Source organism: Grus americana, chromosome 3 (assembly GCF_028858705.1).
Source record: "Grus americana isolate bGruAme1 chromosome 3, bGruAme1.mat, whole genome shotgun sequence".
Lineage (NCBI taxonomy): Eukaryota > Metazoa > Chordata > Aves > Gruiformes > Gruidae > Grus > Grus americana.
In genome coordinates, this window is record NC_072854.1 from 66,889,241 (window position 1) to 68,007,235 (window position 1,117,995).

The window sequence follows — 1,117,995 nt, forward strand, 5'->3', positions numbered from 1 at the left end:
TGTGTCAGACCCTAGCAGCCATAGGACAGATTTGTGAAATAATTTGGTTTAATCAGAAAATACTAACTTTCCAAAATCATCACCACGAATAGAAATTTCTTTGGCAATCATCAGAACAGTTAAAAATTAATGAGCAGACAACTGAATTAATCTGTCTCCATCTGGGAAGGATGTATATTTTACTGCTGTTCTATGGAAACAGAACTTCAGTTTCCAGAGCCATTGACCACAGCTGTTATATTTCATCCAAAATTATCTAAAGGGCTGCGAAAATGGGAAGTACATATTTTTTTAATTTTTTCATTTATATTTCTTGATGACTGTATTAAGTTACAGGCTGATAAGAAACATTGTGACTTCCATGGTATCATTCTTTCTGATCGACCATTCACATTACTCTGATTTACAAAAGCACTTTGATATCACAATAGGAGCCTCTTCATGTCTCTTTTCCGTTCAATGTTGACCTACTTTTTCCATGTCTTCTTTTACCTTCACACCTTTAGATGTCACTTTGCTTCTCAAAAGGAATCCTTAAATGCCTTTGACCTCTTGCTATGGTATATTTTCTAATTTATCTTTGGATTTCGTCATGTTTTCCTTTTCTTTTTGATCACACCAAAGGTTTGCAGACACTGAGCAGCTCCTTAGTGTGGGAATTTTGAAGGAGACTTTCTGAAGCTTATTCTGTACAGCATGCCAAAGTTACAACTGCTCTGTGGCTCAAAATGCTTTGAAGGAAAAATTATTTTTAAAAAATCTCAGGGGTCTGACCCAAAGCCCACTGACACCTGTGATCTGCCATTGACTGTGGTGAGATTTGGAGCAGGAACTGTGTATTTCAATAAAGAACTCGATCACATCCTTTAAATTAAAAAAAAAAAAAAGTAGAAAACAGTTCAGTAAATGGCAGCCATGAGTACACTTCTGATTAAGACATAAACAGGTTCAGAAAATGTCACCAGCTCACACAAGCACAGCTACTGAAATCTCCAGAGAGGGATAAGGTCCTCAGTGTCACATCTGTAATGATGCAAGCTGCAAAGGGTAAATAATAAAAATAGTACATTGTAAGTCTTAGTGAATAACGCAAGACCAGCGTCTGCGACTGCAGGAAGCTCTCTAAACCTGGGTACAGCGTGCCTGCCTGTGCAGCGCTGGAGCCACTGGCCCCCACAGGAGGTTCTGTAAGCGTGGGGCTCACGGCTGTGCCTCGAGAGGAGAAGCCTCTGCCTCTCACCCTCCCAGCACAGTCCTGCTGGGAAAGCTCTCTGCAGCTAGGGAAAGAGCAGGCTGGTCTGGCAGTGGAGGGAAAAGGGAGAGGAAATAATGAAGGCAATTCCCTGGGAAATGCTGAGCAGAAAAGACCTTTTGACCTGACTAATGGCTGACATACGAGACTCATGTACTGGATAGATTGCTTGGACAAAGGTGAAGGGTGCCCGAGCCGCATGACTACGAGGAAGACCACAAAACCACCACGCCTGGGGAGCTGCACAAGGCTTGGCATTGAGAGGAGGGCACTTGGTTGCTTGGTGGGAAGCAGAGGCCAGTAACCGAATTTCACATGGATGCATTTTAGGCTTAATAGGAATTGATTCAGACCCGGGGAGTGGTAATTGCTATAATGTTTTCATACAGCCCGAATGGGACTTTCCTATTCAATAGCTAAATAACGTGGCACTGGATGTGTTAAAAATACAGAGTGAAGTCCTGTCTATCTTTGCCGTTCTGCCAGTGGCTTCAGGTCAATGAGGATTTAATAAAATGACTTGCCTGTAATAAGCAATGAGGCCATTAAATATCCTTTTAAAGGTGAATCGTGTCATAAAAGCATATCTGTAAAACAAACACCAGAAAATGAAACCGCAGGGCTTGATTTTGCTTTTGCCAAACTCGGTGTGACTCCCACTTCTGATCTGAAAGACAGGAGTATCTTCCACCCAAAACGTTGAGTCACACGGTCGTAAAACTGGTTGTGAAAAGCCTCTTGCCTGCAACCCAAGGCTCAAGAAAGACGAAGTGGGGGGGGACCAGGAGATTTGACTCATCGCCCTCCCCGGTCGGCTGCAGGGGTGCGATGCCTTGTGCAACCTCCCGGTTTTGCGGGGGACGGGCTGGGGGAGGAAGGAGGGCGTCCTGTTACAGAAAACAGAAGAGGTGGTGTCGGTTGTTCGGCTCTTTTTTAACCGATGCTCTTTTTTTTTTTTTTCCTTCTGAGAGTTGGAAATGACGGGAGCGGGGAACACGAAGACACCCCGGGGGGGGGGGGTGTGTCTGCAGATGCATGGAGGGAGGGGACGCGGGGGGGACCCCACTTTGCTCTGCCCCTGTGCAAACACAAAATTTCGTCCCCGACAGACCCAAAATCCCCATCGCCGTCCCAGTGGGGCGGCCCCGCTCCGGCGGGGCGGTCGGAGACGAGGGGCGGCTCTTCCTCTGCAAACTTTCCCTTTCCCCTCCCTCGCCGCCTCTTTCCCTCCTCTTCTCTCCTCCCTGCCCCTCTCGGCTCCCCGACGGCGATGGCTGAGAGACTGGGGAGCACCGGGGCAGCACCGCTGCCCGCTTGGTCCTTGCCCGGTCCCCGCGGCCGCTCCCAAAGCGACATCTCCTCCTTCTTCTCCTCCCGGAGAACCTGCCTGCTCCGGTCCAACGTGGGCGGCTCAGGTAAGGGGGAGGGAGGGGAGGGTCCTTGTGTCCGAGCCCCCTCCGTGCCTAGCTGAACTGGGAAATTTGGGAAAAAGACACCCTCCTTCACACCCTGCCCTGCCCTCCCGGGCTGGGACCGTCTTCTCTCGGTGGCGAAAGTGTGAGTCCCTGTTTTACAAGATGCTTGAGCTACTACTCGAGATGATGTTCACCCAGTTCCCAGCTCTTCCAAACCGTGTCTTCAGGTTTAAATGAACCCCGGTAAACAAACAAGATGATGTTCGTCAAGTTCCCAACTGTTCATACCCATGTTTTCAGGTTTAAATGAACCCCAGTAAAGGCGTGGATACCCGCTCATTTGTAAAGCATCTCTGACTGCAAGGGCAGAAAAGCCCCAGGAAGGCTTCAGGGTGTATTACGGGGACATCAAAACTCCTCGTCCTACCGCTTCACACGTTACACTTCAATTGCATGTTAGGATTTTACTTCATACACTTATATCACCTTCGGGTTTTACATTAACAGGTGAGGCAAAAAAATGTGTGAGTCAGTATTCCACCGTCCTCCTTCAGGAGGTAACCACTGCAAGTGCACGTGGGATGATTTGGGGGTGGAAGCTGACCCTTTGGGAAAGAGTAGGCTTCCTGCAGGATTTGGAGTAGCTTTGCTGTGTAAAATGAGGCAAAATGAGGGTCCGAGTTTGCAGTGCAGATATTTGAAAGTGGCCAAAGTCAAATAAATACATACTGAGTTGGACTATTCTTTACTCAGGCTGAGGCTGGGTATTAAGGAAAAAGAAATTTTAGTTTCCACACTGCTAAGCACATTTTGAATATGTGTGCTTGCCTGGTTGCAAATCAGCCCTGCTCTATTGACTAAAACAAGACTGTAGACATATATGTCCCTAGCGATGTAGATATTTTGGATGCACTCCTACACTCTACTGCACAGGGGTACCCGTGAACCACAGCGCCATCAGGGAAGCTCCAGAGTGTACTGAGGGACCTCCTCTGCTGCAGCACAAGTAGGACAGCACAGTGCATGGTCGGGTCTGCAATGGGCCACAACGTCCTCTTCTGTTTGTTTCTCAGGGAGTGTTAAGTTGAAGCAGACCATTTGCTTGGGGAAGCTCAAATGTATGGCTATGCCTGCCTGATGAGGAGAGAGGGAGTAAAAACTTGCTTAGGAGCAAGTAGATTCAGCTTGTGGGGCCAGAGGCAAAAACAACTCTACGTGCCGTTTTCTGCATAATTTTCTGCTCTACTTTCATCTGTGTCTACTTAAAAATTACACTGAAGGACATTTAGGACAGGGTGGAGGGAAGAGGTTCCAGTGGCTTGTCCAAATCAGAAAGGACTGCTTTTAGGTGTAAGGTGTATTTCAGCACTGTCCGGAAGAGTGCTGCATGAACGACGCCCTATGACTTGATGTGTACGCGAGATGCCGTAACCTGGATGCAGAGGGATCGCCACAGAGGTTGGCAAGATTGAGACTATGTCAATGTTAGACTATGTTGGTTGTTAGCCTAACTGCAAAGACTACTATCAATGAGCTGGGTTCATTAGGAGAGACTGGCAAATCCAGTGGAGGTGAAATGACGATGTTTTCAAAGATGTGTTCTTTTTTGTAATTTCTTACACACAAAATTTAGGCCTCCCTGTTGCCATACTTGATTTTTTTCTTCTGATTTTGAGGATGTGCTTCCTGCCAGCAAGTGACAAGAGTTGCTTTCTCTGGGTTTTATTTTTTTGACATCTTTTCTTTCGTTCTGTATTTTCTCCATTGCTGCTTCCTGTATTTTTTTCCAGCTGCTCATTGGGCACAACAAAAACACTTACATGCTGCCTCCAAACTGTTGATTCCCTCTTTACAAAGGAAAATATGCATTAAAGATGCAAAGCTGTTTAATTTTTAATGTGGTGGTTAGAGAATTGTTTTTATACTGAGATGCCATTAAAATAACCTGCTTTTTCATTCCCTCACTGACCTGGAGAACAACTGTAATGGGGACAGAAAGGTGAAGCACTTAGAGAAACAATATGAGCCTTATTATTATTTTTGCTTCTACCTCTTTCTCTAGCTGTACCATTTGATTAATTTAAAGTAGGTCACTCATTTACATCAGATGTTACCTGTGCTCCAGCTGGTCTATTTAGAAAAGAACGATTTGCATTTTAAATAACCTGCAAAATGTTTGCTCGCTGCCTGTTCCTGGAGTGATTCACTTGCAACTGTTGCAGTCGCAAGTTGCAGTTTCTGTTGCATATTTGTCTTCGCTTTCTAGATCCCAACGCCAGTGAAGCTGAGAAGACGATATTGTCTCCTCGCACTCCATCAGTGAGGGGCTGGTACCCCTATCGACAGTTCACGCTGTCATTTATTTTACCACCTCCTGATCTGCTGTTCTCAATGCAGGATCTGTTAAGAGGCAGTATTTGTAGAGACCCTTCAAGCTAAGGGAAATATAATAGCCTTTCTAAAAGCAGCTTTGGCAGTGGCTCATCAAATGCATCTGTTTGTTATTCTAGATCAGTATTGCGTGTATCTCGATAGCACAGTGCGGCTGGTCGGTGGTCCCCGTGTTTATGCTGCCTCTGCTTTCTTACCCCCACTCCTTCCTCTGCTATTATCATATGCTGAAAGTAGCGACTTCCTGGTATTACTTTGCAGCATCTCACTTCATCAGCTGTGGTCCAGCTTGTGAGGACATTATATTTTCAGTTTTTTCTTCTTCTTAAAGCTGTCCCTTTCTTTCAGGGTTAGTGGTAGAAGATTACTTAACTTCCCTCTCTGGGCTGTCACCTCACCCGTCGCTGTATCAGGCCTTTACCTTTCAGCTCTTTCTTTACTTCTGGTAAGACCCTGGGAGGAATAAGGTGATCCTCATCACAAGTAAGGGTGGCACGACCTAGACTTTTGATTTAGACCCTGAAAAAATGCAATGCCAGTGCAGTTCAGAGCCTCTGTGGGAGGTGTTGTCTGTGCATCACTTCAACATCGTGGTCCGCACCACCTGACAACCGGCTAGTTTGCCAGAGCATCTCAAGGAGATTGGTGAAGAAAAATATATTCTTCTAAAATTTCAGAGCAACAGCAGAGCCACTTGAGGAATGCTGCTTGAATTACATACCTTTAAGCAGCCTTCCATGTTTAGCGACTACATTTAAACCCACCTTAAAGGTGGATCAAGTTAGCAGAGTTTCTTGATTTGCCTAGCGTAGATGGGGACTGAACTGCATTTGAAACACAGACCCTGTTCAAATGCTTTCCCAGAACTTCTCTACAGTCTAGATTTGGTGGCTATGGGGCTGAGGGCAGCTCTCAGCATGAGCAGTGAACCCCGGGGTGCAGGGTGGAGGGGGAGGCTGCTGTTTCCTATCAGCTGCCTTTCGTGCTCCAGTTGCGAAGCGGCGCCGGTGGTTCTGTTTGTGACAGCCCTCAGGCAGCAACCTCAGCTGCTGCGGTGCCCATTCTCTATCTGCATGTCCACGTAGGCAGTTTTCAGTTTGGTCTCTTTTTAGTGTTGTGGGTTTTGCTATACAGCCTTGCATTTTGTTCTGAAGGCGGCGAGGTTTGTGGTGAGGTACATCTTGTTGAAAAGGGAACTTTACTGCTCAGACCAGAAGTCAAGAAAACACCCATTTCTCCACTCTGGGATTGACACTGTCATATTGTTGCAGTTCCTCTTGAGGTCTTGCTCTTTAGCAAGAAGTAGAAGTTTTAGATAATTTGTTCCACTGCTAAAAAGCATACCTTTCAGGTAGAGAGGTGAGCTCCTCATACATGTTTCCATTCCTTTCATGATTTTTTTTTTTGTGCCTTTCTGATGACAGACAAAAAAACCCCAACAAAACAAAAAACCCCAACCTACCTGAGAATTCAGACAGCAACTTATCAGTACATCAGGCTATACCCCAGATGCTGGGTTGCATCAGAGAGCGAAAGACTGAGTGCAAATGACAATCCTGCCTCAAAACTTGTACATCCCAGATTATTCTGGGGCTTTTTGACTAGCGAAGTGGTCCTTCACAGGTTAATTTTTTCAAAATGATAATGAGTAACAGCTACGATGCCATCTGCTGCTGATCCCAGAATAGGGTGAGTGAAAGGATAGCTTAAACTCACCCACTTCAGTGAAGAATTAGGGAAGCTTTCATGTAGTGAGCAGAGCATCAGAGTGGCTGATTTTGGATGGGAAGAAAAATGATGATTTTTGTACTTATTTGAGCTTCTCGTGATTAGAGTGCTCCACTTAGCAAACTTAACAAATGTCAGATTCTGTTCTTAAGGGACAAACTTTCTGGATGATGCAAAGGAAAATTTTTTGACAACCGAAGGCATTTGAGCATCTAGAAAGAGTGAAACCCCAAATACTCTTACTCTAGACATTTACTTAGTTATCTGGAGGCATGGAACCTAGGGAAAAAGGTAAATTTTGGGTGGGTAGGTAGGTAACTCTTAAGCATTGCCTGTATTTCCCTTTGTACTTGTACTTATATTTCCCAAAATGGTGACAGATTCCAGTTTCTTGGATCTAATTTCCATGTACACCAAGCAAGAGTCCTACCCAGGTCTATGGGAGTTGAGGTCAGTGTTTGTGAAGTAGACATCAGATGTGCTTTGGGAAGGCAGTTAAAAAGATAGTGGTTTTCAGTTGTCAGACGGGGGTGAGGAGGGAGCAGCCTCACGATGTGGAAGAACACTCATAACTAAAGCAGCTGGGTTTGGTACATTATATGCAAATATGGGAGTTACGGGAAAATATGATTCTCCATTGTATCAAGCAGGACTTCTTTGCAACACAAATCAAAGTGCAGAACTTTGCAAGAAGCCTAAGGCAGATAATTTGGGGTAGAAAACTATAGCAGAAGTTAAGATAAATCATTGTTGTTGAGGATTTAGAAACTAAACTCAACAAGACTCTGTCATTTCCAAGAGATGGTGCATCCTGTCCCTAAGTCCACACTGATATTTTTCCATCTGTTTGAAAATTTGAACTATCAGGAAGAGGCAGCAAGCATAACCAAATGCAATTTGACACATGCTTATAGAATTGAAGCATCTACTTCTCTGTAATAAACTGGAAACACGCTTAGACCATCATCCCACAATGTTAAATCTCGTTCCAGTCATCCTTACATGTAACATGTAGTTTCAGAAGGGTGTCGAGGAAAAATCAAGGAATCATATAACATTTTGTACTGCATACATTGATAAAGTTTAAGTTTCCCTGAAAACTTGTTTGGTTTACAGGATCAGATGGGCGGGCAAGGAAGAAGTGTGTGCCAGAATATAGTCAGCCATTTCTAATATGAGTTTATGCCATAATGCACAGGAAATAAGAATCTGCCTGGTTTTTACTGGTCTAAAAGATATTATTCCACACCAACTCTTGCAGAATTAAGTGGGGCAGGTTCTTGATATTGGCCCAGCCTGATTAAGTGTGAAAGGGGGAACACTGGGAACACTATGGTTTACAAATACAAACCCTGTATACTATGTGTCATTTACACATGACCCAGTTTCTGGGACAACAGCTTTATAATCAAATATTCAGACTTGGGCTCAGGCTTAAAAAAAAAAAAATGTTTTCTAAATGTGGTAATAATCTTTGTGGTTGGCTAAGTAGAAATTGGACTGCAAACATTCGCAGCGTAGGATTTAATGCATATTTTGCAGCAACTAATCAGTAGCTGACTGTGCGATCTGTTCAGAGTTTTGCTACTGTATGTGTTTTAGTTTCTCAAGGCCCTTTGGCATTTAGCACTTCCTGCTGGTGTGTGGCTTCTAGCAAGTAACTATTTAATATCAGACCACACGTCAAGTATGAAGCCTGAAGAAGTGATCTGAAGAGTAGCCCAAGAAGAGTTTTTATTCCTTCTCTTGCTGAATGTAAACAACTTGTTCCAAAAAAGCATTTGTTTTGGTTTTAAAACCTAAACATTTCATCAGTCAAATCCATCATTAGCATCATTTACCTTTCTTCCCCATCCCCCCACCCCCCCGCCTCCTGCTCTTTTTGCTGTTATTTCATGAAAAAGGTTAAAGGGCTGGGCATAGTTGGCAGGTTTTTTAAAGACTGGTGAAGAATTTACATTTTTATTTATTTTTGCTTTTTGAAGTCAGAACCTTTTCAGTGCCAGAAGTCATGTAGGATTTCAGTTTTCAGTAACACCAGTATTAGTCTTGCTTCTGAGTTTTTGGTAGTATTCACTGAATATGCTTTAGCATAAGGCCAAGATAGCTTCACTGGTAATCTTTTTTTCCTTTTTTTTTCTTTTTTTTTTCTTTTTTTCTTTTCCTTTTTTCCCCTAGCATTTTACTTAGCATGTTGCTGTTTTTAACAGATGCAGAAGACAGGTTTTCTCAGGTACAAACCAAGTGGCACAAAAGGAAAAATATCTAGAAGAAAACAGAAAATCCAGACTTCCTGATTTCTGAGTTCAATCACTTTTCACTTTACCTTTGAAATTATCAGTCTTAAAACCCACCACAACAAGGGATGCTCTTGCTTTTCATTCATGTGGAAAGCACTGTAATCCTCCTGAAAGACAGAGTTTGTAGGCAGTCAGCACTTCCCTCCGTGGTGAGCTGAGAAAACTTGTTCCCCATCACGCACTTTTGATGCGGAATTGGACTTTTACTCTGTTGTGTTGTATAAATTCTACGAGAAGCCGCTACGCGTTGCGAGTCTGCCATGCTCTCAGGCAGAGGACTTTATAACGCAGTGGAGCTAAAGTGCAGCTTAAAGCACGTCACGCTTTGGTGGTAAGATGCTTTCTTACCCTCTCTCGTCTCTCCCGTGTTTCTTATATATTTCTGGCACATTCTGGATTGCCCTTCCCATTTCTCACGTTGTTGTTAAAACCACTTGGCCACATTCAGAGAAATACAGGGCCGAACTGCGGGGGGCTGGGAGGGAAATGTGGAAGAGGAAGCGTTCTACCAGAGGTGGGCACGTGGCGACCCTTCACGTGCTAAAATACTGCGTGTGAATGGCTTCTATTTGAAATACTGATCATGGTTTTTTAATAAACGTCTTATTTTTCAGAAAATGTAGCATTTAATGGTTATTTGTAATTAAATATGTATTTTACAGCTCACCCTGCATTTTTTAATGTTTGCACAACATACAGTATCAAGAAGAAAAACTTGTTTGGGGAGAGTGGACTCCCACTAAAAGCAGTTACTTTTTCTTACCCTTCAACTTCAGACATGACTTCAGTCGCACACACAAATTATGTTGGCTCTCACTTGGGGAATTTGGCCAGTTGCACAGTACCACACGCTGTTTCTGTTAGCTGGATGCATCAGTCGGTAGCTCAGTTTTGGCACCTTTACCCAAGTCGTTCCTATCCAAACTATACTGGAAAAAAAAGGCACTCATCTCTTTCTTCCTTTCACCTTCTCCCTACTCTTTCACTCCTCTCTTCCCTACTAACCTCTTTTCTATATTCTCCACAGCTTCCAATAAATCTCATATCTGTTGTGTCGATAGCCTACATAGCACTTGCCATGATCCTCTGTCCAGGTCTGGCTGGGTATTTGTTGTGTCCTGCCCATTCAAGTCTGATGCACTGAGATGTGAACGGACGAGGAACCTGCAAACATTAAGTTTATTTTCTGACTGTCACAGGGAGATAAAGGTCAGAATTTGGACAGGACAAGCAGAGATTCATTCAGATTTAGGAATTCATTGGTAAGGGAATAAAAGGTCTCTTAATAATTCTGAAAGAAAAAAGTAAAAGGTTGCTGAATGTTAGGAATGGTGGAGAAGGGCTTCAGAGCCTTTTTAAGATAAAGCTTGGCACAGTGGTAAGGATCAGGAAAAGGCTGAAGTCTGGCACGATCCCTGTATTATTTAAAGTTGTTGTCTACAATTTCTTTGGATACAAATGTATCCTGATGAAATAAGAGTTTAGTAAAAATCCACTTTTTTGTAGAAACAATGCACACTTCTGCATTTTCAGAGAGAAATATCTGACAGAATTTGAAAATGGTAAGTTGTCACTTCAAAAAAAATTACCCTATGGTTTTTAGAAGTTTTCATCGTATGAAAATTAAGTATAGGAGGGTTTTTTCTTCTAATTTGGGGAGCAGGAACAGGAACAAAGGCAGCAGAGAAGTGTCAGAATTTCCGTGGCACAGAAACGTGATCATTCTAAGGGATCCCATCCACCTACACAGGGCAAGCGTAACCACTGCCGCTGCACTTTGTTATGGTTAAATCATTGGATATCAAATCCTTTAAAGGATCAAATGCCTTCTTACAAGAATAAGGATGTTCAGTATTTCATAGAACCAAACCCTAAAGAGCACATTGAGCAAAGCTCCCCCTCCAGAGCATGTGTGTTTGCTTTATCTGGGTTTTTGAGGGGGAGAATCACAGCTTCCAAGACACATCTGTGACTAATATACACAGTACTCAAGAAAATTACAGGCACCAAGTAGAATTGGTGTTGAGGTATTGTTCTGTATCATCTACAAGCACAGTAAAGAAGGGGTTGTGGTGCATTTGCAGTTGAATATGTCCTAATTGCAGGCCTTCTTGTGTTCAAACACAGGCAGCTATATTTAAACTTTGTGAGTGAAAAGATAATTAGCAGTCATCTACTTGCTACTTTTTTATTTATTTCCTCTGTTGCCCAGTGTCAGGGCTGAGAGTTAATGTCAGTGGTTTAAACCACCGATGAAACTGAACATTTTATCTAGAAAAAAAAAAAAAAAAAAAAAAAGAGTGCTACCAAAGCACAGCATGAAAAGGCAGTGTCTACAAGACATAGTTCTGTTGGGTTTGGGGTTTTGTTTGTTTGTTTGTTTTCTGATTAAAAGCAGTTTTGGCAAGCTCAGAAGGGTTGGGTTTGAAATAACTCATTTTACTTACACAGCCAAAGTGTAATCCATCAGGGTGCAGTGGACATCCCAAGTCATGATATGAACCGCTCTAGCCCCGAGAATGAATCATGGCGTGCTGCTTTCTTTATTTGGGCTATAGGCACCTCTGTCTGTGCTTCTCTGAGTAGAATCTCAACTCTGTATCCTTAGGAGTGAGCCGAGAGGGAGACTTCCAGCTCTGTAGGTGCATGGCATCTTTTTTCCAGCCGTTTGACTTTTGAGCCCTGAACATTTTAAAAAAAAAAATGTCGTCTTCCTGTTATGCCTTGCTGCAAGCAAAACTGAATGGCGATATTTTACACCATGTTTATTTTAATGAATAGCAAATCCAAAAAATATGCTGCCACCCAGCTATTTACGTCTTTGGAGACACATCTGCTATGAATTTTGCCTTATTCTTTGGAAGTTGAGATAAACAATGGCTTTTGATCTGCAAATAGCAAAAAACATTTTGGGGAAAGATTTCCAAAGGACTGATGCATTTTCAGAGCTTTCTCTTATTCATACAATCCAGTTCGGATTTGGCTAATGGGACCATGGCACGGTGAATAACTGTACGCATATATGATTTTATTTGTGATTTTGGCTCAGCAGAACCCATTTCACTCTGTGGCACGGATGTCTATCACTGGGCGCATGGTACATGAGTTTAGTGGTCTATCAGAAACTGCATCTGAAAGCTATGGCCTTGCAGTGCAGAATCTGCCAGACCTGGAGGGAAACAGCAGAGTGAATGACTTTCTTTCAGCTGTAGGGGTGAAAGACTTTGGGGAGAACTTGGGGGTTCGGACATGCTGCCTGCCCTTTTTTGGCTCTGCGTCAAAGACCTCTCCTGAACACCACCAGACCCTGGAAGAAAGTTCCTCCCCTTGCAGCTTCCATGGGGACAAGTAAAGCCTTTCACTCGGTGCCCACCACAGAGGCAGCGCCAGGAGACAGGCAGCGCCACAGGTTTGCCCGTCCTCGGGTGAGGGAAGGTGGCATGCTCTCTCGAAATAGCAAGGTAATTGCCTAGTTGCAAGTTAGGCATTGCTATGAAATCGCTCTTAATTCAAGCTGGGTTAAGTAAAATGCAAACCAAACCACTTTTGTGTTTTGTTCCCCCCCCCCCCCCAATGTCTAAAACAACACAGCTGCCAGTCTTTTAAAAAGAGAAAGGAAACATCACCAACAGAGCGAGTGCTGGCAAGGTGTCTGTAACCAGTCTGCTCAATTCAGGGGGAGAAAGACCCACCTGATTTAGTCTTGGTGTCAGTAGTCTGAGTAAAGACTTTCTTTACTTATTTGCTTATGTCTTCTATGAAGTTTGTAATTATCTTGTCTGGCCTGGATGGTTTTGCACTTTGGTGAAATTGTTGTAATTTGTTAAAATCAGAAATAATCTACTGCAAGCACCACACACGTTGGTATCCCATAAATTCTTGAGGAGTGAAAGTAACTCGGTGGAGCACACAAGTACACAGCTTTTGCAACTTTATTGCATTATTGTGTAAACTCTGTGGGGAAAAAGAACTCTAGTTCTGGGCCCAGACAGTGGTGCAAGCACTGGAGGGGATGTGTAAAGGAGGTTTCCTGGGGCTGGGGTGTAGCGTCCCAGGAGGAACAGTGAAAGCTCTCCTGCTGGAAGCACTTCAAACCGGAGCTGGAAATGCCCTCAAAAGTGCGTGAAAAGCAATTGTTTTGCAGTGGCAATGAGCGGGGTCTTGTGCAGTTGTGGGGGTTTTTTATTGTTCTGCGTTTAGGCCGAGTCAGGAATGACAGCGTGGGACACGGGACTGAGCGTACAAGCCATCACCCGCGCCAGCCGCGCTGGGCTAAGGAGATAAAGACGGATCTTGTTTTTCGGCTGGATGGAAGAGCCACATCTACGTCCCCCCATTTGTGGCAGGGTGTCCTCTCCACGTCCTTTAAAAGCAGAGGGAAGCAAAAGAGACGGGAAGGAATTCTCCCAAGCAGCAAAGTAATAACTGACAATAAGATAAGCTAAATGAAAGGGCAAAACCAAAGGAAATTTTCCTTCAGTATTTTGAAGAGGAGTTGTGCTAGACTCACTTTTACCCTGGGCCTAAGATAAATATATATTTAGATGAGTTTAGGTGAATATTTAGAATATTTAAATGAATTCTAGGCAACAGGGTCTTGACAGCGAGAAGTCCATCAAATAATAAACAAGTTTTGTCTGCCTTCCAAGTCCATTGCTATTTTTAAAGAAATGATGCCAAGGAGATTTTAATTCAGGCACTAATTAACAAAGTGAATTCTAATACTTATTAGAACTCTACACTTCTGCTCCAGTGAATTTGTCTCAGTTAAATATACCCCATAGAGGAAATAAATCCCAGAAAACTAAACTGCATGCATATCATGTATGAAGTAAATGAGATTTGATCCAAAATGTTTTTATACAAACACTGATTATCATAATAATGGGAGAGAGGGGAAAAAATCCAGAAACAGCTCTGTAAATGGCAGATACCCATCTCTCTCAGACTCAGGATTAGATGCTTCAAATTGTGCACATTTATAAGAAAGACCCGAGTTTTAAAAATATATGTGAATGATTTCTGATCCTAATCCTTTTAAATGTCCATAAAAGCTATCAAAATATGCACACTTTTCAGTAGTCCTAATCTCCATTTGTTAATGGGAGCTTAATCTTTTAGAAACAGACTTGTTGTAAGAGTAGCTTTCATGTTTTGCAGCAATTTGGGATCACTGTGAAAGTTATTCGGCCAGTGTAATAATTATACCGAGGAAAAATCAGAAGCCGGGCTCAGTGGCATTTCATGGATGCCAGATGTCTGTGGGATTCACTCTGATGCTGAAGACTCCTGCAGCAAAGGCTGGTGTGGTTCAGGGAACCAAATTTCCTTGCTTGTCTTCTAATGAAGTATCTTCCCTTTGTGCTGCTCTGCGGGATGTAATGTCCCTAAGTGATTGCTCTGAGCCCAGGAATTTCTGTAACAGCACTGAACATTGGCTGAGTCGCGTGACAAATGGGCATTGAAGTATTCTGCCATAGAACTGCAGGGCAGTTTTTAGTAGGAGTGTATGTTTTATATGTAAAATTGCAGTATGTACTCTTCTGTTGAGAATTCATGACATGCAAGGAATAAGAGGATATCAGGTATGTCTTGTCCGTAGGCTTTGATAGGTTCTGGGGTATGATGATGTGTGTAGATATGAAAAAAAAAAATTAACTACCTTCAGTTCAGTCCATTTCAATTAAATGACATTTTTCCAAACCACTGAAATATAAGCATCTAGCTATCAGACTGGCGGAGTCTGGCTTTCTCTGTGAGAAAATACAAGCACGCAGTCACAGGGAAGGAAGGAACCAATTGGTAGCTATCAGGAAGGGCTGCAGGCTGAAGGCTGGCCATGTGGACCTTTGCTCTGACCAGGGAAGCAGGCTTCAGTCACTGTGCTTTGGGATGGTCACGGAAGGAAAAAGGGCTGGGCATCCCCTTCCTTTCCCCCTCCAGTTTGTGCCAACAGTTTTCCTCCCATTTTAGTGTATTTGGTGTAGAGTTAGTAGATAATATGGACATTTTGATCCCTCAGCAAATGCATTGGCTTTGAGAAGATGGAGGAGACCCAGCACTTTCAGCAGAGCAAGCATTCTTCAATGGAGCATGCAACTCGGGCTGTGCCAGCGTGGTCCAGCCAAGCCATTGCTGTGACTGCGACCCACCTGAGCTTCATCTTCAGCTGCTGTGCAGCCCTCTTCTTTGAAATGCAGCAATAACCTGTCACTGAAGTCTAATGCAGTGTTTCTGGGCTTGTGATTTCTTTGTGAGTTTTCAGCGTTTAATACTCTCTTGATTTGGGTCTTATAGTCACATTCTCAGTTGTGATGTTTTTTTTTTCAATGGCTGCTGGGCTTCTTTGGTGTTGAAAACTTCCAAAAGCATGAACCTGCCATGCCCAGGCATTCAGAAATTAGGAAAAAGAGAAGGAGACATAGGTGGTGGTTGTTGTTGTTGTTGTTTTTTTAATGAAGTCGTAATATGCTTTCTATGTCATCCTCATGTTTTTGGAGGGCTGATTCATGATGTTTGTACACTTGTGGCTGGCAATGCTGCTATTGACTTCAAAGGACTTTGGCTCAGGCTGAAATACATTGCTGCAGCTTTTATCTGAGCAAGGCCTCTTCACAACACTTGACAAAGATGAGGTGACCTGAAGTTCAGTATTACAGTCCTTAGGAAGGCAAAAGTGCCTTTGGGATGAGACCGGGTTTTTTTCAATTCCAGCTTCTTGGGAAAATCCTGATGTAAGCAGGAGTGACATATTTTGTGATTCCCCAGGCTCAATAATGATAAAAATAAATGTGAGATTGTTTTCCAAAGGAAATTAAACAACGGGCAAGTAGAAAGCAACTACAGCAATTCCATAGTAGGTAACATTATACAGCAACTTCTGCCTTTTTCTTGTGAAAGCTCTGTGAAGCTACTCTTGATGATGTGAGGGGTCTCTAGACAGCAAGAGGGTCTTCACGCAAGAGGGTCTCCTCATGGGGTGAGAGCTCTGTCTGGGCTCCTTGTTACTTAGGTAAGGACAGGAATCACAGAATCATAGAATCATAGAATGGTTTGGGCTGGAAGGGACCTTAAATATCATCTAGTTCCAACCCCCCTGCTGCCATGGGCAGGGACACCCTCCACTAGACCAGGTTGCCCAAAGCCTCATCCAACCTGGCCTTGAACACTTCCAGGGATGGGGCATCCACAACCTCTCTGGGCAACCTGTTCCAGTGCCTCACCACCCTCACAGTAAAGAATTTCTTTCTAACATCTAATCTAAATCGACCCTCCTTCAGCTTAAGGCCATTACCCCTTGTCCTGTCACTACACTCCCTCATAAACAGTCCCTCTCCAGCTTTCTTGTAGGCCTCCTTCAGGTACTGGCAGGCTGCAATAAGGTCTCCCCGGAGCCTTCTTTTCTCCAGGCTGAACAACCCCAACTCTCTCAGCCTGTCCTCACAGGAGAGGTGCTCCAGCCCTCTCATCATCTTCATGGCCCTCCTCTGGACTCGCTCCAACAGCTCCATGTCTCTCCTGTACTGGGACCCCCAGAGCTGGATGCAGTACTCCAGGTGGGGTCTCACCAGAGCGGAGTAGAGGGGCGGGATCACCTCGCTCGGCCTGTTGGTCACAAAACCTCTTTGGATGCAGCCCAGGACACGGTTGGCTTTCTGGGCTGCAAGCGCACACTGTCGGCTCATCTTGAGCTTCTCATCAACCAGTACTCCCAAGTCCTTCTCCTCAGGGCTGCTTTCAATCCATTCCTCGCCCAGCCTGTAGTCGTGCTTGGGATTGCCCCGACCCATGTGCAGGACCTTGCACTTGGCCTTGTTGAACTTCATGCAGCTCACACGGGCCCACCTCTGCAGCCTGTCAAGGTCCCTCTGGATGGCATCCCTTCCCTCCAGCGTGTCGACCACACCACACAGCTTGATGTCGTTGGCAAACTTGCTGAGGGTGCACTTGATCCCACTGTCCATGTCGCCGACAAAGATGTTAAACAGTGCCGGTCCCAGTACCGACCCATGAGGAATGCCACTTGTCACTGTTCTCCACTTGGACATTGAGCCGTTGACCGCAAATCTGAGTGCGACCATCCAGCCAATTCCTTATCCACTGAGTGGTCCATCCATCGAATCCGTGTCTCTCCAATTTAGAGACAAGGATGTCATGTGGGACAGTGTCAAATGCCTTGCACAAGTCCAGGTAGATGATGTCAGTTGCTCTTCCTTTGTCCATCAATGCTGTAACCCCATCATAGAAGACCACCAATTTTGTCAGGCACAATTTGCCCTTAGTGAAGCCGTGTTGGCTGTCACCAATCACCTCCTTATTTTCCATGTGCCTGAGCATAGTCTCCAGGAGCATCTGCTCCATGAAGAGAGAGGGGGTTGTCAGTAATGCACAGAGTTCCTCCAACCTCTTCTGCCTGTGAGTGGGAGTGAGGAATGTATTGGCTCTTCTTCTCTGATGTGAGGGATATTATCTCACTCCATGCAGCTAGTCCTTTTATTATGGTGTCAGAAGGAGTAGGAAGGGCAAGGGGAAACCTAGGAGGAAAAAAGTACTGACTCAGATAGCAAAGGAAAATGGAGAGGGTTTAAAATGTGAAAGATTCCTAACAGGACCAGAAGCAATTACTTCATTGCAATTTTTGATAGTTTTTCATTAGTCCCACCATTATGTCTACAAACAGAGCAAATGCTTTTTTATCCAGAAAAATCAGTTGATTGTGCTCTGCCTCTTCCACTCCACCTCTCCAGCAGACTACCTCTTGACTCAGCTCCCTTCATTCCTGTTTAGTGGAAAATCTTTATTCTCCAGCTCTTTTGCACTGCAATGCCCACCAAGTGTGGGAAAAGCGGGGATGCTCTCCATCTAGCATCAATTACTGCAGGAGACCACCTGCCGGTGGTGGCCAGCAGAGCTGATGTACTGGACCTTTACCAGCGCCAGCTCTGCCCTGCCATGGAGATGAGGAGAATTGTCCATAGGCTGGGATTTCCAACAGGTCTGTGAAGGGGCCTAAAACCACAGACTATACAACAGAAAACAGCAAATGAGTAGGTTGGTGGCTTTAAACAATGTTTGCATTATAGTAATTTCTTGAAGAAAGTCTCACTCATGTGAGTAATCTTTTTTAATTTTTTCCCATGTAATGAATGTATAAGGTAATGGAGCTTTATTTTGCCTTTGTTCACGATATTTCCTGTCCTATAAGCCCCAACAGCTTTGGTAGCCTTCCTGCTGCAGGAGCGAAATGGAAAAAAGTTGGAAAAGTCAGGCTTTTTGGCTTTTGTGAGGATGCTTAAATTTGTCAGTATACAGTCAAAATGGGCTATTTTGCCCAGCCATAAAGCAGGATTAAGTCCCTTGTAGCTCCTGTTTTGTTACCTCTTGCTTACTCCAGTTATTTTTGGTAGGAGTTCAGAGCTAAGAGCATCCCTATGATTACTGCAGCATCTGGCCTCGTCACCACTAAAGCGGCTTTCCCTGAGCTCAGCAATACACCTTGTACTGCACGCTCCCAACTGCCCCTGCAGTCTTCTGACCCATTTGCTGCACCTCCCGTTATCTATCACCTCCATACATTTATGTAGGTGCCTTAGCCTCCCCAGGTGCCCAGCTGACTGCAGGGAGGGAAAAACTTGGTGGGTCAGAGATTTTGTGTCTCAGGGAGATGCTGCCGTACGAAGCTGGTACACTAGATGGGGCGGTTGTTATGCTGATCAGCAAACGCTGTCTCTCCGGCGTCAGATTTCTGCCTGGATCACCTGCTCGCAGACGAGAGGATTTGAAATATAGGTTTGTTTATATGAAGTGAGCAGCCCTCCTGCAGCAGAGTGGGTAGATTGCCCTGAGCTGGTTTTACCTGGTTTCTGCTCCTTCCCAGATGAAGTCACGGCAGGGTCATCATTAGTTTTGGTGTCTTTAAATGCAAACTTGGCTATCTTTAAAAGCACAAAGCTGGAGTGGGATGGGATGGCGTGGCAGCATTTTAAATTTCCTGAAGCCCTCCCCCCCCCCGCCTTTTTTTTTTTTTAAATCCATAAAATGTATATTTAAACAACACAAAATGTTATTATCAGCCATTGCTCTTCCATCGGCCCAGGTAATGCTGCAAGCTTGGCATTATCGGTTGTGCTGGTGAAATTGAATCTCCTTGTAGTATTGATCCTGCTGTACTTTGGTCAGGGCCTGTGGGTTTTGTATTGATCTGTCAAAGAAACTGCTGAGGGGTGGGTGAGCAAGATCACTTGTCGGTGTTGTTTGGGAACTAATAGAAGCTCTTATTCTTTGCCGGCAGCCTGTTGCACACCTGGACATTGATTCATTATAAGAGAAGTTGGCTTTAATTAGAACCAGGTTTTCCAGTATTTGTACAGAGTGCTTTGACCCCGGTCCACAGCAATTTCATAAAGGCAGACTCTCAGGCTGAGTTGTTCATTTATTATGTAGTCTTCTGAAAAAGCAGCCATTAAAATAATTGGACTAAAATTTTTGTATGTACTGAACCTAAAGTACTCTTTTCTAAAACAAAACTCAGTAAGATCTATAAAATGTGTTCAGAAATACACATCTAGACCTCCACTGGCATTGTGCATTGAAGTAAGTATTGCTTACCCTGATGTTTTCCTGGCCTGCTAGAGATTTAAATTTGATGTATGCAGCTCCAAGGGCAGACTCAGAATCCCTTGACTGGTCTGAAAGAGCCTGAAAACAGAAATTCCTTCTCCCAGCCTGGAAACTCCAGCATTAGAAAGGCTTTCCCCAGAAGCCTAAAACAGAGGCATCACTAATTCTTTCCAACCTCAAAACAGTTTTATGGCAGGAGAAAACTTTTGGTTTCCTTTTTTCTTTATTCTTGGAGGAGGAGGGCCTGGCTACATTTTTGCTTTTAGACTGTATTTAATTAAAAGCACTCCAGTATTGTTAAGTGGTTCATATACAATTGATAAGTATCAAAGATAACATCAAAGCATTCATGTATGCTAATACGTGTGCAACAGAAATTTTTTTCTATATGGAATAATAAAAGTATAGACACTAGATATATGACTAAAAGTAAGCTAAAGCAGTTTTCCCATGACATATCCTCCCAATGAAACATGAAAAGAACACTCTTACTAAATTATCAAAACATTGCTCAATTATTTATTCAATACTGCCTGAAACAATCATGAAAAATGACTCAGTGAAAAATGATTGTGTCATTTTATAGAATGTCATCCATGTCCTATGAAATTATAGCACTGAAGTATTACAAACAAAATCAGAATTCAAGGACATTACGTCTGTAAGTTCTGGCCACCTCCCACATATATGTGCAGATGAATATAACAGGGTGGGGGAAGAAACTTTTTTTTAAAAAAGAAGGCCCTTACAATAGCTCTTGTTGGCCAGGTCCCAGCCGAGTACAAGCCCCTAGCAGTCATACTCTTCCAGCAACCCCCAAGCAGCCATTGCAGCATCTGCAAGACTAAGGAGCCAAAGCTCCCTCACCCCACAGCACCCCCAAGAGATGCTTGGTGCGTTTCAGCCCCGGCGGCTCAAGACTATCCAGGACTGCTGCAGGATTTCTGAAAGCTTTGGGGCAGGCTGTGTGGCTTAGAGCAGCGTGATGGAAGATCTTCATGTCCTGGACCTGGAGGGAGGAGGCATGGTGTGGTTCCATCCAGGTCTTGAAATGTGTAGTTGATAATACCCTTATGTCAGGATGAAAAGCATAGTTGTTTTTCTTACCAATTTGAAAATTATGCACTAACCTATTTCGGATTCAGATACAACATTGACCTAAAGATGCAATAAGTAAGGTGGCCTACTTCACTGCTTGTCACAGCCTTAGGACAACATAGTATCTGAATGCTTCCTTTTAGGTTAACTGTTCAGCATGCTTCCAAAGTGATTTAGTTCTTGATTTGGACATAAAAGCCTGTGGGAGATGTTATAGCAGACAATCTGCAAGTTCTGGCTAAGCACATTAGAAGGTTTGCCTATTGCACTTGACTTTTCTTTCATAAATAGAATTGTGATCGTTAAACCTGTAGTAGGAGAGTCTCTTCGTGGACTGGTCTAGCTCAAAAATGATGTAATTTGCTTAGTTATCTTTAAACATCACCTTTTTTCCAAAATAAGCATGGCAAAATTAATAAAAAGTCACTAAAAATGTTAAATTATTTAAATGTTATAGGACTCATATAACTGAGCAGAGAACAACTGGGCTGCTTGGCTGATTTCTCACACAGATAGGCATTGGCAGGATTGTTCCCTTAATTTATATGGGGTCATTGAAACATGTGGGGCCAGTACAATCTTCTTTTTAGAGCAACTTCGTCTTTGCCATGTCATCTTATAAACCACATGACAGCAACTTGAGAGCATGTACCTCCTCAACTGATTTTTATTTGTGCTCCTCAAAACCATTTCACTGAAGTTGTTTTCTCCCCCTGTATTTGCTGGGCCTCTCTATGGGTTCTTGTCCTTAGTTTGTAGGGTTCCACCATCCCCGACAGCCTTCACTCAGCCGAGCAGCCAACTTGGCCTGGATTGTCCATGCCAGATGTGGAAGAAGCTTTTTCCTTTTGGTGTAGCAACACAACCTGTTGTTTGGAGGTCACTTCCCCAGGATCAGCTGGCAGGAGGTGGAGGTGGGCTGGCTGGAGGGGATGAGTAAGCGTAGCAAGCTGTCTTCTTCATCCCTGAAAACCAAACAGGAAAATTAATTACCTGTATGTGTGGAGGTGGAGGAGCTGAGCTTGCTGCATGGGCCCAGGGTACCTACCTTCCTACCTTGGTGGATGATTTTGGCTCTTTGGGGGGGTGTTTTGCAAATCACTGTTGCTTGACAGTGTCCTGATCTCAGTGTGGTGTTTTATAACAAAAAGTGGAGACCAGTTAGACTAAAATTCATCCCAGGAAGGTTCGAGAATGAGTTATGCTGAACGATTGGCAAGTACTTCGAAGACAATCAAGTCAATAACTAAATGTGAGATAATGTGTGGTAAATATATTTGATTTTCTACTTTTGGAGGGCTAAGTTGTCTAGTGAAGGAAAGTACTAGATGTATCTTGATTTGATACATCTTGACATCAAAAAGTTTTTGAAACTGCTCCACACGACTGTATTTTAAACATAAGCTAAGGAAACTTGGCCTAGATGTAATGTCCATGAAAAGTGGGTGCACAACTGTTTAATAAATTGCTCTCAAAAACATTTATCAGCATCTCAAGCAGGTTCTTGCAGGGGGCAGTCCTTGGCCCAGTTTTACTCAACACTTCAGTTTTGATTTGAAGGTAGGATTACAGAATACCCTTGCAAAATCTGCAACCATTACCAAGCCAGGAAAGTTGCGAGCACTTGGGAGGACAGCACCGGGAGTCAAAACAATCTTCACAAATTCAAGCAAAGAGGTAACACGGCTTTCTGTCAATTGACGTGCTCCTCCTTTGGTCTAGTTTTCGTATAACTATGGCACACAAAGAAAGCATTATCGAAATCCAGGTAAAATTCCAAAGCACTTGAGAGGTTAATCACTGGCAAGCGATTTATGCTCAATGCTAAGGTTTTGTAAGGATTTAAAATAAAGGTGTTAGAAAAAATGCTTTGGAGAAATGCTGAAGCTACCACATATAAATGTACCATTTCAAGTTTTCACCAAAATGCTTGGAGTTTGGTGGTTGTCAGGCTTGAAGACCGCGGCCTGAGAGGGCAAGTAGAGAGCAGAAGATTTGGGAGGTTAAGGCTGCATGTGATTGTGGCATTTGCCCCCAGTGCTAAACCGAAAGCAAATTAGAGGAAGGGAATTATGGAGAGACAGTATGCCTGTGCTTGAAAACCAAGATGGGAATCAAAGAGGAAACAATCTTCCTTGTAATCCCATTGTTCAGACTGACTGCAGTGACAAAAGAAAAAGATATCAGCAGTGAAATAATTAGCTATTTCAAATTCATTACATTTTAATAATTCAAACATAATTAATAATGCAGGTAAAAAAATATTTCAAATCTATTTTTGTCAGCATCTTTCTATAATATTCTCTTCCTCACTGAGAGGAAGAAAAGCTTGTACTTCTTACCATCCTGCAATGTAAAGAGAAGGGCAAAGGAGCTCTAGAATACCTAACCGCCTTTTGTAACAGCTTTAATGAGCTTTTTCATACTGCTCTCAAGAGGGCAGCTTTCCCTGCATTTCTAAATATGCTCTCCGGGCAAATTCAAGCAGCATGTTCCTGATGAAATTTTGTTATTTTTAGAACTAAACGAAGCAGGATACATCATTTCCCCTCCTACACCTTTGTTGATGCTTTAATATAAAGACCTGTGTTCAGAAGTTAATTACAGCATCCTAGATTGCACACCAAATAGGCACTGCCACTGCAAGTGGGTGCTATTATAAAGGGAAAAGAAAAGGAACAATGCCATACAAATGTCACTTTGGAGTTCTTTTTACGTCTGATTACCACCCTAGGAAAACAGTGCTGACTTGTTTGCCACAAAAGGGATTAAACTGCCTCCCATGACACCCTGGGAATGGATGCCCAGGTGAAAGGCACGTTACAATAAACAGGGTATTTTGGGTAATAGCTAAGGAAGGAAAGAAATATCACAAACCAACTTGTCATGCAGATTCGGCCCCTTTTTGAACTTTTACGCAATCTTATACACTGTTTCACTTAGGAGGAGAAATTGATAATAGAAACATCAATGTCTTTGATTTCTTCATCTGTTTGTACACCAAGTTCTGTTTCCCTGAGGAGAGCGGCAGTCAGACAATAGGACATAATCTCATTGCCCACAGCTCAGTATTTTTCAGCTGGCCTTTGGTCCTTAGGTTTTTCTTGGGAATTTTTTCCAGAGTTTCCCTGGCTTCATTGTTACCTCCTTGGTCAAATTCTCCGGTCTTCCTGCCCTTCTTCCCCAGACATGCATGCTTCAGAGCAAAGCCTCCAAGCAATCTGAACCAGATTTATAACATGTTGTTGAGTTCATCGTAACAGACCTCTCAGCAGTGCAAGTTTTTACGTTGCATTAACAGTAGTTTACCCTCTGGCTCCATGCTGGAGTGGAGGACTGTTAAGAATTTTGACTCAGAATAAAAAGTCTGGGCTGCTGAATTATGAGCATTACTACCTGAAATGACTCTGGGGTTTCATTTTTCTTCTGCTATACTGGCCAGCTGTGGTCTAATGAAAGTATAGCCTATGGTGACACAGTTGCATCCCGAGCTGGAAATATTTACCTTGTCTGTTCATTCAGCAAAAACAAACTCTCTCTAACGCATATTTTCCCAACACCTGCATATGGCACATCTCCAGCTTGCCAATTTTCTGATGTGCTTTGCTGATATCAGTTCATTTCTGTGTTTGTTGTCACACACATTTTGTAGTAAGTTCTAGCAAACATATTCATTATCAAATCACAATAAAAATAACCAGTGCTGTTAACTAGCTTCTTTCAGGGCAAATACATATTTTATAAGAATTAAAACATACCTGTCCTTTCATTACCTTTGAGGTGTATTTGAACATCTGTTTTGTTGCTGGTTTTAGAAAATTATCACACTGTACAAGGTTGTGGTGGGTTGACCCTGGCTGGAGGCCAGGTGCCCACCAGAGCCGCTCTCTCACTCCCCTCATTCACCAAACAGGGGAGAAAAGGCATAATGAAATGCTTGTAGGTCGAGATAAGGACAGGGAGAGATCACTCACTAATTATCGTCACGAGCAAAACAGACCAAACTTAGAGAGGGAATTCATCTCATTTATTACTAAGCAAAACAGAGTAGAGGAATGAGAAATGAAATCAACTCTTAAAACACCTCCCCCCACCCCTCCCATCTTCCCGGGCTCGACTTCACTCCCGGTTTCAACCTTCCCCCCCCTCAGCGGCACAGGGGGACAGGGAGTGGGGGTTACGGTCAGTTCATCTCACAGTGTTTCTGCCGCTTCTTCATCCTCAGGGGGAGGACTCCTCTCATCGTTCCCCTGCTCCAGCATGGAGTCCCTCTCATGGGGTGCAGACCTTCAGGAGCAAACTGCTCCAGCGTGGGTCCCCCACAAGGTCACAAGTCCTGCCAGCAAACCTTCTCTGGCGTGGGCTCCCCTCTTCACGGGTCCACCGGTCCGGCCAGGAACTTGCTCCAGCGTGGGCTTCCCACGGGCCACAGCCTCCTTCAGGTGCCTCCACCTCCTCCGGCGTGGGGTCCTCCACAGGCTGCAGGTGGAATCTCTACACCCCCTCATCCTTCCTCCATGGGCTGCAGGGGGACAGCCTGCTTCACCATGGCCTTCACCAGGGGCTGCAGGGGGATCTCTGCTCCGGCGCCTGGAGCTCCTCCTCCCCCTCCTTCTGCACTGACCTTGGTGTCTGCAGAGTTTCTTACATCTTCTCACTCCTCTCTCCGGCTGCAAAAGCTCTCTCTAAGTGTTTTTCTGCTTCTTAAATACGTTATCACAGAGGCGCTGATTGGCTTTGCCTTGGCCAGCGGCAGGCCCGTCTTGGAGCCGGCTGGCATTGGCTCTATCAGACACAGGGGGAGCTTCCAGCAGCTTCTCACAGAAGCCACCCCTGTAGCCCCCCCGCTACCAAAACCTTGCCACACAAAACCAACACAAAGGTAAAGTGATCCTCTACATGGTACCTAAAGTAGTTAAGGACAAGAGTTTAGCAGAAGTCGAAGAGAACACAGACATTCCTGTGACTGACAAGCGTACTGAGAGTTAAATTACACATACACCAACAGACAATGAATTCACCACACTTTCAGCACTTGAGAAGTGAAGTCGATATCTGACTATTACTTGCTAAAAAGAAATATCCTTTGGCGCAAGTATGAAGCACCTTGTAGTGGCAGCATCTGGAGCTGTGATTCTAGTCTAGCTGGATCCCTTGAGCAGGTTGATCAAGCAGAGGAAGTTCTCATTCATAAGTATCTCACTTTGAACCAGGAAACAGCAAGTGAAGTAGACAGGGGAAAAGGTGAGTGCTTTATTTCAGGGGTCTCTTCTGGCATGACATAAATGGGCCCATTTAGGCATGCTGGGCATGCCTCACTGTTACACAGCCTATTCAGCTTGAGCTCCTGCCCATGAAGGAGGAAAGTAATCTTTGCAACTCCATGGAAACTCAGGGGCTGAAGTAATAGTAACCCTGAGCTTAAAGAGATGAGACATGATTCCATCAGACCTTGTACAGATACCAATTGCTCATATGGATACCATAACTTGGACTATATATGGGTAAAGTGAATCCCTTTTATGTGGAATAGAAGTTGCAATTAAGCGAAAATGCAGTCCCAGTACAGTAATATAGAAAGTAAATTTGTATATATTTGTATAGATACATAGATATTTTTTAAACTCATTTGGGAAAACACACTCAAGCAGTGTCCTTTACTCTGTTGAAGTTAGGTTCTCCCACCATTCTCCTTTCCAAATATTGCAGAACAGCTGGCAGCACCTGACAGTGCTCCTTTATTGAACGGTAACTTCTGGCTGATGGATTTTAATTTTTTCATGCGCAGTGTGGAGTACAAAAGCAACACAGGTTAGCAGTGAGATCTACATGATAACTAGCAGGACCTCAGGGGAAGAGTCAGTAAGGTAATAAACTGAAGTTACACCTCTCCGTAATGGATCTTGTCAAGTGTCTCCTCTGGTTGTTTCTAATTTATGTCCGCTCAGATTTCTGTCTCATGAATCAAGTTACAAAACACTAACCTCTAAAGAGTCGGTCAAGTTTGTCTGGCTAAATGTACGGTGCATAATGTACAGTGCATGACTTCACACTAGCGGTTGTTCGTCAGCCTTCAGATTTTGAAAGACTTCTTTTTCTTTCCCATTTTCCTATGGGTGGCATTTGACATTTAAGTGATAATTACCTAGTTCTCATTTGCCTAAATTTCCCTTCAACTGGGAGGGAGGGACTAAGACAAATGACGACAAATATCTCAAATGCACTCTTCTATTCCATTAAGTCTTTCTTAATGTATTCTTACTCATACTACAGAAAACAAATTGACATACCCAGAATCTCCCCTATCCTTAACATAAGCCTGACCACATGTTTTATGTCCAGAGATGAAGCCCTGGCCCCACTGAAGTGGAAGTTTTGCTGTTGGCTTCACCGTGAGTGGGATGTTACCTCAGATCCTCAGAACAGAATATATTGTCTTTCCTTGGTTTTCCTTCACTGAATTATCTGTTAGCAGATTTTAAGGCAAAACAGAAAAAGAACTACGTTTATACCTCTCAGTAAAGTTAAATTCCCTCTCTTTTCATTGTACATAAGATTACAAGAGAGAAATCTGCAGAACACACAAGAGGAAAAGTGGTGGGCAGAAGGTAAGAATAAGGTCCCAAGATAAGGAGCAGGGTAAAATGTTTTATAAATCTATTATATGCAGTCATTAAGGCATGATAAAAGTCTGGTATTTCATTTCAGCAATGATAATGAAGACTGGCCTTTTTACACGGATTCATAGCACTAATGCCAGAGGGGTTATTAGGTCTGACTTGTGCGATACAAGCCCTTAAATTACTCCCATTTACCCTTTTGTTTAGCTCAGTAACTTACGTTTGATTGTTGTCATCCAGAAAGACATCCAGTCCTGATGTGATGACCTCCAGAGACAGAAAATCCACTGATAGCCTTGGTAGCTTAATCACATTTGCTGATGCAATAGATGATACTTGTTTTTATTGGAAACTGCCTGTTCCCAGTTTTCAACCATTGCTTCTTACTGTAACTTTCTCTGCCATAAAGGCCTTTTGTTTTACTTGGTGCCTTATCCCTTATGAATCAAAACGTGCGTTTGCTTTTTACATTGCAAGAGAAGGCTGAAGCATTTTTGCTTGTATTAGCCATCCTCCTCAAGTTGAACACTGAGGGCGAGGTCTTGCTGCACCAGCCCAAGTATGACTGAGCCAAACGGACATCCAAACCTGGCTGTCCTTGTATCCTGAGCTTCTGTTTTGCCTCTTTATAGAAAAATCTGTCCAAATACAAATACTGCATCTAGCCAGATATCATGATGGCTTCAGAACATTCAAAGATGTTCAGAGATTTTCAAAGCCAGAACATTTTATAAAGAGGCTTTGTGATTGTCTAGCCCAGGTGTGGGAAACCTGCAGCCCATAAAAAGGGTTTGGAGTCCAGGACTTAATTTCACAATGATGTACTTAATTTCACAATGTACATATGGATACAAATTTTCTATTCCTTGTTATTATTGGATAATACTGAGGATTATATCAGCCTGCTACATTACAATTTACTCAATAGTCTTATTTTGCCCTGATTTGCCCTATTTCCCATGCCTGATTTAGCCTGGCACTTTGGATAACAAAGGCCATGCTCTGAGGTAAGGTTTTGGTTGGAGCTCATCTCTGTTTCCATAGGAATAGCTACTCGTTTCAATGCACTTGTTTGTGATATTTAAAGAGAAAAGGAGGGAGTTTATTTCAGTTTGCTTGACGGAATTCACTTATGTAAGCAATATGTTATATTAATGCATGAACACCCATAGCAGGGACCGTAAACGGCTGTCCAGGTCTGATATAGCCTTTCTCCTAGAAGAGCACTTAGCCAGTTTTCTGTGACAGAGAGGAACGTATCTCTTCTGCACTTTCCCAAACCATAGCCCTAATCCCTTTAGTAGCCATTTGCTTTTTCAAGTAGTTTCCAATTTTGGGAGACCGTAAAAAGCGAACAGAAGGGCACATTTTGTTTCTGAGGGTGAACACTTGACGGTTCAGTGGAAGATGCGTGGCAGTTTTGGATCCATACACCTTCCGTCTGTCGCAGCCACGCTCGGGTCTGTACGGGCTGGTATGTGGCAGGCTCTGAGAGTTTGGCTTCCAGCAAGAGAAGAACAAGGAGGACTAACTGCAGCCCAGTTTGCGTGTGTACGTGTGCCCAAGAGAGGGCAAGAGGAGGGAAGAAGGGGAAGCGATACAGAAGTAGTGGCTGTCTAAGAGGCAGGAGAGAGCGCAGATGAGTCTGAGCAACCAGCATGTCAATTAGACCTGACTCTGAGTAGATTTAATTGTACTCTGAAGGCAGACAGCCTGCCAATAGTTCTGAGCTGGTTTAAATAGTCATAAAAATGCTACAAGTATTAGACGTCTTGTTTCTGAGGCTCCCATTGCCAGCTGTGCAGCTGTGCTCATGGTGGCACCAGCAGATATTTAATATATATTTACTTTTGGTCATGTCAGGGCATGGCATAAATCGTTCAAGCACATCCAAATCCAAGAAGATCTCTGAAGATTTCCACAGCTAGGTAGGCAGTTAGGTATGTACAAAGCTGCCCCTCTCCATAACAGGATCAGTGGGAAAACCACGGGGGAAAAACTTGTGTTGATTTTTCCACGTTTCAAACTGAGCACGTACCACACCTCTTTCTAGATATGAGTTCACTAAAAGCTGGGATTCAGAAACAAGTTAGAGTTTACTTAAATAATCGAGCATTTAGAGGTGGTTTTCTTGTCCTTGCTTCTGTTTCCCACAAAGCACCCCTCTTCATGATACGCTGAAACTTCCTTCTTGACCTCTTCCCGCATCCCTGCTTTGCCTTCCCACCGCCTCTGTGCCTCCTCTCTCTCAGCCCTGCCACTCACTCTGCACTACGCTCCAACATGTGCCCAGCCCCTTCCTGCTCCCTCTGAAAACCCATCTGTGCTGTGAAATTCCCCACCTACAACGACCACACATTGCTGTCTGGATCCCACTCTCTTCTTGTTTTCTATCAGTTTAAATCTGTTGACTTCAGTGGTGTTGCTTCTCCTCTTGCAGCTTTTGGCAAGAGTCAGAACCTCTGCATCTGGCCGGGCTGTTCAAGGATAAAGTCTTCCCAGGGAACAAAAGGCTCCTGTTGTTTGCTCAGCAAAATAAAGCATCCTCTGCACTTATAGAGGTATATAAACAACATTTCCAGGTTGAACCGTAGCTTCTTCCCAGGAAAAGAGCATCCTTGTTGCTGTCCTGCTCTCAAACTCTTCTCCTCCGTGAGGTGGGGAAAAGATGTTTGGCAAAACCTTCTCCTGGTGATGTTGGGAATTGTTGCTGAGGCTTGAGGAAGGCTTCTGCTAGAGGTCAGTCCTGCCATGTGCCGAACCCTCATCCCTAACCCAGGGAAAACTATTCTACGCATACGGTTCAGCACTTCCTCAAGAGGCTTTCCCTTTTGCCTAGCAATTTTCAAGAATGTGCCAGAGGAGAGATGGTTTTCATATACCTAAAGCCTGAAGAACATGCATCTAACAACTTTATATTTATAACGATGTTACTAATCAAAGGGTTTGATGTGGTTTATAAAGCATCTTTTGCACTAAGTGGCAATCTTTGTTACTGACTGAAAAATTGGGATTTATCTGTAGGAGAGCCCAGATCTTTTGCTGCCATTCCTGTGCCTTCAAAGTGTCCTTCCCTCCCTCCCTGTGACACTGCCCCACTACAGTTGGAGAGAAGCGTACTTCGCAGAAGGAAACATCTTTTGGAGGGCCACAGACCCCTTGTGTGCAGCACGGTCATTGCCCTGGGACTTGGTGGATACTTAGAAGAATTGCATGAAGCCATATATTTAGAGTGTTGGCGTTGATTCTACAAACCCACAGCATCTAAAAACAAGTACAGCTTATCCCAGAGACACCTGCATGATGGTTTCTGTGTGGGAAGAAACAGACACAGTGAAAGGGAAGTGAAACATTTTGCCCGAAATGGCATCTTACGGAGTCAGATCTTTGCAGTGACAAATCTGCACTGAGCCGAGACAGATTTCACGTTTTCTAAATGTGTTTTTAGGTGTCTTTGTCACGATTGGAAACACCACAGCTGAAGGTGCCCATCGATTCTGTGGGTTTGTCAACTCAACGTGGTTTCGATGGCTGGGCGCTGAGATCTCTGTTTACCCTGCTTTCTCTGTTTGCTTCTTACCTGGGCAGATTGCTGTGCCTCTGTGAATCCTCATCGATTTTCCCAGGAGTGAAATGTCATTACTGCGGCAGGCTGTGTACATCAGGTACATTGAAGAACGGGATCATTAGTGTTCTGTGTCATTAGTGGTGCTTCTAATGCACCCCATAATGCTTTCTCCTCTAGGAGGTGGCACTGATTATCTGATTTAGCTGCTTCATCGGCTCCTAACACTGTACCGCCGGGGTCTTGCACAACCTCCAGTGTGTTTATCTCTCACTGCTGAGGTGTAAGGAGCGAGAATGGTATAAGCCGTTCCTGTAGGAGGTCAGATGTTGGAGGAACTTGCACAAAATCATTCAGGAAGTCTGTGGATGAACAACGAATTGAACCCAGGTCTTAAGTGCTTATGACCAAAATGGACTGTGAGCCAGGACCACCTCATAGCTAAAGAAAACTGGGTTACAGGTTGATGGAGTATGCGATTTTGGGAAGGGGAACAGAGAGCTTTGGACCTGTGCAGACCTGATCTTCTGAGTCCTTGCCCAAAAGTGTCCTTAAGCGGACTGAGGTATTTCAGTACCATGCAACTATGGATTGTGATGGAGTTGCTCTGTACTCACAAATTAAATAAGTTTATGCCAAGAAAATATGTATATTTAACTTTTAACAGTTGCAGCCTGCTGTTCAACCCCACCTCATATCTGTATCTTTCTTTTGCCCATGTGCAGTCAGGGAGACATTGCTTTAATCTTGTAATAATGACATCTGATCATGCACATTTGTTAATTTCTATGCAATAATCTACCTCCAAGAAAAAAAAAAAAGTCATGTATTTTGTAAAGTTTTCTCTTTTTTTTTTTGGAAGGTTCCTGGTGAGATATTTTCTGTTCAAACGGAAGAGATTTAGGTAATATATGAAGTTTCCATTTATAGTTAGCTTTCAAGGGTTACTAAATGGTTACCTGTCACACAACCCTGATGAAGCACCCCAGCTGAATGCTTATCCAGCTGTCGTAACTGGGACTTCTCATACTTTAGTTAGCACCTTACAATCCTGATCCTCAGCTGACCTGAGGCTGTGACTATATCTGATTTGATGTCACTATGGGCCCTGGGTACACATTACCGTCTTCCAGGGCTTCTTTGGAAGGAAACTTGTGCATGGAGGCAGGAAGGGAGCTGTGGTATGCTCCCATAGGTCTTCTCATCTGCGTGGTTGGGGACCAGCACCTTGAAGTACACCATGAAGCCCACCTGCCCTGAAGTTGGGTTTCAGCCATGGCGCGCACACTAGGACCTGTCGGCCACATACAAATAGTCACCATCTAGAGCTCTTCATTTCCCTGAGGTCTAAGTATGTGCAGGTTTGTGTCTTTGGCACAGGCTGTTGCCCACCTGTATTCCCAGCCACAAGGGTCAGTGCTGGTTTCCTACAGCCGCACCATCGCCTGGCGGCTGCTCAAGCTTGTAGCTCCCCTTTCCCAGCCCAAGTGAAACTCAAAGGAAAAAACCAAAGGATTCAAACCCAGTCTCTCTTAGCTTAATCAGCACAAGCACAAGGCATTTGCATACTTGCTAGGATTTAAGATATGCATGTGCCCTTCTGCCCTGCGGTGGTTTTGTCACCATCCCTCAGTGTTGTTCGGGCTCAGTCAGACACCTGTAGGTTTTGCAGCTCTGCAGAGCCCCATCTCCAAACCAGGGAATCTCTTCCTTTTACGCGGGCAGCCTGCTTTTCCTTAGTTAAGCAATAGCATCCTGGCCCAAAGGCACAATCCCCTACTCTCCCGAGCAGTCTGTTGGTGCCGCAGTACATCCCCCAGCTGTCTCCAGGACCTGTGGGCCTTTGAGGACCCACCAAGGGTCCTCACTTTCTCTCTGTTTCTCCAGGAGCCCAGCACTCTCCAGGCAGCTGCCTCCCACAGAGGAGTTAGAGGAAACTGGTGGCATCTATCAGGCAGCCAGCTCACGGCCTCCAGTTTAGTGCTCCTATGCAACCAGATTTCATCAGATGCACATTAACCAATTGCCTAAATTGGCACATTAATCAATTGTCATTAACTGATACAGAGTCTAGCAAATGAATAAGCTCCTTATTGGCAATTTTTAACCCTTTGTATTGGTGTGGTTGTAACTATCTGTAAAATGTACTAATGCAACATGCTTATGATAACTTCTATTTTTTATAAGCTTTTTTAGAAGCCACTTATAAATAGAAGCTTAATATGAAGTGTGGCAGATTTCTAATCTTTAGTCTCTCCTTAGCCCTCCAAGCGCTTCCTTTCTGGAAATGCGGAATATATCCAGTATGCCCTAGATATCCTCCATTCTTGCTGATGACTTTAGCTCTCAGCCATTGATTCTCTCCACTTCTTAATCAGTGTAAATAGATCGGTGCTGCAACTGTCTTTTTACTTAACATTTTAAAAGGACAAGTATGATCAAAGGGGCAGTGAAAGGGTGATGAATAGAAAATATATTTTGTTGCTCATGTGATGCTGTGGGGCTGAGAGGTGTTCATGTCAATATAATACAGACACAAAAATCTGTATTTCTTTTCCATTGCAATAAAGAGGATTGGAATAGCCGAGTGAATTATTTAAAAGAAGGGGAAAACATTGAGAAGATACTGTGTGGCATTTATTTAGCGTCAGTACTTTGTGACATTCTCTTTCACCAAAGGCAGCGTGTGTAATGGTCTCACTTTCGCCACTGGGCAAACACTCTGGCACAAAATGCCTTGTTTAGGGTTGCACAGCAAATCGGTACCGGAATGGGGGATGGAACCCAAATTTCCTGGTACCCTCCATGTACTGCTGCTGTTCACCTGCTGCTGCCAGGGCACAGATTCTTTTATTTGAAAATAAGGTATTTTTTTCATTTATAAGGAGGAAACTCCAGAAGTGTAGGAAAGGGAAATGTTTAGGAGTCTATACTGGTTTTGTTTGCTTGTTCTATGGGGGGAAAGCCTCTGCACCAGAGACTCAGGTGGTATGGAAAATTGAGAAGTAATACCTGTTCATATCAGCATATGTCATTTGGACCTTGTTGAGTCTAATCCCCGCAGCATAGAGTGTGGTTTTACTTTGACTTTAAAAGAAGTAAAGCCCTGTAGTTACTTTTCACCCTTTACTTACATTCAGCTGTGGACAGTATAATAAGGAATGTCTCCAGGCTATTAATATGTTGACACGCATTTGCAGATAACCACATCTACTGTGTTTCTCACAAACCGTAGGGAAGATCAGGTGCAGAACTTGCAGGATTTAAAGCACAGCCAAAGCTAATGGCTGCAAATTGTAATCTAACCTAACACTTTCTCAGCCATAGATTCCTCCCCCTTTTTTTTCTCCTTAAAACTTTTGCTGTTGCATCACCGATAAATCACAGCCCTTTGCTCTGTAATATATCCCTTTTTTATGTAGAGTTTGCCTTCCTACCCATTAAACCTTTCCTTATTATCGTTACTTTTACTTTTCAGAAACATATATTCAATATTATAGGCTCGGAGTTCTTTTTTTTTCTCCCCAAAGAGGTAAAACCCTGGGGGGGGTTAAGTATCTACTTGATAGGCTCACACAATCTTAATCAGCCTATAATGGAGCTAATGGCTGTTTGTCATCCTTGGAGATATAAATTTCCTGGTGATGTCTACTGCAGTCAGTGCATGAAGTATGCTCTGACTGCCAGCAAGGTCTAATAACCAGGAGAAGGGCAGCCAGCTTCATTAGTGAGAGCGAGACCGAGACCGAGACCGTACTGGCTGCTTTTCTGGGGAACTCTGCTTTTTTTGAATACCGAGGGGGGAAAATGGATAATGCTGGTAAGTGAAAGAAAACAGATCTTTACTCTTAGTGGAGCTATGGGGTTCGTTTGTATCCTGTCTCACTTGCTGCAGGAGATGTGTTTCTCTAGCCTTTGTGGCTTCTTCCTTTTCAGCGTCCTTTATTAAAGCAAATTTCTATGTGTAAAATGTGACACACTTAAGTTGTTAACCCTTTAACAGTCTGGGTTTTTTCTGTTTTAAGTCTGTGTTTCCTGGAAATGTGATTCTAAACTGTAATGAGGGTCTGCCTTTTTAAGGTTTTCAGTGTTATTTTGGAAGCTATATGTAGGAAATGTGGCAGGAAGGGAAAATAAATGTACTTCTGTAGGAAAATATCTGTCACAGATTGCAATAGGTACGGATAGGTAACTAATAAAGCTAAAAAAGTAGATAATGCATGTCTCATGTCTTACTTTAAGCTGTTTCTATTTTCTCTGTATAATGCCTTGTTCTCTTTTATATTTAGTACATAAAATATTGAATAGATTTGCACTTTTGATTGTTTTCTTTGATGTTCCAACTTTAGACCATGCATTTTCATACCAAATAATGCACTTCATGGTTTCTAAGGAGGTGCACACAATACCAACATTGCATCTGTGATGAAATGCATTATTTGCATTTCCCTTTTGCATTACCTTGTAGCACTAAGCAGAGCAAAAAGAGAGCTCTTTGGGATGGATATTTTGCATGTTGCTTTGACTGCTGCAAAACTTGAACTTGTCAATGTCGCACTGATTTATTGGTATTAGTACAATACATATTAGGACACAGAATCTGCAGTAGATTCAGTGCCCTTTGAAACCTGCTCAAATCATCAGATTTGTCTACTGTTGACCTTAAAAGTGATTATCACATCTACAGTGTGTGAAAAAAATTATACAGTAGATTTCAGAGGTGATACTATATGTGTACCTTATTTTTGTGGGTTTTTGCAGGTGGCTTTTTTTTTTTGTTTCAATAATAATAGCAAAACTCTTGCTTATGTCCTCTAAACTGTCCAGGTCAATCTCATCTCAAGTGTATTGCTATCGACTTCTGCAACAAACAGATTAAAGGGTTTTGCTGCTTTTATTTCTATAAAGTCCAAGACAAAAGAAAAAAAGGAAGTTTTTCCAGAAAATAAAATGTTGGCATTGTGGAAAATTACATTGCCAGTACCTATGAACTTAAAAACTACATGGTCACTTTTGTGAAATAAATAAGATTAGGAATATTCTTTGTGCTTTGGCCAGCTTTTAAGAAACCTTAACATAATAAATGATAATGACATGAGTTTGATATTCCATGATGAGGCAGAATTTTCTGGTTGGAGGGGAAGGATTCCTGTTCTCCGGCACAGAATGCCTGTGGGCAAGAGATACCTTGGCAGGCAGAGCTGCTAATTCCTCCAGGTTTTTAAACTCCTCAGCATCAACAACTAATACTATTGAAGTCTTGACAGAGCTATCACTTTAATCCAGCTATAGGAATCTGTTCTGGAATGAGTCACGTTTATTTTAAAGGCCAGGGTGGGTTGGTTTTTTTTTTTTTTGGTGGGGGGGGTGAAGAGGGAAGCTAGTATCTGAAAGCCATAGAAACAGATTTTCCTGTGTGTGTATATATTTTTTTGCCTTAGGAAGATTCCAGTTCGGTTGCCATCCACAAAATTTGGAAGTTAAAATAAGTAAGGCTTTGTTCTCCACACAACTTTACCAACTAATCTCAAAGCCTTTTATAACACTGGTTTGCCAAATAACTCCAAATTTATTGTTTTTTCATGCAGAAACAGTGACCGATACTTTGTATTTCTTAGAAAACTATATACAGTTGAAAATAGTTAAAATAGTCCTTTTGGAAGGAGAATGAAAAAGTAGTTGTAAGAAAAAACCCTAAACCAACCCAACAACAGATGGAATTAAGCTTTAGTGAGGACATCACATCAGAGGGTAAGGCCATGCTCCAGCTTCCATCGTGGTTACCAGCAAGCTTCTCGCTGCCTGGGCCAGGTTGGTCCAAACCCCCAGTGAGCTTCAGCCGCATGGGTGGCATGGACACGGTCCCTTCTCCAGGCAGCTCTTCCAAGAGTCCAAATGCTTCCACCCCCTTTGAGCGGTGTAGGGAATACGCCCCTTTCCAAAAAGTCTGCAGGGGGCTGGGTAAACACAGCCGGGGCTGCAGAGGTATTTTTAAGGCTCTTGATGCCTAAATGCATCCAAATGGAGTTGGGTGCCAACGTGGGGACTGCGCAGCTGAATACCTCTGTAGATCTGGCCCGTGCCCTCTGACTTCTACAGGGATGCGAGCGCACCTTTGAAAATCCACGTGGTGTAATCTGGGCACTTAGGAGATGAAATGGAAAGGAGCAGGATATTTGCAACCATGAAACTAACTGCCTAACTAATTTGTTCTTCAGCAGTTCGCCAATTGAAATGTAAACATGCTAATGTATACAAACTGGATACCTGCCTGAATTCTTCCTAAAGAAATGCTATTTCTGGCAATACAGAACTGCAGAATATTAGCACAGCTGTGAGTTTCAGCCACCGAGTGTTAGAAATAACAATTTGGTTATCAGTGTCAGTGAATCAGGCCTTTGTTATTAAATTCATCGTGTTGCCAAAGAGACTTTCAAAGTCAGACCATGGATAATTGTTGGGCAAAACTCCATCTTCTGCTCTGCATAACAGAAATATCTCTGTAATTCATCACTCATCTTCTGTGCCATCATTAAAATAATTTTCTGGCCAAAACTGTTATTTAAAAAGATCAGTGTTGCTAACAGGTCCTCTGCGTGCACCTTTTAGCTGTTATGGTCCATGCTATTTCGTGGTTTTGAGAAACAAAGTTTTCATTAAAAAAGCCCTTTCCTTTAAATGTTAGATTGCTTATATTTTTAATCTGTGTACTGAGACAGCTCCACATATTCGTTGTCTCATGTGTTCCTTTAAAAGCCTTTCCTGGAATAACAATAAAATATTCATCCATCTGTGTATGGCACATCAGGACAGTTCTAGTTGTATTTTTTTTTTTTTTGCCTATTTTGGCATCAGCTGTTTGTGACAGGCTGGCTGCAGGTATTCAGCCACGAGACTGCCTGCCGCTACGGGCAGGGGAGGGCAGCCGGCAGCCCCCTGCTTGCCTCCACCGGCAGGTCCTGGGCTCCGGCTTTGCTGCACACGTCTGCTTCAGGCCAGACCCATCAAGCCTGGCGACAGCGATGATGTAATAAAACTGGCTTTAAAAAACCAAGGAAGGGCTGGAAATAACTCATGGGAAAGAAAGCGAATATAAAAGTAGTGAGAAACTTGCGGGAGCAGGAAGAGAGAAGCTGCGGAAACAGACGTTCTCCCAAGCGATGCTTTTTTGGGGGGATTTCCTGTAAGAAGGAGTGAGATCAGCATCATCCCTTCCCCCAGAGCTCCTAGTCAGCAATGTCCTGCCCGGGCAGACATCTCACCTTGAAGTGGACAAGTCTTGCACACTCATTCATACCCAGGGAGCGTGCTGATGAGAGGTGCCAAAAGCTGGGGGGAAGGATCTCGTCAGGGTGAACGGCACCATAGCGAGGTGCCACGTCACACACACCATACCAGTATCGAACAAAAATGGGAGGCCTTGTTTCATCTTTCTTGGGGATTTATATGACTTCTTTGCACTTGGAATATTATTTTAGCAGTAATGAGCTAGCTGTGGTTAATTGTTACCCTGAATTATGTAGGCTCTACAGCTGCGGCTGCAGGCTGTGCCTTCCAGTAAATAATCTGCTTCAAAGGGACTGGAGGTCTTGTGTATTGAATATCTTATCTCTGAGGAGTATTCAGTAGCACATCGAACTTCATATTTGCCCAGTAGTGATACTTAGAGCTTAAATAGCAAGACTATTTAACTTGAGGCCTGAAATGCTCTGGGACAGGGTGAATAGCTAGTGTCAATTTAACCTTCTGCGTGATAACACGTGCCACAGGAAGGGTATGAGACACAGGAAGCTGTTTGCTGACTGTAAATCCTTTGCTTTTGAAGTAACTGGTCATTTCTGTCTTTCAGTAAGTTAGTAGGACTTATTTAGCATCCTTTAAATATAAGACTGCTGGGATTGAATGCTGGTTAAGGATTCGACCTTACAGATACTTTGTAGTCTCTTACCTGAATTTGAGGCAAACAGAGCACATCTTTTTAAAATGTAAGAGAAAAAAAAATTCAGGTTTGGGTTTTTTTTCCTAACAGCAAGGTGGGCTTCAGATTATGATCCTGGTTTTCTCATCAACTCACAATATTCAGAAACCTCTAATGTGGCCCAGCTGATCTGTGTGCAGAATTAGCCTAGACAACAATCTCACAGTCTGTTGTAAGGTTCACTTGTTGCCCGTAAAGGGTTCTCCAACCCTTTGGCCATCTAAGGCTTAAACTTGGCTGAATTGTCCCTATCAATTTGGAAACCTATTGAAACAAACCCACTTGCAATAGAGACAGTGGCGGTGTAACCGTGGGTTTGTCAGCCCTTGACACTCAATGACAACTCCAGCATTTGCGTCCTGCTGGCAGCTTCTGTTTTGATCTTTGGTGGTACCTTGCCCAAGTGACTTGTGTATGTGTTCTTGAGCTTTTTCCTTCTCTTCTCCCCAAGAGTGGGAAGATGCTTTTGGACAGGACAACAGCATGTCCTTTCTCTCCCCCTCACTCTTATGTGTAAGTTCACTCATTGTCCTTGCAAAATGTGGCTGTCAGTGATACCATGTTGACTTTTTTGGGCTTCATATGCCATGTTCTATAGATCACAAAATGATTTGCAGATGGACAATAAAATACAAAGCAATAATCAATTCTTTTATACTACATTGTATACCTTTATTTGTCTCCTGTTTGCACTCATGGCCTAGGTTGAAGTAGATGCCATAGTGTGTCACAGGTCACCGTCTGCTAGAAAGTTGAATTTCTTCTTGTTGTAATTATAGAATAATACTTGCGGCTTATGCCCCTTTACCCAGAAGCTGGAACAGTGTGCTTATAAAGCTACGATCTTGGAAAACATGTCTGTAAGGATTAAACTTCCTTACGATGCTGCTGCTTCCAATGTTATTTCCAAGTCTGTATACACGTAGCCCAGAATGACTCTATAGGAGCTTGCACTAGAACTAACCGAATACCATATAGGACTAAAACAATGGAGTATCTTCTAATGTAGAGATGGACCACTCACCCTACTTCAGCTGGCTCTCTTTAACTAGAAATGCTGTCGTTGCACTGTGTTTGCACATAACTCATGATATTTTAAGCAACTATTCCAGTCTCTACAGTACTTCTTAAAAGAAGCACCACGAACTCCAGCTGGTTTGGAGAGATGGTATAATACAGATTTTGATTTTCTGATAAGTTCTGATTCTGTTTTCTGATAAAAGCTAGCAAGCATCAGATTATCAGGTGCTGAGTTCATGCCTTATGTTTACATCTGCTTGTTGAGTGGGGGTTTTTTTGCAAACTGCTCTGACCCCTATTCTGAGCTCTGAATCATCACTGCCACCTATGGTGAAGAAGCAAGTGTTGTGTACTGAAGTAGAAATCCAAATTTGACAGGTATCACTTCCCCATACACTTCTAGCAAGGACCAGACCATAGCTGCAGTGGCGAACCATTTTGACAGCATGAGGGAGCAGTCCGGAGGACGAAAGGTTGCATTAAGAAAGGCACCGGCACAAATCACTCTGAGAAAAGCAGCCTCTGTTCTGGGGGCTTCAAACAGCCCAGACTGAGGGGGATGGAAGTGAGCTGCAAGGGGGAAAGCAAGATTGTATGACCAAAAAGCAGGTGGCTGATAATAAGGCTCTAGTCTGCTGCTGTTTAATCATAGTTCATTGTCTCTAACTGTGAGTCTTTTAGGAAATTTGATACTTAATTATGGGGTGACTTGCAGGGGTATTGCTTTGGGCTCTAAAAGTAGACTGGATGGAATTTTACCAGAAAGTCTCCTTTTTTTTCCCTCTGTCTCACTACTTAACAATTTTTTATATTTTCACATAAAACGTTTATGAGACTTCTTCCTAAAGTATAATTGGAAAATATAAGTAGCTTAGGACTATAAGAATACATAGCAACCTTCTCCCAGCAGACAGAAGTAAATCCTGAGTAAAGCAGCTGAGTTGCTCTCCAATCGCTCCTTCTGGCAGGTGGGACCTGGTAGTCCCTGGGTGATAAGGGGGGGGCCAGGGCCAAAGCCAGCAGCCCCCACCGGTGCCCTATGGAGAGGCAGGGTGGGTGAGATGGGTCACCCAGGTTTGTTATCCCACACCAAGGAGCTGTGTGTGCTTGGCTCAGCACTAGAAGGGATGTCCCATTTGCTGCTGGAGATGCCAGAATAAAGAAGTAGCCATATTCATTTGAATAAACCTGCCATCTTTTCTGCAGATACTGGGAGACAGAAGCTAATGTGGTTTGCACTGGTAGCAGTACAAAAGCATCCCCTCTAAGCACCTCGTGGGGGCAGCGGTACCTGTGGTAGGAGTTCTCGGAAGGAACAGAAGTAGGGATGATGTTTATGGTTAGTGGTTTTCCTCCCAGAGGATGCAAACTCAACCCAGACTTGTCAGCAATGGGGTGTTGAGTTTCTGGGAGCATATGGCTCAAACAACAGAGTTGAGTGAAGAATCGAGTCCTTCATAACATCCAATTTGCAAATAAAGCAGAAGGCCCAGGAGAAGTTAACTGGCCAGGGCCAAATATTTGCTTAATCTTAGTTTGCTCAGCACCACCATTTCTGTAACATAACTATCAAAAATTACTGTGAGTGCATATTTCACAACTTATTGTATGCTAAAGTACCTTTAAATGTATTTCTAAATAGCAACAGGCTATGTCAGAATGATAAAGCCAATTCTATCTCTCTATAGAGAGGCAAACACAGTGGGAGACAATCCCAGAAACAATCTTTTCATCTGTGGCTTGACCATTGCTAGGAGAAGCCTTGCACAATGCAATTCAAACACAAATATGACAGCAGCTGGTATTTCCACAGGAAACAAAGTTGTGAGCGATTCGTCCTAGCTCCAGCTCCTGCTGACTCACAAGTCCCTTCTGTCTTTCTCACTGGGATTTGCGTCGGTCCTAAAAGCGAGGGGTATTTCGTTTTGGAGGCTTGCATGGAAACCGTGTGGAGAGATGAACTGAAAATATGGCACGCTCAAACCGGCAGAAAATGCATGTTGCTGGGAACTGCTTACTGACATTTAGACCATAGTCCAGCAATGGTTTGCTATGGCCATACTGTCAAGGGAACTGGTTTGTTAACATAGGAAGCCTATGGAGTTCGCGTGCGCATATGGCAAAACCAGCCTATATATTTTAGCTGCTTTTTTGTAGCTGCAGTTGTTATATAAGTCCACTTTTCTTCTCTTTTCTGTTTCTGTTTTTGTTGTTTAATATTATTAAAATAACTAACATGACGCATTTTTCTGTTTTAATTTCAAGTGAAATTTGGCAACTTCTAGTGGTGGGATAAGGTTTAATTGCTCTTGGCATTTTAAAAAGAAATGCAAATGACAAAGATATTAAACTGGCAAATTATGACAGCTCGCATAACACTTTTTTCAGTGGATTTTTTCCATGCATTTTTATTACCCAGAATAGTCAGCCTTAATACTACCTTATTTACAATAAATCATTATTCTAATGGAGACATTCTGCTTTGTCAGGCAATACACAATCAGCAGTTTTCAATAAAGAATCTGAAAACTGTTTAACATTAATTCTGTGACACAAACTTATAAATGCCAGACAATTTAAAATTGGGGCCAATATGCTGCCCTTAAATTGGGATATTAAGAAATAATTAGAGCATGGTAAGGGCAGGTTGCCAAATGTAACTTTTAAATTCCCTAGTTTGTATCACTTAGCACAGTGATTGTAATATACGGCTTCTGTAAGGCATAAACGTGCATTTCGTACACAGCAGCTTAAGGCTCCGAGCGGTGCCTGCGAGAGGTCAGAGTGGCTGTTTACTTTGGCATGTGTGGCTTCAGGAGGCATAAAGCATCACAGAACCTAGGAGCAAGGATGGCTTTGAGGTTAAAAACAGGAATGGGAAGCAATGGTAGAGTCCACTTTCACACTTTTCCGTAGCCATGGGGTTTTTTGTTTGGCTGTTTGCTCCTTTGACATCCCACAAAGACCATGTCTGCCCTGTGTAACCAGCTCCGTGCCAGAGGTCCGTGAGCTAGCTCCAGGCATGTTTATATGGTGCGGTGCCTTTTGCCCGGCAGGCTTTCATCTGAACCTGTAGACAGTGTGGTCACACCAGTACTGGTGGCTGCACCCAGACTGGCTAGCCAGCTCGGGCTAGACGTGATCCAGTGTCTTACATCTGCTCAGGACACAGCTTTTCTACTTCTAGCTGCAGGATGCTTGAGCACTGCGATGTTAATTGATGCAAACAGCCTCTGAGCCCAACCCTGCCCACGGGTTTGGAGGTGTCATTCACATCAATGAGTTACCCGTCTTATTTAGAAGCAGAAGAAGGTTGCACAGTGTCATGTGAGGGCACCTTGGCAACTTCTGAAGTTAGATAGTCTAGATAGTGGCGAAAAATACTTTCTTACCTACATGTGGGAAGTTCTGGGGCCAAATTAGCTGTGATGAAGTCTTAAGCAGGATTTTGAGGTCCCTCGAGGTGAACAATTTCCTTTGCAACATCAGCAACACCTGAAGGTGATGATCATCACATATTATTTTATTGTCCTCCAGTTCAAAATAATATAACATCTATTAATGTTCATTGTTTTAGCTCTGGATGTTGATTCTTCAACATGAATACTAGAGGAGGTGGAGTAGTTGTACACATAGCTCTTCATTTTCACACGTGTTTCTGTCACCTTTGCAAACTCTCAAATTCCCTAAGTGTCATGTATATTCTTTAATATTGCAGTTAGGAAACTTGTCTGCAAAGTAGAGTGGGCAGGTATAGCATTGTCAAAGCAGACATACTGCTCAGCACCGTTTAGAGTCTTATTTTGAAATGCTGAAGGAGGAAGGACAGCCAGTGCTATTTCCATCTTCCCACCCAAAAATGTTCCCTTCTCCCAGGGAGGAATAAGAAGGATGGTGGCGGGGTCCCCTTCCTCTCTCAGGTGGTAGCTTGCCTGGCTCTTTCTTCTGCATCGCAGGTGAAGAAGCTAATGATACGCCACTTGAGTGAGGGGGCAGTTTGTATGGCTACTGTTTAAGAGCACTTTTCTGAAAGAAGTGGTGTTTTTCTGCCGCATTAGTAATGCTGTGTGTGCATCAGTGAAGCCTGCTTCTCCCTCCCTGCAGTCCCCTTGTTTCAGAGAAACATGCAGTTAACTGTTGTCTACCTGACGCAATCGCTTGCTAATTCGGTGGCATGAAAAGCTCAGCTGAGGTAAAGATTGCCCTGAGGTAAGTTCCCTCATTGCTGCTTGCAATCACAGCTAGATTTCTTTGGGGTTTTTTTAATCTAAATTTGAAACTTGAGGGCAAGTTCAGCTTTTTTCATCTGGTAGAGCAGATGGCTCCCAAGTGTTAAAAGTTTGTGCCCCTCTTCTGGATGCAGGTAGGTTGTGCAGCCGTTTCAGACCACTCTCAGGGTGAACAAGGTGAAGGCAGAAGTTAGCATCATTCCTATGATCAGCGTTTAACCACAGTTTTGTGGCATCGCTACCCCTTGTCTGTGATCCCCTTTTCCATTGCTCTGCCTTTAAGCTTTTTCCCAGATCAGTAAGTGCTACCTCAAGCAGTAGATCAGACTGCTAATGGAGAAAAGGGCTGTCACTGCTGTGAAAGACAGCTGATGTGTGCTTGCTTAAAAAAGCAACACAAATAAACTTCTCGACGCAGTGCGGATGGAGCTGTGTGACCTCAGGCTCTCCTTTTCTCTCCCTCTGGCACACCACATTTGTCTTTTGCACCTTTACCTTTTTACAGCGTATCAGGAAGCACCTAAACATCCAAAGGATGCAAAAGTGGTGTTTCCCACAGCAAAGCATCTATTGTCTCCTACCGTGCTGGACCGGTCCTGTGGTCCCCTCCACTTTCACGTTCCCAAGCTGGTCTGCATGCTCAGTGGCAATCTGCATCACTGGGGTTTCTAATCCTTTATTTTTTAATTTCTGCCCATTTTCACAGTCACAGTGTATTATGGGCAGAATGAAAAAGAGAAACAAGTATTTCGACAATATTAGTAGCTTGGCAACCGTAAAGCTTTCCTGTAGCTTTGCAGAGGAATTTGGAGTACTTCTTTTCTGTACTTCCCCATGCTCGTGCTATCCACTGTGCTCTAGAGCTCCAGTTCTGCAACTGATGCCGTCAAAGTAGGTTGCTGTGCTCAAATCCAGTGTTTGCCTGAGTCTTCCGAGTTCAGTTTTAGCACTGGTAAGACAGCATACGCATTGCTGGTTTAGACTGCTTCCACCATGGGTCACCTGTCGGCTGTCTCATCCTCTTCGGAGGAGGGAGTGGGTGAAATCTTAACACCTGTGTTTCTAAAAACACCGAAACAAAATGGTAAGAGAAGACTTACCTATATCAAACCAGGCTGCCTCTCAGTTGAGAGAAAAAGGAAAGGAAGTTTTCATGCGCCTCGTGATTTCCCTCCTTGCCAACTCCCTGGCCACGCTGGCTAGACCTGAACGCCCGGAAATCGAAGGTTCTTTACAACTGGTACAAAAGGACATCCCACAGCTGAGAAGTGGTTCCTAAGATATTTTGGATTTTGCTGTGTCGAAGATGACTAGTCCAAGATTTTTACCACCCTTGTAAAACATATCAACACTTCCACTTTTCTCCCAAATTTTTCCTCCCATTTCAGCAAACACTACATTAAACCAAATTCTGTTACATGTTCATTTATAGAACAAGCTGTCTCCTCATAATATTTATGCATGATTGCATCACGTTCTTTATGCAGTTCAAGAGGCATTGCAAACACACGGGAGCAAAAATGTTTCCCAAGCAAAACATCGCACTCTTTGGCACGCGGAGGACCGACTTGCGTGGGTGATATTCAGCCAGAGTGCAGAGCCCGTGGAAAGTCTGTGGTGCTTAGGGACGCCGTTGGAGAGGGAGGGCTGGGCTATGTGGACCTTTCCTATACATGTAGGAGTGATGCAAGTAGGGTGGGGAGGCAGAGAGGTCCCAGCCTGTTGCAAGATGCGTTAGTGTATAGTAGTGGCCGGGAGAGCGCTACGAAAGAGCTGCAGACAGTTGGCTGCACAAAAGCACAGAGCTGCCGTTTGTTTTGTAGCCCAGAGATGGAGCTGGCAGAGCTTTCTGGCCTTCCATTTGTGGGCTGGAAAGGCAACGAGTTACCTGGGCTCAGAATCATCCCTCTTCTGAGGGCAACCAGGTAGGGCACACAATGTACCCCCTTGGGCTCCCTTGTGAGAGCGCTGCGTGCTTTTAAAGAAATTATTATTAATCTGTGTTGTAACAATTTTTAAAGGGAGTAACTGATGTAGGCTGGTAATCATTAGCTGCTGAGCCTGACATCAGTCCCAGGCAAAAATATGGAACAGATGATACAAGGACTGAGCCAGAAAGAATGGAGAGATTGAACACAAATAATTCCAATTAACATGGGTTGGAGGAAAACCAGGTTTGAGGCAATTATTTCATACATTTATCTTGCTGCATTAGAAGATGTTTGGCTTGGTTATGCTGTGTAGAACCTAAAATAATACAAATCAATATGTTATGCATCAAATGGGTTATTCAGTGCCTAAATGCCAGGCTTCGAAATACGAGTATATTTTGGGAATCGTTACCACCCATCAGGTGTGATTCAGAAGGTATCCAGCAAGAATTAGTTATTTGCTCCAGGCTTTATGTTACTAGCAGTGACTAGCAAGAAAATACAAAACTGTTCTTAAGCAAGAAACCAATGTGTTCATTATGGACAAATGAAAAGCAATATAATCAGAGGGGAAATAATTTAGGTCATGGTTACAGATTGGGAGGCTCAGTGCTGAGAAGCAGTGATTTTGAAAGATACTTGCATAATAATAGCATTATGCTGGAAGCACATGTTCAGCTGATGAGCTCTGTCACAGAGAGCTAATGCACATTTTAAATATATTTGCAACATTGAAAGATCTTGTTTTACTCTGGTTTGAGAACTAGAGCGCGGGGATGCTAGGTAATCTTTGGTGTGCCACATCTTTCTTGAAACATGAAAATCTGGAGAGGATTCCAGAAAACCTTGTAACTAAGCAATCTGAGTTACTGAGAAAGTTTGATGAAAGCAAATTTCTTAATATTCGAACACCCTTTGCACCTCACCCTAAAATCCCTTTGCACTTTTCTAACTATAACAATCCTACAGAGAAAACTATCTCAATGTTTCTTACTGGAAAATACTCGTTTGGACCTCTTCATCCCCATTTATGACGAAATATCACCAAAATCTATCTGTAGAGGTACATTTTTGGGAACATTGTTATCTATATGTATATTAGATGTATGTGTATATATATATTACATGCAAACACTGGTAACAGGCAAATCTAAACATATGTCAGATTAGAAAAAGGAAAGTAACTATTGCTTACCACCAGGGAAAAACAATATTGCACAACTTAAAGCAGACAGACTGCTAAAAAGGCTGGAAGTCAGGGGTCCCAGGTGTTAGAAAGCCTCTAGCAGGATGCTTCCTAATCAACACTCAGAATACCTCCTTCCAGTTTTAATAACGGCTCTGTTTCCACTGGAGCTACCTGCATCTCCCTTAATTGCCGCCTGTCGGACACTACGGTATGGCAATGCTGATACACACAAGCCTTGGCTACCCTGCCTCATCAGCAGGAGAAAAGCTTGTTGAAGTAATGCCCATTATACTGTTTTTCAACGCACACGTAGTTAAATGAAAGATGCTCAGTTCTTTCTCATCATCCCGGAGTCAGCACCAGCCAGAGCTCCCGTGCAATGCATTAACTCATGTTTCTTTTATGTGGTAAGTACCAGCGAGTGGGGCTGGTGGGGGTAAGCCAGAACCAATTAAGTCATTTATCTCCACTTGTGCCAATGCAGGGCAGATTTTGGCGTTATTCCAGTGTCTCTGAAATCAGGCACCATCCTCATTCCTCAGTGTTGCTGTCAGCCTGACAATGTAGCTGGAACTCATACAGGGCTGCAGCGAAGACCGTGGTTAAAAACCACTTTGGTGTTCTGCCTGGTAGGAAGGGTTCATTAGCTGAATCTGGTGTGTAAGAGGCAAATTACTGGTGCTGCAAGGAACCATTTTTCAGTCTTATTATCTTTGCTTTCTGCAGCTGGTATGGTTTTCTCCCCTGTGCTCTGGTGAGAGATAGCTTTCTTAAATTTTATTTTTCAAAAAAATCATCAAGAGGAACCTTTTAGTCCTGTCTGTCTTCAAGTTCATGATGTTTGTCTTTGAGTGGCACCTGAGAATTCAACACCACAGGGCACCTCCTGCCAGGAGAGGCCCCTTGGGACAAAAGAGCCGGAGGCAGCAGAGCAGGTTGTGGGGAGGGTTAACGCTGTCATCACAGCACACAGCCAGGGTCTGCCTAAAATAATGAGCAGTTCATTAGGTCTTAAATAGACTATGTGCATGATAGTATAGCCTACTGATTAGGGCGCTCACCTGTCCTACTCAGTTCTTACTCAAAATGCTGAAGGACCTTTTTTTTTTTTTGGAAGGAGGACTAGAAAGAAGTGCTCAGCCCCATGCCACCATGCTATAGAGAGGTGCCGATACTGCTTTATTCTCTATGCAAAAGCATCACCAGTGTTTTCCCCTAAACCCAACTGGCAGGACCAAAGTCCCCAAACACTTGTACTATACCGGCAAACAGATCTGGTTGGTTTGACCATTGAAAGGTAGGAGAAGCAGGAATTTATCCCTTCAGGCAGAAAAGAGGATTGAGTCAAGACGCCCCGAACTGTTCTGCGTCCTGCCCAAGCTACTGCATGGATGGACAGAAAGGGTGTCCTCCATCTAAATGACAGTTTTGTGTGGGATTTGGTCTGGAAAGAGAGCCCCAGTAACACAAATGACAGGGTACCTCGCTATCCAGCACTGTGAGGAGAGAGAGAGGATAAACTTTTTTCCCCAAACATGTATTCTTTTGACAGCCCAGTATCACCTGAAAAGGCACAGGCTCCTCAAAAAGTGCAGTCTTCATGCTGCTCTCCAGGACTCTCTAAAAGGGAGACTCTCTAAAAGGGACACCATTTCTCCATCAGTGTAAGTGCTAACAGGGCATCACTATGGTGCAGACAGCTGTGGTGGTACCCCTAAGTGGACATTTAGGTACCAAGGATGAACGCTTCAACATACGGGTAATTCAGGTGCCTGTGTGGTCGGGTAGCAATGAAGGAGGGGGTTGAGCACTGTGGAACTGAGCCTTTGTGGATCTAACCACTTGTCTGTAAAAGGGAATAATTTCTCATGCGGCTCTCCTGTTACCCCCCAGATTATGCCTGTAGCTGATCTGTTTGCTGGGTACTGCAATGATGGGGGGCCCGAGATTTGCTTTACACCATAGCTGGCCACCTCCCATAGGGCACATTGTTCCAGCTACTCGGTGTTTTCAGGATAAATGTCCTTCTCCTACACCTTGTTCTCTTCCAGGCTGCAACAAATGGAAGAAAAGACGTTGACCGTATTGGAAACAGCTACCACACACAACATATGCTTTCTTCATAGCAAAGGGAATGGGAGTCAAGAAGTCAGGTCTGAGTGCAGGCTGTTGTTGTAACCTTTTGCTCACATTCCCAAACAATGCCCTATTGTTATGCTGTTTCCTGCAGATTATCCTAATAACCAGCGAGCAGTGAAGCATGAACACGTGTTCAGGCTTCTTAGACTGAATTCTGATCTAATAAAATGTGTCAGCTTTTTAAAGGCTGATCAAAAATGCACAAGAAGGCAAACTGGATAAGACAGAGCACAGGGAATTTTGCTGTAACCCTCAAAACTTGGAAACTTCCTGGAAGAAATGGATTTTATACCTGACAACACATGATGCTTGCTTTCTTCTCAGCTATTTTATGATTTGGCAATTAAATATGTAAATTTCTTCTCTAAAAGAGCATAGTCTGATCTTGATAGTAGAGCTTTCATAAAGGCTTGATTGCAATTATAATAGGGATAGGATTTTTCATGCACGTGAAAAATACACAGCCCGAGTCCTCGCGTGGTGCATGAGCCAATACAAACGCTGACCAAGTACCTTGCTGGGGAAAACAGGGAGACCTAGAGCTGCTACGTGGTCACATTGCTGCACACGTGCTGGAGTATTCCAGTTATTTACTGCACCAGCAAGTTTGTAATGTATTAGATATAAAACTGATTGTCACTGAAATACATTTTAGTGAATTCAGTGGAACAGCACCAAAGATGAGCTGAATGACATCTCATTTTGACAATTCAGTACCAGGCTATTAGCAGTAGACTATGATGTATGCACATAAATGTTCTGTCTGCAGAGAAGGTTGCACGCCTCATATTCTGGGTTTTCTTTTGTCCTTTAGACTGCCTCAGGTTTAATGAGCATTAACCTGGAAGGTACATAATGTCATGGCACTTGGAAGGGTTTGCAGAAAGGCCCTTGCAGGCAGACAAATTACATTCAACGTAAAAATTAACAGACAGACCAGCCTAAAATAACTTTGGAAAGGGTATGGATTTTTCTTAACAAGGTGTTATGGTCCATTAATTAACCAATGTTGCTAGACAACACAAACAAAAAATGCCTTGCAGAAATTGTGGATCCAGTTACCTTATATTAGCTTAGTCAACTTGATGGGGAAAATTATTTATAAAAATCACCTAATATTTATCATATGATAAGCAAATGCCAGAGCTGTATAGGAGGCCTGCACTGTAATGTTTCACCTACTAGTCTAACAACAGAATACATTAAAACTCAGATATTTAATTTTCTTTCTATTAGACTGGCAAACAGATCTGTCTGATATGTGTTCCCATCTATACCTCTTCCATGGATTTGAACTGCACCACGTCTGTCTGCTGGAACTCCTGTTTAGACTTCTAAAAATTTCATAGGATTAATAGGATGTTTTAACACAAACATCTGTGCACTGAGAAAGCGTTCAGTGGTGTTGGCCACACAAGAAAACTTTTACCTTTTTACCTGGGCCAATATTCAACTGGCCGGCATCAGTTTAGCATATCTATACACAGATATCCATGAGCCATACATTCACTTTATAAATGATTTTACTTAAACTGATCCAGCCCTTGCCATAGACGTGACCTGCCCTGTGAGGCCAGGCATTAGTAGAGTGCTGAGCAAGGGTTAAGTCTCCGTACCTTTGAAAAAATTAACTTTTATTAGCTCGAGCTGCCGGGATCTGATCCCTGACAATGTAATGCGATTTTTAACCACTCTTTGTCTTGAATTGAATGGAAGTCTGCCTGGATCCAGGTGTAATATCCCATGCTGAGACATTTGGCTTTTGCGGAATTCAGCTGCGCAAAATGAAGGTGGCCCTGCTTCGTCCCTTGACCAAAAGGCGATCTCTCCTAAAAGCTACTTTAGAAAGGAACAAGTATTTTCTCTGTATACATTGCTGGGAGCGGGGGGGGAAGAGAGGGAAAAAAAAAACCCCACTCTGTGCCTTCCTTAAATGCTAATTCTGCATACCGCACTCTGATTTATGTTCAGCATGTCAGAATAATGGGGATGGAAAGCACAGGACACACTTCTCGGTCACATAAATACGTTGTAAAACATTCTGAAAGTTTTCGGCATGTCTCTAGCAATGGATCATTAAATAAGAGGAATAAACAAAGAAGGGACTATCAACCTGACCTCCACATAATGTACTTAATGACTGCCAGCTACATTCACAAATTTACAGGCGCTGGGTTTTATCACCATGAGTGAATCAAGGTTGCGTTTCATATTTACTGCACAGTTCATGGGGAAAAAGAAGACTCCGACATCTTGTGTTGTATTTTAGGAGTTTAAGTGAGTGGGCTCTGTGCTTGAGAGTGCTTAGGACCACCCCCCACCCCTCCTGGTACATCACATGTGTAGGCGAGACGTTATATAAACTTTTGGTTACTGTTTTGGTAGAAAACAACTATTTACTGTGGTACACAGCTAATGTGCGAGGAACTGTGTCAGCTTTTCTGGAAAGTAACTGTTTAAAAAGAGAAATGGAGTGGGTTCGGGTGTCTTATGTAGGGTAGCTTTTTCTTGTCTTCTTAACGCCATTAAGGCCTAGCAAATAAGGCGGCCAGCATTTGCATACCCCAGTGACAGGAAGGTCCTACACCAGATAGCGCAGCTCTCCAAGTGACTCTACAGAAAACACCGGAGCATAGGGCCAAGCTGGATTTTGTGGATCTTACCCCACAACCAAAGGTACCTGCGCTGCAGCCAGAGAGCCCAGCGGATGCTGTTTGCAGTGCCCATGAAGGCAATCCTGCATGGTACGGGGCTGCTCCTTGCACCGACCCAGGGTTTTAGAGGGCGCTTGGCATCACAGCCTGGCTCCTGATGATGTCAGGGACTGCAGAGGAAACAGCGAAGGCTCCCTGGGCGGGTCATGTTTTTGGAAATGTGTATTTTCTGCCTCTGGGAATGGGTCTTCTTGGATAATTTTTTTTTTCTACACACAAATACTTATAATAAGCACTGTAAAATTAAGTCATTTTTCTCCCAGTAAGTAACATCCCAGTAAAGGTCTTATTACTGGCTCTCCCACATCAGTTTTGCAGCTTCTATACAGGAATGTATTTCAGTGAGCCACAGAACCATGAAAATATCTGAAGTACTATTTCTTTTAAATGGATTTTCCTTACATACAAGTTATCTTCCTGGGCATTTCTATGAAAGCTTCTGTCAGCCCAACTTAATCGGATTGTAGCTGAAAACAATAATATTACATTTACATTAATTTTAAAAGTCTCTGCATTTTTTTTCCCCCTGCAGCCCATCTGGCTTTAATGCTGCTGAATTTTAATTTAATGAAATGTGTTCATTTTAACTAATTAAATGTGCTGCATTCATGATCGGCTATATTAAGCAGGTAGTTAGGAAAAAGCATAATACTGATGTTTAGTCTTGGTAAAAGCACTTTTCACAAGAACCATATGGCATTCCTGCTTCGGTTCATATAATTGTTTTAGTTTTCTTATGTGTGGGTTTTGCAACTGAATGAGCCTGAGCTAAACATGATCTGGATCAGCATAAACCCCCCCCCAGGACTAGTGTGGTTAAAGCACCCTGGTTCCCCTGGCCACCAGCAAGCAAACGAATGCTACACAAGAATTTAAAAAGCAAAATCAGACCAACAGATTTATACTCGATTTAAACAATCGCCATCTAGAGACCAAATGCCACGTGTACAGGAGGAGCTTGGGGCAAAGCTCCCCAGGCCTTCTGCCTCATTCAAAGCAGCCTTCTCCAGGGAGATGTTAGCAGGTTACTGGATCACGATTACGACTACTGCACATCAGCAAGGGTGTGAAACCTGACCCCTTATAACCCTCTCCAACCACAACAATGCCCTCGGTAAGATGAAAGTTAAACAGGGATGATGTTTCCAACATCAGGGATGGCTTTTGAAAAGGGTGGTATGTAAAACCTATTGAGAAGAAAGCTACGTCCAGTTTAGAGAATGAAAGACCATAGCTGATTCTGAAGGTTCAAAATAAAACCCCCAAACAACTTGGGGGTGAAGGGGAGGGAAGAAGGTGGTTGGTGTGTATTTAAGCATGAAATTGGATCTACTCGTATCTTCGAACCAGTCGCACCTTTTCGACGTTACATCTAAAGCACAGGTCCCAGCCACCAAAGTCAAGATCCACCGAACCCATCCGTGTCCATCAGCTTTTGTGACCCTCTTGGCTGGCTGCTCTTCCCTGGCAGAGCACGTTGTGTGCTTTGCCATCCCCACTTGCTTGCCTGTGCCCATGGCTGCTGCTTGCGAGCCCCACAGACCCCATCAGCGCTTACAAGGAACCACAGCTTGGGCGAGCACTGCAAAGCTGATCCGTGCCACACCACCCCTGCAGTACATTTTTGGGAAGAAAAAGATGGTGGGCCCAGTGCACAGAGACCCAAGGGGCAACTTTTCCTCTTCTGTCCCCACCTCCCCACTCCCTGGTGACTCCATCCCCCCAGAGAGCCGGGGAGCAGCTGAAGCTGCAGAGCTGCACGGTCATTCCTGGCTGAGCCCCGGTCCTCCTCAGGGCCAGCAGGTAGGTGCAGCCACACACGTGTTTGGAGGTGCCAAGAGGTTTTGGTCTGCCTTCCCAAGGAAAATGGGCTTGCACAATAATGCTCTAGTACGGTGGCCTCTAACAACAGCTCTTGAGCCCTGGTGGGAGCTGGCACCAGACCTGGCAGAGGACAACCAGCCTGAGTCAGTGCTCTGCAACTGCTCGTGTGTATCTGCAGCTAGATGGACCCCCACAGAGCCAGCAGGGAGGGGACATCGCTCCCCTGTTAGACTGCTGATACTTGAATTCCCTCAGAGGGGGATGCTCCACCAACCCCACTCCTGGGAAAACTTTCAGTCAGCGCTTGCATTTTATCGCAAGGCAAGAACTGTGATCAAAAGCCACAAATCCACAGAAAAATCAGGTTGTACAAAAGCAGAAGATTGATTTTACACCCTTGATTAGGACACTTTTAACCAGTTGTATGTTTTTCTAATGAGTTGGCAAAGGTGCAGACCAATAGTTGTAATCACAGTAGGTGCCAAGAGGGAGTTTTCCGTGATCGGAAACTGCCCGTGGCCAGGCCAGCTGCTTTGGATCAGCTGGAAGAAGCAGACCATAGATAGCAGCAAGAGCCTGCCAAGGAGGAGACTGCAGCTGAGCAGGATGCCCTCACGCCTTGTGTAGCACCTTCCCTCCCCCATCACGCCAGATGAAATGTGGAAATCCTACCTTGGGGCTAATAACCCTTCCCTAGGACCAGTGAGGGGTACTCACACGCTATAATAATAGATGCTGTATAAGTGCTGCAGATGGAAAGTGGATATTGGCTCAGTATTTGCAAAATGGGAATAATAAGCCCGGTCTTATTAGAAGAATAAGACCATTCGGGCAGCGTGCGGTGCAGGAAAGAACACGATCCAAGGAAAGGAGAGCACCTCCGCCACTGGCCCCTGGGTCTGTTACTCTGCAGACACTGATGAATTAAGTGTATAGTGTCATGCTGTGCAGGGTAAGTGGAACAGACACAGGGAGATGTCTGACATATATTTTGAGGTGTATTTAATATTGTAGTGCTTCCGGATTCCACTAGCATGCTAGGGGTTTTGGCCTCAAACCAATGTTTGCATCAGTACCATGTGTCTCTAGAACAGCAGTGCTTACTTTAGAGCTGGCCACGAAAATAGTTTCCATCATAACCTCTTCTATTCACATGCTTCTTATATTTTATTTTATTTTGAAAATCCTCTTTTGAGTCAAAAATTTCCATTCTGTATCTTTGCCAAAAGGTGAAGTTTCCTCCCCCCCTCCTCTTTTTCTTAAGCTCGGAGGAAGAATCTTTCAGATGTTTTTGAGTCATGGGAGAGTGGAAAAAAAATGCATTTTCCCAGTAGGGTGAAATAAGGTCCACATTTTCATAGTAGTAGAAACATGGGGAGAAATGAAACTGAAGGCTGAAATTTGTGGTTTGGTCTAGAGATTTCTGTAGTAAACCATCTTCATAGGGAATGATTTTGATTTGCTAAAGGCAGAGGTTGTTCTGATTTTTGGCAGTTAATCAGGCATGGGTCCAGGTTTCAAGCTTTGCTGGTGTTCAGGATATCGTTTAAGGTAGTGTCTTTACAGCTGCCCATTTAAAGAGGAAACAGCTGGTCCCCTGTGGTCTTCTGCCCTTCGGAGCTAATTATAGTCCAGTGATACATTTAAATTCATTCTAAAATCTGATTGAATGGAGAGAAACTAGAGGAACAGTTGTGCCAAACACTTTTGAAAGTTTTTCTTCATTCTCACTCAAGTCAGCAAGAGCAAGTGGATGTGTTGAAGTCATCGACAGGCTCGGGCACTTTGAAGGGGCCAAAGTGCATGACAGTGTATGTACACACAACTGGCTCGAGAAACTGAGAAACTTCACTCAGTATGCCTGCCAAATTTTTTATTGATGTCTTTTTTTTTCCCCCTTACATAGGCTAGGAAACATCAGTGTAAAAATCTGCTGTGCTACATGTAGTTACACTGAATCAGTTAATAAACAGAAGGGGAAAGAAAGAGGTAGGCATCTAACAGTCATGCTGATGAGTGATCCTGCACCCCTATGCTGCCTTCTATTACTGATTTTTCTCGATGACAGCTGTAGCTCACACACTAGTGGTAATCCCCCTCCGTGTATTCTAGAAAATATACAAGATGTGAACAACTATTGGGCTAACGGTACTGTTGTGAGCTTCAGATTTACATGATCTGGCATTTTTTGCAACTTTTAGCCATGCAGCGCGCACATTTCATTAAACCTTTCGCTTGCTGTCATTCAAAACCTGCTCTAAGTGTACATACGTTTGGCAAAGGCATCCAAAATTATGTGTTTATTTTGCTTCGGTGCCAAAAAGCAATGATTCATTAAGGAGCTTGGAGCTGTAGAGGGAAAGCCGCAGCCAGCAACAACCACACGTGCTCCAAAGAGCAGAAAGCTGTGTTTTCCTAAGGAAAATGGTTAGTGCAGCTGGGCTAGCATCATGTCTGACTTCTCTGAAGTGAGGAGGCACTTCTGGACAGGCTGGAGAGCGCAGAAGTTCTCCCGGATAATTGGGCTTTGCTGCAGCAGCAGCAGCAGGCAGGAGGCATCCAGAAGCTGCCATTAAGCCCAGACAGGAGGGAGAGAAAAAATGCCTGAGGGGAGCCGGTCCAGCCGGTAGGAGCCTTTCCTTGAAATGATGAATTAGGGAGCTCCAGTACTGTGACCACTGCTATGGTGAACGCAACGAAAGGCGCCACAAGCCTTGAGAGACGAGGTGGAGGAGGAAAGGTGGTGTCCCGCAGTAAGAACAGACCTCCAGCTGCTTTTGGCTGTACTACTTCATTTTCTCTGCTGGGGACGTGCCAGCTTGTATCAGTAAAGGGGCCAGTCCGCTCTGTTTATTGTAACTACCGATACGAACTTGCAGCGGCTACAGCCTTTGAAAACCTGGCAGAAACCCGACTCTTGAGGAACTCTACACTCCGGCATGTCGTTTTTACGCCATTGCTTTCTTCTTCCCCAGTGGCTTGAACTAGGACAGGCAGAATGCTATTTATAATTTTTAATGTAGTCCTTTTTGTCTTTCATCATAAATCTGGAACCCTGGACAAAATTGATATCTGGTGACAAACACATGCTTGATTGGAAAATGTCTGACGGTTATTTTCTGCCCGGAAAGGAAATGCTGTCCTGTATTGTCACAGCACTGCCACTGCACGGAGAAATGCAACCCAACAGAAGGTGCTGGCATCAAGGAGCCAGTATGAGGCACAAGGGAAACGATCACGTGTGAACAACATTAATATCAAGAGTTCATGTAATTAACTATCATAAACATGTAGAAGAGTTTTCGAAAAATTAAAGTTTAAAATTTAAACCAGGACTGTAGCATTTAAATTATTAAGTATTAGTGTGGGACCTTACAGATTTTGGGTAATACGTCATGCCATCTACTGCAGGGTTCTTCAGCTTTTTTCAGGAATATCTGGTCTAGGGTTAGGGACAGAACGTGATCTAGTATGTCAGTTCCCCTTGGTGCTTTAAACAAAGACAGAAGGTAGCTTTTTCCAGCATCAACTGCACAGTGCTTAGCCCTTAAAAGAAGACAAGATCCTTGCCCTGAAGAGCACACTTTTCTCAGAGCGTATTAATTTTCAGTAAATTTAAATTAAAAAATCCCAACACTGTTAGCGTCAGAAGGGTCTGATTAATCAGGATCTGAATCTTTCATTTGCTCATCTTTCATAATCTTGTACAAGAAGTTCTCCAAAACCTGGATTACACCACTTCTGCTACTTACGTCATAACTCTTTAGGCAGCTGATAACTTTTAAAACAGTAGATGTGAAAGTAATAATACCCAAAATAATTAGTGAAATACTCTGGGTCTGTGAGAAAAAGGAAGGTGCCTGCATAGGCCAGGCTTGCTGAAGCAAAGCAAGAGAACTGACTCCAGATCTTCGCAAGGGAAGTAAACAAACATTAGCAGCAACCGTGGGATGGGGGAAGAGTCAGAGAACTCAGAGGGATACAGAGTTTTAGAGTTTGCCTTTGAGAAACATTAGGGAAGGCAAACACTTTTGAAAGATACTGTGAAACAGAACTGAGGTGGAGATGAAATGTGCAGAAATTGAAGTGCTAGAAGAAAGCACTGTGGGGGAGCAGGGCAGTTTCTGACGCTGAGGATCACGCGCAGGAGATGGGTAGATCTGCTCTCTGTGACTCCCAAAGTGTTTGTGTTGGGACCATTTTCTTTCTATGTTCTGCCTTTCAACCACACACGTTATGTAAATTACTTTAAAAGCTCAGTGCGTACAGTACCACAAGAAACTGCAAACTGTTATTAAAATGAAAATGGAGATTTTTCAACATACTTGCAATGTTCATGTCTGTAGAAGTCTTTCCTAGAAAAACTTGCCAAGCGGTTACTTAATATAGGCAAGAATAATAGTAAGTTAAAGGCTACAACAAAAGTTACAGATCAAACCACATGAGCAGATCTATAAGCATTCATTATTAACCATTTAAAATCATATTGATGCAGCTATTGCAAAAGTTTCCTCTAGGTACAGATAGCACCCCCGAGTCAGAGAGCGCAGAGGCCCACGGCTGAGGGCGCACAGCCTGGATAATAAATTATTGAGCTGCTGTTGCCATGAATTGTTTACCTGCTTCCCAGTGTCCAAAATTGGCTTACAAATTGTTACGGTGAATAATTTATAGTAGCAAACAAGTTTGCAAGTGCATAACCTATTTGCAGATAATTTGTGAGCAGAAAGAACGTGTGTGTGCCAAATCACCAGGAATGAGTTTGCCCAGCTCTGCTCTTTTCCCACCTGCAATGGCAAAGAGTTGGTAAGGATAAATAAGAACAGACATCAAAACAGGAGTTGAGATCACCTGAACAACTCTGAGCCCCTCAGGTCTTCCACAGAGCACAGACTTCTACTCGTCTCCCAGTGCAGTCTTAATCTGAATGAGCAAATCTCATCCAAGAAATGTCTGCTATATGTGTTAATCAGAATAGCCCTCATTTGCTTATTAACTCCTCTGGTACAAGGCTTGGAACCTCAGCTTCCAGATTTAGAGACTGAACTGCAGAAGCTCCTCTCAGTTAGTTATTCTGTATAGATGCCTTCTATTCTACTATGCAGATAGCATGTACAGTGGGGTTTTTTGAGGGAGAAAGACACGCGATGATCACTCACAAAGATAGGAGGAGGTGACACTGGTAAGAACATAGCATTGCTAAGCCATTAAAAGTAAAAAAGAACACTTAAAATATTTTAAAACGTTTTCAAAAGAGACAGTAATCTAGGGTTATTACAAAAGTCCCTGGTTATTAAAAGGAAAGGGCCTAAATTCCCAATACAACGCCAGTATAATTCATGAATATGGCCTATGATTTTATTTTGACAGTGTCTGTTTAAGAACTGTTTAAGATTCAGTTTCCCAGAAAACAGAATTAGCTTTTTTGCTCAACCACAGCTGATGTTCTAGTCTTAAGGGAACAAACTGATTTTGGTGTTGCCCTCCCCAAACTCTTCTCCTTTGTAACTGTAAGTTCTCTCCAGGCAGATACAAATTCAATGTCATTGTTATAAACCTTAGCATGACCCATGACTAAAAAAATTACTTAGCTTCTTGCTCGTGTTTGCTCATGTCATAACATTTGCTTCATTCACTGAATGGTAGAGCTCTGCAGCCCACAGGACACGGTGCTGCTCATCTTCCAGCAGTTCTGCGCACTGACAGGAGTTGTGAGTGGGTGTCCACACATGAAAACACCTGTCTGGATCATTTCTGTTCTGGACTCAGTGCCACCCTCTTGGTTTGTCTTGATAAGCACCTGGTACTATTTTTTTTCCTGTTATAAGGTGGAATGCATTTGCCAGTCCTGCATTACGAATCCTGACATTAAATGTGATAGCCCCTCCTTATAGCTTCTGTTATATTTAGTGCCATAAATTAATCTCGGTGACTGGAGGAAGAGTAATACAAATTCATCTTTTTAAATCCCTCTTCACTTTACGTGAACCTACACAACTTTAAAAACTGGACAATAGCATCCTACAAGTTGTAGGTCATCTGTTGCCATCCATCGTGCCAGTATAGTAAACACACTGAAATGCAGCTGTCTTTGAAGCTTTATTGATGGGAAGGAATTTGCTCTTTGATACGTGACATAGATTATTGTGTGTATTATTTCATTCTGACTTGGGAACAATTTTGAAGTTTTACATTCTCTTCTGTGAAAAGATCATAACACAAATATAGCTCTACATAGGAGAAATGTAATATATCTTTGCTTTCAACAGTCCAGTTTCTCTCATAGCTCACATTGGTAGATGTCTTTTCATACAGTGTTGAGGATTCAGGGTTCATTCCCTCCCATTGGTGAGTCATAAGCTGAATTCTTAAACCAAATGGCTTAAAAAGCAGGACCTAAGCAGAAAAGTGCTATTTTTTTTTCTAATTTGATGATCAGTAATGACTGTGAGTAGTCTGAGATGTATACATTGCCCCTTTGTATCTTTAGGCAGGAAATAAAACAAAAAGAGACATAACTGTTGTATGGACCAGTACTATGTTGTGTATTCAACTAGTATTCCCCACTCAGGATCAAGAGAAAGTATTCATTTTTGCCCACTTTACAAAAGCTGAATAAAGAATCTAGGATGATAGTATTGGGTGCTCCCAGTATCTTGTCCAACAGGAATAAAAATCCCCTTAATAAGACCTTTACATTTTCTAATGCAAGTAAATTATTTCTTGTTTACGAGTTGTTCTTTCGGGTAAACTTTTATAAGCAGAAGCTCCATCTTCTTATTCTATACAACACGATGCCTATAATCTGTTAGTGCTATAAATTAACATTTCTCTTCCCTATTAGAAATGTCACCCCCCACTTTCTAAAGCAGTAACCATATCTGCTTAGTTCTGCAACATCCCACTAAGCATTGCTGACGTACGAAGACAGCATCCTTAAGAATGAGGTGGCTGCAGAGAAAATATATAAAAGAAAGTCACCATCATCAGTTAACTTACAAAAAAAAAAAAAAATCCAAACAAACACAAGCACCAAACCAAAAGAAATTGGCAACTAATTCAACTACACTGGATGATGTGATAACTGTACCCATTTTATCAGCTTACAAATTGACCTTGAGGAGCTTATTACTTCACAGGAATCATGTCAGACAGACGATACATACTTTTGCATTGTGAACCAGGCTTTTACGTAGCAGGGGAACACAAATTCCTATGATAAAATTAACAAGATTCACCAGAAGCAGACTGGAACACTTTTATGTTCCTGTTTACGAGTGACTCCAAAGAGGTAACTCGAGTTTCTCAAAACAAACCCTTTAAAAATCATTTTTCAAGGTGGGGAATCAATGCAAAACTCTCCTGAGAAACGAGTGACAGGAGTTGGTTATTCAACAAGCCACCCTTCTGAAAGTGTTTCCTCAGGCTGAAGAAGGGACCACAAGACCATCTACCTTCCCCTCAGCTCCCGCTGCGTAATTCACCCTGGTGCTGCTGTGCTGTCCCCAGTTACTCGTCTTCAACTCCGTGCTTTGTATGAGGCCTGGGTATGAAGGGTCAGGCAAAGAGCTTTGCCTTCAGTGTTTGAATGTCCAGGAGCGCTGCAATGCTATTCTCTCCTCGCAAAGGCACTGTTAGGTTAAAATGCAACACGTCCGCCTTTCCCGCGCCCATCAGCACCAGCCTTCTTCAAGCCTTTTGTTGGAGAGCACTTTCTGCACTTTCGATCTCATCTTGTGGATCTCTTTTGAGAGGTCTCCCATCATCCAGCATTTTTTTGAGGAGCAGACAACAACACTGGGCATGGAACAGCACTTTTTGTCTGATAAAAATTGCAACGACGTAACAGGATTTCTACCTACCCCTTTCCCATTTGCACATCCCTATGTAAGTCTCATTTCCCTTTTGTATCAGCACTAGCTCACTCGGAGCTTGTGTTGAATTTCTCTGAGCCCCTACCTGCAGCAGCTTTCTAAGATACCTTCCTTGGCCCAGTAGGCTCTGTTGCTCCATCCCGCAAGGCTGACTTTTTTCTTCTTTTGACCCTATTAAAAATTACTTGTTTGAAAAAGCTGAGTTTATTAAATAATCCAGGTAACTCTGTGACTGCCTTGTCCTCATTATCACTCTGGTAATATTTACTCCATCTAAAATTGCTGCCGGTGGTGATTTATTTAGCCTTGCTTGTAAAGCTGTTTGAAGTAATACTCTAGATTGCTGATGAAAACACTGCAGAGCCTCCCCGCAGCTCCCCAGCAGAAACAGCCTCAATTAAATGCTAGTGCTACTTGGACAAGTGATCTGTTTTTCATTTGGTTCTTCTTCTGTTTGTGCTTTATTAATTTTGTGTTGTCCTCACTTTTTTCTCTCTTAGCAAATCAAGCACCTAGCGGAAGTCTATTACACGCAGACCCATACCTCTGGCAATTTAATGTGTAATCATATAAAATGAGGAAATAAAAGACCTGTTTACCAAGACCTATTTTCTGTAAAAACCATGAAGACTAGCATTAATTGTCGTCTTCTCTATTCACCATGTATTAGCTGGCGACCACATCACTTCTGCCTATAACTGAGGCCAGGCTAAGCACACTGTAGGTACCTGTGGTGCTCCTTTTGCTTCCTGAGTACGGGCCCCACACTAACACAGGTCTCCATTCCTGAAATGTCACCACAGTGCCAACATGTACAAAGATCAGCAGGTCAGAAATCTCTTCAGCCAACCCCCTCGAGGACTTCCAAGCCACTCAAAACTGGTAATTTCACCATCTATCTTGCTAATAGGTGTTCTTTAGCACGTTCTTTAGATGAGCCTTGAGTGTCCTGTGGTGTACGTGCATCTCCCTGCTTGTTTCTGGGCACTGCCCAGTAATAGCTATGAGGTACTTGAGCTTGCTTGGTTTTGGTTTTTTGTTGGGTTTGGGTCTTTTTGCGTCACTGGTAACAGTTATCTGTTTGCTTTAGCATTAAGCTTGTATCACTGCTTAGATTATGGTTATGCATTAAGAAAAACAAAACAAACTTTTGTTCCTTTTGCCCTTGTGCTATGCACAATCTCTATTTCTCCCCATCTCCTCCATTAATTTATCCAATCGATTGCGTTCCTTCTTGTCACTTGCTACGGCAGAGCGTTGTCTGGATGCCGCTGTCTTAGGCTATCTTCTTTCTTTCAAAATGAAAAGTGGTCCTGTCTTCAGTTATGCACCTGTGAGAGAGGGAAGGTTTGGGCGCTTTTCCAGACCTCTGTCACGGCACAGCCCGGGCCGTAACGACCCCACGAGCTGCCCTGCCCAGGCGTTCCCTGCCCACTCGTGGCAGCAGCAAAGCCCTGAGAACTGCTCCCAGCAGGGAATCGCCTCGGCGCAGGGCGATGGGATGGCTCCCTGCGGCTGTCACACGTTTCCCCTGTACCTTCAGAGGAGGGGTGGAAATAATTTTATGTCTGGACCAACGTTTTGGACTTCGGAGAAGGGCAGGGTTAGGCAGGGGCTTGGGACGTTAGCAGTGCGAGAAGGCTTGCCAATTAAGCGCCGTCTTTCCCAATCTCTGTAGAATTAAGGGTGTTTTTTCTTGCTTTTTAAAAACTTATTAAAGAATTTTACGATCCCTCCCGTGCCCCTGCCCTGCAGCAGGGACCCGCCCCGGGGCGGGGAAGGGGGGGGGGTGCGGCGCTGCGGCCGCGGGCCCGCGCCGACCGGCGGCCCGGCGGTATGACAGGCAGCCACCGGCCCGCTGCCGCCCCCCGCCAGCCGGCGGGCGGCGCGGCGGGGAGCGCGGCCCCGGCGAAAAGTGAGATGGCCCCCCGGAAACAGCCGCGGCGGAGGCTGCGCGCCCGGCGGGCGGCGTGATCGCCTCCCGGCCAAGCCATGGGCCAGACCTCGGTCTCCACGCTGCCCGAGCCGGCCGGCGGTGAGTACCGGGGAACGCCGGCGGCGGGACGGCGCGGACGGGGCGCAGCGAGGGCGAGGGGGCGCACGGCGGCGGGGAGCGGGGAGCGCGGCCGGGGCGGCGGCGGGTGGCTGCCTGTGCTCCCCGGGGCGCTGCCGCCGCCGCCCGCCTCTTCCCTCGGACAGCAGCGGGGATGGCAGCGGCGGCGGCAGGGGAAGCGCGGCCGCTGCCCTGCCCGGCAGCCCTGGGGGGCGAGGGGCTCCGCGGTGCCCCCCAACCTCCTGGGGCGTGGGGCTTTTTTTGGGTTTGGTTCCCCCCCTCCTTTAATAAATAAATAAGTACGAAGGGGATAAAAAAAAGGGGGAAGGAGCTCTGGCACCTCGCCCGGCAGCGCGGCTAGTAACCCGCCCATCTGGTTGCTTTTGGCTTCGGGACATTTTATGTGTAAGCAGACTATTGAAAATAAATAAATAGCGTGTGAGTGGAACTTTTTTTTTCCCTTCTTCTTCTTCTTCTTCCAATAAAGCAGCCCTAGCTGTTTGCAAATTAACTTTTTGAAGATAGTACGAACTACTTGGGAATGCTGTTTGAAGGCATGTTAGGATAACCCGGTGTGTTTTAGTTACCGCATAACAGAGCGGGTCTCTTCCCACAATAATAGGATGTAGAATCTAAATTAACTCCAGTGAGGTTTGAAGTTTCCTGCGAAAATGTCACTGCACGCATGTTTTTCCTCAACGCCTGTTTCCTTTGCATCCATTAAAAATATAAACAAATCCTGTTGTAGACTTGAATTCTGAAGGCTGAACTTTATTCTTAATTTGCTTATTGCTGTTAATGTGGGAATATTTTGTCAAATAGGAGACAGCGCGACAAACTTTCTTTTTCCCCTTTTTTTTTTTCTTCATGGGCGTTTCAAAGAATAGTTTTGGTAGTAATACGTACATTTTCAGAAAAGCTCCATTATGCTGCCAGTGGTACAACTTCCCAGTCATGCCATCCCAGTCAAAATCTTGGATGATTTCTTCTCCTGCCAAACATTGCATTAAAGAGAAATTTGACCATTTCCAATAAATTTAACCATCCTGTTTAAGGTTTCTCCCAGCAGCCAGCACATTAGAATTATATCAAGGTAGGCATCGGGAAACAGATGTAAGGAAACAGATGGACCGGTTAGAAGTTTTTGTTAAACTTCCTGTACAAAAATGTGTCCAAACCCTTATGTGCAAAAGCCTATTGTGAGGGGATTTTGCCTGGGAGGGGACCCGTATCTTGACTAACGATAGCTTTGGTGCCTGCGTTCCCTTGGCAGAACGCTAATGGACAATAACTGGGCTGGATTTCTAGTTTTAGCTAAAAGAAAATAAAAGTCATCCTTGAATACTTTCTTAACTGAAACCAAGATTTTTAATCAGAAGCAATAAAAGACAGTTATCTGAAGGTGTAAGTAATGGTGATTCTACCTCAGTGTTGCCAAGTAAATTCTAGTTACCACCATTTTAAGAGCCCTGCACTTGTGATGAGACACTGGTAGTGCCTTCGGGAGGTTTCACAGAAGAGCAATCCCACTGCACTCTTGGCCCCGTTGAAAATGTATATCCCTAATAAGAAACCACGGGGGCAGGTAGGTTTCTGAGTGACAGTCCTTTGTTTTCTCTAGCCTGCTGCACAGGTATGGTCTGAATGCTTAATACATTGCGTGGTTTGGGAGGCCCCATCCAGCTCTGATCAGGGCAGGAGAATGACTTCTATCGGTTCCTGTTCAGACGGGTTGCCCCTTAGGCAAGTAGTCCTAAAATCTTCGTTGATTTTGGCATGCCAGCCGACTTCAAGCCATTTAAGTCTTTGACAGCTGCTAGAGATTAGAGTTGAAGGAGATCCCTGTCTTGCACACGCAGGGGCTACAAATCTGTTTTAGTGCTAAGGAATCAATAGTGCATTCAGATCCCCAGTGAGCCACACAAAAGCAGCTGTGAGAAGTTACTTGCCTGTTCGCTGCCGTTTTTTTTTCCCCAGCCATGCCAGCCTGCAAGGGCTCAGATCCTGCTCTCTGATCCCTGCTGTGCCCCTGCAGGGTTCAGAGGGGCTGTTGGCTGGGCGCAGGGGAGGGCACCACTAGTAAATCACCGCAGGGCCTTCATGGGTCAATGTAGAAAACTGAAATAAAAGATTTTTTCCTGAAGAGAGAAAATACGGTACTCAGTATGGACCCCAGCCAATGTCCTGCCTTTTTTTTTTTTTTTTTTTTTTTTTAAGATTTACTTTAAATGAGAGATTTTACTCTTGGAAAGGGAAATGTATACTGAAGTACTTAAAAAGCCCAAGGTCCTAGTGGCACTTTCCCATTGGGTTTAGTGCAAGGCTGAGGCCTAACCATAAAACCCAAAGTCCTTCTCGACTGGACAAATGTATGCTCATACCAGATGGATTAGAGTGCCTATAAAGAGAGGATGAATCGGATTTTCATGCCCCATTGGAACTTTCTTTAGTAGCAACACTCTCTCGCTAGTTTGCCATCAGCTGCGGATGAGTGGGTGTTGAAGTATTTTGGACAGGAGGATCAGGGCTTCGATCATCTCCCCTAACTATGACCGGTAGATGGACAGCAAATCGGGTCTTAGCTGCTTGTGGACACCCACCAGGCAATCCTTTGCTCCTTCATCTCTTCGGTTCCAGCTTTTCAGTCATTTAGATAAATTTTCTAAAGCTTTTTTGTTATTTGTCATGGTTAGCAAATGTGAACAAACGGTGGTAGCAAGAGGGGCTTGGGAAGACAGTATAGACAGTGTAGATACATGGAAAAGGAGGAGTACATACTGTCCTGGTTCATCTTCCTTCCTCTTCTGTGATTTTCCCATGCCTGGCAGGACTTGATTAACGTCTCTCTCCCCATTCATTCGCTGGAGTTCAGTGCTTTTGGGGGTTATCAGCCATCACATGCAAAAGCTATCACTTCTGCTTTCTGATCTACAGCTTATCAAAGGGCAGCAGAGCTGTGCACTTTTTTTAGACTTTTTTTTTTAATCTTTTTGGATTTGTTCTTGGGTAGTTCAGTACCGTACCAGCCACAGTACTGGGAAACAGCCAAGTCCTCAAGTGGAAGCATGATCGGCATATTGGGAAGATAACACTTAAAAGCAGACCTAGTTAGGTGGCAAAAGATTTTTGTTGTCTCTTGACTATCGATGCCATGTCGAGAATGAAACTTGCAGTAAAAACAGACCTACCAGTGTTCCTAGGAAGGGGTCAGTTATTTCAGCAGGGAGTCTGTGGAGCACAGCAGAGGGTATGTGGAGGGGCAGGACAAGCTGCAAAGAGGAGGTCTTGGGAACCTCTTACCCCGATGGTCAGGGTGCTCAGCGGGGCCAGTTGAAGACTGGGGTCAGATCTCTGTGCTGACCTGCAGCTCCAAGCACGTAATCCACCGTCCTGTTTACTCTGGGGTGAGTGGGAGTTCCTTTCGTCGTATACATTTTACAGAAACAGAGCACAAGTTGTCAGGTTTGCATTTCGTCCTGTTACAGACCCAAAGTTTTTTTCAAGGATGTGAAGATGTACTTCGACAGTGCAGGAAAGCCATTTCCCATCCAGCTCCCCCCATGAGATGAAAGCAGTCACTGGTAGGATCCTGTTGTTTGTTGACCTTGGCACTTGGTGAAATGATTATCATAGGTCAGAAGTGAGCACGTTTCTCAGACCACTCTTTCTCATCTCTCTCAGCTTTATGGGATTTCCTGTTCATGGACAGGGAAACAGCAGCTTCACCTGTGTCTGTGCAGAGGAATTGTGATTGCCTTAACTGGGCAGCCTTATCTTAATCCTCAAATGAAATGGAAAACTAATATTTGTTTCAGCAGCTGTAGGTGTTGGTAAACAAACTAATTGGTTATTGGCGCAGCAATTTCAGGACTTGTCTAGGAAGAAAAGTTACGCCAGTAGTGCTCTTCAGTAGTAGCTGCTTGTGAGCTTTACTGAGGGTGCTGTTCTGGAGCAAGCACTTCTGTTCCTGGGGAGTTGGACATGGAGATACTCAGCCGTAGCCTTAAATTCTCATCCTGACTCAGTCCACTACGAATCTGAATGTGCAGACAAGCTCTTACAGTGATAATTCTTAATGAAGAAAAAAATGAAGTTGATTTTTCTCCTTCAGTTTCTCTTCCTTTCAAAAGTGGAAGAACTGTGACATCATTGCACTTTACAGGAGGGCATCTCAAAGTATTTACAGGCATAGTGAGCTACTCGCAACACACCTGTTAGCTGGTCATTTCAGTTATTGGTGTACTTTAAAAGAGCGGAAAGTGGAGATACTGAGCTGAGATGTCAAGTCCCATTTGAAGTGAAGCCCTTAAGGACTTGTCCACAGGCACAAAGGAAGTTCTGGGCAGAGAGCCTCATCTGCCTTATTTTTTCCAAGGGTTAAATTGGTTGGGGGCTTTGAGGCTGAAGCCTTGTAATACTGCAATGGGAATCCTACTCCTTTTTTCCTTGTCTTTATGCTTTTGTAAATTATGGAAGAGTTACAAGTACAAAGGCACTCTGGTTTTGGTTGCTGCTAAATTTACATCCAAAGCTTTTCAGTTGTGGATCTTGAGCACGGGAAACTCTTTCCTTGTCCTACCAGTGTTGTCAGATGGGGCTACAATTGTGGCAGCTCCAGAATTTAGGTTAATTAAGTAGGCAATTTGCCCCAGACTTTGGGCTGATTGGATGGATATTTTAGATACCTAGTCAAAGGCATAAAAAGCCCATGTTTTCAGACAGAATGGGTAGCCACAAATTTGCCTGCTACTAATGGGAACCACAAAAGCTCTTTAAAAATTGGCCCTTGTGTGTCTTGAGCTGAAACATCAAAAGTAATAGCAGCTACTGAAAATGTGGGTCTCGGCACCCAAACCCATTCTGGTTTGTGCTGTTGGTGAGGGTCCAAGTGTGAGCATGTGGAATGAATCACTATTTATGGAGAAAAAACCAATTGTACACATTTTTAAATATTACACATTTATAAAATATAAAATGTATTTCCATGTTCATGGGTGCTGCCATACACTCCGTGATCTGCCAGAGCAAAACTGTGCCCAGATGCCTTAGCAGTTGCTGCCAGTCGGCCCAGACCGAGCTCCTCAGCTGCAGCAGAGGTTGCAATCTCACTGCAGAGGAGGTTGCAATCTGAGCCTTCGCTACGGGGCATGGCCAAGAGCAGAGATCTTGTAAGGACATGGAGGACCAGCCACACCACAGGAAGACGCGTGTGTGTGATAATAAAGGCCTGGTGCTCAACAGGTCCCAGGTTGGTGTCTCACCTCTTCTCACTCTGAGGCTGCTTTAAGGATGACCAGGAATTCTCCTCGCTTAGCTGCCAGGGTATGTGACCTTTCACATCAGGCATGCTGGCTGAGATGCCTTCATGCACTGATGTTTGGTAGCCACTAATTACCTGTTCACAGTGTTAATCATCAGCTTCCTCATCTGCCAGAAGGAGAATGAGAGCCAGCTCCTGGGAGGTCAGCACGGGCAGGGTGACACAGCTCCGTGGGCTGGCTGGGTTTGTGTAGGGTTGTCTTCTCAGATGACCACCCTGATACTGCCCTCAGATGAAAAGCTCACGGGAGATGTCGTTTCCTCCCGAGCCCCATGTGCTAAGCCCCGCTGACAACTGATCCCACTCCGTTGGATCTCAGCCACCCTTTGGATCAGTTGTCCTTCCTAGATCCTCTTCCTTGGCTTTCTTACTGCTCCTGGGTAATGTAGCCTTGTCCTTAGGTGGTGTGTTCCATTACAGATTTTGAAACACTTTCCAGTCCTTTTTATAATATTTGTTGATTTAAATGGGAAAACTGAGCACGAGGAGGTGGGACAACTGACTTGTGGTCACTGGGTGGGCCTAAGGCCCAGGAGCCAGGAGGAGACCAAAGAGCTCCCAAGTCCTCATCAGTGTTTGAGCTGTATCGCAGTCCTGCTTATCAAAAGCAGAAAAGACTTCGACATTTATATCTTTCTTTATATGTTTTTACCTACTTAAAGTTGTCCTGTATTCATCTTGGATACTGATACTTTTCAATATTTAAAAAATGAAGAAGCAGTGACATTTCTGGAAAATACTATTGAATCAATGCTGGATTTGGATTTATTTTTGACTTTATTTTTTTAGAATGTAATGATGACGATTAAAAAAAATAGAGTGCACTTAATGCTTTGAGTCAGTCACTGATGCTTTTTTTTAAAAAAATACTTCAGCAGACAGCCAGCTTTCAGAACTTATTTCTGCCCATTGTATTCAAATTGTAACAGTGGCTAGAAAAATATTTCTGATCCACAGCAATCCCCCCAACCAGCTGCCATTCAGCCCCGTATAGAGGAGTGATTTCTGAAGAGTCCATTCATTGCCTTCTCTAGTTGACATAAGGGCGATTCCTGATCCTGCACTTTCTTCTGATGGGGATCATGGCAAGGTGGCAGAGGGATTTGCATTCCAGTAGGTCTGGGCAGGGCCGGTGCTAGGCATGGGGAAAAAGAGAGGAGGTGGTTTGCTGGTGATGCTAAAATGTCTGTAGTAACAGGCGGCGGTGGCTCTGGTCTGCTTTGCCCCCGGCAGATCCCGGAAGGCGATGCTGGCTGCTGCCGCCCCTGCTGAGACAGCGGCCAGGGCGTAGGTGTGTGTCAGGAAGGGGGGCAGTTCCGTTTTGTCTGTGCCTCTGAGTCAACAGAATTCAGTTTTGCCAACATGAAGCCATCAGTCAAGTCTGGTTTCAAGCCACGTAAAGATCATAGAATCATAGACTATGATCAAAAGATAGAAGATGGAATATATCAGAAGATATTGATGTTAAAAATATGTGCAAAACTGAAGAAGGAAGAGAAAGAAAATATAAGTACAAACCATCAACAGGGAAGGTAGACAGAGTTTGAGGAGGTTTTTTATTTATTTTATTTTATGCCCCCGGAACAAAATCAAAGGCAAACAACCAAATTGAGTCATTTATATCCCCTCTTAGGTGAACTCCAGAAGCCCTAGACTGTCAAGTGTATTTTTTGGCAAATGTAAAATTACAGTGGGGCTCCAGAGTGTGCTATTTCCTACAATGTAGTATGATACAAATGGTTCAGTAGGAACTAGGCAGGAAGGTCACTGTGAACATCAAGGTGATGCACAGTCTGAAGATGGACTGTTTTCTCTTCTCACTGTCTCTGACCAGAGTCACATGAGTAACAGTGCTGAGTGTCCTCTCTTTTGGGTTTATTTCCGCACTTCCCCCCCCCCCCATTTTGTTCTGAGTTTAAATATTATGATATGTGAATCAATTTAACCTTGCTTATTTGCAGTCCACAGCATGGTTTGGACTAACAGTCTGTACAGACAATGCAATTACCTCTGTCCGTCATGTGGAGGTTCATTATTAGGAAATTTGATTTAAGACTTCAGTTGCTTGCAGGATTTATACAAGGTTGAAATGTGATTTTTTTTCGTTAGTGTTGCAGGATGTCTTCACTCTGACCAACTGCCCAAACCATCAGCAAATCCTAGTCGTGTAGATGGACCGTCCTCGTTTCAGTGTTATTTAATTCTTTTTGTATTTTCTGGATCCAAATGTTTTAGTGTGTCGCCCAGGAGAAGTCCAAGAATGGTGCAGAGACCTTAGGTGCTGGTTGGGCTTTTAAGCCTGGGCTATTGCTGCTCTGTGCAAACAAATCACATAGTTTATAGCCTAGAAATAATTCATGAAAAATACAGACAGTCTCTAATGTTTATTGATTTAAGCTACATAGGTAATTTGCACAATTAGAATAACTGTGATAGCCTATGAAACTTGATGTTTTCACTGTGATCATATAATTTACATTTCCAGCTCAAGCTATTACTGACAAGACTTAGAGGTACACAGGGACTCTTTTCCAAGCTTTTCCAAGAATTTTTCTTTAATGCTTGAAGCTTCAGCTCAGAAAATTAACTCTTGACTGGGTATTTGTCATCCCTGGTTGTATTTCTGGGATTTGCAACCCAGAACTTTGTTGATGCACATTACGATTATTGTCCTTTTGCTTGACCTTTTCTGTGGAAGAAGACAGGGCTCTTCTCCTTGCCTTCTGTGTGCATGGCTGCAGAGCGAGGGCAGGCAACAGAAAGTGATTCAGATCCCAACTTCTGTTCGGTAGCCAGCTGAACTAAGTAAAATAGCACTTGTCATGAGTGAAATTGGGCCTGAATGCCCAGGGAACTTCATGGGAGGGTGGCCTGTCGCTGGAGAGGATGGCATGTGGAAGAGAAAAACCACAGCAATGGGAGCCGGGCTCTGCACTCCAGCTCAGCCCGCTGCAGTTGGGTGTACCAGCGATCTTCCTTCTCAAACCAGGAGCTGGGAAACCAGCACCCTGTGCCAGTGTCCGTGTCCGCATCCTCAGCAAACTGCAGCCTCTGCTGATGTATCCCAGATACCAATATAAGTCAGTGTGTGTTGTTGCATGCATGCCAAAAGGCACAGCAGTTCATGGAAGAGTGACAATGCTGTAGCCCTAGGTTATGTCAGTCTGTGCCCCAAGTCAGTTTTTGCAGATCCTGTAGGGAGCAAGATGCCTGAGATGCTCCTAGCCAGCATTTGCCCATGAGGCACTGGTAAGCCTCAGCGTGGCTTGTAGATCTCCCACCTCTACTGTCTAAGGGACGCACAGAGATTTCTAACACCCGAGCATCAAACCAGTGAAGTTCACCATCGCAGCAGCACCCCGAGTTAAAAATGTGGTGTGACTGTGAATTGTGAGGGATGGTCTGTTTTGTCACTTATCTCCCAGTTGCTTTCCTTGCTTATAACCCCCAGCAATCAACTTACCTGAAGAATTTATGTCATAACAAGCAATATAAAGTCACCCAGGCTGAAAACTAATCTCCTGTAGGCTTTTTTTTTGTTGTTCTATTTTTTTTCCCCCCAGATCCTGGATGAGTCAACAAAGAAATGACACTTGCATTGCGTGCTTATGAAACGCAGATTCAGTGGGATATAGTCAAGTAGTTTGAATCACGTAACCACTTAAAGTTGTTGTAAGCTGGTGGGAAATGATTTTTAGATACTAGCTGTCTTTACAAGGAGAAAAAAAAACCCCAAACAGTTCATTGCCAAGAAATTGGGCATGTTTAAATTATACATATATAATGTGTTATAATTTATTTCATTGGTAATAATTCAAAACTGGCTGTGCATTTCCTTTCCTGTAAATTCATTCAATGTGTCTGAAGATTACTGGTTTGTTTCTTGGAGTTTTATAGATTTATTGCATTTCTGAGGGGAAGGAAGTGTTGGTTTTGGCACGGATGCTAAGAATATTCTTGTTCTGAAAATGTGTAGCAGTGTTCTAGTGCACTGTTAATCTGGCCTCTTTTATGTTGATACAGTGAAGGGTGTAGCGGTTTTCTTGTTCTACACATTATACCACCATGCATGGTTCTCCTCTTCCGATGAATTCTTCAAGTGATTGATAAAAAGAAGGAAAATATTAGTATTAATAATTAGTATTAAAAATCCGTACGTGATTTAAAAAAAATGCAGTAATTGCAGAGTAGTTCCTTTGTTTAAATTCTTGAAATGAAAAGTTTGAGAAGGCTGGTCTGACTCCTATAAGAAGACACCAGATTCAGTTTCTTGGGAAGAAGATGCCATTGTTGTTTCTTACTTGAATATTGCTGCTTTTGACACAGAGAAATAGAGTATGGAAGAAATACATAAGGCCTGATGGTGAGACATGAAAGAGACTGTGTGTGCAAGGGAGTGAACGATAAAATGGACAACTAAGACTGTGGATAAAGCCAGTTTGTCAGGAGCTGGACAAGGACCAAGCAGAAATGAAAAATGGTCTATACTTTAGTTGGAGGAGAAAGTCAGAGAGAGTAACAGAACATGAGCCAGCAGGAGAAAGAGAGAGATGTTAACTACAAAGCATTGCAGAAACTACGTGACCATGACACTTGACTTTTAAAGCCTTTTGTTGGACAATACCATCATGTGACTGTGTCGTGTTGTAGAGGGAACAAGATTCGGTAGAGGGGAAGAAAGTTTTTATTGGAAAAGTTTGGGGGAGTTCACAGAGACCTGAAACTGAAAAACCCAAACATCTTGGACACTTACAGCAACACTTCTCTTGTAACTCCCCTCTGGCACTGCTCCTCCTGCTGATTTAATTTTCCCGTCACTACTGGAGGCAAAGGGGGAGGAGGGGGGGGGCATATTTCAGCCAGACCCAGCAAGACAAACGGTTTGCTTCTGAAACATTTAAAACACCTGGGAACTCCGTAGCTTAATTTGAAATGCATAATAAAAAATGTGTTGAAGAGAAAGGTATTTAATGCGAGTGTTGGATCTTTAGGATCATGTCTATTGAAAGGAGAAGAGAAGGAGAAAAAGAATGTACCTTTCTAGCTGTCATCCGTGAGTGGCGAAAAATACCTTGAGAATACAGAGCTAGGCCTCTAGAAAGTATCCAAAAGCTAAGCATTATTTTCAGTACATTTTAAACCATTAAGCAAAGGTTTGGGACTGTGCAGGTTTCTCCAGTTAGCAGGAGAAGCTGGACACACAGTCTGATGTACGTAGCACTGCACGCTGTATCTAACGCATAGACCGATGGTTAGTTTGGCAGTGGCTGCGGTGGCTGGAGATGCACCACCGATGCTTACCTTCCCTTAGGCAGACGTTATCCCCGCCTCAGCTCAGCCCTGCTCGCACGCGAGCCTTTCCCAGCTGCTGCAGTGCACATTCAGCAAAATCTGTTAGCGCGTGAGAACAAAGGCCGCAGCTTTATCACCCTGGAATGATCTGGAAGGGTTTGTGTCTCCCAACTCTGAACTCTTCCGTGCACGTTAATCAGTCCTGAGAATGGTCTGGTGTGATAATTAAGTATTGTTATCGCCTCACCTCGCTACAGATGGAGCGTGCCGTAGACCAAGGAGTGCAAATGAACAAAGTCAGGCCGTGGATTTTTGTGTTTGTACCTTTCAACCAGCAGTCCTTAAGGGATCTGTTTGCAGAGAAAACATCCCTCTCTCTGTTGCTCAGCCTACGGTGCGTTCAGGGTTTCCTCAGCCGCAGAAGAAAAACATTGCAAGAAACATCCCCAGAAGATGAGATAAACAAAAAAAAAATTTAAAGTCCTTTGTTAAGTGAGTTCACCGTGGTGGAGGAATACAGCTGAAGACAGCTAGCGAGTTGACCCGCTGCTGTGGCTAGCTCTTCCTTTAGCTTTTTGCGGGGAGCAGCCTCCTGAGAGCCTGCCTGCCTGCGGTTCAGCAGGTGACACCTGTACACCCTGACAGGCCCTGGCTGGGACTGCCGCTGTGTAGCGTATTTGGCAACCTGGTTTTTCCCTGAGGACTTGTTTCGGGGCATAATATACCAGCAGGGCAAAACTGAGCACCAGTGTCTTTTCCTCAGCACAGAGGTGTCTGGTGGCACAGACTTTTGTTTGTTTGTTTGTTTTTTAAGCTCCCTGACAATTGATACACCCTCTGTATATATGGGGCCAGAGGTTGGTTGGTTTGTTTCTTTCTTTCAGTTTAATTTTTTTACTCTTTATGCAGTAAATGCCACATAACAGTGAGGGGAGAGTGGAGGAAGAACAGATGCAGTGCTGCTAATTAAATTAGCCATTTCTTAAAAACAAATAAATACCAGGCAGTTCAATCTCATAAAAGAAAATACCAGCATGGAGCCCATTCTTTCTGGTTTAAGGGATTACTTTCAAGCCCAGATGTCTATGTGGGGAAAACTTGCAAATCTAGAGAGGTTTATTTTGTCTTACACTGTGTATTTCTCTATAATTCAATCTTTGCACCTACCATTTTTGGTGCTTTTTTTTTTTTTTAAACATATGGGGTGGTAGCAGAAGTTTTGAAACAAACAAAAGATTGTCATTCTGGAGGGGTGAAAAAAAAGGAACATGTTTGGGGTGAGAGGGAAGGGAGGGAAGTTCGGGTAGTGCTGAGGTGGTGCAAGAGATGACTCTTCAAGGAGACGGGTAGCAAAGTGAAAAGTCTTTTATGACGACTTCCAGTAGCCCTCTCTAGCCCAGCAGCTTGCTATGAAGTTATGTGAGAAAGCCAACCATTAGTATATCTCAATGCAATTATTGTTGATAGCATAACAATGGGTTTTTTCTGACATATTTACAGGTATGTTTTTTTTCTAAACCAAGAATTATGGATGAAGTCCCACTGAGAGATACACATATGTGTACAGTCACGTATACTTGCACGAGATGATGATTTACGTTATATTTTGCTGTAAATTTCTGTAGCATAATTTTCAAGAAAACTATGACAATTTTTCAAAATATTTCTTGTCTCTTACCAGTAAAAATAGAGAAGCCAGAGCTCTGGTAGCAAGAACTGGGTTTAGACATAAAGAACTGCTTCCAGTTGGAGGACAAGTACATGAAGTCAGTGGACATGAGAGAAGCTGAGAGATGGAGCAACACTCCCCAGAGCTCCCCGCTAGTAGAATAAGGTAGATTTAGGGTAGGAGTAGGTTAATAGCAGGGATTCAATAGCAGGGACTTGCTCTGGGGTTCTCTAGTTCTGGGTAGGTGCCATAAGCTGGAGGTGAATGGGATCCTTCAGTTTTGTGGATAGAGCCCTCCATTTCCTCTAGTGTGGCTATAATTGCCCATAGAGCTGCCCATATTAAAGCCATGTCAGTGAAATTATTGATGAGATCTTTTCCTTGCACAAAAACCTACACTATTGAGTTTTAGTTATTGTTGTTCCAGCACTTTCACCAATTACTCACCTGTTCCTACTGTCAGGTAGTTTTGCGCTTGTAAAACAACATCTAGTTACACCCCAGAAAAGTACTTTGACTTCATATAAAATTACGATTACATTCTTTTCAACAGCTTGACCAAAGCACACCAAGGACAGTACTCTGCCACGGTGCATTTAGCTCTGGATTTAAGCTCTGGCTTGTTTTAGTTGTGAAATAGGTGGGTCATCAAAATACTTTGTGGAGGCAAAGGTCCTTTCCAAAAGCCAGCCTGTAGGACCACAGCCTCCAGAGTAGTTAGGGTAACGAGGAGCTTACATCTGCACAAATAAAGTAAGAGCCACTTTATGTTTTGTATTTGTGTTTTCCCATGCTCGGCCGGCTCCGCAGGGAGCAGGCACTGAGCTCGGGGTGGTGCCACGGCTGGGGAGGGGGAACTGTACATCCCCATGAGCAGTGGCTGGGGCTTGCTCTGCGTCCCTGCTGGGGGCCGTTCCTGGCCACCGGTGCCTGGCCTTCCTCCAGCCCTTGCTGCGGCACTGGTCTACATAAAAGTGTGCAGTATTAGTGATAAGTCATGGTATTCCTAACACATGAGTAAATTAAGATGGAGTCTTTTGTCTTCCTTGGAGTGTGAAGAAAATGTATGTGCTATAGTTATGCAGTTCTTCTTCTTCTTAATTATTCACTATTTTTTTCTTCTTAATTTTTCTCAAAGCTAAACTTCCCCCAAAATGCAATTATACCTTAGAATTCTGTGTTGGGATGAAAGATAATTAAAAGTCCACTCAAACCTTTGATTCCCAAGGGGGTTGAAAGAAGTTTAAAATTAGCGTAGGGGCTGACTGGAGTGGGAAGCCAAGTGTCGGTGATGGAGCTTGGTGGGAAGGAGGCTGTTTGGATTGGGAGCTTTGGGGTGGCATCTGAAGGTTCTTCATCCTCTTCAGAGCTGGTGTTGCCTGAAATAGGATCCCGTTTTCCCTGGGACCCCGACACAATCCATGGACCCTACCCTTCTATAGGCTGCTCCAGCGTCACCGAGCCACTTCAGCAGGGGCTGACTTGCAGTGCCAGCTGGGTGCTCGGCTGGGCTGCTCCTCCGAACCCTATAGGGCAGCCTTTAAAATGCAGAGGCAACATACAGCCCTGTTGAGATGGGCCCTGCTGCTGCTATGTCATGCAGACAAATGTGAAACTGAAGAGTTTTGGTTTAAGTGAAAATTCTTAGAGAAGTGGTTCCCAGTGACCACTATTGATAAAAGCATGAGGCGTCATAAGGTTTGCCAAAAATACTTTGAGTTAGTTACATCGTGCATACCTCTGCTGTTCAAGTTTAGTATATTGTTCCTGATCTTATACAGGAGTTTAAAAAAAAGAGCCAGTTAACAATTGGTTTTAATTTAATTTTATTCCTTCTAGAACAAGAAAATATTCAGTGAAGGTTAATGATGCTTTTCTAGCCTTTTTTTTAACTTGAGTCAGGCTGTGCTGTTGTGCTTACCTACATTCCTTGTGTTATACATCTATACTGAAATACAGAAAATCTCCTATCAAAGAAAAATACAGAAATCTTCAATTTTACTTATGCGGCTCCTGTATGTTTTCAGCACTTTTTTAGGGTTTTCCCTGAAATAGCTTAGCTCACGTGAGCCCCGCATGTGAAAGGTCCAGTATGACTATCCAGCGATGTCCTTCTGTACCTGCAATGCCCGCCCGGGGCAGGAGCCGTGTGGTGTGGTGCACCAGTACCCTTTTCGGTCCCTCCTGGGATGAAAATTGCCGGTCCCTCCCAGAACTCAGCATCCACCTAGGGTGAAAAGTGAATGCAGGGTCTAAAAATGTTGAATATGTGTGCTGAGTACTTGAATGTTCGCAAGAATGGGAGGGAGGTTTAGGGGAAATTAGAAACCTTTTTCAAGGCAAGAAAAGTGACTGAACCCTTCATCACTTCTTTTCATTTCCAAAATGTCACAACCACTCCCCTAAGCTCGGGAAAGTTGCCGTCATTTGTTTGTAAGCTGCTTGAAGGCACTTTTTAAAAGAATAATTGTTAACCTCTTTCTATTTCAAAACGTGCTCTTATACAAAGCGTGTTTCGCTCAAGATGGAGTTACGTGGCAGCTTTGTTCAGCACAGCAAAGATAATTTTCCAGGAGGTATTTTCTGAGGGAGGTAAATTGCTGGGGGCTGCAGGAGGGCCCTCTGCTCCTTTGGTCGAGGCTGGAGCTGAACGGACTTCAAACCGCGCAGTGGGAGGGAGCGGCGCTGGAGGGACGGCTGCACACACGTCGTGCTTGCAGAAGTGCACGGGGACCAGGTTTGACCCCTGGTTGCCAGCCCAGAGCTGCAGCCCGCCACCGCGGGGGCGAGAGCATCCATCATCTGCAGGCTCTCTGCTTTCCTTTCCCTCCTTGGATCCCCACAGCGATGCCATTTTGGGAACGGCTGAGCAGAGACCCAAGTGAGCCATGGCTGCCGGAGCAGGCTGCCCATCTCTGGGCAAACCCTTGGAGAAGGAAAGACCACCAGTGGAAACTCAACGTTTTCTCATTTCTTTATGGGAGACTCTATCCATGTATCCATTCATTTTTAAATGAGCAAATAAACAGTCCTTTCTGTCCCTCGTTGGGTGCATCGTCTGCGGGGTGAATTGCAGAAAGCCCAGGATGAGAGCACGAGAAACAGTCAGGACAGGCAAAAAACTGCCAGCAGGAATTTCTGAAGTATTCCTGTGGGCTTTCCTAAGGGATGGCTCGCTTTCCCAGGGGCTTCTGGAAACAGGCAAGCGCTCCGTCACATAATGTTCCCTCTCTAGGAAAACATTTGGTAGTAGTTTAAAAAGAAAACTTCACAGAGCTTAAATAAAGCCAAGGATGAATTTGGTGAACCCTGATGCTGTACATACTTTAGTTGGGAGGATTTTGAATTTCCAGTGCTGCTTGGAGTTGCTAGCAATACGTGCATGGCTTCCCGGTCATATTCAGGGTTTTTGTACCACCTTTTTTTTTTAATCAAGTTCCTAGTATGGCACTTTTAAGCACAGGGCTAAACATAGCTTTTGTGTTCAGTTCATCTGTATCAGCATGGTCATGGTGCTTACAAAGATATTGCAGAATTTGAGTAATCATAAAATTAATAAAATAGTAATAATTATGAGAACAGTTTCAATTTCATTCATTTTTTAAAGTAAACCATTTCAGTGTTTTCATTTGTATTCTGGCTTGTAATTACTCAAGGTCATATAGCCTGGTTTACCTCTGCAGTCATAAGGAATAATAAAAACTATTCTTTTTAATGAAAACTGGGGTTTTTTAGGATTTAAAGAGAGTCTTTAAGAAAATGTAAAGTACAGTGAAGAGTGTCATTCCATACTGTGGGAGTGACCTCTGTCAGCATTAGCCTGGCTAAAGTAGGCTAAATTATTCTTGATGTCTATATAGGGTTTTGTACAAAGTAAATAAATCAATATATTGCCTGATTCAGGACAAGCTTGAATACATCTTAATGGTAACTGGAAGACTTAAAATTTCTCATCGGGCTACAATGACTGCTTGCTTACTCCTAACTGCGCCTGGCTCAGCAGGCGAAGGGAAGGAACAGTGCTCCCAGACGGCAGTGCAGCGGTGCGTGCCGACGTAGCTGCGTGGGCTCAGATCCCCCCCGCCAGGCAAACAGGCATCACCGCTGGCGCCGTTTGAAACTCTTACTAATGATGCACGTGGAGGATAAGTACTGAATGAATGTTGTCAGGCTCTGTGATACTGTAGCGCTGAAATGCATTGGTGGGGAGAAGATGGGGTCTGGTATTTCTTCTGTGGGTAGTCACTTTCCAGCTTGAGGGATGCTCATCCAGCTCCAGCTAAAACAATTCAGTTTAACCTGGCACATAGAAGTTCAAGTTGGCATTTCATTTTAGCCTACAGATGACGAAGATACATTTTATGATTGCTCAATGCCAATGTCTGAATGAGAGGTGTTAGAAAAGGACATGCTGCTAAAAAATCTTAAAAATGCAACAGCTGAGCAGGTGGCAATGAAAATTCGGAAATCTGTTGTTCAAGCTGTTCTCTTTCATTTTATATTTAGAGCTGGAGCAAGAATGGTCTTTATGGGGTTTTTTGGTACAGCTCTTGTCACAAAGGGGTCCTGATCTGTAACCAGCCCTCTTAAGCACTGCAATAATACAGTCATTCATTATTAACAGAGAGCAGAGGAGAAGTGGGGATCTCAAATACAGCATAAGACAACCAAGTGGGGAAACGAAGGTATCAATTATGTATCTGCCATGTTGATGATGCTTTTACAGCGTAGTTGTTTCCCCCTAAGGGAAAAATCTGCTGGAAGAGCCGTGTGTATTCTCAGAGCCTTCTTTGACACCAAGACAGCGTCCCCCCGTCCAAGGCCTCAGCAAGCCCTTTTCTTTAGCCCTTTTTCCTCCCAGGAGGACTTGACACTTTCGTTAATCCTGGGCTGGTGCCTGGCCCTAAAAGGAAAAGGACAGACAATCCCGTGCAGGATAAACAGGGCTTTGCACCGTCACTTTACAGAGAGGAGGGAATTGCGGATTAGTCAGGTTCATCTGAAGGATGCATTTTTAAAACCGCACTTGAGTTCACCTCACCTTTGGCAAGTGCTGCTCACTCTTCCACAGGGAGGTGGGATCCTGCTTTCCAACCCCACCTCCGTGAGCATCGGCACCCCTGGGACACGCTGTGAGCAGCATGCTCTCCCGGCACGGCATCCCGGTGCAAGGAGCCAAAGGGGAGCATATTTCTCATTTGCATAAAGATAGTACTAAAATTCCACTGGGGTTTGCTGTAGTGATTTGCAGTGCCACCAGCTTGCTTGACGAAAGTACTATTTTTTATTGTGTAGGAAAGGGAACACACTATTTTTTCAGAGTATAACAGAATCCCATCACAACTTGCTCACAGACCTGTCCTTTTACATGAACATACCCCTGAGCGTCCGAGTTTAGATTGGTAGAGGAAGAGCAGCTGGGCTGACAAATATGTCAGCTTGTGCCTGATTTTCCCCACCCTGGCCCTAATAAAGAACAAGATACAGGGAATAAAACAGCTGTTTGTTGTGTAGCCAGGGATGGAGAAAGTAATGAAACATGATGCGGAATAAAAGTCAGCTGCAACTTGGCAACTCCCATTTCCTCGTAGCAAAGAAGATCATTTAGACTGTATTCAGGATTGTGATATTATAGGTACAGAGGATATGAACAGTTTTCACACGCTGTGATTTTAGAGTTGACAAATTGGCATTTTGACTGAAAGGAACTGTGTTTAATCATTAATAGTTTCTTCTGAGCGTGTTGAAGTTTTATTATTATTGTTTATCCAAGCTGGTATCTAGCAACAAAGACAAACATTTTAAAGGCAGCTAAAAAACTGAACTTAAAATAAACAGAGTTTTCTCTACAAAGACTGCAGAGCAAATAGCCTGCACAAACATTTGCAATGACAGCAACACTCAGAAATTTGCTGGTTGGATTTAAAAGTGTCCTTGATCTCCCCGGTGGGGTTCTGAGGCCAGCGGGGTCACAAAAAGAAACTATTTGCTTCGGGTTTGACTTACACACATTTGGACAAGTGCAATATGCTGTTTCCTGTACTGGAAAAAAGGTGTTGAAGTGGTGCCAGTATAAAAGAAAATGTCGCTTTTAAAAGGCAGCACAGCAAGCTCTGGGCTGTCCCATACGGGGGATTTAATTACATGACTGACCAAATTGCTCTTAAGGTTTTTCTGTACGTAAATGTTCTGTTATTTGTAGATCAAGAGCTCCTTGTTATAGTACTTAAGCGTGAGGAAGCGTTGTGATGGGAGCCCGCAAAACCAAACCTGCTCTCAGATGTATAAACATGTTAATTGTGAAAGATTTGGTTAAAGATAGTAGTAATAAAGGGAAAAGCATATGCGTAATGTTCATACAGAATTGTATTCAGCGAGGGCGCTGGGTGGGCTGGAATGAGTTGGGGTGGGGTGGGATGTGGAGGAGGGATGCGTACCTCCTTCCCCAGCTTCCTTCATGCGGAAGAGGAAAATAGCGAACAGTGTTAGTGCTTCAAGCGATCAGCGTTGGATGTGGCCGGGGCATGCTGCTGCGTGGAGCAGCTCTCACACCCACCGGCGGTGAGCTCGGGTGCTGACTTCATGGCAGAAGTCTTCCATCTCTTCCCAAACTTGTCCCCCATGCCCTCCTGTTCTGTTCCTGCCCCAGCTCCACGGCAGCCTCACAGTCACCAGCACGGCTGGTTGTTCAGCTGATGTTTCCGCTGTGGTGGTGTGAAAACACAGGCTGGGGTGACCAGAAACCTGCTTGTGTGGGCTGTATCTCTATCAAGCTGTAGCTGCATGGTGCCTCCCCCAACAGCAGCAATGGCTTCTGGGGACACATCCAACAAGCTGCGGGGAAACGCCTCTGTCTTTCCAGGTGCACCGAGAGACCAGCCGAAAGGCATTGGAGAGGGATCAGCAGCTGGGTCCTTTAGCCGATGCTGCAGGGTAGAGTTCTTAGCAGAGTGAACCCCGCCGTGGGGATGATGTACACCTCCAGAGGAACCAGCCAGCTGAGATCTGAAGCAGCCCCAAGCTTGCAGTTGCTTAGGTATGGAGAGGAGAGGAGCTAGAAACAGCCTTTGAGGAAAAGCCCAGCATAACTTTGGCTGTGCTTTGACCCCTTTGCTAGGTTGTTGACTCATCTCAGATAGCGAGTAGCTAGGGCCACCTGAGAGTGTGCTGGTTCACTCTATGAAAGCAAACAGGCTCCCAAGGGGAGTCACAGGTAAGCGTCTCGACCTGCCCGGGAGTTAGCAGCCCGTCGGTACGGGGGCTGCTCAGCAGAATTTGCACAAGACTACGAGGTTTGCATTCGCCTTGCGTCTTTCAGTTTCCCTTTCCCCGAGTTCCCACTGACTGTATTTCTCATGTCATCAGGTTCCTGGGAGCGTCGGGGGTGGGACATTCAAGTAGGTCAGCAACATGGCGTACCTGTCCCCTTGGCTCTCTTGTCGGGATGAGCCGGCACCGGGGACCTTCCCATATTCCCTTCCTTCAGCGGGCGCCCTGCTGCTCAGACAGGCCATCTGTGGGCTCCTGGCCCGTTTGGGGCAGACGGGGAGTAACTTTGCTGCTAGCTGGAGAGGTGGGAACAGTGCCAAAGGCTTCCCTGTGACACACTTGGCCCGTATTATCTCAGCATCAGTATTACATACCTATTGATTACTGCAAAAATGTTTTCTTTTAATTCCTGTTTATTACCACACAGGAGAGGGGCCATGTGCTCTCTTCAGTTTACTTTCACACTTCTAGCCAGTATCTGCTGGGAAGTTTTACCGCTTGCCTATAGCTAAAAATACTTGTAAAGTTATTGTAGTTATTTTTCTGCCCTGTATTAATGCTAGACCAAAAAAAAAGTCAGTAAGGAAATATTTCCAGTTCGGCAGTTCTGGCTTTCAGATGCAATGTTTTAAAAATATCATTACAGAATTTAACAAGATGAGTACATGCAGCTTACTTTTAGGTGGAATTACAAATTTAACCAGAAAGATTTTTAAACTATAAATAGAAATCTATACTATTGTACTCCAAGGAGATTTATCCCTTAATATTCTGACACAAGGAGCATGTAGTTTCAATCCTCAGCTATTCAAAGTAGTTTGGTTGCTCTTTTATCTACACTGCTTTTAGTTGTTGTTTTTTCTGTCCTCCCACACCTCTGTTACCGTGCCTGGATTCCCTCCCCACCCCCCCACCCCCCCCCCCCCGTTTTTGTGGAGAAGTTGCTTGGATCCAGAATTTGACCTTTGACCTGATGTTTCATATATCTGGAAAATGTAACCGTCTGGGAATTCTCCATTTGCTGCTTTTTTGCTCAGGCATTGGGGTTGGGGAAAAAGGAATAAGCAGCCTGCATTAAACCTATGATCCCTTTCTTCTGGTCGGAGCCAGCTGTGTTCAGGTCAGAGAGGAGGTAGCAAGAGGATTTTTGGCCAGACCACTTTCAAACCTGTGTAACAGGATTGCTAAGTGTTCGCTTGTTCCTTTTGTAGGAAGCCAAAAGGATGGAAGTTAGGCATTTCATTGAAGAGGAGGAGGGGGAACTCATGCAGGTGTTCTAATAAGGACTGCACGATGCCAAAATGTAAATAATTTCAAACACATGCTTGTGGGCACATTGCAAGCATAAGGTCAGGCCCTTATTTCTATGCAGACCTTAAGCAAATCCCTAGTGTGTTTTGACACAAGAAACAGGGGAGAAAGGTGGTGTGATTGTAGAGGTGTAACTGCAGTGCTTATTGCACTGTAGGAGCTCCCGCCCAGCTCACACGCCAGCACAGAAGGAGCAGGCAAGAGCTCTGCCCAGGTTCCTGCACGAGAAGTGTAATTAAGTTAGGCTGGGCAGCCCTGACTAGCTGTATTGCCTGTGGTATTTCCAGTGTCTCTACAGAGCACCCCACAACCACAACTTTGCTTTTTTTCTGTAGAATTAACCCAATGGGACTGAAAACTACGCTGTGAAGTAACTGAGGCTGCATGTTACAAGTGTGTTATCTGCATTTGGGTTGCATTAGCAAGAGACAACTTGCGGTAACTAATGTGATAATGTGATAGCCCGTAACTTGACAAAACAACTAACAGCACTTAAGTTGATGTGGTTATTGCGACCAGACGAAGAAAGAGCAACACTTAAGGTAACTCTGAAGCAAAGAGGTCCTTTGTGCTTTACCCCAGCGAAGCAGCAGGCACGTCTCAAGCCCTAAAGTTAACACCGTTTTATTTACTGTTTCTTGTGTAAGGCAGAAGGAAGCCAAGGTGAAGGCCCCTTGTTGCTTGGTGGACACCAGTGTCTTGTGGGGTGAGGGCTTCCTACCTGAGAGACAGATAGCTAAGCAAGCTCTTCCAGGCTCTGAGCAAGTTAGTCCAGGTGTACAGGTGAGAGAGTGAGAACTAGAATAAATGCATGTGGGAGGCAGCACCATTGCTTAGGACTTCGCTCATGTTCCTCTTCTGCGCACCGTGGAGGAGGACAGCGTGGCAGCGCATCCCTCTCGGAGCCGTGCAGCTTCCACACCAACATGTTGTTTTCCAAAGGATTTAGAAGTGCCCATGCGTGTTTAGTGTGGTGCTGGGCTGGAAGGGAGAACAGAGCTGTGCAGAGCTCGCAGCAGACCTTACTCGACTTTTAGGAGTTTCTGCTTTTTTTTCTGAAAGCTAGGGCTCACAAGTTGGAGCCCCAGGCACCCGTGCTATCGCTTTTGGGGGAGCATAGGCCCCCTCCTTCCCGTGTCAGTACCTGTGTAGCAGCATCTGCGCTTTGTGCAGAGCTTTGGCAGGGACTGATCACAGGAGCAGAACAGAGTATGGCCTTTTGTCTCCAGATGTAACAAAGCTGAATTTTCCACCCCTCGCAGCGTTTGACTTTCTGCAGCGAGGCAGCATTTTTTGCTTGTGCCGAGATGGGAGTTACAGGGTTCAGCCTCCTAAAGCCCTCTCCGGACTTTGGCACTGCCGGTCCACGTGTGACTCTGGCAAGCCAAAAGGCGTTTGTGTGCGTATCCTTGCAGAAGGCTGGAGGCATTCAGGCAGTCGTATGCATTGCAGCTGTGGTTATCCCAGGAGGATCCCCTCCGGCTGTTTCAAGGCAGCAGCCATCATCCCTGTGAAGTAGCCGCTACCCAGCCTGTTTAGCTCATCGCCCGCAGGAGGTCCAATTAACATTTTGCAATATTGGCAGTTCCATATGGAAACTACCATTCAGCCGCCTACATTTGAACTTCAGCTTTTTCCTCTCATTTAATTAAAACACAATCAAGTCAATTAGCTCATGACAGAGTTTCCCCAAAGTTAAACTCCAGATGTATGGCAAGGCGAAAGCATTCAGATGCCAATTCATTGTGCTGCTCGGAGGTAGATTATAGCTCTCCCGTTTGTCAGTTTATCCACTGGGGATTAGTTACGTTTTTTCCCTTCCAAGTAGAAAATAGAAAGGGAGAAAGGAAAAAGACCCATAATTCCAGCTGGTTCTGATCAGGAAAAATCAATATAGCATTACAGAAGTTGAGAGATTTATTGAAAATGACATTGATAGTGTCAGAACGACTTCTGGTTTTTAATGGCCATGTCAAACATTTTAACAGGGAGCGTCTTGATTTTTTTCCAGTGAGCTCCAGGAATAAGCAGCTTACCATACTCTGTAGCAAGTCGATGAGTTATTGTTCTTGTCACTGAATGGCGATAATATGCAGCTGCATAAACATGTTGATTTTTCTGGCATGAAAGCCATGACTTCCAACTCTGTGCCCTTTGGCAAGACTGTATAGAAAATCATAACCCTGTCAAAAGAGGTTTCGAGGTCTCAATAAACCAGGATGACTTTTGCAGCACATCCCTGCAGGGCAGCTGGGTGCAGTGAGAGGAAGAGAAAAAATAACTGTACTAGCTAACTGGTAGTTAATAAGCATAGAAATCATTCAGACCCAAATCCACACATAAGGTAGCTTTGAACTGAAGCCATTGCATCTTCTGGTTTGTTTCGTAATTCATTTATGGTTAGATGTGGCAATGCCCTGAGCCACCTGCATTGCAACAAAAAGGTTATCCTCACACACTTTCAGGGTGATGTAGTGATACCATGGTAATACTGAAAGATACCCAATGCTAGTGAAAACATTAGGTGCCTGTACTACCTTAGTACTTTGGTATCGTTGGAGCAGTTGGTGCTGCGCCTTTTCCCCTCTTGGTCATGTTCCCCAGCGGTGGTGAGGGGGAGAGGATGGCAGCAGACCGTTCCTTCGCCTGGCCCCTCTGCGCCTTGCTTTTCTTGACAAGGATCCAGGGCAGAACTGCAGTGCAGGTGGGTGAGTTTTGGGAGGCAAGTGGGTGGGAGAAGGGCTTGCAACAGGGAAGATGCAGCACCCAGAGGGGTGGGGAAAGAAGAGAACTTGCCTCTCTGATGGTACCGTCTTTTACTTAACAGCCCTGATATGAGAAAGAATCCCATAAATATATATCCCTGTGCTCCAGTAAGATTAGATCAGTTGTGGAGAACAGTGCTGGTGAGGGCAGTAGAGAGAGGAAAGAAAAATCGCTTTTGACTATTCATTCAAAAGGTTTAATAGCATTGCAATCCTTTTTTTTTTTTTTTTAATCAAAAAGATTCAAATGCTATGGTGCATTCTCATCTATAGTACAACTGTTTTTCTTGCAGAAGGCCCATACTCATTCCATCAGCCACGTATATGTGAATTTCCTTATCTTTGTAGATGAACTACCTGAGTACAGCATCGCATTCCCCCTGCAGTCCTCTCTCTTGCTCATGGCTGAATGGCACCAAAACTGCTTTCTGCAGAGGACCATGACTTCCGCTCCCAGTTAGAGTGTTCTTCTTTGGGAAGTGAAGGATAGTAGGTTTCAACACTATTTATTCAGGAAGGGGGAGGAACCCAAGTCTTCCACCCACCCTGTGAATGCTTTAGGCAAAAGCATGCTTGTTTTGTGGACTTAGCCAGGTTCAGGCACACGGTCAGTGCCAGGCTGTGCAGTGCTGTCAGGTTCATGGCTGGAGCGTCCTGGTGTCCTGCCTGCAGCTGTGAAGCTGATTTAGGCTGCCTGCCCAGCCCAGTCACCGGCTCCCGCCCCATGCCACAGCCCGCTCCTCGCCCAGCCCTGTCACTTCAAGTGTTTGTAGGATTGTGCTGAAGACTAAATCACTGAAGTGGCCTAGATTAAAAATAGCCTTTTAAAAAAAGGAAAGAGGGTGGAAAGGGGGAGACATTTTTGGTCTGGATCATTCAGAGATCTACTTGCAATGAAGCCCAATCAACAGATGTATTTTTACAACTGAAGGGATGGCATATTTTTTTAGGGTCAAGAATGAGCAGATGGAAGTGTAGGGAATAAACTTCCCAGTCTGACTTCATCACCAAAGCCATTCTGCTGTGAAACTCCAGTCTGGGATGTTCTTTTACGTACAGAGAAGCAGAGATTTCAGATAGTTTTAATGTCATGAATTACAGCATCTGTACCTTCAGAGTCAGGGAGCATCTGATCCCCAGCAAGTGTAGGGTCCTACACCTAGGGAGGAATAACCCCAGGCACCAGTACAGGTTTAGGGGTTGACCTGCTGGGACACTGCACTGCAGAGAAGGACCTGGGAGTCCTGGTGGACAGCAAGTTCTCCATGAGCCAGCAATGTGCCCTCGTGGCCAAGAAGGCCAATAGTATCCTGGGGTGCATTAAGAAGACCGTGGCCAGTCGGTCAAGGGAGGTTATCCTCCTGCTCTACTCTGCCCTGGTGAGGCCACATCTGGAGTGCTGTGCCCAGTTCTGGGTTCCCCAGTTCAAGAAAGACTGGGAACTACTGGAGAGAGTCCAGCGGATGGCTACGAGGATGATGAGGGGATTGGAGCATCTCTCATATGAGGAAAGGCTGAGAGAGCTGGGTCTGTTTAGCCTGAAGAAGAGAAGACTGAGAGGGGATCTCATCAACATTTATAAATATCTAAAGGGCAGATGTCAAGAGGATGGGGCCAGACTCTTTTCAGTGGTGCGCTGTGACAGGACAAGGGGCAACGGGCACAACCTGGAACACAGGAAGTTCCATCTCAATGTGAGGAAAAACTTCTTTACTGTGAGGGTGAGAAAGCACTGGAACAGGCTGCCCAGAGAGGTTGTGGAGTCTTCTGCTCTGGAGATATTCAAAACCCACCTGGACACCATCCTGTGCAACCTGCTATGGGTGATCCTGCTTTAGCAGGGGAGTTGGACTAGATGATCTCCAGAGGTCCGTTCCAACCCCTGCCCTTCTGTGATTCTGTGATCAGAGTTTCTCAGTCTCCAAACAGCACAACTTTTGACATACATACCTAAATTCTGCCTTATTTCTTTTCTCAAATGTCACCCTAAGTGTTTTTTGCTCCAGGATCTCAAAAATCTTTGTCACAAGAATAAACTAATTGAAGTTCACTTATTAGCATTGATTCCAGTGTGCTTGTTATCAGCTTGGAGTCTCTGTAAGACTAAATCAAAATGATTCATGTTTTTCATATTATACGTTGTTGGCCACACAACACAAAAATCTGTTTAAAACACCATTCAGATAAGAATTATTAAACAACAATTTTATAACATGTTCCCTACTAAATTACAACAAAGTCTATCTAATAAACTCTTTCTTGTTGGAACTAAACGCAAATGTGGACTAATGTGAGAAAGAATCTTAAAACTATGCAGATTCAGTAAAGGATTCTTCTCAAAAATCTTTTGAGTATACTCCTACTGTAGCTAGCTACTTAATTACTCAGGTTTGACCTTTTCTAAATCATCGGTGACTCAAATTACTAGTAGTAAACTACAAGCAAGGAATTTTGATCTTTTAACTATTAAAATACGGTTCTACTAGAAAAAGGAGAGCATAAGGACATCATGGCATGGGTTTTTTTCCCCATATATCTTGTATTACTCCTAGTATTCAGTTGTGAGGTTAGGTTCTTCTACTGGCTTTCCACTTTCACCTCCAAGAGTAAAAATATACAGAAGTAAAAATACAGAACAACTTATGGCATAAACGTAGCCCTCTTTTTCTGATCATGAATTTTCTTTAAGTCAAAACTTTTTAAAATGGTCTTACTGCATTCCAGATCAAAAGGCTTGGAACCAGCAGAATCACAGCTATGTACTTCAGAGGAATTTATATTAGCCTTGCTTGAAATGATCCGATGGATAGGTTTTTGTTGCATTTTGCTTTTGTAAAGTTAGTTGTAAGTTCTTACCTGAGTAAGGTGTTAGTGCATGTCAGTGCTGACGTAAAACATCTCAGTGCTGAAGCGTACCATGCCCCAGGAAAATGGTGATGAATTCATACACCTGCTTCAGCCGCACAAGATCTCTGGAGATTATTCACAGCAGAAAAGTGTCTTCTAGGCAGCTACAGAGATCAGCATTGCTAATTGCAAGTGGCCTTCCTAGGATAAGACATGTTCGTCTTTGGGTGTTTATAGGAAAGTCGGGGTCATCCGTAAACTGATCTAATCTTTGCTGGCTGCCCACACGCACGGGGAGAGGCTGTCCTTTTTGTATCCTTCATCTAGCTCATGGCCTGTGCCAGCACGATTTGGATCCTCAGTGTCTCAGCATTTTTGTTGGTCTTTTACAACAAGATCTCCTCTTTGCGTGACATCAACGTGCATGATCCATATACTTACTTCTTATCCTTCTTATGTACACTTTTTATTTCTCAGATGTAAAATATATACATAGAGCAAAGGATTGGAATATAATAACGTAAACTATGCAGGCAGTATAGTCAAAATTCCTAATGTCAAACTTAGTAATGATGTTTATTGAAGGCAATGAAGTGACTCAGTGGCTTTCTGAAGGTGGTGGGAAGAAGGCAGGACTTCAAGACACTGTACAAATAAAAGAATAACACAAGTGACCAAGCTCCTCTAATCTTGGAAAGCTAAGATGTTTCCTTTATAATGATTAATAGAAGGTACATAAGCTCTCTGAGGTGAAAAATACACCACTTTATTCTTAAATAGCACATGACCTATAAAGCAAACAGTGTAAATCTTAAACATCAATTTCCTGCTGAGTCTTTCAAAGATGGGGAGTAATAGCTTTTGAAAAGATCTTTCCATAAATGCTCTGGAACGTCATTGCTGAATTGTTTGTTTTCTAGGCAGTTTATTAATTGGTAAAATGTGCTACCTTATGATTGCTCTTGAATCTAAGTAGGTCCTTTTTCCTAGAAATGTTACTTTATCTTAGATTATTTCTGAAAGCAATCTATGATGTTTGGCTGTGCTTATTCCTCCTTTCCAGATACATACTTGGGTCCTTTTTTCAAATGAAGGAACTGGTACAAGGTCAATGGTTTAGTAAATTCCAAGTTATGAGCACTTGTTGAACTCATTTGATAAATCAACTCCTCATCTTTTAGTGTCGGAAGGAGTTCATGTTGAATCCTGTTTTCAAAAGTTGTGGTCTTCCCAAACAGAATTATTCACCACTAAATAGATCCCTTTTTTCATACGTTAGCTCATTTGAAGAAGACAGATTGCTTTAGCTAGGATGAATATCATTATTTCAGGGTTAAATATTTTCAGCAGAGGGCAGAGCAGGGACTGATGAAAATTCATGTTTCTCTGTGGGGAGCTATTGGAGCCATTCCTGCTGGTAGACACTGGAGGAAAAAATTTGGATGAGGCTTTTGTGACAGTGGTTGCCTGCAATAGACTGGACTCCATGACCCAAGAGGATTTGAAAAGATTCATCTTTATAAAGACCATGCTGTCTGTCACCAGGATGCAGGCTCTTCACATCAATAACCCAGCCTCTTGAAGCTGGTGGAGACAAGAAGATAGGTTTTGTCCCGCTACCTCCAAGGAACAGGTAGCCTTTCCCTCTGATGAGCTGATGGGCTGCCTCTGCCAGTGAGATAATGCTTGGTTCCTGTCCCAGGACAAAATTCTTTAGCCACTAGATCCTGGTGCCTTTTCTTCAGCACCTCATTTCTGATTCTTTGGATTTACTAGCACAGATTTCACAAAGCAACCATGTCTTTCGACATCCATTAGCACCATGGGAGTCTTGAATGGGAGGGACCTCGGGAGGTCCCTCACTCAGAGTAGGACTGTTACTGACAGTAGGTCAGTTCAGCCCTGGCTCACCTGGCTGAGCCTCCAAAACCTCCCAAGACCTGCTCCAGTGCTGTGTAACCCACCTCCTGGAAGTGTTTTCCTCACATCTAAGCTGACTCTCCCCAGCCGCATGCAAGCTGTGGCCCATGCCCCTTCTTATATCAACTGGAATTGCAAGGATAAATTTAGCCCTCTGATCTTTGTAACTACCCTCCAAGTAAATGTACTTCTGCCTTCGTTCCACAGTTTCCAGCAGAGGCTTCTGTATCCCGCAGGGGATTGTACAACATAGGCAGTGTCTGTAAGCCTAGACAAAAGTGCGATCCCTAATTCCGGGTGAGGCACCCCCGCAGGGGTCCTTCTGCTGTCCCATGCTTCTCTCTTTCTGCAGAGCTGCTGGCTGCCTTTGGTGGTCTCCTCACCCCCACCTCTCACCCGGCTTCTCAGGGTCTGTAGGGTGCTGGCAGGTTCCTTTTAAGGGAGTCTCAGCTTAAACCTCCCTGAAGATTGCCACGTTACATTCTCTAGGATGCACAAGTGAGGAAGCTGGGGTTTTGTACTTGTGCAAAGGGTAGGCATATCTGGGTCCTTACCAAAATCTTGGCTTTTTACATTTAAAGCCCATTTGCATGCCTTTCTTCCATCTTATCTCCATGTTATAGACCAGAAAGTACTCAAGGAAAACACTTAAATAAAAACTTTACATTCCAATGCATCTGAATAACAGTAATTTATCCTGGAGAAGTTCTCCCTCTCTCTGCTCCATCTCTCTGACATTTTATGGCATAACTCACTGAGATTTATTGATTTAAATGCTATCATTTTCATACAAATTTATCTCTGGTTTTAACTTAATAGACTTCAATAAAGTTATACAATGGATCTTTTTTTCCCAGTACTTTATTTCAAGACATTGGAAATAAAGTTTCTTGGACTCTGATTGCATTACGTCAGCTTTCTCACAGAAAAGATTTTCTTTTTTTTTTAGCATCCTGGATCAATCTAAAGTCTAGGACAAATATAGGACTCATTAAATGCCATTTGTCTGAGAAAGAGAATAATAAGATTGCACCATGATGTTATATGTCTGAATATGTGTCTTTTTAGCAGCTATGACACAGGACCAGGATTCAGGAAGCCATTTGGCAAACATAAAATTAAGCACTTAACAAATCTGTGCTTCATATTTTCCATCTGTAAAATGGGGACAGGGATATTTCCTTCTTTGAATAGCACTTTTTGATTTAATGATCTATGATTATCATTATTACTGTTGACAGTGGCATCAACTCTGTTCCAAATTGGTTATAATTAGAATGTTTAGATGAATGAAAGCAATTACAGAGCCCTTATGCCACAAACATTTAAGCCTGTGATTAATTTTACGTACGTAAGTAATCGCAGTTACTTCAGTGAAGCTGCTCGCGTGAATAAAATGAAGCACATTTGAAGTGTTTGCAGGACCATGAATGGAAGGCTCTAAGAAACCTCAGTTCTTAAATAGAAATAAATAATAGTAGACTTCTCAGGGAAATTTCCAGGAAATTTATTTTAACTGTATGCAATGGCATGTTGCGGAATGAGTCTTAATTTGGTTCACAAAACTCAATGTTACAGCCATCAGTGATAAATATTGGCTTTCATATCACTCAATATGTTTTTGCAGAAAAGTAATCCTTCTTTAAATTTTGGCTACAGCTCAAAAGCTTATTGTTAAATACGTTTTGTTAATAAGAAGCCTGACTCACGGCAGGCTGCGCTGTGAATGACTGATTACCAGGGATATCAAATGGACCTCTTTCCATTCCACTGCCAGAACAGTTATCTTTAGAGCTTGTTTAAGAAAGGATTCGTTTTACTCAAAAGAAGTAGTTTATGTTTTTACATTGCAAGGGTTTTGTTTTCTGTATGATGACAGCTAGTTATTCAGCTTTACCAAAGATAGGGAAAAAGTCACCCAAATATGTGTTGAAAGAAATTCTCCAGTAGCGATGAACAACCACAGAAACGTGCAGACGTGCCAGATGTGCGTCGTGAGAAGCAAGTTCTGGCCTGCTGCAGCTGAGGTGCTGAGCAGCAGTGAAGCCCAGGGCTCGCTGGGGTGGGGACTGGCTTGTGATCATGGGTTGCAATCAAATGCCCTTTGGCTGGAACAGAAAAACTGTGGACCCACGCACAGCCTGTTGCAGTCTGATAGCGGAGGAGTTTAGCTGTCGGCTACCATTTTTGTTTTGCATCCTTCAGTTACCTTTACTTTTCTTGTTTATACAGTCGATGGTTTGGATAAGGCTTCAATCGCTAACTCAGATGGACCAGCCCCAGGATCCCAAACTCCTCCCTTCAAGAGAAAGGGCAAACTCTCTACCATTGGCAAAATCTTTAAACCTTGGAAATGGCGGAAGAAGAAGACTAGTGACAAATTCAGAGAAACGTCAGCAGGTATGTCCATGGCCCTTTGGTGGCAAATAGTAGAAAACACTGTAATGGCTTTGCAGAGTAATACTTGGAGCTTGTTAGGTGTCAGGGATTATTTAGGCACAGTATTTGACACACGGAAAAACTGGTTGATCCTTGGCAAGGAAAAACCTAACCTTGTTCAGCTTCTGTCCTGAACTTATCACCAAAAATATGCAGTTTGTTTCATGTACATTATATATTACATTCTTTTGATGTTGACAGTACTTTTTTTTCAACAAAGAAACACCAGACTCTATGTTACATATCTTCAGATATGTCGGAGATGTCTCTATGTTCTCCTAATAGTCAGTGACTTGGATTATGAAACAAACCTTGCCTTTATGGGAACAGAAGTTTGGGCTGTTTAGAGGGAAGAAGCAGACGTGGCCGTGCCCAGCAGAAGAACGAGGATCAACTTTGCAACCACTGACTTCATCCAGGCTGGTCTGCCCCTTCACACCCCATTGGCAAGGAACAGTCTGAAATAAAATGCTGTGATTGAATTATATTCCTTCTGAAAACAAGCAAGACTGAGGGCTGGGATTCAGTTAGCTAAACACAGTTGCTTGCTGCCACCTGAGATGCTCTGGGGTGTCCTGGCTGCTCTCCCAGCAGGTTCTGCATCATATTTGCCATCCCCATGCAGATATTTCCAAAACCCTGGGGCATCTCAAGTGGCTGTAGACACCCATGTTTAGGAAACTGAATGCTCCCCTGCATATATGTGTGTGTGTGTGTCTCTGTGTGTCACAGCTCTGGCCAAGCTTTCACCAGAAAGATCCCAAACTTCTGTTTTGGGATTCAGACATTTAGTGCTGTGCTTCTCTAAACTTGAGCCTAGTCAGAGTCTGGGGAGCATATATGAGCTCTTCAGATTCATACCACAGTGCAAGCCCTCTGTCCACTGTCTTCCATGGCTCTAGGCAATAAAACCAATACTAATCTCCTAAAGTGTTTTCAGTAGGCTCTCCTGAACTCTCAGAATAACACTGCTTGACATTTTAAACCCTGACAATTACACTAAGGAACTTTATGGGTTTGCAATGTAATTTCTAAAATGTGCTTTATTTACACAAAAGGCAAAAAGAAGCCATCTTGTCTGGTGCCATCATCATTCCAGATACCAACTGAAGTTTTGGACAATCTCTGAGATCCTCAGATCCTTCTCTCAGTCTCTTCTTCTTTTTTTTTCTTTTTTTTCTTTCTTTTTTCTTTCTTTTTTCTTTCTTTTTTCTTTTTTTTTTATTATTTTCCTGGGTACCCCGCAACAAAACCCCCACAATTTCTTCCACTACTGCAATCAAAAATATCCCTCAGTCTGACATTTCCTTCATTGCTTCAAGTTTCCTTCAGCTTCCCCGTTACTTTTATCATATTGCTAGAGCAAAGTTATTTCTAGTTAATGACTCCTGAATGTTCTGCAGCTACTGTTGGGCAGGTACGTGATTTTATATGCACTGAATTCTTCAGAATAATCACTATTCATAAGCTGTGTATACAGTTTATGATTCCCCGAACTGTCACAACATATTAGCATGTGTTAAATTGTTATACCATTAAATAATAATGTATGTGTCATTTTGCAGTTATTTTTTACAAATTAATTTCTGGTAAATTCATGTTAAATACAGTATTTCTTATGTTGTACCATCTTTCTTTAGAGGACCTCAGTGTCGTCTTACAAACATGACACATCGATTCTTGTAATACCACGACAAAGCATGTGTTCATATTTCTTTTACAAAAAGAGGAAACTGGGTACAAAGAAATTAAGGTCAACATTTCCAAAAGTGTCTGCTTAATTCCTTGCTCGTACTTTATTTTCCTGTCTTGTTTATGATGGTGTGGTCCCTCAAGTCCTTTCAGGGGTGTGGAGAGCCCACGGTTCCCATTGGCACTGACTTCAGATGGAGTTATTTAGCAGGACGACTTACTTCAAAGTGAGCACCTGCAAAATGGAGATGCCTACCAGTAGGTGTAATGGACAGAAAACATGAAATAATTTGAGAACTGTAATGAAAATCGAGCTTTAAAATTATGCTAGAGATACAAATAGACACTTTGAGTAACAAAATGCCTTTTTCAAGTGTCATAAAGCTATGCTAGTCGATGATAAGAGTTATTATTTCTCTCCCTGAGCCTTGCTGCACTTACATACCTAGACCATCAGAGCTAAGGCACGATTAACATTACAGCAGAGTATGTGTAACATTTTACATTCCGAGTCTGATTTTGCCACTGTGTGCTCTCAGTGCATAGTTGTATTTATTACTCTTAAGAAAGAAGTAATTATTGGGAAGCAATGTCCATCTTAACTACCTCAAAACTAATTTACAAGTGATAATTTGTCTTCCCAGTTCTCTCAGCTGTGTCTGTTTACTTTCCCTGCCTCCTGTGTACTGGCACCAGTTTCGTGATGAGCAGATCACAAACCTGATCCAGCTAAAAACAAATCCAGTAAAACATAATGAGAAGAAGTAGTTTTTAGTCTTCTGCGAAGGTTACCATTGAATTTGTGTGCTAGCATTCTGATTACTCTGCACACTGAAGCAGAGAGGAAAAACAGAGCCACTCGTTTGGATGACTTCTTAAAATTTAGACAACCAGATCTTTTTCATTTCAGCTGTGGTTTTGCAGCGCTGCCTTCCAGGTCTGAAAACTAAAAGAGTAATGTAGACCCCCCCTTGTCTTTTTTTCAAAGTTAAAGCTTTATTTTGTGATCAGTCTTTTCTGAAAAAAAAGGAGAGCACCAGTGTGCAAACAGAAATCTGTAAAAGTTCGGAGAATTTGCTCTACAGATTGGCAGAAGAACAAAGTTGATGGTGAAAGATAAGTATATACGTGAGAGCTCTTTTGGTCAATCGAATACATGATTGTATATAATTGTGTATTGAAAAGTGGAAGTTAATTATCTGCACAATGAAGTGTGTCTGTAAATGGTATAGTGGATGGGAAAAGTTCAATGCAGGAGGAGGTAACACTTAGTTGACTAACTGAAGTCCCCGCTCTGAGTCCAGCCACAAGACTTCAATAGTCCTTCATGGCAAAAAAAAGCAACTAACACAACTGATTCACTAAGTGCTTCATGTGTCTTGTGTATCTGGAAGTATCATCTTGTATATAGACTTTTAAATTATCCTGAAAAACCTTTCCTTTTTTGCTACATTGTATAGCTTAGCATCCTGCTAAATTAGCATGTAGTACATACTTAAGCTCTTATACAGTAAAGACTGCTGTTGTATTTAATAACATAATGTAAAATAGCTAATAAAACACAAAACCATTCTAATGCTCTGAATTATATAAACTACAGTATTTCAGTGCCTATGTAGTTTGTGAAGAGTAAACATATGAAATTCAATGCATGTCTTGGTGAACAGAACTTAAGAAGTTAGACAGGAGGTTTGGGAATTTTTGATATTTTTTCATTATTCAGTAGATTGACTTTTTTTTCTCTAAGGAGTACTTATGCTCTATTTTTAATAAAGTTCTGCTTATCCATCCTGCTACACTGTAAAATTAGTTTTATTTGGGTGGAATTATACAAACATAGTGACATAGGGAATTAATTTCGGGTTTTCAAAACTTCTGTATTATTTTGTACATTCGATATATCAGCTTGTATTTGTATGTCCCAGTTTTCATTTATTTTGCCAACCATCACAATATTTAGTGCTTTTTTTCCTTAAAATGAAACTCTGGGAGTTCTGTAATATCTGAGAGTCTTGACTTTCATCTCAAAACCAGCAAGAGTGGCGCACTGAGCTAGGGAGAAGGAACGAAAGTAAACCTGGATGATATGAATTGTAAGAGCTCTAAACATAAATAAAAGTCTCCCAAATTATTTTCCCCCTAAATTTCATATGAGAGTTTTACCCCTTGTGACTCTCTGAGATGTAACCTACAAATTCAGGCATTTGGCTGTATGGCAGTGGTACAAGAACCGTTCCCAGAGCTTTTATGTTGAGAAAGAAGAATGTATCTAAGTACTGATTAATCTCTACAGAGCAAAGATTTGGAGTGCACCTTCCAGGCAAATATAGTTCATAGTCTTGCTTAGGTGTTATTGCTGTTTACCCTTTTCTCTACAAAGCTTTTTCTTCGAAGTCTGGCTGTGGCTAGGTAGATCTTTCATTCATGCTGGTTGCCCAGTAGTAGTACTGGTAGTGCTTGTAGGAAAGTCCCCGTGTATTTCCACATAGAGAATAATAGAGACAAATTGTACAGTTCTGCAGCACTGACTCTAAGGGGTTGCGTCCCCAGAAATCCCAGAAATGGACAGGGTACCAGCCCCCGCTGCATCGTGAATAAGCTGTAGCTTTTCAGTGCAAATCAGGTTAGCTTGCAGTGAAAGATAATCTTTACATGCTTGAGGTCTGTTTTGCTGTCAGGAAACCCCAGAGCTATAGGGAAATATTCATTTGCTTTGAAACTCTGTGTATGTAAGGTATGGAATCACTTACGTTTGTGCATATGCTTCCTGTGAGGCTGGAATTTGAAATGAAAACTAGTTTGGATTGCATTCATCCTGCCTCAAATGGTAGTTTCAGGGGGAAAAAAAAATTAAAAAATAATTATCCCTGTATTTCTTGAGGGAACAGACCCAGGACCAACAGAGACTGAGACGATACATTTAGTTGGCGAGTTGCCCCTTGCTACATGCTAACTGACACAGCAGAAGAAACTTGCTTGTCTAACTTGAGAAAAAAATGGGAAAACATCCATACAAAATTAAAATCCTACAGGAAATCCTCTTCCTCAGACTACTCAGAGATGTATTTACATTACAGAACGGGGTATGCGTATGTGCGTGTGTGTGTGCGCCTGCATCGTACATGCAGGAAGCCGATTTCCTGGCATGAGACCATGGGACAGTATGATGATCCTCACATTTGTTGCCCATTCTCTTAACAGGGCTACAACTTGATCAATCTGTATGCAGCTAAAGAAAGAGTTTCTTCTAAGACAGAATGCAGGCTATTGGAACGAGCTTTTGTTGCTTTATTTGGGTTTTGAATAGGCTTTTTGAAATAGGTTCTTGCTACTGCCTTGCCAGGGCATGTACCGTGCAGTGCTTTGACAAAATCTCACGTGACTCTCTTATGCTAGCAACTGAAAGATGTTCATAAACAGCAAATACCACAAATATAAAAAAAAAGATGGAGGACTAGATGTGGAAGTGTTTCTGCCGATGTGGGAATGATGGTTGGAATTTTTTTCCTTTAGCAACATATTTTCCATGCTGTATCTCAGAAAATCTGTTCTCTGGGCACTGGTTGTATACTTTCTGCCTAGAGGGCCTTCAAAATTAAGTAAAAACAAACAGTAAATGGCATCATCTCAAGGGTTTCTCCCCTCCGCAATGTTTTGCTGTGAAGGAAAAGAAGGCAGCAGTTTGTGTCTTGGCACGAAGTAGATGCCACTTCAAAGCTCCACTGCAAGAGTATATGCAGACAGGGAGCAGAAGGCGATTTTAGCTCTTACTGGGTCAGAGAAAAATTAAAAATCAGAATTCTCTCGGGCTTCTCTTGGAAGAGCAAAACTAAATACTGGAGAATACCCAGAATCTCACAGCACTCTTTGAGTCAGAGAATGGGTTTTAAGACTGCCTGAGGTTTGTAGCTGCTAAGTATCACTAAGCAGTCTCTTTTGAGGGGGAGGGAGGGAGGGATGGAAACTGCTTTTTGAGGTAAACTGTTCTTACGATTAGTGTTACTATTATTTGTATTGGGCTAAAAATACAAATGTTTGTGGGATCCGTTGGACAAGTAAAATTTACTCAAGTAAATGAGAGCTGCATACAGCGTGATAAATTCACACACTTGCTGACAGTTACACCTGAAGTCAGGGCAAGCTTTGCTTTTAACTGCGGAGGGGGTGGTTTTGACAGGGGATTTTTTGAGTCTGCTGGAGCATGATGGCTGGGAGTGGAGCCCACCTCTCTTCAGCCTTCCTCATCAGGCAAGGACTGATATCCAGTTGCACTCACAACTGACTTGCTTGCGTAATTGATCTTAATACGTACATGTATACAGATGGAGAAATTGTTATTTCCATCTTATTATTGCTTAATGTTATAAACAATGTTGATGTTAATGCTGAAATGTTATATATGTTCACACTTTTGCATGTACGCATCTATATCATATATATGGCAGACATATGTTAAGATATATCTACTCACAGATATATACACACACACACATTATTATATACGCATATGACAGAAAAGATTTGTAATAATAAGATCAGCTGGTGACTAAGCTTAAGGATGTCCACATGATAGTGGTATAGCTACCAGTATTTATCATATATTTGTTCCAAGATAGTACTAGTCATCTGCTCCTGAGTGAGGAACAGGCAGTAACTTGTAAGGTCAGAGACTGCAAAAACAATGATCAGCAGGAATACAGAGACAAAGGTGTGCTTATGGGAGAAGCAGATGGGTAACGTATTGTGGCAAGTTCTACTAGACGAAGAAGGCAGAGAAGAGAGGTAGGTCTGGAAACCAAAGATAAGAAGCTTAAACTTCTTCAAGTGAAGGAGAAAGATGCAGATGGTGAAGTCATGGCAGAGGTGGGGAGAGGAGGGAACATGCCAAGTGGGCCAATGGTGGAAGCACCAAACTATAGTCCTCTCCCTGTACTGAACTCAGGAGACTGAACTATTTCTAAGGTGACCAATAGTGATACCCATCCCAGGTGGTTCAGGTAGAAGATAACTGTATCTACAGTTGTCTATGCCATTAGCTCAGCAGCAGATGGCCAATGCTCATAGCTTCACTTCTGTTGATTAGGTATTTTGAACTGTAAGTAGGCAATTCAGCTAGAAGTCCTGTGCTTTGGATTGCTTGTTTGTTTGTTTGATCACAGTTTTAATGTGGGAGATTACACCTGAAAAAGTACCTCAAATTAAACACTTAACAAATATCAGCATGTTTGATAATATGACTTAATCTTTCTATGCCATAAGTTGCCTATCTATACAATCACGGGAACACCTTTGCATCTCTCACATGGGCATCAAGGAGGAAAATACGTTGTCTTAGGTTCACTCAGTTGCTGGGGTGACTTTTGGAAAAACTAAGAGTTTTCTGTTCAAATGAAGGTTTAGGTTGTTCCTCAAATGAGATCCGGGCCCCAGGTTGAAAGGTAAGGTTAAAAATTTAGGCAAAGAAACCGTTCATTGAACACAGTGCAGTCTGTATTCTAAATGAGACGGAGATGGCAAAGGTAAAATATATAACAAGCAAATAAAAGCTGTGCCATTTGCACACCCATCAACCTTCATTCAAACATTTCCTAACTTCTGAACGCTTGACTTTGTAACTAACTCTCTTGTTTTAAGATAGTTTACCGAAACATAACAGTAGTCAAACGTGGTTAGCTTAGCTGAGTAGTTTGAGACCCTTAAAGCGCAGTGCAATTGGGCTGTGATAATCAAAATGCTCAACTATGTAAATGTGAAATGTATAGTCCAAAGTCTGTAATAAGCAATAAATGATCATGATGAGTCCACTCTGGCTAAATAGCACCCAGTATAGGTTCATACTCATTCCTCTTATACAAGGGGACATATTTTTAGTCACTTTGATTTAAGTTAAAATTCTGCCTTTTCTTTGTGGGAATTAAAATTATGATACTCACAGTGAGTACTAGCCTGACTTCTAATGTTCTTTCCATGGGCCAAGTAATATTTTAAATAAATTATCTTTTCAAGCTGAATTAACAGAGCTTAATCAGTTTAAATAAAACCACCACTCATGGCTAGCATTTTAGATGAAGAAGGATTGGGGCTTAAGCTTCTTATCTGTTCAGAAATTTTCTAATCTGTGAAATGGAGATAGTTATGTCTAAGGGATGTTATGAAACCTGTGTAATGTTAATAAAATGCTTTAAGGTCTTCCAGTAGAAGTGTAAGGAGTTAATGTCTTTTAATGCCAATTGACATTTTCCATGATAATTAATTTGATACAGTTGTTAATTCAGTGTTGTAGAACTGAAAAAATATATCATTCTGAAAACTAGAGACATTGATGGGGGGTCCGATTCAATGTTCTTGAACTTGATGGAAAGAGCATCATTATTTTCAAGGGGTGTTGGGTTAAGTCGCACAAATAAATGTATGAGAGACCATCTCATTTCACTGTCCCCAAGAAAACAGATGTAAAAAGGAAGCAGAGAGGAAAAATAGTAGGAGGTAAATTATACTTGTAAAGCTGAAATAATAATAATAAGAGAAGATATATATTCAGCTACATGAAAAACTCTTTGCAAGAATAGGACACACTCCTGTGCTTTGTTTGCCGTGCCAATAACATGTGTGGCACACAGGTGGAAGGCATATACCTTAAAAAGTAATGGGGAAAAATTGAAAGAGCTCCCGCATAATTTAGGATCGGGACCCAAGGCAGTCTAACCTGATCGGAGTGCAGGCTGCCACACTCTCCCCGGGGCGGCTGGCTTACACAGAGACTGCAGCCACACTCATGGGCTCCATTACATTGTCAAACGTGGTTTGAGTGACGTGAAGGTTTGACCTTTAACGGACAGATCCCACAAAGTACCTGAGTATATAAACACAGACCTAACGCCAACTTATATGTTCCTGTGCCACTACTGTTTGCCTTCACGAGCTGTTGATCTCACAGGCATGGGTATCTTGAGCTGGGCCGGTCAAAATGGTTACTGCCTCCAGTTCTTCTGGGAGGAGTCCATGCTTTTTTGGCAGGGAAACACACCCGATGTGGAGCATTTGCTGCATCCCCGCACTTTGCAGTGTGAGAAATAAACCCGGTGCTGTAAATTTGGGAAGCGCAGGATCTGCATCATCTTCTGTTCAACCATCCCCTTCCCTGGCGGAGAAGGGGAGTGGGAAGCCATGAGCAGTGATGCCTTCAGGCATCCGAGGTCAGCCAGCCTGGTTGTGAGTCAGCAGCCGGAGTTACCTGCTGCAGGGAAAGAGGTTTGGCTCTGCATGGAGGGTAACTTTCTCAGAGGAGCCAAAGTGCCTTCACAGGAGCCGTCACTTCACTGTATGGCTGTTCATTCCAGCTGGGCTGGCGCAAGTGAGATTGGCAATACTTCTTGCGGTATTTAATCTGCATACAGCAATTAGACTGGCTCTGGAGAGTAATTGGATTACCAGAGTGTTTGAATTAGTTGATGAGATAAATAACCCTATCCCACAGCATTAATAGGATGAAGTCCAGCACGGCCGAAGCTTTGCCACATGCCCTCAGCTTGAGCTCCAAACGTCACTTGGGTTTTGATGTCTGTATGTAAACAGAATCAGGATGGGAGATTAACTTTTCCTAACAGTGAAGACAGGATTTTAAAAGTGATGCTCTTGTTTTATGAACTGTGCACCATGGTTCCATGGATCATTACAGTGGCCTCCCAGATCATTGACCAAGACTCTTTTGGTTTGGCAGTGGGGTGCAGTGGGGAGTTATTCTATTTTGCCATCTGTAAATACTTTTCCCCATAAAACTATTTGGAATTTTTCCCATGGGAAATAAACATAATAATTAAAATTCTTCATGTCACAGTCTGGTTTTCTGTGTTGTATGCTTCTTTTTTTTAACCTAAAAAACAGGATGCTGCATTTTTTTCCATGAAAGCCAACCAGTCTGGATGAAGATGTTATTCCCTTTTAGAACAGAACTTTCTAGCTTCAGTTTAAGCTTGTTTTGTTTGTTTTTTTCCTTTAAAACAGTTTGCATGTCATAAAAGCTACCCTGTGAGTTGCTTGCTCTGAGCAGGATTTCTCTCTCCCAACTCAAAAAATCTACAAAGCAGACGACGGTATCTCCAGCTGAGCTAGTCACCCCAGTCAATGGTAAAAAGGTGCTTTTACGTATTAAATGCCTATGCTAGGATGAGTTTAGCTTCACTCTGGAAGTACCTTTTTCCATTGACTGTAAAGGAAGCCTCACGGAGCCTCGCTCAGCTGAAGGCATTGGGTCAGATGAATCCCCCCCCCCCCCCTTCTGTGCCTGGAATTGTGAGACAGTATTTTCAGAGAGCGTCCATGAAAACCCAGACCACTTCTCCTGCACAATCAGAGGAAACAAGATTTCTCGGGGTTTCTTTAAAATAAAAATCTTTTTCTATACTTTTAGCAAGCATCAGCAGTATGAGAATAAATCTATTCTTAACTGTGCTTTTTCTTTAGTGTTGGAAAGGAAGATTTCGACAAGACAAAGCAGAGAGGAGCTGATAAGAAGGGGAGTGCTGAAGGAAATGCCCGAGCAAGGTGATAACACGTTACCTAGAATTTAGCTCCTAAGCGCTAAACATGGATGATAAAGCCACGATTGCATTGTTTCCCTGTAGTATAAATAGGTGTGAGGAGACAAAGTTGAGGAGTGTGAGAAGCATTTTGGGCCAATTGACAAAAAAGTTGGAGTTGAGAGATTTGTGTTCTGTAACTGCTCCTGCCATAGGTACACCATCTGCCTTCTGGTCATATCGTGAAGTATTTTGATACTGCCTATATATAATGTGACTCCTGTGGTTCCTACTTACTGTTTGCCAGAATTTTTTTAAGTTAGTGATTAACCTATTTTTTGAGTCAAGGTCTGCTGTCTAAAGCAACTGGAGTATAATATGAGAAATTTTGGCTGAAAAATTAGAGGCTTTGGGACCCCCCCAAGCAAATCAATAGCATCCGTTTCAGGTGTCAAAAAGTACCAGTGCTGGGATTGTACAGATCCCAACACTACCACACAGACCACATTCACAAACGGCACCAACATCAAACTGTGGTGAAGACACCGCTTGTTTCAGAAAGTGCTCTAAGGTTTAGTAACTGGTATTAACCAGAATTTGTGTTTGGAAAAGCGTAAGTAAACCACGGTTAACACCTCTGTGCTACATTTGATTATGTTTCTAGTGATATTCTTTCTAATATTCTTGAACTTCTATAAATCTAGATCAAATGAAAGTCAAGTGAGTAAAATAATTTTCTGTAGCTTAAAATTAAACCATTTGTCATTTTGTCAAGGAGTCTAAGAACTCCATGATTTCCAAAAATATTTTTCTCCTAGAAATTGTGTTACTCTGCCTGAGCTGAAGAATCATGAAAGTATCAATGTGTATGGTTAGTATGGTACACACTGATACTTAGAAGTAAAGGGCTTGTTTGTCGATGTGTGACATCACTTGTCTTTACCGTGTTTCACTAATTACCTGGCTATGGCATTCAGCATAGCTGGCTTCTGAACTTGTCTCTGCCACTGTCTTTGACTTAAAACAAGAAATGCAAACTCTCCATACCTCAATTTGTCCCTCTGTGAATTTGTTACATTTTTATGCTACGTGCTTTACTGGGGAGCTGCGTGACTTTGTCCATTGATGGTTGTAAATTGCATTGAGACTGCTCGGACAGTTAATGAAATGTGTTAACATTTCAGGCTGGTTACAAACAGTCTGAACATAAATACTATCATTTGTGCTAAAAGTGTGTATGCTTTGGTCATCAGTGTCCTTGACCTTCTATTTCGCTCTTAAAAGGGCATGGGACTTCGGATCCCCTACACCAATTGAGCAAAGTAAGAAAAGTATGTAAAGATGAACAATTTTCCCCCTTTCCTCCCGTCTTAAGGCGTCCATCAATGCGGTCTGTTGCCTTCATCACGTTTTGCTTCCTGTATGATGAAAATTACAGTTTTTAAGGAGCAGTTTGAAAGAATACAGGATCGTTTTGAAGGTGCTAAAAAAGAGATACAGAAAAGACGGTGGTTGAGCAGTGTGAAGGTAGTTAGAAGCAATGACTATGGAGATGAAAGCTAGATGGGCAAATTACATGGAGTCTGGAAATGGGAGAGGTAAGAAATGTGAAGAAGCGACTGTTTCCCATGAGATGAAGAAGAAAAGTGGAAAGTGGCAAGTGCCACTTGGAGGCAGGAGGTGTTTGCAAAACCATGACATGGATAAGAGGTGGGAATGCCACATGTGGAGGCAGAGAGGAAAGACTGGGTTTATGAACATCTGGAAGAAAGGAGCTGAAGAAACAACGTTACGGTAAGGTAAGAAGGAAGCATTGTGCAACTGTCAGCCTCAGTGAGTGACGCAAGGTTAAAAAGGCAGAGCTTAGGTTTTACACATCAAGTTGAAGTTTGTGGGTGAGAATGAAACCATCAGCTTAACCCATAAAGCAGCCCAAGGAGGTAAGAGAGAAACTGCGTAATTGTGTTGAAACCAAGGAACTGCCGAACATCCAGGTCTGATAGCACACAAGGAAGAGGAGCAGGAGAAGAGAGTGGAATTACCACAATTAATGAAGAAACAACGGGAGGAACCGGAAGAGATGCCAGATAGATTTGTATATTTTTTGGATGGACAGCAAGAGAATCCTGCAGAAGGAAAACAGTCATCTACATGAACTGCAGGTGGGGTGTGAGAAACATAAGGATAACAAGCCTTAGAAATGACCAGAGAATACAATCAGCAGCAATTTGAAAATACATGGAACAGAGAACAGAAATCAGTAAATAAGGGAAGAGAGAAAGCTGTGAGCCAGAGTATGTAGCGTTTTTCAGGAACAGAGAGACAAATGGGGAAGAGTAAGAAGTTTTTTTCAGGATTAAAAAACCTGAGCTGAGGTAACCTGTGTGAGTAAAATATCATCAGAGCTGGGAGAGAATTTGTCTTGCAGAATTTAGTAATGGTGTGATACATGAAGGTCTCACCTTGGTTCTTAAGACTGGATAATGACTTTGTGACCTATTTTACTGATTAACTGGGCACGTATATTCTGAGAACTTCTGTCTGAATTCCTGGCTGATTCACTTATTGGGGTGCACCACAGTAGTCCTGCAACTCTGCCCCCTAATTGTCGAGATTTGGGGCCTGCTGGAACACTTTGCAGCTCTGTTGTGGTCCATGCATACATTTCTTTGCTGTGTAAACCAAGATGCAGGAAGGAAGAGAACGGGATGCTAATGTGTACAGACACAAAGCTGGACCTGAAAACCCACTTGCACTTCCAGGCCCACTACTGCAGAGGTGTCCACCCAAAGAACGTGGAAGCCTGTAAAGTTCTTTTACAGCGTAAAGTTTTCAGAGCAGATCTGCAGCCTGATGTTTCACGTCTCAGTAAGTCTCTGCTTTGCTTCCATGGAAACTTGAAAGCAGAGGGATGCTGTGTGTTGTCAGTAGGCGCTAAGGAAGCAGTTAAACTAGACAATAGCTTTTTAATTTTCATTTCAGATGGTGATGTAACAGTAAATTTTGAAACTTCAAATGGACATACCATAGCCATTAGTGAAGAAACAATACAGGAAGAAAATGTGGTAAAAGCCAGTGGAGATAATGGTACTTTGTCAGAGACAGCATCAGTATTGGAAGGAAAAAAAGATCAAAAAGGTAAATGAACACATTCTTCACAAATTTTTTTTCACCTACTTAAAATATTCACATGTTCTTCCATTAGCACCAATACATGCTGTGAGTACTGTTCTGCCACAAGGATGCCAGCAGAACCTGCCAAGAAGATAAGACTTGTGAAACATCAGTATTTCATCACTGGTAGGCATGACTTGTACTGTGGGTATAATAAGGTCATAAAGAGAAGCATGGTCTGAGCATGAAAATGCGTGCAGGGATGTAAGCCTTTCCTTGCACCCGTGGGCAAGCTTTGTTTTCAGGTTTTCCTTTTGTGAAAAAAGACGCTAAGTGCATATGCATCACCTTCCGATGTCATTGTAGATGTGGCTCATGGGTTGAAAGTTCAAAAGTGTTTAAGCCACTTAAAAACCACATATAATTTTGAAAGTAACTTCAGCAACTCATTCCTATTGGTTTTCATTAAATCTTAAGCACTTGCAGTCCAGCTCTTCATAAATACTCAAGGGGCTATGTCACTAACACAAACTGAGTCTAGATCATTTATGGAAAATGTACTTTATGACTACAGGGTTTTCTATAGATGAGTTGCAGTAAATACTGCTAAATATTTAGCAGTCCCAAAGTCCATATTAATTTTGTTTACTCAGATCTACCTTGGTAACAAGAATTTGATTAAGAAAAAATTAAAGATTAATGTGGAATCACAGGATTTGGACCAGTTTTATTTTCTTGCTCTAGCCTCTTGAATAATGCACCACTTCTTTTCCCTGTCAAAAGGTGTTCTTAAATACAATTCCATTTATTGGATTTTCCTAGAGGAAAGAACAAGGATACAAAAGATCAAGAACTTCATGGCTGGCTGTTAGACTGAGCAGCCTTTCCAATGTCTCATAGTAACCTGTACCTAGTGATGAATGAGCCTCTCGAGGTTGAGAGGATCGGTTCAGCTAATACAAAAATTTGAATTCTTCTCTGAGCTATGTAAATCACTCGACTATGTAAAAAGTGGCTGGGTGTCCAAGAACTGCCTTTCTTATGAGATTTCTAGTACTTCCTGTCTCCCAACAAGACAGACATATAAGATTAGCCTTTTTCATGACATATAAATACGTCTATCTTTTGGTGCCAACTGGAACCAGATGTGTATTGGGTCAGGGTAAAAGAGTTAGAAAAGCCATGGAAAACTCCTTTAAAATGGTTCAGGTTAACTTTGGGGTTAGAGCAGACCACTTATTATTTCATGCATCCCTAAATACAGCCTTTTGGAACTGTCAGGTCTTGGAAGTTTTCCTAAGGTACCAGGGTTTTTTTTTTTTAGAAATACACATTTGTCACTATGTTGAAATCTCCTCTAGCTGACTTTGCAGAGTGTAGAACTCCAGTGAAGCAGGAAAGGTTCAATATCTATTTCAAACACATTATTGCACTCTGCACTCCCAATATATTGCGTTGACCTTACAGGGAGAAATTAAAAATGATTGCTGTACAGGATTAGACTCAGTACAGAAGAATATATAGGTATGACTATCCCTCTCAAAAAATTAAGTAGGTATGGAGGAGGGAGAAGGAAAACAAAAAATGAGCAAACTTGCTATTCTAGGCTTCATAGAATGTCAATATGACCATATAGAAGATGTAAAACACTTCAAGTATACTTTCCTCTTACATCTAAACATGAAGTTCTTCTACATGTAAACATTTTGAGTCCCCTGAAAAGGAACAAGATTTACTGGAGAGGAATAGTCTGCCAAAAAAAAAAAAAGGTGTTAAGGATCAATTCGACACATCAGCAATGGTGTTACACAGTGGAAATCCAGTACAACTCTCTGGATAGTCATTGTGAATATACTTCAGTTATTCTTTACTTTGTAGCACATTAAGCAAGAAGGTGAGCCAGTCTGTGGAACTCAGTTGGAAGAGTAAGGCCCACTGCATCTCACAGATGCACCTCACCCGGTGGATTAATCCTCGGCGGTTTTTTATGGTGGATGCAGTAAGCATGCATTACACCCACATCCATGGGCAGAGCGAGAAATTAACAACTGCAAAGGGGAGGTTGCTAATGTTCACAGAGCATCAAAATCAGAGCTGAAGGAGGAATACCAAGCTCACTGTCTTCTGCTCAGACCATAAAACATGCTGGTGTGTCAGATCACAGCGCTCCATCATGAGAACTGAGATAGATGGAATGAATACTAGCTGGACAATCGGGAGTAATGGATGCAAGGAGTTCATCTTTAGTGAGGCTAATGTTAGGCTTTTTAGAGTTATGAATTCTTATGTCTAAATCTTGAAGGAAGTTATATACACTTTCCATGTTTATAAGACCTGGAGACAGGATTAATTCCTGCTGTTTAGTAGCACAGTGTGCTGCAATTCCAACTCCGGCTGAATCAAAATGTTCCAAAAAATGCATCTCAGCCCCTGAAAGTTATGAGGTTATTTTAAAAGGCTCTTATGAAATGGTGGTGGTCTTTACTTGCTCTCTTGTTCAAGTAGGTCTTGAAAATGGCCTTCTCATATAAATATGATGATGACTGCTGGAGCAAGAAGCTTGAAAAGAACAAGTGAAATGGGCACATTGTGATAATATGGTGAGAGTTGGCAGCAATGCATTGGTAGAATGTGGAATATGTTAGGAGTTAAAAGAAGTTAAAGGAGAAAAGTTGTTTCAGCATAAGCCACCAAAATACAGTATCAACAGGGCAAACAACAGGCTCAGCCATGCAATGTAAAAATGAATTAAGCAGAAGTGAGTGAAGATGACGACCCCTGAAAGCTGTTCCCTGTGCTGCCAGGCAATTCCATAAACCGTGTACCCATCTGCTGCCTGTCAGCTCACAGGTGCCTTTCGTATTTGGTGAAAAAATCCCCTTTGGCAATTTAATAGTGTAACTGTTACTGTTTGTAGTAATGATGTCAGTCATCCAAGCAGGTTGTTTAAAAGGAAATTTCTCCTCTATGGCAGGATAATAAGAAGCTGGTGACAATTTTACATAATACAGGCAATCAATGGATAAAGCTTTACAGATGAGAAATCAGAGGAGTCTTTTTCCTTGATCATTTATTCGCATTATGTTCATACTGGGTTGAGTTCTGAATTGTTTTGTTTTGTTTTGACTAAGAAAAGTCACTAGCATCTTTTGCAGAAAATAAAGAGCTAAACTGTAGCCGTTCTCTGTGAGCACCCTGGAAGGGGTACAGAGCAGCGAGGAGACAGGCAGCGTGTCAGACCTGGGCAGCAGACCGAACTGTACCATTGTGCCAGGGCTCCTGACCTGTGGCGTGAGGCTGCAGTAGCCCCAGCAGACCCCAGCGCTCCAGGTTCCAGGTGGGGTGTGAGCATCGCAAAGGAGATCCAAGGAGTCGCTCTGCCTCCTGCCCCCTACAGCAGTGTTGGAGAAGACCAAGAGCCACATCGGTAGAATAGGTGTCAGAATTGCCACTCTTTGCCTCCCTAGGTATAGGGACATTGCGTGCTGACGCAGCGTGCGTGCTGCACATTGTAAAACCTCCCGATACTGTGTCAGAGCTGCTTTTCTCCTTTCCACCCTCCCAGGATGTCTTTGGTGCACAGATGTACCAGAGAACCCTGGTTCAGCTTAGGTCTTACTCATTTTTATCATAGCAAGCTAAATCTTGTCATGATTCTGGTCGATACTTCCACATTTCAATGTTAGCTTGGGCTTGAAGAAGTGAAAGGCTCAGTAACCATTAGGAAGGTACTGCCTGGAAAAAAGCAGTAAGAAGTTGCATTTTGCATACCATCAGTTAGGTGTGTTAGATGCTGCTTTGATAAATAATTGCATTGCAGGAAGCCAGAGCTCTGTGGTGGGTGCTGTGGGTGTTGTGGGTGACATGGAGCATAAGCTTCTGAAATGTTCCTATGTCATTTATATCAGACTGATCCTCTCAGGTTTTCTTATGTCCTTCAGTGAAGGAAACAGTTTCTAGTCCTGTTTCCAAATGAATTCATGGGATACATGTGCATAATGTTTTTTTCCCAAAGGATAACTCTAATATGAGATCTGGCAATGGTTCCAGGTCTTAGTATGTGGGGTTCAGAGGTTCTTTCCTCTGTACTTCGTCTGTTCTCCTTAAATCTGCCATTAAATTTAATCTTTTCTTATTCTCATGGGTAACCAAAAAAAAGAAGGTTGGAGACACAAGCTCTGATCTTGTGAGCATGCGTCGTTGCTGACCAACGCTTTAGTTTGTCTACCAAGGAATGTTCTGCAAAGTCAAATTTTCTACGTTCCTTTACTCAGAGGTCTTTTCTTTATTTCCCCAAAGTGGAACAAAACCTGTGGAAAAAAACGTCTTGAATTTAAGATAGTAACCCTCATCTTCGAGGGTCTCAGACAAGAGCCTGCTTTCTCTCAGAAGACTAATCCTGCAAACTACTCGCTGTGAGAGACAAGGGAGACTTTCTTACCTCTTGTGTGCCTAGCTGGCTTCCTACTCTCCTGAGCTCTGTAGATCATCAATATGAGCACCATACATAAAAGGGTGGGTTTTTTGCCTGACTCCCAAAGAATCTCTCACTCCAGCTGAGTTATTTGCTGGCTAAAACCAGTTCTTCTAAGAATAGTATATCTTCTATTCATCACCTGAACTATGTAAATGAGGCTGAATCCAAATCTTCTTAAAAGGAAAGCTATTCTAGATAAAGCTGTATTTGGGCAGAGCCTGTCCACTAGGTCAGCCAGGCCGGCTCATTCCAGTAGGCTGACGTGAGAGGCACGGGCTCTCACCCACACAACTTGAGTGGCAGAGGAAAGCGCCCAATTTATAAAGCTGCTATTTCTTTTTTTTCTTTTTTTTTTTTTTTTAATAGGGGAGAGATCTTAATGTGGCTCCAGAAATAAGATTGTAGATGTGATTTTCATGAACTAACCGTTGAATTATTTGAGCATATCTATACAAAAAGTATAAGGGAATGTAGAAGCCTACATGCCTTTCACTTTCCAAGTCTCTCATAGACCAAGAAACGATAAAAGTATGCAGCTGACAGCGAAGATGGTTTAGGTATTCTCTCTTGATTTAACAGCTTACTTTTTACGCAGAAGTTGGACAATGTAAAATGGCAGTGGGTTTTTTCCTTTTTTATCTTGGAACCGATGCAAAGTATCTGAATGTGGTGGCTTTACGTCAGATGTTACACCCGTGCCTTTCTCCTCTCTCCTGTTTTCTGCGCTGTCTCTGTTAGAAGACCTCTTGCACATGGTGCTCTTGAAATCGTAGAATGAGTAAGATCTGGAAGTCTGCAGATGTGCAGATCTGCTCATCCATCTTTAAGAAAGATGAATTCAAAACTGCAGAGAGAACTGTGAAAAGCATTGTTGAGACAGCTGTTCTTGTTCAGCCTACCAGAACGGAGCCCAAGAGAACCTGAGTGCGTTTGATGAATGTAACAAATTGGTATATAGCCAAGAGAGAGCATGGCTAAAGGACAATGCTGGCACAAGTAGAAAGGAGTAAACAGTGGCTTGAAATACACTTAGACTGGAAATTAAAGGAAGCTTTCTAACAATTAGAATGGGTCTTTTCTTGAACAGAATTTTAGTAGCAATAGCAGGAACAAAAAATGGACCTGGTTAAATCTGAAGTTTATGAAAGGATTTGTATGAGTTGACCACCTGCATCAGCACAGTCAATGAGTCCAAAAAAGAGACAAAAGACACCTTGTCTTGCCCTGTGTCCCATGTTTCTGAATGACAGCTTCTTGGGTTTTGATTAATCAAAACACAGCTCTGCATAGGCTGGAAAGGAAACTCATGATTCTCAAAACTCTTATTGAGCTTAATTTTGCAGGGAGTCATCCTGCAAAAGACAACAAATCATGTTACTTCCAACTTCTATTTTACATAGTGTTAGAAGTTCACAGAAATAAAGAAAAAAAAAAATCTTCTCTTCTACAACCCAGTGATGTATGGCTTCTGAAACTATACCCAGGATTTTCATAGGTCCATTTGGTCCAGAGTTTGCAAAAGGTCTCACATTTAGCTTCCAAAATAAGTCATCTGATTTTCCAGTGCATGTGGCAGACTGGCACCTCTCTGAAAGTCTTTGAGACTGATGAGTCCCCACAAGAGCTGTTGTATACCGAGTACTTTGTAACCCTGACCATCATTTAGGTGTTTACATGACAACACAGCTTGCTTAAGAGTCTGGCCCCAGTCGCAGTTTCTGGGAACAAGAAAATCTGGTCTCAAAGTGAGCTTTCTTGAAAATCTGGCTTTTGAAAAATTTATTCTAAACATAAGCATATTATTGATCCAAATGCTTAATGAGACATTAACATGTGCTTTGCTTTCCTATTTAAAGAGTAATTTATAGGTGGATTGCTTTTACAGCAGATGTCTTGATCAAGGCAGCAGTGAATAAAAGATATTCTTATCTGCTGGTCTTTTGGAGATCTTTTGTTAAAAGATCACTTCGTGATGAACAGATGTCTACATTAAGAAAAACAACAGCAATAAAAATACATTGCAGCTGGTACTGAGGTACCTGGGGGATTGACTTGAACAAATAGATGGGTCTGAGCTGATTCACATGCCTCCTTGTTTTGGCAAAAGATGCAAAAGGAAAAGCAGGCATGAAGACCAAGGGTCCATATTCAAGCAGAATCATGCCAGGGAGATACAATAACAATATTATTGTATCTCGAGCCATTTGCAGGCATCAGACTATCCCTGTCACTGTTCAAGACCAAGCCACTTTTGCTGTTGTTAGTTATTTGTATTACTACAGTACTTGTGTATATACCAGGAATTTATTGTAGTGTCTCACATAAATGCAGAAAAGCACAAAAAAGTTCCAAAGGACACTGTGGTTACGCACTGAAAAACAAGACCAGACCAGGATAACAAGCACAATGCCAGCAGCCTAAAAATATCAGCTGTGGCATCACAACAGAGAGGAATTTGAGGGAGGACAGTCAGTGAATGTTCACAAAACCTGAGGGGCAGCAGAGGAAAAGCAATCAAAAGCATTTGCTTTAAAATTTGGCTTGTCACTGGCAAAAGCTGGTATAATGGTCTGGTCAGGTAGGAACTGGAAATCTGTATCTCAAGAGTAAATGAGGAACAATAGTTTGGGCAAGAGCAGACTTGACACTGAGGGCAGTCAAGTTTACATTTGATGAGGTAAAAAAGATTGAGCCAACAAAGATAAAAATGACAAAGCTAGTAAGATGCCAAGAGGGACGATATGGTCAAAGGCAATCATCTTCACCACAGCTTTCCTCATGGCTATGAGCAAAAAGAAGATTCATTGGTCAAGGCCAAGAAAAGGGCATGTATGTAATCAAGGGGCAGTCAAGACTCAATGAGAGCTGTAACTATCTGAGCAGATAGAATGCTGCTGTGCAGAAAGAGTCTGCCAGTCTTTGCTATGATGTACATAACAGTATGGAAAGAGCTGTCCAAGATAAAGATGATATCCCAGTGACAGCAAAGTATTTCAGTTAAAATCGATGTTACATAAATTGCCATTTTTAATCACAACTGAAGTTTGCAAGCAAGAACTTTGATGTGAATGAACCGTGCCAATTTGGTTTTTAATTTATAGTTTTTACTTATTTCTCTAAAGAAAATTTTAAAATTATTAATTGGTTGTCACTAAGATGTGTTTATTTGCAACTAAGTAAAGCTTTAGCCTTCTATTTTACAAAAATCTTATCTTCTCTTGCCGTGTTTGTTATTAATGGAATTAAAATTTTAAAATGTCCTGCTTTTTCAGAATTAAATCAGTTTTTCAACTTTGAATGAAGGTAGGTAGAATTTCACAAGGAGATGCTGTTTGCTGTAAAAGAGGAGAGCGAAATGTAACAAATGTGTATGTTTCTTTCTTCTTCCAAAGTCTTTCTCTGGTCAAAAGTTCTTTCTCTGGGAAACAAAGACATAGTACAAGAATCTGTGCTCGAAAGAATCTACTTGAAAGCTGATAAAAGGTCGCTATGCAATGGTTCTTGCAAAACATTAGCAAGAACATATTAGTCTATAATGGGCTGGAAATAAAGGAAGACGACACTGGACAGCTAATGTTAATTCCTTCAGTTCATGAAGAGACATACGTGCGCATGTTGCTTTTAATAACTGCAGGTGATGCATTAGTTTCATGTTAACAAGCTGTAAGCTAGAGGTTGAAAAGGCTTTGTTTCTGAGATGAAGAATGTCATCGTTGTCCAACACATTATTTGTTTTTCATCTGCTAATCTTAAAATGAAAAGGTGCTGCTTATCTCTTGGGAATCTTTTACATGGGAAGGAAGAGAGCAGGGAATGGACAGGAGATCCAGGAACAGCCATTTAATGTGTGTAAGAGTGAGGCTCTAATAGGGAACATACTGCAAAAAATGGATTGGTTTCCTCTGGAGTGATAAAAGAGACTGTTAAAAGTCCTTGCAATATTTGCTTGACTCCTTTCTTTCCCAACCACTGTAGTTTTTAGTAACATGCAAATAAAGCCCACATGATTCTGATGGTATTCTCTTGCTTTTATAATATCCTTTTTCTGGAAGGTTTGGGAAGGCTGTCTTGAGACCGAATGGGCATAGAGTTGCTGTAATTGAATAGATAAAGATTCCCATCTGGGAACTTTAGCTGTTCCCATCTAGGAACAGTTAGTCTTACAACCATAGCCATTGTGTTGCAAAATTTTATGTTGACTATAAATGGCTCACCTGCATTAACATTACAGTTGGCATTAGGCATGCACTTCTGAAGTTAATTTCCTGGTCATCCCCACTTACCATTCTTCAGTTTGCAGAGCATACAAACCAGATTTCTTTTGGATGAAACTAAGCCAAAAGATGCATTCAGGAACTTGGGCTCCCACCACTACTGGGAATGCAATTGGCAGAACTAGCCTGAAGCTTGTCCAAAGTCAAGTCTCCTGAAATACACGTTGTGGACATTGAGTCCTCAGTGCTACCTCTTTCACTCTACGGAGCCATTCCTATTGCACGACACAATGTAGATACAGTCCAAATTCCCATTGGCTTAGGATCTGGCGATTCTTAAAAGTACGGTCTTGTAACAGTACCCAAAGAGCTTGCAGGAGAGGAGAGCATTCCCATGGCAATTGATATCCTATTTGATTTAGCTTCATCTCTTTCTGAAGAGTAGAAATACCCTGGGGAAAATACCCAAAATAAAGTTGCTATGAGCAAGCAGTCTGCAGCTTAGGAGAATGGGTTGCTTCAGGGGAAAATTTCAGCTGCATAGCCATATTTGAACCCGTGGCTGAGAGAATGGCCCTGTTCACATTCAGATTCACAGGAATCTGAGTTTTATAGCCTGTTGATCTCACAGGGCTGGAAAGAAGCCGAGGGAATTTGTTAGAGAAGTAAATGGCATTTCCCTTGTTTAGTTTGCAGCTAGCAGTCTAGTTGGGGATACTGAACGTTAAGGATGATCCTTGGAGGTCTAGAATAGATGAGACTGAGAGAATACGAGGCAAAAATCTTCCATGAGAGGACTTGAATTGAGACGGATAGTCATTTTTTTCTAAGATAATACTTTAGTAAGAGGCAGAAGATGAAGCAGTCTCTACTGATTCCCAAGAGCTCAAGCAGCAAAAAGTAGTCATGATTTTCAGGCTTGCTGTTGAATGTACGTGGCGTATGTCTGTGTCAGTTGGCTTCTGTTCACTTTCTTATCCATAGAGAGCACTACTGATCACTGCCCAGAAATACCGGCATCCCATGCTCCACCACTACCCAAGCCTAAGCCTAAATCTAAAAAAGCTCTGCTACCACCAAAAAATGCTATTGCTGCTTCCACCACCACCAGCCATAAGAGTAATGAAGCACCTCATGCTAAAAAAAAGGGAAAGGCTTCTGCTAAGCAGCCTCCTCTCCCACCGCCCAAGCCAACAAGTCACAGTGCAAATCGAGAAGCTGGTGAGTACTGCAGAGGCAGTGCCAGTTATGGTGGGTGCATGTGCATGGGGGTGCTTGGCTTGGTCTTACAATAACTTCTGCCTTTGTACGTAGCAGCATTACTAAAGAGCATGCCATAAGTGTTTTTGGCTAACTTCCTGCGAAGCTCTGGTTCTGCTGTCTGCAGACACCCCGGACAGCGGACAAATCACTTCGCTGTTTAATGAACATATGCACAACATCAAGCACATCAGAGACTATATTGAATTCCGAGCTTAAGTGTGAATGCTGGCAACAAAATGACCCAGAGAACTGCTGAAGAACATATGAGTTGCCCCAAAGTAAAACTACCTTGGTATTGCTCTAACTTTCTGCTGGAAATATCTACTATTCTGACTAATTTGACAAGATTACAAGATCTCAAAGAGATAAAGGATAAAACCATGAAGACATCTCTAAAGACTTGAGCAGCAGGTTTTTAGCTAAAAAATAAAAAATAGTAACTCATTAGAAATGGCCAGGCTTCCCTGAGCTGGTTGATGGCTTACTGTGATTCTAAAAATGCACTGGAAATGGAAGATGTCCATCATCAGGCACATAACAGATGTGTTTATCACTACACTTTCAAACCAAAATTCAACAGTGATGCTAGATTAAAGATTGTTAAGGTACTGATCTCAAGTTTGAATGGTTGTAATTTAGACGATGACCAAAATGAAAACATCCAAATATAATATGAACTCAAGCAGTATCATGATGAATGGACTGTATATATGCATTGGCCAATTTAGACAAGCCTTGTGTTTTCAGTCCTCTGTCAGTCTTTCAAAGCCCTTCGGTCCCTCCAGTTTTCTCTCCAAGTATACCTCTTCATAGCTTGTACATTTTGGCACATTTTGTATTTGAAGCACATAGAAGAGGACTGTTTGAAAACATTGCAAGACCGCTAGAGTTACAATAATAACTTTGCCATAAAATATCCATTAACTTGGTATTAACTGTCCCTACTACATCAGACAACCACAAGAATAAATATTTTGAAAACTCAGAATTTGCTGCTTGTATTTCACATTCAGCTGGAAAACTCGGTTCTTCCCAGGTGAAGGAACCTTATAACAGCAGACCTTTCAGAAATAAAACAGCCCGTCACATAAAGAAATGTTTAGACCAATGGTTGGTAATAAGCTCTCAGGTATCTCGGTTCTTAAATTAAAATACATTCAGATTCCAGATTTGTCTTTTAGTAGCCTTGGTGAAATTTTATGCAATGCTTGAGACCATATGGGTATAAAATATATCACTATATCCCTTATATAAGTACATATTCTACTGATGATTTCTTCCAACATTAGGTACATTGTGTTCATTTGAAGTAGGGCAATACTTAATAGTAGACCTGATCGGGAGCAGTATTTAGTACAAGAGGTTTGTCAGATCACTGTGAAAGTGAACGCATGATGCAGCCAGTGATCCAGTTTCATGAAGGAGAAGAGAAATATGAGTAACAGCTGAGCCATGGCCCTCCTGAGGGCACCACAGCAGGTTTCCAAACTGAAATAGTGGAGTTGGGAGAAGGGGACTTAAAAGTAGGCATGGACATGTGCCAAAAGGCAAATAACAGTCATGAAATTTTTCATTTAATCAAAATTCAAAGCTTCTACTGAAAAAGAGGCATGACAGAAAATTGTCAGCCAGCCCAGTCAAAAGCAACAATGGCAATAGCACTTTTGACCCATGTGAAAGTGTAGGAGGGATTTTCCCTGGGAGAAATCTTTCAAGTTTCTGTATGTGATTGCAGGTCCAGAAGGGTTCTGAGAATAATGTAAGGATTTTTTCAATGGAAACATCTTCTGACATTATCCCAGCAACAATTACAGTGTGGCTGTATATTTGTATTATGCTGGAGTGCGTAAGTGTAAGCACGTAACTGGTTCTGTTGACCTCCAGCCTGTGTTTAAGTGCTTTGCTGGATGAGAACCAGAGCCCTTTCTTACTACCATCCACTTACTCTGTAAGGCTTCTGCTAAATAATATGCAGGTTGGAGCCACCATCTATTTCCACTGCAATTATGAACTGCTGCCTGTACCATTTCTTTGCTTCCTTTTGATTTGCCAGTGAGTTAAGTCAGTGATGTGTAGTGGATGTGGATGATCGGTGCAGTCTCAGTCGATTCTGTACTCTGCCCTTTTGCACTTACCTTGCAGCACAAAGCGAGACGGTGATTTGCTTGAAGTCGTAAGTTTCTGCAGATTTTTCCAGATGTACTGAAAGCCTCACAGCACTCTAAATGTTTATAAACCATAACATTCAGCTGCAGAAGAGAATGGTATAATGTGTCTTCTGAATTATTTTCCATCTTCTTTGAGACTGAGAACAGTGTCGCTGTGAAAGCTATTTTTATATTGTGAGCTTATTATGGCCAGTATCCGTATTTTGGTTCTATCCTAATCTGCTGGGTTTTGTTTTTATTTAAATGCTTATAAGTAAAGTAGGCCTTTCAGCAGATTTCTGTTACAGCTTTCTGTTTAACTCAGTAAGCTTAGCCGCAAGGCTGCTGTGTAGCTTTATAATGCTTTCATTCGTTCTCTTGAGGTTAATGCGTTTTTACTACAGCAGAAGTGTTTGAGTTGGATGCATTTCGATGAAAAGGACTGAATCATTAAGATGGTTGTCATTTTTATTGCTTTTTAAATGAAAGTCAGAAGTCTGAAGCTCCCAGTCCAGATGATGGGTGCATCAACACAGCAATCAGGAATGTGACTGGAATGCACACGGGCATGCAGGCTAGCTGAAATCTCTTGCAAACTTGGGCATTGATACATATATGCTTCAATATAGTAAGTATCACAGGATTAAACAGCAACATGACTGGACAGCTTATACAGCTAGTGTCAAAACCTCGTTTCGCTACATTTTCAAGCCTATCTGAGTTGGTCACTGGTAAGACGAAGACCTCCAGGGTATACAGGAGGCCTTCAGTGCCTCCTCCCCTCTGGAGATCATTTGTGCAGAGTGAGAGCAGGGGTTTCTGCCTCTGGTTTATGGATGTCCCCAGCTGGACCTGAAAGTACATCTTGTTTTGCTGTCCTCTGCTGCTTGCCATTAACTAGGAGCACACCACTTGCAATTACATTGTGAAAGGTAATTAACTGATATCCATAATGGTCGAGGTGTTCACAGAAAAGCGTAAGGAAAATCATGGTGTTCTCCTAGTGCTCAGACCAAAAATTCACGTAATAGAAAAGGTCAGGCAGTTTTCTCTGTCTGGTAGCAATTTTTTTTAAATAGGGCACTAAACACATTTGGAGTAAGTAGTGGACTTTTTACATCATGTGCAGGCAAGTTGTGATGGGCCAATGCGGAATGCTAGAATCAAACTCTCACCCATTTGTGAGGTTGATCCCCTCCCCTGTTCTTGGGCAAGTATTCATCATTTCAGGTTTTTCCACCCCAAAGGTGACATTTGAACTGCAACATTTGCTCGTCTCAAGCATATAGATGAAGGATTGTAGAAGTATCAAGTGTAACTTTTTCATTTTTTAAATATCAGCACACATCAATCCATGCAGAAAGAACGGTGCAAAAATCATCTAGTTGCAAGATTGTAAAATGCCTTATCTTTTCTTATTTTAGCTAGCTCCTCTCATGCAAAAAAACCACCAGTCTCCAAGTCCTCTTCATCACCATCTCCTTCATCCACATCATCTCATCCCAAAGCCTCTAAGGAGACTTCCAGCAAATCGGGCACATCAGGGACACCCAGGGGCAAGAAGAAACCTGGGAAACAGTCAGCCCCACGAACAGCGCCGGATGGGGCTGCTTCTTCCCCCTCAGGTGCCACAGCCAACAGGTCGGAAGTGAAGGCGGAAAAACCTGAGCCTGAGCAACCTTCCATAGTAATTTCTGAAACGGAGGACACAGATCAACCGAGCAAGCTTGTTGTCCCCCCTCCTCCCACCGCTGCCCCTCCTCCACCCCCACTTCCACCTCCTTTTCCTGCTGCAGCCGCTCAGCCCGCTGTCTCCTCAGATGCCCAGGATGTGTCAGAGGGCTGTGTGGCAGGGCTGGCCGTCCCCGGATCAGATACTAAACCTTTTCTCCAGGCTGAGCATGGCACGGATGAGAGCCTGAGCAGTACAGCCCTAGACAGCGATCCAGAGGCTAGTGGAGAAGACACAAAAAGGTAAGACAGTATGGCTGTCATGAGTGAGTGGTGAGACCCACAGCCAAAAAAGCCACATTCCTTCACGTAAGGGACACTGGAGGCATGTGGGGATCTCCACTGTTTCTTCTGCTGACTGGTTTGTGTTGCATCCCAGCACAATTTGTTCCTTGCCAATGCCTTTGACCCATTCACTTGCAAACCTTCCTGCTTCCCCAGAAGGTCATTGCTCATAACCTGCCTCCTAAGTCGTCGTGTGGCTTAATGTGACAACTGCCGTCAGCAGTTCAGCTAGTAGCCGATAATACTTTTATTTCTCTCTCATAAAGGCACACAAAAAATGATGCTGAATTACAACAAGGGTTTACTTTTTTGTGGGTATCATTAAATATCTCACTGCTAAAGCTATCGATTCAATAGCTGAATTTCCTTGCAGACTTGAAAATGACAGTTTGAGGCTTTGGTTAGTAGGTGTTTGGTCTGTCACTGCCTAATAGCTTGTCTGAGTCTCAAATACTATAAAATGTAGTCAAGGTCATAATTATATTTTTTAAGCAAAGTAGCTGGCAGCAAAAAAGAAACTGGCTTATTAATCTGTCTTTTCCCTGCCACAAGAACCAGTATCTTTCATAACAAGCCAAGAGGGTTTAGTCTAGATGCCAGTGGCCTAGAGACTTTTCTTTAAATTCTTGCTGGTACATCTGTGCCAGCATTACATTCCTATGCTACTTCTCCCTTTGCCTCTACTGCGCTTTCCAGCTGATTTCCATGTTTGTCAGTGATGGACATGAATGTTTTGGACTCAGCAGCAATAAAACTGTACTTACAATAAATAGAGTTAGGCTTCCAGAACAGGAAGCTTTGCGCTCCCATCTGCTCCTCTCATGCCCAACTTTATAAGCTGTTTTTCTCTTTATAGTGGTTTTTATGTGCTATTGGTCCCATCCCACAAGAAATAAAAAAGAATTAGGATTTTTCTTTATACAGGCTTTGCAGCACGTAATTGCAGATTGCTTGCATCTTTTTTCCTAATGTACAGATACATATATGCATACTTTATATATGTTTTATACATGTATGCTTTTTAGAAAGACAGAAGTTAGTTTGAATAACAGAACTTTTATTTTCATACTTGCTTATACAGTCTGTCTCCTATTCGTGTCCTGTGCTGCTTGCATTAATGTGACACCAAGTTTGCTTCTAAATTAACAGCTTAGCTACCGAAGACCAAGAAGCGGAGGCGCCTGACGAGGCACACTCTGAACCGGTGGAGGAGGGTTCTGACGCTGCTGCCCCTCCTGAGAGTGAAAGTAGCAGAGACAGCCACAGCAGTGACTCGGACTCTGACGGACCAATACTGTACACAGATGATGATGATGACGATGATGATAATGCAAGTGCTGAAAGTAAGCCCCTGACAAGAAAGGTGTACTGGGAAGGGTTGGCCACCTTTGGGTATATCTAATATACATGTTTGGCCTGGGCTGGCTCAGAGAGCCTACTAAGCTGCTGTGATTGCATCCAGATTGCTAACTGGAACTTACTGGTTGAGCGTAGTCCAAAGACACCTACAACCAGTGAGTTTTTGTGCAGCTGTCCCCAGTAAATTGTGGCCTGGAAGAGAGCAAAGTCTTAGGGATGTAGCTGCTTGCAAGCACATCAGCCCATGGGTGATTCTGTTCCAGGATTTGGTTGTCCGGCAGGACATCCCACCAAGAAGTTGCAGGCTGCCTCTTGCACATTGCATTATGTGAGCATGCCTGACCCGTGATAGAGCAAAGTAAATATAGGAGGGTTTGGCTGCATGATTTAATATTTTACCACTACTGAGAAATGAGTGTCCCACTTCTCCCAGATAATTGTGATCAGAAACCTGTCGGGGCCTGTGCAGTGTTGAGAGCAGATCAAGCATTGCACAGATGGACGTGGAGGTGGGAAGGGCAGGTTCAGAAGAACATGAGGATGGAACAAGGCCTCCATGTTAGGGCATCAGTGAGCCATTGATTTGGCTTGCCCATGTCGTGAACCTCTACCCGTAAAGCACCAGTGTGGCTTTCAACTGAATTGCATTAGAGATCCCAGAGATTCTTGTGGGAGTAACAGGCTGTGGTGGACAACAGAGAAAACCCATCAGTCAACACCTTCACTGTCTGAAAGTCATTTGTTCCTCTTTGATCAGGATGTTTTAAGCATTAGAGCACCTTAGCAGACAGAGTAGATCACAGTGGATTATATCTAAGTTTACAGCTTTGAGATTCATCTGATGTCATGACTATATCATCACTCTAATTTGGCAGAAGTTCTTGCTGCAGCTGAAGGAGTTTGTCCTGCCCGCCTTCTGCCTAATCCCTGTTCCTTTTTCCCTTAGGCCAGCACTCGTGTTTATTTTTCTAGCGGCGGCTCTTGAGCTGATCTTCAATAGAATCAGTTCCCTGACCCAGCTCACCCACTGGCTGCACCTCGGCGGGGGCAGAGGAGGTGGCAGCGGCAGGCTGTCAGGGGTGAAGAGGAGGGCAACCCTACCCCCACCACCTGCAGGGTGGCCTTATGTCAGAACAAAATGACCATCGAACCGTAGCTTAGGAGCCTTGCCCACAGCCGCTCAGGAGGAGGTTCTTCGCTGTGCTCGGTGAAGGCGGCCTGAACACCAAAGTGCTCTGTACTGAAGGGAGTAAGGGAAAATTAACTTTTTTTTTTCCTTGGCCATTGGTGCAGCAGAAGGTGAAGTGCCAGCTAGTGCAGGAGGCTGAAATCTTCTGTGTTTGGCTTGAATATGGCATTTGTTTTGGATCCAAAGTGGTAGCAACCAAAAATTCATGTATTCAGACAGCAGCACGGTGTCTTATAAGTGAGCTGGGAGCCTGTCGTCTTACCAAACCGTCTTATGTGCTGAAAACCTGCCAACCCGGGACATAGGTAGCCCGCTCCATCGGAATATCAAGAGACAAGAGAAGAACTAAAGGCCATTGAAAAATACTCTTCCTTCCACAGCTGGCTGAAGCTAATGCTGGCAAAATTGCATGGCCCTTGTTGCTGCTGCATCTCTTTTATGGGTGAAGAGATTGATTCAGTGCCTGGGGGTTCCTGCCTAGGTTACTTTACCAGCACTCAGAGCACTTTTCTAAACTGTATTTTTTGTTTCAATTTGCAACTTAGTTAGAGATGAAAAGCACTGTACAAGAACTAAGTGGTATTTGATTGAAAAAAAAATTGAAAGAATGAGGGAAATGATGACAGAACGAGACTAAGTCATTTAAGGCTGAAGAAAAAGAGCAGCAGTTTGCTAAATATACTAAGGAGATAAATAAACCAAACTGTAATGTATCAGACTTCAAAGACACTTAAGTGTAGATTTGTCATTTTTATCCTATCACTTCACAGATGACAGGTGATGTTTATAAAACTCCTCTATCAATTTGGCTCGTAGCTTTTTCATCCAAGCCTTTAGCTTTTTATTGTTGTGAACTGAGCTAGAACTATTTTTCTTTTGATGTTAATTAAAATTCCTCTCCTGCATGTGGGAACAAGGCTGCTTTGGGGAGGTATTAAAGTTCTTACTCAGAGTTTGTGTCTGTAACCTAAGCATGAATGAACTAAATCTACCCTCCTCCTCCTTTCCTCAGGCTCTTTGGCAAGTAAAATTCGTCGTAGGGATACTCTCGCTATCAAACTTGGCAACAGACCATCTAAGAAAGAATTAGAAGACAAAAACATCTTGCAGCGCACATCTGAAGAGGAGAGGCAGGAAATCAGACATCAGATTGGAACAAAGCTAGTGAGGTATCAGTCGCAGAGTAAATGTGGTTTCACTGGGCGGAGGTGGAGGAAGAGAGTCGAGAACTCTGGGTTCACATTTTAAATGCAGCCCAATATGCCATGCAGGATCTTCGTGGTACAACTGTCTGGAAGAAAGTGTTTTTATTTCTCACAAAACGTTAAAATGTCAGTAATGCATTTTTGTTCTGCAAGAAACAAACCTGAGAGCCTCTGGGCTTTTGGGTTGTTTGGTTTAAAAAAAAAAAAAAAAGGAAGAGAAAAAGAGTGACTCCAGAATAATCAATGCCATGGTTCAAGCTTTTCCTCAAATTGGTTAGCAGGGACTTGCACTTGTATATCGCCATCTCAGATGGAGTAGTAGTTCCTGACACACAGAGCTTGTCTGTGCATGTTTGTGCCTCCTGGCCCTCCCCATCGTCCTCCTGCTCTCTAACTCCTTCATTATCCACGTGCTGGTTCCAGCAAAAGAAATGGAGGGAAGCTGACTTCATTGGTCAGTGTTTAGTGTTTTACTATGCCCACCTCTGAGATGTCTTTCTCATGCTGTTTAACTGCTATGGGATATATGTTACTTTCTCTTCCTGGAGTTGAGAACATTTCATAAAACCCCCCTAATTTTTACAAGCTGTTTTTTAAAAAGTCCTCATAAGTGTTAATTTTGGCTTTCATGGTCTCTGAGAATAGACTACAACATGTCTGGATTTTCCCAGACCTGTCCTTGTTTCTGTTGTGCTCAGAAATACTGTCCAGGCAGATTTGGAGGACGTCCTGTGTTTGTTGGAGATTTCCAGATATTGGGTAGTCCAGCCAATACTGCTCCAGTAGAGAGTACGGCAGCCCTGCATCAGCACTTAGAAGACGAGCTGACTTGCTCTGTGAACCGGCTGGCTGGCTAAGTCATTTATTTCATCCCTTAACCATAAAAGTGATACAACTATTGTGTAGAGCCCAAGGGTCGTTTTTCTTCTGCTAATGAAGCGGCGTGGCTGTTATCACCGCTTTCCTGACTGAACCCCAGCTCCGGTGATCACATCCTGCTTGTTGGTGCTCTCTTGGGGCTTGAACTGCAGAAGCCGCTCCGGTCCCCGTCCGGAGCTCCTTGCGCAGGGACGTTGCTGGTTCTGCTGGGAAGCTGGCACACTCCCCGCACAGCTCGGCTTTGGTGGCAGGAGACAACATCCATGCGTGTCAGGGCTGTGCTCATGCCTGAAATCGTAACCAAGTTTGACGCCAGTTCCTTAAAAATTCCTGGCGTGGTGGTCAGCACCCAGCAGCATCGAGGTCCGATGGGAAACCTGTTCCCACAGCTCGGTCAGGGTCGGGTTGGGTCCCAGCCTGGGACTCCCTGCAGCAGGGACTGGTCACCTGCAGGAAACCTGCCGGTCCTCCCCACCAAATCTGAAAGTCCAAGCGTGGTTTGAATCGGATGGGTTTCACAAGGCCGAAGATAATCCATAGTGAACCGTGTGAGGTTTGCTGGACAGAGAGTCGTCTTTAAGACATCTGCAAAATATATTTTACTGCTGAGATTTTTCTTGCTCCTTTTCTCAAGTGAACAAGTGAACTTGTTTAGTAAACATAGAAACAATATCAACCATGTTCTCCATTATACAAACCAGAAAATTAGTATCTCCATTTGTTGGGGGTTTTTAATGGCACTTGTTATATAAATAAAATCAAGTTTCAATTAAAACTCCCACTTGTATTGTACATACAAATCAGTGAGGAATACACAGCTTATGTTTTGGGGTTGTTGTTTTTTTTAAAAAAAATAGGATTTTCATTCAAAATATCTGAGAAAATGTTTATGAACTCTTGCATAAAATGATACCTAAAATTATAAATGAGGAATTTAAATTTGCTGGTACAATTTCTGTAGTATTATGCAAGTATCAGTTATTTATGTGTTCAAGTGGCAGTAGTACATCTTTTAAAACAAATGGTACTGAGGTTACATGCACAGTTATTATAACCATGTCTGGAAATTACCTGTGTTGCTGAACATCTCTGCTGGCAGTGTAGCACTGCCATATGAGAAACACCTTTTAAGATGTATTACAAATCACAGTGGGTTATTTGGATCTGGTTTTAAATCACCCACTTACTTTGTTCTCACAGGAGACTTAGCCAGAGGCCTACAACCGAAGAGCTAGAGCAAAGAAATATCCTGAAGCGTAAGTATTTTATTCAGATTTCAGCTAGTATTTACTTGGAAAATGAGCATATGTTGAAGTCATATGGAAGCCTATCATTGTTGCTCTGGTGTTAGAGCCATAACTGGAGGGAAATTATGTTCTAGAAAATAACATGCCAACACTAGATCCTAACCTGTAATGTTAGCTGTGAAGATTGCGTATATTCACGATGCCAGATTTTGCTTGTCACTATGCCTCTTCTTGAAGCTGGTCCCAAAGACCAGGAATGACTTAGATACCCTTTAGAAGTAGTTCTAGGCTGGTTAAGCTTCTGTCTAATTTTTATGAGGAGGAGGAAGAGGGAATTTCAGTAGGAGGCGGAGGTGGGATATAAGGGTGGAGGTTGGAAGATAGAGCAGAAGGAGGAAAAGTGAAGTGTTCGGGGGAAAGTGAACAGGTGTATGGCAACTACTTCAGCATGCTGCCCTTCATATCCACTTCTGTCATAAATATCTTCTGTACTGAGACCTGCATGAGGCATTCTCATTGAATATCTTCCTGCTGATTAAATCCTTCCTCAATATCCCTGTTGAAAAATTTAAGTCTATAATTCAAATAGTCAGAGGCAGAGGAATGAAGTACATTGGATGTTTACCCTCTATACCCATTCTCCCATTTATTTATGTTGGTTTTGTTCTTAGGCTGACAAATGCTTCAGAACAGGCACTTTTTGTCTTCCTTTATAAATGTTTCCATCATATGGATGTTACCTAAGCGCATACTGTAACAGTTGCCATGCCCAGCTCTGTGTTCATTCTGCAAGGGTAGCTAGTACTTGATGCTTAAGTAGAACAAATAAATGAAGGAAATGCACATGGAAGCCTTTCACACATAGCAACAAATCCCAAAACTCATCTATTCATAAGGTATAAGAACTTTACACACTTGATGTAACTCAAAGAGCAACCCTGGTGCACAGCATGCGAATGGAAGGAAAGAAAATGGGCTGTTTACCTGGCAAAGTCCATGGACTCATCACTCAGTCACCTGCTCAGGCCAGCAAATCAAGGAGACGTAGCCATTATTGGCTTTCAGGCAACCATCCATGCTAATAAAATCCTACTGCTGTTGTCCAAGCATTCAAAAGCCGTGTCTTACTAAAAAGGGAAGCTACAGGTCATGCATTACGGTGCACGAGAGAGGGGTCAGGGGACTCCTGCCCAATGCATAGTGTGAATAGACTTTCTAAGACTGTAACTTCTTAAGCTATAGATTGCATAGATAAATAAAGACAAAATTTGAAATACGAACCTTTTTTTTATATGACAACTGTCTCATGCTGGACTATGTGAGAAAGGTAATTCCAAAACGTCCTTGGTGGGCGAGGATATGGCCACTGTGCTGGGAGCACCAGCTGGGCTTCCTTACTGCCCTCTCTGTCTCGCTCATTTTGAGATAACTAACCTAGCAACAGACCTGTGATGTATTTAATATCCCTTCTGCCATTGTTTATTCCGTTCACTGATTTTGCAATAAGTAGCTCAAGACTGGAAAGCAGTTAATAGATTTCTTCTCCGGTTTCAGCTTGTTTACTTTAAGCTTTTGGCAGTGTACCAGCCTTTGCACTCCATACCTCCGGCTGTCCTCCCCTGCTGCTGCTGGGGGCCATCTTAAAGCGGCAAGGGAGAGCAAGAAATAAAAGCTGGGAAACAGCATTATAAATCACAAAAAAATCGCAGAGTCATCGGCGAGCACGTGGAGAATCCAAAACTGGTTTTTGCTCATCACTGAGATACAGCATATTTTGAGAGTGATCTGTAAAAAGCAAAGCGAACCAAAGCAAGCCGGGGTTTGTGGTGACAGTCTGACTCAGAGCCCTTTCAGGGAGCAAGTTCTCTCTCAGCTCTAAGGCAGTCGTATTATTTATCAAAATTATTACATTCCCTTCCTGTGGATCATTCGAAAATGTTTACATCTCTTAAATGCCTTTGTTGTCGTAGGCAGCTTTTGTGAATAAGTTGGAATTTCTTTCATAAAGCTTCCTTCCTCCTATTTTTAAGCAGTGGATGGGGCGAAGGGGTTATATTATCGTGTGTATGTAAACTGCAGCTAAGGGAAAGTATTGTTTTGAGTAGTATTTATCAGACTTTGAGGATACATTAAGTGGTAAAGGTCCAAATGTTTACTTCAGGATTAAGTTCAGCCCAAATCTTTTAAGAGGTTCATAAAAAAGTCCATATTTTTTCTTTTTTTGTATTTCCAGTTAGTGAGGAAATCTGCCTTGCAAGAAGTTTTGTTTTGATAATATTTCCAGATAAACCAGTTACTGAAAATCCTGTGACCAGGTACAATCGCAAGACATTGCAGGCAGATTTCTATAAAAACAATTTGGATAAAACTATCCAGACTTCTGAGTCTTCCCGCACTAAAACAAATTTACAATAACTCAAGAGTCCTCTTGAAGGAATAGACCAAGCCCTGTGTTTTTAATAAAGACAGGTTTGTTGTGTACTGGCTTTGAGCCAGTAGTATTTATAGTATTGCATTATGGCAAAGAAACTTTTTATTCTTCCAGGAATTTTGGATTAAGATAACTGTATTTTTTCCTGTATTTATAAGGGACACTGAACTTCTTGTACTGTGCACCTGCATGCCTGCCAGTACTGACTTTGTAGACAACAGGGTTTAGCTCTTGATGCTGGTTAAGGAATATTAATGGTTATCTTTGCTTGTAAAACCAGGAAAGAGAAACTGCTTTGTGCGTTCCAGAGCACTGCAAGAGGCAAGCACTTTGTTTGTCTTTTCTTTCTCTTTCCCTAGCAAGCCCACAGGGAAGTCTAAACATAGCTAATCCCATAGGGACACAATGGAAAGTTCAGTTTTATGCTCCAGGAGTACTTTCTGGTTAAGAACGGAGCAGTCCTCAGGCACAACAATGTCTCTCTTCTCTTTTCCACCTCTGCTATGAAACAAATGCCCCACAGAAAAGAAGGTGACCAGATTTAATATGGCAAAAGTTGCAGGAGCAATAATGTATAGAAGCCAGGGAAGCTGTTCTGCTTTGCCCAGTGGATTGTTTAACCCAAACGCCACAATATGTGATGCTAAACAAAATTATTTCCATCAGGAGTCGAATCCCAGTTTGACCTCCTAGGAGCTGCAGACAGGGAAGGAGGGAAACCATAGTTTTGCTGGGATCTCACTGGAGACTCCTGCAAGCAAAGGGCGCTCGCTGGGCTGGTCCTTTGCCAGTACAGCAGCAGCGGGACATCTGAGGAGGGGACTTGCAGCTGGGAACACTGTGTTTATATTTTCTTTCTCCACATCACACAGATTAGATCTGCTTTTAAGGTGGAAAGCAGTCAGAAGTGTGTTCCTGTGCATTAATGTGTTCCTGTTTGGGCAGGCCAGTCAGTTCATACCTGCAGATAAAATGTGGCCCTCCAGTTGGAATTTTCCACACCACCTGAAGGAAGCAGGAGCACCAGACCCATTATATTTAGCACCACACATCTTCTTAACTCACTATGGCAGCTTTCAAAACTTCTACCCTAAAAGAGCAAAAATATGTTGCAGATGTTACCATTAGTAGGAATTTGCATCAGGGCAGTGTTTCTGTAGCACCAAGCTTAAAGCAGCACTGTGCCCATCAGGCTGGAGATGGGAAATAGGAGCTTTCAGAACAAGTTGGAGTGGGTCAGTGCTGTAGACTGGGACCATTTGCCAAACAGCAGATTCAGTATATTAGCAACAGCCACCAGATTTCAATCCTTTTCCTTTAGCTGTTGAGTTTTATTCCTAGAAGTAAAACAACTTGAATATATAAACCATGTCCTGCCCCCTGACCTCTCATGCAGAAGACTGTCTGTTCCCCACGGGTTCGATCCCCTCCTGCTTTGCCTGGGAGCGAAGTAAGCTCCTGGTGCCTCCTGCAGAAGCTGTCCTCCAAAAGATGGGCTTCCAGCTCTCCTTGACGGCCTGCTCCAGGACCTGCCCGGACCCTCTGCCCAGCAGCTAAGATGATGGCCTTGCTCCTCTCCCTTTTCTAGGTGGTTTCCCATGTCCAGCCATCCCTTCGTGCAGTCATCTGCACTCTGGGTCTGCAGCCCACAGGGAGATAGCTTCACAGCTTGGGATAGGCAGCTAACCTTCTGCCTTCCTAAATGTCCAGATCAACTTTTTTGAGTTTTTTTATCCTCCCCCAAACTACAGAAAAACAGTATTTCAAGTGCTGTTGGTAGTTGTTTCTTAGGGTGTGAATTAAGCAGTGTGAGCCCTTGTTTCTTACATCAAGCGTCTTATTGCTGCTTCTTAGGAGATACAGTGGTTTAGATAGCAAAGAAATGTCAAGATATGAATAATAAAGAATGTATTTTACAAACTGAATTCAGGAAAAGGCAGTACAGTGATGTGTGTATTCAGCTGCATTTTTCCTGCTGTGTCTGCTGCTGGAGAGTTGCTGAGACTAAAGTCTGAGAAACTCAGTTCATGAAGGGACAAAATTTTTTATGTCAAATGATTCCCAGGTGAATGGAACCCCAAATTAATAGTTTGTGTTTAATTACCTCAGTTACTCTATTGATTGCAACGACATTATGTTTAAACAAAAGCCTACAGATGGTTTACCTGTCCTACAACAGCAAGAGAGCTTTTGATTTTGTTAGGTGAAGAGTTCTCATTTAAAGTCCTAAGTCCTTAAATACATCCAACTTGTTTATTGATAAATATATTAATAAAAAAAATTTAAATCTGGGTTAATCTTAATCTTTAGCTCTCCATTCTTCAGTTTTAGTCAGTTTACAGTTCCTCTATGGGAACAAGCCATCCATTTCTTCACCATTTAGGAGAAAAGCTATTAATAAACCATAAATTACATCCACATTTCAGGATCTCAGTAAAATCGCCATCAACACGAGATCCAGCCTAATCCTGGCAGCAAGCTTGTGCGATTGCATCTTGCTGATGGAAACCTAGGGTCGGTGTTGGACTCCTCTCTTGGTCTTGGCCTGGCATCGCCTTTTTCCTACTGTAACTTTCTTCTTTTTCTTTTTTATCATTTGTTCCTCTTCCCTTTTCCCTGGTCTTCTTACATGAGAGCCTTTGAGTTGGCAAAGGAAATCTGCAAGCAGTACCAGATGACCTGTTACAGTGCTGCCTCCAGTGTATCAGTCATGATACAGAAGGTCCTCTGCGGCCAGGTTGCTTTTACTGCCACAGCAGGTTGGCCATAGCAGGCAGGGCAAATCAGACTATACCAGGATTTAAAACTGCCTTTTCATCTAAATAGATTGGCTGCATCCACAATAGATAAATTAATTCCTTTAAATTTACAGTTAGCCTCAAACTGCAACATGGACTCCATAACCCCCAACCATGAATAAAACAGGATCAGAATTTTACAGGTATCTCTGGATGGGATATTTCATCCACAACAAAGTTAACTTTGCATATAACCATCAGAGGTGGACTGAAAGGGCAAATAATGTTCTTCAAAATGTACATCAATAAAAAAAAAATGCTGAGTCCATATGAATGTGCCTTTGTAAGTGTGTTTTTCACTGGCACTCAAGAAATCAAATTTGGTTAGCACAGAAATTTGTTAAAAGCACATTTTAGTCTCATGCCCAAATGCATTCCAAAAATGCACGTTATTTTCTGCTGTACTCATTCATTTGGTCTAGCTAGTGGCCCTTAACCAAGAGGGCTTGAGTGCTGAATCATATGTCCGCATCATAAAATCAGAAAAAAACCACTAAAGTAACAAAACCAATTTGCACTAACAAATGACAGTGAAATGAATTCTCATTGATTCATTGCATCCTGTAGCAGTAGAGGACACTCGGCTGATTCAGATACTCAGAGCAAACTTTTTTCTTGGCCCTTATGAATAATTAGACTCTTACTCTAAAGTCCATAGGTGGCATGTTGGAACTAAAAGCACAGTGATTCTAATGTTAGGACAAGTAAGTGAAACATTAGGCAGCTCTTTCAGGGTACTTCTTGTTTACTGTTACACAGAAAGGAAATGACAGATGCCTGCTCTTTGCTGTGTTCCTGACCCACGATGGTGACCTGAGATGTCTACAGAATCGGAGGAAATGAGGATAGGGAAAAGAAATGAGAGCACACAAAATCCAAAAAGCAGGCAACACATGCAGGATCACCCAGAAATATGAGGAAACATGAGCCAGGACTTGAAGTCCTGAAGCTTTTAACCAAGAGAAATACAGTATGTGCAGTTATAATACTTAAATACTCACTCCTTTTTATCTCTTCTGAAAACAGAGAAGAATGAAGAAGAGGAACAGGAAGCCAAAAGAGAAATAAAACGTAGACTCAGTAGAAAGGTGATGATGTGTTTTTTGTGTTGTGCATTTGTGTACATAGGATTTTTTTTTTTATAAGATTCTAAAAATTGGTGTATATACATTACTGCAAATATCCATCAGTCATGCACCTAGATTAGAAATCTGTTTAAAAAGCAGTACAAGCCAAGTCCATCTTGGGGAAACTCCACCCCGTCCAGTTTCCCATACCTGGAAAAGCATATGGAGTCTGGGCATGCTCAATACTTGTCCGTGTAAGAGAGAAATGATACGTGAGCATGACCACTGCTGTCACGCATGTTCGAGGGCAGCCACACCTGCAGATCCACTCTTCCCTAGAGCAGCGGGGAGGGCAGCAGAGCAGTGGGGGCCCTAAGAAATCCCTTCACCTTTCTTCTAACCACGTCCATGGTCCGTGGTCTTGGCTGCTGCTGGTGGGATTGTCCCTGGAAATAAAGCAGTTATGGATCTGCTGCCCTGACTTCGGGAACTTGTTCAGGGAGAGGATGGGGGCGGTTTTCATACGTATCCCTAGTCTGCCCTTCTCTGCAAAAATAGTTTCCTTAATATGATCGTCCTTTAATTAAAGTGAATACTGTTTGAGATGACTGAAACAATTTGGCATCATAATGACCCCCAGGTGTTCAAAAGCAATTCTTTTACTTAGGCAGGCACCTCCAAATTCTGCTTATTTTCAATAGTATAGTTGAACACAGCAGACACTGTAATCGTTATTGCAAACAGACTTAATGCCTAGTGGGGTAAATGATGTGGCAGTTGCAATTAATATTCCAGGGATAACTGTCACGATTCTCTGTGACCTGCCCAACAAAGACTATTTTTATAATTGAAGAAATTAGGTTGTGCTGCTTCCCCATTCCTGTGTGGCACTCCCAGGATGGTGCCTTTTTATAGACACCTGAAAGTGACCCTATTTAGAAATACCATTAAAGTTCTCTTGAGATTACATCATACCCTCAGCTTTTATTTTATTTTATTTCATCTTATTAAACGTACTATTTTCTGCCTCCCACTTACAGCTCAGCCTGAGGCCTACAGTGGCTGAACTTCAAGCAAGAAGAATCCTTCGATTTAATGAGTACGTGGAGGTCACGGATTCTCCGGATTACGACCGTCGTGCCGACAAGCCTTGGGCCAGGTTAACTCCCGCAGACAAGGCAAGGGACAAATGTAGATTATAAGAAAATGCTTGCATCTGTCACTTTCGAGGGGCTTTCCTCTGGTTTACATTCTCTTGATGACGGCAGCAGCATGAATGACATCTGCTGGAGGTAGCGAGATTGTCATGGCACTACTGTGCATCTACTGCTTGCAGCCTAGCAAACCCACTCAGGTGCTTATAAAGAGCGTGTTTGCCACCTCGGTTACGGCAGTTCTGGCCAGAATGTCTTGCTAAGCCAGGTACACACTGTTAGCAAAAACGGCCACGACCCATGGAATTCAGGCAGAAGCCTGCGTCACTGCCACCGAGAGTTATTTTTGCAACTCATTCAAGTGAAAAAAAAGGTAGAAGCTGCTCCATCCACCTAAGGGTTTTTGGCCACAACCGTCAGTGCTGGAGCTGACTGTACGTGTGCCGCACACCTTCTTGGGAAGGTTGCCCCCAACGTGCTGTGGTTAATAGTTCCTCAGCCTAACTACAAAGGATGAGACAAATGATTCTGTGATTCTCTTTTAAAAAACAGATCGGTCGAAGATTACCATAAAATACTCTTCCATTTCCCTCCTTTACCACTTCATAAAAGGAAAGCTGTGGGATTTATGTATCAAAAAGCACTGGCCCTTTTAGCACAGGGTCTGAACCAACTTTTATGGAAATAATATGAGATGTGCTTGGCATAAAAAGTGATATGTGCAAGAGCCCACTGTCTTTTACCTAAGGACTGTGAAGCACTGATTGTATTTCAGCTTGTATTGTAATATTAACGCCAGCTTATCTGACAATCAAAGGAGAATCTCATATCAAGTCAAGGTGGAGACATTAAAACTGTACCCAGAAATGTCTGTAGATGTTGGTTCTGGGAGATGCTGAGCACTCTCGAGTTCTCACATAGTCCGTGGGAGGTTAGAGCACCCAGCACCTCCGCTTTCACCTAGGTCCAACCAGGTTAAACTGCACTAGAAAAAACAGTGGAGTTTCCTACCTACTTTGGGGTAGCAATTTTTAATCTCAATTCATTTTGTAATGAGCAGGTGCCCAAGGCTGGTCCTGTGATCCCCATGTTTGTTGACCTCAGCAGAAAGGCAAGGACCTTGGGGTGCCTAGAAACTCCCTTGCCCTTTTTTCCCAAGGAAGTAATTTTTCTAATTCCAGTGAGAGCAGAAAATTGTACTGTAACTATATTACGGAGCTGGAGCTCTGGTGTCTTTGCTGCTGATTTGGTGCTCAGAAATAGTTGTCTCTTTCCTAGCTATTGCAGCAGCCTCCTGTAAGCATGCTGTTGTGGCTAACCAGAACCATCCTCTGCTTAAAATGAAGTTTCTCATTTATGAGATGGCAGTCTGGTGACGCTATAATTTTATCATGCTGCTTGTCTGTTCTGCATTGGAAGGCTTGCGCACCAGATGAGATTTCTTTAGGGATTAATGAAATGATACTGCTTTTATTTAAAATGGTGAAAGAAAACAGTGAGTAAGAATAAACTGTCATTTCATTTCACAGTGAAAGTAGGAAACCATACGGCATAGAAACAAAAGCCCTTGTAGTATATATATTAGAATATTTCAGAAATTATATTACTTGATGAAGTAAATTGCTTATCAGTCTTTAAACATAAGCAACAAGGCACAGTGCACTGAATTTTTGCTGTTCTTTAGTGTCTGCCAACTGAAAACGCAAGCCTGAAATGTCCGAATATTTCATGTAATTTTACATAAAACTGAGCAAACCAAGTGACTAATTCCACTAAAAAAATGCTAGTCCTCTTGCTTTCCTGAAGTCCTGTCTCCACTGAGGAGACAGAAGGTCCCTGCTGTGTGTACAGTGCCTGTGCAGGCAGCGGGACCCACCAGCTCCTCGGGGCTGTGCCTGGAGAAACAATCCCCTCGAGGCTGCGTACTCAGCAGTGACTGTCGAGGTAACCCAGACCCTTGCTTGTTTTTGTCTGTAGCAAATGCCGTATTTCGGTGGGGGTACGGTTCACCCATTGCAGTAGGTTTGGTATTTCTTTGTTTATTGTTGGTGTTTGATGCTTTGGGTTTCTTACTGCTCCAAATAGCTGTAATTGAAAAAAGTCATTCACGTGGATGATCAGAAATGTGCGAGAGCTGTGGACTATGGTAAGGGAGACTGGAAAACAGGGACTGTAGGGGAAGCTGCAAGAGCAAGGCCAGGTTCCTCTCAGACTCTTTACTTTCCTTAAGAATCATATTTCTTATGGTTGCATATATCATTATTGTTTATTAGGCAGCAATACGGAAAGAATTGAATGAATTTAAAAGCACTGAAATGGAAGTACACGAGGAAAGTCGGCAATTTACCAGGTGGGTGAATAATTCTTCTTGCGTAAGTCGGAGAGATAAGTATGACAGCGACCCTCTGCCTTTCTGCAAATCCTCTGCAGTTGTGTCATGACTGGCTCCTTGCATAGACTCCTACTCTGAGACCCCTTGAATCCCACCACTGATTCTGATGGGCTTCCCAGTGTTGCAAGGCCATCCCTGAAGTTGGACGCTTTATAGAGCAGTGAAGGTGACTGCAGTGCATCGGTTGCTACATGGAAAAAGACTGTTTGGGAAATCTAGAAAAATAATCCTTTGAAAGGACTCAGTGTCTCTCCCAGATTTATTTAACACTCCTAAAACACAAAAAGGGATGTCCTTCTCTGGCATTACTCCCTTGCTCATGAAAGTATACATTTTTGTGGATGCGTTTGGTAAGTGAAAACTAGATGATGTATTGAACTTCAGAAAAGCTCGTCATTGTTTTGGGGAACTTTCTAGGCTCCTGGCAGCAGTTTCAGGGCAACAAGACAGATTCTACTATTCCTTGTTTGCTACTCTAGTGTTTTAATCTGGATTTGTTTCATTCTCTGTCCTGGATAACACCAAGATGTTGTCTGAAACATTATTATTATTTAAAGAGCTCTGAAGTGTCCACCATTCTTAGCCAGACTTCAAATTTGGCAGAGCTATTTCTATGAGGAGGGAGGCACTTTCTGCCATCCCCATGGTGTCTGTTTGTACCTTTTGAAGTTATAAAGGCGGAAACTTGCCACCAGCACGCAGAACTTGCTGTGAGGATCAGCTGACATCGCATACATAGTATTATTGTATTCACTTCCACACAGAGTTAAGTCAAATAAAAACAATTTCCCAAGACTGGGTCCCTTCCTTTTCCTGTTACTGTTTCAATCAATCAAACTCAGGATCCACGCAAGTGAGAGTCAATCCTCTAATTAAAGCTAGTGTCACAAGGAAAAATCACAATGGGAGGTGGGTGTTTGGTGATTTCTGGCATATCCTAGTTCATTGCTTGATTTCACAACTTCAGTGGGTTTTTTCCTCACCAAAACATGGATTTTTTTAATAATACTGTAAATTTATTTCAGTGTAGATATAACATGAATAAATTAATTTTTAAAAATCAAACCAGTTTCACAGAGAGCAAACCTAAGCCCGGAAATGAACCAGGAGGCAGGGGTTTAATCTAGTGTCGCTTTCTGACCATTAGAAAATGTCTTTTTCAAACATGGATATGTATATTTTCATTGGGCTTCTGATGTCATTTTCTCTTCAGCTAGTAGGTAGTATGTCTTCTTCAGAGTATATAAAAAATACTAATTTTAAAAAACGGGCATTCAAAGGGAGAGAAGGAAAATGACCAGGAATAGACACCTGGCTGTGCGCTGAGAGAGATGAAGGGCAACACCCTGCTTACGTTGTTATGTTTTTTTGAGTTGCATTGCAATATAGAAGCATAAGTACAGATAGGCACGAATCATACAAAAAGAATCGGATATCTTTTCACAAGAATTGAAAACGGTTGACTGATTACAATTGGATTCTTGAAAGCTGAACCAAAAAACTCAGGGATCCAGTTGAGTGACAAACCAGTTAAAAAGTGAGTAATTTTATTTTTTTAGGAGGGCCTTGGAAAATGGAGTAAAAAATAGGTACAGCCAAATTGTGATAAATATAGGCAATGATTCTGTAGGGTCCTGGAAGAATTTCAACCTGAGGGAAATCAGGCGCTCTCTGTTCCTTCTTCATCCTCCTTTTTTTTTTTTCCCACTGGTCATGTTGCACAGAAGTCAGCAGAGTAACACTAGAAAAAGATAATTAAGAGCAGATTTAGATGCAGATGGTTTAAGTCAATCACAATTTTGAAAATAAGAAGAGATTCCATTTCCTCCGGGACCTCTTATTAAAAATTATCTAGTTCACCACTACATTCGGATTGATACAACAAAAGTGATTTAAGAAAATTGTAGACAAAAGTCTCTATCCAGAGAATTAATTACTTATCTTTTAATTTTTTCCAAGGAGATCACAGGGATAATACTAACCAAAAGACACTTGTGTTGGCAGCCAGTTAACAAAAGCTTATTTGTAAAGTTCCTGTGATAGAATGAGACAACAAGGAAGCTGCTTAAAGAAAAATAGCTTATAGCATATAGTTGCTTATATTATTACATATTCAATATAAGACAATTTAATATTATAATCAGTATTTAAAAATCTTTGAATTTTTAAAATTTGATACTAAACTTGGGAAAGAAAAAACACTGGTTTTCATTGTTCATCTTTTACTGTAATGACTGTCAGTTGAACTGTTTTTCTACTCCTAGTAATTTAGACTGATTCCTTCTGTTACGAAATCCAAGAAACTGAGTCTCTAAAAATAGAGAAATAACTGAAAGTTTGGGAAGAGGATATTAGTAGATGATTATAAATTGCTTCTAATGGAAATGCTATATATAGTCCAATATATTATTGTTCCACACAAATACAAAAACCTCGCATCTTTCTTGCAATGCACTGCTCCCTCATTTAGCAGATGAGCTGCATACTTGTGAACATCAGCTTTTGTGTAGACCTCCTTTATTTGACAAATGCACCCCCGTATTGTACCGTACCACATTACAGGGGTAATGTGTGGCTTGTTTTCTTTTCTCTTCTCTGGAACTGTTAGGAGAAAATGTGTCAAACAAAAACTTACGGAAATCTGCGGTGTTAGGTGCATCATTACCTATAGGGTTTTTTTAAAGTTGCTGCATTTTTTTACTACTCCATGGACAGATATATTTTTAAAGCCATTTAAACAGAGATATAGAAGTCTGGTGATAGATATGTTGACCACCTGATATTGGTGTCCTTCTTACCCTTTTGCTTGGGTCCATTACATGTAAGCTGAGTTAGAATTTCAATTGCTGTTGCCTGATAACTTATTCTGGAAAAGGTTGGTGACACACTTTGGAGCAACCGACCTCTCTATCCATCATACAGGCAATCAGGAGTGATCTACACGCCCTACCTAAAAGTCTAAAAACCACTGAGGTGTATTTGGGCCTTCATATGCCACAGTTGGCTGCTATTAATAGGAAGAAAGCATCTGCAGTGCTATAATATTTGTTGCTTACTTAAAAAAATCCAAAATTTTTGTTAGCCTCATTTTGCACAAGGATTACAAACCAGAAATGTAAGTCTTCTGACTTACATTGTCAGTAAATCAAAGCTTTTCTGATTTACTGACAGCGTCTCCAAATAGTGGATGCAATTGTGGCTAAATCTATATTGGCAAACAAAACAGACTGGAGACTGTTCTCTGGCCCTGAGGCACAGCTTGAATTCATACAGTTAGTCTTTTCCCCACACCCCAAAACAAGCTGAGGTCCCCCCATACCTAGTCTGCCTATTGGCCTGTGCTAATTCCAGCCGTGCCCAGGCAGTATCTGGAAGAGCACTGGCTGACCCAAGCAAAACTGTGCCAGGCAGGGACCACGGTAACAAGTTAATGGTATGGATGGACAGACATACAGTGGTGCCTGAGCCACACCATAGCACTGTTTGGTTTTGTAGTAGGTAGAGATGGACAGCGGGGGATAATAAGGCTAATTCTAATTCCGCACAGACCAGGAAAATCAGAAATAATTCTGTTCAGGCAACAAAACAGCTGTGACAGCAGGATGAGGATTTGTGTCATTGTCAGCTGAAATAATATAATTCTAAGTTTTTAAATGATTTATCATTTCAGGTTTCATCGTCCATAACTGTTTGACCACATCCCATATTTCATGTAACAATTTTCTTTGGGGAAATCGTTGTGTCCTGAAGACCTGAGATTGCACTGGAACTTGACTGAGTGAGAGTGTGCGCTACGGCTTACCCTGAGGTTAATGAAGGACGTGGCCCTCGTCTTTATCAACGGACAAATGATTTGTCTAGGAAGAGAATCCACATGAAGTGTTTGTCATTGTTAAGACAGACCACGGTTCTATGGCTAGCCCACACAGACGAGTTGGTGGACTTCTTCATCGGAGCTCCACAAGTCAGGAAGTGCTGAAGACAATCGCTTGAGAGCCTGTTACCAGGAACTCATCAGACTTCACAGGGTTGTGACTGAGGGTAACTGAGAGGGTGGAGTGTGAAAAGGACTGAGAGCGAGGGGGAAGACAGACTTCACTTGTCAGTCCACAGAGAAAAGTGGAATGGATGGGACTGCTTAACGATGCACTTGGCCAGTAGGAGGAATTATTTTTTAAAAAAAACTGAGTGTGAGCAACTGTGCATGGGTTTGTTTTTTTTTTTAGTGGCTGCAGCCTGTCTTAGAAAGACAGCAAGCCACAAATTCTCATGTCATCAGTACTTTAGTGAAGAACTGTAATTTTCTCTGGTGCCAGTAAATACAGTTGCCAGAAATTAGTCCTAGTATAACTCAGCTGTCTTTTTTTAAAATCCCGATGAGCATGCTTCAAGAAAATACATTGAACATTCATACAGAACAAGTCGGGTTTTTTTTGGTTTTTAATGTTGACATACTCTGGATCCTCAGAAATACATAAACCGGATCTGAAGGACAAATAATGTGACACTATGAATGCAATTAAATGCTTCATGTTTAGAAACACTCCTTGCTGTCTGTCACTTGCCATTCAAACCAGAGGGATCATTATCTTTCTCACCTATGGCAGGCAGTGGTGACAACTTTAACATCATGCTAGTGTGAATCCAAAATCAGAATTGAAATTAGGCAGAAAAGTCTTTATTAGTAGGCTTGAGCAGTGATTACTAATGTGACTTCTTACATTTAAAGACTCCTGCACTGCTCTAAGAACTCCCAGATGAAGCGGTATGCCTTCAGCCAGTGGTCCTATAAAAGTGAACAGAAAATTGTTAGTGTCTGCAGCCTGTTCTTGTTGAGTGTGAAGAATGCTTCTTAGATTCATAATTTTTTATACTATCTTGAAATTGTACATGTGAATACAGTATTATTAAAATTAAGTGGTATGGAGTGTGAAAGGCAATACATAGTTTTTCTAAGTTGGCCCAAAGGCCTATTAAAAAGCCTGTGGCATTGTTTACACTAAGAAATTTTCTGTCTTATATTAGCACTTATTTATCCTTTGAATTAATGTACACAACGGTTGGGGGGGGTCTGGAATTCACATATGCATACAGTTAATGCAGTATTACAATATATTTGCTATTTATCCTTTCTAATGTGTGTACATATTACAATTTATTTTTGTCTTTCATGTGCCCTGTTTAGTTTTTAATTGTGAAGTGTAAGTATTTCTTTTCCAGGCAATAAAAGGTCTGTGTAGATGTAATTTTTACCTCAGAACCTGCAATAGATTCTTGTGGAATGTTTTTAGTTTATAAAATTGAAGGTTGTTGTTTTAGATGTCAGCCTAAAGGCAGGAAGGCAATTTGGTGGCCAAAATTAGATCTCCCTCTTTACTGAAATTTACAACAAGACCAGGTTTGCATAAATGGGGTGGATTATTTTAATAAAGAGCACTACTAGTAACAGGAGAGTGCTTTCCAACAGCTGGCACTCTATTTTTTTTAAAGAGATTGACAAACCTTTTTAAAAAAAGATAGATTTATATAACTGTTAGGATCATTTACATTTTAGTAAAAAATCTAATGATATACAGACCCCAAAATATCAATAACCAAATAAAATAACCATCTACATGCTTGTAGCAAAGAAAAGGAAGCAGCACCTTCCTTTTTTAATGGAATCAATAAGAGCCATTAGGATTCCATTTGCAGAAAACAGTTTAGCTTCAGTGAGGCCCATCATTTTATAAATATAGAAACACCACTTTGACATCAAGGAAGCAGTGAAAATGTATCCTTTGGCACTAAATCATACAGGAATGATCGGGCCATTAGAGTTAAGGTTTGTCAGCTATTCTGGTAGAATCCTGATTTTTATTTTTAGAATTTGAAGAGTAAACTTAAAACTTACACTAGCACTTAATAAATAGTTCTCCTGCTTAAACTTGTTGTTGTTGTTGCCAAATTTAGAAATGTGTGTCTAAAATCTTATAATGGTCTAGTATGTTGACTTTGAAGTATAAAACACAGTATTTAACTTCAAAGGAAACAAGTGGAGCAATTAAATAGACCTCAGTGTTGCCTTGATCACTTTGAAACATTTGAAAGCAGCCAAGATACTAGAGGCAGAAAGATAGCTGTTGCACAGGCAGAGTAACTTGGGCAAAGGTAAGGTCAGGCTATATAAACTTTATATAAGCCAGTAGCTCCACTGACATGCCAGGGTACATATGGGTTACACAAGCAAACTAAAACTTGTAAAACTCTTAGGATGAAGTGAATGAATTGACTTTGCAGGAAGACATTCCCCTATACTATGCCTGGAGCATGGATGGAAAGACATGTGCCACCTTCTCATTTTAAGACTTAAAACACAAAGATGAGGGTACAGCTTCTGGCTCAGACTTCCTCAAACTGTGTTTTGCTATGAGGATACATAGGTGAGGTATCACTTCGGCTTTCCCTATCCTCCTTCTGGGTTTGGGGTTTTTTTAAAGTATTCACTACAAGCCTTTGCTAGAGGCACAATGCTAGCCCAGATAGAGATGGAGATGCTGAGCTAATCTTTAATTTCTTATCTAATTTCTTATAATTTTGATGATAAATAATCAGATGCATTCTTTGGCTCACAATTCAGCAAACTACTTAAGCAAATTTATGTAACTGGACAAAAAGAGTTGCCTTTTTTGGAACTTCTGTAAAAATGTAGTATACTTGCAGAATTAGAACTATATCCATTGTGTATTGTACCCACACGCAGACTCAGATTTGTATATACTATTTTTATATTCTAAATATCAACTGGCAGAGAAATGACAGCTGTAAAGTGTTATCCATGCAATAAAAAATAATAAGATTTTGGTATGTCACTATGTGCAGTGGCGCAAGTTTGCTTTACCTTACTGAGCTGCCTGAAGTTGGTTTCTGCTATATCTCCTAGTCTTCTGTATCGATGATTTCAAATGTCTTCAAGTTGCTACAGCACTCTGCTAGAAATAATACATCATGTACCTGTCTGTGGTGCTGCATGCCTGTTAGAAGGGACAAATCAGGGTAAGTCCTGAGAAACTCCTGAGTGAGTAATCCTTGAGGAAATAAATAAAAAGATGTAAAAAAGGCAGAGAAAAAAATAACACTTTCCATTCAACGCATAGTACAGTCCAGCTGACTAAAAGGGATCAATGTGTCAATTTTTATCAAGTTGGACAGATCATTTAAATGTCATCCACAACATATGACAAACCTTACACACATACCAATGTTCCACAGAATCGTACATGATCTCAGATGTCTACATCCACACAAAGAGAAAATGAGTAGCTTGAAGTAGTGGTTTCTGAAATGACCTCATATATTACATTTATCAGTAGGATCACACATCACAGTGTCTTGCTGTGAGTGCAGAAGAATGGATGCTGAATCAAATCCTAACATTTTCTTCATGTAACGAAATGGTTCTAGAATGTCTCTCGTCTCTCTCTTCTTTCAGGTAATACATATTAGTCCTTATAACTGAAATTAGTTGTTTCAAATGAAAAATAGTCTGTCTGAATTTCCTCAGATTGTGGTATATGTATTGACTCAACAAGTACCAACAAAAATTATTTAAGCAAAATGCTAACAATTATTTAAGCAAAATAACATTTCAACTAGTGATTTGAAACAAGGTAGGACCAGGAGCAGTGTCTCTTCAAAATCACTGAAAGCATTCACAGCCATTTGTAGGTCTACAAGATTGTATTTATTTGTTGGAGTTAGCATTTACCTACAGTTGTACGTGTCCCTTGCTGTGGTGGACTTGACCAACCTCTGATGTGTGGGGCAGGGCAGCCCCACCTTCTGCTTTGGCCACACTGAGCAGCTCTTACAGAAGCACCACAACCTCAGTGTTGATGTGTAAAACCCATATCAGATAACCACTTTTTTTCTTAACTTTTTTTTCTCCTTGAAAACCAAATGAAAGCTTTGAAACAAAGGGATGAAAGCATCCCTGATATTACAGAAATTAGACCCCTATCTTCAGGTGAGATTAGTGCCCAGATCCATGACTACAGCTACATCAGAGAATTTGTTTCAAAATAGCTGTCACTTAACCTGAGTATAAATACAGTCTGAGTCACAATTTTTTACCATCATAAAATGGGAGGAAGATCCAGCCAGCACAGACTAAAACTGTCTATCTAGCCTAGCAGCCTGGGAATCAACCGAAACCCCCTCATTGGCTACAGCTGGCAGCGGGTTGGAGCCAGGGTAGGGAGAGCCATGCTGTCCCCTGGGGACCTGGCAGACCGCACCGGTAGGACAGGTCTGGCTGAGCACTGCTGGCATCCTAAGTAGAGCCTACAGTATGAACCCATGTCTTAATGTCTGTTAACGCTTTAATGATGAACTAAACCAAGCTAAAAGCCTACATTTGCATTAAATTGTCAGGTATGCCAGAACTGCGTCTTTTAAGGCTTTCATGTCATCTGTTTTTATTCATATCTCAAGGAGTTAAGGCCTGTGTTGCTGCTGTAAACTAAAATAAAGACATACTCAGGGTGAATAACAGAATAAACTTGCCTCCTGCCTTTAGGAGCTCCCACATTTAGCTCCATTATTGTTGCTATCTTTATTCTTATTGTACCAAGCTCAGTGCAATGCTCACTGCTGGGACCTAGCTTTTGATGAACAAAAATAAAAGCAATTCTGAAAGATTTTATTAGGTTGATGCTAAAATATTTTGAGGATCAAATTAAAAGAAAAGTAAATTCCCCAGAATAGCTTAAAGTTTCTGTTTAACAGATATATGGGGGGGGGGGGGGACACGACCAAAACCAAAACAAAACCAACTTACGGAAGTGTATCTATATAGAGAAAGGGAGAAACAGAGTAAAAAATAACATATTTCACCGTAATGTTTTGACAAGTTTCTATTTATTAACTTTAATGATTAATAAGGTCTTGTTTCACTTTGTCAGTGTTCCCATCTTGTTTCAGGATTTTAATGGAAATAGAGCTCATATGAACTAGATATAGCATTTCACCAATATCTCATTATTTTCTAGAAGCTAAATATTGCATTGGATAGGAACAAAGAAAGTAATGGTATTCTCTGTGTCTCCTTGTTCAATCATTAATTCTTTATATTAAAAAAGTCTTGCAATACTATGTCAAATTTAACCATATTTGAACATTGTTATAATATAGTAAAATGTTGCTGAAAATATCTTCTCTTCCTTTCACTACTTTGTGTGGTGGTATATTGATTTGTAAACTTGTATAAATTTTGGAATTAAAGAAACACTGTGTTTTGGACAATCATTTTAGCTGGTGTGATTTGAAACAAAAAGATATCAATGGCTTGTTTGAATGGACATCTCACTGTATGAGCAGGGGTGGGAAGGGTGTGGAGATGACATATGCTAATTGCCTGCGACTGTTTAAATAGCTCTTGAGATTTTATTTTTTTTTCCCTAAAAGAGAAATAGAGTTCCATTTACAACCAAACTGCAAATCTAGGAGAGATGCAAGAACGCTGCAGACCACCTTGCTGTGCACTCTGGAGCTAAGAAGTTTGCATTCCTTCCCAGCGTTTTACGGAACAATTGCTCAAACAGTAAAACATGGCAATATTAGTATGCCATGCTTTGTACACTGAACGTACCTTAAACACTGGGCATTCAAGAACATGTGTTTCTCTGGCAGAGCTGCAACACGCTGAGGCAAAGTACTACTCAGTAGTAGGAATCCTTGTGCATGTGCCTCTTCCCATCAAGTCTCCAAGGACACCTCTGAGAGATGACTCCATAAGGAGGGACCCGTCCACACCAGTGCAGGTGGTTAAGCTCCAGTAGGGTCTTACCAGCGTCCAGGAAAGCCTGGAGGTTCTCACATGCTGAATAAATTGTAAGCGGATCACAATCACCTGAAATGAAATTTTCACGTGAATTCACTGGAATTAAAATTTTGCAGCACGTAATGGAGAGTTTCACCCATTAATAGGGCACTGGGCCAGTTCTTAGACTTTATTGTTTCTATTAATTTGATTAAAAATAGAAACAAATTATGCTCAAAGTAACTTCCTATTTACAAGTAAAGTAAGGCAAACAAAATTCAAGACTTGGTTCCCCACTGCCCATCATGCTGGGTAGTTATTGATAACTATAAAAAATGTATCTGAAACATTATCAGCTTAGAATTTCTGGCATTTTAAAATGCACTTTCCACATGATTAATGACTTTCAAAAGATGTGAGGCTGTGGAGAATCAATACCGGTAACTTTTCAGCTTATGCAGTGTGTATTTTACATAACAATTATAAAATGAATACATTTATGTGTATTTTGGCAGCTTGACTTAGCGTGATTGAACATGGTAACTATAAAGAGATGGCTGATCTGATACTGCATTTTACACAGGTGTATTGATATCTGTGAATGTAAATGATTGGAATTGTTACAAATTAATGCTAGCTGCTTCTTGGGGTTTTATCTGTAAACCTATAAACACACACACACAAATATATTCCAATATCATCATCTGAAAAATAGAATATGTATTGTCTTTTTAATACAGTACATATATTATGCTTGTTTTATGGTGGTTATATTTAACAAGCAAAAAAAAAATATGTGCTGCCTAGTCGTACAGTACCATAGGATACTCTGCTGTGCACAGTTCCAAGTGCCTTAGATAACTGTTTAGCTCTTCGAACTATAGATACATATGAATGAATATATATAAAATGAAGAAAATTACCTCAATAAAATTGTTCAGAAAATGTTTACAGAAAATATTTTGTTCTTGAATCTCTAGCAAGTACATGGGCGTGTATAACAGAGTTAACTTCAGAGACCTGTTACTTGTTGGAACACAGCCTCCAGAGACTGAATTAAAAGTCCCTCTGCTTGGAAATGAGATTAAGGAAGGTTCCTGAAACCTTCCTTTGAATTCTGGGAGTCCTTCAAACATATCTGGTAGCTCTCTTGTGGGTGGTGTATTTGTGCAGAGGTGTGTTCAAAGAGGTGATCATTATTTTTAAGATAGAAAGTTAGTGTTGTATCTCAATGGTTCAGAGACCGAATTTATGCTCCCGGTTTCCCAATTTTTTTTTATCAGCAAGAAGTGGTTTTCACTAGTTTTGGTTTCATTGACAGGAGATTTGCACCAGAATTGTACCTACTGCACGTGGACAAAACTGAGCTGCACAGCTGAGGGTTCAACCTGCTCTGCAGTATGTCTGTCAATCTTTTAACATTACAAAGTGACTGACAATAACTTTTGCTTTTCAATGACTTCATAATAACTTCTTCTTTGCAAGAAAAATTATTAGCATAAATTTCCTCACATGGAAGGCAAGTTGTTGATTATATTAAGGAAATACGTGCTTCCAGCATATCATTTTTCAAGTGGCTGCCTCAATGGTGGGAACATTCCAATACTGACCATTCTTCTTCCACAAGCACAAAAGATGTGGTTAGTGACCTGAGTGCTTTTCACCTCAGTCTCTGTAGATGCTCTTTGCTGAGTTTAAACTGCAAGGTGACTCAGCAAAGAACACAATGAGAGAGTACAGTCGGATGGATGGCCTTGTAAGGCTTAGATGAAATCAGAAGCTAAACTGGAGTCTCCATCCGAGAGACTCTCTCATACACATTTCACATACATGTTATAACAAATTTTGAATTTTGATCTATTGTAAATCAGTTGGAAGGAGATGACTCACCCTTAGGTATCAACAAAGGAGGCAATATGATTCTTATTATTGCTAATCCCTCACTCTTAAAACTAATCTCTAGATGTATTACTGTTGGCATACACTATCAATCTTCTGTGATAAGGGAGCCTGTTGTTTTAATCAGTGTGAATATATAATATAGGTCCTTCCCCCTAAATGCTTAGAATCTAAACAGGAAATAAACACAGAGTGGGGATGTGAGTTAAAGCAAGACAGAAAACTCTGAGACTTAAAAAACTGAACAGGTAAATTTAACTCACACATATGAAACAGATGATTAGAAACAGAGCTGAGAGTAAAAGCTACTTTTTCCCACCTCCAGACTGACATGCTGCTTGTAGAACAGATTTGGGGTATATGGAAATACAGTACTGCCATTATCAGATAGGGGGTCGCCAGGCTTAGGGGATTGTCAGGTGTAATCCTGTTACCAAGTCTATGTACAAGTTCTTCGCACTTCTATGCATGCCAGTGCTACCTCAGGGACCTGGAAGCAATAAGGAGTAACCTAATCTACTTTGTTACCCCCTAAGCACTATATTTTTTAACAGTTGGGTGATTCTGCTCTTAGTTACCTTGTGAAAAGCTAGTTCTGCTATTCCACACATCACTGGGTTTGCAGTATAGGCATACTCCCTATACATAGGGAGCTGCTCCTGTTAGGTGCAGTGCTAAAAAACGCATTGACAGCATTAGCAGTCAAAGGGTTGCTAACCTTCCTGTACCAAGAGGTGTGTACTACAACCTCCAAATGGCTGACAGCAACAAGACACTCACCATGTACGTTTAGGAGGTAAGAGGAAAGGAAGGTCTAGCCTTTGCACAGATATATGCAAGGATAATTTGAGTCATCTGAATACAGGAGTCATTTAAACTGATGGAGCAGATCAAATTAGTTTGTGCACTTCCATAACAGTGATATGATGAAACTTGATGGTAAAGATACAAGACTTCAGAAAGCAATAGCCAGAAGAGTGAAAATCTGGGCTCTTTTTGAGCTTTAGTGACACCTACTGAAAAACAATGAAATCTACTGAAATATGATTAAAGCTAATATTTTAAGCTATACATATATACATTTAGCCACCTAGATATACACACATAATATGTGGATAATTCTTTATTTTCAGTAACAACCTTTCGATAGTTGTTATTGTTTTAATTGTCTAAACGCACATGGAAGAAACTGCTCCCTTCTGTGCTTTACACTTTCTTCTTGAAGTGTCACAAAACAGTTTTACATCATATTCCTAATATCACGCATGCTTTTTCATAGCAAGGAGCATGAGTGTGTGTGTCATGGCATAGGTATAACTTACACAGCTAGAGTGTCATGCCACAAGAAATAACAACTCATATACGATGAAACACTGTTAATATGAATACATACTATTTTCACATGAGCCTTCAAATTCAGCCTGGATACAAGCTTGTGAAGGCCGGATTGTAAAGGGATGTGTCACAGACACCGGTGGCACGGCTAGTTGAAGAGGCCCTTTCTGCCGGGCCAGAAGGCGAGTTCCGCTCTGCCTCCTGTCTCACCCGGGTTCTTTATATAAGGTTATTGTGTTTTATTGTAGCGCCTGAGCCCTCCGAGCAGCAGGAGAAACGACCATCACCTAACCTGCTCTCACCTCGCCCTGCCGAGGCCCCTCAGGCGCCGGCCCCGCCCCTAACGGATGCCCCCGGCAGCAGGAACAGGGGGCGGAGCCCCGAGACCTAAACCACGCCCCTTTACCAGCGAGCCCCGCCCCGCCGCCCTCCCCGTCCCGCGAGCGACAGCCCGGCCACTGCGCACGCGCCTTGTCCTTTGGCCTGCTGTAAAGCGTTCTGCCATTGCGGCCCGCTGGCGAGCAGAACCATTCTCCGCTAGTTTGGGGGGAGAAGTGGGAAAATATGCCTGCGGAGGGTGGGAGAAAGTACCCTGCTTGCGTTCGCGAAGCCTCTTTTTTATTAAAATGATGTTTAAGTCTGAGAAAACTCTCGTTGTTTTTGTTCCTGGGGGAAAAAAAAACCAACAAAAACCTGTCCGGACTAGCAACCTATCGCCTTCCCCTCGTTGGTCACTGGTTTATCCCAAGATGGAGGCCGCAGCTGGGCGGTGCTGACGCTGGGCCCGCGTGAGAGTAAGCAGGACCAGCGGTGCCGGGAGCAGCCGTAGCGGCTCCCCTCGCCGGCGGGCAGCGCGCGCTGCCCGGCCTGCCCTCGCGCCATGGTGAGGAGGAGGGCGGGGGACAGGGCGGCCGCGAGCGGCTCGTTAACTGCCGTGTCCGTCCGTTCTCCCCCAGCGTTTGGGTTGGAATCGGGCCGTTTCCGTAGCGCGGTTTGGAGGGGAGGAACATGGGCCGCTTTGCTTGCTGGGCTGCCCGGGAGCTTTGTCCGGCCCGGTCCGGCTTGTGGGGTCTGCCTCGGTGGCCCCGGGCCCGCGGGCGGGGAGGGGAAGGTGGGCTGGTGAGGAGGCAGGCGGCCTCGGGGTGGGAGAAGCCGCGCTGAGGGGCGGCCTGCCTGCCGACCTGCCTGCCTGCCTCCCAGCAGCCTGGGCCGCTGAGGCGCGTCCCAGCCTAGCACGGCGTCCCGAGGTGTGTGCCTGTAAGGGGGGGGGGGGGGGAGCGGGCTGCTTTCCTGCTCGGCTTCGTGCGGCGTCGGTGTGTTACAAGCACCTCGCTTGTACCATCAGTCACTAGCAAGTTTGTTGGGAGGGGTAGCACGTTGCCTGCTTCCAAAAACTTAGTGTGTTTCCTTTTGTGGTTACTCCGAGCATAAGATTTTAAAGCGCAGTTTGAGGTTTTTAACTCAAAAACATATGGTGGTGGTTAATATGCTCTGAATTTCGATGTGACATAGTGTGTAACATTGTGTACTTAAAGTTATCAGGTAAAGAAGATAGGTTAGATCTGTAGAGTAGTTTCCAAGTTCATATATCTGCTATTAGCACATTTTGTTAGGTAAGTAAAGCTGGAAACTTTGGCAAAAGTATTTCCCCAAGTCAGATGTGCTAACTTGTAGAAAAAGCTTTTACCAAGTTAAGAATACTTCAAATTTTTGTTGATCCAGAATGTAGATAATGGTTTCGATGTTAGAGCTATGTCTGTGTAATGGTGCAGTCAATAGTTTTCATGGTTGATATTCAATTACTGGTGTAGGAACAGCTGTCTAAACAATTTTCAAGAAGCTAGGTGTGTCTAGATAAATTTCCTTATGTCAGTTTCCTGTGTTTCTTGGATGAAGTTTGTTTCAGATTTGACCCAATGTTTAGAAAATAGTTACTCAAAAATTCTTTATTAGGATTATATGTTAACTCCTATACGGCATAATCAAATATTGATTGTACATGCCATAATCAAATATTTATTGTACTGATGTCTTGCCATTTTGCAGCTGCATTCAGCTGCATACGCTATTAGAACATACGAAATGGCTGTTGTGCATGTGGTGAGAAGAGTAACGCTACAACTAGTCTCTTCTTGCTTTGTCTCCAAGTATATAAGATGTTGCTTTAAAAGGACTACAGTAGCGCACTCCAGGCAAAAGGTTCTTTTTAGGTGCCTTTAATATTTAATTTTTATTAATGATAATTAATAAATTATTAATGATATTAACATCCTTTTGCAGCCTCACAAGAAAAAGAAACCCTTCATAGAGAAGAAGAAAGCAGTAACGTTTCACTTAGTGCACAGAAGTCAGAGGGATCCTCTTGCTGCTGACGATACTGCACCCCAGAGAGTTCTGTTGCCTACACAGAAAGTAAGTACTTGCTTTTAATATTGAGGTTCATTCAGATAAGAAATGCTACAGGAGAGAAAAGTGGATATGCAATCATACAATTCAAAAGCATAGCCTGAGAGAAGGTAGTTTTTAGTCCAACTTATTAAAAAGAAGGGGATGTTGTAGGGAATTCGATAGTTGTGAGTTTCTACCTGATGGGTTGAAGGATGACTAACTGGCATTAGAGGTACAAACATATTAAAAAAACCAACAAAGATTGCCTGACCCACCCTGAAAAACCAGGCTTTGTTAGTTATGCTGCTTATGGAAAAAGTTGTTAAAGGTCCTGCTCAGACAGCACTCTAACACTGAACCAAATGGTTACAACATTCTAATTGGCTGTACATTGCGGTAATGAGTGGCGAGAGGATGACAAAGACTTTAGAATTCGGGCATTCTCAATAGATGTGTTACTTTTCTTTTTGCTAGTAAGTTTTAAATGGACTTAAGTAACTAAATGTATTTCTTTTTGCAATTCCAAGGGGCATGAGGAGCAAAGGAGGGAAGAGCAACGGAAATACGGAGTCTTCTTTGATGATGACTATGACTATTTGCAGCATCTAAAAGAAGCCTCTGGTCCGTCTGAGCTCGTCCCTTCTGTGCGTGGACAACAAAGCAGAATTGTTGTCACGAGCGAGGGGCACATAGAAGATGAAATTCAGCAAGTTCCAGTAAGTAGTATTTTTGCTAACAATAATCTTATGCTGTTCTTTGGAGTTTAGCATCCTGTAGACACATTAACCATATTCAACAATTGTTATCGTGACTGTGATCTATACGTATCTATAGGATGCTTTTGACCCGCAGTCAGGCTTCGCTACAAGTAAAAAAAGTTGACAAGCCAAAGTTTATTGATGAACAGTATTTTGCTAGTACAGTGTAAAAACACTTTGTGTACCCATGACAAGCTTTTCTTGACAGAGATGACTTACAAAGTTATTTGAACAAGTCATGTGATTTTCTGGGGTCGGCATTTGGTTTTAAGATTTTTAGAACTTTTGAATGCTCTGGGAGTTATGAATATACCCAGTTGTATTACTAGTTATTACACCATGTTTTTAAAGTGGAATATAACAGAACCCAGAGGGAAAACCCCAAACTTTTCTATTGCTGATGTAACTTGTGGAATTTCATGGTGCTCGATCATGTTGGAGTGGAAAATTAGTAAGTAATTTCAAGCAATAAAGTATGCAACTGCCAGTCAGTCACTTTTAATTGAGGGAGTTTGGTTTAACCAAATACTGTCATTTTAGTCGAAAGTGATGTTATTAGTCAGAAATACCTTTCAGGCACAGTTTGGTGATACTACATAAAATTTAAAGATATTTTAGATGTGCAAGTTAGTAAGCTTTTAATAAGCCCTTCAATAAAGGGGTAATTTTAAATAGGTGTTAGTGTTCTCCAAAACAAAAAAAATTTACTGTGCCTGCTGTACAACCATTCTCTAAAAAGCTTCCGAGATGCAAAAATACTGTCTCTATACCTGGAGAATATTGACATGAGAATTAATGCTGCCAATACTTTACCTAGCTTTCATTGCATAGCTTTGAAAATTTGCCACCAATAAAGTAGTGCTTGTCTTAAGTATTTAAGTAGCGCTCACAGAGTTTCTTCTAGTCACACAATTATCTGCACATTTTTGTTAATGTGAGCTCAAATGAGAAACTGATACATTGTGGTGTTGGTTTTTTGTTTCTTTTTCTAAGGCTCCATCTATTAAGTTGCCTTCCTCAGTATTTGCCACAGAGTTTGAAGAGGATGTGGGCTTGTTAAATAAAGCTGCTCCTGTTTCAGGTATCATTAAATCTTTGACCTTTCTGTAACATGAGTTGCCATCTAGGTACTAGATGGTAATTATGTCTTTGATTACAGTGTCATATTAGTTTTGGTTTAGAACAGGCTCAACAGCAGACATAGAGGTCTCTTATAGATCATTCTTTGTTTCAATTTGAGACCTATTTCTGTGATTCATTAATAATAGCTTTTTAGCTTTGCTTGGGGAGGTGGAATCCATGAGCTCTTACTATTGTGTAGCAAATATAAACTAATAACAGGGGAAAACTGTAGATAATGCTGTTGATTTAGTATTTCATCTGTTTGAATCCAAGTCTAGAACAGGATTTTCACTCTCAAAACTTACCATCTTTTCAAATGCGGAATGGTGTTTACTTTCCTTCATTAGTATTATTTCAGTGTTATAGGCTGTTAGTATGCTTCTGTTATCCGTGCTTACACTGAACATTCACTTCACAGGTATTTTAATGTTTTATAACAGGAAGTAGTTGTGGTAGTTCTCTCTGTCCTGACGGGAGGATACTAAAGACCCTTCTGTTAATTGCAGTACAGAAACACTTTCTGACCTTTTGTACTGTAGGGAATTTTAGGGTGTGGGAGCCAGGGTTGACAGTTACAGTACTTAGAATATTGTAAAAGAAAAATTATCCAAGTAAAATATATTAAAATACAGTTATGGGAGCTTAAGACCTCTGGGGAATGTTCTTTTCTGGATGAGGAGAATTGAGAAGAGGCTGGTGGCTTGCCCTGACTTGTGTCAAATCTATAAATATTATTGAGGAATTTTGTGATTTTTAGGCTTAATCTTTCCTTAGTGCAATTTAACACTCTAGTTCAATTGGGTTTTTTATCCAGGAAAGTAGCTTTGTAATGTCAGAGAAACTTAAATATTTATGTTTTGTTTTGTTTTTTAACTTTCTAGGACCGCGACTAGATTTTGACCCTGATATTGTTGCAGCTCTTGATGATGATTTTGACTTTGACAATCCAGAAAATATCCTGGAAGATGATTTTGTTCTACAAGCAAATGAACCACAGAAAGGGTAGATATAGCTTTGTAGAACTGCTTGCCATATGTAAATAGGAATGATGCTATTTGTTATTTCATGTGGTGGAGTACGAAGCAAGAATGGTTTCAGATTTCAAATTGAATACTTAGGTGTGTTAATGAGAAAACTTTTTTTCCTTTTTATATGGGTGGTAACTTACAAAATCAAATTTTCATGTGTTATCTAAGAGCTGGGTTTCATTTGTTACTTTGAGCTCATGGTTTTTATGTATTTCTTTACAGATGCCAGGTATGGAATAATAGGATTCTTGAACTAATTGAAACATTACCTTCTATCACATTTAAAATATGTTGGTGATAATATTGACGAAGGCTAACAGGTGTTTCCAGAACCTTTACAAATGCTCCATGTGATACCCTGCTGCATATTATTTCTTGAGGTTTTGGTGTCATTTTCATCATTCTATGAACAATGTGAAATTTTGTTAGTTTTAATATTCAAGAATGCAGCTAGTATTTTTCTTTTTCCACTGTGACATGTATAGCTGAATGTAAACATAACCTCATTCTCAGTACACAGATATGTGATCCAACAGTTATCAGATATGTTTTCAGCTTTCAGTCAAAAGTAGTATGATGCTGTCTTTGGCAACACCGTTACTGCTAATCTTGTTTTTCTTTTACTGGCTTGAAAATAATCACTTATCTTTGAAGATTTAAATCTATTGCCAAATTGTTTCAGACATCCCAACATTGGTCAGAGTTGTGGAAAGGTCCATGTATTATTCTAAAACTGTTTTATACTTCTGTTCAGGGGATCAGATGCTGAGGATGAAGATGAATGGGAAGATGTGGAGGATGATAGTGATGAAAAGGATAGTTGCAGTAATGATAAAGACTATGATTCAGAAGGTCCTTTATCAGATGACGGGGTTCATGGTCGCACAAAAGAATTTCTTTTTATGCAAGAAGAAACCAGGAGTCGTTTCACAGAATATTCTATGACATCTTCAGTAATGCGAAGGAATGAGCAGTTAACCCTGTTGGATGACAGATTTGAGAAGGTGGGGCAGCTCAAGAATGTAACTGTTAAACATAAGTGTTAAATGCTTCTTTGTCTTTTGATTCCTCTCATGTAGTGGTGTCCTGTATGCCTGTGCAGATGCTTCCTGCCTTCAGTAGTCAGGGCATCAAACAGCTGTTCTTTGCACATACTCCACATTTAATATTCTGTGCACTAAGTACATAGGTTATAGGTTAATTGCTATTAAAAGTCCTAACACTGATGTAGTTAAAATTATTCCAGTTATTATAATGAGCATTCATAGTTGATGTTACACTTTTGTCTGAGAGGCTTGGTTCAGTGCAGCAAATCATGTAAAAGTGCCTGGTAAAGACTCACTTCTTTCACCCTTTCTCCACACTGTGCCAAGTATATATTCATGAAATTATGTCAGAGCAGTGGAAATATGGTGTAACTTTTGTCCTGAGTAGTGACAGGCTTTTTAATGTACAGATTGAAATAATGCGTCAGAATAAGAAACATTTCCAGAAGCTAATTTGTATATTATTAAAAGATAACTTTGCGACTCCCAAGCTGAAAGAATACTGACGATAAGGAGGAAATCGTCTTGCAGATGTGTTTGGCAGTTGTTCAGCAAATGAGAGAGAAGAAAAAGGAGCAAATAGAAAGAAATGTGTAGATCTTTAAGCTGTCAAGAAGTTGCACGACAAATGCGACCTAATTACAGGGACCCCCTTCTTTGTTTTAGTTTTTCGAACAATTTGATGAAGATGAAATCGGAGCCTTGGATAATGTGGAGTTAGAAGGCTATATTAACACGGACAATGCTCGGTTGCAGGAAGTCCTGAATGATTACTACAAAGAGAAAGCAAAGAAGTATGTATTCCCAGAAGTATTGCTTCACATTAGTTATGTAATCCTGTGTTTATATTGAAAGTTTGGGTCTGTTGTTCCAGTTCATGTACTCAAAGATTACTTCCCACAATAAAAGGAACTACATAGGAGTATTAACCTTTTTTTTATGTCACTGAATTTCAATTTTAGCTTATGAGATGATAAAATTAAGTGGAGGCATTTATGTGAGATAATGCTCCTTTTGTATAATTGTATTGAATTTAGTGTAAGTAATATCTAGAGGCATTTTTCCTTTCCCTTTTTAATGTAACTTACTTTTCTCTTTATACCTTCACTTTTGTTTTTAACAGACTTTGTAGCCGAGCATTTTCTGTCCTGCTGGTATGCAGCTGATTCCACTGTATACCTAGTTACATGATAATAAACTCAGGCAACTGTTGCATGGGTACGACTGTTTGGAGCACTGCAAAAATCAGTGCTTATAAACCAACTCTGTGTCAATGTAAGATTGCATTTCCACAGTATATTCACTTTGTCTTAAAGCAGGTGACATTGTCCCAAAGTTAAATGGTTAACTGTAATGTCACATTAGTCTTGTGTTTCCTGATTGAAGGATACAGTCATGCATCCCTTGTAGTGAAAGATGACTGGTCAGTAGCAGAGTCCATCATCACCTCTAGAGCTGCCTTGCTTACAAAGTTTACCACTTTCTCTTCCTGCCCTCCAGTCACAAATATTGTGTGTTACATAAGTTTGAAATGCAGCAATACTTCTTTTGTCAGTTATGTCTCTTGTTCTAACGTTTAGGTTTATTTTGGGGATGCTTACTTTAAGAAAACATCTTTGCTGCAAATTTCATTAGGAATGGCTTTCTTTGGTTTGAGATTTTACTGAGGGGAGACTGGGTTTACATAATTACACATTTTCAAGAAAAGATAAACCTTATTTTTTTTCTTCTCTGGCTTTCTTGAAAGTTGTGTGAAATTGGATGCTCTTGAACCCTGTGAAGATTTAGACTCTCCTGCGAATGAAGAAAGTGAGGAAGAAAAGGAAGAAATAGTAGCTGTAGTTATTGAGGAACCAAAAGAAAAGTGGGATTGCGAATCCATTTTGAGTAAGTATTTTGGAGTTTGTTTGTTGCTAGGATTTCAAAGTAAATGATAGGTGATCTCAGAACTTTTCTAACAGTGCTTTAGGTAAAATGGTTATGCTTCTGGAGCACAACAGCAGGAATTCTTGCTGGATAAAACTACCGCTTTTGTGTGGATAACTTAATTCTTGCAATTTTATATCTTCAAAGACTAAATAGTAGTGCAATTCGCAATAAATTTACCTAATTTCTATTTGCAAGCCTTTCTTCACTACTATTTTTTTTCTTTGTGACTAGGTACATATTCAAACTTATATAATCACCCAACACTTATTAAGGAGCCATTGAAGGTAAAATCATTACGCTTATTCTGAGTAACAACACGGCTTGGGAAAATTTGAGACAAAAGCAATTGTTTTGTCAATGGATACCTGTTTTTTAAAGGAGGAGGGAGCAGAAGAGGATTGGGGAGGGTGTTAGCCTCTGGTATTACTACTTCACTGAAGAATGGTTTGGATATATTTTTTTCTATTAGAAAGAAAATTGAGTAAGTTCAAAATTTCTGTAATAGCTAGGCAGAAACGTGGAGAGCAAGGAACTTAGTTTCTTCTATCTGTGATACACCTTTGTGTAATCTGTGTCTCGCAACCACATACTAGGTTTTTTTTCATGAAAATGGGCTTGTATTTCCCTTCTGTAGTTTGAAACAATTTCTAATTCTTTGGCCTTCAAGACGTTCCCCATCATTACAGCACAGCTTGATGTTGCAGATGGGTGAGATTTTGAAAGGAAACCTTTTTCTTGAAAGCTTATAAAGGAATATTAAGTGCCTACTTAGGTTCTTTTTTTTTCAATAATAGTTAGAGAGAAACTTTTTCTTGTTCTGGGAGGCCAGATTCTGTTCACAGGTGTGTTTGTTTTCTTACTTAGAGGTTAATGTGTATTTTTCTGAGGGAAGAAAATACTATGAGGAAACTGAAGTGTTTATTACTGTTAAATCTGAATCCAATGTTTTTATACTGATAAGGCAGTGCGATGTGCACTTCTTGGAGAGAAAGCTAGGGACCATTAAGACATATGCACTCTCTGTTTTAGCCCAAACCTATAAAAATTTCCCAGAAGACTGGAATTCCCCTACATATCTTGCCTCAGAAAGGTCTTACTGCTAAGCAGATTGAGCGCATGCAAATGATTAATGGCAGTGACCTGCCAAGAGCATCAACACAGCCCCGTTCCAAAGACGAGAGCAAAGAGGATCGCAAAGCTAGAAAACAGGCAATAAAAGAGGAGCGGAAGGTATGCCTTATTTTAAATAAAACCCTGCAAAAACATGTTATATTATCTGAATTTGTCTTACAAACTTTTTTTAAAGCTCGTTTGTTCTTGTGTCTGGAAATGAATGGGAAAAACTTGCTGGTCTCAAAGGACAACTATGGCTTCTTTAAAAAAAATTACTGGAAAGAAAGCTAACCTCATATTTTTGTCATCCAAATTTCCTATATGGAAATTTTGGTCTGTTATTGTGGCCACTGTTACATATATAACTTCGGAAGGAGTCCTCATACCTTCTTATTATCTGGGGAAGCAAAGAAAACAGTTATGTTCCAGATCACACAAAGTGAAAAGTTTCTGAAAGAAACGTGGAAAATCTAATAGGCCACAATGATACACTAGTTGTTTTATTTAGGAACAGAAATTGCCAGCATATTAGAAGCTTCAGCTAATTAAAGATGATAATCCTGCTGGTACACATATTAATTTGACTACTAATAGTTAGTGCCATAAATAGTAGTCTTGTCCATATTGCTGCTGTTTTCATGATCTAGACCTGTTCATTAGAATGGTTTCTTTTTGCATGCTAGGCCTATTTTGTAAGTTTGTAATTGTTCGTATGCACAGGAACGCAGAATGGAGAAGAAAGCCAACAAGCTAGCCTTCAAATTGGAGAAAAGAAGGCAAGAAAAAGAGTTGCTCAACCTGAAACAAAACGTTCAAGGACTGAAGCTGTCTTGATGAAACTGAGGAACTTACTGTGGAAACATCCTTCAGTTTTCATTTGTATTGAAAAGAACTGCTAACTCATAGCTTTGCCCATCATGCTCAAAGGGGCTTATTCAGATGTTACTGTAAAAAGAACAGTAACTTGTCCTTCTTTCTGAAATGAAGTTATACATAAAATGATGTAGTAGTGTTGTCTATTGTCATGTGTGACATGGCAACTGTTGCGAAGTTTCTTTACAGTAGAGATGTATTAAAATTATAAAAAAATATTTTTCTTACAAGCTATCACTGGACAAAGTTTTATAGATATGCGTCGAATGTGTTCAACAAATCAGCAGCATCCTACAGATCAAATCTGATTAGATTCTTCTATTAAATTATTTCAGTTTACAAAGCAATATATCCATTTATGTCTTCTCTCCCTTATACTGATGGTTAAATATTGGTATAGCACAGTTTTGTAAGTCAAGGAGTTTTCACACGCTCCTTAGTTCTTTCCTGGGTTGGTTATTTATTGTTTGGGTACTATTACAAAAGGTGTAAAATAACCTTTTGTAACCAGAGGCGTCTTGAAAAGCTGTTGTGTAGGTAGACATACCTGTTACCTAACCTGTTTTAAAAATCTTAAATTACCTGTTTTAAATTTCTTAGCAAATCTGTTGCAACAAGTGTTACAGTAGTCAGTGACCCTTACTGTTGCTATTGAAATCAGCTTTGCTGAAAGTACTCGGTTTGAGTACCTGAGTATCTCAGCAGATACTTAGAAAAACACTGCGTGTTGCAGATAGCCATCATCTTGATTTTCCTGAAGTCCTTCAGGTCTTGCATTCAGTTTGGTTTCATTGAAATACAAACTGATGACCCGTGGCAATTGTTGCAAAGACTTTCTGAAGATGAGCAGAGGGCCGGTATCTTTAGGCTGGGTGTGATCTTAGACTTCTGCAGTGTGCATGTGAATTACTGTGATAGTGACCAGTCCATACGTGTGAATGAAACGGATAGGATTTGTAGTCAATCTTTCTGAATCCTCCTGTATTCATAAGAAACCCTCAGCTTTAGGTCCTTAGGACTATAGGCTGAGCAATCTTCTGCCTTTGGGTTAAAAGTTAACCGTCTTACTGGTAAGGAACACAGTAACCAACACAGCAGTAGAGTGGCTTGACAACTACTAAATTCACAGAATCTTAAATATTCCTTAAATAGTTTTGTGAATACATGTTATATTATCTGGATTTGTCTTACGCACTTTTTTTAAAGATCATTTGTTCCTGTGTCTGGAAATGCTAATGGCCTGATGAGGCCTTTTAATGTATAGAAACAATTCAAACTACGTGTTTTTATTGGAAGAAGGCTTTTACAATGTATTTTAATTGATTAAAGTAACATGGTTTTGAGAGAAGGGAATAGACGTGTTTAAGTCTACAAGTCTCTTGATCACTGCTGAGGAAACTGAAGTGTCAATACAGTATTCACATCTAGATTAAGCCTTCATTTTCTAAAATTGTTCAAGAGTCTGTCTTAACCAAATCATCTTTTAAGACCAGCACAAGTTTCAGGGTTTCCATTTAGCTGATACCTGTACTAGTTTTCATGTTTCACAGGCTTAAGCAGGGTTTGCCTGTGTCATAATTGTTAATTATGTAATTCCTGATGCATGGTAACTTGAATGGTGAGGTTTTGAGTAGTGAAGACCCAGTCCTCATGACAACAACACAGAAGAGGAAATTGGAGACACCATTATATTGGGATGAGTCAGATACCAGGAAAGGAGTTAAATGGAACAAGTGAGTAACAGATGCAGTGGAAGACTTTTGTTACTAAAGACAGCGCACATGTTCTTCGCTAGTCCTTAACTCATCTGCTGTTGCACATGTCTAACTAATCTGCTGTGGCAAATTGTCCCTTTTCCTGACTTCTCGTTGCTGGTTCAGTGATACTGTGCTTGTGCCTAAATTCATGGAATCATAGAATGGTTTGGGATGGAAGGGACCTTAAAGACCATCTAGTTCCAACCCCCCTGCCATGGGCAGGGACACCCTCCACTAGACCAGGTTGCCCAAAGCCCCATCCAGCCTGGCCTTGAACACTGCCAGGGATGGGGCATCCACAACCTCTCTGGGCAACCTGTTCCAGTGCCTCATCACCCTCACAGTGAAGAATTTTTTGCTTGTATCTAACCTAAATCTACCCTCCTTCAGCTTAAAGCCATCACCCCTTGTCCTATCACTCCATGCCCTTGTAACCAGTCCCTCTCCAGCTTTCCTGTAGGCCCCATCAGGTACTGGTAGGCTGCTATAAGGTCTCCCCGGAGCCTTCTCCAGGCTGAACAACCCCAACTCTCTCAGCCTGTCTTTGTAGGAGAGGTGCTCCAGCCCTCTGATCATCTTTGTGGCCCTCCTCTGGACTCACTCCAACAGCTCCATGTCCTTCTTATATTGGGGCACCCAGAGCTGGACGCAGTACTCCAGGTGGGGTCTCATGAGAGCAGAGTAGAGGGGCAGAATCACCTCCCTCGACCTGCTGGTCACACATCTTCTGATGCAGCCCAGGACACGGTTGGCTTTCTGGGCTGCGAGTGCACACTGCCGGCTCATGCTGAGCTTCTTGTTCACCAACCTCCCCAAGTGCTCCTCGGGGCTGCTCTCAATCCATTCTGTGCCCAGCCTGTAGTTATGCTTGGGATTGCCCTGACCCAGGTGCAGGACCTTGCACTTGGCCTTGTTGAACTTCATGCAGCTCACATGGGCCCACCTCTCCAGCCTGTCAAGGTCCCTCTGGATGGCATCCCTTCCTTCCAGCGTGTTGACTGCACCACACAGCTTGGTGTCATCGGCAAACTTGCTGAGGGTGCAAACCCTTTGGCAGCAGACTGCAGGCCACAGTTTGCTTTCACTTGGAGGGATGTCCAGTACACCTGGAATTGACTGCCCCAGGGGTGGAAACACACCCCCATGGACTGATCCAGACTGCACTGGAAGAAGGTGAAGCTCCAGAACACCTGCAATACATTGATGATGTCATCGTATGGGGCAACACAGCAGAAGTTTTTGAGAAAGGAAAGAAAATAATCCAAATCCTTATAAAAGCCAGTTTTGTCATAAAACAAAGTAAAGGTCTTTGTGGGGGGTGGAAGCTGTCTCAGTCAAAGTAAATTCCTTTTGGAAAAAAACCAAGCTGTATCAGTCAAAATCTTGAGGGGATGAGAACAGAATAAAAGATGAGGGAGGCAGAGGAAGACATGTGAAAGGAAGAAGGGTATAGTCCAGACTAAGCGCAGACACACAGAAAGATGTTGCTGGGGAACAAAAGTGGAAAGACATTTAAACAGAGGCAATAGAACAAGAGTCAACCAAGAGCTTTGTTCCTCTCCACTTGTAATCAATGAAACACTGTAGTAACCTTAACTCTGTGCCTTCAAATATTCTAAAATCTGAAGGAAAAGGTAAGAAACAAAAGCAGTCACACATCTGCTTCTGCTCAGCAGGACAAGGATTTCCTTTGTTTCAGCAAGAGCAGGTAAGGAACGCGTAAATGAGAAGTCTTTCCCTCTGTACGTTGCAAGTCTCGTGAAAAGGGCTCTTTGTTATTCTTCAAGTTTTCCTAAAAGCTGTTTTTGTTTAATACAAGAAATGTCCCTGCTCTGAAATGAGAATATGTGACTGCTGTTGTAGTAAGAAAGGCTTAAAATTACTTTCCATGTAAGTTAAAAGCCTATTTTTTTCAAACAATTACTGACTTAAAAACAAAAAGAATCCCCACAAATTAGACACCTACAAAGTAAGATCACCTTGGAATGCTATTTAGCACATCATGGAAAAGTTCTGTCTTAACAATGAAGATTGTGTCACACTTAGTGTGCCGCCTGCCACTTTCTGGAATCGCGATGGTTTACGCTGAGCCATTACTGGGCAGCACTAGCTCCTGACGACTTGCAAACAAAATGGAATGAATCCAGGTGCAGATTGCCTGCTCTTGCTTCCCAGCCCCCCTCCCTGAATTTTAGGCACTGATGAACTTGAGTACTCTTTCATCATCTCCTCACCCAGCCGTGATGTCATTGTGTTAGGACGTACCTGAGAAGTCATGCGGAAAACAAAAAGCTCCCCATTGTAGTAAAGGAGAGCTTGTGCTTCACAGGAACAAGATAAATAAGGTAGTTCTGCAAAAGGGAGCCTGGCTCATGACTGGAAATGTCCCTTTCTGACAACAAATACTGTTTCAGCACGGGCTCAGTCCACACGCTGACTCTGCTCAGTCAAGCCATCCTGTACTGTGTAACTGAGACTCTTGCATGGTTTGGATTTTACACAGCTGCCCGAAGTCAAGATCTGGTTCCTTGTACAACCTGTGGAAGACATTTTGCACAAGATGTTCTGGTAAAACAAAACTTTTTTTTTTTTTTTAATGGGAATATCAATGTGTTTAGCTGAAAGGGGTGGTGAGCACTGGGGAAAGAGGAGGTGGCTGCTAGTAGAGAAATGAGTTGAACATATGTTTAAAAGACCAAATGAACTAATATAATGCTTTCATTAGTGAACTTTATTAAAGAATTAATGAATGTGCACAGAAATAATTGTGACTTAATCTGCAGTCTTGCACTATCTTAATTTACCTGCTCGTCCAACAGCAGATGTTTACTATATATTATGTTTAAAATAATGTATTATCTCTTGGTGAGACATAAATTACTAACCTGAAGCTTCCTTTGTGTTCCAGGTTTCTAGGCAGAAATTGTTATTTCAGGCTTCCTGGGAAAAATAGACTAATAAACCATCTGATAAGTAGTCCCTTTGACAGCATAATGCAGGCACCAGGCTCTGTTCCAAAGCCTGCTGAAGTGAATGAAAAGATTCCCCCTGACCTCCCTGATCCCCGGATTACAAACTAAATGGGTGGCTGCACAGTTTGCCTGACACAACCCAACTGCGGGGGGGTTTCTGAAAGGGGAGGGGGGGCTCTGCACGCACCCAGCCCCTCCTCAGTTTGCATTGCTGATCCTGTGGCTCTGTGGTAGATCAGATCAGCCCTGCGACAGAACTGAAAACTGATTTAGCAAAAAAAAAAAAAAAATATATATATATATAGACAAGAAAAATACACTGGAAGCTGAGTAACTGTGAGCACTGAGATGAAGACGGAACTACCCCGTGTTAGTAGTTCCACGTTTGTTAGATCAGATACATGAAGAACATGATGGTTTAATCTAGGAAAGTTGTTTGAAAAGACAGTTATCTATGTTTTTGGGGAAGCGGGAAGTTTCTTGTATCTCACGCTAGTCATAGTGACAAGTCCTGTAACGCCTGTCCATTCCCCGATGAAGCAGGACTGGTGTGCTCCTCAGTGAGCAAGACACAGGTATCTGCTGCCCTCTTGGTCCTGCAGAGGAATCCTCCTCTGAAGTTTGCTGTCAAAAATGTCTAGAAACAGAAGATAAGGACCCGAAGCACATGAGTAGAAAGGTTCAAAGGGAAACAAGAATTTTGAAATGTGTGGTTTAGTAGAAGGAGGTGCTTTTTGGCCCGGCTGAGCTGTAACCAAAATGCCTTGCTCAGGCAGCTGCTTAACTCCTATGGGAAGAGAGTGGATGGCATAGAGAAATTAATGAGAAGATCAAGAAGAATAACTGAGAACTGGAAAGGGGAACTAAGCAAAGGAAGATAGGAACGGGGTCTTTAATTTACCAGCTGCAGATGGGCTCAAATAGGTGTGAGCCACAGCACAAGAGAGAGGACGTAGTTTGGTCCTCACTTTCACAGTGTTCTCACAAAGGGGATTGCCCATCCTGTTGCAGAAGAGTGAGGTTGATGCTAAAATCTGTGACACTTCTGAACCTTAAAACCTCCTTTGTTGCGAGGCATGGCTCTTCCACAAATTTGGCACTGGATATCTACCTAGGTACAACTTCCCTGTGCTGTCAGCTGCAGGCATTATCCCCGGTTTTCCTTCGGAGCTGCCAGGTTATGTGTGCCGGTAGCAGCTGCTCCCTCTTGGCCTGGGGCTGCCGCTGATGGGATCCGCAGTGCTGTTGTTCGTCAGGGGAGCCCCCAGCCCGGAATACTTACCTAAACTCAAAGAACTAATAATGTAAATATCAGCCCCTTCAAGAGGATCAGTCTGTCCTCCCTCTTAACCAAGAGAGGAAGAAAACCAAGTGTGTGTGGGGGGAGTCCAACGGGACCGTGCCTGTTCACTGACCCAGTCTGTTCTTCTCTGCAAGTCATTATTTGTGCTGGCCTCCAGCGTGTCCCTGAGCAGAACAAACTGGAAATGGCTTCTGTTTCTTATTTGTGTCAAACTGCAGCTGTACTTGGACAGCTTTTTAAAGTTTTGCTCAACTCCTTCAGGAGTTAAACTGAACTCGAAATAAATACTGCTTCAGCTCCCTGTTCCTGAATAGAAGTAATTTGAAAGCCTGAGTAAGGAAGCATCATTAACAAAGCGTGACTTCAACCCACAAACGACTGTTTTTCTTCACATCCCAGCTGAGACATGATCCAATATGCAAGAAAGTCTTCAACAAGAAGCGCAAGCCCTTCAACTCTTTGAAACAGAGACTGCAGGGAACAGAAATCACCACTGTGAAGAAGCAGCCCCCACAAAAGGTATAGTTAAAAATTGAAGTGTGTGTGTTATCTCCATATGAATTCTTTCATTCAGTAACGCTATTGTTTCCTCCAGGGACAAAGCCTGGATGCTGTGGATGAGTCTCACATATGTGCTTGACTCACTGCCAAATTCTTTCCTCCCCTTCCCTGTGCTGCTAGTGTTTGTGAACATTTCTCCATTCAGAAGCCAAACCAGTAGGTGTCATGACTACTCTGGGCACAGAAGTGTCTCTGCTCTTCTAGGAAATGTTTATGTATGTATTTTAAAGACTATGTGAGTCTCTGGCAGCTTCCTCTTCCCTTAAATCTGAAAGAAAGCAAAGGTGGTTGGTGCATGAATAACCCAGGTTGAATCTGAGAGCTGTCAGTAACCCCAAATCTTCCATGGATGAAGCTACAGAGATTTCACTGCTATTCAACTCAAGAGTTTAAAAATGTATTTAAATTGAACTTATTAAGAGAGCTGGAGGGGAAGAGGCTTAAGCTCTTACTGGAACAAGGTTTTTATCAAGCATTGTCAGAGAGGAGGGGAATACATATGGACATGCATGTGTATAATTTTACCCAGATGCTAAATCACTGCTGATTTGGTATCCATGCAGGCTGCTGTTGTAAAATGTCCTTTAAAATCAGTTGTGGAAAGAAACAGAAGTGCACAAAAGTTTAAAGCAAGAAAGGTTTAAAGCACTCTGGCAAGTGGAGGAGAAGGGAAGGCGTTGGTCACAGTACTGTTTCTATTCCCTCTTAAGGGCTCTTTGGTCTGCCACAACCAGGGTGTTTTGTTGGAGGGCATTGTTCTTTTATTCATGTTCTGGTGCTGTCAATAGATGACAAAGGACTAAATCAGCTTTCCTATGCCTTTCAAAAAAAGCAAATTTCTTTTGTTCGTAATGTTTTTCTTTTCCCTAGGAAAGGAAGAACCCTCACTCTAAGATTTTTCTCTGTCCCTTGCAAGGGATACAGTTTGTGTCTTCCTTTATTTCCATTACAGAATCAGCCAGGGAAGAAATCTAACTGGAGGCAGCACCATGAGGATTTTATTAATACTATTAAATCAGCAAAGCAGTTCACAAAAGCTCTGAAGGAAGGCCAACCTCTTCCGCCTCCTCCCCCGCCAAGCATCAATCCAGGTTTGTGGTCTACTTTATCTTATTACTGATCTTGTACTGATGTTTGATAAAGCACTGACCTCTTATTAGCCACAGATGGGCTACAGTTTTACACCCCCCGGCACAACACAACATGAACATTAATATTAATTCCCTCTGTACTCTCTAGTTTTCAGCTGTATTTCTTGGCTTAAATTGAGTAGGAGTGCAATGTAGAGGTGGTGGGGCGGAAGAGAAAACTAACCATACCTTTTAAGTTTAAAAGCAGCAAGTTTGGGGTCTAATATTAGACAGTGCTTTGGGAGGAGAGTTGGGGTGCCTGTGTTCTAGCACAGGCTGTACCACAGCATAACAGAGGGTGAAATACATCCCCTCACCAAACAACTGTAGCACACGCAGGCTTCCCCACTCCCATCTGCCCCCTTCTCCCATGTAGTTAGGGGAAGTCGGTCAGAAAATGATGGGTCTGGTTTACTGCTAGTACCAGGTGTGGTGTCTGCACAGAACTCACTGTGTTAGAAGTTACAGATCCAAAAAGATGCACATACAGCCAGTATTTCTTATGCTTTGTGATTTATGAAATGTGGGAGCAATCTTGGAAAGGGTCTCAGTGGAGTCCTGCCTGAGTTAGGAAGGCGGAGGGAGGGAGGGAGGGAGTAAGGGGGAAGGGGGGGCTCTCTGGGCTCACTTCCAGAGCAGGAATTCGTGACGGATAGGAAAAACAGCTGCTGTGATTCCAGCCTTTCTCCTCTTCTAGATGACAGCAATGCAGTATAAGCAGGAGGACGCATCTTCCTTCCTTGATTGGGGTTAAGCTCCTCTCTGAATTTCCACTGCTGAATTCTTTAATGACTCTGTTATTTCTTGTCTGACTCTACCGACTCTAAGAGCAGACCCCTCCCTTTCCTTCTCCCTCTTGGAGGAAACCAGGTTGTGCAAGAGCAGCGCTAGTTGTGCAGAAAGGAACTGGAGAACTGCTTTTTAGGAAAGACATTGCTGAGGGGCCTAGTGAGGATGTATATCCTGTACTACAGGACTGTATATCCTGTACTACAGGACTGGAGAGAAAGCACATGGATTGTGAGGAGGTGAGGGAGATACTCCCCTTCCCTCTCTTCCTTCTTCAAATAGAGCCCAAAGCTCCCCATTCTCCCCTGAAGTGCCAGGTCCCCCTGCCACCCCCCCAAAAGCCAGGCATCTGCCCAGTCTCGTCCTCCCCTTTTGTCTTCAGAGCCATTTTGCCCACGCTGCTGGTCTGCGGCTGGCTTTTGGTGGCTGCTTGGGCCGCCTTTTCTGGGGTGTTACTGGGAGAAATGATTTGTAAAGATGCTATATCTGTAATATTAGGACAAGGACATTTGGGCTGCTTTTGTAAAAGGCACAGGGCGGGGAGGAAGGGTCTGAGGACAGCAAGGGCAGTGCGAGGGCTGAATGTGACTGCACTGACCCCGAACACCAGCCATTCATTGAAAACATGTAGGACTGCACCAGTGACAAAGGCAGCTGAACAGCTTTTAGCAGAATCAGGACTGTAACACTGTCAAAAACGACTCTAGGAAGCATTGCTGTGTGTTCTTCACCATGCTGCTTCACACCCAGAAACCCGGCTCTGGGATGTGCCTCTGCTGGAGGGGCACAGCTGATTAAGCAGTGTTTTGTCAATGTCTAAAGGAAATGGATTTTGTGAAAACAGCTGACAATCTTAATGACCAGTCTTCAAAAGTAGTCTTAAAATCATTGGTTTAGACTACTTGAGGAATTTCTAATATCACTTTTTCTGCAGATATGTTGTGAGGTTGGGGGTAGGAATGGGACAAAGATAATACAATCTGCTTTTACTAATCCCCAAGGATTTATTTCTGAAAGCAATTACTGTTTGCTGTGTTAGTACCATAAGCATATGTTTTGGGATCTCAAGTGCTTTTCTAGAGGAGGGCTTTGTAGTTCTCCTAAGCTTGTACTTTGGGAGCTGATGGGAACTCACCATGGTCACCTGCTGATGGAGCCAGGTTTTGAACTGCATCTTGAGTGCTCCAGTAAAGCAGGGCGATTCTTCTCTTGTGGTGTATAAACTGTGACACAAGTTGTTCCTTTCTTATTTTCAGACTATATTCAGTGTCCACACTGCTCAAGAAGATTCAATGAGGCTGCAGCACAGAGGCACATAAAGTTTTGCGAAGAACAAGCTGCCTGCCGTGCCTTTGCTGCAAAGACCACCAGACGCGCTTTGGTAAGCAAACACGGTTGCACTTGTCTTATCCTGGAGGCAGATTTGCTAAACTAGTTTATGGTGAGTAAAGACCTATATCAATATAAAACTTAAGATTCCAGGGAAGTTGGTAGACTCTTCAGACAAGACACTTGCTGAGTATCAGCTAGGAGTTCCCCGAAACTGGAGCCCTTTGTCTGATATAAAAAGGGACAGAATGCGATAGTACGAAAAAGTTGGACAACAATTTCTTCAGACTCTTCTGCAGTTGGATTCCAGGGTAACAGCTGTAGGGAAGCAGAAACTTGGCAGCTTTTGCAAGACACAGAGAAAGTGCTTCCCGTTCATTAGGGCTCCCTGCTGTTGGCAGGTTTGCTGTTCCCTGCAAATATACAGCTGATTTACTCCCTGGTCCCTAGACACAAGGCCAAAGGGCTAAGTCCCTCTGGGGAACTGGAAAAGTGGAGCTAATTGGTAGTGTCTTGAAGTGAGTTCCTATTTTATTACAGAAAAAAAAAAAAAAGGTAAACCGTTCCTTTAGGAGAGTAGTGATTTCTTTAATTTTTTTTTTTAAGATATTTGAAAATCTTTTACCTATTTTGGGCAGGAAAAATGGCTTCCAAATGGGGGTGCACCCCAAGGGGGTGCACCTTTTTTCTGTTCCTTCTCATTGCTTCACCAATGATTTGGAGAGTTGTCACCAGGCTCCGTAAGCTCCTTACTGGAGTTGAGTGTGTGTTGTGCATCTTCATTTACTAGGGCAAGCAACCAGTGACTCAGAGAAAACCCCCAACCTTAACAACTGCTGTGTTACCCCTTCAGAAGACAGAACAAGAAGGTGCCAATACAGTCGAACCTAGGCCAGGTATGGAGTTCATTTAGCCATGTTTGAATTTTTTTTTTTTTTTTTTTTTTTTTGCAAGTCCAGGCCTTGACATGAAATCCTACACTCATTTCCATACAACACTTGTTAGAAATGAGAAGGGTCAGAAATTTCCAAGTGGGTGTTGCTGATATTGAATAGCTTTCCAAGTCATTATCCTGATCCACTGTGCTGAGTGTATTCACAGAGATTTTTACGTGGGTTCTCAGGAGGGGCTTCTTAGCTTTTTCAGTTAGAGGTCCTCAAACAGAAGTGTCTATATAGACCTAAAATAGGCAGTCTGGCTGTGAGGTTCCTTCTGTTCCATAAAGGACTCCATAACCTTTAATCTTCGATGTTAAGATTTATTCCATCTTCTTTATCTTAAGCTCATTTAGATGAAGCATCAAGCTTTGTATCTTGTTTGACTTTCTCCCTGTCGATTCAGCCTTAAAATTAACACAACCCCACCCCTAAAACAGTTCCCTCTAAGCAGAATTCCACAGAATATGTTTGCTGGCACCCATTGCTACTGGTAATCCCATACTCAGTCTATGTTTAGAAGCTGTTTTATAAGAGTTATTTTAATGGTTATTTGAAGTATAGCCTGTGAATGACAATACTTGCTGCTCTTTGTATCAATGTCTTTGATCTCTACATTTCTGGGGTTTATGTTGAATTCATGTAGGTTATGATTTTTTATGGCAAATAAATTTTTTAAATAATGATCTGCAGAGACCTCTCCAGGAATACTGCAGAAAACCAGAAAATCTTTGGGTGTATCTACTGGAAAAAAATCTTCAGGAAAGTTTGGGTAAGAAATACATTTTGATTTCAACATTGTAACATAAAAGGATCTCATCTGTTTTTGTTATATACAATATCCTGTTGCAGTGTTTGCAGTATGAACTTCTTTATATTAATTAAAGCAATCGATTGCCCTGAAAAATTTTGCAGAGCCCAGTCCCCAGTATAGGCTGCTGAGAGGAGTCATTTCAGTGTTAAATGTTCTCTGATTTGGAGCAACTCCATCTCAGGTAGGCAGTGACTGTGTTCTGCCGTTAAAGCCATCTTGAGATTTGCTTCTTGGTAGTGCAAACCTCTCTAGCAGGTCTTGTGCTCTCGCGATGTGCTTCCGTTGTCTGAGTGAGGAAGATGGCAGCAACCGTTTCAATAATCACGATGTCAGGATGACAGTGTGGAGGTTCTTCCTTCTCCTCAATGCTCACTTTCCCAGACCACGATACTTGGTGCTTCTGCTCTTCAGACCACGTAACTGGAGTTGTTCCCATCTCGGGCCATGCAGAGCGATGTCAGAGCATCAACAAGGCCTTCCAGCCCCTGCTTAAGGTGGTTGTGGTGCTGTTGTACAAGGGAATGGCTCAGATGATCAGCACCTTGTACCCTTGTGAGATGCATACCACTGCAGAAAATGAGATCCTGGCAGGAAATGTGGCCAAGACGGATTCCCTGTAGCTGGCAAGATATTTTGAGCCTGGAAGATGAGCTTGTAAGTGTGCTTGGAGTCTGGGATGGCTGGTAATGTGCAGAAAACAGTCTGTGGCAGAGACTCACATTCAAAGTCTTTGCAGGGTCCTTGTATGTGGAATTTAGCTGTCCTTGACTACTGCTGGTCAGTGGCCAAATACCTTCAACTGTGGGGAAGTCTGCAGTGGGCATGGGAGTGTTCAGTCCACAGTGCCGTCAACAACTCTACCTGCCTCCTTGATTTTGCCAGCTACAGGAAAAACCGTTGACAATACCAAGTGGTCTCATCTGGTGTTCTCCACTCCCCAGATTACCTGCGACTGTTAACAGTGTAATAACTCTTATGGTTATCACGCAGGCTCTTGCAGACCACCAACAGGGATTTATTGATACCATCATCATTCTCCAGGTTTAGCCACTGAACTCTGAACCTTGGGGCTTGACAGGCTTGGGGAGGACCCTCTTTCCCTAGGGTCACCGGCGAGCCCAGGTACTGTGGACGATGCTGCCTGTCCTGGGCCATCCAGACAGAAAAGGGTTTGGGTGGTTCGATCAGCAACGCAGAGGTTAAAAAGTGCCTCTGGCCACCTTGCTGACAGGTAGCAGATCCTGAACAACAGGCTAGATGCTAGTGTGCCCAACTCCATCAAGATTCCTGGGGTAAGATGCACAACCATCAAGAGAAGAGTGGGGGAAACTTCTATCGCAGGGGGGTCCCAGGGAGAATGAAAGCTGTAGTGGCTTCATGCCCAGCCCCCTCGCCACCTTCTTCCAGTGACCACAGCGCATACGTGCACTACAACCCCAGACACAGGGTTGCAACAGAAGCTTGGGACAGCCTGTGCCTCCAGCAGGTCCCTGACACAGACATCCACGCTAGCATCCAAAATATAGGAGAGTGTCCTGTATGTCCCCGGGAACAGCGGAAGCGACTGGCTTGGGCGAGCTTGTAGGTGCTGGGCTTTTGGCTGCTTCATTTTCTGTAAAACTTGGGCTTCGCCAGGTGCTTTACAGAGCACTTTGGGTTGGTGAGAGATCACTCTCAGTGCAACCCAAGAGTGCTTTTTAGCTGGGACAGCAGACATGAGAAACTGGCTTTGAGTGGTGCAAATAAATGTTCTCATCCTTAAAGTGCCTGGAAATGGTTTCCAGGATGAGCTGCTCCATCACCTCCCCAGGGATGGAGGTTTAATCTTAGGTAAAATGGAGTAAAATATAAAAGCTGTTTCTGTACAAATAACGAGTGTACGGCTTGTTGCTGCTTTCAGACCACAAACGAGCACCAGAAGATAGAGTGGCTGGTCGGCAAGGCTGTGTTAAGGTTTTCTTCTGATGCATTATGGAAGACCTTAAGCAACACAATATTCCAGCACCTCTTCCACCTAACGTGCTACAGCTACCACATTCAATAAAATAAGCAAACTGAAGTTCTTTTTTTTTTTTCTCTTTGAGGCTACAAAGCTGATTATGTTGTCCTTTTTAAAGTTGTGAGATTATTTGTATCAGCTGTCAAAATTTAATTAAATGATTGCCTGTGAGGGATGGATGTTGCCCATGGTTCATTCAATGGTTTTAACAAAATGTAGGAAGATCCAGTATCATGATTTTTTTTTTCCCTAGTGCTTTACATTTATTTTTTTTCCGAACAAGTTAAAGGAACATTTTTGGAATTTTGTGTATAAATTTAATAGAATCTCCCAGTAAACAGTAAATGATAAATGGTAGTGATTGATAGGCAATAAATGGCCATGTGTGCCGTGCATCAGCTTCAAAGCACTTGAAGTTCAGACTAAATAAAACCAAATCTCATTCTTCCATTAAAAACTTCAATTGCTTTTAGAAATTGATTGACAAGACAGAAATGTCATGGAAGCATATCCCTTTCTTAATTTTTTGCCACCTGATTTATTACCAGCCTTGGATCACCTTGCATAAACTTTCAATGTTGCAATGTGTTGGATTGTTGGTTATCTTTAGCCCAACAGTTCCCAATAAGTCTTTCAATTAAAATCCATAAGGAATGTTCTTCCCTATTAAATGTTTATAGAGTAAATGAAGATGAAAAGTAGTTAGACACAGCAATATTAAATACTGGACGTTACAGTTTAATTAAACTCTACTTACGCTTTAGCTTACCAGAGTATCTTGTGCAATGTTATCACACTTGTATCCTTTTATACCCAAGTAAATGAACCCTCAAAAGTTAAAGCAAGTTTTACCGTGTTTGGGGTCCCTCGCCCCCATTATTTCTATCTTGTATAGAGCTGTTTGGTATTGATTCCACAGATCATTTTCCAGTGTCTTACAGAAAATGTAATTATAGGGACTGGAATGGTGTATTGAAAAAGAGTACTTTAAAATTCTGCTAGCAGAAAAATGAATCAACCATTATGTATGGAATGTACCATCCTATTTCAGACTGGCTGGGAAAAACTCTTGGAAATTAACAGCAACTCATTGCTTAAGAAAATGGAGCGTCCCAACAGGAGCAGTTGGTAAATAAAACTGAAGGAAAAAGAAATGAACATGGTTTCTGATAGGGAATGGGAAACGAGCACTAGAAATAGTTGTGTTTACATAGAGGATACAGTGTCTTTTGTTACATGTAGTATAATTTTAGCTCCTCAACATTTTTATCTCTACTATGATATGAGGTAAAATATCCTAAGATCTCCCAGAGGGCCAGTGCTAGAAGTCAGTCAGGACTTTTTTTCCCCCCTCGTTTCTTAGCTGCTACACCACAGCCCATCCCACCTTCCCCAGGCCACCCCTCTGCCCTTGCACCCTCCTCTCCCATTTGGAGGAGGACCGGGCTGTTCCTGAGAGGAGGGAGTGCTGGTCGCTGGTTGGGCTGCCGCCGTCCTCCACCATACCCTTGGCGTGTGCGGGGCCACCTCTCCCCACACCGGTGCTGTCACAGCCCCGCGTGAGTGAAAGGCTGTGCCACCAGAGATGTCCTGCTGCTTAATTCAAGGATGAGTATTTCAGTAATTAGTTACACCTCTTACAGAAGCACAAGCCAAAAGGACAAAATGTCTATTAACATTATATGATCAGGCAGTGCTACAGAATTTGTGGGGCTTTTACAAGTACAAAAGCTTGGATGAAGCGAAGTGAATACAATTTGCATGAACAAGGAAACAATGCAGTAAGTGAATATACACACACACACTTTTCCAAGTCTGGATGGAAGTAAGAGCCCAGTTGTAGAATGTGCCTGTGACATTGCAACCTTTTCCCTATTCTGGAACTCGTAATTTAAATAACTGCTAACTAGGCACGGCTGCGCAGCACCTGCTCTTCCCACTGCTGTTGTCATTACAAGAATTACCTTAAAATTCCTTCTGGTTTGCCTTATGCCAAAATTAGTCGTAACTAAAAATACCCCTCAACAGTGTATCCGAACAACATATTCTGGAATGAACTGCAATACAACCCTTCCTTAATCCAAGTACTTATAAACTTGTAAGAATATTTGGATCATTGTAGCTGTACAATGTCATTGTAGTTCATTAAGAGCAAAACAGCAATCATTTAAAAAATATATTTTATTTGAAGTTGTCTGGAAATATTCCTGTGATTAACAGGGAAGAAGAGAAGACGCTAGCTTCACGCTGTATCTGTAATGATCATTAGGTACTATTAACTGTCTTTGGATTTAATGGAAGAGTAGCTCTCAGGGTTTGAGAATTTACTCAGATTCAGAAATTCTGTGTCTGTTTTAGCTGCAACAGAATCCAGTAGTAACTGCATCCATTAAAACCGGGATTTTTTTTTTTTTTAACTGTAGGTTAGGCAAGAAAGTAAAAAGTTTGGGGGTGGATTTTTAATAATGTCATCTCTTGTGAGATATGGTTTTTGCAATTTCTGCTAGTTCATGCATCAGGTGATAGGACCGTCACATCAATGCACCATCAACTGGAAACGTACATGGACAATTTACCCCAGGACACAAACAAAAGTCCCCACGGTTCTGGTTGAGAAGAAACAAAGGATGGAAATCCAACTGCAGCTGTCCCAACGCTGCTGAGCAAAACCCGGTGATTAAAATGGCCTCGACCATTATCACACCCACTAATTTCAGGTGACGCTTGTGAGGCAGGTTCATAACCGGGTTTTGAACAGGGCCCAGTGCCAGCTCACCACCACAACCCTACGATGAGCGGACCTGCCGCTGGCCCCACAGAGGTCCTGCTGGGTCGCAGGCTCCCCTGGGCCAGGGTTGGCTTTCCGTGAAGGAATCCACATTTCAGATGGCTACGATTCATAATCATTTCCCAGACTAAACAAAGGCCATTTTTATCAACAAAAGGTGAATAAAGGCCCCTTAGGTAGGAAGCATTATATTTTATTGAGTGTTAAATCAAGTTGTTGACTCAATAGGATAACATGCTTAAATTTAAGCAAAAGCTTAAGTGCTTTACTAAAGAGAGACCAGTGTCTGATACTTTGCCAGATCCAGCTCTAAGTGAAAATTAATGTTTTGCTTTAACCTTTGAGACAATTCACTTCCCATCCTGAAAACCGCACATATACAAGACATTGATTCTTACACAGTCATGCAAAGTGGTAGTTATTTCCAGCCCTAGGAAAAAAATAAAGGAGATGCACCCAGCTGAAGTGCGCTTCAAAAAAACAAAATCTAGTTAAACGTTATCGCAATAGTGATCTTCTTCATTTAAAAAAAGTGAAACAAGGAGATAAGATTTACTCTTGGAATGATTCTGATTTAAATTAAAGATTCATAAAGTTCAGTAATTAAGTGCTTAACAGAAATCTATGATATTGATAAATTGTTACATTTGCCATGTGTATAAATTTGCTGTGATTTATGGCTCATTAAAATTATTTTTCTGTGATTTCCCCCTGCTTCCCATTCACCCTAACCCTATTTCTCCTACCACAGCAGCCATAGTTTTATTGTGCCTGTTATGACGCTTTGCTATCATTGAAGATATTTATTCAGTTGTTTGTGTGAAAGGTAAGAAACAAAAATATAGAGGGTGTTGAGGGAAATATGTTAGTTCTACTATTGTCATATGCTAAAAAACTAATAGTAGTATGAAAAATAGAGCTTCTTGTTTATTCACATCCTGAATTTAACTACCATGTTCATAACGTGCTTTGAAAACATTTGGGGCATTTTTTACTTCAAAACAAAACAAAACCAAAAAACACCCCATCCTAACAGATTTAAGTAAAAGCACAGTCTTAAAAAAAAGAAGGAAAAAAACCCAAACTACGGTGATAATTATTTGAAGGCATGGTGAAAATGAGGCAATGTTACAGAATTTGTAGTGGATGGAAAGGAGCGAGGAAGATGATGCAGCTGGTTTATGGCCATCCCACCAGTTGCTAGCTGAAGACCTTGCTGTTGGCCGAGGCCATTCAGCCTGTGTGATGGTTCCTCTGGACCAAATGCCATTGTGATGTCCCCAGTAGTGTTCTGGTTGTCACCTGGTGGGAGCTGCCAGAAACTCATCACGTGAGTGAGATCCATGAAAGGCAGGCTTGTAGTTTCAGCTGCTGCCTCTGTCTCCTTGTGCACTGGGTACTTGTTAGTATCCCCTACAGGCCCTGAGGAAGCTTCTTCCAGACTGATTTTGTGGAGAGATTGAGGTTCTGGTAATGGCAGGTCCTCCAGAAGATGCACATTGTAACCTTTAACATCCACTTTTATCGGTATATTCTTGAGGGATCCTGCTGCAAATGAGGTAGAACTAAGGTCGTATTTATTAGGCTGATGAAGGTTCAGGTTGGCAGGAACGGCTGTTGAGCATGGTGTGGGATGGACAGCTGGAAGGCTGTCTGCACAGCCCATCCTTTGCAAATGAGGAGAAGGTTCAAGAGGAAGAGCAGTTTGTAAGCTTGGCTGCGAATGAAGATGTGAACAGTTGTATTCCTCTGATTCCGAACTATTCAAAATCCCATTCTGCACAGAGACCCGTTCAGGAAAAGGGGACAGTGTGCTGGCATCTTCCTTCAGTCTGAATGGAAAAAGCTGGTCAAGGAGACCCACTGAGTCACCATTCTGCAACCTGCTCTTGAGCAATTCTTGTGGATGAGTCTTCCTAGTATGGCGAGTCAAGTGGTCCTTCCGCCCAAACCTCTGGGCACAAAACTGGCATAGAAAGTCTTTGCAGCCTGTGTGAACTACCATGTGACGCCGCACATCTTTACGGGTATAGAAGTGACGCTCACAGTGGTCACACTTATGTTTCTTTTCCTTGGTATTGCCAGTTGGTTTCCCTGCATGGCTTTTGAGGTGTTCCAACAGAACTTCAGTGCCACCAAATTCCTGGGCACATACCCTACAGGTAAGGTCCCCACTGGTGGCTGCATGAAGAGCCAAGTGTCTCTTGTAGCCTAGTTTGGTGTTGTACTTCTTGCCACATTCTTCACACTTGAAGGCCATCTTGTTAGGGTCATGAGTCTGAAGGTGATTCTTTAGATGGTCTTTCCTGTGAAAGGTCTTTTCACAGTAGCCACACTGGTGAGATTTCTGTGGAGAATGAGTGGCTGAGTGCCTAAGATTAAGAAAAAAAAAAAGAAAAAAGTTATTTGCATTTACATTCACTCTAGTATACAGTGCAGCTTCAAGACTTAAAAACACTGGCATTCTTGAAGGAAGGCATTTTCACAAGTTCTCAGAATATTAGTAAAAGCCTAACTTTTTGGGTGGGAAGGCATTAATCATAGAGTTTAAAATCACTCAACATAATCTTTCTGAGTAGCCACCGCAATTGAGGGAGATTACTTTTCTCCAATTCTACCAAACCAGAAATAATAAAACCTGGAACTTGGGGATTAACTGTCAGTAGGACACCCCAAAGGAAAAAGATGTCCTTGTTTTTTTTCCCCACACACCCACTAGAAAAGGAGTGCCTTCAGAGCTGTACCTGAGCAGTTTATATTTGGAAATGAAGGCTTTTGTGCATCCGTGCTGTGAACACTTGTAGGGGCGCTCCCCTTTGTGTGCGTAAGTGTGGACTGTGAGCTTGTCAATGGAATCAAATATCTTCCCACAGAGTCGGCAAGGGAAACTGTCTGGCTGCTTCACTTCTCTTCCCTTCAACAGTGAAGACCGGCCATTTCTCCATTTAGGTATAAACCTCACAAGAGCATCACAAGTGCTTCCTGAGCTGCCACAGCTCAGCTTTGCAGCAGAGGAACAGGAAATGGTCCCGTAGCACTGAGCAATGCTTTTGCCTAATGCTGCTCCTCTCAGTTTCCCTTTGAGTTTGCTTTTTGCTTTTACGGGTCCCAATTTATTCGGTGGTCTGAACCTGGTGGTAAGGACTCGGTCTTTATGGATGCACTGGTGAGATTCCAGCAGAGCAAAAGTTGCAAAAGTACTTCTACAGCTGGAGCATATCCAAGGGTCTACGGGCTCTTTCTGCAATGAGAACAGAAACAGGTTTTTCTTATTAGTCATTCTCAGGAAAGGTCGTATTCTTCCCATTGACCCTACATCTTCTCCTGGGCTTTCCAAAGACCTGTTGTTGTCCTCAGCAAGGACAATATACTACCACATAGCTGTTCAGCTAGAAATGGATTCTCTCTAGGATTCTACAAACTGGAAAGAAAAAAAAAAGGTGGCTAAATACCGACTTCCATGTTTTTGTTTAGCATTTACTGCAACAGTCCTAAGTCCTTCACCTTTGTTTATCTGTTTGTACTGAATTTCAGTTTCTAAGTTTGTTCCTTTTATGGAATTACTTATAAAAGCAGTTGCGAATAGTGCTTATCCATAGACTGACATAATTTATCTCTTACTGCAACTGTAAAAAAATCCCAAAGCTGGGAAGTGTCTAATTGGGTGGGCTCCTGCACACAGATGTATTTTAGCCATACAGGATTTCCCTATGTTTTGGGCTGACTCCATGCTTTACCAGATGGCAATGCTCAATGTCTCCAGGAGAGAGTTCCTTCACTTAGCGTGACATTTGGCATTGGACTTTCTTAAACTTGGTAAGAAACACCTTAGTTTGGGGCATGTCAATCCTATCCTGGCTTAAAGGCATTAAAACAGTTTTTCAGCAAGCCATGCATTATTTGGAATTATTTTTTCTGTGGAAATAAGAGCTCTACTGGATTCATTTGAATTCAATTTAAATATTGACATTTTAAAAATTCCAATGAAAAACAATTACAAAAAAACACCCGTCACTGAGGGAATGTACTTCCAGTTAATACATGATGATGTACTTCCTTAGCTGTCTCTACATTTTAAACTGTCCTCTCCTTCCCTTGCTCTTGGGCTAGCTTGCTCTGAAGAACATAGTGAGGCTACGTCCACTCAGTCTTTACTTGCAGATGGAGCCCATGCCTGATGCTGTGGCCCTCCCACTCCTTCTTTCTGGGTATACTCTGAGGCCCTCCTATGCAAAAGCAGCAACAGGGTTACATGCCTTCCTGGAGCACCTCTGAATTCCTGGTTCTATCACACTCCCTGTTAAACATTCCCTTCTAGCTTGGCTATCAATCTTCACAGTCATGTTTTCAACTCTTACGAACCTTTCCTATCAGTTTAAGGATTCGTACTATCGTACAGAGGGGAAGGTGCTGGGATTAGGAGAGAAGGGTTATTGCATAGGAAAGACTGAAATAATCAGTGCATTATCTGACCAACCGGTCAGAGCATAACAAGGGGGAATTGGCAAGAGAAGTCTGAGGCTGGGCAGCTTGGCTATCTACAAATTAATGCCAATCTTAACTCTTTCCAACACATCCCACTGGTGCCACTTACTTCTGGCTATATCTAATGGCTCCATTGGATTATAAACACAGGAGAGGAAGAGCAACCTTTCTCTGAGTAGCTTTTTGGTTAAAATTGCTCTTTGCTTTGTGTTAGCCAGCTACACTATGGTCTACTCTAGTGTTACCTGAGTTACATAAACAGAGAAAGCATGTAAATTGTAATTTACTATGTCTGGTGATGGCTTGAATGCAGATTAGAGGTACTTACTGCTACTGGAGGCAAAGGACAGACATCAGATTCTTCTTTAATGAAGACTGCAGAAGCTTCCATAAATTTGGCATAATCGGCAGCATACCATACTTTCAATTCCGTGTGGGGTTCAATTGGCTGTGAATGGAAGAAAATAGTACATGTTTACTTGTGCCAATTTTCCAGTACCAAATAATACTGAAGATTGGAGGGGTGTGTGTGTGCACAATTTGTGTCCTTACACAAGCTGCATTCTTTGAATCTATATAAATTATCGGTAACTTAGTTTCACGATTCAAGCACTTTTTGAGCATTACTATCCACTAGGGTTTGACACTTTCACAATTTCTAAAAGCAGAAATGCATATATGTACAGAGATTTCCTGGGGACAGTAGCAGGAGGGGTGCCTCAGCCCTCATGAACTTTGCTCAGTGAGATGTATTTGTCTGTGATGTCCAGGCATCCAGCAGTCCTTCCAAGCAATATCCCATGCCCATTCCTTGACGTTTCAAAGCCCACTAGACACGACACTTAACTACAGAGTACAGAAAAGAAAAAATGCATTGTGAACGCACAACAGCTTGGGTGCCTCCTGGACGTATCGCATTTACAGCGCAGAGTTATCACTATGTGGACTACAAGTCAAATTTGCATGTTCCTACGTGCTGGCTCGTATGTGTCAGGCTCACCGGGCATGTGCTTTATTGCACCTCTGCCCTCCTTTCGCTGAAGCCTTCCCACACAGGACTCAGGGAGCCCATAATCTGCAGTCTCCCATCCAGTCATGCCTGCACAAATCTTTCCTTGGACTGGACTATGACCTCCTCTGACAAATATTTTCAGTCAATAATACAGCAAATAGAAAAAGAGAGGTGTGATTACACTCACTGGCTAAAGATCCATTAGTTATTTAAAAGCAAAGGAGAAAACTAACTTGGGGTCATGATTTATATGCCTCCCTGGCCCTGTACACAATTTTCTTCATCTGTAATAAAAACCAACATTGTTGCAACAGGGGTAGAGCCAATGTGCACTGTACTTGTAGTTTTATTTAAACTAAACTAAATTTGTGCCACTAAGAAGAACAAACTAGCCTGGAAGAGGAGCAGTTGAGTCTTATTCCACATAATGCGACATTTTATAAAATTGTTGTTGGATAAGCATGGTAGGTGAAAGATAACAGGTAATTGTGTGTATAAAGTCGAAAATTGAACTTTTGAACTCCCGAGCACAAGCCTGCTTGCTAACTACAACCAGTATGGGTTGGTTGTATGTTTTGATAACACCTGGCCTAAACAGGAATGGTGTGTGCTGAATTCTTCACTTAATGACGGACATGAGGCAGAGCCAGCAACTAGGAGGCCAACTGTGCGTTGTGCTCCTGCAGACAGGCTATTCAGATGGAGAAAACCAAGCCTGAAGGAGCTCCACAGAGACAAATGCCTGGGGATGCCCCAAGCCCTTGGCCAGTGACACCTGAGGCTGGGACCCACAAACAGCTGCACAGCATGATGCCGTCATGACTTTCCGCCCGACGTTCCTGGACCAGTGGCAGTCTCCTCAGTGGGAAGCTGAGACCTAGCCAATGTGACTTTGGAGGGAGAACAAGTGCATCAGTGTGTGAAACAGTGAAGTAAGGTAAAAGCCCTGATCTCAGTAAAACTGAGATTAAACACCAGTATCCAAATTCACTACAGGTTGTCATTTACTCAGTCTCACCTGTGACAATAAGAGAAAGCTATGGCAGCACCCATGTGAAACTCTCCTGTGATCACAGACAGCAACCGTGGATGATTTTTACTTCCTCATAATTCTATAGTTTTTTAAAGCACTTATTTCTAGGGACTGCAGTCAAGGTACGCTGTAATGGTGCTGTTAGTACGCCACTTACATGTACGCTTTTGTAGCTGCAGTTTCATGTCACCAAAATCCCATCTCTCTGTAAAAACAGTGGGGAGAGGAGCCAATCCCTCTACTCCCAACTTCACAGACTTTATTCAAAACATCTTGAGAAAATATCTTCATAACCAGCCCTAAGGCAGCCTCACGCTGTGACCAGCAGGGTGTGCCTAAGTGTAGCAAAAGGCTATCACTTTCCCTGACCAGGACAAAATCTGCAGGATGCCACAGCACCGTGAATAATACTGGGATTCCAGGAGAAATAAAACCAAAGTAATTCCCTATGATACACAGCACAGTAAAGTTTCGAAGACACATTCCTCATCCTAAGATACTCTTCATGTCAGTATATAGGATGCAACTCTCCATTAATACCAATGAGCAGAGTTCTGCTGAAGTCAGCAGAGAGCTGGTTCAATAGTTTTTAAATTATACTGGAAATTGTAAGTTACCAGTTTGTAACTACAACTTCTTAGAAAAGCATTTGTTCATGCTTCCCAAATATAGTATTATTAATCCTGTCAGTTCTACAAGTACAGCGTCCATTTAAAATCAAATTGAAATCTCAAATGGTATGGACTGTATCAGAATCTCAAACACAGTCTAAACAAGGTCTCAGATTAGTATATACTGTTTTACATTGATTTTCTTTTTTTTTAAATAATTATTTTAATATTAATCCAAATTACCTTATTCTCACATCATCACTGTGTGGTAAATAGTTTTCTCATTGTGCAGGTGGAGAAACAAAAATGGAAGAACAAAAGTAAACACTACTGTCCCACAGAAATGTGTGCCAACTTGGAAATGAAATTGACATGCTGGATTTTAATCCCACAGTAACTTCTTCTGACTAATATTCTTTTCTTTATTTTTAATGTTGCTCACAATGATATACAAGCATTAACTTAAGAATAAAAAAGGAGAACAATGAATGTTCAACATACAGACTTTAGTTTCCTAAGTGTACAAAAGAGTAAGTTCTGATTAAAACAAACTTTGCCTCAGAAAGCAGCCAAAACAACAAAAACGAAGACTCTATGTTCCAGTGTCATTTGTAAATAGCGAGTATTTTGTTCTCTCTCCTCAGACAAAGACACAGTCTCTTAACATAAACTGATCATTTCGTGGCAACATTGCAGTATTGTAAGTTCTGCAGTTAAGTCTTCAGATTTAATGAGACCAGAAAATAGTACATAAAGATTCTACTTAGCACCCTGCTCCTGAGCACCTGGTAATTGTGCTCAGAATACAATGTGTGTCCAAAAATGTAACACAGGAAAGGTACGTGTTTGTTCTTTCCAGGATGAAGAACTGTTGAATGTAACGATGCTAGATAATCTCACCACGTACCTATCTGGAACTGAAGAACTTTACAACATTCACGTTTAAACACCACCATCATGAATGATATTTCTGTTTCCCTCCGCTCAGTCTCCTCACTACCCACAACAGCAAGTACACACTGTCTTTTACTGGAAAAGGCCATACGCTGCTTGCTTAACTACAGATTGATATAAAAGGTGGTATGTAATAAAGATCCAGTTGGCAGAATATAACCAATCTTTCATCTGTAAAAGGGTTAGCCTTTCAGAACCTTTGCCTATAAATTTCCATTTGGATGACGGATGAAGCAATGTGGGTTTAACTACCTTAACAGTTGTGAAGTAGACTTCTCCACAGTGCTGATAAGCCACAAGGGTCTGTTCTTCTTGGTTCCGGGCTAGCCGGACAAACATCATCCAGTTTCCACAGTCTTCATTGGGAGTGTCCAGAAAGTACTTCCCTCCATCTTTCAATACCTGAAACAAAGGGGGAGGACAGGAGAAAGAACATGATAAAACCAAGTCCTGTACAGAGGCACATTAGTTTTCTTTAACTTGGAATCATGGCTGTCGGTTATTTACTCTGTCTTGGTCATATGTCCTTTGAAATCATGGTTGTTTTGAGATAGATCACTCTGAAAGAATACTGAGTGCAAAAGAAAGTGAAGAACGAATATCTGCCGAGCACCCAGCTACTAAAATAACTGTAGACCTTTGTATGTATTTCCAGTTTATATTTCATCATTTTTATGTTATATAAAGATAATATTATAAGAACTAAGTGCAGGCAGGTAGAAAGATAAGCTTTATGCCTTAATGTACTTCCTGAGTACTTGATAATCTCAAACTTCAGTGCTGTATTAATGCTACATTTTACATGGAACAATTGTACAACTTGTGTAATAAGTCCAGAGAGGTAACATACAATATAATGGCATTTTAACAGTCTTCTCTTTTTCCCCTTAACAATGCAAAAGTAAATACAAATGAACAGTTGTGCCAGAAAGATCTATTTATTTTTGCTTTACTTCATTCTTCCTAGATTCATTTCCAAGAGAATGCCTCTACAAGGCAAATGCTCCCGACCTCATACAAGACAGTGCTTTTCTGCAATATAGTCTTGAGCATGGACAGCTGAATCTGCACAACAGATGTCAGCACAGCATGTATCTATTCTACTAACCACATAACCGATCAATTAATTGCAAAAAAAGTTGCATTTCCATTGCTTCTGGGAACTATCTTATCTAACTTTGTCATGTTTCCGATGAAAACACCTGCCTGTTGGATAAGTTTGGTCAAACACTCAGAATGCTGCTAGGGAGAAGTCAAGGCAGCTACTGCTGTCATGTAGGAAACCTGGGACTCCAGTCTCTTCTTCTGAAGAAACGGTCCATTCATCAGCCAGAGCTGTGCTTATCACTGTATACTTTTAAGCAAACGGGCCTGACTGATAGAGGATAGGGTGTGGTTTACAATGGCTTGGTGAAGAGGAAGGAACTGGGTGCTTAGCTCATCCGTGCTCACAAGCTTGTTAGAGGCGTGTGTTTTCTGCATTTGTAAGAATTAAAGTGTCTCATAAACAGATGGAAGAAATTTAGTTATGGAGAACAACAAATCCTCTCTGGTGTCAACATGCCATGAAAACCCCACAGAAGGACGGTGTTACTTTCCTGGAAGACCATTCACATGACTTCCATGAGCAAATGAAGTTTAGAGCAATTACTGAAGCTATTACTTTTGCTCTCAAACAAAACTACAGAAGTATCTTTATCTATGCCTTCCCCCCACAACACACAGTGTTTTCCAGTCCCAAACTTCTGGAGAAAGCTCAAATGAAGACATAAAGCCTGTCACAGGACCGCTGTCGCAGGGTCCCTCTCTCCTGGAGCGTGAGAGGGCCTGAAATGAAATACGGGCTCTGGAAGAACCATGACCTGTTGGCAAGTCCTCGCAGAGGCTGTGGCTTGACCACGGACTCACCGTATGACAGAGAGGTGTGCTCAGGTGTGACCCCATGCAGCAAAATGCAAAGACTGGGGGCGTAGAGGATAATAATCAACTATCGCTCCCAAGGAATTCCTGTGGGAAAGGATGTGCATGTAGAGATGTCTAAGCTAGGCTAGCCCTGAGACGCCACTATTTGTGCTGGATAAAGTACAAACAATAGTGCCACAGTCCAGAGGAGACGATCAGTATCTGTGCATGCAGCAAGGGATGGTACCAACCCTAAACAACGATCTGACTAAATAAACTGAGTTAGTGTACTGTGTGTCAAAGTTTATATATAATCTCATCATTAAGAAGTGTTTCCCCATCCCTGCACTGTTCCTCCCTACTAAGCAGGTGCCTTAGCACATATTTCTGCCACTATTGCTAACTCAGTGCACAAACTTAACCCTCCCATGGTGTTAAGCATGGTGTTAAGCACAAATCCTTTTGTTTGATCTGGGAAGACAGTACTATACTTTCAGTAGCCGTGTCCTGTGAAAAGTTTGTCAAGAGCTGTTAGACTGACAGGTAAATCACCCCAGAAGTGGCAAAACGAGAAAGCAGGAAAGAAAACTTCTAGAAAACACAATATACCGGAACATCGTGGTACTTCAGGTTATGCTGTGCTGTCCAATAATGTGATTTACATTCCTACCTACAGATCAGAAGTACAATTAATTAACTAGATCAGACGGCAAATTGACTGGTTAAAATACATAAATACATATGAACTGTTAAAGATACATATGCACTTCATAGTAAGTCACTGGGTTTTTACCTGCAGGACTAGCCTGCTCTCATCATAGCGGGTCAGTTTTGTAGACAGTTGACCAACATAAGGACCAAACTGTGTTCTCTTCTGTATTACTTTCTTTGCAAATACTCCAAGGACTGTGAATAAAAGAAGACCAGTCTAAAATTAATATAGACATCACAAACTATGTCTTGTATATTTACAGTTGAGAAATGGAGATAAACACTATAGTGCAGAACATATGAATTCTTGTAGACAAATAACCCAGGTAAATAATTCTAACGGGAAGAATCTAAAAAGGATATAAATATGTACAGAGATTTTTTAAAAATGGGTATTTGATTGAACACAAAAGTGCCTAAAATCCATAACAGGATAATAAACTGAGTATGCAGCACAAATGTGTTGATACTCTTCAATCTACAAGCTGATGTTATAGCTTGTTGGCATAATTTACAAGGTTGTTCTCTCCCAATCTGAGTGGAGAGAATCTATAAAAACACAACGTTAGCCATCTTAATCATTTTAGTTACTCCCCTGCCCAATACCAATGGTGCAACACAATAGGCATCTTATTCTCTTTCTGCAATGCAGTCTAGGTGGGACTAATTTAACACAGGTAGCTGTGGAAAATTTGCACACTAAGGATGCCGTTCCCTTGTTGAAGTTTGGGCATTCAAATTCCCCTGCCTTCAGAAGGAAACAACAGTCTTTCTACAATATGAACTGAAAATGCTGCAAAAGGTAAATTAACCTCGTTGTTCCTTTGAGTTTGCAGGGGGTGGATGAGGGATGTTATTTACCATTTTGTTTCTGACTTCTTACTGAATACTCTTTCCTGTTTTGCATGCATGGGGAAAAGAAAAAAATATGTAATGGTGCATGGCTATTAGTATTAGATACAAATTCATCATTCATTAAACTTGTATTGACTGAACAGAGCTAACTGATTGCTCACAGCTAAGTGTCACACCAGCTCTGGCTAATGTCCTGCCGTCAGTCTACGCATTGAAGTTACTAGAAATCAGTCATAAAAAACAGTTGCCGAATGTGAGCTTTAGCTGTGCTCAGCTGAAAACAGTCTTCATACTGTTAATATCCAATGATTATGGCTTGAGTTATTCATGAAAACAAACCAGTGTTAGTACTTTTGCCTCCTCTTTCTCAGATGTGGGAAAAAGAGCAAAAATACTTACTCTGCTGATTTCCAGCTCGCAGCTCCAACACTCGCAAAGTGAGGTAATGAGGTAGGGTGAGACGGGCTCGGCTAGGAATAACCCTATCTTTAGCCCTGATGAGTGGTCCGTGGAGTTTGCATTCTCCTATAAGGCTTTTACCGCAATCCTCACACCCTACAAATCCAGAAAAGGGAACCTGTTACTAAAAATGGCATGCTGCTCTTCCATTTAGTCTCTTCTAATTTTGTCACCTTGAGAACACATCTTGAATTACCAATGCTTTTCTTCACGCCACTGTTCTACACTGGGTAGTGAAAAGATTATCTGCAAGCCAAAACTGAACTAGGAAGGTTTGAAACAAGACCTCCAGTTTGTGCATTCTCTCCTGTGCAAATTGGTGGGTTCTGGCCTCCTAAGATTTATACACGTGATCATTTGGAGCTATTGCAAACCGTGCCTTTGAAGACGTTGGATGGCAGCAAAACTGGAGCTTGCAGCATGCACACCTATAAATAAAAGTGCATATATTTGTATAGAAATGAGAAGGGTAAAGTTGCTAGCAATAACCAAAGTAATTTGCAGAGATCCAAGGAGTCCACGAAAGATCACTGTGACTTTGTGAGCCTGCATAGACCATTCTCAGTAGAATGAGAGGCCCTCAGTTTACCATGAAAAATGAGTATGATGGGTCTTATAGTCACAACTCAGTTGACAGTTGTGCAAGGGCAGCCTTCTCGTAGACCCTGCAGCCTGTGGAAGTAAGCAAAAGGGCGACGCCACATCTCCCAGTCAGCAGTTCACAATAATGACATCTGCAGGCTGAACACACGAACCATCCACAGATGGCATTAGTGAGAAATACATGTCTGCAAACTCACTTTCCCCCAGCACAGTGAGATATTTTTGGTTCAGTGTAGCTCAAACTGGTTGCCAGGGAAACTCATATGGAGCAGCGACACAACTGAGCAATGAGACTCTCCAGCAGAAGGTCATCCCAACACCGGTGTCACACAGGGCAATGGGAAAAAGGGAACTTCTTGCATAAAACCCTTTTCTAGACAGTAGAAACCAAACCAGCAAGCCAACAATGCTTTATGACTGAGCTAAAAGGAAAAGCTGATATTGGTCATCCAGGACTACCTCATTTTGATTTACTTCTGAAAACTCTGCTGAGCAAGTCTATTCAGTAAGCGACAACAAGGAGCAGAGGAGGGGAGCCAGAACAGCCAAGTCCAAGGGTGCCACGGGACGCTGCAGCAGAGACTGGGGCAGAAGAGGTGAGGCTTCACCCCAGACAGGGGCTCGTAGCCAAAGAGCGGTCAAGAGAAGTCTAAGGGCTCAGGAGACACCGCCTGGAGAGACATTGGAGATGGTCTTTGAGAAAGGACAGTAGCACCATAAATGTCATTATTCGGGGTAGCTCAAAAAGGTTTCAGTTTGTAAGCACAAGTAGGCACGTGACTAAATTACACGCCTCGAGAGGCTAGTCCAAAATCTCCCCAAATAAACCTGAAGTGTTCCTACTGAGTTCTTTGGGCTCTTCATCTCCATCTCACCTCCTCCACGAGGAGGTAGACTTGCTTGTCGGTCAGGCTGCACGCACTGCAGTAGTCCATATTTTTCAATAATGTGGGGACCATGTAATAGTTTTCTCTTGCCATGGCTCCCAGACTACACACCTGCACTACGAATAGCTGAAATAGATGATTTTTTTTTTGCTAGTGCTACAGATAAAGAGCATGCCACTCTACAACCATCACTTAAAATGCACAAAAAATAAATAATAGAGCTGCAAGGCAGATTCTTCTTGTTACACACTGGTTTACGTACCTGAAAGTCCCTTACAGCTAGGCTGCCTGAAAAAATCTTTTCTTGGTGATTTAACTTAATTGGCTTTTAAATAAATTGCCAACAATCTATGTCTTCTGAAGGCAACAAAATTATGAGGGCTTCCTGATCTTACCTAGAATAACAGCAACTTTGTTTCAAGTCAAACAGCTCCTGCTTGGAGAGTCATTGTATGCAAACTGCCAAAAAACATTACCAAAAGCAAAATGGAGACAAAGAACCGCTGTTAGAGGGAGGATGTATCTAATCGTAAAGTACACGACCTTATCAATCCATGCCATGCCTCTGTGATTCATCACTACTGAGCTCCTGAGCAAACCTTCCAGCCGCCCCGGGGCAGTGCCCGCCGTGGAGGCCCCAGGGTGGGCAGCTCACAGGAAGGCTGGAAAGGGAAGGCAGGGAAAAAGGATCTCCCTTGAATCAGCCTCCAAATTCGGCACTAGCACCACAGTAGCTAACCCTCCTTGGTCCTCCGGATCCAAGACGTAAAGTCTGAAGCAATTCACGCAATGTGGGTGCTGGGGACACACTCCTCCAAAATCTGGGACTACTTTGTATCCAAACGGGTGCCAAGCATGCTACCAGGCTTGGTGGCCCCAGAGACAGTTCCCCAGGAGGCACGCCTCACCGGCACGACACAGCCGTCAGCTAGCACTGAATGAAATTAGCTGCAGAGCTGCAAGTGTTTTTTTAAGCACCTTGCTAGTCTGGCGTGGGATTCTGACCTGGCATCGCGGCGAGGCACCTTGAAATATCTGGAGCTGCCCAAGGCTTGTTCTAGGATTTTGTTTCATTACATGGGATATGAAGATAACTAGATGACTTAGTTATTTAACAGGCATTCCAGAATTACCTCAGCTACACAGTATTTCTGACCCCACACCAGCACGTACATTCAGAGTACCCTGACGGAATTTATTGCGCACTAAAAATTGCCAGATGTACCAGAAGTACAGGACTGCACAGGACTGGACCACTGAAAATATAATAACTTTAGAGACTACACTGGGGAATGGGGGTCTTTGTAATTTCTAATAGCACAAACCTGTCAAGTTCACATTCTTCCTTAAAGATAATTACAGACCAACTCACGAGCCTTTGTATTTCAATGCTAAATTACAGATGCCGTTGGCAAAGGAATATATGCGTTATCATAGCTGCAGTATGTCACCGGTTTGCAAAACCCACACAGATTTTATGCCCCCTTTTAAGTTGGCTGCTTAAGTAAAATGTAATTTTTTCAACAACAGTCTGAGAACACACTCTAACCTGTTCTGAAGGATGGAGCATCCAGCTATGGGAACAACACGCACTGTCATATTAGCACTAGGAATGAAATACACTTGGTTAGAAAAATTGCTTTCTGTGAAGAGTATTTTTTCTGCTTTTTGTTAGGTACTTTAGTACATCACTTAATGCTTTGACAGTTTCCCCACCCCCTTAAATTGTATTTACACAACTAAAGTCAATGGATTTGATGTCACATTTACAGGTATACTTGATAATGTGCAAACGTGCAAGAAAAAGTAAAACTGCCTCTGTTCCTCTGCTTTGTGGTTATTTAGATGAGTAGGCAACAAAAAGATATAAACGAGATTCACAGGAGTTACAAGCTGTTAAAAAAGATCATGTCATTTACTGTATCTTTAGAGCATCAGTGCTATATTGTCTCCTAGAGGGTATTTCTTCATTTTTTCTCTATGTCTTTGCAAGGATTGTGAAAAAGTTCCAAATAACGCCTTTTTTATCTACCTGTAGATAAAACCACACAAGCTAACAGATCCTGTAGCTGGTGAGATTTTTATTTTGCTGAACTCCACTGTGGCAGTGGGGAGGCACGCGTACAGAAGAGCCCAGCACGGGTGGAAGTGCAGACTCCAACCAAGGACCGGGCGCGCAGCCACCACCTTAGGGCACGGATGAGGGGCTTGTGCCCTGCTAACGGCTGCTGGACGGGCTACAAGAAGGGTATGTCTCCTGTTCGCCCCCAGCCTGGTACCCCTGCGCCTGAACGCACCTGCTCCCACTTCTGCCCAGCCGTCAGGAGGCACGGTTGGCAGCTACAGTTTCCCCTTGTTCTTTGGGTCACTGGAAAATGGCACCCGATGCCTGCAGGATGCACTCCCACCACACGGGCTGACCGAAAAAGGCTGACCGCAACACCGGTGACCATGTTCCCAGGGAGGAGAATGGGCTGTGAGTGTGGCTCACCTGTACCGTCCTCACCACGCTGGTGCTTCCCCCCAGTCCAGGTCTAGGTGAGAGCTCTCCTTTGCTGCAGACTACAGCCTGGCAGCCTCAGCGGCCAGCTTGCCTTGTCCTCCAGACGGTTCTGTGGCTGGCCACGCTGCACGGGGACGAGCTCTCGCGGCCAGCAGTAGCCAACTGGCACGGCGGCTCAGGCAAGCTGGACTCCAGCACAGTTAGCAAACTCAGGTTACCAAAACAGCGGCACGGTCGGAGTGCTGTGCCACCCCCACAGGCACAGCCCGGCCTCGGGGAGAGCTCATTAGCGTGGGCAAGGAGCCACGGGCTGCGGTTACACAAAGTCCGGCTGTAGAGATAACGGGAGCTATACATAGCCATACTAGGAACTGCAATCACTATCGTGATAGCTCAAACATACCACCAGCTCCTTAACCAATCAGCAACAGAACACCACTTTTTAAAACCAGTTTGCTAAAACTAGATGCCTATCAGGCAGTCCTTCCTGCGTTTTCTCTACTTTCAAGCGTGACTCTGCAGTACCTGAACACTTCAGTGGCCCACAAGATGCCTGCGGTTCTATTTACGTGCCCTGCGAAGGCAGAGGCAAACCATTCCTGTTAAAAGGCCCACTTGGAGCAAAGACACCCCGCGAGAAACGACCGTCCGGCTGAGCAGCGCACGACATTTGCTGTGCTGTTTTGCAGCATTAGAATTAGCTCCCGTGCACAGAGGGAACAAAGATCAGTGTACACAGCCGTCCAAATCCAAGCCTAATTACAATCATAGGATTTGCATAGCAAACAAGAGTAATTTATCCCAGAGTAAAACTGTACCGCTCCGTTAGCCTTGTTCAGTTTTCACATAGAGGAATGCTGCATACATACCTTGTGGTATGACAGACTGTGGTAAGATATATTGCACGTGCAGTATGCCAGCCTCGGTTCTTCTTACACAAAGGTACACGAGGTTTTCCTGCCCTGTGGTTTGTTCTGCAGCACTCCTTGCTGGAAAAAGCTTGAAAACCTTGTCCCACGATATAATTTATTTGGCAAAAATTCAAAGCACTCAAAGAGGTAACACCAAGTTACTTTCCCATTATTGTGGGCCAATGCCACACATTTCCTCTGTAAAAAACATTTATGAAAGAAGCCTTACCTGTCCTAAGTTTGATGTGCAAAGTGCGTTTACAAAGGAGCTGAAGCTCTTAACTAATTAATAATTCATCCTATTTATAGTGTAGTAAAATAAAACTCATTATAATTACCAGAATTCAGAAGATAAGGATTTTATTCAAATCCCATTAACTTCTGATACTTTGTCATGCTAAATTTTCTACTGACTGATTTTCACTTTTTAACTGTAGTAACTGACCCCTAGTCCAACACAAAAATAGGTGAATGAAACTTTGTATTAGCAGAGTTACAACTGCTCAGCTCTGCATGGAAAAAAAGAAATTAAAAATAAATCAGGAAACCACAGTCCAGGCTGACTTTGCAATCGTAATTGCTTGCCTGAGCAAAGATTGCAAACTTGCACATTCACACACCTCACAGCGTATTATTTGGGAAGGAGGCATTGTATTTTCCATAATCCCACATCCAGAATAACAACCCCCCCAAAAAAGGAGGGGAAAAAGAAAAAAAAGGAAGATTTAGTCCTAAGTGCTCGAGGAGGAAACTTTCAATGGATTTCAAGCAGTGAGTTCCCACATCTTTGACACATGGAGACCCTGAAGCCTCACAGTCTCTATCCGGTGGAACCAGCACTGACATAGTGGAAAATGCTGCTGAGGCAACACCAGCTTGCAGGCAAGTGGACCAGAGCCTCTGAGATGCTGGTGGAAGGGGAGGAGGAGTCCTGGTCCTGTACAGGGGTGAGCAGCACCCGGCAAGTAAACGCCTACACCTCTTTTGGGGCTCTCTCTCCCCAGGGAGGAGAACCATAGGTGGTTTGCAAACATCCCAGCAATCGTTCTTAACATTAAACATATTCATAGGAACATTACCTCACTCTAGTAAAATGTAAAACTTAAAAAATTAGTTACTATATTTGGAGACAGAAACAGAGAACTAAAACAGCAAACATGCCTTATGTTACCCCATATGTTCAGTCAGACCAGCAGGTCGAGCTAATTCCCTAAAGCGGGGACCCGGCACTGCAGCTGAGCCCAGCCCTTAGGCATCCTGACCCAGGTGCTGATGGGCAGTGACACTTTCCCCCATACCGCCTCCATCCTCCCTGTGCCCTGCCTTCATTCTCAAGAGGAAAGAAGATCTGGAGGGAGGGTACATCCCTGGGTCTCCAGCAGTGGGAGATGATCCGTCAAGGCACCCGCTCCTGCCTCTCAGCAGTATGATCCTGTCCAGCACAGCTGTTGTTATGGAAGGATGCCTCTAGAAGGGAGGTTCAGCACTTATCTGACTGTAAAGAAATCTTCTAATGCAAAGCATGCATGTATTTTCCTGGCAGACATGAGTTTAAGTATGTAAACTCTTTAGAACTCCACAACTATTTGTTATACAAACATATAAATGATAACAACAACTATGATTCATTATTAGTTCCTAATAGGGAGTAATCGTGATGACAGTCGAGCACATCTGGGAACAGTAAGTTTTTTGCCTGGCGACCACAAAGTACTATGACAGGCATAGCCAGAAGGAATTTAACCAGCCTACCATAAAAAGTCATCCTTCCACCAACCCCGGCGGGGCTTTCTACCATGCTCCTTTTGTCTAGCAAATCTTAGAAGCAAAACAGTTAGGAAAGCCTCAAGGAGCACAGCCGGGCTGTGAAATTCAACGATGTGACTGCACACAGCAGCTTTAGGAGGATCTCATGATGCCTGTGCAGCAGAAGAATACCTGTGCTCTGCTGTATCTTACAAACTTCACAGCTAGGAGGGGAAAAAAAAGAAGTTACCTTCACTGTTTGAACACCTGAAAGAGCAGAAGCTTATAGGACTTTCCCACAAACTTAAAATAAAAAAAAAAAACCCAAACAAAACCAAACAGCAGGGAAGGTATGTAGGTGTGTTTATCAAGTTTAACTTCACTCTGCAGTCTGAGCAACTAGTTTATCAAAGTTCTTGGTAGGTTCATTCATCTAAAAATGACTTGAGATCAAAGCATTGATTGATTGAAATCTAATTAAAAAAATAATCTTTTTCTGGTTATTCTTAGGACTTAAATGTACATGTCACATTTCTGGTACACCACATGGGGTTTGGTTGCTATCAGAACCCATACCCATAACGAGCACAGTTCAAGTGAAGTCACTTCCCGTAGTTTACATGTAATAGCTTCTAATCAGCATGAACAAAGAGACTTCTCTCATTGCTGAAAGCTGAATACATTTCAAATGATCAAATTGAAAAATGTAGTTGGATTTTTCAGGGTTTTTTTTTTTTTTCCTTCTCTTCCCCCTCCCTCTACTGACTTGGCATGAAGTTGTATGAAATTAGATCCAGAAACAAAGGAGGTGGTTAATGGCAAATTCACAGCAACAACTGCCATTTTTTTTACAAGAATCAGCCTCAGTCCGCGTAGCCTGGTCCTAATGTCCAGTAAAAGCTTCCTGAGAGCCAAACCTTCCCGTTGTGCTCTGCTCATCTCCCACGAGCAGTCAGCAGCAGCTGGTCCTGGCACAAGGCTGTGGCTCCTGGCTGCGACACCTTCTTGCTGTAGATCTTCACTAGCACTGTCCAAACTGCACTGCTCCCATACTGCAGACAGCAAAACTAAAATCCCTCTGTCCACAGAAATACAGCCAGCCATCAGGAGAGACATATTCAAACTGCTCATAAGCACCCTGTGGTTCCTGGGCCACGTGTTGGACCCCCTAATCTACATCTCCCACAGCACAAGTGTTACCTCCCCCCACAAAAGTAGCTTTAATTGGCCTCAAACTTTTCTTTTTTGGGGAGATTTTTGGCAGGCTGGTTGATTTATTTTAGTGTCAGACATTTTACTGGATAATGTTAATGCTACTGCTGCAATTTAACAGACACCAGAATCTTCTTTGTTCTAGCAAAAAAACCCCCAAGAATGTATGTCTTCCTAAATGTATGTACGTATAAACACACATGCATGCAGCCACACACACCATATCAAGTGCATTAATACAGTTGACAATTCTATTCATGGCAGGTCAACACCACAGTTTCAATTCTGATAAACAAAGTGCAGCAATTCTAATGACTAATGCTTAGTATTAATTAGTGGAAATATTTCCAACCCTTGCAACATTTCCTTAAAAGGGAACCTTAGATTGGGTCTCTCTCTCCTTCACTGAACTTCGTTGTTACTGGCCACCAAGTCCAGATGACATGTGGAGGAAACTGGTGGAAGGCTTGGTGACAGACAAAAGCCACTTCTTCTTAGGAAACCAGCCCAAATTGATTCTTGCTCTTCTACTTGTGGCACAACTTTCAACGTGGACTTGCAGGAACTTTCCCAGCAAAGACGGTAGCGGTGAGGATGCATTTCCAGCTGCTTACTGGTATAAAGAACCAGGCAGGCAGACATGCTTTGGAGAATATGAGTTTACTGTAGGACACAATGAGGAAGCCTGGCGTGACAGAGAGAAGAGATGCTGTAGTCATCCTGTGGCGGGAGAACTTGAGGTCTTCAGAGGCAGTTATAACTAAACGAAGCAAGCTACAGCTACTGGGAATAAAAGCGCAGTGTAAAAACCATGGGACCTGCTTCTGCAGGCAGAAGCCCATACACTCAGCTCTCCTGGTGTGCAAGTAGCCACGTTATGAAAGAAGGAAGTCCGTATGGAGAAGTGAACACACAGACGCTTCAGACTGGTGGGGGCTGAGACCTTGGAGGGTCCTGAAACCAGGACAGAGGGCCAATCCTGAAATAACACTCCAATCCATATTACATTCAGTGGAAACTAAGTCTGAATAAAATTGGAAAATCAGTTAACTTTCTCAGTGAACTGTCCAAACCTCCTACTGGTATTCCAATTCACCCAAGAGAACAAAAAAGAAAGGTTTGGGTTTGCTTTTGGGTTTTTTGGGGGTTTTTTTGACTGATGAATCCTAAAGCATGTATTTAAAATACAGAAATGTAGGAGTCTTCTTTCAAAAGCACTGGGTTTTGTAAATGAGAGGTCATTAACAGCTTAGCAGAACAGCTTTAGCTCTTACTACGCATCACCTTCATAACAGAGGACACAGCCAACAACTTCTGTTATTACTTGCCTCACTTCCAACACGAAAAGGATGCTTCATTCCCAGCTTTTCTGGGAATGAAACGGGTACAAGACTCTCATCCTTAGCCTTTATGATCTTGTTAAATTATTCCTCTCTTTTAAGGCATGAAGTGATTTCTTTAGAAAATAAAAGTATAAACACTGGGAAGCTCTGCTGCCGAACAGACACAAAAATGTATTTCTGTGAAAAAAATACGCGTGCAAGTATCGTATCTGTGCTTCCATTTGCATGATCTCTTTTCTCCTGAGATCTAACATATACTTCTTTTTTCTACTCTAAAGACTTTCAATGGGAACCATAAGATAATTATCTAATGTCTTGACTGATACTGTACTAAAGAAATTATGTCCACCTGAGCTGCTTTAACAGACTGATTAAAAAAGGATAATAAAATTGGCAGCAGCAGATTAGGCAGCAGTATAGTACATTTCCCTTATAGTAACTATTTTCCTCAGGTATAAGGACAGCCTTGAGTCTAGTTCTCTAAAGTAGAGAATTACAAAGTACATGATTACAGAATATTACTGGAGAATTACATCTGAGAGTTGCAAAAATTTGTGGGTTTAGAAAAAATTGCAGATTTTTTCTGCAGATGAAGCACTCTAAACTCAAATTATAATGTATCTCCATGAAGCCCTATTTATTCTCCTGTTGACAGTCATCTCAGTTTGAGATTAAATAAAATCCAAACATTTTTTCTACATTTGTTTCTGATTAATTTGTAGTTTCTTGAAAGTATTTCCAAAAGTCACAAAAATAACAGATTACTAGAATCTAAGAAGCAACCTTGCAAAGCAAAATTGCAAAGAATTTGTTCCCGTTTTTATACTTTCCTAGCTCAAAAAACAAGATCAACAGATGGTAAAGGCATCACCTTGGGGGAAACACACCATTCCTCAGATACGTATTTGTATAACCCTGGTCATTTAACATGCATATTTACTTAGAGCTGTGTATAATCACATATCCCACTTTGTATTTGGTATCTCTTACTCTATTGGTTGGAAATCAATTATTTTATACTCCCTTCCACTTCAACACTGCCAATAGGTCACAACGATATTCCTATTTTATGAAGAACCTTGATGTTAGTAGAGGCAAAGGGACAACTGTCTTGCCAAAACATCCCCATGTACTTCCCTACACACCTCTCTGCCTAAACACAGTCCAGTGAGTTAGTTAAACATAACGCACTCCGTCCTGCCTTATCGCCCAAGTAACAGAGAACAAATGCCACCTTTCATGTCACACATGAATCATCTACTTTCTCCTCCATTATACTAACTAAAAAAGCTCTAATCAACTGAGCTTTCCATGACCGTAATTCTTTTCTACTTACCCCATTACAACTACCCAGAAACCCCCAACATTTTCATGACACATCTAGACTATGGGATTAAAATGACCTACAAATATACCTCCTTTCCAACTCAAATGTTAACCTTAAATTAGCTTTAAAATTTAGCAGCTTCCATATATCATGTATAAATACACTTAAATGAGGTCAAAAAACACTCTCAACACATTTGGATAACAATGATGACAACAGAGCTCACAAACACCAGTATCAGCCTGCTTGCGCTCAATGTTTTTACGTCTTTGTCAAAATCACCAATGCATTTGCTTTTCTTTTTGCTTTTCCCTCTGAAAATCTTAGAAATTTAAAGGCAGATGCTACAAGCAACAATGTTGACACTCTGCAGTTAAGCAATGTATTTTCATTTTCAGGATCGCAAAGTATTCTAAAGAAGGCATGTTTGCATACGGAGCCCCAATGCTTCCAAGAAAAAACAGATAAGTTATCTGCTGCAGAGAAGAGCAAAATGAGACAAAACTAGTAAGATTACTAGCTCAAAGTCACTCAAAGCACAAATGCCAGACTGAGGAACACAAACTACTCTGATAAAATGTGAATCTTCCCAAGCACTTCCCCCAAAATGAGGGGGAAATGAGTCTTCAAACTGCGCACACACACACACAGACACTTTGGAGCAGGTTCGCGAGACAAAACCAGCAATTCCTACTCACATGACAGCGATTATTTCATTTGGAGCTTGCCCTTACACTTGAACTGATAAAGGAAAAAATGACATTACTTGACTTTTTTTTCTGCAGCCATAAGTTGGCCACACCTGAAAGTTGTAGCTACGTGAGCTGAGAAACCTTTTTCTTCAGTCACCACAGAAACTAATACAGAAACTCTGGCGATTTGTTCTCCTGTTTTCAGTAGAAAATTTACATATGAATTACACACCAAATTCCTTTGGTCTGATAAACTGTTCTGGACTCCCATGAAGAAAAAATACTGCTGCTTCATCATCCTCCTCCTCTTGCTATTCTTTGCTGTCTTTACAAAAAACCTGTACATCTAAAACCAGAAAGCGTAGTGGTAAGTCCATCTTTTGCCTTGAGTCTACGCATAGAAACAGATATTTGGAAATAAATACTTACATTTCAAGGGATCTTAGATTCCCAGATTTTCTGCCAGACAGGCCCTCTTGTTAGTCACTGCCTTGTGTGAAAGTATTAAGGCAGCGATTTGTACCAGTCAAGAAATCATCTGATGCAATTCAGCTGATTCTCAAAGACATAAAGAACTGCATATAATAGCCTACACAAATGACTGATGTTCAGGGCCTGACTGCAAGACCCAGATACCAAATTATTTCCTAGTACTTTTCATATTCATTAATCACCATTAGATAAAGAACAAATGAACATACACAGAGGCTAGAAACAGCACAAGACTCACTTAGGTGTTTCCCATGACAGAATACAATTCAAACATTGTTTTTGCACTCAAGAACAAAAATGCAAACATTTCATAATCGCGCTACGTATGGGAAATCAAAACAATCCTTACCTTATTTAAAATGGCATTTTTAGCAAAAAGTCAGGCTATGCTAGTACAAGGTGGCAGGAACTGTGCCATCCTCCTTCGGCAGACTTTCCCAAATGTCCCTCTGTTCAACTAAGTAACTCCGCTCTGTTTTGTTTCCCCAAGAGGACCCATTCAGCACCATGTGCTCCTTTTCAGCTGTCAATAAACAGAAGCGGTGAATTCCCCCGCGCTTCACAAAGCTAGTTAGGCATAGCCATTCATTTCTTCAGGAAAACAGGGCATTGATTTCAGCAAATTCCCAGAGAGCAGCTACAACAAAGAGATCAAAGACCCACCTCCTTTCCTGCCTGGCTTTGGCTGGCTGGACCAGAGGAGCAGCGACAGGTTTCCCGAAGAGCGGGCTGAGCCCCACTGACCACCGCGTGCTCCATTCACACCCGTTGCCTTCCTACAGTCCCGGGACAGCCCCCGGCGCTAACCGTGACAAACCCCTACATTCAGGCAGCATAATATACTGCACGCTAGTTCATCCAAGGATAAAAAGAAAAACAAGCTCCAGGGGAAGTTCGCTGCTTCCCCAACCAGCCAAGCCTCAGTAGCTGCCAGACATTTTATAAACTTCTCTTTTTTTCCTTAGCTTCTCCATCTAAAACAGATAAACACTTGCTACACCTCAAATTCATCATGCCAAAACTTCACTGGGATGTTGGCTTTTTCAGTTTATTTCCAGAGGCTTGAAGACTTGGCTGCTGGAGTTTGAGGTCTAGCCACAGCAGCCCTTGTGTTGTGCAGCCATGACGTTTTCTTTGTGCAATTCACCCCAGACTGCAGGGGTTTTTTTCCTAGGAATCTAAGGGGGTTTGGTCTGGTTTGGTTAGACTTTTTTCTTTTTATTTATATATCTAGTCTTCATTAATGTGATCTGGAACAAGATTTTTAATCCTGGAATTTGACCTTGTATTGAACCAAGCATTAGTGAAAGCTGATGCTGTGGTCAGGCTTAGGGACTGGGTGGTTAGTCTACATGTCTACTACTAAACATTAAGAGCCAGAGACTGTCCCCTGGTGCTGAGACCACCTGGCATCAGCTCCACGTGTCTAAATGCTCCTCACCTCCTTCCCTTTTCCCCCCCAGTTTGGTTACATCCAAACTCCTTACCTGGAACAGAGCCTTGGTGTTGTTGCCTGTTAGCATAGACCAGTACTACACTCATGGGCTGGCTCCACACTATTTATTTATATAAAAACAAACATCAAGATCTAGAGTCACTTCACATCTGTACAGATTTGCCATGTTATTCTTTAGTGTTCTCTTGTGCACTGACACATTCCCAAAGCACCACCTGGCTGTCACAAACCCCACATGCAAATGTATTACCACCAGCTTGCACCCGGAAAGTCTCCTGAGCACTGGTACCGCCTCAGCACTCTTCACATGTCTCTGAGAAGACAAATGTCTATCCCTCTAGCATGACCACGTGTCACAGGACCTGCCACAGCACAAGTGGTACAATACTGAGAATCACAGAATCACAGAACGGCAGGGGTTGGAAGGGACCTCTGGAGATCATCTAGTCCAACCGCCCTGCTAGAGCAGGATCACCTAGAGCAGGTTGCACAGGAATGCATCCAGACAGGTTTTGAATATCTCCAGAGAAGGAGACTCCACAACCTCTCTGGGCAGCCTGTTCCAGTGCTCTGTCACCCTCAAAGTGAAGAAGTTCTTCCTCATATTCAGATAGAACTTCCTGTGTTCCAGTTTGTGCCTGTCGCCCCTTATCCTGTCGCTGGGCATCACTGAAGAGAGCCTGGCCCCATCCTCTTGACATCCACCCTTAGATATTTACAAGTATTGATGAGATCCCCTCTCAGTCTTCTCTCCTCCAGGCTAAACAGACCCAGCTCTCTCAGCCTTTCCTCATATGAGAGATGCTCCAGTCCCCTAATCATCTTTGTAGCCCTCCACTGGACTCTCACCAGTAGTTCGCCATCTTTCTTGAACTGGGGAGCCCAGAACTGGGCACAGTTGGACACAGAGAAGACCAGGGACAGGTGGTAGGGATGACTGATCGTTGCACAGAGGATAGCTGAGGACACAAGGAAATACAGAACTGCAGAATTATCTAAGTTCCAAGAGATCTGTGGAGACAGAATTGGGAGATCAACTAGCCCAGCCTCCTGTGGAAAGGAGGCCCTTAGATTAGTGTTATCCAGAGCCCTGTCAAGCCATATCTTGAATATTTCTAGCACCGGAAATTCCACCACTTTGCTATTCCAATGTTTAATCAATCACATGGTAAAAATACCCCTTATATCCAAGGGCATCTCCCCTGAAGCAACTTGTGGCCATCACCTGTTGGCCTGTCACAGTGCATCCTCGTGGAGACAAATGCTTCTACCTTCTTCTCCATAACCACTATTTTTCTACTGGAAGACCATGACTAGATTCCCCTGAGTCTTCTCTTCTCCAGGATGAACACACCCAACTCCTTCAGCTTCTCAGGTGACAACTTCTCTAACCAACTGACCACTAGGGAAAGCGTGAGAGAGGTGCCAATGCTAAACTGAAGAGAGAAAAATGAAACTGCCAGGGCATAAATTAGCTGAAACAGTCAAACCAGCTTAAACATCTGAGTAGAGCTGAGGAGCCTAAAGTGACTTTGAGCAGGACCACTGTGCAGTCACCCTGCCCTCTCTCTTTAACATTTCACTCCTGACAGCAGTTTTGCCTGTTGTATACAGGAGTCAGGCATATTACATTCCTAATTTAGAGTTCTCCCTGTGTCTAAAATGGCACTTAAGCATGCCCCAAAATTGTCAGTTAGCAGAAAAAGCTCAAAAAATGCACTTTCACAAATAACTTGCAGTACAGATATCGCCTCCACAAATAGCTGCTATCTGCCACTAATGTTTTTACATTTATTAACAGACTACAGTTATTGACCCAAAATTTTGTTTCTTTGCTCCTGTGAGGAAGTATTGGAGACTGATAAAACGGGTTCCTGAAAATTCCCCTCTCTTATACTGAACAGTGCGCAGCTGGGCAGCCCTCAGAGGCAATGATAAAAAATGGCAGCTGAGGCACTGGAGGGACTCCAAAAGAGAGCATGTATATGAGGTCAATAAGCATAGAAAATGTGCTTAATGCTGCAGATAGCTTAGGCTGGAGTGAGAGCGCGCAAGTATTGGGGAGACCTGAGTGGCAGGTTTTTGCAGTAGTTACAACAGCAAAATATAGGAATATGCCACTTGTATATTCTTTACTGTTGAAAAAGAAGGACAGATGATAAAGATGAGGAGTGAGATTTGGATGCAGCTTGGATAACGATGCCTTGGAAACACAGGAGTTAAATTCACAAAGTGAATAAAAAAACCCCAAGCACATCACTCAGTAGTCATCTGGGATGGTATTTGTGCCAAAGATAGATAAAACATTTGAGATAGTATTGCAATTTTTAAGTTTCAATGAACCAGTCTGTTCTTATAGATGGGCCGGATTTTTACAATTTTACTCATATTAAGTCATGCCTTATTCCAAGAATAATCGCGTTGATTATAATGGTAATATTGTTCTACAGATGTCTCAGAAGAAACGCAAATGTAAAAGCAGACTTTATACTTAAGATAAAAGACATCAATCATGAGCACATCTGGGAATCTGATAAAAACATATGATACAAAAAATCACTGTGGGATGACGGAAATGTACTTACATAGCAGGTCTGTGGACATGTTTACAGATCAGGCAAAGGAAACCTACATAAAATAAATGAAAAAAGAATGATCAGTTTTCTGAACTAGCACTATTCACATTTAAACCTCATGCTAGTTATATGCATAGTTTTTTAGAGATCCTTAGGAAATGAGGAGACCACATCTAGGGAAATCTAACAAGGAAGAATTTCAATTTGTGGAGAAAAAGAGTAAATCCATCTATTTTTTATTCCGTAATAAACGATTCCACTTCATTTCACAAACAATATGAATTTACAATATTAATGTAATACATTTTAATTAAGAGCAATTCACTGTATCCTACTTCTTCATCAACATTTATTATTAAAACAGAATTTTCAGGCGCCATGTGTTTTACCCCATTGCATGCCATTCTGTGTTTAAGCCTGCTATTTCTGGTATTCATCTTCAGAGTTCTCACCCTTGCAAAGTCAAAGGGAATATTAATTAGATACAGGACAAGACATTTTATTTGCTCTCTTGAAAGACTTCTGGAGACTTCTAGCTTTCTGTTGAACTCTGTTCATCTTGTTCCTCTCCCATTCATCTGCTGGTTTTTGACTGAAATTTTACTATAAGCACGTAGGAGCAGAGCCTGTCTTTTCTGGAGCTTTCTGAGCAGCCTCTAACATAGTGGGTTCCCAATGTGTGGATTAGGCTACTTGGAACAACTGAAATAATAAAAGGCATACAAATAACAGCATAAATCACATCAGCTTATGCCATTTTGTTGTGTCCTGTACAAGTCTTGAAAATTTCAGACAGGGTTTGAAGGTGTACGTATATATGATTGAGGGTGAAAACTTGCCTCTGATGAAGACAACAGTATTCTATTGCTGACTGAAATGGGTCAAAGATAACATCTTCATTTTTAAAAACACAATGATCGCTAGTAAGATACTTGACATTATGGGAGAACTGAGAGAGGAGGAGCATGGAAGAAGGCAATAAAGACGACAGGAAAAGTGGATGGTAAAGAATACCGAGAACAGAGGAGGAAACAGACTCAAGGGGCACAAAGAAGTGGTAAGATAAGGTGAATACAGAGCACCATGAGGCAGAGAGGAGTCAGTGGCCTGCTGATGAGAATTTGCCAAGGAAGAAGCTGTGACTCTGGCAGGTTGCCCAGAAGCAGGATGAGGAAGGCGAGATCCAGCGATCTGCTGAAATCTCCCCACACACTGTTGTGCCATTTGCAAGTTTAGGAATACTAAGATAACATTTCTGTTGATCCATTGTCAGCACCTAAGTTGCCTGTCTTAGCTTGAGGATATGCTGTTTGTCCCTGCATACAAAAGCAGCCATGCTGAGCATTCCCCCCAGCATGTACTCAACAATGATGTGCATACAGATCATCATTACTGGGCAACATAACAAGTATGCTGACTGCATTAGCAAGTTAGCAATTGATAAACTTACATATCCTCATGTGTTCGGTTTGCGTGGCAAGGTTTTGGTAGCGGGGGGGCTACAGGGGTGGCTTCTGTGAGAAGCTGCTAGAAGCTTCCCCTGTGCCTGATAGAGCCAATGCCAGCCGGCTCTAAGACGGGCCCACCGCTGGCCAAGGCCAAGCCAATCAGCGCCTCTGTAATAACATATTTAAGAAGAAGAAAAACACTTAGAGAGAGCTTTTGTAGCCGGAGAGAGGAGTGAGAAGATGTAAGAAACTCTGCAGACACCAAGGTCAGTGCAGAAGGAGGGGGAGGAGGTGCTCCAGGCGCCGGAGCAGAGATCCCCCTGCAGCCCCTGGTGAAGGCCATGGTGAAGCAGGCCGTCCCCCTGCAGCCCATGGAGGAAGGATGAGGGGGTGTAGAGATTCCACCTGCAGCCCGTGGAGGACCCCATGCCAGAGCAGGTGGAGGCACCTGAAGGAGGCTGCGGCCCGTGGGAAGCCCACGCTGGAGCAAGTTCCAGGCCGGACCGGTGGACCTGTGAAGAGGGGAGCCCACGCCAGGGCAGGTTTGCTGGCAGGACTTGTGACCTTGTGGGGGACCCCACGCTGGAGCAGTTTGCTCCTGAAGGTCTGCACCCCATGAGAGGGACTCCATGCTGGAGCAGGGGAATGATGAGAGGAGTCCTCCCCCTGAGGATGAAGAAGTGGCAGAAACACCGTGAATGAACTGACCGTAACCCCCATTCCCCGTCCCCCTGTGCCGCTGAGGGGGGGAAGGTTGAAGCCGGGAGTGAAGTTGAGCCCGGGAAGATGGGAGGGGTGGGGGGAAGTGTTTTAAGAGTTGATTTTATTTTCTCATTCCTCTACTCTGTTTTGCCTAGTAATAAATTAGATGAATTCCCTCTCTAAGTTTGGTCTGTTTTGCTCGTGACAATAATTAGTGAGTGAGCTCTCCCTGTCCTTATCTCGACCCACAAGCATTTTGTTATGCCTTTTCTCCCCTGTTTGGTGAATGAGGGGAGTGAGAGAGCGGCTCTGGTGGGCACCTGGCCTCCAGCCAGGCTCAACCCACCACACCTCATTTAAGTGCTCATGGATCCAATCCTAAAACCAGGACACAGAAAGTTAGTAAACTAGACTTGCTATCTTATCATGTGTCTCATCAGGACATAACCAAACCCCCAAGGATTCAAATTGTCAGTCCTAGCATAAAAGACAATATGTAAAGAAAATACAATTTATAGATGCTCTGCACTCTGGAATTTGGAAGAGTTCTGATGTCAAAATATAAAGAACTGCCTGGTCTTTCCTTCCCACATGCTTAAATATGTCTTTCAAGCCTATGCTGCCTTCACCAAACAGAAGACAAGTACAAGGTTTGCATTTTAGAGTGATTTCCAATGGTGGGTGGTGAGGGGTAGTTGGCAGGTATACTGCAGTCTTTATTGCAGAAAATTCATATTTTGAACACAAAACCAAAAAGATTCCTCCCACCTTTGGGCTGCACACATTCCCCATTCTCACATCAGTGAGATAAAACTGACAGGGAGCAGCTCATCAGCAGACCTTCAGCAGGGAAGACACTACAAGGAAAGACACTTCAATTGCCCTGGCTACCCAGGGCATCTCAGACAGCACTAGATGCTTATGTTTCAGTAAATTAATCAAGTCCTACAGTATTGCAGTTGCAGTTTGTCTGTTTTGACAAGAAGCCAGGCAGAGAACAGGCGGGCTGCTGGCACATCGCTTCTGTCTGAGATCAAGGGGACTGCAGATGAGGCACGAAACGCAAGTGCCAGAATATCAACTTCTCTTCTGTAACCTCTGTTCTCTGCCAAAACAGCTGCCTCCAGTGAACACAGAGATTATAAACTGGCTTTTGTCTCTGACTGGGACTGCGTGGAGATGTGAGAGAGAAGCAGTAATGGGGCCCGCACACTAAAAGGACATCAGCGAGTCCTCTGTCCAGGTGAAAACAGCTATGCTGAGAGCAGGCCTCTAAGCAGCAAGTGTCCTAGCCAGAAAACACTTTCTTTCTGCAAAAAAACAACTCTGCAGTTTGACTCCATTCAAGCTGAGAGTGAGGCACTTGTCTGTGGTGCTAATTTCTAAGAATTTAGGCCTTGCCGAGGAAACAGTGGACTTCAATGGCATCCATATGTGACTGTACACATGCCAACTTTTGTCATCCCCAGAAACAGCGGGCTACATCTTGTCATTGTCAAAGCAGTGCCATCAACTAATGAAGATTTCATCCTCCCACTGAATTACTTGAGAAAAGGATTTAATTGTGCTGGCATTCAATCTGCAGGGCAATTACCTGGTACACCACCACAACACAACAACCTCTCCCCTTCCATATGGTTTGAGTCAGTAGTATACCTTCATCCTCCCACATCTGGTCTGCAGCAGTCTCCTGTCATGAGAGAGTCCAGCCTCAGTTCAGCCTCTCCCCATTCCCCACACGCCTGCCATCCAGCCATGTGCCAGTGACACTGTGGTCCGTAACACCCCAGTTAAGGTTTGGTTGAATTATTCTGTGGTATAACTTTGGGGGTAGAGGAGGGGGCATGGAGAAGAAGGAACACAAATGTTGGCTGGGACAGAAGACCATACCTCTTGACACAGAGACTGCAATAGGGCAGAATGACATCAGAGGGATTCAGATGAAGAACAGCACAATCCAGAGCAACACAAACACCTATGAGACACCTCTGCTGCAATCAAAAGGCTGATCTGCTTCTGGGGCGGGGGTAGCTATCAGAAGCATGAGGAGGTTCTCCATTCACTTATTACCCAGAAGCAGCTACAAAAACCACAGTAGGAAAGTCCTATTGCACAGGCTGGCTCTTCCTTCCCAAACCCTTTTACCCATGCTGACAGGTCTGCCTTCCCCTGCAGTCTGGAGCCAGGAAGGAATTGGTCCGTGACACTGTCATCTACCTGCAACCCCTCACAGCATTAAAGGCGCTTACCAGTACAGGCAGGTCACCTTGTACAGAGCTCTACTCCTAACAGTCTTCCTAGGATGCGGACGAAGGTACAAGACTCTGCTGCAGAAGATTTGACCCAAAGAATGAGGGCACTACAAAGAGGATAACCATAAATCACCAAGGTGTTTTTTCTCCACAGGCCATCAAATCCTGGGAAACTTTCTCTTTTTTTCCTCTGTACGGTCCTCTGATGAAGCAGCATTACCTGCAGCAACCCTGAAGTGCCCAAGTCCAGCCCTTGGGGAGGACATGGAGACTACAAACCAAGAGGGAACACCTCTGTGAAGGCATCCCAGTCACTGCAACACAAGCCACTTGCAGAACAACAGAGCAGTGGGTGCACCAACACAGGGAACTGCTCCTCTTCTAGCAGTCTGTCAGGACATTATCTCCGACAGAGTGAGGATAAGCACAGCAAAGTGTATTTGCAGAAGCAAGGGAGCGTAAGCAGAACTACTAGTTCCTTCATAAGCTATGCCAGTTCTTCCCCAGTTACCCTCAACATGGACCCAGAACTGCCTGTCCTCCTAGCTGCAGAAAACCACCACCACAAGTCCCTCTCCTGCTTCAAGGTCAGCCCTCTGGCGCATTAGGGCACCGCTTGCACAGTGTATTGCCCCCCAATCAAAAGGGCTCCAACACATGCAGCAGGTCATGGCAGCCATTTATGCTGTGCCAACCAGGCACAGTGCCTGGTGGTTTCTGGCCACATCAGTCACTTGTCAATCTAAACTTAGATGGCTGGCCAGTGGCCATGCTGGCCTCAGTTTAACAGTCCCATTGGCCAATCTTCTGTGGTTTTACTCCTTGCAGACCACACTGACATACCACATCGACCTTTATGTGAAGTGTTGCAGGTATATTGGCCAAATTTGCTGTCCTGCCCACACAGCCAAAAGAAGTTGTTTGTGGTTGCTCTTAAAAAACTGTCCTTTCTCATCAGTGAATGGGCAGAAGAGGAGGAGGAGCAGCAGAGTGGGGGATGTTTCCCATACTTGAAAATTGCAGCCCTGAAAATTTGAGGCAAAGCCTTATGAGGTTCTGAACAGGCTTTCAGGTATCAGGAAATTAGCTCGCACATTTAGGTTGAATAGGACTTGATGAGTTAAGTATAACAGATGGTTAACAGTCTACAGATAGCAAAACAGTGATTACAGGCACTGGATGATGAAAAGCTCAATGCTCTGTAGTAGTGAAAAGTGGTTATGTGCCGGTTAGAGGAAGTGAGTATGGGTTCTGCACCACCTATCGAGGAGAAGGACATGTTGAAGAGTACATTGGTGTAGGAGTCAGGATTTTAGGTTTTGCTTTTCTTAGTTGTTCCACCATTGCCACAAATTTACAGACTACGCATTTTGTGTTTCGCAAGTGACTACAGTGGACACACTATATGGGTATGCATTATGGTGGAGGGATTGCCCTGGGACATCCAAGGTCCACAGTGGGAAAGGCAATGCCTGTTACCCCTTCTGCTCTGATGCAGAGGATGTGGGAGTAATGAAATCAGACAGCCAGTTTCCAGGTATTGTCCATGAAGAGGACCTACATGAGGATCAGGGTCACTGCTGCACCAAAGGAAAGGTGGCTCCCACGAGGAAATGCACAGCAAGGGAAACCAGCCCACCCGAGGCCTCTGGGGCTGTTCATGATGCACATGAGACATCCATGAAGGCTGCCAACAACAGCCTTGATAACTACCTTGCTTACCAGTAGTTCGCATTGAGAGGGAGTGAGAGGGGTAGCAAAGGCTCCACACTCTACTCCTCCTGCGCCTGGAAAATACTATGATGACACCTGGCTAAAGTTTCTGAATGTAGTTCTCACCTAAAGTCCTGTATCCACTGCAGGTCACTGCAGATTTCTAGGAGGATGACCCAGTTTTACCAACCATCACTTGCTTCACTGGCCCTGAAGCTCGTCTTCACCAGAGACGACAAACTCCATGGCAAGGGAGGCCAGGAAACTGCTCTGTGAGAGACCTTTGCAACGTCTGCAACGTAAAACTACAACTAGCTGTTCAAGACAGCCGTCCTGCAGGTAACACCACAGCATTCTCACATGGGTTCACATGAAGGACCTATTCCGCTGACCTGACTCTCTTTCAGAAGAGGTACATTTACCTTCCCTGGCATCATGCCCCAGAAAGCCAGAGGAAAAGCAGGCACTGATGTGGGAAGAGACATAAGTGGCAGTAACAGGAAAAACTTTCATACTGCCACACTGACACTGTGGGTGATACCCTTATGGTTGCATCATGATGCCATCTGTAGACACGACAACATGCTGTTTGCAAGAGAGACCTTTGCCACACAAAGACCTGGGTCACAGCTTTTGAAATATGAACACTGTGAGTGGAAACATGGCTGTTCTAAACCAGTCAGCATCTGCCCCACCCCAAGCCCTCAGAGGTTATTACAGAATTCCTTACATTACTTTCTGCATAAAAACAATGTCAAAAAACAATGACAATTGTCAGCACAGGCATACTCTTTCTAATGATCTAACATTATACAGGTAAAAAATGCAACTCAGTTTCATGCTGCATGCCAAAGAGATGCATTTAGTTAACCAGTCATCAGAAGACTCTTGATGCTGTGAAGTCATCTGTCCACCTTACTCATGCAGCTAAAAAGTGGATGCTGCTATACTTCAGATACTCAGAAGAATGTCCAGGACAATCCATTTATAGATTCACAACAGCCCCACAGAGATGACATTGTTGTCTAAGTACGTTTTACCACATTTTAACTGTGTAAAGGTAAAACGCAAGTAAAAGCATTTTTTTCAAGACATCTATGGTAAGTAATACGGTTGCAGATGTCTTTAAAATACACAAGCAAAGATGTGACAGGAAAACCACACTTAACCTACTTACACCAAGATTAAATCAGGAAGGACTTTCTTCCCCCATTACAGAAATCATTTGCCAGGGTTTAACTTTCAGCATACCTCATGCCTCAGGTTGCATCCATCAGAAGAAAACATACCTTCAGGAAACAATGCATCTATTACACAGCATTAGCATTCCACTAGTGTCCCTACTTGTTCTCGTTTGGCTACTGCTAGTGCTCGTGCTGGGCTAACTGCATTTCTGCTGTGACATAGTTTCTCCTCTCCTGAATTCATGAACAGGAAGGAAAATCATAATGATATAGAAATGATTTAAGTATTAACGGAGTACTAACAGGGAAAATGAATATGCAGGGCCAAAATCTACATTGAGAGAAACCTATGTAGATTTTTCTGAAGTTTGTGTTAGTCCCACATGTGCATCCAGCATCCATAATCAAGATTTAGTACCTGCTAAATACAACTCTTCAAACATGTCCGACAGTAAAATTCCGTGCATTTTATATCTGCAACATGTAGAGTCCCTCACTAGAGAAAACATGAAATTATAAATCACTATATAATTTATCATATAAAATAGCATATACTTGTGTATTTACAAAATTACATATTTTTTTCAAATCATGGAACTATTTTATAATTATAAAACAGAATGACTCTTTTACCATCATAACATTTTTCTTTATGTACAGGATTCTGTATCTTTCCCTTGATTAAGCAAAGAACTTGAGCAGTACAACACAAACGCTTGTGCCCCAGATCCAGAAATCTGGCTTGCTGATGTTGCAGAAGTTCTTCAAATGTGAGTCTTATTTGTGAATGTAAAAAATAATGAAAACCCAAAGTTATATATGGAACATCTCTCTCTTTTACAAAGGACTATGCAGATGTAAAAGAACAGTACACAAAATCACAAGGCAGACTGTGGGTGGATAAAAGTCATGCCATTCAAGGATATGTTTTCTCCACTGTGTTTACTAAGAATATTTTGTATACCCTCATGATACAGTTTTAAAGTGTGTATACACACACACAAATACTATACAAATATATAAACTAGTCCTGCTGCTGAAGGAAACTTCATAACTATATACACATCTCTACAGGTTAAATGCCTTGATATGCAAGCAACCAAGAGCACTGCCAGTTTCCAGTGACTTCAAGAGGTCAGGCAGTAAGACATCCTATTGACATCGATAATTTTTGCATCAGTTGGCTATTATTTTGCCAAAGCTATACTGAGTGTTAAATTTGGATACGTAAAAAGTCCCTGCACCAACCGACCAATATTTTAACCTGGTTACGATCATCATCAAATATGGTCCACATATGCAGCTAATCTATCCAAGTCTCTTTTCAGTTTAAAGCAAAAAACGAATTTGCATTAAAAGTAAATCCATTTTATATCCTGTGTCCTGATACCAGAAACACAAAGAGCAACAAATCCCACTCCTTGTTTCTAAGCAAGTTTTTCCTGTTCTGAAATATGGCACTGTATCTCATCGTAATTTTCCTAGCCTTGTACCACATGATGTTGGTCTGGTTTTGGACAGCGAAAGACCTATGGCAGATAAGGCATCAAGTACAAGTCTTTGCCCATCTCCAGTGCCCTGATAGCAGAAGAAATGCTATTAAATGGTATTTTAAAAAAGCAATAGTAACAAAAGGGAGAGAAATCCCTAGGGAATGATACCAAATGGCATCTCACGCCAGCCTGCCTTACTGAGAGCTGCTCTTGTTGTTTGGCTTTGCAAAGCACTCAGCATTTTGATCGCGATCCAGCAAAGCATTTCTGCATTTCCCATGTCTTTCCACCACTGACTTGCAGGGAACTATTTCTACACATGAAGACAAACCTACACTTCATATTTTGCTGGGTCAGGATGAAGGCATCACTCATCTTTCTGCATCCTTGTTTTCTTATGAGAATTGGTTAAAATAAGCTAAAAAAAAAAAATCTTAAAAGTGTGAGTTTTAAAAAGCCTCAAGACCCAGGAACATTCCTAAAATAATTTGCATTCCACAGCAGCAAAACCATTTCCATTTCAATGAGCCTGTGGAGAGGACTCTGGTCTACTCCCAGAAACTCAGGACTGAACCCCGGCACAAAACAAACACTGAACCCACTCCTATGAGGTCACGTGAAAAAGCACTTTTTCCTGTTCTCCCTCAATACCTTGGCTAAACTCTTGTCATCACTTCAGGCCTGCATCCCAACACGCATTTCAGGAAGGGCACTGCCACTTCCCTCCGCTGGACAGGCTGGTGGCTGGGAGATTTCCTTTCCCTTCCCTGCATCCTCCTCAGGCAGCCTACCGCAAGGAGTCAACAAGTCTCCTGCAGCTTCGAAAAAGAAAGGTTTTATGAAAACCTTGGCTTTAACACACTCTCCTTTCATAAGCTCGCTACAAATAAAACTCATTAGCAGCTGCCAGCTTTCCAAACGTGGCGAGCGAAACCCACAGCAGAGACAGAGGAACGGAGGAGTTCCTGCACGCTGCAGCAGCCGCTCCCGTGACCAGAGAGGAGGATACACATTTAGCCAGTACTTCGGCAACGTCAGTAAATTTCAGGAAATCATAAAAACAGATTTGTCGTCTGGAAGCCAACACCTTACCTCACACATCTTGCTTAGATTACGGTAATGTAAAACCTCCCAGCCTCAGATGCTCACAGACATACACATACCTACACATACCTACAACATCGTCCAGACGCGTCCCACAGCACTATTGCAATAATGTAATGCAGTGTGTAATGTTGCTGCTATATTATGTAAATAGTAATGTTCACATTATTTGGTCAAATTTCACTTTCAGAGGCTTCAGACCATTTCATTCAGAAACTAGTAGAGGAAGTTTTACCTGAAAAAGGATTTCAGGTTAAGAATATTGGTATTTTTACAGGTATTTTAAATGTAACATATGATCTTAATGGTGATTTCTACAGGTTTAGCAGCTTTTTCTTTAGTTGCCTCATAAAAGCTGGATATCTCTATACATAAATTATGTATCAAACCATAATTAATGTTCTTCCATAATACGCACCACTGGTTTTTAACAGCATCTTGGCTACTACAAATGTTTTCTTTCCTCTGTCCACTCCTAAAGGCCTCAGACTTGGAGAACTGCTTGAGCTGTCCGAAGGAAGCAACAGTAACACTCATACATCCTCAAATCTCAAACTAAAGCACAAGCAAGGAGTTTGCACTAAGAACTTAATACTCAAGGTAGAGAGACAACAGTAGCTGATACGTTTAAACGCCACAAGCTTTATACTGGATAACAGCCGCCTGTCACATCCCTCAATTTGTTTGCTGCAACCCGCACACTCAGATTTTCTGCCAGCAGCAGCTGGATTTGCGAACGGCAAACTTGGCAGCAAAACCACCCACGTCCTTTTGCTCCCATTCGCACGCACGGACTGGCTGGAGTTGGATGCTGCATGAAAAATCCAATCTACCACTTCATACCGTACAAATGCAAAGGGCAATTATTAAAACTAATTTACTGAAATGGAGCCATTACATTAAATCATCAGGGACTAATTCTGCTGGAATTAAACTGCAACTTGAGAAGTGATTTCTTATTGCCTTTTCTTAAAGGGTATGTTAGTTTTAGGGGTTATATTTTCATAGTAGTGCTGAGAATGCCTATAGCGCACAACTCTAAAGATATCCAAATCCTCCAAATACTGCACATATGCTTGATTAATGAAAACTACACATATTCCCAAATATTACTTAGCTGTTTCTTTAATTTTTCCTTTGATTATGAAGCCATATGACGATTCGAAAAATCTGCAAATTGTGGCTCACAGGTTATTGTTGAATAAATGTAGATACACATGCAGATTCAACACAACGAATCACTATTCATATTCAGCATAGTAACCTGTTTCTCAGATAAAGGAGAGATGGTTGGACTTGATGATCAACAGTTGGACTTGATGATCTTAGAGGTCTTTTCCAACCTTAAAGATTCTATGATTCTATGAAAAAATTGCTCCCCACTGTCAACAAAAGATCAGTTGAACCTGTTGTTCTCTGATAGTGACAGCTTGTAACACAGAGTCGTAATTGGACTCCTGCCTTTCTGAGGTCGGGACTGGAAGCCTTCTTGATAATTGTATGGTATACAAACCTCCTTGGGATCCTGTGCTGCTTCTTGCACATTACGCAAACAAGAAGCCAAAAAATGTGGCATCACATGCACAGTGTTCACACTTGTTTAAAATTTCATCCTGCACAGAACATAAGTTCTACCCTTTACCAGCAAAACAAAAACTTGAATAAATTAAAGGCGATTGGCTCTTGTCTACGCAAGCTTCGTTTTTTAGTGTAGGAAAATGCCAAAAGAATTATGAAACCACAATAACAAGGCCAATGCTGAAGAGCCCTGTAGAGATCGGTAAAGTAAGACTTCAGCCACTACCTCCACAGAATGAAAAAGCCCACTTAAAAATAAGTGACCATTAACTCCTGCATCAATACTAAATTAGGAACTTGAAATTTGGCGCACGATGGATTAATGAATGCAAAGTGCAGGCAGATATGAAATATACCTCATATTTCAGCAGTTTGTCATTTCTATTACAGTCACTTGTCTGCCATTTTTTCAGAGACAGTCTTCGAATCTGTTCAACTTCTCCAAGGGCTCTAGCAACAGGGGCAAAGAACACCATTTCTTCGTTTAAAAGTTATCCCGATATAGAAAAGCCTGTTACAATAATGTAGAAAAAATCCTGTGATCTCTAACCTTTCATTAAAAGTTCACCAAGAGGTCATTTGTCCTTATTTCTTCATCCAGTTGCATGACCTCTTCAACTCCAACTTTGACATTTGAAACATTCATTCAGTATGGTTCAATGACTTAATGAAAAATAACCTCAAACAACTCAGATGTTTGACATTTGCACCCCAAGTTACCAGAAGGTCATTTTAGTAATTTATAAAACCTACATGAACATATTCTATCAGATGTTTATATGGAACGTGAGGTCTGCAAGTGGAAGAACTTAGGGTTATCTAAAGGTGTCTGCTATCCAACACTTAAATGGTTTCAGTCAACAAACTACTGAAGTGTATTTTACTTGTTGCACCATGACATTCTAGTCTCCAACATCTACCACAATGCTAATAAAAACCCAAGAGATTTCTAATAAATGGCCACTCATGACTTGCTAATCAGGTTCGCACTGGGAGAATCAGTATGATTCAAGAGTCAGTCACACTTTCCACAAAGATACTGTTTTAAGTTGTCCTGTTAACTCCATGGATTCAACTTTTGAAGAATATCCTTGTCAAAATACATGAAATTAAAATTGCAATTTAAGATTCTGGGACCCAAATATATTATTAGAAGCATGATAGCACCTAAGTAGATGCATGACAATTTTTGCTATCAGGTTGGAATTTAATTTTTAAAATTATAACCTGACTATGGGTTTTTCTAAATTAGACGATTAATAAAGTAATCAGTGCAAATCACTGACCATAAAGACAATTCAGAGACTTATATAGTCTAAAAAATGAGTGAATTTGACAAGAGAAAAGTTTTAAAGTAATATATCCTGCTAAAAATTTTACAGATCAAAAAAGACACTCATTCTACATTGTCTTCAACTATTTTGTGAACCATTTTACTGATTTGGTTACAAAATATTTAAATTAACTTTATTTTTATACTCCGTTTTCCATTAGTTTAAGAAGTCTATACCCATTTTTGTAATGTCCTATTTTAAAATGTTGATATTTTTAATGCTGATAAAAGTGGTATGAAAAACTTAGCAACTATCTGAGAATTTTTTTTAAAAGGACTAAGACTCACAACCCTTTCTCAACCGACTCACTTTGATGACCTCTAACATCCTCTTATACCCTCTGTAACTCAGTATTTCATCTTTGCTACAGGTCTACAGATTTGCAAATATTTGCCTGTATGGGTACTGAGGTCTACAAAGACTGACGTGTTCTGAGATTCAGGCTTCAATGTTGACAAATCACTGAAACTACAATAACAACTTTAAAGAAGAAAATCACTTACAGCCTTCCCTTTTCTTTGAGAATAAGATAAAGAGGGAAAACCCATTTACTCTCCCATTTATCCTTGTTTTGTTTTCTTCCTTGTCAATCTCTCTGTTTTGGTCAGCCTCTCTTCATTTTATTCAATAAATGCTTGAAAGCTAGGATACATTTTTATTAACCAAAAACCTCCACATACCTTAGCAGACTCAGTGAAAAATCCGTATAGCAAATTCCTGCATCAAACCGGGAGACGATTCCATCTATCACTCACACTAAGAATATTTTAGAGAGAAGAACAGCATGTAAATGGGCATAGGTCAAGTAAAGATGATTTCCAAGCGTGAAAATTATTCTTGTCACTGGCAGCTGTTATGCGAGAAGTAATAAGGTCCAGAAGCCTCGCTGGGCACGACCAGTGATAAGAATATCATTACAATCCATCTGCAACCTCCAAGAGACCCAAAATGCCTCTGCAATCTTTTGTTCTAAGCAAAAGTAAAAATCCAAAGTGACAGATTTCCAAACCAGGATGTTGTGACACCACAGCGGTAAGAAAGTTTTCACAAACCTCCCCCCACAACAGGTTCACAGAAGGGAAAGCAGAGAACACTTTTCAGAACTACAGAATTTCAAGATCACACATTTTATAGTAAACGTGTGTTTGCTTTGACTGCTTATTTACTTGTTTTGTGGGGAAAGGAATGTTAGGTTTGTAAAATAAAAACAAGTGAGTCATGAACAAGTCAAAATATTTCCAGTAAAACTTATTTTTGTCTGAATAGGCTAACTGAAACCAAAACATTTTGCAGAAGTGTATCAGTTTCACTGCCTTTGTGATGAATCAGTGCTACAGGCTGTGTTATATTTCACTAAAATTGTTGGTTTCATCCTCCTTCACTTGGGATATAACGGCCTCCCCTCCCCCGCCTCCAAGTGTGGAGATCCTCACTGGATTTTTCTTTCTTTCATTGGCACCTACCACAGAGAACCAACTACTGAGCCACCTCTTTCCAGTGCTTGGCACCATGGGCATGAGGAAGGGCTATTTGGCTGCCAGGTTTACAAGAAGCAAATGATGCATCCCCTCGGGATACCTCACGTGCTAGTTTTCTAATTTCTCTTCCACCAGAAGAGTGAGGAGTGGTTTTATCCTAGTGCATTTGGATTCATTCTGGCCAGCAGCCCCAGTCTGTTCTTGGAAAAAGGTAGTGTTTCAAGTAAATCACCTGATTTCAGCTGGCAAATCACCTGATGCTGTTTCACCAGGAGAGGTATTAAGTCACTTGTTTAATTAGTATGGGTGATTGCTAAGATATCCAAGTGCAGTTGAAGCAGAAAAGAGTTGTGTTACTTCTTCTTAGCTTGTCTTAATTGCTTAAAAAGGGTTTAATGCCTTTTACTTACTCAATGCTGCAGGTAAGCCATGACTCCCACCAGGATACAAGAAAAAAGTCAGAAGCCAGAAAGCATCCTGAAGCACGTATGTAGTCTTGTTGTTTTCTAGAACATTATAAAGGTTACCTCTCTGCACAGAAAGTTGAGCTGGTTGCTAAGATGAAATGAAAATTGAATTAAAACAGAACTTCTTATGGTGACAAAAGAAATCTCTGAGGTTTTTGCACTGTTCTTCCATCTAAGAGTTCCTCTTTTGTTTCTTCAATCCAACTTCAGTTATGTTTTTAGTAACTTCTTTCCTTTAGCTAATGCTTTCATTATTTTTTCCTTTGCCTTTTGCTTACCGCCTCTTTCCAGATCTTTGTTTAGCATCACTGCTTCCCTTCCTTTCATAGTCCCCTTGGTTCTCTGCATGCCGCATCTGTGGCAATGGCTCTGGAGAGAATTCCACCTGACCAAGAAGGAACATCCACCTCTCTGGAGACAAAATAAACTTTGAACTAGCTTAGCTATGTCTTTAACATGTGCTTTGCTGGCCCTTCCACTGTTTATTATTGCAGGACAATATAAGGATTAGATACTCGGTGTCTTCTTTGGGCATCAATCTGTCAAGGCACTGGCAAAACAGAATTTTAATGCTTTATAAATCACTTGTTTATTGCTCAGCCTCGCAGCTCTTTTAATCGTAATCTTTAAAAAAGCCGTATTGATTCTAATGTTACTTATTTCTGTAGGACAGGACCAACCAATGCTGTTCATCACATTATACAGCTGTGGTGATTGAAATAAGATTCTAGCTGAAGTAAACCAAGAAAATTGCAATGACAGTTTATGGCCAAAACAGCATGGGGGACTTTTGCTGTTGCAGTTCTCTCTGAAAGACATATGTGACACTCTTGCAGAAGATACCCTTGTTTATCCTCAAGAGTCCCTCAACACCATTCATAGCAACAGGAACCTGGAAACGAGAGACCGAGTGGAGGAGCAAAGTATAATATTGCTCACTGCACTACATTTGCTTGCTATTGTATATGCTAGCACAGGTTAGATTCTGCTACTCTAGTACTTTCCTAAGTGCAATTCTAATACATACCCTGAAGAAAAGCAAAGCCGACTTTGTTACCTGTGCCACGGTACAAGACTTGGAGCAAATGCTGTGCCCTGTCTTTGTCTGCTCTAGGTATCAGATGGACTGCATGGGGGCACAGTGGCTATCTCTACACTCTCTGCGTGCCTGTACTACAGGACTCTTTAGCCCACCGACACCATGCCCATGACTTGTATGCCAAATGCACACAGCTGACCACGCTGGTGGCACCACCATATGCACTCTACCAGCTGCTATTCTGCATTTGCTGCAAATGCATTTCTTCCTACAGTTCTTCAGACAATTGAGAGGTGATGGCATCAGAAGATTGACGGGGAACAATGCCTTCCAGCAGGATGAATGCAGCAGACTTACTAATCTGTGGATGACTCTTGCCATTCTGGAGTGACTACTGCTCCCGAACTAGCAGCTGACAACCTTCCAACATGGTTAGTGTCGCTGGGAGGACAAAGCACGGTACCATCTGCACGACAAATGTGGTGAGCCATTCCATGCGGTGTGTCTGGGTCATGCAGGTCATCTGCAACGTCCCTTAGCATGCATAGTTGACATTTAGCACTGAAACAGCCCTATGTGCAATGTGCAGGTCTGGGCAGCCACCAGCTGAACTGCCTTAACCATGAGCACAAGTTTCCCTGTGAGGAGCCCCGCTGCCCCACGTAAGGCAAAAAGAATACTATCATTCTATACATCCCGGAGATGACCGCTCCCCTATTGTATCTCAACACACAAAAGAGACAACTCCCCTGCTCCTCCCCAAGATACACATAAAATAGGCAATGAAGAAGCATCTTCCTAGGACAGACCCATCCCCACCTCCCTCGGAGCAGGGGAGGAGGAGACTGAGGAGAAAACAATTGGGACAGGGAATCCATCCACATCACAGAGAGGACTGGCCCCCAGCAGTTGGGCTGGGATGAATGTCAGCACTTACTCCCTGACCCCTGCGGGTCAGACAGAGCTGGGAGGTCGTCTTCCCCAGCACTTAACTGTTGGAGAGTCAGGACTAGGTGCCACCCACAGCAGACCGGGGCAATGCTCCTGAGATACTCCCTACATGTTTTATGCTCCAATAGCAGCATCTAAGTTAAGAGTAACAAGATGAAATGCACACAGTTCTTCTGCACAGCTACTTTTTCAGGTTCTTCACTGATACAGACAAAAACTAGTTTTCATTTAGATTTGTCTAATATCTTCAAGGATTTATTAGCAACTCAAAGAGCCAAATCTTTCTATACCTGAAACTTCAGGCTCTCCAGAGGAAAAAATGGTAACAAACAAGGATGTTGAGTTACCAACCCAGCACGACTGAGCGTACTTTAAGCCCTTTTATAACCCACCACAAGGACTAGAAATGAACACTTTTCTGCATTTTATTCCCACTGCAGTTTTTCAGGGGTTTAAGCAAGGGAATGTACAGTGTCAGTGTGTTCAGGGATGTCCTTTGAAAAATCATTCAAGCTGAATGGGAGAAAACACTAGGAGGTAATCAGTGTGATGAAGTTCTCTCTCCAACTCATTAGGACTATAAATCAATGCCTTATGATACAATCTCTATTGTATCATCATTCCAGCTTGGAATTATGAATAGCTAATGCTATTTGGAAAGCTTAAATTTTGCTATCTCAAGTTGTTTGTGAAAACAACTTCTCCTAAAATAGTGCTCTAGGTGCAGGAAGGAGAAAGATAAAAGCACATCTACTCTGTCCTCCAAGACAGAATTAGTTTCTGAAGGCATCCTTGAGCCTGATTTAGCACTGCAACTCACGCCACTTCGCAGAAGATCAATCAGTACAGGCAGAAAAAGCAAGAAAAAAAAAGAGGAAATATGAGAAGCATATGGACAAAGACCACTGGAATGAACTATTGCTTCTAGATTGTCATGTCAGAGACATCTGGAACCTGAAACACTCTTTCACAGCAAATTCCAAATAGCCCATATTCAGAAGAATGCATGGAAGAAAGAGGTAAGTCAGCAAAAAAGCAAAGCTAGAAGCAAAATATTTGATTATCCTCAGGATATGTGTAGAATTAAATTTTATGATCAACAAGATTTTCCCATACAGAATTCAAGTAGACTGACCTTCTCTCTGTCCTAACTCTTGTTATTTCCTGCTAGTTATCATAAAATAGCAGTATCCTTGGCATCATTTAAAGAGATTTCCTACTTCTTTCCACACATGCAAGAAAAGAACAAACAGTTTCTCCTGGGTTTAGTGACAATTAAATGATGTGGCCGATTGCACAGTGGCACGTGCTTAAGTAGAAGTGTGTGACTGCTGTTCCCTTGGCGTTTGGAGCAGTCTCGTTTGCTTCATGCTTATCTTTGAAAGCAGGAACATCTTAAAATAAAAACTCAGTGGAGCCAGTAGGGAACTAGTTGGCAATATGTACTGCAAACATCTTGTGAGCCAGATTGCTCTTACTGAAGAGGACTATTTAGGTTCGTAAATTTAGGTGTAATGTCGAGTGCTCAAACACATGAAAACTTATATCAAATGTATGAAACTTATATCAAACACCAGCACAGACTGTCTCAAGTACAGTGTATGTATACACTTATGGGTGGGGTGGTGGTTGATGGTTTCAGTTTTTAATCATCAGCCAAGAAGTCAGGAGTTTGAGGGAAAGGGACAGTGGCTCAAGTCCCAGCCCCTGCAACACACTGTAGAATAAATGAGTCTCCACAGTCGGGGCGGGGGGGAATTCTCTTATGCCGTTTCCTTTCCGCTGAGTCCTGGCAGAAGGGCAGGCAGGGAGAGAAGAAAAGCGTGTGCTCACAGAGCTTTACAACAAGGAGATTCTTGCTGCAGAGCAGATTACAGAATTGAAAGGAAATAGAAGTTATTGTCTTTAGTTAGAGAGCATGAATCTGTGACCTGCTGGCTTACATGTCTGCAAAATGAATGCAAAACAAGTACCCACGTTAAAAGAAAATCTACCTATAAGTAATGTACTCAAAATGGTTTAATTCTTCATTTTTATCTTAAAAACTAAGCAATTTTAAATAATCTTGAAGATGCCAATCTAAGGCTTCAACCTGGTTAAACATGGAGAACTATGTGATTTAATAGCCCCTTCTGCCTTTAAGAAATAATCGCTTATTTTGTTGTGTTTATGTGTTTTGCTGTGATTATGTTTTTCTTGTACTGAACTCTCCAAACCTCTCACTACTGTTTCTCGGTCTGATACACAACTCCAGAGAATCTGGTACAGTCCTCCTGATCTTATTTCTAGCTTCTATTCCTGCTCATCCCATCTTCTGCCTCTTACACAAATAATCCTATTACCAATTTGCAGCATCTGCATGATCAGAATGATCAGGTCCTGTTTAAATGTCAGACACACACCTTGAGAGCACTCAACAACGCAGAACGCGGTGGTGATCAGCCTATTACGCAGTTATGCTACTCCAGGATCTATACCAGCTCCCATTAGGTTTGCAAATGAGATTTTGACTGCTTTGACTTACCAATGCAAGGCAAGTAAGTGCACGCTAATGGTGGAAAATATACTGCACATGTAGCAGCACCACAGCAGCAAATACACACAATATCAAATAATAATCACACAATCTGTCACTGATCCTGCCACTGTGCCCGTTCATCTGTTTAGCAGAACTACCTGCGTTCCAGCCAGAGCCACCTGCCTGGCACAGCCCCATTTTGTCTTGTACAGTGTGACCATTCCCCACGCACAGAGGTAGAGCAGTGCTCCATGCACTGCTTCTCCAAACCAACAACAGGAACCTGAAGGACCAGCAAAGGGGAATTCCCAGTGACAGCATCTTTATTTCTTCCCAGCAAAGGGTCAGAGCACAACAGAGGTGCTGCACATGCAGGGTCAGTGGAGTACTGCAGACCTCACAAGAAAGAGAGATGCTCTTGTCTTGCAGGAGAAGTTGCCAAGTGAGGACAGGACTGCTTGACACTTTGTGCTGCTGCACGTGATCAGCTATCTCAGACTTAAACAGCCAGATTTTCTGCTAAACATTGGGACAACCAAGAATCAGGTTGCACAAGTTGATGTTAATTTTACAGCTGCAATACCGAAAGATGCAAACGCTTAGATTGGGAACTGTTTTCTTCCTCGTTCTGTCAGAGCTGGATTTGCTAATCTTCTGGCAATATTGCCAAGCACATCCTCTCCTACCACTTCTTGGAATGTATGTACCATTTGTATTTATTCACGAAGACCTTCATCATCAAGTGAATAATCCTATATATTGGACGAAGTGGCCACAGACAAATATGTATGTAGATATGTCATGTACCCAAAAACATAGCTTGGATTTTGTCCTATAAAGTCCTCTATAAAAGTATCAGCTGAGGAGAGAAGATCATATTTAAACTCACATTTTAAAGACAGCTACTACTTTGTGCTCTTCATCAACCACTTTAAATATCTTCTACAAAACCATTTAGCCTTATTGGCCCTCCTTTGTAAGAGGGAACATACTTGTTATGCTCAAGTCACACAGGGAAAGCAACAGCCCTTGGAGAAGAGTTTGGCTGTCCCGAATTTACCTTTCTAGAAAAATGAACTGTCATTCAGTTATGGGACACAGACTTTTAATGGGGAAATAAAAAACAACTGAATGTTGAATTTTAACAAAGTTATGTACTTTCAGAAAAAATAAATCATATAATGGGGTAAATCCCTCTTCCTCACAGAAAAAAAATAGTAGTCATGTCTCCTGTAGGAGTCAATGACAGCTCAAGACTTGACCGCAGCAGGCTGTCACCCTGCTGAAGAGGGATGGAAAACCAATGTGAACCTGCAACAGCCGCTTCTGTCAGCTGGGATTTTGATGCAGGCGTCGCGACCCGTTTGCGAGCAGCGGGCGCACGTTTGGGCCCACGGATGTTTTCTCAGGCAGGAACAAGCCTCCCGGACCACGACCCCAGCTTCACGCCAGAGGGGTGCCACTGCCCAATGCGCGCCGTCCGCTGCCCCACGCTCTGCCCCCTGAGTGCCGTGGGGCTGAAGAGAGGCACGAAAGGATGATGAAGAGATGTGCTGTCCCCTCCCTTAACCCCCAGTCCTGAGGCCTTTCTGTTCCCGGAGGCAAGAGGGGCTGGAGCGGGCCCGGGTGCGTTAGCTAGCCCGTCCCGGGGCGCCGGTGCGAGGCTCAGCGGACAGAGAAAACAGGACAGCCTGCGCAGCGGCTGGGGCTTGGGAAAAGTTAAGGGGGAGAAGGGAAAAATAAATAAGTTAAATAAATAAATAAATAAATAAACAGTCTCCTCCTGAAGGCGGACACATGTGGCGCAATTCGCTTTCCTGCGGCGGCGGGCGGCCCGCCCGGCCCCAGTGCTCGGCGCTGCCGCCCGCCCGGCCCCCGGCTCTCAGCGTCCCGCTGCCGGCCCGCCCGTCCGGAACGGGCCCTCCACTCTCCTGAGCGGCCCGGCACCGCCGCGGGGCGGCGAGGCGACGGAGCGCCCCCGGCCCGGCCCCGCACGCCGCCCCCGCTCACCTGCCGCCCCCGGCGCGGCGCGGCCCTGCTCACCTCATGGCCCAGCTCCGCGGGCGCCGCCCGCTCCCCCAGCACCGGGCCGGGGAGCGCAGCAGCAGCAGCGGCCGCGGCTCCTCCCGTCCCCGCGGCGGTGCCCGGTCCCGGGGAGACGCCTGGCGGCGGGGCGGCAGCGGGCGGGGCGGAGGAGGGCCGGGCAGAGGGGCGGGCGAGCAGCGTCCCCTCCCCGCCCCGCCACTCCGGAGCAGCGGGGCTGCGGCCGCTCGGGCGGGACAGCACGGGGCGGCCGGCGAGGAGCGGCGCTCGGGGGCTGCCGCCGGCTGCTGGGAAGGGGAGGGCCGGGCCGAGCCGAGGGGAGCGCGGAGGCGGGCTGGGAGCAGTGCGGCCCGGCCGCTGGTGCCCGAGGGCTTTCTCTGCAACGCCGCTGCCGGGAAACTTGTTAAAAACGAAGTGTGAGCATCCCGGCCCGCGGCTTTCCGACCGCCAACATTGCCGCTGCTATGGCCGCACAGAGTCGTCCCTACTTGTAAGGATCCACAGAAACCCCCTCACATGCACTGCTGGTAGTTAATTACTTCCAGGAAGGCACCTCACAGTATTAAGAATTTCCTGCACAGATACCGATTTTGCTTTGTTATCTTGGGATTTTGTTGCAGACTTGCACCGTGGCAGGCTGAGGGTCCTGAAGTCCCCTGAAGCCACTTGTGGTTGTTTCTTCTTGTCCTGTCACGGGTCGTCCTGGTGGAGATGCTTCCCCCTTCCCCATAACCACCATTTCAGTGCTGGAAAACCATGATCAGATCCAGCTGAGCCTTCTCTTCTCCAGGCTGTACACACCCAGTTCCTTCAGTCTTGCTTCCTATGGCAAGTTCTCCACATTTAACCATCTCTGTGGCCCCCTATGGGACCCTCTCCAATTTTTCAGAGCCTGTCTTGAACTAGGAAAGACCACAGCCGGGCTTGGTTCTCCAGGTGTGGACCAACAAGTGCCAAATAGAGTGGAATAATGGCACCCCTTGATCTGATGGTTATGCTCTTGCTGACAACCTTGGACACGGTTTGCCTTCATGGCTGCAAGGGGCATTACTGCTCAGCTTGCAGGCCACCAGGCCCCCCAAACCCATTTCAGCAGCACTGCACCCCAGCCAGTGAGAGTCCAGCCTGATCTAGGGCTTGCTTTTAGAGAAGGTTGGACCAGATGACATCTCCAGAGATCCTTTCCAACCTAGCTAGACCTTTCAGTGATCCTGTGATTCAGTGTGTTGTGTTTTGCGGAACTGTAGGTAACTTGAGTATTAAGTCAACTCTGAAGCAAATGTATTTGATTGATTAATTACCATTAATTAAAAGGGTAATGGCTGGCCTACTAGTATTTGCACATTAATCTTTTAGATGTACTCTGTAACCCATCATACATATGAGTACTTTCCAACATGATCATCTTAAAAAAGCTACGTTTAAAGCAGATATAATTTCAATTGCCAAAACATGATTGAATCACAGTTCCCATTGAGTCAAATTCCACTGTGAGCTCATTTTTAACAGTGTATGTTGTCTCAGCAGTGGCTGCAAGATCCAGCTAGGACTCTGATAAAAGTAATCTTTCTGGAACAGTTTTGAGCATTATTGTATCAGCCTCTTAGCCAGACTTTTTGCAAGAAATCATGAGCCCCATAGTGGTCAGTAGCATGGAGTATGCTGCTACCATGGCTGCCACAGTTTGCTATGAAACTTATTAACTTAAACTGCCAGTGACAATATATTATGCTAATATTATCATATGTTGATAACTAAGGCTTGGGCAACTTGAAAAGAACAAATGTTCATGGTGGGGCTGAGGAGGAGGAGTGAGGCAACATAAGGCAGTGTATAACTACAACGATGCTGCAATAAAGCAGCATCACAGCTAGACCACTGAAATGTCCATGTTTAGCTTCTGGTTTGTACCTGTAAAGCAACTTCGGCAGTAAGAAACCACACTGAAATAGTTTCACTATCTCCCTATGATAGATACTGTCATACTGCTCTGAAGGTGTCTCCTTGCAGGAGGGCAGGACAAGAATCTTCACGGTTTTGTGCCCACCACAGGACTGTTGCTGTATATTGTTGTATATTGCTGTATAGTGCTGCTGTTTAAGTAATACAGCTCTGCAGGCTCCCAAGGCTGTAGCCATCAAAGATGGAAAAGGTGAAGTTCGTGTTTAACACATGCATATAAGCAAGCGAGCAAACACTTTCATAGGTGTATTCTTTTTATTTGTTCCTTCCACAGCTCTTTCAAACCCGTGATTTCTGCCAGCAGCAAACCAGCCATGAATTTTATTCTCACTAAAATGCTCCCAGTCTGTCAGTGTGCAATGGAGAAATGTGGGGAGTCCAGTTTGGTCCATCAATATCAACAGGATTCCCAAACTGAATTGGTGCCAGGCAGCAAGTCTCAGTGTCTTTTCCACTTCTCAAGCGGGTGTTGAAGTAAACATAGAGCTAAACTGCTGAGCTGGTTGTTGGAGTAATGCTTTGGCTCTTTGCAGAGAAATCAATAGATGGAAACCACGTGGGTACAGTCATATTGTAACCAGCTGCTTTTGATAAAAACATACAAAGATGGGAAGCCTCACTGTGCATATACACTACTACTTGAGGCTTTTACTGACAGGTACCCAGTCTGGGCATAACTAGAAGAGGTACCAGCTCAACTCCTCTGTGCTACAAGCAGTCCTTCGGACATAGTTTAATGCCAAAATTAACTTTGTTTCTTTTTTTCTGATGGTTCTGGGAGAAAGCACCCAGAAGCCTGCATCCTAGGTCCAGCATGCAGATGTGTTAAACATTATCATCTGAAAAGATGGTTGAATATAGGCAGGGAAATGTATTTTTCCTCCAATCTCATCCAAAGGAAGGCTGAAACAGCTGAACAGGCTGAAACTGCAGCTGCTGAGTTTTCCACATCGTGTGGAAAACTCAGCAGCTGCAATTAGAAAGCCCTGAATGCCCAGAGAGGTTGTGGACACCCCCTCCCTGGCAGTGTTCTAGGCCAGGTTGGATGGGGCTTTGGGTAACCTGGTCTAGTGGAGGGTGTCCCTGCCCATGGCAGGGGGGTTGGAACTAGATGGTCTTTAAGGTCCTTTCCAACCCAAACCATTGTCTGGTTCTATGATCTTAGTGTGGGCTGTGTTGGGTGACCCTAAGTGTTGGCTCCTCATGTTATAAATATGAGTAGATTTGCAAAAGGTTTGGGGTTTAGCAGAGGAGGGAAGTCCAGACGGGTGTCACTAGTGCAGGATGTGCAATAGGTGACATCAGCATCTACCTACGCGTTTCTGCAGGCGGATTGCTGTGGGCTGTCCTGCCCTCTAGTGCCGGCAGCACCATCTCCCTCTGTCCCCTCTCCGCTCCCCCTCGCACGCACACGCACAGCCCGGAGCTGCAGAGCCCCGGGTCTGCGCCGTGCACTGTGGGTGCAGAGCTGCGGCCCTTACCTGCCTGCCGGGGACAGCTGCTGCTGGGGACACTGACCAGAGAACGGGCATTTGGAGGGGAAGGGCGTCAGGAGGAGCCCCCGTGGGGCGGTGGTGCAAGTGATATGGTGCTCGCCCCGGGGCTCAGCCGGGGTGGCTTCCCCAGCCACCTGCGCGCCAGCCCCCGAGGCACCCTGCCAGCGGCAAGGCCTGTGCCACGCAGCCTGCATGTCTGCTGGCATCAGCTGCCCCAAACAGGCCACAGCTACACCGCTACCCCGCATCCCTCTTCCCCTCCTTACTGCTGCTGCTCATGGTTTTCTGCTGCTCCAGTGACCAACAGGATGCGAGGGATCCCCTCCCCTGCCCACCTGCCCACGTCTGGGGCTGGATTCTGGTACAGGGCTATTAATGGAACACTGTCCATGCAGTATCAAGCTGCATGGCTGTATGGCCCCATAAAAACAACCTGTTACAGCAAACTCTACCACAATACACCATGCCTGAGTTGTGTCTACACATTCTGATGAAGTAAAAATGCAGGGTATACAATTCATTATTTTTAGTAATAATTTAAGAATACATAATAATGCCACAACCTATTTAAACAGAATAATTCAACATGTAAATTTTCTAGCAATCAAACACAAAGCAGGAATGACAAAAATGAAAATATTCCAGGTGATCATCTTCCTCTTGTAATGTTCCAAAACCAAATATTCAAGACAGTATTTGCTTGAATCTTTTCAGGAATGATTCATGGCAGTCCTCTAGGTTATGGTAAGTCTCCTGTAAATACATGACAAAACAATCATTCGGTAATGAGGAATCCTTAAAACTGACGCAAAGTGTTCCAAAAATGAGCTGAAACATCTACAATTCTCATGAATTATGTCACAAAACCTTTTTAATTCTCTAGATAAAATTAGCTTGAAGTGATTTACCTGATTTATGTGAAGTTGTGACAGGAGTCTCCATCATCATGGAAAAAAAAAAAGCAATACAAAATCTTGGTCCTGCTGAAATTGAGGTAAACCTCCCACTGACTTCAATGCCTAAACCAGAGTTTTGTTTCAAGCCTTCAATTCCAGTCATGTGCATAAAAATAAATTCTTCTTAGAAATTTACAGACAGATGTAGTAAGCACCAACTACCTTAATTTCATACACGTTACACATTTTGCTGGGTGCTTTGAGGAATCAATCATAAATGAAAAGACACGCACACTGTGTTGAAACTCTGTTAACTTAGCAAACAGAGGAGGAGTTTACAGGGGAATATTCCAGCTTTGAAAAGCATCCATGGGTGTGTCTGTCTACAATCTGTACTATGTGACTACAGACACTCAGTTTTAACATATTCATATTACATCAAAGCACTGAGTGGATTTGTTGGTGGTTACATCTCATTACTTCTGATTTTCAGCTACCTTACAGAGGGAGGTAAATACCTGACACCGTCCAGGGGAGCTTTTCCATGTAAGCAATAGCTGCCCTGATTATCACTGGATGCCCTAGCCCAGGATGGAGGGAAGGCAGGGTCTGCCTGTGAAGCCCCACGTACAAGTGGTCCAGCGAAAAGTCTGGACGTCCCTTTTGAGGGTGTGAGATGTGGAGCAGGCACTTGTCTCTTTGGGTCATTCCTGACATCCCACCCTCAGACTGGGGTCTGGCCTGCTGGGTTAGCACACATCTCCTCTGACCTGCACAGAAGAGGTAGCACTAAGCAGTCTGGACAAGGCTGGACTTTTTCCACAGGCGCAGCTAGCAAGGAAACGGTGTTGCTGCAATAGAGCGCAGACGTACTTTTATGAGGGGGAACGCCCCACATGTGGGGTTGGCCCGTGAACAGACATACGTGTGGCAGTGCAGGTGCATTTTGTCAGTCATGTCTGGTACTGTTTCCAGTGAACCAGCAGGAAAGGACGATTACAAAAAAAACTGAGAATGGACTTAGCGCGTGGCTCCAGCCCCTCACCAGTGCTCTGGGAGTCAGGAGGCTGAGGAGGATTTTGCACTACAGAAATTCCCAGTGGCAGATAACTCTTTGAACGTGAAAAGCTTCAGGAAAAACAGCCTTCACTCTGGTACCTGCTGAGATGCCCCATCCAAGTTTGTCAGGAAAGCAAAGACTCACATGAGTGAAAACAAATTTATCTAAGTGCCATAGCAGCTACCTTTCAAAATAGGGAAAGGAAGGAAATTCTGTTGTGAGAACATTATCAAAGCACTTGCAGAGGTTATTAGGATGCTCCCAATGTCCTTCTAGCACAGGAACAACATTACTTTTCAACTGTAAATGTCCCAGGTTTTTGATGGATTAGATTGTGTGGAAGGGGATAGAATTTCACGGCCATCCATTGCACTAGTAACCTCTCTGGATTCTTACAGCCTGAAATCAGCAATGTCAGCATATGGAAAACATGCTTTAATGCTCTACTGTTGCTTAGGTTCATCCTTCAGCACGGCTAGGGCACAATACTTGTAAATAGATAGGAATTCGTTTCTTCTTTCAGCTAAGCCATTCATCTCCATTTACTTGATGACTTGCCTGCTTGTTAATCAGTTTCCAAATCCTCTGTTCCTGCTTGATCTGATTCTTCTAACTGGAAAGAGATGTGACGTGAAGGCTGTTCCTCCACAACAGGTTCATCAGTCTCTTCTTTCTTTGCGGCTGGTTGGTCAGCAGCGTCTGTCTCACCAGCCACCTGGGGTGCTGCATCTGTTGGCCTGGGCTCTTCAGCAGGTGCCTCTGTCTGATCAGACAGAGGTTTACGGCTAAATGCATCTAAGCGTTTTTCAACCACTGTACAAATCAAGGCTGAAACAGAGAAAGCCACCATTAACAAACATGGAGGAGAAAAACTATAATTTGAGATTATTTTATATATTACTGATTTATAACCTCTTAAACAGGGAAAAAACCTGAAATAACACTAAAAATGAAAGAATATTTGAATGAGAAAAACCATCCCTGCTGCTGTAGCCTAGTTCCAGCCAAATGGGCTGTTTACACTGAAAGCGGTGATTTGAAAGGGTTCACCTGGATTGGTTTGTTCATTTCCTCACAGTTGTTCCTCACCTCTGGAGCAGGTCACCCTGCCAGGAACAAGGACTAGCCAGGTGGTACACAGCGTGATGTTTTTGGCAGTGGGATATACTGGAACTGTGGGAGTCATCAAAAGAATTTCTCGTTCTGAAAAGCAGCTGTAAAGCACCTATTCTTTATTATTTTTGCTGCTTAGTCTTTGAAAATTTTTATAAACATTATACTCCTTCCAATGGACACAACAAAAAAAAAATCAACACTCACTTTGATATACATCATTTAAATATGAAAAATAGAGGCCCACAATGAAAGAAGAGAGGTTTAACACAGAAAAATAGGACAATGTACAGGTACTAAGAGCTTCATTGTTAATTCATGGATTGACTTCAGCAAGTAAAAGAAGGAATGGTCATCTTGGAGGACAAACATAGCTGCCTTACACTGTGGGTGCTTCCTTTGCAGTTTACAGCTCTTTTATTGGACAGTGACAAAGTAAGTCCTTTAAGTAGTGTCTTCATTCAAATAGGTTAAAAATGGATCCTTAGAGACTTTTCCTATGCTTCTGCAATAAGGGGGGGATGAAGCCATGACCTATCTCAGCTGAGGCTGTGTCTGCCTCTGCAAAACTTGGAGAATGCAATTTGCAGTTCCTTTTGCAGAGATGATATTTACTCAATAGTGAGTGATTGGGAATAAGCCAGAAAATACAGAGTGTAAATAGCAAAACAGGGGCTGCTGATATTACTTATTGGCCTACTCCAGGTGCTCTGTGTATCTTAGGACTGGTGCAAGACTATGATATCTGGTTAAAAAAATTAAAGATTTAACAGAAATATGATAGATGTTCTCATCAATAGTGTATCCCGCAACAACATTCTCCTTGGGATGTTTATTCACTAGTCACATACAATACTTCCTTCTTAAAAGAAGAGAAAAATTCCGTCCCTCCTGAAGAGCTACATGAAGAAGTGATCCTTGAGTGTACATACTGGCACATATAGCATAGGATAAAACACCTAACAGACCAGCTGTAATTATCCAAATTATACCCTAACAAAGGATGCCAGTTAAACTGAAAATAAACCCAAAGGAATCAAACACAATTGTAATTCAAATCCAAAATCACAGCAGGAGGAAAACCATAGGAATGAAAGATGTAATGCAAGTATAAAAAGTGGTTTGATCTAGGACCACCATGGTAGACGGGCATTCATTTATCAGAACTTTGTGTTTCTACGCAGGACAGAGTTTAGATTGTTCAGGTATTTCAACTACAGCCTCTGAAGACTAACTAATAAAAAAACCTGAATACTTAGCTTGAACTAGCCCAAAGGAAGACTGATATTTTCATGTATTTCAAAAGCAAGGACATTATTATTGACTGCTGAGGAGGTAAGCCCTTGTTTTGATGAAAAGCATTGGTCACCTGACTTCTCAGTCAGCCATGGCCTATGATTATCTTTCTCTTCTCCTTTCACGTACGATGAACATATTACTCCATGGCTCAGGGAGCTTACACAAACGAGTTAAGAGACTTCTGTGGTATACACATGGCTGTAGACAGGATGGGCTTTTCTGTTGCAACTGGCACAATCAGGCACATTACAGAGAACAGCACAGCAATGATGACTAACACATGAGAAATGAAAGTTTTATATAGCAGAGAAAGAAATTGGTGTTCTTTAACCATTCTGCTCCTGCCAAATGTATTGCACCTCCCAGCACCAACACATCTCAAACAGTATAAAGCCAGCAGAGAGAGGACAGTGCAGCATGACTGACTTTTCAGTTATTTCAGCTGAAAATCAATTACCTAGATGTATGTAGTAGTAGTTTTCCTACATTAAAAATGTTTTAATATAGTAAAAAAAGCAAACACAAAAAGCCATGGGTACTTGGAGTTCTTGCTAAAATGACACCTCCTACCTTAACCCACAGTCACCCTTTAAATGTGATATTTGTTCTGACTGGGGAAAAAATAATCAAGACCATGAAGCAGCCCAGATTGTATTCCAGGATTTGGTAACTTACAGTCAAGCATCATCCTGCCCAGAACTTTCTTCTCTAGTGCTTCTTCCACTTCTGTCATCAGCCATGGAAGGAATTCTGTCTCAATATCTATAACAATTTAGCAGGAAGAAAGAAAAATGTCTTTTTATTAAGGATGAATGACAGGATCTTGAGACTGTTTTTCATTTTGTACAAGCATTAAGGGATGAACACCCTTGCTGAAAGATACTTGCTTTGCAAGAGCCAGATGAAAGCTCTAAGGTGTTGTTGGGTTTCTTACCTCCTGCCTCTCTTATTGAGGCTCCACATCATTATGGCCCCAGACTGGAGTCCTCTCAATTACAGGGATTTTTCAAAGGGGTCTGGCACCCTTGAAGGGCTAGCACAGATGAGGTACACAGTAATGTTCTTCTGAGATGAAAATAACTATCCTGAACAAGTGAGGAGAATAACACACCCTGCCCTGCTTTCCAGAGATGTCTGGCTTCTGGTCTGCTGAAAGCATTTATTCCCTGTGACTAAAGAGCTGTTGCTTACCCATGTATTTCTCAAATCATGTTCTTTGTACATCGTGGTCATAAAGCCTGACCTGTTTGCAAAACACAGCTTCTGCATTTGCCCCATGACTCATTCTGGACAGAAGGGAACCATTCCCAAGCTGTGGTCTGTGCACCTCTGCCAGGCCTGGGGAAGCAGGGTGCAACAACGTAGCCCATAAGAAATGCGGCTGATTCTAAAAGCTTGGAAGTCACCAATGTAAAACTCCAAAATCATTTTCAGGGCCTAATTCTAATTGACTAATTTCTCATACAGAGTTCTTTGCCTGTCCTATTTAAATACATTTACTTCAATTTGGATCTCTCTCTCTCTCTCTCTCTGCTCTACCAATTCTAGCCACCCATTTATTTCTCTCCAAAAGCAGTTGTTCTCATTGTCACACTGTCAGCTCTTGCCTATTCTTGACTAGTTGTACAGATGACCAATAATGTTTCTGTTAAAAATATGAGTTTGGAAACTGTTCAGCCACAAATGTAAAGGAATAAAGTCTTATGACATTATTCTAAATAATAGGAAAATAAGCTATGTTTTATGGTTGTTTTGACCTTTATATTATTCAGTTTGCATATTAAAAAATAATAATAAATAATAAATACAAACCTCTTTCTATAGGGTCATAAAAAAATCCACTCTCACGAAGATTGTTGAAGACCGAGGGAATGAGATCGGCCAAGTAACGCTGAGCAAATGCCCGAGCTGCAATTTTCTCTGTGGTCTCTTTCTGTTTCTGCAGCATTTGCATGTGCTGGAGCTTGCGACGTTCCTGTCAAGGCAATATTGCATGTAAAACTTTCAGGCCTTTAGCTGTTACTCCTTTGATCTAGACGTTGAAGAACAATCACAGTGTGAGACTCATAAATAGCAAAGATAATTGAAAATATGGTATTTGTGGCCTCTAACTTTCACAAAAACTCCTCATATGAGAGAGTGCTTGAAAGCAAGCTTGTACTCAATCTACTCAGTACTAAAATCCACAAGGACTAGAGGGAAACATGCTCCTTTGGCATACCCTTTCTGATTTTGGTAAGCCCTAAAATAAGGGCCTTGCAGCTGGCCAAATGAATCTCTTCTCTGATACCTTAGTATGCATTGATCTCACGACTCTTTGCTTTATTATTGCAGATCAAGCTGATCATTGACCTTGGAATGAGATGAAGTTGGGTCAGGATCTTCTGAACTTTTCATCTTTCCAATATTATAGCCTATTTGATGTAAGAAGATTTGAACTCAAATTGGTCCAGGAAAACATTTAAAAACCCAATTATACAAGGCTGATGAATAGAGAGTAATTAAGACTTGCCTTTTAGTACTAATTTATACTATTTATTAGATAGTACTAATATAGCTTAATACTTGGAGATCTTGAGAGGTACATGTGCACATACAATACTGCATGCCTTGGGTGTGAAAGACTAGGCGTCTTGCTTACTTTCAAGCACTCTATTCATTTAGCAGTTATTTTAATGAAAAGGCTTGAGTAACAGCTGCACCAGGTACAGAGGAAAATGCTGCTGGGTTTGGCCTCTTGATCAGGTGTCCAAGTACACCAGGTCACTTGAGCATGGCTGCTCCAAATAAATGCAACAGTATGGTGCTCGTGCATGAGAGCAAATGGCAGAGTGCAGCTGTATGGCACCAAAATGCTTTGAGGAATATCAAATTTGTGCCTTTTGGGCACATCCAGCTTATTTCACAGATTTTCTTTCAGTACTGGAAATGGTTTTCTCTCTTCCCATGAGCATTCTTATAAGTCCTACCTTCTCCTCTCTGTATCGCCTGTCCTGCTCTTCCAGGCGCTGTACTTCAGCAAGCTCTGCGTTACGCAGCTCTGCATAAGCATGCTGATGTGCCCACAGCTGGGCCAGCTCTTCTTCCTCCATGACTTCCAGCAAAGCTTGCTCAACTGTTTTCCCAATCAACACTTCCAGGATCGGCTTGACTTCAACATCAAAGTCAAACAGCTGAGGATGGGAGTCAGGGAAACAAAGATAAATGCCCCTTGATCACAACCACTCTCAACACCTTGGCAAGGAGAAAAGGAGGATGAACGAAGCCCTTGGGCTGAAGGCAGGGCTGAAAAGTTCAGGTGGGGGCCAGTGTCAGCTAAGGCAAGAAACATGAATGTAACCAGGGGCCATGTGATGAGTGGGCACCACACACCCTACCACAGCCACTGCAACAGCTGCCAGGGAGAAGCAGAACATTCACCTGGACCCTACTTCCGTGTTCCCAACCTGTTCTCAGGCTGGACACCTTCTACAGGAGAAAGCATTTCACAACACTCTAGTTCTTAGCTGAAAGCAGCAGAACCAGTGCACATGGAGTAGCACTTTCTTTAATTTTGCACTTAATCTCAAGGCAGACATTGAAGACTTTTTTTTTTTTCTCATGTTCTGTGAGGATAAGTTCCTTTCTGTTTCTGCCTGAATTTTGCATAAGAAATGTTTTGAATGGAAGACATGTTCTCACAGCAATTGTAAGCCTGACTTTGCTTCATACCTCTCCTTCTTCTATTTGCGTGGCCACATCTTTTCCTGTTTTGGCTGGTATGAAGAACGGAGTGGATGGTCTGTCCAAAAATGCATCTGTTTGACACTCTATATCAACCTCTATTACCCGGTCACTAATCTCTTCCAAATACAGTTCTAGAAAAAAAAAAAGCACAATGAATGCTGAAAGTTGGACTCTTTTTAACTCCAAACTATTCACTCAATGTCTTCTATAAAGTTTAAAAAAACCAGACACGTCAACTTAAACCATCGATCAGTTTGCTGCATAGGGTATCTGATGTCATCTCTATAATTCAGGTGCACTTCTTGGAAGTGATTCCTAAAAAGGCATTTCACTTAGTAGGTTTCAAAAGTCAGAGTCTAGACCATTTCTGGCCACCTTGCAGAATAAACAATTCTTGGTAGGGTCAATGGGATAGGACAATTTCAAAAAAGGATAATGATTGCCTATCTACTAATGAGTAATATTGAAACCACAAATTTTTGTCCATGGTATGTGGCAAAATAGAACACTGGATCTGTTGGGTTTAAAGAATGATATTCTGCTTCTGGCCCCACTGGAAGTGGCCTTGAGGTAACCACACACCTATAACAGCATCTGCTTGATTTGAGTTATAACTGTCTATCTCCTACTCCAGAGATAAATAGCCTGGCTCAAAAAATAAGGTCTGAGGAGTGCTTAAAATTATCTGCAGTAGTCAGTGGGAAGGATACAAGACCAAGACTTCCACACTAGATAGCCTCCTTCTGCATCCAACGGTATTTGAATGGTGAAAAGCTGCTGTGTGCATTGGAGGTGGTTTAGGAGGTTCAGCGGGGCTGGGGCAGAGGGAATGTTGAGAAACCAAAGACCATGACTGATTAGCATGTAAAACAGTTTTTTTCCCAGTTTGTAAGTCAGTCTAATCTGAAATGATTTTCAGAGGGTACAGCAATACATTACACTCACTTCGTAATTACCCAACTGCCAAATTTTGTTTTTCCTACAAATCAAATTGTTTTCCCACAAATAGGGCAGTTTCCTATTCTAAATTAGGGTGTTCTCCTCAATTTTTAATAGTAGTCTTATTCTTACATGTGCCTATACTCTTAAGCAAAATTTTTTTTAAAAACCCAATTTTAAACATATACCAAACTTCTCTGATAATACTGGAAAAAGAAAGAATAAATTAAGAAGTCTTGACTAGTGTTCAGGAATGTACACCAAAAACTGAAAAACAGAGCCTCTGGGAAAATGTCACTAATTAGCTAAGTTCATTAAATAAAACTAAAAATAAGGAGTTATAATGGAAAGGATTAGAGAACCTCTGATTCTAGAATTCTATGATTCTAACCTTAACCCTATGTGATTCTACCAACTGCAGCATCAATTTAGCAAGTGAATATAGATCAGCAAGTTTTTGTTTACAGATGAATTTAAAAAAAAAAACCAGCCTTTTACCTGTCTGCACGTGAATGTGCTCTCTGCCTTCCACAGGCTCAGGTGTTCTTGGTTGCATCTGCTCTTTTGCGCGCTTTCTAACCAGTGCTCTTTTCCGTGCTTCCCTCTGCCTTTGAATCTCAAGGGGATTGGGTTGGGTACTCTGAACAAGGGTGAAGAAGAAAAAAACCCCACAAAACAGAATATACTTTATACTTGAAAATGAGACTAATTTCTCTCTACAGAAAAGCAAAGGTTGTTGTTTGATTTTAATGCTACAAATCTAGCATTTCAGACTTACTTTTCTGGGTCCTGACCCTAAATTTTCAGTTATCTTAAAGACTGTAGGGCATGAAACTAATAAGGTATGCTAACTGCCTACAGACACATACTAATGGCATCTGACACTAAGAGCAATGAGTTGTTATTTGGAAGTGGATATTGTATACAAAATTTTGCTTTGTGAAATAAAGCCTATTAAAATGGCATGTTCTCGCTGACAAGTGAGAGTTTCTAGGTAAAGTTTTAAGAAGGTCAAATGGACTTAAGTCCATTTATATTATCAACGGAATTGTTTGCTAGATAAAAATTATAGGTTCTTTATTGCTGATGAAGCAAAAGAAACCCATATTAACTTTTAAATTCCATGTTTATGGATTGAAATGAACATAAGTTTTTAACTTCTTAAACAGAACACATGAAATTCATTCTGAGAAACTGCTACTGAACAACATAGAGGTATTTCCACAAAGCAGCTTTTAAAAATACAGACTGCTTTAAATTTTTATATGATCAAATTATCTATCTAGAAATATTCTCTGAAAATAAAGTATCACTGAAACATTTACTACTCTGTCAGGATAAATAAAATACTTTTGCCTCCACATAAGCAGCTTTTGCATACAGCTGGACCATTTAGCTCTGCTTCTATAGTAGGATAAGCCAAAGTCTACCCCAAGACTTAATTTCCCAAGAGCTGCTATTGTAACTGGTGACACCTTGCATATGATAACAGATTATGCAGTGATGACTTGTGCCTAGGCTCATTACACTAAAGAAATGGAGGAGAGGGGGGAATCAAGTACTTAATGGGGGAAAAAAAAAATCAGAACTACAGTTCATGTGAAACTAAGTGCTTTAAAGAAGAGCTGAAAAGAGTCACATGCTAGTTTAACTGGAGAGTTATACAGTAGTTAAAATTATTAGAGGAACAGCTTTCCTGCCCTACCTATTACTTTTCAACAAAGTTGTAGCACGATCCACATACAAAAAACATACCGCAGGTATGACTTGAAGGGCGTAAGTGTTGCCACGCACCACTCTCCTGTCATACATGAGGTTGGCATAACGAACAGGTTCCTTCTCTCTGCAACATCAGGCACAGAGAGGTGTGGTTACAGAGCTGCAACTCGTATGCTAACGCCTCGACAAGCCAGAAAGACTTTGAAAGGCCAGAGGTTCAAGTTCCCCCGAAGGATTCCCCTTTCCCCGGAAAGGGCAGCGAGGGAGCTGGGGTGAGGGAGAAGGAGCGAAGGGCAGGAGGGGCAGCGGGGCCCGTTCGGGGCCCGCAGGCCGCGGGACTGGATGGCGCGGCCCGCCGGTCACTGGCACTCACGGCTCGGCGGCGTGCGGCAACGCTCGGTACTTCGGACGGGCGGGCAGGGCGCGGGGCCGGCTGCAGTAGCTGTAGGGGACGGCGGGGCCCGCCGCCACCTCCGGGTCGCGGGTGGGCAGCATGGTGGGGTCCGGCCGGGGCGCAGCAGCCGGGCGGCTCGGTGAGGGAGCTGTAACGGCCGCCCGCGCCGCGGCAACCGTCTCCAGGGCAACGCGCGAGCGGGCCTGGCCGTGGGGCGGCTGTGGTGGCGTCGGGTAGCGGTTAGTCCGGTTCCCTTCACGCAGGTTTCCCTGCCGGGCAACAGCTGAAGCCTGAGGGAGATTTGAGGAGGACGTGCCTGCTCTCCAGGCACTGGGGAGCTTAGCGGAAAACAATTCACTGTAACAGCTAACGGGTTTGCGCTTGGCAGCGCTGCAGAGCCCCTCCCGGGCCGAGGAAGTGAGGGAGTTTAACCGCGAGGTGTCACCGTCCTCCTTCCGCCTCTGTGCAAGCTGCTCAGAGGCCGGAAGGTTTCCACTTAAACTGACAGTGTCTGAACCCCATCTGCAGCGCCATTGGGGATGCAAAAATTGGCCGATGGCGTGCTGGTGGCTTAAGTACTGCTGTCCTGAAAGGGAGCCCGAACAGCTGCGCTCCTAATGTTGGTTTTTCTGCACAAGTAGGGGATTTGGATACCATAAAGGTGTCGTATGATGGGGGATAGGAGAGGTGGGCCCTCAGTATGCCATCCCGTGCCCATAGTGAGCTGCACTCCCCGTCATGACAAATCATGAGGACGTGTTCAGATTCTGTGAAGAATTTCCATTAAGAAAAATATAAAAGTAATTAAGGGTTACTGATACAGTGGCAGCTCTTTTTTAACCTACATGGGTAGAGGTATGAAGCCTTGATTACTTTGGCAAGACTGAGTATATAAAATAATCCATGCCCTTTGTTTTTGAAATCTTTTGTTCAAATGTAATTCATGGGTGAAAGGCTATTTGTTTCAGCTCAGTTATGTTACTATGGCAGATGTTTGTGCTCCATGACAGCCCTGTGTAGACAGTGACAGACGAGAGAACTGCAAGTAGCAGAGAGCACTTCATAGGAGGCCTGCAAGGCACAAGAGAAGCTGTATAGCAAGAGAAACTTCTAGGAAAAGAAGTAAAAAAAAAAAAAAAACCAGCCCAAACAAAAAAACCCCAACACCCTACCAAAACCCAAGGCCAAGTGTGGGAGGCAGAGGAAAAGAGGAAAGAATAGTTTTGTAGTTAATTAACGGGCAGCTGTCAGAGTCAATACAGAAATGGGAGTCGTGTTGACTACACGGTTACCAGGTGGGTAGTGGGACAAGAGCATATGGGGCTGCAGGACACAGTGCAAGTGTCACTGGGGTGGGAGGGGAGAGCAGTCCTGCAATATTTGCTTGTGTCTGGGCAAGCAAAGTTAATGAATGAGCAGCTCAAGCCAGCTAAGCCAGAGCACTATGCCCTTAAAGCTGACCAGAACCAGTACAACCGTTTGATTTCAGGCACCTGACTTGCATTTTCTGAAAATTTGAGTTTGGCTATACAGCTATTTCTGCTTTTGGACTGGGGACTTGAAATCTAGGTAGACATTTCCAGGCTGTTTGCATGAAAAACAGCTGCAGCATAGCCTTCAAAAATGTCAGTCTGTACATGTCCAGTAAGGAATTGAGTGTGCTTGCTGAACAGCCCTAGAAATCTGGCTGGAATGAACTGGGTAGGGTAGGAAGACAGTGAGAAGAGGGCCTGTAACCACCTGAGCAAGGATTCCTGAGGAGCTGCCTGTTACACACCCGTTGCCCACAAATCTCGTGAAGATGAAGGTGTTGCATTGCAGGTTCATTCTCTTAAGCTGGCCCCAGCCTGGTGTCTTACCTGTTGGGTGAATTTCTCATTCACCTAATATGTGCGCTGATTGAATGGCAGTGACTCTCCTACTTACCTCTGTGAAACAGTGAGAACTCCTAAGTTACCAGTTCAGTGCAAGTACTCTGTGGGACAAGAAAAGGTCTCTGGCCTTGCAGATTAGCAGAGCTTTGCAAGTGACAAAGCTATGCCCAGGAAAAAACTCAGCTCTTCTCCTTTGCCCCCTTTTATGTTGTTTTTTGCTAAAAATACCTCGAGTTCTGGAACATTTCATGTTATCACCAGACTGATTGCAGCAGGAGCCAAAACCACATTGATTGTAATCAGATGGCTAGGCTGCTGTTAGTACCCATAGCTGCACTCTGGATCTCACAGAGCCTGTTTCACATATTCTTTGGAGGATAGTCTGGGACCTGCACAGATCTCAGCGCAGGAGGTGCTGCCTGGGAAGTGGGACTGCCTAGCGAGGAATGAATCAACCCATCTCCCATATGGCAGCTAAGGAAGGTCTTCAGCTGATTTGAAAGCTGCAGAGCAAGGATTTTGTCTCCTTCCAGGTTTGCTGTGGGTCTGTTAAAATGCCTGGGAGCCACAAACAGACCGTATTTTTTTTTAATTATTATTTTAATGAGAATTTCCTGGCATTGCACCATGCCTTACAGAATCCTCCTTGGCTTTCTGGATGTGAAATGAGTTTGTTCACAGCAAAGCAAGTGTGAAGGTGTCAGCATCTAGTAACAAAAGATGTGCATCCACTATTTCCTCCAGCACGAGATGCATGCTGTAACTATTGAATGGCATCTTGAACTACTATGTAAGGGATCTACAGTGCTGAGACTGGGTTTTCCTGGGGCCTCAGCTTGGATGTTGCTAGCTTGGGAGATCTTGTGCCACAGTGCATTGAATAATATGATGCTGAGCAGACTAGCTGTGTCCAGTTTCCACTTGTCTTAACTTTCTGCAGCATTGCATAATTAAGGAAGGAAGGATGTTTATGGAGCCATTTTGGATATAGACAATGCTTAATTATCAGGGAAGGACATGGAAGGGCATATTGCCTCCCCAGAGCATTGCCTTCTGTCTGTAGAGGACCATGGCTGCTTTCAAAATTACAGGGACGCTTCCCTGATGTAATACTGTGTAATTACCTGAAGTTTGGGTTAGATTTGGTTCTCCATGGTCCTGAGATAGATAGAATTTTAAGCTGCAGTTCTTACCCCTCTGGGCCTGCAGATAAAGGGATGGAGCTCCCAGTCTTGAGAGTAACTCTACTTCAGGCTAAAATGCCATTGCCTTTGAGTAGCCATCACAGAATCACAGAGCAATCTAGGTTGAAAGGGACTCTGGAGGTCTCTAGTGTAACCCCCTTGCCTAAGCAGGGACAAATTCAAAGATGGATCAGATTGGTCAGGGCCTTCTCCTGCCAGATTTTGAAAATCTCCAGGGATGGAGATGCTTGGGGTAGCCTTGAAAATCCCAGGAAGCATCATGCTGCTGCTAATTAGTGCCCTGAGATGTCTGACAGAAATACAGAAAACACAGTATGAGCATGGAGAGCCATCAGTGGGACTGCAAAGATGAAAGAATTGCAGAGCCCAAATGAGGTGCATACATACTACATGCCCCAATGCTGTTGGAGAAGGATTAATAGAAGTGCACTGAAACCTGCTTTTGACTTGCTGCAGTGATGTGATCAAAGTGGATCGGCAGTACTGCACCAGTGCTGTATCACTGGTGTCTGCCAGATCACAGATGGTCCCTTTGCTGCTGTTCGTAGGCAGTAGGTTCAATGCAGTTGTGATATACAGACATTACCTACATATAGGCCTGGTCCTAATAGTGAGATACTTAGTTTTAAAAAATATGTGCCAGCCTGAGATCTTTGACAGATGAGAGACATAGAAGGAAAAATAAATAAATACCTGAGCTAAACTTGAGTCCCTGTGGTGAAATCAATATTTTTTTAAGTAGGGTTGTTAATCTTGATATGTAATTGTGAATAGAAAAAAATGCAGATCCTATCACTCATGTCTTCAAGCCAAAATTATTAAACTTCCTTTTCTTTGTAGCAGCACAGCTTCCTCATGACCCCAGTCCTGAGCTCATGGGTTTGGGCAGGACTGGGAAATTCCAGTTCTGAAAGCCTTCAGTTCTCCAACACTAGTCAAAAACCAGATTTTATTATTCATGATTTCCAGCCAAAATTAACAATCCTGTTTCACGTCTAACTCTCAGCACCATTTTCCCTAGGTTCCCTTCCCTCCATGTCCCCCACAAGCTTTGTTTTTCAGCATGACAAGCCTGCTCTCAAGGCTTGCATTCTTGCCCTGCGCCACCTTGGGACTTCAGAGCCAGTGACTGGAAAGAATTATGGAGGGGTGAGAAAGCACCTTAGAGGGTGGAGCAGTGCACACTTAATTTTAAACTATCATTCATTAAACTGCTAACTGGAAAATCAATGGGTGATGACCTTCCTGTTTAAGCTGTTAATCCCTCTCCAGCCCCTGTGTACTTCTTCATTCCTTGAACAGGGGTCTCCCAATTCTTTTGGCCCAGGAAACTCTGCCTTACTTTCCATCTCCCTGTATTGAGAGCTGTTGTTCAACTGCACTAAACTTGCAGAGTAAGAAACAACACTGATCTGCTTCTGTCGCCCCTTCACTATAGCCTCAGTGTTTGTCCATCTTGAAATAAATTGCTTTTTATCATATCTCTGGGAGGCAGAGCAGTACCATCTGTGCTTTACTGCAGTTAGACCGAGCAGTCTAAGAACTGCACCAGGCAGGAGGCATGTGGAAAAAGCAGACCCAGATGTTGAATAACCTAACTACAAGTCTCCAGTCTCTATCTCAAGACCATCCTCCCTGAATAGCTTTGGAGACCTAGTGACCACTCTGCCTTCTGGGGTCTGTAGCTCATAGGATGGGTATGCATCTGTATATTGTATCATGTAACGTTATGTGCTCCACAGAGTACAGCGCTCTGCAAAGTTCTTGAATGATACTGTGGTTACTGTCTCACCTCATGACCTTGTGCTAAAGAGAAGTGGTTGACAAATTGCAGGCAAAGCTGTCCAGCTGCCCTTGCTGTGTGAAGGCACAGCTTTATGGTAGAGACAGAGTACACACCTGGAGGAGTAGGGGGAAAGGTGAGTGCAAAAGCCTTTTCCTCAGTACATGGAGGAAGTAGAGAGGGCTATGCCCTATATATATATTTGATGAGGTTGAATTGCACAGCCCAAGACTGTGCAGCAAGCATGTGGAAAAGCAGACAAATCTCTAATCTTTATCATAAAAGCATCTTCTCTGGTCATCTGTCTTGGGATCTTCTTGGGTTTGGCCTTAAAATATTTTTTAAAATACCATTTTATAATTTTTAGTTTGGCCTGTGTGATACTGAAGGTGCAAGGTTTGAATTTGGACTGTAGCATCTGTCAAGGAGGTTGGTGGGAGGTTTGTGGGTTGTAGCAAGGAAGAGTTTAGGCAGCCGTTGGATCAGTTACATAAATAGCTGGTTGGCTAAAGAGCATGTTTTGTTTAGAAAGGGTGAAACCCTTCATAGAAACCTTTTTGTATTATTACCTAGCAGAGGAAACAGAGCTCAATGGAGTCAAACCCTGTTTGGGATTTGTCAACCATTTGTTCAGACTTAAGTGTTGACAACTCAGGTTAGAAACAGAAAATAATCCATGGTTTCCTCTCCCCTTGTAGAAGAACATGAAGAATTTGGAATGGGCTTCACTCAGAAGTGAGATTTAAATTGGTATATTTAGCACAGCAAATGGAAAAGACTAGTTTAAAACAGTAAAAGTGATGCATTCTATAGAAAGGAAAAAAAAAAAGACTAGATAATTAGCATTTCTGAGTAACAAGGAGACATAAAAAACAATTGTGCAGCCAACAGCCACAGAGATTTGCAGTTGGCAACGGTCAAGAGAGTCAGCTGTCCATATAAAGTTTCTATCGTTTCTCCAAGAGTGGCTGCCCTTTTTGCATGCATTTTTCTCCCTGTTATTGTCAGACTTTTTATTTAAAGTTGCTTCCTCTTCTCAATTTTTGCTCTTCAGAAGTTCCTCTGAAGTTTTTACTCTGTTTTGATGACATGTGATAAGGACTGACTGCTAACAAAATTCAGAGAAAAATGTAACCAGAGCACCCAACCAAGGTGGTTTTCCTTTTCCTGTAGTCAGAAATTGCCCTTGTAGAGACACACGATAGCCTCAGTAACTGCTGTCTGGCTAACGCTAGCAGAGTAGCAGCATCTTTTAATCACCTGAATTTTGCAGCTAGATGTGATCAGTTATGTACACGAAATGCTTGCTGGGTCAGACAGCCAACTAAGCCAACTTCAAAGTGAACTTGGTTAACTTCATAACTGAGTTTCCAAGTTAACTTGTCGTATGAGCTTCTGTGCTGCCTTCCATCTGAGACAGGCATATTCTGCCAAGCAGAGGGAATGTGTACCAAGAAAACAGCTTTTCACACTGGCTCCATACAGCTCTCGGTGCCCCCTGAGTCTGCAGAGCAATGGATAAGCAGGCTGCAGTCTTGAACATGTCTTAGTAGGCAGGTGAAATGGCTCGTGCACCCATTGCCAAAGTCATGATTTACATTGAACAGAAATATAGGATTGCATGAATGACACTTGAAAACATCCTCTTTTCATGAGAGAGTGTCATGGTTTTACCCCAGCCGGCAGCTAAGCACCACACAGCCGCTCGCTCACTCCCTGCCACCGGGATGGGGGAGAGAATTGGAAGGGTGAAAGTGAGAAAACTCGTGGGTTGAGATAAAGACAGTTTAATAGGTAAAGCAAAAAGCCGCATGCACAAGCAAAGCAAAACAAGGAATTCATTCCCCACTTCCCACGGGCTGGCAGGTGTTCAGCCATCTCCAGGAAAGCAGGGCTCCATCAGGTGTAACGGTGACTTGGGAAGATGAATGCCATCACTCTGAACACTGCTGCCCCCGTCCCTCCTCTTCCACAAGTCCCTTATAAACTGAGCATGACATCATATGGTATGGAATATCCCTTTGGTCAGCTGGGGTCAGCTGTCCCAGCTGTGTCCCCTCCCAACTCCTTGTGCACCCCCAGCCATCCTGCTGGCAGGGCAGTGTGAGAAGCAGAAAAGGCCTTGGCTCTGTGTAAGCACTGCTCAACAACAACAAAAACACCTCCATATAACAAAAACATCTCTATATTATCAACACTGTTTTCAGCACAAATCCAAAACATAGCCCCATACTAGCTACTATGAAGAAAATTAACCTTATCTCAACTGAAACCAGGACAGAGAAGGAATAACTTAATGGATTTTTAAAAAGAAAGTTAATGTTGTTATAGAGTTTTTGGCAATGAGCCACTGGGTTTTTTTCTCGGCCTTTTTCATGAAGTAGTTCCCTTTGTAGGAATTGTGTGGGAAGAAGTGTTTCTGGACACCTTCAGGAGGCAGAAGGATAAAATTCCTGCCAACCATAATCCCATCTTTCTCTAGGGAACCCTTGAGCTTGGAGGTCCTGGAAAAGAGGCACTGGAAATCAGTGGCTTCTTAACTTGAGAACTCTTTACTGTAGGCTATCATTCAGGGTCCTGGGGTGAATACCTATATTTGTTCAAAGCTCACCCCTGTGATAGCCAAGTGCTGTAATCTCTTGGTCTCGCTATGGGAAAAATTTTGTTCTCTAGGTCAAGAGACCTGCCTGGGTGCGATGGGAAGCTGAAATTGTCATTTGCATTGTATGGGTGAGGAACGAGGTCAGCCCGGGAATAAGCAGTGCTGGTGTGGTGCTGCAGCAAACCACCTGCTCTCCTGTGATGGATCAGCACCAAAACCAGAACAGGCAGTAGAGAAATAAGAACTCCCATTCCCAGACTAAAAATAACAGAGATGGGATTTTTGTCTGCTGTGATACTTCCTGTTGTAGTTGGAGACATTTGATACCATTACAAGAGGGAACATTATGGTAAAAATGATCTGTGTGGAACTCCCTACAATATGTAACTCAGTTATAAGGCAGTAAATTTATCATTAGGTTTTAACATTAAAATTAGCTTTTAAACATTAAAGTATACATAAAGCAGGAATCCCAAAGCCATCCATTTTGGCTTTAGTGCTACAGGAAAATATAGAAATCTATTTCTAACCAAAAGGCTGAAGAGATACAATCTCATTACAGAAAATTTCCCAAGTTCTTGGCTTTATTTAGGTGTCAGAATTGTGGAGCACAGTCACATCCTACAGAGTGGTTCAGTCCCAATAGAAACAGAGTTCAGGGCAACAAACAGGATGCCCTACCTTCCCTAATACCAGCTGTTGGACTCCAAGTGATGTTTGTCAATGCAGGGCATGCAGTCTTGTCCTCCATTTAATAACGTCCAAAGAAGAAGATTGCAAATCCTGTTTCATCAAACTAGATACACTGTAAGAAATTCTGAAGAGCCAAGCGCACCTGAAAAAAGAAAGCCAAGTGTCTGTGTCGTAAAGAAGTAAATGCCAAATACAAAGTGTGGGCAGTAACATTCCAAGCTACTAGTTAGTATAAAGTTGATGGAGTTCCTCCCATTAATATTTTTGCCACGAGTTTGTATCAGCAATCTCAGTGTTGCATCTTGTGCCTGGGGTATACAGGTAGCAATCACAAGAGGAAAAAAAATAAGATCTTATGTAGACAAGTGGTTCCGTTCAGTTTGGTTTGGTTCAGTTCTGGTCTGTTCTGTGACTACATCCAGTGAAGAGTTTTCTCGGGCTATGTTGTGGCAGATATTATAGAAGATGTCCATGCTAGTAACAGTTCTCTTATGCATCATTGTTAACTGGCCAGCAGTTGTTCTTCCTCAGGTGTGAAGGATTCATGATCTCTTCAGTTTTCACAGTTCCCAGAAAGAGAAGCCCTGCAGATAATAGCTTTCAGGAGATCAGACAGGTGAGAAAGCTTCTTCCCCAAGACCTTGCATGTAGAGGCATCAAAAATCAATGTACTGGCAATGCCTTTTCCCAAAGAATGTAACCAAGTTACCAAAAATATCCCTAACATCATAGTTTGTGAATTGCTTTGGTGAGGTATGGGGAAAAATGGTTTATTTTGACTTGTTATTTTACCTTAATCTAGCTCCAAATCTCTTTCCAAAGTAACTGACAGCCCATACATCCCCACAACAAGAAATGTGCAGACCCCTTCCTGAAATCCCATAAAGTCAAGGAGCTCCATCCATGGAAGTTTCTTCCTAGAGGCTTTCCACAGTTACAGCTGTGAATCAAGGTCATCACTGGACTTCATGAATTGTATATTTGCTCCTGTAGCTTGTAGAGGTGTTTCCTTCTCTTACTCTGATTCTCTGCATATGCAGAGACTAAAACAAGGTGGGGCATGTGTGTGGGACTGAGACTAGATGAGTGTTGGTGGGGCTTATTGCAATAACAACCAGTGCAGATATGAGGGAAAATGTGGAAGAATTGGAAGAGGAAAACTGAAACTGGCTGACTGAGAGAAGTGGGTCTGGGTATGGAGATGACAGAAATGAAATTGGGACTCTGAGAGCAAGTCCACAGGGATAGATTTGGTTTGGTTCAATTAAAAGATAAATAACAGGATGAGGTGAGGAATGCAGGCTGGGAATGGGGAGGCAATGAAAATGAGGCAGAGATGAGGAATTAGGAGTGGAGAAGAGGAAGGTCTGAGTCAGTGTTGTCTGTGGTGGGATGAAGCAGAAGCACCCAAGCTCTGGAGAGGGGCAAGCAGGAGGGCCTGTACCTGCTCAAAAATGCTTCCTTTGAAGGCTTAGATGGAGCCTAAAATCCCACGTTTTACTGTTTTCTCTGCTGTCAGTAAAAGTGTCAGCCCTAGATTAGAGAGACCTACATTCAAGGTATCTAAATGTGGCTTCTGTGTGCAAGGTGGGAGTCTAAGCTTCCATCACTGTCAGAGATTTTAGGGAAGGATTCAGCTGCCTAAACATCTAGACCTGCATGCACTTTTGATGCCTTGGAAAATTCTTCAAGGTGTCCTAAGATAGCCAAATGACTGTAGACACCTACTTTCAGGCAGCTGTGTTCCACCTGTGCTCAACTCAGTCCCAGGAATCCAGAGAGACACTCCAATGCAGACTGTGCAGAAGATGAGACACAGGCTCACATAAATGCTTGCATACAGATAACTAAATGTGTCTATGTCTGCAGTGTGCACCTGAGTGCCAGCTGAATGTTTGTGAAACCTGCAGGCATGGTATTTTTCTCAGCCTTCACTAATGTTTGGCCATAGAGTTGATGACAATCTGCTTTTGCTGTAAGTTGCTGTCCTAATTCAAGTGGCAGAGAATAGGAGTTTGCAAGTACCCAGTGCACGATGTGAGGAAGGAAGGAGAGGAGCATGTTGCTCCGTGAGGAGCTCCTTTGTTCTTCCGTTGGCTCTTTCAAATCCTAGAAATTCAGGCATAGCTATATGTCCAAAGCCCGGGTGCCCTGCTAGGCAAGCTGTGCTGGGGAATGCCAGAATTAAAACTTTCTCCTTTGCTGCACAACCTTGGTTCCTCCCCAGAGCAGGTGCATCCTGTGGGGAAGAACAGAGTGCATCATGTGATTGAAAACAACAGCAGGATGCAAACACGAGGAACTGAATTCAGGCTGCACCAAAAGCTGTAATTCCAGCATTGCCTTGCAAGGCAATGGCTTGGTTCTTCTGCTTTAATATTGCTTTTTTCCCCTCTCTCAGTCTTATATGCTGTGTATGTTTAGAACACTTTCATGAAATTTAATCAGAAAATTGGATGTGTGAAGCAAGCGATGCAATACTGATGATGGAGTAACCTGTGGAGAATAGGAGGCTTGCTGTCATCATTCAGCTCTTGTGCCAAAATCCAGCTCGAGCTGACCCAGCTATAAATGGGTATTTGATCTTTCTGGCTAAGGAGTAAAAGACAACTTTGACAAAGGCACTTGGATAATTCCCTTCTTGGATATAGCAGTTACAGAGCCTTACTCTTGGAGGTCAAGATAGTTGGGCTGGATACTTGAATGTAGTATGGTGGGCTGGTAGCATGATAAAGCTGTTTTCTGAGCTGAAGGCAGATGAGTAAGTGCTAAATCAAAGCTTTCTGCTTTCTGTGTCATTCTAGTCTTTTGAGGCCTCTTAAGTGCTTATATGGAAAAGAAATACCTTATGTGAAGGGATGTGACATGAAAATAATGCTGACTGAACAGGCAAGTCTTAAGAGATGGAGGAAGACAAAAGTTACCTGTCAATGAGGGAGTAAATCTCTTCTGGGGTCCGTTTACATTCATATTTTGTTTAATCAGGTCATTTCCTGGACTTGAAGAAATGCAGGAGCAAGGTGAGTGGGACTGGGCCACTCATATACAACTTCTTAACTTTACCCCTTCTTTGTTAACAATGTGTAGAGCTCCTCTCTCTTCCTTTGTCTATTGAAGTGCCTTACAAGAAGTTCCAAATGGGCTTTCTTATCCAGAAGCTGGAACATTTAGGCTCATTTATTTGAATATTGAGAACCTATGTAAGCTTTCTGAGTGTGATTGTCATGTCTGCCTAAGGAGACCTTGGACCTATAGAGAAACTCTCCTCATCTCTGGTGAAGTGACCGTGCTTATTCTCTGTGGGTTTTCTGGTGTGGTCACAGAACAGGAAACGAGGTATTCCTCTTCTTGGGACCCTTAGTCTTGTCACAGTCAAAAAGAATAAGTCTCTTACCAAAGAAGTAGCCATGTTATTGTTTGAGTACATTTTGAAGTTCGTGTTTTCTGTTCTGTGGCTTCTGAGCCTTTCCACTGCACGTGGATTTCTCTCTTCACACTTGTTCTGCCATGAGGGCAAGATGCTTGTGTTTTTTACAAAAGAAAGCTGTCATTCCCACTCGACACAGGACAAGAGGCAAAGGGTACAAATTTAAACATGTGGAATTCCATCTGAATGCAGGGAGACACTTTTTCACTGTGAGGGTGGTCAAACACAGGAACAGGTTGACCAGAGAGGTTGCAGAATCTCCATTTGTGGAAATATTTGAAAGCTGTCTGGACATGGTCCTGGGCAACCTGCTCTAGCTGACCCTGCTTGAGGAGGGGATTTGTACAGGAGGATCTCAAGCCTCACCTGTTCTGTGATTCCGTGACTCAGAGGTTACACATTCTAGGAAAACGCCTTTTGAAGCTTGCAGCAGTGCCCTCTCATTCAGCTTGCTTGGAAGCAGAGTGCCACTGCTTAGGGGGCTGAGCGAGGTGGCATTTTCTCTAGTTGCAGCCTACCAGTACGGTCCTTCTCACATCACTTCTCCTGTCAGGTCAGGTACTCTCCTTCCCCTTTCTCTGTGTCCTGTGAACACCTACACCTGGAAAACATCATACATGAGATTCTGGTATGCTGTTTTCTACTCTGCTTCATTTTCAGAGCAGCATCACCTCTTTGCAGCTCCCTCTCCACCTCACTGATAACTGCTATTACACAGCAGTATAACTTGTTTTCCTGACAGAGAGGGATTTGTCCCCAAAATCTAGCCTGCAGCCTCTTACAACAAGAATAGTAGTGATAGTGCTGGTCAGTTACTTTCCTTCCCTCTACTTAGATATCCCACGTCATTCAAGCAGACCTGCTGTAGCTGTAGAACAGTATAAAAGTAGGTACAGTATATATAGGGCTTGGATGTTTTAAAGACAGACAATGGACAGTTTAGCATTCATGCAGAAAAATGTTTTATTGTAGTGAAATTATACAGGAGAAAACCAAAAGTCTCCCTGCTCCTGGTTCAAGGCTATACTGAGCCATAAAAGGGGAGGTAAGTGCTAACCAAAACAAGTTCCTACATGTAAAAACACATTGCACTTCCAGTCATTTTTACAAGGTTATAAGGACACGACCTGGTATTTTTTTGTCTTTTTTTTCCTAATGGGCTGGAGGTTTAACTATTTAAAGCTGGAATCCAGAATGTTTCCTTACAGGAGTTTTTGTTGTTTGGGGTTTTTCCCCTCGTAAAAGCAAACCTGAAGATACTCTTTCTTTCTGCTTAGCCTGTCCAGTTTATTTAGGCCTCATGAGGTTTACTGGATACATTCCCATAATGATCTTGTAAGGCTTCGGTGGCTCTAAACCCAGGCTCGGTATACAACACTAATGCTGGTTGGTGGCCAGATCATTCTTGTCACCAGCAAGCAGGAAGAGGGAATGGCAGCAGGTACAAGGGGATTATGGAAGAGCGCTGAAGTGGCCTTGATGACAGAACAGCTCCTCCTCAGTTGGGGTAACTGCCAGCCCACTTCTTAATGCAGAAAATCAGCAAAGCATTGCATCAGCCTGGTACACACACACAACAAATGGCATGGAGTCTGTGACCATACAGAAAATAAAAGGAAGGTGGGAGAGGTTTTGGACCTGCCAGCCTTTTAATTGTCCTTTCAGGGATACAAATACAATACTGTTTATCAACTACTAACTAGTTTTCCCACAGAACAAGCTATGTACAGCATATTCACTTACATATTTACATAATAGCATACAAGTCTTCCCCACCACCACCTCTTCTGGTGAAAGAATATGACATGTCAAGGTGACAGACGCTTCAGGAGAGCCTCAAGGAAAAACAAGTTCAGGCAGAAGTAGCTTAGTCTTGAAAGTAAAATCTTACAAAGGATGAGCAAGATTGTCTATTTTTACATTATTTACTTGTACAGTGCGAAAAGGAAGGATAGGCTTTTTAAACATAGGATTCCTTGGCATACTGGATCTGGTCTACCTCAAAAACTGGCTGGCTGCACCTCCGAGCCACATACTCAAGTTTGTTCTTTTGACAGGATTCAGACATGGCTCTCAATCGGTAGACTCCCGGGGTCACGGGTAAACTCACACGGGAGTTTATTCCCACAGTGATGCTGAGGGTTTCAGTTTCCACATCAGAATCCTTTGCTGCAGAAACTCTGCCACTGGGTAGATCCCTTAGAGCCGTATATGCTGTGTCCTGTGTGGAGCTGCTGCATGGATGAGGCAGCAAAGCGTCCTGGTTTGACACCTTTAATCTCATAGTTTGAACCGTGAGATTGTGGGAGGGAACTTCAGTGACCAGGCAGTTTTTAGTAGCCTCTTCGTAAGACGGTGGTCTTCCAGGATTCCTCTGGTCTACCTCTCTGAACACTTCGTCAGCTGACCTGAAACGGGACCTTTGCTGGTTTGCCACAGGCAATGGCTTGTCATCATCATGGCTGTTCTCCTGGACAACTCTGCCAGAGAACTGATCTTCTTTCTTTATGAAACTGTCTCTCTGAAAACCCATGTTTTTTCCAGGCCCCCAACTCTGGGTTTTTATTAGTGTTTTCCTACGGTTTGCAAAAGAGAATGACATGGAATGCTTTTTGATGTCTCTGCTAGGCATAATGCAGTCTTCAGTAGCCTTGGTGGAAAAGGACTGGGGCCTATTTAAAAACGTTTTTTTGGGACTAGTGGGTGAAACTACTGGGGAGCTGGTGAAGACTGAGCCATCAGAGCTCTCCAGGGAGCAACTGGAAGATGTTTTGGGTAGAGAGTCAGATGATAATTGTGAAGGTAAGGTTGCAAGCTGTTTCTCCAGTGCCTCCAAACCTAGCTGTTTCTGCTGAACTGGAAAATTGTCCTCACTTTTGTTTAGCTTCTGTTTACTTATCCCGACTTCAAGGCGGTTCTGGAAGGACAGGTCTGGCTCTGAGTACCTCCTGTCCATTGTGTGGATGTCATTTCCAAAATTAGTCAGTGAAGGGTCAGAGATGTGTGTTGGATATCTTCTGCTCACACTAGTGCTCCTCCCTTTGGGCTGCTCCATCTGAGAGGTACAGGGGCTGCCTTCAGCTTCAGGATCTGGGCTGTCATAGGCAGAGTCATTCTGATGAGCAGCACATAGGTGTTCTGTGGGGAGAAAGCACTTGTTAGTTTTCACTGACCATCTGAGGATGAAAGGGAACTATATGGAAAGAGTTCCTGTAGTAGAGCACTGCAATAGTGTCTTGAACCCTCTTCAAGTCTCTGTGTTTCCACAGATGTATTCCCGTATCAGATTAAGGAATTTGGCCCAGCAGCCCCAGTCTGTGACACCCCCAGTTCGTTCTCATACCTGTGGAGCTGTCTATGTGCTCCGGTGATTCCTCAGCTGAGGCACAAACAGACAAGGCAATGTTCTCCCCAAATATTTCTGAGCAGTTGTTTATGAGGAACTCCACCAACACTGTCACCTGCACACAGAAAACAGTTTATAACAGTCAAAAGGGCTGAAAACATATTAAAGTGTCTTTCCTGTTCCTGCCTGCTATCTTTGTATGAAAGGCAGCACAGAGCAGGGTGGCTTCTGCCAAAGTCATACAATCATAGAATACCAGGCTGGAAGGGACCTCAGGGATCATGTGGTCCAACCTTTCCTGGCAAAAAATCCTAGCTTAAAGTCAGAGAGTGAGTCCACTCTGGAGGATGAGGCCTGATGCTGCAGACTAATTGGTCTGCCCCGATACAAACCAAATGCCATCAGCCACAGCTTCAGCCTCACTGTCCAGAGGGCCCACAGGTGGCGATGCCACCGGGTGCCCCTTGCTCTCTGCGTGCAAAGTAGTCAGGAGCTGTGACATAAGGGACTGCAGGGCAACTGCTGCTTTTGCTCAGAGGAGGCAAGACGAGGGGCAGCCTTGCCCATCAGATTGCAGGCACCTGAGCTGAGGGGCACCCCAATATCCACGGGCACTGTTTTGTTCATCTGTTGCAATGGCAGTGGGATCCCCACGGGTGGCTCTGAGCTGCCCCGAAGGGGGTGGCTGCTTGGCGGGTTCAACACACCTTGTCATTCATCTCCTTCTGCACTTCCAGTGGGAGCGTGTTGTCCGCCTCTGGGCTCAGCATGTTTGGGCCAACACAGATGGCCAGGTTGCTGGAGTCCATCCTGTTGGTCTCGGCATTTTGGCTGATGTGGTGGAGCAGAGACAGCAAGTGCTTGAGCAAGACGAGGTTAGGTCTAGGCAGGTTGTCCGCCACCCTGCATGAACACAAACAAAATGTGACGTTAATTCATGGTGCAGCAGCTGCTACTTCTTTATTTGAGCAAGTCTCATTTAAACTCAGACAGATGACGCTTCCTCCAGAAAGAGGCATGTGTGTGCTGTTTTTCACTGCTTAGCAGAAGTATCATTCAGAAATCCCCAGCAGCAGCTGATCTTGAATTACAAGGTGTGGACTGAAAGGCAAGCATTACAGCAGTCCGTGTCCTTGAGTAGATGAGATGGCATCAGGAGATGTCACTGGAGGCTTCCCGAAGGCACGCGAAAGCCCGTGTTTGTGCTGTGCAGCTTTCACAGCACTCCCAGCCAGCCTCCACGGCTGCTCTTTCTAAAGAGCAGAACACGGCCGTGGTCTCCAGGTGCCCGACTTCAGCGCCAGCAGACGTGAAGGCTCCCTGTCATTGCCTGTCCCACAGCACAGTGACTACGTTAGCCGAGACACTGCAGCCTCTCTCCTCTTCCTATGCGAGTCGTTTTGGAGGGCAATCTCAGATACCTGCAGGAAGTGCTGCTCTAGGGCCCTCTGACCAAACCCCACAGAGCAATAGGAAGCTGATATAAATGACAGGCTTCTAAGTGAGACTTTCCATTTTGGGAGACGTCACTGGCCCCTACCCGCCACTCCATCACATTGGGGCTGATTGCAAAGCTTCCTGATTGCAAAGCTTCCTGATTGCAAAACTTACTCTTTCAATTCTTCAATTTTTTCCTGCTTGCTTGGCTTCTCCAGAGCTTGCATCCACTTCTCAAAGAGGTCGGCCGACAGGAGTTTGGAGGGAATATTTCGGAGGAAGTCCTGCAAGGCCAAGAGATTTAGATGAGGCTTTGGACACTATCCCTGGGCACTGAGGGACCATCACTGTGGCATGGGCTTACTAAGAGGCAAGCTGGCTTGAGTTACCTGGCCATCAGCACAGGCATAGCAGTGGGGTACAAGTGCCAAGTACACTTGCATTGGGGTAATAATGGGACCCAACTCTTAGCTGCTTCTCCTTCACCCATAAATCTCAGTATTCCTCCCTGGGGAGGATGCTGAGGAGCAGGACAAAGTGAGTTTCCTGTGGGCATGTAGGAAATCAGTGGCACAACAAGTGGAAAAGGAAAATGCCAAACTTTCCTAAGCCTGAAACATTTAGTCTGGCTTGGCTCTGACTTTAGCTTGGAGTCCCACCTAGGTACGCTCTGGGCACTGAAGTGGGCCCGTGCAGATTGGCAATGTCCTCCCACCGCTGCAGGTCAGAGGAGCTCACCTTCAAGACCACTGCCAGCAGGTGCACAGATTTGCTTTTCAAATCAACATTCCCGCCTTTGTTTAGGTCCTCCTTCAACTCTTTTCGTGCTTTCTCATTTGCAGCTTTTCTGAATATCCCTTCAGTGGAAGGTCCTTTCATATACAATATAGCTAGGAGATCCTGCAGGGAAAAAAAAACAGACAGAAATGGGAGAACAGTTAGTTGGTGTAAGGAAAGTGCTTTAGCAAGTGAACATTTCTTTAGAAACAGAATAAAAATTGTCTGGAGGTACACTGTGCTCTAATTAGGTCAATATCTAGTTCTTGCTCCAAGTAGATTACATGGGCAATAATCTGATTTTCCTGCAACCCACCCTCCTTTTGGACTGGTGATTCCATTAAGTTCAGTGGAGTCATCCCTGCTTCCTTCCAGGAGGAAACAAGGGTTGGCTTAAGTCTTGGTTCAAATCCCCTCCCTCCCAAGCCAGGCAAATATTGCTTAGAGGAGACAAAAGCCTGTCTATTGGAAAAGCCAACTCAGTGGGAGAACCATCACGAGGCTGTTTTTATCCAGAAGATAGTATTTAGGTATTTGTCAGTGGCAGTCCATAGCTGAACACTTTTTTCAAGGAAATACAGAAACCCTTGGAAGTTTACGCTGTTGAAAGGTTCATTTAAATGACTTCTGTAGAATCACAGATATTTATACTAAAGAGCAGATCTTCTTCTCCTATTCCTGGTCCTGGGTTGTCTCCACTCAAACTTACTTCCAGTGAAAGTTGAGTGGGCTGACCGTTTCTACACCTAGGATGGACCCTGAACTTATCAAAAGTGTGTGTGGAGGGGAAACACCAAAATCACTTATCTCCTGTGTGCTGCAGCACAAGTACGGGGGATCCTGCCTCACACTTGGAGCCAGAGGTATGATAACTGTATTGTCAGACTTGCTTACCTTGACTGGTTGGGGCAGTGTGTCATCTTCCCCGCAGATGATTGCCAGAGGCTGGCCAAACAGAGCGATTTTGGCACCCGAGTCTAGCTGCCCTGGGGAATTCCCATTGGTAGAGCTTCGTCTCAGAGTAAATGACTGTGATATCACCTTCTTTCTTTTCTTTGTTCCATCTGCTGCAAGCAAAACGAAAGCAAAAAATCAATTTTAAAAAAGAAGTAACAGAGAGCACTATGCAGCCATTCATCTGTGTACACTGCAGAGATGTATGTTGAAACAACTCTAAACAAGGAGAAACTGAAAGACAACTAAGTGGTTGCTAAGGAAATAACCGGCTAAACTGAAAAACTGTGACTATCCCTCTAAGGACACCACCTTTCCTGTTTTGGGGGTTTTATCTTTAGATTCTAGTCACTGTTTCTTCTTAGAGAGTGTGAACATACAAGGCACATAAATAACAGCATTTACAGAGATTTTTGATACTGCAGCGGTTTCTGCGATAAGGCAGATATGTCACTTGGGCAGCTGGCAACGACAACAATTTTCACTATGTGGTCTGACTTAGGGCAAGCATGGAACTAGGGACTCCTGCTTTTCAGCCTCTTTCACAGGCTGAAATGAAAACACACGGTTCCAGCTCTGCCATCTTCGGAGCCAGCTCTAATGATAGTGGTCCTGCTAGCGCTACAGCTTGCGCCCTGCCAGCCAGCCAGTGGAAGGTGATGCTTGCTCCAGAGGATGGGAGCGCTACAGTAGGGCCTCAATGGCTTCAGGGTCAGAAATCTCTTAGCATGGGTTTTGCATCTGCATCTTAAAGAGGAGGGCATGCTAGGAATTTGGACATGATGGTTGTATTGAGATGGTGTGGCGCTTTTTCCCTTTCAGAAACAGTGAGAAAAGGATCTTTTTGCTAGAAAGCTTTCTAAAGGACTTGCCTTCTACAAATTTCCTATAAAGGACTTGCCTTCTACTCCAAAATTTTCTCCTACACAGATGAGAAGTTCTCAGGATCTGTATTTGTGGCTTAGCACAAGTCCTTGGTAGGGAGGGGCTACAAGCTATGAGAAAGTCACCTAACATTATAATATCAGGTAAAATGTTTGCTTCTCATACTCCTGAAAAATGGTCTGATATGATGCTCTGCTCCAAATCTGACCCTGCTCTGCTAATGGTCTTGGGTTGTTTACAGGTGCTGAGGTTTTGCATGATGAGAGAAAACAAGTGAAGTTGCTGCTGCCAAGAGTGTTTATTTGCTCTGGCGTGCAACCGCTGGTAGCGGTACTCGCTGGCAGTGCCACACCTCAGTGGTGATGCTCAAGTGAGAAAGGAGCACATTTACTTCCCATCGCTGCCAGGGAACACAATGAAACATGGCTCTGAGGACCAGGGAACAAGCCAAGACCTCTGGCACTCAGCGCTGTCACCTCTGCCACTGAGTGCAAGGGAAAGAGGTCGTTTGCGAGTGAGCGGCACTCCAGGGGTTAAGCCATCTCCTGGTTGGGGCTGAGAGCTGTGGATTGCTCTCAGGGAGGAGAAGCGAGCAGTTTCGGGTGGTTTTGCAGAAACGCCAGCTTGCAAGCATTATATAAGAAGGCAGTTCCTCAGTTTGTTTTTAAAACTCACCAGTTGAGTGGCAAAGTCTGTCTTCAGTATCTGCTTGAACCAGCGGGGAGCAATTCTTGGCATTAGCCTGCAAGAAGAATGTTGGAATTACAGAGCTGCCACCAGCAGCGAGGGCCACCAATGAGTTGCTGCAGCTCCTCAGAAATATGTTGGGAGGCTCCGGGGAATAACCAGAGCGAACCTAACACCTGCCAAAGAGATGCCTCGGTCCAGGCGTGACACTGCCTCGCTGCCCAGTAGAGGGGTTTGTGGTCAACCCTGCACCCAGCCACCTCAGACCTGCCTGGCAGGTCACAACCCAGTGCTCTTTCAAGCTGCTCTTTTGATCCAGAGGAGCCACAGCAGGACACAACCTGCCCTTCTGTGTCCTCCCCTGGCACTGGACGTTTCCTCCCAAACTTCTCCGGGGAGCCTTGGTGGCTTCAGAGCCTGCCAGATTACTGAGAAAAGCTCCCCGGGAGCCCAAGGAATGCACTGGCTGCTCACAGCGATGCCCAGCTCCTTCTGCATGGTGCTGCACAGAGTTGACTTCAAAGGGCTCTGCCCACTCGAGGGTGATGAATGGTAGGCAGCGGGCAGCTCTTACACACTTTGCTAAGATATCTCACATTAGTTCCCAACCAGGATCGGAGGAAATGTAGCGGCTGCTTACCTCCAACTGGCACTCAATCAGACTCTCCATGTTCCCAGCATTTAGTGTCTTCGACTAGGCAAGAAAACAAAGACACTATGTGAGTAACTGAATGCTATGGTTTAGAAATCAGAGCTTTTCAAAATCACTCTGTTGACAGAGCTGAAACAATAAAGACACTCACGATATTACAGCTGCTTAACACTTTCATTAGGAGTTTGATTGGGGGAGCTCTGGACACTCTGGTTTCCTTCAGTCCTTTTGTTTGCCTGTTTATTGAACAGGGAATGGACAAAGAAAGAGCTTTTTAAAACTGCACCCTTCTTGTCTTTTTGCCCTGCAAGGCAGTCTAACATTTGAGTATGATCCTGAACCAGCAAGAAATCCCACACAAGTCAATCATAAAGCCCTTCTCGGGGAGGCACTCAGCCCTGCTGCTCTATCTGCATCTTGATTAAAACAGAATAAAAGCAGCTTTCCATTTTTAATCCATGCAAAAAATGAACAAGTGGTGGCAGCTACATGAGGTTGTTGTTAATCTGCAAACACAAGGCTAAGCAACTCAGTCAGCTCTGCCCACGAGCTACACTTAGCACTGGGCGCACCTCTCCTCCGTCTATATTTCTGTACATCTTTGTACAGCTGCATCTGCAGCACTCCACCAACTTCAACCGCGATGCTACAGATTTGATCCCAGGAAGTACTTACCCAAGGATTGAGTCCAGCCAGAGCTCCTTCACCTCCCTTGAACTGCAGAGGAAAGGAGAAACAGCATCACTCCCCACTGCTACTAATCCTTTGGATGGAGGCAGGCGACTAAACAGTTCTACCCCACGTGTGCTGCCTTATATACGCAGAAGGGGAGGGTGGAAATTCACGGACAGGAAGAAGCATCATGGGGCAGGACTGCGACACTATGAAAGTTCTGGCTTCCTCTTTCCTTTTAGAGGAGTTACTTTTTTTTCTCTTAAAGAAGAGCTGTAGCTGTTATGGATGGAAAAGATGAGACACTTGCCAGGTAAAGGTTCCATCTAGCATCACCAGCGTGAGGTGGGATGTGCAGAGGGGACTGCAGTGTGGGCAGCTTCTCCTTACCGTTAAAGGGCAGTGGGTGCAGTCTGTCCTTTCACTGCTCAGAGACCTTAGATTTTGCAGTTTAAAGACGTACCACCAGATCAAGCTACACTAAGAATAGTTAAAAGATGGGGGAGTGGAATAGCCAAGATTCAGAGAAATGTTTTTGTATGTTTCTTAAAAACTAATGGCAACAGTTACTGTCTGCAAGCAGATGTAGACACACACTTGGCCAGTGCCAACTAGCTGTTGAGAATCTAAGCATTGGACTTCTATAGAAGTGGTGTTATCTAACATTTTAGTAATGTGTGACAATATGTAATAAAAAGTCTTGATTAAAATATGTCTTAGTAAGAATTACGTAATAATAAGTAATAAAGTTTAATTCAACTGAAGACATCAAAAAATCCAGAAAAAATCTACCTCTGCTCTACCTGTACCTCTTCAGGGTCTGTTGCTAACTCCCCCTAACCTGGGCACATCAGGAACATAGGGACAACAGTACTCACTCTACCAGGCCAGCATGAAAATTCATCAACATTCGATGTTAAATGCATGATATTAGTTCTACTGATTCATCGACAGAGGCAAATTACAACCTGGTATTCTGGGTACCAGTCTTTTGATCTAGTGAAAAAGAGGGGCTAAGGCTCAGAATCAAAGGATTGGGAACATTTCAGCAGTGGGTTTAGATGGAAAGCACGCTTGTAAAACTGTGGTCTCTGCTGCTTCCCCTGGTGGATTCTCCGTTTCACGTGTGCAGGGGCCGAGGCTGTGTCGTAGCACAGCTTTTTGCAGATGCACCTTACGGCTACATCCGCTGCTGAATTCACCCTGCAAGCCGTTGTTTGCTTAACCACATCAGACCTGGCCCCTGTGGTGTTGACCCCAGGTTGTCATGCAAAAGAGACAGGCAGACTCAGCTCGCTTCTGTTTGGCAGAAATCCAAGGTTCAAAATTCACTTTTGGTTAGACAGAGATGTCTCTAGAAGGGCAGAAGGAGAGCTGCCCTGCTTTTGCAGGGGGAGATGCTATAGATGACCTTTCTAGTCCTCCCGAAGCCCACCATTTCCGTGCTCCTGTAGAGACACCAGTCTGTAGACTTGTTCAGGGCTGAAACTGACAGGAATCTCAACCGATTACTCTGCAGCCCTGTGCATTTACCGCTGATCTTTCACTCATTGCTGTAACTGACTTTTTGTTAATTAGCAGTCCCGTGACATTTGTCATTTCCCTACTAAATTCCATGGGCCGATGCACATTCTTGCAGAAATATTGTCATCCTGCATTGCGTTCTCCTGAGAATTTCTTCCGAGGCTCCCTGGCAGCTGTAGCACCCCTGCTGATAGTCCCAGCAGGATTTCTGGGACAAGGGGCATCTATTTTTCAGTACATCTTTTAAATGTGTATCTAAACATATCTGTCTGTTAAGTATCTCAGAGGCTTAGGGGATCTATGGAATTCTGTTCTGCCTTGCCCTCACTTCCAGCACTGTACACAGACGTATTTCTGAGCTCAGTCTGTTGCATGGGTTTGATCTGGAAAATGTGCGACTCGAGAAGAAGATGGGAGTTTAATGGGTGCTGATTAGCCAAGCCAGAAGCTTAGATTACAAACAGGGCACAGCTGTACACAGGGCATAATACTTTGAATTTCCCAGGAGGAAAAGATACAGTAATGGGTGGTGTATTGATAGCACATCACCCGACTGTCCGTTGGCCCACACTGCTGTATCTCTATCTAATTAGTTCCCATCTGTTAACAGTTGTGGGGATATAATGGCCATTGCATGTGGAAGGTACGTGTATAGGCCTGCCTGCCCATGTGGAAAACAACTGAGGGATTTTTACCCTCCTGGTATCATTCTTTTTTTTATAGCTCTTTTATGATGTGTATCACAAACACTTAATTTGTTCTAAAATTACTTCAAAGCAGCTTATTTCATTACAAACAAACATGCCCCACCTGAATAGCAGGCATCCTAAAAAGCTATGGATTGGCAGAGAAATTGTATGGCCGCAAAGAATGAAGCTTGGCTGTGTTTGTGAAAAGCGGTAAGCAAGTATGTGTTGGCTCCTGTCGAGCACCGCAGAGCTGCGTGCGGGGTCCCGAGGTCAGAAGAGGTGCTGCGCCAGGTGGGTGAACACAGGAGGACCAGCACAGCGTGAGCTCCCATCACCCCAACCAGCCAGAGCAGCTTCACAGCTTCCTCCACCAGCGTGTAAAGGGTAACATAGACGTAGCTCCCAAAGCTGGTCTCCACACTGAGTATTAACAGAAAAGGCCTGTCATGGGTTCATATGGAATGTTTACAACTGAAGTCTGCTTTGCAGACTCAGAGCCTTTGCTATGGTCTGCCCCTTACCCCATGATGCATTAGAGCAATGTGTTTGCTCTAGGTGGTTGCCCTAGGGCAAGCAGGATAGATGGCAGATGGCTTGGGCACACCTGGAGGTGTTTGCAGGTGACGTGTTTCTCCCAGGCCATCCCCGACTAAGTGAATGCATTCTCCTTCAAAGACACAGGGAAGTTTACACAAAGATCAGGGCAAGGGAGAGGGGGTGGACAAGAGCCTGTGTACGAGCTCTTCCCCTCCTGTACATCAGGTTGCTTCCCTCAGTTCTGCTGAAGTGCTTTGCATTCACTGGAGGGAAAGCAGGAGCGGGGAGGTCCTGCAGAGGAACGGACCCCAGCTGGATCCAGGCCTCTCGGACTGGGTTTGCTCCTCGTGGTGTGACACATTTTCCCTATAGAAGCCAGCACATCAGATTGATGCCTCTGCTTCCCCCTGGGCCCAGGCAGCCCCTTTCCCCTCCCAGGCCATGGCTGCTTTTGTGGTCCACTCCAAAGCACTTTGCCCAGCCAGTTTTTGGAGAGAAGGCTTATATAGTGCTTGCTGCCAACACAGACCAAATGGTGATTTTCCCCTTTCTGTGAGCTACAAACTAGGCATTTTCTCCTCTTTTCGCCTCTCCCCTCTTGCACTGTGGCTCAGCAAAGGACTCCAGATCGTAGCAATGAAGGGGCAGCATCAGTCGGGAGGAGAAAGGAATCAGGAGCTGAGAATAAACAAGAACAAATCTGCTGTGGCTGGACAGTGTCTATTTTTTTCTCTCCCTATCAAACCACAAATGGGAAAATCCCAGTCACAGCTCACTTTTGTTTATTTCTACTACTTTCGCAAATGTTTGACATGATGGCTCTTAGAAATGAGGGAGTGTGTGAATGAATCCTGAAACTCGCCTTCACCCTGTTGTCACACAAGCAGGGAGGCAGCCGGAGCGTAGCTGGGACAAACGTACAGCAGGACGCGCAGGAAGCAGTGACTCTTTCAAGTCCATATAGAGCAGAAACAGGTTTCATCAGTGCCCCTCTGTGTGGACAAGTGGTTGTATTCCAGTTTTGTCTTCACTGGCACAACCGCGGTCTCCCCGGGGGATGATAGGAACATTTACCTAAATAAGGAAAGCAATTATGCTAAAGTCAGAGAGTTGTTGGGTGGGTTGTGGGTTTTTTTTGGAAAGGAACGCTCTTCACGATCTGTCCACAGACTCAAAGAACAGGGTGGCATGTGAGTTGCTGAGAACAGGTCACATTTCTACACGTCTTCTAAAGGCAGCTCTAATTTCCTACCGCTCTCCAGACTGTCTTGCAGATTGCATAGGCACGGTTCAGGGTTTGATCACAGAAAAGACGGTGGCCTGAGCTTTAATCAGGCCAGTCCAGACCCCCTACCTGTAACAGTTCAGAAGGAAATCCATCAACCTAGCTGGTGCTGAACTCCTGCAGGTTTAGTCAGGTGGGACCTGGGCTCATGCTAACCCTGCCTTTGGAAAGTGAAACCCACTGTCAGTTTTTCCTAGCCCTGTTCCACTGATCTCTATCCTTAATCAGATATCAAGGTTAGATCACGATGTGGGTTAGATTGCACCACCCTTCTGCACACTGGGTTACTATTGCATAGGAAAAAGTTACAAATCAAAAATAATAGCATAAATACAGCCCAAGGTGTATTCTGTGCCCTTCCCACACCCTTTTGGTTGCATTTGCTTTGCAGGATGGTTTGTTTATTCTTTCATGGGTGCTTCCCTCAAGATTAACTGGGCAGCTCTAAAGTTTTTTACTCATCATCAGGTGGTTGGGTTCCGATGGGTGGGTATTTAGCTGCGGAGAGTGGGTGCATAGAGGCCATTTTTCCAAAGGGTCTGTGCTGGTGTTCAGCTGTGTCCAATTTCAGCTTACTGTTACATCTCAGCAGCACTGGAGAATCACTTATTCATTGGGCTCCCTGAGGTGGCCAGCACCAAGGTGTTGGGGAATCGAAGTTTCCCATCATTTCTGACTGAGCAGATGCAGATCTAAATCTTTGCTCCCTTACAATAAACAGCAAGATAACAGAGAACATGTGTAATTAAGTCTGAATTCTATTCTTTTCAAGATTTCTGGTTGAAGGTACTCAAAAAGTATTCAAAAGTGAAATGCTACTCATTTTTTTTGTTACTCCAGCAGGTTTCTCACTTATTTTGCTTCTTTTTGTTGTCCATCTCAGAAACTTGAGATGATGCTTTTCTGCCAAGTTCCTTTGCTGTCAGTGACAGATTATATTTCTTACTGAATCCAGAGAGGTGTGAATCTCGATTTTGCTTTTCAGGATTAATACGAACGTTTTCTTTTCGATTTTGGCTGGTGTAGGCTTGTATTTCTCCTGCTTCTGCACCTTGTGTTTTGTTTTGAATTTCAGCATCAAAACAATCTCAGATCTCAAAATGAGAATCAGTGGAAACCAGAGATAACCTGGATTTCACATTGAGTTCTAACTTGCACGTGATTTTCAGGCATAAGTCACTTCCCTTTTGCACAAAAGATGATCTGCAGACTGCCAGTAGCCTAGGAGCCAGTCCAGAATAAGACCAAGAAAACTTGGCCTGAGTGTAATTTTGGGTTTCATTGTGTACGTGCCCCATTGACACAAAAACTAGAAAAGAAAGCCAGGGTCAGGAGTGGTAAGACTCCTCTGGTAGAGCAGGAGCTGCTCCAGGCATAGCTAGCACCCATGACCATGAACATGGCTGTCACCTTAGGCACCCAGCAGGAACAACCAGAAGAAGTTGGAATTTTCCCATCGTTTGCCTCCGGTTGGCCTCTCCCAAGCCCCAGTGGTATGACAGGAATATCCCCAAACTCTTAATCGTAGTGATGCCCTTGTCATTTTGTCGTTCCTGTGTTGTACCTAGGTAACAAGAGGAACTGCCAGTAACCAGGTCCTCGTCACCACTAAATTAACCATGAACGGGAATGTTTATGGCCACACACCTGGACTCCATCCTCCAGGCAAAAGCAATGTCAGGCAAAGCAAATCTTTCCAAGCACAACTCTGCTGGCTGCAGTTAAACTCCCCTGAGCGCATCTGACCTTGTATTTTGGGAGAGTTATTTGCTGTCATGCCCTCTGTCCTTGTGCATGCACATCCACACACAGCAAAATAAAATGTTCTTCTGCGAAGTTTTGGCCACCCATCAAAATCAAGATGACAAATTCGAAACAAACATCTCCATATTAGCTGGTGATTGCCATATTGTTGCTACTAGCAACAGCTGCCGTGTTAGTGTTTTATATAAACACTCCTCTTTTGTATTGCTGTCCCATTTTAAAGCGGGAATACCTTATGAGGATTTCAGAAAGCAAATGCTTCTTATGGCACGGGCTCTGCCTCCTGCTGCAGGGCACCACGAGGTCTCTGAGCAAACGGGGCTGTCGCCACTGCCGCGGAGGGGACACGCGGAGGGTGGAGGAGCTCCGTGCCGCAGCTGCCGTGGGGCAGGGCAAGCCGGCCTCGGGCACCAGCACCGACCGGCACAAGTGGGGGGCGGTGAGGGCTGCCCCGCCTGGAACCAGGGCAGCCAGGTCCTCGCCTCCACCTTTGGAAAAGCATGGTGACCCTTTCAGGGCGAAAATAAGAAAGGAATTCCTACCCTCCAGAGCAAACAGGACCTGGGACTGCCTGATAGCGAGAGTGGGACGGGAGGAAGAAATAATGCTTTTGCGATTGAGTTCAGCTACATCAGATCATTGCTGGAGAGGGCTTGGTTTGAAGGCCAGGCTGCTCTGTCCAGGCCTGTGTTCCTGCAAAGCTGGCCATTAATTACTGCGGCTGCCATGCAGACCGGGTGCCTTTATGGCTGCATTTGCTTATTCCACTCGTGTGTGCCTGCTCTGAACCCTGCCTTTGCTTGCAGATCTGCAGTCACTGCACAGAGATGACAGTAAGGAGTATGTAGAGAAGGTACCTGCATGCCACTGTGTCCATTTCCCCCTTCAGTGGTGGCTGAGACTTGAACAGAAGATTTTATTCTCCCTTTCCACTTCCTTTTAAAGGTTTGTTTGTGCTTTGAGCTTTACCTTTTCTCCCATTTATCAGATGAGTATGTTTCTTCGGGACTTTTCTCTCTGAAAACAGTTGCTGTGTGTGGTCTTACAGACATGAACTGCCTTATTTAGTATTAGCAGGAAAGTTTGTGAGGGGAGGATCTATCTTTAACCAGGCCAACTGATATAGGTGCAAAATCCTTAGGTCTGAAAAGAAATGCCTGTCTTTGGTCTAAGGACAAGTTGAGAAGAAAGGCTCTAAATTTTACTAGGTACATCAATCAGTTGCATGGTTACTTGTTGAGACAAGATAGGTACCCCAGAAGTACCTCAACAAGGGTCTTTTCAAAGAGAGGTTGAATCCTCCTACCTTTAGGCACCACAAGATATAAAAATACTAAGGCAAAAGATGTACAGTCCAGCAACTACTGTAACATTTGTGTGAACCAAAGACCATATTGCTACAGAGTCTTAGCATTGCTTGTGCAACACCGTGAACCAATCCTGTCCTTGTGTAATTTAATTGAACTTAGTATTCAGAGAGCAAAAATGAACACTCATTACCCTGTAAGTTATGCCAAACCTAAGATGCTGGTACATTTGCAAGGAGGTCCTACTTCCATTTGGTAGGTAACAAGGCAAAGTGCCTATGCTTCTTGCATTATACACAGATCCCCAGAGTGTATCTTTCAAACATAACCCCCCGGAATTACTATAGCTCTAAGTTAGTCACCTCCAATGCTATACTCAGCGAAAACGTTTGCTGAACTCAGGCGCTGAAACACAACATATCACCGCAATTGGCTCCTGTCTGTGCTATTTTAGGAAAGCCAGATGTGCTAGAAGAGGAGTTTGAGAGGCCTGTGTTATGTACCAGTGGTTGTCCCTCCTCCCTGCAACATCTCTGTTTGCTTCCAGAACCGAGCATTCCCACAGTTTTCTTTGGACGAGAGTGTGCTGCAGCGTAAACCTGTCATAACTGTGAGACTGACATGAATAAACAACGCAGATAATATTTCTGTACTGACCTTAAAGGAAAAATCCTACCAAACATCACAAGCATGGAAAAAGTCGTTACTTTAACAATTGAACAGGCTTAGTCATCAAACCTACAGCATTCAGTGATCCCCCTATTAGGGAATTTTCAGACTAACCAAAAACTGTAATTGCATCTTTATGTTGGAGTTTTGTGGGTGAACTCCAGGACATGCTTTGTTTTGCCCTTTGATTTTCCACGTAATATCTGAAAGGTAGCTTGCCTTCTTTCTGCCGAAGTTTCTCATTAATAATGAGCTGAAAATACAATGTCACCATGCTGCATAAGGTGCTTTGATACCTTTTGGTCAAAAGTGATACATACAGGAGAACCCAGTAAAAGGTTTGGCAGCTATTGCCTCTTCTGTCTCCTATATGCCACGTAGCAAAGAGAAGACCTTAATTTTAGCCTTAGAGGCAAATCTTTGATGAATGAAAGCATTTTAAAGGCATCATCTGCAAGGACAATATGTTATTTTCTGGGCATTACTTGTGTCCCTCAAGGTCTTTGCAGTTCTACTCACCACATCGAAATGCGACAGTCACCTTCTGGCCAGATCACATACTCACTTATTTTAAACATGCAGCTTATTTTCAGGAGGAAATATGACAATGTCACAATGAAGTAACCATACAATACGGTAAATGAACTAACCATTTCATCTAGATTGTGTAATAAAAATATTTCTAAGCATGAACTCCCCTCTCTTTCTCTGACCTCTGGAAAGAGGTCTGACATGAGGACTCCAGCACAGACACAGCAGAGGCTATGCTTTAAACATCAGGCAGACAGTGGGATATGGTGTCACATGATGTCTACATGCTCTCTGAGGAGCTACTTCCTTCAAAGTGAGCTTGGGAAGGGTCACGTGGCACTGCAGTCACTGCAATCACTGTGTACCTTCAAGCTCCTAAGGAGGCTCATTGCCTCCTTAGATAGAAAGTTTGCAAGACCCCTTAGCAAAAAGGCTCTAATTCTGCGTGGGGTTGAGGGGCTTCAGTGGCAGCTCCTCAGAAACCCTCAGCCCACAGCTATACCCTCTAAGACATTGGTGTCTAACTTCTCGCAAGCAACATTCTTTGTCCTCTAATTTTCACTTTCCTATGCCAAATTCTTTATCTTTAGCCATGCAGAACTTTTACCGGATTTAACTGGATTTAGTCCTTTGTATGGTTGTAATCTTGGGCTCCTAGTCTCGCAGGCAAGGCTTATGTGTCTGCACTTTTTTCCCAGGTGTTTTTTATTACTCTACCACCCCCAATAACTTTTAGTCTCTACATTAATTTCAGTCACAACAGGCAAGTGAGCAACTCTTCCCCAAGCCAGTGAACTTCCCACAAGCATTTTGGAAATTAGTGGGTGGTGGGGATTTTTTTCCCTGAGAATAAGTCATTAAAGAGTCGGGTGGCTAATCAGCATGTGCATCGCAGCCACTCAGTCACTGTGCCCGTAACTCTGGGCTCTCTGTGGTGTGCCTGATGGAAATGGAATATAATCATAGTGGAGATCAAGGTCTTTGCAGAGAGATGGATCAGGGCACAAAGGACACAAGTCTGCAGAAAACATCACACAGTTGGTTCCACTGTTCCCACAAAAGCCTATTCAGATTTTCAGATAAAGCATTCAGGTTTTGAGCTACAAAGATGAGGAAATGGAGGGTATGTCCTGGTTTCAGCTGAGATAAAGTTTATTTTCTCCATAGTAGCTGGTATGGGGCTATGTTTTGGATTCGTGCTGGAGACAGCATTGATAATATAGAGATGTTTTTGTTATATGGAGGTGTTTTTGTTGTTGTTGAGCAGTGCTTACACAGAGCCAAGGCCTTTTCTGCTTCTCACACTGCCCTGCCAGCGGGATGGCTGGGGGTGCACAAGGAGTTGGGAGGGGACACAGCTGGGACAGCTGACCCCAGCTGACCAAAGGGATATTCCATACCATATGACATCATGCTCAGCATATAAGGGGCTGAGGGAAGAGGAAGGAGGGATGTGCAGACTGATGGCATTCATCTTCCCAAGTCACCATTACACCTGATGGAGCCCTGCTTTCCTGGAGATGGCTGAACACCTGCCAGCCCGTGGGAAGTGGGGAATGAATTCCTGGTTTTGCTTTGCTTGTGCGAGCAGTTTTTCCTTTACCTATTGAACTGTCTTTATCTCAACCCACGAGTTTTCTCACTTTTACTCTTCCGATTCTCTCCCCCATCCCGCCGGGGGGAGTGAGCGGCTGCGTGGGGCTTAGTTGCCAGCTGGGGTTAAACCATGACAGGGTGGAAGGTGGTTAGATGGACGGCAGATGCTATCTATCAGCGAGGCCTGTGCCAAAGTATGCATCTGTCATCAAATACATGTCTGTCAGAACATACAAGAACTTCTTATATATTCAACATACAAGAAGTGCTGAAGGTAAGAGGTAGCTGCCAATTTTCATAAATTTCGTATTTAATCTTCTAAAAAACCACTGGGATGGTGACTGGAGGGATGTGTGTATGGAGGTGGACTTCTCGCTCTATATCTAATGACAAGCCAGAGAACATCCCTTTCCACCAGTGTGACACCATTCATGTGAACGCTGAGATGTTCAGAGTGTATCAAAGCACTTGATTCAGTTCATCATTTTTCAGAAAAGAGCTGAATGAAAATCAATGGCATTTAGGCTCATGTATCACTTCAGAGCTTGAATTTCCCCTCTTCCATTTTCAGTATGCTGGGGTACCTGGCCAAGAGACAAAGGCCCATTTTATACCCCAAAGATTACTTATTTTTAACAATGGGGGAAGAATACAATAACAAATAGGAACAGTGTCCTCTCTTCGGTCAACAAGTCATTTTTGCTTAGCTTACCTTAGAGAATTTTGGCTGGGGTTTGGCCAGTATTCTATGCAGGTAAAATGATTTTAATGATACTAAGGAAAAAAGATGCCAGTAGTTTCCAGTATAGTTTCTAAACGCTGAATTATGGTGTACTGATTGAAAAAAAACTTTCATCAACTTGAAAGCAGTTGCTTAATTTCTTACAGAGAGGTAATCCTGTAAAAGGAAATTAGAGTCAGACACTGTGGCTGTTTTTTTCTCTTCCTTCTCTTTTTTTCTTCTTTATTACTGCTTAGTGGATCCTAGTTTTAGTTCCTCAAAATGCAATTTTTGTTGGTTCACTTTTTCTCAATGTGTAAGATACCACTAGTTATTTACATCTGGAAGTTTTGCACAATGAATTTTCCCGCCAAAAATGCCTTCCCTCACAATGGTTTGTGTGGCTTTTTCTGTTTCTGTGTTGGTATAACTGAAAAGGGCCCGATTCCTGCAGCCTGGTTCTCCATCCACCCCAGGTATAAAATGCCACCATTCTGATTTAAATCATGTTCAAATTTAACTTTAAAAAGGATAAGTGACAATAAGAATGGGAAAAAATGCCAGGTTTTTGGTGTCAGATTGTGCTTTTATGAGAGAACACCTATAAAAGCCTGCTGTCATGAAATATTCTATCACTTTTAGTAAAAATTTCTGTCCTCAGAACAGGGAATTTCCATTAGAAACCACAGATTTTTCACAATGATACACATGTTTGGGGGCTCTACTTTATACGGTCAAGGTACCACCCTAGTCTCTGTCCCTTAGAAGAGAAGAGGGGATGGAAACAGCATTTGCCAACTTGTGGGATTTTATCTCCTTTGCCGTGACTTCTGCTCTGTCTCGGCAGGAAGAGGCTGGAGCTGCCTTTGGCAGCTGCGGGCAACGTTGTGCTGGGGAGTTACCACTGAGGGCTCTGGTGAGGAAGTGGAGTCAAGGACCAGATCCTCAAAGATACTTAGGGCCTTTTGAATCACCTACCCACCCTGATTTTAAATAGGCACTGGGAACTTAACTGGCTTGGCAAATTTTGGAGAAGATCAGTGTCAGGGAGAGGGAGGCAGGTTCTGGCAGCGTGAGCTGTAACTCCTTTCAGTTTGCTCTTCTTCATGAGTGCTGTGTGCTGAGCATGGCTGCAATAAAACTAACCCGTGCTTGACTAGTGCTTTTTGTTGAGATCCCTTTTATTTTCAGTATTAGTGGAAGGAGGTACTGAGAGTCTACATGATGCATTCCTCAAATCATTTCTAAAGAAAACAGCCAGTAAAAGCATGGTCTAGATCGCATCTGATAATTACGGAAGATGGATTTAGTATCAGGGTGTTTGCCTGGAATGCCAGGTCTCTGGGTCAGAGAGAAAGGGGATGGGGATTGGCATCTAGGTTCTGATTTGAGCTGTCACAGAAATACTGCACGGGAATGCTGCAAAGCTGGGATTCAGAGACAAGTTGTTCCAAATGATGCTTGTATCAAGTTTTAGTCAATGACTCATCTCTCAAAAAATGAGTATGATTCAAAGATCCACTACCAACCAAAATCTTATGAATGAAGAGATTTCATTGTGTCCCTAGTGGAACTCTGCTCTGAATGAACTCTGCCTTGGACTAACTTATGGGGCCACAGCGAGATGTTTCCTTTACCTTAAGTGGGCACTGGATCACTGAGGTCCTTCATCAAGTCTCTACCACGGTGCCACGCTGTATCAACTTTTAACAGGACTTAGACATGTTAATAATCTTGTGCACGGGCAGAAGCCATTCCTTCTCCACACACCGGGTCCACTAACAGTGATATGCATGACCACAGGAAAATGAGGAAGGTACCATTTTCTTTAATAGGTAGTTTAAAATGCGAAGTGTAAAATATGAATCCTGCTAAGGTCTTGTGGGAATTCAGGAGATGTTTGGATCTGCCCATAAAATATACAATAACAAAAGTGTAGAGAAAACCAAGAAACTATCCTATTGTTTTGGCTGAGTATGAATAACAGCACTTGCATGCGTCATATTTGATTTGTACTACAGGCTCCCTGGTCATCACCGGGCCTCACCCCTTTAATGCTGGCTAACCTGATCCCTATTAACCAGCTGTCCTACGGGAGAGTGCGTGTACGCTCACACTTCCCTCAGCACCTCAGGGAATGGGTGCACATCAATTTAAGAGCAGCTAGTAACAAATCTTCCCCCTTCTTGGAAGTGTTCAAGGCCAGGTTGGATGGGGCTTTGGGCAACCTGGTCTAGTGGAGGGTGTCCCTGCCCATGGCAGGGGGGTTGGAACTAGATGATCTTTGAGGTCCCTTCCAATCCAAACCATTCTATGATTCTACATACTCACCGACTGTAGCCCTCTTTAGAAGGGGGGTAAAGATGTTTTAAGGGGGAATTGATTATGATCCCTGGTTTTGCTATATATGAATCTTACAATATTTCATCTGAGGGACCCACAAACCTTCTTGGTGTCCTTGCTCTTTAGCATATAGAAAGCTACAGAATGATACAAATACTTTTGTATTATTTTCTTAAAGTCGACTTGGCTTTTGGGGAGGTAAGAAGTACCAAACATTGTCAAAGACCTTCCCAAGCTTGGGTTGCCTTGGGAACGCTTTGTTGGCCTGTCCAAATAACAACTAAATGCAGGAACACTTAAGGCCAAGTTCCCGTCAGTACCAACCCAGCGACAGCAGCAGCTGTCGTGCTGAGAACATATGACAGCTGTCAAAATGGCTGCAACAGAGCAGGGAGATGAGAGATGGTTTAGCCAGTTGAACAGCTTCCACCTGTACTGGGGTGGGCTGTGCCCATGAGAAGGGGGGAAGCAGTTGACAGAGATGCTGAGTGAGGAGTTGGCTGTCTCCTCAAATGCAAATAAGCATCCTTATCTTTGAGATAGCAGCCCTCACTTGGTGCAAGCCACCGTGACTTGTTTTTTGACTCAAACCTTACAATGACAAAGGGTTCAAGTCCTTCAGCTGGTGCAAAGAGGGAGGGCTCATGGCAAGGGCATTTGGATGACATCTTCAGGTAGACAAACATATGAAGTAATTATTAGCAGAGAGAAAGAATTCTTTAATACCTATTCAGATATGGTATTCTTCTCTTTTTCTCTCTCATTTTCTCTTTTCATGTCATCGTCTGATGGTGAGGCGGAGTAAGAAATGCAGACACTAGCGAAAGTTACATATAATGATATGCAGAAGTTGGGTAGATGAAAGAAAGTGCTCATTGAGGAGCACGCAGTTCTGGTGACCCCCATGTTACCCACCTACTGCAGCGCCCACAGTTGAGGGCAGTGGTAGCATGGAGGTCGGAGACCTGTGCAAGGTAGGCAGGAAAAGTGACAAGAAGCAAGAATCTGTCCTCCAGCTGCTCAGCTGTTTACACGTGTTTCTCCATTTGCTCTTCCTTTGGGAGACAGATCCAAAGCCATAGTAGAGACTGTCAAGAGAGAAGACAGACTGGAAGGGGTCTGCAGGGTTTCTGTAGAGTCACCTGAAGTTAGCGAGGAAAAGCTATGCATCGTGCTTTCTTTGAGTAAGGACAGGGAGCAAAAGGGTTTCTGGAACTGTATGTATAGACTGTCTTTATTAATTCTCACTGTTCCATTTTTTTCTCCTGTTTGTGGACACTTTTATTCCGAACAGAAGGGGAATGAAAATCTATTACTTTGGTGGGAATGCTGTCCAGTTTTGGCCATCTCCCTGGACTTGGCTTAAGCTGGGTTGTCACTTTTCTTCCATTCAGATTTATAAACATAGCTAATTCTCTTTGCCAGGGGCTTGGGAGCCCCAACTTTCAAACTCAAGCTCACAATGAAACCTGAAGTGAAAGGATGCATATGCCTGCACGACAAAGCAATAAAGATGTCTCTGGTGTCCCTCTTATAAAGACCTGGGAAATTAAATTGAAGAAAGAGAGTGATCTTGATTGCTGACTTAAACTGGGAAGTGACCGGGAAGTGTCCACTTTATGGTTGCATGGGCAAACCTATGTTAGCTGCCTTGTCTCCATGCGCTCTCATAATGTCTCTGGTCATATGACTACATAGACCTTTTTTTTCATAAGATCCCTGTCTCATTCTGGATTTTAAATGAATGCATAAGGAGTGGGTTTAAGAGACATGTAAATAATATTCTTATCTTTCTTAGTTCAAAATTTTGGAATACATCTCATCGCAACCCATGTGATGTTTTCTAGTACATTTTTATTTCTGCATTGAGATGTGCAGCTACCACACAGTTTTCTGTGATTATGTTTCCCCTCCACACTGTTCAGTTTCTCTTCTCTTTGGCCCATTCAGCCTGAGATTTTTCCTGGAAATGGATTCCTCGCTAGACATATTATTTCCCTCATGATTTCCTGGAATATGTTTTGCAAGAGAGGCAGAAGGGCAGTTACTTCTGTGGTTCATGGAGATGTTTTTCTTAGAGGTTCAACATATCCATAAACAGACACCACGGAGAATGATGTTGCAATTAAAATCCACCCACTGAATTTAACTTTCATTTTACTGGTTTGCAACAAAAGACAGGAAAGTGGCCCAATATTGGTAGGTTTGTGACTGATATTAAGTGTTTGTCTAGCCTGGTTTTCCCACTGCTGTTTATTTCAGTGCAGCTCTTTAATCTCCCCTCAGTTTCTTGTGAAATACCTCGGAGAACTGGCGTTTTGTACAATCTGATTAGAATTTGCTTCTGAAAATTTTTAAGACTCAGAAACTTTTAATGGGATGCGTAAAGTGTTTCTTACCCAGCTCTTCATCCCACATCTGAAAAGATCAGGAATTCCTCACGTAAGAGGGGCCGAGGAGGCCGGGGAGGTTTGGATGTCAGCCACCAAGAGCTAGCAAGCCTAAATCCCACCTCCCCTTCAGCTCTGAGCACAGACTGTAGGTTTCTCCCGGAGCACCGTTGGTGCTGCACGTGCCTGCGCCAGCCCAGTCCCATCCCAGGATGAAGGACCACTGCTCCTACACGGGAAATCCATACAACTGGCCTTTCCCCTTCCATCTTACCAATTCTTACTTCTGCTGAATGTAAGGTTGCTGTTTGTCTGGAGTCTCTCCACACCAATATAATGCCTGCTGGGACTGCAGTGTCAGGATTGTTCCTTCAAGTGGTCACAGCAATGTCCGAGGGAGGTAACCAGGGCTTTTCCAAAGCAGCACGCTCCTCTGTCAGCTCTGGCAGAGACTGTGCAAGGTTGCTAACAGGATGTGACATGGTAGCACCTGCCCCTATCCTGTACCGTGGGGACTTTCTGTCAGTGAAAGCAGTTTTGCCATCAAGCCACAGCTAATTCGTTATCTGGGTGCTGCTGTGACAGCCACAGATAGTTTCAGAGGCTTGGCTTGCTGCTGGCTAAAGGGTAGGTGAAGGCCTGACGTACCTCTTACCCCTGATCTGAAATGCTGCTGAATAGCATTTAACTGATTTTAGACAACTCTTAGGTGAAAGTAAAACTGTGATCTCCTGTGACCAAGAGTGACCACTTCCCACTTGGTAGGAGTACACAAAAGATGCACCCCTGCACACCCGCCCTTCTCGTTCTGGCTGCCTACACATGCACACCTCTCAGCACACTCCCTCCTGCAAACCCGGCCTTGCTGCTGTGGTGCTGCACGCTTACTGCAATGGACTCTTTACAAAGGGGAGAGGATCAATTCAAAATAATGTGGTCACGGTCTAAATACAAAGCGGTGCCTCTATTTTCACTTCCCACATTCCGACACAAGCCTGAGGTAGCTCAGATAGAGCGGCAGATGAATGCTATGCCATACAACCCAGCATAGCTGTGTGAAATGTCACCAAAATTCACCAGAAAGTGGTAACAGGGAAGCTGATGGGCCAGAGAATGATAAGACAACTACCGTGTCTGAAGCTGAATACCTTCTGCTCTTCTTCACACCTGAACACTGCCCTCTCACTGCACATAACCCACAGCTCGCCGAGACTCAGCCTGTGCTTCAGAGAGAAGGTTGTGCCACAGCTGCTGGGGGGAGCAGCAGGGACTCACTTCTGGGTTGCCTTCTTAGGGCAACCGTGAGAACTATCTCTGGGAGAGTCATGTCACTGAGACAGGGCTTTGGGAATGGAGGCCCAGAGTCTCGTATGGCAGAAACCAACAACAGTCACTGCCGTGAAGGCATGCTGTCATGGTTTCTGAACTATGACACACATCTCTCTTTTTTCCCCTCCATCCTGCCATTTATGCTAGCATTGGTATCCCAACACTGAAATCACAGAAGCGTGAGACAAACATACTTTCATTTTTTGGGATGATGGTTTTAGTCAGTTTTGTGTGTGGCAACACTAAGGGTTCACTGAAGGAGCACAGACTGAACCCTTATTGCTCAAGGTGCTGTTCATACACAGCACAAAATAACAGCTTTTGCCCAAAGAGGATGCAGTCAAAGGCTGAAACTGAGTGGACACAGCCAGTCCCATGGAGTGTCACAAGGAACCGATGAGACATCCCTGTCAGTGCAAAAGGGAGTGGGCATAACACCCATTGGCTATTTTCTCTGTCTAAACTGACACATCTACATCCAAGTTAGTCACCTAGGCTCTCTCTATAGTCCAGAGAGAGAGCCAGGCATGTCTACATGGGGAGGAATCCTGTCCTACAGTAGGAACCTAGGACAACTCAGAGGGTCTTTCTGCAGCTGGAACTGCCTCTTTCATTGACTATAAACGGTCTTAAACCACAGGGTGAGATGTTCAGTATGTCCCACAACACCATACATGTGTGGTAAACACATAGTATGTACAGAGTAGCATACACAACATGAATGGTAGCATGCTTCCTTCAGTCTAAGAGGAAAACAGGAGGGAGCCTATTTTCCAGATGAAGAAATAAACTGAGATGATAGAATAAAAACTTCTTCTTGCTTTTCTCTATAGAAAAAGGCTTCTTTCAATTCCTGATAAAGACAGACATTCTCCTTGTGCAGCTCTTAGGATATAACACCACCATTTTCCTTCTACCTATACTGCTCACATAATAACAGTATCACCTTGCTCTTAAATTGTTCCCCCAGCAGTAGCTCTCACTCTGCTCTTTTATGCACCGAGGTGCATCTCATTTACTCACCCAGGTTCCCTTCAGCAGCATGGGTCTGTACCACTCTCATGTCTCCTTTACGACAAAAGCAGCCTGGGATTTCCCACATCTGATTTTTCCTGACAGTTTTGTAATAGCTGCGTTTTAGGCTCCCATCACGCCACCGGGGATGCTCTAAGCTGGGTTCTTCCCTGCTTTGCCCAGGGTACGGTGAGTGCAAAATGCTCCCAGGCCCAGACAGCAGTTGGGTTTATGCCTCCAGTTTGACCAAGCAGAAGGCAGAAAGGCAAAAAAGGAATGAGAGCAGAGGCAGATCTGCAGTTGTGATGGTACATGTCAGCAAGGGGCTCCTGCGAAGGCTGCATAATAGCGGTGCGAGCAAGATGTTCCAGCATGCTGTGAATTCAGAAAGCAATTGCTGGTGACATTTCTTCACACTCACCTCAGAGAGAAACTGTCAGGTTCTGAGGTGTTACACTGTTTGTTTGCATGCAAGAAGCTGATAAACTAGAAATGGGGGTCTGCTTCCTTGTGTTGAAGTAAGCAAGCAGGGAAAAAACAGTCCCTTTCATCTGACCAGGTATGATCATTTTTAGACTTGCAGCAATCTACACTGGATTTGGAAAGGTAAAAGTCTGCCAACTCTCACCTCGCAGAGACTGGGGCCCTTTGCCCGTCTTTCTCTTTAACCCTGCTAAGCACTCTCGAGAACAGGGGTTTAAGAATACGTAAAGCTACAAAATGGGGAAGATAGAAACCTTCCATAAGGGCCACGGCAGCTAATCTGCTGAGTAACTGTCTGAAAGGCACACCAGAGAGATCTTCTCTGCAAAGCTGGTTCCTGTGACCGACGCCATCATATGATCCGTGGCAGTGGGCTGGTGTCTTGCCTCAGTACCTAGGGGCTTGTTGTGCAACCATGACATTTTTCTACAACTCAGATATGTTCGGTTTCTTTTAAATGAGCTCTTCATTTTGTTGCCAGTCAAGTGATGTAACTTGGCTTCTGTTATTCTTTTGAAAGTGACTACATGCCTTTTGCTGTTTGAGAAATTTGCTGAATTCCTCATTCCCATGACCAGAATTCTCCATTTGCAGGGACTTGCTGGTCATGATTGCCGCACTGGGTCTTCCCCCAGTGCTGAGATAACCATTGCTTGTGTCATCCTCACAGCAGCTGACTGACTACTTAGTGATTACAAACCACAGTATATTTGATAAAGCCAGAGGTGGGGTTTCACATTATCTGGTAACACAGAGAAAAGCCTACAGTTGTCACATTCATGCTTCATGAACTAGCATTCAGCCCACCCAAACTGAGGCAAAATCTCTTCTCTTGGATCCCTGAGAAACTGTTATTTGTCAACACCACCTTTGGGTGACTTCAAGCTGGTTTTTTTACATTTTTCACTTGGAAAGCCTTTCACAGACGGCTTCAAGCCTTTGCAGACGTTCAGAAACCAGAACACACATGATAAAACCTGTATCCATCAGCCCAAATACAAATAACTCTTCTTTTCTGTGACATACCACTGACACTCATGCAGGTTGCATTTTAAATATGCTGAACATTGTTTGCATTTATCAGTCCCAGTCACTGGGGCACTTTGTCTGTCTTGCTGTGTCCCTGAGGTACCTCATCATCCCCCTCGGATGAGAGCCTCCGGTGGTTGCACCTCTGCCATCCTCCCAGGGCTATCAGACAACACTGGGGACACAGCCATCGTAAATAAGATGACCTCCCAGCTGCTGCTCTGAGATGATGGTGGTAAAGCAGGATTCTGCTTTTGGAGTGGGTGACCATATTTTACTAAACAAACTATTTTTATTCCATCTAGTCTTTCCAAATTGAACAAGAAAACTTGAATTTTGGGGAGGCTGGCCTAAAACAGAGCTACCTGAATATTATCATCTTTGTCTCTTTATAAAAATGCATTGCGTAAAGCAAAGACGACAGGTTCCGTCCCATTAAATGCATAGTTATGTCCAGACACACAGACATCCATATATGCAGACAGGCAGCATTTGTGTGTCTACGCAATTCTGTCATTTCTACTTGGAAGAAAAATAGAGACATCCAGGGTGGATACGCAGATTGCATTTGTAATTCACATCCATAATAGTTCTGAGCCATACAGTGCCCATTTAAGGGGACTACCCTGACCTTTCTCCATGCTGACTGTGTTGAGGGTCTAGAGAGCAAATCCCCAGGCAACATATTCAAAAAACCTGAAGGCTTCTGCAGTGTGGGCTGATCCTGAGGGTTTGTGGTTCTCTGAATAGCCAAGTACAGTCCCCTTACCTTATATTTAAAACATACTCAAGGATGGGGAAGCCCAAAAATCTGGTTGGCAGAAGCACTCAACAAGAACGCATGCCTTGTGAATGAGGCTAGCGTTTGTATTAGCTCTGGAAGTCTTACCAGCTTTTTTCTACTTCCCAATTTTAGAAACAATTTGGGGAAGATAATTTCTTGTGCTGTTGTGAAACTTCTGCTTCTAGTTGCAATTGAAACCAAGATCTGTGAAGACGTGGTGGTGGGAAGTCCCTACAGGTGACCACAGCTAACCTCTGGATCCAAAAACTGATCAGCTCGTGGAAGACTTGAACACAGCTGAATTTTCAGCTTGAGCCATCTCACTGGGGGAAAAAAGTGTACATAAAACATAGGAAGGTAGGAATTAGCAAATTGGATCGGGCTGGTAAGCCACCTAATCCAGGTTTCTGTCTCTAATGGCAAACGATGCTACTTGCTTCAGAAATAGTTGCAATTCTCATGCCTTTATAAGAAGTTTTTCCTTCCAAGCCCCTAGTTTATTGATTTTATTTATTCTTGATAAAAGAGACTAGGAGAAGGCTGACTTAGGTTTTTACTTCATTAGAAACTGTCTGCCTAAAACAAGTAGGAATAATAATACACTGATAACCATTTCAGTTTTACCAGTACATCAGCTTCTGTCCCCATGGGCAGAAGATCACAGTGTTCAAAGCAAAGAGTGCTGGTAGGGATCCAGAGCGTTCTTCTGGGGCGTCTGCTACCCCCAAAATAGAATCAATTAACAAACGTTTGTCTAATCCATGCAAGCTGTGACACATATGCTGCCCTTCCTTCTGCATTAAGTCTGGGCAGCAGGACTCTGAGCTTGCTGTCCTTGAAGGCAGAAGAGCCTTCCTCTCTGCTAGAGCCTATGCTTTGCATATGGCTCAGTTCTCTCAGTCATATCCAGAGAGACCCTTATCTTGGTTCTCTGTAAAGCAGCATACAGTCATGTTAAAGAACAACTAACAAAGTGAATTAATGTGTTCTGCTATTGCTTTAGTCTTTTCACGCAATGTAAGGAAGACAAAAAATGCTTGAATGGGGTTATAGTAAAAATTCTGGGTTTAAATACTATTTTTTTTCCTTGGAGGCTCCTTAAAATTATGGTTTTTAATGCTGTCTGCTGCAAGAAGGTGGATGAAAATGTGTCCATTAAAGGCACAGCCTTTTTTCTCCTTTAAGTGTCAGCTGACTTCCCATTCACCTTCCTCTGTCATCCAAGAAGAGGCCAAGAAAAGGAAAGACAATATTTACAACTGCCAATAGCTCTACCAGGAAAAAAAACCACCCCAAAGAACCAGGAAAGACCGTTGCTCTTCCTTGTGCTTCTCAGCAGAAAAAAAAAGCCCAAACCCGTATCATAGTATCGCAAAAGTGACACTGCAAATCAATTTTAAGAATTCTGCTAATAGGTATTCTCTAGGGGAATTTCTGATGGGAAGTGTATCTAATATGATAACTGAAACTTTTTTAATTACCCCAAACAATGGAAATGAAAAACTACATCTGAACTGACAGTGAGAATAAATTAGATAGGAATACATCTAGATCTTTCTGTTCTTTTTCAGTCAGCTCTCTCTGATAAGTCACTTCTCAGCAGAAATGAATAGCATTGATGGGAAACACAAGATGCACTTTGTCCATTAGTAAGGCAAACATTGCAATTGAGGCTGAACCGGGAGGTGTAGCCTCTGTTATTTCCCAGACCTTCAGACTGATAAATTAAGTGCTCCCCTGAGTAATTTAAGAAGTGTGGGCTTTACGAAGAAGCACCAACTTGCTTGAATGTAGGAGGAAAGCAAAAAGTCAACGAAGTGCGGCAGGCTGGCTGACCTGTGTGCGGGCTGAATGTTTTGCCCGTGTGAAGAGAAAAGCCAAGCCATTCAGGGGTGTTTGCAGTTTAAGACTATGGCAGAGTCTCTTTCAGAAAAGCTGGTATTTTTTTCTCCCTCCAGGATTTAGAGCTTAGGTTGATAATTTTTCCTGAGGAGACGGTCTTTCTATGAACAAAAGCAAATCCTTTGGGCCCTGAAGCACAGAGTCCCTTCCTCCAGTGCTGCCAGGAAAAGGAAAATTAGTCTGAGTTATGGTGCATTTCCAAATATGTGGCACAATTACCTGGATGGGACACAGAAGGAGGATGTGATCATTTTTACTAGATGCTTGAGCCACACAGAGCTTAGATGCATGCATACAGAGCAGCTGCAGGGAAAAAAACCAACCCCAAAACCCAACCAAAAACCAAACATCAGATACCAGGGATCATCATACTTCATAACCCATTCTGTGTCTGCTAGGATTCAGAAAACCTTTCCTTCTATTGCTACAAAAGAGCTGTCCTGGTCCACTGGGGAAATACTTTGCTCAAAGCCACTAGCCAACTCTACATACTAGATTGCAATGCATCCAGCTGGCACCTGCTTAGATTGGCAGCATTTTCTGAATAATGGCCTACACAGGCTACTCGACTCCTGATGCATTTTTGTGAGGATAAAGGGCTTAAGAAGCATTGCTCCCCTCAGAGTGCCTACCCTCCTTCATTTTCCTCCAGCTACAGGGCTTGAAAAAAAAAAAAAAAGAGCTGGGACCCTGAAGTGGGTACTTTACCCAGCAAAGAGTCCAGAGGAACATTTATGACCTGTGAAGCAGATGAAATCTGTTTAAATGTTGGACCTAACTTTCTGTGTGCTGTGGACTTCCCTGTGGCTGTGCTAGCAGCCCCCCTCAGACCAAGCCTGTCCAGGGAAATTCCCTTTCTGCCTTTAGTATCCTCCTGAATGATGACGTTTCAAAGTTTCTTAAAAATAAGGAGAGCTGCTGGCTCTCTGACCACCATTTGTTTTGAATGATCTGCTCATTAGATAAGATCTGAAGCAGAGACTGTATTACTAGTGTCTGAATGGAGAAATCCAACTAGAAGAGTGGAGCTGGAGGAGGAGGAGAGCTGCCCATGGTTGAACACTGGTGTGCAAGAGGGGTGGATATCGATGACTTCCTCAAGGTGAGCACAGGCTTTGCACAGACTCTCCTGAAGTGAAAGCTTGCACCTTTCATATATAAATTGGGAAACATCAGATGGCTGATTTGAAAGCCAGTGACGAATGCTTGAACACGAGATAAACAGTCAATTGATTGTTTTGATAAGGAAAGGTTACTGTGTCAGTATGTTATATATAGAGAGGCTGGGTTTGGGGTCCGAGGGTGGGCACGCTTGATTGACTCTGATGTTGTTGATCTAGCCATTAGCATGATTATTATTAGCCTTGCTTATTATAGCACAGTGCCTGGGGCTCAACCAAATCAGGGCACCACGGGTGAAACAGGGACCAGGTTTCTGCCTGAGCAGGTCATAGCCTGGACACAGCAGGTACCTGGGGGCCGTGCGAGGAGAAGATTACCAGTTTGAAGGGACCTGGTAATGCTTTTCAAACGAAAAACCTGCTAACCACTTTCCTGGGAAATATTTTTGTAACCTAAACATAATAGCCTGGAGAGCTCTGCCATGTGTAGGCTCTCTGAAGTTAGGATGCGGGTGGATTTCCTGGGGGGGGGGGGGGGGGGGGCGGGCAGTGACGTGCCCGTTTGCAGGGTCCGGGTTAGTGAGCAGGGTGCTGATGGGGCAGCTGCGACCGCTTGACTGTGCTGGCCCCCACAGCCAGCTCCACCGTGAGCCCCCATCAGGGTCAAAGTGGTAAATTTGCTGAGGAAAAATAGGTTAGATTTATCTCTTTGCAAAATGAAGGGAAGGCTGAAGCTGTTTTGGAAATGATTTCTGCATCATGAAAAGTTTAACTGAATATAAAATGCTTTCACTGAAAAAAGTAAGGTTTTCTCAGCTGAAAACCAACTATTTGAAATGTGAGTCAACTTCTTGCACTTCTTCCACTTTCAGCAAGAAAGTCCCCAGCAGCCTTCCAAAACAGATTTTAAGAGGCTGTTCTTAAGAAATCAAGCTCCTTTCAAATTTCTTCTTCAAGCCAGCACCAAAAAGAGCTGTTTGTTTTGTTTGGTGCAGGTCAGTAAAAGTGAAGTCACAGATTTACCCGGCTGGCCTGTGGTTGGCTCAGCAGGGCTCCAAGCAGAGCCCGATTTTTGCTTTCAGTTTGGCTCTTAGCTAACTCATGCAGAAGTTGAACTTTGAGAAATCCCCAAAGACGAAGCCCAGCCACAGTACTGCAATTAGTCAAGTGTAGGATTTTCCCGTCGTCTGTTTATAACTGACTGGAGAGTTTCTTGGGTTTTTTTGTTATTTTTCAAAAACACATTTAAGGTAGGGGGGTTTCAGGGATTATTTTTAGAAATATTATATGAAAAAAGAGAAGTATAAGAAGTAAGAAAATGCATTTGACTTGATATTTGTGAGACATAATCAATGTACGCATTTTCTTGTGTACAAGCAGGGTTACTGCTGTTAGCCACGGGGAGATGGACGCTCATCGCTGGTTTCTGGGAGGCTGCGATCCAGGGCCACCGTGGGGCCAACCTTACAACTGTGGATAAGAGCAAAGTGTGGCTGGCTGTAGTTAAATATTGCCGCTTGCCCAAGAAAGCCAGGAGTTGTCTCTAGATGCCTCTGGATGCATTTTGTCCCTTCGGATGCTTATTCTTTTCCCGTCTTGCAATTTGGCCCTTATTTTGCAATGAAGCGGTGAAAGTGGCATGCCAGAGTCATGGTCTGAGCCAGGAGAAGGGCCAAGAGTGAGATCTGGCCTTGGCCTCACAGGATTATGTGAACAACACTTTGAAGAAGCAGATGGAAGCTGTGCTCAGGTGAGGACTGCAGGATGACGGAATATCAAGTAGAAAAGAGATGGTTTTCTTTTTTCCTTAGGAAAACAGGTAACATGGACACATAGGTTCATCCACCATTCCAAGCCAAGAAACAGTCCACAAAATCATCTAGTCTGGGTGCATGTTCACACCGGAATTTTGGCTGATTAGTCTTGGAGTGAGCCCAGCCAGCAACGTGTGTCTGTCTAAAATACACCTGCTTTTAGTTAACACATACACCTCCCAAAAGGCTCTTCCTTTCAACCTGGAGATCTCAGCAGAAACACTGCCATTTACCTTGATAATTTTTTCTGCGTGATTCAAACTTTCACAACTGCTTATTAACAGTGTGGTTATTTCCCCATTTTATTTTTCCTGGCTACCAGTTCTCCTGATGCCTATTTCTGGTACTTTCAAGAGCTCCTTGTGGCAGCTGTTTCCCCTGCATGAATGAATCCGCACACGTACCCTGAGTCATCTCCTAATCTTCCTTGTAGTAATCTATCTGGGCTGATATCCTTCAGATTTTCTCAAGCCCTGCAGCAGTTTTTATGGGATCTTTCTGCAGTTTCATCAAGTTTCCAAACCCCTTAAAAAATATAGACACCAGCGTGTCGACAGTCCTTCGGTTCCAGTCTTTCAAACACTTTTGTAAGGTAAAATTAATGTCCTTACTTCTCCTAATTGTTTTTGATATAGTCAAAGGTCACATCAAGATTTGAGTATATAAAAGTTTCCTTACAAATTATTGTCTTGCTAACAAACAACTGAAAGTCTCAAGGAAACCCAAACTCATACCTAGACAGAACTTTGATAAATTTCCTGTATATGGATGCACAATGTAGAGATCAACTCAGAGGAGACAAGTCATTTTGATCAATAGCATTTCTTAGAAGCAAAAGGCTTGCACACGGTTGATACATAGTGAGAACAGGGATAAGGCATCCTCCTGGATGAGTCTTCTGGGGTCAGGCTGGATACAAGAGGCTTAGAAAAACAACAGTTGACAGTAGTTTTGTTATTTATGTTGATTATGTTGTTCAGTAAGAAGCAGATGCAATGAGTTTGGCTAACATTCCTTTTCCTGCCCAGCGGTGGACAACTCAGTGGGACTTCATTTTGACATTAAAGCAAATAGCATTTTGCTCTTATGGCTATAACTGATTTAAAATGAAATAGCACATCCACTGAGGGACAAGAGTTGTCCAGGAAGCACCAAGGAGATACTTTATCCTCCAGTGGGAGCTACTCACCTCCCTTGTTTTTCACTGGGTACTTGAAATCTCAATGACTGCCGTTTCTTTCATATGCAAAACCAGCAGCATTGCCTCAGGCTGCAGCTTTATGGGGCTAATTTCTGCACCCAGGTCTCCTCTCATTAATCCACCAACAAGTGTGGAGTAGAGGAACCACTGTGACTGCATCCCATCCCCAGTTCCTTCAATGCCTGAGTTTTAAAAGATGTAATCAGAGACTAGGAGCCTGTCACTTAGCTTCCCGGCAATGGACACTGTGATGTGACTGCTGCCTGGGACAAGAGAGGAGACAAGGTTGGAGTTTGAGGATGTAACAGGTCCAGCAGCTGGGTTGTGTTTCCATATAAAACCCAAACATGCAGGCCTGTCTGCAGCACACCAGGGTCCTCTGTTGGCTTGGGTGGCCTAGAGACGCTTGTACTTGCCCTGGAAGGGCAGTAAGGGCATTTGCTTCTGGCAAACCACAGGTCTGTCTGTGGCTACAGATCCTCCAGTGAACTGGGCTGAGACCGACTTGGGATCCTGTACCTTCCTGTCTGCCCTCTCTCACGGAGGGTTAAGCAGCGCAGCTGGATTTTCTGCCTCATTTACACCTGGTTCCCATGACAGGTAACACTCAAATATTCAGGGACATCAAAGAGAGCAGAGTCAGAGTGATATGGTGTGAAGCACACCTTCAGGACGTATGAAGGTTCTCCTACGTCAGACAACTGCAGCTTTATCTGGTTGTTCCCCATCTCGCTCACGACTCACCGCATGCCTTTTCCTCTGCAGAGCAGGTGACAGGGTCACGTGTGGAATGAAAAACACAAGCGATATTCCACTAACACCCTCCTCTTGTGCAATGAGAGGCGCACACCCACATACACGGTATGCACCGCTTCCTCCCGAGCCCTCACTTGCTGTGCTGGCTGCATGGTACCAGGGAGCCCAGGGCTGGAGCAGAATTGCAAAGGTTTTGCTGCTTCAGTTGACATTTAACTATTAACCAGCTTTGTGGAGACTGAAGCAAAAGGTGCTGTTTGTGGGAGGTGATGCGTGGATGGGAGAAAGAGTAGGAGTAGTAGGTGTCATGCAGTAGGAGCTGTTTGATCGTGTTTACCCACTTTAACCTTGGTTTTCTTAAGGATGGAGCACTTCTGGGTCCCTTGCAGCCATGCAAGGCTCCAGATACCTGTGCTTGGCTGACTGTGGGTGCTTAGTACTCCTGGGCCTGGCTAGCAGGAGATTGCCTGGCAGTGGAAGCACTGGATAACTGTGTGACTGGGCTTAAAAGCCTGCCAAATGTGAGAGCACAGATGGGGGGTGGGTAGAAACCCTCTGGCTCCATTCACGCTGGTGGCTGAAATAGCCCATATGGGCTGACGCCATGGCACGGTCTGAAGCTGATCTCCAAACAAGCCTGGAGTTGTCTCACCCTGCTGAGATGAGACTTGCCCGGATATTCTAGCGTCAGTGAGCATCAACAGGCACTGCCTCAGGCACACATGAGCAAGGGGAGGATAAGAGTTACTTGGCTCAGCTCAGCCCTGGGGCTCATCATAGCATTGGGAGGGCCCTGCAACCCTCCATCTCTCATTTTTCCTGCTCTCAAAGGTGCCTGTCAACACTGGCACAAGTACGTGCCAAGTACACTTGCATTGGGGTAACAGTGGGACCCAACTCTTAGCTGCTTCTCCTTCACCCATAAATCTCAGTATTCCTCCCTGGGGAGGATGCTGAGGAGCAGGACAAAGTGAGTTTCCTGTGGGCATGCAGGAAATCAGTGGCACAACAAGTGGGAAAATCAGGTGGAAAAGGAAAATGTCAAACTTTCCTAAGCCTGAAACATTTAGTCTGGCTTGGCTCTGACTTTAGCTTGGAGTCCCACCTAGGTACGCTCTGGGCACTGAAGTGGGCCCGTGCAGATTGGCAATGTCCTCCCACCGCTGCAGGTCAGAGGAGCTCACCTTCAAGCCCACTGCCAGCAGGTGCACAGATCTGCTTTTCAAATCAACCCTGGGGCTCACCCGGGGCTGGGGAGAACCCTGCAGCCCAGGCACTGGCAGGGCTCCCCCGGACACAATGGAGTGTGAGGGGCAAGGGTGGGAAAAGAGGCTCCCTGGGGGGTTGTGAAGGACTCAGAGACCCGTAGCTAAAGCAGGGCTGTGCATCCAGTGCTAGATGGACCCAGGGAATGAGAATATGGAGAGGGCCAGGGACATCCTCTCCAAAAGGCCTATAGGCTGCCACCAATAAATCCCAAGTGCAAAAGTGATTCAAGCTCTCAAGATGCTTTAGAAAAAGAGACTTCTGTGTTTGTGGCTATTTGACCCATCAGCCCTGGAGACAAGGAGACACGAAAAGAAGGAGGGTGGCTGGGTATGGGTCTGGGCCTCCAGTGGGGCTGCTGCTCCCCACTGCGCTCAGGCTGGCTCATAACTACCACCTGCATGTGGGTCTGCACAGCCGGGGCTTGGGGTACAGGCACCCACAACCAGCGCAAAAGACAAATCCTCCATCCCATCTTCATCTCAAATTCCCCCACCTGGAAGTTGCACTTCCCTGCCTGAACCGGGGGGCCTCACAGGAAACTCCTAGGGCAGTGCCAGGACGGAGACACATGCATTTTCCCTGCTTCTCTCCAGTGCTTTTCCAGGCATGATTTGTAGCTTTGAAATGCTCTTCCCTGGGCTGGACAGGCAGTTTTTGTGCTGGTGTTAGCAGACCCTCTGCTCACCCAGTCACAGTGACAACCCATCATGAGTGCAGGGCTGGCGACCTCCTGCCAGGCTGAGGAGGGGAGACCTTTTCTCACTTGCTCCCACTCCTGCCTGGTTTCTTCCCCACAGGTCTTCTTCTGCCCAACATCCATCACTTTCCCCATTTTTTCCTCCAGGAGGTGGCTGACATGACAGGAGCTGCCACCAGGAGAGCTGGCAGGGCAGGGCAAGGCACCCGGCTGCCACGGAAAGCGGTGGCTGCTGGTGCTTTGCACACAGAGAAAACATGCAAAGGTCCTGTGGTATGTCTTCCAAGGGGAAACAGCTTTGCCTTTGTGCCTGGCAAGAAATCTTCCACCCCTACAGGGGACAGCACTGCAGGCGGCCAAGGTGAAAGTCTTTGGCATCTATGGGGAAGCCAGGGTTGTCCTGCATGCCCTAAAAGCAGCCGTGTGCCACGGCTGCTCAAGGAGCGTCCTGCGAAATTCACTCAAGGGGTAAGGTGCTGCATAGGGCAGCCCCAGTTAGAAGACGTAGACGGTGCTGTTATTGTGGCCTCCCAAATGCTCTCGTAGCACCAGGGAATCTCACACCCAGGTCTGATCTATGAAATAAACAGGGGGAAAATGAGTTTGCTGGGTGGGAAAGGGAGCTAGAGAGACCAGGGCTGCACAGCTGGCATGGCTGGGTCCTGGCCATGTCCTGGGCTCTCGGCAGAGGATGGTCCTTTGTAGTGTCCTCACTCAGTGACCGGGGAGATGCCACACACAGACTATAGCAATGCTGGCACATTGCGTGCACCTGGCTCCGAGGCAGCCTGGCACAGGGCAGTCCACGTCCTTGCTGTTCAAGGCTATCGCGCTGCCAAGCAGGGACACCTTCTCCAAGCCGCCCGCTGGGGATGGCCACCTCATGCCAGTATCTGGTCGGTGCCAGGGACCTGCTGGCAAGGGTGGCTCACCCAGGCAGAGCCGTGTTGGGAACACTGAACACTTTCTGACAGAGACAATCCCGTGCCAACGATGGGGAAAGTCCCTGAGAGCGCCCCATTTGCCAGCAGAGCTGGTGCCACAGGCTGCCTCGTGCTGCCAAGTGTGAGGAGGTCCTGGCTGGAGGCCCTGGAGGCATCACCAGCAACGGGCAGGGTTACCAGCACTCCTGGCAGGCTCAGGAGCACCGGTCCTCCTGTGTGATAATGGGCTGTACGTGACTTTCCAAGATTTCCGAGTGCAGCAGCAAACAGCACGCAGAAAACTACTGAGGCGGAAGGGATGGTGGTTAACTAGGAGGAGGCATCAGCAGGGAGTCCCCCGCCCAGTCAGCCTGTGACCCCCATAAGAGCAATCCTGCTCCCCCAAGCCCCTGGTTCCAGCTGGGTGCCTGCCTGCCAGCTCTCCCGGGCTGGGGTGCCAGTGGTCTGTGTCCGGCATGCTGCCGGCTGTGCTGCCCACCCCGTGGCAGCAGCATGGGGGAAATGCCAGACGTGAATGTCAGCCTTGGGACGCCTACAGCATGTTTCCTTTCCACCAGCAGACAGGATGTAAGCTGTCATTGGTGTTAATTAGTCTTCACTGAGACCTGCAATGTGATGCTCCTGATTTTCGTCAGCGCATCTCTCATCTCTCAGTTTGAAGCTATCTCTTCTCAGACTGGCCTTTTGGCAGGGCCACAGCATTGAAGCCCCCATCCCTGTGAGATCTGTTACAAGCTCTCTTTTCTAGGTACAACACTTTAAAAAAACCAAACCTACAGAATCCTGTTTTCTAAAAGCATCCTGTGAGCTTCGCAGAGTGCTGGCCATCTCTGGATAGAGATGTGTTTGTCCAGATGCCTGCAGTACTGCTGGACTCAGCTGAGTCCTAGCTGTGTCCAGTAGCAACATCGCACTTGCCCCTGCGTGTTTCTTGTGGCACATACATGGGAATAGCTGTGTGTATGCAGAAAGGCTACAAAAACCTTTTCTGGCTTGCCTGAGAGTTTCATTTAGAAACTAAATGAAATGATTAGCTGTTCAGAGATAAGCTGGTTATGACTGAGTCTTGGTCACATAATAAAGTTTAACCACTTTAAACACGGTGCGTTGGTGAAAGCACAGACTCCGCCCTGTGTGGAATAACTGTACGGTTCAGCATCCAGGAGGGCGGAGGCTGCTGCCCAGCAGCTGGATGCTGCTTGTCACTGTCCACCCAAAGTGCGCCCTGCTCCCACCGGTCTGCAGGTAAAATCGAGCAAGTGAGTGTTCCCAGGTTTCCAGGGGAAAATCTCCAGCTTAGTTCAAGCCCCATCACTCAGCTCCGTAATACAGAAGTAGCAGACTCGGTACCAGAGCTATGAGCTCCCTCCCACCGGCCTTTGCTGCTGGCTACAACTTCCAGACAGGGAATGGTGACAAGTAGGAACAGGATGGTAACACCTGAAGTGCCTCCACTCATTTTAAAGCTGCATGGGTGCCCCAATGCATCTGCATCTGGGGACAACCTGGACACCTCTCTCGTCACGCCAGCAGCGTGGGCTCTGCAGGCCGTCTTGCTGAAGGCTAACACCTGTATGGGAGACGCCTCAGCTCCCGATTCACCCCATCACATTTATCCGATCACGGCCCTCAGTGACTGGTCTTGGAGCCACATGTATGTATGTGGTGACATCAGTTAGTGGCAGGACAATACTGCTTCAAAACATGCTTAGCTTTCCTGGTGTTCGGTGTTCATTGAACAAATTTGGATTGCAGCTTCCATGAGACTGTAATTTATCGAAAGCACAAAGGCGAGCCATGCAGGCCAAGCTTCTAGAGCTCACATGAAAGTTGGAAAACATGTCGAATGAAAGCTGTAAGGTCTCTACCAACAACTATGACATATTTTGCCCTTTGAGAAGCTTTTTAGTTTGGGTGATATTTTTAGTGGGGTATTTTTTTTTTTAACAAAAATGTAACATTTCCAGAGAAAGCAGACACCTTCTGTAATAATGTCAGCCAACCTCTGAGTTTCTTATCAGAACAGTTTCTATGAACTGTTTTGAACCAACCTGCACGACATGCTGAATATGTTACTTCTGTGTTTATAAATAGGCCTGTTTTCACAAAACTCTTTCTCAAGTAAACTGCTCTCAATTAATATGAAGTCCTTTCACATATTATTTGTATTATAAAAAAAGAGGGATCAGAGTCCTGTTATGTTAACAGTCAATAAAGGGATGAGCCTTACCCTAAAATCCTCATATTTTGGGTTTACTCCAGGTCTCTGCAGTTCCTCACTGTCTTAACCCTAGCTCCGAATGAAACAGCCCCATTGCTGTGTTGAGTGCCTCCTGATGTTAACTACTCCTTTCCTCGCCATATCCCCATGAGGAAAGGCAGCATTAACCCCAGGCTACAGATGGGGACTTGTGGTGCAGAGAGGTGAAACGTCATGCTGAAGATGATACAGGTCATCTGGACCAGAGCAGAGGTGGATGTCCACTCTTCCCTTGAAAGGCAGTACCCTACCCACTATGCTTCCATACAGCTGGTGCTATGATAGTTTTATTTTTTTACTCATTATTTTCCCATCAGTCAGCCTATGAAAGAAAACTCACAGTACTGTGAGTTGAGTACTGTGACATCATCAGCTGGCTAAACGAGGGAGTGAAAGCATTTAGCTAGTATAAGCACAAAAAGAATGAAAAATATAGAAAAAAGTGAATGAAGAGAAAAAGTGGAGAGCAGGAGCAGCATGGTTGTCAAGAAGTAGTAGGAGGGTATAGCAAGGAAATTGAAGCTTCAAGCTGACCCATAAAACTCCCTAGTGTTACCAGCAACTCCTCTGATTTCACCCTCAAAGATCTTGTTTTGCAGCAGCGTTCACTTGACTCATCTACACCTGCCCACTTCAGTCCTGCGGCCAGCAGGAAATCCTCCTACCTCCTTTAACCACAGCCTTCCAGACAAGGGTCTCTGCCGTCAGCCCCCAAACTCTGCATGACTCACCCCCTTTGCATCTCTGCAGATATTTCCCTGAGCTTTCTCAGCTTGGCAAGGCAAGTCTGTCACACCATTGAAAAAAAAAAATAAATAAAAAGGTGACTAAATGTGGCTGCATGATGACAGGAATCTAATCTTCAGTGTTGGGGTGGGATCCAGCATCTCTGTAAAAGAGTTCAGTACATGCTGTGCCTCCCTGCTCGGACCTGGCTGCCTGGGCAGGGGAAGGAGCCAGGGCGACACAGAAAAGATCACACAGAGCCCAAGCTCCCCCACTCCGTGTTCTATCAGTATGAAGACCCCCCAAACAGATGTTTCCCTCTGCAAGGAAATGCAGTGCTAGCTTCACTATCAGGCTGGAAATCAAGACAGTGCTTAATGAAATCACTTTCCCAATGTAAAAGCTGCAGATCAGACTTGCTTCACTCTCCTGAAAGCCCAGTTGAGTGCCATCTTCAGTACACTGCTCCTCTCATCTTCTGCAATTGCGTCTGCAGTCATGGCAAGAGTTGGTCTGGGTCCACTGACCTCTCCCAGCACTACGTCAGTGGAAAAGCCAGTGGAAAACCTTTGGAGTAGGAATCCTGTCCCCATAAGTGTTTGAAGAGGATGCACCTTATTTAACATCTTCCCTGCCAGGAGCAGGTAACGAAGTTAGCACCTAATAAGCAATACGCAAACTCAGCCTCAGAGGTACAGAAGATGCCTGGTACAAACATCAACTGTCAGGAAATGTCCTCTAGGCAACATCCCAAGGAATAAGTTCCTTCAGGGTCTCAGTTTGCTATGGAGGATGTGTGCTTTAAAATGAAAGGTTTGCCCTAATTACTTCTTGAAGATTGTCATTGATAGTTTTCCAACATACATCCAAAGGATTTCTGATTGGCATGTTGGTTAATAACCAGAAAGTAAGCGTGGGAGTATGCTTATGTTACCTTTTCCTAATGCTACTGATAATTGCTCAGTAGGTCCTGAAACCAGACGCTGCAGTGACTTTGTCTCATGAGCTAACTCTTCGGTCAATGTCTGGATCAGCACTAGTTGATTAGAGCATGTCCTGCATGGTACTGCAACCAGGAATTGGTTTGAGACCTGAAGGAAACTAATCTCTGGGCAGCTGAATCTGCAAGAAGAATAAACTCATCTATTTTTTTGGAAATGACTTATGGTTCAGTTACTACAATCACCTGCACAAGACCAGTCAGGTAGTTTGTGAACCTCTGCAAGGTAAAGGGAAAATCACCATTTAGACTGAGTCAGGAATGGCTGGTTCACAGGCTTGGCAACCAGATCACAAAGGCTTTCACCTCCATTTGAAATTCATCCTCGCTGTGCAGTGACTATGAAGGGTAATGCTCCAGTAAGTGCTCCCTGGTATTTGTAGTGTTTACTACCTGCCCAGAAAAACTCAGGGGATATTCCGTCTGTGACTGTCCTGAATCCTGAATGGTGACAGCTTTATGAAGGGTGGGTTCCTCGTGACAATTTTCCTGCTATTAAGTGTAATAGAGACTTTTCTATTTATGCTTCTGTAGATTCAGAGGCTCTAGACCATGTCTGCAGGCAGCACATCTGGAGTATTGCCCAAGATGGCAACATTTTTTGGGATACAAAAGACATTTTTCCTTTAAAGGCTGATTAGTTTGTGCTGATCACAAACAAAAAGCTCTTTCCATAGAGCTTTGTGGACCTTCTGTGTTGCATTGTGTCACAGTGAAACCACCAGCGGCTTGGCCACGGGCTGGGAGTTCTTGAGGAGGGACTGTGTTTGCGGCACAAAGGAAGCTGGGTTTAACCTGACTTTCACACGAGCCTCTTCTGTGCCTCAGAGGTTTTGTGTATCCATTGACCCAAATGTATTCAGTGGAAATGATACTTCCTTTTGTGAGATGAGGTAATTCAAGGCCTTTGTGGCCATTAGTGCTGCGAGGCAGGTGCTGGTAAAGCAGTTGAGGCTCTGCCTGGGCTATTTGGTGGGATTAGCACCATCTCGAGGGACAGGCAAAGCAGGCAGTCACCCAGGGGAGCAAGCTGCTGAGAGCGTGAAAACCACCACAGCTCTCCTGCCCACACTGCCTGGAGAGCGATGCTCCTTGGGCAGCCAGGCTGGCTGCGGAGGCAAGGCTCGGGGCGAAGGGAGGCAGCAGCTCCTGATGAACCGCTGCTTGGAGGAGCGGCAGCCCCTGCTCTGCCCTGACCCAGCTCACCACCTGAAGCGCAGACAGACAAACCCGGGTCCCAAGGGCTATTTGTCCCAGTTCTGCTGCTTGCCCTCTCCCTCCCTTTTCCCATCATAGGGTCAGCCCAGGGCTGGCACCTGACATTTGGTTGTCCTGCTGAGATACCTTAAACTGGCTTTGTCTGGAGGGGTAGTAAAACAGGGGAGACTGCCAGAGGACACCTCCCTCCTCCATACACCCAGGCCACAGGCAAATTTGCTGTTGGCACCAGTGGCAAATTAGGTGATGGCACTATCAACAACATAGATTACACCACGGGGGGTGCGCTGTACTCTTGGTAAATGCTGCCTCCTGCAGAAATGAGAGGGAGGACCTATATTGTGCGTGAAGTGGGGAAGAAGCACTGGGGCCACTTTCCTGTCCAGCCGGGTCTATTCTCACAGACAGAGGTCTGAAAGCAAAGCTAGAGGCTGTAGGAGGCAGGGACGCGGGGCTGGAGGGGAGGCACGACTGCCCCTCCAGCCAGTCACCCATCACCAGCCAACATAGTGATGCTGCTGTCTCCTTCCTATAGAGATGTCAGCAGCCCCTTTTTCATGCAGGCTTGGGGGGTGGGGCGGTGGGTAGTATTTTTCACTTGTAACACCTAGTAAATTGTGGCATCAAAGAAAACAGAGCAGTGAGTCCTGAGTTACTGAGCACTTGTTCAGTATTTGAGTTCCACCTGTTCCCCTGAGCTGCAGGATGATTTTGGGCTCTGAGATGGAGCCATATGGCAAGCCAGGAGGTGTCACACAGAGCTGCTCTGCAGATTTCAATCAGGAATGTTTCCAGTGAAAGGAAAATGTGTTAAACTCAGCCTTTCTCACAGTTTGACAGCTCCTGATGTTCGTGTCAATAAATGAATGCAAAAAATGTGCTCGCTCTGAAGAGAGACATAACTGAATAATAATTAACTGCAAGTGCTCATACAGCACGATTTGGCCCATTCTCCAAGCGAGGAATGCTCAAGGACTCAGACTTTTGCTACCTGAAAACCCAAGATACTGCTGCCCTTCCTGCCTTTCCTCTGTAAGCTTTTGTTTTTAACACATAATGAGCCTATTTGCACCGCCGCCATGCCCAGTCAGCAGTACTGGTTGACTAACTGGACTGGGTTTATGAAAGGACAGAAGGGAAGTCAGAGCATTGCAGTGAAGTAGCTGCAGTTCAAATGATAGTGTTCCTCTGCTTATTGGAAATCAGTTTAATGAAGGGAGAAGGCACTGCCACTACTGCCAGCAGAAATTTCCCATCGGTTTGGCTAGGCAAGCCATGACCTGTAACAAAATAAGGCAGTAAATGCTATCACAGCCAACTCTTCTGCCTGTTTTAAAGGCTTTGCTACCCAAAAGAAAGAAAAACAGTTGGAAAGCAAAGAATTTAAATGCTCTGCAGGGGAAACTGCCAACAGAGGCTTCTCAACAGCATAGGCAGAAACTAATATGAACAAGGAGCCAGCGCTGGCAATCCTTGTCATGGGGTGGGAGGGACAGGAGGAAGAGGCTGAGCTCCCGTTGGGCTTGCACAGGCCTGGTGGGAGGGCGAGAAGAACAGCTGAGGGCAATGCCAGGAGGTGCAGGTCCCACCACATCTGCCTCGCATCCTCTCTACAACAGCAGCCCCTGCTCCACACCCACGACTCTGCCAGCTCAGCTGCCCCGGGCACCATGTGTGTGCTCCTCCATCTACAACTCGCCTGGGGTCCTCTAGTGCAGGACACTGACAGCGGCACGACATGATACGTGCATGCACAAGCCAAGGTATATCGCCTTGCTCCTGGGCATTAAACATCTGTGCAGGCACTGCGTATATGACACGTGATGTACGTACCTGGCTGAGGGCAACCATGGCTTGCTCAAACCTTTGCTGAATAAGAGTGATGGTGCTGAACAGCGGCGAGGATGAACTATCTTGAGAGGCTGAAAACAAGAATGAGTTTGTTATCAGTTTCCATCATCCAGCAAAGCTCCCACAAGGGTGAGGGATTTGAGCATTTAAAGAAGTCATTGCTACAAAGTGTGTATGGGAAGAGGACGAAGTCTGTTTGTGCTCCTAACTCCTGGATGCTGCCAAATTTCCCTTCAAGTGCCAGGGCTCCAAGCCCTGCAGCAGTCGGCACAACAGCCACCACGCCGTGGAGCCAACCGGGCACTGCAGCACTGGCCAAGGCAGGTGCACAGCCACAGCACCATAGGTGGGTGTCTGCCCAATTTAGGGCAAGCTCAGCACCAGTGTCTGCATGGGGGCTGCTCACCCTGAGCTCCTTTTACAGGTGATGGGGAGGTATTGGTGCTTGTAGGGTGCCATTCTTCCTTCCCCACTTCTGCTGCTGGCTTTAGGAGAAGAGGAACCATGTCCTTTCCCAGAAGTGCCCACTTCTCCACGCTGACTATAAAAGGCCCCTGGAGCAGCTGGGTTGGATGCAGACCTCCACACTCTATCTCTGTAACACAGGGTGAGAGGAGGTCGCTCTCGGTGAGCCCAGCAGGGCTACCAGAAGCAAGCCAGGTGCCCCGCAGAGGCAGCCGAGCTGGCTTCAGTTAGAGGTGGGAAAGCTGCCTCCTGTAAATCCACAGGGGAGCTGCCTGCCTTTTAAAGAGCTCACATCCCTCAAATCTGTGCTTCGGGACAGTGGGCTCTGTGTGGCCACCCACCATCCAAACATGAGCACGAGTGCCATGGAACGAGGCTCTTTTGGGAACAAGTGACACAGCAGAGGAGCATCGGAGGCAAGAAACGACTCCTTGCTGCCAAGCGTTGACATGAGGCTGATAAAGGGTGGGTTACTGCCCTTAGGGGTATGCCTGTCTTATTAAAGTTGTATTTGCAGTATTTTTTTGAGATCATTGAAAAGCAGGGTGATATATTTACAGACAACTTTCTGAATATTTGGCCCCATTTACTGAGTGGAAGAAGAATGACTAAAAATGCCATCTGCTTTTTATCGAAACTTTGTCCCAAATTCATCAGAATTTCAGTAGCTTTCACCTCTAACTCTCCATTTTTTAATCCTGAAAGTCGTTAGCAACATACCACTCCATGCGATTTACAAATAGCAAACAAGCTCTACTGTCTGTGTCTGCAAATCTTCTCTCCTGGGAGAGCTGGAAAAGTGGCCTCAGTCTTCTACTGGGGAGTCACAGAGGAGCTGAGTGTGTGTGTGTGTCTGTGTGTGGGGTGGGGGGGTGTGTGTGTGCACTCACCAAGTGCTGCTGCCAAAGCTGGAGGTGAGATGACGAACTGAGTAATTTCCTAGAGGGCAGAAACCAAGAAGATCTCATCGAGTCAGCGTGAACCAGCCCAGCGCAAAGGCGGGCACCTTGCAATTCGTAAGCTGGAGGCACCGAGTGCTCCATGAGGGTGTCGGGGACCGAGCGCTGTGAAGGGTGATGGGGAGTCGAGCCAGCTGAGCCCACCCCCGTGGTGCCCTGGCCTGTGTAGCCCAAAGCAAATGCAGTTTCCCAGAGGAGATGAGTGATGCTCCTGGCTGTTACCAGCAGAGAAAAGTAAAGCAGTAGTGGGAAAAGTCAACTTGCTGTCGCTGCAGGGAAAGGCGCTGGCACTCGTGGCCATGAAGCTGCAGCAGCACTACAGTTAGATGCTAGGAAACCCCTTTCTGCTAGGAACAGTGAAAGACAGGAGTGGGCATGCTGTGGTATGTCTGGCTCTGGGGGAGGACTCGAATGCCAAGGATGACACTGGTATATTTACTGCTGGTTTATACCTGGTTTATACCAGTTTGACACTCGTATATTTACTCCTGTGGCCTCTCTGCATGGGGGAGCTTGTGTGACAGGAGTAGGTGACACTGCTTCATATCTGCAGAGGAGCTGGTTTCTGAATGCAATGGTTGTTCCCATGGTTGTACTATCGTGGCCCTTTCTGCTGCCCACCTTTGACAAATACCTTAAAACAATCAGAAGTCAAAGAAATGAACACTGAAATTGCTTATTACCTACATGTGTCTGTTATCAGAGCAGCGGGTTTTTTTCTTTGATAAACATTGACTTGTTATTACCAGAAGCTTTTTCGAAATCAGCTGCTTAACAAAAGGCAGTACGTGACCAAGCCCGTGTTGCTCACACAGCAGCCACTGCAGAGCACATGGAGTTAAGCATGTTTTGGGGAAAGGTTATCCTCCTGAGATGCTATAGGGTGTTGTCCTCATTCTTGAGCCCATCAGGACTCCAGCTTGGAGGAGTCCTCCAGCTCCAGTTTAAAATACGGTATGTGTGGAGGGGACAGTCTGTCCATCGCTGGGCTTGCAGTATCGGGAAAAATCCCCAGTCTTGTGATGGAAATAGATGCGCACTGCGGGGGGGAGCTAGAGACAATCCTGACCCAGGCAGAGGTCTGTTTTCTCCCCAGCTTGCTCCCTTGTATCATGAGCTCTGACCGTACCAGGCTATAAAACCATCAGTGTTGTCTGTCGTTCCCGCCTCCGTTTGAACCCACAAGGACTGTTCAGTGCAGACTCCCAAACAAGCTGCACGTGGGAGGGCAGACACCACTTTCTTAGTCTGGTGCAACGTCTGCCAGCAAGCGACACCAAGAGGTCAGCCAGGAACCATTTCTAAACCTACCTAGGGCCAGCCGGAGGCACGCTCTCTGCCGAACAGATGGGGGATGCTCAGGGAAACACAACCTTCTGGACTGCTGCCCCGGGGTGGGGATGGGGGTTACAGCTGGTGGCAGCATGATGCTCGGGGTGCCTGGGACGACATGTCACCAGGAGGGCAAAGAAAGAGCGCTGCATGGTGGAAAGAACAGGTTTGCTACTTTCCCTGAACCAGTATAAAGGAAATTATTCCTGTTACCACAATTGCCACAATTTTATCTACCAAGTGCATATAGCAAAGATTAAATGAGCAATATGTTTCAAGTTACATATGTACACACACACACACACATTTTGGCACCAGTGAAAATACCAGACCTGATGTTCCTCCTGTCACTCCAAATACAACAGAGAGCGAGACCTGGCTCTGGGCTGTGATGCTGGAGGGTCTCTGGAGAGGCTGAGGCATGAACCCAAGCGTCACTCCTTTGGGGTGGAGAGCTACAGTGGGTCCTGCAGAAACCACTGTGCTTTGTAGCTGGGCTATGTGCTTTAGCAGACTCAGCTCTGGGCGAGGGACAGGGTCCACAGTAGTTCGCTACCTCCTTGCAGAGCTGGGGGAGCAGGGCCCTGGGCCCAGCAGTGAGGATGGGGCACAGATCTCCTTGATTCACCCGACTGCTTGTCACCTGCAGAAGGTATGTGCTGGCTGCCGGCTGAGACGGGTAAGAAATCCTTCCAAATGATTCCCTCCCTTAGGTATCTAGGTGATGGCCTGTCCTCTCAGTGAACTGAAAAAAAAAAAATCCTATCTGGATGGGGGGAGAGGTTCCTATTGTGATTCAGTAGCAAAGAGCTAAATCTAGGAAGTGGGAGGTACTGGGATGCGGGGGATGAATCCAGCGCATGCAACGTGTTCCAGGTAAAAGCAATACATTACTTCGTTAGGGTCCAGAGGCTTGGAACTGGCTTATTTCCACATGGAAAGTGCATTCAGTTTTGTATGGTTTTAAAAATTAAGTTAATGTCTTGTTAGAAGAGTTCGCATAAAAATTCCCACATGGGTTGTATATTTTTTTCTTCTGGTCTGAGTCCTCATCAGTGCTAGAAGAGCTCCAGGAGAAGCTCCCACCAGCCCCCTGGGACTGCTGAGCCGTCTCCCAGCCTTCGTGCTTCTCCACAGCTAGTGAGCATCTTTACTGGGGATGCTGTCCCCTCCCCAGCCTCATGTGTGATCCCCCATAAAACCTCCCTGCTCTCTCTAGAAACCCCTTAGAAAGTCAGTACAGGTGGGCAATGCCAAGGTCAGGGGTTGGTGGTGCAAACCCTGGGTATACCTGTCGAATTTTGTGTTTGGTCTTTAATTTACATGGAGAAGATGGTCATTTTCATTTGAACCAAACGATGTTTTGCCATGAAGAAAAACTTTTTTCTCAAGTGTTGCTGCTACTTCAGTGGAAAAAAACTACATGTGATTTCTAATGAAAGAATGCACCAGGCACAGAGAAGCCAACTCAAGTTTGCCTTATGGTCCAAAAGCTGGGGGAATTTGAACCCATTTATACCAGTATCGACTATGAATTACATCATACTTTCTCTCTTTGGGGGTTTCCCTCCACTTAGAAATCTTTTCTTGCTTCACGGAGGATATCACAGTATTTGCCACAAGTTAAACTCCAGCCCTTCTTACTCTAGCCTTTAACCTGCTCTCACTCCGAGACATGCAGCAGCTAACACAAGGATCCCACCTGCAGATTGCAGAACTTCAGGTGCACTCACTGGGAGCCATTTACTTAATGAAACCACCTACACGCACTGCACAAGAGCTTCATCCCAAGCATCCACAAGGAGAACTGCCTGAAGACTGGACCATAATCAGGAAAATGGGAGGGAAAGCCTGAAAGAAATCCTGCTGCTCTGCACATTGCAGTGGGATATAGGGCACTGAGAGTGCTGAACAAGCCTGGAACCAAATGACTCGCTTTTCGAAACCGGCAGAGAAGTCACAACTCCTTTATTAGCTCAAAGAACTCTACCAAAAGAACTGAAAATCCAGAGTTTAGTCATTCTTCCTTGGATGGGCTAACCATGTGCTGCCAGCTTATAGGCACAAACCCATCACTACTTTTACTCATTCATAAAGCTTTTCAAAGTGTTATGGGGACATGAGATATACAGGAACATGATTTGGCCTTCCGGAGAGACTTTTAAGTGACCAGATCCTTCAGCAGGCAAGGGCTGGCATTAGCTGAAAAGGAAACCCATTTCTAAAACCTTGGACTTTTGTTTCTTCAGGACTTTTAGAAATGCCCCCAAATTTACAAACCTACTCCTACAATCCTTAAGGACAAACTAAAAGCCTCTTTGCCCCCCTCCACCGTGGTAGGTGAGAGACATTGTGAAAATGTCAAACCCATGTCCTTCCTTCTCCTCCTGAAAGAATCCAGCACTGGTGGGAACACAGAAATTTCACAGGCTTGACCTTAAGTGATCGTGTAAACCAAACCCCACGAGACACCAAAAGCAGAAGCAGAGAGGGGAACCCGGGGGCTTTCTGGGAGGTGTGCTGGCAGGTAAAGCTGTCTTTCCTCAGTGAGGTTTTCCCAGGGGACACATCGAAATTCCAGGGGACTTCCCTTTCCCCAGCTACGCGCACGTGCACACGTGGAGGAGGCTGGGGGAGGGGCAGCTGTGACCAGCCCAGCACATCAGACCACCAAAAAGAGGAGGAAAAGGGGTTCCTGGGGGGGATGAGAACTTTAAATGAGCTTTTGCCTGGACCTCTCCCCCAGTTTGTCTCTTGCCCAAGACCAGCAGCAAGGAGAGGGCAAGAGCCATGGGGCGGCCCCACTCCATCTTGAAAGTGGGACCACCTCGAAAGTGGGACCACCTCTCCACCCAGTATGGCCAGGCCTTAACCCTCCAGCAGTCACCACAGCCGGGGCGTCCTCACCCCTAGCTCCCTGCCCAGCTGCGAAGGGAAAGGGTCTGGCTCCCTCCCACGGGGAGGTGAGCAGGGGCAGCCGGCGCGTACAAGCACCGCGGCGCAGAGGGCCTGGCCTGGGCCGGCACAGTGGGAACGGATGAGGTGGGGATGTAATGGGGATGACTGAGGAAGGGACCAAATCTTGTTACCACTGTATAACTGGTGTCATTGAGGAAGGGGAGGAGAAAAGGGAGAAGAGAAGGAGGAAAGGGGATAAGGCAGGTGGGAACGGCTGGGGCGAGTTCCCATGGCCTCAAGGGAGTGGGAAGGGCTCGGAGCAGGGCGCAGGGCAGGAGCACCCAGACACTCTCCGAGGCAGTGCTGTGCTGCTAAACCAAACCAAACCAAACCAAACCAAACCAAACCGTCTGCAGGTGCTGCTGGTGCCGCAGCACAGGCTGTGCCTGCAGTAGCCAGCGCTGCCCACCCCGAGGCAGGGCTCTGCTCCCCGACCGACAGGGTCTGGCTGGGACACTGCTGCCCCAAAACAGTCACACAAGCTGGGAAGGAACTTACAAATATATGCAAGAGAAGGATTTCTGGTCTCTGTTGTATCAGTGTGGGCAGAGAGTGGTTCCTCTGAAATAAGCAGCAGCACTCTCAATTTAAGCTAGCTGTCCCAAGGTCACTGGAGTGGCTCCTGGCTTACATGGAATAAACCAGACTGGAATTTGCCTCAAGCTGGTCTGTATTAAAGCTCTTTCCCAAAGCTGCTTTGTGCTACTAACATCACTGGAGTCAGTGCAGTGACTCTGAACTTCAAACACAGCAATAAACAGATTTTTATCTAAAGAGGTTTAAAAGCCAACAGCCTGGTTATGGGGACTGGTGAGATTGTTTTTATTGACTGTGCAATCAGTGTGATTTAGAGCCCCCCAGGCACCCTGCTGCAGGCTCTCTAAGGGTCAGCTGTGACAAATCTCTCCACAAGCTCTGCTGGGCACTGCTGCTGTCCCCAGCAGTGGTGGCACTGGGAGGTTGTGCCTCATCATCATCATCATCTTCCCACCCTCCTCATCCTGCCTTCCTGGTGTCCTGCTCTCCCGCAGGACCAGTTATTTGTCTGGCATCACAACCCTGCTTTCCAAGGCAATAAATTACTGTGGGATGCAGCTTTGCACTGAACTTCATTAACTGCAAACACTGTCATCCCTTTCCCTGCCGCACCATGCAAGCCAGACATCCGTGACTATCTGCAGGAGATACGCATTTCTCAAGCTCCCAGGAGGACCCACTGGTCTGTGGCAGATGGTGCAGTGGACTGATGGATGCACGGGGCTGGGGAGGTGATTCACCCTCCTTGTCTCTTGGGATCGTGTCCCAGTAGAGCCTAGCACTCCTCTGATGCTCCATTCCCATGCCATTGCAAGGGGTTTATGTACATTGTTATCGGAAAAAGCGGGATTTAAGTTGAGGAGCCTTATTTGGTACTGTCTTGCTCCATTTTCAGAGACCATTGGTACTCTGAAAAAGTACCAGGCCTAAGTAAAATAGTGGGCAGCCAGATCCATAGAACTAGAATTGAAGCCAAGACTGAACATCAAAGTGCAGTAAGACAGATCCGGTCCTGTGCTATGGGCGCGAGTGCCAGGCCTGGGTTATGTCCAAAGAAAAAAGCATTTTTTCAATGTATATTGAAGGGTTACTTTTGAAAAGAGTTAAGTAAGGAAAAAATTTATCTCAGGGCAGTCAGCATCCCAACTTTCTTTGCTAAATAATCACCTACCTTTTTGTTCCTTTCTTACTTTCTCACCAAAATTAGAAAAATAAAGAGACATTAAAAAGAAAGAAATGGGAAGAAGAGAAAGAAAACTACATTTATCTGAAATTTTGATTTTTTACAATGTCTCCGCTGACAAGTTTGAACAAAACATATTATTTTCTTTCTTTTTTTCCTCTTAACTCTTTTTTTCAGTAAGCTCTTTGTTACTGGAAAACAGTCCATTTCTGCTAGCAGCCCTACTTATGAAGAGCAGGAGGAACAATGGAAAGCCAGATCAGTTGGCATGTAAAATACACTTCCAGTCATTATGTTTGGAAGCTCTGAAGCTTCTGCTATGATACACGCATCTCTGTGTAAGCGTTTCATGCAGAGAGCTCCTGCCACTAATCTCATTTTTTGTGGAAGAGTCTATTTGTCAAAGCTGACAATGTCACGAAGATATACTGTGCTTCGGTGCAGAGATTCAGTTCCTGGCAATTTTCTTTTTGTTTCCCAGCCAGCACCTCGCTCCTGTCTGAGGTCAGACTAAATGATGTAACGATCCCTTCTGGCCTACCAGTCGATGCGCTGGCGGCCGGGGCTCCTCTCCCTGCTGACAGGAGCGATCGCTGCAGCTGAGACCCCCTCCAGGGACCGGGCTTTGGTCCTGGGCTCACACCAGACTACCAGGTGCTGCAGGACAGAGTTCACAGCGTGCACTAATGTGAAACATGTCTCTTGCAATGATGTTAAACCTCTCCATAACAAGAACAACAACAGCGACAACAGCAACAAAAAAAAACCCCTCTTTAACTCTTTCCTGCACACAGATATAGCCAAGAAACCCTCCGGTTTTATTTTAACCAATATCCATTTACTCGTGGCTGAGGGTTTGGTTTTGTTTGTTCTCTTTTCCAGGACTCTGCTGCCCTGACGCGGTGTCTGAGCAGTTTGACCACGCAGCGATACCGTCAAGCAATCTCTTCAAATTCTGCCCCGGGCAGGAGGTGGGGGACTGCCCGTTTGCCTGACCTCTGATAATCTGCCCCCGATACCACCCGACTCCCGTGGCCCTCTTTCTTGGCATAACGAGCGCTCTGCGGTCCGGGGGTGGGAGCACGAAGGCGCTGAGCCCCACAGCCCGGGATCAGCCCAGTGCCCTAAGGAAGCGCCTTTCTAGACGTACGCAAGAGCGCTCAGCGGTCTCTTATCCTCAGATAACCCCAGCCGCAGCCAGCAGCACCTTTAACACCCGGGACGGCGGGGTGCTGCCCGGCGCCCCCAGCCCGGCCCTGCCCCGCTCCGCACCTCCCGCCCCGCCCCGCCGCACTCACCGCCTCGGCCGCCGGGACCCCGCCGCCGCCGCCGCAGCTGCCCCGCCGCACCGCCCCGCCTGCCCGCGGCCCCGGCATCGCGCCGGGAGGCGGCCGGAGGAGCTCGGGGGCGCAGCGCTGGTCCGCCTCGGGCGCGGAGCCGGAGCGAGTGAGCGGAGACCCCGCTGCCGGCTCCCCCCGCCTCCCCGTCGAGGGAGGAGTCGCTCCCTCCCCTGGCAGCAAAACCCGAGGGGACCGTCAGGATGCTGAGCTGGGCGCGCCGTCTTCTCGCCGGAAAAGGGAGCAAAAATCGATAGCCGTGGGGAGATATGAAGTGAAAAGTGACTTACAAAGAGAAAACCCCTCATGGCTGCTTATTTATTGGTGGCGTAGCCGAGCCCTCCCTGCCAGGATTATTACCGAGACAGCATGGCAGGTATGAACGTAACAACCTGGGGTGTCAGAAATAACGAGCACTGGTGCTGGAGAACTTGCAGCCCAAATTTGAGTCCATCAGGCACGCAGGAATGAGGGATGGGGCCAAAGGATGTTAGAGATAGCATCATAAAATCACAGAATGGTTTGGGTTGGAAGGGACCTTAAAGACCAGCTAGTTCCAACCCCCCTGCCATGGGCAGGGACACCTTCCACTAGACCAGGTTGCCCAAAGCCCCATCCAACCTGGCCTTGAACACTGCCAGGGAGGGGGCAGCCACAGCTTCTCTGGGGAACCTGTTCCAGTGCCTCACCACTCTCACAGTCAAGAATTTCTTCCTTATATCTAACCTAAATCTACCATCTTATAGTTTAAAGCCATTACCCTTTGTCCTGTCACTACTTGCCCTTGTAAACAGGTCCCCTCCAGCTTTCAACAGGACAGGGGGCTGTGTGCTCACTGGTCTGGAGGTAAAGGCCAGTGGAAGTAAATGCCCTGTTTGGTCCATAAAACACATCTTCAGCAGCTTCCAGGGCGCAGGTTTGGGGAATCACCCTTGTAACTGGGATAAGGATTTCACAGGGCTCTTAAACAACTGGGACTGACTTTCTACTACCCAACACGCTCCATCTTCTTATTGAAATCTAAGCAACCCCAGCACAGGGGAGCTTTATCAGTTCAAAGTGGGCTACTTCTTCCATGGGCTTGCCTATATTTAACCATCCTATTTTACCAGTGACCTGCTCTCACTGAGCTGTGCTGCATGGCAGCTAGAGAGAAAGTTGAAGGATTTGTTTCAAGTAATGATGAATTGCCTCCAGATGGGACACTACCTCCTGCAGTCCAGATTATGGCATTTTTGCTAGGAAGAAGCATAGGAACTGCTCTTTCCCATGAGAAGGACAAGTGTCCTGTCAGATGTGGGCTGGTTAATAAGAGCTCCAGTTTGTCCTTGAGGAGGGGGAGGGATGAATTATCATGCCCCTGACTGTCCACAATGCACGAAAAAAAAATCCAGCAAAATATAGCACCTTTCCAAACCACTCGGATCCCTTGAAAAGACAGGTAGATACAGACTCCCGCAAAAGTTGCAAAATAACCACAACAGCTCTGCCTTTGGTTGCGTACAGCCGTCCGCTGCAAGTCAGCTGCCTAGCTCTGCCAGGATTACCCTCCTTTTCCTGGCTCTGTGTGGTCCAGGGAGTTCTGGGGGCTTTTTGGTTTGTTTGGGCTCTTTTTCCCCTTGTATTTTTTCTGCTTTATTGCTGAGTGGATCTCTTGTATAAAATACTAATAAAACTCCTTTCCAAGGTGCTGGGTTCCCTGCATGACACCCTCTGGCAGCCTGCAAAAATCAACGGGGAGGTTACACAAGGTTTGGTATCATCAGTGCAACTATTGTGAAGGCTGAGTTAAGCCCCCCAGGACATGAACGCAGGCCAGCTTTTGTGGAAGTTGCAATATGTTCCCAGACAACTTGATCAGGACTGATTGATTTCTACATTTACATATTTGTGTATTATTTGATATTAAATCAAGTTTGACAGGTAAAATTAAGGCTTGAGACCTTCAGAGAAGCGAGACAGACCATTGCTTTCTGCCTATTGTTGTTTAGATCAGAAATGTTTTCTAGATCACTGCAAAGGGAAGAAATTTTTTCTATGCTCACACAATGTCTTGGCCAGGACCTATCGTCATGTAAAATATTGGAGAATTTTGGAAGGTGGCAACTGAAAACTACAGTGAAAGGAAGAAAATGAAAATCAGAATTGCAAACGTGGTCATCTTATTTCTCGTAATTCATATTTCTTTTGGTGCATATGCTAAAAAAAAGCCGTGTTTTGCTCTGCACAAAGCCTCATACATGTCAGCAGTGTAAGATTAACTGTGATGCCTAATTAAAACAGGCAGTCACCAATTAAGATAATAAAAAATTGCTATTTGAAATTCATAAGAGACTGAGAAGTTAAAGAGACACTTATCTTATCCAAGAGCTTAGCAGGCTTTCATTTGCAGATACTTAAGGAAAAAAAAAAAAAAAAAAGTGAAAACGCACTCTGGAACATAGCCCAGTAAAATCAGAGAGGAGTCTGCAAGCTCCTGTGACGCTTCATTACTAAAGAGCCTGCTGCCAGCCAGCCCGTTTGCTTTTGCACTCCATCTGCCACGTCTTGTACACACTGCGATGCAGGCTCTGCGACCATCACTTCTGCTGACAGTTGCCCCTCAGGTGTCCCCAGCGGCACTGCTGGCACCACCTGAACGGTGCAGGACCTGCACCCGAATCTGGGTTTCCCTTGGGGCAGGGACAGCATTTCATTGACATTCAGTCAACGTTGCTCGCTCTTACCCCCCAGGAGCTCTGTGCAATACAGTAATAATAATAATAATTATTATTATTACTATTATTATTATTTCAAGGAATTAATAGCAATTCTCCAACCTGAAGTTTATTTCAAATTTATTTTTACCCTCTGAAAAGCTGACTTGGTCTTCTTTGTCTTCTGTTACTAAGCTCAGGGGAGTACGTATGTATGTTCAGGTATATAAATATATGTACAAAGCCTGTGAGTATGTATGTGCACATGACTGTAGTGGGTTAACCTTCGTCAGCTGCCAGATGCCCACCCAGATGTTTTCTCACTCCCTCTCCTCAGCAGGACATGGGGAGAACATAAGATGAAAAAAAACCCTTCATGGGTTGAGATAAAGACAGTTTCATAAGAAAAGCAAAAGCTGTGCAAGCAAGCAAAGCAAAAAGAGGAATTAATTCCCTACTTCCCATCGGCAGGCAGACGTACAGCCACTCCGTGGAAAGCAGGGCCTCAGCACACATAGCAGTTGCACAGGAAGACGAATGCTATAATCACAAATGTCCCCTTACTTCCTCCTTCTTACCCTGAGCTTTTATTGCTGAGCATGACGTCATATGGTATGGAATATTCCTTTGGTCAGCTGGGGTCAGCTGTCCCAGCTGTGTCCCCTCCCACCCTCTTGCCCATTCCCGGTTTTGGGGGTGCAGGGAAGAGAGAGAGAGAGGAGAGAAAGCCTCAACACTGTGCAAGCACTGTTCAGCAGTGGTGTGTTACCAACACTGTTTCAGCCCCAAATGCAAAGCACCGCACCATACAGGCTGCCAAGAGGAAAAGTTAACTTTGTAACTTCATCCCAGCCGGACCCAGCATAATCTCCATCCCTTGTTCCATACCATTTGTGTCATGCTCAGGTCCCATGCTATCTAACGCATCTATGTATGCCTGACCATCGCTTTCTATCTGCTTCTCATTCCTGAAATCCCCTCTTACCAACACTTCCTACTTACACTACGTACCTGAACCTTCTTAACATCCGACAATCAGGTTTAACCACTATACCCTGTTCCTTGACATATAGAGAGGTAGTATTCTCCCATTCCATGGACGTCCCCCCGAAACGTCCATGAGAACAGTCAATGACTCAGGCCCCATCTGTCAAGGACATTGCTCAGGACAGAAGCAGCAGCATGTGGGATTGTTGGACACCAAGATCTGTTTGGGTTGGGTAATTGCTGCACTCACCTGATTCCTGGTGAAGCTCATTCTCCATCAGTTCAGGCAGTTCCTGCTGCATTACTTCCTACCTACAACATACAACTCAATACACAGATTATTTTCCCCCCAAGATTAAATCACCTTGAGATACACACTGGATCTCCCCATCCTTCCACATTACCCATCAAGTGCACCCGAATCCTTGAGGGACAATCCCTTGCATGGGTTTGCCTTTTTCCCAAGGGAGGAGCAACCCCACACTGCCTTTCCCAGCCACTTCCCAATGTGCACTACTCAGGGACCTTATCTCCTCCCACCGTATGCAGGGGCATTGCTCGGGCACGACCAGGACAGTTCCTCTGCTAGGAAATTTTCCTAGATCCTCTGCTGAATTTACATCCCAGTGTTTTCATGCCTCAGCACTCAATGCTCTCAGTAGTCTTTAACAATTCATTGTGTCATTCAATATTTCCAGAGGCTTGTGGGTGACAGGGAATGTGGTACACCCAATCAATGCCATGTTCTTGGCCCAGGAGTCTGTGAGGTTATTTTGAAAATAACTCCTGTTGTCCGACTCAATTCTTTTTGGAGTATCATGTCACCGCAGAGCTTGCTTTTCAAGGCCAAATGCTGTTTCAGGCAGTGGTATGGGTTACAGGGTATATTTCCAGTCATCCAGTAGTGGCTTCCGTGATGGTGCGCATGTTGTAGCATTTGCCTTGGCAGGTAGTCCAATATAGGCAAATCTGGCAAGCCTCACCATATTGATAACCCAACCACCACCCTCTATTCCAGGGATATTTTACTCACACAGCTCGCTTGATTACAACACGTTTCACATTCATGGGTGACCTGTGTGATGGCTTCAATGGTCAGGTCCACCCCTTGATCACAAGCCCGTTTGTATGTTGCAACTGTCCCTAGATGTCCCAATGTTCATGGGCCCACTCAGCTACAAATAGCTCGCTCTTACGTTCCCAGTCCTGGTCCACATGAGCCACTTCAATGCTGGTGGCTTGTCTACCTGCTCATTGTTTTGATGTTCTTCAGCGGCATGGTTGTTGGGTGCGTGAGCATCTACATGATGTACCTTCACGTTTCCTACCTGGGCAGTGATGTCTTGCCACAATGCAGCAACCCAGATAGGTTTACCTCTGTGCTGCCAGTTGGTCTGTTTCTATTGCTGTAAACAGCCCCACAGGATACTTGCCACCACTCATGAGTCAGTATAGAGACAGATTACTGGCCACTTTTTCAGCAGTCTCAAGGGACAACCGGATGGCTTTCACTTCTGCAAACTGACTTGACTCACCTTCTCTTTCAACAGCTTCAACAACTTGTCTTGTGGGACTCCACACAGCAGCTTTCCACTTCAATGGTTTCTTACAACACAACAGGATTTGTTGGTAAACAGAGCACACTACCTTTCACTTTCTGGTAACTCGTATGGTGGTGCTTCTTGGGCAGGAGACACCTCCTTGGGAAATGCTCTAAAATCTCTGCCTTCTGGTCAGTCCATGATCTCTTTCAGGATTCCTGGGTGGCTGGGGTTCCCCATTCAAGCCTGTTGCATGATCAACGCTAGCCATTTACTGCACATAGCATTGGTTGCTTGATGTGTAGAGTGGACACTTCCTTTGAACATCCAATGCAGCACATGTAATCGTGGTGCCCAGAGGCCCTGTGCTTCTGTGTCAGCAATTTCTGAACAGCAGCTCAAATTCCTTCATATGCTGCTAGTATCTCTTTTGCTTTTGGGGTATAGTAGGCTTCAGATCCTTGATACCCCCAGCTCCAAAACCTTAGAGGTCGACCTTGGGTTTCTCCTGGTGTTTTCTGCCAGAGGTTCCAGGTGAGGCCATGCTCCCCGGCTGCAGTGTAGAGCATATTTTACACAGCTGATTCTGTATGGACCAAGGGCTACTACACGAGCTATCTCCTGTTTGATCTGCTCAAGAGCCTACTGTTGCTCAGGGCCCCAATCAAATTAGTTCTTCTTTCAGTTCACTAGATAAAGAGGGCTCACAAGCTGACTGTAACCCAGAATATGCATTGTGCAGAAACCCACAACACCTAGAAAAGCTTGTGTATCTTTTTTGTTAACTGCTAGGAACATAGTTATCTTACTGATCACATCTGTAGGTATGTGACAAAGTCCATCCTGCCATTTTATTCCCAAGAACTGAATCTCTCTCTGTGGGTCCTTTGACTTGCCTTTTTTTTTTTTTTTAAATGGTGAAAGGTACAGCTTTCAGAAGGATCTGGATTATCCTTTTCCCTTTCTCAAACACTTCCTCCACTGTGTTGCCCCACACAATGATGTTGTTGATGTATTGCAGATGTTCGGGGGCTTCACCCTGTTCCAGTGCAGTCTGGATCAGTCCATGACAAACGTACTTCCCTGGTATGGTCAGCTCCAGGTGCATTGGACAACCCTCCACATGAAAGCAAACTGTGGCTGGGTGGTTGAGCCTTGCTAATCACTCCTTGGCTCTCCAGTTGATGGATCAGATCATGGATGGGAACCAGGGAGCCTTGGTTGGTGCAATATTGCCAATGGTGGGCCATCATGGCAGCAATTCGCACCTGCTGTTCTTTGATATGCAACAACCCCACAACGCAGGGATCCTCCAGGAGGCTGGGCAAGGTAGGCAGCTGTTTAACCTTCTCTGAATCCATGGTGACTACATCAAAAGCCTATCACTGCCCTTTTTGGTCCTTGAAGTACCCTCTCCTGAGGTAGTCGATGCCAAAGATACATGGGGCCTCTGGGCTGGTCACAATGGGGTGCTTTTGCCACTTGTAGCCCATTAAGCTCACTCCAATACAGACAGCTGTTGGGATCCCCTTGTCAATCCAGAAATCCAGATGGGTTCCTCCCTGCCATACCCTGATGGCATTAGGGTACGCTGTGCATCGGTGTCTACCAAAGTTTTATACTTCTGTAGATCCAGTGTGCCAGGCCACTGAATCCACACAATGCAGTAAACGTGGTTGTCCCTTTCCTCCTCCTAGCCAAAGGCAAGGACCCTCTATTCCTGGTTGGAGACCCCTGCAGTGTCAGACCAGAACTCTCTTCACCAAAATCAAGGGAAGCACTCTTAGTCATCTTCCATACCTGAGGGATCACTGGTTGCCTTCTACTATCTCAACAGCAGCTGAACTGACAGCTGTCTAGGATGGCCCTTCTTATCAGCTGCTTTTCCTCTCAATTTGTGTACGTGGGCTCCTAAATTAGAGGTGAGGTCACCATCCCACTTCCTCATGTCCTCCCCCTGGTCACACAGGAGGAACCAGAGAGTGCCATGCACCATGCGCCTGGGCTCCCTTCCCCTCTGGCCAGGGAGAGCTGGGTCTGCAGGGCAGCCCTGACAGTTGAGACACTGGCCTGTGGGGACAAGGAGGGAAACAGGTTTTCTTAGAATCATAAAATCATAGAATGGGTTGGATTGGAAGGGACCTTAAAGACCATCTAGTTCTAACCCCCCTGCCCATGGGCAGGGACACTGTCCACTAGACTAGGTTGCCCAAAGCTCTATCCAACCTGGCCTTGAACACTTCCAGGGAGGGGGCTGCCACAATTTTTCTGGGCAACCTGTTCCAGTGTCTCACCACAGTGAAGAATTTCTTCCTAATATCTAATCTAAATCTACCCTCTTTCAGTTTAAAACCATTACCCCTTGTCCTATCACTACATGCCATTGTAAATAGTCCCTCTCCAGCTTTCCTGTAGGCACCCTTCAGGTACTGGAAAGTCTCCCTGTAGCCTTTTCTTCTCCAGCCTGAACAATCCCAACTCTCTCAGCCTGTCTTCACAGGAGAGGTGCTTCAGCCCTCTGATCATCTTCGTGGCCCTCCTCTGGACTCATTCCAACAGCTCCATGTCCTTCTTATGGTGGGGACCCCAGAGCTGGACGCAGTACTCCAGGTGGGGTCTCACAAGAGCGGAGTAGAGGGGCAGAATCACCTCCCTCAACCTGCTGGTCACACCTCTTTGGATGCAGCCCAGGATACAGTTGGCTTTCTGGACTGCGAGTGCACATTGCCAGGTCACGTTAAGCTTCTCGTCCACCAACACGCCCAAGTCCTTCTCAGGGCTGCTGTCAATCCATTCTGTGCCCAGCCTGTAGTTGTGCTTGGGATTGCCCCCATCCATGTGCAGGACCTTGCACTTGGCCTTGTTGAACTTCATGCGGTTCACACACGCCCAGCTCTCCAGCCTGTCAAGGTCCCTCTGGGTGGCATCCCTTCCCTCCAGCATGTCGACCACACCACACAGCTTGGTGTCATCGGCAAACTTGCTGAGGGTGCACTGAATTGCTGTTTTTCTTCAAAATGTCAGAGCTGGTGGGATGCTCTCTCCGTAGTGTAGCTCTTTGGTGTATCAAAGACTGGTCAGTCCACCGTCACCAGGCAGTTGGAATATAATGCTGGTGCATTTCACACAACCCTTCTGCACATGACCATGTACGCTGGACATCATCTGGATCTTTGGAGACCTGGTTGTCATCCAGGTCACTGTAGATGACTTTCCAGCATTGCTAATTCTCTCAGATATTGGATGCCTTCTTCAGTGGGAGCAGCAGCAATCTACTGGCCTGTCTGATAGCTGTAATCTTTCAGCATATCTCGAAGTTTGCCCAAGGTTAGGGACCGGCTAGTTTCTACCTCTGGGGTGATTCCTCTCACTTCTTCCTCTTGCTTCCTTGCTGAAGGACCACCTTCCTGATTAGACCCTTCCTCCTCCTCCTCCTGTACTAATTGATGGTATGGACCTGTTGACCTCTGCATCCGGTGCTTTTTTTTGGCTACTAGGTCAATTACTGTAGTTGGGGTTTGGGTCCCAATCTTATACATGGTGTTCCCAGATATTTTGGGTCCCTATCTTAACCATGCTCCTCTGATGGTGCTGAATGGAGGCTCAAGGGGCAGGAGGAAAGCCCGAGTGCAGTGCTAAGAGCTGCCGGGTTTCACTGGGGTAGGCAAGGCACCCTTCCGCCAAGTAGTGCGCCAATTCAGTGGGATTACACCTGTAGAGGTGTAAGATCCAAGGCTATGGGAGGTGATAACCACCCCAGCCACCTGCCCAAATCCTCCTACACACTCTGCCAACCCAGGGATCAATGGCCTAAAGGCACATTTCCTTGTCACCTCACCGATAAACTATTTCCTCTTCATACCAGACCAAAACCAGCTTCTATGCAAAAAAGATCATGACATTAATCGAGCAGCTTAGCTAAGGATGTGCGAGGACCTCTGGAGCCCATGTAACAAAGGCAGCCACGTCAGACCCGGAGGGAAAGAGGGAGGTGCAATCCCTCACCTCTCCGCAGGACAGCCCTCCCGGCACCAGAGCGGTACCCACGCCAGGACCGAGCGCATGGCCGCTGCTTTTATCAGAATATTCCCAGGCGCAGCTAAACACAGAGATAAGCAGCGCAGCAAAGAGCAGGAGCTGAAAGCAGCCGCTGACAAGCCCTAGGCTCTGTTGCACAGTAAATCAAGCAAGCTCCGTGACCTGCGTGGAAGCCTGCCAATTAACAGCCACCACAGCTATAGTATGCCCAGATCAAAACCGTCGTTATCTCGTGCCCCACGTTGGGCAGCAATAAAAAGGACTGTTGCGTTGATCTTGGCTGGCTGCCAGATGCCCACCCAGACACTTTCTCACTCCCCCTCCTCAGCAGGACAGGGGGAGAAAATAAGATGAAAAAAACCCCTCATGGGTCAAGATAAAGACAGTTTAATATGAAAAACAAAAGCTGTGTGCACAAGCAAAGCAAAAAGAGGAATTCATTCATGACTTTTCATCAGCGGGCAGATGTCCAGCCGCTCCCTGGGAAGGAGGACCTCAGCACGCGTAACGGTGGCTTGGGAAGACAAACACCATAATCCTCCTTTCCCTGAGCTTTTATCAAAAACTATGTGCAGCGTCTCATTTCTGTGCTGTTTGCTGTGTGAAGCTCTGTGGATTGGGTCAGAGGGCTGGGAAGTGTGATCTGCTGAGCCCTTGGCAGGGACCCCACACTGAATGAGTGTCTTACTTCACGTGTGTGTGGGACGGGGCGGGGGGGGGGCGTTCTGTGTGCTCCTGTGAACCCAGGGCATCTTTACTTGGGAAGATATTTAGCACCAGAGAGTACCTGACTCTTGTGTTGGTCCACAGGAAAGCTTTGCTCCTGGGATGCTGATGGCTGGCAGAGGCAGCGTGGGTGAGGCAACCTGCGCCTGGGTTGGTTTGTTCAGTCATACAGTTGCTCTTGAGGGACTCTCCTGGGGTTTATTTCCAAGCCTGGAGTTCACATCATCCCCGGACAGACATTTCTGTTTGTGTCAGCTAACGAGGTAGGGGTATGTCAAGGATCATATCCCGAGCTGCTGCATGCAGATCAGGCACTGCAAATGCTGTGGATCTGCATATGCAAGGATGTTTCACGACTGCTCAGGAACTGTATCTTAAAGGGTTTGTACACTTCAGAAAAGAGGCACATCTGCATCTTTTTCTTGTCCTCAGCCCTGACTGGTAAGAGCTGCTTGCAAAAGAATCCAGACCTGTGGTCTGGAGGGAAATAGGCGTCAGGTGGCGTGGGATGAGGCAATATTTGTCCCTGTAGGCCAAAGAGCACCAGAGGAATTACTGGTGGATCCTGCCTGAGCAGCAAGACAGCAGGAATGCATTCCTTCTGGAAACAATACCACAAGTACATAGCATAATATGTAGCTGAATGTTTGCTGAGCCCTCCTTCCAGGTCTCCATGAGGAGAAAATGTCAGTGCTTTACATAGGCAGCAATTTAGCAGGAACTGGGGTGGGAGCAGTGTCAGGGTCTGTGCTGGGAGCTCTGCTCTTGGGAAAGCAGCCAGAGGTGCTGGAGGAGATGAATCACCAGCTGCACCTCTGGGACTGCAGACTAAATGAGTTTAATGCAGTGTGCAAACAGAACAAGGTTGCTCCCTGCATAGGGTTTGGTAATGAGCCTACAATAATCTGTGTTTTTCGAGGCACAGCATGCATTTTTCAGGTGGCTGTTGAGTGTTTCATTTGTTTTTTATACAGCCTGCTCTACATGCAGTTTGGGTTTATATCTGTGTACTCAATTTCAGACGTGAAGCTGTAGCAAGAAGGGGGTGCCTTGCCATTTCCAGTGAGCTGTAGGACTGGATTTCCATGTGGACAGTGTCCCTGGCCGTATTTTCAAAGCAGCCGGGAGCATGAGCTCTTCTGAAAATTTCCCCAGGTATTTTGGAGCCCCTGTGGGATATAAACTTTTTGGAGGATCTGCTCCAGAGAATAACTTCTGGTTTTCAGCAGTTTGATTCTGCCACTTCCTTTTTCCTCCTGAAAAATGCAGGAAGATTTCCATGATAACCACAAAACACAAAGCAGAAGTCCAGCAACCTGCCTATCTGTGTGCTAAAGCCTCCACTTCACTCTCACGAAGTGTGCTGGAGCTGTGCTGCACCATTTCTCTCACCTCCTGGCTGAGGAACCTCATTGTGGTGGTGCAAAGCTAAAACACAAAAATCTGGCTCCATAGCAAAGAGGTGACAAGGGTTACTTACTGGGACATCTGAAAAGATGGTTGAATATAGGCAGGGAATTAGATTTTTCCTTCAATCTCATTCAAAGGACAGGCTGAAACAGCTCTGCTGAACTTTCTGAAAGGGTTCCGCCCGGGGCTGGTGTGGAAATACTCAGCAGCTGCAGTTAGAAAGTCCTGAAACCCAACATCTTAGTGTGGACTGAGCAGGGGACGTGTGGACATGTCAGGGGCATTGGACTAGATGATCTCTAAAGGTCCCTTCTAACCCAAATCATTCTGTGAGTCTGTGACCTTAGTGTGGACTGTGTTGGGTGACCCTAAGTGTTGGCTCCTCGTGTTATAAACAAGAGTAGATTTTGCAAAAGGTCGATGCCTTCGGGGTTTAGCAGAGGAGGGAAGTCCAGACGGGTGTCACTAGTGCAGGATGTGCAATAGGTGACATCAGCGTCTGCCTACGCGTTTCTGCAGGCAGATTGCTGTGGGCTGTCCTGCCCTCTAGCGCCAGCAGCACCATCTCCCTCTGTCCCCTCCTCTCCTCTCCTCTCCTCTCCTCTCCCTCCTGCACCACATGCAGATGCGTTCCAGGGATGCTGCTGTGGCTTGGAGCAGGGACCAGGAGCTGCAGACCTCTGGGGCCTCACACCAGGGGTGCAAAGCCAAACTGCGGCGGTGGACATCAGGAGAACCCTCTGGGGAGGTGGAAGGCTTCTTACCAAACCCACAGGAGTGAAAGGCTTCTTACCAAACACAAAGCCAAAACCATTTCCATCCAGCTGACACATCAAGCACTGCATTTTTCCTCAATGTTCAAAAAACCACAGTTGACACTTTCTGCAGCAGCCAGGCACCCTGCAGTGCCCAAGCCCCAGCTGTGCAGACCCACGTGCAGGCAGCAGCCATGTACCAGTCCCCGTGGAGTGGGGAGCAGCAGCCCCTCTGGAGGCCCAGACCCACACCCAGCCACCCTCCTTCACTTCTGTGTCTCCTCACCCTGAGTCACCGTGATGGTCCCTCAGTGCTCAGGGATAGTGTCCAAAGCCTCATCTAAATCTCTTGGCCTTGCAGGACTTCCTCCGAAATATTCCCTCCAAACTCCTGTCGGCCGACCTCTTTGAGAAGTGGATGCAAGCTCTGGAGAAGCCAAGCAAGCAGGAAAAAATTGAAGAATTGAAAGAGTAAGTTTTGCAATCAGGAAGCTTTGCAATCAGCCCCAATGTGATGGAGTGGTGGGTAGGGGCCAGTGACATCTCCCAAAATGGAAAGTCTCACTTAGAAGCCTGTCATTTATATCAGCTTCCTATTGCTCTGTGGGGTTTGGTCAGAGGGCCCTAGAGCAGCACTTCCTGCAGGTATCTGAGATTGCCCTCCAAAACGACTCGCATAGGAAGAGGAGAGAGGCTGCAGTGTCTCGGCTAACGTAGTCACTGTGCTGTGGGACAGGCAATGACAGGGAGCCTTCACGTCTGCTGGCGCTGAAGTCGGGCACCTGGAGACCACGGCCGTGTTCTGCTCTTTAGAAAGAGCAGCCGTGGAGGCTGGCTGGGAGTGCTGTGAAAGCTGCACAGCACAAACACGGGCTTTCACGTGCCTTCGGGAAGCCTCCAGTGACATCTCCTGATGCCATCTCATCTACTCAAGGACACGGACTGCTGTAATGCTTGCCTTTCAGTCCACACCTTGTAATTCAAGATCAGCTGCTGCTGGGGATTTCTGAATGATACTTCTGCTAAGCAGTGAAAAACAGCACACACATGCCTCTTTCTGGAGGAAGCGTCATCTGTCTGAGTTTAAATGAGACTTGCTCAAATACAGAAGTAGCAGCTGCTGCACCATGAATTAACGTCACATTTTGTTTGTGTTCATGCAGGGTGGCGGACAACCTGCCTAGACCTAACCTCGTCTTGCTCAAGCACTTGCTGTCTCTGCTCCACCACATCAGCCAAAATGCCGAGACCAACAGGATGGACTCCAGCAACCTGGCCATCTGTGTTGGCCCAAACATGCTGAGCCCAGAGGCGGACAACACGCTCCCACTGGAAGTGCAGAAGGAGATGAATGACAAGGTGTGTTGAACCCGCCAAGCAGCCACCCCCTTCGGGGCAGCTCAGAGCCACCCGTGGGGATCCCACTGCCATTGCAACAGATGAACAAAACAGTGCCCGTGGATATTGGGGTGCCCCTCAGCTCAGGTGCCTGCAATCTGATGGGCAAGGCTGCCCCTCATCTTGCCTCCTCTGAGCAAAAGCAGCAGTTGCCCTGCAGTCCCTTATGTCACAGCTCCTGACTACTTTGCACGCAGAGAGCAAGGGGCACCCGGTGGCATCGCCACCTGTGGGCCCTCTGGACAGTGAGGCTGAAGCTGTGGCTGATGGCATTTGGTTTGTATCGGGGCAGATCAATTAGTCTGCAGCATCTGTGTGCAGGTGATGGTGTTGGTGGGGTTCCTCATAACTGCTCAGAAATATTTGGGGACAGACAAATATTTGTCTGTCTGTGCCTCAGCTGAGGAATCACCGGAGCACATAGACAGCTCCACAGGTATGAGAACGGACTGGGGGTGTCACAGACTGGGGCTGCTGGGCCAAATTCCTTAATTTGATATGGGAATACATCTATGGTAACACAGAGACTTGCAGAGGGTTCAATACGTTATTGCAGTATTTTTCTACAGGAACTCTTTCCAGAAGTTCAAAATTGCAACACTCACAAAACAAAATTAAATCCCAGTGTTAATCATCTGCCTCAAGCACATTCTGTTACAGAGATGCTGATACCCCAAGGATCTTTCTGGCAAGGCTCAAAACAGAGCCTCCAAACCTAACTGATCCAGAGGTCTCTCTTTTGCCACTGCTTCTCAGGAGGAACGGGCTGTGAAAAGAAAGACACGTTTTCACCATAGCTGATATGCTATCGGTGTCCTTTTTTGCACTTGCCTTATCAAAGTTAACTCCTCCAAGAGCTGTTTATTCTTCAAGGTGAGCTGAAACTTAAAGGTCTAGATGCTGGCTTCAGAAGTCTGTGGAGTGAAATGTCCTTTCAGGAACCATTTTCAAGAAGAGCAGCAGACGTTACAAAGAACATGGCATCAGAGCATGCACAGATGCCTGCTGTATGTTTTAAGTTGGGTTTTGAGTTTTGGTTATGGCTTTACAAATGTCATTTTACTGTTCATTTCTTGGATAACGTTTGCCTTACTGAATTGTTAGGTTTAAAAATCACAATGAAGTCCTGCAGCTTTTGCTTTCTGGAGCTGCATTCAGAAGAGCAGCGAGAGAGGTGCACATAGAGAGTCAGAAAGGTGTTTTTCTGGACTGACAATGTTCCCCGTTCTTCACCCAAGAAGAAAGAGGAGGACCTGTGGCCATGCAAGTAGGAAAAAGAGAGGTGCAGGTCCTCAAGTACTATCAAAACATGTCTCCTATATGAAACAAGTTTCTGATGCAAAACTGGGGCAAAACCAGAAGGGACCTTCTCCTCACAGAAGGTATTAAAACAAAACTGTCTCTAATGTATGCTGTGAGGTTACATGCAAAATTAAGGAAGGTACTTCTCCATGTCCTCTGGTTCTGCTGCTTTCAGTTAAGGCTACAATGTTAAGAAATGCTCTCCCCTGTAGAAACAGCATCCAGCCCAAGACGGGGTTGGGAACACAGAAGTAGGGTCCAGGTGAGTGTTCTGCTTCTCCCTGGCAGCCCCCACAGTGGCTGTGGCATGGTGTGTGGTGTCTCACTCCAGCCCACTCATCACTTAGCTCAGGGCTTTATCCAGTCAGGTCTTGAAAACCTCCAAGGACAGAGACTACACAGCTTCTCTGGGTGTCCTAATCCACCACCTGACTGACCTCAAGGTGAGAAAGGGATTCCTTAACCCCAAGCTGAACCTCTCTTGTTTGAACTCCAGCCCATTATTTCTCATCATCCTGCTACGCACTGCTGGGAAGAGCCCAGCTCTGTCATCTTGCTGACCCTCCCACAGGTGCTGGGGGGCTGCTCTCAGGCTCCACCAAAGCTATCTCTGCCCCAGGCTGAAGAAGCCCCAGTCCCTCAGCCTCTCCACAGTATACAAGTGCTCCAGCACCAACCATAGTAGCCCACTGCTGCTCACTCCTGTTGATGACAATTCCTTCTTTTTGTGCAAAACCCAACCCATCGATTACCAGTGGAGCTTTTTGCAACACCTCTGTATTGTTCTGTTCTCCGTATTAAACCCCTCCACCTTCACCGGTGGTCTTTTTAATTTGTCATACTTATTATTCAAATTGTGTATTTCAAATTGGGAGTTGAATTGTTGCCATGTTCATTGATTTGGAAGGGCTATGAGGTTTGGAAAACTTACGAAGGCTATACGTAGCTGACAGTAATAAAGAACAGGTGTCCATCAACTGCTTTTCAGACACACAAAATACTTTGGTGGCTTCCCTGGTTCCAGTGTTTCCCACCACCACCAAATACCATGCCGCGTACAGGCAGTCTCTGGGTTAGTCCCTGTTCCTGGCACGGTGCACGGTCATTGTATGGGTTTTTTTCAGACAGAAATGTACTTGGGGAAATACAATTTTGTAAAATACTTCAATTTGGGTTAGCCATTTAAAGTTGTAGGTAGCCTTTAAAAAGATTTAAACTGAATTTACTGCATATGACCACCAGATGTCACTGATAACACTAAAGCAAAACACATTTACCTGCCGTTAAAGTCTTCCCTCAAAGGCAGGCTTTGCACACCCACCTATTGTCCACAGTTTGCACCATGGCCACGGGTGGTTGACCTTGCAGGCATTCATTCAGCATTTGTCATGCAGAGCTTATTCAGTGCAAAGCCCTTCCTAGCATTGTTCCTGCTTATCATGCATTTGGGGTTGTGCAATATTTTTGCTGGAATCTCCCTAGGTTGGATGCAGATAGGCTTAGGGACCGGGCTTCCCTAAACATACAGCCGTGGGAGTGACCGGGAGACCAGTGTCAGGCTTACTGATCCAACCTGGCGAGGTACCAAAAAACCACACTTTCCATAGCTTCAGGTCAAAATCAAAACCCTGAAAACTGCAATGGTAATAAAATTCTGCCTTCTGACTTATATCAAAATGGTTGTAGCGGCAAACAGGATTAGGCTCATCCTATAGAGACTGTCATGGGGCTTGATGTAGCTGATAGAGCGGGGATGCCAGCAGCCACCCTCACCCCCTTGCCCAGGGCAGGTGGAGGGGACAGACCCGGCCAGGATGGGCCTGGGGCCAGCAGGGCGCTGGGAAGTGACTAACAGGGAAGCTGTCGGCACATTTGCCTCTTCTGCCCCAACAGAGCCTTGCATGGGCATCTCAGCAGGCAAGGGAGCGAAGACTGCTGCTTCCAAAGTTCTTCAGGTTCAGAGTGTTATCTGCTACATGTGCTAACCCAGCAGGCCAGACCCCAGTCTGAGGGTGGGATGTCAGGAATGACCCAAAGAGACAAGTGCCTGCTCCACATCTCACACCCTCAAAAGGGACGTCCAGACTTTTCGCTGGACCACTTGTACGTGGGGCTTCACAGGCAGACCCTGCCTTCCCTCCATCCTGGGCTAGGGCATCCAGTGATAATCAGGGCAGCTATTGCTTACATGGAAAAGCTCCCCTGGACGGTGTCAGGTATTTACCTCCCTCTGTAAGGTAGCTGAAAATCAGAAGTAATGAGATGTAACCACCAACAAATCCACTCAGTGCTTTGATGTAATATGAATATGTTAAAACTGAGTGTCTGTAGTCAGATGGTTTGAGATCAAAATTAGGCTAGTAGACCAGGGACACTGTCTAAAGATAAAATATTTCTCTGCAAACTCTGTTTGTTAAGTCGCAGTAATTCAACATACTGTGCTATATTTTTCATTTATCATTCATTCCTAAAAGTATCCAAATATATGTCATCCACCTGAAATGAAAATAACCCATGCTCACTACACCTGCCTGTTAGTATTTGAGAACAATTGCTCAGTTTCTTTTGATGACACGCAAGAGTGGAGTCAAAGGCTAGCAGTGAAAATTTGGGTTAGGTATTGAAGTCAATGGGACCGAGATTTCACATTAGTTTTGTTTCCACGATGATGGAGACTCCCGTCATGACGTCATATAAATCAGCCTTATTATGGCTAACTTTATCTGGATCAAAATAAATAAAAAGGACATTAAGATGTGGCTTGTGAGAACTGTAAATGTTTTAGTATCATTCGTGGAATATTAAATGTCAGTTTTAGGGATTACTCATTACTGGATGTCTTGTATTTTTACAAGAGATTGAGCATCACTAAGAGGATTGCTGTGGATTTTTATGAAAAGATTCAAGCAACCAAATGCTGACTTGAATATTTGTTTCAGAAATTGTCCAAGGGGAAAGTGGTCAGCTGAAAGACTTTCATTTCTGCCGCTTCTGCTTTGTGCTTTATTAGCTGGAAAATTTAGTTAGAGAGTGTTGAATTACTGTATCAAAATTGTCTGTGACATTATTTTTGTTCTTAAATTGCTATAAGAAAAATTAATGAATTGTATCCATTGCAATAATTCAGGAATATTGGCTTATGAAAGGCCAAGACCATGTTTAAGAGAAATTTGAAAGCTCGTACATCATATCTGACTTTCACATAACACTAAAAGTCCTGTTCAGGAAGTCCCTGTCCTCACTTACCTGAAGTGATGTGAACTACGCACAACTATAGTAAAGAAAGCAGGTTTAGTCATAGCTAGAAAGACATGCTCTTGATTTTATAACAGCAACATTTTTTTTAAAGTAGAATGCAAACAGTTTGATTATTTGTTTTGGTGTAAAATTTTCAAGAGACTATAAGGTCAGCCTAAGGTGTTTCAGCTAATGCTGCTTGGGATTTCACCCTCCGCCTGCTACAATGCAGGTAGGGGGTACTCACAGGAAGTTATGTGACAACTTACATTTAGATATTTTTCCTGCAGCATCATTCATATGACAGAGTGCCATTTGTACTTCATTAGAATTTACAAATACAATCCAAGCCTGTAAATCATATCTATACTTCAAAGTCTGTGCTTAAGAAAACAAATGTGGCATGAAGATAATACTACACTCTGAAAATTATCTTACAGTAAATTTGCGGAATGTATTAAAATAGGGGAACCAATTCTTTTAGGCCTGAAGCATGGTGCAATCTGTGTTCTTTTGTCAACAGCTAATGGCTGTGTTTGGTAAAAAAACTCATAAACCTGTTTCCATCCCCCTAAACATAGTATTTGTTTAATGATAACAGCAGTATGTGCACCAGGAATGCTTATTTGATGAAAAATATTTCTTCACATGGATAAGGTGTACCCGAGTTTAAAAGAAAAACATTATAATGGCCATCCCTGAGCCACCTTTCGCAAGTGACTCTTTGCTGGTGGAAGGACATTACTGTGCTCTGCAGTCAGCCTGACAGTCACATTCCTCTGTGGAAATTATTTAAGTTCACCCTAACTTAAAGATAGCAATAACAACAGAATTTACTCAGGAGCCTGTCTTGTTCCTATGCCAATAAAAATTGCACTGCACTGATCCAGAGAGTGCATCTTGCTCATAGACAGATCAGTGGTTGAGCAGGTTCTGCTGCATTTCCTTCCATTTGCACTAAAACATTCGCACAAAGCGGCGTTAGAAACATGCAGTGAGGACAAACTGACACATGGGGAGAGAGCTGGTTGGTGATGAGAGGCAGAAGAGCTGTGCACCTGACAGAAGTACAGCTGATCCTTGGGTCTCTGCTGTGTAGTAGCGGCAAGTGAATGTCTTGAGGCTGGTGGGAGAAGCGAGGTTACTCCAGGGAGCAACCGGGGCCCGCAGCGCTACAGGGGCTTGTTGGGGACAGTGGTGGGGTTGTGGCAGAGGGTTGCAGGCAGAGCCAGAGCAAGCTGGCACTGACCCTACTGCTGGGCTTCCCCAAAGCTTGTCTTTTCCACTGAGGTTACATGCGATGCTGGGTGACTGTGAGTGAAATAGCTGAGAAACATAGTTATCTGTTCCAGGCAGGCATAAAAATCTACTCATTTAAAAAATCTTAAGGACATGGTCATTGCAATCAATCAGTTCACTAACACTGGAATTCACAAATCCAGTTAGTATTACCTCTGTTTAATAAATCTTGATTCAGTATATGCTTCAGTAAACACACCCAGATTATTTCCAACAAACAATTTAAAAATTGTGGTTTTCCAAATTTTGAATTTAATTGCAATGTCCCTCCAACAGTAGCTTGATACACCAAATGAAGAGCAAAAATGTCATTCATTAAAGTATAAAAATTACAAATCTAAATTAATGTATTTTGATGTATATAACTGCCTAAATGTTAGGAACTGTTGAGTTCTGGTTAGTGAAAAAAGACAGATTCATGGAGAAAGTTATGTATGTGTCTGTAAATCAGCACTGTCTGAAGATATACAAGCCAATAAAGACAAGTCTTTCTCTTGGAAAAAAAATAGATAAATTTACAATTTTTATTTTCTTTCTATGTTTCCCTCCTTATCTCTGTGTGGCAGATTATCACCTCTGTCCCTTTAGAGAACTTACAAAAGTTTTTCTCTTCCCAAGACTCTCAGGTACTACCCTACTCCAAGAAAAGGTTGCTGCCCTCCAAATGGCATTGAGCCACAAAATCTCGCATCCATCCCCAGCCACTGATGACTTGGGTTCCCATCAAAGTCGGGCAGATGAACTGCTCCATGGGAATACACCTACACCCCATGCCTGGGCTGCAGGAGCTCCCCAGCCACACTGAGGGGTGGCACAGGGCTGAAGCAGTGCCCATGGGAATGGCCGGGATGAGCGAAAGGAAAATGAAGAGGGTACCAAAGTCAGGCTTTGTTCAGGAGCTGAAACTCACAGGAGTCAGAACAGCTTTTCCCTGTTCCTCTGTGAGCTTAAAAGGTGCCGCAGCAGTGTGGGACTTGAGACTGGAAAACCCCCCAACCGCAAGGTCACTGTGCCAGTGCTCCCGACCTCTCCTCTCTTCCTATGGGACCTCATACTTGTTAATTTTGGACATCTACTAACAGTCTGAGATTTGTTAACCGGGAAGTACAGTAGGTGGCTATGGGTGTGCAGCCAACATGGTACAAACGTACGTTGAGTGGGGGGCAGGTGGAATAACCATTCTGCAGCCCTTTCTGGACCAAAGCCCAATCCCTGCTGCCGGTCCTGTGGGACCGATCTCAATGACCTCCCCCATTCCCCCCAGGCCTCTGCCCTCAACTAAATAATAAATTCAGGTTTATTGTCTTTATTTACACTATATGCTAACTCACTCCTGGAGAAAAGTGTTATACAAAGCATCTGAATCAGAGGTGCAGTAGCATGGTTAAGCAGCTGTTGAAGAACTGCTCATCCATATGAAACTGTTACCTCTGAAAGGGGTGCTAAAGCCACGGTCTGCATGGTTATTGGCCACACAAATGGCAGTTGCACAGAAGAAATGTGACTTTGTGGCAGGACTGGCTTCCATTGTCAACCTCTATAAGCAGGTGCTGTCTCTCGTTCTGTATGTATGCAGTCTCTCTCCGATCCCCTACAAAATCAGCAGAGCAACAGGAACACGGGTGAGACAAACAGGAAGAACAAGTTTATCATTTGGCTTTTACTGGGTAACCCACATCCCTCCTGAGCTGGATCCTCAGATATGTGGGATGTTGTGCCTCCGAGCCAAGAGCTATACACTGGTATAAAATCCTATCCATGTGGCAAGGATACTCCTCAGAAGAATCACGTGCCCTTCCTCTCTTCACTTCTCCTTAGGGTCTTCTCCCTGGATCATCCCTCCTGCCCTAGGACTGACACACTGGATTTCCACTGTGTTTTAAATGAGCATGACAACCTATAGTGGCCGGAAAGGAATCGGGGCTTTTTCAGATCTGCACTGAGTATTGTTCAATACAATGGGATGATGACGCTTCTGTTCCCTCTATGATCTCAGGGCGCTTCCATTCCTGACCACTAAAATTAGGCTTACCTTTGGAGAGGAAACATGAATATGGACAACTGACTCTTCAATGGAAAATGTGTACATCAATCCATCGGGATCTGGCAGCAAGGCTGGAACAGGAGCTACCTGTGTCACACAAAGCAACCGTATCTCCCTGCTATAAGGAAAAATACGAGGACCAAGACCAGCTGACCCCATTTCCAATTTCCGAGCCTGCTGTCAGCAGGTGCCTGCTCAATCCCTCATGAGGCTCTTCACACTCCCTCGGAGACATCCCGTCCTTTCTGCCGAAGGCACTGCCACACGCAGACGTGAAGCCGGAGAACACCTCTGGCGTGCACAGACCCTCGGTGGGCCCACAGCAAGTGCCAGGCTTCACCGGGGGAAGGCGTGGCGCCAGCCTAAGGGATGACCACAAGCACGTCATGGGCAGCTCAGGGCAGAGGTGGGGGCTGGCACACCCGTTCTGCATGCTGACGTCTTGCCCTTCAGCTTGCCCTTCAGCGTCAGCGGGTTTGTGAGGTCTGGTCCCGTGCTTTTAGATAATAAATAGAAACTCTTGCAGATCCAGATCACGGAATTTGTAACTCTTTAGGCAGGTATTGCTGGTATTTTAATCGCTTTCTCAAATGGCCCATCTGGCTAATTCTGCCAGCAAATGAGGACCACAGCTCCACAGTTTCTTACTTAGGATGTTTAAAAAAGCAGCAAACTTTTTGGCTTGTGGCCATCTTCAGAGATACAGATTATTAATATTTATTTGTATAAAATAATTATCTGGGAAATACAGGCACGGACCAGTGCTCAGCTTGATAACACAGCATTACACAAATACATAGCAAAGCAACCTTCCATCCCCCAGACAAAGCAACAGGCAAGAAAGAAGAGAGATGTGCGGAGCATAAGGAAACAGCATTTAAGCATCACAGAAGTTCATTGCAAGAATTGTTGTTTATGATTGATTAAAGACTGTGAAAAAAAAACCATGTTGAATGAGATGACAGTCGCACATAGAGATGACCATGCTGGGTCAGAACAGCAGCATTTCTAGTCCAGGCCAGGCCTCTATCTCCTAGAGCAGCCAACAGGAATTGCCTAATGACAGTGTGAGGACAGGGGAGGCTGCTCCCCAAAATGCTTCCGCAGGATGCGGATTTGCACCTCAAAGAGTTCCTGAATCAGGGTGTTTGTGTTGAAGATCCCTGCATGGATTTTTCTTCCGTGACCATGCCTAATTGCTTTTTGAACTTCTGACATCCTGCAGCAATGAGTTCCAAGATTTTAATTGTGTGTTGTTTGAAGAGGTACCTTCTTCTGGACCTGCCACCTCATAATTTCATTTGATGATCCCTCTTCCCCCCGCAGCTGCTATGTTAAGCATTTCAATAAATACTTCTCCTTGAATCCAGTGGCAACTTTACAAAAAATAGAGAATAAACTTCATATTTAGAAAATTCTGTTAGATGAAAGTGTGTGTGTATATATATGAAATTATATAAAATACACTGCATGATATCTTCCCAAAGAGCAAATGCATATTCTTTATTATCTTACCACTGTTTCACGAAAACAACAAAAAAAGCAAAAACAAACCACCCAAAAAAACCCCAAAACCCAAAAAATTTGGTGATCCTACAGCAGATTCCTTATCTGATACAAGAGTAGCAATGCAGTATATGCAAATAGTAAGCTGAGAATGTGTAACATAATTGCACAGGGCAGACCAAGGAAAGGTATGCTATGGGCATTTCCACAAAACCAGTGTAGTTTAAGCAAGTAGGAACACATCTTCTAAGTGATCCACTGCACTTCTAGCACTTGCAGTCTTAAGTATAGTCAGGAACTCAGCATATTTTTAACATTTTCCTGATCATATATTAAAAATAAAGCAAAAATCTTCAAAATAGAAGACCATTTGCTTCCATTATCAGTCATGTTTGGTTTACTACAGTTCTCCTCAACTCGCCTCCATATGATGCATCCCCATCTTTCCCAGATGGAAAGGGGATAAAAAAGAAAACCTCACCTTATGCTTCTCCATTGGTGGATACTCTTAAGTTTACGTATTCATTGTGCATATCTGTATAGGATTGGGATGCCTGAGCAGTAAAGCTGCAAGCATGGCAGGGGCTTATCCAGAAAGGGCTTGGCCCTATAATGCCTCTGAAACCATTTTCTGTTGCAGCAGAGGTCACACTAATGGAGGAGAGATGGAAGAATACAGGCCAACACGATAAGCTCTATCACTCCACTTCCTTCACTGGTAACAGCCAGTCTCAAATCTTAAACAGATGCTGTTTTAAGAGCATGCACAAGAAATTACTGCCAGGAACAGTGTTTTTTCCATGATGGCACGGCACTGGCTACCCTCAGCTCCCTCAGAGAAAGGAGGGCACACTTGAAAGGAAGAGATGAACTAAAACCAGCAAGAAGAGTCACCGAGTCCTTGAGGGGATATGAGGTGACTGAGGCCAGGCACCAAGGCCCCCAGGCTGTCACACCCTGTCCCGGGGCCTCTCCCGCGGGAGGGGGACACACCCCCGTCCACCAGCCGCCCCGGCGGCGCCCAGCCGGCTCCTCGGGGCGTGGGCCAGCACCCCGGCCGGGACGGCGGTAGGGAGCCGTGACAGGGAACACGAGCGGAGTGACTGGAGCAGGCGGCCGGGAGCGGCCGGCACTCCGCCACCCGCCACCCTCCACCGCACCTGCACCCGCGCGGCACCAACCGCTGCCCGCGGGCTGCTATTTATAGTGTGCTATTTTAATCGCGCTCGTTCATTGGCCGTCGCCCGTGTGACGACACCGGCTCTCCCAGGGCAAAGTCCCACTGTGCCCCCCCGCCCCTTCTCCTGGGTGACACGGGTGGCGGCCGGGGTGTGGCGCGAGCGGCAGCTGTGCGCGTGCGCAGGGCCCGATGGCGGGGCGGGGGGGGGGGGTGTCTGTCAGTACGGCGGGAGCCTCGGGGAGCTTGGTGTTATCCTGGTGGGGCCGCCTCTGGAGCAGCTCCCGGAGTGGGGGCCGCTCTATCACAGCCTCACTGGCTTGGGCAGGAAGCCACAGTCTTCCTCCCTAGCCGGAGGTGTGGGAGACAAGGGTCGTCCTTGCCCCGAGGCCCTCTGTCACCTTCGGGCCGTTCAGCTCCGCGCTCAAAATGGCGGCGGGGCTGAGGGAAGGCTCCATCGGAGACGGGTCGGGGGGCTGTTGATGCTGGCGGCGGGGCTCCCGGGGCAGGCTGGGGAGGGCAGCAGCGTCCGAGGACGGGATTGCTAGGGGTCTGCGGGCAGGTGTGGTCAGAAGCATAATTCAGGGGCTTCATTTTTAGCCTTCCTTGTAGAAGGGGAGAACGTCCCGTGGTACTACTGTTGCTTGTCCATCTGTGTCCTTGCAGCAGGGAAGGGATGAAAGGTTCGCTGTGGCAGCTGGGCTTAGGCATGAACCTGAGGGGAGGGAAGGTGGAGGGATCAGCTGCGGCAGCCACAGCTGTCTTAGGTGTTGGTGTAGCTATGAAAGCATGCTGTGGAACCTCTGTGTGCCCCTGACACGGGTGAAATGAACCTGCAGGAAGTGGCCAGGTTGCATCCGTCTCTAAATGTACAAACAACCTTAATTCAGCTCTGCTGATTTGGGTCTCTAGATAGGAGCATCCTCACATCCCCACTCCTCCATGACAGGAGGCACAAAGTCTGATGGATCAGGTCACTGCAGATTTATTTTTGGCATATAGCACAAGCGCTTTGTGAACATTTAACAAACTGGCTAAATATGTTATCAGGATTCAATGCCACTCAAAAATAGCCTCCAGAACACCTGGCCCATAAAAGCCATGTGTGACTTTCATGCTCTATTTATTGAAACAGTTTGTGATTACGGTTGGGATGTATGCTTTTAGCAGCTGCAGTCCCTTGTGTCTCCAGTAGGTCTGCTGGTTCATCGCTATGCACCTGAGATTAGTGTCAGAAAACTCTACTGGTAAAGATGAAAGACCAGATTGCCATTTCATGTGGTCAGAGCGCTCAACACTAAGTATTGTCAAGATCCAATTGCCCAGTTTTCTTGCATGGGTGGGGAAGTTTCTCCAGTTCACCAAACTCTGTTCGACTAAGCACTTTGAGAAAGGTGCAACTCCAAGTATTAGCTTGGCAAACGTAGCACAAGACTGAACAGGCAGTGCTAATTGCTTCCCTTCAGTCTTGCAGGAAACATCATCATCCCTGGAGTTCTGGGATGTAGCTCTCAGGAGGATGCAGAAGTCAAGCCACATGGAGATGGGTGTCGTGGGAAATCCCCAGTTTTGTACAGCTAGTGCATCTTCTGGCAGTCAGACGGGTTGGAAATGCAACGACATATTGGTGTGGCCGTGAAATAGTCATTTGTGTAAGCCCTTCATCTCCCACAGGAATCTGCGCAGCCAAGATCTGTGTTAATCTGGAGCCTGAGCCAAAAGACTCCTGGATAGTTTCTGCCAGGTGATAGGCCTATCACATGTTAAGCACACAGATGGGGAAGAAGGGCATTTTACAGTCTTGTCTACTAGCAGCTTTAGTAAAATACTACTTAGATGGACTTTGGTTTAGTTCACACCAATTCCTGATTTAGAACACATTTTTGGCAAGTGGAGTGCAATACATAAACTTTGCAGAAGCTGTTTCTGTTTGTCCAACTTCTGTTGTAGGATTTCAGAAACTATGTTATGGCTTAAAAGTTATTCTCAAAAGTAATGCATTATTTAAACTGAAGATTATGCTACTGGTTGCCTGCTAGTTCTTTGTAATTTCTAAAAAGCAATCCTGGTTATACGTCTTTTATACATATATTTAGAGGTCTATCATGCTTTACATGTATTATTCTACACCTGAAGCACTGTTGAAATAAAAAAAAGAAACGCATCCTTCCCAGCATCTGCTGCCAATTAATTCATTAAAAGAAAAGTTTCTTCTTTCAGAAAGCAGTTCAGTTGGGAGTTACCCTATTCTATAACATAGGGGTTCCCAGGCTGTCACATCTGTACCACTATCAAGCCATGTACAACAGCATACTATAAAGTTTTAGACAGCATTTCACAGGGCTGGGTGCTTCCATCACTATTGATCATATCTAGAACATAAAATCAGGAAATCTCTCACCTCTCACATTCAGAGCTTGATTACAAGTCCATTGAAGCCTATGAGTCTTTTCAAGAATTTCAGTATATTTGAGGACATGCCCTCAACACATAAAGATTTGTGGAATTTTTTATAAAGCCCACTGCTAAATTGTCTTCACTAGGGAAGAAGTTTAGGAAGGAGCAGAAAGTGAAGTTTGCAGGTTTAGTACAGATCTGCCTCATATCTGGTTAGGTCTGTCCATGTCCTGTGTCTTGAGTTGCTTTATCCAAACAAAAATAAAACTAGATTCCAGTTTTATAATAGTCTCAATTTAAAGACTGTTTACGATGATTGGAAAGTCAAGGTTCACTGACATTGAAGTTCCTGAGTAGGCAACATAATTTCAGTATTGTTCTTCAAGGAGTGGTTTTGGAAAGATCCACACTTCCCAAATGCTTCAATTAACCAAAGTTTAAGGAGAAATTCAAGATTGTATTATCAATTTATAAACCCGCCTGTGAAGTGAGATCTCACAAAAGCCTATATTTGGATGCGAAGATTTTATTGCCTTTGAGCTAACAATACCAGCTTCCTGATAAGTGGAGCACTTATGCCAATATTTGGAGAATAAACCTTGACTGCTGGGCTTATCCCCTATCACCGAAGCAAACCAAAAGATTCTGCAGGCTCTCATTGACTTAACTGGGAATTAAATCAGAACCTGTGCTAAAAGTAAAATGCAAGTAATTCCCCAACATTAAAATAATGAAACTGCATTGTTAGTGGAGGTGTGGATTTGTGTGGGTTTTATCACTTAAATGTCATAATTGTAGGTTACTGGGCCAAGCAGTTTTACCACTACCACAAATCAAAGGCATCATCAAAGAATGTCAGTGAAGTTTTGTGTTGACTGAATTTCATCTACTGTGGGGGTGAAAAGATCTGTGAGTAGTGTTTAAGAATTACATAGATCCAGTTTCTGCCTTGCCAGTGCACTTTAGTACACTGCTCAGTTTTCTGAGACTCCTGAATGACAAAGAATGAACTGTAAGTGTTAAGGAACAGCATGCAATTGAGGAAAGTTTGGGAATGATGTTATAGTTACGAAAGGTGCTAATTTTAGGTTACAGTTGTTAACACATTTTCATGATCGATTGCATAAAATCAGAACCTACCTGCCTCATTAATAACCAGTTTGTAATGCTCAGGGAAGGGTAGAGTGCGCACTAGTGTCTGCCTTTGCATTCAGAAGGCTCTTTAAAAAGACTAATGTAAAGGGGTGCTTAACTAAAATGAATTTGCTGATTTCTTACCAGGCTGACCAAATTCTTGTCAACCTAATGAGAGGCTGAAAATGTGTTGGCAAAGCCAGTCTTTTTGCAAATGTTGCTGCACAGGAAGATAATTGCACCTTTTATCATGAAAATGTGAGCTCCAGAATTCAGGGAAACAGTGCACAATTTTGCAGAAGGGAACACGGAGGTCGTTTTGTGTGCATGCTCATTAAGGAAAGGAATTGCACTGGAATGTGGGAGGGTAGAGAGTAAAAATTTGAAGCTCCTATGTCTGCAAGAAAACAGGGTAGTACATATGCCACAGTGATTTACGATGTACAGACACCATACTGAAATGATTAAAAAAATGTTAAGGATGAAAATGAGTTTTACTGAAGATCACACTCACTGGAAGTTGTCCATCAGCTCTCCCCATACAGATTAGTCAGCTATTACCCTTGAGCACGTACAGGAATGCCTGCTGGACCCACGTTCTGTTCAGGCTCTGGTTCAGCAAGACTCTTAAGTATGCATACAGGGTTAAACAAGTATTGTAATTGCTCTGAATTCTGGAGGATACTGTTTGCAAGGATGATCTGAAGTCAGTAGCCTCACCATGAGATACCTGCCTTGCCACAGGGCCCCAGCGAACAGTTCAGGTATGCGCTTTAAGGCAAGGAAACACTGCAAATCTGAGGAGGGTCTTGCAGATCCCAGTCTCCACCTGAGGCAGTTCCATTTGCTGGTCAGCAGTGAAACTGCACTGTGAGAAACGGTGCTACATCTGTGGAGAAGGAAACAACCGAGAAATGACGGTTGAAACCTGCTCAGTGATTTAGGGAACAAGAATAGAGGAAAATCTGCCTCTTATGCAGATGCAGATATAACAGGACAACACATGGGTTGTACAATCATATATTTGTAAACACTTCTCATTTTGGAAGAGTATTTTAAGGTGCTTATAAGAAGTCACTCCGATGCTGGGAAGTAATCATGGTCTCCTGGGCTTCCTTTTTCAGCCTTTTGGTTTCAGGTGCCCATCCTGGGCCTGATCCTGAAATCCATGAGAGTTTTGGAGTGAGGCCAAGGCCTCTGTAATCCTGTATGCAGGCTGCAGGAAGCAGAAGTCCTGTGGAAATAATAGTAACATTGAGTTTAAATGATCATGTTGGGATCATTTTCAGTTAATTGATTTTTTCATTAACAAAATTGATTTATTTTTACACTGTCACGGGCTGGTAGCAGAGTGGGGTGGGACTGGACCAAAAGTGCTTGTTTTTCTCCTAGGTGTTGTATTTTCTCACCTGGATGTTCCACTACTCCCATAGAAATGCAGTACTTAACGCAACTCAAGTGTTTACACAGCACTGCTGTAAAGCAGGCAGTAAATTACTGCCTTTATGGATAGACCTGTGGGTATGTTCTGCTCACTGCCATATTAACTGAATATTAATGCAAAAAAGACATGAAGAATAGTTATACCGACTTGTTATGCTGTTAGGATAATATAAGGTTTCCTGGCTGCTGTACAGCCCCTTTCCATCCTGCATGTACTGCCCTGCATGCGTGCTCCAGTGAAGGTCCTTGTGTGTCCCACAGCAGCCTGTTCCCAGCCCAGAACACCCAGAGCCAGCTCACCCCGTTTATGGGCAGTGGTGTTATTAACCATATTATACAGAACACAATTCTTAATCCTAAAAGGCCCGGCCTTTGTTGTAGGGCCTCGATGGGCAATTCCAAGGAACCCTCACCTGATAAATCTTCTTCCTGGTTGTTAGCTTTGCTTTGATGAGGGAGTGTTTCAGGCAAATTCAGGATGAGCCACACCTTACTTCCTTACTGTGAGCAACAGGGATCGATCAACTCCTCGCTCCACTGTGCTCTGCTGTCCCTCCTCACCTGGGAGCTGAGCCAGGACCCTTGGTGCAGCTGCCTGCCCAGCTCCCAGCGCGGGTGAGGAGCAAGAGCTCAAAGAGAAATGGGGGAGAGTTGAGAGGAGCTGAACCATGGGGTGGCTTGGAGGGCACTGTTGACAGGCAGTGAAAGGAAACAGAGCGGGCACTGTGTAAACTAGTATGGAAGAGGCAGCTTTGGGTTGGAAGATGCAAAAGGAATTGCTGAGCAGAGCAAATCGCATAATAGCACCATAGCTAAAAGTAGCAGAATCAGGCTGGTAGGCTCTATTTCCAGACTGGCACACACAAATGCTTAATCTAATATTTGATAAGGCCCATAAACAGCTGGATTACTGCGATCCTGTGATCAGCCTGACAGAATCGGCCTGATTCTGACCTCACACAAGTGCAAAAGAATTTCTGACTTTGTCCCTGTACGCTGCGTGCAGGTCTTTGGGTAATAAACCACGAACACAGTTCAAGGTTATCATTTCACATTAACAAGGGCTGGCTGAGAGAGTAAAGTAACCAATTAAGAATTACAATGGGAGCCTGTTGTAGTGAAGTCATGGAATTTTCTCCATGAATCCTCTCAGTTACAGGCCTGGTCCTGCCGTCTTGACTCTGAAGGGCTTTGACATTGGGGCAGAATTGCAAGGTGCAGTCCTGTGGGAAGGGGCTCACTTACAAGTTTCACTAGTTTGCATTTAAACAACTTGCAGCTTTCATTCTCTTCTCTACAAGCAGAGTTTCACTGCAGCTGAGTTTCCCGTAAATGGGTTCCACAGAATTAATTACTGGGTCTAAAAATGATTCAGTTACCTTTTTCCTAATGTTCTGAGATTGCTTACAGGGTGTGAGTTTGAATCCATCTGGAAACTGGATATGTAGCATTGCATTTCTTCTCAAGGGAGGAATAACCAGGTTACCAGAAGAACAAGAAAATAACCTAAATTCACATTTCAATCCTGCAATGTTCTCGCTAGTGTGAGTTTTACTTTTTTTTTTTAAGGATACTCATTACAGAAATAAATTGTTTAAGCACATGTAGTTGCTGCAATTGTTTTTCCCATGCGTTAAAAATTTAAACAAATATGTTATACCTGAAGTTAAAAAACTCAATCTCAGAACTTTACAGCCATGGTAAAAATCACTGGTTAGAGATTTTGGAGCCAGGAGAGATAACTTTGATTATCTGCCTTGTCTAACATGAAACTCGGGTTGTCAGTCAGGAATTCCAGTAACTTTTGTTTAGGGCTTTGTTTGAGTTAGATTGTCCTGCTGAAATTTAACACCTGCAAAAGCAAACAAAACTTACTTACTCCTTATTTAAGCCATTATTTACTCACTGTTTCTTTGTGGTGGCATTTGAAACACAATACTTAATTGCCGCTTGAAGCACAGAAAAGAGATCGTTTCAAATACTACACATTGGCAATGGTGGGGAAAATGGCGGACATAATCTTACTTGAAACATCACCACTATTTCAAAAGTCCTTAGCACTGCACGAATGATATTGCATGCTGCATTTTAAGATAATTCCTGTACACAGGGGTTGAGGGGTTTTTTTGTTACATTCCTTTTTTTTTTTTTTTAATTAGGGTGCAGACTGAACTCTGAGACAAGCAAGAACTTTGTGCAAGAATCTGTGCTGTTATCTAAAGAATATTGTTTCTTATCTCTCTGGATTCATACAGCACGGCTAAACCCACTACAGTGATGAGTGAGCAGTTATTTCAGGTGACAGGGGTGGAGAGTATTGAGAGCAACACAGGGAAGGAGTACATTTAGATATCAGGGAAGATAATATGATAGAAAATTATTCCTTGCTGTGAGATTGCTCGCATATGGGCCAGCCTCCTAAAGGGATCAGGAGAATTCCTATCAATTTGAACACATATGGAAGAAACGCTGCGCTGCTAGAGATGGTTGCACTTGGAGAGAAATAGCATGGGTGAAGTGCTTTTGTTAGTCCCGTCCGCTTGCCTTCATGGAGCCCCTTAGCTGCAGCTCTCCAGGGTGGTCCTGAGGCATCCCCTGCACATCTGCATCATGAACACCCCATGAATCAGCCGCACATGCACACCACCCTGTTTTATTGTGGTGTCTACAGCCCTTTTGGCATTTTCCTACCTCACAGTGTGAGGCAGGTGAAGGGAAGCTAGGCCAGCGGCCAGGACTCTCAGTTTTCCGGCTCTCTGCTGCTGTCCCGCCTGGCAGACCAGCCATGGAGGGCTGGGCAGGGAGACTGCCCCGCAGGCCTGGCCTGCTGCGTCCACATGCAATGGGCTGAGCCCTTCTCGCAGGCTTTCGCCAACAGGCCTCAAAGACCAGTTTCCCAGACGGTAGGCAAGAAGCCGCTCGTGGCCCCGAGCCCAGCACCCGGACACTGAACTGAGGCCATGCCTGAGGTGACTGCGCTTCAACACGCTGTGTCAAAAACAGGCTATGTTACCCAGTATGACCTACTGGGAAGCCCTTGCTGTAATGACATCCCAAGTTCTAACAGCATTTGGCCTTAAAACTGAACTCTGCAAAAGAAGGCCATAGCTGACGTTGTACTTTCACTTCACTCTCCACCTGCCCTGGCAGGCTGACCACAGTCAGGGAGAATACCACAGGGCAACCCACTTTCTCATAGGAAAATGCCAGATGGAACAGCATAGCATGCCTTAGGGACCATCTGGTTCACCCATGTCTACAATGTGTTTCCAGCTCTTGTGCTCCTGGTCACTCTCGCATCCAGGATTGAGCCAGGGATGGCTTTTGAGATAATCCAATGCAAGTCTATGAAAGTTCTAATGGACATGCATTTGTATTGAACCACCCAAAGCAAAGGCCAAATGACATGGTTGGGAAAACCAGACAAATTTCTTAGATACAGAAACTCTGCTTCATGTCTGATTGCTGCAATGATGATGGTTTTACCACTCCAAGATAATTAAACATACTGAACAATTATCTCATGAACGAGTAGCTCCGGAGTCACCAGATCCTCACCCTCAACTGATACTAGGTGGAGGGACACAACACCCTGCTTCTGGAGTCCAGCAGCACCTCACCCTTCTCCTCCCACACTGTAAGCACTTGAAGGTCAAAACAGAGCAGTGGACAAACAAATTTGGCTCCAGAGGCGTTGCTAGCAATTGCTGAGAGGTCATGCAGATGAAACCATGGCATGGAGGGTGATCATAAGGTTACATGTTACAGATTTTTCCCCCTCATCTTACATTTGTCTTTTATTAAAAGAGACAAAAGCATTCATCACACTACCTGTAAAAGATAATCAGCTTATTAGTAAGTGAAGTACTGAGCTGAGCCGTGTTCTGCCTAGGAGCCAATCAAGTCTGCATGAACTCCTGGTTACACCTGAGGCAGCACTTTAGCTCTATTTTGAAGGCTCAAGTGGTACTCAAGTAGCACCTAGGTTCTGAGTTACCTGCTGCAAACAGGTGAAATCCACCTGCTATTTTAAAGGTAGTATAACGATGCTATTTTCCAAAGTGTTTTGAGGAGTTGCTAGCCAACACGCTACAAGACTGGGTGTTTATCTTTTGTGTCATGCGTCAGAGGTAATTACTTCACAAACTAGGTGTGTCATTGGGAAGCACTGAAAACTCCCTTTGTTTCAGGTTGCCTGCATGCCTCAGTGTGGCAGGTGAGCAGCAATCGACCCCATCCCCTTCTCCTCCAGCGAGGCCTCACAGAAGTTATTTGGTTTGGTAGCCTCTTTGTTTCTGAGTTACTGGCTTTAAAGCAGCTGGGGCTGATTAGATAAGGTGCCTGTGTATCTGCAGCCTTGACATAAAATGGATTTAGTTTGCCCTCACTGTTTAGCGGGGTTGTTGAAAACTACTTAAGGATATATGTAACCATTTGTAAATTGTGTATGAGCTGTTCGCTATGAAACACAAATAGCTTTTTCTTGTGAATGAATATTTAATTGAGGTACAGTTCCAGGTAAGCCCTTGCAAAATACCAGAGTTAAAATTCAGGTCTGGTGAAAGTAGGCAGTGTTCTGCTTTGTTTAGCAATGTCACCCTGCTCATACCTGCCTTGTATTTGGTCTTAATGTCTTTATCAGTGCCTGCCTGTTTTCGGCGTTATTGTGTTATCACAGAGCAGAGGATTTCCCAAGACATAGGTGGATTCTTGTACTTCAGAGTCCAGCTTAGTGTCTTACTCATGATATACTAAGGTCAAAATTACCCTCCTGTATCTGCAAGAGAAGTTTCCATTGCATGTTCTTTTCTAATTCAGCGCTGGGAGTTCCCTGTGCAGCTTGCACTGCCATTGGGCAGATGCAGCCTGAGCAGAGCAGACAAAACTTTTGCCTCTAATGGCGCTCAGAAATGTTCTTGTCTACAGCGGAAGCAAGTGATGCAGAGTAGGAAGGCTAATGTACAACCATGTACAATGAACAGCAACCCAAATATTACACGTATTTTCTTTCTCTTGCTATTGGATGCAGCTGTTAAGGCTAACCAGCCTCACACTACAAAATAAACCTGATCTCTAATGTTCAAAGCGGGGAGAGGCCTTGTTGCGTAGAGCTCTTAAATGAGGCTCGGCAAAATATAGGAAGATAATCTGAAAGAGACAGTCCTGAGTGGAAAAATAATAGGCTAAAGTGATATTTGGGACCTTCTAAACTTTACCTAGTAAGCTCTGCATCAAGCAATTCTTTCTGTTTCAATTAGGTAAAAAACAGAGAAGATGGCCTTTTATTTTGATAGCTGGCACCAAACTGCACAGTAATGTACAGCTTATATTACTGACTTATCTGAGGCAAGAACCATGCTAGATGTTTTATCTTGGCTCAGTATTTAACTGCAAATGGCATGATATATAGTGCATCTTCTGAAATTGAATGAGAAATACAAGTACCAGTCAATGCAAACAATTTTCAAATCTTACACTGAAAGAGCACTTGGCCATGGAGAGAACTGGGCAGGAGACAGAATCACCATTACTCAGTCGTGAGACTGGGATTTAAGGCCTTTCTAATCTTACAGGCTTGATTTGAGAATCACCAGGTGAAACTCAGCAGCTTAGTTTAGGCTGAAAGTCAAACAACATGGTCCTTCTGATCTTAACAGGTGTGAGTCAGCATCATATCACAGGAAAAGAAAATGTACTCTATATCCATTAATTGCACATTGAAATCTGCACTCTTATTTTAGCCCCAAAATTCTGAATTTTGGCACTCTTAGTTAAGTTGAAATAGCTTATACTTTGTATTTTTGAACTCTTACAGCCTCATCGTCACAGTGAGAGCAATACAAATGTCAGCAGTATATATATAATTATAAAACAACTTGGAGTAAAAAACCTCCTGTCCATAGACTGATGAATTATTTTTTCCCTCTATCAACCAGTGGGCATTTATTTTGCCTCCACCTTTCTTACTACTGCTCTAAGCACAGATCTGTGCTCCATTTGCGAAGCACATGAACTAAGTTAGTTAACATTATTTGACCTGCTGTTTTTGTCAACACTGTCTTTATATATAATCTCAAGTTTGATGTTAAAAAAAAACCAAAAACAAAACTAAAAGAGCCAGTCCTTGTAGAAGGAGTTCAGACTTGCAGGGGGTATTTGCAGTATATGGCACTCAGCTCTGCTTTTAATCAGATTTCAAATAAAAAAAAAGCACAAAGGAAGATATCAAGGTGGAATAGAGATTACTTAACAAGGGGAACTCCCTTCCTCTTTCCTTTCTTATCATACGCATTAAGATCATTATTTCATTTTAAGACGTAAAAGCTGTGTTGCCCCTAGTTTCCATTTGCTTTGAGTCTTGGACAAACATGGCTGGATTTACACATGTAGTATAATCTCCACAAATTCAGTATGTCATGAACTTCATTCGTCATTTTACACATTTTTAGACAATGCTTTGTGACATGATTGTTCTCATTCAATAGATTCAGAAAACTCTCAGTGCTTTTTCTATTTGTTTATTTTTGTTGGTAAGATCAATAATTCATTGTGGATTTCAGTTGCAGAGATGATTACAATAGATTTTCCTTCCCTGATCACATGCATGTTTAAACCTGCCTTTACTTTAAGTAATATTTTATCTATATTTTACCTATCACTGTTTTGCGTTCCCCATCCATTTTAAATAATTTCTCAGTCTCAGCATACTCAAAATGTAAATGCCAAATTACATTTTGTTTCAGTCCAAAACAAGATTTTATTGCACACTTTGTATCACTCCCTCTGAAAGTTTCCTGTGGAAGAAGAGTGAAGAATGTGTTAGGAGAGTTGTTACTAAGACGACTCTCATGGGAACCAAAGGCAAACTGTCCTTGGGACTTTTCAGAATTTTTTGCTGAGGAGAAGAAACATATTCATAATCTTCCTTCAACCTTTCCTCTCTTTTTAGGATGGGTAAGAACAATCCAGATCAAAGCCTGAATTTGCCTGCTTCTTTTTCTTTCTTACCACATTTTAAAATAACCCTTTACAAACTTCATTATATATACATTTCTTCATAACCTGGCATGTCCCCATAGGGTTCCATGATGATCAATCAGAGGGTCATGTAATCCCAAGGAACACTTGGTGGTGCAGCTAGAAAATAAAAGGAATGCAAAGATAAGGGTCTTCTAGCATGTAACCATTGGATCACTTAATGAGGTTTATTTCCAGGCTTGAACCCACCTAACCATTTGTTAGTACAAAATAAAGTTGTGGGAACCCACGCTTACTGGAAAAAAACATTAACTGAACTTGGCAGCAGCTTCTCATTTAGGAGCAACCGAAAATGAGACACATGCTTTGCACTCTTTTACCTTGTATATCCCCTTCAAAAGAAACCCAGAGAATGTCAACAGTGCTTTGTCAACAGATGCTGGTCCACTGTGACTTGAGTTCATCGGGTTTTCAGTAAGTTCAGTGTGAATAGTGGGGAAGCAGCTCTCAGTGCAGACAGAACTAGAACTCTCCAGGTCCTTGGCCATTCCTCCTGAAGTCTGACATTTCAGGAATTATAATGCCAAAATTTCAGAAACTGCAATGGGCAATAAGCTGTGTATTCAGTCATGCATAATGAAAAAGAAACATTGTCAATAATACCATAAGGTTTTTTTTCCTCCTACAGTTCTTCCAATTGACAAAGAAAATCACCCTCTTGACTGTCCCACATGAGAGCAAATCTCAGTAAATCTATACGACATGGCGCAGAATGTGGCATCCTTTAACTACTATATTGAATGTCCTTTCTTTTAACTGCTATACTAAATGCATGGTCTGTGAGTTGTCAAGAGGACAGAGTTAGCTACTATAGATTTCCAGTTAGTAAAAAAACCCCAGAGTAAAACTGCAAATGAACCAGCAGAGATGCCGCAAAACTTTTCCAGCTATGCCTTGCCAAAAGTCCTAAACCTGGATGAAGCTTTCTGCATGGAGAAAAAAGGAGGTCAAGGCTGGCTCTTTTCGAGACTATTGATTTTGCGTGAGCAACCAAGAATGGTGTTTTTAGGGCACAAGATTCCATGTTTCCCAGTTCCGGAATGGTCCGGCTTAGGAAGTTTTATGTTGACTAAAAATTGGCTGGCACCAAGCCTGTTAAGCAAAAGCCACTTCATAGCAGTAGGACTTGCTTGAGCAAATTCTGGCCAATACCTGGAATTCATAAATGTTTTACATCAAGTTGGAATGTTATTGCAGATTGAAGTAGAACGGGAAAATTACATGGGAATTCTCTTTAAAACAGGGAAGGCAGGCTCGATGAGGATGGCAACACGCAGTTTGGTTATGGCTCAGTAAGGCACAGGAGCTGTTACACAGAAGAAAACAGAAACAGGGTTCTCCAACTGACCTGCTGAACAATCAAGATCCTTTCATCACCTCCTCTGCCTTAGTAATTCCTGTAATTTTTTAGTAATGCTACCCTCTTAATAAAGCAGGTTAAGTGCTGGATCAGAGCAGATCTTAATCCTGTAACTTAAAAGCTTCATTTTGATGGGGGGTCTTATGCTTAATTGTGAGGTCTGATTGAAGACGCTGTAGTTAGGGTGGCTGTAAAAACTCTCTCTTGCTTAGCTAATACCTAAATCTAGACGTAACCAAGTTCCGTAGATTTTTCATGTGAAAATTTCCCCAGCTTCTACATCCATATCTGTTTTTTTCATATTTGTCTTTCTGCCCCAGGCTGTCTTGATGGGCGTTGATTGCTTTGTGCCCATTTCATGCCTGCTCCAATATTCCCTCACCCAGACTCCAAACGGGATTAAGTCGGTAAGCACTCTTAGATGATGCTTATCAGTATTACACATGGTGCCCATGCTCCAAACATTCGGTATGCTGACTGTCATGACACTCTTAGGAAAGCCAGAGAAGGGAGGGCTTTCATCCCCCCTCTGGAAGAGAGGGGAGCTAGGCTGGTCTGCATCAGCAAAGGATGAGTAGGCTTCTGTATAAAAGGGAAGAAGGGGCTGGCATTAGATACCTTCCCATCCTTCTGCAGGGGAGGTGGGGAGAGAAATATAAAGGAAGGAGCTCAGGGACCCAGCTATAGAAGAGAATTTCATACTGTCACAAAGACACCTTGTTACCCCACCCAACCGAGCATTTAACAAGGCACCCTGCTGTGCAGGTAAGGGGATTTGAAAACGCACCTAGCAGAAGGCAAAACCCCAAGAAGGGGGTGAAGGTCTTTAGCATATGTTCCAAGCTGGCAATTGTTCTCGTTCCTTCCACAGAAGACAATTCTGCCTGTGTAAGCTCAGTATGTTCATGCTGGTTGGTTTTGGGTGGAGTGGTGTTGAGTAAGCTGGTAGTTATGGATACCATTGAGGTATCTACCTTTCCCCATGTATTGCAGGTGATTGTGGGAGAATGGCACAAGGTTACATGCTGTGGCAAACAGGAACCTAAAGATTGTATGTTGCCACACTTAATTATTAGTCACCTAAATTCCTTTTGCCTCTAGGTCTCTGCAGTTAGGAAGCAGTGGCAAGTGTTAAAAAAAAAAAAACAAAAACAAAAAAAACCCCAGGGGTTTAAGCTTGGATATATAAGTAACATATAGAAACAAATACTTACCTGACTGATTCAAGACACTGAAGAGATTATGATGTATTAAATGAGGCATTGCTCTGACATGGAATCACTCCAGGGTGATGGTCTCCAAGCCCATTTTGAGCTATGGACAGGAAAGGATTTTGGGAGTGGAAATCTCCCAGGATGGAAATGGGCTTCCCATTAGATCTGTGCAATACCCTGTTTCTAGGGTATGCAGACACACACACTTGTTTTGACTTTTCTTTTTCCAATCAAAGCCAAAATCTGGATTTTAAGGAATGAACATATCTCCTCTCTTTCCTTTTCCATCCTCCCCCAAAAAAATCCATGAACGCCACTTAGGGTTCTGGGTGAGAGCGGCAAAAGCTGGGTTCTTACAGCACTTCTTATTTGGAACACTTGTTCCTTGTGCTTGGCATCTAGTCCAGTCCATCTCCAGTATCCTACTGAATAAGGCATGAATCCCAATATAAACTTATCGCTTAACAGAAGACCATAGAAATTTTCCTCACAAATCATATTTTGTTAATTCACCTGATCCAACTAAATCTCAGTGGAATTGTTTCATCTGGAAATGGAGGCCATATCTGTTTCCCAAATACGTTTGATGCCACGGCCCTTTTCTTAGAAGCTGTTCAGCTTAGACTATTTCTTCTCACCTGCCGTTGCAAGCTGCCGCCCCCATGGCTCCATTTTGATGGTAAAGCCTCCTCTAATCCCTGAGGATCATGCAACAGGAAAAGAATATAACCGTGAATTCTCTCAGCCCCCGACTCGGCTTCCCTCCCCTCTCTTCCGCAGACCTGACACAGTAACAATTCTTTTATTTTAATGTGGCACTGCCAATTGCTGCCTAGTGGACTCTGTGAGGGAAGACACCATTTGGATCTTCTCCAATGCAGGACCTGTATCGTTAGGGCTGGCCTTTTTGTTACCATCCCTTGATATTTCCCAGGGTCTCCCCTGCCCTATATATTTTCCATTTAGTAGGTTGTTATTCACCTTGTTCTATGCATCCCTGTTCTCGTTCTATGCCTCTTCTGACCAAACAGCCAGACGCTGCTTGAAGCAGGGATGCTGCAGACGGCTGCTTGGGTACAGACTGGCCGATTTCCTTAATCTTACAGTTCAGCTACGTGCCATTGCCAGCATGGCAGAAGAGCTGCATCCTATAGGCTGTTGCCCATGACTATGTAAATACAACGTGCTCTTGCGACCAGCCAAGCGAGGAGATGCTGTAGGAGGCCAGCAGCTCTGGCAGACACTTTGTCTGCAGGAGCATGTTCCTTCATGGATGAAGAGGGAGAAGGAACAAGGGGCAGGACACAGACTTTGTCGTCTTGCTGTGCCTATAAATTGTTAGGCTACTTGCATGATCTTTTTTGGTCTTGATGAAAGATCAGTGCCAACTGAAGTATATTCTTTGCTTTCTAGTTTCTGAGCTTAGATGGATTTTCAAACTTTTCCCTCTTGCTGCTGTTGCTGAAAATGTGCCTTAACACACAAAACAATCCTGCATTAAGTAATCACATCTCCTGTCTTTGGACTTCAAGAAACACACAAATTATTACAGACTAGCAATAAAAGACAAGAAGCACCAGAGACCATCGCTACAAGAAGCAGTAACTCATTCCCTGTTCCCGGGCGCCTGGGCAGTGAGCCCATGCACGGCGGCCCTCCCTCAGACTCCTCTCCTTCCCCTAAACCAGGCACCTTCCCCGAGCCATCCACCGACTCGAGAAACGCCGTCCCTGCCGAGCCGCACCAGGCGGGGCCCTGCCCGCTGGGCACCACTGGGCCCCCGGCGCAGCTGGCGGCGGCAGGTGCGGGCGTGGCGGTGGGGCTCGGCGGGGCTTGCCCCGGCAGCCATGTTGTGGTGGGCAGGGAGGCAGGGCTCAGCACCGGGCGTGAGGGTCTCCCCACGGACGGGAGGCACGGAGGAGAGGCGAAACAAGGAGGCCTCTCCACGGCTGTGCCCGGCGGGTTATCGGGACAGCACCGCCCCCGCCCACCGGCACCTGTTGCTCGACGGTTCGTGGGCGGCCCCGCCTGTTCTTTACCCTGTGGGGGCTGAGGGGCGGCTGGAGGCTCCGGACCTGGGTTCTCCCTGTGTTCCGGGGGCGTCGAAGCGAGACCGGCAGGGGTGGCTGGGTAAGGCCGGTCCCGCGCTCGGAAAGCGCCGGCGGCGGTGAGTCACCGATGCGGCCCCACCTGCGTACTTAACCGCCGCCGGGCGGCCGGCGCCGCACTCGTGGGCTGTACTGCCGCTGCGGCCGGGAGCGGCTCCTTCCTCCCTCCCTCCCTCCCTCCTCCTCCTCACAGGGCGCTCGACTGAGGCGACGCAGCCGCTGCATGAACGTTTGTCTTGGGAGCAGGAGAAGCACCAGCAGCCCTCAAAATGCCGAAGCCGGTAAGTGGGGCACGGGGGATATGGGTGGGCGCTCTGTGGCGCTGTACTGGGGCCGTTAGGAGCTGCCCGAGCTCGGGCGCCTGACGGGGCGGTAACCTCCCGGTGCGGCGGCGTGGGCTTTTCCCGGGGCCCTGCCGCCTCTGCACTGGAAGGGCTGAACCGAAGTCCCCGCCGCGGCCCGAGCTCCCCGTGGCAGGACGGGGCTTTTCGGTTCGGACACTCGCAGAAGTTCTCCGCGGTACGAGGAGGGAGCTGCGGGCACCCCTCGGTTCGCACAGGCGCTCCAGAACCAAATAAGCGGCTACTTTAAGCAGGAGGAATAACTAGAGCGGCCGGGCGGTTTAAGACGTTGCATGCGCCCTCCGGAGCGGCGCTGGAGCTGTAACGGACGGGCGGCGGTGGGCGCGGGCCGCCGGCAGGACAGAGACGGCTCTGGGGAGCTGGAGGGGCGCCTCGCCTTCCCCCGCCCGGCGGGACGCCGCTCCCCCGCCCCGCCGCCGCGGGGAGAGGAGGAAGGAGCCTCGGGAGCCGCGCTTGAGAGAGATCAAACGGTGGATTACTCCGTCTTCTGCTGTGCCTCCGTCCTAGAAACGTACAGACCTCCCGAGCAGCTCTTAAATGAAGAAGTTTTATGACACTCCCACTTAACGAGAGATGGCAAAACTGTACTGGCTTCCATTTAGTGTATGGCCTACGTATTTATCTACAGGACGCGTGTATTTCTCTGTAAACATATAAGAAACTTTTTTCCCCCTTGCTTTGTGATCTGAAAATTAAATGGCAGGGACTCTTAATGCAGTTTTCCACAGTAGTCTTTAACAGTCGTTATCAAAAACCTGTTTCTTCCTTTTGTATCTTTTTTTTTAATTGAACAAACTTGGCTTTTCCATCCCTCCTTTTTTTCTTGACAACCCCACCCCGATTTTCTAGTGGGTTTTTTTCTTGTTTTGTTTTAAAATCTGCTACTATTCTGCTAGTTAGAAACAACAGTTGCCTTGAGAAACTAACTGCCTAATGCAAAGCTTTGAGCAGTCATTGGAGCAGCCGCACTTTTGAACTCTGAGGAGCATAATCAGAACAGATTGTTGTTGCTATCTATTTTCAATAGAGGCAATATTTCTTAAAATGCAGTGCAGTGAAAGACTTATGTGGGTATTAGTTACACCCTGTGAAATGGGAGTAAACAAGCTTATCTTTATGGTAATAAGCAATTGATGTTTGACCACCATAACATAAAAGTTACTTGCATTTTTTTCTTTTAGAAAAAAAAAATTGCTAACTTATGTTGCAGTTTCTGTAAACCTACAAAAAACGTGCTTGATCATTTTTAAGAACTGCTAAATCTTCAGTCTCCCTGGGTGTGTTTCATCAGTAGGAGGTGATATATTACTGCATATAAAAAACGTATACTGAAAGGGTCCAAGTGGGAGAGAAAATACATAATTTACAAAGCATGGATATAAAAGATTGTGTGTGAATAATCTCTCTCTGCCTTATTAGCCATTTGCTAATTGCAGAGTGCTTTCTTGAAATATCCTGGTCAGAATAATCTGAAATCCTGGTTTAGGATTAAGTCATACTGGAATCCATGGATAGGTGTGGAGAAACTCTTTAATCTCTTAAAAAAAAAAAAAACCAAAACCAACCAGCCATCTTCATCCTTTTACCTGGCATGGTTATGTTCATATTCCCTCATAGATAGTGATTTTTGTTTGTTTCTTGGCTGACTAGCCAGTGAATAACAAAGGTGGATGATATAAACCACCTTCCACTGGGGGAGGACAGTTACACTCTAATAATTTCTGAGGTGTGACCTACTGGCTGGGATTTATGGACAAGACTCTGTGTCTTGTCCATAACTTTTTAAAGCAATTTTTTTAATCTACTGTTCAGTAGGGCTAACTGCCACCTTACTGTAAAGAGAAAAGAGCAGTTTTGCAGAGGTTATTTTAATAAAAACATGCTGTTTGGTCTGACTGCTTTAGACTGAGACTGGATTTGGATGCTTCCCAGCTGAGCTCATTTGGTCTTAATACAACTAAACAGGATTCCTGTCGGTTTGCAGAGAGCAGGGGGAGAGGATTTAAAGCTGGCTGTCACTCCAGTGGCAGAACTGTGCTCAGGATGAACATGACAGCAGCCTTTGGCATGCCTGAGGAATGATAGTGCGAACTCGGGACGCACAGGGAGGCAGTTTTACTTTCTGATGGATACTAAATATTTATTATCTATGCTTGTTTGCATGTGTCTGCATGGCGTAAGCGTATATGATGTTGCTTGGCAGACTTCAGGCTGTTGTGGGTGAAGTTTGACGAACTGGTTATCAGTTGTCATCTTGTTACTTGTAAACAAAAGCAAAATTTTGGCACTGCTGCTCCCTCCACCCCACCTCAAAATCCAGTAAGTTAAACCTTTATATGAAGCTTTTGTTATAACAAAAATACGTAAGCACACACAAAGCTTACAGATAGTGTTTGGAATTTATTCTCTCACAATAAACAAATAGTAAGTCCATTCACACTAGAATGTTAGTGATCTCATATTTTAATTGAGTACCAAAGTGAAGTGCTAGCAAGCCAACAGTATTCCATATTTTGTGGTAACATTTACTCACAATTAGTTGGATCTGATGCATATCTACCATGCTTAAAATAAATTTTAATAAGACTGGAAAATAATTCTGGAATATATTTGTTAATATAGGCAAGTGTTAAATTATAATTTAACACAGATGTTCTGCCATGTGTAACAGTTAAAGTAACAAAATCTCTCTGAGGTAAGCTATAAATACATAACTTATTGTATGCAGTGCATAAGAGTTTATGGCTGGGAGTTCCTCAACAGTTCAGATATGTAATTTCCATCTAGTTTATACTGAGGTTCATTAGGTTTCACCAGTGGTGAATTATTATGTAAGGAAATGTCAGAGATGTCATCTTGTCCAAATCTTGCTGTGTTATCTGAAAGCAAGTGAAATGCTAAATAAACTTAATTGCTCAGCCTTGCATCTTTTCATTACTGGGGTGTCTGTGTTACTCCTAGATGCATGTTACTAGTTGATTCCTGTTTGACTCATTGAGTGGATAGTGTTTTAGCTGAATTATATTCTTTTGCAAAACAAACCAATCTAATAAATTGTGGCTAGAACAGCATGGCTGTGGGCTAATGAACATTATCTACATAAGAAGGAAACGTGATCTCTTGTCTATAGACCTGTTAATTTGATCTGACCTACCAGCATTCTTTGTTACTTTATTGAAGGTGGATTATTTTTTTGGTTTGTTTTTTTGTTCCTGGGGGGGGGGGGGGGATTAAAGCTTAACAAGAAATGAAGTCAGCTTTGCAGTAGAGCATTTGATGTAGTGTCATGCAAGAACTTTTAACACTTGTGTGCATGTGTATACAACCATGTAAAGAGAGGAAAGCAGTAAATGCAGTCTAACAGCTTCTGGTGCTAAAGAGAATACAAGTGAATAATATCGAGGCACCATTTTTTTAATACCTTTACTAATGGCCTACTAATGTAGTCAGAAAGCTGAGCATACTAATGAAATCTGCTAATGCCTGCTGTTGAGGGAAGGGTGTTATTGAGGCAGAGGGCCACCATATAAAGGGGATTGAAGGACTGTGGTAATAAGTATTACTATTACAGTAGTTAAACTTGGAGGGGTGGGAGAAGAAGGTCCCTCACTCTGTAGGGTAGAAGGACATGGATTAATCGGTGGTAAGATGACTGTCGTCCATATCATCTGCAATGCACAGGGCTTCTCTAACAGATAGTATGAATAGAAGGAGGTAGTGAGATCTTTCCTTGAATATAGGTTGCACTTATCTGTGTCCAGGAGAGACAAATTCAAATAGAATCAATAGAGAAGGGTTATGGGATGACTAGAGGCATAAAGCCATCTCACGATACGAGAGTACCTGGCCAGTTTAGCCTGGTAGAATTAAATGGGTTGCCTCTTCCTTCACCTGTATAAAATGTAAGGGATTTAAGTACCAGGAACTGCTTTAAGCAGAACTTGTGGTTTAAGATACTTTTAAACATTAGAGCAGTTCAGTGCGTGTGGTGGGGTTTTTTGTGGGTGGGTGGGTTTCCCCCTTGTTGGTCTTAAGAGACTATTCCAAGACTTAACATCCCTTAAGATAAAGTTTGACAAGGACACAATTTAATGCTGCTGCCTGTAGGAGTGGAAAACTGGAACTGATGATTCAAAAGGTTTTTTCCCAGCCCTGTGTTGTTAATAATGTGCTGGTGTGTGCTAGGCATTTAGTGGTTAGACAAGTGCTCTGTACCTGTTTGATGTTGAATAGACATGAATTCTGAAAAGAAGAACTTGAAGACAGCATGCAAGTATTCTGCCAAACTTCTAGCTGTCTGTGAAGAGATTATGGCATTAAAATTCAACAAATTTATGATAAGCCAGCCCAAAAAGGTGCAAGTGTAGTGACAGGAATTTATTCTAAATACAAATAATTAATAATCATTCCCAGATCTTTCCAATTTATTCTTCACTGTGTATCTTCTAACTAAACATAGCAGTTTTATCTCCAGGTTCTTCACAGCAGATTGCTATGACTGGACTGAAATAAAAATAATTTTTTCATATCCTTAAGTGCTCATAATTAAGTAAAATACTCTTAGCATATGGATACCTATAAATTTAGTCAGGAATAAAATCTTATCCTTTCTTTCTAAGCACCAGTTGCAGTACCTCAGATGATATGATGTATGGTGTACTAGATACCAGGAGGTATATACTCTGGTGCAAAATGGAAATGTAAGGAAGCCTCCATTTCCCAAATATGAGAGCTCCCACTCATAGCTGCAAAAGTAAGGTGGAGGATTCTATTATTAGTAAATTTAGGGAGTAGTTCAGAGATGACTGAAGTTGTAAGAGAATGAGCTCACAATTATGCCAAAACCCTGAATTACTGCATGAGCTGAGTAAGCATTTCCGAGGGCAGTTTGTTCTGGGATGTTAGCTGCTTCAGAGAAATCAGGGGTGTCAACTGTTATGTTAGTCACTACTTAAAGAATTTCTTAGCCTTCTTAAAGGGCAGAGGAGGGGGAGATAAGCCTTCCTGTTCTCCTTCCCTCCACCCACATAAACATCTTCCTCTGTCCACAAAAAAAAAAAAAAAAGCAAGCTGTGGTATGTCAGGACTTCTTGAGAATAAGACTTCTTGATGACCACTGAAGATTCCCGCATCAGTGTCATTCTTCTTTGGCACTCTGCGTCCAAAGAGCTTTACGTGCACTGTAAATCCCATAATCACTCAATTGACCTTGAAGGAAGGCAATGCTGCCTGCAATCACTGAACCACACTGCACGCTGTGTTAGGTAATGTATTTTAGCTGTGTTCTGTGCTTCCTTTGAAGCCTGGTTTCAGCATTAGATAACATTTAGCCTGTGAGCTGAGAAGTACAGCTTTTTGCAGAAGCAACTGAAGTCTCTGGCTTTTACTGAGCAGTGTGTGGGACTCTTTTTCCCTAGAAAAGGGAGAAAATTTTTGCTGCGTGAGGCTGGAAACAAGGCGTAGCTCAGTGTAACAGCTAACCATATTGCCTCCGTGTTGCTCACTTTTTCAGATCCAGATATTGTTTCTAGTTCCTACTTCATAGTGGGGAAAAATTGCCTGCCTTCTCTGCATCTGCTCTCATCTTTGAGGGAGCATGAGTAGCAGTTGTGCTCAGCTGGCACTAATGGGCACCTGGTACTATCAGCTCTCCATTAAAACAAAAATCCTGAGTCTAAGAATTCAAATGCAGGAGGCTCATCTTCTAATTGAGTAAGCAAGAGAAACTGTTGCTTGATGACCAAGGACTTGTGTTTGGCTACCTACTGTGTAGGCTCAGTGGAGGAGGTGCTGGCACCGCTACGCAAAGTCTGTAGCCTTCTGCTAGCTTTGAGAAGGGAGTATGGAATTGCTGTGTTTGAGAGAGGGTTATTGTGCACTTGCTTCTCCTTCCCACTTTCATGAGCGAGTGCTCTAGCAATTGCATAAAACTCAGAGGCATCGTTATTGTCATCTCTTCCTCTCTTGATTTTTGCATGAAAATGTCCATGTTTGCTGTGGTTGTTCTAACCTCAGTGTGGAATGTGTGAGAGGAGCTCCTCTGGGGATGCAGGTGGATGGACATCCAGTTGATGGATCTTGAGCAGGCTTGTAAAATGGGTCTAGAGCTGCTCAGCTGTGCTGAGACACCACTGTTCTGCAGATGCATAGAGCAGATCTGTGAGCTGCCTGCTGCCTGAAGAAGTAGAGATTAAAGAATCTCATGTTTGTATTGGGATGCCTTAATTTAGCTTGTGTAGCCCAGTAGAGGACTTCAAAGTCTGTGCTGTAGGATCTGGGCTTCAGAGTTCTTTGTGGGCGCTAGTTATTCTTTAACATCCAGCTGAATACGCTTTAATTGTGAAAGCTTAGCTTGCTTAACTTTTTGTGTTTGTAGAGATAAGTGATTATAGAAAGTTCCTGGTGCACAACGTACGTGTTGTGAATTGATGGGTGGATGCGCGTAGTTGATATTTGGTGATCTCAGTGTAAGAATAGCTTTCCCCTTTGAAAACTGCTACAGCTGTGCAGGCAAACTTTTGAAAGTTACTTTTTCTGCCCCCGCTGTGCTCTGGGTACATTTTGGGAATCACTGGTGCATATTTGTGTGCCATCACAGTTCTATAGTGAAGGGCCTGTGAAGAGTTTCATCTCAGAAGCCCTCAAGCTGTTTTAGGGGTCAGGAAAGGGTGTTTTGCCAATCCTTCCAATCACTTTTCCTGTATGATCTATAGCTTCTCAAGAGCAATCTCTTTGTGCTTGGGTGACATTCCAGGACTTGCAATGACCTACCTTTATCTGGGAGCAAATAGTACCTGTTGCATACTGTTTGAAGTACCGTGTTGGGAAGTGTAACCATTGTAGTGTGTTGGACGTAGATCAGGTTATCAAGCTATCAGAGGTGATCACATCACATAATCCCACTCATAAATTTCACAAATGCCATATAGTATGTTCCACTGAAGTCCATGAGGTAAAATGAAAAAGCCTAACTATGGAACAGGTAAAGCAGAAGGGTGGGGTATTGAATCAATAAATCCCTCTTTGACAAATGCAGAATGAACGTACATCATCACTGGGCCTTGTGTGACTTGGTACACTGCTATTTCTCCTTAAGTAAATGGAGTTCATGTTCCTTCTGCACTTTGACTTCTGTAAGAACATTGCTGGCCTTGCTAGGGCAGGCAGAAAGCCCCTATAGCCTAATAGTATACCTCTGATGTTGGCCAAAAGCTGATGCCTGAGGAAGAGTATTTCAAAGATACGCACCATTGCTTTCCTCTGAGCTGCTGAGGTATTGGGGGCTGAAAGTTCCTATATAATGAGTTACTAAATGGACTTCTGTGAACTTGTCCAGTCTCCCCTTGAGACCATGTGAACTCCAGCATCCACAGTATGCTTTAACAAAGGCTGTCCTAGATAACCTTCACGTTGTTTGGAAAGTTATCTACAAAACTCCTTGCTACAGCAGTATTTGAAAAGCTTTTTTCTTGTTCAGTGTATTGACGCCCTGTAGTTACTCTATTCATAGAGCAGCGAACACGTGGTCCTTGTCCACTCTGTTCATGTAACTCATTTATATGCTTTTACGTCCTAGCCTCAGTTAATTTTCCTTCCAAACTGGGAAGTCCTAACTAGCTTAGTTGGTCCTCTCGTGGAAATTTCTGTGTCTTTGGACATCCTTGAGCTTCTTCCAATTCACATTTGATGAAAATACTGCTTTGCAACTTGTAATGTCTCCATCTGTGAAGAGTTGAGAACATTTCTTCAACAGTTGGTTCTTGGTCCCTTTAAACTCAGGGCATAATCCTGTGAGAGAGTAAGTCATGGGCTTTCCTTGTGTTCACACAGCCCACCCTGCTCCAGCATAATGTGCCGTTCCTCCACCTCAGAAGAGTAATCGTCATACGTTGTGCTGGTACTGTTCACGCAGGATCTATTGAAAGTGTTGAGAGCTGTGTGCTGACAGGCTCTGTTGTTGCCTGGTCTCCATGTGAATATGTCAGACTTTTGACTCTTGAGAATGGCTCTGGGTTTTCCATGCACATTGCTCTCGAGAACCGATGCCTCTGCATAAGCATTGGAATAAAAGGAACCAGTATTGGTGCTCGGATTCAGGGAAAGCTCTGTGGCTATTATATCTTTTATTTAGATTATTTACGCCTTCAGACCCTGCCCCTGTTGTGACTTGGTACTGTGAAGTCCATAAATTGTTGCATGCCTGTCACTTCCAAATGAAGCAGCCAAGCAGAGGTATGAATTGGTGTTTGTGTTCTGGATCAAGACTGTAAGATACTCAGTTATTTTTTTATTTTCCCTTGTGGGGATTGCAGAAGGATCATAATACTTTATGTAGCTAACTCACATAAATATTGGAGATGTTAAATTGTTTAAAAGACTTGGAAATGATAATGAAACTTTTGATCTTAAACCTCTATATTGTCTGTGCTTGGCCCCATGCTGATGTTTCTGATGGAACACCACAAAAGATGGTCTGATTCATTCTAGACTCTGAGGGAATTCTTGACATAAAGCTGATTTGAGGATTGGTTGTGGGGCTTTCTTTAAAGTTCATGTGTAAAGCCTTAGTCTTGCAACTTCATTATGTTTAATTAGATGCAGCAGCTGTCATGATAAAACTGTCTGTGTATGAAGGAGTTGGATCCAGTGGCCCGTAGCTTCCCTCTGTATTTATCCTTTAGGTACAAAGGACCTATTGTTGCTGTGGTCTGTGATCCTAAATCCGTCCTAACATCTGTTGAGGGCAAATGGCTCATCCAAGCAGTGGTGCTGTTGCTGGCTGCATGTTCCTTCTTTAAAGAACAGACTGCTGCTTGTACATAGATATTCTGACAATGCTGATGGAGTACTAGAGAGTCTTTGTAGTGAATGTTAATGTATTTCAACAGAACACCATAAACCCTCCTGCCACTTCTTAGCCTTGTCTGTGTTCAGAGTAAACCGTTCCTACAGCCTTCAGAGAAAGTAAGAACAAGTGTTTTGCATGAAAAACATCTGGGCTCCCTAAGTGTACGGGGCTTTGTTTAAGGGCAATATCCTGGCACCTTTCAGGCTTAAGCTGCATAAGCTGCATTGCTTTATGTCTTGTCAGAATGTAGGGCTGTCCCTAGGGAATTTTAGATTTTTAAAAAATTGGATTTTAAAATTTTAAAAAGACTTCTGTCTCAATTTTGTAACTTCTTCCTAACTCGAGACAGAATGATGCAGTTTGCTTGTTAGAAAAGAGTTGGGAGAAACTTTGGTGGAGAAAGATTTTTTTTTTTTTTAATTATTATTTTATTTTTAAATTATTTTTTTAATATTGTTTTCCTCAGGGAAGAGTACTTGTTTGGTTTTACTGTTTCACTGAGCAGCTAATGTTAAATGTACAGAGCTGAGCAGAGGTGGAGAATGCTGGAAGTCTGGTTGAAGTCTAGTCATTTGGGAACCAGGTCCATCAGAGATGCAGGGTCATGCATGCTTGCCACACCTGCATGAAACCTCCATGCTCTTCTGGCATGCAGAGTCTTACTGCTTTCCCTAAGATAAAGAACTGAATTACATAGCTATGATTGCTTCTCAGCTTTTCATGCAGATGCCTGCTATGCAGTTGTTATCCTTACAGAAGACATATCAGGCTTTGGTTAAGGAAACTGAGATAGGTGCGTAATTTATTATGGCATCTTCTTCTGCACTAAAATAAACAAAAAAGTTTGAATTTATATTCTAGAAATATCTTCATGTTTAATTTTAAGGAAGGTTTCATGCTATCTCACAAAAAGTCAAGTGTCCTGGCCACAAAACCAAACTCAATGGGTTGGCTTTCTTGTGATCGCTTTGTGTATGCTGGTGGGGAGGGGGAAGTTTATTCTGAAAATTCAGCCTGCTTTGCTAAAACTGGAATTTCTGGATGACTCCCCAGATCTGGGTATTCAAGGTTTTCCTGCCCATGTGAGCCACCCCCTCTTTATTCAAAAGAGTCTCTAGCTTTCACATTTCACTTCAAAATTATTCCTGGCTTCCGCTCAAAGTACTTTTTCTCTCTTCAGAAAAACTTCCACAGAAGTTGTTATAAGGCTTTTTCACCTTACATGAGAGCGGCAAATACCTGGGCTTCTTGAGTAAACTTCAGAAATTTCAGTTGAGTATAGCTGATACAGTTATTGCTCCTTACATACTGAGGATTACTACCAAAAAAAAATACAGTTCTACAAGCTGTTGCATTAAAGTTGACTAGTAGTTAGGGCTAACAATTGTGCTGGACAATTTTAAAGTAACAACCAGCTTTCTAGATTATTATATACAACCGTATTTACCCTCAGTGGTATTTCCCCTCTCATGGGAAGGTGAGCAAGGAACAAAGACCAGCTTATTCAACTCTAATTTTACCTGTTGCAAATGCAGCAGTACCTAACTCTGCTTCATGGACTCGGAGGAATTCCAGTGGAACGTGACTTAATGTTCCCATTTATTTGCAATGAGGAAGCAGTGTTTAACACAATGAGATTTGAAATGGAATGCGTCCTTCAGTTCGCAGTCAGGTCTTTTTGAATTAACACGGTATGCTGAGAAACTGGGTCGGTTAAATCCGTGCACTGAGCTTGCCTTGTCAGTCAAGCAGATGCCAATGAGGCTATCCCTGCTTCATTTTTTGGGAAGTGACAAGGGCTGTTTTCTCCCTTGTTAGCAAACTGTGTGCTTTGCAGTGTGGGAGGGAATGCTCAGGACTATTTTGCGGTGCTGCTGCTGCCCGCTCTGAAACGCTAAGTGTTGGGCAGGTAGTGCAGAAAGGATTCTGGCATGGGAGCAGGGGAGGAGCGTGTGGATCATACCGAAAGGCTTTCTTCAGTGTTGTGCTGTACATCTTTCCCACTCTCATAGGAATCAGATTCTCCTTCCCACAGAAAAGAAATTGCAGGTTTGTCATTTGCCTTCTCATTTTAGCTTCTTGGAGATGCTTTAAATCATACACTGGGAAGGACTTTAACCTATGGTGTCTGAAGGCTGCATGGAAGCATTTATATAGTATCCCAATATCTTACCACTCTAGCAATTACTGTTTCTTTTCCTGTTACCCAGCCTGCAAAATAAGAGGAGTTTTCTGGTGTTTTCCTCCTTGTGGGTTTAAAATTGCTTTCTTCTTTATAAACACTTCATGTTTCAGACAACTCCCCTTTGGAAGAGATCAGTGCCATGCTAACAAATCAACTCCAATTTGAAACAGAAAAAAACAAACCCAAAAACCAAAAAACCCACAGCCAACCCAAAAACACCTGACCTGCAGTTTAGTGCAGACTTTCCTTCATTAACTTGTTCCCTTCCAAAAGAAACATTCAAATTTGGGTGACAGCATTCCAACTGGCAAGTCACCAGGCAAGCCCAACAGAATAGTCACCTTCTGTAATCCTTCCGGTGACAAATACACTCAAGAATGTAATTTTTCCTTCCATGCAACAGGATCACACCAGGAAATGTGGTGTTTTTCTGGGGATTATAATAGACCACATCCTTGTCTACAGACCTGCTGTAGCCCATTGTTTGCAAGCCTGTAATTTGTTCATCTCTTTGCCTCTTGTCCATTCTCACCTCTCCAAGTATAACACCTGTATCTATTTCTCAGACCTACCAAGATCTTTGAGTTCTAGCCCAGTCCTCCTGAACAGCTTTTTAGTTTCTTGACTGGAGCTGCATGTGAACTTGTAAGTGCGCTCTGCCTTCTCGGGGTTGTGAGATTACTTAACTGCATTCTCTTACTCCCTCCTCGCCACCACACACATCCCCCTTTCAAGCCCTTGGCCTGCCATGAAATGGTCAGAATGTGTCCCTACAGTTGCCTCCAGCAAGATGAAGGTGCTGAGTCCAACTAGGAGGGAGGTTGTGCTTTGGCAATCCTGCAGCAGTGAATAGAATTGATCGTTGGCATGATATTCATGACATTGTTTCCTGCTTTGACAGAAAGCATGGAGAATTTAGGTGCACAATTTATCATTCAGTTGTCATTTCACATGGCTCAGATTTGTTGTATACCTAGTCTATGTCATATGGGACATACCAAATACGTTACTAGGTGAGGTCTGATCCATCAGGCAGGTTATTCTGTCAGAGAAGAAACAGAACTGGCTGCAAATGCTGTGTTCTTGACATGGAATCGTGGAATATCTCAAGTTGGAAGGGACCCATAAGGATCATCAAGTCCAGCTCCTTGCCAGACTACTTAAAACTAAACTATGTGACTAAGATGTACATGTTAGTGTTTATAAGTACTAAAGAATAAAATAATAAACTGAACTAATATCTCTCCAGTTTCTTAGGTTATTCAAGCTACTTACCCGCCCAGAGTTGTCCTTTCGCCTCCACAGTCTCAGAACCACTAGCTGTTAACTTCAGTAATTTGCAGAGGACAGAAATGTGGACACTGAAGTGTTAGCAGGCCAGCTCTGAGCTCTCGACCCTCTAGCGTTTTTCCCCTAATCGAAGTTGAAAATTTTCCCAAAAGAGTTTCCAGGAGCTGGGACTACAGTTAGCACAATATCTTTCTTATTGTTGGGCCTGGAACCAACGAACACTAATGCAGGGAAGTTAGAAGAATAGAGAACAGTTTCAGTGCCCTTCTGATGCTGCCATGTGAAATTGCTTTTCCTCTTACCGGATACCTAGTCACTACATGTCTACGAACAGGTCTGGTTGCTAAGGTTGAAATGAGGTTACTTTGTCTATGCAGATGCATTGCAACTCAGGACAAAAAGCTTGTCTGTTGTTTATTACAAGTACGATAGTAGTTACTGCTTGTGTGGTGGAAGAGAAGACCTGCAGAAGTGAGGATGCAAGCTTAGTACTGCTGCTTTCTTAATACTACTGTTGTCTCTTATTTGTTGTTAAGACTGCCATATTCCTTTAGCACAAGCATGTCCATGTGCTATACGGTCAGTTTGCGTACATGTAAGAAACCTTAACAGGCCCGCATGGTGTTTTTCACAGTATGTGCTGTGCAGGTGCAGCACTTAAAAAAACTCATATCCCGTATGCTATGTGGTTGATCTGCTTGCCTGGGCTTTCCAGACATCCAGTGACTGAAGAAAGAAGGCATGCCTGTCTAGGTTTCTCCATTATCATAGCACTAATTGCCACCCCTAGCATTTGCACTTGTACACCTGCTATTTAAGACTCTGGTCTTTATCCCTCCTCTGAAAGAGGAAGAAAACATTCCTGAGCATTGTCTGAGGCATTTAGAGCTGCATAATGATAGTGATATGCAACACGTTAAGTACTGGTTTGTCTTGTGTATATGGGTAAAAGTTGGTATTTACTGTCCTTTATCTTATGGATTCACTGGAAATAAATTGTATGGTATTTTAAATGACTTGCACAACTTTATGGTTTCACTGAACTATTTTATTATGCAATTGAACTTAAGGGGCATTGTATTTCATGCATCGGGATGCAAAATATCCATGGTGGCTTACTGTGTGTGAGGGCTGTGGGCTTTTTCCTGTTCTACCTGATGTTTTATAGTGGAACATTTAAATATCAGAAGGTGGATGGTCAACTTCAAAGATACCACATTGCCCGTAACCAGAGACAGATTCTGGACCAACAGACTGTAGCTCAAGAGTCAGACTTTAGAGGGGAAAAAAACACCTGTGCGTGCACAGTGTCCAACACACCTGGAAACTGTGTTTATGAGAGGAAGGGACTGAAGAGGCAGTTGTCTTCAGTTCCTGTCTACGTCTTGGATCTTACACAGAGATGAGCTGGTTGGCAATGTGTTGCCTCCTTAAGAGACAATGTTTCCTGAATGTTTTTCAAATGGCACTTTAATTTTCCAAGTTAGGTACTGTATGGTGCACTCTGAAAGGCTGCAGTGTCCCATGGAGTGGTCTACTGACTCAGCATTAGAAGAGATGTTCTCTTAACAAAAAAACCAAAAAAAGTAAGAATAAATGCAGGACTTGAGGGCACTGCTAATGCGAGGAAGATTCCATTCTAACTACTGTAACTTCTAGTGCAAGAACTTTCCATAGTGTTATGATTATTTAAACTATATTGTGAAGTTCTTTTCAGTTCCATCTTGCATTTTACTTCCACTCTCTTGTCCCAGTTGGAAATGTAGGTAACATGTTGCAGTCCACCCTGAACAGTCTGAAGTCGTGGAATTAATGTTCAGTCATTCAGTGTAGTAAGATCATCAGTTTCTGTTGTCTCTTGTAATTCATGGAGCTTTTTTTCCTTTTAATGCAAATGGCATTGCCTTTTCAACAGTATGTTTTTTTCCACTCTGGATCAAATTTGTTAGTAATTTTATGCATCCTAAGGGGATGATGAAAACCTCATGTTCTATAATGTTTTTATACACAGAAGCAAACCTTGTAAGGCCCTACTTGTCATTAATTGAAAGTATGTTAGTCTCAGATATAAAAGTATAATCATAAAGTGTTACAGCATCAGCCTATTGAGAAGGAAGTTACATCTTCCTGTCTAGGATTTTTAGCATGCTATGTGCATTTAAAAACTCTTATTTCATGTGTAACAGCCATGTGCTCTACTCCCCCCTCCAAGCACCTGTGTTCTGAAACAATTAAAAACTGCTTTCTTTTTTGTTATGGATTTGATAGGGATCCTACAAATGACCTGTCTTGCCTACACAGGGTAAGCAGGACTTCACTTGAGAAAGTTGTCCTGTGTCTTGCTCTTCTTGTTGCTGATAGAAATTAGGCTGAGTTGTTCCCTCATTTCCTCTCCAACAATATCTTGAATTGGTTAGGACCTTGGGTTTTGATTTAATCGTCTTGGTGCTGTGGAGAGTGTGGTCTGAGCTGAATGCCAAGCTTATGTTCTCTCAGCCTAACAGACATCAAGGTTTCTTCAGACTGTCTAAACCAGGGTTTCAAGTGGGTTAAGCTCTGTTTGCCTGCTTCCCTGCCAGCTTCTCTGTGGCTAAAAGCTTGTGTGGAGTGCTCGTAGGACATCTGTTTAGAAACACTGTTAAAACCATTATTCTCCTCTTGAAATCAAGGCTAAGGTTTGGAGACAAGCAGCAAGAGGACTTAATATGGCAGGAAGATGGTCATCAACCCATTGAAGTAACAACTGCGTGAGGCCCTGTCTCTTCTTGCTCTGCTGTCCTGTGTCTGGCAGTGTGTCTGAGGGCACACCTGCAGGTCCTTCAGCCCTTTGAGAACACAGAAATTAACCTTTACCACATGCCCCAAGTGTCCTTGAAAGCTTTTGGGTAACCAAGCCATCATGTTCCTGCATGCTTATGGCTTTAAATGGTTGAAGTGGAAAGCAGATGTCTTCAATTCTTGCTCTTCAATCATTGTTAAAAGATGTAGCAGGTAGATGGCTTTAGCACTCAGTAGCTCACTATGTAGCTGATCCTTTAGGAAGGGAACTGAATCCAGAAGGGTCTTTTAGGGTTGAAGTGATACAGAGTATTCCCCTAGACTAGGGAGTTCACTTTTTTTTTTAAACTGGCAAATAGCTGCTAAGAAGATAGAGTAACAGAGGAGCATACTATTACTGACTGGAATTCCGTGCTTAGCCAACATTCTGCAGGTTTTCTGGTAAGAAGTGGGAAGCACAGCCTTTCCGCTTCTTTAGCTTGTAAAGTGATACTTATTTTACACCCACTGTGGTGTTTCAGGCAGAAGTACAAATAACTTGCACAATACAAAACTGTGGATTATGAGCGTATGTTTTCTTGAAGGGGCTAGAAAGGGATTACAATATGATTAGGGATTTATTGTTGAGAGGAATTAAGCCACAGGAGCTTTTTAAGGTCGCATCTTCAAATTGCAGTCTTGCTGTTCCTGAGAATTTGGTATCTGAGTTTCCTCTCCCTTGCTACACTGGAAACACTATTTGGGAAACCTTTGGTTCTTAAGGCAGAGGAAGAAAGCCTTAAACATACTTCATGCTTCATTATGAATCCCAAATGTTACAGCTGGGAAAAGGAGCTCTTGAGAAAGGCTTTCTTGCTTGTTCTTTCCTATTGCTTTTAGAGGAATTTAAAAAAAAAAAATCCTAATTTAAAGGACACTGCTTTAGAAATACAGCTTGAGAGTGACAGGGCACCTAAGCAGTCATCTTCTGTGGTTCAGTCCTGGGGTTCCATGACCGGGAAACTGCCTGCAGTCATCTTTCTATGGGAGGGTCCTCTGTCATCTAGGAGAGAGCAGGAGAAAGAAACAACTATAAAGGCTAAAAGACAGTTGATGCCTTCATGTCTCACTAAAAAAGGAATGCCAAAATTTCTTATATATTTGACTAAAACTAGCTGAGGCAAATTGTTTTATTCACAGTTCTGTGTTAACTGTAGCATTATTTTACCTGACATTTATCCTAGAGTTTAAATATACGTGATTAAGTGGATGGAAACTGCTGCAGTGTCAATGTTTTATAGTGAGCAATTCTATTCCTCTTCTGCCCCTTCCTCTCCTTTCTTTAACTGTGCCTCTGCGCTGGGCACTGGTGCTGCAGCTGTAGCAGGCTCTCCTGGTCTGATAGCTCTGGCTTTCTGTAAGGTGACATTTATAAAATGTTGGGAAAATGTCATGAAATCTTATCTGTGTGTAGCTTACCTGTTGTCTGGCCTTGTATTTACATGCCCATTTTTTCTTCTCTTTCCTTTAAAATACCAAGCTACAAATCTAACTCGGTAGTAGAACTATACTATGCAATCATCCCAGTTTGGTTTTTTTTTTTTTTTAATTTGTTTTGGGGTAGTTGGGTTTTTTTGAGACCTAGTATAATATTGCCAGCAATGTAGTCTCCTGTAGTCAGAGCAGTTGGGGATAATCCTTTCCTGATTTCCCATTTTGCTGGTCCTTATGTGATTCCCTGCAAGCTTGGATGCTGCTTCTATCTCTAGATTAACTGCTAATTAGACTTTTTCTAGTCATTAAACACTCTTGCCTTCTGCATACAATACTAACCTCTGTTTTGCAGTCTACTTCTGCCATGGTAGTAAATCTGGTTATGTTGTTTCTTCACTAACAGCAATAATGAACTCTTGCCCTGTAGTATCATTCAGTACCTATAACTGCTGGTTTTATGTGCTGAGTAGATTTTTATGAGGGGAAGAATGACCGTTTATCGGGTTAACACTGATTGCTTTGGAAGAATAATCTGCAGCCTTTTGCCTTTTAAACCTCAGATTAATTCCAGCTCTAATATAAATGGAAGTTAAATTATAAGTCTTAAATTTAATTTAGTCATTAGGGCCTTTCGTAATCCAAGGGATGGCCTGCAGGCAGCTATGCTGCACCCTCGCAGGAGCCCTTATTCCAAGGGGTTTTACACCTGGAAACACTCAACTCTAAAATGCCCTCTCATTTAACCAGAAGATCAGTCCTATCCTGTGTTGAGTAGGAAAACCTGCAGAACAATCTGGATAAGACAGCAAAGTCAGTGCCCCAATTAAGTTTGCTGGAGTGATAACACAAATCCAATTAGGGTTTAAGTGTGTATATTATAGAGGTTATGGTAGTGCATCAAAGCGTGGAGACTGTATTGTACATAAAGTACACTGAGAAATAGCTTTCAATAAGTCTTAAACAATACTTTTTGTTTTTCTCCTTAGATCAATGTTCGAGTTGTTACTATGGATGCAGAGCTGGAGTTTGCCATCCAGCCAAACACTACAGGCAAACAGCTGTTTGACCAGGTCAGTGAAGGGTTGGTATGGGCTCTTGTTGCTTAAGCTTGGAGTACATTTCAGACTATAGTGTTTTCTTAAGACTGGATTCCAAACCTACCTTTCTTTCTTCTCTCCACCTCCTAATCAAAGGGCCCTACTCCAAACTAAGTTCTCTAAATTCCATCACAGTAAAAGAAAAAAAATATCCTTGCAGGTATGTTATGTTCCAATGAAACCTGTCTTCCTAGCAGTGCTGGATGATGAAGTGTCATGAGGTATCTAAAACATCTAGACAGCATAGGTGGTGTGTAAAAATGCACCTCTTGCTTTGAAATACAGCTTAGCTCTTATTTCTTAAATTCTAAAGTTGAAATGTTGTCTCTCTGCATAAAACTCTCCAGAATCAGGTCTTCAGATGGCTGACGAAGGTGTAGGCATAGCTGCATTCATTCAGAAGCTGAGTTGGAGGTAGCCACTTGCCACGGGTGTTTGACTTTGCCAAACTACTGGAAAACCAGAAAAGTTTGTGATCGCCATGCAGCAACTATAACAACACGCCTTGTAAGAAGCCACTGTGCAGCAGGATGGAGCAGAGACTTGTCCAGCCTGCCTCCTGGGGTTCCAAGGGAAGTGGAGGACATGAGTAGCCAAGATTCTCCTCCTTTACTGTTATTCTTCCTGCTATTGTGTTAACAATATACAGGTCTGTTTGGAGATGGACCTACAAAGGTCAGGTAAAGACAACTAAAATAAACAAAGAGCACTTTGTAAAACTTTATTATTCTTTTCTTAAGTAGCTTGCTCTTAAAAACCGAAGTAAGGCCTAGATTTCAGCAGTAAAGTTTAACTCTTCTGGAATATATTTTAAAAAAAAAAAATTGCTTCTAGATATTCCTGCTGGAACCCTGAAAACTAAGACTTTTGATCTATGTAGACTTCATTTACACATATTAAGCTGTTTACGAAGTGTTACAGCAATTCCTTTGCACTTCTCCCCTTGTCCCCTGCTAGCCTTCACAGCAAAGGGTGGTTGACCTTTAACTCAAGTAGGCAGAACTGGCTGAACAGTGTTCATTCCTGGTAAGTTTTTGTTGGTGCAATTTCTCATTTCAGTGAGTTAGCTAAACTTGGTAGGCTGAACAGTGTTCATTCCTGGTAAGTTTTTGTTGGTGCAATTTCTCATTTCAGTGAGTTAGCTAAACTTGGTAGGCCTTATGGCAACTGTGCAGATTTCCAGTGAAAAGTTCTTTCAAAAAATCCCCCAAAACCAAACCAAAACTAACCAAACCCCAAACAACTGAAAAAAACATTTAGTGGGTTCTTGGAGGGAGTGAAAGGACAAAATTATAATCGCTGCAGAACTTCACAGTACAAAATAGAGTACTACAAATTGTGTTTAGCATTAAATGTAACTTTAATTCCTTTTGATTATTACTGATGTGGGATAAACATCAAGCATTCATTCATTGACTGGAAATATGGTGAAGTGCATAGGAAACCTACATTTTTATGGAACCAGCATTTAGTGTTTGACCTTCCATTCACTGCTGACCACCCTTGCATGAGGGTAACTTCTTCCCCCAGCCCCTACCATGTTAATCTGAAACAGAGAACTCTGGTTTCATCTCTGAGGGTACAAAAATCCAAATAACTAAAAGCCGGGTTTTTAAAAGCAATGCCTTAGATCAGGCAGTGTAAGTGCATCCTATGTTCCTTATGACAAGGATTCAGTAAGGACACCACCCACCCCCCCACACCGCCCATATATTCACTAATGTTTATTTTGTTAAGAGTCAGGCTCATCTCTGTGGCAGAAGAGAAACTACTTTCTTGACCTCCAGCTGAGAAGCACAAAATCCCGAGAACGTGGAAAAAGGCAGGATGCTTCAGATCCAAGATACTTCTAGCTTGCTATCTAGGTAGTTCTGGACTTCTGAGGACTGCTTGTTGCAGCACTTATTGCACTATTGGGCTAGACTATCACCTCATAAAGATTTGCTCCTTACATCCTATGGCAGTGATTGGAAATTCTTATCCATAGTCCATGCCTTGTTGGAGTGTGCATCCGCGCATCAAGGGAAGGCTGAGGTAGAAGTGTGCAACACAAAACCAAGGTAGGTGAAGGCTGTGTGTTTAGCTGCAAGCTGTTCTGGCATCCTCTCGTCACTTCTGCCGTGCAAGCCTTTTACTAGGCTCTTACCTTGGATGGAGTTTACGCTCAGATAAAGCCTATGGAGAGAACAGGTTTTCGTAGGTATGGGGAGTGGCCCAGATTGAACTGCGGAACCACTGTGGGGGGGAAAGGCTGTTGAAACAAGCTATTTTTGAAAGCCACAAGACAATTTCTTGGCCTGGCTGTCAGCTATCAAAAGTAGTCTGACACTGCTCTTGTGCTTTAGGCTTCGCTAGCATAAGTGTATCCTGCACGTAAGGTGGGTTATAGCTCCCTTTTATAGAACGGGGAAAATAATGGAAGCCTGTGAACATTGAGTTCAACTCCACTCCAGCCAGACCTGCACAGAGTTTATGCTGCAGTGGTCCGAGGTGTCCCGAAAACCAGCGCGGTGGGCTCTGCAGCTGGCCGCAGTACCTCCCAGGCGGTCGTGTGCCATCCTGGCCACAAGGAAAAGAGATTCAAGTGGAGGAGAGTGTGCCACTGGCCATTTCTGGGAGTGGATGCGTTTCCGGGTGGAATGGGCAGACTTAAGATTTGCTGCTTCGTGCATTTGAGGAGGGTGAGGAGAGGTGTCTCCCATCTTGAATATAATGTCTCTGTTCTTAGTTCTTCCTTGTTTTGCTGTGGAGGGAGTTTATAAGCCATTTGCCAGAATATAGATTAAAATATTCATGTCTTTGTTCTTTGTATTGGAACCCAAACGGTCAAATTGTGAAATTTAGCTTAATACTTTCTCCTTCCTTGCCTTTAGGTTTTGGGAAGAATAGGGGTCATAGCTTCTGCAAGCATTCTAACTTGATTTATAAAGAAGTGTACTTTTTCTGTTGTAAGAGCCATCCAGAGATAATGACCTGATAACTGCTTGATTTATGCAGCTCTTTATTTTTAACAAAGTTGCAACACTTTTTTTGTGCAACAGGAAGTACCACACTCAACGTACCCGTTTTTCTGCTAGATTGGGTAAAGCTCAGTTCTGACCCTTTTAAAAATACATCTAACTGTCAGAAAACTTGGCTGTTCTGTGGTGAAACAAGCCACTTTGGGGTAGGAGGGGAAGAGGACTTTTAGTCAAGTAAAGGCTGAAGTGTTTTCAGACCCCAGCTCTCTTTTTAAAAGTTGTGGGGTTCAGAGTTTTTTGTTTGTTGGGTTTTGGTTATTTTTTTAACATAAATTCTAGTTTTTTATAACTAGTTACTTATGGCCCTGCTGAAGTAGAATATATAAACTGTAGCCTACTGAATACAGCCTATAGTGTCTAGCCATGAAGCTATCCCATTTCCTCAACTAGTAGGCACTGGCTTCTTTATCCTTAAAAATTGTATTTGCTTAGTGACACTTCTCATACTACTATGCAATTTTCTTGGTCTGCTTATATCACTAAACTTTATAGATTGCCTGTTATTCAACAGTGTCACACAAAAAATAATTCTCAGAGTGCTAATCAGGATGGTGCATTTTTCCCTATCTCCCTTACTAACCCCAGGAAGCTCTGGCTTCCAGCTACAGACTGCTGGTTTTCGCTCACTGGTAAGAAAATTTAAGGGAAACTACAGCAAAAGCTAATTACGTATCCAAAAACCCTTGTCTCTCTCAAGTCTGCTGTCCAGCCAGAGTGTCTCCAGCAATACTATAAATGGGGAGGGGTGAAACAGATCCTTGGTTGAGATCTTAAACTTGTTGGAACATGTCCAAACAGGACTATTTTCACCAGTAAGCGTGCCATCCAGTCAACAGATGGTGTTTCTGGATCTTTCATCTGGTTAGCATTTGCAATATATGAAATTAAATTTGTCCTAATGTTGGGCCATCAATATGTTTTGTCCTTCAAAACCAGGCAATGTGTAAATTCAAAAAAAGAATACCCTTGACTGAGAATACTTGCAGCTTGTTTTAATTCTCAAAAACCGCACAGGGAGCTTACTGCAGCAGCTGCGTGAGGCATCCCTCAGTTGCTTCCTCCAGCCAAATAATCTTTGGTGACTGGCAGACAAGAACTCTTGAGCCATTAGTACTGCTAACTAGTTGTGGTTAGTGCTAACACCATTACAGACCATCTCACTGTAAGCTTTGGTGAGAGAAGTAACTTGCCTGCTTCACCAAGTATAGTTTTAAGAAGGGCCAGTAGATACAAGCAAGCAGAAGCCCCACCTGCTGCACGTACCAATCTAGTGGTTGGTGGCCTGTCACTTGCCCTGTTTGTCTCTCCTGGTTTCCCCAGAATCGTCTTCTCCTAGGAACTGGGTGGGACAAGTAGCTTAGCCTATGTCATAGTTGGTATCTACTATGGCAGCTATAGTGTATCTTTGTCTACAAAATGAAATTAAGAGATGCCAGAGGAGTAGGCTTAGGCTGTTGCCTGCACCCACAGGTGATGCAGGACTTGAGAGGATACCTGGACCTCAAGTGAACTGTTACCTACAATAACTTTTTTTGACCTTTCTGTTGCAGGTGGTTAAAACCATAGGTTTGCGAGAAGTGTGGTACTTTGGTCTTCAGTATGTGGACAACAAAGGATTCCAGACTTGGCTGAAGCTTGATAAAAAGGTAACGGACTTCTGGCTAATTGTTGACCAAAAGATAAAGCTTACACGATTCCTGATGTGTTATTGGCTGCAACTTTATAAATCTTGTACCAGTTGTTGATTGTTCCTTAATTCTCATAACTCCAGGATTATTTTTAGAGAAAACTTTGTGACCTCCATGGGAACTGTTTGGGTGAGGTGTGGCATGGTAGAAGTTTGCCCTTTCCCTCTGTGTGAATTGTAGAAAGCTTTATAGCATTTGTCAGATGTACAGCAGCAGCTTGATACTTTGGGTAGAAGCAGCTATTCTTACTGTGTCTGGAGGAACATCTTGGCTGGTGATGGTTTTAATCTCTGCTTGTGCAGGATCAGTTGCACTAATCAGAAAGAAAGGTCTCTTCAAGGCTGGGCAGTTATAACAGAGCGTAGGTGCCTCTGATGTGCTCTTGTTTGTGGACTTGCAATTCTTCTGAGGGTATGAACGTTTTTTCTGGATTGGGCAGCCAGCAACATACTTGTTTAATGAGAAGGGGCTGTTCTCTGTCAAATGCATACAATACTGCATGGATTTGCCATCTGATACAGCACGGTAAATCATTTTCCAGTGACCAAGGTTTGCTGTGCAAGCAGAATTTTACTTGCTCAGTTTGAAAACACAACGCGTCTCCCCTTTGTTCTCATACCAGTAAGCTGCCAGGATTAAGGAATGCCAGTAATGAGTTGCCAGTCACTTGCCTCTTAAGGCAAATGCCCAAAATCCCTTTTTCTGTGTAAAAGAAATTTATTCTTCTGTCTGCAACCCTGCTCAGTTGTGTTGTTGCCTCTGTCCTCAGGTTTCTGCTCAAGAAATCAGAAAGGAGAATCCCCTCCAGTTCAAATTCCGTGCCAAGTTCTTCCCAGAGGATGTGTCTGAAGAGCTGATCCAGGACATCACACAGAAGCTCTTCTTCCTGCAGGTGAAGGAAGGGATCCTCAGCGATGAGATCTACTGTCCTCCTGAAACAGCAGTACTACTTGGCTCCTATGCTGTGCAGGCCAAATTTGGAGATTACAACAAAGATGTGCACAAGCCTGGATACCTCAATTCAGAGCGCCTGATCCCCCAAAGGTGAAGGAGTTGGTTGATGTAGTCTCCCATTTTTTCAGTGGTTTTTTTGTTTGTTTTTTTAAAGGCAGGAATGTGCATTCTAGTTAAATACAAAGAGTTTCACTGAGAGCATGATTATTTTTTTTAGTTGAACTGTATGCATTTGGGGTTTTTTCCTTCTTTTATTTCTGTCAGAGGATGTTTTTGTGCTGTCTCCTTGGGTTGCTAGGGAGAGGAAGTATACTTTTGAATTCAGCTTTTTTTTTACCAAACATTGCTACCATGCTGGTAACTGGCAGCATGAATGTCTCCTCTTTAAGAAGAAAAGAGCAACCTTCGGTCATGAATGTGTCATCCCTGGAGAAGATTGGGTTGTATGTCCTTAATCCTAATGTACAGTCCTAAAAATCCTGTATCTGGAAAGTGAGTCTTGAGGCTACGTAGTCCATCCCCGCACAGGATAAGTGTATGTTATCAGACAAATGCCTTCTGTTTACACTTCCTGATGACACTCTGCACAATGCCTAGCTCCAAGAATGACACCAACTTTTGCTTTGCTTTAACTCTCTGGTGTTTGCAGCATGTATGTGATTCTCCTGCAGTGTTCTGCTTATTCATCTCATGTCCCTGGTCACTGACCAGAGATGGCTTTGCAGAGGATTTTTGTTCATTCTGAATTACTCTGCTTCACAGAATACGTCTTTGGGCTGAGTAGGATCTTCCTCTTGATTTCAGTAAGGCTTCATGGGTGGGACTGATTTTTCAGTAAGACTATCGCAAAGGTCAGCATCAATGGAACACAAAGACTAATCTTGCTAATCTCTCTTTATTTGTGTAGGGTGATGGACCAGCATAAACTCTCCAGAGACCAGTGGGAAGAACGGATCCAGGTGTGGCATGCTGAGCACAGTGGCATGCTCAAGTAAGTGTTTTGTATTGGTCCCTAGGCTGGTCACTTTGATTACCTTTTGATTATGCTGGTTGATTACCTTAAGCTTGCAGTTCTACAACATGCTTTTGAAATAAACTCCAGGAGTCGCCTGTGTGGGGAAACTCTTGGTGTATATTTTCTAGTCCAACATTGAATCACATGGTAAAACTCAACAGGATTTTCACACTTGTGCTGAGAACAGGATGGCTTCCTGAAAATCCTGGACCTAGGCACAGTGTATCAGTGATGACTTTGGGGGTGGGAGGGGGGAAGTACAGGTGTGCATCTAACCTTAAGTCCATTGAAGCATTTACATTGGCAGATGGGGAAAGCACAGGTACTGAACCTTGAGACAAAGATGAATGAATACTGAGAGAGATGAATGTTGGTGATTTTCTGTCCAGAAATACTAGAGCTTTGTAAATGGGAATAGTCTGTGTTTATACGTGTAATATCGTTACCTCCTGAAGTGAATCCCAAATGCTGAATGTTCAGTTTTAACTCGTTTGATGTCTTGGTGTAGGAAAAGTTACTTGTTTCTTTTGAGGACCTTGTGCTTTCTGAGACAGATAAATGAGAAGCTAACATCTGCTCTCCTCCTTGTCTCAACCAGAGAGAATGCCATGCTGGAATACCTGAAGATTGCTCAAGACCTGGAGATGTATGGAATCAACTACTTTGAAATCAAGAATAAGAAAGGAACTGACCTTTGGCTGGGGGTTGATGCCTTGGGGCTCAACATCTATGAAAAGGATGATAAGTAAGACTTTTTTTTTTTTTTTCCCCCACCTCTGATCTCCCAGAGTGAGGACTGGTATGGGAGCCAAGGGACGTTTCTCATTTACAGGATCAGGGCAAAGTTTAGAACTTGCTCATGTTCCAGTTTTGGATCAGTAGGTGAAGCTGTGCTAGGAAATGAGCTTTCACATCCTTTATGCTTTTATGACTTTCCTGACCTTTGTAGCCTGCCCTGCTAATGCTACCTACTGTATAGAGAGGGATGTCAGTTGGACGATGCCATCTGTTAAATTGTGCGCAGTTGTAGAGCTGAACCCTGAACTTAAAGAGTTCACCAAGCTTTTACTTGACTCAGGTTGCCAGGTATGCCAGCAGCGGATGCAATGCCAGAACCTAGGTACGCTAACGTATCTGCAGAGTGTTTGGACATCTAAGGCCGTTCCTATACTGACGTTAATGATAGATGTGTGTACAACTGCCTGGTTTTGAAAAAGACAGATTATGGGGTGGACACGAAACCAAAGCTGGATAATACCCAGAACCCAGAGAGGCGTTAACCTATATAGTTACCGTGAACGAGGAATGAAATGAGGTCTTGCTGAGGTATGCATAGTTTTAATCAGCCCTTCTGGTAAAGGCAGAGCCATTATTAATTGGATAGTAGGTGGGAAATGATAGACTACATCTATAAATAAACATAAAGGGAAGGTGAGAACAGCTGTGTCTAGGCCTGCTAATCTCTTCTAATACTCCACAATAGAAGGATTGAAGGGGAGTTAAAATAGATTTATTTTTTTTTATGAAGGGTTGCTGTCTAGACTGCTTTTTTCTTTTTTTTTTTTTCCTCCTACGTCCCAAGTCTTGGTTTCATGTCACGAATCCATAACAGACTATCATTGTAATACAGAGGGGATTTCACCTGTTCTACATCTTTGCCTCCAAAAGGCTTTGAATGCAACCCAAATATTAATTGAAACTCTCTGAAGCTTCTGTTAAGATGGCAAGGAGAAATGCAGTCTTTTCTGCAATGCTAATATATGCTGTCACCCAGAAAACAAGGAGTGTCACTTGAAAGAAAAGTAGTTTCGCTCATGTAGTACTTTAGTCTTGAATGACTAGTCTTGCTATGTAACCATGGTCACATAAACAGGTTTTTCGAGCTGCAGAAGCAGACAGAATATAGCCGTTGACTGTAAAGAGTGATCAAGAGCGTTTGCAAAACAAATACAGTGCTGGAATAAACTGCTTGTTTCTGCTGTAACTCTTGCTACTATGTAATTAAGTCTTTTGAGCAGATATGGGGACTAGAAGAATAGTAATGTGTACCTCGCCTCTGGTTTGTACGTGCAAAGTTTGGGGACTGGGACAAAGGTGAAAAAGCAAAGATTTCATTGTTGAAGTTGAACCTGAGGAAAATGAGCGTGCTATAGGTGTGCAAGCCTCCATACTGCAGTGTACGTTGGTGTCCCGCTTTTAGGTATTTTCAAGCTTTTTATTTTCTGCATTAAAGAGGAGAATCTGCAATAGAACTTATTAATAAGTGAATTATTTTAGTTGTCAATCATACTGTATTATCTAGGGTTGAAACACTTAAGTTGATATGACAGAGGCTGGAATAATTAATCTTAGTCTAATCAAATGATTTCCTTTACAGTTCTTACTTCGTGTTACACACACATACTGTTGCATAATCTTGCAGTTGAGTTAAGGAATGGTATGTTCTGAAGGGGATGTATTTTATTCTTGATGTCTGATTTTAAATGAAGCGAGTTGTGTGTTTTTTGGTTTTTTTTATGCTTGGGCCCAGCAAAATCATACTATGTAGTAGCTTTCCATCTCTGTGACAATGAGTCCAATTCCTCCAAAATTGCCAGCTTTTTTCATAACCAATGAGCTCCATAGAAAGGATTCTTACAGAGTTCCAGTGGTTCGCCATGACGATAGATGTTTCTCTAAGTCCTAAACATTAAATACTTGTGTCTTGAAACCATCTGCTAGAAATAATTGTCAGCACTTCGGTGTGTTTTGGAAATGTACCTTGGGAGGGGTTAGATAATAACAAGAAGATTGCTTGTTGGTGTTACCACTTATGTGACACAATTCTTAATTGTTAACTGCTATCTCTAGAGAATATACCCTCCCTTGATAAGAGAAGAATAAAATAATAATAATGTGATATTAAACATAAAAATTGAAATATTTGGTTGGGGAGGAATTAAAGGAATTATTTACAGTCAAATGTGGAATTCCTTGTACTATTAGAACTTGCTGCAGAGCTGGGCAGGTATGTAAGTGTGAAGTACTGGAATGGCTCGGAAACATTTGATCTCATGAATAACTTGATGCTTTTTATATGCAAGACTCTGGAGAAATTAAAGCAGAGGAGAATCTCAACTGGTTAGTGAAGCTTAAAGAAGTAATTTTAAGCCAACAGACCTGAACTCCTAAGCGATGAGGAAGAGCTAGGAGTGTGAATCTTGCCCTTTGCTTTCTCAGGGCGCTTTCCAGTAGGAAAGTGCCACGTGGTACGGCTCGTTGCTCAACCGTCTAAAGTTCTGCTTGCTGACTAGTGGGATGGGCCGAAAGAGCAGATTGCATGGAAGGAAAGAACAGGGCTCTTTGTTACTAGCCTTGCCTTTAACCTAGGGGAGGAAACAAAAGACAAGAAATCTGCTTCTACCAATTGTGTTTGTGCCTGCCCAGCACTTCAGAAGTGAAGGCGGCATGGAGGTAACTGGGCTAGCTGTAACGCAGCAGGGTAGACCTCTCTGTGGGTGCTGGAAGGTGTGGAGAGCAGCTGAGTTACTTTGGCTTATGCCTCCCATGATGTACAAGAAGCCTCCTGGAAGCACAGCACATACACCTAAAGTCTGCATGCTGCAGATTTTAGGCCCTGATTTGAAAGAAATGAACTTACAGCAGGTGTTTGGTAAAGCTCAGTATGTGGCTTCGGTAGAGACCATCCCTATTGCATAGCCAAAGGTCAGCAGGGTGGCTGACCAAAATGAGAAAAGACTCTGTAAGGCAGGTGACTGGGCTCTTTCCCTACTCTCTGTGGGATTTTGGTTCGACTACTGTCTTCTCTCTATTTCAGAGCTGTGTGAAGTGTTGCATCCCACTGAGTCTGTGTTAGAAGGGGCGGGGCGGGGGGGGAATTGTTCATTGCAGCATCTCTTTAAAATATATCTCTTTCTCTTTCCAGACTGACTCCAAAGATTGGGTTCCCATGGAGCGAAATCAGAAACATTTCTTTCAATGACAAGAAGTTTGTTATAAAGCCTATTGACAAGAAGGCACCAGTAAGTATATCTAGCACAGATTCCTGGATACCGCATATGAACAACTAATACTGTTTCATTTCAGAATAAAGTGGTCTTTGGAGATGAGAAAGCTGCAGATGTTCTTGATGCAAAATGAGCCTTAGGGTGTATTTAGAGCTGTCTGGTTTTCTGTCCAGCATAAATAAAGGGCTTCTGGTGCTATCTAACATGGAGAAAGACAAGGATTTTACAACTGCAGTGTCTTCCCACCCCACCCCACCACCCCCCCCCGCAAACTAGGTAGCCTTATGCTTAAATCTGAGGTTCTTTGCTAGTTCTGTGAGTCTTCTGTGTGACCAGATTATACTGAGACTAGTCCTCTCCCTATTTCTTTCAGTGCATGGAAGGTGGTGGGTAACTTTGTTGTTGATTTCTGTGGGAGTTTTTTAATAAACATTCAAATACTCCTGCAAAACCACATGGATACACACGGCTTCCCATCTTAATGCTCACTTCCACATTACTGAAAGAGTAAAAGCCAATTAACGACCATGGTGTTCAGTGACCTTCTTGAATACAGGGGTAAATGGCAAGGATATGATTTCTGTGGAGAACTGAAACGTAGCTACCTGTGAATGTTGCTTTTCAATACTTACATACATGTTTTCAGAGTTATTTTAGTGAAGAATTAGCAACTAACTTTGACCTGTTGAGAGCAGAAAGTGGAATTAACTGGTATATGTGGATCTCATTCTGTCAGTCTTGTGAAACTTTTGAACAGTTGAGAAAGGCCTTCTCTTCTTCTCTTCCCCCACCCCAGTGCTTGGCCTTGGTGGGTAAGCACAGCCCTGAGAAGTAATCAGCAGTTTGGCTTTGGCAAAAGGTGATGGCTTATCTCTCTAAGGGAAAAAGATCTTCCCAGTGGTTTAAAGGACACTAACACATAGTGTGCTGCAGGGCTTTTCTCCAGATTAACAACCTGGAGTTTAGGGGGAGAGGAGCTTCTTTTTGTCATGCTGTTAGTGAAAACCAACAAAACTCCACAGAGAGAGAAAGCTGGTTGGTCAGGCATGCTTTTCTCAAGAGTCTCTTGGATTTGCTGTACACATTACAAAATGATTAATCTCCTGTTTATGGATTACAGCTTTCCATCCACTCCCCATCAGTAAATCTGACTGAGTTTGAAATGGGAGACTTGCAAGAGGCTGATACAGAAAAATGTTAATATTGAAAAACTCAGTTATGTTTCCTCCCTCTGTCTCAATTGTCCTTTTCCCTCTGGGTGGTGTTATGTTTAAAGCTATGCCTGACAGAAGTGTTCATCTGGACACTAATTCTGAGCATTGAGGAAGCTGTCTGGATCTTTTCATACACTTGTGTCTCCTTTTAAAAAAGCAAGTATTACAACTAAAGCAAAATATGCAGTCCACCCAAGATGTGGGTTGGAAGCTCCCCTTTCATTTAGAGGGTTCTCCCTGTCAGTGTTTAAATGGACACCAATGTAATGGTCACCATTGTAACACCAATGTAACAGAGTCCTGTGGCACCTTGCCCAGAATAAACTTTTTAATTTTTAGGGCTGTCTGCCCACATACTCCAACATCTTCAGCACATTATCTTTCAAATATCAAGCTGCTATGCCCCCAGTTGTGTGAGACCAGGGGGAAGCTGGGGGCGAGGAAAGGGTATGTATGGGAATTCTTCTGTGTTCTTACGTGAATGTTCTGACCCTTGGTTATGGCCGTAAATGACAAACACAACCGTCGTCCGTGGCCTCAGTATTTACTTCCATGTAGGTGAACCTTGCCTCAAGATAGGACCTGCTCATCACAATGTACATAAACTGTTTGTTTTTAAAATTACTCATCAGAAGAAAGAGGTTGGATGGATGGCTTACAGGCATGGTGAGCAGTATCAGACCTGTGCAGCTCAGAATGGCTCTGGCAGGGCTTAGTGGGGAGCGCAACGCACCGCGCTGACCATGTCTCTTCCAGTCAGAATATGAATTAGGAAAACGCAGTGAAGAAAACAAGTCTTTGCCAGCATGTCCATGCAAAAGCGTAGAGCCTCTGTGTAGCCCTTCTCAGTTCCAGCTCTTGCTGACAGTAAGGCAATCCATAGGAGAGCCATTCTAAGGAGTGGGTACTGGTTTTTGCTGGTAATGTGGCAGCTTGTCCACTGCCTGTATCACCATCCACACAGTACACAAAAAAAAGGCACAAAGATGCAGAGTTTGTTCCCTGTGTAAGTTCAGACTGCATTGTAAACATGTATGTTTGTGAACTCAGAAAAATCATCAGGCAGGTAATGAACTTGGCCTTCTGCATCCCTTTCTGAGCAGACTTACTTCTAGAAGATCCAGTCTGGTGTATAGTTTCTGTAAAAGCCTGGTTATAACACGGATAATAAGAAACGTGGGGCTGTTCCTTTTGCAGAACCAGAAATTTTAGAATATCTTGTGTTTTGTTACTGCCTGCAACCCAATATTCAAAATAACCCATATGTTTAGCAGTTCAAAAAAAAAAAAAAAGGCACCTTTCATTTGACACTCTTGTAACAGCATAGGTCAACCTAACTAGGAAATGCCATGGAGAGGAAAGAATGATATTGGAAGGCATTTCTTCTCTTTCTCTGAATAAACACAGATGGTGTCTTGAATATTGATTCAAATAGGTCAGGCAGTTCTACAAAGTTACTTTAATTGTCTGCAATACATTTTTAGTTTCATGCTTTATCTTTCAGTCACAAAACCATGCAAACTTAGAAACTAATTACTTGATACTAGAGGTCTATGAGTTGCCCAGATGGTTGCCTGCCAACCCAGAATTTTCTGCAATGTTTCCAAACTCCACAGAGTCTCCTATAAATGGAGATATTTGAGATTTCTAGAAAAAGTATCTTTTAGAGAAAACTAACAGAGTAACTTGTCAGGTCTATGTAGACTTGAAATGGATAATATAAATAACAATTGTTTTGGCTTTAGATGATATCAGCAGTCCCTGCCGCTATATTAAATCGCTCATGGCAAGATGATCTGCATGCAGCTAGCTGGCAGAAGAGAAAGCCTGCTTGAAAAAACTGACTGTGCGGTATCTCTCTTCCAGGACTTTGTGTTTTACGCCCCTCGTCTGAGAATTAACAAGAGGATCCTGCAGCTCTGCATGGGCAACCATGAACTGTATATGCGGCGCAGGAAGCCCGACACCATTGAGGTGCAACAGATGAAAGCCCAGGCCCGGGAGGAGAAGCACCAGAAAGAACTGGAAAGGTGAGCTGCTTGAGTATGGAGAGCAGGGAAGATGAGCCATCCCACGTTCGTAAGGCCTCTGTGTGACCCTGGAGCGCTGGCTTACGGGGTTGGACTTGGGATGTCCTGCAGTGGGGCCATAAGCATTAACTCTTTCGGCTCGGACCTGTGGCCGCGTAGTCCGCTGTCCTGTTTGCGGTCTTAAGAGCTGCGAGGAAGCGTGCAAGTAAAGGCGCAGTGGGCTCTTGCATGGTGGCACACACCTAGAGAGGGCTTCTCCTGGCTCTTGAGTGTTGGGACCTGATTTATGTGTTGGACCGTGGGATGGTTGGGAGTATGGGAGAAACCTTCACAGGGAGCATGTGTGTACACTGCGAAGAGAGAAGAGGGGACGGGGAGACCTCTTACAGGCAAGGAAAAAGGATTAGTGATTCCACCGGCTGCAGGTTGCTTATGAGTCAAGAAATCTTGTTGCTTTTCTCCTGTATTTGTGGCTTGTTTGTCTTCATTCCCTCAGTGCTCTTATTTTTACTCCTCCTTGACTCTCCTTAAGACAGACGTAACAAACTTAAATCTCCTCTGCTGTGCAGTACAGAATCCTGGTTTTCTCTCTCTGCATCTAGTAGCTATTTAGTGTTCTAAATTACTGTGGCAGGCAACAAAAATACAAATGTTTTTATGAAATGGGGTATCCAAAACTGAGCAAAAATTCTGATGTGATGAAGGAACAGGCTGTATGTATTTCTGTCTTCTGGCTCTTGCTTTGTGGCAGTCACTTCTTATTGAGCTGCCTGGAGAGATGCCTGGCCAACTTTCTTGCCTTGCTGTAGCTTAGGTCTGAAAGCGAGCTTCAAGCATGAAATCTGTTTCTAACAGGAAACAACTAGAAAATGAAAAGAAGAAGAGGGAGACAATTGAGAGGGAGAAAGAGCAAATGTTGAGGGAGAAGGAGGAGCTGCTGGTGAGGCTACAAGAGTATGAGGTGAAGACTCAGAAAGCAGAGAAAGGTAAAGTACTCAGACTGGCTGACCAGATCACGTGTATTGCGCTCCATGGAAGGCTTATGTGGGTTGCTGCCTACGCCTCGCCTAAATCTAGTGACACTGGGATCCTTTGGCAAGGCTTACTAATATGTACCTATACGGATAAATACACAAATGTGCTCAAGCTGCTGAGGTCATCCAAGGCATAAAAGTGGCATAAAAATCTGCTGATTGCATTTGGGAATTGAAGGTCACATGAACTCTGTTTTCTTCTGTTGCCAAGAGGGGTTTAGTAGTATAGCCTCTTCCAGCAGTGAGTAACAGAGTTCAGCTCTCGAGTACTTTTGACTTAATTCCTGACAGAAAAAGTACTTTGGGAACAAGTCTTTCCAGTGAAATGGAAGCTTCTGTTTCAATACGCAGATGAGCAGATTAGAAACAGCAACATCTGGTCCTTGCAGGAAACTGTCAGTTATGGGCAGCAGAATCATGTCAGTGCCACAGACTTCAGTGCAAATATCTTGCAGAAGATTCAATTATAATGTGCAGTTGACTACCTCTGAATTCAGTTACTTGATGTATTATGCAAATAATGACTCTGAGGTGCACAGTGAGGGGGTATTGCAAGCTGGAATCAAGTGCTTGTCATGACTTCTGCAGTTACCTAAGAGACTGTATGTAGTCTCTTCACTTTAGGCTTGTGCACTAACCACATTGATCTGTGTTTTTCCAGAGCTCTCAGATCAGATCCAAAGAGCCATTCAGCTGGAGGAAGAAAGGAGACGAGCCCAGGTGGAAGCAGAACGCTTGGAAGCTGATCGCTTGGCTGCTCTGCAGGCCAAGGAAGAGCTGGAGAGACAAACTCTGGACCAGATAAAGAGCCAAGAACAGCTGGTAAGACCCAGTCATTTTGAGGACAGGATACAGGCGTGTTACTGCACCCTCTAAGTAAGGCAAAGCCTTGTTCTCCGGGGAAAACCAGAGTGCAATGAAGTAGCAGGCCATGTGACAGCATCATTGTGGCACTGGTTTCTATCATGAGCAATCTACTTTTTGTTCCTAATTTTCTATTCAGTCTTTATTACAGTGGAGTGTAACACTTGGGTCTTTTCTCAGTCAACAGTGTTTCGTTGTTGTGTTGGGTTTTTGTTTGTTTTGGTTTTTTAAGAGTCCTTATAATTCCAGTTTTATTATTCAACAGGCTACAGAGCTTGCAGAGTATACAGCCAAGATTGCACTTCTTGAAGAGGCAAGGAGGCGTAAAGAGAGCGAGGTCGAAGAGTGGCAAATCAGAGTGAGTATCTGGGGTTTGCAAAGTTGAAGTTCTACACTTGAGCAGAGCATGCCGCAGTGCTTAGCCCGGTATGACTTCTCTAAACATGTGGAGGCAAACATCTGTACACCAGCAGAGAAGGGCAGACTTGTGATGAACATGCAATATGCCTGCAAAACATCTTTCTTCCAACAAGCCTTCTGTCAAAATTCAAAATGGAAGCCTGTGTGTAAGAACTTAAAAATGTGCTTATCATCTTGGAGCCATGGAGGGGAACAGGCACATGTATAAATGATGCATTTAATCCATGATGTAATGTCTGAAAACATCAAGAGAAGATGCTGCAGATGCGCTGCAGGTACCAGTCTTGAGGAGTGTGTGCTGTTGTTAGTGGCTTCCTGTTACCTGGGTCGGGAGAGCTGAATAATTTGATGAACTAAACGCAAAAATAAACTACACAAGGCTTGGAGTGCCTGGTGCTCCTGGTGCTCTGCAGCTAGTGCTGCAGACCACATGGGAGGGCAGAACTACAGAAGCAGCAAGGAAGCTGACTGCCTAGTGTGTGATGGCATTAAAAATGCCAACTCAGGAATCTTGTGCAACCCATACTTACAGCCTACAGCTCTTCAGATGGAGAACAGGATGAAGATAACTGTAATGTCCCACAGCACTATTTTTCCTAGGCTGTGTTTTATTGGAAGAAGATTCTTTGTTAAGATCCCCTGCGCATTACACAGTGGATGATGATAGCATCACTAGCAAAAAAAAAAAGACATTCTGCGTAAGACTGTAACAGTACTGTCAGCTGCAGAGATTTAATTCCCTCTTTTTTTTGCTTTTCATAGTAGATTGACAAAACTGGGAAGATAAGCATCGAAGTGTTCATTAAGCTGGTTTAAAGCAAGAAATGCATTAAAATATTTTTCATTCTTTTCCCAAAGGCCAGGGAAGCCCAGGAGGATCTGGTAAAGACAAAGGAGGAGCTACACCTTGTAATGACTGCTCCGCCTCCACCTCCACCACCTGTCTATGAGCCAGTGAACTACCATGTCCAGGATCACCTGCAAGATGAAGGATCAGAGTACTCTGCCTACAGTGCAGAGTTCTCTAGTGAGGGGATCAGGAATGACCGCAATGAGGAGAAACGCGTTACTGAAGCAGAGAAGAATGAACGTGTACAGAGGCAGCTGAGGGTAAGGCAATGTTTGGAGGAGGCAGAGTAACTGAAACAATCATTCCTGGAAAATACGTTGTTTAACCACTTGATTAAGTACACAAAGCACAATAGTTTCTTTTAATTTACAGTTCCTATAGGGAGTGTGAATTAAAGACAAGATATATAAAGACTACTTCATTGCTCAGGCTTTGAGATCACTTACATCTTCCATAGTGTTTATGGAAAGCATATGTTCTATCCATGTCACTGATCTATCCAGCCATCCAACAACTGTCAACTCTCACCAAAGATCACTACTGTCATGAGCTGCCAGCTTCTCGTGTGTAATCTGTATTTAACATCCTTTATATCGCAGGCACTGACAGATGAGCTGGCCCAGGCTAGAGATGAAAATAAGAAGACCCACAATGATATTATCCACTCAGAGAACATGCGACAGGGACGTGATAAGTACAAGACGCTGCGGCAGATCCGGCAAGGCAACACCAAGCAGAGAATTGATGAGTTTGAGGCGATGTAATGACATTTGTAACAAGAAGGCAGGACTGTGGGAAAGGCAGATCTTAATGCTGTGTTCTTGTTTTGGGTTTTTTTTGTCGTGGATTTTTTGTTTGGGTTTGTTTGGGGTTTTTTTCTGAGGAGGGGTCACTGTATGACATTTAACAAAAGTTCTCTAAATCCAGAGGTGTTTGGATCTCCCTTTTATTCCATACCTTCTATTAAATTTGGTATAGTTACAGACTCATCGTACCACTGATCCTGGTAACTTGCTCATGCCTTTGCTTAGTGCCAAAAGGCCTTATGTCACATTTCTCTTTAAGCAAGACAAATTTTAATAGGATGTGCTTCTAGTTGAAGACATGTCTCGTGCAGGTGCTGGATTCAGCTTGGTCTAAAAATAAGCAACTGTGGGTGAATTTTGTGCCATATGTCTTTGTATTATTAGAGTTGAGACGACGGGTTGTAGAACTCTGGATTTGTGAGCATATGTATCTGTGTGTACACACATGCACATGCGTCTGCACACCCTGTTCTTTTCCTTGGTCTTGATGCCCATGTTCTTCCCACCACCCCCACGCACACCCCCCTGCACCAAAAAACTGACACCACCTCAGAACTCCTTTGTGCAGAAATTAGGCTTTTTCTGGTTGCTGTTCTCAACTGGAGAAGTTCTGCAGTGATGGCTCAGAAGTGTGGCACAGGGACACTGACACCCTCCTCACGTAACAACTAGGCAAATACTCCCTTGGAATCTAATACACCATTGTGTTTGCATTCCAGCTTCACTACTGATCAGTTATAGTGTAGTATTTATATATATATAAACCATGCAATACATGGATTGCAATACTAGTTTAAAGGGAAATAGTTTTGCTCTGTATATTTTGTTACTTTTCAGATTTAATAAGACTTGCATCTGTAAAAATGCCTAAATGACACTGTAGTCTGACACAGTGCAGCTGATTATTTGCTATAAAGCATTATTTGTAAAGATCATTTTTTTAGTTAATGAGAACTATATGTACACGATCCAATATATACAATTTTACTGCACCTATTTTTCTAACAAATTTTCTAATTTTTTTAAATGTTTGATTTAAAGTTTCAGACTCCAAAGATGAAGGGACTGCTTGTTTATATCACAGTTGTATTCTCTCTACTAGAGAGCATTTCTGTGACCATTCCTTCCCCACTAATCTCCCCCTTTCCTTGAAAATCTGTTAGAAAGTGAGATACAGTATGTTGTCAGCTCGTCTCTTCCATTCACAACATCTATGCTGCTTTATACTTGAGTTGAATCTTGTGTGGGTTTTTTATTTGCAGCAGTAAACATCTAAATAAAAGATCTGCAAAGTAACAAAGGACTTGGAGTCAAGTGTTTCTTGCGTGGGGTGTATTTTGTGTAAGGTGTTGCTACTGTTCTTTTAGTGCCTGAGCTTAGCATATGAATCTCTGTGTCTTTAACTCTTAAGTTGTTAAAAGCCACATTGACCTGGAAAGGAAGCAAGGAGAATACTTGCTGTAATGAGGAGGTGTGACCATTTTCACCTGAGTCCTAGGGAAGAAGTATATAGCAGCAGCACTAGTTAGAGTTGTATAGGTAGTTTCTGCTGACTAACACTAGGTCTGAGGCGAAGTGAAGTGATACAGTAGTAAAAACTGCATTTCTGCCAGTTCTCATGAATAAATGATAAGTTTAGCTAAACTCTTCTGTGCTGTACACCATATGGAGCAGACTTATTAATGCTGTCTGGCAGCTGATAAGAACAAGGAACTTCCTCTAACCACACTTATTCCATTAGGTGTTGTCCCACACCCCTGCTGAGGGAGAATTTATACAGTTACCTGGTTTTAAGCACCACGATACAGCACACATTTGAGAGGCATGTGGCCACAGGCCAAAACTTTTTAGGGTCATGCAAAGTAACGCTGGCAGTGTAGAGAATTCTGAAGCACAAAGGTGTTAGCATCACCATCTGCAGCAAGCAGGTGAAGAGAAACTAGTCTTCAATTCTCTCCAAACATGTATGAAACATCAACATTAAGAAAGGTATATGATTTCATTCTAATGTAACAGGTTTTTTTTCCTATGAAGTATTCCTATCTGGGATTAAATTAATTAGTTCTGCTGTGCCCAGAAATGGAAATATCATCTGGCTACTGTTGCCTTGTCAGCATAATGCATTTCAAACTTTGTCACTTGTGAAGAAACCATACTAACTTTAAACTCCAGCTGGAGACCCAGATAACAAAGCCTTAACTTTTGGAGAAATAAAACCTTCAGAACATCACATACTTTCAAATGCATAACTTTATTCCCCAAAAGGTGGAGTAGGTACTGTAATAGCATACCTTTCCTCAGACCTGAAAGGCATGTGCCACTTGAATTTAAAACATCACATATAAGGGAGGAAAAATTGTTGTGCAGTAATCTCTCATGATTTAAAGTTTTCCTTATTTGAATGCAGTACAAGCGTAAAGTCCACCCACATGTTTGGGCTGTGGAGCACTTCCTGCCATTGGAGCACTGACTGAGAAAGAAGGTCTGTACAGTCAAGCGATTCCTCTGCAAGAAAGCAAAAGGAAAGGTCACAGTTGTTTTTCACTCAGCCTTACTCAACTGACTAGGTAACAACCAACCTGCTTCTCCCACTTCTATAGCAGTTTCAGCTGCTTTGTAGTACCTAAGGCATTAATGGCAACAAAATGTAGTTACACTTCTGAAGCATTATTTAGATCCTGTTAAACTAGGATTGTTCCCCCTCAGCTTGCAGCAGAGAAAAATTTTTTGGTTGTATGACATAGAGGAGCAAGTGTGCATCCTAAAAAAGAGCAGAATGGCACAAAGCCACCTGCTTCAGTTCATTTCCAGTGACTTTAACACATTACAGAATGGTAGGGGTTGGAAGGGACCTCTGGAGATCATCTAGTCCAGGCTAGACTAGGCTTAGGGCTTGGACAGTCATCTTCACTCAGCAGCAGGTAGTTTCTGCTCTACAGAAAGGAAGGTGCTGGGTAGGACAATCAAAAGAAGTTCATGAGGAAGCCTGCAATGAGTTATTACTAGGGATGATACGCCTCTAAAGTGCATGTTGATACCATAACAAAGTGACTGAGCCTCAGTCTTTTAGAGCCTTTCACCTCAAATACTGAAACCAAAGCACTTGCTCTCTGGGAAGACAGGAGTCTCTCGACTCCATTGGGCAGTCTTCAAGTGACAATGCTTCCCTGCTCAATGACCAGTTAACCAGGGCCGATTCAGTGAGCAGAGGGTTTCTCAGGAATTTCTCAGCCTTGAGAAAGAGAGCTCACTCCTGTTAGAAAAGAGCCCAAAACTCAGACATGCAATAGCCCCTTCTGAGCAAGTTTCACCTTCTGTATCTCCCATTGATTGGCTTGATTTGTGGATGTAAAATAATAAGCACAATTATAAATAAGGTTGGACTCTACTAGATCATTGGTTCCTGTGCTTCCTTTTGATGAGACAGTATTTGAAATTAGCTAATTCATAGAAAACAACTCAAGGAACAAGTCTTAAAAAAAAAAATAAAATACAGAGCTCTAGCTGAGTTAACTCTACCCAACTTTTCTGTGCCTGTCTTCTGCATGGCCAGGCTCTGACCCTAAAAGTTACCACACTCACAAATGGCTTTCCTGAGAATTCCTACGGACAACCTTGAGCTTCTGCACAGACCTGAACTAAATAAAGCACATGCATCATTTCTTGCAGGATCACAGCTCAAGTTGCTTAGGACAGGGGCTGAGGCTGTATGTGTAGGCACATGACAGCAGGTAATAAATAGCACAGTGTAAATATTATTATTTATAAAGTAAACTAAGTGAACTTTTCCCCAAATTACCTTCATTTTTAGTGAGAAAGAACATACTTGCACCAAGCTTGGCTCCTCCTAGGAACTGATCGCTTGAGCTGAAAGTTGACTGCTCCCAGACAGTCAAGTGTAGACATGATTGCTGTAGCTGAGCTGGGGTAACACCATCAAAGACAAACAAGTGTTTCCACTGGGGACAGGCTTCTTTCTTCAGGACAGGAGACTTTCGCTTTACCTCTGCTTGGTCTGGAAGGATAAGGCAACTTCCCAAAAACAATGAGAGTTCAGCAAGGTTACTGATTTCTCAACGAGAAAACAGAACAGTTGCAATAATCAACTAGGGCCCTTTGGTTTGCCTTGAATAGTGAAAATGTTCAGCTCAAGTGCAAAGTAGAACATGGTGCTAGTGTGTTTATTTTGGGACTTGCTCCTTTTCCTGTCTGCCTTCAATGTGGGTGCAAGTAGGCTCTTCTGGTCTGCTTTTCCTTTGCTGTCTCTGACTGCTGAAGGAGTCTGTACTCCCCATTCAGTTGAAACTTGCCTTTCAGTAGATAAAACGCTCACCCACTTCACTGAAGATAGGTGCTATAGCAGGTGAAATGGCTTTCCGAGATAATGTGAGTGTACCCCAGTATCATACTTCCAATGCATCTGATGCCTGACAGTAAGAAAGTACAATAATCCTGCATACAAGCTACTCAGTGCTTTGAAGAAAAATTTAGTCCCTCCTCTTTTAAAAATGTCTAGAATGAAGAGGCTAAAAGTTTCCTGTTCAATGTAGCCAAAGCTCTATTTAATTCTGCAAAGCCACAGATGAAAACAGGAATGAAAATACCCTCTTGATTTGCACTTTTTTTTTTTTTTCCTCTCCTAATATCTAAAAGCAGATACTTAAACTAGTGAACTCCAAATTTTAATGACATCAGTAAATTCTGAAGTTCCATTCAGGACTGAAAGAGCAAATAGAACTCGTCACCACCCTGCTGAGTGCCACTGTTGTGCAGACACCCAAATGTCACCATTACAAGAAAGTCTGACTAAGAGTGTGGACAATGCCACTTTCACGTGCCAGTCTCTTGATGAAAATGTTAACACACATTTGCACAGAATGTGTCTGACATTTTCTATTTGAAGTGTTAGGTCTCATACATACCCTTTAACAAATGAGTTTGGCATTCCAACAGATCTCAGCATGGGCAAGTTCTTGGCCCCAAATATCATAACCTGAAGCTGGCAGTTGGGAACTCCTTGGTCTTTTTTTCCTGAAACAGAAGCATTTATCACATGAAATAACCAGTTAGCTCAGCTTAAGATGCTGCTATAAGCAAGTAGGAAAATGTCTAGGTGGTACTACTTAGATAAAGTCTCATAGTGCTGCATTAGGATCATTTGAAAGATTTTTAACCTGCTTGTACAGTGTGTGATTCACACACACAAAAAATGCAAGCAATGAGTAGCAGGTTGCTTTGTGATTCCTGTTCCAAACATGGAGCTTTCTGTTGTATTTGTGAAAAGTAAGCACAGGGCAGTACCCACAGAAGCATTCCTCTGAAACAAAGCCAGAAGTAGGAGAAACAGCCAAACTCACGGTGTGATACCGCTCCTCTGTTACAGCTCTAGTTATACAGCAGAGACCCAATACACAGGCATGCATAGGGAGGAAAAATGGAAGAAAGTAAGTTGGTAACTTTAGGGTCATTTGGAAAAGAAAAGGGAAGAAAAATTAACCTAACAGCTAATTAGATCTTCCTATTGACTTCTACCTGTTGCTATGGTCCTGAACACAGAGAGCATTACTAGAGCTCTGAACCTCTATATACCTCACCATGACCTAGAGAGGTAAGGAAAATGAGGTTGTCCTATCCCTCCCCCCCCAAAGTGTTTACTTTACCCCACCAGCAGGTGCTTGCTCTGACACACTACAGCAATACTTAATATACCTTACAAGTCCTTCATTACCAAAAACTAAATCCTGACTTCACATTTTGAACCTAACATCTTCCAAGTGAAACAACAATCTCTCTAAAATGAAGCCACTGGAGGAAGCCAAGGTACCCTCGCAGCCATCTCCCTTACACCTTTTCCCTAAATTGGCAGGCTCTACCTCGGGCAGTAAAATAGCTGCATCACCTCCAGAATAAGGTCTACTTGCAACACCACAACAGAAACAAGCTTGCCAAACAGGTGGATGCATCATACTGCTGCCATTATATTATACAGCCTTTGCTGGCATTAAAAAGAACAAAAAGATGAAGTTGGCAAATGTTTGGATTTTAGTTAATGTAAAATATAATACACCATAAACTGCCATTTGCAATAGCTGCTATAAACCCCATACAGGAATATTATATAGACACATTGTCAGTCCTTCATTAATCTCAATTCTTTTTTAGCCAAGGGATTCAGGTATGCTGAAACATTTTATACCTTCAAACTGGAAATTTTTATACTGGGCTGGTACTGACAGTCTTGCAGACACGAGGAGTTCGCCACTGTACTGGATAAGATCATCTTCAGGCTTTTCAAGCTGAAGAAAGGGACACAGAGAAATCTGCATTACTGCAATCATTCTATTCCACATCTTTCTCACAGCTTATTTATGTTTGCAATGTGTCTTACTAATGGGCTGGATTGACAGCATTTTTCCCTCAATGATCTCAGAAGGGTGATCTTTTCCATAGCTTTCCCTACACCTTGCTCTTAAGATACAACTAAGCACAAAAACTAAGAATCACCTTGGGTTTGAGCTGGTACCAGTTGAACAACTGCATCGAGTTCTCTTCAAAATTCCACGCTGCCAGTGGAATCACCACTTCCCCCAAAAACACCCTGTATTTGAGTGCTCCTGCATGCCACACAGAGATCTGAAGCTGCCGACTTCTCAGCTGGGAGTATTCAATCTTGTACTAGAAAGATAAACAGCATTTACAAAGTGATACACAGGATGAATGCAGGCCCATGCTCATAACCTGCTCAAAGGAAGCCCAGCCACAGCATGGCTGAAGGCATCTGGATGCAGACAGAACCATGTTGTCTCAACATGCTTTGCAATCTGCATATTACCCCACTACTTACACGCTAAATAATGCTCATCCAAATACGAAACAACATTCCAGGAATACCTTGACCTGCCTTGCTAAAGATTTTGATTGTTAATGCAGAACTTTAAATAATTCTTTACCATTTTTGCTGTGGTTTTCTTTTTGGTTTGGGTTTTTTTTTTTAATATATATTTCTGGTTTAGACATCCAGCAGAATTTGGCTGCTCTGGAGGCCAGTTCAAGATAAGACACCTAATGAAGGTGCTAAAACTTCCATTCTGGTCAGTGGATATCTACTCAAGGCAGTCAGTAGGGGCAAGGAAGTAATTCAGCAGACCACTAATTAAAGCCCTGGTCCGCTCCCAAACCATAGTTAGAGCCATTTGAGACATTGTTGGGTATCTAATATACCCACAAGACTGGCAAACATGATACCCAGCCTACTGGTGACCTGCACCCAGCTGAACCGAAAGCTGGAGGCAATGGCATGGATGAGGAACATCGATATACACATTTAGGCTGCTGAATCACAAGCTGGGTGTAGGCTCTGGGGCTAATCACCCTGGGCTCCAGTGATTCTCAAGAGCATTGACACACCTCTCACACATGCAGCTGCCTAAATGCAGGTGCCTTAATTTGCAGCTGAATCCCACTGAGTTGGATCTCAATGTCATGATGTAGTTTACCTGCACTAGCACTATGCTCTTTTGACCATTTCTGCTGCCCTGGATAAACTAATAATTAAACTAATTTAAATGATTTCTAACTAAAATACCTTTAGTGTTCATGCAGCGAGCTCAGGCATGGCTCTCACTCTCCTTTTATCAGTTCTGCTTGACTCTGCATTGAAAAGGGACTATAAAATTAGGTCCAATTATTCCAACTTCAGGCTCTTTTTCTCCCAACTTAAACCCTATATACAGAATTTGGGCTATACGAGAATTACACACATTACATAATTCTCTTTTTGTGGCTATTGAACTTTAACAAATGTCTTTTCAAACATTTTGCCTGTTTCACTCACCAGAAATTCTTGATGTTCATACACACCAAGAGATGAGGGTAACACTGAAACTTTTGTGTAGTTTAAGGAAGAATAAAACAAGTTTGTCACTCCATTAACTTTGTTTCATATCTCTTCCAAGATAACATGTTACAGAAGAACTCATCATCTTATGTACTAATGCAGCTCGCTGATGCACACAAAAAATGGGTTTGTAGTGACCTGAGTACAAAACTGGAGCTGGGAACAACCAAACTAACCCAGCCTCTCCCAGCTGGCAGCACTCAGCTTCAGCTTCATGTTTCATTAAGTGTCTCTGAAGTGAGAATAATGGCTCCTATTTTCTACACACAGTTCTTACAAGGATGCAAGAAGTAATATTGCAAGGCATTAAGGAATTAAAATCATTAACTACTGTTCTCTGGTGGGATTATTAGTGTTTAAAATTAGACACTACAAAAAGATGGCCTAGCATCAGTTGCACAGAGAAGAGGAAGCAGACAATGTTTTAGAGGTGGTGGAATTCAGTTAGCATTCAGCTAACTGCAGAGACACACTCCCAGTGGCACTGACAAAAGGGGTATCGGTTAAAAGGAATACTTGTGTGAAATACTAACTGCTCTGCACTACACCCAGTTCCTGAATGTACAAAAAAAAAAGGTGTCTATGGAAGACACTTTGCTTTTGCCACAAGGTAACTCAGAACAACACTGGAATTCTTTAAAAGTGTTTCCACAGCCAAAGGCAGACTCTTCTAATGGTTTGCCATTGACTATTGTAACTCCAAAAGCATTTCCTTTTATTTGGACTCAAAACCATAATTTTTTAAATTATTCTTGTAAGTGACTCCTAGATTTGCCCCATTAGGATGATTCTGAACTTGCAGGATTGATTGTATATTACAAAAGGAGACATTACCATGGAAAAGCGCACTTAGCGGCACACAATTGTAAATGGTACCTTCAAAGTCTCATCGAATTCTGGATCCACTGTGCTCTTTTTGACAACTGTCTTCCGCTTACTCCGAGGAGATTTATCAGGAAGTAAATAAACCTTAACATACCTTGTAGATAGAGAGAAGGATATATGAAAAGTGACCAGGGTGGGGGGGAATCAATACAACTAAGATGAAAAATTGTTAGATGAGAGGAGGGTTTTTTCTTAATTCTTAAACAATTTTATTGACTTTGTAATTTTCCAAGCAATAAAATGGCAAGTTGTGGTTTATATATTTTCTAAACAAAAGCAGACAGACTATAAGGGCCCCTGTATATCATTGAGCTAGTGTGTTTCAATTTTATTCTAATTGGGAAAAGATTAGGATCTGAATAGGAATCATTTGTTTTCATACTCTCGGCCTCTGATAAAATAGCCACCAAGGAAGTCACCTTGTCAGTTGTAGTGACAGTTGTATGATGAAAACAGACAGCATATTATATGCTCAAAAAAAAAAAAAATCAACTCAATCAACTTTAGGATCATTGCTGCTTGTTCGTGAAGAAAATATCTCATCTTTACAACACAAAGTACCATGTAGCAAAAAAAAAGGTGTAATCATACAAATAATACATCATAATTCATCACTTTTACAAATGCTAATTGTTATAGTAGCCATTAGAGTGAAAGTGGCAGATTGTCTGAAGTGCTCAAAATTGCCTTAACATTGATGCAAGGAAGACCAGTAAAAAAAATTTCTGGAAGCTGAGTTGCAATATCAAGCACCAATGATTCCTATCCAAAGTTTCTCATCTGTAGGTCACATGAACTTTAATACTTAAATACCCCCTTAATATGAGTTCAGTGGGCTGTTTTTTTGTTATGGCTTCAAAACTAAAGAGTCTTAGGAATAGAGCGTGCTTGCTCATAGATTGGCATGGAAAGGAGTCATTGTTAATATAATACTAAATATTTTAAACCTGTACTTGTATATATTTCATATATTATGATTTAAATCAATTTTAAAACAGCCTCTTGATTAACTTACCAGTAAATAAAATCAGCTATCTCATACCATCAGTGCAGAACTTGCACATCTTCCCTATTCCTTCCAAACTTATCTGTAGGTAAAACTGCTGTTTAAAATATTCAGGTACTAGAAGTTTTAGCCTCCTGCTCTATCACCCCAGATCAATTTAATTAAAAAGTAGCCAGTCAGACTTCAAACCAGTCAACAAGCTAAATAATTCAACACGTTTAAAACATCAGTTAAAAGTCTGCTTTTCAGCAAGTGTGTTAAGTGAGTACACTGCCTGTACTGTTTCTGTTGGCTTGGAAACCAACAGAAATATATAAGTATATACCAACAGAGAACATAACGTTCACTACACAGCACTTCCCACATTGTCTTTCAGGCTTCCTGCAACTGTTTGCCTGAATTAATTACCGGGGACTTAAAGAACCTTGACCCACTTCTGAAGTGCTCCCAAGCACTGCCCTGCTTCATAAGCTGCTGTTCCAGCAAGGCTCCTTTCATCACCAAGCTGGTCTTTATGAACATCCTCTGCAAGATGCACAAAACCCATGTTCCTTCTGAGTGAAGGTGACTGCAACTCCACAATTCTAATGTGGTCACTCCAGTGCTCAAACACAGTGTGACAGCAGGGGCAAGAACAGGTAGTTAGGTATTCTACCTGGTGATTTTCTATGAATGGTTGCTGCACTGTCAGAAAGGATCGTTTAGTAATAAACAGACAAATCACCAAGGCTTAACTATCCAACCAAAAATTTCTATGGCATATTTTATCCACAGAAGTAGGTATTTCTTCCTCTCACAATAATACATAATTATTAAACAGCTTTAGATTCTAAAAATGCATTGCAGTATCTGGAATTTCTGTTCTTATGTCAGAAGATGGAAGCACAGAAGTAGCATAGCAATCACCCAGTGACCCACCGTGAGTCAGCAGATGAATTAGGAACATGACATCTCATGTTTTAGCCACTTTGTATTAATTTTGTGGACACAACTAAGAACTAAAATCTGAACAGCTGTTCTCGAGATCAACATATTCTCATCAGCAACATAGATACCCAACCTGCTCACAGGCAGGGAAAGAGACAATTACTAGCAGAAAATGGTCAGAATGGAATAAGCGCTGGTATGAAACCTGCATGTCTTACAGTGTGCATATGTAAAAAGGGCTGGTATATATGTTGGATGTTCTGAAAGTGCTAATATGGCATACCATCATATATCAATCAATTTCAATCACAACATACATGAATATTTTAAAGCCAGAATATTTTCCTTATTTTTTTCTTCTTCTCCACAAAATACTTACGGGTTGCACTTCTTCTTCTTCTCTTCTCCGTAAGACAGATTCTTGCATCCCTTGATGCAAATTTCTAAGATACAAGCTTTGAAGATGTATCTTATGGCAAACTCTATTTCTCCCGTGACGTTAGCCTTGCCAAAATTGCCAGACTCAGTGCAAGTGCTGTTAAGACTAAATAAACTGCCCTAAGAAAAGACAAATGTTTGGGAAAAGCAGCTTCAGATTAAACAGGATAAAACATTTATTTCTCTCAAAGGTCAATATCTTTACAGACTTGACTGTAGAGCTCCTGCAAATCACAAAGATTTAAGGTAACCTGTACAAAACATTCTGTTGCTTCCATAACAGCCCTGAAAATTATGACCGTAATTGCAACTCTGCTGCTTTGCCTTTTTCTCTTCAGTAAGCTCTCTAGGCTAAGCAAATGCTTTATTAGGTAACTTTTAGATCTAGAAATTGCCCCCAAATAAAACTGCTATGTGAGAAAAATAGGATAAGTGTCTGAAAGGAAGAGAGTGAAAAATCTCTGAAATCTAAGAACATACAAAACATTGAACTAGACTGCTTTTAATACACAGTTCATAGTACAATACACTGCTGAGATGTTACGTTCTATCATGTATTAAAGGAAACAAAAGTGGCCTTGCACATCCAGTAAATAGTCTACAAGATGCTCCAATTCCATATAAAAATGACATACTCCATGCTGCAGCAGACCATTCAGGAAAGATTAAAATACGAAGACATCCAGTTGTCCTATGTTGGCGCATAAAGAAGGTGTTTCCTCACTCGCCTAAGGGGCAAAGGTTTGGATGCTGTCCATCCACATATATAAACAGCATTTGTGTCTAGCATTTACAGAGGCCATGAAACTGCAATGAAGGAGGAAACTATAATCCTTTCTGTGGCCCAGCACAGACATGTAATTTATGGTGCTAACTAGCCTTCACTGTAACAAATTATCAATTCAATCAAAATAGTTTGGTCTCCATTCATTTATAATGATATTCTTTAAGGTGAGTCCTAGAAACTTTTTACATATGTCACGAAGACACAATTGTTGTGATTAATCTCACAGCAACATTGCCCTAGATTGCTAGGATATCTGTGTTAGGTCACTCCTCCCTCCGAAAATAAACACCAACCCACATAGGACTGGTTAACCAAGGAGTTCTGCGTTGCACAACCCGGCAGCTGAGAGTGCAGAGTAGTGTTTACAAGATCCTGTATCTCTTCCATGCAGATGCTCTTTTTTGTTTGTGCAGCTTGCCAAATATTCATTTTAAAATTCACACCAACAGCTTAATTGCATTAATGAAGCTATCTACTCTGCGTTGTAAGCTCTAAGTAACATACAAACCTGACAAAGGAAGTGTCAGAGTGCTTACTGAGGAAGGTCACAAGAAGTGTTAGGACTGGTTTTACCTGATGCTTGTTGCATCAGGTATTCTTGCTCTCTCCATAAGATGTGTATCAGTGTAATCAATCTCCCATGCAGCTTTGTTCAGCTCTGCTCTTTCACTCACTGACATATTTTTATTCATCTGACCAGAACATGCTTATTTTCCATCAAAATCCTTCATGACAAAGGAATGCAAACAGATTTTTTTCTTAGATCACATGTCCTAAAAAAAGTTATGCAAAAGCCCCTAATATTTATTCGACAGAACCTCTTATTTATTTAGAGAGGCTGAATAGGTGTTCTGATTAATGATGTTTGGACTGAATATCACTACATATGTCTCCCACTTGATTAGGAGTCACATACATTCAATGGAGAAATCACTCTTCTTTTTGGTTCAGTAAAAAGGGATTTAGCAATGACTTCATGTATTGCACTCCTGCTGGCATGACTGGAAGCAATGCCATCTGATATTTTGGAAGATACATTTTCATGGAGCAGTCATCAACATCCAACACTTACCTATAAGGGGAAGTTTAATGGAACTTGACTTTCCCCTTTATAAGATAGTAGAAAATATTTCAGTTTTAAGCCTGGGCTGTCTATAGCCCAGTTCAAATGGTTGTCATTAGAATCACAAATATCATCCAAAACTGTTATCCATTTGTCAGTTTAACACCTTAGACTCCACAATGCAGTGAACTATGAGAGCGTGCCAAGGTCCTTATGTGTGTTTATACTCCTCAGCAAAGTGAGCAGGCTGGTTGAATTTTGATCCCCTAAAAGTCATTTGAGTTCCCTTCTTTACACCATCAGTCATGGATTCTTTGGATACTTCACCCTGCTTAACCGCATCACTAATACATAGAAATTAGCTTCCACAGTTAATCATAGAGGCTTTAAAGCATGTGCTAAATTCATTCACAACTGGCTTCCTTCTCTCTCATTTACAGTATTCAAAATGCCATCCATCAGAGGATGATTCAATGCCATCCCCTAAGCCTATGAACTGCTCCCCTGGTTTCCGTCACCATCAGCTTCCTCTTCATTCACTGACATTCTGGCATTTGAATTTCCACTGACATTTCCATTACCACAGTTCTTGCAGAATAACAAAACCCTTCTCTTAAATGAAGTTTTAAGAGAAAAAGCTAGCTACTAGGTTTGAAAGAACCACGATCCCAACCCTAATATAAAATGGGAAGAATGTTAGTTGCATTCGCAAAATTCAGAAGAAGCTGATCTATTATTCATTATTAATGGATATATCTATCTATGGGTTTGATTTGGCTTATGCTGCAAAAAGCTCACACTGTTACTATGAGGACTATGCAAAGGCAGGCAGTCTCAACAGACACGAACTCAAGTAAAATTCTTCCTTCATTTTGTAATATAACCCCAAATACACCAACATTTTGCACAAGATCTTAGCTTTTTTTATCTGTCCCCATTAGGCACCTGTTCTGTTGTGCTTCACCCTCTAACTTACATATTTTCTGCCATCACAGAAAACTGCATCACTTGTAGGACTGGTTGTTATATCTTCTTCCTCACTGCAATTCCTTTTGGTCAGAATTTCACTGTCATTTGGGGCCCCACTGATGAGCTGCTGAAGACTGGGTGTACTTTTCATCTGTAAGAAAATCAGCAAGTCTTTCTTAAATTAAAAAAAAAATAATTTAAAAAAATGCCCTGATTCCTTCAGGAATGCTAGCAGAAGAAAATTCAGTAAATAGCTACAGTTCACGCTGCCCAATGTCACACAGGTGGCACACTTTCAAACACAATGTAGTAACTTAATTTAAATGTTGATTTACAACTCTCTCATCCCAGCTAGTAGTACATTCATTATATTAATAATTTCCTAAAATCAACATACCACCACCTAATCTAAGGATCACTACCACAGCAGTTACTAACAACAGTCTACTAATAACACACTAAAAGTAGCAATACACTAATAAAGGCCTTATTAGCCTTTAAAAAAACAGTAATTTTGGAGGAAAAAAATTATCTTGCCTGCAGGAAATTAAAAACAGTATTTTGTAATATGCATGACACATGCCTATGTCTACCTATGCAAGAATGAATGTAAGCTGAAAGAGACTTGAAAATAGAAACAGACTCAAAAGTTCTTATTTAGCTTTGATTATAGAAAAAGTTTAAATTTCTTTCTGAGGTGTTCTTGACTTCGCTTTGACTAAGTCCATTCACCTTTCCAATCTTCCCCTTAAAATCCTGACAATTTTTGGAAAAATTAAGATATACAGTAGCAAAACTCCTTGAGACTTACCTTCAACAATCTCTGTTACCAGGAACAACAGTTAATAGAATGAAGTACCAAAAGACTAATACATATGGCTAGAAATATGCTGAAAATAGATTTTAGCTCATTCTGGCATACCACTGGCCCTGGATAATACAATCTATTGAAAGTATGTTCACAGTTCAACGGGTAGGAAAAGAGTGAGGTAAGAAATTTTACATGGTTAGGATCTAAGAAAATAATTTCTTAAAAAAAATTGTATAACGGGGATTACCTGAAAAACTAGAAAGACTATAGTGTGACTGAATCAACAAAAAGGATTGGGACTTATTTGCATAAAAGAAACCAGTAATACATATTTAACAAACCTGGAAACCCCTCCTGCACAATCAGCAGAAACCCCTAAAGAATGAGGACAACAGAAGAGATAATATATTGAGATTACCTCTTAGAAAACAGGATGTGCAAAATCCAAACCAGTATGCTGTAGTTATAACACACAGAAATTGTTATATGTAATAACTGCCCTACCTTAAGAATAGATGTAAGAATTCATTAAGTTCTCTTGTGAGAAGGACACAGACAGAAATCCATTCAGAATATAGTCTCAAAAAAACCCCAAACAAACCCAAAGCATCATATTTCTCAGCAGAGAAATTGTCTTCTGCTTTATAGAAACCTGAAACATCACCAATTTCACTTACTAACCAAAACAACTTACTACACACTGAATTTTAGCTTCTACTTGGATCAGAAAGAATTCTCTGTTGTGTTAAACAGAACATAAGTGATTGACAAGGTAAAACTTGTGCTACCAGTGCTAAACTTAGCATCAGGTCACATAAGCAAGATTCCCACCTAGCCCAGCTCTAATGCCTGCAGCAGCATGCATCCGCTGTCACAGGAGGGGTAACCCACAGCTACTGACGCACCACAAACAGCTTCCAAAGCTTGTGCATGTCTGCTTGTTCCCCCAATGAAGCAGGTATAATTGCAGTTCCTTTCATGAACTTAGAGATTCTGATAGTGAGAGGCCCCAGAAAACACTATTCAATTAACTTCCTAAATCCAGATTTTACATTGGCTGGTAATTCTTGCCATTGGATTATTTTTCACTATTACTTAAGTTAAATATAATCTCTTTCAACTTTAATCTGAAGGAATCAAGCTCCGAACATATCACAAATTTGCAAAACTTAGGTAAGAAACAGATAGTGCTCTTGAGACTGAAGTGGTGCCCCAGTCTTATACCCTGCACATTCAAAATGGCAGAGTTACAGCTATTATTTCCCAGTCATTCCTAGGAGAAAAATGCACACTTTCTAGGGGAAAAAAATACTGTTTCGATTCATTCTCCGAAAATGAAAGTTCATTCTGGGGTGGAAGTCACAACAAGTAAGAATTTCTACATTGTATTTTGTTACAAATTTGAGTAATTAGTTGTTTTGCAAGTGTAATTTAAAACAGGTTCTGTCCTTAAACTTACGTCATAGTTCTAGTAAGGATGTAAACAGCTACCCTTATTAAAGGAAAACAAAGATGGAAAAGAAAAAAATACATTGAAGAATAATGCAATAGTGCCATTGACAGAGATTAAAAATAAATTTTAAAATCACAGTAAAGCTACAAAAAGCCATCATATAAGTGCAGGGACAGACAAGTAAAATTTCCTTCAATATTAAAAAAAACCTAAGTGGCAAAGACAACATTCACAAGAAACAAAAAGATCAACAGTAATTCTAGAAAAACTGAAATTCTAGCTTAAATATAGTCTAACTGGTTTGAGTGAAACAAAAGCTGCCTGACTCAGAGAAACAGTGCTCTGACACACAAACAACATTGAAATCCATCTTTCAAAATCTGTAATGCAAAGGTTGGACATAAATTAACTTCTAGTTTAAGTTAATATTATCTCCAACTCCGATGTTTTTCAATGCCTTAAAAGACCAGTGCTCCGCCAGTGGAATAAAGTAACACTGAAGTGCGGTTTGCCATAATGAAAGCAGCACTCGGGTAGTTAATAATTGTTGCCAATTTTGTTTATAATATAATCACATACAAAAATACCAGAACTAATTTCACAGAGTTCACAAACCTTACTGGGCCAATTCAAACCACTAGTCCATGCGGTTTGACATCCTGTCTCTTCCATTTATGAACACCTAACACTTCAGAGGAAAGTGAAAAGTGTGCACCAAGGGAGCCATGAGTAATATTTGCCATGAGGTCTGGCCCAAAGCAAAAGTTTTTCTCAGCATCTAATTCAGGCACTTAGCAGACCACATTTGCCTCATTCAGATGAACAAGGCAATTCAGTAAGTACCCAGTATGTGGAAAACTGAGTATGGACAAAGTTCAGTCACTTGAAAGCATACAAAAAGTCTTCAGTGTAACTTTAAAGCAGCTATGTGACATCATCTTCAGCCCTGCACAATTTGTGGAAAAACAGATGACTGGATTTTTCTCAAACTTCTCAAAAAACCACTGAAAGCTACAGACTGTAACCAAAGCAAAAGAAAAAGGGAAGTTGCCCAACAACTAAAAGCAGTCAATGTTTTCTCCTTGCCAAATTAAAAAGTGCTCAGGAAGTGTCAGGATGGGGTTTGGATGATCATAGCTTGGCCCTGTTCAGCAGCAAGAGGGGCACTAGGACAAGAGACAGAGCACCTCCCTGCAGCCCAACAATCACACAGAGCAGACATCAATCAGCCTCAAGAGAGTCTGTGAGCACCTGAGAGCAACACGACCCATCCTCTCCCTCCCTATGTGAGGGTCTTTGTAAATTCTCAGTCAAACATTTCAGCTCTGGGCTGAGATCAAGTGTGCAGACTCAGTCAAAAACCTTGTGAAGAATCAGAGTTCTGGTCACGGTCAGTGATCAGCTAAGCCCTGCTTGTATAATAAAAGTAAAATTCCACTGTGTAAGTCATTACTCTTACAAATATATTCCATTCCTGAAAAAGCCCTCACAGTTAGAGACTGTGTATAATAATATGGATACCCTGCTTGTAATGTTGATGGCAGTGTCAGACTGGCTCCTTCTTTGCTTCCTTCTTTCCACATTCTGCCCATAATCTGTGGTTAGGAGACGTCCATCAGCCATATCATTCTGGGACTTAGAGATTTCTGAAGTGAAAATAAAGAGAGAAGTCACTATAACAAACATTGCAAGCAATCCTGTAGATTTATAAGCTAATTCTGTAGCATTCAGACTTTCACCCTGCAATTTTAGTATTGATCTCCTAAGAGTAAGAAACAGATGGGAAGGTAAGTGCTCGTCCCATTTTGTATAATTATATTTTGCCTACCTAAATCTTTCCTGCTGTTTCAACTGGAAATTATACTCCTGGCTTCCTATCATTATAGCTGCTGCAAGGAATTGTTGTATGCTGTCAAATACAGTTTCTTTGCAGAAGTAGTACGTTCCCTATATATAGTTTGATTTGTAAAGCAGCTTCGTTTGGTTCAGGATAAAAGCAAGATCATTATAACAACATAAAGCGACATGACAATGGAAATTAGAAAGCAGAGCATATTGGAAAATATTTAGAAATTTATCCAAGATATGGATGAAAGGAAAGATATTACATACTCTGGTCCCAAACCACATATAATTTTAAGAACCTGAGTAGCCCGCATTGACTCCAGTAATGTTACTCATATGGATAAGCTTATGTCCATACTTAAGTACCTTATTGAATTAGCACTTCAATAACATCTAGTTAATTGTCAAATAAATCTATATGACAATTGGACATTTAGTGCACCACTTTTTGCTTCTTATTCCTCAGGGTACAGTCAGTACTTCACTTAAAGGGAAGGGCAGCGCTCATCCATGATTTCTGAAGTTGAAAACTAGCAGGCTTAGCAGCAGACACTTTGTTGTAAAACCCAGATAATCTCTCATGAAGAATTAATAACTTAAGTGGCACACAAAATAGCTATCATATGTTTAATTCATATAGAAGAAATAAATATTTCTCTCACAACATAAGCCTCTGTAGAGGAACCTCAGACAGCAGACAATATGTCATGATGCTATTCAAAACCAACAGCACTCTTAAGTGTGATTTTTAAAGCCACTTTGGGTTAGTTTTGTTCTTAGCAGCAATTAGTCCTCAGATGTTTACTGTACTCTGTGTACACCATTAAGGCATCATATGACATAGTCACAGGCAGGCTCAATTAAGTCATCTCTGATTGTAAATGAAGACAGGTTTTTAAAATACATGGTGAAATCAGAGATCATAAAAGAGACTGGAGTGAGAGATCTAATGGAGTAGATACAATCTGAGTAGCTTGACCAGCAGCAGAAGCAGAAACACAACCTTGCCTCACACTCTTCCAAAATGAACAGGTTACAGAACAGGTTACTGTGAGAAAAAAAAAAAATGATTGTTCATTTTTCATATCTATTCCTCCTTTGGCTTCTCTACCCAAACGGTCAGTAAGACAGACAGTATCTCCAGTGCCAAGGGCACTGCAAATAAAGCTACATTTTATTTTACATTTTGCACTGCAAATAAAACTACAACCAGCAACTCATTTTACATTCACCAAATGGCAACCACTGGACTATAACCTCCTGTTGTTGCCAAACCACTCTGAAACAGGAGGTAACAGCATAAAGAGCAGACTGTACAACAGTGGCACTGTGCTGCATGCACTAATCCTTTGTTCCCGCTGCTCTCAGACATGCACGCACGCTGGCTCCAGTGATACAATCAGAGGTATAACGACGTTCTCCAGGTTTATTTACTGCAATACACAAGAGCTGGGTGTATTAAATACCTCCGCAAACCAGGACATTTTTGTCTAGATAAGATATGTACTAACTTTAGACACTCGTGACCGAAAGCATTTATCACCACAGTACCAGGTTTCATTAAGAGACCATATTGTCTGAAAGATCTGTTTTCTTAAGTCAAGAAGCCCAAGTCTTTCTCTCTATAAGACTTCCTATACTTTTTAATTATTGACTTCAGTGATTGCAACACACTGTTATTTTCTTATAAATTAAAAGGTTCTACCTTAACTGAGGATGATAGCACCTGAGTGGGGTTTCACATACAGCTGAACTGAGCTAACAACTTGCTGCCACCCCCCTCTGTAAGCAGTGGTTTTCCCTCCACAATCCCTGGCTCCATGTGGGCCAGTACCCTCTGTTGTGCAGGCTCCAACATATATACCCTACCTTGAGCCTATTTAACTCACTAAACCAGCAGAAAAGTACCTATGTGGTTTGTCCGGGTTAATGTTCTGCCCTTTTATTTAGCTAAATCAATCTCCACAGGGGTCCAGAAACACTGGTGCTATTTCAAGTTAAGCAATGGCAGCATAAGGACAGAAACAGAGAGAGAAAAGATGGGGGGGGCAGTAGGGCCTTCCTGCTTGCTGCAGTCTCGACAGTCTTTACCAGTAAATGTGAGATACAATCAGGCTTCAAACTAACAGAAAGCAGAATAAACTACTTTACATCCAATTCTGTGCTGCCTCGGCTATCTTCTTCCGGTAACAAAGTATCCTACACCACCCTACGCTACACTTCTGTTCAGGAGGGACAGCCATTGTGTCTCTGCATATCTTTAATATGTGTTCACACAGACACAACATTAAATTTGTGTAGTTAAAGGACAGCAGACCTTTAGGATGGGTGGAAGAAGTTAGAGGAAAGACCAAATGAGAGCTAAGACAAGAGTTAGGGAGAAAGGCAGAAAGACATTAAAGCCAAATTTATCCAGGTCTCATCTCACATTTACGGTTGTCCAAGACGAAGCTAGTAAGAAAACACTAAGGTTCATTCAAATACATGCAAATCTGCAAGCCTCTGTAATCTTCATACAGGTTCAGAAGTTGTTTTCTTCTGGTCACTGATGCCTTTAATTTGTTCTTCACAAAGGCTGGCTGTCCCCCATGTAGTTAGCCTTAGAGGTGCATACACAGTCTGCACCCTAACGAACAGCAGGCAACATAAGTGAATGGAAGGAACCAAAAGTATCAGAATGAAAGAAGAATTGTTAGGGCTGTCTGGCTCTTACAAGTATGCGCTGAAAAAAACCCACACAACCAGACAGACTGAGAAAGAGGAAGGAAGTCCTCTTGAAAACTGCCAGTGAATTAAAATATTAAACTCTACTGCCATTATGTGATAGATTCTTTGACAGGGTCAGCTGGGGTTCAGTCAGATAGGTAACATGAAGATCACTACAGTAGATAGTGGTTATTCCTCTGTGCTAACATGAGTTAAATATACTGAACACCCAGTAAACTTAAAAATAACATTTATACAGTCTTTTCACAGTTTTACAAGAAATGCATTCTGGGTTGGTATCATCAGCTTGTTAAACAACTAGCAGAATACTGAAGGAGAATTAGACTTACTGTATTATTTTTCAGGTTGGCTCAGTCTTGGCATTAGTCATTTCAGCCATTACTCCATAACCTTTTTTTTTAATAACTATTTTTTAGCCAACGATTTGGCCAAAAAATTGAAACATTTGAGTATGTTACTCTAGAATGACAAAGCAGTGAAAGCTACTTACTTTTTATATGTGTTGTGAGAGACAAAAACAAGTTTTCCACAGATTTATTAAAACTTTTAGATTGACTGAGTTCCTGCAAATGGGAGATGCCAAGAGTAAGAAAACACAAGATATTCGCTGTTTTAAAGTTTCCGTGCTTAGATATCTACAGACCACATAACAATCAGATGGTAAGGCTGCAGCCCTTTGCTTACTTCTGCAGACAAATACATCTGAAGACACATGTTGACATGGCTGAAAACTGTCACACTAACGTATGAAGATGGTAAATAATCTTTTCAGTTCCACAGTCTTTGATATGTAAGTGGAACTCCTCGTAGGAAGATCACACAGCAGTTTCATAAATACAACTAATTACATCATCGATTTGCTGTAATGTCTTTCATACTTCAAATAGGAAAGTCCCATCTATTACAGATGCTCCTATGCCTCCAAATCAAAGAGTTTTCATCAAACTCCAGGCAAGCATGTGTTAGAATGTTTAGAGAATTACAATGGGCTTCAAAACCAGGGCCTGAGGACCCAGTCCAAAATGAACTGAATAGTAATTTAGTGTGATTTCAATGAGTTCTGAACTATGTCCTACTATTCTGTCCACTAGAAACTGTCATGCAAAGGCAAACATCAAATTCACTGTTTTTCACTCAGTAATGAAAGGAACACATGGAATGATCACTTTATAAATGACTACTATCATAGGATCATGGGATCCTTCAGGCTGGAGGGTAGCTCAGGAGATCTCAGTCCAGCCTTCCTGTAGTGAGGCACCAAAAACCAGGTGCAGTATTGTACTACCAAGTAGAGTGGTTAATCACGTCCATCAAAACCTGAAAACTAATTGAAAACGTCCCTCATGATAGCCTCTGACCTTTCTCTCCTGCTACTAATGCAGCATAAAAAATTACAAAGGAACACAAGGCAGCATTTATATTGCAGTATGATGTGAGAACAGTTGCTGTTTACTGCGTTTCTGTGGCTGGCCTTTGCATATGAATGACATCCTAAGAGGTACATGTACACGTATACGTATATTTTGCAGAGACGTACATTTACCGTCACGTTGCTTCCTGCTGTGGATTCTGTGAAAGGAGGTGGAGTTGGAGGTACAACAGAAATTTTACTAGAAATTTAAGAGACAATAAACAGTGCAACAATTAATGGATAAATAAATAACATTCATGCATGTATCTTTATTATCTGTCTTTCCTGCAATCTAAAGATCTGGGTTGAGATCATGTGTCTTTAAGAGTTGCAGCGCAGGTTTACTGCCTCTTTATAAGAATTAGGACTACCATCCTACCTTCTCAATCTTGGGCTGCTCTAGGCAGAATTATTAATTTAAACCAATCAGGAAGATCTAATTTAGGATACGCTTCCTAGACTTCTATATGGTTGGCAGCGTTACAATCTGTGTCCCAAGTGTTAAAACACAATTCCTGTGTAACACACCCCATCTCTGTTTCAGAGATGTTTTCAGAAAACAGTCATCTTTATTTACAATACTAAAAGGATCCTTCCTTGCCTGGGCCCAGAGCAGTCAGAGCCCCTCTAGAGCACTCCGGCCATTTCATCTGTTGTAAATAGCCCGGTCTGTGAAAAAAAATCTGTTATCTGACTGACTCTTAACATGGCACAATCACAGACCCTAAAGGCAGCTGGTGAACTTCCTTTTGACTCTCTTTTACCACATTTAAGTAAAAGCAAGTCCTTATGCAGCCCTGGTTAGAATCATATCTAGCTAACTCTAAGTTTCTGTCTTATGCATCTATGCCTAGCCAGATAATGATCATAAAATTGAGGCCAGCTCTTTGTATCTTATTTTACCTTTTTTTTTTTTTTTTTAAGGAAGAGGGTTTCTTTTATACAATATAGTTTAAGTAGACTGTTATTTCATTATATATCACTGGTAATAACTTAAGTATGGTCATACTTAGGCCTCAAGTCAAAGTATTTATTCACTGAATAAATCCAGCTGGATTTTTTACTTAAGTTTGGTAAGTGGATGCATCTTACTGAATGCGGAGCTTCTTGTCTACTATTTATTCTAAAGCTATCACATCAGCAATATCTCCCATTGAGCAAATAATGATGCTATTGCTGTTATACCTAGAAAATAATTTTCATCTCTCATTATTTAAAAGCAGTGTGTAACTTTGAAAGATAATGGTGTAAAAACCTATGCAAGAAATATGAGCAGATATAACAAAAATAACGCACATCCCTTCATTTCAAGTAAATAAGAAACTATTACTCTAAACATAGTACTCTCTTTTGTACTTGAGACCCTTTCTATTGATGGCCGAGAGAGAAAAGTGGCAATTTTTCTATGCTTTTTTCATTTGTACTCCAAAAGTATATTGAAATTTGGTTTTAATAATAAAAAATACAAACTGCTGACTGGTTTATAAGATACAATATATCCCCTACACAAATTCCCAGTGCCCTAGGACCATTTCTCCTTTTATGACTCTTACCTCAGTTTCTGATAAGATTTCAAGAGCTTTGCACCAACTGTTTCATGTCTGCCTGTGAAGGAAGAAAAAAAAAAACCAAAAACCAAACAAACACCCAAAGGTCATTTTGTAACAACAGCAGTTACTAACACCTGTATAATACTTTTTAAAATCAGTGCCTTTCAGGATCTGGCCTGTATTTACAGAAGCTCCTGCACATGCAAGTCAGGAGTGAAATCAACCCTCACCTGACATATCAGCATACATGCCAAGCAACACGCAAGTTTCTCTTGTATCACAAACTCTATCATGACTTCACCTTCACCTCTCACAGGTGACACATTCAGACCAGCTCTTCACAAATGCTAAGGACAATCATGTATGGATGTGAACAGGCCCATTCCTACAGGTTGCCAAATGCTCTTTGCTGCCTGAGGTCCAGGAGGCAGTTAGTGCATGGGCCCAGCGCACTAAAGCACACTTCAACCATAAAACTCAAACACTGCGGAAGGCTTGAAAAACGCATACAAGAGTAAGCACATGGTCATCTCTTGCATCTTATGAAAAATTCTTTTCCATTTTCCTACTAGAGACCTGAACAATCATGAAAACACATGACTAGCTCACAAACATGAGCAGACCCCTTCACTAAGGCCATCCCTGTGGGGAAATAGCAACCATGTCACGTTCCTCAGGTGAGCAGCCACATGATGTAAAGAACACCAAGGAGCAAGCGCTCCATCAGGCACAAACAATGAAGACTTACAAAAAGGCAGTTTGTTCCTGAGTAATCGCAAACAGAAAGAAGGGCTAAATGCATGTAACAAATGCCCAACTAACAATATCTGCAGTGCCTTTAATCACTAATCATTCCTAATACAGAAAGCAGCATGTAATCTATGCTTTGCTGAAAATTAATTATAATGTATTACTTATATGTAAGTAGCAGACCTTGGTGGTGGTAGAAATAATAACTTATTGATGTTACAAATTTCAGTCAGAACTCCAGACTTAATGCTCTGTTATTAATAAGCAATATCCGGTATCTTAATTTATTGCAGCATTAAATGATTTCTTAAATTTTAATATTTATTAGTCAGTAAAGGCAATATACCACTTTTATGAAAATACGATTTTTATGCAAATACGATTTTTATTCTTTAGGTAGAAGCTACACAAAATGCATAAAAACCATACTTATATAACTTTTTTTTTTTTACTCTGCAACATGAGAAAACTTCACTGTAACATGTAATTCTTCAGTTAAACTTATTTTACAGTGAATACTTCACTTGTGTTATATTTTCAAACCAAAAGAGGGCACTGTCTCCCTAGGCTTGAAGAATACATAACTACAAGTTATGCTTAACCCCTTCAACTATATCAGTTGGTCTAATCAAAAGGAACTAAAAAAACCATATTTCTTCCTGCAAGCTTATCTTCTGAATATCCTTAGACCTTTGTGTGTTCAACAGTATTACTAATAGACTAACTAAGCAAAATGCGTCAAGCACCCACAAAGCTTTGATAACGCAAGGTGAGAACTCATTTCTTTTACTGGAAAGAGGGACAGTCAGTACCTTGCAATACCAGATTCTGTGTCTGAGAACAACATAGCATTTTCCAATAACTGTGAGAGATTGTTAAAAATACCAGCTTTACACTCGCTGAAAAGAATATGAGGGAAAATTATTAACAATGGTTATGGAATACAACTGTGCTTTAAAAGATCAGTCAACTAATACTTTAAAATCAGAAGTTCTGCTAGCTAGAATGGAATTCAGTGACATCTTTCAAATTCTAAATGAATTATTTCAGCAGGAACTGTAGCTCAGTTTCTTAATATGCTACCTCCTGTCTTTCTTGACTACTTACAACCCAAAATTTGCCTGATTACGTTCTTCCATATAAATTTCTTTCTATTCAAGTTTCCCAAGAGATATTTAAGGTCCAGTGCTTTCCTTTTTACCAGCTATCCTTAAATCTAGACACAATGCAGATACTGGAAATGAAACTGTAACGTTTAGCTACAGTCAGGCACAAAGCAAAATAGTTCCCTATCTGAAGTGGCGCTTCAAGGGAAAGAGGAAGGAAATCCTTGCCACCTCATTAGTCATTGTAGGTGAAAATGGAGACTAACAGCCGCTTGGTTGGTGAAACACATTCCCCATAGGGCAATCCATCCACATCCTCTGTAATTTCTTTTAGGGCTTTCTATTTTTAATTGCACTGAAAAGACTGAACACAAGGCAATGGCACAGCTGGCTGAAAGTAAATAAACAGTAAGTGTTTAACTCTCTGTTGATTTATAGCTGTACATGGGGGGGTTTATTCCATTCTGTCATTTCTTTAATCTTTAGAACTTTCTCAGTGAAAACAATTGAAGTTTTAACTTTGACAAACAATGGATGCAGGATCATTTCCTTCCTACACATATATTTTAACATTTCTATATTTATTTCATGTCACTGTATTTCTCAGAAGCCTTACACGCTCATTAATTCAAATTGATATGTCCAGCAATTTCCCTATTCTTATTACTCAAGACAAAATAAATTATAATTTTAAATGCATTCTGCTAGTTTGTGTTCATATTTTATTTAGTGCATAAACAGATGCACTGCATGATAATTCTGACAAATCTCTCACCAAGTTGAAGAAACATTAAATGCAGTGGCAGACTACATTCTGTGTTTCACTTAGGTGAGGACTACACATTGCTGGAACAGACCATAAACCATCCTGTAATTACCTTCACCTGGATATTTCTTTGCTCGTTCCTCAAAGAACCATTCACCAGCCTTTACTTTCACATCTCTGAAAAACAAGCAAAAGACATTTGAATAAACAATTTCCAAAGTGTGTTTCTTCAAATGTTGGATAACCATTTAACAATCCAACAATCCTTCTTAATCCTACCATAAAACTAGAATTTCATGATTGCTCACTCCATTGACTGATTTTTCCTGTGGGCCTGCAAACAAAGGATGCAGATTTGACTCTGGCCTTTTGTTGTCTCCAACTGACTTAGATGAAGTCTGCAATCTGAACTCACACATTATTACAGAGACAAAAAGATTTGTAACTGAGGAGAGGATTCTCTGGAGTTTCCAGGTTCCCAATTCTCATCTAAATGTCTTACTAATTTTTAGGCCATATACATTATCTCTGTTCCTTGTGGATTTTCTGATGTTTATTATAGGATGAAGTCCTACTGCAAAAATGTCCTCAGTGCAGGCACCACTGAACTTTCTTCTCTGCCCAGTAGTCCATTTTTCTTCTATGAAATTAATCCCCTTACTACCACTCCCTCTGCCAAAATTGCTTGAAATTGGCAACAATATACGGATAGTAAATTCACATAGAGCTTGCCTCCTTAAGAAAGCAAAAATCTCTAAACACGAAAGTTTTAGTGATATCCACCAAAGCCCAGGCAACAAAATCCTTGGGCCTACCATTTCACACCTCATCTTACTCTATGTTATAATAGACGAACTATAGATAGAATGCTGTTTGTTCTTTCTGTGGCTTGTTTTTAAGGCATTTGCGGCTTACCAGTATCTGAAGGGGGCCTACAGGAAAGATGGTGAGGGACTGTTTATCAAGGAGTGTAGTGACAGGACAAGGGGTAATGGGTTTAAGCTGAAGGAGGGTCGATTTAGATTAGATGTTAGAAAGAAATTCTTTACTGTTAGAGTGGTGAGGCACTGGAACAGGTTGCCCAAAGAGGTTGTGGATGCCCCGTCCCTGGAAGTGTTTAAGACCAGGTTGGATGAGGCTTTGGGCAACATGGTCTAATAGAGGGTGCCCCTGCCCATGGCAGCAGGGGGGTTGGAACTAGATGATCTTTAAGGTCCCTTCCAACCCAAACCATTCTATGATTCTATGATTTTAGGCATTTGAAATATAACTTTGTAAGTAGCAATGCAGAATATTCAAGAAATTACTACCTGTGTAGATTGATCTTGATGATCAGAGGGCTGGAGCACCTCTCCTCTGAGGAGAGGCTGAGAGAGTTGGGCTTGTTCAGCCTGGAGAAGAGAAGGCTCCAGGGAGACCTTAGAGCAGCCTTCTGGTACCTGAAGGGGGCCTACAGGAAAGCTGAGAGGGACTGTTTACAAGGGCATGTAGTGATAGGACAAGGGGTACTGGGTCTAAAGTAAAAGAGAGTAGATTTAGATTAGATATTAGGAAAAAATTCTTCACTGTGAGGGTGGTGAGGCGCTGGAACAGGTTGCCCAGAAAGGTTGTGGATGCCCCATCCCTGGAAGGGTTCAAGGCCAGGTTGGATGGGGCTTTGGGCAACCTGATCTAGTGGAGGGTGTCCCTGCCCATGGCAGGGAGGTTGGAACTAGATGATCTTTCAGGTCCCTTCCAACTCAAGCCATTCTATGACTCTATGATTGTACTATTTATTTTCACGCCTAACCATAGATCCTTGTGCATAACTGAACACAAATGAGTTCAAATATTAGGTTAAAATAACTTTCAGACAGGATACTTATTTACTTTGGATGGAGATCTATTAACTAATAAATGTCTGAGATCTCTGGCTGCACTAGATCTTCAAGGCTCTGCATTGGTAGTGCCTCGAGTCTCATCTCCAGCCTTGCCTTTATGTTCTTGCCACTACCCACAGTTATCTTCCCAGAGTTTAATCTCCAGTTCTGCAGAGGCTCATGTGATAACTAGACCACTCACAGGATGAAAACAGATCTGGAAATAACCTCCTTTTTTTTTTTTTTTTTTTTAGCCTAAAGAGTGTATTAAGGTAAGCTATGACCAAAAGTGACATCACCAAGGTAAATAAAAGGCACTGAGTAGCATTTACCACACTGCTGCACTCTCTACCCTTCTTGAGATGTGCAGCCTTGATGTAAAGCTCACTGAAGGCAACAGAAGAAGTCTGATTGATTTTAATGGACCTTGCATCGTGACTAAGCAAGATCAAATGTGCCGTCTCTTTGCTATAAAAAGAATTTCAATGACAGCTGAAGAATTTCTCTATATTAGCAAGACAAAAAAAGTAATTTCCTCAAGGAAAAGAAAAATGTCTTTTCATTCATTTAAATAGTGCCTTCCTGGTTTTACCATTAAATATCTGGACAAGCTTATGAAATAATTAAGGGTGCACAGCACTATACAAGGTAGCTTAACAACTAGCTACTCTCTATAAGGGATTTCCATTGTGGCCACCACATAACTGGAAACCAATTTAAAAGAAGAGGAAGTGGAGGGACGTATCTAGAGGAGGATATGGAAAGTTAACTTTTTAACCTTTGCTTTTACTGCATATAGCGTGAAGAACAGATAGAGAAATATATGCACCAAAATCTAGTAACTGCTTTGTATCAAATATAGATGGAGCTAATCTGCATAATTTATGTATAAATTGCAAAATAAACCAAGGATTCAGAGAACATCTTTTTTAGTGATATAGTCTCTTCCAAACTATAGAAAATTATTTCCACCTACTAGTAGAAATTCATTTAGCTTAAGACCAATACCTTGCCTTACATTTCCCAGGCATTATTTAAATCTCATTTTGGCATCTTAAGAGGGAATGAAGTAGTGCATTAATCTTGTGTTGGCATAAAGTAAAATTTCATCCAAATCCTCACCCTTTGTGCAGGGATATATATTACCAAACACAGCTGTTGATTCCTTTCCAAAACTATCTTTCTTTGCCTACCTAACATTACTTTTCATCAAAGGTGGAAATATAGCTAAACCATTTGGTTTAGAAAGATTCTGATTAGTAGAATGGACTAGGATGGAGTACTTTGATATAGAAAATATACCAATACAGTAAAAGAAAGATTGTTTCCTGTTTCCTGGAAAACAAAACCAAGGTGACATAGTAAAAGAAAAAACAACTAATTCAAAGTAAACAAATTTGGATTTCTGACCACATTTAAACAATTCCTGATAATGTTATTAATGCTTTTTGCTTTTTAAATTTATAGAAAACATGACTAAGTTATTCATCAATCCAGGTTCCTCACTTCTGTAGTATGAGGCAAAAAAATAATTATTAGGAAATTGTCAAGAAATTGGCTATACTACACCAAAACACAGCACCTTCAGCAACTTGTTATGATGCCCTGGTTCAGAATTGAGTCAGGGAAGGAGTTCTATCTTCAGTTCGGAAACTAACTGTTCCTATCCTTTGCCATTATCATCTTTGTCACACTACTTCTGGCCTACCCTGAGGATCCATTTTGCTCAATATAGGAATGGAAATCCTGACCACATGAAGTATAACACAAAATTCCCATCAATTTCATTGCTACCAGGACTTCATCCAACATTTTCATTCCACCAAAGGCTTTTCTTTTTTTTCATTAATTGTTTAAAGCAACAGACACATACAAAACCAGTGTGCATCCACTGGATAACCAGCTTAAAGCAGCACTTATCCAAACCAGTAAAATTTCTTACCCATGAGCGTAGCAAACAGTGCATTTCCAAACACAGGGATTCAGGCAGATACGGCATTCAGAGCATACTCGATGACTGCACCCATTGCATACTGCACCTCTGTTCATCAATAACCCAAGTGATTTCTGACAGCGAGCGCAAGATCTCTCCTGGTATTCATGGCCTACATTTCTTGCCCCCTTCCACCGAAGCTGCTGCAGCTGCAGTTTCAGTTTCCTAATCACCCAGGTTAAAAAAAAAAAAAAAAAAAAAAATTAAAAAGACCAAAACCCCCATTCACGCTTAGGGCAGGCCACTGAAATTGTGTATGCAAGTGATTATGTATTCACATACAAAGACTGAGACTAAATGGTGGTCTCTTTCATTTGATGATATTTTTTTATCATATTTATCCAAGAATCAAATATTCTATCAAGTAAAAATAATCATAACAAATATATCATCTAAAAGTTAAATAAAAAACACATCAGACCAAAATATTGAAGCCTCTCCCTTTCATTAACTTTGTTTCCATCACATGTACCAATAATCAAGATCTATGGTTTTGTTAGCTACATAATCAGTCAGGGATTTTCTGACCAATTCAGACTTTATTTATAACCCTTTATTTATTTTTCACAATCATTTAATATGTCCAGTAATACTTACATAAATGTCTGCTGTAAACAAAGTTTAAATTTCAACATTTAAGAGACTAAAAATTTCTAACTTAGCAACACAAGTACCCTGCTTTACATGGGAATGCAATGTGACAAAGCAGGGTACAAGCTGTAGGGAAATATTTGCTCTGTCCCTGATATAAAGCTAATAAAATGCTGTAGTATTATCCCTTATCCTTCACAACTGAAATACTTGCATAGTATGAAATAATTAAATAGAATCTTTTTTCTAACCAATGACACGTATTGGCATTAGTAACAACCTCCAAGACAGTGTGGTGCGCTTGCTACCTCTTGTACGTGAGAAGGGATGGTGGTGGATTCAGCACAATGAGCAGGTATCTAATCATTCTTAACTGCAGTTTGTCACAACATAAGTTAAATAAGCCAGCCAAAGATCTGAATATGTTCTGTGTTACCAGGGCTATATAGGCTTACATAGGAGGATGATAGTAATGCCATAAAGCCTTCATAGGAAAAATACAGGCAGCAGCTGAACTTTCTATTTAAGGCTAGAATTAAAATTCATCAAGTAGATTATTCACTGAATAGTATTTGCTCATCTTTACTGTAGAGTAGTGAATAGTAAGAGTAAATCCAAGAGGCTCTGGATAACCCTTAGTTTTCCCAAAGAATAAAAAGGCATTAGCTAACAAGAAGTTTTTTAAAAAAAAAAAAAAAGAAAAAAAAAGATACATTTGGAAGGACGGCAAAGAGGAAGAACTTCTGAGAAAAAAGGAACAGAAATACAGGAATAGAGGAACTACAGATACCTTATTCTTTCCTCCTCTGTTTTTCTCACCATCTGGTCACGGTACAGGACTTCCAGGACAGCCTCTCGTTCCAATTCCTTCAAGAAGTTTAGATTAAATTCACTGGCCATTTTCGCCAAACTTCACTTATTTTGTAGATTCCCGTCCTATGGTTCTACTAGATCCAGAATGATGGATACAACTTTATGAAGTCTAATGTGGTCTGAGTGTTTACTAAGTGCCTGCGCTCTTACTTGATTGGTGCTACGTTTCACTGTGTCATACCCGTGAAGAGAAAAATAACCGTGTCTGTCTTCACACAAGTCATCATTTAAGAGTCTCTGCTACCCAGGGAATATGAACAGTTAGCAAGGTCACAACAGGCTTGTCTTTTTAACATGAAAGAACTTGTTCTTTTCTTTGTTTTGCTGAGAGTGGTTGAGAGCTTGCAGCAAGGTCCCCCAGATAGGGCTTTAACTCTCACGAGACAGAGGGACAATTCACCAAGAGATGGTGTAAAGGAGCGGGGGGGAATGGTTTTTTTTTTTTTATTTGGTCTTGCAGATGTGGGATTTCTGGGCCTAGGGGGAAAAAAGAATACATGTTATTATCTCTTCTCCTTACCTCTTCAAGACATTTCAAATAGTATGTGAAGACCACATTTTGCTATACTCAGACCTTTCATGCATTAATTCAGATACAGCAGAGGTTTTAAGACAATTCTGTTCTTCAGACAGTGGCACCATATTGTCCATTAACACTCAGCCACGTACCTTCACATTTTTGTACAGTCAACATTAAACAACCAATAAAGAAGCTTAGGTTAGTTCTGAACACAGGCCTACAGGCCCCATGACTGAAAAAGTCGTACTGGTTGAGACAAAAATGCCCCTTTCTGATCTCATCTTACTGAAAAGACAAAACATTACAAGCCTAAGAGGAAAGGGGGAAAGACACCCTCTGAGAGTCACTTCTACAGATTACCTACGTCTGTTAAGTCTAGATAAGCAATTTAATACCCAATAATGCTATTATCTTTGTTAATACACACAAACACGAAAGAGATAATATATTATTTCAAGCTCAGTGCGCTAACAATTTTGACCACAAACTGATGATGTTAATGTACAAATATGAGAAGCATAAAATTAAAACAGAATCACAACTGTATTTGGGATATACTCTGTGACCTTCACTTTTGTAAAACTCCCACTAAAATAGAAAATAATTTTAATATATTTTGCAGTGACATAGAGAAATAAAATGATTATTCAATCCAATTCAGCTTACACACCATATTCAGTTTTAATACTACTGTCTAGGATGTATTACAAGAAATGTAAGAGTGTTCCACTGATGGTACACCAAATATTAAAGACGTGTACATGAAAATTGGTTAAGTGTTTCAAACTTAATCTGAACTAAATACATACAGTCAGGCTCTAGGCAGTAGGTCTAGACACTGGGACTGGATAAAGCTTTCCCAGAGCAGTTACTGATGCTTCACTGATGGACCTCAGCTGAGAATCTGACCAACTGTCTGCATTGCTGGATCATTATTTTAAAAATACTGTGAGTTTTAAGTTTAAAAAAAAAAGGCAAAAAAACCCCTTCAGATATATAGTGACAATGGATTTTTGTCAGTGCAGGGAATTACTTTACATACAGCTTGCCCCAATTAAGTTACTTAATTTCCCACAAAAAAGCAGGTGGTGATAATTTGTATTTATAAACAGTATTTATTTTGTTCTTTTACATTTTTTGTGAAACGCTTCAATAGACATCAAAAGGACAAAGCATTTCACAGAAGCAATGTTAACAAAGAAAAAAAAAATTGGTTTCCTGTGGAAACAAAAAAGAGAGAGATAGGCATAATCATATTTTATTTCCTTACCAACTGCAATTTCACAGGAAATTACTCAGTTGAAACCTAAAAAGCCTGAGCAATTTTTTAGCACAATATATGTCATTTTCAAAGGCCCCTGCATGCTTCACCTGCTTTCATTTTTTACCTCCAGATACCTCCCAGGATTGATGAGCATGTTTAGAGCCTTCAACTCCACTTAAGTCAATACAATCTGGAGGAGCAGTCAGCACAAACTCGGGGACCTCTGCACTATACAGGATACCAAAACACCCATTACAGCATAAGTTATGCTTTCTATAAACTCCAAGGATTTCCAAAGGCTAGCATATCTACATCATCAGAAAATCCTGCTGAAGCATCAGTAAACGCTAGCAAATTCATGATAGTCATTATTAGGTAGATCCAATAAAATCGCTCTAGTGATATTAAAGAAAATATATAAATGTCTTATAAAGCTATTAAGAACGTACCACTGTAAAACAGTTACTAAGAGCAACACCTGCAGTTAAGCAAGCACAGAAATAGTTCCTATTTGATATCTTCTTCAAATTCTTTAAAAAAGGACCACCTCCCTTCTTCACAGAAGAGCACAAAGTTTTCCATATTTCAAGCCTGTTTTGGGAACTGAATTTCGGATGACATCTTAGTGCATGAAAAATATTGGGGGCATACAGAATCTGAGAGAGGCTTTTTTTTTTTTTTTTAATTATGATTTCAGCTATTCAAGTTTGCACAAATTTAAATGGTGTGAGGGAAGGAACATCTTAGATCCTCCCCTTGTTTCCACCTTGTCTTGCTTGCAGCTATACCCCCCCAGGAGACACAGGTTCTGCCCCAGCCAGGGCAGGATTCTTCAACTTGTCAGTGATACAGCAAAGACCATCATCCAAATCAGTTGGTCTATTGCTACGTTTCATATCCTATTCGTATAAATCATAAGCATTTAATTTAATGCCAGCAGTAGACCTCTACAAGGGCTAGGATGGAAAGATTAACAATCTCCTGGCACCAAACAACAGAACAAATATAGTGCAGAGCGAAGTGCCAGGGGCCCTACGTCCTACTGTATCTGCACTATGCAGAGAGACAAAAAGCCCCCGTGACTCTTTCATCGCTGGGCGAGATCATCACGTGCTGCACAGAATAAAGGTTAAAATCCATCATGTAGCCAGAAACTCTATCAATATTGCACCTCGACATTCCTACAGTTGTTTGGGTTTTTTTAAAATCTTCATAAAGATTTAAGCTCAGATGATTGTCGTGTTCTGTCAATTTTTCTTGCACATTCAAAGATAACTCAAAATCTAGTTTAATTATGAGGTAGCTTTAAGAAAAAATAAAGTACTACATCCTCCAAAATGGGGGATAATCTTTGCGTCCCACAACAGACTCGAACTTGTAATCATTTCACAGAGGTGTTCAAATTGGTCTGAAAAGCTCTCTACCATTGTAAAAGAAGAGCCTTTCTAACACCAAAACTGTTTGCATTAGATTGCTTTTTCCTGTTGAAGAGGGTCATTACTGAAAACACCACTTCTTTATTACTGCCAAAAACCTAATCTTAACCTTCACAGATGCCCTCTTTTCACGTTTACCCATCGAATCCAGCTAGCTAGCTGTTTTACACCATCAGCTAACCTCAAAGCCAACCATCTTCTATGTAAAACCAAAAGCAACAGCAACGTCTTTAGTAAATACCATGATCCCTTTTCAGCACAAAGCTTACAAAATATTTTGTTCAAGCATTATTTTAAATTATGTATTTAAAATAATCCAGTGTCAGGCACCTTGGAGAAGGATCAGTAGCTTTTTGAAAATATCATGTAAAGTCTCAAAGCCATCGTAAAGGAGATAGGATGACCAACGTGGTCACGTTTTAGGAGACATAGTGTAATCTCAGAAGACCAGGCTTTTTTATTTTCTATCAGGCTAAAACAGTTACGTAACTAAACATCAATCAAAAGGCCTACCTAGGACAAGATTAAGTATGCAAAAGGTAGGTTATTTTTTAAGTTTTTGAACTTAGAAATGCCCGAGTTAGCAAGCTACTTTTTCTGAAAGCAATTTTGCACGTAATGTATTATTGATCTCCTTTCAGATTCTTAAGCATTAGCAAAATAGTGACAATTAAATAAGTATAAATAAACTGATCTTCTAAAGCCACAGCCTTCATTGACTTGAGATAATTGGATAACTTCATCCACTAACTCAGAAGATGGATGTAATGCATCAGTAGCTAGGACACAGATTAAGAAGGTTCAGAGTAAAAATGATCACAAAGGCTCCTGGAATTTATGGCTACTTTATTCGGCAGAGGCCAATCACATAAATTTATTCTTAATTAAGAAAATTACAGGTGTTACTTTATACTACCTGGCTGCAACAGTTTAATTTTTACATCCTTGCATACACACATGCAAATTTTTTATAACTTCTTTCATAATATTTTACCGAAGTTATATCTGGTGATTTTAATAACATCCTATCCCAGCACTTGAAGCAAAAAACCCAACAACAAACAAACAAAAAAAACCCCCCAAAAACCCAACAAAACTTTTTAAAGTTCCAGTTGTGGTCTTTCCATGAAATCTTTGCAGTCTAAAAAACACTGTTCCAGTAAGTTAAAATGCATCCCCCCCTGTGCAATATCATACAAACACATTAAAAAGATGTCCTTACCTTTTCAGCAGCCATCAAACAAAGATGTGTGGAAGTAAACTGCTTTTAAGAGATGAGTAGCACTCTTATTATTTATTTATCTTTCCTTAAAGAAAGCTGGTGGCTGTTCTCCACCCTCCTTCCTTCGGGCACCAAAATTAGACTGATGTATGTACAGAGGAGCATCCCCGAAACAGCTAAAAGCAAACGCACTCAAAGAAGAGCTCTAGCATTACAACAGCATTTGCCAAGTCGCTGATTTTGTTACCAGCAACAGCAACTAGCAAAGAGAAGTTATTCATTTTTCTAAGGTTAAAAAAAGACTCAACACAAGAAACTATACAAGCTGACTGATATCAGCAAAATACGCTCAGTCTCCTGCTTCACACACAGGAAGAGAAGTGGCTTCAAGTTCTACATGATTTCTTTTTCTGATACTATAGATGTGAAAATACTACTAACCTCAGTCTCCCTAGGACTTGCACAGAAAACACCGCTTGTATCGTAAACAGTTATTTCCTGGAAACAAAATGTTTTCTATTCATGTCTGAATGACAAAGCAATTAGTATAGATAAAAGTTCAATATAATTCATTTTTTTAATGCATCTACAAAAAGAAGAAAATTATTTTACCTCCTAACTGGAAATCTGATATCAGATAATGATTAGAAATTAAAATATTTGGATTGGATATCCCAATTCTATTACAGAACCAAGTATGAGTAATGAAGTTCAAAATTACATCCAAATTATTTCAAAGCCTGGAAAAGAAGAGAGGCTGTTCTTGCAGGTCAATCTCCTTTCTTGGTCCTGGCTCTACCAGATAAACTGCATGTACAATGCAGAAGCCCTTCTTGGTGTTTTAAGAAATATTATTTTTAGTTAAAATTAAACAAAGCATTGCAATCCTATTCACATAGCAAAATTAATCAGCCTGCAATTTTATAACCTCATGAAGTTAAAGAGGCTCAAACACTTCCATCTGTGTATGGCAAGTTCAATTACTTTCTTCAACTGTATCACTGAAGAGAAAGCAACTGTTAGTGTGGGACAGAGCTAAGCCCAACAAATAATATTTGGGTTTAATTTCAGGCAAAACTTTAACCAAATAAAAGACAGAAAAAGCCTGAGGATTGTAACTGCCCACAGCAACAGATCTGCAGCATCACAAAGCCAGGCTGAGGAATGTTAACCTTACTGCCAACTTTCCCCTAATATTTAAACAAAACCTGAACTGTCACAATTTTATCTCATTGTATTTTCCCCTCTCACCCCTGGACATGGAAAACTGCTGCATTATTTTATACACGCTAAGAATATAACCACGTTACAGCCTTTTATTCTTTTGTCTAAAAATCACCACTTGTTCAGCATTCCCATAGGCCTCACTTTTTTGGTCTCTGCTTTCTGCTCAAGAGGGAGCAGCAAGCACAGTGCTCAGAGGAGAGGGGCTGAGGGTGAGCTCAGCAGCCAGCTGCAGTCCTGCCATATCCCAGCAGGGCAGGCAGAGCGGGTGCTGCCTACAGGGCACTCCAACAGTCCTAAAGTGAGGTGTCTGGTCAAGATCATCTTCTTCAGGAGAAGCAGGAGGCAGGGCCAGACACAGGACTGGAGACAAGGCGAAAATGTAGAGCCAAGGTCTGCAGAAGACACAGGCCTGGAGGAGAGGGCACAGGGGTGGAGGCCACAGCTGAGCTGATCCAGGCAGCTGGGGCCTGTCCACACCCTTGGGGCCCTGAGGCTGTAACTCACTCATGACCTTTTTGAAATACAACGCCTAAAACTGGACACGGCATTCTTTGTGAGGCCTTACTGCCCACAGTACAATAGAAATGCTGCTTCCGACATCCTGCAAGCTATACTTTCATTTACATGTCCCAGTACAACATCTCTTTTTTTAACAATAACATCGTATGACAGACTGAGGTAAATCATACCTAACATGCTCCCCTACTCTTGTCTATGGAACGGCTACCGAGTGAGCTGGTCCTGCCCTGTCTGCATTTACAGAGCTGGTTATTCCTGCCTCAGTAAAGGCCTTTGCGCTTGCCCCCAGTAAGTTATTTTCTCCTCTAGGATCCACCTCTGTTCAGGCACGCCCACTGAACACGAACGGCAAGCTATCTGGCTTAAAAACACAACCGTGGCGAGCAGCCTTCTTTCAGCCCCAGGCTTTAGGTTTGACAATGTGATGGCGGTCCCCACCACCCAGCCAAGCGGCATCTCCCAGCCCAGATCCCGGCCAGGCACCGCCGCGCTGTCACTATGGAAACCCCGCCATCTTGCGGGGCGCCGGGTAGGCCGGGCCCCGTAGCGACAGCCGACACAGCCACCGCGACGCTCCCGCGTTGCTACGCGCCCGAACAGCGGAGAGCGTATTGCGCAGGCGTAAAGAGAGCAGCGGGGTGAGGGGGCAGGAGTGCGCAGGCGCACTGTTAGCCGTTCGGCCAGGGAAGCACCGGGCTGCAGTGAACCCAAGCAGAGACGGGCGTGGGCGTAGAGCGCCGAGCGGCTTCGGTGGTCGGGCCCGCCGCCCGCGGGCAGCACTGCGCAAGTGCCTCGGGCGCTGTAGCCTGATACGGGCGGGGGTGCGGAGCCGGAGGCGCAGGCGCACCGCGAGCAGCGGCCAGCGCGTGGGGCGCGGTGGTGAGGGGGCGGTGCCGGGGTGTCGGTTGCGGCGTGAGGGGCTTCGCCGGGAAAATGGACGACTTCCAGTCAGCGGAGGAGGTAACGCACTGGGGTGAGGGGCAGGGGGTGGGCAGCTTCGGGGCTGCCCTGGCTTCTCCTTTCGGGAGGCTGCGGGCCGGCGGAGGGTCTCAGGCGATAGCTGTCCGCCTCGGACCTCACCCCTCACTCTCCCTCGGACGAGCCCGGGGTCGCTGGGAGCCCCTCGCCCCCCATCGCGCGGGATGGCGCTGGGCGCTGGTGGTGTCTGTGAGCTGCGCGTCCCGGGCAACGGCTGGAGGCAGGCCCAGCCTTTGTTCCTGCCACCCGGGCGGGCCGGAGCCGCCCTGGAGCTCGCCGTCCCTCTGGCGGCGTGAAAAGATCTGGTTACCGGCCATGCCGGTGGGCCAGCTCCTTGTCTGCGTTTCGGGTGTTCGCTGGGCTCCTCTTCCCTGGCGTCGACCCACGCGTGCTTCTTTCCCGAAAGTTGCCGCTGCAAATCACTCGGAGAAAATGCTCGAGGAGCGTCATGGTGTCTGGCTTCACCACCAGCAGGCTGAAGCAGTGTGCTGCGGTAGAGAAGGTTTGCTGGTCCGGTTTAGGTCAGCGTGAGGAGGACTTGGATAAGCTAATTGTGAGGGGATGAAGAGTTCAGGCAGATAGCCTGCATGTTACAGGCGCACTAATGAGACAGCTGTGCCATTATACTCCACTAACCAAGCTACAAAGTCGGATAAATCAAGGGTCTTTATCATGCTAAATGACGACCCAGCAAGTGTTGCTCTTGCAGAGGGACAGTTTTTCTGAGCTGTAACAATTTGCTGCATTGTTCTTAAACAGCTGCATTCTCACTTGGTTAAACAATAGCAAAGCAGTATTAGGGGTGAAGGTGTGTCAGGCTTGTGCTATTCTAAAGGCCTTGTCCCGATTGCTGGGCCTGGCCTGTGTTATACAGTTACAGATATTAAAAAAAAAAATTAACATACTCGAACATAATTCTTATAGCTGTTTTCAAAAATGTCCTCAGAATTACTAAAAAAAAAAACAACCCCCACAGCTTTGCAGTTTGCATTCGTTGTCTGGGAGCACCCCTTTTAAAGAAGGTATTGGGAACATCACATCTGCTTTCCTTGTGCCAGAGGGGTAGCACAGGGAAATCATAGAGCTTCTGATTTTTTTTCCCTTTATTTTTTTAATACAAAAATGTTTATATCATCTTACTAAAAGATGGACTAGTAGTGTTGTATTATTTGGCAGCTTAGTTATACTACATAAATCACAACGTTGGATATGGGAACTTTATGTTCTGTTTTGTCATGTATCTAAACCCATATATGCTCTCATCCCCAAAAAGGGAAAAATTTGAGAAGTAACAGCAACTCTAGAACCAAATTCTCAAATCTATCTATGGCTCTTTCCCACTTGTTTCAGTACAAATTAGATTCTAGATACCTTCGAGAACTTGGGTTGAATTTAATTCAGTTAATCTTGGTGAACTGTGTGCTCACTCAAAGGCATTTCTGAGCAGATTTCTAGACTTTGTGAAGAAAAAACTGTATAGTTTATCAGCTTGCCTGATGGCATGCTTCACGTCTGTCGGCACGTCTGGCATGTGTATTCTTAACTTACGCTCTATAGGAAAGAATAATTTGATAATTGTAGCTCTTACTTGGTTAAATACAGTCATGCACCTTAGACTGTTAGTACCCATAAAATTTAATACCATGAAAACAAATGAGGCATATTAAAATTAAATTAAAGTCAAGAAGCTGAAAATAAAAGCCAGTGTGCCACAGCACATAAAAGCTTTTAAAAGTGTTGAAGTGTGTGAGCAAGTTGGTGCCTCTGAATAGTTACAGAAAAAGCATTGCCTGCATGTCTCCTGAGGTGTGCTGTTTCTTCTGTCATGGAGAACACTCAGCCTCTCACATGTTTATGAATGTCATGTCATTGAAGCTGACTTGACTTCACCTTCTGACCAAAAGTTTATGAAGTTGAAATTTTCCTGAGCAGGTGTAACTACGTCATGCCTGCACACCTGAATTACGCTGTTATTTGTGATTGCCAGCTGGAAAATCTGACAGACCTCCCAGTGAAAATTCAGTCAACATATGCTTATTAGGTTAATTTTGAAATCCTTATTCAGTCTTCTGAAATTAGTTTGCTGTTATGTGCCTTTTGTCTGATTCCTTTCTTCTGGTTTGTGAGGTGCGGCTGTGAGATACGAGGAATAAAACTGCCTGCGTGCAAGCAGCCAGCGCGTGGCTCACTGCCGCGCTGTGCAGGATCCTGCCTCTTAGGGCTCCCTGAGCTGCTGGGGGTGGTGGGCTGCCCCTGGCAGTGGTGGCATCTTGTTTTAATCACCTTACATGGAAGGCAGCAATAGCTGAGGGACTGAAACAGGAAAACATACTAACTGTACAAGTAAACAGGTAGTAGTTTTAAGATTAATAAAATGTTGGGGCCTTCTCTGTCCCCATTCCGTGTGTTTACTCCTGGAGCCTGAGAGAAGGCTGTAGGTCGTGGGAAGTTCAGTGAGCTAGAGTGAACCAAAACTGCCCTTTGGTTTCCAAGGGGCAGTTTTCTTCTCATCCCCAGCTGAAATTGTCATGATGGCTTTTCATTGAGCTGTGAATTGGTGTTTTGTCCACATCAGTGCCCTGGAGATGTCGGTTTCATTTAACTGTAAGCTGTGTCTGCACACTAAGGTTATCTCTGTAACCCTACTGTGGATTGTGGACATTAATGCTTACTGTAAAATGAGAATATATATGTACAGAACTGCTATACATATTATTTTAAAATTCTTTCAAGTTAAAATTTGAAAACTTTATCTCAGAAGGCCAGCCAATATTAGATCATGTTACTTTTCATTACTTTGCTAGGAATGTTAACTTGGCTGGGTTCAGGGAGCCTGAGTACGTATGAGCCAATAAAGAAGACCCGGTATCTTCTGACTTGCAGGAAATCTGACAAGCATGAACTAAGCTTCTATTGCATGTTCTTAACAAAGCTTGAACTCTGTAAACAGAAGAATGTGTTCACTGATTATTTAAAATTCTACTTTTTTTGTAGACTTCCTTTGTTGTTGATGAAGTTAGTAGCATCATTAAAGAGGTAAACTAACACTTTCATTTCGTTGGTGTGAAAGTATAGTATGTTGTATGCTGTGTGCTGAAAGGCATTCAAGAAGATCTGAAATGTAATAGATTTCTAGATAGGTTGCTATCAAAGTGTAGATAATTGTTAACCAATGTACGTACTTTAAGTGGAAATGATACCTAGCTTTAGTTGTGATATGTATTACAAATCCAAAAGATAATTAAATTAATTTCATATGCTTCGCTCTGGTTGCAGTGTATCCCTATTAGAATCCTTTAGAATTTCTAGGGGGGTGTTTTATGTTAAACTCTATAGAGATAGATTTTTATGTTTCAGTAATATACAGGGTTTTTTATAGGCTGTCTGCATATTCATGTTACTGTGTTCTTTTGAGATGTTTTTCCTCCAAAATGAGTTCATATTTGTTTGAAATGATTGAACTATTCTTGTTGCTAAGAAACATTAATTTCCTGTCTAGAAAATTTACAGAGGGATTTGGGTTTTGTGTCCAAAATTCCTCTTGTAGACTAATGCAATCTTTTTCTTGTTGGAAAACAGCTGTTTTGGTCAGACTCTGTAAATTGAATACACATGTTTTCCTGTCTCATCTGAATCTGAAATAATTTTGTGGTGATTTTTTTATACAATTTCTGTGAGGAAAAATACATCAATGAAAACCATGCAGCTTTAACATACTTTTATTTGTATCTTAAAGGGGAAACTATCCTCATAGCAAAATGGATTATTTGGCTGAAGGCTTCTGCTCTATTAATAACTAGCAACTAAATGGGTCTTTTGGTTTTATTTGGAGTTTTGTTTCCCAAAAATGATTCTGCTGAAAAAATCTGAAGTTCATTTCTGTAGAAGAATATGTGTGAATGAGCCATTCTTGTGTGCATTGTTTTAGTCTCTACAGGACTGCTTAAATGCAAGACCCTTTTCATAACTCTGGCTTTGGGACATTGGGATATGAATTACAAATAATCAAAATATCACAAAATGAAGAGAGGATGGAATCTATGATAATTTCCCCTGTGCCTGGCTCTGACCTGCAAGGTCTTTAATAATTGAAAACACTTCTGACAAGCAGGATTTAGGATTTTTTCTGTGGGTATGGGGTCTCATCTTTAGTGCTCCCTGTTGGAATGGGTTAATGGGTGCCTTGTAGATTGACAGCGGTGCAGCTTTTTTATGTGTTTGTTGCCAATAGGCCATAGAAAGCGCGATAGGCGGCAATGCCTACCAGCACAGCAAAGTGAACCAGTGGACAACAAGTGTGGTGGAACAAACACTAAGCCAACTCACAAAGCTGGGGAAGCCTTTCAAGTATATCGGTGAGCTCAACTTTCTCTCTTCTGTTAAAGCTGGTACAGTCAAGTGCACTGATGGCTAGGGCGTGGGGGAAGATCTTAGCAAGAACCATGTCTATAAATTACTCATAAGCATGTATATATGCATGTACTATGCAAAGCAAAAGTGTAGCTAAATGTTAATTAATATTAGCCATAAATTAATAAAAGCTTCTCTGCTGATTAACAGTGACCTGTGTGATTATGCAAAAGAACGGTGCCGGGCTACATACAGCAAGCTCTTGCTTCTGGGACAACTCCAGTGATGGTAAGGAGCACAGCCGTTGGATTTTTCAGCTAGCAACTTTAATGTTAGTCCCCTGAAGACCAGGCAGCATACTTTTTTTTCCTCCAAGCACTATAGTTTTGGAGTAATAGCATGCAGTTTGGTGTTTTTTCCATTTGGCTGTCATGCTAACTCTTCTATGCATGAAATGCTTAGCTGTTGTGAAAGCTTCATTCTTAAGATTCTTAATGTAAACAATTAGAAACATGCATATAAGGGTATGCATTTAATCACTGTAGCTTGCTTCTGTCTCTGAAATCCTTTTTTGTATTTGTAGGAACCTGCACTGTGAGATGGGAGAATAAGACTATGTACTGTATTGTCAGTGCCTTCGGACTTGCAATATAATGGCCTTGGAATCATTCATCCTTCTCTTTTCTACTCCAGCACTTGATTCCATCTCTACTCAAACTGTGAATACACTGAACAACTTCTGGTTTTAATATACTTTTAAAGTAACTTTTTTCAAACATAGAAATGTGAAAATGTGTTGGTTTATGTTTTATGTTTGTATTTAGTGTTGTACCAGTGTTGCCATACTGTCTTAACACTTCAAGAACTTCTCTTCAAGGTGCTAATACTGAAATCTGCTGCAGTGTAAACAGTTTCTCTAGATTTCTTTTTTTTAAGACCAATATAAATGAGACACCGACTTTCACACTTTGTACTCTTGGTTTGCATTAAATTATTGAAATTCATAACCATTGGTGTGACTCATTTAACTCTTTTGTTTTTTAAAAAAAAAGTTCCAAATCTTTTAATTCTCCTCAAAGTAGTTGAGGTACATACCAGAATACAAAGCACTTCCATAATTTTGCCAAGGTCACTACAAAATTGCAAGAAAATGAGATTATGTTTATCAGAAAGTAACTTGGCTGCATTTTTGGGACCTGTTTAATCTGATTGTATTGTATTTAGGGCATGGAACAATAACAGAAAAAAGTATTTTCATTGAACAAAGACAGGTAGGAAGTTTTTCACATTCTGGAAGTGCTCAGCAAGCTGTACACAGGTAATCATTCACTGCTGCAGCCAATACATGTGTTAAGTGGGTCTTGAACTTACCTGCTACCTTCTACATTGATTTTGCTGATAGTGAGTGCGATGAGTTCTGATAGTTGGTGAAACATGATTCTTTCTGAAAGGGAGGAAAAAACTGCCTCAAGGCAACTTGACTGAATAACACGTGATCAAGTCTCTTGCCTCCTAGAGTAAAGTTGCAGAGGAATAACAAGTAAAACAAGTTTTCAGCATAGGCTTGGATAAGGTTTGTCAGCTAATTAAAAATGGGAGCATGCTATGAATTTCAGACTACCTAGTGAAGTTGAAAGAATTACTTACAAAGGAAGTATGGGAGAGTGTTCCTGGGCTAGAATCAGTCTGAGTGACCTGCATTTGCTTATATGTAGGAAGCCCTGTCAAATGTTTTCAGACTCGGGTTATCACTAAAGCTGTTTCGAATGAGATGACTGCTGATACAACAGTACATTTCTGTGATCTGGAAAAACATAATACTGAAAAATTGACAGGAAAGGACTTGTTTTTCATAGTGCTAGGTGCACAGGAATAACTCTGGGATAGCTCTACTGAGCATATCCAGAGTGTAGAAACCCAGTGCTAGGCAAGGCTTCAATCCTCTTCCTTCCTATGCACTTTTGCTGTCAGTAGGGCAACAAAGCTGCCTTCTCAGCAGGTTTGGGCTTGGTATATTTGAGACTTTTAATATAGCTGTAAGGCTTATCTATTTCTGCTAGCATACCAGTTTCAAAGCATCTCTGTAAACACAACTGCTTTGTCACAAGCCACTACTTTATTCTAGCATATGTCCTAGTGGGTGCTACAGGGCTATACTGAGTGTATATACCTTATACCGAGGAGCATATACCTTGTATTTCTGGAGCAGAGAGAGTTTTAGCATGGTTTTGACTAGAAACAATGCTGAGTACTGTGTCAGAAATGATACGCCACCTGTAAAAAGAAAATATTAAAACAAGATAGATTGAATAACTGCCTGAAATAGTTGTCAGGGTGAGAGAAACTTGTCATCAAGAGAATAAATCTTTGATCTCTGAATTGCTAAGGGAATTTTCAGTCTGGATGGTTGGATATTTTAGCTCCTTTCCATCAGCGTGCCAGAATAATGCTGGTAGTGTAATACCTACTCAGCTGTTCATTTACAGCTAAAATAGTTCTGTGCACTTTTGAGTCAGTATTTAGTTCTAGAAACACTTGGCTGCTTGGTAAAGCCATTAAAACATTCCTTGTCCTTTGTTCATGTTAATAGCAAATTTGTTGGGGTTTTTTTTGCTGTTTGTTGGTTCATGCATGTGCTGATCTGCAGAAAAAAAAAAGTTTGAGATGCTTGTCACTGTAAAAGCTGTACGAGAGAGGAAAAAAAAAAAAAACAAAAACCCAAACCCTGTTGCATTAAAACAGAAGTTGTGCTACAGAAAGGCAGATACAGTTTTATAGGTTGTTTTACGTGTGAGCAATAACCAATGCTTCCAATGCAAGTTTTAGGACTACAGAAGGAGGTTTGGGGTTTTTTGGGTGTTGGTTCTCTCCCACCCTGAGTTAAGATAGCACTTTTCTATAAAATACTATAGACATTGCATATTACAGTCTCGATGTTGTTTAGGTACTGATTTTTTTTTTTTAAATGTGAATTATCTTCAAACACCTTAGTTTTAATCAATCACCTTTGTCAAAGACTACTGGCCAGCTCATCTTAGTGTCAAAGCAAAGCATTAGGGTGACAAGATGCAGAGTCCTTGCTCTAGGTGATTAATTGGCTGTAAAAAAAAAAAAAAAACATAAACAGTGGGCTGGTGTAGTCAGGAAGGTAATTAGAAAGGCAGTCACTGTTTCCTGTCTCTCTAGCTTACTGCTGTGGCTCTTCATGTGATTGCAGCTATAGAAATCAAGGCATGTCAACCCTGATCTGGAGGAGGGGAGGAGGAAAGGGGAAGTGGGGCAGCATCATTTACTGTAAGTAAGTACCACAACTGAGCATGACCTGTCTTCCACCATTAGCTAGTGTAACTGAAACCTAAAGGCAATGGCTTCAGAATTAACTGCTGCTGGTAAGTGAGCATGGCCACCTCTGATGTTAAAGCAGGAATAAGTTAAGTATCCATTTGTGCAGAGATGTTTACAGCCCTTTTATTCAGCACACAATGAGATTTCAGTCTCTCCTTGAGTTTATACAAGGAATGGCATCACCCCAAGTGATCACTTTTGCAGTCTACCAGCTATGAGGTGACTCTTGGAAGATCATTTAGGTTGGAAAAGACATTAAAGATTACTGAGTCCAACCGTTAACCTAGCACTGCCAAGTCCACCACTAAACCATGTCCCTAAGCACCACATCTACACGTCTCTTAAATACCTCCAGGAATGGCGATGCAACCGCTTCTCTGGGCAGCCTGTTCCAGTGCTTGACAGTCCTTTCGGTGAAGAAATTTTTCCTAATATCCAATCTAAACCTCCCCTGGCACAATTTGAGGCCACTTCCTCTCATCCTATTGCTTGTTACTTGGGAGAAGACACCACCACCCACCTGACTACACCAGTTGTAGAGACCAGTAAGGTCTCTCAGCCTCCTCTCCAGACTAAACAACCCCAGTTCCCTCAGATACAGATCTATAAGGAGGAGATGAATGACAGCAGCATCTTCACCCTCTCTAAAGCTTTATTACTGGCCAGTGAGTTGAAGGTGGGGCCGCCCTTCCTGGGTATGCTGAGCAGATGCATCCCTTGCAGGGTAAGTAGGAGAACTTACAGCCCTGCTGGCAGAGGCATCTGATAGCAGCTAACACAAGCACACGTTGGCAGAAGGTAGCTGGCACCAGCGTTCACCAGGGAAAGTTTCACTGCCAGCACGACCACAGTAAGCCTTTGCAAAGCTACTGTCAAGCCATTTGAGAATGCCACTTCCTCTATTAGCAACCTGTCCTTCCACCTTCAAGCCCAGGCATGGTAATTAAAAAAAAACCCAAAAAACACAACAACTAACAAAACCAAAAGCCAACCCAAAACACCACTCCCTGGTTAATGTGTGCACTGACACAGTCTCCTGGATCCCATCCTTATGCAATTAACCAAGTTGAAATATGCCCAAGAAAATACATGTAAACTGAAAATGTCTGAGTTATGAAAGTGGTACAGTTAGTTATTCACTAGAAAGAAAATAAAACCAAGATACAATATAAAGATATAAAACTTTATTATGAACATATTTAACAATGCTTATGCATATGAAGTCTTCCAAGAAACTCAATACCCAACTTTTGCTTCAAGTAAAATATTACTTTTTCCTTCATATTCCATATTAGCATGAAGTTTTCCAACATGAATGGATAATTTGCTGTCATTAACACAACTAGACACACAGAATATTTAACACATGTCCTCATGCACACTTTCTCAAAGCAGCATTTAATTACAGCTTCTCATTAAACAGAGCATTTATCTTACACATTTTTATACCATTTTGGTACACAATTTTTCCATATTTTCATTTTACATATTTACAAACTTCTAAAAAAAGTTTTACAGTAATGCAAAGGTTATTACTGGCATAAGCAAAAGGAAATGGGGGGAAAAATTAGGTGCATATGGATACAAAGTTGTCTTTTGGCTCAGAGAAAGACAACAGATCGAAGTCTTTCCCAGCTGGAACCACCCTCCCCTTTTCCCCAGAGTTAGTGCCAGGGGTCTGTTGCACTGGCTGCTCCTCACTGGTGTTAAACTTTATGCTTCCTGTTCTTTGCCAGTCCTAGGAAAGTTCCCAACCAATTCCAACGCCAATGGTATTTTTAAAGCAAATGCTACAGAAAATGGTTGCCGTGAATGGCTCACACTCAGTGAGTATTGATTTCTTAAAAGTTCCTCTTGATCATTGTGTCCATGGAAGTCTTGCAGTCATTTAATAGACAGCATCTCCTTTAGAGCAGGAACACTGTATGCTGTGGGACCTTTTTGCATACTCAGTTCCACTAGTGATGGGAATATGTAATTACTTTAGCTGTAATGAAAGGAAAGCCAGGCTGGTTTCTTATCCAGATCTCATCTGTTTCACCCTTAGGTTACAATACTTTACTCAGAGATGAATTTATGACGCCTACTCCCAAGCTGTTGACAATCCATAGCATCTCTGGTTTTCCAGTTGTGGAAATAAGAGGAGGGAAATTGAGATTTCTTGCTAGCAAAACTATTTCCTCATCTCCTTCACTGCTTTTGCCTTTTTACTGTATATTTAATTTGATGCAACAGTGCTTCAACCAAGCTTACCATTACACTCTAGCACTTCTGAAATACAAAACTATTTTGCATGGCAAACATTGCTTAAATATAATCTCTAAAAATTAACAAGGAAACTGCTTTCTCACTATTTTCATAGTGAGATACTTATTTGAAGTACACATTTCCTATTCTCAGCTTTCCCATTTCCACTTTGAATGTAGTGATGTAGAAAAGTTAATGCAAACAAAATGGCAAGTGAAATGGGCTGAGAACATCTTAGGAGAAAAATCATAATCTCAGATGAAAAATATTTTCTTTAGTTAATGAAATTCCAAAGCATGACAGCGTATTTCAGGGTTAACTGTAACAACCAGTTCAGACTGTGGTAAGAAACATTAGTATAATTTGCATATTGGTCAAATCAAACATTTTATCTCTACAGAACAATTTAGAACAGAATTAAACAATATCAGAGCCAAAAAGATCTGAATACATAAGGATCATGTAAATACCAATTTTTGAAGTCCTAATTCCTGTAGCCACTGTTACTCCAATGAAAGTCAAAAGGATTTGGGGTATGCAAATGATGCCTACTTGGCTCCCAAGTCTGACTCTGCAAATTCGAACAGCTGTAAGCCTCAAGGGAGTCATCTGGGGAATAGTAAAAATGAGAATGGGCTCTCCTCTTTTAGGATACAGAGATCATCTCCCATACTTGTTAAAGTCTAAAAGGAAGTGCTGAATGTACAGCACGTTCACTGGGTAAAAAAAACCACCAACAACTTGAAATACTTCTTTAATGTTTTCCTTTATGTTCTTCCAAACTGACACCAATTAATTAAGAAATTAAAGGGAAAAAAGCTTTCCTCTTTACCCCAGCAATTTCCTTGCTGTAGCCAGACAATAGTGCTTTGGCTTATAACAAATAAATGATCCCTGGTACAGAAAGTTTTAAATGTCAAATACCCTCAAAAAAATTCACAGCTCTACATAATTTTAGAAAGTTTTCTCTCTCTCACACACACACACACAGAGTATCTTATCACACTTGTCTTTAGCAGAGCTCCAATTTAATCTGAACTATTCTATGTCACCAAGGATGAAATCGCATGAAGCAGTTCCTTTGGTCCTCTCTAAGCACACTGCTATCCTGTGAATTCTCCCCTTCATGATCCTGAACAGCTATCAGGAGCTCATGGGAATGGGCTAGAACGCTGATGTACCAAAGCAGAACAAATCCACTTTTTCCCCAATACGGTTCAGCAAGTCTGGTAGGACTTCATTGCACTCTTCTGCTTAAAATAGCTCAGTGATGAGTACAATTCCCTAGTGTACACCAGCACCATTTTCTAATACATTAACAGTGCTTCTGAGAGTCTTTTCTACAGCAGCAGAGCAGAGAAATTTTACAAGAGTAAGTCACAGTTATGAATCCATGAAAAAAAAAAAAAAGATACTTTTAGACAGGTCAAGTACCTGAAAACAAAAGTAGTTAGAAACAAACAGCATCCACTTAAATAAAGAACTGAACAACGGTGTAGGAGAAAACCAACTTTTAAATAGAGAAGCAGCAGCATTGTACTAGGAATACTTAATTCCTGTATAACTCCGTTCCAGCACAGACTGGAATACAGATAATCACAAAATGTACTAGTTAAAGTTCTGATCAGTACAGGTGGCAACTGTGGTATGACAAAGTTGAACTATACACAGAATATGCTCAAAAGCTAAATCTCATGCAAGTTCAATACATGAGCAACCACAATTGTTCCTAGGATATAGATTAACTATCTCTTAATACAATTTAAGGAAAAGTTCTGATGTAGAAAAAGCCTCTAAAAATGAAATGTTTGGAAATTTGAAATTAATTTGCTATGAAACTTTCAAACCATATTCTCTGTAAGTGTAACAATCTCCTCCGGCACACAAAAACCGCAGAAAGAAGAGTATTGGCTTCTTTCTGAGATTTGTTGCTGCCTAAGTATTTCCATTTGAAAGGGTTACTTAAAAAAACAAAACAAAACAAAACACTTCTGCTGTGGTGGTAAAGTGTGTTATGAAACATGTTATACAAATAATTTTGCACCACTGAGGCTATTTTGGCTCACTAGAACTTGACTATTTGCACATATCTTGCACCTACAAATCTGGCAAAGTCATTTAAATGAATTTTTAAAATGGTCTTAAGTCTATATCGCTTTTTTGAAGGAAGAATGGAAAGCTTCTGTTTTCTTGCATTTTTTTTTTTTTTAAAAAAAAAGAGAGAAAACCCTAAACCACTTCATTCCCTGCCTCCAGCTCAAAAGACTAAGGTAGGAAACTGAAAGGGAAATGAGGCACTTCGTACAGCAGTGGACAATATACAAAGGAACTAACACAAATGCAACAGATGCTGTACATAATCCTCAAAAAAACCCCAAAACCCAAACAAGCAGCAAAGAAGCAATTTTAAAATCAGCATATAATCAGCAATACTTCTAAATGGAAATAGACTTAAAGATTTTAGTCCACAGACATCCTGCTATCAGGCATTTTATAAGACATGTAAAAATTTTGGTTTCTTAGGTTTTTACCACAACCTTTTCAAGCATTCTTTTTTTCAGTTTTAACTTTGTAAACAGAAACAGAAGCAGGATGTCCTTCCTGGGAGTAGGTGTTCAGATGACAGCAAACTGTAAGGAAGCCAAGGAAGTTGTCCATCTAGGAAAACTTCAGAACTGGTTTAATTCCAGCTGAACAAGTCTGTCCACATCAAAATCAATCGCTGTCTGATTCCTCTTTATACTTGGCTCTAATAGCTTGGCCATTCTGAAGTGGCATTTCTTCATAGTCACTCCTGTGAAACAGATACTTGTAAAAAATTCTGAACACGATGTTCAGATAGGAAGCCCAAAACAAGCAGGAAAGTTCTAAATTACCCAAATAACAATTTGATGCCTCAATGTAAGAAGCTGGTATCTATTTTCCTTCCTTGTTGGAGATAGGAACAATATATATGACTTCTCTCCAGAGGATGATGCATAAATAAAAGTTATTCCAGCATCTAAAAGCCACTCTTCACAAGGATTACTATAGTAGCAAGCTGGTACTACCACTACTCATCTAACTAAACAAAGGCAAGTTATCTCAAAGAACGCACACAGCCAGTCTAGCACAAACTTGTTCAGATTACTGCAGTATTAACTCCATCCTCACTGTTCCAGCCACTGCAGTGTCCTTGGTAAGAGATGAAAACATCAAGAGCATATAATGAGTTTGTTCAGTGTCTAGCACAGACACACCTGATTGGGATGGGGTTTAAGAGCTACTAGAATTCTCATATCACATAGCTCACACAAGTCCAGGAAGTTTTGCTAGATTTGATTATTCTTACTTCAGTAAGTGATGGACACTTAAGAAGAGCCATTCTCCTTCCCTGAAGCATTTGTATAGGAGCTGCCTCTTTGCTAACTCCACCTGACTCCTGCAATCCTTTCTGATTTAAAAGGAAATCCTTTCCTTTCACATCTCTTGCGGCCTTCACTCCATGACCTGCCAGCATCCTGATACTTACTCACCTGTTTGTATCAGTGCCATGGCAATCCCTTTTAGAAACCAAAAAAAAAAAAAAGAAAAACAAAATAACATGCAATCTCATTCCATTTCTGTTTCAGAATAAGGTTATGTTTCTGTTCTTTAGGCAGAATACTTTCACTAACAACCTACAAAGCCTTCACTTATTTAACTTATTTAATGAATATGGAAAAGAACGTCACAAAAATAACACACAAAAGTAACTCTCCATAGGTATTTTATAATCTTACCCATAAATCACATCATCATCTGAATCATTCAGCATAGAAAAAGCAGGATTGTCTTTCAACTGTGATTCTGGAAAACACCAATATGCGTTAATTTAGCGCATTAAATATAGAAATGTGGCTGTACTTCTAAGCCAACACCGAAGCAACAGACTTGACAACTTCCACGGCAGTCACAACTACAATTCAACACAACATTTCTTGCATAATTGTGCTGCTTAGCTGCAGTTCATAATTATTTGCAAGTAAAATTCAATCCAGCAATTTGCCATAAACATCTTTTTCCTGGCAGCTTTTTACTTTCTGCCTTCCATAAACTAATACTTCTTGCAACCCAATAGGAAGTTTTTAACTTTATCCTCAGCCAGCCATTTCTCTTGTCTTTCTCAATGGAAAAATAGCATTTTTCTGTAACAGTTCCATCCATGTCTAAAAAGTTTAGAGGAAGGACCAGCTCCACTATTTAGTGCCTTCCCCCTGCATTCCCTCAGTATGCAGGGTATGATTGGACAAGGTGCTAGATAATCTCACCTGGGCTCCCTTTCCCATGAAAGGTTGGACAAGATGGTCTTTCCAGGTCCCTTCCAACATGGGCTGTTCTATAGTTCTATACTTTTAACTCCATGCCTGAAGTGGAGTATGCCCTCAGTATAAATATTTATTTTACAGAATCTTTATCTGTTAGAGAGGGATAATGCTTTATAATCACCACGTGAGACAGATTACATCCCTCTGCATAGGAATGCAAAAACAGAAGTGTCACCGATTCAATCCTTTCTATCCTTTTACATGAGCTCTGTGCAGCCCTCTCCCCATAGCAAGTTCCCCAAAATTCCCCCATGTCAGAGATCAGCGTCCCTCCTACTTTTCCAACAGTGTGTTACCTATTTCAGAGTCCAGTTTGCCAGCGTGACAATATATTAACCTTATTGTTAGAACAAAGTACAAATGAGGTATTGTTGCTCATTAAGGATTGTCTGTGAGTCAGTGCAAAAGTTAGTACATTATATGCACACATCATATTGACTATAAGCTTGAATTAAGTGCATAAGAATTCAAGTCTAGCTAATTAGTTGTAAACCTTTTATGCGTTTCTTCCTCTTGCCAATACTAATTTGCTCAGGAGCAGTGCAGCTTCTGCTTATGTTAACCCAAAGCAAATTGAAACAGTAATGAGACAACCAAAATTTAAAGATGTTCCAGAGTTCTACTAATATACCAGTTCTTGTCAAGTTTGCCAGACAATTGCTTACACTTACCATATAGTGCATTCTTTGAGGGGGAATACACGAAGGCTAATGTGTAGAGATAAAAGTTCAATAAACCATAAAATGATAAGAATTCTGCTGGTAGTAAGTGTCAAGGATATTGCTTAATCTAGTGCCATACATTATTAACTTTGGAAACAAGACCCAAACCACACATAAGCTGTTTCAATGGAAAGAATGTTTACCTTACTGAAGTTTGAGAACATAAATGGCTAAACAAAATTGCATGTTTTAAATTCAATGGCAACTAACGTACTCAAGCTATTTAAAGGTAAAGCTGCCACACAAGGCAAAGCTTTAACACAACTAACATTTGCTGAGATAAGGTCTACTCTTGAGTGGTGGAGTGCATGACAAATTGAACAGTTCCACCTTCAATGGTAAAAGAAAGCTGAGTAAGGGGGGTGTTCAGGTGGGGTGATTTTGTTTATTTTTTTAAAAGTTCTTCCTTGACACAGCAATTGAGAAGGAGAGAGAAAGGGCTATCTGTAGACAGAACTCTGAGGATGGCTTCTTGCCATCATTCTGGGAAAATACTAACGTATTGTTTTCTACTAGCTCCCCACATATCTAAGCTTATCAGTAACCAGAGCAGTTGCAATCACACAGGCACTTTCAGAAAGTAGAATGAACTAGGATCTCATGGTTCAGGTCCAGAAATATAGTTTGTAATCCTGTTGCCAACAGACATCAGAAATAGTCTCTCTCAAGTCACTTAAATTCTCTGCTACGACCTCTTCCACATGTAGATTTGCACCAATACACAAATGCATTTTCAGTGCCTTCTAAACTATTAATTTCTCAAATATTTTGGTATGCCCCATGCCAACTGATAGGTAATAGAGCAAACTGAATTCATGCAGCAAATATAGCCAAATTTGCCACAATAAGTTGTCAAAATTACTTTTATCTAGGCCTTCATTTCTTTTGAAGACTATCAAGTGCAGTTGTGATTTACATGATATAAACAAACTAGACTGAAATTGTCGCAGCTAATCATCTTTACAAAGAGCCAGTAAAAAATGCTGACATGAAACCTCGATCAAAATGGACTGAACTTCAAAACACCACCTAGAAGTCAAAGGTCTCAGTCCTTAGGTACATCATTTTTAAGTATCTTCGGCATGAAAACAGATTAACGTTCCTAGTTGAGCATTATCACAACATAAGGATATAATTCTGATAATGAGTCGACAGCTCAGCAACAAAGTTGTCCTGTAGAACTTGTGCTCCAAAGCGTAGGTAGAGTATAACAATGCTGTGGAAAAAAATTAAAGCATATAGGGGTACTGTGTCTTTAAACAGCAAAATTGAAATGGTAGCTTGATAGAAGAGTATATGAGAAAATAATTATGTTAACATGCTGACCATTTATTTTAAGACATATTTGTTTTCTTAGTTCTAAATTAAGAATGATTCTTTTGTGATTAAAAGTCAGCAGTCAATTGAGTAAACTGGAAAAAAACCCCCATGGTCTATTTCCCTCAGATTTCATCCGCTACAGACAATACAAGAGTCAACAGTAATTTGAAATAACTGATTGGAGTGGGGGAGACAGATATTAACAACAACCTAAGAAACTAATTCTAAACTTCTGCTTTGACTAAGTGAAGCATACAAAACGCCAAAAGAAGTGAATGGTGCACTGCAGAGCACTCAGCAGTACAGAAAACATCTCTGCTAAGTGAACCTCTGAATCTTGCAGTGTGGTAATAGAAATAATATAAAGTTAGCTCTAAAAGCCTCAAGAAGCGTTAAAATATAAGAAACACTTGCCGTAACAATCACATCAAAAGACATTCCTCAGTTTCACTGACATTTTCATCAACAAAATGTATTCAAAGCCCTGAAAAAAAGTTTCTAAAAGTTACAGTACTGAGAAATGTACTTTGAAAAGCCTTACCTAATGACAAGCACTACAAAGGTTAATGCAGTCAAGAATTTTAACCTGAGATCTGAAAAAGATTGAGAAAAGTTGTTATTAGCAAACTTACACCTACATCTAGGAGAAGCAAGCCTGTTTGGGGAAGAATCAAAAGAAATATTCCTTACCCACATAAGGCATGTTACGAAGTTCTGAGCATGCCCTCACTATCAGGAACAAAAGGTAGAGAATGTATGTGGTTGCCACCACAAGGAAGAAGATTTTCATTCCCTATAAGGAGAGTGTTAGTTTTGATTATTTAATGAGATTTGGTCTATTCCTTCTTCCTTCAATAGAAATCATGATTTCCCAAAGCACAACATAGAATGGTCCATTTATTCAGGGATATTAGGCTCATGAAAGGAAGTACAAAATGAGGATGGCTATACATCAAGGTAGGATTTGGGGGAATGCAAAGAAAGGATGTTTAATAGAAGTCATCATTTTGTTCACTGAGTTCACAGTGAGCTGAATCTCAACGATTTTCTAAAAACAGAGCTCCTGAGAACAACACAAGGACCGATATAAATCAGATCTCCCTTTACAACAAGAAAGTCTGAAATTTACTACGACAGAACATCTTGGCAGGAGTAAAAATGTACAAAACTGACTTAAGAGGCTTCAAAAAATTTCCTTCAATCCCAACAGTCATGAGTTTGTGATTAAACTTGTGGTGTTGAGTCTCCAGATTTGCAAGACAGTTTACTGTTCGCATTAGGATGGAGCTCAATATGGCCTACGCATGAGCTAAGGCAAAATTAAAAGTACCCAAGTCAGAATAAAACTGTCTGACCAGCATTTGCTATTTTCTAAATTGCATTATAGATTTTAATAGAACAAACCCCACCTCCTTGTATTGCCTAACTCTACCTGACAATTTAATAGCAAGAAAACATTTCTGACTTACCTGGAAATTACCTGTGTCAACCCTGTATTGATATGTAGGATCATGTACTTCATTAACACTAGAAAAGATTCAAAATGAAAAAGTGGTACTTAAACCATTACAAAAGACAAGGTCAAAAAGCCATACTGACCAAGAAACCCACTAACAAAGAACAGGTTTAAAGTTACTATAGTAACTTTATAACTAAAGGGTTTGGCTGTATAAATTAGTGCAATGCCATTGATTCCAATGGAGTTATGACAATTTACATTACATGACATCCTCCTTCCCAAACCCAATTTTCAAGGAATATGGAGGATTTCAGTTGTGAGCATGTCTAATCTGCCCACTTACAAGATTATACATTTTCTAAAAATGTAAATTCCTACAAGCCTTCAGGATATGGTGTTTAAATTTTATCCTTGGTGATAAAAATTACACTTAAGAAATAACTGTGCCCTTCCCTCACAGCAGTTCTGCTGATAGGGCATTAGCACGAGCATTTCCTGCAACTGCACTGCTTGCAACAATGTACAACGGCATGGAGAAGATTAGAAGGTATCTTCCTTCTGAGAAATAAAATAAGACAAACACTGGAGACTAAAATGGATTAGAAACTGCAAACGTACCAAAACTGAGAAAGTTTTCTGGGCGAGGAATAGTGACACCTTTACATTACCACAAGAAATTGGAAAAAAAGAGAGAAACGCTGAACCAAGCAAAAGAACAGAGTTTTGAGGAGAGATAGCATAGCTTGACTGAACAGTGTCAATGTCAATTGTGCAGGTTGAACAGTTGAGAAAATTTGTTCAAACTGTGTAATAGTTAACTACAGAGAAACTGTTGCTTCAAATACTAAAAGCTAATTGGGACATAGCACTAGAGGGAGTATTGTAGGGAGCTGTAACATATTGACGAAGTAGTGATTTCTAGATCTCACTCTGATTTATAAAATTATATACTACTAGATTGTCCATGGGGAATTCTGTTTTCAAATCAGTCACAAACAGAAACATATAAGAATTTGAACTCCATTCCTATATCACAATCAGAGCATTAAGAATCAGATATCAGTAATTATAAACAATCTTCTCATTCTTGAATACTCTCAGCTTGTTACTTTTGCACTAAATTTTAAATTACTTACGTTTGCCATATTCCCAATGTAACAGAGGCCAGCCACAATAGTCCAACAATAAAGAATTTGGGAAGATAGAAGGTTAAGCACTTCCTTTCCCCCTGTTGAGAAATCAATAGTGTGGTGAAGGAGCAAGCCCATGTTTGAGATTTCATTCATATTTGACAGAGTGAAATAACTATCATCTTTGTTTCACTCAACATAAACTATAATAAGAGACTTGCCTTCTGTACTGTTAACCTGCATAGGTGATTACAGAAGACATAAAATTGTATCATTATTTGTGTTAATAAGATGCAGTAGATTTGGAGCATCTTATTTATAAGGTCCCACTTATTTCATGGATACTGCAACTATAGGAATATGCTCCAGAATTCATATGTATCTTATGAAGTATTTTAAGGTGGTTTAAAAAACAATCAACCACCATATACAACAACAAAACCCTTCAAGCAAGAACAAAGCATAATGGCATCATAATTCTGAAGACTGTCTTGCAATAGTTTAAGAGTTGACTGTCCCATCTATCTCATTGAGGCATGGTAGCCTCAAGACAATCTACCACAAATCATTTTAACTCCAAAGCTTCATGTGTCACATTGTACTTCAAGAATAAAATTAATGTTTGGGTTTTTTTAAAACTGTGGTTTCATTTTTGTCACCTTTTGAGAGAACTGGAAAAAACTAGTACTGTTTTCTCAGTAGAAGATAATGTTACACCCTTACCTGTACTCTTATACCATGGTAGACGCAAAGCCAGAACAACAACAGTGCACACAGAAACAGCGACTGGAATATATCATCCAGCATTCCAGGAAACCAGCTGTTCACCAGAAAAGAAAGCGGGAAAAATGGATCTGTAACAAAATAAGGAAAAAAAAGTTAAACAGAGGGGGAAAGTATAGTCTTTTGCATTATGAAAAGTAAAGCTGAATGTATTTTCAGAGGAACAAAATCCCCTAGATTTTTCAAATTACACAAGAAAATGAAATTGAAGTGTGCTGTATCTTAAAGTAATTTACAAAGAAAATTGTGCCTCCAGCAGCAATCCTCTGTGCTGTAGAAATATTCTGAAATGGTTGCCAACATTTCTAGAAGATTTCAGGTTTTATTAAACTTTCTACTAAACCACTGGTCTTGGCTATGACCTAAAAAATTATCACAGAATGTCTGAAGGCAAATATTCTTTTGGTACTGCTAGACAGTGCTAGAATTTGATGTGGTTTACTGGACTAAAAGTAACCTCCATTTTTAACTAAAGCGCAAGTATCTGAAAAATGAAGAAGTAGGACTTAGCACACAAACACAGAAATTGCATTTACATGTTGCTATATGAAAGGTTCAGTATAGCTGCAGCCACCTATTTCAATCAGAGCTTTAAACAAATAGAGTTGACTTTCACGTGACTGAAAAGAATGAAATCCACCTACTCATTATGCCTTTGAATTTGCTACACTTTAAAAGGGTTGTTGTTTGGTTTTTTTGTTTTTAATTGGTTTTTGAAGCCTTATAAACAGCTGCTTATAAGTTCAAGGCTAAATTCCATTGTGCCTTCTCTCTCTTTTTTCTTTTTTTTTTTTTTCCTAAAAATTCCAGGATAAAAGTACCATTGTAAAGTAGCAGGAGGGGAAGGAGGATGGACATCCATTTCTGTTCAATACCCCAGTCTCTCATGGAGAATTTCCGCAGGGAATGTGCAAACAGACACTATAAAACAACAATAAAAATTTGTAAGGAAGGAATACAGCCTTAATGATTCTACCAGAGTAAAGAGAGAACACAGCACATTGCAAAGGCTACTTCACAAGGTCTTTGCCACTGAGAACATTGTAAAATGGGAGCCAAATCTCATAGCTTCTACTTCTGCTTCAAGTTTGCTGCTGGCTTACCCCAATGCAAATTACTTAATCTCTCAAGCGAACTGAGGAGGAAACCAGTTAGTACTGCGTAAAACAACAATATATGAAAAAATGTTGCCTAATTACTGGTCACGCACTACCAACAACTTCCACTTAAACTCAATTTAAAAAAAACCAAAACCAGATTCCATATTACATTCACAGTTACCTGCTAAGTGACATCGTCTATATAAGAAAAACGCTATGCAAGTGTTCAGTGCTTTAGTGTCCTTACTTTGAAAATTCTGCATTTTAGATTTTATGGTTTTTTTTCTCCAAACACTTCTTTTCTAGGGGCCAAACCAGTTTGGAGGGGAGAGATAATCTAAAATGTAGCACAATGTAGGTTCTAAAGGACCTCTGGAGGTCATCTGGCCCATCCTCACACTCAAGGCAGTAACAACATTAAAGTTAGATCAAGGCCATATTCAGCTGAATTTTGCTCATTTTCAGAGACAGAGAGCCCACACTCTGGGCATCCTGTTCCAGTGTCTGAGCCTACCTGCCACTACAAAAAAATACATTTTCTAGCATCTAATCACAATTTCCTTTGTTTAAGCAACATTCTTTCTGTTCAATTCAAAATCAGAGTTTAGAAAAACAAGTTTTCCCATTTATCCTATTTTCTTAATGTCCCTTCAATACCACTTGTAAAAACATAAAAGCAGCAACTAAATAAATATTTTTAAAATGTTTTTTTACACTCAATCATCGATATCTCAACTCAGCTGCCTGGGGTTAAGTTACTAAATACAGCACTACAGAGCAGTGTTATCAGCTGCCTACATAGTAAATTCCAGAAAAACTGAAACAAAATCTTACCGTGACCATAAAAGTAAGAACTACAAAGACAAATCGGAACCATATTTCCACTTGTGAAAAAGTTGGATTGTAGGTCTTCCACTACAAGAAAACAGAAGAAAAATAGCCCAGCGAACAATGTTTTGACAGGGTACATATGACAATAATTAGCACTTTCTGCAGATACTGAAAAGTTCTCTGGCTTTTCAAAATTTAAAGGTATAACCAAATTCTACCATGTCACCATGGAAAGACAAAGATAAATTCATACCCATAGTACTGGCTGATGAAAAGATAACCAGAGCAGCATAATAGCCTTGCTTCTCTTTTACCCTGCCACTTTGTAACATACTCAGCATGCTGTTACATGTTAAAGCACTTCCCAGGACAAAAAGGATATTCTTCAGTGATTTCATTTGCACTTTCATTCAAAGTTTGAATGCCAATAATTCAGTAAATCCAGTATGATGTTCTTTATTACCATAGTCGGATGCATAAATTGATTATGAAGAGGTTGATAAGGTACAGGCATGCTTCCTGTAATGGGTCTGTTTTCTTAAAGCTTATTCTCTTGTTTCAGAAGTGAAAAAAAAAGAAAATCAAGGTAAGAATAAATGAGCTAACCACAAATAAAGAACTTTTTTAACAGGTTAAGGAGGAAAAGCTCCTTCTCTAATTATTAGAAGGGCACAAATATTAATTATAACATGTCAGCTTGCATAAACTCTGCTCTGTTGACAATTTATCTCATATGTGGCATGCTTTTATTTTGAAGACACTTTTGAAATGTAAACTGCCTGGTACAACATATGCTCTGCCTATCTGAACAAGAAGCTTTACCTTTCAGTGTATTAAATCTGTCAATCTCTGTATCATCATTTTAAACCATAAATGTAGAATGAAAATTATACGTAGAAAATCCTATCATACAAAAGGCAATCTATTATTTCAACTGATATCACCATAAACCATCGTAATAATGAAATAAATCGACGATTTCAGTTGTTGCAGGAAAGCAGGGGTTTGGGTTTGGGTTTTTTGGTTTTTGCACACAGGTCTGCCTCAAAGGCAGCCTGCAAAGCAAGATAATAAACTGTATGACTATAAATGCTCCAACACTTTGTCCTGTTTGAAATCTGGAAGTAAGCAAAGTGTTTGTGAGTTTGGGGGTTTTTTTCCCCTTAGAGCTTATTTTTAATTATATGCTTTATGCACTACATTATATACTAAATGAACTTCCTGAATATTAATATTTGTAATAACTACTTTTCCTTTACAGTAAAATTTTTGCTTGTTACCTGCTCTGACATACCAAATGTTGCATACAGGTAGAATATACCATAGTAACCTGTATTTTAAATTTGGTTTAGTTCCATTTTCTCCCAATGCAAGGTTTCTAAATTTCTTTCTGGAGCCAATCAGCACACACTGGTGATGTAACTGTTTTATAAGCAATCTTTAGCACTATGAACCAAGCTAGTTATTTCACTAGGGATTATTTTAGTGAATTATTTTATTAGCCTGCTTATTTTAGCCGAATAAACATTTTTCTCTTCCTTGTAAGCACAGTAAAAAAAAAAAATCTTCATTTTTCTTTGAGTTTGTTAAATCTTTCTAGCCCATGCTTTTGTAAAGTCTGGAAAAATCTTGCTAATTCAGATACACCTACTGGAAAGGCTGAAAAAGATACCATGCTTTAGAGAGGCAACATCTCTATAAGCAAATGCAGAAAACTGGATGTTCTAGTCTAGCTTGCCTACTGTTAAAAATATCTCCCAGGAATTAGACTAAATTTGTCTGTCCCAAAGAACAGTATTAGCAGTTTTGAAAGAAAAATATTTCCTTATAGAGTTAAAAAAACCAGTCTAGACTCTTATTAACAGCAAATGCTGTAAGAGTTCTCACCTTAGTAGTGACAGAAAAATAAATTATGATGCATCTTTATGTTTATCTTCAAAAATGAAATAACTTTTATTACAGTTAAAGCAGATTTCTACAGCATTAGTAATTAAAGAGATTTCTTTTGCAGCATAAAACTTTATACTTACTGTGAAAGTAATATTCTGGATGGTGTATGTTAACTTATTTAGATCTTCAAAGCTAACAAATATGTTGTACTGAGTGTAGTTCAAGTAGCCAAGGTGAGCAACAATGATTTCACTGCATTTCTGTGAACACATACAGTGAAGAATAGTATGTAAAAGCCTTCAATTTATTCCAGAATATGCACTGTTAGTATAGGTTGGAGAATTTGTTTCTAAATGGTCAGATATTGATGATATTTATTATATGCCTTACCAATCTTGATCCATCAGAATAAGACTTAAACAAGACCAACAGATGAAGAATTTCTTGAAAGATACCGGACAAAGCAGAAGAAACTGATAGTCATTCAGCAGGATCAGTCAGGACCAATAATCAAGGCTAGCTTTTAGTTAAGCTGGTGAAAGCAACTGCTTGCAGCACCAGAAAGGATCCGAATAACTCTGTCAGTCAAGCTCTAGGTCATCGGATTGTGAGATGGGGCTATCTTGTACTAGCTCATTTCTAAAAGTTAACAGGAAGAAAGAGAAAACCCAAGCATATTGCTCTCTTGGCTGTGTGTAATTAAATCTAATGGAACACTGTTCATTAATTTCTGCAGATTTCATATATACGTGTTTATATATATAAAACCCCCCATTTTATTAACCCTATATGCTTATCACAAAAAACTTCAGCTATGCCTTTCCTAAAGGACTTGCATCTGGAGATGTTTTGAATGTCTCTAAGCTTAAAAATTTCAGGGAAATTACACTAGAAACTCAAAACCTTAAACGTTTTTTCACAGGTGGCAAAAAATTTGGCTTTTTCAGAACACAGATGCCAGCTGATTTCAACCAGACTCTCTGCTAGGTGTTGGAGGAGAATTTTTCTCTCCTCTGGAGCCCTATATCCAATCTTCTACCACAATATCCCTTTCTTCAGTACTGCTAAAATCTGTTTAGGTGACTAAGCAAGGCACACAGCTTTGCTGGCAGAAAGCTACTCTTAACAAGAAACAGGGGTCTTGAAGGGGTAACAGACACAAGTCACAAAAGCGACCAGAAAAAGGATAGGTAGGTCTCTTGGTCAGCATTACTAGCTAGGTTGCAATCATAAATAAAACCATACTCTACAGCCTTTCCTAAGATGTGCTTAACACATATATTCTTCTCATTTGCAACTGCAACATAACATGCACACAAAAAGAAAGAAAATGTACTGCATCAGGGTTTTAAGCAGGCACATACTTGTGCACAACTGAGTAATCTTGTCCGATTATGAACTTGATTATTAACATATGGTGTGCTTCCATCCTTCACCACTCCAAGTACTTTGACCGTCATAGTAACATTCTTTTTGAGGGATACTGTAATTAAAAGAGAAAACATTAAGCTATTGCTACATACAGAAATGAAATCTCAAATAGAGTTCCAAATATAGTTTACAACATGTATGATATTCAAAGATTACTCAAAGTTTTTCAGTTATACATTACTAGAGTAGGGGTCCAACACATTAAGAAAAAAACCCCAAAACTTTTTATTTATACACTTAGGCTGTAAGTCACAGATGCCTGTACTGTACCTTGACAGATTAACAATTACTAATACAGTATTTCTCACATATTTACAGGGAAGTTTTATTGAAAAATCAGTATCACTACACATCTAATTCTCCCCAAAATGAAGGAAGAGAGACACAGATTCTCTAGATACTACTGCTTTCAGAGAAATAACAAACAACTTATCCCATATACCTGTTGCTTCCAGTTCTCAAGATCAGGGCTGTCTATGTCTTTACTCAGGGCAGGGGATGGAGGGGGAGAAAATGTATCAGAGGAAAAACCCACCAACCATAGTCAGAAAGCAACAGATTCGTGTATGTAACAGATTAAAGATATAATATACAGATTGCTATAGCAGTTTCCTGAGAATTAGGTTAAGATTCTCACCATCGTGCTGATCCAACTCAACTACGCAGGTCAGCCACAGCTGCTGATTGTAAGTAGACAGAGGTGGCGAACTTAAATTAAATGGCTTCAGCTGTAAAAAACCCCACAAGGTTAGCACCAGCTGTTATTCTGTTACATGATACATCTGTAGTTACAATGATGAAAGGCATGTTAATTATGTTTGTGACAATGGTTTTGGGAATAGATTTAATATGTGCTATTCTGTGGACAGAAGCAGCTCAAATATGTCTTCCAGAGAAGTAGCTTTAACAGTACACGTATTTTGCACAGCACTGAAGTAAGGAAAGATACGACTACTTAACATAAAAGCAGCAGCAATAAACCAAAAAGTTCAGACATGAAAAATAAAATCCTGAGACCTAGACCAAAAATAAAAAGTAATTTCTAGCACTTTACATCAAAAGTCAGATTTGTGACTTTTGCTACACAGTTTTAAACCTGTTCACCTATAATTATGAAAGCAACAACTATTTTCCACTAGGTTTTCTAAAAATCCCACATTCATTTCAAAAGCATGGAAGATATCATTAACAGATAAAGCCTACATGCAGGAAAGCTTCTCTTATTTCATATAAAAAGACGATTTTTTTAAAAAGAAATCCACCTCTAATACCATACCAATCCAAACATATATAGGTAACAGACCAAAAAAATAGACGTTCCAGTGTATTTAAAGAAAAATTATTTTAAAAAAGTCAAAACAAAACAACAAAACTTTGGGGGTTTTTTTTAGCACTTTCACAAAATTTACTTTAGATATTAGGTTTACAGGAAAGAGCTAGACAGAAGTAAAAATGCAAGAACTGAGAACCAAAATATGAAAGCTTTCAAGAAAAATGTGAAAGTTCATGTTAGGAAGCCAGATCCCATGTCTTCATCACGTGACAGTGAACAATTAAGAAGAAAAAGAAATACTACTTCCCAGCTGGCAGAAAGGAAGATCACATGAAGGATATCATTAGTTGCCACTGAGAACATTGTTTTTCAGTTTATGTTCTCAATTTCTACTTCTGGACCCCCTACAAGAATCTCCAACATGAACTCACCAGGGAATCCTATCAACACTCAAGTGTTACTTCACCAGAAATTACAGTGCAGAAACATCACAGAATTCTCTACCTTACCTGCTCACAAAAGTAAGAGACTAGAAATTGTTGCTGGGCCACTCATGAAATAATACATTGAATTGCATGTTCAGTTTCAAACTGGAAAGCACCATGTGGCCACAAAGTTTTCTAGTAAAAATCTAAATACTTAAAATAATTGGGGGGAAAGAGGGGAATGTTTAACATTAATGACATCAAATAAAATCATTCATGTAATCCAATGATATTTATTAACTCTTACCTTTAGGCTGTTATTTAAGTCAGTTCTTGCTACAGAAGTTTCAATTACATTAGGACCTACACAATATATAAGAAGGAAGAAAGAAAACATTGAAGTATGCGTATTACTGATAAGTATGACATAAATATAGGATTTCAAAAGACTGTACAAAATACCTCCCTGCAAAGCAGGTAAATAGTATCCCACTTTTCAGATGTTTAAGCTGAAGGGTGAATCACTTGGACATTTCAGTATCATTCATAAACTTGGCCTGAATGTTCCTTTAAGCCTATCTGCCATATTATTTCTAGGCATGATTAAATAGGAAGTAAACTATAAATCAAGAACTCCATGTCAGAAGCCCTGCATGTGTACTCTAAATTACTACAACAAACCACACAGTATTTTTCCCAAGCTAAGCTGTACACTGCAGTCATGAAAGTACTCAGCTACAAAAAAAACTAGCCAAGAACCTGTGGCACTGTTGTTACAGCAACATGAAGCTCAACAAGGGCTGCAAAAAACACATGAAAACCCAGCATATTTAATTGCACTATAAAGTATCTATAGCCAAACTGTTACCACTACCTGATTTACACAGAGCAGAGTGTCCACAATGCATTGCACTCAATGCCTGGGTACCATCCCATTGTATTTGAGTGCATGATGCTAATGCCTTCTTATGTAAGTGTAATGCACTTGCTTGTACAATCACTTTGACAGTACTTTCTGGCTAGTGCTGGATTTTCATTGCATTGGTCTGTTCAAGCCAAGATACCCACGTTTGTTTAGGAACAGTTCTCAGTCTACTCAGATTAGGCCCCTCCTTTTCTATAGAAATCTAGGGCTATAATATATTATGTATATCATCACATAAACAAACATAATTGCATAAGAGTTCTATAAACAATTTCTCCTAAAACAGACAATCCTTTTAATCAATGGAGTTTCATGTCCAGTTGTAGTGGGAGATGTTCAGCTCACTACCAGGCTTTTTATGCAACCATTCCTCTAATCATTCTGGATACAGACACACACACACTTAACATGTACTGATCAACTGCATCCACCCACTCACACCCTACTTCTAGTTCTGTAGCCAGTAAATGGGAAGTAATAAAATCATAATTTATGTTAGAACAGACCTCCAGAGGCCTCTTGTTTAATTAGATCAGGTTGCTCAGGGCTATGTCCAGTCAAGTCTTGAACATCTTTAAGGACAGAGACTCCCACAACCTCCCTGGGCAGCCTGTTCCAGTATTTAACCATCCTTATAGTTAGAAAAATTTCCTAGTATCTAACTGGAATTTCTTGTGTTCCAGCTTGTGTCTGCTGCTTCTCACCCTATCATCATGCACCTCAGAGGAATCTAGCCCCATCTTCTGTGGATCCTCTGATAAGGTTGTTGTAGACAGTGGTATGGTTTCCCCTTAGCCTTCTTAGGTATGCAAGAGCATGTGGTACTGGGGAGAAGTACATACACAAAAGTACGTACTCATGCATGCATATGTACATACATTAAAGGACTAAACCAGAACAATGAAAGGGAAGAGTAGGAAAAGGTCTGTGTCTATATATCGGGGTGTGAACAAACAGAGAGATGTACAGCAGGTAGGGACGTAGACAGGACATATATGTGTGTATTTGGGTCGCTCTAGAGACTTCCCAGTCACAGTAAGATTTCTCTGTCCAAATGGTCTCCCCTCTTACGTATTTGGTCTGGCAATTTAATGTAATTTGTTAATCCTCAAAATATGCTGTTTCAACCACAAACTTAGTATTTAAAAAATTATGCAAGAAAAGCAGTTTTTCACAAAGACCGTGAACTTCAAAGTTACTACAGAAAAACAATGGAAAAGAAGGAAGTTTATAAAATAGGAACATGAGATCATTCTGTGCAAGAAGTATTTTAGGTTAGCTGTCATGACAGCTCTGAACACTACTTGGGTTTCTATAACCACTCTAATTACAATATTAACCATTTTACAGACTTTAAATGGAAAAATGAAGAATTTCACCCATCATGCTCAAAGCTTCATATCAGAATTACAGTTCAACTTCACTAACAGCTACCCCGTATAAAGTCAGTTCTGCATCGCTGACTTTTCAGTTCTCAAGAACATATAAACAGGGCAGATTTTTGGAAGGCATTTTTGTTTTGAAAAGCATAATTCAATTTCAGTAAATGCTCACAGTTGATAAGTCATCATATTTCAGAATTAAGTCTTAACAAAAATAATAGAATGAGCCTTTTAAAAAAGGTGGGGTTTTTTTACCAGAAGGTATGAACCAATATTGGGGCAGAGAGATCATAGTCCCAGTTTTTAAGAGCAGCAATCCAAAAAAAAAAAAAAAAAAAAAAAATTCTACTGCTATAACTGCTGCTCCTCTAGCAAGCAATATATTAATGCTTTTTAAAGCAACTGATCAAAACAACACTGTGGTAATATTATTAAAAAATGGTGATTAAATTACATTGTTATTGTTTTGCTTTTAGTCTTGCTCAGTTAACAGAATCACATCTGAAAGCAAAGAACCACCCTGAGGTGGTGAACAGGAAAACTGCACAGGTACAGAAAATGATCTCTGCACCTTATATTTTCCTTGCACTTGTCTCACCCCAACGATGATACAGATCCATTGGGAAAAGGGAAAGAGAGTGTAACTTGGGGAAAAAAACAAGTCTGTGTCTGTCTTGGGTTACAAGAACTGAAGAGCAACAGCCACCTCAGATTAAACTGTCTTGTTTTCTCAGATGAGAAGCAAGACATCTGCTAGGCTTCCCAAACTGCAGATAGAGATGCTGAGTATGGGCAATGGCATATTCAAGTAGCACAGAAAATATGGATGCATCTCCCACTTTTTCATTTACTTAGTGGGTTTGGTGAGTTTTGCTCAGACTGCACCCTTTAATGAGAGCGCACTCTATTGTTAGTGCCCCTCCCTCTATTCACAAGAAGCAAGGAGCTGTCAACAAAAGCTGCAAAAAACATCACAGTAAGTGTTCAGTGGGTCTCCTCCCAAGCTAAACAGCATTCTTTTAAAAATAATTAAGCTATAATAATGTACTGTGTTCACGCTTTGTCAACAAAACTACCCAGCAAACCAATCTTACAGGGACAAGAATCCCGCAGCCATGCCAGTTCCTGAAGGGGATCACAGGTGAGTCCTGGGATCCCAGCAGGGTACAGATGACCAAGCATTGCTTACAGCAGCCAAGTCCCCTGGACCAAAGGCAACCACATCATCAGATCACTCTGCATGCAGACGCAGCACAACACACCAACACAGCTCTGTTTCAGGTTCTGCTACCAATTTAGAATGAAATGCTCAGTTTTCTCTTCCAGGAGCACTGTTTTTTACCTAGTCTTACGTAAAACAACTTTCTTGCATTTCTTGCAACTGGGCAGTATAAATACACAACTACAAATACGGTTCACTTTTTAAGCCAAATAGCAAAATGACACTAAATTAAGTAATGCCAAGTTTTTTTCATTTATCATTCATATAACATGCATTTTTGTAAATGTATTTATATGGTATTTTAGTGGCCAAATAATGCCATTCAGCATCCTTAGGCAAGTCACAGGAATATCAGCGGTTAACCTTTATGAACTGGAAGTCTGACCTTAGGCTGCTACAATAAATCAAATAGCAGGAAAGAAGGTTTTATTTCACAGGCAAATTTTATTATATAATACTGTTTTGCAGAATGTACCGCCTACAAGGCATGGATGGGCACAAAAAGCCCAAAAAGCTGCCTCCAATTAACCCCTCCTTCTTTCCAAGGCAGGCAGGAGTAGATGAGTCCCAGGCCTGGACATCCCATGTCATTCTAAAGGAAGCGAAGGACAGGGCAGAGGTAGCAACAACCCTACAGACAGGTCAAGAGGTGTCAGAGAGTGGCACAGGAGAACATGCTGGGTGACATGGAAATAAGCAGTAAAGTGAGGGGAAGTGGTAATGTCCCTAAATAATTCTTACATAGGGGCGAGTTGCTTAATGAGTACAAGTTCCTCCCTCTCCCTGTCTGTCACTTCTGTGTTGACAAAGCTATCCTGACAGCAGAGTATTAGCTTATGAACACTACAGTGACAGCACGCTAACTTCTTTTTTGAGTACGTTTTAGACCCACAAGATCTCTCTGGCATGAAATACACAGGGCTCCCACGCTTTCCATCTGCTTAATGACACTCTGCATCTTTGCAGACTAGACTTCCACAAATCTCTCTGATCTCCAGGATAAGTAACCAGGCACTAAGTGCTTAGCCTCCCAGATCACTTCATGACTCCCACAAAGGTCTTTGAAATGAAAGACCTAATCTCATATATGCTCGACAACAGAAGGTCATATTTTTACATTACTAAAATATTTTATATTTCTGTGTCATTTATCACCGAAACATTTAGAAGGCTTTACAAACAGTTATCAATTTCCTCATAGGAAATCAAGTATTAGCACCACCATTTTACAGACTGAAATACAAAGAAGAAAATTAACATAGCAGTCTGCTGAAAAATTATGTTACAAGGAAGTTGGTTTTGTTTTACTTCACTGATTCCCCTGCAAAGCAGTTGCAAATACCAAATTTGTGTGGGTAGTACTCCTATTAAAAAATGAGATGGAAGAAACACTTCCCCCTACCTGTCAAAAGTAATGCTTCCTCAGACATCTCAGGAGCAGTAAGCTCATTAGCATTTAAATACCTCTGTAAATACTAACAGGTTTAGACAAAGCATACAAGAACTGTAATCTTTTAAAAAGACAACATCCTTACCTGCTATTCCTATGAAGACTGTCAGACCAAAACAGACAAAGAATACTACAAAGACCAGAACAAAATGCCGTTTGGACAGTGTATATAATCGCATTGGTGCCAGCCTACAAGAAGCAAAAGAAAGCACAGAATTAACTGTTGGTCATATTTCTAAAGGGGGAAAAAAGACCACATTCATTCCTCCACAAAGAAAACTAAACCAAACCCTGAGGTAACATGTAACACTAAGAAAAAAAAAAATCAATGCTGCTTTATAGAGCAAGGATAACTACTAGGAATTTTTAGACATCTGTATGTGCACGCACATCCGTGCCCCAAAATGTATAAATTTTGCCCATTCTTTTTATGCTAAGGTTTTCTATTGTCCTAAGACTTGAGCAAGAGAAAGCATTTCTTAGAGGGAGAAAAAGTTACATTTTTTAGTTCATATGTTAATAATTTAAACATCCAAGATACCATGTCTCCTGCAATGGCAGCTTAACCTAAAGGGATTGACATCGCTAACAACTCAGTTACCTGCACAGGATCTTGATGAGTTTTCTACACTCTGTATATATGCTTCATCCCTGCAGGATCATCCCTAACAAGGAGTACCACAGAACTCCAGATCTGCTAGATGTACATGCTCAGGCTCTGTATTCTTGTCTGAGCTCCACCAAAGCTTGGGAAACAGAAACCTGAACTTAAGTTTATTATTAGACACTTAAATACAGATACACATAAAAGCAATGACGTCTTCCATGACTGTTTGGTGGTTATAATTAGGTTAAAGACAAAACAGAGGGGAAAAAGGTACTGAAAGGACCAATTGCATTCTCTTAGAAACAGGTAATTTCCAGTTCTGTTAGCTTAAGGGAAATATGATCAGAGAATTAATCCTATATAACTTATCCCTCCTCTATCTTCCTTTTTGTTAAATGCATAGATCAAAAAAGGACAAATTCACCATGTTTCAAAATACAGTCAACACTTTGAGTTATGCCTGAACACAGCCATCATATAGCTGATTTTCTACTGCTGTTCCAGTAGGTATGATCATAGAAAGCTGTACAGTTCATATGGGAAAGCTGTAGGATTGGGGGTGGTGGAGGGTCATGGTGTTTTCCAATAAAGATGTATGAGCACCATCATGGAAAGAAATGAAAGTGTAAGATTTTAATGACAATGCTCCATTTCAGCTTGGAATAAAAAACTTCTTTTCACCAGCTGAATGGTGCTCTTACTGGCTCACTACATTAATGAAGAAATGCAGAAAAGGCGACGGAATCCTTTCCATAAGCTCAGTCTGAATTCTGGGACCAGACACCCCATGACTGCAGCCCTTAAAAAGCAAGGCAAACAATTAACTTTAAACCAAGAAGAATTTAATAATAAGCTCTATTTTCTTTAAGAATCACTGCATTCTCTCCAAACAAGGCACTACAAAAATAATTACATTATTCCTTTACTGTAAAGTTTGAAAGATCAAAATCTTAATTTAACTCAAAAAGGAGGTGGAAAAGGGAGGAAAACCCCACAGAAGTAATGAGAACTGCAAGCAAGTAACTGTAAATGTTACAAGTTTGCACAAACTGGCTGTACAGGACTCCAGACATAGGGCCTGCAAACACAGTGTAACTTGCCTTGCCACACACCATCAAGCAGAGCAAAAACCTAAGTCTAAGTCAGAATAGATAACTGTACAAGCAAAAAAAAGTAAATCGTACATGAAATTATCACAATCATAAACTGGAACAGATCAGATCTCTGGCACAGAGATCATCGCACAGAAGTCTCACAGACAAGTATGATTTTAAGTTGACTTTGAAAAATGCCAATTAATAGAGACATTTCAAACCAGAACTTGTCTGCACAGCTTTTGCAGGGATATAGCTACAGTATTTTCCTTAAATCAATGTCTTAACACCTCAGCCTTCATGGACTTAAACCACTTTAAAGCTATTACATCTGTACTAGTACTAAAATAACTAACTAAGGTGCGCTTTCCTATCTGTTCCAAGGGCTTCTTCAGTTCCACAGATGACCTGGTATTCCTTGTCTGCCTAAGAACACAATGTATGGGATATTATCTCGAGATATCAAAATACTAACCTTAACAAGAAAATCCTCAATATATAAAAATGTTACATAAAAGGTTGATATGTCTAAATTAACTATAAGGGTTCAAGTGGATACCAAGTGCTTCCTGGAAGACCACACACTGAGGATCACAGAATATGCAGAAACTAGGTCCGGATGGAAAAGTCCATGGGTCAAGAACAGCTGACAACTGGAAGAGTATCATATATATGCAATCACGTATGCTTGTGCATTTCTTAACAACTTACATCTGGGCATCCACTTAACAGCTACAGCCTGATGCAGGATAGTTCTGACTTGCTATGCATATTCTTGGTTCTTTTGATGAGGTTCCTAATTTCCAAGTATTTGCAGACATTTCAAAATGCATAACATGAACATGAAAAGCAGCTTCATCTCCACAGTCCTTACAGGAAAGTCACCAGAGTTCACCACCCAGCCAACACTCACAGCATTACAGCTATCAGCAATTATCACCTTGGTTTACTCATATGCCACAGCACAGATGCGCTTGCAAGCTTTCGACAAAATATGTTCCAGACATTGGCTCATCCTTTATTCCAACTCCTCTCCAGGTGGTGCAACACCTAGTAGTCAAAATGGGTAGGCATACACCTACCTAAGAAGTCACGCACTTAACAAAGAGAGGAGACCAGAGAGAGTAAAGACACACTCTGTTTTCCCTTATTCTTTCATACTGGTACTCCTGAAGTCTCATTTAAGCCACTGACTGTATGTGCTACTTTACAGGTCAGTAAGGCAACATGGACACTTTTTGTAACAGCAAATGTAAGAACTTGGCCAAACTTTAACTACGTTTATCATGACAGCAAACAACAATTTATAGCATTCCTTTCGAATGATGTATTCTTCATTGTCCCTCACTGCAATAACAGAATTTCCTTGTGTGAAGGAAACACTTAAACACGTCTCATTTCAACCTATCACTGGCTGACATACAAAGCAGATAAAATGATCTTCCCATATGTTCACTGTTTAACATCTGCCTTTTGGAAAGAGATTATATAAAATTTATGAATATACATAAGTGGAAGTTGATGATCCCCCACTAACAGCTTCTTTCTTACATCTGAAATAAAGAATAAAATGTTTGAAAGGCATTTATGGGAAAAGCAAAAAAGGTTCCTCACTCTGGAAGCACCTGTTCAAATGAGTAAAGAACTGTGCTTTGCTTTCCCGGTGGAAGATGCTTTAATCAGCCTAGCCAAGGCAATTTGAAGCTCAAGACTAGCCATCCAAGCATCTGCAGATTTTTCAGGCAGCTTTTACCACCTGTACTAAGTTTTATCCTAACTCAGACAGAAACTAAACATTTTACAATTAAATTTGAAACTAACTACAAAGGAACAGAAAGCACTGAGATACACACAGAGAAATATTAGACTTAGACATCTCAAATAGCAGTCAGTAAAAACTAAACTGCACTAATGCAATCTGTGATAGAGCGAGCTATGGAAACGCACACTCATAACAACTGCAATCTTTCAGTAGCCATTCATATGAGAGATGTAAAGGTAGGTTAAATCTTGCTCTTTCAGTAAAGTTTTGACTCAAATGGTTAAGCAAAATGTTTCTCAGGCTATTCCTCATCTTCAAATCACTTCTCATGCCTGCACAACACCATCTTTACTAAAGATCATCATGAAAACCAGAGCCTTTTATGCAATAGTTTTCACTTAAGTCTCTCACTTTACAGATGGGAAAGCTTTGACAAAACTGGGATTAAGCAGTAGGGAGCACAGAGTTGATATTAAAATCAGAAATAACTCACTTTTATGCACAGCAGTTTTTCTGACATACTAACCTCAACATCTCTGTCTCCAAGTACTCTTTTCTATTTTAGGCTCACTCCTAAACAAAACCATCAAAACCGCTTTGATTTAAATGATTAAATATACTACCTACATTCATAGCACTGGGTCTATCTGTACGCACTGCACTTTCTCATGGTTTAAAGACATCGCTTGCTTCAGTGTCCCTCAGAAGACCTTGAATTTCTTCTTGCAGATGTATTCCACAATGGTTAATAGCTAATGAGGCAGCACATGACTACATAGAAAGATGCATACAATTAATATTAAAGAGTACTACATAGTACTGTTATAGGACAACTGACAGCTAACCATGACTACGCTAAACAGTTCACGTGCAACAAGGTGGGTTCGGCTTTTTTCAGTATCTTGTTTGTTGTATTCATTGAAGTCTGAATAATTAGTCACGACTATAGCTCTATCCATGCAAAGACATATCCGGGAAAACAAGTTTTTCTTTTTCCTTAACAGACACAATCGGGGGGGGGGGGGGCGGTATTCACCACAGAAGAGGAAAACCAGCATTCCTCTAAAGAAGCGGGCAGTCACCCTCAGGTTTCTGACGGTGAACCATAGCCTCAGGAACATTAATTTAACCATTTAACCCTCGGTGATCTTATTTCCTTCATGAGGATTAACGCGTATAAACTTGATGACGAGATTCGAGTCTTTACAGGGGAAAAGCTTCAATTACCGCACCGACCAGAGGAAGATGTATCTTCTCCCGGACCCAGCCCCAAGCAAACCAGCACGTCCCGGTGCCGGCAGCGCCGGGTCGGTGCGTTGCCCCCCGCCCCCGAGACCTAGCGGACCGCGCCGGCGGCCGGGGCGGTGGCAGCCGCGGGGCACCGGGACCCTCCGCCGGGCTCCCCGTCGGCCGCTGAACGGCCGCTCCTGCCGCCAGCGCCCGAGCGCAGACCCGCGAGCCGCCCACCCCGCCGAGCACCCAACACGCGCAAAGGGTCCTCGCCGCCAAGCCCCAACTCCGCCGCGGCCTCGCGCCCCTCCCGCCCCCGGCGCGCGAGCGGCGACCACCCCGCTCCTCCCCCGCTCACTACTCACGGCTCCATCCCGGCGCCGCATGCGCAGTCGAGGCACCTCCTCCCCCTCGCCCGGGAGCTGCCGCCGCTGCCGTGGCACAATCGCGAGCGGTACCTCGCGGCGGCTTCCGCGTACGTCACTCGGCCGCCACGCGGCTCGGAAGACGTCACGACAGCCCCCGCTGCTCCTCAGCCGCGGGGCCGAAGGGCGATGCTGCTGGCAGGGGGCGGCGGCGCTACGGCGAGCCGGAGGGGACAGTGGCCTGCGGTCTGCGGCTCGCTCCCGACTGCGCGGGTCCTGCGGGCGGGAGGGAGCGGCTGGCGGCCCCGGCTTTGAGCAGGCACGGCGGTCGAGGCCCGGCCTGCAGCCTGAGGGGCAAACCGCCGTCTCCCGCGCGGTACCGCAAGCTGCAACCGCCGCTTTTCCAGAGTGGGAGCCGCCGGGTTGGGCAACGGGCGTAGTCACGGGCCGCCAACCCGCCCAGGCAGCCCCGACGGCCGCCCGGGGCCGCGGGAGGCAGAGCCTCCTCGGGAAGGCAGTTCAAATCGGGCGCTCAGCTTCGGCGCTTCGAAGCGTCACCTTCGCTTTGGTGAACAGGCCTTGAGCGCAAGCGTACGGCTTGTCCTTCCCTGCTGAACGCTGGGCGTTCAACATACGTCATTCTACGGGGGCGACAGCAGGGGTTTCCCCATTTCCAGCGCCCTTTTTCAGCTTCTATTGTAGTAGTAGCAACCACATTCATTGGAGGGAAATTTAAGCTTATAAACAGAAAATACATAAGATGGAGAAGTGGTTCTGAATCCAATTTAAGCCTGTCCGTTTTAGGCCTAGGGACTGACGTGAGACGTATCCACGCCAAACACGTGCGTGTTTAGTGCCCATTAGAGACAGCCTCCCAGTCTGCAAATGATTTTTTCCCCGGCCTGATCAAATGGCAATGGCTTTTTCAGTGGAATGAAAATGCCATCGCTGCAGTCACCTGCATGCAGCTTCGTGGTATTCAAGGGCTGTGATTAATGTATCATGTTCACAGAGAATTCAGTCAGCTCACAAGCTCCAGAAATTAAATCCTAGGAGTAAGCTATTACTTCAAACGCACTACTTAATAATAATCTCCAGATCGCACCTCACGCTATTTTATTCTTGCACAAATGTTGAGATGAAGATGGATTTTGTTCTGCTTTCCTATTAAATGTCCTGAGACTGGGCAACAAAGATTGTCAACCAATCCATTGGGTAGGAATGGTGAAAACCAGGCAGTTTTAGGGATTTTGCCAAGTTATATTTTTTATTCGTTTTTGATAACTCTAATATTTGCTTATAGAAAGCCAGCACTGCAGTTACTTAAACATGTGGGGATACCTGGTGTCTAGTCTAGGATAAAATTCAGAGTAACTTCCTGGCTTTGGTCTTTATCATATACATAAGGTAGAGCCATCCTGGGATGACCCCAGAAATGTTTACTAGATCAGTCAATATATATGATTTAACAATTATCTCTTCAACAATCAAATACTTCCATTAAAAGCTTACTTAGATGGTGAGATGGTTTCATTGCAGTTACATCTTAAAGGTACTTAACATTAATAATATTATTCCTTTCATTCAATTGCCCTATGGGTAATATATGTCATTACTGGTGACCTGTGGGACCCAGTATGTCTCTTGTGTAACACCACTAAACCCAAAAGAAACATGCTGGGAATTAATTCAGTATTTTATACTGATATTTATCCCATCAGTCAGATCAGTGATTTATAGCGCTGATGATTATTTAGTAATCTCATAAAAAGGCTGTCTTGAGAAGTGCATAATACCAAGTGATGAAGGAAAGGCATTTAGAAATTTTCGATCAACAAAAATCCCTGCGGTAGGGCAGATAATAAAGCTTTGAGTAATCAGGACAACCTAACAAACCATATGTGCTCAGAACAAGGTAGTGCGGCTAAGCCACAATTTGAAGTCATTAGGTCACAGGTGACTATGACATGCAGTGTGTAGCTTTCAGCACACTTCAGGCTTCTCCAACAAGTTCTCCCTGGCCAGAAAATGATGGAATAATGCTTACAGCAACTGCAACCATTTCCAGTGTTCTGGGAAGCGCAGTTGCAGAGTTACAACTGCTGCCATTTATGTGCGTGCATCTGAGCTGTTTGGATGATTGCTCCAATCCCTCCAGCACTCCGGTGTCTGACTAACATGAATGAATTTATTCTCCTCAAAACAAAACTACATTCTTCTCATGAAACAGGTAGGAAACTGAAGCATGGAGAGACAGCCTTGCCAAAACTTGGAGAACAGCGTGGGTCGCAGAGCTTGAAATCCAGCTCACTTCAGTTAGCCATGGGACCACATTTCTCTTTGCCATCTACCAACTTCCAAAGGGTTGTGAGTAGATCGTAAACACCTATGTTGCACCCTGTAAGTTTTGTGAAAATAATGGTATTGAGTTTACAAACTAAACACTTAGAAGGGAGGCACTGTGAAACCCCTCTCCCTCTGCAAGCACAGAGTCAGATTTTTGCTAGCACATATGTTTGTGCAGTAGAGTGGTGAATCAAATAATGGAAATTATCTGAGTTAAAAGCCACTCAGGAAAAAAAAAAAACAAACACCAAAAACCAAAACAATGATGTTCTGCTGGATTGGTTGCTCAGTCACTGTGCAGCTACAGGAATATTTGTGGGCAGATGAGGAAGAGAACAGAAATGTGTGACTAGGGAAAGGAGATCAAGGATGGCTTCCTCCAGCCGCAGAGCCAACTTATGGCAGCTTAAAGCAATCCTGAAGCTACAGTGTTAGTCTTCTCCTCCTGCTGTTGCAAGCCTTCTAGCCCTGGCTGTGTACTTCACACTGGGGTCATTCAGGTTCTTCCCCCAAATGCCAGGACCCAGCGGTGAGGTCTGGAAGAACAAGAGAGGTACCAGCTGTGGCTTGAAGCAGCCACTGAAGATCCTGCCCAGGTCTAGGCTGGAAGCAGCGTGAACCTTCAGGGAATTTGACTGCAATTCTCCAGCAAGGTCTTGCCGACCCCTTGGCTTCTCACAGACTTGGACTTTGAGCACTTGGGAAAGATTTTAAGAAGGTGGGAAGAAGTGTATCCTTATCATAACAGCCCTCTCTGGCAGAATTCAAGTTTCTTCTCTGAAGCACACAGGCACTAGAGTTTCTCTAAAGAAAAAGGAACATCTTCTCTTTATTGCTAAGTTGAATTATGTGCTGTTCTCTGGTCTTTTTGCCAAAGGAGCAGAACCACTGTGAATTAACTTTTCCCACATATTCTGAAGATTAGCTATGTTTTAATGAACTGCAAACACTAATAGGAGATGTTGAGAAATTAAGAATATCAGTATCATCTATAGTTACCTCTTCTGTTACCCATATAAGCAACATCAAGCATTAAAGCTGTAAGTTGAATAATACATTTCACAATGTCCTATGTATAGTCTTTTCTTTTTGATGTACAAAATGTCATATTATTGCATGATAGGAGTTTAAAATGTATTCCTTATTTAAAGCAGGGCGGATTGTAGGTCATTTATCTTATCTCCGGGTATTATTACTAAATTCAGTGTCGACATCGTGCTTCCCTGTATGAGCTGATTGGCCAGTGGGATATGTTCATTAACCTATACATTGATTTTTCAAGAATACTGAGCTGTTACTTATAGTTATGCAACTCTGATGTCAGACCACAATTTGGCCCACCCTCCTGCTTTCTCCTCTGTATCAGGTAGGCACTTTGGTTGGTTGCTTTCCTATCAAAATGTTTTCAGCATGCTGAACTCCTCAATGTTAGCTAGGGGATAGAGTTATGAAACTCCCACTGAAATAACTGTCAGCTGATTGTGATTGTGAGGTCTTCTGGTAAGCTTTGCGTATGTCGCTGACGACAAGTCGAAGAGATAAAAATGTAGATGGTTCAGTACCATCGGTACTAAGCTCTTTTCGTACCAAGAGTTTGCTTAAAATTGCCTAGTGCAGTGGATGGAGGCATCGGCTGCCAGCCCTCCATCAGTTCTCCCTGCGCCTAGTGCTGGGGGAGGAAGGAACATATTGGAGTGGGAGGGAGAGACACTGGAGAGCAAACTGTTCATTCAAGTGGCTTGTTTGGAGGTTTTTCAGGTGTATAAATTAGAGTAATCCCAAAGTTGCTGTAATAAATTAAGTGCAGTCACTTTGTGGCAGTCCCCAGGACTGATGGGACAGCATAAAACTTTTCCTTTCTTCTGCCTTCTCTGAGCTTATCTACTGCACCAAGTGTCTCCTGGTGTACCGCAGATTGATCTTAGCCGTACTAAGTCCAGACCAACCTTGTATTTGGGTTACCAATGAGGTTATTTAATATCGTGCCCATTGGTCTGTAAATATACAGCCTCTTTTATCAACCCAGACAGATGGCGTTAATCAGCATGCTGAGCCATGGCTAACCCTGCCCTCTCCATCCTCTCCCAGATGGCTGGGTAAACTAGCACTTGCTCGTGGGGAAATACACCACGAGGCACAATTTAGAGATTATTCCGGGCTATTGGCAGAAACAAACTCGCTAACATAGACACCCCTTCATCCCTATAGTGTGGATGAGTGCCCTGGGGCTCTGCGGAGTGAGGATAGCATAGCTTGAGATGGCTGAGGAGCCTCCCACCATTAGTTGTCACCCTGCCCAAAGAACAGGCTATTCACAGACAGCTGCTGAACCACATGTTCAAGAGCACCATGCTTTAAAGGAAACCATTGCCAAAAGACATCACTAAACTGGGACGGCCTCACAGCTGAATTGGAAATGACTCAGCCATCCATGCAAGCGAGAGCACAGTCACTTGGGATAACAGCTTCATCAGCCAGCGCTGAGCTAGGTCGTCCCTTGCACTGAATCCCTTGTCACTGAGAACGAGCACATACCAACACAGCGTACAACGAGCACTCCTGAGTCAAGAAAAGCAATTCCCCTGCCAGCCACAAAGGGACTTGATGTTTTTCCATTTCTGTATCAGCTCTGCCCCAAAGCTTTCCGGTTTTGAGTTTCCCTGTTGGCACTCTGAGAAAGATGTCCCTACAGAAATCAAGAGTGAGACTGCAGCAGCGAATTTTAATTTTTTTTTTTTCTAGCAAGTATTGATTACTTGCCAACTCATGCCCCTGCCCCCCCTTCCCTACCACTTAATGGACTGGTCCGCTCCCTTTCCAAAGAGGCGTTGGAAACCACCAGCTGATGGTCAAATGGCTTTGCTCAAGTGGGAGGGGAGAGTTAGGGCTGGCAGTGGTTGACAGCTGCACATTTGTGAATACAGTGTGTGAGAGGGAAAAAACATGTTTTTATATGGTTTTACCATCTCTTAATTTTGTCAGTCTGGTATATTATTTGCTTTTAGTAACCAGATTATTTTAGAGAACCTCCCTGATTTGAAGTAAAGACAAGCCACACTGCATTTCCTCAGTCAAATTTCCAAAACTCCTTCGGCCATCAGAGCAGTTAGTATCTCCATTACATCTCTGAGTGTGCTCATTTATAACCTGATCAAAGGTACTGAATAAAATAGAAAGAGGATGAAATACGTAATTCTCCTTCCCACAGGTGAGAGTTGGCTGTAAGAAGAATGCATGATAGCATCAAGAAATAGCAACGGACACTCTCCTCCTTACCAGGAATCTGAAAAGCAGGTGCCATTGCTACACCCGTCAATGATGCTAAAGGGAAACACCAGAACAGCAGGTATGCAGTGATAGTAAACTTATTCTATGCTAGGTCACTTAGGTTAAGGTCTTGGGAATGCAGAGAAGTACTAGCATGATTTCTAAGTCACGAAATGTTATTTCCTTGCCAAGAACCCAATATTACTCCACTTCATTCTAGATGACTTGCAGCTGATACCTCTTGGGGTACTCTCACTGAAGAAAGGGCAGTCTAGCCCTAACTCAAGCTCATTTCATTCGGTGGCGTAGTGTCTTCTCTTTTCAATACAGAAAGTCCCTCCATACACACTTTTAGTCATAAAAATGAGCTAATGACAATTTACCGTGGAGAGCTCAGGTTTCTTCTGGAAACACAGCTGAACAAATGCCTCTCCCAGGACCTCTTATTTGTTAGTCCAAAGCCCATGTCTCCCCTCTTTCTCCATTCTAGTGCCTATACTCATTATCGCAACACCGGATGCACACAGGTACCTTGCCACCACTCCTTATCACCTCCCATGGCTTCTCACACTATGCCCAGGTACAAGAAGCCGCTGTTTTGACAGGCAGGATGGTGGTTGTGTGAAACTCTGCCAAGCTGTCAGGCAGCGTTTCCAAACTCTGTGACTCTCTGTAGTCTTTGCTATTGTGAACAATGAGACAAATTCAGTGTAATGGAGCACATTCCCCTTCATTGGGGAAAACAAACACAGCATACTGAACTCAAATGATGTAAGCAGGAGAACTGGGGCACTGCGCACAGACAGGAGTATCTATACTCAGATTCATAGTAAAATAGAGCTGGAAGAGACCTCACAAGGTACCTTATCTTTCCTTCTGTCTCAGGAGAGTCTGCCAGATCTACATCTTTCTTAGTATGCATTTGTCAAAAGTTTTTAAAGAACTCCAGTGATGGAGATGGTACAGTCTCCCTGGATAATCCTTTCTATAGTGTTTTACCATCCATCCCACTCAGAAGTTTTTTCTTAATGTCTAGTATGAACTTAAGTTATTCTGCAGCATGTCCAAATGAGCATGAAGTTTCTCTTTACAGAAACTCCTATTCCCCCAACTTAGATGTTTCTTCTTTTGGGTAAGTTACCCAAATTTTCCTCACAGCTATATTTTCTAGGCCTTTGTTTGTCCATGTCCCTGTCCTTAGGCTCTCTTCCACTGGCAGGCCCTTGAAGTGTGGTGCCCAGACCCGGACACAGCTCCAGCTGAGGTCTGGAGTGGTCACTAAATTAGATGGTTTAATTCTCACATCTTGTGACCTGTGCTTCTGTTGTACACCCCAAATTGCTTTTACCTTTGTCATGTGAATAAGACAATGCCATTGTTGAAAGAGGTTATTTTATAAAGCATTAGAATTCCCATACTCTTTTTTACAAAAATGGTATATAACTGTTCATTCCCCAACCTGTATTTGTGTGGCTGAATAGCGTTCATTTTCTGTGTAGTTCCTGGCATTTGTTTCTCCTGATTTTCATTCTACTTTTTCAGACCCTTTCTCCAATCCAAAAATTATTTTAATTTATAGCCCCATCCTCCAACACCTTTGGAGTCCTTCCTACCCTTGTGTAATCTCAAAACATTAATGCTCTCCAGCCATCACTGGTCACTTATGGAAAGAGAAGACGGGCCCAGGCACAGAAGAAACACGGGTGTAGCCTGCTCAGTACATCTGTCCCTTTTGACCTCAACCTTTGCCAACCACTCTGATTTCCTAGCCGGTTTTGTAACTATTCCGGGATTGTTTCACGGCTGCTTTAGCCCACATTCCCCTAGCTTGCTTCCCTAGACCGTGGGAAAGGCGCAGCACAGAGGAACGCAAATGGAAATAGCTTTTATCACCGATATAAGGAAATTAATACGTGAGGGTAGAAGCAGTTGGACCTTCTGCCCAGAGGCGCTGCCAGACCACGTCCCCCCGGGCAGAGCAGACCAGACCGCCCCATCCGCCGCGGCGGGGCCCCCGCCGCTCCCCGCTGCTGCACGCCCGGGACTGCGGGGCCTGAAGATGGCTCCCGGGCTGGGGCGGCTGCTCCCGGGTGCACGGCACGAAACGGTGCCGGGGGTCGTCGCATGAAGCCCGGCCCCAGATTTCCCTCTGCCGGTCCCAGCCCAACCCCTCCGCTCGCCCCGTGAAGACGGCCTGGTCCCCTCCGGAGTCCCGACCGAGCGCCGCGGAGGCCACCCCGGACAAGCCGGGCGGAGCCCCGGCGGGCGGGCAGGGCCCTGGGTCCCGGGGGAGAGGCACGCCCGCGCCCGTACCGGTAGTAACGGTCATCCTTGTAGGGGGTGAGGTCCTCCTTGATCTCCCGGTAGGTCTCCCGCATCCGCCTGCAGAAGCGCTTGACCTCGCCGCACAGCGGGCTCCCGAAGGCGGCGAAATCCGCCTCCATGCCGCCCCGCGCCGCCTCAGGCCCCGCGCTCCGCCATGGCGCCCCGCCAGAGCCCGCCCGGCGCTGCGCGGCCGCGGGGCGGGGGCGGCGCAGGAGCCGCAGCAGCGGCAGCAGCGGCGGCGGCGGCAGGGGCGGGCCCTGGGCGGACGGCCCGCGCCCGCGGGGGCGGCGGGAGCCGCTTCAGCACCACGGAGAGGGGCGGCCGGTGCCCGCCGCCGCGGCCCGGGGGAGGCCGCCGCCCCCGCCCCGCGGGCCTTCCTGCGGGAAAGGGTGCGGGAGCAGGCGGGAGGCCCGGGGGCTCTGGCTCAACCTCCCCCGGCAGCGGATGCCGGGCAGCCGGGTCTCCCCTGGGCCAGGCTCCCGCCCGGCCCGGCGCTCCCTGGGGAAGCAAGCAAAGACCTCGCATTACCTCTGCTGGAAACAGCGGGTTTTTAAAAATAAAATTGGTTTGTTCTGAAAAACTTACCAGCTCTATTTAAAATTAATGTCCTGATTTTTATTGTCACTTTTACCCAATCTGAACGAGGCTGATTTGCACCACCAAAAAAAGGCCTAACATATGCGTAAAAGAAATCTTATGCTAAATCCACTTTTCATGGTCACAATGTCATAAATGGTCCAACATTAAGAATGAAGCTGTTTGGATTTTCAGAGTGGCTTCCGCTGAGCTCCAGTCAATTTTCAGAGTGCCATGTTAGCTTCATTTGCATTAAACTTCTCTTCAAAAAGAAATTCACATTTAAATCCTGTTTTAAATTATTCTATCAATTCAAACCTTAATAATTTCCATGAATTAATGGCCATCATAGTATCCATATTAAATATGAAAATACATTACCATTGATATGTCGTAATGGTTTCTAGAGAGTACAAATACAGAAGTCTGCTATACTGCCCCTCCCATGTAAATATCTTTCTTGTTCACGTTTAGGAATTTGGGCTAGGTTATTTCCCAGCCTTGCCCTTAGTCTGTATTTTATCACACACTAAGACTAAACACTTTTACTTAAAAGCCCACTTCGATGTCTCACCGCTACGTGGTGACAAGAGGTTATTCCCAGTGGTGCAAAGGGACAATAGGTCTCCCCCGGCAGGTGGGAGAGAGGAAGGATCACCTTCAACTGAGAATTTCTGTTTCCTAACTCTGAAAGTTTCCAAGCCTGAGAAGACATAGCAGCACGATAAAAGCCGCACGCACGCTTAGGCTGGAGACCAGAAGGTTTCTAACAACCACAGGACTGTTGCTCTGGAGCAGTCTCCAAAGAGGAGCAAAGAGCGCAGCCAGCGTTAGGGTAGAGCTTGACCAGCTTCTGAACGGCTACTTTGAAACCTCAGGACAGGCTCAGTAGGTCCCTCGCACTTCTGTGACTGGCGTAGTCAGGTAGAATTTTCCTGGAAATATTCATTTCAGGGTAAATGTTTCATTTGTGATTAAGATTTAGCCATGTTTTCCCTCAAAGCAAGAATTAAAATTCTTTGTTATGTGTGATGAATGTGCTGCTTCCAGCTCTCAGGCTCAGAGGTAGGAATTATCAATGGGATCTTTAAATATTTACCGAAAGGAGGAAATAAATCATTTAGGCTTCAGCCGAGTAAAAACACATTCACTGCTGGGAGTTATGCAATTACTGTAGCAAAGTAATAAAAAATAGGCTCAAAGATTAAAAACTGATTACCATTTAATTACTCACAGCTAAGTGACCTCTATTGCATTTATTTATTTTTTTTTTAAAACCCAAAACCCAATCAGGATTTGCTTGAGGGCCCAAAGCAGCACCATTAGAGAGATGCAATCTAGTTTCCTTCCTGCTGGGCTGAACATTATCCAGACCGGCTTCAAACTGTGCCAGTCCCCTACACCTCGACTGCTGCGGGAGGAAATCACAGCCCCTGTGGAAGGCTGACAGGTTACTCGCACAGAGAAGGTGTCAGCACTGACCATGTACTAAACCACCAACTTCTGCTATCAAAAAACCCCCCAGCCATTGTTTCAACTAACAACTACCAAACATTACAGAATTAAAATTAACAGGTGTGTGAATAGTTAAGTTTGCACTGTGTGAAGACTCAAGCTAATTGTGTATTCCCATTGCGGTCCCTATTAAACTCTCAAAGACTCTGAGAAGGTAAGGAAATAATTTTGAGTCTCCAGAGGTCAACACATCGATAAAACAAGCAGTGCACAGAGTCGTATGCATGCACCTGTGTGAAAATCAAATGTTTTCAGTGTATAGCCTCCTCTGCCCGGGAAATGACCAGACACTGACAGCGTGCAGAGCTGCACCAGCCGTGCCTTCTGCAGCCAGCACCCGAGGGCTACCGACACTGATGCTCTGTGAAGCCCAGCCACCTCAAAGTGACTTTGGGAAAATGATACTATAGTTACAAGTCTGGCCTGCTGCCTTTTTAAAAAGTGCAGCCCTTGCTACCCAGTAGCAGTTCCCAAGTAACGTTTTTAAGAAGAATTAGCTGCCATCTAAATGTTTTCATCAAAGGAATTTTAGGTTTTCTTTTTTTTTTTAATTAGAAAAATATTAGACCAAACTTTTAATATTAAACAGGCACTCCTATTAAAACTACCACTCTATTTTTCTTTTGTCAAAAGTTAATGAACGGAACATTTCTATTAGCTGTTCGCTTACCCCTGGCCCTGCAGATGCCTACAGGTCACACCTACTTTTATCGGTTGTCCTGCTTTCCTGTCCAGTGCAGTCACGGTGCAGATTGGGCTGGCACAGAAAAACGTTTAGTTCTGCAGGAAGCACGACTTCAGTAAAAGCAAAGAGAGGCCAAGGTTTTGACAGCTTTGCAAAAAAGATGCAAGAGTAACCAACAATTTACCTGCACTGGGCCCCTGCACTATGACTTGCCCTGTTCATTTCAGGGCACCCTAGCTCATCTATCCAAGCACAGCACCTTCTATGCCAACTTTGTTTTGCTGCTTTTCACAGCACCTAATAAAAGAGAGGCAGCATCAAACCGTGTCAAAGAACAAACCAATCTAAAGTAATACTCAGAGTCCTATAAATCTCAGTTAGAATTTAAGCATCTGGGACTCAATTCATCCCCCGAGTGCTTCTGGACTTCATGAGGGAGAGAAAAGCCCCAAGAGTCTAAGACCAAGACGTGATCAAACTCAACATCTGTTCAATGCGCTCATCATATCACGTCACAGGGACAGAGTTTATTTTGAGGGTGGAGCTTAACAGAAGTCCCTCACATAATTTTTCTTCCTGATTCTCCCCCTGTGTATAGTTAGCCTTTTACAGCATCAGCCACATGTATTAAATTGTGATAGTAGCTAAATAGAAAGCTTGGCAATCCACATAAAAGCCCCAGGATTATTACTCTGCGTCTTCCAGAAACAACAGCAGCTGGTGCTGAGAAGTTAAGGGAATAAACACTGCCAGCTCAAGTCCCTCTTTTTTCAGCAAAGGAACAAAACCCACAAACAAGCAGAAGTCCAGCTGCTCAGCAAATACCTTCTCCTTCAACACTGTTTTGAGCCGGAGAAAGGCAGTAGTGGCAGCTGCTGGCTGAAAAGAGTAACTGCCTTCTTCCTTCCCAGTGGAGTTAAGGACTGCCGCATCAGAGGGCACAGAAACAAGCCCACATCTGTACTGACTCAACAAAGATAAGAGAGTCCGTGCTGCTGTTATACAGCTGCAAATATGCCTCTAAATCATGCTGCATACAGGAGTTGTCACTGAGTATCCCCAAATTGCATGAGTAGAAACTGTGCTGAGCGCCACAGAAACCTCAGGACTTTGGTCCACCCTGCCCTCTTCTTCAGTGCCGCCTTGATTCTGGAAAACAAAAACCCCTGTCTTGCCTCAGGCCGTCATGGCTTGATTGTCCCCTCTCGACAGAAAACTACTTCGTCACAGCTAACCAATTATGTGATGACAACTGCTGCCACGCAGCCCTTGCTGCACATGCAGAGGGTCACAGCGGTGTCCTGGGGACAGAAAGGTTGGGGGAGCTCAGCAGGAGCGCAGCGCTCACCGTGAAGCAAGGCTTCTCATTTATTTGAAGAGGTGACACAGAGACATCAGCTGGGACAGCCCCTGACAGATCATCCATAACAAATCATCTCTGAGCTGACAGGGGCTTTGGAGCCACAGCTGCTCTTGTCATCGCCGGGAGGAATAAAGCTCTACACAGCTGGCTGCAGCTGGCAGCCCTGACCCTCACAGCGGCAGCAAGAAAGACTCATCACTCTCTTTTTCCTTTGGAGATGAATCTTCCCTGAATCTATCCTGCTTTGAAGAGATGTGAAGACAAGAAAAAAAATAAGATTTATAGTATCTTTTGATCAAAATTTAAGAAGAATCTCTTGCAAGGTGATTTCAAGGATAACAAAGAGGAAATCCTAATCACACCTGATTCACCCTCTTGTGTATCTCTTGGCATGCCTGGGTTGCTCTTTCCTCAACTGTCATGTAGAAAGCAATGGGAAGACTGAAATGGCCTAACTGGGAGCATGACTAGATTGCCCGTCCTATTGATAAATTAACATTTTAATATGGTGTTTCAGCGTGATTACTGGCTTTCAGATGTCAACTGTACTCAGAATAATAACTATCAGTGGCATATATTAGCTTAAATATCCCACTTGTATTAAAAGGAATACTTGTAAGGGAAATAAAACCTCAACAGCTTGTGGCATCTAGATAACAACTAGTGAAGACTTAAGAGTAGCTGCTTATTTTTAATTGCTGCTTACTTTTTGTATTTTGGTTACCTTAGTCAATGAAGTAGATCACAGAATCACAGAACGGTGGGGGTTGGAAGGGATGTCTGGAGATCATCTAATCCAACCCCCCCCGCCCCCCCGCTAAAACAGGATCACCTACAGCAGGTTACACAGGAATCATCACCATCTTTACTTTCCAGTTCTCACTCAGCATATTGCTGTGAGTGTACTTTAGAGAAAATTTTAAACACAATGTTGTAGTGGGTTGGCCCTGGGTCTCTGCCACTCCTTCCTCCTCACACTCTTTCCCTGCTCCAGTGTGAGGTCCCTCCCTCCAAAAACTTCTCCAATGTGGGTCCTTCCCATGGGCTGCAGTTCTTCACGAACTGCTCCAGCGTGGGTCCCTTCCACGGGGTGCAGACCTTCAGGAGCAAACTGCTCCAGTGTGGGTCCCCCACGGGGTTACAAGTTCTGCCAGCAAACCTGCTCCAGCCTGGGCTCCTCTCTCCACAGGGCCACAGGTCCTGCCAGGAGCCTGCTCCAGCATGGGTTTCCCAAGGGGTCACAGCCTCCTTTGGGCATCCACCTGCACCTGCACCAACTCCACAGGCTGCAGGTGGATATCTGCTCCACCATCATCCTCCATGGGCTGCAGGGGGACAGCCTGCCTCACCATGGTCTTCTCCAGGGGCTACAGGGGAATCTCTGCTCCAGCGCCTGATCTCTCCCCCTACTTCTTCACTGACCTGGGTGTCTGCAGAGTTGTTCCTCTCACATATTCTCACTCCTCTCTCCAGCTGCAAATAGCTGTTGCACAGTTTTTCCCCTCCCTTCTTGAATACGTTATCCCAGAGGCGCTACCACCGTCACTGATTGGCTTGGCCTTGGCCAGCAGCGGGTCCACCTTGGAGCCAGCTGACGCTGGCTCTGTCAGACACAGGGGAAGCTTCTAGCAGCTTCTCACAGAAGCCACCCCTGAAGCCCCCCAGCACACACACACACTTAAGGAAATCATCTTTTCTTCACCTTTCCCAGGCTCATCTTCATCCAAGCACCTCTCCTCCCCAATCCCCTGATTATCACTGCAAGTTACATCAAGTCTCTTCAGTGCGGCAATGGGTGGCAGTGGGGTGCAATCAGGACACAGAGGTTTCTGTCTGCTGCTCCCTCCTTCTCACACTTTTCCTATGTGGGTCCTCCACAGGCTGCTGTCTCTTTTGGGGTGTACCTGCTCCAGCATGGAGGCTGCAGTACCTCCAGGGGGTCATACGTGCTCCGGGGTGTGTGCGCATGTGTGCATATGTCCTCCATGGGCTGCACAGTCCCTTGGTGGTGGTGGGGTGCCTGCCCCACCATGGACCACCTCCTCCTCTGACCTTGATGTTCCCCTGCTGTTTCTCATTCTTTTTGTCACCAACTTTCTGTCTCCATCCTTTTTAAAATATGTTTCCACAGAGGCACCACCAGCTTTGCTGATGGGTTCAGCTGTGTCCTGCGCTGGGTCCATTTTCGAGCTGGCCGAAACCATCTGTGTCTGACATGAGGCAGCCCCGGCCTCTTCCCACAGAGGCCACCCCTGCAGCACGTCCCCTCTCCCCCCCGGCATCAGCACCTGGTATGTCATTATGCAGATAGAATACTTCATAATACTTTTCCATTATTCATAATACTTCTGTTTCTGCGCTGTTTTCTGTACATCTCAAGGGAAGCAATTAAAACTAACATGGAAGTAGTGAAAAGTGCCAGACATTTTGGAAAACTTACCTCCTTTTAGAAGCAGCTTATTGCCTACACAAACAGTCACACATTAATTAATGGCAGGAACCTTTAGGGACTGCTAGATCTAACTAGAAACATGCAGTATCACCAGGGTCTTATTCTGTGCTTGGGAATCTCCTTTCTCTAGCCAGTCATTTCTGGTCTGAACCACAAAGTTGAATACCCAGTTATAAATATCACATGACTTTTTTTTTTCAAAGTAATAGAAAAACTTAGACAATATAGGTTTTGCAGCACATGTTTGCAGCCCACTCGAGTGAGTTAGCTTTTGCTTGCACAAACCAACAAAAGTGCCTCCTACTCAGCCATTTAGGACTACAGCTAATTTGCAGGACTCAGGCATATTTCTAAGCTCCTGGGCCTGGGCACATGAGCTCACGAAAGACAGGGACTCCTCATCCACAGGCCGTCACTTCTCCTCCTCATGTAGGAAAGCAAGAAACCTGGGTGTGCAGACGGTGAAGGAGCAGGAGTGTCCTCCAGCCAGGTCATCATCTGGCTGATGGGGGCCCCAAGACCTTGACAAATGCTGATCTGTGCCTCTGGAGGGGCCAATTCGCCTTTGGTCATTGTGTGTTTCACACATTTACCTCAAAATCTATCCAAATGCATTTAACTGAAGCAGTCTTGATTGGAACACTTCACAGGATGGAGAATCCATGACTTCTTTGAGCTTGTTTCAGTGTTAATAATTTTCATCATTAAATGTGTCTTGCTTCTTTTTATACTTGGCTTCAGCCCCTGGTCTCCCAATCATTAGTGCTTGTTGTGCCTTTCCCTGCTAAATTAAAGTGCCTTTCAATACTGGTATTTTAGTTAAGTTTTTTTAAGATAGCGAGAATTATTTAATTATGCTCTTCTCTGAAATAAGCTAAACAGACAAATCTCTTGCTGTGAGGCATTTTCTTCATTTTTTGAACTTCATAGACTCTCCCTTCTTCCGAGGCAGTTTAAAAGCCTGGACAGCAGAAGCAAACCCAGTATTTTACCAGGTGAAATCACTTCCCTCCTTCCACTGCCCTGCTTACCAACCTGAGGACTGTACCAGCTCCTTTTGCAAGATCTCAGGATTGTTAGCATATCGCATTGAGATGCTTGTCCGCTCTGACCTGTGCCTCCAACTCAGACCTGCAGCTTTTGGAGTTAAATTGCTCATTTTGAAGATAAGTTCACATTCCTTGCTCCTAAATGCATAACTTTGCATTTGCCTATATTAAAAATGCATTTTGTCCGTAATGTTTCACTGCCTTGTCCTTAGTGCTACTTGCTTTTCTGGCTGTTTTGTGCCATGTCCAGATTTGACCAACCACAGTCCTGTATTTGCTTTTAAGTCCTGTTTACTGTCAGATCTAGTACCCACCTCTGAAAAATCCTATCAGAAACACGCCGCTCAGTGATGATTTCATGTCACAGGCTACTTTGTAACATCTCTCAGTTCATTTGTAATCCATTTAAAGCACACCTCGTTCACACTCGTTATTGCTAATTTCTTTATTGGAACCCCAGGCAGTATTTAATCAAATGCCTTGTGAATGAAATTTTATCTACAAATTGAGGTAATAACCTCAAATAACGGTGTCAAAGGACGCAGCGGGGTAAGGTCTCTTTTTTCTCCATAATAATGCATCACCTAAAATTACTTTCTCATGGTTTACGTCCTTATATTCCAGTTTTTAACTGACTCCTATATCATCCCTTTTTATTCTTTTGCCTGCTGCTGGAGTCAGCATGGCTGGCCTGCTACCTACTTCCTTTTTTCAAATATTGTTAGGTAAGCATTTTCTCAGGTTCCTGAAATTTCTCAGACTACATAAAATTCATTAAAAATGCACACCAGCTGGCTGGAATTCTCTTCAGCCTGCTCTATACCAGGCTTGACGACAAGCTAGCCAAGTCTTTTTGAAAAAAGAGTGAAACAGGATGAACTGACACAGGTCAATTCTGGTTAATACTGCAAGTCATCAACTATACTGCTGAGGAACAAATTTGATTTTGTACTTTAACTTTGTACTTAATTTACCCGTCTATTTTAGCAGAAAAGGAAGGAAGGTGTTAGGTGTGCTCAAGTCTAGCAATAAGTTCTCTAACAGTAAGTAGTATGTGATACCATCTTGCATCGCTCAGGGTGACAAAGTATAGCTAGCAGACTCCCACGTTTCTTCTTAAAGTTAGCTCATGTACTTTGGAGAGAGATATTTTTCTTTAGAGCTAAAATTGCAGCACTGGCTCTGGAGCTTGGAATCTCTTGACACACTGCCTAATGCCTCCATGTACCTTTTGCATCCTTGTGTGAGAAAGGAATTTCTTTAGAAGCATTTTATTTCGGGGCTGTGCAGTAAGTTTCAAGCTATAGTAGGATTCCATCCAGTTATTGCTGTCCACAAGAGAGAGCTGAGAATCACTAAAATTGGGATCAGTCACAGCTTAAACTAAGTCCACCTCCTGGGTACTGCTCATTGCATCTGTGCTATGAGCAACTGGCCACAACATAGCTGGCTTTTTCACATCTCTGCACTGCTCTCAAGACTCAAATTCTTTGATGATTCAAGCTGTCTCTCCTGGCTGCCTGTAGGTGTGCTGTCTGGTCCCTCAGGAAATTACAATGAATATTCCTCCTGCTAGTTTGCTCAAATCCACTGCTTTGCAGTCCCAGGTGATTTCTGTTGCAGCAAGAAATCTGTGTTTCACGTTGACCTTATTTTTGTGAAATACCATACAACACTGCTGCAGTCTGCAGCTCCCTGATCTCCTCCGGCTTTCCAAAGATTATATTTGGTCCTTTTAGCTGCAATCTGTATGTTCATTCATCACCTGCTCCATAGGAAAGTCCCCCTCCCGGTGAATTCATGCAGGCATGATGAAATGGTGTGAGCCATCCTGCCTTCCTATTCCTATTGCAGGTGCACCTCCGGAATTGGTGTTTGCTCTCTCTTCATTCTTGACGCACTGTTATGAAAAGCCCCCGCCCTCCCAACACACCGTTACCATCACTGATAGATCAAGTTCCTTTGAGGCTTGCTAGCATGCTGCACCACACACTAGGAAACCAGTGTTTTGTTGAAGTTGGTTTTATTTTGATTTTTTTTTCTTCTTTTTAATGGCTTGATTAATATATCAAGGGAAATAACAACATGGCAATAAAAGGGAAGCTATTAGAACACCGATGAGCTGAAATGATGGCTTATTCAACCAGTCTGAGTCAGGCACAGATAACCGTTGTCACAGGGCTTCTCTGTGTCACTGCATTAGAAAAGTCATTGTCAGGAACCTCCTGGGAGGAAAATCCAGTTAATTTGGTGAGCTTGCTGTGTATAAAGCTCCTGGGAGTAGCATTCAGCTCATGGAGTCAATGAACCAAGGTCAGAAAATTCAGCTACTGGTGTCATTTGAAGTAGCAAAGTTTAATAATGCTTTTTGAAGCCATCGGTGTTGCCAGACTTTGTTCAGATCCTACACCCTGGTAGGTAGCTTCAAAGTGATGATTAAGCTTTCAACAATGGTGCCTTGCCTGTTGGTGACATCTTTTTGCACTGTAACATTTAAGCTTTACATGTTTATCAGCCAAAAATTGATTATTAATACAATAAGAATTATATACATTCATTGTTTAAAAGCATCATAAACAGACAACATAATATATTCCCTTAGCATGTTAATATACTATAAAACACTTTTATAAGAGTCTATTTCAAACAAAATAATTCACATCCATGTCTTACAAATCTTCAGCAAAACTACCTTACTTGGTATCTTTCTTCATCTTTAATCTTCTGGTAGGTAGAGCTTTGCAGTTTGCACTTTGTTCAAGCAAAGGCATTTCTGATTTGGACACGTGCATGGACAGAGGAGGACACACCCGATAATAAATGTGAAAGGCAGCTGCGGTGGTGATGATCCAAACATCCGCTCCATGTCCAGATTCTTCTGTGTATCAGTTGTTTAGCCACAGCTCGCAGCACTGAGCAAAAGAGGTTTGCACTGCAGCGACTGCCTCCAAATTCCAGTGTGCCTGTACATGGTGCAAACAGACATAGCGTATAACCCAAAGGCAGCCGGGACTGACTTCATTCATGTTGGAAGAAAGGCTAACAAAAGAAAGTTATTGACACCGACTATTGCCCATCACAGGATTTTATGTCACCTATGTTTCAAAGATGTCTGTTGAAGTCACCAGTGTTTGGAGCTACACCTGCTTGAGTTTTCCATCTCCCAACTTTCCCTCACCTATAAAAGCACCAGCAGTGTTAACATCCCAAATAAAACACACAGGCTTGTCACAGCTCCACCAACACCAACCTCAGGGGAGCATTCGGCTTCATGGGTGCCTGTGAATCTTGCGTTCTGACCATCTGATATTCTGGGGGCAAGGTATAAAATTGCTGCATCCAAGGCTGAGCTCAAGAATAGTCATGTCTTCAGGGGTAACTGTGGGTGATTTGTACCCATCACTTGAGGCACAGACTGCATGCAAAAAAGCCCATCAGCTTTTCCTAAGAGAATATAGCAAGTTTTTTTCAAGACACTCATTAGCTCAGGGACTCATTTATCATATGGAGAATTTATCACGTAAACGTACTCTCTTCTGCCACGAATTTGATGAGGCCTGAGTTGCTGATTGGATTAAAAACCTTTCTCCGTTGCTACACAGTTCTGTTCTTGAAATGAATACTTGCTTTGGGTCCTCTGTTGCCTCTCTCTGTCATCTGTTGGAAATACCAAACATAACATAAATTCTGCAGCTTCTGTATCATTTGGTAGTGCTAATGACCTGGTGAAGTTAATGCCTAGTTAACGCTGTTCATTCTTTGGATTAAATTCATTCTGTAGTAACAGAGAAAACGACGATCTCAGTAGGAGTCATACTTGTAACCCATCCAATGTTGCCTGTGCCCAGGGAATACGCAGGGACTCCTTTGGCTCTCTGTGTTGCACAACAATTACTATTTGTCCTAACAAATCCCTCCAACATCCCTTCCTAAGCACTTTCCAACTCCATTCTTTCTGTTGGTACTTGAAAACATCTTAAATTTCTACTCAGACATCTAGTCATAATGTTTCTGTGCAGGTGAATCACTTCTAAACCAATTCCTCCTGATATTATCATATGCTTCTTCCCTAACTTTACATACTTTACTTGGTTATCAACAACATCAAATTGGCCAAGCAGTTAACAGACTGACAGCATCTGCCTCATTAGCACTGACTGCATTTATCTCATGCTCTCAAACTTTCCAAACGAAGCTTCAATACCCACCTGGTAATTTAAAGTCCTATGTACTTACAGGTCTTCACGAGTTATCTTGAAATTAATGAGTTAAATCATGGCTGTCAGTTGTTTTGTATGATTACTAACTCATTCATGTAATTGCCACCTAACTCAACTATTTTGAGAGTAAATTTCATTGTACATCCTGTTCTTTGAATCTCTTCAGCTGATTACTTCTCAATTGCCTGCTACACTAAGATTCTTCCAAAAGAACACAGAGATCCAAAGACACTTGACGTCATCAGTTGTGTGTAAAAGTCTACTCAAAACCATTTTAAACATCTGTTCTTTTGATTAAATTGTTTTCAACTTTGTCTCTTGCATTGAGTAATCTACACATAGCAGATTAACAGAAAAACTTTGGGAACATGATAAATATCACTTTATCTTCATGAATTCCATGGTTTGGGCTTTCAGACCTGACCTCCAGCTTAGGACAGCTGCATTTCTTGGATCTTTTCTTCCTTGGCTTGCTTGTAACTTCACAGATGCAAGCAATCTTGCTACCAGGTCGTTCATCATTATTATCTTTGGATAAATATTTTCCTAATGGATGTAAATGGCTCTTAGTATGCCACATTTTCTATTTCAGAATATTTAATTTTAGATCATAATTCTCACCATCTTCTATAATTTTATTTTGATTCTCTTCACGTTTAATATTCACACAGTAACGATTTCTGCAAAAAAACCCCCACGTTTCCACAGCCACCATCTTTCTAGTGATGATGGCACGGATGACCATGACTGTAGATATTGCATTGAGAAATCTGAATACAAGTGATTTACACTACTGCATCAGCTCATGAGTTTCGTCCTTACTTCTTCTGAAATAAGGTACATTCTGTCTCATATGCTGTTGATCCACTCCTGACAGCTTCACTGACTTCCCCGAGGCCTCTCCTTTCTCAATTGCTATTGCCTTGCTCTTTGGACAGCTTTTTCATCACAAACGTACTGCAGTCCTTCCGATGATACTCGGTGTGATGCATTTTACTCTCACTCAAGTTTTCCATGATCTCCAGAAGTGGAATCTAATTCTGGATTCTGGCAGCTCTCTGAAGGATGCTCTCTCAGTTTATGGCCTGAGAGGACACTTCATCGGCATCTGGAACTCCTGAAGTTCATAGCAGAACTTCCAGTGTGAATTATACATATGCCACAGTTTTTAGAAACATGTCCACTCTTTTTTTCACATTCACTGATATGTTCTGTTGATCAGACACAATTCACATCTGCTAAAACCTGTATATTTTACAAACGGCAGATAAAATTTTTAGTAATATACCAATAGGAATACTAGCAGTGGATTTCTCAACAAAACTGGAATCTTGGGTTTAGTGACTCTCTAAGCCATACAAATAAGCTTGTCAAAATGAATGTTTGCCACCTCAGATAATACTAGCTACCATGCCAGCTCAAGGAGAAAAATCTAATGGTATGTTCATAGACCTGATGAAAAGAAGGATGCTTCCCTCATTAGAAAGCATCATAAAATGAGAGAGAGAAGTCAAATCACAGTTAGGTGACTTCTGAAGATGAGACTCTGCATTTGGCTGCCTCCACATGAGGCAATTAGAAGACTCCATGAAGTTTAAATCATCTTGAGTATCCTCCCTTTGCTATAACTGCCTCATATAGACTCTTCTCCAAAATAAACATCCTTTCAGATGACAAGAAAGTAACAAAGTCCTAAATGGCTTTGAAAGGAAAAGGAAGAAATTAATCACACCAAAACTGTGGAACAAAGAGAACAAAGATACTCTTGTTTTAAGAGAGAGGACTATCACCACAGAGTGCAATGAGAAAGGAGAACAAAGAAATGTTACTTACTGTAGTTCAAATCTAACTTTCCTCTTTATCCATGAGGAAGTGAGAAATGGAAGAAAACATGGAAGAGTTGGACAAGATAAAAATATCAGGAGATGCAACAAAGCAAAACATTCCTCCAGATGAACAGGCTTCCCTTTGATCAAACACAAAAAGATCTGAAATGTGTCTGTTTTAAAGAGAAAATGAGAATATGCAATACACAACTATAATGGATGAGGAGCAAGATGAAAGGTCTGAGATGAATCTCAATTGGTATAAAGCGCTCCAGTTTTGTGGGTTTTTTCTAATCTTGTACAATTCTCTCACAGCCAGGTAATTACTTAGCCCTGGAGTATATCCCATTAAGATTGCATAATGAAAGCTAGGCTGCTGTTGAAAAAATGAGCACTAAGTAAAGACTGCTATTTTATTATTGATAGTTATTTTGGTAGTAATGCCAATAAAAAATGGAATATACCGTTGACCAGAGAACATCGACAACAATAACCTGTCTTGGTGAAAAAGCTCATGATCTAGCCAGGAGTTATTAAATCATATATACAATATTAACTATAAGTATAGCTGCTGTAGTCCCAGTTTCTTTTTAAAAAGCTCCTGCTTAAATATTGTTCCCTCACTGCACATGTCTGCACATGACCTTCTGACCTCTAAACCAGGCAGCATAAATACAGGGCACTGGGCACAAATAGCTCTTGTATTCATCTAAATCATAAAAAGAAGATGGCACTATTACCAACAACAACTACAATCACATATAAAAAAAGAACAAGTAAATACTACTAATCCCTGTACGAGGCAAGAAAATTATCACAGGAATCTTTCCAGGCTATTTTCCTAAAGTGTCACTTTTTTATTTGTTTACTGCAGCCCCTGTTAACTGATAATTTTTGCATTTCCAGGCAGGCATGTCTCAGTAGTCATCTCCCCCAAACAAGCCACCTCCCCAGATCTGTTTGCCTCCTTTCATGCCTCCTCTCTCTCAAGAGCCAGTTACAGCTTCAGTGTTCTCATTTAGTCTCATTTATCTACCAGCATGTACAGAAAGTTTATTTACAAACTGCAAGTGACTACATGTGCTAAATTTAGCTAGTTGCACCCAGCAGAGAGGGGCCTTCTGAAAACGATCTTCCGGAACAACAAACCAAACCGCATTAGCTGAGTTCCTTGAGCAAAGAAGATACAGACTGTTACCATGACTGAATCAATTACCAGCGCTGTGGCTGGTAGAAACACCCAAATTAACACTAACAAAGGGCAGGGGAGCAGATAACTATATTTTAAGTCAACATCCAACAAAAAGAAGGAAAACCCTGAAAACTGCTGGAACCTCGATCTAAAAGGAAACTGCATGAATCAGCTTTGTTCACGTGGCCAGTGAAACACTGAAACCAGCCAAAGCAAAAAGCAAAAAAGCACAAGGCCGAAGCAGAGTGCCATGAGAGAAGCTATATTGCTGTTCCATTTCTCTGTCTCCAAATTTAACAAATAATTTCATAATTTCTGCATTTTAGGAGAATTGGCATTTTGACTGTAAAATTGTCTAAAGCCAAGGGAGATTTCACGAGTGCTGGCAGACCCCCAGCACTCATTCCCTGAGCCACGCTGATGCTGGAAGAGGACTTTCCACAGCTGCCGTGCAAAGCATTCAGGCACCACGCTGGGAATCCTCCCCCTTCTCCTCATTCCCAGAGGCTGATACTCCAGGTTTAAGGGTTTTTTTTAGAAATGCTGGTGTACGAATGGTGACACTGGTACACAGTGAGAATCCAGTTGAGCCCGGTGTTGTGTCTCCCTACAATAGCCATTTGCAGATTCCTCAGGAAGAGCAAGAACAGAGCAAAATCATATGGTATTTCCCCTACTATTCTCCCAGCCTCTGACTATTTTCAGCTCAGGGAACTTTCTGCCCGTTGTAGTTTGTTTAGAGTCCCAATGTGCTTTTCCAGTCTCGCTTGAATTCTTGTAAACTTACTGTACCACAGCATCCTTTGGCAAAGCAGGCTGCTATTCACCTCCTTGAAGAACCACCACCTTTTGTGTGATAGCCTGCCTCACTATTATTTCATTTTATAGCTTATTTTCATTTTATGTTGTTTAGAGACAACAGACAATCCCTACCCACCTTTCTGCATTACTCCTGTTTTTGCTGGCTCTCTAGCAATCCCTTTAAGTTATCTCTTTTTCCAGGCTGAAGAGTCCTAGCCTTTGCAGTTATTCCTCATGTAGAAGTTGATTTATGCCTTGATCTTCCTTGTTGCCCTGCTGTGAATCTTCACTAGATCTATCTACCTTATCTAAGACAAGGGGACTGGTACCGCAGAGTATGCAAAGCGTGGTGACTGACAGTTTTATACAGTGACCCTGTATTTTCTGCTTTGCTGTCGATTCTTTTCCTAAACATTACTAATATTTTATTTCTTTCAACTGCTGCTGAGCACTAACCTGATGTTTTCAGAGAGCAATCTATCAAACCCTCAGAGGTCTCTTCTGAGTAGTAGACATCACTTTGGAGGCCATTACCGCAAACGTGAAGTTAGAACTATTACTTCCCCATGCATATCATTTTACATTTACCTATACTGACTTTCACCTGCCATTTTATTGCCAAGTTTCATAAAGACTTTCTGAGATTCTTGTCAATTTACCATTGCCTTTGCTATTTTAAATAACTTCCTATCATCAGTAAACTTTGTAGCTCAAACTCTTTTCAAGGCCACCCATGAATATGGTGAACAGGTAAGGATCCAGCACAGATCCCTGCAAAACTCCACCGGTAACCTGGCTCCATTATGAGGATCCATGCCAGGATTCCCTCATTTGTGCCACGGCTAGGATGTTTATTATGCAAGGTAAGCTACTTTACTGCTTTTTTTCATTTCCTCAACCCCTAGAATACTTATTTTCGTTAAAAACCAGAGAATGAACACTGGCCATCACAGCATTTTATTCTGTTATTGAAGATGACAGGACAGAGGAGTCTCTCATGGTAAATGGTAAAGTTTCCAGTATATCAATGACAAAATGAGAAGTACCACAAACCCCAAAGGCAATTTCCTTAAAAAAGAAAGCAAGCAGAGGGGAAATAGCGTAAGACCCGGCTGATATCCAGGCAGGTAGGAACATTATTACCATGAAAACTTTGCCATCCATCCTCCCATATGAATGACACAAAGTATGATAGGCTGGTACACGCATCAGGTTCAGTGGAACTTGTGGATACAGTTATTGAAAAGAGAAAGCATAATGGCATCTGGCTATCTGTTATCCAGGTTGTTCCAGGGCAGGTTTGTCATCTGCTTTAAAAGTATTTAAGGTGCTTGACAAGATGCAGAATGCAACAAAAACAAGTCAGGAATTTTCTAGTCTGCAAAATTTTATTAAGCAACAGCTGGACAACTCTTACAACTCCAAATCATCAAGGAAAAACAGGGCAATCAGTCCATCTCTCAATCATGTAGACAGTAAAGAATTTGGACAAACCACATTTTTATAGGGAAACCAACAATGCTTTCTAGGCACCTCCTGGAAAATCTATCACACAAGATACATAAAAGGAGAGGCAGATCAGGGTAGTTTTTAAGTACAATGGAATCCAGGTAAACCATGGTATACTGAGGAGAAAAAAAAAAAGAAAACTTGAGATTCCCCAAAATATATTTAAAAATAGTATAGGTATGTAAAAGTACACAAATTGTGTACCAAATTTTCAAAAGCCTTAAGAAAAACATGCTGGGCTTGCTAGCTTAAGAATGCATGCACCTGCATGACTATATGCTCATTAAATTTAAAAAAAAAAAAAATCCAAAATCATGTTCAAAGTTATAGTACCAAAATAATGCATTTATAAACAAATGCAACTCCCCTTCTTTTTCAGGAAACACTACAGTGCCTTTTCAATCAAATGCATCCCCATGCTATTCCACAACACCATATATTTTATCTACAATAAACAACGAGATCTTGAACAGACATACCCTTCCCCAAACGCACAACACACAAAAAGAAAAAGAAGCAGTGAATGCGAAATCATGAAACCAAAGGCAACCAAAGGCAAAACATGTATCAAGCAAACAAAAGAAACAAAGGGAAAATTAGGAAAGTGCTGAACAAACAGCTTGAAACAACACAGGTAGGAATTACAAGTTCAGCACTATTCCAATGAAATACTTGAAACTCAGGTGTCTCCACATTGTTCAGAAATGTTTCTCTTTTAATATTACTTTAACCGTAATCGTATCTTAAACCATCTACTTGGCCAGTAAGATAAACATTCCACAAATAGATAACATTTGTCAGGATTCAGAATTGCTGAATCAGTTCATATTTTAAAATTTGTAATAATGTAAATTGGAGGACAAGGATTAAGTATAAAGTGGCAGGCTTTAACATCATACCATCTAATTTTTTCATTGAACGCTCTGGATAGGGTGTTTTCATTTATTTAAGTCTCACAAAACCACGTTGTTTTGATCCTGCAGTCAGCTCTGGGTCAGCAAACCTGTGCACTTGCATAGTGCTCCACAACAATCAATTTGCCTTGAAGCACAAATTTCTAATTATAGATTCATTTGCAAAATCACAAGTTGAAGGGTGAAGTTTTTAATTTTCTTAGCAAGAATTGCTTCACTGAATCCTATTTCATTCTTTTAATCGGTTAATTGTTTTTGTCTTAAAAACTTAATTTTCTGGATGCAGCAACAATCAAACTGCCCAAAGAAATTATCTCCTGATACGTCTTCAGAGATATCACGCAACATGCAAAGCTGAGTCTTTTAATCTTAAAACTTCTCTGCAGGAATTTTAAAGAAGAAAATTAAATAAATACAAAGATAAAATAATTCACATAGCCCCATGTTCGCAAGTAATAATTAATCTTACTCCTCAAGAATGGTGTATGTAAATTCCAATCCTGCAAAGAAGACCCGTGGTGCCTACCTGCAGACTACTCCTGAGGGTAGCAGGACTCTAAATTGGTATTTGCTGATGGAGGATTGTGCTTGCCTTGAAGGTGAAGGGACTTGAAAATGAAAAAATTTGTCTACCAGAATGTTTCCATTTTTGTCAGCAGCATAACATTTGCTCTCTTATACTGGGAAAACTGTTATGCCAATCTCTAAATAACATAAACAGCTTGCTCTCCTGTGATGGAATCCTAGAAACAGAAATAAAAGGCAAAAATCCGAATGACTACTCTGTGGCCAGGATTTTACTTCTAGCATTCTTCAGGGGGGTTATATGGAACTGTCAATATAGTTGTTGGCTAAGGCTTTACAATTTTCTTAAGTGGACATATGGGTCATATCAGTCATTCTTACTTCATAATCACACAGTAATGGGAAAGTACATTTTGGGATGGATTCTACTCTCTTATCTATCTTGGTGTAACCATATAGTGAGGCTAGAAGTTGGCCTTCTGTCAGCATGTCATGCATGTGACTCATCTGTTACCAACCTCCAAGTCAGATTTACTGGTCTGGAATGGTTTGGGCTCTGCAGAAATGTGCAGTTTCCAAACTGTTGCTCTTGGAAATGCACTCTTAAACACCAGTGAAAACTTACTCTGTCTTCTCTCCCCTTTTTCCTCAATCGAATCAGTTTTTGCACGTATTTTTGCACGTCTTCATATGAGGATTTAAACTGTTTCTGACAGGTAACAGGGCACCAAGATAACATAGGATGACACGCACCAGGCTGCAAAAAGCAAATGCGCAGAAATTGTCTGAGGCAACAATCAGGCAAGCTCTGAAATCTGTTTGGAATTTCTGAGAGGACACTAAAAAGACACATCAAGGAAAGCCTGGACCTATGGGAAGTCTAGGCTCAAGGCTTCAGCAAAGTCAGATATCTTTGTCTGACACCTGTACATCTTCATGCATCTTCATAAAAACAACAGAATAAAACTGGAGAGAGAAATGTGGAACTGTTTTACTTGTGGTTGCATCACAGAAAGTTTATCTAACTGAGATGAACCTGTGTACAGATTTACTGTCATACAACCAATATTCAGGCAGCCCATGGCACATGTTACTGCCACCTCTGGAACTGAGTGCAAAATTATTAACATGATAATTCCTTTTTTCCCTCTATCACTCCCCTCCTCATAGATTCTTACGGCGTTGCAGAAACATGATATTCTCACTGTGTCAAGCTAAAATTTGCCACTCCATGCATGGTGCACTTCATACCAGATTTTAAGTATAAATTTTTAACTCTGTTAGGAGCTATATTTTGAGGATATCAGCCATATTTTTTCAAAAGAATCAGGTTCTCTGTTGCATCCCTTTGCAACTCCAGTGGAGCAGATTCTGACTTCAAGCAGCCACCATGGCTACCGGCTGGCATTGGGGCCTTCTCTGCCCAAAGCTGCTGCAGCCCAAACCCTGCGGAAGCCCCACGCTGCTGTTGGAGCAGACCTAGGAGGAGGAGTGGGAGGGCGCTGCTCCACCAGGTCTCCGACAGAGCGTCTTGAAGAGGCAAAGCTGCTGCAGGCAGCATCAGGGCTCAGCTCCATCAGCTCTGTGCAGCGCTAGCTCAGATATCAGAAGCACTATGGCTGTGTTGGAATCAGCTGAGCCCAGTTGAAGAAGGAGTGTCATTAGTCTGAGCAGAGGCAAATTTACTGCTACACTATTTCCTGTGCCTCAGCTAGCTTATTCCAAGCTAGTTTGCGTATCTCTGCATAGCACTGAATGATGCCGTTGCCAAACCCTACTAAACTATGCAATGCGCTTCTTACAAACTGAGCTTGTATCGTTATACCTTCTTTTACCATGTAACCCACCTTATTTTATATCTCAAGTAAAAGCACTGTACTAAGAAGGTGGAAAGAAAATCAAGCCTTATATTTTTAAAACCACTCCCAACTGAAATACATAGTTTGAAACACAGGAGGAAAACAGTGGAGAAGGACACATTTCTGTAGGTCCCAAAGAAGTCATCTACACTCTTTGTAGTCTACACAGTCCTCCACAGCAAACCCACTGCATTCAGCTGCCAAAAAACTTTTTTTGCCTGCCTGCATTATGGATTTTGCACACTATCCAGCAAAAACAGGTCTTCCTATATGCATTTTTAACTTCTTGCAGCAAAATGTACTGCTAGCAAACAATTACTTACAAAGATGCTCTAAATATAAATAAGAAAGTGTGTATAACTCACTGATACATAGTAATAAAATATTCCCTAAATCACTTATTACATTATGCAAGATAAATAATTTGTCTTTTGGACATTAACAGGAAATCTGCATTAAATTATCTTTAAAAAACCACTCAAAACTCCCTCAAAAAAAACCCACAAAACAACAAAAACCCCATAACCCCCCCAGACTGTCACAATTATTGCACAACTAAAAAAAAAAAAAAAGCTTTGGAGAAAACATATTTAATAACTGGAAATTACTGTATGTATAAAAGAACTAGTTATTTCTGAACACTTTGCTACATTCTTCCTAGAAGAACTCAGTTATCTACAGAAAATCTGGGTTTTACTAATGAAATACAAAATGTAACACCTATCTTTTGGCTGAATGCAATAGCAATCTTCAGGATTTAAGTGACTGTTTTTTTTGGGGGGGGGTGTGCTTTTAAAGTTGTTTCCTATATTGTACCTCAATGAAAAATAAAAGAACTGTTACTTTCACTTGTTCTTTGTGTAATTTAGGATCCAGTTGCACACTCAGACATTTACATAATTCCTACTCCTTTCAGTGAAATTCTATATATTTGAGAGTATTTTCTCTAACCTAGGTATTCTCTATGCCATTAAAATCCTCAATTAAAGGGCTCTGTTAAATCATTTTCAAAAAGATAAAAGGTTATCTTATCCCATAGCATTTTCTGACAAGTAAATGGAAAGGATGCTGGAAATTGCATTTATTTTCCTAATTTTTGATAGTTATTCCTTGTGCTTTGCTGGGGCAGAAAACAGGTCGCTTCTATGCCCAGGCTCTTTGTAAGTGCCACCAGAAGGATGCAATCATGACTTGGGCCAATGAAATCAAATTACTAACTCTGCTACTTGTTGTATCAGGTTTCATTTCTTGGTTCTCCATCTCCATAAAACTGCTGATAATTGGAAAAATTTGGCAATGAACCAAGTGAAGAGGAATACTGTTCCCTGGAAGGTTAAAAAACCTGCACACAGAAGTCCTTCTATTTAGATTAGATTTTGCTCAGACAAAAACATTCCTGCTGTTTCCACGTAATAAGAATTTTGGCTTAGAACTAGAGGTGATGTTCCTTCCAGCTGAAGGTATCTAACACGTGACTGAGCAACCCTTCCCTCAGCAAGCAAGCAAGGGTATGTTTCTCCTCTTATGGTGGTCAGTGTGTGCCTGTGATACTCTAATTCGGGTATGACTGGTTAGCAAAGACTTTAGGGCAGGTGAGGACTCTCAGCAGCCAACTTTCCTCCTTGTGTATTGGAATCAGTGGACTGAGCATTCAATCTACTCTTTGTACAGTGTATAATAATATAGACAAAGGGCTTAATAGTGCTTCCTCCACAAAAACCCAAGGGAAGCATTTCCATTGATTTTAAAAGGAAAAGAACCAAATCCATTTTGGATCCTCTGTTCCACACACATTATGCATACAGGCACTCCAACTGCTGAATAAATCATGCATGTGAGAAAGAATACAAATGGGTCCAGACAACTGATGGAAATTCAACAATTAATTAATTAAAACAAACAACAGTCTGCTAGATGCCAAGGGGAATGTTGTGCCTGACCACTCCCACACACAAGCAGAAGCTGCTGAGATCTGGGATAATACAGGCACGGTACCATTTACTTCCCTCTTCCTTCCTTCCTACCTCTGCTTCCTCTCTCCAAGGAAACCATCTTGCAGGTGATTGTTCCTGGACTCACCCTGCAGGACATTACCTGTGGATGACCTGCCTCATCATCTCTCTCAGCAACTCTCTGAAACTCTTCTCTGACTGGTACTATTCCCTCTGTGCTGTACAGCTCTAGAAGCCTCAGAAGAGCAGAAGTTACAAGCTCACTGTAACTTCTACTACAGCAGGGCCCTGTCTTACGCAATGTGTTCCTCTAGAACGAATTAAATGCAACACGCATCTGCCCTACCATTGGGATTTAAGAAAAGCAAAGAGAGAAAATCACACCTATTCATCTTAAGTTATACTGAGTTTTTCAAGTAAGAAGTTAAACTGTGGATAAAAGACAAAGACAAAGCAGCCATTGACACTTCAGCTAACATATCTTTCTCAGTGTGCCTTTCATTTCAAAAGAGTAATTTCTGAAGGAAATCTGCAATTATGTTTTGTAATCTAATGTGCAAGTAATTATGTGAATAGTTGTGGGTTTTGTGTATTACTGGGGAAACTACTTCCATATAAAAACATGTTCTGTAGCAAAATGCAGGTGAGGAGGAAAGAGAGAAAGCAAATAAATATGTGCACAGCACACGGACAACACAGAAACTCTTCTGTGCAAGCAACCCTTCTGAAATGCTCAACAGGTCTGCAGGTCCACCAGAAAGAACTGCAGACAGAGAGTCATGCTATGGTTATTAAGCTTTCCTCTAAAACGCTGCATGTAAACTTTGGCTCCCCGCTCTTATCTGGAGCATTACATTCTCAAACCACAGTCACAAAGACTACTCAAGTGGCAAGGTGATAAAAGGGATGATTCTGTCCAATTTTTCCTTCCTCTTTCAACTCATTTGTTCTCCAGCCAGCCATGATGTTGTTTCCTATAACAAAATTGCTTTCCCAATGAAATTGCTTCTTGTAATGACTTGCTACACTTCTGTCTTCTTCCTAATTCAAGCACTGATAGACTGTTGTAGAACCTGGTTCATGATTGCTAAGAAGACTGAATACACTAGGCCTTCTCATTTGCTTGAAAGACTTTGTTTATAAAGTGTTAACGCATTTAAATGAGGAGCATGTACAGGCATGGCCTCAGAGGTACATCTGGTCACACTGTCCCTCTCCCAACTACAGGCTAAATCGGAGAATACTGCTGATCATTATGAGCAAAGAAGCAACGCTCATGATTATTTCCTCCCCTATTTTCTGTCACCTACTGAAAGATGTTTATCCCCAACAGCAAAAGAAGCAATGCTCATAATTATTTCCTCCTCTATCTTCTGTCACCTACTGAAAGATGTTTATCCCCAATAACACCACACAAAACAAGCAGACATACAGTGGGTTTTTAAACCACCCATTGGTAACAATTGTTTCTCTTCTGAATAATACATCATTATTTATAAATTAAACATTGACCTACATAAGCCTCCTTGGAACTTGTGGTGCTCGGTTATTATCAGAGATCAGAGAAGAAACATGTGTCTTCAAGTATTATAGCTTCTTTTTTTTCTTTTTTTGCTGCTATCACTGATGTTGTAGTTGTGGTAGTAGTAGTAGTACAAACTGGACCAGAAAAAAAGTTATGTTCCCTGTTTTAAAAAGAACAGCATGATATAAGGCAGTCTATCAAAAAGAGCAGTCTTTTTTAATCCCCCTATGAGCTTACATCAGCTACTGTAGCAAACACGGCAGAACCACCACAACAAGCCAAAAGCCACACTTCTCCACGTAACACTGAATGGCTCTCAACCCTTTGCTCTTTCTGAGACCCAGCACAATGCTTAAAAAGAAAGAAAAAAAAAAAACACCTGAAAACAAACAAACAAACAAAACGGAAAACAGCCCCCCACCCTCCACCCCACGACTGATTAGAGTTAATGCCCTTCTGTTGGGCACCAAGAGAGACTTTTCCAGTTTTACTGCCACCTTCGCTCCCAGGCACCTCTGCACACCAAAAGCAGGCTGCCCTGACATTTTCCGGTTATGAGAAGGTTAATATTTTCCTTTCTCCAGTCTCTGCTTGTTCATTTGAGGCGTTGAGTCACATTAGCCAGAGCAACAGCAAAGGCTTGCACTGCAGAAAATGGATACTGAAAGTCCAAAATGTAAGCATTGCCATCAATCCTTCCAAACTGCATCACCTGGGAAGCGGGGGAAGAGGAGAAGGGAAGGAAAAAGATAACAAGGTCAAAAAAAGTGAACCATAGAAAAGAACCAGAGAAGAATAAAAGCAAAAGCTTTTGCTCATTTGTAAGAACACCTCACCTCCTGAGCTAATATGAATGGGGCTACTCACAGAATGGGGCATGACGCCAAAGAAAAGTAAGAGCACTGTACTACTAGTCTGTATAGAGTATTTGACTGCAATACTTGACTCTGTAGAGTAAATTCATCTTTAAAACATGCTAGACTGTATACAGCATTGGTGTTAAGTAGATTGTCACCACTTACTTCAGCAGATGTGGGTTACACCAGTGTCATGCTACCTGCAGGAAAATACCATTCTCTCCCTTGGAGAGATCCTATCATCAGATTTTGTTTTCAAAGAAAGGAGCTTTCAGGGAAGGGGAATAAGCGATCTCCTCACTCTAGCACTTCATAGCCGGTAAGCGGTATATTCTTGGCAGTTCTGTTTTCCTTTGCATAAACTTCACTAGCTCATAATTACACCAAGAATGAATTAGCAAAGGGGCAGTGGAAGCTGTCTGAAATGTAAAGCAAGGCTAGTCAGGTTGTTCATTGTTCTTCCGCAGGGAATATCTGAAGTTCGGCCTATTACTACTGCTTTTTCATTCGCTTTATCAGAAGCCCAGGTCATATTTCCTCTATATTAAAGATGCTTGAGCCCAGGTCATATTTGCTCTATAGTAAAGATGCTTGAGCTAGAATGGAGGCTGTTTGTGCAAGCTGAGTTTGTTCCCCCACCACGAAAACCTAGGGCCAGGTGATTTTGCACAGCTGTCCACGGACACATATCCACAGCCATTTAACTAAAGAAGAAAGGGATATAAATGGCTCTGATCACTGCCTTTGTAATGAGCTGCTGTTACACACAAACAAAACCGAGAGACTACCGTTGGTCATGCATGTTAGATATTTAACTCCCAAGTTAGATCAGAGGAGTTGAGAGCCTTGATATTTTTAAGAAATCAAAAGTGACTTACAGAGATGGGACAACTGGATAAGGAAATAAATATCTGTCTCCTGAATCTCAGTCCAGTGTCCTGATTGGTATCACTTAATAGCCTGGGTATAAGTAACATCCCACTCAGGCCAAGGTAAGAGAGCCTAAAATTAAACATTCTGATTTTCTGAACTATCCACAGATCCCTCTATCCACAGATGGTTCAGAAGTGGCCCAGGAGCGCTTTGTTCTGGGGAGGGTCAGTGCCTCCCTCCTCTAGCATTAAGAACCAGCCCCCAAGGCCTGGTAACTCACGAGGGAAAATTTTGGCATGGAGGGAACCTAACTGCCCGTCCATCGTCTCTGCCTTAGCTATCTGCTGACTGGCTGACCTTTGTGAGCATTGCAATAAGGGAACAGTGGCCATTCAGCTAGCTGCTGTCCACGACCACCGCTGGCAAATGCAGCTACCATTGGGGAGATCTGCTGTGTTCATTACAAAACCCATCTACCTTTATCAGTGAGAGTCTGAGACTAAAGGAGGCACTTATTCCCGTGCCCAACTGGAGTAAGGCCAAACATACTTTGTACATTTATTTTACAACTGAACTTCGCCCTCCATTCTGAGTCTATACCTTTGATGGCTAGTTTTTATCAACCACGTGGCAAAGCTTTTTTTCATGGAGCAGCTAACACAAGTGGGAAGCACTCAGCTGCATGAGAAGCAGAGCTTATTTCTGGCACAGCTTTCCCACCTCCCGTTCCCCACCCTGACCTGCATGTGCCATCCTCTCCTACCTGTCGTCCTTCCAGCTCGATCTGGAAGTTTTTTGCTGACTCCTGTGTCACTCGGCCTCCAAAGTCCAGCTGGTAGACTTGCGTCGCCTCGTTCCACAGTGGCTGCTTGTTGGCCATCACGTACACAAAGCCCTGGCTCCCCAGCCTCCCGTCCTCCTTCTCACTTGCCTTCCGGCACTTGAATTCATCCAGCTCATTGGCTGTCCTCAAACTCCTTTTGGTTTTCCAACCCTTTTTGCTGCCCTGGCTCTGGTTCATCAGTTCATCCCCACTGATAAAAAGCTCTGGCTCGCTCTCTGAACTGTCCTGAAACTCGTTAGTCTTGTTTAGCTTCTTGGACTTCAGCTGGTCTTTCTGGCTTTTGACTTTCTTTTTCTCCCTCCCCAGCCGAGGGCTGGATATTAACGAATTGAAGTCGGTCAGCGTCCTTGCCTCCTTTTTGACCTTGCCCTCAGTGATCGCCTGCACATTTCCTTCCTCAGCTCGACTGTCCAGGCGCTTCCGGCTCTTCTTGCCGAATTTGTCCGTCCTTTGAGGAACAGGGCTTTCCGTCAAGGAGAGCACCTCCTGGAAGGTGTCCGCCGTCTCCACCATTACCTCTGTGCCCACGTGGCCCTGTAGCTCAGCCGGCGGGGGAGACATCACTGGCTTCTCCACCATGAGGAGAGGCTTGGGGGGCAACGTGCCCTGGGGGTTCTGTATGGGTGGGCAGGCGCTGTAGGAGCTCCATGGGTGCAAGGCGATCGGTGGCAGCTGTAAACTAGAGCAGGCGCTACTTCCTGGGTACATGGGTGGCAAGGGGCAATAGGAGAGATTGGATGGATAACCTGGCTGAAGCACAACTGTGGGCTCCTGCTGTGCAAACTGCGTTGGGGCCAGAGCTTCTTTGGGGGAGCAGGGGGGTTGCATTCCCTGAAGGGGAGGGGCACTGTAGCTTCCTGGGTAAGGTACTCCAACCCCATAACTCGTCTGGAAAGTGGCAGTGGGACTGGTTGGAGACTTGGGGGAAACAAACGGCACTCGAGACATATCCAGATGTTGAGCTTGACCAATGATGAGAGGACTAGGTTTTAGAGGGTTGGGCACTGCATTCTGAGATGTCCTTTCCTGAGGAACCCATATCTCTTCGCTCACCATAGGGTCCCACTGGTACGGTGGTGGCCGTTTTACACCGAGGGCAGCCTCTGTCAAGGACATGGGTACGTGTCGTATTGGTTTCTCCACTGGGCAGTGCTGAGAAAGGGCCTCATCCTCCGTGAAAGCCGAGTTGATATAATCCGCTCGGTCACGGGAGTTGTCAGGAGGGCTCAGCAAGCTGTAGGAGGACTGGGAGGTCAGAGGCGAAGTACTGACGGAGTGAGCGATGACAGAGCTGTGCTGGGAGCCACTCCCCGTGCTCAGATCAGGTCTCATCCCACCAATACTGGAAGTGCTGCTACTAGGGTTGGCACTAGTGATGTTGCCCACACCACCAGCAGTCGTGCTGCTGCCGCCACCGCTGCTGCATTGGCTGCAGGTGTACAAGGCGGTGGGTACTCTCTGCTGGTACTGTGCCGTCACAACACTGCTCTTGGCTTTCGGGGGAAGTTGCAAGGTGGCTCTCTGACCGTCCACCAGCTGAGCCATTTTCAGGGCTGCCTCTCTGCTGTTCCTCCGCAGAGTCGCATGAATGATACTGCTGTCCAGCCTCTGCGCGATGCTTCTGCCCTGGGACAGCTGGCTGGCGATGTCAGGGTAGGGCGGTGGGTCCCCAGTTGGGATGGAGTAACGGGGGACTGTGAGCCGGTTCAGGGTGGCACTGGCACAGGGCTGCTGCATCTTCTTCTCAGCGGCGGTGATGCGCAAGGTGGCGGAGCTGCCAGGCCCCGGCAGGGTGTAAGTGCTCTGGGCGCAGAGCATCCTGGTGCGAGGCCGGCATACCTCCTCCACGTTCCCGCTACTGTCAAATGTCGTTATCCGCTCGTACCCCAGGGGCGTCTGGTAGTGCCCCGCTGGGTAGAGGGAGAACTCCCCCTTTTTCAGGCAGAGGTCGAGGGGCGGCTGTGGGGGTCCAGGCGGGGGTGGTGGGGCGGTGGTCGGCGCGGCAGGGATGGTGCCAGGGTAGGGTGGCGGGGGATTCATCTTGTTCAGCTGCAGCTCCTGGGTGGCCCCAAAGACAACGGCATCCCCTTCCACCAGCTGCGGCCCTGGCCTCGGGGCCTTGGCCTTTGGCGGGGGCTCGTGCTCGCGGTCACCGTGGTCCCGCAGGTCGGCCAGGGCAATGGCGGGGGGGGCAGGGGGCGGCGGGGCAAGGATGGGGGGCGCAGGGGCAGGGCGGCCCAGCTCCCCCCCAGCCAGCGCCCCCGCCCCAGGGCCGGGAAAGCGGCCTGGGGCCCCTGGAAAGGGTCCCGCCCCCTCGCCCCCTGCTTCTGCCGGCGGATTGGCCAGTACGTCCAGCTGCACGTTCTGATTGGCCAGCAGTGACTGGACCAGGCCGATGCTCTGTGTGGGTGACATGGCCTGGGCCGAGCTGTGGATGGGGGCGATGGGGATGTTGACGGTGCACGGCGGGCTGCTGGCAGGGGCTCCGGGGGCGCCCGGCACTGCAACAAACAACACAGACTGTCACCCACTGCCCCGGCCTCCTCTGCCCCAGGGACCCCTCGCACGTGACAGCGGTGACGAGGCCTGTGCTGTGGGGCCGCCCCAGGCCTGGCTCAGAGGCGCGAGGGGCCTCGAGCCTTTGCTGACTGCAGTGGTCAGGCAGGTGGTTGGGTAACAGGCACTAAAATAAGGAATTTTCCTGAACCAGCATTTCACAGGTTTTCTTCAGCGTTTGTTGAAGACATGTGAGTCACTAAAAAATGTTTAATGGGAAAATTTCATGGCAGAGTTGACAACCTTCAGAAACTGGGGGAAGTTGCTTTTAAAGCTAGTTGGAAGAAAAAAACACTACACATCTTTTGTACTTTGTCTTTCCACTTTACTTTTGACTTTTTAAACTACCTGCTATCTTTATATACTTGCTTAAGGACTCTGCCACATTTGTATGGACTGCTATCAGATCCCCAAATCAATGGATCAGACCTTTGTTTGAACAAGTAAGCCAGCCTGTTTCCACTGATTCCCATTGCACAATATCTATTTGTAACAGCTGTTGATCAACTGTAAAGTAAATTCTTGGGAGTGATGCTTCAGATGTAAAGTTCAGAGCTCGCTTTCAGTCTACACTATGATTCCCATGGACTTCCACAGAGTGAAGCATTTACCTGATGTATATGAATTACTATTCACTCATCAGCAAATTTTAACTACTCCTACTCAAATTGAGAAAAGTTTTGCTGAATCAGGAGTTGCTTTAATTTTCAGGGAATTTTGGGGGGATAATAAATAAATCAACAAACAGTAGAAGAGAAAATCCACTCACAGACCCATGGCTGCTGCCACCTCTTTGCCCCTAGTCCTAGGACCACTAACATGGCTTCCTGACTTCCTCGAGGGCTGCTGCTGGCCTGGGCTGACTCCCTTTAGAGCCAGTCAGGTGTCATTGTGCCATGTTGGACCAAGCTTCAAGGAGGAAGATGAAATGATGCTTCTCAAGCCTGCCCTGATCTGATGGCAATTATAAGAGCTTTGACTTAAACATTTGATGACTATTGTAATTAAAAAAAAAAAAAAAAAAAAGGCAAGCAGTGGAAGAGAAGAAAAAGAAAGTGGAAGACCTGCACTGAAGGCACCATATAAATATTTAGTATAATGTACCCAGACTCAATGAGCTTCAGAAAACAGGAGAATACAGAAAACAGTTGGGAAAAGGGAAGTAATATTAGCCCTTGAGTATAGCGGGTGACAAAGCAACCAATAACACAAAAAAGAAGGAAGAGGAAACAGAGAAAGCAGAATACGATGGAATGAAATACAGATAAAACTTACAAAAGTTCTTTGAAGAATGTTTGCAAGGAAAAGATGTGAGGAAATAGTTGAAGCCAGAAAGATTCAAGAAGTGAGTACTGTCATCAGGGCAACTTCAGCATCAATGTTTGGACAGGTTGGAATCAGAAAAGTGAAAAGAAGCAAATGAATATAGGAAAAATTTCCCATATAGGGTGGTGAAGAAAGGACAGTGAGGCTAGAAGCAATTCTGGTGATTTTGAGCAGGAGCGTGGAGCTTGCTCCAATTGCTTGCAATTCCTATTGCAAAAAGTGGTGAGAGTGATTCCAACAGGAACTACCACTGAAAAGCTGGAGCAAGGCAGGGAAATGAGGACACTGGAACCAAGTACAGGTGCAGAAGTCAAGACAAGAAGGAACATAATAATGAGGGAAAAGAGTAAATACTATATAAACAAAAAAGAAGACAAGAATCTTGCAGATTCTTTATTAGTTTTCCTGTATAAAACACACAGAAAATGATAAGCGATTTGCATCAGTAGGTTTATGGCAGGAAAAAGACTAGAATGATCCTGAAGTAGTATCCAGGATCATTTAAGTGTGCTAAATTCTGGGGACAACTGAGATTAGCAAGACCAGATCATGCAAGAGATGCATGAGTCAGGATTCCTCCAGCCGCTGCCAAATTCCTAATTAATTTCTAATTAAAATGCAACTCATCTACCTATGATTACATTTTCCATAGCATTAGGCTTTTATCAGCATCAGTCATGAATGTGGTAGGTGTACAGATAGGTTTATGGCTATGCTGAGAAATTTTTATGGTAGTTCTGTTTGTTCCTTTAGAAGAAGGCCGATAGCTAAACTTAACTGCCCCTAAGGCAGTGTGGTTCTGTGCTTGGGTGGCAGGCCACACTTTCATCCTAATGCCTGCAGGTCAGCAATTTATCCTCCAGACCTTGAGGTTTGTTAGCTTGGCTTGAGCAACCCAGAATGCTGCTGTCGTGCGTATTAAGTGCCTTATCAAATAAAATCTCATTCGTCATGGTGTTGCTTAATATCTCAAAGTGTTTAAATCCAATGGTTTTATTTTCATTTTTCCAATGTTTTTTTAATTGATTTGTTTGCATCATTTGCAAGTTAAATCAATTCACTGTCCATTTGCCTTTCCGAATCTTTACTGACTACATTAAAAAGCACCTGTCCCAAGAATACTTCACTATTAACATTCCACTGCCCAAGAGCAGCTTTCTACTGTTTTTTAAATCTATCATGCAATCATTTACACTGCAATATTTTTCCTTTATATGCAGGCTTTAAGAAAGGATATCCCCCAAAGTGTTTTTGAAGTAGCCTCCATTTGCTAAGTCAGAAATGAATTTTCAGAAGAAACTAGAAAGAAAAAAGTGGACAAAAAGAGGAAGGCTGTTATGGAAGACAGGGCAGTACAATTCTTTTAGTAGCTCTCTCAAAGAGCTGTAACAGACCTCTCTAACAATATGTAGAGAGTTTTCCCTATATTTATGTGGTGTTCACCAACCTTGCAATTCTGAGTACCATTTCAGCTCTTTTAATAATATAAAAGGAATTGGTATTGCAGATCTAATACAATTTTCAGGAAGGGATGTGAAAACTTTATATTAACTTTTTTTTCCTATTTTATTTTTGTATTACTTTCTGTCAGCTTGGACCATGTTTCATAACAGAAAATGCTGAGTGCTTCCTATACATATGTATACAATCATCAATGTGTCTATTATTTTCTTCAGATCCTACAGCTGAATATTATGTAGACATAAATTAGGCAAGCCAAGCCCCAAATCACGAAAGAATGGGCTTCATTTTAAGCACACAGGTATTTCTTTAGAAGTCCAGAGGACTACTCCGATGCTTGGGTCAGACACAAGCTTTGGTGCTTTCAGCAGTCAAAATCTTGGTCTGAAATAATGGGAGTATTTCCATTTATTTCAATAGACTCTAGCACAAGTCTTTAATTGCTTTGCAGCACTCACACTCCTTCCTCTTAAAAGGGTACTGGCAAGATGGTCACACCTGTAGTTCCAAAAAACCATGACCTGGCAAAAGGAATCCCTCACTGATGTGAAAATTCTGAAAATGTATTAATTTATCTTCTTGTCTATTATTTGATAATTTTATTGGCATGATGATTTTTTTTTTTGATTGGAGGAGGTCCTGAGTACTTCCAGTCCTCTTACCTGCCACAGTCACATCACCTGCACCCAAGACTTCCCTGCACTGCTTGAATCTGTTGCTGCCTTACATCTCAGTGAAATGAGAAATTCCTCCTGATCCTCCTTGTTTATAGACTACTTTACTCTTTTAGCCTCTCTGTGAGACTTGATATTGATAAAAATCCAAATGGACATTTAACACTTCTCAAAGGGTGACTGAGTTTTACGGGAACCTGCCCTCCAGCCCAAGCTCCTAACAGCAAACTGTGCTTTGCTGCCATCAGGTCACAAGAATGACCCATTTGGGCTTGCTTCCAACACGTTACAATTCTGTCCTACAAAGATACAGAATGCAAGGCTTCGGCCTACAGAGAATTCTTAGCGAACTAAATAGAAGATGATTAATTTTCCAATGAACTTGAAACTTAGCAGCTCTATGTGGATTATTTTCCACATATTTTAGAAAACAATGTCCACTATACATATTAGCCTTATTCTAATTCAGTTCTACAGGACCCCATCAGACTAAGGGATTCTGATTTGTGTTCACCAGAGGGGGTTAGTGACACAAGTGATCTGTCCTCCAGCTAGCTTAACCCATAACATGGCAGACCTCCAGCTCCTCCTTACCTGGTAAATCATCTTCGTCTTCACTGAAAACATTTGGATTAAAGACAGGCAGGTTAATGTAGTCCATTGAAATCTTTCGCACTTCTGGGAGATATATTGTCATCTGCCTGGGCTGAAGATGTAGCAAACTGGTTTTATATATTACTGGAGAAAGAGTATAAAAATAAATAAATAAATAAATAAAATCTGTTACACAAAGAGCATCTAAAGCTAAGAAAGAATCAATTCAAAGCAGACAGAAGGGCTATGACTGTTTTTCTTTAATGTATTAATGAACAAATGCATATATGGGCCATTCTTAGCCAAATCACTATGTAACACTTTGCATAAACAGGATAAAAGAGATTGTTACTTTCAGCTATTTCTCTTTAAATAGAAGCAGCATCTCTGTAGTTAAATAATCTGTAGAAATAATTAATTAGTTCATCTTGTATTCACATCTATTTTTATGGAAGGAAAATAATTTTTCCATTCTACTTCTGGAACTCTTCACCACAGGATGCTACTGACTTACATGAATTTAGGGGAAAAGTGGAAAGCTCTCAGGAAGGAAATCTGTTGAGGGTTACTACATACAAAGAAACCCCTCTGGGCTCAGGAAGTCCCTGGGACTCAAACCATTGGAGACTGGGAGAACACCTGAAGGAAGTATCTCTACATACTTACTCTACAGTTATATCCTTCTCTACATACCTGTCACTGACAATGAGAAGATTAGAATGACCTCTGGTCTGACCCAGCAGGGTCATTCTTACACTATTTTTTGACAATCACTGCAAATGCAGATGTCAGAAAGTCATAAATTACTTGGAAAAAAAAAAGTGGCTGGAACAAACCTGAGGGTTTCCATAACACTTTATTAGTTGAAGGCACCATTGCCCTGTAGTAGTAGCGCTGGTTGTCCCCAGGGTGACAACATACTGAGAGGACAACCTTTGCCTGGAGGCTGGGCCAGAGCAAGTCCTCTCTCCAGTAGCTGGGACTCCCTTTCTTATCTTAGACTGATCAATATAGCCACAAAAGAGATCTATTTAACTAATTGTGCATCCAGGGCATCATTATGTAGTCCTTACCTAACTATCTAATGCAACACAGGAAAAAAAAAAGTTTTCCAAAGAGCTCGTAAAAAACCTCTTATACTTTGCGTTAATATTTCAATTCAGGGCTCAGTTCTGCTAGGTGGTGCCCTGTTCTTTACTTAGCCTTCGTCCTTTCAACAGGAATATACAGGGAGAATTGACCTACCCAGAAAAAGGTCAGGAGACAAGACAACTGCTACTTTTAATGAAGGCTACCAATTTACTGATGCTCCAGCAAGAGAGCTATGCACTGACTCGAAGAATCTTGAGCATGATGCTGTAAGAACTTTTTTAGCATTATTTTGGTATAATTAGTGGCTAAAGGACTATAAAAATCTAAGTCTTAAAAATATTTCTATTACATTAACTTAAACCCTGTGATTTTTATAGTCTTCTTGCAAAAATTTTCTTTATTCATTTGGGTTTTGTTCAAATAAACTGTGAAAAATAAAGGTCTGGGCTTGACCATCTTTTTACTACAGCTGAGACTTTTGACATTTTATTCATCTTCTCATTATTGTATTTATAGATTTTAGTATCTTTTAGTTACAGTGAATTCTGTAAAATCTAATTCCTACTGTCCACAGAAAATAAGTGTTTTGTCGAAAAAGACTTTTGATCACTTAAAAAGAATCACATCACATAAGTTTGTTGTTTGTTAGAAATAGTTTGACATACAAAAAAATCAATAGAGTTTACTTTTACCTGCACCAAGGTTAGTTGGTAGGAAAGCAGCCAAACCCACAATTTTAAATTTGGTTCCCCAGATATTAGATGTGACCTGAGCAAGGTAGTTGTGCTGCAAAGCAAAAACAAGATAATTTTCACCTAATAAAATCTGTTTGAAGCTCTAATAAAAAACTGCAGAGCCATCAAGCTATTGCAAGTGATAATACAATTTCAGCTTCTCTTGTTTTTATGTTATTGAAACAGCCTAATGTGCCTATGTAGCAAGTGTTATACCCAGCCATTAAGAAGTCTCATTTTGATATCTGAACACCATCAGAAATGATGTATCCAGCAGGTGATTAAAGCTGCTGAAGAACTGAACAACATGATGGCTGCATAGTGGGAATTGGGTCTGTTTTCAGATGCTTGCTTCTCCTGCACAACAAAAGCATGGCTACTCTGTATTTCAGAAAGTAGTACACGTTGCCCTTTGGTTACGAATCACTTCATAGAACAATAAATAAGACAGAAATAATTACTCATAATGACAAGCATATTTTTCCTGGAGCTTCCAAAGCAGCTCCAAACCACCGCTTCCATGGTGATCAAATTATGGGTTTGAAAGACCAAGCGATTTTCTCAAAGGCCAAGTGTTATGCTGTCAATCTCGGTAGCAGGATCTAAGCCTCTGGTCTTCTGCCCTATTCAAAGGACTTTTGGTACTATCTACCGCTGCTGTGTAACTCATCTAGAATGTTTCACTATAAAGGAAGAAGTACAATGACAGAGCAGAATGAAACAACTGAATAGAAACAAAACAAAATTAAAAGAACGCTGGCTGGTATTAATAAAATATGTAACCCAGACAGTTCTCCAGCTCTGTAAGTTTCATTTACCCCCAGGCCATGAACACCACAAAGAGCACAAAGTGCTAATTCCTTGCCTTCCTTCTAATTAAGGCTGTTCCATGTTAATTATGAAACAGAGAACATGTGGCCCTCCGAAGCAAGCATTCCCTTATCTCTGCAATTCCTAGCAAAGCAGAGAACTATGGTGGCATTAAGACAGCTCTGAGAAACTGCTGAAGCATTTTCATGTACACTTTCAAACAGCCAATAACATCACCTAGAATAAAGCCTCTCACATGGATTCGTATTGACAGAAGTTAGTGGTGCCAGGATTTATCAAACGACACCTAATATTCCATTGACACTTTCGAACCTGGAAGATGCAATTCTTTACTTGTTTCATGTCGTTACTGTAATTAAATGAAATTTTTTTATGGATAATCATTGGATCTATATCACAACTTGTTGCCTCTGGAAGGAGGTGCACCTGGACTTAGGTCTGGTATCAATGTGCACAATACCTGAGTAATATCTTCTAAAGGAAACTCTCTTCGGGTTAGGCTTGGCGAACCAATAGAAGGTTTCCTTATTGGTAACCTTGGCGATCTTGAGATCTCCTGTGCAGCTCGTGACATCTTTGGAGATTTGCGAGCTTCTATATTGATTCTGCATATAAAGCAATAATTAGATTCATCAACAGGCATGCAAAAATGCACAAAATTCACATCTTTGAATGTAAAGATGTAATGAAGACAACTGGTATGGTATCCTCTAAGTGACTAATGAAGACTGTAGAGTCTACAGAATGGAAAGTTATGGGTCAAATTTAAAGATATATAAGGCCTGACACGCTCGCAGTAACTCAGACTGGATGCTTTCTGATTCATTTAACAAAGCTTACAGCAGTTCTGCCAGATACAATATATCCTCCGCTAATCCATAAAAAGCTGTAGGGCCGAGCTATTTCGCCTATGAAGACTCTGAGCAAAGCCTCAAGAAATGGAAACAGGACACCACAGCTGGCAGATCTCCACATCAGTACAGCAAACCAAGGCTCCACAAACTTCATCAGTGCTCTTACACTAAGACAAAAGTTATTCCTACCTCCTACTATACAAAGAGGGTCAGGAATAAGACATCAAGCACCTGAAAAAGCTCACTTGGTAGAAAAAGTAACGAACAAAAGTTAAATTTCAAAAGTACACTCTTAGAAAAGAAAGGACGCAAGACAGTTGTTCTTCCTGAGCCATTTCGGTTTTAGGCTCAGGAACTGATGGTTCTTCTGTCAAGTACTACTAAACTAAACCTTCAGTATTTCACACATTATGTTTACATATAAAGGCATGTGTTTGCTTTGCCTCATACTAGGACAAGCTCATAATATAAGCTCTTTGGAAAAGTGTCAGCTGTAGCTAGAAGGCATCGGGGCATCAATTCTGTAACATGAAGCTGGCAGACAAATGTTAGTGCCTATGAGAAGCATCACAGACATCAGTGAGGCTCTGTGCAGGTGGAGGGTTCTGTCTACCTACATAATGAATATAATGAAGACCTGGCAGGAAAGCAACCAGACGAATACCTCAGAAGGGTATTTTGCATATCGTTACAGAAGCTCGTCAACCCAGTGTTTAGGAGGATCTGTTTGCTGAGGCTCCCTTGCAAAGTCACCACAGCAGCAGTGCCACCTATGCATGGACTTATGAATTTGAAAATACCCTTGAGGAAATAACGGCTTTAACTAGACCAGGGACCCTAAGCACAGAGGAGGTAAAAACACAGATCGTCTGAAGGACAAAATATATTCCACAGTGGCAAGAGTTTATATGTGGCAGAGGCAGTGGCGGGAGAGTTTATAAAATCATTCTTTGAGACTGCTCAGGGAGAAGCGGTGCTGTATTGTTTCCCAGCACCTTTCGCCCCAGAACCTTCCCCAAAGTCCACCTCAACACCAATGTCTCAGATCACTCCAGAATGGCACACTGCAGAGGACCCCACTCCTCCAGAAGAATCCTATCTGCCCAAAGGAGTTTGTTTTTAGTTTTATGAGGTGTCAAGACAGTGTTTAAAAAAAAAAGACAAGAAAAAAGAAGAAAACCTGGGGAAGAAGAAGAAGAAACATCCAAGAAATGATTACCTGGGGAGTTTGGGTGATTTGCTAGCTCGACTGATTTTGGGAGATTTCTTTGCTGCCCAGTCATCACTCAGTTCGATATCACTGGAGTCCGAGCAGTTGCAGCTGTCAATCACAGTGGAAATCAAGCTGTTTCCATAGATTTCATCTATCAAGACAGGCCCCACAAAATGTAAGTACTGCTTCAGAAAACTGATATAAATTACAACTATCAGTCATCAGCAGCATAAATCCCATCCACAGGCAGCAGTGGAGATAAAACTATGCCGAGATTATTAACTATTCTTCACCTTGCCTAGTATAAACTCCAAATTTCCAATGGTTCAAACTCAAGTGAACATGATTCAGAGGGGTGAGTAGCATTCAACTGACTTCAAAATTGAGACTAAAGAGTATTTCCTGCTAATTAGCAATCTATTCCCCCCTATTCAAAATACAAGAAGTTCCCTTTTGTAAAACAGAAGACAGCATAGTATAATTTCAGAAGCTTGAGCCTAGGTCAGACTAAAGATTTTTTTCACATCAGAAAAAAAAAGCAGATGCCAACTTCCATGTTGCATATATAGATTTTGTTTAACTCTTCAGGATATAATATCTAAAATCTTTCTAAATCGTTTTTTATACAGAGCAACAATTCAATTCTACCTGCTTTTCCATCTGTTTTAGGATCCATGATGACAAACTCTGGCCGCAACTTGCTGATACGACGTCCTTTCAGGATAGGCACCAGTCCCCCAAGGTATTCCAGGTACAGAGTGTAACATGGACCACCAACCTCTGGGTCGTCTTCTGTTCGCTTCATTGTGCAGTGAAGCCGTTCATTACCAGCTGTTGGGTAGCTGACAAAATCTCTCATATTGTTTGGGTCTGGGATAGGAGGCTTAATTAAATGAAGGAAGGAAAGAGAAAGTTTCCTATAGGTTATTGGATTTTTTTTTCTGTGGTGACTTAATCCCAACACAACTAACTGAATTTGAACCCAACTCTAACATGGCAGGTCAAGATTAGTACAGGCGACTGTGTAAGTTATGCAGGACCCACATGCAAGACAGAGTGGCTGTGTGTTATTTATTTAGGTCAAAAGCAGCTGTAAACAGAAAACTAAAACTAGTTACACCAAAGAAGAAGGTTGGACCTGTGAACAGAGCACTGAATTAGACAACAAACCTGTATTCAAGTCCCAGTTCTATCAAAACCTTCTCTTTTAACTTAGGTAACGTGGTCAAGTCTAAATCTTAGAGTATCTTGTCTCTTGCTGGCCCTCCACGTGAACTTGGCCACTCAGGTTCCCATTCCTGGTTAGTATTGGTACATGCTATGCCACTATGCTACAGTGCTGTCAGCTCTGGAAGAAGCTTGTACTTCTTATATCACTTCCAAGCACACGACCCATCTTTGCTGAGGGCCTATTTACGTGCAATGCGTAGAAATATGAGTACAAAGCTCAGGGTAGGTTACTTTGCCCTGCTTGCCAGCACATTGTATTAGCCCATGAAAAGCTCAGTCCTAAAACAGTTGGACTGCTTTTGTCTAGGACAATATAGCCTGTATGACACAAATACTACTAATGGGTATAAGTCAACACAGTTTCTTTCAAAATGAAAGTACAAGGAAAAAAATACGGGGAAAAAGGAGACTCCTTAACCTGGCAAGATGGATATGGGCTGAGTGATCTATAATGTAGTCCTCAAGCTGGAGGGGGAAGAGGAATGTATGCAGGGAAGAGGGTGCCTTGCCAGGCACTGGAGGCATGGCTGACAACACAGGCGGGAGTAGGTGGCTGGGGGAGAGCCAGGGTAAAGTATACAGCAGTGCTGAGGCGGCTCCAGAAACACCAGAACTCCAGACTGCAGAAACAGCAGGGGCACGTGGCTTCTGGGAACCCTGCTTCGGCCGCTCAGCTAGGCAGCCCCGCAACTGCTCCCCATCCCGGCATCCCCTCAAGGAGCTGAGAGGATTGTTGGCAATGACATCCTCCTGTACTGTCTCTGCCCCTCTGATCCCCGTCATGGCTCCCAGTTTTCCTACAACCAGCTGCTGCCTTCATCCCATTCCCTCCCCTCCCATCTCTTCCCTAACAGCCAAGCATCACTGATGCTCTAGAGAGCTGCAGGGGTGGCTCTGGGACAACATGGAAAGCATCTCGGGGAGAAGTACGCATGCTAGAAAGAACTGAGAACGACTGGTCTGTTGGATGCTCTGCATCTCCAATGCATCTCTGCATTGGAGATCGAGGAGTTATGGTTACAGCAAGGCATTTATTCTTCTCCAGCAAGTAAAATGTTGCACAGTCGCACAAATTGCCCTGATTAGCAGTACCCAAATGGAACTGTGCTGAAGCATTATTTTATAGGCATAATTTGTTCTCACTGAAGCTGGGCCAACTCCACTGATTTCAAATTGGTTATTCTAGCTCTGCATTGTTTTAACAAGGACCTAAACTGTCTTGAGAGAATGCTGTAACACACACACACAAAATATGTAACACAAAAATATATGTTTGAATGTACGGCATTTACCAGTTAATGCTCTAGTTTATAGGCTGTGATAAAGAGTTCGGAAATCCTGAGATGTGACTGAGGGCAAAACCATGAAACAAAGGGTTTGAGCAGATGGCTCTGCTAGTGGTACAGGAAAAAGCATAATATCTGGTTCGTTTTTCCATAGCACTGTTGGAGCAGTAAGGTTAGCAGAACTCACTGTCAGTAGAAAAACCTGGGCAGCCACAGGTCTTCAGTATAACTTTCCTGGCAGTATAAGGACTCATGTAACAAGAAGGGAGGCAATACTTTTACCACTGTGAATCTCTCCTATAACTGTGACACAGTATTACCATCAGCGTGAGCTTCTTCAGAAGTCTTTGTCCATCACCAGAATATTTTACCTTTAGGATGTCCTTGGAAAGGCCATCCCCATGGAATAAGGCAGATCAGCATGTGCAAGCCTTCTTTTCGCATTTGAATAGGCACCAAATGGATCAGTGGGCTCTTTAAGAGGACAGGAATGACCCTTAATCAAGCTTTTAAAATGATAATTATGATAAACATAACATCTTAACATTTATCCATTGTCACTGAGGAGCACCATGGGGGGCTGTGGAAATCGAGCAACCCTTTCCTCTTCCTCACACACACCCACATTTCTTTCATTTTACCTTGATTGTTGGTATAAAGGCAGTGGTGAGGTACGAGCAGAGCCGAGGGGGCAGGGTCAGTTTGCTGATATCCTTGTCATCCCGCAGACAGCTAGCGATGGTCTGCTGGCACAGCAGCTGCAGACTGGAGACCCTGTGCTCAACTCTGACAACGTATAATGCAGGTCCGGAAGCCATCAGAAGGCGCGAATCCCTGTGACCCCAACAGATAGAGATGATGGGACGCTGCATGGAGAGGAAAAGGATATAACTTTAACAGAGCATATACTTTCTCCAAGATAGTTGCACAGCAAGTGATCACATGAATTCAGCACTGATCATGTTACCCTAAGCCTTCCTGAAACTTAAAAGTGCACACTATTTGCCACAAAAAAGCAGGAGAATGTAAATATCTGAAAATACAGGTAACAGTGGTTGATGTCTATACAGTGCTTTTTGCTCACAAGGCTTAAAGCTCTTCACACAAGGAATTGTCTACCAAATTCGTTACCTAGATAGGATAAGCGACACAGTCACACAGTGTTAAAAAGCAGGATCTTCTGATGCCCTAACCAGATGATTTCTTCAGTCATCTAATCAATTCTCATCCACTGGTAACAGCTCACATTTTACAACTGAAAAGTTACGTTATATGCCCAGAGACACTTAGTAAACTAGTGGACAAAATCCAGTTGGGTTTCTGGTCTTGCACTGAGTCTTCTGCTGCAGTGTCTCTTTTGGCTGATTCCCAGAGGAAGTGAACTGTGAAAGAGTACCAGGAACAAAATGGAGAATGGCCTTTTGTCTTCTGCTTGTCTACACTCAGAAATGTCTAAAATCACGACAGTAAAACCAGAAAGAGTCAGGGGCGACTGGTACTAAGTGTCAGAACGCAGAGCAGAATAACAATAAACTACTCAAACGCTGCTTTGGACATTATTCCCTGCTGCATGAACATTAAGAGTTCATGTCAGAATACTGAGTTGTGCTTGCAAGGAGCTCTCTCAACTTTCTTCCTAAACTCCATCTTTTTCATGTAAAGCACCAGTCAGTTGTGACCTCTTATAGCCCTATCACTATTACTTTTGCTCTTCATGAGCGTGAGCTGCATCCACCTGTCATCTCTTGCTTTATCTGTTATAAAACATCTGAATTTGCACATGTACACATACTGTATGGAATTTCAATCCCATAGCTGCTATGTCAGTACAAATAAACAACACGGAGGAAGGAAAAAACTATCGCTCCATGAAGAATACTGTGCAGCAGGCTGCAATCAGTGAACTGCAAAAGGTTTACTCCTTCCTGTGAAGGGCTCCCTTCTTTTCATAATCTGTGACACTCCAAAGTTTAAGTGAACATGTTTTTCATCTAAATTGAACTGTATTTACTGAAAGGTCAGGGTCTCTTTGGAATATCTTTGCTCTTCACAAGATGCAGCAAACAAGAATTAACTATACAGAAGATAAGAATCAAGGCACCATCAGTAGTAACTTTTATCCAGTCCTCTCTAGTAATATGGTACCCAGACACCTGGGTTCAGTCAGCCCAGAAGTTACTAATCTAGCCTGGGGAAAAAAGCTTTCCCTTCAGTTACAAATTCAATATGCTTAAAGGTGAGAAGCTGGGACAAGATGTTTTTATGTGAATGTTATAAAGCAAAATGCAGCTGCACAGCACTGTATCAATGTCTATCATCAAGATAAAGGGTTGGATGAAACAGCTTTTTCTGAGAAAAGATCATCCCTGCTACGACATCTTATCCTAGATTTAAATTTCAAAGAAAATATTGGTTTTAAAGTGGGAGGGATGAAGAGGCTTCATTTTCATTACATCTAGGCAACACCACACATACACACACACTTCCATGGAGGCACAAACCTTCAGGCTGACTGATATGCAAACAGAAAGCAGCAACATGTGACCTTGTGATTTTCACAGTAATTGCTAAAGGCATTTTGTAGTGGAGAACTTCAAAAGAATTGAGAAATCCTTTGTGTACCATCAATAATTATTACATGGCTTTTCATAACCGTAATCTGTGGGACAGCGCTTTAAATTTGATGAGAGATCACATCAAGTATCCCTTACTGATTGGTATTTTCGTGATTGGAGAGTGTGGCTCAGCAGTAAGGAGGCAGTTCAAGCTGCTTGCAAACTAAATGCGATTGAAAAGGCACTGACACAAGTTAGGTACCTGCCACATCTACCTGATGAAAGGCACCAGTAGAAGCCGTCCTGATTTCCCCAAGGGCTGAAAGCCAGCATGGGCAGAACTATCTACCTGAGTGTTACCGTGGGATCCAAACCACAACCTTCTGTTCACCTTGCATCAGCTGAAGCTTACCTATAAATACAGTGAAGTAACAAACAAGTATGTGACTTAGACACAAATGTTTATTTATTGGATAGAGTTTAATGCCAGAAGAGAAGTCTAATATCCCATCTATCATAATCCAACACAGCACACCCAGACAGCCCTACCACAAAGTCTAGTACTGCAGCAATTATAACCCAATATATCACACCCTGTTCATCCAAACAGAGTCAAATGAAACCACTGCTCTCCTCAGGTTACTGCTGCCTGCAGAGAACAGCTGAGATGCAGATAGCACCAGTGCAAGAACCTTTGCAATCTTAAACATATTCCCAAGGAACAGGTTTTCCAGAAGCTTTGAAATGCTGGGTGGGACCTCTGGCAACACAGCACTGTGGAGCTGGGGAAGAGCAGAAAGTCAGAAGTCAAAAGGCATTGCCTCACTGCATGATTTCACCACAGTTTCCCAGCAGGCAACCATAGTTCAGCCATCTTCTAAACTTCTGAATGTCTGATTCCCTTATCTTCTGTTTATGTATTTTTATGTTAACAATATGTGAGTGGGTGCATGTTTAAATACACAGGCGCACACACACAATACCTACAAGTGTGGTACTGTTTGTAAATCACGACATTTCTACTCCTACAGCGGCACATTTAGTCTCCCCACACACCTCACATGTTTTAGCCTAAATATTTTCAATCTCATGGAAGAGCACTTCTAGCACACCAGTTTGCCTTTGCTTACTGATTCACCAGACACACCTTGTCTATGGAATGGTCAGTCCCTCACTACTCCTCAACCCTAATATCCAGCAACACTTCATTTATGGTGAAGGGCTAAGATTTAAGATGAAGTTCAGGGAAAATTAGTCTGCCATTACAAGTTTCGAGAAATAAAAGATCACCCAAATGCCAGCTCTGACCTGACCTTTAAATGTACTGCTCCAATAATATTTTTCAGTAACTACACTTCCCACTCTTTCCCTTGATGGACAAGGGATATGAATCAATTACTGCAGCAAGTCAGAGATGGCTACAGCTTTCCTTCCAACCTCTGCTCAGAAAAAACAATTGAACTTCAACATCCAATGCGAAAGTATTGCTCCTCATAAAGCATCCACTTATTTGCATTGTTTAAGTAAAAAAAAGAAGGAAAAAAGTTGTTGATACCCATATTGCACTTGTTAGAAAATGAACAAGCAAATTACAGCACAGAAGAATTTTATTTTCGCTGTCTGCACATATATTTTTTTTTCTGCTAGGAACATGTAAATGCAGCTACAAGTGTAACGTCTAATGGGAATTTCTAATCTCACTTTGCATATGAAAATCCCATCAGCACAAACTGTAAATACCTGAACGAATTCCAGGGTATAAATACAAACATGTAGGGGAAAAAAAAAATCGTGGAAACCCCCTTGAACTTCTACACATGGGTAGGATTCAGCTCTACGACAATTACAAATTAGAAATATTCGGCTAAAGGACAAAAAAATGAGATGTTTGATCAGGAGAAATATTGACTGAAAACACATCTCAAAAAGTGGCCCACAAGGAGCTCTTCTGCCACTTTTTTCAGAGTAGGCTTGCAAGTCAGCTACACCTACTCAAATCTGTACCCCGAGCTGGGATGTCAGCTCCCCATAGAAAAGCACGTGGGAATGGATACTCCTGCTCAAGCTCTGTGGTTGCTTCTTCTAAGTTACTCAACTGTCTCTCTTACTGGACACAACATAATTTATATACCTCTCATCACTTGTACGCAGCTCGGTCAATGAAAACACTGTTCAAGCTGATTCTTGCTGCCTGTCTTGAGCTCAGAAATCCTGAGCCCTGGGGCCTGCCGGCTGCTTCCACTAATCCCTTGTCTGCTGGCACTGGGAGCCCCATTGGTAATGAAATAAAAATGGTATTCCAGGGCAGAAAGCCCAGCAACAAGTGAGATTTTTTTTCTCAGGAGAAAGAATCCAACTACAAAATAGTATCTAGTGAATGGTATGTGTAAGTAAAACTCTGACGTATGTTGCCTGTTTGCTCTCACTTTAGACTGCTGATGTGGAGACACACATTTTTCCCTCTGCTTTTCTCAGAGAGAAGCTGGAAGGTGCAACGGCTGCAGTGCCCACCTGGCTTTTGTGAATTGTGTGTGCACATCTCTGTACCGCCACAGCATTCATGGGTGGCTGCTGGAAAGTAATGTGACTTCTTCATTCTTCTGTTCTCCATATTTACAGCGGGAATAATATTAACTACTAAGAATTGACGGTGATAAAAGCAATAAAGTCTATGAAGTGGTCAGAAATTACACTGCTGTGGCCTTATATGATTTTTCATGTAGCAAACTTGTATTTGATTTGCAGACGTTTCTTACATCCTCTCTGTTTCTAGAGTAATTATTTTTAAGATTTCAATACAACAGTGAGACTCCACTTTAGCAGAATGAGTCTTTGCTTAGACAAGTGTCTCCATATTCCAGTCCTGATCATAGGCCATTTCTGCAGCAGTGAGAGACGACCTTACAGCCTCTATGGAAAATATCAAGATCCTTAGTGATATCCCAAAGAATGTTTCACCAGCTTGTTCTGATCTGTTGCTCTTGCTTCTCTTTCTGTAAGGAAAAACGCTCTTCTTAAAGCTTTGTTGTCATCCAATAACAACTAAATAGGATTAATTTCAGACAATATAAACGAAAGGTAACGTTAATTCAGAAGCAACAAGCCTGAACGTTCTATATGAAATAAATGAAGACGAAGTAAGCAAGGTCAGCTCAGCTGGGTAACATAAAAGGCAGTCTTTTCTCTCAAAGCCTTCTGATCTGAATTTAACCTAAAATTGCACCCTCCTTCTCAGACTTCAGTAAAATAGCTTTTACACAACTACCAGGCTTCTGCAGGACCACATTATCTGAAATTATCCATTCAGATGCCAGGACATTTCCAGCAGAGAAACAGCCCATGAAAGGCTGTGAAGGCTGCTGCTGACAGCAGCAGGTTTAAAGCAAGTGGGTCTTCTTCTCAAAGACTCCTGGAAACCTCTCCCATAAAGATTTGGCCTTTGGTACACCACTTTGAATTAGGTTTTAAAAATATTACACTGATAAAAATGCGATTTGCAATTACAGTTTTTCTGCATCTAATCTCATTGCCTATACAACCAATTCTGGAACATGTGGGGCTCAGTTGACTCTTACCCTCCTTCTTCATTGTACTTGAGGTTTAATCTGTTCTCACATCAGTTACACAGTGGTATAAAACCATAAGCTAATGTAAATTTACTGTAGAATTATAGGTGTACAGATGAGATCAGCATCAGGGTTTCTAAATCCACGTTCTTGTTCCCTTGGTCCTCTCTGGGACATATAAAAAAGAAAAGTATAAAAAGTGAAGAAGGAACCAAAATATGAGCCACAACTTTGAACCATTAGACAGAAACATTTCACAGGTTTGTTAAAAGTCGGCAGTTAGATAATTTTGAAGTGATCCTGTAGGAGACTCCTCTGTTTAAACTTCAAATGGGAAGATATGAAGCAGCTGTATCCACTCAGAAGTGACAAGTTAGTTGATATAACAAAGACCTGTCTGCACATCAGATGAGAAATTCTGAAGTGACAGAACTGGGTTGCAGCATTTCCGGTAAATAATTTTAGCAAAACTGTAAAACAGTCTTGAATGAGTTTATTATTCTTATCTCTGCTTGATGCGATGGAAAGGTTGTGAGGATTTAACAAATAATGTAAGAAATTAACATTCTTCTAATAAAAGAATTATGATCAGCAGGGCAGCCTGCTGTTGTAATTACATTTTTAAATGTTGAAAAAGCATGCCCATGAAAAAACTGCCAGCTAAAAGAACTGGGCATGTTTTTGGTACATCACGTTGGTGTTTGTGCACACAAAGGCAAGTGTAGTAAAACCCAAGTTTTACAGAAATTGATAGTATATTTTTGAATAGTTATCAGCTGATGAACAGCCTCCAAGATATACTTTTTGTATAAAGTACCAGTAGTGACTCTTTGGAATCACAGTATGGACCCAGTTTTCAGAGTACTGCTTCCAATACGATAAAAGTCTGGTGTGACTTTCTAAAGTCTCTTCTGAAATTTTTTCATCATTCTTTCAAGGTTCAAACTAGTTTGATTCTGTGTAGCATAAGTTCACTATTTGTCCAACCCTTACTGGTGCTTTTTCAGCACTTGCCACTATATTCTGCAAATATATTCTTGCAGCATGCCAGGGTGGCAGGCTGGAGCCCCAGAGCAGGGAACAAGAGAGACTGTTACACTACGCTAACTCTACCACTCTATTGACGAACGTTATTTTTCATGCAAAGCTACTCCGTTCACTTGGATACTCCTAAACAAGAGTGATTTCCTGATCTTATAGTCAGCAAACAAGGTTTAGGAAAAATAAAAATCCTGCACTGAAGGCAAGAAGGTAAGAGAGTCAATCAAATGAGACAGAGGATGCCAAAACCATATTAAAGCTGGAGGAGAAGGTGGCATTTAAAACGCCTTGAAGGGATCCATGACAACAGATCATCCAGATGAGCAACCTGCAGTACCCAAATCTATTCTACCTTTGGGTTTGCAGTGACTTTATGTTAGGTAACATTCCAACCAAGTTGCATATAAATCCTATGTCAGTTTTAGACTGAGTTTTGTTCTAAACAATAAAATCTCTTATTTCCTGAATATCCTATCAAAGACAGGGCAGACAAACAGCAGAAACAAAACCAGTTCAGTATATTTTACTGATAAAATTTTCAGATGTCTGCTTTATCAAAGAATTGGGACAGAGTACCACATGGAAACTCAGTTTTGCACCTCTAATGCACTATGTTCTATGTCTGTTGCTGCTTTACTTTTTTGACCTTCATAGTCAGAACAACGTTCATTTAGAATTAACGTGCTTTTCCAGTCGCACTTTCGCTTGCTTCAGAAAAAAACAGTTTTAGCAGAAGAGTTCGATATGAGGAAATTTTTTTTTTTCAATTCTTTTCTTCAGTGATGAATTTTATAAAATCCCATTACAAGGATGACTGTCATGGTACAAAAAACTAATTAATTTACTCTGATGAATTTGTCATCAGACAAATTACCAGGACCACTGACTCACTCTGTCATCTTTGCATATACATGTTTGGAGCAGAGGCGCAGAATAACAAAAGTTACTAGCAATTTTTTTTGCCACAGCGTTTTTTATCTGGTTTTGTTAGTAAACCAAATACTTAGGAATGTTCTAGCATACCTGTTACTTAGCTGCTAATACCACTAGACCGGCATTCAAATACATAGAAGCATAGTCCACATGAGCAGATACAGGTGTCCTTCTCAAAGACCCCTCACTTCCTCCTGCAGCTGAGTAAATCTGAATTTAAATGTACTAAATAAAGAGAATACACACTGACTAATAAAGAGATGAGGGGTGACTCTAATTTTAGGCAGGTTTACACATACATTTTTTTAAATAAACAAATCTATCAGTTTGAATAGTTATTTTTATCCTGGTTTCCCAAGGAAATGAGACTCCATGATTGTGCTATGAAGTGGTGGTTGCCATCTTCCGACACACACCACCTCCTCCCCGTCCTTCACTTCCAACCTGGCTTACAACTTCCGAAGCTGCTGGCTTTTCATCTGAAGTTGACAACAGGGGAAGAAATCTCCGTGATACTAAAATGCTGCAATTTCAGTGAAAATTAGCAGCTGGAAAGAGCAGAGAGGCTCATGTTAGTATTTTCACTATGAGAAATACTGCAGCATCAACTTGACAGTTACTTGTTCTGCATGACCTGTCGGTTGCCCTATAAGTACTCGTATAATGGCAGAATAATTAGCCCTTGCGACAGCCTCGCTATGTGCTTTCTCCCAGCTGATTAAGAGGAGAAAGGAGAAGAGCTGAAAATATGAAAAGAAGTTGATGGGATATAGGAGAGCTAGAGGAAATGAAGGCATCTGAGGTGACTGGGAACAAAGTGAGGGAGACAGCAGTAACAGATAAGCAGGCACACACGCACACCTAAAGGCAACCTGACCCCATCAGTTCCACTGCTCAAACCACAGCTTGACTTCACAGCTTGAGCCCAGAGTGTTATACTGGCTCAACGGCCAACGTGGACATACAGTGCTCCGGTATGGAAGTCACAGAACGAGCTCTGCTTTTTACCTGGTCTGGGAATAAGCAACACTGGTATAAGTATGTTTTCTCCATAACTGATCCGGAGAGGAAAGGGCTATGTTTCAGACAATAAAGTGGTGTGTACGGGTAAGTCCTTTAGGTACCTAAATCAGTGTTAGATGTCACTGTACATATTTAGGTTGGCTTTAGAGCGTATTATTTCATACATTACAAAACTAAAGAATTCTATCTAAATTAGAGCGCCAACGTTAATAAGCACAGGTTAATGCTAAATATAAGCAAACACAAAAGCTTAGCAGCTGGTTTACTACGTCATCCTTTTGTATCCATCCCCGATTAGGGTACTGAAAAAGAAATTATAATAAATGGTATTGTCATTAAACATAATTAAGTAAATATATCTATAGCATTTTCCTTCACTTTTTGACTTGAAAGCTATTACAAATTAATTAAGTTTCACTAGTAACAGTCAGAAATCAGAACAGCATCATCCCTATTCTGCAGAAAACTAAATAAACTGTAGAGTGACATTCAGCTGGGTTCTGAAATACCATCAAAGACCAAGGAAACATGTTGTGCTCCTAAGCAGTGCACAGACCATGTGTTGACATTTATTTGTCAAGTAACACGACCAAGGTTACAGTGAAAGTCTGTACAGAAAGTGGGAATAGAAACAAGACTTTCTGATTCATCCTTCTCCATCTGATGCCATAAGAGTAAAATATTGCATCAGATCCACTGATTGTACATTAGCAAATTACAGCAATAACAAACAGAGAATAATCTTGTGGTTATGATACCGGACTTGGAATATTTTTATCCAGTTCTTGGCTCTGATACAACACCAAGCAAGTTCCCTAGTTTTTTCTCCTCAGTCACTTATCCATAAACCAACAGAATCTCATTTTTCTGTCTTGTCCATTCATGGCCCAATAGTTTTGGGAAACAGACTGTTTCTCACTATGTATTTGCACAATACCTAGCACAGTGGGCCTTACAATCAGATGCACTCTTGGATGTCTACCTTAATGCAAACAATAGTTATTTACAGTGCATTTTTATCTATATCGTATTTTAGAATGTGTTCAGGATGTTTTGCAACCCTTTTCACACTGCAGGTCTATACCAGTGAGCTAATGTGGGAAAAACGTGTCAGCAAAGCATTAAGAACTGACTTAAAAAATACCTCCTACCTGCACAGGTGTCTCCAGAGTGTAGATATGTTCCCCGCGCACATTGTAGAACTTGACGAGCGCGCTTTTCAATAGGGAACCATTGCCGAGGTCAACTAGCTGGCTTTGCTTCTCCATGCCTGCTACTGCAAGTAGGTCTCCTTGGGTACACCACTGTACCACCACATCTGAAATCACAAAGACAGTTTGCAATAATCACTGACTAGAATCAGCAGGAACAGCGTTTCCAGATGCTGCAAAGTGACGTGAACAGCTAAATAAATCACGCTCTCAGAAATTACCTACGTACCTAGAAACCCAAATCCATTCATTGAAATAGTAGCAAATATGCCGCATATGCACTTCCGAGAATAACTCTATTCTGTAAATTGCAAAAAATGTGTAAAACCCATTCATTTTTCTCTCTCTGTGGTGAGTCTAGAATGTAATCAGTGGTTGCTCCTAAGTACCTAAGGACAAGAATTTATTAGAGATGCTAAAACTGATGTGGAAGATCCTACGCATATCTATGGGGTAAGTGGAATCAAGTTAATACACAGATAAATAATCTCATTAAGAGAGCAGCAAAGAGTATTTGCCTGGAAAGGCCCCACAGTGCAAAAAAGCAGCATATTTAGCAATGCCTCATGTTCTCACTGGCTCTGAATATAACTTTCAGCATAACTCAAACTAGAGTTATAGTTTAGTATAGCATCAAACTAGAGACACTTTCAGATTTTTGTCCATAAATATATATGGCCTCCATGTCATAGCTTTTCTTTTGACACCTTACTTGTGACAATTTACTCATCTGTCTAGCAGGAATTTGCCAGAAGCACACAGGGATTGCTTAGTCTCTCATATATGTGGATATGAATATACAAACCAGTTACTTCTCCTACAGGCACCTCAAGATGAGGAACACCCACGGCTTAATTTTAGGAGGGTAATTTCAAACCCTTATATACTCCCGGCTCTTTGACATACTGCAACAAGAGCACTAAAACAGTATTTTGCATTTCTGCTTGTGTTTCAGAGGCAGATTTGCATGTGCAAGGAATACTGAGCTAGTCTTTAAACCTTTTTACTCTTAAACCGGAGGTGAAAGGCACCTATTTTGTGCTGAGACAAAGTGAAGGTCAAGACAAAACTTTTGTGCTCTGGGATGCTCAATCTGCCAAGAACCTTTTGAAGACATTTGTGGGTGAGAAGCTGTCTTCAAATGAAGAAGCAGGAGAGAAATGAGAGTTGGCAGGAAGGATCTCAAAATTGTTTCAAGTTGTCAACTTGTCATTTTCAGGGACTTTTATGTGCAATTTAAAATGGTTTTGTAGTATTTCATCTTTCTGATATTTCTCATGGGAATTATGCTTCTGTACATATCAGAGGCAAGACACGTGTTCCTCAAGATAATTTTTCCACAGCTAGGCATTGTATGCCTCTTTTTTTCTCTCAGTCCTCAGCTCTTTAAGTCATCTACAGTGGGATTTAATTCATCTTTCTCAGAAAGTATAATTATAGGCAGGTTAGAAACCAACGAGGCATGCTGATCAACTCCATTTTTGGTAACTGGCTTAACTACACAATTACCAGAGTGAGAAAAAAATCTCTTTTGGATGCATGTCTTCAGGTAAGACTTTCAGTACATCCCCATACCAAGAGGAAGAGGAGTGATTACTGCATCCAGCAGTTTTCTCTCTCTCAAAACTCCTAGAATTAGGCTGTGGCAAAGGCAGTGAAGGGCTGGACATGAGCTGCGGCATCTCCCCGGGACAGTGCAGCTTACAGCATGTTGCACTGCCAACAGGGCTTTGAACGACTATCGAACCTTGACGTATAACAGCTCAACTGATAACTAGGTCTCAGTGCAAGCACAGAGATTAGAAATCAGATGGAGGTTTCATCCATCCCTCAAAACTACGCCAGCCACTACAGGCATGTATATCAGCAAAACTTGAATAGATAGCACTCAAAATGCCTAATAGCTCTGTGGGTAGTAGTTGTAGCTAACTAGCACAACTAGTAGATGCAGTTCAGCAGTTCTGCAGGTAGCAGTGTACTGAGAAACACAAAGTTAAAAAGTGTAAAAAAAGAAAGGATACAACTGCACAATTCAAGACCTCCACTAGAACAGATAAAACTTCCAGGAATATTCAAGCTAGATGAAAAGAACAACTTGTATTTGGGTAATCAAATTCTCATCCAACAGCAAATGTTTTTCTGCATCAATTTAATATGAATACTCCCAGTAAAATGACAGCTCTGCAAAGCTAGTAGAACAGCAAAAAATATCGGTAATGCTTGTAATAGTTTTATAGTTGCCTGCTTTAAAAATACATTGAGTAGCCTACAGCAGTCTGTATAGACAAGGGCATCTGCTGCAGAGACCCCAAAGCAACACTTAGAGATTTCAAACAGAAACACTTGAATTAAGACTTGCACACAATACTGAAGACCGTCCACTCTCAGCAGAATACCAAGCGGCTGAAGAGAATGGGGACCGTGAGCCGGGTGGTTTTGCACATTCTTGCATGTGGTAACAACCAGTAAAATTACAGTCACTAGAAAAAAAATTTGATACGAAAATGTTTACATCTATATGGCAGCTATATGCAAAATACTTTGCACTGTACAACATGTAGCTTCGAAATAAGAGACAGCGATATCCCAATCACTTTTCTCTCTGTGTCTCATACACACTCCCAATCCAGCAAAATGTTGCACATTCTTCTACTGATGTCAATGATGTAATCCAGTTTACAATTCATAAACAATATTTCTACTGTAGCTTGCACATTAATATTTTGCTAGAGGAGGGGGACATAGTTAAGGGATCTTTTTTCCATTAGTGAAAGTCAATGGGGAAAGAGAAATAGGACAGACATCCTCAGCAAGATGGAGCCCTGCAACTCTAGACAGAGAGTAAGATGGAGTTTGTGTCTCCTACCATTTCCAGCTGAAAGCTAGACTAGGTGACAACTCTAGACTACTTCCTATCCTATTTACTATAATTCTGTAGAGATGCTGGGCATGACCCTTGGTGGATATCACAAGAGCTTCTCTAAACTGGTTCCAGTTTCCCAGACTTTAGGCATCCTTTCGGCTGAAGAAGTTTTCTGGATCATAGGGTTGCCCCAGGATGCTACATTTTGCCAGCCACGTGCTTCTTGTGTTGGCACAGATGGAAGCAGGAGTGGAAAAGAAACCTCAAAGATGATTTTTTAACCTCTTAAGACTACCCTGCACAGTGAATCACCCAAAAACTATTGGGCTGGTGTTAGGGCAACTTTTCACCAAAAATATCCCACTGTTACACAACATCTAAGATTCTGCTCTAACATATTTTTTTTTCCATCTAATATAAAACTAATTTACCTATGGAGATGAAAAAGAATCAATGGAACTGACATTTAAATATGTGCTTATGTGCCGTAGTGAAATAAAACTTCTCTCGAGGCAAAGTACTGTAAATCGTACTGAGAGTGCTGGCAAAGTAAGGGACTTTTTGCAAGGTAAGAACAGTAAACGCTTCAATGTGAATTAAAGATTTTATATGGTATACTGATCTTGCAAACATTCATGCACATCACTTAGCAAGATGTACAGTAATTAATCAGTGGAATTTTCCTTTTCTCAGAATAACTTGCCTCTTGATAAATACTAATTCTAGCAAGTTTCCAAATTTGTGGGACTCAAAGCAGCAGTGCTATTCGTACCTGGCTACCAAAAGCATGGGAGGACACCGTGTGTATTAAAAGTGCAAAGGAAGTCTTACGTAGCAGGGGCATTCACACAAAGAAACATAAACAGATTAGCACATTCAGCTGAAGAACTGTGAATAGATCAGTTTGCTCTACAACGCTGCCATAAAACACAATCTCAAAAACTGAAAGATATTTCAAACCCAAAAGCTCTATCAGCCAAGCGCTGCTGTTCCCCAGCAGGTGTCACTGCTGGAAATGGCAATAACGGTGGCCGAGTGCTTCTGGGTTAGGAGAGACAACCGCAAAAACATAACCTATACACACATCACCAAAAATACAAGAAAAACAGAGCATAGGAAGGAGGTGAAATGGCTTCCTTTTGTACCTTTCAACCCTGAGCGGATGATAGTAGGAGACAAGTCGTCATAATTGTTCATTAAACTGATGTCTCCCGACGTGAAGCTGACAGTAAGTAGTGGCTTGGTGTTCTGCACTGGGACTGGATACGCAGCTGGTCCATCTGCAAAAACAAGGTTCTGGAGTGAGCAAAAGGCAAACAACCAGAAGTAATTACATCCAGGCTGAAATACACTGTACTTCAGCCCACCGCCATCAGGAGTGGTTCCAAGCCTTCAACTCTATCTGCTGATTTCTGCGACATCTATGGGCAAAAGCAAAGTAGGTTTAGCTAATTAGTTTGACTGCTTTTGTGAAACCCCAATGTTTTTACTTTTTGAATTTTTACTGTAGCATATCCAAAGTGATTTATGGATATACTGTTTTGTTATACAGTGGTGGTTTTCAATCTGTCTCTATTGTCAACTCCCCAAAGTGTCCACAAATCAAAAACTAGCGCTTTGGAAGGCTTCCTTGGGACCCAAGTTCAAAACCAGTGTAATAACCAAATATAATCACATGAAAAGCTATTTGTTAGATACACTTTTTGCTTGGGCAAGTGCTGGGGACTCCTCCTGAAGTCACTTCGATTATAAGAACTTCTAAGAGAACATACTGACCTTTCACAAATTACTGCATTCTAAATGTTAAGAGCTAGGCAGCAGCATGAAGAGTTACCTGCCATCCTGCCTAACAGGATCCAATGCACTTAAAGGTATAGATGAGCCCAAATGGAACACTTGGCTTTAAAATCCACTTCTGCAAAGTCTCTGCTCCTCTGGGCTTGTTTTTGAAATTCCCTTGTTCAAATACTTAATGACCAATATCACCATCTGTAGTACTCGCTGTTTAACGCTTTTTTAATTACCAGTTCTGGCAGGAGATGCCACTGGCCCCTGATAAAGTGCCTCTCAAGGCCCAGCCAGCATCTTTGCAGTCAACAAAAATGGCAGAGCCAGTTAAGAGTGGTATTGCTTCCTGAATTTGTAAAAAAGCTGATCAATAAGCACTTTGGAGAAAGACATCTAGTAATTAGCATCTCTGTGTGTATATGATTTGGTAAGAAAAACCCATCGAACTTCCAGTCCTTCCTACACATCTGTGTGAGTCAAAGGCTTGTCACCTTTGAGAGGTTTATGCTGCATCTGCTCTAAAGAAAACACATCGTGTTTGGGTAATCATTAAAATAGGCTTGTAGGCTTGTAACAAGTCCACCCACCCCCTGATTGACTCAGAAAAAGCTAGTGCATTTGGATCACTTAAGTTCTCATCTGTGTGCTCTGCATCTTCACCATCTTCCAACTGGAGCCACAGTATTTTAAAAAAGCAATGAAAAACCAATATAATTTTGTTCCTTTTCTTGCTTTAGAAGCTTGCTAGGAAATTTGAAGTTTGTTTCTGTTCTTCTAAGGTAAGAAATCTCACCCAGTACCAAAAGTGAGGCATGAAAGCCAAAACAAAACTCAGTTTTAAAAGATGCTAACATTTTACCAGATAATCACATTATCTTCTAACACTGTTTGTTAAACACACATGCTTATTATATTGACATATATACACATGATTCTGGAAAAGGTAGATTTTCGGTCTGAATCCAAATTAGAGTTAAAACTGCAAAAATTCTCAATTCAGGGGTTCAGGTCTGAGATGCAAATTCAGAATTATTTCTAGCTATTTTTTCTAGCTAATTTAAATTTTTCATTGTAGAGTCACTGTTATATTAATTTACTTCTTCATTTAGTTCAGACTTTATACACAGGAACACAGAAACAGCTTACCTAGATCTTATAGACTAGTCAACAGCAGCATTAACAAGAAGTATTAGCATGACTTGAATAAGAAGGATGGGGCTGACTGTGCATGGATACCGAGGCCTTCTAGGTCCTGGTTACTGATCATTTCCAAAGAGTTTAAAACCAAAACATTTCATCCAATGAGTTATATTTATACTTAAGGGGAGGGAAGGATTTCTTCCTGACCCTCAAACTTGCTAAGTGCTCTGAAGCATGGCAATTAGTAATTCCGACAGCTCCAGTCACCCTTCTTCTACTCTGTGTAACTGCAAGAAATATTTTCATTTCCAATCCTTCTATGGAATTTATTGAGCTCTTTATGTCAGGACTATCAAGGATGGGACTATAACGATGAGCATGATCTCTGTTTCATAGGATTTCTTTAAAATTAAAAATGTAGTACTTTCTCCTAGTGTCTACTACTGGTGTATTTTCACATGAACCTATATATTAACACATTAACTTCTGTGACTGCACTCTGACCACCTCCATGCATGTGAACCATTGCAATACCTCACATCTGCTCATCAGTGAAACCTGATATGTCCCCATCAAGCATTTTTCACTCACCCTCACTGAAAACTTTGAGCTTTGTGGCATTATCTCATTTGTGCAAACAGATGAGGTATGACTTGCAGCAAGCAACGCAGCCAGCGAGGCTGGTGGGAGAGCAAGGAACTCTCCTGTACCAGCCCTCTGCTCCATCCCCCATGCTACCTCCACAGGAACACACCATCTTTTGGCCTCCATCAGCGTGAACCTGTGGCCATCCTGCTGTTTTAGTACAGCATGACAACTCCCTGGCATTCGAGATGTCTTCATGAGCACCTGCAAAGCTGAAACAGAAGGATGTGCACACAAAACTACCTTGCGGTGGGGAATAGTCATCGGAGTCCGTGTCGCTCTCGCTGCTGTCCTCCACCAGGAAGCTGGGGTAGTTCCAGGACATGCTGAGGATGCCATCTGACTCGTGAAGGAGCACATGGGCCAGCATTCGGCCATGGCAGTCCATGACAATAACCTGTCCATCAGCAGTGCCAAACAGTACCTGAAAATAACAGAACAGCCCTCAGTCCCATCAAACATCAGCCACTGGACCCTCTTTCAAAGGTATCTTGTAATTAACTAGCTAAGCTGGAAATTAATTGAAAGCAAAGCAGTCAGGGCTGTGAAATGGTGCCACCATAGGACACCACAACCGAATATGTATATAAGGAACGAAGTCAAAACAGCAGGGTCTAGAGGTGGGTTCCTAAAATCTGTGAGCAAGTAATGCTTCACGGTGGGGTGCATTTTGTTCAGTTTAATATGAGCCATTGCACTTTATCTGAACTAGGCCATTACTACCACCAAAGTGAGCTGTCAGAATGGCTACCACAGACTCTGCAATATTCTCGGATTATACAGAAACCTCTAAAATTTCTGGCAGAAACCATTGTATGCATCAGTCATAACAATATCAAAAGGCACAGCTGACAGAAAAGAGATCCTAGCAGAGATTTCAAACAGCTTGTGAGAAATAGAAAGCTGAATAGAGGAGGACAGTTGATGAGCTGAGAGAAGGTGGGAGAATGTCTTCCAAAAACAGAGGCAAAACACAATATGATCAATCAACTGGAAGTAGATCATTTATAGCCCAAGAGGAAGGCAGTATGTTACACATTCAGGAAGAGATGAAGAGGAGCTTCTACCCACCATTTCAAATACAAAATGGATAACACAAGGTTTTTTTTCTTGCCCCTAAACTACTCCATAGCCAATGTGTGCTGACTGGAACCTAAAATTTCTCTTTCATAATTATTTTTTGTCTTGAGGCTTTAAGCAAGTTAAGATCTTGCATATTTGATGAATTTTAGAAAAACATCAGGAAACAAGGATTAATCCACAAAACGATAAATGCATTAGCCAAGGCTGCTGCTACCACGTAATTCCATACAAGGTAAATATGTTTTCAAGCAAGTTCAAAGGCACTCATCAACTGGAAAACTAGCCAGCATTAAAAATGAAGCTAAAAGGAAAGGAAGGGCAAATATCATACTTGTCCTTCAGTCTACCAACTATTTCTGGTGCTTGTAAATTTAAGATTCTAACAATTATATGCTCAGATCAAAAATTCATCTAGCCTTGTATCTTATCTCTCACAGTGGTCAAGTGTTTGGGGAAGAGTAAGAGAACAGGATGCACTGAGAAGGCACCTCCCATGCACAGTCATGTACTTTCAGGCAAAAAAACACTCCTTCTTCTTTGAATATTGATAATTTGAAACCTTTACCTCTTAACACTAAAAGAAATATAGAATAATTGTTCCCTACTTACATTCTCTACATTGGTCACAATTTTATAGGCCTCTATTATATAATCTCTTAGTCATCTCTTTTCCAAGCTGAAGGATCATAGCCTACTTAGAATCTCCCTGTACAGTTGTTGTTCAAAGCCTCCAATCACCCTTGTTGACCTCTGTTGTCAGAGGTCTTCCTTTCTAACCTTCCTTCTGAGATGTCGTGCCAGACTTGCAGCATTCAAACTGTGTATTATATCACACTTATACAATAGTGCTCACCTAAGAAGCCATTGTCACGGTTGCACTTGCGAAAGTTTCAGAAAGGAGGCATAGCTTCAAAGATAAGAAGTACTCGATATTTTTCTATGATCAAGGTGATGATCAGAAACACAGAAGGTTGTAAACTAGAATAGCAGTTTAACAGAGGAACTGCAGTGAAGTCATTAAAATCTTAAGAAAATCAATGGAGCTACTTCACATTAACAGAAGCAATGAAAAAACCGGTATCTGGCCTCCTTAACTATAATCACTATATTTTACAAATATTTTTATGCTAAACATCTGCTGGTTAACAGTGGCGAAAGTTTGCTACAAGCTTCAGATTACTATTCTTCGATATAAAAGCAAGAACTCGAGCTTTGTTCATCTCACAACTCCCTTCCCTTTTGGCCCTTTATTCTACTCTTCTCCCACTTGTACCATCCCATTTCCTTTCACACTGTTCATTATGTCAACTGTTTTTACGTGCGTAATCAATGCACAACCATTTTCACTCTGCTTTCAGAACGTAACCATTCTCGTTCAGATCTCTACAAAACAAACTTCTACCAAGCCAAAATCCTACTGGTTGTCATTGCTAGCTTCTCAGACCACTTTCAACCTACTCTATAGATTAGTTTTTTACCAGTCTCCTAGGAGTTTTATAACTGCAAAACACCCAGAGAGAGGAGGTGAAACTCTCTATTGTTTCTGAAAATGGCAATATAAGAGTTCTGCCTCCTAAAATCCTGTAGAAACACTTTATAATTGGGTAGGAATAAAATGTTGGGACTCGTCACCTGGAGTTCAGTCTCATCTCAATCTAAAGCTAATTCTTTCAAGCAGCACTGCCCCAATTCATGTAAAATTACAAGGTCCCACAGTAATTTCCAGTTCCGATCAGAACAGCTGCATGTGGGCATCTTAATTCTTGCACTGGAACCTGAGAGAGCTCTTTAGCAACCTAGAAATGTCAGAGGGCACTCTTCATCTCTTTAGCCAGGCTATAGGTTTCAAGAAGCAGCTTTAAGTTTCGGGGTTATTGTAGTAATACAACCTTTAAGATGAAAGCATTTATCACGCTGATAGTCCTGCCGGTTGAACTCCTGCTGAAGCTGTAAAAATGTCTAATGGTGTTATCATCCATAACACTACTCAAGTTATAAATGCCACGCTCAAGTTACTTATGTCAGATGAATAAAACTCTCTTGACCTTCAGAAAAAAGGTTGAGCCACAGGGTACGCCTGAAGGATTCAATGGAGAAATTAAAAGGTTGTATTTCAGATGCGTAAATTCATATTTTTCTAGAAGGTCTGAGGGAATGTTGGAAAAATGTAATGAACAAGTTAGTTACTGCAGTTTGTTAACCTTTCAATACAAAAACTAAACGATAATAATAGTAATTAAAAAAAAATCCCAAGTACTTATTCTGAAGTGGTTCTTTGGCCCCTTGTTCTTCACTTGTCTCATCTCCTCTCCTTTCATACTGTTCAACTGTTTGTACATGCATTACCACTGGTAGAATTGCATTTGTAGAATTAGGCATTATATGATAATAAAATACCTAAAATACCCAATACATTTAAAGTGTGAGTCAGTTACACAACATAAATACATTATTTCTTTACAAAACATATTAAAAGTAATGAATCCTGCACTATAGTGAAACTGTGGCTGATTAAAGGTCATACAAATGCAGAGCAGTCTTCAACGGTGCCCTGATGCTGTATGCTTTGAAGGGAAAACTGTGATAAAGAGCACTGGGATAATTCACACAGTTTTCTAAACGCATCAAGAGCTGAAAGTTGGGTTCAGTCTTGAAATATGTGTCTGGGTTCTTCACGAAATCCAAGCTTGTGGCGATTCCTAATTATTATAACAAATCCAAATACTGGAAAAACACCTTTCTCTGAAATCCGCAGACCTCTAAACCTCTGTGGCAACTTGTGACGAATTTTAGAAGCTAGTTTTGGTAAATAAAAAGGTTTTTCATCTAAAGGTTTTTCAACTAAAAATAGTTTTAAAACTATTATCCATGAAACTATCATTCAAGATTGCAATCCCCTTAACTGCCCAAGATTTCAAAGACTCTTCAATTAGCAGTCTGAAATACACCAATTCCTAAAAGACATGGTAATCAAAAGATGGGGTATTCTGCTCTGAAGCATTCGTCTCATGCAGAGATGAATATCAGAACAGTCAAGAGCTAAAAAATTCAGTCCAAGAGGAACAACTCGAACCTGTTCAGTGACTTTGCTATGTGCTGATCTGTTGTGCTGAACTGCCACTACTCCTGTAAGGTCCGTAGTGATGCCGTAATGTGTCTGGACCAGATACAGTACTAGCAGAAAATGGTTTGGCAGCACCGAGATCAACAGAGCTACAATGGAGTGACCAAAGACCCGCTGCACTGAAGGTCCAGCTCAGGAGGCCCACTACTTTGTAAGAGAACTATAATTTACGAACAGTGATGTTAGTTTTGCACAAAACACATTTTCTTGCTGTTTAATTTGGTTTAATGTAAGTAAATTGAACTCATCAACAGTAAGAATGTTCAAGCCTTATGCTAATTTGAATATACTAGCCCAGCAGGAAAGGAGGAGATCCTGCCATCTCACCATAACTGATTATATACAGTAGCTGAGAAAATGAAATTGTTATGATTTATAGACTTAAGTGAAGCTGTGCTGATTCACATCTGCAGGGAACCTAGCCACTGTCCATTCCTGCACCTTTGCCTGTCCTCATTGTCAAAGAAGCTTTCCAGAATTACAGCCACTTTGATTTTTATAGTAACCGAGGATAATCCAATCCCAGCAATAATGTATTCAATAACTTGATGTATATATGAGGTGTAAACCCAGAATTATTTCCAATTTCAGGTTTTGGTTGTACAAACTGAACGGTCAATACTTTTACAGAAAAGTATTGATTAAATATGATGCTCCCTTCATGACATTTAGTACTAACACTGAAGGTTTCTAATGTTGCTGGTTAAACAAAACTCACAGAAAATCTGATCAATGTATTTTCGGAACATGGGCTGTCATTCTGTATCAGGGCAAAAACCTTTGACTGAAGCTCAAGTTGAGGTATTAGAAGCTGGACTTGCTATAGCTACTGGAAGAACTATAAAGCCATTGGAAGCTACTTCAGGACAGCACTTCTAATGTGATGCTAGAAGGCTGGAAAAGGAACATTTGCTTTACTCCTGTTGGCCCAGGATTTTTAAAACAACCTCTTTTTACAAAGAATGTACATCTGACAACTGAGGGAAGTAAAACAACTCACAGACTCTGCTAATTAAAACAGCATTGAAAATCAATCTAGTAAACCCCATCCTAGTATAATTTATTTAAAACCCAGAATTTTCACAGGAAGTCAGAACTTGCCTTGTAGGACTATGTAAGGTGCATTAACAGATTGCATTTAAATTCCTGGATACACTGAAATGTTCTGAAAATTAATGTCATCTGTCATGAAACCTCAGGTGCTTAATCTTCCCTGAGCTGTTGCCAGTAACTCCACTGAGCAATTTTTTGCGTTATATCTCCTCCTTCTCCCATAGGATAGGTGGCAGGTGGAAGGACACAGTGACCACACAAAGTTTTTCCAGGAAGTGACTGATCACACTAGAAAGGCAAAGGGTTAAAGGTGTCATAGAAGTTGCTTACTGGACCAGTCCCTGAAACTGAGCTCTACTGGACATGAAATACTCAGGCCTTCTACAGCCCTAAGTCATGCAAATAACTGTATGTAGCCTGTAAATGTTACTATCTCACAATAGTAACTATTTTAAACAGCAGTAAGTATTTTAAACTAAAAAAAAATCACTTTCAATGACACATGCAAAGATACCTGAGGGACTAGTGAGTCATGATCTCCCTCTGGAAGAAACATCGTACCTAGGTCTTTTCAGACCAGTTTGCAGGTGTTTTGTGATTCCAAGTTCAATTTTTGCTTTAAACAGTTGCAAGGTGCAGATGTAAATGTTATTTGCACATTTCTTGAATATTCCTAAATCCTTTTCTAAATGTATTGCAGAAAAATAGTACTGCCCTTCAAGCCTCAGGACAGAGACGTGATTATTTCTGCTAGCAGCTAAATTAGTTCGCGTGCAAGATCCTTCATAATTTTTGCATGTGCCAGTTGGACAGAGGGACTTGCTGCATTTCAAACTAATCTCTTGCAGTATCCCCTTTTAATTTCCTCAGACTCAGTGAGGAGTCTCTTAACAGTGAAGTAGTAGCCCAGGGCAGAAAACCATGAATGATCTCACAAAAACTTACGCTTTTGGTTTTTAACATTCTCCAGGGATGTACTTCCAAAGTTTGAAGGATTCCTCTACCCACTTTGCAAACATTGCTCTTTCAGCATTTTGTTTTGCTCTTTGCTTCGTGGTACCTTTTCCGTGTGGCACACACGTCTGCTGAAACCTTGCTGTTGTTGTACCAGGCAGTATGAAGGCTGCCACTGACAGCTTACCCTGCGTGCCTCTGCAGCTGCATCTGCAGCCGCCTCGTCCAACGTTCTGGTTCACTGACATTCCCCTTTTCAAAGTTGAGACCTGTCTTTACGCATTTTCCTTCAGCCTCCTGCCTCATCTCCCTCCAAAGGAAAAAGTTAGCACTGCACCTCAGAAATGACATTCTGAAAAAATGCTAATAAGGCCAACCGCGTTTGCATTGTCAGAAGCTGCTGGGCAGTTCAAGGAAGCTGCATTAGTTCTGTTTGCCCTGATTTACCCATCTGGACAAACATTAGCAGTCATGACAGGAACAACTTCACAGTTGTCACCATAATGCCATCATAATAATAGAGATAAATCTATTTTGCTGATCCAAAATTAACTGAACTACAAACTGATTAATATACAAAATGATAGATCAAACTTTTATTTATGCAGGTAGGCTTAGTAACATAGGAAATACTTGGAAAATTATTACCTTTAAATATTTTCATTCATTAGCTGAACAAAAAAATGTCAGTCTTGCAAAGGCTGATTAGAACATTTTGCAGTCCATTTAGCTGTGGTATTAGAATTTGCTTTCCTTGTGCTCTTCTTGTTTACTGTTTCTCCATCAGAAAGCAGGAGACAGTGCAGCAGCCACGTCTTAGCATACATTAAGAAGTAAAAGTTTCTTTTTTCTCAGTGTGGTATTTCTGGCTTTCCTTTTTACCTCAAAATGCAGAGAGAGAGAGAGAACCAGAGAAAGGGAGACAGCTGCTCTCTTGCTGAATACTTTTTATTTCCATTAAAAATTCAACCACTGCAAAATGATTTCTTGAACTGACACAAAATGAGACATCACCACAATTCACACACAAGCTCGGGGGGAAAGCACTAGTTTTTTTTCTTTGAGTGCCTTTATGTCTGAAAAAACTGAGAAGAATTTTTGTTTCCTTCGGACATGAGGAGTTAGCAGCCCCACACATGGATGATACACCACGAGATCATCCAGCTAACTGCACACACACAGAGCAGTGAAATTCTCACTGGAGACCATTAATGCTTTCAAAAGCACTGGTTTAGTTGCCTACTTCAGGCTTGTTCCTTCTCTCTCTTACAAAGTCCATAGGGTCTACATAACTATTATGAAGCCCTCAGATGAGAAAACAAAGTAAATACACTGGAGATCTTGGTGACAAATCCATTCAATAAATCCTGAAATACTAAAACCTGGGGATTCAAACCACACTGACTTTCTCTCTAAAATAGGATAACATAGCTGAATTGCTGTAAATGAGATGCAGCCTTGCACGCCGTTTCAGGAGTCAAAAATGTAAGTAGTCTCAAAACCAGAATTTCAAGCTATACAACTACTCTGGACATGTGGGGATGGAAGCAATCGTCCAGGCAAAGATAATGTAATTTGAAAGCATTCTGGTAAGTCACAGAAAGACTGATTATTATATGCTCCTGAAATTATACCTGGACTAATTCTGACTTGTGTATTTCCAGGGACAGACATTTCTATATTCTTTCTTTACTTTTGAGACATTTTTCAAGAAAGCATCCTATAACAATTAGATTTTTAAGTGAAAACAGTTGCCCTTCTATATAATGTTTACTGAATTAACAATATGCCTCAGTTTACGTTAGACGTGGAAAAGAGTTGTGTGTTTTTTTTAAACTTGTGTCAGGTTTCAAACCACATTCAAAGTAGTATGCAAAATGAACAAAAAGCCAGCAGCTGGAACACCTTCTGCAGAACATCTTCTGTAGCTTTCAACATGGACAGGACTCCGAGCCTGGACCACTGAGCTCCCACAGCAGAAGTACTCTGGAACGCTTTTCAAGCAGCACCATTTTCTGATTTCTCATTAAACTCTGCCAGGAAAGTGCACACAGGTCTACAAAAACACATTCTTCACATATATCCAATTATATATAGCAACAAAAACAACTCTTTGGTACTGTTAGGTGGGAAAATGCCGTTAGTTTTACCAACAACCACTCAATCATACAAAAAAGTCAACTGATATACTTGGCAGTCTCCTGCATTGTTCCCAAGGCAGGCTTTAGTTATTTCCTGCCAGATATGTTGACTGCTGAAGCTAAAATTTCCTTCAGAGTTTTTAGAAGTCCGAGAGTTTCTGCTGGGGTTTTGTGGTTTGTTTTTTTCCCTAATTGAAAATGGTATTACTTAGCAACAAGGATCGCACACTCAACCAGTGAAAATGCAATACAAAGCAGTTTAGAAGCAACATCCTTGCTGTTTTGAATTTCATAATACAAACCCAAGAAGACCTTGGGTTAAGCTATATGCTAATGGAAGCCAGCCCCTCAACTTCTGCATTCTCCTTCTAGGTCTTGGGTGCTGGCAGAGAGTCACTCTCAGTGTGGTCAGGAAATACGTAGAATGAGTAAGGTCAAGTATAACCGAGTCAACATGGAGATAGGCTGAGTAATAAACTGTTACCAAAATGAGGCGCTGAAGAAGAATGACTACCCTCCTAAAAGCGAGGAAAGCAGGGAAGGATTAATCCCTATTCAGCTGATGCAGTCGCCAACAATCCCTCAGTGTCTGAACACAGACAAGAAACTGGCTCCTGAACAAAGAGCAGAGAGCTCAAGTTGAATCCACACAGGATGAAACACTGATGGGAAAGGTTTTGGAGAATAAAGAGATACTGCTCCCACTTTCCATTGGCACACACTCTCTTTTTGTCAAATCAATGAAAAGACCATGTGATATCACTTTCCAAAAATACCACCTTTCATCTCCAGTTTACTATGAAACTTGGTCTTGCTTTCCCCAACCAGACCTAGTGGAGAAATCCACAAATCTCCTCCTCCAGATGCAATCACTCTAATCCTCCTTCCCTGCACCAAGGTTTCAGACTATTCACAGGCTTGAACACATCTGACCCAAGTTCAAGACCCCATTGGGCTCTTGGTGGTCTTACTAAGTTCCAAAAAATCGATGGATGAAGTCCCAGTCGTAATAAAGTTTACATTAACCACTCTGGCAGCTACATTTCTTCTGAACTGAAAAGACCACAAAGCTCTGGATGAACCAAAGGGGTCCTGCGGTCAAAGCGTTCTTAGCCAAGTGGCTCTGGCAATGGAATAACACAGACTGTTTCTGAAAAAAGCTGTAAACCTCTCATAGTTTGGAGAGTTTTTGCTCTGTAAGAATTACACTTCCACTCACATGCCCCCTCCTGACCAACTCACAATCTGAATGAACAAATTAAAGCAATTTTCCTACTTTACATATGACTTCTCCTTAGAAATAGAGCAACTTCTTGCAAAAGGTGCCATTTTTCCCCTCAACTGCCTAAAAAGTAGCGTATGTGCTGCTACTTTGCACAGGTTCACTGCAAATCCTCGTTTTTACTATTTGCCCCTACAGCTGAAGCATAACACAGTGCTTTGCAGAAACACAGTTTCAAATAAGTACTCCCTGTCCCAAAGAACTAAAGACTTCAGGCTATATGAGCATATCTTTCTGTACAAGTGTCAGCAAGGTGAAAGGAGAGGCAAATGACTTTTTTCCTGGCACTTCCCACACAGAGACCGGTCATGTTTCTTTTCACGCTCATCTTTACTTTGCTGAATCAAACACTGATGGTCCAAAAATGTAAAACAGTACCGGGTATAAAAATGCTAAGTGGACACATTAACTGAATAGCACAACAAGTCTTCAGCTCTCCCTTCACCTCTGGTTTGTCACTGCCATTGACATCCTTCCTTTCCCAAGGGAGGGGAAGATGTGGTAGAGTACACAGAGCTTAACAAACCCCAGATTCTGGTCAACTAAAATAAGAATATTGTGCCCTATCCGAGTGTGTTGGGTTTGAGTGGCAAGGTTTTGGTAGCGGGGGGGCTACAGGGGTGGCTTCTGTGAGAAGCTGCTAGAAGCTCCCCCTGTGTCTGATAGAGCCAATGCCAGCCGGCTCCAAGACGGGCCCGCCGCTGGCCAAGGCCAAGCCAGTCAGCGCCTCTGTGATAACATATTTAAGAAGAAGAAAAATACTTAGAGGGAGAGAGTTTTTGCAGCCAGAGAGAGGAGTGAGAAGATGTAAGAAACTCTGCAGACACCAAGGTCAGTGCAGATGGAGGGGGAGGAGGAGCTCCAGGCGCCGGAGCAGAGATCCCCCTGCAGCCCCTGGTGAAGGCCATGGTGAAGCAGGCCGTCCCCCTGCAGCCCATGGAGGAAGGATGAGGGGGTGTAGAGATTCCACCTGCAGCCCGTGGAGGACCCCACGCCGGAGCAGGTGGAGGCACCTGAAGGAGGCTGTGGCCCGTGGGAAGCCCACGCTGGAGCAAGTTCCAGGCCGGACCGGTGGACCCGTGAAGAGGGGAGCCCACGCCAGAGAAGGTTTGCTGGCAGGACTTGTGACCCCGTGGGGGACCCCACGCTGGAGCAGTTTGCTCCTGAAGGTCTGCACCCCATGAGAGGGACTCCATGCTGGAGCAGGGGAACGATGAGAGGAGTCCTCCCCCTGAGGAGGAAGAAGCGGCAGAAACACCGTGAGATGAACTGACCGTAACCCCCACTCCCCGTCTCCCTGTGCCGCTGAGGGGGGGAAGGTTGAAGCCGGGAGTGAAGTTGAGCCCGGGAAGATGGGAGGGGTGGGGGGAAGTGTTTTAAGAGTTGATTTTATTTTCTCATTCCTCTACTCTGTTTTGCCTAGTAATAAATTAGATGAATTCCCTCTCTAAGTTTGGTCTGTTTTGCTCGTGACGATAATTAGTGAGTGATCTCTCCCTGTCCTTATCTCGACCCACAAGCATTTCGTTATGCCTTTTCTCCCCTGTTTGGTGAATGAGGGGAGTGAGAGAGCGGCTCTGGTGGGCACCTGGCCCCCAGCCAGGCTCAACCCACCACAGCGAGTTTCATGTCGGATCAAGGTAAAGAGTTACAAGACACACTGTTGAGGGTGATCTGCACATCCTAGTACACTGTGTAACCAAGAAGATGCAGAAATCCACTCAGCCATTCATTTTTTGCAGTAACAAACATCAAATACCTTGTCTACAAGGATGAGCAAAACATTAAAACAGTTGTATTCCTCCTTTCAGACAGAGTCATTAAGGGAAAAAATTATTTGCAAGAGTCATCTGAAACAGTGTTGACATGAAACACTGCAGGAGCTACTGAGCTACTGAGAAAACATGAGCCATGATGTTGTCAGCACATAAACATCCCCCATGTTACCGCCCTCATGACTAGAACAAATAGCACCATCTCGTCAGCTCTCTCAGTGTCTTGCCACTACAGGCTGGATGAAGAGCATCAAGGGAAAGATTTGGCGAGGCACAGATGAAGCGAGTGGGAAGACGAAAGCACATTGAAGCATCACCTTGTTGCTCTGCTCCTTCAATCACCCGCTCAGTAACTGTGAAGTACTGACTAGGGCTTCTGGCAGGAAAATCCTTGCCTGGAATAAACCCACAGAGAGATGCCACAGCTCCTGAAGCTGTGGATGAACCTTAGAGACTCCAGGGAGAACATCCTTGTTCTCCACCCTCCCCAAAACTCAAGGAAAAGCCTATAAAGTCCTCAGCTGAGCACTGAAACCCATGGTGTAGCTGCTCATTGCTAGGGAGAAAAGGAGAGCACAATGTATCAAGCTATTTGATTCTTCCTTCCTTCTTTTTGGAAGCCGTATTCTCAACAGAATGATGCATGAAAACCTACTTAAGATAAAAAGGCAACGGAAAGACAATGCTAATAAAACTATGCATAGACATCAGGAAAAAAGAAAAAAAAGAAAAAAGAAAGAAATCTATTATTTTGGAAATAGCTGCATAATGCAGCTTTAAAACAGCCTAATAAAAATACACGGGAGAAAGAAAGGCTAACTAGCATTTAAAATTCACATTACTTTTTCACACAAAATCTGTCTGTCACTATTATGTGGCATCATAAAAATCAAGTCACCAAGCAAAGAACAAAAACAAAGTGTTACTGGCTTCCAGCATGTATAAGTATATAAAACAAGAATACAAAATCTCCACAAAAAGATTTAAATATTTTAAGTATATATAAAAACCTCACATATTTTGTCTATAAAAGGATGCGACAGGATAGTAAACATTCACAGAACCCTCAGCACAAGTGAGCAGAAATCATTAATTTTAATAGCAAGTCTGCCACAAAAGTTGAAATGTTTCTAAAAATAGTCCAAAACATTAAAGACAGTTAAGCTGTGGTGGGTGTTGTTTATCTGTTTGTTTTATATAACATGTGGATTTATCTTAAAAGACAAATGAAGTCTCCTCCCTCTGTCCCCTTTTTGCATTTTAATGGTACTGCTCGATTACGCAGCATGCAAAGTTAAACCCCTTATATGCGATTTAACCATTGTCTGGAGTCCTTGTGGCTTGAATAAACTGCCTAGTTAATTAATGACACTTCTTCAATGCTATAAAAAGCCTCTAGCCATTTTTCCCAGTAATCTGAGTAATTCATCCATCAATGAAAATAAATCTTTCAGTTCTTCCTCAAAGACTGTATCTTACAGTGCAATTCTGAGTGGCCCTAGTCATTGTAAACATCGATGTAAGGTCATTTGATAGTCTCTGCACCCAGAATTGATGGGGAAAAGATGCATTTTTACATGTTAAGACACAAAAATACAGAAATTCCCTGGCATTTTAAAGGCCCCTTCACATGAACCTCTAAAGATCCTTAACAGGAACAAGAAGTGTTCTAATAAAGACCAAAATAATTGCTTACACTTTCAAATTTTACAGACTGTAATTTTTCTCATTTTGTCCTTCCTTCCCTTCATTCATAATAATTAAAGTAAATATTTGCCTTCCCTATACTGCCCCAGTTGCCAGTTTGTAGCTCCCTTTCATCATTCTGTCAACTCATTAGAAGGCTGTTTTCAAGAGGTTTTTTCCACCACACGGCTAGATGTCTGAGCATAATTAAACTTGATCAGAGCGACTCCTGCAATAGCAAGGACTGCCTGAATCAGATGTGCACTACAGCACCTGATTAAAACCATAATGGTAGAGTAAACAGAAGCACAAACTCCTCATTCCAGAGCAGCAGGGAAAAAAAGACGTGAGAAGATGACAGCATGGCCCAAACAGATGCAACATTTTCAAAGACTTATAAATTCCTTATTTCTAAGACATGTTCTGGAAGCTAGGTAAGGCTAGCTTCTAGGTATCCCTACTTTCACCTTAGCAGTTGTTTAAAACAACTATTTCCCTGAAAAGGTGGTAGCAACTGCAAATCATAGTCCACAGATAAAAATGGGACGATCGAAAAGCAGACTATACTTTAATGGATTTATTAGTTAAATAAATATGCCGGGGACCAAAGCCACACCAAAACAAAGGAGCCTGAGAGCCAAGTTCATGAAATGCCTGGTGCCACCAGTAACCATTTGACAGTGCTTCTTGTTAATTAGGTCCTACCTCCTCGTGAGAATTGTGCCGTAGCTCCTACCTCACGGCAGCCACTTGGCACAACACAGCGCCAATCCTTTCAGGGACATGTAAGACACCAAATGCTTTATTAGCACACAGATCCCTCCCGACTACTCTGCTGGACCCAAAAGGTAGCACGCATCCCCTCCTTCATGTGAAGCTCCTTTCTGCATCCTGGGCTCCATCCTGAAGCACTGCAGGCAGGGTGAAGGAGGTGAAGCCTGCCCCTGCATCGTGCCTGTCAGGGAAAAAAGATGCTAAAGCATCTGTGGTTGCTATGGGAGTAGGGATGGCGAGCACCGGGAGCTAACAGCGTAGAAATTGTCTTCCTGCATAGCTACTGCAAACTAGAAAAGATTTTAAAAAACCCAACATACAGACCTCCTGCACCCACTCTGTGTTTTGAGACAAATCGGTTTCATCTGCTACTGGTCTCTCAGGTTTTCTTCCAGTGTCTCCAAAGACCGTGCGGTGCACATGGTATCTGTTCCTAACACTGTGCTTTTTTCTTCCACCAAGAGCAGAATTTTGTATGATCGGACACAGAACAGGCTGAAACTTGGGGCCTGTACTTACACATTCTTAGTACTAACGCATGTTGTGTTGTGATGGGACCACATACAATAGTTAATGTTGTACCCACTAGGTTGCAAATCAAATCAGCTAACTGCTTGTATACCTATTTTCAAAGTCAACAGGAGGAAGTGTGCTGGCAAAGTTCACACGTACCTCTTGTCTGTCATGTCCTGGCCAAAGACAATCCTGGTCAGTCCCTGAATTTTCACAAATAAAAGCTTACAACAGGAAAGAGGATGGGGGGAAAACAGGAATGGGCTCTTACAGCTGTCAAAAAAGTCTAATAATTTACACCAGCTGAGATGCAGGGAATAAATATATAGATTAATAGCACCTCTTGGGATAATCAGGAATTAAAATATATTCATTCATTTTCATCACGGCTTCCCTCTACTGGAGAGTGATTTCCTTCTGATTACCTTCTCACACGCAGAAGCAGCAACAGAAACAACCCTAGTGAAGTCCAGGGAATTACACTATATTGCTATAAACGAGGATAATCAGACCCCTCTACAGTTCTCGTTCAGTTCTCTGACACTGCCTTTCTCACATCATGAACAGAGATAAACCTCTTTAATAGGTAAAATCTAGGAGAAAGAGAGGGAGAGGATGGCCTGAGGGCAGCAGAAATTGATAGGAAAACGTCACTAGGTGCTGAGCAAGCACACAGCAGAGGAGATGAAGTGCTGGAAAGATATTTTATATGACTTGTGGGCTTAGGAAAAATCCTCAATTACTTATTGACTTTGCTTCTATAATTATAAATAAACCCTTTGGCTAGATGAGCCAGAAGAAATTCAAGTTTTTCTCACTTGGGAAGTCATTCAATCTACTTGGTATGTACACTCCCTCTTTGCAAACAAGAGTGGTACGACACCACAGAACTGTCTCAAGGCAGGGTATTCTCCAGTATTTCAAATTTACTTTTCTTTTCAAATTTACTTTTCATCCCTACATAAGTCCTCTCACCAGAAATTACTCCACACGACCCTGAGGAAGTAGGCTCTACTGCAGCCTCTTGTAGCCTTGAAAAAAATATTTAAAAAACGAGAAAGGAAGGTTACACTCCTGAGCGATCCCATCTGTCTGAATTTAACTCAAGTGTGGCACTCTGCTCGAGATACAGAGGACCCAGTCCTGCAAAGTCCTCCTATGGTGTGTATTTGCTTATTATCCTCAAGAGGCCATTGGTATAATGGGGCTCTGTGCCTTGGCCAGACATGTGCTCTGGTTATAGTGTACAAGAGCAGGAAACAACTAAATGAGGTCTACAGAAACACAATGGAAGAAAAAATTAACTTCTAGTTCTCTGCAATACAAATGCAGAATGACAGTCAAAAGGCCTATGTATTGAATTAGCTGAAGAAGCCCATAGCTCCACGTCCAGACTCAAGACGTGGGTGTGAACCATAGTAAAAATCTGCCAATGACTTTCATGAGATGATCATAGAATGGTTTGGGTTGGAAGGGACCTTAAAGACCATCCAGTTCCAACCCCCCTGCCCATGGGCAGGGACACCCTCCACTAGATCAGGTTGCCCAAAGCCCCATCCAACCTGGCCTTGAACCCTGCCAGGGAAGGGGGCATCCACAGCTTCTCTGGGCAACCTGTTCCAGTGCCTCACCACTCTCACAGTAAAGAATTTCTTCCTAACATCTAATCTAAATCGACCCTCCTTCAGCTTAAAGCCCTTGTCCTATCACTACATGCCACTGTAAACAGTCCCTCTCACCTTTCCTGTAGGCCCCTTTCAGGTACTGGCAGGCTGCAATAAGGTCTCCCTGGAGCCTTCTCTTCTCCAGGCTGAACAACCCCAGCTCTCTCAGCCTGTCCTCATGGGAGAGGTGCTCCAGCCCTCTGATCATATTCGTGGCCCTCCTCTGGACTTGCTCCAACAGATCCATGTCCTTATGTTGGGGGTCCCAGAGCTGGACGCAGTACTCCAGGTGGGGTCTCACCAGAGCAAAGTAGAGGGGGAGAATCACCCCCCTCGACCTGCTGGTCACGCTTGTTTTGATGCAGCCCAGGCTATGGTTGGCTTTCTGGACTGCAAGTGCACATTGCTGGCTCATGTTAAACTTCTCATCCAACACTCCCAAGTCCTGCCCAGCCTATAGTCGTGCTTGGGATTGCCCTGACCCATGCGCAGGACCTTGCACTTGGCCTTGTTGAACTTCATGCAGTTCGCACAGGTCCACCTCTCAAGCCCATCAAGGTCCCTGTGGGTGGCATCCCTTCCCTCCAGCATGTTGACTGCACCACACAGCTTGGTGTCATTGACAAACTTGCTGAGGGTGCACTTGATGCCACTTTCCACGTTGCCGACAAAGATGTTAAACAGTGCCAGTCACAAAGATGTTAAACAGTGCTGGTCTGACGCATCATCTGACGACATATACTGAGAAAGTGCTGCAGTCAACTAGATTGTATCAACTGTCCTATGACTCACAGTAAGTTTGTCCCCAACACACAAGGAGAGCTCAAGAAATCCTTAAGAACAACAGAGCCACAAGAATAATTACACCATTCTCTTCCTAAAAGAAAATGCAGCACAGTTGCATCTAGTATTAATAAAATCAGCCAATAACTTCCTCAGGTCAAAGCACGTACCAAATCAGTTAAAAGACAGAAATATATATGCTCATCTTCTGCAAGACTGTACCCTGGCCATCTTTCCAGCTCTCATCCCATCTCTATGCTCTCGAAAGGCTTTGGGAAGCATTAACCACGGAGTTTCAACCACAGGTGGCATGAGCCACTACTTCAGGTGCTTTAGTTAGAAGCCCGCGTCAAGCACAGAAAGGACATAAAACTGGAGGCCATACACGCTCTGTAGCTCCAACCATTTCTTGCCTCCAACAGAAAGATGGTGGTAGGAAATTACTCTCCTCTTGCAGAGCTGCTACAGAGCCATGGTGAGGAGTGACAGAGGTGATAGCCAACTGGTGTTGAACAGACAGGAGAAAAGATGGAAAATGAGTCTTGAAGAAAAGAGGAGGATGCATGCAGCAGAGGACTGAGGGAGAAGGTTAAGAGAACTGAAGAATGAGATGACCAGACAGGCTGTATTGAGCAAATTTTTATCAGGACAATAGAAAACTGATACTTAACAATACATCCCCCTTGGAAATTTAACTCTCCAAGTTAATTGTGTTAAAGGTCATGGGACCATGGAGCGTAATGTTTTCCAGGAATACTTTCATTAGCAATCTTCATGGTGCCAGAGGGATGACGAAAAGAATAGTATGAATTATAAATTTAAATTTTGACATTTATCTTTGACTCACTGTACAGACAAACAGATTACATTAGGCAATAGGGAAGATGCTGAAGCTACTCTAGACTAGAACAATATTTTGTTCTCATTTGCACAGACAGAAATCAGGAGAGAAATTAGATAAGGAGATAAGCTAGTAAGGGTATCCATTTCCGTATGTGCTTATTTGTGTGTAATATATACGATGTCCTTTCCCCTCCAATTTTCTATTTTTAGTTTGAACTGAGCATAGTCTCTTGCCTAGAACCTCAGTGAATCATATTTCCTTGTGCCTCCAAGGACAAAAACGTCTAAATACATATTATAAGATTGCTTCCTTCCACCAGCTCTGGAGAGGAGTACAAATATCCATCATCACTCAACACGCACACCCCATAGTTAGGAGAACAGTGCAGTGCAACAGCGAGCTCATGGCTGGTTTTGGTCTCTATTTCAGTGAGTTTCTCAAGCAAGTGACTTTCACCCAGATGGAATTGGCCATTATGTTCAAATGTGCTTATCTGGACACTGAACAAGTGTTTGTTTTCTGGAATAAGCACTTATGGAGCATCCAGATTAGAAAGTACAAACATTGGCTAAATTGAAGGCAGTCAGTCGCCCCGAATTAAACACTCAAGTGAAGATATTTCCAAATACAGCAGCAACAACTGAGTATCACACAAATGGGGTAGCCTCATGTTTAAAACATAGGAATGAGAGCTATTAGATCTTAGTTTCCCCTCCTACTTCTGCAGCTTGTCTTCTCCCCTTGATCTTCAGTAAATTATTTATTGTCAAGACTTACATTTCCCCAGATTAAAAAAGAGGCAGTTAGACTCTCTGGCTTTAAAGAGCCGTGCTGCAATAATTAATTCATTATTCTTTGCAGAGCACTCTAAAATTATTAGATGCTGCTGCAGAAATGCATATTATTAGTGGTATTATATTCCACTAGCAATTCCCAAAATAACTGTATCTTGTATGGATTTATAGTATTCTAAATTAAAGTCAGTGGTACCTTGAGCATTGAACCAGTACCTTTTCATGGCGGTGTAAAATGAAGGAAGGTAAAGAATCCAGTTGTGATCACAACACAGTTTCTCTTTGCCCTGTTCTACACCCATCATTTCTTTCAGTATTATATGAGACAGACATTAACCATAATGACAGCAAGCATGTAGAATGAAAGACCGTTCTAGTAAGATCAACACTGGATGGCAAAGGGCCTTTGTAAATTCTGCGAATGAAACCTATGGGCTAGCTCAAGACCTGCTATAAATGGTGGTGTGACTGATATCATATGCTTCATTAGAAAAACAGTAACGAAGAATTTTTAAACTGGCTTTTTCAAAGCTCAGCAAGTTTTGGACTCAACGGTTGGAAAAATGGCCTTCTTTTAAATTATGTTGTTTGCATAAGGCTGAGAGGTCTCTCTGATGCTCTATCAATTGGATCCATTTGCTCATGTGAAGGGAAACATAACCACCTCTGTCACTGGAACTGCTTTGGCTGCAAGTGCAGACTGGACAGTTGTATAGAGAAATGAACAGTCAGATGTTTACTAGTCCAGGCTCTATCTCTGCTCAAATGCATTTTCAAGATAGCTGTATCAACAAATTAGGGGTATAATTACAGTTTCCTGTCTCGAACAACAAACTTTGACTAAGACTGCATGTGAATCAGTGTGAACTTGGTACATTATCATATTTGCCTAATGAGAATGACAGGACAAATTAAATTTTCGTTATCTGTGGGAGCACCAGTTTTGAGGGAAACTATTGTTACAAAGTGACCATTTTATTTAACGACTTTTTAAGAGGTGTATTCTATAGCATATCGAAGCAATACAATTAATACCTCTAAAAGCCCCATTACCTGTTGGTCATCTGGAGTCCATATGCCACAGGTGATCTGACTCTCCAAGTTTATTTCTGAAGACCAGTGTCTTTGTCCACTGACTGAACCAACCAGCACAAATCCATCTCTGTAGGAGATAAGTGCTTGAGTCCCATCATGGCTCCATGTAAAGTCGCTTACCTTAACATACCAAAGACAAGAAAACAGATATATGGGCCACGCAGCAATTTTTTCTTGTTTTAATAACAACTAGCACTGCACGGAATTAGACAGGGCAACTGTTAGCCCAGTTGTAACTCTGATGTCACGGCTATTGGATACAGCAACTGTCCTTGCCAAGTGTCTTTGTGACACTTCTTGCATGTTCCTTTCAGTAAAGAAATGTTCCATTTTCTCCTGTGCTTTTCAAAAGATATAAAGGACCATTCATTGTCCTCTTCATTTGGCCTCTCAGGACTTGATCACTCTCAACTGCAGAGAAAACAAGCATACCAACCTGTGCCCCCCGATCATTCACAAGCTCCACAGACCATCTGCCTTCATATTGTATCCACACAAATATTCCTCCATCTGCATCGCAGGTTGCTAATTTCTGGAATGGTTCGTTCCATCTCACCAGCACAACCTTAAAAGATTACAAACAAAAACAGCATTACCAAAACTGCATGTTGTGCTAACAACTATTTAACAAGAACCAGTTAAACAATACTGCAAAATAAACATCACCACATTTAAATCCTGAAGATGTACAAAACAGCAATTTTCAGCACAGCATTAGGCGCCTCTCTAGAGCAGCTGGAATCGTTTTGTCATGGCTGTCAGGAAATGCACAATCTCTCACCATCAGGCATTTTTGGAAGGTATTGCATGCTTTCAAGAAAAACATACTGTACACTGGATTTCATTACAGAAGCGGCAAATGGGAGGCCCTGTACAGAACATCCAACACCCTTTCAAATGATTTCCCACACCATAACCTCAGACTCTCAGACTCTACGTCAAATCGTCACCTCTTGCTGACTTCAAATGAAGTTGCATGCATCAGCATCAGACTGAATTTGAATACTCATATCAATAGTGACATGAACAAAATCTGAGCATCCCAAATTATTAAACGATAGAAGTTTCATAGAAAAGTTGCTTTGCTACTACCTGCAGAAGGAATACAAAGCCGTTTTAGGCTCTTCTCTCCGCATTACAGCTATCTGGGCTTTTCTGGAGAATCTAATCAAGTCTAAACCTACCAAATTGCTCTCTCATTTCTAATTAATATGAATTTAACAAATACAGTATCTCTTAAGACCTCAGTAAAGAACTGAAAAAAACATGTTATCCTAGTGCTTGAAGTAGAAATTAGCTGTAAAACCATTTACCTTCTGTTAGTGACTTTTTCTTAAAAACTTTTTTCCAAATTAGTTTTATTTCAAAAACATGCAGATATACAAGACGCTCATGTTCATACACAAGGAGATTCCCCCCAGTTACTTTACTGAGACTCAGCATATGCAAACAAAGAAAACATATTTTAAATAGTCAATCAGTAGAGTGTTATTTTACTACTAAATGGGCATCCAGCTCTAATGATGTTTTTTCATAAATCTAAATAGATAATCAATCATCTAAAAGAGACAGAAAGAAATTTTCCTGAAATATATTTTGCTGTTTACAGAGATGGACTGATGCTCCTAAAGATACTAGTCCTAAGATGAGCTCTGACTAGACAGACCCACCACATTCACAATGAAGTCAGCAGTCATTTTCAGAATTAGGATATAAACACGCATACCTGAAACCTAAACTTGACAGCTGGAGAAGGATGATCTTACGCTTATTTAGTGAGCGCTACATTTATTCAGAGTGTCAAGGGTCAGAACCCCAGAACGTGTACATGAGTGGAGCTCACCAGTCCGAAGCATCAACCCTTGAACAATTAAACAACTGTTTCTTCATGCATACGTGAAGATTCTGGGGAGAAGTGAGTATGACAAACCACCTCTCTGATGTTAAGCAGCTAAGAAGAATCCCATTGAGATTTTGCAGAAAAACACTTGCTTCTGCTTGATTATAACCTTGCAGCTGCACTCCAAGTCACAAGTCCTGTCTCCAGTCAGGTGAATTGTATCATGCCACTAGATGGATTATATCACACATCGCTTTTTTTTTTTTGGACGAGCAGTAAATAAAATATTCCAATATACTAATACAAGCAGCTGTACTTTGGTAGAAGCTTCACTCTGTCCTTTTCATCTACGCAAGACCAGCACAGATTTTTCAAAATTTTGTTTTCTATTTCATGTAACTCCATGCACAAAACCATCATTTCATCCTTCCTTAGGCAAAACACAATGAGGTAACTGTACTTGCCAGTAATGTCTAACAGTATTACAAAAGAAGTGAAGAAACCCCCATATGTATCACAAGGATAACACAGAAAAATCTTCACCCCAGCCTTTAAGGTTGGGAGCTGCTAAGGCTAAGGATGCCTATTAATAGGGTGGAAGGTACTTATCACCACTGAAAATCAGGCCTTTAATGCTTAGACAGCACCCATGTTGGACATTTCATAGATCAGACAGAATATATTGCTGGAGAAAATTCAGGAGCAAAAGATAAAACTAATAGTTCAAGTACCATGTTTTTTAACTAACACCATCAAAGGTGCTGCTATCTATCTTAAAATTGCCCTGTTTTGTCTGACAAAGATTTGAGACGAGCGTACGATTTTATAGATTCAACATACAAGCTGACTTAATGATACAAATTATTGGCCAAGTGACAAGTTGCCTTGAAGTCATTTGTCTCTTTTCTATTTTAAATAGGAATCTTGTTAAAACTTGAAGATACCTTTTCATTCAAATTTTGTACAAAATGGCCTTTCTTTGGATTTGATAAAACATCCAAGGATATATTTGAATGTAAACAAAGTTAACCAGAGCATCCCTCTCTCCATCCCAATTAGATACAAATTAGTAACTTCCAAAATAAACTTACTGCTTCACAGTCACAAATGAAAATGAGACAATGATTTTATATGCCTTCTGATTACATGCTTAGAAGGAAGCAAATTTGTAATTTGAAAATTCAACTTCAAACACAGAGTAAATGTTATCATTTTATGAGGTCATTTTAGAAGATGCTTCCATCATTTACATTTAACAACCGACTACAGGTGCGGATTCCACAGCTGCTTTGAATATTTCCAATTTATTTTTTTTTAATTTTTCATAACACACTGAAGCAGAGATAAAGAAAGAAAGAAGTATTACCCTAAGAATTAAAATGACTTTTGGCTTTTATGTTGGCTAAAATGCAAAGCATATGAAAACATACCCCATTGATAGCACACTTAAATAACGCATAAGCTTGAATTACCTCTCTGCAAAGAGGAATTTTATTGCTAACCCATAAACGCAAAGATATCATTGCTTTCACTAACAGCTTCAACTCACAGGGGACCCATTTTTACTTCTGCTTCCTACTTAGCATCTTCACACAGGTACTGAAGGACTAAACTGTTTTATCTTGCATTGAAAGCGCAAAAATGTTGGTGTGCCAAAGAAAGTAATCTGTGGAGTATTTGTGGTCCACACAGCCTTTGTATATTGCCTAATTATTTGGCTGGCTTGTTGTTTGTGGTTTTTTTAAATACTATAAAAATCACAAATCGTGTTTGCTTTACTCTAGAAAAAATTTGTATCACAGACATTAATCAGCTTCTAAGCTGGTATCTCATATAGGAAATGATCTCCCATGAATAAAACTTCAAGAAACTCGTGGACTAATACATTAAGTACAATGTAAAGGCCAACGTATCGCCGCCAAACAGGATGCTCTCCATTAAGTTCAATGAGCTTTTGAATCAGGGTCTTATGTTTTCTTTTTTATGCAATGCATAATGGTGAAAACTTTGTTTCAAAAGTGGAACATTCAGCAGCTTCAATAGCTCTGTTTTAACTGTCAACTTGATTTTCAGAAATTAAATTTAATTAATCCTAAAGGTGCTAGACACTCTCCCCAAGAACTGACTGCAGTACTATAATGCTGCAAACACAGCAGAATCAGCAAAAAATAAAACCTTTAAAAATTATTTTCATCACTGTCCTGGGTTCAGCTGGGATAGAGTTAATTTTCTTCCTAGCCATTGGCATAGTGCTGTGGTTTGGATTTGGGATGAGAATAATGTTGATACCACACTGATGTTTTCAGTTGATGCCAAGCAGTCAAGGACTTCTCAGCTTCTCACACTGCCCTGCCAACAAGAAGGTTGGGGGTGCCCAAGGAGCTGGGAGGGGACACAGCCAGGACAGCTGACCCCAACTGGCCACAGGCATATTCCATACCATATGATGTCATGCTCTGTATATAACTGAGGGGTGGGCTGGGAGACAGTTGGCTCAAGAACTAGCTGAGCATCGGCTTCGGATGGTAACTGTGCTGTGCATCACTTGTTTTGTATGTTCAATAACAATCATCATCATCATCACCACCACCACCGCCTTTTCCTGTCCTGTTAAACTGTATTTATCTCAACCCACAAGTTTTAACCTTTTTTTTTCCACCCCTTTTCACCTCTCTCCCCCATCCCACTGTGGGGGGAGCGAGCAAACGGCTGTGTGGTTGTTTTAGCTGCCTGCTGGGTTAAACCACAACAATCACAAACTAGGGATATGTGAGGATTTGTTATTCTCAACATTAAAAAACTTCTTTATGTATAAAATTAAAAGGGAAAATACTGTTAACTTACAGTTGGGAGATGAACCCGTGCATTCACTTCCATTACTACAGTCTAATCAAGAATGAAATAATAGATAACATTTCTCCATTAAAAATGTTCTGTAAACATAAATTATAGGTTATGAACCTCAGTTACTTCCCCGTACTTCTCATCTTCACAGATGCTCCATTTGGAAAAGGCCTTGTCTTGTGGCAAAGGAAATATCTGTATTACTCTAATTGAAAAAAACAACAATTTTTTTTTAAAAAAGATTACTTAATTATGCTTCAAAATTTCCATTTTCATTCACTCTAATGCTTTTTGCTCCACTACTGCAAATAACAAAACAAAGTCCAATCAGTGTCTGGACCGGAAGATCATCAAGTTTCTTAGAAAGACACTGCCACAGAAAGACCATCATGCAGCTGGCAATGTTATTATTTATTAAAATCTTAGACAGGAAATTTTGAGTAACTGCAATTTTTGGAGTAGCACATATGTGATTTATAGTAAATGTGACCTCTTCCCAACAGAAACCAGGTTTGGTGATTTAAATTCAATACATGCTATTGACACTTTTATTAATTTTTTCACATTTTCTAACACAATACAAGACTGCTAAAATCCAAAGCATTCTAAGAGCTTTTGCTATTTCTAATTTCATTACAGTTTTCGAAAGAGATGACTGAAAATATGATACTAATCAATCTTCCAACAGCAGAAGTACTTCATCTAGAATACTATACAACAGTCATTACTGAAATCTTATCTCTGTAGTCCCTAAAACACATGGTACCTAAGTGCTAGAGAGGCAAAGGACAAACGTCTAGAAAAAAAACCCAAACCAGTGAATATCTAGGGCAATTAGTTCCTTGAGTTCCTTACCAAATTTAGATAGATTTTATTACTGAAAGGAAACTATGCTATGCTGTAGTGAGTCACAGTGAGTAATGTTTTTTTATCTCCGATCTTCCATCCATTTTACTGGGGAGCAGGCATATTCTCTGAAGACAGAGGTCTTCTCCAGCATTCATGTTCACATACGCTATGGAGATCTGCTTGCAGACAGACTATGGCAGCAATAAAAAGTAGAGAATGGTTGACGACAAATATTTGATTACAGCACAATTTGCTACACCTGGAAAGCCACATTCCTTTATCTGAAACTACAAGTGAACTGGGCATCTTTGCAGGGTGCACAGGATTTAATGCATTATAACTCCCATTGAGCGTATACAACACAATATTCTACGCAATTGCCGGCCTCCTCCCGCCCCAATAAATCATGCTACATTTTTGATGCTATTGAAAGTGCTGACATGAATCCATCTTCCAAGGAGCCATGGCAAAAGACCTAACTATTCCTAGGACAGAAATAAAAAAACTAATAAAGGAGATAAGGCTATTGCCTACAGTAGCAGAGTACAGGACTCAGTCGGTCTGAAGGCTTCTTCCGATCTTGTGCTTTTAGGAAAGTACTTAAGTTTTTAAAGGAACATATAAGGGTTGAAACAAAGCATGGGAAAAGGGGACTGGAAAATCTACCTAGGATCACTGAGCATCACCTATTTGCTGTATCAAGCGATGCTATTGTGCAATCCCCTAATAAGTAGCTTGACCTTCACTCATGGTTATGAGTACAGAGAAATACATGCATATAGTGCATATAGTATGTGCAACACATGGGCACACATTATGGTTGATTAATGGCAACAAAGATGAAGAGATGTGTAAGTACATTTATCAAAGAAAAAAGATGAGCGTACAGTGGGGAACAGAAAAGAAACAGAAAAGAGATCAGAGAAACCAGTAACAACCTTTACTTGCTAATACAGTTCAGTGTCTCTACATAATATACAGACATAGATATATACATATAATATGTATGTACATTACATACCTATAACATGAGTGTGCGCATGTACACACATCCCTATTAAATCCTTGAGGAAAGTCTGCCAACTTTGTACATTTTTTGACTTGAAGTTAGTTAACTAAAGCAGATTTTTATAAGGAAAATGTAATTATAAGAGACGACAGGGGCCCAGAATAAGCAGTAGGGTTGCAGTTAAGAAGCTGTTGTTTCTCACTATACTTTACCTATAACCAATGCTTGATTCTAAATGGTTCTGCGTACATTTAGTTCAATGAAACGTGAAGTTTAACTATTTTTTTAAATATTAGTATTTTAAAAATAAAGGCTATTCAAGTTTCTCTCTCCTAATTTCTCATGATGCAAACAGATTGTTTGCAACTGTAATTTTCATCTTCGCTTATGACCTTCATTTCTTGCCATGACAATAATGCCATGATAATTCTCTCCATTCAAACTAATTCAATAACGCAGACAAAGAGCATCACATAAGTATTCTTCCTACTAATAACACTAGACAAAAAAAATCAGCAGGTATGGTAGACAGCTAGTTCACCTCTCCTGGGCTGGCACACTCATCTTCCTGTCCTACTTGTCTTAGATTGCATTCTCTAATGATACAGTCCCTGTCTCTCCCACACCCGCGGAGCTTTGACTTTTTGTTTCCAGAGACATTACACCCGGGGTGGAAGTGCTTCGTTTGCATACGGAGCTGTCAGTTTCCAAGGTACGATACCCATCAAGGAAACATTATTAAGAAGAAGCTACTGCTATTAATAACAAAAATTGCGCTGCAGCTAAAGAATGGCAAATTTATAATAGTGTCTACATTTCTTGAGAAAAACTGTCAACTTGCAACAGGGGCTGCATGTTACACAGTGGGTAAAGGAACGGTGAACGAATTCGTGGAGACAGAAAACACCATCCAAATTCTGTTTGTTTAGTCTACATAATAAGAAAATGAACTCTCTTCCTGTAAGGACTGGAATGGCCTCCAGCTATCTCAGGGATGGATGTCCTTTAATGAACCTTAGCCCTGCTGCGGGAGAAGCCGCGGTCACTGGTGACACGCACCCACGGCACGGCAGCTGCTCACAGCCCCGGAGGGGTTCGGCTGCTGCTGCTGCGGGCAGCGCCTTCCACGGCCGCTCGTACATTAGAGGTCTGCCGCTTTATCCCAGGACCCTACTTTTTCCCTCAAAAAAAGTGTATTACTCTGCCAGCAGCTGCCATCTTGTTTTTTCTGCTCTTTGACAAGGAGCTTCAATTTCTATAAATACTATTTAAATAAATGTAACAACATTCTTGTGAGAGACCATATGAAAGCTACTAACTACAGGGTTTTACTAACTACGGGGTTTTAAAACACAAGAAGAAAATCCAGACCAGATTTGAATAGCCTTTTCTTTTTTTTTTTTTAACTGGAAATCTGATTTCATTGTGTAACATCAATACGCTAAGCATGAGATCTGTGTCAGCTGGGGCCCTAACCTTGTGCTAACTGAAATCAGAGGTAAGGCTGGGCCAGTGAGAAGGTGCTGACCTTACCGGACCTGAAAGGTCCAATTCTGTGTTGGGTTTGTGTGGCAAGGTTTTGGCCGTGGGGGGGCTACAGGGGTGGCTTCTGTGAGAAGCTGCTAGAAGCTCCCCCTGTGTCTGATAGAGCCAATGCCAGCCGGCTCTAAGATGGACCCGCCGCTGGCCAAGGCCAAGCCAGTCAGCGCCTCTGTGATAACATATTTAAGAAGAAGAAAAATACTTAGAGGGAGAGAGTTTTTGCAGCCAGAGAGAGGAGTGAGAAGATGTAAGAAACTCTGCAGACACCAAGGTCAGTGCAGATGGAGGAGGAGGAGGAGCTCCAGGCGCCGGAGCAGAGATCCCCCTGCAGCCCCTGGTGAAGACCATGGTGAGGCAGGCTGTCCCCCTGCAGCCCATGGAGGAAGGATGAGGGGGTGTAGCGATTCCACCTGCAGCCCGTGGAGGACCCCATGCTGGAGCAGGTGGAGGCACCTGAAGGAGGCTGTGGCCCATGGGAAGCCCATGCTGGAGCAAGCTCCTGGCAGGACCTGTGGACCCGTGAAGAGGGGAGCCCACGCCAGGGCAGGTTTGCTGGCAGGACTTGTGACCCCGTGGGGGACCCACACTGGAGCAGCCTGCTCCTGAAGGTCTGCACCACGTGGAAGAGACTCACATTGGAGAAGTTTGTGAAGGACTGTCTCCCATGAGAGGGACTCCATGCTGGAGCAGGGGAACGATGAGAGGAGTCCTCCCCCTGAGGATGAAGAAGCAGCAGAAACAACATGTGATGAACTGACCCATAACCCCCATTCCCCATCCCCCTGTGCCGCTGCGGGGGGCAGAGGTTGAAGCCGGGAGTGAAGTTGAGCCCGGGAAGATGGGAGGGGTGGGGGGAGGTGTTTTAAGATTTGATTTTATTTCTCATTCCTCTACTCTGTTTTGCTTAGTAATAAATTCGATGGATTTCCTAAGTTCAGTCTGTTTTGCTCGTGACGATAATTAGTGAGTGACCTCTCCCTGTCCTTATCTCGACCCATAAGCTTTTTGTTATACTTTGTCTCCCTTGTCTAGTGAAGGAGGGGAGCGATAGAGTGGCTCTGGTGGGCACCTGGTCCCCAGCCAGGGTCAACCCACCACACTTCTTCTGACCATAGACTTCCCTTCGGCTTTCATGTGAAAATCTACTCCAAAGCAACTACATCCCTAACTCAAACACCTCAGGTAAGGTCTAAAGTTAAGTACAATGTAGCGATACATTAGAAGCTCTGTGCCATTTTGTTCAACATCTTATGAATTTTGTTCAGTGTTCTCATTTTTCTCCCCTTTCTCCTTGGCATTTGTTTTCATAACGCTCAGAGCAGGCACCAGGCTGATAACGACTCCAGTCATCTGCTCAGCTGCAGAAAGAGCAAAGGCCAGGTAGGAGCAGTGCAGTTTACCAGCAAAAACCCTCTGAGTGAGCGCAGTGGACATAACCATTCACCCAGCACTCCCTCGCTCTCCGTGTGAGTGGATGGTACCCTCTGCAAGTAATAATGCGGTTGCTCACCCACTGGGAAGAGCGTTGATGCTCCCTAGCAAGTTTTGCCTATTTGCTTTGCAGGCGAATGCCACACATGCCTATTTTTAAAAGGTATCTTGAGGTTGGCATCCAACCCACCACATATACCTATTTTTGAAAGGTATCATACAGTTGGCATCCAATCCCCAATGGAAGGCAGTCCAACCTTTAAAAGCTCTAGGGGATGATTTTGACAAATAGGTAACTACAAGAAAAACTTGTTTTGATAGCTACTTTGAGGAGGGACTGTACTTAGTGTGAGTAAGATGATGTCTTAAAAATACCTAGACTGTCAACATCTCACTGAATACATTTAGGAGCCTTGATAGTAAACTGCCAAGATGAGAACTCAGAAAGGTTCTAAAGCTTTATAAATCTCTCCACATTCCTTAAGTCATGCACTTCATTTTAAGAAACACACTCCCAAAGTCTATTAATCCCAAGGATTTGCCATGTTACCACTTTACGTGTTCACAGAACACAAACATGCCATCTGATCACCTACCTTAGAGGAAAGCATCCCCAATACTCCTCAAAGGTACCAAAGATGAAGTGTTATGCTCCTACAAATGAAGTGGTTCCCAGGGCCAGTTCCAAAGGAATTACCCTTTTCACTTTGGGATCACCATGTTTAACAGTGCCTTTAAAGAACTACAGTTGTAGGGGACATTTAAAAAAAACCCCAAACAACAGACATTAGCTCTATCCAAGGCATATCCCATAAATGTGTTTGGGCACCTAAAGATCTTTGACGGGTCACTTCTCAGAACTGGAAATTGCATGCGAGAAACAGACACGACAGACGATATAAACCTTACGTGGATGACAAGATGTTGGTATCTGGCTACCAGTTCTCATTTGAATAAGTTTCTTAACTATTCCTTCAAAGGCTAGTAAAGAAAATAGTTGGGTATAACCTGAAGGAAAATACTTAAGGCATGAAAAGAGTAAAGGCCTGAAGTCAATCACCCATATGCACGAGAGATCTGCACACTATGTTCTTGGAAGGGAAATGGGTGGAGGTCCGCTCATCTCCCATCGCACAGCCAGTGGAGTGACAGTGATAAGGAGTATGGTCTGCTTTTGACTCCTTTACCTTCACAAAGAACTTCCAAAAGCTCTTTCACAGAAAAGATAACTGTTTCCACAGAGAACTCTACAAAAGAGTTATGCCATGCTCACTTCCAGTGAGGGAAACTCATTTATAGCATGTACTTTACTACCTCTGTCTCTTATCAATGGTCTTCCTGTCCTTAACCATTCCTGCAAGATCCTTCTGTTTAATTGCCCACATATACTTCCTAGAAGTGCAGAGGCAAGCCCAAGTTCACTAAAAATAAATCAAAACTGAATGTTGATAAGGATGAGCAAAAGATAAAATAGCACTTCCATCGCCTTCCTTTATAGGAAGAAAGATTTTGCTTTGTTCTAGTTGCCGTAGAGATAAAAACACCATATAAAGAAAGGAGAGAGCACTATTCTATCTAAAGATGAACAACCGTTTTACCTTAAGACCAAAATACCCACAGCAAAATAGTTCCCACTCTCTAGCAAATCACTGATGAACACCATTAGGAAAGGTCCGTTGCTGTTAAAAATAAGACACATGCAATAACTGTGCAAAGTTGGCAGTTCATTGAGTTGGAGCATCTACGGTCAAATATTTTCCCACAAGAAAAAAAGCACCAGATTTAAAATTCTCTGATATTTAGCCTACATTAAATTAAAAGTACATGAGCCTAATGCTCATTTCACTAAGGTCTGACAGAATTGTATTACAGATGGTATAAATCAGGACCATTTTACAACCTTCACCTTTACATTCACTTTTTGGGCTGTGTATAAGAAGCTCAGTGTAAATGAACCTCTAGCTTTAAAAAGAAGAATAACACTCACTGACATCCACTTATGCATCATCACCATATACGAATTCAGAGACCACACACATCTTTGTTAGAGGTTCCAAGGAGAGGAGGGGAAAAAACAACAAAAACACCCCACATAAGACAGATTCAAAATTCTTTCTTTTTTCCCTGGCTAGAAATACAGAAAAATATTTGATGCAGAGACACAGACACTCTGTAGCAGAGCCTATTGCTTTTATTCTGTCTCTTCTTTTTAAAAATATGCAATTAAGGACAAAATGCTGTTTGGAACCATGTATTATACCCAAAATGATGGATCACCAAATAATTAAAAAAAACCCCAAAAACCAGAGGAGATAGGATAACAATAAAGATTATTGAAAACCATTTCTACTCAAAATGAACCACCTCTGCTCTGCTTTCTCAACAGCAGCTACTTAGGAATTCCCATAGTATCTTTCTACCTTGTAAATGCTATCTTGTTTGGGAATACCCCCAGGCTAATGAATTGCTGGAAAAAGTCAGTGAAGTGACTATGACAGAGGGACACTCTCTTATACTTGATCTTCCCAGTTTGGCCATTAAAAATTCCTGACAAAGTGTTCATATAATAGTGAAATATAATTTTATTGCTTTACATGTATATATGCATGCACAATAATATTATTCAAGGCAAAAAACCCCACTTGTACTACTAGAAAACTTTAAAGGAAATTCATAAAAATGTAATTTTTTTTTTTTTCTTAATAGAACTGTGTTAGTTAACACAGAGAAAGGACATAACACAAGTTCTTCACCTTCTGGAGTCTATTCTGAGAAGTGTCAGAAAAATAATGGTGTCTCATGACCACATACTGAGGATCTGCCCATATCAAATATACTAAGTCTGTCTGTATCAAATATACTAAGGTAATATAATTTTTTTTGCTCATCAGACATTCAAACTCATACAGCATGGCAACTAATATTTTTCCAGGTTTCTGAATATCATCATTAGCATTTGTGGTAGAGATTTTATAATCAGAAGCCAGCCAATGACTCTCTTGATGGTTTTACAGGGTAGACTATAACTTAGCTTGCACCTGCTTAGCTGAAATGACTGTAACAGTCCTCCAAACAAGCCTTATATGGGACCTGACTGCAGTGTACGCTTTGTGCAAGTCCTCTCCATGGAGACGAACTCCACCCTTTAAGAACTGCACTAAAAACTTAGGTTTTGTCAGCAATGTACACAGAAAAGACCTTAAAATTCAGAGACAAGTGTCAAAAAGTGTTGTCTAAGCGTGATTATTTCTGACAGCTACAATACTTCAACCTTATTTTTTTTTTTTTTTCAAACACAAGGAAGTAAAAATAATCCAAACTTGAGTAAGAGCACTGATCAGCACTTCAAATCTATTAACACTTCCCAGGTGATAATAGCTGTGCACTAATCTAATTAAGGTGAGTTATAAGGCAGACTGGAGACAAATGGTATAGCTGGGCATTTCACTGCTGAAGTGGGACTACTTTACTATTCCCAATTCCCAAAGAAATACTCAACTATCGTTATCCTGATCATCAAGTCCAACCATAAGACCTCTATGTGAGTTACACGCAATTGTAGAACATTTCGGGCCATCTGAGGAATATCGGTGACCGTAAATTAGTCATGGAAACTGAGAACAGAAAACGTTTGCATAATCTTCATTGGACTGCCTGGACTGTCTTTGCATGACCCACAGAGACTGTGCATCCCTGACCCTTTTGTGAGAATGATGAAATTCCACCACATTACTTTGCAAAGGTAGGACGCCCGCTTTAGCTTCCACCATGAGGCCACCACCTGAACCCTCCTCGCCTGCCGGCTGCCCCTGAGTGGGTTCAGCTAGTGGCATTTGGGGCAGCTACTGAGGCGACTGTATAATTGCCGAGATGGACATAGAAAACACAATGGAAAATGAAATAGTGTCTACTTCCAAGGCAAACGATGCCAGGGAGGGACCGGGCAGTAAAACAGGGATTGCAGAAAGGGCAGAAGAGCCACTCAGCACCTGCACCTCTCGGGACAGAAAGGTACAAAAAGGAGAATCTAAATTAACAATATAAATAACTAAAAATTACAATATTTACATGCAAAACATCCAGTTTAGTGTATTACAATAAATAAGACAACAGATACCTAGCAAGAATTACTCTGTTACCATATATTACCCCCCATGCAGGCTCTGATTCAGGCTTGAGACACACTGGCCCACCTAATTTGCAACTGATACAATACAAACTTCTGACAATGTGAACACTAGCTAAAGAAATGCCATACTCTAAAAATGCCAAATAGCAGATTTTGAAAATGTCATCCTTGTTTTTGGCTGGCCTGCAGTTCTGCACAGACTGTATTCAGAGCAAACCCCTGTAAGCAGTTTTATCTTAATTTCTTATTTCTTCATGAAATAAAAACTGTACCATGATACGGTTGGCCAAGTGACCAATAATTTTACTTGTTTGACTTCCCAGAGAAGACAGGGGAGCTATAAATAAGGAGTTCAATCAGCTACTCGGATACAAGGATTGCAACAGGCAAAGTGGACAACCCCGGAAAGCACAAATCACTGCTATTCCTTTTTACTGCTGTGGCATAAATAAGCCTCAACCAGAAGGGACCCTCATGTTGTTGGAACTGCAGTTTATGAACAAGGACAGTCCTTGAAGTTTCTAGCCTTGCAGACAAAGCAAAAAGCAGGCTAGGAAAGCACTGCAGGGAAGGCCAGCTCTACAGAACTGTAAAATGACTGTCTTTGCTCAAAGCACTCGAGGGGGCTGAACTACAGGTTGGGAATGCAATCCCTGGGCAGCCTAAAGGGATGTAAGGGTCACCGTGAGATTACCATATTGTTGGCCATAAGGGTGATAGGAAACACACACCTGACTGTCTAGGACAATACTTGACCTCATCTAATGCAAATATTAACAAAGATACTGGTTACCTCAGGTGCAGAACGCAGTTTTCAAGGACCTGAGCTAAAGCTGACTTGCTTATCGGAAACCAAAACCCACCAATATTCAACTTTTAACAACCCAGCCAGTATATGAACCACAGACTAGAGATGAAAGTTGTCTGATCTGTATCCAAGAGCCTGAGCCAGCTAGCTTTTAAGCACTGCATCACTGGAAAGTAATTTTTATAGTTTAGATAGTTGATCCTTCAGTTCACTCAAAAAAGAGAGGAAAAGCAGTAAGAGCAACACACATTTCTGCTCTTTTTTCCCCAGTAAAATTCTTAAGAAAGTTTCACCAGGCAAAATAAGCAGATGTTTTCTATCCCAAGTCACTCGCTTGCTGATGAGCATCTGGAATATGACCGAGACAAAAACTGAGTGAAGGAATGAACTGTATTTAGGCAAGTCTGTCTGTGTACTGCCTCTACGTTATCTAGATACCATTTCCCTCTCTCCTGTCATATGAAAGCCTCAATGCAGACAGCTCTTCTTTCAGGTTTACAGAAAATGAGAACTAATCTGGCTAGGCACAGCAAAGAAGCAGAGACAGGTGACTATCAAATTTTTCCAAAAGTGAAAAACCTCCTAAATTAAAAATGAAACTGTATCTCAAATCAAAGGTTACAGTATTTAAGCAATGTATTTTGACTGGACAATTTCTACATCTCTGTCAAACACCCTTAAAGAGCTGGAGAGTTACCAACCTGAAAACAAGTTTGAAGCAGTAAGTTTACATGAGAGCCGGTGCTACCCCACCTAAGAGCCCGTCCATGTCTGTGCTACCAAGCCTTCCATACCAAGCCGTTGCAGCTTTCCTCCCACCACAAAGCATTCTTCCTACTCTCCAGGCCAGCACACTCTCCATGTTTAAGTCTCCTATCTCTATGTTTTAGATACTTCCAGAGAAGGACTCTAGACCGTGTACACAAGTAGCAGTGTAAACTCATTCTCCCTGCCCTCAATTCTGCATTTTACTTATAAACATTGTTTTGGGGTTTTTTATTATTTATTCATCTGCATCATTTCTGATGCTTTTGTTTGTGGGGAAAAAAAAGGCCCCCATCTTTATATTAAGTAGAAGAATTAGGCAATAAGACAAGATTCTGCAAGAAATTGTGGAACAAACATCACTGTAGTATTTAAAACTGTAAATATACAACATGGATTTAACATAGGTGTTGTTAAAGAAACACTGCCATAATCCAAGAGGTTGCCCACAAGTGCTACAGGCTGTGTTTTCTGACTGCCACGGTTCTATGAAGTTCAATTTCAAAAGCAGAAAACACTGCCACTGGACATCCCCTTAGCAAGCAGCAATGATGTTACTTCAGACTGGGCCGAAGAAAATATTTGTCTTCATTCTATGCACAATCTTGGTGTCTTTTCTTTATGATACTTAACAGATTTTAAAGTAATTTAAACTCTTTTAAGAATGTTAAAAAAAAGGTAATTGAAGTTTTGAGATATTAAAGGCAAATAATAACCCAAACAAATGCAAGTGGAGTCATGCAAGTCCAACGAGTACTGGAATGAAATGAAAAATCAAGGAACAAAAGACTTTATTAAATATTACCGTAAGTAACAGGATGATATTCAGGAAACTGTATTTTAGGTTAAATATAAAGTAAAGCTTTCAGCAATGAAAGAAATTGTTGAACAGTCTTTAAAAAAAAAAAGCTGAATGAAGCCAATCTTTGGAAAGACTTCACACAAATTTTCACATAGCATTAGATGGTATATTGCAGGGACTTTTTTTTTTTTTTTAGTGTTAACTGACTACACATGGTGTCCTGGTTTCAGCTGAGAGGGTTGATTTTCTTCATAGTAGCTAGTGTGGGGATATGTTTTGGATTTGTGCTGGAGACAGTGTTGATAATAGAGAGATGTTTTTGTTCTATGGACTTATTGTTGAGCAGTGTTTACACGGGGCCAAGGCCTTTTCTGCTTCTTGCACTGCCCTGCCAGCAGGATGGCTGGGGGTGCACAAGGAGTTGGGAGGGGACACAGACAGGACAAGTGACCCAAACTGACCAAAGGGATATTCCATACCATATGATGTCATGCTCAGTTTATAAGGAGCTTGGGGGAAGAGAGAGGGGAGAGGCAGCGGCGTTCGGAGCGATGGCGTTTGACTTCCCAAGTCACCGTTACGCGTGACAGAGCCCTGCTTTCCTGGAGATGGCTGAACACCTGCCTGCCCATGGGAAGTGGGGAATGAATTCCTTGCTTTGCTTTGCTTGTGCATGCGGCTTTTGCTTTACCTATTAAACTGTCTTTATCTCAACCAACAAGTTTTCTCACTTTAACTTTTCCAATTCTCTCCCCCATCCCGATGGGGGGGAGTGAGCGAGCGGCTGCGTGGGGCTCAGCTGCCGGCTGGGGTAAAACCACGACACGTGGTTATTGCAGTTCAGTGGTTCTGTTTTTAAAACACTATTTTCTTATTCATTAACTGCAATTTCAGAAACAGAATTGTGTTTTATTAATAAACACAACAATAAATCATTTTCATTTTCTAATTTTTTTATAGAACAGTATCACTTTAAAGCTCACTTGAGTGCTGAAGTGTCACACATATATGGAATAAAGGCATATTATTTCAGTACGATAAGCAGGTGATAGAAAGATATAGTCCTATTCTATGCATGAGGGTGAAGGGGAATGATCTGTGTCTTTATACGGCTATGATTAAATCACAATTTTTGTGTCTATCTATAAGCTGGGGGTATAGGTGATGGCTGCCTAGACGGTCTGCCAGCTATTTTCATGTCTGCATGCAGATCTGCAAGTAATCAGTCATTCCAGTAAGTTTTGCTCTGTGTGTGCTCTTGTTACCCTTTGAAATGTTAGTCTGCTAGCATTCTCGGAGTACAACGTCCTCCTAAAGAACAGCAGATGGAGCGAAACAGTCCAGGAGTCATTCACTTTTTCAGAAACCTTCAGTAACAAAGTGGTGATATCACTAGCATGATGATCAAACAGCTCCATTTGGAAATTGTTCATATTACTAAGTAGCTAGTGATCTTGGGGTGGGGTAGGGGGTAGGGAGCTAATTGTATGAGGTGGTCCAGAGTGGATCATATCATAACACAGAAATCGGTGTTATGATATGATCTCTCCAAAAAAAGGGAGATGGAAGGTTAGGGGGACAGATCAACAACATGGAGTCAGAAATGGGACCCAAGATCCAACAAAGAGTAATTTTTACCACACAAAATCCTCTAGGGAGTACCAAAGAGTACTCTGCGGAGAACTCAAGGATACTACATGGACCATCAAGTACCACAATGCTTAGACACAGGAGTGAAGGAGCCCCGGTGAACTGACTCACGACCAAGCTCAGCTAGCACAGGACCGGAGATGAAGCTGAGCTGAGAAGGCTCCATCCAGCTAAGCATCCCTGAACAGCAGAGCACAGGGATCCCACAGCTGGAGCTCTCAGCCACCAGCTGCCTCTGCCATCCCCTGTCCCAGAGCCTCAGCTGGAAGGTGGACACGTGGCTCATGGCAATCACTGCTTCGTCCTGCTCTGTGGTCCAACTGCACAGCCCACCAGCCAGAAGTTTTTCAGTAAACTTCCATGTCGGCATCAACCGCATCCTTGCAGTTATATCCCGCTTTGCTACCATTACTATATGGTAACTCCTTCAAAGTATGTTTCTGCAGAACATTGTTGTACCCTATTATGCCCATGGTATCCATGATGCCGACACCTGCCCACTGCTTTGTATGAGCCATGGCAGAGGCATGCTGACTGGCCTGCAACCGCACTCCCAATCCTCCTGACACTGTGTGTGCCACCAAATCTCAAACTTGGACTCTGAAAAATGATTTTGCTCTTAACACGCCGTTTGCCAAAGCTGACACTTTTGCTGAGGGTAAGGAGCACGAGTCGGGGAGTCCTGGGCAGGGTCTCTCAGCAGAGAGCGAGAGAGTGCAGAAGAGGCAGCTACTGAGCCACCCCCGGTGCCCAGCCTGACTACCAGTCTCACATGATCCTGAAATATTAGATTTATCAGTACTAAAAATAAAACCATGTGATGCAGACTCATGCACTGTAGAGTCTGTTGTTATGCAGTGAAACCACGATAGCTCAGATACTGTAACTATGAGCCAGTCATCTAGAGTTAATAGTTTTATTTGCATTCGTGATCCAGCTAGTTAACACTATTTTAACAGAAATCGTGCCAGCCTATTTAGTTTTTCTAAAATTCTGTTATTATTACTGCATAGGCATACGCACAATTTATTATCTATTGATTTCCTAAAACTCTCAAGTAGGGCGGGAGTTTTTTCCATACCATTTTACTGATTCCAATCAGTAGGTTTGTGTTATGCTTGCCATTTGAAGGCCAAGTATCACCATTTTCCACTAACATTTTGGAATTACCTTATCTTCTGGCAATTAAGCAGAAATTAGTTTCTTCTCCTTTTTCTTTTGCATATATAGCTTTCCCTTCTCCAGAGGGTTTGATTTCAAAAGTGCTTTCAAAGATCTATCTCATATCTTTAAGATCTGCAGACAACATCATTAATTACTGTTTTGCGGTTTTTTTTGAATTATCCTAAAATATGTCACCTAAAAAGAGGCACAACTCAGAATAGCTATACACCAGCACTAAGATGAATGTGCGTGTAAGACTGCAAGTACAATTCCTGAGGAGATTACTAAAATAGTAAAATGGCAGGACTACATGAACTGACTATCTTGATGTCTGGCAAGTGTCAGAGTCAAATTCGTTTAGGGACAAATATAATTTAATACAATTAAAAACTTAACAAAAATGATGAACTGCTCATCACCATGTATTCATATACATATCACATACATATCCCATACTCACATGCATATCAATAAAAACCATGCATAATGGAACTGCACCAAGGAGATGTGCTTTTGCAGGCAAACAAAAAAAATTTTCCTTAGTTTAGGTTTACCTATTTACTTTAACAGTTTAACTGAAGACATCAGGTAAAGACAACAGTTGCTTATGTCATGCCTTTGAGTCACTGTAAGCAAAACGAACTTCAGAACACTAGTGCAGAAAGTGCTCTTGCTTTAAGGGCATTTTAAAGAGATTAAGATCTTTTACTCATACATGTAATGCACATACGACCAAAAGAAAGCAACTCAACACCTTCTACACGAATTTACAATCACATCAGTTCCTGACCTTATTACATCTCTGGAATCCCATACCTGCACACTTCGGTTTAGCCACAGACCTTGGTCACTTCAAGAGATGCCGGGAACCACCCTTACTGTCCCCCAGGCTACTCTGTTCAGCCAGTGCCTGAAAACAGACCGCTCTGAATTCAGGCATCACTCACACAGAATGCTCTTTAGGATGTTACTGAGAATCAGAACTAATTTCACATCTTTTATACAAATATTATATCAATTACACCACTAAAGTCTTACCTAACGCTTTATGTTAGGAAGGAAGAACAACCAGCAAAAGAACAGAAAGATATCCCTGGTAGCTAGAGATTGTTTTAAAAACTCAAGTGTGAGGCTTAATAGCCCCTTCAAAATTTGTCAGCATGGATTATGGCAGCTGTAAATATTTCTGATATCCATTAAAAGAACCTTTTAAAAACCTTGTTAAATTCTTCAGCCTAACAATTTACTGCCATAGTGACTTTCATAACTTAATCACAGATCTAAACAAGAATTCCCTTTTATCAGTTTTGGAATTTGCAACCTTCTGATTCCTTTAAATATCCACTTACTTCAGTGCTTTAACACAAGGAAAACAGAAACTACCCCAACCTACCTTCTCTGTTACCATTTACTGGTTTATACAGTTTTAGCACATCTCTCTTCTGACTCATCTGCTTTCTAAGGTAAACAGTCACAGTTTTCTTCAACCACTCTCCACAACCAAGATTTCCCTGTTCCTTTTTCAGCTTCATCTCATGTTCCCAGAACTCCCACTAACTCTCGAATGCTATTTTGAGGTGAGATGAGGGCGTTCTTGATATATCAGCTTTCACTTTTGGTAACATTCTCCATGCTATTCTTTATTACTTTTCCTATTCTCAATGGTATGTTTTCAAAATTACTGGGATTTTTTCTTTTACTACTCTATTTTTCAAGTCCGCTGCATACTGAGAAAGAGCTTGCTCTTCTCAGGTCCAGGTTTTCCCTAAATGGAGGTCTCCAAGGAGGGGTAGGACTGACAGCCTCATAGCTCTCCATGCTCAGGGATCGAACACCAGTTAAAGAATTCCCAATTCTGCCTTTCGGCAGGGCTAGCAGGGCAGGCACAATCCCACACCAGTGCTGTTTCATGCCTGTAAGAATGAAACAGCCCCCACCAGTTTAAAGGAGGGATTTATCAACGTACCACTGTTAGAAGGTATGTTGCTTCTGTCTCCAATACAGGTTTTGAGTCATATGCCAGCAAATTGACTCTCATCTTAGTAGTACCGTGCCTCTTAATAACCATCTGCAAAGGACAACAAAACTTTCTAAAAGCTTTCATCACTTAAATCAAATGATTTTCCATCTGCTAAAACACTTTCCTCCCCTTCAGTTCGGCACGACATCATTTTCTTCTGTGCAGTCTTGATGGCTGCAATCTATAAATTGTGACCTGTTGATGACTATTATTTCAGCTAATTTATCGACTACTAGTATAAGCTTACTGGGCTGTAATTCTCCAGATGCTTCCTACAGCCTTCTAATACATTTAGTTCCACATTCTTATTATGTCTTTATTTCTAGTAAGACTGTACATATTTTGTCTAACACCTCAGCCACCTCATACTTGTGCTCTTTCAACAAATCTGGATGCATATCTGCAGTGAGGACTGGTACTAATAAATAATTTAACATCTCTGCAATATTCTACTTTCCTGAATTGCTCCCTTTGCGCATGGCAGGCCCACCAGTTGTCTCACCCACTTCCAGCTTCTCATCCACTGAAAGCACACTCTGTTCTTTGGTCCTATTCCCTGAGCTGTGTGTTCCACACATTTCAGTCTTTTGGGGTCCATTTTTACATGCTGTAGGATTACCTTATGGGCTTACTTTCCTTTAAGAGTCCTACAGCCGAGCACCTTCTGAAGACAGCGGTCTTCTCTCCAGGCAAGGTACGCACAAAAGACCATCCGGTTACTGAATCCCGGCTGCTGGATCTCAGGACAGAGGCACTGCTCGGGATCTGCTGCCGATGGGGGAACTGCCAAGCCTCTCCCTTCCCTGCTTCTCTCGCTTGCAGGACTACAGGGAAAAAAAGCTCTTGGCACACGGGCTTGTGTAAGGGATCGCTTTTACTGTAACTTTCTCCCTGTTTGTTACATCTCAAAACACATCGGAAGGTAACAATGTAATCTCATTTATAGTTTAACACACAAAAAAATTCAAGCACTTTTCTGCACTCATCAAAAGTATAATCACAAATATTAACAGTTCGAAAGACAAAAAGACAAAAAACTTTAATATTTTCAAGTTAAATTCATAAATTTTGGGTCTGAGACATGACTTTCGAAAGCTTGTGTAAAGAAGCATTATAGACCTTAACTAAGAAACGCAAGACAACTAATGAGGCAATAGGATAGATTTGGGCTGTTACACTGTCTCTTACTTTTGCCCTACTCATCACGTTTATATAGTGTCTATATGTACGACACTCCAAACATGAGACGTGTCCCCTTGTGGCCTCTAGCAGCCACAGGTGAAGAACAAGTAGAGTATGTTAAAAGTACATGTAAAAAAAAAAAAAAGCCCATGTTGTTTGATCCTTTCGTCATTGATAAGCATAATATGCCTTTATGTTCCACATTACCTAGGCTGAACAAGTATTTATTAGGCTACTCTGTAAGCAAGCTCAAAATAAATGACATTTTACTTGCTTTAACAATACAGGGCTTGTAACCTGATTTGACAGTTGCACTACGCGATACTGCGGTTTCCCAAACAACAAGGCTGTAACTCTGTGTTGGGTTTGTGTGGCAAGGTTTTGGTAGCGGGGGGGCTACAGGGGTGGCTTCTGTGAGAAGCTGCTAGAAGCTCCCCCTGTGCCTGATAGAGCCAATGCCAGCCGCCTCCAAGACGGGCCCGCCCCTGGCCAAGGCCAAGCCAGTCAGCGCCTCTGTGATAACATATTTAAGAAGAAAAAAAAACACTTGGAGAGAGAGAGCTTTTTGCAGCCAGAGAGAGGAGTGAGAAGATGTAAGAAACTCTGCAGACACCAAGGTCAGTGCAGAAGGAGGGGGAGGAGGTGCTCCAGACACCAGAGCAGAGATCCCCCTGCAGCCCCTGGTGAAGGCCATGGTGAAGCAGGCTGTCCCCCTGCAGCCCATGGAGGAAGGATGAGGGGGTGTAGAGATTCCACCTGCAGCCCGTGGAGGACCCCACGCCGGAGCAGGTGGAGGCACCTGAAGGAGGCTGTGGCCCATGGGAAGCCCACGCTGGAGCAAGTTCCAGGCCGGACCGGTGGACCCGTGAAGAGGGGAGCCCACACCAGGGCAGGTTTGCTGGCAGGACTTGTGACCCCGTGGGGGACCCATGCTGGAGCAGTCTGCTCCTGAAGGTCTGCACCCCGTGACAGGGACTCCATGCTGGAGCAGGGGAACGATGAGAGGAGTCCTCCCCCTGAGGATGAAGCAGCGGCAGAAACAACATGTGATGAACTGACCGTAACCCCCACTCCCCATCCCCCTGTGCCGCTGAGGGGGAGGAAGGTTGAAGCCGGGAGTGAAGTTGAGCCCAGGAAGATGGGAGGGGTGGGGGGAGGTGTTTTAAGAGTTGATTTTATTTTCTCATTCCTCTACTCTGTTTTGCCTAGTAATAAATTAGATGAATTCCCTCTCTAAGTTCGGTCTGTTTTGCTCATGACAACAATTAGTGAGTGATCTCTCCCTGTCCTTATCTCGACCCACAAGCATTTCGTTATGCCTTTTCTCCCCTGTTTGGTGAATGAGGGGAGTGAGAGAGCGGCTCTGGTGGGCACCTGGCCTCCAGCCAGGGTCAACCCACCACAAACTCTTACAGTAATTCTTACCGTAGTACTAAACAGAATGAACGTGGTTCAGCTGTAAGCGAAACGAGGCATGCGTGAAATGGTATGAATTGATGCACACTTCCAACAAGAAGTTAGGACTGCAGAGTAGTGTCAGTGCAGTGTTTTGGCTCTACACGAGCACTCCCAGGTCAGTTGAGTCAGACCTGCCAAGTGCCATGCTTTGTAGGAGACTCAGGAAGAGCTGCTGTATACGTTGTCTTCAGCGGGCAAAGCTCCCATCTCAGCTGCTTGCTCCCACGCCTGGTTCCCATCTTACTGTTCCTTCTTTTGTATTCCCATGCAATTGAGTGAGCGGCAACACGGTAAATCAGATCACAGAAATAATCTCTAGCAATGATCCAAGTGTTGCTGAACTACAGTGCAGGAAAATAAACCTCTTCAACAATTTCTGATACCAAAAGGCTGCCCATGAAACTGCATTCATGCCCCTTGGGTACCACTGCGGTGAAAGAAACAGGCTGGCAGCACAGTGGGGCATGTTCATCTGATGGTGATGGCCTCGCATGCCCAACACAGCTCCACTCCTACATGTGTTTTGTCTGGCTCGTTGAACTCCAGACCTGAAGAAAGGCTACAGTCCTGCAGAGCTCCAAAACCTGGGTGCCTTCTGGGGGAGCTTTCAGCACGCCTCATTCCCAGCCAAGAGGAAGCCTGTTGTCAATGCACGACCCACTATGTGGAGCACCCAGCACTGGGAACACAAAACCCGAGATGTCTGCCAGTTTGCTTTTACAGCCCAGTAACCTTGACAAAATCTAAACACAGAGGTCATCTCTGGCCATTAAAGCCTATTCAAAGCAGCAGGAAGACATCTATGAGTTAAAATAAGATGATCTGCTGTTCTCATCATGAGGCTGGCACATGCCTCAAGACTGTGCTTTGCTTCCTAACTATAATTTGAGAAAATATTCAGATCATGAGTGAGACTGTTGAATTTTGGGGGATTTTAGCACTTCTATTTTGGGTGCAAAATTATTGGCATCTTGCCCTAAACTGGCATCACAGTCAAAAACAGAATTAATGATTGAAAGGTTTATTTTTCTTTATTCCACAGTACTTTTTCCATCTCCCACACTCACTATAAATAATGCACAACTCTCATGTGAAGTGAATTAAAAAAGGTTGAAGGCCAGAAATATATACTCCACAAACAGGTCCTAAAAAAACTTTCTTTTTGGGCAGCTAAGTGTTCCAGGCTAACTTACCCACCCACTCAGCATGTACCCAAATCTAGAGGATATGATAATTCATCCACAGTAAAGAGATTTTCTTCCAAATTGGTTTTCTGTGAGCTAAATCCATGCTGCTCTAAGACTCAAGCTGTGCATACTCTCACTATTCAACAAGGCTCTCATTTCAGACTCATCCCTGCTTATAAAGCATCAAGCATTTGAAGTCTACATAATAATTTTGACCATTTCTGGTGAATCTCTGAGTCCAGAACCTGACTCTCTGGATGTGGGATATAAGTAATTCCCATTTTTTTCACAGAGAGTTATTGCCGTCCAGCAAAATGAGAACAGAGCTCCACAAATAAGGATAAAATTGACAAAAATTTTTTTTTTTTAGTCTTAAAGATCTGCTATTTAATGTACAGTCACTACACTAAGGGGTCAGCAATGCTATTCCTAAGAAAAGAAAGGAAGAGTAAAAGACTTCCATAGAGCACAGATTAAGATTACTTCATTAACCTTCTTGGTATTTTCTTCCTCTTGCTAAAACAAATTCATAGCAATAAAATAATCTTTTACAATTACATTTTCTCTTCCTGAAGCACACATTGCCTAGACTTTGGTGCCCACTTTATACCACCACTGCGTGACATGTTGTTCACTAGTCAAGGTATCTCATGACTGGTAATGGCAGAGTTACAGGCAACGCAACACTCCTGCGACAATGCACTGGAGTGTCACTAGAAGTATTTATTCTAGGACAGACGTTCTCAACTTGGGAGTCATGAATAGCATTCAGGAATTACAACCGCCCTCTCTTTTCTCAAAATAGATGAAAGGAGGTGATCCAAAGAAAATGTTTTTGTAATGAGAGGTCAGTGCACAAAGACGACCGTTCTACAGTGCTGGACTGAACAATGTGGAGTGGCTTAGAGACTGTTTTCAACCTGCAGTGCATCAAGGCAAGTATTATGACAATAGATAAATATGACAAAAGCAAGCACCTCAACTTGCCAGGGAAATTTTAAAAACTCCTCAGCATAACTGCAGGCACATCATAAGAAATGCTGTCAGCCACAGAGCCAGGCTTATAAGGAAGAACTGCATCATACGGCACATAGACAACAGCTCTCTCAAAGTAATACAACACTACCTGGAAACGCAATGTAAAATGTGATTTACTCAATATGTTTCAAATATAATGTTTTGTGGAACTTTCTTTTCCCTGAAAAAGTTCAGCATCTGTACCTTTTCACCCAGATTTGAGACAAAAGAATGTCAAAATACTTTTATCCAACTCTTGGCTTGTGTTACCTTATGACGACAAGTTACAGAAGAGGAGCTATGACAGAAACAACCAAAGAAAGAGGTTGAAAGGAATACTGCAGTTGAGCCTCTGAAGTTCACAAGCACTTGGCTCTTCAAAACCAGCTGAATTGGGCTCATTCCTGAAAAGAAAATCTAAGAGCTTTAATCTGCTCTCATATTGACTTCCCAGCAGAGTTGGGAGGTTTGGTTGAGGACCAAACTTGCAATAGCTTCTGGGAGCAAAACAGCAGCATGGATACCGGGCTGCAGAGCCAGCCTACAGCCTGCTGGCTTCCAGCGAGCTCACTCTCACAAACATTAAACCTCAAGAACAAAAACAACAATTAAAAAAAGCAGGAAAGAAGGAAAGATCTTAATCTAATTGGAGAGGTGGTGTTACAGCAAGAGCTTGAAAGAATTAACTCTGCACTTTCCTCAGCCAGCTGCCTTTTGAGCCTGACTACTTTCACAGACTCCTGTAGATGAGACAATGCACTAATTTCTACTTCAAAAACTAGCAGTAAATGAGACATTTTCTTGATGTCTGTGACACATGATAGCATCTTCTCCTCTAGCAATAAGACACCAAAAACTTTCTGGCCTGAGCACGCTACTCAATGACAATTTTGACAGAATGATAAGGGTCAGAGATAGTCCTAAGAATTGTACTAAATGTAGCACACAAACCACTGAGATGCAATTGCTTCTCAATGCTAGATACCTATGACAGATTCTCATTCGAATTAAAGTCCAAATTCATAGATAGAGATATACACCGTAAACCAGCATGTGAGCCATCTCTGGCACAGCACTGAGGCACTCCCTCTGCTTGAAGAGAGCTGCAAATAGTAAGAGTAAGAATAAACATGAAATAAAAAAAGCTACCTCGTTCAAATGAAGGGCAGTTGTATAAAGTTCTTAAAACATTCACGTAACAAAGTATGAAAATAAATGTGCTATTCTGCAGTTTCTCCCTTTCTAGCCCCATCACGTTTCCGTGGTGTTATCTGATCATGCAGCCCACAAGACTGTAGCACAAGCAGCATTATCACACCAGCTACCAAACGAGCACTCAGCACCGGGGCCCAAGTCACTCACAATTACTTAATAAAGCCAGATTCTTCAAAATTATTTCATATAAACTGAGTGTCATTAGGGAGGCCTGTATGTCTTTGAAATGACTCTACAAAGTTTGAGTCAGGCCAGCTGCAGACACAGATGCATCCAGTGCTGGCTGAGCAGTGGTCTGGATAATAGACAGAAAGCTGTCCCTGTTACACCGTACCTATCATCTCCAGCAGTTCCTTTCTTTCTTCTCAATTTCTGCCCTACCACAGTCACACAATGATCCAAAGAGAAAGAAGAAACAGTCACCAGTCAGATAGAAAGAAACTGTCATTAATAACACGACCAGCATCTCTCAGCTCTTGTGTGAACTGTGGCATTCAGAGAGCTCAATGGCTCCTACAGAGAGTGGTTAGAAATCATTATCCCCAAATTATTGATGGGGAAGATAAAGCACATTAAGGTGAATAACTAGTCCAAGATCATACAGCCTGTGAGCGGTAGACTTGGGATTAAAACCTGCGCATCTGGAGTGCCAAACCACTAGTGGTGGGTCCAACAGGGTGGTCAGTTCCTACATTAACTGTACCGGGAGAGTGAGGAAGATGGACACTGCTGAAGGGCAGGGGAGAACAAACACTGACCTTTAAATGTCACCAACTGGATAACGTGGTGGTAATTCTCCTTTGCTACTTTCAGGCTGTTGTACGTTATATGGGGTCAAAAGAACCACCTAAATTCTCCCATTTTTATAACACTGAACACCTGATCTTCCTACCTTAATGGCACTTACATGTCGATCTGCCACACGAACTAACAGAGCAACCCGTAATGTTAACAGCCTGCTGTCCCCCGGGACCTCCACCTCTACCCACTGCTGGGAGATTTTACTGGTGGGCTTTGCAGGTATTTGCTGACAAGAGACTCATGAATACAGGGTTTATCACAGCTATGGCAGGCCATGGTGTTTAGTACTGTTATATTCTGCCTTTACACACTGTGCTTAAACTTCCTTAGCCCTTTTCTATACAAACTGTCCTTGTCCCCATCCTATTTCTTCTCCACCACCAGATCCTTGTCCAATCTTGTTCTAGTCTCCCTTCCTCCACTTCCCCATGTCCTTGTGAAGAACCATCCCTCAACCATTTCTTCCATTTTCCCCCCTCCCAGTTCCCACTCCCAACCTCCCCAGTGGGCTTTCCATTTTGAACTCCCCTTCAGCTATGCCTTGCCTCGTCTTCCACTCTTTTTTCCCAAATCCTCTTCTCTCCCATCACCACAGCTCTTCCTTGTGAATGGTTCCTCTGCTCTCCTCTCCCACCCATTCCTGCTTTCACTTTGTCCACGGCACTTTCATCTTGCCTGTGCTCCCTGTTTTCCCTATTTCCACCATCAGGTCAGTTGTCTCAACACAGAAGCAGCCAAGGCAGAAACAGTCCAACCTCATCCCTGTAGCATCAGGCACCACCGCACTGAGCCGCATGGTGGGATGGATGCATGTATAATTGGTCCAGCACAAGGAGAGATGGGAAGATACTCAATAAAGAATAAATCTCCAAAGATCTAACTGCTAAAATTTAAAATACCTCTCTCAGATTTCAAGGAGTTATAAACTGTTCAAATAACAGGCTTGGGGAATACAGAAATCCCTATCCCACAATACAGAGATAAGAGAAGTATTCAAAGAAAAAAAACCCAAACCCTATCATCCTGAGCTAGATAAACAACTTATAAAAATTTCAGCCCAAGCGGTTCCAGCTGACAAACTTGTAGGCACTGTAAAACACAGCCTCCTAACGAGAGGTGTCAGCCAACCTTGGTAACAGGCAGGGCTTTTACCTAAGAGAGTGCCTTGCTGCTTTACCCAGGACGCTAAGACATAATTCCCCTCCCAGCAAAAGCTACTCTGTTAACCCCACCTGTACTTACTCCAAGGAGCTTTAAAGGACACGTCTGCTGTGCCCTCTCCTCTCTGTGATTCATACACTACCTAAAAACTTCATGTATGCTTTGCTCCTGAAATACTTCCTCTGCACAAAAAGTTCACAATATGGGTTTTCCAAGCTAAATGCAATTGCACCAAAATAGGTATCTGTGTATTCTATTCAGTGAAGTTTCCATAGCAGTATCAGCATCTGGTTTACATACTATTACTGTAAAACTGTTTGTCTGTAGACACATTAATTTTAAAACTGTCTAACAGTAAAAGCTTTTGAAATTGAAATTACTTAGCTTTGCCTTCCAGATAGACTAACAACCAGATCTTGAGAAGAGGAGGAGAAAGAAGAGGCAAGGACCCCTCTCTGCTGGTGAAAGTTTGGTGGAGAGAAAGAAACGCTTTTGAAAAACCAGTATAATGATCCCAATGCAGGTTAAGTATTTGATGCAGTTACATCATCTACTGTATTGACAAGTTCTTTTTCTAGACTGTGTTCCTGCTGAGTGCTAAAAAAAAAATCAGAGTCTTCGAATCCTGCTGACATTCTTCCCCAGCAGTTCCCCTCTAGTAAGCAGCCAATGTAAAAATACCGTATACCAAAATAATTCAAGAAAACTATGTTCTCAAGTGAGAACTCAGTAACTACACACATGAAAAAACCTACCCTGTGCAGTCCCAGCTTTCACTTACAGACTGTCACATACATCTAAGTACATGGTCGATTTACTCTACATGCTTTATTTTCAGACAAAAGCATTTCAGCTGAAGACAACCATTTGAAATGGAGATAAAATCTTTAGTAAACAGTATTTCTGTGATTACCTACATTAAATCCACAGCATGACCTGCGTGTGCAAAGCCCACTTGGCCAATTATTTTAAATAATGTGAAAACAGTGAAATCACAGATTTTCAGGAAGATGTATGGTTTAATTATAATTTCTATTAGTCCAACTGAAATCTCCAATCAGCAAATGCAGTTTCAGTAACAGAAGCATATCAAAGATGTCTCCTCAACTGGTGAACACTGTCATATTCCTGCTGTAAATCAGCTAAAAATATACAAGCTTTACTAAAAATATATTGCTTGGATTTGCACACACATATGCAAAGATGTTTGCTTCACTTCAAGTAATTTTTTTTCCATCAAGAATAATCCATTTAACTAATCAACATCTGAATTACTCTAAGGAACACTTCATTCAGTGTAAAACTAAATATAAAAAGAGAGCAAAAAGTAATTAAAGGAGGACATTATTAAGCTGTTGATTTATTCTTTGCCTTTTGCTAGCAGAAGTATTAAGTAGCTTCCAGCATTCACTGGTTGTAGATCAAAAATAAAAGCTATGCCAAATAATGCAAAGAGTTCTAAATTTACCAGTTTGGTGCAAGTGAATTACTTTTAAAAACATTATTTCAGAAGGGTCTTTCTGCTGTTAAATTATAGCCTGTGTTTTGCTCTCAGAAACTCTCAGAAAAACTATGTACAAAGACACACCAATGAAGTTAGTAGAGGGGCTTGGGATTTACACCATGTAAATAAAACCAATGCTGGATTCCTCCTTTCCAAAACTAAGCAAATAACCATATGGGTGCTTTTATTGCTGAGCTATTTATTGAGGCATTGGCAGTCATTCATTCAACAGCACGCCTAAAAAATGAACAAACAAATCCAGCGATCAATCAAGCGAGGAGAGGTTGTGGATGCCCCATCCCTGGCAGTGTTCAAGGCCAGGCTGGATGGGGCTTTAGGCAACCTGGTCTAGTGGAGGGTGTCCCTGCCCATGGCAGGGGGGTTGGAACTGGGTGGTCTTTGAGGTCCCTTCCAACCCAAACCATTCTGTGATTCAGTATGTTTTTTCCAGATACCAAAAATGTACACTGTGCAATACTGCCCTGTTCAATAAGTCAGAGCACTGGCATTACTATAGCACAGCCCACAATCAAGTTCACAGGGGGGAAAACTTTCTGACCTGAAGAAGCCCTGCTTGACTTCCAGCATTACTGTTAGAAACACATTAACACCTCCTGAGGGAGGAGCAAGACCAGCAGCTGCTTTCCCTCACCCACACCCACTCCCTCACCACACTGGTTTTGAGCAAAAGAGCAAACACTCATTCGGCAAAGGTGCAGAACTACGAGGCGTGCAGGTATTTTCTTTCAAGCTAGCGACAAATGACAAGATAAAGATGGGGAGCATACCCAAACACTACCACGTAATGCTGTCATCCAAACATCTAAGAAACATCAGGAGATGGGACTTTTCTAAAAGTTGCTACAGATAGTAAATAGATGTCAAAAATAAATCTGGTATTATGCGTGTAACATTTCAGTCAGAATGGTTACTACAAACACTATTATATTCTAATTTAAAATCTATTTTTAAATCTCACCATCTTAAATTTAAAGACCTGTCCACACTGTGGTTTCACTGAACGATCCCATCAAAGGTTAATCTTACCCCTGAAGGATTACAGATCTATGCATGACACAGTTCACGTTTCCATAGTGTATTTATAGCTCAGGGTGGCAATACACTTCACAGACGTCTTTTTTTTTTTCCCCAATTATTATAATAGTTCCTTGCAAAGAAGGGATTATAATTAGCTCTACTTTACAAAAGTTAAGGCAATGACAAATCAAAAGATTTGTACAAGATTAAAAATAGTAATATGAGAATTATTCCCTTCAAAGTGCAAAGGGCAAACCTACTGAATTCAATCATGCAGCTATGCAAAGATACCAGATTTTTCAGGTAATGTCTCCTATGAGGCCCCTGGAAACCACCTGTGGAGTTCTAACAGTCTTCAATCCCTAAGATAAAATCTGGTATCCTTAATTACAAAAGCTTAGTATATAAAAGTGCATTACCCGCTGCTCTGGCCATATGTTATACAATCAGAAATGATTCATCATTATATCAGAAAAGCTTCAACATCATAGACTGAAAAACTAAGCCTACAACTGGGATTGCAGCTTTTCATTGCCTTCACATGAGAAGCAAAGGGCTCAAATCTATGACTTTCAAGAAAATGAGCAAGGAAAAAAGGGTCTACAGTTTCTCTAAAGAAAAAAAAGAGTTGTGGACAGTCATCCTAAAACCCTTTTTACCCCAAAATGGTCTATGGAGAGTCACATCTAGATTCATTCAAGAGCCAGTAAGGCACATATTAATCTTGGTTTATGTGTCTGCATGAAGCTGCTGAACTGAATGCTCACAAGGTCCAGAGCATGAAAAGGCTTTAACCCAAGATTTTCATCTTTCCTTACCAGGTGAGCAGTTTACCTCTTTGATAAATTAACATTTTAGTAATAGTCTAATCGAGTACAGGAAATCATCTAACAAAAAGGCAGCCTACTGCCTTACAGGAAATCTAGCCAAAGGGATCCTGGTATTTCCAAAAAGTGAGACTATTTAACAGATCAGAAGGTATCTAAAACTGAATAACTTATGGATCAGTAATTCTCGCACAAGTCTAGGAATGAGGGAGAAGGAAAAGGAGATTTAACTACCAATGAAATATAAGCAAACAGGAGAAAATAGTTGGGGTGTAACAGCTTATATTTTCCCTTAACCCTCTTCCACTGCTACAATCTAAGACCAGAGACTTCCTTGTGAAATGGCTCCTCAGCCATGGGGACATCAACTTTTAGCAAGCTGTGAGCTACTCCATACAGGCTAGGAGGAATATCCTGATTTAACCTAACAGGCAGATAATTGCACGGTTTTCTTTCTTTTACATCACTCACATTTTTTGAGCTGTATAGTATAATATGAATGTTATACATAAAAACACATTTGCTTTTACCTTAAGCTGACTTACGGAGAATTTCAAGGCAATTCAAAGGAACCCCTGGGAAGGGAGGTAGCAGACAGCATCTCAACATGTTTTCCAGGGTAATCCAAGGCATGAGCCAGTGCAAACCTCCTTGCTGGCAACCATGATCAGACAAGCCCCATGGCATTCAAAATATCTGCATTTCCAAAGAGTGTAACAGGCAACACATTCTTGTATTAACAATAACAGCATATAAATTCTGAGGAGTGAGTCATTCCTCAGTCCATTACTTACAGACCAAACAGATTAGTCTGGATTTATGGTAAGAGTTCTTGCTCCAGCTATAAAGTATATCTCTGATATTACAATATAAATTGATATTAATGTACAATTTGAGTTTCAACAGCATGTGTATTTTCCTCACCTGTGTTCATCTACTTAACATCCATGACACTTTCTTTTATCAGTGCATATCTCTCCCACTTCTGTACTCCTGCCTCTCCTCCCCGTATATTTTTTTTCTTGCAATGATTTTGGTGATTTACTTGCTCTTCAGCACCATGTGATTAACTAGAGAATAATTTCTTTTTGTTATCTGTGCCTGTTTGAAAGCTCCAAAATAACAACCGCACTTAGAGCTGATGAATGGACCAGACAGACAGCAGTCCCTCCGCCAGGCTCCAATGGAGCGTGAACCACACGTTGGGATGCGGAGACAGGGGTCTCTGCTGAGCACAGCCCAGGAGCCCAACTTCAGAGTCATAAAGCTCTCTGGAATTAGCCACTTACAAACCCACTTTCAGGAAGTTTAAAAGAAAAATAAAAACTGCAGTCCTTTTGTTTTTCACTAAAATATTTTATTCCGTTACTCCTAAGGAATAACCCTTAGGCTCCAGCCCCATCTCTACAGGTGGGTGTACTTTTCCATATCTTCTCCGTACACAACACAGTGTACTGTTCATCTTGATATCTGGCTTTCCGGGTTGGTAAGCAAAGAACAATATACAAGAGAGAACTAAAGCTCTTACAGACTAGGAAAGGGATGAACAAAGTGAGCTTACATCTAGCTACAGGGCAGGCTTTGCTCTCTGCAGTTTGTCTCCTTTGGTTTTTAAATTAAATCCTGAACAAGAGATCCTGGAAATACTACTTGTAATACCACTGGAAAAGTAAGTGGGGTTTGAGGGCTGAGGACAAGTGGAAGAGCAGTGTCCTGCAGTTGAAAGAAGTGCTCTACCATTCTCCACTCCTCACTCTCCATTCTCTTTTTTTTCCTTCTTGAAACCGGGGCCACTCCTGCCTTTGGTTGTTAAAGGCTAGGAAGCTTGTGTTCAAAACCTAAGTTAGTGCACAACTGTATCAAATTTAAAAGGTAGATCTTACTGGCATTAAAAGCAATAAAGTCTCTGCATCTCAAAGAAGTTTTCTTTTTGTAAATTCTGATGTCACATCACTAAAAAAAGTTGATAGCCCACGGCAACTAATAAAGATCAGTTTGCTACATACTCCTCTCTTCTTATAACTGCTGAAACACTAAGTTGGGTCAATGAAAAGCTACCTTCAGCGTCCAGATTTTGCAAATTCGAGCACCTTTAAAAATGTCTATTTTTCTTAGCATTTGAAAAAGGTGAATTTCAAATAACAAGTACCACTTTGCAAGTAAAGATGCTGAAATTCAGTCATTTTCTTTGCCAGGGTCATTACAGTCGGGTACACATTCATGGAAGGTGCTCTCCCAAGTTTGGTTGCAAGTCTGAGTCAACTATCTTGATCAACTGGCTCTTTAAGATTAACATTATCTAAGTGGCCAAGTACTAAAAATCAGAGAGAGATGAAAAGAGTTAAAAGGAACAGGTGGAAAGCCACTAATGACCTTGAGAAAATGCATAGTGAAATGCATCCAGGGAAAAAGCCTTCCTGTCTGGGAAATTAGCTTAAAGGCATACAGGCAGGTGTAAAGTGGAAGTGACAGACAATAAACATACAAGATAGAATATAACATTTACAGAGCTGTAAAATTACTCACTTTGAGAGTTTTTTTATTATTACTAAACCATGCAGCCATATTACAGAACTAATTGAACTCTAAAGAATGAAATTATAATAAAAGTCAATTAGACGAACAAACTCTTCAAGCAGACAATTCAATCAGGTTACCAATAGTAGTTACGAGACAAATTTAGACCCATCTCAACATAAAAGTACACTTAATGAGGTGAATAGATGATAACTTTTCACATGCTAATTACATAGGTTTGAATTCCATGCATCATCTGTCAAGAAACACTGATGTACCTTCAGCACCTCTTCCAGCTAATGACCTAGGGGCAATCCTAACCCTAAAAGTCTTTCCTTGGCAAACCATTGTACCTAGTCATTAAGTACAGCATACCCGCACCAGTATTTGTGGAAACATGTCTAATCTTACACATGTGGGCATTATGCAGACATTGACAGGTAAAGTATACTTTCAGTTTAGAGCTTTGTCCACGAGGAATCACGATCATACACTGAAGTTGACTGCAGAGTTAGAAACAAGTCTCAGGTTTATCCTCCAAATTCAGTAACTGCAATGGACTTTCAATATATTATCTAAAAATAATTAAAAAAAAAAATTGTTCTTTCATCTCAATTAAAAATAACATCCAGTCACATGTCTCTGCTCAGGAAAGAACACTGGGAAATCTGACAAATATTACATGTTAGTTACTCCAGTGTCCCAGTTCTGATGTTCAATTCCACAGGGGTTGTACCTAATTTTTTTTACTATTTGTAAAATCTTCAAGGAAAAAGTGAATCACCTCTATGTAAACAGGGTGTGGTGAATTCTTTCCATTCCAGAGGGGATTTTTCCATATGATATTGAAAAGGTAACCAGCCGGGGGAATCCAGCATCATTTGTTACCCCTTTTATCCTATTCAGAGGTTCTCAATGAACTGCTCTTTTTAACTGAAGTCCTGTCCACAAGGCCATTTGATTTCATCAGGAATAAATGGAATGTTATATAAAAACTGCTTCATCTTTCTAAAGAGGTCTGCCTGTGGCTGCCCTGGAAGCGAACGTAGTGAATGCCATCAACAAAATAGATTAAAATATCCCACACGACAGCTTGAGAAGCAGGGCTTCAGAAAAATAATTTATGGATGACAAGATTATTGCACAAGCCTGCTGCAGCCTTATTGGTCTTTCAAAGGCTTTATGTAAAGGGTTTATGGCATAAAAAAAAATATTACTGCTCACATTATAAATAAATGACATCTCTTCATATGCAAACATTATAAATGCCTACAATTCTATGTAGTATTACAGTAATCAAAGTGAAAACATACTCCTAGTCACTAGTAATAAAACTGACCAAAGCCCATAGAGATACACGGTCGTATCTGGCTCCCAAAGGTAGTCCTTTCTGCTGACATTAGGAAAATAAAAAGCATGCAGTAAGACAGCAGAATTGACAACTGTCCACCTGATTTCTGTGACTGAATACTAGGTTTAATATCTGGAAGGACTAGCAAAGGCACCACTACATGAAAATAAACATTACTAATGACTCCAGCTCAGTACTGCACTTAACCCCAAACATAAATTGTGTTTACTGTAGTAAGACTGAAGTATGTGCTTAAATGCTTCCATGGACTGCAGACCTAAAACTCGGTTCTTCATCTCACCTCCTGTCCTGTATTCAGTATTTTATACCATATACTATGCTATTTGGACTCAGAGAAGTTGTGGAGTCACAATTCTTGGAGACACTCAAAACCTGACTGGACACCGTCTGGTCTGCTCCAGCTGACACTGCTCTGGGCACAGGGGTTGGACTAGACAATCTCCAGAGGTCCCTTTAAACCTCCATCATTCTGTGATTCTGTATAGTTAGAGATTGGGTAAACTCAGGACAATGAGGCTTTATCCCATTCAAATATTGCTGTTACAGTGGAGGAGGAGTTTGGTCATTTGGGGGTTTTTGTTTGTTTTGTTTTTTCAGAAATATAAATGGACACAAAGAAAACCACTATGGCCACTCTGTCCCACTGTAAGCATATACATAATTACGCATTTCATCTTCATGCACAAAAATATCAAGTGGTTTGATTTTAGCATGGTTAACATTATTTGGTGGGGTTCTTTTTCACTGTTAAAATATCCCACGCATTTTTATATCAGAACTGCCAAGCCTTCCATACCACTATAAAAGACATACCTATATATGAGCACCAGACACTGAAAAGGTCTGAAAAGTGAAGATAACATTATTTTAAATGTATAAAACTCTTCATTATTTATTTCTGATAAGCCGCAGTTAAATACAAACTATACAATATTCTAGAGAAAATGCTTCTTTGTTAACGTTTCAGGCAATTTCTACTTTTCATGAAAGTTTGAAAGAGTGGCAATTACACAGTTCCCTACTGCAATCACTAAGTACAGGGAGTACAAACAGGATTATGTATCTCTAAAAACATTCTTAAATATATTGGAAGGAGAGGACTGTTAAACATCTTTTACAATGGGGTACTTCAGAATATATACATTAAAAAGCGATACTCTGCTCTCTTCTCTCTTACATTATATTCAAAAGAAAGGTCCAGCTCAGGTCAATAGCTTGCTCAGAACAAGCCTAGTTACAGAACAGTTACAGCCTTGGTCACAGCTGTGTTACCAAACCCCCCAACGTAGATGCATCTGTAGAAGCTATCACAGTTTTAACCAAACACTTTGTGAGACAAGATGACAAAGCTCACTCCAAACATACACAACATTAAGGTGTTAACATGACCCAAAGGGCACCATAGCACCACTTCTCCTCTTTCTTCCAATTCCTGATGTGTAAGATCGGGAAGCCAAAGAGGCAGAAGGGCACTTTTGACCTCATGCTGCCCTAACCTCTTCTCCTCCTCTCCTCATATACATACCAGTCACACAACACCAGTGCATCAACCACCTATACCCATCATATGAATTATTCAGGGGGTCTTGCCAACTCGTGCATGCCAATGTCAAGCTTGTAACTTCAGTGGCTGTGCACAGTCCACGCTAGCAACAGATTCCTATAGCAGTGTCCTAATATGGTCACATTCCTCATTCTAAATTTAATGTTATAAAGCCAAAACATCTAAACCTTAACAGAAATCTTAAAAAATACATATTTTTCAAACCTCTGTTGCAAGATGAAATTTTTAGCAATATTGTTCCTAGTCAGACTCTCAGTTCCCAGGGTCCATTATGCCCCCTTACATCTGAATGACACTGCTGAGCCTGTCTGACTGTGGGCTACTCCTGAAAGGAACGGTTCCTGTCCAGCCTCTTCTCCTAGCACTCACATAACCCCTACTTTGGGGGCTAAGCTGGCAAGAAACTATGAGAAATAAAAAATAAAATAAATAAATAGAGAGAAAACAACTGGGAGAGGAGCCTTCTTTTTTGGAAGTAACCAGTCTCTAGGTTGACATCACTGTACTGTAGACCGTATCTTGTCTTGTAGTCATGATGTCATCACCAGTCTTGCCTACATCTCTTCAATCAGGCCTTGGAATTACATGGCTGGAATATAAATATTTAAGGATTATAGAACTACGTATCTACCTCTTAAAATGAATTTTCCTGAAAGCATTTTCTAACCAATTACTTAATCCTGGATGTATGGGGTTTTTTGTCATACTTTGTTCTCAAGCTTTTTATTTCAACATTCACATATACTAGTGAAGATCCATCACAGGTTAAATTTAGGCAAGAAAATCAGTTGGGGGAGATGTGTAATAGTGATATAATTATGGGCTAAACTACAGTTGATATATCAAGCTCATAATAATAGACAATCCATATCTAAGCTCAGTAATACAATATTTGAAAGATGCCCCAAGGCCTAGAGTATAGAAGATATGACTGAATGTTTACAGTGGTCCTTTCTAAGCTCAAATGTCTGTGCCCCTCTGGCCACAAAACAGCCCGAGAGAAAATACAATCTTACATTCGCAGTTCCAGCCTGGTGACTTCATGGCCTTAGAGAGGGCGGAGGGAAGTTGTGTTGAATACAGAACTGTCACAGCTCATGTTCCCAGCCCACCGATGCAACCGTCTTCACCACCAGCAAGCCTCTACCATCAGCTGCCCTGCAGAGCTGGCTTCCTCAGTCACACTGCTGCCTAGAGGTAACTGTCAGGGGAGCATAAGGTACCAGCTGAAAGGTACCGCTTCTGCTGCCACCCTGCTTGTCAGGCTTTCCAGGAGAGAAAAGGAAAAAGTAATAAAAAACTCCCTCAACCTTTGGTCATTAAGGCAATGCTAAAACAACTCTTTTGCTCAACTTTCACTTGGGTGAAACCACTGACTGCTATGTGGAAAATTGCAGTCATGGACAATGTGGTACCAATTCTTCATTTTCAAAACCTTTAAAGCAGCTGCTAACGTACTCAATCAACTCCTCTAATACATTTGGTTTGTACTGCACCTAAGCTGACCATTTTTATTACTGGGAATATCCTTGTCACATCCATCCCCTAATTAGCTTTGGGCTCCTCATTCCCTCCTACGATTACTTACTAGCAGCACTGATTTCTACAGTTGCTCTGGAGACATTTTGCACAACATCTATGGCTGTGTGATCTGACAAAATTTCCTCAGCTACCCTTTCAGTCACAGTCTGTGGATGTTTCGACACTTCCAGAACTTTTTATTAAAAGCTATCCCCCTTTGCTACCACAATCACAGAATGGCTGAGGTGGGAAGGGATGCCTGGACATAGTCTAGTCCAACCCACTGCTCAGAGCAGGGAACGCAGGGCTGCATCCACTTGGGTTTCGAGTCTCTGCAAGGATGGAGACTTCACGGCCTCTCTGGGCAACGTTACAGCATTTGACCACCCAAATGACAATGGAAACACAAAATTGTGCTGCAGCATCCAGAGGGCTAACTTCGTAGTGAGCAGGCATGGTATGCACTGATGGCAGAGTTATTAAACACCAGTAGGTGGATACGTTCATTAAAAATGTTATTCCAAGCCTTGATGGACTCCCAATACCCTGGATGCACTGCGTTGCTTTTTATGTGCCACGCATTTCACCCTGCAAATAGTTCAGCATATTTTAGCTTTAAGCTGCTGATGTCTCACTGAAATAAAAGCTACACATAGTGTTTCCAGGAGCTTATTATCTTCCTGCATATCATCTTCTTGTTAGCATCATTCCTAAACTATTTTTCATTCCTACCAAAAATCTTTACATGCTATAGAAAAGCATAATACAGGAAAATGTTGATGGATATCCAGCCTTTTTATCCAAACCATGTTTTTTTGTTATGCTATCAAACAGCAGATATTAACTAGTTTCTATTTTCAGTTCTAAATTTGGAAGGCTGGAAAGAATATAAATATATTTGGTTTTACCTTTGCTGCTGCTCATCATTATGGTGAGGCATATTGCTATTTGCCAAGAGGCAAAGGAAAGATTAAATTAAGTGGGAGATAAGTCACACAAATGGAAGAGATAATAGACTGTGAAGGGCACTAGCCAAAAAAACTATATACATAGCATGCCTTCTTCCTCCAAGACACTTTTTTCAGATGACCTTTCTCAATTTTATACCAAGTCCTACAGATCAATAACCACTTTTAATATAAAGCAATCTGCAAAACATGGGGTCTATATAGAAAGCATAATTTCTAGAGATTGACTATTACAAGTACCGCATGGGAAATTAAAAAAATTCTACTCATTAAACAGATTAAGCATGGTTAAAAGCAAAAAAGGTTGACTACAACTTTAAGCTAATGTATAATAATGCAAGGATTAGGAAATGCCAAGCCCTTAAAATTGCTTATCTTATCAATTGCCTAATTACTTATTTTTAGTATTCTGTGCCACAAGACAAAATAATATTGTTCAATGCACCCAGAAAATATTGCAAATAATCTCTTTCTCAAAATTTCATTTCAGGACATCAGATTCAATTTATAAAAGTTACATAAATTAAAAAAAAAAATTCCCAACTAAAAGAAAGGAATGTGGAGAACGTGCCTTTGGAATGACAGGACCGAGCGTGCACGCCACTTTCTCCTGGATGCTCTGTGCACAGGTACTACAGCATTCCTGCCCAATGTGGCAAAAAGTGCCCGGAGGCATGCTGCCGGCCCCAGTCAAAGTCAGTCTAGAGCTGTAAACGTAGGAACTTTTCTCTCTTATCCCGTACCACTCAAAATGTATCCTGTGCAAGGCAAAGGAACCAAAGAACAAAAAAGTATGAAATGTAGTATGCATCCTCCGTTTTTGTTTTCTTTCATTTTTTCTTACTACTGAAAAATACAGAGCTGTTCTTTCATGGCACAATGGGTAATCATGACAGCAGAGAAACCACTAAAAACCCCGAGTCTACCTAATTTTAGGTATGGACAGAATGCAATATAAAGACCACACAACCAGGTGTGTAGATGTACTTAGGTACACTTCTGTGCCACCAAATTTCAAAATTACAAACTCCAGTCTAGACTGAAAGCGCGCGGCACTGGAACTCAGTCAACAGAGGCCACACTTCAGATAACTGAATAGAGCAGTACAGCTCCTGCAAGATTCAAATATGCAAATAACTATTTGCAGGTTTGGCTGAAATCTTAGCCTCTAAGGCAGTCGTCTTTTTTTTTTTTTATCCTGCTCTTTCTTTCCCTTGGTTTTCTGCAGAAAAAATCCCATATCCAAGTCATGAAAAAAAAATCCTTCCACCAAAATATTTCCATTCATCTAGGTAATGTTTATTCACAGGTAATCAATGATGTTTAGTAGCAAAAACGCAGACATTTACCACTTGATTTTCTAGGCACTGAAATTTTCTAGCAAATGAAAGTCTTTGTATGATTAAAGTCATATAGGACCATTAACCTCAGTAACGGTAGATTCAGCGCTTCGCTCTCCCCACGCAGACAGCTTGGCTTTTTCAAATGTAGATTTTTTTCAGATAATCCCCAACACGTACTTCATGATTTAGCTACACAGCACTAACCTGTGTGTATCTGCCTGGATTGATTCCAAGAATGTTTTTCATCCCTTACTCTTCCATATATTAACAAATCTTAAGGACAAAATTCAGGAAGAAAGATAGTACATTTGCATACAAATGAGCAGTATTATAATCCAGTAGCTTTGTTCTCTGTCTCCTCTGCATAATTCAGATGCTATTTTTATTTCTGCAGCTGATTATCTCTGTCTTTCAAATAAGCAAATATACCAAAGGTCTTCCCAGGTGCTTGCCTAACTGATTCTATCCACTGGACAATTGATATTTTAGCTCAGCTGGAGATTGTGTCTTTAAAAGTAAGAAATGAGGCTGGTAATGAAGTGAAACAAAATTTGAATTGCAAATTTATGAATTGTGGATTATAAGAAAGGGCTAATAATCAGAAAATGAAATATTTACTAACATGTTTTGTCTCAGCAGGCACTAACCATAGTTAGTATTTCAAGATTTGTCTACAACACCACAATTACGGGGTGGAGGGAGAGTATCTATATCTATACCTATATCTATCTACAAGTACAAATTTCAAGTTCTGATCTTCCTGGTACTGCAGAAATACCATCTACCATTCTTACATGTTGTTAGGCTTTCCAAGGAAATCAAAGAGTCAGCCACAGTTACATAGGAATAATACCTTATATACTAACATCAGCAAATGCAATACTTGCACAAAATAAAGAACTCGGAGGTAAGCCTAGATATAAATTAAATTAAAACCAGGTTACTAAAATGCTGAAAATCTTGCTTTAAATCATTCCTGAGTCCCAAGGGATCTTAGTGCAAAAACTCTCTCACATACTGTAAAAGCTCCCTGAAATCTCAGGCATCATTCAAAATTTTGCCTATTTATCTGTTTAAGGATTAATGGCCACGGCATCTTCCCCCACTCTTTCTAAATTATCAGGGACTGGTGATTTTTGCTCTGTAGCAGAAAATTTCACTAAGAGCAGTACCACAAAGGGACAGCCACGTCCCAGTGCACCTGAAGGACCAGGGATGCAATCTGCCCTTAGAAAGATGAAGGTCCCTTTCTTTCAGAACAACCTCCGTAAGGGAAAAAATATGCCACACAGAGAGGCTTTGCTAATCAGCCTATAAGGCTTTCTTTTTGTTCTCTGGCTATAAACTAGGGGGAAAAAACTGAAAGAAAAAAAACCAGTTCTATGTTTTTTCATTAATCAGCCTAATCTGAACTGGAATACAATACTATTATTCACAGTCACAAGTTTCTGATCAGTAAAGAGCATTACAAAAGACTAGTAGTTCATGCATTTTAACTATGTATTTCTGAGCTTAGAAGAAAGCCAAATGCATGAAATTTAACACTAACTCCAGAACTTTTAACATTTGGGGTTTCTCACTTTAATGCCAGGGTGTATTGTTCCCAATCTTCACAACATTTCTGTAAATTCACCTCAACGAATTGCGTACATTCTGAACATGAATTCCATCTTAATGAGGGCTTACACTGGGAATATACGGTTGAAAAATTAACTGCCTCATAAATTTAACTTCTGTTCTGGTGAGTTCATATGATAACAATTTCCTGATTAAAGCCTTCAGCAGTCTGCTAGGTCTTATGCTAAGCACCAACCTCAAGAGCTCTCTTACTTGTCTTAAGGTAAGGATAAACAGGGAATGGAGCTTATTATTTCTGCCACTACTTATGACAGTGCTCTGAAGCTTCGGCTGAGATGAGGATCCCACAGTGCCAGATTTTGTGCAAATACACTGTAATAAAGAGTCCCAGAACTTTAAAATCTACATACAAACAAAAGGATGTTAAAAGGGAATTAATAATACTAACATTTTACAAAGGGAAAACCAAACCAGAAAAAGATTAAATGACTGGCCAAAACAGTCACTTACAAAAGACTGAACAGTTGGAGCTGGCACCGAATCACCATCTATTGCTTACTACATGAGGAGAAGCCTTCTTGGCCATAAAGGAGCAAGCTTTCAAAATGACCAAAAAAACCCACAAATCTTTTATTCATACGTAAACCCACCTGCAAATGAAAAGAGCGGAAATAATTCACTACCAGGAAATGACTGAGAAAACATCTCATCTAATCACCAAAAGAAAGATTAAGATCAAGACCGGAGAAAGCAAAGTCTCTCCATTCCCTAAGCCAAACCTGCTCGGCTGAGCTCAGCAGCTCAGATGAGAGCATGTAAAACAACAGGCGTTTACTCTGAACCTTGTATTTACCATAGCCATTGAATAACCAATACCTAATGTGTATTGTTGTGGGGTTTTTTTTTTGTTTTAGAAGAACTCCTCAGCCAGCTATTTTGCTGCCACATCTCAGAAATTATGCCACTGGCCTTAAGACAGCCCTAATGGATGGGAGCCTAGATCGGATGCAGAGGAACTGGTGAGAGCACAACTCCCTCCTTTCCCCTTAAGATCATCTTAGCTTTCATGTCCAAGACCAGCATTAGTAAACAACTTCAGTCACTAAGAGTAAGTTCAAGGAGCTAACACAAATTACCTAATATTTGCTGCAGGCTAATAGCACGTACGCAGAAAATGACTGTAAGTTGGAGCGACTCTTTTATCTTCCCTAATCGGCTCTTGTGTCAAGCCTGTGCAAACGCTCGCTACCTTGCACCATTTAGGGAATGCCGCCCCAGCCCAGTAACCGGCTCAAGGAAAGAGATCGCTGCAAGTATCTTCAAAATGAGGTCACCTGTGGGATTAAAGCCTATTATTGTCTGTTACCAGTGCAATCCTAACCCTTTAACACCTACTCAGGTTGATTCTTCATCATTAGCCTGGATTGACATTTTTTTTAAATTTCAGTTTCTCTAAATATAACACAGAGTAGAAAACATAATTATTTTCTTATTTTTCAGAACCTTTCAGTTTGATATATGTGAAATGGGCATAGCTCTTTAAAGCTGCAAATCTCCTGACATACCTTTCTGTGCTTATGTGCTACAACTCTACTGAACAGCTTTTAAGCCTTGTTAACAAACGCCTTACTGCCTGTCAATCAGGATTTAAACATTTTGCCAGGAATCTACAATATCATAGGCATCAGGTAGTGACTTTAGCACTCAATATGGGTTGGCACTTCTCCTGTCTAGGCTATTTGAGGTCTTTTTACTTTTGAGGACCAACTATTATCACAAGTGATAACTCCAAGCTGGAGTTTGAAAGCTCCCAGAGTAAATGCAAGCAGACCAGGTATTCTGTAGTACAGAAGAGGGGAAACCCTACTATTTCGTTGTGTAATTAAAGACTTGTTCCTGATGCCTGCGCATAAAGTAGAGAACTCGTGCCACACAGCCAAATTTAATTCAGGAATTTTGTGACATTTGTGCACTATTTCATCTGCCATAGTGTTCTTTCACAATTTTAAAAACATATTGTACCCACTCATTTCAACACTAGAACAGGTGCAACATGCCAAGCAACAGCCTAGTACAATCTCATTTTAGATAAAAAGAAAGTATTTCATGAGTGAGAAGACAGCTTACCAGCACAGATGCTTTCAACTTCAATACAGCAAACCATTTGGGCATTGGACTGTCCTCCCAGTTAGAATAAAAGGTATCAAGACACAAAAGAGAAGCTCATTCCAGAGCTTCTTCCTCAGTAGTAATAAAATTAGTGACAATTGCCATCTGTCATTAATAAGCTGTGTGCAATAAAAGATCATATAATAATACAGCAACATTTCTTTTATTACTAGCTCATCTTCCTGAAGAAAAAACCCTACAAGACAACAATTATGACACAGAATAATTTTTACAGACATACATCTTTCACAAATTCATTATTTATTTTAAAGCTAAAGCCATGACTGATTCTACTGTAATCAGAAGATAATTTTCATAGTTCCCAGTGGGCTCAAGATTTGACAAAAAATTTGTGGTTCACCCTCAAACTCCTGGAGAGCTGACAAACTTTGTGTGCTTCTGAAGTCAATTTTTATGCTTTGCTTGGGCACTGTGTGTCAAGAAAGGTAGAAAAAATAATGCAATTCTTTCTCTTATCCGTGGCAACTGTCACCGCACAGGCTGTGCAGAAGTGGCCTGTTTAGCACAGTCCAAAAGGAGACATGTGGACAGTTAACCTGATTTACAGATGTACTAAGCAGCCTTCAATCTAAGTGGCTTCACTCGATGTTGCTCCAGTTTTTCTGAGAGCAAGATCTGTCTTTCTCAGAGCCTGCCTGCACGGGACTGCAGGAGCTGGGACTGCAACAGAGACGCACTCTAAGCCCAATGCTCAACTCCAATGCCACTCTTCTGCCTGAATACGAACCAGCGGTGACAGGCTCTGAAGTAAGTCCCATCCCAACGCTAGAATGAGAAAGAAAAAAGAACCACGACCAATCCATAAGAGACAGTAATTGCATAGATATGCTGTCAAGTTAACACTCCAAAATTAATAACTTATTTTACACTATTAAAATGCATAGTAGTACTGTTCCCTACAGGCAGAATACAAATCAAGTTTAAGTAGGATGAGCAAAAACTAAATAGATTTTCACTGAGCTCCTCACAAATGAGTTCATTGCTTAGATTTAATTATTTATTTTCTTCCTTTAGGAAGTGCCCTAAAACCTAAAAATATCGTAGGCAACAATCTCTGTACCTGTTCTGGGCTCTAAAAAATAGGCAATGTACAAACCAAACCAACCAGCCAAGTCATCCATGTGTATACTTCCAAGAACAGCCATTACGCAGACAAGTTTCTTCTTTTTCATAATGCAACCTGAATGCATTAATTTTCTAGGAACTTAGGATAATCTAAGTGATTTTCACACTGTATGTTTAAAGGTATAACTCGGCTGCATTGCACTTGCATTTTCATCTCTCCACAGTCCATATACAAGCCAAAAAATAACAGCATGTGTTGAGATGTCTTCTCACATTAAGGACTGATTTGGGGCACTTCTGGTAGCAATTCAGCAATCGCATTAAACACTACTTCAATTTCCCTTTCCCCAAAGGAAAATACTGAAATAATTGAATTTGTGAAATTTCTACGGTCTTTCATTAGAACAATGACAGACACTTAAAAAGACTTCTGACAGTCTGAGAAAGACAATACTGGGAGAGGAGCATCTGGTTATCTGAGCACACAGTTATGAGCAGACTGCCTTCAGGTCCCATTAAGTTTTACCAATTAATCAGTCTCAAGTAGCCCTCTCCATTTCTCTTGACAGCAACATGCGAGAGAGTTAGTATTTCAGTAGTACTTTGAAGCAATTTACAGATTATCAATAATGTTGCCACTTGATATTTACTCAGAGGTAAGAAAAAATATTGCAAGGGCTTATAATTTTTCATTTTCTCAATGAAACAGAAACTTGCGACATCTGAGGCAAAAGGAATGTACTTTTTTCAACTGCAAGAGAAGATTTTTATCCAATACAAGTTGTGTGACCAATTTTCAAGTTACTGAATTCTGCACTGAGCTTGGTATTACAGTTTGTGACATACTGGTGGCCAGACTAGATGATGCACTGGTTCCCTGTTTCCTTGGGCTCTTACAAAATTTGAAGAGTTTCATTCTTCTAAATCACAATGTAGACACTGACATGAGGATTAAAAGAACTTTTCAACATTGTTTACATTGACATGCTGGAAATAAATACTAGTACCAAATTTATTTTGTTTTATTGTAAATGAAATAATTCTGCAGAGTACATCTACATTCTTTCTCTAGGAGATCACATAAGTCTGTTGACTTCAGTAGCTTTCAATCTTTCATTTTTAAGTAAGATTGCTCAAATAATTTCTCTAACGATTGCAAAAAAAGCAGAGTTGCTGATTTGTTTGTTCCCTAATGGATTCCTAGAAAAGAGCCTTCAAAAGGAAAGCTCTACAAATAATGACAGAATTGAAGACACCAGCCATCACAGATCTACGAAGAAAATTAAAATGACCTAATGTTAAAATAAGTCTATTAACCACCAAAAAGCTTGGTCTCTTAACTAGAAGTTATTGCAGCTTTGAGATATCAACAAAAAAAAAAATTTAACTTTTGAAACAACTGAGCAGAGGCTTCCAAAGCCATGGAAAATGTGACTACCAAAAGACAACTCAGATGAAAAACAAGCTACTTTTCTCCAGCGAGCTAAAGAAAGCAAAGCATTATAAATAGGCCATAACAAAAATAGATTCTGCCTGTAAAAAGAAACACCCAGTCCTAGGCATGAGCAGATCTATTTACTCACTACTGGAAATTCCTGGAAGACAGCTGCTGAAAAGAAAGTTCATTCCCTGCTCCGGTGCGAACACTACTTCTCAACACCATCAAATGGGAGGAGGGACAAAGAGAAAAGGGGTCTTGCTGGATATTTTCTTTATTATTATTATTATCATCATTGTTTTTATTACTATCATGAGAGCTTCTGCCTCTGCTCTGTTCTTCCATCTCATTTCCTTCACCACACTCGAACACCGCTGCAATTGCAGGGCAGCCAGAGCCAGCGTCCTGCATGCTCCCCCATCAAATCAAAGCACTTAACTACACAGTGCTTGCTACCAGACTTCCCAAGTGAAGCTCCTGCTGTTAACAGCTTCTGCTAATGGACATTACTATTATCACCAATTTTTTTTTCCCAAGTAAACATATGTTAGATTCCCCAGAAACATTTCTTTTTCTACTGATGGAAGCAATCTAATCCTGACTGACTAGTTTCACTTGCAGTTAACTTCTTGAATCTTTTCTATTTATGAACCAATACAGGATCCACAATTGGATGGTTTCAGTTTTAAAAACTGCAGACGGCACCTTTTCCTATAAATGCTGAAATTCAAATAGGCTAACTAAATAGTAAGCAAGTTCTTGCTTAATCCAATGGAAAGCTGAATTTTCTTCCCTTGATTTGTTAAAATATTTAAGAAGAATTTCAGCTTTCACAGTATTTTATTTCTTTCAGAGAGACTACAAAGGTAAAAATCTGGTTTCTCAGACAGCAAAAGCAATCGCCTTTTCATAAGCTTACACATTATTCTTATTAGAGTAGTATTTCAAGTTGCTCCACAGAAATAAAATTTATCTTGTAGCATGCAGCAAGACAGGCAGCTGAACTGCAGGTGGATTTGCATCCATCAGTTACAGTGATATGGGGAGGTCGTATAAGAAGCAAAATCCAGTATCTTGAAAAACAATAACTTCTGTATCAAAGCAAAGATGCAATCTAAATTTTATTAAGGTTCACAGTCACAGAAGGCTCAAGAGTTATGTAAATCTCTGACACAGAGAATGAGATACAATATATTCGATTACTGCTGCATCACATATGAGGGAACTAAAATAGCACTTCGTATTAAGGGTTTGTTTGTTTTAAATTAAGAAAAAGATACTTATGGCAATTCAGAAAAAATAAATAAATATTAAAATTTAGATTTAGACAGTGGGAAACAATTTGAAGGCTTGAACACTCTCAGAAAAAAAGAAAAAATAAAAAAGGGAATGCATCAGTTTAGGAAACCAGCATAACAAAGAGTCATTAAGTGATTCAGAGAAAAATGATTAAAAATTCAGCTTTATTCTCAGCTAATCCATCTATCCCAAGCAACACAAGCTGAAGAAAATAAAGGGAAATTACAGGGAGAATGGAACTGGAGCACAAATTCATGCAAGTAAATAAATGAAGACTAGCAGTCCAAAGATATAACAACACTTTGCACTTATATAGGATTTTTCACATTCAAAACATTGTGAAAACATTAACCAACTAAAATCAAAAGATACTATGGCATTAAAAAACCCAAATTGCAATTCAGCTCAAACTACACTGATAGTTAAAAATGCAAGTCATAGAATGAAGTTCAAAGAAACAGACACAAAATTTCCTTCAACTGGAAGTTACTTTCCTCCGTTTCAAGCCAAAGCTCATAGAAAATTCAGTAAGGTCAGCCAATTAGCTTGTATCTGTCTTGGATCATACAGCCTATTCTGTCTCTTTGAAAGTAGGCTTTTCCACTACAGTCCTCTCCAAAGTACTTTACCTGGTTTAACTTTGCGTGCCTACAATGATTCTGTCCCTCAGTAAAACTTCAATCAATTTTTTTTTCATATCTCTTATGAAAAGCAAATACTGTTCTCCCCAGCCTGCAGCTCAGACTGAGGGTTTGATTTTAAAATAGTATTTCTTTCTAATGTGAGTCATCTTAAATGCCAGTGCTTTACATTTTAGTATCAATGCCATCATCATTTTAGATCAAGCACTGACGCTGACACATTTACACATGAAGCCCTGCCAAATAATCCAATTTGAATGGCAATTAATCTCTCATTAATTTCACACTTCTACTTTAAAAAAATAATTTCTTGGGCACAAGTCTCTAGATCTCACCCAAGAATATGTTAGTAAGCATCCCAGTGAGTCATAAACACCAAATACCTACTCAGCGCTGCTAACAAGACCCCACCCAAGGTTGTTTCTGAATATCATCCTTCACAAGAAGATAAGTTTAATCAACAGTGGTATGCAAAACCTCCATTTTACAGCTACAGGAGACAGAGCCCCAAATTCACACTGTGGTCTGAAGTTTCCCTTCTGTCCTCTCTTATCACTGAAACATAACAATTTTAAACATTTATTTGGTTGGAAAGCTCATTTTAATATCTGAAGGTGAATGTTTCTTTTTACAAGTGTCAACTACATTGGCTGAGCTGTTTACATTATGCAAATGAGAATAAAATATTCCTTTTTATAAAGAAAAGTTTTTGGGGTTTTTTTGGGGGTTTTTTTTTTTTTTCAGAATCACAGAAGGGTTGAGGTTGGAAGGGACTTCTGGAGGCCATCTGGTCCAACCCTCTGCTCAAGCAGGTCACTTAGAGCCCAGGACTGCATCCAGATGGCCTTTGAGTATTTCCAAGGATGGAGGCTCCACAACTTCTCTAGGCAACCTGTCCCAGTGCTTGGTCACTCTCACAGTGAAAAAGTGTTTCCTGATATTTAGAGGGAACTCCTTATGTTTCAGTTTGTGCCAACTGCCTGTGGTCCTGTCACTGGGCACCATTCGGCTCTCTACTCAGAAAAGAAGACAAATCAGACTTCACAAGGACTTAAAGGATGATGAAGACACGTGCTTTTGACATTTTAAAGAAAACTTAAGTAATAATTAATTCTGCAAGAACCTCACTTATGTTAATGTCTGCATTCCCCTCCTAAATTTCTGTTTTTCCATTTCCCAATACAATGGCTCATTAATAGATTTTAGCCCTTTAACTACTATTACGAACTGGGTTTTTTTCTGTTCTTTACAAATCTGTGTCTTATGGGAATTTTATTCCTTTGTACGTTTGCTCTAGTTTGTAGGTGCCTGTGTCCTTCACCTACTCTTTGCATTTTAATATCTTCTCAAGGGAATATGCTCATTAAGTTGCATTATTTCCATATATTTATTTTACTCCAATCAACAACATAGATATTAGACATTTAGTATCTTCTTTACTAAAGTTTTAAAAAATATGCACCATTTTCAAGGTGGACAAATATTACTGTATTAAGTGATCTGCTAGCTGAAATTAGAGCAAAGTAAGCTTATCATGAAACACAAGTGTGTTGTTCTCATGCCACTGCATGCAACGTGATCAGAGCTGGGAAGGTGGACACCTCTAATAAGACCCACAAGTCTTCCCCTCAACATACGAGATTTTTCTGAGAAAGGCATTCACAAAAATTAGTTGCCGGAAAACAGATCGATACTTCAGCATTACTCTGGAGCAAGCTTAGCAAAATAAGACATATCTATTACGTGGTCAAGAGAGACGAATCAAGTCTACTGCCCACATAAACACATTTTTAAATGCTTACATTTTAAAACAAATAAAGATTATCTTATTTCTCACGGCAAAAGTGTAAGATGAGGGTAACTGATTAAACTAAACCCCTAAATACACAACGGCTATAGATGCCAAAAAGAAGAATCTCCCAACATGTCAAACACACTTATTTCCAGTAACTTGGTAAGCAAGCAGCTGCTCTGAATTGCCAACCCTATAACAAAAAAAAAAAACCAAAAACCCTTGACCTTCTTGCCAACAGGTAAACTAAACAGCTACACTTCTGTTTAGCTTCCAGGCTTGATACAGTTTAAAAAGGTTTCTCCAAGGTGTGTAGGACGGGCTTCCTGAGCACAGGCACATACCTCTGCACCACAAAATCCAGTTCAGAATTCAGGTCCCAGGGACAGGATGGAGGAATGAGCAGGACTCTCAGCCTGCGGCCTGCTCGCTTTGTGCTGCTCTTCCCTAACTCTCCTACATGGCAAAGCAACCTCTGTTCCTTTACTAGCTTCCCTGCGGACCCTTCAGAGCATGAGCAAAGGTACAAGCATGACAGCAGCTCTTCTGCCTACTCCCCCCTCGCGTGAAACCCCCCCGCAGTGAGTGGCTGAGGGAGACCCCAGGAGCAGGGCCAGGGCCACAATGGCGGCTGGTGCCCCAGAGAGGACACAGCACATGAAGGCTGTGCACCTCCAAAAGAGAAACATGGCTTGCAGGAAAAGAAAACCCCACAAACAAACCACAAAACCAAAAAACCAACAGATTTAGGACAAGCTTCTGTGAAGATGTGGTCACAGCCAAGCAAGCCAGCAGCTCTCCGTGGTAATCTTGTCAAACCAAGCTCTGTTTTCTCCCATGAGCCAAGAGATCTCCCTTTCAGGTCCCATCTGTACATACAATGCTCCAGGTCTGCCAATGTGATTTTGACAGACTGACTGACATAGCTTTTGAAGCTGTTCAATGTCTTTTATCCACATGCGTGCATGTTGAAAGCAGCCAGCCTTCACTTGGAAAAAAAACCCAACAAAAACGTACCATCATTCATCGCCACTGTTTTGACAAATAATACACGGAACAAAGAAGCAGGAATTGTACTGGGAGTCCATGTCAGCTCCTCTACCCATCACCGGTTAAAACGTCCCCCACTAGGCCTTCTTTCAAAGAAACACATCAGCTCTAACTACAACAAGTGGTAACTGTCATTACTCTGCTAGCCATCATTCGCAACTGTAAGGGGTTGGGGAGACAGGGAAAATAGAAACCAGCATTTCTATTATGTGTAGTTCTCATCCCTCTAGTCTCAAAATGCATATAAGGCAACTTGAAAACACAGTGAGAACAGGAAAAAAAAAAGATGATTCAAATGTATGGATAGATTACATTTTGTATGAGCAACAGACCAGCACTATTCAAATCAGGGAAATAAATTACTATAAAGGCATATCATATCAGTCTATTAAATCAGGAGTGGCACGGAGTAAACAGGTAACAACTGTTACTGCTTTTTTCAGTGCAGAAAATAAAGATCATCGAAGGAAATCAGAAGGATGGAGATACAAACAAAAGAAGAACGTACTTTTTCCACACACTCATAGGTAAATTGTGCAATTGACTATACAGGACAGGTCAACATTTTACACAGATGCAAAAAGCAATTAGGCAAATTCACAGAAGAAAGCTGTACAGACACCAAGTCTGTGTACCTGGGCCAGCAAGCTCCTGAGCTGCAGACTCCTAGAGAGTGAGGATCTGTACAGGAAAGTACAACTATGAACTTACAGGTGCTTAAACTCTTTCCTATGTGTCAGCTACTGGTCCCTTCCAGAGACAGGACACTGTGCCATCTGGACATTTGATCTGATACTCTATGGATGCTCTTAACCACTGCGGACAAAGCCTTTAACATGTAAAACTTCGTGCTCTCCTGTCTCAAACGGGTGACACACAGCTACAAATTAATTCTAAAAATTCCAGTGCCACCTTTTCTCTCTCTACCTCTGGTAAAGTTTGCTCTGTATTTCTTTTTCACTCCTTTTCTCAAAAGGTCAATATTTGAAGTTTTAACTATCTCTTTTGTTCTCTTCACATCCAAACGTTCAATTGTATAATTAAGTAAAAATTCTGACAAAGGACACCTTAAGAACACTGAGCAGCATATCTGTAAGTAAGCCAATATAACAACACAGGCAGCTTCACATGCATCTGTTTCTATAACATATCTCAGCACAGAGCCTTATCAGACCAAATGCCTCAAATCACAGTTGCAATGAACACCTCAAGATCTTGCAGGACTCCTTAGATTGTATTACCACCAGGAAGTGCAAGTAGAAATCTCTGGCCTAGATTAGTCTATCATTAAGCAATGGGAATCAAGTTGGCATTCCAGAAAGTAGGACTGAGCCATTTCAGAAATATATATGAGGTTTGGAGCTGATGTAATTAAGAGGAGTCAGATCAGCAAGACAGAGAGACACTAAGCACCAGCTAAGGCTGAAGAGTTTAATTCCATGTGAAAAAGGAAACTACTAAGAATACAGGAAAAACAGAATTTAAGTGTGGTAATGACACATGGAAAAAAAAAAAGAATAGAACACATTCCATTTTCAAACAGCCGTTTCTCTGAAGGCTCTACAGACTGGGGTGCTTTATCACAACCATAAACCCAGTACCACAACAACAGTTTTCAGAAGTCTTACAGCATACCACCAATGAAGAAGAGAAATCAAGAAATGCTAAGCAGTAGATTGCGCACAAGGGTGTAAAACAGACTATTCCGTTCATCATACTCCTTTTACCCGCACTTCTGCATATCTGGGCATAGCATCCATCTCTGGGTCCATTCAAAGCTACAATGAAGAGGATGGGGCTTCGCACTGATATGATGAGTTTGGTTTTATGAAGACAACTGCAATTTCAGTTTCAATTTGCAATGCCCCACTACTTTGTAAAGCTCCAGCCATACTGTTTATAACATCCCTTGGATAACAAATCAGCCAGGTTATGAGTCTCCAATTTATATAAGACTCCACAGGTAGGAATTTGTAGCATCTTCCTAGTTACCTGCAGATTGCTTTTGGTTACACATTTAAGACAAGACAGTAATAACTGAAACTTGTTCCAGTTAGATGACAATTATACACCTGCTCCTGATCCCGATGCACAGATTCCACAAAGGAGCTGCCCCAGCATCGGCACTGGGGATTGCAGCAGGACCACTGGCAATGGCTGAGCATAAACCTGAAAGGTCACAGCGAGCCAGATATGGGAGGTCTTATAACTGCTGCCTTTTTGCACATCTGCTCTGCCCAGTATCTCTCTGATTATCCTCCAGAACAGTCAACTTCCAGCTTGCACAAGCACCAATTTCACATAAAGAGATTCAAAAGGAATGAAGGAAGAAAGGGCAAAATATGGTAACATTATTATTAAAATATTTTTAATGAAAAATGGTGCAAGGGGGGAGGAGGGGAGAGAGGGAGAGAAAACTACAGGAATGTTACCTGAGGAAAAGCAGCAGTGGAACTAAAGATGATGATGATTTTATTTGTACCATTTAAATACCTAAATGGGCCAAGTGGAGAAAATAACCATCAATAAAAATCCAATGAAGTGGCAGCTATACAAGCAGAAGCCAAACACAGGTTGCCAAAAGGTATAGTAAAAGAGCAGCATAATGTTCAGGGTGTGTTTGTCTTGAAATTTAGAGCTGGAAGCATGGGTGGACCCTACCAAAAATGCCAAGTCACATGTCAGACTTTTCTCCTGCCCTCAATAATTCAACCTGTATGGGGACAGTAATTTGGCACAGGTGAAGGATTACTGTTCAGATTACAAACATGGCAGCAACAGAGATTTCATTAAGTGATCTTACAACAAGTAGGGTCAATTTGTGGAGAAATAATCTACTAAAAAGGGTATGCTTTAGGATAAGCTCTTGTAGTTGCCTACAGCATTGTTAGGAAAGATGAGAAGAAATCAGCAAGGCCAGTAAAATACAAAACCTCAAAAGGATGCATCGTTTCACAACTTCTAGACCTCATCCTACAAAACATTTCAGTACTTGGGTCTTCTGTGCTTAATGGGTGGATAAGGGCTCCGATACTGTAATTCCAACCAAAGAAAGCAAAGTTGTGTTTTGGACAAGTGGCTTTCTGACTCCTATCAGCATTGCCATCTCCCTCCTTCTAGCTGGTCACAGCTACATGGGCAGTTGCATGGGCATGGTTGAAACAGCCAGGCAAAACCAAACTGAGCCTGCTCCAGATCAGATCCAGGCTCAGGATGCCACATTGCACCGTGACTTCCGCCCCTGTGTAACAACTCACATTTGTGTTAATGTTTCAACACGCACTTCTTTTCTTGCCCTTTTCTGGCCAGCTTTGCTGCAAGACTTGTTTATTTCAACTGAGATATTTTTATCTATTTTGGGTCCCCTCCCTTTGCTCTTTTATCTGCTACCCATGTTTTTTTCCATTCCTTTGAGTAGCTGAGAACCAATCCCTTTGTGGGTGGTTTGCAAGAGGTCTGTTGGGTTTGTCCTCGTGCCTGATTTTTTTATTTATTTATTTTTAATCTTGCCTGGCTATGTATTTTATTTGGCAGTTTTATGTAAAGATTTGGTTTTAGTGTTTCAGATCTAATTCAGGCCATAGATGCCTCACAACAGGCAACTTAATAAATGAGTTAAAATAAATAAGGATGACATTCAAATGGTTTCACACCACACATGGGCAAGAACAGAGTTGTTGCAATAAAGGATTTCAGTGACAAATGAATTAACAGGCTCAGACAAGAAGTAAACATCCAAAGGCGCCATTATCTAATGCCTTTCATCTGAAAGGACCCTGGAGAACTTTATTATATAGCTTTATTTATAAAAGGGAGATCATAAAATAGATTAATATTCTAAAAGACCCAGCATGCTATTTGTACTAGAGTTTGTCATATACTTGTAAGTTTTAACAGCTTTGAGATGTCAGATGGTTTGGCATCCTTGTGACAGAGATTCTGCCTTGGTCTTTTCCACTCTATAGCTTTGACTCGGTCTCTTATTGCTGGGATCCTTCACTGATGAAAACCCTGCAAAACAGGGGAAGCAAACGAAGAGCTTCTGCTACAGCTGAGCTTCAGGAATAGCCTGTCTCCAGTGACAGATCACCTCCAACTACCTGAAACACAGAGTGTTACCACAGTGGACATGCAGTTGCTCTTGCAGCTGTGTAACACATAACAATTTATCAGTGCTGGTAGTAACAACACAAAGGAGAAGGGCAGCCAAATCTCATTCCTCAGCACAGTGGTGATGAAGCACCTGGGCTCCACATTTGTACCAAAGCATGGTAATGAGCATATTCTACAGCTGCTGCTCAGGTAACTTCCACCTGAGGGCCAAATTGCTTCTGGAAAGTACATGACTCTAGTGCCCCACACAAAGTCCAGTCATAGAGTCATAGAATTGTTTTGGTTGGAAAAGACCTTTAAGATCAAGTCCAACCATCAACCTAGCACTGCCAAGTCCAACTGCGAAACCATGTCCCTAAGCACCACATCTATGTATCTTTTAGATAGCCCCAGGAATGGTGACTCAACCACTTCCCTGAGCAGCCTGTTCCAGTGCTTGACAGTCCTTTCGGTGAAGAAATTTTTCCTAATATCCAATCTAAACCTCCCCTGGTGCAACTTGAAGCCATTTCCTCTTGTCCTATCGCTTGTTACTTGGGAGAAGAGACCAACACCCACCTGGCTGCAACCTCCTTTCAGGTAGCTGTAGAGAGCAATAAGGTCTCCCCTCAGCCTCCTTTTCCCCAGGCTAAACAACCCCAGTTCCCTGAGCCACTCCTCATACAACTTGTTCTCCAAAGCACACAATTTTCTGTTAAAACTTGAATAAGGGGTATCGGTTCATCCAAGTAGCAAGATTGGGCATCACTGGTCTAGATACACTGCACTCCTCATCACTACCTCTGAGCAACATGGTATAAAATGCCAGGCTGATCCCTTGGAATGACACCCACTGCTTCCAGTGACAATGACAAGAAGTGACAGGAAATTTCAAAACAGCATCCAGAGTTATTAGCTTGCTAATAACCACCCAAATGTGAATACAAATTGGTGAGCAGCCTTCCAAACACTTATGTGATTGTTGTGATTAGAGTTGTTCCAAAAATTTTCAGCTGATCAAAAATTCTCAAAAATAAGCCTCTTATTTTCAACTTAGACTGATGCTGGCTCACAGAAATGGAAAATCTATGTCTTCACTTTTATTTTAAGTATTTTCAAGGTTTCCCCTCCCTACTTATCCCAAGTAGTAAATGAAGAAAGCAGCAGATGACTTTCTTCAAGCAGAATTACAAAGGTTAAAAGGAGTGAGCAAAATGGCTTTTGAAAACTGTATTTTAAGGGAAAAAGTTCAAATACTTTCAATTTGTAAAAAAAAAAAAAAATAGAAAGTTGCCATTATTACCAGACTAGATTAATATTTTACATAATCTAACATGCTCCACTAAAACCACTGCCATCCACACAAATATTTAAAAAAGAACAACCCATCTTTTGCTATTAAGGAAAACTATGAAAGAAAAAAATCAATTTCACAAGACTGGTAGCTAAATCTATACAGACAGAAGTTACCCATGAGTGCCACAGCACAGTACGATGGAATTGTCATTGCTAAAGAACGCTTGTAAAAATAATTTGGAAAATTATCACCACATTGGACAGTGAACCCAAAAAAGCACCTTCTGCAACCACTTGGAAGTATAAAGGCATTTGAAAAGACATTTTACCCCTCTTTTAAAGCCTCCTCTATAGTTCATGCATCTTCTGTAAGGCATTTTATGGGTCTCTGCCTCATTCTGACAATATAAGGGCTTTAAAATACAGCCTTAAGGGTGACTTATTTAAGAGTTGCAACTGTTTACTCAATAAATTTGCTCCCCATGTATATTCAAAACTCACCTCTGCTGACATTCAAGATAAAAAGTTAGCATAGCAAAGAGAAAAGATTACATGTTTTTGTTGCTTTCACAACCAAAGGAATATCTTTACTCACAAATACAACAGTTCATTCCATTATACCTGCTTAAACCCGCTGGAGATACCATGTTGGACAGATGATATAGGAGATCTAACCTACATTAACCTACAAAACCTTGATTACTGGTGAGGATTAAAAGCTCAACTTGATTTTTCAGACTGCAGTGGTATTTGCAGTACTGGTAATGACACAGTAAGTTTGCTGATAAACTGTCTGCATTTCTTAAGCAATTCTGGAGTTAACTGACAATAAGAAACTTCACTCCATGTACTTTCTTTCTTCTAGCTTTCACGCCTACCCAAGGGAGTCACACTATCGTGTTTCAGATTCAATTAAATGCCTGTGATTCTCAGTTTTAATAATCACTGCAGCATATAAGTACATCACAGAATTTTTTTAGAACACTTTAAAAGTCAAGCTCAACAGGACAAGTTAGATATAACATCCCTAATGTTATCATCAACACTGAACTCAATTATTAAAACCTTCCATTAACAGGAATTGTGTTATACATTCTCTGGGCACAATCCACATCAGTACAATTGTTCTGACACTCCAACCAGGTGATTTCTAAGATGACAAACTGACTGAATCACAATGAGCTGGATGTAAAACACAACTGAAAATCCCCTTACTCTGACTGCTATGCACCTAAAGTCTCAAGTTTTGAAGTTAGCTATGCTGTCCATCAAGGAATCCCTCAAGATTAGCTAGATATATACCACAAAACCACTGCATTGGTGCCCACGTGCTGTGGGGCCAAATATTACTCATGATCAAACTCTGAAGATGAGTCATGAAAATTTATTTTAAAATAGGCTTGTAAAATCAAATCCCCAGAAGAATATCAAGATTAGAATCACAAAAGTAAATGCTTTAAGACCAAGAAATGCTGGCTACCTGTGCAGAATGATAGTATCTGAGCATTTAATGAAAATTAATTAATTCATCCTCACATTTCCAAAGATAGTAAAACGATTACTATCATCACACAGAAAATGAGAAACACATCCTGGTTATGGTAAAAAGCTCAGTTAAAAAAACCAAACCAAACCAAAACTGTCCACAGCACTTCCTGCCTCAACCCCAGGACTTCAACTTTTCTTCATGTCCTTCACTGCATACTTACTGATTTCCAAAACGAGTAATACAGAGTTTGTTAGGCAACTTTCCCTCATCCACAGGCACTGAAGGGAAGAGAATTCCAAGGACTCAAAAGAAGGTATGTGTTCAGGCAATTCAAAACTGAATCATACTATGTATGCACCAACACATTCGAAGAAATGAACTGACATGGTAAATCAACTGCAGGTAATGCTGACATTTCATAACTTCTGATAGCTTAATCTTTCTCTCTGATAGACAATGGCTGTCTGACAAATTGTTCAAGCTTTACAAAAGAAATAGGAAAAACCTACATGTTGCTCCTGACATCCACCATCAGTCCACAAAACAATGAGCAGGACTGATATCTACTATCTACATTTAACTAACAGCTATTAAAAGTTGTCATCTCTGGTTTGGATCACTCATGACAGAGGATGAAGACATGTTGACCACATCTGATAGCTGTTTATGAATCAAGGGGAATTCAGGACCTCAGAACCATTGGTCTAACCCCAGGGCCTGGCGGAAAGTCTCGTTAGAAAAACAGCAGGCAGGCTTGCCCTCTCTCTGCCTCCTATCCCTGCCATGTACTCCTGTGTCTTGCATCCAAACGGTCCCAAACTCCCACCCTACCCTTCAGGCTGCCCTGTTCCTCAGGGCCTGCTCATTCCCAATGCTACCTAAATTATGAGCTCTTTCCCTGTTCTCATGGATGCTGCTACCACTTAACATGTACTTAATTACATATTAGATCCCTACATCAAATTAGTAAACCCCTCTGCTTGAATAAATGCCAGTAAAAATAATAACGGATGCTCATCATGTAAAATGATCTGTTTTTCAACAGTACAACAGCAATATTGGAAAGCTTACCATTTCTAGAGAGTAGAAATAATGCTAACATTTCAGGTGCTACTATTGTTTGCACCAGTAATGTAAAATTAAAATTTTAACAGCAAGGTATTTCTAAAACTACTAGTAGTATGAGAAGAAACAATCTAAGAAACAAGAGTGCCTTCAGTATTAAAAAGCTTTCAAATGTCTGTCCTGAAGATTACAAATGTAAAGGCCACAAGAAACTTAAAAAGGTGCCCAAAAACATCAAGTTCAAAATCTGCTTAATTTATGTCGTCTTATTTTCAGACAGGAGATACACTTGCAACTAAACCTCTGTGTATTTCAGTACAAAAGTCTCATGCTCAGAAGCTACCTTGAAAAAATATCTCAAGCAAAGTAATAAAATGTGTAGTGCACAGCAAGAATTTTCATCTTGAGTACATATATCAAAAAGGTGTTTCTGGTTTAGTTTCAGCTATTATTGAGCCTTCACAGCACTAAAAATGGGGAACCTGTAGGAAAGAAACTGAAAGCACACGAAAAGCCATAGTAAAAGCAGGCATTATTTCCTTCAAAACAAAACAGTTGAACAGGCAAAATATGAGGACGGAAAGCTTATTCCTTCAGTTAGTAAGTGATTCATACCTATTCACAACAGATTTGAAGAATCGTTAGAAAATAAGAATATTCAAAGGTCACTATAAAAAAAGCTATGCTTCATTTAAAATAGTATTTGTTATGGTATGTCTCATCTGTTTGCACATTTACTGAGCTCCATATGAATTTTTAGCTCAATATAGTACATTTGTTTTATATTTTATGAAGGTAGCTGAAAGTAAAGCATGAAACATCAGGAGACTGTATGAGGTCCACAGACCAAATGGTTTAGTTCCTCATTAGCTTACTTTTGTGTGGAACAGAACTTTCTATGGCTGTTATTTTTTCCAACAGCTTTACTTACATGAATTTATTTTATCTGACAATATATATTAGAAATTATTTCATTTATATATATGTATCTCTCATAGAATAGTGGAGGTTGGAAGGGACCTTTAAAGATCATCTAGTCCAACCCTCCTGCAGTGAGCAGGGACATCAGGTTGCTCAGAGCCCTGTCCAGCCTGACCTTGAATGTTTCCAAGGATGGGGCATCTACCACTTCTCCAGCAACGTGTACCAGTGTTTTACCACCCTCATTGTAAAAAATTTCTTCCTTATATCTAGTCTAAATCTACTTTCTTTTAGGTTAAAGCCATTACCCCTTGTCCTATTGCTACAGGCTCTGCTAAAATATTTGTCCCCATCTTTCTTATAAGCCCCATTTAAGTGCTGAAAGGCTGCAGTAAGGTCTCCCTGGGGCCTTCTCTTCTCCACGCTGAAGAACCCCAACTCTCTCAGCCTGTCCTCATAGGAGAGGTGCTCCAGCTCTCTGATCATCTTTGTGACCCTCCTCTGGACCCGCTCCAACAGGTCCATGTCTTTCCTAAGACATATATATACACACATACATATATATGTAAAATACAACTTCTTTATATGATGCTTTCTAGTCATATGAACAAGCTGAAGTCCTTCAAGTCTTACAAACAAGTTTTGCTTATTGTCACCACCATGCAAAGCTGCAGAAAGAGCAATTAAAATAAAAATGAGATGTATGAAAATATTATATATGTACAGAAACAAAATAACAGGTATTTGCTTGAAATTGTAGTTTAGGCTCATCTGCTTTTAGAGAAGTCATCTCCCTCTCCCAGCTGAGGCATAAGGTGGCTCACTTCAGCTGTTAGCAGCAGCTCAGGACCTTTGGGATGGAGGAGCGACCTACACTGTAATTACTGACACTCGCTGCCAGCCATTAAACACAGTCATCTCCCTGGCCAGTGTAATCACAACCACATCTCACTTCTTCACTCTGAGGGAACTGAGCTGGAAGCTGGCAGAGGGAGGACAATTTTAACACATACCCAGTGACCACAGAGACTAGAACCATTATCATAATTGCCCCGATGAAGCTCCAGCTCTAGGTAGGGCCTTTAATAATACATAATAACATTGTGTCAAAGCCTAATTTGAATCTGTTTAATCAACAGAATGACTTCATGGCAGCCATAAGAATTAATAACAAGGTATAATTGGTTGCATAAGTAGTATGTATTAAAATTACAATATTCTAATCTAATTTGTTAACCTCCCTGCTGGATTTGTTTTTTCTGGAGAAAGTACTTAAAGCAGGACAAATTTTATCCTTAATAACTATTTTTAATTTGAAAGACTGCTTTAAAAGACTTCTGATTTCTTTCTAACGAGAACAACATATATATATATTCCAATACATATTTCTCAATAAACAAGTGTTGGTTTACATTTTTATAACTCACAGAAGTATTAATAGTATTCAAGAGAGCTTATGACACATAGACTTCTCTCACAAGTGGAGTGCAGACTCTGGGTTCCCTAATTAGTAATAGGACTACTAAATCTGAAGAAACCATTGAGGGTGTTATTCTGGAAACAGTAAGAATGCTGGAAATGCAATGCAATTTAAATGAAACACATAGATGATTGATGGCTTTCCATGGGAAAACAGCAATTCCTAACATCTGTGATCAATGGGGTGTCTTGTAGGCAAAAGTAGAATTGCTAAGATGATACACACAAGAAAGGATTTATCTTATGCACTGATAAACATAACTTATGCTAACGGCTCACTTTGTACAGTAAAGCAATCTGTGCCTGTAACATGAAACGTTCTTCCATTTCATACACTTTATTCAGTATTGGTACCATTTAGGTCATGAAGTATATGCCTAACTCAAGGTATTACCGGAACAAGAAGTGACAGGTACTCTCAAACTGCAGCCTTTCTTAGCCACTTAGTCCTCCGTGTACTTTTAAGACACCTTATTTCAAGGAACCACATTTTGAGCATCCATTCCCTTCAATAAATGTAATGCCCTCCACAGCAACACCACTTATTAATTAACCAAGCATTTAACATCATCACTTCTGTGCATACAGCTTCATCGTATGCTCCCAGACTACTTCTGAAGAGCAAGATATTTGTATATTACCAGGCTCAAGAAATACTTGACAGGACCACATCAGAATTAAGGGAAGGGAAAGAATAAGGAATAGGATCCCTTTTCCTTACAATAATCCTAATGTAAAGGCCTCCTTGTATCCCTTATAAACTAAGCTCTCTAGTATGCAATCAACACTCCTTTTACCAACAGCAGAGCTTCAAAAAGCTGTCTTGTATCCTCAAAACAGCCTTTTGGGATATCTTCACATGTGCACCCTTTAAAGATAAGGTCATTCCTCAATAAAGGTCCTCATTAGAGTAGCTAATTACAAGAAATTACAAACATCTCTTCATTTCTAGTATTTTGTAATTGAATAATCAAGCCTATTTGAGTCTCCTTCCTACCTTTCTTCTTTTCCACTGACATAATTCTCTGTTGTACCTCTACCTGAACAATTACCTTGATTCATTCCTTTTGGTGGAATCACATTTTCTGTGAAACTCAACTTCCTCTAGCTCTTTTCAGGTTAAAGGCTTTAGAACTGTCTCTTCCCCAGGTGGAAGAACCCTCTTTTCCATCTTACTCAGATGAGGGATTTCTTCAACAGGCTGAAACACTTCCTCTTTCTCAACTTCTCCAACATCTCTTGCAGGTCCTTATGCTTGGCTCCCTCTCCAGGACACTACTCAAGATATTAATTTCAGGAGGTCACCATATTGCCAATAATCAGCCTTCAGTTGTGTTTGCTGCTGCTGGCCATTATCCTCTCTGGAAACTGCATCTGTGGAACTGACTGCTGCCTTCTGCTGACTGAGAGTGAATGCCAGATCCCCCACATGTATGTTCAGCTTCACAAAAGTCAGTGTTATTCTCAGCTTGGACAACATTTCTGAGATTGACTCTACTCCAGCTACGCCTGTCTCTCCTGCACATATGCAGGTACATGTACACACCTGTCCTAGGTAGTGATGATCTGCTGCTGTAGATTTCTGCATAGTTCTGCCTTGCCTTTCCTTGACCAAACAGTTACTTTATCTCTGCCTGTAATTCCTCGTGAGGATTTTGACTATGCTCTTCAACTGCTTGAGTACTTGGAATATCATCTGGATTTATCCCCAGAAAAAAAATGCTCTTTGCCTCCTCTAGCACATCAGTTTGTCCCCTCATTCTAGCCAAACCTGAATGGCATCTCTCCACACGTTTGCATGTTTAGCACTTTGTGCCTGCCTTCAAGAGTTGTTTTTTTGATATTGCTCCACCAGTTTAGGTGTAAAGGATTTCACCTAGATTTACAAACAGATTTCACAGAATCACAGAATGGTTGGGGTTGGAAGGAACCCCTGGAAGGTCCAAGCTCCCTGCTCAAGCAGGGACACAGAGTTGGTTGCCAAGGACTGTGTTCCGTTTGAGTATTTCCAAGAATACTCAAAACAACCTCTCTGGGCAACCTGAGCCAGTTGCACCCTCCCGTCCGGTATTTATATACATTAATAAGATCCTCCTGATCCTTCTCTTCAGGCTGAACAGTCTCAGCTCTCTCAGCCTTTTCTCATACATGAGGTTCTCCAGTCCCTTCATCATCCTTGTGGCCTTTTGTTGAACACTCTCCAGTATGTCCAGGTCTCTCTTGTACTGGGGAGTCCTCAGACCTGGACACAGTACTCCAGGTGTGGCCTCACCAGTGCTGTGCAGAGGGGAAGGATCACCTTCCTCAACCTGCTGGTAATACTTCTAATGCAGCTGAGGACACTATTTGTATTCTTTGCTCGCTGATGTTCAACTTGGCATCCAATCGCGGGTCCTTTTCTGTAAAAATGCTTTTCCAGCTGGGTGGCCCTCAGCATACATTGGTGCCTGGTATTCTTCCTCCCCCGGTGCAGGACTTTGCACTTCTTGTTGAAGTTCCTGTCAGTCCATTTCTCCAGTCTGTCAAGGTCCCTCTGGATAGCAGCACGACCCTCTGGCTGTATCAGCCACTCCTCTCGGTTTGGTGTCAGCTGCAAACTTGCTTAGGGCAAACTCTGCCCCATCATCCAGATCATTAATGAAGATGTCAAACAGGACTGGACCCAGTATTGATCCCTGGGGTACGCCACTAGTCACTGGCCTCCAACTAGACTTTGTGCCACTGATCACCACCCTCTGGGTCCAGCCATTCAGCAGTTTTCAATCTACCTCCCTGTCTGCTTATCCAGCCTGTAAATCAACAGCTTGTCTATGAGAATCTTATGGGAGACAGTGTTGTCTGTTGTCTGTAGAGAACAGCCAAAACTGCCAAATCAGGCTCCACCAACACACATCTTCCACCAAACTGAGAACCCTGCTGTTAATCAGGGCAAGGGGTGTGAACTCCTTCCTTCCAGAGTGTCCTTTGAATAGCAGAATAAATCCACCATACTTTGCAGTTTCATTACATTCCAACCAGGCTAAACAAAGATGTATTTTCTTCGTTAGTAAAGTCATCCACGTACATTTCATTTCCTTAAAATGCAAAAAATTGAGGAATGCGAAAGGTTACTATTTTTCAATATACTAATTTGCCAAATAATTCCAGAACTGAAACATCACAATTCTGTTTTGAAAATTTAAAATCAGCACTTTTCTGAAAATTCACAAAAATTTTCTGCATTTCAACTTCATTTTCATTACTTCCTGTAACATTTTTGTTATACAAGTAGATTACTTCTCTTTAAAGAAGCTCCTAACACAAAGAGAATACTGAGAACTCCCTCAGAAGTTGACACATGCTCATAAAAGATTGCTATCAGAGCAGAGATGCTGGTTTGTCCAAGGACAAGTGCCTATAAAATTTCTTTTGTCTGTCCTACTACATTCTAGCTATACTTGACAAGCAATTACTTGGTGCTCCATGTTCAATTATACTGTGAAATGTTTATGGGTTTTAATGGTACCTTATCAGTTCAGACTATCTATAATTTGATGAATTCCTCTTGGAACTGTTTAAACCATGGCAGTGTCCTTAACGATTATTATGGCTCAGAAATGCTATCATAAAACCTGATTTCTCCACTATTCAGATGCACAGTATGTATATATGTGTACACAAGGCTTTCAGAATTACATACTGAGTTGTGACCTTCCTTATTCAGAAGGTGCTCATATTCCAAGCTTACGTATCAACTTTCAGTAGTAATCTCACCTATTCGCTACATCTATAGGTCCTCATCATTAAACCTTTGTTAAAGAAAACGCATTTATTTTCCTTGAACACCCGAATTATCATGCTGAACAATTGCTCCTCTCCAGAGCAACAGAGTATTTTTGCCCTAATTCAAAAGGCAAGAAATGTCCCTTGGGTGTATCAGCATCTTGAAATATGCATGCTGTTATCTGGCAACAATTTAACATGAAAAAAAGCTTAGGGTTCATTTCTGGTAATGGTGAGCTTGATGCCACTTCAAACTTTTTTGAGTAGGATTATCTAACAACAAAACTGTAGCCATGTGCTACAGTAGCATGGTAAAATGTAAAACCACACTGATGACCCACTTACAAATATAATTAGTTTCGTTTAAAAGCTGACAATACTGTTCTCATGCCATACATTCCTTTTTTACACAGCCTTGAGGGATGATTTTCTAGGTGCTTATAGAAACAAACCAGAAAAAGTGTAATTTAAAGTTTTCCTGAGCAGATGACTTATCCTTTGCAGGAAAAGCACTGTGTATGCATGACCTACAAAAGCAACTTTCAAGAAGCACATTCAGTGCAGCATTACCAACTCCATTATGCAACAACAGTTGTAGCACAATTGGATGGTTTGCTTTAAAGCCACATGATTGTGTAAGAACAAATATAATCCTGTACCTTAGGAAGAGGAGAGTGCACTGAGTAGCCAATCCTCCCTGAACTTGGAGGGCTCACACAGAAGTTCTGAGACAATTCAGAGAGATGGACAGACAGACAGAAAGGGCCAAGTATTTATGGAAGTAGAAGCTGAGTGTGGCTGGAAAAAACAGTATCACAAAGGAAAAATAAAAGACACGTTGAAAGTGGTCACACTTCTTAAGAGTGAACAAACTATACAGAAGGGGTACTGGTACAGTTTACGCCATACTTTGGGGTTTGCAAACAGATATTGGCACAGAAATGGGAAGTAGCAGGACAGTGATTTGTTGCTTAAGGGAAGAGGATCAATCCCTTCCAATTTCCATCTCTATTTATTTTCTTTGCTAATTCTCCTACGAGAAGGCTACGAAAAACACTTCTTGCATGCCACAGAGCATATTTAAGCTTCATCAAAAGTTTAAAAGATTGGTAAGAAAAAGTCTAACAAAGAGGTTTAAAACATATTTTGGCTCTTATAATACTCGTTTTAAGAAATTAAAGCACTCGAACACCCAGACTATGTGCAGAGCAGACAGTTCAAGAAGGTGTAGTAAGGAGCACAAAATCCCAATGTGATCGTACTTTCTGAAAATAAAACATCAGAAAAAGCGTGGCAATACTAGTCACAAGACAAACTGAACAGAGCCAGTCCAGTCAGGCACAGGACCTGTTCTCCTACAAGTCGCTTCCCAAAGAAACACTAATTCTGCCTCTGTCTGCAGCACTATTTTTCTGTAGCCATAATAGTTTAAGGACAGGGGAAGGGCATGGTTTGTAGACAGATTTAGCATTGTATCAGCTAGCAGGGTTGTAAAAACTAGGTAAGCATTCATAAATACAAGTCCTTCTTGAGAACCTTGTACACCCACAAGCTCGTCTGTCTTTTCCAATTATACTAGCTTGCTTTAACAAAAAGACAGTATTTCTGCCAACAAACCTTGTCCTGTCTTCCGTGTGCAGTGACAGAAAAGCAGGAGAGAAGATCTGCAGTACCACTGCAGTTTACATCAGTGTATGTCTTGTACCAGTGAGGCTTCTACAGCCAAAAGGCATCATTATGGTATCATTTACCTCAAGATCTCTTAAGTGTTCACCACCAGTAACAACTGTTCCAGCCACGCCTGAAGGCAACAATACAAGGTACCCATGCTGTCAAGACTCACATGCTGACTTGTTTTTTCTGTCCAGGAATCGTAATAAAAATCACATTTAAGGTTCAAAAGCTAGTTATAATTAAAACAAAGTTTTAAAAAAAAAATTCAATATTTTTTCCTCATTCTTACCAGTGACACTACAAATGAAGAAACACTACTGAAAATATTTATTTGTTTGGCATTTTAAATTTATTTCCTATGCAAGCAATAGGCTTCTGGAAAGAATCTGCTCTGCCAGAATTGCTCAGAACTTTCACATACAATCCCCAAAAGGTGGACAAAATAAATAAAAGCTTTCTTTTTAAAACAGGAAAAATTATTTATAACCTCCTTCCACTCAAGCAAAACAAACCCAAGACCTGTGCAGAGGCTTCCATAACTAATGTAGTATTTAAAAATATTCAATAAATGTTGCTTTTAAGGACTGCATTCCTTTGCAAAGCTGTAACTAAAAATAATTAATTAGACAGTCCAGCTGAGATATGTTTATATTCCTATCTACCTCTAAATCCTACGCTAAACAAAACAGGGTGGTTTTTGCAGCTGTGGTCATGCACTTAGGACACTCAAATAATGTCAAATGTAAATAAATGAGCAATTTATGTTTACAGTAAAAAACACTATGCACACTCAATAATCTATTCAGCACGTTACTTAATTCACTGCATCAGAATTTGCATATTCTTGCACTACTTTTTAATGCTTCAGTCCAGCAATTACCATACTGAATCTTATTAAATATATCAAAGATGCCTTTTTAGTTAGCACGGTGAAATAAAAAATATACACCCACAAAACAGTTTTTTAAACATTTGTAATTTGAGAAACATTAAGTGCCATAGGAACTGTTACCATCTTAATACACTAGACACAACAGAACCCATTATAGGAACTACCTCAGCGGCACCATCCAACCAATTTGATTTGCAGACATCCTGTAAACCTTTCACTGGAAGGAAAGATCCCTGTAAGGCTAATTGAAGCCCACTGAGGATAAGTTTGGTCTTTCTTTTTTTTTCTGAGTTATCTTTCACAGATCCCCTTGAAAATCTCTCCCCAGAAACCTCAGGATGGACCACAAGCTGAAAGCCAGTGTCTCTGTGGTATTATAAAAAAAACATTCAGCCTGGTATGCTTCAGAGCCTACTAGTCACACTGGGTGAAACCCTGACCTCACTGAAGGGACCAGATATTTTTCATTTAATCCTTAATTTATCACAGAAATAGTAAAGAATCATAAAAGGAATGTACTCAATTACTTTTCTAACACTGTTTCCCAGTGCAGCCAAGGAAAGTCAAGTTAGGTCAAAATCAAAGACTTCTAAATCTCACTCCAATTTCTGCACAGCATTGCATGTACACAGGCAGGGGAGGGGAAGGTATTTTAGGTCACCGCATCTCTGCTCCCTGGCTGCTAATTCACACATTGTGGTACAATGGCACATCTTCCTGGCCTCTAACCTTTCTGCCAGGCTTATGAAAGAAACCCACTGTACACCAGCCAGTTTGTTCTCCCAAACCAAGGGAAATGCTCCGAAGCCAAACTGAACTGTGCGCCTCTGCAGTCATTCACATCTGGTCCGTCCACTACCTGCCCTCACAGAGACACCTCCCCTCCCATGGTCAGAGACGCAAGGTGTTCCTACAACAGTAGCTGCACACCTGCTGCACAACACACATTTCCCCTTCCTTCTGCATCAAAGTTGCTTCTGCCTTTGATACGTGCCCATTTAAATTTTTATTTTTCGAATGCTGAGCCTTATGTAAATGAGATTCAGGACTGTAAATGCAATGCTGAAGTTAGAAAACAGATCTATCACAAAATGCAGTATTTTCACCTCTTGCCACAGAATAAATGGTTATTTTAATCCCTGTTGCTCTCCTTAGAAACAACAAAAAATGAGGTTAATTAAAATAATATGGCAGCCACTTTCTAGTTGCAAATTCTAAAAACCAACCTTGAAGCAATTGCAAAAACACAAGCGTGGCTCATGCTACAAAGCATTTCATTCTCAATTATCATTCAATGCGATGAGTCATGCAAGTCCACCACTGCAATATGTGTGTCAGTAATTCAGTCCTGGGGATTCTGATTCTTCATTGTTATTTGTTCTGATACGCTACAGGCGTGCTATTACAGTCAAAAAAGGAGCTGTCTACCAAAAGAAGGTTTCAGTCAATCTCTTCAGCAATCATAAAAACATCACAAAAATACATCACTAGCATCCACCTTCATGACCCACTTAAAAACAGTCTCACGTTCTTGCCAAAAGCACAGTGCTGCCGCATTACCTCTTCCAGATTTTCACCTTAAAACTGAAATACAATGTACTGCTCTGCCCACAGCATATTGCTAATCATCCCCCAAATGGAAAGAATTTAGCTTCTGTATTTTCACCTCTTCCACTCTGTTCATTACAGCATTTCACACTTTATAATTGGATGCATACTAACATTGAAGCAGCAATGTATGTCAGAAAAGCAATAAACTTGACTTGTCACACTAGCTTTATCCCAGAGAAAAATATGTAGAGGTATAAATCACCATTTCCAGGAATAAGACAACACAATACAACCCTAGAATTGGTCAGTGAAACACACAGGCTCTTAAAGTTAAGTCAATCACATCCCTCTGGGCACACTCTGGACAACAAATGTAGATTTAATCAGACACATATACCAGCATCTGCTTGCAAAATTAGCATTTTTCATTGTGTAAGGTGGTTCACAGAAGAGACAAGGTTGTTGTTGGCTTGCTTTTTAACATGAGAATGGAAAAACAAAACAGGTACTATGCAAACAATAGCAGTAAGCAGTGCTGTTCAACATTTTCTTTCTTTTAAAGAATCTTTCAGACAGATTTAGAAGGAAAGGTGTTTTCTAAAGAAAAAATCTTGTTGTCCATTCAGCTATATACCTTTAACAACTAACAAATTCTGTATTACAGTTTCATTCCTACCAAAATCAGTAGGATTCTCCCATAAAAGGATAACTTTCAGTAAGCCTGGTAAAGAGTGTTGTATAACACATCACCTTGTAAGGATGAACTTTCATTTACACCGAGAAGATATTCCAGGAGGAAAATCTGATAGCAGCCACAGACTCATCACAGAAAGCTAGTTGCACTGAAGCCATTTCTCTTCCTCCTTCAGTACTACACATTTTTGCCCCCACCATACCAGTTTTGTAGCAGCATACAGAGAAATGAATTGGTTGTCGCTATTCTGGTCATTCACACATGTTCTGCTACCAGGAAGATTAGTTACAGAAACACAATTCTTTATTAATGACAACCTTGATCGAGCACTTTTTAAGTGCCCAAACAAAATAAAAAGGGAAAAAAAAAATCAAACAGAACATTTTCCTTTCATTTGAGTCTCTCTCATGCCAATCACTGTTAGATGAAAGGATGCGCAAACAGCACAGTTCAACCCACACAGCGTCAATGCAGTGACCCAGAAAGAGAATCTTATGGCCAACTGAGTAAACAAAGCACAACTAGCCAAAACCAAAGGGCAGCATGCACATCAGCATCTTCTCCACTTAACTGGCATATATTTAAACCTAGTCTCACATTTCCACATCCTGCAACAAGACTTCACATTCCCATGAACAGCACTTCCTCCATTGTTTCCAAGACACATATTATGCAAAAGGAGAAAAACAGGTGCCCAAGTTCACAGAAAAGTTAAAGAAGAAAATATGGAGAAATGCAAAGTGATGACTTTATCACACATTTCAAAAATAAAATGCAATTTGCAACTGAAAATTATACTGACAACTAGAGATGGGTCAAAACAAAACGCTGGATTCAAACATCATTCTTCTCTTTAGGAAAAGGTGGCTGTAATTTTTTGAATGAACCGGATTCAAATATACACATGAATCTCTCATCTGTAAATATAAAAGTCTATATAATTTACAATACACCCACACACCTGCATATAGACAAAGCGTATGAAGGCAATTATTTAAGACTGAATTTTTATTCCCTGCTCCCCTTTTTCCTTAAAAAGAGGAATGTTATTAATCTTAACACAAGAACCAAAACCACCCACCTCTAAATCTTTGGTCAGGGGTTATGTCAAAAGGGGAACATATATTGAGTCTAATGAATATGTAGCACAAAAGACAACAAAAGCCACACTGTATCTTTGGTTTTAATTTCAGAACATACATGTCATTCCACCCACTAACCTAAGAGCAAAGCTTTGATTTGGACAGATTCTTTTCAAAGAGCACATCCAAAAGCAGCCTAACTAAAAAGCAGAAACAAACTAGGTCCTCACAGCTGTCAGAGACGCTCCGTATGCTACTGGGCATCACCTGCACTTTCCATGAAGCATTATGCAGAGAAAGAGATAGGTGCCAGGAAGATGGTAAAGCACAACTGGAATATCAGCTTTTACCAACAGATTTATCCCTTACAAAACCTTTTCCATTTGTTTTTTTTTCTGAATGATTGTAGTCGGGAAAATGCCTTGCACTCTGAAGTTACAGTAATTTACTGCAAGGCATCTTAACATTTTTCTGGGAAGTCCCACTTGCTCCTTTTTCTAACAAAATTAGAAGTTTTTCTAGAGATGACAGCTATGCCCTGCCACAGACCATTCCTTTTTGCGGCTTCTGAAAAGCCGGCACTGAGCTCCTCTCCCACTCCCCTGCCTTTCCATTAGTCTTCCACGCCAGACTTTAGTACTGTGTAAAAGCAGTCAACCATCACAACTTTTAACTACCTTTACACACACTTATTGAATTTGCCTGGAAACTGGGAAATGCTGGGGAATGAAGGAAAAAACAGGCCAAGCCAAAACCAGACCCATTCCAGAGAGAACCTCCTCACCATCAGCCTCACATGCTTGAATTTACTAGGACTCCAACAGATCTCAATCACATTTAGATTAGTCCTGAGCCTCCTTCATACCGCCCTATAAAATTTCAAGTAGAAATACTACCCTCCCACCCCCCCCACCCCCCCACCCCAAAAAAAAAGAAGAAAAAAAGATTGCTGTTGTTTCCTTTAAAGTGTAACACACATTTTGCTTACCTCACTGTTGTGGCCCCTCAAATTGAAGTTGATTCTCTGAGGGGTGTTCCGGTCCCTCCTGCAATGGCTGGAAGTAAAAGTGACGCCTACAACTCCTCTGCCATTGCCTGTTGCCAACCAGCCTTCCTCATAGTACCGCCTCCTGCACACCGGTTTCTCCTTCTCACTTTTGGGGACTCTCCCTTTCCAGGAGAGGCAGAGGATGTTGGAATCGCTGCAAAGAACAGGCCCATGTTCCACTGCTGCATACATGCTTTTTAAATATTTTATTTTTTGACATAAGAAAGTAATATGTCTAGTGCACAAAATTTAAATCAATTTTTTTTTTTTATTGATAAGACTGACCTGGGATAGATCATTGAAAGGGAGGAGGATGGGGTCAGTGTTTATAAATATCCACCAAATGCATAGTGAAAAATTCCTCTATAAAAGATGATGGCAGTTGGCTAAGAAAAAGTAACACTTAAAAAAAAATTCAGGTTCATTTTTGTTTTTGAGTCTGTAGAGTGAGGGTGCACTTATCCTTTGGAGAAACAGCTACTTCATAAGAGGCGCTCAAGAAATGTTTAAGTCATCTTTTTGCTCAACTTGATATAATCTTTATACAGCCTGAGATTCCAGTTTAGCGTAATGCAATTCCAGAGACAAAGAGTTGCAAACGTGTAGGTTTCAAGTAACTTAAGGCTTTTAAGATTTCCTCCAGTCAGATTTTCTTCAAAAGTTCAGTTGCAGAAATTTAAACACACGCACATACATATATATGTATATATGACATTCATCTTTTCCACGCTGCCCTCTGGCATATCTTCTCCATCTGATGTATTTCTGCTGCTAAAGCTGAAAGAGATTGCATAAAGGGAAAAAAAAGGCACACAAACCGTGCGAAACAACAGACCCGAACTTGTGCAGGCACTGGTGTGCCAGGCCAGTTGGGAAATCCCTCTTGGTACTGAACCACTCGTTGGACTCAAAAGTTTTTGCAATCCAAAGCCAATCCAATTTTCATTGCAGCACTTTTTTTCCACCAGAGACCCAACACAGCCTGAACTGTTTATCACGCTATCTTGCCTGCTTTCCCACTTTTTGCTGCCACACACGAATAAAAAAGAAACCCCCTCTTCATTTATAGCAGAATCAAAAACGCCTTAAAGCTTTTAGCTTTCAAAGCAGATAAGCGTTTGCCTCAGGTGAACCATGAAGTTCTCTCTCTTCTGAAACAGGCTAAAATGTCAAGCTGTTTTTCCTTTACTTTTCCCTTCTTTCTGCTACAAGGAATCACAGACTTTCCATCCTACTGTAAAAAACAAATGCCAGAATTAAAGCACATCAAATAAGCACTCTTTCAAAATCTTCTAAAATTCAAGGAAGGAAGAAATATAATCATCTAAAAAAGAAAGAGAAGCAGCATTAAAAATCTGACTTCCTGGGTTCACTAGTTCTCTAGGTATTTTCCTTGCTTGTTTGATTGGATCTTTCCTTCTTGATGCTTGTCTACAGCACAGATTCATAGTTCCAGACACAACATTTGCAGCTGTACAAGAAGGAAACATATGAAGTATTCCAATTGTTTTATTTGAATAACATTTATGAGCTCAATTAATTAGTATTTATACCACACCAAGTGTAAAGAGGAAAAAGGAGAGGGAGAAAGAATATGCAAGTTTGATGACCTGGTTAACTCAAGAAGGATGACGAGGTTTGCTCAGTTCAATGTCCAGACTTGTCCCATAGTTCCTCAACTTATTTACTTCCAGTCATCATTATTCAATGTATGGTCACGATTTATTAGTCCATTCACAATCTATTGAGCCCGAAGCAGAACGTGCCAAAGACCATACATTATTCCTCTGTGATAACAAAATCAGTTTCCTCTACTGTCTGTATTCTTCTGTTTCCCTTGCAACTATTGATTTAGATTGTGGAGGTATTTATTAGGCTTTTTCTGTGCAGAGGGTGTTTTTTCTTCCTCTTCTTGCAAACTTTTTTCACCCGTGAAGACCATGTGGAAAGTTGAACACTACTGGCAGGTGTCTTTCCATGGGTTACTGATTCCTGTGCTGTAAAGGTGCTCCATCCGGTTTTCAAATTAATTTTCATCAATTGCAAAGCTTGCAGGAATATGCAAGAGTAAGTCTATGTGATGACAAAAACATGTGCGTTTTCATGTACATGCAGTGCACACACCAGCTCACTCAATCTGGTACTCAGAGCTGCATCTGCCTTTTCAGTTTAGCTGTGGTAATCTTGTAAGACGCCTGTCATTCAAAGCTTGAAATCCCTGGATTCTTCCAACTCTGCAAAATAGAGCACATATACACAGAGAAAAAAAGTGAATAAAATAAGCCACAAAACAACTTAAAGATGCAAGGACTACTGTTACAGTAATCAAAGCATTATGATTAAGGATTTTATATTTGAATCCTATAAAATATTTATATTATATATAGATACTTGCAATATTCAGACACACATCTACGTATTTCACACACACACAAATACGAACTACAAAATTTTCTTTTTTCACTTCCAAAGTTCCCAAAACTTTTCAGAATTGACACATATAACTAATGAAATGTATCCTGGAAGGATACATTAGGGGGAAAAAAAAGGAACTTTCTTTTGGCCGCAGTCACTGGAGCAAACTCTTAGACAAAGATTCCACAACTTTGGAGTGAGGGTAGGGAAGGGAGGTCTCGGTGACAGAGCAGACACAGAGTTAGACCCCAAGGCACATGAACAGAATCACAGAAAGGCTGAGGTTGGAAAGGACCTCTGGCATTACCTGGTCCAACCACCCTGCTGAGGCAGAGCCACCCAGAGCCAGTTGCCCAGGACTGTATCGAGGCAGCTTCTGAATCTCTCCGAGGATGGAGACTCCACAACCTCTCTGAGCAACCTGTCCCAGGTCACCCTCACAGAGAAAAAGTATTTTCTGATGCTCAGAGGGAACCTCCTGTGTTTCAGTTTGTGCCCATGACCTCTGGTCCTGCCACTGGGCACCACTGTAAAGAGCCTGGCTCCCTCATCTTCATTTCCTCCCATCAAACATTTATACACATTGAAAAGATCTCCCTGAGCCTTTTTTTCTCCAGGCTGAACAGTCTCAGCTCTCTCAGACTCTCCTCATATGAAAGATGCTCCAAGCCATGAAAGTACAGTGCTAAGCTTATCATTTTTAAAGGAGACCAAGAAGATTCCTCCAGGGCTTAAATTAATGCCTTAAAGAGATCTAAGGTACTCCAAAATTAAAGCTTAGAAGTTTGAATCAATACAGATGAATTTTAAAGACTACTCAAATCCTGCATAGGTCTCCATTTGAAAAAGGAGGAAAAAAAACCTACCCAAATTCACTTATATACAGAAGAATGTAAATAGAGTAGAAGAGACCAAGCAAAAGGCTGTCTAGCATATTCCAGAAGCTGTATCTGAGATGCCCACATACGCACAGTTACTGCATCTATACAGTTACTGCTAAAGAGAGTTCATTTAAATTAAGAATTGCATTCATTGCATTCATCAGAGCTGCAAAAATGGTCTTGTCTATGTTACGTACGGCACTGTACCAACCTCACATTTCAACTGAGTAACCACTTTTTTCAGTCTAGCACAGATGTACCAACTAGGATTTTTAAAAAAGAGAAAAAGATAAGAAAACAGATTTATAGATATAAAGGCAAGGTCATAAAGTAGTTTAGAACACTATTTGGCTAGCACACCTATGAGGAAGACTGTCCATGAGGTTTGGTAAGTCACTACCAGAACTTTTCAGAATTACAACTAACCAAAGATTTAAAAATAATGGCTGCTACCATTTTTTTTTTCATCATAGCATGACGAGGATATCAGAAATGTCACCTAGACTTACCAGATTTATGGTGCTTCTCAATTACAGTCCAAAGAAAGTTCATATAAAGGAAAATTCAGAAAAACTTTCAGAACATAGTGGTTTGAAGAAGAATTTCTTTCTGCGCTTATCCCATAAGCAAATTTGATTGTCAAGGATCAGTGCTATTATTTCCATACCCAAGAGGGTCCTCCTAACAAACATCTACATTCAAGAGTTGACATTTTATATTAGCGGCATGTGTATTATGATGCAATCCTTTACTAATTCTACAGAGAAACAAAAAAACCTGATTTGCTGAGAAAACAGAAGTCTCTGAAACATCAGTTAGAGCAGCATGAGTTAAGCATTAAACAGAGTTGTTTAAACTGTGCAAGAACCATGACTTTACAAGTGGATTTTAAAATACAGACTATTTTACATACAGTGGCTTTGCACAAATTCCGTATGCAATTTCTGTCCTTATTCACTGCATATAAAAGTAACAAGTTTGAGAAAAGGACTCTTCTGCATCTTGGCCAATAACCTTTTCTCACCTGAGTCCCATTTACTACCACTTTCAAGATCAGACAAACCAAAGGCTTCTCCCTCTTAAAAATATCCTAACTGCATTAGGAATGCTGGACAGGGAGAGATGAAAATCTAAAATAAGTACAAAAGGAATAAAATCAGTCATTATTCAAAACCTCTCTCTCAATACAATACACCCTATGAGAATATTTTACCTTTAAAACACTGAGGGTCAACACTTCCTTTATGCTTTATTTGTATTCAGTAGACAAGACAAAAAATACTTTTAAGACTGTAGTGTCAAACACTCAAAAGACAGGGTGAATTAAATTATATATATTATAAATTAAGATTTCATTCTTTCCATTCCCCTCTCCTTCATTTCCACCCATTGGTATTTCCTAAGAAATAACTTAAAGTGTTCAGATGCTAGTCTTCCCTCAAGAAAATCAGTAACTAATTTAGACGCACCCCCCCTTCTGCCATTACAGCAGTCCCACAGTTCTCCTTTCCACATGTTTAAAGCAAGCTTTTTGCCTTTTTCCCCCCACCGTGAAACACAAGGGTGTAATGGTTACTACCTCTATTGTAAAGCATGTGGAACAGCAGAGGATAAAAAGCATTATAGAAGAGCTAGGTGTTACTTGCACAATCTTACCACTAGTCTGAACTCAGCTTGGGCTCCCCATATAAAAAAACCTTAACCCTCCAGATGAAAGTCATCCAAACTAAAATTTCAATTGCAGATTTTTTATAATCAAACTTTATGCATTTTTTCTTTCAAAGCAGGGCAAGGGCTAATCATAGAAGTACTCTGGATTCTGAAAAAAATATTTATTTTTGCTGCTAAATTATTTCTAGCGCTAGGACACTAAGTATCAACAAATTGCAGTTACCTACTTTTACTCTCATTAAAGGGTAGCTGAAAATACCTTTGTTCTGGATTTTCCCTTTAACAAAGGGAGATGCTACTTGAACTCACCCTCTAATACTGTTTTGAGTCTAAGTCCAGTGATGTAAAATGTTTCTTAAGTACAGACACCTAGTGAGGCAAAAACATATTAGACCTGTGACACAGGAAAGAAGGATCCACAAGTATTTTATGTGATTTTGCTTTGAAAGCATAGCTCTTCTCGAATGCAAAACCAGCAACAAGTTGTTTCCACGTTATAGAAAGAAATTTAGGTATTAATTTTAAAAAATGAGCTTATTAACAGTGGCTCTCATATTTTAGCATCAATATTGAGCTCATCATTTTTATCTCCTAACTGTTTCCATTAACTTATATAAAGTATAAGTGTTAAGCCACAGTTGGACAACCAGAAAAATATTTGCTTGTTCTCATGCATTTTCATTGAGGTGTCTCTTTTGTTGACAGAAAGAAGTCATGCACAGCCAATGTACTGATACTGCAGCAAGCTCTTCAGTATTTTATGATTATTCAGAATCCCACTCCTCAAGGCTCCAGAGCAGAGTATCTGAAGGTGAGGATAAAAGAAGACTAGGAGGGGAAGGAAAGCAAGAGAAGGAAAATTCAGGTTAGTACATACTATTTCTAAATTACTATCTTTGAAAAATCAAATCAAACCAAAAAAGGACTCACAGCCTGCATTTTAAAGAGTATGACTGCCCGAACTTCTTATGGAAAAAAACATAGAGCTACAAGGTCTTTGAAAAGCCAGGCTACCAGATTTTTCAGCCTAACCAGATTTCCTTCCAGTCAAACTTGGATGAGGTCAAAGGAAACTGCACTTTTCCCTCCCTTTACAGTCTAAGGAGGGAAAAAATATACACTAGTATCCATGAAGATAACAAGATACTTGAAAAAAAAGCGAGACCACAAACATGCCTCTGTTCTGAAGGATCAAACCACAACTGGTTCTGCACAAGCTGAAGGCAGATGAGCCCACCAGCTATCAAATGGTGACTGTGGGAGTAACCTTCATGGCTACTGCTGAACACTATACTACAAAATTGGCACATTCTGTAATACAGCCACTATATTACAGGCTAAATAGTACAGTGATAAAAGCTGGCAAGATGATACATTTTGTTGTTTATTTAGTCCAACTTATAAAGTAACATACATTATTAAATAATCCTATCCAAAATGAAAGAAAATTATTTAACAAAATCAACTACTCAATTCCTAAAAGGCTGAAGTACGTACAAGAAAAGATAACTGGTTTGGAGGTAAAAGGATGTTTTTTCCATTAAAAAAGGGCAAATTGCATAGGGAGAAAATGTAATTTTTACCTGAATAAGTACTAGTTTTTCTCTTTCACTCATCTCTTCTAATTATCTTTGCTTTATTCACCTTCCATTGTGGTAAAAGTCATTGAGGTTAACACCTTTCTTTCATATTACACAATACAAAATTAATTTGGAGGATGTGACTCTAAACAAACACCAATAAGCTAACTAGCGGTTGTAAAAATGTTCTTCACTCCTAGAAAAAAAAGGAAGAGCAGAGAGGGAAAAAAAAAGCTAGAAGATGCTTGATTTTTGTTCTGTTTGTTCTTAAGTGGTTTTCTCTCCACCATGTTTGTCCTTGCATAATTCTAGAAGCTCTTCCCCTACTCGGGGACAGCTGCATGGCCTGGGCAAGACAGTTGTGCTAATCAGAGATGTAAAGAGATCTGTAACCCCAGCACAGCTGCACAGAAACAGACATGCAGCAAAGGTGTAATGCCGGGCAGTGCGATAATAACTGCCAGTCCATTAATACAGACACTGTCACGTCAGTTATATGCAGCTATATATTGTTAAGCAAATAAAACTGACAGAAAATGTATTTGTTGGCATACTGAGAGAAGTGAAGCTTGTATTAGTGGCTGTTCAGCAGACATTCACTGTGAATATTGACAAAATTTATTTCTATGCAATACTCTGACAAACTTACAACCATCTCCTCCACCAAATTACACTCTCAGAGAAGTGAAAATAAAAACCAGTAGTAGCTGGTTGGCATTTCTGATGTGCTGAATGACCCTCCTGGGCTCTTGTAATAGAGGAGAATGCAATATATGTATGTTTTATAATTTTTTTAAAATGCAAGACCTTTTTTCATGTATAGGTGTCGTGAAAAATAAGGGAAATATTTGTGTTATTTCTAGAACTATTATATATACTCCACTTTCAATGCTTGATGCTACACCATCAGATTAAATGGGAGTTAAATTTAAAAATGCAGTTAGGAAGAACAAGCAAGAAATAAATTTTAAAATGCCTTAAGGAAAAATATTTGCAAGAAAAACACTAAAGGTCCTTAAGCAAACTGTTAGAAGCTATTAATTGTGAGTAGCCAAATTTATACATATTCTCCAAAAGGTGGAGGCCTAAAGACATGAAATACAGCAAGTTGTTAAAAACCCTGCCTATGGACGAAGTGAGGTAAACAGTTATGCTCTTCACAGGGAAAAGAAGTTAGAAAAGATAAAAGCACCGCAGAACAGTCTCAGCCCCAAAACTAAGGATATTTGAGCTCAACAGAACCTACCAAAACATGCAAGAAAGAGAACACCTAACTTCAGTGTGGGTTTTTGTTTGGTTTTGGTTTGGTTTTTTTAAACACTTTCTTTAGCAACTATATACTTTAGGTGACTAAATATTATAACCACTTGTAAAAGAACTGCTGCAAGTCCCTTTTATCAGTTACTGGTCAAACATGCTCTTGGGAAATTTTTGAGTCAACTAATGCTAGATCCGTTATACTTATATGGCAGGGAAGCAAACCAGAAAAATAATTGAAGGCTAGACTTCACAATACAAAGCATTCAGCTACAAGACAAATGGAAAGTATTTCTGCTCCTGCAGCTCTGATCACTTCTTTCTCAATCTCTAGCGCAGCACACCATGCCCCTCACCTAAGCCAGGATGATCATTCAAGACACTACACTCCGAACTACATCAGAGAAACAATCCAATTAATTTCAGAAATGAAGATTCACAACAGCTTAACCAATACAAATCTGATTTGCCAGATTTAGCTGTGCTCTCAGCCTCCCTTGTGAAAAGCCATACTCCTCCAGCCTCTCCTAACACAAGCACCAGCACTCTTCCAATCATGCAGTTCAGGAAGCTGATCTTGCCAAAAACCTACCCTCCAAAAGCAGCAAGCGATCTTAAGGGAGCTTCCCTTAGTGAACTCACCATGCACATGCAGGAGCACTACTGCCAATGTAAGAAAGGGGGTGGAAGGCATGGCGCCACAGCAGCCTAGATTTCCATCGATTTCAACTGTGCTCAAAAGCTTTTTTTTTTTTTTAAGTTGAATCAATGCCAGACACAGTCCCGGCACAGCCCCACATTCAGCTGCACTGGCAAAATGAAAGTGGAGCTGTACAGCACAAGTGAGAAACAGAGGGGAGGAAGACTTGCAACTAGTATTGCCACTTGAAGGCTTTTGATGACAAATTTTGGGCACAGAGTGTTTCTGAACTCAAGGGTTTTCCTTCAGAAGGGAGGGAAGCAAAGTTTATCTCTTGAGGATGAATTTAAGATGGCTACCATGATGTCCTGGAGCCGAGGTTATCCATCAGCCATGAAATTATGCCTCATTTTCAAAGAAACTGAAGTGGGCTGAAATACTTCAGACAGATGTCAAAAGACCTGTTTCAGAAAATAAAAATGTACAAATAACACCTATCAGCCTTTTAAACAAATTCAAGATTTACACCACTGAAACAAGCATTCAAAATCTTTATACAGATTAAAAGAAATGTGAAGTGTGACCCTTCACTTACAAGCATGAATCCTCTCTCTCAAGAAAAGGCTGCAGTCCTCGCAGCACAGAGAACACTTACACAATGTACACTTCAGGGGACGTTACTGAAAAAGCGGTAACAACCGTGTCTCGTTAATGACATTCAAAGATCTTCAAGGGAGGGAGCCCAGCTCTTACCATCTCTTTTCCATTGAACCGACTGCACTGACCTTGCCTGTAATTACAGAGCAATTTCTTTCCCGTAGGAACGTTCTGCAGCCTGCAAACATCCCTCGAGCCTGCAGCAGTTCCAGTTAGTTCCTAATTATCTCCGATATCTGCCCACAGGCTCTTTGAATATTTTCTTATGAACATACACTGAAGTTTTGATATCCTCCCCCAAAATCCCAATACACCTTTGTATGTTGACACATGCACTGCAACACTGGAAACAAAAAAAGGAGGGGGAGATGACAGAAAATAACAGAAGCCACCAGTTTTTAAAATTCAGAAGAGCCTCATAAACAAGAATTATTTCTGTTGGACAGCAGGACATATTTCAGTCAGAAATCTGATAATCTCTGCAGAGCAGTTTGAGCGCGGCGTGTTGCAGCAGGGAAGGAGGCTGCGTCAGCCTGCAGGGAGGGAGCTCCTGGTGCTGCCTGCAAGCTGCATCCCAGGTGTGAAGTGGATTGTGGGTACGAGCTTCCCACTGCACAGCTCACCACAGGCTGCACTCCTACAGCTGTGAAGCAAGGCACTTCTCACACTGAAGCCCTTCAGCAAGTTGGACATTTATTTATTTAATATAAAAAGACGAGAGTTGCAGTTTTCAAAGAACTCGGGTTTCTCAGGCTTTGGGATCAAGAAGCAAACTCTAGTTTTGATTGTCCCTCAAACATGCCATAATGGAAGATTTCGGTCTGTGTTGAAGGACTCGCACCCAACTCACAACCACTGCTCAGAATTCTAGATGGAGAGGAGAGATAGTCCTGCCCTCACATAAGAGAGATGCAAAGCTAAGGAACCTGTCCCCTCTTGCTTCACGTTCCACAGTTTTTCCTCGAGGTTCTGGAAGGTTGTGCCAAGGTCTCTGGGTTAAAAGAATATAGTATCCTGACGACAGACAGACTCAGAGCAACCTTGACAAGCCACAATCACTGAACAGGCCCTTGTAAGAGTTGGGAGCTTTGAGTGAATGCTTGCAGCAAAGACTTCTGTACAGAAGTGAGTTGTTTCACTGGCAAGACTCAGAGGGCATGAGATTAGCTGCATACATATGCGCCCGGCTAACTGATGTTTCTTAGCTGCTCTGTCCGCATTAATGTGCCAAGGGTTGACTCATCACCTGCACAGACGCAGGCAAGGAGGCCAGCAAGAAGCAGGCAGCCTCTACACACAGTCATGCTCCTGTGGGTAAGCTGAAGCCAGGAAGGCAGATCTACACCTAGGTAAATTAGCACACAATCTTGTGTCTAATTATTTTTACTCTGTAGAGGTCTTCACAATGGTGAGTCTCTCTTCATCCTGGCCAGATGCTCCTGCTAGACATATGAAAGATACATAAAATATAAAATGTTGAAGTAGGGATAAGAAACAGCACTATGCTGTAGTTGCAAGCAGTTGCATTCTTCTTGCATGACAGTGTGACACTACAACCTTTCTAGTAAGAAGTCCATAATAGGTAAAAATTGTTGATTACAGAAGTATCCAGGGAAAGGCAGCTATCAAGGACTGTGTCTTCTATTTTCTTACATATGATACAAAAATACATGTTAAAATGGACTATAAATGAAAATAAACAGAAAAAGATTTTCGGAAACTCTGGAAAAGTATATTCAAGGAGCAACATGAGTTATTTTAAGTAAGAATTCCAAACATTTCACTTTAATGCTGTCAATGTAAAAAAGAGACTACTCAAATTTTGTTTAGAAAATTCATTTCTATAATCAACTAAAAATTTAGTTGAGATGCCAATTCTTCCCATTCAGCTTTATTGGTCTGCAAAGAACAAGCCTTTGAAAGGTTTAATTTTTGAAATACAATTTATTCATTTTATATTGTATTGATATATCTATTACTTAACACAGTAACATCCTAAGATAGCCAGACTTCGTGTAATTATTTTAATTCTGTACAACTACCAGATAGTGCTTGCTTCTAACTATAATCTCTATAAAGCTATGGAAAATGCTCTTCCATTGAACAAACATTCAAATTTCACCAAGAAAGTAAATAAATGTTGTAAATTCGTGGGGTTTTTAAAGTAAAAGTAATATTCTCACTACTTCCTAGCTAGTCCTATAATTATTTTTTTCCCCCAGGAAGTTATATAAATGCAGTAACTGTCAAATTTCTTGGACTCAATTATTTACCTTCCTCAACACAAAACTCTCAGTGCCTTCCAGCACCTTTACCTAAGCTATGCTTATAGGATGTTTTTTTGTAAAGCTGTTTCAGAATCTACAAAGCATGAAAATCAAAAGGGAAAATTCATCATCGCAGTTAAATCTATACCTTTTAGATAAATATTCACACAGAGCTAATGCATTCACATACGCACAAAGCTAAAGCTATCCACAACTAAACAGGAAAAAAAAAAAAAACCCAACCCACTGGTATTCTTTGTTTGGATTTTCTTCTTTCCCATTGCCAAATTTCACCGTACTGCCTTTCCCAAGGAGCACAAGGATCTTCAGATGAAGATGGTGAACTTTTCAAAACAGCCAGAGACGAGACTGACTCGACTGAAGAATGTCAGCTTTGTACATTTGCTACTTCATTTTGAAAACTTGGGAGTTGGGAAAGTAATATGATTGCATTTATTAGAAGATGTGCAATCTTCTGGCTGCTTCTGCTACATTTGACAAATATAGTTCATACTCCTGCACTCGTGCTTTGTTTATGCAAAGGTTGGGTTTTTTGGGTTGTGTTTGGGGTTTTTTTGTTTGTTTGTTCGGTTTGGTTTTGTTGTTGGTTTTTTTTTAACATAACTGTAAATTCCCTAGGATTCCATCAGAGAGAAGAGAGGCGAGAAAAGGCTCCAGGGAGACCTTATAGCAGCCTGCCAGTACCTAAAGGGGGCCTACAGGAAAGCTGGAGAGGGACTGGTTACAAGGACATGGAGTGATAGGACAAGGGGTGACGGCCTTAAGCTGAAGGAGGGTAGATTTAGATTCGCTATCAGAAAGAAATTCTTTACTGTGAGGGTGGTGAGGCACTGGAACAGGTTGCCCAGAGAAGTTGTGGATGCCCCATCCCTGGAAGGGTTCAAGGCCAGGCTGGATGGGGCTTTGGGCAACCTGGTCTAGTGGAGGGTGTCCCTGCCCATGGCAGGGGGGTTGGAACTGGATGGTCTTTAAGGTCCCTTCCAACCCAAACCATTCTGTAATTCTATGATTTTAGTCAAAAGTAACAATAAGAAAATAAAAGCAATCTGAGGTTATTTCATAAATAATATAATTTTGACCTGAAATTTTAAAGCTTACAGTCACTTTTTTCCTTCTATACCTAAAATGACTATATGTTTAGACAAACTTGGTTTAGTATAATTTTTTTTATTTATTTAATAAGTACTTCACAAAGTACCTCCACAGCTGTATAAAAGCCTAATATTTACTATATTAAGTGCTATGTCTATGTGAAGGGATGAAAAAGCAGAACAATCAGAGAAAAAAACACCTGGTAACATATAATCAACCTTGATAATTTCCTCTATAAAACTCAACATCTGTACTGCAGGTTCCTTTTCTGTATTGAAAAAGTCTGCTTGCAAACTGCTCAAGGAAAATTCTGCTGCTGCTTCTGGTAAGCAGCTTGGCAAGGTAACATCATAATCTTGCGGTGTCAGTGGTCCTCTTGAGCTTACAAAGTCTATTAAAATAAATTACATTAAAACATCTTTTTCAGGATTTCAATTCTATAGCTTAAGAGGATCAGTACATTCCAGTTTATTTTAGATTCAAGGAACATAAGACAGTATACTACATCAGTATCTAATGCTATCATGACACCTCAATACTTTCTCCATTAATTGTGTATTATGCACGGACCACACAGTAACAGGTCACTAGAAGAAAACTATATGCTTTCTTGTTATCTGTACTAGCTAGATTGCAATGAAATCAACACTTCAGCATCTGCTTGAAACAGTCATTACATTTCATCTGTAGTAAATGGATGCACAAAAAACATTACTTAGACAAAAAAGTAAAATATACAGTATTTCACAAAGCTGATACAAAGCTTCTGAAATTAACTCAAGAATGACATTTTAAGAAAATTCTAGCCCAATAACTAAAATGATATATTACTTTTCACTTACTGTTCTACTGAATGAAACAAAAACAGCTGATGAACAAAACACAACGTCAGAATACAAAAATTCTACTCCTAACTATTAAAAGAATGAAAAACCTAAATTAAATATGGGAAAATCTAGTTACTCAGTGATTCTAAAACCTCAAATAAAACCCGATACAGATGCTGACTTCACTGGATCACCAACCTACAAACTCTGTATTGGGCTGGTTGAATAAAATTTTTTAAGATATAAAACAAAAAAAGAAAAATCTGTTATACTTTGTATATAATACAAAGAATTATGTTTGCCTGAAATCATCCTATTTGTTTCTAAAAAGATATAAAACAAGACATTGCACGTAAATATCCTGTCTTGATTATAACCATAGACCATCACAGCAACAGCCGTAATACTGCCACTACTATTTCTCCTTGTGTCCATATCGTAATGTATTTCCCTCGTACAAGGGGATGTGTAATGTTTGTGCCACTGGTCAAAACAGAATATGGAAAGGCTGCTAGGATTACCTGGGAGAAGAAGGCTGAGTAGCTAACTCATAATGTTCCCAGGACGAGCATTTCAGTGCATTAATACAACTGCAAAGCCGTAAGAGAGAATAAGGAAATGGCATACACTTTTCAAAATCTGTTAAACATACTTTTAAATAACTGTAACAGGGACAGTGAATGTATAAATGTTCCACCATCATCTTGAAAAATGCAAACCCCCAAAGACACTTATCATATAGGAACAAACAATTTTACAAATTAATGCACCTGATATATTTGTAGTCTGTCAGTTATATTTTCTAAATATTCCCCACAGTGTCACTCCTACAGTAATCCATCCAAAATCTATCACTAAGAATGGGAATAAACAACATTTTACTGATGGATAACCACAAAAAACATGAAACAAATATTCCATCCTTTCCTGTCCAACCCTACTGGATGCAAAGTCATTAAGCAAGTAAAAGCCAAAAGGTCCCACACATGCATGTCATTTAAAGGGCCTGCTAACAAAACCAAATTTTCTTTCCCTTGCTCTCAAGAATGATCAAAGTATAGAACTAGGATGAAGAGCTCTCAAACTTCTTTCCTGTTTCCATCCATGTAGAGAGAGATATTCAACCCTTGGTATTCCAAGACAGCTACAAATTCTCTGCAATGCTTATCTGGTCCATTTAATTATCTTGCATATATTAATTTTTGTTATTTCTACCGGATATCAAGTAGGTAGAAGACAGTATTAACAAGATTCATGGATTTTTTTCCCCTTTAAGGGCAAAATATCATTAAAATGATAATACCAATCTATCAGATTTCTTTTTAGCTGCTTAACTACAATTAGCATCTGAAACAAAGTACTTTCTGAAGTCTTGCAATTGATGTAAGCAAAAAAGGCTAGAGCTCATACTATCACCTCATGTCTTACATTGATTAAAGCTTGAGAAGCCAAAGCTTACATCCAGAAAATGTTAAATTGATATTTCAGTTGACTTTTTATAAATGTAACTCACAAGTTTTAGTTTGCACTTGCATCTTTATAAATTTTCATTTCAGATGAAGAAATCATCTGACAGCAATATGAACAGTAAAATAAAGCAAAACACTGCTAGATTCTAGACAGATGTACTAGAGCAATGCAGAGCTGCAGGGATCTGATTATAGACAGTATCTTCTGCTGGGCAGTCTCCCACTGGGATGGGGAGCACATACAATGAGATGTTCTACAATAAAATAGTGTTTCTTATACAAAGCCTTACAGATGTTACAGGATTATTCCCTCTCAATGCTTCAACATTTTCACTTATCGAATTTTTAAGCAGAGCATAGCAAGGCATTTACAGTTTCTTAACATTCCCCATGCAATGTATTCTGTGGTTCTCGGATCTGTTGCTCTCTTTGCAATAGCCAAAAGCCAAGTACCGTACCCAGATCGGCCAGGGCTCTAATTGACTAAAAGCAAACCCAAGCCTATCTTCTGGAAGGCCACATGCAGTTGCAAACAAATTCAGGATACATGCAGGTCATCTGCTCTGCTCAATATTCGTTATTGTTTTGTTTGCTCTGAACCAGAGCTACAAATACTGATGCCTTATCAATTTTCAAAAGAAGCTTCTATAATTACATTGGTATGCCCTACAACACTACCAGGTTTCTCATAGCAACCCCTTCAATGATTCAAACAGCTAGTCCTGCTCTTACCACAAAATTAGTAATACTAGGAGAGCTTCATCATTCTTCAACAGAAGAGCTGATACGTGACTGGCAGAATTACCATTATCAATGGTAATCCAATGGCTTTACGACATCTTATCTATTGAGAAAAGAAATTTTATGGCAAAAGCAGTAAGTACATTCAGTACACAGGCAGGATTGCTTCTGTAAGATCTTTCTCACCACTTATGATGCCTTCAACACACACACACACACACACACAAAGTCTTTTTAGCAACCCTGTAAAATAGGTAAATATGAGTCCTGTTGTAACAGATGAGGAAACTGAAGGTACAGGCCTGCAAGACAAGCAAACTGTTCAAAGCAGCCTATGCCACAGAAAGACTTCCTAATCTCCACAACCCCTATGACCTACTCCAGTTTGCCTTCCTAGATCTCGTTGGCCCTCATCCCTCTGTCCACTGCTGGGTGCCTGCCTGACATCTCCTTGCAGACTGAGTTTCCTAGAACATCAGAAAATAAGTATTAAAACAGTAAGGAGTATTCTGTGGTCTTAGGGAGGTGGATCAACTCACTGAAGGGTCAGATGAGTGTCGGAGTTGAAGCAAAAGAGCAGGCAGGGCCCACAAGACTTAGGTGCAGAGACACCTTTCAGAAACAGAAAGATGTTAATGGGCTCAGCTGCACCATGGAAGTTCCCCATGGGACAGAGCTGGAGCATCCTCCTTAATACTGATGGGAAATATAGCATCAAAATAAGAAGGAAGAATTTACCATTACTGGCTTCCAGACTGTGCTACAATCCTATCACCTACTGAGTGTGGCTTATCTGACGTTTTCCTGTCCATTTCTGTCTTGCTTCAAAACTTACCTGTTTTGGATACACAGGAAAAGCCATAGCCAACATACTGCTTTTTGTTCTCTATTTGAAAATACCCATCAACATTTGGCAAAATGCATCTTGTGTGAAAATACTTCTCCTGCAGTTCACTGCAGGATAGATACTCAGGCCAGGTTAATTCAAAATTATTTACAGTAACCAAGAATAGTTACTATTTCAATCATCAAGCAAGGAAACTTGAATTAAATATATAATTTTAATTTCATTTTGCATTTCTACTCCTTTTCTGAACGAAAGCCTGTTACTAGATATTAACTGATGTTGAATTGCAAGTAAACATAGCTTATACCTCACATTTGATATCTTTTTGCTAACTGTAACACTGTAATATATTCACATTTAAGCAATTACATAATTTAAACACACATTTATCAGATTGATTATTTTTATATTTGATGTTAAAGAACGGTAAATGCGTCTTCTCATTTTCCGGACTAGATGTTCTCCAAACTGCCACGTATGCACCGCTGACACACAATACATGCATACGTTACGCTGCAAGTACACAAGGTACTCTGAAGTGGTGTAAGACCCAGCCTAGAACGTGAAGTTACCACTACCAACAGTCAAATCCAATGTTGCTGGGGAAAGCAAAAAAAAGGTTGCAATATATTAAAGGTTTACATTTTAGGATTATCTTCCCAACTTACAACTGTGTCAAGTTAACTGCTAAGGAAACTATAATTCCATCTGAACAAATTCAAGTTTTACAAGATTTAGAGATTGTTCCTAATAAAATAAAACTACACTAGATGTTCTGGATTCATATGCCTCTATTAATCAAGTTTTTCATTGAAAACTAATTTTTTTTTTTTTTTAATCAAAGGAAGCATCTTTAGCTAGTGAACTGAGGTGACTTTCTGGATACTACATCATTACATCAATATAAACAGTTTATCCAAACATCACATTTCATTTTTATTACATTTTGCAAGAGGAAAACAATCTTTTTCAGTTTCTCCTTTAAAAAAATAAATAATTGACATAAACTATACTGAAATAAACACACAATTTTCTGTCTATGCCTACTGAAGAAAAATCTGTTGCAAGCTGATCTGCCTCTTCAGCAAACTGAATCCAGTTATTTACCCAGCAATTTCCCTCATTTCAGTGATCTGATGTACTTAAAAACTTCAGCAAAAAATATTTAAGCAATACATACATTATTTACTAGCAAAGCTATTTTGTTTAAATTTGACACTTATGGTAAAGGCTAAATTTACTACAGTAGACTTAGACCAAAGGTTCCCCTAAAAAATAATATCTTTTTATACCCATTTTTAGCTACCTTGTAAATGCTCTCTAACATATTGTAGTAAAAAAAGACTTTTGGCTATTGTCAGAAACGCTCCTCCTCCATTACAGACCCATGTCTGCGCTTCCATCACAACACAAAAAGGTCCTGAATCTCAGTTTAAAAGCTAACAAGGAAGATAAGGCTGAGCTAAAAAGCCAAACTCTAAAGAAAATTGCATGAGGTACAGGCACACATTCTCTTCTAATCATTCAGCAGTGGACTGGTGATAGTCTCTAGCAGGTACTGCAGGAGAAGACATATCAAACTGTCACAGCCAGACTTTGACACATTTTGCCTGCTAAGGCCCTTTAGACATACTAGTTTTATTTCTTCAAAACTTCAGGAAAAGATAGAGTCTTCATAACTCAAATCTCAACATACACAAGCTTTCGGATGAATAAATATGGCATCAACAATGCACGTCGGGTTCGTAATAGCGGAACTATGCAGAAATTAGTATTTCTACTTCCCCCCCATTCAAAGCCATCTACGTACGCACACATGAGAAGAAAAATTGTAATGGTTATTTGCCAAACCCTGCAGTGTCATACGGCAGCAGTAGGTCAATCTTTAGAAGACGGCTCTGACCTGATCAGTGACTGATCTGCTCCCTTCCAGCTGAGACATCAGGTCATGACAAACATTATCCCAGTCACACAGCTAATGACAGAGCTGGAAGAAATCCCCTCTAAGAGGAAAGCGGAGACACAAGGAGCAAGTTGCCTTCTCGGAAAATGGGGTGAATTAAGGTCGTACTGAGAACAGGCAGGTGGTTCACATAGTAAAAAGAGCACTAGATTAACATGTGGAATTCATGCAGGTTTATTTTGAAGCATGATGCTAAACCTCTTGGGCAAAAGGCCCGAATGAGACTATGCTATCAATTTCTTGGGCTGAGGAAACAGGCCAACAGCCTGTACATACATACTACAGGGCATCATCTGCCATCCAGTAGAAGGGATGTTTAATTAGCTTAGCAGGGATATGGCGGGGAAGGGGTGGGGGGGGGGTGGGGGGGAAGAATCTCTGTCTGTCAGTCTAGGAACAGCATTTGCAAGACACTTCCACACTCAAAAAAAGAAATTACAACAAAACCTAAGTTATTGAAGCATTTTTATTAGCATGCCAATGAAAAGCTAAATCATTTGACATGAGAAATGACATGTTCATAAAATCTACTAAGCAAGACAATCCTGTCTCAATAAATTAGACATTTTAAGTTCACATAGGGAGATAGGAGTGTGTTACTAGAAAAACAATATACAATCAGCAATTAAGCAAGAGAGACATAAAATGCTGATGAAAAAATTAAGATGGCAGTGATTCCTTTCTTATTATTCCCATACAGACCCAACTGATAGACGTGTACAACAGGTGTTTGCCTTTAAAAAAAAAAACAAACAAATACAGATGGCAAACTCCTGAGAGGAGCAAGTGTGTTATCCTCATGCTAGATTCTTTCCAGACACATTTTTGGCTATTACTGTAATCATATACCATGACTGGGGCTGGGGAAACAGGACAGGACAAACAAAAATACCTCTTTGACAAGCAACATGCCTGTCTCAACCCAAAACCTGTGTACAATACCAATGCCTCCAGTTCATTTTTGTTTCTGTACGATGCAAACACTCACCAAAAAACAGCAGTGGAAAGCAGGAAGCAACCTTTCCAACTAATGAAAGCCTAGGTTCAGCAAAATACATCTTCATACACTCAAGCTATGAACACACTATGATACCCTGCTGATTTTGGGCATAAAACACAAAGAGCCAGGGCATTTGACTGAAGGATGTAATGACTATACTACATAAAATCAATTTCTATGATACTAAGGATCTAACAAGCCAATGACAACAAACATTTCTAGCTGAGAAAGCAAGCTGCTGTGTGGCAGCATTTTCAGGCTTTCCACTGACATCATGCTAAGAAAGAGGTAATTGTCCCAAGGCAGATTTAGACTTATCACTAGCATGAGGGAATGTCTTGTTTGTAATTAGTCTGATCAGTAAAGACTTCAGAATTTAAAGTAAAAAAAAAAATAAATAAATAAAAAATCATCAAACACAGAGCAAACAAACCTACTCCAGGAAAAATCTACGGTTTTGCCCACTCTGTTTGTAAACATCAGAAAAATTCTGCAGAAGATACTCCATGTGAATGGGTACTAGGACAAATAACTCACAATTTGAAGTATCATGTTTCTTAAGTCTTTGATCTTTCAAACAGTAGAGAGTACAGGACATGCCTGTATTAAGTCTGAAAACCTTGAGGTATAAGAAGAGAGATCATGGCTTTCAGAGCAGTGGCTATACATCAGTTTTTTGTCTGAATAGTGTTTTGACCAGAGTTCTGGGCCTGAAATTTTCTGAAACACTGAACAAAAGGTCTTTGGCTGTCAGTTCACAGCAAGTGTGCTGCAAAGTGCACTAGATGTCCTAATGTTGCCAAATAAGCTGTGCACTTCTGAGAGTTTTACTCAGTTTGGAAATCAGCATCTCCCACAACTTTTCCCTCCCTGCTATCACCTATTCATGCTTTAAAATAGATGGCTTTGAAACATCCTGCGAGAAAAGCGTGAAAGAGAAGGCTTGACTACTATGGTACAGGCCACCTAACAAACATCAGTCTAGAGAGCAAAAACCTTAACAGTCTCACTTTGAGGAACTATGCACAGTATTGACTGCATAGCCACAGGCGCTTGTCCTGAAAGAAAAACTCAAAAATGCAGATGGACAAGGCAAGAAACATGACAGTGTTATCATCTTTTGACAAATTTAAATCCCTGAGAGATCCCTGAATTTACTCAGCTACTCAAAGAAAGCAAGCAAACCTCTGAAGACAGAGAATAAGTCTCTCAAACAGAAAGGAAAAAAGATAGGTAAATGAGACAGAGGTGGTGAGACACCCAGAGAAGCCTCACACCACAACTTGAGAAACTTAGCAAAGAAAATTATCATGAAAGAATGCAATTTGGTTCATCGCTTTTTTCATGGCATGTTTTGTTTGTTCAGTTAAATTTCTGAATAAACGTCTGCACCAGAACACTGATAAGCCTCAAAATGAGAAGCAAGGACCTTCTTGCCTTTTCTTACCCCTCTCTGTGACCTAAGGAATTTTATCTTTGCCTCTCTGACTTGAAGTACTATTCTCTTCTTCACAAGGTCTCTACCTATACCTAGATGCAGGAAAAAAAACCAGGCCTATTAACAGTTGCCTACATGAGAGAACCAGCTTCATACCTGTATCATGAATTTAAGTCTACCAACAATAGAAAATTCCATAATTACTTTCTCTGAAAAGAACACTGCTTTAGTTTAACCTAAGCACCCAACTTCACATATAATGCAAAGGCAGTGCTGTGCAGAAGTTTAGGCTACACAACCTTAATGTTTAATTCTTGTCTTAGCAAATCTATGACATGGATAAATTGTATTTTGCATATCATATACTACACTGTTCAAACATAAATGTGGGGCATAACAGCTGAGTAAGTATTAAAGAAAATTATTATAGGGATTAGGAGTCTGTCCTCCAGAAACAATCCCAAACAGGTAGGATGAGACTTTTCAACAAAAGAGCATCCCTGCTCTAGTAAATACAGACATTGTGAAAATTAAAACTCCCACAATGTTACTCAAAAATCTGCGGCCAAAAAGCATCTCTATGGATAAATCTGAATAGCATATACATGCATTTTCTATTACACAGGAGAGAAAGAAATGCACTAAGCTGCTGAATCAACCTTTTTGTCACAAATGCACCCTTGCCAATGAATGAGCGATGCAGACTTGTCATTGCTAACTCCCAACACACCATATTCTCATTTAGCAACCCTATGGATCTGTTCTGTGACACTATTTGCTACATCTTTCAACTACTAGAGTCCTTTAGTGGATGTGTTGGAATATGTGCCCTACACACGTACCTCATCCAGGCATCATTACGTTAGCATCATTGCTGTGCCTCATGGTTTACAGACTTTAAGTAACGCTAAGAGTTCAGTTTCAAGAATCAACAAGAAAACAAGAAGTCACATAACACTATTTGTAGCTTAGCCTGTCCTATTTCAGTCCTTTCTCTTTCTGCAATTTTTTTTAGTTTAACCTTTACCTAGCCTATTCATCTTCAGTTGAGTGAACATTTGACTCATTTCCAACTGCATGATGATTGCTTTTAACATGATCCTGAACTCTGAACCTTTTATCCAGTGTTCTTGAAGTGCTCTACTAGCCTCAGTGCTCCTAAGAGAAACAGGAAAATAGCATTATTCCCATTATATTGCTCAGTAAAAGACAATTAAGCATCTCAAGGCAATACAGAAGATCACGATAGAATTGAGAGAGAATTGAGAGAGACTCCCAGTCTGCTGCTGTAGTAATCAACTAACGCGCAACAAAAAAAAAAATCCAGATGTAACTGTTAACTTAGACTGACATAGGCCTATTTAAAAAATGAAAACAACATTTCATCAGAACGCTCATCTACATGGGATTGCAGTTGATTTTTAATATGTTGTATTCATATGGCAGCAACCTCCTACAGCCTACTTCACTTTCCCAATCAGAAGACCCTGCTAGGGTAAACATCAAACAAGAGGCGGCAGAACTTCAAACACACTAGGAATTACTGGAATACCTGAGGTTATCTGACATATAAGCAGGGCTTCCCCTACACAAGCAATTCTGAAATCTGATGCAGAGGATGCATGCATTTATCTATTAGGAAGGACTGGAAAAGATGCCAAAATTCATTAGGATTTCTCAAATGAAGGTAAAACTCCAGATCATTAAAATGAAGTGAAAACAGGACAGAACCCTTTTCTAAAAATAGATCTTGCTGGGCAGCCAAGTATGTCTGCGTGCAATTGTTATTTATTTTTAAGTTGGGGCAATTTTCCAGATAGATTTTTAGACCTGCTAACATAATGAGGTGCTTTAAAACAAAACAAAAAAACCTACAGATTTCTTTCCTAACTACATTTGCTATAAAGATATAGAGGAAACAAGGAAGCAACAACAAAACACAGTCTCGCCTAGCATACCACAAAATTGCAAAATTGTAAATTTCAATGAAGGCCAAGACAATACCAACATCAACAGCCAGGAAATAGGGTCACAACTCTTAACCAGAAAGATTGGAAGAAATTGTCCTAACCATTGGGGGACAAAAAAAAACCCAAAACCAACAAACAAAAAAATACACGAAAAATACACCACACACTCCACACAAAAATACCCCCAGCCTTACCAAGGACACAAACTCAAAGAAGTCATGTACTCTTCAGTATGTTCTCCAGTGCTTTCTCCATGCAACCTGCATCACCTCAGGCCTATTCTTATCAACAGTGTTACCAGCCCACACAGAGAAGTGCTTTCAAAAATGTCATTTGGCACAATCAAAACAAACAGAACTGAGCATTGTCAGCATTTAAAGATCTTTCATTCAATGCTTCCACACTAGTCCTGCCAGTGAAGAAGGCAACACCCAAACCTTTCAAGATACTCCAAAGGACAAAAGTTATTCCAAGAGCTTCAGCAAGTCTTAGGCTCAGAAAGCAATGAGATCTTAGTCTACACACCAACAAAACAAAACAGAAATAGACACAATTGAAAACAAATAGACAGTTGCACGTCAGTATGGACACTCAGTCATCAACCATGATATTTGTCAAAACTGTGACAATGCAGCTGGAGGCGAATCAGTATGATCCAAATCCTCACAACACATCTGTCCCACTGTATCTTCCTTAACCAAAAATAGACAACTAGTAGCAAATCTACTCCTGAAGACACTGTAAAAATCATATTATCGTTTCCCATGCAAAGGTCATTTGATTATTTTAGAAGAGTTTTCATTCTCTGCTCAACATAAAGCAAATGCCGGTCATTTCTTGGTTTTCACACTCATCCTTGGATGACAAGGACACAAATTCAAATCAACAAAGTTTTCCCAGTATTTTTGGAGTTTCAGTGAGCAATGCTATGTTAAAACAAGCAAGAGCTCATTCTGTCACCACAGCGCTAGACGATTAAATCACAAATATTTTCTCTCCAAACCAACTGCAAGCCTCCTCACACCAGAAGTATTTAAACCTAACTCCAAAGGGGAAGACTGAATTAAGTAACTATCCAACCTTTGGAATATAACCTTCCTATGGCAGTGACAAAAGACTACTTTTGCATGTCATGAAAATAGGACACTATCTTTTATGAAATCTTTCAGCATTACTGGTCACTTTTAGCCCAGAACCACTAATCAGGTCATCTGCTCTCTGTATTAACAATTGCAAAACCCACCAACACAGTACTGTATTATGAGAATTTTCCATATAATCTTCTTCCTTATCTCCCAAGCTACAACATCATTCTCTAATCAGCGGTCTCTCATTTAATCCTTGGAAGAAAGAGCAATTTCCAACTCCTTATTAATAAAAAGAAGTACTTAACCTTCTGGAGATACAAGGGAGGGATTAATACTATACACGCATAGTCCTAGCACTAGTACTGAGCTGAAATTATACTTTTTTATACGGTATACTTCCCTCAATCTTATTACAGGCCCAGTGAACAGACTTTCAAATTCAAAAACTTTCTTTGCAACACTGGGAAATAACGCATATTGGATTTAATACATGTTCCACAGGGTTATTCTACTGGTAAAAAGGAAAAGAGAATGTCTCCTCAGCAGGCTGGCAAAATCTGGAAGGAATCCACCTCTGGAAGGTCTGTAATTCAGAGGAAGAGGACTTAATCACTTAATCCTATGATTTGTATTTGCTTTTAATAGAACCCCGTTGCTGCACTGAAGTTTTTGTTGTTAAGAGAAACAGATTAATTCTTGCTCATGGTGGTCTTATCACAATTTATAATAGAGCTTGCTATAGGTATCTTTAGAAGAACTTGTCCCTTCCCCCATCCTTCTAATCTTTTCTTTTTCTTTTTTATATCTTCATCTCCGCTTTGGAAAAATTGCAAATGGTTCCAAATCACATACCTGTAGCATGAGCTGGTTTAATTTTATCCCTTAATCATTCATGCAAGATAGCAGATTTTCACTGCATAGCTTCCCATATCATTATAAGATTCAAACACATTTATTTAAATCTCTCTCCCAGAATTCAACCACTTTCATTGCTTTATCTAATTAAATTCATAAAGACCTACTGGAAACGGGGGCTGTAGCCCCATTTTCTGTTCTGACAAATTTTAAAAAAAATATATAAAAAGTAAATATCTATATAGATAGATATATATATATACTGCCATAAAGGATCCTTTGCCTTAGGCACCAAACATCTTTAAAGATCTGCTAACAAATGTCAGCACTCAAGAGGAGGAATCCAAGTCAGGGAGAATTCCATATCAAACTGGAAAAGTCCTCAGTCTCCAGAGCAATCCAAGTCTAGAAAGGCAAATTAAACCTTTTTGATTTATATCACTGTTTCTTCACAGATTAAGTGAAAGTTCAAGTATTGGCCATAGGAAAGAGCCATTTCATTTATGTACTGCTCTGTTTCCAAATTATTCATGAACGTCTTACATTTTTTTGGATGACCATATGATAAAAATGAGTATATAATACCTGTCCTCTGCTACTCAACTACAGAAACTTCACACCAAAACCTGAATCAAAACTTTCTTCATTCTTATAAACAATCACAAACTTGGCAATTACTTTTCAATAGCAAGCTTTTTATGCTTGCAATGTTTCTACAGATACAATTCATATAAATGCCATGGTCTTTTGACAAAAAGATACATTGCTAAGAGCAAAACTGGCTCTAAGTAGTTCTCAGGTTCAATGTTAAGAGAAATGCAAAGCATAAACAAACTGAGCATTACTGAAAGTGAGAAGATTTTATGAAGAGTTCTTTTCTGTACTTCTCAGTAAACAGAAGAGTCTACACACAAGGCCTGACATTCCATATGTACACATCAAGCACTGAACTGCATCCATACACGTTTGGTATCGAATTTTACTAATTAAAAATATCAGGGGTTTACACCATGCAAAATGAAAGGAGTAGAAGATCAGCACAAGCTGGCAACAGCCTAACTAAAAACCGACACTCATACTTCTGTCATTCTTGTGCCACAGGATGCTCCAGATGCTAAAGCTATCAAGGGTTCAAAAAGACGTTGCATAAATTCACCACAACTATTAAAAATTATTAAATACCAAATCATCTGCCCAGAGACCCCGAAACTGCATCCTGCTAGAAGCCAGTGATAATTCCTGCAGCTATTCAGCTATTTGTACACCCTACGATACTCTTCCCTAGGCATCTGCTGTCATCCACTGTTAAAAACAAGATAATGATGTAGAAACACCTTTGGTCTGAGCTGATATACCATTCTAGGTCCGTATTTTTGTGCCTGGGAAAAAGGAAGGTAAAATATCGAAAGCTGGTTCAACACCTACACTGTTCAATTCCCTCATTTCCAAACACTATGTAGGGCACTTGTATGGCAGCCAAGATATTTATATAGTAACAGTTCTTAATATACTTACATCACTCATGAGAGCTGGGGAAGACACCACAAATATATAACTCTTCCTCCTTTTCTCTTAGCAGAATTCACTCCCCCTTTCAAGTTTTACTTAACACTTAAAATAGCTTTATGAGTAACATTTTTTATATTTTTATACAACATTAGCTGTATTATCTGCAAGAGAGATTTGTGTTAGTCGATCTCCTTTTGTGTATTTTACTCAGATTTTAGACAGGTAGATCATTGGGGTTGTGTTTTATTTTTAGTTATCTACAACTGGAAGGATTTCCCAGAAGTCATTCCATCACGCCATTTGAATAGGGAGATCTGTTTTTTATCAAGCACAGGCAGCAATAACATTGCTAGTAATGCCTGGATACCCAACAGACCAGGGTTCCCGCTGTACAAGATACTTCACCAAAACAGAATAAAAGTGATAGCACTCTCTCACAATTTAAGAATTTTGTTAGCTACAGTCTTTCTCCAACTAAAGAGCCTCCTGTGGACTGTGATCCATCACAATTACAGCTGGCAGCCAACCTTTGCTTCCCACAATAACTTTATTTGCTACTAATCTTCAGAAACACTGCTCTTCTATAGTAGTCTTTATATACATGCAGAAAGATTATTTTCTTTCACATTGTGTCCAGCATTTATGGCTCCTTTCAATGTCTTTCATCTGCTTAAATGGTGCCAGGTACCATTGGTAAAGTATTTGCAGTAATTTTCTTTAAATGGCTATGTGAATGGGTTTGGCCTTCTTCCAAATTGTACTTTGCAATTATTATTCACACTGGTGAAACAAGAGATATATGAAGATTTTATTTAGAAATCAGTTTAGCTGAAAGATATTTGCTTCAACAAATATTTAATGAGAAGAGTGTCTTCAAAGGAGAGGAATCTATTCCATCGCACGTACAAAGCGGAGGAAGAGCTGATAGGATGGATTGATATTAGTACTGCCAAGTGCTAGATATTTATATTCTAATGGAAGAGTTAATCTTCAAGTACATGCTTCGCAAAGAGTACTTTGCGCTAGACAAGGATGTTGGAGACTATTCAAACCCAGGGTACCAGGAAAGTGTATGATTACCAGCCGGGTCTGCTAGCTCTGAAAATATGCAGGAGGCAACACTCACAAATGCATCAGGACCTCTACGCTACACAAACAGCCCAGCTTTCCAAGGGGAGGTTCTCCAGACCAGCTTTGATATATTATAGCTATAAAGGATATGATGTGCAGCTGAGTAATACTAAGGTCTTTCATGGGTATAAGCACAAAGTGAAAACTATTATCACAGACCATTTAAAAGATACTGTTTTAAGTACTGTAAAATGATGTAAACAAAGGCATTAGTTAAAAATAACATGACATAGAAAGAATAGATCAAATACAAAAGCATGAATCAAAACAAGAGTCCCAAAAACAACGAACACAGAAATAAACAGAAAAACTCCTTGGAACCGGACCTCTCAGACCATTTCTTCTTGGACGTTTTTTCCAAATAATATAAATCCACACAGATCTAACTGGAATCTAGACACTAGCCTGCCAACAAGCAGGCACCGTGTTTACAGAGAGTCAACTGAAATCACTGACTACACCTGTAAGACTGCTGGCAAACATTTCATTACCGTAGGTAAGCCTTCATCCCCTTTAATAAAGGGTTTACAAGTTAAGAGCTAAGCTATATGAGCTCATGTTTCTGGATAGCATTACACTATCTGGGAATACAGTTCCCATACTATTTAGTATACCATATATTTCCCAAATTATAATCCTTCCATTATCAATTCTTTCATATATTTCCCAACTTGTATTTTATCCCTAAATGACAATGCTTTCATGTATTGTCTTGAATTAAAAAACAAACAAATAAATGGTTTTCTGTTCTATTTTGGAAAATAGCAACCCAGTAGAAGAACTTTAGAAGTTCTAAACTAAATTATTAAAATACACCAGTAATATAATTAGCGACAATCATCTGCACATCCCAACTGATAGAGGCAGCTGGAAAACAACAGTTTAAGGGTGTGCACTTCACATATCTAGCATCAGAAATTTGTTCTGCTACCAGTTGTGTTACAGAAATGGGACACTGAAGGTGACTGGAACTGGTGGTTCCAGTAAAAAAAAAAAAAGAAATGCAAGATTCTATGCCATTTCTACCAGCTCTGCAAGGTAGAAATGAAGGAAAACCAAGAAGATATGAGGATGCTGGCCATGTATAACCGTGGGGTTTTTTTTCTTCCTGATAGATACCAACAGACATCAGTACAAATCAGTACCAGCTCCCTGGTTAACTGAACCATAGACATGCACCATTACTACTTCGATCACCTTAACAGAAAATATCTTGAATCATTCTCTAACTCATCAACAAATTTGGTTAAGTATTCAACAGAGTCTCTTCTGACACTGAGAAGTTTGTGCTACTTAAAGCACAGGCTTAGCTTCCAACCTTGGTATGGAAGACACAGTATGAAATCACCTCAGGCATCATTAAACAAAATAAAAATGCTACAATAGAAAACTGTACAAAACAGAAAGGTGAATTTGGGGGGGGGTTTACTGTAAAAAAATTAAATCAAAAATCTGATTTTATTGTTAGACTTTCTTATAGTTTCTTACAGCAATCAAGGCAGACAATGATCTCTTTATGAGCACTAGATGAGAATAATTACCCTTAGATAAGAAGAGAATAATTACACAATTCCTTTGCAAGGTGCTTTGAGACCTACTAATGAAAAGCACTGTTAAAAGGTGTGTATTATAACTATGCTTAATAATTACATAAAACAAGTACAACTTTTTCTAGAGGCTAGTTACAAAAAACGTCTAATTTTATTTGAAAGTTCAACTGAAGCAATCATTTTTTTGTGATAAAAATGATTCAATGAGCTAAGGAAAGTTGCACTGCAACAGTTTTCTTGGTGTAAGCTTACAATAGAACCATTAAAATCTATTCATCAACTTACTGAAGAAAATACATTGAATACTTTAAACTGTCCATCAGGAGCTCAGTATAGTTCAAAGTCAGTAAGGTTTGTACAGAATAGTGAAATATGCCATGGGTTTTAGAATAAACATCTGTTGACTAGGTGAGAACAAATTCCAGTCTGTTGTTAGAAGTGACGTGTTGTACAAAAAAACCCCAAACCCCACATCATTCCATGAAAGTCATTCACAACAGTTATAGTTGTCAGTTTTCTAAGCTATTTTTAACCTTCGAAATATCCATCTATATATTTGCACACACACCCCTACCTACTACCTCCTTTCAGCCCCCAAGAAACTGATAATGACCTTATAAAATTCCATTGGGGGTGTGGGGGGATATGCAAGCTCTGTTTTGCTTGACATTCACATTGCCTGTGAAAAATGAGGCCCACTCATGCTAATATTCCTTGTAAGAACAATCAGGTTAGGAGCTCCTCACATGAAGCTATTTCTTGAACTAGGATTGCAGGATCAAGTTGATAGCTAGCATCCCTAGGGATCACCATGATTTTGCTATTACAGAAAAATCTGATGGTATTATTGAAATAATTTTACCAGTAATCTTGATGTAATGAGAAATCTGTTCCATTAATAAACCTCTTCTTTTAATACAAGTTAACCCTTTAAGCTTAAATAGAAATAGTTAAATATTAGTGGTACACATTCATATAACCATCTTCAAAGCTGTCAATATTGTATTACAGTAAAACACTTGCTATTTTGAGCAAGTTCTTACTATACTGCATTTTATTAAATAGATATTTTATGTTTTAAGACTTACATTTCACAAATGATTTGTAAAAACAGACATTAAGAACCAATTTTATTATTTACAGCTCCCACATGTATAGAAAATATCTGTTGCAAATACCCCTTACCTATTTAAAAACCAGTATGTTCATAGCTCATGAATCAGTAATCCTTGGACAGACAAATTTCATCCTGGCAAAGTGAAATTGCCTATGACAATAATGAGTGCAATTTTATTTTTTCAAAGAAGGCAAAGAAAAACCTTTTCTATTAAGAGTCCTTTGAGTTGTTCTTTTTTTGAAAACATGAATAACTAAAGTCATGGAAGAAAAAGGGCTCTTAAATACTAAAACATCACATTTGACTTAGGAAGCCCCTTAATCTCAAATTGCTGGAGGCCTGGCTGGTTTCCCAAAGCTGCACAGCACGCTCACCCTGTTGTTATGGTGTTTCCTAAGCATCTGCTATGTGCCACTCGCAGCAACTGCAATCTAAACTAGACGGACCTTTGATCTGACCCCATACAGCTGTTTTAATTGCATGTTTTACTGTTTAAGTCAAATTTAAGTAATGGATTGGTACACGATTCCTGCACTTTTCAGGAAACCTTCGGGAAGCCAAGGTGCTCGAACACGCATGCAGACATTTATTGCAAGGCATGAGCTGAAGACACAACACAAAAGAATGCGAAGGAGTTGCACTCGCCAGGCGAATTTTACCGTATCGCAGGGCAAATTTATAACCGCCTGCCCTCTCCCCCCACCCCACCCCCACCCCCCGGAAAGGCGGGGGCGTGAGGGGAATCTAGAAAAAAAATAAAGAAGAAAAAGAAAAAACAGGAAAAATCGCAGAGCTACAGGCAGCGCGCGGAGGGTCACAGGTGATGCCGGAGGCAGCGCCACCGCTTCCCCGCTCCGCCGCCGCCCGCGGCTCCCGGAGCGCCGGTGGCTGCCGGACCCTTCGGGAGAGGGGACTACCCCACCCCACCACCCGGCTTTGGGAGCCGCAGGTATAAGGGAAGGACCGGGCTTTCCAGCCAGTCTCCCGCACCCCGTTCCTGAGCCTGACGGGCTGAGGCAGGATAGCCGCCGGCCAGCGGCCGGTATCCCTCAGGCGCCCAGGGGAACCGCCACAGAAAGGACGCAGCGCACGGCACGGCACACAACGGATGCGCACGTCCCGGCGGCGCCCCGGGAACACACACCACACCGCTAACACCCCGTTCCAAGAACCGGACCGCTCTGCCGGCCACTGGCCTGCTTGTCCGCAGGTGCCCACCGGAACAAAAGGAAAACGGCCCCGTAGCCGCCCGCGGCCCCACACAGCGCCCGGCCCATCCCGCCCCCGGCGGCGCCCCCGCCCTGCGGCCCTGCCCCGCGCATCGCCCCCCGCACTCACCTCAGCGGGGCGCGGCGGCGGAGCGGGCGGCGGCCACTCGCACCCCCAGGTTCCCTCCCCGCGCCCGCCCCGGCCCCGCGCGCCTCCCCCTCCCTCCCTCCCTGCCCGCCCTCCCGGCTCCGTCTCTCACCGCTACCGGAGCGGCGGCGGCTGGGCCCGACTCCCCCGCCACGTGACCTTCGCCACGTGACCACCACACTTCCCCGGCCGGCTCCACCCCCGCCGTCTCTCCCGCAGCGCCGGGCGCCGCCGCGGCCGCTCGGCCGGGCTGGACGGCGAGCAGCGGAGGCGGGGGGCGTCTCAAGCCCTCCCCCGCGAGCTGCGGGTAGCCCCCGGCGCCCCTCGCAAGGCCACGGCCCTTTCGTTGGGGCCCGGCCAGCGCCATGACGGCGTGGCACTGTAACGCGACGTGATAACAGCTCACTTGACAAGGGGAAAGAGCCGTGGGGGGCTGCCGCCCTGCGTCCCCCTGAGCCCCTTACCCTCCTTGCCTTCCTCTGAAAAAGAAACCACAACATGCATTACAGAGAGCCAAGGCTGTGTATGCTCCTGGGGGTTATTTGATAACAAAGCACTCTGAGCTGATTTTTCTGTCCTACCGTCAGGGCTGAGGGAGGGAAAAGAAGTTGGTGGCAGTAGCTGAGGCATCAACGTCCCCTCCCAGCAAACCCCACGGGAGCTGGCACCACTATAGTCCTGCGTTTTGACTTATGCTAAGCGTAACCTTTGCTCCCAGAAAATAACGCTTACCAATAATGGCTCAAGGGCTGTCTTATGGGAGGGAATGCCGTTATCCTCAAACTTGGCAATTCAGGATGCAATCCAGAGATATCAACACTACAGGGCATGGGGGAGCCTCGGTAACAAGGAATTTGTGTTGCAAACTCTGAAGCTGTATTCAGGTACCACGTTCAGTGCACATTCCCTTTCTTCAAAACAGAGCAATGAAAGGCCTATACATAAAAAGTGCAAAGCACTTAGTACTTTAAGGAAACCAGGAACAAACTGTAATTATCAGCTCTAAAAAAGCCGCCTAAAGAATAGTACATGGGGAGCAAGAAATGAAAAGGCCAAATCCCCTGCTGGCTTTAGCAATACAAGCTTACTGACCATTTCAGACACTAAAAAGGTAAATATTTTTCACGTTATTCCCCAAAGCTCCATAAGGATTTTATCTTACAAACTATAGCAAGGGGCCAAACTTTGTGCCATAGACCATCTAGGTCTGTGAAAACCTGAAGTCTGAGATAATGTGTTAGAGCTAGGTATATATTACTTCTATTAATATAATTCTCATTTGGAAACATGTTGCTTTTTTACTGAAGATTTTCAGTTGCACTACACAGGCTAAACCCTTGAGCACTTCTAAAAATGGAATAACTGTCCTATAGCTAAAGTGCAATAAAAAATTATCAGGGTGTTAGGACTCCCATTTCTGGATGCGTTACAGCAGTTATCATCAACTGCTGAGCTGTGAATACCAGAGTCCCTGAATTACGTCCTAGATATCTGCAAAAGACAACCACCACCACCACCCTTAGTGGCAGGCTTGAAAACAGTTACAACCACTGTATCACTGAATTCTTGTGTTTAACTTAAGCATCTGTGCCTTAGCTCAATTTCTAACTTACAGGCAATCATAAGAATTAAGTTTAGGTAGTAGAGCAAAAAAACATCACAGGTTTCCAAAACACAACTGCAGTTTTAGCCCGGTTTGTAATCCTGTCTTCTCCACCCTGGGCACAGTGTAACAGCTTTGCCTATTCGTCTCTTCTCTCAGCTGTATTAGAAGTCTTCTGTAGCTGGGTTCATAACCACAAGAGAAAACTATGCCCGATGTTGTTCACCAGCCTCTCCAAACTACAACCATGACTCTGAGTGACACTTTGCAGGAGTCCTACCTATCCTGCACCCTACACACGTTGAGGACCGAAGAAAAATACACAGGAAGATGAACTCTCTTATCATTGCTGCAGCTCATTTTATCAACATAACACATCTATTTTCCAAACCCAAATTCACACAGATACACAAGAGTCCCTGGAACTAGAACCAGATACTTCAGGCTATGTTTAAACCTTGCAACAGGGGAGCAATTCCCCATCTTTTTCATCTGTGTCTGCGAATCAGCAAGACCTGACTCCACATCAGGGATGGATTACAGCATTCACCCGTGTGCAGAAGAGGAGCAACAGCAATCTCAAGTCAAGTCCATAATCTGAGTGACTGGAACCCAGGAGTATCCTTGCAGTTAAGACAAGGCCTCAGCTTCCAAAGTGAAAACACATTCAAAACCTCTATTATTTATAGCAATAGCACATGCTCTTTTAACTTGCCTACAGGACGCTGCTGTAAGGACAGAAAACAAAGCACAGGACTTGGTTGCCTTCCAAATGCAAGCGACATTAGCACTGCAAAGAACAAAACTGTGATTTCTGCAGGCATTACCTCCCTGGAACTGGTGAGCTGATAGTTCTCTATATACTCTATGTAAAGTCAAGGGCAGTTGTTTTTTAAAATCGCACAGTCACTTCCCAGAAGTGTTCCATGAGATAGGGGAAGCACTCTTGAAAAATCAAATGTAACCATTATTAGTAAGATCCTTTTGAATCCCTTAGTTTAACTCAAAGCTTTTTGGTTTTGTTTTTTCCAGACTTTTTTGGTAATGTAGCTCTTCATAATCTCATCGCAAAGACAGTTTAAATTAAAGATGCAGATCTAGTAAATCCAGATAACTAAGGTAGGAAAAAGAAAAACAAAAACCAGTTCTTGAGTTACCCAAGGGAAAAGTGGCCTATTTCTACAACAACAACAACCACCTCTTGCCTCTTTCAGGTATAATCATTAGCAAGTAAGCAAAATAAGTTCAACATTGGCATGCAGTTAAATCCACACTCAAGCCTCATTATTATAAAACCTTATCAACACCTTTGAGTTCAACAAACTAATATGCCTAAGTATTTGCAGGACTGAGGCCTTTGCATTGAAAGTTTGCCCTGGCTTTCTGAAAAATGCGTCATTTAACTTCTATTTAAACTGCTAACAGAAAAAAAATATTTTATTCCATTTCAGTCTAGAAGAGAGATGTAAAGAGAAATGCTGCTCATACCTCTCATTACTTTGACAATCTACAAAGGCTGGCTCCATCAGACCACGACTGCATTTTTTGTTGCTGGCCAGTGACTTTTCAGAAGAAAACTGAATACTGCATAGGTATTGCTACTCTACAATTCCTGAATTGGACTTCCCAATGTTTAGTAGAATGGATGTGGAAGCATGTCTGAGCTCAGGGTAAGATTTTGGTATAAATTTCTTAGAAACATAGGCCAAATACTGTAGAAAGTCCATTAATATTTACAGGTTTTGAGAGGACAAAATTCTCCAAATTCAGTTGCCCAACCTGAAATGTCTCTGGCTGGCAGTACTGGATGGATTTCCTCAAATGTCCTTGCCCCTCCTAGCCATAAGGAATTCTGCTATGTTTGAGCAAATACAGATTTCCATAGTGCCATCAGTGGTACTAGTCATCAGTATAAAGGCATTGAAATTTAGCCTTTTAGTTACATTGATTTCTGCTGCAAGCTGTTAAAATTAAGTCTAATTATCTGAAGATTTTAAAGGGCTCTCAACTCAACTACTTCTGCTACACAATCAACTAAGAAGCCTAAAACTCAAAATAAGGTATGTCATTATTTCGCTCCAGTTTCTCACTCCTTCAAAGAAAGGGAAGCTGAGAAATACCAAAATACCCTAAATTAAAATAAGTAGAAAAAAATTGCAAATTGTCTTTATGCATTGTAAAAAAATGAACAGTTCATCTCGCAGAACAGTACCTCACAAGACCTAAACTAGAATAGGTACTTGGGTGTTTTGTGTCACAGCAGGAAAACTGTTCTTGTAGATGCCTCCATTATTCTATCTTCCTCCTTCACCTCTATCTGAATTTCCAGCATGAATGACTGTCCCATTTTTAATGTATCAGAGAGTTTTGCATGCAAACTTGCTCACTTTTTTCACATGCAAGTCTATTCACTTGTACTTTTTCCACACACAAACTTAACTAATTTTTATTTGCTTTACACACTCTACTGATTCCAAAAGGCATTTTCCTTGATGTGAGGAACACATCAGAGAAAGGGAAAACAAGTCATCCTGCCTTGGCAGATTCCCCAAAAGAGTGAGGATTCCCCCAGTAGCTGAGGAGAACAGCCAGGCTGGCTGATGATTAACGAAACCCTCCAGTCTACTGGCTGTTCACTCCAGCTTCCTCCTGCCTCATTTTTGTTGTGGAAGCAGCTCCAACCTTCCACATATATTTTTTCCCCCCCTTCTTCAAGAAGCTTAATGTAACCTGAACAGGGAAAACAAGATATCATCCCAGGATATTGAAAGATCTTACACATTAAAGCAGTAACTTTTTTTTTTTTTTAAATTAAGTCTGCAAACCTTAGGATATGTAAGAGAAGACATTGTACCTGTACTCAAGAAAGGGAGCTGTAAGGGCAAGCTCAGAGTTATCTAGCTGGTGTGAATGGCCCATAAGGATTTGAAAAACATTTTGTAGGGAAGAACAGAGACACTTTGGTAAATGGGAAAATACACACTAAGTTAAACAGAAATGCAACTTTTGTTTTTCTTTGTCAGATAACTGATGTGGTAAACAAGGGAAATATATATATTTTTAACTTTACTTAGCATTTCAAACAGTGCAACACAAGATATTAATTAAACTGAAGAGATGAGGATTAGTACAGATGGCAAGGGATGGGAATTAATAAGGATTGCAGTGGATGGTGCTCCAAAGAAAACAGACTGAAGAGTTATTATAAATGGAGTCCCTGAACAATCAGTCATAATACTGACCTTTTAAATATTTTTGTTAGTTGACCTTAGTACAAAAACATGTGTGCTAATAAAATTTGCTGACAACACAAACTTGAGAAGCAACAGTACAGACTGGAACCAGAATATATATCATTCAGATGATCCACAGAAGCAGACTAATAGAAAATAAGATGAAATATCATAGTACAGAGTTCAAAATCATGAACTGAAGGACTTATAAATGTTCATTTCAAACTGAAGTCATCAACTGAAGAGACAGGAGGGAAAAAAAAAAATCTGTATCGGCCAGTCAACAATAGAATATCCATGAGGCATCAATCTGATGAGATCATGAAAGAAGCTAATACGCCCAGGGGAGTATCAAAGGAGTTTTCCAAGAAAGATCTGGAATATAAACACTATTTATTGCACTGGTACTGGGAAGACTTCACCTAGAATACCGAGTACAGTTGTGACCAATTACATTGGAGAGTGATAAATGGGTACAGAGAAGGGCCAGGAGAGACAGACATGGTCCTATCTATATGTTACTCTATTAAACAAACACAGTCAATTTTTTCCTATTTAATTTGCTACATCACGTTTGGCCCCCTTCTCATGCATTTAGCATTGTGAAACCCTAGTTCAAAGTGAGACCTTTGAATATGTCTACAATATAAAAAACCAATTAATATAACTTTCTCAGCAAAGCTCACATTAGAATATTAAAATAAATAACAGGTGGTGGAAAAACTTCCAAGGTCCCTAGGCTTTTCACATAAGTGCTTTAATGGCTGAGATATATCTTTTTAAGCCTAAATCTACAGAGATTCCTACCATATATATATATATATACACATTCTTCAAAACCTCTTATTTCAAAGTGTGGTCTCATGTGCAGTTCAAGTAAGAGGTCAGCGCAGCAAAGCTTAAGCCATCTTTTTTTTTTTTCCAAAATTCAATGGAAACAACATTCAAATGAAAAATAGAGTTCTAAAAAAATATGAAAGAGTAAGAGATAAGCCATCAAAATATTCAAGGTTTTAAGCACCAGAATTCTAACAACACTTTATCAGACTCCCAAATAAATATCCTCTGTACTATCACCCTCCATAGTAGAAAATACAACAGAGATTGTTGCAAAATCAGATGTTAATTCTTAAGAAATAACATAATTACAGCATGATACCTGCATTTGCTGTGGGTAGCCCTATAAAGGAACATAAACAAATATTTAAGTCCTTTTACTCCACTGAAAAAAAAACATTTCAATCTAGATTTAACAGTAGGAAAATACACTGCAAGAATATGATGAATATACTGGGTTTTTTTCATTTTTTGTGGTTTTAGCAACATATAATACAATGATAAAAAGCAGCTCTATGCACAAAGAAAAGAAAAAAAACATTTTCATGAATACCTGATTAGGGATCTCACTGATCATTTAAATCCCAGTCTTAGAAGAACACAAAATAAATTCCAGATGTAAAAGGTCTTGTTATCCTTATTAGCACCTCAATTTCTTATGTTTGTTCCCCCTTGAGAACCCCACCATCTGTTCGAGGCTTACAGTGATGCTACTCAGTGCAAGGTCTGCAAAAGCATCCCCTTCCTCCCTGAATCGTAAGAAATATTGTTGGGCCATGAAGGGTATCTTTCTCCCAATGAGGTAAGCATACTGTAGCTGCAGTGATTATATATACACACACTGCAGATACATATATATACACACACACGGGGGTTTTTTGTGTGTGTGTGTGTATATATGCAGTAGTAAGGTCACATTTGCATGAACAAACCCTTAATTGCTTTGCTAATATTTACTTTGTACATTTATTACTTTTTAATGATTTTTCTTACCAACATCTGCAAGAAATTGGAACTAATGACTTAGTGTTTGGTCTATGTTCTCAACACTTGTTACACATTTTACATATATTTAAATGGCTGCTTCATTAAAAAAAATCAATCACTTGGCACCAGAGATCATACTTAGAATGAATTGCATTCAAGACTTACTGGTGCATACACACATTCTCATACACAGTTTTATTTTTATACTTTTAAAAAGGACGAAAATTAAATCTGTACATCACCCTTTTAATTGTAGATGATACTTCATTTTTGCATTATGGTGTGTTGTCACAGACATTACAAATGTGCATGATTGTTATCATGGTGCTAGGACAAAGGACGAAAGTGCCTCTCATGTTTGAGTACAACAGTTTCTGAGACTGAAAAATCCAGACTTTGATGTTCCCTTGACCCAAGAGTGACAGCATACCCAGCTTAGGATTCTGCCCCAGATGTCCCGGGGCAAGCCTCCTGACTACTAGAAACTAAAATACCAGCACAAGTGATTCATCTCAAGCTTGAGATGAGTGGCATTCCTCAGGGGTCGGTACTGGGACCGGCACTGTTTAACATCTTTGTCAGCAACATGGACAGTGGGATCGAGTGCACCCTCTGCAAGTTTGCCGACGACATCAAGCTGTGTGGTGCAGTCGACACGCTGGAGGGAAGGGATGCCACCCAGAGGGACCTTGACAGGCTGGAGAGGTGGGCCTGTGCAAACCGCATGGGGTTCAACAAGGCCAAGCGCAAGGTCCTGCACGTGGGTCGGGGCAATCCCAAGCACAACTACAGGCTGGGCGAGGAATGGATTGAAAGCAGCCCCGAGGAGAAGGACTTGGGAGTATTGATTGATGAGAAGCTCAACATGACCCAGCAATGTGCACTCGCAGCCCAGAAAGCCAACCGTGTCCTGGGCTGCATCAAAAGAAGTGTGACCAGCAGGTCAAGGGAGGTGATCCTGCCCCCTCTACTCTGCTCTGGTGAGACCCCACCTGGAGTACTGTGTCCAGCTCTGGGGGCCCCAGTACAGGAGAGACATCGAGCTGTTGGAGCGAGTCCAGAGGAGGCCACGAAGCTGATCAGAGGGCTGGAGCACCTCTCCTATGAGGACAGGCTGAGAGAGTTGGGGTTGTTCAGCCTGGAGAAAAGAAGGCTCTGGGGAGATCTAATTGTGGCTTACCAGTACCTGAAGGGGCCTACAGGAAAGCTGGTGAGGGACTGTTTATCAGGGAGTGTAGTGACAGGACAAGGGGTAATGGGTTTAAGCTGAAGGAGGGTCAATTTAGATTAGATGTTAGAAAAATTCTTCACTGTGAGGGTGGTGAGGCACTGGAACAGGTTGCCCAGGGAGGCTGGGGATGCCCCATCCCTGGAAGTGTTTAAGACCAGGTTGGATGGGGCTTTGGGCAACGTGGTCTAATAGAGGGTGTCCCTGCCCATGGCAGCAGGGGAGTTGGAACTAGATGGTCTTTAAGGTCCCTTCCAACCCAAACCATTCTATGATTCTCTGATTGAGCAAGGATGAAATGTTGCCAATGTCTAACCACTAGCCTTAAACTTAGGCCATTGATATCAGTCTTCTCTGTTTCTATGACTTGTTTTGGTTATGATCTTCGTGTAACTGTGATGATAATAATAAAATCCACTACATGAAAGCCTCCTTCACTGTTTCAAATGGAGAGGTGTAGCGGGTTGCTTCTAGCAATTCAAACAATAGAAGTTCTTTCCAGCACCTTCACAGTTCCTTTTGTTTTGTAGTACATTTTTAAAGAGAAATGATCTAGAATAACTGCATGCTGAAAATGCAGTTTCAGCTTGGTCTACTTTTTCATACTTGTAGCAAATAACTGTAGGAACCACCTTCTGAAATACACAGACCCTCAGTATCCCTCCTTCCCACTCCCTACAGCTCCTTCTGGTTCCCGCTGTCACACAGCAGACTGGATAGGCAGAAATGGCTTTTAAAAAAAATAAAAAAGCTACTCAAAGCCAAAAGGGGAAACATTTACTAGTTCCAAGACTTCAGGTTCCCTGGTCCTCCTGACAGATTTGTTCAGATGCTTAGCTTTGCCCTCTCCTCATCCCTACTCTCCTGCTCCTCTCAAATGCTGTTTGCAGCTGCGTTTGCCCAAATGGCAACCTGGCCAGCAGCAAAAAGCTGTCATTGTCCTCTATCACACTGACCTCACCATGGCTGTGCTTGGCAACATCAACTTCAAATATCCCTTAAGAAACCAGGCCTCTTTTTTCTTAAATTTTATACTGACTTTATAACTTTCCAAAGTTAAAAGACATAATTAGTGTCAGTTTAGACCAAAAGCAAAAATCAAATGCAGGGAGCATGCTTCATATTACAGCCGAAGAGAGATTTTTCTTTCATATCTTAATTTCAAGCTGGTTGATGATACAGGCGGCTATCATTATTCCAGGGTTACTCATCACTGCTGAATCTCTAGCTTCTGGAATACCAGTATACCTAATGATATACATACCACACACATACGAAACACCTTTTACACCCAATAAAGTTGCCAATATAGGAGAATCCACATATTGAAAGGAAGCAAAACTACACTATCATTCCACGTGGAAAAGTGGTCCCATCCAGGACAGAAGCAAGGTAGAGTAATAGGCGTGACATTCAAAAAAAACCTTACTTTCCCAGTCCTTGTGATGTGTTGGCTCTGATGATAAATACAGGACCTTATGTAAACCAATTAAGTTCTAGTTAATTGGAAGTACATTTTTGGATACAAAATTAAAATTTACTGCAATCTCTAAATTTTGTCCTTATGCTCCTTGTGATCTTGTTCACTTTCAGAATTAATAGGAAATGCTAGTTACAAGCCTAACATACATTTTCCCCTCTTTCCTACCTTGTCTTTTGTCCTCCTACCACACCCCTTTAGCTTCAAAACACCAAGAACACAACCCACAAAATGCTGACAGATTGCAGAAGTTTGCTTACTCACTACTGACAGTGTATCAGCTATGCCAACTTTATAGAAACATGTAATACTTTCTTATCTGCAAGTGATCTTTTCACAGCTCCAAATGTACCCATCCTTCTGCACATCCTGTAGTTTACAACTGGACCCATCTTTCTTGTAATAGAAAAGCAAGCAACTGCATAGCTCTGACAGTTTATAGTCTATCCAGTCCATGGTCATCCAGAAATTTTGCTTGCTGTTTCTTTCCCGAGGGGCTAGTTTTATGGCTAATCAATTATCTGTCAGAGTTTTGGTGTTGGGTGGATTTTCTTTGCTGTGTTCAAGCACGTTCCTGCATGGGTATTACGAAATGGCTTTTCTTTTGGTAAAAGAAAAATATTAATCTGAAAATGAAATCTCTTCCAGGAACCTTCTATTTGCTGTTTTTACTAACACCTAGAATTGCTCAAGCACAAAAAGCTAAGAGTTAACAATAACACTCTAAAATTTTCACATTTTTAATTTGTTCACTGGACAGCAATTTTATAGGTGGTTTCTATTCTGCAGTTAATCTGCTTATTACTGCTACACAACCAGAGGAGAGAAAATTACTTTTTCGGTCTATATGAAAAATACAACCACTAATGTCTAAGGTAATAGAGGGTTTTTTTCCCCTCACATTAAAAATTAGCTGGTAGGTATTGTGGGTTTTTTGTTTGTTTGTTTAGGGAACATACTGAATTTTACCTCTATATAGGTGTAAGCCAATAAAGCTATTCACATTTGGGGGTAATGAGGGAAAAATTTTCTCTATGTTTCATTTCTATGTTCTATCAACAACACTCTAGGGATACAGATGCAGAAATCCCCAGTGCAGACTGAAATATCATAAGATTAAATAGTTCTTGCATGGTTTTTCCATACAGTATGACGCATGTGCACTGAGGAACAGGTACCTTACAATCATAGCACAAAGTGATGCATTTTGTATGATGAGGAAATAACGAGAGAAAACCTTCATAAAAGTTATGTCTGACTGTATCAACGTCTTGCTGTGATTTACACTTACTAAAAGTGATGTAACTTAGAGCAACTCCTAAAGCAGGCTAGAGGTGTGGAGCTACACAGACCTACCAGTAACATCTGAAGGGAAGACCATGTTTCAGACACATCATTTTAATGTGATGGAACTGCACCTAAGCATAGAAAGAAAACATTGAATAACTAAACATCTAAGACATTTCAGAGCTAAAGATACTACTTCCAAATCTCTTACTGAAACTATCTTTCTAGAAGGATCTTGAAGTGGAATGCACATGTCCAGCTGCAAGCACATCCAGGGAGAAAGATATTAATGCTCCAAAGTACAGTAACTTGCTGACCCACCATTGCCCATGCTGCAGCAATTTTTTAAAAAGCAGTCTAAAATACTGGTAAGAGCTCCCCTTACTGGTCTGTCTTCAAATTGTTAAGTCTTCAGTCCTGAAAATCTTTTTAATATGAAACATAGATGGGTAAAATATTACTTCTATTCCACATAAAAAAAAAAGCTCCACATCATATTTCTGTCAGAGACCTTATTTTTTAAATTTCTCATTAGTTGTTAAGCCATAAGACCAAAGATAATTACTTAGTTTAGGAAGAATTTTTCTTCCATCATTATGAACTTCACCAATTTATTGAATCCTTAATTTTGTATAGCACACATAAGCCTTGCTCAAGTCTGAATTACAAAACAAACACAGACACCCAATTCTGATTTACCAAGTAATGCTTCATTTCACAGTAACCTCCACCAGCTTTAATGGGATCATTTGTGGGATAATGAAAAAGTCAGTGTGGGAAAGGATCAGAAATTGCTGTGGAATTGGAAAATGCAAAGAAATTTATTACAAAAGCTTATTGTTTTCTTCAATGGCCCAGTACCTGGTTGGAAAACCAAAATACATCTCTCAGCCTGTGCTGGTTGATATGATTAAAGATTTGTTGATTTTTATGGGTGTGGGGTTTGGTTTTTTTTTTTTTTAAACCTTTCTTTTCCAAGCTCTACCTAGAGGCTGACTGAAATTGGACACTTTTCTTAGTTGGCATCATCACCATAAAAGTTAAAATAAGGCATTTTAATGACACTATGAAATATCATTATCTTCGGTTTACTGCAAACAATCCTGTTTACTTCAGCTCACAGTAAACAGTCCTGTTAATACATAAAATATACGTTCTCTAGTTTGTTCTTGCATACTTGGAGTGGCCCTGCAGAGTTAACTTGCGTGAGAAAAAACAGTAAAATCTGTTATGCCACATTAAAAAAAAAAGAGAAACCAAAGAGATGCTTTTGAATACACCCTACAATTCTGAAAAGACTGTACAATAGGATCTCTTCATGTACAACAGCACTTGGAGAAGTTTTTGTATAGTGCATCACACTGGCCATCTAGCTCTCAGCACTGTACTACATCGAACAAAAATATCCTATCATTTTAAGTACATTAAATTTAAAAAAAAAAAACTAAACAAATAAAACCCCCCACTCTATCATTCTTTATTCCAAATGTAGTTTAGCTACAAAGTAAAATCCACTCAGCCTGGGTTCTCTCAGGTAAAACGGTGCGATTCCCTGCAGCATTCTCTATTTTCTTTCAACAGTTTTCCTTCCTGAGTCCACATCCATTCTCTCTACTGATCATTGGTTATTTCCCCCTTTACTGCACTGGACAATTATTCCCCCTGGGCTAACTGTTGTACCAGAGAGAAGGAAAGGAGACTATGTGTTGGTAGCAAGCTAAGAAATTCATTGTAATCCCTATCTATACTAACTCCTGGTCATCATCATGCTGCCAACCTCCATGTTAAAATAAAAAACCCACTCTCTAGAATTAGCTTATCCCACAGTGTCTACAAGTATCTAAATATGTGACAGCATTTAGGCTTATTTGCTTTTGTGGTACACCATGGCCACATTACAGATTTTCTTTGAAGATCATTAATAAACAAACTTAAAAAAAATAATATGAGGCTTGAACAAAAAAACTAAGAACACCAAATAGCATCATTTTCAATAAAAATAATGAGGTGCCATACCTTATTTTAATAGGAAGCTGCATTTTCAGTTTCCACCCCTCTCATCCCATTTAACAAATTGTTTGCATCATCCAAATTCTCTTACCTTGCTTTAGAGATCTCTCTCATCCTTCTGCCAAATACGACTCTTCAGTTTCTGCATTTATGTTAACGAAAGTGGTATTTACAAGCCTGTCCAAAGTAACTACTCAATAGCAACTGCTTACATCACAAAATACAAACAAGTGAACTTGCCAGGTTTTTTTAGAACTACTAAGTATAAATAAGTAGCAAATAAAAAATGAAATTCAAATAAGTGTCCTGTAGGTAATTATTCTACCATGCTCCTCCTCCAATAGACAAGATACTTTCAGTTCAGGCCAAAAGTGAGAAGTGAAGCACCAACTCAACCCTTAGCAGTGAAAGTCCATCAAGATTACTGCTGTAATAGGAAGCAACAAGAAGTCCGTCATTCAAGCTGTATTTTTGCTGCTTAAATGTCCCTATGCTAGACACCAGCAAAAAAAGTTGAACATATTAGCTATGGACAGAAATGTTAAATTAACATATAATATTCCAAATACAGTGAAAGCTGATGTTCTCACCATATCAGCTCTATTAGCAAAACATGTATATACTGAAATAGATCTCCTTAACCTTTTATTCTCAAATGCTTCCAGCCTTTTAGAACAATTAAGAGGTTCTTAACGTTTCATTCCCTGAGCTCCACCCACTAATAATACTTCACAACTAAATGAAAGCCAGGAGAAACAGTTAACATTTACACTTGCAGATTTTAAATATCTCAAAGTGCCTTGACATTTTTAAAGCTAGTATCTACTTTTCTCCCATCTGGGCAATATAAATGCGTATGTGTGTGTGTATATATGTATACACGTATGTATTTTTAAAAGCATATAAGTTCCAGGATTCTATGCATTTAAAAAAAAAAGTTTTCTGTAGTCCAAGTTTATTCAACCCCAGAAACCCTTGGGTGTTTGTGTTTTTTAAATACATATACATACTCAAGTTCTAAGAGCTTCCTCATTGGATTTCCTTCACAGTACAACATGATTAAAGACCCTGTTTTCCCTAGAAACTACAAAGAACTCAGCTCCTTAGACCCCATAAGGAGATACCAGTTTGCTTCTTCGTATCTTTTGTTTATTCTTCCAGCATAGAATCAGTTAGGCCTGGTTAGGTTGCAGGAAGGAACTAAGTCTTGACAGGTTTAGAAGTTAAAAGCCATAAACATGTTTGCTCGAAAAAGATTGAGAGCAAAGACTGTAAGAATGCATGCCTAACTGTTTAGTTTATATAGTTTAGAACTTCTGTCCCTCTGTGTTACATGAGCCATTTATCACTGGAAATACAAGCTAAAACACAAGTAATAATAAAGCAACAATAAAGCTGCATAATTAATCAGAAGAAAAAGACAACTGCAAGAAGTTTATCATAGACTCAAAGGAAAATTACAATAGAAACGTAGCACTAGACATGCTAAATATAAGTTTAACAGGTGTAATTCTAACATGACTTTTCAAATACTGTCATTTGAAGAGAGAGAGATCATTTACCCTTCATCAAAATGGAAACAATAAACTAGGATTCCAAATAAAGTATATCAAATACTTAAATAAATTGCATTAAGCTATCATGCCATGTTAAGACTGATTATCTCTCTATTAAATGAGCATCCAATAATCTTCCATAAAATAACAGTTATGAGGTCAATGTTTGACCAATCTCAAGAAAGAGGTAAGGAACCATAAACCATTCATAAGAGAGTTCAACTTTTTATTTCAAGTGAAGATGTGTAGCTGGTCCTTGATCTAAGTGACTGGGGAAGCATCCACTTGTAAAAGAAAGATGAAAGAGCTTGAACCAAACCCCATTGTTCTATACAAAGAGAAGAGGGGGGACCAGAAACTACCTGAAGCTAAATTCCACAGGGCTATTTGCTCATCCACATATATGCAATAGGGGAGGAAGAGCTAAGCTGAAGAAAAAAAAAACGAACCAAAACAAACACCACCCCAAAAAACCAAAACCACCATTCTTCTTCGCAGGTAGAACAACCAAGTCGTATTTCCCCTTCCTGATCACATAGCTTATTATGACTAGGTAGTAGCTTCAGTGTAAAAATACAAGAGTTCTATCTAAAGGATTGGTCTACCATTTATGTTACCCCTTTAATTTGCTATTGTTGAAATGCAAGTAATCAGTTTACAATTAAAACGTGATGATCTGGGGTAATGGATTTTGTCCCCAGCCCCCCATACTCCCCCTTCCCCTAAACTCCTAGATTCTCACCACCACTCCCCAAACCCAGAACAGCACAGAAAGCATAGCCTTGATAAAAGTAGACAAGTAGTATGGGGCATCAGTTAAATGTTTTGGGGGAAAAAAAAAACCAAACCAACCACAACAAAATCTCCCACAAACTCACAGCATCTTTCATTTTGGTGTATAAATCCCATTAAGTTAAAGCAGTACCTGACCATGCCTTCACCTTATGGAGATGTTCCATCAGGCACAGACCACACTTTAACATTCTTTACATTCTATCAGTCACACTATAACCAGATTTAATCAATTCCACAGGAATGTAACATGTCAGAGGAGTTCATACAGCATTCCAATACAGAAACACTACTCTAATTTTTGGGTCATACCATCTTGCAAGATAAAAATCCTCAAGGAAAAACAGAGAGCATGCAGCAAAAATTCTTTAGGCAAGTCCTCAAGTGTATCACTTTAAGGATTTTAATAAAGATACCATAGTCTTTCAAAACGAGAAATAAAATCCAATTCAAGAGTATTTTGTCTATGAAAACAATCCATCTTCTAGAGTAGCCACTTCCACTAGAACTTACTAATCACAGTGTATCTATTAAAACAGTAACAACCCAAGCTATTGAAATTCACTATTCCAAAACTCACAGTCATCTCATTTCCCTAGTTTTTTTACTTCTGAGTAATAGGAAAAGAGTTCTGGTCCATTAACTCGCCCACTCTCTCCTGGAGGAAGTTAACCAACTCAGCTAATACAAAGACATGAGTTTCATCCAGGTCTTGTATGATGAACTTCTTTCCCAATGCATTTGACTCATCCAAGTAGAGCAGAAACTGCTTCATTGCTGGGTCACTGTAGAGACAAACACACATCTCATTGTAGTAAGAGACAGTTAAAAACAAATAAAAAACCCCACCCTTTGAAGATACTCCCGAAGGTCTTTGGGAGATTAATATTAATTTCAAGAGCTGCTCACAATTTAAAGAAAGTTTATGAAGCTTTTGAAAAAGTTTCTTTCACAATAGTAATTGTGTGGGCTACTTTAGAGATAAAAATAAACTGATAATGAAGTCTAAAGAGAAGAACTGGCTGCTTGATTGACAGAGAAGTGCCCCTATGCTGCTGTTAAAGTAGCTTAAAAAAACAACAAAAAATCCCCACCTGTCCTGGTTTCAGCTGGGATAGTTAATTTTCTTCCTAGCAGCTGGTATAGTGCTGTGTTTTGGATTTGGGATGAGAATAATGTTGATAACACACTGATGTTTTTAGTTGTTGCAAGCAGTCAAGGACTTTTCAGCTTCTCACACTGCCCTGCCAACGAGAAAGCAGGGGGTGCCCAAGAAGCTGGGAGGGGACACAGTCAGCACAGTTGACCCAAACTGCTCACAAGGATATTCCATACTACATGACATTATGCTCCCTATATACCTGGGGGAGTTGGCCAGGACGCAGCCAACTCAGGAACTAGCTGAGCATTGGTCAGCAGGTGGTGAGCAACTGTGCTGTGCATCATTTATTTCATATATTCTTTTATTATTCCCTCCTTGTCTGTCCTACTAAACTGTCTTTATCTCAAGCCACGAGTTTTACCTTTTTATTTTTGTTTCTCTCCTCCATCCCACTGTGAGAGGGGCAGTGAGAGAACGGCTGTGTGGTCGTTTTAGTTGCCTACCAGCTTAAATCATGACACCAACCAATCCTTAATAGAAATGCAAGTTCAAACTTGCCTTATCTTCAGAAATAGCACCATAAAAACGTGTTTTCTTAAAGCATATTTTTGTTTAAAGGTAACCAAAACCCAAGAGAACATAGATCTCAAAGTAGTTTAGCACAGAGGAAGACGTGGTCATGTATGAATTGTACCTTCAACTCATTGTAACTGAACAGTCTGTTCTTTTTCATGTCACCTTGTAAGTTAAATTTAAGTGTTTAGAAGTACACATTTCAGAAGCATGGAAATTATAGGTAACTGAAACAGCTGCATTATACTAAGCAGCTAGATAAAGTGGCTTCAAAATATAAGCTCTTTCATCCACTGACATTTTGAAGAATTCAGACAATATTATTCTGATACTAGTTTTTACAAAACAGGAAAAACATGCTTTTTGGTAAAACAGTATTTGATTGCAACAACTGGTGAAGAATATGTGCAAGAAATACAGAAAAATGGAATTGGGTAGCTCAGGATATTTTCAAAATTGTGGACACAGTTGTTTTGGCAACATAGTAATTCTTAAAAAGAATTAATAACATAGAAGATTAGCCAAGGCATTCTTTTAAGATTTACTATCTTTTAAATGCAGTAGGAGGACCAAGTCTCCCTTATCTGAAAGTATATATGGTGCAAAGACACACTGTGAAACCAAACCCTTCCCCTGCTCCCTACCCAGCAACTGAAAAAAGTCTTTAATAGTAGCCTCAAACCTGCAGAAACATGACTAGAATAAGGTGAGATACCAGGAGTATGTGGTTTCCACCGTTACTTCCACATCCCCTTTTGGATGAGTGCGGGGAGGTTTATTTTTTGCTTGTTTTACTCAGCTGGACCTTAGTGACTCACATTAGTAGTACCAGATGGTACGAGCTTTTGTCTTAGCTAGTATGATCAGCTGTTACAATGTTGGGCTGTACCCAGAGACTGGTTTTCACACAATCAACACACAGAGCTGTAATCAGTGCTAGCAGATGTATGTCACAGCAGAAATAATGATCTCAGTACTTCAAGATTATAATCCTGGATATGGTGTCTTCAGAAAAGGTTAGTTATTTATTGGAAGAATATGGAAAAAAAGATCTGCACAACATTTCACTATTTTATCTGTATGATTTACACATTCAGAACTGGCTTTTCCCCCCCCCCCCCCCACTCCCTGTCCATTTGCTATCTTAAACATCCTCAGAAAACTGGGGTTTAAAAAAACTTGTATCTGAAGTGTAAACAAGGGGACAGGTTTATAGTAAATCCGCATCTTCTCCTAGGATGCAATTTTGTGCCCAATCATGGGCTACCCTTATGCAAAGGTGGGGAAAAAAACAAAACCAAGCCACAGAGAGCTAGCAAAACCAACTCAAAGGTCAGTTTCCCAGGGGGCTGTTGAAACCCTCTGATGGCATAACAAAGATAGAAAATTCCCTTCCAGGGAGGATGATTAGGTTCCATGCTGATACTAAGTGGGATGTGGCCATGGAGCCCAATGAGAACATACAGATCTTTAGGTATGTGTAAAACAAACACATAGAGTGCAAAATGAAATATTTTGCTAACTGCCTGAGATCTGAGAACTTGCCTTGAGAGTCAACAATTCTGCTCTGGACATCCTTACATAATCAGTTGCAGGCCTGCAGTTTTTCCTGTGCTTCAGAAGGTTTATTAATGTGCTAACATGGAGATTTGAGAAGACAGGCTTTTTGTTACAGCACAGTTTAGGCCCTGAACTGCTCACACAGCCATTAGACATCCAGACTTCAGCTGGCTAATGTTCAGTCAGCTCAGAAGTTAGCTGCTGCAAGCTCACAGCTACATGCACCATGCAGGCACATCACAAGAGATTCCAGGTTCTTCTACTTTTGTGCAGTTATAATCTGTTAATATGCTTACAATCTAAATGTACAGCAGAAATCTTATATGTTACATAATGCTATGCAATGATCCCACAAATCCTGACTGATGCTTCTTTTTACTTCGGAGGTAACCAGTTATCTCAGTCTAGAGATTTCAGATTGCATGAAAACATATTAACTGCATGCACATGAAAAGCTTACTTGTACAAACAACAAGAATATTCAAGTATGATCTACAAACAGAGCCTTGAACAGAACTTGGAGTTGATGAAAAAAAAACAGGAAAGAAAGGATGAAAGATTATCTCATCTCTCTCTAGAATCAGTAAAGAAACACATTGTTCAGAAACAACAACAAAAAATCCCATTATTTGTAAGCAATATAAAAAACAAGAGGGAACATCTAATGGTTAAGCATTAAGTGGACAAAAATATCTTGAAAAGAAAATTAGGAATTAGGATTACCTACAATTGCCTCTCCTTTTTTCCCCAAAGGCCACAGTTTTCTTTTGTCTGCTTGTTCACATCACCCCTCCTCACAACAATTCCTTTCTTTTTTTGGTCTAGACTTAAGTTACTTAGACCAGCTCTAAAGAAATAAGTAGACTTTGACACAGCGAGAGATAGTAAGTGCTGTTACTAACCATTCAATCAGAACACCTTTCAGAACATTCACCATCTTTTCACTTCTCTTTCAAACGCTGAAAGGAAGAGGTGACAAGAACAACTCTTGCTTTGGGTTACACACGTAAACAGAGGAAATCTGAAAGAAAAAGAAACAACGCCTTGGTTGAACTCAGCGATCTTTCAAGACACCTCACCTTCCCCGGACCAGCAGCGCTGCCCCGCTATTAGGCCGAGCGGCCGGTGGCTTAGAGGCGCGCAGGGCCAGGCCGGGGTAGCAGGGCCCGCTCAGGCGTGGCACGCAGCTGTGAAAACTAAAGGCCTCTCCCCTCACCCCTGAGAGCTGTCCGGGCAGCTCTGCCCCCCCACCAGCCCCGCCAAGCTCCGCCAGCGGCTGCGGCCGACTATCGGCCCTTCTGCCGCCAGAGCCGAGCCGCGGCCTTGCGAAAGGCGGGCTAGGCGCAAGGAGACAAGCCTCAACCCACCCCTAGGATAGCCGGGAGCGGCGAAGAGACTGGGCGGCTCCCGACCGGCAGGTCCCGCCGCTCCCAGGGGCTCCGGTCCCTCCCTCCCTCTCCCCCTCCCTCTCCCTCTCCCTCTCCCTCTCCCTCTCCCTCTCTCTACCCGCCCTTCACCTCCGCCACTACCGCCGACCGCTACCCTGACAACGCAGGCACCGCACCCGTCAGCAGCAGCCACCGCCACTTTGCCCCGCGCATGCGCGGCCTTCCTCTCTCCCACCTCTGCTCGCAGCATCGCCTTCGGATTGGCTGGGCTGCCTTCAGCGTGCTGGCGTCACAGGATCGCGTGGGCGCTGGTGCCGGGTGCAAGGAGGAGAGGCGGAAGGTAGCGGTGGTATTTGCCTGGGGGGGGCGGGGGGCACGACGACACGGTGATGGCGGCCGGAGGGGGTGAGGTGGGCCCGGTGGGGGTCGGGCTCCGGGGCGGGACACGGGGGATCTCCGTCCCGCTTTCACCGTCCGCCGAGGCTTGTTTACCTCAGAGGGCTTGTGGAATGTTTTCTCAGCTTAATATTTGTTATTATTTTAATGACCTCGGCCTTGAAGTCCCTCTGGGCTCCGGGAGCTTGTCCCGCTGCGTGCCCCCCCCCCGGCCGCTTCCGGCGCTCGGCCTCGCCCTGCCGAGCAGCGCCGCCCCGCCCGGGGTCGGGGAAGCCCCGCGGGAGCCCGCGCTTGTTAAAAACCTCCAGAAACAGCAGTGGTGCCTTAGGCTTCGCCTCCAACCTGCGAGCTTCTAGAGGTAACAAATGGGGTTTTGTCCCTTTGAAAAGAGGCACAGAGTTTTCCCAGCTTTGCTCCTTGGGCATTTGGATGTTGCATTGCCTAAAGTGGTTTTTTTGGTTTATTTGTTTTTTTTTTAAACGTACCCTAGTTGCGAGGCAGCAGCGTTCCTGCCCCACGCTGGGGTTATGACAGAAACCTTGGCACCACGCAGCCTCAGCGGCATGAGCCGAGGCGGGAGCTTGTTGCAGACTGCAGAGCTTCCTGAATCAGCTGTGAAACGGTGTAAAATGGGTCCTTTTGCATTATATTTGTACATACCTAAGCATGTTTACTCTCAGACCTGAACAGAGGTTCCTGGCAGCAAAGAAACGGTACTCACTTTGGCCTTTTGTGTTTGCAGGTGCGCATTTTGAATTCAGGGAATTGTGGCGCCTGCTGTCACTGAGCTACGGGTTTATTGCAGTTGCAGACTGTGGTTAGGTAGAAGAATAAATGTGAATGCTGTGATTCTATGAATAAAGGTAGTAAAGGAACTGCCATAGATCAGACAGAGTTTGGAGGCGGAGGAAGTGTCTCCAAGGGACTGATTATTAATATCTTAAAAGTGTTTCATAGTGTCGTGTCCCCTTGAAGTGAATGGAAAAACATGATGCTAAAATGACAGAAGCCAAAAAGTTGTCTGTTGTGATGTCAGCATTGCTCCAGCACTGCCGCAGTTTTTCCAAAATCTCCCAAATGCAAGCAAGAGAACAGGGAAAATTTAGAACTTTTGGGGAAAAAGGAAAAGAGGAAAGATGTATTAATGGGAGGAAATGGAAAAGTCCCCTTGTTTAGAGAAATCGGCCACTGATTTTAAAAGCTATATAAGCTCTTTTTTTGGTCTGTAGAGATTATCTTAAAGTCAAGGAGAGTATCAGGGGCTCCCATATTTCAAGATCAGATTTGCCGATCGAGATTTACACGCATGACATTTTATCAGTTTGAGTTAACTGTCATTGTGGTGGTACAGACTTAATTTGACATTTAATAAGGATGCCTATGTTTCCAACATAATAATTTGTTAAATATATGATATATAGTGATGTGGTTTTAGATCTGTTTAAACTTAAGCTTAATTCAGTATTTCAGTCAGCATAAATGTATCAATGGAGACACTAAAATTTCACCTGTCATAAAATTATGAATTTCATGTTATTTCTGCAGTGTATGCAGCAATAGATTTTTGTGTATTTTGTGACTGTTATAGAAGTTTAATATTCTTTGTGGATTTTGGCATAATTCTTGCACTAAACATACTACATGTTCTATCTATTAAGACTTGAGATTAAGTCTTCAGCAGAAGTAACGTACAGATTTGATTGTTGTGGGTTGCCAAAGTCAATTTGTGTATTTTCCTAACTTTAGATAACTTTTTCTTATATAAATCAAATGTAAAGGCAGTAACATTTGCTAATACATAAAATGGTAAACACATGTGAGTAGTAGAAACAGGAATTGGTGCTTTTGCCAGGCCTAAATTACCTTGGTTTTCAGTGCTTGACTAATATAACTATACTTTCTTTGAACTTCATTGTGCAGTGGTTAAGACATAGCCTTGATCAGTGGGCTAAAGAGCATGGGTCCTTTGCAGTCCCCCCCGAATAGTCCCACTTGTTCAAAGAGGCAAGGTAATATCTAGAATGTGTATGGAAGTTGCAGCGTGCTTGTCTTAACTCCTTTTCCTACTGTAAAATGCATCATAAATAGGTCAGAAGAATAAATCCTTTCTTATTGTTGAAGCAGTTGGATGCTGTGTTCATGGAGACTGTCAAGAAGATTCATGCTCGTGTTGAGTTGCTTCTACATTCAGAACTTTGGTAGTTCTAAAATACCTTGCATGCATTTGTTTGTGGCTATTTGGAAAAAACATTCTATATTGCTTTGTTTGATTTCAGCATTCAGTGAACGTAGTGCAATTAGTCTGTCAGTATTCTGTGTCTTCATAGCGTTGAATTGCTAAGGACTTAATTTTAGAAAAGGTTATCCTCTTCTTCATGGCTATGGCTAGGTTTTCATTCTTTCGCATGTGTAAGGATTTTTCTAGAATGAGATGCATCCTCTATGTTTTACCCGTAAATACCTATGAGTTTCACAAACCCATGGAGTCAGAGCATTTTAGAACCAATACTTATTTTTATTAACTGTAAAGCTTTTACATTCTTGAAGTATTAGTCCAATTTGCCTTTTAAAGGAAAAAATATGTAGTAGTTCTTGGAGCCTTGTTAGTCAAAGTAAAAGACTTACTAACACAATCAATTATGAACTTTAAAAGCAGTTGTTACTGAGTTGTATTAAAGCCCGTGTCATATTGAGTAATGTCTTGATGGAGGTATAACCATATCTGGTATTTAAGGGAGAGCTACTAAGAAGTAGGAAAGGAGACTTACAAGCAGAGAAGTTAATTGGAGATACATAGTCACTAAAAACAACAGTAACCCATAATTGTTTGAAAAACTGCTTTCAGTTTTTATTGTAATTGAGATGCAGCCTATTAAATTGAAGAGTTTATAGACTTCTCTAATTAGAGCATTTTATACGGAGTGAAATGATATAAATATGGTGTATTGTGACCTTTGCTATAAAAAGACAGGAAAAAAATCTGCTATGGGTTTTCTGCTGTAATTCTGAAATCAATCATTACTTTTTCTTTTCTTTCTTTTTTTTTTTATATATACAGAATGTCAGTGGCCACTTACTGTATATTTTGCTATAGACAAATAGGAACTTCTGGTCCAGCCACAAAAACACACCTACCATGGAATGATATCAGTAAGTACAGTTCTATATGGAGGTGTTTTATGGAGGTTTTATTTGCCTAAAGTAGATGTCTGCTTCTGACCTTGCTTTGCATAGTGATATGTAAAATGACACCAGCAGATTATCTGGGATTAGAATATGAGATGAGGGGTGTGTGTCCCCAGATGCAATCTCATTAAACTGTCTTCAACTCTGTTTTGTATTTGGGGTTTTTTTTAACTTCTAGAGCCATGAAACAATTACATCCATAAAGTTTGAATAAAGTTTGCTTCTGTTGTTTCTTCCTCCTTATTTACTGATATTAGTTCTGCAGTCTTCCCTGCTTAGTCTCTGTTTGCTTTGGTGCCTTCTGTATACAAGGACAATTCTTACGATTCTAAAATTTGGTTTTGAGCATTAAAAGATAGGATATTTCCATTTCTGCTGTACAGGAGGCATTGCGTTTTTTTGCCTTTTCAACCTTCTCTGCCAGTTACTTCTTCAACATGTAGCTGCCTCTTGTCTGCATGCCAAAATTCTTATGGTCTCGCAAAGACAGAACCCGGTGGTGGTGGTTGTGGGGTAAATCTCCCAATTCACGCTGAGGAAAAGAAATTATTCATGATAGGTGAGATGTGTTCCATTGGGTTTGCTGCTACTGGTAACAGTAAGAGTTTCTCTGTGTTGAGATCCTTACATCCAGATAATCAGCTCAATTTTGTCCAGATAAAATAGCTCAAATCTGACAAGAATCCTTAGACTCAAAAAGGAAATTGTTGCAAGTGGCATGTGTTTATTTAGCTATTTGCTTTATAAATTAGATTCAGTGGAATTATTATTTAAATCTTTTTTCTTAGGGAATTTCTGCAGGACTTTTCAAAGAACATACATACTCCTATAGGTATTCATATATATTGAAAAAAATATCCACACCATGTAAGAAAAAGTTAACACGTTAAAATAATCTGGAGTTCCAAATGAATGCTAGTGATGCAGGTAGAGAAAGCTTACTGTTGATTGCTACAGCTGAGCAATGAATGTAATTGATAGGTAGCAATACTCAAAGTAAATAGCACTGATACATGTTTATCATCTTGTGTAGGAGAGCAGGAAATTCCAGTCACATAATGTTTTCTCTGTAAATTTAGATAATGATTTCCTGAAAGCCAGAAAGCAATAGAAAAATTTACAAAAGCTTACTCTTAATGGCTGAAATTCTTACTGTCTGGTTATCAACTATGTTTATATTGAGATGATGCACGCAACTTTGTTTGACATGAATTTTTAATTTTTTTCAAGGAAAAATTGCAAAGATAACTGGATCACTTATACTAGGGTAAGTTGTAACTGTTAAAACAGTTAAAATTTTAATTTACTTCTCTTCCAAAAAGTGTGACAACATGGTAGAATATAGTTTTGAAGCATATTTTCTGATAGTAATGACTTATTTTAAGTACTTCAGAGTCTTTTCTGTACTTCGCTAAATTAAAATAATCTGCAGACTATTATGTATTTGGTAAAAATCTGGAGGATTTATACCAAAATGATTGTTAAGGCATTTTTGCCATCGTAATTTTTTAAATTTATATTCATATGCAGTTTTCTTTTATTTAAAGAGGTTTTGTATTCATTACATATGAAGTCCTGTCCTTAAAGAAGTTACTGCAAATCGATACTCAAGCTATACATCAAGAAAAACTTAAATCCTATGTATACGTACGTACAACTTCTCTAAATCCAAGTGAATATCAAGGTAAGATACATAATTGTTTGGATTCTACGTACAATTCTCTAGATAAGAGATAATTATATATATGTGTGTCCATATGTATGTGTGTGTGTGTATTTCATATATATATATATATATATGAAAAAGAATGTAATAGAACTGTCTTTCTGACTTTCAGTAATCTAAAAATACTCTCTTAGGGATCACATACCAAGCGAGAAAAGAAATCCATAGAGCAGTGAGGAAAATTCTAGAAACAGAAGCTAAAATTTTCCGGAGACCTTTTAATGGTAGGTATTGAAAGCATGGGTTTGTCTATGATTATTACTTTTGAATAGTAAAACATAAGCCTTTTATAAAGTAAAACAATTTTTCTTAAAGCTTAACATGTTCTTTTGTGTTTGTGGTAATATTACTATAATTCCCTGTATTAATAAAGACTATTAGTATCTTTTCTATGTATTAAAGTCATTCCTTTTCTTAAAGTAAATGAAAGTGATGGTTAAGAAGGTATTTGAGATTATTTTTTTCCTGTTTCAGAAAATATTTGAAGCTTAAGATACAAGGTTAATATTTGATACCAGTTTTGTGTACAAAAGGTGTTTGGGGGATGAATTAGTCTCAAAATTTAATTTTAGAAAAGTATGTTACACTTTTGTCAGAATTGCCAATATTAGCTGAAAGCAGCACGATCTTTTTGTAACCGTGTGTCGCTGCTTTTTAGAGTAATTTAAAATAGGAATTTCAATTCATCTAAGAAACTGTGCTCCTGAGGCATACAATCTGTTCTCATTTAACTATCTGTTAAATGGTTATAACAACGTGTACCTCCACTGTGGTGCTATGAAATTAATTGTTCAAGGTCAGAGCCTCAAGAGTTGCTAATTATTTCCAGCTCCTGCTGGAAGCTGGCAATTCTGGTTGGTAAGTGCCAGCCAGGGTGTGTATGTGTAACATATATATGAAATATCAACTTGGTGCCACTAAAATAAATCAAAGCCATCCTATTAATTTAAGGATCAGCATTTTACTAATGCCATTCTGTCATTGTTTATTGTACTAATTTAATAGTAAAACATTGCACTCTAAATGACTGATGACTTGTATTCAAATATAAAAGAAACAGAATTTTTTTGGCTCAACAAATAGAAATGTGACTGTTAAAATGCTCATTAATAATAACTTGGGTTTTATTTGTTTCCTGGTAAAAGAACAATTCAGTACATTTGATGGAGAAGATCATGAATGTGCCTTATGGCTCCTCTTAAAGAGAAGTCAGTCAGAAGACAAAGAGGTCCGACTGCAGGCTGTACGAGACCTGGCAAACAACAGTCACTGGCATGGTAACGTATGTTCGTATAGCCTAATTCATCCCAGAAATGCGACAAAGTCTCTGTTAGCTGTTGCATGAAAAAAGGCTAGCAGCTGCAAGTAGTGTAAGTATGCTCTGAAATTTGGCCTAAAACATGGAGATTTTGTTTACTTTTCAAGCAATTCTTTTTTCCCAGTACCTTGAGACAGCATGTCTCTGTAGTGCAAGCCTCTCTGTTTTCCCCACCAGAGAATCGCAGCCACTGCCGTGGTGTGGGAGAGCAGTTCATGTTCATTAGTTCCTTAGCTTTTCTGTTGGGATGGCTAACAAATTCACCAGTTCTGGCAGAGATTTTTATAAGGCTCTGTAGGGGAGTGGGTTGAAGGCCATGGTTCAGTTAATAAAAATTGCTTAGGAGCTAATAGGTAGTAATGACAAACTAGAGGTAGAGGACTTGTATGTGCCAGCATTATTTGTAAGCCATTTTCCATCCTAGTTGTTATTATTTAGTAGTAATAAGTTCTCCCTGTTCCTCTAGCAGTGAATATCCTTGAAACCCCAAGTAAAAGGGGGAGGGGAGTGTATATGTGTGTCCTCCTTCCCCCTCCATCACTAGTCCATATAAACTAGGTGACACTTTAATTTTAACTCTCATTATTCTGGTAGTCCAGTTAGCTGAGGACCTTTCGCTCTTCCAGTGGAATTCCACACCATGGGATTTATCTTGTTTCAGATTGCCTCTATAAAATTCTAATAAATTATCCCAAGCAGTTTACATCAAAAAGCTGTGTTTGAAAAACATTTGAAAGCTGGGATGTACCAAAACTGAAGCTATGTGTAGTAATTTAGTATAACTGTTTCATGTTTGTAGGAGAGTACTAGCTGTTAGCAGGTGATCTCAGATACCCAGTACTTAGGAACCTAGTTGTTTTTTTTGTTATCTCCTTTTCTCTGTAGTGCTCATTGCTGTAGTATTTGGATGTTTTGCAAACACTAATTATTCTTCCCAACTACCTCATGAGGGAAACAGGCTTTTTTTTAACCTGATATTCCAAAACTGAGTTCAAGAAAGATTAAGACTGAAAATATGAGCTAACTTTTCACAGCTAGGACCAAATTGTTTGGCATATCTGCTGTTTTAAATACAATAATTTGCTTGTCCAAAGCACAGCTTCAGTGACTTCACTTTGCAGCTGTAAGTGATCTGAACCAAAGAAAAAAGATGGTCAATCTGTGACTGTTTGTGAAAAGTATATTTTAGATGGCTCATCAGTTTTGTTCTAGAATTGTATAACAGCAACAAGGATAAAAACTGATTTTTATAGAAAAAGTACTGATTCACTTTAAGATTACATTTTCTTTTCCCTCACTTTGCCACTTAATTTCAGTATGTAATTTTCAGTTTCTCCAGCTATAAAGTAGGTTTTGGAAAGGAAGAATAGTGACTGTTTAAGTCTGGTTCCTCTTCGGTAGGGTGACTGAAAGGCTGTCTTGTATCTTCAGTAAGGAAGGGCTACTTAAAACTGTACTGTGGTGCTACCCTGCCTTTTCTGATGTCACCTGATTTTGTGACTTCAGCAATTTTATTGAAACACAGCTTTTGTATAATGTGAAATTAGGTGTCTCTGTCTTGGCAGCGTTTGGATTTAAGGCTATGGGGTTTAATACTGTATGCAGAAAAAAAATATGCGTATGCCTATGCCTTTCAAATTTTAACTCAGGCCCAGGGGATTAAGCATGGGTTTGTAGTCCTTGTACTGCTTTCACAGTGGCAATACTGAACATTGGCTTTTGCTTGTGATCAACTTATATCTGAGGACCTTTATCAAACTGGTCTATAATGAACAATTGGTGCCCAGGTGTATTGCAGTTTAGTATAAGGCTGGTCTAACAACTGCAGTATTTGTCTTTTGGAATTTGTGATTACAAAATAAGCGCTTATTTAAGTAGGTTGCAGAGAGGTGGTTCTGTTTTCAAGTACATTAACGAAGTAGATCAGAAACTACTTTTAAAACCAAATAAAATATTTAAGGTTAGTTTTAACCCTAACAATGAAGTTCTTGTACTACAGATTATCAGTATGGTACGGTTGCCCAAACCTGTGATCAAAGGACTGCTATAGGTTTGGCTCGATCCAAAGATGTCGACCTTCGCTTTTTCCTGCCTCCCCCACCATTACCAAAAATAAAAAATGTAAGTAAATAGAAAGTAGGTATTAGATGATTTTTTGCTTGCTTGTTTGTTTTTAGTGCTTTCATTCTTGGTAACCATACTAAAGTGGAGTTCTAAAGTAAGTAATCAGTAGTAAAATTAAGATCAAAATAAAAAACTATAATATAGTGATATACCTCTGGGGTATATCTGCATTAGTGAATGGCATGATGGAAAGAAGTAAAGATGGGGGGGGGGGGGTGTGATCAATTATTGTTCTTGGACTGTATGTCCACATTACACATTTACCAGCAGTGAAGTTCGAGCCAGTTACCAGTCTGATGCATGCACTGCCTGTCTGTACCTAATAGGCAATGTGAAGCGGCCTTATATTAAGGCATCCTGGATTGCCTTGTTGATACTGACAGAACCTTTTGCGTAGAGAGCACTCTTGGAGGCCTAGTGTGGTGCTCTAAATAGTGCTGTGGCACACAGCTTTTAACCTGGACTATATGAGTAGGGAAACCATTCTGAGTGCACCATGTGACTCCCAAGTACAGATACAAGGCAGATTTGCTGCCTGGAAAAATTCCTCCAACACGTTGAATCACTAATGTAGGCATACCCGCTTTCACGAAAAATACTGCTGTCTTCTCCTTTTGACATCTTAATCTACTTATGTGTGAATTTAGAAGTTACAGAAAGTGTTTGGAGATGAGCTTTACTATTGTTATTATTAACTAAGTTAAATTAAAATTCAGTTATCACAGTACTTGTTAGATTTAATTGACTAGTATTCCAATGGAAAATTCAGTAAGTATGATTTTTTAGCTGCTGAAATGCTTGCACCTCGATACAGTAGCTGAGAGTTAATCAGATAAGCAAATATGTAACATCTGGAACAGCTTTAAGTAATCTGTCTTAAATTCCCAAATGCTTTCAGAGACTGTGAGGTGGAGACCTGGCTCTTCCCCATCCTCTTTACTTACAGTAAGATCTACCAGCCTTGTTTTCTTTATACTTAGGCCTGCTGTAGGCCCACCTCTTTATTGCCAGCTTTTGGGCACCAACAAATCCATATTGGATAGATTTGGCCTTGTTTTGGTTTTAAGTTAATTAGTAAGAGAAAGTGTGTGTGTATATATGATGGTTTGAGCAATCATGTCATATCAGCTTCTTCAATAAATAGAATTGGCACATGAAGCGTAATATAAGAGGTCTTTTGTAGTGCTAATAGAATGAATGCTGGTGAAAGTCCCTGTCCCTTAACCAGCAAAATGCTGAAAATCAGCTTTAATTGGTAGTGATATTCTCACTTTTTGGTTTCTTATCTTTGTAACATTACATGATGGTGGATCTGTATCTGTCAGTCCTGAAGTACTAAAGTATACTAGTATATGGTTGTGGATATACTTTATTTTTACAGCAATATGATTGCTGGGTGATTGAAGCTAAGACTTCCCAATCTGCTGCTTAGGAAGTTGAAGGAAATCATTGTGGCAGCAAGTGTTGCTCTGCACATCAGAGATGTCTACATCTCTGATTGTAGGAGGGATTAGAATAACTGCAAGTTCTGTGACTGTGGGCAAATAAAATTACTTTGTTGAATCTAATTTTCCTGTCACCTCTTCTGGATTATTAAATGAACATTTATATTAATATTTTGAAGATTAAAGATTAAAAGAAGTGCTGTCTGTGTTTTTTACTAGTAGTTTGTACATTCATGTTAATGGAGCAGCACCAGGAGTGAACTTTTAAGCTTCCTGTGCCAAGAACTTTTTATTTTGCCCTTCTGGACCTATTAGAATAAGATCACCAAAATATGGAGTTTAAAGCTTACTTTTCATCACTCGATTCATGGTTCTAGAATTATCAGTCTCCAAAATCTTTATAGGTGTAACTATTAAATGGAAGTTACAGAGCACTCAAATCCAGGGTTTCTATTTTATGGCCTTATTAATATGGCTGATTCCATTATTTCGGATCTTTCTGTGTTTTTGCTTCATGCTTTGAGCAGAACTAAAAGCTATTTGTGCTTACTTCTAACAGGATTATCCCATAGAAGATGAACTTCGCTTGTTGTTAGTATCTTTACCTCAGACTGGCCTTGATCCATGTGTCCAGTACTTCACATCTCTCGCTTTACGTGAAAGTAGTCAGACTCTAGCGGCACAAAGGGTGAGTTCCCCCTGCAGAACAGAACTATTTGGGTTCTTTTTTTCTGCAGAACTCAGATACAAACCTATTTCCATGTTTTTAAGCATTATGAGAGGAAGAGAAATACAGAGACTTTGTGACTGTACAACATAAGTAAAATCTCTTACGGGTGTCAGTCTCTTCTCCCAAGTAACAAGCGATAGGACAAGAGGAAATGGCCTCAGGTTGGGCCAGGTGAGGTTTAGATTGGATATTAGGAAAAATTTCTTCACTGGGAGGGTTGTCAAGCATTGGAACAGGCTGCTCAGGGAAGTGGTTGAGTCACCATCCCTGGAGGTATTTAAAAGATACGTAGATGTGGTGCCTAGGGACATGGTTTAGTGGTTGGACTTGGCAGTCTTAGGTTAATGGTTGGACTTCATGATCTTAAAGGTCTTATCCAACCAAAACGATTCTGTGATTCTATGATACAGTCTGTGTGCTTGAAAGCTTGTTTGCCTTTACTTACAAGCCTCCCATAAAGTGGATATTTCAACACTTCGTCCAGAACATTTCTTTCCCCTTGCAGGGCTCATAAAATAGTTTTTCACATTTCATCTTACCGTTGTTTGAGTGTTCTTTTACTGCTGAGATGATTAAACCTCTGTTAAGTCTTACTAGCAAACTGATAAGTTGTTAGCACACCTTAAACTCTGTTATATCACATGGAAATGCCTCCCTGTAACAGATCAATGTAGCCAAAACCAGAATTGGAATAGTGTGATGGTCTGTCTGGACTTGGAACTTAGGAATTCTTCAGCTCTGTCTGTCCAACAGCTTCCTAAGTGGCTTTAGGAATGTCATTTAAAGTGCTGTTATTGCTTAAAAATAATAATTGTAATGCCAGTGTCATCCACTCTCTCCTGTGCATTTATTAAAAAGTTGTGATTTTTTAAATTGGTGATTATTATTTTTTGAAGATGCAATAATAAAAATTACTGTCATATTTTAATAATGATGCTTGACAGGTTTTATTTAGAGATTTCAGAGTGCAGTAACTCTTTATTTCCTATGACACAATTATGTGTAATGTTTTTACACTATGGCTCCTTTATTGTTTTCACAGCCAGAGCTCTTCCTATACAAAAGGAGCTTTGGTAAGACACCACACTTGGAGGCATTTTGATAATCATACACTTCTACAAAAAGGCTCTTTATTGAGATTATGCAGGTTTTCCTACTGCATGATTGAGACAGACTGGTCTTCGGGGACTATGCTAAGTGTTGAAGACTTTTCTTCCTCCTGTTCTCTTTTTTTGCAACTATGGAAGTCTAGATGCTGTCTGATTCTTGCTTTTTTTTGCTTAAGTAAAGAGTCTTAAAAGAAGACATTCATTAACAAAATGAAAATCCTACATTTTCCCCCTTTATTGCGTGTTTAATATTTCTAGTTAAAAATAGTAGATATTTTTATCATGTACTGTTGTGTAATTTGTACATTTTGAAAAATGCATGCTTGCTTGCACTCTGTATAGCAATTTCTATAGATCATTACACACTTAACATTTTAGTTTAGAAATGCTTATTTTATGTAGCCATTTGGAATGTGGTATAATGTTTACTGATTCTCATTTCAGGGAGGCTTATGGTGTTTTGGAGGAAATGGACTTCCATATTGTGAAACATTGAGTAAAATCCCTTCAGAGACAGTGGAACTCTTTTGCTTGCAAGCTTTAGTGCAGCATTCTAAGGTAATTTGTCCTTTAAACTGTAACAGAAAAACTAAATTTATAAACATTCCTTTCTAATGCTTTCTCATGTATTGGGAAGGAGTTGCCATTTCCTTGTCTCCTGCCCCTCAACCCTCTGTAAGGATGTTCAGACACCTGAGACTGGTGTGAATTGGAAGGCATGCAAGTCATGTTATTGTTTCCAGTTGGCCCCTATAAGTTCCCCTGTAATATACCTGTATATGTCTTTCAAGAAGGGGCAGCTCTGACACAGAAAGGCAGGAGAGAATGCCTGCAGTCCAGGTGGATTTAACAAGGCTTTTCTCTGTAGGGGCCACCTCCCATGGGCACTCAAAGTCATGAGGAAACAGTGTTTCCACTCTGCAGCTTCTCAGTAAGCAAGATACTGATGATGTGAAATTCTCAGTGCAAAGTGTGTGTAGATTTGTGTGAGTTAGTGTACATCAGTTCAGAAAGCTTACAAGCGGCCTCTTCTTAAGGCTCTTAATCGAACTCTAGTGCCAGGTTTCCAGAAAGCAAAATAGCTTCATGAATTCAGTCTAATTAGAAGCCAGGATGAAATGCAAACCTTGGCTATTCACAAAGGTCCCTCCTGCAAGGGTCACTGCCTTTGGGCAGGATATTGCACAGCATGCAGCTAATGCAGTGCATCTTCCCAGGACAAGTATGTTCTTTGCAGACATGGATGAAGAATATGGAAAATTTTGTGTAACAGTGATTCTTCTTGTTGCCTGCTGCTGCTCTCTTCAGCATGCACTTAATTGCTCAGAAACCTAGAACACCGAGAAATAGCATTGCGAATACTAAATTGTTATTGGTAGTAGGGATGGATAAAGTGCAGTTTGCCAGTATTCCTTTCCTATCTTCCATATACATAGAAATTCTGACTTAGTTTAGAATTTTTTATGTTCCAGATTTTAATTTTAAACAAGTTGTTAGTACTCATTCCAAACATCTGTCTCTGTTGAAAGCCTCAGACTTGAGGACATCAGCAGTTCCATGGCTGCCACATATTTTTAAGCACTGTAGACAACATGTTCAAGTTACAAACATTTGGCCAATATCAGTAGTTGACACTGCAACTAATTAGTGCATATTCATCTGTTTGGACTAGAACTTATTGTGGCCGTTAAGATCAATAATGATAGCATGTGGTGGGTTGACCCTGGCTGGGTCAACCAGAGCCACTCTATCACTCCCCTCGTTCACTAGACAGGGGAGACAAAGTATAACAAAAAGCTTATGGGTCGAGATAAGGACAGGGAGAGATCACTCACTTGTGACTGTGTTGTCACAAGCAAAACAGACCGAACTTAGGAAATTCATCGAATTTATTACTAAGCAAAACAGAGTAGAGGAATGAGAAATAAAATCAAATCTTAAAACACCTCCCCCGACCGCTCTCATCTTCCCGGGCTCAACTTCACTCCTGGCTTCAACCTCCGCCCCCCCTCAGCGGCACAGGGGGACGGGGAATGGGGGTTACGGTCAGTTCGTCACACGTTGTTTCTGCCGCTTCTTCATCCTCAGGGGGAGGACTCCTCTCATCGTTCCCCTGCTCCAGCATGGAGTCCCTCTCATGGGAGACAGTCCTTCACGAACTTCTCCAATGTGAGTCTCTTCCACGTGGTGCAGACCTTCAGGAGCAGGCTGCTCCAGTGTGGGTCCCCCACGGGGTCACAAGTCCTGCCAGCAAACCTGCTCTGGCGTGGGCTCCTCTCTCCATGGGTCCACAGGTCCTGCCAGGAACTTGCTCCAGCGTGGGCTTCCCACAGGCCACAGCCTCCTTCAGGTGCCTCCACCTGCTCCGGCGTGGGGTCCTCCCCAGGCTGCAGGTGGAATCTCTACACCCCCTCATCCTTCCTCCCTGGGCTGCAGGGGGACGGCCTGCTTCACCATGGTCTTCACCACAGGCTGCAGGGGGATCTCTGCTCCGGTGCCTGGAGCTCCTCCTCCCCCTCCATCTGCACTGACCTTGGTGTCTGCAGAGTTTCTTACATCTTCTCACTCCTCTCTCCAGCTGCAAAAGCTCTCCCTAACTGTTTTTTTTTCTTAAATATGTTATCACAGAGGCGCTGATTGGCTTGGCCTTGGCCAGCAGCGGGTCCGTCTTGGAGGCAGCTGGCATTGGCTCTATCAGACACAGGGGAAGTTTCTAGCAGCTTCTCACAGAAGCCACCCCTGTAGCCCCCCCCGCCCCCCGCTACCAAAACCTTGCCACGCAAACCCAACACACAGCAGTACTATTTGAAAAGTAGAAATACCTCTGTATTTCAAAGAGAAGGGATTATAATGATTGCATTTTAGGTAGTGAACAGGAAGACAAGTAGCTCTGGTTGAGATAGTGCTTTAACAAATGCAGACAATTGTCCTGTTCAGACTCTGGAACTTTAGCTGAAATTTGATCATGCCGAGTGGAGAGCAATCTCATCTCCTTCAGATGTGGAGGAGAGTAGAGTGATGGTACTCAGCATCTTTCAGGTTGTAAATCCATATAAATCATGCATTTAGCATATTAAAATATTTACTTCCTCTTCAACTATGGCATAATAAGTTCTAGATTAATAAGAATTTCTATGTAATAAGGTCTCTGCATCATACTGGCTCTTTAAAATTCCCTAATCTGTGAATTAACAGCATCTCAAAGAACCTTTTACAGAACATCTACTTATTGTCATTGTATTTACTGTACAATGCTAGGTTTCTTCTCACTGTGATAAAATTGAAGCTAAAGGAGGCCTTCAGCTACTACAGAGGATATACCAGCTACGTAAAGATTCAGCAAAAATACAAAGGAACATCATTCGCATTATTGGAAATATGGCTTTGGATGAACGTCTTCATTCATCCATAGTACGTGCAGGTAAAAGGAAAGCAAATGCAAGCAGTCTCAGTGTCAAATTTCTGTGCTAAAATTTTCAGTGGATTCAGTGCTTTTGTGTAAAATGCAACGGACCATGGCAGTGGTGTGGGGTTTGTATTTGGGGAGGTGGGGAGGTGGTGTTGTTGGGTTTTTTTAATAGGAAAAAATATAGAAAATTTAGACAGTGTTGATTAAGAACTCCTGTATGCTGCCTAGCCAATATATGTCAGTGCCACAGACGTGTTCTAAGTCTGATGGATGGTGAAAATTTGGACAATTTGGACTTGGTTGATGTTCAGTTCACATTACTGGCAAAAGTCTTTTGAGTTTCCTACTCTTACAGATCATCTACCTTGTAGATTTTTTTTTTTTTAATTTGTTTTTTAATTGACTATGGTTTAGTCTCCTAAAGGAACAGACCAGCTTGCAGTCCTTACCTTCTGGAATAAAGTGAAACATACTTTCTCGCCCTCCCTTGTTTCATGTTAGGCTAGTAACTTTTGCTGAGCCTTGCTCTGATGCCCCCTTTTTAATACACCCTAAATATCAGGATCGAATTATTCCTTCTAGTTTTGTACCAAATAAATAATTCCAAATGTTTTACTAGGAAAAAAAATAAAAATAGAAAATATCAATATGCTGTTGTATACATCCAAGCTAGTGTCTGCCTCATTTTTAATCTCCCTATTGCAAAAAGGAGAAATAGCAAAGGCACAGGGAAAGATTGTGAGGGTGATTAAAAATTTGGAATAGCTGTGATAGAAAGAACAAATAACTAGACTAAGATACTTAGTTTGGAAAAAGCAACTGAAGGAGAATATGACAGAGATTTATAAAATCCTCACTGGCATAGAGAAGGCAAACAGGGAATGGTCATCTGCTGTTTCTCGTAACGCAAGACCAAAGGTTCTTGTACATTAATTTATCAAGAGGCAGAACAAATAGATGTATATTTTTTCCATACGGTGCATGACCAAACTAAAACTTGCCACAAAACATTGCGGTTGCTGATGACTTACAAAGCTTCAAAAAGTGATTAGACAAATTAATGGAAAGAAAAGTCTATAAAGCTCTACATACAGAAGCCAAGTTCATTGTAGAAAGTTGAGAGAGTGTAGTGGCAAATCAGCATTATGCACTTGCCCTTTTATTGTTCTATTCTTGTATTGCTCTGCAACTTCCATTACTGTTCACTTTTTGAGAAAGACAGCGGACTACAAAGGCCTTTGGTCTGAGCTCTAGCACCATTCTTACATTCTTATGATGACTGCTAAAACCATACATATAGAGGAAGAGATTTTAAGAGCAAAGTCAGCAGCTCCTGGGGCCAGAACTCTCAGTACAAACACAATTTTAGGCAGTAAACGGGACTCCAGAGCAGAGTGGTTGAATGCTGCTGGTCAGGAGTTGATAAAGACTTCCCTTGTGTTGCTGGGTGATGCATAAGAAGAAAGAACTGCTAAGGCTCGTTTTCTTTGCAAAAACTGCCAGCACAGGAAGAGGAAGAAAAGCAATGATGCACTGTGTAGTAGCTGTGATGTGGTGTCTGGGGGCAGAAGGATTCTGAGCACTATTTTTGACCCTTCATCTTGGCTCATTTAAGAGAAAATTATAAGAACCAGAGACCTTGCTAGTTTTAATCAGACTAGCTTGGCAGTCTTTCATTTTATTTGGGGAACTGAAAAAAGGTTTTAGGTAGAATTCTTCTTAAGGAGAACTTGCACAGTGGTCAACATCTATTCTGCTTAGAAATGTAATTTAAATACTTAATTCTTAAAATAACTGACAGTTCTCAAAGGTACTTGCATTTAAACAAAATTCACGTGTCAGTTATTTTCCTAATTCCACAGTGAACAAACTGTCTTGAATTTGTAACTTACTGGCTATACTACTAGTAATGTATTGTGCATGATTTTGAAAGTGCTCATTAGGTAAATTGTTTCTTCTTTTTTCAAATCAGCCTCCCATTGAAAATCTCTCTTCACAGTCTTCCCAGGTTTTATTTATGAACTCAGCTTTAATGTAACTGTGATTTACAGACCACTCTTGCTAAGCAGCAACAAGATTTATCAGGATTTTAAAGAAATATATGTGTGTGTGTGCGCGTATAAAAGATATTCCTTTGCATTTCTCAGTAATCTATGAACATCCTCACCCATGTCTAAGAAACTATAATTTGCACCTTAGGTAAGGTATTAAAAAGTGTCTGTTTTTTCTTAAGGTAGCTATGACTTAAAATTTCATTGAGGATGGTATTCAAAGGTTTTCTTCCTTAATTTTCTTATGCTGCTTAGCTATAAATAGTATACTATTTTTAGAATAGTGGGGACATTTTAATTCCCTAAACAGCTTTTCACACACTGGATTTTAAAATTAGAAATGATTGTACTCTTGAGCAAGCATAATTTTTTTTCACCTACCATTACTCCTGTGGGTTGTTTTCTATGTCTTTCGTATGCTTTAAGCTTCATTTTCTCTCTGGGACATTTCTCTCTTTTTTGCATCTTAGCTGCAAAATGAGACTTGAGATCTGTTCTCTCTCTAACAACTGCCCTGACCTACTGATACACTTTCTTTTTCTTCTGAGAAGGGGTTCTCCTTCAGATCGTAAATACATTGCCTCCTCACTGGTCTGGATTTTTGAATTTTGGAGGTTCCACTTATCTAGCATTGCCTTTTCTGCGGTAAAGTGGATTGAAATAATTTGCTTTGAAGTTACTATTCTTAAGTTTTAACATCTGTTTTCAGAAGTATACTTTGAAGGATGATGTTTCTGAATTCTTTTGTTTGGATGACTAATTAGATAACCTGCCACTTTATTTTCTCAATGTAGGGTGGGTTTCTGTACTTGCTGAAGTAATGAAATCTCCACATGTCATTCAGTCTTCTCATGCATCCAGAGCTTTGGCTAATCTAGACAGGGACACAGTGCAAGAAAAGTATCCAGATGGTGTTTATGTCTTACATCCGCAATATCGTAGCAGGTAAAGCAGAAGAAGGTATTGTACATGCTGTACTTTTGAGATGCTTGTTACACTGTTCGGGTACAAAACTTTGGAAGAGTTGACATCAGAGTGCTGCTGTATTGATGTCACCTGCTCCTCCTGTTCTTTGGTGGGTTGATAGGACTGAATTTAGATTCTCAAACAGGAGAACAACGGAAGTGCTCGGAGCAGTCCATAGCCATGAAAGGAGTATTACTGTGTTGCATGAAAAAATCCAAACGCAAACCGTGAGATGAATTACTGCTTTGCATGTGTTGCAACCATTTAACCTTTGCACTGGCTGTCTTGGGATACAGTGCCTTGTAATTATGCTACTGGCAGCAGCACGTGTGGGCCTAAGATGCAGGAAATTTACAGCTTCAGCTTCTTTTAATAGTGATTGCATATCTGGGACTGAAGCAGTCTCCAACATGGTATGTCACTTAGGAGCAACTATTCCCTGGGTCATTGGCGTTAGTCAGGTTACAGTGAAGATCTAATTTGATGATAAAGCTAGAACTACCAAGTTGCATTAACAGTAGGTTGAGAGAATGGTGTTTATCATTATACAAAATTATGACTTGTGATGTGGGTACTTTCCATACTTCTTTTTATATCTCTCCCTTCTGGTTATATCCTTGTTTTTTATCTTGATCTGACTGTCCTCTTTGAAATATCGTGAAATGTCATGGACTGTTGTCCATGAGGTAAGAAATCCCATATAGTGTTAAAAATAGCATTTTGGCATCCCCTAGGTTAAAAGTTCTGTGTGAATTTAATTTGCTAAAAGAATATGTACCATGCATCTCTTAAAAATTCCTTTTTCTCTGTCAGTCAGCCCATCAGAGCAGACATCCTTTTTGTTCATGGTCTTTTGGGAGCAGCATTTAAGACCTGGCGACAGCAAGACATTGACCGGCGTTTGGATGAAAAGACTTCAGAAGGGGAAGAGGACTATAGCCAGTGCTGGCCAAAGGTAAAAAGACAGTAACATCTTCACATGCGGCCACTGTTTTCTTACTAATGAGAGCTGTCCAGAGGATCTAGAATTACAGTCTGGCAGTTGCCTATTTCGAATCAAATGACTTTCAATCTATTATACAAATAGCACTTTCTAAGTTCCCGATACCTTTTCGTTAGCAAGCTGAAATTTTGGATAGGTGGTTCTTGCAAAGAAAAATCCCTGCTAAATTTAATGCTGTCAGCATCATTCTTCTGCTAATGAAAGAGGCGGCAATGGCTGCTTTCCTCATGCTCTTTTTTTTTTTTTTAATGCAATGTTATTGCTGAGAAAAAGACATACAATGATGTTTTAAAATAAGTATGCTTTCTTACATGGGTATCCAAGTACCTCAATTTTTGCAAATTGCTACTTAAATATTATTGGTAAATAAGTAATTACTGCTTCAAGCAATTCACAGTGCTATAGCCACCAAAGTATCTCTGTAAAACCTAAACTGATCAGTCCTGTTGGTAATCATAGTAATTCTTGTTTCACCCAGGAGAGGGAGCCAGGAATGCACGAGTTAGCAATCCATCTCCATCCATTGCCTACTTTGTGGCTGGGGAACAGACTAGAGTTCACCAGCCTGTAATAAAAGAATAATAGTCTAGGTGTAAGATGTGTTTGGGGATTAACTGAAGTGCAGAAATCTTGCGTGATATTGTCCCCATAGTAACATCTTTGCTCCATTGCTGATAAATTGCTTGCAAGAATTTAAGTAATTCAATTATAAACTCCTTTTGGTTTCATTTTGCTTTAATTTAGACATGGCTGGCTTCAGACTGTCCTGCCCTTAGAATCATATCTGTGGAATATGACACCCATTTGAGTGACTGGAAAGCAAAATGTCCTGTTGAGGCTTACAGGTAACAAATGAGGTGTCTGCAGTTTGGAGAGGGGGCAGGACGGAGACCTGTGAAACTGATCCTTGGGATCACGTGGTGTGAAACAGTGAATTTAATTTAACTTTTACTTTTGTACTTGAAAATCAAATTTGGAAAAACATTAGGTACAGTCACGGTATACGTGCGCTTTTTAGCCTTATGGATAAGTACTTGTGGCAACTTCGTAAATTCTTGCAGTCTGTTCTGGCATGTAAACACGGAAAAAATAAGGAAGACGTGGCTGTCAATAGGCCTATTTGAAATTAGGCGGAACAGTGACAGTAAAAACCATGTAGGTGGTCACTTCTACAAGAGAACTTTTATCCTGTGTCCATCTGGAGTAGGTATAATGAAAGAAAATTTGAAAAAGAAATAAACATATTTATTTATTTAAAGATAATGTCTTTTTCATTACAAAATGGGAAACTACATTACCTGCTACTTATGGTCACCCAAGCATAGTATTTGATTATTTTATAATTTGATATGGTTAATAAAAAATGAAAGATATTCAAGACATTTTTAACTAGCAGGAACAAAGATGTAGCGGTAGTATCACAACCTTACGATTGCTGCAAGTATAGGGGCTCATTCACTGTTTCAAATGGGAATTTTCATGTCCCTCAGCTGTCCTAAAGCCTATTGTTCAGCTGAAAAGACACATTTGAGTATCCTTTTCATATGTGTTATAATAGTAATTTCTAGCGAGAATGCTGAGCAGCAAGAGAGATGAGGTGAATTAGACTCTGCACAGTGGTTGTCCCAGTATCCTGATGTTGCCATTATCCAAGGGTCTTCTATGTTTGGTTCTTGTTAGCTGCAAGGAGTAACAATGTTGCGCTTTAAAGCTTAGATTGGGAATTGGCGTTTGTTTTGTTTTTGTTGTACCACAGATTCATTTTCAACCTTTATCCTTTCCAGGGCTCAGTCTCTTCATTTATAAATTGGAGATTATTGTACTTTTATACTATTTCAATACAAAGCATTTGGAGATTATTGTCTGGAAAGTATAATGGACATTATCTGTGATATTTTAATGTATTGGTTGATCATGCATTTAGTTATTAATTTCCTGTACATTGCTCCACATTTTGAGCATTGTTTAGCGAAGTACGTTTTTGTCAGACATCAGATATATTCTTGTTTCAGGGGATAAAGTTCACTATGCATTGATGATACTTTCATAAAATGAAAACATCATTTTGTTTCAATGTGTAAATGAAACTATCTAAAAACCCATAAAGAGATTTGTGGAACTAAAGCTAAAGGAAATGAGTAGTGAGTGAAATTAAAATAAAACTTTCTAGCAAGATCAAGAAACTGAATTTAGCGCAATTCCTGTTGTCCTTGTGAAGCCAAGCTTACAAAAGTTTTTGGCATTTGTCAATGTAGCAACAATAATTAAGCAATTAATGTTTTATGTACCTAATTCACCTTCATAAATGTGCAGCACTGAAAATTCATTCTGTTTTAACATTGCCTTTTAACCTATCATGCTTTGTCATGCTTGTGTTTGATTTTTCTTTGCAGGAAGTCTATTGCTTACAGGAGCAATGAGCTGCTCAACAAGCTCAGAGCTGCTGGGATTGGAGACAGACCTCTGGTGTGGGTATCACATAGCATGGGTGGTAAGCACATTGCCTGTTTGATATAAAGTGTTTATCTGCCGTTATACTTCAGAATAAGCTGCTAACCACGTTCAGGCTGAAATGCAATTATTCAGAATAGCTTATCTAAAAAATTTGCAAAGACCTAAAAATGCAAAATAGATTTGTACTTTCTTAATGCATTATATTCAGTAGCACATACATTTTGAAAGGATTTTTATTGTTGGGTTTTTTTATCGTGTTGATTTAAAAACACTAAATCAATGAGCGGAAATTCATACAAATGGGAATCCAGAGGCAAAATTTTCTCCATGATCAGGCATATAGTAAATGTCATTAGCAACACTTAAAGCAAACCAAAATCGGATTTGCATCATTCATTGATGTTTTATTTTAATGCCTTCTCAGGTTTTGTTTGGGGTTTTTTTCAACTTAATCTTACATATTTGACAAACTAAGGACTAATCAACTGAGGCAAGAATATGGTTAGTTGTTTCATGGATAATATAGCATGATTGTTATTTTCAGTGGTTTAAATCCCTGCATTAATTCAGTTTCCGTTGCCAGGTCTTCTAGTTAAAAAGATGCTGGTGGATGCTTCCAAGAATCCAGAAATGGATAAAATTGTAAACAACACCAGAGGAATCATATTTTATAGCGTACCTCACCATGGTTCCCAGCTGGCTGAATATTCTATAAATGCCAGATATCTTCTCTTTCCATCTGTGGAGGTTAAAGAACTCAGCAAGGGTATGCTCACTTTGCTACCATTTAACAGCGGGGATCTATGCTAATCTGTTCATGATGCTTTTTTTTATTGTGCTGTCAGGAAAAAAGCTGGATAAAAACAACAAACTCTCTTTTTATGTTTTGGGTTGCATATTGAATTACTGTAAGTAATTCTGAGTAACTGTTTCATTTGATTGCAGAGGTGAGGGGAAAATAGGGAATCAGAACAAATTTCTACAAGAGTAGTTTAGGCCATTTGGGAATGTAGTAACTCAACATGTACTGGACATTAAACTCTTCTACATAAATTCCATGATATGCTGAAATAAACAATGGTTACATATGATAGCTGGAAAAAGGGATTACAAACAAAGTGGTACTCCTTTTACTGGAGTATTAATTTTTCCAAAACATCTCTTTAGGAGTGCAGTCTTGCCAGACAAATGCTATAATCTTATGTTCAAGATAACACTGCAAAAATTATGTTGCTTTTTCTCAGATTCTCCTGCCCTTAAAGAGCTGAATGATGACTTCCTGTCTTTTGCCAAAGATAAGAAATTTTCAGTGCTGAGTTTTGCAGAAACCTTACCAACACACATAGGCAGCATGATAAAACTGCATGTTGTACCTCTGGAATCAGCAAGTAAGTCAAATAGCCATTTAATTTATTTAATTTTGTATATGTTCATGTAAGCATCAATAATGAGGAAGGATTATAAATGCTACGGTAGAAGGACCTAGAAAAAATACCTCTGTTATGTTGTGAGGGGGTTTGTTTAAACTTCTGGCTGAGTTTAAACTACAGTCGCCTTGCTGAGATCAGACACAGCTACATTTATATCTTAGAATAGCGGTTGTTTTGACTTTTCTAAATGTGAGTAACGCTTGCTTGAAAAAAGCAGGGTAGACCCTGGTCTAACGTTACATTGTTGTAGTCCTTTGCTTTGTAATTATGAGTAACTGTTGTTTATCCTTGTATAGGTAGGCTGAATAGTGTTTCAGAAGCTCCTGCAAATTCCAGCTATTTCCTCCTTTAAAAAATAAGAAAGAAAATTAGCAAACTGCTAATGGAAGGAAAAAGTCACAAAGCTGTTTTTCAATGTTAAGAGTCCTTTATCTTCCATGTCTCAGGTACTCAAGCAATAGAGTTTACCTCCTGAAGAATTTCCTCCATCTTTTTGCCTGTTGTAGGAGAAGGGAACACCAGACAGTTCTTCCCTTGCCTTGTTTATGGGTGTTTTAAGTCTGATATTTTCATGTTTTCCCTGGGCAAAACCTTCTTCTGCACTGCCCAAGGTACCTGTAAGGTACTATCGCTTTATTGAGTTTTAGATCAGGCTTTCCACCAGCTAAATCCACTGGGTTACATGCAAGGTTAGTTGCTCTGAAAAAGGCAGACTATACATCCTTGTTCTCCCGAGTCAATATTTAGCAGTACTTTTTCAGTATGTCTTCTCAACAAGCAATTGTTTGTGAAAATGTTGCTGATGCAACTTTATTGATGAGGACTGAAAAACTGGGCACTTGTTTTTTTGATTTAACAAAACAAAATGAAAAAGAGGGCTAGATAACAGAGTGCACAGATAAGTGTTGTACACTTATAATTTTGTAGCTTATTTCTCCTCTTCTAGAGGTGACACACAGTGCAGCACATGAGCTCTCTTGAAAGCCTTTAGAGGGTACGTGACGGTTCAGTGGCACACCACTCATTTTGTTCAAAGCCCAGGCTGACAAGCAGTATGCTCACTGTTTCTTACATGCATGCCTGGGCACGTGCAAGCAAACCTTCATCCTGCTTTACCGTAATTTTACATGGTTAAAGATACAGAGTTCCAAGCAAAGTGGAGGATTTCTCAGGAGGTTTAGTGAATAGATAATAAACTGGAATGTGGCAGTCACAGCATCCCAACTGGAAAGTTCACTAGTAATGACAGCTGTCAGGAAAGAGTAAATGCTGTAGTGGACCCCAAAATCAGTAGCTGAAAATGGAATACTTGTATTCTACAATTAAGCAAGGTAAATTTTTCACTTCCCCAGAAATGTGTGTAGTAATTTCTGGCATATTTCAGGTTCATTCTAGTCCCATTTTTAACTTCTACATCAAAGTATTTTTATAAGGAATATGGGCAATTAGTGGTGATCAGAATCTGGGTACCCTGGATTAAACCCTATCCCTGTTCATGTCAAGGCTTAAACTTCAGCCAGGAGTTTGCTGTCAGTCAGGTGTTGGTAAAGGAAGCTCTGATTCTTCAGAGTTGTCTGTATGGAGAAATGTATATTCCCAATAAATGTAGTAGAACTCTGACCTAATGGTTAACCAGTGTGGGTTTTGTAGCAGTGTATAGCTCTGACTACAACAGTGTGTGTTGATGCTGTTAGCACATTAAAAATAATGAAGGCAAAACAGTTAAGCTGAAGACAGGAGGAGTTGCTTTTGAGAGAGAAATTGCTGATGCGAAATATGTTTTTCAGTCTAGGTGATCTTACAGACTTTAGTAGGTTTTTTTTCTTCATCCTTTTTTTTTTTTTCTTCCTCTCCCAGACTTAGGAATTGGAGACCTTATTCCAGTGGATGTTAATCATCTAAATATTTGTAAGCCAAAGAAGAAGGATGCTTTCCTGTACCAACGTACATTGAAGTTCATTCAGGATGTTTTAGCCCAAGAACTTGGAGACTGAGTTTTTGCCATCCTTGACTGCTTATTGCCTGCATTTGGTGTAACACAGTAAGTTCTCCTAACGTTTGCTAGGAGATCTGCAGAACTGTAAAGATGCTGTCAGTAGTATCTGCTGCTAAAATAATTTTCAGTGCATCTCCAACTTAGACATCTCTCCAACTTATTTCTAAAATGTATTCAAAACAAATACAAACTGAAGTCCTGTAAACTTGGCAAAAAGAAAATGAGCATTGGCTTAGAGGGACCATGATCTGTCGACAAAATGTGTGTAAATTCTCCAGCGACTTCACTGGGAGGGGATGGGGGATTCGGCCAAAGAGAAGGTCCACTCAGTGTACAGATATCCCTCTGGAGCAACACAACTAGGCTATGGAGAATGCCCAGGATATCTTCTTTTAGCAAAAATAAAATAAAAATAAAGCTTGCTCTGGAGGTAGGTGGCCTCATTACGGTAAATATGCATCTGGGACTGAAGCCTTTTAGAGAGGATCAGAAACAACTAACTGAGGTGGTTATTTGTTGTGTCAAAAGGGAGAAGCAGCATGTGGCTGCCTCGGAGCTTTGGCTTACTGTCCATGTTAAGTGGTCTCACTGGAGCCTGAGGAAGTTTATCCAGGTGAACAAAGGTACCATTTTGGTCTAGTGGCCCAATTACAGGACTTTTTGTAACTTGCCTTTTCATTTAATAGACCACCCAGATTCGTCAGCAAATATGGCATCTGTTTTCTGCAGGAGAAAGAGATAGGTTGGTAGCTTGTCCTGGGTAGATGTGTTACTTGTTCAGAAGCTTTTTCTTGAACTGATTTAAAGAAGAGCACTGAAAATGCTCAAGTGGGGTAAGACAAATGTAGGCCCTGACAAGAAAGCTGATGCTTAGAGTTTGGAGCTCAGGTAGAGAAAAAGTAAAGCAGGGAAAAAATTCAGGTGATCATAAGTTCCCACTGGAAATGCAGAAGATCCCAGATGTTTTGGTTTTTTGAGGCCCAAGTGTATTTATTGGTGCAGATATAGAGAAAACCAGCAGTGTTGTCTTATTTGAGTTTGTGTTAAGGATACCTTAACAGTACTGATGAGAAGTAAGTATTTTTTGGGAAAAAAAATGGCAGCGCTCGGTCACTTTTTTAAAGTCTTAGATAGTTTGCAATGTAGTTAAAAGCAGCCTGGTCTAATTGTGGTCTCTTTCCTTCCTTTCTTTCCACCCCCCACTGTTTTTGAAAACAGCTGTAGGCTATGATTAGGCTATACTGCCCTAGCTGACCGTTTGTTAAATAAGGCCTGTACTGATGACAGGCTTAAGACATCTCTTAGCATCACTTCTGTGAAATGGATCTAATATTACTGGCCTTAAAATGATGGCTAGGAAAGCTACCAAAGAGATGGGATGCGCCTTGCCATTCTGCGTGGGCTTGGTGCAGGTGCCAGTGGCCGTTGCAGGCCTGCCAGGTCCTGAGTCCCCCTCAGCTGGTCTCACTTCAGAGCACTCCAGCCCAGGAGGACACTGCATCTGAAATTACACTTCTGGGAGCTGAGCCTTGACCTGCTGGAGTTGTGTACTAAAACTCCCAAGAGCAGTACGGAAAACGTACAGCACTACGCTGGCAAAAAGAACATTTTTTTCCCCCCAACGGGGATGTAGGTGAGAACACTGCATGGCAGTATTTCAGATAGAAGATGTAACAGAACTGTCCTAACTTCTAAAGAGGTTTATCCTTTTTACACTGTGATTTAAACTTCAGAGTGTAAATTTATGAGAACACTTTGTATTCACAAAGTAGAGGGAATGTGGAATTCACTGCAAATAGACAAGACTTGTCACACTAAACACGCATTCGATTATTACAAGTCTTGTATTGATTTTAATAGACTTCTTTGGCTTACAGGGATTCGTCAGATCAATGACATTATACATTAATCTCAGTAAATGCACCTATGTTTTGTTACTTTAACTGGAACTCTTGAGGCAACTTTCTCCTTTTTGTAACTGTATGTATATATGTGTAACTTTTAAAACTAATATTTTGAGGGGGGGATTGCTTTTGGTTGTTGGTGGTTGTTTGGTTTTTTTAATATAGTAATGAAATGTGTTTTCAAAAATGTACTGGATGTGCCACAAAATGTAGTAAAGGTGAATGATCTGCCAAAATGAATGCTCTGGATTGTGTTCGCTTTTGTTAAAGACCTGCATTATTTTTTAGTGATTGTCTCATGCTGGAAGAATGTAACATTTACAGAAGATGAAGGGTAAGAGACATACTACTGGAGAGCGCAGCCGGTCATCGCTGTTTTGCCAAACTGAACAGTTTTTCAGTTGTGGTTTTAGATTTTGCAGAAGTGCCCCCTAACGCATGCAGAGACATTGCTTCAAGGGCCAGAGGCTCTGTTCCATAGCATTCATGTCTGCTTCCCATTAACAACTTATGCTTTCATGCTTCCCTGGTGTCACATCAATTCAGAATAGTGCCTTCATGTAAAAGGTCTCAAAGTATGCCCTTAATCCCAGCTGCAGCTGTGGCTATCGGGTATGTGTGAATTGCCTGAGAAGGTGATATTTCATCTGCATTGTGGCATCCAAGACTATAATAGTAAAACAGGAAGGGCGGGCTAATAGGAGTTTGTCGGTCCTCTTGTACTTGTTGTCCAGCACTCTTGTATAACCGTATTGGTACTTCCTGTAGCAACAGTCATCACGTTGTTAATTGCAGTGATTACAGTAGTACAAACTGGCTTTCACTATGATTTGTGCTCCATGGTGCCAGGCAGAGCAGCTAGCTAGAAAGGAGAAATCTTCCCATCTGGTGAAAATGTCAATTGTGGACAAAAAGGAAAAAGCAAAAGTGCTGTTTTGTTGGAGTGGAAATTCTAAACAACATTTTGGTTTTGTTTCTCTTTCTGTTTGTTTCAGTGATCGCCCACGTAACAAAGCTGAATCGGGCAGTTGCTATACCAAGGAGAACCACTTACCACCCCCCACACAAATGCAGCTGAACAACCAGCATGCCTGTAGCAACTGAAAGTTGCTGTTCTACAGGGTCCTGAGCAAGTTCACATGGAGTTAGTCTCTTGCCAAAGGCTCTCACGTTAAATAAGCACACACATGCTTGTATACGTGCATCTGGTAAATCATACCTGGCTTCACAGCCAGTGTCAACAATTTTAAGATTTCCAAGTGGGTTCAGAACGTGAAAAATGTGATGGGATAACCACTCCCTACCACCCATTATATGGCCCTCAAGACTGTTGGCTGTCACCGAGAACACTGGTTTCCATCGATAATGTCTCAGTGAGAATGGGCAGCAGAGCTGAGAACAGACACTTGGCCAGGGTGCTGGGCACCAGTGTGCAAGGTAATATATTGAGACAGGAGATCCCTCATTCTTTGCCATAACCTTTTTCAGCTGGACAGGCTGTTCCTTTCCCTTGATTTGCTGCGATTGAACAGTATATGCTGTCACTGATGGTATAAACCAGCTAGCTGCTGGGATTCATACTTCAGTGGGCAGCTTGCCACGTACATAGACATAAGATATAATGCTAAAGGCCAGATACTTCTCTTATTCAAGGAGAGTAATAAAGCAGATTTTATTTGACTTGTATAAATCCACTTTAATTGGCTTTCCTGCTAACACTTTCATTAACATGTAAATTAGCTGTCCTAGAGCTGTTAATTATCTTTGCAGAAAATGTTGGATATGGCCATATAACGTACTCTTTCTTTTTTACTGCTCTTAATGTTTTATACTGAAATGTGCCCATAAATATTCACTGTATTTTTTTTTTTAAGAGGAGGATGAAGAGGCTAAGGCTCTGTGTCATCTTGTAGGGAAACAACTATCTTGCTTTGGCATTATTCGCCAGCCTGCTACCATGTTAAACTGACACTCACATAAGAAGCTTAGTACTGGGTTTTATTGGTTTGGCCTTTGAAGGTTTTGAGGAATTTTTTTTGAAGTGTCTGGCAAATGAGGGAGCAGAGGAGGATGGCATGTGCTCAGGCAGCATCCACTCTTACAGGATGTCTTATGTTCGAAATTTGGCAGCGGCAGTGAACCAGGTAGGCATTGCAAGTATGAAAATGGCTGAATTCCCAGTTTCCAAGAAGCTGAGAACAAGCCAATTAATTTTCCAATTAAACCCCCCCCCCAAACCTCTGTACTTCTTTATTTTTAATACATCTTTTCTGCAAAAGAAAATCTGAAAACAAGGGCTTTTTCGGCTTCACCAGCTGCTTAAAAAAATGCTCTCCTTCCTTTAATAATGTACATTCTTGATGCTTCTCATATCAAGTTACAATCCGTTTGTCATTTTTAACTCCTGCTTTGAACAAATGGCACCTATAGTGTAGTTTTACTGCACCGGCAAGGCAAAAGCCTGTGCGGCTACAGCAGGTAACAGGCACATTTAGCACCATGGATTATCCTCACCAAAACCTTGCGCTTGACTGCTGGCTTGCTAATAAATGAGAGATGACTTCATTAAGGAAGATCAGGTCTGCTTTTTGCTGAGCAGCAATGCACCATGAGCCAGCCCACCACAGTAAGTGACTTATAGCCTCACCTAAAATACTTGTCCTATAGGCTTTGGTGGAATACTGGCTAAACCTAAGGGAGAAGCAAAGGAGTGCTTGCCTGGAGTTTGTACAGTGGGTAATGGGGTGCGTCCCTCAGGCTGAACTACTGAAAATGGTCATCTTTGAAACCTTTTGTTTGTAAGAACCTGTGTAGAACAGATTGTGGTAGTTACTGTCTGTTAGTCTTACTCTGGGCATTGCAGCTGTAGTTATACTGGTGCATATATATTCCCCTTTCGGATGGTGGTGCCAGAATAACTGCAGCAGTCTTAACAATTCAAGATAAGGGTGCTTTATTTCAAGTTACAGAAACTGATTAATATATAAATTTCAGAGGAAAATGGTTTTCTTAACATCATTACATGTTCTTACATGTGATTTGTACCTGAAATGAAATAAAACATCTTAAGATGGATTAATAAAAAGAAATAACTTAGAATAAAGAACTTATCAAACAAGCTGTAGATAATGTTAGATTGTATATAGTCTGTACACTTCCCTCCAGGGGCAGTATCTTTATCTTTAAACATGAGAATGAAATGGAGCTTGGACAGATGATCTGTTTCCTTAAATAAAAATCTTGGTGCAGAAGATTTATTTTCATTTTGCATCATAGTTATGATTTCTATAGGAACACTAAGGGGACAAATTTTACAATTCTAAATCGGTATTTGTGTTCAAAGTATTTTTGTTTTGTTCTAAGAGAAGCAGTTTGTTGAACCCTTCTGACAGCGCGCCACTGTCTTCATCATCACTAAACGTAACCCAGTGACTGAAATCTTTCAAGCTGGGGCATGTTAATTTCTCTGGAGTATGTGCTGGAGAAGTAGCTGATGCCGCCTGTATGGAAAGAGGGCAGGAAGAATCTGTGTCCAGGTCCAAAAGACTGGTGTTCTCTGGAAGGGAGCTGGTATCTGGGAGCTGTGGATGCTGGCCACCTGCTACAGGAGGGCCCTGAAGGTTAGCCATCAATTCTGCAGCATTTGGTGCCAGCTGCTTAGTTGTGGTGTTTTCTGGGCTGGCAGAGGGCAGAGGAGCTGAGAGAGCCGACTGTGCTGGGACATGAGCATCCTGAGTCTGGGGGCAGAACCCGGGATTGTTGCTGTTGGAGTTGAACGTTAACCCACTAAAAAGCGGGTTGTTGCTGCTCTGCAGAACTTGCAGATGAAGAGCTGCAGGAGCTGACTTCTTTCTTCGTGGAGGCACCTTTGGGGCAAAGGAAGCATTCGCGAGAGGCAGCACGCTGGCCTTGGCCATGCTTGAGGCAGCTGAGGGTGGCTCCCTTTCACTGCTCCCCCTGCTCTCCTGAGGCTTCCCAGGTTGTGGTGTTCTGGGTTTAGGGACTGGAGTAATCTTGGTTGGACTAAGCACAGGTCCGGCTTCTGGACAGGGCTCTGGCAAGCCAAAAGGAGACTGAACTGTCTGTTGGTCAGATTGCTCTTCTGTAGACATGGCCTGAGAGGGAAAAAGAAGAAATATGAGAACAAAAAGGGCACCTTTTTGTGACCTCAGAGTCACTACTACTGCAAGTCTTATTGATGGCAGTACTGAGAAAAGCTGACAACACTGGAAGGAAAAAAAAAAAGCGCAGTAGGAAGAGGAGGCTTGACAGCACAGTTCCACACTACTTGCTTGGTTCTGTTCTTGTGCAGCGTGCCTTGGACCAGTGTCCTTTTACAGGGTGCTATTTGAGGACAAGGACCCTACACAGCCTGTTCGCTCCCTGTATGAGAAATACATCTCTCTCTGACCAGCTCTCTTTCATGTTAGGATTTTGCTCTGGGACAAATTAAATAAGTATCTCCTCAGAACTGTGTTATTTCTTCTCTCCGCTGACTAGTATTATTTAAGCAAGAATGCATGGGGAGGGCTAAATTAATGGAGCCATTAGCACATGCCTTTGGGTATGTTCCGATACATAAGGTTGAAGGACAATTCACTTGAAGCTAACCCAATAAATGTGTTAATGGCTCTGCCATGTCTCACTGATGCTAGGAACTGAAGCTACAAGTACAATCTAGCGTATATTCACCATTTAAAAATATATAAATAACTGGAACCCAGATCAGTCCAAGAGGGCAGGGGCTGTTTCAGATTCCTCACACTCAGTGTGACTGAATGAAAGCATTTTAATTCTTTATTACTCCCATACTATTAAAAGGTAATATACAGGCTTTTTAGTGCAGTCAAAATATTCAGTCAAAATTTCATGATGGACATATCCTGTGCCACTTCTGTCTATAGGCTTTTGTTAAGTTGCTTACATTTGATTGCATTTTTTTTTTTTTTTTAACAACAGAGGTGGATTGGGTAGAGGTTTTCAAGTACACAACTCCCATCTGAACCCACTCAGATGGAGGAAAGACTGGAAGTCTGAAACAGAGTCAAACTGAACTAGATAATATTGCTGCAGGAGATCTCATATAATGCCAAAATAGCGATTTCTCTCAGCATCTTTCAGGAGTGCCCTGGGAACGGTGACAACATAAACAAAATAACCAGCCCATTCATTGTTATTGAATGTTTAAGGAAAGGGCATGCGCTGTGCTGTCTGCTTTTTTTCTTTTGTGAATCTGCTAAGTAGAGATGGCATAAAGTCCACGATAGAGAAGGCTGAACACCTTTGCAAAGGAAGGTAAGTCAGGAGTCCTAACAATTTAGAACAGAGCTTCCTAGCAGAAGTTCTGTCAAAGGAAGACTATAGAAGGTTATATTTGTCTTTCTCTTGTACTTAAATTGCTTTCACCATTAAATAATCATTTTAGCAGCTCTAAAGGTGAAGAACTATTATCTCCATTGTACAAACCTGACTGACAGAGATTAAAACCAGAACACATACAGCTTTGTATTTTTAAGAACGTGAACTCTTAAGTAGAATCCAGAATTCCAAGTGAAAGGCTGAATCCCATTGCAAGGTGTGTGAGAAAATTAGATGTCTTTGAACAGGGGACAGAACCCAGCTGCCTCAAACCGTTACAGAGCAGATCACTTGTGACGTGGTCAAAAGTAAATACTGTGATAAAGAAGGGATGAGTTCTAAATTCTGACAAGGTTTAGGCAAACCAGAAGAAAAGTAACAAAATCTAAGAGAATAGGCTGACAAATAGAAAAGCTGAATACGGCTGAGTAAGGAACGCAAGACTATTTCCTTTCCGATCTTTCTTACATTTTTATGCCTTAGTGACTACAATACACAAAATCATTTCAGCGCCTGCTGACTAAGAACTTTAAATGACAGGACTTCATACAAACTGTTTCAACAGCCTACCCCTCTTGCCATCGTACACACTGCGTAATGGAGGTTGCATGCATTTTGCTGCACCCCTCTTACATTTTCTGCCTTGGCTCCGGTCCTTTGCAGAGGTACTGGCTTCTTCATAGCTGGAACTTTGGGTGGTGGGCGATGGGGCACAAGCGCTGGTCCTGCCTGCAACCCTTGAAATGATGCTGACTTTGTGATGCTGGGAAGAGGCTCGGCTTTGGTGAACGTTTGGTTTCTAGCTGGAGCAGGCTTTACTGCATCTTCCTGTAGTCCTGAAAAGCAAAACCAAATAGTGTCTTGGCCTGATCAGAACGTAGCTTCAAGATAATTATTTCTTTCACAATCATGTTTCCCAACACGTGCATGCCTAAGAGGCTGGCTCAGGCCAGGAAGGTAGGTTTCAGAAATACTCAGAGAGAGACCTTTGCAATCCTGTCACATTTGTAAGAGTCAGTTAGGGAAAATGCCAACCCCATGGTGCTGTGCCACCACGTGGCCAAGTGGATAAAACACCAGCTGGGAGTTCAGGAGTATGGGGCTCACGTCCTGAGTCTCCTTTTGCCCTCGTGTCCTTATCTGGATAATCAAGATAACAATACCGAGCGCATCTTGTACTTTGGGAAGAACTGTAAATGCCAAATGGTGGTAGAGCACAAGGGACTGAAAGTGATACTGACTGGACTTGGCTTCCTTACCAACACTGAGTGGAATGCTTAATGTGAATTTCAAAATTAATGGAGAGTAAATATCATTTAAAACAAATGTACAGCACTCTAAGGAACAAACATCAAGATGCCTTTATGATATTTCTAATTAAATTGGATTATTCCAAACTGCATTCACTCTATGTACAAAGGAACAGGGATGTTTTTCTCCTTAACTGAGCGCCTTGCAAACTCAGGTAACTATCTCAGAGTCACATTGCATTCTTTCTCCTTCATACAGCATCAGCAGAAAGACTACCTGCACTCCTGGAGGGTACATTCACACTGCCTAAGTTTCAATACCTATGCTAGTTTCCTGCTGTAACCTGCCTTCAAGAATCTCTCTTCTCCAGGGATTACACAGAGAGCCTGCACACAGAGCAGCCTTGTAGCTTAGCTATTCAAGGTGACGTGGCACAAGCTTCCATCTATCTATCTGGGTTACAACTATACTTGCTGTCCAAATATGAACAGAATCCAGGTTATTTCTCCCATAGCTGTGCTTGCTCTCTAGTCCCACTTGGAATAGCGAGCTTTTGCTAATAGAGTGGCAACTATCCTTTATGTAACTCTGAGCTAAAACAGGCATCAGCAGCTTAGGAAGATCCCATCTTTATCTTTTAATTTTTCAGACTAAATCTGGACATAACTAACCCAAGGTGCTCCTCGTAACAGATTATACACCAAAATATAGAACTTGAGTCATCTTGAAAAAAAAGGTCAATATTATCAAAACTGACAGAGAACACTAAATACAATCTTGCAAGAATGTGTATGGCAGCGTTCAGGTGAGCTTCTGAATAGACATGCGTACATCTGGGCTATGACGGGAAGGATGAATACACCTACAGATTTCTTTATTTAAAGATTTTTAGAAGTCAGTTAGAAAGCTGTGCTCACCTCCTTTAGCTTCCATAAGACATCTAATAGCTTCTTCTGCTTCCTCAGCTGTGGTGGTTTTGATCTGCTTGACATTGTAAGGTTTACTTATTCCAGTCCGGACTTTAGGCTTTAAAAAAAAATAAGAGAATGAGTAATCTTGAGAAAACTCTTTTGTTTTCTTGTACACCTGTAATCTTACAGCTAAGCTCACATACCTGGAAAGTTCTAGTTTCACCAGTGGCTATTTAGCAATCTATAAATACTACAGAAATGGTGGGGAGTCTTTTGGCAGATAATACATCTTTGTTACCAGCTGACAGACAGGCCGATGGCTCACTGCCATAGCTAGACCCTGAGCCATCCCTTGTTCAACACAGCAGGGTTGTCATCTAACAAAAGAGGAGTCGGAAGGTGTTTCCACATTCCACTCTTAGTCTACTCAGAGGGCTAGCAGCCTTGCTGGCAAGGGTCAAGACTTTTCCTGTAGGCTGGGTACTAGCATGGCCCATCAAAAAGGAAGTGAGAAAAGAATTAAAGCATATTATCATGGTGTTGAAAATTCAAGTTGGCACCTGTCAGAAAGCAGCACATGGAATAAACCAACAGTGCCCTGGTCTTGCACCATTCTCTTTCTTCCTCTTTGTCCTTTCTAATTCCTGGCAATTTAGTAACATTTTTCTGGTGCCGAGCAGGTCTACAGTCTAGCATTACAGCACAAGAAGTCCAGCTCAGGCATGTGATGGACTTCTTTGTACGACGGGTGCATCATGTACGTGACGCTCAAGTGTCTACGTAGATGGGGGAGATCAGGACAATGCTAAGTGGCCACGCTGAGTGGCCCAGCTCACCGGCTGCTGAGGGGCTCCAGGTAGCAGCTTTGCTGTTGCCAGGATGGAGCAGGTGGAGTGGCTTCCTGCAGAGGGGGAACCATCTGAAGGGGACTTTTTGCCTGATGTTCCAGCTGAAAGAGGAATAAAAATGGCTTTTTTGCATTCAAGAGCTGGTATAACATTTTTTCTGCAATGGAGCAAAACCAACATGCTTTGAAATTGTTTGCGATAAATAAAAGAGCCGGTGTCACCCTCTTTGCTCCTCCAGGGGCAGACATATTAGGCAAGATCTTCCTGGAGTACAATGGGGACTTTGAGTCCCTCTGCCTACGTGCCAAGAGCCAGACACTTTAATCTAGGAGGAGTGATGGGCTGAATTGTTACTGGTCTAATCTAAGGTGAAAAAAAATCTCAACACAGAATAAAATGCTGAAATCTTGAACTGTATCAGGAAGCAGTTTCTTAGTTAGTCTTGCTTTCATTTAATTAATTTAATAACCTGAGGTGAGCATTAACATTTTATTCCAGGCATAGAAACAGATACCAATGTTGTCACTTCTGTGCAACAGACTCAGAAAGGTATGGGAATAATCCCAAAGAACTCATCTTCCAGCAGTGAGTCTGACAGAACCTTTAATTTAAGACTGGAAAATATACATGGAAGAGAGACTTTTGGGCTGCAAGAAAAATGTGATGTATAGCTTGTGTCATACAGAAGGCAAAGATGATTATGCTGATCTAGCAATCAGCATTCATCCAGAAGTAGCCATAAAAACAGGAGCAGTGTAGTACTGATGGCATCTCAGGTGGGTAGAGCTTAGAGAAAGAGCATCACTTCTCCTTTGTGCCTCACTGAAAATCATAAGCCACTTTGCATTTCTTCATAAACACAAAGGAAGCAAGAATTGCTTGCAAAGCAGGAAAGGAAAAACCTGTCCAGAACAAGTATTTTGTCAAAGCTTTTTAAAAGGAAGACTACAATTAAGTCAGGAAAAAACAAACTGTACGAAAATACTCAGTGACTTTGGAAGTCAGCAGGCATTAATACTGATACTTATTTTTATTGCCACAAAGTGGCTGGTCAAATTGCTAACCTGAATGATGAGTTAGTATGAAATGCATGGGCCGTTCTATCCTCACTAAAGGCATTTTTTTGTGGAGTATTTGTCATCCTAAAGACGAACTTCTCCTGTTGCTCACTGCAGCCATAGTCAGGCTGAAACAGACTGGGAAACATGTACAAGTACCTCAACAGCCTCACATTTCAGAACAAGGTATTACTGTCTTTGTCACCCAGAAATGGCAGGCAAAGCTGTTCATCTGAGGCGAACACAACATTAAAGAGAGTTAAACTCACCAGGAGGGGGAGGCCTCTGTGGTGGCTGAAGTGGCCGAGGCCGGGTAGGAACGGAGAGAGACCTGCTTGGAGTCCGGCGGTTGCATTCCCCACCTGCCTCCAGCTCTCGCTTCAAATCAGCCAGGTCTGTATCATCTAGAGAAATTTTAGAAAGGATCTGTATTAGATAGCCACTGGGTGAGATGCACCAAATCTGGGTAGTCAGGAGAGAGGTGATTATGAATAGCAAGCCTCAACCAGATATCTCAGCAACACGACATGGCTCCTTTCATACTGTTTCGCTGTCCCTGAATGTCTCTGTGCTCCCACTCCAGGAAACATCTACCCTTTTGTCAAGCTCTTCTCTCTCTCTCCTTTTCCAGCACTTTTTTAACTGTTTGTGCTGACATAAAGACTGCCTGCATCTGATTTCAGGGTTACTAGTCACCTTGTTAGATTCTGAGCTTTTCGCAGCCAGACTTGGTGGCAACCTGCTCTCATTCAAACTGTGTTGTGGCAGCCATGAGGAGGCTAGTCATGGTCAATCCCTCCTTCCTGAACACAGGAATTCCCTCTGAGGATTAGACAACTTTCCTAGCTCAGGAGAACTGTTTTATGCCAGAGAAAAATCTGTCTGAATGGCTCACTCATCATATCTCTGTTTTCCAGCAATGTCTCCTAACAGGTACACCTGCCTGGATCTGAGAGCCCTTGGCTGCACTGTACATGACTAGGTAATTACACAGTCTTTCATCCGGTCTAAGCCTCTCTGACAGCTGGAGAGGTGAGCAGTAGGGATTGCTTTAGTCTCCCAGTCTGCTGAAGTGAGGGCTTTTGCTTCAGTTCTCTCACACCGCCATGGCTGCCCAGCCATGCAGCTATGTTCTTTGGGGCTCCAAAATCCACTGGGTTTAGTTTTGTCCCTGCGGTTTGCAGAGGATGAGGAAGGAATTGTGGCAGCAGCACTCTCTCATACTTTGGGCATTTTTTACACAAGTTCCTGTTTTTCACAAGGCTCTGCTCTGCAGGGAATACCAAGCTGCCTCACAGTTTCCTACTCCCACTCAGCAGCGGATGGCAGTCACACAGACCCTGCCTGTGATCTGCCCAACCCGCCCTCCTCCTCTCTCTGCATTTGCAATACTTCTAAGCTGCAGATATAGGCTCATCAGTGGCATCCAAGGAGTCGTGCAGGCGCCTAAAAGCACAGCTTGAAATTCTGGCAGTAACACTGAACACAAGACAAAAACCAGCCTCCACCACTCTATCCCTTCCCCTAAAAGGCTGCTGGTTTTAGGCAAAGGCTCCCTGGGACTTCAGTTTCGAGAGGCTGTGCCCTGCTCCGACCTCAGAACCACACATACACACTGCTCTGCCCGTCGCTGGTTTCCATCTGTGTCTAACACCACTTATACAATCATCATACCTTCAATTAGGAGTTACTCAGGCAGAATTGGAAGCTTATGGAGGCAGCTGAAATTGCAGAGACTTTCAAGATGGATCGAATATATCATATTTTGAGTTGTGTGAGATCACGACCCCACCTTGACCTCCTTCAAACTGTACTTTATAATCTCCATTTACTTTGTGATATTTTTTGTGGAGAAGAGTTAGTGTGGGTGAAAAGAATCACTGCAATTCTCTGTAGCTTAATGAATCATCACACAGTAGGCCAGAGGTGTTTGGAGGGCAAGGCATCCTATAATACAAAGTGATTGGCTTCACAGTATTTAATAATGACAGATTACTCCTTGGCTCAGGGTTTCTGGGTCTGGCCACACTGCACCCAGCGTATGACTCAAGGTGGGCAAGAGAGCTGTATATCACTCTGTTTGGCAAATCTGTGTAAACTTACGAATTTCATTAATCTTTTTGAACTCTACCTTTGACTCAACCTTTGAAGGTATTAAAGTTTTCGCTTTTATGTCAGAAGACAAAGCACTTCTGAGAGAGCACAGAAAGACAGCTACTGAATCACTTGCTGTCATGATGAAGTGTTTAATACATGACCCAGCCTGCCATTGCTTGGTCACTGCAGTATGTCCTGATCACACCCAATATAAGACCACCACTGGTTCAGCTAGTTCTTGCTGCAGTTTTTATCCGTATTCTCTTCACAACTTTATCTTCTCTTTACCAAGTCATTTCACAATAATGTGCAAACAAGCCAGGTGACCAGGAAAAAGGTAACGCATTTATGAAGCACTAAAAGAATGAACTTACCTGTTGTGTGAACCTCAGCTTCTTCAGAAATTAATCAAATAGGAACAAAGGAGAAACTTTAGGCTTCTTTGAAGTCATTTGAACACAACAACCTCCTGGACTGTCCAGCTTACACCTGACTGCACTGCCACAGCCATTGCTCAAAGAATGGGGCCAAGCCCGTCACTGAATCAACAGGATTCCTTTGGTTTGATTTTGCTCTGGCTTCACCAATAAGACAACAATGGATAATTTTTTGTTGTATGCTCTGGTGCCAAACAACATAAATGTATAAAAAGACTTAATTTCTCCTAACTATAAAAGGAAATCAGCATTTCTCAGCACTCCTGCCTTGCCCTGAGCTAGAGAGAAGGAGGATCTAAGCCTGCATATTTGTACTGCTGTTATGCCTGAGGGCCTCAGTTACAGTCACGAACTCAAGGGGGGTCGAGCACTGTATGAACATGTACCAAAAAGATAATCCTTATCTTTGGAGCAGCTACAGCAACAATATAAATAAACAGGGAAATACAGACAAAAGGAGAACAAACTACAAACCTTCAGGTCCTACTTTAAGAAATGTAGATAATTTACCTTTATACAGCCCTGGGTTTTGTCCAGATTTTTTTGAATGACCTATGGAGGCAAAATGTCCACAGCCCTCAGCCATATCTTCTGCTGTGTCTGCTTCTAGGTCTTGACACAAAGCATCATCTAAATAATCATCTTCATCGTCCACTATATCACCTGAATTAAAATATTAGATAACAAAGACTTAGTAAGCAAATGCATTCTCTGTCTCTCTCTACTCCCAATGAATTTAATATATGGGTTGGGCAACCCATGTGTTTCATTACAGTTTGTTTCTACACAGACAACTGTACCATACACTGGATTTGCTAACATCTATTATAACATTAAATGGACAGGATGATCTAAGCAGCACTCCTCTCTCCAGGCACAGTGCCGGGTCATGGCTTTAGTTACACTCCTCTTTTTAAGAAGTGTGGTTTCATTAGAAATGAAGATACCACTGACACTCATACTGCACCTTCTCTGTGCAACCAAAGTCAGCAAAGCAATTTCTCACAATTTAGCTTAGAAACCTGGTGCTCACCTTCCGAGTCATAGTCCAAACTTGAGAAGTCAAAATTTTCTTCCAGAAGACAGGAGTTTGCCGTGGGAGACATGGGGACAATGCTGTCCCGTTTACGAGCAATTTCCTCCTGAAGGCCCTTTAGCCAGTCCTTGGTCTTGGGCCGGATCTTCACTGTTCTGCCTCTGACCTAACACAAAGACAGACTTGTTTCCCCTTTGCCAAGCAACTTCACGAAATGAGAGCACCTGGACAGAATAAGCAAGTGCTGCCAGTCTATTGTACAACTGCTTCAGCAACTGATATAACTAAAGCTTCATTTCAGAATCTAAATGAAGAGGAAGCACTCCTCCTACCCCCATAACCAAGTTTTCAGACTGTAACAATATTCTTCAAAGACACTTAGCTTCACAGCTCAAAAGCACTGCATTTGGGAAATACTTGAGAAATAGATGAAACATGGTGTGCGAGGGTTCCATTTTTGAGTCAGTAGCTTTAAAACACACCAGAGCGTGCTACCTGCTACGATCTATAAGGAGACTCTCTGCTCAGAAAATCCCAAATATGATGGTTGATGTATATGGAAAGTATATTATTAAACAGATTAAGACAACAGCTGCTTATATGTGTTGCTCCATGACATTTGGGGTGAGATGTATCAAGCCAGCAGCTTTGGCAGCAAAATTAGTTTGGAAAGTTCACGACCCAGGTTCCCAGCACCTTCACACATTGTGTTTCACTCTGCGCGATAAATTACATCAATGAAATGAGGCAAATTAAAACATAAAACTCCAAATATGAAAGAAGAATGAGAGCTAAGTCCATTACTTTAGTGTTAAGTTTACAGTGCAGCCCCACAAACAATTTTGTGAGCATAAATGAGGGGGTTGATGAATTGTAGAGTACGTGTGTGGGAAGGAAGAGCAGGGGATGGGAAGGTAAACGCCTACTGCTAATGCTGAGTTTGCCATGGAGGCCAGTGAATCATGTTGTTCCAGTTTGGCAGAAGGAGTTTATTTGATACGCTTAAGAGAAACAAAAAATCTCCAAACCACAATCTTGAGGATGCTTTGGCAACAGCATAAAGTCACACGTAATCTCAGGAGAGCTGCTTCAAGTGCCAGAACAATAACTGAGTCCATGTATTCTGGCATGGTATCAGAGGCCAGACCCTAAGCGCTGCTTAGGAGCTCCAAGAAGTCACCTCCTGCCCTCCAGAAACTGAAATACTGCATTAAAAGCCTCAGCAGCTGTGAAAAGCTAAGGACTGCAAGCACTAAATTTCTTTAAAATAATGCTACTTGATTTAGCTAGAAACATAACTATCTCATTCTAAGGAACCACTTTTGAGAAAATTGTTATGGAAGTATTGTTATAGGTCTGAAAGAGTCTTACTTTGACACCATCTATATCCATAACACGAAGAGCTGACTTGCTATCTGCAAATGTCACCAGCATTTGACCTCCACTGATCCTAGTAAAAAAAAAACAAAGGAGAGAAATCAGTGCATTTTACTTTGCCGTTGAATAAAAAGCCTCAAAAGCAAGCACGATAGTTTTGTACAGCTATGTATTTGGGATTTAGTGGTGTTTTCCTCACAGCTCTATTTTTGGGGAGGAGGAAGTGATCTATGAATCCTAGTTGGCCTCTTCCTCTCCCTCATTCTCCCATGTGACCCCAGCACCCTGCCCTTTACTGCGTCACCCCTGAAGCAGTAGTACAAACGTCACAGCGGCTGTTGATGGGATACCAAGTCTGATATCCACGCTCCCTCTGTACTAACTTCCATGGCTCTGCATATCCCTCACCTCGGAGGACATGTGATGTTCCCAAAGCCTAGTATACCATCAAGCTGTAAAGCATTAAAAACAAAACAAAAAAACCCCACCAAACCACATTTTGTTCTTGCTCCTTTTCTTCACAAGCAAGGTGGTGCTGCTGTTCCTGCAGGACTGCTTTCAAACCCTCAACTTATATTTGATACTTCATAAAACCACACAACAACAGGCCATCAGTTTTCTCCATTAATAAATGGATCAAATAGAACATAAACAAGTTTCTGGTCTTGTTTCCCAGGTCAACTGTCAAGTCTTGGCCAGTTTTGCCAAGGACCCGCCAGCAGAAGCAATGCACAGTAATGAGGCCTGAATCTAAAGATGATGATTCATTCAAGCCTCTGCTTTATGGTGCTGTACTGAACAAAATTCTCCTCCACTCAGCCAAGAGAGCTGTTAGACTATTTCTTTAACAGGTTGATGAGAGGTAAAAGATATTCAAAACACTTGTATTCAATTTCTAATGAAGAATTCAACATGCGGTAAAAGAATTCAGCATACTACTTTCTAATACAAAATCAATTCTGTCAGGACAAAAAGGGAATTTCTGGCCTGTGTTTTTGAATAGATGACATGCCATTTCAGATCCCAAACTTACCTGACCAGAACAACAGTGCCATAATCCTCAAAGATTTGCATAAGCTCCGTACGCAAGTCCTCAGGAAAATCATTTTTCTCTTCAGGCATTGGTGATAGCAGGTTTACCACTACTGTGGCATCCAGTGGTCCCTGGAAAGATGACACTTCCTGGAAAACACTCTCACGGGCAGCTTGATTAACTTCCTGAACTTCAACTTCTACAATAGCTAACACTGGCCTGCATGAAACAAAGGAGAAATGCTTATTTAAAATTAAGATCAACATCGCCCAACAGGAAGATCAACATCACCCAACAGGAAATGCTTATATAAAATTAAAATCAATGTCAAGCAGTAGGAGAGATAATTTAGTTGTGCGAAGGACAGCATACTGTTTAAACTCTATACATCTATGATTGCTTCCACGATGTCAAATCTCACTGCAAATATTTATTTAAGCCTGCTATACCTTAGAAGGAAGTGATTATTATGTTCTACACAGAAAGAGAAGTGGAACAAATTACTTAAGGTCTCACTGCAAAAAAGCACTATGGCTGGCAATACAACCCAGAATTTCAGAGTCTGGGGGATTGTTTCATTTTTCCTGCAGTGGAAGATCATGCCTTGAGCACTGTTAATTAGCACTTCTGTCAAACCTGCAGTCTAAAAAGACCAGGATACTTCCCTCATTATCAAACAGCTGTCTCCCAAAACATATATAGATCAGCAAGGCAATATACTATTTTCTGTCAGACAAGGCCACATAAAGATGTCTTCTTCCAAAAACTAAGGACAAGGTACCCTAAGTGTATAACGTGGTTATGTAGCAAACATATGTCAGTCCATCACATTATAAGCAGCCAACACCGCAAGCTTGCTTCTTCAGCCATTTCTTACAAATTACCTCTCTGTGTTAGATCTAAATAAAATTGAGAAAGCTGTCTGAAAGAGTAAAGCTTGTCTCATCTCAGTGGATGCAATCCACATTCTCAGACTTCCACCTGCACGTACACACAGAGCAGTAACCGGGATGGCTGCTCTTCTAACTATGTCAAAATTGCTGCCTCCTACTTGCAGTAGAGCAGGCTCTGGAATACACATTACCAGAACATATGAAAGCAACAGCAGAGCTAGAAAGGAATAGTAAAGGGCAAAAAAATGTATAGGAAATGTTAACTATTTCTATAAGCACTATGAATCATAATGCATTTCCATATGTCACAAAGATACAGCTAAGCCCTTTTTCCAGCACAAACCTTGGGAAAGCAAACCTGCTGACTGTAATTAAAAAGCAGGTTTTGCAGTCAAGTTTGCTGAAATAGAAAACCAATGTACAACAGCCATGTTTCACAGATTGCATCCTCAGGGTTCTATATAATGAGTGCAGCAGTTCCACTGTGCTTTGTGGAACACAACAATGTCAAAGCCTTGACGCAGAGAAATTGATTGCAAGAGGCATGTTCCTCCATTGCTGGAGGAATACAGAACAGTCCTCGCAGGCAAGAGTGCCATGAGAAGCACAGAGCCAGCTACTGTGAGTCACTGAACGCTGCTATGAGAAGCAATATTGTAGCGTTTCCATAGGGCAGGCATGGGGTGAGACAAAGATTACGCGGAATGCAAGTGAGCTTTCAAGCTGTATTTATTACAGCATTTGTTTCAGAGAAGTGAAGCGGCGACAAGTTTAACAAAGAAAGGTCATTCATATCCCTAGAGAGAAGTTAGTGATACGGACCAACCAGACACACTGGCCTTTGTTTTTTCCTCTTCATCCCATCTCCATTTCTAAGGGAAGCCCAGAAGCCCAACACTTCACCACACTGAAGAGGTCACACCTGGCCCTACATACATGGCTTACAGCTCTTCAGTCCACATGGTCCCAACCTCCTCTTCTCCCACAGCAAGCTGAGTGAGAGTCCATCAGAGCAGCTTGTTTTGGTATGAGAGCTTTCCAAAACCAAGCAACAGAAAGCCCGCAGTTTTCTATCCCTGTTGCTGCAATTTATCGAACCCTTGCTGAGATCGCAATGCAGAGAAAACAATACAGGACCATAGATACTTGCCACCCTGGTATAAAACCCACTATGAGGGGAAAAAAAACCCCACCAAACAGATACTGAACACAGAATAAGGGTGTAATTCCTGTTACAATCAGACTCAGTCCCTCACTCTGAAGGTGTAACCTAGCAGCCCTTTCTCTGATTATTTGCTTAAGACTTTACCTGTGGTCAGATGCTTGCAGTTCCGCTCTCCCATAGTACATCAAGGCTCCGGGGGTCCAGGTGTGCCTCACTTTAGTTTCAGCATTCAGATCGCTGTCTAGAAGATTGATCTCTCCAGCTATGAAGCACAAAACATGATTTAAAACTCACTCAAAGCTAGTTTTACTAACAGTTAAAAGCTATTTTATTAGGGTGCACTTCATAGACCCTAGTAGTGGGAGGTGGGGGTCTTTTTGTTCTTGTATAAACCATTCAAAGAAGAGCTTATATCCTTAAAGATTTACAAGTTAGGGAATAGGAAAAAAATACAGAAAGGACAGGGAATACCACAGAGACAGTTGATCACTAGAATAAGACACCTGCAAAATGGTTAACCTGAATGTCACTCAGTTAATTACCTGTACAATCTGGGTTGACAGAGTCATATTAGTATTTTTCCTCCTGGCCCATTACTGAACATAGAAACCGACGCTGTACTGGCAAAATACACTGCAAATCTGAATAATACACAGGGACTGGAGAAATAATACACAAGAGATGGGAGAAAGCAAACCAATGCAAATCCAACCTCCAAACACTTCCTTTGCAATGCATCAAGGTGACAGAAAGTGCTTGAGACATTATGCTAGAGTGAGGTATTATATTGCTGTCAGTAACAGGAAAATTTTTAGGTCAGTGTTTGGGCTAATGAATAACTCTCTTTTTTGTGGAGTTGAAAATGAATTAATAAGGAATATGGCATTTCTGCCTAATCACTTGCACTGGGGCTACACTTCTCAGAAGACAAACAGTCCTCTGTCCTACAGCTGCAACAAGAAGCAAGGCAAAAGAATTAGAAAGAAAAGGCAGAATAGCCTTGCCACCAGCAATAAAGGAGAGAAACTCTGGCAACGAACTAATTAGAAAAGCTTTGCAGGGCTGGGAAGGTGGGTGAACAGAGAAGAGCTCAGTTATATACCCACGTGAGCTAGCTGTGGGAGGCCTACAAGCTCTAAAGAGAGGAACCTGCCTTGGCTCTTGCAGACCAGCTAGATAGGTCCTACGTGCTGTGTGCTCCATCATCTAAAGTCCTTGCCATGCAAAATAAGGAATATGCATGGAAAATGCTAAACCGTTTTCCTTCTCCTAAAATAAAAACAGCTAGCACAAGAGGGCTCTTTTAACCTCCTTATAATGTCTCATACAGTTTTTCTTTCCCAGATTACATATCTCTATCAATGGCCTAAGCTCCTAATTTTACTTTATTTTTCATTCCTTAAGTAAGCGTGAATATATTTTCATTAATATGTACTCTCTGATTGACCTAGCTTTGCTTTGTAGTTTTTACACTTAGTGTACTCATGGTATGACGTGGATTCCAAGCAGTTCCCAGGCAGGCATGTGAAAAATCACATCTGCAAGCACAAACCAAATTACTTCTCCAGTGATGACATTTTTAATATGAATTTGTTTGGATTTTATAAACATTGGGAAATAGATGTGCTTGCAGACACAGAATGGTTATGAAAACCATCCCTGGATACACAAAGAAATACTTTTTATTTTGTTATTGCAACTTTTGAATAAAAAGTGAAAGCAGCCCTTCTGTTGTGGTGGCCTCTTATGATCTCAAAGTACTTTATAAGCACTAATTAATGAAATCTCCCCCAACTGCAGACACTAACAGAAACATTTCAAAGCAGAAGAAATTACAGAAAAGTGCTTATACATAGACTGAGGACAACAGTTAAAACAATCTAGCTGTTACAACACGGGAACTTTATGTGGACTAATGATTCTATTGAAAAACAACAGAATCATTTCTAGATTGCTACAGCCAGATTATTTTCAGTTCCTCAGCGAGCTCCCAGCACCCTTTCACAGTCTGTAGCATGAAGCCTTTCCTCCCATGCTCAAGAAGAAAGGGGTCTCTATCTCTGCAAGTTATTCCAGTGAAGCCAAAAGAACATCTGCTTGAGTAAAGCCACTGCAATTTGACTAAGCCTACAGGACACTTCTAAAGACAGCTCTCAGCCCAGAACTCACTAACTCCCTTCCTCACCATTCACTAGATTAAATCCCCTTATGCGGGTTCTGGATGAAATCTAAAACAACTTTCAGATACAGGAGGAGGAAAGACTCTACGCACCTGTTTTTTCAAAAGGCAGTTTCTTTCTCCACCAAAGCACTCTGTCAGTCCAAGCTGGGGTTCTGCACTTATCACTTGTATCATAAGCCTCTGAGCCAACATCATATTTATATGTTGGTCCAAAATTAATAGTCCCTTCATGGAAGTCTTTAAAAATCTATGAAAAGAAATACCATGCCTTTGATTAAGCTACAGATGAGGTAGGTGCCATTGTGATGTATCAACTTTCTTGCAAACAAACAACATCCTGATTTTTAAACAAGTTACTGCATTCATGTACTACAAACAAGGCTCTGAAATTGCAACTTTTTCACTCTCTCAAGGAATTAGACCAAGAAAATGAGACACACTGCCTTACTTTTCCACTGGATTTTTGCTGTTGTAGTTGATCAAATTCCAAAAGTGTCTTCCAATCTTGACGTTTGAGAAAATAAAAGACTTCTTCATATGTTAGATCAATGCGATAGTTAAAATCACCACACCAGAAGACATAGTCATGTGAGAACACGCTCCGCCCCTGGTTAGAGGTACAGAATACTGTTAATGTTAAATCACATTCATGAAAACACCTCTTAAATGCACTGAAATGTACAGCTCAGTCTCTCTGAATTATTAAATACCGGACCTACTTGTCACATTCTATTTGTTAAAATCCATCTTCTGCTAAAATAGAATGGTTCCTTCACTGTCTTTTGCATCCTGCTGAGCTGAATTTTGTAAACAAGAGTGTCAGACTCTGAGTTCTGTTTCTTGAAGGTATGTCTAAGCTGGGACCCCAGCTTTGTATTCACCATTTGGCTATCACGGATATTAAAAAATTATGTTTGTTTCCCTAACACATTTCACACACATATATTTACATATTCTAAATATAACATAAAATGTGCTTCTGGTACCAAGGCACATTCAGCAACAAAGGTCCTGAGTAAGAATGAGCTCCAAATTTGATCTTGTGTGCACATCATAGGTTTGTAAATGTATTGAAATAAAACGTCAATGAAAATTCACTCCAATTCTAAGTTTAACATCCTATCCTCTAATCAGTCTTTTTTTTTTTTTTTTTTTTTTTCAGTTAAGCTATAAATCTCTAAAACCCAGAGATTGGGAAAGGAAATGTTCCAGAGCTGTGGCTGTCACAGCACTAGAGGGCACTCTTTATATGCATTATAGACACAAGGTACATTTTATTGTAAACGTAAAGGACATAAAATAGTTAATGAGGTATTAGAAGGAAAAACTACCATAAGCACAACTTTATGGCCATTTGGAATAGCCATTCTATGCAGGACATTCAGACTGTCAGTATTAGTTGTTCTATAAAACAACTGATTGATATGCTGCATGTGCCAAGCCTCTAAACCTTGCAAACAACAGGGAGTTAAAATGTTATGTTTTGCAAACTAAATGTCATTTTCTGCTGACTAACCAGAATACACAAACTGGTCCGTTCCCTCCCTGGTTTAGGACCCCTCCAGAGAGGTCTGAGAAAGAAAGCATTGTGGAAATTAAAGGAACCAACACTGAGGGAAGCAAAGAAGCGCTGCTATCAAATCCCATGGGTTATCTGCTGGCCTGAGGAGACAAGTGTGAAATAAAACACTAGGGTGATTGATTTGACACCATTTAGGGGAAAAGTTATTCACGCAGACCAATAGTGCCTACTTGCCACACTCTGAGAAAAGCCAGCAGTTCCTTGACAGTGACACATTCATGAGGACACAATGAAGGGAATAGAAAGTACCATATCAGTGACCAAGAACAGATATATCGTACCCGAGCAGGAGCAGCTAAAGCACTGATGTACTGAGTAGCACGGATGGTCTTTTAGGAACCCCTACTAACTAGTGCCAACAAGAGCTATCGATATCATGCTCTCCAGCTGTAACACAAAGTCACCTAGATCTTATTCATGAGGCTTTGCAAATTTGTCAGTTAAGTTGCACCATTCTGAAAGATCAACTTGCAAACTGTTCAGAGGTGAGGACTTTTCAAGCACTGCAGCAACTCTGTTTTTTGAAAGGCATAGGACTTTTGTAAAGCAAGCGCTATACTGGTGGTATCTGGTCTTCTGTGAAACACGCTTCCTTTTTTTTTTTTTTAATGTTTTCTTTACTATTTTCTTTTATGCCCATTCTCCATGGCACTGAGATGACTTCTTTGATGACCTGTCATCAAAGACAGCCTGAGCCCAGCTTTCATAATGTAAAGATATAGCCTTTATGTCCTATGTCTTTAGCATATATACACCTACACTTACCATTGGGAAGCTGAGTTTCTGTGTGATTTCTTTATAATCTTCATTCCTCTCTTTCACCTGAGTCTGCCCAGCAGTTAAGTGACTGCAGATAAAGCAGAAACTGGTACTATAGAACTGAAAACGAATGCTCACTGCCCCTTTATTTCCAGCTTTTCCTCCCATTCCTGTCTTCACGGTGTCTATTGCTACATCCCTGTATTTTAAAAAAAAAAAAAAAGGAAAGAGAAGAGAAGAGAGTAAAAGGCTGCACGGACAAACATTCAATTAACTTTGACTGCAACATAAAGGAAAAACCAGTTTACAATGCCATGTCTTCTCCCATCCAGAAAGCTTCCTGCTTTTAGGCACCATCTTTTATGCTGTGAAATCTCTTGATGATGCCCATGTACTTATGTTTCAAAACAAGTATAATACAATAGTATAGAAATAAAACTATTTGAAAGTATTTTCCTCGCCTTCTTGTCTTGCTGTATTGTTTGGAAGGGACATTATTTCTGAAATACTGGGAATTTCTATAGAATATATTTTTCAAGTTTACCTCTACCATGATTTTTGAAATAGTGACAATAACTAATTTTACTATTACGTTTCCTTTTACTTTTGAACATATGGGAATTTGCTTTTCAGACAGTGAATTTAATTAGTGTTACTATGTGTTGAAACCCAGCTTCACAGTTGATGCCAGATTTTTCAGTCAATTAAAGAGCAACAGATCATAACCTATAATTTGTTAAATTAGATGCAATAAAATCAGTGGATACTGGATACAACTATTTATACCTAATTCCTAAAATGAGTTCTGTACTGATGACAAATTGCTTAGGGCCTCCATGTTGTTAATTACATAGTATTTCAATGTCACAATTAGCATGCACTTTACTACAGAAAGATGGCTTGGCCAAACAGATCACCTGCTCGCAGGGTAATTTCTCCCAGAAAGCCAGTCTACTCTGAGAATAAAGCATGCCTGTCTGATCAGATAAGTAAATGATGAGATCATTGTTGTAACCAACCCCAGCACCATGCATGTCCTTCCCAGTGAGAAAATTTTACTTTCCAGACAGAAGTCAAGCAGATCTGGACTAGAATATTACTGGTTTTAAGCAAGGGGCAGGCAGAAAACCACTAAGTCTTATTTGAGTTATTGTCAGGCATTCACAATCTGAATAATGCAAGATGTTACAGGCTCTCTTTCTCCCCCGCTTCATTTTCTTCTCTCTTCCCCCACTCCTCATCTTTTCTATCATCTGGCTGGTTTAGGCCCAGCCGGTAGCTGGGTGCCACGCACCACTCACTCACACCTCCCCTGGCGGGCTGGGGAGGAGAACGGAAAAACAACGGCAAAGCCTCGAGGGTTGGGATAAGGGCAGTTTACTGGGACGGCAAGGGAGAGGGAAACAATCAACAACAGTACTGATAACAGATCATCGCAATGGGTGACAACAGAGAACAATTTACCGATCCGGACCGGACACTCAGACTCAGACCGTCCAGGAGCCACGCCAAACCTGCCCCTGCCCGACTAGCCCGCTTTTATGGTGAGCATGACGGCACATGGTATGGAATAGCCCCCGGCCAGCTTGGCTCACCTGTCCTGGCTCCTTGTGAAATTAACTCTGTCCTTGCCAGAACCAGGACTTTCTCCCTCTTTATTTTCCTCTCTTTTCCTGACTGCAGAAAACCACCAGAAGACATGCTCAGGGAGGCAAAAGAGGACCATCAATGTTTTCTATGAAAAGATGGGGTTTAAGCGCTCCAAAAGAAGCACATGTTAGTCTTTTCACTCTAAGGAGTTCTCTCTTCCTGCTGCCTGCCTATCCAGCTACTGACTGATATTTATCTGATTTGCATTCATGGCAAAGGTTATGTTGAGATAACCCACTGTACATTCAATTGCTTGTATTTCATCAATCCTTTCACTGCTGTATAAGCTTCAGCTATTCTCTCATTTCATTTTGCCATTCTCTAACTTCTGTCCTAATCTCTTTAATCTCTGTAAGCACAGAAGCCTTTTTTTTGCACTTCTCATCACTTCTGTTTTCCTTTCTAGACATGGGAAAAACTACATGAGCATACAGGTTAGGTTTGATTACTGTCACATAACAGGTAGCAGCACATTAGCATTAAATGATGAAACTTGGTTGCTAAAACCAAACCCTTCCCTTTTCTCTTGAGTTTCAAAGGGCTACATCCAATTCCTAGCAGTTTGACAGCAGCAACAGAGCCACTGTGCTGTTCTGCTTCTGATTTCCATTTAGACCATGCACTTCCTACTGGATTACTCAAATTTCTTGTAAACCAGGCGAAAAGTCAAAAACTGTCAGAAACACTTTTCCTCTGGACTGCTTCGTACCAGCAAAAATATGCATTTTTTTCAAACCATGTTGAAGAACAATTACTGGGAAGGCAGCAGTGCAAGACCATCAGGGTTATCTGGACTGCGTTACTCTGACCAGCCTATGGCACTTGATGTTGCACAAGCTCTGCATTGATCTTCTCAGTAGATATGAGATCAGAGGGAAGAAAGAGGCAGCTTTTGATATTTTAATCACAAAATTCAGTGGCCAATCAGTGCCCCTAACATGGAGAAGAGGACACTGTTTGAATCACTCTAGACTTTAAGGTCAGACAGATGCCCAAAGATAGTTTCGGCTAATTCATTTCCTACCATTTATACTTAGCCTACATAATTCTTGCCCAGGGCAAAGGCATTTTAATGCAGATATCCTTGTGGCTTGATAATCTTCTAGGAGCAAGAGGAGTTTGGTCAGTCTCCAGGGACATCAGTGCTAGTAAGCTGAGGACACACAGCTCTGCACCCTCCTGAGCAAGCACATAGTTCTGGTTCTTGTGACATCTGGGAGAGACAAACACTTAACGGGCCCTTATAGCTCTCAATCCTGTAAAATGTCAGGGGGCAAAATTAGGTCTCTTTTTTCCATCCCCCTTTCCACCTTTTCCACTATTCTTTTCAGGTCTCGAACCAGCCCTGTTTCCATATGGAAACACTAAGGAGAGGGTTAGAAAGTAAAACGTACCCTTCAGGCAGAGGCAGGCACTTGCCTTCACTTGGTGCTCTAAATACTCTTGGACTTGCTAGCTCAGGTCATTCCTTTTCCAGAAAGACAGCACCTGAACAAGGTGCTATACCCTGACTGCTCACCTGAAGCACGCCCAGCTTCTCAGCTGAAATGGGGGAAGATATTTGGGCTGCCTGGCCTTCGCACTACTCAAGAGGATGGACTCCAGACTACTGCTGCCTGGAAACACGTGTCTCTCCCACACTGAGCAGAGACCAGAATCCAGTTTTGCATGATTCCCACCAAGCTGAAAAATCACTCCCACCCTCTCTGGCCACACTCCAACAGCAGATGTTACCAAAGACACAGGTTGGGGGTTTTGGTTTGGGGTTTTTTTGGTTGCTTCTTTTTTTTTACCTGATGAAGGGGACGTGATATGGTCGTACAAAGATGAAAAGACAAACACCAACAAGCTGTGCTGATGTCAGCTGAATGTAGCGATGAGTCCTGGAAATAGCTTTTTGAAGCTGCTCTCCCCACATTTTTCTATTTGTTGTACTGGAACAAACATAAAATCATTTAATGGAATCAAAACAAACCACATACAGTCAATAAAATGAGCAGATTAACTGTGCCTTAGGTTTACAGACATCCCATTAGGCTGTAGAACTGGAAATGCTGTAGGATGCATGGCAGAGAAAGGTAATAGCTCCTTGTGAGCCAGCCCAGAGTTAGCAGGGTCAGTGAGCCCAGGCACACCACACAAATACAGTTATCCTGCTTCTGGACATGAGAGGGATTTTGTCTACTATGCTTAAAAAGATCCATCCTCACATGACTTTTGATACCTCCACTCACTGGGGATAACTGGAAACTGACTGTAGTAACCATAATCATAAAACCAAAAATCCATGTTAATCTCACAACTGGTAAAATTTCTTGTGCTCACAGTGAAGAGATCTTCTCCGGATCATCTCTGGCTGGGAGATGACTGGCTACCCATAGCTGTTGGCTGTTCTTAGCTTGAAAGTTTGTGGGTGGGTGCATATACCTCTGCTTCTGCAGACCTAGCTTTTTCTTATCTTCAAAGTCAGCTGATACATGCAGATACACCACCAGCCCAGCAGCCATGCTAAGCACTGCTGTAACTTGTCATTCTCAGAACAGACAACTAACTGGTCAGCCTCGTGAATCAGCATTGGACACATTATTATTCAGATTCAAAAGGACAAGTATACACAACAATCTACCGTATACGCTGATGTGCCAAGGTCCGGCTCTGCCTTTAACTCCTCCTCTAGCCACGATTTTCACAAATACAATTAGCCACAGAGACATTTCGTTCATTTTAGAATTCCCACGTGAATGCCAATTATGTTTGTAGTCACTGAGCACATTTTTCCAACATCAGACAGGGGTTTAAGGACAAGCATTAAATCAATGTCAACCATCAGAATTCTTCTATGCCAACATAAAACCTTAAGAGACTTACAAAACACGGTGTATTCTACTGTACAGAAGTTCACAGAGAAATAGCACTTTCAATACCAACCCAGTGCCATTTGTTCATGGCAAACCTATTTCCAGCTATGATTACAAGCAACAGACTTGGAAGAAAATCTTCTACGCATCTGACCATAAAAGAGAACAACTCTGGAGGCTTTCATTTGGCTGGTTCCTTTGGGGGAGAGGGTGCTCATTTTGGGTTGGTTTTTTTGTTTGTTTTGAGTTGTTGGTTGGGGTTTTTTATGGTATTTTGGTGGGGTTTTTTAACCTACCTGGCATTCACAATATTCCCTGCACTTAATTCAACCATCTCTTCAAATCCCACTGCAAATATGTCAGGAGGGCAGTTATCATCATCTGTTGGCAAGACAGAAAAGTCATACAAGAGTTACTATTTTGTTGTTTCTTGTAATGACTACTTTTCTTATTTCTGTCAGAGATCATTCCTGTAGTTCTATTTTGTGTATCCCCTGCCAAGCTATACATATTCATAGTTCCTTTAATCTAATCTCACAAAACAACCCCTGCAGTTCCTCTGAAATTTTTTCCTGCTTTTCTCCCACCAGTTGGTCTCCATCTCTCTTGCAGGAAGCAGTTCAGAACAGAGCATTATATTGTAGCAATGTTAAGATGAGAAAATATTCAATGTTCTCTCTCCCTCACCCCACTCATCACTAAAGCCACAACATCTCACTACCCACCATCTTTCACCCACTTGTCATTTTACCCCACATGCTTTTCCTTTTCTTTTTTGACACTGATTCCTGTGTAACTGAACTTACTGTCCACACACCAGTATGTCACTTCCATCTCAATACCTTTAGTAGATTTATCTACTAGTTTAATGAAACCTTCAAGTTTCTTCTTATCTTCTTTCTTCCCAGTCCTTCTTAGATCACCCACACTTAAGGTTAGGTTAGGTCACTCTAGAGCACAGTGAACATCCCTTCCCTGACCCAGGCCTGTGGATATTACCCTAGTAAAACACCAAAGATCAAATGCTCTCATATAATAGTGTGAAGCATATCTGTTGACCCATCAGGTCTGTCCATTGCCTAAAGGGATCTTCCTTTTTTTTTTTTAAAAACAAAACAAAACAAAACAAAACTGGCCAAGGTAACAGTAACATAATTCAACATGAAGACATAAATAGTAGACAACCACAGGAACCTAAATCAGATCTGCCTCAGAAAATAAGAACAGAAAGAAAAGTAAAATATGCAGCAACTGTCTGTAGACACAAAGGTGAAACTAGCATATGACAGCTAGCCTCCTTTTCTAGCTTAACACGACACACACTGTCACGTGTGTATTTTCCATTAATAATTTTGGACATTTGTCTTTGAATGCGTGCCCATTTTTGTAAGCACTGCACTGACATTACCATGAACACAGACATTTGCATGGTCATACCCTAGCTCTGCACGTAATTCAGCTCTCTTCCAGAAGCTGCTAGACCTATCATGTTATGGTTGCCTGTACCATGTAGTCCTGCTCCTCCAGTTCTCTCAGGGGAAGGCCTGGCAAGGCTAGCACATGACAGGCCCTCAACAAATTTTAATATCATGCCCATGGTCATGTGTTAGCACATCTAAACTGTTCCTGAAACAGACTGGACTAATCATTTACGTAAGCTGCTCAGAGTACAGTGGTCTGCACCTAATCACGTATCCATGCACTCAAGCACTAAGGGTTCAAACAAGACACCTTTTATAAACAGCCAAGGATTTGAGGAATGAATTGCTGAGCTTCAAGGTTAGGCACAGGACTATCCCTGTGATGCCTGCAGGAAGCTAAATGTTCTACTGTAACAATGAAAGCACAGATTTTGCCATAGTTTTGCAACCACTCAGTTTTTAAATGACAGAACATTCACTTTTCATTTTCCTCAATAAAATCTGTAGATCAATTACAATACCTGACCTTGTTCTGTAAATAGAACAAGAAATTCAGCAGCCAATTTAAGGAAGCCACAAGCACAAGAGCTTTCTATACTGCTAAAAAAAAGAAAATTGCCTTCAACAAAATAAATCTCTTTTGTCTGAAGGCTTTGATAGTAACATTTCCAGACAATCTCAGAGTCCAGATAGTACAGATATGTTTAGCTCCAGATAAAGGCCAAGGAGACATTCTGAGGGTACCTAAGCATGTAGCTCCTGCTCACAATGAAGAGCAAAGTACAGAGATACAGAAGAAGAAAATGAAATATGGGATGCAGAATAGGCAGATACAGCCCATGATGGCATGAAAGAGACCTCTGAATTCTGACCTGCTGAAGGTTCAAAGCAGTCATGTGGTTTAGACTCAGGAGTTGCTCTGACTATCAGGAGCCCTTCACACACCATTCCACTGCTGCAGGGACACAGCACAAGTCTACATGGAGCTGAATACACCCCTAAGCACTGACAGAAAATGCCCTCCAAGATACACTGCCTTTGAAAAGAACAGCTGGTCAAATCTTGCATCCCAACTCACTGTCTCTAGAGATGCCAGCAAATATTGCATACACATTTTGATTGTGAAGTCTTACCCTGAAATTCAGAAACTCCAGAGAGCTTGGGAGAATCCAGCAGCCAGTCTGTCAGCTCACTGGTACCAAGGATGTTGCTTCGAAACTGCTTCCCCCCATTCACATTCCAGGTCCCCGTGGCAACACGAACACGCTTAAAGCTTGTGAATTCAAACTGACGCTCTGACATGGCCTTCAAAATACTTGGAGTTACTGACAGAAGAGGGGAGAGAGAAAGAAGGTGCGTAAGAAAAGAATGTGCTGTAAAAGAACAGAAAGCATACAGACAGCGGTGACACAGTCACTGTGAAATAATGTCATTACCCCAGCAGCAGCAACACAAAAGCTAAGGAATAACTCCAATGGCAATAACTACAAGATAACTGGGGCTGGCATCAGCAACATCTCTTTCAGAAACCAGGAACCCTTTGAAAGCTTATGAAGGGCTGGTCACTCACTTGCAGCATACATTTTCCCGCACTTCTTCAAGTAATAAGCAAACAAATTCTTTTTTTCCCCTTTAATCTTTTCAGTTTAGCCTACAGCAATCCAGCATGTCACAAGTTATGACTTAAATTGAAGCCCTAAGAAATTTAGGGTGTGGAGGGAAAGGTGGAGAGCAGCAGACACGTATCTCACATCAGTCCAAATCTAGCGCTGTAGTGGCTCTCTAGCCTGGTCAGAACTCCTCACAGGAAACTGCTATATTCACTTACTTTTGCTAAGTATAGAAAATTAGCAGTGTGCTTTTTTTGTGTAAGCAACTGAGGTAACCTTAATCTTTACTATCTGATTTGCATTGGCAGTCAGGCATAGAGAAGCTATCTGGATTTTCCTTGCGGTCCCCATCAGGGAACAGCCCCAGGATTGAAGTGGCACTGAATGGTTCAAGTCTATCCTATTGAAATCCACTAGCTCTCTGGAGCAAACTGACCACGTAATACTGCTTGTGGGTGCAATTATCCTGTATTTTGCACACAAGTATCTTCTCAGAGAGCGCTAAGTTGGTTTACTCTAGACGGGTGCATACAAATGTGTATATGTTGTGGACTGTCGGGGCCCTGGAGTAAAGCAAGGAATGAACCAACGTAACAATATAAATGTGCCTTTAAAGATCCAAATGGCTAAAAGCATGTGCAAACTGCAGGCCAAAACCAAGGAGATAAGAACTCTGAGCTCAAGAGACTGTCTCAAGACAAACTCAGACAGGACCAGACTGGGAATATAGCCCTAAAATCCTTCCCTCTGGTCCAACTCCTCTAAGCTGTCAGAGGAGATCATCATCAAAGAGCAGACAAACATACTCAGAAGTCCAAAACAAAATAAGAGAAATAAGCACAGTGGAATTAAAACACACAGAGTTGTGCTATGGTCACTTGAAAACAGTGTTTTAAACAACAGATATGTGCAAAAGTAGCTTATTTATTGACTTTTTTCAAAAGGGTGCAATTGCTTATGTCTGACAGCTAAGAACAGACACAAAAGTGAAGGATTTACCCAGCAGTGCAGTGTGGTCCATAAGCATCTTGCCTTTGTCTGCATATTCCTCGCTGAAGAAGTCACCCATTAGCAGCAAGTTGATGGCTTCCTGCTTTACTGCATCAAAGAAATTTGACTGAATGGTGCGAGACACAGACCGGGCACCATCCTTGAGTTTCCCAACCTACATCAGACAGGAATCATCAGTACAAGTGTCACTGAAGAATAAATTGGACATCTTCCTTTACTTGTGAATAAACAGTTGTGCCATTTTTCTTTACCTTGTGCTTCCCCTCAAGGGCACGACTGCCAGTAAATACTCTGCTCAGATTATGGCCATTGAGAGTCCACATCACTTTGTAGGATTCCACAAAGCGCTCAATTATAGATTTAGAGTTCAACCCAAGGCTCTCTAATTGAGCAAGCAGGATCTGGATTAGGTGCAGAAGGAGAAAAAAACAACAACATTGTTCTTAAGTGTATTTTTGCTTTTTATCTTCAGTTTAAGTATTCCAGCCAGCACCATTCTGTATCATAGAGCTGGCAAGACAGACTTGTATAACTGAGGCTTATGCCCTCTGTCCTGTCTTTCCCATGGAACAGACAATGTATGCAGTACAGGCATCCATGAAAGGTCCTCTAACAAACTCACCTCCAGTGCAATGAAGGACTGTACACTATTAGTACGATCCAGGCAGTCCAAACAATTCATTCGAAAAGTCCCTGTCTGCAGACTTTGGTAACCAAACACAACAGGAGGGAGGAAAAAAAGATATATTTTAAAACAACATCTAATCACGAGTTGATTGAACAAGATCATCAAATGTTCAGACTGAATATACCCACCCATATTTTGATGGTGCAAGCACATTGTGCACAATGTATGCCATTAACATGCCTAATGACTTGACTACGACTGCAACACTGTACTAGCAAATCCATGCACTGGTAATTTTGCAGATTCCAAACCATGGAGATGCAGTTACGCCAAATAATCTATTTAGCACCAAGACTACACCTTGCCTCAAAATTGTATTTCAAGATGGTCATTTACACTCGTGGTCCAAACACAGCAAGAAACCTAGGAAGGCCAGGACAGGTGGTGCCTGGCTATGCTGGGACAGAGGGGCAGGGACACTCACCGTGGACTTACATTCTCGCCCTTTGTGAAGATTCCAAAGTCTTCCCAGTGCAATTTCAGCTGAGGCCTCAGTAAGTTTTCCAGTTTCTCAGTTTTCCCACCTTTTGCAAATTGGTGGTAGTCAAAGTTTATCATGGGAGTGTCTGCTGCATGGGAAGAGGCCCATAGCAGTTTCTGTTTAGATGGAGAATGAAAGAAAACAAATCCTGCTCGAGCCACAATGTAAGGATTGATACCAGCATGCTTTTATCATTACTAAACTTTGACTGTTTATCACATTTTTAATATCGAGAAGTTCATAGGGAATTTTGAAAGGTCAAACATGAAAAAAGCAACTGAAGTTCCCTATTTGTTTTCTTTCCAAAAGTAAATTGGATTGTTAGACCCCAATTTTTCTGCAGGGGAACTCAAACTGTAACTGCATAGCATACATGAGAATTGCTGCTGGCTGCAGCTTGGCTAGTGGCAGTCCTGCAGCAGTGGGCTGCTACCTCTGTGCACGAGGGTGTACAGCAACAGTGAAGCTCTGGGCAGGCTCAGGACAGACCTCTGATGGGAAGGGTGTCCAGAGCTGCTTAAGGTAAAAGAGCATAACAGTGCATGAGTGTATTTTTTAACCATTCCTGACGTGCCAAGACCTGGGAAAACAGGGCCCTAGATTTAGGTAGAGGATGCCTGGGGAGAAAGCAGAAAGAAATGATGTCCCAGGAAAGATATTAAAAAATGTCTGTGGTAAACCACAAAAGTGAAAGAAGAGGCACAAATAGCCTCATTATTTCATCTCCAATTTCCATGACCTCACACGCATTTCCGTAATCACTACAAATTTCATCAAGGTATCTGTAATAGATATGACAATAATACATCCTGCTCTCCAGGACAAAGCCAGAGAGAACTGTTGCATTAATTCTAACTATGCAAGCCTTTGTCTATTCCCTTCCCTCCTGCACATTCTCATCTCAGGAGACGGATGCTTTTCTCCACTTAGATTGTGACACAAAACTGAACAAACGATTCTTATATTACAATAAAAGTGTACATGCAGCAGTTACACCAGTATAATTGTATCAAATAAGCTATTGATCCTTCCCCGCAGAAACAAATTTAAAGGTGTTGCGTGGTGTATGGAGAGAGATGTGCAAAATATATTTCATTACTGTTACAAAAGCCAAAACATTTGGTATCTGCTTCTCTGTTGTCAACACCTCAACTTGCCTTTACAGCTGCTGGCACTAGTAATGCACTTAAGCATGACATTTACCCACTGCCTCAGTGGAAATCATTGTCAGAGTATTTGTAACTACACTACAGCCCTGCTTTTACTGTAAACATAATTACATGTATTATAGGGGATGCTTATGAGAGGAACAGCATTACTGGGAACAGTATTGATTTTTGGTCTGGTAACAGCTGATTCAGGTAACAGCTGAAGGTAAGCCGGTCATTTACAATTTTTCATTTGTTCCTGTTGAATAAATGAATGGTAGAGGTGACATTATGATCAAGGAAACCCAGCAGCAATAACTACAAGAATATTTTGAACCAACTCTGATAAGAATTATTAAGACTGCAGCAAGAATTGGGAGAAGAGGAGGGAATACAAGCAAAGGAAGATGGAGAAACAAAGAAATAAGCTAATGACAGAAGAGGAGAAAAGTTTTCATTCCTAACCATTCCCCTATTAATTACTTTATTTTTAATTCAAGTCTTTTAAAAATCAAAGTAAAAATTAACTACATATTCTTTCCAAGCATCCATTTATTAAAACGCAAAGGTAAAGAAAAAACCAAGAGGTGGTTGTTTTGAATGGGTATAAAACTTCAGTTTCCAGTACTGTCCATCTAAATTCTTTCAACTTACAGAGTGCTTTCATAATTTATTTTTTTATACAGGGATAAAGTTTAACAATTTAAACAAAACAGGTCTTTATTTAAATCAAATTAACAAATGCAAGGTCTTTATTCTAGAGATGCCTTCTTTCTCACTTAATTTCTGATTGTATGATACTGGCCAGAACACAGTCTTCAAGAACGTGAAAGTTTGATAAATTATCTATATTCACAAGAAATGTCAGTTTTGTATCCTCATACGTTATTTGAGCATTTCAGAAGTGATTATATCTTACCCTTAAATTTCAATGTTTTTGCAAAATAAACTATAAAAACTATTTTAAAGATAGGGAAAGCAAGAGATTTTAGAGGCTTAGCTGTGTCATGCAGAAATTCAGTAAGAAGCTGAAAACAGAAGCTAGGACCAGACTTCGCTTCTGTACCTTCCTTATTGCCTTGCAAGCTTTAGTCACGATCACTTTCTTTGGCCATATTCTGTACAGGGGGAGACTTTCACTTTGTCACTTTCCACTGGAGAAGCTGACAGACCTCTCCAACTCTTTTGGAGGAGAAGGAAATGGTCACACATAAAAACTGCCAAAAAACTCAAGACACTCTTTGTCTTGAGTACATTACTCCAACAGAGAGGGAAACAAATCAGAAACTCTTACTTAACTACAATTTTCATTTTGCTTAATTTCACACAGTAAACATTTTAACTCAGAACTGCTGTATTATTCTTTACCAATGATAAATACATAACACTTACTAGAGGTGTGTACTTAAACCATTCTTCATATTATTCTTAGGAAGATAAAACTCCAAAGTATCTGTGTTGGATTTCTAAAGCAACAGGCACTTAGAAGGCAGACTTCCATCAACCTCCAGCCAGATTCAGGCAGCTACTGCACTGCCGCAAATCTCACTCAGTGCCAATCTGTGGCTTCAAGTACACTTTAGTTTTACAAATCTGGCCATAAGAATACTGCACTAGAACTCAGCGCAGCTTTATTTCTACAGTGTCTGACATGCTTGCTTTCAGGTATTAGTTGTGCCTAGGGACATTTAGGGGCCAGGAAAACTTCTCTTCATACACCAGACTGTCATTTGGTGCTCAGGCAGCCAATTCCCATCGCAATCAGTGCAAGATAGCTATTTCCCATTAGAATCAGAGCAAGACAGCTTGCTTATGCTCAGTAAGCCAGGCTCAGTGCCTGGCCCCCAAGCAGTTCTGGCAATCCCATAAGGCACCTGACTGCATTGGCAACTACATACTATGACAAAGCTGACCACGATTCATTTTTGCAAATGTGAACTACTCTTAGGAGAGTTAGGGCATAAATGTGTGAAGAAATAAGCAGGAAGGCAGTGCTGGAAATTAAGCCATGAGACTATGAAGCACCATTCTCTCAGTAAGTAACATCTAGTAAAGATATAACATGATTTCTTTAGATATACTATTCATCACCTACTGGGCCAGAAGGGAAACGGAAGAACATGGAGGCTCAGGGGAAATCAGCAGTCAAAAAAAAATAATATTGCGTTTACCTTAAAAGCTCTGTCGAGCACCTCCTCCCCTCCTCTGCTTCCCAACAGGTTAACGATCACTTGTTTTCCATACTGCTCTTTCAGAAGTGTCATATGCCTACAGCAAAAGTAACCATAATAGGTACTAAACAAAACCATGTTATGTTGCCTACTACCTTTTTCAAAATACAGAAGTAGAGATCATTGTTTTTTCCATCCAGCAGAAAGTTTCAGCCACAGCGGCTACAGACATCTTCCTCAGATTCCTTGCAATCAATTATTATAGTACAAATGGTGAACTTATGCAATGAATGGGCACAGTATTTTGTACTGAACTTAAAGAAATAAGCATCTTAAGAAACAGGCCCCAGATCTTTTGTGTCACTGTTAGCTTTGATAATGCCCTTCGTATGCTCCCACTTCTTGGATCTCAGCCTGGGAGCTACATAGGAAAGACAAGAAGAGAGGAAAACATATTACACTTCAACAGGAAATGCCCAGCATCTTGCAGGGCTGAGCCTACAAAGAGTCAGCAGCAGCAATGAGGCCTAGGACTCCAGTGCCAAGGCCAGAGTGGCACAAACACACATCACAGGCAACAGGGTTCAAACATCTCTGAGGTACTGCAACACTGAGACATTCACTCTCAATTAAACAGGAGGGTTAGTAACCACAAGAACTACTGCACTGGATCAGATCAAAGATCCTTTTAGCCAAGTGGCCTGGCGCAGATTCTTCAGGAAAAACACAAAATAGGACAAGTATAAAGTGGGGAGGTTTTTTGGCACATATCCCCAGCTTCTCAAATCCTGACATTTAGGGACTCTCAAGTCAAGAGCAGACTTGCAGAGGCACCCATTCTCTCCTCAATACGTTTGTTTCAAGTTGGCATGCATCTGCTACAGGAACTGTGCTGGCTCATCAAGAAACAATTAGATCTTAAAGCCATCTTCCATCATGTACTAACAACACTGTAGTAATACTTAAGAGAAAGCTAGATAGAAATAGACAAGAAAAATAAAATACACACTCACACAAATGAAAAGCTATTACATGCTGCAAAGCAACATGCAATGGCAAGCATCAGAAAAACAGCAAGTACACACCTTCTGGCATGCATCTTTAAATCCTATAACCAGAAATAAGTCACACAGAAAACCATGGAAGAGGAGAAAACAAAGAAAAAGTTGTCAGCATGGCCTTCAAGAAACACGGCTAAATATCTTTTCTGGTGTTACTTATGTTTCTGATTCTGCAACCAGTTCTCTGTATGCCAACTGTTCCCATACATTTGCACCCCTCTGATCCCAGCATCAAGATGCTACTTCTCTGCCAGTGTTGCTTCCTTACAATAAAACTGCTGAAGCTCAAGTCACCTGTTGAGTACTGTAAGCAGAGCTCCCCGAGGATTTCTCAGGGAGAGGGGACGAAAAAGATCCACTAACAGTATTATCACTTGCTTCTCTGTGCCTTCTCGACACATTAACCTATCACATGGTTAAATGCAACATGCTAATCCACTCTAACACACTTAGAAAAGCTGTAGCAGGTTGTTAATTTCAGTGCCTTTTTCCATATAAACAGTCGCTTCTTCCTTGCCCATTTTCAAAGGATTGTCTTTTGCAGATCTGTAAGCAGAGAGATCCCTAACTTCACCTAACCTAAAGGCTTTACTGTGCACAAGGGACAGAAAGCATAGTGCAAGTTGATCCTCATGTTCATGTTTCTTGCAAGAAAGCTATTCACCAGGTGCATCAGGGGCAGAGAGAAAAGGTTCTCTGAGCTAAATGGTCTTACTGACTTGTTTCTTGCTGAGGTACTCTCAATTTCTTGGGCAGCACAAGAGGATGCTGACTAAGTTACTGTTTTCTTCTTATATAAACTCTCTCTGCTGTGGAATCCAAACCTCTAAGATGGAGCTTCAGGGATACTGGCAGGGCAAGTTATCACGGCATCAGATGACCACAAGACCATGAGTCTCAAAGGCATTTGAATTCAGTAGGATTTAAGAGCCTTAAAAGGCTGGGAGAATGTAGGCTAAGACCCTTTGGAGCAGGGACTGCTGTGGTGCATAGTCCCTTTAGATTCTAATCCCTGTTTGGGGTCTTCAGTTTTGCAAAACTGTTAACAGTCACTAATATCATGTTTGCTAACAGTTGCAGTAAATGAAATCAAGAAATTAAGAGGCCTTACCCAAAATCAACATAAACTCTGATTTGCCAAAGCCAAATCAAAACAGAAATTAATCACATGAGCTGGCACTTACAGGTTGAAAATTTCCCACAGGCCAAATTCTTCATGTCCTTTTCAGGCAAATGTTCCCACTGATATCCATGGGATTTTGCCCTTAAAGGACAGCACTTCATAGTCAGACATTCAAAGGAATCAAGCTAATGCATGGCTTTTTTTACAGTTTCCAGCTGGCAAGCAGAGTCTTAATGGTTTAAAAAGGTTTACAAGCCAGTCTTTGGGTAAAGTAGAAAAGCATCAGCATAATAGCATCATACAACACTGATCATAGAATAAGATACTGTTATTTCTGTATAGCAGCAAAACAATGAGGAGAAAAACAAATCCACAATGGAGTGGAAGCAGTGTTTACTTTTAAACTACCTGCGTTGCAGTCGTGAAGAACACATGTTCTGTGTACCTTAAGTGTAAATTCACATTTGTTGGCTCACAAAGGGTTACACATACCTTCCTTTTGCATATTACTCAGTATTTCTCAGCTTTTACAGAAACAAGCCAAGAGACCAAATTAATTCAACTACCATGGAAAACAGAAAGGAAAATGCAAAAAAAAAAAAAGTGAATAAATTAAGTAAACCCACTTAATAAGCCACACCGCCTGGGGGATTGGCCATGTCATCTGAGAGATATTTCACTAACTAAGATGTTTCACATCTCTCAGGATTTACTAGGAAGCCATAAAGTTGTGGAATTTTGGTTAAATGCCAGGCTACTGTGCTACTGCCAAAGTGGAATGAAGCTTACCTGTCAAAGGCAGGAGCATTAGCTTCCAGACCTCTGCTAAGCCTTAGATGATGAGAACCCACCTAAAATAAAATATTGGAAGGAAAAGAAAGAGAGAAATAACTTCTTAAACTGCTAGAGTCCTAAATCACTAGAGGTCTCCCTTTTTCCTTCAGAGAAAAACATCTCTTTAACAGCACCAGATACCTCTTAACAGACTCCACACACCCACACACATAATATCCTTAATACAAAAGCCACAGCTTTTATTAGACGATAACATTTACAATTACAAGTGAAAACACAATTATCATTAAGCAAAGGGATACCTACACATCTTTTTATGGCCAAACAAATCACATTCCTTTGCCAGCTTCCTCTAGCAAATATCCCACACTGCCACACACAAGTATGCTGTGTGCCCAGCATTCTTCCTGCCCTTTTCTTGGCAGAAAAGGCTGCAGTTATGCCAGTTCCATGGGTTGTGTGTCCTGAGTTCTTTCATCTTTCATTATTTACAGAAACTAAAAAGCATCACAACAGTCCTTTGAAACTATGAAGGATGAAATCCTGTGCCATCAGTCTAACAGGACTTTTAATATGGATGTCAACAACAGTAGCCTCAAGCTCCTTTTGAACACCAGCTACTGCTATTACAGTACGCAGAAGGCTTCTCTCCTCTCCAAAAACTACACTGCTTATTATTTATAGGATCATGCATTGTTTCCTGTGCTTCATCATCTTCCCTTGTTTTTCATGAGGTTGGTTTCTGAAATGCTTTCTAACACCAGTACCAGCACACTCACATCCGAGGAATAAGAGTTACGAGTATTCACTAACATAAATGAAAGCTGCATAATCTAATCCAGATTAGGCAAAAAAAAAAAGCAGACTGTGTCCCTACTAAAAAGTTGAAAATTCTGTTTAACCAGAGATGCTACCCACCAGCCAAAAATACTTGAGAAAAAGCTCTATGGCTTCGTAACATACAGAACTACAGTGCTGGATACAGCTACGCCATGGGCAGGACACATGCACAACCATAGGGGCAGACCTGCTTTATAAAAAGAAGCAAGTATTGCACTGGATGGTGTTAACAGACAACAACACAGATCCTTTAATCATCTTCCTTTTAGGCTAAATCCAGTAGTTCTGAATGGTACCTACGTGCTAGATTTAAGGACTAAAAAAAGCAGCAAATAATCTTTAAAGAATCTAAAAAAGCACTTATGTTATGTATTCTCTCTACAAACATGTATGCATATATGTGCATACTCATTCTAGTTGCTTATCCCTTAATTCAGAAAATGCAAAGAGTGCTACGGTGATTCTTATTTGAGCTTGTAACTGTATATAAACTGTAAGTCACAGGCCACATGTAACCTGCTAGGCTTGATGCAATAATCTCCTGATGAAACCCTACATCTCTGCCTTGCAGAAGATCAGATTAGGTCATCACCACCCTTTTGACTGAAATCTAGCAAACACACCATCCAGACATTATACTTTGTTTGAAGGTAACATGCTCCTTACAGAGCTCCTGGTATCCCTACATACTCCACTTTCATTGTGGAAGTCAGTATCATCAGGCCAACTGGGCGTTTCAGAAGGAACAGCTATTCCAAATCAAATCAAAAATGTTACAAAGATGTTGCTGTAAGCTTCATCTTAGGACATTAGGACACAGTCCCTTACAAATAGTTCCCTGTAGAGGCATGTTAACATATGAAAATGTTAAACTTCAGTTAACTATAGCCATTTGTCTGGTTTAGTTCTGTTTATCTAAACATGCAAAATTTCCTATAAGGTAAACCTAAAATGAAAGAGCTCAGCATTTTCATGGAATGAGCTTTGCAGCTCATTAAAAAAAAACCCTCAACAAATTTTATGTAATTTCTAAATTATAAGTAGCAAGAGAGATAAGTGAGGTAGGCTTTTTGATTATTTGTTTACCTGAAGCCCTGGTTGCTCCCAAAACAGCGGAACAGAACCTCTGATCTGCACAAAGGAAGAGATGTCATCATCCAAGTAAATTGTCTGCAAAAATAAAATAAAGGGAAGGAGTTCTGCAGTTAGATCTATCAGCCTGTGACCCCTTCATCAGGTGACAGTTTAAGACACTGAACTCAAAGGGTAAAAAAGTAAACAGTGTACCTCACTGTATCCACTTACTGCTCAGGCACTTTTCCATAGTCTCACAGGCAGTGGAACAAAGCACAACGTATTTGCTTTCATGTCATCTTAGCAGATTCAATTCACTACTCACCAGAAATAAGAGAAAATTTAAAACACCACCACTGGCAAGAAGGAAGGAATCTTTCATCCACAATGAAGATGGATTTGATCTTCTGGTGGAGACACTCAGGAAGACCAGCCATATACTCTCCCTCTGTCTCTCTCACAAAATTTAACTGTACAAAATGTCATTGCTCCTTGTGACTGATGATGGGTAATGTCAGGTGTAGGATAAGCTTACCTCTTGCTTTATTTACTATTTCTTATTTCACTGCATGTTATGCCTTGTCAGCGTCCAAATAAATCTCAGTGAAACCAGCAGTTTCGCCACTCCCACTCCAAGATACAGCGAACAGCACACGATCTGTTTCCTTTCCAGGAGGCTTATAGCGAGAGGCTCTGAACTCCCCACTTCCTTCCCCAACCAGACCTCAAACTCTCCCTTCGTATTTGTTCACTGCTAACAAGCTGATTTTGAGTCAAATCTATGCAGAGTACAAAGACTGATTTCCCCCTTTGCCTTCCCTCCTCCACCAGCCCCCGAGCAAAGCGTTACATTATATGTTAACTTAGCACAAAAGGTACTATCTTCAGATTCAGTATAACCACAGAACAACTGTGCAAAGCCCGGCTCACTCCCCTGGCCTATACTTAGCAGTGGAATCCTGGCTGTTTTCCACAGGGGATACACGATACACATCTCTCTTATCTCATGCATGACAATGAGTCTTCTGCAGCCCTGTGGAGAAATGGTATCCATACCGATCATCCAGGTAGCTGCTTCTCTAACTGCATCATATCATTTAGCACAACTGCTGCCAGCTGGCTAGTAGCTCCCAAAAGAGAAAAGAACATGATAATAGGTTACCATACAGCCTTAATGTGGTTTGTGCTTTTGGATTTGCCACTAGATGTGCTGGATGGCAGAGGGAAAGTGCCTTCATTTACCTTAACCTGTCATCTTTGTAATCACTACCAATGTACAATTTTTAGAGCTACACATGTGAAAAGATGAAGTACAGCTACACCAGAGAGGTGGGTATTTAAATATTCTGTCACCAGTTTCATCTAACTGATCTTTACAATATTTTCACAGAGCACTTATAATTATCGCCATTTCACAAAGAGGAAAGATGTAAGTGGCTTCATCAGGGACACAATGTCAGTAGTGTAAAACTGTATGTTTCGAAGTTTTTAGCCTCACACGAATGAATTAAGAACCCTTCTCTGTTGCATCTCATCCTAGCACAACCCCCTGCAAGAGAGGGGGTTGCTCAGAGAAGCTTCCTTGCAAGGCCTGCCTCACAACTTTAGAAATGTGGCTCTAAACCACTCTCTCCCAGTAAAGTTTTCTAATCATTGCCCGTACCTTGAGTGCAGGAGCTAATTACCACTGCAACACAGAGACGCACCTGTCTTTGCACTGCTGTGCTCAGAAGAGTTCGCCCTGCAGTTGGCCTACAGGAGGAGCAAGCAGGCCCACCTTCTTCCTCTTTATCATATCCTCCCTCAGGTCGTACCGCAATGAGTCAGCGAGTACTAAACACTGAATCATCTTTTCACTCACAATCACCGACCCAGTGGAGCCAATTCAAAGGTAAAGCAAATTCGTGTAGCTCCACTGATAGCCCCAGCATTATCCTGACTCATATTAAATAAGGATCAGGTCCTGAATCTATGCAAAAAAGAGTCAGGACTGGCTCACTTCAAAATTTGACATGAATCATCACCTTTGTGATGCGATGAGTTGTAATGAAACATCTAATGATGACGATCACAGACAAAGATTCATTTGAACTACACTTTGGCCACTCAAGCAGCTTGCTACAGAGGATCAGTTTTCTTTACCATCTTCTGGAACATCCTGTTTCCATAACTAACTGAAAAATCAACAGCTCAAGTATGTCTTCGACCAGCTCTTTTAAAAGTCCCAGCTGCAACTTCTCTAGACCCACTGATTAAAAGATGATGATGATGATAATAATAAAAAAAGAATTTAATACCTGCAGTTTAACATCTTCCTGAGCTACAGTTTAAATGGAAAGTATTTCATCACAGTTACAGACCATGAATATATAACCTGCCTTCTTTATGCCAAAACCAGAAGAAAAATACTGACCAAACATTTCTGCCTTTCTGCATTAACAGATGCTTCTATTTCCACTTACTAGTGATTCAACACTGTAAGAGTTAACAGATGTTTGTTATTACTACCACTTACATTTTCTGTTCACTGGTTTTCACCCATTACTACTTCTAACAGTTTTCTGCTCTACTAAGCTGTCCATTTGGAGAACTGAACAACAACAAAAAAAATTTCAAACTATTTGGGGATCATTCCTGTGATCTAAACAGGATGCCCACATCCTGATTTGATGGGCTGGGGACATCATCTGTCAGGATGAGGTCTAAACAGAACTCCCCTATGATGATAGGGCATTTTAAAGAAGCTGACATTTTTATGCACATTGCCATGTAGCTTTTAGAAATTCACATGAGGTTTTTGAACTGGGAGCATGGCCTCTCTAACATAGTCATTCACAAGAAAGTTCTCCACGTTAGCACATTATATTTTTTTTTAGTCATTCACAAGAAAGTTCTCCATGTTAGCACATTATATTATTTTTTTTTCCACTTACAGGGCTCATCATTCTATTCTCTGGAGCAATTCTGTGGTCTTTCACAATTCCCTCACCTCATTCTCGTGACCCAGATGAATCCAAAATTATTTTCTTCCAAGCTGCCAGTGAGTTGGAAAAAGACCTAGTATTTTTTTAATGAGCGAGAGAATAACATCCTTTTCTGCCAGTCATTCCTTCCTAAACAGACTGTAACCATTTCATTGAGCATTACAACTGTGTAAATCTTCCCTGATTTTCAGCAATACCCACTATCCTTCATTCACCGCTCCAAGGAACATGACCCCTGATCTTGACATCGCCTTCTACTATGTATGCCCCTTGGTATTACAATAATAGTGGCAACAGCCTTCCTACCAGCAGACTTGTTAAGGAAGAGGGTTAAAGAACCTGAGACTAAGATGACTTTCCAGTTCAGGAATGGACATAATCTTAAACAACCATATATACTATAAGAAACCTCATTTGTTAAAATCTTAAATAAGCACTGATAATACATCCAGGTTAAAATAACAATCATAAATAAAAGATTCCAACTTCATTGCTTATGCAATTCCAGCATTTATGCATGGATAGGTACAGAATGTCTTTTCTCATATTCTTTCAAGCCTTGATGATTTTTTATTCACAATATCATGTTTTCTACATGGGCATATCTATCCCATTTTTCTGTCATTCTAGTTTTGACTTTATTACCCTGTCCTCTAGTAAATCCATTTCTCCTATTCTAATGCACTACATGAAAGATGAACAGTTCTTTAAGAAAAATAAACAGCACTTTGTTTCCAGAATTTTCCTGTCCTCTGTTTCCCTTAACTCATGGACAAGAAATACATCCCAGATCACACGGGTTTTCCTCTAAAAGTTCAATAACAATCAATTACATTCGGGACAACACTTTGGCATTAGGGTTGATACATACTGCTAAATCTTTTTCTTTGGGCTTCATAAAACTATTGTGGAGCCCTATCTTTTGCCTTAGATCCAAAATGATAGCAAGTTGTTGCCTACTTGCCCCAGGGAGAATGTTCATTCCTATCAAATCCTCAGAACACTCAAGGACTACTTCATTAATCTCAAAGGGTCTGGCCCATAGAACAATCCAATTCAGTCAGTGGGACAGATTTTCAGACATGTTTCCTGCAGACAACATAATAGCAACTGGATACGTAACCCATGTGGAGGACCTCTTTGCCTTGATAATAGATTGTTTGTCCTCTGACCTCTGGTGTTAGAATTTGCCATGTTTCTCTTTCGACTTCTGCTGTCTTAAACTCTTTTTGTGGTCTCTTTCTCAGACTCCAATATCAAGGGTGATAGTACTGAAAGTTCAAGAGAACGTTTCTCAATCTTTCTCTTCCACTGCATAGGGCCAGACCTTGCCCCTGTGATCCAAGGACCTTTCCTGGTAACACAAGCTTCATGCATAGGTACTGCTAGTAAGCTTCTGAGCCAAGAAGCAAACTGGTACTGCTTCTGAGCAAGAAGCAAACATCTACAACAACCAGCTGGTGTTCTAATCCCAGTGTGCTGTTCCCATTCATCGCTTGGAATAATTTATTCACTAATCTCCATCACTCAGCTTCATTAGAAGGAAGTAATTATCCAGTCACAACTTCAAACGGCAAAATTCATTAGAGACTCAAGGGGCACAGAGACACAGTCCATAATGAAATGGATACTCACGTGGCTTGTTCTGGGATCCCCAGCTCTGCCACACAACCTATAAAGAGCATGGATAACAGATGGCCTAAACACACCTCTCTGTGAGTCCCTTTAACTCAGACCACGGGATCCAAGGATATACTTGCCAAAACAATCCTCTTTGCCCCGCCTGGGGCCATACTAGAACTCGATCCAGAAAATAAATTAACCACATGATTACATCCATTCCTCTCCTGGAGAGCTATCCAACATGGTCTAGAAGTTATTGTGAAATAGGGATCATTTTTCTTAATCCATGCCCAACATTTTTTCTTAAACTGGAAGAAAGGGAAGGTTAATCCAAATTCATGGCATTTCCTTTCAATGCCTCATCAAGGTTTCCATTTTCTTTATTGAACAGTTCCATTAAGGGGAAAACAACTGAAATCATTCATTTATCTTCAGTAAATTAGGATTGTTCCCCATAAGTCACATACTAAGATATTAAGAGTTTAGCATGACTTTCCAGAGGATAACTGGGGGAGGAGCTGAAATGTAAACACTGACAGGCATGCAAACTAAATGAAGAAAGCACGCTTGTTTCTCAATGCTATCAGCAGAATAGAATTAAAAGAATGTGATACAGTCTCAACTTCAGGGGATTACTAGGAGAGGAAAAAAGGGTGAAGGGAAACATTTAAGCTAACACTGGGAAACAGAGAGTGATTTTAAAACTACTTGAGGATTAACTGGAATATGCAAGTAGAAAAGGCTGCCATCCCATTACAAAATACTGGCAGCAAATCTGGAAGTACACATTAGAGGGATTTCAAAAAAGCCCTCTTTTCTCTTCCCTTCATACTTTGCTTTTCCTCAAGTGTTTCCTACCATTCTTTCTTCTTTTCTTTGTAAAGATGCAAGCCAAATGATCAAATATCTGAAAGATCTACTAGTAGCTTTTTTTTGAAAAGCAAAAGTAGTGAGATATTTAACTTTTCCCCCCTTTTTCTCAAACACTGTGAGTCACAGTAGTTAAGTGAGCCCACAAAAAATGACTCACTGCAGAGCTAAAATGCCACACGGCTAACTCAGTGGGAGACAAAAGCATACCATCTATGCATAAAAGAGCTGCCTGGAGATAAGACTAATTGTTTCTCCCTCTTCTAAAAACAGAAAAATGTTAGAAGTAATTCCTATAAAGGGGGGAAAAGTCCTGGCTTTTCAGAATCCTAGGGTGCTATTTATCCATGAAAGCACATAGCCAGCATGCCATTATACTGTACAGGCTGCAGCAAATGGAAACAAAATGTTATTCAGCCAAGATATTACCTCATAGGCGATTAGTCAGTAGTCTACTATGAAAGTAGGAGAGAGTTTATTCCAGGACTCTTCCTTCCTAATGGTAAGTGGATGCCAGCTTGAACTGGATCTCAGGCATCCCAGTGGTTAGCCCAACTTTGCTTTCTTAGGACATGCAGCTTGGTAAAACTAGTGTTTATCACCATTAGCAACAGCAACCTTCTTTTCTCCTTTTAAAACAAAAATCAAACAAAACCACACAATCCTATAAAACTGCAAACCCTTCTTATAATTTTCAACCTACTTGAGCCTTTCACCCTATAAGCATTTCACTCTTGCACTCTTGCTTACCCAATTGCAAAACACTCAACAGCCTTCAGTCCTCCCACTTCACAGCTGAACAGGAACAAAGCACAGCAGTTCCTGTGAAGAGCCTGATCCGGCCCCAGCTAAGGGAAGCATTAGCAACCAAGTACTGCTTTGCCACTCACCAGGAGCCAATCCTCAGGTTTTCTGCTGGGATGCAAAGACCATCTTATTTTTCATGCTAATCATTTGCAACATAATGTACTCCATGAATATAATTAAATAGAATGAGTTACTTCTGACCCCACTAGTCAGCAGGATAGCAGAAGTATTTCCCATAATTAGACAACTAAGTGCAGGGCCGCAAATGTGAGACTGGTCTGAAAGCTGACAACTCTAACATTTTCTTTCCTCTGCATTTCAGCAAGAGAACATTCTTCAAATCCTGAATAACGTACTTTGCACTAACGCTCGTGAGAAGGCACTCAACTAAAATAGCAGACTGTACCAAGTTATTACTTAAAATGGCATATATGTCCCTTCTTCTGTTCCCAAGTTCCAGGGGAAAATTCCACTTTTGGGTGAGCAGACCTATCTGCATCTCCCAATGCACTGACAGACTTTCTAGAAAGATGTAGATGCCACAGGACTTGACTTGCAGTTGCTTTGGAGCAGAGGCACAAAAGGGAATTATTAGCAGAGAATTCAGAAGCTGACATTTGAGACCCAAGCACTCACTGCAGGGAAAGAGTTTGGCATCCAACAAGCAGAATTTGTGGAAGCCTGAATACTAAGTGGAAAGCTTCCAGGCCAGTCTACTGGAAATGCAGGCAAACCAGGAAAAGAAGGGACACAAGCAAAAAACACAAGCACCCACATCCCTCGATGAGAACTCTGGGCAGAAAGTCACACGTGTAACATCGTGCATGCTTTGAGCATGTCTTGGAGATCTAACCTCATCAGCAGACTGGGGAATACCAGTCTGCAACTCCATCAGGCTTTCTGCTGAGCAATGCAGCACTATCAAATCTAAGGTAGCTCTACATGTGCCCCTATGCAGAACCAGGTGAAGAAGTTAAAGCTGTACCACCAACGCAACATCTTAGAGGACATTTTGAAAGTGCCCAAACATGGCTGGATTTTGGACAAACAGGTGCCTGAAGGCATACCTACCTCATCCAGTGGGATGACAGAAAGGACAGCACTGAGTGTGACTCGCTACACTCACATAATGCCATGAGGAAATACTGGTGCTAAAATATGGGCACTTTTGAGTTGCCACCCTCAGGAGTCAGGCACAGTCCTACAATGACACAGCTGTAACTCTTCCGGAACAAGAAATGACACAGCTAGCCTAAGTGCTACACTCACTGTGTTACGTACAGATGTCTCACCAGCCTCCTCCTATGAGCATCACCTAAGCAATCCACTTTCATTGTATGTGCACCTACATATACAGAGACATACATATACATAGAAAAACAATCTATGCTACATACACAGTTTTGTAGATCTCCCCAGAAGACACTGAAAACAACTAAATTTTAGAGCAGATCCTTGTCCTTTACCGAAAACTACTACTAGCCATTTATCTATTCTACTTATAGAGACATCCATTTCTATATGATGGTTCTGACTGCTGGTAATTACTACTTCTATTCAAAAAGGAAAAGGTGATTATACTTGAATAATAAAGCACTCATTTCAGCTGGCACAGAAGATTTCAGATTCTTCAGGGTCCATTGCTTTTTCTTCATTCTCAAGGTAGTAAGCTAAACCATGTGTAATCAAATCAACCGACACTGTTATTTTGTTTGGCTGTGTCAATCAAAGGAGCCTGCTGAATGCATTTCACCCATATATTTTGTCTGAGCATCAGCTGGAAATAAAGTTTTTGCCATGTATGCATAAAAACTGCGTCATACCACCTCTCACTGGAGAGAATCCCCCACAAAGCAAAGGGGAATATAAAGCAAGGTTTCTTTCAAAATGCGTTGCACTGGAATTTGCCTTACTCTGAGAAGATGGTGGTTTTTCTCCATTTCCTTTACTAGCCAAAGATTACATGATCCCAGTGAACACAGCTCCTTTGCTGGGCAGCTTCCTCTTAACTAGAATGAGCACTGAGAGTTCTTCACCATAGCACAGCATACACTACCTACCTCCTATAAATGTTGTCCTCACTGCTCTGCAAAAGTCCTGTGAGGCAGGAAGTTAAAAATCGCCCTCATTTTATAGCTGAAAAACTTAATGTACAAAGAAGTGATGGCTTCAATCCAATATGGCAGACAGGAGTAACTTGAAACATGAATATTTATGAGCATAAGATTTTTTTTCTGACTTCCTTAGAGCCAAAAGCAAATCTCAGCTCTAGTCTTTGCTGAAAATCACCCCCAGCATCCCTAACCAAATTCTTTTACATCAGTAGTATGCCATTGTAGTGCAAGAGACTTTCAATGGCTAGACCAGCAAATCTGGCGGTATTGACTAACAGAGATACTTAAAATGAACTAAAGAAAAATAAACTGTAGAAACCATTACTTTATAGAAAATCTTTCAAACCAGTTCTTCTCCAACATTCTATAGCATGGCAAACATGATGAATTTTAGAAAAAATATACTTCAAAGTGTATGCAGAATAAATAAAAGTGTGACATTTATTCTGGAACAGATTTGAAAACATTCTTTTGTTTAATAATGGGCCTCATGACTGACAATTCTAAGCAAGTTTCATGCAATTGAGAAACTTATTATTATACATGTTGATTATGCATGAATTAACACACAGAGTTCTCTGAATGGTTTAAAAACCCGCATCTATATCTCACTACAATATCAAATGGCCAGATTTTCAGGAAAAATTATTAGTGAAAATTGTGTGCATGGAAAATTCAGAAACAGATTGCAAAGAAATGCTTAATGGGCAAGGAAATAGATCTGTTGTGCAATAGTATTTTAAATATTCCTGGAAAAAAACACTTGCTGAACTCCTTTTATTCTTGTTGGAAACTCTGCCTCAATTGAACTTGAGTGGACTGAATTATTCAAAGCTATTGGATACATCTGCTTACCTGCTCTGTCTCAACGAAGTTAGACACATGTCCATCATCATTGACCCCTCGAATGTGAAACCGGGCACCAGCTCGCTCACAGCTGATGCGAGAGATGAGGCAGGCTTTCGCCTTCTTGTGGGAAGCATAAACAGTGCGAACATCCACTACACCACAGATCACTTTCAGCAACCAGTCAGAGCAGTTCACCTGGTAGTGTCTGAAGGGCACATGCAATAGCTGGTTCCTGAAAGGTTCAACAACATGAATGAAATAAGACAGACAGGCATGGGTGCCACCCCACAACAATCATTAATTTAAGCAATTAATGTTCTGTGATCCCTTTTCTGTTGTACCTTTACTTTATCCAAAACCAGGAAATATCAGGAAGAAATCCTTGTGAACTACTACAGTGAACAGAACATGGCAAATTTTAATAGCACAGCTCCCACCAAAGTGCTGTCCTTATATCGTGTACCTCTGTCTTATCAATTCAGACACAAATGTCACCTCTTTCAGCTCCAGAAATACATTTCTACTTAGTGAGTTGGGTTTGCATGGCAAGGTTTTAGTAGCAGGGGGGCTACAGGGGTGGCTTCTGTGAGAAGCTGCTAGAAGCTCCCCCTCTGTCTGATAGAGCCAATGCCAGCCGGCTCCAAGACGGACCCGCTGCTGGCCAAGGCCAAGCCAATCAGCGCCTCTGTGATAACATATTTAAGAAGAAGAAAAAATAGTTAGGGATAGCTTTTGCAGCTGGAGAGAGGAGTGAGAAGATGTAAGAAACTCTGCAGACACCAAGGTCAGTGCAGAAGGAGGGGGAGGAGGTGCTCCAGGCACCGGAGCAGAGATCCCCCTGCAGCCCATGGTGAAGGCCATGGTGAAGCAGGCTGTCCCCCTGCAGCCCAGGGAGGAAGGATGAGGGGGTGTAGAGATTCCACCTGCAGCCCGTGGAGGACCCCACGCTGGAGCAGTTGGAGGCACCAGAAGGAGGCTGTGGCCCGTGGGAAGCCCACGCTGGAGCAAGTTCCTGGCAGGACCTGTGGACCCATGGAGAGAGGAGCCCACGCCAGAGCAGGTTTGCTGGCAGGACCTGTGACCTCATGGGGGACCCCACGCTGGAGCAGCCTGCTCCTGAAGGTCTGCACCACGTGGGAGAGACTCATGTTGGAGAAGTTCGTGAAGGACTGTCTCCCATGAGAGGGACTCCATGCTGGAGCAGGGGAACAATGAGAGGAGTCCTCCCCCTGAGGAGGAAGCAGCAGGAGAAACAACATGTGATGAACTGACCCATAACCCCCATCCACCGTCCCCCTGTGCCGCTGAACATGGGGAGGGGGCAGAGGTTGAAGCTGGGAGTGACGTTGAGCCCGGGAAGATGGGAGGGGTGGGGGGAGGTGTTTTAAGATTTGATTTTATTTTCTCATTCCTCTACTCTGTTTTGCTTAGTAATAAATTCGATGAATTTCCTCTCTAAGTTTGGTCTGTTTTGCTCGTGACGATAATTAGTGAGTGATCTCTCCCTGTCCTTATCTTGACCCATAAGCTTTTTGTTACACTTTTTCTCCCCTGTCTAGTGAATGAGGGGAGCGATAGAGTGGCTCTGGTGGGCACCTGGCCCCCAGCCAGGGTCAACCCACCACACTTAGCAATCTTTTTGATAAATTACAGTGCTGTCAAGTTAATTAATTTTCAACCAGTATTGTCTGGACCTTAGCATACACTACAGGATGAAGAGCCATTTTAAAACCCACCAAGATTTTCAGGAAAATTTTTCCAAGCAGAAAAGTAAGTCAATACAGATATTGCAAAAAGTGCTACTAAAATTAAGAGGAATGTCTGGTTTTACCCTCTGTTTATTTTATGATCAACAACCCAAGAAACCTATCATGCCTGGTTAACAGTGATACTAGTCTCTTCTGTTATGATGGTTTTCCTCATTTCATTTTTCAAAATGTGCCCTTAGTCACAGATGAGGGCCCTTTTATGATCATTTATTGTTCAACAGCAGATCTGTACAAGAGTTATTACATCCAGCAAAACGCCTGAAGAATTGTTCTTCGAGAGTACAGCATTTCTCTGAAAAAGGTGCAAGTCATTCTTATATTTTTAAACTAAATACGTAACTGAAAAAGTACCTCTCAAACAATTTTTGATATCTCCTCCACCTCCTTCTCCCAGTTCTACTCACAGAGGAAGTCCTCACTCAGACAAATTCCAGTAGAATTTTTTTGCTGTTGCAGTTCATTTAACAGGCAGTTTGTGTTGCTTATCACTAAGGTCATCTGTAACTGGTTCACCATGTAACTAGTTATCCCATTGTTTACTTTTCTCAAGAATCTATTGTTTGGTCTGAAATCTCCCATATTGCATAATTGCCTCAAGATAAATTTTCTTTGGAACATCTTTTTGCCCTAAATGTGATGTTGTTACCATTCATTCCTGCTCTGCAACATACAGGAGAACAGAACCTCTTCAAGGGCTACTTCTAGGTTAGCCAGAAGCAGCAAAGAAGGAAAGTTCAAATACTTACCTTTCAAGAAGAAAATTTCAAAAGACAGTATAAGTAAAAGGAGTTGCTTTAAAGGTTGTTTCTTTATTAAGGACCACCTTAGGAGTTTTATCACTGGAACACAGCTTGTTTGTGCCTTGTGTCTAACCTGACATGCTTGGAGAGCTTTTTGAGAGGGATATATAATTAGCACAGCTGAAAGCAAGTTTTATATATCTCTTGTCTGAGTTAAATTCAAAACACTAGATCTTACCAGATAAAAATCACATCATAGCTAGAAAGATTATTTTGCCTGAATGTACTGCTCTCTCATGTTTATTTATCATCCATTATGAACTTTTTTGCTTATTTAATATTCACCTACTTTGGGCCACAAGAATCATCACACATTCTAGCTGCACACCCACATTTAACTCTGCCAGTTATTTTCCACCTACATCATATAACCCTCATTTATTTCCAGTACAGCTTTGCTTCCTGTGTGACTATCTTTTTGTTTAAAAAGAAAAAAATGAGGGTATAGGAATTCAAGCATTCTGCCAGAACTTGTAAAGCAAACAAAGTGAATCACATCAATGGTGAACCCACCTAGGGAAGACAAAACCCAGCATTTGTGTGTTTTCCCTTCCACTCAACCAATACTTACCATAACAAGAAATACTTTTTCTTTTGCTTTATAAGCACAAGAAAGTAAGTACAGAACAGTGTATCACAGGAGTTTCCTTCTGTGCAACACACATTTACACTGAGCTGCAAACATTAATATTGATGTTTTCAACATAAAAACTAGGGCGCATTATTGAAACATTAAACTACAGACTTTAAACACACACACTTAAGAAACAGAAGATACTTCAGCATAGATGATGGGATTTATGAACAGTTCAAGTGCGGATTTCTATTAGATAACTTTTAAAACAAATTATTAAAAAGAACTGCAGGGGAAACTATTCATGACGTATAGAGACATGTTTCTGTAGTGTGAGCAATACATAGATTCACAGAACGATTTGGGTTGGAAGGGGCCTTAAAGATCATCTAGTTCCTGTATTTCCTTCTTAAAACCACAAAATGTCCAGTTATTAGAATTGCGTTTCACTATCAGATCAATTTTAATTAAACAAAAGCTATTTGTTTAACCCAGGTTTAGCATAAATTCACTAAGGCCACATGCCCTGTAAAATGACATGGCAAAGAAACGAAAGGTGGAGTACCTGAAATGCATATGTTCATTTCCCTCTGAGAATATTTGACCAATAAGATACAGGTAGGAACAACAGAACACTTTGGTATAACATGCAGTACTAACCAGAAGAACGAGTTACCAGATTCATAGTGGTTATCACCCTGCTTCTGAGCCCGCACAGTCAGGTCAAAGTTTGAGCCTGCATTAGGCCAGGAGAAATAGAACATCCCAGAGTTCAATATTTTCTTCAAGGCAGTAACACGCTCCTCTTCCTTACTTTCTTCCTGGAGAGGACAGAAATCTGTTGCAGTAATTTTGTAAACTTCAGCATCCAGGATTTTTCCCACCGATGTACAGCCTGTCACCAGGACCAGAAAGTGCAGCCGAGTGTTACCTAGAAGGTGATAGATAGTTACAGAAGGGTTACAGGTGGACACAGGCTATGCCATTTCATGTCAGTCCTGTCATATGCAATGCCGACAGGGCTCCAGCAGAGGCCAGTATCTTTGTTTCAGAAGAAAACAAATACAACCAAGCACCTGGCCTATGTTCATTTACGAATTCCTTTTGACTGCAGGTAAGAGAGTGCAATTGCAGAATATTCCACAATACTTATACATTCCCATCCTTTGCTGCATTAGAGTGTGTTTTTCCCACTTACTTTATGAAGTGCAATGAGCTTGGTGTTAGGATACTACTCAAAAATCAAATTTTACCACCCTAGAACACACACAGTTTTCATTGAATTTGGTTGAAAGGAATGGTAAAAGACGGTCATTTATGAGATAAAGTGTACTCCTCACCATGGATTTTTCAACTGACTTCTGAATTTTAAAGATATGAAGCATTCAGATTTCTTACTGGGTGTGTTCAGCCATTCATAAAGTTTCAATATTACCAGTTCTTGAGATTTTGCTTTTTATGTCACAAAAGCGTGTACATAATTAGATGACAACCTCACATCACTAAAAAGAATTCCAGCTCTCATGGCTGTGAAGCAAAATGTGAAATCATGAAGCAGCTGAACTTCAGGGCCCCAAAACTAAGAGATAAATTTTGAAGCTTGAGAACACTGCTCTAATCAGATCTTATGCACACAGCAGGATTTCAACCTTTGCTCATTCTCTCTGAAAAGATAAAGTAATTAAGAAACAGTAGAACAACTGTTCTGAAAACACCAGTTTTGCTAGGAAGAAACTGTTAGACTCACTGAAATTGGCCTCTAATGGAGACAGTGTCATTCTATTCTCTCCAGTTAGTAAGAAAAGGTGGAAGTGAGTCAAAATTTATTGTTCTAGCATAGCAGAAACAACAGCTGACCTGTCAAGAGGAAGCTAATTAGCGAAGGGCACAGCGACAGTCTGGGACAGTAAGGTTTCAGACAGCAAAAGGAACACCTTGTAGGACCACTCTTCAACCCTCCATAGTGGCCCACTGTCTGAAAATGCAGACCAACTCTCAGGCAATGACTATTTTTTTTCTGAAACCCCAGCAGGGGAGTCCTTGCTTCCAGATCACAGGTTGGCCACAGAAACTTGAGTTAGGGGTGGTTTTCAGCAGGGCCAGAATATTTGCGTAGGCACGTGGGACTGGAATGGCAGGACAAGGTGGGAGATTAGATCTTATTCATTCTGTTCTGCTGACTCCAGTTTTGCATAAAGGCCTGTGTAGGTGGTATTTACTAAAAAGCTCTGTTCATCGTATTTCTTTCTGTAACAAGGGTATGCTGTGTTCTCCTTCTTGCTTGTTTTAAGAAGTACATTTTCTGTACTTTTTCAGATGACACCGTACTGGAGGGTTAGAAATACATAAAAACTGATAGTTCATTCCTTCTTTGCACATGAATGTGCATAGTTATAAAGGATTAGGAGTAGGAGATACATCAGTTATCACCATGGTAGTTCATACCTGACCAAATACTGTCTTGCAGCCTCCAGAAGGGGTTAGGAGGTGTTAGCTGTCTCTCAGAATAGCTAATAGCTTCTGTGACTTTGCTGAAACCATGCAAAACTGAGCAGCTCAAAGTAAACTTCACTCATGAGAATCTGGAAGTACTGTATAGAAACACTATTAATATGCCTTACTATCTGTCAGCTTCAGGCACAGAAAACCAGTAGCAACAGGCTTGGAGAGCTGGCTGGCTGGGACACTGAGACAAAGAATACTAGCACTTTCATGGGCTTCAGCAATCTTAAACTTTCCTACAGGGTTCAGGAGAGATTGAATGGGAAAGTCAACATTAAAATAACCAAAAAGAACAAAACTTTAGTAATAGTGGGCTTCTCATCTGTGGTTCTGTCCTTCGAGGAGCTTGTAAAGTGGTGAAAAATAACTGGATCTAAACAAAGCAATTCTTTAGTTTAAGAAGGCAATAAGTAGGAATAAAGCGTGACAGAAAAGCTTATCAAAACTACACAGTTTTGCCTTACCTAGAAACTTGCGGAGACTCTAGATTCTTTTTAGTATCTCCTCCACTCAACCACTCATCTCCAAAATGGAAGACACATTTACACATGCAGAGGTCCAGCATCTCTACTACCCCAAATAACTAGCTAATGAGCTCCAAAGCAGTAATCGCAGCTAAGAAGCTACTGCATTGTCCTTGAAGCATCAAGACATTGATGGCTTTCTGAAGCTGTAATACTCCTTCTTGCCACTGTGCGGTAACCCCACATGAGGGAGTTGGGGTTGTTCAGCCTGCAGAAGAGAGGGCTCTGGGAAGACCTTATTGCAATCTTTCAATATATAAAGCAGGCTTATAAGATAGGCTTTTTACCAGGGCCTGTAGTGACAGGACAAGGTGTAGTGGTTTTAAACTCAAAGAGGGTAGATTTAGATTGGCTATAACAAAGAAAGTTTTTACAATGAGGGTGGTGAGGCACTGGAACAGGTTGCCCAGAGAAGCTGTGGCTGCCCCATCCCTGGCAGTGTTCAAGGCCAGGTTGGATGGGGCTTTGAGCAACCTGGTCTAGTGGAGGGGTGGAGGGTGTCCCTGGCCATGGCAGGGGGGTTGGAACTAGATGATCTTTAAAGGTCCCTTCTGACCCAAACCATTCTATGATTCTGCATATACAGAATAAGTCTCCTTACAGTACTCCAAATTATGGAGCAGTCTTCATCCTTCATGCACTTTTCATGACACCTTTGAACAGAGGCAGGCTGGCAAAGGAGTTTAGAGTGTTATGCCTCACACTTACAGCCCAGAAAACTGGAGAAAGAGAAAAAGGAGGAATAGACAAATGTATTTAAACTATGATAAAGCTACTCTGCTTTGCTGCTTTGTCCTCCTGGACTGCTCTGTGAGCTGCGGTGGTCTTCAGATCAACTCCAGCCTCTGATTTGCTTAAATGACTCAGGATATGCTGCAAAACAGCCAGAATGCAGAAACCCTACAACAGCACAGCCCCAGCTTAACACAAATCTCTCTGACCCTGCACCTTGGAAAAAAGTCCCAAGCCCGTCCCCTGATTCACCTTCATCCCAGGTGGTATTTGGACAGTGTCCCTGGGAATCAGCTCTGGGCTATCACTGCACTGTTTGCAGGAGGAAGATCCTCACCTGATGCACATGGCACTCTTGGCAGAGAGAGCAAGCTAATCCTATCGACAGTGGTCAAGCCTGTGCCCAGCCCCATTTTTTTCACAGCACAAATGTAGCCACAGGATCCTGAGCAGACGTAGGGCTCCTGTCAGCCCTTCACCTTTAGGGCTCCTGTAAGCCCTTCACCTTTTAGAACCTCTCACAGCGAAGTTAATGCTGTTAAAAAACTACTTTGCTATTCATCTTTTAATCATGTCTCCATTAAGGTCTAAGAAATTACCCACCACTAAGATATACAGCTATACACAGTGAAACACAGCTTTCCCTGTCTTCCCTTCTTTGCCAGCAACATCAGTCTACGTATAGGAACCTCTTCTTTCAATCCCAAGTCTTTTTTCTCACACTGTCTTGACTCAGTGTCTTTCCCCTGAACCCAGGCTGCCAATGTTTTGAAACATATTGATAACTACATTGGACAAGTGTTGTTGGAAATTATAATTGCGCTACCTCCACTCATGCTTTCACTTAGGCATTTTGCCAGACTGAAAATGCTATTCCAAGGAATAAAACAAAAGCATTACATATCCATATAGTACCTAATATGGCAGAAACCTAACATTACCAGCCATAGGAAAAATGCTTCTGCTTATTTGCCAGTCACTGAAAGTCTGATTATTATTATGGATATATTAAAGCCAAAAATCAGTCAATTTACTTCTAAATTTAAGCTTTTAAAAGTCAACGTGGTTTCTTTTCTGGTACGTAAATGTCAATAAGCCATAATCTTTCCTGTTGAAAATAGCTATTTAACATGAAAACAGCTGCATCAACCACAACCCTACCTAAATGCACTGAAATTTAAGGGTAGAAATTGTTTCAATTGCTTCAATAAGGACGGATGCTGCTAGTGAAGCAAGTAATTTTTATAAAAAGCAAAATTAAAATCAACTTTCTCAATTTCTAAAAATTACAGATGCTAAGTTACTTGGTAATTGTTCATTCATTGCAAAGAAAACAACATTTTTAGCTGACAAGAATTTACTGAAAAATTCTTTTAGTTCCTAAACAATTCATTTTTATTATCTCACAAAACAATACAAGAAATTGCATTCCTGGTTTACTAAACCCACCCCCTCAAAAAAAAAAAAACCCACCACAAATATCCCGGCTCTCAACACAACATGGAATTTCCTATGGTAGGTGGATTTGTGAAGCCACGGCACAAGAAAGAGAGGATCTTTTTAAATTAAATTGGTTTTACTGAGCAAACTGAAAATATCACAACTTTAATGAAATAGATCAAGTTGAAACACCCAAACATTCCTTAAAACTAGAAGGTATTTCCCCTTAAAACAGTCAAGACTATTCCATTAATCCCTGCAACCTTAACTTTTCAAAACTGCAGCTCACTGCCATTTCCAATTTGAAATTATATTAAAAATACTGTTCCTCTTAAGTTTCCAGTGAACTAGAAACTGTTTTTATGCAAGTAGCACTTGAAGTACCAGGCTAACACCAATCACAACAAAAATACATCATATGGTCCAGTCAAATTCACCTGGCAGCAACATTAGGAAACACATTACAGGGTTACAACTTTTCAAAGGATCTAAACAGTATTCAAGGTATTTATGTTTGTTCTGTCCAGAACATCAACAGCAACACAGAAAAAAAAAAACCCTAAAGCTATGAAATGAGCAGTCACCCCTTAAGTGCAAGGGCAAATAAGTCAAGAAGCTGAGTTTTAAAATGCTGGCAGTGCATCCTCAAGATCTAAGGGAGAATTAGCACTACATCAGCTCCCTGAAGTCAGTGGCCCTGCCAGTAGTACCACTGCAGCCAGTCTACAGAGGCTCCCCGCTCTCAGGAGCTCCGTACATATCTGGAGTAAGAGACAGGCCACACTCCAGTCTTATATCTTGAAACAGGAGCCCAACAGTTCTTATCAAAAGAAGTAATTAATAGAAGTACCCTAGGCTGAAAATTTATGGTACTTTTCCCTTGATTTCATGTGCAGTAAAGTAGCAGAAAGCATGTTATATTTGGCTGACAGCTGCAAAGTGCATGATGAATGGGGTCAGCACTAAGGCCAATAAAAAGCAACCTAAAAAATGGGAAACTTTTTTCCTGTGAAGTAATCAAGGCTCCAGATCTGGCTCTTACACTTTACTTTGTACCAACAACCACAACAGCTGCAGACTTTTTATGGGACACCCTAGCTTGGAAAAGAATTTTGTTAAAAAAACCCACTTTTACAAGTAGTTTTATGTACAATCCTGCTTCACATTAGCCTTTCTAAAGTTTACACATAGATGAAAGTAATTTAGGAACATAAGAACTGCAATTGACAATCATACCTGTGGAAATGTCCCTCATTTCCTTCGGATGCAATCTGGAACGTTTTAAAGAAATCTCTGAAAAAATTTTAGAGCAAGAAGTAAAGTGTTCCTTACTGGTCGTGCTTTCTACAGCAACACATCTATGAAAAAGCAAGACCCACCTACAGCATAGAATCATAGAATAGTTTGGGTTGGAAGGGACCTTTAAAGGTCATCTAGTCCAATCTCCCTGCATTGAGCAGGGACATCTTTAAATAGATCAGGTTGCTCAGAGCCCCATCTGGCCTGACCTTGAATGTTTCCAGGGATGGAGCATCTACCACCCCTCTGGGCAACCTGTTCCAGTGTTTCACCACCCTCAGTGTAAAACATTTCTTCCTTATATCTAGTCTAAATCTACCCTCTTTCAGTTTAAAACCATTACCCTTTGTCCTATCACAACAGGTCCTGCTAAAAAGTTTGTCCCCATCTTTCTTAAAGACCCCCTTTAAGTACTGGCAGGCTGCTATATGGTCTCCCTGGAATCTTCTTTTCTCCAAGCTAAACAACCCCAACTCTCTCAGCCTGTCCTCATAGGAGAGGTGCTCCAGCCCTCTGATCATCTTCATGGCCCTCCTCTGGACTCGCTCCAGCAGCTCCATGTCCTTCTTATATTGGGTGCCCCAGAGCTGGACGCAGTACTCCAGGTGGGGTCTCACGAGAGCAGAGTAAAGGGGAAGAATCACCTCCCTTGACCTGCTAGTCACACTTCTTTTGATGCAGCTCAGGACATGGTTGGCTTTCTGCGCTGCAAGCACACATTGCTGGGTCACATCGAGCTTCTCATCCACCAACACTCCCAAGTCCTTCTTCCCAGGGCTGGTCTCAATCCATTCTGCACCCAGTCTGTACTTGTGCTTGGGATTGCCCTGATCCACACACAGGACCTTGCACTTGGCCTTGTTGAACCTCATGAGGTTCACACAGGCCCACCTCTCCAGCCTGTCAAGGTCCCTCTGGAGGGCATCTCTTCCCTCCAGTGTGTCAACCGCACCACACAGCTTGCTGTCATCTGCAAACTTGCTGAGGGTACACTCAATCCCACTGTTTATGTCATTGATGAAGATATTAAACAGTACTGGTCTCAGTATGGAGCCACTTGTCACTGATCTCCATCTGGACATTGAGCCGTTGACCACTACTCTCTGGATGCAACCATCCAACCAATTCCTCATCCAACGAACAGTCTACCCATCAAATCCATATCTCTCCAATTTAGAGAGGAGGATGTTCTGGAGGACTGTGTCAAAGTCCTTACAGAAGTCCAGATAGATGACATCTGCAGCTCTTCCCTTGTCTGCTGATGTAGTCACTCCATCATGGAAGGCCACTAGGTTGGTCAGGCAGGACCTGCCTGTGGTGAAGGCTGTCTCAAATCACCTCCATGTCCTCCATGTGTCTTAGCTTAGCTTTTAGGAGGATCTGTTCCATGAGCTTCCCTGGCACACAGGTGATGCTGACACATTGGTAGTTCCCAGGGTCCTCCTTTCTACCCTTTTTAAAAATGGGTGCAATGTTTCCCTTTTTCCAGTCACCGGGGACTTCACCTGACTACCATGACTTTTCAAGCATCATGGAGAATGGCTTGGCAACTACATCAGCCCATTCCCTCAGGACTCTGGAATGTACTTTGTCAGGTCCCATAGACTTATGTATATTCAAGTTCCTCAGGTGGTCACAAATCTCATCCTCTCTTACAGTGAAAGTACTAAAGAAAAAAAAAATCTTTCAAAGCTTATGCATCAAATTTTGATCTCAGATCAATGGGTATAAATGTTCATGCATTGTGACCAAGATCATTATTTTGCCCCATCACAGCTACAAATCACCACACTTCACTGTAAAGAACGCTTTCGAAGAAACGTAAGAAATGTTTTGCTCACGCCGATATGTGCTGAATGCCCTTTTATCAGGTTGCACAAGGGACGTAGAGGATGGCGAATACTTGGCATAGAAACAAGACAAAAATAACTTGCATCCATTTATTCAAAAGCTCTCGTGAAACCAAAAGCCTTAATCCAAGTTGAACAGGAAACACAGTTCTGGTACGTCACACCCTACAATAATAAGCTGCAGTTTCTGTATTTAACCTGTCTACATGACTCAAGGCAATTGTTTCCCCTGCAGTTTATGGAATGACTCAGAGTTGCCTGTTATGAGCTGCAGTTAAAAGGAGGGGATATACAGTTCTTATTTTGTTCTTCTTAACTGTAAATATTTCACTCAAGACTGCCTTTTCCTTTTAAAAATGAATTCGCTCCAGTCTTTGCTCTTTCTCCATTCCAACAGTCATGCCATTGCCTTATGTTCCCTCAGCCTGTTCCATCTCCGCTCCACATATACCTCCACTTCACTTTATAGTCCACTGAAAAACAATTTGCAAGGTATTTTTGCCTCTCATCTGCCTTCAAAATTAGCAAGAGAACACAGCAGAGGAGCCAATTCTAAGCAACTAGCTGAAAATCTCCAAGGAAATCTATAGCAGAGTTATGAAAAGAACCAAGATTTTCCAAACTACAGTTTTAGTCTCAAAAACACTCTTTCTCCCTCTTCTAAATACAATTATGTATTAGGAAATGTTCAAAAGAACAGGTACTTAGTTGCCCTTTTTGCCTTTGAAACTTCCTCCTTTCAACTACACAACATGCATGTACAGAGCAAGGGTATATACACAGTCAAATGAATTCAGAGTGCCTCTCCCAGTACAGCAGCTGTATTAAACTAAACAACCTATGTGGTGATGGTGTCAAAATACTACATTATATATGTACTCCTTCCTGACATCACAGCGTCTAAACCAAACGCTGCAAAGCCAGCTCTTTTAACACTTTTCTTAAGATGTATTTGCCACTGCTACATCTTCTTTGGCAGCAACATCTTGGCTGAGATACAGCTCAGAAACACTGTACAATTCATTCTGCTGCCATCCATCTCATAAAAGAAAGCAGAAGAGCTTAGTGAGTCATGTTAACAGACATAAGCACATAGAAGTGAATGTTATTACTGGTAGGAAACATTAACTTTGTGAGTCAGTTTCACATATTTCATCTACTTTCTTGTGAAAAACACGATCTACTTTGGCAGGCATACAGCGTGATTTATTTGGATTCCTGAGTAGCGATATTTACAGATTAATTAAAGTGCTCAGAGACATCTTTCATGTCTTGAAAAAAAGTCTCCCCTTCTGCTCTACAAATATACTCTTTTAATATCCCAGTGGAATGTACTCTCACAAATATTTTCAGTCAATTTAGTACTTACAGTCTGCAGGCTTCCAGTACTAAGAAAAAAAATATACTGATACTCCTGAACAAAGTCTATGTGATCACTGATGCTCAGTGAAGAGCTGGCCAATTATGCCCTTGTTTGCAGCTGCTAGAATACATTATATATTTTTTTTTTAAAGTTACATTGTACTCCTTTCTAGTGTTAATCTTTTATGTAAGCAACAGCTAAAGGGATGGAACTTACTTATATGCAAGATGGAAGATCTAACTGAGACTGTGAAAAAAACCTGGGCTACTTCTTGAATGGTGAGATAGCAGACATGCAATCATCTTTGCTTTTTTAAACATATTCAGCAGCAGAAAATGTTTGCTTACCTTTGCTTACCATTACAGCATGATCATCCTGACTTTTCACTCAATCACAGTTAGAAGTTTGCCTCCAGTAGTTAACTTTTTAATCCAATTACCAATAAATCTTTTACCAATCCCTTCCAAAGGAAGTCCTGCACCAGGACTTGTAATTTAATGCTAAAACAAGACAGAGGTGCAGTGACAAAGCTCAGAGAGAAAAAACCTCACACTTTAAGGGCACTGAAGTTAAGCAGGTGTTGTTCAAAAACAATTAAGGACACAGGAAACACAGAAATAAAAGGATGGAAGAGAATAAATAAGGCTGAGAATATTTCACACCTCATTTGAAATCATTCACCTTTTAATATCAAGACTGAAACTGGATATATTTAGTTCCTATTGCATACAAGAAACTATCCTCTCATGTAGCCTGAAGAGCTTGAATTCAATAGCTACATTCCTTTACTATTACAACAGGATTCATTAGACTCCTGTGAAGAAAAACAGGTCCAAGTGCCAAGAAAAACTAATCACAAGCCCTCCATTCTTAATTACATTAACAAATTGATACTAATCTCCATAGAAATGCCTAATTAACTCCACAAGAAACAAACAAAAAGTCCACATTCATTTGAAAATACTAGATGGGCCTACAGTTTTAAATTATGACAGAGAAATCTTTCAGAATGCAGTCACCTCTTCAGATCAATCTCAAGTCATATTACTCAAGTCATAAAATGGTAAGAGGGCTATAAAAAGACATATCTACCGGTCTAAATACATCAGTGCTCACACCACCACTGCCTTTGGCAGATTCTTTGATCCAGCATTGAGTTATATGGAAAACAGTCTTGTGATTCCTCCAAGTCAAAATTAAGGCTTACTGTAAGAAGACCATGGGAACAAGGCATATAGTGCTTTTTGGTTTAATGCACCTTTTTCATCAGTGAATTTGAAGTCTGCAGTGTAAGGTACTATTACCTTCAAATCAATGACTGCAGTTCTCTTCCTAAAACATGCTATTTCCATTAACATTCCTGTAGGCAGTGTAATAGCAAGTCCTTTGCTAAAACAAGATTCCCGAACCGTACAGAAAATTACAGCAATGACAATAAATATTCTTTACTATACTAGTTGAAGTTAAAGACCTGCTTCTGCAAATCCTTATCCATGCACATTACCCAGTTAAAGGCATTTGGGCATTATAGCAAGGACTGGAAATCTGGAGTACTGCAGTCTCAGAAAACTATGATTAATCAGTGTTTAAACATGATCCTTCAAAAAAAGGTAAGAAATCATAGCTTGCCTTGGACAAATGCGGTAGGGGAAAAAAATGGCAATTATCTTCAGGCAGCTAAGAATGACAGACAAAACAAAAGTGAGAAAAAAATCCAAAATTCTTAGACTATCATTTACTGATATGCTTTTGGCACAGCACAGAAAAAGATCTTTTCTAGACTGTACATAACCAGGTGCAATTAGCTCTCACAAGTTAAGGAACTGGACAACTTTAGCCACTTGTTGTTGTCTTTTAGCAGTCTGGGCATTTTATAATCTCAGTCATACAGATGGTCACTTACCACATTTAAGCTGAAGCTCTCCTAAGCAGCCATAAGCATCCATGAGCTTTTCATATTGTCCTTTAATCGCATCCTTTTCTTCAGGAGCTGAGAAACAAAACAAAAGGCAGCAAACCTTAGTTTTCCAGTCTTCATAAAATTTTCAGATTGCTATGGCTTACACCAACGCTTCCCGGTTGATTTCGCTCCATAAAGAAAAACGGTACAAAGGTAGGGTTAAAATGCTGTAAGAATGCAGTGATTAAAAAGTGATGGGACAAAATGCACAGCCTCTCCACACACCACCCTAGAAGAAAGAAGGGCACTCACTACCTTTCCAAACGACATGATCGTTAGTAATGTTCTTGTTCTATGGTACAGATGCCACATCAGTTTCAGAGTAAGTAAAGGAATATACAGGAACATATAAACTTTACACCGTTCTAAAATAAGAACAAAAATACTATCTGTCTGGCCATAAGCTAAAATATAACATATCTCTTCTTGATGTGCAAAAAGAGATGGTTTCTGCTTCCAGATTCTCACAGTCTAATTTCAGACAGAATTAGAATTATTTTACACAAGATAACATAATTTGATGTAGACAGAACATCAGAAGTTGATTTCAAGAGGAATTTAACCTGTATTTTAGTGAAGTAAGAATCCACTGATTAAAAACAAATAAATAAAGGGTCAGATGCTGATGTTACATTTGTGTATTTCTGCAACATCTGAGTTGAACGGGCACAGACTAAACATTTAGGTATTAAGCCAGAACACGGCCCAAGCTTGTCACTGGCTACTTTAAAGTAAAACCTGAATAAGGCTGCATTTTGTATATATTTCCCAATGAGGAATAAGGTTAGCCTTATGAATGAGGAAAACAGGCTGTGACCCTCAAATGTCCATTTACTTCTTGAACCACAGATAAAACAGCAACATGGTACTTTTAGAGGTTAGCAAATACTTTACAATCTTATGCTCCTAATAAACTTCAGCAGTTAAAAAAAATCTGAAACCTCCGAGCATATAAAGGACAAACTGAACTGCCTGCAATGGGTGACAGAACAGAAAAGAAAGCAACAGACTTCTCTTTATAAACCTCAAGAGGCAAGTAGCTCAGTGAGAAGCATGGAAAACAAATAAATATCCCATATATCGCTGACATTTTGAAGTGAAAGGAAGGACAATTCCACTCACAAAATTCCTTAGCAGAGGAAACCCCCAAAGGAAATCAAAAGATGTTTGTCTCAATTTTTGCACCCGTAACAAATAAGGAAGACTTGTTAGTTTTTTCTTAATTTTATGTTTACTCTCAGACTTTCACAACTTCTCTATTCTACTTTCTTAGAAACACTGAGTGAATCAGGAGAAACCAGTAAAATGTTGATACCACACACACCAGTGAAACAAAACAGAAGCAACAGAAAGAGGATAAAGGAATTTTATTGGGTAATGTAAACCTCTGGACAGTAACAATTTAAATATTCAGTAACAGCACCTGTAAGAGCTGAGACTCTGGAAGCTCAGTTTTCTGGTATTTCACAAAAAACTTTAGCAAAAAATAGTTGATAGACTATAACAATGTTTCATTTTTTTAAAAAAAGACTCCCTGTCAAGCCTTCCTTATATATTAAAAAAAAAAGCGGTTAAAAAAGTGATGTATCACTTTCCATGGCATCTTCACTAAGTAGAAAAGAGCAGCAACAACATACTGACTTTTTTATTAAATCTGTTCTCTGCCTTAAAAGCTTATCCTTGTTCCCTTTAAAATAAAAAGGAAAATCCATAAACAAAATTCTTGCTCCAAATATTCCACCTTTAGGAAGAAATAGAGAATGACAGAAACAGCAACATAATTCAGATCTCAGACTGATGCAGGAGCTTGCAAACTTGCAGGCTAGGCACAACCTGAAGGCATTTAAAAGGCACCTTGAAAGCACGATGATACTCTTCAAAACAGAATTACGGGCTAGAAAGCTGGCTGTTAAAGTGTCCGGTAAGAGCATGATCCAAAGTAACAGAATGTATTTCAGCATGGAAATAAGCAACATAATTCATGCCACTAACTGCAAGAAGCACCTGACACTGGCACGTACAGAAGCCACCAAAGTTTCCAAGGTCAAGCCTGCAGCATCACACGCACATCGGCTCCTGACACAGGACTTTTCCAAACACACAAATAGCTGCGTTTTGCCAGTACTGGTACAGAAACACTCCGTCATTCTGGGCAGGCCATTTGACAGAACCTTTGCCTGCACAGTAGCATCAGTCAGGGCACATCAGTACCGGCAGAGCTGCCTGGAAGGGAGTGTTGCAAGAACTCCTGAGATGCACTGCGACCACCACCATTTTTGTGGGCCAGGACAGGGGCCTCAGGCAGCAGCTCCTGTGTGCTGCACCCCCTTCCATAAGGGCCCTCGTGACTGGGGGGATTCTCCTTCATCCCTCACAGCCTCCAGCCACCACAGCGCTGTCTTGCTCCATGCCCCGCCAGAGCGCAAGCGAGGATACAAGCGTCATCCCTCCAGCACTGCGAGGTCCTGGCTGGATTCTGACACACCCAGCCAAGTTTTTTATTTTTTTGAGAGGGTGAGGGAAAAGGAATCCCCAACATCCTTTCTATGTATTGCTTTTTATAATGGTTGACTGAAGTGTGATTTTAAAAGGACATTATTGCAGAGGGCTCGAGTCAAGTTTGTACCTTATTATTAAAAGAAGTACTTATAAATCTTAAAAATTTCTTATTGAAATCCCAAATAACTGTCATCAAAACTGGTCTGAAACATCTCCTAGAGTATCTGCAAACAGTGCTAGGACACAAGAGCCAGAATCAGAAAGAGAGTGACTAGACAGAGAACAAAACTAACTGATGGGCTATTGCCTTTGCTGGATGAAGAGAGTTAAAAGGAAAAATTACTGTGAAACTCTGAAGGATTGTTGACAAACAGGGGAAATATAAACCATATCTGACAAGTTTCCACAATATTGAAAATACTGTTTTAGCAACAATATTTGACAGCTAGATGTGTCCAGAGACATAGCACTTTTCCAATTGATAACATGAAAATGATTTCCGTGTTTCTCTGTTAAATGTTCTAAAGTCAGGGGTTTTATTCTGCAACTGCTTTCATAAAAACTCTGAAATGTAGAGGCAGTGAGAGCAGTCTGCTTGAAAACCTAGGACAAGGACTGGATGTTTAACTACACCCTGTTCACGTGTAAAATCCTTCCTTTTTCAAGCCAGACAGCTTGAGATATGTACGTACATACACAGATAGTTATGTACAATACTGCTACAGAAGTTGATGAAGCTCATGATAAAGTTTTCTACTTAGAAAACAAGTATGCAAATATATAGTGCATCTCAGTGCATTTTTTTACTACTTAATAATAACTATAGGTAACTAAACACTACACATAGTAACTACCAAACTCCACTAAAGCTTCCCATTAATATTTTTTAGTAATTTTCCTTTCCACTAAGCATATAATTGAGTATCCGCCCTTCTGCAATAATTACCACAACTGTGTTGTGTTCATAACAGCTTTACAGACCTGCACACTGCATTCCTCAAGCACTTTTCTTAATATCAATTATGTAAAAGCTCCTGATGTAAATTATACATAAGGTTGGCATGTTAGCTCAAAATTTTAACCCCTGCAAAACAAGAGGCACACAATAATTCAGTGAAACTAAGCTACAATAAACTCAACTAAAAGTGACATTTCTCCAGGCGTAAAATATTTCAGAGCCAAAGAAAGCCACCATGAAAAGACATACAACTACATATACCACATGGCCTATCCAAGTGTGACTTCCTGCCTGTAAAAGCTGCAAATTCAATTAAACAGCTAGCAGGAACGAGCCAGACATACGCAGTTTCCTTTATTCAACCCTTCCTTAGGGCTGATCCCCCAAACTTCAGCAGGAACCAGTATGGCTCTCAAACATGTGGTGCATTCACTGCTTACAATTAGCTTTAGTTTTGTATTTAGGTGAATAAATATGCCATTGAGTGGGGTATGGAAATCAAACACCAATAGTTGTGTAAGAGTATTGTGAATGTATTTCCAAGCACTATACACTATCCAAAACAATGAGCCCTACAGCATGACTCCTTTTTACTCTAATGCCAGGATATTTAGTTTATATAGCTAATCTCCCTATTCTATCTGTATTCCTAAAACTTCTTGTTTAAATTTTTAAAAAATCAAATAATCCAATGACATTTTTTATGAAGTTTTCTGTAGTTTAGTAGTGTTCAAACTTTTTCCATTTGTGGATGTCTACAAAACTTTTAGTGGAAGTAATCTACATACAGAAACTGCATTCTGTAAAAAAAAAAAAAAAAAAAACCACGCAGGTAAATAATTCCCACTTCTTGGTTTTGCATCCCTCCCCCTGCAAGGCTATACCCTGATTTCACTCAGCTGCATCAGAGAACCATGCAGATATCTCCAACTGAGGCCACAGAGGAGGCACAGAACTGCTCTGCGGTGTGTACACACACCTTAATTCTATATAAGTTTGTCTCTAGTAAAGGCTTACTTCACGGATCTTTTGGTGAAAGCCTGGAGGAAAAACTTCAGCTATATTTGCAAAAACATACACTGTATCAGTTTTGAATTTCAGTATTTTCAAAACACCAGGGTCATTCAGGATCCACTGTAGCAGGTGTTGTAACATCCTTTAATAAAAGCAATTGCAGAAACAAAGTGCTTAGGAAAAAAAAAAAAATTCTGTGCACCCTTTGGCTCTGCCCTTGCAAAAAAATCTTTAGGCTGAATTTCAATAGCAGAGCACTCCTGTTGACATCATTTCACTGAAATTACCTGCTACAATAAAATTAAATAACTATATTTTCAGCACTATAGCCTTAGTTTAGTTCAGTGACTGCCTTGTGCAGTTCACTCTATCTATAAAGCATTAAAATTGTAATGTGTTAAAAGTAGGAACAGCATTTTTATCTATACCCTCTCTTGTATAAGCAAAAACTTCTAAATCAATGACAATTTTTATTCATCCATCATGATTCTAAGTTTCTTCCAAAGAATCTAATTATTGATGCTATAGTTCAGAGAATTCCTGAAGAACTGTTTCAGGCTGTCACCCATTCTTCTGGAGAAGACTGAAACTTCAGGGCTGGCAGTGGCAAAAGAAGCCTGTTGCAAAATGTGCTGTTAAATTCAAAACAGTGAGTTTTACCCTCCACCCTACGGTGACATCATGAGAAGAGGAAGAAAAACTCCCGTCTTCAAAAATATTATTTATGATAGAACAGAAAGCTTTTCTGCTTATATTACATCACTATACAGATTAAGTTAAGGGATGTGGGGTTATGTACGTAGGTTGCCTGCTGTGATTTCCGATTCCTTGATTTTTCCAAAAGTTTCTTAAGTTTCTGCTACAGCCTGAGTGTGCTTATTTTATAAATTGCTGACATCTCACACAATTAGAGATCTCCATAATACTTTCCCATTACTGATATAAAATGTGCAAATATTTTTCAGGTTAAAAGTATTAAATCTCTAGATGCAATAAGGAAATTCTGAAATACAATCAATTAAAACTAAAATTGTCATCATGATCTTTGTAATATACTGAGAGAGGAAAAAAAGTCATCCATTCACAAGACAGTATCAAATTTTTGATTTACATATGTGAAAGGGTTTATTTTAATTATGAGTTTGCCAGAGGTTTATGGCCTGTATAGACAATGCGTTTATACAACTGTGTGGGGTTTTTTAGATTTCTTTTTTTGTAAGGCCACTTCTTCTAGGATGATTCTCACTCCCTTCTGCCACTTGAACTAGGTTAAATTCAACATTTAATTTTCTTCTAGTAAAAAAGCATTATAGAAGGAATTGAACTTCCAAAAAAATGCGGATGTCATGCCTGTTCAAGGGTAGAGAGACACTTGGTGATTATGGAAAAAGAATAAAGAACAATGACTAAAATTTGCTTGCAGGCCTTCGTTGTCCATCCATGATTATTCCTTTCTACAGTTCTAGTGACAGGAGGCTGTTATTGCAAAACTGCATAAACTGTTGTACAACCTAAGTGCTTCAGGTTAAACTGCTTTTATTTAGCGTGGAAGTTCGCATAAGGCACTGTTGCATAATTCCTCCTCACCATGGGCACACAATTTTTTAAAAACTTTATTTTAGAAATGGAAAATTAGACAGAGAAACCCAAATTAACACAATCCTAGGGCTAGTATATCTGAAACCACACGTAATACAAAGCATTAACCTTCCACTACGGTTAACAACCTGAAGGCTAGTCAAACAAAACAGAATTAATGTTGTTTCTGTTACCATCCTGGCTGTGGAGCTTCCTCTTCATGATTCTTGTAAATTTACCATCACAATACCTACTGCTGATTTTCCCTCCTTTTCTGGTCCTTTGCTCCCTAAACAGAACAAACAAACTAAATAGGCTCAACTAGATAAACTAGCTCTTCCTACAATATAGGAACCAACTGAGGCAGGAAAAGACAAACCAAATGAAATAAAATGACAAAGTTATTAACATGGAGCGAGCTGGATACCAACCATGCATGACTACAGTTATCTCAGGGGGTGACATCAGACTTTCAAAAGGCATGTCAAACAGGCTTTTATACTAGCCACTATACAGATCATTATTCAAAATTCTTCTAACGTACATTTTAAAACAGACTATATAAATTCTCCAATCATTTTTAGCTATAGGAATTCAAATGGGGGATAGCAACACTGGGGAGAAAAACCTATTGTAAATTGATGATTCCCTTAATTAGTGAGATTGCAAATAATCTTTCCAACTACTTGTCATACAAATGACTTGGGGTCATTAGATCAATACTGATCTCTAAATTTTATTCATGCACATTGGCTCTAGGCAGTAGAGCTGCTTTGGAGTTCTATCAGTATAATGAAATACAGACCAAAACCCACTGGTATCAATGAAGAGTTTTAATGCAACAGGTTTTTGAATCAGGAAAAAAAAGTAAAACGCTGCTCAGTACTACCAGACTTTTCACTTTATCAGTTCATTGAAAGTTGACAGAAAAAACACTGGAAAAATGTAACACATTAATGTCCACTATTACCAATGAATTTAACAAGCAACTGAACCCCCGAAGTATCACACAACGTAAAATTCCAATAAAATAAAATAAAAAAAACCCCCACAGTGTGGCAATAACAGATCTTTATCACGACAGGTGAAAATTTATCCACTATCATGAAAATCAGCTGCCACCAGAAGACCTTTTTGGCTTTCTTCATTCATAAAATCCCCAACACATGAAAATTAGGCATTTTAGTCTAGATGTCTTGCCACCATATATCATGGAAGATTCAGCGCAGTGGGCCCGGATCCTGAGCTGACATTGTGACTGACATTGTACAAACTACAACAAACATACAGTTCTTACTACAAAGAGTTCACAGTTTAAGTCTTCCCCTTTTCCTTTGAGCTGCTTGAATGTGGACTCCTACAACATTGCGAGCAGTGGCATGATTGCAGGAACAGGTATGCACTACACGCAAAACAATTTAAGAACACCGCACAAGCACAACTTGTTCCCCTGCATTACTTTTTGCACCTTACATTCTCAGTCACCTCATTTTTCCATGTCTGCCATTGCACTAACTCATGGGTGGCAAGTATCAAAACACAAGATGAGACAATCCTGAGCACGTTTATGACTTCCACTGCCGCAGGTGAGACTCAAGCTCCTCCAGTAAGAGCCAGACAAGTAACCAGACACAATGCAAACCACAAGAGCAGGTATGGAACCACAGCAAGAAGACAGGTTTTCTTTACAGGACATAAATCTCAAGTCAGTCATCCAAAACAATCTCTGCTGTGAACTGGATGTCTACACTGGTGGTTAGCACCCCATGTAGCTCAACAGAAATTTCTTCAAGAGGTAGTGGGTCCCATCCCTTTGGCTGGACCCTCCTCTGCAGTCAGCAGGGCTCATACAAGGCTGTAAAGTCTTGCACAGTAGATGTGCCCTGTGCAGCCACCAGGCAGGTGGCCTCTCCTGCTTCTTCCACCCCAGCTGCTGGTGAGGAGGCTAAAGGCATCCAGAGCAGAGAAAGAGCCGGTCAGACATGGATCAGGCCTGGGGTCGCACAGGGAGGAGAGGCTGGCAATGGGAGGGCCGGCATGCATGGCAGGGCACCGGGGGTCACGGCCAGGGGGCAGGCCTGGAGAGCCATGCTGGAGGCCGGGACTTAAAGTGAGGTGAGTGAGTTCGCTACGGGCTCAGGTCTGCGCTCTCCCCTTCCTCTCTCTTTGTTCCTCAGGGGAAAGTGCCCCAAACCTCCTGGGCATCGGCCATCGCACCCCGGCACCCCTTCGCAGGCACCACACGAGTCCCGCAGACACCACAGAGGCACCAGGCGCGTACCCACAGACGCGCCACCTCCCCACGCCACAGCCTCCCACACACGCACCGCGCGGGAAGCCGCCCGGCCCGGCCCGCCCCGCCGCGGGGCACTTACTGAGCGCCGCCACGGTGCCGGCCTCCAGCAACAGGCAGTCCTGGCGGGTGCGCGCCTCCAGCAGGGCGCTCGGCCCCGGCTCCTGCTTCCAGAGCAGCCGCAGCCCTTTGCTCAGAGCCATGGGAGCCGCTGGTCGCAGGGAGGAAAGAGCAGAGGGTGCCGGCGAATGGGGGATGCGACCCCCAGCGCGGGTGGCGAACGAACCTCCGTCTCCTCAAGCGCACGGAACGCGGCGCTCGGGGGGCCGCCAGCAGCCCCGCACGCCCACGGGAGCTCCTCCGAGCGCGGGGTCTCCGATCCTGGCAGCCCCCCTCTCCCCGGCGGTGAGGGCGGCCAGCGAGGCGGGTAAGGAGGACGGCCGTGTCCTCTTCCCGGGAGCCGGTCACCTCAGCAGCCCTCCAAGTGCCTGTGAGGGGGCGCCCAGCGGTGAAGGGAGCGGAGAGTTTGCGGCTGCCGCTCCTCCCCGTCCCCTGCGGCCCCGCGGCACGGCTGCTGCCTCCTCCTCGGGGAGTCCCCGGCTGCGGACAGCGGGGCGGGAGCGACCTTCCCTTTTCCGCCTTTCTCTTCCCACCCACGGTTCCCTGTAAACTTTCCAGAGTTAACTTTGTCCCTCTGGCTCCCCAGCTACGGCTCCTCCTCCTCCGGAACAGGTACAAGCCGCCGGCGGGGCGCCGCTACCCGCCCTGCCCGCGGGGGAGGGGAGGAGCGGCGGCTGCGGCCGCCCGCAACGGCCGCGCCGCGTTGCCGCGCCCGGTGGGACGCTGCGGGCTGGGCCCAGCCCGGCCCGGCGGCGGCGCCGCTCCCCGCCCCCCCCATCGGCGGCGCCTCCGGGCCGCGGCGGCTGGAGGCGAAGCTCGGCGTCGAGCCCCTGGCAGCGTGGCGGGCCCACCAACGGCTCGCCGGCAGCGCTCAGCGGTCCTTCGCCGGCTCGCCGGCAGCGCTCAGCGGTCCTTCGCACTGCCGGCGCGGCCGCGCTGCGTGAAGCGAGGAGGACCGAGATAAGTGAAATGCCTCGAAGCGCCGAAATTGCTTCCTCCGCCCGCGTGGCAGGCGGAGGCTGCAGCCCGGCTTTGCCGTGGGAGAGGCTGTCCTCCTTGCCGCCTCCTGTGGGGAGCGGCCGCACGGGCTCCCCGCGCTGCCCCGGCCTGCCTCTCGGGGCAGCCGCCCTGGGCCGGCGGTGAGGTGAATCCCGCTGCCACGGCCGGGTAGCGCAGCTCCTTGCGCAGGGTGCTGCCCTCGGAGTCCACGCAGTGTTTCGGCTGTGCCTAGAAAGCGCCGTCCCGCCTGTTGTGTATCAAGCGTTTCGGGTAAAAGGCACGGTGCACGTTAGTAATTAAAAAGCAGTGTTCCCTCATATAAAAGTGCGCCTTCCCCTCCCCGATATTGCAAGACTCCCATCACAATTCCCTTTTAAGACCGGACAGGATTAAGTGCTAGTTTTTTCCAGAGTTCAGCCATAAGGAATGGATTGAGGAGGTAGGCACAGGTACACTAATGTGTTCAGATGAGAGAAAATTTGCTGTCATTTCTAGCAGAAAGTATAGTCCTCTTTCTATACAGGTAAATCAAGCACAATTCTTAATACAGCAATATTGTACTTTACATTCATATGTAGAGAAAAGTGCAAAATTCAAAATACACAAACTACCATCTGTTATTACTGTCTGTCCTGTGTCATATTAACATTGAGAACATTAGTCATCGCTGTGCTCTCCCAGGTGGAATATAGCAGTCCCTGCCCCCACTGAGAGTGATAGAAACAAACTGAAAAACAGGTACTCTTTTTCTATCACACACCTCTGTTTTATTTATTTTGTAACTAGTAAAATGAGATTAATTTTAGGTATGTTTATGGTGCCTTCTTAGATAGCATTTTGAAAGGATCTGGTAGGGAAAGTAGGATTGGTGTTTGCCTAGGGCTTTTTTTTCTCCTGATCCTAATTTTTGATACAGTATGTAGGGTGAGATAACGAGTGCTGGGTAATGTAAAAGAAATGACCCAGAAACTGTAGAAATTAAGTGACTAGGATGAAAAAAAGTGAGCACACAGCTCAAAGTTTGGGGGGTTTAGAGGATGTTAGAGTGTGAATTAACCATTCTTGATTTTAAACAGAAAAGCCATGTCTTTCTTACAGCTATTCTATGGGAATGGCAGACCAAGAATCCATTTATCTCTTTGTCATCATTCACCATGACCTTTTCCCCTAGAGAAAAGTGCATACTTGAGATGAAATACTGAAGGTATCACTTAAACAATCAGAGCTGCATAAGACAGCTGTATCACGTATGATTTTTAAAAGTTTCCCTGGATCATACACATGTATTTAAAAATAACAACAACAAAAAAACCCCACAAAAAAACCCAGTCTTTTGTGCGTGCGTGTCTTTGCCTTTGAGAAATGATTCTTCACAGTCCTCTTTAAACTCCACCATGAGAGTAAACTATCACTTGGAGGACACTGGTATGTCACTCTCTATTGCCCATGTTTGTTACTCATTAGTCATTTTTGTCATTAGTGCTTTTCGCTGCAAATTCCAAGAACACACAATTTAGGATTGTTAATAAAAAACTTACTATCAGATTTGTTGGGCAAAATACTAGAGAAAGGATTGGTGCAGCTGAAATATAGTATTTTTTTCAGCACCTCAAATCAATATGAGGAGATGAAGATGTGAGAGGAAAACAGGTGAAGGTGGAAAACTGGGAACCTTTCACAGCGTGCATGACGAATCACTGCTTCCATAGGTGGCTCTGAGTGAGTCTTTTTTAATCTGTTGCAAACAGATCTTTTCAGAGGGTTCTAGTTGCAAAAATCCCACAGCATGGAAAGATGCATTTTTAAAGGTGTGATGTTGTGATTACTGAAAAAGCAGTAAGTCGGTTAATTAGACTTTGTTTCACAGGTCAGTTACCTTAGAAACATAAAACTGAGAAAGTAACTATCAGAAAATGGTGGAGTGGTGAATAAAGCCATACCATTTGCAAACCTCCTTCACACAAAATGACATCCAAAGTGAGGGCTCAGATAGGAACCTTGCTTGATACATTAGAAGGGTATGCAAAGGTTTCCCTTGCTTTATTTTATGGCACTCAAGATCTTTACATTTAACCAAACTGACTGTGATTCAATGCATGAAAGTCGATTTTTAAGGGAAAATATTGAGATCGACATCATCTTTTAGCTGACATTTGGAATTGAGCTGTTTTGCTCTGGAGCATTTATATGTGAGTATCATGGAAAGTGGTCAGTTCCTATAGTCATTTGAGGAGTCCCTCAGGTGAACTTATTCCCTCTTCCACAGCATCTGTTATCACCCAGGCCATACACCCTCATTAACTACTCAACATTTTTTTATTTCATCCTCCTTTCTCAGTGGATTTTTCCTTTCCTTTAATATTCTGCCTTGATAGTTTCATCATATTAGTTTCTTTGCTCCTCTTCACACTCCCATGTTTGGTTCTTTTTTTCACCTCTGAGCAGTCACAGATATTTTGCATTGCTTCCTGAATGTTCCCACAGCCAAATAGTGGGAGGTGATCTCCTGCTGCCTCTGCTGCCTTCAGCTGAGAGAAGCAACAGGTCGCTGGGCTATCTCTACCATTCTGCATGCCCAGAATAGTGGGAGTATTTTCAGGGGTGGAATATCTCTTGACAGCAGTAGTGCTCCTTTGCTTTCCTTTTCTCCTTCCAACTTCTTTTCCAGCTCCTGTCTTTAGAGGAGGGGGAGGGAGATCTTTCTCTCTCCCTATCAGAAGGGGAGGAATTCTTAAGCTCTCATGTTTGCTGACTGCAGAACTATGTGAAATGCAGTTCAAACAAAATTGCAGCACTGGTATGTTAGAGGGCCAGCCTCCGTGGTAGGATACAGCCTTCAGCTACTGAAGTTTAGTTCCTGTTAACTCACCTGTGGCATAAATTGTGTTGAAGATAATGTCTGCACTGTGTTTATACAAATTTTTAAGCACAGTTCTTTTGCTATCATTAGAAATTCAGCTGTTATCTCAGCTGCAGAAATTACCTCAGTGCAGCTTCTGAACACTTCTATCTTCTTCCAAGTCATTATTCAGCTTGCTTCACATTTCCAATCCCTTCCCCTCCCCAGCCCCTTGTTTACCTCTGAAGCATGCGATGCATTATAATGACTCCTGCTCCCAGGTCTCTATAGTAATGGATGTTTACAGGGTCTGAATAACTGCCTTAATGAAAAAGAGTCCTGCATGCTGATCTTAGCAGGTGGCATTGTATGTTTGGAGATGCATCAGAAGAGGAGCAACAGGGGTGTCACAAAACAGAGTTTAGCAGAACTGGGGAGTGCAGGGTATATTGGGCTTAGCTGTCTGCTAGCTGTCTGGAAAGAGCTGTGTGAACCCCGTATCCTAGACTTTGGGGCATAGAATGGGTGAATGTCCCTGTAGTATTATTTGTCTGTCTTTATGTGCTACTGAGTGATCTTTGCCATCTGTGACTCTTGTACCAAAACCTTTGGTGATACACAGTAGAAACAAACAAAAAATATCTGTGTCCCCCAATATTATGCTACTGGAAGCAATGGTAATTTTTTTAAAGCTCTGAGACTAAATATAAGAGATTTCCTGTGATGGCATTTCCTGGAGGTTTCTGGCCACTTGCACACAGCCTCAGTGGTCACAAATTCCTCAGGAAATGTGTGTGCCCAGAAGGTGATTGAGAAGAGTTTGGTTTTTGCCTTTTATGAGAAACTTTTGACTTCAGTAAAAGTTGCACAGCTTTTCCTGCACATGACATTCAAAACAACTAGTAACTGCTGCTAATATGTAAAACCTTTTATTGTTTTCACATTTTCTAGTTAATATTAGAATAACATTTAAAGCTGAATTTGCCACAGAGAAGCATTTGAAACACTTGTAGGCTAAAGTGCTCAAAATGTTGCTCTGAGAGTAGCTGTGGGTTTTTAACGTCACCTCTTACACTCTCAGTGAAATTGAGAGAAGAGCTTTCTATTCTAGTTGGTTATGCTTGGCTTGACTGTGTAAAGAACTTTGTGTGCAAAAGACATCTGGTACTTTGTTACAGAGACAGTATGATATACTTTGAGTTAGGTCACTGTTTTTCAACAAAGTCAACAGCATTTCCTTAAAAATAACTCTGAAAAGCATGAGAAGCACAAGTGATAAATTAGTATGCTTTATTTGTGTATTTAGAGCTTGACAAAGAACATTTGACCTTGCCATGAGCGAGACGAGTGATACAGACACATCTTCTGTATTTAAGCCAGTGACAATATTTTCAACTTTCCACTCCAGTTTACAACCTTTCCTGACAAGCTCCCCTTACTCCTTGCCCCTGGGGTCTGTGATCCTTACAGCAGGAAAAAGAAACTTTTAATACTAATATTTCTGTATCAGTATTACCCTTTAACCAATTATTTGCAAGGGAGAGGGGTGAGTTAATAAAGCTGACCTGAACTTCCAGTTCAGCAGGACACTAAAACATATGCCTAACTTTATCAGTAGCCTAAATCTCAGAGCTCCTTGCTTGGGTGAGACTTCTCAAGTGAATTAACAGTGCAGGTTCAAGTGCTTAAGGTAGTTGGACTGGAAGCCAACTGCTTCAGGTTCAGACTGAGTCAGGGCCTATCTGGCCACAGGCTGTAGCTCCAGATTGGCAGAAGATTGGGCTGTGAATTCAAGCTCTGAACATGTACCAGAAGTGGCTGAGAAATGCTCTGGTGGAGTGCTAACTGTTTTATAAATGCTGCTAATGAAAAATTGTGTTTGAAGTGTTGTTGGGAGGTCAGTGGAAATTCTCACCTCCTCTGCCACTTATATTTAACTGTGTGCTTGCTAAATGAAAGAGATCTATCTGGAGAGGCAGATTGACTGCATTCACAGATACAAGCCTTTTCTTATTAGGAGGCTATTTGCAGTAACAGCAGCTGTTTTAAAGCTTAACTTTCTTCATCCCAAAACTATGTGCAGAGGAGCAGCATTAGTCAGACGGCATTTATTTAGGCAGTAATAGTGACCAGACAACCAGATAAAATCTTTATTCTTTCTTCCAGACTGACATGCTTGTGATTAATTGTAGGTATTCCTCTCACATGTTCAAGGGACTAGGAAGCCACAGTTTTCCACTGCTTCTTGCCTAATTTTCTGGAACTCCTGACAGGAAAATCAAAATGCTTAATGAAATAGAAAGTTCAAATTTAAAGTGAACAGCTTAATATCTACACAGAGAGAGATGCAGCATGCCAGTTTTTCTCAGCGAGCATAGGGCTTTTCTTATCTTCTGACAAATTGTGCACACATCAACAGTGAAAGCAGCGATTCATGATTCCCCCATATCAAGGGAGACAGTTTTCATGAGGTGAAAGAGGCCTTCCTCCTGTCCGTGAGACAGCTATGAAGAAAACTCCAGAGAGAGGCGATCCCAGATTGCCTGTTGTGGTATTTCTCCAGTATATAGTGGCTACTGTTTTCACAGACAGGGTACTGGAAGAGACTGCCTGGTGCAGCAAAGTCATTCCTAGCTTCACTCTTAAATAAGAATTAAACTAGTCTGTTGATGCTCCATATTTGTGAGAAGGAAGAACAGGATTTTTCTGGTTGTTCAGAATCTCCGAGTTTCATTGCCTGTTGAGATGTTATTGTTAGCCAGACAGAAACAGATGAATACAAGGGTGGAAAAGGCAAGAATACAACAGAAAGTTGATTATGATATAGAAGATGAACCTGAAAGCTAAATAATTAAAACAAGTAAAAACCAACCTTACAGTTTTTAGACTAACCAAGTCACACAAAAATTGGAAAAGTTGAGGAGAAAATGCAGTCAGTCAAGTCACAGCAGGGCTTCATATATATCTGGGTAATTTTCATGGTGCAGTACACTTTATTTATTGAGGAAAATGTTAACTTCTTATCCCTCTTACTATAATTAACTTGCAAATTAATTCTGTTAACACAACAATCTTTAGTTATTTTGTCCTATTGGGTAATACAGACTACACATCAGAAAATGGGAGCGTACAGAGCAGATGAGACTTATAATGATGCATTTAAAAATGAGGGGTGGGAAGAGAGGGCAAGGAGAACAGAGTTCCATGCCTAATATATAACTCTAATTAATGTTAATTTATTTAAAGCTTATTGAACTAGAGTCTCCCCTCAGTGTTCAGGCATTCAAGGGAGAATATCTTCTATGGAGTTTCAGCATGTGAGCATTAATGGGAGTTGTTTGAACACTCATAAGGATAATAAAGTGCATTAACTGTGTTTATTTTCAGTGCTAGTTATTCACAGTTATAGCATTTTCTAATAGGATTTTGTTAGTTAGATGAGCACATGTTCTGTGTTCACAGAGATGCATATATAAAAACAATGGAGACTGATAAAATAGTCTCACACTCCAATTCTGTTTCTTCTTGCACACATAACACAAAGCTAAATCAAAACTAAAGATTTTTTGTGGACAGCAGTGAATGTTGGATACAACCTGTCCATGTAAAAGTTTCAGATTTACTCAAGTTTTGAACAAAAAAAAGGAATAAAAAAAGAGAGTGTTGAATTTGGAGAGCACCACTTTAATACAATCAAATCATGACATTAATAGATTTTTAGAAGCTAAGTGCTTACCTTCAGAAACATGAATTTGTAACAGAAGCACATGAAATCACTGCTTTCCAAAAGAAAAAAGTAACTAACTTTGGAGAACGCAAGGGACAAAAGTCTATTGTTATTCTTTGACTTTTATTTCATCTTGTGTAAATGAACATATTATCAGCATTTTACTTTTTCATACTTTTCTTCAGATAGATCTCATAGGTCTTTAAAACTGTTTTAAACACAGTGTGTGGCAGGAGCAATCTGTGCCAGTGGTCTGGTGGAACACAACAGCTATCTAGCAGCGAGTATCAGCACCCTACAGCTAGTGAAAGAAGGAGCCTTATATCTCTGTGATGAGCAGGCTAATTTCTCCCAAATCTTACATATAACCCAGAACTCCATTTCTCATATTATTTTTCCATGTATCTCATATTATATTTCCATGGGAAACATTCCGTAGGTGTAAGGTTCAGGATCTATTTGCTGCATCTTCTGTAAGTTACAGACTTTCTAGCTAGTGCCTTTGGTAATTGACAACTGGTTGTATGCCAGATGCTAACCCACATAGAAAAAAGCCAGGTCTTCAGTCACCCTCTCAAAGCAACCCAAACATGTGTGGCATGCATAGATTTGCTCTTCTATTATCACATGTCAACATTTTTTCCTTTTTAGTTATTTCCAGTACAACATATGTGGTGCTTTAAAATTCAAGTTAGGCCTGTTTCTCTCATTTCATTTTATAAACAGATAATTTGTGGTATTATGTCTCCTCAGGCTTCAGAAGGCCCTGCCCATTAATTTGCACATTGTGGAGGGGTTTCAGCCAAGGAGCAAGGGGAGCAAGAGGCAGTGTAATAACACATTCATATGAAGAAAGGAGAACATATTCATTTACCTAGGAGACTGAAGGTTGGTGGGCTTTTTGAACTGTTTTCTGTAAATTTTGAAAAATCTTGTAAAAATGGCATTGGGTGATAAATCTCAGGTGTTCCTCTCCTTCTCAGCAGCTTTATGACAAGATGACTTAGACCAAATAGTTTGAAAAGACAGTGATTATGAACTAGTTCAAATCAGAACAGTTAATGGAGTTCCTCAGTACAACACCAGCCATGAACTGGAGAAGGATAAAGAAAAACTATACCAGTAAAATAGAGCAAACTGGGTAAGGAGTCAAGCTATTTCACAGCCCCGTAATTTATCGTGAATGCAGAGTCAATAACATATGTTTTTACTGAAAGGAAAGGAAGACTATAGAACAAGGTGTTATCTCTGTCAGTGCTGCTGTAAAGGAGTAGCTGACAAAATAGCACAGTGTGTGTGAATCAGGGGAACAGACCGGAAAAGAGAAAGACTGAGGAAATACCATGGTTTGAAGTTATTTGAACAACCATTTTGGTATGTTATATTATTCCTAAGGCCTATACGTATGTACAAGTAAACATAGGTTGGCTTTCATTCTGCTTGCTAGTCAGTATTTGGGTTTTGACAATTTGACTTTTTTTTTTTTTTAAGGTGTCCTGTTCTGCTTCACTAAAACAAGATTTTTGCATTGCTTTTACAAAAAGAATTGCCTGTATTTCTAACTCGTGCTGTGTCCACTGTTAACATATAAACCATTAAGGGAGTTTGAGGTTGATTAGGAATGATACATTCCCCACCAAGGGTGCAGGTGGTTTGGATTTCACTGTCTATAGCCCTCATGCAATCCCTGATAGCCCGGGGATCAGTCATGGCTTGCATAGCAAAAATGATTAGCCCACATATGTGAGTAGGCTAGTCTAGGGCTTGCTGGCCTTGCTGACTAAAAGTTGCAGGAATTAGAGCTAAACTCATTTGCAGGCTACTATCCTTTTTTTTCTCCAAATTTTTGATGCCCCTCCCCATTATCAGGGTGGAAGGGGGGGTGAGAAACCATCTTTCCCTGTAGTCTGCCTTCTATTTCTAGGGTATGTCCTTGCTTTTGGTACCAGCCACTGTTTCAGGTACCCCAGTAGTACCAGTGACCTGGGCAGGCTGGTGTGTGTGGAAAGGCTAAAATAATCTCAGCAGCTTGGTAAAGCAGGGGGATGGGGTGGAAAGGTTGCGTGTGAGTGTGGCTGGAAGAGCTCAACAAAGCTGTGGATTTGGGCGGGCAGCCAGCTCCTGGGGTGTGAGGATTACAGTGCCATGTAAAACAAACTTTGGAGGGGACAGGGAAAGCTGGAGTTCACCTCATGCAATATCTGTTTGCTGCTGTTTTCATTAGCTCCACTTCATTAGCTCTTTGGATTGACTTTGTTGCTGCCCTCATCACCAACTTCATTTTCTGTTCCTGACACTGCCATTACCCTTCCTCTTCTTTGTCCTTACCCCTCCCTTCTCCCTGCTTTGTTCTCTGATGCTTTTTGCCCAACTGGTCTTCTGATGGTTAGTTTTTGTTATTAGTGATCCTGATGCATAGGGAGAGTTACTGCTTGGTTATCCCTGCAGTCGCTTCCTGTGTCTTTAAAAGAGAGATGGGTGTAATGACAGCTTTCCTGTGCTCTTCTTACAGAGTAGCTATCTTGAATAATATTCCCTGTATACTTTGGTAGGAGTTCAGCTGAATTCTCTCTTTACTCCTTCCAGAAATTTGAAATAGACTTCATCTGGTCCTGGAGATTTATTGCAAACTGTGTGGAAGGGCCAGAACTGGTGCAGATCTTTTCCACATGGAAACACTGATGCACAGAGTTCATAGCATGCCTGAATAAAAGCAGAGATGGTCTGTGAGCTTAAAAATGCCTCTCAGAAGACAGTGTAACTAAACTCAGTTTAATCCTGGAAGCTGCCACACAGCTGCCCCGATACAGGAACAGAAGTCCTGGATGGGCCAGGATGTAACATACTGCAGAAAAACCATTATAAAATGACTATTTTTAAGCAACCTTCTGCCTTGAGAGACAGATCTATGCATGTGGACTACAGTTATTAATCTGTTTTTTTATGATCATCTGCACTTGAACTGTTGCCTAGTGCTGCCTATTAACTTAGCGGTGGCTGGAATCCCACAGGAAAAAACTGTGAGGTGTCCTGGGGCAGATTTCTAGGGCTGTTTACTCACTGTGCCAGAAGCCAGCTACACTCACACCCCTGTCCACCTTCAGGGCCATCAGCTGTCTAGCAAAGCCTCTTTGGCAAGGCACAGAGCAGGACCAATATGCTTTGTAAGATCTTAGCTGGTTCCACAACGGGGCCAGCCAAGGTGTCACTGCATCCTGGGGTTGAGGGGAAACCAGGCAGTGATGGTGCATGTATGTCTTTTCTTCATGCTGCAAAAAGGTTTATCACCACCCCTGTGTGCCACATGTGCACCTGGAGCCAGCCAGGGTTCAGCAATGGACCTGAGCCGATTGCTGCTCTCTGGCTCCACAGCAGCAAGAAACAGCCCAGAGACCACGCACAGCTCTGCAGTGCTGTCTGCGCAGCTGCAGGTGGCTGCGCAAGCTCCCTTGCGACCACCCAGTACGATGTTTACTTGTTGGTGGGGTTTTAGTTTTTTCCCTGTGACACACAATCTCCTTCAGGAAGGGCTGTTTCATTTTACTATTAAAAATTACTTAAGGCCACTAGTTATTTTTATTAGATACTAACACTAGATAATCACACTATAAACCTAGCAGCCCATTCAGAGGGGAGCTGTGTCAGACAGATCTACAAGCACAGCTTTTCTGAACTCTTCTCTTGTTCTAGGATCAGACCCTCAATGTCCTCTGAAACCACCACAGTCCCTGCAAGTTGCCTTTTTCTCACACTGTTTTTACACCACGTGCAAATAGATCCCAGCTCCTGCAGCCATCCTGGAGACTTATTTTATACTATGGCACTTTGGATAGCAGCCTTCTCTTACTGATTGTGAATTTGGTTTAAATTTTGGAAGACTCATAAATACTTGCATTGTGGTTTGTTTGTTTGGGGTTTTTTGCTGTTTCATTTCTGCCAAACATTAAGACTTTGTTTATAAGCAGCAGCTAGACTGGCACTGGTTCTTACTCCAATAAAGTTTATCTGTTGCCAAGTAAGCATAAACATGCTCATACTCAGGAAGAAGTGTTCTATACCTACCTCCTTCCCAAAGTTTTGTCTTGGGGGGGGGGGAACCCACAAACAAAAACCCTTGCTGTAAGTTTGGTAGGTGCAATTTGGAACTAGCCAGAAAAGTGTCACTACTTAAGCAGGGAAGACAAATTAAGAGTTTCCTTATTTCTCATCTGTCTTTACAGGCATAACGAGTCCTGAGCGGCGCAGTCCTTGTGAGTGCAATCAGACAGGAACCTTCTGGGACAATGTCAACCTCAGCAACCTCCATCCTAACAGCAAGCAGCCTCTTTTATATTTTGCTACTATACTGCAACAGATGCTACGTTTAACTTTTCACTTCACTTCCACCTGTTGAGTTTTTAAACAAAGTCTTTACTGACCTTAAAAATACTAGTCAACTAGTCAGGAACTAGTCAACAATTAGATAACCCCTGTATGGCCTTAATTTTTGTGGCATCTTCCCCTTTGGCAATAGTTTAATTTGGTGCCTCATTATATTATTGGATGTACCAAATTTGAAAAGAACCTGTGTCTGCCTTGGAAATAATTTGATTAAAAAAATAACAAAATATAAATAGATAAACATTGGATAAACCATGGTGCTCTGTTGTTTAGGGCTTCTGAAGGTCTGTGTTTACATTATGTCATTGGAAATTATAGTAGCAGGTTTTAAAAAAAAAAAAAAAAAAGGACAGATTCTCTGCCAGTAGATATTTCAGATTCCTAGTACAGGTGTGAGTGCTGGTAGTATTGCAAGGGGATGACAACCTGGCCAAAGCCCTCCAGACAGTTGTACAGAATGGCAAGAACATACAAGCAACGACATCCTCCTGCCGTAGCAGGAGACGTGGGGTCTCAGAGATGCCAACAAAGTGAATACAGAGCAATTTACGTTAGCTGTAGGTGTGTAATAAATTCTGATGGGTTCGGAAAGGTCTAGATGAGCAGGCAATGCCAAAGGATCACATGGGAGCAGGGAGATACTTTTCCCCCAAAATGTAAAGCAGAGAAGTAAGCATAATGATGCATTTAATCTTTTCATTTAATAGGATTAAGAGATAAACTTCTATCTAGAGTTAGAAATATTACAAAGAGTTGGTGTTTTGTGTTTGATACAGCAATATTATTTGCTAATTATTTTAACATTATTATTGTCCTAAGATAATTCATAGTCCTCTTGTATACAAAGAGCTATAAAGTACAACAGCTAGTACCTTAACTAACCTAAATCTCGTTACCTTGATGTAATTACAGATCTGAAAGAAGCCCGATAAATATTTAGCTTTTGAATTAGAAGTACCATTATGTTTAGCATCCAGTTTCATCTACAGCTGTCACTTGTTTTTTTAACAGACTGATTTTCTTCAGATATTCTGCTGTAAATGGTCACAAATAAAAAGCCTGCCTTTCAGTTTATCAAGGTCCTGTTTTCAGTCCCTTTATCCTCTCGTTTGGTACCAAAAGAATGAGAGCATACTCTTCACAGTCCCTGTTCTGTAAACTCCAGTCTGCTGTCCCACTATTTTCAAGTCTCCTATGGGTGATCAAATTCATTAGTCACTGAGGCATCATATAATTGCAGGTGGATGTGGGTGGATGCTATGACAAACCATTTAATAGGTACTTCTCGCAGGTACCAGAAATTTTACCATTGCAAACCATCAGGAGCTCTGGACTTAGGCATCAGCTGAAGGGGCTGGAGTGCTTTTCCTGCCCTAATCTCAGTGCCCTGTTTACAGGCACAACCTTTCCATCAGTCACCCCTTCATGTAAATGGGACTACACAGCCCACCGACTCCACCACACAAGCATCAGGGCCAACTTTCACTGATCCTCACAGCTTAAGCTCATCCTTTCTAGGTAGTCCAGCACAGAGGCGTTTTCATAAGAGACATACTATGTTGAAAGTGCTTAAGGGTTCCAAAATGTAGTTATTTCTGGCAGGCACCCAACAGCTAAACAAAATTAACTTAACCACTGCCTCTTCTTGCATTGCTGGTAACCTTTGGGCAAATCTTTTCAGGAAAGCCTGAAAAGGAGTTCAAAACACTAAAGGAGACATTTACCTTTTTTTTTTTTCTTCTTTCCAGAGTCATACACTTTCTCTGCCTTTCCAAGCTCTTCAGGCAATGCTCTTCCACTGCCCCAGCCAAGCTGATGACAAATGCTCTTTTTTCTGTATCCCTTGCCCCTCCCTTCCCCTCTATCAATTCTGTTGGACGGTCAAAGAACCTGCCTGGTTTCTGACCCACTTGGCAGATCAGTTTTCTCAGTTTGGTGCCTTTCTTCGCAGACTTGTCAGCCCACAGGGACTGTCTCAGCAACCTTAACTAGCACAGATGCTGCATGTTCCTATATACGTGCATACATATGTATCACTTGTCCACTATTCCTTGCTCTTAGTGAGTGTCTTTGGGAACAGGTTAATATCCAAGGTCAAATAACTAACATACAATTCAAAAGAAACCAAACCACTTAATATTTTTTTAAAGTCTCCATAATCTTTCTATATTTTCTGTTATTTTTATACTCCTCCTGTTTGTCATTATTCTGCTGAGATAATGTCTAACAAACCTCTTGGAGCTAGCAAATTAATTAAATCTTTAAAATTCTACTCTCTTATAATATTTTTAGAAAAAAATGTTTTTTGGAATAACAGAATATTTGTTTGGGGAATGACATTTCAGAAGATAAAAGATACCAGTGAAGAGTAACAATTTTAGATTTGGATCTACTGAGATTTAATTGCAACAGAAGGCAAAGCGAATTAAAAGTGACCTTGAATTGATAAATGTGTGCTAAGAAAAAATAAGGTTTTTAGCAAATAATTCTTAAAAGTGAATAGCCTTTAAAGATCCTCAGCATAAGAGGAAAACTAAGGGTAGCAAAAGTCTGCTGTTAACAGAAAATAGTATGATACACATTCTTGCTTCAGCCCTGACAGAAAAATGTGTGACTGACTTACAAAAATGTATTTAACAGGAGAATACAGCCACAGGCCAGAGTAAGGGAAGAACAGTGTTCAGTAAACATGAGAAAGCTGGTGTCAGATTGACAGGACTGGTTCAAAAACTAATCAAGTCTATCATGAAGCAAATAGTTAAGTCTGTGGATGACAAGAACCTAGAGTTCAGAAAGTTCAGCAGGAAGGCAGTAGGTGTACTAGCTGGAATCTGAAGGGAAGGCAAAAAATTATGAGAGTTTAAGAAAGCATGACCAATTAGGAAAGATTAAAAGGCCCAGAAGATTAAAAATAGACAAACATTTTTTTACCTTTATAACACACAGAAATGATGTCAGTTTAAATTCAGTATCCCAAAGTTACTAACTTGTGTCAGCAAAGATCCCAAAGTCACAACTGATGTGCAAAGAGCTAGGGGGGGAAGGCAAAAAACCAGCTAATCCAAGTTTATTGAGAAGAATCTGTGTAAACAGTCAAATATCCTCCTTTGACTGGAAGATTAGCCTAATTAAAAACAGGAGGGGATATAGAGGTGCAAACAGAAGGATTTTAGAAATAATTTTCACAAGTTTCTCACATTCAAATCTCAGAAGAAATTCAAGAGAACGTATTCTAAATATGGTGACTACTAGGTAGGCATAAAGTGAATTGAAAACTTACACTAAATTTCTATTAAATAATTGGAATAGAATAAAAGTTTTTTAAAAGCAAAAAAAAAAAAAAAAAAACCCTGCAGGAGCCCAACTAGGTCTGTGTAGCAAATACAGACAGACCCAAGCATTATAAATTGAAAATGTGGTTGGGAATTATATTTCCTTTGTGATAGATGCACAAAGCTCTACATGTAGCATTTGACTGCTGTATGGAAGTTCTGCAGCCAGGCAGGGCAACATGGGCGGCAATACCGTGAACTGATGAGCCGGCAGCATCACTCTTATTGGAAGGGTGACAAGTACAATCCTTGTTCTGACATGTATTAACAGGACTGAACGGCATGAGCAAGAAAACAGATTGATTTTATGCACCCAGGGAAGAAAGGTGACACACTTTAACATGACGAAGGACTTCCAGTATTTAAAAATTATTAGATATGTTGGTTAACTGTTCTAGTTAACAAAAATTCGAGCTTGGAGGTAGCATTTTCTATACACACAATTTACAGAAGTAATGATGTATGTAAGAGAAAGCTTTTTAAGTGACAACATGCCGATTTACTGGAAAGGGCTATGCTGGCATGTTGTGGAATCTCCAAGATTCCAAGAAAATGTGTACCTGTGACTCAGATGTCCTTTAAAATAGTAAGGGTGTAACTGATATTGCCACACTACAGGATGGGTGGATTGGTCTCCAGCTAGTCCATAGGTTTCTATCGCTGTGAGGTTGTTTTTGTTAGGGATTCTTTAGACAGAAAAAAAAGGGTTTTTTTCTGCTCAAGTGGTTACCTCTCCTGTTCTGTACTTGTTTGTATTATATCAGTTATTAGCATTAATTTTATCAGAAAAGTTATAGAAAACTATGGAAAATATGTAGAGTGGAAAAAACAACTGACTGAAGACCCACACACAACATGCCTCAGCTGGAGGCACCAGGCAAGGCAGAAGCAGCAGTAGCAGGATGCCTGCCTGGTGAGGGCTTTGCTTCCTGTGGCCGGCTGCACGCCACGAGGCCGTGGAGTGCTTTTGGCCAGTCCTGACTGGCAGTGTCTGGTGTATGTCAAACTAACCCACAGCACAAGAGAGGCATCTCTTTCTTTACAATTCTTTAGTCTGAATTATTCTGCTGCGCTAAACAAGACTAATTTTAGTAGCAGTAAAATTGACGTATACAATTTAATCAGAATTTACAGAATAAAGTGTATGTTATGGTAACAGTTTCTCAACCATTTTGCCATAGAAAACAGAAATTGCTCAGTAATGTAAAAATTTCAGTCCTTATGCAAAGTTAGGCCTCATTACAGCATTAAAGAATACTCTAAAATTAAGTAAACAGTACTCTTCCAAAAACATACCATACATTGCAACAACAAAGTCTGCTGCTGCAGTCTAACCCGTGTGGGATTAACTACAGACAAGAAATACAGGTAGCATTCCCCTTTGCATACTACGTTTTTTTTTGTTAAAAAATTAATTTAATATTTTAGCAGTAATGGAATAAGCAATTAATTATAAACTTAAACCCAACAGCTAGGGCATCTGATGTCTTTTACAAAATCACTGGGATAATGCTAGTGTTTAGCTCACCCTTGAAGAAAAGCATAAGCCAGGAACCAGTATATTTTTGATGCTCCCGAGATTAATTATTCAGCTATGACAAACAAAATTCAGGAGGGCACTGCTCAAGTCTTACTCTAACTTGTTATTCTAGTTTTATGACTGCATCTTCAGTGTGAAGATTCTTCCGTTGCTCCCAACTCACCCAACTTCACTATGCCACTATTCATGTCTAATTTAAAAAACAAATACCAAAGACAATCTAATTTCTATTCTGGGTCAACACCATGCCAACACAAAGCCAGGAATACACAGTAGCACTGTGCTCTACTACTTATTTGCAGTCAGGAGGGTTCCATCAACCACGAGCTGGACTGACCTGAATAATGAAAGCTTACAACATATGCGTAGCCTTTGCTGGTTTGCAGTCACTAGCGCTATTATACCGTTGAGTTGTGATGCCTGCTTTATGGAAGACACATGGATGCTCTCTCATTCCTCAGCTGTCCCAGTGCGAGTAAGCTGATGAAAAGCTATAAGGAGGATTTGCCTCATACTACATCACCCTGTTAAAAAAGCAACGTGATGATTTCAAAGAAAAAAATAAAATAGTCTGGTGGATATATATAAATATTTATTATCAGTTTAACTTCATTTTACTAGAAGTCTTTAAACAGTTTTTCTTTTCTGCCAAAATGTTGCATCTCTGACACAGTTGCTACTGTCATAGCTTCCCTGGACTGGGAATGCATAGCTTACACTTAGATCCCAAAACAATCTATTCATGATAAAGAACCTTCAACTTTAGTGCATACGGAGCTATTTAAAGATTGGTAAAAAGACCCCCCCCTTCCCCCTCCCAAATCAAGAGTCTGTTACAAAGAGATTTCATTACCAAAAAGTGAATATACAAATGCTAAAAAAATGCTGGCTTGAAAAAGTGATTTCAGAATTTACTGTACACATTGTAACAATTTATTATATAAGCTGCTTCTACATGCAAGCAGATCTTACATTTGGTGTAAAACATTTATACACATTCTTTACAATTTGTACATATTTAAATGGCTGTATCAAACAACACTGCGCTATGGAATTTTGGAAGCAAACAACTAAAATTGGGAGGAGAAAAAGACAAGGTTTATAAAACATGAACAAAACCCGTGACACTGAAAAGCATCTAGACTTAGGCTTAGCCTGGTTTGGTTTGGTTTCAGGTTATTCAGGCAGACCCAGATTTTCCTTCTAGCACACAAAAGTAACACCAATGCAAAACAGAATAAGGCAACTATTCAACCAACAGACTGTACCCACCACTTAGAATGGCTTATTGGTAAAATGCCTTTTTGTAAATTTTCATTTTTTTGCCAAAATGTGTATTATCTAGGCACATTTTAGCTAAACCTGCGTTTTGGCTTTCCTGCTTGCTTATGGCATGAAATGAATTACTGTAGTTGGTGCCCATTGTGAACAGGGTTGGTGGCAGCTTTTCTGTTTTGAAAAGCCCAGGCCTCAAAGGATATTTCAGTAGTATGAAAGAGGACACTGGGCCACTTGGTAAGAGGTGATGATCAAAGCACAGCGTTTGTGTGAGAACTAATGATGTTATTCAGTACTTCTGTCACCTTTTAGTTTGCATCAAAAGGCAGCAAAAAGTAAACCCAAGCCAATAGGATACCATACTACTACATGAAGACCTGAGCTTAGTTGGAATTTGGGGACTTCTACCCGTTTGGGTTAGATGTGGCAGCGGCCCCTCTGCTGAAACACTTCGAACTCTCAGAGGGGTAAAAGGGAAGCCAGCCCTGACACCAGCACCTTATGGCATAACATCGCAGGGTGTCAAAGTGCTGGTGTGGAAAACTGTTTTTCACACGTTCCCGAATGGCTCTTTCCTTGTTTGTACTTTGTCTTCTTACACAGTGCATAGCGAAAAAAAAGAGCCTGACATAAGCTCTGAGGTGTTGTGCTGCAAGTACAAGATTTAGTTAGAAGGCAAAAAAGGAAGGGAAGTATGAAGGATATTTACCAGAAGGCATAACAGGAGCAGTATGCCATGGCTGCGTATGGGAAGCCAAACTTAGAACAAAGTGTTCATTGAGGAGATTATCATGAACATTTACCAGAAACATACACGAATATAATTCCTCCTGGCTACTGAATCGCTAGAGAGCTGAATTGAATATAATGGAGTATTAATTTTCTCAAGCTTGTCTGCTTTCCCACTTGATAAAAAAAAGATATAAATTTGTAACTCTGATGTTAATTAAGAGTTTTTGGAAGAACATCTGATAGATGTAAGTCTGCATGAGGTCCATGGCAACGTATCAGTTTGATAATTTAGATCCCTACAACTGACAGCATTATCTAGCTGGTTTTATTTAAATAATGATACAAATGGGAGAGCATTCAAGATGAGAGAATATTATCTCATGATTTAGGCTGATAAAGTAAAATTTTAAATAATTCTTTTTTTCTACAACTGATTGTTGTTGTTGTTGGGAGTTTTTTGGTGTGGCTTTTTTTTTTTTTTTTGGCTGGCAAAGGCTAACAAGTTTTTATTAGCATTGCCCCCAGATAAGAAAAGCACTTCGGAGTTGTTCTTTATTGTTGACTACTCCTTCCTCTCTACATCACAGGAAAGCGGCTGAGTGCCTGCCTCAGCTTCTGTGCAATCTGAAACAAAGAAACAGAACATATTTAATATGTAGTTACTTCACGCAGAAATACGATTGCAGGCTAAGAAATTTAATGGAATGTTCCCTCATTTTCTGAAAAACTGCAGTTTTTGCTGCAGGTTTTGTGTATGTAGGACTCTCAAAGCATTCCCTTATAAAGACTTTTCTTCTCATATATACAATTTCTGCCTTGTTCATTTTGTCCTTTCACCACTCAGGCTGCATTAGAGAAAGTATTGTAGGCAGGGCTGTCATCCTGTCTGTTCAGTTATCTAGCACTGCACTATGCAGGAGGGCTACAGGAACAAAGCCAGATTTTTCATGAAATCCATTTCCTTGCTGAAACAAGGCCATGCATCAGATCAGAGCTCCTGTGCTCTCCCCGCAGCTCTTATGGTAGTCAGCACCCCACAGGTGAACATCGATCTGGTCCCTGTTCTGGGGAGAGAGGACTGGTACAACAAGACTGGTGATGCTGCAACCAGAAGAATTGGGATAGACTGGACAAGAGACTGAAAGAAGGTAGGGAGAAGCCTATGCCAAACCCTGTCACGTGTGTCGGAGAAACTGAGCAAGGTGACCTGATGGGGGACTTGAAGTTCTCATCCACTAAAGATACCGCTGAAGCCCCACTGGCACCTTTTGCTGCTGTGAAGGGGAACCAGTTGCTTATATTACTCCTTTCAGTGATAGAAGTCAGGTTCCAGCACACTCAAACTCACATGTTTTACCAGTGTATCACATTAGAAAATTTGTTCTCAGGTCTCATTTAAAAACCACTAGGAATACATGTGTAAGAACAATTTTAAATGAGAACTAAGGTTTAGGTCAAGTGCTCAGAGTTAACATATTTAAGAAGTCACCAGAACCACGCCAGTCCTCCCGCCCCACACTGTGTACATCAGGCTTAAAATCACAAAAGCTTCCCTTCGTCCTCCCATCCTGTAAGAGGGAAGCTCCATTCAAATGGTTTATTGTTGTATTCAGTGCAGCAGGTCTTACTGCACATCACAGAACTAAAATTCTTTGTAACTTTAATATTGGCATAGAAAGAAAAAATAATCACGTTGTCAACAATAATGTTTCTCAACACTAATTTTTAGGTCTAATATGACACAGTCATGTACGTAGGAACAGTACCTATAGGAAAATATTGTTTTAACTCATTCTTTGTTCTTTTATTTTTTTTTACACGTACAATTCTTAAATATCTGCTCTCTGGGAGAGGCTCATACAAAATGATGATGAAGTACTGCAAGTATTTCTTATAAAAGTAGCAGCACAGTTGTGCCAGGAAAATGGCACTGAAATACTACACCTTACCGTTTCATAAAACTGTGCCTGCTGCTCCAGATACAGACGAATGACACTGTTGTAGTCATAAATCCGGTTACTGTGGAAGTGATTCATCTCAGCTGCAATTAGACCCAGGAGGCAAATTATTTAAGAGAACCATTTGTAACTAGGAATAGTTTCACACAGTATACATTAGCTACTGTGCAACAAGTTCAGTGTCCAGCCCTGCCAGCATAGTTGCCATTCTCATGCTTCCACAACCTGTTTTACCTGCAACAGCCAAGTTATGATGGAACTGTTTGTAAAACTGGTAGTATGTCAATTACTTACTGCTAAAACACGGGCGCTTCCTGGATAAAGCCAGGCTCCTGTTACAATACTCAGGTGTACAAAGATTTGTTAAAGAATACAAGAAGGATTTTTTTCTATTGAGGTAACTGCTCTTTCCTGAAGTGTTTCCAACAGAATTTGGCTAAGACATTCAGATTTCCAAAGGTATAGCTATCAAGTTGTAAGCCACAGCTGTAAATATTTAGCTCAAAAAAAAATAATACAGCCAGTAGTCATTCTTGACTGAGCCTGTTTCAGTAGAAACCTGAGAAACAGCATTACTGAATTCGTACCACCTTTCACTACTTTCTGCATCTCTTGTCAGATCGCAGCTTATGGCTGAAATAAAAAGGTAACTATATTTTGAGATACCAATAGAGGGAGAAGAAATATTCTAGACTGTAAAAGCCATCCTAGAGGTGTCTTCCACAATTACTACTTATACAGCACAGTCCTCTTGCATCATTGTGACCAGGAAAGAGGAGGGGGTGGGGAGTTTTCTTGTTTGTTTTTAAAATCAATTTTGTGTGCTGCCCTGACTTTGTCCTGTAAAATACTGAGTACTCTTGGCTTTAAGTCAGCTAAAAAAAGATGCAACGCCCTCAGCAATGAGTGGTCCCACTGCAGTCAGTAACAGGATGCACTTAAGGGCTTCACATCCTGCAGGACTGAGCCCCAACTCCTCACTTCCCTGTTTTTTCAAGCACAGTGTGCTACATCTCATATTTACAAGCTCTCTAACCTAAAGAGGAAAGAGTTCATTCAAAGAACATCCAGGAAAAAAAATCTTATCCACAAGAACATGAATCTCAACTGGATCATGTCTGACTAAACCATGAGTCAGAAAAACACTTCTGCACGTGATGAACTGCTTCCTGCACCAGCGCCCATGTTTTTTCTTTTAGACATTATCACTTCAAAATGAAAGAATCAGTCTGGGGTGGCTGGTTGTTGTGGGTTTTTTGGTTGGGGGTTTGTTTTTTTTTTGGGGGGGGGGGGGAGGGGGAGGGGCAGGGGGAGGGTGTTGTTTGTTTTTTGCTGTAGTGGGGTTTTTTTAATAGCATTTCCAAAACATGTATCTTTTGCAATAGCAATATGAGATTTGAAAGAAAACAATGGGCAAAATAACTGCAATTTTAGGAAATTTTAGGAAAATCTAAGCAGGTCTCACACACACACACGCAAAGCCACACCTAGCTCTTATTATGATTCCTAGTAGAACAAAGATTCTCTTTCAAAGTTTGTCACTTAAGAGATGTCCTTCAGAGATCTACAACAACATTGCCATTTAGCCCAACATTTGGTTTACCTTGTAGTGCATAAGCCATGGTGCTCACACGTTTCACCATGTTCTGTTTGTCTTGTGGGGTTATTTTACTGGTTGCAACTAATTTATCACTTTCTTTCACTCTTTCTATTGCTCCCTGTAGAAACCAAATGCAGAAAGATTAAAAGATTAGTCAAATTAAAAGGTCTTTATAGTCATCTAAAATGCCACTGGCCACATTTTGAGCTTGCACACTATACACGTATATACACACACAATGACTGATTCTGCCTTCTCACATTTTCACCCAAAGTTTGTTATTTCACTCGATTGCTTTCAAGAGTCCTAACAGCTTGCAAAAAATAACTTTAAAACACAGGCATGAACACAGTCACTGGGAAATGGAGTTTGGTAAAGGCAGTAACACACAAGGATATATACAGAAAGGACAAGAGGACCAAGCTTCAAAATGCCACTGACCAACACAACAGACATCCAAAAGCCTCAGACTTCCAAATGCCTGTAAACCTTATTTGCACATCATACAAGATGAGACAACATAAATTATTTTCCAAGAGGCTACAACTCATTGCAATATATAACTTTTGATTCAGGAAAATCCTTGTGTCACACAAACAACAAGCATAAAAAGAAATGCCTCCCCCTTCACAATGTATTTGTGCCAAACAACATTCAAGAGAATCTATTTACACGTATCTTGGCAGTAGGCTTATGTTTCTAGTTTTAAAAACATTTCTTCTCCTTTTATGGTATTTTTCCCCAAGGATTCTGTGGGATGAGGGACTGTAAGTGTCCTGAAGAAAGACTACACAAATCTGATATGCGTTTATCTTTGTTGCTCTCAGAAGTATGTTCTTGTTTTATACATTTAACACTTCAAGTGGTAAAAAACCCAAATTTGTATACTTGTTTAATACTTCAAAGTTTTTAGCTTCCTGAAATATGTTAAAGCAGGCACACGAACATAAGGAAAACTCTAAGACAAAAAAAAGGCAGAATATCCACAACTAGACACAATGGCTAATTTTTTTCTTTTATTTCTTATTACAGAGAACAAAGTGATTGGTTTTTGTTCCCCCTCAAAAAAAAATTAGTCCAATTCTGGTTTTTAATATTAAAGAAACTTCTAGGCAGTGCATGATTATTTATCACATATCAGTAAGCCAGTCATGTAAGCATACACAATTTTTCCTACAATATTTGTATGGTTTAGTATCAGCTACTGTGTAAGACTCAAATACTATAAATTTACACTGCAGCTATTTACAACATTGGGACATGAAGTTAACCTGAAAAAAGGCATGAAGCTTCTAGTGCTCTCCTGCAGTAGAAAGTCATGATATTCTCAAATCTCGACACAAGTTCTGGCTCCCTCCCCTCTAAGTATTTTTAATTTTAAAAATCAACATGCCAAACTTTCAGTGTTTCTGGAAGCAGGGACCAGGCTGCTGCACAAATGCAGTGTACCATACCACCACTTTTGTTGCTGTAGATCTTCCTACTGCCCAACCCCTAGAAGGAAAGGCCCCTCACATACCTTATGAGCTCCTATGATGTCTGGGAAGCAACCAAGAAATCCCTTATATTCATGATTTGTTTCCATCAAAAAGTGAAGATCTTTCTTGGGCTAATAAACAAAGTGTAAGCATTAGTAAAAGTATTTGTGGCATATTAACATCACAGAAAAGAAACCATGATGCCAAAAGAGGGTGAGGGTAGAAAAGGGAAGGAAAGAATAGAAAAAATCCAAACCAAAAATCTTAATTGTTTGTTGCAAGTTTTTTGTATTCAAAAAGGTCTTTATTAAAATATAAGCTCTTCAGAGTAAGGCACTGAGCACCAGTGAGCAGATGCCTCTCTTCATTGTTTTACTCAACAATAGCTTATGAAGTGAAGGGGTTTGCCTTAAATTTTCACTGAAGAGGAGTTACCAGCCCTAGGTGCATCTCCTTAGTCCCTGACTTGGAAAGCTGTTTTAAGAACTTCCAGACTCAACCCTGAGATCAAGAGGATCTGCATTTTGGACACTATAAGCTTAATACATTAAACATCAGTTTATGACTTGTATGCTGACACCAATCAGGATTTACTTAAGCTAGATTTTTACTGAAGCAGGCAATTGCGTATCAAGACAGTGAAATGCAGCAAGATCTGGATCCTGTAGACATCTGGGGAATGCAGGGGGAAGGTAGAAATTCTATCCTTGATTAAATTTAATTCTTTTGTATCAGTAATGAAGACAGCTCACTGACATCTGAAAACAAAGACATTTAAAGAGGAAGTAACCATCTGGTATTTCAGAAACCAGAATGTAATCTTTCTGATCCAAGAGAAACACCTTCCCATCACATCCCCCCTAAGCTGACACATAGTAGAAAAGAAGATGAAAGTGCATTTAAAAGTAATAATAATAATAATAATAATAATAATAATAATAATAATAAATTAATTTCATTTAACTGGTCTGCAACAGTAGCAGTTATGTTTTAACAGAAAAGAAAAAAAAAAGGGAAAAGTCAGAAGTGATTCAAATAGGTGATACGTTTGTACGCACTATGCCAATGCATTCCTACTACTCCTACCTGATCTGCTACAAGACTGGCGATTTCTTCATAGGTTTTTCCTGCTTCTGTTATTGCGCCATTGAGATCAGATTCTCCTAAAAGTAAACATCAGTGTTCAAATTACAGGAGGTCAATTACAGTAAGAAACTTGCTTTGATTCAAGGCAAATTTCTAAAATAGCTTATTTGACAATAATAAATGCCTAGTCATCATTTTATAACCAGCAGTAATAAAAAAAGTTAGAAAAATATTAGTAATTTTTATAACATTAAAGAACGAAAACTGAAGATTTTGTAGAAAGTGAATGCTAAAGGGACTACACAAACACTGTTCTACCATAGTACTAGCACTATTCACTTCCACATTTTATAATTATATGTCGTTTAAATACACAGGTATTCCCCCACACTGGGCAACAGGAGGTCTACTAGAATGTGATGGAAGGGAGAATGAGGAGGGTCACACTAGAAGACAAACAAAGCTGCTGTTCCGATTTTTAATAAGTGATTTTCATACCTGATAAGCAGTAAATTCTCCAGGATAGCCTCCCAGTGATGCTAGCCCTAAGCTCCCCAACAGTCCCGGACCATAATTGTTAGAAGGTCAGAGAAGTGGAAGGAGGCCCAACTAACTTTTTTCCTTGCCAGTAAGATTTCTGATCCTTTAGAGAACTCTTGGATAATATTTTCAAGCTCTGTAAGAATGGCTGCTTTTGAAAGTGAGTTTCTAACTTTCATCATCATATGAAATAAATCAAAGGGCCCCATAAACTACACTTAAAAATACAGACATCACCACAATCTTAAGCTATACACCACCACAAGCGCTCATAACAGTGTTTTACTAGCAGGACACGGCTATGTGGGACAAAGATGGAAACAAGCCTTACATTCTTGGGTTTTTTCATGCCACTTCACCTTCCCAAAACACCACAGGTTTTTTTTCCATCCTTGTTAGCTTGTCCAAAGCATGTAGTCAACAGTGTGGAAAGCAAATTGAGGTAGAGAAAGGGGAAGGTATAATTTGCAGGTATCAAATACTAGTTTAAGAAAAAATGATTTTTCTCATCGTTTCAGACATGTCGTGATATATTAGGCAGCAGTTAGTCTTTTATGAGCATTTTGGTTTTATTCTACAATTGAAAATTACCAAACATTGATCTCATTAAGGATTCATTTGAACATTAAAAGCACCTTCTTTTACTTCAACATATGGACTCATCTATCTTAGAGTTTTATTAGATAGGATTCCTTCATTTTAGCATATCCTAAAGGAAACAAGGTAATGACTGAATGCTGCTTCAGTTCTATCAATCAATTCTTCCTTTCCATTAGACTGGTTTCATAAAGCCAAAAACTTTGAGGGAAAGCTACTGATCCTAAAAAATAGTAAGTCCAGCAACACAAACACTGCTAAAGAAATAGTTATTTTTCTCCTATTGGAGCCTGTCTGAATAAAATAAAAACATGACATTCCATTGTGAAATCTAAGAGGTACATAATTCAGAAGATATCTTCACATTGTTGTAAAATAATAAAAAATTTCAGGGAGATCAATTTCATTATTTTGGGTAGACTTAAATAATTTCATTACTTCAGAATTTCCCATGTCTGCTCAGAAGTAACCTTGAGTAACCTTGAAGTAACTGCTGCTTAGGCAACTGACTCCTAGATTTTGGGACAAAATATGGTGTGGCTTTAATTAGAGTCAAAAGCCAGGTTGGTCTAGAATTTGCTGTTCATTTCATAATGCCATAAAAGACGATGACTTCCTATCTGAACCAAAAGAAAGTGGAAGAGTATGTATATTTGAGTAGAAAGATAAAGTCCTCCCTTTCTATGCAGAACTCGCTCAAAGGACCTTCATAGATTGAAGCTTTAAAGAATCGAGATAAACCCTCTCAACACACATCCTCTTTCATTTGGGGGCAGCAGGGCACAAAGCCAGCCTGCAGAAGGCACAGAGTACATCAAGAGTTTCTACTACTAGCATAGGCATTCACACCCCTCCAAAACCAGGGCTAAGGCATAGTATATTTAAAAGTTGTTCCAGACAGTGGATCCTGACAATAGGCAGGCATACAAGTGGCAGAATATCTGCAGCTTCTCACACTGCATCCTTTTGTTCTACAATCTCTTTTTCAGGTAGTACCAGGGCAGCCTTAAAGAATCAGATTTCATCTCTCACCTGCCACACCCTCCAAGTTCTAATACACCTTATCAGCAGTATCACATCATGTTCAGCCAGTCACTCCATATACCAGGCAACCTCATCAGAGATACCACACACAACCCACATGCTCACCTGTCAGCGTAACTTGAATTACAGCAGCAGATTCCTCCCAATCACTGCTGTCAGCACGGGTTTTGGTCAGGGCCAAGTTTCTAGCATTCTCAGCTTTTGAACTGATGCGAAGTTGGGAATGGTATTCTTAACTCAAGCTATGAAAACTGAGCTGAGTCCCAGTGGATATACCAGGAAGTCAGGTGTTCTTCAATCAAAGGAAAAGCAGAAAGCCCCACACGCTGCTGACATTTACAACAAAATTAGGGCAGCATGTATTACATATATCCCCATGAGAAACAGAGAGGGCTTAAAAGCATTGAGTAAAGGTAGTTGTAAAAACACTAGTTAAAATGGCCAGTAATCTTCTACCAATATTTTAACCCAACCCACAAGAAGAAACTGATATTTTCATCGATTTACAGGCCTACATGCTGTCACAGGGAAAGACAGGTAGATGTAAAACTATGAGGAGTCTTTTGGAGATGTTTAGCAAAGCATCTCTAAGAAGTTAACTGCTTGGTAAATGCCAGTGATTATCACCTCTGACGGAACACACCAGGCATATTGAGGGAACTGATATTCTGTAAGGTTTGATTAGGGCAGCAAAAATTTATTTTTTTTTTTTTTGCCAAGAAGTGTTTTTTGTTTCCTTTCAAACTATGTTTTAAGAGAACCCAGGAGTAGGAAAAAGATCAAGTTGGATGTACTAGGGAACTACTTGTAGCAAGATTTTTCTTCACAAGTACACCTCAGCCTGATAACGTTCAGAACACACAAGCAGCTTGGACAGCAAAATATGCCTGTTGCTAGCTGGCAGGATAGTGAAACTTGCACAGAACTGCCTCCCAAAATTCCTGAGGGGTGATGTAGGATTAGGAGATCTTACTATGGCTGAATGGCATACCACAGCCATTCACGTTTTCTTAATACAGGAGAAAGACTTGCCCAGATTTGGTGCCACAAAAGAGAAGCCATGCTATTTCAGGCTGCATTAACCTAAGAACACTGTATGATGCAATAGGATAGGCAACATAGTGCCAGGCTATAAGACACTTCCAGGCATATTCTGGAACTGTCCAATATGCATTTTTGGACCAGAATCATACTTTCAAAGCACGTACTCTTACAACCAATTGGACAGTATATAGGCCCACGGCCAAGTTAAATGAGAACCTCTCAACATCTCCTTCACAGTTTTAAAAGGTACCCTTGTCTCTGCAAATACTGGGAACAGATTCCTAATATGCACTGTGGCTGGCAACTAATTGATAAGGCTCATTCTGCAGCATAAGAAAAGGAGCTTGAGTGAGTCAGATTAACATGTGCATTGTGCCTGGTGCAATCTTAAACATTTTAGGCTGGGAATCAGAAGGCAGTAGACATTCACCACACATAAGGTTTTGCAGAGTAAGCAGGCAGCACTGATGAAAGAGGTAAGGAGAGTAGATATATCCCATCTCAACTGTGCAAACGAACCAACTAACAGTGTATTCAGTATGTCAGAAGTCAGCTACCAGTAGCTGGAAACATTCATGTCATCAAATCACTTGTTGCAGTCTTCAGAGGCCTATATGCTTAAACTTCCAGAACTCAAAAAAACAAAAACCAAACAACAACAACAAAAGATTCAGCTCCCAACAGAAACTGAACTGAGTGCCTTTAAGTATGGCTGAAGGAGCCACTCCTCTTTACTGACAGTCAAAAAAAAAAAAAAAAAAAATCATACCCCATACCCAGCCTAGCTACTATTTATTTATTTGAAGGAACAGGTCCAGTGCCGCCTTTTAAATATTAATATCAGGAAAGCCACATCCTACCAGTTTAAATCCATGTGCTTATGTCTCTTGCATAGAGTCTGCTTAATCCACAGACCTGTACCTGAGGCAAAATATATGGAATCAGGACAAAGGCATCAGTGGGAAGGGCATTTTCCTCAGCAAGATACTAGGGTGCAACAAGGTACAACTGGGCAAACAGCAAAGAGAAACATCCTTGCCTTGATTCCAAGCATCATGGGATCTATTTTTTCACACCATTCAAAGATGCTGGAAATCAAATTGAAGCTTTTCTTTGTAAGGTTGATCTGCAATTTTGCATCCTAGCTTTAAGCTATATTGTTTTCCCTTTACCCTGGCAAAAGAATGCGTGTTATAGTTCAAGCAATTTTCAGTCCTTTCTCAAGAATTCTTGCTCAGTTTGTATCTGGCTCGGATTTACAGTTTTCTAACCCATGCTAAAAGTACATAACTATGCAAATCTCCTACGTGGTTCTCACATCCAAAAGTATTGTTTTAGGCAATATGCTATGCTCCATTTCTAACTGAGCAGTCATCCTGTTGAAGTACAGGACAAAGATGAGAACAAGTTACAGGGACTATGCCTATTTCCAAGGTTTCCAGCAGCAGAGAACCTGAGTTTTAGAAGTGGTTGCATTTTAATACATGGTTAATGGGGCAAAAAAGCTTTAAGAGTACAAAGCAAAGGATAGATGAGTAGTCAGAATAAGTACTGGTCCACTAAAAGTCCTAAGATGGAAAGATTTCAGGAAGCCTCTATGCTATAACATTTAAGGTTTCAGAACAGGGCTATTTTGCTATTAAGTCTAGAAGAAAAAAAAAAAAAATTAACCAGAGAATCCCAGAGAAAATGAACTCAATTAGCTCCCTCTGGGATATGAGGAAATGTTTTCCAGTTATCTGGAAAACATCAGCAGAACTTAACATAGCAAAGCAGGATTTTAAGTTCAGCCTAACTGCCTACATTTTAGGAGAACTTTGAGCAATTGGTGCCCTCCTTTTCCCTCCCACAACTTTCATACTTAACATGACAGGCTCTATTTTACAGGTCTTGAAGAAGGAAAGGTAAAGGACAAGAAAAGGCTACAGTAGCCAACCCTCCAGCCCACATAATGGTATACAAAAATCTTATACAAGTTTTCCATCCTCATATGGTGTTGTTTCATGAAGTCACGCAATAGTTCTGTAACAAATATTTTCAATGCCACATTTTCTCCCCTTTCCTTTGGTATCACAAAAAAATGCTACAGCATGTTTTGTCAGTCAGGTCAGTGACCATACTATATATTAATGAGATCAAGCTAAACTCCACCACCACCCCCCCACCACATGATTATACAGTGAGCGAAAACAACACTGCAGACTAGGATATAACAACTCCATAATATACACAGGGAAACAAGTTTTTAATATTTTTTTCCAGAATCATGTTTGACATCTAAAGTTGAAAGAGGAAAGCATTAAAATCTTTGGCAAAGAAAGTAGCATGATGTAATTAAAATATCTTAAGTAAAGTACAAACGAAGCTATAGAGGTACCTTGGTATCCACTAGTGCTGAAGACCAGTGCCAGGCTCTGCAACGCTTTTCCTATCTTCTGGTATTCCTTGGGTAGTGCTGAAAGGGGGAAAAGGAGGGGGAAAAGAGGGAAACAGAAGCAAAAACCCACAAGGGTAAGTGAGACAATCTGCAGCATTTCCAAAACATGATAGAAGCAGATCTCAAAAACAACTAGGTTTTACGTTTCCTCTAGTGAAGCGTTTACACTCACTTTCTTACCCCCTCCCCTGCTATAGATGTTCCAAAACTGGATAAAGCAATCGCAATCTGGATTCTTAAAAACCACAAACAGTTGGGGAAATAGTGACTGCTATAAAAAAAAAAGTGTCACTGCACTCCTAGCTCAGTCCTCCTATAAATATAGTGAGATTTTCTTCTCCCCCTCATGAGCAGTCTTATCCTCCTGGAGGGGTGGGAAGAAGTTCTGCAGTGATATGGAGAATAGATCTCATTAATATTTTGAGAGGGCATTTATTATACAGATCTATAATACCTAAACTCTCCTCAAATCATGGATTTTATCTTTAAAGGCACTAGAAACCAAGATTATCTAGGGATAAAAACTGATGCAAGTGTCTGAATAATAAAAATGGGGTTTTTATAATCTATTTATTGAAAACACATTCATAAGTTGCTTCCTCAAAATGAAGTCAAAAGGTGTGGTTGATGAGTGCATTCATTATTAAGACTTTGAATACCACCACTCCAGAGGCCTAAAAAGCAGTCTGAAAAATGAAAGCGATTTTTTATTTTTCTGCTACCTATGCTAGCAGAAAAAAACCCAAAAAAACCCCAAACCACAAAACCAAGTAAATGTGCTTTTGTTGTCAAACATTTGTATTCAGAGGTTACACGCTGCAGGTAAATAGCGCTTTTTTAGTTGCTCTAGCATCCTAAACAGTCTGATTTTCACAGAGGAATCCCTTTGTGTAGGGGAAAAAAAAAACCCCAAAACAAAACAACACACAACACAAAAAAACCAAACCAAAACACACACCCCCCCCAAGCTGCATAATTTTATTGATTATATTTGATCAAGTTCTTGCCCAGAAGTTAATTTTTTTTTTTTATAACAACTGATATTTCTTATACAACAGGTACCATTCAGAGTACTAGAGTTCTGTTATCAGCCATTAACTTGTTACTGAATCCCCAGTGGAAACTTCAGTGAGGAAAATTTGGTTTCTTTTCACTTGCATTTAAGAAATTTCCACTGTCAGTCATTTTAAAAATCGTAGAATGGAATGCATGTAACTATTGCTCAGGAAGTGCCAAAAATACTTCTGACTAGGAGTTGGGACTAGAGCTGACAGGGAACTTAAAACCTAAGGGACTACTGAAATTCTTCAGTTTTGCACATCCCAATTTACCAGTCTCCTTTTTCTATTCAGTATGAACGTCTGGAAAGCTAAAAGTTAAAGTTTTCAACACAGTCACATCTGACTTACTACATTTATGCTAACTAATTAATAGCTGTAAGTATTTGAAGAGTTATTCCATACCTAAAGCACTAGTGGTTTAAGTTTATGGAGATTTTAGCAGCAAACAAAATACTGAATTTCTGTTGTAAGGACAAGTGACAGCCAGCCCTTAACTATGGTTTTGATCATCACTTCTGTAACTGCAATGCTATTTTTCTAGTCTCATCTGAGGGACCTTATTCCTTTCCCTGCCCTCCGCTTCCCCCTCAGTATCTATTTCCTAGTGAAGTGACATCTGTACAATGTTAGAGCCGTGTCCTTTGTTACACTATTTTTGACCAGCAGGAGGGTCAGTGATGTGTAGAAGGAAACCCTCTTATTCAAAGTGGAGAAACATAAATAATTTAAAGTTAACATCCTACAGATACTAAGATCTAATATAATCACTACCAGAAGAGTAGTCAGCCCCAGATATTCAACTGTAGTGTTAGATTAGAAAGCAGCAAAGAGATAACTCAGGAGATGTACTTACTCCCAAGTCTGGGGACAATGGTTTGTTGTGAGAGTTAAAGAGAGGAAAAAAGGAAAGAAAAAAAAATATGGAGATTTATGTGATAGGTCTTTGGTCACCAGACACTACAGCCTGCCCTGAAATGTTTCTTATTATGATCCTCAGCTGTAGTACCTGCTTCCTTTCAATAGCTGCTTTGTGGTGGCCACAAACACTGAACACTGCTGTGGACTAGGAAATTAGAGCCCAGGCAGAGTCATAGGGACTTGGTGTGAAGTTCTGCAACCCTAAATATCTGTGGGAAGGAAGAGACAAGATAGGAGAAAGAATTGGGCTAAAGATTAAGTTTTAATCAAGTTGGGTTTTATTTTCTTTTTTTAAACTAATTTCATCTTTAAATCACTCCTCCTGGCATGCAAGAATCCTAAATAAGGGATTAATTAAGTGCAATCATTTATGATTTCAAATAGATAGATCTACTTTGCCCATGTCACTAAAATGTAGTTAAATGACAAATATATGAGAACAGTTCCAACAAAGACTTTAGCTGGATCACTAGAATTATTTAACTTTTAATATTTTTAAACCTATGGGCAGGGACCAGATATTTCTGTTATGAGAGAAAAAAAATAAAACCAACAAACAAACCACCACACCAAAAAACTTGCAGAATTTATACTCTCAGACACCAAAAGCAACCAGAATGACATACAATCATCATGGTAACTTAGGATTTCCTTTAGGTTTAAGATGTGCCTTGAATTATAAACAACAAAACCAATGACAAAAAAAAACACAGAGGAAAGCAACACAGAAATGACTACTGAGTTCACAAGGGACACTTACGCCCTGTACACCTCTTCCAGTGCTCTTGTCCCACTGTCAGCAGCTCTTTAACTCCATCATCCATTGCTTTGGTGAACCTACCCACTGCATCACATTTCTGTTCTCTGTGGCATATGGAAAAAGCAAAAATAAAAGCAGTTTAACAGATGCATTATGCTAACTTTAAATGCAATGCTGAAATATTTAGTAGTGGCAACTAGGTCTTAAAAAAAAAAAAATCAGAGAAATAAATGAATTCCTTGAAATCTCTGCCATTTCACTGAGGTCAGAATTTCCCTCTTCAGATTCAGGCATTTTCATTCTTTTTTTCCCCCCCTCTGTTAAAACGTGGTACTGGACTATCATTCCTACTATAGCTAGTTACCTTCATGTAAAAAAAAAAAAAAAAAAAAAAGTTAGGAGCTAAATATCCTCCCCAATGAGATCAAATAATAACAGAACAGCAAAACCTGATTTGAGGAAAATGCATCCCTAAAGCACTTAACACAAATAGAAGGACCCCACATTGACAGGAAATTAGACATTAGAGTAACAGAAGTAGTAAAATTCATACAACAATGGATAAAGAAAATTGTTCCAGATATTTTAAGTCTAAAACAGGTGAATAACAGTTAATATAGCAGTTGTTCTAGGGAAATACATATACATGACTTTGTATTATATTAACAATATTTTTGCATTCAGTTGTACTATAGAAAGAAAGAAAAATCAGTGATGCTCTAAAGAGAATTCTGCACCAGTACATGCCTTTTTACCCCTCTCTAAGCATGTTTTCATGCAGCTATCAAAACTTTCCATTAACATAGAGCATTGCTGTGTATGCAGTGCTGTGAATCCTACAACAGACAACTAGACATGTATTTTCTAACTTTCACAGAGAATTATTCAAACTGCATCACATCTTACAAATGCTTTCAGCCAAAGCCTGTAAGTGACAGCTCTCACAGGAAGGCAACCCTAAGCAACTCCCCAGAGCCAGGGCAGCAGCTCCAGCTCTGACCCAACCACCTAGAGGCTCCCACCTCCCCACTGGCACCTCCTTCCTCAGCCAGAAACCCTAACTGAAGAGTTAATTGCACAGAAACAGAACCTGGGCTTTCCAAGAGGCCCTTGTTGTACTCCCATTTTCCCAGTAGCAAACCATCCTTTTAATTTTCTTTACTTCATACTTTACGGTATCATGATCACAGAAAAAGTTCATGAACCAGCACAGGGTTACCATCCTTTGATCAAAACCAGGATGACGCAGGACTGCCAAAGTACTAGCAAAATTGTTTCAGTAAAGAGCGTCTTTCCACTGAAGAACCCAAGAAGTATTGAACAAGCTGGTTTGTCCACTTATAGCAGTAATGGCTTTCAAGACTGTTCATACACATTTTTAACAGCACCCTGAGAGAGTCCCAGGCACCAGAACATGTTGTAGGTGTCTGAGGTGTTACAGCCACCCCTGTAATGCTTGGAGATAGGTCCCCAGAACCACCCCAGGCTGCCAGTTCCAGCCCAAGAGCCAATACCCTCTGGGGAGCATTCCCTGCAGGCTGCTTGCCTGCCCTCACCCTGTTGGGGACAAACTGTTTAGCAGACCATATGCTATTCATTCCCTGCCAGGGTTTTATATAGAATACAGACTCACCCACTCCAGTACCCTATGTACAAAATCCTCCCTCTGGTTCACCCCTTCAGCTTTTATACCACTGGGATATATATATAAAACATATCACTTAAGAAAAGTAATGAAGACTGAAATCCTCATGTTCAAAGGGGAAGTGACCTAAAAACATTCATCTTTTTTACTAGTACAGAACAGCTATTATATACACCTTCATATGCACCACATCACTTGGATAAAGCTTATGCTGGGATATTTCCAAGTGTCAGTGCACTGCTGCTTTGCTACTATAAACACTTCTCTCTAGTTTATCCACAGTTGCAGACACAAAACATTATCCAAGTTTTTTTTGTTGCTTGCTGTTGTAGAACATAGCATGTAATGCATACTACATAATTTCTAAGAAAAATTATTAAGCCTAAAGGAGTGAAATAAAAGCTGCAGACTAAATCCAGTCTTTCAACCCAAAGGTCTACCACCAAGAGAACTATATATAAAAAAGTGTATGTATATATAATATATACATATATAAAATAAATGTTTCCATTTGCACTTCCAGAAGGATACCCAAAAAAGGTAGTAACCCATTTAAAATGAAGTTGGATCATTTAAATCACTTTTCATTTTTAATAGCTTTCCACAGATTCCCGATATTAGAATGGCGTGTGTGCATTACATACAAGTATTTTACAGAAACACTGTTTTCCTTGATGGTCCACCTAAAGTTACCCTAAGCTACTTGGCAAGTCTAGCACACTTTGGAGCTGTTCACAACTGAAGATCAAAATATACTCCCACAGCAATACAAAACATGACTCCATAGGATCTGCCAGCGCTCTATCTCATCAACTAGTTTTGCATAAATCCTTTTCCGATCAGTATTTGGCCACTGAAGTCAAAGAGATGTCACATGATGTTCCACCAAGTTTTAGAGGGGTTGATATGAAAATCTCGTATTTGAGCAATTTTTCACCTCTTCCTTGATGAGTCCCTCTTCAAATCCATTAATACACGTGCACACTATTTTAGTTTTATATTAGCTCAGTATCTCTTGTATATCCAGACGCATAAGGTCCACACAAAAAGAAACCACCTTACATTTCTACCATATCCAAGTCAGGAGCTTCTGGTTCCATTGTAGAAAAAATCAGGACTCCTACAGTTTCATCTTTTTCTGCCTTCCGCTTTCCAGTTTTCCACTCCTTAAGAAAAAAAAAAAACAAAAACCCAAAATTTGACCACCACAGTTCATCCATCTTTAAGGGCATGTACTTAAGCCATGAATGAAATGCAGTTAACCAGCAGCCCACCCACACAGTAAAACCTTTTATTTGAAAGTTTCAGTGGGGCCAAGGCTTCTGAGAATTTCCCTCCCTTCTCCTTGTGCACTTTGTTTTCTAGATTCTGGGGTAAACAGACCCTTCCTGTATATCACTGAAATACAGTGTAAGAGAAATTGTATTTAGCTGCATCTGCACATTGTAACAGTGTTGGTATCAGAAGCTACTCAAGATGATCATGAGACTATTATGCAATTGCCATACTAAGTTCTTAGTGGGAACAGATAAAAAGGTTAAAAATTCCACATGTATTGCAACATCTGTTCTGTTTATATCCGTCCATAAGTTAGATACCAAAAACTGCTGACTAGGTAGCACAGTTACACAACTCTCCGCTGGCCATCCAAATAGCACTTTGCTAGGACTGCTACTCACAATGTTATTACACCTTCACTTACAGGATCACAGAATAATTCTCGTTGGAAGTGACCTCAGGAGGTTTGTAGTCCAACCTCCTACTCAAAAAGGAGCAGCTGTGACCTTAGTTACTCAGGGCTTTATGCAGTCTGGTCTTAAAAAACCTCCAAGGGTCATTTACTTTTTGAGCAAAGTCTGTGTATTTAGAATTATGACTGTTTTGAAGAGAAAGCAGCAGAGTTTTCCTGTTTACTTCCCCATCAGTAGATACCCAAATTAGTAATAGAGCTGGAGCTCGGTCACAAAGAAACCATTATTTACTGAAGGTAAAAGATATTAAAACCTCTATAAAAAGCATAAGAAAATGCTGAGGTGGGGGGAAGCAGAGAATAAAAAAGGGCTGGTTATACCAGGTAAGACTGCGGCATAATGCAATTACAACCCATTCCAGTGAAAACTGTTGGGGGGAGGGGAGCGTGGGGGTGGGAGTGTTTTTAAATATAATACAGGATCAGACATCCGAGATCTGCTACAAAGTAGCTTCTGGTAGCAAAGCAAAAGCTTTGGACCACAGTAATTAGTAAGTCCAACATAGACAGAGCAGGGCAACAGCCAAGAGCTGTTATGTATGTTCCTATTCTGCTGGAGGACACAAACTTTCCTTAAAAGACTGGCAAAGCTACTTTAAAGAGCACATCTCTGAAATGTTGTATACCATTCCAACGCATAAGCAACTTTATGCCTCATTTTGACCAATCAGCTAAGTTAGTCAGCAAACCCAACAGTTTTCAGCTTATCACCACTGCCCACAGGGGGGCAGACAAATGAGAAGGCTACAAAGCTGAGCTCTTGGTTCGAAGGGCGATGGCGTCAGGGAGCAATTCCTCAATCTCAGTCTGCGTGTGAACTTTATTTCCTACCTTCTCATCTCGGAAATTGAGAAATTGCTGAAAAACTTCGCTTTCTGAAACAACAGGATGGCGGCACATTCTTGTCATCCATGCTTGCAGTCTCTCCATACGCATTTTGATAAATTCTTCTTCAAAGCGCCCTGTTATATGTTGAACAGTACTTGTTACGTTTCTACTCTAGTACCCCCACTTTTTTTTATTTTAATTAAACAGAAGCTGTAATTCATCTGGTGAGTTATTAATTATTTAATGACTCAACTTACAAGAAGGAAACATTATGCTGACAAATTAGAAGAACCTTAAATTACAGTATACCGGTTACTGACTAAGAATACTCCTTTTAAAGACAGTCATGAAATATTAAAAAAGCCGTAATACCCACCCACAATTCAAATAATTTAAAAAAAATTAATAAACTTTTAGATGGAAAATTTAGGTATTCAAATGACCCAAGAGAAAAGTTGGGCACAGGCTTGGAATGCAGACATTTTTCTGATACAGCTAGTAAATCCTTGATCAATGTAAAGCTCAAAAACGCTGGAGAAAAAGGAACTACTTACTTTCCAAGTTGTCATGTCCTAGCTAACAAAGCATTTGAAATTGCACTGCTCAGATATGAATAGCAGATTTAAAAGAGTGGTACCTCCTACAAACATATTTCTATATAGGTAAATGAATGTGTTGGGAAAAATCTCAAAAAATCTCGATAAATCACACATATAAACCAATCAGAATACATACACATAAGACTCTGTAACTGATTTTTTTGGTAGTTAGATTTTAACACAAACTATTAAATAATCAATTTTTTTTTTACCAGTAGTGCATCATCACTGTGTATTTATAAGAACCTTTTAGTTTTAGCACAAGCTGTATCTTCTTGAGAGAATCTTTTCCAATTAAAAAAAATGTACGTCAGACTTTTAAAGCATACAGTGAATAGGATGTATTTGAAAGGAATGAAGTTCCTCCAGCACCCAACTCTAATTACCATAGCAGCGCAGATGACAAACCTTGAACACATGTACTCTTTCAATATAATTCTACTTCATAGTTACTATGGCAGCAGTTCCACAAGGTTGAGGTTTTTTTGTGGGTTTTTTTTTTGGTTTGGTTTATTTTTTTTTCTTTTTTAAGTTGCATATGTGGAAGCTAGCAAGACTAGCAGGTAAAGAACACAACTAGTGAAAAATGGGTATGGATATATTTCCTGCAAATTAGCTGGGGGAGGGGGAGAAATCAACTACTATGGAAAAGACATTATCTAACCTGCAGTAATACCTTGTTCCACCTTTAATCTATACTGAAATCTCCGTAGCACTCCTGCCAGTATAAGAAATGCAAGGCAACAGGAACGGTAACTTTTGGAAGCTATGTGCTGGTCATTGGGCATATCACCACCAGCAAAATCATGATCCTGAGCAAAGTCAGTCTATTTGTAAAGAGTCTTGCTTTGCCAAGACTAATGGACAGAAATACTTTTTTAGACAGTCTTCAGAAAGATGACTCCTAAACACAATGAAAAATAAACACCATTTTTTTTTTCAGAGTTTCCCATAATGTTTCAAAAAAAGAAAGGAAAAGAGGCATGCCTTGCTCCCCCTCGCCTTCCTTCCCCCCCCTCTCCCCGCATGAGACAAGTTATCCTCTCCCACAGACTCCGGAAGACTGAAATCCACAGGCAAGGTTTAACTCTGATGCCAAACTCTTGAGTCTTTTAAAATACAGTTACAATAAAATGCAGAGATCCCATCAGGTCTTCTGGTTTCCTTTTAGTCCACATGCACATGTTGAAGCAACAATACTGGTGAATTCTAAACATAAGACTAAGAGGAGGGGAGGAAGTCGCTTCCTCACTTTTCAGTTTCCTCGGCATTTATCCCAGCATCTGCATCAATGCTCAGCTTTCTTCAAACACAGCAGAGCTGCTGCATTTTCAAGTGATGCCCACAGCCACGTTGTTGGCAACATGCCAGCTTTTGTATGTTTGGTTTTGGCTGGTTGTCTCAAAGGCTGTGTAAAAATCTTACCAGAAAACACACAAGTGGAAACAGGAAAAAAGTAATGCATTTTCCTCCTGTACAGGTGTCTATTCTTTTCTTCACATGCACTCTAGCACACCTTCGTAGGAAGGAAGCCAGTGACTACTGAAAATGCACAGGCATTACCATATTCAATTGCAAAGACTGAACTCATGAGCATTTACAGGGTACAATCCCACTTTTCCTGAAGTCGGAACAAAAGACTTTCATAAGCTTCACTGAGTTCGGTCAAAGTGAACTGACATCAAACCAGAGCAGAATGTTATACAAATGAAAGATGCTTTCTAAATCAAGTGTGAAATCAGGCAATAGGAGAAACAGCTGCAACATTTTACTTGTGAGCAAAAAAACCCCAGTTTGTCAGGGCATGCTCCATTTCCTCCAGGAGCTTTGCTTCAAAGCTCCTGTAACACATTTACATTCAAATGCAAAAGAAGCCCCCTCACACACAAAAAGCCCCCTCAAAAACCATTCCTCCATAAAATCAGCAAATGTGGAACATAAGTAGTTATCTCTTCTCTCCAATAATAAGTATTCTCTTCTGTAGTAACTAGGGTGGATCTGGTTTTAATTATTAAAAAAAAAAAAAAAAAAAATCACTGGACTAGGTAAATCTGAGTTCTGAAATGATGCATTTAATGATCATATTTTATTATCAGTAGGCCATTAGAACTCATCATAAGTTTTGAATGGTGAAAGATTGGGGGTTTTTTATGCCTTCTTTAAAAATAATGGCAAAAAACAAACAGTAAGAAATAACTGAACCTTGTAAAAAAGTGATCTTGTTATTTCCTGTCCCATGAATTGACAACTGGGAATAATTACCTGTTACTTGCTTGTCTGGAAGTGATGGGATTGGAATGGCTAATCCAAATTTAACGAGGAGACGCTCATACAACCAGTCAAAGTGCTTGTATCTGTGGTTGACAGACCGATTAGTGTTCTGCAAGAGAAATGCAACTCTGAATTTTGACAGGCATCCACAGATAGTGACATGAAACAAGTGTGACCAGGATAGTAAACGCATGGAATGTAAATAAAATTTATGATTTAGAGCCTTGAATCTGTAATTACAGCAGAACTTGAAATGGTAGAATAAAGTAACTCTTTGGGAAAAAAAAAGTGTGACAACTAAGAGTAAGAGTCACTTATTCTTAAGCCCTGTTACCAAATCACACAAACTGTATTATTTATATGTACAAATGACCCGTACTTCAAGAGAGAAGATCCTGTTTCAGATACACTTACAGTGCAGGTCAGCTGATACTCAATGTAGCTCTTGAGACCATACATTTTAGAACCTTTTTTGGGATCTGCCACCACACAGTCAAATGTAGAGGTAGGATAAACCCACATTGGGCCATAATCACCAATCTGTAAGAAATTGCAAATATTATCTTTATTACCTGTACTTAAATATAATAATAAAATAATAAATATAATACCTTTTTATATATTATTTATATTTATATATTTTTATATATTTTATATAATAATATATTTATTATCTGTATTTAAATACATCATGTTGTACCAGCTACAAAGGAGAAATACTTTCTCTCTCCACTTGAAAGATTCTATTGATTTCAGCGAAAGCTTAGAAGTCAGGAAACAGAGGGATTTCTCCCAACCAGAGATGACTGGCCACTGTTGTGTTTATCTTATTCTGTATTTTACAGTTTTTTCACAAATAGTAAAGGAGTGGTGAATTCTAGGGATTGCTATTTCAACCACATTTCACTAGAAGAGCATATATCTAGAAGAGTTTATTTTTTAGATCAGAAGATAACCTGACTATCATGACTGAATATTGCAAACCTTTATGAGTGTAGCTCCTATGTATTAGATAACTCTCTAGATAACTAACAGTGTAATGCATTTGCTTTGCCTCCCAGTCCCAAAAAGGCTTGTTTTCATGGTCACAGGCAATGCAGGTCCAGCATGAGGGAAAAAACCCCCCCACAAGTACTGAAAAGAAAAAAACCACCCAAATCAGCACACTTAGAAGAAAGGAAGACTTAAGACTTGACCCTGAAAAATACCTCAATAATATAATATAATTATATCATGACTTGTGGTCAATGGCTCGATGTCCAAGTGGAGATGAGTGACAAGTGGCATTCCTCAGGGGTCAGTATTAGGACTGGCACTGTTTAACATCTTTGTCAGTGACACAAACAGTGGGATCGAGTGCACCCTCAGCAAGTTTGCTGACAACACCAAGCTATGTGGTGTGATCAACACGCTGGAGGGAAGGGATGCCATCCAGAGAGACCTTGACAGGCTGGAGAGCTGGGCCTGTGTGAACTGCGTGAAGTTCAACAAGTCCAAGTGCAAGGTCCTGCACGTGGGCTGGGGCAACCCCAAGCACAACTACAGGCTGGGCGCAGAATGGATTGAAAGCAGCCCTGAGGAGAAGGACTTGCGGGGTTAATGATAAACTCAACATGACCCAGCAGTGTGCACTTGCAGCCCAGAAAGCCAACCGTATCCTGGGCTACATCAAAGAAGCATGACCAGCAGGCTGAGGGAGGTGATTCTGCCCCTCTACGCTGCTCTGGTGAGACCCCACATGGAGTACTGCACCCAGCCCTGGGGCCTCCAACATAAGGAGGACACGGACCTGTTGGAGCAAGTCCAGAGGAGGACCATGAAGATGATCAGAAGGCTAGAACACCTCTCCTATGAAGACAGGTTGAGAGAGTTGGGGTTGTTCAGCCTGGAGAAGAGAAGGCTCCAGGAAGACCTTATAGCAGCCTTCCAGTACCTGAAGGGGCCCACAAAAATTCTGGAGAGGGACTTTTTACACTGGCATGTAGTGACAGGACAAGGGGTAATGGCTTTAAGCTGAAGGAGGGTAGATTTAAATTAGATATTAGGAAAAAATTCTTTACTGTGAGGGTGGTGAGGCACTGGAACAGGTTGCCCAGAGAAGTTGTGGAGGCCCCATCCCTGGAAGTGTTCAAGGCCAGGTTGGATGTGGCTTTGGGCAACGTGGTCTAGTGGAGGGTTGGAACTAGATGGTCTTTAAGGTCCCTTCCAACCCAAAACCATTCTATGACTCTACATGACTCCAAAATGTAGTGTACCACAATTTTAAAATACTTAAGTGGTACACCGTTTTAGTATGACAGTTCTATTTCTAATGATATGTTCTTCTGACCCAAATACATACAGCAACCTTGAGGCTAAAAGTTAAGTTGGGGAAAAAGGGAAGGGTGGGGAAGATTAAAAAAAAAACCACAAAAAAAAAACAAAACAAAAAACCCAACCCCAAAACAAACCATACCACCAACACACACAAAAACTACACACATGTCCCCAACTTACAATTATGGGAATTTTCTCTTTGGGTTTTGCTAGCTGCTTTGCCAACAGATACTGTTCCATCCCAGGTTTTGCAAATCCAGGAAATCTAACAAAAAACCAAAATAAGTTTATTCCGTATTTTCCTTCCTTTGGCAGGTAATTCTGCATATGCCACTATAGGAAAAAACCCTTAGTATTTCTCAAGTATAGAAAAGAATTGATGCAGATTACTTAAGCAACCAACAATTTGTCCTGGAAAAGCAGAGAAGCTTTAGCTCTTCACCTCCAGCTTTTACTTCTGTAATACAGGTCCCTTATTCCAAGGTAAAATAGCTATTTGTGCTCTGCAGCCCATCAGAGCAAACGTAACAGGAGGACACAAGTAACATCTGCCACTCGACTGCAGCCCACCCCCTGTGGAAATGCCCATGCACACTGTCCTGCTGTTTCAGATGATGATAATTCAATCACCTGAAAGAATACCAAACTGTGGATTTATCAAGTTCTTCTAAACATGAGTCAAATGATTTATCTACCAATACAAAAAAAACCCCACACAAAAATCACTGTAATGTCCTTCAAGTCTGTGCAAAAAGAATCTGGTTCTCTTTCTAATTAGGAAGATACTTAGCCCTTCAAGGATTGCCAACCTACTGTCTGCTTGCAGAAACGCGAGGAGTAAAGTGGGATTTACTTCAGACAAATAATGCTCTTATTTAAGATATGTTTATGCTGGTTACACTAAATAGGCGTGCAACAAGTAGGTGCCGCAATGATGCAAAAATATGATTGCAAAACTGGACAAAGCCTCCGCTGATGAACAAAATCAGCTATCTCTACATGACCAGTTGTTAATTTTAGTTACCTACCCAAGGATACAATTATTCTACAATCCTTTTCCACTCTGCTTTCATCCACTTAAAGATTACCACACAGTAGCTTCTCAGAGTAACAGTAGTTTTAGAATAAGCAAACATTAAGTTGTAACATGAAATAATGCTAGTATAACCCTGGCAAAGCTTCATGCTATTACAAGATTTTTATCTAGACCCCCTCCCCCCTTGAAAATTAATCAAGCTTTCTGTGGCTCAAGAATCAACCTGGATGATGCACAGACACACAGAAGAGCAGAACTTTTCTCCACTCCTAGCAACTCAAAATTGCTCACAAACTCTGAGGCAGCATGTCTGATCAGTGCTGCTGTATGGACAAGCCATCCAGTACCTTTCATTTTCACTAAGCACACATAGTGTTAAAGACAGTTAAATTTTAAAGACCAGTAGATCCAGAAGTTCAGGCCTTGCAAAAAAATGTCATTTGCCTGTGTAACACCTCCAAAAATTAGACAGCTTTGTCATGTACTTTCAAGCTTTCATGGATCTGTGTTCTCTGATCACACAGGGAGAACACTGAGCTACAAATCCATCTCCACTTTTACCCTCAAACTATAAAATTTACATTGCATATTTCAAGAAGGTTGAATGGTCGCACATTTACACATCTTGACAAATTCCAATTGTCTTCAATATGTACACATTTGCCCCGCATTTTCCATTACTTGTTAAGTGGTAACTTCATAGCAGCTGCACGAGAATTTCCACGCTGGACCCCCCCAGCCTCTGACGCCTCAGTCTCCTTGTAACCAAGATAAGATGGTGAGGTTGATTTTGGATCATCCCAGTCATCATCCCAATCATCATCATCAGCAGCTGCTGAAGTACAGAAGGGGGCAGGGAGGGAGGGAGGGAAAAGAGAAAGTTAAATATCTTCCTTTAAAAGCAGAAGCAGCTACCTCAGCACTCATACACAAGTAATCAACAAGGTAAATATATTTAAGAGCTAGTTCTTCTCTGGTTTAGCCTTCCATTTTATGATTTCTCCTCAATTACCACCATCCCCACCAAATACAACCTGCAAAACACTACACTAGAAATCCACTGAGGGAGAGGGAAAAGAAAAGAAAAAAGAAAGAAGATATTGTGGTGTGTTAAGATGAATTCAATAGTGCTCCATATTCATAGATTCCACGTTAGCATTCCCCAGTTATGAGTTCTCTTAATTTAGGTCTTTGCAACAAAAAGGTAGAGAAGCCTTCTGAAAGACTAGCCACTTCTTAAAATAAAGAATTTAAGAGACTACTTCTTCACAGGCCCAAGGGCACAAGTTCAAGGGTGTTTCAGTTCCAAGTTATGCAATCTGAGCAACATGCCTGAGAATAGATCATGTATGCACAAGACTTTGGCTTGCCAGATTTCCATATAAGTTTGAAGTGTCTGTTATGGTGGATCTGGTTTTTAAAAAAAATTATTTAAAACATCCTATTATTTAAGTGTCCAGTCTACTAACATTGCAATGTGCTATTAGGAAGCTGGTTCTGTTTTTTAAATAAGCCATGTTCTATAGTTATGAAAGATTAAGCAATTCTTACCTCTACAGTCCACCTACTCTAACGTATCAAAAAATAAGAGCATTATTAGCACACCTGGTCCTTGATATGCCTGTGGATGACCAAATGCAGCTGCTGTCTCCCAGTTATTTGAAGCACTGTTTCTCTGGCCAGCTGCACTTTCAGGTTTCGTCGCCCAGCTGTCGACAGCGTTTCCATTATCCCAGTTCCCAGACTTCCCAACGTTCCAGCTGGACCAAGGATCACTGGCATTGTTTGCCTACATCATATAAAGAAAAAAGGAAAGAAAAAATTGCTTAAGAAATAAGCAATGACCACGTACTTTCTTCTTGAAGTCTTTGATCTCTTCCTGATAGGCTATGAGTTTGCATTCAGCACTGCACTTGTTTGATTTAGGAGCAGCTGCCAAATCTTACCTTCCCAGGTAGGCAGCTCAAATGCAGTGAGCACCTGGAAGAACTGATCAGCTTTCCAGCAATGTGACACCAATGCATACTAATAAGAATGTTACATCTCCTCAGGGAAATTAAACTATTTGTTCCAACAGGGTTAGGAAGCACTCTTACCCATGGTAATTATTTTACACCAAGTATGGTGCATATGAACTATTAATTACATAACACCATGGACTAATTAGCACATTTAAAACAGCAACTCAAAAGTGAAGGATTAGGTTTTTCCAAATGTTTATTTTTATCAAAATCAGATTAATGACCTTACTAAAAGCAAATCAGAAATTGCCCACCATCACTATTGGTGTGACAGGGAGTTTGGGCCAGCAATCTGCTCAGCTTCCTTTTCAGATCTTAATTCATTCACATTGAAGATGAGGGAAGGAAATAGACATCTGATAGGGAACAGTCCAGCATTTCCCTGTAGACCTACTCTCTCAGCATAAGCTTCTGGCAAAGGTAATCACATGTACCCTTCTGCTGGTGCTGCGGTGGAGGTGGAAACCTCAGTGAGAGTGCAGAGCAGACATGTCTAACTACTGCAGCAATTTGTCAAGTTCACCTGTCAGTAAGTTGGATTAATAGCTTAGCATGCTGCTCAGCTCCTTGATTTAACACTACACTTGAAAAAGCATTGACTACTTAAGTTCGGTCTACTCCAGACACTTAGTGCAGAAACTAGCTGGCAGAAAGAAAAAAAAAACCCCACACAAATCAAAACTCACACACACGAAGTATAGGAGGAGGAAGGAGGAAAAGGAGAAGTAAAGCAAACAAAGCCTACAAAGCTTGTCTTGTTCAGCAGAGGGAGAAACAGAATTTTGTAAAAGGAAGTCGCAAAACCTACGGAAGCCAGTGTATTATTTTTATCATGGAGCAGCATATCAAAGAAGGTATGCCTAATAGAAATGAATTGCTATTAGACTATAACATTTACATGAATCTTAGAACATTTGCCAGTACAGAAAATTTAATAAAACTTCCACTAAAAGCCAAATTACTCTCTGCAAAAATGTTGCATTCCATACCTAGGAATGAGCGCTCTCACTTTAGTTTTTCCTAAAAGAAAGTCGTCTGACAGATTTAACAGACCCTATCAAACCTTTAAGACTTGAAAATGCTTTGGACCTATACTACTGATATCATAACATCTGCTCCTTAGGTACAGAATCTCCAGGATCTGGAAATTAAGGCCAAGCTCCCAAGCTAGGGGGAAGTCATCATTCAGAAGAGTCAGTGAGTCTCTAGGGACTGATGGCATAGAGAGATTATGTGGACAGCTTCTATATTGATAGTTTGGGGGATTTTTTTTTTTTTTTTTGAGGAAGAAACTGATCCAAGAACAGGACTCCCTAAGGGAGTGATATCATTGAGGTCTACCTAATTCTTGGGTAGCCAATACACAGTGCTACTCTCAGCAATTACAAAGAAGTTGCTGGTAGCTTATGAGGTAGCAGCCTGTTCTTTCTATGATGTTCACCTGATATGAGTTTATGTGAAGAGAAGAAAACATACATGCCATCAGTCAGAGTTTATCATATTTGCTAAAGGAAAACAGATGCTGGGGCCCAACCACATGGGAAAGCATGCCTGTTCCTAACATAACTTAGACCACCTAGAAAAGAATAGTTTGCATAATATTCATTTGCATATACTTCTGCAATATATGTTGTGCTGATCACTGGCAAATGAAAGCCCTGAAGTGGGATGACTGCCAAAAAGCTGAGTAAAGTTTTCCTCTTCTCTGTAGTTCATGTGAAATCTGGTACATGAGTAGGTGGTAAAGAAACCTTGAAATCTACTGCAAAACAAGTGGGAGGCAATAATATTAACACCGGGTACACTACTCAAGAATGACTGTCAAGAGCGATCATCACCAAACTTGCACACAGTTGCTGATATACACTAAATGCTGTACAGCAAGGGTAAATGGATTACTTAAACTGCCATCTCAGATACTTTATCTCTATGTACCTATATGGAAGCACTATTCAAATCAGAACATTTTACTTCTGAAGTGTTCAAGAAAGCTCTGGGGTAAACTCTTGCCCCTAGGTGTATTGCCCACAGGCCATAAAAGGGGTGGGATATGCTATTCCCACTCAGCTTCTTTCAGCCAAAGCGTCCACTTTCTTTCTGAGACACCGGGGAAGGAGTTAAGAGATCAGTTAGGAATGCATGTATAGACAACACATCTCAAAGAGCATTTACAGGTCTCCTTTCATCTTCCGTCAAATGTTTGCCTACCTAACACACACACTGTGGGCACTTCTAACAAACAGCCAAAAATCAGTATATGTGGAGGACTTGGGAATCAGGCCTGTCATCCTCAACGTCCCATAGCACTGTGGAGGACCAAGTAAAGACACAGCACTTATTAAAAGGGTAGTCTCAGCTCCAGTCAGCAGTTTTGTGGATCTCAGCAGCTGACAAACTCCATTTGAGAACCCATTTGTGTGGCTTAGCTCTGGTTGAATAAACCCTAATTAAGCCAGCAAGTATTTTGTAAGTGATAAAATTGCATGTTCTCATATTTTTAGTGTTCTGTAACTGAAACTGATAATCGCCTGATCTCTCTTTAGTCAGTATAACAAAGATGAAGAGTCCTTGCGAGAAGCTGTTATTTAGTCGATACAACTTGATACAGCACACCTAACATCCAAGTATGCAAGCAATCTCAAATGCAAATGCATAGAACGAAATACCACACCATGCATAATTAAGAAACTAATCAACCTTCAAATGAAACATCACATCTCTCTGCTCCTCAAGGTAACATCAAACAAGTATGCTGAGATTAAATTCAAGAATAAACTCCTTAAAGGCAGCAGTTTCTCCCTTTTGTAGACTATTATGGACTTGCTTGCTCCTACTGTTCTAGGAGAAAAACCACCATAAAAAGGCTATTTGGGGAACAGACAACAGAGGGAACACATTACTAAATATTTTAAGAGTCTTCCATTAAGGGCAGATTCAAACTCACTATAGAAACAGATCATTACTGGTGGAGAGCTGGGGGGGAGGGGAGAAGTCTAGTACATTTTTAAAGATCTAATTATAGCTGAATGAGAAAAAATTCTACCACAACAGGAAAATCCTCAGCTTGGGAGTGGAATGTCAGTATCTTCACCAAATGAATCATGAATTGAATAGGAAGAAGTGACATCTTTGCTATTTTCTGGAGAATCTAAAGTTATAGACAGTAAAGCTAAGATAAGCCACTGAGGCATCTCTCTGCCCTGGCTAAAACTCTTCTTTTGATCTCTTGGTCAACTAAGTTGCTCCTGGCAGACTCCTTCCTCATATTAATGGATGCTCCTGATGGACAAATAAATCCATTCCACTCCCGAGGGACAAAAGCCAAACCAAACATGATGTTCAGATGCTAAAACTACGTTGAGTACCTAAAAAGATCTAGGTAACTGTGCCATCAAAAATGATGACCTCCAATGGTAAGAAACACACCTTGAAATCTACTCTGACAGACAGAAGCCCTGCTGAAGCAGGGAGTAGAGAAGGTAAGTCCGCTCAGATCAAGGGAAGTTCATGACAGCCAACGCTGCGATGAGAAGCGTTGCACTCCTGAAGAGAGGTTGAGACAGACAGCACAGAGGAATGGCAGAAAATACAAGAAAAGTCATGGTGGCTCAGCTGAATAGCTCACAGGAACAAACACACCTCTCCAGTTTTATAGCTGCCTTAGTTACCGGCACAGAGACAAAGCCTTAGGCATACCCAGACACTACACTAAACTCAAGTTCTTTGGATAACAGCCTCTGAATAGATACATAAAAACCCCTAACTGAATATAGACAGTCACCCTAAAAATCAAGCTTTTCTCCTCCAGGAAGAAATGTGAAGGGCTAAAAGCCTACTCTGCAGCAATCCCAGAATTGCATTCACTGTGCTGTATTTGCCATAGAGCAAGGGTGCACGTTAGCAGATACTGAAATAGCCACCATGTCCGTGGTATTTTATGCCCAAGCTTTCTTCCTGGTAAATCATTCCCTTAGCATTGTGGTCCTGGACACTTCTTTCACTCCTGAAGCAAGGCCCTCTTTTCTATTGTACAATTAAAACATGTTTTCTCCTTAAAGAAATCCTCTAGGAAAAGCAAGAGTGGAGATGGGCTAGACTTTAAGGGATAACCAGCCTTACGGACTCATATTAGGATGTACCTATGGATAAATACATGAAAGCAACAGGAGAGAGGACCCTCAGAAGCAGCTGACAAGGAAACAGTAGAAATGCTGTCCAAGGAACCCATTTGTTCTTCAGCTGCTCCTGTTATCTTGCTCCCTTCCAGAGGAAACCACTCAGCACCTCCACTCCCAGCCCCACTGCCCCCTTCATAAAGCAGTCCCTGCAAAGGAGCTGGGCTTTGCCTGCTCACCAACTACATACAGCCAAGGTGCGCCCACTGGATGCTCCTTGCTTTCAGCAGGAAAAAAACCCAAGCCACCAGTGCAAGAACTGAGTTACGACCATGAAGAACAGAGCAGTTAGGTTTGTTGTTGTTTTCCCACTTCCAATCCCACTTCCTTATCTGTGAGGTTATTCACAGCCAAAGTGGACTAGAGGCTGCATTGCTTCTGCACAGTGCAGGCACAGGATTTCCATCGATTAACTGCTGATTCAGCTCACAAAAAGCCATATTTGAAATAGAGAATGCTCTTTTAGAAAGGTATGTAATTTAGGCTTGAGCAAAGAATACTCAGTGATGAGATGAGAGGAGGGAAAAAAAAACCAAACCACATCTATTGCCACCCTCACTGCTTAAAAGGAAATTATTTACTTTTTTTAAATTAAAGCTAGTTTAGTTTTAACTTTCAGCCACTAAAAATCCTATATACATTTATTCAATGGAGGTCTGTCAGGCTTCTGTTTTTGTTACCCACACCTGCATATGTAAATGACAATCAAGTCACCTCTTTATATCCTTGTCTTGTCTTGAGCTGATTTCAATCCCTAATGATTTCTTCTTGAAAGACAGATGAGAAATTTCAGAGAGTTTTCCAAGTAGCAGTCACAGCAATGCCAGAAATGGAAGAAAGACTCCCTGTTCCTCTCTTATATTCTCTAGACATCCCAGGATCAGGCTAAAGAGATTAAACGAGGCTTTATCCTTCATTTTTGGGAAAAGTACTCTGTATTTTTGTTTGGGAACAGAGGACGGGGAGTTCCCTTGTCATTTTTTTTTATGGAGGAGGAGTTGGCGAGTATTACTGGCTAATGCTTTTCAGCTTACCACTTTCAATGACAAATGCCAATGATTCCACCTTAAAATAAGAAGTTCTCAGTGAACAATGAAAAACAACAACAAAAATTAAATCAGAAACTATATACTGCAGTAAGCCCCCTGCTGTGGTGAAGGGGATCGTGCAACACATGCACGTCACTGCAAGTGTGCAAGCAAGCAGAAATACTCATAGGACGACTGACAAGAGTGTCACCATCAGCAAGTTAAAATATTCTTTATATAGTCAATACCAAACTATGAGATCACAAGGCTACCTCACAAAAGAGGTCAAATGGAAAGACAGTTACAAGAAAAAGAGCAGGCAAACACTGCAAATTGTGGAAAACTGACTGTTTCATTAGCCAGATTTTGCCAGAGGGCATGGGTACAGATCGTAGGTGAGGAGAGATCACAATAGTACAGTTTAACAACTTGCTGCCCCAGCCTTTGCATTCCAGTGGTAGACCCAGGGAAAAAAAAAGCTCAAGACAGCTCTATAATTGGAATTGGTACAATCACTGTCATATGTTAGACAGTTTGGTTTTTTTTTTTTTTAATATGTGAATGCGATTAATTTCAAAGCAAGCAAGGCACTGCTTCCAGTTCTGTACGGGAGTCACCACCTGGTACTTTGGTTAAGCAAGAATTGGTCACGAATTCCTGTTATAGGTCTGAATGCAATATTGCCATTGGGGGGGGGGGGCAAGGGTGGTGAAGGGTTGCTTTCAAAGTACACATAGCAGTGGGGAAAGTTATAGTGTCATTATCTGTAACAGGAACTAGAAGTTACTAATCATGAAAGCTAAACTAGCATAAGACACTGGGTTTTGTTTGGGGGTTTTTTTGTTTGGTTGTTGGTTTTTTTACTTCTGAACAGTTCTAAGCCACCAGTTTTGCTTGTACTTCTTTTAGATATCTTTTGCGCTACACCCTTCTAGACACCACTTATGCACATATAGATGCAACTTTACTCTTAATCTTACAAACATATAAATTTATGCAGAATTAAGGTTTATTAGTCAAGGAACCAATAATTTCCAAAATCTATAAACAATTGTAAATGGAAGTTCCATGGTGAATCCACCCATGTATTTTATAAGGTAATTTAGCATACTGGTTTAACAAGACAAACTGGACTCAACCAAACACGAGTGAGTCACATTTCCCATGACAATACTTCTACTTTACTGCACACACAGCAACGTCAGAGAATGGAAATGCTGTTACAGGAATGCAATAACATGCACGTCAAAATTTCCACATAAGTAGAATAGTGCACTCTTAGTAAAAGCACTATATTTATTTTCTTCAATATTAGCATTTATTGCTGGTCATAGCAGTTTGGGGTGAGGGGAGTCATGGTATGCAAATTTAACAAGGACAATTTGCCTTTCAGCACTAAGTTGCAAAGAGTGGAAAAGACGAAGTAAAGCTCTGGGAATAGCTTCTTTAGTGTCCTCATGCACATTCAACAGCTTATATCTACACACCAGGTAACTTAAGAGTTGCCCCAGCTCCTGCACACCAAACTAGGTGTTTTAACTACTATTTATTCATCCTGCCTATACAGAAGTCCCACAGTTTTCTGAAGGGAAAACAAGTACGACAGTTCATTTATTTTCATTAGTTTTAGGTAGTCCTATGAGGAGCAGGGAGTTGGACTCAATGATCCTTATGGGTCCTTTCCAATTTGAGATGTTCTATGATTCTATGATATCCTTCAACAACTGCACAGCAGCTTATCCTCCTTCAACTGAGACAGAAAATATCCTGAGTGATTTCACTCTTACCACTAGATAAAACAACACAAACATGACAGGTTTCTGTTAGTTGCTTCCTGTACCTACTCATGGTGCCTTGCTGCACTGCTCACAACACAACTGAAGACACAAGACGTGGATTCACTAAGGTCATACTGGAATTCACTGACAAACCTGCAATTCACAAAAACGCAAACTCTCAGGCTACTTATTTTATCCAGAAATAAGAAGAGCTGAACAGTTATCTTCATATGCAAGTAGACTTGGCAGTGATTAGAGAATCAATGTCAAGAAAAGGGAACAAACTCCTCTACAAATGCAACTTATGGTTAGCTACAAGAACTATTTTTATATCTGAAATACTGCAAAGCCACATCTACAGCTCGTACGTCAACATAGCTGGTGATCTACTTCCACTCTCAAACAGACAGGCAGTACTCCACTTTAATTTCATTTATACATTTTAAACACTAGTTTTCTATTCTCCAGAGAGGAAGGGGAAAAAAAAAAAAAAGAAAAAAAGAAAAAGGTTAGACTAAGCTCTAGAGGGAAGGGAGAAGAAACCATACAGACTAAAATATATAGTATACAGAAATTTATAGCATTTATATCCTATGCTGAAATGTGCATGTTACACAGGCTGTAAATAGCTGGACTATATTATGACTAATTATATATAGATTTTGTTTACAGACCACTGAGACTACTGTACAGATAAAAAAGGTTTAGCTTCTTAATAAGGAGAACTAGTTTGGACCAATATAGTTGTAATTTAGATTTAATTTAGATGAAATCTAAATAACTCAGATGAACACTACTGTTAAAATGGAAAGCTGATATTTGTTCACAACTTTTAAAACATTTTAAGTTAGATAAATAAAAAAACACCACAAGCTGTGGTTTAGAATGGAGAGAGAGATCATCACTGTTAAAAGAGCACTTTCTGTACCTGGAACGCACGCAAAATAAATGAGAGTGCATCTGTGACTTCAGAAGCACTAGTCTTGATCACTAAAAAAATAAAACCAACAACAAAACAAAACACTTGGAGAAGACTACTCAGAATTAATTTTATTTCCATATATACTTTAATTATGAAGGCTCCAAATGCCACCAACTAACAATCTCTTGCCAACTGCAACAAGAAACACTATTTAAAAGTGTGGAACAGGATATCCATTGTTGCTACAGCCCCTGGAAGCAACTTGGCATCAAAGAAATACTACAAGAGAAAAATACACCACTCATTTTTCATCAGAAATGAGAAATTGTGTTCACTATATTTCAAGATGTTTATTTGGTTTAACCTGCCATAATTTATATTCATTTCAGTGCTATTAGTGCCAGCATTATTCTAATACCAGAAGAGTTTACAGGTAACTTTAATACTATATATATTAATTCTAACAAATAGAAAAAACCTAAGTGCTGATAAACTTACTCACTGGTTGTTCCAAATGACAGTCTAAAATTAGCAACGGTATGGTGCAATGTTTTGGAATCGTGACCAAAATAGCACTGATAACCCAGGGATGTTTTAGTTATTGCTGAAGACTGCTTGCACAGTGTCAAGGCATTCTCTGATTCTCACAGTGCCCCACCACCAAGTAGGCTGGGGGTGCACAAGAAGCTGGGAGGGGACACAGCCAGGACAGCTGACCCAAACTGGGCAAAGGGATATTCCATACCATATGATGCTCTGCTCAGCAATAAGTGCTATAAGGAAAGAAGAGATGTTCGGAGTGATGGCGTTTGTCTTCCCAAGCAATCATTACGCATGATGAAGCCCTGCTTTCCTGGGGACGGCTGAACACCAGCCTGCCGATGGGAAGTGGTGAATTCCTTGTTTTGCTTTACTTGTGTGTGTGGCTTTTGCTTTACCTATTAAACTCTCTTTACCCCAAGCCACACTTTTACACTTCTGATTCTCTCCCTCGTCCTGTTGAGGGGGAGCGAGTAAGCAGCTAGGTGGGGCTGAGCTGCCAGCTGGGGTTAAACCACAACACTGTGGTTTAACTGGTCTCTTGAAAAAGAAAGCCAAAAAACACCTACAATCACACATTTCAACTCAGCCAGATCTATTATTTTTGATAAGGCTTGGTACTGAAAGACTATGCAACAACCTGGGTGAGGTTTTTGAGGGGGTTTTTGGGTTGGTTTTTTTGTTGTTGTTTCGGGTTTTTTTTTTTACTTACTGTTAGAAGAATGGAAGGAATTCTAAGAATTAAAACTTCCTTGGGAGTTGGGAATGTTATGTAATTACATTTATGTTAAAGTGACTTAATGTTTAGAGAAAGTAATTTCTTCAGTACAGTAGTAGTAAGAAAAATCCCAAAACATCCTGTCTATTCAGAAGTGCTTTCATGAAGTCTTCTTGTAATAAACTTGTACTCCCCCATGTTACTATAAAATATAATAGATAGCATAAAATGTCAGCATTTAGCAATGCTGCTATTTCATATCCAGTCCACCAGACTACATCTATGAACACTTTAGTTCCCACTACTGTGCCACCTCGAGCATCAATTCTCTTTACATTGACACCTAATTGTTTTTTTTTTTCCTCTCTGCATAGCCTGAACACACAAGTTTCATTTAAGATGAAGTGCTTTGTATATTGACCTAGTCACTCACTAAGGCACCTGAAAAGCGTTAAGTCAATTGCTTGCAACTGTGCATTTGAACACAGATCAATCCAAAGTGCCTGAGCAACTCATGTTGAACAATGTAAATGTTATCATAACTAAATGCAGAGCGACACATCTAGGAAGAAGGGTCATACCCACAAAGTAGAAGATGACATTCTTATAAGCAGTGGCTCTAAAAGATGCCAGTATGCCGGGGATGAGCAACTCAGTATAAGCTGCTGATGCAATATGACAAGAGTCAACGCAATCTTTCACTTTATCAGGCTTTTCTACACCAGAACAGCAATGTCATGCAATGTACACGGGAACAACTTTACAGACAAGTCACAAGATCAAAGAGACTGCAGAAGAAAGCATTTTTTTCCCCCCCTGAGGGCAGGAAAAGTGTCTTATACCAGACAGATAGAATTTCTTAATGAAGAGGACACTTAGCCATAGAATTTTTGCAAGGAGAAAATACTATGCACTAGAGAGCTCTCTGATCTGGGAGAAAGGCCTAACAGCTGAAAGTGGAACCCAGATTGCTTAGTATACAAAATTAAATTCCTATTAGCAATAAGCCACTGGAATAAACTACCAAATGTATGTCAGAAGTTGGAATAAAAAAAACCCCAAACCAGTCTTCAAATCAAGATCTACTGTTTTTCTAGAAAATACAACTAAACTGCAGTTAAAGAAAAAAACCTTGAGAAAGTGGAAACAACTTATCACATAAAATCCTGACCGTGCAACAGGATGGTTCCTGCTCTGAAAAAACAGGAAAACAAAAGACCCAAACACACTAGCCTGAGGGAATTTGCCTCCCCTGCATCTTGCATGGCCTTGGCTGCATCCAGATGCACACTCTCCTCCTCTCTCTCTCTCTCCTATAAGCGTTAGCAGTATAGTTTTACTATAATACACTACGGTACCCTGGTTCTCCCAACTGTCTTGCACAGCATTTGAAGGATAACGGAGAGGAATAGGACACTTAAAAGAAGGAGGTACTGAAACAGATCAGGCAAGCTGTTTGCCTGAAGCTACTTCCCAAAATTTGTTAAGAAACTGAAATGTGTATGTATTACATGGCCAGTATACTGCCAATCCTGTGTATACTGTATTGTAAAGTGACCGTATTTTCAAGCTTCTCCGTCCTCTAGAAATGCAACTTCCAAAACTAGATTGCCATAGTAATTCTCAATTATTTAGAATATAATAGATACCTTTATTTCAGCTTTTCCTCCTATACAGGCAAGGGCTTTTTCCTTCCATTCTCCAGGCATGAGTACCTTGTGTTAAGTACAGCTCAACCTCCGATAGATGCCTCTACCACCATTCAAAATACTGTATATTCATTTTGTTAGTAAGGAATTCTTCCTAGGTCAAATGAAATGATGTGTCTTCCTTCAGAAAAAAACCCAAACAGTATTCAGACTTGACAGAAGTAGCTGCTGCAAATATTTCAAGCTTACCCAGAAATAAAGTTTGGCTAGAAACTATAGGAGGAAAAAACAGGGCTAGGGTAATAGACAGAGCAGAAGAAATGGGGTTCCCACTCTACCTTTAAAATTACTCTAAGTTTTACTGAGGGAAAACAAACTTATAGTCAATGCTTTTGGCTCAGTCTGACATGAGAAATTAATGAGGCATTTCAAGAGTTCTGTGTTTAACCTAAATATTAACTGTGCATCAATGAAAAAAAAAAATTAGTGATAAACAGTGAAACAGTCACAGTGAAGTCTGGAGTTCTCACTATACATGTGATCACAGAATCACAATCCTGGCGTTGTCTGGCTGAATACAAGGAAGCACAAATCAAACACTATACAGTCAGTGAACTGTTACACTCACTGTCATACAAAAATGCCCACGTACAGTTTTGAAGAGATGTCACTTCATGCCAAAGTCCTATGTTGCAAGTTATAATTAAGAAAACTAATAACTGATATTTAACTGATCCACAAACCAGGTGTGTGTCCCCAGCTGCTATGACAAGTAAAGCATTTACTTTCCAACATGCGAGACCATTGCATGCTGCTGTTGGGAAAAGCAGATTTTGTTCTTCTGTTGACCTGTGGACTTTGAAATGTTTAACTGTTCCTACATGTGGGACATGCAGCGGTCTATAGACCATAATAAACAGCTTGTGTTTAAGATAATGTATGTCTTCAGATATCTAACCTGAAACTAAATACTTGCTGCTTAATGAACTGACACACGGAGGGGGGGGAGGGGAAATCCATTAATAAAGGAGGGGGAGGATGGGACGGACACACGGGATAAGCAAAAAAACCCCCCAATACAACACATACTTCTAGCAAAACCAAAGTCAACCTCTTCTCCAACTGACTAGGGACAATGCACGAACTCGCTTCATCTTTCTTAATCAAAGAAACAACTCTTACTCAAATTCTGAAAGAGATATATATCCATTCACTCTGGCTGATGATGCACGGATCATCCAATTGTAGCAGACATTTAAAAAGAAAAAAAAGTAAGTTATAGTTCCTTAAAAAGGTTAGCATACTAACACAAGTAACTTGAAAATAAAGTAAATTTGCTAAGAGTGCATTTATACAGAACTGAGGTACAAACAGAGATTGAGGCAGTCATAGATTTATATGATTGCAGGCTGGAAAGAATAAAAATGCTCTATTTTTGAAAGTGTTAGAATACTAATTTTTCCAGCATGGACAGTGGCTGAACAGGCACTCATATCATTAATATTCAACAAAAGTGTTCCCTAATGAAAACAGAATTATTTTAATTAATACTTTTAAGAGAGTTCACAAATATGATACAGCACAACCAAAGAGTGCAAACAGTTATGTCAACAGAATCTGCCACGCCCCCACTGTGCCTGAAAAACCTGGAGATGTACCTGATTACTGCTTTTTGCAGCAGCGTTGGTCTGAGCTGTATTTGAAGAAAGGGAATCAAAAAAGGCTTGGTCAGCTAATGAGTTACCGCAGCTAATTCCATCTTTTGCACCTTCGGTTATAATCTGAAATGGAAAAAGTTGCAAAAGGTTTTCATGCTTTCATTGATCAAATGATGCTGTTTATCATATATTATCACCCTAACATTCATGTCACTAGATGTTAAGATGGTTGCATACACCCTTTCTGAATTCAAATTGAACAGTACCTTTTACAACAAGTTGATATGAGAATCTGGAGGATCTACTTCCACAACAGATGGAATTGGTTTGCATTATCACAGCATAACATGCAAGACTGTTGTGGCAGTGGGCACTTAACTATAAATTCATTGGGGATTAACAAGGTTGTTAACATTACTGCTTGGAGACTGGGAACTCAATACTCAGAGGATCAGTTTGGGACAGCAAATTTGGAGAGCCAAAAGCTACTAGACCATGAGCTAGCCAAGCAAAGACAAAAAACAAGGTTATGTAGACAAGCATCCACCCTCCACCCTCTTTTTTTTTTTTTTTTTAAACAAACACAGCACTGGTGAAAGAAGGGAGATGTATGCCTTAAGAGGCTGCAGGAAGTACAGACAAGAGTCTTCACCTAACTGACAATCTGCAGACACATAGATGCTGGGCCCTCCAACAGTGAGCTGCATTCCAGTCTTTGCATTGACTCCCCGGTTCTACCCCCACCCCCGCATCACCAGTCTTTAAACAAAGAGCAGATCAACACACACAGAAGAGAAGCAAAGGCCCTCAGGAAGGTGGTGAGCTGAGTAGTTCCTGGATTTGGGATCCCATATCCTAAGCCCCAGAAATGGGGTTCCATTCCAGAGATTTATGAGCATGTGGTAAGCCAGCCACAGCAACCAGTTTACACTTGCATTAATCATTTCACTTCCATATCTGTATCTTCAGAAGGAAAACAAAACAATTATGGGATCATGAGACCCCCCCCCAAACCCAGAAGCAGACTCAAAATAGCTCATGTTCTACAGATCACCAGTATTTACTATAGACCATTGAGAAGCACAGTAGCTTTGGATGGCATGTTTGCACTGGTCTCCAAAGCCAGCTACAGTTTAAGATTATATATTCCAAGCTTTAACACTGGAAGTTTTATGTTTGAGCATTACAGTCTGATCAGCGAAACAGAGGACGGCTTTTTCAGTAGTTCCGCTTTCTTAGTGCGGAGCAGTGTATTCACTCACCTCAACATAATCTGTTGGAACAAGTCCTCTCTCGCCTTGGCTGTTTTTTCCTTCTAACCAGCCTCCACCGACATCCTAAAAAAGTAATAATATAGAAATAGTTTTGCTACATGGATCCCACAGCATGCTTTAAACAGCTCAGGAGGAAGTACTGTCTTGCTGTCAAATGCAATGTTCGAAATACAGTTATGACTGATCATGAAAAAACTCACTTAAATCTGCTGAAGCAGCAGATTCTCATTTAAACAGAACACAGACCATACTTGTTTCCCCACAGCTATCGTAGACTTTAAATTTAACAAGCGTGAGGGGGAAGAAGGTTGATTTTCAGCACTTTTGATCATTTATGAAACCACAATCAATTGGACACAGACTGCATCAAAACACAGCTATTAGTATGCCAATTCAAAAGCACTCATTTTATTCAACAGATTATAAAGAAACAAGACTCAAGGAATTAAGCGATCAGTAATACCTGTAAAATCTCTGCTTCATTTATTGAAGGTGCAGGGGGGTGTGATGAGTGGGAGCTAACACCCACAAGAATATTAAGGATAATCTCAAAATTGAGAGAGGTACATGCCATGCAAGATCTGGAGACACTCTTTTTAGTTTACATTTAATTTCAGAGGCAGGTCTCACATTTGTTTGGAAAGAACTACACAGTTCAGCTCTGATCTCAGTGCTGTTATTGTTTGGGGTTTTAAAGCACATACCCTACACACACTAAGAAACCTCTGCAGTTAAGCAAAGTCAATTCCAGGACAACATTATCTGGAATAAGCCAGTTCTGTTTTAAACCAAGCTGTTCCTTGAACACAGTTACATGTCAAACTAATTCGCAGCTGAAAACTGGAATCACATATGCTGGACAGCAATTATTAAATTTCAGGGTTTCTTAATTTGTCTTTTAATGGATGCATTTGTGTATTCACAATTCTGTTCTTTCACTTGGAAGTTTTATGTAATCCTGCACATAGTAAGCAGAATTCTGCTTATGTATTCAAGATTTTAAACAGTAAAGATAAATCAGTTATTTCAATAACAAACTTGCATTTGCTTTTTCTTATGTACCTAAAAGCTTACACTCAAGAACACAGAAACAACTAGGTATCTCAGATCATAAATTCAACTAGCTTCGTTAAACTGCAAGAGCAATGACATCTTGAGCCAGAAGTCACATTTGCACCCCTGCACTTAAGAGCAATCATCAATGGACTTTAAGGACTTGTTACTGCTGTCTAAACTTATCATATCAAAAAAATATCAAGAGCCTTTGTGGCAATCTATCCCACAGTTTAATCATGGACACCATAAAATAAAGTTTTACTTGGTTCTAAGTATATTGCCTTAACACAGAGATGCCTTGTTCAGCAAGAACTAGCTTAAGTGGTAAACTATTTATTTAGTCCTACTTTTCTGAAATGGCATTAAACTCCTGGACTCATTTAAAATGTTACCACTACCACAGGATAGTACCCTATCCAAGAGGGTGCTGGTTCTATTAAATATCTGCTTCAAATATTTAAGGTCAGTGGAACTAAAAGTTATCAGGATTATACATGACCAGGCTCTTCAAAGATTTAGTTAGTTCTGCAGAACTCATCTTTCCTATATAACCAAATAAACAAAACCTGGCATCAAGACCAGGCATTTTTTGTTTATATGTGTTTTAAAAGGAAAGTCTACTCACTGAACCATATCACTGCACAAAAATTAAACACAGAATCAACTAACACTTACCTTGTTACCAAGGGTAAGAGTTAAACAGTACAATAAAAGCATGCTCAAATTCAAATTGTACATGCAAATCAAATGCCAGTGCTCAAAAGAACTATTAATTCACGAACTCCCTCATAGTATTACCATAGTATTTTCACCACTCCTTCCCTGTACCTTGCCCATATTGCTCTAATTACAAAAGGACACAAGAATTATTAACAAATTTTGTTGCAAGTTCTTTTGAACAAACTTGGAATGCTGAAGTCGTTTATTAAGAAACTCAAAACCAAGAACAGAGCTTGCATGTCAGATTTAAATACAAGTGGCAAGCACCCGAAAGACCACATACACACAAGATGTGGAACATTAGGCACACAACAAGAAAATACAACACATTCAGATGTAAAGAGTATCACCATCATTAGCTCCTTCCTTTGCCTTGGCACTCAGCTCTATTTAGAGGGGAACAAAGCTGAGCAAATTCCTGCACGTAGGCACAATCTGAGAGGGCCCCTGTCCTCCAAAACTGCTCATTGCATTTGTTTCCACAAGACTATTGGAAAATTGTTTGTATTTAGTTTATTTGCTAATTCTTCAGGGGAGGGTTACCTGGGCTTTCAGATGTCACCTAGCACATTTTTTCTTCCATCTGCTAGAAGCAGGCTAGGAAAGTGCACTGCAGCACTGGTTCCATTTTGGTTTTCTTACCGGGTTGGTAATTACGATGATCTCCCCTTCACTGACGGTCAGCTCGTTGTTTCCAGGCTCAGCAGCAAAATCATACATAACACGAGCCTGTATGTGAAAAAGAATATAGCAGTGAGCCTTCCAACATATTTAGAAGATTTCATGACAGAAGTATCAGTAAAACTTATTCTTAAGTAGCAGAAATACTACTACTGGGGTAAGAAAGGCCGGATGTACAAAGAGCAACTCAGCATGTAGGAAACTAACATGTCCTAAATTTGAACTCCAAACTGAATGCTAAGGCAAACTTTACAAGATGAAAATCCCCTGTGAAGCTTGCTAGAGATGGTAATTATTTTCCAGGAAGATTCACCATTTAAGACTGGCTGTTCTCTGCCATGTCCAGAACTATCTGTACAACTTTTTCCAGGGGAAGAAGGAAAGGCTTCTAACTTAGCAAACAATCCAATTAATATTTTTTTTTCCTACAAGTCATATTCCAACTCCAATTAGGATAAAGGGAACTGTTTCATAAGACAAACAATTCAGAAAAAGAAAAACAAGTAATTGCAGATGTAAGTGACCACTGCTGTACATAGAAAGTAATATGTAAAATTATGTTTTGAGGCTTTTTGCATACAGGAGGAACTATGCAAATACACAAACAGTGAGAGTAGGCTTGTTACATATTGGCATGAAGGGGGAAGGAAAACCAAATCCAACCTAATTTTTAAGTGTTTAGACACACAAGGCTTTGCTGTGCACTAACTCTGCTACTACACTATGTAAAGAAATGTTATGTTTGAAACACTGACAAGGTTGTCTAAAGAACAGTTCTGCTTCTTTATACAAAGAATTGTGATATGGCCTATGATTATAATCCCAAATATCTTTTCATTGTCTTCTATTAAATTCCTTTCCGATCCAAAAGTAGAGAAAGCTCTCAGGAATTACAAAGGGACTAAATTTTCCACAAACTGTTGAAATGGATGCAGAGAGAAACCACATATATTTTCCACTTGACTCAAAGGAAGATCTAGAATCAAAGTTTTTGGTTTCCATTTAAAGTGACATATTAGATAAACTTTAAATCTGACTGCAATAAACCCTTTATCTAAGCTTCTCTTCCCCTGAAAGAAAACTCATGACACTGATAGAACTATAAAAGTTAAAAGCCTTATTATTTACACCTCAAGTCCTTATGTTACTCAGATGCCCCAGAGTTAATTAATACATTATATATACAATTGATGCCAATGCTGAAGTATCAAAGAGCAGCAAAGGGAAAGCTAGACTACAGGTCAGGAAAGGCAAACAGAAAAAGTGTAGGTTTTAACAGACAGTACTGACAGTTATAACAAAAAGCTTTTCTTGCACAACTGAAACAAGCAGCTGTAAACTCAATTCTGGGGGAGGGAGGGAAAGGAATAATCTTTAGTAGCTTGAAGTTTAGGAGACAAGTCATTTTTAAGAGTAAAGTTATGAAGATTTACAGTTGTAATATGAAGGCGTCAAAGATTGTTATACCTGCTATAAGATTTAAATAAAAAAAGAAAAAATCAACTCTAGATTACATAATAGCCCTTACTTCTCCAGCTCATAGAGGATTAAAAACAGCAGAAAGTTTGTTTTGGGAAACACACTAATTTCCCTAGCGCATCTTGAAAGAGGCAAGGCTATAGTCTCATCTTCACCAGTAAGACATATGTTTTAGTTACCTCAACTCATACAGAAGTGGGCTTTGTTTCTGCAGATTAAAAAACTAAATCCAAGACAAAAAATTCTAGAAAGGTGTTACTAATAACATCACACACTGTGTACAGCAATGAGGTCCTTCTTGTACTTGGAGGTCAGGGGAAAGAAAAAACCCAACCCCCTAACTGTTTCTGCCATAAAGATGACAGTATAATCATGATTTCTGTTGAAAGCAAGTTATGGTATTTTTTGCCTATTACATAAGACAGACACTCATCATCAAGCCTTGCCTATCTCAAAATTGCAGGTTATGATCCCCACCTAGATATCTCTTTTTCTGACATAAACCCAGAAAAAACACAACTGCCCTCTCCCACATTTTAGTTTCCTAAGTATCATGTAGAAATACTTCTGGCTGGTCAAGAGATATTTTACTTCAGTGTAAATAAAAAAAGAGCTGAGAAAAAAAAAGTTATGATTCAGCTGACAAAGCTAATCCCAAGTCACAACAAATTGCTTGGTCTTCTCCACTAGAGAAGCACAGCATTGAAGAAAAGTCCCAAGCACTCTGAATGGTTCCCCGCTTTTCCCTTAGAACTGAGGCTTTCAGCACTCTCAGATTATGCCGTGCAAAACCAAGATTAAGAGAAGAAAACTGCTTTCAATAACAACAGTGACTGCTTTCCTTCCAGCAGGAGATCAGGACTCCATGCCTTACTTTCCTTAAAAAGTAAACTGAAGAGAAGCAACATACCTTTTGAAATACAAGAACATTTTAAGTAGGGGTGTTAAAAGCACCACCCTCCAGGCCTCTCCCCTCAGCAGCAGTAGATAAAGGTGTCAAACATGTCCTTTTTACAGCAGGTTACTAATACTTATCCAGAACCTGCAAGTCAATTTAACAATGCTCAGATGCTAGGCATCTGAACCATGGGGAAAGCAGCTTTCTTAACCAGGGAGCCTTCCTCAAGTAGTACACCATAGTATTAAGTTTCTTGCTTTTACTCACAGGAATGATGAGAGTTCACCAGGACAAGGGCAGATTTTACCAGCCTTCAGGAAACCTGGCAAAATATCCCACAGTAATAACCAGACTGGAAAGGTAAGATATATTTGTATCTAATAAGAGAACAGACACAAATACTAGGTTCTCCACATGTAGCAGGGAAATAAAGTTACTCAGAAAAATCTGGAAGTATTCAGCTTGTAGGGAAGGAAAGACCAAGAGAGATACATAGAAATTAATAAAGTCATCGTGCCAAAGTCTATCTATTCACCTGCTCTGGATTCCTGTTTCAAAAGTTGTTAAAAAAAGTAGAAGAGGGGAAAAAGTTACAAAGAAACCAAATAATTTTTGCCTTACTGCTGTTTATGAAACTGAAAAGAAAAAAGATTCTAAATACTACAGAAATGGATTATTACAGAGCACTAAGCAGTTGAAGTACATCTGTAACCTGATCCATATATTGACATCTCAAATACATTCCCCAGATTTTTTTGCTGGTACTCTCGGTTTCACTTGCATTTCTGGGCTTATTTGCCTAGTTTGGAAATTAAGTCCCTAAGAACTCCTGGCAAGTAAGCTTTAAAGCTACCCACCTAATATTGAGATTTAATGGGAAAAATAGTATAAACTCAACCAATTCCAAAGTGAAACTAAGTGACTAAATGTCTTCCCTCAATTTAATAACCATATTGTTAACAATGGAAAATCCTGTCTCTAGCCCTTCCCTGGGCAGGAGTATAGGGGCCCAATTCTATTTACATTTTTGACAATCGGTTCCAAAACACTATAAAAAGGGAAATGGTTTGGGTTTGCAATAAACTTTTTCCTGCTTACTGGCCACAAATATTACATCCAAGTAGCAGTTATGGCTTACAGTTAAATCTTTGCCACTTATGCAAAATAGCATGTGGGCATGGAGAGAAGAAAGCATTTAACCAGAAAAGGATTTTAGCTCCTGGGCACTGCAACACAGGTCTAAACTTACGGACATGTTGAATATTTATAAAATTGGAATCTCTGACAAATTCCAAAGATCACAGAATGAGCACCACAAAGGCAATTTCTTCAAAACACAGATTTAAAGAAAACAAGACTTGTTATTATAACTGTTGTGCTTCATATTTACTTCTGATCATATGTAAAAGGATCAAACAATCCAAGAACTACAGGAACTTCAGAGATTCAAACATTTAGTTAGTGGAATAAAGGCCATTGCTTCATTCACAGAATACTGCAAATTCACAAAACAGGTAAGAGTTGCTAATCAAGCTATCAGCTATAGAAAATCAGTTTCTTTCACTGGCCGCACTTACTTCCTCCCCCTTCCCCCAAGACAGAACTTGTTCTGGATTCTGAAGTTGTTTTGTCAGATCCTTTGAAAAAAAGGACTGCTAACCCAAAAAGTTTAAACAGATTCCACTGACCAGAAAGCAGACTGGTCATTGTACTGTACACCTACTGCCTCCTTTTGCTCTGGTGGCAGCGGAGCCTCCCACATCTCCACTGGGAGTTTGTAACACATCCTGACATTCGTGCTCCCTCACATGACAAAAGGCCGGCATGGATTAAGCAGAACCCCAGCACAACGCATGCCAAGGTAGAAAGGGCTCTCTGATCCCTGGTGTCTCCGCAGCTCTGGCATATATTGCAGTTTTTCTGGAATGAGAGAGAGCCAACAGTTTTCTCTACAAGTTGAGGACAGGGGGAAACCAGTAAGAATTCCTCCTTGTTAAAGTAAAATGAGCTTTTCAGCAGTATGGTTATAGACATTTAGATTGTAATAAAGAGAAGAAAATAGAAAAGGAAAGGGGTAATTCTCAGTGCTACATCAGCATTCTTTAGAGCTGTTTCCACCTGGTGTAGTTACACATCTGGACTGTGGTTTCCCAATTTACAGATTTACTGATTTATTACAGTGTGAAGCCTCTCAACCTGTAGAAATTCTAAGCATTGCAATCAATCACTGTTACTATCTTTTCAGAATTATAACAGTAATCATGCCTAAGCATATTAAAACACAAAAGATTCTTCACATTGAAAAGCAGTACCTAGATTAGCAAAAGCATTATTCTTCTGCAGACCTGGAGCACACTTAGCTTTTCTCCATTACTTCTGTCTGAGCAGAGTACCTCTTCCCTCTTCCCAACATATCAAAAACCAAGAGAAAACTATAACAAGAGCATTTGCCAACTTATTTCTGCAAGCAGACATAAGACTTTGCAACTAGACCTGTCAGTGTGTCAAGAGTCTTAGCATAAATTAAGTGCAAAGGAAGTTGGATAACAAAAGTCATTAATATAAAATTCCAGTGAAGGATTACATTATCCCTACACTAAGTTACTAGAAAAATTTCCAAGATGTCTACAGACATCCTGATGGACTGGCTCTTCTGTATTTCCCCTAGAATCTCGAAAGAGGTGCTAAAGCAACAGAAGCACCTATTGCTCATAAGAAGAATCTTTCTGCCTGTTCCTAAGATATTCCACTCAAAAGATGTTAGGCTTAGATGGAAGAGCAACTTACCCTCAAGTCTGACAATCCTGACGTGCACAGGCACACACTTGCCCACATTAGAATCATGGTTTGGGTTGGAAGAGACCTCAAAGATCATCTAGTTCTAACCCTCCGCTAGACCAGGTTGCTCAAAGCCCCATCCAACCTGGCCTTGAACACTTCCAGGGATGGGGCAGCCACAGCCTCTCTGGGCAACCTGTTCCAGTGCCTTACCACACTCTTCCTTTCTTCCTCATAGCTAATCTAAATCTACTCTCCTTCAACTTAAGGCCATTACCCCTTGTCCTATCACTACATGCCCTTGTAACCAGTCCCTCTCCAGCTTTCCTGTAGGCCCCTTCAGGTACTGGCAGGCTGCTATAAGGTCTCCCCAAGGCCTTCTCTTCTCCAGGCTGAACAATCCCAACTCTCTCAGCCTGTCTTCACAGGAGAGGTGTTCCAGCCCTCTAATCATCTTTGTGGGCCTCCTCTGGACTCGGTCCAACAGCTCCATGTCCTTCTTATATTGGGTGCCCCAGAGCTGAACACTGTACTCCAGGTGGGGTCTCATGAGAGCAGAGGAGCAGAATCACCTCCCTTGACCTGCTGGTCACACTTCTTTCGATGCAGCCCAGGACACGGTTGGCTTTCTGGGCTGCGAGGGCACATTGCTGGGTCATGTTGAGCTTCTCATCCACCAACACTCCCAAGTCCTTCTCCTCGGGGCTGCTCTCAATCCATTCTGTGCCCAGCCTGTAGTTGTGCTTGGGATTGCCCCGACCCACATGCAGGACCTTGCACTAGGCCTTGTCGAACTTCATGCAGTTCGCACAGGCCCACCTCTCCAGCCTGTCAAGGTCCCTCTGGATGGCATCCCTTCCCTCCAGCGTGTCGACTGCACCACACAGCTTGGTGTCGTCGGCAAACTTGCTGAAGGTGCACTCGATCCCACTGTTCATGTTGCCAACATTACAGCTCACCTGCAGCTGGTTAGCTCTTTCATGGAGAACTAAGACAACAGAAGCCACTGTGCATTCCTCACTAGCCGTGAGCATACAGACTAACAGCTAATGCACATCAGTTGTGTTCACAGCCGCTTTTATAGTAGCTTCCCTGTCTAAACCTCTGTTGGTAAGAATGATTAATGACCCACGTAGACCGATTACTGATTTCTGTTTAAGGCCACTCTTCTGAAGGAAAATGTTTTTGTAATGCTGGACTTCCTGATGCAGAACTGCTGCATTACAATGAAAGTATGCTTTATAGTACTAAAACTGGAGAAACCACTCAAAAAATTGGTCACACCTTTGAAAATGCTTTCCCTACAGACAGGACTTCACTGTATTAGAAAGAGCTCTTGTGTTATGCCATAGATTCATCTGTTTCAGCCACATGTTAAAGTTTCCTAACTTGTACCACAACTGCTTCTCTTGGACAGCTGGCAGTGTCAGATAGTACAAAGGAAACATCCATAAAAAGGTTCATAGCATGAAATTCCCGTAATAAACGCACGCCTTCCTTTTAGTAAACAACACTTCAGCAGTTCAGTGCTTCAGCCATCCAGCAGTGCTCTTTTCAAAGGACAGGGACTCACAAGTTTAATTTGCTTGGTGCCACTGTCTCAGAAAGACAGCTGCTGTATCACAGCAGCAATGATGGTAATGCCTTCCAGGTTCATGCTTTGCCTCCAGTTTCCTGTCCTACCGTTGGTGGCAGCAGTTCCCAGATTGACAGAGAGAGGATCAAATTCATTATTTCTGTTTTGGGAAGCAAATGGGGGCAGATCAATCTTTTCAAAGAAACCTGCATACCACTAGGGAAGCAAAAACCATAATTTGGGAAGCCCGGTAAAACTTTTTTTTTTTAAAAAAAGACGATCATTAGCATCAACTTTTTTTTTTTTGGAGCTAGGACTCTTCTTCACAAGTCAAGATCTTAAATTTTAAATAGTCTTGATAGTAAGCAGACTTGAACTTTTCTTCTGGGGCAACAGCTTAAGCTTTTAGTTGGAATGAACAACAAAGGGCTGTTAGTCACCTCAAATAACTCCAGTAACATTTCTGTTATGAATAAACTTCAGAAAGGTTTGCTACAAAAACTGCATCGATTAGTACACTCTTCAGTAGGTCTAGTAAGCATAAGCCTTTGAAACCACCTGCTTGTGAAACACTGATAAACAGTACATTGATCACACCTGGAAGCACAGAATAGTAAAATGCATTTCTTTCTTCCCCAACTTTGTTTTATTCATTCTCTACCACAAGATTTTTGGATATGCGTTTGGGTATCTTTTGTTTGGCTTCATTTGGGGGGAGTCTTTTTGATTGGGTTATTTATTTTTGGTTGGGGTTGGTTTTTTTTCAGAATTGCTTTTCCCACCAACACTGTTTTTTGAAACAAAATACTCATTCTAAAGGGCAGTTCTAAGAGAACAAAATAGAAGTGCATTCCTGGGATACAGGATGGGATTCCAAGATTAGACAAAATGTGGAAGCAGAAAGAAAAGAATAAAGACAAAAATCTAGCTGCAAATAAATCAGGTCAGAAATTGGTGGCATCTTTTGATTACACCTGAAGGAACAGTTCAAAATGGAGCATTTAATCTAAAAAGTAGCAATACTCTGCAAACAGAAGTCAATTAGCTTGAGAAGACTTTTGCATTTTCTGTTCTGTACTGTTTGATCTTTCATAGCAATTTGCCCTGTGATTACTGTCTAATATTCTTTTTGAGGTAGTTTACTGCTTAGAACAATTGCAAGACATCTGACTAACAGCTAGAGAGTCAGCATTAAATCCCTAGCTGTCCTTGTTGCGTCAGGGAAGCTACAGAAATGAGTTAGGGTAGGCAAGGCTCTAAATGACAGTTTAACCATTGGCTCATTTCACCATTCACAGACTACTTAAGTCACCATGGTTTAATCAACGCATCTTTGAAAAACCTCTCAGCAAGTCAAAAGACGTGCGAAGTTCCACTGTGGATATTACTAACCGTATCACAAGAAGTTTAAAACAACTTGTGTCAAAGAGCTCAGAAAAACAGTGAGAAAAGTGCTTCAGAAACACAGGCAGGGGACCCCACCTCAGAGCACGGAGGACACTGCCTTTCTTCCAACAGTGGCTATCATTGGGATAGATCTGACCTTTCCCCCACCCTTTATCCTGAAACCCAAGCTCATCCAAAAGCCAGTAACTACTCCAAGACTGAAGAGATTTTTCACTGCAGCAGCTGCAACATCTGGGGCTATAATTTGACAAAAAACACCTCTTTGTTTTAGTCCCAACTGTATCAGCCTGCTAGGCTAAGTGTACATTTGGATAGTCCATGCAGAAATATCAAGTGGCTCTTCAAGTGCCTCTGCCTCCCAGCCTGGAAAGGCAGCTACCTTCTGTCTTACCTAAAGAAACCTCTACACATGTTCCTCTCGCACTCCTAAGAGACAAGAAGCAAACAAAAAACTGAAGATGGAAGCGTTAAGAGGACACTAGGGACACTGTCTTCTCAGACTCCTACAGAAGCCTTACCTTGGGAATTCAAAAAATTATACTTTATTACTTTAACTGGCAGTTTCTAGAATAAAGATTTATTACAAAGGAGAAAAGACCAAATGCTTATCTTTTTAATTAATACAAAGCAAATGGATAAAGTGTGTATTACTTGTAGAGTACTCTATGTTACTGTTCTTGTGTATGAGGTCAATAACATCTGCCTAGGAAAAAAACTACTAGCCTGAAGAAACAGAACCATGCCCTCAAAATGGTTTTATACTATGATTTTATTAAACAATAAGTAAAAATTAAAATTCACTTGTTTAATAAAAAACCCTCCTTTTAGTATAATATTTCTTTTCTAATACAATTGTTTTTTGCTTTCAGCAACATCAAAATTAAAACAAACTCATCCAAAAAGGGAAACTACGTTCAGTCAAGAACTCCACTTCTGGACTAAAAGAGGTCACAATATTCAGATATGATTACTCTAAGTTCCCTCACCAGCTGTAACTGTTGGATCCTCACATTCCTCTACAAATTCACATTAAAAATGTGTCTCCTGATCTGCTGGTTTCTTCTGAGCAATTTTTCAACTCTAAAATAAGTTCAATAGCCTGCAGCTAGTCATTTGAAGTCAACACCACTGACTATAGGCACATTAGAAGCAAATTAAATACATATAAAAAGCTAAGAAACAAAGACTTGCATCATTTCTTCCTGCTAATAAAACATACTTGCAGACAGAGTGCACTCAGAACAGGGAGCTCCTCTTCAGCCTCAGAAGCTGCCTACAATACTTCAGGCAGGTATTTAAGTAAGTATTCACACTGAATTAAAAGGCCTACCTCATATTGCAAGAAAATAATTAACAAAGCAAAAAGAGTTTCCAAAAAGCAAAAAACCCACAAAGTCTGAAGTGTTTATAGGGTAAGTGACAGTGATTCCCATCAACATGCATGTGGCTTAAACCACTGGTACTTCTAGAATTAGAATAAAGACATAATAAGCTTACCTTGAAACCATTTCTGTATGATTTTGTGTAAGAAAAGTGACTAGGCAAGTTTTCAAGTATTAAAGAGACTTGGAAATGTTTTCTTTAGTAATGAAGACAATGACTTACTAGCCTCTTCAGCAACTCAGGCTTTCCTCAGTGAGGACAGATTAGCTCTTCAGATCTGCCACACAGTACTTCACTGTGTTGCTGAAAACAATTTTTTGGTCAGGAAAGAAGCCCTGAACTCTGTTCAGGCTTGTCCAGCTCATTTTTTGTTATGTATCTTACTTTTGATTCACAGAACATGAGCTTCTTTATAGCTGTCTACCTGTAAGCAAACATTAGCACACCCCAAAGCAAACTGAAATGTACTTGTGGCCAGCATTACAGGCAGCACGCACGCTAAGACTATGCATTTGAGTGAATTCCTACACATCAGGAGGCCCCTTGTTCAGCTCAAGCATCTAGGACTAAACATTATTGATGCAGTATGAGGACTAAAAGGGTTATAAGACTAAGAGCTCTTAGAAGTGTTAGAATGTAACAGATCTTAAAACCTTAAGGTATTAAAACAAATTATAGCTTCTTTCCATGCAGTCACAAATCAGAGGGGTAAGTAACCACAGCCAGAGCATGAAAAAAAAAAGCAAAGAGAAACTGCAATATTTTCCAGGTTTACAACAGTGCTTAAGAATTTTCAAGTCTGTGGATTATCTATAAGCAGCTAAGTAGTTTTAAAAAGCAGCATTCAAACGCTGATACTTTCAAAAGAACCACCAAGCACTATTAAAGGAGGTGCTTGGTTACCTTTTGTGGTGTTCATACACCCATATTTATGGGGCATTGTCAAACCAAGTAACAGAAACCCCATGCACCCAAACACTACAGAAGCAAGGGGAATTCAGTTGCAGAAATACATGCAAGACACCCATGTGATTTAGAGATGTTTTCAAATATTGACTCAGATACTCCTATGAATCACATCTGAGCTTTCAGTTGGGTTAAGCACCTGAGAGTTTTTTATTGTTCAAAACATTACTTATAAACCAGTCATCAGTTATTAACAATGTACCACACATCTTTTAACTGTGAGTAGGGAGGTCCAATGACACCAGAAGACCTTTTCAGAAACAACTTACTGCACTACTCCAAGTGCCCACAGTTCCCCCCATTTTCCTTTCCTATTCCAGGTCCGCAATAGGCTGGGAACTAAAAAATTTCAAATCTGACAAGATTAATTCCAGATACACCAGGACTTACAACTGGAGCAAGTACAGCATGGCTTTGTATCTACAGATGTTAGGCAGGATGCATTTCTCTCAAACACGATTAAAATCTCTGTCTAGATTAATCATTACTGTGTCTCTGAAATCAAACTGCGACACTTGCAACTGTTTGTTGAATCAAATATTTAACCATGTGTTTCAGAAGTCTGCCATGCCGAGTCCCTGATGTTTGCCTGAAACTTTAGGGCCATCGATATTGTACCCTCGCAGTCCTGTCTCCAAAGAACAGAACTAGTAAGAGGTGAAGGTTTCAGAAAAATCCTGCAGCGTTCACCAGAAAAATCGCCACATTGTGACCTACTCATTAAGACAGCTTGTAGTCACACAATAGCGCTGCCTCTATGAGAGTGGAGATTAGAAAGAAAAAAAAAACAATAAACAAAACAAACAGTAATTATCCAATAATCGGAGAGGCACAAAGTTTCGCTAAGTTTATCTAGTGAACTTCAAGCCTTTTCAGACTAACCACACTATTTACAGGTTGTGCATCTCAACATATGAGCTGCACAGGCCAGTCTAGAAGCAAATAACGAACGAGCAAAGGAAACTACCTGCATGTTAAAATGATGCTACTTCATATAAAACTTGACCTGTAAAATACAGAATGGAATAGTTGTACTACTTTAAAATCCCAAATACTGGTAATATTAATAGGAAAACAAGTGCTCAATAGCATGCTAACTGTAGACAGCTGGGAAGGAAACTAAAATGTAGCAAGAGAGATCCTCAACATAGAATTCTGCTAAATTCTCTGTTACTTGATTAACCAACATTAATCAATATACTAATGTCTTGGAATGTCTTAGTTCTTTTTAGAAACACTACTTTATGAAAGCCAAATAATTGAACCATTTCTACGTTTACTTTTGTTTTACGAAGACAAGTGAGGAAACTATTATATCAACATAAATGTATTACCATTGTATCAGATGAAGCTTCTTTACTGTAGAAATGGACAAAGTTCAGTTTTCAAGGGTTCTAACCTACCCAAGCCTACAGCTATTTTAGGCTTTTCTGTTAACAGTGTACAAGACCTGTACAGTTACAAACTGGACACATTAAACAGCAGCTCAAATAAGCAAAGCTCAGTCATTAGACCCAGCCAGAGAATACCCAGCATTTGAACTGGACATTAGTCACCCGCAATTAAATGCAACATGCACGCTAGCAGTATTGCCCTACTCAACTTTTAAGTAAAAAAAAAATAATGCCTGGACAGAAGCATAAAAAAAGAAAAAAGAGTGAATGAATGAGAGAACTGAATTAAGTCATACAATATTTGAAGTTTCTCCTTTACAAATCTCCATCTTCCATTAACTAGGAATTGATTTAAATTGGATACCACAAATTTTGCTTGTACCAGCAACCTTTATAGTGAAAGAAAGCAGCAAAGAAGTCAGAAAAGGAAGTTTGAACTGCTGCTTCCTTACAAATTACTAGAAAATTTGGCAGCTTGACAGAATGCAAGAGAGCTGTTGATATAGAAATCACAATTCAACAACCATATACAAACTTCCAAGAATATCATCTAGTTATTTGAAGCAAGGAAGATGCTTAATTTTGTATTCCATAAGCAATAATTTTCAGAAGACAAATACAAGGGTATTAAGGGAGAAAATTACAGTACTGCTGAAAGAACTGTGCTGTAACTAGGTAAGCACTAATTACACTATATCATCATATGTTATTGCCATATTCAATTACTGAATTAAATCTTAAGCCCCAAAAAAGAATTAGTGCAGTGAAGGAAATAAAACATTTAAGCTTAATTCTCAAATCTGATGAAGTTGTAGGACAAAATGAAGTGCCTCATCAGTCATGGCCCTACTGCTGCAGAAAGATGAATTATATAGGCTCTTCAGGGAATCCCAGGATTTAAATCAGAACTAGCAGGAACAATAAATGTAATAGCCTTATATTAATCTTCCTTCTTTTGGAAACTGCCCACATAATCATGACAAAAAAAACCCCCAACTCCTCATACAGAAGAGAGAACCAGTTTAAAGCTATCCTAAGAGAATTTTTATAGCTGTTCTTGAAAATTAGCCATTTTGTTGTATCAGCCAGGAAAACAAACACTTTGCTTGAATTCAAGTAGAATCAAGAGGACAACCTATTTTTTGCTCTGTACATTGAGAACTGCAGTCTCAGAAGGCTGGGAAAAGCAAAGCAAGTCCAAAACCTACTGCATATAAACAGAGATACCATACACAAAATAAAAGCACAACGGTTCCCTTGCCAAGGAGGAGCAGATGGCAACTCAGAGCAGAAGTCAGTAACACAACGATAAGTCATAAGAAAGCATCCGTCAAACAGTTGTACCCCAGTCCCACTTTTTACAAGAGTGGGACTGAATGTTTTCACCTGGGCAAGTCCCTCTTACAGAAACCCCAGGTCAGGCATGGCTGCCCATCCCCAGAAGCAGCTGTTTTGCTTGGATTCCCAAGGGATCTCCCTCAAGCTGCACTGCCCACCTTCCTACTGCCCCCTCCTCCTTTCAGCCACCGATTTTGCACATTGGAAACCCCACCTGTACAGTGGTTTCCTTTAAGGGCACAGCTCCGGAGGAAGAGCTGCTCTAAAATACAGGAGGAAATGAGAGTTTTTACCAACAAAAAAACACTGTTCACACACAGAGTTGCTGGTTTGACTTTACCCAGCACACTTACTATGAGCATGCACCCCCTTATTAGCAGTGCTAAGGACGGCTCACATGCCCTTCATACCACACCACGTCCTAAATGTCCCCTCGCAACTACACAACAGCTGGATCAGCCTGCGTAAAGGCAACGCCCTACAAGAAGAGTCATCCCTTGTGTCCTTCTCTTACTGTGGGTCACACTCGTCAAAGTTAAATGATTCTGGTCTTAACTGCCTTTTTTTTTTTTTTTTGACAGAGGTTACTTACTCGTATGAAGCTCAAAGAGATAGACTGCTCTGGAAAAAAAAAAAAAAGGTAAGGCTCAGAGTTTAAATTAAATTTTCCAGTAAGCAATATACATATGGTTTTTTTCCTCTTCAGCAGCACTTCAGTTTTGCTTATTGGACTACTACAAGACTGCTTTGTATTTTTGAACTTTGTGTTACTTGAGAAGCTCCTTTCCAATCATAAATCGCTCAGAAAGCACGAACACAACTAAAGAAAGTAAAAGCACAAGCTCTGATTGTTGCCCCCTCAGAGAAGCTTGAAGCAAATTTGACAAGCTCTGATTGTTGCCCCCTCAGAGAGGCTTGAAGCAAATTTGAATGACCTTGTAATTGTGAAGCACGCTTTGAAAGAGAAGAGGGTTAGCTTTAAATGGTGAACACTGCAATAGCTATTTACTTTAAGCAATTCCAGATATCTAAATGTGGATCTGTCCTACTGCAGTGCTGGTTGAAACAAATCATTCCCACTATTTTACAGTGTCTATTACCTGTTTTTGTAATGTTCTGCAAGACTGCTTCCAATACTATCAATGTTGCAATTGCTTGTAAATTTAACACAGGAGGGAACCTGTATATTCAAAACAGCAAAGTTCTCATATAATTTTCCCTTTGTGATCTCTGTAAACTGTGAAATTTGCTGGGTGTCCTAAAAAAAGAAAGAGGTTTTCATAAACAGAAGAATGCGTGGATATTCAATATTTCAGGAGCTTTTTCAAGACCTGGAAATCAGAGGTTCTAAAAGAGGAAGATGGGTCACAGAGGAAAACCTTGAAAGAATGGAGTAAAATAAACTTTTTTATAAAGCCACACTTAACTGCAAAGACTTCTTGATAAAATAATATCAACATACGGAAAAATTCTACCAAAGTGAAAACCTGAATCATTGAGTCTATAAACCAGATGAAGCTTATGACATCTAATACCAGACTTCCTTCTCTTTAGCTACTGTAATCAAGTTTTTAAATAATGATCTCTGGTAATGAGTCTCTGATGACTCAATGCCCAGGTGCTTAAAATAACTTTGAAAAACTGAGTCAGAGGAATCATTACCCAAGCATAACATCACATAGAATCTCTCCAGCTTCCCAGCAAAGAAAACAGGCTGGCAAACAAAAAGCCTTGCACTAGAAATTTCTGCAGCATAACGTAACCCACTTATCACTGAACATTTAAGAGATCATAAGGTCAGACAAAGACAAAAGAACAGAAAACCTGTATCTTAATAAAATAAGATTGTATCAGCTCTCATCCTAACATCTCACTCCATCAACAGGTCAGGAATCTGTGGTAAATTTGCATTACCAAACATTTTCACTTTCTCTAGTCATCTTGTTGCCCCTTAAAAAAAAAAAAAAAATCAAACGACCAAACCAAAATAATCCAAAAAGTCCCAGGAAATATTTTCACATCTACTTAATTATAGCTTAAAAAAAAAAAATCAAAAAAACAAAAAAGCTTTTCATATTATTAAGATCAAAAATCAAAGTTATTACTTCACCTCATTAGTTTTGTTCCATCACATTCTACATGTATAAATCAACCATGATCTCATTCTCTGTATTACATCTTGCTTTGATGAATTTAAGCAGTGGAAACTGCTGCATGGATTATGAAGTGATCTGCATAGTAAGTTTATCCCAACTTAGATGCATCAAAATTCATTTACTGAATATTCCCTTAAGATGCAATTTCCTAGAAAAGTCTACTTTCAAAGTTACAACAATACAGAAGACAGACTTGCAGAATGTAGTTTGGATATTCTGAAGGGCTTAGCACAGAGGGATGCTTCACGTCGCAGCTGCAAATCAGAACAAAGAATTGTTTGCATTAGGAATGAGGCAGAAACAAACAGCTTTGTGATGGTACAAATGAAAGTTTGAGACTTCTTTGGGGGAGCCTTGCACTAATAAGAGCAATAGAGAATCAAAAAGAAAGATGAAAGGAAAGATATTCACTTAAGAAAAATAATCTTGTTGTTATTTTTTCCTACCTGAATTTTTCATATATAAATCATGATCTTCCGTCACCACAACTACAAGAATCATGCTAAATTCAACTATACCTGGTTAGTGACATTCACAAGAGATAATCCAACCTGACTAGTTGGACAAAAAAGCCTTGAACAACATTTCTATGTTTCAGAAGTATTGCTAAGCCATAACTTCTTTTAAGAACAGAACATTCAGTCTAAGCTTTCATCTCAGAGGATTTCTTCCCACAAAAAAGGGCTCAGTCCTACAAACAGAATCAGATAAATGAGTTCTTAGAGTAGACAAACCATTGAACAATGAGGCTTTGGGCAACCTAGTCTAGTGGAAGATGTCCCTGCCCATGGCAGGGGGGTTGGAACTAGATGATCTTTGAGGTCCCTTCCACCCCAAACCATTCTATGACTCCATGAATCAAGAGCATAACGGTAGGATACAGGTGCCCCAAGGTTACAAAGAAAAATTTGTTGCTACTAAGAGGGGCCTAACCTCACGAAGCTTATCAATACCTGCCTTGAAAAGTACCTAGCTTGTGAAAGTAACATCACCAACTTCCACGGTGTTACTCCTATAAATCAGAGTTTATCAGCTTCCAGTTCCAACTTCAACTTTTAAATTGAAACCCTCACCCACACATTAGCAGCACAGGTTCCAGAAGAACCGCCTTGACCATCAGCGTGCACAAAACCTATCAACTTCTCTTAGTATCATCACCTCCTTCTGAAATTAGGACTTCACAAATGGCAAAATATCAGCCTTTTCAAGAAAAGGACTTACCTACATTCTAAAATAATAAATAACTCTAAAAATAGACTGAGTTAGGGAGCACGTTATTTAAAGGCCAGCATATCACTTCCTGACATTTCTCGCTCTCCTTATTCAATGAAACTCAAAAACAAAAGAAAGGGCATGAGTAAAGCTGGGACCTGGAAAACTCTAGTGAGGAAAGAAGAGGAAGGCCAAAGAAGTCAAGGAGGAACTAACAGAAGAATGCAAATCTCATCTGTGGCTTTTGCAAGCAACTATCAAACACATTTAAAATACTGCATTTTTTTTGTGACTGAGTTTTGAAAATTTTTTAAGCTTTATTCTTTTAGGCTCAGGCACTTTTTGCCTTCTTTTGTAATGCACAGTTAAAAATAAGCAATTAGTAAGCTCAACTCTGTTTCTGAAAAAAGCATCCAAAATAAAGTATCTAGCTTAATGCATCAGTTCTTAAACATAGATATGAAATCACCTACCTCTGAAGTCAGGTTCAGTCTAATTACTGTAAACTTTGGAAGTTAGCATCTCCTACACAATCCTGGTTTTTGGTGTTTTGATTTGTTTTTGCACATGCTTCAGGTTTTAGAGCATGTGACCTTGAACAAGCCTTTAGGGAATCACAAACTCCACTGCCAAGTTACAGTAAGGATCTAGCCAACCAAAGAACTGCCACCAGAAGTCTCAGATCCTCCTTTTCCCATTTATATTTCTACTCTTCACCATGAAAGTCTCCCCCTCCCCACTTCACCACCCCACCCAACCTTTTGCATCAGCTCTAAGCAAATTTTCAGCTACTGTACCTCCCCAGAACTGGAGAAAATGGCCCCACTGTTTCTGTTCAGTTAATCTTTTGCTGTTTCAGCAACTTGTCAACTCAACACTTGTCAAGCCTGTGTTTGGAGTCAACTCCTGGGACGTACAGACAGCACAGGATGAGGAGCAAGGAAGGAGAAGCAGCAATGGTGACTGCCAGCTCACCTCACAACATCAGACAGAACCTCCACAGCCTTCAGAGAACTGAGGGCCTACAGCCACCCTGACCTGTTTACATGAAAGACTCCCTACCAAGTTGCCAATGCTAAAGGCCTTTTTGCATGAAAATAGTAGTCCTTCCCCCTAAAAACTTTTATTGTTTCAGTAAGAAATCTGTGAGTTTGAATGGTACAGGGAAGAGCCAGCAGATTACATGACTGTAGACCACATCTTCATATTGGAAAATTCTAGGAACTTAACTGCTGTGGTTTATCAAAGTGGGAGGCAAGAAAACTGGCCAGGGTTTAGAAGCTAGCTGTGGAAGAAATCCCAATTCCCTCCCCTCACCCCCTAGGAAACATAACACTTTGATAAAAGCATTTGTAAATCTCGTTGACAAACGGATAAACTGGAAAGAGAATCTGGGCAAATTTACATTCAAAACAAAGAAGCATCAACAGCAAGAGAGTTGATGGTTTAAAAAAAAAAAAACCAAAACCAAAACATTGACTGGATTTTCCATCACTGAAAGCATTCAAATTGAGACTGAATTTTCCCCCAGCCCTCCTTGGAAAGTATATTCTCGTTTAAACAGGAATTAATTCAGGAAGCTCTAACAGCCTGTGCAACACAGGCCAGGCCTGACTATCAGTCAGCTACATAGGACTTGACACCATTAAAGTTTGAGAAATTCACACTCCAGGTGACTAATTATAGTTTAGCTTTGCTAATGTTTTCACATACAATACAAATATACTTTGCATACCTCTTTTAAAAATAGGATATTTTGGAAGGGGCACAAGCAGGTAGTGAGAAGTTTGTTTACAATTTAAAAAACAAAATTTACTTTCCAAGTGAAACGGTGACTGGTTAGTTGGCCAAGCTCCTAAAAATGTTTCTTGAACCAATTATTCCCTTATACTATTAAAAAAATGTATCCTGTACTATAGCAGACATTTGCAGGAGTTCACCAAATTAAAATCCAAAATAGGGCAATTTGGAGAGAAGGACCTATGTCCTGGGTGAAGCTCACAGAAAATAAAGTAAGCTTCTCTTCAGTACTGCTCTCAGTTACCAGTATATCAAAATAATAACAATAAAATATCAAGTCTTTACTGACTATCACTTCCCAATTTTAACCTTCAAGTTAAAGTAAATGTGTAGAATGAAAAAACTTGCACCACCTGATTTCAAGCCAGTTCTGGTTAGGAAGTTGGCAATTATGCACCCTTCAGTCTGAGGCCATAATGACTCCAAAAAAATTATTTCAATAAAAGCAAAGTGAAAGTTTCCAAACATATGAGTAAAACGGCTTCATGTGTTTGGCACAGAACGTAGGATCCCATGAGGATACTGCACCTCAAAGTGAGGAGAGAAACAGTAAACTGTTTTCATACAGTATCTACTTAGCATAGTGTGTATTATGTAGTATATGTGTACACAGAAGTAATTTTCTTTTTCCTGCTACCTACAATAGTTAAGATCAATTCATACACACATCCCACAAATCAGTGGAAACCACTGAGTCCATCAACAATATTCTAAAAACCTCAGCAGAATGTAAATTCCACTATATCAATACTTCTTAAACTGCCTAAGTAATTTTGAAGCCTCAACTCAACTTCTCTGTGCTTCTGAAAAAGTCTACTAAAATATGAGTAACCATCAACTTACATGGTTACAGACACCGCTACTTATCCATTACATTTGACATATTCAAGATGCACAATTTCTCCAGTACTGAGTAGTGCAACACAAGTAGCGTACTGTATGAGAACTGCCTCAGTAAAAGGAAGTTTTTAAACTGCTGGCCAAGTTTAATCAGGTGACTGAAAGTATTACTTCAAATACCAAAAAAGCCTTCTGTGACATTTAGAGAACTTACAGAAGACTGGTGGATGTTAACTCACACCTACACCAGCAGAGATGCTTTCATCAACAAATATAGTAAATAAATACTATTAATTTAGAAAGAGACCAGTTTCAGATAGGATGGGCTAATTTTGACTGTTGCATTAATAGCAGATACTGTTGAAGAACTGAACAAAACAATTTCACTTCCTGCTAATAATAAATATTTCACTTCAGATCCTACTATTCACAACGGGTCACACGCTACAGACTGTGGGCTCCCACAAGACACCTATCCCCTGGATACCGCTCAAGGGGGTCTGCATCAGCTGCCTTGACGCGATGGGGCGGCCGGGGGGTGTGAGGCAGCCGGGACGCCCCGTCCCCAGCCCCACGGGGCAGTCGGGACACCCCGGCCCGCCGGCGGTCGAGGCCTTTCCCCGCCACCGCCGATTCGCAGGGCACGGTGGAAGTGGGGCAGGGGCGCCCGACCTGCAGCAGCCGCAGCCCCTCGGCCCCCGGCAGCTTTTCAGCCCTACAGTCGCTCCGAGCGAGCTGGAGGTGCAGAAATAAAGCAGAAAACAACTCTCCCCTGTCCCGGAGTTGGCGCTGCCCCGCCGAGACCTCCGCGCCGCTCGGAGGGGCCGGGCAGCGGCGGCGAGGCCCGAGCGCGGCGCGGCAGAAGCGGGCGGCCCTCTCCTCTCCTCCCCCCTCCCTCCCGCGGCCGGCGGCGAGGGGCAGGCCCCGGGGAGGGGACTCGCTCCCCCGACCCCCGAAACGCAGTCAAGTCCCCCGCGGGGTCTCCCCCCCTCCCCGCCCACCGCGCCCCTCCGCGGGGCCTGCTCGGCGGCCGGGGGCTCGGCGGAGGGGGCGCCGCGGAGCCTCCTCACGACCCCCCCGGGGCCGTGCCGGGGGCCGCTCACCTTGGTGGCCATGGCGCTGCCGGTGCGAGCTGGGCTGCCGGTCTCCCCTCCCCGCCGCTGGCCGCGGCTGCTCGCTCGGTCGGTGCGTCCGGCCCGCCCGCCGCCGCTGGGCCGCGCAGGCGGCTCCTCCTCAGCGTCCCCCAGTCGCCGCTGCCGCCTGGGGGCCGCTGGGCGGCTCAGCAGCAAGCCCCAGCACTGGGCAGGCGGGGGCTGATGTAGCCGTGCGGCCGTGCCCCCTCCCCACACCCCCGGCACGGCCGCCCCTTCACACGGCACGGGACGGCTCGGCTCGGCACCCGGAGGCGGTGCTGTTTGTCCCTAGCTTCTCCGTCAGGGCCGGACGGAGGGACGCGCGGCGCGGCGGAGGACCCCGGGGGGGCCGCCCTGGTCGGTCCCCGGGGTGCGGGCGGGGGCGGACGTGCCCCCCCACCCCCGGTGCCTTCTGCGGCTTTGCTTTGTAGTCAGCGTTTGCTCTCAAATTCCAGCTCGCCTGTGGGAGAGGGCCCGCAGAAAGACGGGCAGTTACTGACAGCAGAAAATAAACATCAAGGAGCTGGTCAGGGTCGGTAGCGTTCCTGTTGGGCGTTCTACGATCGTTTCATAAAAATTAACTGTGACCCCACTTGATTTCCAGCCTGCAGGAGAGACGTGATGGGAGGCTAAAATAAAGTGGATCGGAAAATCCAGTGGCAGTGATCGTGCAAGGTACTGCACCATCCGAAAAGCGCACCTTTTGGTCTGTACATGTATAGTGGTTGACCTGGAATCAGGAGACGTTTTCTATCTGTAGAAGGAAACACATGGTGTAATTGTCAGGATGACCAAGGGGAGTCCTAAGAGGCAGGCAGGCTGTTGGGAAGCTGCACAACTCTTTACATCTCCATTTCCTTGTCCATAGAAATTACAAGCTTCTGTTCTGCTATTGGTGTAGTTTCTCAGTGAGACAGCTTTATTAAAAGAGAAAAATATGTTCACAGTTTTTTTAAGCTGGAAAAAAATTTCCAAGTAGGACCAGTGAAATAGTTTCTATGGAGAGCAAGTATGGGGAACTAAGAGGAAGGCAGCGTTCAGTCACCACCACTTTTTGAGTGATTTAACAGATTAACTTGAGACATTTTTGAACTCATTTACTGCAGTTTTTAACTTTTTCAGAATTCAATAAAATACAACAATTCCAACTTGCTGTTCTTTATAACAGCGGTATCTAAAGTGAAACCTTTGTGTGTGGCCCACAAATGACCCTTTATGATACCAACTTTAAGTTGAAATATTGTATTAAGAATCATTTTTGCCACGTGGCCCTTCCCAGAGTGGTATTTCATCCACTGTGGTAGCAAAACTCTCTGAACCTGGCTTTACCTCTGTACTAAGGGTCCTTGTTCTTCCACCTTCTTGCTAACAGTCTTTCCAATATTGTATGTTTTGATCTGGTCATCTAGTGAGGATCTTATAGAAAGGATAGTGGTGTGAAATCAAGAGACCAAGCATGGTCTTGTTTAGGGATCCCCAGCTGATAGGTATGTGAAGCACCCTATCCTTTCCCCAGATGCTATGTTTTGCTATGTGATTTATAATAAACTTGTGGCTTTTGCATAAGCTCACGTCTGTGCCATTCTTTACCTGTGGTCAGAACAAGTGCCAGAAAAGCTGTCTACAGCTGCTAACCAGTATGCTTTAACAGAGCACTGCTTGCTGTCTGGGGAATGAAGAACAAAGTCATGGTTTATTCAGCCTCTCTATACGCTTAGAATCTCCAGTTTACAGTGTTCCACTGTGAGGTACTCCTAAAAATAGCTCTGGCTTGACAAGTTTGAGGGATGAAGGAAACATTAACGTTTTGTTCAGGGCAAGAGAATGTTCTGGGAAAATAATTTTTGATGAGATCTTTCCAATTCTATTTGCAATTGCCATTAATTCTTGTGTTAACAAAGACATTCTTAGGAATCACTTTGGATTGCAACTAAACATATCTCTTCTTAGCTGCAAGCTTTATTATTGCTTAACACAAAGGGCCAAATGCCAACAAATTGCTAATGAAATCACCTAAAATTTCCAAAACTTTCTAAATTAATTTTCTGCTACCAAGCAGAGTCCTAGTCATTTAAGACTAGATATTTGCTCAGCACTAGACACATAAGAATCTCAGTGGCTTCATCAGGAGTGTTTACATACTTGAGCATTTGGTAGGTTGGAAGTCGAGTGCTCTGCATTGAGCTTATGAGCTTTCAAACACAGTTGGCTCATTATTCATAGAATCATAGAATCATAGAATGGTTTGGGTTGGAAGGGACCTTAAAGATCATCTAGTTCCAATACCCCTGCTGTGGGCAGGGACACCCTCTATTAGACCACGTTGCCCAAAGCCCCATCCAACCTGGTCTTAAACACTTCCAGGGATGGGGCATCCACAGCCTCTCTGGGCAACCTGTTCCAGTGCCTCACCACTCTCACAGTAAAGAATTTTTTTCTAACATCTAATCTAAATCGACCCTCCTTCAGCTTAAACCCATTACCCCTTGTCCTGTCACTACACTCCCTCATAAACAGTCCCTCACCATCTCTCCTGTAGGCCCCTTCAGGTACTGGTAAGCCGCAATTCGATCTCCCTGGAGCCTTCTTTTCTCCAGGCTGAACAATCCCAACTCTCTCTGCCTGTCCTCATAGGAGAGGTGCTCCAGCCCTCTGATCAGCTTCATGGCCTCCTCTGGACTCGCTCCACCAGCTCCATGTCTCTCCTGTACTGGGGCCCCCAGAGCTGGACACAGTACTCCAGGTGGGGTCTCACAAAAGCGGAGTAGAGGGGCAGGATCACCTCCCTTGACCTGCTGGTCACAAAACTTCTTTGGATGCAGCCCAGGACACGGTTGGCTTTCTGGGCTGCGAGTGCACACTGCTGGCTCATGCTGAGCTTCTCGTCCACCAACACTCCCAAGTCCTTCTCCTCAGGGCTGCTTTCAATCCATTCCTCACCCAGCCTGTAGTTGTGCTTGGGATTGCACCAACCCACATGCAGGACCTTGCACTAGGCCTTGTTGAACTTCATGCAGTTCGCACAGGCCCACCTCTCCAGCCTGTCAAGGTCCCTCTGGATGGCATCCCTTCCCTCCAGCGTGTCGACTGCACCACACAGCTTGGTGTCATCGGCAAACTTGCTGAAGGTGCACTCGATCCCACTGTCCATGTTGCCGACAAAGGTGTTGAACAGTGCTTTGTACTGTTGAACATTCGCTTTGTACTAAAGCCCCAATGTATGCTATAATAGTTAAATATCTCCACCTCAGAAAAAAACCCAAACCAGTCAATAACAGAAGAAAATCCCTTGCCCAGCACGTGACTTTTCATTTTAATGTTCTCCCTACAGATTTCTACCAAGTATGTATTTTTGCAGTTCATTTGTCTGCAGTAGTTCCCAGGAACAACTGCTGCAGCAGAGTTTGGTGAGAAGTGATCTGTTGCAGAGCCTCATCGAATGAAAAGCTCCTGCCAACAGCGCTATGCAAATTTTTTAATTAAAGATGGACTCTGAGAAAGGACATGGAGAACATTTGCCAAATACCATTCTCTGCTGGGCAAAGCCTGCCTGTAGCTTCAAGATCAGGGAAAGTCGGTGACCTCATATGTTCTGACTGATGCAAGCTTGGTGGGGAATGATAAAGAAAAAATAAGGTTATTCAGATAACCTTCAAGCTGGAAACGGTCTGGAGAAAGAACTATGGCTTGTGTTTCTAAGCTGCTGTCCTCAGGAGCTCCTTGAGGTGGTGCACCTTGGATTTCTCCCTGCTAGCAGGCTGTGCCCTTAGCATTACCTAGGTGATGCACGGGGGGGGGGGGGGCGGTGACTCAGGTGGCCTTGAGGCATTTACCACAGCTGTGGAGGAATTTTGAGGAACAATTATTTTCTTCAGTGGCAACAACTTTGCAAATGGAGCAGCCTGTCAAATACATGTATTTCCAAAGTCTTTGCAGGAGGCATCCTGAGGGCATGTTGTCCTAGGTCTTTGTTTTCAAAAGTGTTTTATAAAGTAGGAAGTAATTTTTTTTTTCTTGGTTGAGAGGCTATGATGTGTATGATAACATCAGTTCCACACTACATGTTTTTATTTCAAGATTTCTAACTAGAAAAGGCTAACAATGACTAGGGAGTAATTACAAAAACATTTCAAACTTTTCTTATTCCTTTTAATTATCATGTTTACCTTAATCACCTGATACACCTCTTGTTTTAAGAAGGGGTAGAGATTTCACATTTCCAAAGCCTTAAGATTAATTGTTTAAGCAATGACTTAGTTTATGAATTGAAAATAGCAGTAGTGCATTTTTCATCTTCAGAAGTCATATCCCACACAGCTTGGCTTACCTCTCCCCAAGAGGTTCTTTGGGGGGTGTTGTGTTTCCTCTCAGCTGACCAGCACTTCTGTTTCAGAGTTGGGTTAACACCATTTCTTTGGTGTTTCTCAGAAATTTGCCAGAGAGCAACATAGATAAAATGCTGCTTCATTGCAAATCCTATCTGAAAAACACATTTAATGAAACATGTTCTGAGGAAAAATACAATTATTTTCCTTTATTGTACGTTGTGAGTCTTTGGCCAGAGAGGCCGTCAACTCTTGAATCATATGGTATTTGCACCAAAGCACAATAGCCTCTCGTTTACCCAGAACTTTACGTGGCAGTCTAAAATGGTGCTTGAGAGATTACAGACACACTTTTCAGTCTTATTCTGCACCTGGTGCTGGAAAATCGCTATCAAACCAGTAAGGCAGCCAATCTTGAAGTACCGTAGGATGTTAGGTCAAGACTTCCCTAGTTCATAAAAGCTGCTTTAGAAAAATGCACCCAAAATTGCACCTAAATTCCTCTGAGTCTTTCAGTCTCAGAATTTGTCTCTAAATAAGCAGTTCTGAGAAAAACTGTGCTTCGTGCATTTGCTTTTGACTTTTACTGGAGCTGGTAATCAAATGCCGTTATTATCTGAATTGTGGCACACTATGTGGGCCTTTTTCAGGGTAAGTTCTGATTTGACATCATTACATTTTTAATCAATACACAGCTAAGATTGGTTTTGTGTAGTGTATGAATATGCTGTTTTCTTTACAGTGGGGGAGAAGTGCAATACTATACCGTGCTAAATTCTGTGCTCTGAGGGTGTTGGGTTTTTTTTAACACATCTTTGTGAAGCCAACAGTTTTAAGTCATGATGGACTCCTTGGACTCAATTTTCTCTTTAAAAAAAAAAAAAAATTAAAACAACCACTGACCACTGAAGATGTGAAAAAGCTACACAGAAAAAAAGCGTGGGTGTTCCAGAGACAAAATACTGGTGCACTATGCTTTTGGACACTGTCAGGTTTTTTGAGAGGACTTTTTTCTTTTTTTGTGAAGCTGATTGCAAAGGTCATGTTTTGGTGCAAATATGATCACCCTTGAGGGTGAGAGGGGATGTGTGAATTGAACGCCTAGGTGTTTGTGGGTGACCTCCATGGGTGCAGCAGTTAGGAAGTTGCATGGCCATGATGATCTATTCTTTTTATAGATAATAGTGTGTGAAACTATTTTTTTCCTCCCTTTTCTCCTTTAAGTGTAATAAATGTTTTGACCATTTCTAGTATTCTTTTTCTGCCTTTACAGCAGAATAATTGGTGATAGAGTTATTTAATTTTTTTAGCACTGTAAGCTTTGAAAGAAATGATATAACAACTCATGGTTTCTTGTGCAAGGAATAAAACACGTTTCCTGAAACACCTCACCTAATTTCATTCTTAATTTTTGCTTTCCCTTCTGGCCTGTACAGTGACTGATAGTATATTATATATGCTGTATATCGGAGCTAGGATACTTGTGTGTGCATACGTATCGTGCACTTTAATTGGTTTACCGTTGGATTTTTTGTTAATATTTTGTATTCATTTGGGTTTCAGTGCAATGCATGCTGAGGTCAATAGGTTTTGAACTCAGCTTTCTTGAAAAATAGAATACAGTTTAGTAAAAAGCATATTTTAAAAGGTATAAATGTTTCCATTTTGCTGTTTGCTAGCTTTAGCAGAAGTGACATACCATTAGCACTATTAATTCTTACCACTACTGACTCTTTCCATCCAGAGTGCTGACTGCCTGTGGCTTATTTCCATTTTTCCCTGTCGTGGTGGAAGGCCTCTGCCAGCTGCCGTACCCTGCCATCTCAGGGGACTGCAGTCTCAACAAGCAAAGCAACAGAAAAGGAGTGTGATCTGCTACGTACTTCGATTAAATGTACAGGTACATCTATGACGAGGTCCCGTCAACATTAAGAAGCCAAGGATTGCACCCAAATTTTCTTCCAACACACAGATTGCTAATCGTACTAAAAATGTAATTAATTATTCTTTGCTGTCACATCTAGGTGATGGTCCAGTTATTCATCCTCACTGAGTAGCTCATTGAGAAGAAAGCTACAGAAGGCTGCAGGATTAACCTGAGAGATTTGAGCCCTCTTGCTTCAGTCTCCAGGCTTCTATGGAGGGGAGCGGTGGCGCTCTGAGTCTGCCAGCATAGCACTAGGCTGCACTTTTCAAGACAGCTTAATGAAAGTAGGAGCAAATCTATGGGCACTTGGCATATATTGCATTTACATCCAAATTAACAGCACGTATCAAAACCATCGTAAGGCGCGCTTTGCTCTGCATTGTGATAGCGATCGTGCAAAGCTGCAGATGCGATGGATAAATGCTGTTTATCATGAGAGCATGCTTTGTACTGTAAATAAACTGAGGTGCTCTCCTCTATAAAAATAAGAACTATCATTTTACTGACCTGACCAACACGGATCTCAAATGTGTTGTATCCCTGGTTTAATGTTTGCTCTCCAGCATTCCAGCATGCAGCATTCACTCACACTTTTTCCCCCATGACACAGACAGATGTTTCGGAGCAATGTGATTCTGAGTTTTTAAACTGCTTGTGTTTTTCCAATTCTAACAGATTTATCACTTCATTACATTTTTTTGTGCTTTCATCATGGAAATTTGGGGTATTTCAGGGTCTCCAGCTGACTGTGTTTCCATACACAAGAAATTCAGTCCTGTGGCATTAATATGGTGATATCACCAAAAGACTAAACCAGGCCTTAGTGCCCTTTACCCCTTAAATCTTGTTTTGAGGCACTGCTTCCTTTAGAAATAATTGACAATGAAATTACTTCATAGAAAAAGGCTGCTGATCAGCCTCCCAGCATTTGTGAGCTCATCTTTAATGAACACAGGTCAAGGTGACGAGAACTGCTCCAAAGCAAATGCAAAGCGATATTAATTTCTAGGAGCTATTGTTCATCTGCATTTTCTCTAGTAGGGTAAAGGTGTCCTGCAGCTAGAGGAAGAGTTATGAAGCCTCTTTCTAATGCACATCTATTTCTCTCTCGTGTCAACCCACGTTAGATCTCCAGTGCATAAACTGGCTTCTAGCCCAGACTAGCCCAAAAGGGGATAAAGAAAAGGGAGAAAGTAAAAGCTTTCATGAATTTCATTATACCGTAACTAGACGTAGTCCTTTTATATAGTTTTTCCTGTCTTGAGGAAGGAGCTTGGAATCTTGAGGTCCCTTTTTATGGTACATTTTTGCACATTGTAGCCAATAAAGACCATGCTATCCTAATAAAGAGATAATAATGTACAACAGGAGAAAAAGCAAAGCCTGTGGCTAGACGATGGGCTACAAAAGAGGCTTTGTAGGCTGCATACCTTGCATTGCTGCTGAGGAAATTATGCGACTGTGGGCAGGTCAGAAAATTTCAAGTATCTATGAAATTTTTTGTAATCACTTCCTCAGATTAGGTTTTGTAAAAAAGCATTTTTCTTTGGTTGCAGGGGACAGGACCATTCATTAGTAGGAGTATTAAATAGTTGACAATTCCAAGATACCTTATAGGAGTAGGTATTCAAATCTTTTTGAAAAATCCACTATTACTAGCAAGACCTATAAGTCTACTCAAGCATTTAATTTATTACCAGTGCTAAAATAAAAATGATACCTTAGGGATTTAAGTGCTTCATATCTTTCTGCATGTGAGGATTAAGATGTTCAAACTAGCTGACACTTTTCTTCTGTGACTTACCAGAATCAGCCCTAGAGGTAGCTTTGGCTACCCTGGAAAGGCTGATGTCCAAAAATCTACAAATATGTCCTGGAAATCTGACCCTTACACTGAGGTTAAAGAGTGGAGATAGAGGGGAGTAAATTCTGCTGCTCCCTTTTCCAGAGCACAAATTTTCTTATATTTTTTGTTAGGAGGTAAAATTTGAAGCTTACTTCGATGAGGAGCTCTAAATGCATTCTGTAAATTGAGAGTGCCCCTTTATGTTTACAGAATATTTTTGTCCAAACTGTTTGAACTGAAGGGAGAATACAGCAGATGCAGCACTCAGTCATGTGTCCTGCTTGTGGTTAGCCACACAAAGCCAATTTTTTCACATGCTAAGCTCTAGTCTTTTTTTTCTTTTTCTTTTTTTTTTTAAGAAAAAAAAATGAAGACAGCTGCTCTTGACATCAAAAACAGTTACTGAAGAAATAAAAAAGCCCTATGCTATCCAACTAACAGCTGACATTTAGAGTCAATTGCAATGAGTTTACCTAAGAAATGCTGAGGACAAAAAAGGCCCTGCTGTACAAAGCACCTTTTCTCATTTGCTTGAACCCCATCTGTGCATTTTTTCAGCATATCGCATCATTCAGTTTGTCTCTGGTGATGTGTTTACCCAAAAGGTGTTCTTTATCAGGAGGTCGCTGGCATTTGCCTGTCATTGCTACATCAGTCCAAAGTTCTTACGAGAATAAAATACTGCTGCTACAGACAATGTTGTTGCAGAAGACTCAGTGAGACAGTTGTAGCACAGATAAAAATCAGGGTCTTCCCTCATCCTGGTCCCTAGAGTGGATTTCTAACCTGCCAAGCTGTTTTCCCCAACACACAGAAACCTAACTTTGATTGCACCCTCCAGACCTTCCACTGCTGACCTCTTCACCGCTCCCTAGCAGTCCCCAACCAAACCCTGCTGAGCTTCAGCTTTGACCCTAGCTGACAACAACCATTTGTTGTTTTTCTCTCAGGCTACAGCTGCTCAGAAGCTTCCTTGCACAAAAGCAGTTATGACTGCAGACTTCTCCTCAAGGACAGATGATTTATAGACTTAAACTCTCCAGCCTCTCAGTTGCATGAGTTAGGAGAGGATGGGAACAGGCAGAGAGGAACCCGGAGCTAGGAGATGTTCCCTGACCCAGACAAATCCATTCACATGTATCCTGCAACAAAGGATTCCTTTAAACAAAGAGGACTGCTCCTTTAACTCCATCATCGGAATACCCTGATCCGATCCAGCAGGGATGCCTTCTGCCCATGTAGATGCCGTTAGTCCCTTCACACCAGCTGACTGCCTGGAAAGGTCTCTGCAGCCAAATCTGCGGTGGTTTCCCCTGCAGCAGTCTCTGCTGGCTCCCTGTCCTCGGCCAAGTGCCTCTGGCTGTATTACAGCCTTGGGTTTTGTATACTGGAGTAATTTTCTCTCATTTCTTTTTTTTTTGTAAGATGTAAAGTCCTCCTTATGAGTGTTTTGTCTGAAGAGAAAACTCGACTTCTGTTAGGTTCAATTACAGGGGATGTGAGAAGGGACACTTCAGGCTGTTTTCAACTGCTTTCCTCTGCAACATGCCTCCTTCAGGTATCCCCATTAACCAGCAGCTTTTGCTTCAAGTGTCTTTCCAAAACAACTGACTCTGATAGCTGTTATTCCTACCGGTTGACTTCTGGGACATGAATGCCAACAGACAGTTCAGAGTAACATAATGGCATTTATTGTTTTTCCTACAATGTCAAAAGAATTTGAATGTTACCATCCTGTGGAAAAGTTACACCAGCAGATTCTGCTGGGGGCTTTCAGCGAGCCAGCCGAGCGAGGAGAGGGGGCACAGTCTCATTTTAAAGCATGGGTAAATGAATTGCTGTGCCATGAAAGTCTCTGTTGGCTCCGCGACAGCCTGAATCAGCCAAGGGCTGGGGCCTGGCAGGGATGCTGCCGCCGCTGCCGCCGCTGCACTTTGCTCCCTAAGGCTTATTCTCTGCTGCCAGTGGCAGAGGCGCACGGGGAGGTGCCCTGGCTGCATTAGGGTCTGAAGGTAATTTTAAAATAAAAGTTGAAAGTGTAACATCTGTTTTGTGTGTCGGCGTCGGCTTTGTGTTCTTGTACCACTATTTGGCCATTCTTTCTCTTAAGTAGAAAGTTGTCTCCACCGACAAAGGACATAACAGTGTAAGGGTATTCCTGTTGAAATCAAACTGGTGTCTTACTGGCCAAACAAGAAAAGAACCGTTTATTTTATTGTGCAATCCTTGCGGCAGAACAGCTCACGGGGTTCTCTGTAAATTCAGCATACGTGCTCCCAGCAACGGTTACTAATTGTCCTGTCAGACACCACATAGTCACAAAGTCTGTGGAACTGGCACTCTGCTGTTGCTCTGACCGTCAATCCATGCAGAATATACCTGTGCTAATACCAACAGGACAGAACCAAGCCTCTACAGCACTCCTTTTAGCACCAGAGATCCCAGAGGTTTGCCAGTCTTCTGTGACTGCCTGTACTGGCGGGCTAAATGCAATCATTTACAGGGGTAAACCATCAGATTGTTCCCTGGCTCCAGTTTGGCCCAGGCTAACCAGTGCTCTCCTAAACTACTCGCTGGCCTAGTTTGAGAATGCTAATGTTACAGAGACCGTTTCTGAAGGCAGTTTGAGGCAGCCGCGCTGTTGTGGAGGCTGAGAGAGTTTACCAGCATGGCTGTGAGCTGTGCCGTGCCAGTGGGCCCCGGTGGCTGGCAACATTCCCACGCACACTTGATTTACTAGGGTATACACTTAGTTTACTAGTGTATAGTAGTGTATACAGCCTACAATACCGGGGATCCTGACTGTGAAAACCCAGCAATAAGCATGGGTTTAGATAAGGTGTAGAATAAAGGTCTTGAATAGTCTCTGAGTTTTGCAAGAGTATAGATGAAACTGCTCACATCTTAGATGTTTTCTTCTTCAACTAACCACACTTTGACTACTGGAAATTCCTCCAGATAATGCTAATTAATAAAGATTTACTCCCTATCTTCCTCCGTGACTAATTTTATTTGGGAAGCCATATTGCTTATTCTGCAACACCCGCTTTCTTTCACCGGGAACGTGGCTGTTCTTTATTGCTGGGCAAAACTTAACTCTTCTCAGAGGTGAATTGCCCTCAAATCCTTTGAGAGCAGAATTTCAGAATAAATTTTGTCTCATAATTTTTAATCTACTGACTCTGAATTTCATCAGATACCCACTTTGGTTTTGGGATTATGATAGTGGGAGCTTCTCTTTTGCCATATACGTTCTCTGATGGCTCTCCCTCCATCAGCTCCCCACTTACCCATCACCTCATTTTCTTAGGAAGACATTCCTAGCAATTTCACTCTCTTCATATGACAGGTTTTCCCTAAGTCCTTGATTGTTTTATTGCTCTTCTCTGTACTCCTCCCAGCTTTATAGCCTGCTGCCTAGAACACTGTGAATGTGGTCAACAGACAGATAAAGCCTCCCCTGAGTTATCTAAGGTTACAATAGGCACTGGTTATTCACCATTGTATTCCTTACGCATCCCAATACTATGTAAGTAAGTGCCTTAAATTCAGCTTCAGTATTTCTAGCTATTTGGGACAGTCCTTGCTTGATTTCACATCATGTCAGAGCAAAAACCTTAGCAGAAGAGCTGGTATCTGGTTTGGTTTTTTTTTTGTGTGTGTGTTTTTGGTTTTTTTTTGTGGAGCAGTAGAGAGGGAATAAGTGAGATTTGTTTAGCATGTAATCTTCTGTGTAGTTTGAAAGACAAAACTTAAATGGGTGCTTGTTCTATGGCTCTGATAGGGTAATTAACTTGGAAATTAGCATGTATAAATATGCAGAATCCTTTTAGACTGGGTGGAAATGCTGGATTGAGCAAATGAAAGACTTTAAATTTATGAACTGATGGATACAACCGACAGGAGCAAAGTGCAGAACCAAGTAACAGGATTTAGGGTTTCTCAAGACCAAGACTGACACAGGACTTTAATTGGCAAAGTGAACATGTGTTCTACAAAATGCCCTAGGCTAGAAAGCTAGAAAGAAATATGTGCTAGCAGCTACGCTTCCATAAAAATTCAGAATTGCTCTTTGAACTGCTGTCCATTTATTTTTGAACACATATAGTTCAGTAGATAACAGTGTACTTGCCAAAGCCTGTGCAAAAAGCTAGGAAAGTATTTTGTAAAGATATCCTCCTTTGTAATAAATTACAAAGAAATTTGTATATAAATTACAAAGGAATAAATTTGTATTAAATTAAAAAGGAATAGATTTGTATTAAATTTCAAAAGAATGCTAATTGTCACATTTTGATTACAAAGCTTGACTTGGATAGACTAACACATGAAATAATAACTTAAAATAGCTTTTCAGTTCTTTCTTTGGTGAACTGAGCTTTGAGACCTGCATAATTGAGTAGGGAAAATCTGAAAAGCTGATGCATAATTTGTTTTAACTAAGACAAGTTTCATAAATTTGCAGAGCCAATTTTTAGAAGATGCTGGGGTTTGTGGGGGTTTGTTTTTTGTTTGTTTGTTTTAAGAAGCTTAAAAATACCGACACTAAGTTCTGCTAGACGAACAACGGTATTTCTGACATTGACATGGTATTTTTGTAAGAAAATGTCTCTGCTTATAAGGTTTTGGAGACTTCTCAGCTTCAAATCCCTTGTAAGCCAAGAAATTGTCCCTAACACTCTTTCAAAACACATTCTTAGCTGAAATCTTTGAATCTGTGAGTACTACTGTTGGATTTACATTTTCAAAAGCTATACCACTGATAGAAATGGACAGGAAGACCTAACATGCAATTACTCAGATATAGGGGAGAATAATCTACTGGAACAGCAAAGGAAATCATAATGTTTAAGCTACCAGAATAAACGGGGTAATAGTAACATTTAGTAAAAAAGGGAGGAAGTCATAGTTCAGAAACAAGCAGGTGATATGTTTTTTTGGGTAACAGAAGGATAAGGAAAGGGAAAGAAGAAAATGTCGATTCTTTAATATAAAATTGGTGGTTTGTTAAACAATGTGCTTATACTCCCATAGCATAACATTTCCTTTTCCATATATTCCAAAGCAGGACAGGATGGGGGATGAGGTTTCAGAAGTCAGGCTGTGTAATGCCAATTTTAAACAGAGGAAAAAGGGGGAAGCAGCTAATTGTAGTCTCTTTTCAGCAGGAGGAAACCACTTGGAAGAGTCTTGGCCCTTTGGGAGAGACTGGGAAGCGAGGTAGCTGTCAGGATGGCTTTACAGCCCAGTGGTCCCAGCAGACAAAGAACATCTGTCTAGGCAAGGAAAGGAGGTCACATTTAAAAGCAAGCTAGCTAGGGTAGAGACAAAGACTTATCCTAATCTCTTAGATATGTTAAAACTGTTTTAAGTAGCATTTGCCACTGGTTTGTTTGGGGGTAGGTGTGTTAAGAACATGTTAGCCCACATCTTTTTAAACATGACCTCTTTTCCTAATCTGGGCAGAGACAAAATGGATTTTTTTTTTCTTTCAAAGGGAAACAGACAAACAAACAAACCTCGTATCAGGCAAACTGGTAATTTATGTGGGAAACAGATACGTCCTGAATGGATTTCAGTCAAGCTTTTTAGTAACGTGATTAAATCTTTAAAAACATGGTCAGGATGCTTGATCTGAGGGAGAAGTTCTGTGGGAGGCCAGGTGGGAGCACAGCTCAGAGACAGTAATTGTGCCTTGACCCAGAATATTTCACACCTGGGAGGAAGTCTCCTGTTTGGGGCTTTGAAGAGAGCTTTACTGGGGCTACAGAACGTCACAACATAGGATGGGGAGCTTAATAACTTCATACTGGCAGTCCACTACCCTTCCGCAGTACCTTTCTTCTCAAGCTGCTCAGGTATTTTAGCTTACACCACTCAGCAAGGAATTTAAATAATACTGTTTTCTACTAGTTAACCCAGGTGCAGAGAAGTTACGCACAAAATTTTGTAATCTTCGCTCAGGTTGCTGATCACTCGTGTGTCTTTCTCACCCATAGCAGTCAGTGGAGCTGCTCATGTGTTTTAATTGCTCATCAACATGAGTAAGGATGATACTACCCAGCCCAAATGCCTGGTATACAAGGTTATGGGAAGTATGTGGAAGAGCTGGCACTAGTGTCCTGATTCCAGCACCTCTGCTGATCAAATAGGCAAAAGTTCAACAGTATTAAAATATCAAGTCATCTACTGCAGTGAAGTCTAATTGCAAGAGGTAACACATGAATAAAAGGGCAGAAAAAAGGGACCCGTGGAGAAGCATCACCCAAAATTGTAGACCCCATGTAGGGAATCAAAATTCAGTCTAGAAAGTACTCTCTGTGACATCAGTGAGTTTATTGGGTGGAGGATCTGGTCCCACAAACCATTCTGTGCTGTCCAACAGCCAGAGCAAGACTGTTTGCTGCAGATGTCAATGGACCGGAGGAAGAGAAGCCAGATGTCTGCCTGCATTTAGTAAGTTGAAATGTAGGTGGATGGAGTCTACCTCCGAATAAAAGTTCTTGGTTCTGCCCTAGGAAAGATCACTAACCAGGTCTATGAAGTAAACATAGCCTAATGCACAGTATGAATCATGTAATATTTTATGATAATATTGCATTGATATATTTCCCAGTCAAAATGTTTCTATAAGACTTCATACTCCCAGCAACTGCAGAACTTGTAAGTGGGAGAAAAATATTATGAAAGCTACTATATTTAAATTCAAAGTGCTAACAGATTGAGAGTGGTTCAGCCAAGTAGTTGTAGCTACCTCACAGTGCCCTGTATCAGCTCCACCCTTCAAGCCATTTCTTTTGACTTGTGGCAGATTAATTTATCCCCACAAAAGACGATGCTCCCGAACTGGATCTGCTCCTCTCTTGCTACTGAAAATGCTAGAGCAGGTGCTGGCGTGGGAGGCAGCAGCTTTTTATCCAGGGTCATCTCCAAGAGGGAGAATTACAGGAGGGCACAGTCATCACAGCACACTATTTTCTATTTTTCCTGTTCTCCAGTGCAAAGGGTGTTTCCAAGTTTATGGTAATGATTTCTTAAAAAGGCTTTTAAAACTCAAGATGCGTTTTTGCCCTATGCAAACTGAAACAAAGCAATATTATTTGTGAGATAAATGCTAATCATTCATTAGAAAAACTTGCTGCCAAGTTCCAGACCCTTTTGGCTTTGCCTGAGCTGATGGAACATGTATATTTGGATTTATAAAAGCAGAGAGAGTTTTTGACTACAGGAAATGTCTTTTTGCACTTAAATAGCAGTTCAAGACAAAATAAAACTTCTTACATTCTCTCAAACTTCAGGAAATTATAAACTGCCCTCCCCTCCCCCCCGCCCTTGTGTCATGTTTCAGCTTTCCATGATAGCATAAATAGAACTGAAATACTAAATTTTTATTTATGGAGACTTTAGAGCCTGGTGAGCAAAGGAGTTTTTGAATTTACTCCGTTCAGCAGTCTACTGGCACGGAGACTGCTCAAATACTCTTAAACCACACTCTGCTCAAGTCTACACTCTTCATGTTGATTCTTAAAACTAGAACTTATGTGGTTCTTTTTGTAGCCAAAGAGACCTTGCACAGATTTATCTGAACACTGGGAACCCTCACATAGTTATAGTCTCAACAAAGCTTGATTCACATAGAGAGGCTACACGGCACTGTGTAATTTTACAAACAGAAACAGGCTAATGCATGTAAGTGGTACATTTCACAAGGTGGAGGATAATGTACTACCTAGTTCTAATATTTCATTATTAAAAATAATTACCATGTTCCTGACACACGCTCCTTTACTGACCGTGGACAGGCTTTGGATCAGGCCTTATGTGAGCCACAAGTCAGAACCATTGTCGGGCAGACAGATTAACCTCTTTTCATTGATGGGAACACAACTCAGTACAATGAGCAGGCAGTCATTGTCTGCCAACAGGCAGAGCCCTCTTTTTATAAAATTTAACTTGATTGCCCTTTAAAACCACCAGTTTTGCAGAAGACTGCAGAGTTAGGTTGTAGACTCTCCTACATGGCAATCTGGGAGGTACAGAGGCATAAGTCCTGGATTTTCTGATTTCTTACAGTTCCTATAACAGCGAGTGGGAGCAGTGATTTGTCAAGTTTTCATGTAGTTTCCCCTCATTGCCCTCCCCACCCCGTCCTCTCCGGGGGGAGACCTGGTACGCCGCAGCCACAGCAGTTCTGCCCAGACAACAGAAACTTCTGTGAGCAACGAGGTCATGGAAACTCGTGAGAGCCAAACCCTCATTTACAGCAAGGTGCTGGCCACCACTACAATGACAGTGGTGTCTCTACGTCTGGTCTCCCGGAGCATGGGAGTACTGCCTATGTAGGCACAGCTAGCTGTTGCTTGCTATGATAGCTTGTCTCCCTTTTTTTGCTTTTTCAGTAACTTATTTCTGAAGATACTTGCAGTATTACAAGATAATCTATTTTACAGAATGTCATGGAGAGCTATTGTGTAAGTATATACACATAGCTACCCATACTTTGGTCAAAAATTCATATGCACTTTTAAAACTTGGGAGCATGTTAAGGTTTCTTAGGCATTTTGTTCAAATATTATAGTTTTAAGAGGGATACACCATTCTGTGATCATAGAAAGATGATTGAATCCATCCTTAATGTAATTGCATTGATTTTGATGGTGCTACAAAAAAGTTATATTTGATCATAAGTCTTCAAAACCAAAACCTGAATGTCTCGCTGTCAGGGTTTTAGAATGGCAAAGAAGGGAAAAATCCCTCATGGTTTTTGTCCAGTCACTGCTGCATTTACATCTTTGTTTCACTGCAGTTTGAATTACTTTTCTATTGGAGGTAGCATATGTAATTATAATTTGTTGAGCTAGATGCTAACAGCACCTGTCTGGTCTCAGACATGTAACAGAGCTGCGCTCTTAAATCTTGACAAATTGTTGTTTAATCCTAACCTTACAATTAAACCCCAGCTGTGTGCTCCGTGCTGCTGACCGGCTGCTTTTCCACTTTAGAAAGGCCCCTGATCTGTGCCAGTGAGCTTGTTGTCAAGGTCACTTCCGCTCCAGCCAACATCGTCCCCGTCACCTGAAGGCTCACACCCAGAAAAACACTCAGTGATTCCTCACTGCAGCCTGGAAAGGCTGACATACCCACTCAGGGATTCCCAAGGCATGAGTCTGTTGTTGGTATTTCATCACGTGCTTTGCTCTGGACTGTAGGCAACTTCCTTTTCTCAGCTCTTTAACTCTGATGGGCCAGCAGGCATTTAATTGACTCTCTGCTACTCATTATTTACATATCCTCCCCAGATATGGGTGCATCGGGGGGTGGGTGTGTGCATGCGTGTATTTTAATGACTTGCTGGCCAAATTTCTTCTGGAGTGAATCCCACTCTTCTGCCAAATCATTCCTCCAGCACCGTCAGCCAGCAGAGCCCATTTGCACTATCCAGACGCAATACTCATAAATAAGGACAGTGTGATAAGAAAGTCAGGGGGAACTTGAAAAACATCGTGACAAGATCATGTCTCTGAGAAGCAATCTATACGGGAGAAATGCAGATGGGCAGCTCTGGTGTCCCTACAGTTTCTCATGCTGATCATCTGCAAAGCAATGATGTCAGCTGTCCCCTATTTTTTTTTTTTTTTTAAGAAGATCCTTGTCTTCTCATCCCTACAGAGAGACCTGAGAAAGAAAATGACCCGATAAATGTGAGTAAACCCAGAACTGACTCCATATAAATTGCCTATGTGGAATATCTGTCTACTTTTTCCAACGTAGTATAAACTCTCCAAATACACCCATCCACATACAGTTACATTTTCAAATAATCTCAGCTTATATGTAGGCATTAAATGAAAAAGTTTTCAGAAGAATTTTGCACTCAGTGCATAGAAAACTCAGAAAAGCTAGCCCTTGGTAGCTGCTATGATGCCTGTCACAAATACTTTGGAGGAAACAGCAATTATTATATACAATGGGGATTTATATGATTTAGATTATACTTAGATTTACATCAGGAGGAATAGATTTAACACAGCTTCTTGGGCAAGAGTCAACATCTTTTTTTCCCTAAAATCACATAGCAGCTATCAAGGTTGCATCCAGTAGAGGCAGTAAGAACATAAAGCAACACAACCAAATCTTTAATTTCACCCTAATGACCTACATACGTATCTGTATGCATCTGTTTCAGACTGGTTTGATGCATAATTACAAACTAATTTTCAAAAATACCTTCAAAGAGCTTCACAATTACCTTTGCATATTTAAGTATCTCAGAATCACCCTGACTAGCAAATTATATAATTAGACCCAAACAGGAGCAAAATTCAGGATGTTTGATAAAATATTTCTTTTTCACAAGCCAGCGAAGGAAATTCAGTGTCAGACACATCCTGAGAAGATGGATGGTATCCTGAAATTGAGGCCTCGATTCGGCAAAAAAAGGCATTTCCTTTTCCTACCTTCTCCGCTCATCAGAACCGTATTGCTTACTTGGGGAAAAAAGAACGGAGAGATGGGGTTATTTCTGAACAATATCTATCATGCTAAACTTAGGTTAATCTCCTTGTCTGCCTTCGGGCGATATGCCAGCGGGATCAGGAGCTAGCTGCTATCCCCACAGTGTTACAGAGATGGCAAAACACACTGTGGCGATGGATGGATTTGGTCTGAGGCAACTTTTATTTTGCCATCCTCTGGAACAGCTGAGGACGTTCCCTTGCACTGTGTGTAATGGACCAGCTCGCCCTTTCCCCGAAATGAATCGGGCAGAAGTAAGGGCTGCTGTACTGAAGTAGCTCCTCTTGTTTCTTTAGGAGAGCTGTGAAACCACTTCACGCTGGATCCAAGAGCAATCCTCTTTGCTGTCCCCCTAATGAGTCTGTCTAACATAAATTATTAAAAAACACACATGGGCATTAACATACAACATCTCATACAGCTTTCATTTGCTGTACTCTTCTGCTCTGTATCCCAAGCTGCTCACTGGAGATTGAATTTCCTGAAAACTAGCTCCTAAATCCAAATTTTTATCTTGCTACAATGCATCGTAACTAGGAGGAGGATCAGCCCCTTGCACGCTACACAGAATCCCCTGTCAGGCCACCTGCCCAAATCTCAGCAGATCGAGTAGTTTAAGCAGCCTGACATCCTGAAATGTGCTATTAAGATTGCACTTTGTGTTATTTGTGAAAGAAGTGCATATCTTTTCTGAAATAATTCTTGCCACAACTGTAACCACTCACTATATCCACTAGAGTTTGGCTGTAATGACTAAATTCATTTTTAGAGGCAGATGATTATGATTATTGACATGTTAAGTAATTAAAACATACACCTTAGGAATTAGATTTCCTTTTCAGCTGAAGAACTGAGCATGTGTTTTGTTTGACAGAAGGCACAAAAGTACTTAAGATACCAGAATAACGGTATCCTGAGTCCTAAGAAGAATGGTACCCTATATACTAGGAAGCACTTTCAGCTCCTTCCAGAATTGTATCCCCATGATGATGCTGACATGAATTTCTTTGAATTAAGGTATACTAGTGATCACATTTTGTGTTTGAAATGACATCATTTTCCTTGTCTTGACTTTTTTCTCTTCTAGCTGCATTCTCAGATTTCCTCAGATTTGATACTCTGTTATGCACTTTAAAAGTTTTGGAGAGCCATTTTCCTGTGGTTATGTAGAGCACAGATTACAGTGAAAGCACTACAGACAGACCTATACAAGGTCTGAAAAAAATCAGTTGCACAGAAGGCCAGCTGGAAAGAAGCAGCTGAGTTACGGGAAAACCAGCTGCATTTGATCTCGAGATGGATGGTCAAGGGGGGCAGGAATTTCCATCTTGGATGCAAGGAAAGAAAAGTAATTTTGGATAGAAGTTACAGTGTATATTGTCTGAACAGTGGTGTCCCTTTAAATAGATACTGAAAGTATCAGCATATCAGATAATAGATACTGACACATTTAAACACATCCTAAAAATGGTAACAGTTTCCTGGTTTTGCTTAATCAAAATGGTTCCTATTTTGTTTGGTTTAGATGTCCAGCAATTTATGTTTTTAATAAGATGCACGCAGCTGGATCTGACTTGTTTCAGACCAACATTTTCCATTTGCCTCACATGAGTCACTTTTGGGAAAGATCAGCTTTCTGGGACTTCAGACCATTTGTTCCAGGGTCATTTTTTACTGACATCGGGTCTGTTTAGACAGAAGCTTTTTGACACAAATATTGCGTAAAGCATAAATATAGCACGACACCCTCCATGACTGTCAGCTCAGTGACAGAACTGGATGCTTCAGCTAAACAAAGCCAGGAAACAGTCAAAAGTATCTTGGAAGAAAAAGGCAGGAGGACAAAGAAGTAACCTTTTAGTCACCTCATATCGTCAGGGCCAAGAATACAAACAACCTAGCTTTATTTAATTCAAACATTGCACTATCCTCTGACAAGTTCACTAGATTTTTAAATAAGTCATACATTATAAATATAAAGCAACTACATTTTTTAATTTTATCTTGCACATCAAATGACACTGTAAGAAAATGGTTTCTCATATTGCCACTCACCGCATTTTAAGGTCTATTGCTCTTTCCGTGAGCAACTTCCCTCCTCACGGAGAGGATGGATTTCAGTTGTGCAAGCTCCAATCTGGACTGAAATCTGGCATCAAACCATCTGGATTCATAACATTAATAACACTGATCAAAAGTAAGCAACGCTTTCAGAAGAGCTATTTTCATCTATCAAGTTAACGCTGTAATGCATTTTCCTCTCCTTGTCCTGTTCCAAGTGGTGGCCAAGGAGAATGCTCAAAACTCGGAAGCAAAGAGGATCTTGGTGTCTTGCGAGTTCCCCCACCCTCAGACCTCTCCAGATTAGGGAGGTTGGAGGAGCGCCACACTGTGCTCCCCCCGCCAGCCTTCCGTGGGTGCACACAAATCCTCTCTCCCCCCCCGGCCCAGGTACGAGCCCCCCAGCAGTCCCTGGGAAGGCTGTCACAGCACAGCACAGCAAGCCCGAGGTGGCTGGTCCTCTCCTGCCCAGCCGTGCCAGCCTTGGGGCCACGCTCCTCCGTGCAGCACAAAGCGGCTGCAGCGCAGGAGAGGATCTGGCTCTGCAATTAACGGCAGGAGGGCAGACTGAACTGCTGCTCAGAGCACCAGGCACGGACAGACGAGGTTGTGTTCACTCGCGCACAAGCAAGTATTTATTCAATCCTCTGCAGACTGCCTCTCTCGTGGGCGCTCGCCCCTCAGCTTCCCAACTCCTTGAACAGGAGAGAAAACACGGGAGCAGAAGCCAAGGACTCGTGAGGTTCAGTTCGACTGCTGGTATTGACTCATTGTTTGGCCTTACTTAGTCATTTAACCTCTCTGCCTTTAGTTCTCCTGCTGAAAAAAGGACAAAGCAGCTGGATTTGACTGGGCAAGACAACTCTCCCCAGGAAACAAACAGGGGGCTGTTCTGGAGAGCAGAGGCAGCTCTCTCTCGCGGGCAGCCGGCCCTCAACGGAGACAGAGCAAAGTGCAAGGGGCAGAGTTGGACGGCGACCTGTGGTATGCTATTGCTAATCTTTAACCTCTGAAAGTGATTTTCCTGAGCTCCAGTAGTGCAGCTCCCTGCAGCTGGTACGATATAGACATCAAGCTATTCTCTGTCTCTCCATTGTAATGAGGGAAATCATGGCTCACCTCTGCTTACAAACAGTGTGACCTCCCAGTTTGGAGGGGGTGGCTGGTTGCCACATTCCCCTTGCAAAGAGGTCACAGAAGAGGCTGCGGGTAGGACCAATAGGCCAAACTTTGGACACCGACAAGCATTTGAAGGAAGGGAACTGCTCTGCCTCTGAAAATACATGAGTGTCTTTACTAACAGGGACCTTGCAGATGCCCACCATCCCACCAACAAACCTACTGCATGAGAGACAAGAAGTAGTGCTGCCCAAATGGCCAAACCAGTACAGAATGAAGATTTGGGTCAGTGTGCTGTGGCCTGGAGAACTTCCTCTTAAGAAAATCTCATGGTAAAATTTATATTCTGCGACCTTTGGTAAGGGTTCTTCACTGCCACATGTGTTCCACACATAATATGACTAACACTATAACATCGTTGTTGTTAATAATAATAAAACCATGAGTCATGGAATCATAGAATGGTTTGGGTTGGAAGGGACCTCAAAGATCATCTAGGTCCAACCCCCCTGCTGTGGGCAGGGACACCCTCCACTAGACCACGCTGCCCAAAGCCTCATCCAACCAAGATTCAGTTGTTTGGTCTTTTTTTCCTAGTTTCTAGATTTTTAAATTCTGATATGGTAGCATTTCTTCCTGAGCTGTAAAAAACAAGGCTAAAGGTTGTCATTTACCACTTGGCTGCAGGAGCTGAAGCTTAGCAGAGCAACCCAATGGCTTTTGACAAAAGCATGAAAGCTGGCAACGCAGACACTTGCCAATATTAACACTTAGAAGAGATGGGAAAATATTTCAAAGCACCAGTGAAGAAGCTGAAATGCTCCTTAACAGAGGGGTGTCTTTCTACATCAATTCAGCCAGGATGAAGGTGGAAGAGAGCGCTACACATTTCTGGCCAACACAGCTACACTAAGCAGAGCTTGAATACCTGCCGGGCACCAGCTGGCCGGCTGCTTTATAATTCATATCGCTCTTGCAGGGACACAGCAATGAAACACCCATCAAGGGTGGAAATCCGAATTTGGGCGTGTGTGCACCCCACACATCACTCCCTCGCAGGACACCATCCGTAGGCAGGTGCAACGATAGGCTCCCATCCACAAGGCAAGGGGCTGTGCTGGGGGCTTGCTCTGGGAAGGAAGAGCAGTTGGGGTGGGCCAGGAACAGAAGATTTGACTTCTTTTTTCATCCCCAAAAGAGGTCAAGCAGAAGTCAAAAGAAGAAACTCAATCCAGTAAATTAGTCAATCCTGTTGGCCTTGGAAGGCATACTTCAACTCCCGGCTCCGAAATGGCCTTAATTAGATGCTTCACAGGAAGTCCCAAAAGGAATTTAAGCACCAACCACCTATTTATGTGCCTGCACTCCTACCAAAATCATCAAAGCAGGTAGAAGGTGTCTACCACCTTTGCAGAGCTGGTCCGTGCTGGCAGAGAATCAAAGACTTGAAGGGAGGTGATGGAAGAGCCCATACTGTGGGGCCACAGGCAACTGAGCACGGGTAAGGTGAAGCCTGCTACCAACCCGCCTGCCATCACGTGTCCTGGGTGAGCTGCAAGAACAAACACAACCAGTTCAGACGTGACAGTGACAGGTACTGTACACCAGCACCTCAGGCAAAAGTAACATCCCCACCCCGACAGCTAAATATCCCAAGGCAGCTGCAGTTCAGGAAGTTGAAAAGGGGGAGAGCTCCTACACAGAAGCGTAGAGTCCTCCACTAAGTTCTGTAAAGTCCCAGGTCTTGCCACCCCTCAGAGAGGTTAATCTGGTGTGTCAGTTCCTGCCCCAGCGAGGGACTGTGGTGCAGTCTGCTGGCAGAGATTTCGTTCCTCAACTTCCTCCAGGCCTCTTTTTGCAGAAACAATGATCTGGTCTTAGGTAACATTTCAAACCTCACATTTTAGAGAAGAAAAGCCAAAGCATGCTGATTAAAAACCTGATTAAAAGATATTTCAATGACCAATATGTCACATGGAGAGATAACTCACTGTCTGTTTCAGAAGGAGGGTTTGGGCTATACAGAGGCTATACTGCACTAAAGGGATTTAATTAATACTGTGTCCACAGTAATGGGTTATATGTATTAAATCCCATTAATTTTACATGACAAATCATGCTATATATTACCCCATAAATTCACATACTCATATCAAATACACAGATAATTATGTGAAAAAACCTGCAATCTGGAATATGAATGTTGTCCAGCCTCATGCGGAAGGACATTCTGCTTCACAGTGGGTTTGCAATCTGTTAGGACTCAGGTTGGCTCTGAAGCGGTGGTTACTTAATAGAATTTAACATTTGGGAAGGCAGTAATTGCACATGGTCAGGCTAAAGCAGGAGAGGACAGCAAAAAGTCTGGCAGGAAGAAAACTGAAACTCCAGGCTCAAAAGTAAAGTAAAAATGGGATATACTAATGATCCTACCTTGTTAATCTGAGGTTCTCTGTTCCAAATACGCCCCGGAGAGAGGAGCAACAACATACACCAACCGCACCTTGAGAAGACAGAATATATACCACGATCAAACCCTTTTTAGTGTCTACAGCTTGTCACCTAGAGAAGGCGAAATCCAAAAGGCTTTCTTCGTTAGATACGTAAGCATGGCTTTCTTTACTGTTTGGTTGGTTTTTTATAAGAACCCAGAGAGAGTTTAGAACAATGACTAAGAGACAAATGACACCTCAGGCACACCTTACTGAGCGTGGCAAAACGATAAGGAAAGGGTCACAAATCAGTCCTGGTAAAAGGAAAGCTGTTTCAGAGCACAGGTTTTTGGGTGCTTTGCTTAGGGAACACCTTCTGCACAGACACTTGATTGAGCCTCAGATCCCCTAACTCAGGCAAGAGGGGTTGTACAGCGCTGTTAGTGCAGTACACAGGCTAAACCAAGGACCTCTGCTGAGAATACATTGGGAGCACGCGTTTCTTCCGCTTTTTATTCATGACTTGTTCAAACAAAACCATTTGGCTCATGGACTAGCAATGGAGTTACTTTGGCTGGATATCTGTGGAGCAGGCAGCAGAATGCACCCCTTTTTTAAAAAATGCTGTACAAAAAAGGTGACAAGCGTCATGCACAAAAGCTACAAAAGCACTGACATTCAGGAAATCTATCTTTCCCTTCTCAGAATTGCTTTGAGAGATCAACAACACAAGCAACCACAAAGCGGCCAAACCCTGCGTGTCGCAGTCTCTCGCTGCCCCGGGAGAAAAGCCCGAGCATTTTCCCCAGAGCCTGCTGTGACTGACCTTGATGGCCAACCTTTCTCGCCTTTCTGATCAGAAGGTCCTGTTTCACTTAAAGAAGGCACAAGAAGAGAGGAACGGAAAAACGTGCGCATAATTAAAGCTCTTTGGAATACAAGTGCATTAGCCGGAACCCCTGCGGGTTTACAGAAGTGTGCCCTAAGAGCAAATAACACATCGGAGGCTGAGCACAGGGTGACAGATACTGGTTTCTGCCACCACTGCACAAATATCAGGGGGCCAGAAGCCAAAATGACGCACGCAGCATTTGTAGATCCCGATTAACACTGCAGCTTCCTGTGCAGGTGCTGCGAAAGGTCACGTAAGAAGTCATCCGTCCACGCTATGGTGAAAGATGCTCTATGGTGAGCTTAATGTACATTTTCTGAGCCTCTGCTGAAGAAGGTTTTGTACATTTAAACGCACACTTTGACGGTGAAAGCTCCACAGTTGCTTGTACTGCCAGGCGGCAGCACAGCAGGAGGTTTCGCAGCTCCATTCACCTCTGAAGCCCAGGCAGCCTAAAAGGAATTTTGATGGGGTTTGCCTGGGGGCAAATCTCGAGAACAGAAATCGATGCTGAATGCTTTTTTTTCCCTAAGTGACTTAACTTGATGCAAGTCCTGGAGAAAGTTGTTTCTGAAGACAGCCCAGGGGGTCCTGAGCTTTGCTTCTGAAGAGGAAGAGCTGAGGAACCTGGATACGAGCTGCAAGTGCTGCTGCTCTCAAGAACCGGCCCTGCACATGTCTATGTGTAAGCAAATTGGCGTAAGCCTAAATTCAGCAATGGATCTATTTGCTTAGCCTCAGAAGGCAATGGGGAAAAAAAAAAAAAAGACAAAAACAAAAAAGAAATTTAATATGGAGATCAAAAGTGAGGAACTAAGAGTTTAAAAAATTATTTTTAGGGAGGCAACATGTATTGAATAATTAGGGAAACCCACCATCACATGTATCACAAGTGCCAAGATCTTAGTAGGAATCAAAAGCACTGGAAGTTTCTAGGGAAACAAAAAAAACCCACCACTTTTTTTTTTTTTTTTTTTAAAAACCCCAAAACCCCAACACCATCATCCTGGATGTTGTGAAATGGCTAAAAATCATCAGGCTTCATATCTCAGGCCTGCACTTCCTGGGAGAGATTATTTCCTGCTCATGGCAGGATATCATGCATCTTCCTTCTGGCCATTGCAAACAAATGTGACTGGACTAACAGAGCAATGAACTGATAATTGCTCTAGTTCTATGTTAGATTTGTAATTAAGCCTAAAGAGGCAAATTTTAAATTTTTACCTTATAGTAACACATAGTTCTACTTCTGAAACTTGCTCTGACTTCCTATTTTATTAATTGTACAGAGACATCTCAAACTGATTAAAAGTATCCTGATTAATAAGGAAATAAAGAAATTAACCAGTTCCAGAAACCTTTTCATGTGAAACCAGCCCTGATTGAATTAGCCTAAATGATTTATTAGGACGTTACAGATGCCACCCCTTCTGCTCTTCGGGAATTAAATAAAAAGTAATAAATATTTAAATTCAGTTTCTTTTTAACAGATTTGATCTACCAGTTGATTTTTAGGGAAGAAAACTATGCTGCGTGTCAAAACTTTTCTACGTAACAGCTTTTTACTTTTACATTAGTGCTAGCGAAAGCGAGAGATAAAAAACTAATTTTTCCTGAAGTTTGCTGAGATGAACTTAATTTAGAAAAGATTTTTGCCGTTTTCTGGCCTTTTCAGTAGGGAAGAAATTACTAATATTTATTTTAGTAAGCTAATTTGTATAGAGCAAATGCTTTAGAATGAAATAAAAGTCACTGAGCTGTTGGCGTCTTGTTTGTTCGGGCACTGGGAGAGGGGTTGCGAGCCAAGCAGACACAGCTGGTCCTCATTCCCCTGTGTCCATCGCAGGCGTACATTGCTGCCATCGGCTGACTGAAGGCACAACCCCTCCTCTCTCTGCAATCCATTTTCTTATCAAAATAACCTGAACAATAAGAATAAAAAAGGTACAACCTGGAAAACTGTCATTCGAGTTTCGATATGATTTAACGATGGACTGAAAATAACACATATCTTCCCCTTCAAAGGTGTAGTAAATTTAGCCAACATGAAGATATCTGAATCATCTTGAAACATGGGTTGAAAGGACAAAAGCTGATGTGGAGAAATAAGACTCTCTTAAGGATATCGACCTATGGACCATGCCGAAATGTAGATCACAGAAAATACTGGTTTGCACGCTCTTAGGAGGTGATAACGAGGATCTAGAGGGCTATCAGCAAGGATAGCTACAGCACAGGCACGTGCTCAGCTCCGGATAACCACGAAGTTGTGGGAGAAGTGATAGTTATTGGCATACTTTGACACTTGTTCTCCATTGGGAATGGTTAGATCTGGACTGCAAGGGAAGGAAGTTGGAAGCACATTTCCCTTTCCTATTTTGCATCTGCTAAGGACAGTCTTAGCATTAGGACAACACCATTTTATCATTGCTTCTCAACTCTCTCAGGACACAATTTTGCCAGACATTAGTGAATATAGTTGATCTATGCCAACAATGAGATATACTCATTCAGGCGACAGCCCAGATATGAAAAGTCACAATATTTCCTCTTCTCTTCCAACCCTACGTGCTTAAAAAGGGGCTGGCGTGGATTCTAGCTTGCACGGTCACTGCTTTGAACTACCCTGGCAGCGCTAAAAGGCTCTAAGGCTAACATCATTGCAAAGTCTCCACACTGGAGAGTAAATCTCCAGTGGCACCATGACTGTGTAGCATCTGCACTGCGTTCCTCTTCGATGAGGAAGCCTGGATCCTTGTACTCTGCCAGCTCTTTTCTGCTGCACTGGATTCCTGAAGATATTATCAGCTAAACCTGGGCTGCAGCAGTTTACAGGGCACCAACCTGCTCCTCACAGAGCGGCAGAGCTTGCAGCTATTGCTGGTTGGGACAGCACAGGGTTTGAAGTCACTTCTGTACGATCTCCCCCCAGAGCGGTACCACCTAGCCTATGATCATTGCGGAGGATCCATCTCATTTGTGCTGTGGTATAAGCAATAAGGACCCTGTAACGACTGTTTCAGGATCTGGAAGGTAGCAGCAGTCTGCCTCAGAAAAGTACTTCCGTGGTGCCTTGGAGAGGCGGCTGTGGGAGAAGAGACATGGTTTAGCATTTCAACATCTTGGCACGTTTGAATCCCTGTGGAACTCTCAGCAATCTGAAAGACACAGATTTATAATGAAGCCAACAGAGCTACACCGAGATCTTCTGAACCTGAACTGCAATCTGTCTCCACAGATTCTGGAGGAGCAGGAATAGGTTTCAGCTCAGTAGAAAATCATGTGGCTTGGCAGCTGCCTACACCAAAGACACTGGAGAAACGTTGCCTGGAAAAGTCTGGTGGAGCCAGAGGTTCTCAGTTCTGTTCATAGACCATGCAAATGACTGCTCTCCCTTCTCCTAGTGACTGATACCATCTTTGTGACAAGGACAGCGATTTGTTTCTTACCAAGGTAATAAATTTTAAAAAAGGCTTAAGTCCAATGCAGCAGCAACAGCAGCAGCAAACAAAACCAGCTCATTTTTAGACACTGTGCTAACATGAAGTTCAAAAATTGCAGGTAGTCTGAGAAATAGAATTTGGAAACCATTAGACCTTATTGTCTTGATATTTTAGCTATCCTTAGATCCCTGTAGAGCATCCAACATATCATGGCCCAAGTTACCACAAACTTTCTTTCCACAGTGAACCATAGGAAATGCATTCCACTTAAGAAATACAATGCCACTTTGCATTGATAAAGTGAACATCAATTGAAGTGCAACATTGGCACATTTTCTCTCCTTACGGAATGGCACAAGAATAAAGCATCCCCGAACGGAGGCAGTTTAATGCCTGACGATAACTCAGATAGTCAGGGGAGCAATTTTCCTCGCTTTGTTGCCTGTCACCTGCCATGACTATTAATGTCAGAACTCACGTTTATCTACACACAAATATTGTTATTACAATGTGTGTAGGTATGTGTGTACATATCCATATACTAAATATATATGGTAAATGCCCGAATGCGTGAAAAATACTTGATCCATGACAATTCTATAATTCAGTGTTTACTTAAACCACATGACAGTACAGCACATACTGCTCCATCAACCTGGAGCACCTGGGGACTGCAGAACATGATAAGCCTGAAGCCCAGAATTCTCAAACTCAGAATCACTGGTACGTGTTTTTATCGTAGTAAGTAAAGTTAACTAAACACAGCTCTTCTCTGGGGGCGAAGGGAGGGAGTAAGAAGCCACACTTCACATATGAGGAAACAGAAGATTAAGCGAAATTGCTTTTCTGCCTGGGAACTGCATTTTCGTTATTGTAACACAACGTTAGTTCCCAAAATGACCCTAACCAGTTTGTGGAACATTTGGTACAGTAAACACGATGACAATAAACAACTTGCTTGAGATCACCCAGCAAGTCAGTGATCCAGCTTCCTGAGTCCTACGACTCAGTCACTACGGGTAGGTCTGCACAGCACGCTTACTCCAGATGACTGGCTCCACTGACGGAACACCGAGATTAATTAGCCTATGATTACTGTGCAGATATGCCTTAAATGGTTCCCAATCTTACCAAAATTCCTTAATACTACTGTCTTGTATTCAGAACAGGGCTTTCACCTCTCCCCAATTACAACAAGAAACACAACTGGAAAGATCATGAGGTTTGAGTGTTTGTGAAGCATCACATTTCCATAGCAATGGCTATTATAATTTTTCTTTTGTTTTTCCTTTTTTTTTAATTTTTTTTTTTTTTACATTATTCCCTGTGTAATCTATAGCTTCAGCCAAGTGGCCGGTTCAGAGCTCTGTTCTTTACAGGTCAATGACATTTTTAGGGGATTTCTGAGGACTTTTGCTTTCACCTCTGCTCGCCGAGACACCAGTCTTTTCAGAAGCAATTTTCTGCTGAGCACGGAGCTGAACCACAGCCTGACATGCACTCTAGGCTCTACTTGCCTTATACACTTCTCTCGTCCTTTGAAACTATCTGTTCTAACCCCATTTGTAAATAATAATTGAAATTATTTTGGAAAAGACTGAACTGTTGGAAATGCAGTTGCCTGTTTAGGGCAGGAGGTACGTGTAAGCAAAGTTTCTTGCCTACACACCTTTCACCCACACCTTAGAGCTCCCTTTCAAATCCCTTAAACACCCTTATAGCACTGTGTGACCCACAGTATAAGGCGCCTGCCAGTGATTAGCAGCAGCCTTCTGGCCCTGCCCAGCCTCTCCTCAAACAGGGAACATGAGTAATGCTGCTTAATTCAAGTTCCTGATAAATAAATAACTGCAGCAGTAAATCTCTCTCATGGAAACGGTGTGCATTTCCAGTATGGGAGGGGAGGGAGCTGAGGAGTCCCAACCTGACCAGTTTGTTTGCGTGCTCAGAGGAAGAACGGCTGCTGCTGGGACAGCTGAGCCCCGGAATATTGCACACCAGAACGAGCGGACTCAGCACTTACTGGAGCGTTACTGGGGAGCACTGGTGCTCCCCGTGACTGAAAAGGAAGCCTGAGGGACTTACTGAACATTGTGAAGCCACAAATGTTTTATAACTGGTAGGTGGCTTGAAATTCCATACTGTGTTGCATTTGGTTAGGTATTTGCTATTGTTGCTGTTTCATCCGGGGTGACAGCATGGGAAGTGCTGCTTTTGAGGTCCTTTCCCCAGAGCTATCAGGAGGCAGCTGCTGGAGGGTAAACTCTGTTTATTCTGTGTGCTGAGCAAGCAGAACTTGCATGTAAAAGTGAAGCTGACTCCACATCCAAATGATTTCAGCATAACACATCCTAAAGCACAGAACAGCGTACAAATATCTTCCTTACCTAGACTTAAACCAGGTATCAGTTCAACCCTGGAGAAATACATTGTTCCTCCTCCTCTCCCTTCCCTTCCTTCTCCCCTTCTCCTCCCCCATCAGGCTCCCAACAGACCTCCATTTCAGACTGAGATGAAGACATGACTTTCATGGTACGCACAGAATGACATACTCAATGGGTGGCCAGACCACCACACAAATACCTCACAGAAGCATCCCTTTTCCAGGGCACAGGAACTGCCAGGACACAACCCATCCAGCTTTGCAGCCTTTCTGAGAGCACTTCAGCTGAGAGTATCCGACCGAGATGTACCAACGTAACGCCTCTTCTGTCACTGTTGTGTTGCCCAATGTAAGACACCATCATCGCCAATAGACTCTCATGAGCGTCTGGAAAACGAAGTCCTCCACACTAGCTGTCTTTTCATCGCAAGGAACAGGGATCTGTGTTGTATTGAAACTTTATCCCAACTGCATGATGAAGACAAGATTTCTTTCCAAAGAATCGTGCCAGCCATCTTACGAATTTTGGATGAGCTGGCATAAATAGACTGTCACAATGCATCCACTGAAACTAGTTTAAAATTACCATCATCTTCCCTACGCTTTCAGGTAAGACAGTAGGATCTAAGCACTTGTTCAGCTTTTCTTCACTTCTATTGCAGCCTAGAAAAAACCAAAATCAAGTCAAATTCAGTGAGATGTTCTGAATCTTCTGTAAGATGTTCCATTAAAGATCTTTCCAAGCAGAATTAATCAAGCCCCACAAGTCTCCCTAAAGAACAACAGTTATTCCTTTTATACAGAACAGCCCCAAGTGTCTCATGGAAACAGCGAAGAACATGGCTCAAGCAAGTAGAGTTGGCTGGGCAGCAGTTCTTCAGTGAAGGATTTAGGGCTCAGCTAGAGTCTCAGATTTGGCTTTCCACAGGCCTTGTACCTTATGGGGTGCTGCTGGCCTGGCGAGAACGGGAAGGAGAGCATGGCCAGAGAGCTGGAGCCCCACCAGAGTGAACCAGAGGTGTGTTAGCCCAAGGAGGACAACGCAGCTGTCAGTGCTGAGAAAAGCGCTGTCTGCCCAACCTGCCCCAAACAGCCGTGACACAGGGAGTTACCTTGCAGGAGATCTTATTTAAACGCTAAGAAAACACATCTAACGGTGAGGCTACTGAAGCAACAGAAGGTGTGAGCCCGGAGAGGTTGCGAAGTCTCCCTCATTACACGCCGTATAAGCAAAAATTGCTCAGGTGCTACAGAGACAGGTATTCCTGTGTGTCGGGACACAAGGATGGGTGTCCCTTCCAGCAATACTTCTTAGCGACTAATTCCTGAATTTAACCTGGGGTTTAATGCTTTCAACTGACATCTTTTGCTTTCTGTGAAATATAATCTACTGCAGTACTAATACCAGTTTAATGACTTTATGGGGCCATGCACCTCTCATTTAGTTTCCTCACAGTGAAAACAGGAGTAAGGAACAAAAAAACCCACCCTTACAAAATATATTTCACTTCCTTGCAGAGCTAAACTTTCTCTTCCCAGTGCCTAGGACAGGGGTTAAATTAGAACAAATGACCCCAATTTTGAGACTGGGAGGTTTCAAGCTGAAAAAACCCCACTTAATTTCCTGACAGACACAAAAGCTTCTCACTTGCTTGGAAATTATAAAAGACAAATAAAAACTCCAAATCCTAGAATTTACTGAGGGCAACATTAAAAGAGAGGACAGCAAAATGTAATCTGGTTACTAGCTCACACATGCATCTAACTGTCGTCACCGGAGAGTACTGATTCTATGTTTTAAGAATTGAACTTGGCATTGAGATAAACCTGTTTACTTAATTGTTCTTGTAAAACATTAACCTGAGGCAATGGTGATTCAAACCCTGGCAAATACAGCAATAGAGAGGTCATATGAAAAGGGATTTTTTTTCTAATTGTTAATCTTACCTAAATCTTAGTTGATGAAATCACTGAATGACAAGGTTTTGTGTAATACCATGTGTGCTAGCTTCTAATACCAGTTACATACAACGGGTAAAACTATCAATTGCTTGGCCAATTTCACGGCGTTACAGGTGGGTAGGAAAAGACTTTCAGAAGACCTTGACTGCAGACAGAATTTTATCTCTTGGAAGTGGGGTCCTTTCTCCCTTCCCGTCCCCCACCATAGGAATGATTATAAAACTCTTTCCTATTCACTAAGCAGCTGTCATATCCTAGCAACCCCAAAACCATTTTGCTAATTGTGTGAGGGTTTTTCATGGTGGGGCTTTTACTGTCCAGAACATGAATTCTTCAGTTATTGTAATTTCATCAAAACATGTTTTTATAGATGTAACGCCAATACAGGACACTATTTTCCAAAAGAAAAGAATGCTGCTCTGGGTGGAATTACAGTCCTTTTGCAATGTCCTTCTGTTGTAAAAATTCTTCATTATGTAGAAGTAGCTTCTACATAACTGTCTACATCAGATCCTGAAAAAAACATTTATTTTTCTTTGATAAATATATTCATTCCCAGTGAAACTCCCATTTCAAGAACACAACATGAGACTGCAGTTACGCATAAGTGGCATGTGGGTCCACTTTACAGTGTTTTTTCATCAGTTTAACTAAAAACTGCGGTAGAAGCTTCCCATATTGTTGCAAGTGGGCACAATTATTGCCTGGAAACATTCCTTTTTAAGACGACAGGGGCTATGAATTATACTTCAGTAAATAAACATTTACTTAAACAAATGGAAGAACATGCATCTAAAGATGATCTGATAAACAGTACATTTGTTTACAGCACAGATACCTGCTGCAGATATATATTTCTACAGGAAAAGAACCATTAAATTTTCTGTAGGGCTGAACTAGCACATCGTTGAACCCAATTGCACTAAGATAAGCAGTTATTCTGAAAGAAATAAACCCAAACATTTGTTTTTATAATCCAGTAAGTTTTAAATGTTCCAGCATAACACTGCAATTAAACAGAGTGGTTATTGTTCTCGCTGCCTTCTAGACCTGGGTGCATAACCGTACATCCCTGACATTAATGAACTTCGAATGATGAACATTGAACAATGATGAAAGAAAAAAAAAATATAAGCAACAGATTTTCTCTAAAACTGGGTGACTCACGTTTCTTTTTGTATATGCCTGTTCACTCAAGTGTTAAGTATTTTCTGAATTATAGAACACATAACTTAGCTTCATCCCTTCTGGAAAGACAGGTATTAAATCATTTATAGGTTGAGTCGTCCACCAAGCCACTTACACAAAGTAATCTGCTATCTGGAAGCTTTCAGCAGACTTTCAAACGAGCTCAAGGAATTACTTTAGATAAAACTAAGAAACACTGGGGAGCTGCAGAAGTAGATTGAAAGCAGCTCTATTTTAAGGCGCATTTTCTTTGAAAAGGAAAACAAAGTCAGATCATAGAATCACAGAACGGTTTGGGTTGAAGGGACCTCAAAGACCATCTAGTTCCAACCCCCCTGCCATGGGCAGGGACACCCTCCACTAGACCAGGTTGCCCAAAGCCCCATCCAACCTGGCCTTGAACACTGCCAGGGAGGGGGGTATTAGCACTGGATGTACGTGGCATAAAGTCCATGCTATAGTGGACTTGCATGTAAAGAAAATCAAAACATAAAGCAAAATTGTGTAGATTATTTAGAAGGGTTTTCTAAAGAAAAATTGACTTAGGCAATCATCCTGAGCTTGTGTGTGTGCATGTGAGTGTGCATCCTCCTAAGAACCTTGAAGCTGCCAGAGGACGATGACAACAAACTGTTGTGAGGGGTGGAGGTGGGAGTTCGGTCAATGTGCCAAGGGCAGGGCTGCCCTTCAGAGACCCTGAGGCAGGCTGGAGGGCCGACAGGATCCCTGCGAAGTTCAGCAAGGACCAGCGCAGAGCCGGGCAGCCAGACCACAACAACCCCCTGCAGCGATACGGGGAGTGGCATCGCAAGGCTGTGGGAAACGGTCACGCTGCTTGGCAAAGAATCACAGAAAATATGAGTCTTGGGCAGGAAATTGATAGCCGAGGGCCTGCAAGCGAAGAGGAGAAGGCAATACATTCTTCCATCACCCAGCTCAGACTCAAAAATCGGTGTGTTTCCAATTTAGGAAGCAATTACAAACACTGACCAGAGTAGCGGTGACAAGTAGCATTTAAGTGCAGCTAACAAAGGTCAGTGTGACCAGAAAAAAGGACTACTTAAAAAGCGTGGGAATGTATAGCAGTTCTTTTTCCATGTGAATTGAATGTGGCTGTTTGTTTGTTTTAAAAACATATTTCATCAACAAACCAATTCAATCTTGTTTTTCCCCTATTCTTTGAAACCTATGCAACTGCAGGGAAAACTTTTTTCAGTTCATGCATCGTTGGAGAAAGTTAAATTTTATCTGCTCGCTTGATCATAAATATAACTGCATCTTTGTTATACTTTAAATTCCTATGTTCACTAAGGAAGCTAATACAAACCTACACAAGCTGGGGAAAAATAAGTCTCAAACAGAAGACAGGGCATTTGAGGCCCAAAGGAAGGCTACAGACCTCACAATCTCCAGCTTACGAACTGGACATCTGAAACTCTATTTATAGTTGATTATCCCTTCAGAGCAGTGCAATTAGAGGGACATCGCTACGTGTCCCTTAGAAGAAACTTCCTAGTAGAACATCCTCCTTAAAACAAAACCAGAAAAACAAGGCAGTACAGAGCAGCATCGAGAATCAGTCATTGCCACCTAGAAGAAGAAACTGCAGGACAAATTATGGAGGTAAGTATTTATGCAACTCAAATGACAGAGAAGAAACACGAAGACATTTCCTGCTCCTTCTTGGGATAGAACTGTGATTGATCGCATTGTCCATTAGATAAAGATTTACCATTGAAAATAACGAAGCAAAACACTGCCTAAATCTGTGAGGACAGACAGAAAAAACACCTCACATCTACACCATGATACTGCCTTGGGACAGCACCTGGATCTGTGCAGTCAGCAGAGCGCCTTGGCGAGACGTCAAACCTGCATGATTCGTTTTACTATTGATTTGGGTTATGCATTGTCTTATATAATAGACACATAGTGTTGAAAAACAAATATCCAAAAATCAGATTTCACACAAAGACATGCATATAGGTATATTTCTAAACTCAGTTAAAATCATAAAATTAATCTTAATAACTAATCATTTTACATTGCAAGTTCTTTACCGCATGTTAGTACTCAAATATTTAGTTATATAAACCCACCTCATTATAACCCTGGAGAATGATTTGTAAAGCTTTTTTTTTTTTTTTTGTTTTTGTTGAGTGCTACTATCATTTAAACCACACGGATTCTGTAGAAGGAAACACATCAGCAAGTGAGAACCAGTGTCTGGCTTATAGTTGCCAGTCCACTTCAGGGCAGCGGTCAGAGCCAGTTTGAGTCAGCACGCACCGTGCGGATGAGCACAGGGAAGGGAGAACCCGCAGGTCACTGTGGGAGCAGGCTCCGGAGTCCTGCGGGCCACCAAAACACAGAGCACTCTTGGGTGTGGTAGCTTTGGGTATCAAAGATAAAACCTCCTTTTTTTTTCTTCTTTCTTTTTTTTTAATTTTCTAAGAGAAATCAGCAAAAGCCACCTTCAGAAAAAGCAAGACAAATTTCTGTGTGGTTTAGGATGGATTACGTACAGTGTAAGTGCTTTTAATACAGAATTCTAAGCATGAACAAATGTCTGTACTGCAGCTGTTCAAGCACTGATAATGTGAATAGCACGCTGGGTCAACAGCTAATACCTAGAATAAGATAAAGTACTAACAAATTGTAATTTTTAGGCCTGTACACGTGCTTAGCTTACACACAGTTATTGTGACTCATATAACAGGCTCCAGGCAGCATCCCCACTCTTATTTTCCTCATGACGTATATGCAATGCATCTGTCACTGTACTGGTGCTATTAACAACTTGTTGCTGTGTGTCTCAGTGGAAAGAGGCTAAATTAAAGACTTCAAGGCTACCTCTTTAAACTTACACTGCTTTACATTCCCACTAACACCAGTGACCCCAGACAAGTATCAGTTTGTAGGAGTGCGATACTGCTCATATGAGATTAGATAAAATTCAGCACACTACACCATGTTTCTATTTTCTCTAATGTAATCTGATGTTCTTTCCTTACAGTCAGTGAGAGAAAGGCCTGTCTTTAAGACATTTTACATACGTATTCTAATCAGCGCTGTACTCCTTAATTATACACTGAAACATACGTGAGTAAAATTCTGCAGGATGCTATCGTCATTACAGCTAGTGGAAACATGTAGAAATAAGAAATGCAATCATCAGTCTCAAAACATGAATCCATTCCTCAGGCATCAGGATTACTAATTATGTCAAGAATGTAAGGTAAGAGCAACTGACTATTGAGCAGATAGGACAGGAGAGGAACAAAACTTGCCATAGTTCATAGAATGGTTTGGGTTGGAAGGGACCTCAAAGATCATCCACTTCCAACCCCCCTGCCATGGGCAGGGACACCCTCCACTAGACCACGTTGCCCAAAGCCCCATCCAACCTGGCCTTGAACACTGCCAGGGATGGGGCAGCCACAGCTTCTCTGGGCAACCTGTTCCAGTGCCTCACCACCCTCACAGTCAAGAATTTCTTCCTAATATCTAACCTAAATCTACCTTCCTTCAGATTAAGGCCATCACCCCTTGTCACTACACTCCCTGATAAACAGTCCCTCACCAGCTTTCCTGTAGGCCCCTTCAGGTACTGGCAGGCTGCTATAAGGTCTCCCCAGAGCCTTCTCTTCTCCAGGCTGAACAACCCCAACTCTCTCAGCCTGTCCTCATAGGAGAGGTGCTCCAGCCCTCTGATCATCTTTGTAGCCCTCCTCTGGACTCACTCCAACAGCTCCATGTCCTTCTTGTACTGGGGCCCCCAGAGCTGGACACAGTACTCCAGGTGGGGTCTCACCAGAGCAGAGTAGAGGGGGCAGGGTCACCTCCCTTGACCTGCTGGTCACACTTCTTTTGATGCAGCCCAGGACACGGTTGGCTTTCTGGGCTGCGAGTGCACATTGCTGGGTCATGTTGAGCTTCTCATCAATCAATACTCCCAAGTCCTTCTCCTCGGGGCTGCTTTCAATCCATTCCTCGCCCAGCCTGTAGTTGTGCTTGGGATTGCCCCGACCCACGTGCAGGACCTTGCACTTGGCCTTGTTGAACCCCATGCGGTTTGCACAGGCCCACCTCTCCAGCCTGTCAAGGTCCCTCTGGATGGCATCCCTTCCCTCCAGCGTGTCGACTGCACCACACAGCTTGGTGTTGTCAGCAAACTTGTTGAGGGTGCACTCGATCCCACTGTCCGTGTCACCATAAATAAAGTAATACATACTTTAATCTCTTCCAAGTAGATTTACATAAATTAAAACAAAGTCTTATCAGCAGAAGCCAGCTCTCTATAATAACTTAGGTTAAGGCTCATGAACTAATGAAATTGATGTGTACAAGAAATCAGGCCCTAAGATTTCTGGACAACGTGTTGTCTGAGTGGGTAGCTTATGAAGGTACGTGATGCTGCTGCGCATCCCTGAATTGCACGTGTTAGTCTTGCATTTTCTGGGTACACTGTTAATGACTTCCTCATTTAAGATTTTTTTTAATATATTTTAAAGACATACATCCTGTAAATTCACAAAAGCTAATTTTGACAGATTACTAGGTATTTTCATACTTTTAAATAAGGAAGAGCACAACATCAGCAAAAGGAACAAGAGGAACAATACAAGTTTGTTATGAAATCTATCCATGGTCATATCTATGTTCACAAGCAGTGATCTTAATATGCATAGATTTCTGTAAAAAAACATTTGGAGCTGATGACCTGATGTCCACACTCTATGGTTTAGGGATAGAAACTCTCGAGTAGCTCCAGTCTGGTCCTGGTAGCATTTGGATTGCATTAGATATGCTCCTAGAAACTATTTTCTGGTTTATTTTTTATTTAAAAGAAATCTAGTTCATATTACAAGACTGCTCCATAATATGAGCCACAGTGCTAAGCAGAGATAACAGGAAAATTTATTGCAAAAGTGCATTAAAATACCAATGTGGGTATATACGGAACCAAAGACCAGAAGAAATTCAGTCCCAGGCATTTAGTCAAAAAGTTCTGGATATAAGCCTTCTCATTCCCTTCTCACTCATAGATATAACTTTCCCATAACACATCTTAGCCTATCAACACAAAACTTTTAATAATTTTTTCAGCCTGGTTTCATATGCAAGTGTATAGCCAGTGTATGTCTCTGTCTCCATGCCCCTAAATAAGAATATATTTCAATCAAATGATATAAAGGGGTAGGAGTCTTGAAAATACAAAAATCCTGTGCATTTCATGAAAACAAGCAACTGAGAAACCCCTCCTGTTCCTGCATGCCTCCCATGCCCTCTGAGAAAAGTTCCTGACGAGCTCAGTGACAGTGGAGGTTCCAAGAGCATCCCCACATGAAAGAGCAGCAGGAAGCTGGGCTCGTTTTGTTGCAGACTGAGGTTTTCTCAGGAGCCACAGAAATCAGGGAAGTTGTGTACCAGGGTGCCGGGTAAGCGCATGGAGGGGTGGCGTGACTAAGGGGGTAAAGACCAAGTCAGATGCACCTGTCTGCCAGACTGCAGGAGCCTGAGCTCGTTTGCCCCAGGATTTTCTGAGGAGGTGGAGAAACGGGATGACGCAAAGGAAAAGATACCCTAAAATGGAAGAAGAGGGGAAGGGGGGAAGGAAGGAAAGAAAAGAACAGAAAAGAAAGCTTGTCTAGCTGTGGTTTCTGCCAGGAACTCCTCCCTTCCTATTCCAGCCAATAACCACAATGAGCAACCGCGGCACTACCGCAAGGCACGTAGCAAGGCACACAAACCAGAAAACCTGTAACCAATTTTCTGTTTATTGCAACAAAGTTGTGGTTGACCTGCAAAACCATGCGATAACTGCATATGCATACATCGAATTAAATTAATACTCTCATCTATAAATAGCCTTTTTTTTTTTTAAACAGACAAATGAACTTTCCTGGTGACAAACTGTGTGAACCCATTGTGCACTAGTGCTCTCTCTCCTGACACTGCAGGAGACTCAGCCCCTTGTGCTTAGCAAACACATACGCAACAGGAATCGCTTACTCATACCCTTCATGTGAACACTGCTTTAACTGCAGTGCCACCACCTTGACTGAACTTTCCACTGTTCTTTCAAGTTCATTCCTTAACAAGTAGGACACTTCAATAGTCCACCTCATCCTCCACCTCCCAACTAAGAGCCCCCAGCGTAGTCAGATCCCTGCAGATTACTATGGACATACTATAGAGCATAACACCAAAGGCAGATACTTTGGAGCCTGCTAAATTCACATCCTTTTCTCAATTGTATATGGTGCTTTTGAGAGGAGCTCAGGAAAGGCTCCAAGAGTTCTCCTCACATTACAGATCACTCAGCCAAGTTGCTTTAAGGTGGTCCCTTCGTGTCCTTTCCATAACTACAGCTAAATGCACACAGGTAAGTCCCAGCAGCTGTTACCAGCTTCAGGTTTGGGGACATTTAAATTATAGCAGGGTTAAACTTAGTTTTGTTTTTCCAAGTTTTTAGAAGAGGAAATGTAGCTGAAGTAGGGAAGGGCATAAAATATGTCAAGGTAACTGTGGTGGGTTGACCCTGGCTGGAGGCCAGGTGCCCACCAGAGCCGCTTTCTCACTCCCCTCATTCACCAAACAGGGGAGAAAAGGCATAACGAAATGCTTGTGGGTCGAGATAAGGACAGGGAGAGATCACTCACTAATTATTGTCACGAGCAAAACAGACCGAACTTAGAGAGGAAATTCATCGAATTTATTACTAGGCAAAACAGAGTAGAGGAATGAGAAAATAAAATCAACTCTTAAAACACCTCCCCCCACCCCTCCCATCTTCCCGGGCTCGACTTCACTCCCAGCTTCAACCTCTGCCCCCCTCAGCGGCACAGGGGGACGGGGAGTGGGGGTTACGGTCAGTTCATCTCACGGTGTTTCTGCCGCTTCTTCATCCTCAGGGGGAGGACTCCTCTCATCGTTCCCCTGCTCCAGCATGGAGTCCCTCTCACAGGGTGCAGACCTTCAGGAGCAAACTGCTCCAGTGTGGGGTCCCCCACAGGGTCACAAGTCCTGCCAGCAAACCTGCCCTGGCGTGGGCTCCCCTCTTCATGGGTCCACCGGTCCGGCCTGGAACTTGCTCCAGCGTGGGCTTCCCACGGGCCACAGCCTCCTTCAGGTGCCTCCACCTGCTCCGGCGTGGGGTCCTCCACGGGCTGCAGGTGGAATCTCTACACCCCCTCATCCTTCCTCCATGGGCTGCAGGGGGACGGCCTGCTTCACCATGGCCTTCACCAGGGGCTGCAGGGGGATCTCTGCTCCGGCGCCTGGAGCACCTCCTCCCCCTCCATCTGCACTGACTTTGGTGTCTGCAGAGTTTCTTACATCTTCTCACTCCTCTCTCTGGCTGCAAAAAGCTCTCTCTCTCCAAGTGTTTTTTTTTCCTTCTTAAATATGTTATCACAGAGGCGCTGACTGGCTTGGCCTTGGCCAGCGGCAGGCCCATCTTAGAGCCGGCTGGCATTGGCTCTATCAGACACAGGGGGAGCTTCTAGCAGCTTCTCACAGAAGCCACCCCTGTAGCCCCCCCGCTACCAAAACCTTGCCACGCAAACCCAACACAGCAACGCTGGCATTAATGTTTTGTTACCAGTGGAACTGACTTCAGTATATACTGCAAAGTATATCTCTGTGGGACAGATCTTTTTGGTTTGTAAACCACGAAGTTTATCTAGCCTGTAGTCTTCATTCCTATTTGCACACTACTCACAGAAACTCTGACTGAATTCCAGGTTTCGCGCCCAATTGGCGAGACTACTACTTAGGAAAACACTTTTACTTAAAGGTGAGCAAATTTAGTGAAGGGATCACCAAGAAACACAGAACCATACTACACCATTCATTTTCCCAGTGCAATGGCACTTCTGGTATGGAAATACAGAATGCTAAATCAATTATCAGTACGGAAATGCAAAATGCTAAAGCAATTACCATTTTCAGACATGGTCAATGTCTTAAGCTTCCCATCAACTTCAAAGAGACCAAGATTTAACCTGTTTTTGTATTACAAATGTATTTTCAAAACAAAAGTAGGAAAAGGTATTAAGGGAGAGGAGTTTGAAGGCAGATCAACTCCTCGCATTTTTCTCATCATTTTCCTACAGTTGCTTTCTCTCAAAAGTCTGACCTTATTTCTCTTAATTTTTTTCCCAGAATGATTTTTAAGAAATTTCTCACAAAAATGTTTAAATACCAATGAGCAATTGATTATTATTTTTTTGTCTTGTTTGATTAATATTGACAGCTGTCCTTTTTTTCCCCCTGTGTGGCTTTTTTGTTTATTCCCCCTCCCGCTCCTCCTACAGCTTACAGGTTAATTCCTCTTTTCCTCCATGTCACCTGCTAATCTTCTCTGTTCTGCTTTCACTCACAGTCTTCTCCCTTTCATCATCTTATTCCTGTCCTCTCTGACCTATCTTAGAAACAAACTTCTATTTTATCTGTTCATAACATCCAAAAGTTGTTCTATTCCCCACCCTACACTGTTTGTGGTGAATGCTGAAATTCTGTAGTTGAATGTTAAGAGACAGTTGCTTCCTGGCGATGGAACTGAATTGCTGCATCAGCTCAGAATTAATCTAGATTTGCACAGGTTTAAATAGCTCACTTAATCCCAACAGTCTTTTGGAAGTCCAGGCAGTACACTCAGCCAGATGTGAAATTGCAATGTCTTTGCGGGCAGGCAGGCAATCAAAACCAGGAAGCCCTGACCCAGATAGATCCTGAAAACTAGGACAGTTCCAGTTTAAATGAACTAAATCTATATGCAGCTGTCTACAACACATTCCATTCATATTTTGGGCCTTAGAATATTTGAAAGTGTGTTGAAGTATACTACCTTATTTCATTTTGGCCCTTAAAACAAAAATCACTTGGGCAGCAACTGATTTTTAAAATGTAGAGTTAGGCGGGCCCAAGGCCAAGCAAACCATGTTCATCTTCAGGGTACCACTGTTGATAAGAAGGGGAAAAAAAAATAAAAATCAACAATTACATGATGAAAATTCTCACATATAATTTAAACCAGAAGAGAACTAAAATAAGGATTGGATTCCTCTCTAACATTGCTGAGTTGTTCTTCAAACTGTATTGAATTTGGGAAGTAAAAGATAAACAGAAGCTCAATTTTGTTAGTTCTGCAGAGATACTCCTTTGTTTAGTATTTCAGCAATAATTTACTTACCGTGAACTATTGTACTTGCTGTACAGATTTAAACAAATACAAAATCTGCAATACCACAAGTTGGTCATCTCCCTTGTAACATATGCTGCTAACCTATAGGTCTTTGGGTTTATGAGATCAGTTTGCTGCTTCTAGGATCATTCACTAGGATCAAATGCAAAACAGCTAATCTTCTGTCTATAAGATTATTTTTAATGAATGCATTAACCACTTTATGCAGAAATACATCTACCTGTAACATCAGTTAACATGAGCAGATGAAAAGTGGATAAAGGATGCACTATAATACGAAAATACAACAATAATTTTGACATTTATTACATTACTGTTTAACCAACAGGAATATAAAACTCCCTTTTAAAATAGAAATGCCTTTGAGAAATCACAAGAATAAAGAACCTTTAAAAACATTTTATGAAGTATTATATTTCAGGCTACACGGAATATTATATAGAGACCTAGAAGGGAAAAATGTTATTTAAAAAAACAAAGCAAAATAAATATTTTTTAATCAGATAAACTAACCAGGTTTTACACATTTGAAGATATTAGATTTTTAAGAAAAAATAAATATTTACTTTTCTGAAAATACCAACTTTCACTTTGGTTCTACATTTATAAATCAGATGAACATGGAAAGAACTATTTGATATTAGTATGCTAATTGTCAAAGAAAAAAATAGAAAAAACTCTGTGCAGTATTCACTAGGATTATAATTTTGGATCCCTAGTGTGCATGTTCTGTAATCATAGTTCAATCAAACTACAAAAAAAAAAGTCAAATCCATAGAGTAGGTGATGAATAGTTACTTTGCTGACTCATTCCAGATGGATATCCAAGTTCCAACGAAGGGAGCGCCCACGATTGAAGACAGCTGTGATGGAGGTGAGAGGAATGGACCAGAAACCCTTCTAGAGCCATCTCTTCGATCAACCTGCTGCTAAATCACTGCCTGCTGACAATTAAAGCCTGCAAGTACCACACCATATGGGTTAATAGACTTAGTTCCGAAATCTTCCAGCAGATGTCCTCACAAGGCAGTCGTGTCAGGGCGGTTGGAGGTGTCACCATTTCAAAAAGACAGATGGGAAGGAAAACACACTTAAAATAAGGGCGATATAAATATATAGATAAACAAATACAAAGTATTCCACTTATTCTCAAATGCCAAACTTCAAAACATAGGCAGGATGTTAAAAAAAATAAGGCTGTCATCTTAAAAACTAAAAGAAAAAAGTCACCTGAACAAGTAAATAACTACCACATCTGTTTCCAATTTGTTAGGTAATTCTTACTCCTCACTCATAAACAAAAGGTTCAAAAAATGATGGTGAAAAGCATCAGCACAAGGAAAACAGCATAAAGACTCTAATCCTGTCCTTCTCCCTTCTGTTCCATGTTAAAACTGACACTAATTTTATTGTGTGCAGAGAGCTGAAGAGCAGCTTTCTGTACTACTCCCTAGTGGCAATGACATACAAATGTTGTCACGAAGTCAGTATTCTTGGAAGCGTAAAATCCCTCGAGTATTTCAGGGAGACTTAAAGAGAACAATTTCCTTAAAATGGTGATCCTCATCATTACTGCTACAAGTGGAAAGTTTTGATACCACATTAAAAATATTTGACTTGTCCTATGTAGTGAGTAATGCATCCACAGTTAACTACCCCCAGGCACCTATGAGATAATGATTCAGTCAAGACTGGTCTACATACTCAAAGCCAGGATTCTTTACCCAGGTCTATGAGACCAATATCTCCAGCCCTCAATCCGTTACCTGCTTTAATGCAGATGTTCATGGCTTCATACATGAGAAGCCACATCAGGGAAAGATGAAATCAAGATGAGCATCACTGGCTCTTCTTCAAGAGCAGACACAGAAATAAGTGCTGATACTTGGGGCTTATTGGGAGACCGGCCAACTGGTACATGTCAGTCACTACAGTCTGGCTGGTGGAAAGAACTCGAGACAGTCCCAGCTTCAGGAAAATGCTGGGAGGGTGGCTCCAATAGCTGGGACAGACTTGCCCGCCAGAGGTTGGCAGGCCTGTTACAGCAGTTACAGACAGAAAGCGTTGCTATGTTCTACACGCTAAATTAGGTCAAAGCTAACATCATCAGAAGCAGATTGCTTATGAAATCTGGGACTTTGTCGGTATCTTGTCTGATGCTTCAATAGCATGGGTGACTGATTTTCTGCAGGCTGATTGTTCTCAACTTCAACAACGGAAGTAAAAACAAGATTTTTAGCTTGGTGTCAGTGAATGAGCATGGTGAACGATACAGAACTGTGACATTTCTTAACTGGAGGACACTTTCATGCCACAGAAGCATCAGATAAAGCACATTCTGCACTTAACTTGTCCTGAAAAAAGAAGAATCCAGATTCCACATCCTGAAAAGCATAGTAAATACAATATTTAAGCTTTCTCAGCTGAACTAAGGTTCTCTTCAGCTATCATGAAAAACAGTTATAAAAATCTCCTTAACATTTTCATTGTGCTTTACTTAAAAACAAAAAGTACAGAAGAATTCTATGAAATCAACATTTTCATTTAAAATTTAAAATATTTAAAATATTAAAGGACAAATACAAAGGAAGGATGATGGCTGGGGACAGCTACAGTATATTGTTAACCATGTAAGATGACTTCACTAATCTGTCTGTCTTTGTCTTGAATCTTAAGCCCCTTGCCCTTTAGCCATGTGATAAGGGATACAGAATTACAGTTCAAGCAGAGGCTAACTCTACTGTTTCCAAATAAAGATTTCTTATGGGAACAAATACACATCTCAAACAAAACCATAAAAGATGCTGAAGCAATCCTAATTGTAACCAGCTCTTCCTCCATAGCTCTGGTTTCATTATGTAAATATATTCCAGTCAAATCTTTACAAACTATGTCAACAAATCATGATTTCCCTCTCTTTCCCCAGGAAAACTTTGCAAGGATAACTGTACACATGTCCAAGAAATAGAGGATGTCATTTTATTGGAGGTCCACAGGTAATTGTATCACATTAGGGAGTGGAAGAATCTCGTGGTATGGCACAACACAATACCTCACTCTAAACACTTAAACAGAAGGTTAAATGATATGCAACATGATCAAATCAGTAATTCTCCATCTTCTAGGCACCACTGATTAATTTAAAATAAACTTTAATAAACTGAAAAAATAATATAGTCCATTAATTTGTTTGTTGCACTGTCTTTAAATGAAACAGCACTTTGAAAGTCACAAATAAAAAAGCAGCACTTTCTCTTAATACCAACACCACTGTAACACATACTGTAGCGTGGCATGCAAATCCATATCTGCAGTCTTTTTTTTTTTTTTTGATTAACAAATGGAATGGTAATTTTCTATCTCAAATATTAGTAGCATAACATGTAAGTGCAGATCATTCTGGCCACAAGTGTGGTAAGCCTTAACAAGTGTGTATTACAAGAGCATAGAACACAGAGCATGACACTTACACATCCAAGAATCTCTCTTTTGTACTGTACATGGTGTTTGTTACAGGCTGACTTCCAACTTGCTGTACCCAAGCTTCAGGAAACAAGATTATTGACCTTTCCTGGTTTTGCTTAAAAGGAAAATGCAGTCACCATCAAAGCACAACCATAAACAACCTGGTCAAAAAAATGCCATAGCTCCATTGAAAAAATAATTTGTCTTTTTAGTAGACTCCATTACGCGATAAAGTTTCCATTATAGGCATGTTATGAAGTCTTACAGTGGTACTGCAGTGTCATTCCTGTTAAGTAGAGATTTGTATAGTCACCAAGAAACAGTGCAACGTTCAAAAAAGCTGTTCAAACTGAGCTAAGCTTCACAAGACCACGTACTGAGTCTTCATGCAATGAATCCTGGCTGGCTAGACTCAGGACATGCATCGTATGGCTGTGTGTAATAGGACTTCCACTTGGCAGCATCCCAGGGGGTGATGGAGCTTCTTCGGGAGTGAGAAACTGATGACCTTCGTGTTCCTCTTCTAATGGTATCATGTCTGTCAAACCTGTATCTGATGTGAGATTTGGCATAGAAGATGGTGGTGTTGGTTGCCCTAGAGTTAGAGTTGCACAAGGCCCGCTGATAGTAGTCTTTCCTGGCAAAGGTAGCTCTTCACTAGTTATGCTTGGCTCACTCTGTAGTAGGGGGGTGGCAGCAGCCTGCAAAACGAATTTAGTGCTCTGAATGCACTGATCTTGGTCACACTGCAGAATGGAAGGGTGTCAAAATCATATAAGGCAAACAAAACAGAGAAAAAAGGGAGAATATGAACAAAAAGGTATGGAAAATAATGGGATGTGAAGAGAAAAAAGAAAGCCATTAGTATCATTCCACAGTTAGCCACCCAAAAATCCCATTGCATGCTGCCTGGGGAGGGGGGAGGGGAGGGAAGAAGAAAAAAAAGTATGCATAACTGAGCCAGTGCTTTGGATTACTATCAAAGTAAATTAAATCAACATTTACAGCATTCACTTAAGGGTATTGGTAACCTCTAAAATAGTCTTTTGTGAGTACTGTAATTCAAATACTTTGCTTACTCTTGTTCAAAGCCATTTGGAAAGCCCAGCTGCACAGGCTGTAACTAACTGCATTGGGCACCTCAAAACCTCCCTGATTCCAGGTGAGATGAATCACTTCCACACTACTCATTTTACCCTAGAGTAGCTAGCAGTTCAGAGAGAAGCCCCAAAGGCATAACCCAAGCATCTTTCCAAGTTCAAAAACACTAGGCAAGTGTATTTTTTTTAATTGACCCTCACAAGTAGTAATTAACATGCTACAGAAGTTTTTTCGGAACAAGAATTCCTTTAATGCAGGTGGGTTTATAAAGATATAGCTGGCAATACAGCCTCTATGAGCAAAAGTGTCTTCCCCTCCCAATTTAATATATTATATATACACTCTAGAGAATATACTATGCTATACTCAATACTCTAGAGGATGTGTAGAAATTAGGCAGCACTGCAGATGGATTTATTTGATATCAACTTTCATGATTTTTAGGTTGTTTCTTGATTAATTTAATCTCGACAATGCAAAGAATCAAGGTACAAACCACAAGTTTTCTGGCAAGCACTTTCACAATAACAAGCCAAATTCAGCATTACATAAACCCAATTAAGCTCAATGAGTATTACCAGGAACACTTTTGGCTCTACAGCATTCCTAAGAACTGTTTATACAAAATTATCACTCATTCCTTGAGATGACAAGATAAGTAGGTGTTTCAATAATGTCCAGCTAGCTAAGTGGGTAGTATACCTGCTGCCAAATTAAGTTTCTTTAACACAAACTGGCATGATTTTTGAGAGCTTCCAAGGACAATATATATTTAATTCATAGCCTGATCAGTTATAACATCTGCAGATTTTGAAAATCCTGTCAGATTCATTTGCCATACTACTATTCTGGTGTGCAAGAGACACACTACAGTCAATACAACTATAACTCCAATGCAGCAAAGAAAATTTGGAAGCAAGCAAGCAAAATAGGAAAATATATCCAAAGGTAAGACATGCCTATTCGCTGCTATTTCAAGGATTCTGTTAAAGCATTATGTTCTACTTTAGGACTGACTTCTTCAATCTATATCAAATTACTGAAAGACATTACAAATCCAACATCTGTTCAAGATATTCCCAGTCATATCCATTGCTACTAACATCACAGCAATTCCCTAAAATGCCCATTCGAGTTTAATAAGCCACTGTGATATACTCCATGTAAACTCATGGAAAGACTTTTGCTTCCTTTACTGTATGAAGAAAGTCATCACTATGAATGCTTCCTCTGATATTTCCAGGTCATCCAATTCCACCACTGAATGGGTTAATGATGGATGCACACACATTACATTCAGAAAGTGTGCAAGCAGATTACTTGGTCACAGTAGATAGACAGTATTTTAAACATGTCTAAGTGGTTTAGGACTCCCAGACCAACTACTTTTTGACAGGCATAAGTCTGATCCTGACTCAGTTATGTATTTTTCAACACTTATGCTTTCAGAAAGATAAATGCACTGACTTCCTGTTACATAAATTGAGTATGTCGCAAGCAATTTCCCCCACTGCTCCCCAAATGATGAACAGCCCTAGCCAAACAATTGAAGCGCTCCCGTATCATTTCAGAGGGATTACTCATAGGCTTAAAGCCAAAACCTTGCATAAGTACCTTACTAAGAAGAAAACCGTCAGCATCTTTTAAAGTCAAGCTTTCAGTTAGTAATTCAGTGTGAACAATTCAGTCTTGATTAATATACTGTTATTCATGCCTGCTTATTTCAATTAAACTATAGCCCTTCAACCAACCTTACTATGCAGACTTTAAAAATCTGTTAACTGAATTTTCAAACTTCAAAAAGACCAACAGAATCCATCTTCTCTGAAAAGCATTAACCAAAGAGTATGTTAAATAACAAAGGTATTCCTACAACCACTAGGGTACATTGAAATAAATAATGTTAGCAGCTGACTTATTACTTTAGTGAAGCTTCAGCACTGATCTTCAAAAGGAAATCATTAATGTGTTCCAAGCAATACAAGTGCACAGTTTTAAATTAGCTGAAGGTAATTTACTTGAACACATTGTATAGTCTGAATTAATTTTCTTCTTACTGAACTCTAGTGCATTTCAACTGAATCAATATTGAAAAGATAAAGTAGCCTCATAAAGCTCCATTAAACAGAGTGTCATAAAACTTTTTCAGGTGCTATATCTTTCTTCTTCATTTTCCATGCGCTTGTCACTTCCCTAAAGCCTCTCCTCTTACTCAGATACATTTCAAGTTTTCTTTTTTTTTCCCTCCCTATTTAACGGTGACCAGTGCAGGCTGTAAATAGCTTTCAAAAGTGTCTAGAGTGGGGTATATACTAGAAAAAATAGACGCGTTCAATGAAGCTCTCAAAAACATCTGATAAAAACAACACGTACTATACAGGTAGAATATCCTTGAGTCTAAACAGCCAACACTAAACAAGGAAATCAGATTTGTTTATAGGCCTGGCATGGTGGTTTTTCCTCAATTCCATATTTTATTCTTAACTAAATGAAATTTAGGGGCAAAAGTCTTAACAGCTATTAATCACGTGAATTATTCAATGCCAGCATTTCACATTAAATAAAAAAGCCTATGATTGTAACAAAAAGGAAGCCAAGCACTGAAATCTGAATAGCTAAAAATCTACTGTAGAAATTATTCCACCAGTACTTCTTACTTCAGATCTACTGATTTTATTTTCCACTTAACATTTCCACTGTTTCAGAGGAACAGCAGATTCTGAAGGTAAGACAAGTTTAATACTTTCTACAAGTACAGAAGTTCAATTATATATATGCACAGAAATTTTTAGCCATCTCTGTATTTATTTTCACATCAAAAGGCACAAATTAAAGCAAATTAGACAAAACCTAAAATTCTGTGGTTATTTTACAAATAATAAATACAAACAACTAAGGAAACAATATTTTTTATTTTATTTCCTGAAGAAAATCTGTTTTTTCTAAGCTACACAAAACATACATGTTAACATAGTTGTTGTACATAGCAATATATTTTTCACATTTCTAATGCCAAAGCCAGAGATTATATACTTTGAATTTAAAATTAACTTTGTTAAAAATTTTCTAAATACTAGCAACATTAAAGAATTGTTACAGTTCTCAGAAGATGGAGAAAAGAAGCTTGGATTATCTCAGCATCTCTGAATAAAGTACAAACAACAAAAGGTTCAGAGGAGACTGACAGCACTGAATGACAGTGCTATGAAGTAACAGAAAGGATGCTGAAATACCATAATAGATGGATACAACAGATGGGTAAAAAGTGGTGGGATGGAACTGTATCCAACAGCTGTAGGATTTCACACTCAAAATCATGGTATTGCAGATACTGTGCAACAACCAAGCCACAAAACCCATCAAGTCACTGGCTCCACTAGCAAGTAGTACAGTGCACCAGGAGTAGATCTATGAAGAGAAACGCTTCTGAAGCCAAAGGGTAAACTATACCTGTGCCAGGGATTTTACTTCAGACTAGCTACTGTTTATTCTTATGGACTGAATGTCCGTGAAGGGTTAGAGCATGTTTGGGAAACACATCTTCTGAAAGAAATCTAGTTCATGCGCTCTGATATTGCTCTGCGACGTGAATGAAAATGCAGTAAATATGCACAAATGAATTGCTTCTAAAGCATACCTCAATCCAAAGCAAAATGATGAAGTTGATTTACTGCATGTGCCCTTAATCCGTTTCAACTGTGAAGTAAAATGCTTTAATAAAAATCCTCTATCAATCTTGACTGTGCAATGTTGACTTGATAAGAGCCCTAAGTTCCATTTTGGGCAATCATAAATTGTATTTGTGAAGTATGACAGAAAATATACAAGGAAACACACTCATAAAACTCCCAGCAAAGCAGGGCTCCTATCCTTGCTGATCCTTGTACTGTCATGGTAGAAATATTTACTCCTAATAATGAGAATATGAAAAGCAAAGGAGAAAGTACGCTAGGATGGTCAGAGTTAATGTTCCCTGAGTCAGCTGGACTCCTGTTTCCAGATCACCTCCAGAAATACTGATGTGAACATTTGGGAGAGGACTTCGCTGCACGTCTCACTAGTAACAAAATGTTGCACATGCACTATTATGGTTCTTAAAATTTTCAGTGATACGCATAAGTAAACAAACACACTAAAGAATTTGTATCCAGGAAAGGAAAGGGACAACTGGAAATAAGGGAATTTGGCACACAAGGAACTACCTAAGCACTGAGGAAGAGATGCCTAGAATGCAGGAGTACCAGCGAATTTCTTTAAAAAAAAAAACCCAAAACAACAAAAACCCAACAAAACCAAACCTGTCCTGACACAGAGGCAGGTAGAAGTAAGATCTATCACTTTATAAGGCATTAGATAATTCCTAGATGCATCACAGTAAAAATAAAGCAAACTCATTCCTCTAAAAAAGTGCATGGAGTGAGATAGATTCTGTGTTTCTTCATAATGGATTACTCTAAAGAATAAAATACAGGTATCAAAACCCAATAATCACCTCAGGCTTTTAAGAGAAAGCTAACTACAAAAGTGCAGATCCAGGTAATGGTAGCTGATGGGTTTATGGTGAAATAAGAACTTTTTTTCAGAATACAAAGAAAATAAACATTAAAGTGAAAGAGAAAGAAACAAAGAATAAGATACAGAGAAAAATATGATTTCATAATGGGTGAGATACTGTGTTTCATTTTAAAAAAAATTCTTAAGAATTAGAAAAGAGATACTTGGGCAACCAAACTAATGAAGAGCTTGTAAAAATAATCAGTGATAAAATGCAATAGAGAAATACTTTGGAAATATCAGATCATTAGCTCCAAGTGACCATGCTTGTCACTAGGATAAGGATATTAAGAAGCTGGCTAATGAATTTACCAGATTAATTTCAAATTATATTGGAAAAGATATTAAAACCACTGGGAATGTACCATGAAAAAAAATTAATTATGTTCTTCCAGCCTTCAAAAGAGTAAATAAAACTTCAGCTCTTAGTAAAATAAGGGAGATACTAAGGAGAGAACAGGAGAAAAAGCTCTGTTAAAAAGATCTAGAAAAAGAAAATAATCATAGTACGGGTCTATGAAGCACTGATTATAGCAACAACCCTAACTTTCTGAGATTGTGACAAACTGAGTCACTAGCACGAGTAGGGTAGCTCCTATATGAAATATTTAAAGTCTCAAAGGCAAAATTACCACAAAAGCTGTTAAGTACAAAAATAGTGGCTCACAAATGGTATCCTGAATAAGGGATAATGTATTGCACTGAAAACAAGTGTCTGGCAAGTTTAAACTTAGCCTGGTATTTATTTTGAGGTTAAATGCAAAAAAGATGCTATGTTAAAAGCTATATTAAAATAAATGAAAGCAGAATATAATATTAAGCAACCTTGAGAGATTTAAAGAATGACCAGAGGCTAGTTGGGTGAAGCACAAAAGAATTCTACTTAGAAAGACACAAGTCATTGAGTAAAGGATTTGATGGAAGGGAAGAGAAGGAAAGAGGGAAGGAATAAAAGAGAAGACAAGTGTGAGAGAAGATGCTCATTAAAATGATCATTTAATATCAATGGGCAGGAGAGACATTTTAGCACGCTATCTGGATTAAGTAGTATAACATCTAGACATTAAGATTCAACGTACAGATAAGATGATGTAATGCATTCTGGAATAAAATCCAGGGAGACACACCATAAAGATATACTGGAACACAATTCAGATTTCTAATAAATTATTTCCTGTACTCGAAAGAGTCAACCTTGCTAACAGTGTAATTATCTCTGATGTTGTATAAATGGTTAAACCTCTGCCACTTAAAAAGTATTTACGGACTAAGACTATGACCTATACATGCTCTTAAGTCAAGGAATTTCACTTTGCTTATCCTTACCTGAAACCATAATAATACAAGCTGCAGTACCAGATACATCCCCTTCAAATTAACAAGTTCTTTGGGGCCCACCTGCCTCAGCTCCAAGAAAGCATTTTTCATATTATGCCTCTGCCTTTTTTTCCAAGAGGTATGCAACCTTCCAGAAGGGAAGACTGCATCATATTCCATCTTTTGCCTAACCTTTGTCAGCAAGGACATGAGGTTAAAAGGAAACCTTTTCTTCCACAAAGACTTTCCCTCTACTGTTTTCCTTCCACTGGAGTCTTGGGCTTGAGCTAGTCAGTTATTTAAACCATCAATCACCAAAGGAAATTTTGATGTTTGCATCTGAATTTCTAGGAAGTGGGATTCTAGAGAATTTTGCAGAGATTCCTCCTCTATTAAAAAAAAAAAAAAGCCAACAGGATGCCCCATGCTTCGTTATATTTTTGCCATAAAGTGAATTAATTTTGGTAGGAAAAAAGTAAGTTTGTTATGTGGATGAGATTGAGATCTTAACTGTGAAATATGGAAGTCAGTTTTGTTGTTTGCTGCTTTATGAGATAGGAGAGATGGGAACGTGAAAGTAGGAACAGAGTCTACTGAGAAGAGCAAAAATGTTGACCTTAGAACACAGAAAAAAGGAAACATGAAACAAGAACAAATCAGAGGCAAAGTTATGTCCCACTGCATTGTTGCCAGCAGGAAATGAATTTATAATTTCTTATGCTTCAATCAACTCAGGAAAGAATGCAAGGTTTTAAATGGGAAAGAGAAAATAGTGTTAGAGAGACTGGGAAACTAAGCAGGTCTTTAACAGTTTGAAACAAAACTCAAGGGAGAAATTTTAAAGCTGATAGCCAGCTGTCACTAGAGACCAATTGGTCTTGGAAACAGGCCAGGAAAAATACCCTGACAAAAATGGCTGACAGTCTTAAAGATATTCCTCCATACTAAACACAACATATTACATTTTTCAAGCTTTTTCTGAAATATCATTTTCAGGAAGGAAAGCTGCACATTTCCAAGTGACCCTGATAACTGTTAAAGAACCCAAGCCTTTCCCAGCTTTAGTAGTGTGATGTTCAAGGACGTAAGTAGTTCAAATTTTTGAAGAATTTGTGTATTTACAGGTATTACACTAAAATAATGACAGCTACCTGTTTGACTTAAAGTAATACCATAACAGATTTCTCAATTTCTAGAGACAAATTTATTCAATTTTCTTTCAAACTGGCACAAGATTTTATCATTAATATCTAGTAATAATTATAGCGTCTTCTTACAATGCAAGTATAATTCTTATAATGTTAAGATAATTTAATGCCAGGGAGTTATTGTGGGTTAATGATCCTCAAAAACAAGAAGCCTTGACAGAATGAGAAAGTTTGGGTAATCCCTGAAAGACCTGAAGCTATTTTTAAGGTTTGCTTTCTCTCTTTTTTTTTTTTTTCCTTTTTTTTAACCCCTTTTCTCTTTTCAGAGTTACTTTTTCTTTTTTTTTTTTTAAATAAAATTTGTATGGAGCATTACCTTGTCCTGCACAACTGCACCTCACAGAAGATTCAGAGTTAATACTGTGTCTCCAATACATTTTCTCATTAAGGAGACTAATGAATCTTCTATTCAATCCTCAAACTAATAAGTAAAAAGGGCTTAGGAACTACAGCAAAATTCTTATAGCAGTTTATCAGTAACACTAAAACTAATCTGTGTGGGAAGAGTGAGTTTTTTCTTCTTTTGTTCAAAAGAAAGGCTGAATTATATCAGAAGGCCTCATGGCCTCCTCTTTTTTGGCAGAGACAGGGTGTCCATAACTCATGGCTTCTATGACAAAGTCTTAGAACCCACATAATATGAAGATATGTGGATAGCAATTCAGAAATAGGCACATATGTAAGATGCTTGCCTTTGGAAAAAGATCTCTTTCCAGTTATTCTCCTCTTCTTGGCACTGGAAATCCTATCTTCCATTATGATAGCCAATGCTACCAGCAAAAACCAAAAACTATTGGCACAGTTTCAAAGATGTTTTGTTGTAACAATCCAGTTGCCATTTTTTGTTCATTGGAAGTTCAGTGTCCTCCTGCTCTTTCTTCAACACACTTCTCCCCTAGAAACTCCTCTTTGTTCATCTTTGCTTTTTAAAACACATTAGTCTATGCAAAACCACAGTCTACAAGCAAAGAAGGAAATAGAGTATGAAGAAAGCGCTGTACAAAATAACAATTAGCTGGAAAATGATGAACGAGAGCAAGTCCATGATACTTGAATATTCCAGTTCAAAACACAGGAGGTGTCAAGAGTACAAGTCAAAATGCCAGTATATTCAACAAATCAAGTGTGGAAAAGGAATAACTATTACATTGTGTGAAACATACATTTAAAAAAGCCTCGTATTTTTTTCTTTACTGTTAATAAACAATTCATTCCACCCAGAGTGTCAGCTGTATCCAGTTAGTTATTACTTGATTAGTTCACATGAAAGTGGAGAAGGAAAACATTCACAGGAATCTTGATGAACAACACTATGGGATGATTCCTACCATGTTGCTCTGAGATTGTGTGGCCCCGTACATAGTAATGCCATTTGATGGTCCTGCTAATTGTGGGGTATCTGGTTGTATAAATCCTCTTCTGTCAATTAAGCTATGGAATAATCAAAATAAAGAAAAAGAGTTAGAGATATTTCTGATCAACAACTACCTCCTCTCAAGAAAAAGGAAGAGAAAAGATTGCTATCATACCACAGACCTTAATACCCCACCTATACCTTCAAATGTCCCCTTTTATTCAACTGAAGTACAAGACTTTGTTTCTACTCATCAGCAAGGTAATTGTTTCCTTGTAATACTACCCGCCACATAGTCATATGTACTACTACTTTGCTGGATTTTTATCATAGACAAACTATTTATAAGCTGACTAGCAGATACCACAAAACAAGAATTTTAAATCACAGGTGTGAAAAATTACAAAACTCACTACTGCATTTTGAATCAGTATCTATTTTGACAGTTCTTTTGTTATCAGTTTCCACAGCTCAAAATTGAAGCTACTTAATCACAAAATTTAGAAAGAAAGAAAGAGGAAGTTTTGTTTAGACAACTTATTTGCCAGATGTTTCATGACAGGTACCTAGCACTGCTCATAGCGCTCCAATATTCTTACCAAAGTAATGCACTTATAGATGGAAATCAGAAATTTTAAGAAAAAGTTTTGTGGAGAAATTAATAAAAATAAGTAAAAACCTATATAAGATTATTAAAAAAAATATATTGAATGGAATCATCTGACCTAGCTAAAGATTTTGCTAAAATTCCACATACAATTTTACTCTCAATTTGAGAATGATAAACCGCACTTAGGTTCTGGTAGTTAACATTCATAAAAAGCTGAATGTACAGGCTGAATACTATATTCTACATGTGTATTAGCTCATATCATTTCCTACCAAAACACTTTTCAACTGTTTATGCTTCAATTCATTCACAGGTGTTGTCTGTTTTTTTTAAAAAAAATATATGTAGCTTTCAATTATAGTACCATAAATTTTTAATTATAGGCCAAAATGGTGTGGGTTTGGGGTTTTTTTGTTGTTGTTTGGGGGGGTTTTTTTTGCCCTCTGACCTGAACAATGTTACTTCCCATCTGGAAAACTACAAATTTTACCACAGGATATCAAATTTTAACTGGAGGGTTTATAGTTCCTGTTACTAAGAGAAAATGACAGGAATGCTTTACAAAACCCAAGAGCTAAAGTCAGCACAGAACTGGTTATATTTGCTGATTTATTGGAACTCTAAATTTGCCAAGGGTCAAGATGGCTTACATTTTAAAAGATAAGAACAGGATGCATAGTGAAAACGAAAGCATTTCCCCTCTCAAAAGTCAAGAGACAGGTTTAAGCTCTCCTTCTGAAGGTCTGCAGAACAGGTTTTTACGTACATTCAAAATACTTAGAAATCCACCTGAGATTACATCTCTTCAAAAATCAGATGCTTTAAAATAGGTGTATTATTTACATATACCAGAACACTAGTTAGACCTATGCTGACTGCTATGGATCAAATTAAGATTTGAAAGTTACCTTTGAGGACATGTAAAATGCATTCTGAATTTGGTAGCATAGGTTTAAAAATGAGAAACATGATCTTTAACAGAAGTGAGAAAAGTTTGGCTTATTTACAAATCCTCTCTTAATCTGTGTTCCATCCTCAGAGGCACTTGAACATTTTGAATTTTAAGCTGTAATTTCTGCTAAACCACTTTACCAGAATTTAAGGAAAAAATTAGTATCTAGTGATTTTGGACACAGATGAAGTTAAAAGTCAAAAAAAAGCAAGGTTATAATTTACATTTCACAGTCAGTAAATTTTTAGTGTTGGTCACAAAATACCTCCCTGCAGAAACTCTAGATATACTTTGGCATCTAAATAAATTATGTTGCTATACAGAATTTAGGGGAAAAAAATGTACAAGCTCTGTTAAAACACAGGAGCCAATGCCCAATGGTCTATTGTGTGCTGCTACTTTTATCAGTCTAAGAGGCTATATTTCAAACACTGAGAAACATTATGTAGTCTTAAAGATTTCCATCTGGAGTCAAACGAAAGAATTTGAAACATGGCATTGAGTTTTTATGCCACATCCTCTCATGAAAAGTAAAATGCAGAATTAAAGGCTTGGCTTCAGGCACCATCCATATAGACAGAAAGCACAGACAGGGTTACTCCTCCTCACCACAGGGATTACCATTTTAACCCTGTACGTGGAAGTCTTAATTCAGTTGTCTCCTCCCCAGGAAAAGATGTCAGTCTCTCCTGTTGACCTTTGCTCATAGAAGAACTGAGCCACCTCTGATATTTATAATACCAAAGACAGAAATCCCACTTCCAATGAAACACCTTAGCCACTGGACTATAAAGTCATTTACTTTCTTTCTTGTCATTAATTCAGATTCATAGCTACATAATTCCAGATAAAGCAAAACAGCTTCAACCGATGAGCATGCCACAAAAATAATCTACAAGATGTCAATTACTCTCTACAGAAGAACTGAGCATCTATTGTACATGTAGTACAGGAACTATCTAACCACTGAGCACTGGAATAAGAAGAGAATGATGCCTTTCCTGCTGCCAGTTTTATTTCTCTAGTCTCAGCTCTGTCTTATATTTTGTTCAAGCTGAATATACACAAGTATTTTGGATTTCAATAGCGAAAATGTATGCAACAAAAATTAATTCATTCAGCTTTCCCTGGAATTACTTTAGTGCAAGACCACCAAATTCAGCTTAATGTACATATGTTAACAGCAGTATATAAAGAAAAAAAAGTTGTAGAATTAAGGTTCCTAAGGTCTCCTAAATTCATGTCATGTCTGTTAGATGTGTAAGAATTTAATAAACTTTCAAATCACCCATCATGCAACAGCTAACTACTAGGAATTTTTTATTGCTGGAAGTTATTAACTGCAGTGGCAAAGGATCAAACAACAGCTCATAGAATCACAGAATGGTTTGGGTTGGAAGAGACCTCAAAGACCATCTAGTTCCACCCCCCTTGCCATGGGCAGGGACACCCTCCACTAGACCAGGTTGCCCAAAGCCCCATCCAACCTGGCCTTGAACACTTCCAGGGATGGGGCATCCACAACTTCTCTGGGCAACCTGTTCCAGTGCCTCACCACCCTCACAGTCAAGAATTTCTTCCTTATATCCAATCTAAATCTACCCTCTTTCAGTTTAAAACCATTACCCCTTGTCCTATCACCATATGCCCTTGTAAACAGTCCTTCTCCAGCTTTCAAAGCTTTTCAAAGCTTCAGATAAATAAGTCTCTTTTCATTTCAGATGTCAACCTTAAAAATATTTCTACAGGATCTGATCATTACCTTAGTTAACCACAATTTACCATCTTATCTTTTTACTACTGAAGAAAAACTTAATTAAAGCTTCTAATGGACAGTATAACAAAACTTTATTTCTGTGGAGTAAACTCAAGCAATCAGAAAAAATATTTTTTTCATCAATAATCACGTGGTTTCATTTATACTAACAATACTCTTGATACTCTTACCTTGGAGAGAGGGGCCCACAGAGCGCAGCACAGCAATTAGTAAAGATGTTGCCATAACTGTATGGATTATAGTTCTCTTTACCTCTTTTATTTGACCATGATCCTTTAATCTGAAGAAATACGAACAAGATGCATCACATACAATAAAATACAGAAATTGGCTGAGACAAATTAAGGGTTACCAAAGCAGCAGCATGCTACTTACATCAGAGGCAGACCAGAGAAAACCCATGATCACACTTTCCTAACAGCTTACAGCTTTGGGCTGTTATGAAGGGCTGGTCCCTACAATCTTACAAGCAAGTACATGCACTACCTCCATAGATTTAGACAACCCAAAATCTCAAAGGTCCAATAGTCCTTCACAGTAGGAATTTCAGCATTTAAACATAACTGTCTAAGCTTAATTTTACAATTATTATGGTATGTTCTACAGAAGAGGGTTCAATTGCAACATACCATTAAATCCAGCAATACAACGCTACTATTCCATACTCTTGGGTAAATTCTCAAGCTGTGCAATACCACACATTATCTTCCCTAATGCCCACAAATGGCTCTAAAATATTGCAACTGCAATCATTACTACCTTTTAGCCCATATCACATTTTCTTTTAGCTAGTCTTGCCTTTCTGTTTGTGAGCTACTTGAGAGCCCGAGTAAAATATCTTACTCTATTCAACTGGAAATGTATGCTTTAAAGAAAATTACCGAACAGTTTACTTGAAATTCAAACATGTTACACTGCTGCAGTTCCCTGCTATCTGACTTTCAACAAGCCAAGAAAGATATTTATTTGAGGGAAGGGAGAGTAATGGAAGCACACTGGGTCCATCTAGAGAGACAATGTTGGCCTAAACCTAATAACTGAGGAATACCAGAGTATCTCATCTCTCTTACTAATAAGGTAGATTTCTTCAAAGTCAGGCTACCTGCCTGGATACTTGATGCTGAGGCATAATTCATTCTGAGCCTGCTTGCTAAGTTTTTTCTGGTTGACTGGTATTTATTGTAAAATTTATAATTTTAACCGTGACCTTAAACAATAACAAAATATGCGTGCGACAGTCCCAAAGATACTACTTTTACATTTGCCAGATACCTATGAAAAAAGGTACAAGAGAAAATGACAATAAAATAATTTTAAACTTGCAGTAATGTGTTAGATTACTTGCTAAATTCCAACAAGCTTTCTATATATTAGCTACCTAGCTATTTTTATTTTCTCTTTTCATTCATTTTGCATTTCTCTTTTTAGTTAGAGGAGGACACATGAAGCTTCCACACACAGTTAAACATAATTTCACACCAAAACAATTGAAACCTATGTGCAAAATAGGACAATTGTAGAAATGAGAAAGTTAACCTTTAAATTAATGATATACTCCTTGTCAGAGGTTTTAGAACTCAGACGGGCAAAGAAATTTCAAAGGAAAAATAAAATAAAGGAAATTTTTGTTCTGAGAATTCAACATACTTTGCAATTTTTATAGTAAACAATTTTTGAGTCAAAGAATATTTAGGATTCCCAGTGAAAAACAGATACTGAAAAATATTTAATAATTTCCTATCATATAAAATACGCTTGTTTATTTGTCTCCTTTCTTCTGTATTTTCCTATTTCAAGATACAGTTCCTGTGGGTGTAAAGCATAATGGACACACTATGTAACCAGCACATCTTCAAGCCACAAAAATAGTGTTCAAAAGATCCCTTCTGATATTTTGATTCAAGCATGACCAGGTTACTTCCTTCTTTCCTACTGAGGCATTCATAAAAGTATGCAGACAGGTATGACTTAACCAAGAGTAACAGAGGAAAAAACACACACAATTAGAATTAATCACCTCCTTATTACTATTTAGAAACATATATGTAGACATATGCTATGAACTTACATCTTCATTTGTTGTTTGATTGGAGCTGATCAAATATGTGTGAAAACCTGAGAGGCCAACAATGGACCATACTGAGAAAAAACACACCACAGCTTCCAGCACAGTAACTGCAAGTCAAGGAAATATATGCAAATGGAAAAAAAAAATATCCAATAACAAGTAGTTACAATTGCAAAATTCAGGGTAGTCAACTTATAGTCCACAAGTCTCTTGAGATCTTTGGGGTACTTCAAAGGGGTCAGCAAAAATTAAACTCAGAAAAGCAAGTCTATTGTCAGTAGGCTTTAGAGTACAGGTCACTGAATAGCATCCACAGCAGCCCATATTTAAGGGTCTGCAGATTGAAAAAGGCCAGAAACTACTGATTAGTGGTTCTGATCTTTATTGCTGAAGCTCATATTTTCATATTCACCCTATAAAAGTCATCACACCTGTATTAAGCCAGGTAAAACTGGTAAGTAACAGTAAATAACACTTCTGATGAGGTGATGAGAAGATCAAACGCAAGGCTAGCCAAATAGCAAAGACTGAACAGATATGTTTGTACAAATATTTAGTGAGGAGTGGGAGTCTTAAGCCAGGACTAAGGGTTCTAAATCTGTGCTCATATAGCAACAACAACTGACTAAACTGCATCTCAGACATATGTTTTAACTGCTAGACTCTCCTGTCTTTCCTCTGTTACCAAAGTTAAGATGCTGATAGGGATCCTAACACTAGCATCAAAGTGCATGAGACCACTTGCTCTCTAAAGTCCCTCTAATAGCTGGATATAGTCTACGTTACAATTGTGGGTGTGCCTGAATGGCCCAGCCTTTGCCAATGGCCCAGATGATAACTGTTAAGCCTGGAGTGTAAATAGTTGGGGTGGGGTTGAATACTCAAAACTGAGCAGCATTTGCCCAAAACTTATCACGTTAAAGAGGAAGACTACCAACTCCCAACTCACCATGCTGCTATTAAACAGTAGCTGAGGAATTAAAAGAAGACTTTTTGTAGGAGGCATCAGTCCAAAGTGTAAGAAAAATCACAAAACTTGGCAGAAGAGAACTTGAAGTGGAAACAGCAGCAGACAAAACTTGGTTTGGTACAGCCACAAGTCACTGCTGGCATCTGCCTAGCCCAAACAGAGCACCCTCCTTGTCAAACACTGTTAGTAGCCTGCATCCAGACAGCAGACTGCTGGTATGGGGTGCAACATATAGGCCCTTGCACCTGAGGTACATATATGTGAGCTCATGGGGTGCTTTCTCACCTGCGTGTTGCAGGCAGCAGCACAGGTACACATACAGCAAGAGCACTCACACCTCCAAGAGGGTAGCAAAGGTGTGCACATGCAGGTGTGCACGCACCACAAACTTTTCGGGGGTTAGTTACGGAATGGTGCTTAGATATTTGTAGGTATTTATTAACATTTCTTAAGTGTCTAATACAGCCATTTATCTTTTCTATTACTGATTCTGACCCTGAATACATAGTTATCCAGCAATCATTGATCTATATGTCATTAATGAATCAATAAACAGCTTCGATCCTGTTTTGAACTACATGAACTGAGTGATGTTGCACTGCAAGACCAACCTTTACCTTTTCTAATTTCCCCCAACTGCAACAAGGTAGATGAAAAGCACTGAATTACATTCTGCAGCATAGTACAAAAGTTAAAAATCAGACTGCACTATTAGCTTGTCCATTATTTTTAAAGCTTGCATCTTTCACTCATTTTCTTTTTTTGCTTTCAAACTACCTGAGTTTTCACTCCTTATAAACTGCATAACCCAAATGACATAAAGTAACCAGACTTTAAAAAGTGAGATTAGTATACTAGGAAAGTCAGTCAGCACTCAGTGTTGCATACTTACTACAGTTTATATCATTCCTTTAACTCTAAAGGAGTCATCATCTCAGCAATAAGACAATTCTAATAATAAGTTAATTCTAAACTTTATGTAATCAAGCATAAAGAGCAACTTTCTACAGAAGGCTTCTTGCCACAGTTTTTTATTTTATATATATATATATTTATTTACACACAATAGCCATGAACTCAGAATACATCTGCTTCAAGACTGGTATTTGCTACAATACTTCAATAGTAAATTTTTTTTTTTTTAGGGAACATGAATCAATAGCAGAAAAGGCTTTGGTTCCTAGAAAAATAGATATAATAAATCAGGAGGAACAAGACAATGGGAAAAAAATAGGATAAAAATAATCTGTATATTAACCATATGCCAACCTTCAGTGAAGTCAGTTTCCAAGACAACTTCAACTCAATATATTCCAGAACAAGGACACAGTCTTAAAACATACAAAAACATCTTAATGCTGAATCTATCAATAGGAGAGAAATATTACAGCTCCTCATCATTATACAGAGACAGAGGCTGGAAAATGCATGTATAGACATAAGTATTTGTGATAAATAATCCTATTAGTTAACAGTAAAGAGTCTTTTATTACAGGTCTGCTCTCACCTAATAGATTGGGAAATACCTGAATTGTCTGTATAACTTCCCCTAGAACCTACTTCACTCAGAGTGGTTTAAAAGCCAGAAGAGAGCCATTTGCATTCTGAGCAAATCTGCTCCAAAAGCAGCAGGAGGACCAAAGTGCATTGCTGAGCAGCATGTTCACTACTCTCTCCCTCTCATCTCCTACTCAAATTATGTGGAGTCAATCCAACACAAGACAGGAACTCAGCCGACTGTGCAACAGCCACAGCTAAAGCAAGGAGAACGAGAGAGAATGGATAAGGAAGCAGACTGTTAGCAGAGGGTTCAGAAAGGTATAAAAGAAGGCAACAGCCCAAAAACATTATGCACAATAAAAGTTCACCTAACTGGGCTTTGAGAGGGTAGAAATTGTAAGGAAGGCTGTAGATGACCACTGTTGGGTAGAATCTACACACCAAGACTAAGAGGAAGAATCACCAGGTCAGAAAAGGGGGACCTGAGAGGGAGAGGTGCTCCCTGCAACCTCATCAGATGACTGAGCACATCACTAACAAGATGTTTCTCGCCATGATCACACTCAACAGAGTCCTGAACAGTGAGTTTCTCCCTCCACATGGTAATTCCTACTGACAAAAAAGGGAATTCCTTTCAGTTCCCCACTAAAAGGGACTTCTTTCCCAAGAGACTTCTTTCAGTTCCCTGCACCAAGATCTAAAAAAACCTCTAGAACAGCAGAGGTGTTTTATGTTAGATTAACATGACTCCATTAATTAAATATGAGTCCATTAATTAAAAGCCAAACCCCCAAAAGCAATATATTCTCAACATAAAGTATAACTTACTAGCATAATATGGTATAACACTCCCTTTGTATTTCACACAAAATTGTTAGCAGGCTAGAAATGGCAATGTTCTCTATGCCTGAATTGACTGGCTTGCTCCATACCAGCATTCCCACTACTATTTGGCCAATTTGATTTTTTTTATTGTTAGGAACTGTAACCAAGCTATTAAATTGTCCAACATATCACTATCAAACCAGACCATTTCTACAAGATGCGCTACTGAGTCTTTCAAAGCAGCACATCTCTGAATACAAAATTATGAATAAGCAGTCCATTGTTCCTGTACAAGGATCCTCAAATGCATAATCAACTACCTTTTGATTTAAGGACAATTGAAAGCTATTCTCAGTTTGAAAATAGTTTGAAAGAATCATCTTTTGTAAGAAGTGATTGTAATTGTTTTAATTGAAAGCTATTGTTGTGCTATTTAGAACAGTTTGTGCTTTGTAAAATTATCTGTACAAAGAAAAAATCTGAACAGCGGCTTTATTTAAAAAGGGAGTTTACAGCTCAGTGACTCTACCTGATGAACACACACACACAAATATCTTGGAGAATTTGACACATGGAAAAACTACCTGGAAAGAGAGGTCTGTCTTTGTGCACAACTACAAATGACAGCAACTTTTTTCTTCCTACTCTTCTGTGGAAAAGAGCAAACTGTGTGAGGCACAACAGACAAAAGACTTTTCCTCAGCAGAAGTATGGGAAAGAATCCTTTTTATAGTATCTTTGTGTGAGGTGCAAACTGCTTATTCAGACACAAACTATTCAAAACATATACATAAGGAGTGGGAAGCTTACAGTCTGTAAAGAAATGTAAGGAAGAAACTAAACAGAAGATATGTCGGCTTCCATTTTTCCATTATGTTAGCTGCTTCAGACAAAGGGGCCTTTTCTGTTCTCACTGAGAAAAGAATATACAGAAAGCTCCTGTGAAGTAATAAAAAGAACACGGGAGTACTTACAGAATAGAACCACCGAAAGGTTTGGGATGGAAGGAACCTTTTTAAAGACCATCTAGTTCCAAGCCCCCTGCCATGGGCAGGGACACCCTCCACTAGACCAGGTTGCCCAAAGCCCCATCCAACCTGGCCTTGAACACTGCCAGGGATGGGGCATCCACAACTTCTCTGAGCAACCTGTTCCAGTGCCTCACCGCCCTCATTGGCTTTCTTTGTTATAGCCAACCTAAATCTACCCTCTTTCAGTTCAAAACCATTGGCCCTTGTCCCGTCACTACAGGCCTTGGTAAAAAGTCTCTCTATGTCTTGCTTATGAGCCCCCTTTATATATCCAAAGGCCACAGTAAGGTCTCCCCAGAGCCTTCTCTTCTCCAGGCTGAACAACAATAGTAGTCCCTGTCTATGCATGAGTATACTTCCATGTAACTTAACAGAAGCTGATACTTGAAAATGACTTCTCTAAAAACCGTAAATCAACGTAAGAATACCTTTAGGAATTGAACTCTTCAGGGACAGCTTATGGTTTCAGTTGTTCCACAATCTACTTTTTCTATCCTGACAAGAACCAGTCATTTTGGCTACTTTCTGTTGCAAAAGCAGAATAATTATTGCATATTTTAAATCAAACTACAGCATGGGTATAGCATGAGATATATTAATGAATTCAGTCACAAATACATGGAGCATATTTCCAACACACATGGAAACTACAGACCTTTGTCAAAAGTACTACTCTGCAAAAGATGACAAATAGAAAACACCCCCGGCTATAGTCTCTTTCCTACCTCCAACATGTGGCGAGAAATCCTATTGTGCAGGAAGTGATGAAATCATTAACTGATAAAGTCCCAAATGCATGTATCCAGCAATAGTAAGAAAAAAAAAGCAAAAACACATCTCAGATTTTATTTTGCAACAAGATCTAGAATTTGTTTCAGTGAAAGGATATCTTGCAGGACTGTCCTTCAGGGCATTGAGGAATCCTGTTTGTTGAGAACCTGTAGAAATAGAACTCAAAATTACCAGCTGAGTAAGAAATCGGACTACAGGCTCTTTTCACTATAGTTAACACAATTAATATGTGAAGATCAACCTAATAATCATAGAACAGATTTACTAACATGAATCTGAGAATACGCTGCTCAGCGGCAACATCAAAAAAAACCTTGGGTAAGTTATCAGGTCTAACATCTGCAGGATATTTTCTCAGTCATACCAAATTGATGCACGCATACTTTCCCATGAACAAGATTTCTGATTATCCCTGTTCTTTTCAGGCCTAATATGGAAACAAAAAAATATGAGCTACTGTTGTATTTTGAAATACTATTTTTGAAAGCAACTTTTTGACTTGGAAAATTTATTCTTTAAACCCGGATTCTCAACTTTCCCTCCTTTGTTCTGGAAGCAGCCAAAGTTCTCTAGACTATAATCTTGCTCCTACTGCACCTGCACAGAAGGTTTTTCTAATAGGTGTTTGTTGCCTCTGTGCAAATAAGAAAATAACTGCTAGCTGAAAAGAGCTCAGAGCAGCGTGATCCAATGAACTAGAGACGCAGAAGCTTCCACTTGGGTTACACAACCATGAGATATTAATCAAAAGGGGGAAAATGACAATTTGCTGATTGCAACAAGTGAATTAGTTTGTAGAAACTGACTCAATTTCACATAGCTATAGCACATAGTTTGCATTTTACTATATAACTTAAATAATTTAAATACATCAGGTTGAAAGTCTTTCCCACAGGAAAATTTTTCCCCTTCGCTAAATTCATCTGAAGATTGGTATGAAGAGAGAAGAATCTTGTCTTTAAAACAAAAAAGAAAAATATATACATGTGTGTATACACATATAGATTCTCTAGACCTGCCTGGTCAATTTTACTGTTTGCCATTAAAAAGAGAAAATTACTTACCTTGTATTTCTGAGCCTTTTCAGACTCTCATAACTGGTTCTTAGCCTCAAGGCACAAGACTAATGGAACTCCCCCCTACCTTCTTACTATTTTTAGGATCCTTAATGGCAATGGCAGCAGGTAGGTGTGATCTCAATTCCCTACTGCTGGTCACACTTTTCCAAGCAGTTCCCAATATATGAGAAGGGAAAGGTTCCTCACTGCAACAAACAGCTGAAATACTGATGCCTCAAACAGAGCTGAGTAACTGTGAAAACAGACACTACTACTGAAAATGTATTGAGCTTGGGGAGATGGAAGAAAATCTTGCAAGACAATACCTTTAAAGTATCTTATTCACAAATTCATTTTATAATCTTCAATAATATTACATGCCCACATTCTTAATCCTGGAAAGGGCAAACTTCCAATGAATGCCTCAGGAGGCGACAGAAAACAAAAAGTTAAGATGTATCTTATATCTCATCACCACATAAGCCCACCAAAAATTATAAAAATACCAGCTTGTAAGATGTATTTAAAAATAATACAAATTTAAAAAATTTGTCTAAATCAAGAGACATTTAAAAAACCAAAACAAAAACTGGTTTCCTATGTAATCAACAAGGTCAGAGAAGAAAACTCCCTATTAGGATGAATCAAAAAGGATTTTTTTTTTTTTATGTCAATGCCTACAAGTTGCTATAAATATCCCTCAGTCCCTTCCCAAAAGAATATTGTCAGAAGGCATTCAGTCTAACATAGGACAACTAGAAAAAAGTGTTGCTGAAGGTAATCCTCCTAGGATTGTCTTCAGAAAAGCTAAGAACAGGATTTGATTAAGGCAGCAGGACTTCCTCTAGAATCAAGAATTTTGCCAGGGCTTATGGAAATACATATGGATGACTTTGAAACACTGCAGGAAGATCACAGTCCCAGGTGTAAAACCTGAGACTCTATTCAGACACATTAACACAAAGCGGTCTATGCCAAGTGCAAAGGTTCAGATTGAGTAACTGAGAATCCTGCTTACTGGTTAGCATCAGCTGAAGAACCGCAGGGCTGCAAAACAGAGCACACATAGTTGAGTGGGAACTACTAGAAAGGTAGATATGAGGACTTCTAGAAGTATGGTAGGCACAGAGTGGAGTGATCGATATGATAAAAAACCTTATTTGTAAAGAACTCTTTTTTTTTTTTTTTTTTTTTTTGACACAGTCAAGATTATAGTAGATAAATTTGAAAGCTGGGCTTGAAGCTCAAATGTAGCAAACAAACATCAAGGAACTAATCACAATTCATACGTGCTCCCATTGCCTTTGAGGACCAACCAATCTTCCGAACTAAGGTTTCTCCTGTCTCATCCAAGGTGGAAAAGCCTCTATAGCAAGAACATTTTACAGCTGATATACTGACAATTCAGCATTTAAAACTTACATTATCTGTAACACCTACACAATGCTAAAGTGCTTCTCAACCCCACAGAGACACAATTCATTTCTCTGATCTTTGTCTAATTCATACTTAGAATTAACTATGGATACTGTAAAGTTAAAATCCACTGGATACATCTACTTGACATACAGAACATGAAATATTGGCATAATATTGGTAATTCATCTGTTGAAAACTAAAGAAAAAAAGCACTGTGGTCTTTGTGAAATAAAGGTAGGCTAACTTAAAAAGTAGCTTTAAAATGTCAGACTGGTAATGTTCTCAACTACTGACTTCTAGCAAAGTAAGATGACAGAAAAAAACTCCCATGCTTTCTTCTTAAATGTAAAAGGTGTGTTGTATAAAATCATGTATGCCCAAATAAATGTCAAGTATTAATGGAAAGTGTTCTCTTTCCAATAATTACTTTTTCTTTTTTAAACAATATGTACATCTTTTCTCTGCTCTTTCAACTGGTATTAGAAATGCTGTATCTGGCGTGAGAACAACTTGTTGATGCAGACTTCTTCAAAATTAAGTGCCCCTAGTTCTAGTCTATGTGCTAGATTTCTGAGCTATAGGAGAGCCACTCAGTGCTCTCATCCTTCTTTTGTGAAGCACAAATAAGAGCAGGAGTTCTGCTTTTTAAAATAAAAATTTTCCCTGCACAGTGTAAGCAATTTAGGAAATTGAGCACAATTTGGCATATTTTTCAGTAAAACAGTCTCTAAATGTTGCCATTATCAAGTTAGCTTTATAGATGTGTTATAAACTGAAATTATTACTTTTATCAGGTTTCCACTGTAATACAGAATACAAAGAAAGAAAAAAATCACATTTCCAAAATGATTAGAGAAATACTGTTCAAGGCAATATCCTATATAATTAGTGAAAAGATAGAACACTCTTAAGCTTCCTAGTGATAGTGGGTTAAGAACCCCCACAACTTACAAAAGATCTTTAAAGACAAGTCATATAACCTTTCACCATAAATTAGATCATCATCATCATCTAGGATCTAGCAAAATTTGTTAGGTGTGTGAAAAAAGGACAGTACCCAAAAGTCTTGAAAATACCCTACTCAAACCCAATCCAGTATACAAATAAAAATCAAAGTCATGAATATTCATCTTCCTATAGCTTATCTGATTCACTCCATTATGAATTGGTCATTCTCAATATGTCTATGCAAATGAAGTATCTTGTGTTAAAAATAGGGTAGAGAAAGATGTAAAACTGAACAGCAAGCAACAAGAAGCGTAAAATAACTCCAGTCTATTTCCTAATAATTTACCTGTTTCTTTGGATAGCAACTGACTCATGCTTACAGTCAAAAAAAGCTCACAAAAGTTCTTTGGGAAAATGGTACTATCTGTATACTTAGACATACAATATGTGTGCTGCTTTTCCAATAAATCATCCATAAAAGGACAAAAAAATTAAGAAAATTAACACTGCATTAAGATAAAGCCGGCGCTAGATCAGTGACTACCATGACCAGGGTCTGCTAAAGACCAGAATGGGACTCACTGGGGATTGTGAAGCTTCAGAGAAAAGGCAAATAAATAAATAAATAAATAAACCCTGAATGATCAAAAGATTAACTTAAAAATAAAAAACTCAAGCAAATGGCTACATACGTAATCTCATTTCACCAGCATACTTACGAAGGATGACGTGGGTGATAACGAATGCAAATATAAAGACTGTCAGAAAGGACAGAGATAAAATAAACATATAAAAAAATCTGTAGTTTCTTTTCCCCACACAGTTGCCTACCCAGGGACAGTGGTGATCAAACCGTTCTGTAATGAGAGGCAGAAGAAAAAAAAATGGAAAACAATTAATAAAATGCTGTTTATTTGAAAAAAGCTCTCTGAATACTATATTAAAAGTCATGATTTAACTGGCATTTACAAATTAGCCACAGAGAAATTCTTACTTAGAAAGGAAAAAATAGAAAAGAAAAAAAAGTATTTTAATGAAACCTTACAGCTTTTAAAGAAATCAAAACATGGCTGAGGTGAGGTCCTGTTAAACTACCAGCATTATTGTGATAAATTGTGCAGTGAGACCAAAACGCATGTATTTATTCACTGTCACATGGAGCAGTACCAACTCAATTGTATTTTGTTTTTTTTAAAAATAAAGGGGTTTTTCTTCCAGTGACTTTTCTACTCAAAATTGGAGGTTTTGATATTTTATTTATCTCTGACATGATTACACCTCTGACTTATGTCTACTATCATCTTAACCATCCATTATGGTATATGAAATATTTACACCCTCCCACTTCCTTTTATTGCTTCACTCAAAATAATCTCCATTCCAGACCACCTATTTTCCATTTAGAGTTGACACTGTCATACAGAACCATTCAAAATAGCGAAGTCTTTCACATAAACCTTTTTTCAAGTGTTAAAATTCAGTCAGTCTTGTAAAATTTGCTTATACTTCTTTTGGGTTTGGGGTCATTGGGTTTTTTTAAATAATTTACTCAATCTTGCAGGAATTTTCTGTAAACCACACAGTAAAAAAAATTGTTAGATGTCATCTGAATGCTCTATTACCCTTTGCACTATAGGCTCCCTCTTCTTTTTACTAAACCAAACCCTTTCCCTTTATTTCCCGAGAGATGAACTCATTCATGAGACAGGAAAAGGCCAGGGTGGGTCTGAAATGAGTGTCCCCAACACGGAGAGACATGCCCAGCACTGGGAAGCAGCAGAGTTCACTCACTCTGCTTCTCCCCAGGCAGCCTGGACCATCCCCCATCCCAGTATGCCAGGTAATGGAAACAGAGAGATTGTCAGGAAACAAACTGGCATTTCCTATCTTTGCTTTGCAGATTACACAGACAGAATTTTAATTTTTTTTAATCGAATCCAAGATCATAACAGAAGACAGATGCTCTCATGCTGACTCTCTACGTCTCTCTGATCCTTGTCCAAATCCCGTTTTATTTTATGTGACTTCTATGCCTCCATTGATGTACAATATCAAACTATTTGTAATTTCACAGGAAAGGCAAACTATAAATTTGAAGGCACATCTGCCCAAGCTCAGCAGTTTATTTTAGCTTTATGTTAAAGACCTACACAACAGGTTTTCCATGAAGGATGTATATAGTAATATCTTAATTTTTTTTTAAAAAAAAAAGTCAGAACAACATGCACAACAGATTTCTGAGTTCACCAGACTTTCAGGGTTTTTTTAAAATGGTTTTGCGTGACAGCTATTTGGACCACATGTGTCTGCCATAAATCTGTTTCAAATTCCAAGGAGGCTATTCAAGGTGCATTTACTGAACCTTCTTAGGATAAGGCTTCAGAAATACTTTGATTTAATGAGTACTGCTAAGAATACCAAGATCTAAACAACCTGGTATCTAAAAGGGTAGGTGATACTACCTTTATTCAGTGCAACACAGTGGTATTCCCAAAATAAGTTGACATTGCATTTGTAAAGTGCTTATTTTTACATTTGTGCTTCTGAATGAGTCTTTATGTTCTGATAAACACTTTACTTCATTTAGTGGGTACCTCATATAACACATGAACAAATAATAACACAAAGAAAACTACAGTTACAGAGCCTTTTGTAGAGCATAATCTTAGGGTACTTTTGTATCCTACTGCTTCAGAAAAAAAAAAATTAAATCATGGCATGTCTTTGGAAGATGAATTCCGTATATACACATTCATTCTTTTCTACGCTGACGTGGTAGGAATCAACAAATTATATTGGCATAAAGCTCAGTTTCTAGCCATGAAACAATATTTAGATATATGTAGACATCTATTTGATAGATTCAGATAAATGCAAACACACACACATACACACACACCCCTATCTATAAACACACATACATATACACACATACACACATGTATATTCCTTACTAAAGGCTGACTTGATATCTTTAACCTACTTGTCACTCTTCTCCAATTTCTGTATTCAAACTTTCTCGGTAAACTGAAAGGCTCCACCTTCTCAATAAATACCTCAATAAATGCCAATTATTGGGAACCCAAGATGTTTGTAAAGCAGAAATGGAGAGAAAAGGCTGGATACGAAAAGCACTGCTACAGCATTAAATCTGAATCAACTCTAATGAAAAAGGAGAAGTATTAAAGGGTTTACATGAGTGTTATGAATGAATAAACTGGGCCTCATTTTTCTCAGTCATAAAATAGAAAGGGATGTGACATTTATGCTATATGCCACAAAACGGTATATTAAAAAGCAAGGGATTATTCCACTCAGCAGAGCACAAATATGCAAGCTAAAGATAATAGCCTTACAGCTTGTGAGCTGCTCTGCATAGTTGTTAATGCAAGAGAAAACAGTCAACACTGGCAAAAATGAAGACACATACTAAGCATAAACTTCTAATGCTATTAAGAAATATAAACTCTCTTAAATCTAGAGCTATTTCTTCTTCCTTACAAAAAGACATGGCTTAATAAGTAAGATTAAGCAAGAAAGAACACAGTATCTTCAGGTTCACCTCTGGCACTCCAGACGCCTGCAAACTAAACAACCAACGATATGGAAAAGGAAGGTCTGCCTGACATCTCTACTTGGCTTGGACAATGTTAGCAGCAAAATTAAGACTTACCTTCACTTAGAAATGAAAAACTACTGGTGCTGAGAAAAATTGGAAATTCTGGCCCTCATATACTTAAAATGCAGAGCAAATATAAATGCAGTGGATGGTTATGAAGAATAACAGCCTGTTTAGAGGTGATGACTGCAGTTCTGGTTTAACTTTACAGGGTATAGTTAAGGTGCTGCTGTATTTGATCAGACATTTGTGACAAGGTTAACGTAAAAATATTTGAGGCAAATGAAGAGAATCAAAACACTGGTAATACAAAATCTTGTTAATAAGAAGTACATTGGAACTCTTAAAGAGGGAGAAAGCAAGCTGCAAGGGCTGAAAAGTTTGTCTATGGAAACATCCCATGGATAGAAAAGTTGTGACAGATCATCCTCCTGCACTCAATTTTAAGCAAAAGGAGCAAGGTATTTGCCTTCAGGATGTGGCATGACATTACAGCCATATCTACCTAATCGAGAACTACTGCTAAAACAGATGGCCCAGCTTCTCCCCTTTTAGCAGTCCTGCGAACAATCTCTTGCCTGTGTGTTTATGGCTCTCTGTCCTTAGACCAAGCCTGCTGTTCATTCACCCTTTGGGGAGCTGGTTGACAGAGCCAGATGAACTTAAAACTATGGTTAATCTTATGTGGCCTAGCTCATCACAGTATCAGACAAACACCAAAGCTGGCCTAAGTGAAGTAGTGAAAACACACTGCTGGAGAAGGGATGAAATGACCCTTTCAGAAGCAGCTAAGTGTTAATTCAGCTTAGCTGTAACGCCAACCTTACTACAGGTTAACACTTATCAGGACAGCAGGAGAAATCTAGTTTTGATTCATTTTTCAGGGTGTGAGAACAAAAGCTGAAGGAAACAAAAAAGACTGAGGAAATGTGTGAATATTTTATAAGGTGAAGTATCAATGAAAAGACGAGATGGATAAATGGAGGCTAAAAATGCTGCTGTAAAGACCACAGAAAACCAAAGAGGTAAGAAACCTCAAGAACTGTCAGTAAACCTACAACAGTGATTTTATTTTATTAGTCTTTCCCAAGTGATCAGACTGTTTGAATTTGGATAGTAAGTTCTCAGGACTGCCAGCACCCCAATGACCAAATCCAAAGGGTGAGGCTTCACAATGTACCTGAGCCAATCTAAAACCTTAGTAGCAGTGAAAGAGATGGTCACTCAGAGATGCTGCCTTTCCTGCCACTTCCACCCGCTTGCTTCTTTCATTACTTAAGCTGCTGATGAGTCAGGTCAGTCCCTGAACTGGCAGGAAAGAAAAAATGGAATTATTTTGTTCATTGCTTAGTGAGAAAAAATGACTTAACAGCGGCTAAGGGCTGTGCGAACAGGCACAAAGGAGAGAATCATGCAAGTTGTGGAGGGTAAGAGGATGAAGTTCAGATACTGTCCCTTCGGAAGCAGCAAGCTGTCAGCATAACTCATCAGTCTCATTAACACTCACCTAATAATACATACTAATCAAATGACAGAACATACAAGTTACATCATACTTTAGACATGTCTCAGTTTTTACCTTCCTTGAAACATTTACATTTGAAAACTTGCTTAAGAGACATCAACTGCTGGATATCTCAGATAAAAACAAAAGTGAGAACATTTCCCATTTTAATAAGCAATGGTCTTATAGATGGAGAGTGTTTCCTTCAGAAGCCATGCCAAAGCATGTTCCTTGCTGCTCAGAACCAAAGAGTCAAATGTCTACTTTTCCACAGCACAGCATGTAGACTCTTAAACCCTTAAATGTTCAGCTTCCGCTTTTCAATCACCACACTCCAGGAAACCACATACAAAGTGACCCCAATGCTTTCCTTCCTCTTTCAAAACATTTAATAAAAGCTTTACAATTTACAAGGAACAAAAAAGCATTTTTACATGGAACATTTTGTAGGCCAGCTTGGCCTTTCAGTTTACAGCTTTTCTTGTCTGTTCACACTGTGCTCTCAGAAACTTTTATTATTATTTATGAACTGCTTCCTTTTTCCTTTGCTCAACTGGATCACTGCACGCCAACATACATTTTCTAAAGCTTAATGTGAAGACAGGTCTCAAATGTAAAAAGTTTGCAGGTGCAAAAATATCTAGGTCACATTGCTAGGAGATTCCAACAAGCACAAGTTAGAATTCACTTGCTAATTCTTCCATCCCATTCAAGTAAAGTATTGTAGAGCAAAGACACAAACTTAAGGCATTCACCCAATGTTACCATCTCTATTTAACCCATGCAAACATGTATCCCAGGACCAGGAAGAGTCAACAGCCTGCTACTCAAATCTTGTGTCAGTCAAAAAAATCACATCACAACTCAACCAACTGGGCCAGCATTACTCAAAATTACTTTTGATAGCAGCAGTACAACATAGGACTACAAAGTCCATTGTTGTGGATACACACTGAGCAATTATGTAGAGATACCAACACAGCTGGACATATTTATAATGATGACAATTACAGCTTTTTGTAGGACTGATGTCATGATATGACCACATCTATTCAGGCTTCTTGACTTGATATATTGTATGACAAATGGTACTTTCAGAATTTGGTTGCTCTTGAAATGTTTAGGAAAACAAATGAGGTTTTGAAAAGTCCATATAAGGAATACTTTTTATTACAAAATACAGCAGTCCAATCACAACAGCCTGCTGAGACTCATGTACACATACACAAAAGCAAATATAACCATGGCATTAAGTTCTCTACAGTCAGTTCAGAATATCTGATAATTTAACATAATTAATAAAACCCTCTTGTATCTGATATTCATAGCACATTCATAAAAACTACCCTTAGCTCAGATGTTCAGTTCCACTGACTGAAGTCATGACTCCTAAGAAGATTGTTTATTTAATCATATTTAAAAAAAACCCCACACTGATGGGACTTGTCATCAGTTGGCAACAGCAATCAATTACATGGATCAATTTAACTTACACAACATTCACCTGTGTGACAGTCATTCCCCTGACAATGCCTTTGCTGTTACTTTTGTGGAATGAAATCAGAGTAGAAATTTATATGAAAAAAATGGTTAATAACAAAAGACCAATTGCAAGTTACATTTATATGCACGATGATGTTATTTTAGAACATCTGTGATGGACAATCCACAATGGATCGTTTAAATCACCGAGCTTCAGTACTTTTGTACTCTGATCCCAAATCAAAACACCCCGAGAAACTCAAGTGGAACAGGAAGAGCCTTCTAGGCTCAAGCTTACATTTGGGAAATACTCAGCAAGGGTTTACTCCAGATTACATTCTGGACACTACACTAATCTCTACAACGTGATGCAAACTGAAGCAGTAATGTAACACTGGGAAAGATGGGACTTTATTAATGAAATAATAATGTCCATAGATATCTACAACAAAAAGTCAATCAGAAATGTAAACACAATGGCTACTCAACAAAGTATTTAAACAATTGTAACGGTGAAACATGTCTCAGACAGCTAAGCTATTTGGGCGGGGTTTTTTAAGAAAATCAGTTGCAATGTCAACTTTTACCATGCTAATAATCAACTTCAATAGTGGCAGACTAATGTTATTCACAAAAAGAAAATAAACATGCTTAATTTTTAAAATAAAAATAGCGATTGATTTATTAGGAAAACATCCAGCCATTGCCCCAGGATAGCTCATAGTAATTAAACTATATTGTCACATAGCTCACTTCATTGCTACCTCCAATAATAAATGTTGACTAATTAGCAACAACCCCTTTTGACTGCATGCACATTAATGGTGACATTTTCAAAGGCGGCAGCAGCAGCAATTTAGACTATTCTTTGACAGGTACCAAGAGTGCACAGTGAAGGACCTCACTGCTTAACAGCATCTCCTTACACACCTATTCTTGTCAATAGAATACCTTCACACTCTGGGAACCAAACAAGTGCCAGACGCACACCCAACCGTGGTGGAAGAGAGTTAAAAAACCCCACTTGTCCCTAGGTGATGTGTAGTATCCTGATCAGGTATCAGCATCCACAAAAGTTTGTGGATTTGTTCCTCTCTTTTCTACATGAAAGCACATTTTTTTTTTTACACACTTCTGTTGCTGCCTTGTATCTGCCTTTGAATTCCTTAACTGTCTTCCAAATTGTTATTGCACCAGATGTAAATATTTGTTTATTTTCTTACATACCTTCCCCCCCCCCCTTCTTCATTTTTCCTGGTAATTTCTCTCTTTAATTTTTACTCTGACATCTGAGGTTTACAACATCATTTTCACAGTTGGGTATTATTATGATCATCCCTGCTTTTTTTATATGCAGACTGATACATAAGCCACAACCTCTCTCTGAAGTAACCTATAATACTATTATCTTTTTAAATGAGACTTTCTGCCATATTTCCTAGTGCTTTGGTTTAGACTTAAAAACTCTTTGACATATGATCCCTGAATTTCTAAAGTACATCTAGTATATAGGTGGCACAATCATAAACAAATAATATATCACTTCTGTAAGTGTTGGTGCGTAGTCTGTTTGGCAGCTTCTTGGGTGCCCCAAAAAGGTAGCTGAAAGACAGCCAAAGCCATTTCTCACATGTGAAAATTGGGAAAAAATATACAAGAAAATAAAAGCAGAACAAAAAAAGACATAGCAGCCAACTTTGTAGTTTTAACTGTTCAGCTGAAGAGTCACTTCAAGAGACCCAGAGCTAAGGTTTACCAGGATCAAAAATCAGGCCCCAAAATGAAGTGAAAATTGTACTCTCTTCATTGCAGGAAATGTAAGGAAAGAAATAGGCAAAGGTCATGAAAAGGAACTGAAAGCAAGAAAGGAGATAATAAAGTAATGAAGGAAGAGTGCTACAGAACAGAATTAAACCCAAGCAAAACAAAGTCCTCACATCAAGTTAATGCACACTGATTATCAAGGACCACAGAGTCCTCGGAAAAATCATTCTCAGACACAGTGTCAGTGTTGTGAAAACCAAACAGTTACAATGCCATGTCTCAGCCTGTTTTTTAAGTAATTTGTGTTCTGCAGGCTGGAAGATGGTGGTATCTGAAGTGACTACAGGGAAGAGCTTCTCCCAGAACACAGTGGTAATTCTCAGTCTTTGTCTTACGTTGTGTGTGTTATATGTTAGATGTGTTTTAATAATTAATTCCCAATTAAAAAAAAAAATCACAATGCTGGTGCCTAATCTGGAAAACTACTTTTAAAAACAATGATTTTATCCAAATTCTGCTGTTTGGCATACTGCTGGGTACACAACACATTGTATTTTCAAAACAATAAATTAATGTGGTCCAGTCAAGACCAAAACCAAAAGACAATGCCTACAATTGCCTGGCAGAAGTGCTTTACAGAAGCAATGATTTAACCAGAAAGGCAGTGTCTATTGGCTTCTAATATAGCATATTTTCTGTCAAAATTTCTGGCAAAATCTTGACACTTGGTCTCATGTTTAGGATCTATAGAAAAGCAGACTTACAAGTGAGAGGAACCCTATCTCCTACAGGAAACAGAAACGTCAATAGAAAATGCCAGTATGGTATGTGCGCCTTCAGGACTACTGGCACCCTGGTTCCCCATCTCAAAAAGTTTATATTAGGTATAAAGAAGGCCAACCAGGATCCGTCAAGAGCTATTGGAAAAACACCAAGGGATAACCCTCTAGGGTTCAAGAAGGCCTATGCTGAAAATTTCTGAGTGCATGAGAATATTCAGCAGGAAGCATCCCCGTGTGCTTGCCCTCTTCTCCCATTCTTCCCCAGAGATCCACTCTGGCCATGGCAGGAAACGGACTACTGTATGAACCAAAAATTTGGTCTAACTTAGTATGGCATTCTTATGTTCATCGGTGATCTCTGAAAAATCAAACTAAATGTTTCAAAGTTAAGTTGTGACATCCTATTTCAAAAATTTGAGCTTTGAATCCTCTGTGGAAACAAAAATCACATGTTGAAAGAAACACAGTGGAACTGCAGAAGAGAAGCTATCTTTATCCATCAGTCACACACAAATTTACAATATACAGATTCTGAAACCAATAAAAAGGCCACATACTCTTAGATTAATATAAATGGTGGATCTCTTTTTCCACCATACTGGATTTTTGCCTTAGTCTAAATCAGTTACTTTGCTTGATGAGCAAACCTGTGGCATGTGAATGCAAGGAAGGCTTTAGACATTTAGATTATTGGACTAAGTTGATTTACTGCTTGCTAATTATTATTCACTGTTTCTTGTTAGTCATTCAGTACTATATTTAAATAAATTGTTTGGAAATAAGTTAGCTGCTTCTTGTTCAGCTTTTATTATAGAAATGAAATTCAACAAGACAAAAATTATTTATTAAAACCATACAGAAAAGGAAATTACACGGTTGATGTTGAAATGATCAAATATAAATTAAAAAAAGTCATTTGGTCAATTCAGAAGCAAGCCCAACCACTGGCTTCTTACTAGCATTGCACACAGTGCAATCAAAATCTCTTGTCAAAACCCAGCAATAACTAGCTTGAGCTCAGAATTTATGTCTACTGTGTGGGGTTTTTTTAAGTCTTTATCTCTTGTGTTTATGTATACATTATTTTAAATTAATTTATAATTTTTATGCAACATAATGGTACACAGAAAATCCTTGAGTGGCTAACTTCCAACTACCATTCACAAAGGCAGTTAAAGAAAGCAAGTCAAGAATACATTCAAGATATTTGCCTCAAGGAACACTTATTCAACCCAATTTTTTAAGGTATTACATAAATGCAACAAACTACATTTGTGTGAAAATCCAGATGTTTCTGGATAGAAATATTGTAAAGCTAAAGGAGTTTGAAGTATGACTATGCATAGAACTCAAATTAGTTTGGTTGGGTTTTTTTAAAGTTATTTCTTCAATATTTTATCTAAGCATACTACGTAGCTTTTTATAAAAAAATTAGCAATGAAATGAAAATCAGAAACAAGATCAAGTAACATATGCTGACTAGACAACTAGAAAGTTAGGATTAATTCAAAAGAGGGGAAAAAATCAACAATGAATAAATTTTTGTATGTACTTACAGATTTAAAATGCTGCTAAAGGTTCCTTACAGAATGAAAAGCATCAATAGAGAATATAGAATGAAAGAGCCTCTCTTTCACGCTGCATTCATTTGCCCAGTATCATAAAAAACCTTTAGGTAAAAGAAGCATACTGCTTTTTCTGAGCAGTGAGTGCTGGTTTGAAGACAGACTCCGTTCCTGTATCACACAGTCTCTGTAGTTAGTTTATAACTATGCAGGAAAAGCTTCAGGAGCTATGTAGTAAAAAGGAACCCACAGTCATATTGGTAGCGAGTTGCAATTGTAAGTTACTTAAATATCCATATGCGTGTGAAGTAGGAATATTTTTGTATTGGTTTAGTTACATCAGTAAGGAACCAGCAAATGATAGTGGCACAAGAACAGTCATTGCTATTATAAGATTTATTCACTAACTAAAATTAAATAAAAGCATCATCATATAAACAATCCTAATGTAAGAGTGGTGGTAAACTGCATAACACATTCTGATTAAGTGTACATGCTTATACTGTTAGTTTTCTACAAGAACATGAGCAATGTGATTTTCTTGACATCTTTTTTTCCACAGAAAATTAGTTGCAGGTACTTGCAGATTTCACTTTTTGCATTCAATACACCTGACTATTTAGACAACAAATACCTGTACCTAATCAGAAAACAAAACTACTACGCATTGTACCCTGAAAAAGTCATCATTAATTGTAATTCCCATTATAAATGCTGAGGAGAAAAAACACAGCAAATTCATTCCAATAAATGGATGGAATTATTTTTAAAAAAATAACTTCAAATTAAAAAATGTGCAAGAGGAAATTACAGTGATCATAGCTATTTCATGAGCAGAAAATACTAATCTTCTTGGATAAAACTATCACTTACGTAATTTGCTCAGACTCTTTTCCCATATACATTCATAATAATTCTCATCTGTTGCTTCATCACAGATATAATCAGAAGACAAAGATTGTTTAAGTTGTTTCCCCATCATCGCTAATTGTGTGTTTAAACAGACTAGGTTTTCCAAATTTAATATGAAAAGGACACAATCAGATTACAGAATAATGTGTAGAAAAATCCATCATATCAGTTTATTAAAAAAACTGAAATACTATTTCAAAATAAGCTTCAGGATGTGTGTGGGAGTTGCTATTATTTATGGACTCTCAGTAAAGACAACAGCCTTTAACTTTTATTTAATGCATTGGTCAACAACTGCATTTTCACTTTATCAGGTTTGCTGAGCAATAGCACAACACTAACATCAAAGTTACACATTTGATGTAATATTTTTCTGAAAGTGTGTCAACTGCAATTCATAAACATGCCTACTTGCCAACTCAATAGCTTTTATAACACTTGCAAAATTCTAACACATCAGAAAATCTTATTTACTGAAGGAACCATCTACATATACCAATCAATTGTATAGCCAAAAGGCTAAACTTTTCACTCTGATGTAAGTGTACTCCCTCAATGAATATCATCTAAACATGAAACTGTAATTCTTCCAATGACTGCTTTATGTCTAAAAATACCACTGCTGAATGCTGCAATTACATTTCTCAGCTGGAGACATCTTTCTACATTATTTTCTTGAATGCATAAGATCCAGGCTCAACAGTGTGCTAATCAGCTGCACTAAACTCTAAATGTGATCTAATTAACAAGAAACTACTCAGACTTGATTGGTGGGGTTTTTTTGTTTGCTTTTAAATCCAAGCATATCTTAATCACCTTGTCTGCCCTCCAAAGAAGAGAGTCACGAAAAAGGCATGTTCAGCCCCTATCATTACAAAATATCCTTAGGTCCTGACAACATCTACTTACTCTCAAAATAGCCTGCTTGCCCAGTAATTTCTCATGGATTCTGACTTTGAAATTTCTAGTCTTAAAACTGTTCAAAGGTAAGAAACACCTACAGCGTATATTCTCGTCACAGTGCAAGCCCTAACCATTTGAACCGTCCCTTACAGTTAGTCTGTAATGAAATGGAGAAGCAGCTCCTCACCCTCCAGTTTAGTTTGGTGAAGGAAACAATTCTGAGACTCCTGTAAAGCTTGGTTCTCTGCACTGGGAAGTTCATCATACATACAACACAGCTCTATTTGAATTGCGTGTGTTCTTTGTCTTGCAGAACAGGTTAGGAAAGATGTATGCATCAGAAGATATTTTTCCTTCTTAGATTAGCAACAACTATCTGTTAGACCAAATGTCATCTTCTGCCTCCTCTAAAATTTTTAACGTTTAACAGCACTTGTAGGAAAGAAGGATGAACACAGCAAGTGACTTCATGAGTAATCTTGTCACTAACTCTGATTCTTTTCTCTCTTGTATCAAAAGTATTCATAACAATATATAAGCTACTAAATTGAACATATGCCATATCTTTTTTTACTCACCTACGCAGTTATCACAAAGGCTGCAATGTGAGGCACGAGGTGGGCGGAAAATCTTGCAAGTAAAACAGTATTTTAGTTTCACTGTCTGTCCATTGATGATCACTTCTTTTGTTCTGGGAGGGGGGCGGTATCCTCCTGAACTGGAGCCATTTGCAATATCTAAACAGGGAAATACAATGCATTAAATTTTTCATGGGCTATGGTGTACGCACAGAACTGTCCTTGATGGCAATCTATAGCAAGTTTCAAATTCATATTAGCACACTTAAAATAACCAACATTTTCCCTTTCTCATTCTCCTAAAATAACATGTAGCAAAAAGACAGTTAATTACAAATAATATCCATACCCAATCAATTTGAATTAAAGAAACTGCTCAAACCCAATTCTCAAATGGCGACAGCTGCCTTGATCCCAAAACTCTTACACTCTCATACCCCCTAATAGTTCATAGAGAATACATTACAGACAACTATGACTACTGGTGCGGGATGGTAAAACTTGGACAAGTTATCTTTAGGATTTTCCTGATTTTTTTAGAATTCCTGTAGTAACAAAAAGTCTCTCTACGAGTGCTGCAGAAATTCTACAACCTAATATAGAATCTGCACATTTACTGAAGCTAGAGTGACTCTGTCATTAGAGCTTGGCATATGGTAGAAATAAGATCAATCATCACTTTGAGATCTCTTAAATGCTGTGACACAATGGAGCACATTCAAAATAGTATGTCATAGCTCTTGTTGTTTCAAAGTTTGAAAATCTAACTCCCAGTGTTACTTTTACACATCTTGAAGTTTGTCAGTTGCAAAAAAATAGTTTCCAACTACCTTATTTGGTACAAGCAGTGGGGTTTCGGGGTTTTGTTTGTTTGCTTGCTTGCTTTTGTTTTATTTTAGGACATCAGCATTCATTTTTCCAGCAACTAAAGGACTGATTAGGCTAAATCATTAAAGTTCAATTTTGTCCTTTAAATGTACCCAAGCTGAGCTATAGTCTGAAAGCTGAACATGTAAAAGTGGTACCTTTTTCTCAGTTTATCTGTTCATGTGTAATCATAATCAAACCAAACCACAGAAGTGAAAAAGAAACCACCCTGAATTATTACTCTTGGATAGGCAGAACAGCAAGAACAATAGGAAAGTAAAATAAATTATTTTCTAATATATGACTGAAACTACATTTCAGAGCCCCCTGCACAACTGTGTTTTAAGTTGTTCCTCCTCACTTTCATGTTGGACAAGCACGGGGCTGGATGACAGGTTACTAAAAAATCCATGACTTGTATTTGAGCTCAAAGTGTTAGAAATATCACTCACAATTAGAATTTCTGCCAGGTCTGCAAATGAATTTAGACAGCTATCGTGGTTTAGCCTACAAACTACAGCCTACAAACTACACACTTTCCGAGAGGGCAACTAGAAAGCCTGTTACTTAGCAAGGTATTCAAATTAGCAACAGCACAGATGTGTTAGCAAAGGTATAATTATACAATATGCTAGATTTGGCAGCAAATCTAGTTTAAGAAGGTCCTGTCTGCAACATGCTCACCCACTCCATAAATATGCATCAATAAAGGTACTTGTGGAACACCACTGTAAACTTGATCACTGAAACAACTGGACTTCAGAAAACCCTCTTGGAGAAGAGGGTGGAAGGAGGGGAGCAATAGCTGAGAATGATGGAATCAGGGTGTGAAGCTCCTAAGCATCCTTTACGAGAATGAGGTGGTGAATACTAAAGAAACAGCAGCTTAGAAGCAACCTACTGGACCCTGATGAGGTATAGACGTCTGCTTGTGTTCGATCTAAACCAACCCCTGCAATGTTCCTGCGATGCTGGGCCAGGTCCTGCATGGGGAAGCACGGATTACGGTGTGGCTCCCATAACAATCAATAATACTGATTTTGACCTCAAGGCCAATACTGCTTGCCACAGTATTTTTGATTAATAAGTATTGCATTACAAGCTACTAGTGTATTTACATGCTGAAGCATAACTAGACAATAACAGTTGTTTAATGTGCAATATGGACATTATCTTAAGTTTCCTTTGTTTTTGTTTTTTTACAGTTATGTTGCTTAAAAGAAATTCACTAATTAAATGACCATGATTTTAAAGCATTCTAGTATATACAAGAATTTAATGAGGTCAGTAGAAATAAATTAATTTCTTCAGGTTATAGTAAAAATCATTTTTTATTTGCTTGCATAATAGTGTATTTGTCCTCATGACACATCAGTTTTAGTCAAGTAATTTTTTATTTTTGCATTCTAATTCAGAACTGAGCTGAAAAGACGTTCTTTTGAGGGCACAGCACAACTGCGCTTATACTATTTAAAGATTTAAGGAGACATGGATGATTCCTAAATCCAGAAAACAGGGAAGAATTTCTTATAATTCAGAGATAACATTTAAAAGCTTCTATATTTACAATGAAAACTTCTTCTCTGTAGAACAAGTTATCATAGGCTGCATGAAATGCTGAAATAAATAACTTGTAGTACTAGTACAGATCTACATAAGACAATACTTTTTAGGGGAGAAAAACACCATAGTAAGTTTTTATTTTTAAAAATTCCTTATAGCTGCTTTTATAGTTAGTACCACTGAAAAGATAAATATATTTAATACCTGTACTTTCAGTGACATCATCACCAGCAGGCTTGTAATATTCTTAGTCCTTCAATAAATCCATGGGCCTTACAAAACACAGTGTTATGCCCATTTCTGACCATAGTCTGGTCAAGGCAGACTTAAATTGTGAACAAAAACATAGGTCATTAGCCCTAATCAGCTTTTTATCCAATAAAGCATTTAACATGTGCATGCATAACATGTTCATTAATAAAACAATTATTTCCATTTGATACTCATACTCAAATTTAGGTGCACAATTGTAAAAAATACTAATGAAGCCTGAATTTTGTATAGGTGTATCTTTCTGTAGTCTTAGAAACGCTGATGCATTGAATTTTGTAAAATAACACTAATATTTCAGATTTTCTTTTACAAAATCTTATTATTCCTGAATATGTACACAATCATTGAAAGAAAATTACTTAAACCAGTCAAGGTTTAGAAGAAAAATACTCTTTTTTCTAAAGAAATGTTTATGCATAAAAATGCACATTGACTAAAACCAGCATTTCCCCACCTTTCAGCAAGTTCAAAAAGTGCACCCTATTTATTTTGTTTTAAAGTGGGCTCTGGCAGAATCTCAAAGGCAACATCCCTCTTCTCTGGTGGAGAAGGGAGACTACTGGCCAGCCCATTATACTTACAACACTGATTTCCTAAGAGGATTTCCTTCCAAACCTTTGCAGGGAAGTTCAAGTTCACAGAGACAGCAAATCCTAGCTCTCTGAGGAAAATTAATCTCAAAATCCAAGGGTGAAAGCTAATGCAAATGAAATTAATGAAAACAGTCTTGCTGACTTTCCATGGACTCAGGATTTTACCCACAATCCTAAATTGCATAATCAAATTGAAAAGTCCCAGTCTTTTTGTTTATTAACAATTTTTTTCTGGAAACAAGCAACAGATCAAGGTCAAATGTGCTTGGATTTAATCAGATTTATCTAACCTAAATGTGCTAAACATGTTCTGGTGTCTCAGTGATTTTTCAGACTGTAATTATTCTTCAATTGGACTGCCGATACTTGGGTTCTAATAGAATTAAATCTTTTAATATAGGTGGTCCCTTTAAGGCACAATAAGATTAACCCTTAGGGATTCACGTTCCCCAAATAAACCTGTGTTTGACCACTATTTTTTAATGTTTCTCTCTTCCAATCCATTACTGATGTAGTGATGCAAGTTATTTTACAAAAAGGGTAAAATATTCCCACTAATGGGATTGTCTACCATTCTCTCTAACACATTTTATAACTTCTCTAGCAGCGTTAAATGTTCATGCACTAGATGGGGCTCCAGCATTTTTGTTACCCTAATGCAAAACCCCCAAACATACAATCCATATCCTTGCAGGACCAAGGTACCTGAACTGCTGCAAGAAAGTCACTTTAAGTATTTAGTTGAGATACAGCAGTCTAGCAACCTTCTAATGTGACAGCAAACTCCACTTAGATCTCTCACATTATTAAGCTGAAAACAAATGGAACGTGCTGTTTAGATGAGACACAGAGGCTGGAACTTGGTATACGTATCACCAGGATTCTGCCGCTCAATCAAGCATTTGTGGTTTTGGTCAATTTTCCTAAGATCCTAGGACAAACAGTCCCTAGAAGTTCTCTCTACATTGTCTCTTCACAAAATTAACAATCATATCATGCAAGGTTTGCTGTCAACTTTAAAGGGACACAATTTCAATCTTCAAACAATATCATTAGAAAAATCAGTAACTTGTAGTTGTAATGTTTCCTGCTAAGAAAAACAGATAATGCAATGAAAAAAATCTTTATGTGTGACTTATATAACATCTGAAAAAAAAAAAGTGAAAAGAAAAAAGCCCTGCAAAAATACAAACCTCTAAGAAATGTCTTCCTCTGTGTGTAACCACTTAAATCTAAGCTACATATTTAACAAAAGTGGGCTACAAGAGGAAAGAGTAATTTTTTTTTTTTCTTAGGGAAAAGACCTTAATCAAATAAAATTTTCTTGCTTCCAGACAGTAATCTCAGGGGCAAACAATACTGGGAACCTGGCTTAGACTGAAAACAGCAGCTGCTAACTGCATTCTTTACATAATTCTTCATCTAATAGCCAACAAGAGATACTGACCAAATATTGCTCCTAACTTTAGATAAAATATTTATTGCCTTGATTTCTGAAAAACCTATGTATTTTTTTTAAGAGTAGAATTGCATCATCATCTTGAAGTCTAAAACTTAATGTGAAAGGTATTCTCACTCCCAGAAAGAAATGTAATCTTTAGTGATTGGCTGAGGGAAATAAGCATAGAGAGTAAGAGCTTTCTGAAAGACTTACCTGATGCACAAAGTAACTTCACTAAATTTATTTTAAGAATGCTGTTTAAAGCATGCAATATCAGGTATGACTATAAGCCTATCAAGCTGGTATCTCACCGTTGGAGAGAAAGCAAATATACCCAATGTTGCACCCACAAGCGGTATCGTATTTGTCCAGGCTATTGTCAATTCTATGAAATGCTGTAGCTGTGGCACAGATTTAATTTTATACAGTTCTAAGGAAATCAAATTGTACATTTCAAAACAAATGAAAGACAGGCAAGGAACTGTGGAGAGGTCTCAAATGTAGTCTTGAGCATCAATGAAAATTAGAGAGCCAAGACAAAAACAACTTCCAGTGGTGGCGCGCTGGTGTAGCTAATATACTGAGTTCAGGGCTTTTCACAAGGCAAAAGAAAGCAAGCAGAAATGGTGAACTGCCCTGAGCTGATTGTACAGAATAAATGAAGAAGATACACATAAGTTAACACAGTTACCCTGAAGAACAATCCAAAGCATTTCCTTGCTACAAATGGGCCTTTTTAAGGCTGGAAGGATAAATTACCATGATCATCTTTTTAGTTATTTGTATCACCTCTCCAATGCAAAAAAGATCAATATCGTGAAAAAATTATTCATCTTGTATACATCAAATGGACCAAGGCTTTCCTATCTGTGAAATCTGTTCTCCTGGCTTTGGTTATCCTTTTAAAGATAAGCTTTTAGAAGTTTATTATCCTATAAACTTTTTTCCATTTGAGGTGACTTCACAGTAAACTAACCACAAGAGACATATATCATAACTGCAAAGAAGTTACAAAATAAGGCTGCTCCTAGTTTTCATGTTCCCATAGAAACAACAGCCACTCTCAATACAGTATTTTGTGTGATTGCAGAACCCATGCTTATATGCACCATGAAAAGGATGCAGCTACCATTGGAGTTGCCCTGGAAAAAAATTACCTTTCATTTTTCATGAAAGTTATAATCAAAGTGAAAATACTATATTGACAAGCTTAATTTCCCATTTAGGAAAAAAAAAGTCCCAATGCAATTAACTGAGATTATAGCACTTTTATAGCAAATAACCCTATGTTATCTTCAGCAATTTTGTATTACACACACCTCATGCACCTAGTTACTTTTGTTCTATTATGTTAAATGAAAAAATACTAGAGTATTTTAAGACTTATGCTCCCCCCCTGTTAGACCAAACATATATTTCTTAAATATTTTCTTACAGGTCATGTTTTCTAGACTTCTCTGTTTTGCTGCCTTCCTCTTGAGTTCCCACACATGGTGTCAAAAACTGGATAGTGAACTGAGCCCTCATCACCACTAGGTATTGCAGAATGTCACTACTTCTGGTTTATGTAATGACTCTTCTTCTAATGTATCCCCAAAAGAATTTCCCCTTTCTGTCATGAGATCATGATGCTGACTCAATCTGTTTGTGGATAATACTCAAATCCCCTTTTACTGTACCATTCACTACTTAGATCCCTTTTTGTAGTATTTGATTTCCATTTGTAATCATGCATTTCGTATTTGTTCCCAAAAATTATTAAAATAATTTAATTATTTTAAAAATAATTAAAAAAAAAAATCAAGCCAGGTGCTTGGAAATTTCCCCAATTCAACATCAACTTCAGAATTAAGAGTGAAGCATATTCCCTTTACCTTGAGCCCACAATCAGACTCTGCAAGATCCTACCTGATCATTTGCCATTTGCCACTAGAGTGTCTTTCCAGAAAGTTGCTCATTGACTTTGTGGTAATTTCATCTAGACCTTATTTCCAAAATTTATATAGAAAGAATCCTATGCAGGACATTATAAAGAGCTCTATTACAGTCAAAATTCAGCACATCTGCTTCTTCTTTTCCACCAAGACAGTTACTCTTTCAATGAAGGACATCTGTTTGGTTACACTTGATTTGCTCTTGTAATATTTTGCTGCTTGTTTTGAATCTTAAGTGGCCATAAACCCCACCCCTGTCAGCCCCAATTCTTAAAATTTTATTATTTAGCAGTTTGCTCTATGTCTTTCCAGACAGAGAATAGTTTCTAGCAACAAAGTAGACATTTCTATTAGAGTATAATATCAGATAGACAGATATAGATACAGTAGATTGACAGGTTTTACTTTTTACTACTACTTTTCCTCTTCCAACCTGCACTTCCTATGAGCTGACAAAAGGTGTGCAAGTTCTCTTCTGAGATCAGAGTGTTGAATTCTTCAGATTGTCCTCTGTTATTCCTCATTTCCCAACTACACAGCATGCCTCCAGCTTCTCTTTGTTCCTCTGACCTCTAACAGAACCTGTCCTGTTTTCTTCTGTTCCTTGCTGGTTGTAACAGACTTTATTTCCCTTTTGCCTTTCCCACACTTTCCTGGTATTCTTGTGTCACCTCTATACTCATCTTTGGAAACTGCCTCCACTTCTGATACAAGTATCTTTATGACTACAATCTTCATTAAACTAAAACACAGACAGAATGGCCTTTCAACTATGCTTCCCCACCTTCCTCTGTATGGGGACAGCTTGAGGATGTGCATTTAATATAATATTTTTCAATAACAGAAGTCCCTTTCACTTTGTGGACATTTTTTTTTTCCAATTCCTTTTTGTTTTGCTATGAACACAGATGGAGGCTGGGCTATTACCACCTCACCAAATCCTCAAGAAACAACCGCTTTCCATTCCTGTACCCTGGTGGTGGAAACAGCAGCATCACAGCTCTGTTAGTCCTCCATCTTCACCTGGAAAAAGGTGATAGCCTAGGTGGGAACATTTCCCACTGTCAGCGTGACCATCCTGTTTCCAAAAAGTCACCTGAATGAAGTACCAGCAGTTGCTTTAAAAGGTCTTATATTGAGATCTGTTCTCCTTAATCAGCTCATCCTATTCTATGCTTTCTGATGTACAAAAATAAAGTTTAATAAGCTTTAAAAACTTCAAAATAGCATTCTTAAATCAGAATTCTTCCTCTTGGGACATAACAGTTTCTCACTGCATCTGTAATAATTTCTGTGAGGCTGCTTCCCAAAGAGACAGGTAGGGCAGAGTAAGACTCAAGTATCTAAGAAAAACTTGAATAAAGTAAAAGCCACAGATTGGACATGGTATATGCATGATTTTTAGAAAAGAAACAATTTGGTAAAGGTATTATTTTTACATGATTTATCTGAAGAATCTCTTGCCTAGAAGTATATTACTGTTAATCTTGCACCCCATCTTTATAAGGCACCTCAAGTTCAAAGGTACAGCATCTTCCAAGGCAATTAAACCAGAATGATAGATTTGGAACACGTAGAAGTTTTCTTTTGAATTGCAGGAGCCATCCAGCTTTTCATGGCACACAGATGACACTCCACTAAGTTACATCTTTTTAGGGCACATTAAAAATATATATTTTAACAGTATGAGGATATTTCTCCTCATCTGCATTGTTGATCCCAGAATCACAATTTTAGGGCAAAAGGATTTGTTATAGCTACCTAGCCGGTTCTTCTCCATTAGACTTGCCATAAGCCTTCCTGCTTGGGAAGCTGAGCCCAAATTCCACATTTGCTGGCAATATAGTTCCTCGCTTCAAGACTCCCTTGGTCCTTTTTGGAAGATTTTCGCTACTGCTGAGGGAAAGACAGTGGTTTTGGATCAGCAGTCTGAACCTGTGAAGCAAGTCTTGTGCTACCACTTTTGTAAAAAACCTGTAAACGCAAGTTCTGAAACAGTCAAATATGGAAACATTTTGACTCTTCTAATCAACTTTTTAATACAATTTCCGTCTTTTTTTCAGTATCCAATTTATATTTTTCCTTTTGTATTTAAACAAAACTCTGTATCTGACAGACTCTTTCTTTAAGGAAAAATTATTATTGCCAACTGCTTATTTGAAATAATTTATTTCCTGGTTTAGATCACCATTTCTTTGAACACAGGGTAAATAAGCAATTCCTTGAACAGGAACCTGTGCCTGTATTTTGGACTAAAGCCAGTACCTTATTCTAGGTAAAGGATTCCTTGAAAGAGATCAATGAAACTAGACGATAACACAGATTAGGAAAAGGTCCTAAATGAATGCTTCATTATATTTTTATGCTAACAAAAAAAAATGTCCAAACAAAAAACAAACAATAAAAAAGAAAAGACTTGAGTTTTTGTAACCTAAGCTATATACCTTATTTCTGAGGTTTTCAGATGCTGAAGCAAGATGATTCAACTACTTCTGAAGCTTGGATGAATAGCAAACATTTTAATACCTCTATCATATTAGAGGATTTGAAGAAAGGAGCTGAAACCTAGCACATGCTGTAGCCTTTCAGCTTAGCATGCAACTTTTTCTGCACAAATTTTGGCAGAAGAAAGATAGGCAGGGTGGGGGGAGGTCACAGTTTAGATAATTCCCTAGCTCTTAACAAGCTGCTGCAGAGGTTAACTTTCAGATTTCTTTACTGCCAAGCATAGGTTAACTCCATTTACGAACAGATGATGAACACTCCATCACGGCAGAGAAACTAAGGATGTCACATTCTAGCAGAACTGAGTTTATTGGAGACTGTTGCAACCTAACACTAAGGGCAAGGAACCTGGCTCTCCCTCCTACCACCTCCACAAAAAAAGAGGATGCACCTGCCCAACACAGAGAAAGGAAAAGCTTTGAGGAAATCCCATCACAGAAACACAAGGTGAGTAAAAAGCAGAGTGGAAGGATGAGAAGAGGAAGGAGTGACAGACAATAAAAGATGCAACCAAGTAGGATCCAGATAAAAGCCAAGCAGGCAGGCCTGAACAGAAGTACAGGGAAAAACTCACAGTGTATGTACCTAACACGCAATACAAATAAGAGGCAGAAAAGAGCCCCAGAGTGGACTCTATACCCCAGAAAGCACAGGATTCTCCAGAAACAGGAACCAAAACCTGAAGAACTTTTTGGAACAAACTGCATTAACTTGGTTTTGTGTCAAGGCCCTAATAACAAGAAGTGCATTGTTGTAGTGCTGCCTTCTGCCTTACCTGTCTAGGTTTCCATTACTCAAAACAACAACTTAACTGCTCCTTGTGATTTTTTTGCATGTCTTTATAACCACTGGATTATGAAAATAATCTATCTGTAAAGCCACTTTCTATGCCAATTAACAAGCATTCAAAATACCTCATCCTTCAAATGGAGCCAAGAACACAACTCAGTTATTATTTATAGCCTGTTTATACATCTGCCATTCTATAAGAATAGAGAATTAAACTGCACATCAAAAAAGTTCTAAAGGGACTATTATACCACATCCGTTTTAAAACCACAGATACAATTAAATATTGCATATATAGGTACTGGATTTAAAAACTGAATCATTACTTTGCTGTGGTTAAACTGGGAAAAATCCTTTCATAAAAGCGTATTTAAAACATGATTTACAGAACACTACAGATTTCACCAAGTAGCTGAATATAGTGGTAAAAAACATGTCATAGCAAGATAACTAAATCCTGATATCTACTCTTCAACAACTCACTTGCAATCTCATTTAGCAGACCACCATCATTATCATCTTTATATGTAATTACTGAAAAGATAAATTTCCGTTAGAAATCCCATCTGCTTTACATAAAAAGAATAGGCTATACAAGTTTTTGTTCTGAAAATTTTTTCCTCTACTGCACCATCATTATTAATGGTAGATAAACAGCAAGTAACTTCCAGCAGCAGCTTCATTAATGGATTTTAATTTCATTTTCTGCCTAAGAGACTCAAGAAATTCAAAGAAACAGACACAGAAATGGAAAAGTAGCTACAGAGATGAAAGCGAACACAAGACAGTACTTAGATGGATACTATTATTCTTATCAGCCTCTTCCCCTCCCCTCTGTTCCTTTCTCAAATGCAGGTGTGAAAGCCTCCCACTGTTTAGGAAGATTTTATTTCATTAATTTTCAAACAGGTTAGGGAATTAGGGCTATGGTTTTTCTATAGCTGAACTATCAGCCGCCAATGGCACAGTTCAAAACCCCATACCTGTCCTTCTCTTCTAAACTGACGACCATTTGTTTTCGCTCAAACTGTTCTCAGTAAGGGAAGGAAAACCAAGTATATCCTTACTTTAACCAGAGTTAAGATAACTACCCTCAAATACATTTTTCTTCATATACAGTTATGCTCCAACTTTTCCTTACAATGATCTGACATTATAGTAGGGATAAGATATTCTCTCAATCATCAATGCCTGTCTCATCACAGAGAAAAACAAAACAAAACAGAACATCAGCAGTAAAAAGCCAAATGATTTGTCTGCAAGTCTTGCTTCTAACCAACTTTGAAATTCTATCCTTAGCCAAAAATGGGTTTAAAGAAATCTATTAACTTAGTAAGTGAAAGAAAAATGGTTGGCTTAGACACAAATGTCTTCCCTTCTCCTAGTTCTGGTTTAAATGTACTTCGTGAGAGCAGACTTCCATACAGTGTCGTCCTATGGTGGTCCAACCTTTTCCTAATGAGAACCTCTTCTGATTAGGTTCAGCAGTGTCTCACAGCGTGCTGCTTTTCTGAGAAGGTAAAAGGACAGCTAACACAAATAGGTTGGCTATATGCATATAAGTAAGATAGCATGTGTGGTGTTCAGTAGAAATAGGTGATAATTTAAAAACAAGCTTGGTATTCATCTAATAATTGTTGTTTTCCTTTGTAAACTACCTTTAAATGCTAAATTTGATAAAGGGGGAATTTAACTAAAAACATACAGCTTTTTTTTTCTTAATTTAAACTTTTAAAAGTATCATTCATGTTTTGTTTTATTTTATTTAGAAAGCAGCACTGCTTCCTTTATTAAATGTCTTAAGTAACTCATATCAGATATAATAAACATCTACTTTTATTGTTTGGAAATGGCTTAGATTCTGTTATTTATCATTAGGACAGCAGAGACCAGGATGATGACTGGCAAATTAAGACTATTTGTGCTTCACCACAAGAGGAGTAAAAAAAAAAAAAAAAAAAAAAAAAAAAAGGAGTGCTGGGATTGCTGGCATGAAACAGCTAGGAGAGGTCATGGTGGCACAGCCAAGAAGTGTAAAGGTTTAACAGAAATCTAAGTTTTTCAAGTAAGTCTTATGGAAAGTATTCAATTAGAAATTTTAAACAATTGTTTATGTACAAATTAGAACACAATTTTACGATATAAAGGGGCATTCCTTTTTGGCAACACTAAGGAATATACCTGCCTGAATTCCATCCTCCTCCCACACATTATTCCTACAGAGACAATAACTTTTTCTGAGAAGACGTAGAGGCAAAAAAAGATGAGGGAAGGGGAAATTATAACTTTTCCAATATTTCCGCAAATAGTTCTGAAATGCTTCCCCCCCTTCCATCCTTTCCTTCCCAGCTATAAAAATAATCCCATTACCCATTACCCACTTCTGTGCAGCACTTTACATACTCAGTATTTGATTCTGAAAAATATTTGCACTGACAGCACTGGCAAAAGCTAAAAAATAAGCTCTAAAATCATTCTTCCTAAGAAATCTGTTACTTTTCCCAACAACACAAATTTGAACTTTGGCATCTGTTTTCCACATATCTGGATTCTGTGAATATTAGGAATTCTTCTATTACACAAGCAAGGACTGAGATTATTGTGTTTGAAGAGAATTCCAGTTCCTCAGTATAAACACATTCCATATCCATTTTTAATGTTTGTGGTTTGTTTTTGGTTGGGTTGTTGGTTGGGTTTTTTTTGTTTGTTTGTTTTGGTGGGGGTTTTTTTAGAGTGTAGTGAGAATACAGCTTCACAATGCTCCTCCATTTCTGATTTAATTTCTTTATGGCATATAAGGGCAGGAGATTTTCTTTTTAAATAATCTAGAGTGCCATATCCAAAAGTAAGCAAACAAAACAAACTTATACAAATTTAAATTAATCCATCTGTGATGGAGCTATCCGGGTCATCTAGGATCTAACAGTTTTCTTCCCTGTATACATGTACGGTGTGGTCCTTGCCCAAAGCTAAGTCCTGCCTGGCTGAACGTACCCTTCTTCCTGTCATGGCAATGACACCTGGCTCCTGGCTCTGCACAATTAGTCCAAAAAACGTAAAAAAGCAATGTAGGTTTTCGTCCTGCAATGTGAATGTCAGCAGAATACACTAGTTTTGGAAAGCTATACATCTCAGACTTCACACACCCATGAGAAAAGATTTCCTCCCCACAAAGTTCAATGACCATGTTACATGATCATACATTTCCAAAAGCCTCAAACCTAAGCAAAGAGCATACAGAGTAAGTACAATGAGTTACTGCACATAGCATGCTGCAAATGTGTGGATTCCACTTCAGAACTCAAATCCAAACACTGTGAAAAACACAAAATTCTGTTTATTATGCAGACACCTTTTTATCTTAACACACAACATAGCATAACAGCTGTGGTCAGAACCTTCCAAATCCGGTGAAAACAAAATTCTCTCACTGTAGTGATGATCAGTGAACTCATCACTATATCTTGAAATCCTACTTCTTCTTAAAATAATCCATACCAAAGATAACATGCATCTTTCCAGAAAATAAAACCATTCCTCCTCCTCTGACAGCAGTTTTCTGAAACTGAGCCTTTTGGACAAGAGTTTTTTTAATTGCAGTGAAACCATTAGACTCAAACAATCACTGAAGTATGTATGTATTTAAAAACAAACTTGTTTTCTGCTGCTAAAGGGTCATAAGGCCCTAAAACAGTGAATCTAAGTCAGCACCTTTTTGTTCTACCTTAACAATATTTCTTTGTCCAATAGATCTCTTAAGTGGAAGATATAGCTGCGTGATGTGCTTACTGTCTCTTAACAGCTAAGTAGTAAGAGGAAACTAATGCTATATTGTTAACATTTTCCTGTTTTGACCTGAATTCTCTTATTGTTCCTACTTACATGGGCATGGTTCACAATGTGATTTTGCTGCACAGAAACTACATTTGCTTTCTGAGGAAACTAAACTAGAACTTCTGCTCCATGTGTACATCGAATGAACTCTTCCCCATATCATGGTGTTAGAGTCTAAACCAATGACTTTGCCCCTCAGACATTTTCACCAGTGCCTTGTGGAGGACATACAGTCTACAGAAACAGAAAAAAGCTAGTCTGAAGTAAAACCCTCAAATTCACACTCTATAGATGCAGAAGCATCTGCAACTGCTGTAGTGCACTCATTTGCTTCTACTGCCTTAAATTATTTGTCACAGTAAACAAAGCCTAAGACTGTACTATAGTATTAAACCCCACAGGTATTTCTCCTGTGCTTGCATAAACCTGTTACCTGTCTTTTCAATTACATGAGTGAGTGTTCCTCTGAAATTGCTTCAGAAAATGGGATTTCCATTGACTATCATATCGAAGCAGATAGAGCAGCCTTTAGTAAGCTTTAGTAGCTTACTAAAAAATAAACAAACCCACTGTTGATGAAGCAGCTCTGCAAACTCATCCTGTTTTTTCTTATCCAGGTAGCACATTTCAGCTATTTGGCATATTTGTAGATGTAGAAAATCCAAAATTAGAATTTAGTTAACAATTCTCTGGCTAAATGAGGCTGATTAAAATCTAGTTCACTCTCCTTTAATTGTTCTGGCTTTACACAGATAAAAAATAGTAACATTTTATTACTGTTACTGAAGAAAAATCTTCCCAAGACCGCATCAACTTACAAGACTGTATATTAACAGAGAGACTTATCTGACTCTTTCACAATATAAATAACAACATAATTAAATTCAGTTAAACTCTGAGGGTGCATTACTTTAAAAGATGCACAACTGTAGAACCTTTGCAATATCAGCTTTCTTGCCAAAAACACTTCAGAAAGTATTCTCTTGTGCACCACAGAGAAACTTCTACCAGACTTGCTGAAAAGTATTTACAGTAGTAACTATCACTCTCCAAGGCAAGGATTTTGTTTACTATCTTTCTTGGTGAAGAACCGATCAACCATCTTTCCACAGGAATCACTGCAATGTCATCAGACATGACAACTCCAGAACAATTACTGTGGCAAGATAGGAGTAACTCCTCCCATGAGCAGAGCAGCACACTGCCTTCACACAGTACATGCACCCTCGGGAGGAAAGCGAAGAGACAACAGACCTTCAGTGTTACCTATTTGTCTCTCTAGATCTGCTGCTTCGTCTGGTGTTGCACGTGGGAGGACACCAGGATCACTGAAACTAGTACGCAGCAGGGTCCCCATCACGAAAAAGAAAAGAATCCCACCAATTGCAGGTATAGCAGGTGTAATCTTCTCTGACAAATATGGACAACTGGAAAAAGAAAAAAAGATAAAACATAATCAATAACACATAGTGCAACTTGCTTTTAAAAACTGTTTACCATTATAAATGTGTATGAAGAATTCACTTTCTTCTATTGATACATTACTTGTCTTGGAATGTTTATTGAAGCTGAAGTTTCTGTTTATGTGTTCATGACACTTCTGAAATTTCTCATAATCTGTTTAATATAATAAAGGTCCAAACAGCATAATAATGAGCTCACTATTATGCAATACTCATTTACATAAGAAAATAAAATATTTTTACTACAGAATATTATAAGGGTATATATTTGTTCATCTACTGCCCAATTACATAAAGTAAATTGGGGGGGAAGGGGAAATAGCCTGAAGATATTCAGCAATAAAAAGCAAAACACGTACCATGATGAAATAAGCCACAATGAAAAATGTAATTAAGTCTATAAAATGAATTCATAGTCCATCACAAAGATGATGCTCAAGAACTTACACCTGTGACACATTCCTTGAATAGCCTTGGTGTATATCAATATTATAACAACACTACTGATTCGCTATTTCAATCTATTTCTTGTAACTTGGTAAGCTTGTTTACTCATTTACAAAGATGAGTGCAAACAGCAGTGCAACACACCTGGAAATGAAACAATTCAAGGGGGGTCCAGGGCAACATCCACAGCCCTTTACCAGCACAAAAGGCTCTATATGCTTACCAGATTTACAATATACATGCAGGGCTTAAGATTGGATCACGGTTTTAGCAAATTTTCCTCTATGCTTCACATGTAATAAAATCAAAATGGGCAGAAGCATTGGAATCTAAACAACACACAAATATAAGTATCTCTTTACAGTTGTGCAAAAAGAAGGGACATGAACAGTTAGACCTTTCACAGTATACCACTCCTGTTAGATAATGAGTCATACAATAAGCACTGCAGGATCATCTTAGAAAACACACAGGCTGAGGACTCTCTTTATAGCTCTTGTATTAAGTAGAGGGGGCTAACACAGAGATGGCTTCATACATTTCTGATGTCTGCAGGACAAGTCATAAAATAAGCCTAAAACCAACATAAGCCAAAACCCAACAAGTTCTGGGCCTTAGGGCTTCATCTAAAGCTTCCAGGTATCAATCACGTTTAATTAACATCGTCTTCTCTGTTTCTGCTGACTGCCTTAAATGATGACTCAGACGCATGAGCTTTTGCACTGCAAGTCAGTTAACCTCATTGGAACGTTAACTCTGAGCAAGTGATGACAACGTCAGCTTCACTGTCCATCACTTCTGCCGACGGGATGGGGAAAGAATGGAAACGTTTTTCATACCAGCTACCATGTACCAAGCATTTATCTCCCTGCATAATCCTGTTACATGTACTTGGCTGTTTCTTTGAACGCCATGGGTTTCATGGATACAAGGAGTCCAAACGCATTACATGGTGCATCATACCATCACTGAGTGGAATTCATCTTTCACCCTACATGAATGTAATACTACAAGTGTAACAAGTTATGAAGGATTAAAAAGACAACTGGGTATAAAAAAAGGCAAGGGGCAAGAGATACTGTAGTTTCATATAATAAATAGACTGTTTAAATACTAGGAAATGTACTTTAACTGCACACTTTTAGAAAATCTGTGTCAAAGACCCAGATTTATGAAATCAGTGCTAACTAAAGGAAGCAGCAGCAAGACAGCCGGTAGATATAAGCCTTGCTCCCTTCATGTCAGAGAAGTCAGTCAGAATGAACAACCAAAGAGCAGCTTTCATACCCCATAAGCATTCTATTGCTCAATTTATTTCTTGCCACAAAGGATTACTCAAATCAAAACTACTGTAATATGCTCAGACAAGAGTACAAACAGGCTGCAACAATGTATTTCTAAAAGGATTAGAGGGAACATGTACATTAATGAACACTAAATATAGCACAGTGCTATTATTCTTCCATTGCATTATTCATTACACATACCAAAGAAATTGCAACTGTGATGAAGTCTGTTGACCAAACAAGAGCTGTATGTGTGTGAAAGGTACCATGAGATAATGTCAGGGCAGCACAGCAGGCACAATACAATTTAGACAGGTGCCAATGCAAAACCAGCAATGGCGTCTACAAATCTCAAATTCTCAGTGATACTCACACAATGGAAACGGAGGGGTCATCATAACAATGACATGTTTGCTTTTAACAATAATTTCATAGGGAATTGGTAGAAAGAACAAATTCCTGTGCTGAAATACTGAGAAAGTTTTGCATTACCAAACAGTGATTATATCATTACAGTAGAAAAAGCATGAAAATGTATATCTCTTCCTTGCTGAGCCAAGTCCACCTGCAGTGAAAAAAACCCAAACCAAAATAACCCCAAACCACCAGCCCACTCTCAAAGCCCTGCACACTCTTCACCATAGACAAGAGTACGGTAATCTGCTTTACCTAAAAGTGTTTTCAGGGCATAACACCCTGTATTTTATCAACTTTGACTTGGAATTACTTCAGTAATGACGTAGAAAAGACTGAAGATGTCATCTTTGGCAATAATAACCAACTAATGCTCCACCAATTCAGAAATTATTTCAAACTGAGAAACCAATGCTTACAGAGGTTCAGATAATAAGCCTAGGCAGGACCATTCAATCCAGTCTGACTTACGTACCAACAGACCGTATAACATTACACAGGCCTGCAGAGAGCTCAGCAATATCTATCCTTTAGAAAGGCCCAATTAATGTTTCAAATTTCTGTCCATTAAATTAAAAAAACCCCAGATATTGTATAGACCATTTTTTTCTTCGTGTCTGTACAAAAAAAATAGGGAGAAATTTAGTATGTCCTGGGTTATTGAAAAATCCATTAAAAGTGGCTTCAAATTAAAAAATGTGGATTTTAGTTCAAAATTGTCAATACATCTGTACAAATACACTTGCATATTTATATAATTTATATTTGCATGCTTACATAACAAATATATTTGTACTGCTAAGTTAAGTCAGTATTATTTTAAACAATTCATTTTAGTGTTACTACTTTTGGAATTGTACAATACTGTACACAGAAAAAGATTATTCCTAATAGTTGCTCAAATTCCTTAATTAATTTGTTTCAATTGAGTTTGCATCCCTTCAGGTATCAGCTTTCATCAGATATTATAAGAAATATCTTTTCTGGATGGTATTTTCAGTGAGGTTTTAAAGTAAATATTAGTAGCTATTTCCTGACAGCAAATTTCAGAGCTTTCACACAGAGGGACTCCCGCACAGAGGATCATCCATCTGCAACACCACTTATGATAAAGCAGCACAGAGCTCCAGAACAAATCTCTGTCCTACTGCAGAGCAAGTAGTGACAAACCTTTTTAAATCAGCACTTGGTAACTACTAGACATGAACTGACATCTTCAGTTTACATCTTAGACACAGTAAAACAATTGTTCTTAATCAGTGTCTGTAATGATAGCAAGTACTGACTAGGCCCATCCCAGAAAACAAAATTTTAGGAAATATTACTTGACCACAGATCCCACTATAAATTGTTATTGTGGAAATAGCTTCTTCAGAGAGCAACATTTGGATTTGCACATAGCAACCCGTAACACAACCTGAAGTTGTGATTGAATTAATAGAGGGGCTTTATACAAATCAGCCCTGCTTTCTGCTTGGCTTCTCAGCTGCTTTTTTGAAGCACCATATGAAAGTTTGCATGGGTGTAGGAAGGAAATAAAATCTGCTGGAAGACTGGTCTGTCACAGCTAGATAAGAATAAAAACACACTGGCATGTAAGGGATAATTATCAAGTATCATTCCTGTAAACGAAGGATGCAGGAGAACAACAACAGTAATTCTTACCACCCAGCAGCCCTCTTAACTGTGTAACCATGCTCCCTGTGGCTACTGAGATGAGCAGAAAAATGCACATGGTAACTGCACTAAAGAGCGCACACAGCGAGAGTCCTACAACTTTCAAGCTCTTTCATTACGAAAAAGGGGAGGAAAATAAAAAGAAGCCTTCTTAAAGCCTTTCCTGGAAAGATGAAGCTTTCCTGAACAGTTCACTGACAGTTGTTATTCACTGATGGGGAGATACAGTAAATGACAAATCTATCCACTAGGGATAATGGAGATTTGGAGAGAGCCTAACTTGGAGAGAGGCTAACCCTGTAGTTACAAAAAACCAGGAACAACAAATACAGCCACCTACTAAAGAGCACAAAGACAGGGGTTTATACCTGTGAGAAACTGGAGATAATAGTTACTAAGCTGGCAAGCAAAAAACAGAAGTAGTACAGATTTTATGCAAAGATGTAGTAGCCATCACATTTAATTACACTAATTAAAAAAAAAAAAAAAAGGACCCCTACAAGCTTGGCTGACAAAACTGGTAATAGGGTACTATACGTCAAGCTTTTCACCAATATAAAACTCTTTGCAGCAGATATAAAAAAGTGTGCTCCAGGAAAAGCATAATAAAATAGAACCAAGTAACATAAAGAAAAAATTACTGTCCATCAATTTAATTTATGTTTCTGCAGGTATTGCCTATTTAATATACCAGTAGCTATTGATGTACAGGTGGCATCCGATGCTAAGAGAGAAGACTTGCACTGTGAACCCTGGGTTCCACAAATTAACATCTGAATGAGACTGTGCTGCTTTCCTTAAACTAACCCAAAGGGTTTGGGTTTTGTCCTTCCACTCTTATTTATGGCTCCTCTCACTTCCCCTTCCTTTCAACTCCACTGCATCACTGCTCCAAGCCACTCGGCCCCAAACTTCTGACCTTATGCCAACACAAATCTGCATCAGGTCCTTTGGTGAGCCAAGTTAGTTTACTAAAACGTACCAAAATGACCCCATTTTGTTGACTTCTCTTTCTGCCTCTTTAACAAATCAAATATGCACTTGGAAAGGAGCGCTGATACTAGTACAAGGCAAGACAGACAGAAGCACGCACAAGGACTAGATGGAGAGGGAAGCTGGGACAGAGAGAGGAGACCATTCCAGCAGCTGTCAGTAAGGTTCTCATTCAAACCACTGCCTCTTGTGAAACCACATTCTAACCTTGACCTCTTTCAATTTAGAAATGGCAACACAATACCCATATAGATAGATTAAAGGCAAATCAAGCCTCTGGGCTAGAGGAACAAAAATGGTTTATAATTTACTTTTCTAATGACAAGTTACCAGTTTAAAGAAAGCAGCCAAAGATGTGGACGTAGACCACAACACAGACAGTGGAAGATGCAAGGATGGGCACAACATGAAGGCACAGCAAGAACCTTGAAGATTGCTGCCTGACAAAGACTCTAGGAAGATAAATGGGACAAAGAAAATGATCAGAGTGAAAGAATTTCACTGTTGTAGGGTTTGGAGGGTTGCCTCTTTTTACTTGTTTTCCAGCAGAATCTCAACTAGACAACATTACATTTCATATTGCTATTAGGAAAAGTGTTGGCAAAGTATGAGAAAGTATAAAAAGAATCACAGAAACACTTTCAAAGACTGCACTGTGACTGTGGATTCTCACATATAACTTGGGCTTCAACCTGCTAAAGATGACATCAAAGGCACTGCACCTATGATATTAAAAACATAGTTTTAATACACTCAGTCTTGTAAGAAGCAGGAAACAATGCCACAGAGAACAATACATAACTAATTTAAAGACTAGAAGAAAAATAAGATCAAAGTATGTTTGAATGTATCAGTTCTTCAGTCAGTATTTTTTGGGATGCTCGTATGTTTCCACCTCTACTCCAACTCCCAAATCTCAGCATCCTCCAACTACCTCTTTGAGATGACATTATTTTAAAGTTAAGGTGAAGAAACTCTTATGAAAGGTCTGACACAAGAAAAAAGTTACAATAGGAAACAACTTGCAGGGTATCAACCAGTTAATGGTTAATTCTTCACAAGCATGCTGTTGGCACACAGAAAATGTGGTGTAATTTGAGTATAGATTAGTCCAAATAATGTTACATGAAATGCCTAACAAGATTAGCTAGGGAAGTTCTGTATTAAGTTTCCTGCATCTGCCTGATTCTTTTGTACAGTCTTTAAAATTCCTATTAGAATTTTCAAGATATATTAAGGAAACCACAGACTAATTGCAATGGGATTTGAAATTTGCTTTTTTTAAAAAAAAATGGATTTATTATAATTATTCTTTTGTGGTTTGAATTATTTTTTTAACATCATATACTCCCTTATCTCAAAGTGGTCGATCAGTTTCAAAAACTTATTGATAAAAGACAAAAATCACTTTTCTAATATTTGCTTCATTCAAATCCAGGAAATTTGGAATGCTGCAAACACCTCAAGTCTATAGAAAACACAACAGTTAAACAAAAGGCAGAATGACAGCAGGAAGGGAAGAAATAGACAGAATATTACTTCCTTCTCAGTTTAATAACCAAAAATATTATACCTTAATCATAAATGCAGATTTATTGAATGGTTTCAGACAAGAAGCATTTAACCTTACTTGAATGCTTTACTAGTTTATTCTGTGTTTTATGGTACTGGATGCATCTACTTTTATTTCTGTATTTGTTACATTGCTTGGGGGTAACTCCATGCAATTTTAATTCTAATTAAAATATTTTTTAAGTGGGAACACATACAGAATAATAGTAATTATATTGTGTAAATAAGTGTCCCAGCCTCTATCAGCACTTAGAAGTTATCACTTAAACCAAAGAAGATTAGTATGATGAAATCACACAGATTACAGAACAGCATGATCCTTAAACCTAGTAAGTACTTCAGAAATTCTCTCAAACCTACTACAATATAAAATTAGCTTAACGTTACCTTGAACAGCAAAAGCTCAACAATTGGTCTTCAAAGTATCATGTGAAAACCTGACAGAGTTTGGTCTTTAAAGCTGATGTCAAAACACATGAGTGATTACCAAGAATGAAAGACTGCAGGGACCTCTCTCCCCTGCTCAAACTAGCAAGTGTTCAATGGAACTCCTTGCAGCACTGACTCCATTAAATTGCAGTGCCTTACCATTAAAATCAGATTTACACTAGCTGGGTTTGGATGTAGGAGTTTAGATGAAGCTAAGCAAGCAATGTTAATTATGACATTGTATAAGACAACCACAAACTCCCTCGTACAAGTAAAGATCTTAAGGGTTTAATGCAGCAGATATGCAACAATCAAAGTAAAAGCTTTGTATGACCTCCCAATTGTTATTGCTACATGAATTAATTCTAATGATCCACTGTCAAACTTCAAAGCTGGGATAAATAAAATGCACAATGCAAAAAAGAACCTGTCTGCAAAACAGATGTGGTTACTGAAGCTCCTCCAAGGGCAACTAAATTTTGCTTTGTTATACAGAGAAGGAACTTCTTTGTTTTACAAAACACAATTTGTAAAATTTTGAATGCATCAAGTGTTGGCCAGAAATTTCCAAGCAAGGTGTAAGAAAATAGGGAATACCTAACGAACTATACATTGCGAGTCCAAGTCTTACCAAATAATCAGTTTCTTTGTGAAAGGTGAATGCAAGTATGACATATCCTCAAAAGACAAACTCAGAAAAGGCATGGCTTCCAACGATGCAACAAATCGAAGGCTTGCTTTATTGCAATTTCTGTTTGCTAATTACTTGAAAAGCTAAAGCTATATTTGTAGTTTAATTTTCCAGTTTTGCATACAGCGCAAGGTCTAGTTTCCATAGTAAAAGACTACCAATCAATTAATTGCACTAGATGCACAAACTCACGATTTCTTATAAACAGCTCATATAGAACACTATTTCCTGTTATGCTTCATATTACTTCCTTATTATTTCCTGTTATGTGATTTTATAACTAAACCATCAGGTTAATCCCAAGTATTTAGGAACAGAAATGAAAACTGGGACAAAACAAGCGGAAATGCCTTATGCCATAAAACAAGTCCCTAAAGGAGTACAAGCTTCTAGGTGATTTTCCACAGGATTATCTGGAAATTGAAACGTACACAAGTAAGCTGCTGCTAGATAGTGGACTTTGAGCTTTCAATGAGCAGTATTTTGTGTTCACCCTGCACAATTTATAAGGTCTAAAGGTTAGATATAAAGCCTAGTTCTTGCTAAAGGGCAAAGGCCTGTCAATGCAATCCCTACCCCTGGCCATGCTCTACTATCACTTCCCTTGTACAAGCACAAGTGAACTGGCTAACAATGAGTTAAAAGAGTTCTCAGTGGAACCAACTACAATACAAGCCTTTGCCCTTTCACTGAAAAACAGAGCTAAGCTTCACAGATACAGCACTTCCTGGCCCTCGTTTACTTATAAAAAGTGGAAAACTGATGATCCTTCCCACACTACATATCAAAAGTGTACATCACATGGTTATAAATAAAGCAACTAGAAACATAAAGCAAGGAGGAGCATAAAACCAAGAGAGTTTAACCTCCTCTTCCCTAAATGAAGCAGAGGTAAGTGGTAGCAATTCAGCAACTTGATCATCCTTCTCAAAGACCCGAGAAGCCTGTTTGCAGTAACTTCACAGGCATGGGTCTCCACAAGCCTTGGGAGAGTTTTACCTGAAATGGCATTCTTTGTTTTTTTCCTACTGACTTCTCACAGTATGACAGGAATTCTCTTATCCCAGACTAAGCACCCACTGGACACATAGACCGGCATACTGCAGGCTACTTCAGATTTAAAAAAATAACACAACTAATTGGCACACATCGTGCCAAAGCAATGCCAGCTCTCCATATCTAAAAATTAGTCAGTTTAAACATAAACAAATTGCAAGACCAGCTTGAGGCAAATATTTTATTTCATGGAAAAAAATAAAGCACATGGTGCTTTATCTACACTGAAAGCATTACCACTACAAATATTTTGGTTAGCAATATAATTTAAACAACTAGGAATAGCTTTTTACTGTTTTGCAGTAGAAATGAGATTTGGGTGCAAGTCACGAAAGTCTAGGCATTAAAACTTTCAGAAATACTCTACACTGAATGATTGCTTCTGAATCACCAGAGTTAGCAATGTCATAGCATTTAATTATCTTCAGGGATGTGTGCAAAAAACATTTGAATGTTTGAATATATTGTTGTCTGAATTTTATTTTTTTAGAAGGATATTGAAAATGCTCTGTATACACTTTTATGTTAAGTACTTATCAAATCTAGATAAGCATGTTCAAATTGAAAATCAGTGGCTTTATTGTATTATGCTTTTCACTGTAGTTCCACAAATACATCATGCACAGGCACTTTACTCTTGAGAAAGGCCACTGACTGAAATTATTCATTCCATATTCCCTTCCTGGACAGTTGTATAGTTCACTAGAAATTATTTCTACCATACATCAATTCTATGAGTTAAATCACCTGTTTAAATAAGGGAAACATATTCCAGCATATTTTCTCTTAAGCCAGCTACATCAAGAAATATGTATTACTGAAAAATACACTTAAAGGAAGCTCTAACACAAATGATATTTTTAAAATAAAAACCTGAGGATGAAAATCATCCATATTAATGGCTAAAAGTTGAGAGTATCACAGAAGGTTCTGTAGCAAGCTCAACAGCAAAAAAAATTTTCACATTTAAGAGAATGACGTTTTTCACAGTCGCTTAGGAACCACAGTTACTTTACAGTTAGCTGCTGTACAGTAACTAAATATTTGGACTGCTAATGCATAAACAAGACCTGAATGGCAGATGAACAAAGAAAAGATGCCCAGCTTTTACATTGTTTCTTAAAAATATTTTATTTAAAATTCCCACTCAGTTTTAAAATTTTTTTCATATGCAAAGTTTGCTTTCTACTATTTCATTAAAATGTTCAAGCCTTTTCCCAATTGCAACTCAGTAATTGTTCAGTAATTACCACAACCCCCAAATTTTAACGTAAATTGAACCAGGATTTCAGTTAGGGGAGAATAATGAACACAGGGTATTACTGCTACCCTTCTTCGAAAGTATAATTCAACATCTGTCTATTTTTGTCAGACTGCCAAAACTTTTTTTAAAAGCGTCACAAGAAGGTGAAGCAAAGCAAGGAAGGCTTTCATCACATGCATTGCAACTGTAAATTTAAAACTTTTATCTTCTAACATTTTAATTATGCAACCTGTTACAGCCTATATGATGCGATCCCAAGCCCCACTGAAAGCACATTTCTTTTGCCACTGTTTATACCGACGTCTAGTAGATGATATTGCAAGTTGAATAACGTGATCTCTCTCCCTAAGGCAAGCCAGCCTTGAAAACCAGAGCAAAGCGCAGTTACTTCATTGTTCCCGGAATATACTCTAAGGAATTGCAACACAAGATTTGTTCTCTGTCTTTCCATTGTCAAACACGTTCTGCTGTTCTCCTCCCAGTTTCAGATGCTGATATGTAAACAATTTTCCCAGACACACTCAACCATGCAAATACCACTCCAACTGTTGATCTGTGCTTCGGCACTTTTGCACAAACAGGAAACTAGCAGGGCACAAAGTTAAACAGAAATGGAAATCTTTTGAATACATAAAACAATTGCACAGAAGCTAAAAAGCTAAAATAAAACCAGGATTGCAGCAACAAACCAGACACCGCTGTAAAACCACTACCCTACCAAAAAAAAAAAAAAAAAAAAAGGCAGTAACTGGCTGAATAAGGCAGCATAACATGCTACATTCTCTATCTCTATAGCACACCATATCTAAATGCAAATTGGTGATGTGTAACCTACTTCACTGAGTCCTTCAAGCACTGATATCGCGAGCCCCACCTTTTGCCCTGATATTTTGTCTTTAACCAGGTTTGCTGCTGCCTTTAGCCAGCTTCTCCCAAGTTCCTCGGGCTCTCTCCTGGCCAGACTGATCACCAGGGAATAGAGGCTGCCCAGGCCCTTCTGCCAGCTCCAAGTACACGCAGTCCTTGTGCTACAGTATCAGAGGGGAGCTGGAGCCTTCACAACATGCCACCAGTGTCCAGATTTATCTAAGGATATTGGCAACTGAACTTGAAGAAAAGCTGCTACTGTGAATTAATCAGCAGCTTCACACACAGCAACAGGAACAGACTATAACCAGGAGCAAGATCCAGAGTTTGGTAATTTTACACAGCCTTTGCGCTTTTCTTCTAGCCTGTCCTTCTAGCCTCAAGTCCATTTTCCATGGAAAAGCTTGCCTTTTGGGTTTGCAGAACATATTATGTTCAAATAGTAGCTAGAGCTACAGGTAACTAAGCAGCATTGCTGGTTATGTTATTTCAAATAGTTGCACTAAACAAAAGGATAAATGCCGAGCATGTTCCTCCTCCTTCCTTTCTGTGCTCTTACAAACATGACAACAATGTTCAGATGTCAGGTGCATCCTTCATTCTTCAGTAGCTTTCCTGTGTAAAGGTGCAATGTAATGGGGATTTATAGCATTTTCTGTCTACATGTGTTCAAAAAGGAGAGACCTTGGTGCATCTCGCTCCTACTTATAAGCATTAAACTAATGCTCACAATGAATAAGTGATAAACTAAAGTGTGTGAAAGACACATGCAACACTGCAGCAGAAGAAGTAATTTCTAGTTACAAATAAAAGACAGACCAGGAGCACAGGATTCTGTTTCTTCACAGGTATAGAAAAATCCTTTTCCTCTCAAAGCATAAGAAACTATTCTGCTTTACAATTGAAGTATAGAATTCTTTATTACAATACTCTGCCTGAAGAAAAAAAAAGAAAAAAGCAAAGAAGAATGGACAGTCATGCAAGCAATCTTCACTCAAAATACAGCTGTAAATCTAATTTCAGGTCCATTGAACTTTACATTGCAAGCTTAAATTACATTATGTGTGCTTATTCCTCCCTGAGCAATTATTTTGCCCTCTTACGCACTAAAACAAAACTTCATTTTTCACATCTATTAAACAATAACATGTTACCTAGTGTTTCATTAGCCTGAAGAAGGTCAAACCCTCAAAGGTTCACTGGTATGAAGAACACACCAAATAATTTGCCATATCACTGTGAATAAATTCACAGAGGAAAGTCCAGAAGCACTGCTAGGCAACTGAACTTCTTGATGAATTAAGTACTTAACTCATGCTTGTTTATTTTTTTTAAAGCCCTTCTTAATGTAATAAACTAATTTATTCTCACTACTGGACCACTTCCATTTTTTTCTCATATTTGACACTTTGTCAGATACATTTCCATTCTGTCGATAAAGTCAAAGCTTCTTACTAGCAGACAAAAGATTCTAATAAGATTTTGCTGAAAGGATGAAAAAAGGACTGAAGACTACGCAGCTTATAACTAACAGACATGATCCTAACTCATATTCTGTAATCTAGAGAGAAATTCATGTTTCAAATGTATGTTAATTAAAATTCTAAACATTGCATTTTGACCTGAATTGCACAACAACCTTAATATCCTCTATGTCCCAAATACATACTAATCACCTATTAACTTATTTAAAATATGCAAAAAATACTCGGGTTGGAGAGGAATGGAAGTAAATACGCAAGAGTAGAGAGTGCAGTTTATCTATTCAGAAAAGCTACAAATCTCAAAATAGTAAGCAGCATGGCAAATACCAAGCTGCTAGTATAACTGCATCCATTCCCCAAAAAGATTTTTAATGCCACTATCTTTGAATTAAAATTCATAGCCATGAATGCATATGAGCCCCATTATTGGTGTCCAACTCCTCACAGACAATAAGAAATTCTAAGATATGAGCTCTCTGCAATTTTTCAATCTGTTAGAATGGTGAACAGCCATTAAAATGTAATAGCCCACATCTGCCAACCACAAGTTCCAGGCTTGTGTTTCAGGCTCGTGTGCTGCACAGAGGGTATGACCAACTCACTGTGAACATCCTCAGGACAGCACAGATCTCCCTCTTTGAATGTGAACACACTCTGCTGTTTCTCAACAGCAGTGATAATTATTTATAGATCTTAAGCTGCATTTTGATCTGCAGACTAACAAAATGTAAACACTTGTTCTGCAAGCCTGACCTACACCAGGATAAGGTTCCAGAAAAAACCCCAGCATTTAGGAACATGATTAGCACTGACTGTAATGGGACCTAGGTGTCAATATAAATCTAATCTTTGAGAGAGTTTTATTAATTCATAATCTGCTAGCCCCTTCTCTCCCTCTTCTGGAAAAATGCATACATACACATGACAAGAAATAATTAACACACCCAAAGGAATGAGTCCACAATTTGTTGTTCCAAAACTTGTAATATCTAGCTAGATATTAAGATAAACAAAAGGGAGTGTCTTATACAATGGAGGTCTATAAACTGAATGATTTGTGTTCTTACTGTTAGCTTTTAAGCAGGACTTTCCTTGAAGCCCAGTCCCCATTGTCACACTCAAGAGCATTGGTGCATAAAGAATAATATTCACAGAAAAGCATGTTAATGACAGCTATTTTAAAAACTATAATAGAGCAGTAAGTGAAACAATTTTAAAATAGAAGAGTCAAAAGTCACAAAAAATTGTTGAGGTTTTTAAGAAGGAAAAGTTGAACAGCAGCAAATCCTTTATGATTTTATTTGATTTTTACTATCTGTTCACTGACTACTCAATGTCCAAAGCAAAGGACTTAAGTTCTTTCCTTTGTTCTTCCTTACTGTTCTCTTTGAAAACTGGCACACTGTTCTCGTCAAAAGCCTCTCAAGGTGCTTCTCATATGGTACTGAAGAGCTAAATTAAACCTTAAATCTATAAACACAATTTGAAGGAGTATTTCTCCTTCACTAAAGACTAAGTAAAAAAAAAAAAAAAAAAAAAATCTGTATGTTAAGGAAGACAACAAGTGAAGTGTAAAGAAAGGCCCTGGCAGCATTACTGGCCAGAAGTGGCCTATTTCAGTCAAACTGGTACAAGAAACTGTCTAGATTACAAAAAAAAAGTATTAAAAATATTTTGAAAATATATGGCGTAAACCCCCCTGTTGTTAATGTGCTACATTGCAACCCTACATTGCAATCATCTCTATTTTGTATATGACATTATAATACTCATGCTAAAATTAGCTAAAACTGTATATTCTTTCAAAACAACAAAACAACATTCCGGGTTTTTTTGACCTACTCTGCACTCAGATGCTTGTAGCTTAGCCAACCCTCTGCAGCTGCTTCAACACCATGCCAATGCCTCCACTTCCTCAGCCTTTCTATGCTTAGGAAAGAATCTCTGGAGACCTAAGGAGTATTGCACAAACAATACCGTGTCCTCCAACTATTGCTAAATACAAAATCCACCTTTGCTTCTCTTGTCTCTCTTGAAGGACAGTGAACGTGTGCTTTGGACTTCATTTTTGGTTGATGAAATAATACTTTATATTCTCTCAGAAACGAGATGAATCAACCTAAGAGGAGCCATTACAACAGAGGTCAGAAACAGTTCAGCGGGTAGGACGAGACCAGGAATTGGTAAAGTTGTCTTCCTGGATCAGCCAGGAATCTGTTGCGTGACCCTGAGCAAAGGCAATTCACCTCTCTATTATCCCTCTGCTTTTTTGGAGCGTACACCTATCCAGGACACAACCAAGGCAGAATAATTATGTGCCAAGCTCTGCATGACTATAAAAAATCCCCCCTAGTTATTTATTTTTATTGGGGTTTTTGCTGCCAATGAACACCAATGATGGTCTTGGACTCTACTGTACAACAACACTGTCTAGGCAGCAAGCAAATCAGCTGGAATCTCTAGGCAATACTGAAATACAAATAATTACTAACAGGATACACAGCTTGGCTTACACAATACAATAAGAAAAAAAAGTAGGAGGACTTAAAATAGTAACTCCATATGTTACTATGCTGATTATTAGTTGTCTCATTAAAAAAATACTGCTGTTACAAAAAATTAAGAAAATATATGGAACCAGAAGTGTTTCAGCCTCTCCTAAAGAGACAGGGTGTTTGACATTCATAAATTTAAATCTTGCTTTATAAAATGATACCATCTGGGTTTAGACAAGAACTGGTTTTCAAAAACATTTAATAGGAACCTGATGTTGATGGATATGTTAGCAATAGTTTCTTTCCAAATATAGTCAGTACATGTCTGTCAAGTTTTAGACAATAACTCTGAAGAAATTACTTCAAAGTTCTGGGGAAAAACAAGTTTGAGATACTCGAACTCTCCTTTTTTCTGTAAAGTGAATGATATTGAGAAACATGCATGTTCCAAGAAAGTATCTTCATTAAAAAAAAAGCCCTAGACTTTCTGAATTACAGTAACAGAGCCCTGAAGCAATCAGATATTAACTATTTGCCACTCAGAGGAGTAAATGTAGTCCATACAGACCAAAGTCATTTCCTCCACCAACATGCTGAGAGCGAGTAACTTTTTGATGTTGTCAACTGAAGCTCCTCTTCCTCTCAGCCAGCCCAGTCATTTCCACCCCTGCCTTGTGCTGACACAGATGTTCCCGCAGCCCATCAGGGAACGAGGAAACAGACCAGGCTGACACCCTCCCCAGGAAAAAATGAAGAGCAGAAAATGTGCTAGAGCAAGAAGGGAGATGGTTGGTTGGTTATTTTTAAAATGGTTGGTTTTCATTGTTTAGATTTGTCTGAGTCTCAGTTTAGATTAAACAGTTGATCATCAGCCGTCAAAGATCTGAAATCATCTTACAGTTAAACTGTAAACACAGCTACAACAGAGAAAAACATTGAAATCTTTTTAGGGAAAATTAGACAACTCCATTTAATTTGAGGCACATCATAGGACTGACTCCAGCTTGACAATATAAGTACTGTGCACTAACATTATAAATTACATCTATAATCCCTGGAGTATTCGACATAAACATTGAACCTGCAAAGAAAAATCAAATAATGTAATGAAAAACTTTACAGGAAAGTAACAGACATTTATAGATAATACGAACAGGCGTTACAAAACAATACTTGCAGCACTTATAATTGAGAGCTGATAAAGAAAACAATCAAAATCACCTGAAAATACCTAGCCCTTTGAATGTTTTACTCATGAACTCCACAGAATTTTATAGACAAAACTTTTTCAAATAGAAAGCCCAATTCCATTCAGTCTCTTCAAAAACGTAATTATTTAAGTTAAAATAGGTCAGGTTATCTGCTGAGATGTGAACTACATTTACAAAGCAGATTTTATGATTACCATCATAACAACAACAACGGAAGTCTCCCTTTGCTCCTTACTTTTTGTTGTTGATTTTGTTGTATAGCAGTCCTCTGATTCCTAGATAATGAAAAAAAATGTTGGTGTTTTATGGAAGTTGTTGCTACTTAATATAAAATTTGTTTACTCTGCAATTTTCTCCAATGTCAAGCAAAAATATTTGCTGCAAGATGAGTTTACTTAGTAGAACTGAAATCTTCTTAGGACAGAATGACAGTTAAATTGTTGGAATTGATACATATTCTCCATATTACAGTATATTATCATCGTTAATACTTAAATAACTAGAAGACTTCTAGGCCTAAGTAAATTATAAAATAATCCCATGATTCCATGGGTAAAAAAATCCCTACATTGAGAAACTTCCTTTAGAACTAGACAATCTTTAAGGTCCCTTCCAACCCAAACCATTCTATGATTCTATGATTATTTTTTGCTTGCTTTCTTTACATCTTGAATATAGACCTCAGGCATTTTTCATCTTCTATTTGCAAGAAAATTACACCTCCACGTCAGTCTCTTTGGCATTTACTATTAGAAATCTTTACTTAAGAAGTTGGACAAAATCTGTATTTGTTCCCAATGCCTGTATCAGTTGATTAAATCAACTCCAGCAAACATAGAATGAATCATATGATCCTAATCCAAAAGCTGAATGCTCGGTGTCATCTTTAAGATGACACAAACACCTCTGAATTGGAAAAGGATTAACACTGCAGCACTGGAGGGGAACTACAAATCAAGCAAGTAGTGAAGCTTACTGACATCTGAGCTGAGAGACACCAAAATGCCTTCCCCCAAAACTAACTGCTGGACACTAGCTTTCCTTAGTTCACAGCCCTGGCCTGCGAACAGATTAATCCCCATCACAAGTGTTCAAGAGACCTGAGCGTTGCCCTTCTACCCCATGCGCATCAATCATGAGATCTGGATAGCAGCTGTAACAACAGTGCCTCCTGTTCACTGTGAAATGTGTCTTTTAGAAGACAGCAACAGACAGCTGTCCAGGGAAGCATCCTGATAATCAATTCTTACAAATAAAAATGTAAACTACTTCTTTCCTTCCTAGTTCATCAACAAGCCTACCTCAGCACTTGACAAATACTTTGGTGCTCCAACACTGCAGACTCCAGTCAGGGGACCATTCCCTCTGCTCAACAGAGAAACAACTACAGAGACTACTACACCTGAGGGGCCCTTTATACAGGAAGATGTCATAACTCAGCAGTTTTAATGATCTCAATCTGGCAGGAAAGAACTATATCCCACAGTGTTATAAACCTATAATGAAGGGAGAAAAATCATTTTTTTCGGGAAGGCATTTTCAATGCAGCACTGAATGCTTCATTTTTGTTCCTTTCAGCACTGCTTCTTTCTCCAACAAAAGCAAATTCTGAGTGACAGAAAAGTACATTTCCCTCTTTGCCCTGCAGCTCACTCTGTGACTGTGCAATCAATGACAAAGTCTGAAATAGGAAGGGGAAGAAGAAGAAGAAAAAAAAAAAAGACCGTGCAGTGAATGATGAATGCCATACAAAAATATGTCCTTGTATGGCCTCGAGCTTCAAAACAAGGAAAGTAAGATCCCTGAAGAAATGCAAACATTCAAGAGACAGGCAATCTTTTGTTACCAAGATTATTTTTTTCTTTTAAGTATCTTTGGCAACTATCTGCATACCACCACTACTGGTTTATTAAGTGACGTGATATTGAGTAAATTGGGTCAACACAATGAAAGTGACCAGCAAGTGCCATCTTGTTGATAAAGTGTACAAAAATGTGTTTCATAAAAACCCCCATATATTCAGATTATGTCTTTTATATGTTGTACAGGTGACAGTCGTGGTTTAACCCAGACAGCAGCTAAAACAACCACATAGCCGTTCACTCACTCTGTCCCCCCACAGTGGGATGGGGGAGAGAATTGAAAAGGAAAAAAAAAAAGTAAAACTTGTGGGTTGAGATAAAGACAGTTTAATAGAATAGAAAAGGAAGATAATAATAACAACAACAATAATAATGATAGAAGAATATACAAAACAAGTGATGCAATTGCTCATCACCCGAAGCCGATGCCTAGCTAGTTCCTGAGCCGCACCACCTCCCAACCAGCTCTTCAGTTATATATGGAGCATGACATTATATGGTATGGAATATCCCTGTGGCCAGTTTGGGTCAGCTGTCCTGGCTGTGTCCCCTCCCAGCTTCTTGGGCACCCCCTGCTTTCTCATCAGCAGACCAGTATGAGAAGCTGAAAAGTCACTGACTCCTCAGCAACAACTAAAAACATCAGTGTGTTATCAACATTATTCTCATCCTAAATCCAAAATACAGCACTATGCCAGCTGCTAGGGAGAAAATTAACTCTATCCCTGCTGCAACCAGGACAGTGACACTGAGAGTAGCTTTGTAAGTTATTTCAACTTTAGTAACAAGTCTTCTTTTTGCTTGGTCTAACAATGCAGAATGGAAAGACACTGTCATCTGCACTTTGGATTTTAGTTAGGTTCCGTCTGCACTCTGACTTGCGTCATCTTAATTAAAAGCAGAATTTTAAGCAAGTTGAAGCGGTTTTCTACCCTATAGGTAAGTCACCCAATCCACTTCAGGCTAATTTATGTGTAATTCTGCAGACCAAAGCAAAAATGTCTAAGAGACATTAGGTACAAAATATGGAAACTCCCTGTGCATACAAGCTTAAACGTGTTTTCACATGAAGTCAGTACCCAATAAGATTTTGGATCCTTGGACTCCAAGAGAATCATAATGGAGTTTTGGTTTCTACACGCAAGCAAAGTTGGGGATACACAGACACAGCAGGGAATTAAAGAATTCTCCAGCTACAAGGACAACAGAGAAGAGGGTCCAGTATGGATGGGAGCTGTAGTCACTGCAGTAGTTCATGAAAGAACTGAACCGGCACTTTCAGGAGAGGTTAGAGAGCAACAATAGACATTTGCATTTGAATAAATAAAGCCTGGAAGACACAATGTGAAAAATTAGAAGTACTGGGTCAGGACATTAAATTCAGCACATTAAAGAAACCAGAGAAAAAGCTAGTGGAATATCCAGTCAAAGCTGAAGGGTAGATGGTATTCAGGAAAGTAAAACAAAAGTAAAGCCAGTTAGATACTGAAGTGCATTAGTAACGTCTTACCAATTAGAACTACAGGTTCCTTGGAAAAAGCAGAATTAGCTTAGGTCAGAGTCGTTTAGGGAAATGATAGTTTAAAAAGGTTTTATTTACAATACTACCAAGGGTTTACAATAATTGGGCTGGGAGATGAATAGAAGTTAACGGAACAAAAATTTCATCCTCTTGGAAAGACTATCTTCACAAATAGACTAAAAAACCCCAACAGTAGCATTCCTGATAGACAAAGACTTCTTCAGTCAAAAAGCACTGCTCTAAGAAGGAAACAATGTTAATTAAAGTCTGGTTTTGGATAGTAGAAAGGACTTTACAGAGGAACATGAAAAGAGGAAGATAGTAAAACTGGTATTAAAGTGAATCAGCTTTTTAAATACTGAAGCTAGGTGAAATGATAAAATAGTCAGTAACTAGGTTTTCACATCCCCCCCAACTCAGGACAAAGACAGTAGAACTGGAGAACACAAGAACCTGGATCTGAAGGTGGTTTTGTCATTTCTTAAGTCAAAAGGCACAAAAATTATCTGGCTGGGGACGGGGGCACAGAGAGAAACAGGTGCCCAAAATTAACTATACAAATCAACACCTCAAGAAAGTTACCAGGACTGAACAGAAGGTCAACAGAAATGCTGAGGGAAGACATACTGATATAGGACATTTACATCCTGGAAGCCATGAATTGTTTGCTTAAAAAGAGAACTGCTGGAATAAACATTTGAATTGGGAAACTGGAACAAAAAAGTAAAGTGCAAATCTGTCACTTTTTTAATTGAAGGAAAAAAATCCCAAAAAAACACAAACAAGAAAAGAAGTGTGCATTCATGCCACATAGAAATCAAAGATAATGAAAGGTGAGCATCCAAACAGATGTTTTGCTTCTGTTTCCAAGAAACAGCAGATCAGCAAATATAGAGGCATGAAGAGAAGGCTAACAGCACTGAGTGAAGAGAAATGCAAATGCCCACATCTTGTGTGAAGAAACCCAGAGAGCATGCCATGCTCCACTGTGGGGATGATAATCCAGAAAACTGAAAAAAGCAGCATATTAAAGTGGAAATTAAGCAGAAAGATTTTTTTAATAAGGCTATGAAATTAGCTATATGTTACCGTATGACCAGCAAGCAGCAAGTAACTGCATTTATGAAAAAAATCAGACAAAAGCAAAACTCTGAATTTGCCTTAAGTACCATAAAAAAAGCTTTAGAATACATTTTGAAAGAAAGAACTGAAGAAATAGAAAGTAAACAAAGATGTTATTTCTTCAGTAAACTGAAGAAATAGAAAGTAAACAAAGACAAACTATGAAGTTTTACTCAATATCTGCCTTTGATGAACTGAAAAAAGAAGCAGCAAATGCAGTCCATCTAGTCTATCTGGATTTCAGTAAAAAAAATTTGAAAATGGAACTTCAGCTTATCTGAATCTTTTACTTTTCATATTAATTTTTTTCTTTTAACAGACTTTTTAAATAAAGATTTCACACAGTTGGAAGGGATCTGCGCTAGACAGAGTCTGAGCATTAATTAAACCTCAGAATGGTATTTGTATGACTCTGAAACCAGAAAAAAGTAATCTGTGTGACTGAGAAATCCTATCATATTATTTCAGTAGTGGGCTCACCAAATTTCAGTACATGGAATGTCTAATATATAGCTTCTAACAAGTGAGTATTAGCCTCAGGAGACATGAAATAGCTTTTAAAAAATGCAGCCCATTTCCCAAAATCCGGAGAAAGAAGATTCTGAAGCCATAACTTGGGTTACAACAAACATTGATTTTAACAGAACTAGAACTAAAAAGTAGATATAAAAGTTACAAAAGCACATGCTGCAGTTGCTTTTGGTATAGTTCAGTGCCTTGCATCTGTTTTTGTTTCCAGGTGTGTGCGTTTGCCAGTATGTGTAATTGTTTACATCTTTAAGCAAGCAAGCTAGCATACCACCATGGTCATATGCTACTCTGGAAAGAATGGTGTTATTGTCATTCTTTACTTAACAGAAAAGTGCTAATCACATTTTTTAAATTGCTGAGAGTTCATGAGGTTCAGATACAGAGATATCAAAATGCAAATGATGAATCTGAGGAAGTAGTCAAGTAACCCAATCAGTAAAAACAGTGTTTTCCTTCCTTCTTCGCTGAGAGATGGTCGGCCCATTCAGCTGATACCTAACAAAACATGAGCTACTTGTCTTTGAGAGAACCTTTCAATTAAGAACTTCATAAACGTTGAGGACAAACAGACAGCAACAATACCATTAAAGTAACTGTTGGTTTTAATATTCCTTCATGGAATACAAAGACAGGCCTCTAAACTGCAGAAATTCAAAATGCAAGGCTACAAGCCAAGAGGCTCTTGTTTTTATTTCTATCCACAAGATTGTAAATATTCAGATGCTCAGTAACCCAGTGGTGGATACAAAACAAGGGCTTAGAGGTGAAACAAAGACCACAAATTACTCTCAATGGCACCTGCTAGTGTATAATGCACCCACAATAGCAAGGCGACAATGAAAGTCTCATCTCCCACCATTATTCTTTCCACATTTACTCATCAACAGAGGTGAACTAATGACAAACACGTACAATCAATTACACTGAAGTGACAACCATATTAACTTGGATTCGTTCACCATACAAACCACCACAGAATTTCCTGCTCCTTGTCCTATCCAGATTTACAGCTCACCTAGTTCAAGATCCTACAGTCTTTGCAAAGACCTGCACAGTATCCCAAAGCCTTAGTCTGCTTAGGCTTGCCAAAACCCTCTACCTCACCTAAATCGTAACAGGAAGTCACGACAGCAGAATGACCCATTCAAATTAAAAGACAAAGTTTACATGTTAGAGGAGAATAGAATGAGCGTGAAATTTCTGAAGAGCATAATCCATTACTTTTGCCAACACAATCACATTTTGACCATAGTTGCTTTTGCAATTTAAATTTTCCATGCATAAGTCAAAAAGCCAATGTAAAGTGCTGACCCTCTACTTGACAGTCTGCTTCAATGATTTTGTATCAAATTAGTACACTTTTATAAAGCAGACTGCTGATCCTAGATTACTGCTACACTAAAGAACTCTAATTTATTAAAAGGACTGTTATCAAGCAAAGTTGATTTAAACAGACATATAAATTAGCATCACTGAAAACAGCTGTTTAAATCTAATTTTATACAGAACAAAAAATAGACAGAAAGATAAAAATATTTTTTCAGATTGATTCATGATACATATGCACAATATAAACCAAGACACACACAATAATAAACCAAGCTATAGACTACAGAAAGTGATGGATCCTGTAAATTACCCCAAACCCAACAACTATAAAAGTCAGTATCTCTGACATATAGTAAATAAAGTGAGGAAAGGAAAGTCTAGAGTTGATTACAGTTATTTAGATTTACACTTTTTTCCTAAGAGATAAAAATATACTCTTGACAAAATGCTGAAAACCTGGACTGTTATTAAATAGTAATCCTCTTAATAATGATTAACTTGTACAAAAATAGTGAAATTTTGTCAATAAGAAAATTTCTATAATAATGTTAAAGCTGCACATTTACATACTTTTAGCCAAAAGAACTATCCTCATCTAAATTGTTTAATTTATAGGAAACCAGTATTAATCCCTAGACTGAGGCACATGATTTTAAAAAAAAAAAATCAACCAGAAGCTGAGGCAGAAAATTATGTTAACATTTTGTACAATAAAGGATTTCTGCAGCTTGATAGAAACTCATTCACAGGATTTATAAGTTACAATAAGCATATTGATAAGGTATTATGCAAAATATGAAGGCTAAGAAGTCCAATTCCAGTAAAAAGAATTTTAAGTCACTGAAATGTGCAAGTGGGAAGATATATATTTAAAACGTAAGGTCTAAAATCTGCAAATCCTGGAAAAAAAAAAAAAAAGCCCATAAGGCCAGAGGCCAAGGAGAGATACATCTGATCTCTTGCAAAGCAGCTTTGGTAGGAGAGACTAGCAATATGATTTTCAAATGGGCAAAATCAGAACATGAATGTAGGGTGTATTTGGAAAATGACTGCACTGCAGTTGAAAAAGCACAGAGATTACAGATCAAGGTAGGACTCCACGCGATAGAGGGAGTCAGTCCTGCTCCGTCCACACACCCTGCAGCTGTACAGTCCTACTACTTACCCTGCGCCAGCACTCCCTAGGAGCCCATGCAGCTCCCTCACCCAGCAAAGGGCTGGGGAAGGGCACTTTCTGCTACATTAGCAAACCAGAGGAAGCAAGGGACTAGGCCACGTAGCATCAGAACTGGAGCATGGGAGAGAGAAGTACCATACCAATAGCTGTGGGAGTGGATTAGAAAGATCTCTCTCTTCTGGTAACAGCAATCTAACATCAGACTGTCTCAGCTGAAGAACCTGCTGCCTCACTCTTTCAAACCAAGATCTTGTATTTTCCCCAAACCTAGCTGGTTTACTATTCTTTTGATACCTATTTTCATATTCAATTTTTGCCAAGGGTTTGCAAGAGGTTTTACAGCCACTCATTTTGATATTCTCTCACTGAGCATGAAATTCATCCCCAGTAGACAACCAACACAAAACACAAACAGCATTTAAGTTTTTTTTCTAGTACTGCATTTGCTTGGTGCTGTCTCACTTCTATTTGAAGAAATCAGGCTATAATAACAGCGACTATTTTAAAGCAGTAAGCCATTAAGTAATCATTTCTCCTCAATATTTCATTTTGCTTCCTCAAAACCACTTCAAAAATGTTATTTTTACTCATAGTATTGCTAGATAGAACTACTAAGAGCTTAGAAAAAATGTTAATTATAAATAGCACTAATTTCACTCTCAACACTACATTACATCATGCTACAACCAAAACAATCAGAAAAGCTGGCAATCACATACCAGATACATTAAGAGTGTACACCAAATACAGCACAACACAGTATGTTAACCTAAATATCATCCAACCTTGAAGAACTTCTTAGCTAGAGTAGCATTAAGATTGGTCTTCTATTAAAGCCTCCAAGACTGATGGCCAAGATTACAGGACTTCCAACTGTGATTAGATACCTGAATAGTGTATAACAAATTGTAAGCATCTTGATTACTCTCCATAATAGGCCAGCTGCCTTGGCAAAATCGGGAATGAAAACGGATGTTTTGCACTAAAACCCATCCCCTCACGCAAAGCATGAATTAAAAACATCTCTAAACTCTTCTAAAGTAGTTGCATATGTAAATCTGACAAGCTCCAAGGAATTTGCTGAACTTCACTTCTTCACGTGTCTTATACAAAAATCTACTTTTCAGAATCAAATATCATACACACATATGTGTAGATGTATATGTATAATTGTGCCTGTATACATATGCATACATGTTTATATACCTACAAGTGTACACACACATATGCACTCATACACACATACGTATTCTGACCTTCATGGTCCCAAGAAACTTTGAAGTGTTTCCAAGGTAACTACATCTAACTATGGAGCAATCCAAAAGCTAATACAAAGTTTTATCTCTGAGGAACAAAGACAGATGACATCAGCATCAGCTGTTGCAGGAGAATTTGAGAAATCTGAGGAAGGGAAAAAAAAGGATCAAAGCAAAAATTTGGTGTGAGCAGTGCCATAGTCAGGTACTTTTTTTTTTTTAAGCCAACTATATAAAACTGACCTAATCCTCTACAAGAGAGGATCTGACAAAAATGCACTACACAAAATAATATATGAAAAGTCAATATAAACAAAAATTGCAACTTCTAACATTTGTTAGCTGTAAGACTGAACATCAGTGGGAATCCTTTCTGACGGAGAGTTGTGGAGTCCTAGCTTCATACTACGGTCCTACTAACGGGCACTCTGAAGAATAAAAAAATATATTTGGCCTGAGCATAGCAAAGCTGGAATTCTCTCTGAGGACATCTGATAAAGAAAGCTCATTAGAAACATTTCTGAAATTGTTTTCTCTCACCAGAAGTAAATATGACAAATCTTCAGTTGGTTTAAAAGCAGAAAGTTTGTTGCATAGTGGCATTGATACAAGAGGAAGTAAAAGTGACAATGCAACTCCACAAAAGTTATAGTATTCTTGTGTGTGAAAGACTCCATTACAAATAAAATGTTCCACCATAAAGTAAGTCAATCTTAAGAAAAGAGTAAAGTGAAATGTAGAGTTGAATTATTATAAAGGCCAAATGTATAAAAATAAATTCTGATTAGTGAATTTAAATGCATTTTTACTTTGGAATAGGAGTGATGCATTCCAGAACAAACCTTTTGATTTCTCTCTCAGTTTTTCAAAACACCACCAGGTTGAAGTTTTTTTTTTTCTTTGCTAAAAATAAATGTGCTGTGAATCATGAAGAAAATGATTACACAGCACTTCCTGGGCTCTGCTAATTCCTTTCAGCCAAAGAACTGCAGTTTTCATCCTTTCTGGAACCACTTTCAGTAAAGTCAAGGCACTTCAAAACACCATTAGAATTAAAGCTGCCCTCTATGTATACTTATGTAGCATTAACATATGACTAAATTCACAACTCCTCTATAAAGCAAATCTCCAGATAAGGCTTTGCTAAATTTGTGCCAGTCTTTTACTACAAAGTATCAGATATCAGAAACAAAGCACTATACAGGAAGAACAAAATTGCCAGGCTGCACTGTAGATTATGAAGGGAAAAATGGCACAGAGTATCACATAGAAGATGAAACTGGATGCAGACAGATTAAATGGTTGCCAAAACATACATCATTTAAAACATTAATGCAATACTTGGTATTATTAAAAAACAAACAAAGCCTACACTTTAACTCATATACAAAAATGAAATTTTTCTTCATTGTGCCCTTTATTCTCAAAATGCTTGAAATTATAATTTCAACAGTTAAAACCACTGCCTTTTCTGAAAGCTTCACATTTTTGCATGAATTATATTAATAGCCTCCAATCATGGATGAGAGAATATTTTAAAAACCTTGTTACATGCTGGTTCTTTTCCAACAGTGAAAACAGTAAGGAAAGACTCTAAGATTTTCCTGAATTGCCTCTGCTCTGCCTACCCTTGTTACATCAGCCATCAACGAGGTCTTATCCAAAAAGCTAATTAAAAAAAACTGGCAGGAAGAGACCTACACAGTGCTGATATGGAATTTTTAAGAGGATTTATTTATGGCAGTGTTGCCTACTGCAATCAAATACTTCCCTAAAAGATTTATATTGGTCTACCAATTATGTAGCAACTGTTCCTTTATCTGACACTACACACATATTACTCTATGGACCTGTACACAACACAGACATAAAAAAAAGGAAGGGGGAAAAATACTAGGAATTTTTGCATGCAGCTTTTTTCTATAAAGCAACTCTTGTCCACAAACACTTCAACTTGAAATCAGTTTGGTCCAATTATACCATATCTTTTTCTGTATTAAAGTGTCATACACTTTGCTTTTAAAGAAAAGAAACTAAAAAGTCATTCCTGTTACTATTCTTTTAGAAAGAACATTTATATTCTTTGCTATTACCTGCATTAATACTGATTACAGAGGTTAGTTAAACTCTTGGGGGAGTTGAGAAAAGACTGAGCAAAAAGGGAATAATATTGATTCCTCATACTAATCTCTTTGAAAGTAGAATTTTCCAAGTTCAGATATCTACAATGAGCAACTGAATATTTAGCATCTTGACACACTTAATCCGGGGTGGGGGGGGGTGGGGGGGATATATCTCTGAAATCTGCTTCCTTTTCTTACCTGTAATTATAGGATGTTAACAGTTTAAGAGTCAGAACTTGGAAAAAAGATACCAGGAAAAACGTTTTGACACAGAAAATGTGTTTAGAAATAAGGACAATTAGGGGCCATGAAAAAACTGAACAGAGGTAGAAAATATTTGGAACTGCAAAAGGGAATTATTTTATGATGATATGTCTGCCTACTAAATGGAAAAAATATTAACAAACAGGCTGATTAATACCTTGCTACTGTGACATTTTAGATATGTAGAGCCTTCACAGAGAGCACAGCATGTTACAGCAAGAGCCTCTGTATGAGAACGCCATTTTAAATCTTCCTGACTCAAAAAATCTCCTACTGGGAAAAATTTATCTGAAGAACTTAATTAACAGCAAGTTTAATATGTGGTCTCTAAAGTATACTGTTGGTTTTCATACAGAGTATCAAAATCAAAATAAGACAGACATAAGCAGCAAAGGGCATGAACTCTGCTTGTCACACACAAAATATATGCTTATTACCTTCCCCTTTCTTCCCACAGGGTGGAAGGGAGAGGTATGTGAAAACATACAGCTCTGCTGAACAGAACATCCATCACGCAGAGTCAACTCACCCCTCCGCAGGATGGTATCAGATATGCTACGAGTTCTCTCCTAAACACTCAAGTTTCTTTTTGGCTGTCAAAGTGGTTATTTCTGGAATTACAAAAATTCTACAAATCTCTTCCCATGACCTTTCTGACATTCAAACGTTGATGAATAGCTCCCACACTAGATTGCTCATTCTGAGACGGAAATTTCATGTTCCTTTTCCTTAGTGGCAGATAAATTATGGATTGTCCACAGCAATGATTATCACAGTTTACAAATATACTGGCACATCAGCCATTTGTTCTTCAAAAACACCTGACCTTTTCACTGGCATGACCCTTTTCTTTTCAACCCAACAACGGACCTTGTCAAAATAAACTTTTAAAAGCTGTTCTGTACCATATCTCACTCACATCATCGGTTCTGCAGGCTATTCCTAGAGTTATACAGTTATGAACAGAAACTAGGCCCAGAGAAAAAACAGGTTGCAAAATCAAGAGCTCCAAAGTCAGCAAATGTAAACGACATTGCCAGAAACAATGGGCAAGATGTCCAGGAACCTTCATTTGCCCTTGCCCTGTGTGCATGCACTATGGTCAAGGTTTTAGTTATAGGATCACATCCTACCTCCCCCCACAAGGCTGCTCCCTGGTTCAGTTAAAAAGAAGAATAAACACACATTTACTGAGCAACTAAATATTTTGGTTTCTTCTCAGCACTTGAAATATAGCTTGAGGCCTTCTATACTGAGCACTACTCAAGTATTTCCATGAAGGCAGACTCCTCAGTTTCTTGGTTTGGTATTCAATAAGTCTCATTATTATATCAACTGTCTTACAAAACACTGTCCTCACAATACATCCCTAAAATCTATAAAGCATTACCCCAAGATTTGAGATGGAAGAATTCAGGCACACAAAGGCAAAAAATGATCAAGATCTGTGGATGCCAAACTGAAACATCTAGCAGCATATTTTCCAGACTAGGTAGCCTTGCATACTATTTTTATTACATATAAAAGCTGTATTTTATATTTACTTAATATAAAATTACCATTAATTCAACTGCACTTGAGAGCTCACAGTGCTTTTGCAAGTCAAATTCCAAGTTCTTAAGTTAAACCAAAAAAAAAATACAAGTAGTGACTACCTACAGAAATTCTGATTTTAAGTGAATCACCATAAAAAACCTGGGAAAGGTAGGAGCACAGTCCAGCTCTCAACACAACATTGAGCTGTACTCTATAATTAAATTCTAAAATAAAGTCAATGATACGGCTAGTAGTCCCAAGCTTCTCAAATGCATACTTCAACAAAAAATGTAGGTCATTGTACTAAAAATAAGAGGATTACATACAAAGGACTGAAATTTTGTTATGGGGGAAAGGAGACACACAACACGACCAAAACCAAACCACACAACACAGAAAACTAGATATGGTATATATTAAAACGTAATGGCAGATGTCTGTGCAATCCAGTCCTGATACTGTTCAATGGAAGCTCTGTGCTGCAAATGGTTTCAGAGGCAAAGGTAATTAATAAAAAGATGAAAGAATTATGTTATTTCATTAATTTACAGAAGTTTATAAAATGTTGTACTAGATAAAACCACAATACAATATTTTATGTTAATTCAAATCAATTTGTGATTTTTTGTACTGTATCCACACATCATATGTACATGCCAAAGGGCATAGCAGAATTCCCCAAAACAAAAATATATTACATTGAATTAAGACTGAGAGTACAGACCTATGTATATACTATGTGTGTGTACACATTTTTATTATACAGATAAAACTGTAAAACATGTTACCAACCTGGGAAGTCAGGATCAATTTTAAATCAATGTCATAATGCAGAATTTTTTTTTTCCTTCAAAGAAGTGGAGTAATCATCAAAACAAAACTAGCACAAAAAGTAGCATCTTCTCTATCCCTTGATGTCTTTAAATGAAGGATGGATACCCTTCTGGCAAATGCACTTTAGCTAAGCACAAACTGCATTTTAGTCAGATAAGTCAAAAGGTTCATTATCAGGAGAATTGGATGAAATACAAAGACCTGTAGTAAGTAAGGGATGGCAGACTAGATGATTTAATGGTCCCTTCTAGCCACAAGCACTATCAAGAACTGTCCCAAAGGACACTATGCAATAAACACATCATTATAATCAATGAAATCATGCCCACACTCACTAACATAAAAGTCCCTCACTATACTCTTTGCTAGAGGCAAAGAACACTTTTGGAGGTGTTATCCACAAGGTAGAACAGCAAAATGAATCCTCTACACATCCTCCTTCCTTATTACTCCTATTCAAATACAATTTGCTATGTACTTGAACGTATTTACTCCTTCATCTTAGTCTCCCTCACACACACCGCTCTTCTTTAAAACAGAAAATTAAATAAATTAAGGATGAGCAGGTTTGGGGTTTTTTAAATTACTTTCTCAATTACAATATTTTCTGTTAGCAGGCAGCTTCATTTAATATGCAAACCATGCGTATTTACCAAAACAGTAACTGTCTCTCAAAGCTCCTATAGCAAAGTCACATTACCCACAAAGAACAGAACAGCACTGCACCTTTGCATCAAGCAAAGAAAACTGAATTCAAATCTATATCGTTATTTTGAAATACATTTATTCTTGATGGTATACTCTGTGATACATAGTATTGTATCAATATCTCTTGCAAAAGAAACTTACACATCTAAAGAATAAAGCAATCACTTTAAAGAAAAGTTATCATTAGGCCTAAAAAGCATTTAAAGTACTTGTGGCCAGGTTCAGAAATGTATTCAAGGTGTCTCTCAAATTCTGCTGATTCCAGCAGGAGGCTGGGTATCTAAATATCTCTGTGGACCAGAGTCTACTTATACACTAATCCCGTATAAATCAATTTTATTATGAGAAAGATATAAGTTTATTTTTGTTGCTATATAAAAGCAAAGTAAATAACAGTAGTATGATTTAAGAGATTATTTCTTTCAAATAAAAATCTTACTAATACATCACAACCAGGAGTTTACATATCTGAAGTTACCAGAAGGCTAGCCACACTAAAATATACATAAAAGCATCCTGTTCAGGCCAAGTGGATGACATGCATTTGCTGAAAATAAACTCGCCAATTCCTCTGTCCTCTACAAAACTCAATACCATTAAATCCAAGCAGTGGGGAAAAACAACAAAAATCTATATGATACTGCTTAGCTACTAGTTAAATCAAATTTTAACTACACATTATGCATGCAAATTCAGAGAGCTCTTGCAGTCTCCTGAAACCAAAAATATGGCAGTTGGGAGGTACGTGTCTCAGTCAAACACACACGAAAGCATACGCTGAGAGAAAACTGCCTCTGTCTCTTCTCCCATGCAAGGAAAAGAAAAACCAGGTAACAATATATATTCCAAGAAAACACTCTGTGCCAGTCAGCTGCGATAGTTACTGTCTCTGGTCACAGATCCAGTCTTTGCAACTGCCACAGAATTCCCTGGCCAAGCAGGACAGGGTTCTCTGATATGTTTTCTAATAACTTATAGTATATACAAGACAACATCCAAAAGCATACACGGATCTTTCCAAGAAAGAGTCAGATATTAACTATTACATGTGGCCTACTGCTGAGATTCTAACCAATGGCCTCAAAGTATCTCAGTAATTACTTTGCTAGTCAACCCCCCCCCAAAAAAACCAAACCACAACATGATTTTGGGAACAAAAACATGATGAAAAACCAAAGCTATTGCATTTGGTGTATCATTTTCATATGGCAAAAAAAGTCCATTCAAGACAGTATCACTCTTTCACTTGGATTACTTTTCGTTGTTTGTGGTCTATACTTCTAGGTTTTTGTGCATATTCTCTTTCCACTCAGGCTGGGGCGCAACAGGCCTAAATTGAGGGAGCATGGTATTTGGGCTCCCAGTTTTCAAAAACACTTTTTTTAAAGTTTCAACTCATTATCTGCCTCCATTTAAAAGAACTGAGAGAGAAATTAAGGAAAACATGCAAAAGCACATTAGTTACATTTCTAAATTTGTTTTATTTATTACATTTGTAAAATCTGTAAAATCACTCAAAATCCTCTGGTGGCCATTCCACCACAAACGGAAGGTGAAGAAGCACTGAAAGTTCAACCATTTCATTTTCATCTTGGACATTCTAAGGACCAGAGTGCATGTGGTCACACTGTCCGTCCGCTCTTTCTTTTCCAGCTTCTTTCCAAAACTTCCAAAAGACCAGGACAAACTTTCCACATCATTTTGACAAAGCGTAAAGGAATAAAGGATATCTAAAAGCTTGTTTGTTCTAAATAAAATCAAAAGGTAGAGGTGACAACTAATTTAGTACTCCACTAAAGCAGCAGCTGTTGCCAATAGTTATCTTTTATACTGGAGATACCATGGGAATGAGTATAAGAGAGTGTTGGGGGCAGGTATTATATCTGAGGGTTTCCCAAAGAACTCAAGGTATGGCATTTTCATGGAGAGAAGATGCAGTTATTTTAAGAGGATCTTACAGATGATGCAGGAAAAAAACCAACTGTGTCGGGTTTGCGTGGCAAGGTTTTGGTAGCGGGGGGGCTACAGGGGTGGCTTCTGTGAGAAGCTGCTAGAAGCTCCCCCTGTGCCTGATAGAGCCAATGCCAGCCGCCTCCAAGACGGGCCCGCCGCTGGCCAAGGCCAAGCCAGTCAGCGCCTCTGTGATAACATGTTTAAGAAGAAGAAAAACACTTAGAGAGAGAGCTTTTGCAGCCGGAGAGAGGAGTGAGAAGATGTAAGAAACTCGGCAGACACCAAGGTCAGTGCAGATGGAGGGGGAGGAGGAGCTCCAGGCGCTGCAGCAGAGATCCCCCTGCAGCCCGTGGTGAAGACCATGGTGAAGCAGGCTGTCCCCCTGCAGCCCATGGAGGAAGGATGAGGGGGTGTAGACATTCCACCTGCAGCCCGTGGAGGACCCCACGCCGGAGCAGGTGGAGGCACCTGAAGGAGGCTGCGGCCCGTGGGAAGCCCACGCTGGAGCAAGTTCCAGGCCGGACTGGTGGACCTGTGAAGAGGGGAGCCCACGCCAGAGAAGGTTTGCTGGCAGGACTTGTGACCCTGTGGGGGACCCCACACTGGAGCAGTTTGCTCCTGAAGGTCTGCACCCCGTGAGAGGGACTCCATGCTGGAGCAGGGGAACGATGAGAGGAGTCCTCCCCCTGAGGATGAAGAAGCGGCAGAAACACCGTGAGATGAACTGACCGTAACCCCCACTCCCCGTCCCCCTGTGCCGCTGAGGGGGGAAGGTTGAAGCCGGGAGTGAAGTCGAGCCCGGGAAGATGGGAGGGGTGGGGGGAAGTGTTTTAAGAGTTGATTTTATTTTCTCATTCCTCTACTCTGTTTTGCCTAGTAATAAATTCGATGAATTCCCTCTCTAAGTTCGGTCTGTTTTGCTCGTGACGATAATTAGTGAGTGATCTCTCCCTGTCCTTATCTCGACCTACAAGCATTTCGTTATGCCTTTTCTCCCCTGTTTAGTGAATGAGGGGAGTGAGAGAGCGGCTCTGGTGGGCACCTGGCCTCCAGCCAGGCTCAACCCACCACACCAACTCACTACTTCCCCCTTATAAAGATGCTCTTGTTAAACAAATATGCCTGAAAATACTCGGGTTCTAGACCTAAGAGAAAAACGTACCTTGGGATCTGTAGCAAAATTAAGTCTAGTTTGCTCCACTGCCTTCTTGACAGCATAACTGTTTCTCATATGCAAACCCTAGTTTTTCAAAGTTTCTTTCCCCTACAACAAAAGGGCATCAAAAAGTTACAAACGTAATATCTGTTTATATCTTCAGCAGTCAATGCAAATTTTACAGTGCTATATCTTCTATAAGCAATAAGGAAACTAGAACCAAAGTCAAAACTGTATTGTAACTCTCAATAGTCATCATATGATTTCATCTGTACATTTTAATACTAAAAAGCAGAAAGATCTTAAAAAGCTACCTTGAGAATTATACAATTCTGGTATCTATATTAATTCTTCAGTCAGCAGAGGAACCACGTGTCTGGTTAGGGCACTACCATCATGTTGAAAAGCAGCAAAGACTGTTTCCACACTTAAGCTAGAAGTCACAAGTACTATTTACACATTAACATTTTTGTTTTAGTTCAACAGTCAGCCAAAGGGTACAGTTTATGAAGAGAGAGGACAAAAATAGATCCTAATTTGTCTAGATGTTTTGTTTTAATCTCTAAAGGGAAAAATATAATAGGAAATTATGCCAATTCCTATAAGACAGCCTTCAATTTTTAAATCACTAGCAATATCACCACAACTACATTTTTTCCTCTGGCTACTGTAAATCTTTCAAACATTATGTTTGTTATAGCCTGCAACTAGCCCTTCTTGTTAACAAAACTGAAAGAACAAGCTTAACTTAAAGAACAGCTTACTGTCTGAACAATCAGCACAGCTCTCAAAAATGAGGTTAAACTGTATCTCCAGGCAGATGTCAATAAAGAAGGCAGGGCACATATTCATACCATTTTGGGATAGGATTATTTAAGTCTGAGTCTAAAAATCACAAAACACATTGTACTTCCTCTTTAAATTGCATACTTACAAATCATTAGAAGACCATTCTCAGTTAAACAGGATCTTAATGAAAAAGGAAACTGTTACATGTAGACTTATACAGAAAAATGTATTTCCAGTATTTGTATTAAACGAACTCTGTAAACTACTATAATCCAGGTAGACCATTCCTTAACTAATAAGACTTTGTCTAATCTCTTCTACAAATATTTTCATTAAAAATATACACTAATTAACATTATTCCTTTCAATGGGCCAAAGATAAAAGTTATCATCTTTGCTTAAAAAAACCAAAACACCCAAACCCAAAGCCCACCCCCCAAAAATTCCCAGCAACACAAACTACCAAAAGAAAACAGCTTCTTGGAAAAAATGCTTCTTCAGACTACATGTGGAATGAGATATGAAAACACATGTTGACAAGTTAAAAAGAAAAAAAGAAGAGTTGATTAAATATATAAAGGTAAAAATTTTGTTTATTATGAAATGTAGGAAATAAGATTATATGTTCTGCTGCATTTCTGTTAAGTCTGATTTAATGTAATTCCTTGCACTGCAAGGAGGGAGGAAATAAATTTTGATAAAAAGGCTAAATTTATGAAATCAAAAACTGTGCCAAAACAGGCCACTTGGCTTACTCTGTAGAAATGACCGACACACCCAAAAAATAATCCAGAGTAATTTTTACTTTGACAGGAGCTGTTCCCATCTCTGCTGACTATAACAAAGAAAAACATTTGCTTTCCCATGTAGGCAGCTATCCAAGAATAGATTTTAATAATTACAGTATTTAGAAGAACCCCTAGATCTGGACTCCTGGTCTCTGAAAAACAGCACTAAAACTTGCTGTGTTTACAAAAACTGAAAAAAATTACAACAGCTCCACAAAATTATTTTACCCACTGCTTTAACATCCTTCAGTCTCCTGACTATGCACTACTGATTAACTCAGGACAGAACTGCACAACCAGATGTCAGGTTCTACAGACAGCTGTCAAATAAAATAGCCCCAAAGTAGTTTTCTTTCATGTTCAAAGGTAGGCTTTACAGTAACCCTTACAGTCAAACTCTCAAAACCACAGTATCATCTATAAACATTTTTACAAATATATAGAATGTCTTCTATAAAGGTATTTCCTGAGTTTACAGAAGGCATTTTACAAACCCTTCCTCCTCTGTAAATGTCTAAATCCCAGCAGGCTTCTGGCAGGCCACCAAAAGTAAATCGCTGTGCAAACAGCAAGACAGCTAGGGGCTATATGTACAAAGCACTCAAGCAACTGAATATTTCTCCCTGCATATACACAAGATCAAAACCTCCTGCTGTTATTGCCATCACAGATGAGAAAAGGCAAGTTGGAGAAATGCATTTGTGACATCGGATGTCCAGTGGCCATCACTCAATGCCAACAAGCCAAAAATCTGTAGCAAGTAGATTTACTGCTACTACTCATCAAAGAGGAAGTCGGAAAAAGAGATAGTGCTTTGTTTTCGTGACATGAAGCCTGAGCTGACAGTTAAATATTCATAAGAAAATGTCAGAGAAAGAGGCTGAGACATCAGTTCAGGCACCACAGGTTAAGATTTGCACAGGCAGATGTATCTGAATTGCCAACACAAAGATGACATGGGCTTTATGTTACTCTGTCTTCCATGACTATATTTACTTTTAGTTGTCTCTGACTCATTAAATGTACCTTGGTTGTTCTGTCCAGGTGTTTGGATAATCTCTTCCATAACCAAAAATTGAAAACAGTGTGGATAGCAACATGAAAAGCTGCCAATAAGGTAGACAAAATAGTTCTGAATTCTTTTTTTTTTTTTTAGGTCTCTTCCTAGAAACTTTTTTAAAAAGGCATGGTGGAAATGGAAGAATAATTCCATGTATGCTGCTTATATCATAAACAGTTTGCATCAAAAAATAAATCAGAGAAGCCAACCTATTTTTCCACTGGCAAGGAAGTTAAGACACTAGACACTTGCAAAGGAGATCTTACAGCTGATTTAATACGATCCTCATTATCTGCTAGAAAGGAAGACCCAGATCTATTTAAACAATATCCATACAACATAATCTTGCTCAGCTAGCCAAGATCCAAAGCACAAGATCTCCTGAAACCCAAACTACAACACATACAAGACATGATAACAATCCATATTGCAAAAGATATCCAAAGCAGAGTTTGATTCAGGTTTCCAGAATACTCTACAGGTACTCATTCTGTTTCATTTCAAAGTCTTCCAGATCCGTCTTACGTGCATACAAGAAAACACAGTTATACAACAGAAATCCTTGAATTGAACTGTCTGGTATTTTGCTGCATGAAATAGGTAACAAATTAGTAGACAGCAAACCCCAACAAAAAACCTGGAAGAAAGTTTTACTTTGTACTTGCATTCATTAACTTGGGAAAAACAGGGAAAGAAAATCCATGGATTCTACAGCAGCTTTTTTACTAAGTTAGAAAAATGATCAGAAGTATTTTAATTTGCACTTTTCAGATACTGAGGACCATATTACAAATGAATATCAGAAAAAAAACTTTTGCATCCAAAAAACCACAAATCTTTGGTAACATACAGAAGTGTAGGATAATGCAGAACATTTAAAGTTAGAAGAGATCTATATAGGACTTCAAAATACAGCAAGAATAGGCAGCATGGGACAAATTAATGAACTACTTCATCAAAAAGTCCATGTTTCTGCCTTGAATATGCCAGCAATTACTCAGTGTAAACTTAATCAACAGCTTAAAAGTTGCAACAATAAATTATTAAAAAAAACCCCAGCCACCACATATTGTCAGTTTCATAACCTTCTGTCTTATATCAAAGGAGTTAATCGTTCTCTTTTGGCAAAAGTCTACAGTTGATAATACTCATGGAAATATTTTATATCTTTCAGCGGGAATGAAACTGGCTATTATTCAAGTGATGCTACACTTTCTCTTTCACAAGAACATAGGAAATATAATTATAAGGACATAAAACAGTCTAATGCTACTCCTTCTCCTGAATCAAACTATGTCTGTTGGTAAATCTCACACACAAAATCCAAGTATGTTAAGGGCTGTCATATCAGGAAGATAAAATAAGTACTCTGGTGACTACATTTTTGATCTAAAATAACAAAGGCATCGTTTTGTCATTATGAAATGACACAGAAGAAGCAGATTTTCCAATGAATTTTGCCAATCACACTACATACACCTAAAACAGGGACTCAATTTAACATAAATCAGTGCAGAAACATATTTAACAAATGAGAATAAATAAAGCAGACTTGAAGTGCACCCTAAAGGATGTGCTCTAAGTCACATGCCAGTCAGAGCTATGATGGTTATTTAAATCTCACATTACAAAAAAAGCAGAATATATGAAGAAATAGGGTCTTTTTTACAAACAACTGCCTACTGGTTTAAAGGCACTGAGATACCTAGATCTCTTTAACATAGGGAATTTTAATCTAGTCTGAAGTTATACACCTTAAAACACCTACTTAGAACAAATACTACTACATAATTTTCTGTCAACTACAATGAAATATTATAAATAAGGCTTTTTAAAATCTACTTTACAGGTAATTTTTTCAAGTATACTTAATATTTACAAGTATTTTTGTTTTTTGAATTGATGACTAAATATCCCTGGATTCACAGAAAATCCAAGTGCTTTCTGTCAAAATTTTGAACACATTAAGATATTTTCACACAGTTAATAGAAAAAAAATAGATTATGTTCTTGATAAGCACACACAAACTTAATGCAAGCATAACTATGAATTTAGAAACAAACTACCATGAGTAATTTATAAAAAAAATTTATATTTTTCTTCTGCTTGTTACATTATTTTCTGATCTTTGCAATACAGATCATTTTTGTTAGTTAATATTAAAGGTTCAGAAAATGTATCTTTATCAGCAAACTGAAGCAGAAGAAAGATGGCTAGAGAACTATGGCACTATCTCTTCCATTTGTTATTTCTCAAATACATCCAAATGGTAATTACAGTATCAATTTGAATTACATTTGTCAGAAAAAATTATAAACTTTTGGAAGAATCCAGATGAAGAAGGTCATGGTAACACCAAGCACTAATCAATTTGTCCAGTATCACACCGCAGTATGTTCCTGTTTCTACATATTACCTCAGTAAAGCCTATAATCAATTACACTACCAAATCTGGAAACAGAAAACAGGTAGCATTAGTTGTTACCTTAAATTTTTTGTCTTTACCACAGTATGCCAGACTTGAAAAGAGAGAGGGGGAAGAAAAGAGAGAGAGAATAGAGAAAACCCACACAGGAGAAAGATTAAATTAGTTGATTAGCTGCAAAGTCCCAGCGTTAGAAGCCAAGTTAGGCCTAAAGAATAACTCATTTTGAGCCCTCATACAGTTAAGAGAATGCCTCAGAAGCAGTATGTTTAATAGGCACATAATGAAGTTGAGAGGGGAATATATATATTTGAACATACAATCTACAGCTAGCCTTTTTCCCTACTCAGGCAGAAGCACAATTAGTGTGTTAGCACAGAGTGGGAATATGATACCAGGCAGTTATGATCCATTCCTAACCCACACACTTTTAACATTCAACTATGAAAGCTTTACAGTTTGAAACTTCTGCTCCCCACAATTCCCAAATAGTTCACTTAACATTAAATATTATTCTTTTTTTTTGCATAATATAAAACTCTACATTATAGTCACAAAGTTATAGAAGCACACACAGACTAAAGAGTTTGGTATCCACTCATCCAAAGACACCTTTTCTCCCCACTTTGTAGTGAATCACCCCAGCTGGGGTCACAGATAGACATGTAGGACCTAAAACTACATTACCACTCCAGCTGAGAGGGTAACTAACATGATCCTCTTCAAAAAGGATTAAAACTCACGGTCAAGTCTGGCCTGTACGAGCTAGCTTATTTGCAATATATTCCAAAGCTAAGCACAGCTTTCTCCTTTGCTAACAAAGGAAGAGATAAAAAGTATGGCTGAGTAGCAGAAGGGCAGGATTCCACATGTTGATGAACGACTTACTTACAAGTTAACTCTAATCAAATAGAGCAGGTTAGCTGTTTGCTTATTAGGCACTGAAGAGACTATCAACAGCAGTGAGGACACCCAGCTACAGCAGACAATGATATCTCAAAGATCTGCAAAACAACAAGTTCAGAGGTGGTTGTTAACTATTCAAATTACTTATTAGAACTCTCAGATTAAACCTAGTAATTACAGCCATACCACAAGATCCAAAAGTGTTCTCTCGCTGTCAAGTTGCTCGCACACCAATTTAAGAGGTTATTTCCCATAAAAACTCTGACAACTTGTCCCAGATATACTTCAACAGTTTGAGAGAAGCAAACTCCCCTCCACTTGCCATTGTGGACCAGTTTATTATCCTTCCAGTCAATTCAGGACCATTCTAGCAATTCATTTGCCAGTGCTTTAATCACTTGTCTTTGTCTATCTCAAAGTTACCTTGTTAAATTGAGGTTTTCATTACTCATTCAGATTCAAAGGCTAATACTGGACATGTAAACCTGCTTAGACATGTTAAAAAAAATATTAAGTACTAGTTCATTAAAATTGAGACGTTTATTAATGCAAACAGTAAGAAGGGATTCCATGAGTATTTATTTTATGTAGGCCAAAAATAACATTCATATTTTCACACACTATTAATTTTTAATATCTCTCTCACCAATGCTACTAAAATACTCACTGGAAAATCATAATACGTACTGTAATTTAGAAATTCACATATTTAGAGCTCAATGTATCACATGAAACATGTAAGTGCTTTAAAAGTTTTGCAAGTTTCATGTTCTACCCTTGATTTTAGTTTAATATATTTAAGATGCCAGACCACACCATTTCTAATAAGGTGCCCACATAAGCTTCTTCAGTCACAGAAGATGACTGCGGGCAATAGCCCTTTCCATGGTATATGTCAAGACAGTTGGTAAGTGTACATACTACAACCCCTGGTATTCCAAGAAATCAGGTAGGCAGGAGCTAAACACCATTCCTGATTACTTGGTCCAATCGACCTCTAGCCAACAAAGAAGATATTAAGACAGCGTCTTCTAATACATCACCCCAGCATAATCAGGACTATAAGGAAGGAGACAGAGCTCTCCAGTAAAAGCAACAGAAAAAACCCCCACATGTTCAAGTAATTAAACACATGCCAGTTCTGATCTACAGTAACAGTTTACACTGACACTAACAGCATTTAACAATTTTATTTTGTACACATCATAAACATTACTGTGATCTCTTCCAAACACATTAAGATTTCACTTCATAGAAATCAAGTTTGAAAAGAATAATCTAATCTGGTCTCTGCATGGATTCTTAATGCCATATTTGTCATAGTTCAGTACCACTGAAAAAGAAGTCCACTCATTCCCAACAGATTTCTCTTTACAGATTTTTTTGTTGTTGTTTTATTGTTGTTTTGCACAACACAGATAATTTGTTGAATTGCTATCCAGCATCTAACCAAGCAATGCTCCAAGGAGAAGTGTACTGTTCTGAGGAGATTCATTTGACTAGGTTAGTCCTACTATTGGAGTACAAACTGAAAACAGAGTTTCTGAAGAATAATTTAAAGCATGAGCATGTGGGGGAAAAAAAAAAGTCTGAAGAAAAAAAAGGAAGATACCGTCTTAAAATACAGTGCATTCCAAAAGATATTTTTGGCTGTAATAAACAGGACCTTAGAGTTGGTCTTCAATTCATAGTATGAATTGTGCTACAAACCACATTTCTAGAACACAACTACATTTCAGGTGCTTCTTAGGAAAGGCCATAGTAAGTTTGTCCCCAGCCAAAGAGGAGAACAAACAAACAAAAACCCCAAACCCCATCGAAACAAACAAAACAAATGAGTAAATATATTACCAGGGTTGCATCTGTCAGTGGTCATTTTCTCCTGTGGAAAGATTCCACCATATGTCAAATTCCGCTCTACAGGTATACCTTTATTAAACCGGTAACATAGTTGTGTTCACAAATGTAACACGAAATCAAAAGAAACAGATGCAGATGACTGGGTTCAAGTTCTCCCAGAATTCAGCCTCCCATCTCAAAGTAATTCACAAATAGTACTAAAATTTAATTGATCTCTTACCATAAGAATAAGACAGTCCCTTTAAAACTGTTTTCATCAAATAAAAAGTTTTGTTTGTGCATAAGTTTTGTTTAAAGAAAACTCCAGTGGAACCTGCCAGAACAAGAGTAGACTATATTCAGCTACCTTAGGGGGACATCCTCCTCATTCATTTCCACAACTGCTGAAATTCCCTCAGTGTCCTGAGGGTCCTTGCTTTAAATGAGGGCGGCCAGTGGCACAATATTATATATGAAGGGTCAGTAGTTCTGAAATGCATTCAATCCCATTGCTCAGAAAGACGGCTGGACACAGTGACCTTCAGAACAAGGTTCATCTTTTTTCCCAGGCTTTGTGCAACAAAAATAAACTCGAGATGGCAGGGAGCCTTGATAACTAGCTGAGGAAGCAGCCAGTGCCAATCTTATTGCAAAAAACCTACCCCAAGCCATAGTGTAATAATGTAATAATAAATAATAACAAACAGCAAAGCAAAAGTAGTTTTGCTTCTCCATCCTGCCAGCTGTTTAGTGTTAACTAGTTTTTGTGCCTGCTGATCAACACAGCTGAGGAAAATCTGCACTGAAGCAAAAATTATCACCCACCATATCTGTCACACACATGCACAGATCTCTGAGTTGCCTGTAGTCTGATCAACACTTGGCCCTTTTATAACTACCACATACAGTTAAATGCTACTTTGAGTTATTTCTACATTTTTCACGCATACTAGACCAATGCCATCACTGGAGAACAAACCTGATCGCCTCAGTTTCTTCCACTGGCAAATGAACTTTACTCCACTTCAGTCAACACAGCTATCAGAAGGTAGAGTCATCTTACAAACTGAAAATAAATTTAGAACTATAATGTATGACCAAAGCTGAAGCAACAATAAGTTTCTTGCACCTTCAAAACAAAAAAAATAATTAATATTTAATGCTAGCATATAAAAAGCAAAAGTGAAAGCTGATTGTCAGTCAGAATTAGAATACAAAAATTACATTGGAAGTAATTACAAAAAATAATAATAAAGTAGGTTCTAAAGCCCTACAAATACAAAAAAATAAAGCCAGTCAATATAGAGCTGGTATGCCTAATTACCAAACTATCTGCTGCTGTATGTTACCTTGTAAAGAGCAGTGCCTTAAGCATTGAAAGATTGTTCTTTTGCAAATGTAAAGAAAGTCCACGTATAAAACTATCACAAAATGAAAGTTGTCTGCATTAAATACTATTAAACCATGGACTCTGCCAACCTAAATCTGCTGTGAATTCCCATTTTGCCAATACCCAGACAGTTTCACCAGTCACTTTGTTATTCCACAGGGTTGACTATTGACATGGACTTAAATCAAATAGCTTCTCTTACACAACTTGCTTAGAACATTAACTGAAAAGCAAAATGAGTATTTAGGGTTACAAAGCGTTTTTTTCTCGTAGGAATTTCTATACAAGCAGCATTTAGACCCACTTAATCAAGTATTATGTACAATGTGTTATGTACCATGTTAAAAGAAAAATCACGTATCAAGCCACCTTACTTTATATAGCAGAGCAGTAGCACACCCCCACCCCCACACCCCACCTCATGCAGAAATATTTCTTTCAAGACCTGGGCTGTCTAATTGTCCTCATTCCTGGTTGTACTTTGCTGCCTGCAAAGAGAATCTCCGAACCTTCCCCAATTTCTTCCAGTCACCCACACTGTGAGCACTGCGAAAGATAACAATGGCAAACAAGTGCCACCTGAAGAGCCGAATGCCTCCCTCTGTAAAAGCACACAGTACATCTCATCTTTTCTAGTACTTTCACTATCTATAGTATTTCCCTCCTCAATCAGAGGAGCATATAAAAACAAAATCAACTCTAAGAGACTTAATCTGAAAGACTTGCGGAAATGAGAAGAAAATAGGGCAAGACTACAACACCACTAGGAAATGAATGAAACGCCTTCCCTTTATCTCTCCCATCCCTGCAACAAGTTCAAAAGCTGTCTTGAGCAGAAGAGGCAGTGCTGCCCCTTATGGCTCTCTGAAAAGTGCTGAAGGAAGAAGCATCAGTCCACAGAATATAATGGTAAAGAGCAAGCACATACAACATATTTGGAAAGAGGAGAGAAGGGGAGACAGTGATTTGGGAAGAAGTGTGTGGAAAAGAACAGAAATAGTGCCTGTTTGGGAACTTATTTGTCTAATACTTACACATAGAAAAACTATGCCAAAACAAACTCCAAGATCACTACATTCAAGACCGCCAAAATGAAACAGAAATTAAATTTGACACCTTTCTGTCAGGCTCTCCTTCCCCATCACACGCCTTCTAGCAGAGTTTTAGCTTTGAGTCCCCTACCCCCTGAGGAGCCCTGCTTCACTTAAAAGTTGTGGGTGGGACTGTTCTGGAGATGAACTGGGGTTTAAGTGAAGTTGACTTTTGTGTAATAATAATACACAAACCTGGAGATTTCAGAAACTGGAAGATACATGGTGAATGAAGCAGTTTCACTGTTTCTTCATTTCTGTTGCCTGCAGCCACTGGTGAAAGCAGCCCCACAGAGCAGAGCTTAGCCCCTAAAAACAGTTGTGCTACCAAACTCCTGAGCCGGCTGGCATTGTTCAAAACTGTAATTTCAGTGCAAGAGTCCTGCCATGCCCTCAGAGAGGCATGCCCAGCATAGGCACAGGTTTCAGAGATGTTACTTGATAAAAATCAAGTTCTTAGCATGCACAGAAGACTGAAGCTTGGGCAGATGTCAATACCAGACTTTTATGAAGACAACACAACATACATCTCAGAGACCGTCACACTTGCAGACTCCTGCCTATGTATAACAGATTAAGAATAACCCACTACCTCTTCTGTATGTAACCTGCAAGCCTGTCTCCTCGGTCTTTCCCTCATCATCGTGGCAATGGAAGTAAAAAAAGAACAACTTTGGTCAGAGTCACAGAGCTTCCCTGTCACGAAATATTAGCACAAGAGAAATCAGGAACAGTAAGAAAAGGGAAATGTATTTCTGGACTGAAAAAAAAAAAAATCCACAAAAAGATTTTGAAACCTTAAAGCACTACTGGTATTACTGTCCTTAACAGATCTCTTTTCTGACTTGCTCTTAAAAATATATACATAAATAACCAAACTCCAAAAGGAGTTGAATAACATTTATGCATCATGCTGAGTTCTTAATTCTGCACTGATGAACTAGGACTGCCAGTGTATCTCTGTGAGCCACTTCAACATCTCATATCTATTCACAACTATTTTTCGTATGTTTATTTTTCACTTTCAGCCTCTGAAGTGAGATGTTGGCAGGACACAATATGCATAAGCAACTTAGTGCAGTATAACTTAAGTATCTTGCTGTACAGTCCAACTCTGTCTACAGTACTGGATACAATAACAACTGAAAAATCCAGTATGTATATTGAAAGTTATTACTAGGTTACTTATACGTACTAACTAAATATGGACACAAAAACCCTGTCCCTTGAGTAACTGAAATTAATTTCCAGAAGCAAATACTACAGCAAACAGTTCCTCCCCACTCGTTATTCCCCTCCTCCTTCTGCACGCATTGAACAATCTTCCAAAATTGTCAGTCTTTTCATCATTCAGCATATGAATGCAAACATAGCTGGCCAAGGGATGCACTCATTCTGGATGAATAACGTACCATGCAACTCTTATCTGTAGGGATCAACTTCAGTGACAAGTTGCATGCTCCCTAAATCTCTGACCTTTATTTTGCAGTCAGAAAGAACACTCTAACAAAGCTCAAATTGAAAGCTTATTTCAGTGACAGTGTTACTTCAATAACAGTGAATTACCTTTGCAACAAATGTAACTTCTTTTGCATAGAACTAAGAAGCAATGAACCTATGTTCTCTTTTCACAAATGCCGTTTCTTTGTTGCAACAGCAAGGGCTAGTGCCAGTAACTGTTTAAAACAAGTTTCAGAACAGAAAATACACTGACTTTTGGCAAGAACAGTCAACCATTGGGTAATACTGCACCTCCAGACTATCATTTAGCAATTTTAACTGTTGGTTAAAGTTTTCTAGGATGCAATAATAGAAAGGTATGTGCATTGGGAAGGGCGCGTTTACCTTTCAATGAAGCTGGATGTCAGCCCACAACAGTTTCGCTTACTGGGATCCAAGCATATAATTTGTTTTTCTCATATCAGATTGTTTTGATTTTCACATTCATAGCCAATTCCCTGTTTCCCAAACTCTTGAGTATGAGCTGAGTAAAAAAGCAAAATTATTTTATCCCACCCAATCTTTATACACTTTTCTCTGAAATGCCCTTCTGCCCCCAGCACACTTCTTTTGACATACTCAAGGGCCAGAAATGAGATTCCAGCTTCCAGGGACTAGAATTAAAAACAACACACAGGTCTGGGGTTCATTACATTAGAAAAAACAAAACAAAACACATATTTCACTCTGAAGATGAACAGTCACATCAGTAATGAGAAGTCTCAGAACCTCCGCAGATCAAGGTAAAGAGAGCCTTCCAAGCTTAGTGTTTTGTAAAAGAAGGATTATCCTTTCAAGTTTTTATATTGAATTAGATTCCTCTCTGTCAGATTTCAGTCCACAACGTCTTCCGCATCTTCTACTCTATAGACAATTCCTTCTGCTCTGATTAGCTTTAGGTGTCTTATTTAACAAAATAATTTTAAAGGCCAATTGTCTTTTATTGCACTGTGAATAGAGACATCCACTCCAACTGCCTCTTGCATGCAGACTGTTCAATTTTCCATTAACTGTCTTATTATTCTTCCTTCATTCTTCTAAGTTGAAACTTTCAACATTTACAATACCAAAAAAAAAAAATCCCAACAAAACAAAAAAACACCCAAGTAGGCAGCTGAATGGGACTGTGAAGAAATAGGTCATTTCCTTGGGTTGTTTCCTATCTCAGCTGAAGCATAGAAGAAATGGCAAGGATTGAGAATACTCCTTTCCTGGTTCAGTTTAGCATATTTTGAGCTAACTCAGCTGTTTTTATACAAACTAAGGTGAAGAAGCATTCATGCAGCTTTTCCATAGGCTCTGCTATCAAACGCAATACAATACATTGGCTCTGCAGTCTGGATGTGGGGAACAGACTACAATCCAGTTACTTCAGAAACAAAATAGAGTTAAGAAGTCAGAAATCTGTAGTTTCTCATTAAGCAACTAAATAGTAATTCAGGAAAGCCTAAAAATGTTCTGTTTGTGCTCTCACAGATGCCAAACAACAAACCAAGACTACGTAACAAGTTTCCTCAAGCTGGGATACAATTTTGAATCATAGCTAAGATGATCTGACAATCTCCTCCCTCTCACTTCCCCACTTCCTTCCTTGCACTAGTAATAACATTTTTCTGAATTTTCAGGGATTCAGCTCAGGGATCTAAAGCAGCAGAAAGTTTTTCTTTGTGTGGGCAGAAGGGAAGGATAAGCTTTCTGCAGGAAGGGAACTCCCTGAAATGGTTCACCATTGGGTGGGGAAAACAGTAGAGCCACACAAAAGTAGTAACAACTGAGGCCCAGGAGAAGGGAATCATAGAATAGTTTGGGTTGGAATGGACCTTTAAAGGTCATCTAGTCCAACACCCAAGAGGGGGGGGTCCATCTTTTTCAGCAGCCTATCACCATCAGATTCGTCTCACTGCAACTGAGCCTCCTAACAGAAAGGAAACTGGGATGCTCCTATGAAATAGTCTGAAGTTTTGTTTGAACTCATGAACAGTAAGAATCCAATCCCTGTCCCCTCATAAAAAGCAGGCAGGTCTACAGGCATGAAGTACACTCTGAAAAATAGTGCTTTGAATATGTGGTATGGGGAAATGCTCCTTTGGCTTCCATCAGCCTCAGAGAAACTTAGCAGTGATAGCTACTATAGGACAAAGATTCAGATATATTTTGCTCAAATAAAATATTCTCTGTTTCATTTAAGCTTTCTCCTCCTATAATTTTATTTTCAATTTGTATCCAGAACTGGACACCTGCCCTACTGGAATTATTTACACTTTTTTTTTTTCCAAAGCAAATCAATGTTTAAAGGGAGTTTGAATTAATCTGACATATCTAGGGTGTTTTCCCTTCCCCAAAGATGAAAATCCAGCTTTAGTAGCTTTTCAGACAAACCATTTCATCCTTTATGTGTAGGAGTCCAGAGCTGGACTGTGCCATCTATTGAAGTACAAGAGTTGGTCTGAAACTAGTATTGTCAAGTAGCAGGCTCAAGGAGGAAGCTGAACCTGCAGGATCTGAATAAATTTTTGACCTGGCTCAAGCACTGGGAGACGACGCCATGATTTTACATATCTGCACAATGATATAGGCAAATATAGCGTAGATCATGGGAAAAAATTGTACTCTCATCCCTTTTGACTATGGAAAGGAGAAAATTAAGTCTTTCAACTTCATCTTTACTGCTTCCCCATCCCTTCTACTGCAACAGTGCTCTTAGGCTATTAAAAGTGAACAAGTGGCTAGAAAGATTAGATGGAAGGAAAGGAAAAGTTCACAAAATCTAAGTGAGACACGGACAAACTGATGAACACACTACACTGCTGGAACAATTCTATACAGAGACATTCTTCTGGATTAAATTGATTTTATTTAAACTTCATGTTGTTGTTTACATGATAAAAAAATAAAATACTAACTATACTGTCCATCTGTCTTCTGCTGAATTAGAGGGCAAAGCTTAGTGAGGAATAGGAGATAAGTGAAAGAAAGCAGGAAAAGAACTGCCAAGAAGTCTTGGAAAATGCACTTTGAACTGAGAAAGCCATATTCAAAGGTGAGAAGAGGAGACAGAATGAACAGCTATGGCTATTTCACTTGCAAATTTTTAAGTTTTGTTGGTCTGAGACTTTAGCTTCAGATCCTAAGACTAGATAAAACTGAAGTTCTCGTGAAATATGCATGTAATAAATGGGTCATTAAAACAAGATTAAAATTATCTCACTAGATATACCTTTTGCTGTCTTATGGGAAGAAGTTCTACATGTTTTCACAGATAACATAGAATGGCTGAGGTGGGATGGGACCTCTGGAGATCGAGTCCAACCCCCCAGCTCAAAGCAGGATCAGCTAGAGGAGACTGTTCAGGTCTACATCTGGTTGGTTTTCAGTATGTCCATAGCCTCTCTGGGCAACCTGTGCCAATGTTCGATCATCCTCACAGCAAAAAACCCCAAACCAAACAGGCAAACAAACAAAAAAACCCAAAACAAAACATCTTTTTGCTTGTTTAAATGGTATTTCATTTTGTGTCCATTGCATCTTGTCCTGTCATTGGGTACCACTGAGAAGAGTCCAGGGCTTTTTTTTTTTTTTTTTTTTAACTCCTCCTTCTCAGTCAGGTACTTACTGTAATGAGATCCCTCCTGAGCCTTCTCTTCTCCAGACTAATTCACTGAGGCAAATCAGAAGTAACTATGCTCTTTACACAGTGCACTCCCATATTTATATCATATCACACAACACATTTCATGTACCAGTCTACTCAGACTAATGACAAAATTTAGTTAGCCATTTCCACCCCTGATGCCTGTCCAGCCCTGGAAAGAGTTCAAATCATGTTGAATGATAAAAGTATCTTTAAAGTTGTATTTTTTCACTATATAGAAGCATCATGAGTTTCAGCTCTAAAGAAACCACATTCACAAGAAGCAAGTTCATTACAAAGCTGCAATATTGATGAGAGAGACATCACTGCTATTCTAGCTTTTACTTTTATTCTTAGTACTTTTAACTGCTTTGCATAGCTCCAAATTAGGAAAAAATGATAACTCTTATTTTAACTCAACACTAGAAAGCCCTTTTTGCCAATAAAACAGTATTTACTAAGACACATGCACAGATAGTTGTGTCATGAAAACCCTTACCATGATCACAAATAAGCATGCTAGCAAAATTAAAGTACAGGTTTGGTCTGACACTTGCTTCTACCCTGAAACATGGCATTTGTAACCAGTGGGATATCTAACAAGTGTACTGAACACAAGACCAGGATTGCAATTTCCTTATGTCCAGACAGCTCAAAAACGAGGGTACACAAAATTTATCACAATCAGAAACAAAAGGTTTGTATTAATACTCCTTTCCTAGTGGAGGAAAAAGCTTCCGATCCCTGCCAATGTTTTTTAATCTACATTCATGACTTCTAGTAATTTACTGAGTGTTTATGCTAAAATAATACCAAATTCTAGTATATCTGTTCCCTGCTCTTAAGAACTAATATATATTGATCATATGTATAAGAAACATATACTAAAACCCACAAATTTATTTCATATATTCACTCAATGCAGACAATGTAACAGCTTTATCTTGCACATGAAATTCACAAACTGCAGATTTTATGTACATCTTAACTTCTGAGTCCAGGTTCTCCGTTTTCAATTTAATTCTCAGTATTGTATTTAATCTCTGTTTTGTAAAATATTTTTTTAAAAAAAATAAGAATAAATTTTAAAGAAGAAGCTGAACTGACTGCATATTCACCACAACACATGCTGCCAGTATTTATTGCAGTAAGCAACTTAAGGGGACGGCAAGAGTGGAAAAACATAAAACAAAACCAGCTGTGATCTCATTAGCCAAGCTCATTATGTAAGACCTCATTACCCACCATCCCACAATAACATGAATAAACTCTACAGACACCGGTGAAAAGGAAGCAATCAGGGATACAGAAGCTGAATAATCATATAGCACTACAGTACACAGTCAACTTAGTAGTTAAAGTTCTGGAATGCAACTGGGTAAGATCTCCACTAATGCACACTGCAGAAAGCCCACGGCCACGCTTCACAAATACAAAGCCATCTTCGCCTCATAACTGCAGTACAAACAGGAGTTCAAATATGAACGTGTACAACAGGGTAAAGGACACGGTGTGTGTTACACAAAACTGAAACTCCAAAATGCTTCAGCCTAAGTACATTTTATGTTAGTAACATTTAATAATTCTGCAATGTAAGAAATATGAACAGAATTTTATTTCTGGCTATTACACAGAGACTTCATCTTGATTTCTTGATTTTAGTCTGCTGCTTTAGTTTGTAAAAAGTTTAACCACTTCACAGTTTTTATATGAAGTTGGGGCGGGGGGAGGGCTGTAATTATATGAAGTTTAAGAAACTTTGGTAGTTCCAGCTGACTTCAGGGGATTTGTCCCCTTTTCCATCAGCTTTACAAAATGAAAGACGAGCAGCATTGACATGTACAAACCTTTACTGGCAGTCTGGAACTTTAGTGATCATCAGCTACTACAACCTCACCTAGAAGGATCATCAATCAGGACAACAAAAATTTCCTAGGTAAAGTTGTTATAGCATTTTAAGCAATTTTTCAAAATGTCACAGTATTTTAAGCCAGTAGGATTTTTGACTGGGCTATTTTGAAACAATCATGCAGCTTAGAAATTTAAAAATATTCTCAGCTTTCTTCTCTTCTGCAATCATCTTCAATTTCTCATAAATTAGTTCAACATTTGAATGTTACAACTAACAGTTTAATGCTGCACTAGAAGGGAGAGATCCTTTCCATTAGAAAGGTAATATAAAAGGCTTTGCTTTGTTTTTTTAACTACTTAGGAGGTATGACTTAGTTGTTAAGAGAATTTAAATTTTTAATGTCCAGTTCAAATTTCAGCATTTCAGTTTCTACTGGATCTACAAATAAGCCCAGATGTTTTTAACAAATTTTTTTTTCTATCCTCCCCCCTGCCCCCCCCCCCCAAAAAGACAATGATCAGAACAGTTTAGTTCAATTTCTGCTCAGACTAGTATTTTCTCTTTCCTTTCTAAAGGAAGGTAATTTCTCAGTCAGGCAGAGGGTAACTAATCACTGATATACTTTTTGTATGAAACGCCATTTACAAAACAATAATGCAACACAGCTATGACAAAAAATAAATCATGTAGCAACAAAGGTATTCTTTGCATCATTAGTCCAAATATAAACATGACTAAAAAGAATACTTTACATGAACCTAAATATGTGACATGATTCCTGAGAAACTGACATGAGAAAACATCGGGGGGGGGGGAATCTTTCCTTTAAACAAGGTATGAACATTTCTGCAGGGTTGATGTGAGAAGGGTCCCAGAGAAGGTCATATGGCAATGCCAGTCTTCCAAGAAGAACTAATAGAAATTAATTTTTCAATAGTGTAAATCTATTTAACATGACTCTCTCCACACTAGTCTCCAGAAGATACATTTTATACCTTTGGCACACATCCATTCAGATGAAGGGGCAACAGTACCTACTCAGGGAAAGGCAAAACAAAACAGGCATACTATACAGATCATATCAACAATAGAAACATCAAACTTTTGAGTGATAAAAATTAAGATAGATTTTATCAACCATCTGTCACAAAATTGCAAGTCTAACCTCACATTCTGGAGGCTGAAGATGTACAGCAGTACTATCCATCAGCATTTGTAAATATTTGAAGATATTTATATACATAAGAATAAATGGATTCTGCACCTAGGAAGGAGTAATGTCAGGCACAAATATATATATATAGTGAGAGGAGTGGCTGGAGAGCAGCCCTGCAGAAAGGTATCTGGGGATGCTGCTCAACAGCAGGTTCAACGGGAGTCAGCAGCGTGCCCTGGCCTCCAAGAGGGCAAACCACATCCTGGGGTGCGTCAAACACAGCATCACCAGCTGGTCAAAAGAGGGGATTATCCCACTGTACTCAGTGTTGGTGCAGCCTCACCTTGAGTACTGCGTGCAGTTCTGGGCCCCACAATTTAAGAAGGATGCGAAGGTCCTTGAGTGCGTCCAGATGAGGGCAACAAAGCTGGTGAAAGGGCTGGAAGGAATGTCCTGTGAGGAGCAGCTGAGGACTTTGGGCTTGTCTAGTTTGGGGAAAAGGAGGCTCAGGGGTGACCTTATTGCTCTCTACAGCTTCCTGAGGAGGGGAAGTGGAGAGGGATGTGCTGGTCTCTTCTCCTTGGAATCCAGTGATAGGACACGTGGGAATGGTTCAAAGCTGTGCCATGGGAGGTTTAGACTGGGCATCAGGAAGCACTTCTTTACCGAGAGGGTGGTGAAATCCTGGAACAGGCTTCCTGGAGAGGTGGTGGATGCCCCAAGCCTGTCAGTGTTTAAGAGGCATTTGGACAATGCTCTTAATAACATGCTTTAACTTTTGGTCAGCCCTGAATTGGTCAGGCAGTTGGACTAGACTGTCATTGTAGGGCCCTTCCAACTGAACCAAACTTTTGAAATTACCTTTTTGTCCCACTCTGGAAGGGATATCAAATATGCCAGATGAGAATTTACACCTATCTACAACAATCATGCTGAGCTATGATGAGAGCAGAAAATCACCCACCAGCAGGCTGTAATGGAATTTCCCCTCTTTCTCCAAGGGGTTGGGGTGACATCAGGCAAAGGAGACCACAAACGTTCACATTTCACTCTGAAGATGCACGTGCATGGATAGTCCAAAGCTACACAGTGATTTCCTCAAGGTCCTGAGAGGACATGGTGTCTGAGAAGCCAACATCACTTCTTACACCATTATACTCCCTGTTTTCATTTCCCTTCACCTCCGCAAAGAAAAGAAAAGCTGGAAATATTAGTAGAACTATAGGTGAGAAAGGAGTAAATTGAAAGACTAAAAATTACGTTCAAAAATTGTCTTCTCCATGAAACAGTAGGTAAAGGCCATCAACTAAGGTGAACAGAAAAAAATAAAACCACCACCAAAAAAACCCCACCTCAAACAAAAAACCCACCCACTCTCAGAAAAAAAAGCTATTTAACATTTCTTTTGACAAAGGAGTTAGTGTTACAAAACCATAAGCCTCTGCAATTTCAGGGGAAGTAAAGAAGGTATGACTTCCAAAAATAAGAGAGGTTAGCCTTCTGTTATCCTCACAGAATTTTACTCTGAAAAATGAAGCATTTAATAATTATCCATTTCCACATAAATAGACCTAGCCTTGAAAAGCAGAGGTGCATGACTTAATATCAAATGTTATTAGTCTGTTTCTGGGTAAAAGGATTTCAATTTATATCACAGAATTCATTTGAAGCAGGTTTCAAAGCTTAAACTGATGTACCTGCTCAATGAAGTGCTACTTTAAGATAGGGTAGTACAAAAATAATCACTTTTGGCCAGGGAGAAACTTCAGCGGACATACTTGCACAGATCACTGGGAAACTTAGAAGAGATTAATTAAGTAAACTTTTTTGCGTCCAAGGAAAGGAAAGTCCCTTGTCAAGGAAAAAAGTATTAGATATACTTTGTACCTGAAAGATATTTGATTCTGACAGTTAACATTTTCATGGTAATTGAAATGTAAAGAATAAATAACATCTGGTTGGAATGCATACCACCCCTTAGGAATTTGCCATATTGTTTGGTATATTTATATAAACTTAGCACAAAAAGTAAACCAAAAAATTAGACTTACTGTATTCCATGTCTTTTTCACTAAGTTACCAGAGATGTGTAATATGGCAAAATGAGAAACAGAAATATTACTCTGGTTTAATTTTAATGACAGATTTTTTTTTTTTTTAAACAAAGAAAATGGGGGGGGGGAAGCCCCACCTACTCATCACTGCATTCGCCTACACCACTATGCACGATTAGGCGGCTACTGCCTTCCATGGAGAAAAGGATACAGTTCTCTGTTCAACAATCATTTTAGTTTATATGCCATGATTTTTGCTTTAAAATCCATTTTGACATCTTCAGCAGGAAATACCCTACAAGTTTATAACAGCTTTTAACAGCTGAAGTCAGATTGGTAGCACTTCTTTCTAAGGAACTCGTAGCTTAAGGACACGGTCATGAAAAGACGCAAGTAACCTACTCATCTTAAGAGCAGAGGAAGAAAGATAGAGGACATTATTAGACCAAGAACATTCCATCTGCTTGGAATATGACCTCACACTAAGAATCCACCTCTTGCAAGAGCAGAAAACATTTGCCATAAGATGAAGACGATTGTTGATATCACAGTGAAAATGCTCAGCTTACTGACATCAGTGTTTACACACAGAAGTTTGTCACAGCAAGCAACAAGTCACACTGCTTTGCCATGGCATGCGCTATAGAAGTTCAATATTGAACAATCTACACCACATCAGAAAGTGTGACTCATGAACGTCCTCTAGTCACACTGGTTTTCAAAGTGGGAGGCATGGAGCACGTTGCCAGCGACTGCAAGAGCAGATAGAAAGCAATGATTTGTACACATGTATGCACATAAACAGTCTCAGTTTAAATAACTTTCCAACATCCATCTTTTGAAAGACAGTGCAATTACACAAATGCTCACAAAGAATCAAGTTTTAACTCACTAAAAAAAAAAAATCTCCAGTTTGTTGAATCAGTGCAAGTGTCAAATTTTATCAGAAGTGATAAGGCTCTGATTCACGTTCACAGAGAAAAGAGCTGCAATGCTTCAGCCCTTCTGGCATCCTACCATCTGCTCCAACCTCCTTCCAGAGCTACTCAACCTGCAACTGAGTTGACAGAAGAAAACATGACTGTGCCTGAGTCAATTCAGTTCAGTCGGCATCTTCACTTAAACCCATCTTTTACAGGAAGTTTAATTTGCCTGCCTGAACTGAAGCACCTCAGGTGCAGACATGTTCCCTCCTGCTACCTGCACAGTGAGGTCCAAGAAGGAAGGGAGCTGGCAGACAGGGGTAGCGTTAACTCACAGTAGCAAAGCAGCCAAGCCCGTCTACCACCACGCTGGAACTCATGAAGCTTGTGCATCCGTACAAGACTTGCCATTTAACAACAAGATGTCTGTTTTACATATCCTACTGTGTTAAATATGTCGTTCAATCTCCGTTTTGCTTTCCTGTAACCTACAAAACCAGTACCCCCAGAATGACTGTAGGCATAAAGGGTACTCTTCTCTTTTAAGTATGTATACCCAGTTGAATAAAAGTAGAAAGTATGAAGTACCTTAGTTTTGCCTCTCTTTATTGCACCAATAAAGAACTTTACATATATGTAAATACAGCAGTTGAACTAGCTAGGTACAGCAGTGAGATCTATCCTTCAGTTACAGACGCTATCTTTGCTCCGGGAAAAGAAATTTGTTTCCCAAGCTTATCATGCAGATATTTTTACATGAGCACTGAATAGTTTAAAAAAAATACAGTATGTCTGTGTAATGGGGCAAGGCAAAGGAAAAAAAGGAAGTTCAACTCAAAGCCAAATTTGCAAGAAACAAAGAAAAACAGCTAAATATCACAAGGTTAGAGTTAAGAAATATATTTCCAAGATAAAACAACATAGCCAAATTTTAAAGACAAATTAAATAATTTGTGGTGCCTCATCTTGAGGATTTTAAATAGGCATCATTTTTAAGAATACCTCAAGCACAGCATCCCTCTTAGGACCCAAAAGTGCTTGCAATAATTCATGTTATATTTACTAGACAAGTTACAAAAATAAAACTGCCTGTTATTTCCATTCTCTTACTTCGGAAGGGAAGCAGGAATTATAAATACTTCACCTGCTTGAAAGCTTATGGTTTGTTGTTTTTCTTTTAAGCAAATTCTGGATTACCTCTTTGAAAATGAAAAAGAACAGCGAAATGATAAAAGGAAGAAGTAGTTATGTACTTGGAGTATATAAGAGATAAAAGTCAACAGAGAGAAAGGAGTAAAACCAGCTGAAAGTAGGAGCTGGAAGAAGTAGGAAGGAAAAAGCACAGAAGCATAAATATGAAGAAACAAAGACTACAGAGGCATGGTTCAATGTCAAAAGCTAGACAGGTCAAGACGTATGACATTTGTTTGGTTTTGGACAGCTAGAATTTGTTGGTTCAGAGAAATGTATTTATCTCCTGGAGAGGATTCCAAAGCACGCAAGATACAGCTCTGGATGAACAGGTGTCAAGAGTAAAATAAAAGGAAGGAGGAAAAAAAATCTTGTTACAGGAACAAATGAAGCTGAAAGGATAAAGGACAAGTGTTTATGTTAGCACAATGCTTTCCCAGGAGTTAGCTCTCAAAGTCATCTCTTTCCTACTCTCCCTCTTCACTGACTGCTACCGGGGAATGACTTGGAACATGAGTACCTATTTTCCGATTTTCAAAACCAAATGGAATAAAATAATTTATTTCAATTGTAGCAAAAAGACCAAACAGTTCCAAGAACACACAGGGTATCTTCCTCTTCAATGACAGTTCGACCTTACAGTTCAGACACACAAGGCACATGCCCATTTAAAAATCACTTTGCCCCATGTGTACACAAAGGGCTGAAACACATTTCTGTCATATTCTGTAAATAGCTGGTTAATGAGGAGTATCATAACCAAATCAGCCAAATAATGGAAGTGATGCTCTAACAACTGGAGATGTTATCAACTGATCAATAAATAGTAACTCCAGACTACTAGAAAACATGCAATTAGAAACTGCTTCAAAGTAACACTGTTTAATAAGGGACTCCCCTCTTTACTTCATAAGATTAACAACCTTCTGCAGTTCAAATATCACAAACATGCTGAAAACCATTCTCATAGTCTTAAGGTTTGTTTTTTCATTAGCCTTCAGAGGATGAGTAATAATTTTCCAGTGTAAGTGCTTTTTAAAGACCGAAAACTACCTTATTATTATAAAAATGAAATATAATTGCCAACCTCTACTTTGATTTTCCTTAAAAGGAGAGTGCAAGTGATACAAGAATGACTCAAGACCAGTACACACACACAGAATTTATATAGTTATATAAAGCCAAAGATTTTTCCCTGCTTCAAGACTTCTGGTTAGAATAAGCACCAATTATATATCAAAATGATGTAGCTTGACTAAAAATGTTGTCTACCACATACAGTTACAGTGCAAATAAGCTCAAAGACATGATAGAAGGTGTAGTGTTTCACTCTGGTAGAGCACATAACTCACAGTAGTAATGAAATCAGAAGGTGATGAACAGCTAGCAGCTCATCCTGCTTTAGCAGTTCTAAATCATGCAGCTGTAGAGAATATATCTCTCTGAAGGATCAAAGTGTTAAAATGTATAAATAAATTGTAAATGGTGGCTTAATAAATAAGTTTTACAATCATCATTATCAAGCATTGCAGTTTTGATAATAAATACATTTGCATCCTGGTATTGGCAGGAAGTCCAGTGCTTGCCTTCAGAGGCTCTGCTGAAGGTGATGAGACTGCAGACAGATGCAAGTGTCAGCCCACACAGAAAAGCTCTCCAAAACTAGGCCTAATCGTGCCAATCAGAATATAGTAGCACCCAGTCCTGATGCAATACTATCGGGTTACACCTTTAATACCTCTTTAAAACCAGGAAAGTAAACACACTTGCAGTACATGGATACCATCATTGACTGTGTTATTTCAACTACTCAAAGGATGTTCAAGCAGCTTCACAATGTCTGCAGAAGATTTACAATTAATAAATCCCTCTAAAGTAATCTGGAGCCCACTAAAGACAATTCATCTACTGAGCGCACATGTATATTTAGCCACCGGTTAACTGCTGAGCATTTTTACCTTCTTGACTGCTACCAGTATGTTAAGATGGTCTATGTTTAACTGGTACAATTTAGGGTTTGTTAATGTTACTATCTTCTTCCTTGAAGACACCAAGTAATGAATGACCTTTGTTGTTCAATTCTATCACTTAGCAAAGAGAACAGAATTTCTGGAGGCAGCATTGAAGCTTACTTAGAAATCATAGTTCCTATTCAAGAAAATAGTAAGAGCTGTATATATATTTGGAATATTTTTTACCTGTCACAAACTACAAATCAAGCTACAATAGTTTAAAACAGGTAAAGCAGCATTAACTCCTTAAAAAAATTAAATTATAACTACAGCAAGCATTTTGGCAGTGTGAGCACTTTTGTATTTGATGCTTTAAAAAAGTAAACAAAAGTTGAAGTGTATTGTTCATATCAAGTGCCTAATTCTTTATTGTTATGTACAGTTAATTTAACTACTCTGACATAAGTGCAAAAATCAGTATATTTGATTTGCTGTCACTGTATGTTCACTTTATATAGATGAAAAAGATTCCTGAAGATTCAGGGCAACAGAGGAAAAAAGCCCTTGGAGGACACCAGAAGCCTGCTTTAAAAAAATCCTAAACAAACATAGCTTAAACTAAGACCAAACTCTCATGCAAGTTATCACCACAAACAGAAAGTAATGCTGTTACCTAGTGGTGGAAAGCTAGGTACATGCAAAATTGTACAGCTTTTTTTTTTTTTTTAAACTAACTTGGAATTCTCATCTACAAGCTATCAAACAACCTCGAGAGAAAAAAAAAAAAGGCCCAATTCATAAACTAATGAAAGATATTCTTTTCTTGCATTCAGTTCTGCAACAAAGGGTCAGTATTTTTGCACCTGCCAGTTTTGATTCTCAGCAGAGTAATTGACAGACAAGAAGCTACATCATTTCCTGACCATCCCAAACCTGCTGTTTTATACTCCTCTTGCAACATCAGCAAGAGCTGGAATCCTGCGGTATAAAAGCACTACAACCTTAATCCTCAAACATCAGTTTTCCACAGAGTACGATAACCAGAACAGGATTGTGCATCCCTCAGCATCATAGTTTCAATTATATAAACCAACATTAGCTGAATTTAGTCAGCATTCTCTATGACATCTGCAAAAACATATTTAGTTTAAATAACTAGAGGAAGAGAAGATAGATATGAAGACTTTAATATCACTTACTCAAACGCAAAGAAGAGTCCACTGGTGACCAAGATGAGAACAAGAGTCAGGTAGAAGACCCCAGTCTGTCGAGCCATCATGATCCTCCCATTGCAGAAGAATTTGTTTCTTCCAGGAAAAACCTCCCATTTTCTCTTGGGAGCTGATTTCTTTTTCTTATGGGGAGACTCCATGGGAGACGAAGAGCTGTGTGTGCTGATCTGACTGTATTCGCAGTCTTTCATGGGCCCACTACCACCTCCAGGAGTCATCAAGAGAGAGTAAAATGTGGGGAGAACCCCACCAAAAATATATACAATATATATATGTGTGCAAATATTCTTCTGACCAAGATAACCCTCTCCACCAGCCCCAGTCAATAAAAATGCAAATAAAAGATGAAAAGTCTGCTACCAGACTAGCAATAGGTGTATCATGCAAACACCAGTTAACTCTTCAGAAACCAAAGCTGTCATATCAGAAACACTTGAGAGGGATCCTTCCTCCACCAGTTACAAAACCACCATGTAGGACAACCCTTTTTAAAACAACTTATCACAAAACAAGACCCCCAAAAAAGTCATTATAAAGCAGTTAGGCTGTCCAAAAAATTTTAGTCTTTTTTTTTTTCAAGTTTATTTTCAAATGGGAGGGTTGTGGGTTGTTTTTTTTTTTCCCCTTCCCACACACACCCTGAGAGATTTCTCCGAGGGTCAGAAGGTTGGTCAAGGCAAGGTTTAGCAATCGAGTCTATCATTCATAGAGATTTGTTATAATCCTTTGCGCAGATTTCACTGCTAAAAATGACCATTCCTAAAACGTTCCCTCAAGAGACACGCGTAATCATTAGGGAAAAAAAAAAAAGGCAAGAAAGAAACCAGCAACTCCAGCTTCCGAGAAACACTTCAAGCTCTCTTCTTCCTGAAGCCGCAATTCAGCGGGAAGCGGCCGCCGCTCCGCGCAGACCTGGGGGCGCAGGGCTCCCCGCGGGCCCTTCTCCCCTGTCACGACTCCACCGAAGGGGATTCTCCCGAGCCCGAGGCAGGTCGAGGCAGGGCCGGTCCCCGACAGACACCAGCGCCTCGGGAGCAGGTCCTCATCCTCCCTCCCCACCGAACCGCTTCCCCGCCTCACGCCCCGTGCGGCGCCGCCGCCGCGCTTAACCCCCGCCTCCCCCTACACAACAGGTCCCCGCCGCCGCCTCATGTTCCCCAGCGCCTCTGCCCCGCGGGGCGGGCGGCCGTGCGGAAGGCAGGTTGGGGGGAGAGGAGAGGGAGGCTTCGCCGCCGGTGGGAGATCTCTGCCGGGACTTCTCCCTCCCTTCAGCATCCTCGCTGCCCGCCTCAGGGCCGCCGCGGGCGGTCGCACGCCGCCGCGGCGCAGGCTCTCGCCCACGGCCCGCGGCGGTGCCGGGGCCCCCCACGCATGCTGCCCCCACCCCTCGGCGCAGAGGAGCGGCTTCCCTAGTTTCGCTGTGCTTTTGTCCAAAGCAAGGTGAGAAAAACGCCCAACTCCCCCTCCGCGACCCAGAGAGTGGCGACTTTCTCCCGCCTCCCCCCGCCTTTTTTTTTTAGAGCCTCTATCCAGGTTTCTCCCCAGCAGCCAGACCCAGAAGCAGCAGCTGCCACCTCTTCATCTTCAGGGGGAGGCGGTAACCACCGCAGCGGCAGCCGCCCGCGGGAGGAGCGGGGGGAGGCGGCGAGGGACGGGACCACACAGGCACGCACCCCCCGCCGCGGTCAGTCAGTCAGTCGCTTCCTGGCGAGAGGGCAGGCAGGTCTCTCTGCACCAGCTCCGGCGGGGACGCCGCGCCGCCGGCCTGGCCCAGCCCAGCAATCTCTCCGGCCGCTGGAGCACGGCGACAACGCTAACTCTTCCCCATCACCGCCTCCGCAGGGCGGGCTGGAGGCGCAGGGGAGCGAGCCGGGCGGCGGGTGCCTGCGCTGGAGCCCCACTCCCGCCGCCTCCCCACCCGCGCGGGGCAACCACTCAGCCCTCGCCTCCCCCGGCCCACGCAACCAACCGCGCGCCGCCCCCGGCGCGCGCGCGCACACACACAGGCACGCGCCGCCGAGCCGCAAGCGATGTCTGCCGTTAGCCCCGGGCGGCGGCCCCGTCTTCCCGTGCTCCAGCTCTCGGGCCGACGGCGAACGAGTTATGCGGGTGAGCGACAGGGAAAGAGAAGCCACGCCCCCGCGGCCCGACCTAACGGGACCCAGCCTCCCCCCCCCCGCCGTGCGGACTCATACACGGACTCTCAGCAGCCCGCCCCTCCTCCCGGTGGGAGTTGTAGTTTCGCTCCCCCGCTTCAGCAAAGCGGTCCCGGAGGCGGGACGGCTGGGGGGACTACAAGCCCCAGCATGCCTTGCGAGCCGTCCCGGCGGGAGGGGGCGGAGCGGGGCCGCCGGACAGCGCGGGAGCGCTGGCAGGGCCCGGCGCGAGGCTAGGGCAGAGCGGGGAGGGGCGTGGCTGCCCCGGCGGCTGTTGGGAGGGCGCCTCGTGCGGGGCTTGAGGTGACTTCGGCTTGCCCGGCTGTGTCCTGCGCCTCTCGCCCTCCGTAGGGCCCTGCTCCCCTGAGGCAGCCCTGCCTTCCCCTCCTGCCTTACCCTGCGGGCAGGGCACGGCCGCCGTGTGCATGTCTGGGCTTGTATTTCAGTCAGGCCTGAGGGCTGGGGCTGCAACCCCTGATCCATCCAGGTGGGCGTTGCGCTGCCCCTCTGCGGCTCCCTGGTCACCCGGCATAATCAGAGGTTGCTCCTGTCCTGCCTGTCCGAAGTTCTGTGCTGCACAGGTTAGATGGGCCAACAGGCGTTATTGCTCATACATGCAAACGTTTCGCTGCTTTAGCAGTGGTGTCCACACGCTGCATTAAGTTGCTGGAAGAAGCGGGCTTGTCCACCAATGCTGAGGTGTTCGCACAGACCCTTACTCTGTTCTGACCTCATGAGACTGATACCAGAAAGGTACAAGCCACGAAGGAAAAGCATTTCCAGAAACACAATCCTGCACCTAGCCCTTCTCATGCAGTACCACCCGGGTGTGAAATGGCACCAGTGGCAGGGTCCCTTGCAGAGAGCACAGGGATGGGGGCTTCCCACAGCTAAGACAGAACCATTCTCAAAGTTGCTTGCTGTTGTTTCTGCCTGGTGTGTTCTCCACAAACTGCTTGAGATAAGCTGGCATGCACAGTGCTAAGAAGCGCTTCACTTTGACACATCTTTTACAAAGGTTTGCAACTTGCTAGCAGAGCTGTGTAACCTACAGAGGATAGACTAGTTTGGGAGCCATGGTACGAATCAACCCTCCATTCAAAAAACCGAAAAGCGTACTGAAAAAATTTCTGGAAGAAGTTAAGATATATTACAATCAGCCTGCTTCTGCCTTCGATGTAGTCCTAGGAGAGACACCCAAAAAACAGTGTGAGGATGCAGCTGAATTCTCATACATAGACAATGTGTTTTCTGTTTTCATAATTCCATTTCTAATTTTGGAATGGAATATTTATCCCTGTAATTTAATGTGATAAGCTAATTCTTTATCCATGAACAGTGCCTGATAACAAAGGAACCATAGAACAGATTGAACAGCACTGGGAACTCCCCCTTCCTTGGAGGAAATTAATTACTTTGGTAACCAAAATATACAGAGTAGCCTGGTAGACACTCTCTTGGTGGGTCTATGATCCATTTTATTGATACACAAGAATAATTTTGGAAATGTTAATGCCACATGGGAAAAATATGGAGGGGTGTCTCCTTCTGCAAGGTGTAAAGGAGTAGTCCTTTGACAAGTGGGCAGCAGGATGTAAAACCAGTTTCTGATATCATCTCGTGCAAATGCATTGGCATCCTTTTTCCCACATGTAATAAATGCTGTTGCATTATTCCTTCCCATCTTCTTCTCCTCTTGTAGTGCCTGTTGTCAGGTTTGCCTGCTATCTCATAACTTACATATCACAGCATTTTTTTATTCTTTGAAACGTTCTTTATAAACAGCTAATAACTTTTCTTTCTGTCTTCATGAATACAGCATCAATATATGCCAGCAGAAGGCTGCTGACAGAAATTTTGTGGTTCAGACAAGCATTTTTAGTCTTCATCAGGTTTTTATTAGCATATTGTTGGAGATCTGTCTTCAGTGCTTTGACAATATTAATGGCTGTATGATGTTAAGTGGCACTATTCTCTCCTGAGATTATGAAATATTTTAGACATTTGCAAATAGAGCAAACAGTTTATGTAAAAGTGTTGTTGTTGGCTTATCTTCACAGGTAGCACTCAGGCTAATTTCAGAAACACTCTTCAGAAGCAAAATATTTGTAAGCAATACCAGCACCTTGTTCAAGCTGCTGTCTCACTCCACAGTCTTTCCCTTAGGTTTTAAGATGTTATGGTTGGGACGTGAACTTCACCATATTAATTGAGAGAAATACATAAAGGAATTTGAAGAGCGTCTGGAAAAAATCAAATTCAGAGAACAAACACACTTTTACTTTCAATAGTGAATCTACTTTGATTCTAACAGGATCATCCAGTGCAACACATTGTACTTTTCACATGATAGCCTGTTCTAGTCCGTAATCAGTACCAGCATTGCATTGGAATTTAGAGTATTATTGATGTCCTTTTGCAAACATTCTGAACACACTATCAACAACTCTCTGATATTGTTTTTAGAACAATTTGAAAATTCCCCTGCAAAAAAGACTTTACACAGCTAATATTTCACACATTATTCTTGAAAGCATTTGCTATCATTTATTCACAACATTAATGAACGTTGTTTTGAGGCACTGAATAGATTAAATCTTAAACACAGTAGGTAGGACAAATATTCTCTCTTCATAAAACTTTGTAGGATCATGTGTTACAGTAAGTACTCTTCTGATATCTTATTTGTGACTCAAGTTGATCTCGTGCAATAGATGAGTATGTTGCAGCATACTTAGTTTTTAAAAAAAAAAAAAAGAGAAACTATCTTTTTGTTAGGAAAATGCTAATGAAAGAGCTGTTGCCACTGAAAGTTGCTATCTCTTATCCTGTCTGCAGTGTGGAGGTGTCATAAGGGTGAATCTTAAAACAAGGGAAGCTAATTTGCTGAATGACACGTCACCTTACATATATAGCACATCTGTTACCATGCTTCATGGCAGAATCTGCTTGACTATTCTGGAAGCATTATCAGACAAAGTATTTAAGTGATTAAATAAACAAAAATTATCAAACTGTAGCTTTTTGGACGTAAGATATCTGTACTCCACACATCCTATACCGCCAAACCGATTGCTTTTTACTTCCAACCAAAAAAGGGGAATGAAGTGACAAGTATTGAGCTGAAACATCTTCTCATACTCTTACAGGTGGAAAGCAAGCTAGGCACTTCCATGGACACATTTTCTAGGCACATTTTCCACATCTTTCACAATGAATTTTGAAAAATAAATTTTAAAAACATTTCAGACAAAGTAGTGATAATACCATTGTCATGCGAGACACTGAAAGTAGCTTCAGTAAGTCCAGACTTGCTGAATGCTACAGTACACCATACATACCACTTTACAATGTCGAGAGCAGATAATGCTACAAGTTTTCTGCAATATACTTGAAAGGAAATATTTTTCTCTGCTATTTTTCAGAAGTAACCTCTCCCTGTAACCATGCTTGGACAGTAAGCCATCATTTTAGAGTCTTACCAACTATTCATTTGGTGAAAGTCCTCAATTTCCTTGAAAAAGGTTTTGGGTAAACTAGAAATATTCATAAAAGTTGGCAGGAAGAGAGAGTGAGAATGCACATCAGAAACACTCTCTAAAGAATCAGAAAAATAGAGAGCAGTTTTCATTACAACAACTGTAACTGATCAACTAAAGCAGGTCCAAAAAGCTTTTAAGTGTCTCTTAAGTCTTGCTTTTGAAAGACTGAGATGACTAGTCATTTATTGTACAGCCTTCCAACAAAGTGTAACATATACTACTCCTCTGCACCAGGTGAGTCAAGCAGGCAAGAGAAGGTAAGACAGCTTTTTCATGGCAAGCTCTAGAGACCAGAACCAATTTGGTATTTACATTTATCCACTGCATGTTAAAACCATATCTCTTGATCAGGGTGGCTTTTTTTCTGTTTTGAAGCATTAGAAACACAGTTGTTTAATTTAAAAATCTGAAATGGCTTAATCATATAGAGTCTGGAATATTTTTATAGTTTTTCAACTTACTACTTTGGCTTCTCACCATATAGCTTCATTGCTTTGGATAGAAATCAGAATCTATGGATATTTTCATTTATTCCAGCTGAATAAAATGAGAATTCTCCTTAAAAATGTAATCAAAATACAGAAGTTTTCAGAATTGGCCATGTTACCCTGATCAATGACTGCTTCCAAAGCTCGGGAGAGACTGCCTCAAAATCTTACAATTTAAACTGAAAAAATAAACACGAGCATTTTGCGAAGTCATCAGTGTGGTATTTTAACCCTATTTAACATTTCTTCTTGCTCTAATTTGAGTGAAGGAAAGAAAAAAGTCTTTCATTCGGGGAAGCTGACACAGAACATGAGCCAACCAAAAGAAAGGGCCAGGAAAGTACAGTTACACGAAGAAAAAACCCCAAATTTTCCAGTGTTATCAGTCTTGGAGCACATCAAACATTCCCTCACTGGAGCCAGGAAATAATCTTCCTCAAGTCTTACATCATGCATTAGTAGAGCACATTGTTCAAACAGTGGACTGAATAACAGTTTGTTTGATGTTTTGTTTCCCTGTGAAGAACCTTGTATTCATCATTGCTTGTATTTTTCTTTAGTAAACTTCCTCTTTAATTTTTTTTTTTTTCTTTTTCCCCTCCATAATACATACAGGAAATGAACTTAGCACTTCAGAGAAATAAACATATGATCATTGGTCATACCCATCTATACTCTTCACAGCACATCTGCTTTCCGATTTCTAGGTGTCTCCATTGCTAAACTCCTTACTATTGAGCCAGGCCTCATTTTTTGTGTCCAGCACAATTAATATTAAAAGAAGTGTCTGTGTGAGCAGTGGATGAAACAGAGCTGGATTTCCTTTCCTCACCACAACCACCTCGCTTTCCCCATGGTCCGCATGACACTCCCCACATGACACGAGAGTCGCATACTGTGGCTAACCAGGAGCTGCTCACACCCTGACCGGGGACCAGCTGGCTGCCACCAAATGACCAACAGTGAAGTGACGTAAGATGGGCAAGTGGCTGAGCAGAAGCAGAAGCTCAGTAGCCCCAAGGGAGGAAGGCTGCCCTCTCTCCCCCTTCTCTGCTTCTAAACTAGTGGTGAAAGGTGGCAGTTTTCCCGTCCTCTCCTCTACTCAGCCCTCACACTCTCTCATGTGCTTCCACCCTCTCCCTTGTAGTCTCTCCACTGCTCATGGGAGCTTTTGCTGAGCTGTCTTGCTACAAATGTATCAGCAGAAATAGAAAACTATTAGCTCTTTTTTTTTACCAGGTTAATTTTCTGCCACTTTATCATGCTGAAATGACTCAGCAAAGGACATGACAAAGCATCCAGTACTGGTACAAGGGAGGGACAGGAACACATTGCGCAGGGAAAGGGAAGTGAAAGAGGAAAGGCTTTTCCTCTTTATATATAATATAAATTTAAATAGATAGAAAATAAGGGCAGAGTGTAGCAGCAGTTAGATTGGTCTAGGCTGCCACTGAACTTCAGGCTCAACCAGATGTGCTCATGGAGGCATTGCATAGGTGCAAGAGCTGGCAGAAAGAGGAGACAACACACAGGTTAAAGACAGAAGAGGAAGGGAGACCAGGACCTTCCCCTTTGGTAGTGGTGGACTGTTCGATAAGCTCAAGCCATCTCATTATGACTTGCTCAGGATGGTAAGACATAATGACCAAGTCCTTCCCACAGTTTTGACATTTCTTCCATCAATTTTCAGGAAACTTTTAAGAATTTAATTATAGTTGAAACTTCTACTCACTTTCCTATTCAACCACGCAAGTTCCAAAGTCTTCCTTTGCGGAGAGAAGGAAAGTCTGACTGACACTTTAAACAGTTGTGTAAGTCAATTCCCATAGGAATAAAAAATAATAAAATACACACCTACAATTGGTCATGTAATTAAAGAGATGCTGTCAACTGCAATTACTTTAACTAACCAATTAAAATAGCAAAAATGTTTTGAGGTAGAGTTCTTTAACTACTATCTCCTGTGTAAAAGAATACCCCTTTTACAGGTGTTTCTTTTTTCCCTCCTATTTCCTGCTTGGGGCTATAGAAGGGACTGGACTCCTGGTCAACAAAAGAATAACCACAAATATGCTCCAGTTTATCTCATATACCACCTTTTTTGCCCCCCCTCTCTGCATGTTTTCTGGCTGCCTCTTCCTTTCTCTTCTCCGCTGCCTCAGCAAACAGCTGCTTACAGCACTGTGGGAAAGTAGGAACTTGTGCTCTGCAGTGGAGTGCAGGAAAGTGATGCCATCCAGCTCAGGCAGGAGCATGACACTCATTTTGAGAAAAGGCTTCTTTATAATTACAGTCGTGGGCTGTTTTGGACTCCACGCTTTGAGCGTTTACAGCAGAACCATCCATTGCTGTCAGTGGAACACATCCATGATGTGTGTTTGTATGGATTAACACAAAATGCATAATAGTTTTCCTGGAGGAATTAGGCAATTAGAGACTTCTGAAAATCCCAGAGGGGGCTATCTGCATCATTAAACACTTAACTAGGCTGTCTCAAAATGGAGCTAACTGCTTTGAAAATCTTCTTAATGCTTCATTGTCACAATTCAGCATCATTAATGGGGAAGATTTAGTATTATATCATTGCTTTTCTCTTGTTCCTTTCTTTTCTCTCCCATACTCCTTTCCCTGCCTTCAACTTGTTTTTGTGTCTCTTCTACACCCACCCTCCCCCACTGCATATACTTTCTTTCAGCAAACAGCAATGTTGGTCTTGGGTTTCATACCCACCTCTCTTTCCCACCTTCCTACCATAAAACAATGAGCTAAAAGAATAAGAGAGTACAGGTCATTTTATACCTCTCAGAGCTATTGTTTTCAGGACAATAAGCCATGGCAGACTCAGGGGTGCAGCACCGTAAGGACTGAATTAATTTCAAATTTGGAAAGCCTAGGTTCCTTCCATTCCTCCCCCCCCTCAAAAAACCAAACAAAACCAAAAAACAGAATAAAAAAATATTTCATTTACTTGATAATTTATACTCTGTAGAATCTGAATATTCAATGAGCTCTGTATACAAAGGACTAGATATGACTCATGAATCATATGGCTGACAACACTGTGGTAGAGAAAGGAAGTCTGACAATCAACAGAAATGTGATACTGATCATACACAAGTGTGGTCAGAGGCATAGAACAAAAACATTTTTCTGATATTTTTGTTCATTTATTTGCTATAGTGATCATTCCTATATGTCTGTGAACACTTAAATGGATGGGCTTTGCTCTGCTTAGAAGCTTGTGCCTGACTAGGTATGTGTTTATGGCACCAGAGTTTTAATAATTACTTCCGCTACTAGTCGATGCAACATCTTCTGATGGAAATGTGATTTTATCTTAATAAATGTATATTTCATATCACAATCAATGTAAAGGCTCGCTTTTAAGCATTCTCAGAAGTTTGGCTTCTTCAAATATGCCCAAGTGGGCCTCAAAAGGCATGTTTCTATTTTTTCCTGTAAGATTATTAGCCATTAATTATTTCAACCAATAATTTTTCTTCAAAAAATTCAAGAACTTCTTATAAGAAAAGGTATGGGATTATTTGTATGGTTAAGAGAAGGTTTTGGCCATGATTCTGAGAGTGACTTGTAAAGGCTTTAAAACATATGCTTTTTACACCAGGATAGAAGAATGAGTTTGTAAATCTGAATTTTTGTAGAATTAGTATATACTAATCTACTAGCATTCTTATAAATGAATTCTGATGAGCAAATGTCAGTCTGCAGTACAATCACATCTTAAACCAATAAGACTGTAACCAGCAAATCCAGAGAATCCATTCAGAATTCTAAAGAAAATTATTCATGCAATAAATAATATGCAAAGATTAGTCTTGGAGGCATTACAAATTGGTATGTTTTATTTGATTAAAAGGAGTGTAGGTACAGAATACTAGCAGGAATGTATCAGAAAAAAATCTTAACCAGATAGAAATGGGGTTGGGAGAACAATTTAAACTCAGACTTGATGTAAAGACAACAAAAATGTTTACCAGTAACCAGAGTTCCTCCCAGTGTGAAATCCATGTGTTCATTTGTACCATAGGTGTATATTGGAGAAATCTTTTCACTTTGACTATAGAATTTTTTGTGATTCTCATCCAGGCCAACTGGTGCAGACTGCTTTTGGCATGCAGGTCAAAGCTAGGGCTTTCCCTAGCAGACTAGCTTCATCCTTTCTTCACACTCAGAGAAGCATATTTTAGTGCAAAGTCCATCCCACGTTTTTTTATCTGCATACCACAGCCCTGCCTATTATGTATTATGCACAACGCTCAGCAATTGTCTGCTCTAGCCACAATACCTAACCACAATGTGCTGCTCAGAATAAGCCTAGCACACATCAGTAACCTTTGCATAGCCTACACTGCAAACACACCCCAGCCTGTGTGTTTCCTGCCTGGGCGAGGAAAGCCATCTCTGGATGTCACATGTCAACACCTTGTAGAAACCCCTCGACTTACATGAAATAGATTTTTGTTCTTTTTTTCTTTTTTTTTTTTCCCCAAGGACCAATTTTTTTTGCAATAACCAATACATCATAACTTAGGAGGTTTTGCATCTGAGACTAACATTCCCTGTGGCACCATGTTATGGTCTGTATCTAGGATAAGCAGTAGATAATCAAGAATTCTTGGCCACAGGAAGCAACATGAAGGATGCCTGCCTCAGAGTTAGCACCTGCCATTCAGGACTAGCATTCTGGGTACCATACATATTCAGGAGGCATCTGGTACAGTTTAACTTCAGCAAATCCAAGGTGGGTCTGTTTACAGTCAAGATCTTCAAAGTCATTCTCCACAGCCTATATCACCATACAATCTTCTTCAGCAACATTGAAAATATTGTCATTTCTTTTCCCTGTGTGGACTCCCCCCTTGCAGGGAACAAAAGACAGGATTTGCATTCCCACAGGCTGTGTCTACAGGTTTCTTACAACTACACTAAGAGAAAAACTATCAGTCATTGTCAACTTTCCATTCTTCTAGAGTGAGTAGCTGGCACTATCTACCCCTCTGCAGAACCTTGGCTTCTGCAAAGCTGAGAACCCATGTTCATTTCAGGCAATGCAGCTCTTTTTCTTGGATGAAGTGCCCATACCCAGCCAAGCTGCACACATGCAGTGTTGGGAGGGACTGGGCACTTGGCTTGCTGACCACGTGGCCTTCCAGGATACAGGGGATGCCAATTTCCCACATTCTGTGAGAATCCCTACAACCGGATGCATCTCATACCATCTCTGTACGAGGGGGCTGGTGAACCTTTCAATGTGGATCAGCCCAGTAAGATTATGTCTTTCAGTCTATATCCATCTCACCGCTGCTGCTGCCCCCATGCAATCCTGAGCCCTGGGATGGCAGGCAAACGTGCGTTAGCAACAGCACAGCCTCTCAAGCACCACTGGTGCCAGAATGGCACTACTTTAATTCATGTTCATTCAAACCAGTGCGCACAGGGCAGAATGTTTCTCTCCATACATAACTCAATAAAAGCACTAATTTCCTTCCTTCCTCTGCACCTCCTCAAGAAAACAAAAGCAAGAGTTTCCTGTCCCTCTTTATACAAAAAGACCAAAACAACTCAACCCCTCCCCCCCACTTCCTTTTTTCCACTTCCTTCCAAAGTCATGAAAAGCACCAACCTACCCAAAGCATATAACCATCTTCTTAACACCTCGTAAGTTTAATGCCTCTCCTGCCTCTGAGAAGCTGGCAGGCTGAGGAATGCTCTTTGCAAAGGTCAGCGGTCAGGCTTGTGCCGTGAAAGGCTTATACAAGAACAAAACCCAAGCGCTCTCAGGCAGCTTGACAGTATCTCGCTGCTTTGCTGCCTGCCCCGTATCCCTTCCAGAGAGAGACGGCCCACATTCCTTGCCATCCCTCTCTAGGAAGCCAGCTGTGGAGCTGAGATGAGGGAAGAAAATACTTGCCTTCCATGCCCTTACTCAAAATAGAAGGCAAGCACAAAACTTCAAATAAAAACATGTTATAAAATACATGTAGATCTGTATGTTAAAATATTTCTCATAAGTAGAAGAGTTGGCCTGCAAGCACAAAACTTCAAATAAAAACATGTTATAAAATACATGTAGATCTGTATGTTAAAATATTTCTCATAAGTAGAAGAGTTGGCCATAATTAACCCCTCAAATTAAAGAAAGCCAAGTGCTCACATGTCAAGGCTTCATCTTGTGTCGCTGTCACTGTGCAGACCACTTCAGTGGAGAAGGACTGAATTCAGCCACCATGAATATGGGATGCTCAGGCTGGAAGTTGCTTGGGCTCGTTCTGTTGCTTGATGGGCTGACAGGGTATGTGGCTCCTTGGATGAGGTTTTAACATGGGTGAAAGTCAGAAGGTACCTGAACAGCTTTTGAAGAACCAGTCATTCCAGTAATAAAGCACTCTGACCCTGTTAGTGGGTGAGATGCTGGTGCATCTCCCATCCCCATCAAGACCCATCTCCTGCTTCATAGCACTTGTCTGTCACAGCCTGGCAGCCTGCTCTGGGCAGCAAGCAGATCAAGAACCTTGTACTGCTGCATGCAGACATCTTGCCCACATCTTCCTCAGTTTCAGTAGAGAAAGTGAAAGAGAACAGGGTGATTCAGGGATTTCCCATGGCTTTATCACCAAGTGCAGGAAATGGGTTTTTGCAGTGATGCAAGGCTGTGATAACCAATGGTCTTTTGACTCCTCAGTGTGGTGGAGAGCTTTTCATATCACAGCATGGTCAGGGAGGAGAGAAGAAGTGAGATCTTCAGTTCTATATTTCTTTGAAAAATAGCACCTGCGTAGAACATGCTGCTTGCCGTATTGGGAGATGATACTGTGAAAGTAGAGACTTCTCTTCCAGGTGGGAACAGACCACATAGATCCTGGAGTCCAGCAAGTGCCTGACAGATATCGTCAGCAGCTGTCAGGTTGAACATTTACCTGAAATGCACCTAAGATGCATCCATGTGTGTATGGAGTACAATTCACACAGCACATGGGTTAAAATAAACTTTGAGAGCGGACATCAACTTGAGACAGCTGGAAACATAGGAGTGCTGTAGCAAGAATCCTAGCTGGCCCCAAACTGTGTTGTTTGAATAAAACCTTTGATCATGAAATACCTTGTCTCTGTTGAGTGGTTGAGAACTGAAAGAGAGTTGAACATGCTCCATCTTCTATGAATAGCAGCCAAATGTATGGGGAGTGCAGAAGCATGCTCTCTACAGATACTCAAATTTCTCCCATCTGGAGTAAGAGCTCATAGGTACTACATAGCTTGAAGACAGATATACAGCTGGTAAGGAAGTAACTCTCTGGTGCTAGGTGAGGATTTGAACCAAGTTCTTATTACAACAGCATGTTTTAAAGAAAAGGAAATTTTCAGAAGATTGAGTTTTCAAGAGAGAAAGGCATGCTCTGGAATGACAAAGGATCTCATCCAGATCTTGTAACATTCAATTTAAAAAAATCAAAGAGAAATTTTATGATTTCTAAAAATCATTAAAATAAGAATAATTTTTTTTTTAAAATACTTTCTTTGAAAGGAGAAAATACTCTCTCCAACATTGAATTAGAATGGGAATAATAATTTTTAATAGGCAAGTGTCGTGGTTTTACCCCAGCCGGCAGCTGAGCACCATGCAGCCGCTCACTCACTTCCCCCCCATCGGGATGGGGGAGAGAATTGGAAAAGTTAAAGTGAGAAAACTCGTGGGTTGAGATAAAGACATTTTAATAGGTAAAGCAAAAGCCGCGCGCACAAGCAAAGCAAAGCAAGGAATTCATTCCCCACTTCCCATGGGCAGGCAGGTGTTCAGCCGTCTCCAGGAAAGCAGGGCTCTGTCATGCGTAACGGTGACTTGGGAAGACCAACGCCATTGCTGCGAACACCGCCGCCCCCCCCTTCTCTTCCCCGAAGCTCCTTATAAACTGAGCATGACATCATATGGTATGGAATATCCCTTTGGTCAGTTTGGGTCACCTGTCCTGTCTGTGTCTCCTCCCAACTCCTTGTGCACCCCCAGCCATCCTGCTGGCAGGGCAGTGCAAGAAGCAGAAAAGGCCTTGGCCCCGTGTAAACACTGCTCAACAATAAGTCCATAGAACAAAAACATCTCTATATTATCAACACTGTCTCCAGCACAAATCCAAAACATATCCCTACACTAGCTACTATGAAGAAAATCAACCCTCTCAGCTAAAACCAGGACAGCAAGGCTTTTAAATTTTGAATTTTAACACAATCTTTTGAACTTTCATTAAAAAATTATTAAAATGTGTAATTTTGTAAGTAAAAAGTGAAGTTCCTCCCATACCTAGGAATGTTATTTGATTGCACTGTAGAATTCTTTATACAACGTGTGAAATTCATTGTATCAGGAGAATATACTACATTGTTGTATTAACATTTAGGAAATCAGAATGAACTGTATTGATGAACAAAGGTCTCGTAAAATCTTAGCAAGCTTAGCTAATTAGAAGAATGCTGAGAAATTGTGTCTGTGGCTGCAGTTCTCCTCTGTTTGGAAAGGCTTGCTGGATCCAGTGGTGGAGGTGACATACTGCTTGGAACAAAGGCAAATTACATCACAATATATACCACAAGTGTCAATCATCTGCATGGCCAAGTGCCACTTTTATACCCCAGAAGCATGTGTGGTCAGACCATGCTGTCATGTGTCTGTCCACCCAGGGCAATACATGCCTCAACCTTGGCATTTATAAAGTTCAGAATTTATTTCTTATTTAGTGTCAAAGACAAAACTTGGAAGACTCTCTTCAGTTCATAGAATCATAGAATATCCTGAGTTGGAAGGGACCCATAAGGATCATCGAGTCCAACTCCTGGATCCACACAGGACCAGCCGAATCAGAGCATATGACTGAGAGCATTGTCCAGATGCTTCTTGAACTTGGTCAAGCTCGGTGCTGTGACCACTTCCCTGGGGAGCCTGTTCCAGTGCCCGACCACCCTCTCAGTGAAGAACCTTTTCCTGATATCCAACCTAAACCTCCCCCGTTGCAGCTTCACACCATTCCCTCGGGTTCTATCACTGGTCACCAGAGTGAGGAGATCAACACCTGCCCCTTCGCTCCCCCTCGTGAGGAAGCTGTAGGCCATGATGAGGTCTCCCCTCAGTCTCCTCTAGGCTGAACAAGCCAGGGGACTTCAGCCTCTCCTCATACGTCTTTCCCTCTAGACCCTTCACCATCTTTGTTGCCCTCCTTTGGACACTCTCCAATAGTTTTATGTCCTTTTTGTACTGTGGCGCCCAAAACTGCACACAGTACTTGAGGTGAGGCTGCACCAGCGCAGTGTAGAGTGGGACAATCACTTCCCTAGACTGGCTAGCAATGCCGTGCTTGATGCACCCCAGGATACGGTTGGCCTTCCTGGCAGCCTGGGCACACTGTTGACTCATGTTCAACTTGCAGTTGTTACTTCTTTCTTGCCCCTCTGCTTCACATCAGACAGGAATACTCTTTTCTATCAGTTCAAGGGATCACCTTTCTTCACATGAAGAGGAAGGGAGGGAGAGAGGGAAGGAAGGAGGGAGGTTGGTTGCTTGCTTGCTTTTCACCACACCTGCAAGTCCCTCTAGCCTCTTGCTGAGCTGAAAGCACATCAAATGTGAGCTGTGAATCAGAAACCTGTGGCTGGTTGGTAGCATATCTCCCTCCTTGTTTTACCAAGTAGGTTCAGCTGACCTTTCAGGTGTTCCAGGGGTTCATATACCCTGTAACAGGGCAAACCATCCATGTTTGCCCACTAGGACATCAGATTTAATAAAATCTGCCTGATACACGTGTCCAGCGTGTGCACGGGTGCAAACTTCCCCCCCTCACACAGACAGAGCAGTGCCCCCATCTGACCTTCCAACCAGCCAGCCTTCCATGGGGCTGATAAAACGCCTTTGTGAGCTACCTCTTGACCCACGAGCTTATTATAAGATCAGGGCCATAGTTTGAACCAGATATCAAAGAGCTGTAAATGCTGACATAAAAAAGAATAATCATACTTTTAGCTCAGTGAATGCGGCAAAGCATTCTGAAACACAATATTCCTGTGTCTTTCTCTGGTCCCTCCTTTTATCCACTTTGTAGCTGTTATTAGTGTTAACTTTGTGAGCAAAGCAAAGAGGCTTGGAAAGGAAAATCTGCAGAGGGTAAAGAAAATACACAGTATTTTTCTAGAGAACAAAAAGCACCATCCAATGAACGCAGGAGGAGATGAGATGTCAGCGGTTAGCTTTAAGCTTTATGTCTGCTCTAAAACCAAAGACCTCTTTATAGCATAATAGAATTATAGACTCGTGTCTACCATTAATAGCATGCATGGCGCCAGTGTAATAAAAAATGGAAATTCATTGTCAAAGACTGATTTATGAAGTTCAGTAATTTATGTCAGAGTTTCCACAACATTATACTTCTCTAAAAATCTCAGATCCAACTAAATAAAAGTGCTCAGTTAGACATTGATCCTTTAATGAATGTGTGCACTTCACTGATTTTATTTTGGCACTGTTACAAGCATGGAAGCGAGCGAGAGAGAGAATATGTGCAGTAAAATATTCAGCAACATTTCTAATCTGCTTTGTACTCGGTATCTGTGAGACAGTTGTTTCATCTTTCCACCTTCCAGGACAAACAGATACCATGGAACATATAAACTTCTGAAAAAAATTACACATTTTTTTAATATTGAGTTCAGCAGAACATGTAACAAATAGATATGAAGAAGCAAAGATCAGATTTGAGGCTCATTTTAGCAATAGGCTTTATTTCAGATCTATAACCATGAATAAAAATAATGCATAGAAAATATTAATTAGCCCATTTTTGACCATTTGTGTCTCTGTAGCACTGCACAAAGTGAGCTTACTCACTTTTTTTTAACCATGTACATTTAATTTTAATGGTTCAGTTCTTCAGTCATCAATAGGGAGCCTTGTTACCATGGTGACAGACAGATGGATTAATGCAATGTTTAGAGAGATACAGTAGTGCCAAATTTTGATATATACAGGAAGCAGTAATGCACTGCATACAGAAGAGGGCATGCATGCAGAAAATCTCAGGGACAGTCTCCCATATGCACAGAGAGTGCCTTGACACAAAATTCCCAGTATCTTTTGACAGAAAGTGGCCATCTATCTCCCACTTATGCCCTTCAAAAATACCCTGTTGGAGTCAGGGACAGTTGCTCTAGAAACTTAAAATGAATGACTACCGAGGCCTGCCGGAAAGGCTGCTGTCAACACCTAACGTGTCAGCTACATGTATTAGGCCATGAAGCTACTGGTCATCTTAGAATGATTATCTATAATCCACTTCTTGAAATGCAGCCTGACACCTTCAGCTGAGACCTTCGCATTTGCCTATTTACTTTATTCATTGCAGGTCTCACTAATGAGAAAGAAATGCGACGTATACAATAATCATTTGAATTTTACAGAGCACAGACAGATTGCATGTCAGGTAACTCTTCTTCAAACTTTCGCACTTCTGTTTCAACTCTTAATGACCTGCACCTTCCTTGCCCATCTCACCCCCTTCCCTAGAGCTGCTAATGAGCTTTCCTGTTTTCAAAGTATTAGCTTAATGGTTTATGTCTTGCAAAAATCCTCAGACGGAGATGAAATTCATACAGGAAGAAAATAGGTGACAATTACGCTATGGATCCCTGTCATCTAGACTGTGAATCCCCCATGCTCATAGAACTAAGAGATTATGCTAGCTGCATAGTTTTATTTTACTGTTTTATTTTACGTTACTTTACTTTATTCTCCGTGCAACATTTGAATCATTCTATCATTGCAGAACATCTTTGCTGCAGAAACCTATGATAAGCTGCTAAATTGACTGAAAAGTCAGGTATTTTAAAAAGACAATTTGACCTGCCGACTGAAATTCTGGCACAAACTTGGTGCTCTTAGAAATATTCTAGAGGTGAAATCAAAAGTACTTTATCCAGATCACGCTATTAATTTATGTTACAAGAATAATTTAATTAGAAATGTTTTCCATCCATCTACACAAAGTGATAATTATAATTCATCAGGAGCCTAATATTCAGCTCTCCTTCCAGGCCTTTTTTAATTGTAATATTAAACTATAGCAATTAAGCTCTGTGAATGACCGCAAAAAGGGCCTTTGGATATAATTGCACTGAAGCCGATTAGGAAAAGTATATGTCTCGTATTCATGCCAATTAATTTTACGGTTGGATTTCTCAGCAGGTGATGTACTACTATACATGAGTCAAGTTTATACTGGCCTCCTCCCCACGATAAAATGAAATGCTAGCCCAATTTCTTCCCTCTGCCAGGTGCTCTGCAGCACACGCCACCGCAGAGGGCCCCTGAATTGGTGTCATTGGCGACACGAGGACAGACCGTGGCATGGGGCGGGCACAGCAGCCCTCCCACAGGCCCACGCAATGCAGCAGCCTCCAAACATGGTATCTGAGGGGCTTCTGCTGCTCAGTGGTGGCCCATGCCACCAGCATGTCCCTCCCACCCCGCAGCCGCCATGCCATGGCGTGGGGTGCTATGTCAGAGCCAAGTGCAAGCAAGCCAAGCTTGAAGCTACCCTTGCCCATGAACTAATTTGTGGGGGAGTCTACCCAGACATCCAGGTCTCAGTCCAACCTCCCCAAGGCAGGCTCAGCTGTGAGCTCAGAGCAGCTCACTCAGGGCTTTATCCTTGTGAAATCTTCCTTGAAAGGAAACTGCACAACCTCTCCATGCAGTCTGATCTCAGCTTAGCCGTCCTCATGGGGAACCACTTGGAGCTACCAACAAAGTCATCTCCTGGAGTCCACAGCAGGAAACACATGGGATGGACAAATCTACATATTGGACTGTCAGCAAGAGGCCTCCTCTGTCCTGCCAACCATCATTTTGGAAGTTTCCAATTCTGGCTGTGTGAGCCAGGAGTAGATTTTCTCTCTAGAAAATCCTGCTTCCAGGCTGTCACTGTGCAGACCTGGTCAGACAGTTGATCTAACCAGCAGTGCAGGGACCACCGCTGCTACCTCAGGTTGCAGCATCCAGGCAGAGTGGCTGAGCTTCAAGTACCAGGCCATGCTCTAATGACACCGTGGAAATAATAAATTTTTGTTGTTTCTTTTTTTTAATTCATTCAGAAATAATTTTTTTTCTGGAACGTGTTCAAGGTTTTTCTACTATGGTACAGCAAAGTAACTATTAAAAATTGATATTCTGTAATGAAATATATACTGAGACCATTAAAGATATGGTACCCAGTAAAATTAAAAAAGACACACTGTAAACATATTTGCTAGGTCTCTAAAGACAGTGGTAATACCACAGGAATTGGGAAGGGATCTATGACTTGCCGCTCTAGTTAATGTGGGCAGAGCCAAAGAGATATGGGCATATTTTAGTTGCCAAGAGAGAATATTGTAAACATAGAGCAGGTAATAAAACATATAATTCAGTAAAGGATAAGAATAGAAAACAGGTAGATACATGCACATGCAAGAAGATCCTCTGTAAGTATTCTCATCTCTGCAGCCCACGTAAATGCCATCCAAGGCATGTGACAGCCTTGATATGTATTATCAGCAGCTCTGAAATTTGTAGTGCACTTCTGACCAGCCATAATGTCATCATCCATGAGTGCTAATTTGGGATTTATAATTGAAACTCTGGCCATACTGCCAATGGGACTTTTGCCATTTACTGAAATGCGGCCAGGCTCTGGCCATAAAAAGCAATGCCACTGTGGTGTCAGTGCAGCGTGCCGGCACACTCAGTCTTGTCCAAAGTTACGCCTGACATGCCCTGCTGAATAACCAAATGTAAAAGCAAAATTGAAAAAGGAGCATTTCACATTCTGCACAAGTAAGTTGCAGCTCAGGAAGGCAGCTCTGGGACTGGGGGAGGTGACCAGGAATCTGGAGATCTGGCCTCTCAGCTCCTGCTTTTGCTGGAGAACTACAGCAGAACTTTATGCAAACTGATTAATTCCCTCATCTTCTCCAGATGCAAAAATACCCCTCCCATAAATGTGTGGAGCTAGCTCAATCAATATTTTTAAAGTATCTTTTGATTCTCCAATGCAAGGCTCTTCTTATAATTGCTCTTATATTTGACAAGTAAGCACTGACTTGTCAGTATTTATGTGGTTAAAGTCTATAAATCATTATTCAGTGACCAGATTTTTGCTGCAATATGAGATAAGAGACCTGAGGGCTTACTCACTCACTTACACAGTGCTTTCAGGAATACCAAAGCTTCCATAAACACAGGAAATGACCCGGGTGAGTCAGGTGGAGAGCAAAGCTCAGCTCTCCTAAGAGCCAGAGAGTAGCTCAACTGCTGCATTTTCTCTCTTTCCAAAACCAGTGCTTGGCATTCTCCCAAATTCTTTTACATAATCCAGTTCTGTTACCGAATGTGTCAGTTTAACCAGTATTCAAATCAACCTCCTCTATGTTTTGAATTGGATTTTCATACTCCAAGCAGGTTTCTGTGCCTCAGCTGCCAACTTTTTTTGCAGTGGCACTCAAGACTGTTTTGGATATATAAAATCAGACAGTTAGATAATTTAGTGAATATATCAAATTACTGCATTTATTATGTCCCAGTCAGCTTATACACTAGCTGCTTCTCCTCTGAACACCTAAATTGCAAGCTTGGTCCTCAAGTGAAACTCGCCTTCAGTGGAGATGGCCAGGTATCACTGTGCAGTGCTGTGCAGAAGAGGGAGGGGAGCAGGAGAAACACAGGCCAGGACTGAAATATTTTGCAGCATTACGTGCAGAAGTTTGCACACCGTGCTGTTATTTTTTGATAGAGCTGCTTATTGGCAGGAATACCGTGCAAAGATTATCAAAACCTCTTAGGGAATATATTTCTGCAAACCTGTTTTTTTTTTTTTAATTTTTCTTAAATTTATTTTCTTCCTTGTGCTCTTGCTTATTCTCTTTCCACACTTCTCCCTCACCAATTCTGTACAATTTTATGAACTTCCACAACAGAGGCACCACGTCACCAATTTTTCATTAAAACTCAGGGGTTGACGTAGAAATCCCAACTATAACTTTAGAATCACAGGTGGAGATTTACACATACTTTGGTTGCCTCTCACTGTCTGCTTTTGGCTCACCAATTTTTTTGGTAATAAACCAGGAAGACCACAGCAGGAAGCCCACCATCCACAATTGCTTCTCTGTCAAACTCAGGGCATTCCAGCTATTGCAAACCTCAACAGAAAGTAAACATGCACACAGTGCCTGAACCTGGTCTTGTAATTACTGCTGCTTTGTCCAAATTCAAAACTATGAGAGCACAGACCTGTGGTCAAATTAAATAAGTAATGTATTTTTCAACTCTGCTATCACCTATATAACCTCCTTATTGGCATATACATTTTCACACCCTCATTTTATGAAGATTTAGATCTTTGATATTAGAATCATTAAAATCTTTCAAACAAAAATGTATCTGCTTTTAGAAAAACATAACTGAATTTTAGAAAAAGGTAACTAACTGGTTAATTCTGAGTAGCCATATGTAGATGAATATGCTTGCATGTGGATCGTAACAGTGACAGAGAAAGAATAATGACAGAAAATGCAAGGTTCTTAGGTGAGGAATACATAAAAGGACAGAAAGCATTGTATTATATTCAATTATATCTCAAAAAGGGATTAATATTGCAACCTAAATGGACGCAATTCTGCTGAACATCTTTTGTTTTTTTTTTAAAGCAGGACAATTTATTTTACAACACTAAGAATTTTAAGTTACTTAGTAAGACTTCACGGACTTCACAGATTTTATGCCCTACTTTAAGTGTCTGTGAATGATTAATAGAGTCAGATCTTATCTGACTCTCTTAAAGATAAGATTCCTGGCATTGTTCAAACCAGGATTAAATAACATCATTATACCTTTTCTCTTTCTTCCTAGTTCTGGAGAAGATTTGAAAGAAAGTGATGTCTTGATTGATGTGAACTCAAAAAACTATCCTGAGAGGAAAATCTAGGATTTTACCATCAAAGTCATAAAAAATAGGTTATTACCTCTCACAGTTCAAGGATTCTTCTAGCAGATGCAATGGCGATCTTAACACAATTTACAATCAAAATGGTATGCATGTTGTTGTTTTAGTTTTATGCATACTAGTAACATTTAAATACTTCATATAATTGTATACACTTCCGCATGAAGATAAAATAAAAAGTAATTTCCTCTTTTAATATTGTCATTGTGCAGTTTTTCTAAGACCACCTTTTCTAAGCTTTTATTACTAAGGTTTTATTACTATTTGTGGCAAAGTCTAATGCTATTCCAAAACAGACACAGGGTTTTGAGGTGCTTTTTCCAAAGGAGGGAAGAAGACTTGAAGTCAGTTAGGTGCTGTCCAGATTAGAAAAACAGAGTTAGTGATGATGGGTCAGCTATACAGCAGAGATAATGCCTACTTCTTTTGCAGTAACTGCTTCTTAACTGCGTAAAATTTTGTTTAACTGACACAGTACATGGACTATTATGAAACGGCTTTGGATTGGTTTTCAGAAGTACTGTGGACAGGAAGTTTCCCAAAATACTAAATTTTTGCCTAGCAACCCAAGCCCCTATAATTAGACCCTTAGATACAGACTATAAATGATGATGAAAAGATACAAAGAAGGAAGCTAGGGAAGAAACACTTGTTTTGTATTTATTTACATTCTTTGCTTGCTGTTAAAGTACTGACTCTTGTAAATAAAAATACACTTTACCTGCCCGTACTGAATCCTGCTAAGTTAGTATACCATTTGATAAAGGAACACATTAAACTGACTGACTGGTAACTGCACAGCAATTTATATCCATCAGCAGTGGCAACTGAGAATTCCTGTGGCACAGACATGAAAGAAAACAGAAACGTATGGTTCTCGTAGTGTTATTTTATGATTCCATTCTGACAAAATTTAGATGTTTATTAAGAACTATTTACATAACTTGGGAGAATGAAAATTTTGAACACAAAGACGTACTTTAGAAAACACCATTTATCAAGATAAAGCTTAGTAAAATTCATGGGAAGTAAGAATTTTTCCTTTTTTAGAAGTCCGTGACGTTACCTGTCCCACAGACTTAAACAAAAAAAACTCCTTATGAGCCTGCTACAAAAGACTTGATTTAAAAGAGGCTTTGACAACTTTTGCCAATTTTCCCTCTACGCGATTTGGGCTCTGGGGAAACTGAGCGCTCCTCCAACGACGGCCGGGTACCGGGGACGGGGGCTGGCAGCAGCACACGAAGATAACGGCAGCTGAGGAAAAACCTCCGGTGCTCGAGGGGGTGCTTCACCGGGTACCGGCCGCCGGATCCGACCGCCCCAGGTTACCGCCCGGGCTCCCAGGTGAGCCGCAGTTCCCTCAGCTACCAGTACGCCACTCCTCGGGTAGGTGCGCCCCAGCTTCCCCGCCCTCTTCGCCGGCGCCTCCTCCGGCCTCGCTGGGGGGCGACAGCAGCCAGCCGGGCCTCTGGGGGTGGCGGGTTCCCACCACTCCGAGGAGGAGGAAGGGCGGCTGCGTGTCCCTACCCAGCTCCGTTTCCTTCCGGGTTGCGGCCCGCAGCCGCCGCCGCCGCCTCCTCCTCCCCCCAAGCCCTGGGCCATGAGGGCGGCTGTCGGCGAGGACGCCCAGGAGGGGGCAGCGGCGGCGGCTCCGCTGGACCCCGGCCGCGGGCTGCCCCTGCCCCGAGGGGCCGGGAGCCCTGCGCCGTCCCAGGACAAGCTCGTCTTACTCAAAGGTGCAGAAAGCCCTCCTCTCCTCCCCTCCTTTGCCTGCACGGGTCAGGGACGAGCAGCAGCTGGTGCGGGAGCCCCGTGGCCGCCCCCGGCCGTGTCGCTTGCCCTGGCCAGTCGTGCCGCAGGGTCGGCTGAGCCGGCGGCCGGGAGGAAGGCGTTCCCGTGCCCTCCTTGCTGTAGCCCGAAGTCTTGCCCCACTCTCCCGTCCCCGGGGAGGAGTCGAGGCGTATGGGGACAGCCTTGGCCAAAGCTGCTGGATGCAGTGAGGAAGCCCTTAGAACGCCGCCCGCCTCCCCTTCAGCTGTGGCGGCGCCCGTCGCCCCTCAGCCACCCGGCCCGGCACAGGGACAGGGCACAAGGAGGACCCGAGGCGGGTGGGCCCGCTCCAGGGCGGGGGCCGCAGCCACTGAGGGAAACCGCCTCCGTCCTTTGGCCCGCAGCGGGGCGGCGCAGAGAGATGGCGGCGGAGGGCTAAGGGAGTTCAGCCCTGCGGGGCTGCCAGCGGCGGCGCGCGGGGTTCCGCGCCCAGCCCTGCCGGGGTGCCCTGAGGGAGTAGGAGCCGTTGGGAAAGAGGCGGCTCGTAGGGGTTACCGACGGCGCCGAGGAGTCCTTAAAGCAAAGTTTCCGTAACAAAACAAGCGGCTCTCCCGGGCAGGATCCCAGCCGCGGCAGCTGAAGCGAGGGAAGAGCCCGGCCTCGTAGCAGAGCCAAAGTCTCTACAACCGCACGCACCTGCGGTCGGCGCTCCCCCTGACCGCCCGGGCTGCCCGCGCCCCCTGGCGGAGCGGAGGCCGGAGCTCCTCCCGCTCTCCCGCCCAGGCCGCCCCGTCCCAGCGCCGCACCGGGCGGCGAGTCCTGGGGGAAGGAGGGAAGGGAGGCAGAGCACGATCAGAGGGATGTACCCCCCTGCAGACAGAAGGGAATAACGTCTCTGTGAGCATGCTAATGTGGGGGCACCATTCCCTGTTGCCACACACTTTGGCTACCTCTTGCAATGCTTTCCTGCCCCTCCAGGGAGGCCGTGCATCGAGCTCCTCCTCTTTGAGGAGAAATTAAGACCAATTATTATTTCTGAAATCAGGGAAATGTTGGTTAGTTGACCTTGAAATGTAAAACGCAGTGGGCATGTAAAGCTCAGATTGTGTGTGAGGTCTTCCTGCACCCAGGCAGAAGAGGTACTTTATAGATTTCATTGACACAAGTACAGCAAACTTCTCCATCACAATAGCAGGATAATTAATTTTTAAAAAGCGAGACCTAACATAAACATGTTTTGCTTCTTCCTATTCAGACCAGTTTTTTAATTACCTATTAGGAAAGGGAAAACAGGCTGGGTATCAATAGCTGCAAAGGAAGAACTTGTAACTCCCTGAAATTTTTTAATTTTAATATGAATCAGATGGTTTTGTACAGTGCACCTAGTCTTTGTAAGAAGCCTTTTCCTTGAAAGTGGGCAGGTATGGCTACATGTGCCTTTGATGCAAGAACTAGAAGGGATCAAGGCACCTCAAGTGACTTTGGAAACACTCTGAAAGAACTGAAAAGTGAGGAATGCTTTCTATTTTGGGAAAGCTTCCTGCCAGTGTAATTTTCTTTTTTTTTTTTTTTTTTTTTAAATAGAGCATTAGAACATAAAACGAAGAAAGCTGAAGAACAAATGTAACTTATGGAATGGTCTTCAGAGGTACTGGTGGATTTCCAGGTGGCCCTTTGAAATAACAAGTGATGCAACAAATAATTACATCTTCCTTTTGGGGAAGGGTGAGGTGTAGCTATAGAACAAGATTTTAGCAGCCTGGCTCTGGAGTGAGAGAGAAATTTCAAAGCACTGTGAAAAGGTATCCTGGGATTTGAATGATTTGTTTGTGTGTGTGGCTTGGAAATATATACACTTGCCATTAATTTTCAAAATGCTCTATTTCAAAATATTCTTTCTTGCTTTCTTCCCAGTTAATGTAAATAATGTAGACAACTGCCTTTCCCTTCAGCATGTGCTGACGGATCTTAATTTTTCAGGTTTTATTTTCAAAACAGCTTTGGTTTTGTGATGTTTGTGGGGGTTTTCTCCCCTTAAGAAACAAAAGCTTAATTTTTATTTCTTAAACTTTTCTTGGCAGGTGGAATTTTTCTAGGTACCGTTGCTACAGCAGGAATGATAGCAGGTTTTGGCACCACACTTGCCATGACAAAAAAGAAGAATCCAGACTGGTTCAGTAAGGTTTGTTCCTTTTAAACTGTTTTCCAGTTGTCATATGCAAGACATAAGAATGTATTAAATGCTTTATAGAAGTGTTGATATATGTGCAGTTTGGCTGTACAAAGTTGATGGTAAGAGCACTAGACTTAATTGAAGTCAGTAGGGGTAGGATTCATTTAAAAATCAATTCAGAGTTGGCACTGCTAACTACTTTAGTACTTGAGATTAGTTGAAATACGTAACGTTTACACTGCTTGCTGGAATCATACTGCTGCTGTATAATGGAATATAATTGGCCTGATTTGATTCTGTGATGTGAACACACTTCAGTGATGAGCCTGTATCACCTCAGTGATCCAGTTCACCACGCGGTCTCGCAGTGCTACAGTGAATTGGGAAGTGAGGTCACTGCAGTGAGGATGGGAATGAGGAGATAGAAGGCCTGTAAGCTGTGGAATATGTAAGTGGAATCATTTAGTCAAAATTTAAGCTCTCCATTCCTTTCCCACTGTGTAAGGGGACTGATGAGAGTGAGAAATGGCTATGAGATCTGATGACCAAAAATAATCTGATCTCATGCAGTTACTAACAGGATCCACCTGAGCATTCTGAAGAAAAATATTGCAAAGCAAAGCTATCAATTATACCGTGTTGGTATATTAATCTGAAATACAGCATATTTAATTGAAGAATGCTTTTTTCCTCACTAATGCTTTGTTACTGCCAAAAATGTCAAAAATAGGCCCTTAAATTGATCAGTCTTGTCTGAGCCCTTAAAATACAATGTGTATTAAAAATGTTTTTAGGGAGCTGAGACCTCATCAGTTGTGGTTATTTTTAAAATGTTAATTCAATAACAACGCATATCAAGAGAAAAAAAATCTTCCATTGCAGTTTGTATCAGAGCCTTTGTATCTGATCACTCACAATCTCCTTTTGTGGTCAAAGAGCGTGAGATCCTTCCTTTGCCGTCCTATTTTCCTCTGTAGGCTGCCATGGCATAACTCATCCACTGCCTTTTCAGCAACAAGAAACACGTGTTTCTTTATTGAAATAGACAAAATAGAAAGCTCCATGAAAAGTTATTTCACAAGCTGTAGAAATAGATTACAATAAGGAAGTTTTCTCTCTTTTTTTAACATATTTTTTTTTAACTTCCTTTTTCCTGAGCATTGCATTTTTTCCAGCTTGCACGTATTCTTGGCTGTCTGAGCTGTCCTGTTACCAGTGTGAAATTTATCAAGAGTGACATTACATTGACATCTGAGAATATATAATACTGGAAATGGCACCAAGTGATACATACCATTTTGATTTTTTTTCTGAAAACCTATATCTGCTACTGTCTGCGCAAATGAATTACAACGGTTTGCTAGCAAAAACACGTGATTGCTGGGCCCCTCAAATACTGCGAAGCGTAGAAAGATGCTTTTTTGTCAAGGTACTTGTAGGTGAGCAATTTCAAAAGGAAAGGCTAGACTTTGAGAATGACTTAACTGTCTGTGGAGGCTTTCTGAGGTACCAGCGAGGTAAACAGTTTTGCAGTAGCATTCTTACTTAAATTTATAATTACTTACTGCAAGTAATTTTCAATAACACATCATGTATAATAGCAAAAGCGTAACTATGAATAACCACAGATGATTGCATCCTTCTTAGATGTTCAATGCCTAAATATTCTTTTTATCCATGTTAAGGTGAGGCCATAGTTTGACAGATACTGTGAGCAAACATCAGCCAGCATTGCTATTGAAAGCAGGAATCCTACCAGCCAGGTAGCACCTAGTCTTTGTTTCTGACAATTCATTCCTGCCCCTGTAAAGGAACCGATATTTGTGCTACTGGGTTGGTGAGATGGTAGTGATTAATTCTACATTTTTTTTACCTGCATTAGTTTTAGTGGAAACAGTCTTCTGATCCCCTTCACTGCATAGCTACCGTGACTCTGCTGGCACAAGCTTGGGGTAAGGTCTGAAGGAATGAGAATTGATGCTCAATGTTGGGAAGAAATGCGAGACCTACTCTTTCAGCATCTTTGCTGGCTTGTGCATTAGCATTACTGGCGAGAGATAAAGCTAAAATTGCACCTACTGTACCTCCTCCATGGTAGTGAAGTAAAGTAAATGTAAGCATTTGTAGGACTGGCACCCAAATTGACTCAAAACTGCGATTACATAATCCTGTTTAGTGATGAACCACTGCAGAGATCTTCAGTTAAGAAATGGCTGGGAGGGGTGTTAAAATTAAATGCTCGGATGCAACACCTGTGTGATAAGTGTCCAGTTTTACCACCATTTATCCAGGTGTTTAGTTTTACAGTGGGTTAGGTCATACAAAACAGTGAACATGCTGAATACAATCAACCAAAACAGTTGAACACACCATTTATTTTAGGCACTGCTTCCTTTCAGGCACACTGTTATCCACAAGGGGGTAGTTAAAGGATTGAGAGCTGCTTCTGAAAAAAACAATGTAATTTCTCCTTATCCTACTTCCTGCTTATATCCTCCAGAAAAAAAAAAAACAAACTATGAAACATATTTTGGTAACCAAATCAGCTAATTCTGCCCTATATTTTCTTGGCCTGGTTTTTAGAAAGACTCAAGTATTGTTTAATAACTTATTTTTGAAATTAAAGAGTTGCTTTAAAAAAAAAAATAGGAGCAGTAATGAAGAGGAAACAATCTGTGCATCGAATAACGGGCTCATGAATAAAACTCAGTTCTCTTAAAAATGTTGTTTTGTTGGTGACATCTTTTTCTCCCATGCTACTGTTGTCTTTTGAAATTTCTTAGTGTTTCATTAATCAGCTTTCTTGATGCTCTGAAGAGCATATCTGATAATCATATAACAAACTGTCTTGTTTACAGAAATCCTTATCTGTGTACTTAATAGCCTGAGGAATCAGCTTGTGACTGAATGCTGTTTGACTGCTGTCCGTAAAACCAGATCAATTGTTTCCATTTACCACTATTTTCCTGGGACAATCAAGCATTTAAATAGTATTTGTGTGGTTGTTTATTTGCCAGCAATTTTAACAGATAATGACTCCTATTTAAAGATTCTGTGCAGAGGATATTTTTGTCCATTCATTTCCCATCTTCCAAATGGGAGAAATTTTTCTACGTGTTGTATACGATTAGACTATGGAAGCAGGGAAAATGTCAGAAATAATCATCAGCATTTTAAATCTATTCAAAGCAGTCTCTGCTGAAAGAGTTAGGAAAGTTCATTAGCTGTGGTAAGGAAATAATAGGGCATGGTATAACAGTGTGACTAGAGATCTCTGCTGTTTGTGTCTGCGTGCATGTATGTGTATGCTTACAGAGTGTTGTTTTGTTAGCAGCTTCCACTTTGGGATGTTCAAATCAGAATCAATAAGGATCAAGATACATTTTGCTTGTGCCCTTTGCAAGTGTGTGTTTGGGTAACTGCCTACACCTAAATCCTAAAGAAAATGTTAATGCTGAGCAGTGTCTGAGGATCATTTTAACATTTCAATAAATACAAAGTCAAAAGGAAAAAACCTACTGGTGCTATTTCACTGACCAGATATCATAGTGATAGACACTACATATGTTTAATTATATCAAAGGAGAAAGAAAACCATTTTAAAAAAAGTATTTTAAAAGCAAGAATGCAAAAGATTTTTTTTCCCCACTTTTTGTGATAAATAGAAAAGTGCTGCTCTTTGGCATGTTTTAGAGAAAAATTTTTTTGATCCTTCTGCAAGTTAATTTCATTTTTCAGTATTTTAGACTATAAATGAAATAATTCTTTATTGAATATATTTGTATGCTTGCAGTCTCATTTATGTTTACCTCTGAGCAATAATTATTATTTTTTTCCCAAGATACCCAGTAAGTAGGACTGTTCAGTTCTGTAAGGATCATAGATGCCAGTCTCTAACAGTTACCATCTAAAATCTGTGTTTCCATGTGAAGAATTGAACAGTGATCCTTTGGGGAAAAAAACCGAACCCTCTTGCTGACATTTACCACTATGAGCAAGAGGATTGTGTCTGTCCTACTGCTGTGGGCTACACAGATTGAAGCAGTCCTATACCAAATAGGTACAGTAAGGTGGGCGTTGTGAGACGAGAACGGCTGGCTAACGGTGAACGTGCGGTGCAAATTGATTGATGTCAGCCAGCACGTGGCTTATGCCGTTGGTAGCTGATGCCCTTGGTAGCTGCAATGTGCATTTATGTGCTGTGACAGAGGAGGTTTCATTGTGGTTGGGACCCCAGCATGGCTGAGCTCCGTTCTTCTTGGCCTGAGGTGGCTTTTCCAAGTGACAGTGTTTTGTGTTTTCAGGACACACCTTGTGGCATACACTTATGCAGCAGTATCTTAACTAGAACCACCTACTCTTCTTTCTGACAGAAATGAGAAGTATGGAGACTGCAGAGCATTTTCTATGTTGCCACTTGGTGAACTGTGCAGGGGAATGGGTTCAGCATGGTTGTTGCTCTTTACAAAATTTTCCTAAATAATTTACAGAGCTCCTTCAGAGTTGCAGCCCCTCGAAAGCAGTCTCTCAGTCATTGTTATACTCTCTCTGTGTCAAGATGAAAGTTACTCAGGTTCCTCCAGTTTCCCAATCTGCTGTTTCAGGAGCGCAGCTAAAGACCTGTAGGCCAATGGTAGCCTACCACCCTTGCTGCCCCAAGAAAAATACCAAAATCAATGACGTACAATGATTATGTTCTGATATCACTGGCATAAGGGCTTGTGACTGGTTTCGATTCAGTTTTGTGTTTTGACTGGTATTTTGATAACTGAGTGTCAGATTCTTGTGCCCAGGAAAAAGTTGACTTCAGCATTTCTGGGTAATAAAAATCATCCCTGGGCAGTACTGGCAACCATGAAAGCTGCTCCTGGTGGGAAGGCAGCTCGTCCACCCGCTTGCTTGGCTCTTTGGGTCTGCTGGCAGCTGTAACAGTTTCTGTGGCTGCACTAGTACAGCTGGCAAGTCAGGAAAAATTCTAGATCACTAAGTTAACTTTTTTAGTTCATTTTTTTTCCCAATTATTGTTCACTTTTTCTTGATCACTTTATTTTTTGTTATAGGGGATTACTGCCACAGCTACATTACCAGAGAGTGGTTCATCACTGGCCTTACGAGCCCTAGGATGGGGCTCACTCTACGCGTGGTGTGGAGTTGGATTGCTCAGTTTTGCCATCTGGAAGGCCCTGGGTGTGCACAGTGTGAGTAGCAAGTATGATCCCCTCAAATACCGTATTTTTCCTTAGGTCATGCAACTTGGGGTGGCATCTCTATGCTACTACAGCCTAGGGGTTACACCTTCTCTCACCACATGTAGAGGGACTAACCAGAGTGTGTGCACACGGGGAAGGCATTCTTGCATCTGCAAAAAATGGGATGTTGTGGGAGGAGACAATTTTGGGGGAGGAACAGTTTTGTCCTGCTTATGTTTATTTGCACAGATGTTTCAGATTCTTCACAAAAGAGCCAGTGTTCTAATTTAGAGACTAAAATAGTAGCTGCAAGCTTTCTGTATCCTTTGCTTATTGAATTGAAGGCTACCCCCGAATCCTATCTTTAGAGCAATCTGTTTATTTGTCCAAGTTCTATTTTTTGCATCAGGACACTGGGGACATAAGAAAAACTGAGAGGAAACCAGCTTGCTTTCTAGTGCGTTTCTGGAAGGGGCAAAGGGGCAAAAGATTTGAGTTTCATGTCCAATAGAGTGGTGGTCCATCACATGCCACATCAAGGCAAAGAAACTCTGGAAGAATCTGTATGTCCGAAGGGGCTAAGGCTATCTTTAGTAAATTGCTTATGTTCCAGTGTTTCATAGTGTTGAGAGTGAACACTAAAGTTCATCTGAGCATTTTTGTTTGCCCCTGTTAATGAGCCATGACTTAAAGAGTCCCCTGCAGCTATAAGTTTGGCAGAACTGTCTGCATCCTCTTTAAGACTAGGAATGAATAGACTTCCTTTATCTTCCATGCAAATTATATATATGTTGAGCAAAGTGTCTCCCAAAACTAAAAGGAGGAAGATACTACTCCATCCTAGTACTGCTCTCAGTAATATCTTTATACAAGTTCTCATTTCTTGTCTCTTCTGCTGATATCCTGTAGGTCATGATTTGAGTCCGAACATACAGCACTATACAATCCCTTATTCTTTAGTTTCCAATGGTGATTCTCAATAGGAGACAGTAAAGGAAGGTAGAACACTAAAAAAGCATAGCAGGGCATAGGAGGTTCGTACAACATTTTGTTTAAACTCAAGTCCTTCTTGTGAGGCTGTAGTGGAATGGCAGAGAAGGAAGAGAAAGACTGGGAGTACTAGTTTGTACTCTCTGCATGCTGAGCTGGAACAGTCCACTCAGTTTACTGTCAGTTATATCGTCAGCCAAAAGGATTCATTTCACACTATGCTGCTGATTCTTATTTTAGTTCTGTCAGAGTACTTCTAGTCCTGCCAAAGGACAGTGGAATCTGACCCCTAGTCTGCAATTTATGTTAACTGTTCTCAGTAAGCTTAATTTTTACTTCCTTGAGAAGTACTGGCCTAGACCCATGGTTGCCTGGTTTCCCTATGAGGCTGCTTTCCTTGAGACTGCCTGACAGGGAACAGCCACATAAGCTTGAGATGGCCAAGCCCCGGGACATGTCAGAGTCTGATGGGGGGCTTCTGGCTACCTGACAGCAGTGGCTCTTGTGTCAGAAGCATGCAGCACACTGCTGTATGAGACTCGTTGAGCATTTGTAGTCAGAAAGCTGTGCCTTATTATATTTCTTTGTTGTGTTAGTGTTGAACAGAGGTGGGGGAAACTATCTTAAGAGGCTCTTGCAAATGCCCGTTGGTATTGGTTTCTGTTGTGGAGTGCTTACATTTCACTGTATTGCACAGCGAGAACTGCAGACACTGAAAGAAGCAGATTTCTGTCAAGAGACCATGTCTGCACATGATTTTGAACAGCTCTCTCCCTGCTCTCCACTGATATATTTATTGCATATATAGCCCCCCCGCTACCAAAACCTTGCCACACAAACCCAACACACCTATATACTTTTAAATTCCCACTGCGGAAAGGAAACATGTACAATAGTGCTACTCATTATGGCAGAATCAAAAATCAGCATTTGTAAATTTCCTGTCACACATTTCTTTTTCCTGTTATATTATATATCTGTTAAAATCAAATATATGTATGTTTAAAACTGCTGGAGGTACAAAAACGAAGTATTCTGACCAAAGCGAAGAGGTTCATTAGCATTAAAAATTTCTAGAATAATTCATCTTTGATTTTTGATTGTTGTTGACTCTTTTTGCATACTACTTTAACATAACACTCAGGAGCAAACACTGACTGTTAAAAAACAGTATTTTTGTGCTTAAATATTTTCCTGAACAGCTGAGATTAAGTAAGGGCTATAAGCTGGCTGGTACATTATTAGTTTTGGACTCTTAAACATATGCTCATAAGAAGGGCTTGTTTATTTTATTTATTTTCTTATTTCAGGGGAACTTTGGGATACTTTTGAAAATTCTTAATTGCTATCGTGTAAGCAAAGATAATAGATTAACAATAAGTTAAAATACTAATTTTTAAAAACACATATGTTGTGTCTAGTAATTTATTAGATGGCCACAAAAAATAAAGTTTTATTCGTGGGAAACTGTTTACTCAAGTTATCACTGAGAGAAATAAAGTTCTTTTCCACATTAGCTGTTCAGACCACAGAAGACACCAACATTTTCAAATGAACATTTTAATTTCAGTTAAACATGTTAAAAAGAGGCTCTCACAGATGTACCTAAATAAAAATGCCTTGAGTCTTCAGTATGGTTGAGTGCTGCGAGTTCGTTTGCTCTGTAGTACGTGCAGGTTCCCAGTATCTGTAGAAGTTGAAGTTAGAATTTCAAACCTAGCATCAGGTATCAAGATTTGAAAGCTATGAACTTAAGGCAAACTTTCTCCTCTGACAGCACTATACTATACATGGCCTGAGGGGAGACTTGACTCATTTTGATGCCAGGAATCTGTGTGAACTTAATAACTAAAGCTTTGGCAGCTGGACAGAGAAGAGGTTCTGTGCTGCCACTTCACCTTACTGCCTGTATGCAGTAACCGGCTGCCTTTGGGACCTGCTAATTAGTGGTCTGGCCTTGCTGGGCAGCAGCTTCATTTCTTTCAGAGCTACTGGTAATATTGATAACATTACTGACAGCTAATATAGTCTCTTGATATTAAATTGTTTCTCTTGACATTAAATTGTTAAGCATAATAAAATTCTGATTGTAAGCACTGCAGATGTTTCAAACAAGAAAGCTGCTTCTGTCACACGTAGGACTACAGTAACTCCTGTGCTCTCTCAAATTCATGGCCTACTCTGTCCCAGTGACTATCTTGGGTGGGATCTTAGCAAATAAAGGGCTGACCTTCCCTTGCAGAGTTTGGAGGGTAGTTCTGAGTCAAGGAAGACTGAGCTGGTACATGTTGTTTAATGCCTCATGGCGTCTCCAAGAGAAAAATACAGGAAGCCACAGTGGAAAAATTAGGTGTGATGGGTTGGTAGGAATCACAAGAATAGGAGTGAGAGATCTTGAAGCATAGCTGGCTTGGCCGGGAAAGCTATTGAGCAGTTCCACTCCTGACTGGCCAGCCTGTGGAGACGGCTGAAGTTGGTGCATGGCAGAGCTTGGGTGGCTCTGCAGCAGGAGGACAGCAAAGCTGAATTTGGAGAAGTGCAGTGGAAGATGTGCTCAGTGTTCTTTGTGCTTTGAACTCTGCTTGCGTTAGCCATGCACTGTTTTGAAACGATGGACTATTCAGTTGGTGTCACTGAATTGTCCGAATCATTATGTCAGCGTACCTGCTGTAAATCCATTGTGACATTGTGTACAAGAAGAGGTGGTGAGCATCACCCACGCACCTGAGAGGGTAAAACTAAACTAGCAAGGTGCTGCTACGATTTCTGGTGGGTTGGTTTTTTTTTTTGGGGGGGGGGGAAGCCTGTATGACTCTCCTGAGCTGCCGAGCGCCGATGAGCAGGCCAGGTTGTGCCCCGGGGCGGGGGCGCAGGGGCGTGGGGGGAGCTCTGCTGCACCGCGGCGCCACCTGCTGGCGCTGGCGGGAACAGCAGCACTGGCGGCCCGTGCGCGGGAATCGGCCCGGCTGCTTCTTCACGCTGACGGAATGAACGGGTTTAATCGTTTTATAGCCGCACGGAGTTTTAAACAAGCATTGCAGTAGTGGAAAACTGCTCTAACCGTTAGTTAGAGCCCAGAAGAGTGGTTTCACGTGGTATCGTTGCCAAAATGCAATGATTTTTAATGTGCGGGGATGTGTTTCCTATGAGCATAAATTATTGACGGGATAGTGGGTGATTGATAAAAATATGTATTACTCTAAGCTTTGTGACTGTTTAAATTATCTTGTCATCACTTACAAAGTCAGAGGTGAAATGACAAGAGCAAACTGGCACAATATTTCCTTGATGAGTTATAATTGCTGTAATTAATCTATGTCCATCATTCTGAAGCAGCATCACGATTGTTCAGCAGTTTGTCTTGTGGAAGGAAACTGAAGCCACAGTTCAGGGTGCCTCATCCGTACACCTTCTGAGACAGCCTGTATTTGCCGCAGAAGCAAGTCGTTGCTAAGATCTGTTCCAGACGCTGAGGTGATGCACCAGCTTTGGTGATACTATATTTTTATTTAATCTTTGTGGGTTTTTTTGTTCTTAAAACAGTGCTGTGGCAATGCCTGCTTTCAGCTTTTAAGTGGCTTTATTGTTAAAGGTGGTTCCCCGTAGCTTTACAGTCTGCTGCTTTTTATGCCAGTGTGAAAACCCAGGGGTGGTAGTAGGTAACTGATCTTTATATCTTGGTAAGGGATATAAAAGATTTTACGCTGTCTCAGGTTGGGTTGTTAATATCCCCTGACTGCAGTTACCACTGCTGTAATCTGAGGGCAGGCTGGTAAGTAATAAACCCTACTAAATTCTAGTCAACTCTTATCCCTAAATGGAGAAGTGATGGATCAGTGAGGACTTGGTTTGATGATGTTTTAAGTTCTCTTTTTCAATAATGTAAAAGAGAAATCTTCATTTTCAGAACCTAGGAGGTGGTGGTTATCTAGTTTTATATTGTACCTTTTGCAGAAAATAACCAGCTGTCAGTAATGATCAGACTTTTTTAACTTGTTTCCTGCAGTCTCTTAGGAAAATATTTTAAAATCAGTCCACCTTTGATTATCTCTGGGCATTGAAGCTCTGTCTATATTAGCAAGTAACATTGACCAACAACACTGGGCCAGTGAAGCAACTTGAGGCGGAGGACCTGACATCTACAACCATTCCAAGGCATTTTTAAAATTTGAACTGACTCTGGCCTTGCCCCAAGGCTTGAATGCCTATTTGCAGTGCGAGTATGTTATGTGTGCTCCTAGAATGCATCTTCAGTTTTGTGTCGCCCTAAAGAAACCCAGTTCATGCATTTTGAGACTGTTCAGCAGTACACAAACTCATGACCAGTAAGCATGGACAACTGGGAGATTTGATTCCAAAGGGCACTCCTCATCTGAACCCTGGGCTTGTCCAGGCACACCCACAGCCTTCCTCCCTGAGGCACTTCACAAAATAGAAGGACATGTGCAACATTGAACACAAATTTAATAACTGACATATGACTTGAAACAAAATGGCACATTTTTAAACACGTGCATTTGCTATTTAATAACTTCCCCATCATGGCATCTTTCATGGCATTATATTATGGGGTTTTGAGCTTGCAACCTCAGAACTCTGTAGCCGTCCACCCCTGGTGCAGTGGGCTGTTTTCTGATGCGAAACACAGAGGTATTGAAATAAATTTTATAGAAGAGAATGGATTTGGCCAATTCATGATTATTTTTTTTTTTAAGTTAAATAGTAGCAGTGTCATGTAAAAGGTAAAGTCTGATGTGTGGCTGAGGGAGGCCCTCCCATTGAGTCATGAGGTTCAGAAAGGACCCCCTTGCTTTCTAAACTCTTTCTCAGAGAGGAGCCTAGGTGCGGCTAGGTGCAGTCTTAGTCTCAGACTTGGTCAGTGGTTCATGTCTAAAGGATTATATATATAGCCTCTTACCAGAGTCAACGTTTGCCTGTCAGAGCCCCCAAATAACTTATACCGACTCAGTTTCGTGAAGTTGAAACTAGTAGAAAGTTTATCAAAGCGACAGATTTAAAGAGTTTGGAATTGCCGTTGATAAATGCACTCACTGCAATAGCGCTAATATATGTCTATGATTATAATTATAATTCTAGCAAAATACTATCCCGGGTATTCTCACCAAAAGGGTGAAATCACAATTGCTTACCGAGAAGGCATCCCTGTCTTGGGTGGAGGAGAAGGAGCACAGCCCGTCGATGGCCTCTTTGAGGTCTTCAATTTCTTCTCTCCCCCTCCGGGGGTAACTTCCTCAATATCCTTTATACCCCAGCTTAGTTGTTCCCTCCCAGGGGTGACGTTTAACATGATTTGGGTGGAGAGTCGAGTACTCTAGTCATATATGTTTAGCATGTAGTCCTTTTAGCTCATTAGCATATTTAGGGGTGTCAACTTTAATATTCATTTTGTGGATAATGAAGCAAAAGGTCTGGCTCCGGGCACCGTGGCCTTCAAAATTCTATGTAGAAACCGTCTATCTGTTTATTCCGCTTTCTCTAGCCAAAACAGGGCCGTCTTGCTGCTGTAAGACTCCCTCCTTCGGCTGCTTCTCATACCAACCTTGCGGATCTCCATCCACAATGTTTGTACAAGAGCGGACACCTGTGTTTTTAACCTCTTAGGTACAATTCCTACATCATTCACCCCGTGACTATAGTCACTCGATTCGAGATCCAGATCATGTTTGTATAAAGTCAATCTGGGGAGTATCCCTTACGTTTGAAGTTATTTCCTCTTTACTCTGGTGCAGCTCCAATTCCGTCCACCCAGATGCCACATGTACTTGACGAATGAATACCCAGGTTAGCATAGATTTGATGCAAGCTGATAATACACAAAACAAAACAATCATAATGATTATTATCAATATGAATTGCAATAAAGAAGCAAGCCATCGTGATAGTGAGAATCCTAAACCATGTAAAAGTTTGTTCAACCATCCTACTTCCATGCTTCCTCTAAGGTCTCTGCTTTTGCTACATGCTTCATATGCTCTAATTGTTTGTTAAGGTTTTGTGTTACATTTGGTATGTGGATACAGCAAGTGTTGTTGGCTAAGTTCAAGTATCCACACACTCCATTTTCATGCAATAACAGCAAATCTAATGTCAGTCTGTTCTGTAATGCCATTGTCGATGTACCCTGTAGCTGTGTATTCAATTCTTCCAACCCGACACAAGTTGCAGTAGCCAATGCTTCAAAATGTCTAGTGAGGTTATATAACATCATTCAATTCTGGAATGCTGTTATTTGAGGTGTGAAAATTGATTCCCGAACCCATCCAGCCACAGTTCCTGTTGTCGGATGTGGCCAGGGGTCTTTTGATTGTCTTTTGATTCGTCCCCACAGAGCTGGTACGAGAGGTTGCTTCCTCCAGAGGCGGCAAAGTGTTAACAGTCCCAGTGTGTGTTGACGTTGTTGGCCCTCCACGGATAAGTCTGTGGTCCAAGTTCCATCACTACTAACCCACACAGTGTGTCCCATAGAGGATATACTGAGTTTTGAACAAATTATATCAGAACAGGTATCATTGTTTGTCAAATGAGACCGAGTGTCATTGAAGTGGTGCAATTATGACAAATACAACCTAATCAGAGGGCTTGAGCTATCGGGCCTGGTCTCTGGATTTTGATTTCTCGACTACTGCAATTATAAACTTTAGTACAATTCCAATTATGACCTTTTGGACTATCTAAGCAAGAAATATTAAAGTTTGCATATTAGACACTGACATGTATGCAATTGTCTGGTAATCCAATGGTCTTATTCCAATCAATGCACCAGTCAGTAATCTGCATATAAGCCCAATCACCATGTTGGTGTGCTCCCCACACCCTGGGTATACTCATTCCCCGTGGTGTGTTGGTGCACTGGTCTCCAGAAGGATGATAGATTGTCCCAGTTGTTTCATCACCAGTCTCAAACTTCGGTGGTTTAGTAATATTGCAGTTACCTATGCTTCCATTTCCCTTAGGGGTCCATTATAAAACATGTTTCCCTTCCTCACTGTGCCATGTTAGATTGATATAGGGGAGTCCATGATCCCTGGTGCAATTTCCTGGTATTCGGAGTACCTGTGAACACAAAAGAAGAAGTGCTCGGTCTTCATTTGACCGGCAGATAGTAGATTAGAAAATGGGTACTATCCATCCAGTACTGATTTGATGGAGTTTTCCAGAGCTATCTTTCACTTCCCAAGTTTGGGTTACTAATTCTGCAATGTTTGGTACGGCTGCCATTAAAGGTGCAATATTGGCACTCAGTCGCCTATAATCAATTGTAAGACACCACTGTCCATTCGGGTTTTTTACTGGCCAGACAGGAGAATTATAGAGGAAGTGTGTGTGAGTAATAACACCTCTCTTTTCCAAATCTGTTACTACCCCATCAATGCCCGAATGTGCAGCTGCTGGCAGGGGGTACTGCTTTACATTAGTAATTTTCAATGGGGGTAAAGGTACAGACATTTCTAATAACTTTATAGCTTTAGGCTCATCCTCTTAAAGCCATACTATTTCTCCATCACCTTGTCTGGCAAAACTCCAGACTGACCCATCAGGGAGTTTCCACACTCTGCCATACAACACATCAAACCCCAATATGTTAGTACTAGCAGCACTGACTAATACTTCAGTGCGGGTCAATTTCTTTTCACCCGGGAGCCAAAGGGCAATTTTTGCTCTAGGGCGTTCCTTTATGATCCCATCAATCCCTGTTAATTTTGCCTTACAGTGACCGGGTTTTATATTTAGGCATTCCACGATCTCCTTGGTGATTACTGACGTTTGCGCACCCGTATCAATGAGGAAATTTGTAAAAATTCTCTGTGGTCCTACTGGAATAGCAATGATAGGTTTGTGATGCTTATTAGAGAGCCATTGCATAGCTAGTACTCGCTGGGCAGGGTGGCTCACTGCCCTCCCCGGGGATGCAAGTTTTTTGTTGGGGCAGCAGGGGTATCTGTTAAATCAATTAAGTTGTGCTGCAGGGCTGAGGGCACAGATCTAGCAGGAATCGGTTTCTTTCCTGTTGTCTGGCTACTCCCTGCTGAATTAATTCTTTGGCTTAGTGAATGTACCAGAGCTCGGAGGTCAGTGGTGGGTGTGCCATATAGTATCTGTCGTGGCACTCCCATCGCCAGGGCTCTGCGCCACAGGTCGTTACGTTCCTTATCAAACTTAGGTGTGCACTCTGGTTTAAGCTTAGTGCTACGAACCTGACGAACTCGCCGAGGGGGTGGTTGTGGTGTTTTCCCGGTGGTCGGTTCGATCCAGCCCATGCGGCGCCCATAACTCACTAACTCTTGTACAAACTCATTCCAGGTGGGAATCTGCTGATTCCTATAATTAGGTCTCCCTGCTCGGCGTGCATGGTAAGGTCCAGCACTGGCCTCCTGAGTGGCTCTAATCCTGTCCTGGACACTGGCTACATATGTCTTTAGACTATCCGGGAGTCCACGGATAAGAGGAGTTAATTGTGCTGGATCAACAGGGGCTAGCATTGGGGATCTCCTCAACATATCCCTCTCATACATCGCTTGTATGCAGGCTGCCTTTTGTACAGACACAACCAAGTCGGAGAATCCTGAGGTTTTGATAACAAGGGGTTCTCCTCTGTCTTGCGGATCTATGCTGCCAGCCCAGTTAGCAGCCCGCATTGTTAATGAATAATTATGATCGCCCGGTGTAGTGGTTAAAAACACTCCAGGACCCCAGTAGCCTTCAGCTTCTACCTCGCTCAGTAAGATTCGATCCCCCCCCGTAAGGGAGACTCGCCACACATATTCTGTCTCAGACTCCTCCAGATGCCTGGAATACTTTTCCTGCAACTTGGCCAATTCAGCAGGAGACCAAGGAATGGTGTGTACCGTAGTACAAACATCGTCATCCCCCTCATCTGTAGTTTTGGTTTTAATTAACGGTCGCATAGGCACGGATTTGGGGGTAAGAACAGAATCTGCCACCAATTCATCATCGTCATTATCATTCCAAATGTCTCCATCCCACGTCTCGGGGTCTGCACAGTGTATTAATTTGTGGACTTGTTTAGCTGAGACTGAGGACGGCATTTGATCTAGTAAGAAATTTAGTAAGTTTTCCTGCAGCTGTTTTTCTCGCCTTTCAAATGTGGCTACTAGCAATTTAAGTTCCCTAATTTCCGTATTTAAGTTTTGGTTGTCTGACATGAGAGAATCTACTCGTGTTCCCAATTTCTCATTGTTTTCTTTTTCCAAAGTTAATGATGTTTTCAATTTCTCATTTTCCTCCCTTTCTAAAGTCAGTGATGTTTTCAATACTTCATTTTCCGACTTTAGAGAGGCATATTCTACATCTGCAATTCGTTCAGGGGAAGGGGAGGTTTTGATCTCTTTTTGCGCGCAAGATAAACAAGCCCCCAACACCGCACAAACAATTCCTTTGCCTTTACCTTCGTTGATCTTTTGCTCGATTCTGCACAGTTCTGTCCGCTCTACCACTTTGTCCTCATCTCTCCAATATTTTTGGGCCCATTCTATTCCCACTTGGGGTGGTGTACTGTTATATTTTCGCAGCAGTTTATCCATGGCAATCCTGCCGACTATGCCAATTTTCTGTCATGTAAAAGGTAAAGTTTGATGCGTGGCTGAGGGGTGCCCTCCCGTTGAGTCACGAGGCTCAGAAGGGACCCCCTTGCTTTCTAAACTCCCTTCTCACCGAAAGGATGAAATCGCAATTGCTTACCGAGAAGGCATCCCTGTCTTAGGTGGAGGAGAAGGAGCACAGCCCGTCGACGGCCTCTTCGAGGTCCTCAATTTCTTCTCTCCCCCTCCGGGGGTAACTTCCTCAATATCCTTTATACCCCAGCTTAGTTGTTCCCTCCCAGGGGTGACGTTTAACATGATTTGGGTGGAGAGTCGAGTACTCTAGTCATATATGTTTAGCATGTAGTCCTTTTAGCTCATTAGCATATTTAGGGGTGTCAACTTTAGTATTCATTTTGTGGATAATGAAGCAAAAGGTCTGGCTCCGGGCACTGTGGCCTTCAAAATTCTATGTAGAAACCGTCTATCTGTTTATTCCGCTTTCTCTAGCCAAAACAGGGCCGTCTTGCTGCTGTAAGACTCCCTCCTTCGGCTGCTTCTCATACCAACCTTGCGGATCTCTATCCACAGTTTGTATGAGATAAGCGGACACCTGTGTTTTTAACCTCTTGGGTGCAATTCCCACAAGTTGAAACATCTTATTTCAACATCCTCTATATGAAATGCTCAATGAAGTTTTAAAATTTTTAGTTGTAGAATAAGTGGTTTCACTCAGTAAAAAAAATTAAAACTAAAAAATTCAAAATGATCTTAAAACCCCTGTTGTTACAGTTGACCTAAACAAGTATTTTCATGAAAGTTTCCAAAAATTAAAACTTATTTTATTTACTTATTCTACAGGTGTTATGATCCACTACACCTTTTTGTTGCTTGGAAAAATGTTAGTTTCACAATTTTATAGGAGTTACAGTTGAGTTGTAAACCCATGTTTTAAATAAGAAGGTTTTTGTTTTTAATTAAACTTGCAGCTATAGAATACTTGACGGGTATTAAAACATACCTATGAATGCCTGATGTTTTGGTTTTTTTTAAACTATGAGCAATTATGAGCCTTCTTTTAAAAGCAGAACAATAACCTCAGCCCTTGGAGACTGAAGCATACAACAATTAGCAAACAAGATAAATTATGCTTTAAGAGCCCTTTTGCTCTTCATGCCCTCGATAAACTAGGTTTTATTTTCTCAGAAAGAAAAGCATTTTTTCTCCCATAGGAAAAGGGCCAGGACGATTCATATGTAGGTTTGTGAGATTCTGATTGTTGCTTCCGCATCTGTTCCATGGAAAGCTGGGGAAATAGTGAGAAAAATTGCCTAGTAATTTGTGACTAATATAGTTATAAAATATTAGTTTATCATTTTTATGGTGACTCCTAATGAAATATCCTGGGTTTCATTGATCTTAAACTTTAAAATATTAACAGTCTAAAACAATTGCACAGCTGTGTAGAGACATCTAAAACAATTAAAAGCGATACAGAGAGTATATGCTTGCCGTGGTTTTGTTAGTAAGGACGTTTCCTAGGCAGGCTACTTTTCTCTAGAGGAAATCTAACCTCTAAATCACCATTTTAAGCATAGAAATAACAACATGCCCCCACTTATTTTGAGAGGTCTTTGATATAATTTTGTGAGACTATAGTCATAGGTACAGTATAAATACAAAGGAGTATTGGCTTTAAGGATGGATTAAAAAATTTAAAAAATAAAATGAGAACATGGACACATAGTCTTCAAAAATTATTGCTTTTGGCATCTGTAAATAGTACTAAGATCTATAGATCTCAGCCAAGTATAGGCGTATTGCAGTGGCTGAAATTTTTGTGCTATTTCATAAATGAACAAATGTTGCTATAAAAGCAACATTTTTTGTTGTTGCTATTTTTTAATATTAGTTGTATTTAATCCTCACCTAAGTATTATTCATGAAGTTTGCATAGCAAAAGCGTATCTTTTCCTTGCTACTTCATGATCATACATTCCAATATAAATCCGATCTGTCCAATTTTTTTAACGGTCTTTTATTTCCTCAATACTTATTTAAATTCAAGCTTGTAGAAAGAAGATGGAGTACTAGTACAAGTTAGCACTTCCTCCTCCTCTTTATACAAGGTTTTTCTGTACTGCTTATATTGCCTAATTAGTTTGGTGCAGAGAAGACTTGCCTCCACACATATGTACTGCTAGTATTTTATCCAAGAAGTAAAGAAAAAAAAAGTAACCTGTGAACTTCACGGTAAACTTGATAAGGCAGAATGCTTATTCAAGGAATAAGATCATAATTTTCCTCCTGGAAAGCTGCTACATCTGCATTATGAATAGGGACAGCTGTAAGTAAGTATTTCAAGAATATGGGAAGACTAACTGTAGCTGTCTTGAGGAATTACTCTGCTGTGTCTTGGGAGAGACTCGTAGCTGTTAGCTGCCACCAACCTGTTAAGAAGCTAGAAAGAATAAAACCATGTTCAGCCTGTGGTTTGAAATTGCCTCTGTGGAACAGTTCCACATCGCTGTAAGTGGACAAGTGGGTTGATCCACTTCTCAGCTGCATGTAACTGCAAACTATACGTGTACAACTACAATCTGAATAAAAACTTACTTGATAGGTGCGAATTATTTGTGCTACATCTTAGTCCCGTGGGATCTTCCTGTGCTTTGTTAAGTGTGGTGGGATGGCCACACTTGTCTTACGCGTCTCTGGTCCAAGACCCCAGCTGCTCTGCTTGCCTGGGGGCACCCAGCCGTCCCTGCCTGGCCCTGGCTGTCACACTGGCTCTCACAGGTTTCCTGTGTGGAATTCAGCCCCAGTCGTGGCATCGAGGCTTACGCATCACTGAAGAGTTTTGGTTTTGTGCTGGCTCTTTTCCCAGCCATCAGCCTCACTTGTGGATGATACATACCATGAATTCCTGGACATACAGAGGAAAAAAAATTACTCAGGTTGCCCTTTTCAGGAACTGCCTGCTTGCAGACAATTCATATTTTTAATTTAATTCAGAAACCCAAATTACAGCACAGAAGAGCTTACAGAGTTGGGATGCTCATCCTGAGATTTTGAGGCCATTAACTAACTTTGCTTTATACATTTAGATATTTAACTAGTTTATATTTTAAATTACTTTAATCTTAATTTTTCAAATTGCGCAGGGTGACTAAGGAGCAATGACTAATATACTGTAATAGATTAATCACATGGATGTCCTTTCGGGGCACCCAGATTTCAAAGTAACAGAAATAAATGGTGTGTTCCTCAGTAATATCAATAGTATTTCACTCCATTTTTCTGCATGGCATGAAAGGCTTTTGCAACAAGATAGTATAATCCAGACTTTCTACCATTACTTTTATTTTGAAGCCTGATGCAGCATCACTGAAGTCAATGAGAATAGGCTTGAGAATGAGACACTGACTTCATCTACTTTGAGATAGCATATACTACAAAAACTTAAGTTCTTGGCATTTTATTTCAGAAAGATCAACATGGAATGTATAAAATTTCAAAGGATACTCCTGTATCTCTGAACCTAAGGAAATTACTTTTTTTTTTCCAGATTGTGGTTTACAAAATTACTGTCTTGGTGTATATAAGTTAATAGCTGTCTTTCCCGTTGATCATAATTAGCTAATTATTTCCCTTTTTTTTTAATTCAAAATAATCTAGCCTTAAACCAGAACAGTTGTGGGTTTTTTTAGGCTTTTCTACTGGAATGGCATCTTCCTTTTATGATAGATGTATAGAAAGATACTTTGAGGCTACCAGTTCACAATCCCACTTTTGGGAGCTAAGTAGCATTCACACCGAAATTAAATCAAACAGAGTGAGGTTAGTAAAACACGTTTGTGATGTAGACCAGCTATCTTCCCATTTGTGAAATGCATTCATTTACGAATGAGTGACATGGAAAAGTGACACTTGGAAAAGTAATGTGAGGGAAGTATTTCATGTGTTTTATCTCTTCATGTGACCCAATCACTGGAAAAGAGACTGCCTGACCCTTGTGACTTGACAGCTCTTAGTAGCTCACCAGTAATTTAAGACAGAATATGTAGTAGCCGTGGGAGGCTACATATGTATAATGGTTTGGGAACTGTGACAGCTTTGCTCTAAACAGTGACGGTCCTCTCCACCTCTCCCTGTAAAGTTCACTTGGGTTATTTTCATGTTGTTTTTCTTTTAAAAAGCACAGGACATGTTTTACCCAATTACACAGGATTTATAGCGATATGTTTCTGGAAAAATATGTGTATACGTTCGTTTAATTTTAGGCATTGTAAACGGCTCTCTGATTTCAAAGAGAGCAGTCAACACTGCATTAGGTTAAGCATGCGTGTAAGTCTCCATGGGACAGGGGGTTAATATGAGCTCTTGGTTTCTCTAGATGGTTTAACAAAATTCTACTGCTGCTTTTCTCTATGCAAGCCTGAAACACTGGCATCAGCAAACAGTTTGTGAACAGTGCACTATGCCAGTATGGTGTAAGAGAGTTAAATATTAGGATGTATACTGCTAGGATTGACCCTCTGAGGACAGTTTTCATAGACCTGTAGTTCTGAATAATCCGAACATTCATAATACCTTTGCCAATGAAGTGCAAGATCTATGAATATGAACCAGGGCTCTATTTTCTACGCTTATTTTAGAGGTCAGCGTGCAAACCGGCACAGGGTGACCTGCAGTGAGTGCCCCATTTTACACTGAGAATCAGAGAATCACCTTCAGTCAGCAGGCTGTCTGCTCTGCTCTTCAAGTACTCCAAGGGCTCAGTGCTTGCCGTTTTCTACAAATAACTCGCTATTTCTGTATGCAGACCTTGGTAATCATTTGCTAACAAGGGCGACAGCAATCATTTTAAGATTTGGGAAGAGGTGGCAAGAATAATCCTCTTTAATGCTCTTTAATCCAGGGCAGCCCATCTTGTCTTCATGCCTTGTGAAATGGAAGGTGGCTGAAGAGAACGCAGGGCACGTACATACTGTATCCTGCTGCCAGTCGATATTCCAGTTCAGGGCATCTAACCTCATTTCACTTGGAAGCTAATGTAAGCAGTTCTTACTGGTACGAGCACTGAAATAGGAAACTAATAATTCCTAGAATCTGGGTTAGCCTATTATGAATGTCAGACATTAAAGAGAACATTTCTTCATAAAACTTTCATTCTAGGATTCAAATAGACTCTTTTAGCCCCTCTTCCATTCATTTTAATACGAACGGCCACATAAGTGCTCTCAGTAATAGCGCAATCCCAATTTTTGCGTGACATTCTGTCAACGATGTACATTAAAAAGAGATTATTAAATGGAAGATGCTTTTAGGTCCCTGTATTTTTGCCACCTGAGGCAGGATCATTAGGTTAAGATAAGAAAATAACAGTGATCTGTAGCTATTACAGATTATTTAATGCAGTAAGGTAGATGATACCCTTTTAGAAAGAAGCCTGACAGTCAGAGGTGGAACAGTTACTGTAATTTATTTGGCAGGGAAAAACAGTGTCAAGCTTTGCAATATCTGTGATAAAAAAAAATAAAATTCACTTGAGTGAAATTCACTTCAGAGAGTTGCCTCCAGGAACAGAGAATGCTGGAATGTTAAATCAAGAAATGTATTACAAATCGTTCATGTACCACTAGGTTCAGAAGCAGCAGCTGAGAGAGCGGCCCGTGATACTGAAGGCAGCAGAAAGAGGTAAAATACATTCAGCTTTTAGTGCTCGGTTTACTACACTATTAATTGAAGACATTATCACAGTTGAACCGAGAACCCCAGTGTCAGTGTGGCTGACAGTAATAAAGAGGCCGCCATTTCAGTGAATTATTTCAAAACATTCCAGTACTTAGTACATAGCACATTAGCTTTCATAATTAAATTAATGCCTTTTGATGTGAGACTGCTGGCATGTGTATTGTGGAATCTGGAGGAAATACAGGAGAAGATTTCCAGAGAGGGAGACCTCCTGAGCGGCATGCCTACTAAAAAGAAAAAGCAAGGCAAGACACAGATTCCTAATTGCAGCATTTCCTTCATCAAGAAGTGTTCTTGTCCCCAAGAGGTAAAGCAGGTAAAGCCAAGGTCCCAGTTCTTGCACCTCAAGTGTGCAGTATTCATAGAACACAAAGCTAGATTCATCATCTTCACAAGAAGCTCACCACACTGCAGGAGGTGACTGGACACTAGTAAGCCCAGTTCATTGAAGGACAGCTAGTTTTCATGTTTAACGAACAAATTTTACCTTCACTACAGGGATTCTCTGAAGTTACAGTGGGCCTGGTATGATACTGTCAACCAAATGCAAGCAAGAACAACCCCAAGGCCAATGAGTTACTTTGGAGGACAAATTTAGTCCTAAATATATAAATATATTAAATAGAATTTGGCCAGTCAAGGCCCACGATATTGAGCTGAAAGAAGTCACAGCCTAAAATTTAATACTAGAAGGGTTCATAAGCAGGCAGACATAGGCACTGGGAGAGAAGGGATAGGAACTTTGGGATGCTGTTTCCATGGTTATTTTTGTATGTATACATTGGTTCCATTACATCAGAGAGTAGTTATTTTTAAAAGTCTTCTCCATGCTTTTAGGCAGTGTGGCAAGTGAGCTTTAGCGGAGCTCTGAGTGCAGGGAGGACAGTGGCTGGGATTTGGAAGTCCATTCAGGATAGCAACAAGCACAAATGTGCAAATGGAGGAAGAAACTCAGAAGCTGGCAGTGTTAGTGGAACAGAAGAGAAAGGGCAGATACCTTAGAAGTCCAGATCAAAGCCCTAATGAAATCCTGTACTGCACTTTCTTACTGGGAGGAGAGGGAGACTGGGAAAGTAGAAATCTGTGACTAGTACTAATTACGTTGCCTAATGTATTATTAGTGAGAACTCAAAAACTGTTGTGGAGAGAAATAATAGGGTGCGGTATCTTTTAACTTGTATAGAAATGAGAGCTTCTAGTAAGCGTTAGTAGCTGTGACATTTGTATCGTGAAGAAATTGGCCCCATTTAGACCCGCTGTGAAGACATTATGTATTGGTGAGGCCCATGCCTGTCACTGTAGGTAATGTCCTTCTTAACTAGCTGACAACCTAAAGTATAACGCTGAGAAGGCAATGCACAGTGGTGATCAGCTTGGCATTGTGATTTATTAAAATAGCTTGCTGTCCAGGAATCACAAAGGAAGAAAGTTTGTGAAAAAATATAAAACACGGTCGAAGTTGTGAATTGCAATGAAAAACTGTTTTTTGTGTGGGAAGGGGCTTGTGGAAAAGGGCATAGATGCTGGCAAGAGAGGAAGTGGTAAATGAGACATTGAGTCTAGCATCGCTTGCAAAGTGGTTTTACAAATAAGCATCAAAATCTGAGAAGATGAGGCTGAGGAAATTTCTCAGGGAGTCTTAAAAGCAAAAGGAAGATGTTGAATATTTCAGATTTAGTCCACGTGTTAAGGAAAAATTGCTTTTCCAGGAAATGAGTTGCTTTTACCTGCAGAACATAAATTAGTGTTCTGAGGGGAGAAGAATCTCAATATTCTTAAACCTGCAGCTGCTAGCAGTATTTTAGTGCTTTCTAAATAAATACCTTTATTCTTTCAGAACAGAGCTGTAGTGTTTTATTTCCCAGACAAGATTGCTTTTTGCATTCAAGGGTTAGGGTTTGCCATGTTAGTAATTGTAAGGTAGCTGTTAAGGTGAGGAAGCACTGTAGTTTTCTGAATGGCTCTCCCCCCAGTCATTCTCTTTTTGGAGGCTTTATATAATTTCTTTCAGTTTTCCTTGGGTTTTGTGTGTCTTCAGTGGAGTAACAGAGGTGTCCTGTAGGGCATGCAAGTGCATCGTTTAAATTTGACACTAAAAGAAATTTAAAAGTCAGAGTTGAGAAACAAAAAAAATCCACGTTGCGCCAGATCATTAGCTGGTATAAAATGTTTTATTTCCAGTTATACCAACGGAGCTACAGCAGTTTACATCAGGATAGGATCTGACCATTCCTGTGTTATCAAACACCCGGATAGTACTTCTATGAAAGAGTAGGAGAGTTGGTTAACTCTTTAGGAAGTAAAAAATATTAAGTAAATTGAATACTTTCCGCACATTAGAGAACTGGGGCAACTTAATTACAGAGGACTGGAAAAAACAGCTAAGCCAAAGCTCCTAAAGCATTTCCTATTGTAAATACTCACGTTTAATTGTCAGCAATTGTTTAATATAATTTGGGCTGTTCCCCTACGTCAGCTCTGATACTGGTGTTTATTATTCTTGGAAATATTAGCTGTCTATGAGAGCTTTTCAGTTTTAAATAAGAAACAAAAATATTAGTTTAGGAACAATTGTGGGTGATTGCCAAGATTTTTAAAAACCAAGAGCTAATAATTAATCAAAACAGCTATCTGATCAGAATAAAATTTAAAGCAGACAGTGAATTAGTTTTTACATAAGAACACAATCAGGATAAAACAAAAGGGTTAATTTGGCTTGAATTTTCCTCCTACTTTATATAACATGTATTTTTATTTGATTACCAGTACCCAGGCATTTGTACACAAAAACTTGAGTTCTAAAATGCTTTAATCCATCAGAGTTAGTTTTTGTCTTAGTAAAGGATTGGTAATTTCTTTGTGAATTGTTTCATTCTTTGTATCAGCTGTAACTTGAAAAATTGCATTCCAGCAACATTTCTCTAAAAAACGACCAGTTCTTTGTCAGAATTATTCATACGCAGGAGGACTTGAGCAGAAAATGGCCCAAAGGTATTTGTAAAAAACCTGATGGCCCATAACGCGCAAAATATAGGCATATTAGAGAAGATGCCTATGTGGCTGTTTAGAATATCTAGATTTCCTGGAACCTCTCTGTGGGACATTCTGCCTGAGACAGCATTTGGTCTTCAAGAGATTATTGCATCCAGTGCTTGAATACCACATCCTGTCTTCTCTGCATGAATGTCATAGATTCTGTAGAGCTTCCTAAAAATAGCAGTCCAAAACTTCCCCTGTACATCCTGCTGTTTGTATAACAGGATTTTCAATGATTTGAATTTTCCATGCCTATCCTTTAAAAATGTATTATGTGTAAAAATATATGTAAAAATCTTGGAAGAAAGAAACCTGCTAAATCTAAATATGAGCTTCAAACAGAAGTGATTTTTAAAGAAATTAAATTTCAGTTCTGGCCTGCCAGAACTATTGAATCAGACATTGGTGATAAAATCGTTATCATAAATACAGATTTGGCAATTGGTATTAATGTAGTGATATGCAGAATATAAAACTAGCAAACTTCCTCTTTCACAGCATTTTAATTTAACAACAATGAAAGAAAAGTTTGGTCGTATGTATTGTTACGAATCTTGTTTTCCTTCCTACTAATGTATAAATTTGAATGAGACTTTGTTTTGCCACCTGTATCCATATGGTGGGATAAACTGATAGACCAGTATTTTTTCTTTAATCCTTGTCTTAAAATCCTTGAACAGACCTACTGGGTCTTTAATCCATTACAAGTGTAGAAAAAGGCACTGCAGTCAAAATATGGGCACATTCTATGGACATAATTTTCCTCCAAACAAAAATATTTTAAATGTGTGTGTATGTGTGTATAGTAGTTCATATAGCAGTAGTGAATCATTCAGGCAAGTGGTCCAAATTAGGCACCCCAGTCCGGTGCTTTAGAAGGGGCCATTGTTGTGGGTCCCTTCACACTGTTTTTCACTTTGTTAATTGAACCAACATAATCAGAGGGAAAGTCTTAATTTTCTGTTAAAGTCTTTTTACCTCTTTGTTACCACACACAGCTTATGTTGTGGAATAAGCCCGGGTTCGTGATGCTCCTTATTAACAGTTAACAGATTTTATTTTTTAATCTCTTTTATAGATGAAAGAATTCCGAACTAAAATGCAGTCAATGTTTCCAGCAATTCCTAAAAACAGTGAGTGCACCGTTGAATGGGAAGACTTACTTAAATCCAAGTGAAAGACTCAGAGGTGTTTGGAGGCGTCTCTTGCAGCAAGAACAGGAGCGGAAGTAGCAGAAGTTTCCCATCTGAAAAACAGAGAAGAAAACACAGACTGAGCAAGCTACTGACTGAGGTCACTGAACCTGGGGATGCCAATTAACATCTAGCAGCAAGGGAATTCAAAATGAAACAAAACAAAAAACCCCAAAACCAATTTATATTGTACTGTTCAGCATGCTTGGTGTAGTTGATTTGTGAAGAAATGAACCCTGCAACATAATTTGGATCCAACTTGAAAAGAGACTATCTTCTGAAGACTTAAAGAAGAAACTGATCTTCAGTTGTAAATATAAGGACAAAACCCCAATAACCTCTTATCCCAGCCCACTTATTAAGAGAAATTTTAGGAAATTTCTCTAGGAAACAACAGTACTTTCATCAAGTCGATTCTAACAGATCTTTTACTGAGCCTAAAGGCTCAGTAGCCTTTAGGGCACTCTTCTAAAAATAAAGGAGTTATTTCAATTTGTAACAGAGAAAACACCTAAACCAAACTATTTTTGTATGTCTGAAGGGAAAGTTTAAAACATCCAATATGCAAGTAGTGACCTACTGAGCTCCTCTGTAGAGCATCAGAAGAGATCTCTACAAAGTGTACTGTTTTCTCAGTATTCACTTTTTTTATTGGATCCCACAATAGAGAATCCAATAGTTTGCATAAAAGTCACTACTATATTTCTCTAGCGATTTAAGTTGTAAGTGAAAAAGGCATAAAATAGCGAGACACCCAGTCTGTCCTACACAAATATTTTCAGCAAAGAAAATGTATGGGCAGGGCTGGGTTTTTTGTATTTCAGTGTTCCTGTGGCTCTTCTACCAAGAGAAGCAATGTGACATTTTCCACACTGCAGTAATCTCATGAAGTGTGGGCGTAAACTGGGAAGAGTAATGTCTTACTCAAACATTGTATTTGCAGAACTGTAGATCTGTAAAAATGCAGAGATAAAAAAATGCTATCAGTGATCAATCCTTTGTTGAATCCTCAATTATCAGGTCTTTTTATTAATTGCACACAGTCCAATCAGTCAATTGTCAGATTTAATAAAGTCCTCTTAAAACCTGTCTTTTGTGATTAAGTCTTTATATTCCTAGGAAAGAACATTAAAAAACCCCTTTAAATGTCAGATGAATAATAGAGAAGTATGGTTTTCCTATGAAACATGACAGCATTAAAATAATATATTTAAAGCAATTGAAGTGTAATAGTTGACATCTTTTCCATAGCTTGATGCTTGTAATCCAATATTAAATAAATTGTGGTGAATACTGCCATCATATGCACATGAAAAACAGTACTATTTTCATATTACTGTTAGTTTGTGTGCATGGTGATACGTGTATATTGCCTACGCTTACGCACGTTAGAGCTGAGTTACCAGGTTTAACCACGTCATTAACACTGGTCAAATGCTAAACTGAAATAAATAAACGCAAATTGCATGATGTCCTTAAGGTTGCTTACCTTCACTTTCTAAGGTGGGATTCAGGTCGTCTGTCTTTATCTGGATGAAATTACTCACCTAAAACAGTCATCCAAGTTCCCTGCACAGTAAAGGGAGAAAGGACTGGTCAGAGGGTGGCTGGCACCGTACTAAAACGAATGGCTGCTCCTGGAATTGTGTAAAGCATCTGAATGACCTGCCTGCTGGCTGCCTCTGAAAAGAGCCGCTCTACCCTTGCTTACCTCCCACAGCCCAGTGACTGCATGAGAACGTAGTTCAGGAGAAGCTCAGGAGAAAAATGAGTGGCTTTCTTGTGCTTTACACCTCTGAGGGTTAGACGAGTGCTAGTCCTGGCACAAGAGAGCCGTCCCTTCTGGGCATGGTTAGCCATCGGATCAGTGTAACTCTATTATAAAAAAAAATCCCTTATGACAGATAGGATGAATTAAATCTGGAGGTGCCCAGTTATATGGACATACCTGATGATGCTCTTCAAAAAATCCTAACATAGTGAAATATACAGACAGAAAGCTTTAAAATAAAATCACACAGGGCAAGCACAAAGTGATCAAGTAAATCCATGTTGAGGTATAACGCTGAACGTAAAACATCTTCCAAAGAGGGAGGAATTCATAGATGATCTTATTCCAAGCTTTATTGTGTGCTTTTGGCTGGAAATGGGTTTTCTCTAGATAAGGGTTTGTGTAGAAGAGTGCAAGCATAATGTAAAAGTAAATCAAGTCTCAATCCACATGAAAAACACAGGAGACCTTGGATTTTCTTTATTGCACTGTGCAGCTCTCTTCACTTGGTGAACGTTCTGCTGGTTTTGTGATTGTTCATTTTTTTCTCTTTATGAAAATATTTGACAGAGTTAACTGGAAACCACAAAACCTCGAACAAGTAGAGGGGAAAAGTACCTAGTACACCAATAGCAGCTAGATACCATAGTGTATGTAGTTACCGAAACTTGGCAAATAAAATTAGGCAAAAACCAACAATAGATAATACACATCGAAAAAATAAATCAAGTTTCAAGACAAATACTAGAAGTAGACAATGGCACAAAAAAAGTTGGTGGGTCCAGTGGCTCCCTAATTGCTTTCTCTGTTATTTAAAAAATTGCTTATTCTCTGCATCAAGGGGGTGTAAGAATAAAACATGGAAGAGAAAGTTTATTTTCATTTTCAACTTTTCCTGTCAAAAAGTTGCACTGAAATAAGGGGATGTTTGCAACACTGCTATTCGAAGTGGGTGCCGTAGCATCGCTGCAGTGAGTCACTTTTCAAGTCACTTTTCCGCTGACCTCTGTGTTTCGTTTACATTGATTTTTCACCAACTTTCTGGTCACATTTAGTTATAGGAATAATGGCAGCTATGTGCGTTCCTAAAATTAGCCTGTAGGCTAATACTTGATAATACATGAGCTCCCTCCATACTACTATGTTGCTTAGAAGCAAAAACTGGAATAGGAAAAGGGTGATGACAAGAGGCCAGTTGTGGCAAACGGCTGTGTGAGAAACAGCGATGGGCCGGCTACGCCACCGTTCTCGTGCTCACCCAGGGAGCCTCCGCACCACCGCCGCCCCGAGGTCAGCGACAGTGGCTTTGCTGCGGAACGTGGCAAATGAAAACAAGCTGGAAATGCTTGTTTAATTTGGTCCACTATCCACTCTGGCAAAAAAGTCTCAGGGGCTTTTGCTGTGATTTTTGTCACCTGCGGCATCTGCTGACGTAAACCGGGCTCCTAAGAGCTCATCGTTTTAGAAAATTCAGGTCACCTAACTTACACGCAGAGCAGAGTAGCCCTCGATATTTAGGCTGTCATTCAAAAGTCTCCAGCGAGTTACATGCGTGAAACTCAATTAAGGATGAAGAGCTGAATCAACACTGCGAGAGTCTGGGCCGGTGGTTGCTGGATTTCTAGACGTTTCGAACCTGATAGGCCAGAAAACAACCCCATCTGGGCAAACGGCCTATTTGAGCAATCAGGATTAAGCTGACAGAAGTTTTCTGTAATTTGTCTATTTCTTTAATAGCAGGGACATATTGTTAAATTAGTTAATGGGAAGAAAAAATGTTTAACAGTTAATGCGATCCTTTATGTGGCGCACCATCTGCGTATTGTTTGCTGAATGTCCCTGGATGTGGAAGAGAGGAAATAGTACAGAATTTCAACCTTGTCTTCTTTACTGTCATTATCTTGGGCAAGTATGATAAATAATCATATTTATCTTTTGGAGCATATACAGTTTTAATCAAGCTATTAACCAGGAAGACATTCTTCACAGACTTTGGAAGGCACAAAAAAGACATTATCTCCCCATAAGCAATCCATTTCATGGGCGCTGAGCACTAGAAACTTAGAATGGAGTGAACAAGACAAGTTATTTTTCCTTTCACATCTAAATAAAGCTATTTGCGGAGACTTTAGTCAAGCATATTTGGGACTAATCCTGAAAGTCTGGAAGGGGACAAATCAGCTTTTGTAGACTGTTACGCATAAAGTGTAAGAGACATTTTTAATCGTCCATGTCCAAAAATCATCAGTTTTAATTGGTTGAACGCTTGTTTCTGTGAAAGAGGTTTTGCTGCTAATTGGAGCTTCAAGAGAACCAGTTCAGTTATTCATCAACCTGACAACCGGGGGTGCTGCTCACCTTCCAGTTTGATGTGTTACTCTGATCATCAGCAGAGCAGGGAGGAGATAGTTAACAATGCACAATTTGGGTACGGGCACAATTCACCCCCTGTGAGTGCTGGCCCTCGCCTGCCGGCGCAAGGATTTCCTCTCGCGGGGGAGGAGGTGCAGCAGTCGCTCTCTCCCCAAAGAGTTTAAGCAGTGGTTGCCATCGGCTCTGCAGCACAACCTGACGCTGGTGGGATCCCCTTCATGGAGATGAACGAGTTGTTTGTTGAAAGCAGGGCCCGTACCTGAAAATCTGCGTGTGTGCGTGCGTGCAGACGTGCACACGCATGCATGTGGATGCATATATGCATAGAGAGAGCGAGACAGGTTTGTACAGCCATTAGACATAATGTAACAGATAAATATGTTTTATTCCATTTAACTTCATTGCCAATGGCTAAGAGTCTAAATCGGGGTGACAGGTTAAAAAGCTATGTGACCTGACAGGCAGTAGCAATTTGAAACCCAGTCTTGTCAAACACAGGAAAGTTCCCCAAACCAAAACTCTATTACATATGTAGGGTTGAGGAAGGCGTGGGAACACCATCTGCCTCAGTAGCTCCTGCTGAAGCTGTTTCATTTAATGTAAATAATACAATAGTTATTACACTGGAGAGAAAGAGAAAAAAAACCTGAGAAGCTGATATGACAGTTTTGTGGTCAAGCTATTCACTTGGGTTAGAAAAGGGTAAAGTTCAAGAATAATTAACGTAAAGGGGGACAGCTTTGACAGTGGAGAGGGATGCCTCCTGCGTGGGGTATGCCCTAGGACAGCCTCCTGGGACATGAAGACCTATTTCAAATTATATGCTTTCTGCGTTGCTCTTCGTATATATTTTTCCTTACAAAAAATAGAGTCAATAACTCAGAATGGGAATGTTTATTTTCATGGTTGGTTGGATTCTTCCAGTACAGAAACATTTCCTGTATTCTCCCCAAAAAGAAACATTTTCACATCAAGACTGAACTTATTTTTATCCTGTGCCATTGGACTTAATTTGCATTCGTCTCTTCTGTAAGGCCTCTGGAATTTTTGCAAGCAATAGCAACTGATTAAACTCAATTCCTGATTCCTGTCCTTCCCCTTGGCTGTTGAACTTCACATTGATAAAATGTACTGGACAGGTTACTGTGCTCTGCTCTGCTTATTTATTATTTGGTACAACTTATCTCAAGAGTAGCGTGTAGATGATATGCAGAAAGTCTGGGATTCACTCCTATATCTAGGTCTAGCTCATCGCTTTCATACTCTGGTTGTTCTATAGCGACACACGTAGATCCATACCAGTTCTTTATTACTTCTCCTTCCCCTTTCATTTAGATCATCTTTTTCTTCAAAAAGAATGAAAAAAAAAAAAGACAAGTTGTTTTAGATGTGTGGATTTTGGATGCTCACAGTGAGAGCTTCACTGATGATGGACAGACAGACAATACTGACCAACACTTCTTTGCAGCCCTTTAAAGGAGAGGGATTTTCAGATTGGGCACACAGGGTCACCTGCCTTTTTTTAATTTATTTTGGCTTGTTACATTATGTAATGCACCTGTATGTTCTGTGTGACCATAGCGTGGCTCTAATATAGAAAGCTGTTTTTATGGGTTACGGGTTTATTTTGATGTCATTTGTGCGAACACACTAGGAAGTAAAGAAAATTTACTGCAGTGATCCTGTTGAAAAATAAAAGCTCACATATCAGGGATGACTTATGTGATGCTAAACACTAATCTGATATTCAAGTACAATGCAGTCAAAGCCAATATTACCTGCAGCCAATGCTTTTCAAGGAATGTACTGGATTTCTATTCCCAATTCCTCTAGACATCTGCAGAAGCATACATTGAAATTCTCAATATTTAAACACTTAAGTAAAAAATAGAGTGCACCTTAAAAAATATACCACAAACTGTATAAGAAATTAATTGGATTTTTTTAGGCCAGTTGCTACTGTATACTCACAAATGATAATAATTTTGCTAGCAGACTGACAAGTCACACCAGAAACACTTGTGTGTTGAGTTAAGCTGCTTTTCCCTCTTTGTTGTTAAGCAGCATTCTTCCTCTCCAAAACTTACTGCTCTGGGCCCTCACCGTCATTAAGAAAACCCAAACATTTTCTCTGCACCAGCTTTTGCTGGCAGATAGCAGAATGTTGGAGAAGAGTTTTTGAGTTTGTGTCAGAATCCTGTGGCCCTTGGCTGGCCTGACCTCAGACCAGCTGTAACACGGTGGGTTTCGCTAGGGTTTTCTTCTGCTTTTTGAGTTTCTTTAAAGCTGAAACTTTGAAGCTCAAAATCCTCAGAAGCAACAGAAAGAGAAGCCTCATGCAAACAAATACCACTGATCTTTACGCAGCTTTGATCTCTTATATATCTATAGTGCCTTTCATCATGAAGAAGCCCAATAAGATTTATAAAGTGTCTTCAAAGGGAAGTATCTTATCCTCTATGCCACAATGTGCACACCACTGAAAACCAGTCTTCAGAGTAGATGATGACCCGTAGCATGATGTATATTAACGGGCAGTAGGGCAATAATTAGCAAATACAGAAGAATGCATTATTTGGCAGGATCTATAGTACCAGAGAAAACAGTTTATAATGGCACGCTTATCTGAACTGGAAAGAGAGGCATCTTTAAGGGACTCCTGGAACTGCAAGGGCAGCCTGTCAGCGTGTTACCTCAGTCCCGGTCACTACCTCACTCCGTTTGCCACTACACGTGGTCAGTTTGAGACTGTCTGCATCCCCGGAAGCTGTTGCCCCATAAAGGATTCTGAGAGGAAAACACAGAGGATCGCGGCAGCGCCTGCACGCAGGAGCATGCACGCACACACGCGCCGCGTGACGACTGCATCCTCAGCTCGCAGAGACTCGTGTGTGGGAGAGGACTGACTGGGCGGGCTGCTCCAGCCTTGCGCCCGTCGCAGACCTCGGGTCTCCTCAGCTTTCCACGTAGCAAACACCCGGGGCCCCTCTACCCTTCAAGACCCTGCAAGGCAGACGGTACGCGTTAAGACAAATACGGTGGCGAGCGGAGGAAAGAACCTGATCGCGGGGGGCAGAACAGCCTTTTGTGAACCGTTTCCAACTCCTGGGTGCAACAGCCCCAACGCTGGGGGTGGCTCAGCAGGCGTTTTGTGCTCTCAGCCACGCCAACCCGTCTGCAGGACAGAGGCTTCTGCGGCTCCTCTAAACGTGCACTGGTACCCCACAAGACTCCTGCACTGAAAATTTTATAGGCACATTCCTGTTCTCTCTCCAGATCTCTCATGAAAATCCCGGCCTTAGGGAACCCAGCCGAAAGAGCTCTTCTCCCTCCTTTCCATTAGCCAGAATCTTTGATTAACTGAGTCTCCGACTGTCTGAAAATTGCAGGCACCCTTGAAGACTTTCAGGTAATTGCAGTCTCTACTGCGTTTCAAAGCAAAGGCTTAGGTTACTAAGCCATCTCCATAATGTCTGATCAATGAAGTGATCAATTAGGAATGGGAAAATGAGCTGGGGTGCAGCGAGTGCAATGGCTAATGACCTAACACGGAGAAGTCTTTTAATCTCTGGCTCCCACGACTGCATGCCAACCTGCCCCCCCACCCCCCCACCCCCCCCAAAGCTAGCAGTGTCCTGGAAAGTTGAAAGTTACCATAAAAAAAAAAAAGAGAACAAATGGATACCAGATAAAAATCAATTAAAACTAGAGGCATTGTGAGGACCTAGAGTGGCTCAGGAAAAATTCCAAGTGTTTGTTTAATGGATATGTGAGATTGTTTGCCCTAGTAACTGTGTCTCTGTTTGATATGTATGAGGCTTTGAATATTTTATAACAGTGATGGCTGTGTTCACTTAAAGGCAGCTGCTTAAAAAAAATTAAAATTCCAGAAAACACTTTGTCTTTCAACTCAGCATTATGTAATGTTTCAGGCTTGACACCCATTTTCTTTGAAGGCTTTTCCTACTGATAACATCAGAAGTGTCACCCAGGAAAGATGTTTCATCTAAAAAAAAAGTGTTGTTGGGTCTTTTTGGTTTTGTTTTGTTTTCTTTTTTTATTCCACTGACAGATAATGAGTGTTAATGCTTCATTTGAAACAAAAAATGATAGCTGAATTGGAAGAGTGCTAGAGAGGAGGGCACTGGGGAACACATTTGTGAGCCATCACACAAATTCTCAGAGAAGCCCAGGCAGAAATTCAGAACATCACGTCTTAATAGAACATAATGTACTCCAGAAAGAGTAGAGATAATGTATCCTAATGTATTCAGTATTTGCCTTTGATGTAAGCTTAAGCATTATTCCATATGTTTTACTCCATCACTAAATTAATTTTGGTTGGAAACCATCACACATTAATTATCAAATATGACTAAGCTCCAGCTCACTTGTTTTCCTAGGTTATTTGATGTCTGCTCTGAGACAGTTACATTGCAGAATTTTGTTTATAATAGCTGTGGCTAACATGTTAACAGTGACTCTGCCAGATTTGCTAGCTATCAGGCACAAGTACAGCTCAGCTGTCCAGGGAGGAGACTGCATAGGAAGGGAAAGACATGAGCTTCATCAGACACTTTGCACATGCATGCCCAGGGTCTTCTTGAAAACAAAATAGAATACATTAGAATCTATTTTTACAGGGACAGAATGAACCCGCTTGGACCAAGCATTTTATGTATTGCATGGCAATTACTGCAAGCAAACACTTGCTTGAGTAAAGAAGGCAGAAGTTTATTTTAAAAAATATTCCCAGTATTACAGACCACTTCCTGACCTAATGCTTTACTTTGTTTTGAACAGCTTTTATGTGAATTTTCAAGAACATTTTAAATAATAGATGTGTCATAATTACAGCCTGTTTTTCTTATGAGAGGGGGTTTTACTATTCAGATCTTGTCATTTTAAGATCAAAAAATTTCTATTTCAGAACTGTCTTCCTCGCTGAGCTCTAGACAGACGGAATACTTTGTGAGTTGCCAGATCCTTAGCTATTGTAAGCTCTATTACCATTAAACTAAAGGCATGTTCCTGAAAAATCCTTTATTACACAGGCAGCTTATTGCAATATTGCCCGCGCCTTTTTAATAGAGAAGCCCACATTCCCTCTGAAAAAAATCTAGGGACCATCTTGTGTGAGTGAAACCAGAGTGTTTTTCATCTAAAGCCCACTATCAAAAAATTTGACCAAACAGTGGAATTTCAGTTTTTATCTATTTGCTTACTTAATCATGGATGTATGCAGTTTTTAGCGATGTTTCATCATGTCTTCTTGTTCACCGGAGATCCCCGAATCGCATGGTAAGAACACGTCTTTACAGTCAAAGAAACTAAGAGAAAAAATTATGCTTCAGATTTTCTAAAGCTTTTCTTTGTTAATTTGTCATGATAAAGTAACAGTTCTATCAAAACCTACAGGTTCATAAATCTAAACCCTGTTGTACGAAAAACTCGTCCAGTCTGCCTCATTGGTCAGATGCGGAGGACCTGCCCCTACTCACAGGTCAGGGAGGCAGTGCTCAGGTAGTGAGGAGGTAGTAGTCAGAGCCAGTATTTGGCTGTTCAAATTCAAGGCTAAATGACAAAAGCAGTCTGAGCACAATAATGGCAAAAATCACACAAACTGCAAAAGCTTCTGCCCAAATATTTTCAAGGGCAAAAATCTCTCAAGAATGATGATTTTTTTTTCCATTATATGTCACTTTAAATGTTGTTAAGAAAACAAAATGCTTCCAAGTTTAAGCTCTGACAAAAGATACGGTTTGGGTTAGAATAGAGATGTATTAGTTCTACTTATGGCCTGTCTCTAGTGATGTGCCAACCTTGAACCATTTGCTTATTCCTGTCAAAACTCCTGCTAGCTTCGCTCGAGGCTTTAATGGGACATTTCTTTAAGGGCATACTGCTGCAGGAAAGAGTAGCCCGTAAGCCTCCTCTTCCTGCAGCCACATCCTTTGCCACCCCCTCAGCTGAGCTAGCAGCATCAGCTGTGCGGATGAGTGACAGTGCAAATCCGGAGCAGATTCAAGCCGAAAGACAATTTCTCCCCAAAGGATTATTTCCCAGCTGCTCTGGTTCCCTGACCTAGTGCCTCGCAGTTCCTCAGCTTGTGCTGGCACAGCGCACAAGGTAGGGAAGGGATGGGGGCTATATTTGGGCAAGCAAGCCATCATCTCAGTGAAGAAAGATCTGGAGCTTTTGATTGTAAAAGTCATGACCTTAATGAACAGGAAAACTCATTATGGTCCTGCGTGGTTCCTTTCACATTAAGCTAAATTCTGCAGGCTTTAGTCAATTTTTACCAGAACTTCTGCAGTCAATGAAGTCTCACCAAAAGACAGGCAAAGCTTGATCCAGTGAAACATAAAGCTTTAGTAGAAGGGTGAATAGCAAGGAAGGGGGAAAGACATGACAATGGCACAGGCATGATAATTGATTTTTAGAAAACCTTGAAAAATAAATCTGACCAAAATATTATGTAACGAACACCAGAATCTCATCTCATAAGACAATGTTTGGAATTAACTTTTTTTTTTTTTTAATTGTCCTGCTGGCCATCTGTTAGCATTATTCCACTTTCCATTTAAAAAATCTTCTCATCCTTAGCAGATGTTCAGTTTTTCTACATGTATGTTTTGTAATTCCTCTCAACTCTACTAATGGGCTTTGTACTCTCAGAACTACAAGTTTTCTTATATTGCCTCCACAGTGTCTGTAGCATCTTAAAATTTGAATAGAAAGCTTCTTTTGAGGTCTCCCTACTTTGAGGAAACAGTGTTCAGGCATCCTCACAAAACAGCCTTTGCAGTTATCCCGAACAGGCAGTGGCTGTAATCCCTGGAGTCGCTATTCATTCTGAAATATAAAATGGAAAGCCTTAGCTATCTTTGTAACTCCAAGCTGTCACAAAAGAAATGGGTTGTCTGTTCACATGGTAAGGAAAAAATTGAGTGTATCTGATAGTACCTGCACTTGGACCGAAATAGAGTTTTTCCACTATTTTGCATCACATGATAGAAGCCAATGTGTGTGATTAATAGTAAAACAAGTAAGGGAAGTATCACACAACACCATTTTCATCTTGCCAGCCAAATGAACATCAAGGCTGCATGCCTCCCATATGGTAGGTACACGTATGAAAGGTCAAACATTTATATGGAATATATTGCAGCACAACTGCTTCCTGACATTTATAAGTTTTAAGTTTTTTAAAATAGGCATGTACCTATTTCCTTTAATATATCTGTTAGCATTTTCTCTTCCCCACCTCCAAATTTTCTCCTATTTTATAAAATAGTTATACAGTTAGGCTTTGTACCTGTGACTGGTAGAAGAAATAGGGGTAGAAACAGCAGAGGAAAGAAGGAGTGGATGTTTGCAGTGGGTGAAGAACATGGATTAAATGATGACCCCAGTAAGATGCAAATCTTTAAAAAGGCAGCAGGTAAACGTGAAGGGTGATTAGACTAAGGATGCTGTCTCTGCCTGAAGAGGTACTAAAAGGAAAGCTGTGCAGAGGTTCTCTTTCACGCAACGCTGCCTGGTCAGAGACACTGGTACGTGCGATAGCGCAGCTACACGAGTGGGAGTCAGTCAGTTATTAGGCGGTGCTGCAGATTTCTGAAGAATACTGCCTCCTTGGAAGGGATATTCCAGGGCTAAATTTGAACCCAGCCCCAGAGGCATTGCATTCTTCCATCATTGCTGTCTAACAATTAAGGTTTCTTCAAAACGACTTGTTCCCAGCCATCTGCATATCTTAGCTTCCTTATCTTTGCAGCTTTGTCCTTCTGCTTTCTCGAATAGACTTTGTTTTGATTTTCTCAATAGCCAAAATAGCACAGCCTGAAACACAGTTGGCGTGATACAAGCTCCCTCTGCCCCACTACTTGCTGGAGGATTCCAGCCTCCCCACTTAATTCTGAATCTGTTTTTATCCCCGCTGTCGCTCCCCGCAGGGGCATGAGGGAGGTCTGCAACCTGTGCAGAGCTTGGCTGCACACTGCAGGAGAAGTGATGAGGAGAGCAATTTTAGCCATGAATATCCTAATGAAGCTCCCGTGCTGACCTTACACACTTCTGATTAAGCAAATATGCAAATGTAAAGCAGTTCAGAGCTGGATTAGCATTCAAAGATTTTTAAAAAGCTACTGTGGCTACATGCAGAGTGACCTTTAGGCCTGCTCAAATCTGCTAAATGCAGATGGGGAAAAAGAAAGACATTATGAAGATAGACTCCATCTTTTTTATATCTTGCAGCCACCATAAAATGGACCACAGGAGGAAATGAATATCCAGATCAAGGTTTTACAGCTGATCTGCTTATGGGGCAAGAGATTATTCTGCATCATACCTGGGGATGTCTCTTCCAGTACCTTCCAAATACAAAAAGTTAGCTCAACAGTTGATTCGATCATAATCCTTCCAATTTTGTACTTTAAAAGATGAAAAAGGAAAGCTGGTAGATAAGAATCCAAATCTGGGTCCCAGTGATGTTCCCAAGACTCAGGGAGGATCTGGAAATCCAGGGGATGTAGGAGACATCTCTCAGGGTCACAGGAGGGCCATTCTAGGCAACTCAGGAATCTGCTCTTTCTACTGGTTGGTGTTCAGAAAGTGAATCTTCAATTCCCTTTAATTAGAGAAAACTTCTGTCATGAGGAGATAATCCACTGCTGTGGTGTATATAATACAATCCAATGGCCTGATCTGCAGTTTTAAGACTGGATATCACGACACATGGATGCCTGAATGTTGTTCTAATCTTGTCCTACTAAGAGGAGGGGTTTGGTATGGAAAACCATGGGAAGGGAGAGGTTAAGAAATACTGTGCCAGGATTAAATGTTAGAACCGTCTTTCTCTCAGCAAGTTTTCATGGCCATTTACAGTCAACTGCTCTCACTATAAATGCACCCCTTATTTCTAGGAACACAGTAGTGGAAGAGACCTCCCGGGTTCTCAAGATCCTGTGATTGCAAGGACCACATTGTATTCAATGCACAAGGTAAACGAGAACTTTGATAAAGATAAGAGCAAGAACATTTAAAACCAGTAACATGAAGCTATAAGGGGAAGTAGAAGTAATTCAATTTCTAATGATGATGGAGCACATTTTTCCTGTGGTTTAATTCCCATCAAGTTTTATTTAAAATTTCAAAGAATAAAAATCCTCCATATTTTATGGCATTTTAAAATTACAGACTTCACGCAGGCTCTGAGGCAAACTCTAAAATAGCACAGGCTGATTCAAAACCAGATCTGAGTCCTGCAAGAAAGCTGGTTGCTCTGTGCTTATCACAAAATATGAAACCAAATTTTGTACCTTTACATGTAATGAGTCTTCATACAGGAAATACCCTGCTTTATTTCTGCCCGATATGAGGAATACGTATTGCAGCAGTGGGATAAATATGGCTGATTGTGATATGAGCCCTTCTGCTTATGAAGTCTGCAAACCAGAATCAAATGCTCCTTTACGAAAACAACCTACACTTTAAGAAAGAAAAAAACCCAACAACAGGGCTTTATGAGACATAATTGGGATCAATAGAAATCACTGTAATTCTGATATACATTTGATAGGGTTTTAAACCATTCTTTAGTATTCTGTACTAAAGGCATAATTATACATTAAATTATAGCAGATGGCACCAGAAACCTGTAGAAGTATCATTTGTTAATATACTCTGCTGGGCTTATCCATCAAGGTAGTGCAAATTGGCATAAATTACACTTTCTTTTGGCTCTTTGGCATGTTGATAGCATTGCGTTACATTCTCTCAGGGCTCTACTCTATTCTTACCCTCTAAACCATGACTAAAAAATAATCTTGCTTAAACTGAATTCAGGGACAGTGAAATCTTTGACTGTCAGAGCTAGAAATCCCAATGGCTGGTACTAATCCTATACACAGGTCCACTCAGCTCATTTTCCTCCCGAAAATGAGACAGTCCCCTCTTCAGGGACAGTCACCCTGAAGAGGGTAGGTTGCCAAGAAGATAGACTGGGAATAGACTTCAGGGAAAGCATGACAACCAGAAGTGGAATTAGATCCAAGTAGATCCTTTCCATGCAAGTATAGAAAGATGCAGGAAAGTCAGTATTTGGATCAGCCTCTTCTGATGGTGCAGGGCTGAGACAAAGGCAAGAAGGGCTACGTGCAGTGTCACCACCACGTAGTGGTTCTTCTCACGGGCACAGGGTAGCCTTCCTTGCCAGGACAAAACTCAGGCGGCCGTGTTATCCAGCTACAGGACCAAATTTAGGAAACAGTCTGGTACGCTTTATTAATTCAACAGCTAGGTGCCAGTAGCCTTCAGCGTTCACAGACAAGTAACTAAACTTCCCGTTACAAAGCCCCTCAGCAGCAGAGGAACAGCGCAATGCGCGTGAACCGCAGAAACCCGCGTGAGGTAACCCTGCCTGGCTCGGTTCTGGGAGCCTCGCAGAGAAGTCGGAGATCCCTCTCAGCTGGCCTGTCTTCCGGGGGAGGGCACCCAGGGAAACACTGCAGCGGCTCTTCGGAGCACGCAAAACCGTGAACCGGGACAGCAGATCCATACCACTGTCACCTCCAGTTAGCCTGGGCAAAGTTACTCGGAGGAGTAACGCCGGCGATAAGGGCGCTGTAACGTACCGGCTGTCCAGCAGAGGGCAGCATTCGTATATGGAAAACTGATGTCACCGCTCACCGGGGCCTGCTGACGCATCTTTCGCAAGACCTGGGAATCTCCGCATTTTCCCTTCTTACTAGTTCATTCCCTTCTTACGCTTAATAAAATATGGAAAAAGTATTATATTAAAAACGTTAAATCAAGATTTGAGATTACGTATTTGAATGAAAATTATCAGCAATGAAATAATTGAGATTCCAGAAGCAAAGTTGACTTGAACTCTCTCCGTATCTTGCATTCTGCATATTTTACAACACGGACAGTATTAGAACATTGATTACTGTGATGATTAAATACAGACAGTTTAGGAATGGGTAAATCAATCAATCCCAATCAGGGAGTGGGACCTCAATTCAGAAGGTGTTGAACACACGCGTGTGTATCTGTGTGTATATAAAATCAATGAGACAATAAGTGTTTCAGCAGACACACACCTGAGAAGCTTTATTAAGTACTTCTAGGCCCTTGGCTTTTAAAAAGGGGAGTGGGGAAACAATCTGTCCATGCAAAAGCAGCTGAATTCGTATGATTCTTGGAGCCTAATTTTTTCCATTTATTATCTTTGCAGTTTCATTCTTTCAGTAATGTAATCTAGCTGCATTAATAGAGGGTACCTGCAAGAAATTTGCCCGTATGGAGAGACTGAGCCACACTGGAGCTACTCTGCTGATCTGTGGTATTCCTTCCTTCTAGCTTCTAGCTGTCCCTGTGTCTGAATTTATGTCTTTACAATGTGATACTGCTTAACTTTACAGATGGGGTGGTGCCATTCACTATAAAGATGCTGGAGGACAGGCAAGTGGCTTGGATGTTCCAGTCACGATACAGAGACGATTAATCTACAAGGCTGCTACCCTCTCCAAGAAGACAACAATTGTGATCAGGAGATCAAGAAAGAGTTTAGGAAGGGATGCTACGTAAACAGAAGTTAAAGGGACTGCTGGAATCGACAGCCATGTTTCAAGATGCTGAACTAATCTCTGGACTTACACAGTGCACCTATAGCTGTGTGAGACACACCTGCTTTTCATAGGTGTAATTCATGGTAATGGGTAGAAGCTGACTGAGCAGAGAACAAATTTGTGAATTTTATGTATGATTTTGTAACACTGACTATCAGATTTACTGATTTTGTGGTTTTTGCCATCCTGCTAAAACATGCGACCTGTGGAAATGAGTATATGAGAATGAGAATATAACATAAAATATATTTCTGCTCTGTCTTGTTGATAAAAAAATATCTTGACATGAAAAACCCTCAAAAATTCAATTGCCTGTGTAGGCAACCCTTCGGTGTTCAGAAAAATAAAGGTCTACACACTCCTAGTTTATTTGCAAATCTTTCTCTGAGAAAAAATGATAATTCTTTTAATTCTGTTGAAAAACTAGGCTTCAATAGCAAGTCAGTGGTATTTTATTCCTAAGCCTGCCACACTAATTTATTTATGTGATAAAAATACTGTTAATTTCAATGTGAACAGTCTTGTACAAGGGTTTGCAAAGCCAGGGCCTGAGGATGTATAGAAAGGGGAAATTAGAAGTTAATTGAAAAGAAAACAGATGTTAAAGAAAGATGGGCAACAAAAACATGCGGAAAGAAAAAGAGAGCATAAAACAAAATACTAAAAAGGGGAGGAAAAAAAGGATGGCATGAAAAAAAGAAGAAAAAGTTCGACTCTGTAAACTGTAAAATTTAGACATTCTTCATAAATACATAGATCCATCTATGTAACTCAAAAACCCACATCCATTTCATTGCTTTTTTTCTGTTGAAAATGATTATGATTTAAGTGTATAGTATTTGTAATCTAATAATCTAAGTCATTTTAAATCCCCCAGGAATGATAAAGTAAAACACTGCCTATTTGCTTCTTTCATACTCCAATGCTTCCTCCTTTTACATCTTATTTTTCCTTTGAAAACCAGAAAAGTTGACATGCTGAAATCTCAGCTTTTTCAAACCTGCAGGTGCACCCGTGCCCCCAAAATGCTCTGATTTGGTCCAATAAAAATAAGAATTGAAATCTTGCCCTGCCTACACCAAAACACCCGTGTGAATCAATGATGTGACCTTCCTTTTTCCTCCTGCTGCGATTCAAAGCTTCTTACACTTTCCCCAGGCCTTCCAGCTGCCCTGGTGACTCCATCCCACACCAACCCCTGGCTTCCCTCAAACCTACTTTCAGTCCGTTCTTTATCCTTCTTTTCAGACGCTCTGGGGCTCCCCACCCGAGAGCCCTCTCAACCACGTTCCAGTGCACAGGGTACAAATGCCCTCTCTTGCCTCGTGCTCCTCTTGTTCCCAAACCACTTCGCCTGTTCTGGCACCTCCTTTGTCTTCTCCCACGTGGAGCATAAACTCTCAGAGGCTTCGTGTGTTTTCTTTCTTACTAACCCGTACAGCATTGAGTAAAGTGATATCTGGATCCTTTGTTAAGGTTCCTAGATATTATTATGATAGTACAAATTGGGAAAATGTAGAAACTTTTTCTTTCAGAGTCTACAATTAGCTAAGGATGAATATGTTAATCCTTATAAGTGATATGCTTGTTTAGATAAGTGCCAGAGTCATATAAGTTAGACTAATTCACTTCAGTAAAGTTATACTTAAGTATTTGTAGGACTGCAGCTACACTTCCACTGAGAACTCTACTTTCATCAGCTATCACAAACACCTACATGTTGCTACAGAGGAAAATTTAATATATAATCTGTTACAGATAATAGAGATGAGAATGCTGCCAGTCCACAATTATGAGACATTCAGGTAAAAACATCTAAAAGAATCCCCACCCCTGCAAAGGAATACAAAGCTCAAGAATCCCGACAATTCAAAGGAAAAAGATAACATTGGAATTGGTATTCTGGGTCAGACTGGCCACACATCCCAACTGCAAAAAACTCCACAGATGCTTGATAAGCTTGCCACGTAGAAGGTTTATCCAAATTTTTGCAAGGTAGAGGACGATTTAAACCTTGAAGTGCAAACACCTTTAAGAGGCAGCAATAGCAAAGTGAAAAACAAAATTAAGTAACTGTGGTATACATGCAGGAAAATCCACTCCAGCAGAAAAGGATAGAAAAAAAAATGAACTCTTCTCGTAAACTCGTTTGTTGTTCTTTGCAGAATACCTTGCAAGAAATACAGGATCTTGTGCTGTCCATGGAGGCTCCATACCCAGTGAAGGACATAGCTTTATTGGTATCTTGTTTTTACTTTCACCTCAGTAATGGCAGAGATTGTATCAGAAAGTTTTAAAAGCAAAATAGAGGTTAGATCCATTTTCGATACTCTAAATTAAAAGAATAAATGAATCACCCAACTGTAGTTAATGGGCAATTAACATAATTCTGGTCCGGTGTAGCTGAAAGATAATGAAAAAGCTGATTGCAAATGAACCAGCAGTAATGTGGGAGGTCATAATAGTCCCATAACTCTGAATGAGAAACCAATTTCTCCTCTAACACTAGATGCTTTGATTGGTGAAGGGCTTTATCATACTATGAAATTTGCCCGTGATAGTATGAGACATTAAAAAAAAAAAAAAAAAAGGCTCTGCTGTGTAAAGGGTGGGCGGCTTACAGAACAGGTACCCTGAGCAACTGCACGAGCCCGTGCTGGCTATCATAAACTAGAGGGTATTTAGGAGCGCAGTGGTGAATAGAGAGGAGACAAGCATGTACCTGAGCAATGAATTCACAACTGCACCACAACAGGGCAACAACCCACCAGGGGAAATGCAGCAGGGCGTCAGACTCTGTTCCAGCCTGGAGACTGGATGCGCTGATGCCCTCTAACTTGGCCCACCTCCTGGAGACGGCGTAATCTCATCTTTGTGCTCAATTTGTTCTTAGTTAAGGAAGGGGTAATGGGGTGGGATGAATTCCACCCGCAATGCTTTTCTCTTCTCTCCACTTACCATCTATGTCCTGATCCTATTAAAACTTAAGATCTTGTTCAGCAAACTGTCATCAGATAAAGTAAATTACACTTAATGCTAGTGGTAATGCTCTCAAAATCAAGAGAACAATTGTGTCTAGGGCAAGGACCGCCTCTTTCCCTAGAATTTTAAGTAAATCTATATTTAGCCCTTTTGTGGCTTTTGAGGGGAAAAAAAGGTAATCATGTTAGAACACTGTAATGGTAAATGAATCTATGTCCTAGCAGCAGATGGCACATTAATAGGGTGCAGACATACAGAAAAAAAAGAACTAACTCTCCAAACTGTATTTTTTCTTGGTATTTTTCATCACTGTTCCTATGTCTTTTCTACCAGGCTGAATAAAATGATGGTAGATTTAACAGAGAGGCCTTAATCCTAGTGCTAAACTTATATCATGACAAATCAATAGGTTGTTGCTGCATTATGCAAAATGGAAAAAGTAAATAGATGTAGTGAAAGTGTTTAATACTCAGAAATGTTTAGCATAACACGTGGGGTGCGTGGATTACAAACGATCTTTTAAGGTAGATTTTTACATCACTTTTTGCACCACAGTCCTATTGCTAAACTGAGTGATAAGAGAAGTCACAAAGTCATTTGAGATGACCTGATCTTCTTGGTGTCTAGGGATGCATGCAACTCTGACATGGGGTCACCACGGCACATGCCCCCAAGCAGTGAGTGCTATAGTAGATAACCTGTAGTATCTTCACCTTGACTAGAATATCCATCTTTGTGGCATCCACAACATAGTAGAGTACTGGGTTCAACATGGAAAAAGAATATATACCAAGTAACATATTACTAGCCCTCCTGCCCAACCATCTCAGATAAAGTTTAAAGAAATATTTGTTGGAATAACTCCGAATACACCATATTTGTCTACTGAGAAAATTAGTAATAACCTAAGAAAAAGCAGGTAGTAACTTTAATCCACTTGGGAAAATCAACATGGCTTTTACAATGGAGAGACTTGTCCAGATTTTGCTAGAGTTCTCTAAAGAGATCAACATGTATGTGGATGGTGTTAATTCAGTTGACATAATCTACTTGGATTTCCAAAGGCCTTCTAAAAAATCTTTCACAAGAGGTTTTAAGAAAGTTGAGCAGTGATGGGATAGAGGGAACGGTCCCTGCATGGACGAGTAACTGGTTAAAGGACAGGAGGCAGAGAGGAAAAGTGAGTAGATAGTTTTTGCAACAGAGTGTGTTCCACCCTAGGAGTTCCAGTGGGATCTGACCTGGCACCTGGGATAGGCAATGTATTCATAAATGATTTGGGAAAGTAGGTGAGTAGGGAATCGGGAAGTTTGATGATGAAACAGAGTTATTCAAGATAGCAAGGACACAAGCAGTGACCAAAAAATTCCTACAGAGGAACCTTATGAGGCTGAATGGCTGGGCAATTAAATGACAAATTAAATTCACTGCAGATAAATGGAAAGCAATGCACATGGGAAAAACAATTCTAACTCCACATATTAATATGATGGAGTTGATCATTACTACTTAGGAGATAGATCTGGGGTTATGATAGATAGTCCTATGAAAATGTCAACCTGATGCTTAATAGCAGTCAAGAAGGTAAGTCAAATGTTAGAAAATATTAGGAAATAAATGGAGAACAAAACAGAGAACATCACTGTGCTGCTACAAAAAAACATCACTCAACTCCACATTGAATACCGTGTGCTGAATACCTTCTGGTCCCCTTCTTTCAAAAAGGATGCAAGTAAAACAGAAAGTTTCAGAGGAAGGCAACAAAGATGATCAAAGCTGCAGAGCAGCCTTCCTATTAAGAAAAGCTACTCAGCAGCTACAAGAGGAGATGCTAGCACACTTCGTCCTGGAAACAGGATGACCTGTAAGAATAAGACAAAAATCTGAGAAATCATGAACGCAACAAAGAGGATGGATCTTGACCCTTCCCACATAAGAACTAGGGAACATCAAATGAAGATAACAAGGACCACATTCAAAGCAAACACAAGTGCTTCTTTGTACAATAAGTGGTAGACCTGTGAAAATCATTGCCTGATAGTGCTGTGGATGCACGGACTAAAAGACAAGTAGATCAATCATCTATTGAGAGTTACCAAAAATACAGAGACTACATTTATTCAGGATGAACATAGCTGGAGTCCGGGAGAGCAGCAAGAGCAAGTGTCACGCAGAGACAGGTGCTGGACTAGATGGGCCTTTGGTCTTACTAGCAATGGCTCTTATTATGATCTTACATTCTTCTAACAGATTGCCGCATCTGGGATATTCGAAATGTGGTTGACTGACTAAGATGAGAGGAGAAAGATAAGGGAATGAATAACACATGTGTTATACAATTCAGACAAATGGTAGGTATCTCAAACTTTATGTCAATACAGATTAAAGATAACTAGTAGCTGGCAGAAGGCAACGCACACTTTGCAGAAGTAGGCCCTTTAAGAAAATTATATAGCTTCACGTATTTCTTCTTAACTCACATGAATGAATCTCTTTATTTTCTTTGATTACTTTAACAGGACATTTCTTATACCAGAGAGAGACACTTTTCCTCCTTCTACTCTCAAATGAATTATGACAGAGATCACCTTATCTAGTGATCTGGGACAATTTGCCAGGCTCTCCCATAATCTTCCAGTGTAGTTGCTACCTTAAAGAAATATTTATACTTTGTTCACTATAATGAAATCTGAATGATTTCAGATAATGAAGCCAACTGGGAAAGAAGAAAAGGATCTAAATTTGAAAGAAGACTGGGGGGGAGGGAGAGGCTATATAAAAGAGACTTAAATACAGTGCTATAAAGATGGCATCACCAGATGGAGCTGTTACTTACAGTCTTCTAAATTCTCCTTCTTTGCATGCAAGGACCCTCTCAGTTTTAAGACCTTATATATTGCATAATTTTGTGAAATAATTTCTGTGCTCTGGACTATGGCAAGCAGCAGGGGAGTTTGCTGTCTGTCCTAGTGTCTCTATCAGAGCTGTTACTCTGGGAACTCTTTGGTGCTTTCTCGGGGCTTCTGAATGAAGATGTTGCCTGAACCCTTACTGCTCTTTATTCAAAGAGACTACTACGTGTATAGTGGAAATAAAGTACCCTACACAAGGACTACACCCAGAGTCTGCCACGCTGATTTTGCCCTGCAACGGCAAGCTCACCTGCAAGGCTCTAACATCCAATGTTGCTTTGGCAGCAAGACAAGCTGTTACAGCTGATCCACACATAACCTTATTGATTCTCTCTCTCCTCCCAGTCTTTCCAGAACAGTGCTTGAGATGGGAGCCTCTTTCCAATTTTTCTTGCTATAGATCTGCTTATTCTTTCTGTTATCAGCTCTCCCAATATGCATTATCTCTGTGCATTATCAGTTACAACAAAGCCAAAAGAAAAAAAGCTCTCACTGTAAAATATTAAACTTAAACCCCCAGTTATCTGATCACAAGCTTTGGCTCTTTCCCAGGGAAGAGAGCAGCCTTCAGCTTATTGCCCGTAGAGGAGCCTGTTCTTATTAATCAAGGCACCTCAGCACATTATTCAATGAATAGCCACGCTCGGTGAAACTGCCCCAGTTGCCGCCTCTGTGGATCGACGCTTGCAAGACTGTATTTAGAGCAGGTATCACAACCGTGGCAAAAAAAAAATGTCTCTTCTTTGTTAAATTCTTGTTTGTACCAGACACTATCACAGGGCTTTAAATTCTGCTTTGGAATTCTATTTTTAGAGCTCAAGTGGGATTTATATGGTGCTCTGACCTGACACAAGCTCTCTGCGCAAGGCGCTCTGCACTCACTGCTGAAACTGCTGACTGTAATAAATTGAGGGGGGCTTGTTCTACATATGTCTAATAGGCTACTACGTACCTTAAATGTAGGATTTCCATGATGGCTAAAATGTCACCAAATTTTTGTAGCACAATAAAAATGGCGAATTTTGTTTCTAATTGTCAGCAGCATCTGTGCTTCTTTAGTAACTGTTGTAGAAAAATACCAAAACCTTATTTTAAGAATAAATGAAATAAGATTGCCAGGCTATTTACAGCTAAGAAAAATATCCACTTTTCAGCCTGGTATATGATCATGCTGTTGTCAGCCCTGGCTCCGCTGGCCAACTTAAACAAACAGATAGAAGGGCACAGGGGAAGAGGTCTCATGGATATTAAGCTCCTCTGAGGTTCATTAGGTAGGGGAGAGAGATTACTGATATCCCACGGACAGAAACATGCTTAACCTGTATTAGACAGTAGAGAAGGCAAACAGGAGCATAGGAAGACATAAATATCATAGAAAATTAGATGCTGTTGATTTGTTGCTCGTGGATAACATGATAATGTGGGGAAACGGATACGTAGGAAATCAAGACCTATGCGCTCACAATGGTGTTAGTTTTGTGTGCTTCGATGTTTGTGGTTCCAGCTGCAGGTGCAAACTGGGCAGCCATAAATGGAGGCCCTTAATATAAAAATATAGATGAAAGAATAAGTCCTGAGTGTCTTGCCCAAGTTCAACCAATGATGGGAACAATTACATACATTGCTTCAAACTGTCTGGTCTAGATAAATTTCTGTTTGAAGCCTGAGCTGGGGTAATGAAAAATATTCCCAGGATGGTCTCAATTTCATAACTACACATTAGATATAAGCACAAAAAAAAAAAACCCCACCAAAAACCCAAAACAACCCAAAAACCAAAACACAAAATGAAGCCAAACAACTCACAGTAGTAGAATAAAGCAATGAAGAATGACAAAACCAATGAAGAAATCCACAATGTGTTCGCCTGTGCCTCACAGTAATTAATGCTTTTTGAGATATTAGATAAACTTTTCTTTGTTGTAATAGAAACAGATTTCCCAGATCTCCTATTTCAGCTCTCAAGCTCCACCTTTTCTCAGCTTTGTCTGAAATTAGCCACATTTTCTACCACTTTAATAAACACGGAATACAATTTGGAAATTATCTGTTTGCATCAGCACTGGCAATGAACAATAGCTCAAATTTTGAGAGTCAAGGCTTCAATAATAAGGCCTGATTTTCTTAGCAATCAGATGCATACAGATGCATGCACACACACACACACGCACGCACACCACATGTCTTTGTGAATAGGGCCCAAAACAGCTGCAACCTTCCAGAAATTAATTGGATTCTGGATCATTTGCATTTTTATATAGTTTACCAACAAAAGATGGAGTTAGCAAGTTTATTAATGTGAAAAAAGAGAGAGAGACAGAGAGAAAGAGGGAGAGGGAGGGGAAGTGAACGTTTTGGGCGAGCCACTAATCCAAATTTTAATACACACAGTGACTATTCACCTTATAATACTGCAGCAGATCCTCCAAGGTGGAAATTGATATGCAGGTCTAAACTGCAGGCAGCTGTTAAGGACTCCTGGTGATGCCTGGGGCCTTTACAGTTCCTCATCTGGGTAGGCATTATGATTTGATAATGGCCATTTTCAGACAACACCCAAGGCAATTCTAGGATTTGCTGTCACAATAGACACACTGCAAATAAAGTCAGTGTAAATAGATTAAGAAATTGACAGAATAACAAGGCAGAAAGAATTAGAATGAATACACAAATGGCAGATGACAACTCAATGCATTGTGCTGCAGAGATGGGATAAGGAAAGTGGAGCTGGAGGATTTATCTGCTGCCTCTATGCCTTCAACCTGCTTCCTGCCTGCGTGGATGCCTGTTTCACTGAGAAGTGAAATCTTTATTAGAAGATCTCTTATCTCTCATGCTGCCCATTGAAAAACTTCCTTTCTGCTCAATTGAAAGCGAAAGCTCCTGATCTTTAGATGCCCAAGACAGCTACAGTTTTTCAAGGTAGTGACCAGTGGGTAAAATTGTCACCCTCATTTCACTTGGGAATAGGAAGAAAATACTGACTTGATATTCAGAGGACAGAGTGACCCTCAACTCCTATGGGTGTTGATGTGAACACCGTGATTCATTTACAGATTTCTCAGCAATGCTTGTGCTGAGATGTATGTGAGGTTTAGTGCATGAACTGTCCTGGGGAATCCCTTAGCTGATGTCTTTTTTTGGTTATAAATAGAAGGAATTTCATTTATTCGCTTTTATTGGGATTGCGACTTCATCTCTGCCAAAACCAGCTCCCAGCTCTGCTCAACCCAGCCTGGAAAAAGAAATCATACCTGAGTGAACCAGGTACCAGATGAATTCCTGAAATGCTGAATCTGACTTCATGTGCAGAATAACTGCCGATAGCAATTAGTTTATTGGGTGGTCTCTGTATGATAGACCCAGAGCCCATGCAGAGACGGAGTATTGGGCAGTGACAGCCCCAGTAGGTTTTGGGTAAAGAAGGGACTAGAACTGCTATAAGGATAAAAATGCAACTCAGTGCTGTGTTAGTGCCCAGCTGGATGAGGATCCAGTGAACTTCAATTCTGTGTTAGCGCAGTAAGTGTTCCCCGGGACTGTCAGACCTGGTGCACAGCTTTCCTGTCGGTGCATGGAACAAAAGCCGGATGGGAGCACACACGAAAGCATGGCAGTAACACCGCACAGGGGTGGCCTGCAGCAGCAGATCACAGAATTGTAGAATACCAGGTTGGAAGGGACCTGAAGGATCATCTGGTCCAACCTTTCCTGGCAAAAGCTCTGTCTAGGCAAAAGCACCATCTAGACAAGATGGCCCAGTACCCCATCCAGCTGAATCTTAAAAGTGACCAGTGCTGGGGAATCCACCACTTCCCTGGGGAAATCATTCCAATGGCTGATTGTTCTCATTGTGAAAAATTTTCCTCTAGAGTACAGGTGGCTGGGAACACCATGTAGCAGTAAAATTCCATCTACTTTGACTATGTCAGAGCTTTGGATGGCAAGACTGGCCACCAAGGAGACACTGGAGTAACAGGTGCTGCTGGGAGGAAGAAGAAAAGAGCAAATTCACATCCCCGGGGCTACATGAGCAGCAAGTTGTACCCTCCACTATCCAGTCCAGCTCCACCTTTTCCTTCAAGCCCTTTCCTATTTACTTATTTTGCTAAAATCACTGAGAAGCCTTGAGATGGCTCTTGTGTTTGAACAAGGCAAATCCTGAACCCTCAGTGCAGGGTATTCAACCAACACATCTTGAGTAATCGGGGGGGAGCTTAGGCTCATTTTGAGTAAGATACTTAGTTTTGCTTGACTTCATGGGAATTAAGCCAGTGCTTGAGTGCTGTGTTGAATCAGGGACAAAATTACATGTGTGGTTTGCATAAATAATAATTAAATCTTTTACGATTTTATACATGCCTATTATCTTGTACGGATCTTGTGTATGTAAGTTTTCCATCAAATTCTGAAACACAATGCAATGATTTGAACTTTGATTTCCTTACCTCTTTCGTTCTTTCCTCCGTCCCATTTCTTTTGACCAGAAAGGGGGCCTCATGATTTTCCTACATTTTTTCGGGTTTATTTTCCTTCTGTGTAAAGTTTGACCACTTCTTCTATATAAACTTTGATCACAGTCCCCACTTCTAACACATCTTCCTTTTTTTTTTTTTGTTTCTTTTCCTCTTTGCTTTCTTTCTTTAGGTGTTAATTTTCTTCCTCTTTCTTTAGGTGTTCTCAACCACTTTTGTTTTATGCTCTCTCATTCTCTTCTTTCTCTGATTAAGTCACAACCACTCTTTTTCAATTTTTATACTGAGCATCTATTGTCTCTATTCTTCCCCCTTAATCTGCCCTTCAAGGTTAGAGAACGAGATAAGATGATGGTAGCTAGGGCCAGAGAAAGGAGAAATCAGGCATCAAGAATGAAGAGAAAAGGGGTGAATTCACAGAGCCTTCAAACATGAGGAAGAACGAAGTAGAGTAACAAGTATGAAAAGGAGGGAAGGTTTCCATAAATAACACAGGAAAAGGATGGAAAATAAGGGTAGTGGGGGAAAAAACTACACTGCTGTTACTTTTAATCCCAAGTTCAATGTTCCCTCATTTTTTAAGGACCTGAAGCTGCAAGGAGTAGAGAGCTCCATTTAGCTTTAAATCAATCCTGTTAAAAGGAATACCTTGATTACAGTTAGCTTGCCAGCATTTAGAAATGAGACAGGAACATGGCCAACATTCTTCTGGCTGAATACACAGATATACCGAGACACAATACGGAATGATAAAGTATCTAAGTGCACCAAGCCCTTATTTATCTAACTTTTGTTAACCTTAGCAGAAAGCCTGCCAAAGTATTCTGGTAGTTCTGAAAAGCCAAGCAAGTAGTAGTCTTATAATCAGGCAACATTTTGCATGGCACAAATCACTGTATTTGTACTGCCTAGGGACTTCATCGTTTCCTGCTTTTGAGACAGTCAAGAAATGTGAGAAGCGTAAGCTTGAAATCCTGGCCTCACTGAAGTCAAAGGCAACATATCCATTTAATTTTTGTGGGGCTAAGTGCAGCTAGTTTCCAATTAAAAGGGAGCTGGCTGAACGCTGTCTGTGTGAATGTATCTAATTTAGACGGTTTAAAAAAGCACCAGAGGAGAAAAACGCAGAAAGCTGATGAATATTAGGGCAGGAGTGACAGAGAAACTACAGGTAGAGCAAGATCATGAAAGGACCGTGGCTGAAAGAGAGGAGGAGAAAGCATATCCGGATAGGACTGTAGAAGGAACAGATGAGGATCAAAATTGTCAGGGAGTGCAGAGGAGGTGAAAAGGAGGATGCGGGTAATGAGGACTCAGCTGGCGCCATTGTAGGCAGAGCAGAGGTTGCTGCTGCCAAGTGGGCTGAACAGGGAAGAGTGAGGCTCAGGATGCGTCTGTGGGAAGAGAGAGCTATTCTGTGTTTGTGCTTGGGAACCCGACACAATATTGTTGTAGCTTTGCATCTGTTCACTTTGTAGCTATAAAATATATTTTGTTTTCAAAAAGTATGAAACGTATCTACTTCTTAAATATTCGGCATTCATAGCACCCATCTTCTGTGTTTCAAGGGCGCGACGGCCGCAGTCTGCCTGGAGACTGCCTTCTCCAGGATGAGAAGGCAACACCAGGGGCAGCTCTTCTCACGTGAAAAGCTGTATTTCACCTGTTAAAAACCTTGCCATGCTTCTCCAAGCAGAAATACAAATATTAGACTGCTGCTTCACTAGGCAATAGAAATTTATTATTTTCCTCTCTGTAGTGAGAAAGCACTAATAAAGCACTAATTTAATTCCCTGAGAGGGAGCAAGAGAGAGAAGCTGTTACATCACCAAAACCAAATCCTGATAACAGAGAACAGTATTTGATATTAATTTTCGATTGTCTTGTCAGAAGTAGTTTATATTCCCAGTGGATAGGTCTTCTGCTACTTCTTCTGGGCGCACACTCCATTATTCCTAATGTCTTTTTCTTGATTTTTTCTTTGCTTTACAATAAGGTAATTTTCCTTTCTCCTTAGCATTTACATCCTATAAACATTTGCAACTTGTTACATTTCATCTCAGTTACTCTTTCACTAAGTTGCCTGTACTTTTCTCTGTGATTTTTTCCAGGCCAGTTCATCTTCCTGTTGTCCTTCTCTGGATTATTTTAGTTTATCAGCTTCACTCTAGCAACACGCTAAATCAAACACATTCCTACTATTCTAGCCAGGCTACAACAGAACTACACAGAGAGGGCTATTAAGACAGGGCTCAGTGATGCACGGCTTTTGCACATGCAGCCTGAAATTGTGCTACGCTTCATTGCAGCTGTGTTATGTTACATATGCACGCTTAATTTTCTGTTCGCTATTACCTCTTAACAATATGGGAGATGGTGGTATAAGGCTATTCAGCTGGTTTATGCTGTTTCCGAGCACCGCTTGAATGTTTGTAATGATGGCATTAAAAAAAAAATCTGAAAACTGAATTGGGCTACTGTGGACTTTACCCAGAAATTACAACTTTATTTTATTTTTAAGCTGTTATATTATGAGAGGTCTGACGTTTAGCAAATATTTACCTTTGCAGCTAACAGTTTCATTTAATGAAAACGAGTTTTTGCTTCGCATAGTTTGAAGAAAGCCCACTCAGATCTTAAGCTACCTGAACAAAAGAAACAGCTTTGCTAATTAGAAAACAATTCTAATGCTCCAATGGACAGGGCTAATTCAAAGAGGACTTGAAGTTAAAGATTAAAATCTGTATTGTACCTAGGCTTGGTGAAGAGTTTATACAGCTCTCTCCTGGGACATCATCAGCAGTACATTTTTGCTTGCAGAAGTGGAAGTTCTGCCACTAAATACGTCCATAGGATCTTCAGAAATGCAACTTACTGGGAGAAAATACCCCAGAAATAAATATGTATAAATGATTTCAAATAGAGTACTGTTGTCCCTTTAGATACACGAGGTGGGTCTGCCCAGAAAAATCTGCAGATGGGAAACATCCACTTAGTGTTGTATGAGTACGTCATGAATATTTGTAAATCATTCTGGGGTGAAAGATGAGAAGGGGCTGAGAAGGAATATTTTTTCCTTCGCTACCTTTGTGCTGTTCCTCTGCAAAAGAGGGGACGGTCTAGCACCATGGGTGATTGCCTTGAGAAGATGTGACAGCAGCAAGTGTAAATGTCCCTATACTGTGGCTAAATTAGTTTCCTTCAACAGCATGGACAACAACATAGGCTACTCGCATTTGCCTGGGACCCATGGTATGTAGTCAGACGGCTAGCTTACATGGGAGTCTAATTCACGTTCCACTGCATTTCACTGCTGTTATTAAAGTCACAGTTGCTCAGGAAGCAATTAGTCCTTCTTGTTGCAACATAGACACCGCGAGTACGCAGAGAGTGAAGCACAGCCCTCGCTCAGCCAGTCCTTCCTCGGTCCTTGTCACAGCTTCTCCCAGCCTGACTTCCCACCCGGAACGGGAGCGGCTGCAGACCAGGAGCAATGCCTTCCAGCTGCCTAGTATCTTCCTTTCAGATAAAGAAGATAGAATCAGCTTGAGACACTGCAGATGAGAAACTTACGGTGCGATGTCAGCTAATTTTGTAGTGTTTATAAATCATTTTCAGATAATGGATGCCATGGAATTCAGATTATTATTGGCTCTTTAGTCTGGTTTGAAATTGATAAAGCTAACACAGTTTCATAAGCCAAGCCACCTCCCCGCCTCGGGTTAGAAACTGGATTCGTGCATAAACTAGGCTTAAACCAAGTTTGACCCTATCGATAGTGGCAGCCCAACCCACATTTAAATCAAAACTGCATGGAGTAGTAAGGTTTTATGCCAAAGTAATAAAAACTATAATGACACACACGCATATGCACATCCTTATCACAACATATATACATTGTGTCCTAGGCATACTTTAATCTATCTCTAACTTTTTTAGTAGTGACGAAGCACCTTTCAGTCATTACTAGAACCATTAATTTAAGCATCAGCATTGTCTGGATGTACTGTTCTCCTACAGTGCCTAGGATGTCCACGCAGCCATTGATTTAAGAGACAATATCACTTGCTTCCAAGTTTATGAGGCAATAAACAGCTCCCGCATATTGATGAATGCAGAGGTGTTTGCTCAGCACATTTGCAGGGGACGTTTATTACCCAAGTGCTGTGCTTTAAAAGCAAATGAAATTGCAACTATTCTCACTTTCTTCTGTTGGGGGGAAGGGAGAAAAATACTGTTGTTTTTAATTTGTTCCTCCACTTTCCCTCCTCCTGTGACTTATTAAAATGACTGACACCGCCATGGACGTTTGTCTCATCTGTGCAGTTGATGACGGGAGTCATTTTTTCTTTGGTGGCTTTGCAGGAAACTGCTTTAGAACAGGGTGCAATTGTCAGAATACCAGAGAGACATGACCAAGATTATTCCTTCGTGCTTTATTACCCTATTATCCCCTTTCAAAGGATTAAGTTAGCTCATCAGCATAGCTTCTTAGAGTTACTAACCCTACAATAATATTCTTTGCTCTGTCCATACAATAAAAGAATGAAATAATTTTCGATGTGCAGAATTGGGATCATGCAAATGTCAGGGATTAAAAGATGAGTCTTTGGATTGTACACCTGGCAAACACTTCTTGGAATCTAAACTCCTTTTAAGTATATGACACTGGGAAGGAAGAGAGGGTGGAGGAAAGAGACGAGATTGATTGCAAAGCTGCATGCCAACTGAGTTGTTATGAGGTTGCCAAAGAGAGAGCAACCTGTGAAAAATGTATTAAATTATCAAAAAGAGAAAACTGATTTATAGCTGCTGTAATTCCTCCTTTGCTCTTTGTTCCCATAAGAAAGATGTCAGGGACAATATTTTCCTACGAGAAAAAGAAATATTTCTAGCTGTTATCAAAATACATACAAACATTTAAAAAATTATTTTATTTAACTAGGTTGAGAATTAAAATGGAAAGACAATTGAATGAAAAGTTGGAATACAAAATCTAAGAAGCAAACAAATATTTTCCAAAAGCCTCAAGATGAATGGATCATTGAATCTTCAGGCTTGTGTCTTTAATCTAAATAGCAGCATATCAGTTGTTTTAGGAGAAGGATGTTTGAAATTTCTAGCTGGGCAGATGATTCCTTTCTTACCCTTACAATATGAGATTAGGGGAAAAATATTAACTTAAAATATTTTATTATGCTCATTAACTTGCTTCATTGTTTGTCTCATTATGTTCTTTTCTAATTTAAGACTCAGATATGCAAACCTGCATTCATTTATATAAACCTTTTTCATCTGAGTAGTGCCATTAAAATCAATGGGACACGTTCCTAGGAGAAGCCAGCCGTTAGCAATATTCTGCCAATAGGCTGTAAAAGGTCATTCTTTTCCTTCACGTTTGAAAAATGCCGTCAGTTCATTTGGAGGTGTAAAAATTATAACGGTAAGAACTAATACGTATATTTAAAAGTAGAAAAGCTTTCATTGGTTGTACTTAACTAGCTCTTATTACTTTCCACTGTTAGAAAAAAAAATCTACCATGCCTTCTTTAGTCCATATCCTCCGTCTTTTCCATTATGGTCCTTTTCTCTCTAATACTCTTTCTCCACCTTTCAGTTGTCCTGATTTTTCATTTTGCCCTGATTTTTCTCCTTCATTCTCATTTGACGGAGTGAAGTTGTTCCAGAGAAGTGAGGGGAGCTTTTGTGGCGAACAGGTTATGCTGGTCCCTGTTCAGTCTGTGCGGCCCGAGCCGGGGACGATTTGTTGCAAACAGCCAGACTACAGCTTCCTCCGCTCTTACCCTCTGCCCGCCTGTTGCTGTGGGTTAGAGCGTAGTCCCTACAAGCGAGATGGAGAATAGTAGCGTCTGCTTCATTTACAACTGTGTTGGCACGATCTAGTTTACTTTTTTGGGAAAAGATATAAGAAGAAGGTTCAGTCGCTCAATAAACTTTACTACATCATTTGCTCTACTGTTATTAATTTTACCTGAATGACTCTACAGAAGTTCATAGGAGCCTTGAGTAAGGTCCATGCGTGACCCCATTCTTTGCAGGTCTGGATATGACAACAATCTGCTAAAGTGCTAGGAAGGAATGGTGGCATGAGTGGAAATGAGGCATCTCTTTGATTTAGTGTCCCTAGGGAACAAAAGTAAATGGCAATATCTAATAGCACAGGGCTACATTATCTAATATAGAACTTTTAAACTAAAAATATAAAATAATTCCCAATCAATGTAGTAAGAAAGAATCAAGCCAGAGAGTACATACTGGTGATAAAGTATAATATATATCAAAGACATAAGATTAAATCAGAGTGTGTGATTTTTTTTTTAAGAAAGATTTTTGAAGAGTTGTTTCTTTTTTCCTTATTTAGGTTGTCATTGTGGAAGAATACTGAGTATAATTTTGGTATCCTAGTTTGGGGTTTTCATCTTTGTACGTTTTTCTATACAGGAAAGCTCAAGAAGAATTGCTTTCTTTCCAAAACATGCTTTCAAAATGACTACTGCCTCCTATTTTTCTTTCTGGTCACTCTATTTGATTTTCTTTTTTTCCCCTTAAAGCAATGGGAGCAAAGCAAAGTTGCATCCAGGGGGGATAACACTGGCTTTTGACACCACGTGCTGGAGGAGAAACATCAAGAAGGAGCAAATGGGAACAGTCACCAGTCTTTGTTAGGAAGGACTATTATCCGTGTCGCATGGAGAAAAATGGGTGATGGCAATAATTTTAGAAAAGTCATTCTGAGTGTGTGGGCAGGTGTCTCTGTCCCATTGAAAAAATGAGGAGATGGCAATGATTTTGAGAGAGGATCAGGTTTTTTGAGGATATGATGTGCCAGCCTCTGCAGGAGGAAACTTCAGAAGTGTATACCAACAAATAAGACACTTTTCCTTCCATATTTTCTCTCCTGAGGGTCTCAAATACGAACAATGTACTGGACTCAGTAAGCTTTAATTGCAGGACAGCCTATAATACTCTGTGTGAAGATTATTAGGGGGTCCCCAAAAATCACATATTGAGTGACCAATTGCTAGCAGCAGACACATTTCTAATTAATTTTAACACAAACTATTCAGATACACTCTTTCATTGTCTGAAAATGTGTAAGTAAGCTCTGCCATTTGCATGTGCTGTTTGGGCCAAGGGACATGTTAGCGCTGGCAGCGAAAGAAAACCAAGAAACACTTTTGTTAAAAGGAGAAAGGAGTGATGCAATCAGGTCAGTTCTCTGATGCAGTTTTACTGAGTTATTGAAAACACATGCAGCCCTGTACCTCCAAACACAGAACAAACCTCGGTGATATTCACGCTCACAATTGCCAAGTTTGTCTCCCCAGTCTGTTCCGTGCCCCAGAAAGTTTTCTCCTTTCTTCTGTTCCCTATTAAGCCGAACAAGTCCCCGTATCTCTACCTGTAGTTGGGAGAACTCCTTGTGGCACACAGCCTAGGCTTGAATCGGGCCCTAACATGAAGCCTTTTGCTACTGAAGGGAACTCCCACTTTTTCCAGCTATTTCATTTGTACAAAGGGGCTTAATCGAGCCTTCCCTTTAGCCCGAATTCGAGGTGTTTAGCACAGCTTTAGCTAGAGCTGCCACGGCCTAGAGATCACAGGCTTACGTGACAGCAGCCACTGACGCTTTCCAGCACAGCAATATTGTATCCAGCTACGATACCATATAGGATTTAATTTCAAATCCCTTTTGTTCCCGCAGGGGTCCCATCAAGAAAGCATATACCAAAAGTATAAATTCATAGAAAACACTGGCTCCCTACATGGATAAGAGATATGTGTTAAAGGGGAAAAATAAAAAGGAATTATATCTGGCCTGCTGCTTATGTGTGATTTTCATATTTATTAGCATAATCAGATTTATCATTATTCTTATGTATCTCTTGAGAAGCACAGCTGACAATTATTTAATTTAGAGGTAGCAAAGAGAAGCACATCTCTTAAGCACCGGGTGAGAAGGGCGAGAGCCGAGCTTTGAGACAGGGCAGTACTTCAAAACCATACCCTCTGCGCGAGAAGGACGCTTTGGATGAGCCAGTATGCGTGAAAAGTATGTCTACACTGGAGTACATTGGAGGCCCTGAAAGAAGAGCAGTCCCTTCCTTAATGAATCAGTACAGGCAAGCTTCACGTGCTGGATTTATTCACTCCCTCCTCCCCCCGCAAAACCAACACCACACACTTACCTCCTGAAAACAGCTGCACTTTTGATGTGTTCTTAATACCATTTGTTATTTCCTGGGCAAAACTGAACTGTGGCTCACCCTCCAAAAAAAGCAGACGTAGACCTATAAAAACTGTCTTGCTATAAAGGACTCTATAAAACAGTATGTTTTAATTGCTTCCTGGTTTCAGCAAACTGTTTTATACTCAAAGTTAACATTAGGTTGACAACTTCTTTGAGCTTTTTATTATTTTAAAACATAAATTATCAGAAGCTATTTATTTTAGCATTTGCTTTCATGAATGGAGGTAGCATTTGTGTGACTGATTAAGCATTTAAGAAAAGCAGTACAACCCACCCCAGTTTTTAATTAGTTGCACAACTTATCACCAAGCACCGTAAATTTAATTTCATCTCTTTTACAATAACAAAATAAATACTGAGCAGGTAATAACACATTTGTATGGATCAACTGAGTATCCTGCGGGTAGGTTACTATTATACTTATTTGGGATACAGGAAGATGGGATTGAAGGAGTTGCCCAAGGTGATGTGCTCAACTGATGCCTTGGGTTCTGAAACAGGGAGACTGACAATTCAGAACATGAGGATGTTTGGCTTTGTGCAGAGATGACCAGAGCTTCCCCCCACCACCACCCCAAATAGTTTAAGAATCACAAATATGACCAGCTGAGCAATTACGGTCTTTCCTGGAAAAAAAAAAATAACATGAAACAATCTCTGTTTGCACTGTACATGCCTAACATTGTTTTGGTGCTCAGCCAGGTAAGTCTTTCCCTTAATAACCTGTCTTCTCACAGATGTTGAGCTTGTAATATGGCTACTAAAATGTATTCAAAAGGTTTATTAACTTTGAAACTCTTCTGAAATCTGTGTCACAACAAACTGGTATCATTCTGGAGAGAAAGATATACAGCAGCTTCTGTAGTGAGACTCTGGCACTGTTTATCTCTCAAATGAAATATCAGCTCATGAAGTTAAAATCAACCAAGTGAATTTTTACATTACAGATTCTCACAAGAATCAGATGAAAACCGATGACGTGCAAGAGAACTGAAAACACGCACGCTGCTAACGGTACAATCTCCAGTCGTTAATAGCCTGCTCCAGGTACCATGTGGTAAAGAAAACCATGGCACAAGAGGGTCAGTGAGTAGTTTAAATACACCCAGTTTTTTGAAAAAGCCATTCCACATTCTTCCCCGTGGAGGATAGGAATATGCAAAGAAAGGCAGTATATTACTTAAAGGTAAGTCAGACTCCTATGAACAACAAAAATAAATCTGCACAATCTGAAGGCTTAGCCCTTTTCCTGGAGCAGTCAAAACGTTATAAAGCCACAGCAGAAGCAACACTGAGACTCTGCATCAGTAATGATCTCTTCCTACAACAAGTGCTCTTCCAAGGTCACGCATTTAAGGGAGCTGACAGATGAAGTCTGATAAATCTAGCTGCACCAATTGAGGACGTTATTCCCGGTGTTTGTCTGGATTCACCTCTCTGCCCTGGATTACCGCAGAACACAATGCACGCTCGCACTTCAGCCCATCTCAGCGTTGTAACTGGAGGTTTGTGCCACAGTGGGAAGCCGTGAATTGAGCCTCTGAGGTGCAGACAGGTTGTTCTGCTGCCCCTGCTACAGCGGCTGCAGCCTCCGGCAGCGGCGTAGGCCAGCTATACTCCATAGCTATCCTCTCCTCGGCTAGATCTGCCTGAACTTGCCTGTTGAATTCACTAGGGCGCACTACAATTCAGAGGCTTAACTGCAACCCCTGCAGATAAGAGCTTTCAGCTGCCAAACATTATGCAGGATCCCTGATGGGCTCGGCAGCCTATGTCAAACCCTGTGAGGTTGTAGTTACCATCGTGCTGCAATCATGTATCTGAACTGCAGGCTACAATTGCACCTTAAGAGGAGCAGCACTGAGAGAACATAACAGAAATCTGTCTAGCATGCAATGCCGTCTCTCAACAGCAGATGCCTAGAGCACAACATAACACAGGTACTTTTAAAGCCAGAGGTACCATCACAAACTCCTCTTGTAGGAATCTAGCTAATTGCTTTTGGAACTCATATAAACTTCTGACTGCTACACGAGGAGGCACTCCAAATTATAACATTTTGTTAAGAAGTATTTCTTCTTGTGCCTTGCAACCAGGCCATTTGCTAGTTCCAGTAGCAGCATCTATTTCTTAGATTGGAAAAAGCAACAATTCCTTGTCCGCTTCCCTGTGTCTCTCACAGGGTCACAGATCTGGAATGTCACCGCCTTCAGTCATTGCTTCCCCGGACAGAACCATCCTGCTGTGGTTATTTCTCATCTGGAAGTCATTCCCTACCTTTGCTCACTCTTGTCATTTTTCTCCATCTTTCCTACTCCGCTAGTGAGGTAGGGGTAGCACACCGTCACCTTTGTATCCCAGGAGTCAGAGTGGCCCGTGATATTGGCACACAGACGTGAGGAACAGCCTAAATCACGGTTAACTGCCCAGCACTGGGGATGGCCACCAGCCTAGCAGCTCCATAGGATAATGTGTGATGCACACCCCCATGCTCCCCACGCACTCACAATCATATACCCTAGACCGTGGGTTCGCAAATGATTTTGTGCTCAAGCCTCTCCACCTCTTGCCTTTTGTAACAGGATGAAGGCTCCTTGCAGAGATGGAGACTCTCAGTAAATACAATGCTTGAGTTAAATTGTAAATTTGTGCTGATATCAGATTTATTAATAATTAGAAAAATTCTAAGATACAGCTACAAGTACTCATTCTGCTGTCCTGCTGCTTGGCCCATTTGGTTAAATTCACTAAATTAACAAGATTATTTCCACCCAATTGAACTATCAAACAGCAAACAAACAAAAAAACCCAACCCCACAAACAAAGCAAAATAGCAAACAACAACAAAAAATATCCAGTTGAGTTCCAAGAAAATATGAGGCTGCATTACAGATTATTAGGTTAAAAAAATAATAATAAATTGGGATAAGATTTCTGGTAAAATAGGGATTCTGTTTTCATATTATTTCAACAATTACAAGATGAAAAATTTGACTTTTAAAAAGAAAGCTGACTATCTGACACCAAAGCTACAGCTTGAAAAAAAAAAAATGTCATTGTACTTTCTTGTACTGGGGCCCCCAAAGCTGGACGCAGTACTCCAGGTGGGGTCTCATGAGAGCAGAGTAGAGGGGCAGAATCACCTCCCTCGACCTGCTGGTCACATCTCTTTTGATGCAGCCCAGGACACGGTTGGCTTTCTGGGCTGTGAGGGCACATTGCTGGGTCATGTCAAGCTTCTCATTCACCAACACCTCCAAGTCCTTCTCCTCAGGGCTGCTCTCAATGCATTCTGCGCCCAGCCTGTAGTTGTGCTTGGGATTGCCCCCATCCATGTGCAGCACCTTGCACTTGGCCTTGTTGAACCCCATGCGGTTTGCACAGGCCCACCTCTCCAGCCTGTCAAGGTCCCTCTGGATGGCATCCCTTCCCTCCAGCGTGTCAACTGCACCACACAGCTTGGTGTCATCTGCAAACTTGCTGAGGGTGCACTCGATCCCACTGTCCATGTCACCAACAAAGATGTTAAACAGCGCCAGTCCCAACACCAGCCCTTGAGGAATGCCACTCATCACTGGTCTCCACTTGGACATCAAGCCATTGACCGCAACTCTTTGAGTGCAACCATCCAGCCAATTCCTTATCCACTGAGTGGTCCATCTGTCAAATTCATGTCTCTCCAATTTAGAGACAAGAATGTCGTGTGGGACAGAGTCAAATGCTTTGCACAAGTCCAGGTAGATGACATCACTTGCTCTTCCCTTATCCACGAACACTGTAACCCCGTTGTATAAGGCCACCAAATTTGTCAGGCACGATTTGTCCTTAGTGAAGCCATGTTGGCTGTCACCAATCATCTCCTTATTTTCCATGTGCCTGAGCATAGTTTCCAGGAGGATCTGCTCCATGATCTTGCCTGGCACAGAGGTGAGACTGACCAGCCTGCAGTTCCCCAGGTTTTTCTTTTTTCCCTTTTTGAAAATGGGGGTTATGTTTCCCCTTTTCCAGTCAGTGGGAACTTCACCAGCCTGCCAGGACTTCTCAAATATGATGGAGAGTGGCTTAGCAACTTCATCTGCCAGTTCCTTCAGGACCTGCAGATGCATCTCATCAGGTCCCATGGACTTGTGCACCTTCAGGTTCCTTAGATGGTCTTGAACCTGATCTTCTCCTACAGTGGACGTATCTTCATTCTCCCAGTCCCTGCCTTTGCCTTCTGCGACTAGGTGATGTGGCTCAAGCATTTGCTAGTGAAGACTAAGGCAAAGAAGTTGTTGAGTACCTCGGCCTTCTCCATACCCTGGGTAACAAGGTCTGTTTCCTTCCAGAGAGGGCCCACATTTTCCCTAGTCTTCCTTTTATCACTGATGTACCTATAGAAGCTTTTCTTGTTGCCCTTGATGTCTCTGGCCAGGTTTAATTCTATTAGAGCTTTAGCTTTCCTAACCTGATCCCTGGCTACTCGGACAATTTCTCTGTATTCCTCCCAGGTGACCTGCCCTTGCTTCCACCCTCTGTAGACCCTCACTGTAAAACCAGTGAAGGAGTTCTAGGTGACGACACCATGATACCAGCCAAGGTCCAAGTCACATGGGATTTTACTTGGCTTAGCATTATCAGTTTGTACAGTTAAAACTATAGGATTCAGCTGTTTACAGTAAACTAGTGAAGCAAGGACAGTTGTTCAGTGCCATATATTAGTTCAGGTAGCAGATACTCTGGATTTTATATTCATCTTCAGTATATATCATGTTTCTTCTTTTCTACCTCTCCTTCCAAATTAGCAGAAAAGACTTTTTGGGACTGGCACCACGTATTCTGGGAATGACTGCGCCTTTGTGTTTACAGTCTCAAGAGGAAAACTATAGCTGTGGGGAATTTGTATCTAGTGAATTCTCTTTTCAGAAAAAGAAGTGGAAATCTGTGCAAACTGTGAATGGATTGCTGGAAAAAAATGCAAAACCCCAAACAATCCCATTACTGAGCGTTATAAAAACCCAAACGAACACCACAAAGGAAAGACACTGTAAGGACATTTTAGCCCTTAAAGAATTTTAGCCAGCTGCAATTACAGTTAATACAGTCAAGGTAAACACTTCTACAAAGCATTATTTTAATAGTGTCCATAGTAACTATTGATCATAAATTAGCCATGTCTTATTACTAAACTATTCTAGTGGGGGTTGCTTGGCCATCACAGGTCAAATCAAGCCCTCACTACTTTTGTAACATCACGAAATTAATAGAGATGCATAATCTAGAAGACAGGGTATGACTGGCTATGAATATTCAAAATGCGTCGCATCTTTTCTGTATTGGACAGAGTATATTTACTTTAAAATAAGAACTCATCGTCACCCACAAATTTGTATACGTCTCTCCACCGTTGTGTCAGAAACTGGAAAAAGCAGTGAACGTGCACTCTGTATGCTTTATGTATGGAAGAGAAATGATGTTTGCTTAATTCTGCCCCTTTCCTTGCCCCAATGTTATGGAGAAATGTGAAGTAGGCAGTATTAACCTCCAGTTTTCTACAAACTTCCCCAAACATAAAAAAAAGTCTATCAAATAATTATACAATAAATAATATTAAGGGTGGTATCAGACTATACTAGTGCCTTTAAATATGATTTTTATTCTTGTCCCCAGAAAACATATTATATTTTTTTATTGGAAATAAGGGCAAACACCTAACATACAAAATATTTCAAAGTTTAGTAATTACAAAAGGAGGAATGTAATTAGTCCTAATAATTCTTGGGATTGGTTTATAGTCAGTCTTTCTCAATTAAACTTGCAATCTATAATTGTCCTGGAGGAGATACTGAAATGTCTCAGATGTCAGCAGACTAAATTCTGTATGTAAAACAGCTCCATAAAATGTTGTCACAGAGCAAAGCATGGACTCTGTTTAAACTGTTCTTGAAACTAGTAATGTTCAGATGTTGCAGTTTGCAGTAGAATAACCTTCCGGTGGATTATGTGCAAGGGGTGGCCCTGTTCTACTGCAGCCTCTGCCAGTGGTAAACCAGACTTGAAGAGGAGTGCAAAGGGAATGTATTTTGACCCGTGACCATCTTTATCTCTTGATCTCCATGCTGGCAGGCACTTGCCTCTCTCTATGTGTAGTTAGCTTCCTGGACTGCTGATAGTCTATGTTGGCAGAATTCACTATTTAAATATTGCCTTCCATTCTAAGAGTAAGAACTCTTTTTTACTGCAGGAAAAGCAACTTTATAGTGAATGAAAGAATAAAGTGAAACATGATGGACTATGGGTCATGCTATTCTATGTAGGCATAGAATAGTTAAATCCTTTGTACCTCTGATAAATATGGAGGAGGTGTCTTTTATCCCCTCACCTGTAAGGTTTGTCCATATAGCAGAACCACAGCTACACTCCGGAATATTTTCTAGAAATGTATTTTACCCAGAGTCATATCTAATAATTTTGCTTATAGATGGGGGCATTTTTCAATGCCTTACAGATTACATTACATTTCTGGTACTCCTCTTAGATCAGCATCGTAAAGCATTAACTTGTGACACATGTGGAGCAGGAAGGCAACATTGTCCCCCAGACTACATATGAGATATTTCATAATGTGTAGTTATTAAAACATACATGTTTGATTGTACAGTATGATCAAAGGCAACTATAGATGGAATTGGAGTACTATGCTATACATCATTTATGGATGCCTCTGCAAGTATTTTAAGGTAAATCTGCCTTGATTTGCTTTCAAAAAGTTTTACAGTAACTTTTTTTTGGTATGATTGCATTATCATTATGCCAAACTCCAATTAAGTGTCCAAAGCACATAACCAAAATGAGTTCTGTTTGCAGAAAACTCTTGGGTTTGTGAGATGCAGCTAGAAAGAGAAGTTATAGCAAGAAAAAGGACAGAAATATCTAGATGGAAATTAGTTATCATGCTGTTACACATATAACTCCTGGGTTATCTGTAAAATCCCTGAACCCTAGTCACTATCTCTGTAAGTACTACATCAGTGTGTAAACAGTACAAGGGGAAGTTTATCCCAGAGTGCCTCTTCTTTCATAGCCTCTCCATTTTTGATACCCCATAACCTCTTCCTCCTTTGGCAATAATTCTTTGCTTTTGCCTCTGATTTTGGGCATATTACTTGGAAGTACAGAGTATCCAAGAATATGGACTATTTGAAGGTTTGGTTTTTTTTCAAGGAACAGAATTTTTAAAGTACCAGTTATCAGAAGCACAGTATGTAGAAGAAAATATGGATAATTCGCTCAATCCCTGTATCAGTGTGCTTGAAGCCTAGGAATCCAATACTCAGCTCTCTTGGTCAGGTTGTAATTTCAGATACTGCTGGACAGCTATCTGAATCTCTTTGCATGTTTACGTGGCCTATCCCCACATGCTGACAGGTTCACACCTGTAAATCTGATTAGCAGACAATGTTTGACTTGATTAGTCAAGTGCAAAGCTCAATGCAGTCAGACATTTGAAATTCAAGATTTCCTGGAGCTGTGTTAATAGATTTGAGACCTGAGCAGTGTGCAAATGAAGCAACAGGAGCCACACATTCTTACAGACAGTGTTTCATTTCTTCATGCTCAGGGGTACTGGATCAGGAACTGTTTGGAAGCGACATGTCTGTCCCTTGCTAAATGCACAGACAGTGGTTGCCATCAGAGCTTTTCTGGAGCTTCTTCAAATGAAAAGAAGCAAATGTATGTAATACTAACCTGCAAATTCCAGTTTCCTATTGACTACTGTCTGCGCGTTTGATGATGTCTAGAGGTCTAAAGGCTACTTTCACATCATTCCTTCACATGAGAAAGAAGGACTATATTTCCCTCCAGCCTTTCACAAGGCTTACCCATTTGCAGTCTCTAAGATCATCCTCTTGTTTTCTTATTGCTCCTCCATTCCTGTGACTCCTATTTCTCCTCAAATTAATGTCAATGAAAAGCTTCTTTCTCTTCTAACACTGTGTCTCAGCAGAGCACTTGTGATACTACACATTATGGATGTTCTGTGAAATCAGTTTCAGAGTAATGATAGGCTATGTATGCTTAGAAATGCACTTATGTTTCCAAATGTCTCCTTGCATATTATTAAGGTTAGTGAACCAAAAAGATGAGTAGTTCTGTCACCATAAGGAGACAAAAGAAGACACACATGACTATAGATGCAGACCAGTCCTAGTTAGTGTAAGAAAGAGTTGTCATCTGTTATTTATACCTACTGAAGATGTGCATGGTATTTTGCTATCCAGTAACAAGACATAGATCCTCTAGGACCTAGATCCTCTAGGACCTGTAATATGAGGGAAATTCATGCTGCACTGAAGTAATTGCAGTATTGCAAACCCCTAATACCGACACAAGTTGTAACAAGCACACCAAGATTTAGTTTCATGCAGTGCACTCTATAGCACATTGTAATAAGTAGTCTCAGGAATAAACTCTACTCTCTCGTACCACGCATCAGATGTGGTACCTGCATGTATAGACCCAGTTATCTGTATTCAGACTCTCAGAATATTATCTTAAATTAGGTCAAAACACAGTACAAGAATAACAGGACATTATGACAGGGCAAAGTAACGGTGGAAGGAAAAAAATCAATAAATACAAAGAAAGGCTGAAAATTGCTTTGGGGTGAGGACTTATTCCCACAGAAAGACTATATGCATTGATTTAATTTCTGACATGCTTTGTTTTCAAGACTTGTAATGATCTGTACTATTACTGTTTGTTCTGAAGCATTGTCAGAAGGCCTGAACAAAGTCATGAATAAGCAAGAATGGGAAAGAAAAATTTTACTGTCTCCATGCCATCTGTGAGGGGCAGGAATCACCTACAAGCATTAAAATATGGGCTGGATAAACAGGATAGGCAGGAGGCTGGAGCAGAACAGAGTTCAGAGAGCAGCAACTGAGATGAGAATGGAGGACTTAGCAGGAAAATCATAGACACAGCGCTTTAATAATCATTGACCATGCACTAAACAGCATGGGAAAAAGCCAGCGCTCCAGAGATTTAACACAGGGCAAAACTAACAGGACCAACATTAAACAGATTTCTCTTTCATGCACATGTTATTCTCCTCTCCATTTCTCTCTAGATATATTAGCTGTGTCCCTTCTCCAGTATCATAAGTCTGCTCTCCCCTCCCCCTAGAAAGCAGTTGTCTCTTTCTCTTCCCCCTTTCTCCTGAAACTCAGAGGTCTCTTTGAAACCTGCAGGGTAACATTTATATCCAAATCAACATTTTCTTTAATATGAGAGAACTACTTACCAATGAAAATTCATAATTTTTGAGAAGACATAAAAAAAAAAAAATCCAAACCCTAAAATTACAACTCTATATTTAAACTGAGAAAATCCATGGAATAGCTGACTTTCATTTGACGCTTATGTGAATGCACAAATGAATATCAAAAGACTTTTCCCTGTACCATTTGCTTTATCGCAAAGCAGCCATTGGGAAACTTAACAAAGATTTCAGTGAATTTGCATGAAGACCAATGTTAGTTACACTATCATTTTGCATAGCACGAGGCAATTTCAGAATTTGTTTATTTTTGGAGCAAAGTACTCCTTGCTCATGGACACTTTCAAAATGAAGCCCATATTTTTAGAAAAAGAGAGTCTCAGGGATTGACCTCCCTCTGTCATTCTCTTTTCACGTGTTCACACATGTGTGAAGGCACTGCGGTGATGTATGCGGTGCCTCCAGCCACGGAACAGGAAGGGAAGTGGTGTGCTGCTGCTGGAGAGCACAAGCTTGCACAGTACCACAATCTCTCTCCTCTTCTGTTACCTCATGGCATTGGGTAAGTCTGCTTGGTGGATCGAAAGACCAATATTCAGAGGAAGCGCAAGTGCTGTAGGGTGCTCCATAGATGCATGTGATGCGGTGGTATACTGAAGTTGCAAGTTTTAGGAACTGGAACGACCTCTCTTCTCAGATCAAAATACCGGTGCACACTCACTGCTGCTTCCATTTCCCACCTCAGCTGACTCAGTGCCCCTTTCATGATTCATCATCCTCCTTCCACAGGTGATGCGGAAACTTCTCTCACCCAGGCCTCCTTCCTCTCTAACCTACCTGGACCCGTGTCCCCTTCAGAAAAATCCTGCCTACTCTCCTGACAAAATATGGCTGCGGGTTATACAGCGTACACACACAATCTGTGGGGAGGCATGAGGTAACCTACTGTTACACTGCACTCCCAGTAGGTATACCTTTGGTAGGTCTCTATCCCTGTGGCAACCACTAGCAAAGGCTTAAAGAATCGTTAGGACAGTATTTAACACAGTGTTGCCTTTACACGGAATGCATTCACTGGAAATAAAGAGGAGTGAGCAAATCACTACTGCTTTGCAAAAGGAGTTTTGAGAATTTCTGGCTCAGGGAAGCAGGTAGTGTGAATGGTATTTAAATATTACGGGGGAAGGGAGGGGAAGGTCACTAGAACAAACAGGTGGGAGTGAATTTCTCTCTCATGACACACCATGGTCACCAAGGCTGGCAGCGTATGTCAACTGCCTTATCTGGAAGGATCACTGCCATTCTGCTTGCTGCTGCAGCAGTTTGTATGAGAGCTCGGGTCATCTGATTTCGGCAAAATCAGCCAAGCTAGTGCAACCATTTGAAATATGGAGTGTGACTTTTCCTGGCTCATTTTATTTGAAGCAGCTGAGGCAGAGCTCACACAAACGGCTCCCCAGCAGACCCGCAGGAAAGGGGCAGCAACAGGCAATTGGTAGGTAGTGATGGCTTAAATCAGAGCTGTATGCAACATGAACATCTGTGGTTTGGTCATTTGTCAGTACAGTCGGTGTTTGTCAACGTGGTCAATGAGGTCATTTGTCAAAGCAAAACTCTGCTGAGTTCCCAGATGCCTCATTCTTTCATGTGAAATTCCCTAACATAAGAGCCAGAATAAAAATAATGTTCTTGTCATTACAAGAATAAATTCATTAAAGGCTAGAGCAAAATCCAAAACAATTACAAGGAAGCATTTACCCCTCCACAGCCAGTATCTCTCTGCTATTTTTGCAGCAATTTGGAAAACTAATTAAAATAATGGATTATTCTACTCAATGTTTTAAACTAATCAGTAATGCTAACATGCTATGCATTTGCTCTTTCCTATAAACAGTATTTTTAAAAGCGTTCCTAAATTGACACTTTTAAATAAAAATAATTTTCTTGCTTTTTTTAATTATTTCTTATCCAGTCAATAATAAAGCTCAGCCTGCTGATATTTACACGAGTGTGAGAAAGCACAGGTCATTGGGCCTGGGGAGCTGAGGAGGTTTAATAGCCCAAAGTATCTTTTTCCACTAGTTTGATCAAGTGAGGCTTAGATAGCAGTGACTAGAAAGCGCTAGCGTTACAGAGTGACGCGACTCCTTTTCTCCAGGAGAAATGTCAGACTCTGATCCTATGATATTGATGTACAAATGCAGGTTCATCGACCGATACAGAATCCCATTAACTTAAATGGGGCTTTACGCAGGCATCTGTCCTACTCGCAAGAATCAAGAACTTCATGACTGGAACCTAGTTCTTGAACAACAGGAGTTCGCATCTCATAACCTCCATGCCCCAGTCCCATGTTGTCACACTGCCGGCAGTTTCAGGAAATTTAGGAAAATAAAGATACAAGAATTCACTTTTAATCAATAGACTGACTCTTCACTACTGTGAGCGAAGTACGCGTATTGGTAAATGCAGTAACATTTACAATGAGACTCTGTTCTGTGGATACATGCTGGGACTGGATCCCCAGGAAGGCAAAATTTTCATAAAGCTTTTTAGATATCAAATGTGTATTGTATTAAAGCGGTTGACCTTCCAAAAGGGTCGAGCACCTTTCAGATGTCTCCAGGTGAGCTTTCCAAATCAGAAACCCACTAACCTAATAGTCAGGCTTGAATACCTTGCCTCGGGGTGTTTTTCCCAAACAATACAAAACCACGTACACTCTGTTCATAACATCTGTCTCTTCCACTTGCTTGAGAACTAAAACCCAAGTAAGGGAAAGAGCTCCTCAGTTGAGCTATAAATTATGAATAGTTCTTCAGTGAATTGAACTTTGAAGCTTAAATAACAGAGCAGTGAAAGTCTGGGAAACTGAAAGATGTACAGTTTTAATTTAGTGCTACCCCAAAAACTCAGTTAAAACAGTTAAACATCTTTCTTTAGTTTAACTAGAATCTTCAATGGACCGAAAGTGCCTCTGGGGAATCAGCAAAGCGTTCTGCAAGATCTGAAGAAGATTTGGGGGGGGAGGAGGCCATGGGGGGGAATTATCCGCACTTCAAAGAGTTTCCTTCAACATCACCATTTCAGAGGAAGATTTACAAAATGTTTATTATTTATACATTTAGTTATTTAAACAAATGTAATGTATTACTCAGCTAAGAACAAAAAGAGTTTGAAAACTTAATTTTTATGCTGTAAAAGAAATAAAGCCTGTTGGACTGAAGTTTCCTTTGACGTATCTTTCTCTTTTTAAAGAGATTTTTTTCAAACCAAAGACAAAAATAATGTCAAGTTCTCACCTCTCTGTTGAGGTTCAAAGGATTTTTCCCCCTTCATTTTAGTATTATTTTGTATAGTAAGTATCTTATCAAATGAAGACTGTGTTTGTTTGAATTTCAATGAAAAATAAGATAGAAGTAAGAAGCCAGATGCAAGCAATCCACTGAGTGCTACTTTCTACACTTTTGAAACAGCTACTCTAAAAAGTCTGCAAAAAGAACAGAAACAGCAATGGAAAAAAATGAAAAAAAAATCATATTGACATTACTTTGCTTTTTCATTATGTGATATTATTCAAAACTAGCTTCAGAAAATAGGAAAATACTTTCTAAACCCAGGGTATCCAGAGGTGTTCAGTGGCCACGGCTGTTTCCTGTGGGCAGAAGGATGGCACAAAAGTGCTAGGAAAAATTTTCTTTTTTTTAAGTTTCTTTGTGATACAAAAAATTCAGGAATTCCTTTAAGCATATGATGAACTTTAAAAAGATGCTTAAATTCTGCTTACAGTTATATGACTTTAGTACGTGCTTGATGCTGTCCTGACCTGGCTCTTAAGTCTGCAACAACCTATCACAATATTACATCTTTGCTCTTCATCATTTCCAGGCCCCATTCTGCACTTCCAAATAATTTCTGTTTCCTTGAAAACATAGATATACTATGGGGGAAGTTTCATTCAAATTAAACAGGCTAACCTCTCAAATAAAACTGAGCTGCCAGGTGAGAAATGTAATAAAGTGTTAGTAAGCATCTCTCCTGTGTCCCCTGGGTCTTTGCAGAGCACGTCTTTTCAGGAGAGGAGCAGTGCAGGAAAAGCATGGACACCTTTGCTCTCAGTCCAGCCATTTTCTGCAGTCTCTTGTGCAGCCAGGGGTTCTTTGGGAGCATTTCTTTCCGTTAACAGGCGCCTGGCTGCACCCAGTCTCGCTGCTGTGCTGGGCCCTCCCTGCTGGCCATGAGAGCACTGCCCCAGCTGCTCCTCTTCCACCCAGGGACCGTGCTGGTTTGCCCCAAAGTGGTTCACCTGCTGCAGGTGCCCAGGCCATGGGGGCCTGCCCCACGTTACAGCCTCAGAGCAGCCTGTGAGCAAACCAGCAGGCAGCTTGCTTCTTCCAGCAGCTTCCAGGCCAGCGCGGGAGGTGGGTGTACAGACGTTTCTATGTAACCTTTGACTGTGAAGGTGAGTTCCTACAGCCTACCTAAAAGGCGGTGGCAAATCAGAGGCTTTGTAATGGCATGTTGCGTATTTTAGCATAACTTCAGTAAAATCAGAGGCTATTGATTGATTTTTATGGCCATATGAATGTTGTCAGCTAGACTAAAATATATGGCAGGCCAGAACTGAGTTAATGTGCCAATAAGACAAAGAGCCTTTGTCAGCAGGGAACTGTGAAGCTCTGAATTCCCTAAGGCTGTAACTAGGTGAAGCAAAGGTATGGCTGGTTACCTGCTGCTGGGCTAACATGACTTGTACAATTCCTACAGCTTATGAGAAACTCCTAGAAAAATGGAGGTGCCTTGGCAACGGTATGCTTAGTTCTACTGTAGCGTTATCATTCATTTGTTCATTTCATTGTATTGTAATGTTCATCTGCCTTTTCTTTGCTTGAAGGAGCGTTTATTGTTGTTTAGGGAGTACCAATGGCAGGGTTTTAGCAAGCGTCTCTAGCACACTGTCCCTTATCGCCTTCTGTTATTCCTGTCCCTGCTGAGAGCAAGTCAACGCACTTTTGTCTGGATGAAAGTTTGTGTTTTCTCAATTGGAGACTGAACTTCCACTGCAATCGAGACATTTTGCAAAAAGCTACTGTTTTCAAATATATTTTTATTAGGGGAAAAATTCAGAACAAACCAGTTGAATTTACTGTTTTGTTTTGATTGTGTGTAATAGCTTTGAAATCTTTAGTTTTGATAAAATGATGTAGATTATTATTTTGATTAATTTCCTATCTTTTTGTATTAGATTAAGTATCAGTTAGCATTGTGTTATAGACAAGTTACCTATTACTATTCAGCACTGATGCAATGTGCTTTTACTTACCAGTGTTTCAAAATTACAAATTACCTTGCAACCTGTGTCTTAACAAAATAACCTCCTACCTTTATACAAGGCTCTCTTCAAAATTTGAAAATACTCTCTGGAATATGGGAAATAAAGTTAGAATCCTAGAAATCTCACTTCAAGCTATGGAAACCTCTGAAACTTCTGTCCTGAAAAATCAGTGTAGTTATTTCTGTTTACTGTTGCTTTGCATTAGTGTGATTCAGCCTTCTCTTACTTCATGATGAATTGATGAAATCCAGAAGTTCTCTTAATGTGAAGGATGCCTTATCCGATTCAAAGTCCAAAGAAGCCACAAACATAATGGTGATGCTATTTGCAAGGATGGCTTAAGTTAACATATTTAATTTAACAATGGAAGTAGCATTGTAAGAGCAAAACACAGCCATAGCAATCAGCAACTGCCAAGCCACAGACCAGCTTGTGCCCCGTAGTCCTTTAAACTCTTGTCAACCCTCCTCCAGGTTGGAGAAAGGAAGAGTTAGGGAGAGGCCTGGAGTACTGCAAACCTTTTAACGCTTCGCAAAGAGCATTGTAAGGCAGGCCAGTCCATGCAGAGCCTTGTGGCTGAAAGGGAACAGCTAAGCAGAGCTTTGACGTGAGGTGTGAAGACCACCTCATGGTCCCTCAAATTAAGTTGTTGTGGAAGCAGTTCAAATAGAAAGCAGTCAGTCTCCTTTTCATCTAATCTTAGATCTAAAAGTGTTAGAGACCTTAGTTATTTTATCCCATTTTTATCTATTTAGAAAATGTCTATAATTTTATCTGTTGTATTTTGCTGTGACTATGTTGTTTTATTTCTAGATTAAAAAAAAAAAATCAATGTGCTTGATATCTTAGTCTGTGGCCACCAGATGCCTTGAACCATAGAAATATCAAAATACTGCAGCACTTTGTTACTATACAGTTAAAGGAGGAATGGGTCATTATTGATCTGATTATTTTCAAAACAGCACTGAAATTGCAAAAAGATTCTTCAAAAAATGTGAAGATACAGTAATATCATGCATTTGTAACTTTGACTTATCTACAGCTGATAATGCTGATACTAACTGTGTAAATACCACTGCCTACAAACTAATTAGAAAATAAAAATTTATGCTTAGGTGATTGTTCTGCTTGCAGTCTTCATAATTTATTATAGCAAAATCATTGTTTGATCTTGAGTGTTAAAGAATAAATGTTATTGGTTACTTTATCAGCAAAAGAATTTTGGAACAGGAGATATTTTTGTTGAACTCCTGATTCCATGAAAATGAAGAGGTGTGTCTATAATATATCATCATGCTACTGAAAGGGTCTTAAAATATTACATATTACCAGATACTTGTAAACATGAGGTGAGCATTGCAATTTTTAATAGTTTAAGGATGATAAAGTGGTTCTTTCAGTGAATGAGTACTACTCATATTTCTTTCATTACAAGCTAAAAGAATTTTTTTTTTAAATTAGAGCAAGCTGATATTGTATGTGCTTAAGTTTGATATAGTGTGTTAATTGCTAGGTTATCAAAGACTGATGACAAAAGCTGTGGTCATAAATAGAGCTCTCGTATAAACACATCCTAGTGAAAAGGAAAAAAATTAATTCAAAGATGTACATAGGCTTTTATACCAGCCTCTCCATTTCGAGTGCACCAAACAAGTGTCACCTTGATTCTGTTCGCAGTGTGGGGAGGGATGGAATAGAAAGGTGACTTTTAAGGAAATCACCAATATTATTCAACTGATGACATTTGATTAGAAAGGTGGTTGCATGATACTTGGGGATTCAGAAGCTCGGCGGCGTGTCGCAGGTGCCGGCGGACCTGGCCGGCGCAGAGGAGCCCCGCAGCTCGCAATGGCCGCTGCGGCCTCACCCACGGCAGCGCAGGCACTACTCTCCCTATGTAAATAGACTTGGGGCGGGTTGTAGAAACCTGTTAAATATTGATTCTGCTAAGGCTTCGAATTAATTTAAATAGTACACGTACAGAGTTTTATGAATTGATTTCAAATGACAAAGAAGTATTGAAAAAGCATTAAACCTAAGTACCATTTTAAACAATAAATTTAAGCTTATGATAATTGAATTATGTGTTTGCGTGTTGGGGCGGGGGAGAACAGAGGCTCCCTAAAAAGCGTCCTTAAAGTAAAACGCTGTCCTGTGCGGGGAGGGGCAGCGTGTTGGGTGCCGGCCCAGCTACTCGGCCTTCCCCCGCACCGAGGGGCCCAGAACGTTCTCGAAGGCAGGCTCCAACGGCCGCCGCGCGCGGGGCCAGCCCCTCGGAAGGGGCGGGAAGAGGCCGCTCAGTCAGAGCGGCGGGGCGGGAGCGGCCGGGGCGGCTTGTTTGCGGAGCCGCGGCCCTCGCAGCGGGTCGGGTTGCGTGGGGAGGGAGTGAGGGAGGGAAACGGGTGGGACATGACGAGGCAGGCATGGCGCGGAAGGATGGGTGGAGAACTTTGGCAAAAGGAGCTCTCGGGACTGCCCCCTGATGGAGTGGAAATATCAAATTCATACAAATGAGGGGATTACCCTCAGTTGCTCAGTGATGGCACTGCTGCCCAAAACCACGTGTGTGGCTTCTGGTGCTACAACAGCTTTGTGATGGCTTGATCGCCTGCTGGCTGCCTCCCTGCCCAAGATGGAAGGGAAATGAAAAGCCTCTCTTCTGTTCTTGTAATAGAAGGTATAGTTTCGCAAATAGCAGGTCCAGACATTAAAATCGAAGTAAACAGAATGCAGATTAGACTGCCTATTAGAGGAATTTAATAGGAGTTGTGCAATTTTCTTAGACAATGATTTATCAGTATATTTTGTAGTGCCCTTTCAGCATGAGTTTACCACTCTAGCACCACATCCTCTGCCTGTACCTGGGGCAAGAAGCTGAGCTGCACTTTGTGCAGTCAGGCTGAAGGTCCAACGCATGTCCACTCTCTCTTACACTAGGTGTTGGGATGCTCTGGGAGGTAAATCAAATCAACTGGCTCCTGGACAGTTTGCAGCCAGCAACAAATCATTGTTTGTAGTGTAATGGGTGAATAATTGTGAGTGTGTGGTCATAGCAGCTGTCAAAAATGTTCTGTGTGGAAAAACAAGCAAACCAAACGCCTGAATGCATTAAGCGCTTAACGTGCTTTGCTGGACTAGGTTAGAAAGAGCACCACTAGCACTAGTGCTGCTGTGTTTGCAGGGAGGTAATAACTTCTAGGAGGAACAGGCCAGGAATGGTAACCTCCTCAGGTAAGGCTGCAGCCAGAAGAACGTACCTAGCTGCAGCTGAAGATAAAATAAGCTAATGGAATTAGCTTAAAAGTCCCCTGTTTAACAGAAGGCGTTTAATGGATATGGTCTGTACATACACATTATATATTTTGTCCCTTATGTATGGCATAAGGAAGAAAATATACCAATATATCACAGCTGGTGGTCTGCTAGTCAATGTTTTGGTTCTGTGAGTTGCCTTTCCGAGACAAGATATGCATGTTGTGGAAGGTTGGCATATGCTAGACTGATAAATACGCGTGAGCTGCTTGTGATACAGAATGAGCTGTGGCTGAGCTGATGTTACGGGGGTCATAATGTTGTTTTCACAAGGTACACTGGTCATGCATCTAAGTGCTTTTAAATGGGCAGTTTCACTGATGTTTAAAGAAAACTCTTTACTCACGTAAAGACCCTATGTAATAGAAAAGCTGAGGAGGTTATAGTTGCTGACGGGAAAGGTTGGTTATTTGTGCATCTTTTGAAGAGGTGTAGAAATGTCAAATGTATAACTTGAAGACTTTTTCTCTTCTTGCTTCTCCTTGACAGATCTCAACCACCTCCACACTGTTAAGGCCAGGAGCCCATTGTACTCAATTTTCCCTGCAGGATAGGAACCTTCAGGAGATGCTGCTTTTTCAAGAACTGATGATACAATCCAGCACAATGAAGAAATCCCTCTGTATACTAAAAGGTATCAATAATAGACAAAACCCAGGCCATTCAGTTATTGAAAAAAATCAGGACTCTGTTACTAATGCATAGGGGAAAGGAAGGAAGCAACACGAGAGGGTTAAGGAGTAAGTATTAGGAAAGAAAAAGAGAACAAAAGTGAAGAACAACTTCTGCACTACTCTGTTATGAGATATGCCAATGAAACATGCATGACTATATAAAATGGATGGAAATACAGGGGAATACACTTTTTTAGGTGGGTACAGGATATTGATAACAAATAACTTGTTACAAGTCTATCTTCCCTAACTGCATATAAAATATATAGTGCTAGTTTTGCTGACGAAGCCTTGTACTTAAATCTCAGTATTTCTCAGTCACTGTGTTTCATTCTGTACAGAAAAAAAAAAAAATCTTCCATAAGAAGTCCATTGTAAGCTTTAGGGGTGCTGATATAACCAGTGGAACAATGTTTCTTTTCAAATTCTCTTAGAGAAAAAGAGATTTAATAGTTGACTTTGCTTTTTTTTTTTTTTAATAATTCAACAGTGAAACATGTACTAGATTTAGTCATTTTTCTTTGTTCTTCTCAGTTGCAGATGTATATGTAGAACTGATAAATTGCTACATGTAAAGTAGAATTGCATCATGGAGTACTGTAAGCTTTTTCTAGCATGTGTCTAACAGTTTTTCCTGTTAGATAATCATATACCTTTCGCCTGGCATGATAATATATAAACTTGCCTTTTTAAAATACTCTATGGTGGAGCAAAAGTCAGAATGTTTGTCCTTCAGGAGTCTCTTTGCAGACCTGGATAAACATTGCAGAGATGCCTGAGTCATTAGGGATTTGCTCTGCTAACTAGGCAATTCCACCCCATCACCCTTTCAATGTAAATAACTGTCCTTAATTAATGGAAATGCAATATCTAGTAAGTAATGACAGACCAAGTAAATTAACAAATACAGGGTAAGATGTTGTAGCTCTGTTAAAGGCATTGGATGAGGATCTTGCTCCTTCATCTCATTATTATAGGCCAGCTAAAAACAATGTCTAGTATAAACCTACAGTTTTTTTACACTGTACAACAGCATTGAAATGAAATACATTGTAGACTTTTGTTAGAGTAAGTAATTGGAAGCACAAATCATTTAGGCATGTGAATGGCTGGATTTGGTATGTAGTCCAGAACAGCTGTCTCCTGTACCCACAGCTACTGACAATCACAGGAAGGCCAGACTCTGAAAACTCTTTTCTGACAGTGCACAAATAAACAACTAGGGGTGAAATTAACAAGGAAGACAATATTAATCCTTCCCCATTCCTGCTGTCTTGGGGATCTGAAAGGTAAATGTAATTAAGTAAAAATTGTATTTACCAATCTGTATGTGCAGGCTCATCTTTGCCTTCCCTTCCCTTGCTCCCCTTACCTCTTAAAATCTTTACTTTTTTTTTTTTTTAATCCCAGCCACCAATGAAATGCCAAATTCCCCTAGCTTGGTTTAATTAGTCATTTCTTTGAAATGACCCAAATGTAAAAACAGAGCAATGCAGGAGGGACGTGAGACGCTTTTCTTTCAGCTCTTTGTGTTCTGCCTCCCTTTCTCCAAATGGCTGTGTCTTTTCTCCCTTTCCTCCCTCAGTACTTTTCTCTCTCCTTTCTTCAGACTTAAAAAAAAATCTTTGTGAGGGATGGAGGGAAAGGAATTGGGCACGGGGAGTGTAAGATTTCGTAATGAGAAAACAGAAGGCAGGAACCCCCAGAAATTTCACAAATTAGCTTGAGGAAAATGAAATTTGCAGGTGGTATGGGGCCATATTCTAGATCTGTGCGACTGCACTCTCCTACAAGAGTTGCTTTTGTGTCTATTTTCTCCTGTCTCCACCTGCAGTTACTTGTTCATGACTTGGGAAATAAGCTTTTTGCAGCAGGGACTGGACTGCTTTGTGGTTTTGTATGTGAGTGTAGTTTCCACATACTTGGTATTACCAGGTGATGGTGGTAAAAAGAGAAGTTATCATCCCTCTTTGGAGAACTCATCTCAAAATTTGAGCCTGTGCTGCTATTTAAAAGACAGAAAGGACCGAGTTCTGTGAGAAGTGATATGTTGTTACAATGTTGGGGCAATAGGTGCATATTATTTCTTAGGTACACCAGTAGGACTACTTGCAGAGTAAGGAACCTACACGCAGCTTCTTGAAAGAGTGAATTACCTATGTGCAATCTCAGTTCAGTTCCTATGTTCCAGTTCAGTTTCAAGTTAGCTTGGGCATCTGCACTATGAACATTTGCAACTCTTCCTCTCGTACAGGGGGGAGGAGGAGGAGATGATAGGGATGTTTTTTTCTTTGCTACTAAATAACACCGAAGAGCAGCTTCAGAATTGGAGTGAAGCATGATGCCATGGGTTAAAACGCTGGTTAAAATGAACCTGCCCCGGCTGGATCTTTTTTTGATGGAAGTGTTTTTTTCATAAATGACAGCTACACTTGATTCTTCATTACTAAGAGGTGTTTTCATATTAGTTGTAAAATAAGAGTTGTACCCTGCGTTGCACTGTAAGTGTTGTATAGGAATTGTTAATGTGGAAGACAAGCATATGCTTTTGCTACAATATTTCTCTAAGTAAGTAAATCTTTCACTTGGATGTATCCAGGTGAAAAAGGTAATGGTCTCATAGTACTGATGTATGGCACAGAATTTACTGATTGTGGTGTAAAACAGCAAAAGAAGATGGAAGAGAAATTGCACAGGCTTTAAGCATGTGGATGAATTTTTCTTCTGCATCCTTCCTTTTGAGTAGTTGAAAATGTGGCATTTCTGAGTAGGATGTTGTGGGGTCTTCTTTTTTTTTTTTTAAAGGATAGTGTAGGAAATTATGCTAACAAGAAACAAAACCTTTTTTTCCTGCCAAAGGGGATAGGCATCTTTTAATTCCTGAAGTGATTCTAAAGGTAAGATTCAGGGACTCCATATATCTCATTGCTGCTCTTTCAATCTATAAGCAGTTAGTTGCTTGGGCCTGCCAAAGAAACAGCTTATTGAGATAGAGATATATATATATGTCAAATATTTGGTTTGATTATTGCCTAAAATACTAATTGGCTTCTGTCCCCTAAATAACTCGTTGCAGTTTTAGAATTTCAAATATTGCACCTTCTTGATAGTACTAGTCTGAACTTCACTACAGAGTATCTGTGATCACATCAGCACAAAAATACAGGGTGGGTGTGGGTTTTTTTTTCAAAATTGAAACCCAAAATATCTCTTGCAGGAACAATACCAACAGCAGCTCAAACTTGTTCAGGATTCAGTCAGAACGTGCTAAGTTCACAAGTCTCATGAGCAGGTCTTCTCCAAAGGCTTAAGAGAACATTGTGGGAAAGGTGAAATCATACATACACAACAGAAGGAAGTGGAGTTCTTATGCTTTGCCTTTCTTCTGATAAATGTACTGTAACACTAACCAGGGATTTAGATCATTTACTCCTTCCCACTTTATCAGCATAAAAATCACGTTCAGGCAGAATCTGTATTATTAACCTTTTCCTTCCACTCTTCCAGTTCCCCAGCTAGTTCTTGGCCCAACTGGAAAAGTGGCAGCAATGTTACATATGGACATCGTGTGGCTGGCTGGTATTTTTTTTTTTCCTCACCATGTTGTTTGACCATGCTCAGAGCAGTCCTGAATAACATTAAGGTGCTGCCTCTGACAGCTCACAGTGTTTTGCTACAGGTGTAGTTCCCCCCCAGAGGACTCAGGGTCTGAATGCTGAAGAGAAAGAGAGAATAGATGTCCTTTCTTGTCCTTGACGTGAAAGGGGCAAATATCGCTCAGTAGAGGGTTTATTTAACAGCTTGTTTGTATCTGTGGGGTAATATCAAGTGGTAAAATGTTAGTAAGACTTAAGTTTGGTAGTGGATACTACTTCCACACTGCTCAGTATTAAGCTGTAAAAATCATCCCTGAAATATGCCTCCCGTGACGAAGAGTAAGGAGTGGGTTATAATTCACCACATATTTCTGAATGCAGTGATATGCAAGAGAAAGAAAGACCACTGCAGC

The 1,117,995-nt window shown here is 41.2% G+C and overlaps 17 protein-coding genes and 1 long non-coding RNA gene across 65 annotated transcripts; 9 read left to right on the forward strand and 9 right to left on the reverse strand.

Annotated features, from left to right (window-relative positions):
* Positions 1-2,522: 2,522 nt before the first annotated feature.
* On the forward strand, positions 2,523-147,220 carry PHACTR2 (phosphatase and actin regulator 2). 3 transcript variants are annotated; one of them, XM_054821641.1, is made up of 13 exons: positions 2,523-2,667; positions 94,566-94,733; positions 104,928-105,008; positions 107,966-108,121; positions 117,773-118,009; positions 121,623-122,172; positions 123,364-123,557; positions 125,775-125,931; positions 128,047-128,102; positions 134,349-134,410; positions 135,430-135,567; positions 137,817-137,893; positions 141,606-147,220. In XM_054821641.1, exons 1-13 carry the CDS (start codon positions 2,523-2,525, stop codon positions 141,619-141,621), a joined length of 2,037 nt encoding a protein of 678 aa, XP_054677616.1. In that variant the 3' UTR covers positions 141,622-147,220. The 3 variants fall into 3 exon arrangements, with proteins under 3 accessions (XP_054677616.1, XP_054677617.1, XP_054677619.1); XM_054821642.1 differs by lacking the exon at positions 2,523-2,667 and adding an exon at positions 34,644-34,809; XM_054821644.1 differs by lacking the exons at positions 2,523-2,667; positions 117,773-118,009 and adding an exon at positions 63,660-63,922.
* Positions 147,221-151,704: 4,484 nt separating this feature from the next.
* On the forward strand, positions 151,705-161,572 carry LTV1 (LTV1 ribosome biogenesis factor). Its single transcript, XM_054822212.1, has 11 exons — positions 151,705-151,851; positions 153,249-153,380; positions 153,884-154,072; positions 155,108-155,195; positions 156,118-156,238; positions 157,019-157,268; positions 157,977-158,104; positions 159,058-159,197; positions 159,471-159,523; positions 160,269-160,469; positions 161,073-161,572. The coding sequence occupies exons 1-11, from the start codon at positions 151,849-151,851 to the stop codon at positions 161,184-161,186; spliced, it is 1,419 nt and encodes a 472-aa protein (XP_054678187.1). The 5' UTR covers positions 151,705-151,848; the 3' UTR covers positions 161,187-161,572.
* A 33-nt stretch (positions 161,573-161,605) lies between these two features.
* Positions 161,606-173,198, forward strand: ZC2HC1B (zinc finger C2HC-type containing 1B). The gene is made up of 8 exons (XM_054820774.1): positions 161,606-161,634; positions 162,891-162,958; positions 165,486-165,550; positions 167,657-167,776; positions 168,771-168,909; positions 170,994-171,118; positions 171,857-171,962; positions 172,695-173,198. The coding sequence occupies exons 1-8, from the start codon at positions 161,606-161,608 to the stop codon at positions 172,775-172,777; spliced, it is 735 nt and encodes a 244-aa protein (XP_054676749.1). The 3' UTR covers positions 172,778-173,198.
* A 3,270-nt stretch (positions 173,199-176,468) lies between these two features.
* On the reverse strand, positions 176,469-226,832 carry PLAGL1 (PLAG1 like zinc finger 1). Of its 6 annotated transcripts, none has more exons than XM_054821864.1 (8): positions 226,644-226,832; positions 205,382-205,424; positions 189,565-189,720; positions 188,393-188,505; positions 185,950-186,099; positions 182,416-182,535; positions 180,347-180,843; positions 176,469-179,974 (listed from the first exon to the last, which is right to left on the reverse strand). In XM_054821864.1, exons 2-8 carry the CDS (start codon positions 205,398-205,400, stop codon positions 178,699-178,701), a joined length of 2,331 nt encoding a protein of 776 aa, XP_054677839.1. In that variant the 5' UTR covers positions 205,401-205,424; positions 226,644-226,832; the 3' UTR covers positions 176,469-178,698. The 6 variants fall into 6 exon arrangements, with proteins under 6 accessions (XP_054677839.1, XP_054677838.1, XP_054677840.1 ...); XM_054821863.1 differs by having other exon boundaries at positions 226,677-226,831; XM_054821865.1 differs by lacking the exon at positions 189,565-189,720 and having other exon boundaries at positions 226,677-226,831.
* A 5,821-nt stretch (positions 226,833-232,653) lies between these two features.
* On the reverse strand, positions 232,654-241,681 carry RSPH3 (radial spoke head 3). The gene is made up of 8 exons (XM_054821300.1): positions 241,260-241,681; positions 240,923-241,010; positions 239,666-239,807; positions 238,214-238,359; positions 237,472-237,675; positions 236,315-236,477; positions 235,178-235,264; positions 232,654-232,918 (listed from the first exon to the last, which is right to left on the reverse strand). Exons 1-8 carry the CDS (start codon positions 241,379-241,381, stop codon positions 232,656-232,658), a joined length of 1,215 nt encoding a protein of 404 aa, XP_054677275.1. The 5' UTR covers positions 241,382-241,681; the 3' UTR covers positions 232,654-232,655.
* A 12,128-nt stretch (positions 241,682-253,809) lies between these two features.
* Positions 253,810-307,918, reverse strand: TAGAP (T cell activation RhoGTPase activating protein). 4 transcript variants are annotated; one of them, XM_054822499.1, is made up of 12 exons: positions 307,761-307,918; positions 299,011-299,099; positions 262,278-262,319; positions 261,754-261,838; positions 261,591-261,644; positions 260,939-261,005; positions 259,319-259,488; positions 258,386-258,547; positions 257,822-257,931; positions 256,918-257,113; positions 256,208-256,325; positions 253,810-256,002 (listed from the first exon to the last, which is right to left on the reverse strand). In XM_054822499.1, the coding sequence occupies exons 1-12, from the start codon at positions 307,836-307,838 to the stop codon at positions 254,825-254,827; spliced, it is 2,349 nt and encodes a 782-aa protein (XP_054678474.1). In that variant the 5' UTR covers positions 307,839-307,918; the 3' UTR covers positions 253,810-254,824. The 4 variants fall into 4 exon arrangements, with proteins under 4 accessions (XP_054678474.1, XP_054678473.1, XP_054678475.1 ...); XM_054822498.1 differs by having other exon boundaries at positions 259,319-259,491; XM_054822500.1 differs by lacking the exon at positions 262,278-262,319 and having other exon boundaries at positions 259,319-259,491.
* A 12,390-nt stretch (positions 307,919-320,308) lies between these two features.
* Positions 320,309-321,357, forward strand: LOC129205182 (T-cell activation Rho GTPase-activating protein-like). Its single transcript, XM_054822370.1, has 2 exons — positions 320,309-320,423; positions 321,116-321,357. Exons 1-2 carry the CDS (start codon positions 320,371-320,373, stop codon positions 321,318-321,320), a joined length of 258 nt encoding a protein of 85 aa, XP_054678345.1. The 5' UTR covers positions 320,309-320,370; the 3' UTR covers positions 321,321-321,357.
* Positions 321,358-348,614: 27,257 nt separating this feature from the next.
* On the forward strand, positions 348,615-385,844 carry EZR (ezrin). 2 transcript variants are annotated; one of them, XM_054821509.1, is made up of 14 exons: positions 348,615-348,668; positions 348,803-348,890; positions 366,532-366,615; positions 371,213-371,308; positions 372,120-372,394; positions 373,212-373,295; positions 373,918-374,064; positions 377,245-377,341; positions 380,407-380,570; positions 381,426-381,556; positions 382,266-382,426; positions 382,734-382,826; positions 383,747-383,998; positions 384,338-385,844. In XM_054821509.1, exons 2-14 carry the CDS (start codon positions 348,879-348,881, stop codon positions 384,500-384,502), a joined length of 1,761 nt encoding a protein of 586 aa, XP_054677484.1. In that variant the 5' UTR covers positions 348,615-348,668; positions 348,803-348,878; the 3' UTR covers positions 384,503-385,844. The 2 variants fall into 2 exon arrangements, with proteins under 2 accessions (XP_054677484.1, XP_054677485.1); XM_054821510.1 differs by lacking the exons at positions 348,615-348,668; positions 348,803-348,890; positions 371,213-371,308; positions 372,120-372,394 and having other exon boundaries at positions 366,557-366,615.
* A 944-nt stretch (positions 385,845-386,788) lies between these two features.
* On the reverse strand, positions 386,789-421,091 carry SYTL3 (synaptotagmin like 3). 5 transcript variants are annotated; one of them, XM_054821462.1, is made up of 16 exons: positions 420,694-421,091; positions 416,169-416,728; positions 414,737-414,952; positions 411,054-411,112; positions 408,317-408,368; positions 406,890-406,962; positions 405,843-405,915; positions 402,302-402,426; positions 398,524-398,667; positions 395,639-395,817; positions 393,318-393,420; positions 391,049-391,219; positions 390,741-390,840; positions 389,467-389,575; positions 388,344-388,576; positions 386,789-387,049 (listed from the first exon to the last, which is right to left on the reverse strand). In XM_054821462.1, exons 2-16 carry the CDS (start codon positions 416,276-416,278, stop codon positions 386,919-386,921), a joined length of 1,878 nt encoding a protein of 625 aa, XP_054677437.1. In that variant the 5' UTR covers positions 416,279-416,728; positions 420,694-421,091; the 3' UTR covers positions 386,789-386,918. The 5 variants fall into 5 exon arrangements, with proteins under 5 accessions (XP_054677437.1, XP_054677436.1, XP_054677435.1 ...); XM_054821461.1 differs by having other exon boundaries at positions 406,896-406,962; positions 411,048-411,112; XM_054821460.1 differs by having other exon boundaries at positions 411,048-411,112.
* A 2,021-nt stretch (positions 421,092-423,112) lies between these two features.
* Positions 423,113-428,771, forward strand: DYNLT1 (dynein light chain Tctex-type 1). Its single transcript, XM_054822493.1, has 5 exons — positions 423,113-423,399; positions 426,412-426,453; positions 427,649-427,772; positions 427,978-428,055; positions 428,351-428,771. Exons 1-5 carry the CDS (start codon positions 423,373-423,375, stop codon positions 428,419-428,421), a joined length of 342 nt encoding a protein of 113 aa, XP_054678468.1. The 5' UTR covers positions 423,113-423,372; the 3' UTR covers positions 428,422-428,771.
* A 3,510-nt stretch (positions 428,772-432,281) lies between these two features.
* Positions 432,282-468,306, reverse strand: TMEM181 (transmembrane protein 181). 3 transcript variants are annotated; one of them, XM_054821311.1, is made up of 17 exons: positions 468,033-468,306; positions 455,134-455,237; positions 450,377-450,432; positions 449,009-449,099; positions 448,305-448,423; positions 447,081-447,200; positions 445,054-445,134; positions 443,941-444,040; positions 443,060-443,190; positions 442,343-442,434; positions 441,217-441,274; positions 440,438-440,540; positions 440,289-440,340; positions 439,561-439,643; positions 438,377-438,466; positions 437,121-437,187; positions 432,282-436,153 (listed from the first exon to the last, which is right to left on the reverse strand). In XM_054821311.1, the coding sequence occupies exons 1-17, from the start codon at positions 468,161-468,163 to the stop codon at positions 436,075-436,077; spliced, it is 1,557 nt and encodes a 518-aa protein (XP_054677286.1). In that variant the 5' UTR covers positions 468,164-468,306; the 3' UTR covers positions 432,282-436,074. The 3 variants fall into 3 exon arrangements, with proteins under 3 accessions (XP_054677286.1, XP_054677287.1, XP_054677289.1); XM_054821312.1 differs by lacking the exon at positions 468,033-468,306 and adding an exon at positions 460,107-460,219; XM_054821314.1 differs by lacking the exon at positions 468,033-468,306 and adding an exon at positions 459,453-459,975.
* Positions 468,307-485,092: 16,786 nt separating this feature from the next.
* TULP4 (TUB like protein 4) lies at positions 485,093-661,731 on the reverse strand. Of its 6 annotated transcripts, none has more exons than XM_054819136.1 (16): positions 660,455-661,731; positions 618,674-620,622; positions 618,329-618,542; positions 545,199-545,327; positions 544,721-544,882; positions 525,441-525,621; positions 522,770-522,904; positions 518,702-518,868; positions 509,074-509,298; positions 506,565-506,799; positions 505,923-506,067; positions 504,310-504,454; positions 502,977-503,070; positions 501,193-501,336; positions 494,501-497,082; positions 485,093-492,719 (listed from the first exon to the last, which is right to left on the reverse strand). In XM_054819136.1, exons 2-16 carry the CDS (start codon positions 618,685-618,687, stop codon positions 492,603-492,605), a joined length of 4,689 nt encoding a protein of 1,562 aa, XP_054675111.1. In that variant the 5' UTR covers positions 618,688-620,622; positions 660,455-661,731; the 3' UTR covers positions 485,093-492,602. The 6 variants fall into 6 exon arrangements, with proteins under 6 accessions (XP_054675111.1, XP_054675108.1, XP_054675105.1 ...); XM_054819133.1 differs by lacking the exon at positions 660,455-661,731 and adding exons at positions 623,665-623,724; positions 626,835-627,025 and having other exon boundaries at positions 618,329-620,622; XM_054819130.1 differs by having other exon boundaries at positions 618,329-620,622.
* Positions 661,732-669,647: 7,916 nt separating this feature from the next.
* On the forward strand, positions 669,648-699,435 carry SERAC1 (serine active site containing 1). Of its 14 annotated transcripts, XR_008576239.1 has the most exons (20): positions 669,783-671,771; positions 672,821-672,912; positions 674,179-674,215; positions 674,496-674,632; positions 674,809-674,898; positions 675,820-675,951; positions 677,992-678,113; positions 680,121-680,249; positions 681,845-681,958; positions 683,489-683,569; positions 684,659-684,821; positions 687,655-687,805; positions 688,640-688,781; positions 689,574-689,674; positions 691,223-691,320; positions 691,867-692,049; positions 692,528-692,671; positions 694,571-694,754; positions 696,902-696,947; positions 697,609-699,435. XR_008576239.1 is itself a non-coding variant. In XM_054819152.1 (19 exons), exons 4-19 carry the CDS (start codon positions 672,822-672,824, stop codon positions 694,705-694,707), a joined length of 1,971 nt encoding a protein of 656 aa, XP_054675127.1. In that variant the 5' UTR covers positions 669,668-669,706; positions 670,505-670,625; positions 671,683-671,771; position 672,821; the 3' UTR covers positions 694,708-696,849. The 14 variants fall into 14 exon arrangements, 13 of the variants coding, with proteins under 13 accessions (XP_054675115.1, XP_054675126.1, XP_054675127.1 ...); XM_054819152.1 differs by lacking the exons at positions 683,489-683,569; positions 696,902-696,947; positions 697,609-699,435 and adding an exon at positions 669,668-669,706 and having other exon boundaries at positions 670,505-670,625; positions 671,683-671,771; positions 694,571-696,849; XM_054819147.1 differs by lacking the exon at positions 696,902-696,947.
* Positions 699,436-699,552: 117 nt separating this feature from the next.
* SYNJ2 (synaptojanin 2) lies at positions 699,553-769,724 on the reverse strand. Of its 3 annotated transcripts, none has more exons than XM_054819137.1 (27): positions 769,016-769,724; positions 760,535-760,621; positions 749,582-749,852; positions 745,785-746,010; positions 736,544-736,627; positions 734,612-734,673; positions 731,639-731,735; positions 728,263-728,435; positions 727,773-727,854; positions 727,402-727,551; positions 727,139-727,304; positions 725,663-725,854; positions 723,405-723,489; positions 722,044-722,184; positions 718,607-718,799; positions 716,708-716,866; positions 716,350-716,506; positions 714,222-714,339; positions 712,020-712,238; positions 710,981-711,059; positions 709,607-709,775; positions 709,084-709,236; positions 706,309-706,443; positions 704,970-705,082; positions 704,140-704,248; positions 702,605-702,807; positions 699,553-700,728 (listed from the first exon to the last, which is right to left on the reverse strand). In XM_054819137.1, exons 1-27 carry the CDS (start codon positions 769,134-769,136, stop codon positions 699,925-699,927), a joined length of 4,548 nt encoding a protein of 1,515 aa, XP_054675112.1. In that variant the 5' UTR covers positions 769,137-769,724; the 3' UTR covers positions 699,553-699,924. The 3 variants fall into 3 exon arrangements, with proteins under 3 accessions (XP_054675112.1, XP_054675114.1, XP_054675113.1); XM_054819139.1 differs by having other exon boundaries at positions 749,582-749,742; positions 769,016-769,061; XM_054819138.1 differs by lacking the exon at positions 727,773-727,854 and having other exon boundaries at positions 728,274-728,435.
* On the forward strand, positions 769,224-782,066 carry LOC129203999 (uncharacterized). Its single transcript, XR_008576242.1, has 3 exons — positions 769,224-769,360; positions 777,372-777,506; positions 780,839-782,066. It is a non-coding gene; the product is annotated as an uncharacterized LOC129203999 (long non-coding RNA).
* Positions 782,067-786,445: 4,379 nt separating this feature from the next.
* SNX9 (sorting nexin 9) lies at positions 786,446-851,687 on the reverse strand. 3 transcript variants are annotated; one of them, XM_054819156.1, is made up of 18 exons: positions 851,399-851,687; positions 831,030-831,116; positions 828,600-828,674; positions 827,338-827,460; positions 814,454-814,637; positions 813,530-813,680; positions 811,993-812,077; positions 809,911-810,036; positions 809,488-809,605; positions 806,630-806,760; positions 805,111-805,214; positions 802,404-802,507; positions 799,605-799,682; positions 794,003-794,079; positions 792,958-793,047; positions 791,442-791,556; positions 789,830-789,921; positions 786,446-788,504 (listed from the first exon to the last, which is right to left on the reverse strand). In XM_054819156.1, the coding sequence occupies exons 1-18, from the start codon at positions 851,408-851,410 to the stop codon at positions 788,457-788,459; spliced, it is 1,800 nt and encodes a 599-aa protein (XP_054675131.1). In that variant the 5' UTR covers positions 851,411-851,687; the 3' UTR covers positions 786,446-788,456. The 3 variants fall into 3 exon arrangements, with proteins under 3 accessions (XP_054675131.1, XP_054675129.1, XP_054675132.1); XM_054819154.1 differs by having other exon boundaries at positions 813,530-813,683; positions 851,399-851,683; XM_054819157.1 differs by lacking the exons at positions 827,338-827,460; positions 828,600-828,674; positions 831,030-831,116; positions 851,399-851,687 and adding an exon at positions 825,680-825,811 and having other exon boundaries at positions 813,530-813,683.
* A 41,231-nt stretch (positions 851,688-892,918) lies between these two features.
* On the reverse strand, positions 892,919-1,011,218 carry ZDHHC14 (zinc finger DHHC-type palmitoyltransferase 14). 8 transcript variants are annotated; one of them, XR_008576241.1, is made up of 10 exons: positions 1,009,059-1,011,218; positions 949,844-950,016; positions 934,791-934,949; positions 922,401-922,538; positions 918,354-918,402; positions 913,139-913,241; positions 911,241-911,350; positions 907,706-907,808; positions 898,203-898,943; positions 892,919-894,488 (listed from the first exon to the last, which is right to left on the reverse strand). XR_008576241.1 is itself a non-coding variant. In XM_054819163.1 (9 exons), exons 1-9 carry the CDS (start codon positions 1,009,307-1,009,309, stop codon positions 894,441-894,443), a joined length of 1,134 nt encoding a protein of 377 aa, XP_054675138.1. In that variant the 5' UTR covers positions 1,009,310-1,011,218; the 3' UTR covers positions 892,919-894,440. The 8 variants fall into 8 exon arrangements, 6 of the variants coding, with proteins under 6 accessions (XP_054675138.1, XP_054675136.1, XP_054675134.1 ...); XR_008576240.1 differs by having other exon boundaries at positions 895,531-898,943; XM_054819163.1 differs by lacking the exon at positions 898,203-898,943.
* Positions 1,011,219-1,032,802: 21,584 nt separating this feature from the next.
* Positions 1,032,803-1,062,071, forward strand: TMEM242 (transmembrane protein 242). 2 transcript variants are annotated; one of them, XM_054822473.1, is made up of 5 exons: positions 1,032,917-1,033,050; positions 1,034,669-1,034,732; positions 1,035,166-1,035,266; positions 1,040,318-1,040,455; positions 1,060,868-1,062,071. In XM_054822473.1, the coding sequence occupies exons 2-5, from the start codon at positions 1,034,720-1,034,722 to the stop codon at positions 1,060,964-1,060,966; spliced, it is 351 nt and encodes a 116-aa protein (XP_054678448.1). In that variant the 5' UTR covers positions 1,032,917-1,033,050; positions 1,034,669-1,034,719; the 3' UTR covers positions 1,060,967-1,062,071. The 2 variants fall into 2 exon arrangements, with proteins under 2 accessions (XP_054678447.1, XP_054678448.1); XM_054822472.1 differs by lacking the exon at positions 1,034,669-1,034,732 and having other exon boundaries at positions 1,032,803-1,033,050.
* Positions 1,062,072-1,117,995: the final 55,924 nt, after the last annotated feature.

Excerpts from the sequence above, each read along its gene's own strand:
- TMEM242 (XM_054822472.1), top strand. The coding sequence starts at position 1,032,915 with ATGAGGGCGGCTGTCGGCGAGGACGCCCAGGAGGGGGCAGCGGCGGCG. Across the intron at positions 1,033,051-1,035,165 it reads CAAGCTCGTCTTACTCAAAG|GTGGAATTTTTCTAGGTACC; the intron begins GTGCAGAAAGCC and ends TTTTCTTGGCAG. Across the intron at positions 1,040,456-1,060,867 it reads AGGCCCTGGGTGTGCACAGT|ATGAAAGAATTCCGAACTAA; the intron begins GTGAGTAGCAAG and ends TCTCTTTTATAG.
- RSPH3 (XM_054821300.1), bottom strand. The coding sequence starts at position 241,381 with ATGCTGCCCACCCGCGACCCGGAGGTGGCGGCGGGCCCCGCCGTCCCC. Across the intron at positions 237,676-238,213 it reads CGCAAATAGAAGAAGGAGAG|CTGTTTGACTTTGATGTTGA; the intron begins GTATGAAGCAAA and ends TCCCATCCTCAG. Across the intron at positions 236,478-237,471 it reads GGCGATACAGAGAGGAGAAG|GAACGTCGCAAGCTCCAGCA; the intron begins GTAGGACTTATA and ends TTGCCTTGACAG.
- SNX9 (XM_054819154.1), bottom strand. Across the intron at positions 828,675-831,029 it reads TCATCGTAATTACCAACCCG|GATGTCGGTGGAGGCTGGTT; the intron begins GTAAGAAAACCA and ends TTACTTTTTTAG. Across the intron at positions 813,684-814,453 it reads ACAGGCATATCAAGGACCAG|CAGCTGCTGATGATGATGAT; the intron begins GTGTGCTAATAA and ends TCTGTACTTCAG.
- DYNLT1 (XM_054822493.1), top strand. The coding sequence starts at position 423,373 with ATGGACGACTTCCAGTCAGCGGAGGAG. Across the intron at positions 423,400-426,411 it reads ACTTCCAGTCAGCGGAGGAG|ACTTCCTTTGTTGTTGATGA; the intron begins GTAACGCACTGG and ends CTTTTTTTGTAG. Across the intron at positions 426,454-427,648 it reads TTAGTAGCATCATTAAAGAG|GCCATAGAAAGCGCGATAGG; the intron begins GTAAACTAACAC and ends TGTTGCCAATAG.
- SYNJ2 (XM_054819137.1), bottom strand. The coding sequence starts at position 769,136 with ATGGCTCTGAGCAAAGGGCTGCGGCTGCTCTGGAAGCAGGAGCCGGGG. Across the intron at positions 760,622-769,015 it reads CGGCACCGTGGCGGCGCTCA|CTCCTGAAGAAAAGGATGCG; the intron begins GTAAGTGCCCCG and ends TTTGTTTCTCAG. Across the intron at positions 731,736-734,611 it reads AATGCTCCTGCCTTTGACAG|GCATATGACACTTCTGAAAG; the intron begins GTAAGCTTCATT and ends CTTTTGCTGTAG.
- LOC129205182 (XM_054822370.1), top strand. The coding sequence starts at position 320,371 with ATGCAAGCTCTGGAGAAGCCAAGCAAGCAGGAAAAAATTGAAGAATTG. Across the intron at positions 320,424-321,115 it reads AAAATTGAAGAATTGAAAGA|GGTGGCGGACAACCTGCCTA; the intron begins GTAAGTTTTGCA and ends GTGTTCATGCAG.
- ZDHHC14 (XM_054819158.1), bottom strand. The coding sequence starts at position 1,009,309 with ATGACTCCTGGAGGTGGTAGTGGGCCCATGAAAGACTGCGAATACAGT. Across the intron at positions 950,017-1,009,058 it reads GGACTCTTCTTTGCGTTTGA|TTGTCCATATTTGTCAGAGA; the intron begins GTAAGTGATATT and ends TTCTTTTTCCAG. Across the intron at positions 907,809-911,240 it reads TGTGGGCCCCTCTCTCCAAG|CTTAATTGACAGAAGAGGAT; the intron begins GTAAGAGTATCA and ends ATTATTCCATAG.
- LTV1 (XM_054822212.1), top strand. Across the intron at positions 153,381-153,883 it reads TTCTGTTGCCTACACAGAAA|GGGCATGAGGAGCAAAGGAG; the intron begins GTAAGTACTTGC and ends TGCAATTCCAAG. Across the intron at positions 159,198-159,470 it reads GGATTGCGAATCCATTTTGA|GTACATATTCAAACTTATAT; the intron begins GTAAGTATTTTG and ends CTTTGTGACTAG.
- TULP4 (XM_054819130.1), bottom strand. The coding sequence starts at position 618,580 with ATGTATGCAGCAGTGGAACATGGGCCTGTTCTTTGCAGCGATTCCAAC. Across the intron at positions 506,068-506,564 it reads TAAAACAGATGGAAAAGCAG|ATGAAATCTATGGAAACAGC; the intron begins GTAGAATTGAAT and ends CTGTCTTGATAG. Across the intron at positions 492,720-494,500 it reads TCGAGCTGGAAGGACGACAG|GTGATGCAGTTTGGAAGGAT; the intron begins GTAGGAGAGGAT and ends CCCGCTTCCCAG.
- TMEM181 (XM_054821311.1), bottom strand. The coding sequence starts at position 468,163 with ATGGAGGCGGATTTCGCCGCCTTCGGGAGCCCGCTGTGCGGCGAGGTC. Across the intron at positions 448,424-449,008 it reads TGAGTTGGATCAGCACGATG|TATCCCTCAAAAAGAATGTT; the intron begins GTGAGAATCTTA and ends TTTTAATTACAG. Across the intron at positions 444,041-445,053 it reads TTCTTACTTTTATGGTCACG|TGTCTGTTTGCACATTCCCT; the intron begins GTAAGATTTTGT and ends GTTGTTTTATAG.
- PHACTR2 (XM_054821641.1), top strand. The coding sequence starts at position 2,523 with ATGGCTGAGAGACTGGGGAGCACCGGGGCAGCACCGCTGCCCGCTTGG. Across the intron at positions 118,010-121,622 it reads CAGTGCAAATCGAGAAGCTG|CTAGCTCCTCTCATGCAAAA; the intron begins GTGAGTACTGCA and ends TTCTTATTTTAG. Across the intron at positions 122,173-123,363 it reads AGTGGAGAAGACACAAAAAG|CTTAGCTACCGAAGACCAAG; the intron begins GTAAGACAGTAT and ends CTAAATTAACAG.
- EZR (XM_054821509.1), top strand. Across the intron at positions 381,557-382,265 it reads GACTCAGAAAGCAGAGAAAG|AGCTCTCAGATCAGATCCAA; the intron begins GTAAAGTACTCA and ends GTGTTTTTCCAG. Across the intron at positions 383,999-384,337 it reads GTGTACAGAGGCAGCTGAGG|GCACTGACAGATGAGCTGGC; the intron begins GTAAGGCAATGT and ends TTTATATCGCAG.
- SERAC1 (XM_054819140.1), top strand. The coding sequence starts at position 672,822 with ATGTCAGTGGCCACTTACTGTATATTTTGCTATAGACAAATAGGAACT. Across the intron at positions 674,899-675,819 it reads TTTCCGGAGACCTTTTAATG|AACAATTCAGTACATTTGAT; the intron begins GTAGGTATTGAA and ends TCCTGGTAAAAG. Across the intron at positions 681,959-683,488 it reads CTTTAGTGCAGCATTCTAAG|GGGGAGGACTCCTCTCATCG; the intron begins GTAATTTGTCCT and ends CTTCATCCTCAG.
- ZC2HC1B (XM_054820774.1), top strand. The coding sequence starts at position 161,606 with ATGGTTAAATATTGGTATAGCACAGTTTT. Across the intron at positions 165,551-167,656 it reads ATTTTGCACAAGATGTTCTG|CTGAGACATGATCCAATATG; the intron begins GTAAAACAAAAC and ends TTCACATCCCAG. Across the intron at positions 171,963-172,694 it reads TACAGTCGAACCTAGGCCAG|AGACCTCTCCAGGAATACTG; the intron begins GTATGGAGTTCA and ends AATGATCTGCAG.
- PLAGL1 (XM_054821864.1), bottom strand. Across the intron at positions 186,100-188,392 it reads AGAGCAGGCTAGTCCTGCAG|GTATTGAAAGATGGAGGGAA; the intron begins GTAAAAACCCAG and ends CCTTTGTTTCAG. Across the intron at positions 182,536-185,949 it reads TCTACTTCACAACTGTTAAG|CCAATTGAACCCCACACGGA; the intron begins GTAGTTAAACCC and ends TTCCATTCACAG.
- SYTL3 (XM_054821460.1), bottom strand. The coding sequence starts at position 416,278 with ATGGCCAGTGAATTTAATCTAAACTTCTTGAAGGAATTGGAACGAGAG. Across the intron at positions 408,369-411,047 it reads AAAGAAATATCCAGGTGAAG|GCAGACATGAAACAGTTGGT; the intron begins GTAATTACAGGA and ends CTTCCTTCACAG. Across the intron at positions 387,050-388,343 it reads CTTTCTCACTAAAAATGAAG|AGGAATCGCTTGACTGTACA; the intron begins GTAATTTGGGGA and ends GCTTTCTTGCAG.
- TAGAP (XM_054822498.1), bottom strand. The coding sequence starts at position 307,838 with ATGCCGGGGCCGCGGGCAGGCGGGGCGGTGCGGCGGGGCAGCTGCGGC. Across the intron at positions 299,100-307,760 it reads GGGTCCCGGCGGCCGAGGCG|CCTCTCAAGATAGTTCATCC; the intron begins GTGAGTGCGGCG and ends TCTTGTTTTCAG. Across the intron at positions 261,839-262,277 it reads TGGCTGGACTCAATCCTTGG|GCAAACAAAAGGACTGAAGG; the intron begins GTAAGTACTTCC and ends TTCAATAAACAG.